This window comes from Pseudopipra pipra, chromosome 9, assembly GCF_036250125.1.
Source record: "Pseudopipra pipra isolate bDixPip1 chromosome 9, bDixPip1.hap1, whole genome shotgun sequence".
Taxonomy (NCBI): Eukaryota; Metazoa; Chordata; class Aves; order Passeriformes; family Pipridae; genus Pseudopipra; species Pseudopipra pipra.
Genome location: NC_087557.1, coordinates 24060120 through 25213552, shown reverse-complemented (window position 1 = coordinate 25213552; position 1153433 = coordinate 24060120). Strand labels below are relative to the sequence as shown.

The window sequence follows — 1153433 nt, the reverse complement described above, 5'->3', positions numbered from 1 at the left end:
AAAATTGCATGCTAAGAAAAGAGTTGTATCTGTCAGACTGCTGCCCACAGGGCTGGTAGTTCTCTTTTACTTAGGACAAGTCTGAAGGTTCAATTTCAGGCCACCTTTTTCCTGCTACATTTTTGTGCCACAAAACTGTACATAAGTTGCACTCTTCACCCGAGTGTCTTCCCCACGACATCCAAACCCCACATTCCATCTAGTAAAAGTTTATGCAATCTGCCTCCAGATCCCATCCCAGGTCTCAAAGTAAATGGGAAAAACTATGGACACGTCATAACATTTTCAGGCTCACCCAAGACTAGAAACAACCTCCAGGAATGAAGTCCTGAAACAAAGGGAAAAGCAGAATTTTACCACTCTTGGCAGAGAGAATTCCAGTTGTATAATGGCCTTTATCCCAATGTGATAAAGAAGAGACAAGGGAAATGGCTATTGTGTCATAAACACGTCTGCTGGAGATGCAGAAACCTTCTGGAGCAGATGGTCTTGAAAGGTTCTCACTGCATTTTGCATTTTGCATAAGCCTCAAAATTCTGAGCTGCTCTGTCACATTCACCTCATCTGTATAAAATATAAAACACTTTTGTTTTAATTAATGAAAAAGTCTTTCCATCCCACACTTAAATAAGCCTAACCAGCCATCCTGTAATGTGTGATAAAACTCAGGCTCTGCTGTACTATCTGCAGATGCAAATGTTTGCAGCCATGTTGATGAATGTCTCTCCAGATAGTCTTCAAGAGCAGTGTCTAGACTCAAAGAGTGAGCACAGTGCACTTCTGACTGTCAGAGTAAATGCAGCATTTCATAGAGACTCTCTTCTCTCTTCAAGGCAACAGCAGGACAGTCAGCAAATATCCTTTCTTCTTCTGTAACTCTGTACAGGGCTTTAGATCAAAGGTTGTACAGGGAGAAAAAAGATTCTGTAAGAAAAGGGAGGAAAGTGTCTGAAAGCTGTTGGGAACCACCTTTTCCATTCAGTTGTCAAATTCCCAGCTCTTTGTCACACTTTGTGTTTATGTATGTTCAATGAATTCTTTCTCTTTTTTTTTGCTTTTCCTGTGCAGCTTCAGATGAAGAGGACAAAGCTGAGTCATTGACAGCTGACAGAAGAAATTATATTTCCATCAATATCTGTAAAGGTGATAAGGCATAAAAAATCATGTGTGTTTTCTGAGAATTCCAAAGAATCATCATTACAGATCCTTCCAAACCTGAGCACACTGATCTGTATGAAAATATTAGACAAGCTTTGAAAAACCATAAAGAAATAGCTTTTCCCTGAGAGGAAAACTTTGTCCTTCTGTGGAGAGCAAAGATAAAGCATGCTACATTGGCAGACCTCTTATAGTTTAAGAATTCAACAGCAGATAAATGTCTCAGTTCTGAAAAACATCACTGAACTCAGAAAGAAATGGGCCTTTTCAGAGTGCAGTTTATCCCATCCTTACAAAGACATCCAAGATAGCTCAGAGAAGTCCCAGCTATAAGTTCTCATTTAACCTTGTGGAAAAAGTGCAATTAAGTATCTTCCATTTTTAGTATTTTATTATATAGCTCTGCAGTTGATTCTTGGTGTTCATCATCACTAAGTATTTAAGTACCACCACAAGTCTGATTCAGATTTTAGGTGGAGAGAGTAAAGGGATGTCATGACAACCTGACTGTTGAGCAGTCACAGTCTTTGTTTCAGTTCTTAAAAAAAAAAAAAAAAAAAAGGAAATTAATCAAATGACATTCATCAAAAGGAAAAAAGTTCATATGTGAAGATCTACACACCCTAGTTCTCAGCCAGCCACATCCTGATTCTGTAGGAGATGTAGCTTCCTGACCTTAAAATCAAAGACATTGCTCCACTGTAATTAGGGGCAACTGAAAAGAGTGGTTGACCTTGGTGGTTTGTGCAGTAGTGCAAGTCTTCAGTCCTCATTCTTCTGTTTCCTGTGGAAGTCCAGATGGTCAGCAACAGGACTGCAGTGTCTGGGTGTCACCTGAGTTTTCTCACTTGTATCAGTCTTTAGAAATCAACATATCCATGCCATTTAAACCAGCCAGTGTCCTTGCCCCAACAGCTGATGAGCAAAATACTCCCTTAGTATCTCTCATAGAAATATTTACTAATGTATTCTTTGTGGTTGGTTTGCTGTCATGCCTAGACTGCACAAGGGAGAGCTGTGGACAAAAGACCTGCTTTTTTAAGTCATGCTCCATAAGGGAAAGCCTGGGTGATCCTTTCCAAACAGCAGCTGGGAAAGCAGGGCCAGAAAATGGCTGTCACGTTCCTGTTAGCTGAGAGCAGGGCTTGTCCTCTCTGACTCCTTAATTCCAGTCTGCCAGAGTAATACTACAGAGAAATGTCTTATTCCAGAAGCTGTTCATACATTTAATGAGAAGCAACCACAGTCCCAGTAGCCAGGGCTGCCTTCCTTAAGGTGATACCCTGGCAGGTTTCCCACGGTAGTTCAGTAGCTTGGCAATTTCTTTTCTAAATTTACAAGCAATCTCCTGTTACATAGTGGGGCCAGCTTCTGGGATATCAAGTGGTTTTTCAGGTGTTGTATTACACTGGGCTGGAAGCTTTTATTCACCAGGCAATGTGTGTAACCAGTGTATGTTCAAATGACTGTGTCTCCAGTGTTTCTTTCTGCTCTAATTCACTGCTCAGCTTTGCATCTTCCATTGTCCCTGTTTCTACTTCAGGTTCCCATCTATTAAAAAATAAAAACTGTGTGAGGAAGAATAAGGCTTAGCCCAAAGAAGTGATGTCCCACCTAATCACAAGTCCCATGAGCTCCTCAAAGGGATGTTGTTGCAGAAGGTTTTAAAACTGGTGGCACATTCAAGTTCCAATTTTTGACAAGGAAAATCAAAGTGTAAATGTAGTTCACAGGACTGCTGATCAGTGACTGGTCCAGGGTGATGAAGAGATTCTGGCTCTAAAATGTTTAGGACTGTTCTTGTGTTGTTAGTAGCTGTCTAACTGCTTAGTTGAATTAAACAAAACATCTGAAAATGATCAGTCCCCCCCATAAACGTCACTGTTTCACAAAAGAAGACGCTGACTTACCAAAGATTATAATATATACACATGTGTTTTATCTCTGCAAGATGTTTTCAAGAGGTTGAATAAGCCGGTCTATGTGCTGACATGAACTGTAAGCAGAAGATCAGCTTGAAATATTAGGCCAATAATATGGATAATATACATCCAGTTGCACTGCAATCCATCTCCCTAGGTGACTCGGGTCGTGGTTTTGCCAACCGAAGTTAAAGTTCAACATCTGGGATAATCCCACATTTCACATGTTCTTGCTTTGTTTTCTCAGCGGTTTGGAGTTCTTTGTAACCCCAAACATTGACAAAGCTGCACCACCACTGTCTTTGAGAGGAAAGACATTAACTGGGCTTTATCCCAAGTTGGTCATTCCAGTGCTATCTAAGGGTCAAGAGCAGCTGCAGAAGGAAAACTCTCCCTAGAGCTCTGTCTCTACACGGGTGGCAGATTCCTCTGCTGTGAGGGTCAGCTGGCTATCTCAGCATGTGGTTTGCATTTACCAAGTCATTGCTTAGAAGAAGACTATTTGTTTCAAAGGCCAGATAGTTTAAGACATGTAAGGGTTCCACTCCACAGGTACTGTTCACCCTTCCTGTTGTACTGCTTTCATTCTGCTAAGATAGTGCAGGGTGAATACGGTGCCCCCACACCATCCTCATTCCAGTTTACAAGAAAGATCAGATAAATCAGTGTAGGCTGGACTTCATCCCTGGGAACCCTTGAAGATAAGGCTAATTGTGCATTACAGTTTTGTTTTGTTTTTTTTTTTTCACATGAGTTCATGACAGCAGGCCTGTGAAATAGTTCATGATCTGGCATCCACATTCGGTATATCTGTGGTACTGAGAAAAATGAAGTGTTATACCCATGACCTCTAACATGGTAGATAATTCAGATAAAACTTGTAGCGAGCAGAAAAATCTCATTTGTCATAATCCTGGCACAGACTCCATAGTGGCAGAGAGGCTGATGGGTACAACATGAGCACATTTAAAATCTAATAAATTGTAGCAAGGAAATAGTTGAGTCATGTGTAATGTCCCCCCCACTTTACTGTCGGGAACAGTCTTTATTTCTTAAGTGTATCTTGTTAATGTGATGTTCAGCAACCAGTTGCAGAAGAGACTTTTAGTTTTACCAGACAAGCAGGGAGCATTGTAGCATCTTTCCTTGGGTTACCATTGCTCAAAGTTTCAAGTTACTCTTGTTTTCTAGCAAAGCTCACTACAGAATTGGACAAGGTTTTTTTGACAAAACTATAGGCCATTTGCAGCCTTTTAATGGTCATTGCCCTGCAATCAATACCCAGCTGATTGAATTAAAGGTATGATTATTCTCCTAATGGATTTAATGTAAAGCTTGTGTGGACAGTCTTGCACAAATAAATTTCTGGTAATCCTGGTTTAAAGGGTTAGGAAAAGGTTTAAGATCAACCAAATTATTTTTTAATTTAAGTAAGTACTCATTATAGGTGCTTTTCTGCTCATTTAAAAAGTCAGCTTAAGAACTCTAACTCAAGGGATTCCTGTGTGGACAGGTTCCATTCAAGGCAGGGAGGGAGCATTAACTGCTGGATAATCCACAAAACCACTTTGCTTCTGATGTCCCCACAAAGCAGAGGTTTGGAAAAAGAAAACACTTTCTAGCATCATCAGTGTGAAATATTAATCCTATTTAAATGCATTGATCCTTCTGTTAAGATTTCTACCCAGAATGTTTTGGGACACATGCAAACAGAGCAGCTCCTGGGCAAGTCACTCCACAGTAACTCAACAAGCTGCTCCAGCTTCTCAGTCAGGACTTTTCCTGGGTTGTTTGTCCATAAAAAGGTTTGACAGTCAAACTGAGAGATGGTGTCTCTTCAGCTTGGACTCTATCATCTGTTCTTAGAGACCATCTTTAGAGAAGCTGAATGCTTCCCTTGCTGAGACAGTTGTATTTCAATATTTTACATTAACAGTCTGGGAAGCAAAACAGTACTCATACCTTCACTGGTGTCACTGTCAAGTCCAGCTGGAACTTCATGAGAAGATAGTGTGCTTGAAAGAGTTTCCTAGGTTAGTTTTGGAAATGCAGGTGAAGCTACAGATTGAATCTTACCAGCTTCATAACTGAATGGAGTGAAGAATAACCACTGGTGCCAACTGCGTTATTGCAGGACCAGAAGGACTTGCCCAGCACCAAGTAGAATAGTCCCTAGGATTGACCCCGTCATTCCCAACCAGCATGAAACAGCACACACCATTTGTGTAGGCAGACAGGGCTAAGGCATAAACACACCAAGGATCCCTCAGTATTAAACCTGACCTAAGATAAAAATATGTTAAAAGGGTGTGTGCTATTGATGTTGTTATATTTCAGCACTTGTGCCATCCGTGGATTAGTTGGCAGGAGGAACCTTTTTTTCTTTGGACACATTAATATTTGGGAGTCCTGTATGGCACGAGGCAGTACGGGCATGAAGCAGCCATCAGTGCTATTGGCAAATGTAAAAGAAGACCACAGTGGGTATTATTTGTATGAACACAAGGAGGATGTTGTGTAGCAGATGCTAATGAAACCCCATCTCTGATGGCAGTGGTGGAGCAGGGAGAGTCCTAAACCTGTCTAGCTCTCTGTCACCCAGAACTGATGGTAACGTAGGCAGCTATGCATTAGCATGGGCTGGGCAACTCTTTCCCTTCAGACCCTTGCAACAGAAGTCTGGGAGTAGAGGTCACTTTTTGGTTAATAGCTGTAGGTGGATTCCTCTTCCATGAATTTTTCCAGTCCCTTTCTGTACCTGTCTGTGTTTAGATCAGATTCCTTCTGCTCCAGTCTACTCCAGTCCTGTTCCCTGATGGTGAATTTTCTGATGCTACATCACTGTGTTCTTCTGCAGGAACACAAAGTTTCATTTCCCTGAGCTGCCACAGTAGCATAGGCCTTGAAGGAAACAAACCCCCATTTTTAAAAAAGGAGGAGGAAGAGTAAGAAACTTGAACTGAAGAAGCAATGAGATGATTTACCAACCAGCAGCTTTTTCTATTTGGCATCACAAAATTTTAGGAGTAGATGAAAACCACAGCATGCAGGTGATCAAATGGAGTACTTTGCCTCCTAAATCAACGTAGGGAAGAGGGACTAGCTGGCGTTTGTCACGCCCGCCAATTTGGTTGAAGTGGAATTTGAACCACACTGCTGGAGATATTAGACAATTTTCTTTCATCTGGTTGTGGGTCGTGTCACATGGTCACCATATGTGTTGTTCCCCGGCACGCACACACACACCTCTCACTCTACACAGCTGTCAAAACAAACATCAGCTGCCTTGTTTCAATCCAGGAGAGTTTCAGCTCTGGAAGCAGTGGAAACCCGTAGGCTTTTCTAACAGGATTTCACATTGCAGATTATCTTTAATCCAATTCATCTCTGACTGATACACTTTTTGGAAGCCTGTGACCCATCTGCAGAGTTTGCTAGATGGAAACTTCTTTCAGCTGTGCTGAAACTGCTTTCTCTGCTGGGCTGTAATAACAAGGAAAATCCTGTAATGATCTTCCTCAACCAGTGAAGGGCTTTGTTGTGGTCATGAACAAATCTGAATTTATGGCAAGAACATTAGGTTGTATACAAGGAATAGATTTTACTTAACCTATTGAAGTCTTGCATATTAAATTGGGCTCTTCTGAGTTCTTCTAGAAATGAATGCCAGAAAAATACTTTTTTGTTGTTGTTTTTAAAGTAGTGCTTAACCTTAGGATTGCACCAAAGACCTGGAAAGCCCAAGGTAAAATGTTCTGTCACAATGCAGAGAAAGGGAGATCTTTCTAATCCCTCAGGTCAGAGGAGCCCATCACAAACTGTCTTGTCTTAATATCTCTAGGAAAGGATTCAGTGCCATGGTACAGCACTGGGAGAAGGGCTGGAATGCTGGAGGATGCTGTTCTGATTCAGGTCACTACGGTAAAATGCAAGTAATACTTTTTTTTTTTTACATGACAGTCGGCTACCCAAAAAGGAAACCTGACCCACAAAATGAAAAATACTCTGGCTGGAAGTTTCCAGTCATGTTGCAGTCAAAGCCTGGGCTGATGGATGAGGTAAGATGCTGCTGGGCAGAAACAAAAGTGATCTGTGCTGTGGTGCAGTGGCCACAGAAGCTCTGCTTACAGTCCACTGGCTGAATTCAGGGACAGGCTTTCTTTGCTTCATTCCTGGTGTTTTCAGACTGGGTAAAGGATTCCTCCTACCTGAAGTGGCCTGTAAGGAAAACCACAGCAGCTGTAGGATTTCTGGGGGAGGGAAATTTAAGCAGTGCCAGTAAATGACACATTCCCCTCTGCCTGAAACCCCACCTCCTGTTTTCCAGCAGGGTATTCAAGTAGGAGGCAGGGAAGGCAGAAACATTTGTTCTGAGATGCCATAGTCTCCTTCAGGTCCTCTAAAGGCCAGAATTTTCCTTATTTTTCTTTTTATTCCTGCTGCCATTTAAGATTGCCTGTTCCTTCTTTAGGCCCCATTCCCCATGGAAATACCCATGCTTCCAAATGCTTCTTGTTGCCCTGTAGCCATGTCTTCATGCCACCCTTATCAGCACAAAATGTTAGACTTCTGATTATAGAGATGTCCTATGTCTGACTTTGTTCATTCTCTTCGTCTTCTTACCGCGCTGAATTATCAGAGTGCAGTGGACTGCTTGTTTTGGTAGGGTTTTATCATAAAAATGATGTATGGGGTTTGTGTGTGCAGGAGGGTGTATATATAAGTGCTGATATATGTTTGTTTTAGAAGAGGCTCCCCAGTTCAAAACAACCCAAAAACTGCTGACCTCCACGATATGGTGTGTCATCGATGGATTTCCTCAGGGTTTGGAAGGGATGAGCAGTAGCTCATCCCATGAAGCCTTTTGCTTGGCAAAAGGGCTGAACTCATGCTGCTGGATTTTGTATTACTACTTCTGTTTTTCTAAAAGTGAAGCCCACAAACCTCAGATGAGTTCTAGTACTCACTGTAGCACTTAAACAAGCTCTAGTACCGAGCAAGCTGATGTACAAACCCAACCCAAGCAGAGGTAACAGCACCAAGACAGGCTGGAAAAATGATAATGACCTCTACTTTTTTACTAGTTCTTTGTATTTTGACTGCAGAGATTTTCTTGCAAGCCACAATCATATTTCTGCTGAAATCTTCATTTTCATTAGAATGAGATCGGATAGCGATGGGTAAAAACAGCAAACATTTTTAAATTAAAATGTGTTTTGGGAAAAAAAAAAGAAAACAAATACTGAAAAATAATAACAGGGTAAGGAGAAAATAATGGCATAAGGGAATTCAGTAGTTTATTGCAGAACTGTGCTAACATAGTAAGAATTCAATTTCTAACAACCACAACATTTAGACTACAAGAGACACTCTTGGTGTGATTATTCATCCTGCTCCTTACAATTTCAGGGACTATGGGAGCATTCCATAGGGTAAAAGTTTTCCCTGTAGAGTAAATCACAGACAAGGTAGAATGTTACGTTTATACAGGAGGAGCAGAAGCTCAGAGACATTAAAGGTGAGACATCTGAAAGTGCTCAAACAATGCCCCCTTTGAAATATTCTTTGACACCATCAGACCTAGGACAAGTAACATACCCTTTGAAGATACCACTTAAAAAGCTTTCCAAAATCTGGCAGTAATTTGAACCTTTTTTGCCCCTATCTCCAAGTGCAGAATCTGCCTGCTCCCTTTTGCAGTGTCAGCAAGGCAGGAGCTACTTTCTCCCTCCTGTTCATGTGTTACTGCACTGTAACAAGTCCAGTAAAGGGTTTTTTCAGAGCAAGGTTTAGGGTCCTCGGCATGGGCCAGGAGCTGTGTTATCCCTTTGACAGCAGTGGGCAGCAGGAGAGTCCAGAGTGGTGGCTGGAGGATGATGGGGCTGGGCCCTGCTGACACAGAGGCCACCAGCTGGCAGCAGTTCAGAACCAACATCTTTGGCTTTTGTGTAATTACCCCTTCGTTCCAGGGATATCTCAAAGCTGGAATGGCATGGGAAGCCTTATTCCCCCAGCTGCCTCCCTCCCCCAGCCCATCTGAGGAGGGTTTCGCATTCTTTGGTTGCTAAAGTGGTGTGTGTATGTGTGTGTGTGCAGATATTCCTGTGCTAACAGATCCGTCGGGAAAGGAACCTCCTGTTAAGTTAAAATGCAACCAAGAGAGGCTTCCCTGCAAGATCACATATGTTTTCCTTAAGATAAGGCTTTAGAGGGATAATATCATTCCCCACAAAAAGATTTTTCAGCTCCCATGGCACCTGAAGCAAACAAATGTCTTGTGGCCCAGCATTGATAGATGCAACATTAAAAGCAATTTGATATCCTCTCCAAGGCTAAAAGGAAAGAGACTTCTCACATGCTGTACCAGGGGACTCATGATGAAGGAGTTTTCTTCTTCCAGCCCTGGGATTCGTTCTGCTGTCTTCCATTAGTGTGAGTTTGCTGATGTGAAGGGAGTTGCACCACTGAGAACATGAAGAGAAGGAAGCTTTCTGTTGTGACAAGACCTAGAGGAATGGGAGAGGAAAAGTGTTCCCTGAAAGAATTGAAAATCTCCTTTAGACACAGAGCAATCGCTATCATGTCAACCTTCTGCTCCTTTCCCACTCATTGAATGATATTAGTTCCCCACATCCATTTATCTCGTCTTCATCTTAGCCTTTCAGCTACTACATGCTCCCAAGTTTGACTTGTTGCTCCTCTGTGGGAGGAGTGCCTCAGGCACAGATTCCTCTCCAGCCTCAGCTTATATCACTACTGCATTTGTAGATGTGGTCTCTTGCCAATTCATCCATTTCTGTGTATATGTGATGTGTCTGAAAATGGCCTTCAACTCCTAAAGCATTGCTTGTGTACTCTGCTCCCCAGACTGCTCTTCTTTCCATCACCACGAAGAACTTCTGTTCTGCTTCCCTGAGTTTTCCAATCCCTTCGATGCTCTGTGACCCTTTTTCATTGGCTATCCCTGAGCATGGTTGGTACTCTCAGACAATCCCCACAACTCTTTCTGCATTGCAGGATCTGACCAAAGCACCTTTCCTGGGTGAAGCAGTACCTCTATTTAATTAAATGTTTGGAGAAATGTTTTAGAAAAGCAGGACTGTTTTTGCTTTGGTCCATATAGCTCTTTGTGTGTGGGTGCCATTGGAAAAAGCATATATTGGTAGATTGGCATCAAGTCTGAGCAGGTCCAGGTGCTGTATCCACTTGGAGTTCCCTTTGCAGAGCCTTGCCAATATCCATCTCTTGCTCTCTTTACCCCACTGACTCTCAGTCTCCTCTACCAGCGTGTTGCAAGAATCTTCTTTCTCTACAGCCTCCTTCCAACTTTCCGCTTTCCTTCCCACTCAGAGATCTCTCCCCCACATCGTGCTTAATAATTGGGGTAGAAAACAGTTCCTTATCATGTAAATCTGCAAAACCTCTTAGGGTTCAAGACAATTTACATCACAGAGGCTGTGCACCTTAAAGCAATACCGATCCCTCCGGGGGAGCTCCCGGAGGAAGTTACTCATTTTGTGGCTCAGTCAGTTTGCCCAGTGATTTCACATTTCAATCCACAGCTTGCTAAACTCTCCTTTGGAAACGCTGACGAAAATCGCGTGGAGTTCAGTTTAGGGTTTCTGGATTGTAGTTTCTGCAGGTGACTTTTACTTTTCAGGCTGTTTGGCTACTCCTTTTCCCCGGGGGCCGTTTTCTTGCCTCCCCACCAGCCAGTTGTGCAACACAGGCTGCAATTATTTACAGTCTGCCTTTGCACTGACTCACACTGACTGGATTCAGGGCCGAGGTGCAGGACACTCCTCGTTTGCCAGGGAAGACAATCCTTTCCTACAGTTGCAATGCCGACGAGGGAGAGCTGATAAAATCACTGCATTGTTCTTCCCTGGGATCCCTAAGGATAGTGTTTTGAGGAGGAGCTCCTGAAGGTATCTTTTACTAGTGAGCAAAGCAACTAAAATAAAAGAGCCACGGAAGCTTTTGCCTAAAACTCAAATTCAAGCTTTCTTCCACTCCTGCTTTACTTTGGAGGCAATGAAACATTTACTTTTGCAGTTCACAATGCTGGAGGGATAAGGAGAGAGTACAGTTAAATGTACATTTGAGTCCTCTTTATTACCTTTTATTTTCTTTTTGCTTTCTTTTTTTTTTTTCCCCTCTAACTTTGGGCAGGAGCTTTCTGGAACTGGGCTTGTCCTGTTTTTTCCTCAGTGTAGACCGGACCTCTAAAATTTTCTCAGAGCAGCTAATACCTGTTGATGTTTATTCAAATCTACAAACTCAAAATTTCACCAGTTCATAGTGGATGTTAATTTATATTTCTTCTTACAAATACAGGTCATTTCCCTTCAGATGATTTTTTAAAAAAAAAAATCATGCTAACGCTGCTTTCAGTAATGACATTTAGGTTATCTTTCATTTGAAAAATCTTGCAGCCAGGGTTCAGGATGTAAATTCTGTATCCTGCTCATGGCATGCATATAAGATCTATCAGAGAGTCTACCAAGAATTCAGCTACTATAATGATGTTAAACATTTAAGAAGTGTAAGATGGCATTAGGTGATTGTTTCAACAGTAGCCAGTTCAGAGCAAAGATCTGGAATACCTTGCTTACTAAGCACCTACAGAGCTTCCAAGGATGACTGGACAAGTCCAGGGGGAAAATTTATCAAGGGCTATTAAATACAAAGCAACCAAGCCTGGCTCAGGGAACCCTTGGAGGCTGGGAGTGTTCAGAAGTGTTGCTGTATATGTTCTCTGTTCTTATTCTTTTCCTCTAGACGTACATTGTTCCCATTTAGAAGAGTCATCAGCCCATCCCTGTAAAACCTAAGAGCAAAACTTCACAAAGAATGTTTAAAGAAGGAGAAACTGAGGAGAAACCAAACAATTACAGAAATAATAAATTAAATAATGGGGCAAAATATTAATTTTTTTAAAAATCCTAAGAATAGGAATGCAGAGAGGAACACTGAAGGGGACACTCTTTATGCAGCACCAGCCACTCCCTGACATTGTCCAAGGAGCCACAGCAGCAATCTAAGGCTGCAGACGGGTGGGACTTGGTGGAAAGCACTGGTCTGACACTCATGTCCATCCTCCTGTCACGAATATTTCATGAGATTCCAAACTTCAAACCCGTTTTACTGGAGGGGAAATGTGTCTGCAGGACATTGTGATTGAATAACCTATTTCAACCTCATGACTCATAGGTTGGTTTTTGCCTTGGTTTGTTTTTTTTTCCCTTTTCTGTTTTTCCTAGAAGATGAGCTTTCATCTGATAGCAGTTCAAATGTAACTGAACTTTAGTTTTGTTAAGAGTGACCTCATCCTATATTTGTTCAGTACTAGTAGCTGATTTAAAGCCCCCTTATGCTGAACACATTCATATATGACATGCACTACACACATCTTAGCCTAGAGCAGGAATCCCATTAATGTCAGGAAAAGCCTATAGGCTTCCTGGGAGCCATTTTCAGAATATTTGCCTAAAACTTATTATCCACTTAGTGTCTTTTTTGTCCATCTGCCTTTCTCCTGGGTTTGAAAGCATAGCCGTGAATGTGGGTCTTTATGTGTCCCTTTTGATGTGTGCTGGTGACCTGTGAGCCTCACCTCTTGCCACTGAAGGGGTTCCTGCACTTGCACACCTGGCAGAGCTGTTCAGTAGGTGAGGCAAGTCAAAGGCAAAGCACTAGACCTTGCAAATGCAGCTGTTTTATCCCAGCACTGGTGCTGTGGGGCAGTTTTGCAGGCAGTGGGGAGATGACTTAGCTGTAGAGAGCCACAGCTCTACTGCAGAGCTGGGAGAAGGATGTGACTTTGTTCCTTGTGCTCAGTTGAGCCAACTGCTGGAGAGGAGCTGTGTGTGAGTGCTGGGAAATGCAGTTGGGCCACACTGGCTGGAAGGTGGCAGCTGGGTGGGAAGCAAAGGGTGTGCTGAGGATGGGTAAATCAGAAAAGCAAGCCCACCTGCTTTCCTTTTCTACCCACGCTTGAGAATCCATAGCTAAGCAAAAAAAGTGAAACTCCAGATTGAGGCCAAAGCAAAAAGAGTGGGAACAGGGAAAGCAGTGGATGAGGGATGAGTCATCTATTTTGAGGGATGTCATAGTGCAGTGGTTTCCATCATGGAGCCTCTGCGGGGAGTTGGGACAAGTCTCCCAAATCATAAATGTAAGTTTTGAATGGCTGTAAAATGTCACTGAGTGTGCAGAGAACATGCTGCAGGAGAGGATGATGTCCACATCCAAGTGCTTTTTTCCTATTTGGGCACCTAAGTGTATGTCATAAGAAGCTGTAGTGCCAGTTTATTACTGCTTTAAAATTAGGATTCCTGTGCTCTTTCCCATCGTCCTCAGCTAACCCTGTAAGCAAAAAAAGGTAGAGCTATTGGAGGGGACAGGTAGGGACAGCCTAAATGGAAAAGGAGTTGAGGAAGCCAAATGAGAAATAGAGAGCTTTGGAATTTCAGCCAAGTTCCAGAGAAATCCCTGGCAGAAGGTTTGGTATTGGCTCTCTTGGAAAGGTCTGAATATCCTGAAGTTGAAAAGTCTGAAAAAGTCATCCAGAATATCATGATGCAGAGCAAGGTGACAAAATGAAGAATGCATCACTCTGTAATTACCTCATCAAAGTGTTTTTAAATGAGTGTGGCCTTAGTTGCACTTCTAGAGCCAAAGGAGAGATTAGGACCTCTGTCTGCTTGGAATTTTTGCAGCAGGGAGGGTCTCTGCCCTGTAGATCCACTATATAGAGACTGGACTTTTATATGAGGGCTGAGGAGAAGTCAGCCCGACACCAGGCAAGACTCTCATCCAGCAGGAGCAAAACCAAACACTCTCCTGTGGGGAGCAGGATTATGCAACAGGGACTTCTGAGCAGATACTGAAATTGAATCCCTGAGACTTTTGCTCATCAGCCTTAGAAAAAACACTTGTGTTGGAAGGCTCCGCATTTAATTGCTGGGGAAACTTGATCAGAGCAGAAAGGAGATTCCCAGCCTCTGGCTAAACTGTTGGCTTTTCTTAGTGGTTTCTATCAACCCTGTGCTTCTCAGAAAGTTCCTTTCAGGTGCATCTTTCCTGAAAGATTAAATGCCTCTGTGCAGATTACAGTGCTGGGGATTAATTGCCCCCTGAGGCAGAACAACTGATCTCTTAGGCCATGTGCACAGGATGCAAACCATGTATAAAGCAGGAAGCAGAGAGGGTTTGTTACACAAAACAACTGGCAAATTTATTATTTAAGGATAATCTAATCTCTTAAGGAAGAGAAATAGGGAAGGAGTACAGAGCAAAGTCTGTCCTAGGCAATAAGAAATACTTGGTTTTAGAAAGACACCTGAATTCCAATTGCTGCAGGAATCTGGGCTTAATCCAACTCCACTAAAGTTGATGAAAAACTTGAGAAGGTTGCATCCTCCATGCTGCAAGAAGTGAAAAGCCATTTGAAAGATGAGAGAGAGTGGGAGTAAAGGTTGGTAAAAATGAGAGAGAAGCTTAAACTAAGAAATTCGTATAAGCAAGCAGTTTTCAAACCTGGGGAGGCTTGGAGAGTCTGGAATTGAGGATACTGGTTTGGACAGTTACCAGGAGAGAGGAACTGCCTCAATATTCTGATCATAATCTTGCTTCCGAGTCTGGTGTTCCTGCCCTCCCTTTCCCAAATTTGTGTAGATTTACTGAGAACGACTTCCTGGATCCCATCTGTTAACTAGATACATCCATGTTTGTGCAACAGCAAGTTCTTACACAGCTCTGTGTGTAATATTTCAGCCTTGGTAGGTGCTTCAGGCACCCTGTACCATAGGGTGGATCAGGCTGTTGCTGGTGTGGGGTTGCCTGAGCCCGTTTACCCTGTCAGACGTGCAAAGAACCCTGAAAAGGCTGTGCCTGTAGGACAGAGATCCATGGGCTGCAAGATGGGAGCAGATGTGTTAGATGATACCTAGAGTTCACTCACAGATTAAATAAACCACTGTGATAACACACCAGGACTTGTGGTTCTGGCAGACAGCACACTTCTCACATGACAGTGAGTCACATCATGGCTTTGTTTTCTTCCCGTTCATTTACCTCTCATTTATCGCTGCTGGTGGGTAAATAGAGAAAATGGGATTCTCAGAGTGTGATCTTTACAAAGGCCACTGAAACACTTCCTCTGGAGAGCGCTGATTTGAGACAATTGGGGCTGGAGGGGGAGGAAATGTTCTGTTTGAACTTTTCGGTGAAAAATGCAGATTCAGTGACACCAAACTGTAAATTAATTTCATTTTCTGTTGTAGAAGGGGGAAAAGAGAGAAGTCAAAGCAGTTCTTTTTGTTTCCAAATTAAATGCTTGGGTTTTCCCATGGGAAGAGACTTTTCATGTCACGGATTATTTTTTTTATTTCCTGTTTGAACTCTTGAAACGGAAAATAAAATATTTCAGCTGATTTTCTTTCCCTCCACTTCATCAGATACTTCAGAAAGAAATTTCAGATCAAGTAAACGATTTATTTCAATATTTAATTTGGAAGTGGCAGGAAATTGAAATACCTTCCGTTCCACCAGTTCAGATTAGAATGCAATTTTCTAATTCCATTGAGCTCCTAGTCTTCATCCCTAGGACTCCCCAGCCTTGCGCAGAGTAATTGGGGAGGACAGTGCACCTGGCCAGTGCACCAAAAAATGAGTGTCTGGTGCCCTCTATGGGTCCATACAAACCGGTGGACCTGAGTCTGACCCGCGAATTCCAGTTTTTATGCCTGAAAATCAGCTTTAGGGGATTCTGAAATAAACACATTGCCCCTCTGAGCAAGACAACAACGATGAATAACTCGCAAGTTCTTCTTGAAACAAAATTCGAAACTGAGCTTTAAAAATGTGTCTTTTGCCCCTGAATGCAGGAGCATGATTTTTTTTTTTTTGAAGACAAGAGCTAAAATAAATAAATAAATAATTATCTCTTAATGAGGTTTAATATGGCATGAATGAAATGAGACAGGTGTCGCACAGGGAAAAAAGGCAGCAGGGTCATCGTCTGGAGTCAATGTGTCTGTGCTGGCTGCAGTGCTGTGAGCCCCTGACAGTGTAGGAACAGCTCTCCTTTTCAGCAGAATACTGGAAGTGCAGGGAGCTGAGAGATACACTCTGCTGAGGGATTTCTAAGGTTTTTTATTTTTTTTTCAAACCAATTTACAAAGGTGCCAGAAACAACATGGAGTGCTGGCTGGGATGAGAGCAATTTTTGGTACGGAGACTTCCTGTGCAGTGCTGATAAAATAAACCCTACTTACCTTTCCCTGCTTCCATACACTGATGTGGCTTGTTACAACATTCGTCTCTCCCAGCCCTTCTCTCTCATTTATTTCCTCCAGTGAGTGTGAAGCTGGCATGGGAAACGAGGCTGACAGACTGGGAAACTGAAGGTCTCTATGCTCAGACCTGGCAAAGCCCAAATTACGAGCAAGTGTAGAATCTTCTCTTTTCAGCTTTTGAGTTGTGAATCTGAGACCTGTGCATCTCACTGGTTCCCAGCCTCTCTCAGGGGCAGTGGGACAACCAGGCTCTTCCAATACATGGATTATGGAAAGATAATGAATAGGAGGCCAAGGGCTGAGTGTGGACCTGACTTCAGGGAGGAGAAAGGACAAGACAGCAATGGTGGTGGGACCAGTGGCCCTGCAGGCAGAGGGTTCCCACGATGGCTGCTGTTTCCTGAATGAGTTGTAGCAAACCTGTCTGCTGTACCCTGCCTTTCACAGCAAAGTGACCCAAATCCCCAAACTCTTGGTGGCATCTAAGCTCTGTCAGCATGTGGCAATGTCATATTTCTGTGGCTGCAGCCCATCTTCATGTTGCCAGCAGCAACTTCCCATCATCCTGTGCTTTGCCAGCACCAGTCCTGAATGGAAGAGATTGTATATTCACCTAGAATTGAATTTTTTTTAATTTGACAGAAAGCAAGAGAGGTCCATATAGAGTCAAACTTACAGGGCCTGATTGATTTGAAAAGAGAGGGAAGGGGAAAAAAAAGTCTTAGGTGCGGTTTACCTTGTAAAGTATGTGTTTCCCTGCTGGTAAGGTATGTATATGAGTTTCCCTCCAATTCAAAGCAAGCTCTGTTCATCTCTTAAGCTCCTGTGTTGCCAGGATGGGCACTTTAGGAGGGAGCAGTCCATTCTGTGAGTGGGAGCAAGGTTGCAACGTGCAGCTGACCAGAGACATTTCCCTGCCGCAGGTTACTGGGTCAGATTGTGTGGCTTAGTGCTGGGTTTCTTCAGCACTGCAGAGACCTCAGTGACCAAAATGGTTTGCAAATGATTTAATCAGATCCCTCGTGTGTCACTGACTGATGGATCCCACCTTCTGCTGACCTGGATCATATGAGAATTCACCACTTCCAGTGGTAGTTTGTTCTAAAATTAATCATCCTCTCCGTTCAAAATGTGTCTTTTGTTTTCAGTTTCTGGCTCTGCCTTTCAGGCACAGACTGTAACTATGCCTTTTTCTGCTGTCTGAAAGAGTCTATTCACCTGAGGTGTTTTCACTAGGTGAAGATATTTTTATTTCTTCTAATCAACTTGTCTCAATACGTTTTGATAACCAATCAGGCTGTAAATTAATTGTTAAGAAGGGTTTCGTCTATCCCTTTACTTCTAGTATTGTGGTTTACCCCCACAAACAAACAAACAAACAAACAAAAAAACTTCTCCAAACTTTGGTATGTATTTTAATTATTCACACAAGAACTGGTACAATACCAAGACCACACAGAGAGAGAGAGATACCCCTGCCTACATGGTTGTCTGTTCCTCTGTTGATCTAGTCAAGTAAAAGTGATATATTTAGTCCCTTTCCATTTTGTCAGTGTGTCCTCTCTAGACTCTTCTGCAGATTGCAAATAACTAAACTTTGCCTAAAACTTGCCTTTGTTGATGTTTTATCATGGTTAGAATATGGAACAAACAAGACAGTTTGTATGTGGAATGTTGCACTGTGCTGCCCAGAGCTTGCACATCACGTTTGCCAACTGATTTCAGCTTTGCATATCAAACTTTCCTTTCCATAAAACATTATTGATTGGCATTATTTTTACTTTCAGCCTTCCATTCTTTCTTTGCCTTTCATCTGAATCATCTATCAACTCTTCCATTCTTTTTGCCCATGCTGGTTTCAGGCTCCCTGGATGAAAATTGGCAGGGTAAAATGCTTTTTCTTTCTGAAACTCCTCCTGTGCTTACCATGTGTCAGTCCTCTTGAATTTCTCAGCTTTTTAGGACATGCTAATCATCTCCTGACATTTGGCCAAGCCTTTGGGAGTTTGTATGTGCACATAGACCAGACTCTCTGAGGTGAATCCTCCTTCTCCAATATTGCTGTACTCCTTCTGAAATGTTCCAAATCCAGAGCTAAACTACTTGCTGAATATTTTTTTCTTTTCTCAGTTGTCTCTTATCAGCAATTTTACACTGTCCAGTCAGGTAACAGGCAATTGTTAGAATTTCTGTTATCACATTCTTGCTTAAGCACAAGTCTTTGCCTTCCAATCTGCCCACAGTAATTTTCCTGATATCTTTTGCCTCCTTTATCAGTTACCTGCAGTTCATAGCTTCTAACTGATTTTTAATGCTGCTATTGTTTCTTTAAAAAATGGTTGCATGTAATTATTTCTATTACTGTTGGGTTTTTGTCTGAATTCGGCTTTTAGCCAGAACTGTCCTTGTTCCTTGATTGGGAAATTAGTGGTTTATTAAAATACAAATAAATAGAGAGGAGGAGGCGGTTAATGATGCAAAAGTTGGCTGAAATAGTGATCCCCTTAAAAAATAAATCCTGTGCCAAGAAAAATACGTGAAGTCAGGTCATAAAGACCCAGTCTCAATAGCTGTGTCAGGAGAATGTGAACTTACAGAGATAAGAAGTTACTATGCATCCTAGGTTGTTTAGGGAATAGCTTAATAAACATAAGCCTTTGATGGGAGGCAGTGAAAGAGCAGAGGAAAGCAGCACAGTCCATCTTCCAGTTCAACAAAAATTTGTAAATGTTTCAACTGTAACAATTGATCTCTTCTGGTCCTGACATACCTGCAGTGGATCTTGTCAGATTGGATTTTTAGTTTTCTTTTAATAATGAAAATCAGCAGTATAGGTTTACAAAGAGTTAATCTTGCCTGGTAAACCTGTATTTTTTTAATCAGAGTACTTGGATTTTAGGGAAGTATATAATCACAGTGTCTTGCAATGAAACCTACTTAGGTAATCAATGCAAAGCTGTCTTGGAGAGAGGTACTGCTGTGGGGCTAAAAAATGCTCTCTAAGGGAGTAATGAAAACAGACAGCTTTAAGATGCAGGCAGGGGTGGGGTTTTTTGTGGATCCCTGATCAGATTGGTATAGATCTAGGTTCTCGACTTGTGGAGCTGATTTTAAATGAAACAACAAATTTTCAAGATCAATATATGTTCTTGGTCATGAAATCTGCTGCAGTCTTTAACTGAGAAATGGGATGATGGTGAAGACAGAGATGGGTTACTAAAAAGAAAGATAACACAAGAGGGAGAGAAGCAGGCTAGCAAGGAAGCAGGTTATGTGGAAAAGAAATCTGTAACCAACCTCAGCTACTCATGGGAAAATAGCCACTCTCCATGCACAGATCAAGAGCGTATCTGTAGTCACTATAGGACATGTGAAAGTCACCACTGAATTCTAAATCAGCTTGCAAAGGAGCACCTAGTGGTTCTGACCCTTATCATCACACCCCAATGTTGGACCTGCTCTGTAGGAGCTGATCAATTGCATGCAAATTTTAGGACTTGCTAGAACTAGTAGGATACAATTCCCAATTACCAAGAGCCAGCACAGTTAGAAAATGGAACTAAAAGCAGCAATATTTCACCAGAGCTTCATTAGTTTGCAACTACTGAAGAAGTACCCTCTGTACAACTCTCACCACAGGTGCAATGGCAGTGAAATCACCCATTTGAGGAGCAAAGTGGTATTTGAAGTGCAAAAGGGCAGTAGATGCCCCAGGAGCTTGAAAAAATATGCCCCAGCATTACAGAAATATGGGCAGCAAAGGCTCTTCCGTAGGAAAGCTTCCTGATGCCATGATGTATTCGGGGGATGGATGTTTTTAGAAATGAGGAGTTTGAGAGTAAATGCCATCATTAAAATAGCATTATGAGGATCCTGAGTTACCAGGATGGGTTGGTGGATTGTTCCATGGTTCTGTAAGCCTTGGCACTGCTCAACCTGCAGGTCCCCAGAGAGGATGGTGGTTGGTACTCACTGACTCTCTGGTGTGCAGGGGCTGGAGAGTCAGTTCTGAGTGGACTTACAGGTGACAAACAAGACTGAGTTTTATAATCCCCCAGGATAGCAAATACTTATTTCTGATTTACATCTTCTTACATCTGATTTCCTATTCATACTGCACTGTATTGTTACTCTTAGCCTGGGACAACTCGGGCTGTCTCCTGTCCTAGCCAAGGTTGTCAGCATTGTGCCCCACTGCTGATGTCTGCCTCAAGCAGGGGTTTATAGCGTTTCTTCAGAGTCTTTCAACTCTTTACCCTGTCAGAGTGGGCCATCAGAGATGGCTTTGAACTTGCTGCTAACTGACACGTGCCCAGATTTTCTGAAGAGCAGAGGAGGATTTGGCAACACTCCGATATCTCAGTCGTGGAGATCTCATCAGGCCCTTCTGTACCAGCCAAGACTCGGAGGCGTTGCATGAAGAGTTGACTGGACCACTTGCCATGACAGCTATAAATTGTCCCATCTTTTCAGGCATACAAAAGAGTAATGACAACTGTGTTGTAGGCATTTGCTTTTGTGTGAAGTCGGATGTTGCCTTCATTCCAGACACACTGCATTCATCTCCCCAGGGCTGCCCTGGCTGGTGCTCGGCACTCATGCCTTTCCAAGGCAGCACATTGCCAGGGTAGCAGTTTCTTTACCCATGTCAGTACTGTATTGTCAACTGCCTTTATATGCTTGCCACCAAGGCCTTTTTATTTCCCCAGCTCTGGCATTCAGCCTAGTCAAGCAACTAGAAACGATCAGAATATTTCTGAGTGTGTGTACAACCGGCAAATGATTGTTAGAAAATGACAGATTGCAGGCCAGCAGCTCTGGGATTTTTTGCCACGGGGAGCCCCACAAGAAATGGCCACAATGGACCAGACCACTGTTCCATCAAATCCAGGATCCTATTTCCAGTTGTGGCTCAGAGTAGGGAACTACCAAAGAGTATGAGAAAAGGGTAAGTCCATACTATAGCTACTTCCTAAAGCATTTCTGATCTCTAACTGCTATCATCTTGAGCTTGCTAAGGCAGGCACAGGGCTGAGGGCAACCTCAGTGGATTTCTCTTCCATGAACTTGTTCACTCTCCCCTTGAGTCTCTCTAAATTCCTAGTGCCCTCAATGCCTTATAGTTCATCTATCTGGTGTATGCAGAGAAACCTTTTTTTGTCATTTTTCTCTTTGCTTCTAATAATGACATTTACTGTCCTTTAGTGTTTGTAGTGTTGTACTTCACTGGGTAGCAAGTCAGATTGACACACCAATGACATACACCTGCAGAAATCTACTCTGGGGTGTCAGTGTTTACTTCCCAGTTCACCCACAAGAAAAGATTACTGACTTCATATATGCTAACTGAGATTTGCTGGCTATAATAGTTCTGCAAGAAACTTGTGTAGCACTGTTTTAGTGACCACAGTCGCTCTCCAGCCACAGATATTCCTCAAATATTCCCGTTGCCTTCTTTGCTGATTATCTCTGCAGTGTGCATCATTCTGCAAGGAAATAAATCCAAAGGGTTCCCCAGGGCTGTGCTGGAACACCAGAAAGAAAACTGCACAGGGCATTGTCTTTTTTATTTTTTTTTTTTAATGTGTAGTCTTGAGAACACTTTGTAATTCTCTTTCAAACAATCAAGGGGAAATGAATGGGAATTGTGCACATTGTGCATTCATGGCAAGAGATGGGAGCTACAATACCGTGCTCTTTTCAGAAGAAAATTTTCACTTGCAGTTCTCTGAATCACTTTTCTGACTTATCTTTAAAGAAACAGAAGGTAATCTTTACCTTGGCCATGTTTCATAGCCTATAGATGTATTATCCATTCAGTGGGCCTCCACAGGATTCAGAGAAGCACGGTACAAAACAAGCAGTAAAAGCAGTGGGAGGACTGACATTTGTCTTCCAGTTCTATCAAGTGACAATGAAGATATGTCTGAATGGGGGCCATGGAAACATAACTTGTTCTAGTCTAACTAAACATGTCTCCTGACAACTTAGTTGTGGACTATGGGGCTCCATCCAAGGTACATTGTCATTGTCTTTCATAGTCACGGTGTAGGCTGTACTCTTGTGTGTGTGCAATGTCTCTTTATAATTTTTCTAGAACAAAATAGTTCATTTCATGAATCCCATCATCCTCTTCATAGGCAGAATCCTCATTGTTGCCTAAAATTGACTCTTAAAAGATGTTTTCAGTCATGAAGATTTTATTTGTTCCCTTGGCTGAATTGCTCCAAGCAGTGCAGTATTTGAAATTTGAGCTGTGCTGTGATAAGCATATGATGTCACTTCTCTTCCCTGATTAAAGAACTGTAATTCTCATGATTTGATTTCTGGAGTGCATAATACATTTAGAATTCACTTTTAGGGTCAAAGTCTTAGCTGGTATAAAATGATGAGACTTTGTTATCTTAAATATATAATAGACAGCCAGGAAATATCAGATAAATACAGCACTAACAAAAATAACAATAATTCCATGAGTTTTAGGACTCCTTTTAATGCACAACACTAGTCTAACATTTTGCCATGATTTTTTCAAAACCATATGGGACTCATTTTCTTCTCACATATCCTGCTTACATACAGATGCAACACCACTGAGTTCAATGCAATTGTGTATTGATTTAAACAGGTCTAGGTCTCAGCCTAGAAAGGCACTTAAACACAGTGTTTAACTTGAAAGCAGGAATGTGCTAATACAACTTCTGATTCTGACCCTGAAGATGTTGACTATCTGCTTGAATGCTTGTTATCATAAATGAGAATCAGGAAAATAATTACTGTTTTTCAGCCACTCAAGAAATCAAATAATTGCTCTAAAATGGTTGCCACTGATCCACAAGGAAAACTGTTGTTTCACCAAACAATAGTAATATTTGGATTTAATATAAACCAGTTTATATCAATTCTGAAAAAAAATTCTCTTCAGGAGGGAGGAAATAGACTCAACCTGGGCAATTTTTTAATGGCACGTTTTTGTCCTTTTGATATTTTGGAAATTATATTTCTGTTTGAATTTTAAAGAAACTTGCAATTTTAAAAATTTTATTTCTCTCCCTCTTTGGCAAGTGAATTTACTATATGCTACCAGACATGACAGATTGTCATGGTAAGATTTTAAACTTAGCTGGGTAGTGTAATATGACACAAATAGAATGAAGTATTACTACTATGTGTTTTCTTCTGAGCATCCCCAGAAAATTAAGCAATATTTAGCCAAAACCTGCCTTTTGTTGGGAATCTATACATTAGCCATGCAAATTGTGTCTTCCTTTTAGTGGGAGGTGTTTGTACCAACAGCTTTATGGTCATATCAACAGGGAGGATAAATTCTCCAAATTCTTCACCTATCTTGGCTTAGGATGCCTTGTTTCTTGAAATTTTAGAAACATCTCTTTGGAGGCTGTGTACCACAATGTTCAGGGATCCTTTTTTCAAACTAATGGTTGCCAGGCACTTGCATTTGCTTGTGCAAATGCTGTTTGTGCAGAAATTCAAGGATTTCCGCATGTGAAAACAGGTAAAGAAATATCAAATTGTCTCTGCAAACCTTTGTTTCAGTTTTTCAGCACCCAGCAATATTTTAAGCAGTTCTGATTGTCCAGTGAAACAGCTTAGGCTGAGCCCATAAAGCCGGACATCATAAAATGCCAGTTCAAAGTTTTGATAAGAGCATTAGAAGCATGTTCAGTCCCTGAGTTCATCATCTGAGACTTTATAACACTGATCTGCCAGTTTAGAGTCCTGACCATAATGCTCTAGAAAGAGCAAAATTAAAGCCCCTGCTCTGGAAGAAACTGAACACCCTAAAATCACGAGCATCTCTAAGGTTCTGCCTTGAGTTCTGTGGTGAGGAAGCTCCCAATGTCCCACAGCATTTTGACGTTGGATGGAATATAAGGAAGGAGGAGAATTTACATGACTCAAACACATCACCACACTCAGAGAGCTTGTTTACATAGGTGCTGTCTTTAGTCACTGAAGAGGGAGGAGTTAAAGAGAGCAATAACTTAAATATTTAACACTGCTTACTAGAGCTCTCTCTTAGAAGGATAAGATTGTGGAACTATTATATTAGGAGTTTTCTTGGGCTGATGGGAATATCCCTGCTGTTAAAAAGACTTCCCCAAATCACTAATGTAAAGCCTTTCTGTTCTACTGTGACAGGTGTATTTTTGAGCTTCTAGAAGGCAATTCACTAACTGGGGGATGGGGAAGGAGGCCAGACAGTCACTGCTGTGCTGTAGGAACCAGATCTGATATGTCCTTGTAGCAGGATGCCCTGATGCAACACTAACCCCTGTGCTCCATAGGCTGGGAAGCAGTTTCCACGTGGGAATTGATAGGTGGGCACAATAGCAATTAGAAGCATCATTGTGTCTCAGTGAAGATTTCTTTCTCAACTCCTGTGAACACAGCTGTGCTTTCTGGCCTTGGAAGTGCTCTTCTTTTATGTGCAATAATTCAGATAGGAAATGGGGAAGGAGTGGATATCGTACTTGTGTAGTTTGTGTACATCCACATGGCAGGAAGGACTTCAGTTTTCATACTTCAGTCCTTGCTGCATGAACATCTAGCACTGGACATGTCCCATCTCTTATAATCCAAATGAGACAACACAAGGAATATTTTAGGTGTGTCTTGATGGCGTTGGCACTTTTGGGACCTTCTGCTTGGTTTCTGCAATGCCTGACCTGTTGGCAAGCCCGTGATGTCAGCTCTTTACCTTTGGTCTTCACCTAAGAAAGGCAAGAAGGCAGCTCCATGTGCCAGGCATTAACCTGGGAGCCTGACCTGAGGAGAACATGTCCCATTTGTGCAGTTCAGTGTAACAGAAACACATCTGTCCGTCATGTCACGCGAGATAAGGTGATTTGTGAGTCCGCTTTCCTCAGGTGGATTCAATTGTTGATCTTGGAAAGAACCCAAGCCAGAGAAAGCTGTTTGCACACCGTGCTATCCAGCCTGCAGAGCACACACTGAGCAACTGGCTGCTGGAGAGATCCTGTCTCCTGGATGCTTTCTGGAGCTGCTCTGAGACTCCCGGCCGCTCCCCACCCTCCTCTCATCACTAACAATAACCAGATACCCCTGTTTGCCTGCAGTATCTAAAAGAAGATACCTCAATTAAACTGAATGTTTCCCATTATTTAGGCTGATATGGAAGTTTCTGTTGTTCCAACCTCATAGTGATTAATCTGTGCAATATTTTTTTTTCTCATCATAGGTTTCTTTGGTTTGTTGGTTTGTTTGTTTGTTTTTAATCTGTGAAACTTCTGTTAATTCTGTAATAGATCTCTGTTTTAAGGGGAACTATATGGAAAAAGTGAGTCAGAGCAAAGCCAGTTCCAACCCCAGCCTCACACCCGGCAACCAGACAGGGATGAAGTGCTGCCATATACTGCTGATGGCCAGAAGACCTTGCAGGTGAAGTTTTCTTGTGTGCTTTGCTCCCTTCTTTGGCCTGACTTAGCTTCTGTGGAAGCCAATGATAGTTTTATCCCCAACTCGATGCCAGCAGAGTTAGTCTGCTCTGTGGAATAGTGCAGGCTCATAATTCCAAAATGTGAGTTTCTGGACTGTGGCTGACACTGAAGCACTTGCATTCTTTCCAGTCCTGACCCAGGGTTTCTTGAAGAGCAACAGAAATTTCAAAGGGGAAAGGTAATTGTGGTGTGCTGGGGGCAGCCAAATATCTCCTCTGGGGGATGAATCTTAGGTCTGTGATGAGCTGGGGGCTCACCAAGAAGGAGAAACAGGAATAAGAATCTGGACTTCAATGGGCCTTGTGGGTCCCTTCCAACTCAGGATATTCTGTAAACGTGTGTGCAACTGTGCATAAAATCTGAATTCCTCTTCTCAGAAAGGAGTTTTTAAAACAGGCCTGTAACTCTCAGCACTTTAATTCATCTAGAGATAGCCTTTCTTTGCTTGCTTAGTGGCCTGGCTTGTCATGATGAAAGCAGACAAGTAAAAGAGGAGCACAGAAGGTAACATGTATGATTTTAGAAATTTTAAATGTCAAGATCCTTGGGCAACTTAGAAAATCAACAAGACAAAATGATGTAGGAAGAAATTCAGCCAATCCAGCAGAAAATTCAATGCAGTCCATTAGACCTGGTGTGTTGAGTGTTGCCTGGACGTGAACTCCCATAGGATGGGGCCTTCCATTCCCCATTACAAATTTCAGCCTCTCTCCTAAACATGCCAGACTTGTGTGCCATTGCTCTCTAGTGTAATTTTGGTATTCCTATACATCATAAGCTACTTGGCATGTAATCCCTCTCAGGGTTGGATGCCTAGAAAAGGAGGTTGTTTGCTTATTTAAGAACAGGAAGATGATCTCTCTAAGAGGGGGAGACTTTAGTGTAAACTGTAAATAGACTCCATCTCTTTAGAGCAGGAAACCATCTATATAATCTCTTTGGAAAGTACGTGACACAACAGGATCTCAGTTGTTTACTGGGACCACAGCAGTTGTGTGGTACATACTACCTGCTTTGGAGAAGCATTTGGCTACCATGGCAAGGAGTGTGAGAGGAGAGAGAGGCAAGACATCTGTGGACTTCATCACAAGGAAGGATCCCAGCATCATGGCACCCCAGGCAACACAAATTCCTCCTGATCCAGCACAAAAAATTAGAAATAGTGAATCACAGGGTTGTGTTACATCAGTGTCATGTTTTCCTTGCCATATGTTCACTCCTTGTATAATTCATTCTAATTTGTCTGAGCTTTTATATCATTATCTGGGTTTTGATTTTTAATGAACTTTTTCTTCCCCCATATCTATGTCTCAAACAGAATTGAGTATATTTGTGCAATTATAATATAAATTACGATGGGTAAACATTATTGTAACAGTGTTACTATAAAACATGGGTGAGTTCAGGTGGACATCTTAAAAAGTGGGCTTTGATTTCAGATCACTAACACCAGCTCTACTGATATCTCTGAAACAAAGCAACCTGGAAATCAGGCACCTCAGCTTCTAGTGCCTTGGAAATTTACTTGACATTTAGTTTTTTATGAGAAAGCATGAGAAAATGTTCATTTCTGTCCAGATCCCCTGTAAAAATCTCAGAGGTAAAGGAAACAGTGCCAAGGCTGAAACATCTTCAAAGCTGAAATGTATGTTTGAAGTTTTAAAAAAAAAAATCCCAGTGCCCTAAATTCAGCCACTGGTTTTCAATAAGAACACTTAATAAAATCTTTTCTTTTTTTTTGCAAGTATTTAAAGAAAAATTATGGGTTTGCAATGAAAAATGACAGCAAGTTCTAGGCAAAATTAGAAGCCACTTATGATAGCTGGGAGATGAGAGTCTTTGCAAGGCCAACAGAAGATCATGCTAGAAGAGACTTGGCTATCCAAGTTCCCAAGCACCCAAGCCTTCACCACAAGAGAGTAATTTATCATACTGGGACATGAAGATTAGATATCCCATTTCACTAGCATAAGTCCTTCCCTCACCCCCAAGAATTTATTGTTTTGCTAATTGCATGCCTGTGTGATTCTATGTGTACCCAATCCAACAAAACAGCTTTTCTGAAAAAAAAAAAAAAATCTGTTTTTTACAAGTGCTTCACATATTGGGTTATGCATGTAACATACCAAAAAATCCCAAACACTAACATATGTAAAAAAACAATTGCTTTACGACCCTCTTCCATATCTTCATTGCCCAAATAACACCACCTTCTGTGAGTTATGCAAATGATTCAGCACTCAGGGCAACAGCACAAATCCAGGGGTGTAATGTTTTTCTGCTCACCAGCAGATCACAGAACATCATGTACTTATTTTCAGAGGTGTCAACTTGCTAAAGAAGGGCTTTTCCTCAGCACATGCTGACACCACTGAATGCTGGAGGCTGAGACCTGCCCACAACACGTGGAGGGTGAAGCAAGTTGTCCCAGAGTAATTCTGATCTTTGGCTGCCTCAGGGGGTGTTGTGAAAGGGAATTATTCTCACTTCTCCTCCAGGAGGGTTCCCCACCCATCCTCCTGACAGCTCGACTTGAAAGGGCTCACCCGCAGGAAACTGTTTAAACTGATGATCATTCTTGTGGTTTATGCATTGATAAAAAAATGTTTCATTTCAAAAAGAAAAAAAAAACATGATGTGAGTAATTTTCATAATAACTTTTTCCTCCTCTTAAATAAACTTGGGCAGGATCCCAATCAAGGTGGTTGGCTGTGTTGGATAATTAAAGGATAGATCTTTTTTCAACATAACAGATTTGTGAACATTGTGTAAATATGCTTTTAGGCAATTGAAGGATTGTGCTTCATAGCATAGGCAAATTCATGGACAGCTGCTTAGGATAAGGCCAAGCTCAGCCAAAATGAGTGTTAGGAGTCAATGCAGAACACTTTCTGCCTGGGCTTTACCGCTGTCAAACACAGCTGTGGCATTCTGCTGAAATCTCCCTGGAACCAAAGTTATCTCACCTCATCAAAAGGCTGTGCATGGTTTCTGCTTTCTCAAGCTCTTTCCAGGGGAATAGCAAACCAGCAAGGTCAAGCTGAACAACTGGGAACTTTTCCCAAGGGGAGAGAAGATGGGAGAATGTTTGGGAATGTGTTTGAAGTGTGGCAGTGGCACGGAGCGAGAGGCAGGATGCTCTGAGAGAGGGAAAAGATGGTCCTTTCACCAAGCACATCTGGCTTAACAAAAAAAGCTGATTCCAAACTCTACCTCTTTGGTCTAAGAAATGAGCTGGGCAGCTCCCAGGAATTTCCCTGGAAGAATCCCACCTACTTCTGAGCCAGAGGTCAGAGAGAGCAAATGTACCTCTCTCTCAGTCCTGTTTCCTACTCATTCACGCTGTGCCTGCTTTTGTCTTTTCTGCCTGTTAAGGAGTGAACTGGCTCTGTGACTGGACCCTGTCCAGTTCAGTGCCAACTCAGAGGGTGTCCAGCTGTGTTTTTAACAGTATTAGACTGGCAGGTACAGCAGTCCCAGGCAGATGGAAAATCACTGACTGGACCAGCAAGTTCTCAGAAGCTTCTCATGACCTCAGTTTCCCCTTTTGATTTCCTGTTGGTTGTCTCTTTTCCTCCCCAACCTGCAAAAATAGGACTCTGCCCATTTATGTCAGAATCGTTCCCTAACAAATTATTTGGGGTGTCCCACTTGGGAGTAACGTTGTTAGACTGGAAAAAGTATTCACTGCACATGGTCCACATGTCATCTGTTGACTTTAATACTGATCTTTGCTTTCCTTCTGCTCCTCTTGATGTACAGACCCCACGGGTACAGACTCCCACCAAATCATGGGAGTGATACCACCCTGGTGAGGAAGGTGCTGCCGAGGAGTGCTGGCCAACACTGGAATTGATGTCATGGTTTCCGTGGAAATAAAATCCCCTGGAAGGGGTTTGTGATCCCGGCAGAGGCTGAGCAAAGCATCATTTGGGTGATAAATAACAAAACGCAGGAGCGCATCTGTCTTGCTGCCATCTCTGGCCTTTGCACACTGGCTAACTCTTCCAAGGACTTCCAAGGAAAGGATAAAACAGTCTGGTGATTTGCCTTTCTGGTAATATGTGATCTTGTTTATGTTTTGAGGTTGAAGTGCAAGTGCACAGAAAGTCCATGTAAAGCCTTTTCAGAGCCAAACTTCCTCCTTTGATTAGGGAAAGAAAATGCTTAAGACATTTCAGGGTCAGGTCTGAGCTTGGGGATAAGCAGCTGAAGGAGGTAGAGCTACACAACCATATCTGCATTGTAAGAGTGCTCCAAAGAGGCCCTGAGATTCAGCAGCTCACCCAGACTAGAGTTTTAAAAGACAAGAGGCTTAAAAATTGGACAGAACCCTTCATCAAGGTCTCCTAAATGTCATCTGAATGTCCAGCATTCCCAGACAGATACCATGAAATGCAAAAATAAAGAAATAAATACTATCAATACGATTATGGAGCCGTTGTCCTTGACCAATTAATCCTTAGCAATCCACTGCTCACATTATACTTAGAAGTATTCTGCAATATTAGGAATCATTTGTTTCTCCCAATGGTTTTTTTTTTTGCTTTGGTTGGGGAAATGCAGTCCTTGAAAAATATATGCAAATTCAGTCTGGCCTGTAAGTCACAACCTAATTTCATGGAGCCAGTTTATGAGCCTCTCATATATAACTTACTGTTAACTTATTGATAAAAATTTACTATTTTGGGGGGGTGTGTGAATTTGGTTTTGTTTTCTTCTCTTCAAACCAAAGAGGTCCCTAGGGAAGTGTTGCCAGGTAAATTACTAATGTGTGTCTTGTGGTGCCAATTTCAGGAATGTTCCAATTCCTGTCTTACTTTTCTGTCTTCTCAGTAGGTTTGTCAAAAGATGACTTGAAGAGGTGGAGTCTGAGATGAAAGGGAGCATAAATCAAATTACGAAAGTATATGCAGAGGCCTTTCCTTAACTCTTCCAATTCTGTAATATGTTTAACCCCAGGAAGTAACTTGATGGGTAAACCTTAGATCATACTCAGAACCACTAATTTTGCCTGAATCCGGTGTTGAAAAGGGGAATTATCCACTCTAAAACTTTATCCTCATCATCTGACTCTCATTTTAAGAGGTAATTCATCTTTTTCTTATTCTACCTCCAACAAAGGTGTTAGCTGTTGTGTAGTTTAAGGGGCTGTATAGAGATGACTCAGAGCAACAAGCTCTTTTTCTTGCAATTCTTTAGTAAGGGGATTTTCTTAACATTCATCTCACCAATTAAAACTCCACTCTGGCAGAATGTGGTAGGGCTCTGCCATCTTTATCTTTTCAGATTGGTTTCCTAAGGAAGTGAGAAACATGCCTTTACATGCTCCATATGTCTATTTTTCCCTGTCATCTCCTCACACCCCCCTGCCTGCCCCAACAGTGTTAAAATCTGCTGATTTATTTTAACCACAAGTATAACAGAGGAGTGCAGTTTCCAAAAACATCAAGCTGCTAGAAATGTCATGGAAATCAGAGGCTGCATAACATGAGGCAATTTACAGCACACACTTACTCTTGTCATACAGCAAGGAAATTTAGCCTTAGATGCTCATCTGTAGGACACCAACCTTCACTAAATCTGCTGCTTATAGAAATACATGTTTATTTCTTTGATTATGGAGAGCAATTACGCCCAGAGATCACATTTTGGTATCATGCCTGTGTTTAAAAGTTAATTCCAAGTGTTGACGCTTCAATCTGCGGCTGGAAACCAGAAGTGCTAAGACCTCCTCTCAACATCAATCCACCCAAAATCCTGGTGGGTGTTTCTTCTTCTGTTTTGGCTACAACACTGTGCCAAAAGGTTTTCATACAACTTTTGTCATTCATGACCTTAGACCAGTTCTGAAAGAGCCATTTTGCCTTGTTAACCCCTGCTTTGGACAACTAACTTTCCCTAAGAAAGCTTTTCAATGTCTTTTCAGTAGGGGCAGAGGAATTATGCTCCCTGCATTTGGCTATTTGGCTTATTGGTCCTAGAAAAGCTGCAGAAACTCAGACTAATGTGGCTCAAGTGCTTTCACTGAATTCCAAGTTTAAAAAGGAAGTTCTTCCAGCTATACCTCAGAAAGAAACCCTGGGATTCTCCTGTCATGTAGAGTATTGAAACTATTCAGGTTCTCTCTGTTAATTTGAAGAAATCCAGAGAGGGGGTTTTTCCAGGTAGATGCCATGACAAAATGGAGCAGACACATCATGTTAGACCCTATCTAACATTATTCTGATTCAGGCTTTGTCTTCTTGCAGCTGGTGTACTGCCAGGTTAAACATTCTGTTGCGTGCCCATGCAATGGTGAACTTTTATCTGTTCTTCATCAAAAGTATGGGAAACCTGGATGGTGGAATCATGATCCTATTAGGCTTTTCGTCAGCTGCATCTCTGCTTCTAAAGGCTTTCACTCCAAGGATTGACTCCTGGCCTTACAGGGATAAAAGTGGTTTGCATCCACAAACTCAAAGTTATCTTTCTCCAAAGTCAGTGGGCCTTGTCCAGCTCTTCATAGTACTTTTCTTGGTCCCTTCTGAGCCATGTGTAACACCTCTACAGCTTTGAGAGACAATAATTTATTTATATGCTTACTTCAGGTGGTTTTGCATGGAAAAAAACGCAGATTATGTCGTACCCCGTAACAGTCACCATGTTTTTGCATTAAGGATATGTTTCACATCATGGGGCTTGGAATGAGTGATAGCTTTCCCTGGACAGCATTCAGGGAGCTAGACAGCATGCTCCTACTTTCTTAATGGCAGGGGTTGCTGCAACAAGCTGCTTCTAGAGATGCACTGAGATTTCTCTGAAGGAATTAGCTAGTCCAGTCCCAAAGGGATCCCAAGGGAAAGCACCAGAGACAATTGAAGAGTCAGGATCTGACAATAAAGCAGGGAGCTCAGCTATTTGGCAGCGTAGATGTTCCTACTGCTGTTATTTTCAAACCAAATCTGTTCTGTGTTGTGAAGCAGTGGGAGTTGACTCTGGGCATGCTGCTCCCGTTCACAGCAGGGCTGTCTCGTAAGTGCAGAGAGGGGAATTTTAAGTGAACTCCTGCAGGATTATTCAGTTAATTTTTAGTGAGGACAGCTGGGTGACTTGGGCCCTCTCAGCAGGGAGTAATGTATGATTTCACTGTGCTAGTAAGACAGGCACTTCACACTGTCCTCCTGGGGAGACTCTGCAGTGACACTGTGACTATTTCCCAAGAGACTGCAGAAAAATGGTAGGGAATACAAGATTTTCTGCCTTAATGCAGGGGATGTACAGATGGGACATTCATTGAGATCAGGGCAAATGATTCTTTGGGACTTGATGACATGATGGAGAGGCTTTGATCCACTACCTCTAAATTTCAGCCTTAAACTGGAATTATTTGGTCCAAAGTGCACTGATCAGTGCACTGACAGAGAATTGAACAGCGAGTGGCTCAAATTGTTGTCACTCAAAACCACAGCAAGTGGGCTTCTACCTCACAGACTTCTCATCCCCTCATACAGTAACCTGCCCTCTCTGCCCCTTCTTAGGAGAGACCAATCCTGACAGTTGATTTACCTTTTAATTGCATGTGTAATGGACTAAAAGACTATTAGAAAATTAGGGCTAGAATTAGGATTTAGGACATTAGAATGCCCAGAACCAGCAAGACTCTGTGGCAAATTCAAATGCAGTGTCATGTCAAACAGTTCAGATGTGCTCCCTCGGTCCAAGTCAAGTCATGTCATAACACAGGGCATGCCCTTATCTTTCATTTGGAGGGGTGGGGTGAAAAAACATACCCTGCTGTCAAAGGCAGCCATATGAATGCCCTGAGAGCTTACTGAACACTGATGCTATACATTAAAGCCAGCATAAACCTCACAGAAGAATTCCAGCCTCATGGGAAATATTATATACAAGGATGTTTGAGAACTAGGGCTGAAGGGTTTAGTTTGATGTCTTAATTGGGACCTGATGCACAGCTGCCACTGGGTTTCTTTTCTCCCTAATCTTCATTTCTTTTGCTTGGCAGACACCCTGCAGACAAGCAAGCCTTCAAAAGCTGAAGAAATGTGTTCTAGGTGAGGGTCTAACAGGTTATATCCCAGAAATCTCTGCAGGATGTGCACAGTTAAACAGACTTTCCCACTGGGCTCTTAGCAGCCTAAAGTTAGGCAGAGTTTTCTTTGGATGAGACATGCATTTCTGTCCCTCTCCTGATCTCCAGGCCAAGTCCAAGAATACTTGGGTAACTTTTTCTCCTTTTACAGAGTTGTGTGACCTGCAGCAGATTTATAGCTGCTGCAGAGAAGCAGGTGCCAAAATGACCATGGTATATTGCGAAATTCCATTCCACTGAGAGAGTGCAGATCCAGGAGATGGTCAGAGCTGGTCCAGGACTTTGAAGAGAGCACTTGAATGCCAACTCCTTTATTTCTTTTCTTTTTTTCTTTCTTTCTTTCTCCTTTTTCCAGAAAGCCTAGGAATTGATTTTCAGAGTTCCTTATGTCTACATGGAAGGAATACAGAGGGCCCCTTGTGTTTGCCAATAGTGGAAAGTTATTATCATTGTGAATGATCAATAGCTGTCTTATAAGAAAGGGTATTTCAAGGTTGGTTTTCAATCTTCCTTCAAAATGCTTGCCCTTGCCAGATTCACCACTGAGCCCAGCACCATGTGGATGTCTGAATGATAAATATGGAGTGTGGAAATTCACCTGTTCCAGAGTCACTGTGTCTAAGTGACACCTAAGTGCAAAGACAGAGGTTTTCAGACAGAATAGACCTTCAAAATGCAAAAGCAAAGCAGGAAATCTAGAGGAAAGATTCTTTGCCTATGAGCTATAGTTGTCCTAGAGATATTCTCTGCCTGCAGACTCAACATCTGGCTGCTCTAAAATGTTGGGTTTGGGCCATTTGAGAAGTTGACATCTTCACATTGTGTATTCCTAATTTCCACAGGAACATTCTTCTGTCTTGACTATTTTGGTTTTACCGCTTCCTGGGGTCATATTTTCCCATATGACTTGTGGCCTGGTCTCCTCCTAGTTCCTCAGTGACAAAAAGGAGATCACAGCTTGGGCATAGACTGCACCTCCCCACAGTACTCTTGGCTTCGTGTCCCTTGGAGCTGTTTCATTCACCCAAGAGGTAGTGATATTTGCTTGTGCCTTTCCTACCACAAAAAAGTGACCACCCCAGAGCCAGCTTCTTCTCCAAACCAACCAGACTGTTTTATGAAGTCCTAGAAACCTGGACCAGAAAATGCCAGCTGGCTCAGTCAGCTGGAGTCTCCTCTAAGTCTATTCTGTTCTTCTATACCATACATATAATAATGTGTCCACCCTCAGTCTCTGTTGCATGGCCTCCTGTTATACTGGGAAAAAGAAATCTAACAGAACACACTTTCTGATGTGCTGAATTTCTTTTTAATTTATTCTTTTAACAAAGTTGGAGTAGAAAATTTGGGGAAACAATGGTGAAACGTGTCCAAAATATCAAACCATGGAGCAGAATGAGAAGCTGAGATCCAGCTGAGAAATTCCACAATGGATCTGCTCTCGGAGATCTTCCAGAGAGGAGCTGGACTGTGCTACTTGCAGCTTCAAGTTAACTCTACACTGAAAGTTGGCACAAAAGGAAAAATGTCCCTTTTTCTTGCATTCCTAGCGTTTTCCCAGCAGGGACCAGTGGCCAGTAGCCAGGTGTCAGAGAGAACTATGATTGATGAGTGAATATGTAATTGGGAAAATATCTTGCTGCTTCCTCATGTCTAATTCCCACTGATCTTGAAGGCTGTACCCCAAAGCACTGCTGGGAATAAACAAATGATTTTCCTTTCTTGGACATGTTGATGCTTATGAGATGGACAGTTCAATGTGAAATCAGTTCATGCTCATTAAGTGTTGATTTGTCATTTGTGTACAGAGGTGCATAAGCTGAGCTCCCCAAATAATCAGAATTAATAAAGACTCTTTGTTAGCAGGGGAAAATATGGCTTCCAGTGATCAGCTCTACTGTGGGTGGAGATCCATATAAGTCCTGTACAGTCCTCCTACTGTCACTGAATGTGGATCTTTTTGGATTCCTGGTGTGGATAACTCCACAATGAGGTCACTAACATCCTCCTTGCAGAATGCCAGGGGGGTTTTTGAATAGTTTTGTCGGTGACTGAGTCTTTGAGATGTAAAGGGTAGTTTTGTTGCAATTTCCAATTGGTTTTTGTATGTGGTTAAGACTTCTGTAGGGTTGGCCAGTATTTTATACATTGGGGTTTGGAAAAACATACTCTGAATTGTAGGATATTTTAGGACCAAAAGGGCTGCTTCAAATAAATTGCTAAGTGCAGACTGCTTCTAACTTGAAACAGTGGTTTCAGCATGTGTTTCCATGGGGCCTGTCCCACCTGAAGGCTTGCCTGGGTGCATCTTCCACAGCGAATGGAATCAGAGTGAAGGGAGAAGCATCTGAACAGCTGAATGAGTGGTAAAAGATGGAAGCCAGAAGTACAGACATTGCACAAATGGAAACTTTCTTAATGTTCATCTAGAATAGTTTGTTGGGTATTTTTTGAGGGCAGGTGGTTGGTTGATGGGTGGTTCTCTTGCTGAATGGGAAAAATTTTAGTGATTCCCCCCAAAGCATCACATCTTCCATTGCTTGAAATGAAATGTCAAGACCATATGAAAAAAATGAAAAATATATACCAGTGGCAGGAAGGATCTGTTAAGGGCTTTCACCCCCCCATTCTCATTTCATTATTTCTGCAATTTCTTTTTAACCTTCAGATTCATTGAGTGCCAATGATTAGTTGTAAAGCAAAAAAAATGCTCAGATACTCAGTGTTCTGCAGATGTTATCCATTGTAGGTGATGCTGTCTTGAGGTTAACTGCAAAATAATAAAAAAAACAACCTCTCTCAGAGAGAGCCAGAGATCTCTTGGGAGTGGTAATGCAGTACAGAGCCTTTCACCCTGAGGTCAGCAGGTCAAACCCATTCCAGATCAGGAGTGACCAGTAGTGATTACGTGTCTGCTTTTGGATTCGCGGAACATTGCTTTTATTAGTGCTACTGGAAGGCCATTCCTGCACCTATATTGCAGATCCTGATGATCTGTGTGATTCTATCTAGACAAAATGGAAACAAATGCTTTATAAATGTACACAAATACAGTCTTATTTATGGTACAAAAATCATCAGAGTTGTCATCATTGTTGTCATCATTTGCTCTTCTGTGGGCCGGCACTGTGGAAAGATCAAGGATGCAATTGACTGCAGTTAAGGACTTTATTCTCTTACCTTTAGATGTGGCCCCTGGGGTCAAACTCAGAACACTCATGGCTCCTACCATAAAGCTAAGTCACTCTTCATGGGTATTTCACCAGACACGTTTATCATCAAAAAGTGTCCAAGCATCTTAAATCAGTGCAAGTTAAACCACGGGCAGATCAAAAGAGCGAATGCAATGAATGGATCACGAGAGAAGAGCAAGAAATAGCAATTAAAAAATTAAAAAGCTGGTAGCATAAGGAAAACTCGTCAGTCTCTCTGAGTCTGTTAGGGACAGTGGTTACTCACACACTCACCTTCCATGAGAAACAGCTTCAGGCGGTGCATTAGACATGTGGAAGGAGTACTGCATGAAGTCAAAGAAAATCTAAGCTTCTTTTCCTCTGCTATAAATCATAGTGCATGGGGTTTTTTCCCCAAGGGAAGGTGGAAGATTGGTTTTTGCACAGTGTAGGGCTGCATATATTAGCTTCTGATTTTCAAGGAAATGGCACCATTTCTGAATTCCGTGACACGCATTATGGTGTCAGCTTCAACATGTGCAGTAATACCTAAACCTACTCCATCTTGTGCCCCATCTCTTCTCCCTGACTGCTGTTTCTCAAGTAATTTCTCCTAAGCAGCTTCTGTTCTTGCTTTTCAACTGGAATTTGAGGCTGTGAAAGATATAAACTTCTCTGAGGTGGCAGATGAATGAAATCCACCCCTAGCCTGGCCACAGATTTAAAACATTTGGCCTCATCAAGTATATCCACACCATATCCATACAAAGCAACACTACATAGATGTACTGAGTGTGGCACTGGAATTTTCATGAGTGATGTGATTGATTCAGACTAGTTAACCCATCCAGAAGCTAAGCATGACATCAACTTTGCACCACAGCAAACTCTGTGTTTGGGGATTGCACGTTGCTCAATACGTATGGTAAATTATGCAGAAGGATGGGGGAAGAAATCAGTATGGAAGAATTAAAAATAAAAAGTAATAAATGTAGGGGTGAGGATGTGAGTTCTAGGAGGAAACGAAGCAGGACTGCCAGAGCACAGAGGAATGGAAATCATAAGCTTCATTAAACCTTGAACAGGGGAGTCTATTGAACTTTCTGCCGTAAAACCGGTGGTGCTGATGGGCCAGGGTCAGTTCCCTCTCTGGAAATATTACTGTAGGGGCCCAGAACTGTAGCAACTTCTACACCGCTGTTTGTGAGCTCTTCCTATAGCACATCTTGCCCAAATACTGAACAAAAACTTTCATGTTTGATAACAAGAGAACAATGATGGAATTGCTTTCTAAAGTAATTTTCATTGGAAAGTAAATAGAAACCATCTTTCTCCATCTCAAGGGTTAAAGTAACTCTCTTGAAGTCAGTGGTGCTCTAACAGTAGGGACTTTGAGTCTATGCCTAAACCACCTGTCTTTATTAATTATTATCATCTATCACATCTATGAGGACAGTCTCTACAGGCAAAGTGTTTGTTTTGGGTACAGACTGATATGATTAATGGGAATCTCCAGCCTAACCAGTGGAACTCTCCCAAGTTAATTTCATCCACTCCTCCATCTCTGCATAAACCCTACTTTAAGCCAAGCTTCACTGTGATCTGCAGTTTGCACAAGGCAATGGTCTGAAACCTTTAAGGACTTTCAGGTGGTTTACATCAAAGTTGGCTTTCTCTGAATCTCCATCAGCCGGGAGCTGGCTTGCCACAGAGATGGTATAAAAAAAATAAATTGTTTAATAATAATCTATTTTCTTAGCTAATTTTAATTGAATTGGGGTTCTTCAGATCTATTTTCTCCTTCCAGATCAGTGGATCATTCTCTGCCACAAAACTTGGCAGAATCCAGTGTGTGGCCATGGAAGAGCCTGGCACCCAACATTTAATCTGACATTTCTCTCTTCCTGCTTCCTGACCCACCCATCTGCACCTCTGCTGAATCAGCCATGTGAAAGCTGTCCCTTCTTTTAAGCTCTGCAAGGCAGCGCTGCCTCTTAAAATCTGGCAGGATCAAACAGAGAATAGGATCTAGCAGGATCTGACATGGATATGCTCATGTGGCTGTTTTGCTGCTCCAGCCTCAGCTTTGCTTCCCCTCCCTTCTCCTGCTGCAGGACAGCCAGCTGTTTAAAGAGCTTTTTAAACTGTGAGTTTAAAGAAACACAGACAAGGTAGAAACAAGATTACGAGGTCACAGAGGTGAGGGGAATTGACTCCATCTGAGAACGAAGGAAATGTGAGGGCAGAGTAGATGTGGTCGGTGCTCTGAAGGGGTGACCCTGCCCTGTGAGCTGTCTGACACGAGGCTGCCCAAAACCACTCCACTGCAGCCAGTTTCACTTCCCAGCTCTCAGGTGCCAGTGCTACGGAGACTTACATGTTTTCTTACTGCACATTACTCAACCCTTAGGTTCCCTGCTTTCTGATAGAGGGCTCCTATGAGCTCTGGTAAATGTGGGAAGCAAAATCTTCATGAGATCTTTGTGGCTGTTTACTGTAATAGGTGGGGTTTTTTTTGCTTAGAACTGGATCTGCACTGTGTGGTAATGGTTGTGTTCAGTTGTGTTGTCTTGGTTTTTTTCCTGTGAGGCTTGGAAACAAAACAAGGAATATTTGAATACTCCTTAGCAGGAGAACCTGATCTGCTTGGGTGAAAAATCCCAGGAAAACACTTCTGGTTACACAAGAAGTGGGCAAGGGTAAGCCTTAATTTGCACCTCAGCTAATGATGAACTGAAAATTACATGTGAAGTGATGACTAGTTGCTGTGGTGACTTTCTCCACAGTAGCAAATTCTCCCCTAACTACCCTTTGGATTAAACTCTTCACAGGGATAAAAATTTAATTTAGGAGAACTGCAATCCTCCAAGAAATTGAACTCATATTTTCCTTTGAAGCTTCATCAGTTCTGCAGAAAGAAGTCCCTCTGAGCCCAACATGGAGCAAATATCATTAGAGAGATGAAAAGTAGTAGGAGTGCCACAATAAAACCACATTGTATAGTGATAGACCTCGAGGCTGCCATGTCTGTTCAAAAGCTCGTCCCCTATCCGAGAACTCTTTAAAAGAGAAGATATTCAATTAAATGAAGGTTATTGCTATTATTCCAGTTATGTACTGCTTTTCCCATTCTGATTACACTAATCTTGCTTCAGAAGGAGGATAGAGAAATTAATTCTTGATATAATGTAACAGAGGAAATCTTGTGTAGTTGAGGGCAGGGTGACCTGGTGAGTTCAATAAACATTCATTTTATAGTCAAAGGGAACTAAGTCTTGGGTGGATCCCAAGGATGCAAATGGAAAACGACCCCCCAGCTCCCCAGGCTGGGCCCTTGAGAGTCTGTTTTTTGAAAAACATCAGAACTTGCTTAGCAGTTGAAACCTTCGAGAGCATGTAGCTGTTTGTGATGAATTTTTCTGGATAACCTGAGATCTTCACTGCTTAATTTCTGTTGATCAATGGGTACATGGCATCTCCTGAGTGTATTTCAAGACTGTAAACTATTTTACTGATACAGGTATCCTTTTAAAACCTTACCAATTTTTAAAAGACCTTCTTGGCTGTGAAGTCGAGTAGGCAATGTTATATCCTTCTCTCGTGCTCTAGTTTATGTGGCAGTGACAGCTCCATTCCTCCTCACTGCAAATTGGTAAACATCCTGTTCTTTGCAAGAAAACTGTCTGGGATGGTCCTTTTTGTTTCTTTGGGTGACCAGCTCTCCATCTTTCTACCTTTTCCAAACCAAGTATTTTTTTTTCATACTTAAACTTTGAGCTGTTGTTCATCTGAGCTACGCTGATGTCGAGCGCCAGGGCTATTGTGCTCGTAAGGATTTCCCCGTTTTTTTACTCTCTCCCCAAATATTTGTCTAATTTGGACTAGAAACTATTCTCTGTTTAATTCTTAATAAGCCAGAAGTTCCCCAGACCCTACAAATGCTCTGGGAAATTATAATCTCTTTAGTTTCTGAGCAAATGGCAGCAGCAGTGCTGAGAGGAGTATAACTTTACAGAGCAGCTTCTTTGGGGCTTTCCTGATCCCCTGTCTGAAGGACAGACCCATTAACAGAAAGGCTACAGCCAAGGATCAGCACATCGAAGGTCTCCAGCCTCAGCAGAGACCCTCAGGAATCTGGGCAGATTTCCATTGGAAGCTTGCCTTGGAATCAATAAAATTTCATTAAGACAGTGCTGTGCCAAATGTAGCATATAAGGCTCAATGAAAAAACTTCTGCTGGCTCTCATAGTTTTCCCAATACAATTCTCTGGCTTATACTTTCTATTTCTGCTGCCTCCTTGCCCTTCATAATAAAATTAGCTATTGCAGACAACAGCTGTAAACAAAAGGACAACTAAACTATTAGCCAAAGGCCACTAACTACTGCAGTGAACCAAAGTAATCCATGAATAACTCTAGAAATTTTATAGCTCAGATTTTACCATAGTTGTCAGTTATCTGTTCTAGACTTCTCTGTACTAATTTTTTAAGAAAAGATCAGCCTATGGTAGTTTTCTGTTTATGACTTATAGTGCTATCAGTGGTTCTGGAATATGCTGTCTGCAAAGTATGGCTTCTGCTTTGGGAGATCACAGTCCTTATTTGTGTCAGCAACCTTAGACAAACCAGTGAAGCCACAAACATTAATAGCAGAAATGCAGCTACAGAAGGATGGAAAAGATATGAGAAGAGCCATGTTGTCCTGAATTGAGAGAACATTCTTTACAAATGAGAGAGAAAGGGTTGGTTCTCCTCTGACATATTTTCCCAAAATAGATGACTTGATCTATAAGCTATCTGAACTTTCTCCTTTTTTTTAACTAAATGGAATAACTGCAACAACCACACCATCAAAACCTCTTACCAGATCCCACGACTGGAAGCTGCAGCTTGTCAAATTCAGTCTAAAAATAAAATGCAGAACTTCAAATCTGCAGGTATTTGCAGAGCTGGAATAATGTACCTGAAAGCACTGGATTTGTCTCTAGCTTGGTGTCTGGATGTCAGGATTTCTATCTTACAATGGTTTTTTCTTTCTCTCAATTCAGATTGAAAGTGTAAATGTAGTGCGAGAATTCTTGAATGACATGAGATTTTTTTATTTGGCAGGTTCTTTGTAGGAGGGGCAGATTAGAACAGTCTCTTCTAAATTAAAGAATTAAAGCCTGTGACATGTTTGCAGCACCCATGTTATACAAGCTATTTCATGCTTACATATACCAAAGCCCTGGGGGAATTCAGTTGTAACATTTCCTCACCTATTTAGTGAGAGGAGCAGCAAGATCACACCAAGAGAGGGATACAGGGATAAAATAATAAAGAAGATATGACACATAAAAAGAAGCTGTAATTACTTTCCCTCTGAGTTTAACTGAATAAAAGCAATGGATCATTTTATTTTTACCGGTGGATTTTTTTACAAATAGACTTTAAATATTTCTCTTTGGATTTGAGGCTCCAACAGCTGCAGCTGAAACCAGCAATCAGCAAAGCCCCTTGTTTTTATTGGAGCAGAAGTGGCTTGTTGAGAATGGATTGGATTATGGGGATCAATCAGCAGCAGGTCGAGGATGCAGAGGGAACTCTGCCAATGCAGCGGGCTGCCAGGAGCAGCGAAAATCCTTGGGCTAGTGGCAAGTCCTAATGTACTGGAAAATCCATTGTTTTACAAAGAGGTTTGGAGATAGGAAGTGTATCGAGTTGCAGAAGAATGCAAAAATAACAATAATCCTCTCCAAAGTTCCTTTTGTTTCTTTGCAGACGGAAAGGAAAAACAAACTCCATGGAGATGCTGCCTGAGTGTAAGTCTAGCCAGTGCCAAGAGATGATCAGAAATAGGACAGATGCTAAAGCATGATCTTCCCTGAGTCATAATTTAGAAAACAGAACATTTCTGAATTTCAATAGTGATCACATTAGAAATTTGCAAGTTGCTGTATGGTTCTGTCCTGTACAGTTCTGGATTCTCCCAGAATGGTGATGATTGCTGATGCTTTCCATTAAATGAGCTGAATAATCTTGTCATTGTTCTGGAGATGTTCAGTTCACAAAGTATTAAGCCCTGGTTGATGTTGGGATGAGCTGACACCCCTTTGTGTCCCCAGTTACGCAGCAAATTCATTACACAACTTGCCGGGAATATTACTAAATAGACTAAAATCAGACTAATTAATAACTTCTGCATTCGACTCATTTATAGCTCAGTGATGGTTCTCTGTCATTTATGAATTAGCCCCCTCATTCAGCTGAGCTGTCTCATAGCTGTCTGAAGTCTGAAACCACAGATGGCAGAGAAATGGTCATGAATCCTGCCCAGCCTTGTTGACACAGGAATCAGATTTTCTAGATGAAAGACAGGCATTTGCTGACCTATGCTCATGAGTATTTGGGAATATCGACCTCCAGCTGGATGCTGAATAGAACAGTAGTTCCCAATTCCAAGAAATGTTTGCAGCATGTGGCTTATTCTCTTGAACTCAGTCACATGGCGAGGTAACACAGATGTTTTCCTCAAATATCATTATTAAAACCAGGTAGCTCTGCTAGAAGCATAGAGGAGGAAGGGAACTATCTGATGACAACATCTATTCCTGTGTCAGTGGCAGGATATGGTTCCCACGAGACCCTGTGTCAGATACCAAAGTGATACTATGCTTGAATTTAGACAAATGTCTGGCATGAAAGGGTTAGAAAATCCACTTCATGAGCGGAGTTTATAGCAATAATAAAAGTTCTCCAAACTTGGAAGCCTAGTGAAAATCCACATAACAATCCAAGAAAAGCTGAACAGTGGAAAAAGTGAGGCATTTGAATATTCCCCCTCTTTCTGCTTTGGGTTCTGGAACTCTTGGTGGGACTGATTCTTAGGTGTTGAAGAGCTATAGTTCCCCGTGGAGGAATGTTCTCCTAATCTGCTTGCAAGAGACCATATTTTACATTGTAGTATCAGGCAGAGAAGAGAAAGTTGCAGAGATTTGTTAATTCTAGTTTGAAATAGCAAATTCTTTGTGAAAGAATTTGGGAAGTAAGGTTTTTTAGGGACAAATGGAAGTATTTACTTCACTATTTCACTTCAGTGCTGACTCTTAAAACCTTGTAAGATTTTAAAAATGTCAAAGACATGGTATTTTGAAAAGAAGATATGAAATGTTTCTTCTCAAACTTGAAGGCTTCTGAGCATATCCCTCTCCAGAACAAAGTGCCAGCAGAATAGAAGACAGGGTTTTGTTCTTTTTTTTTTTTTTTTTTTTTTATCACTTTGATACTTTTTATGCTGTATTTGGGACATAGATGTTGAGTGATTCAGGAAAGGAATGTCTACTTCTAGTTGCTCAGTGAAATGCCTGAAACACTTTTAAACATTTTTGGACAGTACAATAATATAATGTAGTTCAGAGATCTTGGGATATAAGGTTTAGAGTAGAGGGATTATTTCATATGATGTCAGTTTTCCAACGCTGTGATATCAGTGTCTCTCTCAAAGTACAAAATGTACACAGATAGGTAAGAGGACTGTGTTCTGTTGATTGTTAAGCTGAAAATAACCAGAAAATTGTTTTTTTTTCAAAGTTTTGTGGTAGTGCTGCTAGAAAGAAGGGCATTGTAAGGGATCTGTATCCCTGGTTTTGAAGGACTATCTCTCAGACCATATTTCATCTGAACTGCTTTCTCACCCCAAGTGCTCAGGGACATTTTCTGGAAGGAGGCTAACTTCCAAACAGTGACATACCTCACATACCCTCCTATGACAAAGTGCACAGTGAACCCTGCCTGCTTCTAGGACTAGCTGTTTATTTTTCACATTCATAACACTCTGCGGGCATCACTGGCTGCCAGAGAATATACCAGGACCTCCTAGGTCAAAGCAAAAATCTCTGCTACTTAAGCTGGCAAAAGTGCTGATTTGTTATCCTGAGGAAAAGAGTCAGGAATACAAAGCATATTTTATTTTAGGCCCTGAGGGAGCTGTCTGTAAGGATGTAGGTAAACAGCCATACCCTGTTTACACCTGCTGATGCAAAAGCATCATGTACCTGTATCCCATTCAGAAAGCTGTAACCAGTGTATGCAGATTTCATCAGTTAATATTCCCTTTGCAGGCCTAAATACCTGAAGAGCAGAGTGACAGTCTGTGAACATGTAAAATACATATACAGATTATTTTAATTTTGCAAACAAAGGCCACTCTATGTTGAAAGATTAAATCTGTGCAGCAAGGCTTCGAATGGAAACACAGCTTGCCTATGTGTGGTAGGATGAGTAGTGGCGTAAGGGACTCTTCAGTGGCTCCCAAGACATCCTCTTAAACAATCAGAGGCACAATAAACCAGTGATTTAGATGAAGAAGCTTCTTGTTGGAGAAATAGATCAATAGAATTTAATGGAAAAAGTCACTAATTTTTACTCCAGAGTAAACACTGATGATGTGATTGGAAACTTGATAGTTCCTGGGTTGGATTCTCAAGCATCTGACATATTCACATGCAAGATATTCATCTTTGCTTTGACAAGGATCTTCCTTTCTGCATTTCCCCCATCTCTCCTAGGAATCGGGTTTGACTAGCAGGAATCTGCCTAACTTGTGTTTCATATTTATCTTGCTCCAAAGTAAGGCTCAGCTTTGTTTACTGCAGTCAATTGATAAAACATGATTACCAGGGCCTTTGCCAAAGAATAAAGACCCTGGAGATTTCATGATGGTGAAGGCTTTGTGCAATAGTTAGGGATCTGCCCATATTTTTCCATATCCTTCCTTAGGTGATGGAAGCGTCTGAGTTTTCAAAGAAAATGAAAATAAATAGTGTGCAACTATGGCTATGTCTCTGTGCTACTCTCTGCTTGGTCCTCTTGCAATTTATCTTGCCAGCTCTCCAAAGCTCCTGAGGCTTTCCCCTTGATCTACACAAGCTCTGGGGATTTCCTGGGGCTGCTTAAGTCACATCACTTGGCGGAATGCACCACCTGTGTTACGCCAGCAGGACGTAAATCCCTCGTGCTCTTGCCTGGACAACAATATTCTTTGCTGCTACTTTGAACAGTAAACCAGCAACAACAGAGAAGTGTAAATAACCTCAGCTGGCTGCCTGTGCCAGACCAGGCTTGTGTGTCTGTCCAGTCGTGTTGGTGCACTTGGGCCTTCTCTGAAGCCGAGATTCCTCTGTCTGCCTCTGGTGCTCCTCTCAGCACCAGCAAGGCTTTGGGATTGCCTCCTGCTTGCAGCAAAGCTATGTGCCACATGTGAGGAGATCCTCGCGTCCCAAAGGACATGCTGCTGCACTTCTTGAAACAGTTTCTGGAGGGAAGAATAGCCTCTGCTGTTTGCCCTCTGAGGCTTAACAGATGTATCAGCCAATCTATTTATGTTTTTAGGAGTTCAGCCTAGCATGAATTTGGCTGCTAAATTTCTGTAGAAGCCACGAACAAGCACACGGGGAATCTGCATGTTGCTCTGGATCTGGGTGATATTCCACATCTGTAGAGAACTCAGAGACCCCTTGTCCTTAACAGGATTTACTACATGACAGGCTGAAACATGAGGAAAGTCGATTGTCTGTGTCTGCCCTGCAAGGCTGAAGGAGAGCCCGGGAGGGGCGATAAAGGCGCTCGGCTGTGCCTGTGCGCTCTCCCTCTCACGGCGGAGGGCTGCTCTGGCCACAGCATGGGCTCAACACAGACACAGCTGCCTGAAAGCTGCGGGGTCTGGGCTGGCTCCTTTGAGCCTGCCCTAAGGTGCTGAGGGTGTTTGTGTCGGTTCTGGATAACGCTGCAGCTCAGGCTCGTGGCTGCTGAGAACTGGTTTGAGCCTGCCTTTGTGGATTCTGGATGCGTTTCCATGCGTGTCACGTGGAGGGTGTGAAGAAGTTTTAATATTTCTTTAGGGGGAAACCTGTTCTGTTCATCAGGGATAGCCTGGACATTTTTGATACTATGGGAAAGCTGAGATCCCCACAGCCTACTGGAATCCCCGGGAGTGCAGCCCCAGGCAATCTGCACTGATAATTGTTGGGAAGGCTTGTGCAGAAAGCTAGAGCTCATAACACAAGCTGGAAAATGGCATAATAAATCGTGCCCAGATCTCTCCAGGTAGCAAGGCCATTTGTACAGCCAGGCATCAGCCTGCAGCTGAGAAGAATTTGATAAATTGCCTGTATTTAATGGCATGAAAATCAAGCTGAGGCACAGAGAAGGAATAAAACTGGATCTGGTTAACAGCTCAGTCCTTTCCCATTTTTTTCCCTTGAAAAATTAAAAACATTGAGTTAATAAGGTCAGTTGGGATGGTCACACAGGAGCTGAGGATCTGAGGAGTTCAGTTTGCAGTCCCCACCCTGAAATTAGCATCTCTGGCAGGAATGACAAGACTTTTGTTGCTCTTCCCTGCAAATGAGCTTTGTTGGTTCCTTTTCACTCAGCAGCTAAGGGACTTCTGAGGTTCCAGGACTGTACAATTTAAGATGTATGTTTTAACTGTTCACATATATAAAGCGCAAACCTGGATGGAAAGAAAAATATTGCAATCTATTATTTGCTTTGTTAATTGTTTCAGACGGCCAGCAGAGAACTCATGTACAGGGAGAACCAATTTAAATCACTTTTATGAGCAGAGATAGTCGGTAGGGAATTTTGGTTTTACTGTGCTGCAGTTGGATATTTGGTATCAGGCTTCCTAAATGGACTTAATCTCATGATTATAGTCCTCTGTGGAGCCATTGGGGTCACTTTGTAATTACCCAGCTTTCCACACTTCAGGTGATGAGAAGGACATGCATGGGAACAGCATTCTTGTAGTCATTTTGTTATATATGAGAGAGACCTTTCCAGAAATGGAGGAGGTGCCAGTTTGCAAGGACTGGGGTGAGGAAGAAAGACCAAAACACACACATTCATACATTTTTAGAAGTCCAGATAATTATCCCTGGGAACAGGGATATGCGCTCTGAAGTTGTATTTCCTGTGGATGTATCACTGTGGTCTGGTTGATTTAATTAAAATGGTGACTTTCTCGTTTAACACCATCACTCCCAAGCCACGGAGAGGAGGGATACAACACACAGCACATTTTTAGCTGACTGCGATCAGCTAGCCTCAAAATTTATCCCGGGGAAAGTATGCCAGCAAGTTAGACTGAGACCAGAAGGAACATTGCAGACACCTGCTTTGCAATTGAGCTTTACTTCTGTGGCCTAGAAACTTTGCTGCATCCTGAAGTAGTTCCAGGAAGACAAGCAAAAAAACATCGGAGAAAAAACCCCAAAATTTCAAACCCGAGATAACGGTGGAAAAAACAAAGCAGAGTTTGGATCACAGTTTCCAGTAAAACATACAAACAGTGTGGAAGTTCAGTTGTAAAGAGTGCCCTTGAACTAGTTAGAACTTCAGGCTCTTTGGGGGCCTGTAACTGCAAGGCTTTCTCTGCTGTTACACTGCAGGTGTTGCTGTACTTCTGATGAGTGATCCGTGTTTCTAGGGTGAGGGGCTTCTGAGTCTTACCCTTACTGGTGTGTGAATGGTGTATTCCCACTGAGTCGTGGAGGAGAGCTCCACAGAAGGCTGTTAAACTTGCCAGTTAAAAGGGAAACTCTCCACTAAGTCTGTAAATCAATAACCGAGGGGCAATGCAAGGGGAAGGATCACTCTGTATGTGCCCTCTTCCACTCTTCACTATACATCCACTGCTGACTACTGCCAGATGCACCTCGTGCTGGATGGACTTCTGGTTTGACCCACTGTGGTTGTCTCTGTGCTCTGCTGCGATCTATGAAAAGCATGATTACAAGTGAGCTAGTGTTGTTCCTAAGCAGTTCCTGGAATGGCAAAGCTGTCAGCAATTTTTAAAGCAAAATTTTTACAGAAACCTTTAGAGTTTTGTTCTGTTTTGAAAGAAAATTAGTCCCCAGGTCAGCCTGTGAGGTCACTCAATCACTCAGCACTTGGATGCAGATAGCCTTCCAGAGCACACTGCAGAAAGCTGGCTATTCGTTTGAGTTTCACACCTCCTTAATTACCCACCTGTGTTCTTTTTATTATCAAAGCTTGAATAGGATTGCTCATAAAACAGAGGCTGAAAGGAAATTGCTGGTTTGCTCGGATTGCATCAGCAGCGTAAAATGGAATAATTTAATATAGGAACACTCTGCCCCTTTAATTTTCATTTTCATTTTTCTTTGTCCCTTCCATGCCACTACGAATCCTGCCCACCCAACACCTACAGTACTCCAAGCAGCACATGCCTATTGTTTTTTTCCCAGTCTAACACCTAGATTTCATACAAATCACCATTTCAGTCCCATGAGTTACTGGAAAACTAGTGTCAGGTCTCTTCAGCTGTAAGGAACTGCCCACATAACCACTGTCAGTCAAGCTGCTCTATGGGAGGGATTTGCACAAACTGATAGCTGGGATTAGGAGGTGTACAGAGTGTCCAGGCTGTCCTGGTAAGGAGTGGCTTGTAAGACATGTAGAGTTTCTAAGCAGCATGTGTAACCTGGGTGTATGAACATGTGCAGCCCACTCCTATGTGACTTCTTGCATTACAAAACCTGGTGCAGTTGTACAACACGAGGATGTAGCAATGAAATGATGATTCTTTCCCCACTGTGCATGTTTTACTCGGTTCAGGGGATTTGTGTGTTTGTCTTCCCCAGTCTCGAGGATTCACTTTGTGTTGCTTTCACTCATCATGTTTTCCATTTCCATTTATCCAGAACTCACTTTGGCTACTCTAACTTTTTGCCATCTTCACTAAGGGAAAACCCCTGACATTATGGGGAACTTGTTTCATGATCTAAGTCTGTGTTAAGTTCAAAACAGATTGTGCCATGAGCATCACTTTCAATGATATCCTATGACTTTGTGATTCAAGGGCGGCACACTAATGTGTATTTTCCAATGGATAAGGTGGAAATATCCATGCAGCCCTTCTGTGAATGATTTGCCAGTGACATTTGCTCAAGAAATACGCAAAAACCTATTTTTTTATTCTTCTACATCTGTGCTAAATTTGGTTGGAAGAAGCAGACAGACTTGAAGATTACTGGCAAATACTATCATGTATTTCATGTCATGACCAGAAACCCATTAAGGATAGGCTCATAAGTTTCTTTTCCTTTCAAAACCAATCTAAAAGTAAAACCTTCTGACATTTTTGTTGGCTTTTCCTTTACCCAGCTCCCCTTCTGGAGATGGTGCTTCGGTTATTCCTTGTTAGTTTGGAAATGCAGTCAGTGATGCCTTCTTATTTCCTGACCTCGGTTTCCATCAAGGTAGTCTTCTAATTCTGCGAGAGCTGTATGTTGACTGCACACTTGACTCATCTCACCCAGTCTCTTTTATCATCCTGTTTCTCTTCTTCATACCAGAGTGGTTTATCCCAGGAGCTACAGATTCTAACTTTCACATTTCTTCCGAGTAGCAGAGCATACATGGTTTCCGTGTATGATGAAAGATGTATGATAAAAGACACAAGAGATAAATAAAAAAATCTTTTTTAATATTTCATAATCCGTGCCTCTGCCAAACACAGTGCAGCAGAAACAGCAGCATGATCTCACCACGTGTGTCTGTGACAGGACAGAAACAGTTACTTTTAGGATATAATAGTTGTTCATGAATCTGTCTCTGGATGTTAAATGGAAGTTTTTCTTAAAAAAAAAATGGTAAGACAAACCATGCTTTACTGGCACAGTAAGTGATGAACTTGAAGCTAATCTGTGGCAGAGATATTAGGTTCTTTCCCACTTTGTTTTTTGCTCCTATTTTTCTTGTTCATGCTGCTGCATCCAGTGGTAGGTCATGGAAGGAACACAGAAGTTCAGGCTATGCCTTCACTGGAAGAAAACACGATGTTCCTCTTTGGGGTTCACTGCCACGAGGTGCCCGGCCTGAGGTGAAAACCTAGTGGAGACAAGTTTGTTGTGTGAACAAGTGTGAGCAGGCCACAATAAAGGTTATGGGGAGAAGCCAACATTTACGTCTCACCACATACTTTTACGACTGCTGCTCCATCTTCTCTGGCTTTTTCATTTTACTTCCCATACCATCAAACTCAAAAAGACATATGCCTCTTCCCTCAGTGAAAAAAGCCTCTGTGGCTGCAAGAAGACACCTGTGCAACATAAATCCTTGCAGTTCTTCACTTTGCTATTACTTTTGCTACTGGTAAAGCCAGTGCTTTTCCCTCTCAGCTGAGGTCCTCGCAAAATCACCTGAGGCACAACCTAAGTGCTGAAAATGGTGACTATTTTCCAGCACAACGACATAAATGCCAAGTTGCATCTGTCTAGGTGGCAGCAGATCCTAAAGAGGTCAGCTCTCGTGATTTTGGACTGCATGGTTGAACAGATTCCTTCCACCTGGATGATTCACTGAGCATCTTCCAGTCCCTGCTGTGAACAGTTCGACTTGATGACGCTAAAGGTCTTTTCCAACTTAAATGATCCTATGATTTTATGAAAGGCAGAACACAAGGTCTGGCAAACGGCGAAGGACAAAGCTCTGGTAATGGAGGGTGGAGATAAGAATCTGACTCTGTGCAGGTTTTGGCAGGTTCGTGTCATTTTATCCATGCAGGGCAAAGGAAGAAAATCACAAAGGGGACATGCAGCAACAGGGAAAAGGTGTTTTCTCTCTCAGACTCTTCCTGTGCTATTCTTCTTGTCCATTTTAACCTCCCACTTTCATGAAACAAAAATGATGAAAACAGATAAGAAGGGACTTCAATTAAGGCTGATTCTGTCTTCACCTTAAAGAGGAATCCAGGAAGCTCTCCACAGCCTTCTTTTTCTCTTTGAAGTGTTGACTTATCATCCTCCTGCCATTAAAATATAATGGGCTAGCAGTGGGTGTGCTGGGATTTGACACCCAGTGGGGAACCGCACCTAATCCTGCATCATCACCTGATCCGGTTTGGCTTATTTTTGCAAGACACTGACCCCATCTTCACCATTCAGAGCAGAATAGGGGGAGGAGCAGAGAATTATTGTAGAGGATTTAGTCCAAGCCAACCAGTCTCCACATAGGTGTCACAGAATATGGTTTCAAACACGACCACATAAGCAGGCGCCTGCAGGAGGGACAGCCTGAGAGCAGGAGAGAGGGAGGGGGGATGTTATCAGGTGTTTGGGTGCATTTGATCACAGGGTGCTCTGGATACTGCCTTTATCTTCCCAACACAGGGGGTTGTGGTAAGTCACTAAGTCACTTAGTGGAGTGGAACCAGCTTACGGGTCGTGGAAACAAACAAACAAGGATGGGAGCCAGAGAGACAGAAGACATCTGCTCCAACATCATCAGCCTTATCTCTGTCACTGGGCTGCCTGCAGAGGACTTTGAGTCTGGCCATGTCAGCCTGTACATAGCAGAGGTTTGGCAGAGCTGCCATGAAGCTGTGGGTGCGGGAGGGAAGGATGTGGAGGGAAGATGGGCTTTCTGCTTTCACAAACGGCTGTGGTTTCCTTAGGAGGCAGACAGCTGTGGCTGCCTTTACAAACCTATTTCCCAGAGACAGTGTCTCAAATGATCTTGTCTGATTGCTTTTCCATCTGAGCCACGAACAACACCTGAGCAGGGATCCACCTTTAGTCTCAGACTTCTCTATCTTCACCAGTGGAAAGGCAACACGAGCTGGGGTTGTCAGGCCACGTGCAGATGCAGTCTGTGCGTGTCTTTGCTGGCACAGCAAAACTAACCATAACCCAGTGCTCACAAAGAGCAGTCCAATAAGCAGATCCTGTAGAAAAGAAGGCTGCTGCTTCTTTTTACCTGCTATGCAGTGGGCAATGTGTTTTACAGCCCCATCTAGGGGAAAAAAATCTCAGATATTACACAGGAGATAATCTGCTTAGGAGCACATCTGCTTCACTACTCCTGACCCCTTGGCTGCCTTGTCACATCAACCAGACACTTGTTCTGGTGGCTGCAAAAGGCTCAGGTAGAGCTGGGACTGCAGTTGTTCCCTGGAGGTGTGAGAATAAGAATGAAGAAGATGTGAGGATTTTTTTTGCTATTTTCCTCTCTTCCCTCTTCTCTTGCTTTTGCTTAATTTTGCTGGCCTAGCCCTGAATGTTTGGGAACGTTTTTTTCCAGCTAAAATGGAATTAATTCAGCTGAGTTGTAGGTTAATAGCTTCAGTCATTGCAGTCACCCGTCACTACTTGTCCACAGATGGTGAAAGGAAGGGCAGAGGCAGGTAATTGCAGGCATTTGGCATACCTGGGCTTTTCCCAGGCCTGTTCCTTGTCTCCTCTTTTCTCTCTGTGTCCAGTCAAAAACAAGGCTGTCCTGTTCATTCAACACAGCCTTGATTTTATGGTTACGAAAACAGCAGCAGGCAAAAGGTTTCCAAGAAGAGCACCATCGCGTGCACGCCTGTCTCATGTGTGAGAAGATCTTGTGATGATTTTGGCTTCTGACAGTGGCTGTCTGCAGTTGCAGAGATCAAAGTCCATAAAGAAACTGTACCTAAATAGACAAGACTGACTGGTAAGTAACACCAACACCTCATGAAATCAAAGTAAAATGTTTCGATTCTTTGTTTATTGCAGGACTTTTCAAAGTCAAACTAAGAAAAGCAGAAGACAAAACATAATGTATACTTTGGGCTGGATTGTAAGCCTTGGTCAAAAAATGTAACTGAATTGAGGGAAGAAATTCCAAGTTTCATTGTCTCTGCTCACCTTGCTGTCTGGAACACAACATCCCAAGACCTCTTTCCCTTCTTTTTTAACCAAAACTGAGAGGAACTCAAGTTCAAGCACAGAAACCTAGGCATAGCAGCAGCCAGAACTGAGCTGGAAAATCAGATCCAAATACCATTTCTATCAGGTTGACCTTTGTTATTTTTATTTCTTTTGCTGGTTTTGGAGAAGTGCTTGCCACCTACAGGTTGTTTCTTGGTTAAGTTGTGCATTCTCTCCAATTAGTTGATCAAAGTTTTCTAAATGGAAGACTGGCTACAAGTGACCGTGACATTTCATAACAGGTTTCTACCGAGTAGCCATTTATGCCAAGGACTTTAAAGCTTTCAAGAACTATTAATTTTTACAGAAATAATGGTGTATTTCCTAATAACTTTGGCTAACATGACATGATGAATAACAGGGAACTGAAATCATCAAGGAAGTAAATTTGTTACAGAGTCAAACCAGACATTTTTTTAGTTGAGTTTTGATCCAGCTACAGAGAAAGTTTTATTCTGTTGGTTGGGATTTTTTTGTGTCCCACATAGTCTTCAAAGAGTGTAGGTTCAGTTCTGGATTTGAAAAGAAATAACAATTCAAATCAGTTTTCAATTTGGGTTTGGGTTTGATTCAAAGCTGTCAAGTATATTCACAGAGTGATTAAAACTGTTCCAACAGTTCTGGCCATGAGGAAACTAAGGCAAACCCAGAGGACATGCAGATCTGGACAAGTACTCTTGTTATGAGCTAAATTTTTCTGTTACCTAAATGCTCTTACAGACCAAAGCCCCATTGTTTTAGGCAGGGCAAGAAACAGGTAGTAAGAAACTACCCCGGCCGAACAAATCTTCCTGTCCATAGACACAAAAACGGTGCAAGACAAGAAAAAAGAAGCAATATTGTCTTTCTCAGACGAGGAACTGAGGCATGGAGAGGTGAAGTGACTTGGCACAGGCAGTGCAGGAAGGCTGCAGCAGAGCTGGGAGGTGCAGCCGAGGGGCAGCTCTGGGATGTCCTTCCCGCCTCCCCCTCCGCGGCTGCTCGGCCGGCTGGGATGGCACCCTCTCAGAGCTCCATAAAACAAGGCAGAACACTGAACCAAACTGCTGGGGAAAGAGGGGAGAAAAGCCCCGCTTATTTTTCTTTCTGCTACTTTATCTCACTTCAGTGTGAGCCATTGAAAACATCGAGGATAAATGAAAACAACTGTTGGGCATTGGTCCAACTGGTTAACAAAGAACCCCAAACTCTTTCAAGTCCTACAACTAAAAGGTGCTGGCATAAAAAGAATAGCATTTTTCTCCACAGAAATCATTTGTTGAACTCCCTAGTTCTGAATAGGATTCCTTGCCTTCTCCCCCTTCTCTTCCCTCACACTTTAAAAACAAATCACACAAAAACATAGTATCCCCATCCTTACATGCTGTATTAGATGTTTCCTGAGAGGCCCTGTGGTGTAGTCCACATGTGATGTCAGTCTACGGCCCTTCCTTAGATGGCATTCATTAAAAACCCAGTATGAGTATCCTCCTTCCCCTTTCATAATCATACTCTGGAGCTGGAGTCAAATGCCAGGACAGGTAACTATTTTCATCCTCAGCTGGACAGAAGCTTTCCTGCTTTCTGTGGTTCTGTAGTGTGTCTGAAAGCACCTGTCCATCCCCGACAGGTAGGAATGCAGCACCAGAGAGAGAAGATGGGTGCGTTCAGTATGAAGTTTCTCCTGATAGCATGCTGTAAATTCTTTGGAAAATTAAATAAGAAGCCAAGGGAAAAGGCTGGACTTTTGAAAGGAAATTGCTGGTGCAGTAAAGCAGAACAGACAACCAGAATACCTTAAGTAACCTAGTAAAGAGGCTGACCTGTGTAAGCTGGGCTGTAGGAGAGGTTTGCCTGGGGAGAGAGACTGCTTTTCACAGCACTGGGAGCATATCAGTGCCAAGGTAGAATCATGCAGGGGAAATTTGGCCTTGAGTCTTTGATGCCTGCAGTGGGGAGATTTTTTAAATGAGCAGGCAGCTGTGAATTCTATTTTGGTCTGCATGGAAAGTTGTGTTTGTGCCTTCAATATTGCTTGGAAAAGGCAGACTTTCACCTACCCTGTGGTTATTATAGGTCAGAGGGAGGAGCACAGCTGTATTATTAGGGTGGGCTAGACCTTGTCATTATAAAACTCTGCTTGTAATGTAGTTGAACTTTGGATTGAAATCTAACAAGTTGGGTGTCAACATTGATCTTATTGCACTAAAATAAAATAAATAAAAAAAATTCCAGAATTTCTGTAGAGAGGGAAAGCACCTTATTCTGCTTCTGTAAAACCCACAAACATGCATCTCAAAAAATATGAAGAGAATAAACTTGGGCCCATTGTTTGGAGCTGGCACATTATGGCCTGTGAATACCTTTGCCATCTCTTCGCTCTCTCCCTCTAAAGCTTCCCCTGTGTAGTTACAGTGTGGTGAAAGAAATAGCTAATTTGACATTTTCAATTCCTCTTTTGTTCTGAATTTCTGTCTGGGAACAGAATAAGGGAAATGGAGATCTCTGGAAAGAACAGGAAGAAGAGACAATTTACACCACCTCACTCACATACAACCTTAAAACAGGGCCTGTAATACCTGGCTCTTCCCAATCCTCAGCTGTCCACAGAGACCTCAGGTCCCAGGGATAAACTGCCTTTCCCCATGTGCCCATCTGAGGTGACAAGCTATGGAGCTGGATGATCTGGCCTTTGTTCACATTGTTGAAGTCTGTCCCATCCAGACCATGCAGTTTCTCTATTCGTTTTGTTAACTGTTTAATAATGGAGCCAAATATCCCTGAAAACTTTGATTCAGCCACTTTTTATTACAGTCTTTACAGTTCCAGATAATTATATCCGTGATCCTCTCAATTCAAAATTGTCATCCTTTTCTTAGTTCACAGGGAAGTCTCACTCTGCAAATTGAAACAACTCCAGGGAACCAGTAGATGCCTCCTGTAAAGCAGGCATCAGTTGTTTTCTCTGGAGTCCTAGAGATGCCTGTTTTGGGTGTGCTGATACAGAGCTCTGGTAAGGTGCAAATGTGAGAAGAGAGTGAGGAAAGTGCAGCCAGAAGCTCAGCCTGAGGTTCTGAAGAAGGCAGAACATGCCATCAGGTTGTGATCTAACTCTGGGAAAATCTTTAAATCAGATGAATCCTGGCTTTGCAAAGCTTGGGTTTATAGAAGCCCTAAATTTCAACAGTTTTAAGTGTGGTAAATGTAGTCAGAACACAAACAAGGAACTTGGATGCACTGTTAGCTAAAAAGCATTGAATCAGAGGCCACTTGAATTTCTCAGGCTTGGGAGAAATGCAGAATTTAATACACATGTCTATCCTTTACCCATCCATAAAGCAGTGGTGACACCAGCCAAACTGAGTCCTCACCAGCAAGTTGTGAAAATAAACTCATTTTCATCATCATTTATGAAATGCTTGGATTCCTTTGTGATAAATGACATAGAAGAGGCCATGAGGAAATGAATATTTCCAACTTCAGAAGAGAGTTTGAGTAGTGTGCTGAAAAGAGATGACCTTGGGACCACATGTTGATCATGGATGTTAAAGTAAAATATTCAGCATCTCCATATTAAACTAACACTCCTCACAGGCTTTATATGAGGCAAAGATGCTACCAAAATGAAGCAAAAACCAAATAAACAAGGATATCTGTGGGACACTGGCAATTCTATAGCTACAAGGATATCCTTCTTTAAAGTTTCTGGACTGGCATATATCTAATCAGGGAATATATAATGATGTCAGAAAACTTGGAGGGTAAGCAAACAACACCACACAAGGATTTACATGATAATAGTGTCAGTGTAGTCAAGCCTTGTAGTAGCATCTCTCTTGCTGCCTTCTGTGTTCAAACCTAGAATATCTCATCCCTGAATTGGTCTGAGTGGTTCTTTCCATTCTGCTCTGCATGAGGGAGGGGAAGAAGAAGCAGCAAAATTAGGTGGCCTGACTTCCCCTTCTGATTTCACTTTCTGATTTCTCTGACCAGAGTAATTCCACCACAGTGAGCAAGATCAGAATTAGACTCTAAACATTTATTTAGAACTCCTTGAGGATGACAGAAGGGAAAAACTGGGGATGTGCTGAAACATTGCCCCAGGCACATTCAACAGTTATTAAAAAGAATTCACTTCCATGCAAATTGTACTTCATCAGTTAATTAAGAAGGCATTTATCCTCTGCTTTAATTAATATCTTGTATCTTCCTTCCGAAATACTTAATCACGGAATGAAATCATCATAGAAATATTGCCCTGAAGTTAGCATTGGCATTTTATATCTCAGCAAATCTGACATGTGTCTGTGTGTATGCATATATATATATATATATGTATGTATATGCGTGTGTGTGTATTTTAATAGCAGCAATTATAAACTACTCTGCCAGCTTACAGAGCTGCTTTACATTTCTGGCTTGCTGCCAGGCTTTTTTTCCCCCAGTGCCTGATGAATAGCAACTGTTGTGTGTGTGTAGATCTGTGCTCCATTTAAGCAATACCCCCAAAGAAATCGGCCTCCTTGGCCGTTAAGCACAACTTTGTTAGGCAGAGCCTGGGGCAATTGACAAAACCTATTTGTTAACTAAAAACTGTAATCAGTGGTTTGTGTATCAGCAGCATAATACTTTCAGTAAGGCCACATTATAATGGATGGAAAATCGGTTATTTCCTGAGCATCAACAACCAATTTTCTACCAGTTAGGCTAGAGATGTATATCCCAGACGTATGGAGGAAACAGAATTAACTGGTGTCAGCTCAAGCCTGGGAAAGATACTAGCAAAACATCTGGTAGTGGGCTTTCTAAACAAACTAAATAAGCCATGCTGGAATGCTGTTGTTGCCACCTGTAACTCAGGTGAAAATTATGAATCTTTCTAGACTATTAATGTTGCATTGAAATGGAAGAAATATTCTGGAGAAAGTGCAGTGTCTGTCATTTGGAATATCCCAATCTAGACTGCCTAGAGAGGTGTTAAACAGAAGTTACAGGCCTATGGCAGGTGCTGTTGAACCTTTACTACACAAGAGACCAGCCTGAGGATAATCACAGAATCACAGAACATGCTGAGTTGGAAGGGACCCAATCCCATCTGGGCTCAAAAAAATATCTATGAATTTTTCAGATGAAGCCTCAATTCCTTAAGCAAGCCTTAAACTTGCCATTAACTCAAGAGGCAATGTTCAGTCCCTTCTGAGCAGCACTCACATGAGTGCTGTCTTCCCATTAATCTTGGAGACATTCCTGACCCAGAATCTTTGATTCAGCTCAGCTAATCCATTAATATAAATAAAAACAAACACCAGCAGGATGTAGCTTATCAGTTATTTGTGAAATGTTCTTATCTCTTCTAGAGTTTCTTGCTGGGAAATAATGTGCAGAATTTTTCCCCCTTCCGTTTACTTCTGTCAAACGTATGGCTAGAGTGCACCACAACTGGTAAACTGCAAACCAACAGTCATAAACCTCATTAGAACATTTAACTCACTTCAGTAATCTTAGAGATTTTGGGGGGTTTGGACTTTCCCTTATGATTCAAAAGCTGGAAAACCAGGTCACACAGGAACACAATTACACATGTTGCAGGACCCAGATTTCAAACCTTCAAGTGTTTGGGGGAAACCTCACTGTGTTAACAACTCCCTTCTTTATTTCTCCTCTTAATGTGATACATTATTTGAACATTATTAAGTCAACCCTTTGGTGGAGAGCATGACAATTCCCCACTAAGTGAAAGCATGATGCCACTGGACTGTGGATCTTGCTGTTCTGAAGAGAATGATTGCAGTTCCTTGTGACATTTTTCACTGAAAAGATGGATTAGTAGACAGGCATGGGCTGGGGCTGTAAGTTACAACTTATCTCGGGAAGTTTTAACTTTATGCCTTTGCATGCCTAAGAAGTCATTTTTAAAGGCAGCTTTACACTTTACGAGTCCCTGTAGATCACTGCACAAATCTGTAGCTGTAAAGACTGTCCAGGCTCTTTGATGAGGGCTTGGGAGTTCAGACAGGATGAGAGGAATCATGACTCAGTTTCTGTTCCTCAGAATGTCACCAACTCTGGTCATGTCACTAAATTTCTCCAGGCTACAGTTTTCCATATAAAACAGGCATAGTAAGATCCGGAGTATTTTAATGTTTTGTTAACAGTTAGAGAAAGGATTGGCTAAATGGCATCGTCAAGTAGTGTTTCAGATCAGTGCTGAGTTATGGAACACTGGTGTCTACACCTTTGTCTTTCCCCTGGACTTGTTACTGAAAATAACACTGTAAAGGGCTCGAAGTCCTGGTAGGATTGTTGTGAGGTCTGAGGAAACTGTTGTGAGGAAACCGAGGGGCCCGCTGTCTAATCCATCCATGTCCATGCCTTGTCCCTCTTTCTCCTCTTCAGAGCTCTGTCCATGGTGTCCTCTGGTCAGTGGATCCTAAAACCTTTTATGTTGACTAAACAGTTAAGAAATACATGCCTCTAATTCTGTGTCCATTAGTTCCATTTTCACTCAGTACAATCAGGCTTGTTTTAATTCCTGCATCTAGGAACTGGTATTTATTGCACAGGAACAGTCAGAACAGCCAGAGGTTCTTCTCCCTTTCTAGGACAGATGGGAACTATCCAAACATTTTCATCTGCCAAACTTATTAAAAACAAAATATGAGAATAAGACCAAAAATAAGAGTTCTTGGGATATATCTTGGGGAGAGACATATTGACAGATCACCAGCAAAAGCCCATGACCTCGCAGCCCTGAAACAATAGAGTGCTTTAGACATTTTAAAGGCTTTCTTGATTTGTTCAGGAGCCTTTCCAGATTTGTCTCAGTTCTTCTAATATCTGATCTGCTTCACCCGATCAGTGCCCTCATTAAGCAGTGGAGGGGGATGCTGCTGGGAATTTTAGTACGAACTTAAGATGTGTCAGACATTGATTGTTTTGCTTTTCCTTTTTCAATCACCAAAATGACATTCAGGGTCCAGGGAAGAAGAGATATGGACGTTCAACCGTGTGATTAGAAGGGCCAAAGTGGAATATGCATGTGTGTACAGAATATATCTGCAAACTGGGCTTTGATTTACTGCTGGGCTTAAAAATGCTTTAAAGACTTCTAAGCACAGGAAGAAATATGCTGTTAGTAAAGCTTCCGTGTTATCAGCCCAGCTAAATAATGATGTGCAATGTGTCATGTGCAAAGAATATATTAATGCTTGGATAAATATTTTCCTAATGTCTGCTAGGTTGATATCTCCTTGGCACATAACCAGCGGATAGTAAATAACGCTCACTACTCTGTTTACTTAAGGTCTGTTTTCTCTCTTGTCTTTTGCATTGGCAATAATTTTGGGGGCTACAGGGGAGGAAAAGGCAGAGGGAACCGGAGCCTTGTAAAATGCTTGTTTTCCTTACAAATTTCATGAGAAATAAACTGTTTATGCTTTAGTGTTTCACTGCCATGGAAATGTTAGATGATTTTGTGTGACTGTCAAAGTGTTTAATGTGGAGCCAAGCAGTAGCATTACAGAGAGTGGGAGGGGAGGAAAAGGAGAACCTGAAGGAACACAATGAAAAAAACAAATGAATCCACTTTACCTTGTAGCTTCTAGCACGTTATTTTCCCTTGCTTGTGGGCATGACTTAATGCTGGTTACTCCCCTTGGCTGCAAACTGCATTCATTTTAATCATCTGTTTTGACAACCTCTTTCCCCCTCAGGCTCATCTCTAATTGAATTTGTCATGCAATCTCACCTCCCCTGAAACTGTTTGTATGGGAGGGAACCTGGGAGGCAGCTGGGCCTGGGTTGGTGTCTGTAGTGTTACCTCCAGAAATCAGCCTGCTTCAGTCCTACCTTTGGAGCTGAGAGGTGTGGCATTGCCTGGTATCCCACAAATGTGGCAGTCATACTTCCAGATCTGATCCCTACCAACTCCTGCCGTTCTCTGTTGCCTTCCGTGTCACAGGGTAGACATGCTTATAAAGAATTATTCATTTTGAGATTAAATTTCCCCTTGCACACCCAAAAACGCAGCTTCTCAGCTGAATTCTGTCCTTTCTGACTTCCTTGTACATTGAGGGATGTCAGTAGGGTGCTTAGAGTGGACTGTGGAGTCCCCTAAGCAAGGATGCAGACCTGAAATACTGTAGTTTCTCATATATACAGGCATGACAGAATTTGGCATGTGATGTTCACTGAGGTCATGGCTGTGGCTTTTCCTAGTGGTCAAGAAGGACCTCAAGAATGGTACTTCTTAATTTTTCTCCATCCAAATGTCCTCAAGCCTGTCAGTCTCAAATAATGTGTATTTATATTTAACAAAGGAAAAGAACATTAGAAAAAAAAACCCAACCCAAAAGCAAGTTCCCATGCAGGTACATGTTTTCTGTATAAAAGAACTGACTACCTTTTGTCTGTAATCCCACAGTATCAAAATGAAATCCCTCTCATACCCCAAAATAAGGTGTTGGGTTTTTTAACATTTATGTTGCTAAATTCATCTGAGCCAGTTCCACCCTGCAAGCTCAAGATGACAGTGTTAGGCAATGGGGGGAGACACACACATTAACATAAGAACACTCATCTTGTTCCTGAGCATAAGTGGAGCCATCATGTTGTCTTCATCTGCTCAAAAGCGCTGTGTCAACATGTCCCTGCAACAAAAGTGTTCATGGTGCCTAGATAGCACGTGTCACGTGTTTGACACACCACCCTGTTATCTCAACTGGCCAAACACTGCAGATAAACAGTGCCATGGAAGTGCACACATGCTTTAAACAAGGTTTGTGATCAACTCAAACTTGCAACCTTTATATCTGACTGAAGCATAAACAAAAATATGACAGACTTATATAGCCTACATTTGAAAGATAAGATGTAGAAGAAGTTGCATTATAAAACCACAATTGTTTCACTTCAGAAGTCAGACCATTTCCCAGCAGAATCTACAAAATTTCCTACCTCTCCCTACTGAGTGCCTGAGCTCAACAGAGATACTAGTATAGTAACTGAATCCTAATTAAGTATTTATTTTGCTTTCTAAAGGCACACACCTTCTTAAGCATTTGCCTAAAAGTCACCAAAGCCTATTTATTCCATTTTCTTTCAAGTAGACTCTTTGCTTTGACCAGCAAACCTCTTCCTCCCCTCTTAGGCCCCTCCACAGAAACAACCCCTTTTTTTCTGTGTATTGTCAGAATAGAAAGGAAATACTTTGAACCCTCCAAAACTCTGTTGTTACACTGATGAATCACAGTGGTGGGTTAAAGAGGTTACTGTTCCTACACAGAGCAATCTGGAGTAGATGAGAAATCAAACTTCTTATGGCAATGCCATTGTAAAGTGAATAAATATTTCCAGATTCCAATTTGATATATTATTTTCTTTCTTATATGCAGATGATGTGAGGGTCTTGTAAATAAAGGATATAATGTCAGGGAGATGGAGGTAGGAAATGAAGATTAGTTTCCTTTTTTTCTATCCTCACCTCCCAGGGAGAAGTTAATTTTGGCTGTGTTCAGTCTGAGTTCACAGAAGGGAGAACACTAAAAAGCTTACTTATTCTATAAGTCCACTGCCAAATTAAATGGAAAGAAGAAGCAAAAATAATAATAATAAAGATCATATTTGAATCGGGGGGAAAAAGCTAATATCCTCTCCAGATTTCAGCTCTCACCCCTTTGGCATCTGTATTTGCCAGTTCATTAGGAAACATCTTCTCAATATTTTGGTCTAATTTAAGTGGACAGATGCTGTTTTTCCACAAAATGAAGTGGTATGAAGAAAGCCTGTCAGATTTGGTTTGGCATTTTCTTTTGTTACATTTAATGTTTATTGACCATTTTTCCCTTCCCAGAAATAAACTCTGTGAGATAGATATGAGGGCCTTGGCAGCAAAGAAACAGAAATCCTGCTTGTAGGCACATGCCCTGGTCTGCAGTCTCAGAAAGATTTGCCAGTGTCCAGGTTTTGCAGATCAACATTTCATATATCTTTTACACGTTGGCAACAGTCCTTTTCATTTAGGATAAACTGAGTGCTGAATAGGCATAAATATCTGGGCTTAACCAAGATACAGCATGGAAAGGCATGGCCAGATGATATTATATGTACACCGTGGTGCAAAACATCTGAAGCCTGAGAGGTCCCATAGTTGTAGCTGGCAGGAAGTCCAGCAGAAATCCAGCCAGCCCTGCTCTGCAGGCCTAAGCTCATTCCCCACATCTTCCTGGCCCACTTGCAGGAAACTCCGGCTGAGGTTTATGGACTCAGTTTTGCAGCAGGTCAACCAAGAGGCTTGCGAGTCCCTGATGGCCTTGAAATCCAGCAGAGCAGGACTGGATCTGGTTCCCAGGGCTCTGCTTATTGGCTGCTCTGAAAATTAAGTCCAGAGTATCCAGAGTAGAGTAAGCAATCAATGTATTTTAGCTGATGTCTAGCCTGGATAAATATTCTCTCAGAGCCCCCAGCTCCAGAACCTGGATACCCCTGCATCCAGGTGGAAACCAAACAGGATTTCCTCATGCAGAGGAGCAGGGAGGGTCTCCGGTGCACGCTGAGTGTTGGTCTGAATCCCACATCACTGATGTATCTGATTACCGCCAAAGTCACTCTCCATCTATCCATTCCTTGTCACTGTGGTTCAGCCTCTCCGCTAACACGGCCCCGTGTGCCGGAGCACAGCCCCGCTGGAATCGCTGGTCCGCATTAGCCGGCTGCTGGAGCGGAACCGTCCAGCCTAGAGCCTGTCAAAATCAACCTGTGGATTCCCAGGGGCTCTCAAAAATGTGCATACGTCATCTGGCAAATCACAGCCCTGAAAGGCCCCGGGGGAGAGCAGCTGAGCCGGGCGTTTCTCGCCAGGACGGAGGCGAGGTGGTGCTCCGATGTCCGTGAGGAGCAGAGCCTGCAGCGTGCCCTGCCAGCGTGGCTGGGAGCGGTGCTCGGCACGGCAGACACGGCATCATTACAGCAGCTCCCTGTGCCTGCGCCCAGAAAGGGATGTGCAGAGCCAGAGTCAAGGCAGTGTACATGCTGTGGGGTGTGATGAGGTGATTCGGAGCAAATAAAGCTTAATTAGTGCACAGTGACCCTTACCAGTAATTTCCTGTATGATGAAATACCCACTGCCAGTGGTCAAAACATACCACTTAATCACATAGCATTTTTCTTGGAAATATGCATTTACTTTGAGCTTTCATGTTTTCTTCTTTCCTCAGGGAAAGGATAAAACATACCTCTAATACGGACTTGATGCTACATTCCCTGCTCTGCTCTTAATTCTCATGGCCAGAACTCGGTTTTCCCCTCTCTGATTTGCAGATTTGGCCCTGAGAAGTTTTCCAGTGTTGGGGGGAGACAGCAGGACTCAGCTCTGGCTCATTGATAAGGACTGTTTGGGCATCAGTAAAGCATGCTCTGTTCTTCAGCATATCTGGCTGATGTCTCTATTGAGAGACCTCGAGTCTCTATGAGACCTTGAGTTTTTTTGCAATTTGGGCACTTGCACTCATCTCAGGAGACAGATGTTGTCTGAGGTACATAAGAGCTGAGATTGCACTGAAAGTATTCTGCCCGGAGGGGCATTAAGTGCTTTCTCCTCTGCCCTGATTTTTTGAGATGTAGGAACATAATATGCACAAGACTTCTCCTATGTGTCCAGTTTTGTTGAAATTGGCCCATGTGTTCAGAAGTTGTAAGGGACAGGGTGGAGTAACAGAAAAAGAAAGACAGATTTTATGGGTTCATTAAAAATTCAGCTGCAAAATAACATTGACTGCACAGTCCCTTACTGCCATAAGAATTGGGGTTTCCATTAGCAAATTAAATCCACTTCCAGATGAGATACACCACAGATGAGATTCAGCCACAGCTCTGCTCTCTCTCTCTCTCGAAAGCTTTTTGAATATTGCTCTTTTCATTTCCCTTGCTGACAGGGCCTCAAACGACAAGGGCTGCAATTGCAGAAGACGCTGCAAGAGCCCGCTGACAGGTGATTAACAGCTCCTGGATGCTGTGAGCCTGACCACACTTCTGACCACGGGAACAGTTAAACAAATTATCAGCAGAGCAGTTTTGTGGTTAACTAACCCTTTTCTCTAAACAAGGCTGCTAATGACGTTCCCAGGCTGGCACCCCCACGCACTTGTGAGCTGGAACACGCTGTTTCTCATATCTATCAGTCTCCTTAAAAACAACAACACAGATCAAACTGGAAGGCAGAAAGAAATCTGGACTCTCAGAAAATGCACAGCAAAAGCTGAATAAAGGAGTGCATTTTAGCAAACTAGTTCTTTGGGGAAGTCTTTCAGCCAGGTGAGGAAGCTGGAAATATTTTGGTCCCATTTATTTTAGGGCAGAGCTTTCTCTCAGAAACAATACTCTGCTCTCCATCCCTACCAGTACCTGAGAGAATGGAATATGTCCCTGACATTTTGGAGGGCTCAGAATCCAAGAAGTTAGCTGAGATCTTTAACACGGGCATCAATAGAGCAAACACTTTCCCTTGCTACTTGTCAAAAGCCTTTGTTGGAACTGATCCAAAGGGTGAAGGGACAGGGAGATCACACTATGAGATGGGATGGAGAAGAATCCCTTGTGAGCACTGTGAGGTGTTGACTGTATGGGAAAGAGAAGGAGGGATCCACTTAACCCCCTCAAGGGTCATTGTGGGCTTTGTCAGGTGAGTCAGAGAGCCTCACAAAAAGTCACTGAAGCAGGCTTTGATCACAAAGTCATTGCTCTGAGGGATAAAGGACACAGGTAAAGCTGGGCAGTAGCATACATAGACCTGTGGTCTGGGCACTCTTAGACAAGAAGGTTTCACCTGGAGCAGCAGGGTGCTCCAGATCTGCTTTGGCCTGCTGGTTGAACTATACTCATGATCTGTCATAGATTCATACTTTTTTTGTTGGAAGTTGTTTAATTCTCAGTCTAAAAGTCTTCTCCAGGCTGGTTGAGCAGCAGCTGTCCTGAAGAATGTACTGCTAAGGGGCTCTCAGCTCCACTTATTGGGTGTTCATTTGTCTGCCCTTCCTCAGATAATTAATGAGCTTGGTATGCCACAGGGGTTTGTTCTATCACCTCACTGACAGATCCCTCATACCTGAGACATGTTGCTGAGGCTCCATCACTGTCTTGTAGCACTGTGGAGACAGACTACTGTCCACCCTGGACACCTCCCTGGGTCACTCAAACTTACATTTGACCAGCAGAGATAAGGGTGGAAGAGAGCTGAGGATATTCCACACCCTAGTGTGGTTCTTCTTGTGGACATCATCTTCATGACTCTGAAGAGGCTTTGCGTTCTCACACTTGGATATCTACGGCTGAGAGTTTACTTTCCTCAAGAAAGGGGAATTTAGGGCTAATCTCAGTCTTCATCTTTCATTTATAGGTTTCTGGGTAAAATAGAATACATCAGGATGAAGGACACAAAAATACCCTTCTGGCTTTGTTCTTTTAGTTAAGAATGTGTGGTGATGTTTTGGGAGATTCCTGTCATACAATGTCTCTTAGAGCCAGTTCTTAGGAACCTGTGATGATCTAAGGTATAGAAGCAGCTCTGCTGAAGATCTAAGTAGTATTCAAGTCAGGAGTTCCAGGACTGCCATTTGTTTGGACTCCTCTCCACACATCCTGGTCTTGTCTTTTCCTGAGACTGATGGGGGAATAGGGTGTTCCAGAGATCATCAGATCATGTTGTGAGAGCAAGGTGAAGAGCATGTTAGGTGACACCTGATTGTTTTGGGTTTACAGAGACAGCAGTACCAGGAGAGATTAAAAGCTGTAAAATAACTCAGGTGGTTCATCCACTTTAATCTCAGCCTTTCCTCTTTTGTCTTTCCTCCTCTTTTGTAGTCAGTGGAATCTTGTAGGCAAGGAATCTTTGCCGTGACAATGAATTCAATAGCTCTCCGAGGAATAAAAGCAGATGGTTTCACACCCTTACACAGTGAATTGTTTAAGTGAGACAAGAGTCATTAAGTGCAATCCCTGATGAGAGGTTTTCAGCTCCAGTAACTCACCAAGGTGTGCACAGAGAGCTCAGTGAGCACTTGCCATACTTATGTGGATCGTGTTTGCAGTGAAAAACATTATGAGAACCCGACTTTTTTCCCTTTTTTTCCAGCTAGTAGAAGCAGGTGGCTGTGCAAATCCAAGCCTGAAGTGCTTTTTCACTTTGAAGGCTTCAGGATACAATGCTTTTTTCCTCCTTGATACATGAATGAGAAGTTTGGTCTGCTCTCAACCTGGTCCAGCCTCTGAGTACTTAACCCTGTTGAAAATACTGGCTATGTTTGTTCAGAATTGAGAGGGAGGAAGAAATCAAAGCTGATGTCATATCCAGGCTCTTCTGAGCCTTTTCTGCTGCGTTCTGACATTTTCATTTCAGAGAAAGAGTTTTATGCCTTCAATATGCCTTCAAATAAAGCAAAAAGGGTGACTTTGAAAGCATGCAGTGGCATATGCAATTTATATAACAGCTCAAATAGTTTTTTTCTTCAAACAACATTTATTAGCATTTCACTAAGCAGCTTTTTTGTTCGGAAAAAAAAGAGATGAAAAGTAAGAAAAGTCATCCTGGGGAGAAGCTGCAAGTAACTTCTGTTACTTTACCTCAAACAGTAGCAGATCCTGCTTCAGGGGTAAAGAGGGAGAGTGTTTCCACCTGCAGGATTCACTGAGAAGGGCTCTGCTAGAGGGTGATGGAGTTTTTTGACAGAATTTTTACAAGGGCCCCTTGTTTCCAAAATGAAGCTTAACCAATCTGAGGGCTTCATTCCTGAGACAGGAGGGCTAACAACCCTTCATTTGCCCTGTAGCTTCTAAAGTCAAATGATTGCTTTCTCTAAGCCAATGCGAAATTCCCCTGGTTGTGATTTAAAAGTAATGGATGTGCTTTTTTCCCCCTGGTTGATGGTGTTTTCTATTTAATGTGTTTAAATGAAGAATAAAGTGCAAATGCATAATTACTAGCACGCTGTCTTAGTAAGGCTTTTTAAAGCAAAAGATCATGTGAAGAAGTATAAGATTTTTATTTTCAGTTTTCCTGCCCTCTGGTATGTTGTTCTGACTCTTGTTTTCACTATGTTGAAGCCATGGGTTAGTTTTGCCAAGAAAAATCTACATGTTCCTGTGTGTCTATACAGCAGTCAGAGCTGGTTTCTATGATTTTGCTTGCTTTTGCAGAGAGATTTGTTAGCAAAAGCTATCTCTGTGTACTACAGAAGGACTATGAATAAACAGCATTTCTGGATTAAACACATGTTGCCTTCAAATCAGCCACAGAAAGATGAGGTCACTTGCAGGTGAGCCCATCAGTCAGACCTGCACAAAGAATGGCATTTTTTTTCTCCCCAGTGGTCACAATGAGAAGTTAGAACAGAGAAGGAGAGAATTTTGTCAGAGCAAATCATAGTGGTTTGGGTCATTTGGTGAAAAAAAAAAAGAAAAATAAAGTCAGCCAATTTTGGCCACTCCATTTCACTTTCAGGTTATTTAACCCTGAAACTAATCACAACAATTTTCAAAGAACGATACCAGAACTAGCAGAGCAGACTTCAAAAATGCATCAATACAGAGGGAGAAAACCAACCTGCCTAGTCAGTTCAGATCATAACTGTGTGTTGGAGAGACAACACGATTTAAGTTTTTCTCAGGTTTTGAAAGCTGAGCCTCCCTCAAAAAAAGGTGAAAGTCCTCTACCTTCCCCCCTGAGAATGTACATTCAGCAAAGGCTTGGACAGCAGCTTTTGTAGCACTTCATGTAGCACTTCTTTTCATGCTTTAAGTAGTGAAACCAATAAAAAGCAAGCCCCGAGGGCAAGGAGCAATTGGGAGCTACTGTTTCAGGCTCTCTTCAAACTCAGGGTTCCTTTGCTGCCTTATCTATTACAGGTATTTCCTACTGTATGCACTACAGCAGACACTGTTTAAACTCTCTAGGATTGATGTAAGCAAATATGCACCATATGTAACATCATAGATTATGCCTTCTTTTTCAAAGAATATTTTCATACATTATTAGCTAGGGCCTTAGATACTTCACCTTATGTGTATTCAAATAGCCATTTCTTTCTGAGGATCCAAGACTATGAGTCTCTGAAGAAACTCTTAAGAAGCCTTTCTGTTTTCACCCGTTCCTCTTACCCTCCCACACTTAGAATCGTAGAGCATTTTGGGAAACACTGAATTATATTGTTTATGTCCGGAGCTTGTGTTTTGGATCCAACGCTGCCCTCGATCCCCTTTGTGACCTGGGGATCTGCTCTTCTCAGCGCCCAAGTTTCCTCATTTGTGGATAATTAATAATGAAAATCCTTCCTGACACTGTGGGACCGGGAAGGTTCCCAAAAGGTGCTTCCCAAAGGGTGCCCTCTGAGGTCATGGCCCTTTCCCAGGTCTTCTACTCGCACAGCAAACCAAACTTTTTCTGGAGTGTTGAGTCCTTATGACAGAAGCTCCTGAATTGCAATACCAGAAGGTACTGGAGCTACAGCAGGGGAGTTTGCCTCCCTCATACAATTCAGGTTTATCCATATTACGTGCTCAATCCCTTTCTATGCACAATGAGACCATGGGCAGCATTTCCTCCATTTGGCCACCGTCTGTCCTGCAAGCCACAGCCCTGGGAATGCACACATTTAGGTTTGACTGCAGCAGATTAAGCTCTTGTTACAAGTCAATGGCCAATCTGTTTTCCCAGCTATGTTTTCTAGGATTTTTCTTCCTCTCCTTAGCTCCAACACCCCTGAAAACTTTGCAAAATATTCCTTTTTGGCTTTTGACAATCTCGGTTTCAGATTCCTTTTGCCGGCTAGAGGATTTCTGGGCAAGTTGACAGACATAACATCTCCTTCTTTTAAAAATAGTCCATATTCTGGAATGATGGGCTGGGAGCTGTGTTTGTCTTAACTCAAATTGCAGAGCCATCACTCAAACTGGGAAGAGCTCCCTCTCTTAATTCTTTCTGAAGTAAAGATCACTTGCCTTCATCTCTGTCCAGGTTAAAGCAGAGTTAAAAGCAACTTTAAAGTTAAGCTTGCTTAACTTTAAACTTTTAAACTTGTTTAACTTTAAAGTTGCTTCTGCATTTGTCAGGAGCTATATTGGATGCATAAGAGACCTTTACTATGAAGAGTGACTTTTATAAAACATACTGATGGCAAAGAAGTAAAAAAATAACAGAGAGAGAATCTGTATAGGCCTCGAGTCAGCAGTGCTGCCTTTGTAGGTCACTTGATCTGAGCTTACACGTATGTTATTTTGCAACTGCAAAGAGGTTATTATTACTTTTTGGGTAAATCAAATCATCTTGAAAGGCCTGGTAGATACTTGCATGTAATTGTGCATGAAGCATTTCTTAGGAGCCTCAGTGTTTTAAGCAAAATAGCTACACCAGGCATGGGATACCAAAAGTGCCTTGTTTCCACTTACTGTAAATGATCATAAATTCTACTGCTACTTTATTGTGGTGGCTGCAGTTCTTGGAAGAGTAAAAAGGGTGGGAAATCAGTTCCCAGTCGGTTTTATAAAGTACAAGGTTGCTTGTATTGGTACCAATTCCAAAGTGCAATATTTCAACTATGAATGATTGGATATTTTCCCAGATTCCCATAAAGTCATTAAACACAGTGTAAAGGGTCACCAATAACATAAGCAAAAGATCAGGACATTCAGGACTGGAGCAGATTGTCAGGACAGCCCTGGTTTTCAAGGAGGTGAATACACACTCTGAACTGTGCAACCTTGGAGGTGGCCACAGAGGGGAAAATGGGCCCTGTAAAGTGAACTCTGATCATGTCTCATTTACAACTCACTCTGGCCTGTCCAGATACATCTCATAAAAGCAGCAGCCAAGGGCTGTTCCATCCCTAGGGAACTCGTCTCATGTGGAACTTCCCTTTGGAGAAATCTTCCAGTCTTGGACCAATTCCCAGTGATCTTCCAAAACTAGAAAACAGTAACTCTCACACTTATATTTTTAAATGCTTTTGTGGCAAAGTCTCATCTAAAAGGAGGATGATGAGGATGCAGAGGATCTACATATGTTATTTTAGACCTCTCCACAGAAGTAGAAGGGAATTGGGCTGTCACCTATGTTTATTGAACCATTCTGCAGAATTTGATAGCTGTAATGTGATTTTGCTATTACTCTGTATGTCTGTTCTGCAGCTAGTGGGGAAATCATTATTTTATAGCCCACTTTGGTAGAAGGTGAGAGCCCACCATTGGCAACAGCTGGAGGTGTTCTGCCTGCAAAAACAGTGCTTCCACAGGAAGAGTCCTCCAAGAAAAGCTGAGGAGGGGACATCAGCCAGAGGAGACACAGCTAAGCATTGGGATGTGCACAGCAGCTCAGTAGACAATTGAAGTTACAGCTTCTGGTTGACTTCTCTAGTGGAGAATCTCCCTCAGTGCCTTGGAGGTCCAAGCATGCTGCCTCAGCACAAGGCTTGGCTTCCAGTGGTGTGGGAAGGAAAACATGAGACTGGAATTTGGCTCCTGGTTTCTCCCATAGCTCACAAAGCATTGCCACTGGAGAAACACAGGTCATCATGCGGATTTAAATATTCACAAAGAGTTTGTTTTCTCAGGAAATAGTCAAGGATGGAAAATAAACTTCTTTAATTTGGCTTTTGACATCTGCTATAGACACAGCTCATTATGAAGCTGCAACAAGACACACTTCCAAACTGAACCAGAAAATATATTGGTTCATCTGTGACACACAAAAGGCCTATGCAGCCCATTCCATGCTTGCTTAGGGCAGCAACAGACATGGAACCAGAGACTGGATGCAGGGTTGAACTTTTCCTGGTCCTGGGTGTGTTTGGGTAAAGGCTTTGGCTCAGTTTGTTGTGCCAAAATACAAGCAAGCCATGAATCTGAATTTTCCCAAAGTTCAAATGCATCCATATTCAGACTCCTCGGACCCTTGCTTATTTGGCATGTTGGGACATTTACACACACACACAGGGACTCATTTAAACCATCCAACTCAAATCCTCCTACAGCCACAAACACATAAAATTTGAATGCTTTTTTTTCAGACAGTTTGGCTGAAATAAGACTTTTTTAACAGCAATAAATAACAGAATAATTATTTTTACTTCCTACACAGGAACTCAAATGTTTGATTCATTTTGCTCTTTTTGGCAGTGCTGATAGTTCTGAAATAGTTTTCCCTGGCATCTCAGCAATAACGGCTCCCATTAACCCTGAAGACTCCTGATGACCTAAACTCAACTTCAGGATATTTAATTTCTCCTTCTCCCTCCTACCCACATGGGAATGCGAGGGGAAACATAACACAGCATAGTAGTGATTAGAGCCTAACTTTTCTTTTGACTGTCCCTGATGTCTGTGCAACAGCTTGAGGTACTTCACATCTGTCTTTACATAGACACACGCTTGTCCTATACTTGGCAGAAATTTTTGGTGGAATCTGAGGATTTTTGATATTTGTCCAGGATTTCCTTACCCAACAGGAAGAGCAGAGAGCTACTGTTTACAGCTCAAAGGAAATAAACCGATCATATCTCCATTACACCTGAAAATCCCAACCCTTTCTGCTGCCCACAGCCCTGTGCTTCCTGGAAGCTCTGGGCTAACCGTGCCCACACTGAACAGAAGGTCCTTCAGTGTGCAGCAAGCCATGTGCAAATCAAAGATGTTGGTCTTAAGAGCCTGAACCGAGTGGCTGTACAGCTTGATGCTTCCCAGAAACCTCAGTCTGAGTGTGTGTGTGTGCAGCACACACTGTCTGCACACATACTTCTGCCTGGGAAATGCCAGGTTCCACTCACCACTGGCAAATGCTCGCGTTTAATGAGAACTACTGTGCTGACAGATCTTTGGCTGCTCCGATTACATGTGAATGGTAAAGACATTATTGTTCTCACTGGTGTGACTAGACCCACGTGCTTGCCTGCCCTGGCCTGCTCCAAGCCACTCAAGTTTTGGTGGCCTGCATGGCACATGTTTGTCTCATCGTTCATCTGAGCTGGTTCAACCACCACCAAACAAATCCAGCCCATATACAGTTTAATCTCTCAACCTCTGACCAGTTCTTTTCTTCATGCACCTAAAATGATACAATAACTGCCTTTAACCTTTTGGGTATATTTATATATGGGATAAAGAGGTAAAAGAGTAGACTATTGTTAATTTAGCCTCTTAGCAATTTTTGAATTGCTCAGAAATTGGGGAGCTCCACCTGGAAGACACTGTTGGGTGAAGCACAACACTGAAAACTTTTCCCAATGAACACAAATGTGATGATACGAGTTTAGAACTGCAGAAAACAGCAGGGAGCAGACTAACATGCTGGGATAACGTTTGGAATATTTTTGGTGTCTCCACATTACTGGTGGAGGACTCTCGGATCTGTCTGACCATCATTCTACCAGGAAATTGTTCCAGTTTCTGTGGTCTGGAATGGTTAAGAAACAAAGGATCTTCTTCGTGCTGGAGAGCGTCCCTCCTGCTACTGTAATATACACCAGAGTAGGTATTTAGCTAAAATATTCTTCCACCCATGGCTGTATTTATTCAGTCTTCATCCTGTCAGCCAACATAGTCCTCTCCTACATTCATCTTTCCAGTTTGAACATTACTTTTTTAACCGTAGACAACTTTCACTTGTCCTCTCAAGTGCTCTGGGGACATTGTCTGAAATGAGGCAATGGCAGGCACATGTTCCCTGGTACAAGTCAGACCTGTAGATGGGGATCCTTGCAGAGAAGACAGAGGCAAGGAACTCTGAGGAGAAAAAATGGCTTATAGAGGTGACTTAACTTTGTCTGGACATAGATATCTTGATATCAACTGCTGAAGCTCTTGTGCTTTACTGGTTCTGCAGGGAACCAGCAAATATTCCTGGAAGTTTCTACCTTCCACAGGCAGTTTAGGTCTTTGGTAGTCTCAGACACCTCCTGAACATATCAGTTTGTCTTCACTAACCACAAGGACCCCAGGGAGACACATAAGTGTAGGCACTGTCTGCCAATGTGTCTGTGCATCAGTCTGCCACATCAGACTGTCACTGGTTTACCCTTACTGGCTGTGAGGATAAATATATTATCAGAGATATTTAGAAGTGAAGGGCTAGAGGAATGCACATGATAGAGATGCTGCTGTGTGTGAGTAAGAGTTTGTCTCTGTGTGCATAATCTCATTCAAATTATACAGGCATGATCCAGCATCTGAGAATCATTTTCTCTAAGGATCATAATTGTAAAGTTTAACCAAATAAATATTAAAAGACATTATATAAAACTCCCACATAGGGCCCTGCAACCTGAAACATAAAATATACATAGAGCAAATTCTGCTCACCACAAAACTATGCCAGGAATATAAGAGTATCTTTTTATACAGATTGGCTTGCATCCCATTCCGGGGTCAGAGACATGACGTCCCAATAAACATTCACGGATCGCTGGGAAATCACAGGCATCTCTGAGCTGTCTTGCCTGCCCTCCCTTTTTCAGCTGAACATTTAGTGCTGAGTCGATAAAGCCCCTCACTCCTTCCTCATCATTCTCAAATCCTTAATTCCTCCAAGTAATTCATACAGTGAAGTTTCACCAGCTAAATCATTTTTAAATAGTTAAGCCTGTTTGGGGGACTTTTAAAACAGCTGGCTGCAGGACTGACTCAAAGTCTAATCTGTATCTCTCCTGAGAGGATATTTTTTTCCGCCTCCCACTTTTTTGATGACTGCGGGACCCAATAAATACAATACTTTATAATGTTCTAGCTGCTTGTTTGCCTCCCTTCTCACAGAGGGAGCCACTATACTGAAAAAACAGCAATAAGAGAACTCTATAAATTCAGCCTTATTCATTCAGAACTTGTAAAACCGACCAAGGCATGAATTCCCACAGGCACAGTGCTCCCAGGTAGTGGTGAGCAGAGTAAAGCCCCCACCATCTAAACCCTGAAGTTATGTGATATGTGCTGGCAGGCTCCCAGTAGCACCCAGAAGTAGTTTTGGCCTTTCTTGGTTTGGAAATTAGGGTGAATTTCTGTTCTGTAGCAGCTAGTGAGCAGAGAGTTGTCCATCCCTTTCGTGACGGTAGTTGGTTGGCACTTCAAAAGGCTGGGCATTAGACAGCAGTCACATAGTCCTTAGGCCTGATGTGTCCATGGTAGCTGATAATATTTCTGTATTACAAATACACAAATGTGTATCTGTCAAGTTTCTCCCCAAATTTCGCCCACTTGTCTCTCCCATGAACAAAGAAACCTAAAAACTCTTCAATCATACATCTCTGATGTGGGAAGATTGCCATTTACTATGGAGGTAACAAGGTCTAAAGACTAAGCTAGTGCTGAAAGAAAGAGGTTCAGACTCTTCTTCTGTCTAATGCTCTTGTTCTACTTTTGCCCATCACAGATGGTTAGATAATAAAAATGTTATTTCATTTATTCATTTCATTTCATCCTGAGTTACCTCTGAAGATTGCAGAGTTGGGAATAGATTCCTTCAAGCTACAGTAGCACAGAAAAATATCATCACTTCTCATGGAGGAACAAAAATCTGGGTATTAAGAGAATGGGTTACCAAAGACAAAACTTGGATGGAGTAGAGCTGGAAAACCAGATGTTGTTTGATCCATTCCACTGTATGACTTCAGCAGAGTTCACCAACATACAGATGGGACAGGGGTCCAAATGTCCATGGAAGTGATGCACCTGCATGGATAGAGATTTGCACTCACCTAAGTTCATGGTTATGAAATAATTCATAACTATTTCAGTACTTTGTGTTAGAGGAGTATTAGGAAGGACTGTTACATCATTGCCTATATCTGGTGGTTCTACTGGTATGAAACTATCATTCTCTCTTGCAGGAAAGCCTCTCATCCAGAGGGGGCAGGTCACACAAAGTGTGGGGACATCTCCTTTCTACGGTGACCTGCACAAAAATGGGAGGCAGAGTTTGCTGAAGAAAAGAGATGAGAAAGGCATCTGTGGTCAGTCTGTATAGATGGGCATGACCTGTCTTCATTCCCATTTCTGGGAATGCAAATGCTTTTAAAACTTTAAAAAGCATTCTGCAATCTGAGTGTTAAACACATGGGCAGGAAGGTCAGTCAGTTGTGTTGGGCATTATTCCAAGAGCTTTTGGGGCAGATGGGCTTTCAGGGACAGAAACTGAATCCTGAACTCTGTGGCTGTTGGCACATTTGGTTAAAGATCCCTAATGTGCTTAGATCTGCCTTCTTCTGGGCCTATTAAGGCACTTAGGAACCCAGTCCTGAGAGGACATGGTTACACAAACCCAGCAGTAGCCCAGCCAGTACAAAGCAGTTGGATGAGTCACAGGCTTTGTGGTGTACAGAGGCTGCAGATGGAGATTCTTGTTCACGCCGAGAAATGTAGCCTTGTTCCCTGCTCGCTGCCATCTGGAGACACACAAACCAAATCCAACTGGCATGTGTTAAAACCCCTCCACCCTTTTGTATGGTTTGGTTTTGCAAATTGCATTTGTTTAGCAAAGGAAAAATGGATTAATTGTTCTGCAAGTGTGACTAATGGTGATTAGTTCTATTCTGCTGTCAGGAAAAGGACTGCAGTTGTGTATTTAACTTCTCCTTGAAGCTGCCCTGTTTCATGTGAAATTTCCAGGCCTTTGCCAGCTTCAAAGCTAGCATTGCCCATCCAAAGCACCCTGTGGTTAGGAGAAGGACCTGCTGAGGCATACTGCAGCAGTGTCAAATTCAAGACCTCTAGAAGTTGGAGGAACTCAAGATGTTTGAGCACAGAAGAGTTCCCTTCTAAACAGAGCTGTCTGTGTTTCTCATCCAGCCTGTTGAGGCTGATTGCTGACTGCTTTAACATTGTGCCCCTCAGTGATTGGAGACTTCATCATTTCTGGGTTAGATGACAGTAATATGGCCTTTATATACAATCTGAACCTGGCAGAGGGTGCCACCTTTGTTTCTTAACATGTTTCTTAAGCATAACTGTAGACACATAAAATATTCATGTCTTAGAGGTTTCAGAGCTGAAGGTCTGAGCTGAACAGATTATATTGGGATCCCCCTCATTGGTCAAACTATCTTCCTTTCAATGCATGGAATTTGGAAAAGGCATTTTCTACGCTGCTGGAAATGTATAAATAATAAATGTGTCTGCTGAGGGATAAGGAAATGTTGGGATGTCAAAGCTATCTACAGTTCCATTTAACATTTGTTTTTTTAATCCGCCTGCTTCCATCTCTGTCTATGGCTTGTAATGCATTCAACACTGCAGTTGCATGGTGTGTGGCCAAGAGCACATGAATGTGGGTAAGAAATGCCACATAGAAGTACAGTGTTATCAGCATTAATGGTCTTTGGGTATGTCCAAAACCCCCCCCACAGAATGAAGATGGAACAATGCATGCATGGGACTCCTTCCCCTCCTTATATATCATGTAAAATAAAAATCCCATTTAAAAGGAATGATTTCATACAGTTTGAGAAGATAGAATCAGTGTAGTTAAGGAAAGGAAGCTATGGGGACATAAAATAGCTTAACAGAGAGATCTGTTAGTGGGAAAGTCTCAGAGAAGTGAAAGACTTTTCTCTGCAGCCTTTGAAACTGAGGTCATCAAAGCACTGAAGAAAACTCACCAGGGCACAAACATCTGTGATGAAAACAGAGGTGTATGGGAAGAAAGCTCTTTTTTCCAACAGTCAGAAAGAAAGGGGGACAAACAGCATTTTATTCTTTTTCTAGGAGTTCCTCTATCAATAAGTCAACTGACTACTGTACTGCAATGTGATCACATCCTAAAGCCACCCTCAGCTTCATTGTATTTGTGCTACTGTCTTTGTAGCTCCTGCCTTTGCTTCTAGAAATGAACTGAGAGCACAGAAGTGGTAAATCACAATTGACAGACTAGGAAGCCAAGTAGCCATATTTCAGCATCAGTCCAATGCTTTCTCAGGGAAGAATTTGCAAAGTAACATGTTCCACATCTTTTTTTGGCATAGTCATGAAGGAATAAGCAAACAAAAGGAACAGCATGTCTTCTGTCTGCTCTGCAGCAACTTACATGGCTTTTCTCACTATCTCTTTTCGGAGAACAAAGCTGCCAAGAAGAAAGGTGAAAACCTGAAACAAATTTTGGCCTGCTTTATCAGTGCCATGGAACTTGGGAACTCTTTGCATCTGTCAGGACTGCCTGGTATATGAGTAAGTCTCTGCTGTTCTTTCCATGAAATGGTTATGCTCAGAAATATAGGCAGGGTTGTGGCCCTTTTGGGTATGCCACAGGCCTGCCTTTATTTTCTCCTCAACTTGCCCAGCCTTGCCTTTGTACCACATGGACTAGAACTATAAAGACAGCAGAGCTCCAGATGATGCATGTCAAGGGTGTGGCTTCTTTGCCACGGGCAACAGAAGCACATTGAGAACTTCACTGTGTTTCCCAGTGATCTTATGTAGAAACAGCAAATTAGGGACTGATGTGAGTCAAATCACATCACTGGGTTTCTTCAGACCTGTGTTGCTTCTACCATTTTAAACCATGTTCCCTATCACAAAGGAATGTGCTAACTGAGTTCAGACCTACCTGCATTTTGTCAGTCACACAGTTAGTCTCGAGTCTAGTCCAGGCCTGGCCAGAACCAACTGCTTTTTGTTTCTTCTTCATGACCATCACTCTGTGGACTCTGTCATTCACTCATTCTGTATTTTCTCTTGCTGTAAAGGGATTAAATTATAGGAGAATTGATTAGAAACAGGAGGGAACTTGGCTTTAATGATCTGTACTCTACTCACAAAATAACTCACAAACCATTCACTGATACCTTTTGATTTGCAGACCTTCCTTGCAGGCTCTGAGTCAAATCAGTGATCCAGGAGAGCTCAAAAAGGAGACATTTTCCCCCACTCAAGACAGTGATATTGGAAAAAGATGTGGCCCTCTGCAGATGTCATGGCCTTTGATATCCAGCTACATGTTGTTTCCATATTGCACAGTGAACTGTGAGACCAGACGATCTCCATAAATAATGCAGTCTTGTGATTTCCTCAATTACCATTCCAACAGCAACTTCCAAAGGGTTAATGCACCAGGGGTCATTCATGAGCACACAGGGACACCCAAACTTTCAGAGTACTTGTGAGCATGAATGAGAGACATCCCGTTGTGAGAGGCAATCTAGACACATGCATCCAATCCTGCCCAGGGCTTTGACACTTGGAAATAAACCTAGAAAAATTTTGCATGATGGAAGAGTCTGGTCCTGGGCATGAGAGTTCTTGATGACTAGTGTTGTCAAGTTGGTTCTTTTTTTTCTCATCCAATGCTGTTTCACATGTAAGATTTCATTCTCAACATGATAAATTGTGGACATTGACTGTCAAGATTCCTTTATTGCCACCTCCTACAAATTCCTTCAGACTTCTTTCCAGAAAATTCCCATGTGGAGCCTTTTTCTATTGTGATGTCACTGCTGTTCTAACAGAAATTTGTTAGCTATTTTTCCACTATGTGAGAAAGGCCCTAAGAAGTCCCTTTCCCAAAGAGCACTCAATAAGAAATCTTCCCCCACCAAGACATTGTCCGCAGGAGTGAGAAGCACATGTGACTCACTATCATCTTCAAACTAAGTAAAATTAAATATAGTAAATTTCCCTTTCCCCATCACAAATTTACACCTTTGTGCTTCCTGTACCAGGGGCTGTAAATTAATTTCCAACAGGCAGACTTGTCTGGTCTCCAAATATTCCCCTTTCCAATGAAAGACTACCTAATCTCTAAACAGAGTCTTTACCAGGGTAACTGAAGGCATCCTTGAAAGACTGAGCCTTCTGAAAGGACCTAACAGGGTGTAGTGAATGGTGATGTTTTTAGAGAAACAGCAGAGCAGGATGTTAAGGCAGACAGCACTGGCAGAGCTGAGCAGATGGGAAGGTGAGCTGAAACAGGTCAGTTATTCACTCAGACCCTGGCTGAAAGCTGATTATACGGAGAGGTGTGTGAAGTATTTATAGTCCAGCCTCAAAATTCAGAATCTTTTCCAAGTAAGATAGTTTACATAGTCAAATGAATTGCCATTAATTACCTGTATTTTAGTACTAAGATTCTTTGATTAGGTTTGAGGGGGGACAGTTGCTTTTTGGTTTTCTTTGTTGTGTTTGTTCTTTTTTAAATCTGATAATGACTCTTAAACAATATCATCCTGTGAAATGTTCTTACTGGAAGATAAAAGATATGAGAATTCCCACCTAACTGGGAACAGATTTATGTCTAAATTCAGCCCCTAGTCTTGCCTCCCACAGGCAGTTCCCAACAGAAGAAATGGTTGGATTTCCTTCTTTCCATTTGTGAGCCCGAGATACCACATGCACATGGGCTCTTGTTCGTAGTTATGCCTTTAATCTGAGGCATGACATGAGAACATGTGGTACCATAAAACCCACTAAACACAGCAACTTGGCTGCAAAAATCACAGAGGGCCTGGAAAGCTCAGTGGTGGCAATTGTGAGAACCTGTACGACATCTCACTGAAGGGTAGGTGGGTCTTCTTGGAATAACACACAAATTCATGGACACACTTTCTAACATTTCTGTGTACGTGCATGTGCCCAAAATAGACACTACATTCAAAATCATCTTTTGTAGCCTGGTATTACAACTGCATTAAAAGCAGTCTGGGAACATCATAAAAGGAGTGACATGTCAGATCTCTCTGTCATACCCTTTCTGAAGAGTTTTCACATTGATGCTTTTCAGTCATGTTTTGCCTGATGTGTGCATATATTCACACACTGAGGCATATCTGTGCGAGCACACAAATATTTCTTTAGAGGGGATATATTTCTTCTATATTTTGTTTCTTTCTAACACTGACTGCCAGGGTCCTGGTCCATACCTTCCCATGTTTGATTCTTCTATACAGATAAACACGTTGGAATAATTCCCCTAATTTCTTACTGACTAGAGTCTAATTTATAATGGTTTAAAATGAGGGGACGGTGCCTTTTTCTTACTGCGGGTTTTGTTGAACTTTCAGGAAGAACTTTGCTGCCATGTGACCTGAGACAGAGAAAATGTTGATACCAATAAAATCTTAGCAGAACATGCCAAGAAAATCAGCATTTATTTTACCTAGCATATCCCAGAGGAAACATACAGTTAATACTGAAGTTTAAAATATCTTAGCCTTGGAATCTTAAAACTCCATCAGCACTCGAAGAGGGGGAAAAAAGAGTAACAAAAAATCCTGTAGCAACAAGGAGGTTAAATACACACATATGCAAAGTGTAGCACAACTCAATGGATCACTTCTAGCAGCTACGGATTTTGTCTGACATGAGTTTTGCTCTTGATCTCCTCGCATTTGTAGCACAAAAAAAAAATTAATAAAACCTTCCCCTTTCTGAGAGTACCTTATAATGAAAACAAGAATATTTTGAAAGGAAAGAATAGGAAATGTTGACTGGGGGGTCCTGCTGCTTTCTAAGTAGTCCAGCTCCCAAGATTTATGTCAAAAGCAACAGAAGGTTGGAAATGAAAGAATGCCCTTGAAGTTACGCTCTGTAACTCAGCCAAGCGAGATGGATTTTCATTTACCTTGTCGAAAACCCAACATGAAAAAAAAAAGTTGTAGATAAAAATGTTACGCCATTACTCGAGATTTACAAACGATGTGACAAAATAAACATGTGTTCCACTCATGAGGAAAAGTGCTCCATTCAATGATCTGATGGCTCCCGGGCTCAAGATAGGTGGTTCTTAGTTTTGAATCTGCAGAGCGTTGGCTTGAGTTGCCGAAGTTGTGCCCTTCTGATCCGAAGCGATCCTCCTACACGGGCTCTCAGTATGGATGGGGATCTGGCACAGTCCTGCAGGCCTAGAGAGGCAACTGAGTTCTTCCTTTGCTGCCCCTGGTGCTCACAGATCTTACAGCATCATTTAGCTGCTCCGCGTTTGAATCCAACATCATCCTGAATGTGATCATCATTTCTGAATGTGAGAGCAGGTAGGATTGATGCTGTGAGATTAAACAGCCAATAAGAGACAGCAATAGAAGTTAAGCAAGTAAAAGGTAACAGTGAAGAGTTTGTTATTGCCTCAGACAAGTCTCATTTGTACAAGGGGGGATATGTCTCTACTGCACATTTCAGATTTTGACACGTGGTACCTTTAAATCAGTGGTATGAAAGGGCTCCCATTGGCTTCAGCTGATTTTGGATACAGCATTGGTCTTAGTTATGTTTTTTTATGGTCCAAAAGTCATTGTGCTGAGGAGTTAATGATTTCTCTTTATCCAATTGGTTCATGAAACCCACTAAAACCTGGAATCAGCTTTCTTTCCTTGGGAACTTGGGCCTCTAAGCCTTGATCAGGCACACACAGCAGCCCACATTCCAGATGCAGCATGAGGCAGGTTAATACCTGAAATAAGAAGCACATGGTCTTAATGGATCAATAGTTTGAAATTGATTATTGAGTGAAGACTGTGCCACATGCACAAGACGGGCACTTACAGCAGACTGAAGTGTGGAGTGTGCAATTCAGCTGCCCATCTTCAAACTCATGATTATTTTTTCTCTTTCTTAAGAAAAATTCCTCAGCCTACCCATATATGGTAATGATACCTAGATAGGTAGTCACCAGAAAGGGCTACCAGGATTGTAGACTTTTACAGAGCACAGGTAAGGAAATGAAACAGGGTTTCCACCTTTAACTTCAGTTTGAGCTGTACTACGTACGAGACAACACTTTGTTCTCCAAGAAGTAACAACTGAACTGACTTAATGCATATGTAATTTACAGTAGAATATTATATAGGTATTAATTCAGGACAATAGAATAGTATATATAATTTAGATACCTAGAACTTAGCATTTTGGCCACATCAAAAACCTCATCTTCTGTTTACAGGATAATCCAAACCTCGAGAGTAGACACTCAAGGGTCTTCTGTCACTGTAAGGTGGCAGATCCCTCTCTGTGCCTGCAGAGATCCAACTCCCCCCTTGCAGGTTCTTTTACAGTAGAAGACCAACATGCTAGAAAGACATATCTCCATTCAGGATGCATTTGTTAAGGCTTCTTTTCACAAAGATTCCCGATCAGGGCTGGTTCTTGTTAAAAAACAAAGTGGTAACAATCTTGCGGGCAGAACATTTGTCCCAGAGGATGGATACAGGTTCTAGGGTTACCTTCAGGAAATCTGAACTACCACTGCGGGGAAGTTCTTTAACCAATACACATCATCTTATTAAAATGAGTTTGTTGTGCTTAAGACTAATATTAATGGCTCATGAGTCTCTTAGGCTTTAGGTAGCTGTGTTTATGTAGCTGCTGCCAGATCACAGCAGAGTTCTAGGTGGGAGATAGATACATCTCCATAGACAAAATACTTCTTAGTTGTGTTATCATCTAACTCCAGACTCTGGAAAACTTTCAGGCCAATGAAGATGATAATTAAGGTCTAGACACTAATGGATTTGCAATTTCTGAAGAGTAGATGAATTACCCAGTGGATTTTACTGTGTACATTTGACAGCCAAATCTCAATCTAAAGAGTTGGAGGCAGAACGATTCTCAACCTCACATCTTTCTTCCCAGCTACCTGATTAGCATTTTGTTGTCTTCAGTGTCACAGTATCTAAATACCTGTTACTTTAGATTCAATCAATGAAGCTGTTGCATGGTTTGTATGATTTCAGTGCTTCATAAAAACAAAGAAATGAGAATAGGCCAAACAATGCCCTGAAAACATATCCAGCCACGTAAAAGGCAGAGAATAGATATGAATTCCAGTTTACTTCCTCACTTCTTCATCTGTAATGGGTCAAGCCAAAAGCCTTCAATCCAAACAGCCCTGAACTGTGAGGAAGTTCAGATCCAAACTCTTACAAGCCAGGCCATTTCTAATTATTTTTATTGCCTCATTAAATTTATTGTGTTGAACCATTTCTAGTGACCTCATTAACTCTCTTTAAAGAGTTTGTCACGTACAATACTTAACAGATGTCTGATTTCAGGCATTGCAAAGTCAGTCATCTGGCCTTTCCCCAGCATGCATAGACCCTTAGCTCTCCAATCCTGTGCTCTACTCTCTTTCAAGAAGGATTTCATTTTGATGATACTGTATTAGTGGGAAATTTGTTGCAATCTTACTTGGGCCAGTTTTTATGCCTTCATCCTCTAACTATGTCCCACATATTTCTTCTCATCTGCCTTGTTTCCTTCTGCATTGATCCAGATGGGTTTTATACCAGAACTGCACTCTCTCCTGTGGAGAATATCTTCTGGCTTCTTAAGTCAACCAGGGTTTGCAATGCCCCGTTGGGGTTAGGCTGTAAAAACCCTCTATTATGTGTGCAGCTGGGCTCAGAGAGCAGATTTCACTTTGTTCTTTCTTTATCCATGATTTAAATGGCTTGGATAGCACGATAATTAAATGCTGGGGTTCTGGACCACAGCCTTGAAGGATTGTCAAAAGGATTTTGAGTCACTCTGCAGCTGAGAGCAGGATGTGGGACTGACAGGATCAAGAAGGAAGGAAGCTACCCTGTGAACCTGAGACTCGGCCAGGTCTCCTACAACCGGCTTGCTGGGTAGGCAACATGCAGTGCCAGACATCTGGGGATGAACACAAGTCAAGAGTCTTTTTTGGAAAAAACATGTGGATTCTGCAGTCATACCCGTTCCCAGATCAGGAGATGCAGACATTGCCCCAGCAGGCTCCATCTCATGTACTGACACAAGAACAACTGTGTGCAGGTGGGCCAATGGGCCATCCCTCTGTTCAGGATAATGGTCCAGGGAGCATATTTACACAGAATATCCCTCAGGCTTTGGCATGGTATGGTTCAGGTGACTTCCTGCGTTGAAGCATTTAACATTTCTTGGTAGATTTGGGCTTCTTTCCCCAAAACCACTTTTTGAGCTCTCGCAAACCTTTACTTTTCACAATCTCTTGTGACAAGCATTTCCACAGCTTAACTACATGCTCTTTGAAGAACCACTTTTCTCGTGGGTTGTTTGTTTGTGTGTTTGGTTTTTTTTTTAAACTGTCTTCAGCTTTCCAGTTTGTTTTATTCTTTCCTGTTCGTATGTTGGAAGACTGTGAATAATTATACACTTTCTATCTTCTGCAAATTAATCATGATTTTACAGACAACTATTTCTCCCCTTCTCAGTCATCTCTTTTCACGTTGCTTGTGTATCAACTTCATATCCTACTTCTGGTAGGTTAAGAACTTTAACAGGCTGAGGATCAGCAAAAATTTTCTGTAGTATTAAGGGGAAGGAGAAACAAGAGTTGAGGAGGAACCTGGACAACAGTGATTAGATTACAAGTATTGTTGTGAAGGTGTTGCAGCTTTTCCCTGAAAGAATAGCAATTTTTCTAACTTGGATTTGCTAAGTTTCAGAAGCTGTAAGCATATAAAAAGGGGAGGACAAGAACTTAAGCAAACCTTCAATTTCCACATAAAACTAAAGCCCATTTCTCCTCTTGCCCTTTTATAAAAGTTGGTCTGCAATGTGGTGCTAACTTGAATTACTGCAGGGATTAGAAGGTGAGATGGGTCCAGTTCTTAGTTCGTCTCGCTTCTTGGTTTTATAGAGGTGCAGCCCTCCTGGATTTATATCTGATTTACACCAGGACAGATGGGAGGAAAGTCAGGCCTATTGTTTTTGCACTCTGCTTTTGACAGTGCCGAGAATCTTCATGCTATAAAAGTGTCCACACTGTGCTGTCTTCCATCTGTATTGCATATATTGTATCTGTCATGCTGTTTGGGAAGAGCTGATATTTTTGGCAATCTTTCCTTCTTGTAGAACTCCACATATAGCATCACAGCATAAAAAATAGCAATGGATGGGAAAAAAATATCTGACTCATGGGAAATTCACATACTTGTTTTATCCCATGTCAGAGCGGAAGAGGAGAGTACCAACGTTTCCCCCAGTAGAATAAAAGGGTGTTAACAGGTTCCAGTTATTTCTCAGAGTGTAAGGAGTATCCTGAGACACTGGGACACTTCAGTCATAGGAGGCTGAGATTAATTTCTTATAGCTGTAGTTGTCTAAAATGTCTTCCAAAATGACAGGGATGTGCCATGTCTGGAGTGCAAGTCTTTTCATTCTGAACACCACAGCTCACATACAACAGATCACTGCATGTTTGCAGGTACTTTGCTGACTGTACTGCCTAGATAAGGAACCCAGACATGCCACTGACTAACTTCAAAGTGGCCCTTCAAAGTTTTGGGGGGTGATAGTATTCAGATGAGGAGAAGACAAGCTCAGAACTGCATCTTCCGTGAGGGACATGTTGGCTGATACAGAGTGTAATACTGATGGGAAATATTTTATCTTCATTTTCCTGGCAAAAAAAAAAAAAAAAAAGCAAACCTCTAAAAACCAAACATTTCCTAAGGAAGACTTCTGAATGAGATGATGCCCTGCCTTCTCATGGGAAAATTTTTCACTCAAAAATTAAGAAACAGCTCCAGGAGGTTAAAAAAAGAGTAGAGAGTTGTTTGCTAATGAAGCATACAAATGACAGCTGATAGATTGAAAGCCATAATGTTCTTGGCTTCCACAGCCAAGATTTATGAGGGCCTTTGCTTTCACACTGGCAGTGACTTTACCCATGCAAAATTTAGACATCCAATCTAAGTAGTGTTTGATCTCCTTCCATGCTCAATATAGAGACACAGGCACCTATAGAGAAAGACTCATCTCATTGGTTTTATAACTGTGTTAAAATTTGAGAAAATTGTATGGCTCTGAGTAAGGATGATGCATCTAACAATGTATTTGCACCATTTTAACTCCACCATCATTTTATAGAGATCCTATGAATGGATAAGCTACTTAGCCCAAAATATGTTTCCCACCCTCAGAAGAGGCAGGGAACACAAATCCCCAAAGACTTTCCCAAAAGTTAAGAGGTCTAGGGAGAGGCAGAACGAGAGAGACTAAACAAGTTCTTGATTAAATGCCCTAATTGCAGCTGATAGAAATGTCCTTAAATATGATTAATCAACATTGCTATGCTGAAAACCAGACATGGTGCAATCTTTAATTTCCTGGGATCAAATTTGGGTGGATTTTGATTGATTTTGCTTTTCATAGCAGCACTGATGCCAGCATCCTGATGGCTAGAGGTTGGAACAATGCTTCTTGGTGGCTGCAAAGTTTCACTGCTCCTACAAACCATCCTCTGTGTCTAAAGCATCCTAGCATGGGGTGAAGGCAGGAGGCAGGGAGGGATGCTGCAAACTTGTCAACTCGTTTGTAATATGACAATGGGGAGAACAGCAGTGAGGTAGAAATCTGGGAAAATAAGCAGTAAGGCAGTCTGGCATTTGCCCCAAAACACTGTGTCTGCTTCATGGTGTCAGAAGCAGAAACAGATAAAAGAGAGGCCCCTAGATTACTGCTGATCCCTAGAAGGGGTTGGTGTGTGCCACACTGTGTGCCCCCATTTATTAGCAGGCTGAGGGACATGAGGGAGCTTGTGTCCTTGCAGGATGAGTTTTCAGTAAACATTGATTGCTACCCTATGACTGAGATTGAGTTTTCACCCCCAGTGACCCATAAACGGGTGCCCTGCGATCTTTCCCCAGAGTATTTCAAATGACTTTACCGACCAGCTTAGGTAAAAAAGCAAAGAGGCCTTATGGTTTCAAAGCTGTGAGTATATTTTTCACTCAAAGCAGAAACTTCAGGCACTGTTTATCCTGTTCTGCCCAGGGCTTGCTCTTTTGTTTTGCACTGAGTTTCTTTCCTGCTAGACATTGTTCGCGAGCCGAAGTTTTCTTTGGAACGGCAAATAGGAAAGGACCACCTGGGTTATGAATTCCTGTCTTCTGGAATTGCAGGATGCTGTGCCAGCTTCATCATTTTTTTCTGAGAAAAGAAAAATGTAGTGCTGGCTGGGAATGTGTAGAGATGCTCTTCGCTTTTGCTACTAGTTGTGGATGGACACAGAGAATAACCTCCTTCCAAAATAGGATGTATCCTACTGTAATGACCAAGGTCTCTTCCTATTCCTACCAGTATCACAAGGTGGTAATAAATACAAGTAACAGTACATGCACATTGTCATGGAAAGGTTAGGAGGTAAGCTCTACCGAAGGCAACAGTCTGGTATTCAACTACAGCCCTCTGTAATTCCAAGGAAAGAAGGTAGGTATGAGGGAGGAGCAGGATTAGGCCTACAACACTGTGTCATCCTGAGGAGCACTCCTGCTGGGCATATGGAGAAGGAGCAAGATGCCCATGTGAGCTGCCATGGTCATGCCTGTGTCCTGTCAGAGCCAAGGAGTGAGGCCACAGCACAGGCATGTCAAACACATTGTCAGAAGGCGCTGAAGTGGCTGGGTTTATTTTAATCTGGAAATGTGGCCCTTGCTGCCTTTTATGATGTGCCAGTCTAAGCTGCCTCTGGCAGCTGTGAGAATATTGGTTTTGGCAGACAGCTGCAAGGAGCAGCAGACTGGAAGGAGTCAGCAACAAATGTGATAAAAGGGGAAAGTTGCTGACGCCAGGAGGAAAAGCACAAGGTCCTGCTGATTACCAGAAACCCTTCAGGAGCTGTGAGGAAGAGGAGGTCTCCTCTGACATTGGGATGGATGAACAGATAACGACTAGCCCTCTCCCCTTGACTTCAGTTGAATTGCCCCACTCCACATGTAAAATGCCCCACTGCTGCAGAGGAAGGATGCTCCAAAGGAAAAGGGCAGAACTCATGGTGATGCCAGGGAAAGTTTTCTCTCTACCTGGCATTTGACTAAATTGATCCTCTGATAAAAAACACTGGGTACTGACCACCAGTAAAACAGAGGGATGTAGAGCTGAAGATGTCCAAACTAAAGGCTAAAGCTCTGTATGTAACATAGTCAGTGCTATATTAACAGGTCCAGTATTTCCCAGCACTAGTTTCATTGCAAAAAACCCCCCAACCCTCTCTCCATCTTACAATTCCAACCCTCCTTCCCTGTGGTTTCAGGGATGGGCTTTTTTTTTTGTTTGTTTTGCCAGCTAGATAACAAGCTCTGTGAGACCATGATTTTTTAATGTGTTCTGTACTCATAAAGAGAGTGGGATCTGTGAAAGGTCCCAAGCCCTTGTTAATGTTAAACACTGATGATAGCAATATGAATGTCAGTGACATTCCCACAGTCCCTTCACTAACCAGCTGGCTGTATTGAGAAGGCTCATCAGAGATGATTTCTGAGAGTGGATCCCTGGAAGGAGGAACAGTTTAGATGTCAATTTGAGGGTATAATCTGTGTTCTATCATTGCCGTTTTCTGTTACATTCAGAAATGAAAGAAGCTGATTTTTCAGTCAAGATACAGCTCAGATCACCTCAGGACAGGAGGTTTTGATGCAGCAGGTTCAGTGCACAAGGCTGCCATCAGAAAAGGGATATTCCCAGGCAGCATTGCCAATGATGCAATGAGAGGGAACACAACATCCATGAGGCAAGACAGGATTCTTCTGAAAACAAACTTAAAGGGCTGGGTTGGTTTGTTTGTTTGCCTTTTTCCCAAGGCCCGAGATGCCCTTTTTTTCAACAGTATTTATTTTTAGTGTAAACAAGCAAGTCTTCATTTTAAGAGCCATACCCAGCAAAGCAAGATGCTGAGCCAAAGGACTGATTACTCTGTGACTGCCTGCATTGTGCTGCAGTGCCCAATGTCTGGATGAACACAACCATGGGTTGCAACTGCCCACAGCCTGCCCTGAGCACACCAGTGCTCTGGGCTTTTTGAAACTACAGTAATTGGTGGAAAAGGTGAACTGGCCAATATTTTAGCATTATTAAAAAATAAACAAAGAGCAGAATCTCCTTTGCTTTCAGCATGTCCCACAGAGGGGCAGGGAAATGCAGAGATTGTCACAGTGACCCTGCTGTGTGAGATCTCCTGCACAACTTGGCTTAAACCAAGTTTCTCCTGGACCCCAATCACTTGGGTTTCAGTAAACAAGGCCCATTGGGATAATTTGCCCATAACTCCATGTGTTCCCTTTTAATATCCAGTGGCTCAATTTTGCTTTCTCTTGCATTTCCTGTGTTTAAACAGGGCCAGTGAAAGACAGTGCTGGAGGAATAATCTCAAACACCGTTCTTCTAATTTCAGTGCAAGGAAAAGTAGAAAAAAATCAGGTATAGAAGCTCTTTGTCAAGATACTTGTAGCTCACTTTTGCAAATTGAAGACCTTTAGGGGAGACACAGATAAGTCTCTGAAGCTTTTATACCTTATCTAAAACAAAAGCACACTCTGAACCTGAGATAGAGATATGCCTGTGACTAGCTTTCAGAGAGGAATTTACAGCCTGGAACAGTTTACAGAGACAGCTTTCCAAGAAATAAGTATGGGAATAAATATTTACCTCCTTTCTCCAAATCTCCGTACTAAGACTTGTGCTGAAATAATTATCTTCCCTTTTAAGTTGTATTTATTCAAAGATCTATATGGCACGAAAAACAGCCCAGACTTATGTAATAGACCCCTTGTGTTCTGGTGTATGAGGGAACACCATAAATGTTAGTCACCTCTGGCGTGTTAGATCTGTCACTTCGTGGTGATTCTGGGGAGTATTTTTAGGAATAGAATAGATGTGATAAAGTTTGTTGCTCAAGATACCAGATCAGAGTAGTTTGCTGAAATGTTTGCTAGTGACACAGATGGAAATAGCATGCATACCACAACTTAAAGACCTGGTTGGTGGTTTTCATATACTTAGGCATACTTGCCAGGCATTCTTTTTTTCCCCAGCAATTTCAGATTTTCAAACAGTTGATTTTAATAAAATGAAAATCCCTATTTTGACCTGAAAAGAAAACTATGCCTCCCAATATTTTCAAAGGCAACCAACTTCCTGAGAAGTTTTGCTTATAGACCTCATTCTAACACTTTTTCATTAGAATTCTTCTTTGAAAATAAAGAAAAAAAAGAGAAGAAAGAGAAAACCAAAGCAGAGAAAAGCAAAGAAGCCTTTCATGCCAATGAGGAGCTTGAGCTGACTATTGGTATTTAATCTCTCCATATTTCCATGTAGAGCCCTGATGTCTATGGCTGAGTTGATGCCATGTCAGTAACTTCTGGGAATGTGGTTTGTGGCACGCTGCTGTTATTTACTGGGGCATAACAGCAATGCCACATCATGGCAAGTTGGAATTCTGCCAAGTAGTACATGTGCACCTGGAGAAAAATCATTCCCACTGCAAAGATAAAACCAAGAAGGCGGCAAAAAGAGGATGGTGGCTACAAAAACAGAGAAACCAGTGGGAAATGATAAAGAAGATGAGACGGACTGAAAATAGAACTTCTGTGGAAAAAGATTGACAGAACTTGGATTGTTTAGTCTAGAAAAAAGACAACTGTGAGACAGTCATGATAACAGTCTTCAAATATGTTAAAGACTGCTGCGAAGAGGGAGGTAATGAACTCTTCTCCATATCCACTGGGGATAAGGCAAGAAGTAATGGGCTTAAATTGCAGCGTGGTGGTTTGGGTTAGGCAGGAGGAAAACCTCGTTAAGGGGATGGAAAAAACACCGCAGGGATAGATTGCCTGGGAAGGGTTTGGAGTCTCTGCCACTGTAGATCCTTAAAAGCAGGATGGAGGGAGATTTGGTTGGTAACATCTCTCAAGGTCTTCAGGATTTTCCCGGTAGAGAATGGAAGCACAGAACATGGAAATGACCTGCTGGCAGCACAATGGGTAACACAGAGCAGGAGTAGAAATCAAATACCTCAGGTTTATTAGTTTACTGAGCAAAAAAGTAACACTCTTAGGGAATAATATTAAAAATAATTAATTAACCAACGGTGTGATAGCAAATAGAAAACAAAATAGAGCCAAATGTTTACGTCTTACATAGATGTTTTGCTCATATGTGCTTTTAATTAGAAACTTACCAAACCACCAAAATTTCCAGTCTGTAACGAATTCCAATATTTTGAAATGTCTTTATTCAGAATCAGCTTCAAGATAATATGTTCCATTCGATGCTGAAACATAATGTTAAGTATGGAAGGATGCACACATTAATGTACTGTAATGACTGATGTATACTCATGTTCAAACAGCAAATCAGGAACACTATCACTGACACATATATTTTAGCATTTGAAGAACAAAAGGAAAGAAATCAAAATGATTAATTGTTGTTTCTCTCATGCCAAAAATTACAATCAGGATGCTTTACTGAGCCAGGATGGATCCAAATTTGTCTATTTCAAACATGAAACTTTGCACTGATGTTTTCTGAGCAGCTCTGTCAATGTATTTTTCATTGTTACAATTTCTCTCTCTGCTAGAGCAAACTCAGAATGGCCAGGAAAAAAAAACCAAAAAACAAAAGGAAAAGGTCCTCTAAGTGGAAGCTGTGTTACCTGATATAACCCTGAAGGACCTGCTCTTTTCACATTTCCAATCAGCAAAATTACTGATTTGTCATCTGTTTATTTTTGTATCACCATGTTCAATACAATGGAGTCAGCTTCCCTTACTGAAAAGGCAAAGAACTGTGCTGAGATCCACTTAACATTCACTTTTTAGAATACATGCAGGAAACACGATAACATGAGCAGACATGTCTGTGTGTGGATGGCTCTCTCATATCTGGGGGGGTGTCCTGCTGTCCATGTCTGTGGTGTCCTGTCTTTCACTGACAACCACAGAAAAGCTGATGCACTGTAGGAGTAGCATTTTATCTCAATGCCTTTTATCTGTCCACCTCTTTCAACTAGATGTGACAGTTGGCCTTTAAAAGCCCGATTTAAGAGAGATGCTTTGAGTCATGTCCCGAGGAGTGATAAATGCTGGGGTTAGTAAAAAAGATCCAGAGCTTCCCAGTGTGTGCAGGGCCAAGCACTCCAGCACAGAGGATAAGAGTGGGAGACCCTGAGGACCAAAACTAGAGAGTTCCTGCCTGAATTGAGACTGAGCAAATCCTTCACTGACTTTGCTTGTGCAGTAGCTATTTTTCAGAATAATTGCATTGCTCAACTGGCACCTTCCCCAGCCGTTCAATTCCACTTGGGAATGGTCCCACTGGAGACATGTACCACACATGTGGCACAAAATGTACAACACGTACGAGTCTGATGTTGCTATTATTGCTCTGAGGGTCTGACTGGCATATTGTCAAACATTTTACAACCTAACTAGTTGCCAAATACCTTCTAATTAAACAAACCGTTCCTTGCATAATGCCAAACAATTAAACAGGTTTATAGTTTTTAATCTAACGCTGCATCTGGTTTAAAGGCCTGTTTTAAATATCAAAGTCTTCTGATCATCCAGTGGCAGCTGACAGCTGATGATGGGGCATTTCATCCTTCCAATATGGCAGTGTCTGGAGAATTCATGTTCCTTCTACCTTTTTCCTCCCTCAGTGTTTTCATAAACATAAAAACTTTTCATTGATGTGGCTATGTTTGGGGAAGCACCTCTGACATCTAAGATAGATTAGGGTTTGTCAAGTCATTAATTTGAACTAGAGCATAGACCCCTGGCCAGTTTAAGGACCAGATCAAAAAGTCTAGTAGCAACTAGGCAACGTTTGAAAGGGCTTTCAGTGTCCAAGGAGATCCACCTGAATGTCCAAAGTGGTCCATCTCATTCCCACACTCCACCACATCACTATTTGCAACACCTGGGCCAGACCCTATCAGAGAGGAAAAGAGGAGTTGCTAAAGCTCTCTGGAGAGCTGATGTGAGGAGGGAGAATCTGATCCGGGGTGAAAGCTGAAGATTATGGCTTGCAACTGAACTATAAACAGAGATGTTCAAACAGAGATCAGACATATAGTGGTCAGTAAAATTTGAAGTCTATTGACACTGGAACAAAAATTTATAGTAAATTTCACAATAGACAGTGAAGGAACAAAAACAAGTTGTTTTTCACTTCTATGGCAACCAAAGGGTCATGTTTGGCAGCATATTAATTCAGTGAAACTTCTCTTTGCCATGGTGTATAGCTCCAGCAAGGTCTTTACAGCATATTGTTACTTTCTATTGTTATTTGTCTCTCTTTTCACAAAGGCAGTCACTCAGGTAAGATGTTTAATTCACTGTGGAAGGCACGCCAGCACACCAAGCCATAAAGAAAACCATGGCTGGTATAACAGCTGGGCATGTAACTGGAAGAGACAATGCCTGCACGACCAGCCAGGCCCAGCTCTATTTATGCAGGTGTAAAAGGGCTCCTGCCACTGGAAATAGTGTGCAGTCATTGTATTACACATTCTTTCCTCTGTCGGCATCCTGTTTAAACAGGCTGAGTGCAAAGGGGTGTCTGCTATTCATTTGCGGATGCCTTGTGATGATATGAAACATAATTGTATAATTTATGCTGAACAAACCAAGAAATGGCTGCTGTTCAAGGGAACTAGCAGGCCCCCAAAGTGCTTGAAATATTGGAGCAGGCAGAAAAGATAACAAAGCCTGATCTTTTCGCTGCTCCTCATGTTAGGGCTGCTTTTGTACAGGGGGAGAGGAAACGGTTAGCAGAGGAATGTGATTCAGATGTGCTTGGACACTGCTGGAAGTGAGGGAAGCACAATGGATCAGCAAACCTATTGAGTAACTCCACCCAAGCCAACGTACTTGCCTGGGAACAAATACTGGCCTCTGGACTCTTCTTTCTGTGCAGTGCAGCTCTTCAGATGTTTGTCAAAATGAATGTGCAATTGTTTGTTTGTTTATTTAGAGTCAATTATGTCAGGCTGCATGTTATAGCCCTGTTGCGTTTTTGGCTTGTTCGTGACTTCGCTGCCTGAAATAATTTTATTTTTATGTAGCTGGAGCAGAGAGGAGGACGCTGGGGACTTTGTTTTATCTTGTAATACATGATTCAAGCATTGAATGTTAAATTTGGGGCTTGGCTCAAAGGCAGGTCAAAAGAGAATAGCTTGGAATAAACTGTTGATGTAGAGCCTTGCTTTCTATGTAATGGCAGGATGTTTTCATGCTATGAAGCTATGAAAAAGTCCTCTAGAATTACTACAGTCTTACCCTCCAAAGAGATTTTCTGGCTTAAAACTAAGACCTCCTGATTTTGGCTTCCTGAGCAGGAATGCTAGTGCTACATCAAGGTAATAAACTCCCAGGCTTTTCATGTCAGTATTCCAATTTGGTTTACAGGAAACTTTAAGCTGGCAGAAAATAGTGAGAAATTAACACGTGAAAAGCAAAGTGTTTCAAATTGCAGTTGATATGGTGCAGTTCTCTCCCTCTGGTTCAGTTTCTGTGAGGCAAAACATAGTTTTTCTTATTGTTCAGAAGCTTCCTTTAGAAAATCTGGCCCACACAAGTGTTTTCTGGTTAACTGATTTCAACATAATCAGTGTTCAATTCTTGTACCAAAACAATGTTTGTTCAAGAAGCAACCCTGAGCTGAGCAGGACATGAGGGGTTTAAGAAAGGTGCACCCAGCAACCCCATTAGTGAGGGGCAAAGAGAGATGTGTGAAAATGCACCCAAAGCCACCGTTTGCTCAGCTGTTTCCTTACAGTTCCAGCCTGATCCTATCTTCTTCTTTAAGTGGGATTTGTTCAGTGTGTGTGAAGGAGATTCTGAGGGTATTCACTGGGTCAAAGTGAACACTTAGCTTGGTGTCCTGAAATTTGCGGGGTTTTTTTGTGTTTGGTTTTGTTTTTTTTTTTTTGCTTTTTAAAGAGCTCCTTTGGTACTTTTCAGGAAATCTAAACCTCATGCCCTTGGCCCAGCCAGTCTCCCTTTTCCTGAATGTGCAGCTGTGTAGGTGTGCACTGTAGGGTTTGTTCTGATTTATGAACAAAAAAAACTTTTTTTTTTTTTTTAATTCAGTATTTACATCCTCTAAGAGTTTAAGTATTTTTTTTCTCTCTTTGACCCTAGTGGAGGCTGAAATCCAAATGTCAAAATAATGACATTTACTGCAGGAAGAGAGATGGCCTTTTGCAATCAGCTATATTAATGAATCTCATCAGAATGTGGTGTTACTTGGCTAAATAAACCCCTATGTCCTTGCTCTGAGAAATATATACATGCTGAGACATAATCAAAAGCTGACATTTTCAGAAGACCATAGAAATGGCATTTGGGCTGTTTTGCAATCATAAGAAATACTGATGCTAAAAATGCCCAAGTTTTCATTATGGAAATACAGTCACCCTAAATAATAATTTTCTTTTGGCTGTTGTCTCAGAAGGATCTCAAAACAGTCATTGCTCAGCATCTCAGAGGTGTGGAAAAATGTCTTGGCCAGGATGAAGTCTGTTACATTATCAGCATTCTCAGATGTGCCTGCAGTTACACAGTGTATTGAGGATGCAGCCACAGATCAGAGTGAACACCATGGATCTGTCTGTCCCAACTGGTGGCATTTTGATCTGAACATTCTTTCTGTTTTTAAATTGGACAGTTCAGCCAAACTTAGGCTGAGGGACTGATCTTTGTGTGTTTAGTCAGAGCAGAGAACAAGACAGATCAGAATTATGTATTCCATAGATTGCCGTAATGTAATTCGGGTTGGAAGGGAGCTCTGGAGCTTCTCATCCAAAACCCCTTTGAAAAGTCACTCAGGGTCCCGCTGAGTCAGGTGTCAAATAGCTCCAAGAATGGAGATTTCAAGGCCTCTTTGGCCCTCTTCCATTCTTTGACTACCCTCCTAATTACTTTTTCCTAATTCTTATCATACCAAAATTTCCTTTTTTCCAGCTTGTGCCATTGGCCTCTCATCCTGTTGTGCACCTCTGAAAAGAGTCTGTGTCTTTCTTCCCTATAGATCAATCAACAGCTAGAGGAAGACAGGAATAAGATCCCCTAATTTCTTACTCTTCCCAAGACTGCACAAATCAATCTCCAAATTCTTCCGGGAAAATATCACTAAACCTTTGCCCCGTTTTTATTTCCCTTCCCATAAATTTAATGTCAGGTCTGCTGGGGAATGAATGACAGTCTTAGCCACTATTGCATTCCTGTATCCTTAGGAAAGACGTACATACCTTGACTGAAATCCCCGAGACCTTTCCGTGAGCCGCGAGGTTGTGATTAAAAGTAAGCAAGGACATTTAACTTCTAGTGATTGTTTTAGGTGTTTAAAATTTCCTAATGTTTGAAAGTCAGTGAAGTGCAGAAGCTTGTAGTATCAGGTGTTTTGCAGATCGAATTGCCCTGACATCTGCAAAGTGATTTGCCTCTCAGTGTCTGTTTCAAATTCAATAAAATTTACAGTAGCCATATCTGACCACAAAGTGCTCCTATCAACTGCTGTGCTCTCCTGAAAACCACGGTTCCATGTTTTTACTTTCTCCGAAAAGCATTCAGCGCACGACACAAGGTTATGGAACAGTATTAGAAAATGTCAGAAAACAAATGCAACTGAAAGAGAAAAATCATGGCATGCCTTTTCTGTTACCAGCTTCTTCCATTCTGCAGGTGAGATAAGGATTGGAAAGAGGGCTTCATTACAGCAGCTCTGTAGATATTCTGGAGGGGATTTGCTTGGTGCAACACTACATTTTGCTTGAAAAACTGAAACATGAGTCTTAAAAGGTGTCTGCCTGTTCAATGGATTAAAGAGCAGCAGGGAACTTCTTCACTTCAATCAATCCATCTCCCTCTCCTTCTGTCTCCCTCTCCTCTCTTTTTGATCAAATAGGAAATTCTGGCTAGACAACACTGACTAAAATAAACAAACAGAAGTACCTGTAAAAAGGATGTATTTGTGTAGTAAACTCCAGAGCATTACAGCCTGATTTTTGTAGAGTTGAGCTGGTTTCAGGTATGTTAATTTTCACAAAGCTCTTGTCATGAAACACTAGGAAAACTCTTCAGATTTGGGATTTGACCTTTCGCATTCAAAGATGAGCAGATCACTGAGGTAGCAGGAAGAAGGAGAGCAAGAGGAGGTGGTTACAGGATGAGTTACTTGATCATGTTGTCTGACAGTCAAAGTTGGGTCTGCTTCTGGAAAACATTTTGGCACAGAGCAATTTGCAGCACTGTTATAAAATATGATGTGCCATTTTTACCTTGTCATCCATGTATATATGCATGAAGGCTTAAGAAGTATTTATTGTCAGGTAGCATTTCTTCTGAGCTGCCTCTTCAGTCCTCAAGAGATCTGGCTGTATGCCACTGGTTTAACTGGGTGATGCTGGGCAAGTCCCTGCCTTTCCCTGTCCTTCATTTTTCCCCCTCTGTAAAAAAAGACCCTGATTTTCTTTGAAATGTTCAGAGAGGAATTACTGCTTATCAGGCTGATGGTTATTATTAGCAGCTAGAAATAAGAAATGATAGCAGCAAGTGAAACAGGGAAAGGGCAAATGTCCCAAATAATTTCCATTGACTGCTCCCACTAAGCCTGGAGAGAAGCTGTTGCTCTGCAGCGTTTCTCCATTACACCAGCACCAGCAGGTGCTTTCTGTGGAATCAGCCCTGAAATGGAAGGAGGAAAGTTATTGTTGTTCCCTTCATAACGAGGTGTATCACATTCAGAGCAACGACTCCTGCCAATAGCAGGAAAGGTTTGATCAAAGGTGTCAACCTTTGCGGCTTCACCTCCAAACCTCTCGGCATTCAGGCAGGAAACCGGAGAACATGTTATTGCAGTTGAATTTCAGCCTGATCACCAAACAGCCCAGCAATTTTGTGAAAATTGCCCAGCCCTCCCACATGAAAAATATATCCCCTCTCAGCATTAACGATTGTAAAGGGTCAGCAACTTTTAATATCCGGTAGTTCCTTCTCTCTCCGCACTCTTCTCTCTCCACCATGCATCTCCTGCACACTGCGGTGCTGGACTGGAGCAGGGATGACTGCTGAGGACACTTGACACCATATAATTCACCCAGAACAAAAGGGAGGGAAGGGAAGGTCAGGAGTTGAAGAAAAGCCCTTTGTAAGAAAATGCTCAAACACTTACAAGTGTCTTCTCTTGAGGGAGGGGAAAGTGGGGAAGGGAAAAGGAAAATCCTTCTCAGTTCTGGACTCTCACACGTGAATTTTGTGGCAGAGATGAACAGAAAGCAGGTGAAGCAGTAGATGTAGTGAGAACAGAAAGCATATGGGTAAGGAAAGCTCAGCACCTTTCTCACAAATCTTTTTCCCAGGGGAATGAGCTGCTGCTGATTTTGGCTGTCAGCAGTGCTGGGATTTACAAGGTGCTGCTGGGCTTTCTCGTCCTAAGTCAAAGTGCAGGAGGCAACAACACGCCATCATCCTTGTCATGGCCTAACGAAAGGGCTGGCTAATTGCCTGATGTGGGTATTGGTGAAAAAGTGTTTGTTGTCTTTATGGTTTGTATTCTTTCAAGACACAAAATGCTCACCTGACTTAAGTGGTGGTGGAGAATGGAGAAACTTGCATTAAATCTTTTCTCTTTAGGGAAAAAAAAAAAAAAAGCTAGACAGCAATTCAGCCAGACTTGGTTTATTGGGGTTTCCCTCCACTTCTTTCTCAGCTTAATTCAGCTGTGATATTTCTATTCCTCTCAGATCCCACTCGTTAGCAAAATGCCTGCAGTGTTATTTTCGCTGGCGAAGAAGTGGATGCTGTGTGTGTTTATTTATGAAGAATGACCATATTGCTGTGTTTTCCCAAGCACAGCTGAAAACAAGAAGATGAAAACCAGCAGCAGGAGATGGTTTCTTTGCACATGGTGCTAAAGCCCTTCTGCCTGCAAAGCCTCTGCTTTTTCTCCCCCCAGTATGATGCTACTAACTCTCCCCTGGCAGTCTCTGGTGCTTCTCTCATGTCTCCTCTGAGAGTTCCTGGGGCTGTTCTGCCACTTCACTCTCACATCCACCTCCTGCCCTTGCACCACATCACCTTCCTTTGGAAAGGCCTCCTGCCACTCCGTGCCCCAGCCTCCATGCAGCTGCACACTTGGAAGGTGGTTTTCCCTTGTCTCAGTTATCACTAAGCACAGATACAGATTTAAGAACAATTACTTTTAGCTAGGGTGGAAGGTGGCTTTCATGTCCTGCAGCCTCTCTCAGGCGATAGGCAGCAGGGAGCAGACTGATGGGGCTCCTCTCTGTTGAGAGATTTTCGGAGCCAAAAATGGGGAGTGGTCTGCTGATCAAGCTCAGAGGAGACATCAGTGAAAGGAGACATTAGAGAGGGTGCACTGCAAGGAAAGACAAAGTAGTTCAAAGGGCTCTGAGGTGCTGAGATGCCATGGAGAGGAGACAGTAGGAGGTGACACACCAGACTTGGGCAGCAGAAAGGCTGGAAAGTGTTTTGAGTGCATTGGAGCAGAAATTATATGCCAGTTGTTTTCAGTTCCCCAGATGTGAGAGGCTTCATTAATTGATTCAGAGAACATATAAGTAAAAGACATGAGTGTACTCTTGTGCTGTTGAGCAAATTTTGCCCCTTCTCTCTCCCTGCCTTTGTTCAGCTGAGCATGTTGGGTTGGGACTGATTTTCAGTATGTGGATACGCTGTACCTCACACCCCAGGATCCTCCACAAAGTGCTGGTGAGAGAAATAACAGCTTGTGTGGAAGGGGAAATGATCTGGGGAATGGCTGGGGCACAGCTGAAGGGGTAGCTGTGATGTCCAGTGAGGGTGCAACAATATGCACCAACTCTTTCAATGCCTCCCCTTTGAAAAGGAGAGGAGAAAAAAGCCCCCCCAAAACCCACGAGGCACAAACATGTTATTTTTCCTTTCTTGAAAACAAACGGTCTTTTCAATTAGACTGATTTGTCCCTGGAACAATCAATCTGAGGTTTATAAAAGCAAACACTTGAGTAATTAGTTCTATCCAGGAAGAATATTAACTCTGTTTGTCTTTGTGTAATTAATCACTGACCCTGCCAGCCCTACAAAGCCTCCTTTGCACAGATGGGGCAGTGAGGGAGGCGAGCAGAGGGCAGGGGCGAGGTGAGTAACATGAGATATACAAGGAGAGGGTGTCAGGATTCTGTAACATACATCTCCCCCCACACACCTAAACAAGTGCCCATGTAAATTCTGTGAAACCATATCCCAGCCACAGAGCCATGGGGCTTTGAAGGGCTGCTACTTGAAGAAACAATAAATAACATTTTAAAATACAGTTATTTATACTAACCTTTTAACTGTGGGGACACTCAGCTCTCTGTGGTTCATGTGCCTAATTGATAAAGCATTTGCAGTGGTTTCCATGCAGCACTGCTGTAACCAGGGCCCCAGCCACCAGCAGGTGAATTGGCACTGAAATGCCTTCAGCCAGAGGAATCACAGCCTCTGGTCTGGCTGGATTGAACATTGCCAAGTGCCACCCCGGAGCTGGCTCGGTGTCAGAGGCTGGTGTTACAAGCGAGCTGTGGTTTACTCTGATCTCAAGTCTACAGGGAATGAAGCAACTTCAAGCCTCTTCCTCCATCCCTGACCTCCAGTTTAACTTTGAGGAAATGTTTGGATTTATTCAAGTGTTTTTCAACAGCTTGAAGTAAGGTCAAGGTTTGTTTCCTTCTTCGCTTACGCCTGGTATGACTGCACAGACCATGTCTCTTACACTGCAACAGTAAGATTTTTTTGTTGATTTCACAGTAGCAGCTGAAAACACTGGAATGAAATAAAAGGTGCCAAATGTGAAACACTCTGTGAACATGTAACCGAGGAAATCAGGCAAAATACAGCAGGCACATGCAGCATGCAGATGGGGAGAGTAGCAATAAGGTGAACAGAACTGATGGGCATCTTGTCTTGACCGAGGCTAGAGAAAAGCAGGCTCCTGACTGTAAAGAACAGCCTCAATTTCTGCCCAAAGTCCCTTAGTACTTCTGTGTGTCCTGGATATGAGAAGATGAGATATAGCTCTCCAGACCCTTGACAGAGCCCAGGGGGGTGGGGGACTTGATTTGTGTGTGAAGGCCTTGATGAAGCTGCTCATGGTCACTGGCGTGGCTGATCACATGCATGTAAAAATGGACATGCAAGGCTGGCTGGGGGGAGTGAGTGGGTTTTGCTCCTCCACACCTCCAAAATGCTTCCACCTGTGAAAAGAGAGGACATTTTTGCACTCATCCCAGTGCTTCTCCTGGTAGGATTTTGCTCTGGCATGCAAAACAGAGTGATTTGCATGGAGATCATTACTGCTGCTGGCAGATGGTGAAAAACCCCAGGATAAGCTTTTCCATTAAGGAAATAAAAAAGGGTCTCGTCCTTTTCTCACCCCTTTATGCTGAGCTACCTTGCTATCTCAGCCACTCTTGGTTGCATCCAAAGAAGTTGAACTCCAGGTCAGAGGAAATCTGATCATCCTCTCCCACCTCCTACCCCGAGTTGCTGTTCATTAAGGTGAGGTATAGCTTTACCTTCACAGGACACTCCTTTTGCTCTTTATCAGGCCTGCTGAACGTTAAGCAGGTCACATATGGCCTCTGTCAGCTACACTGCAAATCTTTTGTATCTTTTAATGAAAACATTGCCAGTGTTTTCCTTCTGTCGCTGTTGGAACCCGGCCGCATCTTGGTGATAAATGGTGCCTATTGATGAAGGAATGCTTCAGCCAGAGCCACGGCTCTGCAAGGACACTGTGCTGATCCCAAACTGCAGCCAGAGGTTGTCTCCACCAGCCCTGGAGTTTCAGTCCCTCCCTGCAGGTGGGGCAATTAAAACCTCTGCCTATTTCTTTTTCCACCAAGCATCACGAAGGCTGAATTTCTGTATTAAATCATATTGTTGTGATAGCTACTAAAATATGAGATTGTCCATCATCAGCTTCAACACACAAGCTGAACAGTTTTGCTTTTACAAAAATATCCCAATTTCCAAATGCCAGAGAGCTTGTTTCAGTTTGATTATGGGCTGTACTTGAAAGACTCACTGGAAGAGTGAGGGTTTATGGCAATCCAGGGAATGGCTCTGGATCTGTGTCACATAAAGCCAGACACCAAGAAGTGAAAGCAAGGGATGAGAGAGAGACCTGTGGGAACCCAAGGGCCAGCTTCTGTGTGTTCATCCACATGAACCAACTGCTGCTCTAAGGAGACAGATCTGAGCTCCTTCTGCTGCTCCTTCTGAGCTCCTACCTGGATCAGGTGGGTGGGTGATGAGTGCCATTCCTTGGTTTGGTAGTTCTGTACCGTGCAGACAATGACCTGATTTGAGGCTCACAGATCTCCAGTGCTTTTCCATGGTCCATTCCTGAGACCCATGAGAAAATAATGGTTCTCCCACAGTTCACCAGGTTCACCCTGCTGATGCCAGAGCAGGCATTTACTCCTGTGACCTTCTTGTGGTGACAACCATAGTTATGGAAGACTCAGTCCTCTTCTTTGATCCAGCTTTCAGCCGCTCTAACAAGAAGACATTTGCAATTTTTGGATTTTTCTTTTTAGACAGATCACCAAGCAGATTGAACTCCCCATGCAGCTCCGTGATTGCTGATGTCAGGACAGAAGGTGGAGAAAGATGGCCACGAGCTGGAGAAAGGTGAGTGCTTGTGGCTTAGATCACTTCAGAGCAGCCATTAATTCTCTCCCTTTAAGGAGTCGTGATTTCAGTGTTGGATAATCTCAGGTCAAGCCCAAGTGGCTGTCAAGATGGGTGGTCATCACAATAAAATATAGGATATCGTGATGCAACTCAATTTAGCAAGTAATCTGCCAAAGTCAGTGACCCTGTAATTAATGTCTTAAGGGAAGGAAAAGAAAATCTTTTCTTACAGGAAGGGAAAGACATTTTAATGTCTTCTGGGGATTACACAACAGAGCAGTGCTGTCTAAGAATGGTAGCTGGGGAAAGGATTCGCTCTCAATTTCCAATTTCAATACTTCACTCACAGATGCAGGAGATTTGAGAAGTCAAGGAGGCCTAACGATCATGGGTTCAAGCACATTTTTTTCTGTTCAGTCTGAATGGGCTTCTCTGACCCTACTGGGAATTTGTCACAAGAGATCACACAGAGACACATCACCAGCCCTTGATATTTTTCATTTCTGTTTCTCTCTTTTGTTTCAAAAATACGATGATTTTTCCAAAGCCATCCAAAGGTGACTGCAAATTGAAATTCCACTCGAACACTGCCTTGGACACCCAGAACTTCAGTGCTTGTGCCTTCACTGTAAAGTGTTTCTGGGAGACTCAGGAAAAATGGTGAAATAATGCACCTGTGTTTTTCTTCAAAGCAAGGCAGCTGAATAGGGGACAGATTAACCAGATAGTCACATTTCTGCCTTTGGTTTAAAACAGCTCTTGTGCTGCTTGGAGCACACTCAGCAGGCTTCTGCCCTGAGACACCCTCCGTGTAGTGGAAGTGTTCTTGAATGTGTCCTGCACAGCTGGTTCCACACTCTTCCATGAAACAGGCACAGCTGCATGGCAGTGGTCCGTGGATGAGTGCCAGGCCCAAGGGGAGGAGAGGAGGTGGCAGGAGCAGGATGAGAGGGTGAGTGGAAAAGAGAAGCAGAGGGAGGTTATTTCTGTAGAAGAATCTGGTTTTCCCTTGCTCAGCTACAATAAGAGTTTCCTCATACCTGATACTACTGACAGGGCAGAGCAAGGAGTTTGTACAACCTACTCATTTCTCACTTGTGTCCATCAGATGCAAACCACCACTGGAGGCGTCTGGCTTTAAAATTCTTCATCAGATTAGGGAGGAACTTTCATGGTTCTTTGACCTCTTCTGCACACAACTGATGCAGGGCTAGCCATATCACCTGTCCAGCATGTAATATCTGCAAATTATGGCAAGACTTACCAGAACTTTGGCTGTCCTGGCAAGACACAACTGCAACAGCAGAAAAAAAAATTCATGAGCAGCACTGGGTGTTCAGTGCTGGCCTTTGAGGCCACAATGACACTGTGCAAAGGGATGAGCTATTTCTCTTTGCTAGTGAATTTTGGAAGGTGAATATAAAGGGGATTTGTCAAGTGGTTTAAGGAAATTTTGAGGGGGCTGGGGAAGAAGAGCATGCCTGTGTGAGGAGTCATGGCTGTTCCCACAGAACAGAGGAGAAAACCGCTTCTTCCCCCAGTCTGCTGCCCCATTACCCGCCTGCCTGTGCACGGGCTGCTGTGTGACTGAGACGAATCTGACCTTCAGAAAGAAGCAGCAAAATGTTACTTTTTATTCTACACACAGCCTTTGGGTAAATGCCTTGGTGGTCTGATACACGCTGGCACAAAGGAGCCATTAATGGCACAGGGAGTCTCAAGGAAGCGGCTGTGCCACCTAGGAAGGCACTGCGGTCATAATTCTCCCAGAGGCCCTTTGCTTTCTTTCCCACCTGCCCCAGATCAAAGGCATCAAGGAAAATGGATTTCAGGAGGTGGAGGGGTTAGCTGTTGTGAGCTTTTGCTTGTGTGTTTTACTGCCATATCCCAGTGGTTGTGCAGCTCCGGTGAAAACCGGAGCTCTATTATTAATTCTCTTGTATCAGTAGAAAGGAGCAGGGCAGAGGGGTCAAGGGAACTGAAAGAGGCCTTGCAAGGCAAGCAAAAGAAAGCATTGAGGGGAAAGTAGCACTATCAACTCTTGTGATGTGATAGCAACTTTCACCATCCTTGACCTCCTTCTGAAAAACTGTGCCTATCAGAGGTAAATGACTGTGCTGGGAAAGCTTAGAAATTGGACTGGAGAGCAATTCAGAAGGTTTTTTAAAAGCACTGGGGGAAAAAAGAGTGACTACATGTTTTGTATAAAAAGTATAAGTTGATGATAGTGTTAGTTATGTTTTTCAAACAAGAAATTAAACCTCTGGTCATGAATGATATTAAAATTAAATAATGCAATGTAATCACAGCCTAAAATGGAACGGTCTAAGGATTCACAAAGATGATCAAAGCTGTTTGTGTACATATGCTATCATGAGAAATTATATATTTTTTATATTTAACTATTGCCTGTAAAATTATTTAGCTTTTGTCTTAGTATAATACTGTGTAACACAAGCTGAAGAGTAGTTTTTTGTAAAACATTGTTTAAGGCCATTTCCTCGACTGTGAGACAGGCAGGTGAGTTCTGATGGCAGCTGAAGCTAACAGGTGGCAGCCAGTGTGAAACTCTGCTGCCTGTGGTGTGGAGCCCCAAAATCAACGAGATTCTGGGCCATACCACCTTGATTTCACTTTGAAATGCCAAAGAAAGAAGATAATGACTCAAAGTCACGATTGCAGTGGAGAACAAGAAAGAAGTGCACCATAACAGCCTTGCCTGGACCCACCACTTCTTGCAGTAAAAGGAACAGGCCTGTGGAAAGCAGCGTTATTTATTTTCTTTTCGGCTTTGCTACAAAAAAAAAAAAAAAAAAAAGAAAAGAAAAAGCAACAACAACAAAAAAATCCAGAGAGCACAGTTTGGATGCTGGTTTACATCCAATGAGATTCCCATCCCCTGGTCTTACTTGCGCAGTCACTTGAGCAAATCTTCATTACAGAAGGTCACCTGTGCAAGTATTTTCCAACTGTGAAATGTTTCATTCCCTGCACAGCTTTTTAGGATTACGGTTAGACTCGGTGCTTTCTCTGGGGGAGGAAGGGAGAGAGGAAGCGATCTGTTTATCCAGTTCTCTGTGAAATTGCTATTAACCTGTGACACAATGCAAGGCTTGCTGGCTCTACCTGCTGGCTAGAGGGGAAACCACACTCCTCTCGCTAGGACGTCCTTAAAGCATTAACAAACCATTTCATGAGACAGTGGGTTAGAGATAAGAGAAGAAATCAAAAAGCAGCTGCTACCTGATCATTTTCAAGCTGTCAGGCATGCCAGCAGAGAAAGACTGATGGTCTGGAGCAGAGGGAATTGATAACATTTCTCTGCTTCCTCTCAGGCTCTCAATAACTGAGAGATGAGAAACATCCGCCTGGAAACCAGTCCCACAGCAGCAGTTTCATCTGTGTGAAGATTGAAGCTCAGACCATCAGATGTCCTGCTGCAGTTTGGAGAACTGGGGATCGACTCCATCCCACTTCAATCTCATTCTGGTCTAGGGCACTGCAAAGCCATGGGCTGCAAGGAAGGTTTTCATTACCAAACTTTAGATCTGTGGTCTGAAGTCTGAGGGAAAAAATGAACAGTTACAAAAGCAAAAAGGGGCTTGTCTGTGGTTTAGCTGATCCCTTTCTATTTAGTGTATCTGCAGGAATGAAGTGAATGGCCTCTTCTCTCATCTTTTTCTCCAAAAAGCAACTGCCTCCAAACAGTGATTCTTACGCAACCAGTATTGCAATCTTGACATTGTAATCCTTCCCTGAACACATTTTCAAAGCTGAGAGTAAAGAATAGAGTGTTTTTTCCTTCCTAACTGCCATCCCAGCCTGGCTCTTCATGTCAGCTTGAGCTCTCCTGTTCATATCTTGTCACAGGCAATCCAAGGTATGCCTCTCCAGGAGCCTTAGGGAGCTTGCATGCCAAGCCTGGAGATGAAAATCAGTGGGTTTCCTGTGGAAAAAATGCTCAGAAATCTTATCAGCCCAATAATGTTCATTTCCAGACATGTCTAATCCTGAGGGACTTGCCACTGGATTTACATCTGGATTGTATAAGTTTCACTGAAACACCTGCATCAGGCTCCCTCTCCAGCCAGTGGAAAAGATCAGCGGGGTTGACAGAGTCCTGCTGGAGGGACTCGGCTGGGCTGTAGGTTATAGCAGGAACATGGGCTGATGAGTCTCCTCACGCTTGGACACCACAACAAAGGGCAGAAAGCAACAAGGATACACTGGAACCATAGCTAATAACTTTTTTTTGAGTTATCAGACTGGAACCCAGCTCCAGTCTTTCAAGACCAAACCCTGCATAATCTGGTTTTATCCCTCAGAGGAGCAGCTGAGCATCAGCACACAAAAGGCCTGTGGTCTCTGGAGAAAGAAGAGGTCACTTTTAAGGCAGAACTGCTCACCAAGAGAAGAATCTTCCCCAGCCTCAGCCCCATATTTGCTAAGCTTTGCTCCCCCTGGGGTCAGGACTCAGCAGTTAGACCACCCTAGGCGGCCTTCGAAAACCTCTGCTATTCAGGAGAGGTACCTATGGGATTTGCCTAGCACAGATCACAAAGTTTTTCTTTTTGTCTCTCACTTAATCCCTCAAACTATTGTCCCACGCACATTGACAGTGACTTGAAGAGCTGATGTCCTCCCTGAGAGACGTGCTTTTCTCCCATAAGCAAGAAACTCAGAGTGGGAGTGCTCAGATGGGCTTTTATGGTCCCCTCTGGGTACAAACTGGATAGACATATTGCAGCTGTGCTGTCCAGCTACAAATTGGAACCCAAATTCCTTGCCCAAAATTTACTACCACCACCAAGCACAGAAAGCAAGTACATCAAAACCTCACAGATCGAGAATGATCTTTCCACTGTTCTGGTGGAGATAAACCATAGTCCCTTTGTTGCTATGTAGGGTGAATTCTGAGCAATTTTCCATCCACTGGGAGATGAAATCCTTCTGTGAGACTTCTAAAAGGTGTTTTGAAGCTTGGCTTTTCAGCTTTGTGAAAGAGCAACAGAGATGACTAGGAATAGTTGCTGCCTTTTTAATACACGCCTGCCATACTGATTGCACACTGTGTGGCCAGAAAATTGGCAAAACTCCCCTAAAAAACACCCCTCTGAAGGGTCTGATTGCATGCATTACTTGCATTACCTTCCAAAAGCTGCTTTGGACAAAGTGATCTCAAAATGCCCTAAATAAATACTATGTTCACAACGGTTCTATTAAGACAAGGATCCCCTTGTGCCTAGTACTGTCACAACACCAGCTAAGGTTACCCTTACCCCAAAGTATTTATGTTCTTAAGCTGAGAAAATAGGAAAATTCGTTTCGTTCACTTTACAGGTGGAAAAGAATAAGTGATTTGCCCACGGTCACACAGGAAGTCTGTAAAAGAGACAGAAACACAACCCAGTTTTGCCGAACCATATTCTGGAGCTGTAACCACAAGGCCGGTCCTCCTCTCCCAAAGCAGAAATTGGTTCTGGCTGCAACAGTTTCTCAATGAGGGGATTTAACCATGGTTTGGGTCTCCGTCATGGGTGGGTGGAGCTGAGACAAGACCTCACCATTAAGCCCGTGATGGCGTTCCCAGAACTGACCCTGTGGATGTCCCCAGTGCCCTGAAGAAATTCATTATGCAAATGACCCTCAAAATCAGCCCATCATTTCAAGCTGCTAATGGAAAACAACACTCCCTAAACTGCATATCCAAAACATTTCCTCCAAGCAGCAGACTTTAAAATGCATACATGCACATATACATTTTTTATTTAATTGTTGGTGTAGTTCTCTGACAGATCAGTCCAGAATGCAGAGGGAAGGGAGAAGCCACTGGAATGTGGTCTAAATTAATAGTGAATTGTGACACAATCCAGAGCACTCATAATAATCAAGCTAGTATGTTTTACATTTTCTCTCAATGTGTTTTGCATTTTTGCTGCATTGGGAAGGAGGCTTTAGATATTGAAACAACATAATGTTAAACTTAAAAAATGACAATTCAAACATCGGCTGCTTTAAATAGTTTATACCTTGATAGTCTAATGCTCTGTGCAATGTACACATGGCTTTGTTAGAGACCCCTCGAATAAATATAGATTATTTATGGTTAATGGATGAATGCTATTATAGATTGAAAAAACTTGTGACTGCTGCCTGGCTGGCCACTCAGCAATGCTTTTTTCACACATGGGCAGCAACTAAACTGCGGTAAGGAAATGAATGAGCATTTTCTGAGATTGTTCCTGACCGCTACCTGTGACTTTTCCCAGGGTGTGGAGGATATGTCCCCATGGTCCCTGCAATCCTATTTAGTGGCACCAAAGAGATAATGTTTCTGCCTTTCCCAGCACCACATCCCGCTTCCTTCTGTTTTCTCTTCCCAGCTATGTTAAACATTACCCTACATTCATCCTATGACCTTGACGAACAGCTGCCACAGGGGCTCAGGCAGCAGGGTTATTCAGTGGCGCTGTTTTAGGAGTCAGGTAATTTGACCTTTAATTCTGCAGTGAAAGGGTGAAATTTGTTTCCTTAAATTTGGTCTTTTAAACAACAGGTATCTCATTTAAGGTCATTGCACAATATCTCTTTCATTCATCTCAGCTATCTTGGACATGATAGATGAATCCCAACTGAAGATGCCCATCACTCTACGTTCCAGCAATGGAATTTTCCATTAATGGCGTAGTCCAGAAACCAAACTTTGACATGACTACAATTAGATTAGAGGAATCCTACCAGGAACTGTCCCATAATGAGAGAGTCACACCATAGGCATCATGGATAGCACAGGTGTGAAACTCAGCTCAGCAACTGAGGCTGACTGAGGTGGGAGATGAGGGTCCTTGGGCAGGAAACAGAGAGAGCTGCCCTGCTCCTGAAAGTAACAACCCACAGTGTAGGGTTAGCACATGACTCTAGGTCACTTGTCATCTTTGCTTTGAAAATTCTTGATATTTGTCTTCTTTCATGTGCTCTGTTTGGACATCCTCCATGGCAGCAGGAGCCTCCTGCTCGGGGTTTGTGTGGTTACTTGGATCACAGAGTCGCTTGGACTTTAATAAGGGTGGTTTCTCCTGTAATAAAGTTGTCTCTTTAGCCCACATTCAAGCAGGGAAATGTGGAACAGGAGACAGAACAACTTGCTTTCTACTCTGATTATGCATCCCAAGGTACATAATGTCTAATCAAGTCAGTTTGACTATTGATTGACCTAAACAAGCCTTGGGTAGCTGGTACCTACTTTTACTCTCTTCTCTTTTTGTATTGTACCTCACAACAGCAGTGTCTTGAGAGCAACATGGCAATTATATACATTTTTATTTCATTTATGCAAAGCAGCATTTAAAAGACTTCTAAGGGAGTCTCATTTTTTGTGCCATTCTGTATTAAGTATTTTCCTTTCCAGGACAGATAAATAATAAGTGATTCCCATTGGCCTCATGACTAATTGTACATTTTAGTGGTAATACCAAAAGGCAGTTTTTAGTTTTCTTCCTTGTATGTGTACTGCTGGCTGGACAATCAGGTTAGACCTTCCTCATAACTGGAAATAGATATATTAATTATGTCTCATATTCTATTGATTTCTAAGTCAGAATTCAAGACCACATTGATCGTCTAAATGACAAATGACTTAGGTCAATAAATGGTTCTTGGAGAAAGGAAGAAAATTTAAATAAATTGTCACAGAAAAAAAAGCCTAAGTATGTGCATGACTTGGATTAAAAGAATTGAAAATCAGCTCATATGTGTCATCTTTACTTAATTTTTGAAAGACTATTTACATCCTGTGGTGATGGCTTTGGTGCCTAAATGAGATTCTCAGAACGAGAATGACACAGTTAAGCTGGTCCATTATGTGCAATAAACAGTCTTAACTGTAAACTTGTTTTTTTGTACTAGACTTGTGTAGTTTGAGGCCCTCCCCTACCCCCATGCTGAGTGTTAGCCATGCCTACAGCCAGACTGAAATGTCAGTGCCAAAGAACTTCCAGCTAAACAGAGCAGGCTGGAAGGGTGAGGAGACCTGCCCAGCATCACACAGCAATTCTCTGCAGGAGAACAGAGCTGTTGGCACCTGATGATGGCCAAATACCCAAACCAACACCCAACCAAGTTCACACCCTAATTAATATCTAACTCAAAGGGACTTGAGAAGAATATTTAAGACAACCCTATTTTTCAGTGTCCCTTGTCACATTACCCCAATTAATTCAAGACATTAACAGGAAGGAAATAAATCATGAAAAACACAAGGTGGCACAAGGTCTGACCATGATTCCCGTGTCTTCTCTAGAGTGCCAAAAATAAATAAATAAACAAAACCAAGGAGGACTGATGCTGCTGCTTTCTTGTAGAAGAAGTCACTGTCTAAACATTTTCTAGTCATTTAGTGGAACATTAGAAGGTGTCTGTTCCTAGGAACATCCTGAAGTCAGTTTTCCCAATAAAGAAAGAAGGACACCTCGTTTATGCACCTAACCCACAGACCTGGGTTTTCCTGGGCTCACTGTGCCCCTGCTCTTCACAAATCAGCTTTCTTAACAATTGGCCAGCACCTCTGCTTGCTTTGGTCGGCCACAGATTAGCAAAAAGGGACATAATACAGGAATTGTCACAAACATGCAGTATTTTGTAACTCGAACTACTGTACACCTTCCAGATTCAGGTTTGCTTATCTATGATGCACACCAAACAAACTCAGCCTTCTTGAGTCCCTGTGAGCTGTTTTACAGTCTGGATTTACTTAATCCTTTTTAGTTTGATTTTGCAAGTAGTTCAGCATATACAAAATATTCGGCTGTCCGTAGCCTAGTAGAAGGTTATTACCAAGAACAAAAAGCTCTGGGTTATTGTGATGGGGAGAGAAATTGAAAAAAACCCACACAATACCGCACAGGGCATCTCCATTAGCTTTGCCACTCACAGAAATATTTCTTTATTATTGAATGTTCCCACAAAATCCTTTCTTACTCACATCTAGTCACCAAATACTAATTTTTAGCGTTATTTGTTACCTTCAATCTGCTCATACCAGGTATTCGCTGATCTTTGCACATGACTGGTTATTTATTTTGTCCAGTATCCCTCTCTGTGTCTTTACTCAATTCCTAATGCTTTCTGACTTCATAATGGTATAATATGACTCATAAGAAGGAAATAATGAAGAGCAATTAACTATTGAAGTCCTAGCAGCACAGTCATTACCTACAGTCTGGGCTTCATGGTCCATCAATAAGTCTCCAGACACTTTCAGCAAGCAAGTAATATGATGCCAGTACTCAGAAAAAAAAAATATGTTTGCCACTCATATTCACAAAACATTGTTCCCAAATCAAAATATTATGGTGCAATATTTTGGAACCTTCTTTTCAGCACTAAGAGTGCTGGTGAAATTGCTGGCTGATGGATTTGTTAGCAAAAGGGAGAGCTGCAGCTTCGTAAGTTGGTGTGTGTGCTGTCGGTGCTGCTTTAGGATGTGTGCCATTGTAAGACTGGCCCAAACTGTTTTATGTGACAAATGGTTTCTCTTGTTTGATGTGAGTCACTGAAGGTTGAGAAAAGATACTACTGACTGATGTAAACTAAAATAAAATTTTTGTCTGGAGGAAGTGGAACATATTATGAGGGTTATACGTTCTGTGGTCTAAGAGCTCATGGAGACCCAAGGTAGAAACATATCTGGTGGGAAATACATGTGGGAAAGAAAAGCTATTTAAACTAAATGACAGTATTGGCATAGGAAAAAGGACATGAAGAACAGGATAAAATTTGGCTGTCTGTATAAATTGGCCACGAATAAATTCAGGCTGAAACCTGGGAAGAAGGGAAACACAGTCTTGTAACACTCTGCAACAAGAGGAGGGAGTACAAAGAAATAAACAGCAGACTGTGGCAAGTTCCAAGGTGGAATTTAAAGAAGTTATGTTTGGGATGTAGGTCCATGAGGTCCTTCCAGGCTTATGTCATCTCTCAAAGGAGTCCTCCACCAGCCTGAAAAAGAGTTCGATAATGTGACAATAACCTTTAACTGGAGAAATTTAGGGAACATAGAAAGCCAGTCCCAGTTTACAGTGTTGTGTTTCTGGTATCTGTCATTGTTACATTAAAATCACAGTCTACTTTCTGTTAGGGAATACGTATGGAAGTTATCCTGATGCAAAAACAGCCCCAGCAGCAGATCTCCACAGTGGCAAGTTACTCCTGTGTGTGTAAAATGTGGCTGGAAAACTGTACGTACACTTTGTTACTTGTCATGGCAGTTTATTTCTTCTCTTTCTTCTTTAAATCAATCATTTGACTCCCCTCAAATATCAGCCTTTAGACGAAGAAGGCATTTATGCAGGCAGGCTATTACTGTGTCCACCCAGACCTCCACGCTGATTGTGCAGATTATATAAACCTTTTGGTTACATTAGCACCTGAATATGATTTATGAGGGCAGGCGGGAGATGGTGATTGACCCGCTTTCATGAAAGCAGCCTGTTTGCTGTGAAACAGCTTCCAGCATAAATCATTTTAGACATGCTTTTACACCAGGACTAAATAAACACTCACTTACCCCTGGTACCTGCTAATATGTTAACAAGTAATGTCCTCAAACAGCCTCATTATTTGATTACATCCGAGATTGGGGACTTTGTGCTGTTGCTTTCTCCGCCTGCCGGGATCTCTCAAGCCCAGACACATTAGCTCGCTTGAATACAGAGAGAAAGTGGGAGTTTTATCAGCCTCCATTATCAACCCAGCATAACAAAATAGAGCACAAGGGCAGTTATGATCTCATGGCTGAGGTATTATAACACAAATGTCTTAATCCCTGAAGTTCTCAACAGTGCTGTTGCCATGTCTTTGGGTCAATGACATGGTGCAGGGTTAATTAAGAAAGACAAATACAGTGGAACCGAGGGAAGCTGAGGGGTGCCTGCATCCCATCCCTGACTGCACTTGTGACCAGTGGGTTCCTGGCCTGTGGAAGATGTGCCCTCCTGCTGCACTCTGTGCTACACACCCCTCTTCAGCCACAGTTAACAAAGTGGACCATGGCTGAACCTGTGTCCCTCAAGACAGAGGCAGGTAATCACCTAACATGGAGGAGAAGCAAAGACACACTCACACACACAAGACATTTTTTACCTCTGCTGAAGATTTCAGTTACTGGCTTTGCTGCCAAAGTAATGCTGACAACCAGCTCAAGGTGAACTTACCTAATCACTGCATCTCTGCAGGTAACCATCCATGTGTGCATGAAAATGCAAAGCCAGGCAGTGAAGCTGGGCCTGCACAAACCACAGTTATCCTAAGTTATATCACTTTTCTCCTTTCGTGGCTCAAGAGTGTCAACAATGACAGCTGGACTCATTTATTCTATGCAATATCATTATTTTGATTTTACTCTGACATGTTAATGGGCCTCACAAGCCACTTTGAGACCAGACCTTTTGTTAGCATGAGAGTCTTTCCAGCATCACTGTTTCTAGGTGTTTTTCTGGGCACTGAAGGATGTTGTAGAAAGTGCAGGAGCTCAGCTCATATAGAACAGAAGGAGAGGAAAAAAAGATCCATGAAATAAGAGAGGGAAACAGCATTCTGGGAGATACATAAGCTTTATGTCTAAAATATGGTGGTGACCACCTCTTGGTAGCATCAGCCACCAGAAGCACCTTCAGTGATTTCAACAATAAATGAAGATACTTTGTCAGTTCACTGCCACAGAAGTTGGGAGCTTACATGGAGTTATTCACTGCCCTTTCAGGGAAATAAACACACTTTTTGTAGTCCATTAAACTGCACTTCTGTTATCTTGGGCAAGTGAGAGTGTAGGCCTCTGTATGGCACATTTGGGGTCCCCCAGTGGAGGGGAGAGGATGATGAAGTGGATGACTCCAACTTATTCAGGAGTTCAAGTGAGGGGCCAGGCTTCACCTCGAAGCTGAATCTCCTACTAATATAAACCTGAAGTTAACCCCATGTAGAAACATCCCACCTCCAGGCTTTGAGGACATCCTGGCATTATGGAACAGTCCTTGAAAGAAAGGGCAGAATCCATCTTTATGTTAATATCTGGGCAGATACCAAGGAAAGTTAACTCAAAATGATTGAGACAAAAGTATGCAAGTTGCTACAAGAAGAAAATCAGGCCTGTAATGCCAGGAAATTGTCCCCATTTTTAACATAGTTATCTGAGCTCAGAAGTTTAAGAAATCCTTTAAAGTTATCAGTAACAAAAGCTTTAAACTTTTGTTTCCTCAAACCCGATGGACCTGTGCCTCATTTTACAACTAAATGCAGTTATCCCTTGTGAAACCTACAGTAGATTTAACAGAGTTCAGACCCCAACTCAGGAAAGCTTCCCACCATAGGGAAATGTCAGAAGTATATATGAGTCCCATTGCAGTGAACGGAACGAAAACACATCACAGAACTCAAACGCAGGTTTGGATGTTTTGATGAATCAGGCCCTGAATGCAAGCTTCACAAGCACATTGAACTCCAGGTACTCCTTTACCTAGGACTAAAATTTCCCCACATCTTTGCTAAGAAAGGTTAGCAAAACTGATAAAGGTGAACACTGAACAGAGACTATTTTTATTTTATTAGATTTACTTTGCACCTCACATTTATCGTGGCTGTCCTAGCAGTGATGCTGTCCTAGCCATGATGTAATCTGCAATTAACTAGTCTCCTTTTGTCAGCCTACATCATCAAAGCCTGTTTTTATGGAGTGTTAAGTCTAATATTTACAGTGTTAAATACTTGGACAATATTTAAATTGGTTTCATCACATACTATATTTAGTTGGAGTGATATTGTCTGGTTAACAGCAATGAAAACAATTCTGTTCTTTTGGGTTTTATATTTTGAGTGGGTATTAGGTAACTGGAAAATATGGTCATTATATTTGTCTAACATTTCTACAAGTTGTAACATGGCATTTCAATTTGGGCTTTAACTCATGAATTATCCGTAGGCAAAACTTTTGAGAAGTTTCCAGGTTCAACATCCAAACAAGCACAGAGTTCAGTGGCATGTCTGAAAGGAAGGCAGTTTAATATTTATACACATACACAGAAAAGTATGAAGACATTTTTCAGGACATTTTCTTTCCAGCAATGATGCTGTTACACAAAGCCTGCTCCAAAGGCATTTTTAATGTCAAACAAAAATCACAATTAATATGTGATCTAATCCCAGTCTGACAGAGACAGACATCACTACATTTCTGGGTATTGCTCCTTGGAGTTTTTATTTGTCCATGTGATTCATGTTTGTCTCTGCTTGTAGCTTATATGGGCAATCTTGCCCATACTCTCTGATTAATTTTGTCCTTTGAATCAAAAGCCTTGCAGCTGTGCTCACTTCTCATCTCCAGCAGCAAGAAATCCCCTCAAAGGATGGAGCTGTCTCCATTCTTCAAAGTAGAGATCTTTTCAGGTTTTTTCTGATGTTCGTGCATTACAGCAACTGCTCTAAGAACTTTTTTTTTTTCCAACTGAAGGGAATACCTTTTGCACTCTTTTATGTCTTTGGCTTCTCCTTCTTTTCCTAGTGTTGCTGTCAAGACATCTTCCCACCTCAGCTATGTGACTTCCAGCTATCTCATTGAGTCAATCATTCCTCTCCTGGATGATCACAGCCACGGTCTCTGGACCAGAGCAATGCTTGTGCCATATGTTTGCTCTTGTCCACCAGGAATTTCTGCTCCAGAATTGTCTATAGTTCCATGCAAGAGGTAGAACCATGAAAGAGAAGGATTTTCTCCCTATTCTTAGAAAGAACTCTGCTCACAAAACCATGAGTCTGACTCAGCTTTGTTGAGCTAGGTCTCTATGAAGAGGATCTTATTAACTAGAAAGAGCTGTAATCCCTTCAGACAGCCCTTTGAACTTCCCAGGAGCTCTTTGACAATTCCTGACACAACTTCTGAAACACTGGAAACTTTTAATCATCCATTTGAGTTGGTTTTAGCAGATAAAAGTAAGAGATTCTGCAGAAAACTACAATCAGGCTACAGAAAAGTAATTTCGTTATCATACAAACTGCTTCTTCTTTTGGTAAGCCACAGGCTTCTGAGATTTGAAATCAGCATGTTATTTAAAAATAGCTTGGGTGTCTCCAGCTTTCAGAGTGTTTCACTGAAAGGAAAGCTTTCTCATCCAGTAAATGAATGAGTAAAACCACCAATAACCAAATACAGTATGTTTGAATTCACCGTCCCTGGTAGATCACTTGGGTAAGGCTGCAGTCTCGGCTCCCTCGGGTTCCCTCACTAGCTGTGTTCCTGAAGGAAGCATGGCAAACAGGCAATCTGTTCTTTGGCTTGCCCATGCCAAGCTTCCCAGGGCTAACAGAACATCTGCACAGCCACTTCCAGTGTGTGGAAAGCCTCAACAGTATTTATCTGTTTTCTTTTCTGTGGGCTTATGAACCATCTCCTCCTACAGAGGTGGACACCTCAGTAAGACATTTCATTTTCTAATTCTTCCTCAGAAACTGATCTTGTTGTTTAAGACATGCTTGAGACTCTTAAAAAAAGGTTTAAGTAGCCAAAGTTGAATTTTTTTTTCTTGTCCTTCATTCTGTTGAATACTGAGGTTGGACCTCAGTATTCAGTGCCTGGCAAATGGACACTTCAGCTGAGGTGTGGAAATCCCTGGTGAAAAAGTCACAGGATGCTGTAGTTATGGGAAGGATAAAGACCTTGGAAGCAGTGTCTTTGTGTCTTATTTCCTATTTTCCACATGGTGCCATATCATTTTTGTATAAATTACTTTTTATAAATTATATAAAATGTAGCATTTTGCAGCATTCACTAAGTAAGACTTCTGCATTTTTTCTGAGGGAAAACCTCCTTTCCTCAGTAATCTTCAGGACAATTTGCAAAACTTTCATTCTATGGTTGTTTGTACAAAACCAGGGTTTATTTCAGGCTTTTCTAAAGCGTTAGGCTGGTTTGGTAAAATGAAGGGGAAAGGGTTACTCATATTCCTTAATGAAATTGTGTTTTAATTTAAAGATGTCACAAAATTTTATGGCAGTCTTTATTTACTTTCACTTAGCCCCTAAAAAACAAGTATGACTTCCAGATTTGCTACAAAGCGAGTACAAAAGCAGAAAATGTAAACCAAACTGTGACTGAGAGCCTGATTCTGCTGATTAAAATCACTGGCCAAACACACTCTGACTCCAGAGATCAGATCTGAACCTTTACTGCGCTGGACCTGCTCCAAAACCCACTAAAGTCAATAGGAGTTTTTCTTTTGAGCCCAGTCACTGGGTGTCTGTCTGCCTTTTTCTCTCTTGAATTATAAATCACCAGGAGGAGTTTAATCTCGCAGTTTTCAGTGCCAGTGTGACATTTATTTTAACTCTGGCTGTTGACAAAGCACCCCGCATCCTGCATTTCCCTTCTGGCAATCACATGTCTATTCTAACTCACATGTAACGTTCTGTCAGGGAATTTATTTTATTTGTTCTCTGCTCATTGCCATCCACTTCTCCAACCCTCCCTTTTCATCTGCCCATCACATTTGGCAGCAAGAAACATGGATCTATTTTGCAATACCAATTTCGGTGCCACTTGCCAGTCCAAATAAGAGTTGTGTATCTAACACACCATACAGGGGCTCAGTTTCTGGATTTTGTCACAAGAGCTGTATTTTCTCAGCAGCTTATTAACAGCGTGTGTTTGGGGTGAAAATTAAGCAAATGGAAAAAGGATGTCACAGCAAGGAGCTGTGTTGCAACACTTAGGTTATTATATTGCATTAAGTTAAACAAAGAGTGTTTAGCCATGTTATGACTATGATTCTCATTCATTCCAGTCCCTTAAGAAAATGTATTTGAAAAGAGGCAACTTTGCTCAGTCAATTTCCCCTTGGCCAAAATGCTCCCAGGTGCCACTCCTGTGAATTTGACAGGGGAAAAAAAAAAGTGAACAGGGAGTAGAGCTTGGGAAGGGGGGCAAAGGGGGAGATTGCCATAACTCTGCTGATGCCAAAAATAAGAAGAATAATGGGAACCACTACAGGTCGGAAACTTTCTTTTGGTCATTTATCAAGCCCATATTATTTTCTCATCTTTCACTGTCTTTGGAGCGCATGTGTCAGGTGAACAAAAATGCTACAGAAAATCTTGAATTGCATTCTGCTTTCCCCCAAAAATGTGCTGACCATCCAGTGTGTGCCTGAGGTAAACCATGAAGCTTTTAAACAGTCTCTAGATCCATAAATAGCCCTTGGATAAGGCTGCCAGTCAGCTGAGAAGGCTTTGAATTCCTCATTCAAGAAAGGGGTGACAAAGCACCAACCCTTTGACTGGCTCTTTACCACATCTGGCCAATGACTTTGTTGCCTAAATGGGAGCTGAGCAATTCCGGAAATTGGACTCTAAGTAGAAAACATTCCCACTTCTGCTGCATCCCTCTTCTTGGTGGGGAAATAAAGCAGTGTGATGCTTTTACCATATGTGGATTTGAGAATAATTTCTAAATCCCCCATGCCTGAGCCATGGCTTGCTGAACAATCCCCATCAACTACTATTCCTGATAAGGGTAGAAATGATGCAGGTGGCTTTGATAAGTTGAACTTCTTGAGTGACCTAATTTAAAAACAGCTATTCTACCTTGCCAAGGCCCAGCCACTTGGTGGGCTTTAGCCTTAAAGCCGTCAGTCCTCAGATGAAAGGAACAATTGTGTCTTCTAGGTCAGTCTCACTGATCTCCAGAGAGAAATCAGTTCTCTCATGTGTGGCAACAATGGATGCTGTGTCCTTTCTCCCTGTAGGACTTCCCACTTTAAGATCTTGCTTACAAGTCTGTGCATACAAATCACTTCTTCTGTTCCTGTTCCCTCTCAAAAACTCGCTTTGTCCATAATGCAGACAGCACCATGTGACCTGTTAACAACCAGGCAGGTGAGGAGCTGTGCCTTGGCTCCTGAAACACAACTGTGCTTGTGGCCTACTGATAATTGCCCATCTGATCACAGCAGTCACACTGTTTCAGACTCCATCCACCCATTTCTCATGTGTGAGCTGGATCCGGGGCTGATCTTGAGTGGCATCCAACAGAGAACACTCACCCAGCTTCAGGGCATGAAAAAATGGGCAACCCTAAACAATACGTGTTGTTAAGCTGTGAAACTGCTTGCCACAGGAAACCGTGCATACAAAGAGACTTAGAATTAGCCAGGTAAATTCCTGGAAGCAAAACTCACCAGGGGCTATTAAACACAAAGACACTATGTCTGGCTCCGGAAATCCCAGCACCACAAATCACTGGCCCCGAGCCATGATCTGCATGCCCTGTTCTGATATTGTGCCTCAAGTACCTACTACGGCTGACTGCCACAGACAGGATATTGGGATGGATGGACCTCTGGTCCTGACCAGCTCAGCCATTCCTCTGTTTCTGCACTAATAGATGAACTGGGACCGAATATCACATTCGGCACTAATGTTTCTGCAGTCACCCAGCAGCACTTCTATCAATAGCACTCTCCAAGCAGCTTCTGCCACGCCATCTGGACATCACGTAGCACCTGAATCACATTAAGCTTTTTCAGCAGGTAATAAACCCCTGGACAGTGTACGGCAGGCGAGCCCCGGTCTCTAAGTACCCATCACGGACATCGCTTTCTCCAGCAATTGCTGCAGCCTGGTTTAGATTAAATTGCTTCAGACCAGCAACTGCAGAAGGGCAAGGATGGAAAAGGAAGTCTCTTGTTTTGTTTGGGCTCCTATATTCCTGCTGATTGGTTGTTTGGGGCTTGTTTGTTTTTTTGACAAATTATTTAAAGGGCAAATATAAGGCTAGGCAGCTGAATGCATCGAGAAGGTCAGCCAATTTCTCAGGCTACTGGCTTTTTCCAGCTGTTCAAGATGAGATAAAGGATCCTTTTTCTCATCCAGGCGGGGCTGGATCTCCCTGGTTGCTTTCCACGATGTAAAGTAGACTTCTTTGATATAAAGCAAGGGATTAGAGAGATTAGAGGATGCTGGGGTGGTGGTGCCACACAGGATACCAGCAAGACCCCTCTCTTTATTGGCCAGTTGACTCTTTTCAGAGCCATTCCCAGTGTCCTATATCCTATATCCTGACTACTGTCCATCAGAGTCCTGAAACAGCTGTGCTGTTCAGCTCCGGGTCTGGGACCAATACAAACCTAGAGCCTCCCTTCAGCATCTGAATTCCCAAACTTCACATTATTATAGGGAGATCTGGGCCACAGCAGTGGAAAACTCCTTGTGAGACATGGGCTGTGTCAGACTGTCCCCTGCAGCCCTGTCTCTGGAGGTACTTTGCACAGGTTGCCCAGTTCTGCCAGTGTGTGGCCAGGTATATGAGAACAAATGCACCTGATCACCATGAAGAGGGGATGGGGAAGGACAGCAACATTTTTGCACATCAGATAGGGAGGACAGAGTTGGCCTCAGAGGAAAGAGACACCTCCAGTTGAGCTGGGTCTCCCAGAGATTTCCCTGGGAATCCTGTTGTTTGGAAGTAGGGCAGCTGAGCCTGGAAAGGGTTTCATCAAGCAACCTGATATATGAAGGAGAGAAGAGAGGAAGGGAAGTGAGAAGGGAAGGAATGAGGGTGGAAAGAAGGAAAGAAAGAAGAAAATGAAGGAAAGAAGAAAAGATAGAAAGAAGAAGGAAAGAAAGAACAGAAAGAAAGAGAAAAAAAGAAAGAGAAAGAAGAAAATTAAAAGGAAATGGAAAAGGAAAAAACTAAGAAAATGAAAGAGAAAAGAGCAAGTATGCATTTCTGATGACAGCTGCACAAATGTGCCTTATTCTGGTAGATCTCTCAATTAAAATCAAGCTGCCCTAATTTAAGGGGAAAATAAACACAGGTCTTACGTTATGTGCTTTGCTTTCAAAAGGAATCAGCCTGAGGAGAGGGAGCAGGGCCCAGAGCTGGGGAGGTTGGAGGGGGAGGCAGATCCTGCTGCCTCAGCTGCTGTCCCTGATGCTGAGTTGCAGTTGGGCAGCAGTTCAGGGGCTGGGGTAGAAGAGCCCCCACCCTGCAGTGGCTCTGGGGATGGGGGAGGTGGCTGTCTCAGGTAGGTCTGGGGCAGACAGCTCAGTACAGTGACCCTGCTCCTTTTCAGCGTGGTCTGTGTCAGCCAGAGGCCACAAGGGAGAGGTTGGACAGTCTCTGCCCTGACACTGTGCCTTAGGGTGAAGAATTAGGAAGTTCAAGGCAGAACCATGTATTTTCATGTTTTTCTTCTCCCACACTTCTAACTACAAATGAGGACACTTCCTCTGCACATAGCTATTCTAAAACTACTGGAGAACAACATGAGTGGCTGCTTTTTGAGCAAGCAGGCTGAGTGCCATTCACATGGAATACAGTTACTTCCATGCTCTGGCTCTACTGTAGTGCTCCTGCACTGTCCAGGATGGGAAAGATGAGTCCTCCCATAACTGCATGATGGCTACTTCTCTACCTGGGAATAGCAAAACTTTCTGCAAAACCCCTGTTCATCTTACTGTTGTTTCTTCCTCTTCTCACTGTATTCATGATGAAATAAAGAATCACCACCCACCTCTGAATAAATACAGCTGCAATCAAATGAGTTAACACACAGAATTGAGTTCCTACTGTGCCTCCCATGTTTGTCTGATGGATTTATTTATGGAACAGTAGACACTCTCTGTGCCATGTAGGAAGCAGATAACATGGCACAGGCAAACCTCTCTGATTATTCCTGGGGCTCTTGCAGACCTCACCAAGCCAGGTCAGCCTGCACGTGGTAACTGCTGCTGTACTGGGATGGAAGAAATGAAAAACCAGCAGCACAGGGGTGCAAATGTCCAAGGGTCTAAGGAATTGCCAAAGGGTCACTTGCCCAGGATGGACATCTAAAATGCTCATTTTCTGCACAGAAGGAATCTGCCAAAGGTTTCAGGGGAGAAGGAAAGGAAGAATTTAAAGACTGTAACAAAAGGAAAAAAGTGGAAACTCTTCAGCATAAGCTATCATGGATTTGGGTCTGGTTGTAGAGGTTCAAGAGATCAAAGCAGTAGCAACCAGAAGGGGCAAACCAGAGGCAGCACACAGATAAGAGAAGAGATGAAAGCCAAAGCAAGCTTGGACAGGAGGCTGACATTGGTAAATGAGGAACCGGGGCTGGATTAAATAGGTAGTGCTTGATGTGTTGTCTAGTTCCTTTTTTAGCTTCATTGGTTTCTGCAGAACTGAAGCTTTGAGGGTTGGGGGTGGGATGGGAAATAAAAAATACTTCTTGCATTTTTTGTCCTTGCCAAGAAAAGCTTCTCTGTGTGAGCAATCTCTGTGCTGCCTGTGGAAGGAGCCTGTGCAAGGAGCTGGGACAAGAAGTTCTTTTACACCCTCCTGGGCATAAAAACTGCTCAGGGGTTCAGTGGACCCCACACTGGGCTGTGGCATAGGCTGCCCAAAAGTCACCCTGGTGGGAAACAGCTTTGTCCTACGCATTTGGGGGCCCAGATGATGCACAGTGCTTCCTTATAACTCGGGGCCAGATGTGGATCGGGCCCTTGGACAGAAAGGGGAACCTTTTTCAGCTGATGGGGGTATCTGTTAATTTGGTATACTTTTAATATAAAGCATTCCTATTGCCTGGCCTGAAAGGGTAACCCAAGCAGGTGCATTAGCAGAGCCCATCGTGGCCTCTTGACGAGGAATCAATTATTCAGTCAATGTATCAGGGTCTGGGTGGATCCTCTCACTTCTGCAGCTCCTCCAAGCCAGCTCCTCTGCGTGAGCAGGTGAGGATGGTTTCTTCCCACAGCTGTCTTCTGTGAGCTGGGATTGCATCTCTCCTTTCTCTAAGACAGCCCACCTAGGCCTTCAGCTGGGAGGAGGAAGAAGAATAGAGTGAAGAACAAGAGGATATCTCAGGAGAGGCTGTGGAGCTGGAGCAGGAGTTGTGGCATGGAGCAGTGAGCAAATCCTGTGGCAGGACTGGCTGGGGTGGAGGGAGGGACTTTTCTGAGCAGTGGGACCTGAAAAGGAAAGGAACAAGCAATAATAACAGGCTAATGCTTGCTTCTGGGGAATTTCTGCAGCCCAGCAGTGTGGTGTGGAGGGAGAACAGGGATTGCTCTGAGTGACTCTGTCTAAAATGCATTTGAGGGCTGGCTGGGACCTGCATGAGCAAATCAGGGGTGGGATCAGGTTGGAAAATGACATCTAAATGATTCTGTAGTTTGAGAGGTTGAGCTTGGGGTGGAGGGAGGAGAGATGTGACCTGTGAATTTGTAGTTTTCCCCCCTCTCCTACTTCCTATATCTGAAAGGATAACCACTGTGTTCTTCCCAGCCTCTTCTCTCTGTCCTTGCTGGGGCTCCTGGTGTATCCCCCACCCTGCTTGGGGTGAAAAGCAGGAAGGTCACGTCCCCGCTCGGTAGTGAGGCCATGCCCCCGCCGAGGTCACCCAGGATTTGCGGGCTGCGCTTTCAAGAGCAGAGAACACCCAAATTTCCCTCCGCGATCTCCAGCTGCCATCTGCTGGTAACTGCGTCTGCAGAGCCGGGCGCCGGCACCGTCCCAGGATGATGCCAGGTCTGGGTGGGCATCCTTGGGGACCAGGACCAATTTCCCACACCAGCTAGGGCAAAGCAGGGCACACGAGGGGGCAAAGAGCCGTATGAGCTAAAGGGGCCTCGCCTCGAGGTCTGCAGGGGTGAATCAATCCTGTTCTAGCAGAGCACTGAAGGACAAGAAGGGTTTAAGTGCTGCAATAAACTTGATGATTCATTGGAGACTAATTTTTTTTCTGGAGAGATATTAAACCTTCCTTATTAAACCTTGGGCACAGAAAGGCAAATTAGCAAAAAGTGAAAGAGGTTTTTGAGAGCCTGTGTCTTTGACTAGTGAGGTTTGGGAGTTTTTTGTTTGTTTGTTCGTTTTTAGTTGAATTGAGCAACTTCAGAGCTGTTCTGCTGCATATTTGCCAAAAAAAAGATACAAGTCAAACAGCTTCCATGAATACTGAGTGTCCCTCACAGTGTGAGCTGTAGGTTCATAGTGTTGTTTGCACCCCTGTCTGGGCTGGAAACACCCTCTCTTCCCCTGCCCACAGCCTGCACTGCCACTGCTCCTCTTCCCTTGGACCTTGTCAGGTCTGTCACGTAACACAGTGGGCAGACCTGTTGTGTGACCTGCCAGCAGTGATCTGTCCCCTCTGCAGACACCCCAACACGTCACCCCTTCTGCTTTGGGTTATAGCACAAGGCTAATAGGTGTGTACGTGGCCCTGTGACACCATTCCTGCCTTCCCTGCATGCAGGACTCTTGTAGGTGGGAGGAGAAAAGCCACAGATACTGCCAGGAGTGATCTGAGGAATCTGTTTCCCTGGACTTGGAAGGGGGATTTCCTGGGGTGATCACAGGGAGGAGGTGATGAGGATCTCTTGGTGCTTCTGAACATCATGTCCCAGTGGGTGCATTGGTTAACACTGACTAAGTTTGGTAGAGAACTAATAGCTTTGAATATGAAGTCTTTACAAGATTTATAAAGATAAATGATGGATCAGAAGAGAAAGAATCTATCAGTCCCACCACAAAGGAAAAATTGAAGTATGATGTTAACCCCCATAGTCAGTGGGGAATCCACAGCAGCAGTGTGCTCTGACCCTCAGAATGGATGTGTGAGACCTCACACCTTCCTCTGACACCACAGCCTCCTACACCAGGATGTACATCTAAAAAAAAAAGCTGTTTTCATCAGTTTAATTGCTCTCTAAAGAGCTTTTTTCTGGGGGCCCTCTTGGAAACCCGTCCTTGGAGCTGCAGCTTAGAAAGCTGCACATTTCAGAGCAGAGGCTGTGCCAGGAGAGTGTGGGAGTGTAAGAGTGGAGAGGGGCCTCAGCTGAGCACCAGCATTGGCAATTCTCCTGTGAAACTGGTGAGGTTTATTGTTTTCCCTAAAGTCCCAGTTTCTGGAGTCATGGGACTGCAGTAAACTTCCCAAATTTCATGCAAATATGAGACTTGCTGTTAGAATTCATTATGGTGGAGAAGAGTATAAAAATGCACCCACTGGGAACAGAAACCAGAAAGAGCAAAAAGACTTCTCTGCTGAAAAAGAAGTCCTCATGATATCTAAGCCAATATCATTCAATTTTGGCCCCCAACTCAAGAATTTTTAAGGCTTGGAACTGGCAGTAATAAAGCTTTGCTGATGCTTTGGCAAAGAACAAGGGCATTATTTCTTGTGTCCTTGCCAGTGGCCCAAACTGGATGATTCCCCTTCCGTATGCTCAAAGCCCTCCCTGGAAATCCAGCTCTGCATGGGGGAGTCTTTATCTCATTTTGTCCTCAGCTTTTCCAGGGCATCACGAAACATCAGCATCCTCCCACGCTAAGTCTCATCACACTGTGAGTTGATGGTAGTAGTTTATCAAGCCTGATGTATTCCTCAGAATATGAGCTGCTCAACTGCGGTATAGGAATGATATAAGTCACTGTTATTATTGTTATTATTATCACGGTGAAGATTAGCATTGGGGATGTTGCTGGAGAATGTCATAGTCTTTCTATCTCTTTATAATTTCTTTTTTTTTTTTTTGGTAGTGCAGCTAGGTTTGAAACTGGACCGAAGAGGCTTTTCATTTTAGTTTTGTTTTAAGAAATCTCAGCCCTGGAGGGAGCTGTCATTTTGGGATGCTGATTACTTGTGCAAGTTGACAGGGAGCAAGGCGCCTCTGTGTAGTGATCCCAAGTCCTTTTGCTTAATCAAGCCAACACTGTGGGCTGTGTGTGGAGGATGTGTAACCCTATCTCACTGCCTGACAACTCCTTCAGTTTCAGACTTTGTTTCCTCAGTCCCCACAAACTGTAGCAAGCCATTAAGTTTGATTTTATTATTTTTTCCTGCTTCCCCCCACCCCCCTTCCCCCTGTTTCTTTCTTTCAGCAACCATTTTGTCTCAGCCTTCCTTTCTGGTTCTTTTCCTTAGGGATAGTAACTCTGAAGACTGTACTCACTTCATATATGTCCTTGACCTTCAGAGCTTTTTGACACCCATTTTATCGACTAGTCAAAGAAAATTCAGCATCAATTCAAAAATTCTCTTTTCTACAAAAAAAAGTATCTTGTCTGTCCTATTTGCTTTGAAATGTGTTTCAATTAGAAGTGGATCGACAGCTGATCTTACAGCTATAGGGTTTGACTCGAAGGCATGGACTTCCTTTCCACTGTCTGTAACACAGTGACTACAGGGAAATGACAGTGAAATACAGTTGTCTTTCATTGAGCCTGGATGTGGAAAGGCCACTCACTAGAGCAAGAGTAGCTGCTGCCCCAGACACTCAAGGCTGCATTCAAGGGAGGGTCAGCAGCTGAACTGTGCTGGCAGAGACACTTTCCTTGGCACCCTGATGCAGATGTGGGAAAGAGACACTGAGTGAGGGAGCTGGACGTGAGGAGGGGAAGAAGGAGAACAGAATATCATGGGGGAAACCTTGTAACTTTATTAAAAGCTCTGCAGAGCTCTGAGACAAAGTTCCAGCTGGGAAGAATCCTTTCCTTCATTCCTTCTATTGGACTTTATTATTTCTAGACAAGCAGGTTTGTACCAAACCTCACCTCCTGGTGAGGGGAACCTCCAAACCCCCAAACACTGACTGATCTGTCATGAGGGAGAATGCCCTTGTTATGCCTCCTAACTCTAAAATTGATGGATCTAATTCTTACTTGCTGTTTTTCTCCTGACATGAAGGAGAAGGATTTTTTTAAACAGTCACCAAGCGGAGATGGATCAAGCTGCTGATACCTGTCTGAATTCACAGTTCCAAAACATCCAGGCTGTTGACATCTGTGGTTTAGTCATGGGGCGTTTTCTCTTGAAATGGACCACATAGTGAAAATGTAAATGCCTTGGATCGTTTTTTAGTTGTGTTTAGGGAGTGCTTTTTCAGTTTTTCACAAAGCACGGGTCAGAATCATTCAGCAAGGACTGTTTTCTCCCCCACTGCTTCATTTGTGAAAGGACTGTGCAAGGTCATACTGGGAAACAGAGACAGACATTCTATTCCCTGCCCTGCAGGAGCTTTCCAGGTGATCATGCACCACCTCCAGTTTTACCAGTCTTGCTCTAAGTTCCATGTGATTCTCAGACAATGGATTGTATCAAGAGAATCTGGTTGTTCCTGTGCTACCTACAAAACATGTGTTTTGCAGGGTCTGTGAGCATTACCATGCCTGCTTTGCTTTGGAGCATCACTGTCCCAGGTAGCACAAGTTGCCTCCCCCACGGCTGGCTGTCATCTTCAGAGGGACCCAGAGAGGATCAAACAAAGTGGACACGTTATTACTGCAACTCCTCCATCTCTTCTGCTTTGTTGATTTGTTATTACTGAATCTCCATCTCGCTGGTGGCAGCTAATGGTCACAGCTCACAACACCTTTATTGTGGAGCATCACCAGGAATGTGCTAATTTACAGCTCAGATCGTAGGGCTTATGTGGCTTTCACTTCCTTGCTGTTTCTCAGACTCACTTCATTTTTACTCCAAACCTGAGACGTCTTTCTAGAAAAGCAATACCCATAGTCCTAATACAAACTACGACTACATCTCTTCGTGTCTTAAATTCATTAACAATGCTCTTATATAAAGATTTCTTTCCAGGGTTTTTACTCAGACTTCTGCATGGAGCTGGCAAAGACATTATGTAATAGCTAAATCTTCATTAGTTATATCTGTTTGCTTTGTGCCTTCATGACAATGATGAAAGCTGTAAATAAGTATATTGTCCCATCTTAACAAGGATAGCGTATCCATCAATAAGGACACTTACTCTGCTGAGATCTTTGCAAGGCTGTACAGGGGAGTAAATTAAAGGGAGAACAACATTCTTCATCTAAAGTGTCCTTGTTCTGTCACTTAATGTTTTACCCTTGCTAATATTTTTCAAAGTCTGGCTGTTAGTCAAAAAAGTCACTCAGTAGATGTGACATATTTTATCCAGCCTAAGTCTACTTGGTCCTAGAATGATTTTTCTAGGCAGCCATGGCTGGAAGTATGACCTGAAACTCCTTCTGTGACTTCTCACCTTAATTTCCCAGCAGTCAGAGAAGTTTCCCAGTGAGATGTGTGGGGATGGAGGGGGCAACCAGAGGAGGTTGCTTAGCTGAACAGGGAGGCACAAGCCCTTGTTCGGGGCAGGAAATGAGTTGTCTGGATAAAGGCAGCTGGGATGAGGCTTCTCTCTCAGGAATGTTCACTTCAGCCAAGAGTGACTGGTTGGTAACCCCTCTCCTCTCACTAAACTAACTTAACTGTCCTAATTAGGTGAAGCAAAAGCTGTGTGGTAACTTGGAACTGTCCTGTGTGTCAAGGCTGTCCTTAGTTTACATGCAGATGACAGGGTTACGGGTTCACAGTGCTCAGGCAGGAGCTACAGGAGATCTTTGGGAGGGGGCAAGTGATGGTCGGCGCCACTTGCTGGGAGAGGTCCCTGCTTGCAGCTCCCTGATGAGGGGAAAACCCAAATGAAGCACCTCCCATGTGAGCCCACCTGACTCTGCACCAGCATTGCATGGCTGAAACTGAGCACATGCACCCTGCATGGGGACCTCTCCCTGTCCCCAGGAATGGACAGCAGCAGTTTCCAGCCCATGGAGGTGGGAGCTTTCCCCTGGTGTGATGGAGCACAAAGCATCCTGACCAGGTACTGAGATTCCCGCTGAAACCAGCACATTCCCTCACTCCTCTGCATGGCATTTTATCACTGCCTCAGCACAGGTATCCCTGACTCACCCAGGTTAAACAAAACAAACAAAAATAATACAGGGAGTCTTGAAGTCATGGTCTTGCTCCAGGTTTATGGGACGATCCAGGAGTGAAAATCAGAGCGTGGCCTGCAGAGGGAAGAAAAGAGCTATGGTAGCACCACTGCACTTCCCGGGGGTCTGCTCTGCTTCCTGCTGCTCCTCTGGCACCGGCTCCGAGCTGAATAGCTGCCTTTAAACGTTAAATACATTCAAAGCCCATTCATATCAAACCAAAATTAAACTGCTGGATTTCATTCAAGAGTCATTCCCTCTGAGAAAGGGCTGAGAAGAAAATAACAGTTAGCTGAATGCCTCACCCATCCAGCACGCAGGAAAACCCCCCGTAGGAGGCAAGGTGAGAAGCGAGGCTGGGCTATCGCCTCACCTCATTGCATCGGTATCTGTGTGTAAGCCAGTTTCTCAATCCATTTAGAAATTCACTAATTGTCATTGGAGCTATTTGCTGACGACTGTGAAGTAGCCTGATAATGAAGAGGAAGTCCATTTATTCGTTAGCATTTGCGAAAATAATTACCTGTCACTTCACCGAGCATCCTTTGCCCTAAAAACACTTGCTCTTCAGCACCTTTTTATTTTTTGTTCGAGCTGCACACTTTGAAACGCCACTTACAATTTCCAGTCCCTGAAGGGCTCATTCTCAGCCGCTGTGACAGCAGCGAGGGCTCACACTCCACAAGAGGACACTAAACGTCCTGTCACTTCTGCTGCAAGGAGAGGAGAGCGTATTAACAGTGCTGCAGGCTGACTGCAGCTCCCAGGTACTGCTTAAGCTGTGGGGTTTACAGGGCTGCTGCTCCTCTGCAGCCTGCCCCACACCTCTGCCAGGCATCATGGCAGGGCTGGGAGAAGCTGTGGATGCGGGGCTCAGTGCCAAGAAGACAAGGTAGTCCCAGCCCCACCATCTGAGCTTCATGGGCTGCCTTCTGCCCCCTGATTGCTCTACCTGCTCTCAGCCGTCACAAAGACAACAGAAAGACTGCATGAAGCCAGGTATGCACTAGGAAGTGAGTCCTGAAGGGAGGAGGAAAGGTTCTTTGGAAGTTACAAGAGTGATGTCTCAGGAGGAAGAAGGGGAGAAGAGGGAGATCTGTGTTCCTAAGCTCAGCCCTCTTTGCCAGTTACCCCCTTGAGTACAGCCAACACCTCTACAGTGCCTGTTCCTGCCATGGGTGACACCCCACAACATCTTTGTGCCCTGTGCTCACTGGCTCACCCCTCTCCATCATGCCTGGTACTTCCTCTGCCACCAGCACCACTCCCACCAACGCAGGCAACATAAACCAAATTGTCCTTTTGCTTTGGGCAACCAAAATGCAGCCTTGCCTACAAGACCAAGGGGCTCTGAGCCCTCTGCCTTCTGAGGAAGGTGGGTTTACCATGGCAGGTAACCACATTCCAGGTGCCTCACCAGGCCCCTGGAGATAAGTGGGAGAGGCAGTGTGTGCCACCCTCTGAATCAACAGAGATGTGCCTGCTTGCACCTGCCGGGCTTACGCTGCTGTCGTATCTCTGACTCCAAGGGCTGCTTGTTTGTCAGCTGTGCCGAATTTTTATTGTTTCCTGGGTATGCGAATTCCCACTTCTGTTCCCAGGGCAAGGAGCACCACATCTCCTGGGGGTGGATGGCCACCAGTGTTGACTTAGCAGAGCATGGAGCAGGAGATAAGCACTGTCCTGCTGCCGGGACCCCGCGGAGCCGTGCACCCCACCCTGTGTTCTGTGCTTCTTGCCTGGGGCTCCTGCGGCAGGGCCAGGAGCCAGGGTGAGTGTCACACAACACTGGAATGCATGATCCCTTTGGATGTGGGCAGGGACTCAGTCACAGCCCCACAGAAAACCCCGAAAGGAGCACACCTCTGCAGCTTGTCCCAGGAGCGGGGAGCGGAGCAGCTCCTGCCCGGACAGGACCGAGGAGCTGCAAAGGAAGGGACGGCCACAGGTGCACTGAAGGTATCACCTGTGCTCAAAGTGCAGCCCCTGCAATCCCACCCAGTTGCACCAGCAGTGGAGTTGGCCACTAGGGTTTGGGATGACCCAGTCAGTGCAGCAACATCCTGCCACCACAAGCCAGTGCCATACTGGTGGGTGAAATGGACTCGTGATAGCTCACAGCTGTCGGGAATGGCTTATTGGATGCATTTACTGCTCAAGGTGCAAGCTTGCAAGTGTTTGCAAGGGTTAATTGGTGCTGGTACAGCACCTTGGGAAGGTGGGTTGAAGGGCTGGGTCATGCAGGTGCTGTGAGTTGGGCTTGCTATGTGGAGGAGGATTCCTGGTTTGGGAAGACTGGAGATACTGGCTGTGTTTGCTTCTTGAGCAGGTATTTAATGCATTTCAGGATTAGGCAACTGTCTTTTTCAGGTGCTGTGGTATTAAGAGGCAGAAGTGTGTGGGTGAGTGTAAATCAGCTCTGTGCAGAGAGAGCTGCCTGTTTACACCTGGGGATTTAGGCTTCCAGATATTTAATTTCTGGTAACTGTACTTCAGCTTGTTGAAACATTTCAGTCTTGAAAAGCCTCTTGTGGATAATGAGACTATGGGGAGGCACTGCTCCCAGGGAGCCTGAGACTGGGGAGCAGGGGTGGATGTGGGCTTCATGTTAGCAGTGCAATTAACGAGCAAGTAGGTAGCCAGCATTTGCAAGAAAACTCTAGGAGAGAGGGGGATAAAGCAAAATGAGAGAAAGGTTCTGTTGCCTCCCTTGAAACCAAGAACAAGCAAAGCTCACTGAAGTTTAAAATGTCCTCTGTGGTATGTCATGTGGTGAGGGACCATGGGTGGTGGACGGTGGGGGAGGTAGGAGATGGTTCTGCTTTGAGGTCTGGGGTCTGCCTGGAGAAGGCTTGTGCCCCACAGCCAGCTCTGGAATGACTCTGCCAAATGGGATAGGAACGGTGGGTGATCCTCCCCAAGCTGTCCCAGCAAAGGAGCAGAGGGGCTGTGTGACTCACATCCTGTGCCCTGGTTCAGGGGTGTCCCCCCATCTTGTCTCATACCAGGCAGAGAAATGTCTCTGCTGCACTGGGAGCTGGTGGGACAGTGAGAAGGACCCATGGTTCACAGTTTGTTCTGTGACAGGGGTCAGCCCCCTCCTACCTGCCCATGCCCCAGGACAGCTGCTGCTCCTGCTGCCACTGCAGCTTCCCCGACTCATGCAGGTGACCTGACTTGGGCTCTGCTTGTCATACAATCCATTTAACTCCTTCTCTGCTGGCCACGTGCACGCTGGAGAGCCTGCCAAGGAAACTCAGCTGTCTCCTCCCTCCACTTACCCTGTTGCTCTCTGTCTGCTGTCTGCCCACTGTGGCTGCAGGTCTCTGCAGCACAGACAAATCCCTGAGCTGCAGCACAGGATGGGGAAGGAGGCAGCACACAGAGTGAGGAAAGGGAGCACTGGTGTAGCTGGTCCTGTCCCTGGGATGTGGGTGCTGGTGCTGACCCAGCCTGCAGAGAACCACATTCTCACCACCCCCACTAGGAAGAAAGACCAACTCCCCTCTAGGCAGCTCCTCTTAGGAGGAACTTTCTCCTGTAGGATGCTGCAGGGAGAGTGATGTGAAACTGGGGTGGGGAACAAGGCAATGTGACCTTTGCCTGTTTGCTGAGTGGATGTCACCAATGAGGAATCCTCACGCCACAGAGCTATGTTGAGGTCCTCACTGATGAACCATGGAGACTAAGCCTCTACTGGAAAACGTTAGCCACAGCCCTGCCTGGCTCCCACTCCCACCTTCTTCAGCTTGTTAATTATTACAGGGGAAACAATGAAGGCCAGTGTGCAGCAAAGTCCAGTCTGAGCGAGAAGATCAGCAGTTTGCTCAGAGCCATGAGCCAACTCATCCCAGCCACCACGGAGCTGCCTGCGCTGCCAGGGGACACGGCAGCAGCCTTTGGAGTGGCAGACATCACCGTCCTGGTTCTGTACTTCGCCTTCGTCCTCACCGTCGGGATATGGGTGAGTCCCCGAGGGGACTGGGTTTGGGTCTACCCGAGGCAGAGACACTTAGATCCTCCCTGGACCCCTCCTGGGTACAAAGATGTTTGCCTGCAAATGGCATCCTCTGCTCATACTGTTATCCCAGAGCCTATTGAGCAAGTTTAGGGGTGGCAGTGACCCTCCTGTGAGCCCTCGCTCCCAGCTCACATGGGGACAACCAAGGGATCATCCCCTGGAGGTCATTCTGGGGATGATGTTTACCTCCTGTGCTGCAGAGCAATCTCATATCAGGGCGTGAGCAGACAGGAGGCAAAAGAAAAGCCAGGGTTGGAATGGAGAAGACTGAAATGGGACTTCAAAATCTTTGGAAAGATTGTTGCTAAGTACTTGTTCATGTTGTTTGGTGAAGGCCTCTGTCACGGAGACATGTAGTGTTCTAGCTGGCTGAACTGCTTTTTCTTTCCCAACTGGTACATTCAAGGAGAAGTTATTAAACAGGTGACAAGCAGCTTCTTTCCAAAGAAGTTGGACTATCAGAAACCTAGACAGGGAGTAGTAGAAGCAGTGGGCAAACCCTTGTGTATTTAACAGATCCACAAAGAAACTTTTGGAGCTGATGCTGACACCAAGCATTAAGGATTCTCCTGGCTTGGTCTGACTCGAGGGTGGGTGAATGGGGGAAAACACTTTTCTTTTTCCTGTGCTTCCAGTCATCGATACGAGCAAGCCGGGGGACCATTGGAGGCTATTTCCTCGCTGGACGGTCCATGACTTGGTGGCCTGTGAGTGAAACACACCCCTCTGTTTCTCAGGGTTTGAAAGCAATTCCAGATGCAAGGAGGGCAGGTCTGGTGAGGAGACCCAGTCCCTACATGTTTTGACTATATTCTCGAGTTGAAGAGGACAAATGAAGGATCCATCAGGGATCAGCCTATTCAGCTTTGCTAATGGGCTACCAGGCTAAAAGGGTAGCTCAGCATCTTCACATTTTTCCAACTCTCAATTTCTCTGCTAAAGACAGCAATGAAATTGTTCCTGTTGATGGAAGTGAGGGAGTGCTGACAGCCTAGCTGGGTTTGAAACTCTTCGGCCCTAACCCACCACAGATAGTTATACCCAAGTCAAGAGAGCATTAGGTAATCTAGGAATGTGCTATCCAGTAAAAAAGCATTTAGAGACTGAAGAAAAAATAATCCCAAAGCCCAGGACTTTCTGAGCCCTTGCTCTTTAGAGCAAAGTTGAGTTTATTGACTAACAATGTAAGGGATATAAACTTCAAACCACTGAAGTATAAATCTTCACTATGAAGAAAAAAATAATGGATTGAAGGCACCTCTTCTTGGGAGTGAAAGGTACATACAAAGATAATTTAAAGTTTGAAAGGAATAAAACCACTACAGGAATAAAGATTCTTCTCAGCCAATGCCAGACTCTGTATAACCCATATATCTCTCTCCAGTGAGTCGTGGGTTACGGAATGCACTTCTCAACCAAAACACTGGTTTATTTTCTTTTTTTTAACTTTGGCTGTGCATTGCCCATAAATTCACTAGGCTAGATTTTCAGTCTGCTCCATCAGAGACACATACACCTCTCTAAAATCTGTCATTTCTTAAATGTTCTTTATTCTACTGTCTCAGCCAAGTGACATTTAATTGAAAATACTTAGCTTGATGGTTTTCTCTAATTAGGAGGGGGAAAATTAAAAGATACTAAAATGAAACATTTTTTCCTCAATTTTGTTCTTTTTTTTTCTTCTTTTTTTTTCCCCCTTCTATTAAAAAAGCCCCAAAACAAACCCAAAAACATTCTCACTGCTTTTGGCTCCAGCCACAGGTGGCCACAGAGTCTGTTGGGTACAGGTCAGCTCTTGGCTCTTTGGAACAATTTTAGGTTCAAAGCAACCTCTAATGCTGTTCCCTTTCCAGTTTTGTTTGTCAGAGCTGATTCCACCTCTGCAGCACTCCTGCAGGCTCAGCTCCTTGTGGCCTCCACCTTGAGTTCAAGGCTGGCTTACATGTATTTTATTATTTTTTTTTAATGGGAGTGACAGATTTCAGCTGTGAATTAAGCAACCTCAACTGAACCCTGATATTAAATTGCTGCTCCTCTGCCATGTATCTTCTCTATTTCTGTGTCTGATCTACATATCAGGAAAACTGGTTACATTTCTTGAGAACACCAGTTGCTAATTCATGTTGCAGCAGCCAGCTCTCTAATCAAGAGCTTTCCCAGACAAGGAGGCAGAGCTGCCAGCAGGAGTCAATGTGGGTGTTGATGTCATATTAATGTTTTACCTTGCTCAAAGGTGAGAATCAGATCAACTTCTATCATTCCTTATTTCACATGTAGCAATACTAAGGAGAGAAAAGCACCTCCTAGGTGATGTGCCTAAAAGCAAACTTTAGGACAAAAGGGCTTGACTTGTCCTTTTAATAACTCATTTGACCCTGAGAGAGACTTGATGCTGGCATAAAGAAAGGAGGTGAGGCTTTGTGCCAACAAAAATAGTAATTCAGTCAGATAGCCTTTGCCCTGTTTAAGGAGCCTTAGAGCTGGCATTCTCCCAATTAGGGTGTCAATGAGCCATGGCAGGGACAGCCTGCCATGCCCACAGCTGCAGTTGAAGTTAACCTGAGCCATTAGCATTTTCCAGCCTCCTGCAGAGCTGGATCGCTTCGAACACACACACTGAACACAGAAGACCTGCATGTTTCTAACACCATCCATGCCACGGTTCAGGGATCTCCTCCCTTAGGAGGAGCTTTGAGGGAGCGCTCCTGTCACCGTGGATGTGAGAACCACCACCACCCATGTTCAGTGCAAGACTTAAAAAGGGGCTGTCAGCAAGACACAGGGAGGTAGAGCAAGGGTCAGCAAGGTCGGAGCAGGCATGTTGCTGGCTGACTAACAAGGGAATGGAGAAATCCGTCACGTTTCATGGACACTGAGGTATCTCTGGCTGACACCAGACCTCCCTCACCCTGCTGTTCTCCCCACAACGGGCCTGTGTCTCAGGAGAACCACTGACAAAGTGAGCCCTGATTCTGAGGTTAAGCTTTGTGTTGGGGTGGGGGCAGTGGAAGGGAGCAGGCACACGTACTTTAAGATACAAAAATGTAGGGGTTTTTTTCAGAAGGTGAAGGAAAACTCAACTGTCCATCAGCATCCAGCTACCTAACTACAAGGAGATGAAGTCCTGGGAAAAGGGGAAAATGCTTGGGCTGATATTGAAGTTCCTCAGGGTGACTCTGTGGGCTTTGTTCCTGTGCCATGTGTTTCAGATTGGGGCATCCCTGATGTCAAGCAATGTGGGCAGTGGCTTATTCATCGGCCTGGCGGGCACTGGAGCAGCTGGGGGCCTTGCTGTTGGGGCCTTTGAGTGGAATGTAAGTCAGTTTTGCTGTCAACTAAGATGTCACTGTCTGTGTGTTTGTCTCCAAAATCAGGTGCTTAACGGTATCAGCAGCAACAAGTGCTCAAGCCTCATGAGAGAAGCCTCCAGATATTCTGAGGGCCTTGAAAATGTGAGATCTTTATTTTAGTTTAAGTGGAATCCACTAGAATTATTAGCTCTTTAACCTTCTCAGAAGCACGTGGCCATAATTTTAAGCTTTAGTCTGCACTTATGAAGATTAAAATAAAAGATAACGAATGCTGGAAAGGTACTTGGATAATCACAGGATTCTGGGTACAGGGAGTTAAAAAAAAAAAAAAAAGGCAGCATGTTCTCCTAAATTCAGTGTAAATCCATGAGAATCAGCAACACTGCCTTCACCTGTCAGCTGCCAACATGTGGCGTCTCTGGGGAGAACATCTGGGTGTGAAGGCAGGTCTGATTCTGCCCCGTGGAAGTGGCCTGGAAAATTGCCACTGACACCACACAGAGCATGAAAACCAGGCCCTTTGTGTGCAATGCTAATGAAATTTCTCAGCTGCAGTGATGAGGAGTGAGATTAGTGCCAGCCTCACAATAAACATCACTCACTTAACTCTGAATCTCTTGTCTACATCAGCAGAGAGTGCTAATGGTGCTGGGTACTTGCCACAGCACAGGCAGGGCCCACCGAAAGCTCTTTCCTGGGATATCTATTCACTGGACTGTTTGTTTTTTTTTCTGGACCATTAAGATCACCTTTAAGTCCTTTGTGAAGAAACCAGAGACTATGTTCAGTCTGGTACACATAGGACATACCAATATTGTAATTTAGGAAATCTATTCAAGTCACTTTAGAAGCCCATGAAGACAAGATTGTATGTCAGGGCAAATCTAACTTCATGACTTTAGATTAATTTCTTTCAGAGTGGAAAGGCACCTTAGATATGCCATTATTCTCTGCCTTTATCATGGGACATCACTCAGCCAGAGGGATCATATGAGCATCTTTCACCTCAGCCAGTCTCTGTCACTGCAGGAGCCATGGCTGTTCTCCTCAATCAGTCACAATCTCTGCTCACAGGGATCAGTTTCTTTTCTGAAAACTTAAGTAACTGATTGAAATAAAATCTGGACTAATGTAAGGTACTTGGATGAAAGGTAATGGCCCAAGACAGCCAGAGGGTGAGGTTTGATAATCCAATTACTTTTTTTTACCTTCAAGTTCCCCTGTTTGGGCTTTTGCTGGGAATCAGAGAAAAAATACATAGTGGGAGATGCCCTTACACCTTCCAAAAGACTCTTCACCTGTGGCAGAGCAACTGAACTGCCCCTTTATCTACCAGTGACAGAAGCACATCTGTGTCAGCCTGCAAGGAGAACATCCCAGCAGAGTCTTGCTGTTGCTTATTTTTATGCTCCGCAGGGACAGTCTGCTGCCTCAGCCTCATCACTTGCTAATCAAGCAATAAACAGATGCTCCCATCCTGCTCTGAATCACTTAACTCTTCACTGACACAGCATCAGTGGCCTCAAAGGCCACCAAATACAGCACCATCTTTCAGAGAGCCACAGCAAACAGACACACCACCTTGACCGAAAGATCAGGAGATGGAACAGGATGTGCCACCCATGACAGAGAGACACAGGGCTTAAGAGAAGAACTTCAAAAGCTTCTAACTGAATTGTAATAATTCCTCCAGTGGAGGAAGAAAAAGTTGGACTGCTTCTCCAATACATTGCATGGCACTGTACCTTTGTGCTTTCTTAGGATGTCCACTGACAGAACAGAGGGAAAAGCTGTTCCCATATGTTGAATCATGTGCCTTTATGTTCTGTCTCTTTAACAGGCCACCTGGGCACTTCTGGCTCTTGGCTGGATCTTTGTGCCTGTTTACATCGCAGCAGGAGTAGTCACCATGCCTGAGTACCTGCAGAAGAGATTTGGAGGGCAGAGGATACAAATCTACATGTCCATACTGTCCCTGATTCTCTACATATTCACCAAGATATCCGTATGTATCCAATTGAACATGAACCCTTGTGTCTAGGGCGGAGGTAGGTCATCCTGGTACAACTCAGGGCTGCTCATGGAGAACTCAGATGTCCTTGAAAGGACCAGCTTAGCTCCCAGAAACAACAGCAGTGTGTTTGTGCTGCTCTGCTCAGGTAAACACCTGCCTCTGTATTGATCACGGAGACCTATCCTAGGAGAGAGAGCCCTCATTAAACAGCAACACACAGTGAGAACTTTACAGGGAGGTGCAGCTAATTACTAAACAGTGTAAGTACCACGAGCTGTCTGCCTGCTTTTCCTCTTCTATCAGATCAAACCTGAGGCAATAGAGACAGAGGAAGGGCAGCATTACCCCATTTGAGAATCTGGCTGGCTGCATCTTGTAGAGGTGAAACTCTATTAAATTATCATAAACCTGCTGCTGTTCTTGTAGCTGAGTTTTCAGCATTTAGGTATGTTATAGCTATTTCTTTCTCTTTCTATCACTTATGTTGTACGAAAAGGGTACAGTGTTCCGGCTTAAGGCAAAACTCAGCATCTTTTCTGGATTGCTTGTAGCATTGTACCCTGCTGGTAACCAAAAAGCAGTGTAAGCTACGGGGCATTTCCCCATTTAAATGCCATTCATACAGAAGCAGAATTTATGCTCAGATACTAAGAACTACCTATGCCCTTGGAGGGAGAGGACGGTATTTCAGAGTCCATTACAGGGACTGAAAATGTCAGTCCTTTGTCTCCAGCTCATTGTCCCAAGGCCAGTACAAGTTGGTTTTCACTAGACCCTACTGCGGTATTTAGTTGCCAAATTGCCTTGGGAAGCACTGACTGGAGATTTGCAGCTGGTTTCACAGTCCTTCTCCCAGGCTTATCATGTCTCAGGTCCTGGGAGGGACATGAAGAGGAGTTCCAGGCTGGAAGGGTGGGATAGATTTGCTCCTCTAATGGGCAGCTCTTGGTCATGTCACCCATTGCTGTCACCACTGCCACCAGGAGCTTTGCTCTCTGAGACTGGAGCACTGCCCTGGGTGAAGTCTTGCCAAGAGGCATTTGAAGCCTCCTTACCCATTGGGGGGTAAATGGAAGACCTCTCCTGCCACAGCCCACAGTGTGCACAGCCACACAGCCGTGTGGCAAAAGCAGAGCTGTCTTTCAGAATGACCTTCAGCAGAGCAGAATCTGCCAGTGCTTTTCAGAGCAGGACCCTGGCCCCCCTCGGTGCTGTTTCATCTCAGTGGTTTCTCCTCCGTGCAGCCAATTCACGCGTGGCTGATGGATGTGGCTGGTGGAGTTTATGGGCATGACAGGTGCTTTCTATTAAGGGGTGCTATTGTTTGTGCAGAGCTCATTTAGCGGCTGGCTGGACAGCAGGCAGTTGGTTACAAGAAGGATTTTTCTCCCTGTGCTTTCTGCCCAAACATAGGTTAACAACTAGGGCATTGCAGAGCCTTCTTGGCTTGCAAAGAAAACAGAGTATCTCAATAAGCAGTGTTGTCAGAGGACTGATCCTGCCTGGCTACAGAGGTGTTTGTGTTTCCTGCTGGGAAGTGAAACCCCAGAAGGCACCGTGATTCCTGTGGTGTACTGGCTGTGCTAGTCCTGTCTCAGGTTTGCAGAGGGCAGGGGTTGCACTGGGTCCTTTTAAGGTGCTAATTTCAGGCACAGCAAATGGAATTCTTGCCCTGTCTCTCCTGTCTCCCTTGGAAAATTTCTCTTTACCTGCATCTCACTCCACTCCAGATTTTCGGTGTCCTTCAAACTGATTTCCCAACACAAATATCTCCCATATCACCTTCTTCAGTTTTGAATGATGTTATCTGTGTAATTCCCCGTTTCACCCAGTTTCTGGTGCCACTCTCTCTGCCAAAAGGTCCAAACAAAACACAGCCAATGGGAGTCTCTGTATTTCTAGTGAGGTCCTCAGCAGGTATAACCTGTTTTTTTGGAGTCATTCTGGTAGGATGAACTGCATGAACAGAAAAGCAAGCTGTTGACCTTTTCAGATAAATAAATCGTGGTGTAAGACACCAGTGATTCTGTAGGGGTCTTTCAAGCAGGAGTGTCTCCTGGCCACTAACCCACCAGGATGTAGTCCTGGGAAGAATGTGATCTCTGCTTTCTATCCTATGCCTGTGGATACATGGGCTCTCCTGCCCATGAATGTCTTCACAGTCAGCAAAAGGAGTGACAATTTCCACCAGTGCTTGTCTGTCCCAGTGAGGATTCTGTGACATGAAGATCATCTCTATTTTGATGACACTTTGGTCCCTTGGCATAGGTCCTTGATTTTTACCCTCACGCTCCCCCAGCTCTCAGATCCCGAGAGCTCTGAGCTAAAGGAAAGTTTTTCCTTTTATTCAGAACAGGGTTCACAGCCAACAGCCCCAACAGCTCTGTCCTCCTCTTCACCTTCGTGGCGTCCTCCCTCGTCGACGCTTTCAGCCGCAGAGGGCTGCAAGCTGCTTTATTAGATTTCACTCGCACGAAGCACCACTAATGCCAGACTGCCCTTGGGTTTTTTTATTCCAGACAGACATTTTTTCCGGAGCATTGTTCATCCAAATCTCTTTGGGCTGGAACCTCTACTTGTCCACTGTGGTCTTGCTAGCAGTGACTGCTGTCTACACCATAGCTGGTAAATAGCTGATTTTAAAGGAAACGTTATAAACTGGAGCCTCAGATATAAGTTTTTCATTTCCTACATAGGGGAAAGTGTTCAGGGCCTGGTCTGAGGGAGAGATTGCCCTGGTTGCTGGTAGTACCTGTCCTATCACTCCCAGCTGTTGGAGACCTATGGCTATTCCCTCCTGGCCCAAGGGAAACTGGAATGGGGGAAACATCACTGTTTTCTAGAGGATTTCCTAACACTGCACAAGGTGCTCAGATCCCACTGCCCGTATTTGCTATTTTTTTCTTGTTCTGCAAAATTACCACCTTTAGCTATTAGGATGTTAAAATGCCTCTGAGTTCTCTCATGAATGTGGAAAAGCCCTTCAGGCCATTCCTCATGGGAGGGCTTCTGACAGCTGTGGGCTCCTGGGGACCAGCTCAGTGCCAGCTTCTCCAAGTGGGTCTGTCCTGAAATCACAGAGTTGAGGCCGAGGACAGCCTTTTTCTGGGTGAGGTACCTGTTTCCCTGTACGTGGTGACACACTCTGCCTGTTGTCTCTGGTTCTCCTGGCAGGTGGTTTAACAGCTGTGATTTACACGGACGTGCTGCAGACCGTGATCATGGTGCTGGGAGCTTTGGTCCTCATGTTCATAGGTAAGGGTTTAATGGTCCCAAGGCCATCAGACCTTAGCAGGGTGCCTCACCCTTTCATGTGTGGTGCAGAAATGAGTTTTAACCACGCACAGAAGTGGTGCCAGCACAGCTCTTATCCTCCAAGTCATCAGTCTTGCTTCATCCTTTGCACTAACTGTATGGAGGTGAGGCTCTGGATAACTTCACCTCGCTGGAGTTGCCAAAGAGCTTTGAAACATCACATTCTCAGAGTCAAATTCAGCTCTCATTAAGCTCATGTCAGTTCAGAGTAATCCTGCTGACTTTCACTCTTGACTTTGGGAGTTACTGTGGATTCATGTGGGCGTAACTGAGCACTGTAAAAAAATAAAAAGCAACAAGGGACTGACCATCATCAGTCTTTGCTTTAAACCTCCTTGGCAATCAGAAATATAGGTATATCTTTTTTCATGTCATACCTTGCTCTTGGAGGGTGTCTGAGTAAAGACAAGATGCTGAGAACATTGTGAGGATTAGGATCATGGAGATTTTCCAGCATTGATCCTTTTCCAGGATGCACTATTTAAACCACAAGGACTCTGGGCAAAATCCAACTGACTTCTGTAGAAACCCTGACTGCCAAAAGCAAGGGTGGAATGAAAAGAAAGGAGATAAGAGGAAGATAAGAGAAAAAAGTAATCACGAGACTCAGATAAGATAATAACTTTGCAGGATGTACCAGTCCTTAAATCACTGGCATTTTCTTTTCAGGATTTGAGAAAGTTGGCTGGTATGAAGGACTTCAGGAGAAATACAGCACAGCAATACCCAAGATCACAGTCCCAAACACGACCTGTCACCTCCCACGTGCAGATGCCTTTCATTTGTTCAGGGATCCCATCACAGGAGACATTCCTTGGCCTGGCCTTATATTTGGTCTCTCTGTGCTGGCTCTTTGGTGCTGGTGCACTGACCAGGTAAGGAAAGTCTTTCCCTCAGCAGGTGAACCAACATGCTGTTACTTTCAGCCCAGTCCTCAGTTTGTGGATCTATGAGCTGAAAAATTACCTGTGTGTCATTGTGCAGGAGTTACTACCATTTTACTGGTCTAGACCAGAATATCTCACTCCTTCTGCCTTCTCAGCAAGCTGCTAATTTTGTGCACTTCTTAATGCAGTGAGAACAGGTTATTTTCTCCTGTCTTTATTCCACTATGGTCTGGTGAGTACTGGGAGTCTTCATGCAGTTAGCATGACAAGGGTATAAAAATGTGGGTCTTCAACTGGCTCTGCAGTGACCTTGTGTAGACCTCCAGACAAGCCATTCATATTCGCAGATGTCTCATGTCTCTTATTCCTTTTCAAGCTACAAACAAGGAAATCTGTACGTGTTTCTCAAGACACGGTGCTTCTGTACTTTAGGATGGGATAATTATGAAACCCCACCACCAAATCACCTACAGTCTGCTTCATTCCGTGTCTCTTGCTGCCATACAGCTGCTGTCTCCAGCCCTCAAGGTGGCTTCATTTCAGTCAAGGGCGAAATTATTCCTCTAAAGGAAATTTCCACGCTGCCCTCTCCTGTAGCCTGTGCACTGAGCTTGGAGCAGTGGCAGCAGGCTGCAGTCAACTGAGGTGGGAAAGTTGCCACTGGCACGCGAAACACCCTGGGATCCTGTCGGATGAAAGTCATCCATGAGAAGGAAAGACAGAGGATGGATCCTGCTCTCTCTCTGTTGTGCTTCCTTTTTACTCTCTGTTCCCTTTCTGCACTGATTGCAGGTGATAGTCCAGAGGTCTCTCTCTGCCAAGAACCTTTCCCATGCCAAAGGTGGATCGGTGCTGGGAGGATATCTGAAAATCTTCCCTATGTTTTTCCTTGTCATGCCAGGGATGATCAGCAGAGCTCTTTACCCAGGTAAGTCTTCCTGTGTTCCTTGCCACAGGGCTTCGTATCTGCCAGGACCACTAATCCCACACAGGTCTGCCAGCATTTTTACATTTTAGGAACTGCTGTCCTGCAGATGTGCTCATATAGATTCCTGTTGTACCCTAGTGTTCCCACGCCCTTCCTCCACCTCCAGTTCTCCCACAGTGGTAGAAGTCAGTAGGAGTATCCATATGGGGCATATTTTCCATTGGGGCCATAAAGCTCCATCCCTGTGGACCTTGCATCGATCTGTCTGAGGAAATCAGTGAAATGAAATTAAATACATGGAGCACTGAGGGCTGTCCTTCAGGTCCTATGGAAATACATTCATTAGGTATTTTGGAGAGTTTTAACAATCTACCACACAAATTCATTCAGTTCCTTGTGGATTATAGAAAAGAGCCCTCTGTTATCTCCCAAGGCACTCTCATTGCTGGTTTCTCCAGAGCATGCCTATTCCCAAGAAGAATACCTTGGTTAGGAGGACTACTCTTGGAGGAAAGTGCTTATCTCCCAGATTTCCTGAATAGGATTTAGTTAGCCTGCAACATCCCTGGGAACCCAGCTGACAGGTTCATGGAAACAATCCAGTTCCCACAAATGACAAATTATGAAGGATTACAATTATGCAACATCCAGGAGAGTTTTATCTGTGCCCTGAACAGAATTGCAAAATGTCATCTCAAAGCTTTACCTTTATTATAGGATGTAAAATACTGTTCAGCTCCCCTCATTGTAGCTGCATTCCAGCTGCACCTCTGAATTTATATGAAGCCATAGAAAGCATCAGGATTTGTTCCCTTTAACTAAACAACCTGTGGCTCAGTGGGGTTTACACTGACTTCTTGTTGTTTTCCTGTCTTCTACAGATGAAGTGGGCTGCGTGGACCCAGACATATGTAAAAGGGTTTGTGGAGCTGCAGTGGGTTGTTCCAACATTGCCTACCCCAAACTGGTGATTGAACTCATGCCTGATGGTAAGAAACACACCTGGGGAGGTGTCCATGAGCTTTGCACGAGGGGACCAGACTGCCCTTATCCATCCCAAGGATGTGGAAATCTTACTGCAGTTACCAGACATCGGGATGAAAATACCAGTGCTCAGGGGCCCATGGTCTAGTGCTGATTTTCCTTCCCTCTTTTGGTCCCCCAGGGCTCCGGGGTTTGATGATTGCAGTGATGATGGCAGCCTTGATGAGTTCCCTCACCTCCATTTTCAACAGCAGCAGCACTCTCTTCGTTATAGACATCTGGCAGCGGATCCGCAGACAGGCTTCAGAGCAGGAGCTGATGGTTGTGGGCAGGTCCTTACATTTATTTATGTCTTATTCCTCTCATCATCTGTTTTGACTGCAGCATTTAAATTCTTCAGGCTGGACTCACTGAGAAAAATCTGGTGCCTATAATATAGAGCAGGAACACAGCTTGGGAAAGAGCATTATGCTTTCCAGGTTCATCTTGGATAGACGTGGTCAGAGAGAAACACTGAGTGTATCACTGAGCTGGGTAGACCATTAGCTCTGCCTTCTCTAAACTTATTATAAACACTGCTTCAAATGTAGCTTTTAGAAAAGCCAAAGGTGCTCTGGGGTCATTGACACCAGAGGTCTTTAAGAATATTATATAAGAATATTATTTTTGCATCAGACAGGAGTGATACATTGCAATTACTCCTGTTTTGTTTTGTGGTTTTTTTTTTTTTCAGTGAAAAGTGCAAAGCTGATTCTCCCAGCTCTATCTCTTGTTCAGCAATATGAATAAACCTCTGTAACATACAGTGCAAAGGTGAGGGAGGGTTATAATATGCACCTGAGACCCAAAACCAATTTTAATAAGCAGAGACTGAGCACATTACCTGCTTGGAAAGGTGGCAGAAAGATTGTTTCCACAAGCTTCCAGCTCCTTCTTTCTGTCTCATCCAAGAGCAAGGTCACTGAAGATCATTTCTCTCTCTAGGACTCACCAGGCTGAAGGGCTGGTTGTGGGTCCACTGCTGTTGTGGATCTCTCCTGCATGTCGACTGGCAAGTCTTAGCACAGCTCACTCTCAGACTGTGAAGTTACCTTTGGGAATGAGTTGAATTACTTCCTAGAAGAGAACAATTTTCTCTTTTCCTGTGTACACAAGGAAAGGTTCCTGAGAGTGACCTTTGGAGTTTTTCTTAGGAAATCCTGAGAGTAACTGGGAGTGTGTTTTGCTGCAAAACTTCATTTTCAGGTGGACTCCACCACCTGCAGAGCTAACAGAGTTTTATCATCATCTTTCAGAGTGTTTATCCTCATTCTTGTGGTCATCAGTATTCTCTGGATCCCAATCATTCAATCAGCCAACAGTGGAAAGCTCTTTGACTACATTCAGTCCATAACCAGCTATCTGGCCCCACCCATCACAGCTCTCTTCATCCTGGCAATCTTCTGCAAGAGGATTAATGAGCCTGTAAGTGAAATGTCAACAACCAATTGATATGTGTATTTAATTTGATAAAATAAGTAAATATCTCTCCCCTCAGCACTTAGCCTTTGAGACTCTTTAAACTCAGAGCCAGTCCTGCTAAAGTGTGACAATGAGACAGCCTTTCCCTGGCGTGTGTTAGTGAATCTTAGCCCAGTCTCTAGTGCGTGTGTTTGCTTCCAAGAAGTCACTGCAAGTGGCACTTCTTGGCAGTCTCATTTGAAAGCACGAAAGAGAAGTTGTTCTACAATTTAGGGATGATGTGTTAAAGTCTGTTTAGAGAAATAGGAGAAGATTCTTGCACTGTTCGTGTTCTATCTGTCCCACATTCAAGCACAGAGAGAGAAAATGAGGATTTTTAACTGAAAAAAAATCCCCCTTTGTTGCATGTCAGTGTGGATTTCCACCAGGCATGAAAAGTCTTGGGAGAGGAGAGGGAAAACTACAACCAAAGGTAACATGCAGTGACTTTTTCTTTGTGCTTGCTTTTCTCAGGGTGCTTTCTGGGGCCTCATGGTTGGGCTGGCTGTTGGTCTGGTTCGGATGATCATCGAGTTTATTTATAGCACACCATCCTGTGGTGAGGAGGACAGAAGACCAGCTGTGCTAAAGGACTTGCACTACCTCTACTTTGCCCTCATCCTCTGTGTCCTCTCTGCGATTGTCATCGTCCTTATTAGTGTCTGCACCCCACCGATCCCTGAAGAAAAGGTAAGTGACTTGCAGTGACACCCTTTTCTCAGAGCCCCCCTTTGGTTACCAAAAATCTCTGAAATCTGCCCTTTTCTTTTCCTCCCATGGTTAAGAAATGGTGTGTAATGCATATGCTGCCAAGAAGCCCTTGCTCCTCAGCTTTCTATTCCCCAGGTTGCATAGTGTTAATGCTTCTGGGGCACTGAGTGCTTCAAATTGAGTGTGAGTTCCCATGCTGTGCCTGGAGCTGGGCAGACACCACAGCCCATCATAACTGGAATAGAAAGAAAAGAAGAAAGGGAAGGAGATGAAATTATATTACAGAGCACTGCTGAGGAGGAATTAAATATATCTAATTGTAGCATCTAGCCTGTTTCAGCGGAGCCAGCATCAATCTTGCAGGCAAACAAGATTAATATCTTTTGCAACATGGGCATTTAGGAAAATAACATTTTGTCCCAATGTGATCTCAATTAAATTTAATAACTTTGAGTGAAGCATAACTTTCTTTTACTTAGCACATTAAAATGGTGCAGAGTTGGGAGGCTTTATATAATAAGACCTTAAAGCAACTCTTCCCAGTCCCAAGTTTTAAAGCAGCTGCCAATATAACAAAACTGCCATCCACCTCTAAGCAAAGGTTACTGGATCGATTTAAAAGACCTATTTTTTCCTGTCTAACTGCATGCATTTTCTATCTGTTGCTTCCTCATAACCTGTAAAGCATTAACCAGTTCCATCAATGTTTGATGGGAATGTTAGTGGTGTCAAAGACACCCCTCTCCTAAAGATTACATGAAAACAGGTGCTCAGATAGAGGAGATGAGGGGAGAGAGAGAGTCTTTGTGTCTGCTTGGAGATAAACTCTCAGCTTTTATTAGCTATCAGAGGATCCACATGGGAGAGAGAAATACTGGCAAGGAGGCAGCATTAGTTCTGCCGCTTACGTTGTTCACTACTGCTCAGGGGTGGCCAGATGGTTGCCAGCAATTAATTACTGTGGTTTAATGAGTTCCCACTCATCATCTGACCTGTGATAACTAAACATGTGCAGTGCTCCCTGCCCACAGCAACAGCAAGATAAGATGCATTAACACAGCACTGGCGAATAGGGAGCATCACACTGACAGTCCGGGAAATGAAGAAACTGGCCACAGCACCTACAGGATTTTTGCTGTGACCTCAGAGGTATGAAAACATGTACAGCATCTTTCGGGAGGGGCAGTTCAGGATGAAGGCCTACTGTAATAGAATTAGGGAAAGAGAGGTTATGATCGTAAGAGATTCCTCGGAGGATGTTTTCAGTGGTATTTCTACTGAAATGTGTGAGTTTATAGGTGCTGGATATGAGGCACCTTATTTGAAATATCCTTCAAAGAGCCAAAAAGGTCAGGGAGGACAGGATTTTGTCTGAAACAGCTATATGTAATTATCCCAGAGGAACAAAGGATGAGAGGGGCGGTGGCTGGCCCCCCAGGCACATCTGGAGAGCCAGGGAGAGAGGAGAGCTTGCTAAAGAGAACAGTCAAAGTGAAGGTGTGGGGTTTAAGCTGAGGTAGGAGACAGTGTTACTGCCTGTCTGGCAGGAATCTGAGTGGCCAGCACTAAGACCAGCTTTTTTTATTTTTCTCAGTCAGACTCACCCCAGACATGAGTGCAGGTGTAGGTTTGGACCATCGCTCTTGGTGGGGTGGTTTCTCATGGTGCCCTGCAAGCAGGGCTTGTCTCCTCATCTCCAGTGAGCCTGTGGCTGTGCTGAGGTGGCTCAAAGACAGAAAGAAAGGCAGGAGGTAGAAATCAGGGTGGACATGTCAGGCTCCAGCTCTCTGGATAGAAACTGGCACAGGCCTTTGTGTTTGGCCATTATTTCCCTCGAGTGGCATGGAAGTGGGCAATCCTGTGGGGAAGAGCCTGTATGTCCCCCTGATGGGCTGATAGTGGGTGTCCTGGGTGAGGATATCTGAAGTGCCAGTGCTTCCCAGTCCCCTGTGTTAGTCAGTTCCCTTTGTGAGCCTCAGATATTTCTCCCATAAGGATCACACAGGGCTAGTCCTGCTAGTTCTTAACCGCAGTGCTTTGAGGTGGAATGATGGAAGACATGGTATAAGAGCTAGGAATTGTGTCATTTGTTTTGTCAAGCAAAAAGAAAAGAAAAACAAGCCAAAAAGACAAAGCCAAGGAAATACAGTGATAGATCATACCTCAGCAGATGTAAATCAGCATAGCTCCATTGCCTTCAAAGAGCAGGAACAGCTGTTGAGCACAGTTATGTCGCTTTACACCGGCTGAGGATCTACGCTGGACAACTTTAAATATTGAGTCTCAATGCTTTTGAGATAGTAAATGGGCAAAAGGAGAAAAGAGATTTGTATCTGATGTTTTAGTGGTACAGCTAATGTTCCTGGCTTTAAATGAATTACAATCCGAGAACTGCAAGCTGTAGCATTTTCTCCTGCTGTTTTGGACGTTCTCCCATCCCTGTGGTGATTGATGCTGTGCTGGAAAACAAGTATGCAAGGAATTTGTTTGGTATGCTTCAGAGTTCATATGTCTTCATTGTAGGTAGTCCATATTGTGTCACGCTGTCCTTGAAAACCCTGCAAAAGAGCTTACAATTAAATTTGAGACTGTGAAGCTGAAACACAACTGTCAGGTGCCAGATGGCATTTTGGAACAGAAGGATTTATTCTAGTTTACGAACAACAAAAGAAAAACTTTGCTGAGTTCTTGCAAACTCCTTTATCCAAGGAGACTGTGAGGGTGAAAAGGGAGAGGAACAGCCCACAAAGCACAAATGCTGGACCAGCAGGTCAACTCCTCAGGTGTCAGGGCTCACCCAGACAGGCTGATGGATTGGCAGTTCCACCTGATGTACTCTGGGGTTGAATTGTTTTCCCCGTGTCTTGAGGTCTGGCTTCAGTAGCTCCTTTTGGTGCGTAGCCGAGGAGGAGCACCAAGCCCCCTTTGGCTGGCCTGACCTCACCCTGTGCACTCTGAGGTGCTGCAGCTGAAGCTCCCACAGCATCATTTAGTGCCACTGAGAGCCAAACTCGCTCAGCTCCTGTGGGAACCAGGCACTCACAGAGGAGCAAACTAAGGAGGGGACACAGGGCTTCCCAGGGAGTGTCCACACAAGGCTTTGCAGTTGGGAGCAGAGCCATAGGGCTCCCCAGGACCCACCAAGCTGCTCCTTCCCACTCCCCTGCCCTTGGGCATGGTGGCCTCAGGCAGCATTTCCAAGGTCCAAGCCAGTTATGCTGACACAGCCCCCCTCTCAGCAATTCTTCTTATGCTTTTGCTTGCTTTCTTCAGGCACGCGAAACACCATCATCTGCCTCCCCCATCCCATCCCTTTGGAAGTCTGTGCCAGGGAAGCATAGCCAGCCCTGTGGAGGCCTCCATGGCCACACAGAGCTGCTGCTCTGCCCTTCATGTGTCCTTCTAGTAGTGGCAAAGAGGAGAAAGAGGGATCTCAAGAAATACAGTCAGCCAAAACCCACCACAGGAGAGCTTAAAGCTGGAGTGTTGGTGAGGTGCTTCACCAGGGAGCTCTCTAAGGTGGTGGTTTGCTTTGTTTGGCCATAATCGATGCACCAGCCCCTGGGTGGGTCAGTGGGATGATATGTCATGAGGTTACCTGTGTGCCTATACTGCTTTCCATTGGGAATTGCTTCCATCTGGTGGAGTCTGAGCCCCAGGTACACCCCAGCCCTGCCAGATTTTGCTGTAGTGTAAAGGGAGAGTGATTCAGTGATGTGAGGGAAGAGAAGAGAAAAGAAAAAGTTTTGGAAATCTTTTAGTACCCTGAAACTTTGCTATGTTCCAGTGACATTTCCTAAGTGATTAAAAAAAAAAAAATCCCTGAGAAAGATGAGGATCATCAAATCAGAGCAATTTAGCACATCATGACAAGAAAGATTAGCCCTGCCCAGTGCTCATCTTGGTTGAAAATGATTTAAATAAAGCTATAAATCTTCTGGAAATTATGCAACATTTTGTGTCAGCTGGAAACTCCTGCCTAGATCTGTGTGTGTAAAATTCAAAGATTAAACTCATGCTGCTTTGGAAGTGACCCATTTGAGACGTTCATTTCCATGTGGGCAGGGCAGGGAGGCAGCTGCTGCTCAGGCACACGTGTGACTTTGCCTGACCTGTTGTCACCACTGTCCCAGTGCCATCCTGCACCCCTCTGCCAGGCAGCTGTGGGTGGAACAGGAGGACAGGCCAGTGGGCAGCTGTGTTTGAGAGGGATTGATGAGCGTGGTCCTTGCTGCCTGGCCTGGCCAGAGCAGGCAGGGGTTGGGAAGCACTGATGCCCTCAGCCTCCTTGGTGTGCTGTGGTCAGCCAAAGCAGCCACAGCTTAAATCCAAAGCCCTGAGCCCCTGGGGTGGGTAACTCCACCCCACAGCTGCCAGAGGACCACTGAGAGGTTTGCAAAGTTGATGCCTCCTGTGCACTCCCTGTGTGCACTCCTGGGAAGGAGAAGACTTTCAGACTTCTTCTGGGATGAGAGTTTCAGACCTTTTCGCATTTGTAAAGCAGAGGAGGTTGCAGCCACAGCAGCCTGGCCAGGGCTGATCGTCCTCTGTGGCTTTGGATGGTTCTTTCACTGAAAGACTTCAGAGAGAGGTAATATCTTGTATTGGCCCAATTCTAGAAGTCTAGAATTGAAAACAAAATCTTCTAATGGTACAGTTGCTGTCTGTGACTGTTACCAGAGAGATATCTTGGGTTTTTTTTAATTGTTATTTCACTGATTTTATTACCCCTCCCCACTGGAGGGCTGCCATTCAGGATGCAGATCATCATTATTTCATGTCAATCATGTGAGCCTAATAGAGAGGAAGCTGCTTCTTCAATGTCTACTAAAAGGTTACTCCTGATAGAGACAGGGATGGAACAGGTTATTTAAAAAAAATAGAAGGAAAGAAACTAGATTAATTCACACTTTTCCTCAGCTTTTTCATTCTGTTTGGATGGTACCACCTGTGCTGAAGGGAAGTGAGGGACAGTGGGAGATCATCCCAAATAGCTCTCAGCACCATCTTGGACCTGTGCTCCCCAAAGAGGGAGGTGACTGTCATGACATTTTGGGACTGAAAGGCAATAACTTGTTTGTTCTCTGTCCCACTTTGCAGCTGTCATGCCTGACTTGGTGGACCAGACACAAAAAAGCACCTGCCATTGACCTGAAAAACTGCAAGAGTGAGGCAGCACAGATCAATTCAGCCAATGGAGAGAACAACTTGGTCAACAGTGCAGAGTCAGGCGACAAGGAGGAGACAGGTAGGGTGATTGTCTGTGAACAGACACGCTCATGTGCATGTGAGGGCACAGCCAGGACCTCGTGCAAGTCCCTAAAGCTCATGAGAGGCCACCTGTTGCATTTACTGGAGTCTAGGCTTGTATTTACAGGTACAGCAGTTATGGTTCTTGGTCCTCCCAACATCACTTCATGTTACAATTCTCTAAATGGTTCAGAAGAGCTGCCAAAAAAAAAAAAAAAAAAAAGAAAACCCACCACTCAGTAAAGTGCTTTCCCTCCTCCTCCCTAGAACAAATGCAAACTACCCTGGTCCAGTTCTGCCCAAGTCACAGGCTGATTTTAGCACTCCAGGCCTGGACACTCAGCTGTTTGCTGGACTCCTTAGATGAGTTTCATGGGCACTTGGGAACATCCCTTGGGAGGGTGGAAGTCTGTGCTGCAGGGACACTGCCCCTCACCCCACTGACACTGGGGCTTTGTGCCATGACACTGCATCAATTTGTGTGCTTCACCAAGATGCCCCTGAGCTCCACAGCACTACTGCAGCCTTAGCCAAAGCAAGCAGCTCCCAGTAGCACTATGAAAGTCATGGCAGGCTCTGTAATTGCAACTTTCAGCATGTGAAAGCGGCATCCCTTCCTGTCCTCGTCATTGCTGGGACCAAACTCACCCAGTGATGCTGCCACAAGCTGTGTCAAAATAACATCGCGATCTGAAGGGACCGTGAGACCCAGGGAGCAGACCTGTGCACTTTGTGGATGTTTACAAGCCTCAGTTCTCTCTTTTACATAATGCCAGCAGTATCTTTCATCTTCCTTTAGGATATGAGGCATGGTTAAAACTCAGAGCTTAGATAGCTGTGTGTCCTGCCAAGGGTATCCAATAAAAAAGAAAGCAAAGGGTCAAATGAACTTAAGGAGTCGTCAGGAGATAGAACAGTAGCAGGAGATGCTACATAGGCAAGTTCTTTTCAGAGTGGACAGAGCTTTATTCTGCAAATCTATTTAAAATTGCAGCTTTCTGGTTTTCAGCTTAACCTTCAAAGGTTACAGAGCAGAAACCTCAGAGTAAAGGCACATACACAAGATTTCTTCACTCCTTCCTTTAGCTGGTCAGTCCAAAGGACACTGGTACCAATTACAGTCAAGCCAAACAGAAGTGTACAACTAAAGAAATCTCTTAATTTTTTTTTTTTTTTGACCAGTAGAATAAGTTTTGGGTTGACTGCAGTCATTCAGCATTATTTATTAGTTCTTATCAATTCCTATTTCACTTAACTAGCTCAGATTTTTATAAACAAGTGTCTTGGTACTTTGGTAATTAGTAATGATGGGGAAGGAAATGCAAAACACAGCAGTTGACAGTTTAATGAGTTTTTTTTCAGAGTAACACCTTTTTTCAAGGCCCTATGACATCCTGCATTTCAAAAAAAGGTTATATTTGGAAAGAACAGCCACTGAAATACACACAGCACCGGGCTGACAATTAAAACACACACTTCACCTGGCATGTCATGTGTAATAAACAAGCCAGGATATCTCTAAATGGACCATCATGCTGTCAGGAATTTTTGAAAGTGGATGGAAGCTGGGTTGGGGAGGAGGGGGAAAAGGTCTCTTAATTAACTAATGAGTGATTGGTGTTGCAATCAACTGACTGTAATCAGCCTGTGCTGTACATGGTTGAGGGATAAGTTTCCGTTTCTCTTTCCCTTTCCCGTTCTGGTATTGCATCTCCTACCCCAGGTGCCTCTCAAACCCCACTGCAGATTGGCTAATGCACCTCCAAACTAGTGGGAAGAGGGAGGGAAAGTCCCAGTAGGTTCTAACACCCATTTTTTGGTCTGTCTCTCGCAGCAGCCAAGCCTCCCTGCTGGAAAATGGTGTATTTGTGGTTCTGTGGTCTGTCCACCAGCCCCACGCCCACCCTGTCCCAGGAGGAGAGAGCTGCCCTGGAGCAGAGACTCACCAGCATTGAGGAAAAGCCCCTGTGGAAGACTGTTTGCAATGCCAATGCTGTTCTCCTGCTGGCCATTAATGTCTTCCTGTGGGCATATTTCAGCTGAGGTGGGGTCAGGAAACAGGTGGCTTTGGTTTCTCTCACCTTCCTGTCTAAGCTGGAAGCATCAGGTGACAGAGCCCCTGGTGATGGTCCCTGGAGGGACCCGCTGGCACTCTGTGGCACAGCCCTTCCCTGGAGGCACTGCTTGCTGGGAATGACTGCGGGGCTCAGTTTCACCATAGGGTGAGACCAAGACTCAACACTGGTCCTGTCTGGGATGTGGGCCAAGTCTGGAGGTCTGGGGTCCAGTTTAAAGGTGCAAAGCCGAGCCCAGCAAGGAGCAAAGGCTTTGGAAAGCCCAGCTATGGCTGGGTTCTCTCTCAGGGCTGACTTTGCACTGATGCATTTGGGGGAAGGACTTCTGGTTTACACTGGTGTGCAGAATGAGACTTAAACACACTCTGCAGCTTTTTTATATGGCTAAAATTCAAATAGGGTCAGTGGGGGACCACTGAATTAGCTCAGCAGTGACAACCTTGGCTCCCCAGCAACCCCAGGATGTGTGTTGGACCCCTTCCACCCCACCCCTCCTGCCTTGCTGGCATCAGCAGTGGGAACAGGGAGCTTCTTCCTGCTTCCCGAGCCCCCCATCCTGCCCACTCTGCTGTGTGACAGTGGGTCTCACAACAGCCCCAGCCTGTTTGCTCATCAGGCTGATGCTGCCCCTTGACAGCATTACCAGCAATAAAGGTGCCTTAGTAACCAAGCCAATCCTGACTTTGGGTTATTGTGGTGATCTGTCCTGCACTGACACACAAAGGGCTCCCTGGGACCAAGGTGACCCGGCTGTCTCAGGGAAAAGAAATATCCTTCCTTGGGGCCTGATCCAGGGCCTCGCTTTCTTGAGCAAGTTCGGGCTTCTCTGACCCATCCTGGTGCCACCATGTCATGTGGCACAGCCATAATCTTTTAAACCATAGAGAGACAGCAATAACCCCTGTTAATATCTGTGCCTGGTGGTTAGGATGCTCACCTGGAGAAGGCTAAAAATTCCCACAGGCATGTGATCCTGCACTCCAGCATCCGAGGGACACATCCAGGTCACCAGGCATGGGCTGTGCAGGGAAGAGAAAATGAGTCATGATTCATCAAGGAGAGAAGAAACAAGGCTCTGTTTCCACCTGGCTCAGGAAGCCCAGGTCATGGTTCCACTGCTTGTCCTCAGTTTGGATGGAGGAGACTGAATTGGCCATGCAGGATGAGGTCTGTGCTGGCTTTATGCAGGTCAGTATAAGCATTTGCTTATTCTAAGAGGAAAAAGAAGATATCCCTTGAACAAGGGAGATCTCAGCCCCATCGGTTGCCCACCCATCCCTGGGGAAGAGGAATACAACACAGAATTTGTTCTGCCTTTCCACTCTTCGGTTTCAAGCAGGTAGTGCCCGGATCAGAGGGTGCCTCAGAACATTTAGAGGATATCAAGTTACCAGCTGTGATTAAGAGCTGGTAAATGTCTAATAATAACAGGTATGTTTTTAGTGCATTTAGAAATATCAGGGCTCTCACCTCCTTGCCTAGAGCCCTCAGACACCCTCAGTAGCACTTGGCTCCATGGCCTTATTGGCTTATTTTGGCCACACATCTGCCAAAGCCATGGGGAAAGCAATGCAGGACAGGATGAGCAAAACTGGGGCATTTTTTTTTAAACACTTGAGATTATTTTTTTTCCCCCAAGAAAAATTCAGTTTTGCAGAGAATAGAACTGAATTTGACTAAGTTTTTGGGTTTGGTTGGTTTTTTTGTTTTTCTTTTAATGGCACAAACATTTTTGATCTTTGGTTATATGATGTTGATTTCTTCCCCTCCCCATCTCACCTCCTGGGCCCTGGAAGATGAAGTTTCCTTTAAAATGCTGATGTCTATGTCAGTTAAAGTAATGTTGCCTGAGAGCTGTGACTGCATCTCTGAGCTTGGCCCTGAGAAGGAATGGAGACATCCGCACTGCCAGATGCAGCCAGCTGTGCACCCCACAGGAGGAACACATTTCATTGGTAAATTTATTTGACTTACTGCTCTGCTTTGAACCACTGAAGTGAAACAAAAGGAAAAAGAATTATTGGGGAGGGGGAGTCTGAAATGTTTCACTGAAATAAACCAAAGCTGTCTCAAAAACGTCCTGACCTTTCCTTGTATTTTCAAGGAAAGCAACGTAATTAGCCGAAAAAAAATAATTTAAAACCAAATAAAAAAGATCTATAAAAGAAAAAAAAAACATTTTTCCTCCTGGTTGAATATTGAGGATGGGGTGAGTTTCCTTCTCGTGTTATTCCTCATTTCAGCCCCTCTGCTCTTTCAGGCTTTGGCGATGACGGGCTCATCCGACGGCGGATGCGGCGTCGGGATCCTGGGAGGCTTTCCTGGGGAGGAGGCTGTCATCGCCCCAGGAGCACCGAGCAGCTCCTCACAGCACAGGATGGATTGCAGCAGCCTAACAAGAACACATCGCTCTCAGGGCTGCAACCAATATGTGAGTCCATTGGCAGCAGATGTTATTAATGACGCCAATACATATTTTCTTATTAATCTTCCATACTAGGCTCGTGTCTATCTGCAAATGATTATCATTCATTTTCCTGACAAATCTATCAAGATCATTTATTACTGTTCGGCAAAGGATCTTCTTTTAAACAAAGATTAATAACATTGCATTTTATCTGGCTGGCTGAGCCAAAGGAAATGAAATTAACAATGAACCCTACAAACATGTCATCACTTTAATTTACCGGAAAATATTTTAAAATGTTATTTAAAACAATGTACGCTGCGGTGGGCACAGTTTATTACAAAGGAAAGAAGTGAAACCACATGCATTTTAGCAGGGTGGAGAGTAAACAAACAGGGCACTATGTTTTCTCTGGTTCCTCACACTCGAGTTCTGGGCCAAGGAAGGAGCAGCACCCACAGGCTTCCTGCCATGCACAGATGGGCACCTGCCCAGGTGAATTGCAGCTGGAAGTCACTGTTTCTTGGTTAAAGTGGCTCCTACCCAGGATCACAAGCTCTCATCCCTGCAGGGAGCACTGCCTTCCCTGCATTCCTAAAAAGGGGAACTTCACCAGGGTGAAGCTGGTGGGGAGAGGAGGGCACGTGGGCTGACAGAGTACCAGCACCCTTCTGCATTTTTGGTCCCTTAGGAGGAAAAGAAACAAACTCATTAAATTTACATGTTTTAGTTACCTTTCTTCTCACCCTCTTCTTACTGTCCCTTCCCTTCATTTCAGCAAAATAGTAATAATAATAATAATAATAATAATAATAATAATAATAATAATAATATAATAATACCAAAGTACCTATCAGAATCCCTTTCCTACTTTTACTGCAAATAATAATGCAAAAACTTCATATCAGCTTTGCTTTTGCATTACTTTATTTGGACCCATGAACCTATATTCTGAGCCCCGTTTTTGTGCAGATGCTCACCATTGTCTCTCCACAGGCCTTTTCCCATATGCCTGGCTCTGGGCTGTGTCACCTCTGGCAATGGGAAATTACTGCTCTTCCCTGCCGTGGGAGAAGGAGAAGGTTGCTTAAAACAATTTTGAATTACGCAGTCAAGAAGTGTTTCTGCTTAAGGTAAAAAAGTCAACTTCCTACCTTCATTGGACTAATTTTATCTTACCCAGATACCAGGTTGGGAACAGTGTTTTTAAACCCCAGACAAAGGAAAATAACCTTGCCAACCTCACACTGGAGAAGTTTCAAAATGCTGACATATTTCCAAGTGTGCATTTGTGTATTTCTGCAGAGCAGCAAAAGCACATGTACTAAACTGGCTGGTTTAACCACATATCTCATTGCTGCATAACAAAGTATCCTGGATTTCTTTTGTAATTAAAAAGTCATCAGTGTAGCACAGGTCTTGAAAAATTTATGACAAATAAGACAAACCTGAATATACCCCAAAGCAGGGTTTGGCTCCTCTGCAGATTAAAAGGAAATGAGTTAATAAGAGAAGAAGGATGCCCCTCTGTTAAAACTGGAGCTGTATCTCCAGTGACTTTGGGGACACTCTGTAGTTTGATTTGAGAGCTCAGGCTGCACATGTCGAGGCCATACATACCAAAGCAGGACCAGACTCTGAACTTCTAAAAGGTCTAATCTGCTACTTTTACCTGGCATTTACTGGTAGAATTTGTGATGTTTGACTGAGCAATAACCACAGTGCACGTGGCAGAACATCTCTGTTTATTTCTTTATTATGTTACCAGTTCAGCCACCTTCTTTTTAGAATCATTGTAAATCCTGGCACAAAGACTGCAAGCTAAGAAGAAACGAGTTTCTGGCTAAGGTGTCCTAAAAGCTAAATACTCATTACATGAAAGAAAAAAGGATCTGCACCTTACTTCTGGTGTGACTGCATTCTGCTCCAGCTTTCAGCTGCTGGATTTCATCAAGCCCCTTCTGTTCATGAAGCACTTGTCTGTTATGAACTTAACACCACATAAATAAAAATCACAGACAGTGCATGCAGAGAAATAGGGCTTTATAATCATGGAAAGGCAAAAAAGGGGATAAAGCCAAAAGGAAGTGGCAAAGGACAAAATGGAGTGAATGCAAAAACCAAATTCAAGCCTCTCCTCTCACAGTCCTCTACATACATTTAATGAGGTACATTTATTTTCCTCATTTCAGACTAATGCCAGCATAATGTGGGAGGTCCCATCCAACCTCCAGGATTCCCCAAAGTCAGGGATGAACATTCTTTCTTTTATTTTCCTTGAAGAGTAAGAGCGATATACAGTGTGCTGTGAGGGCAACACAAGGAGCAAGAGATGAAAGTGATTTTTTTTCAGCACAGGTATAATGTTGGTGTCACAGCAATTTGAGATTTCTGTACAACCTCCTCTGAAGCAGCTGAACATGAGTGAAGAAGCCAGCTGCTGAGCTCCTGCCCCGACACTGTGTTGCTGTGGTGGCACTGGGCACTCTTCAGAGTCTGGTCAGATCTAAAGTCCTTCAAGGGGAGAAGGGAAGGCTGTGGACTTCCAATGGCTCTTTGATTCCTGATCTGGGATCCTATATCATACCTGAAGCCACCTTCATGCCTTCCCTCCCTTTGTCTCAAAAGCAATTTCCAACCCCCCTGTGTGTCCCTCTCCATCACAGCACAGGGGGGATGTGATTTAAGCACGTGCCACCTGGCCACAGGCAGGCATCAAGGTATCCGTGTGCCATTCCAGCACAGCCCAAGATTCCATCAGCAAAAGCTGGAATACCATGCACTGCAGTATTACAGATCAGCTGTCCAAGCAGGACCAGATGGCACCACCATGTCAAGGACAACACACAGTTATTAAGTTGTCAGACTCTGAACCAAAGTCAGCCTGAGCTGCCGAGTTCGTGCCATTTCTGTGCACAATTCCCAGGAATAAGCTGTCCCAAAAGACACTGCAGAAAGGCTCCTGGAGAGGACACTTGAACAACTCTCTGTGGGCCACAGGGTGTCCCCCGAGGAGCCCCAGTGCCACAGGAGCTGGGCTGACAGCACTTGGGATTTTGTACTGGGATGGGGATCACCAGGGACAATTCCCCTGCCACTCTCTGGTTTAGACGAACCCAGCAGGCTTTATTTCTGAGTGTGTGTGGGAAGGACCAGAGTAACCATTTTAAGAAACCTGTAATTATTGCTGCATTTGTTCAAACCAGGAACATGTTCAGAACGTTCAGCTGTGACTCGCTCCTGTAGTTCCACAAATGCAGCGTTCAGTTTAATATGTGAGACTCATAACCAGCTCACACAGTGCAATAGTTCACTTCAGTTTGAAGAAAAAAAAATTCTGCTGGAAGCACAGGCAAGTAGCAGTGTCAATTTTTCATTAACCTACAGCCACTGTCTCTGTAGACTTACAGCTATAAGTAAGATTACTGTTATAAATTCTTCTGGTCCCTAAGGGGGGGGGACAAAAAACTTCTCAAAACTTTTAAGGTCATTAAAAAAAAATCCACCTTTAAATTGGAGATAGTTTCAGTTTACTTTCATATTTCAAAATCAAATCTTAGCTTCAGCCTCACATCAAAGCAGAAATGTCAGTCGCTTTGTTTCTACATCTCCTGTGAAAGAAGTTCCAGCTTATACATGAGCTGAATGCCAAGTAAATAGATTTTCCTTGGGAACAAAGGCACCTCTTTTTTTTTTTTTGGTTTGTTTTAAACATATGTAAATAGAGTCCCAGAAGCTGAGCTGCCTGTCACTTCAACCAGGTTTACACTCATGTCACTCCAGCTGGTTATTTCTGACCGCCCTTAGGTCACGACTGCAGAAGTTTCCCTCCCCACTCCTCCACACAGTCATCTCCAGCAGCCACTCATGCCCTTTCCTTCCAGTCCCACACCTCAGCAAAGGGGAAACAGATTAATATGGATTCTTTTTTTGCTAGTTCCTTATTCTTTCGGCTTTGTTTGTAGTTTTTTTGGGTTTTGTTTTTAAACTCTCGTTACAGAATCCCAGAAATACTTTGGCCCTGTGAATACTTTGGGCCTCTGTCACAGACACCAAGATGGTTCTGAGATCTCTTGGCAGAGCAGAGCAGGTACCTGGATACCACCAGTAACCAGTTGGGGCTGTGCCTACACACCAGGTATTTATTAAAGACTGATGGCACCTATTGGTTCATGGTCAAGATTATGGGGGAAGAAACAGGAATGGATTGGTAGAAAAATGACTTTTTGTTGTTTTGGGTTTTTTTTTACAGGAGGGCACCATCAGCCTTGAGATTTCTCTTTTCAGTACCAGGCATTTAAAGAGTGCAGAGTTATTTTCCCCAAAGCCAGAGGACACCAAAGAGGAGTATGATCCCTTCCCATGCCCATCTTCTAGTACTCTTTTTTCTTTTTTTTTTAATTTAAACTAGCAGATCAATGCAAAATTGAGCACTTAATGCTTGTCATTTCCAAGTGGTTTGGGTTATATCTTAATCTTGAGCACTTGTTTTGGGTGTAATACTGGGTAGCACCGAGGGATGCATCACTTTATAGGCTCTGCATAAGCCGCAATTAAGGAAAATCCTCAAGCACACGAGAAACCTCAATTTTGATTGGCCACGTTCCCGTAACTTATTGATAATTCAAATCACTCGAGTATTATTCAGTGTTTTCCTTCTCCCTGCTTTTTTTTTTATCTCTTGACAAGTTTACAAAGAGAAGAATGGAGCTGAGCTGAGCTGCATTACATCCAATATGCTGCCTACACAAATGCCAGAGAAGCTAAATGAACCCCAGAACATATGGCACTCTGCTGACAGAGCTCCGAAACTGGTTCTGCATGAGCAACAAGGAACATCTTGAAGCGCACAAGACATATGTGTTTTAGGAAGAAGATTGAAGTGTTTCATAATAAAACAGGACAAAGTGAAATACAAGTGCTGTATAAAATTTTAATTAAAAACTGGTTTTACCCCTCAACGTGAATATACAATATGTTTCCCAGATGGATTTCATATTTAAGTATTATCCAAACCAAAAACATAAATGAGACAAATAAAGCCTTCAGAAATGGCACAGAGGCTAAAATGTATGTAAACACTAGATGACTGTGGTGAAAACAAGGCAGGCAGGGAAAGCAACCTATTAGCAAGTGTTTACTACTGGAGTACTGAATGAAACAGTTCCTACAACTATAGTCTTAGTACAACACAATTAGCTAAACATTCAAAAATTCAAGTCAGTGTAACAACACAAATACAAGCAGTAGAATTCACCACCGTTCAGTGACGTAAATGGTGCTTTTGTTACTCGTGAGTTTCACAGGTTATTTTCTACACTGATAATTCGTGGTACAGAAATGCATAATTCATGGCATACCAAGCATCAAACACTCTCAGCATCTCCCCTGCTCTCAGCCTCCCACCCCACTCTATGTGAAGCTCTGTTCAGTCCATGGCATCAGCTCTACAGGGTTACCCAAACACCTTCTTATGAACCAAGAGGGGGGATGTTTTGCAACAGCAAACTTCTTTCCTTGAAGAGGTGAGAAGGTGGCTCAGATCACCACTTCTCAGGCTGCAGAGAGTTCTCTCTGCTAGGTCAGAAGCAATCACCCAGAACTGAAGGGAAATGCACATGAAGAAAAAGCACAATCTCCACATAGATCAAGCAAAGAGAAAGATTACAGTTCCTTTATGTTGCCATCCAGACAAATTATCACCACACTTCAGAGAATTTCTCACTGAAGACAAACTGGGAACAAACTGCATGTCTTTGGCAAGCCAACACTGATAAAAGGAGCTACAGCCACATCTTTTACGGGCTTTGGTTGATGTTATTTTGAATTCCATGGGGAAAGCAGCAGAAACCAATGCAATCAAGGAGGCTTGTGCCTAATAGTTCACTGTGTAATAGAAACAGGACTATCAGGTGTTCTCAATCACTTCTCACAATGCTGGTTTATTTGTTGAAACTGAAAGGAACTGGGCAAAGACCAGTTCTCTGCTGCTACCAGAGACCATCATTTAAGCCAGACATCCCTCCTGTCAGTGAGGTAGCTCATCAAGATCAGCCACAGAAGTGCTGTTCTCTCTTAGCTTCAAGTGCTTTCACTGGAACCAAGAGGCTAAATTTCATTGATTCAAAAGTTTTCTCAAATTCCTTGATTACTAAACAAATCTCTTGAGATATTTTCAGCATCCTGATAATGAACACCCCACAACTACTGAAGTAATAACATCATGACTTTTCCTATGACCCAGAGATTCTATATTACCCAATTTATACAGTAAGTGACCATTGCTAAATGGCTGAGAATTTCGTTGCATAGTTCAGTTGTTTCAGAAAAGATTTCAAGCTTAAAAATTAGAAAGAGAAGAATTATATACTAATTTATTCGTTGCATACAGACTGAAAAAGCAGAGATTCCTTCTAACTTACTTTCTCTGACAAACCTGTAGCACAACACACAAAATTTTCCACTGACACGTTGCTCACACCATTGCATCCCTTGCTTCTGGGTAGAGGATGAGAACAAACCCTCATGTTAAGAGAGATGTTAATAGTGCTGGTTAGTACACATAGCAAACAGCACTAAGATATCAGGATGAAAGAAATAATTTATAGTTACCCCCCCCCTCCATATCATAAGAGCAATCAGTATGAGTATATGAACCCAGATCATGCAGGAGACAGAAGTTGAGCAAGATACCAACTGTAAAGATTAGCTCCTAAAAGCACATGTAGTAAAGCAGTTCATTATCTTTTTTTGGCCCTCTGATCAGGATAGAAATCTATTAAATCTGATTAAGACTTGTTTAATAATTGTCTGATTAAAACATAATAAACCTGGGAAAATTAAAATAAAGCCTTTTTAGTAACCTGGAGATGAGATGGGACTTCTCAGCCAGGCTTCCATAAAATAATTTCTTTAACATTCACCTCAGGATCCCAAAGCACTTCACAGTCATTTAATTAAGCTTCAACAGAGCACAAACTCCCTATTTTACAGCTGAGGTAACAATGAGAGGGAGTTTGGAAAAGACTATTTAATACTGAGCAGAGCTAAATGTTCTGTTATTTTACCCCAAAAATAGATTCCCAACACCTACAGGTAGATTTCTTTCTCCTCCCACAATTTTGTCAGCATCTGAAGTACCAGTAAAATTCAAAGGTGATGCACAATCTAAAGAACAGCCCTTGTCACTTCCCAAGCTGCTCAGCATTGGAGTATACACTCTGTTTCCCATCTGTCTTACAAAGCTATTCCCACTACTCCAGCCATCCCTATGCCTCTTGTCCCCAGTGGACCAATTTAAGCTTAAGTTGAAAACTTAGATAAGGCAAATCATTAAAGTGTTTGACATTTCTGCCTTTAATCCACAGCAGGTCAATGACCGAGTGATTTCCAAAGCAACTATTACTCAGCAAAGGTTTTGCATTTCTACTGAAGGCAGGCAAGTCGTTTGCCTAAAGCCACCCCAAGATCCTAAACTATACCAAGTCAGTCACAGGAGAATGGAAGGGAACAAGTAGAAAGCAGGGTCTGACTTACTAAAATGACAGTGATAAAATTTTGCACTGGTTGCATCCTGCAAGCATCACTGTATGCTGAACAGCATTTGGTGAGAATGCTCATGGGTTATTATAACTTGGGGAGGGCAAGAGAAAGACACAGACTCTACAGAAAAACACTAATTCGCTCTTAATCTAGCCCATTATTTCTAGATTTGAGTAGGCAGCTTTCCTTTAGGAGGCAAAATGACAGGGGTGGAATTCTGCCATCCCACTGTCACTGACAACTTTGTGGATGGCAAAAGATAAGGAATGAGCATAGAAAATGCTATTTAAAGCTCCACTTAGGAACCTAGAAATTTGCATTTGATAGGAGGGATTTAAATTGTATTAGAAGGCAAGGTGCACTAAACAATTACAGTTTATTACTGTGTTGGTTCACTGCCTGAACCTTCACTTATCACATGCTGCAGTAGCACAGGAACAGCCGTGCTCGTGTGTGTATTAATGGCAGGGTTAGCTCAGCAAACAGGGAAGGGGCCAAGTGCTTCTGAAAACAAAGTGGCTTGCAGATTTTATGGACAGATTGGAGTAATTTGGGTCTTAAGTCACATTTCAGGGAAAAGTTTTCCGTCAACCAAACTGGATTTCCAGCACAGCACTTGGAAGAGAACACTCTTTGCTGTATCACGGCGTATAAGCTGTGGAATGACTGACCCAAGAGAGAAACATATCCTGCAGCAGCTGATTCAGAGAGACATTATACACACCATCTCCCCTCACAGCTGGACCAGGGCCAAACACAGAGTCTGTCTGCTTCATTTGTTGTTATGTTGCATAAGAAGGCTACCCTGAGAATATTCCTACTGGTCAAAATTCAATAGATGACACTATTTTCTCCCATCTATTTTTTACCTTTGCTGAAAATGTTTTCATCTTTGATGAAAACTGAAAGTTGACATATTACTATATGCTTCCTTTCTTTAGTTAGGGGAATTAAACAAATACACCCCAGATACTCCTATGGACCCCTTGAGAACACTACTCTGCTTTTTCACAGTGGCCTCCAACCTTCCTCATCTCCTCCTTATGTCTCAAATTCATGGCAACATGTGTCCTTACTCATCCATACAAAAAAACTCCCAAAAACAAAGCTTCAGCATTCAGGTTTTCTTGCACATCAAACAAACAGGGACTAAAATCTGATGGATTACTGGGGAAGGAAAAATCGAACAGGTTTTCTATGTCACAGAACTAGATTAGGCCAAAGGGGAGCAGCCAATCTTCAGAAGACTGTAACTTCTACTTGAGTGTGAGATTGGGAAGGGAATACACAGAGAATATTGAATCAAACTGCAGGATACCATAAGAATAACACTGAATATTACAGCTCAAACACAAACAGGAAACTGCAACAACCTTTAGATTTTAATAGATTACTTTTAAACCAAAAGCTTGGAAAGTATCTCTCAGAATCTGCCCTACCTGTTTAGGATCCATTTCAATATACCTTTCCTGAACAGCAAGAAAACTATTCCTTTATGGACCAATAGGGGATCACAGGAATAGGCCCATGAACAGCAGGTACTGGTAGAACAACACTCCATGGCCACCAGGGGCACAGCTTGGGGAAGTTTTACTTTTCACTTCATAGAATGACTCCACACTTCTCCACAGCATAAGACTGTGCAACTAATGCCCTTTGAAAGCACTAATGTGCTAGATGGCATCAGGGACAGGAAGTTATCAGTGTTAATCCACTTCAACTGCTTTAACAGTTACAAGGAATAGAAATGTCTGTATGTGAGACACTTCCTCTGAGAGTCCCCTTTCCTGAAACAGAAGCACACAGCCTTTCAACGTGCCTTCCCACCAGCATAATTGCTCACCAACTGCTTTCTCAAATCAATTATGTTGTCTCAGCATTAAAGGATAGAAGGCAGAGTAGACCAACTTTTTGTTTATCTAGGCATGCTGGCAGGTTACAGTCATATGTTCTGCCATCTGTACTCCCAGCTTTATCCTTTATCCAATCAAACAGGTAAAATGGCATCGGAGAAACTGAATCTGTTCGCTCAGGCAGGGAAGGAGCCAGAACAGGCATTTGTTTTTTCCCCCATTCTGAAAGGAAGCGGGAGATGGACACTCTTGCCCTTTTAAAACATTCTGCTTTTCAAGAGATGGGCAATTTGCCCTGGTCTGCTAATGTGGGATCTGCTCAATGCAAGGCTGAAAAGGTTCCATCCCCGGGGAAAGCATCGAACTGCTGATGAACATTTGGTGGCCTTTAGCAAAAACGAAGCGATTTCTGCCAACAGGATCCCAGCAGACTGGGAAGGACAGGCTCCAAATTAGGTGGGATTGTGATGCAGGAATTTCAGAAGGCCTGTACAGAACACAAGTAGCTTGCTCACTAGCTCTAGTCTTTCCCCCTGCACACTCCTTTGTTATTCATAATTTTTAAAATTACAGGTAAATTGGCAAATGTCACGGCTGCATTCAGGAGAACCTGGAAACTTTCAAATGCAAAGGGTGTGTGAAGATGACCTTTCATCTGACACAAGGACTGCTGGGCTGGGTGGGTTTCTTTTAAAATTTCACAGTATTAGAATATTTGTTGCTAAAGGTGCTTGAAACCACTTCAAAAACATGCCTTTAGGTCCTACAGTACCAGTGTTTCTGCCCTTCTCCAAAATAAACAATTCAAAGGCAAATCTTCTAGAAAACAATTCCCTTTGTCCCACATGGGTCACTTTTAAAACACCACTCACATTCACCCTCCCCTTTAGACCCTCTCTCTGACCACTAGCATTGGTTGTTTCTTCAATCAATTCTGTTTATGTTACTAAATAGTTTTAGTTATTTAATAAGAACTGGCTGCAGCTGAAACCTGAGTTGATGTCAGACAGGAATGTCCTGCAGACCTATTAATCTTCAGATGACTCTATTTTCATAGTCTCAAAGGAACAATACCATCTTGCTTAACCATGGAGGGGCTTGATTTCTTGTTCCTTTGTTTTGGGGGGTGGATGTTAATGTCAACACAGGCCAAAACCCCATTTTTCCAACCATATGCCCAACCATAATGGCACCTTAAAAATAGAGTAAAAATATTCTTATATAAAAATAGGTTTAGTTACAAATGTGAACACTGTGTACTGTGCATTTTCAGGTGAGTTGCTATCAGGAATGTGTTTTTTGGTCTGAAACAGTGCCAGCAACTTTTTGGTACATGTTTTTGTATATTTTTCCGAGGCTCTCTTCGAAGATCGCTCTGTGAGGCTTCTCTTTGTACACAGCTGCACGACTGGACCGGTATTCACCATTATCCAAGTGAACAGGAGCATTCTGCTGCACTGGTGAACTGTCAAAGGAAAGAAGATAAGAAACAAGACATGGAAGAGGAATCAGAGGCACAAAACCGGCAGAAATACAAATGCAGAGCTGCTAAGCACATATTACCTTGTACAAACTGAAACAAAAACTGCACTGCAGCTACTTCTAAGAAATGGGAACCACAAGTTATTCATTCACACAGATTCTCCTCCACTTACCTGACTACTCTTTATAAAGGTTCCCAAACAGAAAGAGAATTAATTTTCTGAGAACATGCAGTAATTTTGCTGTATTTTTGCAGGCTGTGTGACTGGGCAAGAGCAACACAGTAGGATTTTTGTGTCCTTTGAAGGTTAAATTGTAACCACAAGGAGCTATTTCAATATGAAGACAATCTATCAGGGGCATATTAAATTACCGTGGTTGCAGCTGTAAAGTGCTCTATCGGAAGCGTCTTGGAATAAGTATCCTACCAAATACATTATGATATAGTGGCAATCAAGTGTTCCTTCCACACCCCATCTTCTGTGTCACTGTTTTAATACTAAACACAAATACAGGCTCATCTTTCAGTTGCTCTGAGAAATTATTTCCTAGACCCATGAAGTGAAATTTATACTCTGAAAATCATTACAAAACACTGACAACTCCGAAGCGTTCGTATCTAAACATCATGACTATCCGCCTCCTCTTGATACTTTCAAAACAAAGGATTGTGTCATATAATTAAATGAGCAATTTCCTTGTAATAAAGCATGAAACAAGTAGCTCAAAAATCATCAGCAAAAAATGACTACTGAGGTGACGTTTTTCATGTCTGCTCAGAGATTTAGGCACTGAAGACACTTAAAAATTAGGACTGAGTTATCTTCAGCCTTTTGCGAATGTTCTCAGTTTGGGAAATGAAACTGGAAGTGTGAAGCTTACAGTGACCATCTTCACTCGGGAAATGGATTACATTTTACAGGGAAGCTTTACAGTTTCTTATATACATATAATTTATTAATGATAGTGTCTTTTATGATCAAAGCAGTACTTAAAAGTTTGTCCTCAAGTTAATATCAGCTCACATATGTGACAAAATTGAAAGAAACCTTATGCCAAAGGACCCATGAATACATTTGTACCTCACTGCATCAAAACACAAGGTTTTTACTTCAAGAATGGAAAACAGTGAGGGAAGAAGAGGAAAATATAAGATTAGTTTTCTAAATTCATATCCCTGACCTTCCACTGTCCCATGAAAAACAAAAGAAGGAATAGCTTTTGCTTTTATATTTCTTACATTCAAATATTAGGGTGATGCCAACCTATACCAATGAAAACAACAAGACCTGTGTGTGGTTGCAATACTAAAAAGGGAGAAAGACCACTTTCACACTTATTCAAAAAAGCTCCAACATTTAAAGTCAGTCAATATCATGAAGCAAATTAAAACTGTTTATCATCCCAAGTGAACTGTGCTTCACAGTTTGGACACAAAGAAACCAACACACCAAACAGTAAAATCAATACAGAAGTTATCCAGGCCTATGTGAAATGCAGACAAGTCAATACCCTGGGGACTCATCAACAACTGAAGTTTCACCTCCTCCTTTCTGCAGTTCATGGTACCTCACTTCTGATGGAGAATTCTGAGGCCAGCAAGTAAGCACAGCACTAGGAGTGGCACTTGTAACTGTACAACAAACAGCTCTGAGACTCTTTTCCTTGGAATCCATTTCCTACAGGCAGCCTTGTGCTTGCCTTTTCTTCTCCTAAAAGCTGAATGTACCTAGAGACACTCAAACTCCAACCACTGCAGTAAAGGAAAGACTCAAAACCCAACAGTAACTTCCACAAGTTCCTTATTCTGGTACAAAGACGTACAAGAAAACATAAACTTAATTTTCCCTTCTCTTTTGGGAGGGATGTGTTTGTATGTGTTTCCATTAGCCAGTCCCTGTGCATGAGATACCTGGCACTGGTGTGGACAAAGATACAGCCAAGCTAGGGAAGAGTCCTCCTGTCTCAGCTGGAAACCAGCTGACGACCTGAGCTAAGCAATCTGGGAATTACACTCACAAATCATATTAACAGCAGGATTTCTGCACGCAACTCCCTGCTCTGAAATACCTGTCATATGCTTTTGTTCCCTCATACATCTCCTTTAAGAGTCCCAGAAGTTCTTTTCTGAGTGAATCATATACTAAATATTTCACAAAACACAGACCTTTTCCTTACTCCCAGTGGTTTTCAATCATCCATCTACTTTACTGCCAAAATTTGGTCGACAGTACCATGTCCTTCCATGAACTCTGTCTCTGTCCTTGTATCCTGTTTATGAGCACTGTGGCAAAGACTCAGCAATCAGACTGTCCTCGAGGCCTTTTATGTCTCATCCCCAGTGCTGCCGGCCTCTAAACCCAAGGAGCAATCCTTTCCCAACTTGAGTGCCACATTTCATATCCCATCACTTCAGGATTCTGTAGTATTAGGGTTTGTTTTTCATTTTTTCATGGTCTGCAGTTTCAGCATCAATCTCAAAGTCCCAAAGCTGCCTCAAAACAAAAACTTGCACTTTCTCTCTCACAAACACATCCTACACAATTTAATTGCACCAGCTGTCAGGACAAAGGAAAAGGGAGCAAAAAGGCTACACGTAGAATACAGGAGTGAGCACAGGTACAGGGATACACAACTGCAGCAGCAGCTTCACATGTATATGGAAATCTCAGTAACTAGATCCCTTGCACAGAGGTGATTACAAACCACAGGAACTGCAAAAACAGGCAGCAAGTCATAAATGAACTTTTTGGAGCTTACAAACTGCAAGTAGAAGTTCACTATGATGCCCATATTGAAATACCCTCCTTTCAGTGGTATTACAGTGGTGGTTTGGGATGCCTTCGTTACAAAACACTGTGTCACATTTAATTACCAAAAGAAAACCTTTTCTTTCCTAATGGCAACACCTCTCAAATACAGCACCACAGTTCTAGGATTTCTCCCTTAATATAAAGAAAACCAGAAAAGCCATAGGAGCCCAGAAAAGATTTACATTACTTAGTATCTTTCCTCCAACAAGTGCTCAAAACGTTGTACAAAATACTGTGTGCACACACAGAGAACATCAATATTGATAACTTCTGCTACAGAAGTTGTCAAAATCAATTCAGTGTTTTATAATATTGAAATGAAACCCTAGCCATGTATGTGAGTTGTACATATAGTAATTAACCCAAATAATCCAGGTTTTTAAGACCTCAGGTTTCCAAGACAGCTTCTGAAATAACATGCTGAGTCACTAAACTATGGTATATAAATTTAATGTGTTTTTTGAAAATGCTTTTTTCCACATATGAGTTTAAAAAAAGAGAAAAAAAAAGGAACAAACCAAAGCAACAGCCTCAAACCATATTAATAAATAAGCTTCAATTTCTTTTTGCACTCCTATAGTTTAAAAAAATAACCAAATAACCAATTGATTATTTTAAAAGTGACATTTGCTCTCTGGTTGATAAAAGCCCAAAACTACTGCCCAAGAATCACTTTTATAACCAAGACCAGTTCCAAAATCAGTGTTTTATGAAGACTATATTGGCTTAGGCACTTACAGTGCCAAAACAACATCAGAGGCATAATTATATTTAACTGCATTTTGCTTTTAGGTGAAAAAGCTTGGTATGACTAACTCCTACAGAAGCCTTTTCCTTGTGCAATATATGACAGACTAAAATGGGAAGAGAAATTTTTAGCTACATTTAAAGGGCAATATTGAGTATGACTGTTCTGTCTTGGTCAGAGAAAAACTCCATACCTGCTCTGCAGTTCACTCATGGATAAGGGTGCATTATGTGAAGATTCTCTTGTCTTAGTCACGTCTCCTTTTGATGAGTTACTCTCATCCTAAAAAAACAAACAAACCAAAACCAAAAAAACCCAGAAATCAAATTCTCATTACCTTGGTTTCTGATTACAATGATCTCATTTCAAAAATACTTTCTTTCCATTTAGAAGACTATTAAAGTAACTTACATTTCTTGGGGGAGAAAGGGACAAAGTGTAATGAGCCAAATGCCATTTGTGAACACTTTTAATTAAGTTCAGTACAATTCAGCTAATAATTTTAAGGTAATAAACTGGAAAGAATTTCTAGACAGTGTAGATCTAGAGTACTATGCAGACAGCACAAGCTTCAATAACCCCCAACAAACATGTTGATAAAATGTTATGAAACCTACTGCCTACTGCTTTGCTTTCGCTTCTTGCAGAAAAGGGGAAAAAGAACCTAAAACTTATTATGATTCATAATGAGCTCTCATTATCCATTTCATGCATTTTACCAGACAGAAGCATTTTACACATCTGAATACTTCGATTCCATACACAGGACTGAGTACACGCCTATTCAAAAAATATCTGATACCCTTAATGACCCTTCAGTGGTATTCTTAGGAGTTGTTAGAATGCAGTCTTACCTTCCAAATGATATCTAGACATTAATTAACCCAGATTTGCCCTCTTAAGTAAGGGAGAAACAAAACACCTCACATGGAGGGAGCCAGTTGCTCACCCGAGATGGGATGGTAGAAATTCCACCACACACAACCACGTTCACTCTACTCTGAAGAGCAAAGACCCTGCTTAAGAGGTGATACTAAGTGATGCTTTCAGCAGAAGCCAATTGCTGTAAGGATTAGTAAACAAAGTCATCTTTCATGCTATAGGAGAAATAATTGGAAAAAAGACTGTGCAGTAAAAATAATCACACTTGCTGGTAACACAGAACTGGGAGAGAAGACAATAAATATAGCAGTAGATGGCAATAAGATGCAGAGCAAGCTGAACAGCAGGTGTATGGATGAGGAAAAACCTAAGAGAATTTATTGTGGTGAAATACAAGGTAATAAGTGTGTTTGTAAACAGGAAAGCTCTCTTCCTTCAGCAGTCACAGACTACAAAGCACTGAAGAGGAAATGGGGTACAGTGGTAAATAAAACTCTGCAGCATTTGCCAGAGGCAAATTATGTTCAGGAAAGCAAAAAAAGATGGAAACATTACGATACTGTCAGAATGTCACAGCAGAAAGCTACAGTGGACACCCTAAGGAATCTGCAGCAGAGCTCCAGTCACACTATTTTTACAGAACACTATGAAAATGAAATTTCGGAAGACACAGCTGGGTACTTTGGGGAATGGCTATTTAGCACTGGGATCTTTGGAATGAAACAGAATAAGAGATACTTTTTAACCTTCCAAAGTTTGGAAAAGGCTCTAGATTGAAGCCAAAATCTGCTCACCACTTTGTGAGCACACTTGCTTTACTATTCACTCACTTTAAAAATGACCCATTTACCTCATCCACCCACTGTGCACCAACGCAGCCTAGATTTTGGGCCATCTGGGAAGCACAGCCAATCCTGGTGTATTTTACAGTACTCACTGCAAGGAGAACTGATATTTTTGTCTATTTTTTTAGTTGGGTCAGCCGCTGTTAGCACAGCACTCACAAGTCAGCTGTACACAACTATCAAACACCACAAGACTTCTCTGTAGCATCCTTTTGCTCAGTGGAAGAAAATGGAGTGAGATAAACGGTCCTTTACCAGCATTGCTCTGACCAGATTGGTAATTAAAGAGCCAACACCCTAACAGCTGGATTTTTTAGGGCAGAAACCAACACATTTGTGCAGTACTGCAGTAACGAGTGGATTGCTGCATTATGTGTAAGTCACTCTAGAGTAGAACTTTTAAAGGATATAAGCAAAAAAAGTAAATAGGAAAAAATGATTGAATTCTCCTTTACCCATTATATTTCACAGTCTTTTTAACTGTATGGAGAGACCATGTAACCAACCATCCAACTCTCATAACAAACTAGTAAATCTTTTATCGTAAAGTCATGGTCTGCTGTTCAAGGAAAGTAGTCAAGGACCACTGGAGATAGTTCAGGCTGTGCAAACTTTCATTAAAGGTAGGTGCTGGACTGTCATGAAATCCAATTTGTTATCTTAAGTTCATTGAAACATCAGAGAAGCATTTTACATGACTTGTACCTATTCTGAAATGTGATGGGCATCTTCTGTTTGAGAGGCAGCAGCTCACAAAATCATAACATTCACATACAAACTCAGGGAGGTACAGCAAGAACTAGATCAGACAGTCTTAGTATGCACGTGAAAAGGTTTTTCTGAGTTTAAAACAAAACCCACAACTAAGCTAAAAATGAAGATTGGACAGAAAGGAGAAAATAATCAGATTAGGCAAGAACGAGGTTTGACAAGGAGCTGCCCAACATGGCTAAATCTGGGGACATGATAATTTCACCAGAGCTCCTAATCATAATCTTACCTACCTCTCATCCTTACATCCTTTTTATCTTACCTGTCTTTCACCTCACCTCACACTGAAGACCCTAAGTTCCCTGCAGATGAACAATGTTGTTATTCAGTTGGTACAATGTGTTGGCTTGTGCTGTGCCACAACCACGCTTCTCAAAATCACAACAGGAAAAGTTTTTGTCTGTCTTAAACTGCACTTCAAAATTCCATCAAGGGCAAAATATTCTGATCCCAGGCGTAATCTCATTAGATAAAGAGCTCTGTTCACTGAAAGCCAGGTAATTAGGGAAAAAAACCACACATCTGAAGAATAATATTAGCTCTATAAACAGCTGGATACAAGCAGCTGCTGATGTGCAGCTGCACAACATGTTTAACCTTGATGTTCTACACATCTGTAACATTTTTTTTGCTTAAATTGGAAGTGGAGAACCAGATATAAAAAAAATAAACCCAAATGTAACTGTCCTCAATAACCCATGAGAGGTACCAGTTGCCCATAAAGGCTACACGTAAGGAGGCTGCTGAAATCAGTGTGAAACAGTTGAGCTCACACACCAAATCCGTATTTCTACAATCAAGGCTGTCTCAAAGGACAACATTATAACAAATCCAAGACTATAGGCACAGATTTCTTCCTCAGCCACTTTGGAGAAAAGAAAGAATTGAGTTTGCAGTCTTACTTACAAATATTAGGCGCTGCCTAGCACTGTGTGTCCTTAAAATATTTTTCACTCTTTTATGGATCTCATCTCCATTTGCTGGTGAAGGCCAACCAGAGCTAAACCTGCAAGAAGAAAAACAAAGAGAAGAAATATTTTCTTGTTGAAAAGCTCAAACATGCTTTCGACTCAGATTTCCTTTTTTTTTTTTTTTGTAATTATGAAGCATGTATTACTTCCTCCTATTTGGAACATGCACAGTGTTTAGATTTGATTCTTTTTCTCCTCTGGGGTACAAGTAAAGAAACATTTCAAAGCATTGCATAAACAGTTATGCAGCCACAACACCAACAGAAGATGCAAAACATGGAAAATGTTGATCGTTCTGTAACTTGAGTATTGTCCCTACAGAACAGAAAAGCTACACTATTCCCAGTGATCAGGTTTCATTTTCCTCTCTTTAAAGGAAGTATTGCACACATGGAATTATTTTCACTGGAAAAAATCAACAGGAAGATAACCCTGGTGTGTGCAAATTGGAAAACACATGGAGTCAGAGAACTGCAAATTCAACGTCTTTATTTCATAAGAGGGACTACATTTTAAGTTGCTTTTTTACATTAAAAAGCAGGTTGCTTGCTTGGTATGGGTAACTTGAAACTAACAGCTACTTTTAGATTTTACCCTTTTGTGTTTTGGATCACATTTTTTTGCCATTTACTAAAAAATACCCCTCATCCTTCTCAAGAAGTTCAGAACATGCCAGAAATTTCATATCAATAGTTAATCTCAGTCTGTTAAAGGAGGCAAATAAGATTTTAAGAACAGAATCATCTACACACCAACCACGTGTTAGTACGTTAAAAAATGTATTTAAAAAAAAAAAGGGACATCAATATAAGGAAAGAATTATTGGGGAAAAGTTATTAAATGTTTACTTACTCAATCTCATCACAATGGATAGAAACTGGGTGCCAAATGAAGATTGTGCACCTTCATTTCAGTGTTTTCTAACCTCTGAGAACTTCAATTTGCACCAAGAAAATAAAAACTCATGATATGGTATCATCATATGAACAGGGGTCACTGGGCAAGCTGTGAGCTGGCAAAGCCATGCCACTGCAATCCCAGCTCATGGAACAGCAGCCAACAGCAGGGCAGAGCTGCCATACCCTGAGTGGACGAGCAGCACCAGGAACAGCAACAATACTTTGACAGCTGCCTTCACAAATTTAATGCAGTGGAGAAACACCATGACCCTGAACCTGAGATTCCACAGTGGGCTCTGAGCGGGTTTGTGGGACTGGGACTGCAAGTCCTCCTGCCCTCTTCTCTCCAGTTTATCACATTCCCTGTGTTATCCAGTCTATCACTCTCAAATCCCCAGTCTGATCGTGCCTGGCTTAGTTCACCTTCACCAAACCTCCAGAAATTTCAACACAGCTAAAGAACTATATAGCTCCTTCCAAAAAGAACAAGCCAAGTATACACATAGAAAGCTTCAGTACAAAACAGTAGCCTGGCAGTGTTAAAATTAATGGAAGCAGGATCCTGAAAATGGGATGTGCCAGGCTGCCTTGAAGGTTACAGGAAGGGCACATAACTCTTTGCTATCCTTTGGATCAGCCCTTCTATTATGAGAGAGATAGACTGAAATACTAGTAGAAAGTGACCAGTTCTCTGCTTTTGAGTAATTTTCTTCTATTTTCTTCTATCTTCTTCTATCTAATCAACTTATTTAGATGCACTTTTTGTTGCTTATCTTTCCCAGATATCTCTCTCGTTTCTAAACAGCCCCAGTATTTTCAGCTTATCTATGAATTTCTTTAAATCAAATCACCTATTCGTGAATGTTTCTATTTTTCTTCAAGAATGGGTGCCAAGAAATGACACAATATTGAAAGGACAAAACATATAATCCATTGGGGGATGTATTTCCATATTTCTAATGATTTTAACAGTTATCTTGAGATCATTACAGGCAAGAGTCTTCACAAGACTGGCCATAACACTTGTATTGGCATCCTGAGCATTTACAATTAATTTCAAGCCCAGGAGCATGTATGGCAAATCCACACTGCACAGTTGTCTTGCACACTAGAATCCAGTGATTTGTTGCACTGAAAGACCTCACATAACATTTTCTAAATGAAAGTAAAATGGATTGTGGATTTTGTTAAGAGGAGAAAAGCATGGCCTTTAAAGAAACAGAAGTGTGAGTCCCTTAAGCAGGCAGGAACATTCATTTCCCCAATGCAGTCAAACCCAGTTTGATGTACTGCATTACAATGCATGTGCTCTATCACCACCTGTGCTTTGCTAAAAAAAACTTTCTTTTTCTTTTTTTTTTCTTTTTTTTTTTTTTAAAGAACAGAGGTAAAGGAAAGGGGCAGGAGTGGTATTATCATCTTATGACTTCCCACTAGGATTTACAACATTTACTGATATTAAAGGACTTCTGAAATCCATGTTTAAAAATCTGCATCCTAGATGCAGTAAGAGTGAGACATTTCCCATTTGACAAATAAAAGATAGACCCATGAAGTCATGGCATTTTCTCTTATTTATACAGCAGCTGCTCTTCTTCCAACATTCAGGTTGCTGGCTCTGAGAAGTTGGAATATATTGCCTTTGGGAAATAAATTTTATGAAATTCTTATGTAAGATTTCAGATCATTGTTATTAACCTTAAATTTACAAATATCCTTGGAGGTAAATGTATTTACCTGTAATGTAAAAGAAAACCCAGCTAGCTATTGTATTCACTTAGAAAATACACGGCCGTGTCTGCAAGAAGAAGAAGATTTAAGTACTTAATTCATAAACTATTAAATTTCTTTCTCCAGGTGATTTTACCGATCAATCCACTAGTGTGCGCTGTGGTATAACAAACGTTGGCCACTCACACAGACCCCAAACTTCATTTACCAAAGAAAAAAAAAAAAATAAAATCAAAAGCTTAAGTGTGATTAAAAACGGTATCAGCTTCTTTTTAATTAGCTTTTCTAGTATTTTATTGTCTAATTTTAGTAACAACTATAGAGTCTAATCCACGTTTAAAGTATAATGTTAATATTTACACCAACCGAAACGCAAACTAAAATAAAATCATGCCTAAAATGTAACAACTATAATCTGAAGTGAAACCTTTTTGTGATATTCTAACTCTCCTATTGGGAATACTTTATAAAACAGGCTTTATAGCACAGCTTCTTGGAGCATAAATAAAGGGATTCCATTTGCCCAAAATCACCAGTAACGACTCTTTAAAATGACTAGCTACTTATTTATGTGATTAAGGTGTCACTACCATATTGCAGTGCTGAAAGGAAAGTCATTTCATTTCAATGACTGTTTGTCCTGATAAACGAAATAAACTTCTACAGCTGTATTCTTTGTCATACTTTCAATTTTCCCTGGGACTTGCAAACATTCTGCAGTTACATCAGTTTAAATTGTTTATTGATTCCAATAGATTGTATAAACACTTTGGAAATATAGCTCAGTGACCTAGAAAAAGCCAGATCAATCAGAGAACTTTTCAAGATTAATTTCAAAGATGTTGTGTTGAATCTGATCAAGGAAACAGAACCATTTTCCCTTGTAATGTGACTAAAGGCATTTATTTTCTTTTATGAGATAAGGATTTTTTTTAAGGTCATACAGACAACATCTACCACGATGAAAAAAAGAAAAGAAACCAGGCAGACAGTGTAGATTTTGTGCTAGAGATTATTTTCATGTATAATTTTATCCATTAGGATGAAATACTCCATTAGAAATACAAACAGGATACATCCACCCATGCACTCTACTCAAACAGCAGCTCGCAAACTCGAGAGCTGTAATAAATAGGAACTTTTAAATGTCAGACAATCCAATCATCCACTTGCACACAGCAAAAACATTAATATCACATTTCAGCAGGAGATACTAATACATTTCATATCAGCAGAATTAATGCAAAATCCTGCTGCAGAATATTTGCAATGCCTATCGTGACCCCTTCCCCCACCATGGCACGTCCTCGCCTCGTGAACAATTCGGTGCATGTGGCCTCCACGAAGAATTCATCAGCTTCAAAGACACAGACTTCATGCTGAGCAAAACCACACACAAGGACAAACTATCAGAGGACGGAAATCAATGAAGTCCTGCAGTATCAGATTCACAAATGGAGACAACGCTACTGTAACTGGGGGGAAGAGGGACAAAGAGCTCTTAAAGCTCCTGAAAGTATCTGCAACAACTTATACATGGAACAGGAGAGAGTCTCAACAAAGCCAAATATATTTGATTCTGAAATAAAAAAAACCCTCTCCCAGATTTTGTGTCTATGCAGGCATTTATTCAGCATTCACAGTAAGGAAAGAAGTTGCTTTATTCTCATTTAAGAGGACATGAAGTGGTAATTCAGTACGATGAACTTAGTTTGCAGTGTATACTAGTCTGTATGGAGGCACAATAGAAAAGCTGGGCTACATTTAAAGAGTTTTTCTGGGCAGTTTAGTCAAGGACACAGTTTTGTTTTGCTTTTTCTTAAAATGACCAATGGCTATGCAACTTAGTGCAGATGCAGCTCTGAAGTGTTTTAGAGACTATCTTGGTATACACCACCCTGAACTGTAATGAAGTTGTACCAACACAGACCCCCCCGACATTCTCACAATATTTGCAGTGGAGGAGGGAGGCTGCTTCACCAGGGCACAATATTACTATGGAGCAGAAACAACTACACACAGCCAAGGCCTTAAATCAAAGCACAGAAGCCTAAATATTTGAAAGCAGAAGCTGACAGCTTAGCTGTGTACCAATTTGCTCTCCCTCTTCAGTAAGAAATGAAAAAAAAGGTAAAAATTTCCAATGTTTTCTGCGTAGTTTTTCTTACTTTCAAAAGCCCTGTTTACAACTGGGCCTTGAAGCCTAGTGACAAATTCAGTGCTGAGTTCTTAAATTAGTAAATGCTTTCTTTTCTCTCCTTTTCATATCCAGCCCTTCTACATCATCCTCATGGAAAAAGTGAAACTTAAATGGCAGACAGCTTCCGAGATTTCAATGAAAGTCAATACTCCAGCTGAGCAGTTGCCCCCAAAAGGTTGAAGCCATTCAGGTACTAAATCATTAGCATGTCACAAATTGGCTGCACCTCCTTATGCTCTTTGGAAGCTTTTCCATTACCTTCTATCTTTTCTGAATTTATTAATTTATACACAAAATGGCTTTGACAGCAATCAATTTTAAATTTACTTACTGCTGCAGCAAAACCAACCAATGAAGATGACAAATAGTACAGATGTTTGTCAAAAATATGAAACAAGGCTCAGGTACTGCTCAGTTTTGCAGAATATAGTGTGAAATAACTGATTTTCAAGTGCTGATTCCAGAAGCTAACTTAAAGAATACAAAATAAGTAAACTTCCCCAAGAGGTGAGATTGATAAACCCAAACCATACAAGGACAACCTTCCTACCAAACTGCATTCCAAAAATCAGAAATAATTACTTTTAAATGGCTAGAAATAGACAGGAAACCTAGTTTGCAGCCTCTCCCCAGAGCAAGCTTTTTTCCTAAAAAGTCTGCAATATTTTTCAGTGTTCTACTTTGTAGTAGAAAGTTCTCAGCACTGAAAACATACACACTCTCACAGAAGCAAACCCTGTCTTAGGATGCATGCCAGCCTCTAAAGGTGAACTACCTGTGTCTGGATTTTGCTGTGCAACAAAACTAACCCCCAAGATCCTGGCATGACACATTTCAAGATCACTGATTCTGATAACTGGAATTTTCAAGGACTTCATGTAGGATCTAATATTTCATTAATATCTGTTATCTATCATTATATCTATCATTAGCAATATCTAACTTCATGCTGCTCTTTCCCTACTACTTTGAAAAAGATAATATAAAAATATGGTAGTTAAACAATAGAGGAATATTACAGAAGGGCATCTGATCCAGACAGTTAACCTCTCTCTCACTTCAAAGAGAACTTAGGTTTTTGTTAGATTTTATAGTAGGTAAGATCACATAGCAGCAGCATAACCAGGAGAACATGAAAAAAGATATCAAGCTGCACTTCAGTCTGGAAACAAAAGCAAAAGCGTGCTCTTTCCAGAGTAGGAAAAAGAATCCTTTGATTCCAAATGCATGAGAAGTAGCTTTGCCTCTCACATAACAGAAATAGTCAAATACTCCTGTGATTGTTGTGGTCTCTTGAGAAAAGGATTTCTCTTGTGCCAGCACACAGCTCTGCTCAAAGGACTTCTTGACCTTACAGAATCCATCTCACTATTTCTCCTTTCCTTTATGAAAGGTACTTTGCTGCAGGTTTCAGTGCTGCAGGGAAGGCTTAGCTTGTAAGTCCCCAAGAAAAACACCATCTTCTAGGAATGCATGAGGAGGGATGTGCACGATGAAAGCAAGGACTGGACTCGAATGCTGCTTTCCTGAAGCAGCACTGAGACAACAGAGTACTAATGCTCTTTCCCAAGGCATTCAGGATGCTCACCCCTGCACAAGAGGCCACTGATCTCTGCACAACCAACCAGACTGGGGGGGCAAGTCACCTGCCTTGACACACTGCTGGCACACACGAGGGCAGGAACTCCAGGGTGTGTATGTGCCACTGGTCTGCACAGGAGCTACAACCCAAAAATCACAGAATCACAGAATATTTGGGGTTGGAAAGGACCTCTGGTTGTATGGCCACATCATTCTGTTGAGTGTCAGCTTTCAGCATCAGCAAATGGTTTCCTTAAGTGATGTAAATAATGAAAAATGTAAAAATAAAGTATGAAAAATAAATATGCAAAACTTTTCTGTCTTGTTCAGTAGTAAATCAGTTCTGCTTTTGTCTCAAACCCAGTGGGGAAAAGGGAAGAGGACTGATTTGTGGTGTCTCCTGCAGGCTCACAGAAAAGGGACTGGAAACTGCCAGAAAGGAGACAAAGGGGTTCAGGGGAGCATATGGAAGACCACAATTTCTGTACCACTAAAAAGTATTGCAGTGGCTTAAGAACTACAGAGCAGGGCTCTGGGAAGTACTCCTAAGGCAGACATCACTTCACACTACTTTTTAGAAAAAGAAAGGGAAAAGAGGGAACTAAAGGTCAAGGTGGGGAGTCAAGTTTCATATTGACTGTGGATTGACTAGCATTAAAAAAAATAGCCTGGATATGCTAAGCAATTTGTCTTTGTAATTCAAAATAAAACTGAGGAAATAAACACCAAATGCTGTGAGATAAGGCTCCATATTCTTTCAATTACACTAACACTGATATACTTTCAGTACTGCTGATATTTCCTGTATTTCTATGATCTGAACAGCAGTGTTTGCATGCATTTCCAAACACTGACCTCTCAACCATGTTTGTCATTCCAAGTATAACTCTCAATACACAATCAGCTAAAACCATTGTTATCTCAGCAGCATGAAACAGAGATCAAAATTTCTAGACTATGCCCTTTATTTCTCATTTTGAATTTTTTTCTGATGACAGAAGTAAATGGTTACATCTTTTACATAAAGAGATGTTACAGCTCAGAAGAGCTGAGAACATTTGCTCTAATAAGAAGAAAAAACATAATTTCACAAGATCAGAAATCTCTTCCAGAGAGGGGCTCATAAAGAGAAAAAGCAAGAACATTCAGACAAGTTCAAGATTAACTTGCAGATGACTAAATTACTATGCATGTAACAGCAGCTCATAACACACAAGGCTTTCCTGCTATCAACAGAAGGTGCCCCATCAGCTTTAAATAAAATGCGTATATAATTTAGCCCCAACCCCTCCATAAGAAATCCAGCTGAAGAAAAGGATAAAAAAGTCACCATGACAGTATCTCTTCCCCAGATATGGGTAACTAATGCACAAACATTGTCAGAAGAGAGTGGGGAGGCAGACAAGATGACAAAGGAACCTCCTCCAAACCCCAGATACATCCTAATCTCCGCAAAACACTTCTCAAGACACACTATTACACAGAACAACTAACAAACAAGTTTTCAAGCAGAGGAAGATGTTAAAACACCATCTTGATCTTTGTGAGTATTAAAAATTCAGTCCCCACCTGCCATCTGTCATTTTTCTTTTTAAAGAAAAAACTGAGACAGTTTTTCTATTTTGAAAACAAGCATTAGGCTGTGTGTAGGCTGTAAAATGCACCCTGCAAGCACTGACTACCTGGGGTACCAATGGCAACAGGGATCAAACAGAGAATGAACCAGCCACCAAAGTACATCTTCAGCATTTAGGACAAGACATCACTTTAATCCTTAGTTTCTCCCAATTATCTTATGTATTTGCTTACTCAGGCCCAGCTTTGCAAACAGTTTTTCTGCTCCCACAAAGCAAAACCTGTAACTTACTGAATTTACAAGAGAAGCACCAAGTACACCTTCTACTCAGCAGGAGGTAGGGAATACTCTCTTTGAAGGACTGGAGGGCTTAAGCATTAAACCATCTGTTGCTTTTTGATAATTCTTCCATTCCACCCTCATAAGACACTGAAGCTGTGAAGTGTGCCCAAAATATTAATCCAGGGATGGAAATCCACAGAACTAAGGGCTATTAGAAACTGTCTCCAACCCAACCCCATTGGGGTCAGCGGAGACTACTAAGAAAACTAATTTAAATATAGCAATTAATGTACACACAATTGCTGCAGAGGCCCACGCTTCAATTCAAACAAAACAAAATCTTAGGACGTCAATAAAGCAAAAAGATTGGAATATAATACACTGAGTAGATTAAAGCTGCCCAAGCATGTTATGCACACTAGTCACACTGAGTACAGCACAGCCAACGAGTATGTGCTTACAAACACTAGTCCTAAGTCAGAAGGGAAAAAGGTTTCCAAGTACCTCCTGTAAAACCTACTTGACATGTATCTGTATTTACATTCCTGAGATTCTAATTGCCTCTGAAACACTGATGATTTGAGTATTCTCTGTTTCAGATGGACATTGGCAGCATGAAATCTGGGGTGTCATTGTTATAGAGATTTTCACTGCCACATTATTAGGATTGTAATCATTAGGCAGAGAGGTGATGGCAAACACATGACCTGAGGAAAAGTCAAACAACATCATTATTGCAGATGATTTTTCAGTCCCTTCAGCCCACACACCTCCACACATGCAAACTATAGACATGCAAGTACTGTTATCATCTGTTCACATTAATAATTCCAGAGTTTCATAAACAAAACCAGGTCATTACCTTTCCCTTAGAGAAGACCGATGCAGCACAGAACTCAGGGAATGCTCCTGAAATGCAGGAGGTGCTGAATGCTCTAATGAACCAGCAGAATGGGACTGTCTGTTGGGTGGACCTGAGAGCTCATCCTCATTGCAAACAACACAACCGTCCAAGTCTTTTCTACGAGCAGATTTTGCCTGAAAAATACCCCGCCAAGCTAAAATTTATTATGAGTACCAAGACGTACAGTTTTCGTGGTTTTATTTCTCAACTCAAAAGGTTAAAGGTTGTACATACACTCAGGAATATCTGCCTGCTGGTGAAAGAACAAGGACCCTCATTTCAAAGAGCCCTAGACTAAAGTAATCAACAAGTGTCAGAGGAATCTGTTGGTAACTAACACACCATCCTATGGCAAAGTCTACTGTAACAGCCCTTTTATCACCTTTTCTGACTGCAGAGTTTAAAGGCTTAACCTTTCCAGGAATCACAGATTCAGAATAATGCCTGAGAGTCTGAACAACTCAAATCTTAGACTCCTCCTCACTCTGAGATCTCTCATTCTTAAGACTTTTTTTTTCTCAGAATTTGCTGTTCCTCGAGGGAAGACTCAGGCCCATCTACTCATCTTATACACACTCTTCACTATACTAGTTAAACCTTTCATAGTTCCTCTTAACCTGAAACACATCACTAAAATGTTGCCATGGATTACCCCCCTTTTCCCTGGCATGGGGACTTTTACAGAAGCACTTTCCCAAAGCTGAGGGAAAAAACCAAAACCAGATCAACAATAATAAGGTTATTCATTAGCTCTTTCCAGGCTGCAGGGCTTTTTTTCCTCAATTTTGGGAAACAGCTCCTCTAAAACAAAGCTATATTATATTTCTGTCAAGAGAAAGATACATTCTCTTCAAACCTGGTTTTGTGAGAATCACAAGTGATTGGTGGCATCAAGAACATGATGAATTAACCTGTAGCTCAGCTATCTTCTGCATTCTCCAATGACTGCTCCTACAATCTACTTTCCCACTGGATGGCAAAGGAGGTGGGGAGGGGCAGAGGGATGGGGGTGATAATGTGACCTTAAAATAAAAAAAGGAAGAGATATTTAGCATATTTAGTAGAAATTCTCTATTTTCTTTACTGTTTCTCATTTACAGCCATGGAACAATCCAGAAGTGGCACAATACATTAGACTCACATGGTACACAAAACTTGGTAATCCTTGGTAATAAAAGTTTAGAGTCTGAAAGTGCATTTAATATATATCAAGGTTTATCCTTATAATTCCCCTTCTTTCCTCCTCCCTGTTATCACCAGTTTTCCCAGTCATTAGGAAATCTATTAGGGCACACATAATTAAATGCCTAAACCCACAATTTCTACAGGAACACAGGCAAAAAACAACTAAATGAGGATGTAAAGAATAAAGCCCACCAAAACCCAAAAGAACCTTGGCATTAATCTTCAGATCCTTTTAATACACAAAGAAGTTAAAATCTGAAAAAGAAAGGATGAGAAATAACACAACTGGCTTGCCAGTTCTACCAGTGCTACCTTTCCATACAATTCCAGAAGGAAGAATACTCTCAGAATGACTGGGAAGGCAAATGCAAAGTGCATTTAAAGACTCTTCTATGGCCTTGTTGCAAGCCTTAATGCCAAGGAAAACCAAGTTCTGTACCTGCAGGCATGAGCATCTTTACAGAGTCCTAAGTTTCCCTTTACTGTTTGTAAATAACCTATCAGCAGGCCTTAACTGGGTTAGACCAGTTTAAAATGTCCTTGATAAAGACATAAAGTTTCAAAAATATCTATGCGAGACAATCCAAGAAGGATTAGGAAGCTCAGAGCTTCACAAAAAACCAATGTGTTACCAATAGCACTTCACAGTACTCACTTCAGTTTTCTTGTGTCTGTAGCTGCTGAGAAGAGAAGGATCTGGAGAAAGAAAAAAGGTGCATGTCAGAAGAAATTAAAAAGAAATTTGAATGTCCTAAATTTTATGAAAAGCTTTTACAAGGCATCTTACCTCTCCTCCCAAACAGAACTAAAGCAATTTATTATTATTATTATTATTATACCCTGTGAAATTCTAAACAGTCTCCTCAGTATCTTTCAGGAAATCACCTTCTTTAGCTGAAAACCATGACTTCACATTTAATGGAATACAATGTTTATAATAATGAATCAGGGTATGCACCATTTTTTGCATAGACAGAAGTGGCACATTTTGTTATGCTACTCATTGCCTAAATCAATATCAAATCAAGCTCTACCATTCCCCAAAATTCTCATGTACATTACTCTACCTTACTAATCCTCTCTGAACAAGTTTCCTTGTGACCAACTCTCCCTCCTCCTATCACCTCTGCATTCCTTCCCTCCCCACTGACCCACAGACACGAGTATGAAGCCCGTGGAAACTTACACTGGGAAACTCTTAGGTCCATACTGGGTTAGGATTTTTCACCAGTGTCAATATGCACCTCAACCCTGGGGGACTGACATTAAATTATGTCTGCCTTCTTGATCTGCTATATCAGTTTGTACTGAACAACCCTCACACCGTGACCCAGGAAAAACAAAAAAAGGACTAAACTCTACTGTCTGTTAAGATTTCTAATCCCAGGAATCTGTTTTTTTTTCAGAAGTTACAGATAAGCCTCAAGACACAGGCAAGTGACCAGTAAATCCTCTGGATATTGAGGTAGATTTCAGCCTCCTAACTACTGGCCAGAAACCACCAACTCAGTTTGTAAGTATGCAGTGGTATCAGATGATAATAGGTCTGTTACATTACTCAGAGATCACAGACTGGTGAGCCTGTTCCCAAAGGGAATGTGAAACCTTTACAATCCAGCACCCAGTGCTATGACACACAACAAATGTAAAATAACCTGTTCATAATGATTTGATGTAAACAATTTATAATTAGTGAGGAAATGCAATAAAAATGAGGCAGAGCAAACATAAACAAATACTGATGAGACTCATTAAAATTCTCAAATTGTCAGACACATGCAATAAAATCAAGTTTTAAGGCACTTCCTTAAATTTCTGGTCCCACACTTTTTATTAAACCCTCACTTACTGTTACCAAAGAATGCTGAAGCAGATATTGGAGCACGTCCTGGATGCTCATTAATAATGGTAAGTCACTGATCTCACTACTCACAAATACTGCTGAAATAAACAGTATTCATTTTTGAAGAAACAGAGCCCTTGAACTTCAAAATAATCAGCACTCCAAGCCTGGTCAACACACCCACAAACCGTGGTGCTGATTTGCTCCACTATCCACTCAACAAAACAAGTGGAGTGAAACAGAGCACTCGCCTGTTTGGCTTTGGTATTCTCTACTCCTGTTTTCACATCATGTAGAACTATGTCCCACATTTCAGGAGGTAAAGGATTATTCAAGGGCACCCTTGGAAGCAGTAGTTTATTCAGTATTTTTCCTATTCTTAGGAAGAACTAACAGCTTTTTGTCCATTACAGACTGACTTTTTTATAATAAATAAAACCCCAATGTTATAACAAATCCTACTCAAACAAAATAACCTACTGCAGAAATCAAAAGCACTAGTGAGGTCTATAGTAGGAAATACTGACCATGGTCTGCCTTGGCCCAGGATCCTGCTGCGCTTTCTCGCATGGAACACCAGGTATGAAGTTTAACACCAGGACTTCTTTGTTCAACCTGAAGCAAAAATACTGTTAAAATACTCAGTATCAAATGTATCAATTCCTATTTTTTCTGGTTTTGTTCATAAGATCACATCTAGTACTTTCTAAAATATTTTACTCTTCTTTAAGTACTATTTAAAACTATTTTCATAACACTTTGCTAGTGTGTATTATTAGCATTACTGTTCATAAAACAAAACAGTTCTAGAATGGTCTAGAAAACTCTGAATATCCTATTTTCCAAAAAAAAAAAAAAGAAAATGCAGATAGTTTATCCTTCATCTGTAATGTCTGCAGTGTTTTTAAGTAATTCTTGGTGTCTCATATTTATTCTAAACAGCTCAGATCTCACCAAGACAGATCTGAATCTCTTCCTAATTAAAAAAGTTACATTTGACATAATCCAATTTTAATCTTCATGTAACACAAAGTCTCCAGGCCAAAAGAGTCCTCAACAGTAAAGATGCCCTAAAAAGAGCATTCTTAGTCTAGAAAGGCCATGACAATCGGGATATGCTAAATTAACAGAGAAGCTTTTTCATTTTTTATACAAACATAGCCAAGCATTGAAAATCAATAATCAGTGTTAACGATGCTATAATTAAACTGTGAACTTCAGCTACAGACCAAAAACCAGAAGAATTGAATAAAAGGAGTTGAAAGAAAAATATCTGAGAGAAAGAAACAGTTGATTAATAAATGACTAATGACTTATTAAGGCTATTCTGAATTTCTAAAAGGTACCTATAAGTAGAATAAAACTCGGAAAAGAATTCTGAAATTTGACAAGATATTACTAATTAATTTCTACAGATACTGAAAAAAAATAAAGTGAGAAGCAAACAAATTAAACACTAGATTATCTCACTGCCTGGGACAATGTCCAAAACTGTAGACAAATCATAATGTCAGAGCACAGGATAAGAACAACCCCATTTCTGCCTCTACACGTTCAAAGTGGTTTACTAAAACCAAAGGACTGTTGCAATCAGAAGAAAAATTAAGAGGGAAAAAGAATAAATAGAAGTATATAATCCTCCAGGTGGCTGGGAAATGTAGCCCCTTCATTTTAAACCTCTTACACACAATTTCTTTAAATAAGTACCTAATATCAGAACAATTTTTCATGTATGGCAAAAAGTCCTTATGTTATGAACTCTAAGTCAGAGTGTTCGAGATGTAGCTCTGAGCAAGGGAAGTGCTTCAAAGATCACAGGATGCCAACATAAAAAAAAAAGTTGAAAGAGAGGAAGTGTAAGTGTTCATAATGTGACTAGACACCCTTTCTTTAAAGCCTTATTCAGGAATTTTTAATACTAATATCAATTACTTCCAAGCTGAATTTATACACCTATTATCCTGTCTAGTGCGCTGGAAGAAAAGAAATGGGGCCTCAGAGAATTTAACCAAGATATTCATGAAAGAATTTGATCTTTGTCTGTTACTAAAGCGGATAAAAGAAATTTTATTTTAGTTAATTTTACATTTAAATCACTATGTGACAGACTGCTAAGGAGAGAAAAATTATTCATCTAAACTAAGAGCTGAATGAATTTTTGGAGCGGTGTTTAGCGAAAGAACAATATTGGATCTGAGCTTAAGCTGGGAGCACTTTGGAGCGAATACAAACCCGCCTAACTACGAACGGAGGTTTATCGGTTTCTCTTCTGAACTCGTGAGGACCCAGGTTTAAATGGGCCAGGCGCTGCCTGGCTTCTTCTGAGAGCTCACACATCCGTCTCTTGGTGTACGGGGACGGAGAGCGTGATTTCGAAGCTATCGTGGGCTGCTCGTAGTTCTTTGATGCCAAGCTGTGCCTGCTTTTCTCGGGTGAGAGAGTGTTTTTCTTCAGCACCTTTGTGTGCAGTTTTCCATTTGGGGTTGAACGATGTACCCCATTCAGACCAGCCTAAAGCGAAGAAGAGGAATTATCTGATTTGACAGCGTTGTAGAACAAAGATCACTGAACGTAATGCAAACAAGGAACTAATAATTTAACAGAAATAGATGCCATGCCATCTGAAGTTCCCCTCACAGAACTATAATCAAACAGCAATTTAAAAAACAACATGTTTACCATTTTCTCTGAAACCAGAAGGTTAAAGTACACATTACTACACATTAGATGTTAAGGTTAAGTGATACTTACTCAATTAGCTTTCTTACACAGTTAGTGTACAAAGACTGTAAAAAATGAAATTGAATTTTGTCACAAGTGTATTTTACACAAACTTTACCTGGATTGGACATACACAGATTTGAAGCGTATTTCCATCTGCCTAAACTTTTATTTTAACCTTTTAAAATTCTTACCATCTAGAATAACATACATAAATTAAAATAGAAGCCTATTTAACAGTTTAAATTCTATCCATTTAGAGTTCCCTAAAAAAAGTGTAATTACATTCTCTGAAATTCATATTTTCTTGGACCATGGTGAATTTTACTAGTTTCTTTAAAGAATTATAATCAAGAAGTAAAGTTTAGTCAAGAAAAATACTTTCCCCCCACCAAAAAATAACCCCAAAACTTTTAAGACCATCCTCCAAAGATCTTCCCAAATAACAGAATCATTAAAGTTGGAAAAGACATCCAAGATCATCAAGTCCAACCTTAGAATAAACACCACCATGGCTGGTAATTAACCCTCTAGATTTTACAGCTCTTACCAGGCTACTTAATCAGCAGCATGTTTTAACTTTGAATACCGCAATATGGATAATCAGGCTTTTTTGGTGAAATCTGGCCCAATTTCACAGGTTGTAAAAGATAAAAAATAATGGTACAGCAAGACTTTTGTTCCTGTTAGAACTTCTTTTTCAAGCTCAAGCTAGTAGGCATTAGTCTTAAATCTGCATGTTGCCTGTACTACTTCAGGAACCCAAAAAATAAAATGTCCAGCTTGCCTTCAGTTCTCTACACCCAACCATGAGTGAGGCTGAGGTTGTGTCTTTGTTTTGCATCAACACAGTTTGAATTTGACATCACACAGCCTGAACTACCACTTGTGCAGCTGACAGTGAGCCAGAGGATGGAACTGGCCCACACAAACAGGACCTAATTCTTTAAGATTAATTTCAGTTTCATTAGAAGTAAGCTGTGCTGCTTCTGGCTTACAACAGCTGTGAAACTAAATCTTCACTACAACACAAGCAAATCTGATATGCTATTCATAACATATTGGACACTTTTAGGGACATTCTAAATTTTAAATCAAATTCCCTTATTCAAGTCACCTTCACAGAATCTGGTTTTCTGACAATGACAATATTCACTGATTTTTTTAATTCTTTTTCTGTCTCAATATATTTCATTTGCTAAATTTGGAAGAAACTTCTCCATGGACTCATTAACAATGCCACAAACAGGTCAAACTCACCTAAGTGTCTTTGCACGCAACACTTCCTAACAACCATTCCATTTTAATGATGCTGCACCATTTTTCAATAATATGGTAAAAAAAGAAGGATGTAAGAGTAACTGTACATGACAGCTTGTGCCAGGAAACCAAACCAAAATTCCAATCTGTGAGACCAGAGAAGAGTGCTTCTTCACCTTTAACTTCACTTGTTGCAGAGGCAGCATTTCCAGATTAAAATTTCAAAAAAAAATAAAAATCTTCATTTCCATGACTGTTAATGATATAGTTATGGAAAACAATTAAATTAATTGGTTTGGTTTTAATAATGTACCTTGTCTGACTTCACCTCGTTTTCATTGTCCTTAATTTTAAGTGCCTGTAACAAATGGTGAGAAGCCATCTTCCCACCTACAAATACACCAGGGACTGACACTTCAGCTGATCACAGAACACAGCAGCTGATAATTGTTTCAGATTCAAGGAACTCTCAGCATTTACTGTCATGCACCAAACTCACTCTTTACTCATACTTGATTAAAAATTTAATCAAGTTGTCAAGCACCCATGATAACTGCTTTAACCACAACAGAAGAATGAGAAAAGTTTGAAGTGAGCAGCACATGCAAAAATTGGAAGCAAGGCTATCAATATTAAATCTGGAAATTAAATTGCAAACAATTAAATTATGCTAACCTGTATGTGACTCCTTCCTGAGCTTAACAGACTTTCTGCAATAAGGGAGTTTGTAGAAAATCTCAGTTTTGGTGCAATTCCCTAGAAGAGAGACAATAATTGAACATCAAGCTCCAACTGAAGATAAATGGTATCAAAGAGGTAAATGTCACCTAATGTAACAAACTATTCCTAATTTTCAGACATTTCCTTTGTTAATTTCAGCCTTTAATAAAGATAATTAGAAAAGACAGAACAGCAATGGTAAATGTCAAGATGCTAACATTTGCATTTCTGACAATTCAATTACAGATGATTATACTTCTTTCGTACAACAATTAAGGTCTGACTTTTATTTCAATACTTTTTTTTATCAAAAGCATTTTTAAAGATTTTTCATGCCATGTTACATAGCATCAATAAAAATTTCAGTCATGCTCTAGGAGTTTCAATAACGCTAACTTTGTAAACTTATTTATGAATAGTCTCAGTTGTGCCACTTTTTTTTGTAAAAACATTTTGTTTAATTAGTCAATCACGCTGCAAATAACTACTCATTTGCAACAGTAGGACTAAGAATACCCTTCATTCTGTAATCATTAGAGCAGTCTGATTTCTGTGGATTGTCTCCCTTGGTCTGTAACCACGTTCCATCTCTTCTCAATCCCCTCTTGCCCCTGTGGCAGCCCGACTTTGACCAGCTTGGAATCAGTGGGGTCCAACTGGGCCTCCTGGTCAATCACAGCACACACATACTCATGGCCAGCATTTACGTGGCCAGTTCCCTTTTTACGTGGCCAACAGTTTCTGTTCCACTCACCTTGTTTCACTGCAGCCATGGCTAGGAACATAATACCTCAGAGGCTCTATTTCTTGTTAAATTCAGATAGAATTGGGCAACGTATACAAAATTTACTGGGTGTGAACGGCAGGGATTATGACACACAGGCATTATTTCCCAAAACAGAGGCATTAAAAAAGGCATAAAAGAACTAAATGACACATATGCTATAAACAAGTGGGAATCATACATGTGCATGCTGCTCTGCAGAAGCAAAGAGAGAATCAAGTGCCCCTAGAAATTTCCACTCTGTCTTCTTTCAACATGGACAGAGTTTGCTGCCTGAGGCATCTGTGTGCATGGCATCTGTGCACATGAACACACAAAATCACTGAGATGTGAAAAGGAGCCGGTCTGTTTGTGACACTGTCCCACATTCCTAAGAATTAGCAGGAACTTCATGAGTGAAGTTCCTCCACCACCCGCCTAAGCACACACTGATTTCCCACCAGGGAATATGGTCCAGCCACAGGTTACATTATGGAAATGAAATGACAAAAATGCCAAGAAAGCTCAGTCATAGCAATTAACAGAGTCCAGGATTCAATCAAGTCAAGTTATGGCATATAAAAGAGGTTTTAAACTGATCATCTTTAATCAACTCATTTTTATCACTAATGAATTGTCAAGTGCTATCAACAATGTAAGAAAGGACACATCAGAATTAGAAAGTCTACTATAAAATGCAACAATAGAGCACCTACTGCTTTTACAGAGACTGAAAATGATTACAAAATTGTTAAATGCTCATAGCTAAAAAGAAAAAAAAAGCACAAATCCATGGTTTCTTCGAAGAAATAGTTTGTGGAGAGGGAATAAAGGATGGCACTTGCATACACAGGCATGGATATGCTGAAAGTATCTTACAAGTCAGAAGCTATCAGAGGAGTTCTTCTGATTTCCACAGTTCCCAAACTCAGCATTGCTGAAGGATATTCAATATATGTATTGAAAGTATTATGTAAAGACTCTTGTATAGCCCCAAAGACACCTGGAAATGAAAATCCAGCCAGAAAGTTTTTGGGATCTATTCTTCTGCCTCTGGCTTAGTGATGTCTGCAGGCCTGAGCAGGCTTGCCAGTACTGCTGTACCAGTCATTAAACAGAAGTGATATGGGCATAACACTAACCTGATCATGGAAAAACTGAAGATATTTAGAAGAAGAAAAGTTCAAACCCACGTTTAATATGTGCATTTGACTGTAAGGAGTGTAACTACAGCTCTGTAGCTTAAAAAAATATGTATGAATATAACAGAAGGTCTTATACTGGCATGCTAATGAGAGATAGCATAACTAAAAAGAAACTGCTTTAAGTAACATGGCAAATACTGCATGAGGGTGGGGAATGGAGATAAGAACATCTGTAAGAAGTCACTACCACAGTCAAGGCATAAACATATTCTGAAAGGCAAGGGTTGCAGAGAAATACAGAAGAGCCAGCAAGAGCCTCAGCTGGGCAACACTGGACCAGGAGAGATAACTCGAGGCACGTCTTGTGTGCGTATTGAGTTTGTAAGCCTCATAAGACATTTAGCCAGAGACATTATCAGCCAAGTGCCAGATTTCTGGAGGAGTTCTGATCCTCTCAACTTGGGATTCCTTCCAACTGGCAGATTAGCAGTGTTAAGCAGACACTGCATGTCGCTGCCTATCTGAACTCCACAACCGTAACCTCGCTGTTGCTACCTTTATTTTTCTAATAAAAGACAAATTTATGGGGAATCAAAGTGCCACTGAAGCACAGCTGCCAGTCAAAAGTATTCAGCATCTCAGCTAGCTATAAATAACTTTTCATGTGGGAAGAACATGGCCTCACTACCATAAGAATAATGTGAAGGTTCTCACGACCTTGTTTAACATTTCCCTTTTGCTTATCATTCACATTCAGTGCTTCGTGCCGACAAAGTTAGCAGGGGATACTTGCCAGTAAAGCTCAGGGAACACTGGAAGATGGAGGCATTGGAGACTGCATTTCTACGGGAGGTAAAACTCCTCTCACAGTTATCCCATATAGCAAGTAAGGAGAGGAACAAATTCCTTTTGGGAGCCTCCCTCCAACGCCATCAAACACAGCTTCTGCATTATTCCCAAAAAGGGAGTCATTATGCCAAAATCCTTCCTCAAACTGTACTTACTGCAATGGAGATGGAATGGAGCAACAGGTGCTTCTGCAGTCCCTGTTCCAGTGCAGAGATGGATTTAATTTATGCTGCTCCCAAGGACATGGAAGTACATTCGTGTCTTACATCAACCTTTTAAAGCTACTACAGTGCCATCATTCAGCTACATATCCAAATCACTCTGATCACATCTTCTCAAAGCTCACAAATCATGGTACCTTCTCTTTATTGGAAAATACATAACCTTTGTGCTAAAGAACTTAGTCTCTCAAAAAACCCCTCAAACTTCTCTAGTGGCTCTGCTTCTACAGAGACTAACTGTATCGTGTTCACAAAAAATCTAAAAGCATTTAGCTAATACCACCTCATTTATCACTACCTCCCTCTTATTTCTCAACACCGGGAAAGTACCTATTCTATAAGCAGCATCAAAGCAAAACAGTTCCACTGCATCTCCCGAGCCACCACTACCATGTGTAGGATGAGCCATCTCAAAGAGGTGCTGTGGCCAAAAAATAATGGCTGTTTTTGCAGGGGCTGCAGAATTATACGTTTTGTAGCACAAAATCACAGTTTTAATGCATTCAAATGTAACACAGCATTAGACACCAAATTAGCACTTTTAATTGCAAGTGACTGGGCAGTTTCCAGGCTGCCCTTGCAAGGGAAAGATTACACCAGCTAAAAGATACCAGTGACCTTTAATCAGCATTTCCCTCCTGCCATGTGCTTTTAGTCTAATCATAACAGACAGGACAACTGAGTCCCTATCTTCCCAATCCAAATGTCCTGCCAATCCATTAGTAAAACTTAACCAAAATAGACCACACAAAAACAAATCCCCAAACACACCATCACCACCATCATTAATGAGCCTTCCTGAGTTATTCTGCTGACACTTAAGATTCAACAGCCAAACTTTATGAAAGGGCAGTGTGAGATGAATTCATTTTCATTTAATAGGTACTTGAGTCCTTATCTCCAGAAAATTAACATTAATTCATTGCACTCATTCTGCCAATTATCTCCTGTTTATCATAGCTTTTTTGAAACTGTAGAAAAGGCAAGTTACTAAATGAGAGTGAATGACCCGAACAGACCTCAACAAACAGGTTTGGGAACATAAAAGCAATTATGCAGCATTGAGCTAAATTTCAGTAACTTACTATTTTATTGGTAACCTCGCACTTCAGGGAGGCCCACAGGTCAGATGGGATAGCACTGTAAATTTGTAGTGACTGTCATAGTCCAAAACAGTTCCAAAATGGTCTGAAAAATTCTACAGAGACTGAGGAGGAGGGTTATGTGGTTTATCTGTTGAGAATCATGCAGTCTACATGACATCTCCCTCTTCTCCTGCATCCCTTCACCACTCCAGCTGCACCACAGATTAAACTGAATGGAGACATGTCATGGTGCCACACTGCAAACCAAGTGGAAACTTACTTTTTCACATTAAATAATTCCTTGAAGCATTTTGAGAAAAGATTATACTTTCACCAAAGTTCAGCTGTGGATTTGTACATTCAACACCTAAAATGGCAAAACCTGTCAGAAGTAATCGCTTTTCATTTGAAGCAGTTCAAGGAGTTTCTTCAGAGAAACAGACTGTGTCATAAATACAATCCACAGACATTCACTCACTGTAAAAGAAGAGGACCTCTTCATTAAAATCTCACGCTCTAAACCACGGTGCCCACGGGTAAGCTTAGGGTCAGGGAACAGGAAATCTCTTGTATTTTCTTCATACGTAGCTAGAATTCTTCCTACTAAAAAGAAAATATATACTTTAATTGGAAAACAGACAAAGCCATATAGCATAGACACCACACACAGAGCCACGCTGAAACCACGATAAATTTTGCTCTTTACAAATTTTCAGCATGGCTCCAAAACTCCTATCACACCAGGAAATAACCTCATCAAGTTAAATCAGCAGCAGAAACGCGCAGAATCTACTAGGAAACTATGTTTTGATGTTATTGTAAAAAAAACCTAAAGAAGATTGTGTTAACTGTTTTATAAGAGATATATGAGAAGTTTTCTCTAGGCAACTCTTCAGTAGTTTCTTCTTTCTTTCCTTTCCATGCCACGGAAGAAACCAGTATTTTTTAATGGCAGCCAATCCCTTATGAAATACTGTATCATTCCATATCACAGTAGTGGCAAGAAAGTAACACAAGCAACATCAAAATAACTACCCCACAATTTTGTCAATATCCTGGTTTGCTACTTTAAAAAAAAAATATATTTTGTTTAGAGGGAAAGCCTTGAATTTATATTATAAAAAACTTAACTTGTGCTATTGCAGCCCTCTTGTTGAAGTGTATCACACCTATCTCTGACCCCTGAAAATGAATTCCTTATGCACGATCTTTTACTCTCCCATATAAAAAAAAAAATAATCCCCATTCAGTGCATTTCTTCAAGTAAACAGTCTGGTGAGTCACCTGAGAGAAGCGATTGTTTCCTTGAAAGTACTAAGGACAAGTGACTGAGAGTGCTTTTAATACCACAGTTTCCAAATGAGTCCTCTTTAAAACTTGACTTTATTTCCAATAAAATGCAGATTTACATTATTCATGGGAACACTTGAATTTCATTAAAATAGATTTTTATAATCACACAAACCAATAACAGAAGTATGACAAATCGCTATTTATTATCTTCAGATATCCCAAGAGACCTGTAATACTTATAGTGAGGATAAGAGTTTTCCCAATGGTCACCATTAAAATGGAAGAAAAAAAATGTCATTCTGAGAACAAGATTATGCACTCTGAAATTTCACAGAAAGCCTCTCTGCAAGTGAATTGTGATGTAGTTAATAAGTATGCACTGGATGATTTCAGTTTATTTTCCGTTTTTAAAATATTATCACTTTCCTAAGTCTGACTATGGTACATTTCAATATTCAGTTATTATTCTCTTTCAAGAATGAGATCCTCTTGATCTATTAACATTTTATATTCAGAGGACTACATGTTGAAGAGCTTTCTATGTTGTTTGTGTGTTGGAAAAAGTGATTGTGCTGTAATGGGCAACGTCCTCATGGAAATTCACCTATTAAACTGCATAATTTATGAAGAGACTGATACAATACCTGGAGGAACGAGTTGTATTAGTTCAAGTACTGCTGTGTCAACTAGAAGGGAAAAAAGTTTTTTCATGAGTTAAAAAAAACCCAACCCAAACCTAAAAGGAAAAGTAATTCTCATAGTCAAAGCCCAAAAAACCCAGATCCCTGATTTAAGCTTCACAGCACTGTATACATTGCTGTACTATTTCCATCATACCAACAATAAGAGAAAATTAAAAGCAGCATGGATAAATATCAGAGATGAACACAATGGCATAAGCAGCATACAAATGACAACTCTAACTTGACTTAGAACTTGGTAAGTTCTATCTGCTGCCAGGTTTGTCCTCTTTTAAAGATTATGTAAGCTTTGCCCACTTTTCAGATAACTCTCAGTATGAAGGTGCATATTCCTGGAGTTTGAATTCAGGGTCAGTGTTTTCTCACTACAATTCATTATACTCCACATGTGGCAAGACATAATTTTCTGATGAATGAATAATGAAATGAATAATTTTTCAAAAATTGGAGGTTTATGCTTATATAATTTGAAAACTAATCAAACAAATAACTATAAAAAGGAATGAATTACCTATTTGGATAACCAGCTGAATTTCCAATCAATTATGACTTTTTACCCTCTTCCTGTTCTAAAGCATGTAGCATACATTTCTAGAGGCATTTTGTTAGACAACAAAGTGCTTACCCACTAGCTATTCAGAGAGCAGGCTCCTAATAGAAAAACTACCACATACTTTAAACCTCCAAAAAGCCTTTAGAGCCCACACATGCATGACATTAATGGATATAACATAGTATACATAAAAAGCAGAACCTACATTCCAGTAACTTCACAAGGTCTCCAGGATCAACTGTATTAGCAAATTCCTGAAAAAGAAATTAATAAATAATAACAATGGCACAGTCAAAATAATTAGATGGACTTCTGGGGAAAGAGAAGGGAAAAAAAACCCAAAATCAATATTCTTCCTTGCCAAGATGGTTCTCAGGAGCCCTATCCCTACTGGAAAAATAAAGGATACTGCAATTATCATTTGGAACATGATCAAATTCATTGAAAGCCAGCAATTATCGTTATATGCTTTCCAGCCATTAGGAGTTACCTCTCCATATTTAAATTATGAGGTATTGTAAAATGTTGAAGACGTAGTGGTAAGTATTGTCTAAGAAAATTTCAAGAGAAAAAGATGAATTGCTTAAAGTACTACAATTCTGATAGATGAATAATATATTCTTTAATTTATTGGTAATGCTTTAAGCTTAATTTTCATGGAAGCGACTCTTCATGTACAGGCTCCCGTTCAGGGTTTTTTTTTTTTAACCTGAATCTCACATGAATAGATGGCAAGGAAGAGGGAAAGATGTTGCACTGGATATTCAGCAGGTAATAGATTTCCCCCTAATTCTGTATAAAAGTCTCAGCAGAGTGGTGTAAATCACACTGCTATTCAAGGTACTAAACATTAAAAAACAAAAAGTACTGGTGCTCCACAAGTATCTAGACCTAATCAATAGCTATTTGTAAGAAGACAGATATTACTGTCAGCTTTCTTGTTCACCTTCTTTTGTAAGTAGATGGTGTCTTGGAGGTTCCCTAAATTACACTGAAAAGAGTATTCAGTACATTTCCCTTAAGTAGTTTGTGCTATGTCTGCCTTTTAAGAATGATGGTCTTTCTTACTCTTCAGTAGCCAGTGGAATTATCACTGTTTGTTTCTTACCCACTTCACCAGAGCATCACTGATGTTTACTCAGCCTGGTTTTCAAAGTGCTGGGGGATGCTTAAAGGAAAAGAACTAGAAAGGGTAAAGTATTATTATTCATAGGTAGTCAAGAAGCCAGATCATATCTGTGAGATACTGTGTTTCATTATCCCTGTGGTACTAATAATGAAGCTAGTAGGGACTCAAATATGTGATAAACAACTATAAATTACAGGGCCAGAGTACCAATCTGGGAATTCTGGTGACAAACCATGAAAAAAGTATCTCAAAGGGAGTAAGATGTCACCAAAAAGGCTTGAGCTGCTATTCTATCCTTCTACTAAATTGAGTCTCCTATATTATACGGTCTTTGTTCTTCACCTTGCCATAATTTTTAGAACAGCAACACGCAGTTCCTTCCAAACTAGCAAAACAGATGCTGAGAAAGGACAGTTCACAAAAGAAGGAACAAACACCTAAGAAGTCTCATCATACATTATAATCTTTAGTATGCATGTGGATAATACAGGCACACACCTCCTTTGTGCTGAAGGGAAGCAGCAGTTAAAATACTGTGCCATCCTCAGTATGATTGCTTGAGTTCATGGGTTTTGCAGATGGTTTTTGTGGAATTTGGGATGGGGTTTATTTGAGCTGTACTAGCTCTTGACATATCTTACCTTTTCAAATACTAGTTTTTCTTGAAAGACGAGTGGGAACACCGCAGGGACACACTGAGTTTTTTTACACTGCCCAAGTACAAAGACCCTGAGATAAAGTTCCTCTTTGTCTTTCAGCAGCACTCCAGGACAAGTTATCTGTAAGAGTAACACACTCATTAAACAAACTGAACTTCAGATAAAGAAGTAATGGCTGTTTTCAAGATAAAAATGAAACAGTCAGGACTGAAATGGTTGATTTCTAAGAGTCAGATTATAACAGACTAGAGTGAAAAAATTTCTTCTCTAAAGCAATTCTATTTGTACAGAATGATCAGGAAAAATAGTCACCATTTTAAAATAACCAGGACCAAATTCATCTTGCTTAAGTAAACACACTCCATTGTCTTCAACCAAAACTGAAACCTAATAGCCAGGTTAATACAGTTAAAGGCATGCACTGACTATGTAAGAGAGAATCATCTTCTATATGAAGAGTCATGTAGAATGAAGTCTATGTCGTGCCAACACACAAAACCCCATCCAAACTTTAGCCTAACTACAGAATGAAGCTGGTAAATGTACATGCTTAGATATCCATACTCTGTCTAGCCACCAGAAAGGGTAAGTTTATGTGCAAATGTTATAAGAACTTTGTGTTCTAATATGTAAACAAGAAAAAGCAATTGTTGTTCCATTACTACCAGACATACGATTTCTCTGGGAAGTTTGGCCATCTTGGAGGGTACTCAAGGCAGGAAGGCTTCTCATTAGCTGCCAGATATTGCCACTAATCTCTCAACTTTCTCTGCACAATTCTTATTCTTTAAGTAAGAAGTTGGTATGTTTCTAAAGCTCTGATGAACATCAGACATTTTTTCTTATGCTCTAATTGCAAGGATGTACACAACTCATTGAAAAACTATTTGCTATTTTCTCCAAGCAGTGTGGTTTCATTCTATCACCCAGCCCAAAGAACTGACACCTTTCACTTCAGGTATCCTGCTCGATTTTTGTCTCAGTACTATAAATATGAGGTAGTCTCTTCCAACATAAGGTTGCTGGAGAAAGTGTTCAGACTTTCAATTGTCAGGTAGGAAGACAAAGGAGGAGAGTGACAGGAATTAAAATAAGTGGTTTGGTTACAGTCTCCTACTCCCAAATGAACGTTTTACTTGAGAAATTCTAACTGGATTTAAAAGAACACCATATGAACAGCAGAAAAACAGCCTCAGGTAAAAGAAATAATAGAAAATAATATGTGATAAATTATTAACTAAAAAAATTGGGTTTCTACTAATAAATATCCAAGGAGGAAAAAAGAGGTTTCCTCTCTGTGTAAATGAGGGCTTCAAATCTGCAAGAAAAGTGCCAGAATAATACATAACCCAATTGAAACAGCCTGTCAAGCATTAAACAGCTTGCATGACACTCAAGCAGTTGCAAGTGTGAATAGGAGTGAGAGAGACAGATTTCATTCATACAAGGCAAGATGCCCCCAAACTCCATACTACAAGTCATAGTAGCTTTAGTTCTCGCTTTTCTCCTCCACATTTCTATAGAACTTATAAACACTTTTAGTGGAGTTTTGTGCCTTTCACCTCAGAGAAGGCAACCAATATTTGTCAATTTGTTGAGGTGAAAAGTGAGAGATTTGAAGACATTGGAGAGGGCAAAGCTGCAAACAACAGGTGCCATTTTCTCCTTGCTACCCTGTAAAAGAAAACAAATTCTTACAAATGAGCATGTGGGCCCATATAGCACATGTGGAAACCTGTGATTCTAATACCCTGGAGAAAAACTGCACAATTCATTGCCTGGGCTGGAACAGCACCAAATCTGCATGTCCATGTAACTTTAAACCAGCTCCAAAAAGAGTGACACGTGTATATCTGCAGTTGGTGACACCTATTCTGTCATATGCGATGCACGGAGCAGTGTAACTCTTGGGACACAAACTGAAGCTCTTATCTGACTGCAAACTGTTCAGGCAGGATGAGAGACTATTTTAAAGACTGTAATAGTATTATCCATGGATCAGCTAAGGAAGAGGGATATCAATGCTGCAATTAACAGACCTTACAAGCAACCCGGAGGACTATGAGAACTGTCTAGGACAGCATTATCCTGGACTTCTCTGCTGGAAGTTCCCAGGATGATGGAAAATGTGTACCAGCCCTATTGCTGGGACATCACAAACAGCCATAAAGAACTCTCTGAATTAATCTCATGGAAAGGAACAGAATTCTATTGATCCACAACCCTCTGTGTCATTTATTACACGCAGTCCTAAAACTGTAGCTGCAGATGTGACCAATGAATAAGGTAGGCCTGGAAAAATCCCTTTAATTGCCCATTATCATCAAAACAAGAAGAGTTATCTATGAAGGGCAATGGACAGTATTGGCTTCTGCTGAGTGTAAGCTTCAAGACACAACAGCATTTTGGACTCAAGAATTGCAAAAATAATCTTCTCAGTGTGAAGAAATTCCATTTTAGTCTTCTTATCTGGCAATAATTCACAATTCTATTAATTTATCTTTATGCTTAAAGATTTACCTACCTTCACTGCCACATTTGTGAATTCTCCATGTAGCCATGACACAAAGAATAATGTGAATTTCTTTCTGTTGTTACATGAACAATCTAAATGCCAGCAGCAAAGGTAGACACTAAAGTTAGTCTCGAAATCACAAATAACAATGAAATCTCATTCTGAGCAATGATAAATTATTCAATTTCAATTAATCGCACGATAAACCAAACAAAACCCCCCCTTTAGTTTTTAAGTTAGGCTTTCCATTTCAGAAGAGCAGCCTCTCAGAAAAGAAGAAAACTAGCAGTGAGATAAACCAAAGAGCTGGTGGACTCAGATCAGAGGTGGTCTTGGAAATTCATTAAGTCAAAAGGAGCACAACCCATCTGTATCCTAAAGCAAGGGAAAAACAAGGAGGACAGAACCTCTGACACAAGTGGATAGGTTTTAAAGAACATCGAGGAATATGCAGAGCACTGTAAAAGAACAGGAAAATGAATGAGAAATCTGGACAAGACTTAGGTCACAAATAAAGCGAAAATGGAGGAAATTAATGGATGTAGTGTAAATCAACCAAAATGTGAAAACTAACAAATCTATGTCCCAAACACAATGGAATATTTTGCCTTGGTTTTAATGATATTTAACACAGGAGCAAAAAGAAAACTTAAAGAATTAAGTGATGAAAATAGAAGTCACCCACTACGTACTAGACCTGGCCCAGAAGCCACAGAGATGTAGAATCATATTCAGCCCAGGTTGTGAAAGAATGTTATTTTATTTCCTGGATCTATACATAACTGAAACCTATGTAATAAAAACAGTGGTGGTACCATCTGCTGAAAAATAATAAACTCAAGGCCCACATGAGGCAGAGAGATCTGAAAGATTATAACCCCATCGACCAGAATATTTAAATGTGCAAAAGCAAAAAATAAAGACACGGAGGAAAAAGAAGACATGGAGGAAAAATAAAGACATAACTAGAAGAAAGCCCAGCAGCGCACTTTCCATAAAAACAGATCAATCAAGCAAAACCCTACATTTTCTTAAAAGTCTAGTTTCTGAATAGAGGATATCATCTAATGCCACATGAGAAATTATTACTTATGATGCAAAAGATAGGACTTAGTATCAAAGGTGGTACAGAACTGGCCAAAGGACAGCATCAATAATGTGCAAAAACTGGGAGGCATCAAGCTGAGGTTACTATTAAAAATTCCTCTCTATGTACTCGGATTCATGCCTTTTAACATTTTTAATGACCCTAACTAATATTAAGGCATATACAATGAATCTTGAACTTTTTTTCCCTACTTCACCTAAGGCAACAGCAAGACTCCATTTGGAATGCAGACTTCCATTCTGATCCTGACCTATGGAAATTCAAAGTGGAAGAGTAGTTCCCATCCCTAAGATGGTGAGGTCCCTCCCACAAAATACTACCAAAAGAACCAGGTCTACTTAGCTGTTGGGAAATGAAAGAATTGCTGCCCAAAGAATACACTGAGAGCAACCATGGAAGACTAAAAATTATTTAAGTGAAGGGCCAGTGTTGACATTTGTGTAAGAGTAGTCCCTTTCCACCCTTATTTGCAGCCTTGAGAGCAGGGTGAATAACAAACACCCCACAAGTCAAGAAGCCTGACCCTGAGGAAATGTCTTCCCTGTACTCTCTCCTGGCACAAAAATAGTTCAGAGCAGTAGGAACAGAAAAGGAAAGCACATCTGGTCCTCTCCAGGAGCCAAGCAGACCTTGGCATTATGGAGACAAATGTCAGCTGTTGAGACAGCAGAACAACACCATGAGAGTGACACCCTCACTATCCATGAGTGGAAACCACAGCTCAGCTCCAGAGCAGCCAAGTTTGGGAACAAAAGGCAGCTAAGCAACCAGGAACCCCCTGGTCAAGTTCCCAGCATATACTTCCTGGGCCTGCATTTGAATTTTGTTGATGGAACCTTGGGTTTTCCTCTCAGCAGCAATATTCTGGCAGCACTTGTCCCGTGAGGAAGCCAAACCTCTGGATTACAGTGACCAGGGCGCACGAAGCCATCAACTCCAGGGTAACAGCGTACCACACTTCTTAAAAGCTACCAGAATGAGAGCTTCTTATTTTGTACTCCCAACCCGGATATAAGCAGAAAACTTTGCAAAGTGCAGAAGGCACAGTCCTAATAAGATTAACGTGAAAACCTTCCACTTTCACACCTACCGACCGTGTAACACCCAGAGCTGCCCAGTGCCACATGCTGCCCCTCGCAGGGGTGCGCTTCAAAGCACAAATGCGCCTTCCTGGGATTTCTTTTGCTCCCTTTTTTTTCAAGCGTGCTCTTCCCACACCGCCCAGCTTCCCATGAATGAGCGTCTCTTAAAAAACCCAACTCCTCCACAAGAAAATGAGAACTGTGGAGGAGGCACGGCCGCTGCCAACACCGGGGGGGGGCACAGGGGCAGGCTGTCGGGGGATGCGCACACCGAAGGGCTGCAGTGACACATGGAGGGCGGCCCCCGCTCGCCAGCACGGCCCGGAACAGCCTCCCTTAAGCCCCCTGGGGCCGGCAGAGCGGGGCGGCAGCCGGGACAGGAAAGCGGGGCGGGAAGCGGCGCCGGAAGAGCAAAGCGCGGCTTGTCCTCCCGCCGAGCCCGGCCGAGGGCGGCGGGGGCGCGGCCCAGGCACTCACCGAGCGCAGCTCCAGCTGCAGGACACAGCGCAGCGCTTTCCGCGGCATGGGCGGGCGGGCGGCGGGGCCCGCCGGGCCCGGGCCGCTGGGGCTCGGCCGACGCCGTTGTCACGGCAACCGGGGCGCGTCCGGCCCGCGGGCACCGCTCCGCCCTGCGCCCGGATCCCGCTCCGCCCTCCCCGGGGGCGGCTTCGCCTCCTTCCCGCACCTCCCTCCTTCCCGCACCTCCCTCCTTCCCGCACCGCCCCTCGCCGCCGCCATCGCTTCCGCCGTGCCGGGTGCGGTGGTGCGGGCGCCTCTGCACACACCCTGCCCGCAGTGCCGGGCTCCGTCCTGTCCCCGTCCCCTCCCAGCCGTGTAGCCCCTCGGTACACAGGCAGGGCCTCCTGCCCTCGCAGAATCACGGAATCGGTTTGTTTGGAAAAGACCACCACCATGTCAGCCACACCATGGCACTCAGTGCCACGTCCAGTCTTTCCTTAAACACCTCCTGGGAGAGTGATTCCCCCACCTCCCTGGGCAGCCCATTCCGATGTTTAATCACCTTTTCTGTGAAGAAATTTCTCCGAATGTCCAATCTAAACCTCCCCTTGTGCAGTTTAAGAGTATATCCTCCCGTCCTGTCGCTAATCCTGTCCCTCTTCCCTACTCATCCCACAATCTCCTCGGGTGCTCCTGCCTGCTCCATCCCTTCCCCTCGCGGGCGGGCCCGTGCTGGCACTGTCCGCAGGGACTGTGGTGCTGATGGGGACCTGCTGGGGTGTATCGAAAGCATAAATAATAGATAAAATATAGTTTCCAGTTTCTCTGCCTTCTGAAGGGCCAGGCAGTGACAGTGATGGGTGCTGTGTTGGGTGATGGAGAGCTGGTGTGAAAGCTGAAGCATCCAGCGTGGGGCAGGGCACCAGACAGGTCACAGACGAGGACGGCGCTGCCGTGGGGCATCCAGGAGGAGTGTGAAGCTCGGGATGTGTCAGATCCACCCAGCTTCTTGGGCCTCCTGCAGAAAGGAGACAAGAGAGCCTTCCCATCAACAAAGGGGTCACAACCAAGTTTTGTACAGCTCTAGGGCTGAATAGCTAAAAAGCACTAAATTGCCACGTTGTCACATTTTCTTTATTTCTTTTTTATTTCTTTTTTTTTTTAATTTTTTCTTCTTGTAACACAATTCACCTGCATCCTGTTGTACGAATCTAGGCCCTTTTGACTCGAGTATCCTGTTTTAATGTCCCCTGTGGGTGAGACATGGTGCACGTGGTATATTCTGACTGGTCCTATGTTCAGAGACTTGTCTGCACGCTCATATCTGAAACTGTCTGTCCATGCTCATCTTTCCGCTTTCATTACTGCACAAACTCAAATTTATGCCACTGATCTTGATCACCATTTTGATCATATCAAAGATATTCCCCGGTGTCTTTGCTGCTAAGTTGTTTTCAGAGTATTTACAATCACGTACAACACCAAAATAGTCTGACTCTATGTCTTGGCAACTGCAAGTCATTTCAGCCTCAGACTGTGAAGGGATTTAAGCCTTTAAATATTCTTTCCAAATTCACAAGTACAGTTGTAGAGCAGGAAACTTTAATTGCCTCCAAAAGAGACCAGTGGCTCAAATATGTCCTTCGGCTTTCTTTATTTTAATTTTACAATTTCAAAGAAAAATCATGCTAAGTGATCTGGAAAGAAACAGCATTCTCAAAATGTTTTGATTTCTTTTATTTTTTTTTTATTTAAGGAAACTGCAAAGAACATAATATGCCAGAGCAGATAAAAATGAAATCTACAGATAGACTAAATATCACTACTAATACTTGATATCAGCCTTTTAAAGTAAATAAATTACTGGAAATGCAGGCCTTGGTTTCAGTAATGTGACTTCTGTAACAGCTGTGAGGATTTTTTTTTTTTATTGGTTTCGGGTTTTATGTGGGTTTGGGTTTTTTTGTCTGAGCAAAGGATTTTGTATTTAAGGCCTGGAAAAGCCTCATTTTTGAACTGTAGACTTCTAGTACATATATTAAGGAGGAGTTGACACTTGGATAAAATCATTTTCTAGGCATTATCAGTCTCAAGGTTATGAATAGCACTCCAGAGTTAATGAGAAGAAAATTCTCACAGATCCATAGCCTCAGATGGTAGCAGTATTAAAATGGTTTATTGCTTATTTTCAGCTACCTTTCATATACATGCTTTTTGGAGGGATAAATAATGTGTTAAAGATTGTGAAGTATGAGATATTATGGTAAGTGTGGCCATATAAGAACAGAAGATAGATAAATGCTGAAATCAAAAATGGCATCACATTTGTGATGAGAATTTAATATCTATGTGCAGTGCCCTGGAACAGAAGTACTTTATAGCCCTTGAAAAAGGAGCATGAGGCAGGACAAAAAGCTTCTCTGAAGTGATAAGGCAGTGATGAATTTCAGTGCTTTTCCCTGGTAAACCCTCTGGTCTGCAGAGTTTCTGCTACTTCACCTTTCTGGGCCTTGGGAAGAAAGGCAGCTACTGCAGTGTTTTCCTGTCCAGCCCTTTCTGCAGCACTGCGAGACCCATCTGGATCTTCTTGTTTTTGTTAAATTCATGTTTTAGGCTTACATTTGCACTGCAGGAACAATAATGCAGGAATCTGGGGGACAATGAGGGAAAACCCTGACTTTCAGTTAAAATCCATTCCCAATAAGGAAAACTAATAGCCAAAGCAGCAAAAAAGGTGCATGCTAGCGTAATAGACCTGAGGTTTTAACTGTGGTAAAGTTCCCCTGCTGTGATAACACATGAATTCTTTTGCTTTTACAGCAGTAAAATCTTCTTGTAACGCTGCTTATACTTAGTCCTGTGTATTAAAGAGCTCGAATGACAGTTCTGCATTGTGTTAATTTTTTTTGTAATCTCCTCCAATTATAAGCAACATCTTTTCCTGTCCTCTGGGCCCTCCAACATGGCTGCTATGGAAGAACTGTGATGTCACAAAAATGTTCAATTTTGCTCTTATTTCTACTATTACAAACTAGGAGTAACTGTCAGAACAGTGATGATACACTGGTTTAAGATAATTCTCATAAGATTTATACTATATTGTTGCAGGGCTCATGATGGTCAGGCTTCAGTGCACTGAAATATGTTACAAAATAAGTAAAGTGGGAAAAACAGGAAGAGTCAAGTTTGCAAACAGTGGGCATTCCACAATTCAAAATCTAAAAAATACTGGGGATTAGACAGCATTGGATCAGATAAGGCTGGAGATCAGAGAGCAGGTCTAACATCACCAGTTTTGTCAGAAGCTCACTTTAAGCTAAGAAACCAGGAATGTTTTTTCCTTAAACTTAGGAAGCATTACGCTGGGTGCAAAGTGGTATTGCACAATCATTCTGGCAATCAGAATGAAGGAAATAAAGGAGCTTTCCACATTTTTCCACCCTCTACTGCAGTTCTTAGGACTTTAAGCCCCTGATGTTGACCGAGCAGTTAGAGGAGATGTCTGTCTTAGTGCACATCGAGACCATTGTTTAGATATCATCACCAAGCACGACTGACTTGTCATTAATAACTGTGGAGAATTCCAAGAAGACATCTGCTCAAATAACAGCAATAAATTATGAGATATGGTAAGGTTTCCACGTTAAAAAGGCAAACAAACAAAACATTAGGACATTTTACTTTGGAGAGTAGAAAAATAAGATGTAATACAAAGGAGGTACATAAGGGATTGAATGACATGTAGAAATAGGTACTTCTGTTTGCCCATGCCTATTTATCCTTTCAAAGGACACAGGCAATGAAATTAAAAGACAACACAATCAAGACTGATAGAAGAAAGTACTTTAGATAGTGGAACTCTTTACCACAAGATACATTCAACAGTGTTCAAAGCAGAATTGCAGTGCTTTGGGGACCCCACCGGACGACACCCACATGTGTTACTTATTTTGATCTTCTGACTCGCTGCTAGGTTAAATGTGCAATTCACAAAAGTCATTCCCTGTGCAAAGAATTGTAGTCAAGGAAAACAGCCAGCAGAAGTTTAGACTCAACAATGCCAGAGCACTGTAGAGCAGAGCTGGAAGAATTTTGTAATGTGAGAGATTCTAATAGGATCTAAGGGGACTGAAGTGAATTGCATTACTGCAGACAGTAATGTAATGGGGAGGTAGTGTGTTAGATTATTGATGAAGACAGAGGATGGAGATTACCTGAGGGTGTCAGCACACTCTTCACAAAATACATTTTCATCTAATCTTTCTACTTTAAAGCAGGAAAAAAAGTTGCCCAGAAGTTAGCATTCATTAATATCTATTGCTTTAGAAAAAGGCCACAATGATTTTGTCGATCCTGTCTTATTGAGCATCTTGCTCTTTCTTGAAGTGCAAAGACACAACTGGGCAGAGCTCTTGGCTTCCTTGATGAATCTACAGGTTGCTACAGGCAAAAGGGCACCTGCTCATGTTGTTACATAGGCAAGGCAGTGACCTTTCTTCCCTGTGCCCTCCCAGTCTCACTAGTGCCTGTTGAAGAGCATTTTCATTACATATCTGAAAAAACTCAGGGCCTCTCTAATATTTCACCATGACTCAGCCACTGCAGAGCAATTCCTCCATATTGCTGCTAAGTCAATACTCGCTTTGGTGGATGTGACCATTAGCTTTGCTCATTCTTGATGTATATCATGCCTGCAACAAAAAAATAAGCAGGCTATCTAAAGACATGGAAGTTTTCATAACATGTAAGCTGTTTTCCAGGTCTGCTAAATTCTTTCTTGACTGGCTGTAGCTAAAGAAATCAAACCTGATTTGATTACAGCCACTAGAGGAATATTCCAGATCTTGAATTCAGTTGTAGTAATTGGAAACCTGTGTTGTAAAGGAATAATCTAAATTCATCTAAGAGATAACTTCTATAAATAAAGTCTTATGAATTCAGAAATGGCACAGATTCAATCAGCCAAGACAGCATTAGCTTTGTACCCCTACCCCTAGAAAGTTCCAAGGCTCTCCCTTACTCGGTTCAAAAGAGGTAACGTTTTCCTTGGTGCTTTACATTTAAAATAAATTGTCTTAGATGGAGACATTGCCCTAGCAAAGTTTTTGCCTGAAACAAAATTCTTCTAACCAAGTTATAAACCTCTGAAAATAGGGCTTTATAATGGGACTGCTGATAGACCCTTAACAATAGCGTTGTGAATGGCGCTGCTATAATTAATGATACTTCAGAAAGATTTATGGTCCTTAGAAAGAGATAAAACAGAAATATCATTGCTTCTTTGCCTCCCATCATTTTATCCTCTATGAAATTTTATGTGAAATAAGTCAAATGAAAAATGTAAGCTCTTAATCTTTTCCCAGAGTCCTGTCTCTCATTTGATGAACACTTTCACAGAATAAATTAGAGCTTTTTATTCCTTATGTATGTACAGCTTTGTATTTAAAAAGCAAAGAAAAGAATATTGTTGGCTTGGCAAAGCAACTCAAGATGATGGTCATGGAGGAAGCAAAAATTACCAACTATTTTTGTCTATTCTTTTGCCATCCCAGAGACAATAACTCTTGTCCTGCAGTAGTTCAGAGCAGCTGGCTTGGAAGTGTACAGAAGTGCACCCATATTCTGCATTGGAGAACGTCTGCTGTTGGAAAGTCAGCCACAATGGCTCTGGCTGCAGCAGCAAGAGCACAGTGGCCTGAGCAGAAAGCCAGAATCTGTGGCTTGATTACAGAAGATAATGTTTGTGTTCAAAAATGCAGGATACTATACGGATCTTTAATTTAACTGGGAAAGGCATAGCCAGAAGCAGTGGCTGGAAGCTGAAGCTATAAAAAATTGAATCAGATATTTGGCATTATATTATAACGGAGAAAGGGAGTAACCACTGGAACAGGCTATCAAAGGGAAAGTGAGTTCTCCATTTTCTGACAATACCAAAGGAAAATGAGGAGCTCGCTAAAGAAATGTGTTTGTCAAAACAAAACATATTTTAGTCAAACAAAAAGAAGAGTGACAACGGTATTTAATGGTCCATGATGTACAGGAGGCTGACCTGACGGTCTAACAGTACGCTCTGTCAGTGAACATCGTGACTCTGTAAAGCATGTTGAAAAATAATGGTAAAGCACTGCTTACTGAGCAGAGAACAGAGGAGAGGGCTCTGAACAGTTTGCCTTGGAGTTTGAGCACTGCAGCAGCTGGCATTGCCCAAGGAGGTGCTGGGAGGGCAGCAGGGAGCGTTGGCTTCTGAGGCCCGGAGAGCAAAGGCCCAACGCGTCTCAGAGCTTGACGGAGTTGTCTTAACTGAGCTGCTTCTGTGTGCAGCAGAGTCTGCAGGGGAAAAGCTTCACCTTTGGGCAGCCAGGATGAGGCAGCAGCTGGATAGGGACTGAGAAATCACAGTTTTGGCATAGGCCACCTGAAATGGCAGTTAAAGCTCAAAATCCATCACATCCAGATAGAGTCCTAGACTGTGGCTTCTGTTGGCCTCATCCAGCTCAGATGGCATCTAGTCCCTTGTTTTTCAAAAGCCTCTGCAGTGTGTCAGGAATTTTGTCCCTCTGCCCATTAATGTGTCAGTGTTTGAGCATCTTCACTATTATTTTGATTGACTGCAGTGAAGTCACGAGAGAACCTCAAGGACTTTCTGGCTGGCTTGTTTTCCTGTTATAAATTTTAACTTTTTGTATTAGAGAACTGAAATGCTTTCTTTAATAACTGAAGTTACAGTTTCTAACAGGGAGCCCTGAGATCTATACTCAAATTCTCCATAAATTATAACATTGCTCCTTTAAAATTTCTCCAATCCATCAGGAACATACAGGGATTCTTTTTTTTTTTTTTTTTAAATGACAAGAACTTTTGGTTTTCAATGAAATTCACTTTAGAGGGCAGTACATTTTTTTTTTCATTGTAAGAAGATTTGTAAAGGGGCAGGATTGTGGCTATTAATAGAGTCTTTCCTATAGAAAATCATCAAATCCTTTACAGTGCTAGGCAGATCTGGGCTAGAAAGTATAACAGGATGGTATAGAGCAGCCCAGATAGCAACAGAGAGAAAATGGAGCGGGAAGAAAGAAAAAAAATGGAAACCCAAAATGAAGAACAGATGCCAATTAGAATTCTTGCAGGCTGCAGCAAGGAATGAGCATAAGAAGCTGTAGGAAAAGAAAGGATAGAGTGGATTAGTGTTAATCAGAGACATGGGAAAGTAGGAAAGGTTTTAAATGAGCTTTTGAGTTAGCAGCTCGAAAGAGAATTCCAGATCCATCAAGTGTAGGAGCAGAAATAAAATGCAGAATACCAGAAGATACATCTGAGTCCTGAGCAATTAACTTCTACTTCTGAAGGTAATAAGACATTTTTTGGAAGTGGAATCTTTTCTCTCTCTCTCTTTCTCTCTCCAGCACTATTTTCCTTATCCCAGTGAAAGAGAGCATTTAGTATGATAAGAAAGGGACTCCTACCTGATTTCTTTTTCACTGCCCTAATGGGATATACATACAGCACCTTGTTAGAGGAAAATTAAGCACTAAGGAACTAGAACTTGCCCAGTCTCTGGCAATAAATTTGCACAAGCACATAGTGCAGGAGAATTGCCTCCAAAGTTGGATAAGTCATACCAAGTAAGAAGCTGGCACAGTGTGGGACAGTGTTTGCATTACAGTCATGAGTTGTCTGAAGATGTTGGGGGTAAAGGTGAGTTCCAAAATCCACTAAAGCCATAATTGAATTTAATAAACATTAGAGTAGGATGGCTGGACTGTGAGAGTAGGGGTTCTCCTTAAAGCTCTGAGATATGAAATATCCCTTAATATTTCTAGGCTGCCTATTTAACTACCTGTAAAATGAGGACAGTAACACTTACTCACTGAAAAAAAAAAAAAAAAGAGAGAAGATAAAAAAAAAGAGGAAAAAAGAGAAACTCCACCGATTATCTGTTCTTAGAGGCTTTACAATGGTATAATTAACAATCCTATTTCTGGCTTTGGCTTTATCTGCAATCTAAGAAAGAGTACCTCTGTGTTTGTGTTTCTTTTACATATGAATCATCCTTAAAGCTTAATGAGGAAACTAATGCTATATGAGAAGGTTGTTTTCTCACTAGTTAAATATTTACTTTTTAAAAGCTCTATGTATTCCTAGAGTATTATTAATTTATTATTTGCTAAACAAAGTCTTATCTAGTCCCTCTTTATTTCCTCACCTGACATAATTTTAAGCAACTACAGTCAGTGTCTTAGTTCCAGCCATCAGTTCTGGATCTCTGCACCACTGAATCGCCAGCAGAACAAACTTCATCCAAACAAAGCACAGACATGTACATCAAACCAGCCAGAGCTCCTGACATGGAGTTTGTGCCAGCTTAGTGCCTTAACGTTGGCTTTGCACTGGCTGCCAAAGGATAGAGGATGCTGGATCCAGTGTAACATTAGACTAGCACAGAGAGTCAGTCCATGCCTAACGTAGCATAAAAGCTGCCAGCACCATGACAAACCTTCCATGGTTTTTTTGATCAAATTTAAACCAGCAGAATGAGCATATATGAGATCAGTGCTTTACATCACATTGCCACAGTAGTTTGGATCCAACTCTAAGGGTCCTAAAGTCACAGCCTGGTCACACCCAAGCATGAAGTCAATTTTTGCTCTCTAGTTACAAGGTGATAAAACACCACTGAATTCAAACAAAAACCTAAAAGTCATGTCCATTTTCGATGCACTGGGATATATTATGGTGATGAAAGCAAGTCTGGCATAGTAGACGATGAATCCTACATTACAACCTCAAACCAAGCCACCCTCTGTGTGGCGACCAGGGGAAAAGATGAGCTCTCAGGGAACAGAAACCCAAAAGTTTGCTCAAGTTTCTTGCTCCACGCACGTGCCAGCTTTTCCAGTCAGATGTGACTCTCTTTTAATGACTAAAGCTACACAAAAAAACTACCCTCTGAAAATAGGGCTTTGTGACAGAAACGCCTACACAGCTGTAACAGCCACTTCTCAAATGTGCCGCTGCTTATGAACCACAAGAATAATATGGCAAAATGTGCCGACTTTTGCAGTTTTCCCCTCTTTTGTTGAAACTAATGAGTCACGATTAGAGTAATGCTTTTCTGTGACTCCGAAACCATTTTGCTTAATGAGGTACTAAGTCTTTATAATTAGGCCCAGAAGGGAACTGGGACATGGCCCCTTAAGAGCAATAATTATTTCGGTTATTTATGGTAATAAAAAATTGAAAATAGGAATTCTTCCTCAGAATGCAACTATTTATTCTTTTACATATTGCCTAATAGGCAATTACCCTATTAAGGCAACGTTTTGTTGCTAAAGACATTAATTGAAATGTAAATTAAATGTAAATCAGCTAATTAAATTGATATGCAATGAACTTGTCATGCAGGCCTTTGAGATCAGATGCATTTTGCTAATAAACAAGTGTTATACTGGTGCCATTGCTCACTGGAGTTAAGGTTGTTTAACGTGTTGCGCCGATAACACTTTCCTGTCCCAAATTCAAAGGTTTGGATTGTGTTGTTAGAGCCCAGAATGAAGCTGGCACTGAGAGTTTCCAGATTTATTCCATCCAATTATTTCCTAATCAACTTCATTGCAAGGCAAGGTGTTCTCCTGATGGTGAGTGCTGCACATCCCATTGGGGTGTGATCCAAGCTCTGTCTATTCCTTCTGCTCCCCAAAAATGACAAAACACTTTGTAAAACCCCTTCCCAAGACAAATGCTACTGTATTAGAAGGCTTCTGGAAGGGTTAATGTTATTTCCTTCTCCATGATCTGTGGCCAGTTCAGCAAAGGTAATGAACTCTCACAGCAGTGGGAGGATAACTCTACATTCCTGAAGTAAAAATAAGATGAGAAATGAAGCAATCAGAATTTGCTTGGTGATTATGTTGATGATGTACAAGGTAAACATCAAAGTCAACACCATCAAGTCATTACAACAGCAGGAGAATAAGTCAGAATAACCTGTACTGGCCATAACATACACATAACCTTCATCACTGAAGTGTGGGCTTGTGTCAAACTGTAAATTAAAGGGAAAGAATAGGAAACTATCACTTCTTCTATGAAACAATCCATTTTCCTGCAGCTGCAATTTGAGCCGGACCTACTAAAATTGCTGGCATATATTCAGGTCCTGTATTGAAGGTATTTTGGAGGACAAAAGCCCCTCTCCTGCCAGATACATGGACAAAACTCACCGCCTCCAATTAAACAACAGTCAAGCAAACATCACACATTTTGCTTTTGAAAAAGCTCAGGTCAGCACCTTATAAAACCTACCATCTACTTCCATTCACATCATGCAGACATTTTGTGTGCACAGTCACAAAGCTCAAGAATATGTGGCAAAAAGGGCTGTGGAAGCAAGAGAATAGAAATGCAGCTTTGAATTGTAGAAATGCTTTAGCAGAAAGTTTTCCTGGATCCATCATGCCATAGCTATACCTGAGTGTTCATGAATAATTGTTCTGTCTTGACTAAGTCTGATGCTGCATTTATAACTTCTTCTACCCAGAGAACCTTCAACCCTGCCATCCTTTGGGGCCTGGGGGTATTTAATAAACATGTCAACTACCACTCTTTAGCTTGAATGCAGCATCTTGTTTTGTCCTACTGAAGAACACTCCAGTTTGAAGTTTACAGAGCAATTAAAGACCCTCATGGGGACCCTGATATTGTCAGCATATGTAGATTAGTAATTGTCAAGTTTCTCCCTAAGGCTGAAGAGCTCTTAGTCAAATTCCAGAGATCATCAAGTATTCAGATTTCAGTGGGCTTTGTGTCATACACAACATAGTGGAATAATTAAACTACAATGTTTCTTTTCTAATAAACTTTTGGATCTGTCTATGTTTCTATTAATTTTTTTTTAATTAGCTATGATCACAAAATAAAAAAAGAACATCAGTCTAAAGCTGCAACTTTGCTGCTTCCAAAAAGACACCCTGGGAGTAGCATTCTCTTCTAAACTGTTGGGGTTTGGGGACCACACTTACTGCTGTGACTTGCAGAGGCCTGATGGAGCACAATACTCAGCAGATTGAAGGCACAATCCCTTCTCTGACTTATTTTCAGTCGACATGGGCACGGGCCACGATGCTGCCATCTTGATTTGTGTCTTCGTTGACCTGTTGGCTTGGATTCTAGCCCAAATTTTAGTCTATTCTTAACTAGTTTTGATGTCTTTGAATGTTGATAAACATGAGGAGGGGAGGGGAGGAGGGGGAAGAGGAGGGGAGTAGGTAACTGCTCTAATATGGTAACACAAGGAAACAAGAACTGGATGAAGCTTTCGTGCATTAAGACTGGCCTGTGCACGTTCTGCCAGCTGGATCCTCTGCTGTGGTTCCCACATCCACTGTGCTGTGATCACAGGGCTTGGAAGGGGCAAAGTGTTGGTCACTGTCCTGCATCCCTTGTTTGAGTCCAGCTCCATTGACCTGTGTCTGTTTGTGGACAAAGCCTGTGGCAAGGAGGAAGTTGTTACAAATCTCTGTGATGCTTTTGACCTACAAACTGAGATTTTAAAGCCACATGGGATCTGAAAGTTTAATTCCTGGTAAAATGAAAAAGAATTGGACTTGGAAATTGTGTAGGCAGCTTTAATAATCTTCATTACTGCATGTTACATAAAAGAGCTAAGTTATTGCTCAGGAGGAGTAGATCTTAATTTCCACACTGTTCACATTTTCTAGGTAGCAGAGGACAAACTGGTTGTGGTTGGAAATGGACAGAAATCTTATGTTAACCCCAGACTGCCCATGCACACACGTGTGTGTTTTGCACAAACTCTCAGACAAATGAGCAATGTTCTCTTCTCAAACTGGTCAAGTGAGTAAGAAATCCTAAAAGTATTTGTGCGTCCAGGAGGAAACTATTTATTACCTCCATCACAGCACTTGAACAGCACTTCTTCCTCTGTAAATCCCATCTTATTTGACACAACTTACCTCAAGTGCTGAATACAGGCAGCTCTGAAGGCTGAGATCTGTCAGTAGGCCCAGAAAAACAGCTGAAGTATCCCCTTCCCAACACAGGGCTAACCTGAAGCCAGTGGGCAATTTCAGAGTGGTTTTCTGCAGTCTCAAGCTGACTTTGAAGCAAAGCTCTATTATTTTGCCTCCAAATCTTTCACCTCCAAATCTTTCAAGTCTCCATGTCCCCAAGCCCCTTTGTGGACTAAATTCTCATTTCATGAAAATCACTTAAATTCTTCCCATTGTTGAGTAACACCCACAGATGAAGTGGCTCTTCTCCACTTGGTCTACTGTGTATTGGCAGAATATAATGCTGCTTTCTTTTCAGAGGCCTGTTTTTATGCTAGGCTATGAAAACTGGATCCAAACAGCACGAACAAAATTGGGCCTTAAATAGTAGCCCAAAAGGAGATCTCAAGAGTCCCAATAAAAAGAAGATAAAAAATTTCCTCATATTTTTCCTACAATGATACATCTCAAAATTATTAATTTTGCTTGCCCTGTATCATTTCTTAGGCCAAGCTGCTTTTCCCGACTGAATTGCAACGTGGTGTTTGGTTCAGTGGGTTTAACTGAAGCGTGGCTATCTGGAAAAGGCAGTGCTATCTGTAATAAAGTAACTCCTTCAAATTTATTTTCTTGATCTTGTACTTTGGTTGGCCGGCCAGGGACTTAATGCCTGGAAAAGTATCTGTCACCCAGGGCCCTCATTTTAAAGGACTGTAGGTTTTTAGGGGCAGGATGGCGTCATCTCCCTGAATGGATTTTGTCAATGTATTCCTGTGAATGAGCCAGCCTGAGCCGTGTGCTAATTTCCCATCTCCTCTTTGGCTGATGACAGTCCCTGGCTCAGCGAGATTTCAGTTTTGCTCACTGGACTCTTTTTTCCCTACCCTCCCTGAGATATATTTTCTAAGCACCAATTTCACTCCAAAATTAAAGATGAAATTTAAAGATTAGGGACTGCAGGTTTTTTTCCCAAAGGCATTTTCGGTGTCTCATGCTCATTGATTGAGTTAGGTATCTAAATCACCCAGAGCAATCTGGCCCCCATCCCAAATTATGTGATGTAAAAGGCCTATTTGACTTTTAAAGCGCTCTCCAATTTAATCGCCTGCTGTGCGATTAGTGCCATGTGTAATAAACACATTGTGTCCGGCACGTGCAGGGCAGGTGTGGGGTGATGTAATGGATCCTGCCAACTGGATATAAGCATATTGAACATAAATGCCAGAAATATCAAATACTGTGTGCACTGGTCTTAGTTCCAGTCAATTCTAATTACTTTAGTGGACTGACTCCAAATTCAGACGTACCGTGGTGTAACTGAGGTCAGGGTACAGTACATGATTCTTATCTTAATACCACTGTAGTGCTGGAAAGGTCAAACTGAGCATCATTCAAGAAGAGGTAAGGACTCTGTTAATTATTCTCTCCGCTCCTTGAACAAAGGAGTGAAGATTGTGCCTCTGCTGAAGAGCGTTCTGACGTTCTGCATATTTAAGTTAAAAAACAAGAAAGAGTGGAAGAACCATTCCTGCAATAATCCTGAGCCTTTCTGAACTCTACATGAAATCTTACAGCGGTTGCTCTGCCAATTTTTCAAGTTACAACTGCACCAGAATCAAAGGCCAGGGAGGGCAGCATTCCCTCTCCAGGCAGGGGTAGTTTCCAGTTCTGACCATTAAGAAAAGCCAGTTTTGTCTCCCAAGTAACACATTCAGAAAACATTAAACCTCCATTTGTAGACATTCCTGATATAGGAGAAATCACTGACTCATTTGGGCACGGGACTGAGCTTCCCTTTTCACTTGATTACTTCTATTGCACTTGAACAGCTGTAAAGCACCTCCAGATAGGAATGTTCCCTGCATGCCAGTCGTAGCATTTTGTTCCATGTTTTGCATTAGTTTTAATAACTGTTAGACAGAGAGAGTGCAAATCTGGGTTCAGAACTGATTGTAGTTGATCACTGTTCTACTGACTGTTATGTGTGTTATCAACTGCCCTGGTTTCCAACCTAACTTCCCAGGAGCCCACACTCATGAGACAATATTTTGTTCCTTCTCCAAAGGCAATAAGCAAAGTCATTGCTAAGACCAGAGTGTGATCCCAATCTATAGCTATTCTGTTAATTTAATTTCAGATATCTCTAAAAGTGTTAACTGCTGAAAGCAGAAACATGAAAACCCTCCATAGTGAGAGCTGATTAGAATTCAGCCCACGGTATCACCCATAAATAGGAAATAAAGATTACATGGCTGTGATTAATTGTCCATAAATGGCCACTGCCCGTTTCTTCTACTCCATACACAGTCCACATATTTTTTCAGCTCACCAAATGAGTAACAAGAAGATCATTCCTATTTGTTAGGACCTGGGATTTAAGCAAGTACTTAAAGGGGGGACTCTGTGCTTCTATGTCTGTAGACATGCACGCACATCTGCTCTTCTGGCTGGCTTTCAATATGTATGAGAAAAATAAGAATATTGTTCTTTTTAAAAAGGTGTGCTTGTCAATAGATCAACTGAGATGCAAAATCACAGCAGTATCAGCTTTAGCTAAGGAATTTTTATGATATTAGAAACATCAGTCTCTAAGCATTTGTAATAATTGTACTATTAAGAAAGAATGTTTTTGTTGGTACGTGTTGCAACTTGGCCAAATCTGAGGCCAGAACACTGGGGGAAAAAACCATCATGTGATACACAGAAACCTGACCTGTAGCTCGAAGTACTGGTGGGTAAAGACTGTTTTTACCAGCTGTGAATACGCCTCCATTAAAGCACCAGCTTGCCTGGTTCAGCTGAGCTCAGCAGAGCAGAGCTGCCTGCGCCACTGTCTCCTCGGCAAAACACAGAAGCATCTTTCCTTTGCCGTGATTTGCAGTCCAAGGGCTGCATCTGTGAACAGAGTGCTGCATCCAACACCTTTGGTCTCTGCTGTCACGGGATGCTACGTGCACCAGGCATCTCTCTTGAAATACCACTTGCACAAGTGGTATAGTGGTAGTAGTGGTCCAGGAAGGGGAGGTGACACTTAGGAAATTTGGTCCCTCTGCCCCTGCCATCCTGAATGTCTTTGAGCAAATCCCCTGGTTTCTGACTGGCATAGTTCCCGTAACTGTTAAACAGGGACGATGAACTACAACCCTCATTAAAAGCACTGAAGATCAAGGAGGGAAAAATGCTGCACGAGAGCTAAATTTTGATATTACTACACTGCAAAATGGTGTAATTTCTGTAAAATGGCTAGTAAAATTGTCAAAATCAGGTATAAAAAACAGGAAACAGATTCACAGAATGGATGATGTTGGAAAGGGTCTTGAGTTAGCCTCATCCATCCCTTCTGCTCAGGCTGAGTTACCTACAGCAGATTGCTTAGGGCTATGTCTGGCTGGGTTTTGAATATCTACAGGAATGGAGACTCCACAGGCCCTCTCGGCACACGGTTCCAGTGTCTGAACACCCTCTCACAGTTAAAAAGTATTTTCTTCTGTTCAGATGGAATTTCATGCATTTGTTTTAATTTGTGCCCATTGGCTCTTGTGCAGCGTGTGGTCCCCACACCCCCCTGAAGGACCAGCAAGGCCCAGACAGGGGTTGCACATGACCAGATGTGATCTGAATTTGACTGATTACCTTTTAAATCCCAGTTTCATCCCTTTTTTCCCTCTTGATCTTTCTCAACGTGAGATTTACCTACTTTTGCTTGGAGACCACTATCGGGTTGTTGAACCAGTGGGTTAACAGCCTCACATCTCCTGGAGATGCTCTGGCACCATCCTAGGACCCAACACTCCTAGGAAGTTAGCAGAGATTGCCAAGCAATAGGGAGCCTTTTCCAGGCCAGCCTGTCGAGCTGTTAACAGTGATTATCACCACCACCACCACAAGACTGCTCTTTCAGGGGAAAAAAACCCCTCCTGCCTAAAGATGTTATCATGCATAATTCAGGGAAGAAATCCATATTGCATTTAAAAGATTACATCTTATCATCCAGGGTACTTATTAGCTTGATGATTTAAAAGTAGATGGGGATAGAGTCTTTTCTGCTGTTCTGCAACAGTGCCTTGGTTTGGGACTGAACTGATTTTCTGGTGCCTTAACTGGCCCAGATGAGATGGGACACTCCTGATTCACGGTGAGCAGCCCTGTCCCTGCCCGGGTGCATGATCCCTGTGGGTTACACACCAGACCACCATCCAAAACACAGAAGCATCTTTCTGTTGCACCAAGGTTGGTTACACCAAGGACCACTTCCTTCTTCTTGTTGGGTTTGGTTCTGTTTGTGGCAGGTGGTAACAAGGGATTAGTGGTGTTTAGCTCCCCTGATTAATCCCCTCTCTAGGAATACACAGTACTCCCATCTTCAGAAGGGCACAAGAAAATGCTTTGGGGCAGGCAAGGGCAGACACCTGGATGCTGAAATAGGAGGTTGGAACAAAATTCAGGCAGTAACTGGAGAGCACCAGTTACTCTGATGACCCTTGATGATTTCCAAATAAATATTCCCCTTCCCAGAACATGCCCTTCTTTTAACCTGGCATGTCCCAGGCTGCATGGCACCTAGCTCAGAACTGGGCTGGGTTTCCACATGGGTGTTCCTAGGGTTCTTCTCTGTGTTGCTTTCCACACAACCTCTCTCATCTCACAGATCTCCCAGTTGTATCATGGGCATAGAACTAACTGATGACCCGGGGACTCTGATGTTTACAGCCATGTCAGGCAGAAATCCTCAGATGAAAAGTTTGGGAAGTCTCAGTGTGGCTGAACAGCATCTAGGTTCAGGAATGGGGTGTACTGAACGTGAAGTGTGAGAGTGACAGAAAAGGAAGTATTTTGCAAAAATCCTTCTTCCGTGTTTCAAGGTTGAGAGGTGTGAAATGTTGGTATTTATCAGCCATTATTAATTACTGTTTAGTCTCTGCCAACACTGCCTTGGGAGCATCTGTGATGATTAAGCCAAGCACCCATGGCCATCACTCAGCTGGCTGCTGTGGCTCAGCCATGGAGTCTCATTCACTTCCCTTGTTGGCTCTGTGACCTACTTCTCTCCTGCTTCATCTCACTTCATCTACTTGAGTCTCAGGCCACCATGTGAGAAATGGGTGTTTCCTCACATGGAAAAAAAATTATATAAAGCAACATTAGTGTGAGGCAGAAGTCACGGGGGTTTGGATGGTAGAGATGAATCACAGAAATAAATATTCCTCCCCTTATCCTAAATCTTGCAATATCTGATCCATAGAAGAACAGAGAGTTGCAGTCAAGCTTTCCAGGATAAAGTCCTGGCTTTATTACAAGTAACAGAATGCTTCTTCACCTAAAAGACCAAAGGTTTCTTTAACCCACAATGCTGAACCACAAGCTCTGCTAGACCTATGCTTCCACGTTAAAAAGGTAGAAGAGTGGGGGGATTCAAGACTCCCATCCTAAAGAGCACCTCTATGCTTTAACCAGCTTCCTGAACTAAAGTTAAGTTGTGCTTCTTCACCTTTTTTCTCCCCTCTTCTTCCTACTTCTTAGTCAAGCCTCCTCAGACATACTCTGTATTTCCCACTTCATGACTCAAGATCAGCTGCTCAGACTCTTTGGGAGTGTGACAGGACTATGACCAACTGAGAGGGAAAAGAAATCTGTCCTTAGGGGACACAGAAATTATTAAGTGCTAAGTACAACATGAATTTGCCAGAAAACAACATCCCCACCAAGAGCCTGCTGTCTCCCTGCAGGGCTGTGCTCAGCCTTCAGCCTTACCAACACCAGTGAGTGGATTTAGTGTTTATGGCAGCATGGCTCTGGAAAAGGCATCACACAACATGGATAATGCTCAGGGCCTAAAAAAAATTACACCTCTAGAAATTTATTAATCCAGCCTTAAAATGGGCCATAAATGCTATAGAAAAATCCTCATTAATCTTAGTGGTACATACATGGAGCAACACCAAAAAATACCCCACCTTAACCTGGCATCAAAGGGAGGGGAGTACAAATCCTCAGCATTTGTTCAGGCTGCTTTGGCTGAAAGTATCAGGGGTAACAAACCTGAATGTGCAAAATGAACAGCGGGCTCTTTATACTCAGTGTAATTTTGTGCATGTAACATGGGAATCACAGTAGGATATTGACTCCCTTATGACTGTGAGAAAGACTTCACCTCCCTATGGCATAACTTGCTCCTATACCCAGGCTATTGGTACTGCAGCTTAAGTTAGAGTTGGCTGGCTTCTGTTCCCACTGCTTACAGACAGTAAATTTCAAGCCTTACTGGAAAAGCAGCATTATTATACTTCGTAAAGTTGGTTTCTTTAAAACATTTTCAGTGATAAAGAGCTTCTTAAATGAAGGACTTAATGAAAAAGAAAAAGGAATCTGATTTCAAAGTTCTTTTACATCTGTGCCCATCTCAGTCTCCCCTGTGTTCCTTCCACAGAAGGATTCAAACCTCTCCAAACTCTCTCAAAAACTTCTTGTCCTTCCATGTGTGCTGGTCTGCCACGGAGATGTGCATGAAATGTGAAATAAATCACCCCTTTCCATATTGACCAGCCTCTGACAGCCATGCTGCTGCAGTGCAGTCCGTGTCAGGTGCCCTTGGATCTCTGCTCAGAGCTACCAGATGGGGAGGAACATGAGTAATGAGAGGTGCTCCTCCGTGCCCAGGCAGAACTATAGGAGGATGTATTGCCTCTGACTGTCCTGAAATCCCCTCTCATACCACAAAAGCCCAGTCCACACCACACTTACCTCCAGAGAAGGGATGAGACGATGGTGAGTTAGCTTTGCTGGGTCTGGAGTGTGTGGATCCAGGAATTCTGGCTCCTCATGGCTGGAGACGATCTGGTTGCTCCTGCAGGTGATACGGAGGCAGTGGGCAGGCTGTGGCCATCCTCCCCTCTGAATGGGGTGTGCAGGGTACAGTGCCTTACACAGATACTCTGCCTTGGCCACAGCAACTCCATCAGTGCACATCTTCTTGTAGTCCTGGACTTGCAGTGACCCAGGGAATTGCTCTCTGCTATTAAACTGTGGCTATAGACCACTGAATACAGATACTAAAGCACAGAGAAAACCCTCATCAACTCTTGCACAGTGCTTTGAAATCTTTTTTCTGCACAAGGACAGAGAGACTTTAAGGGGACAGAAATCATATCCTTTGCCAGCTATGGGAAATGTTTTCAGCAACCTCCAGTAGAAAAGGAAATGCAGTGAGCCCTGTGTTACCATCCAGCACCTCTGGCTGCTGAGGAACCTGGTTTAACTTATTTTTATGTGAAAAGAAAGAGTTAGATAGACACAAACACACACACATCAATATATAGAGGACACACAGATACAGACACATAATCTAGGAGGCAAGGAGAGAATCTGTACCTGCATTTGCGATATCTTCCTGCACCAGGTAAGGACGGCATCTTTTTCCTTTTAACTGGGTGCTGTACCTACATTGTTTCCTCGCAGTCTATCTTTAGGTTATAGCAGTTCACAAGGTTTTTTTCAGCAGATGTGTTATTCAATTACTTCAGGGCTTTTCCATTTGTAATATTGTGAAGCAATGATAGCCAGCAGACTTCACCTGTCTTTTAGAGATAGCCAGCCTGGTAATTTTAACTCTGCCCATTTTATCCACACCAGTAAATCTCATAACATGGTTATAGAGAGATTCCAATTTTTGTAGAACCTTCTCCTGGGAATTCCTGTATACAATATTGCCATAGTCTGTAATGGACATAACCTGTGATTGGATTAATGTTTCCCTAGTGAAGAAGTCAAAGCATTTCATGTTCCTATAACTGGTTTGCAGCTCTGCAGTAAAGGTCTTTGGTGTGGCACAGAAAATAATTGCAAACTCAGCCCCAATCAGAATATATAATCCCCTCACAGTGAGGGTCCAATTCAGCACAGTTAGGCTGCCTGTGCAGGGGTTTGTAGTGGGATTTTCTTGTCAGGAGAGCAGAATGCATAGAAAACAAGTTAATTTCAGCATTTTAATATTCATGACCCAGTCCTGTACAAAGGGAGGCAAATACATTGCTATTGCTCCAAGGAAGGGCCCTGCAGCTCCCCAAGCAGAGAGTGGGAACTGGCAGGGAGGGCATTGCAATGGGGCACTGGTCTCCCCAAAAGAAAAGCCCTCCACTTGCACTCAGATAAACATGTGCCTTTGCTCTGTCCAATTAAATGTCTAGTTTTAGAACCATATTTGTCTCTGAACCTTTCAGAATCCCTGGTGTTACCTCACCTTGGACCTGACACAAACAACTAGCAAAGAATTACTGTTGGGTGTACAACATGCATTACTTATGGCTGAGACACAGATCATCTCTCAGGAAGAAGAGGCTCGTGGCAGGCCAGAAGTAGGCTCTGAAGCAGCATCTGCCTGCTCAGGTAGAGAACATCAGCACTCACGTGGGAGGAAAGTGAACTAGAGACTGGGAACAGGAGGTCTTCTATTTTCAGCTCCCATGCTAGTCTCCCCCCAAAAAATAGGATGTGCACATCATGCACACTCTGCCATGCACACATGCCAAAGTGTAAACTCTCATGAGGCAAAGACCCTACAGTGAAAGGTTCAGGCTCCCATCCCCAGCTGGTCAGGGAGAGCTTTCAAGAAACACGGTTTACTAGTGAACCCTGAAAGCAGAGGCAGGTCTCTGAAGAAATCACTATAGTGTCAGCTCTGCCTATGGGGCTCAGGAAAGATGTGATTGGGATCTCAGTGTGGAAAAATTGGGTAGGGGCTGGACCAGAAGGTGCTGGAGACAAACTGAAAGAGGAATGAAATGGTAGGTAAGAGCAAAGGGTTTGAACATGATGTGCTGGAACGAGGATGGGGAAGATGGGTTCCAGAATGGGCGTGCTGCCTGACTGAAGAGCAAGGCAGATGCTTTGACAGATAACCTTATGTTGGATGCTATGGCATTGCTAGGCAGGTGGAGAGCATGGAAGGAAGGTTACCAGCATGCGAGTTGACAAATGGGATGTCATCATTTCCCATATGGGCAACCATCTCCAATCTGTTATTTCTGTCCAACTGAAAGCCTGGGATATCTCTGCAGAAAGGAAGCATCATCACCTATAAATTTCAGGCTGTGGGGCAGATAAAGGTGGCAGAAGACAAGTAAGAAGCAGAGACAGTGACTTCCAGGAAGATCCTGTTATTAAATCTAAACTTAAAAGCCCGAATTTTACAAGTCAGGTAGAGGGAGCCTCTGACAGTCGATAGCAGGGCAGTGCAAGGGCTTCCCAGAATCTGCCTGTCCATGTCTTGGTTTTGAAGTGATCTGGAAGCCTCTGAGGAGGAAGGAATGAAAATGAAACAATACACTAATTCCACAGCTGCTTTTATCACTTTATTCATATTTCTAGAGTAGACTTTTTAGCAGCCAAGCAAATACTGAAACTCTCTCATTATATATATATATATGTGTATATAGAAACATTCAAAAATAAATAACGAGGAATTCTGCAGTTTTCCAATGAATATGCAGAAGGAACGTTTTCACCCCAATAAACCAACTTTGAAAGTCTCCAACTAAAACCCTATAAAACCCAACGATAGTCATAAATTAGCACTAGATTAATTCAAAGGAGAACGTATCCCCCCTCTGCGTACCTTCTAATCCATATCTCCAAGAGGTCATTTTAATTATCACACTGTCACTGCTATTCATTACTCTGCTTTGGGAGACAGAGAGCCAGCACTGTGCCTTTTGGATGCCTTGGAATCCATCATATAAAGGCATTTTATTCTCCCTAAAAATGTACACAGTTTAACCCCCTCACCTTGAAATGCTGACAGTATCAGTTTTGCCTGGTGTTTCAAATAATTTTCTTTCCAGTGGGATACCTCCTTCTTGTTTTCAACAGAGTTCCCCTGGTCAGAGAGCAATTAACTAAGGAAAGCCCAGCTAATGGGTGGCTAATGCACAGATATATTCAGCTCAAGTTTTGGCAGACCCTGAGTAGCTTGTCTGTTTGCAGAGGCATGCAAAGCCAAGTTTTTGTCCTAACTTGTACCTGCTCGGTCTTTTCTGGCTGCAATAATAGAAACTAGGTGGAAACGATGTGCCAGTGGCTTCCAGGAGGCCCATTGGGAGGCTCCAGAAGTGTGTGTGAGGTCCTGAGACACAGAACACAGACCTCAGCCTTGACCCTGCTTGCTTTGTGTTCACTTGTATGGAGGGAAGCTCAAGGACCTCACAGAAAACTCCCTTCTATCCACTGAGATTGTTAAAGAGGAAGTATGAATGCAACCCAAGCTGTTTTCAGCTCTTCCTAGGATCACACCTTGGTTCAGCATTGGTCACAGGCCTTGCAGCCAGGTCTCCATTACTGAACCATCAGGGAGTTGTTCCACCAGGGACAGTAAATTTAAGTTACCCCAAAGGTCTATTTTCGCCTATAGTTCTCAGTTTTTACCATACCTTTTCATTTATCCCCAGGATTCATTTTTCTTTTACACAGGCCATCACGAAGACCCAGCTGAGCCTGACTGTGTTCTTAGATCATGACATTTATGTCCTGGGAAAGAGGAGAGGAACAACCAACCCAGCTCTTACTAAATAACAGTGTCTGGGGCTAGTACTTCTTCAGGGTCACCCCCCCCCACCAAGAGGAGCTTATTCAGTCTTGTTTCACATGTCATTCTTCACCCTCAGTCTGGTTTATCCTTTCCCTCTCTCATCTACTGAGTCTTGGCACCTTCTCTCCCTAAGCCACCCTTGCAGCCTAACTCCTAGCAGAAGACAGTGAAGAAAAGCTGCTTCCCAAGGCTTCTGATGGGTTGAGAAGAGGCACTTCTAAGTGCATTCTCCCTTCCCATTCCCTGTGAGACACCGGGACTCTCCTCAGCGTCACCCTCTTTTAGTCTCCAGTTTCAGAATCATTGGCAGAAGTTTCAGATAGTCACACAATGCAGGAGACAAGACTGTCTAATGATGGTGGCTTTGAGCAGAGATTTCACATGCTGTCCACATAATGGAAAGGTGCTGAGGTTTTACTTGGGATTTCTTGCAGTAGTGGCACAACACTATTTTTTCACCCCTTTCAGCACTACCCCTAGCTCATGCTGCCTCAGTCATACATCTGTTGGGAAGTCCAGTCTTTCTAGACCCCAGCCATTTTTTGCTTGAGGACCATGATTCCTGCCTGTTAGACAGGTCTTGCATTAAGTTTCATGCCGGCAGCCTGACAGTAACATTTCTCATATGACCCCTCTCCTCAAATGATCTGATAAAGAGCAAAAAACCTAACCATGCAGCGGATGATAAACGGCACACTGAGGAGCACCTGCCTGGCTCCCAGAAGCTATTTATCAGGCTCTCTTTAATGCAAGCTAACAGGACTAGCACATGCAATCGGCATAAGAGCTTCCAAGCCTGACACTAAAAGGAGAGACATCACATGGTGCAGGAGGGGAGACAGGACTCCCTCCTTAGCTCATTGTATGGATTACCCCTTTAAAGACAGAGGAGGGGACTGCTGGAAGAAGGGAAGGCTTTCTCATTTTAACAAATAGCTTTTCAGCCACCGCAAATGATTTCTGCAAAGCTATTAGTTCACTCTTTTTTTCCCCCCACAGATAAAAAAAACCAAAAAAGCCAAAAAAAAAAAAAAAGCCCTAAAATTGATTCACCATCTATAAATAAAAAAGAATCAATAGTAAAATTTCTAGCTAATTCCCTCTCCCTCTTCTCTCCTTGGACTATTTGTTATCTTAGAAATACTTGTCTGGGAGAAAAAAAAAAGAGAAACATCATCAATTCCAGACTGCAACGTGCTCCTCCGCCTTGCCCTGCAGCCCTCCTCTCCTCTTCTCTCCTCTCCTCTCATCGTGTGGAGAGAGACTGGTCCTTCAGATGTGCCTGGCTCCTCTTCTCTGGCTTGCTGCCAGCATGGCTGTTCCCTGGGCCTCGCTGGGCAGTGCATTTGAAGTGCGGCAGTTTGTCCTTCCTGCCAAAGGAAGAGAGAGAGGACAGGTACTGTCAGACACTGCGGTGTTGCAGCAGCAGGTACGTGTGTGTGGGGTGTGCTCTGAGGAGAAGCCATGTGTGAAGTCTCACAGTGAAGCACATCTGCAAGGAAGGCTTTGGCAGCTCGACACAAATTAGAGGTGGTTAAAGACCAGCTGGTCCCATCATCCTCTGGCCAGAGCAGGGTTAGTCCTTCCAGGAGGCTTCAAGGGCTTTGGGCTAGCTCTGAGCTCTCCAAGAAAAGGGCCCCACTGCTTCCCTTTGGGTGAGGCTCTTACCACTGTTTTCTCCTTGTGGTGGTGCATCCACTCATTCACGACACTCCTCACTGTGGCTCCCGTGCACCTGAAATGTTTCACTTCATTTCCGCTCGTTAACAGCCCTCCTATCACTGTGAATATTTCCTTCTGGGGCATGTACCATTCACAGGACAGCTGGGTTCACGCATCTGCTCACCACTGGATTGCCCCCACTGCCAGAGGTGTTCACAGCTGGGTCAGACTCTTTGGTGACAGACTCCCACTGTGTGGCCTGGGAACACCCAACACATGATGCCAGTGCTTCCAGCACCCAGACCTGTGCCTTCAAAGAGCTCAGTGTGACACTGCTATTTCATCATGCCTGTTAACTCCAATTATCTAGCAGTCATGCCAAACTTCAGTTGTCACTATTAATTGGAGTGTGGCGCTTCCAGTGCCCCTTTCAGGCTACAGCCCTAGCAGAGCAGTGGGAGTTTTACTACTGATCTCCAAAGAAGCAGGGTTATGCTAAATAAAAAGTGATGCCCTAAGAGTTCACAGCATAAGACCTGATCTCCTTACGACCCAGCACCACAGAACCAGCTCCCCAGCTTTCCACAGCTTGTCTGGGGGACAGACCTGCTTTGTAAAATTTTGGTTCCTGATAAGTCTAACTACTTGTTTCCCAGAAAAAGCATTCCTGGGTTTGTGTTTACAGTGTGCATGATGAATGTTTGCTACTTTAAGGAAAAGTAAATATCTATTATCAGTTAATTCTGTAACATTTCTATTCTATGTAATTATAAAGCCTCTTTGCTTAGAAGCCTTAATTAAAATTTTCCATTTCATGGCCCAGCAGTCTCGCTGCCTCTCCTCCCTCCAGGTCCTGACACGCTGGTCACAGCAAGATGGGCACAAGTGACCAGACAGCCTCAGCCCTGGGCTGGCTGGCTGAGCAAAGCCAGGTATGGGGAAAAGGGGTCACAACTCACACCATTATACCCAGAGCCTTTGCTTTGATGAGAGGCTGAATGTCCAAGGGTGTGGGTCCTGCAGCACCATCCCTCGCTCAGGGTGGCTCGGCCAGAACCAGGATATCCCAGAGTGGGAAGCTTCACTTCACAGCCCCCTGCCAGCACTGTCAGGTCTCACTGGGACTGAAAAGGTGCCTCTGAGACAAACACTGGGACCAGGAGCCAGAGGAACCAGCTTTGGCTGCCCACTGACAACAAGGCAGCCCTACAACCCTGCCTGTGGACTGCCAGTGGGGAGAGCGGGGTCCCTCCAGACTCACCCCAAAGCAGCACCAGCTCTGAGCAGCCATCACCATCCCCTGCAGATATACCTCAATAGCATCTCCTTTGTAAAAGCACAAAACCTGACTATCCACTCAAATCCCAAGGAAGGTAATCAAATCGTGCTGTCAGCCTTGCTCACACCAGCCAAGGGGCTCCAGTGAGCCTTTGGGGTGCCCCCTCAGACAGCTCTTGGCCCTTCCAATACCTGCTGTGCCCTGCTGATTTTGTTCATTCAGCCTCCACTGCTATGGCAGGAGACAGATGAGAAGATCCTCTGCTTGTGCCTGATCTACTCTTTGAGCTCTCAGTCTGCTCCCTCAAAGACCAGTTATCTTTACTCTCCATGGCAGCTGCAGACCTCGGGCAGGCTGGTGTTGGTGCTCTACCAAACCATACTGAGACTCAAACACTGGGAAGGAGAGGACCTGTCTTTCACACAGCCATGTTACCAAAAGTGAAGACCATGCAGCAGACCTGGGGAGAACTGAAAAGAGCAGAGATGAAAACCCAGGTCTCTTGATCCCTCTACCTTGACTCACCCCAAGGTGAGTCCAAGGAATCGGGCCCCTCTAATGCTGCTGGCTGTAATGACACAGAGAAACCTGCCTTCCCCACCACACAGGCATGTGTTTGTCAGTGCTCCTGCTTTTAGTTGCAGAAGAAAATTTTAATATGCATTTAAAAAGATTTGAAATAATGCAGGGGCTGATGGGGCACAGGGCTTAGAGGGCTTTGCCTCCACCAGCCCTCCCCTCCTGACCACTGTCACAGCTGCCTCCAGTTCAGCATCTACTGCATCTCCACAGTGCAATCACCAACCTAAGGCACAGCGGTATTTTGAAGAGAAACACTGAGACAAAAATAAATAAATTAGGGCCCTGGAAGGGAGACCTGAAAGGCACAGTGAAGTGAGAACAAGCCGTTTCTCTGGTTGTGTGTATAATCACATTGACATGTTCCTAGACAACACCGGAGACCCAAACACAGCAGCAGCTGTGGATCAAATGCAGAATCACGCAAAACATTGGAAAGCCAGCCAGCCAGTCCATTCCCTGCCCTGAGGCTGCATCAGCACTGCCCATGTCGCTGCTGACAGCCTGCCTGCCTGCTCCCAGGGCACGGCCAGTGCCGGACAGGCGGGCAGGGCTCAGTTCCTGGCTGGGCTGTGTGATCCCATACAGGCCTCATTTCTCTGCACCCACTGGTCCAGTCCACTGGAGCAGCACTGCTGAATGTCATTCCCATTCTCCTCTGTGCAAGTGAAGGAAATGATATAATACAAAATATGTAAAGAGGATAAAAACGGGTCTTAAACTTCCTTCCTTTTTCATGATTTGACTAACACAGAAAAGGAGATCTTGCCTTACAGGTGGGATTTTTAGACACTGGTCTTTTTGTAGCCATCCAGGCATCCACTGAACTGAAGGATCATGAGTATCAACCACTCACATCAGGTACTTGTGACAAAGTGGTTTTTTGGGACCTACAGCCAGCTGAGAGACAGTCACAATCAAACCACAGCTCTGCTACATGTTCATCGCACAGACAACAGTTAATCTTGCAGCCGTGCAAACTGTTTTGCAAATTGAAATCTCAGAGGCATAGCAATTACAATACCAAATTTATACCACATCTCTCACTCAACTAATTGTACATCCAAAAAATCACCACTTGAATAATCTGAATACATTCACCTTTACAGCTAAAAAAACCTCCACTACATGCTTGATCTCAACACAATTTTGAGTTACAGAACCCCATGGGAAAAAATGCCAACCTCTGATTTCAACAGGAAAATTGCTTCTATCTAAATACAGCAGATGCATAATTCACACTGAGGTCTAAAAGCTTAGTGTTCCCTATATACATCTACTCTGAATGCAGTGTATATGTTCACATCCAAAACTGTACCTGGATTTCTAATTGGTAGGAAATCTTAAAGGTTTTAAAATGAATCAGCAGTCATACAAACTGGGCTGATGTTTAGGATGAGCTGAGCTTTAGAGACCCACCACCATGGGCACACTTGTGCCACTGTGGCATTTTAAGCTCTTTCACAAACACATGTTTTGACTTTTGTTTCCATCTGGTGAAGCAAGGTGAGGTGGGGAGATTTGAGTTAGTGACTTTGCAGCTGGTGTATTAAAGAGAGTAAAAATAGAAGAGTCTTGGTGTTTAAATTGTTGCAAAGGGAGGAGAAAATTAAGTTATTCGAGCCATGTGAGCGGGATGGAAAATGAGTCATCAAGGCTGGAAAATGGGTAACCTCTGATCCCTGAAACTAAGAAATGTGGCTGCTGTCGTATTGCTGCTGATCTAATTTTTACACTTTCCCCTCCATCCTGAGGAGACACGTTTCCATTGCGCCCATCACACTGAACAATCAGTGCCTGATCACTTCCAATGCTTCACTCTCAGGGATGCACAATTAACCAGTGCCGTGTTTGACACTGCAAGGGGAGCACAGTATTTTCTGGGAGTGCCTGACAAGTTTCAATCGTAAAGAACACAAACCAAATGACCCGGCAGATAATGACAGCCAGTGCCCTGGGAGTTAGATAATGTGCATGCTCCAAAGCAAGGCCAATTAGAAGCAATAAAAACAAATTTGAAATGTTAGAGCAAAGGTCTTTTTTTTTTCCAAGCAGTCACCAGCACCTATTTCCAGTAAGTGAGCATATAGTCATGCTTGCCAGGTGACCACCCATCCATTACAGCGGATTGTGATTTCTGGGCCTTACAAACCCCACTAATGTGGTGTGTGGAGAATCCCAGCACTACCTGGAAATCTCATCAGGTCCATATCCTGTGGCTTTGCTTTTCTGAATGCAGGGGGCTGGCCCATTCTGCTTATAGAGAAGGCAGATATTAGAGCCTGCTCCCCAGGAGAGTGTGCAGATGTCTCTCCCTCCACCACAGAAGGGATCCTGTTACTTGCCATCCATCCCTCAGTTCCTAGCCTCCCTCCCTGGCTCAGTGCATCAAGACACACCCGCTTCATCCAGGAGACAATGCACAGAGGCAGGAATAATTGGCTTGTGACTGGAGCCACACTATTGGGCAAGTGAAGGAGAAGTGGCCACTGTTACAATCAAGGCACGTGGCTCTCACACAGCCACCCTTGTGTATCTTTGCTGACCCTGGAGCAGGAAGCTGCAGAGAGGATGGGCATAGGTTTTATCTTGCCTCCTGTCCTCCCATTTCCTAAGGAGCAGCAGAAGAATAATGGATTGCACTTACCTGAGGAGACGTAGCAGAAAATGACAGCCTCTTGAGCTTGTTCAAGGGAACAATACAATACTGGGATTCATGTGCTGTGTGCATCAGACATTACCCATGTCGACCCACCCTTCACATAAGTCCCTGTCTCTGCTTTCAGAGCAGAGTGCTCTGTCCTGCTCTTTAGTAATACAGGAAAAGCCCATACCAGGGTGATGCATGAAGTAAATCTGCTTACTGAGCCCTGGCTTCCTCAGAGCAAGAAGACCAGGGAAGGAAAAGGAAAGCAGGTGGGTATCTGCAAGCATATCTTTGTGAAGATGCCTGTGAGAGCTAATCCAAATACATTTAGGGTATAAATGCAAAGCTGATTAGTGAAACCACAGCAAGGTCCTATGTGGATATGCTCCTTCAGAGTTAAAGTAGCCATAATTCAATTTATTCATTTAGCTCATTTCCAAAAAGTAAATTAAGGTGGAGTAAATTAAATTAAAACAGCTGACAGCACCTTCATTTTGAAAGGGATTGTTAACATGGACCCAATCTACTTCATGCAGTAATGCAGATTATTTTCTCCTGCTAGGCCACCCGTCAGGCAGATTGGCTCCCTGTCCTTAAGTAATTTTACACACCCTCTGAAAGCAGGACGTGTATTTGGGTGTTTGCATGTGCTTAAATCCAGGGTAAAATCCCTGCAGCTGGCATTCTGTTTCCCAAGTGTTTGAGAAGCTAATTGTTGTAATGAGGAATTTTGGTGAGGCCTCAGCTGGGAGCTGGCCAAGCACTGCTCATCTCCCTAAACTCTGTAAATGAATCCTTTTCACTGAACCCACGCAAATGTGTCACCGTTCAAAACCTGGAAGGTGTTCTTTAACGACAGCTACGAGTATCAAGAGTTGCATAAAACATGCAGACGCATGTGGGAGTGAGCTGACAGATTATAATTACCAATAAAGAAGGGGAAAAAAATCCAAAAAAATTAATTTTTGAGGCAAAACATATAATTTGCTTTTAAACCTTAGTAGCGCTCCCATTACTAATACAATTTACAGACATGAAAATCAGCTTGAAGGTGTTTTAAGTCTTCAGCAGTTTTGTGGTGCTTTTTTGGTTGGTTTGGGGTTTTTTATTTTTTTCTTGTTGGTTGGGAGTTTTTTTGTTTGGTTGGTTGGGTTTTTTTGGTTTGTTTTTGGATGCGATGGGATTTTTGTTGATTGGTTGGTTGGTTTGGTTTGATTTTGGGGTTTTTGTTTGGTTGGTTTTTTTTTAAAATTTTCCTTTTAAGGAAAAATCTACAGACCAGCAAGAGATGATAAAGCAATGAGTATTTTTAGACACTCCTATGAGCTTTGCACTGTTTGAATACGTAAGGAGCCAGGTAAGACAGTCCCACTTGTCCCTACAAAAGTGATATAGCTCTAGGGCACTCATGGACCAGGTCCTGGTAGAATCTCTGAAACAGGTTGCAGTCCTCCCACCAAGGAAGCTGGGATGGTGATGGGGAGTTTTTTCTGCCCTCATTCCATTTCCTTCCCCTACAAACTGTAAGGCATTTTGCTGACCTTTCAAATTTGGGAGAAGTGAGCTGGGGATGGCAGCAAACAGAGCTCCTCAGGAATGACAAGAAGCCATCTCTATAATGCACAGAGGTGGCTTCACTCCCAGCTCTCACGTCAGTCATGGCCAGGTCAAAGAAAGCACTACCAAGTGTAGATAAAACCTCAAAAAAACATGAAGGCAGAGATTAGAGGTGTAGAGAGGAGTTTTTCTGAAACACAGGAAGAGGTGAACTGGGAAGAATATCCCAGACCCCGTGGGGCAGAGGGACTCACCTATAGCACATGCTAGAGAGCAGCACATCCCTGGGATGGTATCAGTCTGAACCCATAAGACACACAACCTCTGGACACAGATGTTTAGTTTTGAGATGGGGCTCAAAACCTGAAAGGCAGAGTTATCCTGGCAGAAGGACCTGCCTTTGATCAGCCTGTGCCCACACACAGAAAGACTCCCCAGCTCCACCCGACGTGATGCAGAAGACGGTGCCCATCGGCTCTGAGGAGGATGGGACAGTCCCGTGGGCCTACCCAGCCTGTTGGATACGCAGCTGTGCATTCATACATCATCATTAAGGCTGCAAAGTCAAGCAGCAAAAGGAGGAATTGCCAGAATAAAGGCTGTCAGAGCAATTTTAATTCAAGCTCCTGGCGGATATGCCTTCTGATGGGGTCTTTAATTACCTCATCACAGTCTACTTTTTCTTCAACAAGGCTGCTGCTTTATTCAGGGCACGATGGACGGGCAGCAATTAATGAAGGGCCAGTCAATATTTTGTTCTGTCCTTTTTTTCATTCAGTGTGTGGCCCCAGGCATTATTTGCCGCATGCCGTCAAATCCCTGCTCTTAGAATTATTCATCTTCTCCTGGCCTTTTCTCTCAAGTGAATCAGTGCAGCAACTGTGAGCTTCCCACACAGGAAGGCATTTCTTTTCCAACACTCCTGTGAGCAGAGCACCTGGGTTTTACCAACTGGAAAATATGGGGCAGGCATGAGCTGCAGAATGCTCCACCAGCGAGGCCCAGGTGGGATTTTTCAGGGTACCCACATGATGTCTGTTCAAATCCCAGCTTCCCTAACCTCAGCCAGAGCTGTTTGCAGACTCAGCACTTCAGTGTGTTCAGAATATGAGAAACATGGAACCGATGGCTCTCAGATAAAAAATGTCAGTGGTTTAAGGAGGCGAGAGCTCCTTTGCCGATGCTGTGCTGGAGCAGGGCTCTGCTGCACAGTGAGCCAGAGTGAAAGAACAGAGCAACGCTGATATGGGCAAAGGGATGGACTTCAGTCCATTCAAAGTGACTGGAATTTATGAATTTTTCAGCAAAAAATCTGTTTTCTTACCTTAGCCTTTCCCTGTAACAGCTCTACTCTGCTTTCTCTTAATCTCTTATGAATTTTTCACCTTTTACTAAAAATTTCAGTGGAGGATGTTTCTCACTTTCAACCCAAGCAATCTTAACCTTTCCTTTGACACAAGTAGAAAGAGGCAAGAGCAGGACAGAGACTCAGTAAGAGGACAAGCTCCCTATGCCACTGCCAGCATCAGAGGGAGCCCCACTCAAATGGTTCTCAGTGAGCACACTGAGAGCAGAACTCGCTGGTCACTAAACAGCTTAGAAAAGGACAATATCAAGAGGAAAGAAAGGGCATGAACCTTCACTGCTGCCTGACAGCCCCTTTCTGCACTGGGCTCTCCTGCTCTGTGCCCACTTAACCCACCCTTTGTGTCCAGCACGGGCTCTCCTGAGCCTCTCTCAAGCACATCTAAGTGGCAGCGCTCTCTTCTCCAGCAGCTTCTGTAGGCAGCACAGCGTTCTCTCTCACCCTGCTAGAAATTCATGGGCCTGCTGGCTTGTCACGCCAGAGAACATCCAGCATTTTCAGCAAGGCTTTTAATTCATTAGCTCACATAGGAAAATATTCTAACCTTCCTGCCCTCCCTGGCTGAGTCATTGACGCTTTCCTATCTCGCCGCAGACACATCACCTTCAGGATAATAATTGCTTAGCACGCGGATAACAGGGGACATTATCTTTCTGAACCGGGTGTTTGTTTGGGATCACGGGGTCTCCCTGCGACGAGGACTGCAGGACACATTGGGGTTACTGTTTAAAACAAGTCCTGACCTCCCCTTGCAGGCTGTGGGAAACCCTGTGTGGTCACTGGGCTTGCTCTCAAGGGGAACTGGGGGAAGGGGTCAGAGGGAAGGGGCTGAAGGGTTCTGGGAAGGACTGGATGAGCTGTGGTGGGAGGGAGGGTCCAAGGGAGAATAACCATAAAATAAAGAGCTGTCTAAGAAGTAAAGACAGTCCTAAAAAAACACCCTTGAAGCGTTTAATTTTCATGTCTGACCTCTCTACAGACTCAGTGCATAGGCCAGAGGTCTTTTCAGGGATCTGAGCTATTTGGGGACTTGAGATTTGCCCAAAGGCTCCTTCGGATACAGAGGGAGCAGAAGGTTCTAAACTTGTTGTCTGCAGCTGTCTACAGTTGCCTACAGCTGTGACCACCCCCTCTCACTGGTGAGGACACACTGGGAGGAAAGAGGGTTGCCCAGAGCAGAGTTAGGAGCCCCAGAAATCACCCCAAACCTTCAGAGATTATAACCACAAAGATAGGTTCAGCTTTATTTTCTAGCAACCAGCTACTCAGGGATAAAACACAGCACCCCAACTGCCCTTGCCCATGCACAGAAGGCTCAGCAATGACTTGAGGGCTCCAGCCTAAACATCACATTCATGGGAGTCTCTCAGGAAGTCTGGGGAGCCTGACTCCTGGGAGGGCAGTGGCCATAGTTCCATAGCAAGGAACCGAAGGCCCCATCACTGGAGCACGTTGCCCAGAGAGGCTGTGGATGCCCCATTCCCACAAGTGCTCAAGTCCAGGCTGGATGGTGCTCTGAGCAACCTGATCTAGCAGAAGGTGTCCCTGTCCATAGAAGTGGGGTTGGAACTGGATGATCTTTAAGGTTCCTTCCAACCCAAACCAGACTATGATTCTATGACATGTTTATCTACAGGTGGCACTTGACCCAAGGGCTTCTGTAGGCTGGTGGAATTTAACCACAGGTCCAGCCAACCAGTTGGATTCACTTACAGGCACATAAGCACATTACACACAGAATCACAGAATACAGATATAGCTCTTTCTCTTGACCTCTGGAAATAAGCTGCACAAGCATTTGGGTTAGCAGAGAGTACCTTACCTCCAGCCTCAATCTTGGTTCTGTAACCAGAGCTGTTGCATCAGTTCTTGCTTCTTGCTCCAGATGATCCTAATTCAGTTCCCACTGAACTGCCTGCATTGCCTATACAGTGTGATGGCTGCTCTCTGGCAGCCTGACTGCATGGACAAAGCTCTTGAAAGGTGCCTGAATTTGGGTACCAGCCCTGTTTCTGACTCTGAGGTCCATCTCCTTTCTGTGCCTAAATTTCCTTCTCTGAAACATGGCATTTCAACACAAACATTTCCTTCGTTAAGATCTTTCTGTCAGATGTGCTCTGCAAGTGTTGCAGGTTGTTGCTATTTCCAGGCCTATCATTATAACACATTTTGGCTGCACTAATTTCCTCAAACAGAAATTGTTCTGCCTGTAGTAGGCTGGGACAAAGCAGCCAATTAGTTGTCCCTTACACGTTTATTAACTCTGCAGCTTTCTTTCAATGAGTATGTGGAATCTGGTAATGTTTTAATATATTTTCATAAACTGTGGGCACAACATGTCCTGTTTCGAGCTAATAACTGTGCCATATAATTAGTCCTGATTACACAGATATTTAGTATCATTTTACATATTCCAGTCCTTTCCTAGTGCCACTGCCTAGCCAAGGCATATTTAAAGCCACAGCCATCTCCCTTCTGTTTCTCAGCAGTTTGAAGCTGTTAACTGCAAACCTCTCCAAAAGGAAACCTTTCAAAGAACAGTTTCATTTCACCGGTGTACATTTTATATATATACAGGCTCTGATCAAATGTCAGGTAACAAAGCCCAGGATACAATTAGAAGGCATTTGTCTACTTGCAGGGAAAAGCTGGTATTTGAAAGCCATCAGGAAATTAACAACATGAATCTTTAAAAATCTATTCCTTAAACATCTGTTGGCATTGGGCTGAACATTTACCTTATTTAGGATTTTACTGTGAAGTAGCACTTCCCAAACAAAAGATCTCTCACCCCATTAGGCTCTGGTGGAGGAATGAGAAAAATTTGCTCTGAGCAACCCCATTGTAGATGTGTATCTTTCCCTGCTGGCGTGGCTGTCTCTATAGAGATGGACATGGATATTTGATGAGATTAAAATGCTTCAGTTACCACTGTCAGTGGTTCTTTAATTTAAAATGAAGAAAGCAAACAAACATTCCTTTTGATGAGGTAACTGAATGATGCTACGGAAAAGCACTTTGCTGTCAGGTGGTAATTAGGTTCAGTAATAGTTGTGGGTTTTTAGCCTTGGAGGCTGTGGCCCCTGGGAGTCTGAGAGAAATGATACATTCAATTTCCGGAGGAGAGGAAGATGCTGGATGCTTTTCTCTGCTAACCCTGCAGGTCCCTGCAGATAAGAGCATTCAGAACTGCAGTGCTGACAATCCTCCTTGAGCCAGTCTAAACTGTGGTGTCAAGATCACAAACAGAAAAGGGAGATGGGCTCAAAGCAGGGTGTTTAAACACCTAATGCAGGCAGCCTGGCTCTGACCATATATATAAGGAGCTGCCAGAATGGCTGCAGTGAGAGGATTTTTAAAGGCTGCAGAAGAAGCTGCAGCAATTGCTCTCTGGTCTGGGCTGATATTTGTAACATCCATCTTACACATCACTAGAAAATCTTCAATAGGAAAGTGTTCCTTTGCAAACAAGTAACTGTTCCAACAGCTACTTTTTTAAGGGAGGAAAAAAGTGGGGAGAATGAGGGAGTGAATCTCAAGGCTCAGCTGCCTCCCTTGCCAATTTGGAATTGCCTTTTCCATTGCAAAACATAAATTATATTTGGTTGTGCTGTTAAGAGTTGAAACCCAAATGAAACAGTGCAATTGACCCAAATGCATTTAAATGAAAATTTTGAGTTTGGGGGCATTATTGCTGTTTTCTTAGAACAGAGGTAAATTCTGAACATGGTGTTTCCCATGGAACAGGTCTGGTTCCTGCTCTGCTTCTCTCTTCATGTTGCTACATGGCTTTTCCAGTTCAAGGAATGATGGTTCTCAACAAACAGTGAAGTGGTGTCTCCCCTGCTCCTCACACAAGCTATGGGACACTGAAAGGACTCAGCTGGCTAACACCAGAGATGTGGCCAAATGCTGAGGCATTTCATGCCTTTGTGCATTGCTCACCAGTGCCTTACTTCATATCCTACTTTCTTTTGGATTAACATCCACTGAGCATGTTGTAAAACCGGAGTGAGGACTTACAGTAAGAGGGGATCCCCAGGTAAAATGTCCCAGCTGGACTGGCAGAAGGAACCTGCCACCTGGCTGCCAGCCCTGCAGCAGGTCCAAAGGGGGATGGAGAACTCTGCCTTTAGCACAGGCTTGCCAGTAATTTCCTGAAGCACTGAAAAAGTTTTCACTTCCAGAATTAAAACTTTGTAAAATAAAGTGGGTCTGATTCACTCTCGGGAGATAAATGAAGGGTAAGTCCATTAAAGATACTGGTGTGAGATTGGTGTACAGCAGACAGAATTCAGGAAAGATATCGATATCTCCAAAATCCTCTGAATACTTTTTCAGACAGAAGCCAGGTATCTTTCCTGAACATAAATGCTTTATTTCCAAATGGAATTTCAATAAAATAGGCACAGTTAGACTAGCACGCTTATTATAAAGCCGTAATGCAGTAGAACTGAAGTTTAGTCATGAAAGGTATTAAAAAAGCAGCCCTGCTAAAGCAAGAGAAATTGCTTTCTGACCTACCGAGTTTTAGGAGTAGTTCCTAGTGGTCTCTCCACCAAGGAGTTCAGCCTGTAGTAATCCAAGAACGTCCTGGCCACATTTCTTCCAAGCTTCATATCTGGGAGTTCTTAATTAAGGAACATTTTTTAAATCATTAAAAATAATAATAATAATAATAATAAAAGCAGCCTTTAAAGGTAAATTATTGCTATTTAATGCAAGAGCAAGTTTTACACTAACCATCCCACAGTGCTCAAGCTTCAGGCAAAATGACTTATGCAAGCAGATAAGGTGGGGGTCATCTTGTTTGCTTCTTGTTTTCACAGGCAGATGCTGCATAAAACCACAGACAGGAGGAAACAATCTCCCTTTCCCCCCCATGCCTGGTTGCAGATCCCTGTGGTTCTCATGAAATAATGCACTAGACAAAAGGGGCCCTCCAATTTCCACATTCAGGGAAAATAATTACCTATAAATGCTTGGATACAGGCAGTATTTCTGTGCTTGTATCCAGGAAACGAGGTCAGCTACATCATGGTATGAACCAGACATGGACCAGTCTGCTGAAGGTTGGGATTAAAGCTGTAGCCCCCCCAAAAACCTTTGGCTCTGACCCCTACACTGTCCAGGGAGAATATGCTGTTCTTTACCTTTGTTGTATTCAGGATCTGGAAATGGTGATTTTAGCACTGAACTGGAAGGACAGTAGGTTACCTTAAGGAGTTCAGTAGTAACTCCAGTGTCTTCTCTCCTCACTAGCCATGATTTCTCCTTCAGTTTACCCTGAGCCCAGCATTAGACAGGTGGTGCACATGAGAGCTGCCACAGAGACCTCACATGCACAGGAATCAGACCTTCCTGAAGACTCAAGTGCCTAAAAAGAAGCTGAATAACCTGTGAATACATTGAAAAATAATATCCTAGACAACATGTACATAGGGTGAATGTGCTGCTTGTGTGAAATGTCAGCACTATGTCTGCTTGTTACAGAGAAGCATCTCCTTATCTACAGGGTGGGAGATATGAAGAGAATGCCATTATCCACAGCTGTATTATGGGGGCTGAAGATTCCTTTATTTGCCTGTTTGGAACAGATGCCTACCCACACTACAATAACTCCACACTTCTTCAGGGCACTGTCCCAAATGGTCACCGTGGTGGGCATCTCAGCAGTGCTGATGCAGCAGCTGAGGTGGGAACATAACCTGGGGAATCTAAAGAGACCTTTGCAATCCACACCCAGCAGTCCAGGAAAATAAACCATTGCTGGGTTGTTCTGTGTGCATGCATGCATGTTCTGCTTTATCAATAGTTATCTGCTGATGTTTCCATTAGAAGAAAATTCCAGAAGTGCAGTGTCCCAGGGGCTTCCAGCAGCGCCTGTGAAGATGCTGGCTTCTAAATGAAGCTTTTATTACCCGCCCACTTACATTAGACACATCAAAACAAGTGAGCATGAGACATCAGGTTCAGGCATCACTGTGAGATCTCTGTTTACTGCTTATTTATTTATTTATAAGGAAGGTCAAACTGACATGACAGTCTTTAGCTCTACTTCTGCAAAAAAGCCAGCCACCAGCTCTGCTAGTGCTGCAGTGAGGTCCAGTTCTAGCGGCTGAGGATGACTCCTGACCTGCTTTTCTCCTCGGTGATCTTGTCCCACTTTTCCAGTTCCCACTGCTGTGCCTTGTGATGGTTACACGGATCCGTCCCTTCTGTTTTGGGGTCTGTCCTGATACGCTCACTGCGATCCCAATACCATATGTGCTGCGGGCATCCATATCCTTCAGCCCAACAGCGCAGCACAGCCTGAACAGCTGGTGTTCCCGGCTGTTGTCTGCGTGGACAGGGAGAGCTGGTTGTGTGAATCAGCACAGGCTGTTCCCCGGCTGCGGCCGTGCCCAGCGAGCTCCCCTGCAGCCAGCGCCGGCGGGCGAGACCAACCGTACGTGCAGGAGACTTCAGCAAGTCGGAGGCAGCCTAAACTTTATCAATTCGAGGGAGGGCAGTGTTGCTTTGGAAGTGTTTTGTGATTGTCACCGGAGTTCGGGGGTGGCTGGGGGTAGCTTGGTTTCTGCGGATGTGAACTCAAAGCGGTGGCGAAGGTTAAGAGTTCAGAGTAGTCTGAGGAAGCGAGAAAGAAGGGGAGAGGGCTGTCAGACACTTCAGGGATTGAGAAGACTAACGTGGCTTGATCTTGTAGTTTCTTTCATTTACTCACCACTTTAAAGACATAAAGTGGTAATTGGACTCAGTAAAGTCTCTAGGACATTTTGTCAGTGCCAGCCTCAGAAAGCTCCTCTGCCAGAAATGGCCCTGCTGCCCTTTTCTCTCCCTGTCTACGCTGCTTGTGTTTGCACAGCGGGAAACACCTGACCTGCTGTCCTGGGGGAGGAAGTCCTTAGATGAGAGTGGGTGCAGCCAACGAAGTGGCTCCACGAGCTCCTGCCTTACAACTCTGCCTTAACCCTGACCAGCAGGAATCCAATTCCACTGCTGAGCTCAGGTCATGGGAACAGCTTTCTAAACCTAAGGATGGCTAACCACTGGAATGACCTGCCTTAGCACATCTGGAAATCTCCAGACCAGCGGTCTTCAAGAACAGGTTAAACCCACAGCAAACATAAATGGTTTAGGTCTAACTGGTCCTGCATGGAGTTTGGGTAAGGAAGTGTAGAAGGGCCTCTAAGGCCTCTTCACCCCATTTTTCTACAGTTCTGAACATACTTTGCAGCCCACACGGAGACCTGTTAGCTTTGTCAAAAAAGGTAAGGGTATTTTGCAGAGCATGGACACACAGATGGATGGAAAGTGTGAAGAAACTGGAAATGCAAACCTGTGCCACATGCAGCCACCAAAAAGTCACAAAATTGGAATAACTTGCAGTTAGCATTGATGGAAAGAGACTCAAACCAGCATGGGATAAAAAATGTGCATGTTCTAATGCTGGTCTCTGCAGCTGTCCTACCCCTCTGCTCTGCCTGTCGCTCCCGCAAAGGATGAGCGGTTTCTGTCATGGAAATCAGGCATCTGATACATAAAACCAGAAGCAGCAGTGTCAGTCTCTCCCTGTGACTGTCCAGCCTGGGTGAGGGTTGGCATAATTCACTCAGCAACCTCCTGCAGCACATGTGTGCAGGACCAATGGAGAAAAACAAATAAAGCAATAATAGTTGCATTTATCTCAGGTGCATGGAAGACCCAAACTCCAGTTTGGCTTACAGTGTATCCTGAGCACGTAAATAACAGCAACTGCAACCAGAACCCACTTTTGCTAGGTGGTTTGGTTTGTTGGTTGGTTTTTAACCAGCTTCCTTTCTGCAATCACACATGCTGTGTGCCTACAGGAACTCCCTTCCTAGCTTGAACTGCATTTGACAGAAGGATATTTCCCAGCTATTCCCATCACAGGAGCTCAGCTCATAGGAGACAGTCAAAATCTACTTGGGAGAGTCATGGTGGAAACATGGGTGTATCTGGGTGTATCTTCACTTTCACTAGTGTCTGCAGTACCTTTTCATCTCCCTTCCTCCTCCATAGACTTATTCCTCCATGCTCCATATTTTTATCTGGAAGTGGGAACCGGTGTGCCCAATGTCCCTCTTGCAAATGCCCTTCTCACAACATTCACACTTTGAATGGCATGAGCAGATCTGGGGAGATTTCAGGACATTCTGTTTATGCACAACTCTGCCAAATTTCACAGATGTTAGGAAGTTCAAGAATTGTGATGGGTTCTCTGCAAAATCCCGGGTATTTATGATCCACACCATGCCCCACAGCCCAAAGCTTCCAGCCCTGGTAAGAAAAGAGGACATAGGAGTGGGAACTCTCATAAGCCATTACTAGTTTTCAACTGACACGATTCATTGATCCTATTGTGAACAGTCTGCTTAAGCTCGAGCCTCTGGAAGCGCAGACACAGCCTTGTTCTGTCTGTGCATGGAGGCAATAAAAATCTCAATTTGGAAACCAGTTAGCAGTACAAGTCATTAGGGGAGGTACTAAATGTTGCTGCTTTAATAGCTCACTGATCCTTTAATAATGTCACTGCTGCAGAGCATGGTGGCACCATTCGCTCGCTTTTGTTTTGCTTTTTGAAATTCAGGGTCATTCCACTTTCAAGTGAGTAGATTATCTCTCTTTCCCCCTTCTGCCAGACACTGCAAACTGCTTTAAATAATTAGGAAAAGGATGGCTCCTTCAAATTCACCATCTCATTTTCATAAGGTCCAGTGTCATTGCTTTGGAAAAGCAAGAGAAACCGTGATGGTGGTAAGGATTTGACAAGGGCAAAACAGTTAGCAGCCCCCACTCATCTTTGATAAGTCCTGTGGGGTCTCTGCCAAGCAGATTGGATCTCTGGTTTTATGTCTCATCTAGAGGACAGTACCTCCATCAATTTGAAACACTGTGCTGTGTTATTAGCTTATGGAATTCATCCAAGTTTAGTCCTAAGCAGGATTTGAAATCGTGACCATTCAATCCAGAGGCACCACTGACCAGACCCACGCAAGTCTTTTGTTTCAGACAAACAGCTTTAAGTTATCCTAAAGACAGACAGAGGGGAAGGAAAAAAAAAAAAAGAAAGGGAGAAAGAGGGGAAGGAAAATGAGAACAAAGAGAAAGATGAATCTTTTTAATAGCTCAAATTAAAAACCAGAAGAAGCTCTTTGTTCGACACAACTGAATTCTATAGCAAATCTCAGTCTGCCACAACAACAATCCTGTTATTTATGAAAAGAGGGTTATTTTGTGTGAGAGTCTCAGATGACTGTGGTCAGCGAGCATACTGTCAGCTTTGTACAATCTCAAGAGAAATATGGATGAGGTTTTCTCGTCTGTGTATAACAGCTTCCATCAATGGATCAAACCCCTTCCTGACTCGAACCAGAGCTCTAATGGAAAATGGCATTACACAGCTTTAAACCACCATGTTATATCATGCCCAGCCTGATCAGAGCTAGTCCTCTATTTTAGCAGAGCTGTTTTCACCAGTTACTTACTTATTTTGTTTCACAGTGCTGACGCTGCTCTCTAATAAACAGGTGCTGCCCATATCACATCTCACTGGGGGTCCCACTCCAAGCAAAGTGTGACTGAGGCAATGTAGAGACTTGGTGGTGTAGGGGGTGGTGGTGAGGGGGAGAGGGGCTATTCTATGGCTTTTCACCAGCATTTAACATGGTGCTGATGATGCATCCTTCTCCAAGATTCACTCCAAGGAAAAATGGTTCTCAATGTCTAGTATATCTGGTTACATATTTCAAAATCGTTATCAAAGGAGGAAGCTTCTAAAATGAGAGTGTGGGGAGGGGATTGGACTTACCCCGTCCTCCCTGCTGACTTCAGAGGGAGCAGAACCTGTCCAGGCGAGCACTGAAGCTTCAGGCTGTTGGTTTTGCAGGGCTGTGAGGTGCATGTGGCCACGCTTTCTGGGGAGAGTCTGGTGCTGCCAACAGGAACAGGGCTTCTCGTAGCTCCAGTGTGAGACACGGGCTCAATGTGGGAATTACTGGTGACACTGTCTCATGGTACTCAGCAGGTCAAACTAGAGAAATGCAACCAGACCATGCAGCCTTAAAACCTGTAAATGCCCTGAGCACTGCCAGCCTGGGAATACCACAGGGACTTTCCCCTAGGAGAATATTTTCATTCCTAGCAGCCTCAGCTCCTGATCCCAGATGGGACAGATGCTTTTGGAAACGAAATGTAACAGCAATGACGAGCCTTCATTTTTATTCCTCTTGTGTGTTGTCAGGGAAGGCACCAGGCGGAAAACCCTGACCGACTATTTCAGGCTTTCAGGCCCTTTTCCTGAAATGCTTGATTGTGGTGGAAGAAATTACAAAGATGGGAGTTGTGCGCTCGTCTCCCTGAGTAATCAGAGGCCTGTAATTTTCTCTCCTCCTCTGAAAGAGGAGATTGAAGAACAGGTATCTTGGAGAGCACTGTTTTAGCTCTGCCAGAGGGAGTGTGCTGGAAGGACCACGCTGTGTTACTCACAAGCTCATTTCAGTACCAGCTATCGCCCTTGTCCTCCTTGGGAACTAAAATGAAACAGGAAGATCCCACCTAAGATCTGGATGTGGGGAACAGAGGGAAAAGGCAAGAAGGTGGAGGTGCTGCATGGGAGCCAGTGCCTGGATAGAGCCAAGTGCTCCCGACCCTGCCATCAAGGGGCAGCAGAGACTGAAAGGGAGCAGAGGGGAATGTGGTGGAGCACCAGTGGATGCCAACTCTACCTTTGCAACCCAGAGTCACCCGTGAAGAAGACACCCAGCCGAGCACGTTCTACTACTGGTGAAAACCTGGATGTGATACTGAGCTGCAGAGTGGCCATAAAAAGGGAGTGTTTGATTCAACACAGGATCCGAGACACAGACAGGGACAGGAAATCCGTGGTTTCCAGAGCAAGCACCCCCGAAGTAACACTGGAAACACCACAGGGCCACAGCCCATTTTACCTGTGAATCCACACACCCTTTCTCAGTGCTATTGAACATGATTCTACAGGGACTTCTCTGGCTGCTGCTCCATTATCCTGACGCCATCTTCACATTGCTCCATGGAAGTTACATTTTATCCATCTTATGGTCCTGTTACACCACTGGGAGATGGAAGTAAATGTTAATCTGGCCTAACCTATAAAATGACCAAAGAAAATGGTTTATTTAGTATCTTGGCATTGCTGACTCCTCATGAGGTTTTCTAAGGGACAGAGGTCAGAACCAAGCTCACAGCTGAAAAAGAAAAACCCAGAGTGAATTTCAGCACCACTATATTTGAATTCATGAAAATATTGCATCAGCATTGCTCCATAAAGGGTATACTTTTAAAATTATACACTTAAAACATGACTGTAACAGCTTCCATCCAATTGTCCCAAAATTAATTTGGGCCTGAATTTATTGGCCTCACATTAATGTCTGATGGATCTTTAATAAGAGTATCAGGAAAATACTAGGATGAATCTCTTGTGATTCTAACATTTCTGATCTTTGCTATTGTTTAATTCTGGTCACTTGCCAGCTCTGGGAAGGAGTCCTTGTGGATTAGCTGACCTCAGCTCTTTACACAGTCAATGAAAATTACAGAGCTGATTCTCTCTGATGTACTGAAAAGGGATGAGGACAGGGGAAGAAATTTCCAAGTGAAAATCCAGCATTCACAACCTTCTCCTATCACTGACGAATGTTCTCAAATGCACAAGGGAAAAACAGCATGAAAAATAAAGTCTTAACAGTTGTTTTCAGCTTGATTGGAAATGCAAGAACAGTACAGTACTTTCCAGTTGTAATTAACCCCCACAAAATACACTTGAAAAGCATAAGGTGAACTCTTTGGGGATCCTCTTAGTCCCTCACATCTCAGGTCAGAAACATGATGATCCCCATTGTTCCATGTCTGGAAGTTTCCATTAGACATTCCACCCACGGCTTTGGGCATAACATTCACCACTACCCCAAAAAAATCAGTTTCAAGATAAATGGTAGAAAGAGTGTTTCGACACACCAAAGTGTGGATAAACCATTTTTCATCTCTCAATTGTTGGAAGCTCACGAGTTGTATAAATCACAACTAGGCATCAGTAATCAGCTGTGTGCTGCATTTTCCCTCTTCAGCTGCAGCTTGCATCATCAGACAGGGCATAGGCAATAGCTTTGACAAGAGCAATCCTAAAAGGAGGAAATTCAGCAATAAGATTAACTAAGCAATATGAGGAATTAAGAAACACAAGGGTTGTGCTCCTTTGTGACATAAGCCTCCATATAGCTGGTTTATAAGTTTTTGAGTAGAGGGAAGATGAAGAGAATTGAAGAATTCTGACAGCGATTGCAGGACTCACTACGATTTGGGGGGACCTTCCTCCCCTGCCTGGGAGACTCCAGGCTCTTCTGTGTCCAAGTGCAACTATTTACACTTGGGAGCGTGGGCAGCTGCTCTCCAGTGTCTTAGCAGATGCAGATGACCTCCTGAAACCTGCCTGAGATCACCCATCTGGAAAAGGACTCAGTCCACTGCCTGTTAGATGGTTTCAGTCAAGATGCCTCTTCTTCAGAACCTCCTCAAAGACACACTGGATTCATCCTGCCTTCAGTCAGTCTTTGATAAGTCAGGGCAAGGCCCCATCTGCATTTGCAGTGGACAAAATGCAGGGAAGGGACCACTCATCCTCAAGAATTGGCTTAGCTCCTATTTCAGACTGTCCTGGGAGGAAAAAGAACCACTGCCTCAGAGGCTGTACCTTTAAAAACACTTGCAGTCTTCAGTAATAGTCATGCTTCAGTGTGTTCAGCATTTCAGCTGAGCTCAGTACAAAGTGCAGTGATTTAAAGCTGGGAGATCAGGCGGGATTCAGCAAATTCAGAATTATTTATTTCTTTAGAGCAGAAAGTCGGGCTGCAGATTATTTACTGCAAATGGGTCTGTTTGGGGGAGGGGAGAAAGGCAAGAGGGTAGAGAAGGGGTGATTGATTGAAATTTTTTCAATTAAAACAAGCAGTTTTTAAAAAAGATTTAATGCTTTATTGAAAACTGTAAAACAATTCAAGAGTCTGGAGCTTGCTAAGTGCAGATCATAGAGATGAGGATGGGGGAAGAAGAAAAGAAAATTTTATTCTGTGGGAGAAAAGAGGGAAGAAGGAAAAAAAAAAAGGAGGGAAGAAAAAATATCATTATCTTTGTTTCTTTGTCTACGTTAATGTATTTCTCTCCCTGAGTTATCTCCAGTATCTGCAAGTATTGATTCAGAATAAGGCACTGTTGGGTTGGCTGCAGGCAGCAGAAAGCTCTGCTGGGAGTGGCACGTTTCCAGGGCTGTCAGAGCACAAAGAAGATCCAGGGATTGGTTTTGCAGTGGGAACTATGCCTGGACAGGGCACCTGCCCGCGCTGCAAGGACCAGGTTGGGCTGGGGTGACAGAGCAAGGGGTGGATCAATGATGAAGGATGTGTGTGGGTGCTTTTCTTCAGACTGAGTGGCACTGAAGGATGAGAGGACAACCAGAGCTAAATGAAGCAGTATGGGAAGGAAGGGGCATTAGCCCGTGAATGACAAGACCTCGTTTCTGCCTACACTGCCCGCTCAGACTCAGGGGTCCCTGTCACACTTCAGCTCAGGATATCTGCCCTTGGGGGGTTTCCTTCCCAAAGCAGGGACACACTTGAACTGGGCCAAAACTCTCTCTATATCAGCTGGACACACCTTATTGTTAGGTGGTGACTCCAGAGAGGTGATGGTGAAAGGTAAGAAGAGGATTAGAGCTATTACTAGTAGGTAGAGAAACTAATGATTTTTTGTCTTTTCAGGGAAGAAGTAAAATATTACTAAAATCTCCACCACCCCCAAATTAATTGCCTCTTTGCTATTATAATTCCCATTCCCAGATAAATTTAGCTTTTTCTAAACCCTTTGATTTTTCCTTTGTGTTTTATACTCAAGCTGGAATGCAGTGATAAGGCTCTACACATACATATATATTTAATCTACACACACACAAATATAGTTATATATAGTCCCTGCCACAAATAACACTCCTCTGACTGCTGTCACAAAGCCTTTGCTAAAAAAGCTACTCACCCAAGCTGGCTTGTTTTCCTACATCATGTCCCCTGGGGAAGGGCTGCTGGCAGCAGTGGGGCTGTGTCCCAGAGAAAGATGCTGGAAAGGTCTGCAGACTCTCCCCTTCTCCACTGCCCTTCTCTTCCCCTCACTTCTCTGATGGGAATAAGCCATTGCCAAATTTCAGATCCACCAACTCCTATCATTGTAACAACAGCCAACTCTACTGGAATGGCTGCCAGTATCTCACTGTACAGTCAGTGTAGGAGAGGCCCTTAAGTCATAAAAAAGAGCATCTCAAGTTCTTGCTGGGGGATTGAGCTGGTGGACCAGCTTTAGAGCCATTGCCATCCTTGGTGAAAAGGGCTTTCATAATAACATGCTTGTGACCTTAATTTAATCAGCAGCCTCTGGTTAAATTCTTTTATATGACTTTTTTCCTAATAAACCTTCATATTTTTTACCTCACATCCTATTTTGCTGTTGGCACAGTCTCACTCAGTGGTTGTGTTGCCTATCTCTATCACCATGTTACAACAAGAAATAATTTCAGGAGCCCTATTTGCCTCTATTCACAGGTTCCAGTATCATCCCAGAGAAGTCCCACTGACCCACAGCTCAGCACCAACCTCTGCATGACCTGGAGAGGGCTCCTCCTTCTCAGACCCACTTGTGACTCTGGTGTTCACATTGAATCACCAGGGAATATTCACCCATGGATGCCAAAGGATGTTTGCTGCAGCTGTTGGCCCTGATGCAGAGGGCTGAGACTGACTTCAGTGAGCAGCAGCCATCTCTGGTCACTGCAAAGCTGGATGGCTGAGCTCCCAGCTGCTTCCCAGGCTCTTGCAAGGAGCCCCATTTGGCTGTGGAGTCACAAAGCTGAGTTAAACCACCTTCAGGAGCAGCAGAGTTTAATTTCATCATTGTCTTGAAACTTTAGGGGCTTTAGAAAGGCTGATGAGAAGTCCAGAAAACCCAAGGAGAAAAAACTGAAAATATTTGTGGACTTTGGGCCACAGAATAGTGAAGAGAGAGAGTGTACAAATAAGTAAGGGCTGTTGTAGAACAGGATAAACTTTTCAGCATCTGCTGGTGATGGAACAAGAAGCAATGGCCTTAATTTACAATAAAACAGATTAAGATTAGATTTAGTGGGAGGCTTTTCAGTGATAAGACTAGTGAAGCTCAAGAAAAATATCTCCTGGAGAGGCTGTGGCATCCCCATCTTAAGACAGAATTAGGAAAACAGCTATGACTACAGGGAAAGGAGAACCAATCCTGACCAGAGGGGTCAGCAAAGGGTTGCCCTGTAACTCAGTTCCTTAGGTTCAGATCTTCCACTCTCCACTGGGTTTTTCCTCAGTCCTTAGTGAGGCAGTTGTGACAAGACTCTGCTCCTTTTTTACTTCCAGAAAGAAGAGTAAGAGGCACAAAATCACCCCTCTGTAGCCCACAAGCCCCGAAAGACCACAATAACCAGCTCACCACACACTGTTCTGGCCTGCAATTGAAAATCCAGCCCCTCTTTAAGGCACTATGTTCTACTGTCTTCAGCTGGACTGAATCCCAAGTCCCCTGTCCCACATTCATCTACTCTTACTTCTGAATTCAAACACTGTTCTTCTTTAAAAGCCTCTCTGCCTTTTGCTGCTAATTAAAATATTGGTTGCACTCTGGCTTGCTTTTCCAAGAGGTCTGGACAGCATTGCAGGCAGTTCAGACAAACAAACAACCAGACAAACAGAATCCATTAGGAACTGCCACTGCTGACTGTCGCCCTTTCGCATACATCACATTGAAAAGGTTAATGCTTCCCAAAAGGGGTGGAAGAGACGGGCGGAGGGGAAGGGCAGGAGGGATCCAATCCTGCGAAGACCAGATGTCAAAGATGCTCAATACCGAGCAGAACGGGCTCCCCCGTGAGCCAGGCAATCGCCCATCCCTTGGCAAAGCTTCCCTTTGAGGGATCTATAATTTATTAGGGAAGGTGGAGTGCTGAATAAATTGTGCATAGAGATGAAGCAGCGATGATCGCTAACTCAAATCCCTGGGAGCTTGGCATTTTCAATCTTCAGCTCCCATTTGCGTCCCCCCGGTCCCTACTAAGTGAGCAAAGCCAAAGAGCTGAATATCGACAAAACATAATGAGCTCATTGAGATCTAAGCGTTGCAATTAGCAGGGTGGAATGGAGCAGAGGGGCTGGGAGGCAGACTGTAATTATTTATAATGTTGATAATCACCTACATGTAGTTAAAAATATAAATACATCCCCATGCTTGATGGCATTAACTACCCTTCAATTAGCTCCATGCCCAGTAAGTAAGCGATACCCAGGTACTTACAGCAGAAAGGCTAAAGGTCTCTGTCACATGGCTGTACTCACCAGGAACTACAAACTGTTGGTGAGTGGGTGGAATAAGAACATTTAAAGGAGATACCTTTGTGATAGCTCACACCACTACCTAATGCTAATGGAGTTGTGGAGAAGACAGCTCTGACAAGTGGCTCATCTTCACGCAGCGGTAGATCACACTCTGCCATCTCCTCTCATAAATTTCATGAATCCCATCTTTTGGGTGTCTCCACAGGTTCTCACCCAGATTAAATCAAGGGATGCCAGGTAGGGAGAGCCCCAGTGGAGGTGAGGAGCCCTTTGCTGTGTGGCAGGCTGGTATCTCTGTGCTGCAGTCACAAAAGTAACCGCGGTGTATTAGAAGGCTACTTGAACTCAAACTACTGCACCCTGTGTCTCTGCACAGCTCACCTCCTGCTGTTTCTCCTGTGCCTAAGCCAGGTTGTTTAAAAATGGCCTGAGTACCTCTGTGCTTCAGATACTTCTGCCCTCCTGAAGATTTTGACCAAAGCAACTCTTCCACAGAATTATCCAGTCTGGATGATTCCAGAGATGGACAATCAAAACCTTTCCTTACTTGTAGAATCCCGTCTTGTTGTGGAGAGTGAATCAAAATGTCTCTGTTACAAAAACATACGAGATTTTATGAAAAGCTGGTCCAAATATAGCCATGTTTTACCAGCCAGAGGGAAGGGAGAACAGGCAGTGGAAAGCAGCAAGTCTGAGTGCAGGCAGGTTCTCAGGGAAGATTATGTACCTAGGAACACCTTCATCTGAAGAGTAAGCAGCTGCGACCCTTATCGTCTCCATAGTGCACTCCATTGGCATAAAAATAAAGCATAAGTCAAGTTTTAATGGAAAAACGGGGAAGAGTAAAACCACAAGGGAGGGGGAGATTGCTGTACGTCAGAAAGAAAGACATTTTAGTATAGGAGAGTAGGTAAAACCCCAATCTGCCTGTACCGTTGATTTCCTTCCAGGTGAAGGGAGCATTTAACACACTGAGGTTAAACTTGGACCCTTTTCAGTGCAAATGTACAGAGAGGACAGCAATGGAGGAATGGTCACCAGAGTTTAGTGAGGGAGCTTAATGAAAACATGGAAAATGTGGAAAGAAAAAAAAAAAGAAAGTGAAAAAGGAGGGAGAACAGAAGAAGGCAGTATTGCAGTTGAAAAAGCTCTGAGAAAATACAGGCAGTGTTCAGTGAAACTGAAAAGGAAAAGAGCAAAACCAGAGCAAGTGGAAATTGTTCAAAGATAATTGAATGTATGTCCAAGCACTGGCGTGCACCAGCCAAAAATAAATACACTGCCTGTGAAAACAAGCTGGTATGGGCAAAGGGAGGAACTCCTTAAAGCAAACAAGAGGGGAAGCAAGAAGCATATGCAAGTGGGGCTCCAGGGCTGGAGGGTACAGGAACAGGAGACAAGGGATGACAGGTTAGAGAATGGTGTGGTGAGGCTGGAAATGAGGCAGAACAGTGTGTCTTGAACTGCATTCAAATAGGACCCTCAGGCCTACCTCAAGCATGCTGGAAACCTGAAGGAAAGGCAGCTGGATCACACTGTAAGGACCTGGCAGCAGTTGGGGGAGTTGATATTTTTGGGACTGTGTTCTGGTAGAATAACCATTCATTTAGTAAGATGGTACAGGAAATCAGTCCTTGCTCTGTATATGACTTTGCAGGAGCTGAAGCTGCTAAGAGAGAAATATACCTGAGCTATTTTAGCAGACAATGAGCAGAGAAAGCAGAAAAAGGACAGGGAGTTTCTGTCCTGTCTAGAAAAACCCCACAGAGAGCAGGAATAAAGGATTCTTTCACAAGAAATACCAAGCCAGGTCAGACCAAGCCTGACCTACTCCAACAGCCTGTCTTTGTCACCAGCCAGTGTTCAAAGGAAGAATATATGATACACACTGAGCAAAGAGCCCCTTCTCCTGGTACAGGGAGCAATATTGCTCCTGCAGCAAGGAAACATCTCTGAGCTGAGCAGATCAGTTAAACTGCCCCAATTTGCTTGGGCACAGAGCTGGATAAACATGGCTCGGCCATTTTCAGAACCAATTTCCCTTTTCTGTGGCCTGGAAAGCCTACTGAGGATCAAAGAGAACATCACACAGGCACAACTTGAAGTCCTGAGCCAGGAATCAACATTTGCTCCAGCACATTCTTTAAAGTGGTGGTGTTCCCAAAGCAAAAATTAATGCTGAACTTATGAGGCATAAAGAGCTGGTCATCACAACAAATAAAACAATACCTGCCAACCAGTAAAAACCTTTCAAAAGCTGCTGGGCTCCTCCATCCTACATGTATTCAAACCTAAGTGCAAAAGGGGACGTAATGTTTTCAACCCCAACAAGAAAATGCAGCAGCACAAACAGGAAAAGGAACCATGTCCTCACTTGGTCCACTAGAATATGCCTGTCCTTGATCAAGGTGATTCTTGCGTGAGAGGAGACAGCCTAGACACGTGGTCTAGTGAGGAGACCAGGGACTAGCATCAAAAATATTTCCACAAAGATTTTCTAGGAGAAAATGCCTTTGCTCCAGTTGCATTTGTGCTTGCTGTACATTGCCCTCCTCACAGTTTTCAGGAAATTATTGTTCCACTGGCTCACCTCTCACAGCCATGAAGTGATGCCTCACCCATTGCAGGCATTCAGTCATTGCAGGCACAAGGAGACAAACCCATGGGAGAGGAGAGCCCACTGGAAGCAGATTGCCTGTCAAAGGATAAAGCTCCCATGAAGAACAGCTAGCAATTGAGCAACCACCCAAGAACTGCTTGGCAAAGTAATTTTGAGCTGATGTAGCTGAGAAAATGTGGGTCTGTTTGCAGATCATTTGTCAGGCAGAAGAGTATGCCAGACTGCTCAGAAGAAACACTTGAGCTTCCTGCAATTCTGGTTGTTCCATTTTTGATATTAAAGCAACTATAAGTGCTTTTCTTTTTCCAAATCATGTGTTTTCAAAAAAGAACATGTGTTAGTATCAACTACTATTTAAAATATGGACACAAAATTTAAAAAAAGGAGCTTTCCAGTGGAAACAACCTCAGTATTTTCAATGCTACAATTTTTTCTCTTTTATGAAATCAGATAAACTCTAATTAGTTCTGACTAAAGCATCTGCTTTAGCAACACCTGATCTACAAGCCAGTGAAACCAACAGAGAGACTTCTACTTATTTCAGTGTGCTTTAGAGAAGTTTCATGTTGGATTAACCAGTAAATCCAGTCAAAACCCTATAGAACAAGGGTGAAAGTAATTCATACTGCCCAAAAAGGGGTGAAGAGATTCTGCCAAGCAAAATCTGAAAGTGGAAAGGTGTCTTGATCAACACCCCTTCACTTACCTGTGTCTCTTGCAGTAACCTGATGTACATTAGATGAATCTATGATGGAAGGAGCCAACTCAGCCAAGCCTACAGTGGTTCCAGAGCCCTGCTACTCCTGTCCCAAGAGCCTGATTCATTTACTGCACTGTTTTTCATGGATGCTAAAATCCCCTTTATTCTCCTCTGTGCTGCTGTTGCCTTTGTACAGAAGGGATTTCTAAATGCTTATTTACTATCATCCTCTCATAATTCCTGCATCTTGGAGGAAAGAGAGACCAGTTCATTTTGAAGCAGGATGTTCATCTTTTTGATGGCTAGCATGGACTGGGGCATCAATAAATTAAGCGTTCTAGGAATTAATTGATTGGAACGAGGTTGGTTAACTTTAAGACTAAATGGGAACTAATCTGCTAGCAGGCAGACTGGAGCTGGGTTACAGTTTTCCTCCGTGAGTTTGGGCTGTGAAAATGAAAATTTGATGATGATAGTAGTAATACAAACAGGGACGCTGAACGGAAAAGGAAAAAGGAGGTTTTCCTCCCTAAAGAAAATGTACACAGGCTCTGCTAGATCTGAAATGATATCTCCCTCAACCTCCTTTCTTTGTGAAAATCACTACTTCTGAAACAGAAATTCTAGTGAAGGAAAGATCCTATTATCAGCAGCAGTCACATTTCACAGCAATGTGATTAACTGCCGGTCACATGCTCCCCTCGCTCACCACTTGTAGACAGCTCAATAATTTTAACGAGGGAAGAAGAGCGTCTTTCCCTTTCTTCCTTCCTTCCTTTCTACCTTCCTCCCTTCCCCTCCCCCTCTCCTTTTTTTTCTTTCTTCCTTCCCCTCCTCTCTCCCCCTTCAGACTTCCCTTACAAGGCAGGCAGTTGAAGCTGACCCTTAAGGAAAACCCCACTGGGACCTGGATATCACTTATCAAGTCTAAATACGCTGTCCTGCTCTAGGTTGAGGTGAAGTGCGGCAGCCACGTCTCAGAAATCTCCCCCTCTCAGAACAAAACCAGTCACCTTGGCCAGGAAATGTACTACCTCCATCACAGTCACACTTCAATCACCAGCCTCTCCCTTGTCTCAGCTCCTGTCCTTGCTTCGGAGTATTTACAGCCCATCTGTCTGTCTCAAACACACTTCTCACTCAAGAGGGAAATTAATCTCTCCTTCGCTCCCCTCTCTGCTTTCTCTCTCCTTCTCTCTCCCCCTTCCCCCAGCACTTCCAATTTGCCATGAACAGCTTCCCTTTTCTCATCTAAAATTCTCGATGACTTTGAAAATTGACTGCACCCACACACCTGGGCACGGTGAGAGATAATTGATTGCATTTTTATTTCGTCTCTTCCCTAAACTGTTTTCCTTGCTAATGGCCAGTTCTCTGCCATTTTTTTTTTTTAAACTGACACACTGTGTGAGGGACTGAGGGAAAGGAAGAAATAACCAGCTGCTGAATATTGTCTCCTCTGCCTCTCTGAGGAATTAAAAGCTCGGTGAGTGATGAGGATCTTGTGCAGAGACAGATCGGATCTCGCAGGGTCCAGGTGATAGAAAGCTTTGCAGGAGACTCTCTGGAGCTTTGCAAAGGGACATGTCCTGTGGCACTGTTAAAAGCAAAGGTCACACAGGCTGCACAGCCAGTAACTAGGGGCACCCCCACGTTTTTCAGTTTCAGCTTCAAGGCTTAAATTACTTACTCTCTTTCCAAACTGCACAGGCTCCCTATTTTACCACAAAATCTCATGAGATGGGAGGCATTATAACTGCCAAAGCACAGGACTGGGAGAGGAAACACCCTACTTTTTTGCCCAGATTGTCCAGCTTGGTATCAAGTGAGGACAGAGGAACCAAATTATCCAGATATGGACATTGACCTTGGCTCCTAAAACCGAAAGAAGACTCTTAAAGTCACGCAGATTTCTCAGCTAAAATACCATCTGTAATGTCTCTGACTCAGTTTCCCCATGGTAATAGGGCCAGTTTGGATGTGAGTCTGCCTCTCATTGTTAGGAATTGGTGGCAGCTCTGTCTTTCAGGCTGAAAGAATATTACTAGCACATTTTTTCCCAACAAAACCCTGCTTCTCCTCTCATCCTCTAACTCATATGGAAATCTAACTCCAGAGGGTGTAGTAGAGATTATGGAAACTGAAATTAGGATGCAGGGATAAAGGATGGGTTTCATAGGTGGAGTCAAATGGAATTGCTAAAACAAAGTCATCAGCTGAACCTAGAAGGCATCTGCTGGTTAGGTGAATAATTCCTTCTTGTGATTACCTCCTTGAGGCTTTGCTTCTTGAAAAGTTGTTCTTCATGCTGTGTGGTGACTCTTACCACAGGAACGTGCCGAGAAAAAAGCACAAGTTTCTGGGGTGTGCTAGGTCACCATCTGCAGCTGGAGGCCCAGCAAGATCAGTCTGGAGACTGAAAGAAACTCAAGAGAAGCCACCTGTGAAATGACACACAGCATTTGACCCTCAAATCCTGACAGAGCCTGTGTATCCAGATTGCCTGAAGCAACTGAACACACCCCTGGGCAAAATCACATTTATATCTTACAAAACAAGTAATAACTGAAAAAAAAGGCCACAGTCCACAATTCAAGGGAGATCATGAGCATCTTACAAAGCATTTCTCTTTGAGATTCTGTGTTTAGCTGTGCAAGGAAAAGAAATGGGGCTCCTGAGGAGAAGAGAGGAAAAAGTCTGGATTCAAATCTGCAGTATGAGCATGCCTCTGGTTTTCATGTTATCTATGACCATCAAGATCCTGGTAGTGAAATCAGCCTTCAGCTTAATCCTATACCTGGGAGCTCAAGACTGAGAAAAACTTGAAAGAGTTTGCAGTTATATAAGATTTCTGCACTGCAAGACAGCAGAAATCCTGTCAAGTGTCTTGATTTTGCCAGATTACTTGTCTAAACCTAAAGATATTTTGGCACTATGAAGTTTAAAATCTATCCTGTGCTTTATTTCAAGTCTGTACAGCAAAACTTGATCCAAAAGAAACTTCCCCTTCTCCATCTATGGCTATAACTTCTCCAGCAAACTATGAGTTTGCACTTACGTGAGCTTAGCCAATTTACCTCAAATCTCATAAAGCCAAAGCTACTCTAACATTTTGCTAATCTGTAAGAGACAAGAACATCCTTCACTTCTAACCTTTCCAGCACAGATCAGCTGATTACATACATCAAATACCGGTGTCAGAGATGAGCGAGAGCAGCAGTAGTGGGAAATAAGATTTAGCCCCCACCTTCATTTAATTTTTATGATCAAAATGTTTCAAAACCCAGTTATGTCCAAGGGTATCCTCAGGCTGGATCAAGGTGTCAGGCAGATACTGGACCCTTCTTTTCTCTTAGTCCATTGCAGAAGACAGAAAGAACAGAACTGGTGCTTCCAGGAATGCAGGACAGGTTTCTAGGGAGCGATTCCTGGGGGTGCATGTCTGAAGGATTTCAAAGTAAGTCTTACCCAGCAATAGCATTTAGAGGAGGGTGGATCATATTGTTAGGGAGAATATAGGTTTGTTTGAAATATTCATCCTCTCTATACAAAATTGTTTCCTCTTCCATCTCTTTCAGTAAGTATATAGTTCCTCTCCAATATTATGCTACGAGATGTTTACATAACCTTCACTCAAGGACCCCAGATTCAAGCAGAAACATGTTTTATCCTTTCCTTTCACCTCATCTGTGGAATTCTGTAACTGCAAGAAAGAGGAAGCACTCCCAAGGCAAGCTCCCCTCTCATCAATGTGCAGTGACCTCAGGGAACAACCTCTGGCTTTGCCAAATGTGTTCAAACACAAAATTTCTACAGGCTGAAGTCCAATTCTGTTTTAACATTCCCTTTAAGCGTCGAACCTCCTTGTTATTTACTGTCAGCCTTCAGAGCAAAGCAACATTACCCATTCCTAGCATGCTGACCTACCATGACCTGCCCAGCTTTCTTGGCTATTCCCAACATTACCAAAATCCATTTACAGAGACGGTGACTGTCAACAACAGTTAACTTTTACTGGTCCTACACAGCTCTATCTTCAGGTGCCTGAAGGCCAACAATTGGCAATTTCTCTGTTTGCCAACTGGAGAGCAACCTCCCTTTTTCTGAGTGCTCCACTAATAGGCACTCCCAGGCAAAAGGATGAAGAAATCCAAATCCCGGCCCAGTGGGAAATCTTCCTCCATGTCCATCAGGCCCTGGATCAAGCTTCTACCCAAGTGATCATTACTTGAAAAGAAAGAGCTGTTGCAATCATCTTTGGAGCTAGCACAGGGCAGAGAATCATTCACAAGTGTTAACCCTGCTCTGGTCTGCCAGCACCTCAGCTCCCTCCCTGCCTTACGGTGTAATTTTTGGGGTCAGCCATCTCTAACTCAAGTACTGGATATGACCTTCTGCACTCCTGTGGGAAAGGAAAATATTAAATTTGAAACCCAGAAAATGTAACCTCCAATGGGCCACACGCCTCTCACTCTCTCAGCAAGGGGTTTTGTCTTTGCAGCCAGTCTGGGCGCTTTTTTTTTGGACAAAAGTATTTCATACAACAGGGGAAATGTAACAAATCAGCCATTTAATTAGCAGGTACTCCAGAAAGCAAGAAAAGAGCAATGCTGTACAGAGGGACTGTGCTTCCTTTCCATTTATTTTCACACAGACAGAAGTGTTAGTGACAGCAAAAGAAGGAACAGTGATTCCTGAAAGAATAATTTAAAAAAAACACTCAAACAAAGCCAACAACAATTTAACAATACTCTTTCTACATAGTCTGTAAAATGAGCAAGATCCTACTTGGTGTAGACAACATTTGATCTGTCCTCTTTGGGATGTCCTATAAATGCAATTGATCTTGCACTGAAGCAAAGGGAGATTCATACTGATCCCACCCAGTATCACTAATTAATGTCTCCATAAGGCAATAAATTTTGGAGGATCAGTATATACATTATGTAAATAGATATTTTTTCTCTATTTCTCTAACTAGAGTCCAAATGAGCAAACATTTTAATCTCTACACATATTCCAAAACTTCAATTCCCCTAAAGGGATCTGACCTCAGTTAGAACCATGCTGCAGTCACTGCCATGACTCCACTGCTGCACAGACCTACCAGATGGCACCTGAGAAGCACCAATCTTAAACCTGTAGCCCACCCCGAGCTGCTCCAGTTTCCTGAACAGACAGAAACCACAGCTTGCCTGAGTTGTATGTGACCTAAATATGGTTTGATGCCAAGAGACCACTATGGAATCCAGAATGATATCACTGGTTCCCTGTTCAAAAAGGTTTACCACTCTCACAGTAGTCACGGATACTTTTAAAAAATGTGATTTTCAAGCCAAAGAAGGATTCAGAGTAGGTCCTGCTACTTCACAAAGCCATAGAAGACAGAAAAACTGGAGTAAACAACAGAGTACCCAGTGTAGCTTAAAATTAGTGCTGCTTCTGTAGGCTTTGTCTTCTGGAGCAGGTGAGACACAAGTGAACTACTCTGCATAGAGCACCAGAGCCACTGTGCCAGCAGTTAGGCTCTGAACCTGCCAGACCTGACAGGAAAACGATATGTAATTATTGTGTTTGCAATTGCAGGGATGTTGGGACTCTTGTGTAAATAAGAGGTATCCCTAGCCACAGAGAAGTGAATTTAATGATATTTGGTAGGAAGAGCTATGAGTACAGCATGATAGGAATTAACCTCTAAACTAGAAGAATCAGACTCTAAGTTTTCAAAGAGGAGGAGTCCATTGAGAAAGCATGTGAGAGAGAAAAGACAGCACAGATACTGTCAGGATCTGAGTCTGCAGGAGGCTTTACATGAAAAGGAGTCAGAGAGATGCCAAAGGCCACCTTACAGATCTGTACAGTATTCCCTGCCAGGAGAACAACATCAAGAAATGAAGAGGTGGTGCTAGAGCTCCAGAATGTTCATCTACATCCAGAGAGACAAACTCAAACCTTACTTTTTATAAAACACCCAAGGCTGCAGGTGAAGGTGGTCTCTCTCCAAATGGAGGTGAACAAGAAACTGATAAACATGTCTAGACTGGGCCTGGGCTTCAGAGGGGACAAGGTCAGGTGGGCACCTACAAAATGCTGGAGAAAATCAGCTTGGAGCAGATAATGATCTGAAAAAGCAAATCCACCATGTGAATCATGCAGCTGATGGGAATGTGGTGGTCTAAGGTCCATTTGCCAGTGGAAATGTGTCCACAAGACAAAACCTGCTGACAGGGTTGGCACCCTTGTTGCACATTTTCACAGAGAAAATAGGCATGCAGTGGGCTATTGAGAAGTCTTTACTTTTCACCTCTAAATCTGGTTCCACCAGACGAGAGCTGAGGCACAGTGGCATGGGGAAGCTTTCCTATGGATACATTTTTTTGGGCTGTTAATTCAGCACTACATTCACACACACGGACAACATTCTCATCAGAAGATATAAAAGCAATTCCTTGTATATGTCACACCACTCACAGTATCTCACAGCCACTCTCTGGAGCATTCAAATTCAGCACAGTCAGACCTGTGGGGACTTAGAGACACTGGGTCACCTCTGAATGCACAGTTCCTATCCTTTCCCTACACCCTGGTGACCTGGCTGGTAATGGATGTTCCAGGGAAGGGCCCAGAAACACAGAAACTGTCTCACACTGATTGCCTTTGAGAGTACTGTGCTCTGAAAAAGACAGCCTGCACTCAGCAGCTCTCCAGAGCAAAACAAGCTGGAGGCAGCTGAAAGCACTTGCTTCTTCAGGGAAACCTAGACCTGCCTCCTGGTATCCAAGAGAAATCCTTCTGAAACACCCAGCTGCAGCATGGTAAATAGCAGTCTCTCTTGCTGTACTACTTTCTCATTCAACTTGAGCAAACACTTCTGCCAGAGCTGGAAGACAGTGTTGATGATGTAAGTCTCCTAAACTGGGAATTTAGTCACTTTTGGCTGTGTTGCTCTACTCCTGTCTCTTAACCTCAGTCAAAATATACTCATCTACCTGACTGAAACAAATCTATTCCTTCTTGCTATTTTCTGCAAAGAATATAAACACTTCCAAGTGACAACAGGTGGGTTCTCTCTGTCAGTATTTGCAACAATTTTATGACACAGTCAGTGGACCCTGGGACAGACAAAACCACAAAGTCAGGTCTTCTGAACTCAAGACATCAGTGCTTGCAGGAAGAGCAACAACAGGAGGGAATTTGAAGTGTGCACATTCACACAAGCGCATTTCAGTGAGCAACAGGCCTGTAATGCACATCCACAAGGTCTTTTATGCATGTGCACCACACAGCATGTGCATGTGGCTGTGCCCACTCAACTTGGCTGAGCAGACCACAGCTGCTGACCAAGGTCATCAAAAGGGAATTTACCCACCCGGGCTTGTGTTTGTTTCATGCCCACTTGAGGAACAAAGTGCCTGTCAGTTTAGAAGCAATCAGTGCTTACCCTTTTCAAAGCCCCAGTAGGAATGGAAAAGGTGAGAAAGAAAAATAAAATGCGAAAATTAACTATATGGTTTTGGTAACAATTAAAAGCTAAAGTCCACTTTTTAATTCAGCACAGCTTTAACACAGCATGGCAAGGTCAGGCTGGATAGGGCTCTGAGCAACCTGGTCTAACTAAAGGTGTCCTTGCCCATGGCAGGGGGTTGGAACAAGATGGTCTTTAAGGTCTCTTCCAACCCAAAACATTCTCTTATTCTATGCATAAAGTGCAGCTGTCTGTCTCATTTGCTAAAGCACTTCTTCCCCAGCACGGTGATGACTATACTCTTCGGTAATTCAGTTTAATTGAAATTCTATGCCTGTTAAATTCTGAGTCCTGTATCGATCAACATATGTCAACTGTGGAAAATTGTACTAAATTGTGTTGTTTTACTGTGCAGCAGTCAACTATCCATTGGTGTCTGAAGTTAGTTTATTTCACCTACTCAAAATTGGACCTGGACTGATATTACATCTAGAATTGGATTTTCTGTTCTTGATTTTTAATAACTAGGATTTGTACCACACTCAGAGAGATAAACAGAGCCAGCAATTGGGGCTGTGAATCCATCTACTCTTAAGCATGAAGCAGAGCCTTGCCTGGTTTGGAGCTTCATGGGAAGCCTCCCAGGACCAGTCAGCTCTTGTACAAGGTGCTGGAATTTCGACAAGTAGCCCTCTCCCCTCTCTGCTGGTCCTAAATTGATCCCATTACACAGACTACATGGCACTTAAACATGCACCTGACCTTATTTTCCACAACAATTTTTTTTTCAGGCCTTCTTTTCCTGTTCTGAATCATCCTCTGGGGCTTTCTGCAAGGATCATGGTGCTGAAATGTCTCATCCTGAGCTGTGGAACATATGATCTTCTAATCCAGGCAAGATTCCCCCAAATATAAAAGAAGAAGAGAAGGATAAAATTGTGTCAGTGTATCTGCAGAAAGCAGATAAAACAATAGAGGGTGCTTGCTGTTTACTACACCAGCATGGAATTTAAACAAACTGTGTTACAAGGGATCATCATTTGAGTCTTTTGGCACACCAGTAGCATTAGCCTTCAGGAACCATAACTCAGGATCTCACACTCCAGAAATAGAAAAAGGTTAGAGATCACATTTTGGAGCTTAAAGACTTTGAAATTTTCCATGGGTGAATTTTCCATCAGAGCAGTTCTCTTCGTGGGGCTAACAGGTGTGTTGTAAAAGAGGCAAATAAAAATATTTTTTTCCTCTGTAGTCTAGTGCTAAGGATGTATTTCTGAAACAAAAGTGAATTGAAGGCATTGAATAATTACAAACAGACTTTGGGATCTAGAGACTGTTGCTATATGAGTATTTTCTCCTTTGGATTTATTTCAGCTGGAAGTAGCTAGCAGGGTTACTTTTTTTCTCCCTTCAATCACGGGAAAACAAAAATCTTTCTTCAAAACAACAGAAAAAAGTAGTTTTTCATTCTTTATGCCTCCTTTTGGATTTGCTGTTCCTAGATCTTTCACATCAACTGTTTATGGCCAAACCTCAAAAGCTGGCAATGGTGAAAGATAAAAGTGCAAAGAAAAATTGGCTAGACAAGAGAAACAGAGAATGAGGGGGAGTCAGTTTTACCAATCTGTTCCTAGACAGAATTTGGCCATAGTTGTCTTTTCCATTTGTTAGCCACAGGAGAGGTGTTCCAAGCCTCTGATCATTTCTGCATCCCCCCTCTGGACCTACTCCAACAGGTCTACATCTATCTCAAACCATGACATACTCCAAGAAGTATTATCACAGATCAGGGCTAAGTTTTAGATTTAGACTAAGGCACAGATTTAGACTAAGTTTTGCCAAAATCCTGCTATGTGACGTCACCTGTATGATTGTTCTTCACTGAATCATAGAACAGAATTACAGAATAGTTGAGGTTGGAAGAGACCTCTGAGTATCTAGTCCAGCCACCCCTGTTCAAAGCAGGCTCAACTGCAGCAAGTTGCTCCATACTTTACCAGTCACTGAACAACCTGTTCAGTGTTCAGTCACCCTTACAGTAAAAAGTTTTCTCTGGCTTAAGTGGAATTTCCAGTATTTACGTGCTGTTTTCTTCTTGTACTTCACAGCAGCTATAGCACACAGCAATTTCCATCATGAAATTTTTAATGGAATTATACCACAGTCCTCTATAAAGACTGAGGCTTTGGTTAAATCTGTTCTCTTCCTCCCTAGACATGCTGAAATTACTGTGCTTGTGCCTATCCCAGTTCTGCTGCCCTGTCTGGAAAAGAGCAGCTCAGTGCCCTCCAGTCTTCTGCACGCTCAGACTGTCCCTCTCTTACCATAATGTTCTCTGGGCTGGTGACAGCACTTCAGAATTAGATTCTACCTCAAACAGGGAAGGTTTATTCCACTCACAAATTTAACCCTCCAGCTGGGTGTGGGTGGGAGATCCAAGGAAGTAAATTGCCTGTCACGGAGCTTCCCTGAGTCACAGCAGTGATCGCAGGGCTGCCGGACATCTGCAGTCCAGCAGAGGAGCTGGAGACCAAAGGGACCTGCTAAAATGAAACTCAGACACAAAGACTTCTAGGAAAGGACCATCTGAGGTTATCTGGCTCCTCTATCTGCCTTGGGTTGCTCGACAGCTCCTGATTGATGGGTGCCACCTTTGTTCTGAAAGCAGCCACGGGGACCCCTAAGCCTCCCATCCCAGTGCTTAATGGCAGACCTTGCTATCACACCCCTTGTACTTTCTTCCTTTCTCAGACAAATCCACTCCATGCTACAGGTTAAGCCCATCATTCCTGCCTTTAACTGCCATGTGGCCATGGAGAACAGATTATTCCCCTCCCCTCTGCAGTCATGCAAGTATTCAAAGACTGTAACATGTTCTCTTCTCCCTCTATTTGATTTGCTCCCATGTTAAATGACTGAGTTCTATTGACCTTTCCTCTCAAATCCTGTTTTCCAGATCTCCAGTTGTTTCTGCAGCTATCCTCCTGATGCACATTTTTGTGAAAAAAACCCACTCCTAGAACTAGCCACAGTGCCCTGGTTGTGCCCTCACTAATGCTGAGGAAAGTAGAGAGCTCATTCCAGCACCTATTTCCATGGGAGGATGCTGGTTTCCCCCCACAACAGAATTTATATCATGCTGGTGATCCAAACACTTTTTCATCACTATTTTTCCACCTGCCTCAATCTGTACAGCAGATTCTTCCCACTTGTGTATAAATTCCTGCTTTGCTTTCACTGAATTGCATCCTCCCTCTCTTTCATTTTTTTTCAGAACATTTCTCCAATTTGTTTGATCTTCTCAAGTGGAAGCTCTTGCACTGAGCAGCCTCTACAAATACATGGTGCAGTTTAAATTCCCCAGTGTTAAAAATATATGCTTGACTGTAAAACACTCTACTTTTTATATGGAAATAGCAGCTCACTGGGATGCAAGTGGCACTGTGCTGTATTGCATGCTGAAGCAATATGGGAAAAAGAAAAACTAATACATACCAAAAGTAAAAATACAAAGTAAGTACATAAATAAATAAATAAAGCAAGCAAATGGGATTGAATTTACAAACATATCAAAAACTTCCTATGCGGAAACATTTACTTTCCATGCAAAAGTAGTTTCTTATCTGCTTTTATCTCCATGCTGTATGCACACTGTGCAGCTCAGGGGACTGACTGACTGATGTGTTATTGACTTCAGGGGGAGGGGGACATACAGAACTGACACAAACTTCTTTAGCAAGTAGCACAACTATTCACTCAACATTCACTGGCCTCTAAAACCAATTCTGTCCTCTTTTCCATGTTTTCTCATTTTGTTTTCTATCACCACTGACAGACACCCTCAGCTTTCTTCTCTTTCACACTGCATAGGGGAAGCAGCAGTAATTAATTCTAATCACAGAGAAGAAAAGCACAATTGTAGAGCACGTCCAAGGGAAAAACATGGTCAGAAACTCCCCACTCCTGCTCCTACCTGTCTGCAACTACAATGCACAAAGAACTGTGAATCCAAAAGGGAGAGGAAATGCACCTCTCGCTCAATATTTTGTGCTTGTAGTAGATCAGGAGTGAAATAGAGAAAAATTAAAGCTCTGTTTAAGTTTCCACACAATGCATGAATAAACACCTCGGAATGAATGGTCAGCAGAACCCTGGGGACACATCTGCTGCCAGACTGGGACAGAATGGTAGACCCCCTAAGGACAATATCCACTTTCTGATACTGCTCACATCTCTGTGATACTCACTGCATCCAGAATTTTAGTGGCTAAATAAAAATGATTCTAAGAAGTAGGAGGCCACTGCTGGACAGACCTGGGCTGCTTCTCTTGGCATTCAGGTCCTGGTGTTTAACCCCCTAGCTAGTGTTAGGTCAAAATTTGTAGAAGAATAAACAAGAATACTTTGGAGGGAAAAGAGACCCTAAATTCTTTTAAGAAATGCCAAAGGTAGAACAGCACCTAATTAGTGATTTTAGAAAAATAGCTGTATAAAACCAAAAATAAGCAAGAAAAAAAAATCACAATTTTGCCTGATATAATTAAACTGATAGCTCTCTCTAAACATGGAATTTATAAGCTTCTTCATTTAGACACCACTATTAAGTCTCTCAATACTCTGACAATAGTGTGCTATGGGATTTGGTATGGGGATTTAAACATGTTTTCCTTTCAATTAGGTGATACCTCTAAATTTCACAGCATGGTCTGAAATTCCATACCTACATTACATTTTACACCCCTTTCTCCTCCAAGAAAAACATGAACTGAAATCACCTTACAAAAAGCACTAGTATTTCTTTTCTCAATTGATCCAAAATGTTCTAGACTTTTAGTCATGATTGCTAAGGGGCTACCTCTGCATCAAAAATATGAGTAATTGCTTAGCAGCGTACATCAACACACAAAACCTCCCCCTTTAAGACAAGAATGACCAGCAACAAGTCTGATGAGAAGTTCAGAGAGATAAAAGATCATTACATCTTCATCACAATTTGGCAAAGAGAGAGAGCTGCTAGAACATCAAAAATTAATGTCAGGCTTTAGTATTACATATTGTATAATCTAAGGGTATATGGATTTAAAACAAAAAAAAAAAAAAAAAAGGCAGTGAATTATTTCTATATCCTCTGAGTCAGTGAAAGACAGACAGATTCCAGCAAGCACAGACTTAACTGTGTGTGTTCAGAATAGCTTAAAGAGGGGTCTGGAGAAGTGAAAGGATGGGCTTCTCTGAACGTTTTGGATTCATGGAAATTCCTATAAGAGAAATCATTTCAATGTCCCACTTCCAGGTGGGTACAAGTGGGCTTTTCTCAGCTATTTGTGGTCATTATTACTTCTGGCTTCTACCAGAACACAGAATAAAGAGAACAACAAGATGTTTTGCAGATGTTTTGAACCCAAGAAAACATTTGGTTTACCCTGGGGGTATACAAAGTCAATGGCCCTTGGAGCAATTTTGACTGGTATTTATTTCTATGGCTTAGTGTAGGCACTCAGGGAAACACTTCTTGTGCTATTTCAGTAGCTTTATACTGCAGAGAAGCTAAAAATCTCCCTGTCCTCATCTCTCTAACATATCACTGGACTGACAGAGATAGGAAAAGAACCCAGCAAATACAGTGTGTTGACTAGCTACTGGCATGCATAAAAGGAAGCAAGGAAGATGTAATTTCAGTATTTTATTACACTCCAATTTTCACTCAATCTGATTGTAACCAGCCATTTCCAGAGCCAATACTTTCTTTCAGGGAAGCCTCAGAAGCAGGGACATTTTTTTTATCAGTATGAGAGTAGCTTATTGCAGTGCTGATTTATACCAAGGAGCAGGTGGGATAACTTGAGGCCGGCTTGAAGCTTTACCATTTAATAAGCAACGGGCAAATGCAACTCATCACTGTATGGTATGCTGTGAAAATACTACTTGCTGTTTTGATTTCCACAAAAGAGCTGATGCTTTTATAAAGAATGTGTTGTGCTCCTACAAGAGACAGAAACTCAGGTGATATGAAAAACATTGATTAATCAGGTAAGCATCCCCAAAATATATGTAATTAACCTAGATATGCATACAGTTACACATGAATCTGATAGGCCTAGAGATGCAGTTTTTCTCATGCCAGGCCTTTTACCTCCTTCTGAAAACCTTGTAAAAGAATGGGCAACAGCAGGGTCAGAGGTCAAGAAATCTTTTAAAGTCATACAAGGGTTCTGGTTCTCCTTTAGTTTTGGGCAGTAGTTGGTACTAGAACTACCAAAGAAGTTCTTATTTTTCAGTTCCTCCATCACTAATTGAATTACCAGGCAGAGCTAGCTGAAATGCATGCTAACAGATCTGAGGGGTCATTATGTTCTGAACTGCAAGTTTTAGGTTGTTTTTGCTAGCTTACTAGGATTTTATCTCAATTTGTTTATTTTTTTTATTATTGTAATGTACAGGGTCAGTCCATTCTTCAGTGATGCAGCAGAGATTTCAAATTCCACGCAATGGCTGGGAGGAAATGGCACTGACTTGGCAGGAGTGAAACATAGTTCTGTTCTTAGCTCTGCAATTTATTTCCTATCTCACTTTGCACCTGCCTTTTTCTTCTCCCATAATACATTTGTGCATCTAAATTGAACAGCCTTCTCAGCAAGGATGGTCTTTCTCTTAGTGTTTGTATCTGGCATCGCTCAATAGGGCTCCTGTTTCCTCTTGAGTCCTGAGCAGTATTGTAACTCAAGCAATTAAGATGAGCAAAGAGCCTGATTATTCTGCCTAAAATAAGTCTGTAATGGAACTAACACTGTGCAGATGGGAGAACAGATACCTCATATGACTATTTTGCTCCATTACACAACAAAGAGTCAACTGTGAGCAGCTCTCTAACAAGCTGGATGTTGGTAGTTTTTTGTCCAGAGCACTCAGCGAATACTGATAAATAATAAGTGAGTATGCATTTACGAGTGATTTACTAACAAAAACTAGGAGCCAACGTTGCAGCACAAACTATACTAAAAAGAAATGGGCATACTTAGTTTGCTGTCACCAGCAGAGGCATCTTCAGTAGTGCTAATGGAGGCTTGGACTGCAGACTCTGCAGGGCACAGACTTTGCTCCGTGTTCATACAACAGTTAGCACAGCGGGATCCTGGCCCGTTATGAGATGCCATGAATGCTAAATTAACACAAATACATATTTAGTAAGGAGCAAATGATAGATGCTTTGTGGACAGCCAGGCTGCCATATTATTTGGATTGCAGAGTTCTACCACAGCCCAGGCAGTTCTAAGGACATACTATAAAGATGCCCAGGGTATTTTCAGGAGCTGTCTCATGCAATATTCAGTCAGCTGAAGTGATCTGAAGCACTGCTGGTATTAGGGAGCCTACTTTGCTGTATTCATTTGTGAGCTGTTGCATACAGAAATCTGAGCACACGAGAGATCCAGAATCACAGGTAATATCTGACAGAGGTCTTTCTGTCTTGGAAATTCAGCCACCAACATCTGCTGAGATGGGTTCTGTTTTAGATGGGATTTATGGAAAAGCTATTGATTAAACTACAGCTTTAGCTCCGTTTACCACTTACACACACATACACAAACAATTAAATACATTACCAAGCTGAATAGCATTTCAAATTATAGGAGTTTCTGCTTTCAAAAGCACTTAAAAACATTATCCACAGACATACATATATATGTTTGCACTGTTTAATTGACACTGTTTTCCCAACTCCTTCAAGTCACCTGTAATATCAAGTCAATTAAGTATTATTTTCCCAACCTATTTACTGAGCTACCTAGCAATCAATCCACCTACACACAGAGAGAACAAATGCTCATGGGGATGGTAGATCTTAAAAATACACTGAAAAACTGTCAGCCTTCTCCAATGGCAGCCAGGCTCATAGCTTTGCAGGATTACACAGCCTGACACCTTGCAGAAAATAAGTCCATGGGATAAAAGCTCCATATTCTGACAGTACCATTCCTTCTCTGCAAATCAATACACTCCTGTGTGGAATAACATTACTATTTCAAGTTATACACATGCTAAATATGTTTTGGATTACATTGGTATAAATAAATAGCTGAGACCACATTTCTTTTCCACCTCTGGTCATGAAATCGTTCTTAGAACAGAAACTAGTCCTGGGGCAGGTCAGTAACCTGGGACACTTGGGTAAATCAGGTTTGGTTCCTGCCATTGTCACACACTTCCCAGGTGACCTTGGGCACGTCACACAGAGCCTGACATCCAAAGAGGTTGTGCACATGGTGGAGATGCAGTAAATCCCAGGCTCTTGGTGTCAGCTGGTCACCCCATCTCAGCTCACAGCACACTCAGCTAACCAATCAATCATCTCTAAAATATATTAAATTTTATTATGTATGTGTGCATGGCAGCGGTGAAAGAAGCAGAGATAAGATATAATCAATTGCTTTCTGTAAAACTAGTCTCAGTGAGGGTCAGTTTGGCTGACAGGTGGTGTATTTGCAAGGTCTCATTGTGATCTCTCTTGCCGGGAAGTGTGTGGGGTCATGGAACAGGAGAGCTTGTCCTGCCCTCTGCCACTTCAGGCTTTGCCACGTCCCTGAAAGGAGCTCCCACTGCAGCTTGATGTATGGGGCTCATCTAGTGAAAGGGCACATGATGCCATCAACAAATACCTTTTTGTCCGTGTTCTATTCCCTAACCTTGTAAATCTAAGCATTAAACCCTTTTTTGTCCTCCCTTTGTTTGTGCTGCATCTCAGACTCCATTCCTGAGCACCAGTAATGTCCCCAGCACAAGTGGGCTCCAATTTACACAGAAAAATCTGGATCTTTCAACTTGAAACCAAAGAGGAATAAATCCTGGCCTCACACTGTACAGAGCCAGTGTGAGGCTGAAATCAGAGAAGGCTATAAAGCTCTTTCAGAGTGAAAACCATTATTATTATTATTTGTATTGCTTCATTTAGTAGAATGGCAAGTCATACCCCTGCACGAATACATACATTTTTGGGCACCAAGCCAGACACTAAAACAATAGCAACTGTCATTTGTCAGGTGAGACAAGATCAATCGGGCTAGGATTTGGAGTTCAAATCACTATTGGAAATAGAGCTTCCTGGCAGCTAAGGCAAACTAAATTAAAGCACAGGTATTCATACTGCCAGGGGATCTCAAAATGAAATTTAAAGGGCTTTTTTACAGAGATCGGAGGGCAATGCAAACAAACGGCCATGAATATTTGTTCAAATTTTACAAGCCTTTGCTTTGGACATTTTCAGCCACCTCCAGTACTTTAGTGTGTGTTCAAGGGATCCACATTTCATGGTTCAAAAGTCACAGCATTTCAGTGTTCACTGCAAAATAGGTTGTCTAACATTTTCAGTTGGAGGATAACACCAGATGAATCCCCCTGCTCAGCTGTATCTGTTAAGACAGTCAACTTTGGAATTCAACACCAAACGAAAACTGGAAACTTCTTTTCTCCTCAGACCACACTAGTTTTAGCAAAGGGAACTGCGTAGTGCTTTCAGAGTGGTGTTGCCTTTTTTTTTTTTTCCTTCTACGCTCATCTCGATCAGGGCTGAAGAAAGGTCTAAAACTCCAGCCATCCATCATGATGGCTCTTTTGCTACTTTATCCCTAATATCTGTTCCTCCATTTATGCCCTCTGAGCTAATCTTCCTCACTAACCAGTCGCTGTGCCTACACATCCTGTGCAATGGGACACATGAACCCGTTGTTTGGGAGGGTGCACACGTGGTGTTTCCACAGCACTTTGAGCCTGCCTTTTCATCACCTTCAGTGCGAACAGACCACAGGGAAGGAACAGAATTTCAGTTTAAATCAGCCACTGTTATATACTGAGGATAGTTCTGGAACAGACATTTTATCCCCTATTGTTCTTTTTCATAAGAAAAACACATTGCCTTCCATAAATCTTTGCTGTGACTCCACAGGGTCATCTATTTGCCAAAAGAGCAATTATTGATTATTCCCAGTGTACAGCTTCTGTCGCTGTTCCTGAAAGTGTGTGTCCATTTCTAATCAGACCTAAGGTTATGACACGGCTTTTGTCATCTGCTTTCCCGGGAAACAGCAATATCCCAACAATATCCACAACCAATGCAGTGATATAAAGCACCAGAAAGAATGGGTTCTTAGTAAAGGATCTTCTCTTATTAGAATCCCATATTTTAGCAAGGTTGATGCCCTGCATATCAGTCAAATCAACTGGGTCTGTCTGAGCAAGAATCTCTGCCAACTCCTTCTAGCACATTATGGCTTAGAGGAAAAATTAGGCAGCACTTCAGAATACCAGTTAGGTGTAAGATTTAGCCAGGCATTTAAGAGTAATGATCAAACACTTGAAATTTCAAACTGGGTGTTCTGATCTTTCTTGCTCACCAAATGATCCCAATCTCACCGAGGGACAGTAAAAGACTAACTGATGTTCAGGGGTTTTACATGAAAACCTCAACCATTGCTGGAACTGTCTGGCCCCAGGAAATTCCAGTGACACTCCTTCTTAGATCATTAGTTTGAATCAATGATGATGGCTTGAAGGGGCTACTGTGAAATGAGTTGCTAATAATCATCATATGTACAGACAGCATTTCGGAGTGGGCTGGGACGCCCCTTGTCAGCCTTTACTTTATGTTCATGTGTATAATCCCCATATCAGATAATTCACACCCATTTAAGAGTACCAGCCTGGGAAAATAAATCCTCAGATAACCTGCACAGTCAAATAATCCACCAAATCAGATGTGGTGGGATGACTGGGGATAGGGAAACTATTAGGAAAAAAGGCGCAGACTGTGGGAGTCAGAAGCAGTGGAGCTTGACGAGGAAAAGGGATGCTGAGGTAAATGTCCCATCATCTTATCCATAAGTGTGGGCAGAGACCACGCTGTTCCCAGAGCATTTTGGCTTGTTTTTTTTTCACAGAGAATGAGCAGCCTGTTCATGAGAGAATGTAATACTATATAGGAATAAATGAGATTTGAAAACTGCATATTTTCCACCCACACTACAATGGGCATTATTGCTGGCAGCCAGCAGTGGGAATAGCTGGGTAGACAACCAGCTTTAATTAGGAGGAAGGCATATTCTTCTCAGGAGAAAGGTAGGCTTGCAAATGTTTGCATCGAGCACATTCCATGGATTTCAGATGTAGCACCATTTGAAAAGCAAGGTCTGATTGAAAATGAATGCACTGTAGGGCATCATTTTCAAAGTTCTGCACAGAATATTCCTCCAGACAAGCAAAGGAGAACAGGGTTTCAGATGCTGTCGCTTCTTACTCTATGAATTGTAGGCAATACATTCATCCAAAATACCAAGTGTCAGAAGCAAGGGCCACAATGTCTGCAAGGGCTGAACCCTCTGAAACACCACAGACCCCTGAGCTGCCATTTGAACAACTCAAGTTGAGCTAGAACACTGGTCAAGTCTGAGTTCCTATGCAGCCTTAGCATGTGTGGACAAACCTGGTCTGCACTGATGCTGGGAATAAGCAAGTTGGACGGTCTGTGTAAGGTGTGAGCAATTACACCCCCCTAAATCACAGTGATGTTATTATGGGAATTTCCTTTGGGACCACAAGGGGCTGGGAAGGCCAGACAGACCAAGAGTTCCTCAAGCAAATATGGCCCTTCACTCTTGGCACATCCATCTCCAGCTGACCCTCAGGAGTGTTAGTCCCTCACGGAGCACACCACTGCCTCGGCTGCCAGAGCTGCCATCAGAGAGGTGGGAGAAGTTGTCGTTAAAAAGCGTTTTGCAAAAGGATTTCTCATGCAAGATCAACATTTGTAGAACAGTTTTGATGCCCTTCCTACATGGATGTTGTTTTTAGAAGACTGTTTGAAAACAAAATGCTGATTATCCTTCATGGTGGCAAACTGAAATGTTGTATTGTTTATACTGCTTTGGAAGTGTTTCGGCTGCAGACATCTGAACCTGGCTCCATTTCACTTCTGTATGGCTTCCAGCCTCCCCTGGAGACATACTCACACACATGCAGCCCTGTCCTCTGCCCTCCCACTAGCAGGCTGCCACCAAGCCAGGAGGTGCTGCTTCCTCTAAAGCAGTTGTTAATGTCAGCACATGAATCCGCTGACAGATGGAGACTGAAAGCCATGAAAAAAACAGTCCTGCCCTAGAGATGGATTCCATCAGCTTCCCACCATGTCTCACTCCTCTTGCTCTCCCAGATCACCCAGGAACTCACTCCCTAAATTCCCCTAGAAGAGGAATCTCCTTAGGGCCAAAGCACAAAGCTGCCAAGAAGCTGGCGGAGCCCAGGTTTTGTTGTTTCACACTGTAATTACACATTAAGATTTGGAATGTTTTTCTGGGTTTTTTCAGAGGCAGCTGAGTCTCTCCGTCCTGTCCCATCCAGATGGTGCTCCAACTGGATAAGAATCTTTTCAGATTTGAACTAAAAACCCAAGAACAACAACAGAAATTGTAACTGAGTGAATTCTGTGCCTGTGGAAGAAACAAAGCTGCGAGAGGGTGGGAGAGAAGAGCCCAATCCCCTAAATGCCTCCAGTATCCATAAGAGACAATCAGACATGACTCTAAGTGGTTGGGGCCCAGGTGGCACCCAAGGGTCAGGATCTGACCCCTCCACTCCTTGCAGAGCACATGGAGAGAGGCTGGTGCCCCAGAAGGGCCATGCACAGCAGAGGCTCCACAGAGGGAGCCAGAAGGAAAGAGCAGTCAAAAGTGAGTGCTAAAATCTTCCTGCCCTGTGGTGCCTGAAGCAGGGCTGAGCAGAAGGTTCCTACATTTACACAGAGGGCACAGGCATGGGAACACCAACTGTACTTGAATTTTAAGGCATGGCCCATATATGTCTGTGGCCTGGGTTCAAAGTAAAGTGTGATGCAGTTCCTCTAGTTGATATAGAAAGTTATGGTTTGGGTTGGGCTTTTGTTTTTGTTTTAAACAAGAAAAGGCCATTGCCAAGGTCTGTCTGTCAGAACTGAATCAAACCCATAAAGTCATGCAGATAGGAACAGGAGTTGAAAACAAATAGTGAGTTTTGATCCTACAAGGTAAAGGATTTCTAATCCTTCCTGAACATCCTGTAACTATTTACACAAATTCCATTCTAAGAGACCAAAGCCTGGGGAGCCAGCATGACGCCTGATGCAAGAACAGCAAGTGAGTAGTACATGACAATCCAGAAGAAAGTAAATTTGAGCTCCTTTAAGATCACCTACCATGCGATTACAAAGGAAGCCCCTCTATCTAAATGGCTTCACGTTAATTTTCTTCATCTGTTTCACACTTCTTCCCCTTTATCTCCCCACTTCTCCAACAATACAAATGATGTTGGCTTGGACATATTTTCTCTCCAGCAGTTCAATAATTTGGAGACAGCGATGCATCAGAGCTCTCTGTTGGAAAGCACATTCAAACATTTACTATTCACTCCTACGCTGATTACTCACTCAGAATGCCTAAAAAAATAATAATAGCAACACTAAAACCCAACAAAAATACCAACCTAAAACGAAAAAGGGAATATGGAAGTATACAGCACTAAAATAAACTCTGGCTCCTTTGCCAAACTCATTAATAATTTTGGCTTTCCAAAAAAAAAAGAAAAAGATTTGGATTGCTCTGCTCTTCAAGTATCAAAACATCCAATTAACACAGCTAATTAGCGTCACAAACAGCAGTCAAAAGAATGGTAATTTAGATTCAGGATTTCAAAGGTTTCTTAATCCCAGGCCAATGCAACTAATCTCTCAGAGGCTGAAAGTGTTTTGTTATTGCAATGCAATTGTATAGCATCCCATCAATTAGTGGCATTGCAGGGAACACTCACTTGCATGATTCATTTGTATAATCAGACCCCCCCCCCAAAAAAAAAAACAGAGGGACAAGAAGGAACAGAGAAAATTAGCTCCTTAAAATTTGCAGTATCAATTTTTCCAAATAATTTATACCATAGCTGGAAATGATTGTGAATAACACCACATCCTTCCCCAAACCGAGCCAGCAGGCCGAAGGGCTTTTGCTAGTTTTTAAGAGATTAACAGGACAGGTAAAGCCAGCCCCACAAGTGACATCAGCTGGCCTGCAATTAGATGTGTTGGCTGATATGAACATTTTTTTAGAAAGGGGGGGGGAGGAAATACATTTGAATGAAAAGATCCCTTTCTTACCAGCCTTCCCTTTATGCAGGAAACACAAAAATGGAAAGACTCTCATCAGACAGACACTGTTACATCCTCATCACAGTTAACTGCACATTATCCAGGGATTTGACCCCAAAGCACTTGGCAATCCTAAAGTTTACCACATATCTGACATCATCATCCACATTTCCGAAAGCCCAGTTTTTCCAGTGGATAGGACTGGAGGAGTACTCAGCAGCACTGTTGGAACCACTGTTCTTGTCTTGGCTAGAGAATTCAAGTTACCAAATTAAGATCTGAAGATGTATCTGCAACAACCAAATGTCTCTATTTTTTCATATCATCCATCAGCTCCAGTTTAGAGGTCAAGTCTATTGGAAAGTGAGAAAGGTACAAGTTCAGATACAAACATTTTCCATGTTACTCTATAAGTTCTAGACCAGCTCAACCTTAGTTTCTCCCAAAACTTTCACATTTTTACCTTCTTTCATACTCTGCTGCCTGTGCCTTCCCAAAAACATTGCAGTCTTTTGGCCTTCTGCTGGGTTTATCTGTATTTCAGATTAAAAGGCTTGAATTTTACACTGTACCTTTCCCAGCACCAACAGACTGGGATGCCTTGCACCTAATCCTTGTTCTGGCCTATAATGTAACCATGCAAGTCACTTGTGCCTCAGTTTCCCTGACTTTAAAGCAGTGCTAAGTAGTCCCAGACTACACTCCAAAAGGATGCACTGAGATACTATAAAGTTGGCACTTTTGAAAAAAGGAAACAACACAAAGTAGTGTCTGAGCTCCAGAATCAAACCAGTATATTCTGTGAGCATGACAAGACGAGAGGATTTTGACAAAGATGACATTTCAGAATAATGGTGGTAAATAACTGATTTACTTTAAGCAACCTTCATGCAGAACAGACCTGTTCAGTACATCCTGCACCTGGAAGAACACTCTAACAACAAAGCTTTTTCCTTCCAGCATATGTACACTCTGCCCCATACCTCCTCACCACAGGGTGTTTCAGCTCTGTTTCCTGTTGGGTACACAGCTGCCTTCCAAACCATCACCATTTCTACTGCTGAGGTAGCTGAGGGCTCCACCATTCTGGAAGTCTAGTCACAAAGTTTAGTCTATGCTTAGAAGAGGCTGGGGGTAAAACACTCGCTACAAAGTAGCTGGTCCTACCCATTGCATCCTTTCTTCAGGTCTGAGAAAAGAGAGAAATCCTGAAAGCAAATGGACTTGAATCAAGACACGATCAAGCTGTTGGAAAATAGATTATTTATGACAGGAGGGAACCTTTGCCCTCCTCAGTCCTAATTTCTAGCTCCTGTATCAGACCTGCCACACAACTGCAGTTAATAAGATTGCATTGAATGAGACAACCCACGAGCAGAACAGGCTCTGTAATGAGTTAAGTGCATGGCCAAATCTAACCCAAGTCAAAACCAGGGAACATGCAAAAGCTGGGACCACTGTCTTCATGAGCCCAGTAAATGATCCCAATATCACTTCTGGTCAAGGCAAAGTAGGTATAAAAAAGGTGTTCAGAGGTGAAAAAAGTTAATGCACAAATATAGTGTTCACTCCTGAAACCATTACCATGTTTTAAGGCATAAAGCACTAATGAAGATGTATAGACTCAATCTCATGGACTTATAGACTGAATCTTTGTCTCACTTATATTAAGCTCTGGCTGGTCTTGCCCACTCAATCATCCTTAACACACTCATTGGCATCAACTGCTCCTTTTGTCCTATACAGACAGAGCTCCTCATATGCTGCAGGTTTTGATATGAAGTCTAAAAAATAGATAATTATTAAAGGGTGCTTTGTTGAGACTAGACACTCTACTGGTTGGGTTGAGCTGTTGCCATTCACTCAAGAAAAATTATGAGAAAGAAGACCTTTTGGAAACCCAGACAAAGCAAAAAATATCTCTGAACAGTATATTTGATTAATGCATGTTATTAGAAATGGTCCAAATGGGAACCTTATCTATGAATTCCTTCACCGTTTTGGGACTGAGGAATTCTCAAACCAAAGTCTGCCTGCATTATTTTTACAACAGAACAGGTTTTAAAAAAAGAGAAGTAAGGAATCTATATTCATTTCTGGTTGACAACAGTCAGAAAGCTTACCAGTCTTGCAGGATTCAAACCCCAAGGGCAGGTACCCTTAGGAAAGAGGGTGATATCAAAGAAACATTTATACTATTTCTTTAAAAGTGCTGAATCACAGAGCCACAGATTACTCAATAACACCAGGAACGCTGATCCTTTACTCTCCCTCCAAAACATATCCTAAATCTCTGTACCATCCAGCTAAGATCACACTTAAGGCAGGACACTCTCACCTCACACATACAGGTGACAAAATTCAAACCCTGAAAAAACTTCAGGAAAACAACTCAACTTCTGAGCATTAAGTATTCAAATTATGTGGCTCTTCAACTTTTGTTCTTCTCCTGCATAAGGAACAATTGCCATCAAACGATTCAAGGCACCTTCTGGTTCTGCTTCAAAGGAGAAGGTCGTATTTTGATCAAGATGGTTCAACATTTTTTATGTCCCGCTCCAGCTTAAACACAGAACTCATGGAGAAAAGAGAATGCAAAGGCAGGAGTAGCTATCTCAAAATAAGACTACAAAAGTTAGAAGGTTGCTGGTGAAGTCAGATTTTAGCTGAAATCCTGCTTCTCAGCCTTACTGAAGCTCAAGCAGTAGGGTTTGGCTAATTAAACTATGATAAAAAGCCTGTGCTCATAAATAAACACATATAATCTACATATCTTATAGTCCAGTGGGTTGTTTTCCAAACCTCATGTTCCTGATGTATAAGATAGAAAGAATATTTGCCCTCCTCTCTAAAACAGTCTGAAATTCATGAACATAAAGGTTATTATATAGGAGCTTTGAAATACTCTTTATATAGGCATAATTTATGCCATTTTTTCACCTTATCCTTTCTAGAAGTGTTTGGAAATCTCCAGTAGATTCACAGCAAGAAAGAATCTTTTTCTGACCAGAAAAAAATATCTCGAGGTCTGAAATTCCTAATGTTAGTGAGCCTAAGTCAGGTGCTGAAATATGATCTTAGCATCATTTCTATGTATATTAGCTCAGAGTTAATAGATAGGTACATAGATCTACATTACAATTAATAAGTGTAGCCAGGGAAAAGTAGGTCCCACAGCACACCTTTAGAAGCAAGCCGTTATTAATCAGCATTTTAACGAAGCATAATTACAACAGCTTATGGCTCCCACCAGGTAAAGCAATAATTATAGGTGCAACCAAATAAACAAGGAAAATAATTACCTATTTCTCAGAGCTAATATTAATTTAACCAGGCTCGGAGTGATGGCTAGACAGGCAGCTCAGTGCTTTCGCACTGCCAGCTAGAAAAACTGTTCTGATCAGAGCAAGGTCACAGCTGCCATTGACAAAGGGCAGGGGAAGGTACACAGCAGTTTTAATCTCCAGGATACTCTCCAGGTTTAAAATTCCCATATGCCCTGTGCGTGAGAAGCACATTTTCTCCTGGGAAGAAGAGGTGAAACCCCCTGGACTGACACACACAGCCGTGCTGGAAGGACAGTGTGAAAACACACCGTTCTGAGCAGGGTGAGGTGAGCACCATGTGAAGGGCGGGCAGGACACCACGCACCCAGGGACTCTCTGACCTGCTTGACAGGACACCTGACCACTGGCAGAGGAAGTCCCTGAATTAGTCTCTCCACCATGACTGCCTTAGAGTAAACAGTGCTGTTCAGATGGATCAGAGGAAACCATTTAATAATTACCTTGCAGGGCAATTTCTGCTCCTCCATACCTTCTATCCACAGAGAGCAGCAGACGCAGACACATCAAGCGCCGCTATTATATCTGGAACGCTCCAGGCTTCCTCTGGGTTATGGTGGCTTGTAAGCACACCCCCTCCTGGATTCAGTGAGGCTTTCTGATTGCATTGGGGATCCCCCACTGCATCAGTGCTCTGCCTTTCACAGGCAAGTCCCTAGCATATGAAATGAAAACAAATGAAAGTTTTTGAATTTGTTTTCATGATGCTCCCATCTCCCTACGGAAACACAAACAAAATAAAGAGGTTGATGATGATGATTTATTGCACGTGGGTAAAAAAAACCTGCATCCCAGCGGTGGTTTTGATTCGAGCTCTTATACTGTTAAATATTAATACCTTAGTGATTCTAATACATAGTGGTATTACCTGGTGATCCTAAGGAAGGAGGTGGTGGTCAGGGAATATGGTGGAATGCTGCCAAGCACAGGCTATTCCTCCAAAAAGCTGGAGACTGCAGGGTGGAAGCAGAAATAGGGAGGGAAAGTAGGCAGGTAATAGGAATAGCACTGCACAAAATTGCAAGCCACTGGGTCAAGGCTGAGACCAAATGGTAGTGATGTCATCATAACACAGTCATGGTGTGGCTCTGCTAAGCCACACTTGTCCTCAGGCCACTTTCCAGTTCTGTGAGTGTTTCAGCAGCACTGTTTCATTGGGTTCTCCAGTGTTTCAGAACAAATTACACTAGATTTGTGGCAACACTTTGGGCTGAAAGACCAACTCTGCCTTTGAACAGCATCAATTCCTCAGGCTGACACAAGTCAGCACAGACACGTGTGACTCCAACCAAACAGCTGGGAGGAGTGAGCCAACTATTTTGAGAGTTCACTAAAGTGGTTCCCTAAACCAGTTCAAATCAACAAACCATTTTCCCTCCTCCCTGAGTATTGTAGTGTTGGGTTGCCCAGGTTGTAGTGTTGGGGGCCAGGCTCTGCCAAAACCATGTGCTTCACATTCAGGAGTGGAGCATCCTTTGGCAGAGTTGCTTTGGCTTAATCATCAGAACAGCTCCTTCATTCTCATTCTCTCCCCCCCTTTTTTTTTCCTCAAGCATTACCAAGCCTGAAAACATTCAGTTATGTTTCCTATTTAGAAAAGTGACTTTGCAGATCCATGTTGATGTCAGAAAACAAAGGAAGTAAAGGCACTCATAAATGACAAAACTTAAAAATACAAAAAAACTCCCCAAAAACCCCACAAACAGGAAAACACAAAAAGAGAGGAGGTGGTATTTAAGACATTTCTGATATTAATAAAAACACTGTGACATAAACATTCTTTAAGAAACCATGTTCTCCTGAGGAGCTCCAGAACTAATCGTTTGGCAGAAGGTTTGATATGTTTCAACTAAGCTAAACCAAATCCCAAAGCCTTTTTAGCTTCACCATCACTAAATGAAGGCATATGCCACTGTAATTTGGGCTTGAATCGAAGACATGAATGTCAATAGAGTCAAGAGGTTTGGATACAAGTGGGGTGGAAAATTTACCCCGAAGGATAGATTTTACCCCTTGTGAAAGCTGTAAAGCAGGGATTATACAGAAAATGAAGCTGTATTGCCAAGAGCAGGATATTTAAACCCTTCAGGCAACTTCTATGTAATTTTATTATTCTTTTAATTTAATTTCTTAAAGTCTCTTTCTCTCCCCACTCCAAACAGTAACCATGAAATAATGCACTGGAAGAAGACATGGTGGGGCCAAATTCTCATCAGCTAAGGCACCCTAAGCTCAATTTGAACTGACAAGGTGCCTGCATGAAGTGCTGATTCAAGTACTTGCCCTGTGTAAAGCAACTTTTCCTTGCAACAGAGGGCATTCATGGTCTCAGGGCCTCACACGGTCCTGCTGCCCCAGAGCCAAAGGCCTTGACTGGAAGGAAGATGGGGAGGGACAGCAAACCTCTTGTTCTGCTGCCCTCCTTTTGCATGGCACAGAATAAATAAGGAAAATCTACTACTGTCCACATAGTACACAAAGGCAGTAGATATATTACCCAGATGTCCGGGTTGCCCACATGGGTTTTTTGAACCTAAAATGTTGTCTCACGGATCCCTTTGGGCCAGGTGTGCCATCAGAGCTAAAACCTTCACTAGCAGTTAAGATGCAATCGGAATTCCTAGGACACTGCTGGAATTTAAAGATGTTCAAACCCTAGGTGTTTTATAGAATCTTGGGAAAAACTTCTCTGTATTTTAAATGCCTCTAAAAACCTTCACCCGTCTTTTGCCTCAGTTCATCTATTTTAAGTACAGTAATAAGCATCATCCCTCGCCTCAGAAGTTTGCTATGACATTTCCTGAAATACATTAGTCAACTCTCATGAGAGGGCCAAGGGGCAGAAAATTCTTTACATAACTATTGGTAAGGAGGAGAACTCATCCCATGCTAACCATGGTTACATTTCACAGGAAAAAGGCTCAAAGTGAGTATATGAAGTGTCTTGAGCATACAGTTTCTATTCAGCTGCTGTCTAAAGAAAAATATGAAGCCTCCATTGAATTTCCCCAAATCTTTCTCCTTGGAAGCTTGTGTGATACTCCAAGTAGCTGTAGGAGTCTTTCCAGGCAATTCAAATTCAAAGCTGTTGCTGCTGGCTGCCTGAGTCACTGGTACAAAGGTTTTCCATGCCACTTCATTTTGAAGGATGTTACCTTAACTTCAAATTCCAACAATAACAAAGGGAGGGTTTTGCTTAGCCTGGATGTAAATTTAATGCCTGGCTGATCAAAGCAGGCTCTCTCTATCCTGTGCAATATCTGACTTCACAGGGCTACACTGGCAAACCAGTGCAGTGCTTTCCACAGAGAAGGAAAATGCACTGGAACAATGTGAGTACATGAGGGATCAGCAAGGATGCAAAAACATCCATCACTGGACCCAACACTGCAAAGGGGGCACAAATCCAGGGACAAGCTGGATAAAGTCCTCTGCAGAAAGAGAGCCTGAAGTCCAAGACAGCTTTACCCAGCTGGTTGCCATATCCTCACACTTGGTAAGGAACTGCACCATACAGTGAATCAGCAAAGTGTCTCTTCTGCAGGCACATACTTAGAGGAGCTACCTTGAGAACCAAATTCACTGGTTTTTATTTGTTTAAATGGTAAATGAAAAATATGAATAAAGTAACTAAAGTGATCAGTGTCCCTTCCCATCCCTCTGCCTCATCTTCTGAACCTGAAATACTCAGACCTTACAAGGGGTCTTGTCCCCATCCACCCCCATCTGTGTGACCTGACAACCAGAGGTGGGAGCTGCGTGGTAACAGTGTCCACGAGGGGACCTGTGTGGCTAGGACCTCACCCCTTTGGCCACTCTCAAGCAGAGCACACAGTCCAAAAGAGAGCTGCCACCCTCATCCAGCTCCATTTTCTCCCAGGCTACCCAGCCAGGCTTACAAAGAATTGCAGGGTTTTTTAGGTCTACAGTATCTCCTGTAAAAGTCTAGGCTCTGGGAGCTCCATGATTACTTGAGATTTCCCCAGCATTCATTTAAAAATGCAATTGTAGGCTTCACAGTTGGAGAGAAAAGCTTAATAATGCAAGTGTATGCAGACCTAAAAATAGACTAAAAAAATTTAAAAGACTCCCAAATACACCTGGCAAGGCTAGATTCCAGCTTCACTGGTGCATTCCCTTCACTTGCAGCTTTTCTTGAGACCACAAGGAAACAGAGGAGGGAATTAAAGAAATGGAAAAGAAAACATAATTCTAAAAGTTCAGAAACACTGAGGTAAGAATTAGAAGGAGACACAGTGAGAGAAATTAACTCATTTACAAAGCCTGCCTGGGCTGCCGGGGTCCCTTTGACTGAACACACTCAGCACAAAATTGAGTCCACATTGTATGCAATGAAAATGCCAATGAACGTCATCACCGTGCAACGGCTTTAAAATTGATTTGTAGGGGGTAGGAAGATTTTGTTTCACCTTCCTTAGTGGGAAAGCCAGACAGAGCTTTAAGCTTTATTGACTTTGGTATTACAATCACAGTTGCTGGTCTTTCAACCTGTTCCAGAATTGGAGAGAGGTTTTCTTCTCTGTATGACTAGATACTGTAGCATGGTCGATTCTGTGCTGAATTGAAATTCATCAGAGCCTGCTTTGTCTCAGCAGAGTAATAAAAGCCTAAAACGTTATTATGCATGAAATGGTTATGGAGCTGGTGAAAGGGCTGCTTCTCCCCCTTGTTGCAAAAAGAGGAGGAGAGGGGAAATATCTGACCTGACAATAAAAAGTGACTGAAAGAAAGATAAATATTTCACATAAAATTGGCTCTACCTTCAAAATTGTGTAAGGGAGGCAAAAAGCACCAAACGGATCTCAGAGGAGCTCAAACGAAAGAACCTCACTAAGGTTTGGTGCTGCTCAGTGCAGAGGACTCAGCTGAAATCTGTCTCTGCTCACAGGCAACTGAGTGCTTAAACACAGATGCAGTCTGCACATTCACCTCTTTTCTTGATCTTCTAACATGAAGCATTAGCAGATACTCCAGGGCACAGCACAGTTGTGCCAACACAACACAGGGCTCCCCTGGCTCCAATCCTGCAGAGAATTCTTCACTCGCTGTACCCCTGTGGCCCAAATGAGCATTTGTAAAAGTTCCTCATGGGATCGAAAGGCCTCAGCAAGACCCAGCTTTCCTAATATAAACTAAATCATAAAAATTTATGCACAGAGCCAAGATGTGACTGAGGGTAGAAGAGGACCATTGTAACAGGTCAAGACACCGTGATCTTTAGAGGCTCATCTCTCCCAGCCTAAGCATTGCCCACAGAATACCTGTGATTTAGACAGCATTTTGTGCTGTTTGAGGTAGACCAGGGGTGATGCACTACTGTTAAACCCTGGCTGCATGTGCAGTGGGAAGGGGGCATCTCACACAGGCACTTCAGGATGAAGGGCACACTCTGTGCAGCTTTTCTCTCCAAGTGCCTATTAGAGCTAATTAGCAATTAGGCAATTGAATTATATACAATTGCACAAAACACATATGCATATACACAGATAAGTACCATGCACTAGTGTGTATATATACATATACATATATTTATCTTTCATATCTATTCAGTAGCACAAACATATAAAATAAAGACACAGGAGAAACTTTGACCTTGCTGAAATGGATGGGAGTTTGCCACCCTGCTCGGATGGCATCCAGGCTCTGCCTGTGGCTGTTGCCCACAGAGACACCCCATCCCAGAGGTAGTTTCATAACAGGGCAGGCCACACCTACGTATCCTCACCTGCAGGGTCAGACTCAGGCTCCCTTGCTGAATTGGGTAGCACTAGCTTTAAAGCCATGTTAAACATCCTTGAGTAACTAGACACTTCCAAGATTTTGAAGGAGGTAAAGAACAATTACCAAACACATGCTAAACAAACCCACAATGGCTGTGTTCTTTTGTAAATAGCTCGATATAAACCATATATTGGCTTACTCCCGTGAAAAAAAGGCTCATGAAAGTGTCTGGTCTCCAACCCCCTTGAATCCTCTCAGAGGGGGGCTTTCAAAGCAATAACTATTAAAATGTTACTGCCATTTGTCTAATGCAATTCCATGCTCCACATCCATCTTTGGAGAGCTGACTTTCATTAACACTTCAAAAATAATTTAAGGTTTTCGCGGTGAAGGTTAGAAACTTTTCACAGCCCAGAGCTAATAGCTCTGCTGTTTACATGCTATAATGTCTTGATAACCTTTTCAAACACGCTGTGGCCGGCAGCTGGGACCTGTCCCTGCTATTTTTGTTCCCAGAATGTAGTAGCAGAAATGCGATGACTTTGTGCCCCTGAAACGGTCACATTTCTTCTCTTTAGGCTTCGCTTCCATTACAGCACTAACAGAAGGGGCCTCACCTTTTCAAGAGGCGCCCGATGCCCTGAATTACAGCCCTGGCTCTCTTTTCCCTGGGGAAATGAAACATGGTGAATGTCTTACTGGAAATCCAGTTTCAGGGGGCATAGGAGGAGGGCAGGCAGTCTGCCTTTTCGATCTAGAGGTGCCTTGGAGAAGGCAATGAATCTACATGAACTATTTTTGCTTAGGAGAATTAGGGTGGGATCTTTGTTTTCAGATTCTGGATGGACAAAGCCATAATTCTACAGTGTTTATTCTAACGCTGCAGCAAAACAAGTTCTGCAGCTCTCTCACTTTGCTTTGCTTGAGTTGTGTACAGATTACAAATCCATACTGGTGATATGGCAGGCTGGCAAACAGCAGCTAAATGTTGTGGCATCTATAGGCTAGAAAATGTTGTCTCTGTTAAAAAGCCGGAATCTCACTTGCTTCAGTCTCCTGCCTGCTCAACAGCTGGAACAGGGAAGCAGGATGGAAGGATGCTGTAGTATCTAAAAGCCTTTCTAAAAACATCATGTCGGTCTAATTTCAGCACACTGTCCTTAAAATTACTGGGCCAAAAAACGCCCTCAGATACAATTTACATGGAAATATTCAATCCCATGGAGAGCTCCAAGAGGGGTTTTCTCTCCCCTAAACCCAGAAGCAAATAAGTGCAGCTGCTCCAAACTGATAGGGAGTAAAGGCCCTGAAGCTGAGAGCATGGGACCAGTCCATTCTTATTAAGTTAAAACATTAAAAGTCCTGGACAAGCTGTAAAAAACAGAGACATGATCAACTCAGTCAAATTTACAGCAGACCTGGGGGCACATCCATAATTTTCTCTCTCCTGGGAGCTCTGCTAGATACGGCTTGGAGCAGTCATAAGCACCACAGCACGTGTTGCAAGCAACGGGCTAAATGAGCCCTAAAAGAAATCGTTTTAATGATCATCTTTCTCCTTTTGGGCAGGGATGTGAAAGGCAGAGGTCGATTTGTGTCAGGCTCCCTGTAACCTTCTTGAACCCGTTCAGAAACCAGATGAGGTGAAAGGAAGGGTTGTGAGCTCTTCCCAATCCAGAGAGGCTTCCAGAGGGCCCAGTGACAATGGGTGGCATGGGCTGCTGCCACCACAGAGGGCTTGTCCTGAAGAGGTGGATCTGCACATACATGGGGTGAAGTATTTCCTGCTACTACAGAGTCACTGCCAAGTATCTTGAAGACAAGTACAGGCTTTTGATCTTCATCCAAGTGCTTTAAGTTTTTTGAGGTTGAGAAGTGATGACAAAAACTTTTAAAAGATTTCTTGGCTTGGAAGGAGAAGGGAGTAAATCAAAGAGCAAGGTATACATCATACAATTTATTGTGGCTGATTTAGGCAGCCTGGTTAAATACTCCACGTAAAGCCGCAAATTCAGCAGAAATTTTGCAAGGAGTTGGCGTAGCAAATGAGAACAGATAGTGATCAGGCTACAGAACAGCAAAACAGAGTCATTGTTAATTAAGAGACCTAAGCGACGAGACCCGCTGAATTAGGTCAGTGAAAATGCCCCTTCCTGCTCCAGTTTTAGGTTGTGTAAATGACTTCAAGTGAGGTCATTTTCAGAGTTCCTGCAGTTGCCAGTGGGGCCATATAATGGACGTGAGAAACACCGCCAAGGAATATCCAACGATTTAGATCTGCTCTAGAACTGGGTCAACATACGGCAAAAGAAAATTAAAGTCAACAAATGCAAAGTAATGTTCATCGCCACACGATCCTTGGAACCCCTGCTAAGCCTAATTTATATAAATGGCTTCGAGAAGCTGACTACAAACTGGTTAAGCCTGCTGACAACACAAAATTGGGGAAGTGGACACAGAGAGGAAAGAAAAAAAAAGCAAGCAAAGAAATTCCACAGAGTCCTTAGCTTTGCTGGGTAATTCGGACAAGGTGCAGCAAATAGCTCTTAATGTTGACAAATGCAAAAGCAATACAATTTATTTGCAAGATCTCAGGACAAAATGGGAATTGCCTTGAACTTCAGCAAGGGGTGGCTAAAATGGCTACAGCAGGAAGTCAGCAGCCTTTTTTGCACAAAAGCCAGATGGCTCAGCCATGTAATTAATTTTTAAGTTAAGAAAGAAATCAAGGTAAACAAAAAGAAAAAAAAAGCAACAACATTCAGGTTGCTTAAGATAACCCTCAAAAACCAGTAAAATGGACCTGCATCTATTATTAAATCTTTACATTGAACTCTTTAGCTGGCAAAGACACCTGCATAGCTAATATTCTGCAAAGCCTGAGCATAGGCAGGACCTTGATGTAAGTGAACACCACAGTACCCTTTGTGTGAGCCAGATGGAAAGAGGCTACAGTTAATTCTGGGCTAATTCTGAGTTACTTCTGGGAAGAACTGCTTTCTAGTTCAATTAGAAATTTCAGTCCTACGTTACACTAGCAGTCCTAGAGTAGAAAAATTACAATCTCCAGAATAAAACCCAAGCCTTAGAGAGAAGGTGTTTTTGTCATTACCTTGATTCCATTCATACCCAAATGTGTTGCAAAGATGAATTTTCCAAACAATCAGGACTTGAAAGCTGCCAGGAGACGAGGCAGTGAGAGGACAATTTTGAGGAGGAATTATCACACAAGTTCTAACCCTGTCCACACCAGCATAGCCAACGGATCACACGCCAGCATAGGGCAGGCTACAGGTATCAAGCCTAAAATTGAAAAAGAAGAAGAATCAACTCATTTTAAAAACAAAACTTCCCAGACTGTCCTCCATCTTCATAAAAAGCAATAGAAAGTAACCTTTTGTAATACTATTGTTCAATTCAGACAAGAAGACCAGACTGCACAGTGCTTTGGCAAATATACTACACAGACATGACTGACCTAGATACAGAGAAGTGATCCATGCTGTAATAGTGAAATGAGCAGCAGGAAAACCTATAGGACTACTGTAGGCTATAAAGAGGATGAGTTCAGAAAGGAATCTAAAAGGGAGGGAATAAAAAATACAACACAGATGACATCACAAGTGCTGTAGTCAAGGAAACATGTTTCATTTTTTCCCTCAGTTCAGAGCAAGCAATCATAAAATGGACAAAAATAGGAATTCAGAGCCACTCCTATCTTCTTCCCTGAGCTTATACAACTTTCAGAGACAATAAAAAGCAAGGTTTAGTCAGTATAGATTTGGGATCTAATCTTCACAAAGCTTTGATCTCTCAATGTTCAGTTCATAGTAATTTTGCTCCTCACTTCAATGCACACTGCATCAGCCCAAGAACACACAGAACACTATCTACGTAGTGAGAACACTTTATCAGCCCCTTTTTGGGTAGTCTTTCAATCACCAACCATGTGTTAGAGCATGGTGTTAGCTATGTTATTAATCTGTACTAACTGTACCAATCTAAGTTAAATGCTTGCGACATTGTCAAGGTGTTATGATGGTGTAGTTGAATTCCATTTTGAACCTTATTATCAGTGTCGTCTCCTTTAGCACAATAGCCAACAAGGAACTGTGTTTCTTACTCTTAACTAAAATACCTCTGGGCCACAGAACCTTCAAAATGGTATCAGTCTCCCCCTTCCACCGTCAGAGGTTTCTGCTCTCCAAAGTTCAGAAAGCAGTTAAGATAACTTGCATGGAAGCATGTCTCACACCCAGGTAGACTTCCAAAGAGGCATGGACACATCTTTTCCCTAAAACAATTCAGTCACAAAGCAACAAGCAATACCACAGCAGAAAAAAAAAACCAAAAAGGAAAATAATGAATGTCAGGTATTGTACTTTATCGTTAATTAACCGACATATCTTAACATCCTAATTTACCATTCGCAGGGTAACATAAATAACAGAGTTTATCAGTATCTGTATCTGATACACAGTATCAGATACACAGTATCTGATCAGATACACAGTATCTGTCTAGAATAGATCCCCGTCATTTCTAAATGTAAACTTGAAAAAGAAGATGGTTTGCATTTTGCAAATTATTCAACTTTTTCTTGACCCAGTGTCACACACACAGTCACCAGGGGATGCACATTCCTCTACTGCAGGACACATAGAACCTGGAAGATACCCCCACAAAGATGCAGTCCAAAACTGGGGGCATATGCCCTATGCCAGGACATGTGTGCTTGGACAGTGATCACAGTATCAGTATCAGCTGCACCCATCCAGTGGTGTTCTGAGCCAAAAGAGGAGCAGAAATGCTGCAATACCAGTGCAGGACTGGAGGAAACACAGCAGATCTGCCCTCCAAGTCATGGGTGTTCATCTTACCAAGTAAGCCTTCCATAAGAGGTCAAGACAAGACTGGTCAAGAAATACTGTTCCTTTTATTTATGAAAGTGTATAAATTAATTTCTTGCCCCTCTCTTACAGAATGAGCTAGTGAAAAAATATTGTTGTCTTTTATTTCCTTTTAAACTATTCTTACATTTTTATATTCTTTAAAGATGCCTAATCTTTGAGTCACCATTGTAGCTAATATTTAGATACTACATTGGGAATCACAAACAGATCAGTGGCTATTAAAGGTAGCCTGATACATCCTCTGGATCAGAAAGTTCTTGATGTCCTGACTGCAAAAACTGGGTGAATACTTCAGAATTTCCTCTGCCTTATATCTCTCAGTTTGATTCATCTTTAGTACTATTCAGTAAAACTTTATTGCCACTAAAATCTTTATCAAAGTGCATAGTGTTGCCTGAGGTCAGACCAGTGAAGTCTTGAGCCTCATATGAACTGTTTTGATGCATAGAAAATCTGTCTTTAACAATTCCAGCCTCTACTAATAAACTGGCCCTTCCCTAAAGAGCACCAGCTTTGAAATATAATTAACCTCCATGTATTCTGCCTTGTGCTGCAAATAGCACTAGGAAGAAAGAGGGTTTTTATCTGATTCACTCGTAACTGTTAAATCATGACTCCTTTTATTACGTTTTTGTGCATTTCATCCTAGTGGGACACAGAAACAAGTTTGGGTAGTTTCATTGCCTGAATTTTCTGCTGCACACCAGCTGTCTGGTGTGGCTACATTCTCTGCACTGGAAAAGAACATTTATTTCCCTATTTCTATACTGTCTCTACCACTTTCCTAGGAGGGAAAGATCTTTTCCCTAACACAATGAAAATAAATATAACAAAATATTTCTTCATACTATATCTAGGCATTTTAAAGCCATTTTGGGATAATGTAGTTATACAACTCCTGGATTAATTCAGTTTTATATCTGCTCAGTAGAACTGAAGCTTTGCCAAAGTATATAGCCTTAGTATAGAGAGCTCAGACCAGGTAGGACTAGACCTTGCATGGAGGGCTTGCTCAGGATTGTTTCCCCATATTACACTGGTGACCTGCAGAACACCTGGCTGCCAAAAATCAAGGACATTAAGAGCTTGACAACATTCAGGAGAGATGACATGGCAGAGGCAGAGCACAGAAACATGCTTTACCCTGTAGGCCAGGGGAGAAAGTGGGGTGAGCAGTGGGGGATTCAGAAGAGAGACCTGGCAGGTTTAAGGGAAGACAGTGGGCAAGAAGCTGCACGGCTCACTGAGAGCATGTGGGCCTTGGTGACTTTCTCAGGTCACCCTGGCAATTTGCTGTTGCAAGAGGAAGGGGAAGGCATCAGGGCCAGCTTTGCAGGCTGGGTACAATTCTGCTGCTGCTTCTGCTGCTTGTTGGAGGACTGGGGAAAGGATGACCTTGTTTTGCACACACTGTGTGCCCGTGGCAGGTCCCCGAGCCAGCACAACACCCACCAAATCAGCACCAGGCAGATACAAACACGCCCACCTCTTGTTTTCAGTTTCAGAGAAAGGGCCTATTTAGATCCAGGTAGGCAAGGACCAGCACAACATGCTCACTGCACTGTTTCTGTACCTGCAGGCAGTTTGTACTGTTCATCGCAGAGCTGTGACAAGCACTAAATTCACTTTTTCTCCCACACGGACTTTGTGTAATATCTGGACTTAGGATGCCTCCTCTTGTCATTCAAACTGCCTGCTCCACTGCTCAGAGCTGAGCTAGCTGGAAAAGTGAGAGTCACAAGAGCTGACATTCTCAACTTGCAGAATTTCTTCCATAAAGAAGGGGTTTTGTACATTTTTTACCACCTCAGTTTAGACGGTAAGACAAGGAGACAGCAGCCGCCCATGACTTAGAAGGGAATGAAGGCTTGTGGAGAAAGTTGGTGAGAGAAGAGTTATCCCCACAACCCTCAGAAACACCTGATCTTCCACAGAACTGTCTTGCTGAAAGTATCCTTTTGTTGCTTGCCCAAATGCAGTCATTGCCAACTCTCATACCCAAAATAATTAGATTTGTGACATTTAAAGGAAGGACTTTGGCAGGTGGGAAACAACAGAAGAAAAGCACAGCAAAATGCCATTCTATGTCAGCTTTCTAGGGAGCACTGATATGGGGCAGCTACAATTTGACTGGAAAAAAAGCGGGATAGGAAAAAGAGGACATGGGTGGTTGTTGTAAGTGCCCAAAAGGCTCAAGGTGTCTGCCTCACTCATCTCACCTGTGTGTCTCTCAAGCAGAGGAGTAAAGTGCTGTCCCTGCTGGTTCCTGGTGGGCAGCAATGAAGGGAGGCAGACAAAGTGATATTTCTCTCTCTCTCTCTTGCCTTGAGCAGTTGCCAGCAGAAAGCTTTGGCAGCTGCCGAGTGTTGTGCTCTGGGAATTTCTGCAGCACAGAGTGTTGGTCTCACTGCCGCAGTTGGATGACACCAGACCCGTTGGTGACAATGAGCCTTACAAGGAGAAGTGAAGGTGTAAAAACAAGATGAAATCCAAGCTGTGTTCTTTTGCAGGGCAGAAAGCATTTACTGACGTCAAGAGCTGCAGCCCGTTCCATCTGAGGTGCGTGTCGTGCCCAAAATGAATTTGAGAGACCACAAATTCACCTGGAAGATCGATTTCATGGCCTGAGAGTCAGAATATTAACTCTGCATTACTCAACTCTGAGACAGCCCCTCATTTTGTTTGTGCTATCCGTCCCTGCCAAAGCCATGCCGCCTTTCTCTGCTGAGGCTGAGAGAGCTGGATGTCACCCCCTCACAGCTCACCAGTGTCCAAGAGGCACTAGAAAGGCAATTAGCAGTGAGAAGATTAGGGAGCTGTGAAGGGTGGGTAATATGGTGAGGCAAGGAAGGCAAGAGGGCTTGCACGGCTGGACTCACCCATCACCACATGTGGGACCATTGTGCCAATCATGAGGTCCCACAGCAGATGGGACCACACCTGATTTTTATTCCCAAAGAAAGTAACAAGTGGAAAGAAGGATTTCTTTCTACAGAAAAGAATAAAAGCAATGCTAATTAGACACTGTGACTGCCCCTCTGATTTGGCTCAGTGTGTTTCGTCGATCCAAAAGCTACAGAGGTGACTGTGGGACAGATTTCATCTTTGGTGTCACCCGAGTGATTTCAGTAGAAACACAACAGGTGATGCTGGAGAAAATAAGCCAAGTAATTTCAACAAACTTGCACCTAAGATGCCAAACAGCCCCAATGTATTTTCAGTTCTTCATCATCCTCACAGTGAATGGAGCACGTCTCCCTTTGAGTGACACCAATCCCAATGCCTTGCTCCGCTCACTGTCTCACCTTGACCCAGCTCTCCACACATCATCTGGTACACTTGACAAAGAGCAGCAACCAAAATGAGCCCTGTGTGACCCATGCTTTATCTAACTCACCCAGTTATCCTTATTGTAAATCCAGCTCAAACTTTCCATTCCCTAGAGCAAAGGAAGAGGCAACCAGCTCGCACACAAAGACCCAAGCAACAAAGCAGATTGAGAGCAGAACGAATTGCAGACAGGGAGCTTTCGGAGAGGGGAGAGTCTTTGCTGCCTCCTTCTTTCCTCCAGCCCCTTTGACCTGTCCAAACACACTGCAAAGCCAACGCAGATTACACAGCAACTAGGGGATGGGCAAAAACAGTAGCACTTTGAAAGAGATAGATATAGAGCAGGCAGAGAACTGGGAGACAGAATCCCACCAGGAGCTAGTGCTCGGCATCTCTGTTTGCCCTGCAGCAGTTTCTGAAGCATGGAAGTGCTTGCAAACTGGCTCCCACTGTCCCTGTGCCACAGTTCAGCTCTTCCAGGGCTATGGGGACGTGATTGGATCCCTGCACTGCCTTCCTCCAGCACTCCCCCTCCGCAGCTCGTTGTCTCTTGATGCGCCCAGTGTGGGTTTCCAGCTCCTGACAGGGTTAATTGGCAGGCCCAGCGGGGGAAATAAAATGTTTCAGCTCTGTGTCTGCTTTTTCTGTCCTTGTTTGCTCATGAGGCTGTAGGAAAGTGCTGGCTCCTGAAGGGTTACAGAGCAAGCACAGCAGGTAGCCAGCTGCTCTAGATCTCTACCATTTATTCCTGGCCCCTCTTTGTGCCCCTTCATGCTGCTCAGGTGTATTCAACAGACACCAAACCCCTGCTCCTCAAACGCAGGGCTGTGGGGAGCAGAGGGGCACAGGTCAGGGCTAGGGGATGACCAGGACTGAGGAGGACAAGCCATCAGGCACAGTCCTGGGCACCGAGGGCCATCCTGCACCCAGAAGCCCTTTTACTCTCCCTCTGAGGCTGGGCTTTAGCAGAGACACAAGCCCCCTCCCATCTTTTTCTCTGAAAGCACTCTCATTCCTTTTCCATTTTCATCTAAGTTTCCAATGAAGATTTATTACTCTGAGTGATTACATTGTCAGCCAAATGAGCAGGGAATAGGAATATCCTTTCGTCTTGCATTCCAGCCACTAGTCTGTTTGGCTCTCAGCAAAAAGAGCAGATTTAGCATGATTTTAGTCCCTTTTTCTTCCAGGTACTATTTATTTTCAGGCTGACAGCATGTGGGAAAACCCATCAAGAACCACAACCCTGGGGCATGAAGCTGGGTTATTATTCACCTATTTAAAACCTTGAAGGAATGGGGTGGTCAGTTAAGTGTAAGTCATGTAAAACTCCAAGGCAAAGACTCCCTATCAGCACTGAAGACCAGTCAGATGTGGCATGAGAAGCAACTATGAACAGGCAAAGGGGGCTGTGGGGAAACAGAAATGTCACAGCAGAAGACATCAATAGTTCCCATCCTGTACTCAGAAAACAGGAGTTTTACACAGGATGACAATCGCCAAGGAGATGAAGCATGCACAGATACACACAGACATTTTACACAAGACCTATGAGATCAAGATTTGCTTTTGAAGATTGGTTTGTTTTTTTGTTTTTGTTTTGTGGTTTTTGTTTTGTTTTGGTTGGTTGGTTGGTTGGTTTTTTTTCCCTGGGAGAGGGTTGGTTTTGTTTTTAATTTTCTCTTCCTTGTAATAAGAATATTCCCCTATCGTGTGAGAATGCAGCAGTAACGCTATGCTACACCTGAATGACAAGGACACAAACACAAAGGTAAATAGAAAGAGTACCCAACTAGTCTGATTTTGGTGCCCACCTGTGAGAAACGCAAGTAACAAACAGATTGCACCAAAAAAAAAACAACCCTCATGCTGGATTTCTGACATAACTGGTTAGATTATTAAAATGGTAATCAGTAAAAAGGGCAATTTCAATCAATCAACTTCATCTCCTAAGGAGAAGCCACAGGAGGGAGAGTGAAGGAGTCAGGAGATCTGGTTGTGCAGATTTAGGCAAATCACTTTGCTCTGTATGCCTGTTCCATTTTCCTTTTATCTCACTAGCCTGTGTCCTAGCACTGTGTCATCGTCTAGACAACGCCGTTTCTCCTGTCCTGCATTTTCGTCCAAGAAAAAACTAGGAGAGGAAAGGACAGGCACCGAGTCTGCAAGCTCTTCACAGAGCCACGAACATCCCTAGTCACCAGCAAATGGCCAGAAAACCCTCTGTCAAAATGTTCCTTTTTTCTTTCCTTATGTTGGTCCAACAGAGAACGACAACTTGCTATTCTGTGAGCCCAAACACAGCACCCTGCTCGGGGAAGCTGAAGGCTCAGCCCTGCTGATGCACTGAGCGTGTCAGCACAACACCACTTCTGCTCTCAGTTTGCTTTGACAAAATCCAGGAAATTGCACAGAAATGCAATGCTAAAAAAACCTGTTTTGATGGCAAAGCTGAAAGCCTGCTAATGGGGAAACGTGGGGAGGGAGATGGTGCGACCAACCCGAGGCCAGGCAGGGAGACGGTAGCGGGAGTTCACAGCCGAGCGCAGGTATCGTGACATGCAGAGCGACCCCTTAACCTCAGATCAAACATAAGGTCCCAAAAGGCCCTCAATCAAAACAGGACTGAACCATCCTACCAAGGTCACCGCAAACAAAGCTCACAGGAAAAATACAGCTTTTTGAGAGAGTGGTTATGGCAGCAAGGTCTGAGGTTTGTCCAGCTCCCCTCAGGCCCCTCACCAGGCTGCAGATGGAGCCGGTGGGACAGGATTCCCAGAATGCCTGCACTGCAGAGCACACTTGGGAAATAAATGAATTGCACAGAAACAATGTCCCTTTGGGTTCTTCTCTTTCTCTCCATATTATCGTGTCACTGTGCATGTCACCTTGTAATACTGGGTTATTTATCATCACTGAGTGCCTAGATTGGCCCCGCTAGAGAAAAATCAAAGAAAGCAGCAGGGACTGAGGTTTGATGAGAAGGAAACAAATTCTTCCCTTCAAGAGCATGTGAACTTCTGTGCTACCCCATGCACACCCACACACACATTCCCAGGGTGCTCCTCTTCCCCCGCCAGCAGCTCCTTTCAGCCTCACGCATCCCCGCTCCCTTCTCCTTTTCTCTGCTCAGATTCAGTGCCTCGTTTCTATGGATTTCTGTGTCAGCTCCCACAAGGATATTCGCTGGAATGGACACATTTACAGGATGACTAACGTTTTGAAAGCAGGTGGTGCTATTATAGTCATACAAAAGCCACCTATTTTTGGTGCCTTGTGCTGTCATCCTGTTAGGTTACACTTTGCTTTGCCTTGTTATCGCACCAACTTCTCGGCACCACTACTCTGGGCTGCTCCACTTCCAGGTCTGTCTGCAGAGGCCTGATAGAGGGGCATCTTTGTTCACTGCAGTGGTGGCTTGGACCTCCCCCACGCAAAGAGAGGCCTGCGAGTTTTTCTCGCTGTCATAATTCATTTCCTTCATGAATCTTGAAAACATACTTAAGAAAAGAAAGAAAAAGCTATGGTATATATGCATGTCTAATGTATGCATGCACTCACATGTATAAATTTTCCTATGCAGAGCAGCAGCCTTGAAGTGAAATGTTAGAGGACAACTATGTTCTCTTTATCCTTATATCATATTTCAGATAATCACATTGAAATTCATAAGGTAAATTTTGAATACTGTCTATGTTCTTCAATTATGTCTGTTCACATTAACTACTTTAATATCTTGGCTTGTATTGGCTGGAAACTCTTAGCTTGTCTCATCATCACTTCTTGGCATGTGGTCTTACCTGTCCCTGCACTCCTGGGTTTGGTGCAAGGGTGTTGTACTTATCCACAGCCACAGACCATCTCTGCCTAAATTCCTTCTAACTGGGACTGAGAAGGCATGCAAGATGAAACACAGACACAGAGTTTAAATCAAATCACATTATTAGAAGTCACATTCCCTGAACTTCAGTCCCAAGACCTTATTAAACTAATAGTGAAGTGACCTGGAAAAAACAACATCAGCATATGACAGTTTAAAAGTCTGTAAAACAGAGCAGGGACCACTGCAGGTAGATCCTCGGGCAGACCAAAACCACCAGAATCTCTGATGTCCTTTTCACCTTGAAGGGAGAAGCTGGATTTTCACTTTCAGCTCGGCACTTTGCAAAACCTGGCAATCTTGACTCCAGCTCCTCTTACTCCTCATAAAGGCAGTGGAGGGCAGTACAAATTGTATGTATGCTTCCTAAAGTGGTTTATGCCAATCCAGCTTGTGTGTTAGGGATTTGCATTCAGAGAGCCTGCAATAAGTACAGAATTGTACTTGATAGCTGAGACACTGCTTGTAACCAGGGCAAAAAACCACTACCCTTCTGCTGTAAAGGATCTAAATGGGAATCAGGCTCAGTCTCATCTCGTAGCGTAAGTGTCCTGACCTGCTGTTCCCTACTTTGTAACACAAATTCAGCTATAATCAATTATGGCTTGAAATGTTCCTTAAACACAGAGGAAAATCCAAAGCACATGCAAAGGCCTCTGACGGTCACTGATGCGAGAAAGCAGTGCAGGAAACTCCTTTTTCTTAAGGCTGATTTTAAATCCCTCTGCAGACACATGCAGTTGCTGTGCTGTGTACTGCTAACCTTGAACTGACATTAGCAAGTGGATCCAAACTTTCCTTTTCCAGTCAGGATGGGAACTTCTACAGCAGCTGCACGTTCCCCTCTCCCCTCATTTCATCACCAACCAGTTCTTGGTAATCGATAGAGGTCAAATCTAGATCCCATTGGGATTCATGGTGAAAACTATTGACATCAACAGGTTAAGAATAGCCAAGAGACGATTTATACAACAGAGAGCAGAGAACATGAGAAGGAAAAGGCCACCCCAATCTGTAAATCGAGATAGCTACAGATTTACAACAGATACAGATAAGGCAGGGAGGAAAAAGACAAAAGAGAATAAAAGTATCTTTATTTAATGAGCTCAGATGCAAACACAACCCCCTCACAGCTCTGTGCCACACGAAAACTTAGACCTGGACAGACTGGTAAAAGAGGGATGCCCTGTATTCTCCAACCGCTATCGCTGCCAGGGCAGTCCGGACAGAGGGGGAAAGCAAAGGGAGAAAAAACCTGCTTTGTTCCTGATTTCAGCAACCATCAGAAAAACATCCACTGCTCCTCAGTCGGCTGCAGTGGAGGAACGGCGCTGTCGGTGCCAGAAGAGGGCACTTGAGCTACAGCGAGCGGGAGCCGCGCTGCCGCTGCTGGCCCGGGCGAGGAGGGGGGACCGTCCCGGGAGGACCAGCCTTGCCCTGCGGAACAGCTACGGGGAGGTGCCAAGAGGCATCGGGACGCCGGGCCTTCCTCTCTGCTCCCGAGAGCTGACACCGAGCGCTCATCCTCGCTGTTTTTGCTGCCTTGGGCTTGCCTGAGTCCCCCTGTCAGCAAAGAGCTGGAGCTGGTGCTCTTGGATCACACAGGTCCATAACCCAGGTTCCTTCAGCAATATCGATCATGTGCCAGCTGAAATTCTCTCTGTGCTGGAGCATTTTACAGTTACTCCCCCATACAGACCCTCTGGTGTGCAGTAATATTTACACTCGCTCCAGCCTTGCCCCCAGCAGAGGCATTAGCTGAGTCCCTTTCCTTTGCTCAGCTGCCTGTTCTCATCAAACTTGCCCAGACTTAATACCACTGAGAACTCTTGCTGGTTGAAACAAAAAAAATGGGCTCAGAAATTTTAGGGTGAGTCTAAATGAAATGCACAGACACCCCTGTTGCCCTGCAAAGAATCCTAAACACAGAGGCTTCCTGCTTTTCCCAGCTGTATCATCTGGTTCAAATCCAAACTGGTCTCTCTACAAACCTTACTCACTGAAGCACTTAAATTGGTCCCTCCTCTCCAGGCACAATGCAATCAGCCATGCCTCATCTCCTTAGAAAAATCCTGACAACACAAATTTCATAGATTATGCAAAAACCTGAATTATAGGCAAGAAAGAACAGAAGAGATGAAGAAAAACAAACTGAATGATACAGCAGGTATGAGAATTTAGCTCTTGCTTTGGAAGCTTTGTTTCTTTTCTGTGGTGTTCCCTGTGACGAATCTGAAGCCATTTTCTTGTTTGAGATAGGCGAGCGCAAAGTAATAGCTAAAGTATCTGAACCAGTCCATAAACTCCCACTGCATCCATCTAGACCATCCAAGTGGCTGCCTCAGAGTGGTTATCCTTCTGTTTGCATCCCAAAAGTTTTCAGACACATAAATAAACCAAGCACGGATAAATTGGGTCTGAAGGTCTGTTTCTCAGATGGATCTGGCAGCTGCCTCAGTTTATTGGCAGTTCATTTATCATCTCAAGAAAAATATTGATGGTTCTAGAGACATAGGCCCTTTCTGTGTCCTGGCTGAAGGAAAGCTGTCCTTCTGGGCAGGCTTTGGAAAGAAAGTCAATGCAACAAATTCTACTTGGCAGAAATGTGAGGGATGCAGTGCAAAGAGGAATCATTAAGTAAGGAGGGAGGAACACTAGGATGAAAACCCTGTTGGCCCAGAAATAGCCCAGTCTCAAATCTTCACAGTATCACAGCAAGAATATGAGATTGTCAGACTGCTAACAGGCAGTCATGGGTATCTTCTCAGGTGGAGGTATTACTGCTACACAGGAAGAAACAAGGAGCCTGAAGCTGTGTTCTGCCAACAGAACCAGCCACTTATCAGACCTTGAAGAAATCCACAGAAACTCAGCAATGAAAAGGCTTGAAAACAGGAATAATGGGACTGAAGTACTGTAAAGTCTCTCCCCTTGGGCTTGCAGAATAATGCAGTCCTGATTTCACCTAGGAGTGTTAGCAGTCCAGCTGCCTCTCTCCTCTAGAAAGACACTAGGAAGACAACTGGATCCTCCCAGCCATTTCCATCCCCTATCTTGATTAAACCAGCTACATTCCACTTGAACAGCCTGCTTAAGGATTTACTGAAAGGAAGCTTGAGATCTTTCATGTACTGATGTGCTTGGAGGAGATCTCACTTTGCATATGTCCCCCAGTATTGCTCCAGCCAAATGTCTACAGAAACCAGCCCAGTGTGAGCTTTTGCTACACAGGACACTCCACTGCCCTGCAGATCCCTCTTTGCTACTTGAGAGGTCTTCAGTAGTTAACATTCATACTGAATTTCTTGAGGGACTGGACAATGGAGAAAAGAAGAATGGATTGTCACCTATCATTTGGTCTTTAGTGGTGTCTGATGACAGATGCTAGTTTAATAAGGATTGCTTAGTTTTAAAAAAAGAAATAACCAGCCTGACAGAATCCTGAATGCAGCCTGACTGTGGGAGCATGTTATCCAGAAGTTGGTTTGCTGGAAAGAGTGATGCACACCAATCATGATGACAGAAAGCAAAGTATTTAGGGTATTGCAGTTTTCAAAATTGTAATTCTTCCAACAGGCATTGGTTCCTATCCTGAACACAAATTCAGTTAATTTAACGAGTTCTGAATCCCTCCTAAGTATTGGGAAGAGTACAGGAGAACAAGCACAGACTGTTAAGTGCATCAGGAACCAAACACACATTGTTGACAGTGTGTATTTTGAAACAGAAAGCTTTATCTTTCATTTGATGCTTATACCTGCTGCTCATGAGACCAGGGTGGGATTTATCCTGAACGCAAATAAAAAATCACACAGCAAATACCAATTCTGCCATTAGAGTCACTGGAGTTGATTCTCCATTGCTTGGCAACTCCTACAGTTGTGTATAATGAGAGAGAAAATATAAGATGACAAACCAACTCTAGACATGGTTACCTGATGTGGTAATATTTTTCTGCTTATGATGTACAGGCTAAGTACTCAGACAGTAAATAACTCCGTTGGCTATGAGACTTCAAATGTGAAATAAAGGCAGCTGAGGGGGCCAGTGCTGCTTCCAGTGTAACAGCTAGGAATCACAAAATAAAGCTTGCAGGTGGCAGGCTAAAAACAAACAAGATCTTATTAAGCTATGGAAATCCCTAGCACAGAATGTTGTGGATGTTAAAAATGTTCACAGGTTCATGGGAGACAAATCCATTGAATGTTAGCTCAGATATAATCAACATGTGGGTCTCGCTCTCTTCTCCCAATAACAAGTGATAGGACTCCAGAAAACAGCCTCAAGTTGTGCCAGGAGAGGTTTAGATTGGGTGTTAGAAAACATTTCTTTACCAAAAGGGTTGTCAGGCACTGGAACAAGCTGCTCAGGGAAGCGGTGGAGTCACCATTCCTAGACATGTAGACATTTAAAAGACATGTAGACATGATTTAGTGGTGGATTTAATGATCTTAGAGGTCTTTTCCAACCTAAATGAGTTCATGATTTTAACATCTCTGGCTCTGGGATCCCCAAACCACTAATTGCTGGAAACCAAAGAATATTCAGGGAAAAGAGTTATATGCTTATTCTGTTATTAAATTCTTCACAGGCACCTTATTTTGGCCTCTGTCAGAGACAAGACACTACAGAGGACTAGTTTTGATCTGAACTGACTTGGCTGTTCTGTTCTTAAGAAATGAGACATGAGAGAATCAGACCCATCCTGCTCTTGTCAAAACACAGAGGTTTCTGAACACTAGATCAAAGCTGCAGGTTATCTTTAGTTTCTGTCTGAGACATGTTCTGGCTTTGTGGATCTGAGCTGTGGACAAAGTTTCACCTCTAGGTGACAAGAAACATAGCTGGCTTGGGGTGGGCATGTACTGGCCTTGGCTTAAATGGGTATTCTCTTCACCTATGAACTGCACCTGACAGGTTTCTGGCTTATCTCAGCAATGGTATGATGGGGAAGATGCAGTCTGTTTTTCAGAATGCACGAGACATCCTTTGTTAAGGGGTAAAAGCATATAGAGAAAAGGAGAGTGAAGTCTCAACTCACCAGGGACATGCTCAGAAAGAAAAGGAGATGTTGGATCTGCCTCCTGTGACTTTCATGCCTACTGTCCTCCCCTAGTTTCTAACAATAGAGATGCAGCTGTCCCTACTGGAGAGATTAATTTTGGTTTCTCTGCTCATTCAGCCAGCTATTTTTCATGAAACTCATAGGAATGTAATATCACTGAGACCTTTATCACTGTCAAATTCAGTTGCAATTGGTCAAGCAGCTGAGAAAGACAGACACACAGACAGAAAGAAGCTTGTTTCTTTGCCAAGTTTCTTAAAAAACATCTCTGGTGCCCTTTCATAATATTAGTATTTGGGACTGAAGAAGTAGTAGTTAAAAAATTACTACTTCTCCCACCCTAGAATTCCCTTTAATCACCAATAAGTTCTACTAAGCCTTTAGGTAGCAAAATAAAAAAGAAAAATAGTTTAGGTGAAAGACAGTAAAAAGTGAACAAAAAAGCAAAGACTTGGTGTATCTGATTAATCAAACAACTCCTGCAAAAAGTCTTGATAAGATGCCAGAAAGGCAGGGGTAGGGCTAACGACCTAAAATTGCCATCAAGATGGTGAGGATACAGACAAGGCAGGCACAGGGGAGAAGACTGAGCCAGAAGTGGAGAGACACAGAGAAGGGCAAAAAGCAGACATATATGGAGACACACAAACACCACCACTCCAGGCCAGCAGAAAAGCAGAGACCTGTCCCAGAGACACTGCAATTTTGCTGTTTATTGCTTTTTGAAAAATGCCTCATTCTAAATGGCTTTTTTCTCTTCATTCCCACTGACATTTGGGAAAGTTTCTAAGCACAGCACTGGCTAAAGCCCTTTCCTAACCTAAGTCTTCAACCCACAGACATTAGTCTTTAGTTATAATAACCACTCCCCTCAGACATTTCCAACAAATTGTTAATATCTTTTAAGCCCTGCTCTCCGTTGCCTTTCAGATTAGCTTTGCCCTTTCCTTTGCACTTAAGTTTAGCAAGTGTTACTAATAGGAATTTAACATTTACCAAAGAATTATTCTAACTAGGAATCTAATAGCATTTGTATGCTGTTCTGAGCACCCAAGAGCCTCACAATCAGTTCTATATGCTTAGTTTTGTCTAAGTTGCTTCTAAGACAAAGGAAAAATACAAGTTTATGGAAAAGCAAGTTTATAAGAGAGGCATTTAAACCCTTGAAAGCCAGTTCCAAGAAGGATAGCAGCAGTGTCTGAAGGGATCTTCCCTCCTTGCTTCTATTAGCCACAACTCCGTGATCATTTATGTAATCAACTTCACCTTCCAAGCATTCAGCAAAAGCATCACTTGTGCTTGGTCTAAGTTATCTTTTTCCTGTCTACAGAAGGAATACTAACAGAAAAATGTAACAATTTTTAGTATTAACTGGCGACTTTTTTTTTTTCAATGCAATTATCAAAACCCTTTTGAATTAGAGAGCTTTGTGCTTGCAGGCCAAGGGTCATTGATAGCTTGAATGGAAATCACTGATGAGGATTTCAGTCAGTAAAACCTCAGTTACAGTTTGGTGCCAGTTAGCATGCAGCATCTCAACAGAGGCCTCAAGGGCTGCTTTGGATATAAGAACATTTTTAGGGCTGAGCTTCCTCATCTTGGTTGGCTTATGAGTATCAGTCTTCCTGTGTCACTGGATACAGCCCCACCTAGGCTAAAGAGCACATCCTCCACCAGCAGTGAGTTGAAGACAGCTAGTGAGATGCAGGGATGATATTTGCACATGTGTCTCTAAGATGCTTATGCTTCCACTGTCCACAGGCTCCCTGTTCCCAACTAAAGTTGTAAATATTGATAGCTCTTAAGTCAACCTGTCCAAATTCCCTAGTCCAGGCTCACAGTTACTGAAGTCTTCTTGCTCTTCAAAGAAGACAAACTGCTGCATTTATTCTAGAACTGACTTGAGAGCATTTCTATAGGTCTGGATATGCACACTGCTTACATTCTGATCCCACATCTGTTCTCTTCCATGTACCTTAGTATCCCTGGGAAAGACACCTGTGTACACAAGAGGAAGAACATTAATCTGCATCCTCATGGGGACCTCCTTTACAGTGCTCAGGACAACATGACCCTGGAGCAAACCATGGTGCTCAGTCTAATTTGTGCCTTAAAATGTGATAGGACCCATAGGCTTACAGTAATTCTGATGCTTCATTCCCCTCAAGATTAGATCTTCAGTTTACAAGTTCACTTCTACTTAAAACAGGCCTGTGGGTCTGACCTGCTCTCCCTCCTTCCCCACAGAAAGCCATGCAGGCAGCATGCAAAGCACACACAGAAATGAGCCAGTTACTCGAGACCACTCTTCCTGTAGCAGCTAAATGCAAGACCATTTCCTCAACTGCAGGCATGGTATTTGATACCTGGCTCCTAGCCAAAAGGTAACTGGAATCATATGGTTAAATCCCCAGGAAGCATTTTGAAGATGCTTTCCAAGACTGATATTCCACATTTAAGCAAAAAAAAAAAAAAAAAAAAAAAATCTTTCTTTAAAAGAAAAAGCCACCTTTCTCATAACACTTTGCACGTTTATAGCATCTTTCATCTGAGGCTATCAAAGCACTTTGAGATACAGACCCTAAGAAATCCATTACAAAAATTATACATTTCTCTTAGTTGACTGTAGTCACTTGCCTTAATTTCCATTTCATTACTGATACTCACGGACAGTATTTGCATAGATTGATCCAGTCAGAGCTACAGGCAACTAGATAAACAAATCTACATATAAATATAAACTCTCCCCCACAAACACCCTCTCTGACAGTAAAGAAGTATTCATGTACAGCATTGTCCACTCTATTGAATCCTGTGAGGGAGAGAGGTGTGCAGACTGCAACACCATGTTCTGCTTTGTACCTTCATTCCACTGCACTTCATTAAACAGACTTTCACCGTTTCCTAATTTTCTTTGAGCAGGTCCCACTGTATATACCCAATACGAACAAACACACAGATTCCTTCTGGGTATGAGCCAACAGCTGCAACCCTGAAAAATATCAGCTTCTTATATCATTAATTGAGTTTCCATGGTGCCCTGGGGCAGAGATATTGATGCTTGACAGCATTATCACTATAAAGTAACTTTACAACTCTATAATTTAACTCTATGCTTCCAGTAATATTAAGAGCATTTGAAATTGTGGTTGTAAACCTTGACACTTTCACACAGACTGGGGAGCTGACAGAGGATTTTGTTTCCTTTCCTCCAAGACAGCCTTAGACATGGTACGAAGAAATAACCAAATAATGGAGAGAAGATGTGTAAGGAGGTCGCTGTTAGGAAAATCTGAAGGATTAGGATTAATACCACCTTTTGCAAGACACAGAAAGGACCCTGTTTCTAGAAGCTTAGCAGAAGAATGGACATGTAGACCTCTGGAAGTCTTTTCCTAAGTATGTGCCTGATATACTTTGAAATCATCTTGGCAACAAGCTCTAGCTCAAGTTCAAACATAAGCTACAGTGCATAACGTCTGCAGAGCTCCCTCAGCTTTATCAGCACAGCCTTTCATACCTCATTGGTTTTTGGTAGTAATGTTGCCTTTACTGGGTGGGAATGAAGCTGCAAGTGCCATAACCTGGCTCATGAGGATCTTCTCTTAAGGATATCACTAGCAGAGCTAGGAGGATCAGGACAGGCAGTTGCCAAAAAAAGAAATTTAAAGAAGCCCAAAATAACCAAGTACATTTGCCCCAGGGGACTCACAGGTCCATGAAGCTCTAAAAGTTATAGATGCTTTTACTGGAATTGTAGTTTGCATACAGATTTCTTTTCCCCAGGATAGGCATTTACTGAGATCCAAGTACTCTTTAAAAGGAATCTGGATGTAAGCAAATGACTGTTTCCTCTAGGGGATTTAACTACCCAAGTCCCCAGTCAAGCAGCAGGCAGATACTCTGCTTGAAGTTAAGAATAAGAATGAACCCAGTGATCCCAACTGTGTCAAGAGTCCAAGATGAGAGATCCTGTTGGGCACCTGAAGAGACTCCAGTCAATTCAAGCTTTCATTCTGTGGCTGTAGCCACATAAATACATCTTTATGACCACAACAGGGGAGAGGGTTCAGCAGTGCAACTACACTCTGTTTAAGGGATGCAAGCTTCCAATTCAATACATTCAGAGAAATGGAAAATGCCAAGTGATTTCCTTGTGAGTTGATTCAGCTATACTGTTTTAAGTATTGACATAATCTCTCAGCTGTTTGTGATGTGAAAAGATCTACCTTGGGATAATATTAGTAAGGTCTCTTCTGTGTTCTTCACCCATGGTTTCAAAAAAAAAATGGGGTGGTTTTTTTCTTGGGGTTTTTTGTGCTTTTTTTTTTACAAAAGAAGTTTCATTAAATTCATTTTCTATATTGAGGCCATTAAATCAAAGAGGTGAAGTGATGTGCTTAGAAAAGATGTACAAAGAAAACCTGTTCTACTAAACCCTTGGTCCAGGGTTCCAGTCTCCTATTCCACTCAGAAGTGATTTCAATGAGTAAAGCCCTACACATAGATGACGGAAGGTCCACCTTTGGATGGGGGCCTTCCTCATCTGAAGGAAACTTGAAATTAAGATTAAAATACACAAAATGCCATGGACATGCTGACAACACTGGCACTCGCCCACCTTGATGATTTTTCTCCCCTATAACTATCAAGCATACCTGTTCTTGCCAGGTCTCCATCATTTCCACGTTCCTATCTCGTGGCTAGACTTTGCGAGAGTAAAACCTTTTATTACCTGTTATGGGCTGCCTGCTTTGCAGCGAGGATCCAGTTCAAACACTCTAATAAAGGAATCCAATAGAAGATTTTAAAGTTGTCGATGTGAGAGTCCTTTACTGGCTGCTCTCGGGTCAGGCTGTGACGGCTGCTGCTCACAGCTGTAGTGGGAAGCAATTCCGGGTGCACTGTCAGGGCAGTGCTCAGTCCTACAGCTGGGGATTCATCCTTCATCTCCCACTTTTATCCTTTGTTCCTTGCCCAGCTATGAGGCTGGTGTGCATCGAGACAGCTCAGCAGCTGAGCTGCTGGTGGTGAGCATTACAGAGCAGTTTACAAGCCTTGTGTCATAAGCCCTGTAAATGCCTAGTAAAACATGGAATTTAATGGAAGCATATCAGCTCATTTTAAAGCTTCTTCACCTGGTGCTCAGCTAACTGTTGCTGTGCTGCCTTTTTAATCAGTTACCACCAAATGTGTGCATGTGTGAGAAGGGTTTTAAACATTTCTGTGTCCACTTCCAGGCAAGTAACCGACAAGACTACAATCCTCTTATTATGCCTTTGAAACAGAGTCCGTTCACTGTTATCTGCAGCACATGTTATCGTAGGGTATTCTGCAGAGCCAGGCTTACAGAACACATCCCTAATGTTTCTCATACACCAGGTACATATCAGTTAGACACAGACCCACCAGGCACATACATACCTCTTAAGGAATGTGTAACAGGGCATTTAGGAAGCTACACCTGATGCAGTGCTTTGCTTGCCGGATGAAAATACAAGAGACACTCCAGCAGTAACCATTAGTGATCATGCTAATCGAGGCCTGAGACATCCATGCAATCATGTTAATTCTCTGTGTTGGAAGAGGCCAGAAATTCAGCACTTTTATCCCACCATATATGCCCCAAACATACACCCCCTGCACAGAATGAAGGAAGATCCTTCCCTCCTGGATTTCATTTAAATAGTGCTGATTCAGTGGCAAATTCGTTTTTATAGAACATGCCAGGTGTCATCCTCTAAATTCTGAACCAATTCATTTACAATACATTCAGTCATACTAACTGGAGTAATTTAAAACTGATTTTCACTTCTAATGATACCATCCCATCCTTTTTTAAAAATTTCCTACTTTTCTTATTAAAAAAAGGCTACTGTCCACACTAACAATGTTAGAATTCAGTTATCAAACTTAAAGTCTGTGTCTCATTTTCATGCATGTAAGGTATCCACTTCTCTCAAAAATTGCAAAGTAAGTTTCAGTCACCCCAAGTCTGAACAAAATTCATAATCATACCAACTGCAGAAATATATCTATTGCATTCTCATACAGAGGTTTTTATGGATCATAGAGAAAGCATGTAAAACCTGGAAAACATGAAGAGATGTATAAAACCCACCAACAAACCTAATCCATTTGTATAATGGCATGAAAGGGAGTAGTGATCTTATTTGCCACAAATGCTGTAAAGAAAAGAAGCTGACAGGTATAATTACATGCCATCAGTGCAAATACAAGACTATTCAGGGTTTTTTCAGTTTTCTCACCTGTCAACAGGGACAACATTAGGCTAAATTAATATTTCTATAGGACCTGGAGATCCTAATTTGCTTTGTTCTCTAAAAGGAGTCAGTATGGCTCGTTCTGAGTGAACAGTATGATCTGCTTTGTAGTCTCTTTTTAAGGCCAAGGGTCCCCTGAATTTGAGGCTGAATCTCAGTCTCCACTTCTTAATCCAACATTAGAAGCTTTGAACAATCCTAGCCTCCCTGATTCTGTTTCTGTAGAAAAGAAAACAAATAAACAAACACACCAACCCACAGAACCCAATAGCATCACAGTGGGATGAAAAAAGTCCTAAGAAATATATCTTTGGAGGTAGATTTCCATAGTATTTGCCCTATCAGTTCACCATTCTTGGGCTCATTATATTTCTTCATTTATTTGCTTGCTGCCTGCATGTAGCTGGATAGTTAATAGAAGCAGCCCTGTCCTTGGAGGCCAATAGGCATTGACTGCCTGTGTCTTTGGTTCAGGTCCATTAAAAAAATTGAGCATTAATTAATCCCTGACTTGCAAATAGCTTGGAAGGGCTGTTCAGACTAAACTGGAATGCTCTGCAATTGTTTTACCTTCAATCACAGGCACTTCAGTGATGTGAAACTTCTTCCCCTGCCAGGATAGGATGTACACAAATGCAGTGGCTACTCCTGTGTTGGATCAGACCAGTCTAGAGACTATTTCAAGCAGCTCCATTTCTTTCTCTAACTAGGAAACCGCACATGTGAGGAAGAGCTGTCATAGGCAGCACTCTGATAGAATTCCTCCATTGAAAAGGAAATAATAAAACCTACCAGGGCAGAATGCCAGTGGAGCATAATCCATGGGCAAAGAGCTTCCTCTGCCTGCTGTCTTCCAGGCCAGTCAAAACCAACTTCTCCTGTTCCAGCCAGCCAGGTGAAACTCTAACTGTAGAAATCAAGCTGCTGCTTGAGCTTTCCATACATCACCTCCAAGAAGGATCTCTGATTTGGGGGCCTGTTTTCTGTGCTCCAGCTGCTGATGGGCACAATGACTGAGCTGAGAATGGAGCAGCTCTGCCTGAAGAAGGCAAGGCAAACCAAGCAAATAGAGATGTTAGACCCCACACGTGAAACTTCTGTCTGGTGGAGCACAAACCAAGAATCTTTATGGAAAAGGAAACTAAGCCAGCACAAACTACAAATCATGAAGAAAAACATATACAAGGGAATCGTAATCTCATTTGTATAGGGGCTCTTTCCTCACTGTAAAAATTGTTCTTGATAAATAAGGAAGATAAATAAGCAGCTGTCAGTACAATGAGCACTAAGTGAGGAAAAAAATTAAAGGTGAAACCAAGGCATGGGTTCTTGAAACACCAAAATACCAACTCAAGAAAATAAATAGCTAAACCTTACAGCAATGAAAGTTTTTTTCCTCAGTGGCAAGATATACTACATAGGCATTTATGGCACAAAGCTGTTCCTTGGAAACAGTTAACCTTACAGGGCAAAAAGAGCTTGTATTCCAAATGCTCAAGCCTGATAATTCACTTCAATATATTTATCCCCCTCCTGCCCCCAAATTTCTCTTTCAGTGGAGAAGTCAAACCAGAAACCCCAAATAAATAACACTTTCCCTGCTCCCTGTTTCTCAATCTTATTGCCTCACAGTGTCCACATATACATGGATGATGAAGAATTATGCCTCGTATGAAAATTTCCCCCTTGCTACACTAAAGCTTCCCCGGTTTCCAAAATGCAGTGGAGAGGTAAATAGGCAATCACAACTAATCTTTCTCCCTCTGCAGTGTTTCTAAACCTGTGGAAATTTCAAAAGCTGCCAAGATAGAATGACAAAATGAAATAAAACACCCAAGCTTGAAGTATGGTCACTGGCTATTTGATTGAGCATAGTGACAAAAAGAAAAAGAAACACATAAAAGCAGATCATGAGACCAGTCAGAACAATTCTAGAAATGGCTGATACATTGAGATAGCCAGATGGATATGTGTTTTTTGAGGAATGAAACATTGCTTCTATTTGAGCACTCAAAAATGCCAACAACTTTGTCGGTTTTGTTTTCGGAATTCGCTTTCCATTTCTTTGTCAACTGGCACTAAAGATCTGTCCCCGAGGCAGCTGCAGAACCTAATGGATCCTTTAGAGCCTTTTGGCTGCAGTTCAAAGGCAGAGAAGATGTTTTAACTCAGTACCAAGGATGCACTTTCAACTTGCTATTAAAACAATACTACAAACACAGGGATAATGAGAGAATAAGGAGAGAAATGAAGAAAGAAATGGAAGACTGTGGAAGGGAATGGATCACAGGCTCTCCAGGACTAGTTTCTATAATAAGTGCGTGAGACAATCTCCTACAAGAGGGAAATGGCTTATTTGATCTAATGTCTTTCTCTTCTTGAATTTCCACAGTATGGGGAATCAATATGAGGGAAATTAAAGCATCGGGAGCAGACTCACATTTCCACTTGTGTGTTCCCATCTCAGCAAACTCTTTAGTGAGATAGAAGTATTTACCTTAAGTGCCCAGTTCGTATGTGCTGCAAGGGGAGGATGGATTTCAAAAGGATACAGGCTTCTTCCGTGTAGGGGACAGCAGAAGCAGGTCCACCCAATATGTAGCTGTAGAATGAGACCTCCAGAGTGTAGCAGTAGGATGTATCATTTAACAACCCACCAAGGAAACGCCGGCCTGTCCCTGCTTTCACAGCATCTCTGTTGAACGATGTACTGGACTGCAGGAGGAAAAACACAGGGACATGAAGAGAGTTCAGGAGTGGAACAACGGAAGGAGTCTGTTAAAAGAGAAAGCAGCTTCATTCACATTGCCCAATCTCATTTACGCTACAGGAGACTGAACTGTTTTCTGATTATGGCCTGGAGAGGAAGCACGGTTCTGGCACACAGACTGTAAATAATGCCTCACAGACTTCCACAAAATTGATCTCAGTTCCCTAGTTATTTCAGGTTTTCTCCTCCCCTTTTTGGATAACACAAAGCAAGTCTGTCATATGCATGAATTGAAAGCGAGCCTTCCAGATGCCCCATGGTCAGAAGTTAAGCTGTACTCTTACTTGGATATTGGATTCCTTCTTCTCTACTGCATTCCCCTGTATCATAACCATTTTCCCCCACCCCTTAACCTGGACTCTCTTAATCAAAGCAGAAATACAGTGGCATTTACGTTTTGGTGAAACTTTCTCACCTAAGACATTTGACTGGTTCTTAAATTAGGTCACAGAAATTTCCACTTCACTAACTTAAATGTTAACTGGGTGTTGCTCTCTGGGTGGAAAAATATACTGCACTATTCTACAGCATTATCAGCACACTATAAAAGGCAGTATTTTGTGCTATTACTGAAGATCTGGCTTTAAGAACCCTACAGCTTTATGACTATTCATTTGAGGGGTGGAGGGGAGGACTCCAAGTATTTCCATAAATGAGTTTTAGCTCTCCTTTGAAGGCATGACATCTGGACACTAAAGGGCAGCTCATCTTCAGGTTGTTTGAAGTCTCAGAGCTTGTTCCTACCAGCTAGACAGAAAAATGGATTCTGATTTCATTTTGATTTTCAGACTCTATTCACAGACCTTATAACCATTAGACTGAGCCAATCTGGGCTCAGCACAAACTAGTGACAATCACACAAAAAAAAAGATCCAACTTGGATCTGTTGTATAAAAGGTCATAATATCTCCTGCTGTAAGAATTTTATGTTGCCAGTGAACACAAAGGGCCCTTAACATAGCTTACTGTTCAGTCATTGTGCCCATGATGAATTCTCTGAGCTATGCTGTGTCCTCCTAAGGAGCCTTAAGGCTGGTAACTTTTCTTGCTAACACATTGTCAATATTTAGGAATTCCACCTCTTACCAAAACCAGGGAAAAGAAGATTTCCTTTTCATTTAAAAATTTAGATGCAGTGGTTCAAAATGTTAAACTTCTCTAGGCTGAGAAAAATCAGACTCAGACTGAAATGAGCAACAATTCTTGATGAATAGTGTATGCCAGGAGATATAAAGAGTGGAAATACCTGTGGGTTTATTAACATTCTGAATGTCTTGAAGTCTCTCTCATTTGGAAAAAGGAAGGTTTTCCAGGTTAATTAGAATAAGATGGAATTGGGTTTCTTATTAGCATTACATATAGTTGTTTCCAAATGCAACTTGTCTTTGTGGTAACATAATATTTAACTTTGTGGTAATTGGTACACAGAATTCATTCTGCTACGTACATATAATATAATTTCCACCAAATTACACAACAGAAGCCTTCAGGATATTCTGAATACCTATGGGACAGGGAGGTAAGGCACACATAAGGAATGTTGGGGAACTTAACTGTTAATCTGATACATGCAATAAAATACTTGAAGAGGTCTACAAGAGGGAATGTTCTCTGGCTTCCTGCAAAAGAAGCCTTCAAAAGTCTGCTGAGACCCTGAAACTGAGGAAAGCTTTGTCTTCAGTTAAATTTCAGAAACATAAAGGAAGATGATCATGCTCTGGGGATTGCTTCCTAAGTCAAGTGAACACTGCCTTCAGAGGATAGTGCTTTGTGTTCAAACAAATGCCTGAGGTGGAACTTTTAATGCATGACAGCATCAGCTGGACGGAGTCAGCTCAAAGTAAGGAGACAACTAATGTGTCAGGACACGATATTGGGGGTTGTGTGCAGAAGCATCACTCACAAGGGAATGAGTTAATTCTCTGTGTTTGGCACAGGGAAAACAAAGAAAATGTGGGAGAAGTGACTCAGTGAAGACATTAGGGATAGAAGTACCTCAGTGAGTAGGAGACTTTCTGATACAGAGTATCTATGAAGATTATGGAATCTCATCAACTATGTTTAAAAAAAAATTGTACAAGTATTTGCTGAGTACAGTTCATGTCTTTGGGGTACAGTTTGCACATAAAGTCCTTTTCCTATTTTCTATAATTTTAATCAGGCTAGAAGGTTATGAGTAGAATTCCTCATAGATGATTCTTGGGATAAATCTTACATAATATTTTCATCACAGTTCTTGGCATGGTTAAGGACAACCATGCCAACAAAATTTGGTGATGATACACTTTGGAATGAATCATCATTATGGAGGAGGTTCTGAATATCATACAAATAAAAAACCAGTGGGATGACTTTGAGGGCCAGAGTGATTGTAGTCAGATGAAACTCAGCCACACAAGTGCCAGGTCATACACTGAAATATAATAAACAATCTCTGCTATAGGCTGAAACCTCATCAGCTGGAAACAGATGAAGAGAGAGTTTGATGTGTTACTTCACTGAAGTGATTTTTGCTTTCTGGCAGAAATTGAATGTAGTTATTGGCAAAATTATACTTGCCGTATTTCAAAAGTGAAGCATAAGTAGCTTAAATAATTTGAAGAAGGTTTTGTAAAAGGCCAAAAAAAGAAAATTTGGATCTTTCCAGAGTTTGTATTTTTATAATGCTATTTTGTGGGGTTTGGGGGGTTTTGTTTTGTTTTGTGGATATTTCTCTCTCTCCCCCTTTTTTTTTCTTTTGGTTGGTGTTTTGTTTGTTTAATAGAAAACTTCCAGTTTCAGCTGTGCAAAATTACTTGAAATGGCAATGGCATTAATAAAATCCCATGTTCATTTCTTTGCCAAGTAGTGCTGCATTTCCAGGAATAAAAAGAAGCTGAACCTTCATTTAGGTCCACAAATGTAGATTTTGGAGGTTAAAATTGTCCTCATTTTTAAAAAAAATCTGATGGCATAGACCAATTTGATGTCTTGAGTGAAAAGTATAATCTCTCATTTGACTCAAGAAGGTTGGGGTAGAGAGAACATAACACATACGTGTTTTGAAACAGAGGCTTGGGCTTGGCTCTAAAGCAAATATTATAAGACAAAATGTGATTTGATATTTTAGATGATAAGAAGAAAATTGCAGATTAAAGAAAATTTAGGTAACGACAGCAGCTACTTGCTGGAGTCCAACCTTCTACTCACTATTTCAGGTCAGGATAAATGGAGTGGAGAAATAAACAGGCAAAACTTTGACTCCTCCCCACAACTGACTTGGAGTTTTGCATGCACATTTATTTAATCAAACTCAAATCTGGGGAAAAGAGGGATGGGGTGGCAAGAGGGGGGCAAGAACACAGGTCAGCTTGTCTGCAAATGAGTCTCTTGCTTTTCTGGGATGATGTATTTCCCTAAAGCAAAGCTGAACTGAACTCATCATTAAACAAATGCACTGAGCTGGCACAGCAGGAGAAGAGCTAAACAAATATTTATTTCTCCAAGGCTGAAACACATGGAAGTGTCAACAACAGCAGCAGCAAGAAGTAAAGTCTGGAGGGTGGGGGAAAACCAAAGACTTTGAAGTTCCTAAATAGTGATATTTGTATAAAATCAACAACAATACATTATTAAAACACACAGATACATTAAAGCTCACAGAAGGACTTTACTTCCCAGCTGGTGTGAGAAAACTCAGTGAACAAATAGCTATCTACAGGATTAGGAGCTGCCAAGCAATCCAGTTTAAAGGAGCAGAGAAGAAAGGGTGAAGGATTCCCTTATCTTCTGGTGGCAAGAAACCCACTAGAAAACCACCCTTGGATTTCAAACACATTTGGGAGCCAGAAGGTGTGTTGACCCTCTCTCTACATCTGAGGCATTAGTGGCAGCTTACTCAGGCCTTCCTACTAGATTTCATTCCTCCTTCCCATTCTGTGCTGAATAGTTTCTAAGTGGCCAGTTTCCCCGCTGGGAATGACAGGGAATGAGCAGCCAGGCAGTACAAAGACATTTGTGAACCAATTGGACTGTATTCAGACATTGCAGCAGACTAAGATGCTTGGAGGGAAATAAGGGGAAAAAAAAAAAAAAAAAGGGCACGTAAATTCTTTCTGGAGTGGTTTCAAAGCAGAAAAAAAATCTTGGTCCTTGGTCAGATCTCTCAATGTGCCAGAACCCCTGTCCCCAGGGCAGTGTTGTCTCTTGGCTGGTAAGGACACTACCACACAATGTCTTTCCTCAGTGAATTCAACCCCCTGGTAGCCAGCTTGCAAGCTCAACAGCTTGGGCAGCTCCCATAGGGCTGAGGGATACTCTTGGTTTCTCAGCACTGCTCCATCTTCCTGCTAACAATCACTGGGATGAGTGCCCCGAGCAGTCCATGTTCACAGACTAAGGGCAGGCAGGTTGCTGATTGCCTCTGCATGCCCGTGTCAATTGGTCACAAGAGCACTTCCAAAAAGCAAAGAGGGAGAACAGCACTTTTCCAACACATCTGAGACTGAATTTTGCCCAAGTCCACCCTCTGTAGTCCTGGTGAACTTGGAGTCTGAGTGGTTCAGTGTGGTGGGCGCTTCAACTGGTGGGATCTCGTCCCCAGTGTATGTAGAGGGGGACGACTTCAGAGGGGACCTGTGCTGCTTCAGCATCAGAAAACCTCGGGCTGCACAAAAGGAAAAACTGGAGGCAAAACCCAGTAAATCTGGATCCACTTTTCAGTGGAAAAAGAGATGCCAAAAAAGGCTGAAATGTGAAGCAGGCTGTGTCCAGCTGGTGATGGATGGGAGCTTACCTTTTACCGAGGGCAGGACAAAGGGACTTTCTCCTACAGAACTTGTTGGAGAATTAATCTTTGTCATCTTCTGAAATTGGTCAACACATTAAGTAAAAGAGGAACAAAGTATGACCACAATGCAAGTCAGACCTTGCCAGGCTCCTGTCATGGGAACCAGGGTATGGACTGCACATCATTTATGATCAGCCCTAAGGTGTTTCTCCAACCCGGAAAGAAACAAAACAAGATACGAACGACTCAGAAAATCGCCAACCAGACAGAAATCTGATCACAGGCTTTGATAGATTGTAGAAGATGAATTTCTGTTGTATCAAGGTCCAGGGTGTTCCTGAAACCCATCAGATTTTACCAGCTGTTCACATCTAATGTCACACAACTGATTGTGGATGTGCCCACGGAAGGGAGTAGCGAACTGCAGATATCTTAAAAAATCTGAGCTCTAGTGTCCACGTGAATGTTTTCCAGATCATTTCTCCTCACAAACAGAGTATCTGCATGAAACTAAGACTTCAGAGATCTTCCCAGTTGCTGTTGTATCTAGATGATGTAGGTCCAGGAAGTGCTTTACAATAGGATGTAGCATGTTCAAGCACATGCTCAAAAATCAGAGAATCATGTTAGAAATCTTTCCAGGAGAAGAGCAGAGACAAAAAACACCAAGAGGATTAATAATTAGAGAATGGTTTCATATTACAACACATAAAAATATGTTGGGTCACCCTATGCCATTTCTATAACTGTACTTCACAACTTAACCTAAGTACTCCTAAAAAAAACCCCACTCCAAAATCAGAAAAATGTCCCACGGTTTGCTCATTCTGTAGTTGAGCAATAAACGCTTTACCTACTGGTATAAAGTGGGATTATGCATACAAATTGTTTCATGTTCTCCATTTATCAATATCAGCAATAGCCAAGTGTAATCAGGACTCAATTACAGCCTCACCAGAGCTATCCACTGAGGCTGCTCTCATAGACAAAGAACAAGCTTTTTATCCAAAGCAGGTCTGACCTCTATGAACCCTCAACTCACTGCCCCAGTGTAGCAAAAAAAAAAAGTGATAATAAAAAGTTAGTAGTTAGTGCTCTAGAAAAAAGGAATGACACACTTGTCATCAAGGAAGAATAGACGTGCCATTGGGAAATGGACTGGAGCCCAGACAATGTCAAATCCATCTCAGTGGAGAGTTTTACAGTATCAGCTATAACTCACTCACTCTCATTTTCTAGAATGCTTTATTGAAGTCTGCAAAAGTTAGAAAGAGAGCACAGAAAGGCACTGGCTTTGGAATCTTTGCCAGAGAAGTTTGCAAATAGCAATGTTACAAACTGTGACCCTTCTGTTTGCCCCTCCTCAGGGAGCTATAAGAGGGGTACCACTGACATCTCACTCTTTCCTCATATGGACAGAGCCAATTCCTACCAGGATGTGTCCAGCATTCACTGCTTTCACCCTGCCATTCTTGCAGCTGGTTGCCCACTGAGCTATCTTACAAGTAAAACTTATCTCCTTACTTCTCTGGAAGCATGGAGGAAACTTCTCACTTCAAAAGCCAACTTAGCTCTCTCATCACACCCATCTCTCACCAGCTCCATTAACTCTTTTAATAGACTGGAAAATATATGTGTTAGTGTTTTGGGGTTTTTTTGGTGATAGACTATCAACTCCATGCCAACTGGGTCTGGAGACTTGGAAATCATGGCATTTGGGAGGCTGCTATCAGGCAGCCTTCTTCCAATTCATTTGACAAACAAGCTACTAAGTCAGCATCTAAAATGTAGATGGAATTATTTAACAACAACAACAAAAAAAGATAGCAAAGAAAAGAAAAAGAAAAAAAGATCCCCAAAGCAGACAGCTGATCTGAAGGAGGTAGCAGGCAAAGATAAGGATTCTGGAAGCAGAGATGTGATGAAATGGGAACAAAGTCAAAATTACTCCACAATTCATCTCCTCTTGCAGCTTTGCCATGTTTCTGGTGCATAGGAGGAAAACATCTCAAAATCAATTGTGACTACTGAAATTTGGGAAGAGGAGGTTTTGAAAAGTTGAGGGTCATTTCAAAGAGGAATCCCATTTCTTGAAGTTTTTCCAGTTCCCTTAGGAACAGCCAGATTGGACTAATATTCCTGTGAATAGGGCTCAGTCACTCTCACAGATGGTTCTGCAGTTGACAGCATTTTGTTTCGTAACTTCTGTGCCTGGTAGGAAACACTGAGGTGGGCAGCAAAGTTTGGGTTTAACTGGGGAATATTCTCTGATCTAGAATTTGATTTGCAGAAATCTGAGAAAAGGCATGCAGAGGAGAACTGAAACAGTTTGACCTGTTCCAAGAATGTGAGAATGCCTAAAACTGAAATTTGAAGACTAAATAGCCTCAAATCCTAGGAGATTTTCACCATTCCACTAGCTGTCTCTTTTTGCCTTCTTCCTCCTGCTCAAAGGAAAGCAGAGAGCAATGACCCTTTCTGTAGGAGTACCATGAACACAACCTGCCTAGCACCACATTCTCAGGTTTTAAAGAGCAATTCTCCTCAGAGAAATAACAGTTTAAAGGTACATTGTCACCACACACACATCTGCTCCCTAAGGGGCTTCATTATCCCTGTAATGTACCATTAAGGAATACCAGAACTTTCCAGCTCCCCATCCCTCCCAAGTGTCTTTCAGTCATGCCTGCTTAAGTTTGCTGATAAAAACACATATTTGCATGGTCATTAGCAGAGAGGTTGGAAGGAGGGAGCTTCATAAGCTCTCAGTTTATGCCTCAAGACCAAAACTACCAAATGAGTTCTCTTTTTTTGGAAGCTCTGTAGTCAGAAAAGTAACTGGGCTTCACGCTTCGGGGTTTCAGCTGTCCACCTGCAAGAACTACAGTAGCTGTTCATTTTACTGCTCATTAATATCTGTGCTCTGCTGTACAGCTCCAGGACTGAAGCAGGTCTCCACAGCCTGCTGCCTGTCTCTGCACCTTGTACCAGTCACACTGGCAGCACCAGTGCAGGGGCTTGGCCTGCAATCCACATTCACCAGAGTCCATCCTCACATGTACTGAAGCTGCTTGTACTCACAGCTCCCACCTCCCCCAGTGCTGCAGCACTGAAGATGCTTATTGAGTCCACTGGCTTTGCCACAGCAGGTGGAATCCAAATCAAAACAGCAGCTCTTTTGAGAGAGCTTCCTAAACAACACCTGCAGCACCTTCACAGAGTCAGACAAAGGTTTCCTTACAGAGCTGAGCAGCCCATCACAGCCCATTTGGGGAAAAAAAAAGAGGAGGAGGCAGATTTCACTCCATCCTATAAGCAAAACTCAGAGTTCCTCTTGCTGCTGGATTTTGCCATCCCAAACATGCACACACAGAGTGTACCATCTCCCAAAACATCCCTCCTCAGCTCTTCTCAGCTCCTCCTTCAGTGAGTCTGCAGCTCCCTGTCACCAGAAGTGCACTTAACCACATGTGACAATGTCACCTACTCAAACATTAACCTATGCCCAACCTGTCATCCATTAACCAGAGTTAGTCTGGAACTTTTCTCCCTTTAAAAAGACAACTCAAGCTGCAACCAGTAATAGACACAAATAGGGGATCTCAAAATGCTTCAAGTCTTAAGCTCTGCCAGGGCAGGGTTAGGTTGGATATTAGGAAGAAATTTTTTACAGAGAGAGTAAAAATTCCAATCAGACATTGGAATGGTCTGCCCAGGGAGGTGGTGGATTCACCATCCCTGAAGGTGTTTAAGGTGAGACTGGATGTGGCACTGAGTGCCATGGTCTGGGAACCATGGCGGGGTTGGATCAAGGGTTGGATTTGATGATCTCAGAGGTCTTTTCCAACCTAGTTGATTTTATGACTCTATTCTAAGAAAATATGTGCTTTTCCTCCTGTTTTTTTACTGATAGCAGCCTCTGCTTCTCAGAGCACATCCTTCCCCAAAGATGCCAATGGTGGCACTTCCTAGTCTAAGCTCTGCAAAATAATCACACTGTTTAGAAAATAATTTGAGTCTCTGGAGTTCTCACTTTCTCCATTTGTCAGGAGAAAATGAGACGTTTCCTCAAAATATACAATAAAATAGCCTCTAGCAACAGCCTGCAATGCTTCTCTTTACAATAGTTTTATGAGTGTGTGTGTGTGTGGTCTCCTGGGAGTGCTTTCATAATCATTTATACAAATGACAAAAACTTAGGACAATGCGAAGCAGAAAGGAAAATACACCCATCATGCACACCGTTGCTGTCAATAGTCTGAAAAAGTGGTTTGCTCTACGGAAAATAGATGTTCTGCTCACTTGTAGGCCTAAATCAGGAGGTTACAACCTTCCTAAGGAGGGACAGCATATTGTACATTGCTCCCAGGACAACCTAATACAGCCCATTGCTCAAACTCCTTCTAGGATCTCTCACTGCTCCAGAACAGTTCTCTGAACCAGAGTTGTGTTCTACATATGTTAAAATATCACAGAGCTAAAGAGGTAATACCAAAAAACCAAAAAATCCTAGGAGGGGAATGGGTGTCCAGTTCTTAACCAGCTTCCTACCCCTCCTTCATAGCACAGTTTGTCCCAGCTGAGGGAATTCACAGTGCTCTGCAGGAGAAGCAGCTGGCATGGGAAATCTATAGGAGCTCCTTTCATTTGTGCTGCTCTGGGAGGCTGTCACCTGCTCCCAGCATGTTGACATTAGGTTAGAGTAATGAGGGTCTTTGAAAATACACCATAAAATTGCTATGAAAACTTGTTTCTTCTGTGGATTTTCTAAATTTCTACCCGTGTGAGGATGGAGAAGGGACTGGCAACTGCTATGTACACAAACAACAAGTCAAGAAGGTACTAAAAAAACCCATTTTGCTCAAAAACTTCTTCCCCTCCCCGCCACTTTTCCTTCTCTTTGCAATACAAATTCAACCCTCTGTATACAAAGAGGGGTGGACTGGTGCAGCACAACCTAATGGAGCAGTTTCACTTTGCTGAGACTCTCCAGAGGGCACAATTCTTGTGAGACCAAAGCCTATAACACTTAGGAACACAGGCTTTACAATCTGTTCCCTGTGCCACCAGAAACACTTTTCCTCTCTCGCCTCACCCAGCCTCTAGGAAAAATAAATAAATAAATGAACTTATGGAGCAACACGGCCAAGAAGCATCGAGCAGAAATACATCCCAGAGGGGTGCTAAAGCACACAATAGCTGTATTTGTCTTCCTGGATATGCCTCGGTACAAGGCAACAAAACAGGAGGTAGGATCATTTGTTGTGCTGAGGTTTTAAGAGATTTCTGAGTAGATCTGTTAAGCTTGCATGATGTTAACAAAACCTACCTGAACACAACAGCTTTGGCCTTTTGGGACAAGAGTCTTTTTTTGCCAAAACAGAAGAGAGGCACTTAGGAGACGATGGTGCAAGTCAGTATGGAATTTACTTCAGGATAAATGCTAGGCCTGAGCAACTTTCTGATTGCTTCCTGCCCAGCCATATGCAACACCAACTTGTTCTTTATTATTTCGGAACAGATTATTGGGATTTGGTCATTTAGTGTTCAGGAGTTGATATTACTCTCTCAAGCATTTGTGCCAGCACTTCCTTCATACATGGCCCAAAACACACTGGGATTAATCAAAGGGATCCCAAGACTAAGAGAGAGACGTCCAGTCAGGGTAAATCATAAGACCCCACGAGGTTGCTGTGGGAGAAGGTTTTCTGGAATGAACATGTCTTCTCTAAGAGAGCTTGGATGAAGGGGGTGGTGTTGAAATGAAAACAACAGACCCAGAATGTGTGGGTCAAAGGCAATAGGTAAAATATATAGAGAGATTAAAATATTTTTTTTTGTTGCTCAGTGTTTGATATCCAGACCAAAAAAGCCAAAACAAACCAATCGAACAAAAAACCACAACAAAAAGTACTAGTGCAAGTAATCCCATATCTGAATTTTCTCATATTGCTGAGACAATGATACGCTCCAAAATATGTTTTAGTTAAAAGCATTATGGCACTGGGGTTAACAACATGTTTCCCTAAAGGAAACGGGGTGGGTTGTTGTCCAGAGACTTCACTGTTGAATGTGAGCACGGTACAAAACATAGGGAAGTGCTGACAATGAAACCAGACTGGCACTTGGGAGATTCAAATTTTATTCTCCAGTTTCTCCGAGCAAATAACTTCCCAGCAACTCTCTATCTCTTTCCCAGCACGGCTGGAAGTTCTTGGGGTTGTGGACTTCCTCAGTTGTTACCCAATGCCCAACATAATGAGACCCCAAGTTTTTATCAGGATCTTTGGCTAACCATGGCACACAAAGGACAAACGGTATTTCTAAGGAAGGTGCTCTGCTGGGAGATCGAATTCAAGAAAATTAAATGAGAACTCGAAGGTATCCCAAGTGCCACCAGTTCAGAGTCCAAAGGAAAAAAAAAAAACTAATAAGATCAGGCCAAGCCTTTTTCCTTTAACTGCAAAGAAAAGCAATCTTTATGAAGTGATAAAGCCATTCAAGAATGGCTGCGGTTGTTTCTTTTAAATGAACCAGAGAGAACAGATGGTCTCCTCTCATACTGTCACAGAGGTCAAAATTAGCCACCCTTAAGACTAGCAGGTTCTTGAAATGCTCAAGTGCTTGTGTCTGGTCGTTATGACTAATCCACTCTCCAGAACAAGAAAGGTCAAATGAAGAACACCCCTCCAAATACTGCAACTACTCCTAGCCATGGCTGATGTGTAATGCACTCAGACATGGTGTCAACAGCTGCTCCTAAAACCCAATGAGTCAGCCTTTCAAAAGAGCTTGTCAGCTCTCACTGTTAGAGCTTTCATACAGATTATATTTACTCCCCAGTGTTTAAAAATATCCTTCTTAAACATTGAAAATATAAAATGTTTTCCTTACAGATTTTGTCCCCTTTGCCCAGGCAGCTGCCCAAGAATGTCTCACTTATTTATCTGGGAGCAAAACTTCCTAGCCTTTCTTTCACTTTCCTCTTCACATGCTCATATCTAAACCAAAGGCAAGCCTTTGTGTCTGAAGTCATGTACAAATGAGGAATTTCTGGTCCCTTTCACAGCTTATGCCTGTAAACCACAGTCAGCCTTCCAGAGTGCTGTGAGGTCAAGTGTTTTGGCCAACAGGTAGAGTCCAGAGACACTGGGTGACTCTGATTTGGTCCTACAGCAGCCATGTGGGTACAAATCCCCTATCCATCCCCTACTCTAATCACCAATCTCCCTTAGATGCTGTCATTTACATAAAAAGGCCTATTGGAAATGACAGGTGAAGGAAGCAGCCCAGGCATGAAATGCACTCTAAAGTATATTAATAGAAGGTTGCCAGACAAAACGGCACAAGGCATTTGATCGCATCATCTTAGGCTTGTTGTTCATGCTCCTTTGCATCTGGCTGCGTGATTTCTGCCAGATTCTCGGCTGGAGGAGCAGGCTAGGATTTGCCTGCTTTCCCTAACCCGTGCCGGGCTCAGCTGCAATCATGCAGAGCACTGAAATAAATCCCTTTGAGTTGGGATTCATTCCGAACATGTAAAACCCAAATGACTGCTTCTCCAAAGTGAATCCCATTTCACAGCAAGTAGGTTATTAGTGTGGAACTCCATACAAGTAGCCTGCATTCAAAAGCCCTCTGCATTATTAATAGAAGATGAGCTTTTGACATCAAAGGAGAACCATTATGTATGCTAAACGGTGGCAAAAATTGTACCCGCACTTCAAACCTTTTCAGTTCTTTGTCCCTTGTAAATCAATCAAGGTTGACAGATGCTTTAAGGAGAGTAATCTTTTCAATGATACTGTCAATGGATAGCATAATGGAACATTGTCTCTGTGCTGTGTGAAGACATGGAGCTAGTCAATTATGGACAACACTTCATGCAGCCGCCAGTTTTCACTTGAAGTGCTGCTGTTGAAGTATTATAATCCCAACAAATGGCCGCAGCAGCATACAATGTAAATGAGACCTCCTGAAGCTTTGGAAAATTAATTAGTAACAACAGTGGTCCATTCCCACACTTTCAAACACCAGCCTGGTAACGTTAACGATGCACTTCCCCCCCTTCCCTTTGAGCAGGCAATAGGGCATATTTACATACACTATTTTAAGTGTATTTCCCCCCTCCCCTCAATTTAAATGCAGGAAGTTCTGGATTCCTTTCCTCTCTTCACCTGATATTTCCAACTGGTCACATAGCCCACATGGTTAGAGCTGAAAAGAAGAAAACAGACTTTCCTACTTGGAGACAGCAGGAGTAGTCACTTCACACATCAGACAGCTGGTGGCTGTCTCCTTTTCCAACACTTATATCCACTCAGCTGCCCTGGGAAGAATGGCCTGGATGGATGGTGGGGAAAAGCTTCCAGCCTGAAGAGACCAGTAGGATGTTAGCTGGAAGACAATGGTACTGAGTGCCAGTAGCACTGAGGTTGAACTCTGGTGCACTGAATGCCAACATATATATCTGACTGCCAGCTCCTATAGGAAGGAGATTGAGAGTCAAAGGGGAGAGACTGTGCTGTTTATTTAGCTATTGGCTTCCATTTCCCTACATCATTTTCTCAAAGATTTTCCCTTTGTCAACCAAGGCTTGTGCTAAGAGGGACACTTAATCTCCCACAGTAGCAGAGAGAAATCCCCACACTTGAGCACAAAATTTCTCAACTCCTATCAATTGCAGGTTTTCATTGCTATGATCTGTGAATGCCCCTTATGTGTTTTTGGAACAATCAGATGCAGATAAGAAACTCAATCACTGAGGTCTCCTCGGATAAGAAGAGGCTGATTCTTAGACCCCACTCCCTCTTCCCCAGATTCCAAACAGCTGGGAACAGATACAGCTGCTGTCCCTCCTCATTTAGATTTGGTCTTCTGCACTCTGGACAGTTCTCTGAGAAACCCTTGCAATGGTTGACTGCAGAAAGCTTCACAGTGCAGCAGTCCCCTGAACCCCCAAAACATACAGACAATTGTTAAACAAATCTGACAATGGTTAAACAATACTTTGAGACAAAAGAGGAAGCAACAGAAACCACACACCCTCCCATGCATTACCCAGACAGCTGCCGTTGCTGATGCCAAGGAGAAAAGGGAAATGTTTGGTCTACTAGAGGTCACTCTTCCTCAGAGCAGAAAGGACAGAGGAAAGGATATCTTCTGCCTAGCCTTAGAGAAGTCAGAGACTGATCCAATCTTTTTCCCACTCTTGTGTAAAACAAACTACCATAGGATAGAGAAATGAATGGGAATTGGGAGGTTTAAGGTCCTTCCTTCATTTTGCTGGATCACATCTGTCAAGAAAACAATGGCAGAGCTCTATTTTTACATTCAATTCCCATCCAAACTCCACAGTGCAAGATGCGCAAACAGAAGACAAAAAAAATTATCTCCTGCATACTGATGAAAAAGCTTTAGGCCAGCATTCTTGCCATGATGAAAACAGCCTTTTCTTTCAATTACATTTTGTTTTGCTTGCGAACTTGTCTGCTTTTGTATCTGTTTTAAATTTTGTTTCTCTAGAGCTAAACACTTGGAATGGTGCAGGGTCCCTATCCTCCCTCACCACCACCTCTGCCACAAGCTGGCTGGGGTGGCACTGCAGCAGAGGCAGGCACCATGACCCAGCTGTCCCAGACCCTGACAGGAGACACAGATTCACTTCTCAGTACCAGGAGGATGAAGTATAAGCAAAACGGGGATGTCAGACACTGAGCAAGGGAGAGCTGTGTAGAAGCAGCTTTGCTGGGAGCTCCACAGATGTGCCAGGAGAAGCAATCAAGTTGTTGCAGGAAGTCTTGGGGATTGTGTGCTCTACTTGCACAGCTTTCAAGGAAAACTGGTGCACAAAAGAGCCCATGGAAAGGGCCAGGATGTCATACTTGGACACACTGGACCAGTCTTAAATCTACTGATTTCTGCACAGCAACTGCAATGACTGTGCGCTAAGGAGCTCTTCTACTCTATTTGAAGTATGTTCAAAAAACATGTGCCCCTTTTCAACTCATTTAGAAGAGCTCACCATTTATTTCCAGAACAGTTTTCCATGGTAATATCAAAGAATTTCAAAAGCATACATTGCCTTTGCCACAACTTTTAACAGAAGATTACCTAACCTTTTCTTTCAAGCTAGTTATTTTTCTTTCTATTTGTTATTAAATTATTATTTAGAGTGTAAAAGCAAAATAACTGACAAAATAACAAAAAGCAATGGAACAATAAAGCTGATCCAGTTGATCAAAAGACAAAAGATCTGACAAAAACAAAGTGCTCCAATAATTCAGAACCTAAGGTTATAATATGGAAGATGAAGAACCTGCTTTTGTTCATGTGTCTGATGGCATACATAAGATCACAACTTACCACTTCTGGATAAGGTAAGTATAAGAGGAAAAGTGGTAGCTAATAATAACAACATTTTTAAGTAGCCTTCTGTTAATACTGAAATAAAATTTAGTCAATCCAGTAAAGCCAGAGATTTTCATGAAAACAAAAAACCTTAAGAAAATATAGTAAAGAAAAACATTGCTTACATAAGAGAAGTCTTCAGCATTCTGACAGAGTAGCTTGGGAAAAACAGCCTGTCGCTGAAATCTTTCCTCATCTTCAAAGATGTTCCCATACATGAAGCCATTCATCATGGTGGAGTGGGCATGGATGTCAATATAGAACTCCAGGTTAATCTTCTGTTGAGGGAAACAAAACAACAACAAAACATTCAGCATGAGATAAATCATAACTGTGTTATGAAGCCTCCCATAAATCCAATACAGCCATTCTTGAATCTAACCATGGTGCCAGAGCCATGCTAAAGACACTGCTGTGATGCATCCAACCATTCATGCCTCTCTGTGGGGGCATGTGAAACACAACACAGGACCATGACAGACATTTCTTCACTGTTCTTGACAATGTTGGAACATTTTGCACATGACACTGTGCAAAATAGAGCCAAAGCATCATCCTCCACTGTAATACAGGGCTTACTGCCACTGATAAAAATATGCACCTTCCAGTTCTACAGCACGATTATTTGGGCACAGCTTTGCCCTCTCTCCACAGCTCCACATCACAATATGCAGATGTACACTTCTGCCAGGTAAAACAAGCTCAAAATTGTGTAAAAAAGACTTCAGTATTTCCTGTGCAATTTATTTTTGCTTATAAGGAGAAATAACTGCAAATGTTTTGTCTTACTCTGCTTTGTAGTAGTAATTCAACAGAGCAACTCCCAAAAGCAAGTGCCTTGAATGCCTCTCTGCTTGCAGCTCTCTCTGTGATTCTGCATCAGCTTTCACTTTAAAAGAAAACAGTAGGACCCCCTGGCACAGAAGTGCCTGCCCTGCCCATACCCTTCCCATGTCCTCAGTGGGAAGCAGTGAATGTTCACCTTGGTCACTGTGATGTGATCAAGTGCCATTGGCAGCAGAGATAGCAATGCCCAGCACTAAAGAGCAATACCAGAGCAGACGCCACTGGATTACCCAGTTTCCTCAAACTCTTAAAACTTCTGGACCTGAAGAAGTAATGTGATGTGACAGTGACAAACACACTCCTGCCACCTGACCACCACGGGGCCAGTAAGAGCCATCCTGGTGACCAGAGTTCAGATCTTTCTGCCTCAACAGAGGGATGGAGAAGAGTTCTTTTGGCAGGACAGGCGTTATGATGCTTATCCCTGTACTCCCTGGCAGCCAACAGGGACCCTGGCCACTGGAATACAACATGTAGCTCTGCAGACACAAGTCTTCCCTGCACACACAACTTGCTCAGGCTACTGGAGAATACTGAGCTACAAGGACAGTCCCATGACATAGGAAGGCAGTTTGTATTGTGCAGTTCATGTGACAGCAGTGTCAGCTCTTCTGAAGAGTCTCTGATGGGGGGAGAATATAATTTGGTATGTGAAACTAATACAATACAGATTTACTTTCCCTTGGCAGAAAACCAATGTACAATACGCAGCGACTGTTTAGCTTAATTAAACAGCCTAGAGAGAGTAATAATGTATCTTATTAAGCCTCTGCTATGTTAAAATGTTAGCTAATGCAATATCAATATCTGACCATGCTTCATAGGAAAAGGAACATTTGATTGTTTGACTCTAATACAATAAATTGTTTGCTCCTGCCAAAACTTTATGCTGTGCTATAGAGGACCAACACTGCAATAAAGCACACATCTGCTATTTGGAGATACAGCACTGAGGAGAAAGATTAGCATTGACAGGATGAAACACCACACAGAATTTTCTTCCTCTCCAAGCATACAGAAATTAAAACCAAGATTAAGTAATACTATTTTCATGAGATAATTTCCCCATCACAAACAGAATTTGATGAGATCAGATGCACACTGGCATATCACCATAAAACAGAACATGCTGTGGAGTCTCAAAACAGTGATTTGATGAAGTGAGCAGATAATCTAGTTAAACTGGGTATTTGTAAAGCATGAATGTCCTTCACACAGAAGTCAGTGACCTAAGTCATACTTATTTTAGAACAAGGCAGAATTCTTTATAGGAACATAGTTACTAACATAAAGTAATCAAGAAGCACAGTGAGATATTTAACAATAGACTAGAACAATTTGTGTCTTAGGACAAATAAAAGTGCTAGTATAAACTGTATGATTTTTGGTGCGTCATAGTATACTTAGTTCATCTATAGTTTTCAAGCTGTTTCCATAAGAAGGTGAGATGCAAACAGAGATGCAGAGGCATAGATAACTAAAATAAATTTCCATAGGCTATCCAGCAAGAAATTCACCTGCAGAACATGGGTGACCTGAGTCTCAGTTTAGTATTCAATTATCAGGTTATCCAGTCTAACACAGTATCACTGGAGTATTATTTTCTAAACTCTTCCAGGACACTCACTCAAACAAAAATTGTTGATAAGTGTCACAGAGAATATTAGAAAGTCACCTGGTGTGGCGAAATTTCTTTGAAGATCTTTTTTATTCATCAAAACCATTTTCAAATAATCTGGTTACAGCGGTTGTTTGTGAGGGAACAGCATCCTTCGCACATACCACCCTCACCTAAAGATTAAGCTTCCAGGTCTCTTATTTGGAAACCATGACATTCCACAGATAGCTCATCACCCAGACAGGTGTTTAAAAACATTTATCCAGTCATTAATTTCTAAGTATTTAAAAAGTAATTTCTTAAGTCGGTTCACAATAACTATTTAACTGTTTTTTCTGGTCTTTGTTCCTTACCCTCCTACAGAACCTATAAACCACCCTATTTCACATCTTCCTGCACACTAAATATAGTCCAAATTTGCAATTGTCCATCCTATTCAGAAAGTTTTTAAACATTGCTAGAGCAATTTCGAGTTAGATGTAACACTTCCAGACGCTGCTGTGTGCGAGCAGAACAGTATTTCAGTGTTTCACATTTCTTCTCCTCACATTCATTACTTTATCAAAGGAAAACATGTTGAGCATTCTCCATTACAAAACAAAATAATCCAGTGCATTGTTAATATAACACGTGAGTTCCTAATGGAAAAAAAAAAAAATCCCTTTATTCTCAGACACAAAGATATTGTGGCCTTAAAATGGACAATAACAGTCCAGTCACTGGCACATTAGAAGTTTGCTACCTTGTGCCTCAGCTGGTAGACCAAGTAGCAGACAATTTGTTTGCACACAAGCTTCTCAAGAATTATGATATGTTCCTGAACAATAATGGTATTTCTTCTCTCTCTTTACAGTCATACATATTCATAGGCACTTTACGTGTAGAAACTGTTTCACCCACTGCCATTCTGCGAATTTAAGCTGGGAAATAAATTTCATATTTCAGTTGAGGTTCTCTGGAAGATTTTGACATAATTACTGATCTGCTGCAATTTAGGTAGGATCACAGAATTAACATTTTATTAAATATATAATGTCACCTACTGATGGCAACTTCAGGACAGTCAGCAGAGGGATGACCTTCTGAAATTGTTTGTCTTTGAGATAGGGAGGACTTTAATGGGAGAACGAAGTAAATAAATGTACGTGTGCATTTGCAGGCACACATACAAACACACTTAACCCAGTGCTGTCTGCTGTTATACTCCAGGGGTATCTGTCAGTATGTACACAGCAGAACCCACCCCCATTAGGGCTTCTATTGCAGTACCACCTACAAGTAGGAATGGGAATAAACAGGGAGGTGTCAAAGTCTCATAGTGGCATTTGCTCTGGCTTTTAAGCAGAAGGTAATGAATAACCAGGCTCCAATATCTCTGGATGCCATAGCTGCCTTCTGAGAGGCTTACCAGTGTCGTCCTACAGTATGATATTAAAGTCATCATTTTCTGCTTTAGAGGTGGAATGCAAAATGATTCATAAGCCCTATACAAATCATTATGAAATTTAATTCTCTCAAGTGTCTTTTCTTTGTGCTTACAAGCAGTAGCAGAGTTTTTCTCCCACATTCTCTGTTTCTTAAGTAAAGCTATAATTACCTGGATGACCCAGGTTACACAGTTCCAGAAAACAAAGGCAGAGTTGGTCTGTCTTTTCTCCGTGTCTCAAAACAGAAATCATTTACTAGACTGACAGAGACAATGATTGAACCCCACTTCCTTAGAAAACAACAGTTAACATTTTCTGCCTTGAAAAGAATGGTCTTTATCTCTTCTTGCCACTTACCATATAAAACCAACATAAATAAATAAGCAAACGAATTTCTGCTCTAAAGTTCATTTGAATCCCTACCTTTGTGACACTCACTTTCCACTGTTCTACTGAGTCAGTCTGAAGTTTCTGTCAGCTTGAGAAATATACATATAAATTAGGAGGTGAGGAAAATGAAAGAAATCATGGATTAAGGAAAAGAACTCACATATACTGACAAGAGAGGAAATAGTCAAAGCAGTACAGAAACCGGTTCACGATGAGAAAATATATTCTCACTTGTCTGCATTTTTATTTCATTCACTGAATGCCTTTGGAAGGTCAGTCATTAAAGAGAAAAAGGGAAGAAGTATGTTAATAGCTAGTGCTGATATGATGAAACTTAGATTTTGAACAGTGCAATTATGATTCTTTAGGAAACAGAGATTTAATACATAAATAAATAAAAATCAATAAATGCCATAATAAAAGGATAAATGTGCATTGAACCCAGAACATGAGCCACTAGAGAGCCAAGTGATGCAGGAAGAAGCCAGCTCTGTCCACCAGGTGTCACTTCAATATGGATTTTATTAATTCTTGGGCATAGCAATTGGTTTAGCGAGAGAGCGTCCAAAAGCCTTCTTCACTCTAATATTTCATACAGGGGGTGGGTTGAACTCCTTGCAATGTTTTACACAGGCTGCTGAAACCATGGCTTGTCATTAGCTGTAGAGAATGTAACAGCCTCCAGGCAGACTTTGTGCTCTTACTGCTGAACGGCTGCGGGGAGCAAACGGGCATAAAACAGCTGGCACAGCATAAGGAGTTTGCCCCTTGTCATTCAGAAGAGATCCAGAAATACCAAAAAGACTGGCTCTTTGATGCTTCCTCAGGTACAGGATCTCTCAGAAGAAAATTTTTCAGAGGTCTCAAAGACATCCATTTTGACACACACGCCTTCTCTCACCATTAGTTGTTTTGGCAATGCTCGCAGTGGGGACACCAGAGAACACAAGCACAATGTGCCCCTAAGCAAAATAAAAGAAAACTGGCCATTCAGCATCACGTGGTCAACAGTCAATATTCAGCTAGAAAGGACCAGTCCTTCCCCTTTCAGCTGCAGAGAATTCTGTCCAGTGCCTTGGATCGCTCTTTAGGGATGTGTGGCACTTGTCTCCTTCTGACTATCCAAGCAAACATGAGGTGGAATTCAAACTGTCTGTTTGTTGTACACATTTTCAAGTCTCCCTTGAAATACCTGGGTTTGGATGCCTGGTAAGATGAATTTTACCCAAATCACTTTCCTTACATCTACCTTCTCCCCATATATTTTCCCCAAAATTTGAAAGGGCCAGCATAAGTCCTCATCAAAAAATAAATACTCCCAAGAACATTTTCTCCTGCCATTCTTTATAACCTTTGACAAGTTAGTCCTACAGTGTCATCTCCAGTTTTGCAGACAATGCACACCTTATTAGAGGCACTATTTCAGAGGTATGCCACTATCTCTTTGTAACCATAGGGACAACATCTTTCTCTTTCCATTCATCATCTCACAGACTACCTGCTCCATTCATCCTTGTAAACACCATGGCAACAACAGCAATTATTTACACAAGAAATTAATAGTAGGAAAGGGGGTTACTATTTTTAAAAACCTTCTAAAGGTTAAAAACCTTAAAAAAAAAAAGTTTCCTCATCTTGCTTCCAGAGAAAGGAAAATGCCAGCTTAGAACCACCCTTATTCTCAGTGATATGAGGCACAAAAGTCAGTTTTTCTGTTTTCCTTTACACAGTCTGAAAATGTCTTTTAAGTGTCCCTGCAGAAGCAGCTTGCAAACACTGAAGTACCACTGACTCTGCATGATCTTCCAGCAATTCTTCATAGCACTTCAAGCATTTTTTATTGAGCATTTCAGCAATGTTCCATGAGCTGTTGTCTTTCAGAATGAACCACTCCAACCCAATTGCTCTTCAGAAACATTTACCAGTCTGGTTACCTGGCGGGCTCTCAGTCTAAATAAAGATACCTCTTAATGATTGGCATAATCTGACATGACTCCCCAGTGCCTCGAGGTGGATGGAGAAGAGACTTCTGCTGGTCCATGGTTCATACAGGAAAAGGATGGCATGGTCATAAATACTGCTTTCCTGCCTGTCTTAAAAAGTAAGGGATGCTTTTATCCCCAGAAGAACATGGAACTTCCTTCAAGGAGCTTAAACCTTACTCTGGTGTGCCCATCAGTCGCCCTGAAAGGAGCTAAACTCAGAGTTTTGGCCTCAGAGTGGGAGGTCAGCAACATGCATATTCTGGTGCTGGCTCTTTATCTGCTTGCTTCTCTCACCTGCCAGTGCAGATAACAACACCTCCTGAGGATTAGCTGACGTTTGTAAAGCACTTTGAAGATATAAAGCCTCACAGTGCGTACAAGTTAAGTATTAATTCATCTGCCAGGCTGATTCACTCTTTGACCCCTCTGCAGAGATGTCCAGTTAGTGTCAGCTCTGGCAGTTTTTGCAATTCAGGCACCTGTCCACCAGCTCCTGGACTGAAGCCAGCAATTCACACAGGACACAGAAGAGCCGTCAGATGGTAGAAACATTTGGTCATGACAGGCCTGAATTGGATTTGAAAGGGTGACCTGGAGGTGAAAGGCTCTATCAAGAAGCCACTTCTGTTCAAATGCATATTAAATTAGAGAGGTGCCAAAGAGACAATGTTAAGACCCAGATCAAGTTTAGACAAGACTTTTGGCTCAGCCGCATGGACAATTCTTGTATAATTTTTACGCTAAATGATTATGAACCAGAAAATACACTCTTCTGGATTTTGGGTCTGACCCCTAGCCAAAACTGGAAGTGTGAGCCTGAAGAAGGACAGTCCTTGCTCTGTTTCATCCTTTCTCTGTCCCTCATATAGAAGCAAACATGCACAAACACTCAGCACCATGATTTTTGACCTTCACAAGTTCTGAAGTCTTTTAGTTGCCCAAAATACTAGAATAAAGCAGTGGAACTGAACTGGGTCTTGGGGCATTAGCTCACCCCAAGCTTTGATGATCTCATGTGGCTCTGCCCGTCTCAAACATCACTTGTGTGTCCCCACCATGTGCCCCACAGAACAAGCTCTATAATTCCTACCTTGCTCACTTCTCTGGTACTGAATAGCATTGGCTCCACAGAAAGAGGGCTCTTCAGAAAAGAGAGAGGAGATTTGTGACAAAAGACTCAACAGCTTTTTGGAAGTGGGAAGAAACCCTACTATAAGCAAAGAATGAACATAAGAGAGAGCAAGAGGGAAAGGGACAGTTAAGGAGAGCAAGGGAGAGAGAAGACGAGGCAGTAACTGTTATTTACACTCATAATTAAAGCAAGAAAATTAGGTTATGAAATAGAAATATCTAAATGACCATGTTTTCACCAGATAATAAAATTTGTCTCTGGTCTGGTTCTGAAGGTTCTCTCAGCTGAAATGCTCCCAGTAGCTGTATTGAAGGTTTTAGCACTCCTTGGTGCTGCTCCTTAGACAGCCACTTGCTTGCTGTGTGACAATACACAAGTCATTTAAAGTCTTCAGGCATCATTAATTGCTGCTTATACACCTGCAACTATATTAAGGTCAAGAATTCCTGTTCAACTATCCACTTCATAGCAGTATTAATAGCTTTGTGTTTTACCACTAACTTTTAATTATACCTCTGCAGAATCTTCTGGCCAAGGAACACAGTCTTTACAACTACATAAATAAGGCCCAAAGACATTGCCTGCCTCTCCTCTAATTACAAAGGCAAAGAGTGGTAGAATAAAAACAATGGCTAGGAGTTATGGCTCCCTGTCCTCTAATTTCCCAGGAACTCTTGCAGTTGGACAAACTATGTGTATGCAAATCAAACTCTATAACAACCAGTTTCTCTAGTGTCTCAAATAATATATATCATTATTCACTATTTCTGACTAAATAAGTAACAGCTGGCAGAATATAAAGTCATCAGGCAGTAGACCTAAGGCAAACACAATTAAGTGTTTTTTAAATTAACTTATTCTGCAGAACTCAGTGCCACCAGATTTTGGCCAAAACACAGGTAAACTAAAAGATCAATTAGATAAATTCAAAGAAAAAGATTCCATTATGTGATTCCACTCAAAGCAGTGAACATAATTTCTCAATTAGAAAATCCCCAAATTACACATTGTCAGAAGCCTTTCTCTAGTCTACCCCTTAGCATCTGCAATAAGTCATGGGATACTGAGCCAAATAGACCTTGGGTTTGATGTAGCATCACTGGTTTTATTTTCCAATTAGACCTTAATTTATGCTGCAGAATGAGACTTCTGTAGTTCCTAAAAGTTAAGGTGTTGATTGGTGGTGAAAAGTATGTATATTCCTACAGTGTAAACTGTCTACTCTGAAAAGAGATAAAACAAAGTACTGTAAGGTAGGCCCTGCTCTATATAAAGCTTTCAGCTCAACAAACCCCCAAACCACTGATAACTACAAGCTAAACATCAAAGGTAAAGGCTCATTTTACACATGCAAAATTTTTTAAACAGGCCCTTGAGTGGCTTTTCCCACCTACTAAGAACACACCCAGAAAATTGGATTAGTTGGACCTATTAGAGGACCTGTAAGGGTTGCTCTCATTTTACACAGATCTGTGAGGAGTAAGAAACAAAAAAACCCCCATACCTGGATGCAAACTGCAAACTTGCCCAGTCAGGTGGAAGGAGACAACACTAAATGTGTCATTCAAGGGTTATGTGGCCATCCTACTTCCTTGAGAAGACAGGAAGGCTTGGATGGACATTGTGCAAATGCCTTACTAGACAGCTGAAAACCAAACTAACTCACTAAACTAACTCACTCTCTTTGTCTTCCTGGCACAGCCTTGCCACAGGCAGAAGCTATCCATGGTCATTAGTCTTACTCTGTTCCTTTCCAAGTTGTGTCTTTCTTTTCCTTTCTTGTACTCGGGGCAAGCAACAAGCACATCCAAGTAAGAGATAAAAGTGAAAGCTGATAAACAGGAACACAAGGACACTGAAAGAGATTAGGGACTATACATCAGACATACATGCTGAGGGGAGGGACAGCATGCAAATACAAAATAGAATTGTCCCTGATACTCTCTTGCTGTCCCAGAATTTATTCACAACAGGAAGAACAGGGTTTCTTTAGTTTGTCCTACTCAGAGAGAGCTCAGCATCACATTTAGCACCAAACTGTGGGATGTTTTCTTTGAGCTTTACATCTAGCAATATTTATTATCTGCACAGTGCTATAAAAGCTAAAATGTAATGGACATTTTGGAAGGATCTCCTTTCACAACTGAAAGCACAACATATCGTGCCTTTTGAAAGGCATTTATCAGCACCAGTTGTATCTGAAACTTTCTTCCTGCAATACTCCACCACTCACACTGGCCAAATGTGCCCTGGGCTGCATCAAAAGCTGTGTGGCCAGCAGGTTATGTAAGGTGATTCTCCCCCTCTGCTCTTGTGAGACCCCGCCTGGTGTATTGCATCCAGTTCTGGGCCCCCCACCATAAGAAGGCTGTGGACCTGCAGGAGCAAATCCAGAGGAGACCATGAAGATGCTCCAAGGGCTGGAGCACCTCTCCTATGGAGACAGGCTGAGAGAGATGGGATTTTTCAGCCTGGAGAAGAGAAGGCTCCAGGGAAGCCTTATAGTACTTCCAATACCCGAAGGGGGTGACAAGAGAGATGGAGAGGGACTTTTGACAAGATCGTGTAGTGATAGGACAAGGGGGAATGGAATCAGACTGACAGAGGGCAAGTTTAGACATAGGAAGAAATTCTTCACTGTGTGAGTGGTGAGGAGGTGGCACAGGTTGTCCAGAGAAGCTGTGAATGCCCCATCTCTGGAGTTGCTCAAAGCCACGTCGGATGGGGCTTTGAGCAACCTGGTCTAGTGGAAGGTGTCCCTGCCCATGGCAGGGTGCTGGAACTAAATGATCTGTAAGGTGCCTTCCAACCCAAACCATTCTGTGGTTCTATGATATTGCTGCAGGTGATATCACCTTGTGTTCTCCCTGTCAGACCAAACTGCAGGTCAGCTAACTGTGCCTATAAGTAGAGCCACAACATCTCAAAGACAATGTCTCCCCTGCAAGCACATATTGGGGTTTTTTTATGTTGTTTTTTACCATTTCCTACAGAAAGCATATTCAGTTCTTGCACAAGATCAGGGACTCAAGATTCAGCACAGTGCTGTAAGAAATAATCAGAATGACAGTCTCAAGAGGACCCAGCAGGACATAACTAAACAAAGGTATAGTAGGACTCAGAAGGATATTTCCCACCCTAGACAGCAGTAGCTGTCCCACATGACCAGAGGTTGACTCAGAGATTTAGGCAGTTTCTCCATGCTTTTTCTTCTATGTGTGTATATATACAGCTTTCTAAGTATATGTGTGTGCAAAAATGCATCTTTAAATACAAAGAAATATTTTAAACTCATTTTCATCCTTCTTCTCCTCTGTATCTGTTACAGCTGTTTGTAATGGACAACAAAGCAATTTGCTCTGAATTGTAAATACATCAGATCAACATTTCATCTTTGCTCTCCTAAATGTTGCATTGTCACTGATGGTTTTCAGGTTGAAAACACTGGAGGGACTGGCCACTTCTAGGATACATGTTACTGACTTCTCCAGGAGACTGCAGGAGACTGACCCTACAACAGCATTGCATTGTGAAGCAATATCGTGATTTAAGCCTGGTAGGCAGATAAGCCCCAGACAGACACTTGCTCTCTCCCCTCTGCAGCAGAATGGAAGAAAGAATCAGAAGGGTAAAAGTGAGAAAACAAGGCTTACTCTCTTATTCCAACAACAGACCACACAGCAAGGCAGGAACCAACTATACACATCAACACACTCAAAGTTCTCCGCAGGCAGAAAGTGATTGCACAAAACTTTGGCAGAAAACTCATGAGCAAACCAAACTTTTGGTCAACTCACTCTGCTTTTTCATAGTTTCCCTGGAAATTTCCTCCTCTTTAGACTCCCACACACCACATTGTGAGTCTGAGAAAGTCCCAAGGTATACTTTAACTTCAGATTTCTCTGAAGGGAGGAGGTTTCTGCTATCTCTGATGGTTGGAACCTGATCCTGTCATCATTAGCTTTCTCAGGGACTCTTCATTTGTTGAATATTGGTCTGTAATAAGAAGCAGGAAGGATAGCCATTTTTATAGCAACTACCTGCCAAAAGATTTCAATTCTTTATCCCTTCAAAATCCCACATCTGTCCATGTCTCCAGGCACTAGTGGAAGGATCTCTGCATTAGTTATTTTTATTATCAACATAAAAATCTTTCAATTTATTTATTTATTAAGAAAAAAATCCCAGCTATCTACAAAACTCAGTTCGTTTTGTCCTCAGGCAGACATTTAAAGCTGTCTACCAACGTCTTTTCTTAATAAAAAAATAAGCTAAAGTCTTTATTACACACTGTGTAACAAAATGTGACCAGCTACATTCACCCAGCTGAGATGTGCGCCATCCATTTATCAGGCAGGATTTCTGAGACTGAAAGAGGAAACTTCTGCTAAAGAAGGTGGCCCTATTTCTGAAACCTGGCCACTGATGGGTTCTGACCACAGCTCTGAGCCCCAAAACATGTCCTGTCCCCCACAGGAAGCTGAGTCCACACTACACAGTCGGGCAGGGACAGACACTGAGCTCATTGTGACCCATCTGCAGACAGACAGACAGAAGAGACCTGTCAGTCCTGAGCAAGGAGGGCTTCACTGCATGGCTCTTCTGCTTTGGGGGCTCAAGTGCACATCTCTGTGTGATGCTGTGCCTAGTGGCTTCTCCAGCTCTTTCCTAATGAAGCAGAGAAGGTTGAAGCTTTGCAGACACCATCACATCTTCACCACCAGCCCTTCAATTCACCAGTCAAAGCTCTGAAAAAAAACCCACTTTGAGGCTGGATCTTTGCTTTTGCTTCTTAACTACGATATGGTGAAGGGTAAAAATATATCCCAAACCACTTCTGTTCCTTGCACAAATGCCTCTTGTGCTCTAATGCGAGGACACTGTAGGTGATGTATCTCCTGCCCAAAATTTGGTGGCCTGTGTAAGAGTGAGCATAGTCTCTGAGAAGCAGGAAGGATTTGGACCCTAGCTGGGGCAGCCAGTGGCAGAGCTGCTGCCTGCACTCTTTCTAGGCTGGTGACTGGCGTGTTAAACCCAAACAACACATCTTAGACTGACACCAGATGAAGCACATTAGGCAGATGGCATGTTTTCTCTGCACAAGCCCGTGCCAGAGTATTTCCTTTTAACCATCTTCTGCTCTTGTTCTCACAGCAAAATTAGTTTTAAAGTAAAAAGAAACAAAAAAAAATATGTAACATGATGAGAGCAAAGATTACTATGTGGAAAAAATATCAGCGAGAGCAGGGGTTTGTTCTTTCAATTCCATGGCTTTTATTTATATATATATATTGTTTATAAAAACAAACACCCTACTTTGTCAGACTTGAAAAGTCAAAATTTACATTTAAATGGAGGCATTTAGGTGGGTTTTTTTTTTTCCTCTCATCTCTTGAATGCAGAGTACAAAAGATTAAAAACTCTCAATTTTCCTAAATGGAAGGATAACAGGCGAAGTTTGCATTCTGAGAGCTATTCATTTAGTGAACAATGTTCAACTCAGCAAAGACCAAAGCCCAGCTGATCAAGGGGGAAAGAGCACTGGCTATTAGGCCTGACACGGATTTGCTCAACAGCTGAGACCAGGAGAAGCTGTGATCCCATTGTGCCCTGTTCCCAAGGAGGAAATTATGCCAAATACAGCTTCCTGAGGGCAACACCTACAATTCCAGATGTACAGTGGATCACTATCCAACTGAGAATCACTGCAATTTTAGAGATTTCAGTGCTACAATAGCTCTGGTTTCATTGCTGGAACTACTGCAGATGTTTAAAATGTGAGGTGGTCTGCTTGTAAGAGAAAATGAGAAGACTTAAAAGAAGTCCATAATTTCACAGCATTAAAGCCATTGTAAAAAAATCAAAGTGGAGGCAAAAACTGTGATGACCCTTCAAGATTGCTGTCAATTACCTTCCTTTCATTTTTTTTTTTTTTTGTTTTCTTCCTGACAAGGAAAATAAGTACTCATTCTAACCAGGGAGTCTATCAAACAAGTACACTTGCAAGGTGCTCAGAGAATGCCATCTTAACCCATGGAAAGGAGTAGTAGCAATATTTTTAACCACTTTGTCTCACTGGAGCACACCAGGTGTAACAGATGATGTACCACAGCAACTCATTCAATTCTGGGCTGGATTTCCTCTCTCTTTGGCTCTTTCTGACAGAGCTGATTCATAGTGTTAAAAGGACACACAGGCAAAAACTAAGCTCATGTTTTTTAAAACAAGGGTTAACCACAGATCCAACCAGCACTTTGTAGGGTTTTATTTTGATTGCCTTTAATGGCTTCTCATGTCTTATATTGAGTGAAACACATACACAAAAAACCTATCAACAAAACAAACAAAAAAGCCCCACAAACAAAACCCAAACCAACCTCCACACACACACCCACCCCAGTAAAAATAGCCTGGTTGCACCTTAAAAGCAGAGGAAATAGTAATAACTTGTTTGGAAAAGGCACAGACACAAAATCTAAATGCCTGGGAGGGAAAAGCGCTATCGCTCCGTACCCAGCACTAGGAAATCACTGACTTGCTCTTTTTAAAGTTGCAAACAGACTGTTTCTAGTCTGTCAGGACCAGGAGCTACCCAAATCACCACATTGCTATCAGAATGTATTCCAGTGTTTACCCATCATGTCACTGGTCCATTCCCAGAGTTTTACTCTCTGTTACCCTGCAAAAGAACCCACTGTTTTGGCAACAAATGCCGCTGGATTTTCTAGCACTTCCCAAATTATAAGCATTACCTGCATTAATTAGTTCCAATGCATTCATCTCCGCTTCCAGCCCTTCCACTCAGAAGGTGTCAGAGCCCCATGGTAGACTGACCCTTTATTTTCACATTCATGTTTCTGGCAACAAGGACAGCCTCAAAAACTCCATCCTCCCCACGCCCCCCCACAGATGGGTCACCACTGGTGTTGTTGCACCAGGACCGTGCAACACCATCAGCTGGCAGTTACGAAATCCACATCATGACCTAGGGAGCTAATACATGTAGGCAAAAGGCAAAAAAACTCTAAATATTTGGAGGTTTGTCTTTTTCGAGCCCAATCAGCTGCTAGGGCTGTTTGTATATTGTGTGTGTGTGTCCCCTCCATGATTCACATAGAACATGCACAGGGGTGGGGGCAAAGGAAAGAAAAAATACAAGAGGATGGAATATCTTAAAGCAATTGATTCTGGATTTAAGGCCTATCCTGAGGTTAAAACCATTTTAACTGAGCCAGCAGGACAGGCATCACAACATATGAAGAACTTGTGTCTCAGTTTTCTCCTCAAACAACCAGGAGCATCTGGTTGTATCTGGAGCAGTGACTTGCCTAGTATCCATCTGGTAGTATCCAGAATGGGTCTGAGGAGTCTGTGCAAGAAAGAGATGGTCAATGCCCCTTTTCCCAAACTCACATCTCTACAGTTGTGTCCATCCCTGTGAGCCAGCTCTGCTCTGTAACACTCTCCAGTCACAAATCCAGCATGTGAAGCCGAGATGGTGGGTGGTTTCCTCCCATGCTCCCCAGCATCCAAATGAACCCCCCATCGGGGCACAGGTCTGCCCTGCAAAGCACAGCCTGCAGAGAGGTTTTGTTTCTTAACACTCGCAGCCCCTTAATTTGTTTCCACCCTTAAAAAGGCAGCTCTTCAAATCCATCTAATTGCCTTCAAACTTCAAAAGCGAACAAGGACTGTCGATATGATGTAGCAGGTTTCCTGGAATCACTATCCCTTCAATTTTATGGATGAGCTCAAGGCTGTGAGACACACTGTGTTCCAAGACATGTCAGTAATTAAAGCCTACCTGCTCCTTTACCCCAAATAGGAAGTACCCTACTAAGCTGGTGTTGAGATCACTATGCCACTACTACAGTTGCTGTAGTGAATGTTTTAATACACCATGAGGAAACAGATGATGTTCATGGACACAGACTTATCTCAGAAAAAAGTAGGAGGCTTTTACTTCAGGTAACCCTTAGGATAAGATTTTAGCTTCCGAGTGATATCAGCTTAATTCACCCCTGAGTTCTCCTGAAAATATTACAGGGTTCCACCAAACATTCCCTTTCTTTGCCATTTTTACCGTGACCTGTTCTAACAATACTACACAAGGGTTGGTTTATTTACACATTTCTTGTGGCATCCATGCCCACGACGTCCAAATCTGACATCTGTTAATTCCACACAAGTGAACTCAGCTGGACGAGAGGATATAAAGTAATATAAAATGTCAGCTTTCATGCTATATGGATTAAGCCAGCCATGTAATCAGGCACTCTTTATGATGGGCATATCACAGGTAAGCAGTGATGACAGAGTTTATCAGATACCAAAGGCCACTAATACATGTGCCTGATTCTGTCTCTGTAGGAGCTTTTCAATCAGCAGACCCCAAACTTCAGCTCGTGGTTATCGCAGCTGGTGGAAACATTAAACCTTCTGGGTTAACTTCAAGCCCCAGCAAGTTTTAGCACACCCTTGAATTAACCTTGAATCTTACCCAAGGGCATAGCTATGCAACAGATTGAAAGAGGCAGTGCTAACTGTCTGCAGACATGCAAGATTTGGGACAGAACAGGGCCAATGGAAACCCTGCAATAAAGCTAAAGCACTGATCCCTTCCTCCTTCTTATCCTGCTGAGGACTAGACAGGCTGGCTCAGCAGGCTGCTGTGCTCCTCAAAGCTGTGCAACTGGTCTCCAAAGGGCCAGGCATCAACTAAAACTGAACTCCATTTCATGCTGAATATGTAACCTCTCTGCTCTGGCCTCTGTGAAGAAGCTCCTTCTGGAGTGGCTGGGTGACCACTGGGCTCTGGCATAGAGATTCCCTCTATATTTTAAACTACTTTCTTTTCAGATGCTAGGAGCAAAGCTGCGTGAGACTTTTCTGAGTTACCTGAGGTATTTTTCTGGGCCATAAACTAGGTATTTCCAATTTTTTTGTGTTTGTTCCAACAAATAATATTCTTGTATTCTTCTCAATAACCAAATTGAAGGGAAAATTACTTTCTTGGAAATATTATTCATGAAACAATATACTTGGCACAAAACTGCAGTCAGGTCCCTCACAAGAACTTGTCCAATCTAAAAATATACACACCTTAGCACTGTTCCAATTTTTTAGCACAGTGCTCCATGTCATTACATCCACAAATTTCCCTGTACAGGAGAGATCTTCTCATAACTCTTCCTTTTCCTCCCCCAATTCCAAAATAACTCCACAAGCCAACAACCTACAACTTTATGTCCAGTCATTTGACAACTCTATAATCTTAATCTTCAGCAGTTGAGAAGCAGAGACACCAAGGTCTGTAACAATGAAGAGTACATGCAAAGTACCATCAAAAACAGAGTCCTCTTCTGTGCTAGAATGCTAAATTTGCACTCAAACCACCATAGCTAAAACTGTACTGGGCTGCTTGTCTACTTGAAAAAAAATACATATCATCCTACCATGTTCCAGGGTTAATTTTTTGTTTGAGGTTTTTTTTGGGGAGGGAGTTGTTTGGCTTTGTTTTTAAAGGGTTTCCAGGTTCCTGTAAATGACACCAAGTTGTGTATAAAGCTGTGACATTTTGCTCTCTAATACCAGGAAATTAATAGGCACACATTTTTCAGTTGTTTATCTTGTGAATACAAAGACAGAATCAAAGCATCACAAGAAAAGAAAGTGGGCTGTTTTCTTCCCCAAGTTTTTTGGGACTCAATAATATTGTCAGGTTCTCTTTCTCTCCTGCTTCTATTTTGTCTTAAGGCTCTGCATCTTGGAAGACTGTGAAGCTGCTGTGTGATTTTTATCTCCATGATTAAAGTGTTACACTTTATTGAGCTCTTTGCATCAGCACCAAAATCTGCAATGCAGGATTTTACATAACACTTCATTTTCTCCTCGCACCATTACTGTTATTAACCTGGTGGCAATAAACAGAAAATACAGCTCGGCTCATGATGTACTCCTGAGTTTTTGTGTGTGTGTGCATAACAGAAAAGGAAAAAGAAGAAAAAGAATGGGAATGAAAGAGCCTCCATGCTGTAAAAGACTAGGAATGGCTGCAGAAACTTGTATTTTCCTTAAAGAACAATCACAGCCTTTCAGAGTTAAAAAGAGTACTCTACTGTAGCTTCTGCATGTAAGGATTTCCTCTAAAATCAGAGATCAGAAAAGAAAGAACACCCAAACGACTTCAAAATTCGCCAACTCATTATTATTCTTCATTAGACTTCCCAGATGGAAGATTTGATTGATATCCTACTTTGGGGTGTTGCATGTTTCTTTGTTTAAATGATGAAGTTCGGAGAGCATGAGATCTGCCAACAGGATACCAATAAGAGTCTGAAAACCAGCTGAAGAGCTGTATGTGGATGTCAAGACAGATGACCTTCCCACTCCACCAATGGATGGAAGCTGCATGTTTCACAGACATGAGATCTCCGAGTACTCAGGAAAACAGTGGGAGTTAAATATTCAAATGTGTAGGAATCTGGGTTACTGACAGAGATTCCATTTTTGCTGAAGCAGGAGAGCCCTGCAGGTTCTGGAGCAGAGGCATACAGCTACATAAGCAAGACTACAAGAACCACGAACAAAGAGATGGTCACCAAAACTCGATCAAAGTCTGACATGGGGGAGAGAGAGAGAGAGAGAATTCCAAAGTGGGGAACTTGGCATATCCCAAAGAAAGCCTGCAAAGCCAGTTTGGGTATGACCTAACAGCAGCGCTTCAGAAGCTTAGGCATCATCTTCAAAATGAAGATGTGAAATTATGCTGTGCTTCTCTTCCCTTTAAGTAATATAAGCCCTCTTTTTGCAGTCCTGAAGTGTTGGGGGTGGGGAGTTGGGGGAGATGGTAAAAGCCTTTTTCATCCTGTCTTCAGTCTGGTCCTGCAGCTCTCCATGAACTGAGCTATGCTGCCACGTCTGCCCAAGGCATCTCCTCCCAGGAGATGTTGGGAAAGTCAATGCAAATTGGGCTGAGTGGCATTGCTATAGCTTACCCTGAAATGTTCCGGTTATTTTTGAAGGATTCTTTTGTATTTTAACCCAAGAGAAATATTGTAGAAAGCTCTCCAAGCTTCTGCCCCCTACTTATGTGGGTTCCTGCTCTTTACTCTTGCTATTTATTTTGCACTTGTTCTTTACTCAGTTTACTGCAGTTTGAAATATAGCAGAACATTTTTCAGTTCGTCACTGTGTTGTTTGCTGTCAAGGAGACGAAATGTTACTACTTTCCTCTGGAGAAGCTTAGGACATGATGGATGAAATGTCACAAATAATTAGACTTTTCTTATGAATTACATTTTTTTAAACTTCTGTTTTCATGTCAACAGGTATGTTACGGATAGGCTGCATGGAAGGACCTGGGGAAATTTTAGTTCTCTGAGAACAGCAGTAATGTAATATCTGATAAGCCATGGAATAGCTCCAGCTGAGACAAACTTTAAACAACTTCTACTACGAAAATTCAGGGCTATGAAAAATCAGAGTCCAGTGGCAGAATCATAAAGGTCCAGTCCAGTTCCTGAGCAGCACGGACATGGTTAGGAATGTGAAGACTGTTTGACACAGTCTGACCTAGAGTCCGTGTCTTGTTTCTGATGGTGATGTTTTGTGGCACTGTTAAGCCCTACATGATACGACACCCAGTGATAATCTAAATAACTATCAGGCTTGGAGGAAATAAAAACTGCAGTTCACTTTCACACTTTGAGCAGAGATGTACTGCAGATAGACAGATACTCAGATTGCATAAAATTATCTGGGAGACAGGCATGAACAAACCCTCCAACTCTGAATTCTCTCTGGCTTGATTATGATACCTGATCTGCACTTCACGGACTGGGCTCACATCTGTGCACACCCCCAAAAACCTGAGCATGCTGGGAAAAATGGCACAAAACAATCACAGGTGTTCACACACTACTTCTTCATTAGCGTTGTGTGAATTTCTAAATCTCTCATCATTTTAATATCTAACTTTATAAACTGCCAATTGTTACGGCAGGTAGGCAGTAAACGCTGGATCAAACAATGCTGCAGCTGAATTAGTGCTTTGAAATCTTGTATCACATGCAATGACTTTAAATTGCTTGCTTTGCTAGAAAGGCTGAAAGAATGCGAAGCCATGACACTCTAAATCACACTAATCAATGATGTAAATCTCAACTATATGAATGTATCAATAAATAAGGAATGCTCCAGAGGAACAAATCATGGGAACTACATGCCTTTTAGATCTCCCTTCCATAGCAAACTTATTGTTATATGTTGTAGAATCATCAAGGAAATACAAAGACTAGTAATGATGCGGAAAAATTTACTTAACCCACTGACATGGAAATAAATTCTTACTTTATTTATGGGGAAAAAAGTTTGCCACACATATTTGCTAAGCTATCTCAGCTGACTAGAAACTATTGAATTAAAATGGAAGCATTGCAGTGAATGACCTGAAAGGATCACTGAAGTTTTCTCAAGAGATTTAAGATGTTATTTTTAATGTTAAAAATAAACTGTATGCACATAAATGTTTAGGGGGGAAGGGGAGACATGAAGTTTCAGTGTTCATAAACAGAGCACAGTTTATTTGGGGCTTCACCATATTTCAAATAAATATTATAGATATTGGTATTATCAAAACAAGGCCTGGGAAAATAGTTTTCAAACACCAGGAAAGCAAGGAAAAACCACCCCTCAAAACCTTTTTTCTCCTTACTCAGAGAATAAGGCTGTGATCATCTGCTCAGCTCTAAGGATCATAAAACAACAAAAGAAAATTGCTTCCCAATGGCTAACGTGATGAGAGAGAAAAGAGGGAGGTTGAGTAGCTTCTTGACTGTGTTGCTTCCTTCCAGCAACAGCTAATGAGATTCCCTGCCAAGGTGGAACCTGCCACACATCCTGTACATCAAAGGGCATCTGGAGGATATTCTATTGCCTTTGACTAACATACTGCCTAGAATGGTAGATAGTCACAGCTGAAAGTCCCCAAAAGTCACCTATTGCTCTGTGAGCAGCTTGGAAGCTGATAAAACCCATAATCGAACACTTACTTCACTGCTTCACAACTGTTTATATTCTAACAGCTGTGTGCAGATTTATCAAAGACAAAAGTGTTTGCATCTTTCTTTTCCTTACTCAAGCCCATCATAACTTACATGGTGTAATCACTGTGCATCCTTCCTATTCCTTCACACTGCAGCTAGATAAAGCTCAGGAACACTGTCAAATTTCCTGCAGTCAAATCGTAGAGATGGTCCCACGATAGGTTCCCAATCTATTAATCTACAGTTTCATGCACTACAGCCACCACCACTGTATCCTGAACAGAACAAGCCTCAATAAGCATCACAGATAACTGTGGCTGCTGTTCAATATGCCTGTGCTCCCTGCGAAACTTTTAATCTTTGGCAGGTCTTAAAACACTTTACCAATTAACTTAGTGGTTGGTATCACCTTGCAGGCTGGCAGAACAAAGTTCAGGGTAAAACCAACTTGCCCAAGGTCATGCAGGATGTTAGTTAAAAAGTCAACCAATGCTTTCAATTTCTGTCCCTTATTCTGCTGCTCTTACTTGTTTCGAGGGGGTAGGTGGAGGCTCTAGGAACTGACCTGAAACCTTTTTCATGTTAGACTCCATTTTCAAGCAGAAAGAAGATGGAGGTTGTAACTACAAAAATGACACGGAGATGGGAGGTTGCTAATCTCTTTCTCTTCTACTTCTTCTGGATAAGTACTTCCTGTAGGGGAGACAGGAAGTCTTCATAGTCAAGTCCAGCTTCTACCACTAATGAATGTGGGAAAAGGAAATAGAAAAAAGCTGTTTTTCAGGGAAACTATTCAACAACCTTGCTATTTTCTGCACTTTTACACTGGGAATCTTGCTTCCTTCATTTTGGGGTAGAGATATAAAGAAGTACTCCAATATGAACACATAATTTTGGCTCTGTTCCACTCAAATGGAGATAAGGATGCAGTGTCAGCTACCTGGGAACATAACTCCCAGTGCTCTGATATTTTTTGGATTTCTGTGGTTGGTTCCCAAGTCACTGTGCTCATTTATCACATGTTGAAGATATTCATTTCATAATACTTCTGCTACAGCAGTGGCTTCAGGAGGCCCTGCCTCCACTGTTCCCAAGCCAGCAGAAAGAGCAGGGACAGGAAGCCTCCATAGCATGAAGTGACATGTGCATTGATTTCTCAGTTCTGACATGGGCTTTGCATTTGACCTTCAACAAGTCCTTCATTCCTCTCAGCTCTCACTTTTATAAAGGGGACTCCAGAATGCCAGTTTTATGATCTCCAGAAATCACCACCTCCTCGTGGAAGACACTTTTTCCTAGTGCACAGTAGTGCAAATTTGATGGGATGCTGATCAAAATAGGAGCTTCCAGGAACTGCTGTACCATAAATAACCATATGTAGCCATTACACAGACCTAAACAAACCCTTTTGCTGTGCTCCAGGAGGGAAGTACAAGAGTTACTGTAACAGGAACATCCACATAACAGGCTATTTGAAAAGGTGCTGTTTAGTTAAGAAACTGCTCTTACTTTGTATTTAATATTTTGTACCTAAGGTCCAATCAATGCAGGAAATTCTCCTTCTATTCTTGTGTCTCAACAATAATGATGCAAAAGGTCATACAACATATCATCAATAAAATACTGTCACTTGAAAATCAGTTTCCATATAGTCAAATTATTTTTGAAATAGAAGTGTCATTCTTTAACCCTGTCAGGAAGTTAGAGGCACAACATTCAGTTTCCATTTAAAAATCAAAGTGTAAAAGGGTAGGGGAAAAAAAAAAAACACCAAAAAATCACTAACACAAATGTCAGTTGGGCCGGGCAAAAAAGAACACAGAGATTAAATGTTACCCTTTATAGTTTGCAACCCAAACAGAAGATCACTGAGCTAGAGCATGACAATAAAATCTATTGCAAATATGCAAACTAACCAGTCAAGTCTCCAGCTCTCCCCAGGTTGAAAAAAATAAACAAAGAAAAAAGAAAAAACAAAACATTAGGACAACTGAAAGAATAAATAACGCTTCAAAAATCTTTCTGTTTCAACCTCATTCCTGATACCAGGTAAAGTCTGAGGGTTGGCATTTTTTTTCTTTTTAACATGGATATTTTACTCTGACAATTTATCTTTAATGTTACTTGAACATAGGTCTAGCTGCACACCAAAATATACTGGCTTAGAGTTTAATTTGGAGACACTTAACATTACATTTTCCCAAGAAATGGCTGTTCTTCTCCTGAATTTGATGGCTCATTGAGCTTTTAGGTAAGAGATAGTTTTACAGGGATATATCTCTGTACATTCTTTACAGTCCTTATAAAACCGCCTGGCCAGCCAGAGCACTGATTGCCTGGGGAACATTTGGTAGGGGTAGGTTAATCTATGTGACCTCCATAGTTCATCTGAAACTGCTGCACAACTTTCTAAACAGCCATCTTTATTTCCTCCTCATCCTCTCTTCAGTTCCTGAGTGACTCCCAGCACACACTTTCTCAAGGATAGCTGGAAACAAACACAGAGGTGAGGGTAAACACATTTCTTCCTATGAGAACATTTGCAGTGGTATAGGTAAAAACTCAGGCCTGCCCAGTACCACACAGGGTCTCTTGCATATCAGTCCAAGTGCAAAACCACATATATGTGCAAACGTAATGATTAGGCTCCAGCAGAAGTATTTCTATACCCCCAAGAAATACAATTCAGCTGCTGGGAGGGGTGTTTTATTAGCAGGGATCTGTCCTTTTCAGTAATGAAAATAATTTCTCTGTTCTCTAAGAGGAAAGGACAAGCCAATACCATTCATTCCAGGTTACAGCCTTTTTCCTATATGCTAATGTATTTGATTTTTAAGCTGATGATGGGTTGTCTGTCAAAATTATTTCAATGTAGAGCAAAGGGGCAGCTTTACACTGCTTGGAAGCCCTTCCTTCACCATCCTCCAAAGCAGCATTAATCAGGATTGCTGCCTAAGCCATGGAGCATTTTGTAACTCTACCCAGCCCTCTTCCCATCCCTTAACACCTCCTCTCCTCTTTCCCCCCACTCCATCAGCGCTGCTCCCCCAGCACAAATTGCCACACATCTGTACAAAGGACAAGCGGAAGAAAAAGGTGACAGTTCTTTAAGGAAAGAATAAAAATGCAAATTAACAAACAGCAAATTTGCTGTAAACATTAAATACTTCAGACATGAAACCTTCTGTGCTACAAGAGTGCTTTCAGCATTATCTATTCACAGCAGTTCCTCTGCTCCTGAGGGTCATAAACACTGAGAGATGGAGCCAGCAAAAAAGCTCTAGTTGAAATTCAGCTCACAGCAAAAGCAATTTCCGAGTGTGCAAAGTGCTGTCAGCAGGCCTGATGTTTGTGTATGAAATATAGACAATATGACTGGCCCATCGGCAGTCACTGTCAGCCTGATGGATGGCGCCTGAAAAGAAGTAAAGCGGCTGCCGTTAGGGCCCAGTCTATCAGATGCTTGATGGAGATTCGGGGGCTTAATAGAGGTAAAAGTTTCTTCTAATCGGACAAAATTTCCAGCGGTGATCACAAAGAAAATAAAAGGGATAGCGGTGTGATAGGAGGGCACCAGCAAGGCTTTCCTGGCTCAGCCACAATACAAAACAGGAGAGGAAAGCGCTGCATTCCCGATACCAAGGAAAATTGGTGTCTTTGTCCTTGGACCTTGAATGTCCCAGAACAGGTGGGACAGTCCTACAGCTCATTGTGTGCACAAGCATCTTCAGGGGTTCCCCACTGCCCAGAGCCCTCCCAAAATGAAAACATCATTCTGCAATCCCTTTGGTGCCCTTCACAGCATACTTGTTGCAGTGACAGAGGCACGAAGATATCCACACCCATGCAGAAAATCTTATGAAACAGCCAGTTCATTTGGAAACTAGACATCTTTTTTTTTTTTCTTTTTGGTTTGTTTGTTTGTTTTTGGCTTTTTTTGCCCCCAAGGTTGTTACGTGGATAAAACTTCACGTTCAGTATGTGTTGTCAACCTGCAATGAAAATACAGAGGGCTAAACTCCACATCACACCTCATGCCATGGGTCCCTTAGCTCAGGATGTCAATCAAAGACCCTCAGGCAGAAAAAGGAGAGACCATGGAACAAAGGCACAGCAGGGGTCAGAGCACTTGTGGTAGTTCATTAGTTATTACTATATGTGCCAAGAAACCATGAAAATCAAAAGGCTCTGATGAAATAACGCTGACCACCTCAATAAAGCTGGAGAGCAATTAGAAGTGAGCTTGTGCTTCAAAGTTGGAGAACCAGTCTGCATCCAAACTGTATATATTTTGAAACTAAATTAACCCACACCTTTGATCCATCCCTATTTGTAAAGGCAAAGAAGGGCTGACAGCTACTGATATTTGCCTTCCTCCAGGTATGTGAGAAGGCAAGTTCACAGCATAGGGAAAGGCAGAATTATTGAAGGTTCTCGCTCTAAAACAGGACTGTTAAGCAGAAAAAATTTCGACAAATGCTTAAATTTCTTAAGCAAAACCACCACATGAATTGAGGAATTAAAAGTGTGCACAAATGGGAGACCACCCCAGGTCTAGCAATCTGACTAATATTTTGGAAGAAGCAACATATTTCTGCAAGAAACAGTAGCCTAAGAAAACCTGGCCGTGCACTGGGTCTTTATACTTTTCACCCCATCATTACAAGCTCCTCTTTGATGAGAAATAGAGCCAAGAGTGGTTGCAGGGGCATTTGGGGAATTTAAAAGTGGTCATTTCTTTGCAGCAGTGTTTAAATAGATCATACTCTACCAGGAGAAGCAGCAAACATTTCAATACATTAAATAATCATGGTCATCATACTCAGGTTCAGAAGGACATTCGTTCCTACCTGGCCTTCCGAACATACAACCTGTGGGTTTCTAATAGGTTCTCTGACCTCTTCCATGCTCTCTAGAACTGGAGACTTTCTGCCCTGAACAGCCTCTCCCCAAGGACAAATAGCCTGGAGCAGATCCGTCCCTGCTCCCAGGCTGGGACCTGGTCTTCACACACTAAGCCCTCTGGTGCTTCTACAACACACTGCAGGGTTTTTCTCCTGAAGCCCAGTTTATTCTGCCCCAGCCTCAGCTGGGAATTCTGCATCCCAAAGACCCACTCTAGAATTTTTCTCAAGGCTGGCTGTTTCCTACTTACCAAATGTACACAAGAGCAGGCAGGACTCAGCTTGAGCCTCTGGTAGCAAAGCAGCTCCTGACATTAATATCCTTTGGCACAGGCTCCAGAAGAGCTGCTAACAGTGAGCTTTTAAAAAAGATTGCTGCGTCTTTAACAGGTTTTAAACCAAGCTCCTTTACCCTATTACCAGCACCTGATGAAAACCACTACCCTATTGAACTCACCAGCGGGCCATTAGAAGTATGTCAGATTATATTAACTAGGCAATTAAAAAAACACACCCAACCAGCAACAACAAGGAGCAGCAACTCGGCGCATGAGGAGAGCCTGTCTGTCGTTTTGTAAATCCCCAAATTAGTTTTGAAAGGCCACTTTCAGCCTGGAGTTAAGGCCAGATTTACCCTCTGTGTGTCTGCAATGGGCTGAATCTCTGCAGCAACCTGATGAAGCTGATTATTTATGATAAGTGACTGACGGACTGCTGCCCGAAAGGCGAAGGAATGAAAGTTGCTGTGACCCCAAATGAGAAGATTTGCTTTGATCAGCTCACACAAACTTCTAAAAAAATTATGACTTTCGGTTTCATGCAGGAGATCGAATAATTAAACAAACAGATGTGCAGATATTAATAACAAAAGGTGTCGCGTGAGGGAAGCATTCAACCACAAACAAGCCATTTATTTTAAGACTGAAGTGTTGCTGAAATTCCCAATCAGAAGAAGAAAGAATGATTTTTAAGTGCGGTGTGGGAGGCATTTTGGAGAACTGGGGGTAATTTAAAGCAGAATATGCTTTTTTGATGAGACTGCCAAAACCGAGATGCCTCTAGATAAAAAATAAAGAAAAAAAAAAAGTTAATTTACATACAGAGAGAGCTGTCAGGCGAGTCGTCAGCAGAGAGAGGGATAACAAGTCTTTGGGTAACAACTCCCTTGTTAGGAAGATGGCAGCGAGAAGCAGGATCAAGGGAAAAGGAAAGTCACTGTACAGATGTTTTAAAGGAACAGTTAGCATTTTCTGTGGCTTGGGGGGCTGAACACTGCAGCTGCCTCCTCAGTGCAAGTACAGAAACCACCTGCATGTAGGATGTGTGCATAGCTGGGGAAATAATTAAATAATACCTCCTATTTCTGTAGGGTAAGATGAGGGCCTGAGCAAGGAGTTTGGATCGAGACTCCAACCTCAAGTCTCCCCAGCTTTGAGCTGTTGGGGAACAGGAAGTAAGGGTATTAGTTTTGAGATTGAATCTGGCTTTACCTCTCCAGGACAGTCAGAAGTGGCTTAAGGAGGCAACGGGGAGAGAGAGTCACAGGCCCTGTCCAGGAAACCTCAAGGAGTAATACACACCCACATGCTTCTTGAGTGCAGCTGGATGAAAAGCCCACAATAAGAAAAATAAATGCCCAGGCAATTCCCCCATAAGAGCTGCAGAGAGCAGATTTCAGAGGGTCATCGACATGGCAGCTGCTCCTCATCCCCCACTACACACCTGCAGTGCCACCAGCAGCACAAGGACCGCTGATATTCAAGGTAAGGAGGGAAAGGTTCCCCAGCCAGAGGCATGTCTGGGGTTGGGCTGCCTCTTCTTCCTTTTCTTGAATATCAGAGGTCCTTATACTACTCCCACTTCTTCCATCTCTGTGGAAGCAGCAAACCCCAACTGTAAGCACAGGTCCAAGAGGTGGGATTAGTCTCCTGGGATGTTGCCTATGCCCTAGAGGATGAGAGCAGAGAAGATGGAAGGAACCTGCTGAACAAATCCACCTGCAGGCCATTAGCTAAACTGGACTCAAATGGTTTGTTTGATTTGCAAATCTCTTCTACCAACTTTACCTTTCCCTACCAACAAACTCTTTCCTGAAGTCTGAGAGCTGTCATCCTTTTCCATTCCTTTAATCAAAGATCCTCCAAAAATTGTGAATGTCCTGTGAAAACGTGATGATAAAAAGAGCTTAATTTCAAGTTGAACCCCCACTTATTTTCTGCTGCAATGGATCTGTGAGAAAGGGACAGCTTGCTGGGCTTGAATGGTCTTACATTCCAGAAAAGAAACTATGGACTATCCCTCAGTATCTCAGTGATGGAGGCAGAAAACTGAGATCCCAAGAAATAGCATAGAGCGATCCATAAAACCAAGCCACTGGCTGTAATGATCGCATGCCTTTCATGGAACTCAGCAGTGCTCTGATCACATTGCAAAATCATTGATTTTTCCCGATGGGTTCTTTATTCTGACTCACTGAACTGGTGGCTCACCAGTTCCCTGGATGGGGAGTCAGGCCCAGCTGACACTTCCATGGTGTGGTCAATAGAATGTGAGTGCCTCAGCCAACCCAGACGGGAAGCCAAACAGAAAACAAGATGTTCATCTCAGTTTGACTGGAACCAGCTGGAATTCTGCCTCTGACAGAGGGAGTAGGTGCAAGCAGCCCAAATTCTCCTAAAGGAGAGCTGGGTGAAGTGTTACTGTGGAAAGGCCTGAGCCTTTCCAGATAAGAAAGGACTATGACAAAACACATAGTTTTTCAGGGGAAAAAAAAAAAAAAAAAAAAAAAAAAGAAAGAAAATATTTCTGCCTAGAAGGGAATACTTTATGCAAAAAAAAAATTTTTTTTTCTTATACTGCACCAAAATAAATCCTTAAACTGCACTTAAGCTAAATATCACACGGAGAATTTATTTTAATAAAAATTAAAGCATGTGTGTCACAAGCTTTACAAAGAAGAAAAACCCTCAGACTGGATCTCCTCTAGTATTGTTTTAACATGCCTATTTTTATGTATGGAGTTGTGGTACAAAGATTATATATGCTGCACAGAATTGTCCCTTTGTGACCACTGAATATTTGAGTAAATGCAACTTCAATGTGACAGTGAGTTTCTTCATAAGAGTACAGAAAATAACTGTTAGAACAGAGCAAAGTGGTTTTTTTTAAAAACACAGCAGGGTAAGAAACAACTTGTCTGGCTGTGGGGGTGGACTGGCTAATCTAACAGACTGTTCCTGTCTCTGTCTTCCAAGTTGCTAGAGAAATGACAAATCTACCCAGTGCAGGTGACTCACAATTATCTGCATTTCCCAATTGTGCCCCCTGATTGTGATGATGTGATTGAAGATCAGCTGGGGTCGAGTTTCAGAGAGCAATGTGTACCCACAACTCACATTGACTTTATCTTCCAGAAAATACACGGAGCACAGTGCCTTTGGTCTTGCAGATACACAGGAAACCACCACCAAATTTTTCAACAATATATCCTCAGGAAACAGGGGGGCTCAGCCAGGAGATGATTCCTTGCTGCAGTGGCCTACGTATGTCCAAGACATGCCTTTGACTGATTCATGTGGAGAGATAACTGATCAGTTCTTTATGGCACATGGTCTTTCCTTCCTTCCTAGTAGACATCATGCCTTTCCCCTGCACAAAGGCTTCCAAACACCAATTTAGACTCTGATTTCTTCTTTTCAAAGTTCTTTCTCATTTCTGAAAAGTTACCTTTGCTCCTCAAATGACATTCAAGGAAAATCATTACATGTCATTCACTATCTGAAACAGGAATGGAAAGGGTGGAACAAGGTCCATTTTTCCCTTTAACCTTAGCAAAACTGCTTTTATTTGACATGTTTTCCAAGCAGCCAGAAAACAGTGAGTCACTCAATTAAAATGTTTTCCTTTACCCATATACATCTCTTTATGCCCTTTCTAGGGGACTGGATGTGGAATTCGAGGTCATCTGCATGACCATGGACAATATCATGATCAAGACCAACACCAAATTATGAGGTAACAGGGTTGGTGGGGGACACATATATGACAGGGATATGGTGGTGTCCATGGAATGCTCCACTCCTGTGCAACTCTCTTCCCTTTATCAAAGTCACATATCACCCTTCACTAAAAATCATTCACAACGTTTTCCTTACCCTGACCTCATGGTGCAAGAAAACAGCAGCACCAACTGCTGTGTCCTTTAGTTTCAGAAGTCTGCCTTCCACTTAAAAGCTATGGAAATGGGAAGCAGCAGCTGTGATAGCTGTATAAACATAACTGTCCACAGTGCATAACCAGCACTCCGCTGTACTTATCTCTGCAAATAATAGATGTTGCTGTTCTGATGTGATAATACTTGATGGATTTATCCACATGGTATTTAAAAGGCAGCTGATGTGACCCTCCTGCTCCGGTCTACCCACAACCCATAGACTTAAAATCCATGTTTTACGTGGATTTCTTGGAAAGCTGGAATTCCCAAATCAAAGAGGCTGCTAAGGTTCAACAATATGGTTACATGATGAGTGTAACTCTGTACAGCAATAGCCCATTGCATGCTAAGTGCGTTGGATAAAAGGGCATCTCAACAGTATCTTAGTGTGATCCTCATTCTTTCCTGTGTCATCACCCTTCCTGAGGTTTTCCAAAGGTGTGAAGCCCAGATTTACAGACATATCAATACAAAGAGTATGACTAAATAAAATTTCTTCTGATCATGCATCCAAATGTTTGAGAGTTTATTCAGATTCCACCTGAACTTCAACCCCTGCCAGGCTTAAGCCTTCATTAACAACCATGACTCCAATTCAGTATTACCCAGTGACTGTGCTTGACAGCCACCAGTGCTTAGGAATTCTGTAGTTCTTTATGTCTTGGAGTAGTGCATCATTTAATTTTGTCCATATAGCTCAAATGCTTGCTTTGATATATAACTGAAAGGATGAAAGGAATCGTTCGTGACTGTTATTCAGCAAGATACCTACCAACACGTTTCCAAGAGCTACAGGCAATTTAGGAGGAGGATGTGGTGGGAATTACGGGTAAACAGCAGCAAATATTAAAATGAAATAGAGGGAAACATTGCAGCCACAGCAACAACAACAAGGAAAATGCAGTTCCAAGCTTTGAAACCCGACTGGATCAAAACTTGTTTCCACTAAGCAAAACTAAAAGAAAACCTAAAAATTCTCAGTAAAAAAAAAACTACTGAAGCATTTATTGATTCCTTCTTTGTGAGTTACAAAATAAAACATTATCAAGGGAAAACTGAGCATTTGCTTGTTTTTACCCTTGACAATCATAAAACCACATGTTCAGATAAGCCTTTTAACTAAAGAAAAGCCTCCTCTCCTCCCTGTGTTTCCCGTATGTACACTTTCTATTATTCACCCTTTTCTATCAATAACTTCCAGCACTTGGAATTTATGTGCTGTGTTTAATAAGAGCTGGTGAGAATGTCGAAAGTATCTTGGTAAGATGTTATGTGTCAAAAAGCGATCATGTTACAGTGTGATGGATTAATATGAAGAAACAGCTTGAAGGCAAGGTATTCATCTTTTTTTTTTTTTTTTAAATGACAACACTAATACATTTGTTTCAGTTCTGAAATTAATTTTCTAATAGTAAGAAAGGTCAAAATGAACGAGAGGCATATGAGCCTTTTTGTCATCTTTGACAAATTATCCAAAACAAGCCTGTCAGATCAAAAGGGATAACATTTTGAGTAATAAATGTTAGTACTGATTAACTGGTCAAAGTTAATTCTTTTCAGGAATTGCCATATTCAAAAGGTAAGAATTCTTTTTTTTTGTTTTAAATATTTTTTTTATCATATTTTCAAAAGTTTTCTTGGAAATAGGCCTACCAGATGTTTTCTGTGAATGATGTCTGTTAGATGCTACAAACTGAAGATGGTATCTTCAGCAGTGCTCAGATGCAGATCTACTTCAACTGCTGAACAAGTTAAAAGAACATTTAAAAAATGTCCTCCCATTTATGAAACAGTCTCAAATTTAGGCTCAAATTCAGGAAACACAAAAGCTTCTCTATTGCAAGTGTTTTCCTAAATTTCAGCTTTGAAATGCAGGTATATTTTAACTAATTTGAGACATATGTGGAAAATTATTCAAAAGAAAAGGAAAGATGTTTTCCAGTTCTTACTGGTTTTCAGATACTTGCTTTTCAGTGGGATTATGGTTGGGGGTTTCTCCTGAAAGACCCACTCTCCTGAGTATGCAACTATTTAACATCCAGTTACAGAATCCCAAAATTTAAATCAAAAAAAAGAAGTTCTTCATTATGACTGCTTCCAAAGTGGTAAAGGCAGGCTTATCTCTAGAGCTGGGTTGCTCTTCTGGGTATGTTTACTATGTTCAGAGCCTTGAATTGTTAGAAACTCCTTGGGGTGAGACTGGAGCAGGAAAACCACAGTTCTCTCAGGTGATTCAAGGACCTGTCCAAGGGCAATAGCCAACAAAGTCCAGCAGATGTAATGGGCTCTTCCCATAACATATCTTTCCCACCTATGGGACGTCTTTGGAAAAGAAAAATGGTCCCTCCATCCTGTTTTGCAAACACCAAACCATGTGGGAAAGATATCAGTTATACTCAGTAGGCCCCAAAACTGTTGAACAAATTATTATGAACACCTGGTTATAAAACCAGCACACACATAATTTAAATAGAATTTTGGGAGTCTGTATTTCCCACATGAAAATCCAGCCTTGCCCTCTGGAGACCAGATGTGATTCATAGGATGCAACTTGCTGGCAGAGTGTCTGCATCACAAAACAATGACAAACTTGTCTTACTCCTCCAACATTACCAGCTGGGCTAAGGAAACTTATTACCTCTTCTACTAAAACCTTGGGGTTTTTTTTCTATTCTGAAACCATGGCAGCCACAGTAACACTATACCTCATCCCACGAGAAGACCTTAACATTTCTCAGAAGCCTTCACTGTGTAATCCAGAAAATCTTTTCTACATTTTTTTTAGGCAATTTCACAGGCCCTGCAGGTGCTGAGCTCAGTCATCACTGTGCAACGATGTGCAAGGCATGAGATAGTTGGTTTCTGTGCCCTACTGCATCACTTATTGGCCTGTGAAAGGGTTGCTTTTAATTTAACCCAAACAATTACAGTCATTTTCCTGGATAAGCAACATTTTCAGCCTCATGCTACCTTTCTGTCCTCTGTTGGTGACGTCAGCTGCTGGTGTATATCAGCTTCCAGAGAACCCAGTGCAGTTTCCAAGTCTCTTTCTAATTAGGAAGCTGAATTACAAACACTGACATCCAGCTCACAATGGATTCCACTGGAGGCACAGGCCCACCAGTGCCTCCAGAAGTATCTGAGTTGCTCCAATAACACATCCTCCACCACTGCAGAACATCTCATTTAGGATCATGTACTACAAGCACCCTCGTAATGATTTCCACAGAACTACTAAATAGCGGGCCACGACAGAGCAAATATCCAAAGAATTTCTCTGTGCCAGTTTTCAATCACTTAGAAAATTAATTCCCTTTTCTCTTTTAATTGGAAGACTACTCAGGCAGTCTAAAAAAAGATCCCATACAAAGGAAAGTTTTCCCTTAACTTATTTCTGTAAAGTTATACTGCTAAACCTTTGGTCAACACCAAATAAATCCTTTTCTCTTTGGGGCTTATGCAAGTCAAAAAAGATCTAGAAGAGAGCACAGAGTTAGGTGACAGGGAGGGGGAGAAATATGCTGGATTCTGATAATTGCTCTTCTCAGAATAAAGTGTTTCCAATTTATTACAGTTGGAAGGATTTGTGCTGCATAGAGAAAGCTATATCAGTCCATACATATTAACACAAGATTGGGCTCTCTATTATATCAACACTTTTCCAAAACAGACAGCAGCATGACTAATCTCAAAGCTCCAAAAAAGAAAGTGTCTCTTCTTTGTTTGGCCTCTGAAATCTTCCAAATATTTTTTAAAAAATGTTCTCTTCACCTCCTCCCGCTACTAGAAAAACCCACAGAAACCACAAACCTCAAACAACAAAAAATCCACACACACACACACACAAAGAAGAAAAAAAAAATCCCTGAGAGGAATTTAAAATAAAAGAGCTCATTCAAAAATAAAACACAAAGATAAAACCTCCAGTGGTAGATTCCTTCTAACTGGTGAATTTATTCTAAACTCAGAGCAGAGAACTGAGTAAAATAAAGGTCAGACCCTGTGCTGGGAATTCCCCTGACCTTTCAGGCTGCATCCATCATTGGTATTACACAGAACGTGCCATTTATCACACCAAACAGAGAGCAAATCTTTAACTCCTTTTCTCTTCCCAACAGTACAGACCCAACAATTATTCAGATTTTAAAATACAATCGATGTTTATCCAGCTCCTTTCTACAGCTCTGCCTCTTTGGGCTCCACTTCCAACCTCTGGATGTACAGCAGGCATCTAATGAAGCAGGGGGCATATGAAAACCAATGTGTCTTGGGGAGATGGGTGTAAAGGGATGGATTAAAAATGCATTTGAAAAGACCTTTTAAAAATGGTTTGCTTTCCTACTGACACCTAGCTCAGTGGAATGATATTTGAGACAATCCTCTCCTGAATTCAGGATCATATACAGGGAAGCCTGCCATTACCGAGGAATAAGATGCTTTGGAAGTTTCAGGCCTTTAGATAGCATTAGGGAATTATTCTGCTACACTTTTACAGAAATTTGGCACCTGCATACACCAGATTTGGCTAGTTTTTAAGGATCCCTCCAGCTGTGAAACCATCATGGAATGGGCTGCTGCAAGCTGGATGGAGCAGCCCAGACCCTCAGTACAGAGCCTTGCTCATCACCACAGCTGAATTTCTCTCTGACACAGAAATCTCTCAGTTTATTCTTAACCCTTCTTAAAGCAAAGTATGGTCAGTCCAGGAGTGGAGACCAAAAGAAGAAAGAGAATATGGGGAGGAGCTATTGCCATGTGATCAAACATGAGTTCCAGTGATCAGACTAGCACTGCCCCTCCTCCAGGACTCTCCAATACTCATTCAAGAGAAGAAAATAAACAAGTGAGGGTGATGGGGTCTAACACAACCACGCTAGAAGTGGTGGAAAGGAAGCCTGGAACATCCTCATTTCCATCTGACTGACCTCCCGGGTTCACAGCTACACTCCTGCCCCAAAAATAGAGATATCCCCTGAGAGATCTGTTCTCTGGGATGCTCCAGCCAAGCTTTCCAGGCCTGGGCAGTGCATGGCAGGATTCAGAGCAAGCCCCCTTCAGCTCAGCGTAGGGATCTCTTCCTTCCCTAAAAGCTAGCAGTATATGCCTAAGCCACACAGTGCCCCGGTGCCACTCAGTGTCCTCTGCTTGCATTCAATACACATATTATCAGCACTAAGGACCAATCTGGGAGCTCCCAAGCTTCCCCCTCACAGAGAATCCAGGAAGACAGAGCAGTTGCCAGGATATTTATAAAAGGGTGCATGGGACAACTATATTTGCGGAAGGTTAAACAGCCTAATGCAAGATATGAGCACCTCTGTCATGAATCAATGATTAAAGTAGAGTCTCTTTCATCAAAAATCAGCTATCTCAACCATGGTAAATAATAGGCTAATTAGGCATCTGCTCATTCAATGTCCAAAGGGACAGGCCAGTTCCTGGCACAAAGTGAAACATTGGTTGCACCAGCGAAAAGTCCTTTTCAAACCTGTGAACCACCTACAGCAAAAGAACTTAGCTGCTTCCTTTGCCAAAGGATGCTCCCTATAGGCAGGAAAATAAAAGCACTTCCATCTTCCTCTAAGCTCTGCTGTTAGGGCTTACAAACTGCCCTTGGGTGGGTGAACCTGTCCAGTGTGACATGGACAGGAAACTTCAGATTAACTTTTAAAACACTAGTTGCTTAGAAAGGAAAAAGTGGGAAACCGAAATGGTTTATCTGCCCAAACATGTCAACTATAAGTTTTGAATTTTAAATACGGTTACAAGGGGACAGAATTTGGCCAGATTACAAAACAGGCAGGTTTGGTAACAACAATAATCAGTTTTCCTTGCATGGACTCAACCATGACCTGCTTATGGCCCAATAATTTCTAGCAGAAGAACATGCTTCATTTGATTCCTGACTGCTCCCCTTCCATCAAATTAGGCTCACCTTCCTGTTCCCTTTGGCTCCATAGGTACAGCTTAACTTGGAAATTGAGGCCTCGTGCTGTGGTGGGGACAGCAGCATGTTCCACAGCTGGTTGTGGCCATGGTACTGCTGCAGTGGGCAAATCCACTTGAATGACAGGCAGATTTAAGAGGAGATATTCTAAGATTGGTTGAAATAACCCCAGAACCGCAAGGATTATATTCCAGTAGGGAGGCTGCAGATCCATCTTTATTCAGAATAAATGACATTTCTTTCCAAGCACCCTTATCTATCCCTCACACATACCTCTAAGATCCCTTCAAGCAGTGAAGTGCCGCTGCCAGGTGACTGAATACCCGAAGGCCACTTGGCACCAGGCAGCCCCTCAGGCAAAATTTGTAACTTATTTTCCTTTCTGACACACCTTTTGACACAGACAGGTAGAGTTTTTTGTTTCAAGATTCCTCATTTGGCTGGACACTGGATTGGAAGAAAAGTCTTCAAGGAGACAAGTCGGACACCCTCTACTATAATACCATAAGAATAGTCAGGAGCTCCCCTGAGAAGTCTAATGAACTGTTTGTTAGAAGATTTTCTGCTCTTAGCACACCACCTTAATGCATTAGCAAGGCTCTGTACTCTCTAAACTGGTCGTGTGCCTGCTGTGGCATTCCCTGGACTCCTGCATTGTCCCCTGGGACAGATTAGATTTTCCATAGCAGCTTGCAGCAGACTTAAAAATGGAAAGTTTTGCTAAATGCAAGATGGTCATGAATAACACAGGGAGTTTAATAACCTCTGTGTTATTTATTTTGCTACTAAATTCAATCCATCCACTTTATTACCTCCAAGGGTGTCACCTCACAAAATATGTCAAGCCTACTCAGTTATTGCCCAATGTACAGTAAAGCTTTTTTCCCCTCATATTCCATGAGGTTATTCAAAATTACTTTAAAATGCTTACTGCTACAAGAAGTTCAGGGGAATGCTAACATCCTCTCTGTGCCCTTCTGTCTCCATTTCTCTGGCTGGCTTTTTGTCCTCTTGTACCTTCAGTGAAATTTCAGCAAGGTTTTTCATACATAACCTGTCGGAGAGTTGTTTCCGAAAGCTACAATCCTCAAGGCCATTACCAGATGCATTTTTAAAGATACCGTGAGAGGGGGGAAAAAAAAGTAGCTCATCTTAAAAATATCCTCCCTTTGCAAATACAATTTCTGATGTCAAACTGTTACAACCAAATTGGCTCTTTCCATATTCTCAGTTTTTAAACATAAGTCACTTTACCCTTTGATTTTTGTATCTTATCCTCCTCCTCTCCTTTAACTTTAATGCACAAGGACTGAGTAGCACTGTGGGAAAAGTTTGGACTACAATATTGGTTCAGATGAGCAGTGGAAACTTAAAATAAGTTGAATTTTACTGGTACTGAAATAATAAAGCTCAGAGAAATTTAAACAACGTTCACATGCTTGCTTACCAGAACTATTTATTTTGTTTACGAAAGTGACAGTCAAAGTAGCCTAATTTACAGATGTTCAGAAACCAAGTGCACCTTCCCATGCCCAGGACTGATGGAAATCATGCTGTTTGTCTTTCAAAACTTCAGTATTGATGTTGAGATGCTTTCTAGAAAGCCAGATCAGAGATATTTGACCCAAACATACAAAAATAAGCAGGTTAGCATTTAGGATTGGCTTTGGAAATAGTTTTCCCCCAAAACCTGTGTTTCCCCATTTACATTTCATTTTAGAGGCTACAACAAAAGCCAACCACACATTCCAGTTTTCCTCATACTTCTCCCAGGAACATTTCTAGGGAGTTTAACTGCTTCCATGGTCATTCCACGGTCAGGAAATTGGTTGAAGATGGTACAAGAAGGCCATTTCCAGGAATGAGGAGACTACAGCGTGCACTGGAAGATCCCACGTGCGCACCTCCCCTATCTGGGGACCAAGGGATTGAAGCCTCCTGGATCTGAGGGACTGACATTCCACATAAGTCCCTGCCTTGAAAACTGGGGGAAAGTGGGTGAACTGCAGGTCTGGGGCCTGAATAGAGGCTTGGTTAAACTCAAAATGTGATGTTGAGGAGAACTCTCATGCTCAGCCTAAAGAGATGCCAAGCACTAATTTTGGGGGTTTCACAGTACGTGGGGACTGAGCACTGATTTCAGAATGACTGTAAACATTTGCATACCCAAATCAGATCACTCTGCCCACTCTTGGTGAAAGGTCACAGCTCCCTAAGCAAACTTTTCAAGCTTCACCTGTGCATTACTACAACTACTCCAGTAGGCTGAAGAAAACTATGGTGAGGGGGAAACTGTACTTAGGAATTGAGAGTCCAATCTGTTCTGTCTGCAGTCTGTTCTATCAATTCCAGTCCAAAGGAAAAAAATCCTAAACCACCCCATCAAGTCCCAGCGTGGTTCAAGAGGGCATTGACTTTGTTATTAACAAAATTAGCTGGGGTACAGAGCCAGTTAGCCAAAGTGCAGCTTTATTCTCTCTACAGGTTCCTGAAAGAGGGTGGCAGCTGGCAGTGCACTCCAGCCAACTCTCCATCACACAAGTTAGAGAAGGAAAATTCCTATCAGGTCTTCCAGTCACTCTCCAAGTTCCTGCAGGATGGCTCCCTACAGCTAACTCAGGGGCTGTGCTCCAATTAGCACAGACCCTTTTGATGCTGGCCAGCCTGCAAAGCCAGATGGCAGCTTCTCCTTGGCATTTTGGGCCTGGGTACCCGGTGCAGACCACAGCTTTTGTAATAGCCTGGTAAATGGCTCCCAAGCTTTATTTCAAATGCTCCAGTCTCTCCCTGAACTGCAGCATAACTAGATCCAATCATACATCTGAACTCCACAGGGAAGAGATGCAGATAAATTCTTTTGCAAAATACATAATCAACAGGAAAACAATGCATAAAACCTGCTATAGGTATAATATATGTATAAGCACATACACATACACTTTTCCTACTGCTCTCAGTGCACAGATACTAATGGGTTCAGGTGATAAATCAATCTGCAGGGCTAAAAGCAGACACAGCAATCATTTACAGCTTCCACTGACTTCATCAGAAGATACTAGCATTCTCAAAACATGACTGAAAACTAAAATAATGTTTTACTTGGATGAATTTTTCTGTTCCAGTTCTAGCAAACTGCATTTGAAGTTATTTTTGCTAATAATATAAAATCACAATGTCTGTTATAATATAAATTTTCATTGCCCTTTGCTATTACAGTACTGCTGAAATCAACAAAGTCATTTACAAACACTCTGTACAGAATCTCACCTTGTTATACAACAGTGGTATATATCAGTTTGACTAACACAGACAATAACTGCTAAATATTTGGTTTTCCAGAGAATAATCCACTACTATGACAGCTGTAAAACCCTTGCAATAATGGGCAAGATTGGACAGGGCTCCTTGCACTACTTCTCCAGGTAACACACTCCAAATCACACTTTCCAAGGGTTTCTAGAGGGCAACCGAGCAGTTCACTGCCTCTCTCCCTCTAATCTTGTTAGAAGGTAGCCATGCCACTTGGAGAATGATCTTTGGAATTAACAGACTAGAACAAGGACGAGATGGGAACAAGCAATCAGCATTTTCCAGCTCTCAAGGAGCAGGAAATAAAAAAAGGAAAACAGTTTTCCATTTGAATCAGCTATTCCATCCTCCACTCTCAGACTCTGTGGGGAAAAACCCCCAACCTATTAATCTAGTAGATAATCTACAAATAGATTAGCTGTTTCCTCACCACCACCCCTACCCAACTATAGTCTCAGGCCTCTTGCTTTTAAAAATATTCTAAAACTCATCGAAGTATCCTGTCATGGTGAGACATATTCATCATTGCAGAGCTAGAAAAATAATTCCTATTTCAAGGGACAACTGGGGTTTTGTGCTAGGAAAATCAAGTACACAGATTTAAATTGTTTTCTAAACAACGAGCCAAATCCCCCAAGCAGTATTAGGAGATTCAGCAGTTCTCACTTCTACAGCTCTACTTGGAGTTGTCGCAAGTAAGAGTCAGGCTCAAAAGCTTTTCTCCTGGCTTTTGCTTTCTAGTGAAAATTCCTTGTTGAACTGAACAGGCAAGGAGATGATGAAGTCATTTGTTCAGAGCTATCAGGCTGGACAACATCTCACCTTCCTCACACTCCTTGCTCCTGGCTCAGGGCAGCCTTAGTCACTTCGATAATGTTTTAAAGGAACGGATTTCTCAGTTATTTGAAAATGAAATTCATAGGTGGTTTTGCACAGCATTGTCATTGTGACTTTTGTTTCCAAACAGCCGAAAATTAGTCTAACCTTTAAATGTTCCTGCATTGCTCGGCAGTCAAAACAAACATGACAAAAAATATACTCCTTCTAATTTTAGAAGCATCCAAGTCTGACATATGCCAGATTCTGACACATGCCATTTTCCTTAGTTACCAACATGTGGCATCCTGCTGCTCTAGCTTTCGCACACCGAGGCTGAGGGATGATGGAATGTGTCTGCTGATGGCAGTAATAGTCTGGTACCCTTAGCAACATTTGGCGAACTGTGAACCTTTGCTTACATCAGGCCAGATCAATACAGCCATTATCAAGGGACATAAACAGAATAAAAAGCTGTCTCTATTGCATGAGTTAACTGCAGCAAGAGGAGAACATCCAGTTCCTGAAGGGCAGACTCACCAACCAAGCACAGGCAATAATGTTTCCATAGACTACAAGTCATCAGGGAGGATTAAATCTAAGCCTGCTGAGATTTAATTCTACAGTGAGTACCCTTTTTGGGGGAAGTCATAAACCACCACAAATTCCCTAGCAGAAGGCCAATACTGAGATGAAGGCAGTTTATTTTCAAAAAATACAAAACAATAGATTAGCTGGACTCAGAACCGAAATAGATTTTTCTTGATGTACATCTAAGTAAACAGCCTTCAAATAGCACTCCACTGATGGGGTCTTTTCCAGAGGTGACTGCATTTCAGTAGGGCATAAACTGGTTCCTAACTTGCATTTAAACTTTGGAACTCAGTATATAATGAGACAGGACAGGATACTATTTCAGAAGGAGCTATTAAAATCCAAACCTAAATGCGAGATATTCTACAGTTAAAAACTGATCTTTCAGTTCATAAATAAAAACAGTCCATAAATAAAAACATTGAAAACAACAACCTATTCAACAAAATAAAATGGCAATAGTAGTAGCATTACTTTTTATGCAATGTTATTAATCAGGCAAAAGCACCAATAACACCAAAAAACCCCCACCGAATTCTATACATCAACACATTAAAAGTGTTGTTGTCTACCTTGACTTCAGCAAGGCTTTTGACATTGTCTCCCCCAACATTCTCATAGATAAGCTTAGGAAATTGTTCAGATTAGATGAATGAAGTTCAACCTCAACATAAGAACTTCTTTACCTTGCGGGTGGCAGAGCACTGGAATAGGCTGCCCAGGGAGGACACAGACTCTCCCCTCTCTAGAGACATTCAAACCCCAGCTGGATGCATTTCTGTGTCACCTGCTCTAGGTGACCCTGCCTTGGCAAAGGGATGGAACTAGATGATCTCCAGAGTTCCCTTCCAAACCTAACAATTCTGTGATTCTTTAAACAAGACACAAACACGGTGAGGAAGGAGGGAGCAAAGCTGCATCAGTTTTACAAACTTTGCATGCAAATTATTTTGCAGAGCTCCCTTTTCAGCAATATCAAGAATTGTTGATTCCTCCTCCCTGCTGCACATACTCCACGGTGTGTGTTCATCTTAACTTAGATTTTGCTGTTTATGCTCAGGCAACCCTCTGTTTCTCCCAGATGTACATTTATGTGAACCAATGGTTATCAGTCCTCATAATGTGATCCTTCCTCCTATTCTTACCATATTTTGAGAAATAGTGAAATGATTACCAGCATTGTCTCTAAAGGAGTCACCCTGGAACACGAGCAAACCCTGCAGAAATGAAGGAGGCAGCTCACATGTCACAGTGCCCCTGGCTTTCAGCACACTCGGGCAGATTTATCACATAAAGTATGGTCAGATTCTGCAGCTCAGGCCATCAAAATGACCCAACTCAGTAATCTTGCTCTACACTAAAGTTTCCTATATGTCAGTTCCCAGAAGGTAGATATACTGAAGAGAAAAAAAAATAAATTTATTTTTTGAGGAAAAAAAAAATCATTTAAAGAAAACCACCTTACCAGCACAGGGATGGAGTTTTGAAGATATTTGGTGAAAGATTTGATATTCCAGATGCTCTTGTGAGATAAACCCTCTAAGCTCTTTTAGATCAGTCATTTTCTCTAACAGCTAAGCCACCAGAAGTTGGGGGAAGCTCAGACTTTGATGCCCATTTAGGAAAACCATGATGGATGATATTTAGTACTTTGTAACTCAGACTAGATTATCACAGTGATTCCTGTCTGCTTTTAAAAACCTATTGATCCACTGGTGTCAGCACTGCAGAAGACAGCAAGTAGAAGCTTTCAAAATACTTATAAGAAGGGGGCTATTGCTAACTTTGATGCGGTAAAATTCCAACATCGTGATGTATCTCCTGACAAGAAGAAAATTAAACTCCTGCTAATTAATACATTAATTTTAATTGGATTTTTCACAAGGCATAGAGTAACCAGATTCTGAAAAGATGACTGAATGCATCCACACAGGAAACATCGATCTATCGTGTTAACTCCAACTTGAAAGATTTAAGCTACTAATACAGTTTTCTTGTCTGAAGAGCCTTTTCAGCAGTTTTGCATATAGTGGTCCTCTGGGCTTGGGAGAGTTTCTAAGCATATACTAGGGAAGGTAGTCAGCAGAAAAGCTTTAACAAGAGTAGGAATTAAGTCTTGTTCCAGTGCAGCTTGAGCAACACTATGAATAGGTCACATACATCATGAAAACCAGCCATGAAATATAAGAACTTGCAGCCATCCAGAGACTGATTAATGATTCAAATAAGCAATCTCTTTGCATAATTGCACTTAGGGAACATTATAGACACAGACCCCATTCAACAGCTTAAACTGGGCTCTAGATCAAGAAAACATATGCAAAACTGCAGGGTTGCTGCCTGCAAAAGCCAGCTAGTAATGCTACCAGCATTAAGCTATTTTTGATGCCTATGAATCTAAAAGTGCAGTTTTTCAAGTTTAAGAAAAATAACAACTCTGGAAGCAGCCCTGCTACATTATAATCCTCATAGGATGAGTTTGCAGAAGGCAAAGATCCTGGCAACCTGAAATCATAAAGGATATCTATTATACTTTTCAAAAGAGCAGCAGTATTATTCATTCAGCTCTAGCCATGCACTCTGCAACTAAAGCCTATCTGCCTAAAATATCCCAATTGGATCCATTAGTTTCCTTTCCTTTAAGCTGTCAGGCAGCCACTGTATTCTTCTCATAGGATTCCTGTTCTCCAGCCCAGGCTCTGGATGGCACAGTAAACCAGGCACAAGACGAAAATAAGCAGTGGAGAATCCTATCTACAGGATTATTTGGGATTACTGTTTTGGAATGACACATGCCAAGAAATCAAGGGACCTATCCTATACCTCTCTGTATTGTCACAAAGACAGTATAATGGCCTTCACTGAGGATAATGATCTTTTATGTAGGGAAATCATATTGTCTGTAGGCTTTTCCCACTCAAAATACACCTTCACTTTTTTTTTTTTTTTTTCAATTTAGTGATGCTTTATGGCACTGAACAGTAACTCCAATAAGGTTCAGGTAGCCCCAAACACCAGAATCACAGGAATGCAGAGGTAGAGGAATGCAGGATAGAACAGAGCTCTCTTTTAGGCAGAACAAACTACTATTGTTTGTCCATAAACCTGATAGTGCCAATCCAGTCATCATACAGCCACTCCTACTTTATTCTTGGAAGAGTACAAGAGACTGTCAGAGAGCAGCAGCAGGAGCTGTGTTTTCTTTGCCATGCACGAGCTCCTGAAAGAACAGCCACCCAGAGGTCCCTGGACGTGGGCAGCACAGGGTGTTTGAGAAAACAATGCAAGCAAAAGCCCACATATGTCAAAAATAAGCACAAAAAGCTCATGTCATCCAGTGACAACTTGGATTCTCAATTTCTTTAAAATCATTTGGTTAGAAACTTTACCAAAGCTTTTCAGAAATTCAAAATACGCAATAGGTGGTGGATTGCCTTGATCTTCACGCCTGTCAATTCATCCAAAAAAGGCTAGCAGATGTATGAGGAATAAATTCCTCTTCCAAAATGAAAACTACCATTAAGCCACTGTTATCCATGTTATCTGACTTGTCCCCTATAAAGAGCAGCTCTAATTTGGGAATTCCCTCTAGGCTCCTCACTGTGAACACCAAAGCAAATAACTCATTTAGCTTTTCTGCAAAGACCTTATTTTCCTTGAGCACTTCTTTTACATCTTGATCATCTATCAACCTTATAGACCTTCAGGCAGGCTTCTTGCCTCTGATGTGTTTGAAAAAGTTTTTATTATTAGTTTTTATGCCTTTAGCAAGTTATTCTTCAAAATTGTTTTTGTCCTCTATTATTATGGGTTTGCATTTAACTTGCCAGAGTATACTGGGGTTTTTTTCCTTAGTTCATTTGGGCAAGACTTCAAAGGGTATCCTTTAATGCTAATGACCTTCTTCAGTCTAATAATCCCCTTTGCTAACTTCTCATGCAACCTTTTATAAAGTTGTGGAGTTTTTCAAATAGGGGTAAGACACTTACTCTCTAATGGTAAAGCTGCAAAAATGCATTTCTACAATGGTGATTTTATATAGCTGCCATGTCACCCCAAAGTGTTATTTTGTTCTGTTTTGCCCTCTTAGCTACCGCTTTTAGTTTTCTTTTCCATTTTATGTTGGTCCCCTTTCAGAAGTATGTGCCAATCTAAGGTCTTTTTGGCTTTTGTACTCCACCAGGAATGATGAATTTGAGCATGTTTATATTTATTATTACAGAACGTTTCTTTGACAGGTACATCTTCAATCAAGACTTAATCCTTGCTCAGGGATAAATAAAAAAAATTTGCTCTTCTCTTTCAGGCTCTGATTTCTTGCATCAAGAAGATATCATTTTTAAAGGGTATAAATGCAGTTTCTACATCAACTTTAACCGTGACACTTAATCAGGCTCTGCCACTACTTTCTTTGAGTCCTCATTGCCTCTTTGGTAATTCTGAGCATGATACTATAAAGTTGCTTAGTGCCACCATCCCATTTTGGCATGAAATTTTAATGCACAGGGACTGTGAGATTGTTAAGTACTTGTTGATACAATTCCACTCCCTGCCTTTTTTTAACTTTTATTTTCCCTTTTTTGCTTCTGAGCTTTCTTTTAACTATAATGTCACTCCTCCCCTGGCTTGGTTTCCTCTGCTATTTGTGTATAATTTTATACTGCTATTCCACTGCTCCCTGATTGAGATGCTATTATGTCAAATATCCTCATTTAAAATCAGCATTTCACTTTACCCATCTTCACTGCATACACTGGGCTAATTGTCCACTGGCTCTATTACTGCTATCTTGCACCAGTAGAATAGCATGAACAGACATAGTTAGGTCAAACACTTGGCCAGCTGTCTGTAAATCATTTTTGAATACTAAGAGCTCTTTTGTATTAAATAAAAAAGCCCTGGCAGTGACTTTGCCCCTGTGTCTTAAAAGGCAAATGCAATCCCAGGTGGAAAATTGAGCCACATGAACAAAGGGCATGGTCCCGATGCCTTCTGAAGGAGGAAAAATAAAATGGATCAGCTCATTCCAGGCATTCCCACTTGCATCCTGTGAGAAGCCCCTTCTCTAAGAAGCTCTGGCAAGAGCCAGCTGGAATTGCCTGCTGCATCGTGCCGGAGCTCATTCTCCTCAGTGCTCATCACTTCAAATGCAACCACTGACTGAAGCAGACTTGTCAGTGACCTTGACTCTGACCCAGTTTATAGAAGCACTTGGGGAAGGAGCAGAAGCGAAGGGGGAGTTTTTCATAAGTGGCTAAAAGAAAATCTCAAACTCTGTTTCTCACTGAAAAGCAGAGAAGAGGAGGAGAAACATGAAACCAGAATTACTGAGGAGGAGCTTAATCATGTCTCCCAGACTCAAGGAAACTCTCAACGCAGCACTGAACATATCAGCCACTCCCTGATTAATGCTACTTACAATTTAAAAAAACAAACAACAACAAACCCTCTCTCCCCAATGCAGATATCAAGAAGAACTTGATAACATCACATCTGTAAGAACTACAGAATGTAGAAGCAGGAAGAAAATGCAAAAGAGTGGGAAAAGAATCCATACTGAACCCCTCTTGTACACTCAGTCCAAGACAAAAATGTGAGTATTACATAAAGGGAATATTTTCTTCCATTGGCAAGGGGTAAATTCTTTGAAGAGACGGCTCTGATTCATCAGCAGGGTGCTGGAAGGTGCCCCTAGAAAAATAGAGAACATGGCTGTATATCTTCAAAAAACTATTTTAGGAGACACTATTTCCTCAGAGGGATATTTGAGTTGTGTTCAGTCCTCTAGGCACATCCCAGGAAAATACAACCATGTTTTGATGGTAGAGAGGATACTAAAGCTTTGATGGATAATATTTTGATCCAAGGTAAAAGAGAGGAGTTTGACTAAAGGCCCTAAAGAGCTGGGGAAAGAGACAGAGATGCTGAGCTGAAACTAAGAAAGCAACAACAGAAGTTCCATGTAATAGCAATAAAACACCTGGAAGAAAAGATAAGGTGTACAGTAGATCACTGCAAAGTGGAGGTCATAACTAACATGTCTGCCCCAAACCAAAAACAGCAGCACAAAGATTTCTCAGAATGGCAAACTACTGGGAAAAAAAAAAAAACGAAACACATGCCTGATTTAGATGTTTAGAGCAGCAATGTGCATGTTACTGCACGCAGATAACCTAAGTCACAGGATGCAAATATTAATACAACATGGGAGAATATTAAAGAGTTAACTTTAAGAATAATAGTTTCTACTTATCTAGAAATATGACAGTAAACCACGCTAATCTTTCTACAGTGTTTCATGGAGGAGTCTGAGTATCATACAGAACAACAGCTTAGAAGTTTCAGGTACAAATGAAAACTGGCCAATATTGTGTTGAAACAAAGGAAATTGTAGTCTCTGGGATTAAAACATTCCATTCTTCTTTGGGTTATTAATTTTACCTGATACTGTTCCTATTCTAGATAAAAATATTACCAAATGGGGATAGCAAAAAAACCCCATCAACCCATCAACTGTGTCAGAGATTACAACTATGGTAATATAATTAGCACGTTAAGTACAAACAGAGAGAAATTTGGGAGCTGTAGACACATTTCAGACACATTTCCTGGAGAGTCAGGAGTATTTGACAAAAGTACAGTGGAGCATCATCCAGAGATAGATTGTGAGTGTGTCAATGTGATCAAAACAAAACAAAATCAGCCAAAAAGCCTGTCTAGTTTAGATGAAATGTGGTTTATAATTCTCAAATTATAAATTTTGCTTAGCAAAAAATAAGGGTTTTAGCAGAGAGTCGCCTCAACAGCACATCCCTTCCTTGACTATCACTTTAACAAGGAGATCACAGTTTCAGGTGGAACTTCATCTAATGGTGTCCATGATTCCTAAAACATTACTAGAGAAATTATATATTCACTTTTATATATACACTTATACATATGAAGATTTACCCAGAGAAATTATATATTCACTTTTATATATACATTTATATATATGAAGATTTACATGCTGAAAACTAATCAAAGAGAAGGGACAAAAAAATCATAGATTAATTGGAGATGAGAAGGAAATCTGTAGAGGTTATTGAGTGTATTCAATTGCCTCAAAAGGGAATTAACTCTATCTAAACTTTTTTCAATAAATACCTGTCATAAAACCCTCCAGTGGCAAAGATTCAGCATCTCCTGCAAATAATCCATTCCAGTGCAAAAAACAGCTCTGCTACTAGTAAATTTCTTATAATACAGTCCGTGTTAAAAGGACTGTGAGAAGATTGCTAAGATCAGAAGCTGCTTTACCCAGCATAAAAACAGAACACAGTGGTAGATCACAAGAGAATGTTTATTCCAGAACAAACTGGAAGAATTTGTAAAATTACATGAAAGAAACTGAGGAGTTTGGAACTGCTACCCTCACAAAATTGCTTATCAGAAAATGCCATAGCTCACAAACTGATCATGCACATCACATTTGCTTCTGTCAGCAGATACCAAATATATCCATATTTTACAATGGGAAGAGTTTAAGGGGAATACTTTTACGCAGTCTATATGAAGTATAACATTATCTAGAGCATTAGTAGCTCCTATTATGCTAGTCCAAAAGGAAAGTGTGAAATAAAGTCAAAATCCTAAGCACAAGCAGAAGAATCAGACAATGATGGGTATATTACTCTACTAAATTAAACCAGTGGTGAAAGGTCATTCTCACAACTGTTTCCTTCAGCAGAGAACTGAAACAAGAATGATATTTGCAAACTATGAAAAAGTTACACTTCAGTCAACAGGGACTTGCAAGATAGAAGTGGTACAGGGCATTTCTACAATGTCAACAAAGCAGCAGAAGCATGAACATTACCATAGAAAGTAGCCACAGGGCTATCATAGCTGAACACATACTGCATCAGCAGAGGTAATCTCTCTTCTAATTTCAGGAGGAGAGAAATAAGAGGCAGCATGTTGGCCATTTTGCCAGAGAAGAACTCAGAATAACATATACTACATTACACTGAGAATTATTGGCAAAAGATGATGTCTCATGACAGCTGTTTTGATGTCAGAGTGAAAACCATCAGGTGCAAATGACAACTCGGAATATCTAAGGGACTATGTGAACATCACTCTCTAGTAGGTTGTTAAAATTCAGTATTGAGTTAAAAATGATTATTCATCACTATTGTGTGTTTCAGCTGGGGAAGGAAGTCCAAGAGCTCTGCTAACAGCAAAATGGAGCCAGGTATGTTATGCTACAGATCTCATTACCCTATATTAATCTGTTATGACTCCTTCTACCAGATGAAGCAGACCTCAACTGATCTTTTTGGCTCTGAGTGATTTTTGAGCAATACCAAACCCCAATCAACAGTCTTTCCAAACATTTATTAACATCCAAACTGGCTTCAGCTAGAATGAGAATTGGCTTATAATTTTTCCAGTGAAATATATTCAATTTTGTTGCTCCAGTTTATAACAGGAGCAGGGGAGATGATGAGAGAAAAGAAGAATTTTTGAAAAGAAAACAATTGCTTCCAGTCATTCAAATGTTATATTGAATAATACAGCTTGTGGGCTTATAGCATTAGGAGCCTAAGTGTACAATTTTGATGTGAAACCCTTGCAAAAATTGTTGTTATACTTTACTTGTCAACTACCCAATATCACACTGATGATAATACTAACAACGTCGTTTCAGGAGATGAGTGGAAGTAGAGCCTCTAAGACTGACACATTTGCAGGACTGACAAAAATCAAATTTATGACACTCTCCAGCAAATCACACGCACATTGGAGACCAGCTGCATTTTTCTAAATGTGGAGTTGTCTGGTAAAGCATGTGGCACTGCCCAAGGCAGAGGGGACAGGAGGTCACTAAAGCAACTCAAGTCACTAAAGCTGCTGTTAGGAATAGTTGCAACCTGCAAAGTATCAGTTACAGGATTCTAAGTCTATATTTTGTGACCTAGTCTTCCATAAAAGCGGAATGCTTCCCTCAAAATAGGGTACTGCCTGTGCAACAAGGGATACTAGAAAGACCAAGAGCCTTATTTCCATCTCTGCAAAAGTTCAGGATAATGAAGAAACTGGGGGGTTGGATGTGCTACATGTGGATCACTCCCACAACACCATACTTTGAACATGGCTCCTGCACAGTCCTCTTCTTGATAGTTCACTCTAGATGCTGCTACTGAAGGCCCAGAAAAGAAGTAGGTGGAACAGCAGCATTGACAGTGAGTAGCCTAAACAGCTCTGAAACACAGCAGTAGGCAGAGGGGCAGGGACTGAGGGCATTAAGAGCTGAATTGCATCTTTGAAAGAATTGGGAAGTGGTCCAGAGTGGTAAGAACACGTGCAACCTCCTGACAGGGATGAGCTCAGCACCAGAATGAGAGAAAGAGAAGGTCTGTGAGTTGGCTATAGTCTGAGAAAGTTGGTTATATTCTCTCTATGAAGAGGAGCATAGTCATCTGCTGAAGAATCCAGTCACATTGACTAACCAGACAAATTTAATTCCCCTGTACTCTTACTGCTTGCCCACTCAAGCCTACCTGGAAAAGCAAGGCCTCCGGAGAGACAGGAAGATTGGAAACATTTACTTTTGTTCAAGTCCAAGCCTGCACATGGGATATAAAAAAACCTTCTCAAAAACATAAAAGGTGTCACTGACCCTTAAATAACACCCCTGATGCCTGCAGTATTATGTTTACTCATCCTTTCTTATTACTAATTCTGCTGTCAGTAGATACCCCAAAGCCCACGGGCTCTTTCCCTCCCTCATGCCTGTCCACAGCAACAGCAGATTGCCATCCTCCATCAGCTAATTCATCAGTCCTGGTGGCAGACGTCTGTGTGGTGGACCTAAAGGTTCCAGTCCAGCAGATGACTCAGAGTTTAGCATGGTGGGGCTTCATTTCAGCTGTATGTTTTGCTTTGAATCGATGAAAACTTTCACCCAGAATAGTATTAAAAGTATGCAAAGGCTGCAACATCAAGCACTCCAAAGTCAGGAATGGATACAGAAAAGTTACTTAAGCAGAAATAATTTAAATTTTAGTATATGTGTGCATGACAAAGGAGATGATAATTAAAAAGCACATCCCAGGTGAGTGGTTTTTTTGTTTTCTTTTTGGTCATCATTTTGTTTTCTCTAGCTCACTCAGGTCACAAGGTGAATAGCATCTAGCAAAGGAATCATTTGCATGTAGGACTTCAGTCTCAATGACAACAGGACATGGAAAACAGGCAGAATAGAAGAAAGATGGAAGAAAGAAGACAAACTCTAGTGTTGCAGTGTGAGTTCCTGGGAACACTGAATCCCATTTCTGCATTTTCATTTTGGAGGGGCAAATTACTAGAAATAGATTCATTCCAAGGAATCAGTAGCTACCTATTCTTTTTCTTCTATGTCCTAAGAACTCCAAATGACAGAAACAGTCTATCCCAATCCTCCTTACAGAAGGAAGAGGTAGAAACAAGACAATGAACTTATCAATCTTTGCTGAATGACATGAAACAAATCTGATTCCAGGCATCTTAAATCATCTATCACAAACAAGTAGGTACTTCTGATCATAACTGTCTGTTTGTTTCCTATCCACACAAGGATAACACATTTATCTCTCGTAGGGGTCCCCCCCAAAAAAATAATCAACACTTCTGAAATGCTCCCAGGGTACAACAATGAGCAAAACAAAAGAGCCCACAAGGAGATTAACAATTCTATCCTCAGAGCAGGATCTCAATAGCGCACAGTAAATACAGGACAAGGCAGCACAATGAACACTGAAGCTAAACCAAAATGCTGAATAGCTGCTTATTATGTGGAAGTTTTCCATTTGGAGAACTCAGTGAGGCAGGGGTCTAGCTGGGAGAATAACATGAGCCCCTGTGATTAAAGGCCACATCACAATGCACACAGACGAGGGGACTGAGCTGGCACTGAGCACACTACCTGAGTTCACTCATTAAATCTGTTTTAAAGAGTGCATTTGCTTGTTGGGAGAAGTGCTGGATGGTCATATGGAACCTGTCTGACAACCAAGCAGTTATGCTGCTCTCTCTGTGTCTGAGGTTTCATGTTAACCCAGAGGTAAGGACTGATCTCTGTTGACCACCCCTATCTTGACCTTGCCAGTACTGACCACTTGATCCCCACTCCAAAACATTAAAGCACATGTTTAACCATAAGCACAAAAGGAACATTCCTGAATTCAATCAGATTGTTCATGTGTTTTGATCTAGCTGTGATTATCTGCTTTATTGGATTCCTTGCCTAGGATATAGACATTCATACTCCAAACACCTCTCGGCGTGAAGTGTGTTACCAGGCCCAAACAGAAACTTTTGGATCCGCAGTTCAGCTGTTGGAATGGCTCATATGAACATGCTTTAACATACTTAAAAGTCAGCTGAGTTGTTTTAAACAATACATTCATGTTCAGAGCTAATTCTGCTAACCTGCTCCAGCACAGACAGGGAAACCATCAACATGTGTCATCTGGTGGAACGGGGGAAGACATTGCTCTCTATATGGGCAGGGAAAGGTGCTTATGAACAGAAACATCTCCAGCTACAGCACATGATCAAGAAGAGTAAGTCTGTCACTTCAGTGTCATCTGCAAGACTGATACCACTAGAAAGAGCTGAGAACATCCCTTCACTTTGTGTATGCCAACACAATGACAGTGATCATCAGAGTGATTGTGTCAAAATCAGTGATGTGGAGATCAAAAGCTTCCTATTGTTCTCTCATTTTTTGACCCATCTACTCCTTCCTAAGGATGATAGGGTCATTATGAAATTCAAAACACTTTAAAAATAAAATAAGCACACTTTGTAAAAGCCAGAAGAACAGTGAACCACAGGTGCTTTGGTTTATTTTTATACAATAACTACAGCAAACACTCAGCCTTGGAACACTCAGTGCTGGAATCACTGTAGCTGTGTGTGTGCCTCGTACCCACTTCACTTATTTCTGAGTCAGTCATCCTCCCTGCTCCAAAATGAACTTTTTTTCAAAGGAAGCAGCTTATCTTCCATACTGCAGAGCAGAAGAAAAATCCTCCTATACAGCAATATTTAAAACATGGTTTTATGGTCTTATGGCAGCTAATTTTCCTTAAGTGATTTAAGGGAATGAATACATCTAAAAGTGTTGCACTGAGCTGTTCTGCAATGCCAACATGAAGCTAAACTTCCTCTGCTTTAAACAGTCCAGTCTTCTGTGGGCAGCCTCTCATGGCAGATCTTGTCTGGAATGGGAGGGATGAAGGTTATTTTTTTATTACACTATTTTTCAGGGAACTGGACCTTGCATTTTACTTCATTTCATTTTCCCGAGTGTGGGAAGACCTCAGGTGAGGAGAAGGTGGCAGGACAGATATGTTCAAATGCATAATCCCTGATCTGATGCAGTTTGACACCAGCCCTCCTGCAGCTGGTCACCTCTGCATGCAGCCAACCATCTATCATGTATTACTCATCTGAAAGTAACATTCTACACCTGAAAAGTACTTAACATTTTTAGCTGCCTGAAAGAATTCAAAGCAGGTTTTATTCTGGCACTGTCAGAACTTAATAAAAACAGTCACTGCTAAAGCAGGATGGTGCATGCACAGTCCCACGCCCTCTCAGTGAGGCAGCTGGTATTTTTGTCCCAGCACTTTGGATGTGGTCTTTCCATACAAATATTACTGGTATCAGAGGGACTAAGACCCTGGTATTGCCTGAAAACAACAGTTATCCCATATACTGCATTATATTGCTGAGCATCCCTGGAACTGTCAGAAAGGCTGGTGTTGACTAAGGGATGATAAAACCAGACAAGAAGGTCTTTTAGTGAGTAGCTAATTCACTGAGAAATGGAATTCTGGAAAGCAACCTGAACTTTGCTGGTACTTCAATCCAAAATATATAATTTCTAAATAGTATTTTTTAAAAAAATAAATAACCCTGAAAATGAAATGTTACACTTGTGTTTGAAAGGCTCCTTTTTCTTTTCCTCCAAAAGAAATGAACTGGAACTGGTTCATCTCAGGTTGATCACTGGGGAGGGGTGGGAGACAGAGAGACTGAGGAAAAAAAAGATTTCCATTTCAGACCAATTCTGACCAAACATTTCTTTTGATTTTTCATTTTACCCACCACAGCAAATTAATTCATTCTTCACACACAGGGCAGCTGGAAACTACCAGAATTTTCAAAGCTGCCCTAGAAGGGGATGAAGCTGAAAACAATTTCCCCCTGCCTCCAAGAATAGCTTTATTTTACTGACAGTGACTTTTAATAGTGCCAAGATTTGTTGCCTTACTTGCTACAAGCATTTCCCTACACTCGAACTCCTTGTAATATTTAAGCATCTCTTTCTTTTTGAAAGAAAGCTTTCTTCTCAAAGCAGTCTGTATGCTCTCTCCATCTTCTTAGAAGGCAAATTGTCTTGCTATTTGGGGTAGAAAACAGAGGAAGGACCAGGCTGGCTCTAAAGCTCCTTTCTGTGCCTTCCATCATCATCATCATCAATCTGATACAGCTTTGGAGCCTTGGTCAGAGACACAATGCTAAGTGCTGCAGGAACTGACTAGAAAGACAAATTCTCTGCCAAACAATTAGCAGTCTAAGAAAATATTTTTCATGCAATTGGATTCCACTCTATATGTAAGGATCTTATCTATTAACCTATCTTCCTTGTACCTAAAACCTCTTCTGTACAGGTATCACTACTAGGTGAAAGATAAAAAGTCCAATTAAGATGTATTGGGAAAACCAGGAGTTAAATTAAAGAAGGTCTTATCCTATACATGATGTAGCCAGGGGTAAGAATCCTCTTTCTTTATTAGCAAGGCAAACCAGGTCCTTTTTCAAAGTAACAAAAAGGAAAAGAAAAAAAAATAAAAGGAAAAATTAGCAAAGCTTTAGGGCATTAAAGATCCAAATTCCCTCTCCGTAGTGGGAAGCAAAAAGAAAGGACAAATACCAGGAATTCTACAAGGAAAAAAATCATAATCTATAAAATCTCCTTTTATTTTTTGGTAGAGATTTTTTCCTACCCATCTCCATTTTTTTTTCAGCAGTTTTTCTTAGGTGCCACGTTCAATAATCCTTCTGCGCTTTGATGTCAAACATTCAATAGCTGTCTGCCTCCCTCCCACTCCTCTTCTCCATATTCTCCGCAATCCATCTCCTCTGATTAGCTAAGATTTCACCTTCAAGAACACCTCTGCTTCTCCGAGTGAGCATGACTGTGTGCGTGCGTGTTTATATAATATTTGCAAATATTCTCCCCCTCCTGCACTGCATGTTACACAGCAACCCCTGCCAGAGCTCCGGATTAAGCATCAATGCCATTCCATAATTCAATTTGGGGGACCTGCTGTTTTGAATCCGGCTCAGAGCATGAGAGCAGCTCGATTGAATTTAGGCCCTGCTTGCAGAATTATTTCATATTTAATCCGAGCTGAACTTCATTTCACTTGCTCTCTCTACTTCTGATGCTTCCTGTGACAAAAGACACAAATGTTGCCCGATCTCATGCGGTGTGTGTGTGCTTGCTGACTTCTCCCTTATTTTGGTTTACCACTGGATTAAACCACGTCAGAGCTACTTGCACCTCACACAGCCCTGCAGCGAGAAGGAGTTGGTACCTCAGCAAGGGGTTGTTCTGGCATCCCCCTTCCCCACTCACCGGATTGTTGTACATGTCGATGATGAGCTGTTTCACTCCGTGCAGTGTGGGATGAGCCCAAGGAGATGGATTTGCCCAGTGCCGGTTTAAATCGAACCCCATCAGGGAGCACCTGCATGCACACAAAAACAAACACACACAAATGACATGTATGGGCTGCAGCAGCCTCTTCTGGGTTATGCTGAAGAATTAGGGCTATATTCTGCAGCTGATGTACTTAAATATGTTCTTCTGATGGGAAAAAGCAAATACTCTCCTGAGGTAAGACTGCAGTAATGGCCACTTTTAGAAATAATGTGACCAGCAGAATATCACTGAAACACCTTCGGTAATTCGGCCTTCTTCCCCTCCAAACCACCTGTGCTCACTCTATCCTTTGCCTTTTTCCAGCTTGGCAGGCTGGCTCTGGAACAGTCTGCCTGACCTTTGAGGTCCCCTTCTCTTCCATGCTCTGGCTGAGGGTCTGTAGCTACGAGGGTGATTCATACAGGGCACCACCAGACCTTTAGTTTGCCCTCAGTCAGGCTTTGACTCAGCAAAGCTGTAAAGAGCATTGTAATCGATGGCCGTTAAGTAGGTGCTTAAGGGTTTCAAAGCATGAATGTCATTGTTCCACTAACCCAGGGCCTCAGCCTCTCCCCCTCCTGCAATTGCCTACACAAAACTTAGCCAACCAAGACACCAAGTTAAAATGCTTATTGGCCATCAAATCCTGTAAGCGTTGAAGCATGTATGCCACCTTGGCTTCTCCTTCCTGCCCTAACTCACATCCTTCTCAGTACATTTGATTCTGCTGCTCCCAGTCCTATGGAGTAGTATCCCATTCTTTGTGAAGTCCCACTGAAACTCAAGAGGCTGTCATTAGAGTGAACACAGGAGAAATTAAAAAGCTGGAAGTGGCACAAATAGGGGGAGGTGAAAATCATGTCCCTTGCCTAGTGCAGAGATCACCTAGACAATCTGTGGCCACTGATACATGCAGGAAGAGAAGTCTCTCTGTCATCTCAAGCTGAGCTCAGGATCAGTGGACCCTGGGTGGATCTTACTCAGGCATTCTGTGAAAGACCACACAAATAATAAAAGCCCAGGTAGAGATGCAGCTTCCTCTATAGTAAAAACAAATAAACAAAAAAATCAACCTCGCTCTAAGCCTTAAAGCTTCTTGAGGAAAGTAGAGCTTTCATCGATCCCCGGTCTATTACAAGCAGGTCTTTTCAGCTCTAATCTTTTAAACACACCTATGCAAACAATAGAAATTTACTCCTGTAGTGCTATCCTTTGACAAAAAATTCTAAGGATCTGATGGCCAGAAGCCATAGGTTGAACTGGCAAAAAGAAAATATTATAAAAACTAAGAGCAGAGAGGTGAAATGCTAAGAAAAGCGAGAGGATGAAACCAGAGGTTGAAATTCATTTCCAAAACTGATGAATAAATATTTTCCCATGAACCAAAAGATACGAAGTTAATGGGACATTCTTTTGTATAAGAAAGAAATTCTGTGCTCCCTGGGCTGGGCTCAGACAACCCAACCATGAGGCTGTCTGGGAGCTCTGCAGCTCCATCACTGCTGAACTGGATGGCTTGCTGTCAGGGAGAAGTCACCTCCTTGTCTTCCACTTCTGTGCTTGTATAGAAAACAGATGGATTTCTTTTCTGGACACTCCAAAAGCTACAATTCCACAGACAACTCTGTAAGTTGTCTCCATCCCACTAAAGCAAACCATATTGGATCGGATTTCTCTCTCTCTTCTGTTTGTCTTCATGTAAACTCTCTCCACTCAGTTCTACTAAATCTTATCTTCTTTTGAACTCATAGACATTAATAAAAATCAGAAGTACTTCCAGAGATGTAGGTAGAATTACACTGGGATAAAACTGGTAGAAGAGCAGAATGAGAGGAATAAGTTTTTCATTTAATAAAAGTGGAATCTGTCACGACTCTTACCATATTTTGGCACAGTTCCCAAGAAAACAACATTCTTACTGTACAAAAATTTTCTTAAGAGTTCAGAATCTGAAATTATATCCTTTTATATGGTTAGTGGGTCATATTTACATTTTTAAATAATATTTAACACTAATAACACTATAGAAAATGAGTATATTTTGATTCCATTACGTTCATCTCCAAAGCACATCGAATTGGCCAAGCTATGCGTGCCAAAACAAATTTTAAATTCATACATGGATTGTCAATATTAAATTTGGGGTTTGGGACCTTTTAGATAACCTTACCTAAGTCATCCCTACAGGGAATAGAAGTAAGCATTACTTAATTTTTGTAAGTTCCTAACTAAGGCATTGAAATTTGAAGGATTTGGATGTGTCATAAATGTCAGGTAAATGATGAATCTCATAGTTCATTTAAAGCAACAAGAACAGTTGGAAATAGTTGTTTTTACTTGAGAAGACTTTATAAACAGAAGGAAGCAATGCTTAACAAACAAGTTATTCATTTGGGAAGCTCCTCTGAGCTCTATTTAATAGGAATCCAAATTAATTTTCAAATATCATTTAGCTAGTCTTTGATGTTGTGTATCACATCTTTATCAATGTAACAACAATTAATTAAGTTTCTGATGTAGGCATTACTATTTCTTCCCAGCCTGGAAACAGTGCAAAGTTTTCTCCTCCCTCCCAGTTTTTAAGCCTTTTTCTTCTTTCCTTTTTGCCTAAAGACAAATTTGTATCTACCACATTCTCTCTTTATTCATCTGCTGCAAACTCATGGCCTCTCTAAGGAAACATCAAGTTGTGTTCCCTGGTACTTCAGATTTGATTATTGACTCTATTACATGTAGAATTGTCTCCCAAAGCTCACGTATATCAGGACATGACCAAAACATACGGCAAGAGTCTCCCACATGCCTCTTACAGATCCTGCATTCATTATATTCTTTTGCTCCCAGATGATGTGATCTCCCTTGTGGCTAATACCTCCAATGCAAGAGCTTGAACAGGATGACTTAAAAATTGCATCTTGCACTGCTGTTTAATTCCTCCTCCCAGTTTTAAACCAGCTCATTTTTAGTACACTGTGCTGCTGGTTCTGCTGCTTAACTGTTTGCCTGCTGCTTCAAGCACTGGGTAGGCAAAGTAGAAATACAGATATAGTCTGGAAACAGCAGCTCTATGGTGGGAAACAACTGTGTTCCAACACAATACACAATCTTTCAATATGAGATCAGCTCTCTTGCTCAGACTGCAAGTGTTGTCATTGGCTTCAATACACCTCACCTGCCCATAAGTGTTCCCCTAATTTTGAAAGTGCCTCCAGATCTGCCCTACACAGATTAGATTTATCTTGTTCAGTAAATAATTACAAGGGGAGAAAAAAACCACCTAAATTATATCAAAGGGCTGTTTAAGGATGATCTTGGAAAGGGAGCATGGAAAACAGAAAATCAGAAGACAGAGACTCCAAGAGATGCAAGGGAAGACAAAAGCAGCTTCAAAATTGGTGAGCGTTGGGGGTTTTGCAGAGCAAGGGCACTGCAGAATATCCCATTCCATGAGGCTTAATGACCACGCCCATCCATGCTCTTACAAATGTGGCAGGTCACATTGCCATGGAGCCCAAAAAGTGCTGGCACAGACTCTCACAGGTTAGGAAAAAAGCACAGTCAGAAGTAGGGGAGCTTTTTATAACAAGCAAAGTAGCACCTGATTGTGGTTTTCATTCCTACTGTGAAAACCTGGGTTGTTTCTCACATAGTCATTGCTACCACAAAAAATGACATGTATGCAATTTAAAATGTTTAAGCTGATAATAGTTGTTTGAATTTTGGCTTATGCTTGCTAGAGTTTGCTAGATATACAGACCACATACGATATTTCTGCTCTGTGACTGACTGTACATTTAAATCAGGTTCTGTGAATATTCTTGTTGAATTAGAATTCGTGTTTCATGAACGTTTCCAAGCCTTTTTCTAAAATTTCTGCTTTCTGTAAGTAGATAAATTTATTACAGTGTTTATAAATTTACATAAACACAGTGCAAATTCAGTCAAAGCAAATGAGTTTCAAAATTGCAATGGAAACTGAAACATTTTGCAGTATTCATCCCTCCCTACTTGGGAGGCAGCCAGATCTCAAGAGGTTACCAGCTCAACTCAGTGAAACCAAAGATGTTCAGACCAGCATGCAGCTTGCTGGGCAGTTATCTGGACAGAACCCCTTTGCCTCTGGGACATCACTGCTTTTAAGGATTTCCTGTGCAGCTGCTTCAATGACCACATCCTTGTCCCTTTCTAGAATCAATAAAGATTTAGTACCAAGGCCAATGCTGGGTTTATTTTTTTAGGGCTGCTTCTCATTCTTTTAGGGTGTGCCTCTCCCTTCTGGAATCTCCAAGCTATAGAAACCTCCAGGAACTCTGCCTTCCTTTCACTTCAGTCCTCCCTCCCCTGCTCGTTTTTCCAAACCATGTGAGTCTAAGTCTCTTACTAACAGACCCATTTCCACAAGGTGAGATATGGAGAATAATGGAGGAAAGGAGGTAAAGAAATCCTTTTTCACGGCGTGTGATTTATTACAAAGAGAACTCTACACCCTTCCCTTCAGCTTTGTGAGGTTGCGTTGGTTCATTGGATCAGCACCAGGTGAATCTCCAGATAATGCCGAACACAAAGCAGGGAGTTCCAACCCACAAATGGCACTACCAACAGGGTGAGGATTTGAAATTGAAAAGGTAGTGGGGAGGGGGAGCACTCTTTTTTTTTTTTTTTTTTTTTCCCTCCTGGGCTCATGGCAATAAGAGTGGAGACAGAGGGTAATTGGTCTCTATTGTTGCAGTTCTTGAAGCAAGAGTTATAGCAGGGAACTGCCATGAGACTGCAGCCTGCAAGAGCATGCAGGGAGAGCAGGTGTGCGGCGTGAGAGACTAAAGGCAAGGGCAACACACGGAAGATTTGCTTCTTTTAATAAATACCATTTTAAAACTGATATATTCACGACATTTTACAAATCAACTCCACACCTGCCATCAAAGTCAGGTCTTCATTAGTGTGCATTTCACCATTAGGGTGCTTGGGGTTTGTGATTTATGCATTTGCCTATTATTCATTAAAGAGGACTCATTCAAGCCCACATATTCTAAAGCAATTAGGTAGCAAGCCATCCTAACACGCCAGCTACAGAGAAACCCCCCCCTCCCAGCAGATTCTCCTCCTCCCCAGCTTCCCGCATTTTTAATTTAGAGCTCTGGAAACCCTCACAAAGGCTATTTAGCAGAGCCACTGCAGAGTGCTCCAGGCAGAGCGAGTGGCCGTGCATAGGAGACCAGCACTAGCTCCCAGAGACCACATGGTGGAGTAGATGTTTGCAGAATGAGCACTGCACAGCGTACTGACATAATTTTAAATCGTACATGACGGTTAAAGATGTGTTTCTCCATTTTCTGTGTAAACAATGTTAAATAAGAATAAACACAAAGGGATATTTTCTCTTTCTGATGAATACATGCATTTCTCAGAGCTGGTAATAGGCGCCACAGACACACGCACCAAGGAAGACACACATCCCCACATGACAGGGGCATGCTCTGATCTTCAGGATATATCTCAATTCTTGCATTAACTCTCCCCCCACACCCCAGGTCCTCAGCAATGCCAGAAGGATTCCTGGGCACGAAGCAGCATGCCAGAAATAAAAACTCATCCTGCAGTCAGGAGCCCTCCGCCCTGTGAGTGTGCCTGGGATGTCAGACAGTGAGATCCCATCGCTAGTGCAGCTCACCCCTCAGGCTATCATAGGACTCTTCCCCCCTCCACATATTTTCCTGCAGGGTGCTCAGCCCAACTGTCAGCGTTTCAAGGGACAGGGTTTCCAACATTTTCCCTGGGAGGCAACCCACAGTTTAGCAAAGCTCTCCCATAGGAAACTCATGCCTTTCCCCTTGTGTGGGTCTCTCTGAACATATGCTCTTCAGGAGCATGTCCCATCTGTCCTGCCCTGGGAAAGTGTTTTCAGACTCCTGTTCCCAGTTGCACACTGAGTCACACTGCCACATCAATCTTGTGCACTCAGGTGCTTTAACCAAGTTATTGAGAACACCTACAGTTCTTCCATTTTAAAGCCTGATTCATTGTTTGGCCTTTTCAAAACCAAACATATCACTGACTTAATGAGATGAACACAGGAGACAGCGGTTTTTTCCAATTTTTGGATCCCAAAAAATTTCCACTGTAGCCACAGACCCTTGAGAAATCTCACATACATAACCCATAATGCAGCATTATATGAATACTCTTTTCCAGTGTAGTCCAAAAGCCACCTGCTCATGAATCACAAGCTGTAAACTACTGAGAAAGAGAATTTTAACATGTGCTTAATTTACTGGATTCCCACCCTGTCAACAAGCCAAACTCCTCTAGGCCCTCCTGCCCGATCTGCTTGACACTTCCACACAATGCCCTAATTCTGTCTCCTAACAAACGTTTCCCTGCAGACAGGCAACCCTCCTTTAAACTATTTGTACTTTTTTTTTGTGTCTACGTTCCTGGAGGTGGAGGCTGGGTGAAATTAAGTGGTTCATCATCACAGTGGTTCACAGAAAACAGCTAATACACATGTAAGCATTTCTGAGAAAATGGCTCATCTCGAATTATACTTCTGTTCCCACCTCTGCCCTTCCTCAGACTATGCAAATAATCACACTCAACACACCTCACAATCATCAGTGAATACTTCAGCTGCTGTAGGATGATATTCCCGCATATTACAACACACATTTCCCTTACTTCTTGGCATCCAAAGCTGGCAGTCTTGCTTAACCTACTCACCTTCAAGCAAGAGAAAACACACATCATGTTCCCTGTAGCCCAGCATTATACAAACACTCCCAAAAGATGGTTCAGCTCTTACTACCAGACTCACACACAGAAAACTTAAAAAGGGGCCAACCTTAATGTCACAATGATGAGCTCTTAAAAAGTTTGGATATGCCACAGCTGCACAGATACATACAAGCTTCCTTCAGCCCTGAGCTTGCTGTTACTGTGACACAGCCTTTAACTGCAGGAACACAGGGTGTTTTTCCACAGGGCTCTTGCTTTATTCTGTGCACAGGATCAGCACTGTTCATTAATGAGTAGACTATTCAATATTTTGGCTTTTCCTTATTGTTCAGTATGCAACCCTAGGCTCCTGCTTAACTGCTTGCTACTCGAAGCCTGCTCCAAGGACAGAGCTATTCAGTTCTTCATGGCTTTTCTGAAGCGCTCAGCACTGCAGGAGACAACTGCTTTATAAATACTGATGGACTAATTTTCCCAACAGCACTGAACAAGAGGGGACCACATTGTCCCCAATTCATAAAAGAGCAATTGGGACAAAAAGTGGCTTAAATAACAGACATCCACTTATTTGGGCCACTGTATCTGAGAGGCCAAGGACAGGAGTCTTTTTTTAAGAGAATGTGGATTTACATAGTATGTCACAAGTCCAGCATTTATTGCACTCTGATTTGAGCTGAAGCTGACTGAACTCAAGGCTTCTCCAAATCTGACACAAAAAGGGCAATGTGAGTGGACAGAATGTTAGAAACATCCAAGTTTGTAGAATTAGGACAGTTGGAGGTTACTACAAAATGCTAAGACATTACTGGATAGTAAATGGGGTTTGGATGGTTTTCAGTTATACCTTAATTCGGTCATTTTTCTTGGCTTTGCATCCCAATACTGCTGCACTCAACTGTGTCTGAGAACCTGCTCTAATATCTGGTGGTTGGGATTACATTGTACCTGATATTGCCTTTACTCTCTTGAATAGAATTAAATGACTACTCTGCTACATTACAGGCCACCAGACTATCTGCATCCAGAACATTCCTTATGCAAAGGCAGTGATGCTGCACACACATCCTCAATAGGTCATGCCAGAACTCATCCATCTCCATCATCACAAAAGCCTTTGATATCCTGAAGCAAGGGTTTGACTTGATACTAAAACTGTCAAGAAGGTGTGTGCTGTTCTGTTGAGATGGTAAACAGAAAAGCAGCACAGGACTGGCAGACTGCTGGCTGAATTCTGAGGAGCAAGGCTTAACCACCCAGCACCAGGGCATGGGTGTTGACTCCTTTTTATATCTATGTTTGCTAACAGCCTCTGACACACTCAGCCATTTCCCGCTCCCATGCACAGCTAGAATAAGAATATTGATTGTGCTCCTGCATAGTCTTGCCACATCTGCAAATTGTTCAGCTTGCAAATGACTTTTTGCATACATAAATATCCACTTTGGGTGGGTGGGAGAGAAGGCCCCTTTTATTGTCCCTGCACACCCCTGCAAGCCTGCAAGCCGCCTACCCTGCTTCATCAGATGGCATGGGTAAATACCATCAAAATTTGGAGTCAGGGATATGTCCATTAGCCAGGCACTCCCATATAAAGCCCCTTTACCACAACTAAGTCAAAATTTTACAGGTGCCTGGGAAGTCCTGAACAAAACCCCAAGTCTCATAATACAGGAAAGGGGCAAATGATCCAGCGGTTCACTTAGAGTGACATCATGAGACTGTCAAGATGTCCTATGCAACCTAGGGAAAAATTGCAATGCCTTGGTTCTTCACTTGTACAAAGCAGTATCAACCCTCCATGCTGTTTTGAGAGGAAATACATGAAGGATAATAAAGTAGGTTCTACAGATGGAGATTAAGTGACTTATGGAATTGCAGAAAGACTGTCTGACAGACCCTGAATTTGTTTGAGGTTCATTTCCAACAAGATTGTGCTAACAATTCACACTGAACAAACAATCTTGAAATGCCTATAAAAGCAATAAGATATCCTAGTCCATTTTTTGAGAGCCATTCTCTTAGGGTTTGGGTGGAGAAGGGGCATTGTGTTGGGTTGTGCTGTAGTATCAGTGAACATTTCCTCTTGTTCCTTTTACCCCCAAACCCCTGTAACTAAAGATATTTTCCTCTCAAACATGTCTGTATTCTCACTTTAATTTTCAAGGTCATCTGGCCCATTGGGTGTGTTACATATTGCTGTCTAATTAAAGAGAGAAGATTAACCTTATTCTATTAGATTGTTTTAGTACCTGCCATGTGACTACTCTGCCTCAGCAAAGGGACAATGTGGCCAAGTCAGTTAAAAACCAAAACAACGGAAAAATCACAACCCAAACAAAAAACCACACTGAAACCTCCACGTTATTTCATCTTTAGAAAGTCCAGGAGAAACTGAGAATGATGCAAATGTTCTTCCTATAATCACTGCTATGATAAAACAACAAACATTTCATAGCAGAAATAATAGCAGTCTCTTGTTTGTCACATAACATCTCAGGAGATGGCAGGCAAGCTGTAAAGCCCTGATCTGTCTCTGATTGCAATCAACAAAAAGCCCAGATGCTTTCAAAGGGAGTTAAATGAGACTCAGATCTTTCCCAATCACTTGTTAATTTAAGGGGCAGAGTTTTACCATCTGAGCTTCACTGCATGGTGTTGCCTCAGCCCAAACAACACAGAGAACCAGGAACTATTTGACAGCGTGGTGGTCTCCGGTCCCTTTCCAATTTCTACCTCAAATCAGTTAGGCTTTATATTTTCCACCAATCCCATCAGTCAAACACTCTATACTCCCTAGAAGAAAAGCTACCAGGCAAAGATACATTTCTCATCATACTCCATGACATCTCCTCTTACTGACTCAGAACAATGTGTGAGGGGATTTGGTGCCATCACAGGAGATATGGGTCAGTTGTCCGATGCAGATCCTTGTCTGATGCAGAAGAATGGGAATGTAAAGCACTTAAAATGTAACTTCTATCAATCACTGCAATGCACCAGCAGAATGTGATTTGATACCAAGCCAAGCTGAAACTACACATTTTGATTCCAGAGCACTGAAACATCTCATTGCAATGAATAATGGTACAATGACAGATTAGTTTGAGAATCCTGATGAGAATGTTAAATCCAAAAGATTTAAACGTTCAGGGATTCAGAGCATTTTCCTTATTTTGTTATTATCCCTCAAAAAGAGGCATAAATGGGGGTAAAAACTGCCAGAAAAATTCATTATTATATCTTTTTCTGTGATGTATGGAAGAATGCAACAATTACTGAAGCCATGTAACAGCTGAAGAAAAGAGGTGAGGATGAGACAATGTGCCAAACTAAACCTTCAGGTAACCATTACCCAGGCAGATCAGGAAAGAGTTCAGGTAGAAGCTGATCACAGAGTGGTTTGGGTTGAAAGAGACCTTAAAGACCATCTACTTTCAACACCCATGCAGGGATATCTTCCACTACACCAGGTTGCTCAGGGCTCCATCCAGCCTGGCCTTGAACTCTTCCAGGCATGGGGCATCCACAGCTTTCAATCTCCATTGGAAAGATTATATAATGAAGTCAATTTTAATTACACAACAGAGAATCATCATGGGGGGAAAAACCTCCCACATTATGACTTTTTATCCATGGAGATTTTCAAATCTTGCCTGTAAAAAGCCCTAAGTAACCAATGCAACACTTGAAGTTAGCCCTGCTTTGAGAATGGACTGAAGACCTCCAGAGGTCCACATGAAACTCTTTCTCTTTAATAATTCTATGAAAGTTTTAGATACAGGGAAAGTTTCAGTCACTATTCATATCTCAGTGGACACCAGAGAACCCAGCTGTGGGACAACAGACTTCACAGACTCGCCGAATAACTCACTTTCTGCATATTTGCAGCCTCACACAGTTCAGCACCCTTGAGATGAAATCCTACAGCAAAAATGTACAATGAATAAGAACATATATGAATGGGAAGTGGAGGAGCGAACAGATTTCAATTTCAAGCTTTCATGGCTTAGCATAAACAAACATGAAACAATTCATCCTCAGAATATAGAGGTGGGAGGGGGATACGACAGTGTCCTCTAGACACACAGGGAGACTGAGAACTAGGGAGCCTGGAGCAAAGAGAACATTTCAAAAACTGTTTAAAGCCTTAGGAAAGTTTGAAGCAAAAATGAATCCTGCCTGATTCATTCAATGGGTCTCTAACAATAACTCTCTTCGTACACTGCTACCCCCCCAGATTGTCAAAAATAAGCCAGCTCGGTCAAATGTTGCTTTCTTCTTAACAGAAATGACCTTTTAAAATCTCAGTTAAAATTCAAAATGGGTGAACAGATTTTAGAAAAATAAGAACAGTCTAATAACTTTCTGGAGAAAGCCACAGAAATAGCTTCTAAAGAACTCACACTGAGCTAAGTCTCTTTATGCGACTGCAAAGTCTATTTGAATTTTATATTTTTCCCTCTTTTATTTTTCATAAATTCATCCTCTGCCCACATTCATGCTGATATGGGACTAAAACTCAAAATACTCTTTTGAGGTGGTGTCCCATTTCTCCACTAATAAGTGACAGACAGTGCAGTGATCTTATAGTAAATATGAAGTGATTTGGTTCTGTTACATATTCTTGTAAACATTCATTTGAGCTTTAAATGGACAAAAGAAGAAAGTTCACCTTTCCAGCTGATCTGCCCATTAGCTTGCTGTATCCCATAGCAGTAAAAGCAAGGATTATTTGTGTAGGTTCATGTTCACTGTTTTAGCACTTGCAGTTCCTCCCGTGGCAAGTCTGTTTGGAAGCGTTGCTGACAAAACCAGGCTAGTTCAGATGCCATTCCTGAGCCTCTAAAACCACTGCTTCTGGCGTGATGAAGTGCCAGTCCTTGTTTTCCCAACCTATCCCACAATGTAATTATCCTGATGGGGTTCAGGAACCAGTCCCTTCAGCTATACTCTGCCCTGAGAAGTACTTCAATATTTGGCAGGCAAGACAGAAAACTATTCAACAGTCCTGTTCCCTGGTTTGTTCAAACTAGGAGTAGACTCTGAGTGGTGTGGTTTCTACTGTAGACTGAATTAGTTCTTAGATTTTGTTAGTTAGTGCTCCCACCTTTGAGCAGTTCAGAAGTCAATTCTTGTTCTTGCCTTTCAACAGAAAAATGCAAGACTCTGTGTTTGAAAGGCTCACGAAATGGGATTACTGGAGGCATGTAGGGAAAAGAGCAATTCACTGCCTTCAGAATCAAATGATTTCTCTCCATTGGCTTGACCTAAATGCCTGCCAAGAAAGTTGTGGTATCTCTATCTAAAGCTCACAGGACAGAATTAATAAAAAAAAAAAAAAAACAAAACAAACAAACACTGACGGTAGTGAAATGGGTCACTCTGTCCATGCATGTGCTTGAAAAAGAAAGTGGAGGTAAAGAAATCTGAGGATTACAAAATTAAGTGGTTCACCTGCAATGGAAGCACGTGGAAAGAACAGTTTCATGGTCAGGAAGAGATGAAAATTACTTTCTCCACTTTAAAAGAGAATTTATTGAAGCCCAGAAGACAAGAACAGAAGCAAAGAAAACAAAACAAAACAAAACAAAACAGCCCAGAAGAGCTCTGAAAATCCAATCTCTCCCATCAGCCTCTGGAAAATGGATAACCTATGCGTGGTATGATTGAATTTCTCTGTTTCATCACCCTAGTGGAAGCATCTTGTATGAAACTCTGGTTTATGAATTGAGTTTTGAGAGGGGCCTGGGAGAGCAGGAGTTATACCAATCTAATCAGGATGTGACAAACACATGCATCAAAATGTTGCATTGTCAAGATCCAGAAGCCACTTAATTCCAGAAAGATTTTAAAGTTGAGAAAGCAGCTTTGGCAAGAGGATTAGAAATGATGAGAAGGAAGAAGAAAATCCAGGTGGAGGAAGATAGCACAATTTTTTTTCAAAACATCCTTTCAAAAATTAGGCCATGTCCCTACATGGTTTCTGATTCACTTCTTATACAAACCTATGTATTATTCAAATGAAGGACACAGTTGCCTTCTTCCATTTATTCCACCTATTTCCTAAACATATGCTAATAATGAAATGAAAGATGCATGAACTGAGGTAAATAACACCATAAAACCCCATAAACCCCACAGGTTAAAACACCACACAACATTCTGAGCCAAATATCCAACAAAGCAGATTAAATACAAAAATAACATGCTAATGTCATTGCCACAGAGCAAAGAAACATGCTCATGCCAATGCCACAGGACAGGAAGCAGGATTCATGAGATGGGTTTGTGATGGCTCCTAAACAAAAGCCGTGCACAAAAATAGCCCATGATTATCAATAACATGTGATCAAATCAGAAAGCATGTGCATTTAATGCTTCCTTCAAAAGAAGAAGAACATCACAATCACTTTGTATTTGCCTGGTCTCAGCTTGCATTTCCTATCTAAATACCAAAGATAGTTTCACAGGATAAGTACAGATTAGTAAAATATTCAAGGTGATTGAATGGATTAGCATTATTGTTTAGCACAATGCAAGGTGATAGAAAAATCCTCGGAAAAGAAAGATCTGCTATCTGGACAGCCACTTCAAATTATGCAGCTCGCAGGTTGAATTCTCACATTTTTTGTAACATCATCAAGTGTCACAGTGGATGCCTGAAAACAGTTCCAGCTGAAGACTGAGATGTAAAGCTGGGGATCTTGAGCAACAGGTGGAACAAAGATTCCAAAGTAAACTGCTATCTTGTTTGTCACACAAATAGAAAATCCATATGTTAGTGCCAGAGGCAAAAAGAACATGTTCTAGCAAACAGCACCAAAGAAAAAATCCAAACCCTGAAGAAACATTTGTCTATAGGAGAGGGGTGGAAAAGGAAAAAAAAAAAAAAAGGAGTTTAAATGCATCTAAAAAATCAAAATGACATTGAGAGGAATTAACTGTGTACTAAATCCCAACCAGGTAGAAAGCACAAATGCATGCACTCCTCACTATCCTGGCCATTGTAATCATGTCCAGCAGCTTGGTATGTCTGTTTTGCCCACCCTTGCAGGGATCCACACTGTAGTTAACAGGTGTACTGATGTGTTATGTTCCCCTTAGATCCCAAGGATGCAATACCTGATCGAGTAGATAGACTGTTTCACACTGTGACATGGATATTTCATTTATTTCTAGGTATCCAATGTTCACAGAGTGAAGCTCAGGTCAAACTGTGAACAAATCCATGCAACTTGTAATTAGGGATGGAGATCTGGCATTCAGACATTACAATTCTACACAGGTTTTTTTTTGGTTTCCAAAACCAAAGACTTTGTACTTCAAGAGCTAAATCAAGTCCCCTAAAAATCAGACATCTACAGGGTTTTTTTTCACTGAGGTTCTTGGAGCATTTCACAAACATTAAGGAACTGTCCTCCAGTGGTTCAGTGAGGCAGGTGCACAGTATTAGTCTCACTTTGCAACCAAGACCCAGGAACAGAGGAGGAGATTGAGTGAATTGCCCAAGATTGTTCTGCACTTGTCTGACAGAGTCATAAATAGAATTCAGGACTCTACAAAATGTAAATAAATCACCTCCCTCTCTGGAAGAAGCAGAAAAATATTTGTTTACTTTTGACTGCATGCATCCTTGGATGCCTCTGGGTTACAGCCAGGAAAGGAAACATCACTGTTCTGAGCAAGGTCATTCCCACAGCAAGTCCAGGCAGACCTTCAGCCATAAGTAATGTGTGCAAAACCCATGTATCCTCACAAGAATTTAATTTGAATGTTTAAGATCCAAGATATTGGTATAAGGATTTCAGATATCTCAATAAGCCTTATTTATCTGCAGCAAACACAGTTCCAAATTTACTTATGTTTTCTCACAGGTAATTATGGAGGCAGAAATAAATAGCAAATAAAATTCAAGGAGTGGACACAGGTTGCCAGGTTAGCAAAATTATCTTCAGATATGAAAAAAAAATTTTCCCTAGACGGGGACAGGCAACTGTAGCCAAGCTAAGAAAAAATGAGTGTTGATACTCTCTCCAGTGTAGCAAAGAGCTAAACTGGTATGTATGGGGAGGGAAATGAGCCAACTCTAAGAGCACTGCTTGCCTGAAGCACAACAGATATCTCCCCACTCCATAGAATGCAATATTCAAGCTTAACTTACAGATAAATTATTCTGGCTAAAAAGCCTGTTTGCTTTTTACTTCCCTTGACAGTTTTGACAAGATGACTATCAGATAGAGGTTCAGAGAAGATGTAAAGCAGAAAAGAGGCCAATTACCAAATTTTTTCTCCTTCAGAAATATTTGAAACTGCTTTCCAGTAATGAACAATACACAAGCATATCACTGAAAACTGAGAAGTGGCTTACCTGAGGCAATCAGCACAATAATTGGGACAATACTCAAAAACCCCACAACACTCTCTCTCCAAATTTGTGTTCATAGCTCTTCTAACCTCCCCCCAGCCCTTGAAGTCAGGACTTCCATTTGCCAACACCGTTATTTCTCTGCACTGGCACTAAACATGCTCTGCAGACATTGCTGTGGCCACAGTTCTCAGCAAAAGAGGATCATTAACCTGGGTCACAGCTTGACCAAACTGGAAAAAACAAAACAAAACATTGCAAAATCCCAAAGTCCTACTGCAAACAGAGGACATTTGTCTTTTATCAGTTAAAAGAAAGGAATATTTTGAGACAAAAATCTGACATCACAAAAATCTCTTTAGCCCTGTTTGCTTGTTTCTCCACTGTGCCATGCTGTTCACTCTTACATTTGAGGAGATGACAAAAACTTCAGAAGAGAAACTTTTAAACTTAATGGATTAAAAGGAATACTACACAGAGCAACAGACAGCCCTGGCCAAAATGGAAGGTGCACACACCATAAGATTTGACACTCGTGGGCAGAGGTGGAGGGAAGATGAATGATGCAAAAACACTACGACAAAAGAGAGCAAAAGAGTTGGAGTCACAGTGCAAGGGGACAGGGGAAGGGGAGATATACAAAAACAGATCAGTTATCAATATAAGAATCTAAAGACTGTGGAGACTAAAATATAAGGTAGTGATGAAAAGCAGGATGAGAATAAATGGGGTAAAGGTGGAAAGGAGGAGAAGCTGAGCACACATCTGGTCACAAAAAGCAGAGAGTGCCTACCCAGGAGACAGAGACACTCAGAGTACACAGAGGTTACTGTGCCACTGTTTGTGACATTCAGGGCATGGGAGCAACCCCAGAGTTTGATTCCCAAATCTATTTCTAGGGTGTCAACCAAACTCAGGCTACAAATATAGTGGTTTCCATTGTAACACATACAGGATTTCCAGGCAAAAATGTGACAAACAGGTAAAACTGTATTTGAAAGTATCTCAAAATTAAAACAAAGATAAATGGAAGGAGGAAGCCATAGAGAAAAAACAACAACAAACCAACCAAACATACAACATACTTAACACATTACTGCAAACATTATATCACTGCCAGCATAGGACACTTGCTCAACACAAACAAGATACTAAATAGACTGTTCGTTTAGTCCTCTGTAGCAGTTCTCATGTTCTTAAACACTTTAGTACTAATAAGCAATCAGTGACCATTCACGTTTGGTTACTGAGCCAGAATTAGAGTCTAGTTAGTGACAGCTACATCTGGTACTATTATACTTTCTTAGAAGAATAAACAAATAAAAAAAAATCCAGAAGGCCAAATCCACAGTCAATGTAAATTGGTACAATTGTTGATAATTGTATATCAGTGGATATCAGTAAATTTATGGCAGCTGGACAGCAGATCTCCTGACTCGTGTTAAACAGCTTAAAGAAAGCAGGATAAACCCCAGCCCCAAGTTAACAGGGTTACAGAAATCTGTCCATATGGCAGCTTAGCCCACTTACTGTAGATGATACAAATCGCTTTCTGGGAATGCCCCACTGACCACAGACAGCTCTAAGCCACCAGTCTAGAATAGATGACTAAGTTTTAGATGACAAAGAGCTAAACAAAAGTATTCCAAACCTGGATACTACTCAAAAAAGTGTTTAAAGTGTAGGCGGTGCTATACATACTAAGCAAAGTCCAGAATCTATAGGGCAAGACCTGGCAACATGAAGACAATAACCCCCTAATCAGGTACACAAAATCCTTCAGGCTTTTCAAAATACTAAAACCCCAAGGGAAACTTTGTCCTCAACTAATTTCAAGTCAAGTTTTACAACCCAACAAGGTGCACAGTTTTTTTTCACTGAGTTTTCCGAATGGAGCATCCAAACCTTTGAAATTTTCTCATGGCTCATTTGTAGGCATCTCACTGTATCCCAGGGAGAGTGGATGAGAGGCATAATTGAAAATGGGACACATGGGCATCAAAACAAGCAAAATGACCCCCTCCTTTCTTTTTTTTCTTTTTCTTCTGGTTCTCGCTTCTAAATGAAATCCCAGGCTGCCTTCCAAATGCTACTCAGAACTGTCACAGAGAAGGAACACGTAGAGAGCACTAAAACGACTGACCTATTTCCATCCTTGGTGCTGTTGTATATAAATTCTTCGTTCTGAATTCTACACACATACATGCACATGTGCACAGCAATTCTCCTGTATACTCCCATGAGAAACTCTTTCCAAAGTCTAACCTCAGCTCCTAAAGGAGCTCTCTGTTTCTTCCTGAACAGTTGTTAACCCCATGGCCTCAGTGCCCTCCATAATTAGGTTAATTCTGGGGAGTCTACCCCTTGGGGAAGACAAGAGCAGCTTTGGCTCACTGACCCATCTTCTCTTGTATCAGTTCTGTTCTCCATTGGAAACTGCTCTATATCCAAGAAATTTGTGTACAAGGATACTTTCATCTCTCTTAAAAATGCAAGCACACAAAGCACTGCTGCATGGTAAATAAATCTAAAAAAAAGCACATTAATAGCAGTAATTTATGTGCACAGTAAAGGACCACTGAAAAAGAACCCAAGCACAGCACTCAAATCAATGAAGCTTAAAAATGGCAAAAGGTGTCCAAACCTGTAGGGTTCTCAAATCCTCTCTCCTTCTTTTACAGTAAAAAAAAAGCTTTGTTACCCTATATGACTTCTGTGCTACTTATGTCGCTTCCCAGGAAGAGGCAGTCACTGTCTTACTGATCTTGGCTGAACTTCAAAGATACAGAAAAGTTAATTGGATGAAATGAGACTTTCAGAGAAAAACTTTATGTGAACAGCTCTTCAACAAAAGATTTTAATGAAATCTCTAATCCAAGGAGCCACAACCTGGAGTGCCAGCAACATTCCTGATGTTGCAGTGGAGCACATAATACTTGGGAGAACACTTCACTTAGCTCTTGTTCCTCCTTGTGCTTCTCCCCTGCCCCCTTCAATTTAAAGGTTTATAAAACAAGAAATGTAAAGAAAGTTAATGAAGGCAATATGGAACATTAAACAAAAGGTTCTTTTTTAATATGGTCACTTTATTGGCCCCTGAAAAAGGGTAAAGTAAAGGTTGTTTCATTTTTATTTCTTGTTATAACAGTACTCTGACAAGAGCAAGTAAAGTTATTGCATCTGCAGCTCTGTATCATTCTGTCCATAAGTTTTATATTTCTACTCAATGTGGTTTTGCATCAGAGGAAGCCCTGGTCAGCAGGGTGCCAAGTACTGCAAAACACAGTTAGGCTTTGGGGAGTAGAGCACTATCCTGTAGGAGACTTTTAGACAATTATGCAGAACTGGACCAGAAAACTAGACTTCAAGGAGCCCTGAAAATTGTGATGAACTTCAGAATATTCACATACTCTGAAAAGTCAGGGGAAACTCTTAATTTATCTAGGCTGACTTTTTTAAACAATGGACCATTTGATGACAGTAAACTTCTACAGTCACATCCATAATGGAGGAAAATGTTTGGTTGTCACCTGCAGGCCTCGTGAGATGACAATCTGATACATGCCTTGGCAGCTTGTTTCCCATTTGAAAGGTTTACTTTCCTGTTTGAAACCTTCAGTCTCCAAATACTTTTGCCATATCCTCCTCTGCTAAGGTTGTCAGTGCCTGCCTGGCCCCTCTGACTGAACACGTGTATGATGGTGGTATCAGCTTTATATATTAAAGAATTATCTCCTTTTTCTTGCACTACAAGATATGTTTTCCAGACCTCAGATAGATTTTTGCTTCTGTTCTCCACACTCCCATTTTAAGCCTCCCAAAGCAGAGTCAGTGCAGCAAGGTGTGCTATCTAGGTGAGAGCCCAGGATTAGCCCAGTGGGCCAACCGAGCTCTTTCAGTATCTCAGCATAGCCAACAAGTGTACAAACTTCCCTGAAAGCTCAGGAGGATGTCACATAAGCCCAGGGTAATAAAAGCTATCTAACATTCATTCCACTCAGTATTTACACATCAAATAGTGGCAAGCACAGCAGTAGCAGGCACAAGCCAGAGTATCAAATGTCATTATGGTTCTGCTCCTCACAGTCATTCCCCAAGCTCTCCTGAACTCATTCTCCTCTCAAGTCAAGGATGGCCACTGAAATTCTCACTAATGACAATCTTAATTCTCACTAATGACAATCTTCTGTCATTTCCTACTAGAGCTCACACTTGGTACGTGCTCTGGGTGGTAGACATCAAGTCCTGTCTGCCAGTCATGAGGTAGCTAACTCTTAATTTCTTGTTAGCAGGTTCTGTCCCATGACATGGTTCTGAAATCACTGGGAATTAGGCACAGGTTACCTTTAAAACTATGTCCCAGAGTAGCTGCAGTCCAGGTACTCAAATTAAAGGAAGTGTCATTGGTTGAAAGGTAATTACAATGCCAAAATCAGTATGAGAATTTGTGCTAAGTCCTCCCTCAGGACTACACCTGGGCTCATGATTCAATTAGGTATTACAGCACTAAAGCCAGACCGTCACTCCTAATCTCTGGGCAGAGGATTCAGTATTTTAGAGAGATAAAAAAAAAAAAGCAAATGACAGCACTTTCTTCCTCATGTTCAGGTCTATATTCTAAAGGCCTGTTCTCCACTTTTTCAGGAGATTAGAAGACTGAGACTTCTACATACTGTAGTTACAGAGGTGTGTTACACAGGCAAATGCCCATTTAATTATACCCCCTCTGAAGGACTCTTTCTTCTTTTCATTTTAATTCAGGATAAAGGGTGTTCTTAAAACAACTCAAAGCACACTGATCTTTTAGGACAACTAGAAATAGTTTCCAGTGGAGCCTTAAAACATGGAACTGTTATGTCCTTGTTACTCACAGATCTAATAATTTCTTGCAGAGACAAATGGGATCTTATTTGCTATGGTATCAACTGCTTCCAGAAATACATCTTCATGTAGAACTATATGGACTTATGTGCCAAAGGAGAACTGTAGAGCTAGTCCTAGAAAACTGGACTTTACCAGAAAGCTCTTTGCTGCTTTTTCAGACTCTTTTAATTGATAATCCACAAAAAAGTTCTATCTATTAAAAGGAATTTTAGACAAAAGGAAACATTTTAAACTATAAATGCCAAATATTTCTGCCTTTTTCTTTCCTATTTTTTTCTTTTTTTTTTTTAACAAGCAGATCCAGAAACCCAGGATTTCAGGATGTTCTTGGGAGAATTGTAACAGTCTCAAGAGAAAATTTAAAAAAAAAAAAAAAAGAAAAAGAGACTATAGTAGGTCATAACTGTGTCCTGCAGCTGAACACTCTCCTCCAAATTCCATTCCTCTTATGCTGTGTGTCCTGAGATGCCCCATCCTGCCCCAAACCAGATCCTCAGCTAACAGGACAGAGGCAGCTGCTCTGGTCCCAACATTGGTGCATTTATGCCTGCAGGCAACCCCTTGGGAAATTTCACTTGCAGCTGGTTTAGGCCCACTTGTCCTCTCAGACTCATTCATGCAAAGGAACAAAATCCCGTGACAGTGGTTGTGGGAGATGAGAAATGCCAAACAGGTCACCAATACATCTTCATCTGAATGGAAACAAGCAGTAAGAGAGGAATCAGAAGAGAAAACTTCATACATCTAAAAATTCACTTCCCCCTCTATTTAATTTGCAACACAAATAACTGTAGAGACTTTCCATGGAATCAATGGGGAGCTACACTTTAAATTCTAAAGCCAAAAATTTCAAGACTCTTTCGCTGCCTGATTTGGGAAGTGCTATAGATGGACCTGTAATATTAAAAATTGCTAAACACTCTTCATCTGGACTCCAGAAGCCTTTGACATATCTCAGGGTCAGCGACCAAAACTTCAGCCACCTGAAAACCACAAGCCCCCAAATCCAGAGCAGACCTAAGGATTTCCTCAAGAGTAGAACAGGACTGTCCAGACAGGTACATATGCACTGTCTGGCTCCAGCAGGATGGAGTGAAAAAGGCCAGGAGCATGTGAAAAGCACAGAATTAATGTTCAGACTCCATCTCTGTTGCAGTTTTCTGGAAGTACCGATTAAGAGACATGAGCTGGTATAAAACAAAGCTTTTACTATCAACCAATTCTGTTAAAGTAATTCCAATCATGTAATTCACCACTTACCATTTTAACTGTATTTTATCAGTTTACCACTGTTGGCAGTAATTCTAATTTGCAGGATAACTTCTTCAGTTATATAGTGGTGTGAACACATATACAGGGAGAAATTTGAGTGGTCACTTTAATTAAGTTGACCAAAGACAAAATACTCTGTTCTTGACAGAACTCAATATAACCTTTCACCTTGACCAGTGGTCAAAGTCACATTGAGACCATGTAAGAGCTCAGAGTTTAATACAATTTATGTCCCAGGATATAGGAAAATACAGTATTGTTTCCAAGACTAGATAAAAGAGATGTGGGCTATTCGAGAGATCCATTTATAAGGAATGTGGCCACATTCTTGTCTTTGTTCATGCCAGCACTTAGTCATGGCCTGCTTCCAACTTAAATAGCTATTCCAAACTCCATGCATCAGCCTTTTATTTTAGAGATTAGAGATTGTATCTTTACAATAAAAAAAGATTTTTTTTTTTCCATGTTTGACCTTAAATAAAGAACCATATCTATAATGAACTTAACTGTCACTGAGGAACATGCAGGTAAAAAACAATTTCTGCTCATGCCAGCAATGATCAAATGGTCAAAGTTGACTTTTCTCCTGCTCCTGCAGACCTGGAACAACTACAGGGTTTACACAGCTTCAGCCCAACAGCTTCTGTTTAAGGCAAGTGTTTAGGGAGGCATCAGCAGAAGTTAACTGGATTTTCTGAGGAAGTATGATGTTTTATTTTATGATGTTTCTTCCTTACCCTATTAAGCTTACATGATACCAAACAGCAAACCCCTCTGCATTGCAGAGTTGAAAGAAGAAGCCTTTAACTTCCACTGAATCTAATAGACTTTGTCATTTGAAAGGAAAAAATTCTCTCCAGAACTCATAGAATACTTCAATTAGATTGAATGACTTAGTTTGTATGCACTGTGTCAAATTTTTCCAGTCAAACAAGCCTTTAACTCTAAGAGAGACCAAGAAATCATTGGGTATATAGACTTCTTGCAAAAGAAAGCTATCAGTGCTATACGATAGTTTGAAAATTATACATTTTAAATCCAGAAAGAGGCTACTGTGATCATCTTTGCTGATCTACCATTCACACACAAAGACCTCCTCTGAAGCTGTTCCCATTCACAAAATCTGAACCACCCTTCTCCCCCAAAAAGCAACCAAAAAACTCTCAAAAGAAAACAAACAAAACCCCAAACAGAAAATACTTTGATTTCAAACAGATACAGTCCATCAGGGAAAATACACCACAGTCTTTACCATCCCCTCATGGACTTGAATCTTCATTTTTTAACAGCTGTGTCAAGACATTCAGCTCTTTTATGCCCTCCCCTACAGTACTGAAAAGTAACCTTCCTGTTACTCCATGCTGGTATGTTCTTCATGTATGTACTCAGACTCAGATCACACACCAATGGGTCCCCACACACGATCTCAGATCATGTCATTCATTCATAGCCTGCTGTCTGCTAATCTAAACAAACTGAGCTCCAGGACTTTCTAGTCATATGACAAGTTTTCTAAAACTCTCCTCATTCTTGTTGTTCTTCATAACAGGTTGAACCTGTGCCAAACACAACTGTTTATACATCTGTGGAGGGCACTAACTGTCTTAATTACTGTCTCTTAAAAAGTTGAATTTCTGAATATGCCAGATAACAAGCAATAATTTGAGACATATACAAGATACAAAGAGCACAATTGAGTGATGATAGGGACACAAAACCCCAGGATTCTTAGAAACAGATTTATTTTTTTTCCAGAAATAAAAGTCTGAAATAGATTCATTGTTCAAACTATTCTAGCTGGCTGGATCAAGAATGCTGTGGTTGTCTCCTCCTCCAGCTTCAAAACGAAAAAGAACTTGACTCAGTTCTTCTAAGGTAGCAGTCATTTGACTTCCAGGGGAATTTATGAATCCTCGGTTGTGTTGTTACTGTTAACAAGAGCTGACAGTTAAATGCATTTCATTAACAGAAACTAGAATGAGAATGACAATACTTTAGCAGATCAGACCTGTAATTGAAAAGGTGACCAATGTAAGGAAAAAGAACTGTCTGCCAGGATTGCACTTGCCTCTCACCCATACTGATAACAGCGTATCTCCTTGTGACCTGTCTTTCTTTCACACCAGTTAGCAAAGCATCAGCAAGATGGAGATATCAAGAGCAAACCTGTGCCAGCGTCAGTTCCTCCTTGCACATCAAGAGCAGGAGGAAAAGTAAACCCTAACGGAAGAATTAAAAACATTGAAGGTTTTCGCAGCTGAAAATGTACAGAAGGTTAGCAAAGGCACAGTAAAAGTAAATGGGGTTGACTGGCAGCTTGTGAATTGATTTTTTTTCAGTTTTGGAAGAGCAGGGAGAAGATGTATCCAAGGACAGTTGCTGGGGTACAAAACTTGCTTCGACTACTTGCATGGAATAGATATTTTCACTGTGCAGCTTCCTCATTTGCAAGCACTGCCAAAAGATTGACTGGGCTTTGAACATCTGTGGATTTCCAAAACCTACTGAACAAACATACCTCCAGATGCACAAAATGACAATTTAATCCAGATGTAAAACAATGGGTAGAACCATAATACTGCTCAGCTGCAACAGAATAACAAAAATCCTGGTGCTAGAATGTAAATGGTGCTTGAACAGGGAGCTGAGTAGAGCTCTGCAGTTTTGTGCAAGGAGTAAAGAATAGGAGAACAGAACATCTAAAAGTAATCTGCTCTGAAGAACCCCACCTTTTGGGTCAACCATCCTCAGCAAATGCATTTTGTCACTGAAAGCTCCTTCCCTGGGCTCACCAAATTTAGAGTAGTCCTACTCTCAGTTGATATACGAAGGTTATTCAGCCCGATTGTATAGTTTGCTATTGTGTTCCCTGCCACCAACCAGAGGGGAAAAAAAAAACATAAAAAGGAAAAAAAACTACCACTATTCATCCTATTATATTTAGTGCTCTGTCTTCCCCTGCTATAACAGCTTGCTTGATTGCCTTGTCCTCCTGCTGTGCCATACTCTTTTAGCTCTGAAAGCACTCTGGGAAAGTGAGGATCATTTATGATATACTTGTACAGCACCTAGCAGAACAGGACTGGGGCTTCTGGTCAGCACTGCAGTGTCAATGCACTACTGATCATCTGAACATTCAGGCTTCCTTGCTGACCTATTTCAATTCAAATTAATATACAAAAATTATTATTAATAATACAAAATGTGACCAGTCTGATAGACTTTGCCTATTTCTGTGACATCCTTCTTTCAGTTCTTGAGAGTCTCAAAGATACAGCCTTAGCGTAAGCCCTTTTGGGATGCACCTCACCCCTTGCTTTGCAGAGTATCATATCACAGCTCAGCCTACTCAGTGAGTAAAGACTGGTCTTGTAAAGAAGAAAACACCATTCTCTCACCCAGCTGTTACTTGGAAAATCAAATGCAAGGCCCCTGCCTCCCTTTCTTCCCCTGGGCACGGTGGAGAGGCACCAAAGAGGGGTCAGGCTTTTCCAAGATCCAACAGAGCTGGCAGACTCCCAGGATAAATGCTGCATTAGTCTCAGGGCATTGGAAAGCTCCAGTCCTTTTGCAAGCATTTGAATGTCTGAATGGCAGTGATAAAAGGGAGGGGGCAGCCAAACCCACTCCCCACCCACAACCATCACAACAGCATTCCAGTGTTATTAGAAATCCAGCTGTTCTCTGCAAACTGGCAGGATTTACTGCTCATATTTTGGTTAAAGAGACAGATGAAATTCCCCTTCCCCATCCATTATCATTGTATAATCTATACAATACATCAGCCCAATGGCCATGGCAGTAAAGAAAGGGGAGAGGCAGCATTAGTATTCAGAGCACACGCGCCACACAAGGCAGCAGGTTTATGATCTGCGCAACCTGAAATAAGCTCTTCTCTTCCCTGGGGAGCCGGGTTAACACCGAGGAGCTGCGTGTTAAGTCACAAATACTTCTACTAATATACATCCTTTCCCACCTAGGAGGGGACGAGGAGGCAGCATACCTGTCCCACTCACACTGGCACAGATGGCTAATGCTTTTGTGGCTTGAAGTGTCACATCCCTTTTCTGATCCCAACTCCTCCATGTTGGCAGAGCACTCTTCCTCCAGCTCTTCGGCACCAACCAGGCAAAGCCATCAGCTGTCAATCAGCTGTCACATCTACCTCCTCCCAGCCTATCCTGACATCCCCCCTCTGCCTGGTGCCAGGGGCAGCAGAGAAGTAATCTGCTATGAGATTAATTTCTCCCTCTGCCATGTCAGCACAGCTATGATGGCTTCTGTATTTATAGGGAGCGGAGAGGAAAGGGTTTTGTGGGCAGTTTTTCACCATGTGTACATAATGGGGTACAACAGTTGCATGGAAACAGCTTGTTTCCAGCTTCTGACACCATAAAGCCCCTGTTTTCCTGAATGGACATGCCAAGTCACTCAATTTGTTACCAAGTAGTGTAAACAATCATTTGCTGCTCTTAGCAAATAATAATCCTAAGACAGAGATCATATAGGCATGGTTACATTTGAACACACCAAAAACCATCCAAGAAATCTACCATTGTCTTTCACTTCCAAGATTCCCAGAATAATTGCACAACAGCCACCTACATTTATGCTCTGCCTTCAAAATTGCTTTATGTCCATCTACACCCAAGCTGCAATGAAAAAGGAATCCCTCCTGTCTTGGTCCCATTTTTCTGGCTGCACAGGGACCCAAGTGAAAACTGTTTTGTCAGGTTGATTTTCTGCAGGAATGGGCCTTTTTCTAGCTCAGAGCACTGCCACACAAGCACCAGTCCTGGTAAAAAGGAGGTGGCAGGGATGCACAGCCAGGAGGGAAAACAGAACTTAACTGCCCCTTTGGGTACCAGCACACATCTTCCTCAGCTTAAAGCAGCTGTGAAACAGCAGTCCCCAATCTCTCCTTGCCTCAGCAGAAAAGGGTTGTGTACTAGTAGCTAAATAAAGTTTCCTTTACAACCACAACCTAAATTTTCAAATGAGCACCAGCACTAGTTTTCAAGAGTTCAACACCTCGCAAGTTCCTGAAACTCCACACTTAACCATGTTTCCTTTGGGAGACTTCTCCTATGAGAATTAAGCCAAGAAAAAAAAGTTTCTTCTCCAAACACAGAAACATCAGAACTCTGAACCAGTTAGAGATACTTCACAAGGCTCTTACAAGTCACAAAGAGATTACAGTATCTGGGAGTTAAAGTGCTGTCCAAGACACGTGAGTGGGAACTTTGGGCAGGTGTCTGCCTTTACACTGCTCAGAAGTGATACACATCCTCAAATTATTTAGTCTTGTTTTATTAATACAATATTGGTTTAGATAATGAATGCTTATTATTTAGATTTGTCTCAGGATTGTTTTGACGTTACACAACACTGCCCTTAGGACCAATATTATAAATTAAACAGCAAGCTGCCATCATTTTAAGTGCTGCAATTTCAAAAATAAAAAAATAAAAGAACAGCTGTCACCCAGGAAAAGAAAACAACAAAAATGGAACCTAAACAAACATCCCCTTAGGCTGCTATTGTTTTCCTGATAACTTGGATGGTGTTTCCCCTTCCCCACTCACATAGCAGCAGTTGGAACAGGAAGACTGGTCTTTTCTATTGACAGGTGATAAATCTTTTCCTGGTGAACTGAAGGTGAGTACTGAACCCCTCACTTGTATAATATGATACAACTTGACTACAAGGAAAGAGGCTCCTGCAGACATCTGGGGAGTGATCACTAGTTGCTGGTGATCTCATGTAAATGGGTTGTGTTAAGGAGGGAAAATTAAACAAGGGCAAAGGCAGAAGGGGAAGAAAACCCACAGAGAATCAACTCATGCTCCTGAGGCACAGCCTTCACTGCAAGTGCCACTTCTGAGCACTTCCCTGAACTGGACCTTCAGCAAAGCAACAGTACCACTAATTTCATTTGGGGGAAGGGAGACAAAGCCATGGGAATTGGAATGGGAGTTGTCCCCACTGCTGACAACTACACGAACACTTTCCTTATCACAGGCCGTATCCTCTTGGGATAAGCAGCCAATGGACATCCTTCCTGCCCGCTGACACTGCACTGCCACCTCCCCTCTTTCAAGGCAGTTTGGCACAGCATCCTGATGGCAACTGCTGGGCTGGGAGGATGGCTTTGGTGCACTTGCAGCTTGGGGCAACCCGTGTTAGAAGCCAACAATATGTGCCGTGTAAGGAGGCAGCTGCCTTCAGGCCACCAATAAAAAAAGCCAGATGCAGGCATGCCTTGCACCTGTCGCTGGAAAGAGCCCAGTTAACAGTACCAGCAGATGGCACTTGAGAATACACAGCATATTTCTTGGGTTGTGTCACCCCCATAACTTCCCGTGTCTGGCAAACAGCCTTTTGGGAACAGCCCTCCAGTCTTTTGTATCAGCTCTTAAATGCCATGGATTGTGTCCTGGCAACTACTGCTGGAGAAGTAGAGCTCGGCTCGTTATGTCATTAGACAGAGACCAGCTCAGCTCAGTTTCTCACTTGCAAGACTAACAATAAAGCCCTGTTTTGATTGCATGGGTGTATTTAAAGATGTCTTTTTTTCTGAACAATACTGCTTGGTACCTACATAGTGCCTCAAAGCCCAGGAATGCAACACAGGTTTTGTACGCACACTGATAAATGTCGCTCCACAGCTTATTTTAGATATCTGAACCTAATTATTGCTAAATTGCAGATGCATAAACCAAAACAAAGATCTAGATCACATTGGCTGAAGTTTACTAAGCCATTTGCAGAATTGAAATAATAATAATAAAAACACAAATAAGACACAAACCCAAAGTAAACAAAACAATTCACTGGAGAATTTGGTCCTTTGTTTGCTGCTATGAACAAGAACTCAAATCACCAGAGATACAAGTCAGACTTACAGAAGAAATTAAAAAGAGAAGAAAGCCCAGTATGTTTAGTTACTTAACTGAAAGTAAAGCTAAAACACCCAGATGAGATTATTCAGACCTGAGATCAGCTATTTAGTAGGGGAGGAAAGGAAACAAATGTGTCAACCAAACTGACATTGAGATCCCTGTTAATTACAAGTACATCCTAGGAGATAAAAGAATGCAAAAAAATAAAGTCAGTGAAGGTCAAGAATAGGCTCCTACAGCAACTCAGAGACATAAATGGCACTTAGGTACAAAACTTTGAGTGACTTGGCTGGGATTAATGAGTTGGGTGCTTATTCTCTGCATACGGCTCAAAGGTAATAATCACAAATGGTGCTATTTAAATGGAAAATAAATAGCCCTGTCTCTTTAAGGATATCTTATCTCATTCTCAGTGGAATAGTGGCAGCCATAAAAAAAGCTATGATTTCAGTATTTCTCATTATGACTTCTCTCCCCGCTTGTCTAAAAATAAAAGGCTACTCTGTAGTTCCAGATCAATCTAACTAAAAGAGAAGAATTCACTTACAAAAACAAAATAGCAGCTCTGACACTAGTTATGTATTCATCACATGTGAAAATGGCCCCATAATGCTGCCTTCAAACCTTTCCAACAAGTTGTATTAAATTAGGTTGGGTTTGGATTTTTTTTATTCCTTGCACCAAAAGCAAAATAAATACAGCTTTATTCAATGCTACTAAAAGGTTCAGATTCAACTGGAACCCCAAGGCATGTGGCTTTGTTGTTAAAGCACATATACTGACTCTATTGATTGGTGCAGTCCTCTGTGCAAGAGAATTTGTCACATCAATAGCAACTGAAAAATACTCAGGAGCTGTAATATGGTTTAAATGAGCAGTTACCACATCAATATAAAGAGCATTTTCAGTGGCAGTAGATAGGAACCCTTTTGCAAACCTAGTATTTGTTTTAAGATAAAGGATGACAACTTTTTTACAAGGAAGATTTTTTTAAGTAATGGTGAGCAAAGCAGCAACCCCTGTAACTGTCTGGTGATGACAGCACTCTCTGGGCAATAAAAGCCACAATGGCCAGAAAACTTCAGGTAGGAAAGGAATGGCAATGCTCTGAGCCAGATGGATGTGAGGGCTGGAGAAAAACTCTGCTGCTCCCTTGCCTCCCTCGTTTTTTCCAGTGCTGCTGCCCAGAGCACACCTGTGCCACAACTGGAGATCCACCCCAGGCTTTGCTTCCCAGAGCCCCGACGTGGCACAACACAAGAGCTGGGAGATTCAAACCAGACACAAACACACACCAGACGTGAAAGAAAGACAGAAGAGAAGATTCCTGACCCGTCCTCAGTGCCAGACAAGAGCTAGGGGAGGATAAATCTTCTGTCATGCCTTCGCCTCCAGCCTCCTGGGAGAAGGCAATACACAGAAATGGCCTTTCCCTCACTGTAGCAGGTCTCTTTCTGTTTGTTTTCCCCCCTTTTTCAGGGTGGTTGATCCTGGCCACGACCATGTTTTTAATCCAAGAGGATGTCAAAAGACACTGAAGCATTAGAAAGCCACCCTGATTTCCAATTCTGAAACTGGAAAGGGAGCAGAAGAGCTCAGCTGCCACCACTTTACCAGGGGGCAGGTAACGCCTTCAGCACCTGCAGCCTGCAAGTCCTGTAGTCCCAGGAATCTCAAGCCCACAGTTGATATTAAATGTGATCTAGGCAGGCACAGAGAGACTCACTGGCCTCAAAAACATGTAATCTAAGATAAAACGTCAAACAAGGTGCAAGAGGGGCCACTCAGGAAAAGTCCACGAAGGTAACAGCAGGCTGGAGTGGATGATGCTTCCTGCACCACTGCTGCATTAGTGGATACTGGGTTGTACTGACACAGCACAGGTGCTCTCACAGACCCACCCCCTCCCCAAGGTGTGTCACCTCTGCTTTGGTCACAACTGAATTGGGGAAAAGAATAAATGCATAGGAAATTCACGGCAAGGAACAAGTCTCCATTTCATGGGCTTGAAAAATGCGTGCTTTTCAATAATGAGAAATAGTTCTATATTTTCAGGGGATGGAACATACTTTTCCCTGACTTGGTGTATTTATAGAGCACAATTCTCTCTCAATCACATCCCTCCTTCCCTTGGGTTCCTGTACAACGGACATTTTTGTCATTCAGGCAAAAATCCCACTAAAGGAAGACGAGAAGCGGCATGTGCTGCAAGTTTTGAATGAGATGAGAAATTTCACACTATCCTGATATCTTCTGGGTAACTGCTTATTTTATGATGACTAATAGGCAATTACTATGGTAATACCGCAATACAACATGTGTGAGGTTTGGAAATGAGAAATTATAGGTAACTACTTTGGACTCATTTCTATGGTAACAAAAAGTAATTGTCATTAAATACCAGTTATGTTGCGGCTGTACCTGGTAATTATAGATTTTTTATGCCCAGTAACATAAATAAAACCAATAAATTTATTCAAAAGGTCCGTGATTGTTTACTTATATGTTGTTATATAGAATACACAATGACAAACACCTAATTAGGAAAAATAAACTCCATTGAGAGGTTCATCTTGTCATCTGAGATGGATACTCTGTTTTTCAATTCAAGGCAACGCATGAATTTCACGTGTATTAAATGAAGCTAAGAAAAAACACCTTCCCCTCCAGAAAAATAGGTGAAAAATAACGAAGAGGCTTTATGCAAATGATAGTATACACACAAATAGCCGTGTCTCACAACTGAACAAGTGACAGTAAGAACAACATAACATACCCAGTCACTGTGAATGTACATACACACACACATATATGTGTGTAGGTATAGGTGTATCCCCCTAAGTGATATTATCAAAGATCAAAATCAAAACTCCTCATTGTTACAACATACAGCTCTGATTTATAGTTAAAACAATTTGGATAAAGTCCACATGTGCATTTACTGTTAAAAAATCCTCATAAATTACGAGTGTACACGAATATTGAGCTTTTGACTGTTTCTAGAGTCACAGAAATAAAGTCCACAAAAACCTATTAAGGATAAATTGAAGTGTTTCACCAGGTCCAAAGCCTCGTTTTCTGTTTGTATTTCAAGTCTTTCAAAACAAATGTTTAGAAAAGGACAGTTTTTAAATAAATCATGCCATTAACAAACAGAAACAAAAGAATGCTGGTATGAATCATTCAAAACGTTTCCCAAGCCTTCCCAGATAATTTTTCTCACTTGAAACAATTTGCTAAATTCAACTCCTTTCCACAAACTATTTCAGTCCTTACAAAACTACATGTCTGGGGCAAAAATACACCATTTGCTCAAAACATTTAATCCCAACACAGCTTTCATAAGGATACTGACACTGTTTATGTTGAATTTGGTTTTCCAGTCTGGGTAGAGCTGGCCTCCTTTCTGTCCAACAAATTACTCTGTTAACCCCTCACACCAGCGAGCAGTAAAGATTGAGCTGAGTTCAGAAATATTGTCCCTGACAGTGAAACGAGAAAGGATTAGAATCAGCACGTGCCCTCTTCTCCCCATTCACACAAATTCTTGCAGTCCCTACAATCAAGCAAGAAGGATACAGTAATGATGACAGTTCAGAACATTTCAGCCAATTCATGGCTTTAATTTACCAAAGGCTGATACTGTCACAATTGTCCAAGTGAAGGCAACACAGAAACGGCAAAGAACGGGAAGACTTACTAGGTCGTGCGACAAAGCCTTTAGAGAATGGTCAGGATATTTCAACTGCCTTGACATGGCATTTCTGGGATACCTCAGTGAAGAGCTGCCCAGACTAAGCAACACATCCCTTTTGGTGCCAGTATAGGATTTCGTCTCTGAAAGGTGAGGCTGACAAATTGGAACTAATCTAAGGCGGTGTGGTACAGTCATCTCGCCTGCAGGGACACATTTCAGCATTCAGCTGCAGAATGCCAGCTTAAGAACAAGCTCTCGATAAAGGAAAGTTCAGGCCAAGCCTGGGGATGCACGACTTTTAAACCAAGAACACTTTTTTTTTTTTTCCCCCTCAGTCTATCCCAACCTCCCTGGGGATGGCAATAGGTTCAGAAGATGATAATGTTATACTGCAAACAGAGGGAGAAAAGTCAAGAAATCTCTCTTCACTGAACTAGTTTTCCTTTATTTCCTAAAGCTGTTTCACAGTTTAATCTATCAGAGAGGGTGAGATTAGTGTTATGGAGAAACACACAAATGTTTTTATTTTTGGGCCATGTTCTTTCAAACTAAAGCTAAAGATCAAGTCATGCAATCCCAGAAAAAGGGGTCTTTCAATTTAGATGAGAGCTGAGGACAAGTTGCCAGCTAGAACAGAGGGCAAATTATGCTGAAGACTCATTATTTTAGCTGGGTCAACCGATAGCATCTTCCTGAGCAATTTAATTAACAAGCTCATGTGGCATAACATTTTTTTACACACTGTAATTCTAAAGCCAGTTACACTTAGAAGTGCAGTAATACCAAGCTTTAAAGACATCAAGAAAAGGATGAAGTCTGTCTTCATCCTTGGCCACAGTATGGCAGGTACCTGTCATTATGTTAGGAGAAGTTGGGGATATTCATGTGGCAAGAAAAGGACAATGGAGAGGTTTTTTTTTCACTGAAGAGAGAGTTCAGTGTAGTAGTGATCCTCACAAAAAAGTATGATGCCAGCAAAACAGCAAACAGGTAGCACTGCAAGCAAGTGCAATCCCAGTTAGCCATTCAGTACTTTGGCTTGCAGGTGAATTTGCACTCTGAGAGCTCCACTTCTCTGCACCTTATCCCTACAACACTCCTACCCAGCCCACTGTGATTTACTGTAGTGTGGTTTGCTCATGATTTTTCACTTTTCACTTCTTCTCAGAAAGAAACAGATGAAAACAAAAATTACATATTCTGGTTTCTAAACAGTCAGTCGGAAATTTCATTGAAAATCAAGTCAAGTAGAGGTAATTTCACCAACTCCCTTGGTTTATGGACTTAAGTTATTAAGAGATAGAACCATACTAGTTCCCTTTCTATTAAATAAAAACTTGTGTCTTAAGATTGCAATCAAATTACAACTCTTTCCCATTTATAAAAAAAAAACAAAACAAAACAAAACTTTTTTTTCAAATTGTGTACAGACCTTCCAGACATTCTAAAGTAGAAGGGATGCTTAATCACTCTTGTGTGTCCCACAGGACACTTTGTCTTTCCACTCCTCACTGTATGGGTCCACAAATTCTTACATTCTTGCATAAACTTCAATAAATCCGTAAAGTTTAGCACCCTATTTCCATGCACCCGAATAAACTGAGCACTGACATTCATTTCCATGACCATTTCTTTTAGAGCCACCTGACTGTACACACATGACATATAAACAATTTTCCTCGCAAATGTGTCTGTGCTGCGAGCACTTGTGCTTTATAGCTGCAATATTAAACTCACTTGTTGCTGGTTATGAACATTTCACCACACGAAAGTCCCTCTAGAGTCACAACCCATTTGGTCTGTTCTCTTGAGAATGAGCAAGAGTTTATAGAAAACAGGCAGTTCTTGGCAGCATTGTTGCAGGTTTGGCTTAAACTCCTGAACCTCAGTTCACAGATTCTGGAGGAGAGCACAAGGACCCACATTCTTGGTCGAAGTCGTGCATCCCCAAAAGTGACAATGAAGTAAATCTCATCAGCCAACTGTCTCCATATCATCCTGGGTAAATGAGTGGTTAGTTCCAGTTTTGATCTCAGGAGAACTGGTACATCCCATCCCATCCATGAGAATTGCTGACACACTCAGACTTTTAATGGTGCCCACTGTGCCTGGGATTTCAGAGGACAGTGAAGTGCATCCGACAGTGTACTTGGCCAATTGTGCAAAGCTGTGTACTGGTGGGGTGAAAAAAAAAAAAACCCTCTCTCACACTGGCAGGAGATCAATTTACAAACTCAAGCATGAGGTTTAATTACCCATTTCATTATCTTAGCTTGCATAGCTCTGAATGTGAACCTTCAATGAACCAAAGAAATAGTCACCAGCTGCTGCTTTGAGAAAGAGGGAGATAACAGGAAGGAGAAGTTCAAATGCCTAAAGCTGCTCTTGCTGCATATGGCACCCCTGTTTGCAAAAGTAGAGGATTGTCCCCAGCCAATAGATCTGTGTTAGACCACACTACGTGGAAGACTTCTGAAAGTCCTATTTATGTGCTAATCTGAACAAAGACCAAAAGAGATGAAACAGGGTTATCTAGCCAATCTCTGAAAAGCCTCAGAGTTAAATTTTCAAATACAAGCAAGTGATCCTTAGAGATTTTTTTAGAAATTCATCCACTAAATTCAAGTAAATAAATTGTGATGTGCTTGTGGATTTTGTATGAGGAGGAAATAAAGTGTTTGCTGTAAATTATTCACTCAGCACTAGTTAACTGCAATGCTGGCACATTACTAGGCTTTTTAATATTCTTCTCAAGATAATAGGTAGCATTTTGCTTATTACCCTAATTTTTAAGTTATTAGTTACATTGGGCCATTTGTAAATACAGTGAAGAATTGCAAGAAAATCAAATGTTTTTCCAACTACCTCATTAAAAGTCTCTTTAGTTCAGGAGGGTTGAAAATCCTGCATATCATGAAAAGTTAAACCAATAGCATACCATCGGGCTCAGCAATTCCAAATTAATTCACATGCCCTTTCATAGTACCTGGGTTCCCCAAAGGCTTTTCAAGTTATAAGCCATATGCATGTCTGTAAAGCTGCATGCCTCTCAAAAACTGTAAATAATAGTGCAAGGGAAAAACCTACAGGGCAAGTGAATTTATGAGGAAAAACAAAAACTGCTTAATTGCAACTGGAATTGCTTATGTGCAAGGCACCTGGAACAGAGGAAAATGATGTAGTATCAGAGTCTAGGGACAATTTAGGGCTTTATTCCTGTGTGATGACACATTCTGACAAATTCCCACTGCTGGCAGACTCCACTACTGCAATATCACTATCTGATTTTGGATTTGCCAAGAGCTGAGTGAGTATCACTGCAGCTGGAAGGAGATCATGTGTTCTCAGAAGTTTCACTTAAAACATATATAACCGCTGTTGAAATCACCCATGCAACTCCCCACTACTTGAGTTTAGTAAGTAGTACAGCACAGGAGGGATAAGGAGCACATATCATAGAATCAAGAAAGTTGGAAAAGACCTCTGAAACCATCGAATACAACCATTAACGCAGCACTGCCAAGTCCACTGCCAAACCATGCCCCTTAAGCATCACATCCACGCAGTTTTTTGAATACTTGCAGGGATGGTGATTCCACCACTGCCCTGGGCAGCCTGTTCTAGTGCCTGACCACTCTTTCAGTAAAGAATTTTTTCCTAATATCCAGTCTAAAACTCCTCTGGCACAACATGAGGCTGTTCCCTCAACAACGAACTGCCAGCAGCCCTGTTTTCTGCACCTTCTAGCTTCTTCCTCAGTGGTCTCCTCACCCTTACAATAACCCAGTCTTATTCTGCTTAGCAATGCAATATCTAATTAGATCAAAGCTCAAGGTAGCCTGGCTACAGAGTGAATTGTGCTATTTAGTCTTGAGCTGTAAGCAAAACCGCATGCAGTATATTACATTTCTCAGGGGCTTCTCCAGAGAACTGTGTGGTACATGTAATTGCCCCCACAAACAAATCATCAACTAATCAACTGCTTTTCATTATCACCTCCAGCAGCACATTTATTTTGTAAATAAATGCATTAAGAGCAAACAATTTTAGGGAAAACAAAAGATTATCTGAATACGATCTCAACAGAGGAAGTCGTAAAGTAGTAATTCAAATACTAAAATGAAGCAAAATTAGCATAGGGTGGAATGATTATTCCATTCCATGCATCTCTTGTACAATAACAGAGTGAAATGCATGACTTTAATGGATGATCTGGGTAGTTTAAGGGAACTGTGATTGACTGACACATTTACATAGAAGCTGATGAGCAGCATAATGAATGCAATTGTAAAACACAGCTAAGGTCTAACTCTAAGCCGACATTAACTCCCACACTTAGAGGAGGCTTGCAGAGCAGATACCCTGCTATCTTGAAGAGTTGCTCCCTAGCTCTTGGAGCAAACAAATTTGCTATTGTGAGCCTCCTTCCTCGACAGGAACTCCAGGAAGCGTATGGACACATGAGAATCTCCAGTTGAAGGGGAATTAACTGAAACAAGCCACGTAAGATTCTGTGACAAAGCAACACGAGGTGTATAAGGCAGGTATAAACCACAGAGATTCATATCTCGCACCATACCTGTAATTTCCTAGGTAAACTCCATCAGGATTGAGCATGGGTGCAATCTTGAAGACCAGGTGGTCTCTCAGTACTTTTGCAATAGGATGGTGGCTCACAAGGAAATCAATTATACCTGGGTAAAAAAAAAAAAAAATGAAGAAAGAGTTTGAAAAGGGGGAGTTATGACATCAAAGATTTCCAGATATCTATCTGAATTTTCACATATAAAAGATTAAAATGATCATTCCTCTTGGTTTCTGTCACTGCTCCTGCTTCCAACAGAACAAACCACTTGCAGTCATGTAGCACCTGCTACATGACCTCCTTAAAACTCCAAGAACTTTGAGGAGAAATACCTTGTCTATCCTCATAATCCAAGTACACTATGGCTGCATTATCAGACACTGTCAAGTTTCCATAGAGGGAGAAGTTACTGCTCATCAGTTGAGCCTTGATAAGAAAACATTTCTCCTCTTAAGTGGTAAAATCAAGATACCTTATATACCCAGCCTGCATACATGAGCTCATACTGCAGCTCAGCTCATGAGTGGCCACTTGTTGAGCTAAGGCACCTCAAATTCATTTGAGCATATGCCCAGCCCTACCCTTGACATATGAACACAGGTTTCAGATCATCTGCATGTATAAAGAGGTATAAAATGCCTCACAAAAACTGGGGTAGTTACATAACCTCTGCATTAGGCACAGATATACTGTGGGATTGTTAGAGTGGAATTTATAAGGTCATATTCTTCACTTATTTTACACTCAGGAGAGCCTGGAGTAACTCCACCTCATCAGCTCCTTTAATGTGGAACGAAGGCAAGTGACAGGGGAAGCAGATCCTAAATGCCCTTCCTTTGGGCACATCACAGCACCAGAGCCTGCAGGAGCTCCTGCCTCTTGGCCTTGTGCTCAGGGAGTGACTAAACATTGCCTCACCCCAAGGCTGGTGCTGGGGCAGGAAACAGGAATCTGGCAGTTAAATTCATTGCTTATTCCTCCACCGAGTTGGTACTGACAGAAATAGCTTCCAGGGAATTAATGTAGAGATAAATTGAGTTCCTGTGTAATCTCAGGACACCCACAGATAGGTCATGACAATTTGCTATTTATTGTAAGGTCCATCCTGTGAAGCAGGAACCATTTACTGAATTTCCCCAGAATAAATCAATCACTACGGTCTAGTAACAGGATAAAATTAAGCAGAGAAAAATTAAGGCTGCTCATCAGTAAAATTTCACTAATGGCGAGCTCTATTAGACTGTGGAATTGTCTCTCCAGGGTAAGAGTGGAATCCCATCATAAGAAGCATTTAAGGCTGGACAGGGTAAAGCCTTAGGGAATAGATATAACAAGCGACAATTCCGCATAGAAGAGATGGCATGGGCTAACTAGCTGACTTTAGAAAGGCTGACTTTAGACCTGATTTTTTTGTGATTCAATCAAAATATTTAAAAATAAAAATAAACCCCAGGTAACATGCCTAGGGTTAAATGCACTTGTTTACAGCTTGGTTGGAACATACGTTAAAGACAGGACCAAAATCTCACATCTTGTACAACTCCTTCATTGAGCTTATTTCCTAAGGCCCACTTAGTGTTTCAAATACTAACAAACCTGAACCTGTGCTGCTGTTGGGATGAATTCTAATTTGCTGAGGCACATGGAGAAAAATGAGGCTTCTGAAACGTCCGAGATGATCAAGGTATAATTGACTCTAAACTTCAGCAATTTTTTCATCTATTAGTCACTACTCGTGAAGAAGGGAAAGTCCCTTTCTGCAACCAAGTCTTTTACTTGAGAAGAAACTAAACCTGAATTTTGGAGGCAAATTAGCATATACATAATTACATTGCTCAGGAAATGTTTCTGCAATTACCTCCTCCCAATGAAGGAAACTGAACATCGATCTGCTTTTTGGCTGGTGTTGTGACTTTTGTTCATTATACAACAGCAAGAACATGGAGAAACGACAGGGACACAGTTGGATCCTGAATAACCAGATTTCCTAAGTGTATGCAAACATGAAAAGCTTAGCTATGTTAAACTGCTGCTCTAACTGTTTTCTGGCAGCATCTGAAACATAATCCACAGTATGCACACCTGGAAAGCTCCAAAGTACTTAAAGGAAAATAGCCCCACACTTAGTCCATGGTTTCTCAAGATGCTATGCTGGTTTTAGTTTTAAAGAGCTTGCAACTAGACTCAACTATACTCAAACATCACATTAATTTATGTTTTCTGAAATGTTTGGAAGAGTTAACTGTTCAGCAATCATTATGTCCAGAAAAAAACTTTATCCTAGGTTAGGTATGACTTTTCAAGGCAAATGCAATAAAAACAGCGTAAATATCATGTCGCGTACACAATCTTCACTTCACCAAAGGCCTTTGGCAGAACAGTTTTGCTGTGTGATCTGGCAGCACACCAAGAATTCACATGCTACAGTTCATCATGCAGCAGGGAGGACCATGAATACCTCAGGAATAACATGACTGCGTTTCACCCAGGAGCCCAAAAACTCTCAGAGCTTCGCTCTGGCTGTAACTGTGCCAGGGAAGAGGCTTGTCCAGGTTCTGCTCATTTTGCCCTTGTTATTGATGCAGCCCCACTCACAGAGCTTGGCAAAAGCGACTTGGCAAACAGAAGCTACAGTTTTCAGCTTCACACAGCGAATTATTCTTCCCTAACCAAGAACATGCTATGATGAGGAAGGCTACATATAAACGCAGTGGGTGAGCCTCTGCTGTGTGTGAATCACTGTTGCACCCTTAGTTAGGTCAGTTGGGAAGAGACTGACCTTGGGGACCCAGGAGCTTGGTGTCAAACAAGACCCAGCATTTCCCAATGTCCCACAGGCTATTGGGGGTACTCCAGCCAAGTTCACCCAGTCCAAAGAGATTTACTTTATTTTCTTATTTAAGATACCTTTAATTAAGCCTGAAGAAACCTTACTCCATTATAAAAACACAAAGCAAGAGTTAAGAATAACTGACTCATGGAATTTTAACTTGGAAGTAAAGGGAGTTCTAAGGGACATGACAGAAGCATCAGATGAAAGCACACATTTACATACAGAAACCTCACCAGAAAATTATTGTAAGCATCCAAATAATCAATACAATTAGCAAATAACTTTGTCTTCCAGAGGAACCCAATAGTTCTAGACCCTCTGAAATAGTCTTGATCAATAACATTTAAAATGAAAAGATGGATAGCAGACTATTAAAAAAAAATACCATCGCAGAGAACTTGGTCCTTCAGTTAATAAATCAATACAAACTAAATTTTACAGCTTCTGTAATCAGCAAGAGACATATCAGTGTATCTCATTAGGCCAGGGTTAAGAATTTGGCAGCAACCAAAGCCCATTTAATATCATTTACTTCAAGGCAGACACGGCAATACAACAGATGCCCTAATTTATTTGTTGATCTTTGTATTAAAATAACAGTTTGCTGGTAAACAGGAAGGGTAATGATGCCAGTCACCCTTGTTAGTGGCTAATAATTGCTTAATTTGTCCACTAATTGACCTGTGCTACTGTTGAAGCACTGGATCGTGTTGCAGGGCATGAAGTAAACAAGGCCACTGTAATGTTACTTTGGAGAATGACTTCTGGAAATAGAACTACTTATTGCTATAAATTTTCTTTTCACAGATGAGCAGATTAATTGGTCTGCCAATTAGTCTGCTATTAAAGAAAAAAGGGCTGCCCACAGATTGGATGCATCTTCGAACTGCGGCCCCAGTTTGGGTCAAAGGAAATAATCCAATCTGAATCAGTCACATCAGCTATGAAAAATAAGACAAGCATTATTTAAAAAAACAAATCTCTGTGGCTGGAGATCAAGGAAAATAGCCCAATAATGAAGTATTAACTCTTGAAGTGACTTGAAAATAAAATGGAGAACATGATGGAATGGACCTACTTAGGCATATTATGGCGTGGAAAAGTTCTCCAGTTAAAAGAAGCAAAACAATATAGATTATTTTCCTATCAAGCTTTCTGGAAAGCAATTAAAATCTTTATTTTTCAAATAATAACATGCAATTATAGATGCTGCCTGGAACCAGAACAGCTCAGAAATCAGCATTCAGCCATGACATAAGAAGAGGCTTATTCATAGTCCACTAGAAATCAACCAAAGTCTTTACATTAACTTCAAGGAGCTTTTCACAGTTATGAGGGAATGGAAAGAAAGAAGTGAAACCAAGGAAAAGGCAAAACAAAACTGTCAGCTGCAAGTATTAGATACACAGCCACAATGGCTTAAAAAATGCTAGCAATTTTTTTAAGTCTTTCTTGGTAAACACAGATTCACTGCAACTACACTAAATCTGGACCAAATTTCTTCCACTTTGAGTCACTTCTCTACCATTATTCTTTCTCAAGGCTAAATGCACTTTATCAAATTTTTCTCGCCTTCTTCAGCTCAGCACCTCTCATCTGCCCCAACACTATATCCTGGGGCATCTCTCTGCTCACCCCAGTCCAGCTCAAATTATCTACTGGTTCTTCACAGGCAAGTTAATCATTCACTCTTCCATAACACATCACTTCCACTGTTCTGTCAAGATATTTCCTCAATCAGCCACCTTAAACTCTGTTTAAACTTCCTGTGGCTCTAACATGACCTCTCCCCATTTGCTCCTTCCAAAGCAAAGCCTGTCTTATCCCCTGTTTTTTCCATTACTCCATCCTTTCACCCTCAGTCCGACAATATATTTAATTGTATAACTATATAATACATTTGCCCTGCTCCTATTACTGAAAATCTAATCAGCACAGATCCTAATGCAATATGGCAACTGCTAATGCAAACGTATCCTGGACTGTATCTAGTATATGCCAAGAAAGAAGTGATTTATATTTTCAGACCCATTTCCTAACACTGAGTAGCTGCTGGTATCCTGCAGTCAGCTCACCATAACCTGCAGGTTAAAGAGGATGTGACAATTAATCTCTAACAGAAATAGGATATATTCATTGGAAAATAAATGTAAGAGAGTCCTGAATGCTTATGATCATATAAAACTATTGAAAATACACTGTTAAAAGAGACTGAACTGAATGTGAATGACACAATTCTTATGTGTCAGTGGCGAGTCAGAAAGCAAAAATATGGGGTCGGGTTTTTTGGAGAGGTTTTCTTCATGTGATGGTGAGAAAAACATGAGATGCTAGGACCAAGCAGCTAGAATATTCTATCTCCAAAGAACAAGTAAAGCACACACAGTAAGCAACAGCAAGGCATTGCTGTGCCACCATTTGCCTGTGAAGGAACTCTTGTTCAGCAATGGGACCCTTGTCTGTTCAGCCTTTGCCCTCTCTTGTGGGACTGCAGGAAAAAAGAAACCCACGCATCCAAAACAACAAAACAAAACAAGAAAAAGGCAAATGGACACTCTTCTCCATCCCAGAATGGTGGGAAAGGTGTCACAGTCACACTGAACCCTGCTCAGCACAGGTCACAGCAATGCTGTGCCAGAGTGGTCTCCAGAGAAGGTACATCTGTCCCTTCAGCAGAGGCCAACAGACAGAAATGGTCCAGTAACATCTTAACCTGAAGTGTTTACAACACTCAGCATAACAGCAAGGAAAATATGAAAGCATAGGAATGGTGATAAATGAACAGAGCTGACTCACAGTGGGGTTATTGACATGATCTAACATCTTGCTGTCACCAAAATTATCCCTAAAAAAGATCATCGCATAGAGTGATCCATCAGCACAAGATCATTGCAGATGCTGACTCTGCCCCTTTTTAAAGTGCTGCTCCTCCTCCTAATGTGTAAAAGCAGACTGACAAACTAAAATCAGTTTTGTTTGTAGTTTTGGGGGTTTTTTTATGCTTTTTTAGAAACACATTTCTTGGGCGGGGGAAGGGGGACACAAGAGTGCACACATTGATGCTAACGTCAATACAAAAGAATTTATAGATTTTTGAATGCTTTATTAATTGGTTACTTTATCTTTTCAAAGGTCCCTTTGGAATCCATGGCAAAACAAAGGTTTATTTAATCAAAATTATAAAAAGTAATATGGGTGCTGAAGAAGCACTGCATAACTAAGCAGGCAGTGTTAGATGAAGAAAAATTTGGTGCTTGACTTATGTCACTGGTTTCCAGATGCCAAACCCAATATATATGTCCATGCATATGCTTCTCTCTGAGCAGTTTCTGCAATAAAGTGAGAGAGGAAAGATCCAGAACACTGTCTGTTTTCCATGAACCCCTCTGTGGCCATCCTCAGCACACCCAAGTGCAAAGGAAATGAGTGCGAGGGTGTTTGCACTCAGAGGGATGCAGCAACTCGCACAAAACCTTTGTGAGCATTTATCAGACCCCACTTCTCAGGTCAGCCTCTGCTCCTCCTGTTTCCTCTGTACTGATGTTCAGACTTCATCTAAACTTCCCCCAGGACAGGCTCAGAGGGGGCCTGCACAGGCCTCCGGGTGCCACATGAGGAAAAGCAACCAAGTTCTTTGAAAATGCAGAGAAGTTGACAATTTCCCCAGTGGCTCCCAGGGACGGGAAGCTCTCAAGGGAGACAACAGCCAAACAATTGCCCATGACAAAATACACCAGAGCCAGCCAAGGCAGGTGAGACAGCACTAGGAAGGATGCAGTATATGAACCAGAAACATCCCTGGTTACCTTTCTTCTGAAGCGCACAGAAAGAGAAGGGCTGACTGATTCTCCTGGAATCAATCAGCCCTTTTGATCACAGAGTGATTTGTCCCCAAACAGACACATAAATATTTCAGTGCTAAGCAAGATCTCGTTGCTTGAGTTTGGTTGGTTAAAAGCACCCCAAAAAATCTTTAGGTTTTTTTTTAAATCTGCAACCATCACTATTATTGAAGGGAAAGAAAAAAAAAAAAAGCAACAGTTAGTACCTGGTGGATTATACACATGGCCCCATTTCACCTATTTTTAAAGAAGTTTTAATCAACTTGAAACAGAAAAGTTGCACACCTAACTTAAGGATCCAGCTGCAATAAGCAGATTGATTAGAAACACATCAAGCTGTATCAAGGCATGTTTGTTCTTTTATTTACCGTTTAGTCTCTCATCTATTCTCTGCTGTAACTCTAGGTCTCTTCAAAACACAGGATTAAAAGCCAAGGAAATCTCAAATAATGGGATAAAATGAATGTGCAGGAAATGAATGGGTGAATTAGATTACAGCAGATGAAACACTGAGGTCTCAAATGCAAAATGCAGGGAGTTTATTTAATTTGTTACTCTTTTAAAATGAAAATATGCTCACTGACTTGAATTAGTAATTTTCCTGGTTTAAGATATGTTAGGCCATTACAGATAGGCCTGTTTCCAGAGCAGTGAAATAAATGGAAAACAGCCAGTCTCCCAGGGAACACACTAGCTCACTGCATTTTGCCAGCCCAGTGGAACAGTGCTAATGTCAGCTCCAGAGAAAACCATGCTTCTGCTAAAGGGGCTGCTTGCAAAGGAATTGATAATGACTGGCAACAAATACTTCAAATGGCAGAGCAAGGCACGGTGGATTTTAATTCCAATTTTAATGTGCATGGTAAGCACAGACAGTAATTGATTTAAAGAACATTTTAAAAACTATTGTTCCTGACCTCCCGCTCCCTCCCTCCTCCAGTTAGCATAGAGTTCCACAAAAAATTACTCTGGCATTTGGTGTGGCTGAAACACAAATCCACCTGAAGGAAGCAAGCAGCGGGAACAGCAGTCAAGAACCTCCCAGATGGGTTCTGTCAGTATGAGAGGGAAACTCTCACACTGTCAGTCACTGACCCAAGTCAGGGCATCCCAGCCCCTCACCTGCACCCCTCCAGGTTTCCCAGAAATACTCCTTTGCATGTAATGTCCTGAGTGGAACAAAGTCACTGATGGAGGACCATGAGTGTGTGGCAGGTCTCTCTAAACAGATCAGCAGGTCACAGGTTGTGAGGACAGTGAGTACCAGTTATGTTACTGCATCACAGCTCTACAGTTAAACAAGACTGACCATTCTGGTATCCAAACATTTTAACTGCTTTCCGGGGTTATAAAATTATAAAATTCCTTCTTACACTGTTGTACGGATACAGGAGACATTTCTGGAGTTACAGCCTCAAATGACACGTGACATCAACTAAGATTGCAATTTCAATGAAGATTTGGGAACACCTTGCCACAGTAAACCATTCTAGAACTACTGGTGGACCATATGATGTCAGACTAGGCAGGACTCCAGGTTAGAACTAGGCAGACTTCCTTTTCTATTTTAATGCATCTACTGATGGGACAGGACTGGCTGGGATGGAAGCCCTGCAAATTTATTATAGATACTCCACATAAAGGAGGGACACTTATACCACTGCCCTTCATGTGCAATATCCTACTCTTTTTGTTAGATGTCTTAAGACCATGCAAACGATGCCTCAAAACCCCATAATGTTCCAGACCATAATGTTCCAGATTCATTTCAAGCAGGGAGACTGTAGCAAAATGGATGTGACTGGAATAGAGTCAGCCACAAATCAGTAGTCTAGAAGTGCAATCAGTTCAGTTCAAAAAGTTGCTAAGTGATGAGTGTTTGGGATTTCCTATGTATTTTTATGAGCTGTAGCTCTTTCCTCATAAAAAGATTCACATCTGCTTTGAAGAAAATGCAACTGCTGGTGCTGGGCTGGAGCACAACATCCCAATTCAGCACTGAAAAGATACAGATATACATTGCCAGTAAAACATAATTAAAGTTGGCAATCCCAGTGACTAGGATATGGGACCAGAAGCCAGAATGCCTGATCTTGGTTTCTAGCACTGCTGATTTTTGGCAAGTTGCTACCAGAGTCTGCTATTTTAGTGTGTTCAACTTGAGATAGCAATGGCCAGATTTGCAGGGCAGCAAAACTGGTTTCACTGGGGCCAAAACCAGCAGATGGGTTTTCCAAACAAACTCATGAAAGCTCATTGGAGCCTACTGCACTTGGAAATGTGGCAAGTGGCCACAAAAATGGGTTTACTAGGTGTTGAGTAAAATTCTGAAACTTTTCTGTTCCTACACAGCTGTCACTACAGGAGATCTGTGCCACCGACAGTCCATTCCCACCCCACTCTGCCCTAAGATAAGCACTTTCTAAAAATCAGCCCTTTAGAGGTCAAGATGGCAAGACTTGTGGTAACAGAGACAATCAGTATTGCTGGTCAGTTCAGAAATGCAGGCTTAAGTACTCTCAGTTCTGCTGGTTGGTTTTTTTCTCCCAAACAACATCAAGTGCATGGGACCCACAGGCTCTCTCCACCAGCACTGAGTCCAGGTGGTACTTTGGGTTAATCCCTCCCAGTCTTTCACGGTACCCAGTTCTCCTTTCATTGCAGCAATGGGAGACCCACTGGCTTCAAAAAACCAGATCAATGTAGGGGAGCAGAATGAGGCCAAGGCTGGATTTGTCTGGCAAAAAGTACAAACCTGAATAGAGGGAAATAGACTGCTTCCTGACCTCTGTAGTGATGAGCCCATATCTCAGCCACTTAACTACTCTGATGGTTGAGTAGCTTGCTTAGCTACAAACTAATCTCCCCAGGCCCAGAGGGCAGTTGTACAGTTCTCCAGTAGAACTGGTGCACCAGCAAAGACCTGTGGAATTCACTTGAAAGAACCTGTCAGGTTGACAAAGAGAGGAGGTATTGGCAGGAGCACACAGCTGCTGCTGCAGGATTGCCCAAAGGGTTCCTAAATTCAGTGCACAACGCAGACTGAGTGGGTGGCTTTGTTGGTTGGCTTTGTTTTCTTTAATTTTCTTAATATGCTGTAAGGAGCTTGGAGTTCTCTTTGCATCAGAATGAGGCTACCAATACCCCCTGGATGATGCCTCTTTTCCTCCTGGGGAAAAAACAAAAGGGTTCCTAGAGAAACACTGCAAGGATCAGATGATCTCGCTTTATTAATGAATTACTTGGGATTTATCAGAATCATTCTCAAGATGTTGCTTCAGAATATGATGTGCTTGGTCATTATTATTCAGAGTCTGTCCTTCCCATGAGTGTGAGTCCTCTAGACATCTCAAAAAATATTTGCTGCATTATGGTCCTCAGTTTTTACAGAATTAACTAATGTTAAATACAGCTAAGATTTAAGCCTTAGAATTGAACAGAAATATGCAGGAGATTCCATCTTCCCTGACATACAAGAAAAAGAGACAACACAGAAAAGAGCCTTGATTGCAAAGGGGGGCAAATAAACACAAGGGGAATAAAATCTGGAATGCACAAACCAGAGTTAAGCCGGCATGTACCCTGCCAGAATTCACTCAGGCATCCTTGCATTGTTTCCTACTATCCTTATCAACTTACAAAACATCAGACTTTTCACCATGGCCCTGAAGGGGACTCTCAGCTGTACACCAACAACTCACACTGCACTAGCAAAAAGGTAAAAAACAGAAACAGAAAATCACTTCATTCTCCAGCTTGCTATTTAGAGCTGTAAGGGTCTTGCAGGGGGGAAAAAAGAAACTAGATCATTATGTTGTTGTTGCTGAGCTCCCCAGAGCCTGGAAGATGACTGCTTTCTTCCCCATCATGACAACTGGACACGTGGAGGTCAGAAACCTTTCTGGGGCCAGCAAGGAGACTGCACCACAAGTGTAAAGTTTCCAAAGTTGCCTGCACCAGGGAAAAGATTCCCAGTGGAGCTATAAAAGTGATAAAAATAAACTTTGATGGACACGGGAGGGACTATGCAGACTTAGTTCTACTTGGGAAACCACTAAAACTTGCAAGGAATAGCCAATGATGAAGACCCTTCTCCCTTCAAGTCTTTTGCTGAATCATCTCCCTGGGACTTTGAGCACTCCCTTTATGCCCAGAACCTGGCACAATCTTTCACAATCTGGCAGCAGTGCCTTTCTCTGGGCATAAGGAACCTTTGGGCTTTCAGTGTGCTTAGTTCAACAAAGGTGGGCACTAGGAACAGAGGGCTGGACTAGTTTTTCCTAACACCTGCCTCGGGGCTTGCCATATAGTGCTGTTTTGCAGGTACACTGAGCACAAGCAGCAGCTACACTGTGCTCTGAGTCTTACAGTATTAACTGTGGTAGCAATAAGAACTACAAAAGTCTGAAGATGGATAGATTAACCAAGCACAGAATGTGTTGTAAGCCAGGAAGGCAAAAGGTGAATTACTCTGGAGGGAAATGGAGAATACATTTACATATGAAAATCTAATATACAGTGAAAAAGGAAAAGGGCATTATATAAATAATGCTAGGAAAGAAATGAAAAATATGTATTTTTAAACGCCTTCTAAAAATGGTTTCCAACATCTGCAAACATGTTGCTCAGTCAAGCAGAGACCCAGAAGCAATAGGTTTGAATCAGAAAAGAGGGGCCCTGCAGAACGTCATCCATTCACAACTATCCTTCCCAGTTTCCTTCAGCTCTGGAGTGTTGCCAGAGTATATTGGGAGTATCTCTATTAATTTGCCTTTACCTTTAACAACCTGTAGACCTTTGCTATTGGCCACATCAGAAGTGGGCTACTCAGCTAGAAAGAGTCCTGCTGCAACCCACTGCCAGTGTGAAAGTAGAACATGTCCTGCTGGAACAGAGAAAGAGCATATGGGATGCCCTCACAGGTGACGTGGTACCTTAACAATCTGGGTCTTTCAAGAAGATACAGGTACAGGACTCAGAACAAAGTGGGAATGCAAGCTGAAAGGAATTCTTCCCTGTGCTTCAGCTAAGTTTAGTCCACTCAAAAGAAGAGCTGAGGTGTCCACTCCTCCAGACTGAACCTCAGCTGTTCACTTGTACTGAAGATGTGGCTTTGCCATTCATATATGAAGATGGCACATCCATACATTCCCCAGATCATTACAATGACAGCTTGTCCTGGTAGGAACCTGCACTTCCCCTGTGGGGACAAACAACGTGATTGCTTTGTTACTCCCAATACCTGAAAACTTACACTAAGCCAGCTATAATAGCACCTTTTGGCTGCTTCATTGATTTCCACTTTACTAGGTTTGCAGGTTATACTGCTCCACTTTTATAGGATTTTCCTGTCCTTCTGTTCAAATCAACTGAAAAGGTACAAGGCAGCTCGCCTGCTCCCAGCCAGGCAAAGGCACCTGCAAGACTCCAGTGGCAAAGCAGGGCACAAAGTCTGCAGCCACTTTGCAATGCTGGTGTCACCCAGTAAGCCAGCACTCCTAAAATGGGCAACCATCAGGTCCAGAATCAGAGGGAGAGAATCCTGTTAATTCAAAAGAGCTACTTTACACTTTCCTGTGGTTACCTTCTGGTCATGTGCAGGGCAAGAGTGGCACCAGAGTTGCTTTGCTCTTCCTGAGAGGTGGCTCCCTGTCCCCTGAAGGTAGTGTGAGCTTCCTGCTTGCTCTGGGTTTGCCCCTCAAAGATGTCTAAAAGTAGCACAGAACCAAAACAGAAGCATGTGAGACACTAAAGTAGATGTTTATCCATTTCCCTCTTTATACAGGATAGCAAGGGAGTAGAGGTTGAGCAGTTCTAATGTGTCAAGGAATAGTCAAAATGGAAACGAAACATGGAAGTCAATTTGCACAACAAAGTCTGTAGCTTCAGTCTCAACAGGCAGTGGAAGAAGGGACTGTACACAACACCTGAACTACTTCTGGTGACTAGGGGAAAAGAAAAAAAAAAAGAAAAAAGGAGTGATTTTTTGAACAAAACCCTAACCCTCAGGGAAGGCCTGATGGCCAAGAAAATACTGTCTGCATCTGAACTTCCCCCCCTTGAATCAAAGATGAAAGTTGTGTATCTGCAAGTTACATTCAGTGGTGCTGGAAGGGACTTGCTGGATAGCTACTTGCACTAGGCTCCAGCAGGAAAAAGCTTTTTTTTTTCCCCTGTGGTTTATTTTTTTGTCTTATAGAAGAATAAAAAAATGACGATGTCTCTACACGAGGAAGAAAATTGCAAAAGCTCTGCTCTGCCCCTCATCAGTGGAGATGGATCTGTTATTTTATTTACAGTGCATGACATCCAGGCAAGAACAAGCTCCACAGAAATAAATTAGGGTCACTCCCTGTCAGTACAGATGTGCTCCTGGCTGTTAAGCAGTAGAATATGGCATAAGCCCCTACCTCAGCTCCAGAGAAAATTTTGCTGTGAAAATGGAGCTGCACTGCAGATCCTAAAGGTGATGGTAATTAGCACTGGAGAGGGAATATTCAGGGTGCAAACTTCCCTCACATGAGTAGGGCCACCACAAGCCACTGATGTCTCTCCTTGTGAAGAAGTGAAATTCTCCAGGAGAGTATAAAAGTACATGTTTCCATCTGAAGAGCATGAGGGAGAAAGTCAGAAGGATATAAATTTCAGGAGTCCTCTAAGGATTGAGAGGTTTTGTTGTTGCTGTTTTAGGAAGAAGAAAAAAAACAAACCACCATTTCCTAAAGAATTCTGTTTGGAGACAGTCTTATTACAGAACCTACTTTGAAGCATATTAAACTAAGAAGGAATAAGATGCTCTTGTTCCAGAATAAGAATTGCTGGAGAAATGTTCTGTTGCACTCTACATTCACAGCCTGCCTCAGATGCAAATGAACTCTCAAGTGCCAGCAAGCCCTCAGACAGGAGCTCTCCCCGAGCACTTTGCAGTGATGGGTTTAAACTCTGGCAGCACTGTGACCACATAAGCTAATGTCAAGGTGCTATTTCCCTCATATCCTTGGCCAGTAGGAACATTGCCAGGAAGAAAAATTGGAGTTCACATGTAACCAGGGGCGAAGACTCTCTAACTTTCTACCTTGAATAGTCAGACTGAATTCTAACATCTTAAAGGTAAATTTGACTTTAACAAACAGCCTCTTTTACTGCATGAAAGGTACAGAAATCAGAAGGGAAAGGTGCCACTGAGCACTTTGGATAAACTGAGATTCTAGACAGGTAGGCACATTGCAAAGGTAAGGGTGATTTCCAAGCCACTGCAGGGGTCTGTCAGCTGAGTGTGGTGGCAGCCACCTCCTTGCTGCTGTCTCCAGGGCAGGCAGTGAATTCCCTGCAGTGAATTAGGAGGGCAGCTCCAACATATTTCCAGTTCTGTGCCCTGCTTCTCCCAAGGACTAAGCGACAGACCCAACTTTTAAAAGATGGCAGAAGGCTGGGTCACAGCATTTTTCAGCGCTGCTCTTGACTCTCTGACAGATCATGTTCCCTTTGATGGAAGATGGTTAAAGCTCAGTGAGGCTGAATGGCTTCTCCTGTAGCAGGGAATTAGGCACCCTCCTGTTCCCTCTTGGCTGTTCTGACACCACATGCCAGTGTTTGTAAGGGGACAGGACACAGTGCTGATTAGTGTCATTCATACTAGAGACACCAAAGCAGTAGAACTTTAATAACTATGAAAATTGAAATCTCTCAGTAATGCTAGAAATAGCTCCTTTTGGGTAGGTGGAGACCTTGGTGAACCAGACAGAACTTGCCCTGTTGTCCCTGTCTGTGTCACATCTGTTCTGTCGTCACCCAAAGATGTGTCTCATGCTTGCCAATAACATAAAGTACATCCAACTTTGTAATATTTTGCCTATACACTGTACCACTGGCTGAAAATTTTGAAGAAACTTTTTCATAAAAATTCCTGCAGACTTTCCCTTTCCTCCTTTTTAACCTGAACACAGATTTCTACCTTACTTTGTTCCTTCCCTCCCCCCTACCATGTCTTGTTTTGTTTTTTTTCAGTCGGTGATAAAGTGACAAAAAAGTAGGAAAACAAGAAAAAAGGAGAGAGAGGGAAAACAGGAGAAACATAAATGTGAGCTCGTATGAAATTTCAAGTAAAGGACTCTTTGGAAACCTGTGTCATTAGAAAAAAAAATACAAATTAATTAATTTTTACCCATCTCCAATTATCTTCTACATTTAGCAGCAGCAAAGACAAAACCCATAACCTCTAAGACAGGGCATGGATACCAGGAAAGTATTACCACTTGCTGAACATGTAATACATGATTTAACCCTTGAACTAACACTATAGGGCACATCTGGAAACTGTAAGACATCAGGAACCTGCCTGCCTGGGGAGGGTGATATTTTAAGAGAGCCATGTGCCACTGTTCAAGACTACCCCAAATCTACTCTTCCTGTCTTGCCACACATTAGGGTCCCAGCAAAGCACTTTGTGTCTACATTTCTCCCTAGATAAAATTAAACAGGACTGGTAAAGAATGTGCCCCATTTTTGCTGGGACATGTGCCCTGTTACCCTTCTTCTCCATCCTCAGAGTCCAGAGAAGCTGGACTGCATCGAAAGAGCAAAGCCAGCCTCTAAAGGGCTGTTGTCTGGGGCAGAGGTTTGCTTTCATCCCAACTCTCTTTTTCTTGCCCTCCAAACAAGCTTTACGCCCTTTTCTCTGTGAGCTGGAGAGGTCGAGGTGGCTTGCCTCTTATAAACGTGTACACAATGCCTTGCAACAGGCACACACAGAGCATGTGAGCAATCTGTGCAGGGGCAGAGGAAGAATTTAATCCAAGTGCCCTCATGTCAAAGAAAAGTTTCCAGTGGCCAAGTCCCAGTCACACATGAATGGTGACTCCTCAGAGCAGCAGCTAGAGCGATGCACAAGGAGCAAGGAGGCAAGTGCAGGGCACCTCAGAGACAAAAGAACTGAAAACAAAATGAAAACAAAAAAAAAAATCAATTCAGCTGAACCCAGCCAGGGCAGGCAAAGAACAAAGGGTCAGAGGATGAAGCTGGAAACAATAGACCAGCAAGATTAATATCACTTGTGAGGAAGAGCTGGGACACTACTGAAGGAGAACGGAAAACGTTTGAAGTATAAAAACCAGAACAGATTCCTAATTGTGAATCCTGACCTGCAGCTTGATCAGCACAGCTCTCACACACTGCTGCACTTACAGAAAGGGCTCATCTCACAACTTAGATTCCTTGAAAGCAGTGATGGTCACTTACTAGGAGCCCTTTCTCTATCATTAACAACCGAGCCATGCAAGTGAGACCCAAAATAACCCCGAACTTCCTGTGGTTTTTGCAGTTTTGTTCTGAGTTTTGCATATTCATGACCTGGTCTAATTGTACTGGGGCTGGGCTTCAAGGTTTCTGCCTGGGATTTCCCCAGAAGCAGCAGATACTCCAGCACTATTTGACTAGTGCATGCCAAGTCCAGTTTTGGAAAACTGCATGCAGGTTACCCTGGATGCTCTTGGCCCTCAGAAGATCTGTTGCATGGGTGTAATACTGCTCCCTAGAAGTGCAGGGTTTGCTGCCAGAGGGATAGATGCAGAAAAGGGCCCTGACCTAACTGATAACAGGGCAGACAGGAATAAGCATCTTTATAATCCTCTTGGACTGCAGTTTCTTGTGGGGAAAAACAAGCCATATTAAGGAAAGCCAAGGGACTACGAAGTTCAGGTGAATCAATATTTTCCTTTTTTCCTATCCTCAGACATCAGCAAAGTGCCACAGTGTGCTGTTACAAATATGATATGCTTTGCCTTAGAGGCAGGTTGGTTAGAGCTGGAAGGAAATGATCTTTCAGCTAATGTTATCCAAAAGTATGAGCAGTCAGGAAACATTGCAAAGCCAGTATGTTTAAGAGATTAATTGGGCAATCTCGCATGGAGACAAAACAAACTCGCCTGCTGTTCTACAGTGAAACCTTTCTCAATTCTCCCTCTTGAAGACCAAGGGCTCCTTTAGCTCTCTGATTACTGTAAGGAGGATTAGTTAAGCAGAGGTAGTCAAAGGCCTGCTCTGGGCAAAGGGCAAACTGAATCAAACAAAGCCACTTGACATTTCTTAGCTGTGCACGCAAAATTGACCTTGTTGTCCCAGGGATGAGAAGTGAATGCTGATCCCATTCCTCCTACTGGAAGCAGCAAGGTGAGCACACAGGCCCAGGCTGGGGGCATGAGCCTGCCTGACCAGACCAATTTTCTGTTCCGGCTGCTACTGGTTGAATGGAAGAGGTGAAGCAGCAGCTTCTGCTGTTGGTGCAAAGGGCTGTCTCAGCCACACAACAGCCTTCCCCAGAGATGACACAATTCCTCCCTTGGAGACGGCTCAGGTCTCCAGAGTTCTGCAGATTTCTCAACCCCTGCACAGTCCCCCTGCCCACCCTGCCACCATCACACCTTCTTCTCTTCTGTGCAGGAGTTCCCTGGCACATCCAGAAGGCATACGTGGTAAGAGAATGAATCACATAACTCTATAGCCAGAGAAATTTAAACTCATTATGACTTTCCTCCAGCTCAGGAAAGCAGGTGTATAACCTCTCATACCTTCCTGACACCACAGTGAATTGATTCAAACCCAGTCTTGTAACAGCTGATGTCACACTGGTTAGCAGGAATTCCTCTAACACTCTATTTACATCAACACAATTTTAAAAGGAGCTTTTATTTCCATTACTCCAATATTGATGTTTTATTATTCTCAGAACAACCTTTCTCTCTCCTGGGATACTTCACACTAAAATCTCATCCAGGAGATTTACAAGGGATGGACAACAGTGTTTTTCATGTTGCTTTAGAAGTCAAGGAAGAGTGTGTTTCCCTTTGTATTAAAGCTTAGAAGCTGTGCATTTAAAGAAAAAAAACCCACAACTTAGTGAGAAGGATGAATGCAATTTAACAATTTTAAGAGAGCCCTGAAGCTCATTTTATGTTTGGGCTGTTGAATTCTGCTGCCTTAGTTTGCTTCTTATCATTTATTTTCCTGAACTCCTGGAAAGGAGACTGTAAATTGCAGCTCCTGTTCACCATGTTCCCTCACTGCTTCCAAGTGCTAAGCTGCCCCTAAAAAGAACAGGAGTGCTCCCCATCCTCTCCTGACACAATTTATGCACATCCCTGTGTGCACAAAACCGTTCATTTTATAGAAAGATTCTACTCTTTTTTTTGACCAAGAGCAGTCACCTCTAGGGTGGAACTCTGCAAGAGCAGATGCATTTTCCTATGGATTGCAGCCAGAAGACATTTGCATAGGATACAATAAATATTGAAAGGGAATGGAAGCTTTTTGTCTTTATACCTTTGAGGTGCCAAGAGAGTATAAAACACCCCTAAAGGGGAGCATCTATTTAATTCCTTTCTCTTCAGTATTAGCAATGCAGCCCACAAACAGAAACACTGGAAAGGGCTCCCACAAAGGGCAGTCTTGCACCAGAGAGCCCTCACAAGTCCTGCTGCATGGCCAAGGCAGAGCACCCTCCTGCATCCAGAGATGCACTGCAAGCACAGCCAAAGCTGAACTACAGACTAAGCCTTTATACATATGGAGGCATTCACTTGGAGTCTAGAAGTAGCCAGGACAGCATAAGAGTTTGTTTCCAGACTCTTGCATTGGGCAGAGAAGACAGAAGTGAGACTTGACAGTAATATAACAAACATGCACGTATAAGATTCCCACTCCATATGGAATCCTATTTTGTTTCCTCCTCTGGTAGGAAATATAGCTTGGAATTGAAGGTGAATTGGCTTGCTAGAAGGAAGAACACAACAGATAAAGAGAGATCAGAACTGATGCAAACCATGCATTTATTCAAATGCACATTCAGCCTGATATGAAGTCTGGCAGATGATGTTCTTAAGCTTCTTAAGGGCTTGATCGTCACTGCAACAGGCAATTTCTAGGTTCAGTGTTTTTTCTCCTGTACAGCTACTGTTACTAAAAGCATCCCATACCAATGCCTACAGAACTCTTTAGAAAATCTACAACTCCTTTTCCTTAGGAGAATTTATATCCTGGAAACAGGTAAGCAAGGCCATCACCTCTGTTATTTCAGAAAAGTCCTTTTCACATTTAAAGGCTTCATTAGCTGCATTTATTCTCGCATTTAAAACTTGTCTTGTCTTTAAGTTACTATCACTAATGATCAAAAGATTTATACTTAATGAAAGAAAAAGAAAAGCAGCTTTTAACCCTAATAGTTTATTCCTCCTCTTTCTTTATAAAAAACAACAGAGGTTGGGTAAATTCCATGTAGGAGCAACAGGCTTCAAAATGGTTCTTCTCACACTTATAACTGCTTTTCCCTCAAGGAATAAAAACCACAAAACCCCCCAAACAAATAACAAAACAAGCAAAAAGCCACAAAAAAAAAAAAAAGCCTCCACTCAAGTCACACTCTTCATGTTATAGGAGCTTGGCTCTCTTACTAATTCCTTCAGGGTTCCTGCAGGATCAAATGCAAAGAATTTGAAGGCACTGCCTCCATGAAGTGAACTAGAAAACTGCCACCAGTTTTAAGAGGCCATTGTGGAATCTGTCCAGGAATAAAACCCTTCATAGCACCTGGAGCACCTTGGTCACACAGAGAGCAAGTTCAGTTAACCAGTAGCTCAGTGAGCTAGAACAACAGGACTCAGGAAACAGCTGGTGGAGACTTCTTTTCAGCCAGTTTGTCCCCCTCTACCCCATTCTTTAAACGTAGAATCAAAATTTGTACAAAGGTTTTCAGATTCTTTTTTCCTGCCCTCTGGCAAGAGGATGGGAGTTAAAAACACAGACCAAGAATGTAAACAGAAAAGCAAGAGATTGCCCAGTGTAGTCTGTTTCTTCATTTCATATTATCTGATTTGAGGTGAAGCAAGGAGAAGCATACATTTAAGCAGCTATAAAGAAAGAAGATTGATTGAAAAGTAACTTTTGCTCTATTTCTTATGGATAAGAGTCCCAGGTGTCTATTTTCCTTATATTTTATTTTAATGGCTGTTCCCTATTCAGCCCATAAGCTTCAAGGTCAGCTCCAGGTCAAATTACACTTAGCATGAGATGCTCAGCATCTGCAAACCCAGCTGTGGGATCCCTCTCCCTCCTGTCTTGCTCTGGGTCTTCCATTCTGGGCTCCCAGCCTGGAAAACGATATTAGAGGCTTAGGGTACAAATTTTCATTTTTGCATTTAGATGCCACGCTGAATGCCACATTGGCAAATGTGTTCAAAAGACAACAAATGACATCCTACTAACAGAACATGTTAAATCAATGAGTGAAGTACCTGTCTTGGTACATCTAGACATGCTTAAGCTTGCTATTACTGACTGCTGGCAAAAGCCAAAGCATAAAGGATAAACTTAAACATAGTAGTCACAGTGTCTCCTACAACTTTACAAGCACATGATAGTGAGAGACAGTTGCTTTTCTACCATGAAAAAAAAAAAGATAAAATCTGGCAACCTCAGGAAGGAAAATAAGATTATAAGAACATTGGGGGTAAGAGTGTAGGGGGGAATACTCCTATTAACATATCTTGGATAAAATCCAAGGCTTTTGAAAGCTGGCTTATGATCAGTGTTCAGAGGGTAGGGGCCTGCACAGATTTTACACACACATATTGGTGCACACTACATACATTTATATGTATTACCTGACATTTGACCCTACCTGTAAGAGTAAGTTTACTTGCCTTAACAGCACAGAGTGAAAGAGAAAATAGTATACATTTTCTTAAATAAAGGTACTGTGGGGAAGGAAAATTATGGGAAATATCTAAAAAAAAGGAAAAGAATTTAAAACCACAAGTTGAGAAAAATCCCTCAGAAATATGAACAGCCCATGAGAAATGAGTTCAAGCTGTAAGATGAATTTTTGCACTGCTTTGTGCTGACTATAAAAGCCCTCCAGGAGCAGCAGTGATTATAGACCAGTTAGAAAATGGTCTATAAGAGCAAACTGAAAACAAATCCTCTTTATCCTGAGTGCTACTCCTGCTTATTCATCCCCAAAAGTGAAACAAGCATCAGTGCTCATGGTGACCATCACTGTGTGAGGAGTAGAAACACCATCCTACCTTTGGATATGAAGGGTACTCATGGGAATATACTCTCTGGTGATTGACTCTCCATTTCTGTCCCTGAACTTCACAACAACTTAAGAACCATCAGGAAAACTTCCTAAAAAGGCTAACCTGAAGCACTGTAATAACTCTTAAAAGACCAAAATGGAAACAAAAGGTTCTTAATCCATCTTTTTATGAAGAGGCCCTCCAGTGTTTTGTCTGCCTTTTAAGGAACTGAACTACAGCTCAGCAGCTGCACCATGTGTGAAATATTATAGCACTTGTTTTTAACTGCTGAGTGAGGTGCCTGATGATTCTAGGGAAGTCTGGCTACTGCTGCAAGCACTCCACAGCTGGAAGGAGACAGAAATGTGTATCCAAGTTTATAACACTTGCACGTTTGCAGGAATGCAGGGTATTTGTATCCAAAATTCAGTTTTCAGTGGATTCTTCATAGTGGAACATGAAGAAGGACGACGTAGAAACAATGCAGCTCTGAACGGGGAGACGACTTTACATTTTTTTCCTAAAGTAACACAAAGATCCTTGCCTAGATTTATGATATGTGGGAAAAGTGGAGGACAAAGGACCAGTAGACAGGACCAAGCATATCCTGATGTACTAAGGCAAGACAACCTGCTTCTCGGGGACCTTGTCTAATCAAAAAAATGGAGGATGTAACAGGTAGCTTCTGTCAGGCCCCAGGAAGCTGGTGTTTGGACTACATAGCTTTGTATCCCTTGGCAGAGAGAAGGCTAAAGAGGTCAGGAAGAGACCTGGCTAGCTCAAAGACAGGTAGAAAAATGAATAAGGAGTCAGTTATTATCTAAGGGCTTTAAAGGGGAAGACAGAGCCTGAACTGAATACAATCCAACATCAACTGGAAAAAAATGAAGAACAAGAATAGTAAATAAAGCTTGTAACTCATTATCTATTCCCCTATGGACTGATTCTCCAGGCCTGGGCAGTCACAGTTCTGCTCTTCCAAATGTGAGAGGCTGCTTGCTTCTGAGGAATCTTAGCTTCCATATCTTAATACTTCAGGTGGTGAGCATAATCAAACATGCAAGAAGAAATCTCTCCACTAATAAAAAAAAAAAATCCTGACATGTTCCATATGCACTGAGCTGGCATCTGGATATAAAATCTGCAACACCTATATATGCCAAAAAGCTTCCCAAGACTCCAGAAATAAAATCCCTAAGTGTGCCCTCACTTGACTGCCAAACGAATGTTTTTTTTATCCCTTCTTTTGACTCTCCCACATAGAAGTTTCCAAAGATGGAGCAAGCACCCAATTTCACATTTGGCAGTGCTAGAAACGATGCTGCAGTGGCCTTGAAATGGCTGACATTTCTACTTGTCTTGACACTGATTATGCACACGAGGCAGTTTGGTCTGCACTGGGCAGAATGGCTCAGTGCCCTGCAGAGTTCAGTGCCTATGGATCTATGCATTTCCAAACGAGTCAAGCATGCCTTATAACTGCAGCCACAGCAAGTTCCTGATGAGCTTCTCCAAAACTGATACCTCCCAATTAATTTTTCTTATCTTTCCCGCTCTCTTTTTGTTTGGGGTGTTTTTTCCCTACAAAATACAAAGTTTCTCTGAGACAATCAGAGCATGACTTCTATCTAGTTGTTTCATCAGGCTAAGCATGCCACCTGCTTTTACACATTCCCTTTTTTTTTTCATTTCCCTTTTGAATAAACTCTCCATTATCAAAATAAAATAACATCATTTACAAAGTACCACCTCAGCAGCACGCCTCAGCTTTCATTTCACAGGGCTATGCCAGCAGCCACAAACAGAATCAAAGCAGCCAATTAAAAATCCATATTCATTAGCAAACATCATGTGTGCCATAATGCCCTGCATTGACTATGGCACCGCAGGAGATGGGAAACTCATTGAGTTTCCCTGCTCTCAGTCTGAAGCACTGTTTTACTAAAGGAAGGGTTTTACCTTTGCTACTCCACAGGCCAACAAGAAGAGGCTGAGTGTCCTGCTAGCCCACGGGGCCAGGGCAGCAGAAGTGACAGCTGTTGACCTTTTGCCTCAGAGAGGTGCCAGACACAGGACCTTGCCAGGATGAGGAGCGCACGGAGAAGACCATGAACCTGTGCCAGACCTTTCCCACCGAGGTCTTTAGGTACCAACAGGGCCAGTGGCAAACCAGTCTGTGGCACTATGAGCAGACAATGTAATAAATTCTGCATGTGCTTGATTGATGCAACTCATCGGCCCGGCAGGGCCCGGTCCGAGCTGCTGCAGTGAATTAGCAAATTGCCCCTGCCCTTGTTGATTTACTCCATCAACACCTGACCACTGCAGACAGCCACACACATAAGTGCAGCTTTTCAGACCTGTGCAATGAAGTTATGTCAATGCGTGCCAGGGTTATTTATTTATTTGTACCCACGAGCCTGAGATTTACAACTCTTTATGAATACAAGCTGGGCATTTTGCTTTCTATTTTTAGCAGGAATGCTCTGTGCGGCAAACAGCTGTCAGCCACTGGTTGCTGCGCTCCTCGGAGCAGCAGCTTCAGACAAAGAGAGGCCTCTTGGAATTCTGTTGGAGAACTAGGGTCACTGCTTTGTGGCGGAAAAGAAGCTGGAATTAGAAGCCAGCAGGAAAGCATAAAGAATTAACACAGAACCAATCCCAGAGCTTTTCCAGTCCATTTTACTAAGAAAAGGAGCCTTATGTCATCACATTGTGTCAATTCTTCCCAAATAGTGTCCGAGCCCAGTTCTGACCGAGTTCAGCAAACATTCACGAGACTTGGACATAATCTATTCCTATTGCCTCAAAAAAGACAGGTAGCTGGATATTAGATGAGAGATTATGCCAATACCCTCACTGTTCAAGCGAAGACACTCAATGACCACCAAGTGTCACAAACCAGGTATTCCTTGCTGAGGCACCAGGTAGCACAGGGGATGTCTCCTCCTAACATGTGCACTTGTCGAAACAGTGTATGCATATTATATTCACTCACAGTATATGTATTCATTATATTTCATGGAATGAGCAGGTTTAAGCTAATTATTTCCCAGAACTCATTTGCATGGTTTCTGCCTCCTTGTGCATGCATGTTATCACCCAGAGGGTCTTCAGATGAAGGCTCAAGGTCTTCCTCTTGGTTAAACTCCTGAACTTCCCCTGTTGTGCATGCTCTCTGCCATCTCTGTTAATAGCCAGATCACTAGTCCAGTTTATACCAGTTCAGTTCCTGTGTCTGGTCTTTGAAGCACAATATTGGATACATCACTTTGACATTAGGTACGTCACATGATTTTTGTTGGTCCCAAAAATAATTCTTGATGTATGCTTTATTTCCAAGGGGTTAGAAGTTAACTATACTTCAGTTACAAAAGGTTAAAAAGTCCAGTACTTCATTTCACTATGGGAAAATCCGTCATGTGAGCTCAGGCTTCTATCACAGTCAAAGCTATCCAAACCAAATACATGTATCAGTTGGAAAGCAGATCCCACCAGATCTGCCACCTCCGTGCAGACACTCACCTTGGCAGACGAAGGAAGATGGTGTTTCCCCTGGATGGACCCGTGCAGTGATGAACACCACTTTCTGTTCAGCCCCTGGACACAGGTTTGCTGCAGAAGAAGGGGGCAGGGGGCAGAGGGGAAAAAGAGAAATAAAGATCCTTAAACTCAGACCCAGATGTAGCAACAAAGGACTGTTAATTTTCAAAGCACACCCTTTCATTAAAATTGCTCATATGTTATAAATAGGCACAGTCTGTAACCAAAAGAGGCAGAGAGACCAGGTCTCCATGCCAGGCCATACAGCAGAGTGCACACGGGCTGCAAAACTAATGACGTGGAGCCAAACCTGAAACAACAAATTTGGCTCTTTTTTTAAAAACCAAGATTTACTACAGCGAGTTTAACTGCTCTCACCTGTGATAAATGTCCCCCTGGGGCCACAGGAATAGCTGTGGGGGTCCAGCGACAAGGCAAAGCCCATTGCACCCTGCATTACACTTGGTACAAGCCTTAACAGCACCAAGCAACAGTAAAGTGCTACAAATTACATTTATTAGGCTTTGCTCTGGAGGATTTGGAGGCTATTTTTCAAAAATCTGGTAACTATTTGGGACTGCATCTGCCCTGACTGAAAGAAAAGTTCAAAAATAAATAACATATGGAAAACAGGCCAGGATTAAATCCAGCAACCTTCTCCAGTGACGGCACAAAAATGTGCCATGTCCCAATCAAATTACAGATAGGTGGAAGGGAGATTTAGATCCCAACTATACTGAACTTAATATAGGTTAATCCCTAAGTACTGAAACCACACCACTTTGGCCACTTTCTTCAGCCTTAAACTACATGGGTCAAGCAGCATCTTTTCTCTGTGAGAGATGCTGTGACTGCATTTAATAAACAGGAAATAAAACGATGCTCTTTCAAAATGGGTTCTGGGAATTTTAACGACTATGAGAGGTCAGGACTTCAGTTAGATGTCTTATCTCAACCTGAGCACACACAGCAGGGGTAATGCTAAGCAGGCTCCAATTGTTAGAGACAGTCTAAATCTTTGTTTTGCAGTAAAAAGTTTACACACTGTAAGGAGACTGGGAACTAAATCCAAGCTTTCTTTTTTTTTTTCCCCAATTCCAATTATGTAGATACATTGCCTATATATCCAAAGTTAGACTTTTATTTTCAAAGATGTTTGAGAGTCCTTAGAGCATAACTGAGCTAATTTTTTAATTCTTAGAAATGCTCAGTTTTCCCAATGGTACATCACACCTCACAGCACCACAGGAATAATCAATACATTTTTTGTTGTTCTCAGGAGACAATTGCTGGTTTCTCCTTTAATTTCCTTAGCATCTCTAGAAGTCCTACAGCTGCTCTGCCTGTAACTCAGCCATTCATTTGTTCTTTCATACACCAGCTTCACCATTCTCTAGTGTTTTTCAGCCCCAGAGGCAAAAAAAATATAAGAAAGAATGTCTCTGAGAAACATAGCAGCTGGTGGGGTCAATTCTGTCTGCAGAAGAAAAGTGGGAGGCAGCAAAAAGGAAAACAACACTGTCTGCTAGGAGTCAATGACCATCCCACATCATTTGCATTAACATCAAGCAGTGTGGGAGGAAGGAGACAAATCAGCAAAACAACTTTAGAAAACAAAAGCAAAAGTCTGGGATCATTTTTGCAGAAGGAGAGGAGTTTCCCTCCCCTCTTGGAAAACCAGCATTAGATTCAAGGAACTGTGGCTCAGCATGAATATGATGCTCAGCAGCAGGACTACCACTCTTTGGATCTGGAATAGCACCCTGATTAGGAAATCTTTTGGACAGAGGATTAATTTGGGGTGTTTTTTGGCTTTGTCTTCAGTTACAATATTGTTTCTATTTATGCTTCATAACAGTTATTACAATCATTATTATATTCAATAATTCTCACTATACAAGTCTATTTTAATTGGCAATAAATTACATTTCCCACAAGTCAAGTCTGCTTTGCCCACGATGGTCATTAGTAAGTGATATCCCTGTCTTTATCATGACCCATGAGCCTTTCCATCTTATTTTTCTCACCCTGTCCTGGATAAGAGAGACCATCTGGCTGGGCATCTGGCTGCTGGCCAAAATTAACACACTAAACAACTACAAAACACCATTTCATATTTTAATTTAAATGTTACATTGAAAATGCATCCTATTTTCTACTTCAGGATTTAAAAGATCAATCAAAATTAAGACGATTAGAAGTGTATAGCTTTGCTTAGTAGATGCCAAAAGCACTTAAGCAAAATGACAGAAAGGCACAGTCCATTTAGCCACAACTTTGAGAGTTGTGGAAACACAGAGAAATAGTCTGTTGTGGTACCACTTCTACCCTTCTAAATGCCACAGCAGTGAATTTCAGAAACAAAACTATTTGACAAAACCAGTTTTCTAAGGAAAAAAATATAGGCATGTGCCTGGAATTGTTTCATTTTTTTATTTTCTCTTCTGGAAAGTATCTTGAAGATTGAAATAAACATTTTCTTTTCCCTTTGAAGGCTACCACTACCATCATAATTGATAATATTTGCCTTGACTTATGACTGGACCTAAACAATCTGCCACTGTGTGTTACACCCTCATATCCTGCTACTACTCACCCACTGCCATCCTGTCTCTCTGCTGCAGAGAATTCCCTTGGGCAAAGCTGTGAGGATCTAAGGTGCTAGTCAGAACAAACAACATTAACCTCAACATCTATTCTGGCTATCAAGTTACCACAGTGGTGATAAACACCTAGCAAATGTCACAAGGAAAAGAAACTCAATTAATTGCAGGCAAGCAGCTCAAATCTCTCACTCTGAATATCACTCACTCTGTTTGGCCCTCAACTCATGTTCCTTACCCTCTAATGCTGCAGCGTGTACAAGCCAGTCACTTAAAGCAATCCCACTGGCAACACTCCTCCACCTTTCAACCAGGAAACAACAATTTCCACTCCTGGTTACACATTACACTACTGCAACTGAAACAGGGTTGCACAGAAAACATTTTCTACTTAATAAAAAAGACAGTCTGATAAAATTCTAAACCTTCACAGCAAGGCAACAAATTCGCTTATCCATTTTCATTCAATTTTCATTTTTATGCTACTATAAAAACATGAAAGTGACACTATTTGTATGTAGCAGCTTAATAATAAGTATCTAAAAATTTCAAGCAATTTCAATCCATTTTATGGAATTCCATTTCCACTGCCAAAATGAAGTACTGTAACAGAACCGAGGTAGGACTTCACTTGACATCCAGGATCTTTTCTACTACCATATCAGACCGGAAACGGACGGCAGATTTGTGATTTCTTTAGGTCTTGTAGTCATGGTGTGCTAACGCTTTAAATTCACAAATTAGCACTAAGGCTGATGGAGTACAAAGGATGAGCAAGTCCGACCCTAGAATTCTGTTTCAGAAAGCCTTTAGACTGGTGCCCATCAGGAGAACTTGGAAGTGAATTTCTCTGCTTTGTAGAGGACTTCAAAGTTGAGGTAAGTCACTTAGAAAAAGCTTGTCATCTGTAGAAGACCAGAAGGCTCCAATCAGAAGAAACGGAAATCCATCATCCTAAAAACATATGGCCAAATAACCATTTGATTTAAATACCTACGTATGTTTTAATGAAATACGTGTATCCATCGCAAATGAATTCCATTATTGTCTTCCTTTCTCAGGTACTTTGCAGTATGAGGTGGGCTGTTACCAGCGTTTTATAATCAAACCCCTGTGAGTTCAAGACTCCACCGAGGAAATCAAACCAGCTCTGTTGCTTTACACCTCCCTGTGCCACCTCGGCTTGGCTGCGCCCGACAGAACCGCGACATGTGCGTCAAAAATGAACACCAATGTCGGTGCTGCCCCAAGCGCCTCATCTCTACCACATTAAACTGCTTTAGCAAATCAAATCCAAGCAGAATTTACCGTGCTCTGTTTTTTTCCTAAGAGACCAGATCAGCACCTAATCCCATTTATTTTTGTTACTTCTGGCCACAAATGTCATTTCGGGTAAGAGCGCACATCTCAGCAACACGAGAGTGCAAAACAACAACGTTTTTGGTCACTACCAAATCCCACTGGACTTGCTGAGGTGAGATATACACAAGCTTTTCTTTCTTGCCTTCTTATAGCTGGCTTGAGCAGCACAAAGAAGCTGAGACAGAAGGTCAAAATGATGCTGTTTGTACCACACAGAGATGGACTGGACTACTGGTTTTGGAAGTCAGACACCTATTCCTATGTACTTTTACCAGCAGTATCTTGGTTCCCATGAAGGGGTAGCACTGTTACACGGGACCCTCATTGCTCACTGACTCTCCTCACCTGCCACCACCAGTCAGCCCTGTCTGGAGCACAGAGGGTTTTTCCTTAGCAAAGCCTCACTTGTGCATGGACCATCTACCCAGCAGTAGTCCTGCATGTAATGCTCAAAACTGGATCCAAAACCTTTCAAGTTCCAGATTTTCATTCAGACTCTGTCAGGTGCTTAAATACATGATTTGTTTGACGGACTTGTATTGTACTCAAAAATGTGCTTAAACATAATTTTGGCTGAACTGGGGCTGTCTTGCAGGAAGCCTGCCTCTGAGATCATTGTCACAATGTTTTAAAGTTGGAGATTGTGCAACTATTATCCTTTATTGCCCGTTTTATGCCAAACTCTCTTTTTCTTTTTACATTCCCCTTAAAAGCAAAGCTATTTTGGAGCATTTAATATTATTTAATCTCTTTACTCTGGCAGCACAGAAATTACAGGGACCATTACAATGGTCCTGTGTGAGCGTATGCTTTATTGATGTATATGCTGACCTAATATCAAATTGATTTTACTTAGCTTTTCTGCTGACCATGGAAAAATGCAAATTGGGTATTATATTTGCACACTAATTTTATTGGGCCCCTGTGTCTTCATAAAAAGATAAAGTTTGGGCTAATAAAAATAAAACATTTCTGGGGCTAATATAGGCAAATGTTTATGTAGGCAGGTAACAAATTGGTTTGTCATTTAGGGGAACATAAAGAGCACTAAAATCATCTTTAGGCAAAATAGATTGGTGGCTTTTGCTTAGCTTTTAGCTTTCATTTGCAAAATCAATTTAATGTAGCACAGTGTCTCAAAGAAAGGGTGACACAAGATTAAGACATTCATTGTGTTCCCCCTCCATAGCTCCCCCTGATTCAGAGGCTCTGGGATTTGGGTTTGCTCTTGTTCAAAGCAAATTAAATATACTTCAGCAGAAGATGGAAAAAAAGGAACCTTTAGACTTATGCCATAGGCAAGCATCCTATAGGGACAAACACAGGGGCAGGTAGGAAAGTGGGACTCAGTTTTCTGAAGGTAGATGCTGAAAGACTCATCAACACTTGTAAGTGCCACCAGGAATCTGAAAGTGTAGTACCTGTATGATCTCCTTTCTGGCTATTTCTTTGTTCCTCCTTCCTCTTCCCTCTTAAAGTCTTCTGTAACAAAGCCTTTTGCATCCCTAAGGCCAGCAAGCTCTGCTGGAATGCAGCTCAGTGAACTTCGATGACAGTTTAAGTAGATGGGCATATATCAACAGCCTAACTTCTATTTATTGGAAGGAATTGACCTATTTAAATCCCAGAGCAGGCACTATTTCTATCCAGCTCTTGTTTTTCATCCCCTCCTTCCCTTCCTCAATTGCAGGGTGTTTGGAGGGGTTCTGTGTAGTGGGAGGTTACATAAACAGTTTCGATGTTAATACTTGACTGCATTTTCAACTTAATAGCCCAGCAAAGGGATCTGACTGCAAAGCAAAAGGCCAGAAATATCTCCTGGTAAAATTATGCTGATGCATAGATCAAACGACACTGCAGAGCTATTTGCAAAATCAGAAATGGCAAATGACTACAGAGCAAGACCCCCCCCCCTTACCTCCCAGCCCCACTTGTTTGTTTTTAATCTTCATTACATCTTGTAAGCAACCATTTTTCCATTTGGGCTTTCTGAAACTGGCAGCTCACTATGCTTTTGAGGCAGGAAAATTAACTGTATGCAAACCCAGTCAAGGTACACTCACATCTTTCCTCCTTCCTCAAAGAGAAAGAGAAAGGAAGGGAAGGGAAGAAGAGAGAAGGAAAAGGAAGGAGGAAGGAGGAAGGAGGAAGGAGGAAGGAGGAAGGAGGAAGGAGGAAGGAGGAAGGAGGAAGGAGGAAGGAGGAAGGAGGAAGGAGGAAGGAGGAAGGAGGAAGGAGGAAGGAGGAAGGAGGAAGGAGGAAGGAGGAAGGAGGAAGGAGGAAGGAGGAAGGAGGAAGGAGGAAGGAGGAAGGAGGAAGGAGGAAGGAGGAAGGAGGAAGGAGGAAGGAGGAAGGAGGAAGGAGGAAGGAGGAAGGAGGAAGGAGGAAGGAGGAAGGAGGAAGGAGGAAGGAGGAAGGAGGAAGGAGGAAAAGAAGCCCACTCCCAAAAAATCTGTTTGTTTTTTTTTTAAATTACACACACACATTTGAACGTTGGAACATACAGTCCTATGAATAAGAATAGAAAGCTGGAATATGAACAGCACATTATTCGTCCTCAAATGGCCAAGGTGATGACAACTCACAATTAAGGATGCAGACAGTAGCATTTAATGTCACCTACCTGCATCACTGTCATATCATAACAGTTTAGCAGGCAGTTCCCCAGCCTGCTTTCTTTTTTCCCTCTTCTCCTTTGCTATTTATAAAGTCAGGTTGGAGTGTAGATCAACCCCTTGCCCTCCAGAGACCGGAGGCACACAGTAAATTATGGGAAGGCTAAGTGGTACATCAAATGTGTCTCCTCAAAGCTATATATCATCTTGTTAAATTTGATGTCTAATCCCAGAACCCCAGAAATCATTCCCAAAATCCCAGAAAATGCATGTGTCCTTCAGATGATATAGAACAAGAAAGTAAAGTTTACCTGCAGGGAAAAGAAAAAACACCAAGACAAAAACATTCTAGCCACGATTTGCTTCATTTTACTTGAGTGTCTTTCAATGCTATTTCCTTAAACTCTATCAAGTCAGAACTCACCCACCTGTATTTGAATATATAAACTCTGATTTACAGTACTCGGGTTTTTTTCTCTCGCAATGGTTGACATTAAATTACAAACTGAATAAACCAAATCACGTCCTATTTACCTCTCTCTAAAAATCAGATAGAACTGTAGTGGCTTACATATGTAGTAGCATTTCTCCAGTTACCACCAGTGGCAGTAATAAAAAGATCTTCAGTCATTCCACGGGGTTCTCTTAATGGAGCTCCACAACCCTTCATCAGTAAAGATGAGATAGAAACACTCAGGAGCTGCCTGCTGCCCCAGAGCAAGCAGACCTCATTCTTTGGGAAGGAATAGATGCTAACTGGTACCTATCTTGCTCTCCCTGTTCAAAGCTATCACACCTCTAAAACGCTCACCATCCCAGTAGTCTTCACTTGATACAAAGGGATAGAATCAAAGCATTCAGATGCAAGACATTTCCACCTGCAATACTACATTACATGGGTACCTTTTCAGTTTGTCTTTAAAACCCAGGGATTCAAAAGACATTGCTAGGGCCTGTTATAAAGCAACTCTCTATCAGCTCTCTCCAGTGGAGAGGGCTACGGCTATGTTTGTTTGCTATAAGTATGCATGGGTTGAAAGATAAGAGAATAATTTATGTCAGAATTTCAGCCAAGATAGCAAAGAGGGAATTACCAACCCCTCACAGAGTAGTCCAGCAGTTACAGGAGCAGCCAGAACACCTTTGTTCTGTTCTTTCCAGTTTTGCTGTGGATTTGCCTGTGATTAACTTTAGTGCTCAGAATTTCCCATATAAAAATTGAGCAAAACCGTGTGCCTTTCAGAACAGAATTGAGAGTCCCAGTACAGCTATTCTCAAAGCCCTTCCAGTTTTTTTGAAGTGCACAGCCACATCCTTGTGCTCATCATGGATTTTTCCAAGGAAGACAGTGCTGAAAATGCCATCTATAGCTGCCATGAGACTCAAGTCTAGGATCTGTCAGTCCAGCATGTCTAACCTCTCAAGGCCAATGGGTAAAACAATAGGGAAGGAGCAAACTGCAACACAACATGTAAAAATCAGGAAAGGTGTTTCTGGGAAGCTGTAACTGCAAAACCTCTATTCACCAGGGCTTTGTCTCATATTCTTCACTTAAACACCTTTGTTAAACAGGCAAAAAGCATAACAGGAGCAAAATTGAAGAACAAAAGTTGGAGAGGCATGAAATATCAGACAATGCTGGATACCTACTCAGGTACCTTGTCCTAAGTAGGGCCAGGTCTCATACTGTGAGGAAAAGAATTGATAAGCAATGAAAGTTTCAGCCCTTCAGAAAGACTCAAACCTGGGGGAGCAGTGAAGCAACACAACCAACACTGTCGCTGATTAATTGCCTGTATTCCACCTTTTAGACACTGACTTGAACAACACGAACCCTTCTCTCTCTTACTCTTCCTAAAACAGTCATTGAAAAGAAGTGGAGACACCCCATGCTTGGTTACAGCACACAGGGCATGATCATTTTTCTGATTTTTGTATTGCACCGAACCCTCCCTGTGAGGAAGGAGAAGGACTGACATGGCTATGCAGAATAAAACCTTCAGTGTACAAGATGTGGCTTGAAAGCAGCGATCCCAGGAAAGATGTGCAGGGTGTTCTGCAAGAGGTTTTGGCCTTGACTGAACTATGACTGTGTTCTTCAGAAGCTGAGCTAGCAGTCAATAAAAAGCAACCTGCTGAAATGAGATTCATGAAGAGCCATGCTCCTCAGAACGTGACACTGACCTCTCTGGGAAGCACCAGCACTCTGTTTGGAGAGAGGCTTGAGCCTACCAGGCAAGAAACAGACACTAGTGAATAACTTCTCTCCTTGTATTCATGGCTTGCCTGAAATCAGAATTCAGACCTGAAGACGCAGCACCAAAATTTAGAGTGCTCAGTAGAGGGTCTTACAAACTTTGAAATACTTTAGCAAGATGGGGGATGCAGAATACCCTCAGGGCTGAAGCACACACATCCCTAAGCCAGCCAAGAGCAAATCCTTCTTTACTTCAATGTTTGACATTGGCTTCAAAACAGAGTAAGAAATATGTTGTTAATGTAAGCAGGATGGCAAAGATGGGGTGTAAAGGGTCCCCATTTCACAAAGAAGTGGAGTGACCCCTCTTGGTCACACTGCCAGGCCCCTGCCTTTGTTCATTGATTCTTTGCAGTTTTTGATCACAGGGAAATGATGTCAGGGAGTCTGTGGCTCAGGAGAAGTCTCAACAGTCCCAAATCAACTTCGCTTAGGTGTGCGTATTCCATTCTCTTTTGACTGAGTCCAGCATCAGCAAGTGTCACAGACGTGACCTCAGACAGAAGTGTACTAAGAATATTTGACCTATAGCATAAATCCCACAGTCTGGCAGGAGAAAGTCCTGTCACAACCTTGTCCTTTCCTTCAAAAGAGAAGGATGAGATGTATGCCCAGAGGTAGGGCACTTTCCATTCTGATTAAGGACCAAGAATTAAGCAAGCTGCCATTCTTATTCAGGCGCTGCCTTTGACATTTCCCCCTCTGTTGCAAAAACAATTATCGCAAAGATGTTTAAATTCCACCTGGACACATAAAACCTTCTCTCCTACTGCTGCTTTAGTCCCCTGCCTTACATCAAACCAAGAACAGCTCCTCTCGCAGACGTGATTCTTCTCAAAGCTCTCTGTAAGCACCACAGTAACTTCATGTGCAGACAAGTGTCCACCGATCCTAATTGTCCTTTTTGTCCCATCATTTGCTAGCAGTAAATTCCAGAGGTGCAGCCAATCAATACAGCATCGTGCCCAAGAGAAGACACATTTTGTTGCCTGCATACATGCACACCAGAAGGCTGTGTGAGCTTTGTAAAACCTATCTAGTCAGCAAACTGTTAAAATTTATACACACATGCACACTCTCTCTCTCGGCAATAAGCCTATGGAGAATTTTAATTAAAGTCAAAGGAGCCTTCAAAAGTGGAGGGGGAGAAACCTAGCACAGTGAGAAATAAATTAATAAAAACACGCTCCAAGTTGAAGCTCAAGGGGATCACTCTCAGTCATCATTTATTTAAAGGATGGGACACGTCAAAGATAGGAATGTCAAGTGGGAGATGCTGTGAAGCAGCAGAGAACAGAACAGGGGCTGACGAACTGCATGCCACAGCTTCTGTAGCAGATCATTTTTTGTCACGTAGGTTATATTTGTGGCTGGCCACCTGCTGCTTGATATTCACTAGCTCTCAAAGTTAGGCCCTAAGATGTCTGTATTCCCTTCCACATTTGGTCTGGGAAGGACCTCTTAGCTCATCTAGACCATCCTTATCTGGTCAACAGCCAATTTCTGTGGAAAACTGTTCCACTGTCTCATCGTGAGGATAGTTTTCTGAGTATTAAGAAAGCAGTTTCTTCTCCTGAATTTCAACCTGTTTCTAACTTGCCTCTTCCCTTGGTGTTTATACTTTTTTAAAAATGACTTAATTTTATATGCATTGTTCTGGCTTTTGCTCAGGCTATAGACTACTCCAGAGGAACCAACTGACCCCTCCAGATGAACCTTATACTCAGGCAAATCACAGATCTGTTAAATTCTCATACCCATATGATTTTTTCATAGTGAAAGTTTCAAAGCCCAGATGAGATCTGGCTTCCTGCTCTTCACCTGCCATTCTTGCAGCCACTATATCATATCTTCCAGCCTTTTCCATAGCACAGGAAAGAGATTTCTTCACTTGAGGCCAGTTGCAAACAAGCTGTGCCACATTTCTTAACTTTAACAACTCCCAGTATCAGCTGCTAGAGCAACTTCTCATCACCTCTGCCTTTTTTATAGCAGCTCACTGGGGTGTAAGGTACTTGTAGGATCAGTGTCCTCAGCAGCCTCCTGGGTTTCCAGCCCTGCATTCAAGGGAATTTAATACTTGTAGTTGGTGCTGTGTCACAAGCCTCCCAACATCAGGTGCAAATGAAAGCAATCATCCATAATGAATCATGTAGTTGTGCTAGAAACCCATACGTGTCTGGATCCTTCAACTACAAGAGTTATGGAGATCCAATATTAACTGCATATCTTGACACTCATTATCTCATTTAGAGAGCCTCGTGCTGTCTATTCTTTGCACCTAGATCCCTTGGTAGAGACAAACTTCACAGATTGATAAGATCCCACATCAGTTCCCGTGTAAAACCATGGAAATGCAACTCATTTTCAATGTAGAAAATATATTCAAATTATTCAAAACATTAATACATATATTTGATAGTGAATGTAAAATGAATTATGTTTTGCCCTTTCCCATAAAACAAATGAAAACAGCCTTTTTATGGGAAGAGGGTTAGAAAGGTTAAAAAAATGAAGAAAGTCAAAGTCATTACATTCCAATCAAACTTGATAAATATGTAAATTACAGCAACTAAACAGTTGGCTTTGACAAATGACTTCCACGTAATGGATTTTTCATAGTAATGAGGCTACAATGCAATTGTTTTTTTAAAGCCTTACATTTCTCATTAATACAAAGTGTAAGTCAGTGTGCACAATGGGGATATTTACCAAAAAAATTAGGAGGGGGAAAAAAAAAATTTCAGACAGCAGTTGACATCACAGAGGGATGCCACAGCCTGAGATGGTGCCATTGCTTCCATCAGCACTGACACCTCGTTGACTAGTCTTTAATTAAGTGGCTTGAACTTGAGGAACTACTCAATGCCAAAAGCAGCATCAAGCCCAGGACTTTGCCACTTACTCTTAATTTGTGATATGTTTACCCACCCAACACTATCAAAGGGACCAGCTGCATATGCTATACAGACCCTACAAGATCTACAAAAATGGCAAAACATGCAAGAAAATCACTTCAGTGACCTACAAGTAACTTCCCTGGCCACCAGGATGTTCCTGTCTCAGTCAATTCTTTGACTTTTCAGACCACATCAACCATCATGGCCCCTGTGCATCTCACTACCTTTCTAATGTAGCTTGAACAGTAGCCTATAGAAATAAAGATTCATGCAAGAAGATGACCCTGGATCATGGAATACTACTTTCAGTTGCCTAGTCACTGTCCTCAGAATAGCCTGGTATTGTCCCATCCAGTGCAGACTGCTGACAACCAACCTGCCAATTGCTGTTACCATTTGTATCACCACGTTCCAGGGCCTACAACCGAAATGGGCTTCTCTAGTCTTTTCCAACAGGGTTTTCTCTCTCACTACATCTGCAGACGCAGCACGACTTCCCCACCTCTACTCCCATCCTGATTTAAATAGAGAAACAGACTATATTAAAAGGGGAGTGGAAAAGATTAGTCCATTTCCCCGTGTTCCCCAGCTCCCTCCCCCCTTGGAATCATCCCATACAAAGCCAAATTACCCTGGTGCCAACAGGGCTCAGTTTACATACTCTGTGTGGTGCAGAAGTTCCTGGGCAACTACAGGGAGAATTTCAACATGCATGCCTATGTCATTTGATACAATTTTGGCTGCTCAGCCCTTCCTATTTGGAGGAGGGCTGTATCCACATCCCCTCGCTATAAGGAATTTTGCCACCTGCCATTTTAATGCCTGAACCAAGGCTACATAAGTGAATTTATATTTACTCCCAAATACTCTCAGTGCACCCAAGGGTCAGCCAATACAGGATGGTGATAGATCAAAGACTCTACTGCTGATTTTAAGTTATTTAAAGTAAAAACAACCCTTCTCACCCCAATCTGTTGAAAGTACATAAGGGTGAGGAAGGGAAAACACAGCCAGGGGGAATGTCAGTGGGAAATAAGGACAGAGGAGGTGGAGGAGAGGACTGTTTATACATCTTCTAATAAGCCTATAAACCCTGGCTATATCTCTGCATGCATGCATTTCTTTTGCTGATATAGGATGCATACTCCATGTAATGCTATTCTTGTGAGCCAAGAAAATCTGCATGTAATACAGCAGGAGAATGCTAATGACCTTCAGCTGAGCTGGAATCCGACACTGTTTTCCTTTATCAAAGGTAGACTTCAGAGCAAAGAGTCAACATTGGGGTTCCTTGTGGAGTTAAAAATCAGAAAACACAACATGACCACATGCATCCCTGTTTGAGCTAAGTGTCCCCCAATCGCACAGGACCTGATAATTCTTCCCAAATATCCCTCAGGCTATAGCAAAGGTATTTTTCAAGCAGCACAGTAAGAGAAAAGCAATTTCAAGCCCATTCAAGTGATGAATCCTTGAAGCAAAGATGAGTTAACCACCTGACCCAACACAGGCTTCCGAGTCGTTGGCATAATTGCCAGCAAAACACCTGTACTCCATCTCCCTACACCTCCCTGGCCCCACCAGGCATGGGGGACAGTCCCAGTTTTGTTTGACACAGATCTCTCATGGAAGCTGTGTTACCCAACCACACTTGTTACTCAAACACAATCTTCTCCAATCAAAAACATTTGAGAGATTTGTTGCTAATTCAGATGAAAGAAAAATTAATAAAGAGACTCCAGAGAAGTTGAAAAACAAAAGCAACTGAGACTTAACCCTGCTGTCCTTAGCAGTATGTGACACAAAAGCTTGATTTGAATGAAAAGCTAACTCAGCGTTGCAATGACTGTCTTCTCAGTTTATGAACTGATTTAGAAGAAACAGAGAACAGATTACTCCTAATTTGCTTTATCTCTGCATTCTCAATCTATTGATTATAATAATTGGAGAAGCTATCTTCCCATTAGCCACAGTTATTACAGTACAGAGCTCATGCAAAAGTCAGAGTGGATTTAAGGGCTTTTGTTTCCAGAGTGTTGGTGTAATGCAGTCCTGCATATTTCCAAGGCAGAGAAGGAAAAAAGAAAGCTTCCATGCCACTAAGTTCAAGCAGATTTTTCTCATCATTGCAGAATTGAAACTTTCAAATCAGACATGTCCACGCTGATGATATTTAGGACTGAACCCCAGAGAGACTTTTCAGAAGTTGTCAAGGCTGAACCCAGACCACTGTCCCAGTTTTGAGACAGCTTCTAAAATGATGGAAAAATTTCTGAAGGTCATTGTCCTCTATAAAACACATGATGTAGAATTGTCTGAGTATGAGGATAGAAGTTCTTTTTGTTGCTCTTCAACTGAACTGATGAGTAACCTTTCAAAAGACATTCAGGTATAAATCCGCAAACAGATTTAGCCACTAAAGTAGCCTAAATCCCATTTAAGTCCACAGTTTAGATCTTCAAAAACTGCATTCAGCTGTCACCTAGTTCAGGAGATGTCAGTATCCATAGGCAACCAGAGTTCTTCCTTTGGCCAAGTCTCTCGGATATCCACGTACCTCTGACTCTCCTGCTACCTTTAACAGGCATTTCCAGATTGTACCTAATGGAAGACTACCACAAAAATCACAGGAGTAAAAAAACAGTGGCAAAAATCCCTGATTTTTCAATACTTATAGGCTAAACAGACTTACCCAGCGTATGGAAAGTCCCCAGGTTCAGCCTGAAGACACCTGAAACCATATTTGCACTTTCAAAAGTATTCTAAACATATTATAGTGCAGATTTTTTTCTTTTTAAAAGTACATAGCATTAAACAGCACGTGAATCAGAATGCTGTTTTCATTCCTTCCATATTGACACCCTGATTAGAAGATTACAGGATCACAATTGCTGTTGGTAACCAGCTAATCCAGTGAATATTGTCTGAGGTGACAAAGAAAAGTAGCTTCAGTATGAAGAAATAAGACCCTCTTCCCATCCCCAAAGCCTGAGGGTGGGGATTCTTTGAAGGCTCAAATTTAGAACACACACTTTGGAACACCTAAAATTACAGGGGTTGTGTCAAAATATTGTTCCTCTATCCTAGCTGTCCTCTGAGTTGTCTGTGTAACTGCAGGAGGGAAGCCAGAGTAAGAGTTCCTTCTCAGTGCTGACAGAACACACGAATTTAAGATAGGGACACAATTCAAGGTCTGTCCTTAAACATGCTCTGCTTGGCTGCCTTGAGTTAACTGGGCTTTTTTAAATCTTATTTTGGGCTTTTTCTGGGAGAACAGGTGACTACTGAAGAACTGATGATTATTTTAAGCACCAGATCAGGTGCCTTCAAAACTGAGAGAGTGGTGAGGCACTGGAACAACTTGCCCAAAGAAACTCTGGATATCCCATCCCTGGAAGTGTTCAAGGCCAGGTTGGACAGGGCTTTGAGTAACCTGGTCTAGTGGAAGGGATCCCTGCACATGGCAGGGTTAGGGATCTTTAGGATTGCTGATCCCTAAAGATCAGCAACCATCAGGGAATTGCTGATCTTTAATGTCCCTTCCGATGCAGATCATTCTATGATGAAAATTGTTATAGGGGACTGTATACATCCACACTAGATTTTTTTACCTCTGTTTTCACAACTCTTGACTTATTTTCCTCCATTTTAAAAAAGCACTAGTAATGATTATCTGTTTTGATACATTGCTTTGAGATCATGGAATGGAAAAAACCCCCCACCTTTACATCTGCTTTCATTTATTACTAAAGCCAAATTACGCCTGTTTCTTCTCTTCACTGTAAAACAATCTGGAAAGCGCTTTCCCAAAATCTGCACCTTGATCATGCAGTATTTTATCTACAAAAACGCAGACCTCAGGTTTTTAGGAGGGTTTTTTTGCTTGAATTGATAGGAGACATCAAAAGAGGGAGAAAAGCACCCACAACAAACCACCAACAAACCTTTTTTGGGAATTTGTTTTTTAATATATTCCTTTCCTACTCCTCTAGCTGCGGGTCACATATATGTGACCATTGCCATGAAGTGGCCTTTCATGGCAATGTATGCCCAGGATTATACCAACATAAGTCAATATAAGACATATTTTAGCTTTATTTTAAATATGCCATTCAATCATTTTTGCGAGAAAACAGAACCTGAGCAGCATATAAATGGGTCACAGTACCTCATGTTTACTGTTAAACATGAATTAAATCTGAGTAGCTTGGCATATCTCTATAATAAAAAAAGGCACCATTAATAAGATTTCATTAAATGGAGAGCTAATGTGTAACAGCCTTATATCAGATATGTGAAAACAGAATTTCATAACAAGGTTGGGAGAAGTATTATCAAGGACCTAAGTAGAAAATCTGTCTTTCTCGATACTGGAGGAATTTATATTTGAAGAGTGTTCTTTCCTATTGAGATCTTCATTGACTTGTACAAAAATACCGCTTTTAATCTCAAATCCCCACTGGCATTTTCATATAAGCACTGAAAATGCTATTGGGCTTTAGAGATTTAATTTAATGAAGGAAAAGTATTTCTATTAAAGTGTGCAATTTTTTTTATTTTGTTTTTTTTTTTTTTTTTAAACATAACATCTTCTGAGGAACCAGGGAAACGGGATTATTTTAAGCTCCGAAAAACTGACTAACCTGTGCCCTTGTAGAACTCCTGCTTCACAAAGGAAGCTTAACAGCTGTGGCAAAGCCTGTAGGTGCACTTGAAAAGGGAACCTACTGTCCCAAGTCACATACACACTGAGAATGCCAAGCCTGGAGATGGCAGCAGAAAAAGAGGAAAAGAAATGTCCCCGTGCAGTCAGGTTGTTTGTGCTAAACTGCTGCATCATTAAGCTCCATTCTGAAATGTCAAAGATGGGGAAAACTCACCAAATAGCTACTAAATCTTCTGCATTAATAGACTGATCCTCTCATCTATTCATGTCAAAAAGTATTAGGTCTGGCTGGGTAGGTAACAAATTCACTGTTGGGGTAAATGAAAGCCACTCCATCAATTTGGGCAGAATTGCACCCGTTGGCTCCTGTGATGAGATAAGACTGAGCTGTGCGATTTAAGATTCCCTTCATACTAATTCTCACAGTACTGCTTTTGTGAGGCTAAAAACCTTTGTTTTATCTGTGGATCACCCATGTCTTTATTGTATGAATATTCATTACAAATATAAATTCCTTTTCATATTGAGAAGGCAAGTGCACTTGACACCAGGAGGCCTCTCAACAGGACACTGCCAGGGCTGACAAGCTCAACAGCAGTTGTTCTATTTGTGTGCAGAGCTTACACAAAGTTAAATTTCCTCAATTTAAAAAAGAAAAAAAAAAAAAGGCCTATTTTACTTAGGAACCAAACAGATCACCAAGTTATAGCAATGCAAACCTTATAAGAGGTATCTACTACAACAACAGCTGGGTCAAGGAATTAGATGAAAAAATCCTGTGACAGGAGAGGGTAACACAGATATAAATACCTGACTTCTCATGAGATCCACTACTTATCTCATATTTGGACAGCTAACTCTACAGAGAGGTTGTTTATGTAAGGAGGTGGAGATAACAAAGTACCCAGACACCATCACAAACAAGAAAAAGGGTCATCTCCTGTTTCTGAAGTGAGACAATTTGGGCAAAAACAGAGATAGAGTCCAAAGGACTGTGATGAAACACCAACCCCTCATAACTAGCTGATGGAGCTGGTATAGGTTTCAACAACTCTCCAGCCCCAGGGCTTCATCACAGCCCAAACAACAGCCTGCTTGACCTCTCAGTTCCCTTTCCCAGGTTTAGCTGCCCGTCCTGCCTACTCAACATTCTCAGGCCTTTCAGGTAAGTAGTATTTCTCCCTAGGCATGAAATTGTGGACAGAAAGATAATTCTGCCATTGACCTCAATAGATCCATGATTCCCCTGTGTGCTTATCGACCAGCCAGTCCAGCAGAGTATCCTACCACCTGGAGTTTCTGTGACTAACAAGGTAAGCCCAAGCTGCAACCGGGATTTCATGTAGCTTGCTGCATCCTGTGAATCAGTGTCAAAGAAACTGGTGCTTCGTTTCAGAAGAGTAAAAAGCAGGAAGAAGTTAAATATGATAAATCTGGGGAACATGGGCAATTACCTGAAGTACTGGGAAAAATAGATGCACAGGAGTCACAGATGGAACATAAAACTATTTTTTATTTAAACCTAATTAAAACAGTGGTGAAAGATTTTCCTGGAATCTTTATTAAAACAAACATTGTTTGGGGGATATTTGGATAGCCACATATCTGAGCTTGACACAGAACTATTTTAATCTAATTGCCTCAATTTATTTTTTTTTTGTGGTGGGTACAGGGAAGCATGATGAATCACATTCTGATTTCATTTATTACTCTTGAAATAGTCCTATGCAGGTGCACAACTCAAGCGTAAAGATAGATGTAGTTTTGATGCTTGCATTAAAAAGCATCCAGAAGTTCCTATTTTTTCCTCAGCTGTCACCCAAAAGTATTGCTAATAGTCACAAGACCACTCTTTTTTGGTTTTGCATGAAAGCAATCAATATTATTAAAGCATTTTTACAGTGGCTGTTTTATTTCCTTACTAAAGAAATAAGAGATGCACTGGGGTATACCATGCAAAAAACCACAATCCTTCCTCAAATGCTGTCACAAAACTGGCAGAATAGTTCCATTCTTCCACAATCTAAGCATAAATAGGAGAATAAAAACCTGATTTGATGACACATGGTCTGGATAACACAAAGGTCCATCTAGCCTCCAGTAATAGTCTCTATTGAATACCCATGGAATAAGAAAAGCACATTGTACACACAAACAGATCCTTTCCCAGCAATTCCCTCCCAGTTCTGACAAATAGGCTTTTTTATTATTGTTTGTTTGTTCTAAAAAATCCATAGATTTTTCAATCAGAAGCCAGACTTACTGTCTCCCTAAACCAGTTTACCCAACTTCTGATTCAGAACCATTCTGAAAATCATTAATACCCCAGTCATGAACAGCCTCAAACTTTGGATGCAGGTGAAAACTTTACAAGCGATCTCTGTCACCACAGAAAACCAAACAGAAATCCCAGTACTGCTGATAAAAAGCCCACTGGGTCAGGCTCAAACCACGAGGGACCATCCTTCAGCCAGCATAAATCGTTACCGCTCCACTGGAGCCAATGGAACTCTGACTATTTGCCTCAGCTAAGGAATGGCCCCGAGTCACTGGCTCATCTCTAATGGCACTGCCAGGGGACAAGGTGGGTGGAAGGGAGAAAACAGGCAGGGAGGAAGGCAGATGTAGAGCAGCAGACTGTATTTTTGTAAAGAAGCTGGCAGTGTTAACAGAAATCCTCCCTCTTCCACAGCATTCTTATGCAAAGCTCAGATCTGAAGGTTACCTGCTTCCCCAGTGACTTGAAATGGAATTTTTTGTAAAGTAATCTCTTCAATCTGTCTCTTCCTCTACTTACAGAGCATAAAAGTAACCATAAAATGCCACCATTTTTGAGCAAATCTAATCTGCCCTCCCAGTAATACCAGGCCACACAATGACTATCTCATTTTCTCTTTGACAAATGTGGAATTATTGGCTGGTGATTGTCAAAAAAATGCATGTCTACATCAGATACATAACAGTAAAGACAAATAAAAAATATGAAACACTGAGTATAGGCAATAGGAGGCTTATGTCTGACTGGTGACCTGTTCTGCAGAGTTAGTGGCACAGAGCAATCTGTCATTTTCTTTACACTGCTTATGGCTCTTCCACTCCTCTTTTCCACTTCAGTTTCAGACAAGGAAAGAGAGGGGAAAAAAAAAAAGACAAGATGAGAAAAGAAAACTATTTACTTCTCCATGAAGGGTAAAAAAAAATATCAAGCTCTTAACAAAAGGAAAACAGTGAAATAGCTTGTTTCAACAGCCTCGTTCGAGGTAATGCAAGGTCTCTGTATAAAGAGACAACATCAAAGGTTTCTAGGGAGGAGGTTTCACTCAGTTATCTATGGATGTAGAGAGAGTCTAACTGAAGCTCAACAAATGCAGAATGCAAACAGTAAAGAGGAGAGACAAAATAAGCATCTATTCCAAACTCCTAATTATCAAGACTGTGAGAGGAAGAACCAGTCCTTGGAAAATCCAAAGCATCACTAAATTCAGCAAGAAATAACAAGCAGCCAAAAGAAGCAGTGACAGGCTCAGTAGGGATGCTACTTCTGCAGTAGATATGAACTGCAGGAGTGCCAGAACAGTGACACTCAACTTGAGTGGTGACAGCCTGATGTGACCACTGGAAAGCACAACACAACTCTGTCCCTGAAGAAAAGCAAAGAATTTTTGCTGCATGACTGAGCAACCCACAGCCATATCTGGGTCAGGCACAGTGACTCAGATCCTAAATTCAAAGGAGAACTATCCTCTCCCATTCAAAGTGGAAACCTTGAATCCCTTTAGTGTGCTGACAATGGCAAGGTTTGTACATCAGTCCCAGCACTCAGACAGCAGAGAGCCAAGCTGATGTGAGAGCTCCTTTGCCAGCGCTAGCAACAAATGTTACATGGAAAAAAAGGTCAGTTGTGGCCTCAGGCAGAGGAATGGAGAGTTCCTCTGGCTCCCTGGAAAAGCACAGGAGAGCAAAGTCTGACAAAGGAAGTACTGAGGATTCAGGAAAGAGATGAGACAGGAACACAGCCAAGAAGATACTCAGAAAAAGCTCTGTCCTTTTTGAATCCATGGGATTTAGATGATAAAGGAGGAGTCAGGCACCTAACTGCCTTCCTGTACCTTGGCTTTCAACCAGGATTCATCCCACCTGGCTTTAACTATTGAAGTGATGAGCCAACCACCTCCAGAGGGCAAAGAAGATGTTAGTGGGATCAGGCACAGTTTGCAGCTTCCAGTCACCTTGCACTGACTGCGAAGGGAACATGGAGTTTTCCAACCTGAGAAGCTGAGATAAATGCTCATATTTAGTTATGATTAATCTATAGTTTGGTCTCTCCCCCTTTCTCCCTCTGTGAAATAAAGGTCAGCCCTTCCCTATCACTGATGCATCCATACTTACCACAAGCAATTCTCAGTGTGAAAGCTTCATCCTGCTTCTACTTCACACACGAGTTTTACAGCTGAGGTAAAACCTCAGTTCAGAGATATAGTTTTGTTAGGTGTAATACAGTGTAAGTTTTATTCCATGACTGCCTAATCTAAGCTAGGTCCTGGGAATACTTTATGTTGGGAGAAAAGGCAGTATGAGGCATATCTTTGTGGTGTGGAGAGCAAAGAAATGGGGAGAAACTATAAAAGTCCTTCTTAGGTCCAGCAACTGCATTAAAGAACCCCCATCACAGTCATTATACTTTATTCCTGCACTTTCATTTTCCAGTGTCATGAGACACACTCTAAAGGCATATTTGCATTGCCAAGGTGTTACCAAAGTGAAGTGAAAGAGCTTAAAGCTTCTTTTGGAGACAATGCATCTATTCATGGTAGATAAAGGGATTAAAGATCCTACTAAAATCCATTAGAATCAGGAGTAATACTGCCACATATAGTTTTATTTTGCACTTTTATTATACCTTTCCTCACAGGATCTTAGAGGACTTGTCAAATGAGAAATTAGGCTCTGCTACTTTAGCAGCATAAAATAAAAACTGCTTTCAGATAGAGAGGACAGCTACAGTGACAGCTAAAGGTCACAGAGGAATAGAGCCTGGGTACTCTTGCTTGTGGGTTTCTGCTCTAAACCCTTTTGCAATGAGAGGGATGACAGTGCCACATACACACAGTACTGAGGGAAAACACCTGTCTGAGTTCTTCATCTCCTCCTACCATTATCTGCACCGTTTTTATTCGAATGCCTCATCCTTTTTTTCCAGAGTTTTCTGCAAAATTCGAATGAACCGTGAACAAGAGAACGAGAGGTTTACTGAGCCATAGCAGGCTAACACTACCCATGCTGCTGCATGATTCGAATACTCAAGTGGCCCAGATGCTCTAACATTCAATTAATGAATTCCAGAGATTTGGGAAGGGGGTGGAGGGAAGAAAAAAAAATGACACAAGATGTTGACTTTGCCATTGCATTATCCTAGGTGTCTCAGTCTCACGAAGGTTAATGAGGAGAGTTCAAGTGCTAAGACATAATTAAATAGCAATAATTAAAGAAGCTGACACAGCTAGAAGCAGCAAATGGAAATAAAGTAAGATTGTTTCTCTTTAAAAGAAAGTAGGAAGTTACTGCTTAAATACAACCCTAACAAGTTTATGAAATGATTTCCTGTATTCTGAAACAAGAGGCAAGCAGTCATTTGTTGGTGTCATTAGACACTGAGTGCTGTTTGCCTTGCCTTCCCTGATCCCATTTGCCTGTTTTTGGATGGGATCCTCAGCACAAATGAAGCCCATTTGGCAAGGCTGTACCCTGCTCACAGAGACATGAGTCTGTCCTGGCTCACGCAGAACTGAAAGGTGTTTGTGTGCTCCCCAGATGAGCACGTTATGAAAACTGACAGGAAAAAGCTATTTAAGACAGGCAATGCTCTGAACCATAACATTCCAGAAGCAGCCAGCACAGGGCATAAAACAGTCAATGTTCAGAAAGTGTTCAGATCCTGAAAGCTCTGGACATTTGGGTTCATTGGACATCCTTGTTCTAGTCTGGCTGGTTCACACAGCATGAAGCAGAAAGGAGATTTAGAAAAAAAGAAAGAAGCAACTTTAATTTATTTTTCTAATTAATTTGCAGCTGCTAGTTAACATGCATCTTTTGTTAATGACATCAAAACTTCCCACTGTTCAGAAAATTTCACTGATTTAGTGAACACTTAAGAATCACTCAGCACTGTCAACATGGCAAGCGCTGCCGTGGTAAACACCAGTTTGCCTGCTGTTGAAATCCAACTCTGCATTAATGGAAATGAGGGAGACAAGAGGATACCTGCTAGATGAATAAAGTTATGTTTAGATACATGTAGGGAAAGGAAAGCAGACTGTGCTGTTAAAAATTCAGTGTAAGGCAGCCTCCCTCAGAAAGTGTCTTTTCCTAAAACAGATTGATTCTGACATTTCACCTTTCTCCTGACCAATGTCTCCTGCAGTACTGACACAGCATCCATCACTGCAAACACCTCAGCATCGCCATTCCTCCCTTTGTAAACCTGCCAGCAGTCAGTCAAGCCAACACTTGCAGCATTTTTACCAAAGGTGCAAAATCCAGTATCAGAGCAGACAGGTAGCAAGCTCGTTTTCATCTGAAAGTCAGACTAGTATTTGAAGATAGGTCTCAAGGGTGGAAAATCCAGTGCCTCAACCCACTCAACTCCCATGAACACTTCCTTGGGTCATTTTGTCTTACTCAGATTAAAATTATGAGGAAAACATCACTAAGAATAAGACGAATTTCCAAAAAAAAATCCCTCTGTGCCTATCTCCATTAGTAAAGTGTGATGACCTTGTTCAGTGGTGACCAAGGGGAATCTGTTTACAGATGACTGGTGGCTGAGCTTTTGACAGCAGAAATACATCTCCCATAATACATTTCCCTCCATCTAAGTTAAAGTGCTCTGCTGTCTCTTTCTACCTACTGATGTCTTAAATTCAAGGCAAGAACTTGGCAGGAGTTTGAAACCAGGTAAAAGGCACTGCATATATATCCATGGAAGTTGTATATTTTGAAGCTTAAAAGGCAGAAACCTAATTAAAACTTCATAAACTCTTCCCAAGGCTGATTCCACAGTGGCAGAACCTGGATAATCAACTTCCTAAAGCTGGTCACAGGGGGGAAAAAAAAATAAAAAATCCTTCTTTTCAGGAGAAATTCAGGAGGGAGAGATTCTTCTAGTCACATAGGAGTTCCAAAACACTGTCTCCAAAGAGATCAACCACCTATGGTAGCCCTGGTACCAGCTCAAAAATAAAATAATAATTAAAACAAACAAACAAACAAACAAAAAACCACAGAAAGAAAAAATCCAAATGAACAGCCCCAACTGAAAGCCTCTAGACTAAAATATTCACACTCATTTCAGGATCTGCACCACCAGAAACCCAAAGGTTTCTCATATTTACTGTAGTAAGGCTTTTAACGGAGACTTTACACTCCCAGACTCAATTTGCATCCAGAGAAATGAGATAAAAGTAAACCATCTTTAGTTTTTAAGGCCAAAGCCTGTTGAAGTTCCCATGACACTGGACCAGAGGGCATTTTGAGATATCTGCCCACTCATGGCATGTTTTCATGCTCTCACTGCCTCAACTGCTAAACTCAAAAAACCACTGATGATTTCATCTCTTATGTTTCATATTTCTTTTCATGTTGCTGGGGTTTGTTTTTAGGGTTTTGGGTGGGCTTTTTGTTGGTTTGTTTGTTTTTTGGTTTTTTTTAAAGATTAATTGTTTGGATGACTCAGAATCATAGAATACACAATTATCAATTGTGAGTTGTTAGATTAACATTAAAAAGTCACAACAAAAATTTGAGAACTCGCACAATGGGAGTCAAGGCCTCAGTGTACTGACCATCAGTCTCCAGAAATCATGAGTTAAGCATGAACATCCTGAAATGTTTTATCCTTTGAACTGTTTTTAATGAAACAGAGCAACATATACTAATGGCCTTTAATAGATTACAGGATGCAAAGACTACCACTGACCCTAAATAACCAGAACCTAAACTCTGATCAATTCACACCCTCCAGGCAGACCATAAAGATGGAGATAGTACCCTTTCAGAATCAAAGACTTCTAGGAATTACTGATACATCTCTGTCTCTGGGGAAGTTTTTTAGTGTTCAACTCTTGATCTCTCTCTACTTCTTCTTAACAAGTCTTTTCCTGTTTACAAGACAATTTTTTCTGAAATAAATGCACATAAACACCAAGATCCTCTAGTCTGCTGTTAAAATAACATGCTCGTGGTGAAGGAGATAGGAAAGGAAGGAATAAGAAAGGAAAAGAAGATAAGGAGGATATAGTGATAAGTTACTGTACCTCAGCAAAAGACAAGTTTTATCAGGTTGGTAAAACTCATGGAGAAACAGTTGTAGGTAATTTATATTTATATAGCCTTACAGAAGTATATTTATAATTCTGCTTTTATGTGTAACCTTCAGTTCACCCCTCACACTGCACATTCTGTGGGACAAGAGTTGTACCACTGTCTTTTATCCATGGCTAGGCACTTCTGTATGACTCCAGCCTAATGAAACATAATTTTATCCTAATCTCCTCTGTAAAGCTTATCATCAATTGTCAATTATCCACAGTATTTGGATGAGACGACGAAATAAAGTTGGCACAGCAAAAGAAATTGATAAGGTGAAATACATTTAAATTGGACAAAGCAGTCACTGAATTTAAGATATATAGTTTTGAAGGTGAAGTTAAGTAGAATGAGATCATCAATATACATAAGGTTTTTTTAAAGATTAACATCAAGATGATTCCTAAATAACGTAGATAATTGGCTCATGAACAATCAAAAAACTTGACTGTACTGCAGTTTCTTTCTTTCTTAGAGTGTATTTAAATGCACTGTTTCATCTCTCACTGTGATTTATACTACTTTTATATAGTCTGTACTACAAGGAAGTTTTGGCCTTCAAATCAGATAGGTCCTCTAGGAACTCAATTATTCACCCAATGAAAAGCTACGTGAAAGCCCTCCATGTAATGATTTTTCCTGGCAGAGATTCATAATGAAGTGATGTCCCAGTCAAACAAGATGGTGGACAAATGGGGCATTTGCAGGCAGCACATTCCAAATTATACACGGACAAAATTAAATTACTATTGAGTCATCAATTTCACTATGTCAAGTTTTCTTATAACTAATAAGGAGGCTACTCTCAATTTTCAAAACTAATATGTACATACACAGCTGTCTCAGAGAAAATCGGAAGGTTTTGCCCATTAAGATTGCCAAAAAAGTGTAACATGCAAGCACAATAACTGGAAGTTTTGGCATTTGCCTCAACATAAACACACAGCACACACAGCAAATAAATTCTGATTCTACTTTTAAATACATATGTAGAAAATGTCCATTCCAGCATTCATCTACTTTCTGGTCAAATGACAAGTATCCTCTCTCTGACAACACTAAAGTTAAAGTATATCCACCATCATCTTCATTCATTTAAAAATAATAAAAGGAGAGAAGAAACTACTAAATAGGCTTTTTATATATAGGAAACTCTATATTTGTTATCCTTGAGGCCACGTATATGAGAACAGATACAGTTACAATATTCTTTTTTCTTTCAAATGCTTCACAATTTAAATGAATTGGGAAGAATGACAAAATTCAGAAAAGTGGAGGTGTAAGAGGAGTTGTCAAACAGTGTGGTTAAGACTGCTTACCACTTAAATTACTGTCACTACCATTAGCCCTCTGTTTATTGTGAACAAGTACAAAGTTTATTTTTCAAAGGTAGATCCTTTAACCTGCCATGCCTGTTTGGTCATGGGGAGATGATGTGTGGGCTTCAGAAGACTGCATTTCTAAAGCTTGGAGACAGATTCTGCAGTGGAACCTGGAAGACATCCACAGAGCTTTGCCCATTTACATCACACAGAGTAGTAACCCACGATGCAGTATCCTCTCTAGTATCCACCACCCCCTTTCACATTTAGTTGCTAACAACTCCATACTGGGAATCAAGTTTGTATGAAGAAAACTTTCCATAATAGGAAGCAAACCATGCTAAACATCCATTTGATTTGTGTTTTACCTGGGGTATCCTGCCTCCCATCCCTCGGTTAATGTACCTCATATCCCCTGGAAATAGCACAATATTAATACAATATTCCAATGAGCCACTTATCTCCACCTAATAGTCCACTCTCTTCCCTCATTCCCCTAAGCATGAAGACAAATTATATATGGCTTTTAAATTCATTCTTCTGGTAATAAAGAAGCTTATCTTATCAGTTATTGCATGCATTAAAGTGTTGTCCCCTGGAGGTATAATTTCCCACCATACTTATTTTAGCATCTGTTCAACCAAACTATATTTACAGTCTCTGTGTACTAATATCTGACCCCTGGCCTTGAGGTAGGAATGCTGATCCCCAGCTTTATCTGACAATTCTTCTTTTCCTGCAGTGGCCTCCTAAAGTAAATGAAGATTAGTTTGCTTTCAGGGTTTATTGATTAAGCACTGTAAAGGATGGTTGTTGTGAACTAACTTAGGTCATAATCGCTTAAATAGGTCTCAGGAGCCAGAACAGTCATTTTCTTGCAAAGATAACTGAAACCACACAGCATATGCAAGATAAACACACATGGGTTTTAGGGGTAGCTGGTGCTTTGTATTGTAAAGAAATGCACAGAGAAGCATGTTTCCCCCTCCTTTACAAACCCTCTCACCACTTTCCCTTAAGCTCAGGAAGGGAAATGGGGGTGATCATAATCTCCAAGACGCTCCTGTGCGGTCACATATTTTCTTCTTACACAGTGCTTTTCATCAAGGATCTCAAATTACTTTTCGAACACTGATTAATCCCCACCTGTGAGATAAGCATTCTCATACACACAGGAGGACACAGAGCGTTCAACAGCTTATCCAAGGACACAGAGTTCATGAGGCGTGGAGATGGCAGCCAAGCTGGGAAGCAGGGGAGGTGATCCCCAGAGTACACCTCCAACCCACAATACTCCGGGCAAACGCTGCACAGACACGTCACCCCTCACTTAAAATAGTTTTATAAACACTTTCACACAGTTATTAAAGAAAATCATCGTGGGTTTCCAAATAAAATTCATACATCCTACAGGAGTGGCAGTGGGCAGGAAGATGGCCTCGGGCTGGAAAGACATTATGTTGGAGGAGGCTGGAAAGAGTGGGCCTGACAAGAATTTCAGGCTTAAATTGGTTCTTGCTGAAGACAACAACAGATCATCTATCACCTCCCAACAGAGTTAAGCCCCAGATATAACCCCAGGCCCCCGGGAACAAGCATAAATAACAGGATTTCCAGTGAAGAGCAAGACACTGAAGAGCACCACTGACTGTTAACTTCTCAGTAGTGAAAGGACTGCAGTGGAAACATGAACTCGGTGTTTGTGTACTGCATTCTGTGAGATTCTCCATCACCGAGGCAAAACAACTGAGCTTAGTACCAGCAAAAAAGCACAGAATTGTCCCTTGACACACACAGAACAACCATTTCTTAAATCTGTGCTTAATATTTAAGTTACTTATAATGAACTACGTTTGTAAGGTATCTGGCAGGTATCGGCAGAAATACTACATAAATATGCAAAAGTGTTTCATATTTTTGTAGAAGGTGATGAAGACAATTGAACTGCTTAATAAAGTGCTGTTTAAAACTAACAAGAGTACAACACTTAAAAGATTTTAACCAAGCTGTACAGGGGAGTAACATTTTAAGTACATGCAGAGATACATATTGAAGAAAATATAGGATATATTAGATGAGCAAAAAAAAAAAAGTCAGTGCAGCTTATTTGAATACTGATTTGTTTAATAAACAAATTGCTGAAGTCTTGCAATTTTTGCATTATGCAGTTGCTGAACATCTGTCCTGCTACATGTAACATTTTTCTCATCCTGCATCCACAAAGCCCCATCTCCTATGAGCAGAAACCCAACCCACACACCAATTCCTTCCTCTCTGCCAATGCACTGGTTATGCCATCCTATTTTCCTACTTCAAGTTCATACATCATTATTAAACATCATTATTGGGCTCTACCCTTTAGCACAAAGCCATCTTCAGCTATTTCTTTCAGATTCAATATGGGTTTCTGTGGTGGATATAGTCAGTAAGTCTGACTCCAAGTGAAGGGATAATATGCCTATGTTCCTCACTGTTCACTGCACAACTCTGCTTTCCAATTACTCCTACTCCTTTGATCATATAAGAGCAAAAAATCAGAATTCATGATGTTGTTTTGTTTGGGTTTTTTGTAGGTCCTTTAGGGAACTAACATCATATGTCTTATACAAAAGTATTAGAAAAATGATAACTAAGTTTTGGCCTCCACAGAAGACTCTGAACTGAGCCACGCTGGCTGACCACTGTATCTAACAAGATGCAGTTCAGTTGAAGAGTTTCTGGTTATACAATGACATTCTTCAGGCTGCAGAGCAATGTGTAGATCCCAACCATTACTATACGAATATCTAAAAATCTTGAGCTGTATTGTGAAACAAACCTTGAGAAAAGATGCAATCAATAAGTATTTCAAAACCAATGCATGGGAACCAGCACAAGAGAGGTACTTGTACCAGCATTTGTTGTGCAGAAACAGCTGTCACCACATCTACCCTTCACAGAACAGCAATAGGGGAGAAAAAAAAAATCTGTATATCTTATAATGAAATTTTCCTTTTCACTTGAAGTTGGAGGAGGTTATTTGCTGAATTCCAAGGTTGAAATATCTTTTTTTTTTATATATATATCAAAACTCTTGGAAGTAGTAGAAAACAAAATCAGATGTAGTTTCTCAGGATGTTCCATTGGACTAAGGCTTGACAATTGATTTTCCTGGGCTCAGAAGCTGATCCCAGGCAATTGTGAAGTTAAACCCATTTTCTTCAGTGCACCTCTTGTCTTACAAGAAAAAGAATATATATTTTTATATGAATATATATGTGTACGCATATACACAGAGGCCAGCACTTCGAGCTGATTGATACCTGCACCAAGAGTCTGTGTTGCAAGACTCCTAAATCACTGATGCTCAGTAAGAAGAGATGCCAGGGACCATATTCAAGGCAGAAAAGACTGTAAGCAGAGTTCCTCATCATTACCCTAATATCTACATTTGGAAAGAACAGCACAAGCCACTCACACTTGGTTCTCTGACATGATTCAGCCAAACATCTGGAGAAACACAAGTATTTAGAGAAGCTCCTTCTTTGTACCTTTCTATTTTCTGTTCTCCCACTTTAGGATCTGGTTTCAAATGATGCTGGTTATTTCAAACAGCCCAATTATATTCTCGAACAGGATTATCTGGGTACATTTCTCCTTCGCAAAATGTGGCCACTCCTGTTCAGTGGAACTTGCATCCAACTTGATTTTCCAAAAATGAGAACACGCAGCTCAGACAGGAAACCTTCGCTCACCCTCTGCCTCTGAGCCTACTCCATTTCATCTCAAAATGCACCATTTGATTGACATTCTGCACTATGGTCTGGTCTGAATTTCAGTGACTGGGGTGTAAAGCCAACTTCCCTCATGTCAGCAGAAAAGTACAGAGCATCCAAGAACAAAAGCTCAGACACACAATCAAATTGCTCAGTCCTGGGAAGCCTCTCACCTGGGATGATTCCTCTGGTTCAGTATGCTCACCCTGTGAAACAAACTACCTGTGCTTAAATCCCAGGAAAAGGTATTTGGGCAGGATGATGTTACTGCTTCTGACCAGAAGGGCATCAGAAGTGCCCAGAGGCAGCCAGGGTGCCTCAGCTGATGCAGAGTGACTGGATGAGCAGGTGTGCTTCAGTCAGGTCTCAAATGTGTACACATTGTCAGTGCTACCTGTGTGAGCATAAACAACATGTATATTCTGTGTGTATTATACCACACAAGGCAATATTTTAAGGAATTATCTTCAAAAATCCTCATCACACATTTGAGTAATTGTCTGAGGGGAAGAAAGCACTAATGACTTGTTATACTCGATGTTTTTAAGAAGCTCTGCCTGCACATCCCTCAAGAGTTCTGGTTCAAGACCTTAATGTTTATTTCCTACACACAAGGTTCTTAGCTGACAGAAAACAAACAAAAAGCTTCACCCTTAAGCAAGATACTTAACTGCTGGAAAGATGGTTAACTTTCCCTTTGTTCTTAGCCTAGGAGAGGAGGGAGAAAGCTGAAATTTCCTGGTCCAAGTTACTCTCATCATGCTGCATCAGAGCTGGCTAAATCAGTCACGCTGCATTACGCTCCATGGCTGATTTAGCCTCCTATGATGAGTCACTGCAGTCAAGCGTCAGCAAAGAGATGTGCTACTTTAGAAAAAAAAAAAAAATAAATCAGGGCAGGTGCTGTGGGGCTAATTTTGCATTTTAAATGGATAATTTTTTATTTTTTTTTTAATTTTTAAGCATGGTAAGAGTTTATTTGATCAGCTGTGACTGTTCGAAAAATTGTATCATCTTTAGTCTTTATATTAATCTGCATCTGGAGGCCCCCAGTGCGGGTGGGACACTGTCACACTGAGCACTGCACATTTGTGTGGGAAAAGGCAGTGACAGTGTTCCCTGCCATCTCAACATACCAGCATAAGCAGGAGAAGAAAAGAGCTCAGAGCAGTAGGAGTCTGCCTTAGGGTTCCTGGACAATAATAGTTCTCCAGAACACCAGAAACCTAAAATAAATTAGTTTTAGTTTTACCCATGTTTTCAAAGGCACAGGGGTGAAGGAGGGGAAAACTGAGAAACAAAGATAGAGGCTCAGACAAGGAGAGAAGTCAAATTTTAGTGACCTTGACATCTCACCCTTCCTCATTGCCTCTGCACACAAGAGGACTTGCACAGGAGCTCCCCAAATCTTCCTGCCCCAATAAAAATTACAGTGCCCAGTCTTCTGGCACTGGTCTCGTACATCATCTTTGTGCTGTGGAAAAGCAGATCAAGAACAAACGGGTCACTGACATTTTTTAGAGCGCTGGCAAAAGAGGTTTTTTTTGGCGCTTAAAATACTATTTTGTTTTGTATTTGTATGGAATCCAGAGACTGTATTTCAGCACTCACAGATTTCACTGTAATCCCCGAAAACTACATAAATCATGCCCCTGAGATAGATCTCCTCTTCCCCCTTTTTTTTTTTTTTCAGCCTTCATTTCCTACTTCCTCTCATTTGCTTTTAGATGCCTGGGTAGATTTAGATTAATCTTAGGGCTGAAACGTTACACTGAAGGGTTGTGTTAATGCCTGATGTAGCTACTGCATCATACTGTAATTCATGCACATCGGTAATAAAAATAATCCTCCGGGAAAAATAGAGTGGGGAAAGGATTTTTTTTTTTTTCCTCCGTGACTATCAGCACATTTTCATTCTAAAGAAAACTAAAAAAGAGCTTCTAAAATGATACTGCAGTAGAAACCTTTAATGGAAATATCTCTAGGTAGCTGATCGTTCCAGTTCACTACAGATGCACTTTGTTTTCGGTCTAAAATAAAACGAGTGGGAAAAGTGTGAACCCAAAATATTATTAACTTCATTCCACGAATTTCTTGCCTTCGTTATTACTTCACAGTTTCTAGTTTAAGAAGCCGAAGATCAGACTTTTCCACATATTGCAGAGCATAGTCAAGTGCCACTTAATCACTTGCCAACAGCTAAATGGGTGCTCCAAAGAGACCCAGTCCTGTCCTCTTCACATGAGCATAATGTATCAGAACCCAGGTGCACCACTTCTAAAAAGCAGAGTTTGCACCAATTTTTCCTACTGTTAAGTCTCTTTTAAGCAACCTTCTAAAATAAGCATATTCTAATTGCTCATAATACTCGGCAGCATCTTTTGCTACAGAAAACTTAAAGTGCACTTTCCATTTCTAAAAAGGCATCGAGGAAAAATAGTAATAAAAAAGACAGTTCATCCAAGGCCGTAAGAGATCACAGATTTTCTACTGAATTAATATGCATGATGTAGATCAAACAAGTATTTATTTACAGGGTATATTAACAGAGGAAAGGAGAAGAATTTTCCTTTGCTTCACTACACACACTGACATGAACAAGTAATCATTCAAATGCTTTTAAGAGATGCAGTCTTGCTTGTACAATTCTGGAGTCACAGAGAAATGAATGCAGATTACAGCAGCAATAGAGAAGCTATAAATACACATACTCTGGCAGTCACATCTGGTGGTTTTTTTTAATATAAGATCATGGTATTGATATATTTCTTCTTGTAGATGATTTAAACAGTTATTTAGGATGTCAAGATTAAAAATAGTCTTTTAAAGAGCAGGCAAAGGTATGATTCCTTGACTTCCTTAACTACACCTTCAAGATATACATTTCACCTCAGGAAAAAAAACCTGCTTACTTCTGAAATATTCCAGCCATTGATCAAAGATGAGGTCTTTAAACAACTAGGAAGCTTAAAATAAATGGTATTATGTGGGAAAATAAAATAACACACCAATTAATTCAAATGAGTGTTTTGCTAGAAAGGATTAATTTTAACACAATTTGAGTTTCAAAGTTAAGGTAGTATTCCCAAGTTTCATATCTGTTGTTCATGCCTATCTTATCTGCATTTTCTACTTGACTGGTTTATAGTGGGGAAGTGGAGATAAGGTTAAAAATAAGAAAGGCATGTTTTAGTTGACTTGTTCTCAAACAAAGACACAGAAAATCCTCCCTCACCTAGCTCAACCAAAAAAACCCTGGTTGCTTATCATTTCACAGCTTCACTCAGCTCAAAATGGGAAAGATTTCTAAAGGCCTTAAACTGTCAAATGGTGACACCACTTTCTGCCTAGTTTAAATGATGATTCTTTTAGCTTTCTTTAAATTCATCAGTTCCTGACATTCTGTCTGCCCTCTTTCCCACTTCAAATAAATATCAAAATGAAAGCAGAACATTTGGAAACCCACTCTGCCAGCAAAGATATTTCTTCAGAACAGAACAAAATCATGCAGGCTAATATTATTGGTGGAAATCTTAGATTTTTTTGCTCAAACTAGTAGAAGAATCACAGAAAAATTCAGATAGGAAAAGGTCTTCTGTCTCTCTCTTGTCCAACTCACTACTCTAGAAGGACTAACTTCAAAATTGGATTTAGTTAAGCCAAGGTGTTTCATTCCCATGTAATTTTAGGTCCCAGATCAAGCAATTGAGCTCAGAAAGAAAAGACTTCACATTGCAGAAAGTTGGTTTTGCAGTCTTCCTCTTTCAAACACACCAGTGTTGCATTCAGAGACTACCAGTGCTGACTCAGCTGAGTACTTGGATCTCAGTGATCCTCTTCTGTAGGACCTAATTTAACAGCTGTACCCGGGGAGCAGAACATTAACACACCCATTTCCCATATAAAAGGCCACGTGTTACAAAGACAGTACAGACCATCGAGCACCCCTGTCTGGTTTGTCCACCTGGGAGGTGGAAACCCGGGTAAAGTGGTACCAAACCCACGTTCTCTTCTCTGGCATCTCAGGGCAGGTGTGCCCAGTGCAGCTGAGCCCCAAGCAGTACTAAACCAGGTGACTTGCACTTCCATCTCTAAACCCTATGCAAACATTGACAGTCTCCCAGCAGCCACTTTCCCCTCCCCCTCCCAAACCAACCACAGTTTCTTGAATAAATTCTCCAGTGGATTGACATCTAGCAAGATCTTCTTACAATGGGGACAAGAAGATTTCTTCTCTTTCCCCCTATGTTAAGCAAAAATTATTTTTGTTACTAAATTTTGCCTCCTATGTTTAGCAAACATTTATTGCAAACAAAATGTCACCTTCTAATTCCCATGTACACTTCCAAGTACTTCTGTGTTCCTCTGGAATAAGGCACCAATTTGTTCTATAACCTCTAACTTTTTTTATATATCTTCCCCTGCCCCCCAATCTCAAGTGAAGGAGAACTGGCAAAGTTTTGTATTCTATTTTTCTATTGTTAGATTGTGCTCAGCACAAACAGTAAGTTTCAGAGGTGGCAAAATCAGCTACAATCCTGACTTCATCAGCAAATTGAAGAAATCTGAGTCATTCTACCATTTGACTTACAGTTTGATGCTGCGAGTAATAAGTTAAAGTAAATAAGAACATGGTCCAAGCAAGCATAAACTATACAGAGTATGCAGAGTTATGCAAGTCAAGAATTTGGCCCTATATATATTTAACAGGAGCAGTAGGCTGTGCAGTACCCTACAACTCAGGGCCTTTCAGACTGAGCAGAGCAAGAAATATTTCTTGTATAGTTGTAAACTTTAACACAGCACTAGCAAATGCAACATTTTTAAAAGGTAACACCATAAGACCATCCAGAGCAGTGCACAGCACAACTCATCTTTATTAGGGGACAGGCATCATTTTTCATGGGGGAAACCAACTATATCCAAAAAGAACAAGAAAAGGGAGAGATAGATCACTTAATCTTTCAAGAGATGGAGGCAGATCTATGTGAAAGCCAGCATGGAAGGAGGCATGACAATGAGAGTTGGTGATCAAAAGACAGGGAGATGTTACCAGCAGAACAACTTGAACATGGCAAAGAAAAGGAACACAGCAGTATAAAGATATGCCAGACACTTATGGCTCAAGGTAATTCAAGCCTGATTTGGGACAAAAAAAAAATTCCTGACTTCAAAAGTCCAGCTGACTACCCTACAAAAGCCCCAGGAAAATATCTAAATTGTAGCTGTCAAATTATAAGGAAAATTTTAAGTGTTTTACTTCATCCACTGAAATCTGCATTGCATCTGCCATTGAGCACGAAGCATTTCCAAGGCCAGTATCGTCCCTGGAATAATATTACATTGTGCACAAAGCTTTTTGTCAGCCCATAATCAAACACCAAAATTGGTTCTGATGGAACGTGCAATTGCTCACCCTAGACAACACTTGCTGTCCAAACACAGAGAGTTTTGTAGCTAAAGAGAACAATTTTTTAATTATTATTTTTTAATCATCGGTGCAGTCATCTCATTAATACGAACCAAAAGGAACTTGACCTAACATAATGTACTATGTCAGAAATGAACAAAAGAACATTCCTTTCTAATCAGCAACCATTTCCAATTAAAATGTCCACATTTGGATTCAAGCTTATTGCAAGAGACTTATTTTGGTGAATAACCTGGCTTTCCTAAGCTAGTCAGTCAGTCTTGGGTGAATAAAATATAAAAGTAAATCTGTAACTACTCCTTCAGACAATTGTGCACTATGGATGTACCACAGAAAAGCACATAGAAGGACTGGGTGCCAGATCCTGGTCTCAGGTCCTTGCAACCCATTGGAACCAGATTAGTAAGAATTTAACTCACTTCTATTTATGGAGTGCTCAGAATTTCCCTTCTATTCATCTTTTGCTTTTGTCATATTTTCTGTGTTTTAAGGTAGCCCAGACTTTCTGGGCCCAGATGTGCTCAGGCCAAGGGCAAAAATTAAGGATAATATTTTCACGTACGTTCAGCATTACAAAGACCTCCAGCCCACTTCCAGTAATTCAAGGAGACAGGCCCAGTAGATACCGCCACTGGTGCACATTTTCCAAGAAGCTAATGCAATAAGCAACAATGGCTACAAGTTTGGCGGAGAAAAAGAGGTCACCATATGTTTGGCAACACATCATTAACTTGCTAATTATGCACTAATGGACATCTGATATTTCAGAACCACTACTTGATGCAATTACGTTCCACTTTCCTACATTAAAGGAACTACATCATCCACCTGCTGCATTTTTTTAAAGCCCACTTAGTTCAGAAGAAATTAAATCACTTCTACCCACCAGTGATATCAGGCACCACAAATAAAACTAGTTTTAGTATTTCAAGAAAAAAAAAACAAAAAACAACCCACACCTTTGATCATCATCCAGTCTTAGGTACCAGGTATTAGGAATACCTGCCTATGGAAAGATTTATGCAGAGCCCTATGATAATAAATTGCAAGGTTTGGGCCAAAAACTCTGCAGTTATGCCAAATTTTGCAGAATGTCTGTTGGTCCCTAGTTCACAACATCTGATCCAATGCTAACAAAACAACAGTCCTCTCATTTTTTATCTCATGACTAATTGCAAATGCACCTCTTCTCTTAGATGGGGTAGTAACAGCACAGTTCGCCACGGCAAGATAAATTGTTTGGTGCCACTTCCCAACAAAACAAAACAAAAAAACAAAACAAAAACCCAAAACAAAGAAAAAAAAAAAGGCAAAAAAACAAAAGCAAAACAAACAACCAAACAAAAAACAACAAAAAACCCCCCAAAACCCCCCCAAAAACCAAAACAAAACAAAAAACCAAAACAAAGCAAAAAAACACAAAAAACCAAAACAATACAAAAAACTACAAAGCAAAAAACCCCCAAAAAACCAAAACAAAAAACAAAACAAAAAACAAAACCAAACCAAAAAAAACCAAATGAAAACAAACAAAAACCAACAAAAAAACCAACAAAAAAACCCAAAAACCAAAACAAAACACCAAAACAAAGCAAAAAAACCATAAAACCCCAAAACAATACAAAAAACTAAAACAAAAAAAACAAAACAAAACAAAAAAACCAACAAAAAAAACCAAGAAGAAACAAAACAAAAAACAAAACAAAAAAAAAAACCAAAAAAAAACAAGAAAAAAAAAACAAAACAAAACCAAAAAACCAAAACCAACCAAACAAGCAAAACAAAAAACCAAAACAAAAAACCTGCATTTACTGCAGGTGTCAGGAGAGGGGGGAAAAAAAGAAAAGGCAAAAGAAACCCAAAGCTTTGCAAAGGCAACAGTTTCCTATGGACTTCAATATATAAAAGTTGCTAATTAATGTATCATAGTATTGGAATCACCTTAGAGAATACAGCTTCTATGACCACATTCTTCACGGACTTCCATGTTAATCTGCTGGTACCTAAATAACTCCAGAGTTCTCTGATCTGCACAGAGGGGTCCCCAATTCAGGTAGACTGACTGCTATCCCTTAACCCCTCCAGAGGGAACTCCCAGCTCCAGGCTGGGCACAAGACTCCCCATGTAACACCTGAAAAGGTGAATCAGTCAACAGCCTCCCAGAAAACCCTTCTGAGAGCAGCAAGGCCCAAACTTTGCCTGCTCCAGCTGAGGTGGGTTCACTGCCAGGGGAGAGTATATAGTTACTTAACAACCTTCTCCTGTGCAAGAATGGGAAGAGGGACAGAGAGCTCCTTTCTGCAAGCTGGGTCTTCTCACAAGGCAGAAGAGCCATGCTTAGCAGCTTTCATCAGTAAACGCTGATTTTTTTTTTGTTTTGTTTTGTTGTTTGTACATGGTGACATTTCGGCAGGACTGAGAAGTGCTACACAAGTAGCACCTTTGGGATTTCTTAATTTTTAGCTAAAACATCAGTGCCTGCTAATGTCAGATATACACCAAGTGTGGAGGGTGACCCCGAAGTCCTGTTACAAAGTTCTCCCTTTTGTATCTTCAGCCAGACAAGTCACCACTTCCCCCTCCTCAGAGCAATCACATGTCGATTTGCCAGGCACTCATGTCATGGACATGACATCAATAGGTACTTTCTGGGTAACACCTGAAATACAGCACCAGGCAGAACTGACCCAGTGTAGCTCAGATATGAAAGAGCATTTATACAGCATCCTTACAACAGTTTTAAACCATTTATTTTAAGAACTGCATAGTGCATCCAAGGGAAGAATTTAGCCTCAATGAAACATAGATGAAATCCCCTAAGGAAAGGCCTGTTTACATCCCAGCCCCCAAGGGATTTTTTTTCAGAGTTACCAACATCCTCAGATAATTTTGCTGCTGTGATTTATATATAGCTGGGGAAGACCTTAGATGAAAATCACATGTGGAAAATCTGCAGTGCTGCCAGGTGGCCTCTGGAGGGAAGAAAATGCTGTGAAACTTCTGGAATGGTTTAAACCTCTGAGCCCCTACAAGGCAATTTGGATTACATGATGGCCCATAGCAACATGCTGTTCTTGAACACACAAAGCATAAATATAGCACAGGGAGTTAATAGGTTTTGTACCGCACATCTTGTTTTGTTTGCAGACAGTGCTACCAGAAACAGCAACCAATAAAGTTCAGCTTTTGTGATTGTTTTGGTGCAGCTCATACCAATTTATGCAAATATCCAATTTAAAGTGGTGATTGTAAAAAGCAATTGCAAGTTAGCAAGCACTGGTCAAGAACTGGAAGGGATTGCTTGGATCAGTTCCCTCCTCCACTCCAGACAACTATGTCAGAAAAGTCAGGATCAAGCAGGCACTTAATGATGTCTGCTTTCCCACTTTTCTCTCTGCCCCTTCATGTGATCTTCTAAAAGGATGTTTCATCTGCCAGCTCTGATACTGAAGTGCCAGATGTTCATCACCAACTAAATGACAAGGACTACGTGTAAAGAGCACTGCCACCCATGGCAGATAGGCAAACCTTCATGGCAGAGGGCACCAAGTCTGGCACACCCACTGTAAAAACAACAGCACAGGCTTAAAAGTCTGGCCTTACTTTCACATCTCAGTGGACACAGAATTATTGTTAGTGGGGACGTATATGTCCCACAGTCTGAAAGTACTTCACAAGTATAGCTAAAAAAAGATTAATTGGGATAATGGTCACCACTGTAATTGAAGCAGTCTGAAGGGTCAAGTATTGTTCCTTCATGTAAAAATAGTTTTTAAAAACCCCCTCACAATTATGAAGGCAACATGTTCATCTCTGATGAAGCAGCAAGCACTGATCTCTTCTCTGTGGTGACCAGTGACAGGATCCCAGGGAATGGCCTGAAGTTGTATCATGGGAGGTTTAGGTTGGATATTAGATAAAGGTTCTTCACCCACCAGAGGGTGGTTGGACACTGAACAGGCTCCACAGCACCAAGGCTGACAGAGTTCAAGAATCATTTGGACAATGCTGTTGGGCACATGGTGTGACTCTTGGGGATGGTCCTGTGCAGGGCCAGCAGTTGGACTCAATCCTTCTAGGTCCCTTCCAGCTCAGGCTATTCTGTGATTCTGTGAGCTGAGGCAGTGCCTATAGCTGCAAACCACTGCAAGCTGGGCAGGAACCCTACAGGCAGGAGGCACAGGCAGGGAGCCGTAAAACAGCCCCTTGAGTCAGACTGTGCCTGGAAAGGCAGCTCAAAACCTGCCCATGATCAACATTTGGTTCTGCTCCTTTCAGTAGACCAGGGTTACACGTTAATTGCAATAAGCAGAGTTGCACTGTTAAATTGTGGTCCTGCTTGTGAGAAAGAGAAAGCCCTCAGCCACGATCCTCAGTCTTGGCAATTCAGCCCAAGAGGAAGGAGTGCCACCTTCAGAGACACAGACTGCCACAGTCCCACATTTTAGGGAATAAAGCCAAGTAGATTTACCATAGAGAATCCCAACCTGATGCAGCCAGGATTCAAGACAGCAAGTGATCAAAGTGTGACTGTTCTCCCATAATCACCTACTGCATCTTCTCTTATTTTTTTTTTTGCTGTCCCTCCTGTGCAGAACAAAATGAAACAACCCACAATATTTGATTCCCAAGCAGCAGATTATTTACCATATCCCAGTCACCTTGGGTGTACAGAAAGTATCTGGAGCTCCATCAGAGTGCCCCCTGCCTGCACCAAGAAGGCCCCTAGCACACACATCTTCCTTAGCACCAAACTCTAAAACAGCTCTCCAAAAAAATGACACTGCAACCTACACATACCTTGGGTAAATTACACAGCTTTATTTTCTTTTCTAGCTCAAAGGTAGCTAAGTGAATGATTCCATATGTTCGCAAGCTTTTCCCAGTCTGTGGTGGATAGTTTTATAATCACTTAAAGGCAGCTGATACATGGAAGAACTGCTCACTCCTCACATCAACCCTCAGAGCCTGCTGCCCATATGCAATCCTGGACCCTTTCCAATCTGCTCAAGGGGCCTGGTCCCTCTTGAAATACTCCAGAGAACCTCATTTAATCTCAGCATCTATAAAAGACTTGTCCCTGTTTAGCTTATAGTGAGCAAAGAACTACACAGAGGAGTGGTTACTGTGCTGAGGAATGAGGGAGTAGGGAAAAACCAAAAAAAAAAAAAAAGTCACGCTAGACAGGAAGGAAAGCTTAAAGGAGAATTAAAGAATCACAAAATATATTCAGCTCAATAGACCTGACATAACTTGGTTATTGACTTCATAACAACGTACACAATTGTGAACTTTCCCAAGGCTTTTTACACATTAATTCATAGTTCACCTGGCACTCTCAGCTGCGCAAGCCAAAGCTCTACACTGCAGTTGTTCGAAAAAATCCTCTCTAGGCTTGGCAGTCAGCACTGCTTCCCAATTTCATAGCTACACATGAACATGCCTCTCTTCACTGTTCACCCAGGGCATACCACCACATACAGAACCTCTGGAGACTCTCCCTGCAGGGTCCAGCAGGACCAGGCCACCAGCTGGTCAAAAAGGACAGGGAACTTCTTCAGCTACAAAGGGTGAGGGAAACCCACAAAACCACCTCAGCAGCCAGCAGTGTGACAGCACTGCAGGGAATTGCGTGTCAGCAAAGGGCACAAAGCATTGGATGGTGGGTGGAAATTTGTGCTGGGAAGCAAGGAGCAGGGCGAGTCAAATAGGAATTTGGCACATGCATCAGCTCACTTCATTGACACTGCAGCCATTTGAAAAACACATCAACAAGCAGATCAGGGAAATTATCCAGCTGGATTGCAGTGTCTGTCTCTCCTGGGCATTATCATGTCTGAGTCTTAATCCAGAGACACTACAAGAGAAGGCAGGAATCTGATGTCCCATCTCCTGCTGATTAGCTGGCAGGTATAGCAAGGAGACATGGGAGATTCCCTTTTTAAATAAAAAAGGCAGTTGCCAGCACCAGCTGATTGGCACTAATGCAAATAAGCCATCCCAGAGTTGAACTCAACCATGCCACATGTCAGCATCCCATTACTGCATTACATTATGGAAATCAACCTCTAAGAAAAATACAACTAGAAAAGAAGAAACTATAATCTCAGCAGGCATTGCTCTGTGAAGTGCAGCCCCAGCTGCCAGCCCCATGCAGGACTTATATCCAACTTCCTGCAAGACAGGCTGCAGGCTTTGCACTGGCTCTCCATCTACCTATACTGCTGTTTTATTCGCTCTGCATTACCTGCATTAAAGTCAGGCACCTGCAGACTGAGGAAACAGGATCTAGAGGTGAGTCCAACACCCAACCCATGCTGTTAGCAACACGCTGCCCAGCACATTAAACTGTGCCAATCATCCTGGCCCAGCTCCACCTCTCAGGTCAGGTCCAAGTCCAAACTTCTCTAAACCAAGTAATGCTTTGCACTCCAAAAATAAAGAAAATAAAGAGGAAAAAAATTTTTTGAAAGAGTTATTTAATGCTTTGTTGGGAATACTGAAGTTGCTAAGCACTGAACTCTCCTGTTTATCTTCAGGCACTCAAACCACCCTGCCATCTGCTCTTGCTCACTTCTTATTTGCTCAGTCTAACCTCAAGCTTTGTTTTCAGAAATCTAGCACTGATCTACCTCACGTTCATCATCCATCTGTGGTTCAACCCTGGTGTTTTCTGCCTCTTGCTTTCTGTCTGCCCAATGCACTTACTCTGCAATTCTGCTCTTTCTGCATCCAGCTGCGCTAATCCCCTTTTGTAATCACACCACTGACTTCACTTCACCTACAACTCTAAACCCAAGCTCTCTGCTTCCCACTCACATATCCCCAAGAACTCACCCTCCTCCTTTATTCCCTGTGCTCCCTTCAAGATTCCCAACCAGCTTCTATCTTTTGCTCACTCTTGTGGAAGTCTCACCTTTCACCCATGCATAAAATCTGCTATTTCTTACGTGCCTGATCACACTCCTTCCACTCGTGTCTCTGCAGAGGCGTCGCTTCGGTGAGACCTTTCAAACAAATTCACCAACAGATTGTAGCAAACAGCTGTGTACCACTTTAAGACCAAGCTTTGGTGATCTGATTCATCCCAGACATTGCTTGCTTGGATGTAATATCCCCTGCCCTGCTCAGCTCATGAGAGCACTGAAGCAGGGATGGTGATTTCCTGTTCCACGAGGCACAGACCACACTGTCAGGGCCTAATAAACACCAGGCAACATTTCATTTCCTTATAATTAGTTGCATCATTTGACTCATAGTACAGAAAGAAAGGCACAAAAGCAATGGACAGGATTCTTGCTATCTGCAAAAAAAATGGATCAAATTCAAATGCGTAATCCAAGAAATGTTTAAAGAACAACAAGTCTTCAAAGACATCATCATAAATGAAAGTAATCCTACTGTGGGGATTACATGCCCTATTCAGTCAGAGAAAGGGAATTTAGAATAGAAGTTTGTCCAAAATTATCTTTACATTGTTGAAATGCTTGGTGGGCATAGGGGGAAGAGGGAGAGAGGAACAGAAAGGACAGAAAATTTTCATTTTACTGTTCAACATGTTTTACTTCTTTTAGCAATTCAAGATCTCAAAGTCCTTTCCCAGTGAATAATGGTTGGTTTCACTTATTGCAAGAAGAATTAGAAACTCCAGAGGAAGAACTAAACGCAGTAAAAGAAATCTGAGCAACAATGCATAAACTGGAGATGCTTGCATGGCACCAGGACAGCTGGTAAAAAGATATTATACAGCCAGGATCTTCTTTTTGTGAGTCATGATATAAAATAGACCATATCCTTGAAACCTACCACCACATGGTCCTACTAGTTTCGGGTCAATAGGTTATAGGGGCACTTAACTCCATCTTACACCTGAATATGCAAAGGCCTAAAATAAAAAAAAAAAAGGATGTTGGGAGGGACTGGTGGCAAGAATTGCAGCAGTTGGTGTGGGGAGGGTTCAGCATGATTAACTACTCTGATATTAGCTGGATGTGTGTCACTCAAAGGGAGACTATCGAGTGTCAATCTGGAGATAATGTCTATAGAAGATTTATTTTGAGAATAAGGAACAAGAAGAAAAGAGCAGAGTCTCAGTGGAGGAAGGATGAACATCTGGTCTGAGGCAGATGACACTTTTGGAAATGATGGCCATGCAAATCACCCGTCTGTACAAGCTCAGAACAAAAGTGCACACAGCAGATGATCTCCAGGCTCATGCTGCCATTTAAATGGGATCTGCTAAGAAACAAGCACACCATTTTCATCTGCAGCAGATTTGTTTTCCAACATGCTGGGCCTGACTGGGTTTCTCTGCTAGAGAAATGAGAAATTCCTGAAGCCAAGGACATTAGGAAGTGGGACATGGTGCCTGCCAAGTCCCTCTCTCCCCAGGATGTGGAGGCTCCCAGCTCATTCTAGATCAGTCACAGTGCTTTGGGCAATCTGCCATCTCAGCCCCATTCAGACACCAGCCAAACATCATTAAGAAGGCTACAAACTCCTCCACTCCATGTTTAAGTCGAAAAAATATACATGGTACAATCAAGACTGTCATCTGTTTGGGCTTTGGTTTGTGTCCATCTTTCAGAGTCACTTAATGAAGTGAAAACCAGATTTAATCTCAGAGTATCCAACAAAGTATGGGACATGCCAAGACAGATAGCAAGGAAATCTGTTCTATAATAGCCACAAGCAGGTGAGCCATCACAGGAGGTCTGTCTCATTATACCCAAACAGTGCAGAGGCTACAGATTTTATAGCACATGTAAAAATCCAAGGGTTTGGAGGATATTGATCTGGGCACAACACAACACAGAGAAGATGGAGATTGGGCTGACAGGGAGAAGGGAACAAGGTTTATTTTGAAAGACAGTAATAGCTTTTGTAATCAGGAGGGATGATACAGGACAGCAATTCCTAAATTTCTTGGGAAAGAAAGACAAACATCTCTCACTCTGGCATCAAACTGTAGCTTCTTCCAGATTTCCTTTTACCATCATTGAGACATAACAGCTGAGGATTACAGGAGAGTTAAGTTACATTTCCAAAAGCACCATTTCCCAACACTTCAAATTTTAAATGTAAAGAAAAAGTCAAACAGTTGAGATGCTGTGCTGAACCCTGAATAGAAACTTCAGGGACTTGGGAAAGCCTCCTGCTCTCCCCTTGCCCTTCTCAACTCCTTAGCTCAGCAGTCCTTGCTCCAAGCCACGTGTCCTCAGGGTACAGGAAAGAGCTGTAGAGGCTGGGAAACTCAGACACTAAAGAGCCTGTCAACCCTCCCGGCTCCCAGCCCAGTTCAGCAGATGGAAATGCTTATTGTGCCTTGAATTGGGACTTACAGTTCAGAGTGGCAGCTGAATCAATGCTCCAAGGCTGTCAGCCTTTGTCCTCTGCTCCTAAAAAAAACCTGCATGGAAACCTTTGACTGAGGAACTCAAGGGGAGAAGAGTCAAGTTAAAGTGCCATGACAGGTCTGAGCAAGCCCACCACCATCACAGGAAGATCTCAGCAGCTGAACTTAAATCTGCACAGGGCAAAGTTCACAGCCTGCAGGTCACATGGAGACCTCTGGAAGCGTAAGATGAAGCCTCCTTCCCAGCAGACTCATGCCACATCACTGACCAAAGCAGGCAACCAAGACAGTATAACCTTTATCCAAAAATCCCTCCTGCAGCCAAGCCTGCCCAAGAGCTCTCCCGTGTAAGTTTTCTCTCATCTTAGAACAGCCAAGTCCATGTTGACATTTTCAGTGTGAGCAGAGGAGACTGTTGTGGAAGCGCCTCATCAACCATCTTCCACAAAGCTTTTAGGGACTCACCTTTGAGACTACCATTTTCCTGTCAGATTTGGTTAGCTGATAGCAATCAGTGACTCCAGAAGTTATGATGACACACTACAGAGGGGAGGAATAAAAACAAATCATGGGAATAAAGTCTTTAGGACTCCAAGTTGAGCACTTAGGTTGAGGACTTGACAGGTGCTGCCCACACAAGTACAATTTGTATAACTGCTATCCAGTGGAGTAAGCACTGTATGTCTCAGTTGGCAGCTGGAAGTAGGGATGTAAGTCACAGAAAAGAGTTGTTTTCAAGCCAGCCATCGCACAAAAGTAACTCTTTGTGGAGTTTTTCACATGCGTTGTTAAAGTTGAGTTGTTGCTTGAAGGTACAAAGCAGAAAACCAACAAAATCAAAAAAACAGACTTTCAGAAGGGCAAGGAAATATGCCAACAAATACACGACACAGGGCTTCACCTTGTCAAGACTTTGGCATACACAGACTTGAAGAAACAACAACAAAAAAAAAGAAATCACCTTTTGCCACTTGCTTTAAGAAATTTCACAATCCTCTGAAAACGTACAATGAAGTAGCTTGTAACGTCAAAGCAGATAAGCAGCTCCTGTATGGAAGACAAGGCAGCTCTCTCTGTTTAGCACCACGGTATTTTGTCATGAAACCAATCAACAATATTAATGGCAAGTAAACCCATTCATTAAGGGAAAGATTTCTGCTCACGTTCCTTGAACTGGCAGATGGCCTCCCATAGATTGCAAATTTGAAGTCCAGCCCCAGAAGAAGGAACTGGGGGGCAAGTTTTTCCTTCAAAAATAAATAAGCAGTCTGATTTAACCTTAGGCAAGGGGGGGAGGGAAGTAGATTACCCAACTAGCTCAATTGTAAGAACGCCCAAAAACTACACTGACATTTTGACTTTTTATATTTAAAAAAAAAATAAATATAGAACTGAGTTTCTAACTGTTATCCTGCCTCTGTCAAAGGTCTTCCAACTAGATCCAAAATACTGAGGCTTAGAAAGAAAGAAAAAGGTATCGTAATGAGCAGAAAACATTCCTGAGTATCCAAAGCTCAGTTTTTTCCTCACAATATCCCTAACAACTTCCCATGCACACAGCAGGGCACTCAAGCCAAAATCAACTCAAAAAGAAGAAAGCATAATTTTCTTTCTTAATAGAATATTAATTATAATATTTTAATAATTAAAATAGCCCTGTTCAAGCTAAGAGAGCTGAGAGACAGACAGAAGACTAGAGAAGCTGTAGGAATGCTTATTGTTCTAACTTTGACAAAGAGTTTTCATGTACTTTTTACTTATTAATTCCCTAGCTGCATTTTGGTAAGGGTTCTTCTGGACAGGGATCAGTTGAATTCCTAATCAAAACCATGACAAGCAAAAAAAAAAAAAAAAAAGTACCACTTCTGCTTCCCAGCATGAAAAATTTAGTGTAAAATCCCATGAGCTGCAGTCTAATGACATCACACTAATGGAAGAAGAGAAAACCTTCTAACAATTAAAAAGAGCCTTGCTGAGAAAACACACAGGAAATTGTCAAGCTGTCATTTGTGTCTCAACCACAGCACATGGGACAGTACTGCGGGCTACTGTACACCCATTTGTCTCTTTAATGGGCTGCATGAGGAAACAATACAGGCTGAAGGAGGTATTTCTTCGTTTGCTTTTAAACAGAAGGGCAACATCGGCTAGAAGATGCTGTGGTACCACCCACTGCTGCCTTCAAAGCCTGTTCCACATCCACAGTCCCGCTCTCCCCTCTACAACACCCGTGCAATCGTGGAGCAGCTCTGGAAACACCACAGTTCACCCATAGCAAAAGAGAAAGACGTTTGGCTTAACACATATTTAGTTTCCTAATAGCGCAATTTGCGTGAAACAGAAAGAAATTTCTTTTCCACCTCCTGAACCTCCAGCAGAATTTGCCGGTTTCGGCGCCGTGGCTGCTGACACGGTGACGGGCACGGCGGGAGGAACACAGCTTGAGTTTTAGATGCCAGGCTGAGCATTCAGCACAGAAACCTTGTTTTGGCTTTAAACCTGAGCAAATCTGATCTGGGAGTTCACTGATGGAGAATAAATATGGAAGAAACTGATTTCAAATTGTGTCTTCTGAAAGGATGAGTTGACAGGGCAAAAATAGCAAATGCAATAGGTACCTGACTGCCATTGTTACATTTGTTTAAGCAGAGATTGCTGCAATGTTCAGGAGCCGCATAAAAGACTCTGCAATATGCAATCAAGTCACAGGTCTGAAAACACACCAAGAAACATCCAGTAACTGTCACAAATGATAAGAGCTGGGCAGATAAAAGAAGTAATTACATCTTCTGTGAAACTCTATTTTGCTATTTTTAGTGCTTTAATCAAGGGCCCAATTCTTCCACCTTTCTTCACACCAAGTAATCCTTCACTGTTTCATTATTTTCACTAGTATGGCTACAGGCAAAGTAAGCTACAATGAAGCCAGACTTCAGGGAATCAGAACCTGGACCAAAACATTTTGGATAGGAAACAGAGACTCTGACAAAACAGCATCATCAATAGCAAAAATAAGCATCCCTTTACCTCTTGGTGTGATGGACCCAGCCCAGAGCTGGAGGCTGAGTTTTGCTCACTGTGATATTTAGCCAGTGGCCCCTTGGGGGCTGTGCTAATCAGACCAACTGAGCTGGATCGTGGTCTGATGCAGGGAAATACAGATGGCTATTAAGGATTGGACTGTGACCAACTCATTCACAAATGCTATCAGGCTATCAGACACCAGCCATTTCTGGGAAAATCCCAGAAGAGAGGGGTAAAAGTATTTCCTAAACAGTGAGGTTTTAGTATGAACCACCACATCAAAGCCTGCCACGAGTGCCAGACTGGGGAGCAGCCCTGTACATTGCTCATGTGGTGGTTTGCACTGGTTCAGTGGTCTGAATCAGGGTAGAAACATCCAGAGCCAGTGCAAGTCTCCTTTTGAGTACTGTGTTGTGTCTACCCCAGCACAGAATCCAGCCCTGGGAAAAAGGTGCATGAGCAGTACCCAGAAAACCACACCTAACGAGTTTTCTTTGCTTTGGAGACCTATAAGCACTCTGGCAGATCAGCACAGCACCTGGAGGTGGTTGTCAGTGCTTTAAATGAGTATTTGTCAGGTTTTGTATTTCACCAAAACTTGCCAAATTTGGGTTATAATTCAGCTTCAGGACTTCGTTCCTGTTCCTAACTTCACATTCAGATACTCAGTGCAGTGCTCTCAACCTTGCTCATCAGTAAGCAGCACCCCCTGCCTCTTTCAGTCCCCTCTCTATGCCCCCAGTGAGTTTGCTCTGTGCTGCATGTTCCAGAAAAAAGGAAAGCTACAAAAACATTACAGAAAGGAACCAAAGACAGGATTACTGTGCCCCACTGCTATTTGTTAATGCATGTTTCTGTGAAAGAGGCCAAGTTTCTCTCTCTTGTCAGGCCTTTTTCTGGAAAAGAGGATATTAATACAAAGAGAAAAAGCTCAAACATCTTTGGAGTACAACTGTTTTAAAACAATCCAAGAAGGCCCTCAGCCTTCCCAACTTCCATCTAACAATAAAGTGACTGGAAGTTTCTCCCTCAGTGCACCATGATATGTCTCCTCTGCAACAGCCCTCCCCAGTCCTGTCCTCTGACAGACACTGAAAGATTTCCCATCTTTCCAACCTGAATCAGGATACAGGCCCTATGTGCCTGAAATGCACCTTTTGGCACACAATTTCAGGAACAGATTCTTTTGTCTTTGGAGAAACTCTGCTGTGCCAGTGAGTCCAGGCCAGGTAAGTCAAAGTGCTTCAACAGAATGCTGAACTCCACATAAGAGACTATAAAATACAGGTAGTTCCTGAATTCCTGAAGTTCACAACTACTCATCACAAATAAAACATAGAGACACACCTCGACCTTGGTGCCAGGACAGAAAAGTGGCATCATATTAAGGTGCCTGTGAGGTAATCCAGGGCACCCTTACACAAGGACAGGTGACCAGACATGATGCAATATAGCACTGGGTTGCAGCTGGCAGACTGCCTCAAATGTAGTAATCAGGAAAGACTCTGAGCAACAGTTATATCTTACAGAACACCAGCAACATGAAGTCACTTCGTTCCAGAGAGGATTTCCTGCCAGAGCCTAAAACATCAGCAACATGAACCAGGATGCAAAGTACAGCAATGTGAATTAACCACACAAACAGCCCTGGTAGACACTGACCCAAGTCAATTGAATAAGTGGGATATTATTCCAAGCTTCATTTCCAGAAGAAGCCATCTGACAGCTGTTACCTTGCAAACTGCTCTGTACAAACAGGAGCAAAATCAGCTGTGCTTTCCTTCCAGATTGCACTGGAGAATCCAGAAAAGATATTTACTAAGACCAGTGTCTTCAGAGAGCAGGAAAGCTATGAAGATCCTTCAGTCTTTTCTACCAAGGGATGTTACCAGCACCCATGTGGTGTGCAAAGCAGCCCTGGAGCAAAACAGACCTGAAGTGATGCAAGTGTAGCTTAATTATGATCATATAATCACAGAATGGTTTGGTTTAGAAAGAGCCTTAAAGATTATATAGTTCCAACTCCCCCAGCCACAGGCAGGGATGCCTTACCCTAGACCAGGTAGCTCATCTGTGAGGTCTTCAAAAGACCCTTAGCTGGAAAGATGCTAAAAATACAAAGTGTGGTACTTAAAAACACTAACAAAAATTTATTTCTTGACATTCACTATGAATCCAAAGAAACTTAAAGAAAGCGCCAGATCCTCCATTTGAAGGAATGAAACATAAAACCCTCATTTCATAACATAATCACTAAACAAGACAATATTTCCAAGCCAGTCTTTTGAAATTACACACAGCAAGGGCAGACATATCAAGATTCTCACAAGAAAAGAACAGCTCACCCACTCGTTGTTTTGGGATTCTAAGAGGATCAAAAGGGCCATTTTAATTCTCCAAATCCCCCCCAGAAATCTCTCTCAAACACATTTCAACCAGGCTAGATGGTAGAAAAAGAAAATTTTGATCAGACACATCACGATTCAGGGAGATCTGAGTGCAGAAACTTGTGAGCATTTCCACTGAATGCAAAGCAGTAATTAAATGCTTCCTATGGAAAAGAAAGGTTGTCCCTTGGACACTTCTGTCAATCTGCATTTAACAGACACAGCAGCCCTCTCAGTTCAAGCACACAAGTGCTCTGGTTCTTTCTGAAATGACCTTATCTGTCAGCCCAGCCTGTCCTGTTCAATATCTGTAGCTCTTCCTGGTACATTTTGTGAACATGTGTGGGGATGAGGAGATGCAAAAAGGAAAAGCACAATGAACAGGCAAACCATTGGCCCCAATTAAAAAATTAAACAGGTGTCCTGAGACTGTCAGCCTGAAGATACAGCATCTACATTTAATTAAAGGGATAAGTTTAGCAGAAAATGCCACTCCAGCTACTGTCAGAATGCATGATTAATTTGTGATAAAATACCCAGCACTGTCTAACAGAAGCAGACGGCTGGGGGACACATATTTACACAATCACTTGTTATTTCTTCAAGATATTACCAATGACCCCGGGCTTAGTGTCAGTGCATTAAAATGAAATTCTCACATCTGGTCTTTTGAAGTCTCAGACTTGCTGGAGGCTTTTTCAAGTAGCCCCGTGCAACAGCACGCCGAAGCCCGGGAAGGAGAAAGTAAGCCACCAGTGGAAGCTGCTGCCTCTCCACCACCAATGGGGGTCATCTTGTCTAGTTTCAGTTCATCAGTCCATCTCCTTCAGTGACATAAGGGCATGGCTCTTCCTTAAGCTCATCAGCAATGCCAGTCCTTTCCAAGTGATTCCTTAACAAATAGTTTCCCTGCCATGACAGCGGGTGCTGCACCCGCTGCTAATCAACTCCTATTTCAATTAGTGGGCAGGGTAGGGTTTTTTTTTTCCCCCACATGATTGATATACTCTGCTATTGAGATGCTAAAGAGCACGATTATTTCTCCTCAATCACAGAGACTGGTTTGTAAACCATTTGGGTCAGATAACATGCACAAGTGCACCCTGAAGTTCAACTTTTCCTTTCCATCTGATCATATTTGAAACAACAGCTGTAAGGTCCTCACTGGCTTTCAGCTAAACAGAGAAGTTGGATTTACTTCCAGCCTCTGAGACTCTGGAGGTGGCTTCCAGGATCACAACATTTTCTTTCCCCTCACATCTTCCCCCAGGGAGGGAATATTGCCTTTTTCTGGTTTGGGTTGCCTGAGTCCCCCACCTGTGGATACAACTGTGCTTTGTTTCCCACGGATTAGCTGGAACGGTTTTAAGCATTTAACAAGGCTCTGAGGACACATCTGTGGAACTTCTGCTGAGCCGCTTCCCTGGGTCGAGACACTGACACTCTGTAATAGATACAAAACCCTCCACTCGGGGCTCTCACCATTTCACACAACAGGTAGTTTCAGAGAGCTAATAACCATCTCCTCATACCAGCAAGCAAACACATGGGACCCACACTGAATGTGCCAAACCCTTCCAGAAAAGAGATTATTATTTCCCAAAGCACACCACAGTACAACCGGCATCGAACAGGATGTTATTTGATGCATCTGACCTCTGAATTCTAGTTCTTAATTTTGTTCCTGAGAAAGATGAGGAAATAAGGCAGGAATCACCACCTTAACCTTCAGCTCCACTTGATGTCAACTATTTCTTTCTACCCCTATCCATGGCTGGGCTCCTAGCATGAGACTTCTCTTCAGAGGCATGGTGGAGTTCATTGAGACTTCACTGGGATAACTGTAATACAGGCACTTAGTCAGCCACAGGCCAAAGGCAGGCAGTCATGCAAAGGTATACAAGATGTATCACTGTTTGGACTTACATCTAGCAGAGCTTTTGGCTGTCTTGGCATTTCTCTGAGCTGTTAACAGAAGAATTTTTTATAACAACTTCAAGCACTTTTATTTAAAGTAGCTAACAGCTACTGATCAACTACTGCCAGCAAGGACCTAAATTAATGATAACCTGGAATACCACTCCTTCTACTTTCATTGATAAACAGAAGACAGTTAGATAGTGCTGGGAAAAAAATATTCTGTAAGTCTAAAACTGGGTATATTTATTATTTGTACAGTCATATGGTTGAGCCCCTGAAGCATTGAAACAGATCTGAGGACACAGAACTTGAACAACCTGTTGATACTATTATCTTCAGATTTCAGTTTCAGCATGAATTGCCTTCTTAGGCCTTCATTCCCAGAAGTATCAGCTATCAAAGGAATGTCACAAAGCACCCATATTATCAGCATTTCACATCCCCACCTGGATGCTTGATGAATTCATAGTTATTATGTCTGACACTAAAACGTTCAAAAGAGAAATCTTTCAGTTACCAAGACATTTCCCACCTCACATCATAACCTCCATAATCTCCTGTGATACCCACAATTAATAGCACTATGGAGTTATGCACAGATCTTTGTGACCACACATTCTCTGCACCCTTCTAACTGGAAGGATGGGACACAACACATCTTCATGTATGCACAGATTCAGAACTGAGGACATCACCCCAATGCTAGAGAAAAGCACTAAAAGGAAACAGAGACACAGCAGAAATAATTTATTCAAAAGGGCATCCCATAACCCCATGCAGAAAGTTGCTGTATTTCACATGTTAGTATTACATAAGAGTGAAATGGAGTAATTATGGGGCTCTTTGTTCCCTTTTCTAGCTGCCAGACTACCTCATTGCTTCTTTTTGCTATCAAAGAAAGACGGGGTTTTGCAGGCTTTCTGCAGTTCTAGCATTTTCAGTAATTAAACTTATCTCCGAGGCAATCACATTTAGGATTACTGGGTTTCCTATCTCCAGGCTAATAGGGTCAAAATGCTTAGCTGCCCTCCTGCCTGCCAGTTTATAGCATTTTGCTAATGGATCATTTCCTTCCATGGGGATAAGGCTTTGGCTATTAGGTGTTCTCCTGTTGCACAGCAATTTTAGGTGATCAGGCAGTAATAATAAGTGCTCTTGTTATACAGTAGACTTTATTGCCAGATTAAAGAGTTACAAAGCAATAAGAATAACTTTTTGCTGGCAAAAGGACTTCAGTCAAAGACAAGGGGAGCTTCTGTGACTTGCCCAGTGGTTCTCCAGTTTCCACTTCACTCATGCTCAGTCTTTTACTGCACTTGTACTCCCAAACTACAATACTGCTCAGCTGATTATACTTAAACGTTCACATCTTGGAAAAGTCCAAGTCCAACAGGTTTCTGTCTATTTTAACTCTTTCCCTGAGAGGCCCTGTACCTGCAGCACCCTGTTTCTTCTTTTGCCTCAGTATTGTTCCTGCCCTTATTTTATGTCTCGCCCTCCCTTGCCCACAGAAGCCCCCTACAGCAGTCAAGAGTCTCAGCAAACGAGCATCCCTGTGTATTGAAAAGTGGGGGGAGTAAGAAAAAGAAAATGCAGCATGCAAACTATTAATTTATACAAAATGGAATGCCTATGCAAAATGGCATCACTTAGCAATTTCTGTGGGTCTGTAAGTGTCCTATTTCCTTCCATTCTTGTCATCCCAAAGCAAGTTTTATGCCTCTGTGGACAACTAGAACTGCAGTCATATCTAATACATCCCAGTCTTAATGCAAAATGGAATGACAGTGGCTCACCCCCAAAATGTGCTTTTGGGGTAGGATCATTTAATATTACTCATTAGACCTTTCCAAATGAATGAGTTAAACTGATAGGGCTTTGGGGTTTTTTTCCTATGGTACTTCAAGGCCATTACATTGCACAGAAAGTAATAATCACTTGTCAAGCTCTCCACTTTGCACATAGAGCCTTATTTGCATAGAGGTGAAAATTTAATAGTTCACTTGAATGCTCTTATTTTAAAGAATTTGGTGCAATCAGTGTGAACCTCACATTTTTTGTCCCTTTTTTTTTTTAATAAAAAGAACTTCAGACAACCAATCTAGCACAGTTTCCATTCTCAAGAGCTCAAGGAAAGATGAATTAAAGTTAATTGGGGGTAAAATGAAGCACTTTAAAGTGTGTCTCTTGAGTTCACAAAACTGGATTATGCACAGAGAAGATCTATTCAATTATCTGTGGTAGTGAGATTTGTTTTGAGGAAACCTTAACACTCAATCCACTTGTTCCTCTCACAGTCTCTGCCTGTGATCCCACCAGACCTCCTAGGCTGGGCCATCTGAGTGGATCATTCCTACAACTGGAGATGGTCAAAGAAACTCAAACTCGGACTCCATGAAAAACAATGCTGGTGGTTCTCAGAGAGAAAGAACTTCTCCCCAAACCAGAGAATCACTTCACCAACATCATTTTACAACCCACTCCTCCAGTCAGATTAAAGGTGAAAAGGGAGAGAAGAAAGAACAGGATTTTGGAGAAAACTCAAGACTGAACCTTTAATCAGTTATTTCCAGCATGATCGCCTCAAGAGGAAGTATCTTACTCTGGATAGTAACTGCTATCTGAGCAATTCTAATTACCTCTCCTAATGCCTTCCAAATCTGAACTTATTTGCCATTAGTCCTAAGCATTGTGGCTAAAAGTGAACCTGTACCTTTCCCCCAGGGGTGGCTGCCTTTCGGTGTCGGCAGAAACAACTGCCCCTTAGATAGCTGTACCCCAGCATCACAACACAGATTTAACTTCAGACCTGCCTGACTGGCACAGGTCTACACCTGGGTGTGAGGGTACTCAGAGCCCTGCACAGGACAACCAGCCCCAGCTGAACAAGGGAAGGGCAGTAGCTGCACTGGGCTCATAGATTAGCTCAAGCACAGTGCTAAGTGGAAGCTTGACAAATTATTATTTTTCGTGCCACCTAATGGCACTGTAATACAAATGAAACATGCCTCAGACTGGTCCAGGCATGCCTTTGACTGCAGAATAGGTTTATCATACTGTGTACAACCTACAATTTGCTCTGGGATCTCTCCGAGAGAAAGACAAGTCATTAACGTCCTCTAAACATCCTCAAGGAGTGGTAAAACAAAGAATAATCATGCACAGACTAAGATCCTCATTTAAGCATCTTGCTCTCTATCTTGGATCTCATAGCTTTCAGCAGGTGAGCTGCACTCCTGTCTGCACTGTCCAGCAGAAGGCAAGTTTTACTTATTTTTTGTGTGGGTGGCTCATGAAAACAACACAGCAAGGTGCCTGGGGAAGGAGGGGTTGTTTTCCTGTCCAAGGTGGGTATGCTGGGCTGCTCTGCCTCCTGGACAAGGCTGCTCTGTAACTCACTGAACTCCCACTCACACTGCGGAGGCACCAGGTGCAGGGATGCCTGGAATCTGAAATCAGCTCTGCTGCAGAGAGGGAGGGAAGGAGAGCAGGAGGAAGATCTGTGCCCTGCCTTTTTCACACCTTTCGATTCTACCAGAGCTACAGGCGTCGCCTGACTCTTTGCAGCTGCCTCCCACTGAAGGCCAGGCCGTGCCCTAAACTTCAAGTCTGAATTTGCGGAGTTATGAAGAGTCTGGATGTCAAGTGGCCCCTCCAGGCCTCACATTCATCTAAGGTTGGCAAGTCCAGCAGAGAGAGCACTCACATTCCAATTACAGGCATGACTAAAGAGCAGACACTGGCAAACAGACCCTGCAGCAATGAGCCCTTTATTCTTCGAAACACTTTTCTGCTTGGGCAAGTCTGTACCAGGACATCAAATTATACTATGGAGAGATAAGTATTGGCACTGCTAAAGTTTTAAACAAGGTGGTCACCATCTATGAGGATGCAAAGATGGCTGTTGTCCTCTATCATTACTAGTACTTTCTGCATACCAAAGAATTTGCCCTGAGAAACCTGCAGCTCAAACTGTGAGCCTACCTGTGATAGGGAATCATGCCTCGGTTCAAGGAAACCAGCTTGCAAAAACATACTAATATGACACCCAAGCTCATGAAGTATTGATGGAAGGTCTCAGGTTCCCCCCCCCCCCAAAAAAAATACTAAATATTCTTTTTTCCTGCTTCCTTTATGTGGTTTCCCTTTGATGAGTAATAAATAAAAAGGCAATTGAAAACAGAATGCAAGTGCAAAGCCCCAGATTTGAAAGGACAAAGACTCCATCTGTCACAGAAAAATCCAAAAATCCAAGTACCAGCACAGAGCCCACCTGCCAAAAAGGTTTTATGTTTATGTTAAGTGTGGCTTTAAGGAACAGAAATGTTCTGGCAGATAAAGGCAGACACGAGAATGACTAACTGAGATGCACAGACAATAATTCCCTCCTTTGATTTCCTCTACCGTCACTGCTATCAGTTAGACATCTGAATGAAAAAATCAGCTTAGAAACTTTGATCCCTTTAAAAACAGAAAAACAAACTCCGTAATCCGGAAATCCTTAGAGGAATATAGAACTTTAGCATCCCTCTACGCAGCACATTTGCTGCAAACGTGGAGAGAACAGGTCTGGCTCCCACACCCCCCTTTGCAGCACTGTGCCTTAGCCCAAGCAGCCCAGGGTCCAGCATGGGCAGGCAACAAAATACAGATGTTTTCTGCTCCCTTCTTGGCCCTGTGTGGGAGAGAGGAATTTGCTCTTCAGTGCTGCTAATAGAGCACACCTTCATGGCTTGCTTTGCCCATTTAAGAAAAAGCAGAATTTAGGATTGATATTTCTCAGGCAGAAATGGAGATGATTGAATGGCCAGCTATACCAAACAAGAGGTCCCCTAAATAGTTCAGATTGCTCTATACAGGTTTGTTTTTCTCCACACTCTGTTTTGCTCCAACAACACACAGACTCTGAAATATCCATCTGCTTCCCCGGAGCCCAGCCCTTTACCTTCACCTCAAACACAGGAGATAAGACTACGCCTTTACCTTTATGTTGAATTAGAATAAAATTTTTTGTTTGTTTGGCCCAAGGCCAGGACCCAAGTGCTGGAGAATGAAAACACAATGGGCAGTACTCAAGGTCAGAAAGAGCAGAGATGAGAAAGGGCAGCTCAGTAGTAGCATAATTAGACATCCTGAGATGGTACTTTAAGGGACTCTGTTAAAGATCTCAGCACTAACCCTTCCTGGATACAGGCACCACAGACCCAATGCTATGCACTGCCTGCAAGAAGCTCCAAATTGCAGAAATACCACCTACTTCATCACAACAGACCAAAATCTGCTATGAATTCAGAGTGCAACCTGCTCACTCGATCACACAGGCACACAAAAGCAATTGAATTTGACACATACCAAGTCATCCCCTTGTCACTTGGTTATGTGCCTGATCCTGCCCTTCCCCAGCTGGGAGCTGAACTGAGTGAGCTGGCCCTCTCTGGTGGGCTCCCATTGGGACTGGGGCAGCAGTGTGGCTGCAGGAGAGCAAGCCAAGATCCCTTCGGAGTCACGAGAGCAGGAGGAAGGCACACACATCCAATTCCCATCTACCTCCTCAACGCTGGTGCAAAAATCACTTCTTTTAATGGAGTTGTGCCTGACTTGCTCTGGGCAGCTCCCCTGCAGGACACACCATCAGCATCCATGTCACCTCTGCACAGTTCCTCTTCCCAGTGACCTCCTGAGCTGTTTGCCTGCTAGCTCTATTAACCCATCTTTGCAGAACACAAGAAATACCTGAACTTTCCAAGAAACCTATCACATCCATGGCCAGTACAGGCAACATTTTCTTCCTGGAGTCTCCCTGTGTCCCTCGCATAGAGGGAGACAACAGCAGCAGAAGCAAACCTTACTCTTTTTTCATTTTCCTAACACAGCAGTCCCAAATGATGTCTTTTTTTCCAACAACCTCTAAAGAAATTCCATAGCATTCCCACAGGCCTTGGTGAACAGCATAGCAGCTACAAACCAGCCCAGCTCACTGCTGCACATCCAGTGCCTTTCCCCCCCTCCATCAGGGCACTTTTGAGGTGCAATGTGCACCCCAGATGATGCCCTTCAGTGGGGTTACTGGGAACAGCCCCCTCCTCCAGTTCCTGCAAAGGAGCACTGGCCCCAGCATGCCTGAGATGAAGAGCAGATATGAAAAACAACAGGCTTGAACACCCCTGCACCCTGACCATTAACTATAATTGTATTCTACATCAATCACACGAGTCTTCCCCTTAAAGGTTATTAAGTATAATTTCTACTATGCAAATAGTTCCAGCTTCATTAATGGATTTTTGGTTTCTAGTAGAAGTTATTCTTTGATGAATGTCTCCAGATGTCAGTATTTGAAAAATGTATTGGGGGGAAGAAAATTCTCTCTGATGCAATGTAAAAAGGTCCATTGGAGAGAGGGGGTTGGGGAAGATAGAAATATAATTAAAACAATTAAAATTCCTATCTCATGACCATTTACAGATGCTCCAAAGTAGCTCTAAATTAAAGGGAAATGTCACAGAACATGGATGCTTCTGCCAAAAAGCAGCATTAAAAATGACAAATTCCAAACAGCCTGAAGACTCTTGTTAAATCCAAGGAGCAAGGCTTTAACAGCTCAAGCAGGGCAAGCAGAGTGGGTTGACCAAAAAAATCACGTCCAACACTCAGCTATGGAAATGAAAGAGAGGTGACCAGGGAAACACTATCCAGCAGAACAACCAGCCAACATGAGACCTATGGATTTTTCAGATTTATTCACACCAGATCAGGTAGTTTTTCCATCTTTAATGGATTCAGAACGTCTGTTACTACGACCCCAGTTACTGCCTTTTCCTAACCACAGATTTGGGGTTTTTTCATTAGTGTTTAAAAGTTCTGGTGATGAAAAGCTTTATCTGCTATCAGTATTTGCTGGATGAAGACTGCCCCATACACACACACCTCAAGTCCCAAATCAAGGCAGCATTTCCTCTGCTTTTTCTATTGTTGTTGTTTTTCTCCCTCCCCTTATCTGCACACTCCTGGGAGAAATTTCTTTTGGAATATTTTCTCATTTATAGTGAGAAACTGATGCTGGTGTGCTTGGGTAGGGGATCTTTTTTTTTTTCTTAAGCCATCTGCCTAAACTTCTTACACTCTCTTCCATTTAGGTTTACAGTGGAGAAACTCAATTATAAGAAATACAATAAATATTTATTGAACTGGTGAAAGCAATAGCATATGCTGAACACGCTTTGTTTTCCTGGATATTTTTCCCCCCCCTGCATCAAGCCCTTGTTCTGTCAGAATTGTTTTCATGTTAGTATTAGTCAGTCACTCCCCATGTGTCAGTAAATGCAAAACATGCCTGCTGTGAGACAGAGAGCGCGGGTGCCACTTTGCAGTTCCTCGGGATGCGAGCTGGCACAAAGACAAAGCGCACACAAAGGATGACAGGCACCACAGCCTGCTTTTCCAAACAACAAACTGTGGAAATGATAATACCTTGGGAACAGGGTTGAGGTGGGGGGCAGAAGCACGTAGCTTTCAAGGAGCTGAAATTCGGCTGGAGCAGGTAGGGAAAGGTTCCTTGGCAGAAGCAGATCCGCACGGCACAGCTGCTCGAGGAAAGCAACATCTGTGCACGGGGTCAGGTATTACAACCTGGAAGCAGAGCCTATTAAGTGGCCATCTGTAGATGGTTTGCTTATTTACAGGCATTTCAATAGTAAGCTCATCATTGCCTAATAAATGGTAATGAACTTGGCCATATTACGCAGCTGTAAAGGAGGTGGGTTGTCATTCCTTCTCCAGCCTATGAAAAGCATTAACTCTGGATGACTTCACTTTCAGGTTCTAGGCACTGGTTTGGCTGGAAGTCTCCCTGTCTGGCTAAGAACTCGCCTAGAGCTAGAGAGGGATTTGGCTCAAGCTCTTCTCTGTGTGGTACTGGCCAAATGGCACAGGATCCAACCTCCAGAGCACTTGGGTGCTGCTCAGCACTGATGAACTGGCTGCTGGCAAGTGGAACTTTAAGCTCTCAGCTAAGCCTGAGGATCAGGTCCAGCCCCAAGCCTAGTCAGTGCAAGTGCTGGAAGAAGAATCAGCTCAAAAATCATGTCAGGGGAATCAAGCCAGGCATCCAAAATGAGGAGCATGGGCCTATATGATCTGATCTCATCACACAGAAAGGCCATGGTACAGTCCGGAAATTAGCTCAGCCTTTCAGCATGCAGCATAGTGCCCCAGCCAGGAGAAAATATAGGACAGGAAATTATTGTTGACTGGATCCATCATTATTCTTTTACCATCTGTTACCTTCAGGTTAGTGTTTTTCATAGCTCATACTGGTTTTCAGCATTGCATCCAATTTTAACTGACCAGAAGCTAAAAAAAAAAAATAATTCCGATTTTGATCAGTTCACCTTCAACTCCCAGGGAATATTTCTGTCATGAAAAATGTTACAGAATCATTAATGAGCAGTTGTAGTTGAGACTTCTGTTTAATCTCCCATCCATCAGACAGCACCTTTGGCATTGCAGTGACCCCAGGCTTCCCACAACACCTGGCACTTACATAGTGCTTCACCTTCGCTAAGCATTTAATTGGCATAATAGATTAATGTTTATTGATTAGCTGACTCAGAAGGAGACCACAACATTCCAGGTTTCTGGTGTCCCCTTCTCTCAGCACATAGCCTTTAGCTGGTGGATAGGAAGAAGCTAGTTAACCTCTTAGTGTCCAGGATTTCACAGGTTGCTGTGAACCAGCCAGGTCACAGGCAATAGGCTCAAAACACCCTCTCAGACATACATAATGGTTCAGACAGTCAGCACTTCTTAACCCTGCATTATATCATCACTAGATATGAAATTGCATCACCTTCCACTAGCCTCGGGCAGAGAAAACACACCTGGATTGGTACTGAGGTTCAGGTGCTACGTAATACTTGATTTTAGCCTTCAGCAGGCATCTCTGGTAGGCTGAACTCTACGTGACACTGAGCATCAGTCATTTCGTGGGGTTTCAAAATAAATATCTACTCAACCACTGAGCCTTCTAATGTATTTGTCAACATCCATGTGCACCTGTCTACCCCCTGTACAGCACATACCTTCACACAGACACTGCCCTTCACAGAATCAGAACCAATTCACAGGTTTACTTTGTGCACAAGATTGGGTATCTTCCCAGCAGAAACACCACAGCCTAAGTTAAAATTACAAATCATTTGGTGCTATAGGGAATTAGAAGCTACCAAGGGACATTCACAGAGGTGTTAAAGAGAAGACTCACAACAGTCTCTTCTGTTAAATAAGTAACCTCAACATTAACCATCCTCCACTTCTACATATCATATCAAAGAAACAGTGTCTAGCTGCTTATTTGACCTTGTATTACTAAACATTTTCTTTTCCTGTTCCTCTGGGAGTCCTCTTTCCCTCCCATCCCCTGATCCTGGCTCAGGTCCCCAGGCTCAGACACACCCAGAGATCAAACTCTCTCAGTAAACAATTGCAGAAGTTTTCCAAAGCCCCAAACCACTGCCATAAATGTGCCTCATGCCACTAGGCAGGCAGGCACTTGGAGCATCATCCCCATTGTAGGCAGATGTGTACAGAAGGGCAACAAGGCTGGTGAAGAGTCTGGAGCATACATTCTATGAGCAGCAGCCAAGGGAGCTGGGGTTCCTTAGTCTGGAGGAGGCTTAGGGAGGACCTCATTGCTCTCTGCAACTCCCTGAAAGGAGGTGGTAGCCAGGTGGGGGCTCAGCCTCTTCTCTCACGCAACAAGCAATAGGACAAGAGAAAATGGCCTCAAGCTGTGTCAGGGGAGGTTTAGGCTGAATATTTGGAAAAAATTCTTCACTGAAAGGGTTGTCAAGCATCAGAACACACTACTCAAGGAAGCGGTGGGAGGAATTTAAATTCCTGGAGGAATTTAAAAGACAGGTAGATGTGCTGCTTAGGGATATGGTTTAGTGGTAGACTTGGCACTGCTGAGTTAATGGTTGGACTCAATCTTAGAAATCTTTCCCAACCTAAGTGATCCTATAATTTTATGTACCTCTGCATAGGCACCTTCAGGAAGCAAAGAAAAGCTGTTTTAAACGTCCAGGCTTCCCTTTTTTCAGCAAAACGCACCAGTGTCCTCACTTCAGTCAATGAACACTGTTCTTAAAGGATAACCACCAGCTTAAGAGAAGGCTTAGCAAGCACAAATGCTGCCTGTAACAAAACACTTTTGTATAGACATAATATTCTTTGACACCTTCTTCGGCTAGGATTTAATAAGTGTGAAATCAATGTTATAATCAAACGTGATACTCATTTCCTAGAATAATCCTCTGACACAGCACTTGCTATTTCAGTTGATTAGAAGCATTGCTCAAATAACAGAAATTCCTGATCAGTAACCCAGAAGTCCAAGGCAAGTTTTTTATTTTAGCCTAAGGCAGTTACTCCCCTTCCTCCTAAATGTTTACAAGCGGAGAAACACTTGTAGGACAATTCTTCCGCTGCCATCAACTTAAACATTGCGTTCTCCCAGCAGTGGATAAATAGTGGGTGATTAGGCTTTTGATGCCTAAGCACCAATTTGTTTGTGATTAACAGCCAGACCCATGTTCTTAAGGTCTGGTTTTTATTTTATTTTTCATATTTCAATAGGCAGAAGCAGAGGGGGAATCTTATACTGCAAGGCTCGGCGAGGGAATGCAGGAAAGTCCTCAGGCAACAGCAAGGGGATGCTGACAGTCTTAGGTGAGTTCTACAGGTGGGAAACATCTATCTTCAAAAGACTCACTGTCAGACAAGTTTTCAATAAAGAGATGAAACTGATGGGAGGTTTTCTTTCTGCATTTCTGCCTGCTTTTGGCAGAGCAGACCTGTGTCTGCACGAAGGAGTTATGACTCGACAGCAAGTTGTAAAGCTTTCCCTTCTTATCAAGGCAGAGCAGCTGAGACAGCCTCTTCTGTAGTTGGCTTCTTAATTGAAAGATTAGAAGTTCTCTTATGCAGTTTACATGAGACACAGCATTTCAGAAAGGTCACCCAAGGTCCAGGTGTTCTGATACCCTGATAACTCCAGGGGTGGAATTGGCAGGTGTCACCACCATGGGGAGAGGACAAACTGGGGGCTCTCCCCACCAGGTCAACACATCCCAATAAAGAGTTTGATCAAGCGCCCCCATTACAATTCAGTGCCCTACAATTCAGGCTTAGTGGCAGCAAGCTACACAGATACCCCAGAGTTGTTCATCTCCCAGGTGGCTCGTGCTTCCCGGTGCCGATGCAGCGGGACTGGCTCACAAGCCTGTGGAGTGAGAGCACAGATGAAAGCAGCCAAGCCTGGGACAACAGCTCAGACCGAGGGCTGAGTCTCCAGGGAGACTTTTCAAGCAGGCAGCAGCTGCATCTTCTGCTGAGAACTGCAGTTACTGCCGGGGGAAGGGGAGGGACTTGACTTAGAGTAGAGAGGACAAGTTGGCAGCAGCATTAGAGGGACTTTGATCGTGTACCTCAAGCTCCTATTTAGGCCATCTCCGTTTAACTTATCTTTGACTCCTGTAATCCCCCAAGGAAACAGCAAACACTCCAGCACTGTTGCCCAGTGGAAGAGAGCCAGGAGACAGTTTTAACATCTCCCATCAGAACAACAGAAGCAGAGGAGCTTCATCCTGCTGCATATCCCCCTCTCAACTCAACAGCTCCTGGCACACCACAGCTGCTCCATGTCCTGGCAGGGAGCAGCTGGGAAACAGCTGGTATTGGGATGCAGGGACACACACTCAGCCCCACACAGGTACAAAATATCTTCCTAGTTTTCAACAGCACAGAAAATACCCCACAGCCTTTCACAGGCTGAATTGCCAGGAGTAAATCTTCAATCACTCAATCACTTCAACAATGGAGAATGCAAAAATCCAGGCCATAAAATCCTGATATCTACACTACATCACAGAACAGAGGCAACTGTCAACACACTGGGAAACAAGAACCTACGATAAACACCTTCACAAGAAATGGTCCCTGTCAAAATAAACAGATGCCTATTCCCACTTATTATTGCACTGCCATACACAGCCCAAGACTTATTTCCAGACTCAAATGGTTCATTATTAAGGAGAATAAAAAAAAGGAAATGAAGATAGAGTCACTAAGGGAAAGCACCTTGAGTGAACACCCTCTGCTTCATGTTTTAACACCTGGGGGAATAACACAAATCTGACCACTGGAGCAGCAGCTCAAGGATCCCTGGCACTGCTGCACATGGAGACATAATTATATTAAATAGGACAAACTTTGTTTTCTTCAACAGATTTGAAATAAAACTCAATTAAAAGGGAGAATGGGATTTTTTTTTTCCAGCTGAGAATCTATTTGTTTGATTTGGGCTTCAAAAAATAAAACAAAACAAAAAAATCAGTAAAGGAAATTCTCCTGCCTTTAAGCCTTGCAAAACTCATCCATCACCCATCTGTCCACCTTGCACCTCATTATTTATTATTCAATACTCAACAAGCTAGCATGCCAGTTAAGATTTTCCCTGAAGAAAGCTGGCAACTAGACAGACAGCAACTGCTATCAAAATGTTACTTTTTGATATCTCTGCCCTTCCTCACTCTATCCCTTGTGGTGGGAATAAATACAAAATCTTTAAAGTAAATAAAACACTTTTTAATGAACCAGCAAAAGCAAGAGAAAAACAAAACTAAAGAGAAGTCTGTTTTCTTTAGTCAGACTTTATCAGTGCTCCATTAAATCACCCTCCTCCTGAGTTCTCACCCATAAGAGAAAAATCTGGTCTCGGACACATGCAGGCTTCTGGATACAAAGCACATCTGTTGTTCAAACCTCAGGTCCAAAGCATAACTACAGCCATCATGCTTCTTTTCCAGGCATCCCTCTAATGAGATGATTTAGTTTAGTGGATGCTGAAAGAGCAGCTACCATAACCCAGAAGCCTCATCTCAGCTGGTTGCTGCCCAAGGCAGAGCACCCAGCAGCGCTGCCAGGGCCGGGTCCATCCCAGGTGACACCAACACCATGACCTCCTGCAAGCACAGAGGAAGCCTGAAGGTCAGTGTAAATGCAGCCCCCATTCACCAGGGACTGCCTGCAGGTCCCCTTAATGTCTAGAGGACATTCCCAAAAGCAGTATCACTTTCTGGCTAGAATATGCTGGCAGCCTACAGTCAGCTCGGCACTGCAAATAGGTATTCCAGCAAGAATTCCCCAGTTCACATCACGCTGCACATGACAGTGGTGCCCAGAAGCATCTGTCCCAGCCAGGCCTCCAGGTGCCCCAGGCCAGTCACCCACTCCTCCTGCTCTCAGCTGTCACAGTGCACAGGCTGCCTGCACAGCCAGCACTTGGCTTTTGGGGCAACTGACTGTGCCATGCATTTGAACCCCGTTCAAGGATATCTAGCCCTGGACTTGGATCCTCACCGCCCAATGCACTAAGAGATAAACACACAGCTGCAGCTTTCACCTCCTCTTCTATTTCAGGCTTTGCAGAATAATTTAACAGTGGGCACCACTCCCAGCCTGAGGGTTAGAGCCCCACAGGGCAGCTCAACATGGAGGCTCACGCTGTCCCATGTTAAAACACATACCTTAAAAAGAAAATAAAGCCCCAGATACCTCTGAAAATAAGGCCTTTCCCCCCTCCACTTTCCCAGACAGAGAACAACCTTGTGGCAAAGATAGAACAGGGTAAACAAAGCACCTTCCTCTCTATGATAACAGCTTCCTATTTTTGTATCTTGCATCAAATAACATCCTCCTTTATAACACTCACAGCAAGAAAATTTGTCATGAAAAACATAAAACAGAAAAGGTGAGATTTTTTTTTCATTCTCTTATCTCAAAGTTTCCTGCTTGTCAGAGTTTCACACATTGGCTGATGTGTCTTTCATGTAATACATGAATATAATTTATGCAGGAATGTATCTGCAAGTGCGTGTGTTTAGGGGTATCTATCTTGTGCACACATACAGGCACCTCTGCAAGCAAACAGCTTACACAGAGCCTGTGTGAACAGTTAGATTTGATGACTATGGGGGAAAGCTCAGTTAGTTTTCCAGACTAGTGCTTCCCCAGAGCCAGGCTCTTGGCGCTCAAGCGGAGAGCAGGCAATTTGGGAAGGAACCACACAACTCTGTCATGAACTGGGCTTTGGTACACAGGCTCACACAAGTGATGCATGGTGATTGCCATCCTCAGCTGCAGCTGAGAAGCTTCAAGCACAAAATAGTCATGGCACTTCCAGGTCAGTCATGTGCCAAAAGGGATATGGACCCATGGCAAAATCCATAGACACCAACGCCCTTCTCACCCATTCACCAGAAGGACCCTGTCACTAGTGTGGGTGAAAGCATTCACCAAAATTTTAAAAACAAAGCAAAAGTTAATCTGACATTCTAAAAACATTTTTTTTTTTAAAAATGCACTGGATTTTTGAGTTGGTTTGGTTTTTCTTAAATACCCATTTCTCCCTCCCAAATGCCTCATTTTTTATTTCTTTTTAATATTCCAGTAACTTACAGTAGTAATCTAATGTCTTCATTCCCAAAATTCATTATGATCATTAAGGTTTAAAGTCCACTCAGCAGTAAACCAACATAAGGAGTAAATTATTTCTCTCTGGCTATGCTGCCAGGAGGAGGGAGAAGCCCTGGACACCCACAAGGGCATCACACCCACTGGTGCACACACAGCTGTATCAGGCCTTGGTAATGGAAAGCTGCATCTTCTTCAGTCTCCCTGACTGAAGCATCATGTCACCTATCATATCAAGTAACTGAAAATGATAAAAAGAGATGTCATACAAACAGTGCTTAGCTCTGCACGCACACCCAAAGCACAGTGTTCTGGTAGGGAAATGGTCTTTTCAAATATCTTGTCTCCAGAAACAGCAGCACAGTCTAAAAACGTCAGTTATTTCATAAATATAAAATAGCAAGACTTGCACTTCTCCCTGGGCTTTTTTTTATGAATCTGCTTTACTCCTTTAGCTGCTTACTCATTTGCACTTACCTTTTAGTCTGATCATGTAAAAGGTTTTGGAACAAGTACAGAGGAAGAATAAAAACATAATGGTTTCTCACTGCTCGAGGGCATAACTCTAATTAAAAAGAACATTCTTGCTTTTAGCACCCGGACTTCTCTCTCCAAAATCTGAACTCTGACATTTTCAAACTGAGATTTAAAACAAGAAAATAATTCTCAGTGCCATGATGAAGGACTGCCTGCATCATACAGCGGGAAAGGGGAGGGGTAAGGGAGAGAGAGGTTCAAGGCTAATAGACTTATCAGGGAATTTGAGTTAGGAAAATGCAGATTTGCTCATCAGCAAGACCCCAGCTCACATTCACACATCAGCACTGAGGTAGCAGCTTTGTGCAATGCTGGAGTCCCTGCACGTATCTGTGGATGTGCTGTTCTGCTTAAATGGGCATGTGCACTAATACACAAGCACTGAACAGTGTATTTGCCCCTGTACACTGCTCTGATGTGAACTGCTATGCACCAACACACTTTATACCCTGTCTGAGTCTGTTACACTGAATGGGAGAGAAGGGGCACATGGTCAAACCCACTATCTGGCATCATCAGCCATTCATCCCTGTGCCAGGAGCTGTGCTGCTCAGTCTGGTGTCACTGCCCCACAATCCAGCAAGTTATACATGTAAACTCCTCTACAGGTGACTCAGACATCTCCAATCCCATCCCATGTGGCCACACACTACACTGAACAGGCACAAAGTCATACACACGACCCTCTGATCATGGGCACAGCTCTGCACACTCCCACAGTAACACCCCAACTGAGTTTCACCGGCCAGGATACTCAGCAACATAACATGGGTCTGTGTCTGCACACACAGAGGTTTCTCCTGCCTCGCTTCAGAAAGCTCCCTCTGAGTAAGAGCAGACAGAGACTCAGCAGGTAAATCCCTGGGGCTTTACCCAGGGCCAGGTAAGAATTTATGAAGTGCCTCATCCTTGCTCCATATCCAGAGGCAGCTGCTCATCCCAGGCTCAAGCCACCAGCTACAGACCATGCTATTTCTAACATGTAAACTCACAAAAGCAGATCAGACATATAAAAGCATAAATATATATACACACACATACAGAAATCTCCCAGAACATCAGGGCAGGCTTACCCAATGCCACTCTGGGCACCAGCTATTTCGTAGTACCCCTGCCCCTATAGCACTACCTAATACCATAAGACTTCCCAAAATTATTCTCATTAGGTTTGGCTGTTCCTCCCAACTCCAACACAAGCAACTTTGGGCCAGAGCTTCTCTCTGTAAACCTCTTCTAAGTGTCCTTAGCTATATAAAGCAACAGAACACCTTTGTAGAGAAAACTCAGGATGTTTGGAGCCAAAGCTTCTTACTCCACAGGTGCTGGAGGAGGACCCTTATTTACCATAAGAAAGAGATTATCTCAGAAATCACACCACTCCAGGAGTCACTTTTGACAAACAATGCTCACACATACCTGCAGAGCTGAGTGGCTGTTTCTGCCACCAGGAGACTTTGCAGAAGCTCCAGGGCCAGTATCAAACCCCTGGAGTCAGAGCTCCTCGCTGGCAGAAGGGCCACAAAGATGTCTCTGGTTACAGGGTGAGGTCCCACATTCTCAGCTCCTCAACCAACACAGTCAAGCTTTCCTCTTCACAAACTGTACAGCTTCACAGTTATAAAAACCATGTAAATGACACTATAGTTCAACAGCAAGTATGCCACACACCAGCCAACCTGTTACTTCTCTACTTAATACACCACCTTCAGCTACATATTTAAGTCATTGAGTAAATTGGCAGAGCAAAATGAAAACTGGCAACACCTGCTGAGTCACAGGTGTGGCAAACCAACACCTTATTTCCTGCCTATTTTTTGCTTACAGCCTCCTTTACTCTTGTGATAGATCAACTATTAATTGTAAGAATATTTTTAAATGTGTATTTTATAATTAGCTTACAATCAGCTAAAATACATTCACTTTCGGATTAGGAGTGGGAAAAATAAGGAAAAGGGTAGAACCACAATCTCAGAAGGCAAAAATCAACAGACACAAGATCAAGAGACAAACAAATCAAATTTTTCAGGTTTGGAATCAAGAGTCATTGAAAACAGCAATTTGGAAAGGTGCATTACAAATACAAAATTGGTAGCAATATAAAATTAACTCATGCTACTCTATTTTAACTTCAACAGATTACACATCATAGTTCATTTCCTCTTGTAACAACTCAATAAAGGAGCAATTAAATCCTTATCACCTCCAACCAATATTAGTATTAATTTTATTTTAAATATCAATATGGAAGAAACATTTACTAGCAGCAAATAAAATCCCACACATATATGGATTTCTATGTTGAAAATCAGTACATCAGCGAATGTGGACAAATGACAATTATTTCAATAGTCCATATCCAGCACATATTCCTTGACAACGCACATGTAGCTGCATCTAATGTGACAGAGTTGGAGGATTTTACAAGTGGAAAATATGCACCCCCATGGGCCAGGCTACCCACTGCAGTGCCCCTGTAGGAAAGGAGATTCTCCATAACTCAGCATTAACCTGACTGGCAGAAGCACTGAGCTTGCAGTGCAGAGAGCTAATGAGCGCTATCAGAACAGCACATGTTGCCCATAGAAACATTTGTTCAAGGAGCATCCTTGTGATAGGACATGCTGGAGAACTCAGAAGCAGCTGCAGGATAATTTATTTTTGATTTGGAGTCCTCTTCCTGGATAACAACATTAACCAGCTTCTGGATGATTGACCAGCTTCATCCATCAGATACTTCAAAGGAAAATAAAGCCACTCTGGAAACGTTACTATAGGCAGATGTTTTTTTTCCCCCTTTGCTTTTTTTTTGCCTACAGGAGAGGAAATACTTTATTCAGTATTCATTTGTAACAGCAAAAATGCACATGCATTTGGATGAAAACTTGAAAAGCTGGACAAGAGAGATGTCCAGCAGTTCTACAGAACTACAGGCCCCAGACTTTCACACAGTATTGAAGGGAGAGAGAAGATATGGACCATCCTCTCCTCCAGCAATGGGGGGTTTGGCTGGTTTGGGAATGTCCATCAAAGCACTGCAGAATATTGCAATCATTGTCCTGCTGGGGTTTAGTTTATTTTGGGTTTTAATTGTCTCTAGCAGTAATGTCTAATGAGGAGAGAGGCTGTGAAACTCCCCCACCGTGCCAGCACACACAAAGGTTTTTTTCAAATCATTTAAGAGTGATTTAGACACTTGAAAAAAAGCCCCAAACCTCAACTAATTGTTTGCAACTAAGATATGGCCCAATTTCAATTATTCCACTGATTGATCTTTAAGTGATAGATTTTGAGAAGAACCTAATAAAGAAAAGTGTCCAGTTCCCATTAAAATGTAATGGGATTGATACCTAATCTGTTCAGGCTCCTTGGAAAAATCCAGTTTAAATTAATCTGTGGAGAAGCTTCACACTTTTGAGACTACAAGTTAGTAGCATTTACTCTTACATTGCATAAATCTGATGAGTTCTAAATAAGATGCTCCTAAAGCATCTGTCCATATGTCTCTGTCCCGGACAACACCATCCGTTCTAATCCAGTCCTGGACTTGGGCAATAGAAATCCCCCAGTTTCCACTAACCATATGTTAGCTTTGCCATATGGAAAAAATATGCAGTAATGAGAGTGGTGACAGAGCCAGATTTCTTTCCATATGTAATCTAGAGTATGACAGTCTCTTCGGAGGAGAAAGCCAGGTACAGCCCATGTATGTCCCTGCAGGGAGAGCCCAAGTTGCCTAGCAAACACACTGTAAAAAACTCTCACACACTGTCTTCCATAGGATGAATTCCCTGCATAATTATTTTATAGTGTTGTACCCAGATACAAAAGCTTGGTTGTCTGCCATGAGTACTAAGACTTCAAACTGCAAGCGAAAACCTGATTATTCGGTATTACTGAGAATGCCATTCTTACAGAAATTCAGCAGTCTCCTAATGGGACTTTATCACTATTTCAGAAAAAAAAAATAAAATAGAATGTATCATTTATGCAAAAAAAACCCCAAACATAAAGCATGGTTATGATTTTGTGTCCTTCCAGTGTTAGTGTTAATGCTGCTAATAGACATCTTCAGGCTCAAAGGGGTGATGCAGCTGACACAGCTGGGGAGATAAGTGAATATTTGCCCGTCTTTGCTTAACAGAACTTGGGTTTCAGTCGCAGGCAAGAGTTTAGTGATCACAACATGCTCCTCTCCTACCCATTTCCTCGCAGACCGAAAGCTCTGCAATCAAAGCAAAAAACCAGAAATCCAGGGAAAAGATTTGGCAGATCCCCAGTTGTTCAGCTCAGCGGTTCATCCCCACTGTCTCACCTCATCAGTCTGTGGAAATGACTATTCCAGGTCAAGCACAAGTCCAGAGGACACCTCCATTGAGCTGAAAACAGCTTTTTACCTGAGCAGCAGTAGAAATCCCCACTGGAGGTGCAGATCCTGCCCAGGTCTCTGCCCACCTGTTGGCAGGAGCAGCAGAAGGCAAGCTGGGATTTAACTCCCTGGGGTAAAGCCTGGAGATGTGCAGCTAAGGCTGACTTGGGTCCTGGTGATCCTGGCCTTGGATTACTTAAGGCAGACCTCTACCAACAAACGTTAAGGCAGCTCTCGAAGAAATGACTTTGCTTCAGCTGAGGACTGGATAAGAGAGACATAAATTATCTCCATAAATTATCTTCTGTGCTGGGATAATTCCTTCCCTCCACAAGGAAATTCACATCTCCAAATAAAACAAAGTGTCTTCCTTCCTACCATGGGTGCCTCCAAGCTGATGATCCTGTGTTCCCTATTCTAAGTGCTGATACAGCCCAGAAAGGTTATCTAATTACAGAAACAATACTTATTGGATGCACTAATGCTTCTGCAATTTTAATAGCAATATGATAGCTAGGATTTATATTATTTTCCCTTTCTGATTAATTATTTACACAGAGACAAGCATAGAGTATTAAGTACGTGTGTGCTGTGTCAGGCTGCGAAGAGATTTTTTAAAAAGAAAAGGGAAGAAATGGATTATAAACCTTTTGGAAACAGTCATCCAAGAGTTTTGATATCCTGTGACCCAGCACTTTGCATCAAGGCTGCTGGTACATTGACTCAGAGGGCAGACTTGATCCAGGACACTACAGGTGATGTAACTTCCCAGTTTGGTAGCAAGATATAGCAGGGAAAGAAAACACTAATGTCAACATATCCATCAAGGAAAGCTGTGTTTAGCTATAAACCTAACCAAATGCCACACAGGAGTGTGTGGCAGCTGGGAAACATCATAAAATTTAGGTAGTTTTGCACTGACTGTTCACCTGTTCTCCATGTAACGCATCCCCAGGGTGCTCACTGGAATCAGGAGAAAACTCAGGAATAGCCAAGGCTTCAGAGAGAGACGTCTGTCAACTACCCAACCCATTTCAAAGCACAGCCATGAGTTCTTCAAGTAGGCTGTACTCTGATGGAAGCACACATTTCCCCTCCTTTTTGGAAAAAAAACCCCAACACCTGTCTAAAATTTATCATATTTTCCTAAGACTCGAGATTTGCCCCAATATAATTTAACAGACAAGTCAGATAATTATTGCTAAATGGCAACATTGAGCCTGGTCATCTATTCAGGGATGATCTCATTTTGAATATTTCATTTAAAAGAAAAAAAAATCAAAGTAGCCTAAGACACTCTTAAGGCTACAGATAAAATTCTGCCCTTTACAGAAATCTGAAAAACATGGCCACTGTACAACCATTCAACTTGAAACACAAACCTCTCCTTAACATCTGTGCAATTCCTCTGCATTTGTTTATCATTCTGCATACCAAAAAGCACTTTGCTAACTTTCTGCAAGTCCAGATGTTTATATGAAATGGTGCTGCTATCCTCCTTTGCTGCAGTGGTAAAATTAATAAGAGGAGATTCCTAAGGAGGAAAAAGACAAATCTTTTTGCTTATGTCATTAAATTCATTCAGCCTGGAAAGAAATTAATCCTATCAAGTTTTAATCAGGTGGTGACTTTGCTTTGATTTGTGAATAACAGTTTTAATAAAAGATATTTCACAGAACAGAAGAATCTCTAGTGCAAAATGCCCCACAGCCTCCTCCTCTGACTGGGAATTTCTGGTCATTAAAAAAAAATACCCCAAAGCAGAACTATCACTCCCTACCTCATCTGCAGCTATGAAAATATGAGTAAGAGGTCAGAGGAGAGGACAAAAAAAGTGAGTCCTTGGAAAAAGGGGCTGGAAAAGAAAAAATCTAATTAGAGCTACTCTAAAATCCCACCACCACCTCACAGGTTAGGGGGGAACAAAAGCAGGATTCTATGAGCCTTAGCAGGGCACGTGGTTCCTTCTCACATCTGCTTTCACAGCATTGCAGGTGGATTAACTAAATCACTCCAGGCATAAATGTACCCCCATAGATGGAGGGCATTCCTCCTCCCCCACAAGGATCAGGCAACTGAAGCTGCACAGGCTGATCCACCAGCCCGATGGATCACGGACTGTGCTGTGGCAGGGGAGGGAAGGATCCCTGCCTGTCCCCACACAACACCCTCCAAGTGGCTGGAGGACAGAGAGATATGAGATCCCTCCCAATCCCTACCACTGGAATGCAGATGAGTCACCAATTCAGTGCCTGGAGAGGAACTATCACACGGGGTGATAGCACAAATACACCTGCAGAAGGGGAAGAGATTTGGGAACAGAAACATTCTTGTATCATACAACTCATAAAAGTCATGGCAGATGAACCTTAGGATTAAAGGGTGGGCTCAGTTCAGCGCACACTGTCTCACCTAAGAAATCCACTGCACAGGCTCGAAGGGTAATTGACCTTTCCCAAATCTTCATTCACCATGATGATTGAGCTGCGGAGTGATTCTACAGCCACAGAAGGCTGCAGAAATATGGACCAAAGATGAATTTCATCTTGTTCAAGACCTGGAGGGAAATAAGCCACTCTGGGAAAAGAGCAAGAATGAGGCAGATTTGATTATGTGGGAACTGTAACAGTTTTGGCATCTTCACAGCCTTGGGTGGTGGGGAAGGTGACACACATCAAGGTAAAACGGAAAGCAGAAATACTCAGGGATGGGAAAGCAGAGACATTCTTGAATGGGTCCAAGTGCCCGTGGTGTCTGCAGTGACGCTGCAGCGTGGTGAGCACGGCAGCAGCATCTTCCTTGTGCAAATCACCCCTGCTCCTTTGGCTACGAAGTGCAGTCCTGGAGCAGGCTGGGCTGGGAGCAAGCACCGCTCTGCCTGCGAGGAGACAAGGCAGATCTAGACAGTATTCCTGCCCCCTCTATTTTCTGGTGAGGACTTCACAATAGAGTAAATCTCGGGTAGCACTGAGACCTGCTGCGCAGGGGAAAGCTGAGTATGACTGAGAAACCCTTCCATCACGCTGTCACAGAAAGCAAGTTCCCTGGGGCTTGAAGGAAGGCTGTGCCTTAAACGATTTGCTCTTTGACGGGCTTTTTCTTTGCAATCAGCATGTGAACTTTGAAAAACTACTGGTTTGGCTTCCAGAGTGTGCAGTCCTGAGCCCACCAAACCCACGCAGTTCCCTGCTCCCCCTGCGCATGAGCCGCCTGATTGGCAACCCTGCCATAACAGCCTCCCTGCAATTCCTACATTATGTATTGTATTAAAAATAATATGCTTCTGATTTTAAAAAAGAGTTTTTAAAAAGATGCCATTGGAACATCGCCTTCCTAAAAGCTAAAAAGATGCATTTTTAGTAACGCAAATATAAGAAAAAAGTCTGAAACAAGGCAGTATGGCACACCTGTGCATTGCAGACATGGAGTAATGGGTCCCTCTGAAACCAGTGGTGTTTGGGGTAGGAGTTGAGGCTCCATCAGGGCCAGTGGAAAGGTAGGATCAGGCCCAGCCTCTGTTCTTACCCCTCTCCAGAGAGAGGACAGGAGAGAAGGGTTTTCCTGAGGGGGACCCTGCACAGCTGATTGCAGGGCAGTGGCTGAGTGTTGTCCGATGCAATGAGCACACTGCAGCAGGAACTGGTGGGCTCTGCAAGACCCAGCTTCAGCTGGAGAAAAGGGCTGGAGTCAGGCATGATCTGCCTAAAAGGGACTCCTCACTGCCTGTGTGAACCTGCCCAAAATCCCCTCAAAGCCTGATCTCCATGGACAGCCATGACTCAGCCTCCAGCCTACACAGGACAGACGTTGTCCCCTCGGTTACACGTGCAGCCTCTGGTGGACCAGAGAAGTGAACCAAGTCCCCAGCTGTTACCTCTACAGCTGGACCAACCCTATTCTCCTTGTGCCCTGCAATATCCCATATTGATTTCCTCCTGGTCTCTTCCTCCAAGGGCCCAATTGCTGTTAGCATTTCTCACCCTCTAGGAGAGATGCAGAGGGCTAGGGCTGAGCAGCAGTCTCTAACCCCTTCTCATGGAACTAGCTTAGTCTTTGTTGCACTGTATTTACTTCTGTTTTCCAAGACTAGGGAAAAGCAAACAATGTAGAAAACCTTTAATTTCACATTTTTTTCCCAGCTGGTAAAAATGATAGCTAGATATGCACACATCAGTATAATCATCTCCCAAACAAATGGCACAATGACAAACCGAGGGGGCGGGGAGAGGGGGAGCAGAGCACAAGCTGGTGTTTTCAATTTAGAAAGTATGCATTATTTACACTGCCATTATTCCACTCAATTTGAGTTCACGCTTTAGTCCTAATTTCAGTATAATCAAAGTCAATGAATATTTAATCAGCATTGCTTCCAGAAATTGAGTAATGCCATTAACATAATGTCCCCAGGACTTCAACGCCGATTTTCCTCAAAAGCATGGGACTTCCACTCTTCCTGCCCTTCCCCCCATTACTTTAACCAGTTGATGCTCTGATCTCCACCTTTGATGGGTTTAACAAGGTAGAACCTGTCCAAAATGGGAGAAACACTTCCCAAATGCAGAGATGTCTCACCACTCATATTGACCCAGCCCCAGGATAGTTAATAAAAGTAGAGCATTTCGCTTCAGTATGGCTCAGTGTGGGAAAGCATCATAATAACAATAATCCATTTGCACTTCTGGAGCACTTTTCAATAGAGGGGCTCGAGTCATTCTGCAAACATTAATTAATGCCTTCCACTCCCCTGCAAGGAAGACACTTATTTATGCCATAGCTAATCTACAGATAGGAAAATTGGAGCATGATGAGGTTAAGTGCCTGGTTTACAGCCACCCAGGAATCCAGCAGCATTTGGGCAGAAGTTTGGAGCTCTGAGTGGCTCCAAGCTTCCTTTTCTAACCAACAGACTGTGCTGCTTCACTAAAATAAGATCAAGAAAAGCAGCAGTACCCATGAATATTTATGAACAATAGAAAATTACAGCATAAAAAATTGTACAGACATTTCAGAGCTGCTAAGTGATGGCTTCAGAGCTGTATCTCTATGTGCACAGAGCATTCAGTAGTCTGTGCACACATGCCCCCTCCAGTGGGGCTGCATCTAATCTATCATCTTTTCTAACATGACTATCACTGTAATATCTCAGCAATGCCTTCAGCTGAAGACCTATCACAGCATTCCATCTATCTGGGCTGGTTTATAAAGCTTTGCTCCACGGTGCTGGAAAATCTGTGGGGTATATGGTTTAAAATACTGGATAAATTCCCCACTTTCCCTTCTGTAAATCTAGATAGAGCTTTAATGCAACCTTTATCAGTAATGAACAATCTCTTGTTCTCTCATAAAATTAGAATTAATCCTTTTTTATGTTAATAAGGAAGGAACAAAGTTCAATTTTGTTCACACTCACAACACATGCAGTTGGGAAGTCTGAGGTTATGTGTAGAAAATACTTTGAAAGGTATTCTAACCTGATTTTTTAGAGGGTTTGGGTAGTTTAGGATCATCACACTTTCATAAACTCTTCCATGAACAATTTCTTATTTTGTATCAGTTGACTACAGCTTCTCTAAAGGTCCCCAGTTTGCAAATCTATCCATTGTTCTCACCAAGCTCCAGCATGGCACAGGCTCACCTCAAGGCAGGTGCTCTTTTCAGTAATGACATTAAGGATCACATTAGAACTGCTGGAGATTTCTGGGTAGTATGGGTGCATGTGGTACATGGAAAATTTCAGTTCCTACCTCTAAGAATGGCCTTAAGAAATACTTTCTCTAAAAGTTCTGCAAAGTTGTTCAAGTTCAAATCCAGTAATACAAATATGTGATTATTTTGCTGTATTACATCATAGTTGTGACCAACTCAAGTGCAGTCCTGCTGGTCTGGCCATGCATTTAGGCCGAGGTTGGCAAGAATGAAGTAGCATCTGATGAATTTACACTCCAACTTCATGTAATTATCCTGATGCAGGTAAATATGAAGATCAAATTTGTAATCATTCACAAAGCCTTATTCTTGACTCATGTCAAGAGTTTGCTCTTGTAGATGGAATGGAGGAAATAAATGGTGCAGCTGGAACAGGGATGGAGGAGTAAAAAATGTGCCTGTAGAGGTAATGAAGAAGTATTTTGCTTGAGCAGAAGTGGGGAGGAATTTGTTATAACAAGAAAGGCAGAAAAACTTGGTCAGATCAGAAGCTCAAGTCAGCAGCAAAGAACAGCTTGTACATGTCACTTTGGCATTCACTACCAGAGAATGAAAGTCCCCCTATAATCTCAAGGAAAGCACTTCTATAAGGCCAGGTAGCATTTTTCCAACCTATGTCACTCTTAATAACAAGTATTTTGAAGTCAGAAGATTAATGGTTCTGTGTAAGTGACATATTCTCCTGTCTCTTGAATGAAGTTGACTCAGCCATGCTCCACCAACACCCTCTAACATCATAATGGCTTTAAACATTAGCCTTAGAAAACACCACTACCATCCCGGCTGAGAGTAAGTAAACACAGCACCAGCTGTCTTTCAGCAGTAGCAGGAATGAAACATGGTGGTTCTGCACCGGAAAAATCCCACCTTCCCCGACTCCAAATGAAAACCAGTGACTCTGACAACATCTAGAGATACTTCCCTTCGAAGGAGAACCCAGCAGTCTCACTCATGTCTGTTCTGCAGCTCACCAACATCCACAGAAGGGCAATCAGCTCTTGCAGTGCTGTTGGGAAGGCATTTCACAGGGCAGTTCCTGACAGGCACAGTAAGAGTTAAGCTGGAGGGTGGGGGAGAAGCCAGAGGATTGCCACAACATATCATCAGTGGGACTATTAATAGGGTTCAGGTTATAACTTATTCATGAACTTCTGCACTTTTAACTCCTACAGTATGGCAGGGTAACTTGGGAACACTTATGAATGACACTACTAATGCACCAAAGAGAAAGGAAACACATCTCTGCTGCTGTTGCACATTAAACCTATATATTGCTCTTCAAGACTATAGCAGATCAGTCGAGCAGACATGGATACTACTGTTAAAAGATCGGCCCTCAGTGCATCACTACCCCCGCTGGGCCTCAGATGCCTTTGGCAGATACACAGCACATTAAATCTTTTAATCTTGGCTATACTTGCATAACTTGCTGTATGATTCCTGTTTCAGCAAACACTTATGAGCACTGTCAGACTCACACGCAGAACCCGTCTCTGCAGTGCCCACGGCCATGGAGGCCCTGGGCCAGCACAGAGACATTTCCCTTGTTCTTTGCAAGGCCAGTGCAATTCCCAGCCATCACCTTCCTTAACTGTGCCCCAGTACAACCCACAGCAAACTAATGCTAATCATCTGGGCCAAAGCAAACAACCCAAAAAGCTTCGCACCCCGAAAAATCCGTTCCATGTGTTTTGAAGTTCACACCCATAGAGGGGTTCTGAGGCCAATCCTGGCCTTGAGGGTGATGGAGAATAACCACTTGCACCAGGAGGTTATAGCTGACCAGGCAGCACCTGAAAAATCAAAATGGAGCTCATAGAAACTTGAAGACCCAAATTCCTATGGGTATTTTAGTTCCTGGAGGGGACTGATATTATCGTGCAAATAGTTTAGGACTTAATAGATATGGCAAAGGTGATGGGGTGTGTCAGTAGCAACAGTGAGGAAAAAACATAGATATCCTCAGGGAACAAGTTTATTCCTCTCACCTACACTCCTGGCAAGAGATTTAGCACTTGTCACTGGTCACTGTTTTATCTCCAGTGTCTTAATTGTCTTCCTGCTAGTTAGGGCTCATTGTATGTTATATTGATTGTTTTTTTCCCCACTAATTGACTGTGTGGTTGTTGGGTTCTTTAATTGCCATCCTGAAAGGCACTGTAAATTGTCCTGCATCGACATTAGTGAGGTTAAAAAAACAAGAGTGGTGCAAGGAATTTCAGTGTTGATACAGTGGGGAAATATATCAAGGCAGGCAGCTTCTGTCCCCAGCCCAGTCACACAGCCTAAATGCTGAAATTTACCTATTTTCCATTGAGCTTATGATAAATACACAGATGAAGACATGAAGCATGTTCTGTAATCCCAACAAGAAGATCCTTAGATATCTTCCTAGTCTCAGAAGACAAAAAAACCCTTTGCAAAGGAAAGGCTCCACCTTCTGCAAACAAGGCTGCCACCAAACCTACAAGGTCTTGGAGAGCTCTCAGTCAACTCATCCTAACACTGTACACAAAAAATGAAGATTTTCTTATTAGATTCTGGATTCAAGCTCTGGTTTTGAATCATATTCTGGTTCATTATTCATTAACCCAGATGATGGATGTTCACAGCATGTCCTTTCTAAAACACATGTGCTTCCTGGCTCCTCCTCCAGTTATCTGAAGTCTGATCCAAGCCACAGAAATTAATGGGTATTTGCTCTAGACTTTCACAGGCCTTTTGGTTCAGATTTTAAAACATTTAATGCTTCTCACAAACCTAAAGATACAGACAGGGACCAAGGGAGATTTTCCAAGTCATCTAATTCTTACTAATTAGCTTCAGCCATGTTAGAGCCTTTGAAAGTTTGACAAAGCACTCACAAGCATTTTTAGACAGTTAAATTGCTTTACCTGAATCAGTCCTCCAGCTCCTATATCTGCAAACATTGTCTGCATATGCAAACCCAAACTCTTAAACCAGCTACACTGGACAGGATGAGTCAGCCCTGCAATATATTTAAATGCTCTGGAGATGACAGAAGACTACGAGAAGGAAGATTAATTAAAGACCTAGACAAGAAAAGACAAAAACTTTTTTTAAAAAGCATTTAGCAGTGAAAGGCACTGGGCATTATTTGAGGCTTATTGAATACATGCTGGCTCTCTCTTTTCTGGAATAGCATCAATACTGCAATTGATTCCAGGCCTTTTCTTAGAAGAATCCCAGTTCTAATTTAATCCTATTGAGCAGCAGTCAAAAGCCCATCAAGGGAGGAATTCCACTCATTTTAGCAAAACATCCAAACAGTGGTGGGTTTGACAAAACCAAAAGATAGGATGCATTTTGCCTATATTTGAAGGGTAACTTTGACTGCAGCAGTCCCTGTTGCTGCCTCTGCCTACTCCCAAGAATGCAACATCCAGGACCTTGCTTGTTTCCCTATTAAGGCAACAAAAATACTTGGCTTAGTTTTGTGTAAAAATGAAAAAAAAATTTAAAGATGCTAAACTATTGGTGCCTGGTCCTTCCATTTTTTTTTCCTTTTTTTTTTTTTTTTTCCCCTAGGTAAGAAAAAATCCCTCCCTGCCTATGCAAACATTCATGAGGGGACAGTTAAAGGTTCTTTTTCACAAGGTCCTTTTTCATCTGAGTATAACCATCCTGATAACCTATCCAATGTGTAGTCCCATTTCTCAGCACCTTCACACTGACCCAGTCAATACAGGAGGTTATGTTTCAGCTGACGAGAATATGCTATGAAAACTTGTGTTTGCTATTCCTACTTATACTGACCTCTCTGTTATTCCTTCTCACCCCTCCTAGATGTAAGAAAAGCAACAGAAGAAGAATCACCCCCTTGACACTTGAAATCTATCCCCCAGCCTTCTCCAAATCACTTGAGTGGTTCTTACTGTAAGTGAGGAGCCAAGGGAGAGTATGTGTTATCCTGCCACATTTAAACACCTTTCTTTAATTTCAGGACTCTGTTCTTGAACTTTAATGGAATGATTAGTAATGTGCTGCAGTAGCAGAAAGAGGAGGAATGGAACCGAAGCAAGGAAAACCTAGGGATGCAATCCCATCCATCTTCAGATGCCACATCCTCAACAATATCTGCTGTGACCACCAATTCATTAGACTGATGCAATCTATCCAGTAATAGCCCACAGCCCGTCCCCGCTGCCTCCACAGAGCAGCTTGTTAAACACTTACAGGGTAGCAAGTCAATGCAGAACCATTTTTCTCAGGCTTCATGGTTTCCCAGCATTAACCTTATTAACCTTTAAGCACAGCAAAAGGGCTGTTTATTTGCTTAAACATCTGCTTTGGATTGAAGTGATAAGCACATGATAGGAGCAAGTGGAAAAGGGTGGTGCTGGCCTGGCCTCTCCCAGGCTGTTGGCAGAGCACACGCCCATCAGCCCTGGGAGGACAGTCGAGGTGGACTCTGTCTCATGACTGCCCTGTGCAGATGTTCTGTTTGGCTGCACTTTGCTGTTTTATCTGCTGATGGACCGACTCAGTACTCATCTTCCTCTTCTTTCAGACTTCTGCATTTATGTGTATCCAGGGTATCCAAACTCAGCCCATAGCTTTAATTTCTCCTAGAACTCAGACAAAGGCACAATTCTTTGGTGTTCTTTCTGCCACCTCTTTTATGAACCTGTCCCTGTTGTTCTCAGACTAGCTTGGATCAACTTCTCTCTAAAACTGGATTTACACTGGGCAGCTTAAAAAAGAATCATACACGTGCATGCACACACAAACCAACCTAATATACATCTAATTCTAAGGAGCTGATGGCTACTTAGGATCAGTTCACTTTATAAATGAGATTAGATGAAATACTGATCAGAGAAGTCTACTCAGTGCTTCTGCAGCTTTGTCCAATGCTCAGGTATTTTGAAATATTTCCATCTTCTGCCAGTTCAAGCAGAATCGGTTTCTCTGAATATCTTTAACTCTCACCTTCCTCCCAACACTGAGGCCCATTCTCCCCATGTCTTCTAGTCCAGTCTCATCACCTATTGGAAATTCCACAGGGAGAAACAAGAAATAAGTGTTCTCCTTCGGCCATACATAGTGTTGATGTCATGTCCTGTATGTGATACTTATCAACATTATTTAACTGCAAACCTGATCTGATGCTCCACACTATACCCTAGCTCTATCCCTTACTGTAGGAACATGAATAGACAGCGTGGCAGGGGTTCTTAAAATGAGAAAGGGAGCAGAGACAATCTCCAAGAGTTTTATATCTGCATATTGAGGTGCCTGACAAAGGTTTGCAAGCATATTTTGCCTGTGAACAGCACACTACCCACCAGTATTTGCTGTGTCTGAAGGTGCCAAAAAAGCAAGCTTGAAAAAAACACAGGGGAAGGACTGAGTTGAAAAAAAGCCAATTTAGTATCTTTCTGCTCCCAACAACCATCAAGCACATAAATGAGTCTTGCACTCTTCTTTCCTCATCTTCACTCTGTGGCCACTCTCCAAAGAGAAGGCGGTGTGATGAGCCAGAGGAAAGCAAAGCAAAACATCCCTGTTTCAAGATCTCATTAACTGGGAAGTTAATAAGTGCACTGAAGCTTTCATTCCTAAAGCTGAAACAGGAAAAGTTGAGAGGAGAAAAAAATACTTCTAAAGTGTCAGAATTTTTATTTCTCATCTTTAATGGTGCCTCTGTACATTTTTAATATCTGCTCTTCCACTTGAAACCCACAGGAGAAAGGTTTAGGGAGCCAGAACTTACTGGCGTGCTTACATCCACATTTCAAAAACCAAAGCCTTCCCACAGAAAATAAGATACTGATTGAAAAACTGCATGAAGTCTCTCCTCCATATAATCTAGAAGCTTATTAGCTACTTTTTGACTCTTGAGCCATTAAGGTTCACTGGCTTCGTGCCTTCAATCTCATCTCCTAATATCCTCTCTGGGCCAAAAAATCTTCCTTAGTCTTCCTTCCCTGATCTCCTCAGAACTTCACCCTTCATCTCTGCAGTGGAGAGGAGGGGAAGGAGACAAGGAGCTCTTCTATACAGCAGCTAGAGGGGGTCAGAGATTTAAATTTACCCAGAGGACAGCTGATATATTAAAAAAAAAAACAAAAACAAAAACAACAAACCCCACCCAGAAACAAGCCAGATTCAAGGCAACACCAGTTGTCTTTGTTTCAAGAACAAGAACTAAGTCAAAAGCCTGTGATCATGACAACAGGATCCTTCCACTTTCAGCAAGAAAAAGCACCTCAACACTATGGTAAAGATTTACACAGTTTATAGTTAGCAAAAGGCTCAGGCTTTCTTTTACACAAAAGGAAAACTAATCCTAAGGAAACCAGAAGGCTGTTTAATTTTTTAAGTCATCCACTATTAAATAAATAGCAGGCAGAATCAATGGCTTCTGCTGAAATTCAGCAAAACTTCCTTAGCATTTTGAAACATCTCTTTTATTCCATTGGGGGTGATTTTTTTCTGTTTCAAAATAAAATTTTTCTTTTGGAAGAATCAATAATCAAAGACCATAATTCCTCACTCGCTACATGTTTATTTGCTTCCAGCTTCTTAAGATCAATGTACTTGTGTCTAAAAATAATCACAAGTGCTACTAAAAGTGCAAATAAATTCTAAGCAGCCTAGCAAAGCAATGCTCATAAACAATAGTCAATGTTCATAAGCAATCCTATGACAACAGATGTGGTAAAGAATTAATTACTGCTTGTACTGTCTTAGGGCTTCAGATCACTACACAGGGTTGACCCAAATCATCTGCACAAGACCCTGGGGACATGCATGATCCCACTTTTCAGAAAGTCTCTCCACTCCAGTTTGTGTGTTAGCACTTAGCCAAAATTAAGAAAACCTTTTCATTTGCCTAAACTGGAGCCTAATAGGTTTTGTTTATTTTTGTCTCTTAAAAGTGCCTCTGGTACTTAGAAATCTGTTATTTAACTTGGAGTTCAGACTAACACCCGTTACTTTCAGAGGGAGAGAAGGGTTGGGCTTATCCCAGATCCTTCTCCAGCATGCCAGGACCACACTTGTGATTGTTATCACTGCCACCCATGGAATTGCCCAAGCAAAATCAGGACATCATCACTGCCATGGAAATGCAGTGTTTTGTCACAGGGTACTGAAAACTGGTGCCTGGGAAACAGCAGCAAGAGCTCCAGTTCACTCCTGTTCCAAATGCAACCTTTGCATCATTTATAATTAGAGTCAGGGGGGTTTTTGTACAGTATTTGTGTGCATCTGGCGTGGCTCCCTCCCCTTGAGAGCCTCCACTGCTCTGTCCTGAGGCCACAAAGGTCACTCCTGGGGGGGGGGGAGTTTCAGTGTGTTCACATTAAGCCAGACTGATGTCTGAAACTTAATGAAAGTTTTGCTTTCTCTTGTGCTCTTCTTATTTTTCACTTTGGGTCACCTCCCTTTCAGCAGCAGAAGAGGCAAGAGGATTCACCCTGGCTGTTGGAGTCAGTTCTTCACAATAAATTACACTTAAAATTCCTTTTAATACTCTGCTTAGACATACTGTAAGAGAAGAATGGATATCCCAAATAATTAAAATATGTTTAATTTGCATGGAGCTCAGGGCATTGTTCTGACATCAAACATCACTGTCAACCATATGTGGAATTTCAACTGCCAAGTGCTTCATTTATGTGAAAATTAGCTTAAGTGTACAAAGAATGAAAAATTTATGATTATTTCACATTTTAATAAATGCAGTGCTATGCATTAATTTAGACTTCTAAAACAATTTTGACAGTGACAAGGGAATCCTTCACAGACTAAGTGCTGTAGCGTGCTGTGTTTCACATGTCCTGCGGAATTATGTGGTAGAGTGTTAAGGCAGTTAGATTTTTATGTTTTTAAACAAAGATATGATATGACTATATCACTTAAAATACTTCTTCAGTTCACTCTTTCCCCTGTTCTCCCATGAGAAACTACAGTACCTATCAATAGCTTTCAGACAGATCGGCATCTCGCATTACACAAAAATGTTTGCAGTGAGGAAAAAAAGTGCATATATTACATTGTTCAATATAACAGGCATTGGCAACTTTCCCCAGACTTTTGTTGTGCAGGAAAATCACTTGGATGGTGACAGAATCTTCCACGAGGTGCTAAGATCTGACACAAGTGCATTATTTTTCATGAGTATCTTCTGTTCTTCACAATAAAACACAATGCTGCACCATCTCTCACTCCTTATGGGCCATATGGGCTTTCTCCAGACCTAAATGGCAATCTCACAATGTTTTTGTGTCTGGAGTACCCCAGACTAAGAGAGGAAATATTAGCAACACCTTAGGAGCTGCTTCTTCTCTTGGTCCAACCAGAGGTCCCCTTCAAATGCCATTTTTCATATAATGGTCAACTTTGCATTTTGCATGACAAAATTAATAAAGCACTTCTGTAAACAGAATCGTAGATTAGTTTGGGTTGGAAGGGACCTTTAAAGGTCATCTAGTCCAACCCCTCTGCAGTGAGCATGGACATCTTTAAAAAATGACTGAAATACTGTACAACCCCCCCAACTCAAAATGTAAATGACACAAGGAAAGAAGAGGATTTTAGCTGTTCTCAGCCCACACAACTCTGACTTTTGTGCTTTATAAGATCTGGCGTTTACAGACGTGTTAAACACAGTGCACTCCCCTCTCTGCATGTATTGCACGCTCAAAATCTACATTAAAAGAAGGTTATTAACACCATCCTGCAAGAGTTCAGAAAAGAGACCAAACCCAACTTCATTCTGCCATTTCCTAAGGTGGGGCTCTTTGAACAAAACTCTTTGGTGTATTTCCATTTCTTCTTTTTTATTCTTTTTTTTTTAAAAAGCAAACTTATAAAAATGGAAATTCTATCACATAGCCTCACCTTGAGCACAGATGAATTATAAACAGGGTTTGATCCTTCAGATCCACCTAGAGCTCTCAGCATGTGAGCTTATCTAGTAACCAAAAGCAGCAAAAAGCCTTCATCCTATCTGAGAATCAGCTCTGAAAGGAGATGAGATCAGACATATGCTTTGCTATTGGCTTTCATGGCTGTTTCCTAACAGCAAAATAGTACTAAGAATAAAGAACCTTAAGACCCATTCCAGCTGCTTTAAAAAAGGTATGATCTGGCAGGCACAGCTCCCCTGTAAACTCTGAATTGTGAGTCAAAATCCCCACTTCATGGTGAGGTTACTTACAGCGTGTGCTGTCAGAAAGCAGATCTTACTCCTCATTGCAGTAACACCAAGAGCAAGACTACTCTATACCAGGATAGCAGCAAACTTTCTCTCTGTGTGTCTTTGGCAAAAGAAAGCTTGGTCTGGGAGGGGAACCAGTCACTTCGAAAATCTGCTCACTGGGTTGGACGTGTTTATTTTGTATTTTGCAGGTCCACGACCTTTTGGATTAATGTGTGAAGGGCCACTCTCTCTAGATGGAAGCAGAGCCCAGGACACTGCTGGAGTCCCTTGTGTGTCATAGCTTGGTGTTTTGGATACCACCAGCCAAGCACAGGCATTTCTAGACTGGGTGGGCAGGCACAGGCTGATGTGGTCTCACCTGCTCTCTCAGAGGAGTCTGGATTGAGGCACTCTTTGTGTAGGCAGAAGGAAATCAAGGGAAGAAGGAGGTTGCGAGTATCCTTGGCTTTGCAGAGGGAGCTGGAGAGTGCTGTGGGAAGACACCTTTCCAGGGAAAGATTTGTGGGACCTAGAGGGTCACAAATTAACAAAAGGACCAGCAGCTCTGATGGCTGTACAAAACGCAGCAATCAGTAAGAAGGATGCCTTTCTGTAAACAGTTGTGGTCTGAGATTGAGGTGAATCCCTCCACCCTGCTCTGCAGCTTGCCCTGTGAACACTGCAAGAAGTCAGTGCAGGCAGAGCTGGTCACTCTCATTGCTCCCCTCAAGTGCCCCCCACCAGCCTGACGCCACACAGGGACAGCATGTGCCACCTGCTTTGCTTGGTCCTCCTCACCAGTGCACTAACACCTCTCCAGCCTTAAAGCTAAGGGTCTGCACTTGTGCAGTTAGTGCCTGTCAAGAGAAAATTAAAATGCAAACAAGAAAATCAGTGTCTGGGGCGTTTTAATAAGCTCTTTACTGGCATTATGCTGTGAGTGCAAACTGATGTTTGATACCACTGGTCCACCAGGGCAAATACTGGTTCAAAAAGAAACCCCTGGGATTAAAACATCTTCATGGGCTTTGCACTGGATAGTAGATATCTCGTAACTTACATAATCACTTCAAGTGGGATTTCAAAAGTATTCTGCTCTAGTCTTATTGCATTTCCACCACAAATTGAAGCTAATTTTAAGTACTGATTTGAATAGAGACATTTACGGGACTTAATATTTCTCCAACACTTTTTACTAAGCTTTTGTGCAGTCTGTAAGTCAGACGAGAACTGTATTTGCATATTTGTAAAATAGCACGTGGATCATTTTCATTTGGAGAATACAACAGAAAACTGCCATCAGAAAATTAAAGGGAAATCTAGAAGATGTAGGCATTTAAAAGCAGACGAGGGGCTGGCATCTGGTTCTTTATTTGGCTATTGAGTTGTGCAGAATACAGCTTTCTGAATTTATGGGGGAAAAGTTTCATGTGATTCAAGGACCACAGTGGGATGTTTTTAGCCAGATGAAATTGAGATCATTCCAGTGTTAAATATTTGCTGGAGGAGGTTAAGCCTTCAACCTGCTACCAACAGGGTGCTCCAAGGCATTGTTCCTAACTGCAGAATATTTTGTCACATGCACTTTTCGAACCAGTAACACTAAACCAGAGGACTGAAGCTGTGGAGAAGGAAAAGGCAGCACAGGGAGCTTGCAGCAGCCAGGAGACCAAGGCAGCAGCAAAGAGAGTGACCTGTTGTTTATATCAGTGGTGACCAAATCTGGACTTCCCTGCCCATTCTGCAGCACCAGTGCAAGACAGTCACTAAATATCTTGCTTTCATGCTTTGACCAGCTCAAAGGTATCAGTAATACACAGAGGTATCAGTAATGAAACACCCTCTAAGGAGATGTGCTGATGCTTCACCAACAGCAGGATGTTTTCAGAGAAGAGATGAGTGTAGTCAAGGACATTTGGCACCTCTGCCTCCAGCAGAGGTGAACAGGAGGCTGGGCTGGGCTGGGTTCACCATTTGCTCAAGGCCTCTGTAACACATTGGTTCAAATTACCCACTGTGCATTTATCAGCTGCTCCCAGCCTCTGCAATTTGCCTTAGCTCTGCAACGTTTTTGCTCAGTTTTCAAACTCTAGATTCGTGTTCCCCATTTTAATCAGAAAGCTGCATTTGGAAACATGCCAGGAGAGGCAAAGATCAACACCAGGATGAGATTTCAGCCATGGGGTTCTTCAGTGAGAAAAAAGAAAAAGGCAGAAATTAAAGATAAATTGAGAGAGAAGCAGATACAGAGGGAGGTGGTGGAGCTGAAGATGGTAATGGGCCATGGGAGCAGAAGGGACAAAACAGGATCAGGACAGATTGAAACTTCACAAGTGAGACTCTTACTGAGAATGAAGATGAACCAAGATCTTTTCAGTCACCTGTTATATACCATAAGAGGAATTGTCTCTTCACCTTTTGACTTACAGGGCCCCATACATTGCTGCAGAGCAGTAAAAATATTAGAAGTTCTGTGCAAAAGAGGCTGCTGGATGATGATGCTCACATTGTGAGTCAGGGTTTCTGCACTAGTCCAAGGCCAAAGTCCAAGCAGACTTAAGAACACAAAAATCATTAGATGTGAATTCCTCAGAAGCAATCAAAAAGCAGCCGGGATTCAGGTTAATGCCTTTGGTCATCTCCTTTTTAATGAGCCTGAACAACAATATATCTTCAGCTACAAATACACCGCAGGCATAATGTATGGAGGCACCCAGGGTGATTGCAGAACCAGGTGAAACAGAAAATTCAGTCAAATCCTCCACAGAAACAATAGGTTTGGAAAGACCTCCAAGGTCATCAAGTTCCAACCTTTGAACCCAAACCACCATGGATGGAGGCTCTGCCCCAGTAAAGTTGTCTGGACAAGTCTCTACAAGCCAATCTCCGTACGAGAGACAAGCAGAGATACACACAGCACAGCTCACACACGTTGGCTACCTGGCACACTAACACCTGTTTAAGGTTCCACCCATAGTACATCCCACCCACACCACGTACCCTTCCTGTGTGTGCAAACAGTGATATGTTTACACTGGGGGAATTCCAGGTGGGATGATGCCCCTGAGGTCCTGCAGTCACGACAAAGCTGGGCTTGTGCCCCTAATCCTCCAAACAGGAGGCAGGAGATAAACTGTCACTGGAAAACGGATGTTGAGCACATCCTTCCCACACCTCCTGCCAGCTGCTTGCAGCAGGGCTGGCATGAGATTTACAGCCAGCTGCTAACCTTAGCAGGAGGTACAATGCCACAAGACCAGGTAGATGAAACAGGGAGAATCTGTCGAGGATTTAAGGGAAACAAAAAGAAAAAGAAGAAGAAAAAAAAAAGAGAGAAAGAATTAAATAGAAAAAGGGGTTGGGGGATAATTACAAAACAAGTATTTTTAATGGTTGCTGGCAGAAACCCCAACCCTTGTATTTAAATGGCTTTTTTAATTAAAAAACAGCAGGCTATGAATGCTAATCTCTCTGAGCAGAAAGCTCCTGATGGTTTGCCTGTTTCCAGAAGACTAAATCAATCAGCAAGAAGGCTAACCCCATCTCGGGAACAGGCATTTCAGAAGGGCCTAAACTTCCAAAGTCTATGTGTGCTGCACTCCTGTACACACAGGGCAAGATGTAAACTAACACCAAAACTACAACATTCACAAAAATGTCCAATGGTGGTTCAACTTTCCCCCCCCCCTAGATCTGATCTGTCTTTCCTTGTTACTTCAAAATGTTTTTTTTCTAGCTAAAAATATCAGTGGAGGCCTGCCAGGCTAAAATGTGCAGTTTGAGTCCCTAAGTGTTTGGGTAGGGAATATTCCAATTGCTCCACATTTTTGCCTATGTAAACTATTTAACTTGCAAATCAGAAAGCAATGTTGTATGACACACTTGGGTTTTTCTTGGAATCTCAGCAGACATGCAGTGAAAAAAATCAGCATATAACCAGCAGAGAGTGAGAGGAGAGAGAAAGAAAGGGAGAGAGAGAGAAAGGGATGTCAACCATATAGTACAAAAATAAATTGTTAGCAATTTTTTATGAACTGAGGTTTCCCAAATGTAAAGCAATTTAACAATTTTGTGCCATTGCAATTCACTGGATCTGTGGGTAGAGGGATTTTAAATGAAAATCCAGCCCTATTCTATTCTGTGGCAAGAATTATGTGTCATTTTGTTTCTTTCCCACATTTTGTATTTGTATAAAGTGTTAGAGAAAGGAAGCCTCATCACCACCAGGAAACAGCATGAGGGAAATACTGGTGCTGCAGAGCAGTGGAAGGCTTCCTAACCTGGCACTGACATGATCTGGTTTAACTAGATTTGGAGCCTCCTTTTCCAAGCCAGAAAGCTTCTGTGCCCGTTTCCAAGCAGGGATTGTCCATCCTGCTCCGACTGGGGAAGCGGTGATGGTGCCCCAGGGCTTGGCTTTTGTCTCTGTGCCCTATGGCACACGGGGCTGTGGTTACAGGGACAAAGTCTGTGCCCTGAGGCTGTGGCTCAGCCCAGCTCTGCCTCTCCTGGGCACAGGGTTTACAGGTCTTGCTCTGTGCTGCCTCTCAGTCACAGCATCAGTAACTGGAAGTGCACGTGGAGTTGTGGAAGAGGAGTTAACAGAGCCCAGAGTCAAGGAGCAGCAGCGTGGCAGGGTGGTACTTCCACATATACTCAGGACGTGCTCAAAACCCATGTCAAAATAAGATTCAACCCTAAGCCCTGCCTGTGGGGACCCTCTCCCTCCTCTTCCCTTTCACCACACTCCTTTCCATTGCCTGGCCTGTGCTCCCTGCAGTTGCCTCTTTGCCCAGAGATGGATTCCCCTCCAGAGCTGCTTCCCCAGCATGTGGCTAATGGGAGAAAAGCTGGGAGAGAAGCTGGGAGACTCCCTCCCTTAATAAGGAGCCCACCCTCCCTTCACCACTCTTTCCGTTCTCCAGTTCCAGGGCAGCTTCTGAGCCATCAGTGTCAGGTTGCAAGACAGACAGCAAGGAGCAAATCTCAGCCTCCTCAGAAAGCACAGGATCCCCACCTGACACACACAAATGCCTTCCACCTCCAAACACCTGGTCTCTTCCAGCAGCACCACACAGCAGAGCAGGTGCTGTGCCAGTCTCTTGGCCTCCACTCTCTCTCCCCACACTGCTGTGTCATTTCTTCCTCCTCTATCATTGTGTCAGCTCCTGCTGATGGAGCTGACCTCCCTGCTCCTCCAGACGTTGCATCCGAGTCCTCCAGCACACACATCCGTCTCCAAGCACACTGCGCCGTTAAGGAAAGGACATTCAAAATTAGAAGCTGATTACACAGTTTGCACTGGAGCTGGAGAGTATATAAACCCAGTGGGCTCCTTGCAATGCCTGTGCCTTCCTTAACTGAGCGTGCCTTGCTCCCACATGTGGGAAAAAACAGAGCAGGACTACCACAGTATGCAAAAAAATCCAAGTATCACGTATCCTTCATGAGACCAAAGTCCACTGGTCTCATGAAGGACAGAGGTGCTCAAAAAAACATTTTGTGCCAAGCTGTTACAGAGAAAGAGGAGATAAGCAAGACCATCACTGATGTGCACATCCTTTCTAGCATTTGACTGCATCAGGAGCCACAGTTTCTGCATGGTTCCTTCAGAGGCAGGGAGAGTTCACTATCCACCGAGACTGACATTGAGAAAAGTGACAAGTGAAAAGCCTCAAAGATATCACCAACCACTCTGCATGACCACACTTGATGTGCCTGGATGCCTTGTACAGCTCATGTCATAACTTTGAGGCACGCTGTAAGACTCAATGATGAAAGTAGCTTTGCAGAGGTGCCATTCAAATTACTGCCTGGGTGCCCTTTTCTTAAATCAGGCTAAGCTTTCGCTGGGATCAAGGTAGGGAACAGCTCCAAGGAATTTCTCCGCAAATTCATTTTGCAGGATGCTGATTTCTCATTATGAGAGAACACAAATCTATTTGACAAGAAATGTTCTCTTTCCATTCTCATTTTGTTTCACAACCTATGGCCTAAACCTCGGGTGACTTTCCAAATAAGCCAGCGCTCGTCCTTGCAAAGGAATCTCTGCAGGTAAACAAACACATAGAGCACGTTGGCATCTTCTGTGCTATTGCATAGTGCAGCAAGAGAGCATAGGAATACCTTGACAAAAGTTACGTATGCTCCTCATACTGCATGCAAGAAATCAAGATTTTGCAGACTTTCATGAATTGTGCCCCACAGCCTTGCCAGGTTGTTCTTTTTTCCCCTTTCTCAGATGGGGGAACACGAGGGATGGCTGATGGGAAAGGAGGCCTGTGGAAATTCATTCCCAAAGCGAGATCAAACCTAGATCAAACGAAATCCGTACTTCAAGAACTAGACCACTCTGTGCTCCAAAACCAATAAATTGATGTTTCATGCAGTGACGGCCGAGTTTATACATTTTGTATTCAAGTGTCACACTGACACTTGCCATTCTTGGCACCGAGGAGCTAAATTTATCACTGCCTTCTTTAATATGCCCTAAGAAAGACAAAACTAGAGATGTCCTCCTGTCTGGATTGCCAGTAGCTCACTGTTGTTGATCCATCCACGGAACAGGCAGCGCTGCAGCCGCACCAGAGAGCCTTTCCAGTTTGATTTGCTCTTCCCATTGAACAGCAGCGTGTGGATCAAACGAGGCTGAGCAGCTTGCTGTCCACCTGCTTCTCAAGTGCAACGAAGCAGAAGAAAACTACTCTGACAATTTGAAAGGGGACTACAACCAATTTAGAAGGAAATGATTGCACACAGTCCAACCCGATGCCTCGAACAGCATCACGGAGCAATCCTTCATCACTTAGTGTTCTGGGCCTGTCACTCTGCTGATTTAAAATGAGTTTAGGTAAACTAGTTGCACAACCATGATTCACTCTAAAACACTTCCACTCAAGAGCATCACTCTGCCCCTCTGGTACCTTTATACTTTCAAAGAATATTTCTACCATGCTTTTTATTTCTTGAAACAGACTCTTACAGATAATATATGGCAAATACATCCCCTTTGATGACCAAGAATCTTACTTCCTGTTGAGAAACTGGATGAGTTCTGGGTGTGTATGTAATCATAGATTTGTTTATCATGCCTAGACCTAATTCTCCATCTATAACAGATCTGAGAGGCTGTTGATTAGAGTGATAGTTAGATATGCAGTAAACATCATTGGGAACTATATTTAGCTAAGACTGATCCTTAAACCTCTGGATTTTCAGATGAGAGAGTCACATTTTTGTTTGGTTGAACACTGTTGACCTTAACATCACTTGCTGTCATGGAACTGCATTAACTATTCATTGACTTTCAGACCCAAAGTACAGTTCAGCATTTTCTTAGACACTTCAGAAAGAAGCTTGGTTGTACCGTTTCATCCTGAAGTCTCTAATGCCATTTACAATTAATTTCTTTGCCAAGAATCAATTCAGTCCATGCCCCTCTGTGCTCCAGGAGACTGCAGGGACTGCCAGAGCAAACCTCACAGGACATTGCTAGAGAAGTCCCAGGGAAGTGAGTGGAAAGCCAAGCTGAGCTCTATTACTTTTGGGACAGCATAAACACTACAGTGGATAAAGCATCCACAAAAAAACCCAAACAAACCCAAACCTAAAGAAAAACCAAACAAGAGAAAAAACACACAAGCAAACAAAACATGAGCATATACTTCTAGGGAAGCCTCGGGGGAGGGAAACAGTTTGCTCTCTGTGGGTGCTTTAGGTTATATGAATGGCCAAATAACATGATCTAGAAGGGGTCAGCTGGGAGGGTAGAGAGTTTTGTGAGCATCCCACAGAACCACAGTGCCCACAAGCCTGCACAGCATCTCTATATTAGCTCAGCTGAGTACCTGAGGTACCTGCACAGGAGATGTGGAGCCTCTGCTCTGGTGGTGCCATGCACAGTCCACAGCTCCTGCCTCACTGGCAGCTGCAATAAAGCAATATTGTACATTTCCCCAGGTCCTGGTGTTATTAAGGCTGGGATAAGAGGAGAGAAGAGCCAGTCTGCAGGGCAGAGATGAAAGGCTGCCAGCTGAACAAAGGGGAGGCACCCATTCCCAGTACTCCCAAGAGCTCTCCCAGCCGAGGGCTAAGCAAGTCCCATCCTTCCTAGCCTTCCAGATCACATATGTTCCAGACACTGTGATGTGTTTTTTGGCCCATGCCTTATCTCTCTGAAGAGCATTCCTTCAGTACATCTCTGTATTAGTTCTGATCCACTAGAAGTGGGAAATTAGGGTATTCAGAGACCATAGGGCAAACCACAGCACAGAGCCTCTAGGTTGGAGCTGTTGTGAAAACGCTCTGCTCCAGGGAAGCTCAAGCAAAGCAACATCACCCTCCTTTGGACACATCTGGTTGTTGTGGCACAACATGTTCCTGCCAATGAGGCATCTGCCCCATGAACTCCCATGGAAGAACATGTATTTGTCCTCCCCATCACCATCCTACGTGGAAAGGAAGCCAATCCACCCCTCCCCTTCCCCGAATCACTGCACAGTGCCAGGCCACGCATTTCACCCCACTGTGCTTCCTGGTCTCCCAGTCATTCCCTTTCCAATGGGGACATGTACTGGCAGTTCCCCTTTGGTGCCTTTAGGAAGCTCTGGCTGCAGCTGGAGAGCTCACTCTGTGCTTCACTGATCCAACTGGGCTTTCAATGACATAATTACAGGCCTATATTAAAATGTTATATTGAAACGATCTTATTCCTCATCAGCAAAGGATATGCCTAACCAAAACAAATTCTTCTATATCATTTATTGTATTTAAGATAATTTAATTCATGCTGGAAGGCAGCAAATGAATAAATTCCATAGCACTTTATTTAAATATTTTAGAACAAATCTTGAAAGATGTTTTCATTTAGCTGAAAGCAGACTAATAGTAGTTTTTTCCTCTACCACAATAAAAAAGTATGGGTTTCTTTTTATTGTAGTTGTTAAAATAAATGGCATTTTTAATAAAGACTGTCCCCATAACAACATATATGATTTGATCACATTATGAAATAAATGTCATGTGAGATTATACATTTCAAAGCAGACAGTTTATGTTCTTTTAGTTATTAAATTCAATCAGTTTTACTTCCTTTTTTTTTCCTGAAGGCAGGTATGGTTTTGATTAAAATGTGACCCCAAAAGCAGAATAATTTCAGTGAGAGTGTATTTTCATTTTTTGAACGTTTATCTACCTTCCCATAGGAACCTAAGAGAAAAAAAATCTCCAAATGTGGCTTTCAGTGGCAGAATTAAAATTTGTTTTTCTTTGACTGTCATTTTTATTCCCAAGAAAAACATGTTACAGCACAGTGCTGAGTGGAAAACTTAAGGCTAACTAACTAGACATTATGTTTTTAGTCCATAAAATGTGTTTGGTGTTACAAATAGTCTGTGGAGTCCCCCAGTACCCATCTCCCTCGTACAGAAACCCAGAGCCAGCCAGGGCAGTCTGCTGGCAGACAGAGCTGCAGTCTGCACTGTCAGACCAGGCACAGAACACTGGGCAGTGCCCACAGGGGGCAGGACCTGCAGGCATTTTGATTCCCTCCAGGAACTTGCTGAACGACTGTCAGCTGTGAAGACAGGAAAACCACAGCAGTGGCAGAAGTGACTCTGAGGACCACATCCATGGCTCCATCCAGCTGTCACTTACTCCACAGGCACTGGATGGCACTCTAACTGATGGCAAACCTCTCTTCCTGTTTCTGATTCTCCACCTCCTGCCCATCAGAACCCTACCTGGTATCCCTGTTTGCTGAGGGACGTGATTTAAGTTCAACAAAGCTCCCAGGATTTGGTGACAGTGCCTCACCACAAGTCAGAAGCTGGTCTAACCCTTAGACAGAAGTTAGATCCTTCTCTGGTCTGGCCTTCACTCCATGAATAAGCTGCTTATAGCACCTATTTCATACGATACACGATCAATACAATGAAACACCTGGGTGAAAAACAGTACAGAAAAATAGCCTACTTTTAGTATGTCCAGAATTCCCTTTGCATATTGCTGGACCCTTATCCGTGTTTAGGAATGCAAAAATCAGAGACTTTTGGAAAGGAAGGCTTCATGATGCCCCTGAGGTCTCACTCACAACACTGAGGGCACAGAAGCTGGATCTGCCAGCCCCAGGATGTGACAATCACTACCCACTCTTCAGACACTGAGTTTCTCTTAGGTGTCTTTCTAAAGCCCTCCATCCATTTCAGACACTTCAGCTACACAACTGTCTTGTTTCAACAAATGAAGCTCCTGTTAAAAATCACTGACAACACGGGGGTTTGCTTAATAAAGAAATTACTTTTAATCTAAACATCACCATCTGTCAGGCCCCGAAAAGGTAAAACAAGAAAAAAATGTTCAGTGATGCACAGCCATGGAGCAACATTTGAAAGCACATCCCAGCTCTCACCGAGCATGAATGCTGAATATTAAACAAACACCTGAAGCTACATGTGCCACCACCTAAAACTATCACTTCATTTTCTGTTCCGTGCTGTGACTTACGGAAAACATCGCAGGCATCGCCATCTGTGTCGCCTTTAATTATCCACAGGAAGAGCACACACGATATTTCACAGCTCATTCAGAAATCAGAGCGATGCAGGCAGGGCAGGGCATGTGTCTGAGGAGCTTTTCTTGTGCCATGAGGGTAAGGGCCACGTGTGGTCCCCGGGAAGCAGGGCGGTGGGGTCAGGCTGCACGGTGGGGACAGGCACAGCCTCTCGTTTGACAGAGCAAAGCTGAGGCTCCCTCTTGAAACCTGCACCTGCCCCCGGGACCCGCTGACTGCTGAGGGTGAAGCTTATTAACACCCTGGATGAGGTGTGGGCTCATGCTCAGCTGCAGAAGGCAGAGCTATGTGAGGATAAAAAGGGGAGGGTGCATATCAGGATGCAGAGCCAAATTCCCTTTATCAGTGAACACAAAGCATGGAGGTAGAGGAGCTTTCTGCAATAGTCAGGAATCCTACTGAAGAGAAGTTTCTGATCACTGACTCGTGCTGAGTGGATGAAGCGAATTGGTGGGAAGCTGCCTGGGTTGGGAGGAAAGCCGGTGATAGACTTTTTCCATTATTCTCAACAGCTCTGAGAAGAAAATAATCCTGGGATTAAATGATTCCACCAGCAGCTGAGCTCAAAGGAAGCCTGCTCTGTGCTTGCTGTACCTTCCCTGTGCCCCTCCAGTAATCCCAATAGCCCCATGCTCTGTGACCCCTTCCACAAAACACCACTGGGCCTTCTCCACATTATTCCCTAGTCTCTGGTCTCCTGCTCCCATCTGACACAGGCTGGCAGAGGAGCAGCAGTGCAGGCTGTCTGCTCACCCCATCCCACCTCCCGGGGGCAGCTGGGGCAGGAGGGAAAGGGTTGACAAACAGGCAGAAATAGCCCTGTTACCGTTGGCAACCGAGAGTGACTTTGAGTAAATCCAGACTGAACAGTGCTACCTCAGTTGTTTTACAGACACTTAACTCATCTCCCTATTTCCTGTTAAATCTCTCAGGAAATACTCAGAAAACCCTTCTGGAAGTGACAGTCTTCTGCAATTAAAAATGTCTGGAAATGGAATTCCACTCCTCTGCACAAATAATCCAGACTACAAGCAAGTAGCTTTCTTGGAAGCAGCTGTGGGGCATCTGGAAAAGAGATGCTCGAGAAAACTGAGCAGAAACAAGTGCCCCAGACTCGTTCCATGTCCCCTGTTCTCTGGAGAAAACTCTCCTGCTTTTCCCTTGTGGGGGATTCATATTGAACTGCTCTGAACAAGTAAGAAAGGGCAAAAAAATGTACCTTTACCTACGAGCATCCCTCCTCTGCTTGCATGGGTTGTCCGCTGTGCTGGTGATGGAATAAAGCCAATTAAAACCAAACTCCAGAAGTCAATCAAATCTTTTGCCCTTCATCCCTTTGTTGTGAGGGAACACTGCATGTTCTCCTCAAGTTACCTCCCCAAGCAACAATCCCATTTACTTTTTGACCTCTGTAAATTAAAACAAGTTTGGAGCTCTCTTGGTTCAGAGCTGTGACTCCATTTACTTGTGAAATTGTTTATTCAAGCAATTCCCACTCTGTAGCATCAAAGTTTGTTGTTAATAGTTGCAGACCACTAATCTACACGATGAATATAACAAAGCCTGTGGAAGAATCCCAAATGGACAAGCATGATAAGAGATGGGAGAAAGAGGTTGGCAAAGCTCCAGGTACACGATATTTTTGTGCCTGACCTCTTTAATTACTTGAACACCAAACTGACTGGCAGATGAGCTTTAGAGCTACTCCACTGACTACCAAGGACTTTCAACTCTATTAAAAAGACGGGGTTTAATTTTTATGCCACAGTACAGAGGTACCTCCATCCAGAACATTTTGCCACAGTACAATGAGGAAATTACTTGAAAATAATAAAAAAAAGAACTTCACAGCAGGGCAAATGTACACATATACCTCATCTGAGTGGCACTGTCAGACAAATATCACATTGCTAAGAGGATATTAGGATGTGTATTGGCACCTCAAGGTCTCAGATGCAGGAAACTGAGGATGAAGAATCTGGAATGACGTTCTGGCTGCTTGTGCAGCCCCTTGACCTAAAGCACCATCATAGACACCTTTTCTGCAGCCAGACTTCCTGGCAACAGGAAAACTGGTGGCAATGATGTCTGGATAAAAGTTTATTGGTAAAAGAAGGTTGTACCATTTCAAAGATTAGTTTGTTGTTTGTGGTTTGGGTTTTTTTCAATTTTTTTTTCTTTTAATCTGCAACACTTCAAAACAAAAGCGGCAAACCACAACACTCTCATTTTTTTCTCATTTCAGTTGTTGGCAACCTAAAAACAAATATCTATCTGCTGCTGAAATCAGCATCAAGCTGGAGAGATCCTAACTTCTGGGACTTCTCTTAAAGTAGCTGGGAATTTGCTTTTCCTCTGCCAGATCATCAGGAACATGTCTCCACTCACGACATCTTGGTATAGTCTTTCACTGAGAAGTTTTAAAATTCCTCAAAGACTTTCACCAAACATCCATAACACCCCTCACCCTGAAACTGGAAACTGGAGAGCGGAAAAAAAAGATAGTTTTTCAGCTGCAACATGTCTTGAACCCTGAAGCCAAGACATAACCCTTTACTAGCTCTTGTGCTATATCGCCTCTATTAAAATTAGCAATATCTGTTTCTCCAGAAATTCACATTTGGGAAATAAATAATAAAAACAAACAAACAACCCCCCTCCAACCACAAACAAACAAACAAACAAACCTAAAAAACCCCAACTAACCAAACAAAAAAAAATCACAGCAAATGTAATACTATCTTGCAGTTCAAAATTGAAAAGATCTTTGAAGTGTGAATTAAATTTCATAAAGTGCAAAAAGTTATCATTATCATGCACATTTACTGAAGAAAAAAGTTTATATGACTGAACTAATGTTACTCTATTAAATTACAAGAAAATCACAGAGTTTCTAAATCAGAGCTCCCTCCTGAAATCAGTGAAAACTACCTGGTTCAATATTACTGATTTGTGTGAGCAACTTGGGCTTGGACTGATGCTCATCATTTTTTTCACTGCAAAGTAGAGTTGTTACTGACCTTCCAGGTTGAATTGGGAAAATATTTCTTTATTGAAGTCTCATCAATCCAGAAAGTATCAAGACCTGAGCCAGAAATTTCATTCTTCAACCTGAGATATGCAAGAAAACTCTACTGCTGATAAGAGATCCGCAAGATGGATTAGCAAGAATTTTGCCTTTGGTTTGATGTTCAAATTAGATTACTAATTCACAGAGTCCTTTTACTGTTTAATAAATTCAGATGAAAAGGAAAGATACAAATTCTCACAGTTCTCTTGCTACTTAATACATTCAGATGAAAAGGAAAGATAGAGCATAATCAACACGTGTTAATTTATGCAGATCTTTCCCCAGCCTCATGTTTTAAAATGTCTTTTTTAGATAAAAGGCCAATAATACTCAGCATTTTTCATCTTCAAAGTGCTTTGAAAATCTTAACTGGAGAATTGGCATAGCATACCCATCAGGTCCATAAAGATTAGCATCCTTGTTTAAAGAGCAGTTCCAGGCAGAAAGGTTACGGGATTTCCTCACTAACCAGAAGTCTATGCCAAGGATAGGTGCTAATTAGCAAATTCATAACTTGCGGTGCAGCACTTAGATTACATCCCGTGCTCTAAGTCATGCAGGGCATGTGACGTGTGTGCTAAATCTTGATAACACCACACTACTTGAAGTTGAAAAGATGTACAAAATGGGCATCTTATAGAAAAAGTGCATGGGGCGGGAGGGGGGAGTTATTTCAGCAGTGCATCGTTTTGTTCAGGAGCAGTGCTGTGAGATAAGAGAGGCTGTCACGAAATGGGAGCTCAGTGGAGCTCTTACACTGAACCGAGCTGATCTGTTGCCGGTACCTTCAGAGCTCTTGGTGCCGCGGGCAGCCCCTGCTGCCACAGCCAGGGGCCAGGATCTCATGGGGATGAGGTCCAGGGAGGGGATCCCACACTGCCCCGAAAACAGGGCTCCAGCAGCACACCCAGATGAAGCGCTTGATCGGCTCAGCAAGAGTCACGCAGCCCCAGCTTCAGCTCTCCCTCCCAGAGCAGCAGCGGCACGAACAGAGGAGCCGAGGGAGCGGGAGGGAGAGCGAGCACAGGGAGAGCGGAGCTGATAAGCAGATCCCGATTTTCTGATTAGCGCCAAGGGTTACGTGAACAGATGCCTATCTCTCACAGAGGGCATAAACACATTGCAGAGAGGAGTTTCAGCAGTTTGTTTACAAAGGAAGAACACTTTCTAGCTCTCCCACTGGCAGTTTCTTCCTGCCGCCGTGGCTCAATCTACACTGCGCTACTGGGAAAACTTTCACTACAAGCAGTTTCAGCACTTCTCCTTTTAAGTTCATTATTTCCTTCCTGTTCATTATTTTCTTTCTGTAACATAAAGGCATTCTCATGCATAATCCACAGATATCAGTAACAAAACAGAGATGGGGGTGCACTAAGATGGGTGCACATGAGAGTCACCTCAGCTGCTAAGGACAGGGAGTGTTAGAACTGGCAATACCCACAGAGAGGCAAAATAACAAAGACAAGCAAGAACAGGCCAATGTGAAAATCATAATGACACGGGGATTTACGAGAGGACATATACTACAGCTATAGAGAAATCTTTTTGTGTCTTTTCTTTTTTTTTTTTTTTTTTAATCGGCATGGACTTTAAAAATGGACAGCACAGGGGAAAGTGTGGATCTCTGCGTGAAAAAAGCAAAACTGAAAACTTTACCAGGCTGTAAGTGGGTCATGTGCAGCACCGAATCTTGCTGTAATATCAGCATACCAAAGGCTCTGAGAACTCATGCAGTGCCTGGGTTTTTTTTTAGACACGGGGTGTTGTTGTGAGCTGTTTTGGGGAGTGCCCCCGGCAGAAGCAGATCTGTAATGGCACTTTCTCCAGTCATTCATAACAAGGCTCAGTTATGCAAGGTTATACACCGGCATCGCGATGGGCTCCGGGCCAGGAGGTGAAATGCCACAGCAATGTTCTAGCCCAGGGCCTCTAAGACAAACATCAGAGTGAGAAAGAGGAGTTCGCAGGAGTTCACGACCAGCAGCACGCTGGTTTGGTTTGCCCTTCCCTACAGCATCAAACGCTGGGGTCGTGCCTTCGCTTTCAAAGCCTTTCCAAACTATCAGGAGAGCTCCACAAACGCTGCCAGCGGTTTGGCTGCCAGAGCGCGGTAACCACCGCTAATGGCTTTGATCGGGAGATAACCCCGTCCCGAGGTGCGGGAGCTTCCTTCCTCTGCCCCTTCTGCCATTACCTCACAAGCACATTGCAAAACCTCTGCAGCAACAGCAGCTCTGTCATGAGGTGTTTCCTCAGCACCAGGAGCCGGGATAAAGGACAGGGCTCGGGATAAAGGACAGGGCTCAAAGGACAGGGCTCTCTTCTGGCCATACTGCACTCGATGAGCAGCTGTCACAGGGCTCCACAGCACAGCCTCGAATCCATGGCTCCTGATCTGCCCCTCAGTCCTGCTGACAGAATGAAGCCAGACACCAAACCCCAGCACTGTGATTCTGAAAGAGTCCAGGACTGAATCAAAGGCTGAATGTTGCACCTCGCGCTATCTGTAATTATAACTGTTTCTCACTATGTTTCTGAGAGTAAAATGCTCGGCTGTTATAAAGAAAACAGGCCCACCACCAACACTGAACTGCTTTCTGAATACAGTGCCTAGCTTACAACACACTTTATCAAAGGTTTGGGCTATCAAAAGAAGGTTGTGTACTCCATGGGAAAAGTAATATCCGTTTTAGCTTTCAAACATTTTGGCTTTTTTATTAAAAATATGTACAAGAAAAGCTTTATGCTGTTGTCATATACAAAACAGATAACAAATGGCATATACAAAGCAGATAACAAATGCTAAGAAGTGGAAATCTGTCAGCTACTAATATCGAAACACTACACAGAGAATGGAAGGCAAAAAAGTTTTCCCTTACATGCTGTTTATAGTTTGAGCAAACCAGAGCGAGCCCGTTGAACGATGGTCCCTCCATTCACCACGTCACATGGAACACCATCCAAGCTGTCACCAAAGTTAAAAGGCCTTTTCTAAAGGGACAATGCTGATATAAAGGCATATTAAAAAAAAAAAAAAAGCTGGTTATATGAGAAATAACGCCTTAGACTACTGAGAGAGAACGCATTAAAAAGCCCAGTATTTTTACTGAACCTTGTGTTTTCCAAGCAGCATGTGAGGGGACAGCCTTTCCTACAGAACCGTGTAGGAGAGAAGTGTTACCTCAACTCCATGTCTGGGAAAAGTAACACCAGAGCCAGCACAGAGTGGATGAAAGAGTCGTGTCCGGTCCCACAGCTGATAACGCGGGAGCCCCTAAGCCCCACGACAGGCAAATCTGCAACAACCCACAGCACAGGAGCAAAAATTAATACCCTGAGAGATGTGACCAGCAGCAGGGCAAACCTGGGAGCCACAGCTCCCTTCCTCCTCCACTCCCTCCCTGCTCCTGGATCCACAGCTGAAAGATGCTGCCCTGCAGAGAGGCAAAGTCAGGCAGCACCTCGCCTCTTTGGGAAGCATATCCCAAGTTCCACAAGTTTCTTTTGACCCTGTAAAGCTCTAATTTGAGAAAGAAAGACAGGGGCTGGTGCAGCAACTTTGAATAGTTCACTGATTTCAGTGCTGGAAAATCCCACACGCCCATTGTCAGATAACATTAGACTGATCGGCTCCTGACTCCAGTCATTTGCTCCTGTACATACAAAGGCAGAAATGCCTGTCTCTGGTGATTGCAGACCTGCAGAAAAACAGAAATCTCCACAAATTGCAGTAATTGAAGGTTCCAGGGGATTTTATTAATCTTACAATGTAATAGCAAAAAAACTTGGGGCAGAATGGAGTTTGTTGAGGAAGAAAAAACCTCTAAATCTGAGGCTACTACTTTAATTTCTAATAATAAAAATAGTAATGCTATTAAAAAACAAAGCAAACCAAAAATCCCACAACAAATGGAAATTTGCTTTAACTTGGCATTCCAGCCCAGGTTTAAACCTACATGTTGTTAAAGTCTCCAGGTTTCTAAATGCAGTGGTCTTCATGTAGCACGTACCCACACAATATTTGCAACTTAAGGCAGAGCATGAGAACAGAAGTGGAAAACTGCAGCATCTGTAGGTCAGGCTGTGAGGGCTGTGTCCAAAACAAGATGCCAAAGCTCAAGCAGAGCAGTAGGCAGGCTGTGAAAATCAGAGGGTGAGGATATGAAGAAAGGCAATGGTTCTTTCTGGCTTTAAAACTGTATGACCATTCCTAATGATTAAAAATAAATTAGCTGCGGCCTGCTTCAACTTGTTCTAACTTATTTTTCTTTTTAACCTACTGCAAACCAAGCTGCAGCCACGTTGTTTCATTTACAACCTTACAAAAACAGACCCTCTCCTCCTAAGGCATCAGTACTGAGAAAAACCTTCCCCCTCCTTCCATCTCAGTGAGTAGCATTAACACCCTCTCAAAAAAGGCAGCAGGGCCTCTGTTTGAGGCGAGAAGATGCAACATGTCCACTGGCAATGACGTCAGGGTTGAAAAAGATGACACTTTCTTAGAAGAGCACTTGTGAAAAACACCTACTGATGAAGCCAGGCATTGGAAAGCTCTCAGCAGAACCGTTTATTGACAGAGGAGACTGATCCAAATGGACTATTTCACCGGCTTCAGTATTCCTGCTGGGAGAGTTTAGAGATTAACTTCTTTGCATTTGGGTAGAGACTTTTCTCAACAAGTTTGTTCAACTTGTTAGACCACTAGAAGGGGAAGTGTACAACAAAACATGCTCCCAGGCAGGCAACATGATTTTTGTGGGCAGAAAGGAGAAAGGGAGAGTAAAGTTGGAGAAAACTCAAACTAGAAGCATGGGCCATTGCATTCAGAGACCAAATATTTGGCATTTATAGAGCAATTACTGACCTGTGACTAGAAGACTATTTAGAAATTAAGAAGTGTTGTGTACAAAATGGCAATTACAGTCTAGTCAATCTGTACTCATATCTGGTGAAATGAAATATAGAAGCTCATGGCTTTGGGAACTATAATACATCGAACACTTTTAAATAATCTTTTACTTGTCACCAGCCCTGCAAAAAAGGTAAATTCTACATCAGGTATTTCTCATTCTTAGTCAAAAAGGTTAAGTTCACTTAGTGACAGTGCAGCCACACAGCTCCAGCAACTAAAGCTTATGGTGTCCTTTGTTACCAGGAACATCCCAGCACGCACCGTTACATCACAGGAAGGTTTGTCTCATCTCCCAGGGCACTCTGAGGGAAGCTGAACATGTGCCCACGGTGTTCACACTTGGTCCACCTTCTTCCAAGCCATTTGCTGCAGTCAAACCTGCCTCACTTTGGTTTCATTGATGGCCACCCCTTCCTCTGTCTCTCCAGAAGGTGACATTTTAATTGCATGTGCCCTTTTTTTGGTCTGTCAGCTCCCAGTCTCAGCCAAACAGCTGGGTAACTTTGGCTGGCATCCAGAGTTAACATAAGTTGTTTTTAACCTCTTGATACAAAGGCATTTCATGTGGTTCCCCTGTGTGACCTCCGTGCACAAGAACCTGCTATTAAAATACGCCACCATATGCAAACCACCGACGTCCTGAGACAGCTGTCCTGAGGCACTTGGCCATGGCCTGGTCCCCTGTGGCTTCTGGGCCCTGCCAGGGAGCAGCAAATTCTCACCACTTCTGAGCCAAACACATTCTAGTAACAGCACTGAAAACGGCTCCAGAGGACCTCCTGGTGCATTTTAACACTGTTAAAGTTTTAGTTTTTACCAGTTTAGCACCCAAACCCTCGTCTAGTGTCAGACAATCATGTTTCCTACCTAAAGCAGGGCTGCTGCAGGGTGAGAGGGAGGGTTTGAAGCAGACATACAAACCTCACCATGTGAGAGCTTGGCCATGATGGACAAACAGAAGCTGCCAATGCTCAGCGGCTCCTCTTTGCCCCACAGCAGCAATCCCTGCTCCCAAATGCTCAGGCACAGCTGTGTCAGAGCTTGGAATTTGCTGATGAAAGGACTTTTGAGGCTAAAAGTTAGTCTACTTTTTCCAGCTCTCAAATGAAAGTATTAACTGCTTTCTGCAAACCCTTGAAACATCAAGACGTTCCTACTTAAGAGGTGAAATGAGGACTCGGATACAGATTCGCAAATGTTGACTTACATAACTTGCCTGGTAAATGCATGCAGCGTGGTGTGCATTGATTGTCTGAAGATACAGGTGCTGTGCCACTCACAGGGAAGGTATTAGTAAGTACTTAACAATGCAGGGTAGGCTGTTCCTCTTTAATTGCAGGGATGTGCAAAGCATGAGTAGTTATTTGCCCGCACGAGCAGCTCTGTCAGCAAATGGTTACCCAGAGAGCAGCAATCCTGCCTGCACCTCGGTCTCGGAGGCTGCACTCCCCATTTTAGCCATCAGGACACAAAATCTGGGAAAACTACACATACTTGAGCCTGCATGCTTGACAGGCCCCCAAATATTTTTGTTGATTCAGTAATTTAAGCGTTATAATCCCATAGCTAAATATCAGTCAGCCTTCATCTTTTCTCATTCAGAGAGGACAGAATGAGAAACCATTAGTTTACTTTTGGCTTCACTACAAAACAGTGCATTCTCCAAGGCAGCAACCATCCACTCTGCTGATGTTAGCAGAGCACTTACAGCAGCGAGGTCCTGGTCCAGGACTGGGGTTGCTAAGCAATATGGAAATACAAATAATAAACGAATAACAGCCACCTGCAAAAGATTACACACCGAATTGTACCTTACCATGAAAGCTTATGTTTCAAACTTCATCTCATTTGGATTCAAATTTGCTGAAATCAAATTTATAAAGAAGGAATGATTATTGCACAGAATGTTTTGAGAGATGTAAACACTTCCTTTTCTATTACTGTGATTCACTTTGGGTTGGGTTTTTGTTGTGGTTTTTTTTTTTTTTTCTGTTAGGCATTTAAAGCATGCAGCTCTGTGGAATACAATGACTGGTTTACTTATTACAGCACACACTGGAAGCTGCTTAAATATATTTTCCTGTCAGCACGTCTTTGTGATTCCCATATTTAAAAGGTGATTGTTACTCTGTGTACACATGTGCCATTAGCATGATTGATGTCAGAACAGTGTTTGCGCTCCGCATCGGCGAAGATTAAAAGCTGCTCCCAAGAAATCCTCTTTACCATGCCCAGCTATGCAAACACACCATACTAGGACATCTCACCAAAGAAACTTCCTCTCAAGGCCACCTCACCCTCGCTGTGCCTGCTCTGAGCTCGAGCAGTACGGCTGCTACTGTGCAGAGGGCAGATTCCTTCCCTGTAGGCTCCGTTTGTGACCCACTGGAAAGGTTCCCATTGCCTTTAATAGGAATTCAGCGTGGCCCTGCACCGTGTCCCACGCCAAGGGCTGGTCTGGGCGGCCACGGAATCACACAGAACACGCCGAGATTAGGGAATGCAACAAAATCCCCAGACCTGGGGCTTTAGGATTACATTACACTCTTTGGAATTTGATCCAGATAGCTGAAAACAAAAGGTGCACTCTTGTCTAGATTTTTTGTTGCCCTAGGACCTGTGAACAAGCACAGGTCAGTGACTGATAGGAAACTCCCGCAAACAAGCTAATTTGGGGTTATTCTGGTTTCAAGTGAAACGGTAGGAAATGAGGAAAAAAAAAAATCTCCTTTTTAACACAATTCACTCTAACCCTTGGCATCCACCTCACCCCAGATTCCTGTTCTGGCCACGTGCTGGGAGCCACAGTAACCCCCTGTATGTGCACTTCCACAGCAAAATCCTGAAGTAGTTTGATTTCTGTTGGCACACAGAGAAGGGCTTTAGGTTTGCAGTTGCCGTAGACCAAATGCTCTCAACACAGAAACAGTTACACAAAGCTATGATTTGCTAAGCTGCAGCAATTTAATTGCAAATTTGAACCTTTGTCATCAAAAGATTATCCTATCTGGGGCGAAATGCTATTCTCAGCCTTTGTACACAACTGGGATAGTCTTATCCTGTACCCAAAACAAACAAAAAGGTAATTTGCACAATTTTTAAATTTTTTTTTTTTTTAGGTTAAGAAGCTTACAGTTGGGAGTGCTTTCTCCCTGACTGAGAGGCAGGAGGGTGAGTGGCTGCAGAGGACAGACAGGTAAAGCTGTGTGCAAATCCCAAAGTGGCAACTTCTGTGGGAACACGATGCATGTTTTGGATCCTGGAGAAGTGAAGCAAGTCAAGGCGGTGCAGAGGCAGCAGAGGGAATTATACTAATCCAAACTACAAGGGAGGTGCCATGTTACACAGCCGGATGCAAAGCTTAGTATTCACTTTCTCAGGAATGTGCTCCCTGTAACTCGGTTACTTAGGAGATTTCACTCCACATTATTACTTAAGCTCACAATCACTCCGTGCACAGAGATTAATCTGCACAATAAACATGACAACAACAAACAGAATTGGGGGCATCAGGGACAAACCATGGATATCTGGTGGGGTTTTTTTCCAGAGATATTACACATGCAACTCAAGAGTTAGAAAGTTCAAAACAAATCTTGCCACAAGCCCTCAAGATAAGTGTCACTAAAACAGCAAATACAGATGAGTGTGGCATTCTGTACCTGAGCTACTCATCTTTAAAAAATACATAAAGCAAAACAATGGTGAAGCTCAGCCCAGTATTCCAATACTACCCAGGAAAAGTACAGGTACAGTACCCCAAGAAAGCATATCCATCAAAGTATCAGTGGCTAAAATATCCAGGCTTCATTATCTGAAGCTACCCAAGAGCTTTGAAAACTCAGTTCCCATTAAATTTATCTTCCAGATGGCTTTCCAGATCCCAGCCTCAAGTTTGCACTGACATATGCCCCATTTTACACAAGCCTTTGGATAGCTTCCTTTATAAAAAGCATACACTGTTATTTGACTTTCAGAGCGGAGGACTTGGGATTATGTCATCAGTGCTCATTTCTCACTCAAGGCATGATGCTGAACAAGTCACCAGCTCCCTATTTCTGAGCACTATCAGTCATTCACTGATAGGAAAACTACCTGCCCCACTGGGGCAATCTGAGGCTTCATTAAATGTTTACAAAGAATTTTAGAACGGGTACAAATCTACATGAAAGCAAAGGCAGTTTTCACATGTGCACTGGTTAAGGACAGACCCTAGAGAGATGTACTAGTGGCACCATACTGGAAGGTAAAATCAGTGTGATACAGCAGCAGAGAAATATCAGATGGGAAGTAGAGATCTCTCAAGATGACTTTCAGAAGTGGAATAATGGAGGTGAGATTAAGTTTGACAGCAAGTTCCTCCAGTGATAGGAAGTCTGGTATACATTAACTTAAAGGAAGGATAACAACCTCAGCAGAGCCACTGATCACTGCTGAATTATGAGCCCTCAGCACGACAAAGCCATGAAGAGCATAGAAGATATTTCTAGAGAAAGGCATTTCTAGGAAGATAACGTCACTGTATGATGTACTGTTACCACCCCAGATAAAACAGCACAAAAGCATCACTGATGGAGGAAGATCAGACAAGTGCAGGAGAAGCTGAGTAGGATAACAGCAGATGAATAGGTGAGTGCATTTCCCAAGCAAAATTTAAGACAGGTCAGTCTAGTAAAGGTAGAGTGGATATGATCTCTCATAAACTCTTCTAAGACATACAAAAAAGCTGCTCAAACTTGTCAGCAACATGTGCTCAAGAACAGACTCATGCTGCTCATGAGTAAATTCACCTGGAAGCTGGGGGGGGGGGGGAAACAAAATAAGCAAGTCCCAGAGAATAAAGTTCTTAGTTTATCTACCATAACATGTAGAAAAAGCAAAATTAGAAGAAATGAACCTGTGTAATACTGAGTCTTTGACAGGACAGGACCAGTAACTTCAATCCCATGTTACAAAGTCCAGCAGCAGGTCCAGATGCTTTCAGTGCTACAGGAACAGATGTCCTTGGAGAGCTATCCAAAATGATCTTATATTGTATAACTATCCAAGATGATCTTATATTGTATAAATGCTTCCTTTCCACAACAGACTGTAATGTTTACTTTAATTCACCCAAAATACCATCTCCACTAACCTAAGTCTTCCAAATTAAACTGACCTACCTGACACATCAATACAGTTTGATTTGACCTGCAGCAGTGCACTTCAGGCTACAGCTGGAATGATTGCTTTACTGTTTATTCCCTCTTTCAAGAAAAAATACATACATATCATGATGTGTGAACTCCTGATTTGATAAGGTAGCTGTGCTCTTTTTAATACGTCCCTCTCTGGTTTTCAGTGTAATAACACACCCAGCATCCATAATGCTCAAGACAGCACTCACATTTTCTGCCATCATCTTTAATAGAGAAAATTCATTTGTACCCTTCTACAGGCAAAATAATGCCAGATGAATTTAGGAAAACAAGAGAGAGATTGGCACATAGCTTATAGCACTGGGAGACAGCTTGGGATTAGCAACAACAGGACTTTCTGTCCTGAGCTTAGACCCCACTAACCAGTGCCGAGGGATTCATGGTTCTGCAAGGATGTAGGTCATACCAGAGGGGACACACAGGAGCCTGGAGGCAATTAAAAGTGGTGATGCAGCTGAGCATCACCACAGGCAGTGAAAAGGGACTTCCCCTGAGACTGGAAATCGCAGGCAAGAACGATCTATTCATCTTCCATGTCTCTGACAAGAAGGGATGGCTTGGTTATAAAGCCTTTAAAATGCAATGAGTCACTTCTCAAAAGAGGTCACTGGTTACTGAAATTTTCCTGAAGTATTTGATACAGAGAAAGCCCTTGAATAACAAATATGAATTCCTTTAATCATACTGTATCTGATTCTTCCAGTAATTACATTTGGGGTACCTGACAGTACAAACAGGTAATTCTCATATGCAGAGTACAGGTCAACTGGCCAACAAGACACCCTTCTGCTAAAAATGCTCCACTAAAGTTTGTTTTCCAAACCAGAAAAGAGTTTGCTATCCAGCAGTAAAAGATGCCAAACTTCTGCAGAACTGCCTATATATACCCTCTTCAAGGAAAAGAATGTGCCATGCAGGGTCACCGAGGAGTAAACTAAAGGAACTTCCCACAGAGTACCAGCAACTCACCCATGAGTGGATACACCAAACTCTGCAGCCTGACCAGCTGCTGAGCTGCCTTTGGGAGTGGATCCAGTGTTTTTCTGTGTTTCCCACCACAGGTCAGGTATCGATGAGAAGCAAATCCCCCACCTAAAGAGGATGAAAATCCCACAACATCTTGCACCACAAAGGTGAAACCTCTCGGGTACAGGTTCTACCTGACCTCCAGAACAGGAAATTGGATTAGTCAGGTAAGCAAGGAGACCACGAGAGCAACTTCTGCACCACCCATAACCCTGCAAAACATCACCAAGGCCTTGCACAGTGTTTAATAATGCTGCAGCATCGGGATGGGATCATGAGAGAATCAACTGGTTTCTGCCCTTGGTATTACAACATGTTCTTGAACTGCTCTGATCTTACTCCTCCCATCATTAAGCCTCTAGTCAGTTAAAACCTACACAACCCCTCCCAAATCATGTGGGAAAGGGCCACCTTCCATCAGCCCCAGAGAGGGAGGAAGCCCAGACTGGGCAGAACTTTGCAGGTATTTTTCTCTTGAGGTCATCAGATGAGTGTCATCATTTTAACTGGATCAGCTCAACGATGCTGTCCTGCCCATCCTTTGAAAGCTGGACAAACCAGCGTGTGAGCTTTAAACTGGCAGAGATATTAATTTCAAATCAATATGAAACACAAAAATATCAATAGGCATTTAAGAGGTGAAACATTAATTACTTTTCAAAAGGTGCAGTACACAAATTTCCTGGTGTCTTTACAAATAGAAATAACGATTTCATAACATTTATAAATGACTAAGTTAATTAACAGGGAATCTTCAGGGAGATGACGAAGGAAATTTAGAAGAACCTTGTCTGGCACTGTTTGAAATTCTCAAAGGAAGGAAGCAAATTCTTTAAAAAAGATTAATTACAAGTTTTTTTGCTTTACCTTGATGGAATGTCTGTTTACATATTTAAGTCAGTTTTGACCTTCAAAATTTTGGCAAAGAACAATTTTCATTAAACCATCTCAGTGGAAGAACTTGGCAGTTCCTCATCTTATCTCTGAGGTTAAGAGAGGATATTAATCATTTAGCAGGAATGGTCAAACAAAATATATGTAAGTCCTATCCAGAGCAACCTTTAATTTATCATAGTAGACACAGCAAGGGCTGATGTATAGCAAGCTCTTCTGTCAGGTCTGATTCCTTTATGGGATTTGGTTGGAGGCTCCAGAATGAAATAATTCCACAAAAGTTGATGTCTCTCTCTAAGGATCCCTGACCATGTGAATATATCACAACATAATGGTAATATCTCTTCACCACTCTGTGGCAATCCATAGGCATCCTCAACCAAGAAAACTCTGTATCTTCAAGATACATTTTACAGTAGTAAAATGGCTGTGGCTTCCCTTTCTTCTAAGTTTTATTACTTCAGTGTCCTATTTTCTGTGAAACTCTGCTGCTCTTTGGAGCCCAGTTCCACACCATCACCCACCTGCCTGGCTGAGTTGTGAATACCTGAATAAGCAGTTTGGCAAGGAGGAACAACGTGCTCTGTCTCATCTCTTGCACATCTAAAGTACCAGGTCAAAGAGGAAATTGTATTATACATATAAACACTCATCTGAAGAACAGTATTTTCAGGACAGAGCTATACTTAATAATACAGTAAAAAGGGAAATGCACTGGGACATCAATTGGTTAAGAATCAATTAAATGTCAGGGTTTTTTCTACAAAAGTAAATTAAGGTTGCCCCATAAAATGGAATTACTATTGTATATAATATTCTAAGTGACATGAGTCCTAAAACACGAGACTGTATCACATTAACTAAACCAAATACAATAGTGATGAGAATATCAAGAACTCCTCCATAGAGAATTATTCCATAAAACTAAAATGAATTTGGGTAGACATAAAGGAAAAATATTACAAAAATGACTCATGACCTAGAAAATGTGTAGTAGGAGACTGAAGGCACTCAGTCTGTCAAGGTGTTCATGAGCTGGAGAAATACTGAAGGTAGATATTAAGACAGACAAATCAAGAACCAGGAATAAGAAGTTGAGACAGAAAAATTCACAGAGAAATAAGGCACGAGTTGAGCAGCGACAGTAACTAACCACTGGAATAAACTACTCAAGGAAAAGACAGACTTAACACTTTGATACTTTTTCAAGACTGTCTTTCTGGGCAGCACTGCTGTGGTCCAGCCAAGGTTACTCCTCAAAGGAGGAACTGAGAGAAGTTTCCTGATGTGTTCTGCAGGAGCCACACCACCTCCTCGAACAGCCCAGCAGCAGATGCACTACAGCCTGCACACCTTTAGAGCTGTAACCCCACAGCTAAAAATGTCCTTCCCAAGAACCATACTTAGGTCACAGAATCTTGAAATGGCTCTTTCTTCCTGTGCTCAACAGGTGACTGTTTTTCACACAGTGAATGGGAAAAGGAAGTAACAGAAAGCATATTAAAGTCATAGATCAGGATAATCTCTCAAAGTGCCTAATGCTTCCCACCACTCACCTCAGTGCTGCAATTAAGTGGGGAACTTCCAGGCCACTGCCTGTCTGAAAAACTAGGGGAACCTCTCTTTATTTTGAGAAATAAATGTTTTAAGGAGACACTGGCTGAAAGATTTACTTATTCCATATTACCACATTGAGACCTTCATGTAAGAGTAAAATTTTCTTTGCTACAGTCTGTGCTTTGGCGGGGCAAGAAAAAGAAAATGCTGCTCTGTGAAGTCCCTGAATAGCAAAGTCTGCCCTACAGTGACAGCAGCACTACCAGATCTCCCAAGGAAATGCTCCAGCTCTGTGTCATTTATCTCCAGGAATAACAAGCAGGTATTTCACTTCAGAACCCTGCTGACAATTTGCAAGGCAGGAATCGTGAAACACTCCTGCCTCGTACCTCTAAGGCAAGCACAGAGGACAGACTCCCATTTGCAGAGGTAACAGCAATGAAAAAGGAAGACCAGGAAAACAGGCAGGGCTGGGTAACAACAGGAACATTATTGAGGTGTGGATTTACATGGCATAGACAGATTTATACAGAATAACAGTATATCACATCTGTACTCATACAGCTGTGTAAGTGCACTAGATAGGGGTCTCTGGCTGCAGAAGAAAATGCTGATTATGCTACTTGTTAAAGGTTAAATTCTGGGCACGTTAAAGAGTGATTGGACTTTCTTAATTAATAAAATTTCTCATTGATTGAAACCTTAAATGCCAGTTAAACTGCTTGAGATTTTGCTGTTTGGCTACTGACTTCATCTGAATTGCACATGCTAATTCTCTGCGTGAAGGGGAAAAGGCCTACGTGACCCCTCTACAAGCTCTTCCTTGGATTCCTGCACCATCAGACAGACATAGGCTCCTCCTCCACATTTGGCTGTGGCCCAGTGGATCTCAGCTCCCTTATAAGTTTAGGAAAGCCACAGAGTGGAAGTTGCACATGTTTACCAATGCGGCAGTGACAACCTTAGTTGGATGAGCTGCATTAAGGGACAATACCTAAAGAAAAGACAACACTCTGGGGTTGTCCTTCCCTATCCTAGGTAGGAGGGTGGCTCCTTGCACTGTCCCCCAAAGCAGAGATGATGTTACATCACCTTCAGCCTTGCTTAGCCCCAAATTCTACACCCTCGATTGCTTATTCCTGTAAGGATTTACAGTGAAATGCAGAACTTGGTCCTGGAAGATGAAAGTGTCCTTGCAAATGCAAAGAAACCAGCAAGTGTCAAAGAATTTTAATATACAAAGCAGGAAAAAAATGCAAAATCCTACTTTACAGAGTTTTAGTTTTTCATAATCTAAGACTCTTAAAGAAATGAAAGCACAGAACATTAACTTAGAGGCAGATGCTTTGCTCCATCTACCTTCCATCCTACACATTTTAAGAATTATTCTCTAAAGGTACTTCCATAAATCCTGCATAGGATTACATATGGAAAGGGAAAACCATAGTTCATCTGGCTCACAAATCCAAAATGTCCAAATGGACTTTTTTCAGGTATCAATGGGTTAACACCCCAACTTAAACATGGAGAAAGAAAACTCCTGTAAAACTGATACTCTGTTAATACAAGAAAAACAGAAGACACATGAAAGTACATTTTTTTTTTAGCTAAACTACAATTCAGTAAGAGTTATATAAACATTTGGGAAGACATTAAAGATATATTTGAATATTAAAGAAAGAACATGAAACTCTCCCTTGTAAGTTTTATCATCTGTCTCCCCTGTGGAAGGGGCTGGTACCAGTGTGATATGGAACTATCAAGGCATATTCCCGCTGCTGCTGTCCCAGTACATCCTCCATGTTCAGCAGGGTGAACACCAAAGGATGCTCACAGCCAATACTTCTGATAATCAGCCTATCCCATGAAACCTGCCTCCTCCTCCACTCCAAAAGCATGAAAGCAAAGCTCATGCTAATGGTAAAGGACACGCAAGCACCAACACACATCATCTCTTATCTTCTATTTCACAGGACTTTCAGCAATTGCTATAGTACAATAAAGGGTAAGTCACCCCCAGCCTCCCCCTCTCTTGGGCGGTTCAGGAAATTTTCTGTGACTCTTTAATTTCAAATCACTAAAGACCAAAATTTAGCATGAAAGTCAGTAGCCTGATGCAATAAACATACATATTCATAAAGACTTCAGTTCCATTAAGGTTTTACTATCAATAAACAAGGAACATAAAGTTGGTATTCTGCTAAATGTGGAGGAAACGATTTCCTTTGTAGGAAGATGTTTTCTAGCCAGAAGGCAGCACAGAAGAAAATCCTTTAGACTCAGTTTCTCCCTCTCCTCCCAGACTCACTTTAGCCTTTATTCTGATCGAGCCATAATGCAACTTCATATGATGCCATAGGTGAGGTATTTTCCTCTTTATGGTAAACAAATGATGTCACAAACACAGGACTGTGATTTCACTGCAGAACTGAACAAGTGGGTATCTGATGCATGGAATGACAATTATTGTTCAGACACGAACAGCAGAAATAATTGCAAAAGTAAAACAAATGAACGACCACGTAAATTAATTTCTTTTTGAATCACTCTTCCTGTTTTCCAAGTCCAAATGATTCTCCTTTCCTATTTAGGAACCCTGAGGGGATGAAAAAATGTCCAAGATGGTGAAATTAAAAATTAGCTATTGAGCATGAAACATGCAATGATTGCACTTCATAACATTTTTATTGCCTTGGTGGTGTATGAATCACTTCACAGTTCCACACTATTACAATGAAAAAAATGACACCAATAAAGTCTGAGCAATTGATGTTATGACTTCATCAATCCGGGACTAAAGGCACTCAGAGAATGACAAATGTTCTCAAGAGTGGAGAAAACCACCACCTCATTCTGAAGAAGCACAGGTTGCCTCTTTGTCTCTTTCTGAGGAGTGGTTATCCTCACCCCAAACAGATGGAATATTGGAACAATCCTCAGTACAGCTCCATGTGACATGACCTTGCTTTTCCTCTCTGAAACTGGGCAAATTCGGGTTTCTCAAGAGCTATGAACACAGCTAATGCACAGTGAAGCTACAGCTAACACAGAATGTTCCCAATTTAGAAAATTCTCACTCCTTTGAGGTTCTGAATCAAGACTGTATCATTTTAACCATGACCTGCACTTAGCCTGAATTTTTAAAAGTCTATAGATTCTGGAAGTATGAAGTAGAATTATCTTTACAATTTCACTAAACACAAAAAAGTTCAATTTATTACTGCTTAAAGCTTTCAAGAGGACAATAATCTCTGCTTAAGACAACAAAAGCAGCATCCAAGTAATCTATCAGATACAACACAAAGGTAGAGTGCAAGGAACTGACCTCCTGCAGGAAGAATGTACCTGCTTTTGACAGCCATGCTCAAGAGCTAACGAATGCAACCTTAAATTTCCTACTTAAGAGTTCAGCTTGCACATAACTAAATAAATATTTTAGCCTGGTTGTTCAAAAAAAAAACAACAACAAAACAAAACAAAGCTCCCATCTCTATCAAGCATCACTAAATCCAAACCGGTTCTGAACAGCAGAAACTAACAATTTTTTTCCTCTCTAATACATACTAGCTTTCTTTTTTTGAGTTGCTAGACATCTTGACTCAGGTATTAAAAGTCCCTGGTAGGATTCTTTCCTTTAATATAATAGCTCATATCCCTTATAAAATCATTAATAGAAAATAAAGCCCTTTTTGTTAACTCTAATCTTGCTTCCTTGCAAGTGTGCCAGAGGCATTTTAATATAGATCAGGTCATGAATATCACAAATTACAGCAGCAATGTGTGGCAACAGAAGATCAGATTATTCATATAACAGTAATACCTTCTTCCTTTTTTGATTAGAAAAAAGTAAACAGCATGCATTGATCTCCCAGCACAAAAAGTCACTTCCTCTTAAATCTGTGTTTTTCTGATCCTTACAAATCCAGGTTTACAGTATGAGGTAATGGCACAGCACAAACCTTAGAATGATGAACGAGGGATATTACAGGGTGTAATAAAACCTACTTCATTTTATGTCAAAATTCTCTCCCGTTTCCCATGATGTACAGGTATGAAGCTCAGACAGAGTAGGAAAAAGTTAGTAGGTGCTGTTTTCTATAAAGTTTCCTATGGCAGACTCACGGCAGACGCATTATGAACAAAGCAAATTATGTACAGGCAGGCACAATTATGGAAGAATTAATGAACCAACAAGAACAGCCCCGGCCATAAATGCAGTATAGGAAAATGAAATTAAATTCACAGTTAATTTATACATCAGTATTGCAATGCAGAAAAGCACACCCCATTAAAGTTCCTATTTTTCCTGAGTATTGCCGGAACAAGGAACTGTAGTTTATTTCCCTACTTGCAATGATACACTGGGAAGGACTCACAGGATTTTCAGACGGGTTCATAGTGAAGAAAGACAGGAGTAATGACCAAACAGAAGCATAAAGATGTTATTCACACACCCGCTTCCCACTGCAGAGCCCCTCACGATGCCATTCCACCACAGGCTGCAAAAATGGCTTATTATTAGTAAAAACCTATTTCCAGCCATCCAAAGATTCAGTTCAAGTTACAATACAATAAAGAGGTGTTTTACCTTCAATATGCCCTATTCCTTTAACATAACTCAACAAGGCATCAGGTGATGCTCACATTAAATGCCAGCTGCCCAGTCCAAAGGACACATCTATTAGCCCCCGACGACATTTCGCTTCAAAGGAAGTGAACTTTTTTTGCCACCCAAATACCTCTGCTGAACTCTGATAAAAACCAACCCTGGCTGATAAAAACTCCGTGAAAAAAATTAATGAAGACTTCCAAGACACCTTCCCCAAGGAGAACATTTAAATTCTTCAGCAATATGCAGCATTAACATCTGATGGGACAAGTCTGTCAAGGAGAAGCCTTAGAAAGACGGTGCTGGTTTTGCAGAAAGAATTCCCACCTCTGATTTTTGGGGCCAGGCTGGAGTCCTAACTCTAATTAAATTCCAATCTGCTTTTTCCAGGTTTCATAAAATGCTGTCTCAAATAGGCTTATCTTCTAAGAAGTACAGCATGATCTTCTCATTAAATAATCTGTTACAATGGGAACACATTAGTACTAAAGCCATAAAAGACTGAGGAAATTATGAACATTTTCCCCCAAACTAGTATCACTTTTAAAAAAAAGTGCCTTAGTATCACCTTAAAAAAAAAAGTACATTCACAAGTCTGCTTGAAAAGTGGGAACTTGCTGTTTAAATGTTTCTTCAATGTTATCTCTATTTTGTTCTTTAATTAATAAAGGGATACATGCACCAACATTATAAACACTAATTTGCTATTTAGCATCCCAAATTAGGAAGCATAAACATTTATGCACTTCATTAAACACTACCTAAGAACACTTTTGATATTAACAGGAGACAAGATAGGCTGTTAAATGCAATTTCAGGGCACACGTAAGACACTGTAAAAAGACACTCCTCTTCCTGTCCCTTGCCATAAAAGCTCCCAGGCTCCATCCTGTTGGCACCAGCTCTTATGAAACAAACCTTGGAAATCAGTGAGATCTGACTCATCTGCACAATCACAAGCACCAGTTTAAGGGAAGGGACAGGAATGCAGGGACCCAGCAGTGAAAGTGGGGTGTACCTGTTAGGCAGCATGGCATTAGATTGGTACAAGGCAATCAGGAAATTGGACTTTAGGAAGCATAAAACAAATACACCCTGAATTAAGACATCATTTAAGTGCAGGTGATGTACAGAGAGAAACAACCTGGTGTTTTATTTCTTCTATTCCAAAAAAGGCACTGCAGTTCTAACATGCCTCCTCCCCCCCTCTCCCCTTTTGCTTCCACCCACCCCAGCCCTTCAAAGAATTACAGAATCATTTAGGTTGGAAAATACCTTTGAGATCATCAAGTCCAACTATTAACCCAGCACTGCCAATTCCACCACTACACCATGTCCCCGAGTGCCAGGTCTGCCCACCATTTAAATGCCTCCAGGGATGGTGGGTCCACCACTTCCCTGGCAGTCTGTTCCTTTCCAAATTATCCACATTTACAGGACACTGAAATAGGTTTCACATTAGAATAAACCAGTGCTACAGGAAGATGATGAAAAATAGTAAGTCTCTCAAGACTACAGAAAGGAGAATTGCAGTAGGAGAAAAGAAACAAATGCTGATAACTCAGGAACAGGAGCCTGAAAGGTAAATAATTACACCTGTATGTGTAAAATACATTAAAGGTTAACCAATATCAGTAATATAACAAATCCTAAAAATTCATCAGTCCAGACCTTAAGTTATCTCTAAATCCTTAATGAGAAAAGAATTCAGGCTATTTTCTTTCACTTACACACGATAAGACATAATTCAAATGACAAATTATTCCTCATAACTTTGCATTGGAAGTCTAACTTCAATGTAGAAAATTATTTTTATTTTTAATTTAAATTTGTACTAAAAGTGTCCATTATTAAATTATGGACCCAGACAAAATGGTACTAAATTTTCTATTGTACATAATCTTGCCACAAGTGTGGCAGTTTTTAAATGGTTTGAAAATACAAATACAGTAAAAAGAGAGTGTTTCAAGAACAGTAATATGGACACACTGAAGAGCTTTGTACCACAACCAGAAATCTGAAAAATGTCTTGGTGCCCAAAAAAGAAGTGCTTTTAGATTTATTTATTAAAATAAATTATCATGATTTTACAACTTACAGCTTTGAGTTCTTTGTTGTTTATTGGTTGTATTTTTTTTTAACTATGACGGCAATGGTGATCTACCTACAAGATAATAAGTGAAAAAGAAGAGTTCTGTGTTTTTGATCAAATATATTGTTAGAGATCAAAACAAAGGTTTCTAAAAACAAACGATTAAAATTTCAGTTCAGAAAAACACTTATTAAAATACAATCAACCCCTTTTCAATAGCAAAGTGGATTTTGTACAGTTCTTCCTTCTAAGCAGATCTTTACTGCAGTTTAGATCCACCAACTCCAGTAAAACTAAACGTAGGCCAAATGGGTCGGTGTTTGCAGAATTACAACCTATGTACAGAACTGCTGGTAACAAACTGCAACTCACTGGAAAAACCTTTGAAAATTCATTTTTCATTGTGAGTGAACTTACAGTATATCTTACATTATTTAAAAGCAGTTTACACCATGACAGAACCGCTCAAAAAAAATGAATCAGTTATAGGAAGAGAGCAACGCTTCAAGTCAGCTTCTGCCATCAGCAAAAACGCCACACAAATCAAAAAACAACACTTAAGTAAAACACTAAGACTTTATTAAAAATCCAAAATTTATTGCAAATTGTACTTTGCAATTTCCCTCCTTTCTTCATTTTTACATGATTTATTGATATCCATGATTTTTTCACAGATGTACTTGTTGACTTTGGAGAGTCTTTGTGCAATTTCAGTTTCATCCACAGTTTCTTGTGCTATTCTATCATACAAACATTCTGAGGAGAAAAAAAAGAAAAGAGTCATTAGGATATTTTTAGAAAATACTATAGCCCTGAGCTGGGCTAACTACACAAGAGACAGCACTGAGAAAGCACAGTATATATTTGTTGCAAGACAAGAGAAGCTTTCCTTGATTCTTGTTAAACTCAGCATTTTTCACCAGGCTTGAATCTTTGGCATGACAAACTTCCAGTTATGCTGTGACTACATTAATAGGCCTTCTATACAGAAACAAGGCTAAACCCAACCTTTTACAGTGTCAGTCTTGCCTGCTTAACTCTTGTATTTTCCTGTATCTCCACATCAGATTTAGTCCTTTCCCAGGTGAACTGTCTCACCAGAACTGTTGTTATCTACAGTTCCCGGTGAGCCACTCCTACCTTCACACCTTTAGGAGAGTATGTAAACAACACTGGTTAGGAAGAGAAGCAGTAACCAGTGGGAGAACACTTTAACCCATTTGTTTTACTTTTCAAATCTGTCCCACATTCTTTAACGTTTTTGTCTTTATCGGATGCCCTGTTCCTGGGCATATCTTGCTTTTATTAGTAGATTATTCAGGACAAGAGCCATTTCCTTGCTCCTTGAACAACACATTTTGTGAACTTAACTGGAATACAAAAAGCAAGCAACAGTAATAACTGCAAAAGCCATGAGGGCAGTGAAAGTTGAGACAATTTTTCTTCACAGAGTTGGTAGTTTGGTGCCAGAATCCTGCACAGGTTACTGAAATCTGAAGTGGTGCGACACACACAACTCCTTTGTGACAGGCAGGTTTGAGTTTTTCTTTTTGTTTTCATAACCAGAATGAGTATTCTGTTGTGCAGACTTCCCAGATTGGTTAAACCAACTCTGTTCTGCTTTGCCTAGTGATCTATTCCACTAACCATTTATTGCTTCATATACAGAAAGCCATAGAGATTATTGCTTAATTAACATGGTTTACAACATTTCTAATGCACCATATTAAAAAGTTACGAAAATTAAGTACTATGCACGCCTTGTAGTTCATTTGGAAACCTCTGAGAAGTTTTATAAAAGGTTATCTTGCATTAACAAGGTTTATAACAGTGCTCATGCATCATACTTTTTATCATTTCTTTATTACATACTACACAGTGGGGATTTTTAAGAAGCCATAGAGATATCAGACACATTAACAGTTAATGCTGTCGTTCAAAAACCTATTTTAAATAAGTTAGTCTGTGTCCACAGAATGATGAGAGCATCTAAAGCAATGTGAATTTTATGTTGTAAGACGTACTGAATATAAAATAAGTGAAATTAATCGGCACACAGCCTGATAGCTGAAATGCTGATCATCAGTAAACCACAGTTAGAAATGCAACACCTAAGAAGAGGCACGTCACTGAGAATCTGAAGAAACCCAGTGTGTTTGCAGGTCATAAGCTTGCCCTGCAACAACCTCAGGAACACTCCCAGGTTGTGGCAGATATACCTCGTAAGGTGAACTCCCAGTGAGAGACAGGCTGTGTTATTTGTTTAGCCACAAGGTCAAGCAAAGAATCACTTGACTGAACTCGTTCATCAGCTGTAATTCTTAAAGTCAGTGTGACCCAGAGTGATCCATGATCCTCACAGTTTTTCTTCTTCCATCTCTTCCATTTCTATGAGGGGGTACAGTAGTAATTTAGTACTTGTATAAGGATGCTGGCCTAGGGGCTCCAAAGAGTGATTTGGGGTTTCTACTCCTTGTCTTTTGGCTTTAGAGGAGCATACAGACACCCCTTTGTATTGCTGAATGGAGCAAAGATTCAAGTAGACCTCAAAGACCAACAGGGAGTTTCACTTCTTTCTGTCATGCCTGATCCAAATCACTGGCTATGGCAACCTGAACTTCCTCACACTTCCATTATTTTTCCACTTGGTAGTAATTTTTTCCCTTTGTTTTCTTCTCCATGGTGGGGCAAGTCCTCCTAACACTGACGCAAATGCAAAGGACACGACAACATGGAAACTCATGGTTATGAGCTACTCAGTCCCAGTAATGTAGGAAGCCTGCCACCTAAAACATTGGCCAAGCAGTTTAACTGGTCCAGGAGGAGACTGTACAGGCTTGAGTCTAACAAAATGGGAACCAAAGACAAGGTGAAAGAAACACTGGAAAGAGGAACATGGAAAACCAGGGCATGTAACAGCAGAATTCAAATGAGGGTTGAGGTTGAAAGCAAAAGTATGACAGAAAACATAGAAAAACAAGGAAATAGGGAAGAGCTGAATTGCTGGTGAGGGTAAAGGTAGGGAAGAAAAGAAAGGAAGGGCCCCATCTGCCTCTCTCCATGTACCTGTTGGAGCATACTCCCAAACTCACCATAGTCAAAACAATGGGAGTTAGAAGAAAGTTGTCATTTAAATGGCTCAAGCAACACAGAGTGGCCCTGACAGGAGTAGAAGAGGAAATTCTCACAGAAGCAACCTCACCAGCAGTGTTGAGGAGCAACAGGGAAACCAGAAAACAGTTTGCAATGGGCCAGTGAAAAATAACCCCTTTTTACTGTATGCTTGTCAGTGTGCATCTGGGTGACCAATTCTGTCTCCATTTGGAGCTGACAAGGGCAGCCACTGCCACAGAGTGGATTCCTTATGTGGCCAGTACATCATTACTCAGCTACATGGGTAAGGATTGCACCTAAAGGCCCCAGCCAGAACTACAAAATCAGCATGGAACAGCTTCCACTTCCACTTAAATTCCTGAAGCAGATTAGTAAAAAGAATCTACGTCTTTTACTCATTTCTTACAAACTAAGGAAGATGACAGTACGAAGGTAAGTTTTCAATTTTCCCCCACACAACACAGACACAGACACACGCACACACTCAAAGAGGAATCATATTTTTTACTCCCAAACGTGGCACTTTGGCAGATTACAACACCTCTTAACAAGATCACAGTTAAGAGCACACAGCAACTAAGAACAGGAAATGCAGAATAATGAATCTCAATCAAAGGGAGATTTCTTTCAGCCCTACTGCAATTTCGTATGGACACAAAACCTACAAATCCAATTTCAGTATGTATTTCATGAGGAACCAACTCAGTTCTAACTTAAAGAGAAGCCTGAAATACCAAGAGAGACAGAAATGATGCAACACAGGCGTGATGATACAAAGGGACTGAAATTCACCATTTGTTTTAAGTAAGGGAGAAGGCCTTCTCTCTCTCAAAGTACTACATACATGGACTCAGGCTTGTTACTGAAAGTGTCATTGCAATTTTCCCTGCCAGATGAGGTCAGCGATTTACACTTCCTGTCCAAATTCCAATTCAAGTGTAGCAATTAATTTTTACTATTTCCATGTCCTCCACTTAAAAGGGTAAAGCTATACTTTCTTGCCTTTGAAGGTACACGTATTTTATAGTCACAGCTATAATGGTTTCTGTGCCTCATGCCAGAGCCGGTTATATTCTGGATGACAGAATGTGGTAAAGCTACTCTCGGTCTTGTTAAAAGGAATATATGCATTTAAAAAAAAAAAAATCATTCTGTTATAAATGAATTCTAGAACAACATATTGTTCTCCAGGCTGAGAGTCCTGCCCTGCAATGGTGATCCCCTCGAACCTTACTGAAGTCAATGTACAACTCTTCAGCTGTGAAGGCCTGCACTGTGCACAGCTATTGCAATGTGTTTGACTTTTCCTGGGTATGTATGCACTTCACAATGCAATAGCAGTCTGAATTACAGTTTTTAATCAGTTAATTTTAAATGAGCTGAAAAGAAGCATCTTTCAACTCAGTGATTAATGGTTAAACTCCAAAGCAGGAAGCAAAAGTTTTCAAATAACCTACCTCTGACAATGCTTAATTTGTGAGGTGAGAGAGGTGGCTTGGGAACGGCATCTTTCTTTTTTTTGGTTGCAACTCCTGTGACACTTCTGTTCTTGAGAACATCTGTTCCCCAAATCATAACCGCTAGATTTTTTGTATACTTTGAATCTCCTTGTGTTACTTGCAGCTGGTGCCATTTCTCCTCATCTACCCAAATTCCACTGCCAAGATGGACCTAGAAGGTAGTAATAATAACAACTTATCTATGGTATGTAGCACACAACAGTATCCAAGTGCTGTAGGAACATTAATATTAGGTACTATAATAACAGTAATTAGGGCTGAACAAATCCACTTTGCCTAACTCTGAAATTTCTCCAACTTTGTGGGTCAGGGAGTTCAAGTCAACCTCTATATATAATATAGTTCCTTTTTGTAATCACTACTTTTCCCCCCCACATAACCTGTCTCCTGAAAGACTGTGGTCAGGAACAGAGATCGAAGAAGGAAACAGTGAACACATCCAGTATTATAAAGTTATGCACAGCATATAAACCAAGCAGTTGCACCAGCCTAATTCAGGAGCAAGATGAAACACTTCCCTTCAACTGAAACAGATTTTACTCAAAGCATATTTCAGAGGCAGTAAAGAGGGAACTACTTCCTAAGTCATATCCTGTACCAGTTGGCAAAATTCAGCCTGATTGTTAAAAGTAACTGAAAGGGGAGAATGGATTTTGAGAGCTCCAATTTCAACATAAGCCAAGAGAGTTTGGAGGCCTTGTAAAGCTTCCAGTTCTATCATGGTGTCTATCACGTGCCATCAATGTACCAGATGAATACTGTTTTGTGGTCAGGCAACGACCCACTGCTGCAACATCATAAACTTCCCATTATCCAAACCATGGGAAGTAGAGATATTTCACTGAAGTGGTAAAGCAGGATAATATGGTGTGAGACACTGGATTATTATATTAATTATTGGCTCGGAACAACTCAAGTGGTGTGTTGTGTGGGGAGGGACAGGTCAAACTTTGGGAAGGTAAGGTGATGCCCTGTCCCACACCCCAACCCCTGTGAGACTCACTGGGCAACTCTGGAGCAGCTGTCAGTCAAACAGACCCAGCCCAGATCCAGCTACAAGAGTCCAGGAGACAAAGTTTGAACAACCATGGGGATCCAGGGGTGGTAGCTGTAATTCCCTTTTTCTCTCTTTCTTTCCTTCTTTTTCTCCTAATCTCCTTTCTTGATATTTTGGGTAACTTAGGACCAAATGGGCTGGATTTTGCTAAGTTGAATGGGTTAGCATGTGCTGTGTCAGTGCTTTGTGGACTGCTTTATTTTGGTTGACTGTTACCCTTTAAACTTTTGCCAAATACTCTTATTTTCTGAAGTTTACCAATAAAAGAGAAAACGTGTGCAGTTTTCCTCCTGTGCTCTCTCCTTATAAGGCGTTAAAAGAACTGAAAGCTCTTCTAATAATCCAGAGGGTGGATATTGTTGGAGTCTTGTACATTTTCATTTTGGTGAGCTTGTAGCTCAGGTGCTGGTCTTACATATGGGTACTGGGAAATGCATTGTGAAGCTTTTGTAGGGTCTCCAAAAGGAAGATGCTCAAGCCTAGTTTTGCTTATTAGCCTTGCTCAGCACCGACTGTGCTGGGCTGACTCCCACAGGGCTACTCTGTGTCTCTACCACAAGATTCCCAGTGCTCCAGTCTTAAGATCAATGCAGGACAAGAATCTGAGTACTGACTGTCCTTAGGATGCCATTCTATGTTTGAGCCAATAGTCTTGAGATTCATGACCCTGTGCAGCAACAGCGAGGAAACAACTCCACAGGTAACCAGCACAGGTCTGACACAGGTGCAGCCAGGGTGCACATGCTGGCCCCGTGTGGAACCAGAATATTTTGTACCTTGTATGTCTATACTGCAGTTCCTGGAGTACAGTGCAGACCCCTGAACTACCTCTGCACACAGAAAGCTTTGTTCACATGGTGATGAACTTCATTCAGTGAGACACACGCTTGCTCACCACCCATAACAAGCTAAGGCGTGATCAAGGCATCCCAACTGCCCATCAGAGTTCACTGCACTTACTTTCAGATAATCTGTAAAAGTGCAACATACTAAAAATATGTACCAATTAGACTGCTGTATATCCAAAACCTAGGTTTCATTAGATCTGGTCCAATGGAGGTCCTTCCTATAACACTTTAATAAAAACTTACTGCCACTTAAGGATTAAAAAAAAATCCCATGAACAAAATCCTATTGCAAAACTGCATCAGGAGACTCCATTTCCCTTAACTGGTCTGCCCTTAGTTTTCTGTGGTTTTACTCCTTTCATGTGGCTTTACATAAACTGTGCCTGCTACCCATACAGATCTGAACAGTATCACGTAAGTCCCATTAAATGCAATGAAAATTGGACAAAGCTACTGTAAAATTTTATATACCCATAATTTTACTGCCTGTATTCAACCAGATACCATTTTTCCTTTAAATGGAAACCGGTTTTAATTATTAATAAGGGCTATAACCTCAAGAAATTTTTTATTACAACGACATCCTTCAAAAGCAACTAGTTGTTTAAAAACTTAAATAGAGTAATATGAATGGTTTGGCTACCAGCTATGTTATAAAAAGCAATTGAAAATTCTACCTTCCTCAAAGCATAAAACCGTAAAGCAAGCTGCCTTTCCTGCAGAATCTTCTACACTAAGGGATTCTAAGAAGCTTTTCACAAGTCTGCATGGTATTTAGATCTTGTAATGGACATAAATTAAACTAGTAATAACCACAACACCAACACCCCCTGTTTTTTCCCCTTCTCCATTTTGAGCTTCTTCCTAAGTGCTTTCAAAAAATTCCCCCTTCTGGTACTCTCTACATATTTTGTAAGACAACTTCAATCAGGAGTGAGCAGATCTGCGCTCACAATTCAGTTATTTCTTGTTTGATCTTGGAAAAGTTATCTGGAAAAACAACTGTAAGTTACTTAGAAAATAACTAAGATCAGGAATGCTGTGACATACCAAATTTTGGAATGTCTGTACTACATTAGTTGCAGAGAGTGCTGTATTTGATCAAAAATCTGATTCCTCTTGGCCAAAATCAGGGTTTGCCTTTCCAAAAGATTATTTTGTCTCTTAGGCTACTACATTATTCATTAGCTTGAAGTTACTTAAAAGAAAAGAACGAGTCACAGGAAGTATTTTTAATATTTATGGTTTAGACAGATCATCTCTTCTTTGAACATGCTTCATTTATTAAAAAAATTATTGCTGGTATGAAACACCTATGGTAACAGCAACTATGTGACAGACAGCCACAGCCACAGAAATCTCACGTCTCTCTTTTTCTATTTCTAGCACTGTTATGGTAAGGAATTTAATCTGTCCATGTCTCAGTTTACCTCTCTGTGCAACAGGCCCAGTACTGTTTCCTATTAATCCCAAAGCTACGGGAAGTTTACTGTACTCCAGATTCAGAAGACATTTCCTTCTTGCTGGAAGAGCTGCCCCATGGGCCAGACTCTGGGCTTGATGAAATCAGTGGGAAATTTACTCCCAATTTCAGCAACTGCAGGATCAACCTTCAAGCACAATGCAACAGAGCCAACAGCAAATTCAAAGCAATGCTCACCACTGGAACTGTGCTAACATCTGCAATAGATCTAAAATGTCTCTCAGAAGATGAACTCTTTTTTTTCTTCTTTTATTTTTTTTTCCTTCTTCTTTCTTTTCTTTAAATGAATGCCATGGGCTCCTTTTCAGTAAGTCTTTTCTCCCTCTGGAGGGAAGAGATTTATCTGCTTTGAAAGAATCCTACTCAGATCAAATCTGATGCCACAAAGGGCAGGATTTGTAAAAAAAGTATTTCAACTACTCTAGTGGTACATGTCAATAAAGGAATAATGAAATAAAGCCATAAATAAGGAAAACAGAAGAAAACTACCCTCCAACACTCTAAACACATTATCAGTTCACATTTCTGGTATCTGAGCTGGCTGTAGCCCCAGTAAACAGGCAAACAAAGACCCAAAATTACAAAAAGAAAATCAAAGAGATATTAATATCTGTAAAGACAGAGAAAACTTCAGCAACAGAAGTGCCAAGAAGCTGACAGATGAAAAAAAGGTGCAGGAAAAGCTGGATACAAATACTAAAGGACGTGCCCTATCCCACAGAACTTAAGTGGAAGAGAAGGAGGTAAACCAAACTCGCACAGTAATGCACCCTAAGTGTTCATTGCACAAATATACACAAAATATACAAGCAAATGACATATTCAAATATATTAGGCAAGAAAAGCTATCTGAAGCAAACACCTGTCAAACTGCCATGATTCTACTATTTTTCACATACATTCTGTACTCAACAATTATGTTGAATTCATCTTCAGGAAGGACAGACACTTGTGCAGTCAATCTCAACACAAATCTGAAAATGCAGTATTTCATGCTACTCCATCAGTAATTCCACTGCATGGCAAAGCTGGAATGGATGTTTCCTCCTTAAAGGTTCTCAGATTATAGTTCCAAATGCATATATATACCAAGAAACAGGACCTGCATAGGCATTTCTGAAGGACATATAGTTTTGTACAAGAAACATAATGCTCATTTAATGATCACGGCAACAGCTATAAAAGCAGGCCTAGGTAGATGAGTAGACAATGTGTTAAACATGTTGAAGTCTGAAAAGTTCTCTGGCAAACTAGAGCTAGATAGTACTTCATCAACTTTGTAATAAAGTATCTGGAAAGTAGCACCACAACAGCTCAACTCAGTGGCAATGCTCCTACCAGGTTCAAGGGAGCCCATTCCATTCCAGGGTTCATAATTACCTCCTGGACTCCACTTCAACACAAACATGAGGGCTTCTCTGCAATATGACTACAGCACATTACAAACATTAAAAACCTTTTAGGAAAAAGTATTTTGGTTAAATAGACTAATGTAACTTTATAATGAGGGCTACTGACTTTGGTCAATATTTGGTGTATTTCTGGATGTCACCAATTGAAGATTAAGTCAATTTGCTTGTGCATGCATATTTAATAACTATATTCCTTGTGTTGCACAGCATTCAGTGCTCTCACCACTGAGGATATTTTTCCATGCTGTTCATATTTGTGTAACTTCCCAATTTTTCTCAGCATCATAGCACATCTTTACGAAAACTGAGGAAGTTTCTATAAGCTGCTGCTGTGCAAAACCCCCAAGATCATGAAAATTTCCCAAGAAAATCACCTGATGGACATTTGCAAATTATTCATGCTATATTTAAGATAAAATACCTTTCCATTCTCGAGAATATACTTGTCCATTACCGGAACAGGGGCAGGATAGTACGTTGATGTATTTGCCTCCTCATTGAAGGTCTTCTGTACCTCAGGTTCAGGCTCAATTGATTCAGGTTTTACTTTTTCAACCTCAATGGCAGGTCCTAGACAGTTAAGAAAAGAGAGCTGTCTGCTATCCCAGAGAACACGAAATCAATCCCTTCATCACCCATGGTTAGCATAAAATAACACATTAGTCATGTTCACTTTAAAGTTAGAAGTAGTCTAAACCAAAATCCTACTTCTGAACATCAATAAATAAAAGTAGGATGAGTATCTCTGCTTTATAAACATTAAAATGTTTAATTTTAATTTAAATGTTGAACTTTATTCTTAAAGCATAAGGACAATTACAGATATGGGTAATATTTCTTCAATGCACACTAAGCAAATTATGTTAAAATGACACTGAAGTTATAAACCAAAAGCAACAATAGTAATTCTTCAGATAAGAATTGCTATATAGTTGCATGGAAACCTGCATAATTTACTGTGATAATTACATAAATTATCCACATAGAACCACAAATTTGAAATTTGAAATATCTTTAGATATAATAGAGGCATATAAAAAATAGTGAGGATCTACAGAAACGCTATAAAGGAAACAGGCTACTTAAGCTAAAGTATCATGCACAGAAAGAGTATCAAAGGTTTAAAAACCCCACATAAATTAGAATTTTGATTGTCCAATCCATCCAACACTGATTTTTATTTTTAATGTAATCAACAAAAATTATGCACAGATTAAACAATGGAATACTACTCAGCATATGTTTGAGGCTTCAAAGGAGGATAATTATTTTGTCAGTCATCGACTTTTCTTTTTCAGATCAAATTTATAAAATATTCCTAAAAAGACAGAAGAATGAACTAAAATAACTTCAATTAACTGGATTTCATGACTCCATTCATTGCAGTGGCTCCACCAGAAGTCTAGGCTATGGCCCCAAGCCTATCCTTGTCCCTTGATGTCTGTCTCTAGGATCACGAGAAGCTCCAGCAGTCACTGAAGTTCCAGGCAGGGGCGATGGCTCGGTAACACAGCAAAGTTGCCAGCTTAGACCCTGGACACCAGGAAAATGTGCCACTTCCAAGATCTCTAAGGATAAACTCACACACTCAGAAGTGCTGTATCGGACCAGGCTGGTGCTGAGAGCACTGCCCCACTCTGCAGCCCAACCCTGACATCTCCAACAAACCACAGCTCGATCAGCAGGTCACCGTCACCCATCACGGTCCCTCCTGTGTTTGTGCACAAAGACCAAGCCCTGAATTGATCTCACCCTGCAAGTCACGCTGGCACCAGAACTCCTGTCTTAGTCACGGATCTTAAATAGTTCCTGTGCCTGGAACAAGCACGGCATTCATTCCTCCTACTTTGTGCAGTTTCATTTAGGGATTATTACACAGTGATAGCAGTGCTTCCTCCGTTGTCAGCATTTGACATTTATCCTATAGCTTATTCTACACCTACATACCCAGCTAAATGTTCTCAGCTGGCTGCCACTCAACACTCAGCAACGACTAAAAGTTGTCTTGGCAACTCAGACAACCCTACACTGCAGTGCCACCAACTAAAGTGTCTCAAAGCCAGCCCCAGTGAAAGCATGGCACAAACAGAGAAATCACAAAAACATCCCATCTGCATTATAATTTCACTGTCAGCTTAGTAAGCACCTCTATTGCCATGAAAATACAATGGTATGGCCAAGACAAACTAAACTTCCTAAACTTGAGACGGCTGAACTGATTCTGACTGGGGGAAAGACCTCCATTGATTCAAGCAGCCAAAGCCTGCCCACAGGATGGGCACACCTGAACAACCAGATGCAGGGATGTCATTGCCAGGGTGACCTTAAGAAGTCATCTTTTAGCTGTTACTTTAAGAAAACGTTCTTCAACAGAGGGCTATTTTGAGTTTTCTTACACTTTGAAAGTCACTTTGAGGAAGACACCTAAGTACAACCACCTTCTTCCTAGCAGGAAACGTTTATTTCAGTTCAAACACTTTTACTACTTGCTATTTAGGAGTCTTTCACTATTTTGTTTATAGTCATATATTGACACAGCTGCAATTTGGTTTCCAGAGTTTCCCCAACAAAAAGAGCTGATTAAAGTCCACAATAACCACAGCTCAGAAAACCTCTGTTGCAACTCATGCTTTACTGCTTGCTTAGCAGTCACCAAGAGAAAGCCTTTAAAAGGTCTTCTTTTATATTCTGATTTTTGATTGCCAAACAGAAACTGCCTCTAACCAGGCAGTTTTCACAGCCACTTTCACCAACCACCGAACTGCATTTTCAACCCAGCATGCTGTGAATTAGACACGCAACCTGCACTATTGCCTGACTGCTGTGTGCCCAATTTACCACACACCACACTCCAAGCTTCCCCTCTCTACTGTAGCTCTTGTGCTCTGCATCTTGTTTTAAAGACAACGAATTGGACATATAAAAATACATATCACTATCTAAAGGCTTAACACTTATGTAATAAGGATCAGGAAAAAAAAATACAATTTTTCAGAATACAAGAAGGAATTAAATGTTTTATTGCAAAATCTCTCTCCTCCTGACTGTAATTTTCTTATAATATCTGAGAGGCCAGCAAGTTCAAATGCAGAATGAAGAACTAGAAGGCTTCCCTTCACCATCTCTTTTCCTCTAAAATGCATCTTGGGCCACACGCTACTGAAAAGTTAGTTAGAAAGTAAAAATAAGTTAAGTGATAAAGTGGTCAATATACATTTGAAAGCAGCAAGTTTTTCCACACGGTCCACCAGAATTTGAAACAAAACAACACGAGTCTGAGGAGTGGCAATATTGGTACTTCCTGTACTTGATAGAAACCTTGGCATTTTTTTTCTGGTTGGTTTTTAATTTATTTATTTTTTTTACATCAAAAAGCCAAACAAATCTAGAAGAGCTGAAAACCCGTAATTCCTAATGTGTGGCAAGACATAAATCCCATTTCATTCTCCCTATTCTGGTGTCAGTCCCAAGACACAGCAAACTGGATGGCTGAAATTAAACTGGGATTAAAAATAAAATCTTGAGGGTCTGTATGCACGTGTTGATGAATCAGTGTTTCTGAATGAACGTGAATATACTCCCTGACTTTGGAGCAACACCAGTGCTCAGCAATATAACATGAAGTATTTATCAGGGAGTTAGCTAACACCACCCAAGCATTACTGCTGTAAAACTTCACTACTACTGGCTACATACAGCCAGAGAAAACTGCACAGATCTTGCCACGGAGACAAATTTTTTTTAAGAAGGTTTTGAAATTATTCTTTTGCAATCCAAGGACAGTTTAAAGTCCCTACAGGGGAGACTCAGTTATTTAATACTCTACCTCACTCTCTATTGATAAAAAGAGGGCAAATTAGTGTGTTTTCAGGTGATAAAATGCAAAGGTCTACAACCACAGGGCTTCCTGATCCCAAAGCAGGCAAGGCAAGAGGCTGCCCACGTTCCTCCAGGAACTCAAATGAGGGATACCATAACCTCTTCTACAACAGTCATCACATTTTTCCACTGTTTTGGTCCCTAGAGCCCTGATCCAATGCCTGCCTCCTGCAGGAAGTGATCTGTTGGGCAATAACATGCTAAAACCATAAAGATTAAACATATCTCCACAGATCAGTACTGATTTCACTACTGGTATTGGCCACATCCGCCTTCAAGGCTCTTTTATGACAAAGAGCAATCCAGTGTCACCACGTGGAAGATGAAGAACCTCACTCCTCCCACCAGAGTGGCTCAAGTTTAGCAGCAGAGATGAAGGCCTAGATCTAAACACATTGACTTCCAGCTCCTCACTGAAATCAAACCGTTGATGGGAAATTAGGAGACTGACTACTTGACTGAGCCTTAGCTCAAGAGGCTGTTCTGCATTTGATCTGCAGGTTTAAAATGGCAACAGGCACGCATTTCCCACAGCTGCAATTCATCAGCACAAACCAGCTGTCATCTCATGCAAAGAAATCAGAAGTCTCTAAGGTGAAACAGAAATGCAATTAGTTTGCATTAAGTCCAGCCTGCTAGAAGTGCAGCGTAACATAAATTACATGTAATTTGAAACTCTAGGTTTAAGAGATCACTGCAACTGAAGATGAATTCAGGATGTAATTTATTTTCGGAACAATTTTCAGAGATTATTCACATACCCAAACATACCTCATTTGTAAGATGGAAAAGGAAGACTAAAAAAGTCTTTACGTATCTATTTCTTGATTAAAAGTAACACTTTTTCATACTGCCATCAGACTCTCCAATTTATAATGTGCTGAAGATGTCTCCCTTGCTAATTATTCATAAGTTTGGTATTGATCTTTCTAGAACACAGTCGTTTCTCTACTGTGAATGAGGCTACAAGGAAAGGCAACAGAGTAAGTAGCAGTTAATACAGAGTCTTAGGAAATACAAACCCTGTGAAGGACACAGCCCACAGGGCCAAACTCTACCTTTGTCACCATGAAAAGCTCCTTACCAATAATAACAAGAGATTTCTTTTTTTTGAATTACCTATAGCTGATATTTTTCCAGGTATGTGATTAAATTAAAAGAACTTGTCTCCAATGTAATTGAGATTTATTTTCAGTTGTAAAGCAGGTGCCAGACTGATATAATGGAAACCCATGCCCAATATTTAGAGAAGATTCAGTATTTTTTCCAGGAGGTTTTGGGGTTTCTTTTACTCTTTATTTTTTTCCCCCCTTTTTCTTCTAAAGTTTCTTTTTTTGGCTCAAGAGAAAAATGCATCCTTTTTTTTAAAGTGAAAGAAACAAGACAGAATTCAGTAGCTGTCTTCATTTCACTGCTGGTCTCACCACTCCAACTGCTGTCAAGTCTACCAACTAAATTGGTACTTTACGCTGTTCAGCCCCATTGCCTACCAACATCTGGCTCGTGCTCCATTCACATAAATTCCAGCTAACTACTTGCAGATGAAGAAACATCTTTCCATCCAAGGAAAAGTTTAGAAAGCTCAGTGGAATCTACTGCCAACCACATTGCGTTTTTCAGGCTGTGGAAACCTCGCCTATTCAGTTTTATTTAAAAAGTTAACTAGAATGTTTGTAATAAGTAACGACATTTTAATTATGCACAGTGTAACAGTGATGAGCATTCACAATCAAACACCCAGTTCCAATAGCTGGATACTCCAAGAACTTGGCTCCAAAGTTGTGGGCACACCTCAACACATGCTACAGCACAGGCACATGCTCTCCCAGGTTCAGGTTTGTAGTGAATGTAACTCAGACCCACATGCAGATTGCATGCACTCGTTCCAGTACAGGAGAAGAGCCAATATCCAATTTACATGCAAAAATTAACTTTCCAGGTACACAAAGGCAGACGTAAGAAACAGCATGCTAGGTTCGGATGCACAAATTTCAACCAAGTTTCAGTCACCGAGCAAATCTTCAGCACAGCAGTACCACATTCTAATAGCAAATAAATGTAATTAGTAAAAATTCTGAAGGTATTCCAAGGGTACCGTCTTCAATGAAAAGGATGAACTTTTTATTTTGTCTTTTTTTTTCCCATTTATTCCAACATAATGCTTAAATAATTCTTATAAACCCAAACAATGAGCAATTGACTCAGGATAGTTAAAACTGAAACCCAAATTACACAAACCTGCATTTTGTAACAAGTGTTGATAAACGGGACACTAATATAAAAACTTTTTTTAATTATTCTTTAACACTCCATTCTTTTTCAAATAGCATGGCTGTTTAAAGCCACTGCTAAGAAGTTTAGGAATATATCACATTCTAATAAGCTACTAATGGGAAGAGGGGTCAGAAAATGGATGGTAACATAGTCACAGAACAATAAACAAAAACCCTAACTGAAAAGAATAAATTAGTTTTAGCCCCACTAGTCATTCCAGTGCCTTTTCTTTTTTTTTCCTTTTTAAACTGGAACATATTGGTGTATTTTGCAGATGACGCTTTATTAACTTTTTCAGCATATATCGGAAGGTCAGAGACTCTTTAAAATACAGCTGCTTAAAATGGAACTCTGATTCAGCCATACCAGCACAAAGACCTCTACTTTTTAAAGAAAAACCCAGACGTACATAGCATACAAATTCAACACATATTGTACAGCCACAGCAGAAAACCCCTTTAACATTCAATGTCCAGTTTAACAACCACCGCTATTCTTCAAATACGTTTCCGTTACTATTGATCACACTTGCAAAATTCATTCAAACTAGTCCCACTTAAGTCCGGCACTTACCACTACCTAGTCTTAGGAGCAGTACATCCTGGAGCCTCCTGTTCAAGTCTCTGAGCTCTTTCATTTCTGACACGAGTGCCCCATACTCTTTGAGCTTCTTTGCCTGTTGCACAAGCTGTCTCCGCGTTCTCTCCAGCTCCTGTTGAATGTGCCTCATTTCTTCCTGTTGCTGTTGGTAACTCCTCAGCAATTCTTCGTACAGAATCCGAGGAACTACAGCATCGTCCATATTGTTCATGCCTTCTGTAGTCTCCATAAAAGCCTCCTCAGGGCTGGAAGTATTACTGAGACTCATCCCGTTCTGTTTTTCAAGGCGAGCAACAACTGCTTCAATGCTTTTGTGTGTACCTTCACTTTGTTTCCTCCCATCTTGTCTCTGCACGTTACAAGAAAAAATAAATAAATTAGGAGAGCAGTAAGAAGTAATAGAATCAAAAACTCTACAGACCTGGAAATGGTTAATATTTCCGGTTTCCAAAAACACTCTGCAAAAATGTTTTGCCTAACAGATCCTTGTGGCTATAATATACATCATAACTAACATGTAATTTTGCTAAATGCAGGTACAAACTTCTGAGGCAGTTAAAGGCCTTTTTGCAACACTTACAAACTCAGTGTCACTTGATCCTGTATAGTTCTTTTTTAAAAAAGTGGATCTAAATCTCTTTTTCTTTAAAGTTTACCCCTAACATTCAGATTTCCGACAGCAACTGATTTTCTGGTAAGTAAGAGGAAGAATCAGCTGTGTGCTACATTTGTCACCTGTGATGACATCAGAGATGAAAGCAGCACAGGGCACAAAGCTGTTCTGTGAATTGAGGGCTTGTCCTTCCCACACTTTGGGAGACAGAACCTTCCCTGACTATCCCTCCAGCGCATTCACCCAACTTCCTGATGCAAGAGACTGAGTTAACACTATCAGCAAACATTGAAAGGGAATCAAAAACAGAAGCTGGAGACTGAATATAATCATCCAGCCTCATCTCCCTTATCAACTGATCCCTTCTATATTAATACTGCATTGCAGAGTCTTCATGTCCTTTGAACTCTCAGCGGAATTTTACCTTCAGTCACCTGCACAAACCCTACAAATTAAATCACACCTCTTAGGCCTCAATAGTGGTATTAATATGTGACAGTATGGGTAAAGTCACTAAGTTTTACAGGCCAAATATCAAAAGGCATTTGAATTTCCAAGCAAGTGCAAGGAAAGCAAATGCAGTTCATGGGTTAGAGATGAGAAGCTGACACTATCAATTCCCATACCACAATATCCAAGAGTAATGTGGCAGAAAACGAAGTTATTTGATGCTATGCCTGCTGCATGTTCTAAAGACATTAAAAAATTTAAAAAAAAAAAAAAGCTGGCCCACCATAAAGAAATGTACTAGTATCATTCCTGCAGCTGCAAAACACATGAAGCCATAGAGCAGTATTTTATTCTGGAGGTTGGCAGACTTTTAAAGAAATCATTTGATATAAAAAAAAATAAATACATTTCCATAGTGAGTTTCTGGCATCTGGACCTAAAAAGGCAACTGGCAGTTATAATGGAGAGATGCAGTCCTGTCAATTCTTCTTCTCAGCCACTGCTGTAGTTGGGAAGTCTCAGAGCACCCCTTCCAGTTCCAAACAAGCACCATGCAACAGGCCACAAGTGCCACTGAGAACAGCTCTGCTCCACAGTCATGGAACTGGGGACTTTTAAGGCTTTCTGGGCCAAACTGGAAGAGCATTGTTCCAAAAATCTCAGATGGCAATTAAACTGCGCAGACAGGACACACAGGAAAACGTTCAGTTGCACTTACATCAGGTTTTGAAAACCCGTACCCCACCCCCACACACAATGTGACCCAATTTCACCAAACATTTTAAGGGGATCAAAAGCAGGCCTGGAATTCTTAAGCTGAGACGTCTGTATGTGCCCCAAGCACTCGCAAAACAGAAAAACAAAAAGGAAAGGAAGGGAAAAACCAAAACGGAAAGACTTCAGTACCTTACTGTGTCTAAGCTCCACATCTTCTTCCCCATAATCTGTAACCTCCCCAGCTTCTTCTATGTGATTGAGAGAGAGTTTGGGGATTTTAATTTTCTTCTGCATCACACTGTTCTCAAGGTCAGTTTTGTCCTCTAAAATGTATATTAAAAATAAAATTGTGTTACATTAATCAGTGTTCTTACTTCCAAATACTATATGACTTAGGTAAGACCAGTTAAAAAACCCCAGCCTCCCGTACTCCAATCCCCTCATAATGCCACATTCAAATTAATCCATGGTCCAAGTCAACTGATGCCCACTGAGAATTCTACAGTTCCAATAGGGATCAATCTGGCCCAACACCAGAATAAATACTGAAAAATGCCAAGCTAAATTTATGTGATAAGAAGTGCCAATGAGTGGCTTGTACCATCACCAGAGTTGCAGAGGTTGTAAATAAAACTTCCTGAAAACCATTTGTATTGCTTTAAATTATGTTTACTAACAGTGTTCTCATCTTTTGCTGCAGTTCAAACTCTGCTGAGGGTTAAAGTGAAAATAAACTTGGTAATTCATCCTGTGCTCTAACCATCATCTGTCAGCAGCACACATCTATTTGCACACACAGCAGATTCTGCTGTTCCACAAAGTGCAGGGCTGGAAAAGGGAATGCTGCTACAGAGCTGGAAAGGGCATTGCACAAAAGTTGCACAAGAACCAAATCTGTAACAAAATTACTATACAACCCCTATTTCATTAGTTAATGGTACTAATCCTTTTCCTTTAGATATACAAAGGCAATAGTTATATTAACTTTGGCATCTCATAGAAAAATTGAAGTGAAATATTTTCAAGTCTGAAACATTTTGACGTATCTCAAAATTAACCATTTAAAAATGTTACTCTGAAAAAAAAAATTGAAATATTTTAATATTCCTGAGAAGGTAGGGAGGGGACAGGGAACCAAGAGTATAGTGTCCCCAAATGTGCCTGTGATATGTAAAATTCCTGCAGAACAGACAAGGTCTTAAAAGATTCACCTGTTCTGACACTGACAAGGTGAAAGGCATTTAAACTGCCAAGCGTTGTCTTTGTACACTGAAAGCTTAAGAATGAGAAAACGTTCTGAGTCTTCTTATCCACCTGCAAATTGTATTTCAGGAAGTGTCCCGTGAATATTTTTGAAAGTGCCAACGAGGATGGCCCCTGTGAGTGCTTAGCTGCGTTGACTTTTGCTTTCTCAAATTAGCATCTCTCCACAGGACCTCAAAATGGTTCGTGTTGACAGTGTAGGGAAGGGAAACAAAGGTAAATCACTGTTTAATGAGGAGCAAGGCATTCATTAGAAATGAATTACACAGATGAATGCAATTCATTTTGTTACAGATAGAAATGGATCTCTTGTAGGCAAATGGTGATATTACAGCCCAAGGCTATGTAAAAAGAATAGGCACAGAACACGCAGAATAAGACATTAGACAACCTGAAATGAAACGCAGATGGTAGCAATAAATACTAAGACAGATGCAAAAAGAAACAGATAAACAACAAAAAACAGCTAGGCTTATTTTAGATCATTCTCCATTCCCCAGAGCATCATGGATGCTTATCCCAGTAAAACAAAAAGGCAATCCAACTGTTTCAGTTTTGAAAAATAAGCCACTATGTTTTCGTCTATCTGGAAAAATGTAGGTTCATCAGAAAAGTGAGATAAGCCAATTCTAATGCCAGACAGCTGAGAAGAAAATAAGGGAGCCTTTCCCTAAAAAAACCACAAACTTCTAGACTAAAGGACTGACTGATGGGCATAGCTTGAAAGAAAGAAAGAAATTTAAGAATAAATGAACCCATACTGAATGGAAAAAAACAACACTCACTAACTTTTTCTGTGTCTATGTGTTTTGGGCTATGGGATAGATTGAGGAATCCTTTGCTAAAATATGTTCTCACAATTCCTTAGAGGAAGAGCAGCACATGGATACTGCAGAGCCAGCTTCTCTCGACTGCTTTGCCAAATCCCGTTGCACAGAACATGTGGATGACCTCCTTCTCCGTGTAAAGAATGCAGATCAGGTTCTGTGCTCTGAAATAACCCTTGGCCTCACAACCAGATGGACACAATCCATTACTTCACGCCGTTAAAAAAACTGTCTGCCAGCAACTGGCTGAGGTCACCAGGAGCCAGAACCCCACACAAACGGGAAAAAGAAACTTTGAAACAATCGTGGCAAGGGGTCACAGAGGAGTAAGTGCCCCTGCAGACTACAAAAGTCAGCAAATACTTTACAATTAATAAAACAACATGAAAATAAAAATGGTTTGGAAGAATCAAAATGTTTACCTTTTTTTAGGTCAATTCATAAAGGTTAAGAACATATTCTATCCACTTAACAATGCAAATGAAAGAAAATACTTAGTCTTGGGTCAAAGAAAACAGTGCAATTCATCTGGGTTCTTCGTTCTCTTAGTTCTCCACCCAACCTCTCAGTTCACCTATGAAATTTATGTTTGCAAAACATAATTGATTGAAGGTAAGTTTGTTTATTTATCTCCTTACAAATGTTTAGTTTGTACATTACTGGCATGTAACTATCAACACGGTTCTCTTTCTCTTGGTTAGACTTTTTGGGTTTACTGTTTATGTTGTACATGAACCAGTAAGTTGAAGAAGGGAACTCTTTTATCCCCCACAAACTCTGAAGAGACAAGGGTAAAAATCGGCTTATATAAGTTAAAGCTCAGGAACTTTTAATGTAGTCAGTAAGCATATAAATGTTCCTCTGCCTTCCAACAACAATACATATAATATTTTTTTACATATGCTCTGGTCTTTGAAAGCTTATTTATACCCAACACAATCCATTCAGTGTGTGGGATATGAAAAGGCCTTTTGTTCTTTTTTTTTTTAAAGTGCATTTCTAACCTCTGTTGTCTTCTGCATCAGCTGCAGACAGAGCCAGAAAAATCTCATTCTAAATTTGAGGCTAATGCTGGAGTACTGGCTCTTGTTCTGTAAATATTAATGGAATTCAGGAAGGGGTGGGAGGGAGAGAGAGGAGATGTGGGGGAGGGGTAGGAGAAATATGAACATGCATTTACAGAGTCCTAAAGAGAACTGCTCTGTCTGTTGTTTTGCCAGCCTACAAAAGACAGGTACAAAAGGACAATCCAGCAAAAAAACCCCACGCCCATGATTTTGAGTCAGAAGAAAACCAGGATATGAACCAAAGGCATGGACAAGCTGCAATTCAGTGCCTGAGGCTACAGAGGAGAGAGAAGGGCAGCCCTAAAAACGTTGTAGCTCAGAGCCTCATTTTGTAAAATCATTTGTCTGGATTTTGTTTCCCAGTCCTTTAAACTGTGCTAGAAGTTAAAAATTATACCTTCCCTTAGGTGGCCATGGTCAGATTGTCATAAATTTGTGTCTTTTGTTTTCCCTATACATGGAATAAGTGGTTCAGTGGTGTCAGCTACTGAGAACCAGCACTTAACATACCTAGTCTGTTACAAGTACCTAGTTAGGTACTTGTAACAAAATATGCAGGGTAGATACAGGGTGCAGGGCTGGGCAGCATTGATTCTCTTTGGTTTTTTAGGAGGGGACATTCTGAAAGACATGGAAATTAGGAAAATTTGCTTTTGTTCACAGACAGAGAACCTGGTACTCTGTGGTCGGATATAAAGAGTGAAGCATGCTGGAATAACTGTACTCCAAGAAAAGGTCAGACTTGGAGAGATCTTGGCAGACAACTCCTCAAGGCACTGAAGTACAGGGCTCAAGAGCCAGAGCATGTGACAGCAGCTCTCCCCACACCGGCTCCCACCAAAGCTGCACTGGGAGTGAGAAGAAAATGAACTGCTGAGGAATGTCAGAGTGGCTGGGAAGACACTTGGCCTAAGCAGTGCTCCAAGAAAGAAAAGCAACCCTGCATCAGAGAATCCGTATCAACCAGCAAAGGATAAAGTGCTCCTGGAATGCTTTTTTCAGTCAGGCCCTCATTTTAGTGTCAGCATAGGTGGGTCCAGGCCAAAAGGGAACACCTTCAAGTCTAAAGGGGCAGGGAATTGCAGCAGAGAAAGTGACTTTAACAGGGTAGGAACTGAGTCAGTTAAATTAAAAGAGAAATTTTTTACTGCTCTAAAACTGAAAATCCTATCATGGGATGTAGAATAACACTATGGAAATCTCAAAGTCTCCTTAAAAACATTCCAGACTTTCTAATTTAGAAACAAGGACTGAACAAAGTAATCCCTTCAAAAAATAGTTCAAATGCTTAATTTTTTCCACTTTTGGAGTAAAAGCTGAAAAAAATAAAGGAAGAGAGGTCTGCACTCCAAATGGATGAGGGATGGCAGGTCTGGTATCAGTCCAAAGAAAGGGCTTGGCAACGCTATAAATCTTACAGCAATAAAATGAAAGAACCTTGAACAAAATTCATCCTTCCCCTAAGCCTTCAAAAAAATTCCATCCCTTGTGAAAAATGATACACTGACAGATGAAAAAACTTACCTTCACCCTTCCCATTTCCAGGCTTGTACCCAGCACATATGGACAACACCTGCGCAAGATTCCCCACCCACTGCTGCACTGAGCTGGTTTGCTACTGATTTAGCCAGGTTGCTTCTACAGGCAGGTAACATCACCAGCCTCGGCAGGACGTGCAGTTACAGTTCATAAAGTCAAAGATGCAAAAGAACTGAAGCAAAGAACCCATAACCAAAGGTGTATGTGGTGCTTCAAAGCAAATACACCAAGCACGACAGGGCATGGATTCCTAAGTGCCACTTACACACAAATAAACAATATTCAATACTGCTGTGACTGAGAAGGAAAACAGCATGATGATAATGATAATAATAATAAAAAAGCCACCTAGCTTATTTGAAACGGGCAAAAAAAAAAGACTATAAATTACTTTCTTAGCTAATTTAATGGAAACATTAAAGGAGGACTTAAACAGGAAGAACAGACAAGATTTCAGAAAATGTAATGATGCTGCAGGCTCAGAAGATATTCAGGATACAAAGGGAAAAAATGTGTCTATATAAAACATGTCTGAGCTGGCAGTACACTGAGATTATGACCACTACCAAAGCAGAAGAGACTGAGAATGACAGTAACAGACAACACAGGGCAGCAGACAGCAGCAGAAATGCAGAAGTTATTTGAAGAGGACAGGTGTCACCAAACTCAATGCAGCTAAAAAAGGGAGGGGACACAGAAGAGGGATCAACCAGGTGCTGGCATAGTCAATGCAGGATTTGGGTAGTATAATTTACTATATTGTTTTGGGGTTTTTTGCTGACTAGAGAAGAGCTTTGTTGGAAGGACAGAGAAAAAGATTCCAGAAATAAACATGGGGCACAGTGAAAGCACTACACAAAGTGTATTTGGATGGACAAAAAGGTAAAGTTGGGTATAAGCAACAAAGCAGATGAGGTGTATGTAAGAGACAGCAAGATTTTGGGTTGGGGATGACAAAAAAGATTATTCCTCCTCTCTACTCTAAATTCAAGAGAAATGGACAAAAATTGTAGGAAAATATGTTGGGCTATCCTAAGCATAAGCTGAAAAAGATTTCTGCTAAGGATGTCAGAAAGGGAAGCTGACAACAAATTTAAGTGAGAAAAGTTAGCAATAAAAAGGCAGAGCTGAGAGATACCATCATCTGGGCTTATATCACTCCCAAAAATTGAAGAACTAAATAGCCCTGCAGCACTTCACCAGAAGGAGAAAATGACAGTAACACACAAACAAGTGACTAGATTGAGTCTTCAGAGCATAAAGAAGAGTGAGCAAAGAAGTCAGGGAAGAACAACATATCAAGGAGCCCTGTGACAGGCAGGGCTGATAAGCACACGAAAGTGAATAACATGGACTTGAGGAACTGGCCCAAAAGGCTGTTAAATCTTGTGAAATGCATTTCAATAAAGCCTAAAGAATAGGAAACAGAGTGAAAATAATTCTTAATCAAATTGGGGAAAGGCGAGATGGAAAGGTCTTAAACCACAGCTGGACAGGTTTAGAGATGATGAGTAAGAAGGATGATGTGCCAGAAGCCTGAACCCAAACTGCTCACTGAGGATGGAAAGACACACCTGTTCCCTACAAAGGCACTAAAGAGAGAGAAAGGTTAAGGAGCCAAAATCCTACAGAAGCAGAGCACAGATTATATAAACACCTCTACCTCTTAAGTTCTCTCTGAAGTCCTAGATCAAGGCTGGCTCTCCCTCACTAATATTCAATACAAAATACAAGTAAATGCACAGAGCAGGAACCTGCTGCTGCTCTCACAAAAAGTAGCCCAAACAAAGCCTACCATGCCAGCTACTGAAGCAAATAACGCTGAGGTCTGAATGCACTTTTTCCTCCAGTGGAACAACTGAGATATTCAATCTAACACTGGTAGGAGTGAGAGTTATTTGTATGGCCACCTATTTGTAGTCAAATCTCTAATGCACATGAAGACACTCAAATATTTTGCAAGTCTCCTTTTGCACGTGCTCACTTATCAGCAGATTGTTCAGATCTACAGTCTGAGTACCAGCCCAGATATGTGAGCCTTGTGATGCAAAAAAAACTTAATATATCTTCTTTCTTAATTTCCATTACTAATATGAAATCTATTTCTAAATTCACAAGTGAATATGAAGCCTTATCAAAAACAATTAACCAAAAGCAACACAGCTCAAAACTAATACAGCTAAAAATAGTTATTATTCCTTGTCAGCAAAACTGTCCCTTTCACTTAACTTTTTAGTGGCAGTAGAAGAGCACTTGGCTGTGGTAGAAACGGATGGAGCTGAAAGATCAAGTTAAGAAAAGACATTACGCTGAGAAACAGGAAATCATGCTCTTTAAGAGACTGAGGACGGTTTTAATTCTGGCTCCAATATTTACTTAAATATTGACCTTGAGTAATTCAAACTTTTCATCTTACTGTCCCCATCTACCCCACTGAAGTGTTGTGCAGATTTGTTAATATTTGTACAATACTCTGCACATGTTGAACACAAAGGATTACAGCTATTACAGAACAACTCTCTTAATCCTTTCTGAAACAAGGACACTAATACAGTATTACCATTAAATTAAAAAGAAACTCCTGAAAACAAGCAAGATGTGAAAATGCCATCCTTTAAATATTTCCTCTGCACCTACACGTGAAACTCAACTATGGGAACTACTTTTCAGAAATGTGAACATGATAAATATTTTACAAACGATATTTATAATAAAACCTATGCATTTCTTTACAAGTTCAAATGTTCACTTGAAGAGATCATCAATCTCAATGCCAGCTACAATTTGCCAATCTGGCTGCCCTCACCAGGCAATCTGTATTATACTGTAAAATTATATTAGGACCAAACCCTGACCATGATGTCAGGATCACACAGGCCATGGAGATGCTGCCCATCAGCCCCCAGCAGGTAAAGCCTCAGCCTACAGTGAACACTCCAGGAAGCCTTTGCAACTATCCCTGCCTAAGGAATGAGCTTCCAATGGAAACAGAGGGGAGATTTATGCATTTTTTTAGTTTACATATAAAAATTACAATGTGGTTCAGCCTCTACTATTTTTAAAGGGTTTCTTTAAAAACCGCAAATAATTGACTGACTGGCACTTAGGCAATACACCAGAAAAAAATGTTTTACTGTTAAATTATGAAAACAAAACCATTAACTTACATTTTTCCTCTTTTCACTCCCCTGCAAATTTTAGCATATTTTAATTAGTCTGAGTTACCATAGCTACCAAAACCATACTATCTTTGTAAGTCAATTTTATTAAAATCCTGAAGTTCATGTTTTCACTGTATCCTAGTTAAGCTTATACAACATTTACAAGCATAACTGGTATTATGTGGTGCAACCTAAGTACTAAAACCAAACAAAACAGGAATAGTGAAGGTCACCTGTATGTCTCTATGCTATAAAAACAAGTAAGTAACTTCTGACTACTAGGATGAAGCAAAAAAAGCAAATGTGACTGAGAAACAAGGAGGTCAGCTGAGAAGGGTTTAAGACAAACAAACAAACAAAATTGTATCCAGAATAACCATGGTGATACATAAGAAGAAAACACTAAATATATGTATAAAATGTTCTTCCACAGACAAATCCCAGCTTTTTAATTCCTTTTTACTGGCCCCTTATCCTGCTGATGATATATGACCATCACCACTACCATAAGGGTTACTCCAAACCCCCACTCAGCAGCTAAAGTTTTCAAAGTTTCAAATTTTTTTTGCTGCTGCCATTTAAGTTTTGTGTGAATGTGTCATATTAAGACTTCAACACTGAACAAACAGACACGACACCAAAAAGACCCCACAAAACTGTGCCTTTGTACAAGCCCTTCATATCTCAGATATGCTCCTACAGTAGAATTTAGAAGAAGGGATAAAAAAACCTCCAGCCTTCATCTTACAAGAGTTAAAAATAAACCAAATATGGATGAAATACAAAATGAGTGTGAAATTTAGCTTTAAATATTTTTCATGAATACTGCCACACTTGTGTTCAGGACTATATTTAGGAGTGTGATGTAGTTAGTTACTCTGTTATACAAAATGATTTGGTGAACCTCTACATACAACCCAGGTCTTTTACCTGCTGAAAAGGTAACACAGCAGTAGAATGTGAACTGAGCATCTGAAAAAGTCAGCCACACATGTCAAATACCACAGTGAACAGTTTAAAAAAAAAAAAATAAAAGAAAATAATTAAAAAAAATCCTATTTTGAACAAGATTCCCTCAGCACTGCCTAACCTGCTGGGCTCAGTTTCTCTAAGTGACTGGAGTGGGCCACTTGCATGGCAAGAGCCGATGCACAGGCACAGCACAGGATCCCACAGTTATGGAGAGCTGGACTGGAAGCTCAAGGGCAGTGACACACAAGCTCATCCACAGGTACTCCCAAACTATGCCAGGAAAAACCAAACAAGCTAAAAAGAGTCTGTGAGGAACTACCACCAGTAATGGAAGGTTTCCTACAGCCTCCTCCTGGCACTTCTTTACTCAGGGCAACGCTTGGGATCACCCAAGAAGCAGCTGCTTTGACTTTTTCCCCAGTGCCATTTCTCCCCAGATCCCTGTCACACACCACCTGAGCTGCATATCCCGAAAGGGGATAGACCTGGAGCTTCCCAGGAACAAAGAGTTAGCAAATGCTGTCCCTACCACAGTACTTCAATCAGTCTCCCAATTCTCCTGGAAAAGGACACGTGACACATGGAGGGATACACACGGACATGGGATGGAGCATGGATACAGTGGCCACAACTGTGACCTGCTCTATGTACTCCAACGCCCCAAGCTGTTGGAATAATGCAAGGAGGAGAAAATGAACAAGACTACAGAAATACCAATAAAAACTTTGACTTAAACGTTACACATCAAGACAACTTCCTGACCTAAAGTTTGTATATTCTTGATATAACCTAAGATCTCATATTGTAAATTTTTCACCTATTCCAGAACTTGAAAAGGATCTTTCCTCCATGAACTATTCATATATGCACTAAGAAGTTGAAGCATTTTTAACCTTACTCAAAACTCAGTCCTAGAATCATTTAATATAATTTTTTTTCTAGGAACAGATATTTTACATCCTTTTGACATACACAATAACTTACCTCACCATGACCTGCACAGGCTTTTAAAGATTAAAAAAAAAAAAAATAAAAAAAAAATCACCTGACCTATTCTCATAAAAAGTGGAGCATAACATTTTATAAAGGGGTAAGAAAGGATATGGATGCACACAGGTATTAACATATTTGCTGTGGCAGTTAAGGAATTGCTGTGAGAATCTGATGGAGATAACGTTTGCTACGACTGGGTGGGTGGGAAATGTTCAGCAGCTAGAGAGAACAATTATTTACTGCAGTCAGGAAAGAACGCCTCCTATTTTGAAGACAGTCATTATTAACTTGTTAACAAACATAGCCTGAAGTAGGGAACTTTTAGAAGTCCCTGAAAGTCAATTCATTCCACCTTATATTAATCACTTTGAAAAGAAAGGAAAAGCTCCAACAGGGACACCTAAGGATCATGCTCCTGTAAGGTGTATATGTTCATAGACAAAATTCTGCCAGTGACCATAATGGACAAATGTGGAAAAGCTGCAAACAGCATAAGGATTTCAAGAAGAGGGACTAGAAAAAACTGCTTTTGAGCATTTTGAGAGGACAGTAAAGAAGAGAAAGGGGAGGGTGTGGATGATCAGAAAGACAGACTCAAAGTCTTCCTGCAAAGCCATCTGCTATTTTTGTATTCTCAACAAGACAGACCAGCTAACATGGCACCTCAAGAAACTGCTATATAGTCCAACTCCAGTCTGCTATGCTCTATTTTCCATTCAAGAGCTAAGAAAAATCATTCCTTTATTACTACATAGCATCAGTTGCTCTTTGTTGAACTTGTTAAGGCACAAAATATTCACTTCAATATGCCTTCTATGGCTGGCAGGTCTAGAACTGTCTTAGTTGGGTTAACCTTTCTGCTCTGAGCCCTAGTCTTTGGCTGACTTTTGAGGAAGTGGAAGGTTCCCAGACCAACCCATGCCAGCGCTGTCAGCAGTTCCCAGCCCCGCACACAGGGACACAAGAGAAGTGCACAGCACCCAGTTTATCTCACCACTACAAACCCCTCACTGCAGTATTCAAAACACACCACCATTTATCTCTGCAGCAAACCAAGTCTGTCACAATCGCTCCATGCTCGGAGCACGTCCCAACACACTCCCCTCTTTTATTTTTCTTTTTAAATTTATGATGCCTTTACAGCAGTGCTCTCTGCTCTGCAGCCACAATATCCCTCAAAACTGTCCAACCATCCAACCTCACCACAAAGGATCAAAGAATCACTTCTAGACTCTCTCAAATAAGGACAATTGTTTTATGAACTCTTTACACAACCAATGCCCCAATAAAACTTTGTATTATGGGCATAACCATGTACTTAGCCCTGTGTGAACTCCTACTTGACAAGGGTAGAAGTTTGAGAAGGATCTAAATTTCTTTAGATATAATAGGAAAGAAAAACTCTTTTCAAAAGTAAAAGACATTAGCATGGGTCTTCTATCTGTAGTCTTTCCCTTCTTCTTTTTTTAGAATTGCTAGAAAGGAAAAACATGTAGATCTGTTTCTCAAGCTATGATTAACCTCCACTGCATGGACAATGTTTGACCATGAAAAAATATATAAATAGCTACAACTCTGCTTACTTGAAGAGCCTTGTTAAATGCAAAAAACCTGGTCACCATTCAAATTGTAAAAGAACACTTTGCAGGCTCAAGAAAACATTTCCCCCTCTTATCCTTCTTTGTTGTTTCTTTAATTTAATATCTGTACCATAACTTTGATCCGGAAACCTGTTGCTAATAGGGAGTTCTTGGACCAAAGCAGAAAATCCTTAAGGTCACTGATGTACTGATTTGTGCAGATAAGAGTTCTTTCAAAAAAATTCAAAGTCATCTATCTATATTTTAAAAATAAAAGCAACTTTGTACACGTTATTTACCTTACTACTACAGTAGGCTGGAAACCTTTAAATTAAAAGTTCTATACTACTACGAGAAAAGTTATTTCAGACTTTCAAAATTATCTTTTAACTACATAAGCAGTTTGTGTAACATCAGACTTGCAATGTTTGCCATAAAAACTTGTCATAATCTGTAAAAATAGAGTTGGTCACTGCAAAGCAAATACTGTGCTATGATGCCTTCATGCATGACCAACTTTTCTCTCCCAGGTTTTTAACCTAATAATAGGTTAAACATCATAAAACCAAACACCAATATTAACACTCTGGGGAGGAAGTGATAATTTTAAGTGACCCTTTGTATGCAACTTATGTCAAATTCAACTATGGTGTTTTTACATGGTGCAGGGTGGAAAGAAGCACAGAAGCAAGGATTCATTTGGTGTTCAGGTGAGAAGTTTTCCAAGCACGTAAATTACAGATCTAGTCAGAATATATTGAGATGTGACAGCTGTAATAAAGATAGCTGTGTGTTTCCTTGTGTTCCTGGCTCTGCAGGAGAATTTCCTGTAGAAATTAAATCACTGGGGAGCAATTAGTGCAAATCACTAATACAGGTAACAAGTCTCGTTCTCTGGAGGGAACAGCAGCTATTGGTTTGTTCTGGTTTGAGGGAGATGAAACAAAGAGAAACTACAGCAGAGCACAGGAGAGCAAATCTTAGGTACACACAGACTGCCTGGAACAAGGGAACTGGCAAAGGAGATGCCCTTTCTGCTGGAAAACTGAGGCAACCTGGTAGGCTCAACATGTGAGCAAAGTGTCTATGGCTAAATATTTCTCTGAAGCACTTTGGTTATGTTGAGATGAACACGAGGAAGTGAAAGGGCACAGCTGCTGCAGTTCCCCAGTGGGAAAGAGGAAGGTGAAGTCCAGTTGGGATGGACTTTGAGAACAGGCCATGCAATACCCTGGACCCTGAAACCATTGATTTCCATGGATGTGACAGGTAATCTGCAAGAAATACATCATCTACCACTCCTCCTCTGCTATAGATAGGATAGACAAAACATGGGCTGGCACAGGACAATGAAAAGTTAGCAGGAGAATCCACTCCTCTGGCAGATTGCCAGAGGACTGCTAGTTCTCCTGAACTCCTGGAGTTGCAAATACTCAGAAAATGGAAAAGCTTTACAGGGAAACAACATTCATGTTTGGCTGCTCCTTGTTCTCTCCAGGTATCTGTTTATGGCCACAACTGGAAACAAGATAATGGCAAAAGTCACTGGCTGAGTCAGGGACAAAATGAACCACCGCCAGGCTGAACTGGTTTAGGAACTGTTATTTTCAAAAACAAAATTAGAAAAATATTAGTTTTATGTGACTTTAACACCAAGTTACTCTGTTTAGAGATCAGGACCCAGCATTGCCTTCTCAGAACTTGATAGTAAACAGAAGAGTTTTTTAAGCCCATTCCATATTTGGGGAAAGAGACACAACTAGTACTTCTCCCTAAGTGGAAAAGTCAGGATGGGAACCCAATGTCCTCTTTGCTGCCCAGACTGACATTTCAAATGATCAGTTCTGTCTTTCAACAGCCCATTGGGCAAGTTCCTCACTAACCAGCAATTCGCTACAAACACCACCAAACTTCCTTTCCATGTCAACTCTGACTGTGGCAGCGTTTGCTGTGGCTGCAGGGAAACTACACAAAGTCTTCAAGGAAAAAGAGGCATCATCTGGGGACACACATAACAACAGCACTGTCTCACGGGGGCTGAACTCATCCAAATGGCCAAAATACGGGTTTATTTCTTACTATACGCTTTAACTGTTTCTCCTGGCTGGGAGGCATTTCTAGGTTAGACATGAAACAAACCAAACGCAGCAAACCCACGCTGGACCAGCGCAGCACCCGCAGCTCTGGCTCCAAATCGTGAAGTCACTTAAAACTAACAAAGCGGACATAAAACAGCACCCCTCTAATCTGGCAGCAGCCGCAAAGGCACACAGATGACTCTGTGCACCAAAAACGCGGCGTGGGCAAAAAACCCTAAACTTTCTTGCCTTATTTTTTTTTTTTTTATAAATTAAGTTCCCGCCGTCCTCCCGCCCCCCCCCCCCCATGCCACCCCCCTCTCTGTGACCCACGGGGGTCGCGGTTGTTTTAGGAACCGCCCCGTGGGGCCCCTCCCGGGGCTGGGACCCCTCCCCGGGCCTGGGGCCGCTCGGAGCTGCCTCCCCCCATCCCCTCACCCCTCCCGGCCCAGCGCCCCCCGCCCTGCCCGCGTCCCTCCCTCCCCCCTCACGGGCAGGGGGCGGCATTGTGGGCCCCCCTCGCCCCCCCCCGAGGCCCGTCCCGCCCTCACCTGCCAGCGCCAGGATCTGGGCCTTGTGCAGCAGCAGGCGGTCGCCCCACTCGCCGGGGCTCTCGTCGCCGTCCTCCGCCGCCTCCTCGGGGTTGCGGTACACGGTGTAGACCTTCTGGTTGTCGAAGTCGTGGTGCGAGGTGGGGCTGAAGTCCCTGACGCGGGACACGGGCAGCGCGTAGCACACGTTGTCCTCGAGGAAGCGCACGAACGCGTACATGGTGCGGGGCGGCCGCGCGGCCCCGCGCACTCACCGTATTGTTCCTGCCGCCGCCTCTGCGCTCGGCTGAGCGGGCCTGGCCGGGCCGCGCCGCCCCGCCGGGCCCCGCACTCACACACAGCCCGCCCAGGCGCGAGCAATCCAGCGCGGAGCGACGCGATGCGCGGCCGGGCGGGGCGGGCGGGGCGGGAGCGGGAATGGGAACGGCGGCGGCTCCCGGCACCGCCCGAACACCCCCCGGGCCGCCCGGCCCCGGCCTGCCCCGGGGCGGCCGCACGCCCCCGCCGCGCGGGCTGGCTCCGTCCCAGCGCCCGTCGAGGGCCCGGCGGGGCGCGGCTCAGCCCGCGCTGGGACAGATCCCAGATCCCGGCCCTCGGGATCCTGGCAGGGCGCGGACGGTGTGGGCACCCTGGGTCGAGCTCGGCCCCGGGAAAGGCCCCGAGAAGCTCATTTATCCCAAGTCAAAAACTCCGTTCCACAGAAGTAGGCTTTGTTTCAGAGAAATAGGCCTTGTTCCAGAAATCACAGAATGACCTGGGTTGGGAGGGACCTCGAAGATCATACCGTTCCGACCCCCTGCCGTGGGCAGGGACACCTTCCACCAGACCAGGTTGCTCCCAGCCCTATCCAACCTGGCCTTGGACACTCCCACAGATGGGGCATCCACAAATTCCTTGGGCAAACTGTGCCAGGCCCTGTACCAGGGCCTCTCTACCCTCAAAAGAAATAATTTTTTCCTAGGATCTAAACCTAGCCTCTTTCAATCTAACCCATTCCCCCTTGTCCTGTCACTAGATGCTCTTGTAAAGAGAGTTGCCCCATGTCTCCTATGTCCTCCCTTTAGGTCATGGAAGGCTGCAATTCGGTCACCCCAAAGCTGCCTCTTTTCCAGGCTGAACAATCCCAATTCTCCCAGTCTTTCCTCACAGGAGAGGTGCTCCATCCCTCTGATCAACTTAGTGGCCAACTCTGGATGAGAAATAGGCCTTTTCCCAGCTCTGAGGGGGTGACACACAGGGAGGTTTGCTCCAAGGACTTGGGCAGAGCCAGGGAGTGCAGGGAGAAGGGGTAGGGGGTACCCTTGTGAGGAGACCAGATCCTTCTTGGCCAAACAACACAACACAGGACCCCACACTCATCTGCCACTTAGCAACAGAACCAGAATGTCAGTTTTCACCTGAAGGTCCTCATGGTAACACAGAACCACCTGCACTCAATCACACCGTCCTGTGGCGAGTGCTGGAAGAGCACAAAGCTTCCCCATCCTCCCCCAGAACAGCACAGGGAGCTCAGAAATGCTGTACAGGTGTGTCAGAACAAGGGTTAGACACCATGCCATCTTTAGCATGAATTCCCAAACTTTTGGAGACACTTAGATACCGAGTATGGATGTTTTGAGCTTCCTCTGTGAAAAGAAGAGTAATGTGGCAACATTGCTTATGGCAAACTCACACCCGTGTTTCTAGTCCTGAGATCTGTTTTATCCAGCCAGTCTTAGGAACAGGACAATGATATGTGGAGAATAAAGGTTAAAAAAAAAAAAATCACAGAATGAGAGCAAGAGAGGGGCATCACCAGTTTTCTGTTTGCAAAACACCAACACAAAATGAGACCAAAATGGATCATCTTTTCTGGTTTGCATAGCAGTAAGCATTTGCAGGACGGTATGTACCCATTGCATTGAGTTTAACCACGGTGAACTTGTTTTTCCATGTTATCTTTTATAGAGTTCCTCGTGCCTGGGGACAGACCGCAAGCTGGAAAACGTGAAGTTCAGTTTTGACTGAGCACTGGCACAGGTTGCCCTGACAGCTTGTGGGGATAACTCAAAAGCCTCTGGACATGGTCCTGGGCAACCCCTTGAGCAGGGTCTGGATAAGATGAGCTCTTGAGGCCCCTTCCAACCTCAGCCACTCTATGAAAGTGCCAGAAGCTTTCAGTTGTGCCCTGCAGAAGTAGAAGTCTGTCTGTCTGAAGCACCACATGAAAACCCAAGGAATCCATACAGGTGTAGTTGAGCTGGTGTAAGTGTTTCAGCAACAAGCTGTAAACTTCCCATACCGTAATGGCAGCTTTATTATTTTAGCAATTACAGAGTTTTGCAAATACTTCAGTTTAAGATTGGAGATTTAAATGGCAGTACTTTATGTTAACAATAAAGTATTGCCAGACTGGTATGTAATTACAGGCAAATATAAGTCTGCTACAAAGTATGGATGACAAATGTATTCTAGTAGCAAGGCTGCGAGGGAAATGAAATTCCAGCAAGGATTGCGTTGCTGATCAAATAGTAACAGCTGCTGTAGCGCTGCTACCTCGTGTTATAGTGGGGTACAGGGAGCTGCAGGAAGACAAGGGGACAGGCTGGTTGCTGGAATTACTCCACAGACACTGTTAAAATTACGTGAGGGATGATTTTGCCCTACAGAGTTAAGTGGCCAGCGAGGGACTGGGTACACTGACTCCTACCGGGATTGTATTCCCTCCGCATCTGAATTCCATTAGTGACATGCAAGACTGCTGTCGAGGGAAAGGAGCTCAGGAAAATGGTGAGACTGGAAATAACAGGAGAAGCACGGAGAAGGTTGTCTTGGAAGGGGAGAGATCTCTTCAGATACTGAGGAGGCCTGGGTAATTTGTCCCAATGAAAGAAAAGTGAAAGACTTCCTGTGACAGCGACTAGCATCTTAGTGGGGGGGGGTTGTTTGTTTGTTTGTAGGGTTTTTTGGAGGGGGGAAGGAACACTCTCAACTGGTATTTGCAACATTTTACATTTGAAGGTTCAGTTGCAGCAAAGGCTGTAAAGATCTTTGTATGAGCAGCAAAAAAATAAACGGTCTCAAATCCTCCAGACAGGCTGTTTCACAGTTCTCCACTGAAGGACGTTTTTGGGAACAGATAAGGGTCGGGATGATAAATGCATGTTTACTCTTGGTCCCCAGCACACACGTTGAGCCAGAAGGCATTATAATGCTAAAGAATTAATAATGATCCAATACATTTCTCTTCTGCCTACAAGGAACAGTGTTAATTTCTGGCTTTAAAATCTATAAATAATCTGCACTGGTTAGCTGTGAAGCTGCGGAAAAATCCATTAAAGCACCGAATGAAACACAAGTCTTGTCACTCCTGTCTTTTGGACCTTTCTCATTTCTACTAATGGTTTGCCAGCTGCTTTAACACTGAGGTGAGCTTGAAGTTTAAAGGTGTAGAGCCATTTTAAAGGTGTAGATTTTAAAACCCCTTGTTTAGGGAATTACTGGAACACCACCAAATTTAAATCCTCTAGCAAGTCCAGCCTTTTAGAAACAACACAGAGAAGAACTACTGAGAAGTAAATTGTCTTACTTTCAAAGTGCCAATGAAGCCTCAGCTTAAAAAGTAACGCTGTCGCTCTGAGAGTTGAGAAACCACAATGCACAGTCCCAGCCCTTGTGGGACTCCTGAGTGGCTGTTTCTTGGAACACTACCTAGATGTTGATGGTGATATTTTTCTTGAAAAGTAAAGAAGGTGTTCAGTCAAAAGCTGATGCCTGCAGTTTTGATGTGCACTCTGTGTTTGCACTTGGAGATACAAAATGAAAAGCTGATAGTTCCAATAAAAGTTATGCAGGTGCTAAATCTCTTTCACAGCAAAACATTAAGATTAGGCTCATCATTCACATTACTTCCATGTTTAATGCCAGACTCTCAAAGGACATCATATTGATTTTAAATCTGCTAATGAAGAAATTCCCATTTTCTTTTACCATTCAAGTGGAGGTGCTTCACTACTACCTGACTACTCAGCAGTAACCATACTGGTTACATTCCTGGACCAGGAATCCCTACACACTGAATATGTTGAATACATAGAAAACTGTTGTTTTGTTGTGAATTTATTTATCCTTCAAGTAGTCCATTACTTACACAATTGTTTTCCAGGTCAAATATACCCTGCAGGAAGACACATTCACAATTTTTTTTAGATAATGCTGTATTTTAACAATGAATTTAAAGTCATGCAGCTTAAGGAAGAACTCAACTAACAGTGCACAAGAACTAAAGACTGTTCAAAGTTTTTTGTATGTACAGGCATATGATCTACTCACAGTCTGATTAATTTTTACCAAGAATATGATCAATAGGGTGATCAGAACATACCTCCATTCCATGGTTCTCATTTTTTATTTTATGATAAAGTGCAAGATAAAGTCATTCCCACGTATAAAAGAATCTTCCTCTGAACGAAGTCACGTACAGGTTCCAAGTGTTTTGAGAGAGAGGGTGGTTGGAAGGAGGGAATCTACTATCCAGACAGCAGGGTAAGCATTCAAGAGGGTTATTCCCCTTTATATTTTAAAATAAATTTTAACTCTCAAGAAACTGTTGCCACAATGTGCTTTCAGTGTCACAGTGATTACATATAAAAAATTTAAACAAACAAACAAAAGAGGTCTGGTTCCTGTGTGATCCTAGAAGATGGATGAGAAAATATTTTTGTCCATATATAATCTCCGAAGCACTCCATTACCAAGAGAATAGTATGGGAACCCAGATTGCATAGATAAATTCTTAAGATTTAATCTTTTGAAATCTATGGCCTTAAACCATACTCAGAAGAGAAAGAGCATCACTGCAAAGCTATTTAGTCCCAATTCCTGAGAGTGATCTAACTTTTCTTGGGACTGAAGATAGTACTCAATCATCCTTTACAGTAGACTCCCACGTCCTAACAGAATATTCTCTCAAAGAAATGAAACCTAAGGAATACTTTATGGGTCCATTCACACAGGAGGCACTTATTTCCCAGCTGGTATATTCTGTAGCATGAAAAGGTAACGATTAAGCCAAAGTGACCACAGGAGAAGGCACTTTTCTCACTGTTAATGACTGGCTGGAGAAACTGAGGACCAAAGAAAAAGCCAGACAGTCATTAACTGCTGAAAATTCCTGACCTGAAGGTCATTATTACTATTATAAAATTGGAAAATGAAAAAGTAATTATTTTCTTTGGGTTTTTATACCTATTAAAAATATAAAATTCCAGTGTCTGTTGCTGTGGATACTGGTCTGTAAGATACTTATCTTTCCCATTCTGGCAGGCTGTGCAATGGGTAGATCTGGGACTGGCAACCCTTCAAGAACGTGTGCCAGACTGTATTTTCCTTTTCCAAATTACAGGTTAAATGTGCCCACAGAAAGTCAACAGGAACCAGGAGATGCTGCCAGTCGGCTCTGTCTTGCCTCGGTGTGAGCAGCAATTCTCCCCACCCTCCCCAGTCCTGTGCTCAGCGGGAGCCAGGAGCTGGGTTGTCTGGGAGCTGCAAATGACTCTCAAATGGTTGAGAGTTTCAAGCTCCTACCCTGATGTTTACCATTCAAAATCTTGCTAAATACCATCTCCTGTACTCAGGCAGTGTGCTGTGTTTTCCGTGCTGTAAACTTCTTGCCTGAGAGGAAAGTAGGAAAGACATTTTCTTTGAGCTGACTCGTGCCTGGACTCTCCTGTAAAACATGTCCTTTAGGTGCTGCTGCCACCAGCTTGAAGACAAGATTGCTGTTGCAGCCCAAATGATCCTTATCCCTGCTACCATCCACTGATGGCTTCAGCCTATGTATTTTCACTCTAACTGGGAATTTTATTTGGGATTTTCCCTTCTCCTTTTTTAAACCAGACTTTCCCCTGGCTTTTGACACGTTTTACTAATATGACTCTAAAAGTAGCTTTACATGCATAGATTTTGCACCACTGCAAGAATTCGATTCCTTCTGTACTTTAGATGGAAGAGTGACTTTCATTTGGCAAAGACTAAAGTCTTTCTGTAACCTTTGGGCTTCAGTGTAAAATATCATTACTAGACACTGCCTATGGTTATGTTATGCTTTAGACAGAGCTTCTGAGTAAGACGGTATTAATGACCCTTTTTCATAATATTTCTACTTTGGTTTTCTATTTTCACATCTGTACAGAACTATTCTGTCTTGAACTGGCATTTATGTCTCATTCTGACAGGAAAAATGATCCTGCAGCCCTCTTCTGCGGAGACCTATTCTGCTTGAGAGGTTCACACAAGTAATATGGGAAAGGAGGTCAGCTACTAAAAATGCAGGACCGCATTTTTTCCAGAAAGGTACCTCCAGATAGTCCCACTTTCCTTTAGAAATCTGATTTTAGCAAGAGACAGGACAGGCTCTAGAGATGATTCTTGCTGTTTTGGAAGGTTCTTAACATCAGCAGCAGCAGGAATAGGGCTGTGCGAGGGCAGAGTCAAAACTGCTTAAATAGATGTTTTCACAATGCAGTGCTTTTTAATTCATACTCTTGTCATACTCCTTCTAATCCCTTTCAAGGCTGGTTATATTTCAGAATAAAATGAGTTTTTAGAAAATGTTCCCAGGAATTAGTGCTCACATCTCACTTCTTCAGAAGGTAGAGTTTTCTACTTCTAATGAAAGTCACAATCAGAGATGGACCAGCTGCTCTTCTGAAGAACGTCAACTAATGTGAGCACGTAAAATCCTGTTGTGGAAGGTGAAAGGGAGATAACAGAGCAGGAATAATCCTCAGAATATTTCAGCAAAGTGCCTTCCTCAGCTGTGTCTTGTTAATAATCATGTTTAAATTAAAAGAACAGAAAATGAATGCTGAAACTGCTGGCAAGTGAAAGTGCTCACTGATCTCAAGACCTTCACTATGCTCTGGGAGCCTCCCCACTCTAACTGGGACCAGACACCATTTATGAGTTACAAATGAAGCTGCACCTGGTCTGTGCTAGTAGTTGATTTAAAAACAAACAAGCAAACAAAAACAACATACAAAAAGCAAATGTTAACTAGAAGAAGTTTCTGTCACCCAGCTCCCAGAAATCCATAGCTGGGCATAACTGTCATAGACCCCTCCAAGAATTCCTCTAGTTCTTCAAAGCAGAGGAACTCCCTTCATCTCACACAACATAGATGACCGCCATTCATCTTTGTCCCACTTACAAGGAAGATGTTCCCTCAAAATAGAAAATGGCATAGGAAACTGGTAATCCAAGGGGTGTTTCAAACCTCAAGGGCCTTCATGCTTTGCTGTTTTTTTCCACAAAAGCCTGAGCAACATCTATTGTGCAATCATATTTAACATTCAGGGGAATCAGGATCTTTTTTTAAAGTGTGATCAGAAAGAAGGGCCCATCCTAGGCTGTCACAGAATTCCTCATAACAAAGAAAGCTTTGTTTCATAAAGAAATACCTTGTACTGGAATACCCTAGGGAAACTAGAGGGTTTTTGGTTTTTTCTAAACAAAGACGGGAATGTTCGAGTTCGAGGTTCCCTTTAAGTACTCTTCTAACATGAATATGTTTAAGGATGCTCTATCAAGTTCATGCATGAAATGTCATCCAGCCGTTAGTACATTTCTATGCAAATGCAACTGTGAAAGCTAATAACTGAAATCTGCATTTTTTTCACATTTCCAGCGTATTATACAACTTCTCATTCTTTCCTGTTTCGTAGCTCACATTAGCCTCTTGTATCAATAAAATAAAGCTCAGGTTATATTGCCTCCTGCTTAAATTCTCTACAAACATCAAAGCTGGACATTTGAATAAGCAATTTAATGTATACATTTTTATTCAGTTCAGTATACTGATTTTCTCCTGGTAGGAGTAAGAGTTCTGCAAGACGACTGCAGAGAAACACACCATTCAGAATATGAATTGGAATATTCTTGCAATGCTTTGCAGTGAAGATGGTGTGATATTAAGATTAGATCCTGCATATAATCAGATTTTGATGCTTGTACACACAGTCTGGTATTTCTTTTCCTTTACAAGGTTTATATGCAAAAACTCAGCAATCCAATATTTTGAACATACACCGTCTGCAGATACTACACAGTCCAAACTGATGAAAAAATAATGTCAGGGAAAATAAGAAACTGTCTGGGGCACTGCAGCATGTAGACTTTGCTAAATTCATCAGAACTTGTTTTACTATTCCGAGGACAGAAAATATTGCAAAACCAGTCTTTCCAGAACAGCGAGAGCAAACAGGGCTTGTGTCCATCCCTATATTAAATCTTGGAGTAAAGATCAACTCTTTGGGAGCTGGAAATATTTCTATAATCTTTCAAATTCTCTGATATGATACATACAGAATGTCTTCCAAATGGCCTATATTTTCCAAATTCCTTCTACATACCAGTAAATATAAGAGGTAATAAAATGCAAAAGATAAGATAGGTGGGGAGGCAACGGGGATTATATTACAAGCAAAAGGTGGCACTACTGAGAATATATCACAGTATTTAGTGAACATAAATATAAAGCATACCTTCAGTTTTTATCCAAAATATCCAAGAGGGAAAAAACCCACAGAGCAAAGGAAGTTTGAATTTTGTTAAAGGGCTGCAGTAGCTCAAGATTCTGCTTCAAATAGTTAACTGATTGGGAAGTAAGCTAATAATGGTTTAGATAAACTTTCACTTACGAAAAGGGATGGATTGACACATTTCTTAACAAGGAATGGCAGTTCACTAGACATCATTATCTGCCCTGCCTCTGACCTGGAGACACTATCTAGAACCATAGAATCATGGAGTCATTTAGGTTGCAAAAGACCTTTAAGATCATCAAGTCCAACCATTAACCCAGCACTGCCAATCCCACCACTAAACCATGTCCCCAGGTGCCACATCTACACGTCTTTTAAATACCTCCATGGATGGTGACTCCACCACTGCCCTTGGCAGCCTGTTCCAGTGCTTGACAACCCTTTCAGGGAAGAAACTTTTCTTAATATCCAATCTAAACCTCTCCCCTGGTGCAGCTTGAGGATGTTTCCTCTTGTCCTATCGCTTGTTACCTGGGAGAAGAGACCAACCCCTACCTGGCTACAGCCTCCTTTCAGGAGTTTTAGTGATTGATAAGGTCTGCCCTGAGTCTTCTTTTCTCCAGGCTAAACACCCCCAGCTCCCTCAGCTGCTCCTCACCACACTTGTGCTCCAGACCCTTCACCAGCTCCATTGCCCTACTCTGGGCTCACTCCAGCCCCTCAGTGTCGTTCTTGTCGTGAGGGGCCCAGAACTGACACAGGATTCGAGGTGTGGCCTCACCAGTGCTGAGAACAGGGGGACAATCCCTGCCCTGGTCCTGCTGGCCACACCATTTCTCATACAGCCCAGGATGCCATTGGCCTTCTTGCCCACCTGGGCACACACTGGCTTGTGTTCAGACACTGCCCACCAGCACCTCCAGGCCTTTTCCCACTGGGCAGCTTTCCAGCCACTCTGCCCCCGGCCTGCAGGGGGTTGTTGTGACCCAAGTGTGTGACCCAGCACTTTGCTTTGTTGAACCTCATCCAGTTGACCTCAGCCCATTGACCCAGCCTGTCCAGATCCCTCTGCAGAGCCTTCCTGCCCTCCAGCAGATCAACACTCCTGCCTGACTTGTTGTCATGTGCAAACTGACTGAGAGTGCCCTCGATCCCTTTGTCCAGATTGTTGATAAAGATATTGAAAAGGACTGGCCCCAATATTGAGCCCTGGGGGACATCACTGATGACAGGCCACCAGCTGGATTTAACTCCATTCACCACCACTCTCTGGGCCTGGCCATAAGCCAGTTTTTACCCAGCAAAGAGTGCACCCATCCAAGCCATGAGCAGCCAGTTTCTCCAGGAGAATACTCTACAATGAAAGGCATAATCAATCTCCAAGGGAAAGGCAGTTTTTAATTCCGTAGTGTGATTACTAACAAGGACACCAATTATAATTTAACCAAGGGGGAGAGAGTAATTTCATTATTCTAAGGCTTTTATATATACTTTTGTGATCAGCTACTTCCCACAGAGGCTTTTCACTGACTTTACACACCATACATGACACCAATATTTTGATTTTTCATGCTCTCTCCAAAACTCACTGAAATAATTCTTAACAAGTCGCACAGGTTTTGTTGTTTGGGGTTTTTTGACTCTGTTAATCAAAAGAACAAGGACAGTAGCCATTCTTGCTCACACATCATGTAGTAAAATGGACTCCAAGAGAGGTTGGACCTATAAAGGACTCCAGTGGGCCTCAAATATCTATATGCAGCTTCACAATCCAAGAAATCCCACAGAGTTATTGCTTACCCTGCAGGGCTGTCTCAGAACAAGATCTCAGAGACCATCTGTGCTCAGTGTGGAAGCTGCCAAAACCCCATCCACAGAAACTGTGGAGCACAGAGCATTGTAACTCCCATCCTCCTCTGGAGCAAAGACTGAAAGAGGATACCTCCATCTTCTTACTTTAACAGCCTGAAAGCCTCACCTCTGGTGAGAATATATATTCTTACCTCTGGGAGGTATATATAAAGCTCCTTTCAAAACAGAAGCCAAGAGAGATTTCTTTCAAAATCAACCAACAAGACCAGGAGGACACCTCACTGATGTCTCCCATTTTTCATTGATAAGCTCCTCACTGATAAGACCCATTGCCTGGCAAGTGAGATGCCTGGCTTTGGTTCCCCCATCTGGCTGAAGGAGTTCAGCCCTCCCACTCTGCATCTCCAGTTGTATTAACCCTTTTCTTCATCTAAACACACATAATTTCTTCTAGTCAAGACCCTCAGGAAAGGAATGCATGTGTCTCCCAGTCTCACACTAATGCATGGTGCTCCACTCGAGTTCTTACTGATCCCATGCGGAGATAAAGGCACAGCAAGTAACCAAGCTGCTGCAGGGGAATGTATTTCTTCCACTGAGAGCAAACTACTTGGAGTTTACTTCATAGAGTCGTGGAATCATAGAATGGTTTAGGTTGGAAGGGACCTTAAAGATTAACCAGAATGACTTCCCTTGACCTGCTGGCCACGCTGCTTTGGATGCAGCCCAGGATACGATTGGCTTTCTGGGCTGTGGGCACACATTGCCAGATCATGTTGAGCTTCTCATTAACCAACACCTTCAAGTCCTTCTCCTCAGGGCAGCTCTTAATCCATTCTCCACCCAGCTTGTATTTGTGCCTTGGATTTCCCCAATCCACATGTAAGACCTTATTTTAAGAGCACATACATTATAGCAGTCACTGTAAATCAGCTAATTTGCAGGACACTTTTTATTCCTCAGTAATTTCTTTAGGGGTCTGTATTCTAGGGAGAAAAGTACTGCTGAAGTGGGAAGTAAAAAATGTAAGTAGCAATTAGTCTTACTCTTAAATACTTAAATAGCTCCAAGGTTATGTTTTCTCTGAAAAATATTCTCAGTGAGTGTATTTGGTGCTCTTACAGCACATTATATGTTTTAGCTTCTTCAGGGTTTTGGGGTTTTTTTTACACCTTCAGATTTTAAGACAATTGGAAGTGAAAAAAATGTTTACATATGAATGTCTCACTTTTATTGTTTTGCATTTTGGGGTTTATTTGACTGTGGTCCTTGCTGAAATAGCAAGATCAGTATAAACTCCATGCTTAGGAAGACTAAGAAGAAAATTAGAATTTCCTCTGTCTTAAAATTTCATCTAAAACAGCAGCTATGTCTGTGGGATGCTATTTAATTAACATCAGTGGAAGACTGTCAGTAATCAGTATTGCTGAGTGGTTTATTTACTTGGAAAAGAACCATGGGTTTCAGTACCCAACTTTCATCTTTTAAGTTTGGAAGTTTTGGTACTAGAGATTTAATTTGCCAAGTTATCTCTAGGCAATTAAAATGTATTCTCTCGTTTAACCTTTGGATGATGTATAAATATGCATAGACACTCCTACAAGGCAATTTGTCTGCCAATCTGGAAAATGCTAACGTTGTAGTCGATAAGTCAACAGTCTGCAATGTTAAATTATGAAATCAGAAAGAAGTGCAGTTCTCATTCAAGCCAGATATAAAGATCATAAGGTTTTCCAATTTTCTGTGTGGGACAGTAAATTTCAAAGATGACTCTATTCTGCCCCAATAATCACGGTCTGCACAGCATGTTCAGGTATTGTTGGAGAGATTAAAACCACAAAAACAGAGCAGAACAGCTCAGCATCAGATAATCACAAGCAATTCTGTGTCAGCAACAGACAGCTGGAGACATATGCCAACAATATTACAAAAGTGGTAAAATGGAGATTTCGTGACAGCAAGGACGTGGGTTTCATACATTAAGCTAAAACTCAGCCCAAAACATTGAAATTGTTGTTCACAAGTAAGAGCTCTCTGGCACAGTGTTCAGAAAGCCTACCATTTAGCATAAAAAAATATGCAAAGCAAATTTAAGCAGAAGAAAGTATTTGTTTCTCTCTTTAATATTTTGCATGGTGATCACCTATTTGACTTCAGTGTTATTATAATGGACAAAAGGATCAGAATGTTTGTTATGTACCAGTTATGTACCAAGCTAATGATTTCTGAGAACCTTTTGTGAAAAAGCTAGGTTAGATGGATTTTTATCTACAAATATTTGTTTAAAGATTTTTACTTCCAAATACAGTTTAAAAGAAAATGAACAATGCTGTTTTGTTTCAGTTGACATAGCTTGAATTATACTGCTATTCCCTTTCCCTTGAGTTTCAAGTGTCCCTGTACTTCCCTGATACTCATTCCCATCTACCCCTGCTTTTGTCTTTCCCGTTTTTAAATTAAACATCTAGGGCTAAGAAGTAAGTCTAAGAAAAAAGGATGAAAAACTCCTATTATATTTATTGCTGTGAAGCAGAAGAGAGAAGAGGGAAAATACTTAAACTTGTGAAGCAAAAAATAATCTACCTTTCCAGTGCTTTCTCTCAGCGCCTCCCTTATAGACACATAAAAACCTTTTATTTCTTCTCTTTTTTTTTTTTTTTTTGTAGTTGACTGTGTAAAATCAAGATAAAAAAAAATTAAACCCCAAGTTTCCTATTTTCACAAACGGTTCTCAGAAAACCCTTTGTATGTTGGATTTCTAATAAACATGGAAAATGGCTTGAAAATATTCACCAGGAAGTAAAAAGTGTTCTGATGAGTTCACTTCCCCCGCGCACGGACAGCAGGTTCAAAGTTTTTATAGAGGTGGTTGGGCCTGAACTTTTTCTGGTTTTATATTGTTGGAGCTCTGCCTTTGTGTCTTTAAGTGTTTTGTCCTGGGGCCTTGGCATGATAAGATTCCTGAAGCTGTGACTCTCGGGGAGGGTAATGGAGACAAGTGACTTGTGAAGGAACTGAGGCCCAGGCCCCCGAGCTCTTTGTGGTTTAGGACCCGGAGCCCGACGCGGATTGAAGAGCGATGTAATGCTTGAGGCGCCGATGAAAGAGTTTGAAAAGCCAATGCAAAAAGAGGCGTCAGCAGGGAACGGCAGATTGATTGCAACAGCTAATGCCAAAAAGTTCTGAAGAGAAGAAAAACGTACTCTGAGTAAAAGAAACAAAGAAGAAAGGAAGGAAAGGAGAGTAAGAGCTTGCACACCTCCGGCAACTTGCCTGCATATCGACGTGTATCTGGCACAAGTAATCAAGCAATTTTCCTAACTGTTTTTCTTTACAGTCATGCATAAACCTTGATGATGCTGTTCAGTCTAGACCAATAGGTGGGGTTGAAAGGATCTACCCTAAAATTCAACTTACTAAAACTTGAGCAGCTTGAGGAAGCTCATCTTTGGGGTCAATGGAAGGCCAACATATCCAGATGAGAGATCGCCCACCAATTTAGGGACAGGAAGAACCATTCTATCCTGAACTGATTATGGGTTCCTCAAATATGTAGCATAGACTGACCACCTAGTATTGGTGTGCCTGAAGCAAGATAGGATAAATTTAAGCTACAGATTCTCACCCCTCACCCCTCCCGGATTAATAACTCAATTAATGTGGTATCTTTTTTGAACAGACTAGTACACAGACTCTAATTTTGGGATGTAGTGAACCACTCTGAACCACAAACCCATCTGAACGGAGGCCCAAAGCCAGTATACCAAGCCCTGAGAGGCTCACAGAGATACAAAGATGATATTCCAGCCCCACAAAGCCCATGCTCACCCATCTGCTGTGACAGTGGGATGTGGCTGCAGCAATCCTACATCTGATGATTAAAACCTGCTTTAGCTTGTGTTTGGGGCCACTACCATGCAAAATGCATTACAGTGGCCCCCATGCTTCTCTCCTCTCCAGCTGGAAGCCAGCCCATCAGATTGGCACTACTGGAGGAACACTAAAGCTACCTTATAGTCTCTCCTTACCCAGGCCAGAACACTGACTGCTGCAAAAAACATGAATCAGGAGTAAAAGAGGGTGCTGAATACATTAATCAAAATGATCACCGTTGCAAGATCTGCTAAGAACAAAGAAAACAAATCCAAGGAAAGTTAACACTAGAACCCATTTGCAAGGCTGCAGGAGTCAGCTAATGAAATAACTGTCAATTGTAGACACAAACCTTTTGTGCTTTCGCGCAATTTAAATATAAAGTAATTTGCATTCAGGTATCCAAGTCTCCCTGAAAAAAGATTAACAATAGGATTCTCTTTCTTTCCACAACCTTTTTTCTCCCTCCCTTCCCCCCAGGGGTGGCTCTGATAAGGTCACCTTATTAATGCAGATCTCTGTTTTTCAGAAAGCAGCCAGGAGTTTAACTGTTTCACTGTGAAATGATCTATGAGATGAGAACAGTCCATTTTTTATCCTTGATTGATCATTTCAGCATGTATAACAGCAAATCCTAAGGGACACCACTCAAATCCCTGCTTCAGAATGACCTAGAGACTCAGTGCTAAAAAGTGTTGCGCTCCACTACACATCCCTTCATCGTTTTTTTCTTAACTTCTCATTTTCCACAGAACATAATAAAGTTGCCTTGCATCATTACAGCTCTCCGTAGGAAAAAAACCATCTTATAAATAAGCAAAAAGTTATAACAGCTGAGAGTTGGGTGCCACTACAGCGAGCAGAGGAACTGAGGCATCAAGCAGTTAATGCCTTTTCCCCAGACACAAAGGCAGGAGCAGGTCTATGATCCCAATTCAGGTGTCACAGCTTCTCATTTCCTTTCCTGGCCACCAGACACCTGTTTCCCTGCTCTTAATAGCCTCTGATGGGAACTGCCTGGTGGCAAAATCAGAGGCCCTGGCTCCTATATGACGAGTGGAAAATAAAGCTATTGCCCTTTATTTTTTTTTTTTAGTTATTTACTGTGTCTAAGCTTTATCTCAATTCCATTGTTGGGTTATTCTTCTCCATTCTATGCGCTTCCAGCCAACTAATCTTCATTTTGCTTTTTCTGATGACTTTATGCTGACATGTACAGAGTCCTTAAATAAATCATTACGAATATAAATAGCAATGGCTGGATTACAAAGGATTCTGGAACACTTGTGATAGTAAATTAGCAGGCAGGCAAACCTACAGCTGCCAGCAGCTGATGTAATATTTTAGAGAATTGTTTTCTAGATTGCGTAAGGGAGAATTGTTGGCCTTTGAGCTTCATTCTCTGTTTCAGTCTGTCGAAGAGTTCAACAATTTGATGCTCACACAAAGTTCACAGGGAAACAACTTATAAATCCCAAATATCATAAACACAGACTGGGGAAAATGCAAGTCTGAGACACAAGCTAGAATTTAGGAAAAAAACAACAGAGGGACATCTCTATTGTTAACGGCACCTCTAAACAGATGGATGTTATATCCAGAGAAAGAGCCGCCACATCAAGGAGCATTTGACACAAATTTCCCCCTTTTTTCTTCCTGTCCTTTCTTCATAAATAGTAAACTCAAACAGGCTGTTGTATTATAACAGTGCAATGTGTAAATTCCTGTAATCAACCGATGGAGCAACATTAATTATGGAGACTTTGTAAATGCCACACACATCTTTACATCCCTTTATAAAATGCTGACACATTCCACATCTAAAAGAGATTACAATCACAGAGGATGATCCTGCAAATGCCTACTATTGAATGTAGCATTTGCTATCATGAGTAAGCCCACTGAAGCTACCAGAAACTCACATGGCAGGACAAAAAGCTCTGATTCACATATATGACTAACAAAGTTATTCAGACCACAACATTTCCCATCTGACTATGCTTTTGCAGGCTGAGATTTAAAGGGTTGATGCTTTCAGACTTGAGAAACAGTCCAGGACAGCGGGGTAGCTGTGAGATGACGCAGGTAAGAGGTGCAAGAACAGGTAGTGGTTCCTCTCAGACTTCCTTAAAGAAGGAAGACAAAATTTGGAAAGCTGTATCAGGAAGGTATTTATGTTTTAATGATGATAAAGTTGAGATGGGAGGAATATATGTCATAGAAGGGATACAGGAGATAATAGCAGAGATGTACTAAAGAAAAGATTTGGATTATGTGGGACTTAGCCAGCAGGGACAGTAGGCTCAGCGCTAATATAGAAAAGACAGGGAAGCAATAAAAGGATTCAAAGAGCAAGAGGCTTAGTTGTGAGCAGCAGGAGAAGTGATTCTTAGCCAATCCATTGCACTTTGGTAGTTAGCTGTTGCTCCTGAGCCAGGATACAGAAGGTAACATCCACAAAAAAGTCTCCTAAAACTCCCTGATTACAGAAAGGACAGTGGGCTCATCGGGTTCCTGGTCTGTGCCTGTTGGCAAAGGAGTCTGCAGTGCGAGTCCTGTACAAACACCACATGGAAATAGCTCATGTAGTGAGCACCCTGAGATGGAATATGAATTGAATTTTCCTTGAATCCCAAGGAATATCTGTTCCCTGGCACAACATGTAACTGCCTTTCACTTGTCTCGTTTGTAGAGAATGATTTTAGTCTTTGGCAGCGATGAGTGGCACATGTTGTAGGTGTTTTGCTGAAGGTGTGCTATTTCGTTAGCTGAATGTTGCTTAACAAAGTCTCATTGTTTCAGAAGGCACACTACAATAAATTATTAGCAGGTTATCACTGATGGATACATAAAATCCACTGAAAGCATCAACTGTCATTCAGCAATAGCACCGCCTGAATATTTATTACCTTTTATTTATGTTATGTCTGTTCTAGTTCATGGACGAGTAAGAATTCTAAGACACATTAAAAATCATGTCCAGTGATAAACATCCACAATGTCTTTTCATCCCCACCCAAAACAAAGCAATTCTCTCTCCACCTATGCCCCTGTATTAGTAAAGGCCCAGGTATAGGGAGGGTTCTTGCTGCAGTCCCTGAGTGTTGTCCAACTCATATTCTTCCACATACAATAAAAATCTCCCCAGAAAATCATCAGTAGCATGCAACGGTCCAGGGACAGAATAAAGCAAGAAAGCAAGATTAGTGTAACAATGATTAGCATTAGTGTAGAGCATTATAAGGTCAAATTTCTGGTTGCTGCTCTGGGTGACTATTTTTACAGCACAGTGAAACTGAGAAAGGGGCTGCTGACTATTCTCAGGTTTGTGTTAAGGCTCTTGGCATGTCCAGTGGGAATGAGAGCCTTCCCAACAGCACACCACCACATTAGGCTGCCTTTACCTTAGTTTTCAAGAATAAATTCCTGCCTGTTGAACATTAGAGATATACCTTCAATAGCATGCTATGTAAATATTAGCTACATTATTCTGAAAATCTTATATTTCCCAAAGTGACTTTTTTAAAAGACTGTTAGTGCTTTTCTGAGAGATACAGGTTTTTGGGGTTACACACAGTCTACATACAGCAATTTTGAGATGAGACACCAAACAGAAGCATGGCTAGCAAAGATGTAAAAAGAAGAGAAAAATATTTTTAAATTACTGCAAAATACAACTTGAAGCCATGAAGATGTCCCTTTTAAGAGACGGAATGTACATTTGTGCTCATTTTTTTTAAAGAATAAACTAAATGAAAAAGGGATTAAATGAGATCTGAAGTTAGTTCAAAGTAGCTGTAACAATGCAGCTAAAGGGCTTTTACTCTTTGCTCTGCAGAAAGATGAACTTGCATAAACATGGGCAGGACAGGTACAAACCCAAGAATGGCAATAAGTCAGAACACAACAAGGCTACAAATGTGGAGTGCTCACAGCAAGCTTGGATGATGAAATATGAAGCCCTACTGCAGAGATGAGGGAGGTGGAATGGTTGCACTTCTTGTAATAAAACACACAATTTTGCTCACATGACTACCATCAGGTTGGTTTTTGGTTCTGTTTGTAATTTGCATGCAATATCCTGAGCTGAGCCTGGGTTTCATCGAAGTAAATAGACTAATTTTTTAATGACCTTCACCTGCTTTGTATATATACTGGTCTCTCAGGTCCAAAAGGGATTTTAAGGGTAAGAGAAAAATGAAAAACAAACCAAATTAAAAAAAAAAAAAAAAACAAGCTTAACTGGATTAAAATAAATAAGCCTATGTATACTGTCTTCAATTATTGACAACTTTTTGGATTATTAATTTGAATTTTAACTGACATGCTTCCATGTGATCCACTACAGCAGTTTGAAGCTAATACAGTAATTTAAGGGCTCAACTCCTTCATTAACATAAAACTAGAGTGTTTTGATTTGTTGGAATTTGGGCAATTAGTAATGATACATTTGCTGACAGGTCGTGAGCAGCAACAATCACAAACTGTACACAAGGTACAAGATTTATTTGTCAGAGTGCATGCTTTTTAAATCTGAGTAAAAATGGATTTTGTAAACTGATTGAGATTAATTAAAGGTATAACTTGGAGAAGGAAAAAAATGACTCACAGCACATTTATTTTCAGATCATTTTTCACTGGGCACTTTGCAGGTCTAACGAGCAGAAGCTCCTGACACAGCATGCAAACAGCTCTGCTTTCACATCAGGGAGAGAGGGATGGGGGTTTTTCTCATTTTTCTTTCCTTGGGCTGTCTGAAAGCTATGTGTCCAGTCCTTGAGGTTCCTGGCAAGGCACCAGGGAAAAATGTACAGTTCTGAGGAGAAACTGATCTTACCTACTCCAGGAAAAAGTAAGAATAAGGCTCTAGAAGGTCTGAGAAAATACTCCCCAAATGAAATTTCTCAGAAGTCAGAAAGAAAATATAGAAGAGTTTAAAATATATTTTTTTCTTGTGTATTTTTTTAATGCTTGAGTCTATAAACACCAAATAAGAAAAAAATAGTGATGTGAATTATATGGACTTCAGCAAGGGGTCACAGGCTGCAGTGTCCCAGTGCAAGCCTGTGGCTTTAGCTAGTTCCCCAAAAGTTTTTTTTTGTCCAACTGAATTTTTTATTGTACTTTAAAACAAACCAGAAAACCAAACCCCAATATATTTGTATTTCGGGTGATTCAGCTATTGTAAATTGATACCCCAGGAAGTGGCTGAAGTGACACCCGTTTACCCCACCCAGATCTGCCCCATATCATCACTCCAGTACAACATGGTGCAGCTGGTGAGCAGGATCCAACCCTTGAACCCCTCACCCAGACCACTGCTTTTCCCCTGGAGAAGCTGGGGAACAGCTCTCATACAGCAAACATCTTTCACACAGGGGGGCAAGACCCCTCAGCCCTAGAAGAAATGGTGACACAATAGATTATAGCAGCAGCAAACTGATTTTTTCTTGCAAGCAAGGGCAGACATTCCTGCACCTCCCTGGAAGCAGCATTTTCTGTGGGACAGCCCAGGGAAGTTCAGGGAGGCAGCTTAGAGAGGGTAAGAGGATGGGACATGGTCCCTAGGATAGATGCAGTGGGAAGTGAGTACCAAACCAGCAGAAATATGACTGGTTCTCTTATTATCCAGTGTGAAACCCATCAGAGGTTCCAGGGCTTAACACGATACCACGAAACATCAAAATTATCAGCTGTGTCCAGACATAAGAACAAAATATTATTTGTCAAAATACTGGGCAAAAACTTCAGTGTTAGAATGAGCAGCTGGGAACAAGCTGGGAACATTAAAAGGGATGTCTTTTAAAATGTGATGTTGTCCCAGAAGTTCCTTCAGTTATTTTTACGCACTGTTTCAAAGAGCTTGTTAACAGAGAGAGTACTCAAAGTCTGTACCGTTGCCATCCATGCCACTGCCCCTGCTCAAAGGAGCAAGTCCTCAAAGCACAAGAGAAACAAATGGAAAGTGAAAAGAAAGTTCAAGTAGCCAGAGCTGCTGCTCATACTCGGTTATTCCAGCACCGCTCTCCCAGGAACGCTGTGCTCCCAGCCAGCACCTGCAGCAAGGGACTCTCACTACCTTCCAGCCAGGCCAGAAAGGATAATCTCTCTCAGTGCCTGTGAAAATCACATAATCCTTTTCCATCAGGATTAATATCCAATGTCACGCCAGTCTGATACATACAGGATGAAGTCTGACACTTCTTGTTATAAAGGTCACTCAAGGAAACAATCTCTGCCGTCCCCAAAGCACAGCCCACAAGTGACAAATTTCCATTCCCCCTCTATATGTGTTAAAGAGGCAATCTTCATCATCACCATTTTTATTTATTCCTGGGAACAATTTCCACCTGGAGAGCTCAGGGGCTGTGTCTGGGTAGATTTGTTCCAGCTACAGCAATAGTTTAATCGGAGTAAACCTAACGGCAGCATTCCTCCTTCGCTGTGCAGTTCAGCTGCTCTCTGTCCCCCTGCAGAGATACCTGTTGTGATTCTTGCAGGAGAAAAATGACCCATTTTCAGGTACACACAAAGAAGCATTACAAAATAAACCAAACTGCTGCCTGCAGTTCATCACAAGTTACAGCAACCTCATCACCCGCAGAAAATGTGTTATTACATATATGAGACAGATCATAACTGAAAGTTGGAGGCTCAGTAGTCATATATTCAGGCACAACCAGTAAGGAAATGTATTTTTTCTCGTTCATTTTTAGCCAACAGTATGTGAACAGCAGTTTGAAGAGCTGGTGAAGCAAGTAGGCTTGGAACAACTACAGCACATTCAATCGACATAAGGATGGGATCAGGTCTTGTTATGTATTCATCTTATTCTACCTTGTTAAAATCTAATCCAACTTGCACCATCTTCAAGACCTGGAGCAGGCCCAGAAGAGCAAATCAAGCTTTCCTAGATGGCAGGGTGCAGGCAGGTCCTGCCTTTTGGGATTATTAAAAGATCCCATTTTACATCTTAACCCTCCAGGCAGAAACAAGTCTGCAAGTCACCTTACAAGAAGAAATAGAGGAAGGTGTTACATCATTAAAAGCTAGGCTACTATTTCTAAGTGTAGGCACACACATTAACTAATTGAATCACTATCTTCTTATCTTGGGAAGCCAAGCTGCTGTTACTCCAGATTAAATTGCAAATGTTCACCATCTTTCAAATAGTAATGTAAATTTGAAGTTGGGGACTAACCTTTCTGTAAGCTTTAACTGCTCTTTCTGCTCTCCAGGCTTGCAAACAGCCAATATTATTCTGATTGCTCAGATTGCTGAACCCAGAATGTGTATCCATACTGGTATTTTGCCAATTTTCGTCATCTTCAGCTTCAGTGTTTTATAATTTTTCATAACGGTTCAATATTTCATAAACAATGTACCTTAGGAAATAATAGATATACATACATCTTACTGATCCTATAGGCATCAGCTTACTAACAGCATTTCATAGAGACCAAACAATTCATAATAAATGACAGAATTAGGAAATAAGTTATCCAGATTGAGTATCCTGTTCCTCCCCCTTAATCATTTTCAGGGACTCTGTCACTGGTATCAAGCTGAAAATACCACAAAAAATATTGTATGACAGGATTAAAATTCAGAATGAGCATGACAAATTGGAGAAAGAGCCTGATGAAAAAATGGTGACAGATCAATAAGGACAAGGTTATACATAAGGAATAACTAACTGAACAAATGCGAGTTTGAAGACGACCCGAGAGAGAGATTTTGTAAGAAATTGTGGCATATTTTAAATCAGAAACTCAACACAAGTCAACAGCATCAGACTGTACAAATGAGGCAAATATGAAATCTGGGATTTGATCTTCTCACTCTGTTCAGCTCTTCTAAGGTCTTAGCTGGAGCAGTGAAGAAATTACTGTGCAGGGAGTCCAGGGGAGAGGAAGGGCTTGTACAGAGGTGACACGCAGTGAATGGCTGGAAGGACTGAAGTTGTTTGGTCTTAAAAAAAGCAAACTTCACATGTTTAAAAGTCTGTTGTGAAAAAGGAAAGGAATGATTTGTTCTGTATAGTGTAAAGGGTAGAAGAAATGGACTTCTTACTTCAGCAAGGTCAGTTTAGTTTAGACATCAGTAGACTGCTCTGACCTGAGACTGCAAGATATCAGGGCCACTTGCTACCAAGGATGGGGAGTCTCTGTCCCTCAAGGTCAGAGAAACATCCCTCAAGCATGGTACAGATTTCCTTGGCTTGGGTTGGCTGTTGGAGCAGATGACAATCCAGGAATCTCCTGAGATGACTGTCAAAAACTTTGTGGCATCACTGGTTAGGGTAACACAGGGGTGCTACCATAAAGGAAACAACTCACACTTTTCTGGTCTCACAAAATTCCAGAATTACAGTGTATATTCCTGAGAGCATTTGAGCCCAGACACCTGGCATTTCAGGGGAAGGCAGAAGTGTGCCACCGAGATGTTTCCTCCTGTATTTTGCCTGCAGCAAACCCAAATACCTTCCTGTGCCACATGGCCACACACATCCTGCAGCGTGGGATAATATTGTCACATATCCATCAGGCAGAGGAGTTAAACAGGCTCCTCTGAACACTGCTGGAGTTTACAGGCAGGGGAGTTAAACACTACACAGCAATGTGGTCACACAGTCACAGGCTGGGAATGCATCAAGCATCTTCCTGGCCTTGCTCCTTTGGGCAGGGTGGGAAGTACAGGTGTGCCTTATATGAAAGAAGCTACCCCAGCAGGAGTAAATAGGAGAAATATAAGCACATGGACTGAAACAATAAAGTTGCTGGCAGATGTGTCAAATATTCCTGTTATTTAGTCAACAGCAATCCAACTCGGTATATTTGCTGGGAAGGAGGGAGAGGAAAGCTGGCAAAACCAAAATGAACTCTGGAGGGAAAAAAAAAAGAGAACCTTTTTAATGTTTTTTGTGACCCATTTTTTAAGCATTTATTCACAGTGACTTTTTAAAGGAGAGAAATACACATAATTTGCACTTTGGGATAAGTTGAAGGTGTCCATGCAATTTCATGGATGGCAGAATACCAATTTTGCTTAAATGATAGAGTCCCACCACATGTCTCTTATTTAAATGACCTGAAAATAAGAGATATGAAGGCATAAGTAAGAACTGAAAATGAACCTAAATATATAAAACTAGTGCATTCAGTGATATTTCCCAGTGTATGTTTCACCATGAGCACCAAGCCCACTCCTGGAGATTGTTATCCCTCACATTAGCCCTTTCCAGAGTGGTCACCCTCATCCCAAGATATCCAGAGTTCTGCTGGGCCTATACAGGGTAGCCAGTCACTTAGGGGAAAAAATCCTGCCTCACTAACAAAGCCAGAAGACAGATGTTTTGTTCAGAAAAACCATACTGTGTTGGAAGAGCAATATGGTCCTTCTGTGGGTCCTGCGGTACAATAAAAGCAGAAAAAGTTGGATGCCACCCAGGATTCCCACAGTATTTGAGAAGTTGGCATTGCAAGAATTTTATTTCCAAGTCAGAACAAACAAATGAGGGGGAAAAAAAGCTTAAAAAAAAAAAAGAGAGAAAGAAAATTGAGGTGTCTCCTGAGGACAATAGTACCAGATTTTGTTTTCAAAAACTAAAATATTTAGGTTTTATAGCATAAAAAAAAACTATTTCAAACTTAGCATCATTCCATGGTTTCTCTCAGCTTCATCAAGTCAACTTTTGTTTCATCTACTTTGACTCCTCCTTCCCCATCTATTTGCTTTGGGGGTTTTTTCCCAAGATTCTGCTATGTCCTCTCTCACTTTGCCTTTTTCTGTTGCTCAGAGGAACAGATGGTAGTGAGCTTTAATACATTTTTCCCTTCTGTCTTTCCCAGTAACTACTATGAAAGCAACTGTCCACCTCAAATGCCACAAAGCCTTCAAAATCAGTGTTCTTTACCTCGGCTTTGCCTACTTACTGTCCCCTCTGAGCTTTTACTCTCACACTTCCATCAACATAAAAAGCCTTGCCTGGTTATTAGGTAACATCCTACCTTCTGAATGGAGTTCCTTCAGAAATGAATCAGAGGTTCATTTTTTCCTGCACATTCTTTATTCACTGTAAAAAGGGTTTAATGAAAGCTTTACAGTAGCGCTTTTATTTCACTTAATTCTTTTTAATTTCCCTTCACTTTAATTAGCTGCATTCAATTCACACAAAATAAAGTATTAGGTTTGTGCTTTCCTCTGGGCCAAGTCATAGTACTTGCAGGAATCATTAAAGTACACATGGGTCCAGCAATGTAAACTTACTTGTAATATTAAAAGGACTATTTAACAAGAGCAGTAACTGTTGATTTCCTTTCCAGATTTGTCACAGTTCAAATGCTGAAGGCGAGTAAATAGTGTATTTCATTACAGACATATTATTCTGACATTTGTTCAAATAATGGGCTTTGTTTTGTATGACCTTAAGAAAAACAAGTGCCTTACTTCAGAGCAGAATACATCCCTTTGACTTTTAAAGAGCAGCAGATTTCAACATGGTTCAGTACTAAGACATCCTCGTGCAATTCTACAGAAATTAGTTCTGGTTTGGGGGATCTTTTTGGTATTTCTTAGGTTATTTTAACTGTGTCATCTCTATGAGCTGAAAACTAGTTGCACTGGTCATACTGGAAGGAAAAGTATGTTAAGCAATGAACAGTAGTGCTTTCAAGTGTTCATTTTACTTATTGAGATAAATGAATGCATTCAGTAGAGCCACCCTGACACCACCACCGAGCATTCCTACAGCACTGAAACACTCACCTGCTCCTGGGGTGGGCAAAGGTGTAAATTTTAGATTTGTACAAATGTGGATGGGCAATGCAGAGAAAACTAGGACAATAGAAACCTTCTGTTAGACACTGCACAATGAGCTCAGAAGAAATTTCATCTTCACCTTCTCTAATTGCTCTGAGGGGAAAACCAGTAACCTAACATTGAATATTCACATGTAAGTGAGCAATCATTTTCCCTGAGTATCAATCCCGACTTCTCTGCATTTCTTTTCCTGAATTTTTGTTTGAAAGGGTAGTTATGTCTTGACTTTGTCACTGTTGCTGAGTGCATTAATGGTAGTTCTTGCACAAAGCCACGATTCTGCAGTAACACTCCCAAATCAGCCTGTCCTCTTTAAAACAAACCTAATGAAGCAGCTACAACCCGAGTGAATCCCTTAGTCATATTGAGGCACTACAAACCCACCCAGCAGTAACATCCATCACGTTATAAATATCCCATTCCCATTCTCTAGCAGATGGAGCACAGCACTTGCTTCACTAATCAGCGGAATATAATTCACCTAAACTCTCAAATCAAATACATTCTCGCAAGAGGAAATTACTCAAATTCACCTACTGTTTTTCTGAAGAGGTACAAACCACAGAGGGAAGTGTTTGCCTTTGCTGACAAAAGCTCAAAGGAAAATACTGAAAATTAGGGAAAGACAATAAACAGAAAGCCCCATATGTTGTGGGGAAAAGAAAGAATAAGCTGACATGCTTACTGGCTTATCAAAATATAGACTTAATTTACTTCAGGAATTGAGGGGTTTTTGTATTTTAGTTTAAACAGCACACAGAAGGTACTGTTAGGCAGATTTTTGAGCTATTTAAGCATAAAACTTTTACTTCTAAAAAATGATAAGTTTACCAGGCATTAGAAGTGGTGCTATAGCGCCATTTGTATTTTTTGGCTCTTCACACACACTTAGAATATGCAGCAAGCAAAGGCGGGGAGCAAGAAAGGAAAGTGAGGAAAGGGAAATGTAAATAAATTTTAAAAATCCAACACATCCATATTTTTGATTTGGAAACAAAATCAAAGGCAGAACCAGAAAGGTACAAACTCTGAAACCAGACTGCTAGTCACACAAAAAAAGGTTTCATGTGGAAACTTCTTTCCTATTTCAACCCACTTTTCAATTTTTCAGTGCTAGACTTTGGCAGAAAAGTGTGGTACCAGTTTTGTTCTTTCTTTCCTGGATTCTCATATTTCTGTACTGGGTCACTCCGACAGGCAACTCTCAGATGTTCAAGAGAGTAAGGGAACATCTTAGCTCCTCTCCCCATAAGCAGCAGCTGGTGTTTCAAAATCTCATGACTCAGGCTTCATGACCCCAGGGCACAGGGAAGTCATCTAATGGTGATAATTAAAACAGAATTTTCTACCCCACTTTACACAAAAGGAGACAGATCAAGAACGTTGCTCCCTGCGAGTGTTGCTCAGTATCATCTGGTCACCCCATATCTGCTGAGACAAATGAATATCTAGTAAGAATCATGAGGATCAAAAATTTCTGCAAGCAGAACATTCCTAGAAGCACAGAGATTGCTTTTGACCTTGAAAGGGAACTAGTGAGAGAAAAATGACATACGATTCCAAAGTCAGGAGAGAGCCTGACTTGATGAAGCCATACATCTGAGTAACTGGTGGCTTTACAAAATCAGGACTGTAATATGTGTGCCCACACAAAGGGCTGGGTGGAAGCCTGCAGTGTGTGATTCTTGGGAAGCAAAGGTAATTCCAGCTGGAGGTGTGCTCAAGGCCAATTTATAGCGCTGTGTAAAGGACATATTTTATTTAACTGAAAATATGGTACAAAAAGCATTACCTTGCCTTATCCACGGAACTTCTGAACAATATTTGTCTGCCTCACCTCCAGTATTGAAATGAAAATGCCATCCTACCTACTGGCTTATTATCTTACTGGGACTGAGAAATTAAACTGGCCTTCACATATGGTTTGGGTGCATATGCATGTAGGGTCTTACTTGAATTTAAACCTTTTTGTAAAACTAACATGAAATTTGCCTGTTTCACAACAATTTCTGTGGAGTTCTGTTAGCCTGTTTATCTAATCTTGATATAAATAATTAAAAAAACCATCACCCTAACCTGATGCTTAGAAAGAACCAATTATTCACAGACAGACCATCAGGCAAATCTGAACTGTGGGAAACCTTTAAACTTTTGAAATGAGAGCAGGCTGAATCCTCCTTCAGGCAGACTGCAGCTTGAAACACTGGTGGGATAAACTGCCACCAGACTGGAAATGGCATAGAAAGAGCTGGGAAGTGAGATGCCAAGAGAAAAAAAAGGGACTTCACAAGGTGGGAAAGAAAGGTTATGCTGGTGTTTGGGAAAGACCAGGAGAAAATGTTGAAAATGTTTCTCTTTGCATATGAGCCATAATGAGCTGGGTGTAAAGCTAAAGGGCCAAATTATGTATTATGAAAGAGTTCTAAATGAAGGAACATATGCGTTAACATATTTCAAGTGATATGTTTTAAAAACATTATCAAGCTTTTATGCACATGTTGCATCGTTCAGCTCCTAAATTTTGCTGCGAGATCTGTGGGAGGAGATAGCCTGCTTGCTTTGATTCCCAGCCTTCACTTTGTGTGCTGCCTGAACACACTCCCAAATGTTCTTGGAGAACAAAATTAACCCCTGATGTGCGATGGCCCAAAACAATCACATGGCACCTGCTGGTTCAGTGAAACAAGATCTGTGGCCTGTTACTTTGTCACCAGGTAACTCAGCAAAACTTGTACTGCTCAGAAAGAAAATACCCCAGAGATCCAAAAGCACAAAGGGTAGCAAATGTTTACCCAGTCCTGATGTGCAGCTCCTTTTTTTTTTTTTTTGCTCAGTGCATCCTCGACCAAAGTGCACAAAGGCAGGAACATTCCCCTACAAAAACATTGCTCAAGCCGATCCTAAAGCAAACTGACACGCACAACTGGTATTCATATCGAGCATTTCAGCATCAATTATGGAGATCAAGGGGTTTGTTTGATGAAACAACTTCAGGGGTCTGACAGGTATTTACTGTACAAGTCAAATAAAAGACATCTGAGAGCTGCAAGAGCACAAACCCGTGGTGACAGTGGGGCAGGAGACAGGAATTGGCAACAAAACTTTACAATTATTTGAAACTCAAAAAACGGTCGTTAGGGATTTTAGGACAGAAATAACTGTACAAGAAAGCCATGCTCTAGCCTGAATGCCAGCCTTGCTTTGTCTCTAAATGGACATTCAAAATAGAAAATCTAATTTACTCGAAGGTAGCTACAAAAAACTTGAAGCTTATGTGCAGCGAATACGTTCAACCAGAGGAGTTGTGGTTGCAGCAACAGGCAGTGGATATTTCATGTTTGCAGTTGTCACAACACCACGAGATTATCAGTGCTAGGGAAGAATGATCTGACAACTGAAAATGGGAAAAGAACTGGCAACAAGGTTAAGACATGGTCAATACTATGGAGAAAAGGGCTCTGGCTTCTGTCCTAATAAATTCTTTGCTAGCATTGGTGGAAGCAGAATAGGGATCTTATCTGTCATCTTCATTTTTCTAAGATTTTGTTTTTCTTACGAGTAGGAAACTTAAGCTGGTATGTGGGTGAAAGTAAGAACTCATGAAAATAAACATGAAACAAACTGAATACCCCACATGTCTGTGGTTTGATCCTATGCAGCAAACACTGCTAGAGCCAACAAGGAGAAGTGACACTGTGCACAGCCCTGCTCTGACACCCCTAGGGCAGGACTTCTCTTTGGCATGTGGAGAAAACTTCCCCTCTCTGTGGGGTTCCATTTTACCACAACCCCAAACAAGTTCAGAAAACCTTTCCCATTGAGCTGCCAATAAGATGCAGAGGTGCTTGTTAAACATACACACACACAGAGTTTACAAGAAAGTTTCAGCAGCCAGCTCAAGACCGTGTGGTTCTTCATCAGACAGCAGATCAGACATCAACTGCTGCCTTCCAGTTGCAATGATATATCATTATTTATCGCTCTTGAGGGCTGGTATCCAGTCATCAGGATCACCTACAAGCTCCAGTTTAACACCCAGTTCATCACCTCTTTGCTGCTGGACTGAGAGCACACCTCCAGCCTGCTGTCACCAACACCTACGTGCTACACCACCACTCACTAGATCTGCCCTTCACTGCACAACTCCACTGGCTTCCTTCCCAACAAAGAGCACCCACCCACCTGAGAAGACATGATAAGCTTTGCTCTTCACCATAAAACTTCAGAGGGTTTGTCATTCAGGTGGCTGAACAGTTCAAAGCAGCTAAAACTACTCCTGTGACAGTATTACCTGTTAGTCACATATGCACTGATAGAATCTCTCCTTACAGTTATATATGCCCTCTCTTTAGGAAGCAGCCAGTTTCAGTAAAACATCATTAATATAATTAATATATTTCATTACCTTTGTTCTGCTTTAGTTATTTTTCAATGAAAAAGCTGAAGTATTTCAATAGCTGGGGGAAGAAATAATGTCACCTTGAATACAGAATTTCTTCATTATGATTCCTGAATTTGATTTCCAGCATGGAAGCAGAATGTATTTGTCAGGATAATGGTAAAAAGGGAAACAATAGGAAGCCTTTGTTATTTTAAATAGTTAAGTTGTTACACAATATGATGGACTTCTTCTGTTGTACCTTAATGGATAGTAGCACAATCAATAAATGGCTGTAACAATTTCATTCTGCTTCACCTGCTGTAATTGAAAAATAACTCAAGCAGAACTTTGCAGTAGTTTGTGATGTATATTTTTTCTTCAGCCTTCCCCTCTCCTTTTTTTTTTTTTTGATTAAGATAAAGATTACACTTTAGTGATTGGACTAGGTGTAATTGTTATTATAAACACCTTTCAACAAGCTGTTCTACCCTGAGAACAATCCTGCAAGGCTACAATAGAATGAATGAAATCAAGGGGAAAAAACATGGATCTGAGTGGCACGAACAAGAATGTCATTGGTAGAGAGAGAGAATAGGAAGGAATGAGGTGCTGCTATTCACTGCCTAAGACTGTTCAAGCTACAATGGACACCACTGCCTCTGCTAGAACTTGACCAACAGGAGACTATTGAACTAAAGTCTATCAGTTCTGCTTGTGAAAAAACCTGAAGTAACTGTAGTAATTCCAGGCAGATGATGAGTTACAAATTCATGGGGGAGAAGGTTGTATTTTGCCCAGTTGCAGTATTGAGACACGTGTCCTGCATTCGTGTTCAACTAATCGTGTATAAGAACTTTGTAAGAGAATTCCAAGTGGTGATGCAGTAGTCAAAAAACAAACTATGGAAATTTGGAATGGAAAGTATTTAAAAGTAGACAAGGAAAAAATTAAAAAGCACTCAGCCCACCACATAAACTTTAGATGCATAGGAAAGATTAAAAACATAAAAAAATATATTTTTTGGTTTTTAGAAAGTGTAAAGTAACTTGGGACTATGATCATGTCAAAGTTTCAAAGTGGGAACTCCTAATTCTCCTCTCTTGTACAAGAGACATGACAAAACAAATCCAAGAGCTGATTTTTCATGGATTACAATGGGTTGCTAATCACAGAATCATAGAATGGGAGCAATCTTAATGATCACCTAGTTCCAACCCCCACAATATTGGTGATAGGAGAGAAGAGATTCTATTTACTCTCTTAATTACTTGGCATTGTGATTGGTTTGGTTTGATTTTTTTTTTTATAAACATACACTGCTGCTCTCTCTTTTGTACTGAAGAAAAGAGGGCTAAAGAAATATGACCTGAGCTTGGAGCAGACAGATATGTGGTAGTTTTGTGTTCCTATGGATTTTTTTCACCACCAGCCTGAAAAAGTTCTGCCCTCCACAAATGAGTTTTCCTGTTACTACAAAGAGTGAGTTTTGTTGTGTGGAGAGACTGCCACTGTGGATCTCCTACAAAGTAAGGGGCAGTATTTGAATTTAAAAGCTTCCAGGTATGACCCTCCATTTGATGTCTGGAAGCTTTGTTTGGAACAAACAACAGCCACAGTTGTTATATTTTAGTATTTCACGCAGCAGCCGCCAGTCATGTAAGGTCTTCAAAGACAGAATGATTTGCTGTATCGTGACCTAAATGCTTTTAATGAGCAAGACTGAGCTGAAGTAGCCAATGAAAATACTTCAGTGATATTGTAATGAACCGTAACGTTAAAAAATTGCAAAGCTGTCAGCTGTTAACTGATATAGTTGACTCCTATAGTAAACTTTAAGATTTGAATTCCAAAGAAAACACAAATGTTTTCTGTCACATTTTTCAAGCATCAAAGCTGTTTGTTTGTACCGTTTCCCCTCCTATTTAAAGAATACTTGGGGGAAAAGAATCCACTTAAAAAAACCCTTCCAACTTAAAGTCTTCTCTTTGGGCACTTCAGTCCACAGCAGCCTCATTTTCTGGGTTCCCTTACTGCTCACTTCTCTCTAATTAGAGCCAAGAGAATAGATCACAGCAAGTAACTTACTCAACAAATTTAGCTTCTTTTCTGCTCTCCAAATGTCTGCAAGCAGATTGCAATTTCCTCAAAACTGTTCATTATTCAAATTTACTGTATATATTTTTTCTCCCTCTGAGTATTTCTCTATGGATTGATCAAGAACAGTTTGCTTTAAGTATTCTGTATTCAAAATCCCAGCTGCCTTCAGTAGTTGTGATTAAATATAGAAGTCATGTGATATCATCCCTGCTTCTCAAATGCAAAAGCATAACTCTTTTTTAGACCCCAATTTGGCAAAGAATTTAAGCATGTGCCTAAAATTAAGCCTAAACGTTCTGCACCACAGAGATGAGACTATTTACCTCATTAAAGTTTAACATGCTTTTAAGCACTTTCTTGAATCCAAGCCAAACAATATCTCCTCCCCCCAAACAACACAAGGAATTTTACTCATTTACTTGGATTATTTGTTCCCCTAGCTCCAATCTTTCACAAAATGTTTAATATATAGGACACTGCTAAGTTCATGATTTGCCTTCATGAGTCTCTCCCCCAGCCACAAATGTGCTAGTTGCAATGATCTTCCCAGTCTGGGAATTGTTTTAACTAAATACCATTCTTAATTATATGACAAGGCTAAGAGCACATTATATTTAACATTATTATGCACAAAAGCACAGTCCATATAAGAAGCCAATACCCACCTGGTATTTCAAAGGAAATTCAGACGGAACCATCAGAGGGCCCTGCTGCTCAAATCCCACCAGAGCAACCACTTGAAAAATCAGATGGAAATTATTTCTGTTCTGATGGATAGCAGCAGGTCTCCAAGAGGTTACAGGAGAGCCCATTTGATAAAGTTTAACACCTTCACGATGTGGGAGTTCACACATTTCCTCCCATACACCTGCACCAAGAGATCTGAGTGTTCCAAGTGGCCAGAGGCGTGAACCTGTTTCCAATCCCATGGCAACAACGTTTTCAATTGCTTAATAACAAGTAGGACTTATGTAAAAGAATGAAACAAACAAACTAACTAAACAAACTCACCCCAACAAACCCCCAATTAACAACTGAGAAGACAAGGGGTTTATTATTATCTTGGTATAGAATTGCCTGTCAGTGAGGAGTTTTAGCAGTGCTGTTCATCAGTAGACTTGGGACTGTGCCCTAACAAACCTCCTAAAAGTTTCTCCCCAAAACTTTAACAGTTGTTTACTAAAAGGCTGCAGGAACATTATGTCAAGACTATATCCAGATTAGGATGTATCAAAACAGCCCACACGAAGATGTCATTGTTCACATGGAATAAATGCTGGAATCTGTGCTTACAGGTAAGAGAAGCATTTGGAATTAGTTGTAGCTCAGATGTGTTGTGTTCACCTTAAGGAAGAGCATCCCAGTGAAGCCCAAAGGGTGCAGCCATCCTTATGTCCAGGACCAGGAGCATGGCAGGGATGAGGAAATAGCAATTTAGAGACGACAGGGCTGGGCTGCAAGGAACTTTCCAAATCTTGACCTAATTCTGGCAAAAAAAGTAACCAAACTTTTTATCCTAGGTCACCTACTGATCTAGTAGTTCGACCCATTCTGGCTGAAGAAACCTTTAACTAGAAATTTAGATTAGAACCAAAAGTTGTTAATTTAACAACAGCTCTTGTGTAGCACATACACTTGGAAGACTGAAAGGAAGACCTTGAGGGGAAGGGTAGACGCAGATGAGAGAGATTTTTCTGTTAAAGTGGTGTTTTTCACAACTCTCAAGACCAAAGGATCCCATAAGAAGTCAGACTAGCTGAATGCTTTGAAGAGATAGAGAGATTATATCTAAGCAATGCCCAAGTGGTCCAAAGTGTAACCATCAATGTATTCTGTGTCCAAAACTGTGTATATTTATTTTTAAATAATGTGTATATTTCTGGAGAGATTTTGTAATACCTAATCCACCATGCTGTGTCTGACAGATGCACAGATCCTTCCTGATTTCATGTTGGTTTTATATATTTATTTCCAAACAAGATCATGCCCTGGCCAGTGTACACCTTGCCAAAATAGCAACTGATTCTCTCTGACTCAGGCAAGTTGTACACACAATGGGAATTCTGAGGGTTTATGCTGGATATTATATGGGAAAGAGTTGACTGTGTGTTTTGAAATGGGCTGTATAGCTCATGGCAGGCAATTTCCCTCAAAAGTGCAAGGTTCCACAAAATAGATAAGAAGCAAAGTGCAAAAATATCTCTGATTTTTTTTCTCATACCTCCTGCTGGGACTGAGACATGCCTGTCATTCAACACATCGCACATCTGCTCTTTCAAGTGCTGTCACTGTGAGCAGGAAGAGCAATGGCTGTAGGATTTACTTGGAGGGGAGTTTGCAAAGTGATTCAAAACAAAACCTCACTGACTTAGACTGAATGACAGAAATTCCTAACCCAAACCAAAGCTTTAAGGACAGAGAGACCCTGGAGTCATTCAGCTTTTGGTCTTGGTGGCAATGTGCAGACCCTGTTACTCAGCATGCTTCTCACTGCATGGACCAGTGTGTCCAAGATTATCACATCCAGCACAACTTACCCGGACCTGGCATTTGATGCACGTGCTGAGATCAATTTGAAAGAGACGTCTCATGTCACTGTCTCAGACTCTGACTTCAAATGAGCACTGATTTCCCAACACATTCTTAAATAAACACATATATAACACAAATAGGACCTGTAAGCTCATTTAAACATAAATTAGTGCATTCAGTGGATGACCAGGAGAGGGTGTCTTCAATGCCTTTCAGCAGTTCTATGAGCTACCCAGACAGTTAGCAAGAATTGCAATGCTGAAACAGAAATTCTCATCCGGTGGGAGGTTTGTATCTATCGGTAGGTAAACGGACAGTTTCAAGGTAATCATTCAATGGCAAAAAAAGAAAAAAAAAAAGCTATTTTTAAGTAAATATGAAAGAACAAGAACATCCAGACTAAAAAGCTCACATCTCATCATTCTTTGAAGATGTGGAAGGTACAGTAATGCTGGGTAGTGCTAAGCAGACTGTATCACACAAGGCACTGTCGCTGTAGTGTGAAATGTAGATTCTGGTTACACTGTCAGTTCTGATCTGAGCTTTTTCTGTAGCCTGTATTTCTAGAACTCAAAAATATTTATATAGCATTCATTTATGTCGCACCTTACATCCCACAGAACCCAAGAGTGCGAGCCAAACTGATACATCAGCTCCATGTGGGGATCGCTTCACCCACCGCTGAAATGCAGCAGCTGTGGAACTGCACATGGCAATCCCACAGACCTTTGTATGGGAGAGAAGAGCATCGAGGAGACGAGCCCAAATGCCACTGCTTAGACTGAGATCTGGTGCCAGCACCCTGAGGAAGTGGGTGAGCAGCGTTGCTGCATTAAGGTGCTCCAGGCCGGCTTAATATTCTGCAGGTAACTTGCAGATTTTGAGGATAGTATCCTAATTTATCTTCCAGTGCCTTTTCATCTCTAACCTATAATTCCTACATATTTTGGAATGGTTATAATCAAGTGCACATGTCACTTTAAAGCAAGAACTAATGATACAGCAGATTTTATCCGCTGGAAGGCACAGTTTCCAAAATGTATTTTGGTGAAACCTTTGGCAGCTAGAGGTCAGACTGCTTTAATTGTACATCAGCAAAGAACGAAAGGACTAATAAACAGATTCTAACCCGAAAAGGCCACAGAAAAAAAAAAAAAGGGAGAAAATGCAAGTGTGAAGCAGTAAATTTTTTAATGCTTATCAGCTGCAGAAACATAATAGACTTCACAGGAAAAATTTATGGTTCTGCAAATGTTCCCTTCATTTAAATCAGCATCCCAGTGACTTGATATCCGCAAATCACCCTAAAATCCTGATGGGCTGAAATACTAAATGCCACAATGGACCATCTCATGTTCATTCTTCCTGGTAAACAGGGAGGAGGATCTATCATAATGACACTGAGGCCTTTTTGAGGAGCCCAAGGTCTGGCAATTATGCATATTAGGCTGAGTGTTTAAGTCCAATAATGGGGCTTTAGTGATGGATGGATCATCCCTTCCTGTACTTCTAAGATGCTTGTGATAGCTGAATTGTCCCCAAGTGGCACCCATAAATTTTGGCCTTTCAGAAAAGCCTACATATTGTGTAGGCATCACCCAAAGCCCTCATTAGTTAGACTGTGACCTTTGGTGCGTAACTATCAGGCAAAAGCCTGGGAAAGGCCTGTGTTCGATTAGCACTGCAATTTGTTCATTATCTCCTGACAGGAATTTGCAAGTGTCAAAGACAATTCTGTTATGAAAAGGTCAAGATCTGAAAGGCGGGGAGAGAGGGCATCACTCTCAGAAATTCTGCCCCAGCAGTGGTTACCACCACCTGATTTGTCATCCACCTTGTTCCGGGTACCCGGAGCCAGGAGCAGGTAAATCACAATTTCACATAATTCATCTTCACAGGAGTTAAATCACTTCAGGATAAAAACGGGTTTTCTGCTTTTTTACTTAAAATTATGGAAATTGTTTCTGACAGCAAATTGCTCCTAATTAATTTACGGTCTCTGCTGGGAAAACGCACTGTACTGTTGATTTCTACCTTCTACAGACTTAATTATTAAAAAAAGCAAAATTTTCCTAAACTATTAACTTCTGTGCTGCCAGAATTAAGAGTTATAAGAACTGCAAGGGAGGCTGGGTCTGGTGTGCAACCAGTCTGAGGTTACACAGCACACTCACAGATAAATGATCCCTTCCAGTATCACCCTGGTAATATAAGGAGGATTATCGCCATTTTAGAAGACTCGATTTTGTTTCATTTTGGAAAAAAGTCAAGCTTCTACAATTGCAACATTGGCTGTCACACCATTAAGCTGCCCTGTACCTCTGGCATCGCTCCACCGTTGCCTTGGATGAACTGAGACCTGCTGTGGATGATGGACATCCAACACTGGTTGATCCTTAGCTCTCGGTTCTCCTATCCCCTACCTGAGGCTATGAAGCAGTTTGCAACACTATAAATACTTCTGTGATGACAAGCTGTCATGCCACTAATATGGCAAGGGGGAAAAGTGACTGTGCTGAGAACTCCAGATCCTCAAACTTGTGGAACCTCTGTGACAGAGCTAAGTGGATGAGATAGAAAAAATGGAAAGCTATGGGCTCATAGTCAGATGAAAGCTAGACTGCAGCAATACAGATTTCACCAGCTGTACCTCACAAGAGGGGCTGTGGAGAAGAAAACCACTACTACTTGGAGGAAAACAGGCATTGGATCTTTAGGGCTGGGGACTGCAAATGACCAACAAAAAGGAAAGAAACAGAAGGATTGCAAAATTTCTGTATTAAAATTAGGAGAGTTAAGACTGAGAGGTGAATGGTCAAGATCAGGACTAGGCCACTAGTACCCAAGGAGGGAAAACAGACAAGAAAAGCTCCCTGTTAAGCCACATACTATGTTTCCAGTGCAGCCCATTTGCCCCTCCTGGACACAACAGAATGGCCTCAGACTAGTGGTACAGAGGTCTGAGGAGGGCACTGAAATTTCTCCCAATGGGCACAGACAAAATTCTTGCCTCTCCCTTGCTTTCATCTTTGCCGTCTAGATTCCAGCTGGGCCTCAGTGCCAAACTTCCTCATGGCAACACAGAGGTGTAACATGCACTACAATCCACTACCCCCCTGTTATTTTTTTGAAACACAGGCCATTCAATTACACCCTTTATTGGAATTCAAAACTTATAGTTATCTCTTTGGCAGCTGATGATAAAACCTTTGATAGTGTATACTGGCATTGGCAAAATGTCAAAAGACCTACTGTACAAGCACAGAAAATTTGACCCACTTTTGTAATACTGCGAGGGTCAGAGTCTTACATTAAATCCAGTGGGAAAGTTTGGCACAAGCCCATTTGATCCATGATATTTTGTTCCACGAGTCAGATTTGCTCAGCTGCTATCATTTCCTAAGCTGTCCCTGCTGAATGATTCCCATCATTTTCTGCGCGAGAGAAAGTAGCAGCAGATCACAGAAGAATCTAGAAAATGTTGTTCTAATATTTTTTACATCACTCCTTTGCTGACAGCTATGACATTTAAGAGCAGAGAAGGATTGGTGAACGAGGATTCACAGCGCTCTTGGTTACCGTCAGGGAAACAGCAGCATCGGCACACAGGGGGTGTGCATATTATTAAAGTACAAACAAATACACTCAAGCCTGATACACTTTAAACCTGAGACTACAGGAAAAGGGGCATTTTTTCCATCAGAGCAAACACTTCATATTATCACAGAAAAAAAAAATCACAGTGCAGCTTGAGAGTTTGAGGGCAAACAAACAAACCCTGCAAGAATTTGCACAGCTATTAATTAAAAAAAAAAAAAAAAGAAAACAAACAAACCTCCAAACAATTAAAGAAACAAAGAAAACCAAATCAAAACTTCACCCCAAACCCAAGCAATAAAAGGCCAGAAAAACACAAATTAAGGCTGTGGCTAATAGAGAATTATACAGGCACATGATAAAGCATGCAAGGCAACCTTAACTCTACCCTTTCAGTAACAATTTGAAAACCAGTCAAAATAAAAGAGGAAAATTGTTAGAAATCAGGATATGTAGGATTACTGTGAAAAATAATGCAAATCCCATAAAATATTAATGGGAAATTGGTACCCCAATGATCTCCATTCTTTCCTTTGTTTTGTATAAACAGACACTATTCCAATTTGCGTGGTCCAAGGAGAGTTTTCAATTTGCAGTAGTAGTTTTTCTTAAAAATGTCAAGCAGCGATCAATACTGCTTCCTACCCACAAAACATTTAAACATGTACCTCAATTAGAATAGTAAATAAAAATTTATGATGTTTATGAAGACAGGTTTGATGTTCTTGACTGTCTCATGAAGCAGGCAAATACCACAATCTGAGGTCATCTCAGAAAATCATAACCTACGTGTACAGTCAGCTGGGGCTGATATATAACTTGAGCTCACTGCTGCCATTAGAGAAAACACCTGAACTGAACGACATTAGTGTGTTGTACCACGAGTTCTGCCAATTCAGCTTGAAAGGGAGCACTCCTAAGTCTGGTGTTTAAGCAAATAAGAAGATAAGAAGTTAATAATGAGCAAATGATTCACTAAAGATAATAATCCAAAAAGACATCAGTGATGCCTAATGTGCTATCAGATGGAGAAACCCAAAAATTTAACATGCAATAGGAGACTTCAACCTCAAAACAGGTCCCCTGTATCCCGAGGGCAGTCCCCAGGAGGCATGCAGAATTATACTGGGAGTTTTTTACTGACAGGCTCAGACAGTGACCCTGGCAGGAATAGTCAACAAAAGAAAACAGCGAGTAAAGCTCTTGACTACTGCAGTGCGTGTGATGTGGGACTGACCCAAAGGACATCTGGCAGCTTCAGCTGGTGCAGGAGGTGGCTGCCTGCCACAGAGGATGAGTAAATGGACAAGAGCATATTGCACCTGCTCTTGGGCTCCTGCTGACTGCCAGACTCATTCCAGGTGCAAACTGAAGTGCTTGTTATTAACCATGAAGCCCTTGGTGGTCTAGCAACTCGGCCACCTCAGAATGTCAAACACAACGGCTCGATTTTCTTGTGATCTTTAAGTAGGGTGAAACTCCTGACCTAAATGAAATACTCCTTGGTCACCAACCATCCCAAGTGCCCAGTAGCCTCAGTGGCAGCCTTCTGGCTGGACACTACTGGTGAAGGTACACCTAACAGTCCATCAGAACATGGACATCTTCCCTGCCAGCATCCTTAGGTGAGGCATCCTGGATCTGGCTCTTCCGTGACAGCAGTAGTGATCCCCTCAGGAATCTCCTTTGGAAACATCAAACACTTTCTCATGAAAAATTCAGCATGAGCAACAGATCTATGGGTAAAGCAGATGGTGTTGAGTATGGACTATTTATTTAGAGTTAAGGTTTTGCTTTTCATTTAATGTTGTGACACTTGAATACTCCTGTGGCGGGTACCTTAAAAATGTCTGCAACCATAAAAATGCACTGGGTAAAGTGGAGCAAAAATCTTTAGAAAAATGGAAAGAGCAGAAATATACTTCTGTGGCACAGTTTGCTGGGTAGAGGTCCAGGAGAGAGGCCATGACTCCAACAGCCTGTTCCTGAGTGTGCCACTAAATGACATCGTAGGAGTCATGTATCTCTGCCTGTTAATGTTAAGAGATGAAAAAACCCCGATTCTTACATAAAGACTGAGATTATTAAGTGACAAGTTACAAAGAATACTGCTAATATTACCACCATTAGCATTTGTGAATAACCAACTTTAACATGAAAAGATTTCCAACAACCCAAATCCCAAGTGTCAAAACAGCAAGTCATTTTACAGACAGAAGGGAACAACCATCAAGTCTTTCTCACTCTCAAAAGAGAAACAACCACCAGGCTTGCAGAATGTTCTCCACTTTTCCAAATGCTCTCCCCATGCATGGCAAGGTGACCTGCTGGCCAGTTGTCTCTCCTTTGCCACTATGGTGTGGCTCTATATATGAACTTTTTAAGTCCTGAATTCTAGTGGGAGCATAAGGTTTCGCTATTCTGTCCTGCAGGTACAGTGACTGAAGATGGAACTTTTCATGGTTATGAAAAGTCAAGTATCCTAAAATAAAGTGTTAGGCTACCAAAGTCATTAACTTAATCAAAATCTTCCAAAGGTTGATCTTTATTATTTGTTAACAAAAGGAACACCTAACAATAATTAGCACTGGAGAGAAATTATTGAAGCATATTGCTCTTGGCCAGCACAAATGCTACAGGACAATGTCAGCTTGGCAAAGGTCAGCAGTAAAATTCCTACTTAAATTTGTCCTGGCAAATTCAAGGCAGATTATGGAAAACTGTATCTCCTGTTATTTTTTTTTTCCTGGAGTATGCATGCTTACAGCAACTCTTGAACCTGTTGAACAATTTCAAGCTATTTAAACAAAGGGTAGTAGCCTGCAAAATGAGAGGTTCCTTCACTTCTAATGAAAACAGGCAGACCATTCAAGGTGAGAGACTATTAAAATGTCTTCATCAGTGGAAAATTTGTAGTATGAGCTCACTACTTATTAAAGATCAGGAAACCTGTACTTGCAGGAAGGCATTAGTAATCTTTCTGCTAAGAGAACCACGTTTTGTAAAGGGGTGCTTGGTACTGCTGTGCTTCCCAAGATATAAGATGACAAATTCATTAAACGTCAAAATAACTGTTTATACATCAGAAATGGAGTAGACAGGACACTAATAGGGCTCTCTGTGTGCCTTAGGTAAGCTGCTTTCTCTCCAAAACCCCACCCTGTGCAGCTGAATCGCTCATGCTTGTTTGTGGGTCAGGAGATAGTACATCTAGAGGATGAAGAGCAAATCTTGGGGAAGCAAAGCAGAGCCAGGCAAAATGCAGAGTCTCTGCCAGCAAGCTTTTTACACAGACCTCACATGCCTCTGCTGGAAAACAGGAGAGAGCCTTGCATCTGGCCAGTGCAGCTGCCAAAGCCACCCCAAGAGTGATAGAGAAAAACATAGAGGAGGAATGCCAAGGGCAGCACAAACATCTCCGCCAGCGCGAGAACGTGATGCCAAGTGAAGAGTGTGATTGCATGCCTCCACCTTGAAAATGGCATGCCTTTCTAATAAAGGGAATTTGGATGAGGGAACAACTTGCCTGGGCACATTTTTTACATGTTTTTAGACTATGTAAAAGGAATAAATGACCAAAACACTTGTGCCTGCACCTACAGCAAGCCCAGTGGTCGTGTGGAAGCTGCCAGCGTAACTAAATGAAATGTGCATTGATGCCAACCACAATCCTCAACTGAGCAAAATATTGCAGAGCTTGGCAGCTGGGGTCTTTGATTGCCATTCAAACAGGTGGAGATGAGTACAAATGAGACCCTAGTATCTGGTGATCCCAGAGCCAAAGAATCAATGGATTGAAATGATAATGCCAGAGTTTGCAGAAAACAGTAAAGAAGAAAAAATGGACAAGAGTGAAGCTAAACTAGGACATGAAAATCCATCCACCTTGCTTCTCTCAACAACAAAATGGTAAAATCATAGTTTATTTCTATTTGTATTTAGGTCATGGGCTTTTAAGGTGTAAAAGCACATTAGTATTAGAATAGCTTCTAAAACAGATGAAGCACATTAACTCTGCAATTCACTGAAGATAAAACATCAATGTTGTCATGTCTCCATTTGTAAAAATTCAGATTATTTCCTTCCTTTGATCCCCAAAAAACAAGCCTCAGATGCCTTTGAGAAAATATCCTCATCAATATCGAAGTGCTCACAGAGCAATCTGCTTTCAGGGAGGGAAAGGACTAAAGCTGGAAAATGAAGCACTTGAACTGCAACCTTCCAGGATTTCTTCTAAAACAAAGGAATACGGGAGGGGTTCAGAGTCCACAAGGATTAGCAATAAATTAGACAACTTTACCTTCAGCTCTGCCATTACATCAGAGCCCAGGTTGATGGTGAATGAAAGTCATGTCCATCTATGGGCTGTTTGCTGGCAGAGCAGTTTAGCCAACGCATTTGTGGCACCAATCCCATTCCTGGCTGTCACAATTGACGCTAATTAACACCCTTGCTGACAGCCTTGGGGGAAAAGGCCAGGGGCTGAACGGGCACAAAGACTGGATTGCTCTCTTCCTCCTCCAGCTTTTCTCCTTCAGCGGAGGAGTGGAGGCACACTGGGACACAGCTTGGCCTCCCAGGGCCTGGCTGTGTCTATTCTGGCCAGGAACACCAAACTCCACTGCTGGAAATTTCTGGTCTACCTGGCTCTCTTCAAATCCATTCAAAAATAAGAGAAGAAACAGAAGGGACATTTTACAAACGGAGCCTGGAAACAACATTACAAAGCTAGCCATAATTTAATTGTTTGTCAGCATTCAGCATTAAAATTCAAAGAATAACCCAGACCCCAAAAGAATTATGGATAAGAAGTGTGGTTTATGTAATGTTATTTCTATTTCTTATGCATAGGAGCATCCTCCTTCTAACACCGTGCTGGAAGTGTTAGGTTACCCTGTCAAATTTTTCAAGTCTGCCACTGAGAAGAAAAGACCAATGCTGTGATGAAACTGAGGAAATGTTCTTAGATATTTTTAATGTACCAGTTTTTTCATAAGACAGTGACTTTGGTGTGTCATTGAATAAGGTCTTCACACTCTAAAAGCTGATATCTGGAGTGTAAAAGTCTAGAGCCCTTATACAAACAAAGAGTAACCCTGGAAGTTGGACCTTGTTTATACTAACTAGCAAATGGCTGCTACCAAGTGAGAAGTCATACAAACAAATCTGCTAAACTGAGTAGTATTTCTGGGGTAAATCAATCTCTCATTTGGCTTTACATTATCAGCTAGATTCTCTCTTTACAGACCATTTATGGAATCAAGACTAAACAGATGAATGAATAACTCATCATTAAAAAAAACAACACACTTTTTGTTGTATGCAATTCACTCCCTGGTCAAATTTTTTACTGTTTCTCCCACTGCAGCACCTTTGTACTGCTCAGTAAGAAGTCATACAAGTTGAAGGGGAGAAGAGAAAAAAAGTGCTTTATAAAAGGGAAACTTCTAAAAATAATTCACATAGAAGAAACCAAAAAAATCCATGAAAGATAGTATCAACAATACTTATCAAATCCTCCTTGAAGTGAGATCAATTGATTACTGCAAGTTCCTCATAAACAAAGCATTATCATTAGAGGAACAGACTGGTAACAGCTAAGCTACTGCCTCATTTCCAGCACCAATCCATGTCAATCGTTTCCCAAGAAGAAAGATGGGTTTGGCAATGGAGTGTCGTGGTGCGCTGGGACACTCTGTGTATTGAGCCCTGATGTATGAAGTGTGACAATTCTTCATGGTTTTCCTCCTAGGCTATAGAAAATACAGCATATAAAAGTGCAATATTAATTCAAATCAGAAAACTGGGGGGAAAAAAATTACTTAGAATCTTGTTTTGTCAGCTCTAAGGGGGAATACTGCTTCTGAACCCTCAAGGATCCACACACAACAGGCTACTACCATACAGGAGATGCAGCCTAAGCAGATACTACAGAATACCCACGTACACACCAACAGATCTCATGGCAGGCTGAAGCCTTAAATATTGCATGCAACTTTCAAGGCTTGCAGCCAAATTGCAGGGTAGCAATATGTGAATTCTTAGAAGGCTAGTGAGCTTGTAATTCTCATATCATGTCTCCATTCTGATTACTATTGGCCCTTTTAAAACGGTAAAATATACTTTTGGGTAAAAAAAAATTGAGGACATGAACACATATTTCATTAAGAGAAATATTAATAGCATTTCTGAAAGGCTTCACATGTGAATGTCAACACCATTTTGTTTATCAACTGCAGAAGTTCAACCTTCGAGTGATAAAGACAACAACTACTAAATATTGTTCAAAACATAAACCAGCAAATACTTAGATGCTTGCCTTTCCACATGATGCATTATTATAAGAGCTGTTATTTTACTTTGTTAACAGCAGGTTTTCTCTCACTGAATTGAACAATACCAAAACCAATTCAAATTGAGTGCATTTTGGTGGTGCCCCGAGTTAAAAAGAATTTGGGAGAAACATGTTTGACAAGTGGTAAGTTAATGAAACATTTCTTTCCTCCATATGACATGCAAAGCATTTTAAGTTTTGAAGCCAGTCCCCTGAGTGTCTGTGCTCCTCATGCTTTGGTTCATGGAGCAATCCTGGAGCACACAAAATGGATTCCCCTTGGATGAAGTGAAATTAGAAGGTGTTCTCCAAGTGCTCCAGCCACCAACAGGCATTCAAGCCACAGGAGCAGCCTGGAGCTGATCCAACATAAAAACCTCAGGAATGCATAGAATAGGTGCGATATGTCTTCAGTGCCAAATGTTCTCCTCCAAAAACCCACTTCTGTCAATCCATACAATTTGCTAATCTAAACACAGCTTGAGCAACAGGAGCTGGGATTAGATCCGAGTATTTATCTCAATTGTCTCCACTCCAGAGCTTCTTTGCACAATGAAAGTAAATGTTTTCAGATATTTTAGTTGCATGGGGCAAAGAGGAATGAACATTTTGGTACTTTTCACTTCTTGTTGCAGTGACATAAGTAGTGGCTGATGGGAAATAAAACAAATACTGCAGATTGTTTTGATTCCTGTCAAGGAACTGCTTACATATGACTTTTTTTTTTTAAAAAAAAAACACTTTGCAAAATACCATGTCTGCTGCTTCACACTCATGTTGTCAAATAGTCCAGACTATCTCAACATTCTCCCCGTCACATTCAAGAGCATGGCAGAGCATGGATCAAAACGATTTTCTGGGTTTCTAAACTGAGAAAAAACATGGATCTCCACAGTGAATGCTCTCATTCTTTGGGAGCATCTCGAATCCTTAAATCCCAGCTGCTCTTCATACCCACTCTAAGGACATGCCCCCCAAAAAGGCAGTTTTTTTATTGCATTTGCAATAGAAAAGGGCTCTATGTGTAACTTTTTAAGTAAGTCTCTCAGGCACAGTGACATTCAGTACCTTGCTTTAATTGTTTCAAATCTGAAAGTTAATTTCTATTACCTCCATCACAACTTGAATATGAACTCCTAAGGAACGCTATTATTTGTCAAGTTGGCTGAGCAAGAAGAGCACTATCCTTACAGGGATTTCAAATCAATCCTACTCCAGGAGGTAACTGCCACTACTAATAAGGATTGTGTTTGCAATTTGCTGTACGTTTCCTCAGGATGTCACTTTGCTCATCAAGCAAGCCTGCAGGCACTCACTTCACTCCAAATAATATAAAGCCATTACATTCTTCCCCTTGTTAGGGGGAAACACAAACTTCCAACCACACAAACAGAAAGGTAAGTGGCAAAGTAACCTTCAACTCCATGCAGGCTATTTTTCTTCCATCTTATTAGTTTAGCGACGCAAGCTCCCCACTTCTAGTTTGATCTTTAACTTCTGTGAGACACTGCCAGTGTTCCATGCCTGAAATATGAGTAATATGGTTTGTCTTAGAAGCAGGTCTGCTCTGTTTGCTCTTTATTCTGCATGCTTCCAACAGCTTTTTTCTTTTCTGGGACATTGCAGCGTAGCCCAAAAACTTCCAGGGGTAGTTCATCACAATGGACATTTTGTTCAACGTGGAAGAGGAGGGAAGTACAACAGAAAAGTCATTTTTGGTAGACTGCTCAATGCTGTGCCTGATCCAGCCATTTTTGGGTTTATAAGTATCTTCTCATTTGCCCATGTAGCACTATTAGTTACTATCACAGTAACTTCAGCAGACAAATTATTGTGCTTTACACCCATGCTCTCTTGTCTATGTCTTTCTCACTTAACATAGTATGAAATATTTTTTACCAGTTTACATGGTTTAATTGGTCACCTAGAAATCAGGAAAAGATGCTCTGAGCATTTGAGAGCTGACTTGTGAGCTCTGCTCTTGTGTTGAAACCACACAGACTCTATTCCAAAACTTCACATATTCTGTTAAGCTCTGACTGTTACCACTTCTCCTTTGTAGCTTTTCTAACTATACTGCTCCTCACTAGCATAACTCTCCACTTTGATCACACCCTGGTAACACCCAGATATGTTTATCTCCTCTGACTAAAGGGAAGATCTTCCCAGAAATCTCTGATGCTCTGCCTGTTTCAACAGTGTCTGAGCATTATATAGAGATTCAGAGCAAAACAAAGCTGTAAATTATTTACCTGCTTGAATCTAAACCCAGGCAAGCAATGATTTCATCCCTCCATAGTAAGAAAGTTCATATAATTTCAGCCAGCCTGGGAGAACACCAGCCCAGCTCATGCACCATCCAGGGCAGTTAATATTACTGTAAATACTGGGCTTTAAAGTCCATATCGTGCTGTATAAAAGAACTTTGCCTGTTGCCATCCACTTTTCCTTGTAATTGGATACCAGAATAGCACATGTTGAGGTATAAAGTAGTTTGAGATATAGTTTTGACATTCTGATCCCCTCTAAGTCCTGGTGTATATTCTGTATAGTCCAAAAAAATAATAATAATTGGTTTGAGTATATACCTTTCCAGGCTTCATCCAACTTAATTACTAGACAAACACAACCCCAAATTCTTTCAGTCATTATGTTTCATTAAACAGGCTTCAGCTGCATTCCTGGCTTTAAGAAGCAGAAATCTAAGGGTTTCTCTATACTGAAATGCATATTGTGTGACAGGATCCAGCCCACCAGGAGATCAAGGTTGCAGTCTATGACTAACCTCTCTACATCTTTCTTTACCACTCAACAGTGATGTTTTAATCACCAACAAATCATCATTAGAAATCGCATTGGACCCACTACAGTGCAAAGAAACCCATTAAAAAGAGCCTTATTCAAGTGAGGTCCCCCCATCATGAGTGATTTGTGAGACATGTCAGTTGGCTGATCTTTAACCTGTTGAATACATTCCATATTTTTAAGAAGTTGTAAGGTACTAAATCAAACACCTTAAAAAGATTACACAGCTAACTTTATCAACCAAATTTACAACATACTCAAAGGTTTGACAAATCCTCTTCCTCATGAAACGCTGGCTGCCTTTCATCAGTGTTTAACTTTTGCTAACTAAACCTCCATCAGTCTTTTAATTAGTTTCCTGGGGGTTGTTGTCAAAATACCAGTCTGTGCTAACCTGAGTCATGAGTTGCCTTTTTGAGTATTTGCACAATGAAATGGCATCTCCCCATGTTCCAAGACACGGTCATTTACAATAGCTTTGGCTCTGAGGTGGTCCCTGCTTTTCTAGGGCTCTTGTACAAGAGGTGTCTGCCTCAGCCTCCAGATTTAGGAGTGTTTATCCCTAAAACATCCTTTTCAGTTATTACCAGACTTGGAAGCATTTCAGCCCAAGGTGACAGAAACGAAAAGAAACTCTTACCAGGCACATCTGCCTTTTCTGCATCATCATTAAGAACTAAAACTTGTAGAGTTTTAGTCTTTAAAATAAAAGACATCCCAGCAAATATACTAAACTAAAACTTTTAGTTTTTCCCACATGGATTTTTCCTTCATGTCTTCTTTTTAACTTTTTTTCCTCTTTCTTCTATTTATACTTGAAAGATATTTATGTTCCCTATTCCCACTAAGGCTAAATATTTGCTAATAATTTAAAATGCTTTCTTCATTGTATCACTGAACTAGAATGGAGTTTTAGCTAAATTTGTTTTCTTTCATGTCAAGGGATGTGGCTTTGCAGATATAGAATTTTTCTTAGTAATAAAAGAAAAAGTAAATACCACAGAAAAAGAACAGAAAAATATTTTCTGTTGAAATATTTGCTAAGAAATTTCTACAGCTGTAGGAATTTAGTCCTTTTCAAGCACACCATAGTACCAGGTTGCAATCACCTTCCCTTCACCCTTAATGAATATAAATTTGTTCTTATCCTTGGGCCACTAGTAACTTGTATTTATTGCTGTATTTATCCATCATCATGTGGTTCAAAATACAGTTATGCAGCAGTGGCTGCAGCATTTTTAACTAAAAGAAAAAAAAAAACAACAAACCATGAACTTTAGAAACTCAGTTCAAGCAGATCCTACAGAAAAACATCACAGTTCTACTTGATTTCTTTTCAGATGAAGTCGTTTTACTCATCAACCTCATTGTCTTTCAGAGTATCTCTGCTACCTCTACCACCTATTTTGTGAGCAGTGCATTGTTACATCTAATTTATTCTTTAATTTTCCTGATATTCTCAAACACTCTGCATTTTTGACTGCTTCTGTGCTCTGAGCAGACATTTGCAGTGATTCCAGGACCTCACTCCTGAGGGGTAGAAGCCTCTCAGTCAATACTACTGCTTTGAAATTTGGGGCATTGCATCCATTTATCTTAAGGAACTTTTAGCTTCTCTGTAATGAATTATAATCCTAGGAGCAATTACTTGCTTTCTGGATTTCATTGTCTAAGAAGTCCATCACAGCTGAATATCACTCTTGCCAGCCACATTTTAAGGAAATCAGGAATATGCAAGTATTCTGGCTCTGGATCCTTAATGGACCATCTGCCCAAGCTGCCTGCCCAAGTCCTGGCCAGAACAAAAGTTCAGTTGTGTCTGTATTCTCTGTGTTTCTTAGCAATGTCACAACAGCACAGGATAATTTTGGTTACAATAATAAAAAAAAAAAGGCATATTGTTTTCAGCACCATGAAGATATTTGTAACTGACCTCTACAGCATCTGCACCTGCATCTGTGCTCCAGGGAGGGATTTTTTTGAAGGCAATATCAGCATGGACACAGTGTTTCTTTCTGGAACTGATGATCTATGAACAACAGACACAGCTAAAATACAGGAGAAGATGTTCTGGCTTTAACAGCCACTGATCTGTGAACCACTAAGCTGCATCAGGCAACACAATGGTATCACTTAAAGCTTCAGGAGCACACTGCAGAATTCCAAAGTCATTCAGCTGTTTGCTGGGTGAGGTTTGAAGCTACACTGATGAGCTGTGCAACCTAATGCCCAGGTTTTTGACTGTTCATATAGATAAGTCCATATAGATATTGTTCATATAAACAAGGGCTCTGTTTTGCATTTAACTTGGCAAATAAAGACCTAAATACACAAATATACAAAATTTTAATCCAAAGTGTCTCCTTTGCTATTGATAATAAAGTTTGCAATAAATAAGAGATAAAATATGTAAATATTTGAATGAAAATATAATTAAAAGAAATGAGAGAAACTCCTGTTTTCACAGCTGGTCATTGGTGCTAATTGCCAGCCTCACATTTCATCTTCAGGACTCAGTTGATAAAGGCAGCCATGACATGCTTTCTGTCAAGAAGCCATTCCTTTGTGTAAAGATACATAACCCCCTACTCCCCTCTCCCAAAACTGCAAATTCAGTTAGCAGATTTTGCAGGACATACCAGTGCTGCAGCTTCACTGATTCTCATGTAAAGGATCTGCTTCACTTGGGATACCTGCAAAAGCTTTTTATTACTTGTTGGAATTTTTTCCTAATATCACCTGCTATTGTTTTTCTCACTCCTCACTTTCAAATGCAACTCGAAAACACTCAACCTCCCACCAAGTCCATTTACCAGCAGCACTAACTCTGGTAGAATGGAAGTTATGGGAATGATGCTCCTTTACTAACAATAATTTAGTTATAAAAGCCATCTTGGTATCCTCACTCTGGGTCTGAAGCACCAAGTGGGTGGGAGCTGGGGGCACCTCCACCCCAGCCCTGGTATATCTCAACCTTGGTGTTGAGAAACTGTCTTCTCCTGGGATAAGAGGCTAATTTATCATCTTTATAATGATGCGTGTTTCTTGTTTCATCCAGCTGCCTTCTTTGGAAGAAATGGACAGCTAAAGAGATTTAAATAGATTATATCCTAATTAATAATTAACATTTAAAGCAGATATACAAAATGGCTCACAGCCAAGTGGGAAATAAACCCCTTTTCTTACAGCTACAATTAATTTCTTCCAGAGATGAAATGATAAGAAGTACAAGAAAATATTTAGAAACATTTATCTGCACATTGAAATAGAAGAATTATGACCTGAAAAATGTACAGAAAGCTTCCTGACATCTGGTCCTCCATGATAATATTCTTCCATGGTACTCAAACAAAATGCTGAGTAGCAGATATACCACAAAGCTCTGCCCCTATCCCAAGAAATCTGCTTTTCCCCACTCTACATTTTTTTATCTTATTCTTACCCTTTGTCTAAAAAAAAAATAAAATATATGAAACTAAGCCAGTGTAGAAAAAAAGTCATAGGATTCAAGGGGGAAATCCTTACATCTCTACTTATTCTCAGCAAAGTCTGAAAAAAAAAAGTGAGATTCAACATCGATGAGCTTTGCAGACCCTGTTACAGCCAGGATTGCAGGACTACTTTGCTGCCACTTTTAAACTCTGGGCTGCTAGGCTGTGAATATAAAAAAGGATATTCCATGGTATTTGAAGACAAGCCTGAAAACATGCTTTATATATTTTTTTTAACTACTAAATAAAGCATTCTTTCCCCCATAACTGCAGCAATGCATTTCAGTACTACTAAATTCAGTCCTTACATTTGCATTTACTCAATCCCTTCTTTTCCAAAGAGCATTTCCTCTTCCCTCAAAACCGTGGCTGCTTTAATCCCAAGGCCCAGAACACGAATGTATTTCAGCACTGACAGCAGGAGCAGAAACTAAGTGGCCAAAGCAAGCCCTGCTGACTAACTCCTGTGGCTGATGTCACTCCTTCTGCCACAGATCTCCACAGATGATATTCCCTCCGTCCTGCACATTTCCCAAACAGCAGGTGTAGATGGTATCCCATCCTCCACCCTGACTCTGGACACACAGGGGGGCCTGAGAGACCTGATCTAGTTAGCAGTTGGCATCCCTGCACATGGCAGGGGGATGAAACTAGAGGATTTGTGACATCCTTCCCAATGCAAGCCGGGGGATTCAGTCAGAGCCTCCTTCCGGCAGGCACAGCAAAAGAAGTATCATGAATCTTGTTGCATCCTGAGCACCTGTGACACCCCTGACAAGACTTTGCCAGCTCCATGTGGTCATTGCTCCAAGCCTGTTCCTTCCTGAGTGTCCCCTCACCCCACAAGTCCCATCACCATTGCTGCCCACTGGCTTGTCCAGACTTTTCCTCCCTCCCTGCGGCTGCCTTATCTACTCAGCTTGGAAGACTTGCAGGCTGGAACCAACAGATCTTCTCCAGGTGGAGACTGCACCTAGAAAAGTGGAGGATTTACCTGCTGATGGATCCTCTGGTGCCACTGTAATAGCCTGGGTAATTCTAAATTGTTATCTTGAGCCAAAGCACACAGGCCAAACCAGCCAAGATGCTTCAAATGGAAGCTGACAGCGTCATCTTCGAATATGTGAACATTAAAAGAAAGGAAACAGACCTTCTTTTTAAGGCTGTGCTAGGAAAACATCTCTTGCAGAAAGTGAATAATAAATATACTGCATGCCATAGTAATGTCCATGGGGGGAGGTAAGGAATTGCTATAAAACATAGTATTCTAACGACTACAGATGTTGCTGCTAAAATTTACAGCTTTCTCTGCGTGCTTATCTCTCCTTACCAGTTTCTGCACATTGAATCACATTCAAACATGGGCCATTTTAAGCCATCTTTTTATTATTTTAACCTTTTTTTTTTTTAAGCTACAATTAATTTCTTCTGTGCTATTTTGTAATGTTAAATAGATTCAAGACCTGTATTTACAAACCACATGCAATCCTATTTTGGCACATGTAAATTACATGCAAATACATTCTAAATTAGTTTGTTTATCACTCCAGAATTCTAATCCAAAGGTTTTGTTTTTTAAATTTAGTTTTTATTCTGACATGTTTACAAATGAGTTTGACTCTGGAAAATAACTTAATAAACTCAGGGCTAGCTATGCAATTAGAGGAGGCATCTGGGAACCATAAAACCTGAAAAACAATATTTACATCTTTTGTACATCCAAGATTCCACTTTTTTTTTTTCCTCCCTCAAATCCATCATTTTAAAATATTGTAGTTATTTTCATATGAGGACAAACAACAAGAACTCATTTTTATAACCAATGACCCCTCTCTCCAATGAGCAATTCATGGGGTAGCATTGGATAAAATGCACAAAGTAGAAGATTTCATTATAAAAAAGAGAAAATGAAAAATAACTGAATTAACATTGATCATGACTTTTCAACAGCATTTCTTATTATTACGGCCAGGCAAAGTCTCCTGTGGGCAGTAAAGCTTTCCCATGTATTATTAGCCCTCTACAGAAAGCTATGAAAAGACACAAATCTGTTTTGTCAGAGGACAGAAGAGCATTTAGTTATAAGAGAAAGTATGGTCATAATCCATTGTGGGGTTAAAGGTGAAGAAAACAGAACTATAACACAAGGCCTTAAGAGAGTAATACTCCCGCAGTTAATTCCTGAACACCGCGGCAGAGCCGCCCGGTTTGTGGCGGGAATACATTCCCAGGGCAACCTGACATCTATACGGTTTGTATTTATGAGCAGCAGCACTGTTATACAGCAGCCCTGCTCGTGCTGGGCACAGACACACAGGGCACCACGGCTCCTGCTTCCAGGGGTGTTTGTTGAGGCGCCACAAGTGGCCATGCATCCCGTGGGAAAGCCAGTTCTGTGGCAGAGGTGGCCCCTGTGCCTGGGGCAGGAGGGCAGAGGGATGAGAACGCCTTGCTTGGCTGTGCTGCTGCCGGTGGTGCAGCCCAAAGTCCAGAGCAGCTGCCCCAGGTACCCAAACTAGACCATTCAGGAAAATTTTCCAGTGTGTAGAAAGCTATTTGAGTGCTCGGATAGCAAAACGCAAACCCACCCGCTGGAATGAGGGGGTTCACTTCAGGATCACATGAAGTTGCTCTTGCTGTGAGGTTTGTTCAACCTTTGACAACAATTAGGGGTTTGGTCGAAATCAGCAGCAACTTAAGTGCTCTGGATTAGATCCCAAAACAAATGTGCAGAAGGTCTAAGTGAGGATTCCCTTTACATCCAGCCATGGGCCCTACACCCTCACAGTCCCTGGAAGGAATGGCTGGGAGGCCGGTTCAGCACAGGGGACGGCAGCAGCACAGCAGGATTTTGCACTGTTCTGAGGCTCCCAGAAGGATGGGCGGGAAAATCAGTGTCTCTACAGAAAATCCTTCCTTTCTTCTGGTAGTCCACAGAGAATAAGGACAAGGGATGCAGTTGTGTAACAGGGCAGGTAATATAATAAAGCATCAAGAATAATACAATCTCCTGCCATCTCCCAGGTATTTTGAACACACTTATTTTTATTTTGATTTGTATGGCCCAGCAAAAACGACCTTCTGGTTTATGTTGCCCTCCTCAGGCCCCACTGCAGACCTTATCCCTCACTGCCTTGCACCCCTTCCCCTCCCCAGCCTCGCTCCTCTGGCAGCACTCTCTGTCCTGGCACTCACACCCTCTGCACGGTCCAGTGCAGGGTCTTGTGCAGACACCAGAGCAGCTGCAACACCAGGAGCACACCGTGGTGTTAAAACAGTATTTCACCTTCCTTTAACCTGCTTTTTAAGGACACTGCAGTGATACTACTGCCTAACAGTGCTCACGTTATCTCATTTAGCAGCACCTCAAATAACTCCCTCCAATCCTGCACTGAGCTGTGTGATGAACAAGTCACTTTTCCACCATGGGTTATGTTGCACTTTCAGTCTGAATTCACAAAACCCTCACACCTTCCCCATTTGAATCTCTACTAAAAATTCCTTTGTTACGAGCTCAAAATAATAACAGAGGCTCCAGGTTATCCTTTCTTGTGGGTTTCCCTGTGACCTTGGCTAACTGCTTTAACAGAAGATGTTCTGCATACCAGAAAAATGAGCCCACTGGCAATTCTTAGAAACAAATGAGCTAAGAAAAAGTCCTTTGTGCAGTTCCAGTTCCCCTGTTCCTCAGTCCCACTCGTTGTAGCTGTATAATCATCACTGTTTTGCCATTTTCTGTTACATCAGAGACTGCAGGAAAGAAAAGAGAAACATGAGTCTAGAAGATGACAAAGATAGTAGTGGGCAGCTTCTCAAAAATAAAATGCACTTCTATGAAAATAATTTTCTCTTTTGGCATTCTCTTTCCATGTTTCCTGCCCATTGCCCCTTGCTTTGTCTACTTAAATTGCCAAATATTGAGGGGCAGCTCACACTGCATCCAGCACGATGACACCCCTGTGTACTGGGATACAATATAACCCTCTACTGTCTTCTAGATATTTAATACACTGATTTTCACTAAGTCTTGTTCAGGTCACTGAGCAAAAAAAAAAAAAGCTTAAATGAAGAGGCTTTATCCATACAGATGACCTTGAAAACTAAAATTTCATTAAAAAGGAAGAATGCTTTCCATTCTTTCTAAAAACATCTGATGTTAAAAAAATGTTGGGGTTTTTTTTAACAAGAAAAAAAGTTACTATTTTAAGTTTTCCCTGAGCTTATGCAAAAAGAGAAGGAGCACAATACACCTGTGCACAGAATTGCTCATTTTCACTCCCTCTAAATGAGCGAGATGCTCATTCTGCACATTGTGAAGTAAAACAGAAAGCCTCATGTGCAAACATTTACTGCATAAAAAGCGTTGTCACCTGGGATACTTGCTGCCTCTGAAAATTCTGATCAAAGATAAAAACCAAGACAACTCATTGTAATCAATTATGCACAGATAGTCCTCAGCCTATGTGCAATTCATAAAAATAACGCTAAAAACATAACGTGGATTTACATGCAGAAATGAAATATGGACATGGCCAGAACACTAATCTCCTGATTGCTATCTTAAATTGACAATCCCAGCACTTTAGGCGAGTCTCTGGCTAAATACAGCTTCCTTGGAGAAATTTCCAGCAGCCCTTTAGCAGCTCCCCTTTGCACAAGAGGAGCTGCAGAGCCACAGCCCAGGACGGTGTGAGGGTGACAGGAGGCTGCACTGGGGGGACAGCACTACAATAACCTGGATGCAGGTTTTACATCTGTGTAGGCAGAGATGATGAACCCACACACACACCTCGAGAGCCCTCATGGTGCAAAGAAAGCAATTGCTGACTTATTTTAACAGAAGAAGAACAATACACGGTGGCAAACCATGTGTGATGTGCAGCAGGGGTTCCCCTGTACATACATCAACCCCTTACACATATACCAACTATACATAGACCCCCCCATACACAGACCAACCAGAGGCAAAAGGCAGTGATCACACCCCCACACCAGCCACTAAATTCAAAAGGGAAGTCAAGGATGTATCCAGGTTTCAGGCATGTATGAACGTGCTGTGATCATCACCCTCACAAATACCAAATTCACACTTCAAGGTCTTCTCTGTGTCTTTTTCACTCACCCTTGTAACAGGCAAGTCAAGGAATTCACATTTCAATATCAGTCCTCTCCTCAACTTTACACCCCTCAGAAACCCGTAAAATATTTCCCTTTCCAAGTGAGGATTCATCCCTGCTTTGCTGTAGCTGACGTCCTTTCGTCACAGGTCTCACAGGTTTTTGCCTAGGTGAGCCCCAAAGAGTGTGCAGTGACTTAATGAGCAGATCAATTACTGTTCATAAGAAAAGATACTGTCTCTTTAAAGGTTATTTGAAGGTTGATTGCTATCTTATTGCTTATATCCTGCAAATCTATTCAGCCTTATGAATGAATTTGACCTTTTTATACTTACTGGGGGGAAAAAAACAGAACAGAAGTTAATTTAGAGCTCCATAATACAACACTTTTTCCCAGAGAAATGAAAGGGCATTCAAATCGATACCTGCACAATAACACTCTGATGAATGTTTGCACCCAATTTTCTCATTTTGCTAACTTGAGATTGGGCATTTTGAATAGTTCTCAAAGAACATATTCTTTATGTGCTGTGAAGTATGTGGTATTGTGTCCAAACAATGCTAGAGGATAATCATTATAGGAGTGTCACTGGGCCTGAAAAGGTCAGTTAGTTAGAAATGTCAGCTTTCAATGCAACTATGCCGGACCTTCCTATGTAAGGATCCAATTAAAGGGACATGCCAAGGTGCATGGAAACACCATGGTGACCCAGAATAATAATAAGGGATTGTGGAAAAGCTTGATATTTTTCTTCAAAAGTAATGGATTAGCCTTTGGAATATCTTCTCTGCAGTCTCACTTCGACTTTCCAAATATCACTTATTCTACATGTATCCAAAAAAAGGTCAGTTTTTTAAAATGCAAAGGTGGGGATGAAACAGCCTTACTGCAAGTAAATATTTTACCACTCAATGGGTAAAAAATTCTGGTTTCATTATTGAATCAAAAAAGTGTCATTTTAATAGAACTCCAAACTGTGATATTTGAGATGGATGTGGGTGATGTTTGGGAAGACAAATTGGGATAGGTCAGGGGACAGGCAGAAAGATCAAGGAGGACTTATTCTCTCAGGACATGTGAACCAAGGGAAAAGACAGTAGGAACAGCAACACCGTTCAGTGAGTGGGAGGCATCTCTGCAGTTATTACTCTGGCAAATGGAAAGGTATAAGTAAGAATTAGGAAGGTACTGATCTGCATGAAGGACTAATTACAAGCAACAATATTACTTCTCCTTATCACAGCAAATGGAAATTCTTACAGCTCTTCAGATTCGGTAAAGATGAGAAATTGGATATAGTGAAATTTCCTAATTAGCCTCAGGACAGCTGAAGCCATCCTACTGGCACCAAAAAAAAAAAAAGTACATACTTTCTCTCTGCTCTCTGTTAGCACATCATCTTACTGAAGTTTCCTCAAGTCTGGAACAAACTTTTTCCTGTAGCTTTATGGTTCAGCTAAGACAGACAAGAGGGAAATTTCACTTTAAGCTGAGACTCTAGCATTTATATTTTATTTGTATGGTAGGGAAATTCTTATACAGTGGGTTCAGACAAACCATTTGGGGTCTATTGCCTTGCTGAGAAATGAGGTTCTGACTTCCCCAGTTATCTTATAGTATTTTAGGCAAATGGGTGGATTAATACCCAGTGTCTTAGTGATATGGGAAATAATTTCACCTCTATCTATCACTGAGCATTAAAAGACTGAATTATTACAGGAATGATAAGTAATTTCTTTTCTCCACCACCTTTCCAAGTAAACTAGCATGTGAAGCATCCCTAAAAAACATGAGCAGTAGTTATGTAAGGCTCTTTAAAATCTTTGATGCTATCCTTTGACACAGACCAAAATCAATGTACTGTTAATTAATAAGGGCTAGCAAAAAACCCCGAGTTTTGGCCACAAACAACTTTCTGTCACATTTTATTAGTCAGTATCATTTCTACTAATACCTGGCTTATAGCTTCATGACTTTGAGTTCATATTATTTTCATGCTTCAATTAGAAAGAAGTTGATAGCCAGACTATCCAGGAAGGTAATGGAAAAGTCTTGTAGCGGGGTTTAGTGGTGGAATTTATAGTTAAATGAAACTTTGAAATATACTATAAAACTTCTCCTTCCTTTACGTAGTTTCACTTGAGGTCTCATAAGCAGTAATATGTAGAAATGCAAAACTTAATCAGCTAAAAAATATAGCAAATCCCACATATCACTTTATGCAATGCCAGGAGAGCAGAAATATATTTTCCTAACCAGAGGAAATTAACCAGGCAACAGTCCTATATCTATAATTTAAAGCAGTAAAATATGTATGGCAGAAGCTAAAGCCACCTTAAAAGAATTCAGGGTAGCAGTATATCACAAATTAATGAAATGGAGACATTTTTAGAGCATGCAGCACTGATGATATTAAAGGGGGCAGACTATTTCACCACATAGATCAGACTGATAAATACTTTTAAAATCAAGCTTTTTTCCCTGTTTAAAAGTGTAAGATCTCAAATATTAGGGGGAAGCACACACGAGTCATTAACATTTCTTATCAAATCTCAACAGAGATTAGGAATATCTCTTTCTGTCCCTGCATGTAAACCTCTGATGTGGTTTACACATCAGGAAAATCTGAGTAAATCAAAAGGCAGGAATTATGGAGTCAGCGCTTACTTTGTGGCACCTAAAACAGAGCTGAAAGAAACTTAAAAAAAATTGCTTTGTATTCCATGCTGTAGCCAAGCTGGGCACTACGGAATATTCAACTACCCCAGGTTTTTTAAATGCAATCAATTTACTGCTGCCAAATGTAGTAGGTTTATACACATCTGGGAAACATGCACCTACGGTGCTGATGAATTTCTCCTGACATTGCACTGATTTCAAGAGAATGTTATTTTAAATTGGCAGTAGAGAAACTGGTAGAGAAGGATAAAGCCCTGAGGACGGCTGAATCAAAGAGAATTTCAAAAGAATTTTCCTGATGGTTCTTGGATAATATCACATGTTAGCTATTTTCAAAGCCAATAGTTTCCAACACACTTCCATTTATGGTATCAATAATTAAAAAATACTTCAGTGGGAGAGGAACTTACCTTACTGAGAGGAGAAATTGGAAAGCTGTGTTATTATCATAAACACAGGAGATGCAGAAAGCTTTGTCTCCATGGAAAAGCTATGGAAACAGGGATATCTTATTTGCAACTATTGAGCAGTTACCAAAAAATGTGATGTGATTGTATGTGCATGTTCAAAGTGCTGCTAGAACATGATCACGCAGAAACTAAGGGCAGATCCTCATCTTCTTTGTGCAACAAGGCCGAATTAAACCACCTGAAGCTTTGCTCCTGAAGCCCGGAGACAATTAGAATAAGCATTAAGGAAATGTTTTGGATCAAATTCAGAGGTAAAACTAAGTTTAAAGAAGATCTAAATTACCAAAACTTAAATCTCATTATGCCCCACTCCCCGCCAGCACGGCCCTGCCAGCTCCTAATGAATTTTTAACGTCTTTCCCCCACCCCACCGCGCACATCAGCGCTGACTCCGCACCCCAAGCTGCACTCTAATTGTACCTCACGTGTCAAGGGGCAAGAAGAAAGGAGTGTGGCGAGAGCATTGATAAATTTAACTTAACATTCCTCCAGCTACTCAGCAGTAAGGCAGAGCAGTGAACTCCCCTCCACGTTTTACAGGGGTGTCAGGTACTTCAAAGGAATGTGTTTGAGCACGAGGGAGTCTGGCTCGCTCCCAGCTTATGCATCATTTGTGTCTGGCTGTTTCTGGAGATCCAAAGCAAAGCAAAGACTTCCTCCAGTTTGGGGCACGGTGTGGAGCTTCCTGTAGCTGTTCTCTTAGGGGTGCTGGAAGAGGTCAGCCCTGCATGTTGCATACAAACTGTGTAGTTGGAGCTGCATCTGTACTTCTTCCTTTTTCTTCCCCCCCCCCCGCCTTTTTTCCAGACTTCTCTCAGTCCAGATTACAGATTAATGATCTATACCTGTTCAGTTTAACATATAAATGTGCTTTTAAGTCCAGGACTGTTCAGCAAGGTTTCACAAGGCCACACACGCATTGATCAGGGTTTGGAAATCATCTGGAGCAAGGCAGGAGGCAGTGGTGGGTCACCCTCACAGTGTGGGTTCAGCACAGCATGGGCAGGGGGGAAATTCAGGGAACAAGGAATGGGCACTGCTTCTGGCCCATCAATGATTCCTGGGGAATAGTGCAACAGCCACGTCCATGGGGAACAGTGTGGCTGCCATGAGATGATGTAGGTTTCTGTAATCCCACAAACTCACTTTTGAACATTTTGGCGCCTGTGTCTCAACACTCCTTAATTGACATTAAAGGTATTATTTTATCTTGTAATTAGTCTCATTAACTGGCTGATCGATTTTCGGAAATAGTTTTAGTGGCACATGGAGAAGAGCTGTTGTAATACTTGCAAGGCATCACCATCAATTCTCGACTAAACGTACAAAATCTGGTTCAAGAGTTTCACGCGCACACACAAAAAAGAAAGATGATATTCATCACGACAGAGGTGCAAATCACAGAGGTCACCTTTGCTTTTGAAGTTCTTTGTCTTTTCTTACAATCAAGCAATAGGGTTTTGGTAGCCTATACTGCTTGTGAGACACAGAGGACTTTCCCACTTTAAGTAAGGCTGAGTGACCTCCACCAGGAGCAAAGGCTGCCTGCCTGCGGCAAGGTGGAGAACAGAAGCAAGTCCCAGAGGATTAACAGGTGCAACCAAATAGCCCAGTCCCTCATTTGAATCAGTAAATTAAGGGATGACAGTGATTAAGGCCGATCTCAGCCATCATAACCGATATCAAGACTTTGTAAAAGCAGACTGTCAGTGTCAGATCTTAGAGCTAGTACTCAAAGAATGAAATATTTTAAAGTAGCAGTCTCCAAAGACAGATAAAAGCCCTAAGGCTATGATTTATTTTATTTTATTTTTGTATTTGTAGGGCTGAAACTAGACCCTTTAATCCACAGGCTGACATTTTCCAATCCTACTAGGAATTAAGTGCCTAACTTTTTCAGCCTCTTTGAAAAATCTCAGCTTTAGGCTCTTTGGTAAGTTTGGCCTGATCCAGCACCAAGCTTCTTTTGAAAATGCCTCTATTGAAAGCAAAACTATATGCACTCAATTATGTAATCATGGAACAAATATTATTTTTTTTTCCTATGTACTCAATATTGTAGATTTCTGGTTAAATATGAAATGGTAAAACTTGCATTCCAGAAAAAATACATGTTTATGGAAAGCTTTTTCCCCCCTTTTAGTGCAGCATGTCTACCTGCAGTTATTGAAGACCTTCCAACTAATTGCTGTGTTGACTGAGTAGATTGCTGTATTAAAGTGAGAGATATGAAGCTATAGCTGCTTACTGTGACCACATCTATGCACAACCTCAACCTAGTCAACTCTTTCACTGTTCCAGTGATTCATCTGAAAATGATGAAGAAGGTATCATAACTTTGTTTTACACACAACTCTCACATTAAGTTATTCTGCTCCTCAACCCTCTTTTTCTCTTATTGAAAAAAGTGACTGCGGACTTTGGTGCCCTTATCCAAGATCTGAGTGTGTCTTGTGATTAAGACCTTTAGAGATCTTTTTTCTTTTTCCTCTAGAAACAAGGAATGCTGAAGATATGGAAAATGAAAAATGTGCCATGTTTGTCCTTGAAGTTACAGTCAGAATAGTGACAATGGCTGTATCACACTGTATTGTTGCTTTTATCAGCAAGTGCCCTGAGCATACATTAACATAATTGCAAACTGCATGAAAAGTGAACATGCAAAAATGTGATGCAATTGCCAATAGCCTCAAACATCTGTCCCAACAAAGTGTTCCTCCTCCTTATTTTAATTCTTATTACTTTAACAAGGTTAGTGAAGGAGAAACCATGTCACAGATTATATCTACATTCAGAGTGTCAGAACAATTATCGATGCAAAATTGTTATCCAAGCAAATGTGTGTCACATTTTGTTCACTTCCCATAACACCTGTTCACTTTGCTAACACATTATTCCCAGTTAAAGCCAGAACTCATTAGTCCCAGTTAAAGCCAACCTGAGAGCTTAATACATACACACATCTGAAAAACTGAAAAAGTTAACCAAAATGTGGCACTCTTTGAGCAGGGTGTACATCTGAACCTGGTGGGCAGCAAACCTCTGCAGCAGCTAATGGAAAGAAAGTGAGCCAGACAAACAGCAATAAATGAAAAGCCACCCAGCCTGAAGAGCTGAGATCACAGAGGGGCACTACTGAACCAACTTGCATCTCAGCCACGGTGCTGAAACTGCAAAACTCACAATGCCAAAGAGCCCAGCACTTGCCCAATACAACACATTTTGGTTTATCTCTTCAAGAGGCAAACTACAAAAGCCACCACAAAGCAGATAACTTAAAGCATTTTCCTTTTACCTAAATATTTGCAGATCCACTTTGGGGTTCTCAGCCCTGAGCATGGGCCTCCTGCCTCCCACCACGCTCATAGAGGGCCACCATCTCCTTACTCCCCAAACTGCTCACGTTTGCCACCAAGGAAACTCAAGCTTGCATTTCCGTGATACTTGAACACACATTGTGAATTTGAGGGCATCTGCCCTGCAGATATACCACTAACTGTAACCCCAGGAGGCTTAAAGAAATATCAGCACTCCAATTCATAGAGTAAAGGTCTGAAGAGGCAGCTCTGTGAACGGATAACTGCCCGGGGCTTTGCCGAGCACAATATAGCTGTCACTTGTTATTAGGTGAAAGATTTTCTGGGGAACAGTGTTTTTCATTTTGCATGTCAGAGACGGGGGAAAAACACATTTAGACAACCATCTCTTTAAGAAAAGAGAAGAGATCTGGGCGGCAGAGCTCACTTACCGGGGCTGGTTATTGTCAGGAGGTCAAGCCGTCGTTTCTGCTGGAAAACAAATTATAAAAGGAATTGTTAAAAGGGGACTAATTTTAGTGGGTCAGCTTAGACCTGCAAAGTAAGTGTTCTGACATTTATAGCAGAATTAATTACAAGTTACATGGCTCACAGTAACTCTTTTGGAAGGGATCCACATGCACTTTATGAGGAAGAAAAACCCCTTGCTCAGTCCTTTTAATGTGTTTTTATTTGCACTTATAAAGTGTTACTATTTCTTTTTTGGAACATATACTTGAAATGGATAGCTAGAAGCACAGATGGACCGATATATTTATAAAAGTGATTTCTGATTCCACAGGGAAGAAGACATGGAACCGGGACGAGCAACACTAAGTTCTTTATTCATATCAATCACTGACTCAATGCCTGTATGTGATCAAACACAATTATATTGCCTTGGGGTGAACCTTTCAAAGACATGTAAGAGTATCTAGACAAACTCAAGACTGATAAAAGGAAAGTTTCTTTTCATGCTGAGTGCAGTCAGCCCATGGATCTCATTGCCACCGGATATCCCTCACCCCAAAAGCTTGCCTGACTGGATCATCAGTGGATATCTGTACAGACAGCAAAATACAGGGAAGTTATTATGGCAAATAATCAAGTTTACACAGAGGAGTGTTTCTGGAAGGCCTGCAAGACTTCACATGGCAAACCAACCTGTACTGTTAGAAGGTTAGGAAAATTTTCTGCCTGGAACAAGCTATGCCACCAAAGCCTTCATGATGGTGGGGTGCATCTGAGGTTCCCTTTCCCTGTAACATGCAGCCAGTGCTGCTGCCTGCTCCATGTTCCCAGTCTTAGGTGATCTCCCCACTGTTACCTCTCTGTAGCCCACCACTTAAATCCATGTGCTCCTGGACCATTATCACCCTTTTCCACCTTTCTGTGGGCTGAGAGCTTTCCATCACAAGCGGGGCTTTCCCCATCTCACAGACTGTTAATGCCTCTTCATCATAGCACTTTCTAACTTACTGTTGTCTCCCTAATTTTGCCCAACAGTAGTGTGTCTAGCTGGTATTGAAGATTATACTGTCCAGTTTAATTTCTCTCCCCTAATTTGCTCAATAATGTCTGTGTTACTTTCATTTATTGCCAGCCCTATTGATCTTCTTCTAATCTAATTCTCATCACTGCACTCACTGTATTCCCTGTGTGACAGCTGAAAGTCCTTGAGGAGGCAACATCAACTTGGTATTCCCTACTGTGAACGCTTTTCCTTGGAAATTATGACTGATGAAACTCCCTTCCAAATCCATAATTTCTCTGTAGTAAAGCTTCACTGGCTGAAATGCATGGACATGGTCATTCACTGAATACACTTGAGCTATGTGCCCAACAGGAACGTGGCCCGCTGGGAAGCCAGGTGGGGTGTGAGGCTGAAAAATCCCACATTTTCTGAAACCTTTCTGGCCTTCAGCACCTTAAATCTGGTACAACACAAATCACATTTGTGAGAGAAGTCCTGTCTGTCTGTTTTCAGGGGCACTCCTTGTTCTCTCAACTCTGGTAAGTCATCCTGAGTACGACCTCAGCACTGTGCTCCACTGTGTTTGCTTTAGTATAAAACACCAAGGCCAGCGTGTGCCAAGTCTTCTTCCAGGTGTGCAGGGTAATGGTGAAAGGGAGAGGAATACCCTGCTGCTGCTTTGTGTCCCCTGCACAAGAACTGCTGTACCTACTCTGCAGGGGGCTGCTCACCCCCCTCCTTTCCCAGGGAGCAGGAAAGCAAAATGAGGAATACTGTGTGTAAGCAAAGGACCCACCTTCCCAGTGGGAGCTGTAAGACGAAACATCTCCTAATGAGCTAAATTTTATATAGATCCTGCACCTTAATCCTGATTCATATGTACAAAGCTATGAAATGCCAGAGTTTAGCCCCCACTGGGCCAAAAGCTTTGCTTACATTTCTCAGCACAACTGGAACTCCAAATGCTGTATATCTAATGAGCAGCTAGAGCAGAAAATATATATCCAAAGCCTATACTCCGTGAAAGCTTCTCTACTAGGAAAAAAAAAAAAGGTGGAATATAAATATCCTGCATCAAAGAAAGTTGCAAAATGCAAAGATTTGGAATAGAGAGAAAGGCATGCAGCCTGATTGGCCCCCAGTCCTGACTTGAGTCTATTAAATGGACTAAAAATAAACATTAAATAAAAACCTAAATAGCTTAACTTGATACGTCAGGAAAACAAAAGCATATAGGAGAGGTTAAACAAAATGGGAAATAAAATTAAATTATTAGAAGTCAAACATTCAGTTTTTAACTTTTTTTTTCCAGTTTGGATGCTGCCTTCAGGTTGACCTTGGAAAAAACAAATTAACTCCAGATCCAGAGAATCTCTGTGTATATGCTGAACTTTAAGCTCAAGTTATTTCTCTGACTTCAAGTGGAGCAGCACTGATCTTTTGCATCTAACACCTAACTGCTGCGAGGGATTTGAAATGCCACCAGGTCCTTGGCACTGGCTCCACCCAAATGCTCCAGGCTGGAGCACAGTGGTTCCTGCCTGCCTGGTGACCAGGAAAAATTCTCTGCTCTGACCTTCATTGGACCTTGAAGAGGTTTCACTGATTTAGCTCATCAAGGGAAGTTTGTGCACACTCACCCCAGCCCTGGAGAGGAGCAAACAGCAAAGTGCATTGCAGAATTGTGCATTTAAACATGCAAAAGTACCCTAATTATGGATCCAACCACTTTCTGGAAATTCCAGCCTGCTCTCAGACCTCAGGGACTAGCTCTCTGCCGTTTCCAGGGCTCAGCTGGATGCAAGCAGCCTAGTAACTAGATGGATTTTTTTTTAAAAAAACAGACAGACTCACTTATGAGTAGCTATAAAAACAGAGGTATTTGAATTTAAAGAGAGAGACATTACAAATGTCACACCCATTAATAAAATAATTTCACCAGAAGTATTGTGGCTGTGGGGCTTTATATATTCACTTCTTTCTTCAGTGCTGAGAGATGCAAATTGCAGCTGTGGCCCCCCTCCAGCAGGATCACCCTCTCCCTGTTTTGACAGATTTCTTGAAAGACTCAGCTCACAAGATGTCTGGGTTTTTTTGTTCTGCCTTTAGGAATTTTCCACTTCTCAAACACCTGCCCCTGCTGAGATGCTTGGGACCATCCCAATCTCCAGGCAACCTACTGTCCCAAGAATTTCTTACAGTTTGAGCACTGAAACACAATGACTGTCATTCCTGGTTGGAAAAGAGGTGAGAGTTTCCCATGTCTCTAAGGCTGGATTTCACCTACGTTGACAAAAAGACATTCCATAAGAAACACCAAAATGAATTCCACAGCATCAGCCATAATTTGAAGGAGGCAAACAGAAACGTTCCCCGTATCATCACAGTATTGCTATTGCTATAATCCTGTCCTACCCTTGAGGGGCAGCATCCTCTTTTCCACTTTGCTGGCTATCTGAAATCCCAAGGGCAGGAAGAGGTGACTCATCCCAGCTTCCCACCTCCAGCAGTTTCCATGGTTGGCACTACCCAGAGGCACAGTCCCCACAGCACAGCAAACCTGCAGCAGATCGTGTTCACTTCCACAAAATTAACACAATCTTTAATTAATGCAATAAGCACTGATGAGTAATAAATCATATTAAAATACAAGGAAGGCAATTTTTTAATAAATTAAGCATTGATTCACTCAATAAATATTAATCTACTAAGCATCAAGAATTCATTATGTTTTAGAAAACCAGTTGAAGAACGTCGCTGGTGAGCTGGTCTGAAGTGTGCAGAATGGTCCCTGTTCACCCATAATATACACTTATTTTTAACTAATTCCTTAATTTATCAAGTTAAACAACTTGCCTGAAAGTCAGCCTGGATTATTATTTCACTGCAAGATGCAATTTTCTCAACATACATTCTAACTCACCCCTCAGTTTTTTTCCTGTTTCTTAGTAACTCCTTTTCTGAGTGCCTCCTTTCTCTTCCTTGATTTTGGTGGTCTTTAAAATATTTGCTGACTGGTGTCATTTAATTTTCACCTCAATTAACTTAGAGAGAGTTGCAAAACTTGAAAAAAAAACGCAGGGGGAGTGTAAATTAACTCATTCATTTAAGTTTAGCTTATCTATGAGATGTTCTTTCACACTTTGCTCTCTGCAGAGTTCTTCCAACCTTTTATAGAGATGTGGGATGTGCTGCACTTGCTTTGACTCTTATCTACAGATTAGCAAAAGAGAAGGAAAAAAAGCCAGATGCAAAGATGCCCCACGAGACTGATATGGAGCTGTTTCTGTAGCAACCGATGATTTTCTTCTCATGTAAGAATGAGCCCAGTCATATCTAATTCTGAATGTATCTGGGCCTTACTTGCCAGCCAAAGCTGTGTCAAGTATAAAGTCAATATAGTCAGAAAGAGTGATAAAAAACCAATTATAAAGTCATCTTCCTACTCCTCCTCCCGCCATGATCCAAAAAAATATTCTCACCCCTGCCTTCTATCCCAGCACATCATCTCCAAGCCCCCAACACCCAGCAGTGCAGGGAAGGGGAGATGGAGGTGGCAGCAGCCATTCAGGGATCTATGGCATACGTGAGGCCACTGTGCTGGGAGCTTCTTCAGCTTCCCAGGCACACAAGTCCCAGGAGACAGTAGAGGTTTTCTAGACAGCAAGGGCATCTCTACCCGCCTTGCTCTGAGTCTCCATATAAAATTCCTAAGCCCTAAGATGACATCAGCTTTAGAAGCTCCTGTTGGGTTTGTGCCATTTCACTGCCTTCCCTCTCTGGGCAGTGTTTTCTGCAGCTGTGAACCCAAAGGCAACTGCCCATCTCAACAGCAGCTCCTGCCACAGTCCCCTCACAGGATGCTGGAATTGACTCTCTGGGACCACACGAGGATTTTGTCTTCCAAAATGTATTTTACCCAGGCTGGTCTCTGCTATTGATCTCCTCCCTCTAATTTCAATGTGGTTTGAACAGGTGTCTGTCCCTCACAACCTTCAATTTACTGTGCAGTTCGGAGGGTTTAAGATTGAAATCAAGCGTGCAATTATTTTTTTTTTCCTGGAAACTTTGCCACAAGTTGTCACTAAAAGTGCCTTTTCCTTTTGACTTCTAAACTAGTGTTTCTCTTCTCTAAACTGTGTTGACATAAGAGTAATTGAAACCAGTGTATCTAATCACAAAATAAAGATGAGGATGTACTGAAGGGTGAATTTCACATTTCTATGGCCTTTATTCTTGCCACACTCTGTAACATCAGTGCTTTTGAAAGCTGTCCTCGAATGTTATGCCATGAAAGAACCCAAAAGTTCAGAAAAAGATCAAAGAGATCCCAAGTGTGCAACTTGGCACAATGTGGCTGCCCACAAGCACCACCATAAGCCTCCTTGGTTTTGCCCTGGAGGGATTTACAGCGGAGGGGAGAGAGAAGAGGCAGAGTGGGGAGGTCAAAGGCTGTGTCCCATCTTTCTCATTGCTACCTGAGGGGTTACAAGCCATGAATCTCAGGTTTTTGTGCTCCTATGCAAAAGACACTTTTGTGACAGAGGAGTGCAAACCTAGTTGTTTGTTGTTGGACAGTTTAAGAAATATTCAGGGCTAGTCAACATCTGGAAAAATTTCCTAATGAAGGAGATAAAGAAAGGTGTTAGAAAAAAGTGAGCACTTCACATCTGCCTGGATCCTCAAATGCAAGTTTCACTGCTTGTACCCTCCTTCCCTTCAGAGTGCAAGACTTACCTCCACAGAGAAACTCCTGATTTAAGTAGTGATCTCAGCAAGTTATTAATTCAAATTCTGTTAAAATGGATAATTTGATGATTTAAAGCTGCTGCTTTTTTTTTTTTTTAAGCACAGTATGCTGAGCAATGATCTTTTCTTTCCATCCTGAAATCACAGGCTTTTATTCATATAATGAAACAAGATCTCACATTTTGTACTTCCCTTATGATTAGCTGCTAAAGTTTCCTGGTATAATGACAAAATGAACCAGTCAGCTTGTTGACACTTGACTGGGATTTTAGCAAATTGCATCTGCTGTAGCCTACTCTGTGGAATCAATTATTGATAATATAGGTGTGGAAGAACATTTATAAAGTGGCTTGGGATATGTTATTCCTCATGCTAAGAACTATAATGAGCATTTTAAACCATTTTAACAGTGACCTCTACAGACACTTGATCGCTGCAATATCTGGTAACTCAATTCTGGTTTAGAATCAAAACCAAGTCCAAATATTGAAAGACAGTGCCAAACTATTAAGTTACTTTACTCATACTTCTAGTGCACCTATTCTTCTACTTAATATCTGACACCTGTGTATTTCTTTCCCAAAATCAGTGATTCCTGGTACCTTCCTATTTTTCTAAAACACTGCTGAACAAGTAGCCAAGACCTCTCCCTTCTCCCCCTTTGAACTATTTGTCTCAGGAACAGAAGATTCATGCACAATGTTCTTACAGTCCTGTTGTGCTCAAAAGCTATTTAGAAAGAACATTAATACAAAAAACATTAAGGAAAGGTGGAAAAGCCATGGGAGGTGTCTCTGGGCAGACACACAAACACTCTGCAGTACCTGTGGCAGAAGTGGGAGGTCACAGCCCCAAAGCCTTAGTGAGTAGGTGGCTACCAAAAGCAGTGGATCATTGCCTAAAGCCATGGGAGGCCGAGCACCCTGAGCAGCTTTATTGGTCACACTCATTTCATGGTCTCTTCCACATATTCTTGAGTGACATCTACTGGTGCCCCATCTATAGGTTGCCTTATTTACATATAGCACACTCATTAAGATAGTAACCCAATTCCTAGTGAACCACTAGGAATCAAAAAAAAGCCCATCAGTTCACCACAAATATTAACAATCACAACAGAAAGTTGTCAAGGCTATCTTATCTCTGGAAAGAGGGGAGGAATGAACTGCTTTGGAATGACCTGATCCTTAACTTTGCCAATAAGAGTTATGACAACCCGAAGCCTCTTCAGTTTTCTATCCTTCTGCATTTGTAAATAAGGATCCTTATGCACCTTAGTGAAGGAATAGAAGTACATTGGTAGCAGCTTTATGGTTTATGATGTATACTATGCACATACATATTCTCAGATGTAAAAGGACACTTTGATTAGTTAATAAGTTTGTTTTTAAACCAAATCAAAATACGGCAAGCAAATCCAATCACTTCATTGAACCCAACTGGCAGACTTGACTCAGACCTCCCAGTTTCATGGGCTTCTATCTTTTATGTTAATCCAAACCTGAAATGCTGAGACAAATTAATGCACAGATAGCCAGGGCTCTGGGCCCTCTGCACCCTGAGCAGAGTATGTGAGTCCATGGAGTACAGCTCACAAACCCTGGTATTTCTGCCACAGTAAAGGCTGGGGGAAAAGAATGGATGATACAGCCAATGCCTTGTGTGTACTTTGCTCTGCTCTTTCCCAAAAGCTCTGGGCCTGAAAGAAATGAAGGAGGAGAACAGGCCCATTTCTCCATGATCTGCCTCCATATCCGGGTTGGAATCAAACCTCTTTGTAGTTGTTGTAACAAAAAGGTGGCTGTGTGCACGTTTTAAATGTATTTACACATCAAGGGTTCAGGATCTACTCAGTCCACGATTTAACTCAGCATTTTAAAGGGTTAGTTTTGGTAACACAGTGCCACGCAGGTTTTTCATACTTTGTTGTATTACTATGTAAATTGCAGAGCTGTGGTTATAATCCTGTGCTTGTGACATCAGTTATTTAATGCCTATAGAGATTATTGTAATGCCACAAACAACAGATTATGTCTTAAAGTACGTGGTGAGCAGCAGGAGCCAAAAACCTCTTCCCTTTAAATTTTATTTATTTTGAAAAAATAGAGTAAACAAGGGCAGGAAAAACTATACAGACCACACACAGTGCCATTAACAACCTAAATCTATACATGATGCAGATTGCTTTAGCATTGCATAGCCATTCTTTAGTTGTGATTCCTGTCTTACATTAAGTTTTACAACGGAAAGGAGCAGTATTTGTGGAAGCAATTATGAACTTAAGTCCACCATTTGTTGGGGGTGGGGGGTAGGGGGGTAAGCAACAGTGTTCAATTAATGTTTAATTAGAAACAAAGCATATCTACCTATGCCAGTAATGGGATATTGACTAACTAGCCATTGTTTATGGGTTGGTTTAGATAACAGACAGGACAGATTAACCCCCAATACAGGCAATTTTAAAACTAAACATGCAGTTGTAGGAGCCTGTGATTACAAGGGAGGCACAAATTCAGAAATTCATCCCTGCTCTGGCCCATCTGGACCTCGAAATTGAACTTCAGCTCCTTATATCCATCTACAAGTGCTCTGACCAGCAGATCATTTCTCCAGAACCTTCTTTTACTGTCTATGACTAAATAAATATTTATTCAAATTGGGACTTAAGTTCCAAAATTAATGTCCAATCTGAGTAGTTTAGCTACCAGCTAGTAGCAGTTTAATAGCAGTTGTCCTATTCTCTCCATGTCAACTAATACTAAGTTTAATAAACTGTCATCATGCCAGAATTAGCTGGTAGTGAGAAGACTGACAACTGACTTGGTTTCAAAGAAATTACTGTTTTGGAAAAAAGGAGTCTGAAGGAGATCTTGGGAAGCTTTCTGAAACATGAGAAATTTTCACTGGTAGAGTCCTTCTTTCTAAGAACTTAAATACCTTCTTGTTCCAGGAGCAGCATGTGTTTGCACTCAGTTTAGCTCCTGCTCTGGATTAGAATCCTGCTCAGGGCAGCACTTAACTGAAAAACAAAGATCTGAATTACAGCAGTGACACTAATACACCTGAGCCCAGTCAAAAAACCCACATCTTTGATAACCTTTTAAGAAACAGGGCTCTTGTGGTTTCACACCATAAAGACAGCAATACAAACAGAAAGAAGAAAAAGACATATAAAAGATGCAACACAAGAGTAAATTCCTTCTGAATATGAAATTTCCCAAAACTGATTGGGTTTTCATGCATAAAACTTATGAGTTATGTGTTAAGAAGTCCCTGTGATTCAGCAGCAGAGTGAAAATAAACCCGACAGAACACTTCTCTCAATGCCATTTTCTCTGGCTCCCTAGAGCCTAAATCCCTCCCCTGCCAAGAGCTCCCTTCCTTTACTCCTGATATGGTGGGAATTACCTGGTTGTGTTTATCTCAGATGTTACTTTCTCTCAAGGTGTTGGAGCTTCCCTGAGCTGTGTGAGAACACAGCACAGCAATTGCCAAATCACAGTTCCTGTGGTTGAAGGTATTCTGCAAACACAATATATTCCCTTTCCACTTACAGATGGCAACATCTAAAGGCTACCAAATGACTTGTGTGCAACAGTAATGCATGACATTTTATTCAGAAGAAAGCCACAAACACAGGTTGCATTTCTGGTATATCACATTCAAACATCTCAGGAACTTAAGACTTTCAACAGAGCAGATTTCAGCTCTACAACCAAACAACATTTGTTAGTAGTAGCTGGGCTTTCTGCATAACACGAAGAGTAAATGCTGGGAGAACTTTATGACTGCAAAAGGATTTGCATGAGATCTAAAGGCTACACCTCCAAAATTCTTTTGTAGTGATCTCCATTTGTGCCAGCACCACTCAGCTTCAAAGCCACCAGCCTCAAACCTACAGCTCCGTGCATCCAAGCATCCAAAAGGAGAAGACAGAGCTTATTTGGTTTTGCAATTGAGTTTTGCAGTTACCATCACTGTAGCTGTATATAAGTACGAGCATAAATATGTTGCATATATGTCTGTAGAATCACAGACACATACAAACATTCCTGTGTGTTTATAGTGTGGTGTGTTTATTGCTTTCTGCATTGTGCACAGAGAAATAAATGGTTATAAAAGTAAATGTTTATAAACAAGTATTTCAGACAAGGAAGTGATGTATGCTGGGTATTGTAGATACAGAAAAAAACCCTAGGAAATACTCAAAATTATCACACCATGTGTCACCAACATGGCAGAACACACATTTCCTAGGAAAGGCAGCATCTCTTTAAGGAGCCGCAGGAAATCAGTGGGAGGGGAGCCAAAGGAACTGATTTCCAATGCACCAATGATTTCATTTTTTAATCTTCAGCTCTAAATTCACAGGCCCTTTACTCCTGTCACATTCACTTCTTTCTCTTTCCTTATTTCCTCCTTTCCTCTATCCAGCAGACGTGCTAAAGCCCAGTTTCATCTGCATTTTCAAACTGCTAATACTATGGGAATGTAAACCAATCAGATAGGAAATATTCTATTCCAGAGACTTGCATAACAGCTGGACAAAATCAGTATTTTTTTCTTTTGCAGCAAAGGGGCAACTGATGCCAGCTCTCCAAGCTCTTCTCAGGCTGTCGGGGCACCAGTGCAGCCAAAGACTTTTCTGCAATAGGGACAGGCAGGAGGGAAGGGGAAATAACTGTGTTTTCCCATTTAAATTGGGAGGATTATTTAAAATCTCTCCCCCCATATTGTGTAATGTTTCTTGATTACTGTAGGTAAGTCAAGACAATACGATAAAAATTGTAGTGAAAAGCTAAATTAGAATCTAGTATGTATGGACAAATATATAAATTTATATGCCTGACTATTGTCTCATCTAATTTCAAGCTTTTCATCTAATTTCAGTTTGAGTCTGTTTCCTTTCACAATCCATGGCAGCGAGTTTGTTTTTCTATTCCTCAAATATTTTTTTTTTCTCCAAACCAGACCACTACTTGTCATATTCACTTTAACAAATGATTCAGAGCATCCCAATCTTCATTCTTCTGAACCCTACCTATTTAATTACAGCCCGTGACAGCACTGTCTGGGGAAGTTAAATGGCAATAACAAGGGAGGGCTATCCTGAAGGCAAAAGGTACAATATGACTTTCTAAACAGACCCAACACTTTCTCATTTGTTTCTGAAGTAATTTCGTTGTACTTTTCTGTGGCACATGCTAAAATCATTACTAAATCCCTGTAACTGAATATCTTGAGCCACAGAACTTGTGGAACAAGGTCCACTCAGGCTGTAATCCATATCCAAACTCCTAAAGACTAACAGGGCAGCACTGGGACTCTGCAGCCACTTCTAGGGTCACTCTGCCTTTGTACACTATCCAGTGTGATTCATCTTTAATCTGTGGGTGGTGTCTCTAGAAATGCTAATAAAAAATCAAGTGGAGGCTACTGGAACATGCATACATACATACAACTCTATACATCTGAACTGGGACATTTTTATCTTAAGTTTTTAAATTTGATATTTTAGCCCAAACCCTTCACCCTGGTGCTTTAAAACACTCCAGAGGCACTTTTATTCACAACAGTTGAAGAGAGCTATGTATGTCACAAAAAATATGTCATGTTAAAGGAGAAAATAAAAGTTTGGCTCATCAAAATCACCAAGCTGAATTAGTTTGGAGGAGAGCAGCCTCAAATGGAGACCTGCATAAGGAAACAAGGCCATCCAGATATTACCAGTTTGTTCCTCTCCTCAGTCCAGGCCAGGTTATTCTGGCTAATAAAATAGGGAACAACATTTGTCCTGTACATTGAACAGAGATAAGAGGTCTGAAACCCTCTTTTCATTAGCCTCGCTGCTAACTGCTTCAAATTATCTCTCTTTTACAGTTCTATAAGCAATTCATTGGGGACCTGCTACCTGATGTATATCTAACAGTGGTTGAAAATCCCAGAATACACACTTGTGGAAAGTCTGTGTGGTGACTGGCCAACACAGGACTGTTCTGAGCAGTACCCAAAGCGTGGGGACTTCTGTGGAAGAGAGAAGGGAACCAAATGCCCTATTAACCAATTTCTATATGAAACTGCTAATTTTTTGCATCACAAATGTGGAGTTGCTTCAGGGTTCAGTCCAGCCAAAGGCTGAGTTTCCCCTGTTCCCTTTGCTGAGACAGTCACTGAGGGCAGATTGTGTCCCTCAGAATCAGATCTCCAGAAGACAGAAGCTGAGATTTACTCGTGTCCATGTAACAAAGCAAGAACGTAGGAACTGTGTCATGAAGCTACTCTTAAGCAGTCAGCCTTTGGGTTAAACAGAAAATATGTTTCTCTCGGTAATTTGAAACGTGGATGGTTACCTATGATTTGTGAGTCACTCTGAAGTTTCCATTTTTTTTAGAAATAGATGGTTCTGTATTTTAATTGCTGCCATTGCCCTTGTTTACGTTCTTCGCTTATTAGAAGAAATCCAAGAGGTTTCCAAACATCCCTTGAACATTAACCTTAAAAATTAATTATGTAGATGTTTACAACAACATTTCCACACTGTGTTTGGAAAGCATTTTGCTTCCCCAAACAGTACATATTTCTTAGTTAGCAAAAGCGCTGTGGTATGTCAAGAATAACTCTGAAGGAAGCATCAGTCCATCATTTCAAACCAATTTCACAGTTTCAGGAAAGGTGAACAAAGTTTCCACAGGTGAACATGCCAGGAAAATTTATCCTTGTTCTTAGCCTGAACTCTATTGTGTCAGACAGCAATATTTCAGGAATTTCTTTCTTTTTTTTCTGAAAGACCAACACAAATGTAAATGTTCCAATTTATAGTGGCTAAATTAGGTGTCAGATTCATTCCTGTTCCCAGTGAGCCTAGATTTTTCTTTTGGTCACTGAAGACAGAGACCATTTTTCCTTTTGAATTGTAGCTCCCTTCGCCACGGTCCTGTGGGTTCAGATTGCAGAGGAGACACGGGGCTGGTGCAGGAGCCCTGCTTGACTTTGCCCTCGCCACTCCCAGCCTCTGCAGAGGCAGACAGGCAAGTTTATTCCCCACAGACCACTCCAGAAGAAAGTCTCTCCACTGTGTTAGCCACCAGATATATATCTGTGCTCATTTACAACTGGAAAAAAATATGAGAGTTCACCTCTTTTATATCCCCAAATAAATAAACTGAGCGGTTCAGACAATACAATGGAATCACTATTTTCAAATGAGCTTTTTAATGAAGGCTGAATAGATTTCCAGCCCACATGAGCAGAAAACTAAGTAAAATCATTGGGGATTACTGTTAAAAAGCTCTTTAAAAAAAAAAAAAAAGAAAAAAGAAAAGATAAAAAGAAAGAAGAGCTGATCACAGGGCAGAAAAGGCACTTTGCATATTAGGAGCTGGCAAAGCAAGGGGCAGCAGAGAAGAAAGTGTTAAGAGACCTGAAGATAAAAAGGTGCCATTAGGAAGCTGGCTTTGGAGGAGATTACACAGAAACAAGACGAAATTTTTCTTAAAAACAAATAAGCAAACAAAGCAGCTCCCCCAGCCCTCTGATCAACAAAGAAATCAGAACTGTCAGCTTTCATCTGCCTCGCACAATAAACCTAAACTCAAAAGAATAGTTAAGTTTTGATTCAAGCCACACAAAGCTAATTTTTACTGGCCACAGCTTTTGCTAACTAGGTGTTTTGGACTCTGAGGAACATGAGATTTTCTAGGTTGGGGGGTGTTTTAGTATTGCTACTGTGTCAACTTTGAATTATGCATAGATTTTTAAATATGGAACTGTTCCTCTACTTACGATGAAAGGCACATTCACATCATATAAAATTGGGAATGGGGAGAGCTAAACAAAGCCAGTGAGTTCTGAATTGATCACCTAAAACATCTGTTGTATTGCTTAGGAATTGCAGCACATATGGTATATCAGAGCATCCAATATTTGGAGGCACACTACCTATGCAGAACATCCATAAAATGTCAGAAACACTCATTTTGGCCATTTCAGTCTTAACTCTGAATGTTCTTCTTTTAAATAAAATGCATAAAATTATTTCAGGGTTTATTTTTCTGTTTTATCATGTCATTTGATTGCAATCAACTTAGCTCCTGCCCTAAGTCTCCCCTATGTTTCTGTACAGCACTGGGAATACTAATAGTGTTCAAAACAACAACAACACCATAATGGAAAAGAGGAAAAAAAAGTTATCACCTAAATGTGATCCTTCCTATCTCAGCCACTTGACTCCTTGCACTTATTTTGAATCTCACTACTATTATGGCACAATAATCCCACAGCAGCCTTCACACAGGATCTGTCAACAACAAATCAGCAATATGAATTTTAAACAGGATTTTACTCTGATGCAACAATCCTGCTATGTCACACTCCAGTCTTGCCAAGAGCAAGGATGTGACATTTTTCAAGAACAACTGACCTGGGAGTGAATTAAGCACCCAAATGCTTTTTAAGCACTAATCTATTTTTGAGAATCTGGTTCCAAGCACCAAAATCTCACTAAAACAGGTCAGACTGGAGCCTCTGATTTTGTGCTTAAAAATAGGAAGGCAAGATATCTCAAATCATCAAGTAAAAGTACTTTTTTAAATCCTACTGCCCCATTATTGGCTTTGTGCTCCCATGAAATAAAGCTATTTTGCAAGTTTGGCTTTGATTTGGGGGAGTTAAGAAAGGCTGGACTGTCATATCCACTCAGACAGTGGAAGAGAGAGCTGCTGGGCAAAACAGAGAAAATACCAAATGGGGTATTGAAGCCACAGAGTCATAGGAACCATCAGGTTGAAAATAAATTCTTCAACAGGGAACTAATCTAGGGAACAGTACAGGTTCAGAAAAGATGGCAGAGATCAGCTAAAATACCTGTAATTTCTCTTGCCAGACTTTCCTTTAACCAGTTCAAGCTCAGGAAGAGGTAAGGGTGAACCATGAATCAACACTTACCGAGTCTCTCTGGTAAACTTATTATTTGTTGCAGTCTCTGTTGCAGAACTGGAGAAAAAACTCTTTCCCCCTGCAGATAAACACTAATAAAAGTGCCTGTGCTTTCTCACTGCTTTGAACCTAATCCACTGGTAAAATCAGTAACAAGCTGTATAATTCTTAAAATCCCTCCAAAATTTCTTGAAATGCATTCTACAAGTGATTACAAATAAACCCAGCACTAATTTACCCTTTATATCATCAGGCAAACTGTAAAGATCCTACTCATTCTTCTCAAACATTGTATTTCAGAATTAAAAAATCCTTTCTGGGATGGCCAAGAGGTTGAATTGGGTACCAGTTTTGACAATTCCAGCTCACAGAAACAGAAGGCAGCATGGAACCCAAATTACAACACACAGAATCCTGTATCATTTCAAATAAGTTCAGTGCCCAGCCAGCATTGTCCAGTTTAGCAGGATCATTATTTCTAACACTGGAATGCTAAAATATAGTATTTAATGAAACCAAATTGTGTACTTAATGATAGCCAGCTGAATAACTCTGAAAATGAAAAGCTTGTTTTCTCTCTTTGTACTCTGAGGTCATTGTGAAACCAAAGAGGGCAAAACTCACAGCTCACATTATCTGTGCCACAAACTTATTCTAAACCTAAGAGGCCAAAAGTTTTGTAAGAAAAACAAATTTCAGAGCTTTTTTTAAAGAGCAGATCACAAGAGCAAGAATGTTGCCGAAGCACATAGAATTCTGTGAGGGCTCCCTCTTTTGGCAACAAAATAAAAGCTTCACAGATCATCATGTAGAGCTTTTCACAAGGGTTTCTTTGCTTTCAGGAGTACAAACCTCACATCACACACACAGACTGGCCTTATGGTATTTTATCTTCTAGGAAAGACCTAATCTGCACAAAAGTCTTCATTTACCTATACAGAGAATGCTTCTGCTGTTGAATTTTGGAGTTACTAATACTGTCCTTTGATTTTGCAGAGTACTTGGAGCAAGAGGAGCCACTCAAAATTCCATATTTCCCCCCAAGGGCTTGCTGGGAGCTAAGAGTTATAGGACTGGCCAGAAGCAGGCAGAAACAGAAGCAATTTGGCATTGGCTGGGATAAAAATCACAGGATTAGTCAAGAAAATAGGTCACAGAGGACAGGCCACAGAACAAGTGTGAAGAACGGCTTTTTACTGATTAGTCCCTTCCTGGGAAGTGTGCCAGAAAGTACAGAAGGTCCCCAAGAAACTTCCTTTTAATACTCAGGCCAAGTTTCTCTGTGTAGCTTTTCCATGGAAGCTCAGGGTTAGAGTAAAGCTGTCAAATGGTAAAGACATCTAGAAGTTTTTTATCACTGTTGGGATTGCTGGTATAAAAGCTTTTTACCTGGGCACAGGGGTTTCTGAGAGCTGCTGGTGGTTTGGGAAGGAGCACTGCCCTGAACATGGGCTGCATTAGCAACCTGCTGCACCTGACTCTGCAGTTACCTTGGGCTGGGATGCCCAAGGAAGGAAAATCTGCTCACCTGAGTTGTTACCTCATTTCTCAGTAAAATGGAGTCTGGGGTCAGTATGCACAAGCTACAAGCAATTTAAGGCAAGTTCTTTAGTATTTACCTGTTCCAGAACCATAGACCTATTCATACTAATTTGGCCTCAGACAGGAAAGAGGATATAGAAAGATAGATATATTCATACAATTATATGTATATAGATATACAAAACACCCCTCTTTCCTATTTTTCTATATGTATATATAGAAAGATAGGAAAGGCTTTGGATAACCTTTTCCTTTGGCTTCTCTGTAATTTGCATCAGCTGATACTCTGAAACTCTGATTTTGTACAACATGAGCTTTTTAGCAACTTTTGGGAAGGGTTATTGATATTTAAAAGTTCATTATGTTGTAATTCTCTCATCTAGGTCTCAAAGGCTTTTGTGTTACTGGTGTCTTGTGGGGAAACTAAGCACGGGGGTGCTGATTCCGTGAACTCAGGGAGAGCTCCTTAAAAGCATGACAGGTATTATGGGGTCTTTCAATTTAAATACCCTGTCTGCAAAAAGCAGATTATTCTGGATTTATACACACAAAGAGAATATCATGCTAACTTTTTATTAAAAATTAAAATCTTTAGAGTCACAACAGAAATCAATATACCACAATTTGAGTGAAGTAGAATGATGATCCTGTGGTTAACTAATTGAAAAGGGAATTGAGTAATCTGTCATTCTCCCTGCTCTGAGCAAGTTAGCTCTGGATGTCTTAAGCACTGCATTGTAGGCTCCTAAAAGACTTGGGCATCATGTTTTCAGAAGCAATTTCAGCAAGCAAAACAACATTTTGAGTACATACATAACCACAAGTCTGATTTTTACATTTTGCCCACCCTGGAATTCTGGCCTTTTCTAACATCTCGGACTGAGGAATGAGATGGTTCAAACAGCCAAATTTAACAGCATGGACAGTGAGAATTAAAGGCATGTCCACATGGTCTGGTACAGTGGAGCATTGCTCACCTCTCAGCTGGCAGGGGAGAACCCACTGTGGCTGTAAAATCACTCAGAAAGGTGAGGCTGGGGAGGAGCTGCCGAGAGGTCCCTGAGATGTGCAGAGCTCTGCTGAACCCAGTCCTGATGGCTCAGAGCAACACCAGACTTACCTGCAACTGGCTTTGTAAAGCATCCTAAGAGGTCTGACTCCTTAAATCACTTCTGAAAATGAGACTAAACCCTAAAGTACTCATGCATTGCTCTGCATAGTGTTGCAGAGGTCAAGTTCTAAATTCAAGAGCTCTTCTGAAAACTGAACCATGCAGCTGAGCAAAAAGGCTGTTAGGTTTCCTTTCTTTCTTTCTTCTCCTCTTTCACCAGCATAAGTTTGTTCTATCTGGGATAACATTGTGCACTGTCGAGATGTTGGACTAAGTTTTTTGTGCTCAGATTGTTGTTTGCTGTATGTACATACATAATCACATACATCCCTGCCTGTTTATACTGTGGCAGAAATCGGGGTGAGGTGGGTGTAGATGGATAACCACTATGATTTAAAGAGTAAAGGCAACACAACTGGGACAAGAGGGAGGGTGAAGACAGGCAAATCATGATGCAATTCTGTATGAAAATATACCTGAGTAAACAGCACAGGCAAAACCTCCTAAAGCTTCAGTATGGATGGGAATAACCCCCAGAATCTGGAATGATGCTTCTGTTCATGCCCTCAGTGCCTTTCTCGCATCCAGCTGCAGCAGCTCAGGAAGAGAAGTGTTTGCCTCCATTTTGAATTTGTCTGCCTTTTGTCACAACCTTAATTTCACTGAATTTTGGGGTTTTGCAGCCTTATAAAATGTACTATTCAAGCTTCCAGCAGACATGCAGATTAGCCTTATCCTAAAGCACCTCATCTCTATTTATCCCGGGATAATTAGTCACATAAATTAGAAGTCATTACCAAAGGCTACAAAAACCTTTAGCAAAGGCTTTTGTTGACAGGCTAAACTGCTTAAAATACTTTTAGGTCTGAGGGTGGGAAGAGAGGGGTATGTATGTGGGAGGGAGGTAAGGGAAGAGAAATATCCTCATCAGAAGTAAATTCCGGCAGGGAAAATGAAGCTGCATTAATCTGTATTCATTCCTAAAGAAAGACTTATACCATTGTATGCTGCCACAGTGATATATAACAGAGGACATTTAAAATGCCAAGCCATAAAAGTGTATTTTCTTCATTACATTTTCGTTGAATGCTTTGATCTTCCCATTTTACACTATAAGTTTGATTCATCATTACTTTCCAGTAAGAAGCTGACACATTTGATTGTGGAAAGAAGAATTCTTATCTAATTGCAACTTGTAAGCACAGGATTTAGTGTATTGTTGCCTGAAAAAATGGAACTGTCTAAATTATTTTCCCTGAAACTAACATCCTCAACAAATAAAAGCAACATATGATAGCTGGGCATAATTAAAGAAAAATGACACCTACTGTTACATGAATAAAGAAAATATGTTGATGACAAGAAAGGGGAAAAAAATGTGATTTCCCTGCAGTTTTGGTAAAACACAAAAGCATCACATTTCAGTTCTTTTAACACATTTGTTCAATGAATTGGAAAAAAAGCAATCCCACCCTCCAAACCAGCCTGTAATGTACAGTTATTTCCCTGCAGTCAGAGCAATGCACGTCAGACATTTTGGATTTACTGTGCATGCACAGCAGCCCTGCCTGAGTGTCCGGACACCCAACAGTCTTTTCCTGAGCAATGGCACAGAAATGAGAAAACAGCCATGAAAATCTGGGCAGGTACAAAACCTCCCTTGAAGGTTCCTATTCACAGCCTCACTTCCAACAGCTATTTTGATCTTTTAAGGTGTCTATACATATTTTATACAATCAGTTTTCAAGCAACTTTCTGCTTCTTCAAGCCTTTTTTTTTTATTATTATTATTTATTTTCCGCTTTTTTGCTCGTCATCCTTGCTCCCTCACATATGCTTATCTATTCCCTTCCCCAATATTAAACAACTCACAGAAAACCACTGGTAACAAAACATGTAATATTCTGTTATCATTTGGCATTTTACCATCCAAAGCTTAGGGTATTTGTCTTTTTTTTTTCCTTTGTTTTCGGCACTGTCCTGTTTTGCTCCTCCCCACAGCACTCACATATTCATTACAGATGCCTTGATAAACTCGTTTGCTACTCCATGGGGTATGAATAAGGTTATGGAAATCACCTATCTATAGCTATACCTGATAACAAATATGCAGTGATAGCTCTGAGAGATGTATTATTCCCCATTCTCAACAGCATAAGAACAGTATAATTTGTAACCTGTTGGAGCAAACACTATCCTGACATTAGCAAGTTTTCCAGCCCATTCTGAGATCATTCTGTTCCAGCTACTTTCCTGATGTACCCAAGAAAGTTTGAAACTAGACTGAATATTTCTACCCAGGTTGGCAATGCAGAGAAGATATATTCAGACAATAAGGTGTAATGTACTTATAGAAACATCCCTAGAATATGACTAGCTATTACAGAAGGACTATTGCTATCTACTTGAATTAACTATTACTTGTAAGCAAATGTATATGCAGTTACAAGAAATGCTATAAATCCCTAAAAAGAAAAAAAAAGTATCTAATTATGTATCTTCAGTGCTTATAAATTTCAGGTCTCAAGTATTGTCTCAAAAGAGAGATCATTACTCCAAGTAGGAGCACAGTAGTTAGGACTGGGTTTGCAAGACCAAAAAAAACCCAATAAAATGGTTACAGTGGAATTCAGGTTATACTGCAGCAACAGTGGGGTCTGGCAGCTGTGTGAGGGATGCAGCCAAAACCTGTTTAGGAGCCACTGGCCTTTTCTAGAGAAATAAAAAACACTCTACATGAGTCACCTTCTGAGCCACCTGCAAACTGCATATCAACAAGCTCTTAAAATAGCAAAATCATGGTGGGGGGTGGACATATGCATCTCTCTCTCATGTGGAACAGGATCTCCAGTTAGCAATAATAAATAATGGAAAGGGGTTTTTTTGCAAGAGGTAAGTATGTTTTTCAAACATCCAGTTACTAAAGTAGGTGTTTGTAAACTGTGAACTTTGACACTGACTGCACAAGAATTCCAGAGCTGGAGAAAAGCCTTCCTAAAGTAATGTGATAATAATCACCTTGAAGATTAGTGCCTGTTTTACCAATGTTTCACTTATCACGGGTATAATGTCATGTTCCACCACGGGCAATTGTTCTCTGCATTGCCAGCTGTTGGGGCAGAAGAATTCACGTGAGTATCATGTAACATCCAGGACTCTGAGCTATAAACCCAGTTATTCCAGTCTCAATGTGGGTGCTGTGCTTGCCAGCCCAGCCACCACTGACAGCAGCTGTCACAAGCTCCTCAGTAGCTGGTGTCATTGCCTGGAGGCAGAGTTACCATTTCTGTACATGGAAAAGGACCAATCCGATTAGAAAACACTTATTGGCATTAAGCATCCATTAGATGATCTCCCAAGGTCCCTTCCAACCTCAATGATTCTATGAAATATTCTTTAATGTCAATAAACACAAGCAGATCTGATCAAATATTGATTTCCAGCACTGCACTTTCCAAGGCAGCCTTCTTTCCCTGTATAACACAGTGAGGGAGTCAAGTGATGGCAAAGGATGAGGGATGTTTTCCACTACCATGTCTCTCTTTTGATGCCTCAGGGAGTTCTCTACAGATTCAAGAGAAACAAAACACATATGGCTTTGAAGAGAGAGAGCTCACTCTTAGGATTGTCAATACTGACTGAGGAGTTTTCCTTGGATTATTCACAGGAGAAGTTTTATACCAGAATCTGGATGCCCCCTTCAGCACGTGGACTCCATGAGCTTCTCCTCTAAATCTAAGATATTAATAAACATAAAAGGAACAAAGAAACAAGATCATTCCCCAACAACTTAGCCTGGGCGGATTTCTTGTTGCAAAAAAGGGAAAATCTCCATTTCCCTCCAGTAAATTAAGAGTATTGCTGATGATATTCACTTCCCATGAAAGATTTTCAGATAATGTAATGTTGGATAAAAGCCCTCAAGACTTTGGGATAAGGGATAGTCCTTGACCCTCATTATATCAAAATATTTGCCAGGCCTAGTAGATGGTTTCTGCAGTCCTGACCACTTGTGCCCTGGGGCATTTCACAGGAGCACTGAGTGGTCACATATGTCTTCTACAGCCAGTTCCATGAGGAAATCCTGCCTAATTTCCAACTCTGCTGCTTTCCTTTTCCTGTCACCCTCTTACCCTTTCCTTTCTACACACCAGAGTACATTGCAAGGAGACAGCAAGGTAAAATTCCTGTCAGCTTTAAGACTCACTGCTTAAGGGCAGTGGAGTCCTACACATTTCATTCACTTTGCTAAGGATGAAGTGCAAGCCTGGCACGCAGCTATGACTTGCTTCTGCTCAGAAACCATGGCAAAGAGGAAGAAGAAAAAGACATTGGCATTCCATATGAGCAGTGTGTGACACAACAAGGGAGAGGATCTCCTCTGTTCATGCAAGAGCAGGATTTGATGTTTTCCTTCTGCTTCTATAGTAAGGTGTTCTGGATTGAGGAAGATTCTATTGAATTCCTGTAAAAAATCAAAATGTGACCTTCTTCAGCAACAAAAAGAGTACTATTTATTTATTTTTCCATTTCCACTAGAAGTTGCCCAATATACAAAGAAAGTGGCATTACTGCAGGGCACATCACAAGCACTTGAGAGAGTAAGTAGAAAAAAGGAAAACTCTCCCACTGAGCTCCTCTTTTCCAGAAGCATCTTTCTATGATCAGCAGTCAGTTGTTTGGATTTCTTTTTTTTTTTTTAATTGCTTTCCTATATTTTACCAGATTATTTTTTTTTCTTGATTGCAGAAAACATTTTCAGTCTGGAATAATTTTTAACTACTTCATTAAATTGTCCTAAAACACAAAGAATTTTAAAGCATTATGCTTTTATGATGTGAAAATCCATTCTAGAGCTTAATGGAGCTACTGCTGTGAAATCATAAATCAGCATGGGCAAAACAATGAACCATAATATTTCGCACTGATGTGGGAGGGACAGTTTCTAGCCCTTTATATAACTTTTAATCTGTGTTAAGCAAGAAGTATTAAGACTGACTTAGAGACACTGTCAGGGTTTGAAATCAGGTATGATAAAGAAAAACAATTCATTATTACTTAGCAAATAGTGTTAACTCAGGCCCTTTTTAAAAAGCCGGTCGAGCCCTGCAGTAGTTCCGTGCTTCTGAAACTCAGTTGCCCATTTTTAATGGAGAATGGAAAAATACCTTGTGGGGATATAGAGCAATTTAAAGCATTATGAAGACAAAACACTAAGTACCACTTCTTACTGTACACACCATTTCATCAGGGCATTTTTAATCAGCAGGCCTCTGAGAGAGCCGAGCTCAGCTCCACAATATTTAATGTCGATGGCTGCTGGTTAGCAGGGGTGGCAATTCTGCTTAGTGGGGACATCTTCCAGTGATTTAGCAGTGATTAGTGCTTCTCAGTCTCCTGCTGACTGTGGCTGCTCCTTTCTCTAACAATAGCTGCTTGCTTTCCTCAGCTCTTCCGCCTGGTAGAAATTGTTTCCAGTGTTTTTCCAGCGCCCCCTTCTTCCTGCCTGCCTCCTCATTTCCTAGAAAGAGCTTTGGTCCCAAGGGCTTGGGGAAGGCCCCGCTGCACAAGCAGACAGGCTCTGACTGGCCCAGTTGGCAGCGTTGCTCTACAGTGGGAGCATTCAGTGCCTTTCTCAGTGCACTCAGCATCTAATTCCCTCTCCACGGATCTGTCCAGCAGCAACAAAACACTTTGGCCCAAGTTTTCAGTTCCCTCGGTAGGAGCATTGTCTTAGGAAGGGAAACTTCTCTGAGCTACGTCACGTTGAACAGAGAGCTCAGCAGAGACTGGCTATTTAAGAAATTCCACAGCTTTTTGGTAATTTTATTTGGTCCTTTTCTTCAGGGCAGAATTATTCTTTTGCACATTCTCTTTTTAGTGTGCTCACACATTTAATACCACTAAATATATTAGTGGTACTGGAGTCTGCTAAAATTCCAGACCTGCCATTTCAATTGTACTTTAAATATGAGATATCATTTGACTATTTCCTTCCCATCTTGGTTAAAACAGTGGTTGTTCTTTTGTAGGTGGGGCTGGTTAAGTGATGCTTCATTAAATTCCTAGAAAAAAAAATGTCTTGCAGTTCTTGATCATTAGTTTTATTTAAATTTACTAACAATGGAGTCTGAATAGAACCCTGATTTAGTGACATAAAATAACAGAAACAGTCCTTGCTCTTTCTTTCTTTTATCTGTAGAACAATGTCCTTCTTCCCTCACAGGACACTTTGGGCTCATTATGTCAGAGTGGACGATACCATGCCTAAAATATCAGTCATCTATTATTGGTTTTGCCATAAACTTCTTGTGTAATCTTCAACAAGTCACTACTTTACCATCTAAAGGAATTAACCTCACACTGTGCCCTACCAGTTCTAGACATTATATGGTTTCCTGAACAAATATAATGGCAATAATAGATAGTAGGATATTTTTTAAGTGTTTTAAAGGAGAGGTGATTCAAAAAAAATTCCTGGCTTCTTCTTCTTTTTTTTTTTTTTTTTTTTTTTTTTTTTAACAGCCAAGAAACCTTAAAGGAAGTCTTTGAGCAATAGCTGTATTCCTGCATCTACTCCTTTTAGAAGAATTTGCAAATTTGTTGGTATTCAAATGGCATCAATAAAATGATCTTATATGAACACTTTTTAAAATGCAGAGAGGGAAAGAGAATACAGAAAGCTGTAGAGTAATTCAATATTCCAAAGACTGCAGCCTATGAACCCAAGACAATAAGGACTCTATAACAATGGAAGTCTATGGTGTACATAGAGTTTTGATATCAGACTTTATTTTTTAATCAGAGAACGAATTTTATCAATGTTGGTCTAAAGTAACCTTGGGCACTGTTAAGATTGCTAAAGGGGGAAGGAGCCTGGATAAAATAATTACATATAAATCTCCAAGAAGAAATTGCATTTGATCCCAAGTACACACAGAATATATTACAACCAGGCTATTTTTAAAATACTTACTCAAAGAGATTGAGCAATAAGAATTTTTTTGGACATAAAGAGGAAAAAAGCACCAACTTTTAACGAACATTTTATAAATTGTCCTTACACTTCTTTAAGAGACTGCAAGAGAAACTCTCCCATGATGTAAATGGTTCTAGACCTGCATCTTCAGGACATGACTAGAGGCAAGACCCACAAAATCTCCCTGTTTGTATCCCTACATTGTAAATTACAAGCAAATTCAGACCAGAAACACAAAATGATGAATCCAACCACTGTTGAAACTGGAGTTCAGCTGTCCTGCTGCATTGACAGTATCTAGCTTTAGGTACTCGGTTTAGGAGCTTTTTTAGCTTCTCTCCACTTTTAATAGTGCAAAGAAAAACAATTTTGGAGGGGGGGGCAATTCAGAACACACATGTGAGGCTCCTACTCCAGGCAACTGTTGGCACTACACACCCACCCTGAGGTGATCAGCCTCTCAGTTTGACACACCTCACCCAGCATGACAGTCAGGGCTGACACCTGAGCACCAACATTTTTCAGCTTTATTCAGGAATCAACACTTTTTTTTCTGTTCATCCTTATAGTGAACGTTGTACACCTGGAAAACGACGCTGAGCAAGTGATAAATGTTCACTGGAGATTAAAGCTCCTAAGCTTGGGAAAAGGCCATCACTTTAACTTCTCACTCATAAAGATCCTGCCATGCCAGAGCCACTGGAAATGTAGGATTATTTAGGCAGCCCAAAAGAAGTTTAGCTCTATTTCTTGCTCAGGTATAATTTGGTGCACTGATTTGCATCAGGTTGTGTGCAGTATTTGTAATATTTGTCTGTGTATTCCACGTGTCACAGGACTGACTGAATTTCACAATCTCAGATATTTAGAAACTAGTCACCTAGTGTATGTTAGTTATCTTGTCTCTCTTTATTATCAATGGAGGGATAAAATTCCTTCTATAGGATGAATCTTTTTACTTCTCTCAGATAGATAAATGTCTTAGGAGAGAGTGAATCATCTTTTAGAGTTTCCTTGCACACACCAGACAGTAAAAAAGAGCCCAAATTGGCAGCTCAAACAAGGTCTTAACTATGGTTTGTTATCAGATGAAATGAATTTCACCCTAAAGTTTGTAAAGACTGGAAGGCACACAAGGACAGCTACTTCCCTGAAGCATCCAGTTGCTGATGCTTCTTTGTGGATTAGGTATTTTAAACTTAATCTTTGTAGGAAGATTCTCAACACAGTAGTAAAGAAAGGAGGCAGAAACTTTCATTTAGAAAGTTTAAGTCTCTTTAGCGAGAGATGCTATAGAATAAGAAAAAAATCTAAAAATAGGGAAAGGAGTTTTGAAATGCTTAAACCACATTACACATTACATAAGCAGAACTAACAAGCAAAACAAGTCAGATGAATTTCAAGTGGTACTAAATATAACCTTGTAAGTAATACCACTCTAGAAGGCTGATTTCCTGAATCAGAAAGCCAGTTAGCATTAATGGACATAACTTCTAGGAGAGATAACAAAAGGAAAGGAGGTTAAGGGTTGAACACGTTTTGTTCTGTTTATTCTCTGAAATCCAATTAACTTCAGGTATTTGAGAAGACAAAGCTTGAAGAACACATCTGAAGAAATGTAAGAGACCGAGACTCCTGAAGGAACAGGAAGAACTCTTGATACAAACATTGCCACACATCCAACAGGGCAAGTTCTTTGAATTAGGCATGAAAGAAACAACAGTCCTTCCCAACAGTCCGGAATGGAAGTTTTTTTGTAATTTCTGATCTTCTCTCTGTGCCTCTAAAGTCATCACCTCCAGCAGCTTGAAATCCAGCACTGCTGCCTGTGCCAGATCCCTGTGTTCATTAGGATGAGCATCTAACAATTGCTGAGGCTCAAACAGGTGGCAACCTGCTCAGCATTGAGGTTAGGGGCTCGTTTGTGTGGCACTGGTTGCACAGGCAAGAAGAAAAGTCGAGATGCATAAGCAGGTCTTGCACAAACAATATGTTAGTGATTAAAAAAAAAAAAAATCTCGCCTCCCCCCCCCCCCCAAAAAAAAAGAAAGAAAGGAAAACCTCAAGCTACTGCACCGGAATGTAGGTGTGCTATGAACACTCTTCCCAAAAGTTTGCAAGCTCAGTAACTAGGAAAACTTTTGACAAAGATGTATGCAGGTAGATCTGTCGTGATGCTTCTACAGCTTTGGGGGAAAAACATTCAGTCACACTGGAGAACCAGACAGAGAGAAGTAAACTCTGACAGAATGAGCTATAACCTTCTAGACATCAGGTCCCTGCATGCAGAATGTGTTACTACATCTGAGGCTCACAGATTGGTCTGCTTTCATGAGAACAAGTACAAAGAAGGTAAAAGAAAATAGCTGCATCATAGGGAACAGTCATGATTGACCCATGAGGGACAGGTACCCCCCAAACCCAAACAAATCTATACACACACACATATACATCCAGCTTCCAGAAGCAGATAAAAAACTAGACATGACTAGATTATCAGAATTAGGTGTGCCTGATGTTGGTTATGCTTGCACATGTATATGGAGAAAACCTGCTTGGAAGCAGCTCATGTGAACAATGACAGGAACAATGCTAACTTTTTCCCATGAAATGGTTGGGGTGGGGAAGCTTCTTTGTAAATTAAGCCCCTGCAGGAAATGCAGGGATGAAGTGACTTTGCTGATCTGAACAGGATTTTCAGATAACTGCTTGCAAAAGCATCGCCCCATTTTCACCCAGAAGTTCTGTATCTCCATCATGCAGTTTTAGTGCAGGAACCAATATTAATTTCTGTCAGATAATTTTACAAAAAAGAAGAAATACTAAGAAATTAAGTTAGGAGAGACTAAATATCAGTAAAATGCAAATCCTAGAATAAAACTAATTGTAATTTGTATAGCTGGAGGCATAGGTAGATAAACACCTGAAAGAACACTAGAAAAATTGAGGATCTGTGCTCTGCTAAAGTCAGTGGGATTTCAGCATTATTGGGCCATCTACAGTCTCTCAAACACTGAGCTGGAAGAAGAACTTTCTCTTCATAGACATGTTTTGAAAATGGCAGTCTGTCAAGTCACACTATATGGGATCCATCTCACTTATCTTTACAGGATATGCATCAAAGCTAAATCGGTCAATTAGGATTCTCTTAAAATAAGAGAAACAGGCCCCTCCAAAGGACAGTTACTCTCATCTATTGTAAAAAGCAAGCTCAGGATGGAGTATATTGCCCTGTAGATGTGCCTTTTTTTGTCTCCATCTATTACTGAAGAAATCTGGACAATGAGATGCTTAACTCCAGTTGATAAGGTTAGACAAGGAGAATTCTTCCCAATAAGGCAACAGATTAGCATGTTCTCCTGGACTTACAGAAATAAAGAGCAGACTTGGCTGAAGAAGGGAATGGAGAATTGGATCCCCACAGTGCACTGGCTGAAAGGTATGAAATCATCTCTCCATCTCATTGCTGTCTATGCAGCTCTCTATTCCCTGTAGTGCTGCTTCTCCTCTTTCACCCTAATCTGGTTGATTTGGGATTAAAATATGAAAGCAACTAGCAGAGAGTAGTTTTACTAAACAGCTGCTGTAGAGGATGGCTTTGAGCTCCCTCCTGTTACTTCGAAAGATACAATGCCAATAAATCTAGTACTGAGTAATGGTAACAACATGCTCAGTGTTAGCACTGCTCTTGCCCTGTTTGCCTGTCCTGTGAGAAAGATGAATGACTTTCATGCCTCACATGAGAATCATAAATAGCCTGGTATGAGAAAACGAATTCAGTGCTTATGGGGCACCAGTGCCAGTGAAAGCATTTTTTGGGAGCCTGCCAGCGAGCTCTGGCTTGCTTGCGAAAACCACTGAGTTTTCTTTTCTCACATCAGTCCTTTTAGTAAAGAGGCCTTTGGAGTTTATGTCCACAACAGTATGAACACTGTGAGGGAAGCAGTGCCTGGTTTTAGCTGGAGAGAGGGTTACCATGCTTCTATAAATTACATTCTAAGCCTGCGGCTGTAGCAGTAAAAGAAAAAAAAAAAACCAAAGCAGAAAAAAAGAGAAAAAAAGAAAAAAAAAACCACCAAAACCCCCTTGAATCCCCTCAAAATCTCTATTCTGCTTCCATGAAATCGAAGATTATAGATTTCATAGAAATGGTAGATAGAACTGAAAACCTGTACGGCACTAAAACTGGGAAAGGAAACTATTTCTCTAAATGGCCTGTGCCAAGATTATCAGTCTAGATAGGGTAACATTTTTTAATGAGGGACTTGTAGGCACAGTAAAATAAACAGTATGGGTGGCAACTCGCAGTCTCAGTTATCTGGATGCAACGGTATTTGTAGAGAATAATTTTGGGATCAAAATGTCTCTCCAAGTAAATATTCAATGTCAGTTACATGGGAGGACTTATTTACTCTACGTTTAAGAGGTTCACATCCACTTCTATCCAGCAAACTAAAATAAACTGCCAGCCAATTAAACCGGTTCCAGTTACTGTCTATAAATGTAAAAAAGCCCATTTTTTAGTATCTTTGTCAATTCTTATCTTAATTATGTAAGAGGTACATTTTATGGCCATCAAATTAAAACAGAAGGTAACCCATCTCATTAAACCCACCTGAAAAGAAACAAAAAGCATACTAAAGTGACAAATAGCAATTTTTGAAGCATCTAACAAGCATATTCCTTAAAAACCCTGACAAAGCAGAGCAGTATTTCTGAAACAAGTTTATCTGGCGATATAAACCAGCATGAGCAGGGCACTGTCCACACTACTACAGCACTGTCAGTACACCTTGGGTTTGACCAGCTGGGAATGTCGTGTGAAGAGGCTTCCATAGTGGAATAAGGAATTCCCAGTATTGTGATTTTTTTGGTGTCTGTATTAAGGGAATAGAAATAGCACTTGGCTGCTAAACTCCTGAGTCCATAGCTCCTACAAATTTGAGCCAAGTCCTCCAAAAAGGAATGGTTAGTAACAGAGATAAATGTTGTGTTTCTACTCCATATCCTAAAGCATCTCTAGTCCTGATTTTATGATGAAAACCACAGCCCATACTCTCTCTTCCTATTCGAGCTACCCTGAGTTTAACTGTGCTGAAAATTTCTGGGCTTCTTGGAGTCCATGGACAGACCAGCCGATCAGACAGCTCTTGGAGCCAAATTTTCTGCTGGCTTAACACCATCAGTGCTGGTGGAGTTGTGCCAAGAGAGAATTTGGCCCTTGAACGTGGAGTCAGTTTTCTGCAAACCTGTCCATTTCCAAGCAACCACAGAATGCACTGTGGAGGCCACACAGAGACTAAAGCAAATAAGGAGCATTTTTTTTTTTTAAATCCGTGTGAGTGCTTTTGGTCTGCCACCAAAAATTAAACAGCGCCTTCAGCTCTCCACCATCTGCAGGACCTGTAATTGCACAGCCCGGACTCCAAAGGGGCCTGCAGGCTGAAACTGGTTCTGGTTTAGGTTTTAGGTCTTACAAATGCTCCATCTCCTGTGAGGTAATGCAGGCTTTGTTAGGCCTTTTCAAGGTTTGACTGTCTCACAGTATATGCACAATTCATTCTGGTCACTCGAATCCAAGCACTGTCTCTGATATGTCCTGCCTATCTTTTTCATACCATTTTTTAGTGATCAGGAAAGATTTTTTTTTTTTCACTGTATTCTTTTCCCCTACTGTTCCCTTTTTTGCATGCTGGCAATAAATATGAGTTGTGCAGAACACAAAAAAGCGGATATTAAATAGACTTTATTTTATTAAAAATACTGTCATAGGCTTCAGTCCTGAACCAGCAGTCTGACTAATATATATTTGCCTTCCTTTGGAACATAAACATAGTCATTATTCCTTACAAAACAAAAAAGAAAGGGGGGAGGGAGAGAATTGTAGCTATTTAGTAATAATTTAAGGTTTAAATTTATTTCCTTGCAACACAATATGGTACATGTATCTGTGTAATTGTTTTTCCTATGCATTCTAGTCATATTGCATCATACTTCTCAGATTCATGATAATGAAACATTTATACCCTATATTCTGGGATGAATTTATATTGCTCGTTTCTTTTTATATTATTAATATTAACATGCCACTCCTCCCCTTTAATTGTTCCTGTCATAATAATAATAGCTCCTGTGAAGGAATCCAATTTTCTGGAAATTCTGCACAAAATTTATCCTATCCCAGTCCAAGGATGTTGGGCCAATTCTTCAGGTATTATATCATTAGTTGATTCATACCACCTGAAGGTCTCATATCTCATTTCAAATTGTGTTTCCCTTCAGCTCTTAGACTTTTGTGATGATTCTTCAACTTGATCAGTTCCATTTGTGAAGTTGTGATATTCTTTCTTTCCCCCCTTGTTTGCTGAGGAAAGGTGTATATACAACCTGTCTACAAAGTTTAATTCTGTAAAGATCTCTGATCCAATGCACAGGAAAAGCAACTTCTTTCTTGGCATCGTGCTGTATTTGCTGCTCACTGCTTTGTTTTTAGAAATGCTTGCTGATCACTGTTGAATGTAATTTTGACTGGAATCAAACTAATTGGCCTGGGGTTGAATTGCTGAAATCAAATGCTGTTTTACAGCTAGATCTATTTTCTACAAAATGTGAAAAAGAGAAGACCCTCTGTTGAAGTTCTATTGGAACAGCAGGATTAAAGTAAACTAAATTGGGCAAAAGCTCTAACTGCTGAGCTTTGGAGTCCAGAGATACCCTTAGATAAAATATCTCTAATCAACTTAATACCACAAGAGTTAAGGAAAGATCTTGAGTCATGTTCTGAGGGTGAGAGATCAGAGCATTCTGAATTTGTATGTAGATAATACAGTGGCTCGGATATTGGTTTCATTTCTGTCTGATCCAGGAAATGGAATTCTCTTCTTGGCCGTACAGAGCACCAGATAATACTGTCATAGTATTTTGCTTCTAGGTAGTATATATATCCTCAAATGATCTGAAAATGTATTACATAGAGGGAACTGCACAGCAGTTCTGTAAAGCATAAAGATACGAGTTGATTATCAGACAGGAATAGCACTCTAAACCTTAAAAATATTTCTTTACCTGCTGCATTAAGTTCTGGTCACTGTATCTGAAAGACTGTTAACTGTTGGAAACAGATGAAATAAGACTTGTGGACATATAGCTCTGTATCAGCAGGGCATAAATCAAAGGCTGGGGCCTCCTAATTTAGAGGGGGGAAAAGGACAAAACCAGTAAGCAATGGTATAAAAGAGTTAAGCTGACTGCCATTTACCACTATGGAAGGGCAGGAGACAAGGACAGTTCAATCAAACAGAAGGGCTGAACATTTAAAACATTATATGAATAACTCTTACAACATGCAGAGCTAATCTCTGAAATGCTCTGGCACGAGTCAGTAAAGGAAAACTTAGTATGATTTAAGAGTTATTTGATTTCTGTACATCTAATGAGAATATTCAGGTTTACATCTGGGTAGAAAGAAGTAGAGGAATTAGCTCTTATGCTTCAAGAAAGACTTTAACCATTTTCTGGTATTTTTTAGAAGAAATTGGGCTATAGATATGGCTGCCCACTATGAGAACTCTCAATGATGTGTTTGTTACAGCTCATTACTGGTTAGAGGATGAAATGACTCTTTGCTCTGATTTGGTGTGGTTACTCAGGTGAGGTAAGAGTGACACACCTGAGGTGACAGAGAGAGTCACACACACAACTGGGAGCACCTCCCAGGAGACTGGGATCTCTCAGCTCCAATAGCTAAGAATTTGACACTAGTCACTCTTCAGTTTAGTAAATAAAGGCTCAAAGACCTCTTTAGCAGAGAAAAAAGGTACCTTTGGAAGGACGAGGCATTTATTATCTGAATGCACATATATCATCCTAATGTGTCCTATTGTAAACATTGATACAGAGTAACACTGTAATGATTTGCAGACTAAGCTGGGCTGGAAGTGATTTAGGCTCATTCAGTAAAACAGGCTGTTAAAACCACATCTGGTTCTTGCAGTGGGTACTGAAAGGTGCTTCTGCAACCTCTGCACCTGCTGGTGCTGTTTCTTGTCCTGGGAAATACATTGACCTTTGTTGCCTGGTGACTGCACCTACTCCTTGCTTCTTGGCTTGACCTCTAAAACATCTTCTCCCAACTCCTTGATGGACAGTCATAGGATCATAGAATGGTTTGGGATGAAAGGGACTGTACACATCATCTAGATCCAACCCCCTGCTGTGTGAGCTTCCCATCCCAGACTCCAGTCCCAGCCTTGCCAAAGCCTCGAAAATAACTCCCCAATGCTACTCAGCCTCTAAATCTATAAATGAAGAACCAAATAATACAAATTCCTGTTAAAATGTGTAGGATTTCAGAAATGTTAGCAAATGTTCATTTTTTTCTAGAACAGCAGTGAATGTCCCTTCTGATTTCCATTGCATGTTCACATGCTGGTGAACTAGCCACAAAATAATTAGCAACTTGATCTTCTGCCCTGGGATAATAGAGATCCAGATCAAATCCATGATTTCTAGATACCAGTGGTTTCTCAAGTTACAGAGGTTTCTACCAGAAAGGAATGAGAAAAGAAATACACAGACATACACCACAAATGAATTTTCTATTTGAAGTATGTTAAGCCTAAACCAGAACACATTTCACTCATCTCTCACATATCACCTTTTGAGATATTAGAAGAGTCACTGGTGTACTTTACCACCCTCATGCCACCTCCACTAGTGCCAGCAATCCTCCCCAAATCTAAAGCATCTGGTTTCATTTTTGATCGACATCAGGAAGGAATGCAACCCCTGGGAATAGCTGAATTTGACTTAAACATAAACTTCATTATCAGCCTCAGACCACATCATTCACTTGGTAAATTCTATCCTGCCTTAGCACTGCTGAGGTCACTGTCAGGAGCTCGGGCAAGAGGGAAAGCTGGATGAAACTCCAGGGCATCAAGTGCAGACTAGTCAGTCTATTTAAAGTGGGATTTTAAATGCTTTTTTTTTTTTTTAACAGAGAGATGAACAGAATGAATTCAAAAACATTCAAAAAATTATCATTCACAGTCATGGCCTTCACTGTTCAAAGGCTACTGATACCTTGGACACAGTTCCTGAGAAAGCAAGTAGACTTTACCTTCCTGAGCACTGCTCTGTGTATGCATCAACATTTACTTTGTTTTGACCATGTTTATGAAAAACCTTACTTTCTTTTGAATTATCACCACAAAACTTGTGTTTAAACAAGCTATCCAATCTCTGTGTGGAAATCCACTGCATATCTGTTTGATCTGAAGACAAACTGACGTGTTCAATCTACTGAAAGTAAATCTGCGACATGAATATTCACAGCCCATTTAAACGAAGCTTTACAAAATAATTTGAGTATTTACTGAGAAATACTGCAGAAGGTACTGTGCCTGGTGAATTCTCTTTTCTCAGATGTTTGAAAATATATGTGCTATCTACATCTTCTCTAAGGATAGATCACAAAAGAACCTCGGACAATAAGATGCAAAGAACAAACTACTCTTACCAGTGGGCTGAAATATCTCATCCATGTGTACAGTTGACATAAATCCAAATTAAGGTTGATGTGGAGAGCCTTATCCTTTCATTGCCAGTTCCATATCTCCCTTTATACAAAGTCTTTAGCCTCTGAAAGGCTGTCAAGTGTTTATTTCTCTTAGCTCAGCATTCATGCATACAGATACATGCATAAGCATTCACTCTCTTATCCATCCTTCAATTTTTTGTGTACACTGAGAAGACTCAAAAAAGCAAAATGTGCTGATATAATTTCATTTAGTTTGCTTCTAAAATGGTTTTAAGTTATCAGGGTGTAGGCTTGTGTTTACACTAGATGACAGTCCCCTGGGTAAAAAGCTACCTGAAGGAATGGAGCTTTGGGGAGAACTGCCTTTTCTGTGTGAATTCAGATCCTGCTCATGAATTCCCAACTCCCAAGCTTCACGGCTCGTACACCATTGGAAGGGAGAATGAAAAATACAATTAGAAGATAAAGCATGCATGGGTGTAACAGCTGAACAGAGAAGTGCAGGCACTTCTCTGTTAACCTTGTGCTTTTGAAGCAGCTTCCTCATGGCCCTGGGGCTCCTGGTGGCCAGGAATGTTTTGTGTCAGCTCAGCCCAGGTCTTCCCAGTAAAGCAAGAGCCAAGTATTAGCACATCCAGGGAAATACCAGCAGAAACACCAGTGCTGCCACTTGGTTCAGTTTTGCTGTAACATTTATCACTCTCTTTCTTCTATTTTTTATGTTCTGACTATTTTTAGCTCCTACAGCAACCTCAGGAAGGTGGGGGCCCTCAGCAAGCCCTGGGGGTGACTGGAACAGCTATCAGGAGTGGAAGCCCATTAGGACCAGGGATCCACTCCAATAAATTTCCCCTGAGTATTGGCCACTGGGCATTGCTGGAGCAAGAAGCTGGAATGTACAGACCTGTGGTCTCTCCCAGGATGAACATTATTTCATTATTTACGATTATTCCTGATATTTTCCCAGAAACGTGGAAGCCTAAAGGCTTCTCACAGAATCTGGGAGCTTATCACACTGTCCTCATGCACAGCCCTGTAAAAATAATCCTAACAACTTTACCATTAGTATATGTGTTCAGGAAGAGAGAGTTACAGAGATTTAAAAACTGAGGGAAGCTGGGTATCCATTCATTCATGCCCCACCTAATAACACATGCACCTGTCTCTTGCCTAACTGTGTGTTATATACATGGTGACATCAGCATTAGTGACCCAAGGGAGCATTACTGATGCCCACAAAATTAGTTTTATTTAAAGAAATCAAGACTGTAAATAACGGTACTGAACTGTTCTTAGTTAGTCACATCTGTAAGGTTTTACTCATGCATTGCTTAGTATTAACATGCTGTGTTTATCTCTAAGTACCAAACTCCTTTCTGTCCAAAGAAATGATACTGAAAATGCATAAAAGCAACATACTGTGAATAAACAGCTTATCTTGGGGGAGTAAGATAAAATTCACAAAACTAAAAATGGGGAAAACCTTCTTCACTGTTGAATTTGCCATTTATAGATTAATCTGTCCATTGTGCTTCCATGAAAAGCTTTTCTGGCATTCCACTCAGAAAAACAAAATCTACATTTAAATGAATGTAAGAGTGTACTACAGCAGGAGCCTGTCAGACTGTTTTATACCTCATCGCTATAATTTAATGTTATTGATGCAACCTAGATTATGTCTGAGAAATGAGATCGTGCAAATTCTCTCTCCTATATCAACAAAAGTGGCACAAAATATTAGGCTACAGCATTATGTAGTTCTGCAACTATGATATGACCTCAAAGTTCCCTAAAAGGCTTCAAATTGGCATAGACTAAGAATTTGCTAAGGGTATGTTTTCAAAGGGAATAGCTGTTGCTTGTTTATGGCTTAAACATTATACTATGCCAGTAATAAAACACCAGTGATGCATGCAAATGGAAAATCGTGCTGCTTTTTGTGGTAAAAAGGTTAATTCCTTTGGAAGAAACCAAGTCCCTGGATAAAAAGCATATCTCAGCCACCTGACTAACACACGGACATTTCAGTACAGTTTTATTGTATACAAGGGCTAGGAAAATCTAATAATATCCTGCTTTTTTTCCCTAAGATTCAGCAGGTAAAAGCTCTGATTGAATTTCATCTTGATTTCATTAAATATTCATAAAGGCCAATTAGAAGGGCAGCTAAGTAGGCCACAAGGCTCCCTTCCATCATCCTGTCAAAGGCAGTCCATCAGACAGTCCTGTTTGCATTAGGGCCTGTAGTCAATATCTTCATTCAATCTTTATGTAGTATCCCTCTAAATCACTGCTCCATCCCACTTTACGGCTTTTATGGACAGACAAGGGGGGAAAAAAATCTAATAATTCTGAAGGCAAGATGCTTACTCGGTAGAAAGCAAAATGCAAATGAGAAAAAACATCCTCAATCAAATGTTGGAATGAAAATCTTTTCTTTAATGAGCAATGACATTGGTAGAGCACTGATTACATTGAAGAAAAACTGTTTAAAATTCATAATCAATCAAGCAAGTTTATTTTAACCTTTCATGACTAAACCGCTGGGTTACAGTTTAATTTATTGATGGTGCTTATCTCTCCCTTCAACCACTAATTTTAAAATTACAGCCCATATAGAATATGCTGAGTTGAGTCACGAAAATATATACTGATGTTTATATTCAAAGAAACCTATTAGCTCTCCCTGTTTCCCTTTAAAGATTCAGTGGCCTTTCTATACATGCCATGTTATATATATTTGCAGTTTGTGCAGCTGAAACACATTAACTCCACTGGTGCCTTGCTGGACTGAAGTATCATGGCAGTTTTCATTTCCAGATCTGTTTGTCAGACAGAGCCAAGCAAATCCTCCTTTTTGTGGATGAGCATAAAGTAAGTGTTTCATCCTGCCACTCCCTGCACACCCCTGGCAGTGGGGCTCGGAGGGCACTGCCTTTCTTGAAGCTCCAGGAAATTTGAGAATGTTGCAGATAGGCTTTTACTGTGAGATTTCTAAATTTGTCTATACCAGGGGTCATAAACAGAAAAACCTTTCCTGTACTATTGACTCTCTCTCCAGAAGGACTTAAGGAATGCTGTGGGTTATAGCAAGGTAAGAGGATTGGTTTATATCTTGTTTGAATCAGTTGCCTTTACTTGAGTTGCTGTTACAGACAACACCAAAATATCTTCCCAATACGGTTTTAAAAGACTTTCAAGCTCTGTCTTCTATTTTCTGAAAATAATATTATATCTTTTCAATCTAACACAGGGCATGGAAATGTAAGTTTCATCACTATGTGTATAGAAAGATATTACTACAAATTTCAGAGACCTGATGGGAACAAACCCCACCAGTTTCTAAAGGCTGTGTTCTTGCTAGATCAACCACATAATTTACTTCATCACCATTCCTTGTAGTAGGTTGCCTTCAGCAGAGCAAACTCTGTAGATCCTTTCCTGCACAGCAAGCATGAGCTTCCCTCCTACAGTATTACATGTCCAGTTAAGCAAGTTTTACCTAATCCTTAATTAATATTTTCTGTTAATTTTCTTTTTTAAAATGTGTTTAATTACTAACTACCTACTTCTTTTAATGACAAAGAAATTGAAGGATGAATATCACTGGGAATCATTAGCAAGTATGGGAGACAATTATATGTCATTGTTATACATCTTCACCTCTATAACACCTCCACCTGTTAGAAGACACTTGATGATCTCAAAGGGCTTGCCATGAGAGTAAATACATTTTTGAATAGTCCTCTTTTATTTTCTTAGTAACAGATTATTAAAATACACTTTCAGCATTCTTCATGTTATAAAATTGTAATAAAAATCAGTTTACTTAATTTTGGACAGACACTGGAACATTCATTTCTACCCAGCTACCTGTCCTTCTCAGTACAGGCACAGCTTCATTATGTAGTACGTGGATCCCTGGGCAATTCTGGTTTCATAGTCACTTGAAAGGCTGAAAAATATTGTCAGCCCATTTAACATGCCCTGTAAACTACTAAGAGACAGAGATTGTCTTTTTGGTCTGTGTTTGTACTGCACCTAATCCCACTTGCTTAGGTCAGGCAAGAACCATGAGCAAATTATTCAGAGCTGCCTGTAGGGTGAAGCAAAACAGGACTTCCAGTTGCTGTGGGAAGGCCAGGATATGCTCCCTGCAATGGAGCTCAGATCTCTCCTTCCCTCTCCAGGCAAGTCTCCGTGTCCAGGTGCACATCCTGGACACTTTGGATCTGGGCAAGGGCTGGTGCGTGGTCCCCTTTGTTCCACCCACATCTCTGGTTAATCCTACAGGCATTACTGTGTCCCCCTGCCTTAACAAAATGCCTTGTGTTGTAAATCACACCAAAAAGCTGCAACAGCTGCAAGCATATCAGACAGAGGGAAGATGTTTATAATTTTATTTGGTCTGCCCAAATAAAGTGGAGTTTGATATGCCCTCCACAGGTCACTAGAACGACAGAGCATTTAAAGACATTTGGGTATCATTTTAATGGAGTAGACATTTTCTACCTGTTCTCTGTTCACTTTCTTAAACCTTGGTCCTGTTTCAGTACCAATTAATTTGAAAAACAACAAGAATAAACCACACAGAAGCTACTTGAAGCAGACTAAAGATAACCTACTCTACTGGTCATTCCTAACTGTAAACCTCTGGCCCTAACCATATACCATCCTAATCACTGTTGGAACTACATTTCTGTTGCTTTCTTAAACTGCGAGCAGAGAAAATCCCTGACCTGTAAAAAAACTAGAAAAAATGTCAAATACCTCAGTCTGTAGCTTGTGTTCAAATGATTATTTAAAGACTACATCCTGAAAAATTTAGAGCTGAAGTAAAATACTTCTTTCCATTCCTCCCCCTTCGTGTTAAGAAAAACCATGTCAAATATTCACTTCCCACTTGTATTTGCTACAATGGCAGCCAAGAAAGCCCTAACAGGATGTTGGGAATCATCAGGAAAGCTGTTGTGTACAAGCCAGAATGATTTTACTGCTACACACACCCTTGTGAACATGAATGTTTTGAGTCCTGGGCTTGGTGTCTGCATCCTAGGAAGGACATGTGGAGTCCTGCAGCCAGCTCTGGGACATAAGAAGAACATGGACCAGTCAGAGAAGACCACAAAGATGATTGAGGGGGTGGAGCACCTCTCCTATGAGAACTGCTGAGAGTGTTGGAGTTGGTCAGCCTGGGGAAGTGAAAGCTCTGGGGAGACCTTACTGTGGCCTTTCATACTTAAGGGGACCTGTGAGAAAGATGGGGACAGACTTCTCAGCAGGGCCTGTAACGGTAGGACAAGGGGTAGTGGTTCTCTGAGAGAGAACTGATTCAGACTAGACATAAGGATGACATTTTTTACAATGAGGGTGGTAAATACCGGCACAAGTTGCTCAGTGAGGTGGTGGATGAGTCATCCCTGGAAACATTCCATGTCAGGTTGGAGGGGGCTCTAAACAGCATGATCTAGTTGAAGGTTCCCTGCTCATTGCAGAGGGTTGGACTAGATGACCCTTAAGGGTCCCTTCCAGCCCAAAGCATCCTGTGATTCTACATTTCTATGAATGTATGACACAGCAGGAGAGAAGGTATGGAGAACGGTTGGTTTTGAGTAAGATGATGAAGAAGCTGCCTAATCAGGAGATTTTGAAAATGCTGACATTTTTCAACTTTTAGAGAAGTCTGTAAGATGGGATAGAGGTTTACAAAATCCTGGGATTTGTGGGTAACAAGGATTCAGAAAACAGAGCTGTTACTCACCAAATCTCACAATTAAAGCCAAGTGCCATTTTTCTTACTGAAACTAGTGAAGCACAGGGTTAAAACAGATAAAAGTACAGTTTTTAAATAGCAGGCAGTGAACTTCTAGAATTTGTGGCCATAGGAGGCTGTGGAGACAGATAGTATCAGAAAGTTTAAAAAGAGATTAGATTATTCAGGGACAGCAGGTCCATGAACAGATCCTAAAGGCTATAGGCTGGGATGTATTCACTAATATCCCTAATCCAATGCTTGTGGCTGCTGAGAGGTTGAGAAGGGAAGGGACTGCAGGTAATGGGCAGGCTCATCCACTCTGTTTAGAGAGCATCCCTGGCTGCCACTGTGGGAAACAGCACACTGAGCTAGACAGACCACTGCCTGCCTCAGCAGGGCATTGCTGATGTTTCCATATTGCTCTGCAGAAGTGAATATCCTCTGAAAGATGTGCAGACTGCACATGGTAGGCTTAAAAATAACAATAAAAAAAGATAAATTGAGAAAAAAATGTAATATAACGTGGTTTTAGGAGGTTATGAAGAAGGGCTACTGGAGCCTATCACGGTGCAAAAGAATCTGAAGTGCCAGGGGCCAGTGGTGAGAGGAAGGGAAACCAGAAATACAGTGGGAAAGTGGTTTTCATAGGGCTGAAAGGGTGGTAGGTACCAAGTGCAGATGGAAGTGCATGACTCATTTGTGGCCTTAGTTCTGCTTGTCTGTTAAATGAGGTTTATGCTATTTATCCTGACAGAAAACACAGAAGCTTAATTTGTTATGTTTCAAAGAATTTTGTAGGAGCTGAAATGCAAATTGCTGCGAGATGGATCCAAAATGTGCATAATTCAATAAGGCAATTTTCAATAACTTCCAAGAAGCCCTGTGAAAGCCAGCTCTTACCACAGAACACCAGGTTTTACAGCAAACCCCTGAATGACAGCATTTGTTTTGTAAACCACACTCTCATCATCTCCTGGAGGGATGAACTTATAAGTTCCTAACATCTACAGCCCAACTGAAACTTCCAGAGCACATCATGTTATAGTCACAATCCTAGTTCATCAAGAAAAGAAAAAGGTGGCTTCTTTTTTTGGATGAAGACAGCTATTTATACAGAAAAGCTATTCTTAGTCCCATACAGATAAAATCTGTTCAGGAGCAGGCCTTAACGATTTTGGTCGCTTTGAGATATGTTTGCTGATCTAAATGTCAAGAAGAATCAGCAGAATTTTGTGGGATTTTTTTCCTTCTTTTTACGAACACATTTTTCTGTTCTTATTTCTGCAGTTTTTCACATTCTTGTTCTGGATACACACAATTACCTCCATTAGGCAGCCTAGATACACCAAGAGAGAAATAGGAATGTTTCACTTTATCCTCCAAAAGCAAATGTAATCATGTTCCCTTGCTGATTTGTGTTTTGAAATTACCATTCTAATCCAATAGTTTAATTTTATTATACCCTTCAGTCTAACAGACCAGGCAGGGAATGTGTAATCACAAACAAAGGGCCAAATCCTGCTTGCCACACTAATGGGAGTAGTCCCACTGATTATAATGGGACTACATGCAAGCCTTACCCTTAACTAATGTGAAATGAGATAAACAGACTCAGACTCTACTGTAGGGTTTTCTTGGAGCATTTCTTGAGGCTTGTTACTAAGTTTTCAAAACACAGTCTAATGTAGTGGCTAAAATACAACCAAAGTGGAAAAAAACTCTTCTTCATTGCAAAGTGCAGATGTTTAGCTTATGCTGAGATAAAAAGGCTCAAATGCCTCCAGCTATTTGGAGGCTAATATTTGTATATAGGTATTTGAAGTGCTTAAATAGAATATATTTTAGCATTTTTTTTGCAAAAGAAGCCATGTGATCTTTCAGGTATAAAAGCCACAAATTTTACTACTTTCTGCTCTCAAACAGAATTATTTGTAAAGCAGAGTGATGATGGAGGAAGGGACAATTCACCAGTTCCTCCATCAGTTCTTCTGGTGCTCAGCCCCCACCAAGGTCCCTTTGATGTGTATCCTTAGGGGGTCACTCAGCACCTGCCAAGCTTATTGGGAGAGATCACTTATTTTTTTTTCTCATCTTCCAAACCCATATTCATCTAATATTCTCAAACCTTCTTAGCTGAGGTTTCAAGGTAAAGAAAATATAAGCTGTAAAATGTAGCTGAGACTTATAAAAGGAATCAGGTAGGAGACTTGTAGAGAGAGGTGTTAAATAGTTGCAATTTGGGCAAAGAAAGAGCTATAAAGTGAAAAATAAATCCTGTGAAAAACCACAGTGAAGCTACATTGCTACCTAAGCAGTATACATATAACCAATGCCAGGCTATTAAAAACTTACTTTAAAATAATATAATTGATTCCCTGTCCCCCCACCCCAACCTTCTGTATAACCAGGATGGAAATATTTAGAAAACAATTCATGACAGAAAAAAAAACAGAGAAAGGGAAGGGGGAGGTTTGCTCCTTGGGGTTGTTTTTTTGTGATTTTTGTGATTTTTTTTATACTTTTTTTTTCCCTGAAACAGTCTGTTCTCAGTTGTGTTTCAGAACCCAGCTGGCTCTGAGTAATATTCAAACTTTTCAGTCCTTTAACATAATGTGTATTTCTGTCAGCTGAGCAATCTCTTTATCCAGTTCTCTGATTTAGTATACTACAAACAAAATACAGCTTTAAAGCCATCACATTTTCACATTATCAGGTCCTATGTGCACATTTGGCTTTTTATTCTTGACTATGTGTTATTTACACAGAACATCTTTCCTTGGACTCATAAAAATGTCTAACTGACCATGTTTCTGATATACAAGACTCAGTCAATATAAAAGATGTAGAATAAATTGATGACCAAAACTTGACTTTTCCAAGCCATCATCAGCAGTGTAATAAAAATGATTCAAACACCCAGCATGACTCATACTGGCAATTTGATGGGATCATTGTTTCCCAAAAAGGAAGCTTATACAGAAGCCTCTGTGCTGTTCACTAGAGCAGTCTGCTTTTGAAATAATAAAGCGATACAGGACTTGTCAGAAATCAAGTCTTACCCAAACAATACCACTCCTCAAACCCCCATGCCATTCCCATCTTCCTAAGAAAGCCTGGGGACTCATACAGACTTAGAGCACACATCACAAAGGGGAAAAAAAAAATCCAGAGTACTTCAGACAACAGAAGTTTTTCCCAAAATCAAGGGGTCCTTTCCAGGAAAGGAAGCCTGGCTCCCTCTCTTTTACACTGCTTTAGATCCACTCATCCCTGGATTACGTTAAGGAGGTCACACTTCTTTGTGACTGAACTGGTGCACCTTATTTAGGAGCTAAGCCACTCTAAGCAACCTCTACAGCTCAGGAAGAGAGACAGACACCTCCAGAAAGCATCGGAGCTAACCTGAGATCAAATTCACTACGGAAGTGCCTTTTTCTTCACTGATTACTGAGAAAGCCCCAGATCAAGCCCCTAGCTTAGAGCAAATCTCAGCAAAATGCTAAAAAAGGGATCAGTTAGGGCTGTAGACATTGACAGAGGCAGACCAATACCTTAATCCAGAGCAGAAAGCTGGCAGTTATCACAGCTCACTTACAATATGTGCTCCCAATATTGCTCCTTGTTCTGTACAGAAAGTCAAAGCATGCAAAGGACTTTGGATCATCAGTGAAAATGCAGGACAAAACCAACCTTACTTCACCTGCCTTCTTCCATTCAAAAAATAGCAGCATGGGAAGGCTCCCCATTTAGCCACATCTGTTAATGGATGTTCTAGTCATATCTACACATATTTCACATATATATTCACGTATATATTTATATTCATATATGTAAACAAGGAAATATGTTATACAGTGTAGTGTGGGTGAAGTGGACAAGATGAGCCTGGGTTGAAGGCCATGATGATGAGAACACCCTGGTGTTCCTCATCAACCACTTCCATTAGGGAAGTTGTGCTTGTAGCATATACCAGCTGTTCACACACATATCAGCAAATAGTGTCAGTTCTGTTCAGAATATATATAAATATAATATACAAAACTGGCCATCACTTCTCCAGTTCTCAAACTGAGAAACTGAGATTAATGACATTTTTCTACAGAAGTGATCTGTCACAACTCAAAAAGCATGCTTAAAAAAGTAGTTAAATAATATTTTCGAGTTTATGACCTTTCCTGTCTTTCTGGGTAATGGGATACAGAGCAGCAAACTTCTTTTTAGTTTTGCCAAGCAAAGGAAAGAATTTTAAATGCCTAGAAGGCACCCCACAGCCTTTTCCCCAAATGTATTTTATTCTCCCAAGAGCTCATGTGGAGGGTTCTCTTGACACAGAACTTTTGAAGCTGAAATAGAAATTAAAAGAGACCAAGAACCATCAGGATGAATCTTTTCCCTGAAAAAGGATTTGGGCAGCTACTGGGAATTCTGTGAAGTTACTGTATCCTTCTGTCTTTTAATACACAGGGGAAAGGAGGAAAGGAATATATGAAGTACATCCAATTGCTTGAAAAAGTGGTTTGAAAGAACAAGTATGCTTTTTATATAGAGTCACGATAAAGACTGGGCCAAAAAGGCACCAAATGGGGACAAATGTGCCTGAGCCCTTTCCAAATGCTACAAGAGGAGAACCTGCAGATCCACAGCAGGAGGGAGAACGAGCAACAAAGGCAGACTCAGGGGCTGAGAGCCTGGCAGCTGGAAAACAAAATGGAAAGCCTGGGGATGAAGAAAGGATGGAGACATCCAAGGCCTCTGAGCCTGAACCAAGGAGTTCAAGCTTCAGGTCAGTTCTTACAGAGGAAGCTGTAGCTGGAGAGGACGGGGGTGGTGCTCCTCCAGCTTGGGCCAGCACATGGAGCAACTCCACAGGGGAGAAAGTGCCACAAAACAGCTTTTTATGGCTTGGATTTTATACTCCTCTACCCTCCTCTGGTGGTTTACGTGGACAAGCAGTCTCCTTGCATGATAACACAAAGCAGTCAAAATAGCATTATCTGAGCACACTTAAAGCAATTTGGGAGATCAAGAGGCAGACAAAAATCACAGAGAGAAAATGGAGGTGCCACAGAACTGCAGTGATGGTAAATAACAGTTATAGAAAATTCAGAGAATATTTTGATTATTCTAGAGGTAGAAGAAATGTTGATTGACCAGCAATGGATTGATTTTTATCTGTAAGCTAACGCTGCTCAGTGTCTGAATTGTGCTCTGAGAGCCAAAAATCTACTCAACGATTTCCTCCCTCATGCAAGGGACATGAAATACAGGAGTAAAAACTTGGCAAAGAGTTAATATAACCATAAATACCAACAGTTAATACATGTTGGTGTGAGAGGCATAGATGTTCCCCCAAGTGGAGCTGCTCACACTTCCAGTAACTAATACCTCACTCAGAAGATCTGAATTTCAGCCATCCTATAAAGCAAGGACAAGGACTCACAGTCAGATACAATGTGGTGCACCAAGGCAAGCATGCCAGATTTCTATTATCATGGTGAGATTCCATGACTACATTAAGCCAAGTTGCTTGACAGCTCTGAAAAAGACAGCTTCATTCACTTGTATCAGAACACTGACCTTTTCAGGAAATAACAGGATATATCCTGCTATCATTTCTCACACGAAACTCCTGTAGAGGTCAATGGGAATTTGGCGTAAAAATGTGAAATCAGTACTTGGCCCATAATGTTTAGTGCTGCATAACAGGCTATTGGGAAAGGATCCAATGTTAAGCATCAGTTCTCATTAATTACACTGCAGATTCCATTTCAAAAGACTTTCTGAAATTTATTGTGCAAATTAAATACTGAGAGCCAGATCCTCAGCTGATGGAAATCAGAATACCCGCGATGAAGTCAAAGAAATAAGGTCAATAAAAATCAGTCAATGAACTCAATACAGCAAAGTAAAACTACACAACAGAGAATCTGGCCCAATGAATAATTCCTTTGTCTAAGCAACGCTGCAGATTTTTTTATCTGCAGTGACTGATCTTTGCTGCATATTCTGTGCTTCTTCACCTGTGGAAGGTCAAAAGATGAAACTGGTGGAAACCCCAATACAACAGAAAGCTGCAGCATGAATAAATTCAGTTCTGGACTAGAATATAGCATTTTGCCCTAGTATAATAAATAATGTTCTTTTCTGAATTTAGTGAAGATTCGATTTTTTTTTTTTTGTGATGGAACAATATTGTAATTTACCAACAGACTCCTACCTACAGTTAAGAACAGGGGCGATGATCCCTTTTGCCTACTAATTGTGCTGATTTTAAAGTCCTCTGTGTTATGTACAAAAGGAAATAGACTCGAAAGTTTATTTTGAAATGAATCCACTGCTAAGTCTGTAGCTTTCTCTCCTCTTGTTTGAATCTGAATTACCCGGTCTAGAGTCCTGGCCAATATTTTTGGATCCACATCCCTAAGAAAATATATTTGAACCACCTTACAGCTTACAAGACTGCAACAGAAGTGTTTCTAGAGGTCAAAAGTCTCTACATAGGCATGCTGTCAAACAGATAGAAACATTTGGACAATAATTTTAAAGAAGTCATAGAACTCCTTTTCCCAAGCTACAAATCTTATCGTTTTTAACAAAAATAACTCATAGCACCCTAATGTCCTAACAAGAAGACAGGGCCATACTATGCCAAGCAGTGCACAAATGCAAGCAGAGGTAGTAGTTAGAAAAATGATAATACACCAAGTCCAGTCACAAGCTCTAGTGCACTCCAGAGAGCCAAGTGCAGCCCTCCATCCACGCCCGACGGAGCAGTCAGAGCAAACACACCCTGTAACACTCTGTTGTAACAAGGCCTCTTCCCTCTGTGGATAAATTTGGGTTTGCAGGAAGCCTTTGCAGCCTTGGTATTTATTTGGTAAAATTAAAAGCTGGAGGTGAACCTGGCAAATATCTCAGACCACACAGCATTCTGAGCAGGTCCAGCCAAGCACTAGATGGAGCCCACATAAAAAACAACTCCATTCCCCTCCCCCCTGTTTGTAATATACTTTCAACTTGTGTTTGAAGGCCATCAAAACACGAAATTACTTTAAACATGGGAGCTGCATGACAACACTTCAATTAAAAAGCTCCTAGGAAAGGTCATGGAGAGCATCTATAATATATTTCCAAAGGTCTTGGAAAGAAGAAGGGTACCATATGGGTCATGTCACAATTATGGTAAATTGGGTAAAACAGTTTCCTGAGAGTGCTCCAAGCAGAATAAAAGTGATTGAGAAAGTCACAATATGACAGGTATTAATAAGTACTACCTATCCTAATGTCTGATATAATATCTTTTATCTAAAAGGATCCCAAAGTGCTTTATAAAACTCTACATGGAATAATTTCTTTTATCACTAACATGTTCCTGTATTTCTGAGAAAGCAGTGCACTGATGAACTCTACACAGCAGCACAGCACGACATTTTTCAAAATCCCAGAAAGCGAAGAATACCATTTCTGTCTGAAATTTGGGCAGGGAAAAGCTGCATTTGAGGGTAAGTTCTTGCTTGCATAGCACATTTTCAACAGCGAACAACCTGAAGTTCTGGTGTCCTTCTGCCCAAAGCCAAGAATATCTAGCACAGCTGTGCACTTTGTAACAACTTTTTTAGAATAAGTTCAGAAGAGGAGAATTAGTTACTGAATTGCCAGGAATATGCCCTTTGAAATCCATATCCTGTACTGAGGTTTCCTATCGAAGTACTACCTCAGATCATGACAATCTGACTTATCAGACCTGGAAAGATTCCAGCCATGGTCACATTGCAAATCACACACTCCTATGGCATTTAACAGAGAGTCAGAAAAATACCAAAACCCATGAAATCCTACCTGAATATCTGGGTTAGATGGCCTGTGTTAAATCCAGAATTTGTTTAAACAATGAAAAACTCCAAATAACAACAAGGAAACAAATAGATTGCTGGAGAGGAAATCTTCAAGGGCCTGGCTCTGACAGGCTTGTCAATATTAAGCAAAAATGTGTCTCTTAAGTACAGAAGAGGGTCTAAACAAAGCCCTATCACCAAGTATTAAATATTTCCTCTTGGTTTGTACTGCCATCTTCTTATCTCTCTGCCTTGAGCTCTGTGTTCATTCTTAAAATATCTGTCTATCTATCTGTCTATCTATTTATCATTCTATCTATCTACCTACCATCCATCTATCTATCTATCCATCTATCTTCAGTGAAACAGCAATGCAAAACTGTGAATCTTTTCCTAAGCCTACAAGGCTGGGAGGAAGCATGCCTGCTGTCAGAAGGATGCAAAATTACAGGAAAATAGCTCCCTTCCACAAAACAAACATCTCTCCTGTGTCTTGGGAGGAGTCTGACTTCTGCAACTATGGATTTTTTCCGAGGATTATCATTTTTTTCCATGCCTGTGAAGGCTAAATGAATAATTATACTGCAAGAATTCAGTCTAAGAAAATTATTTATTTGCAAACAAAAGTATGTACAGCTTCATTTATTACTCTTAAAACCTCTCCCTTTCCTGGTCATACAATCGAAAATGTGCTGCTTCTTTGTAGGGTTTTCATAATTTTGATGATGGCAAGACAAATAACCACTCGGTTTTTCGAAGTCAGAATAGTTCAAGGTCTTTAAACTTCTGTGGAGCTCTGTCATTGAATTCAATATGTCTCAAATGAGGACCCAATTTTTCTGCAGTATGAAACCTTTCCATATTTACATGAATTTGTGTAGGTCATATCTCTCCCTCGCCTTGAATTTCTCCCCTCTGAGCTCCTGACTTCAAAATGTTCCAGCAGGCTGTGTAGGTAAGAGAACATTGCAATACTATGGATCCTATGAATACCCATTCCTGTCGTTTCTATTATTTCCTAGAAATCATCTCAGGTCTGCACATGGGGATTTGCTCCCTCCCCAGCCCACCACACGTGCATGTGTGTGCACACACACGCAGGCACACACACACACACGCACACAGAGGATTATTTTATACTGACATTCAGCTGCCAGCTCATTTTATCCTGGTCTTTATAAAATAATATCCTAAGTAGCCTATTAGCTTTAAGGTCAAAGTCTTTGTCTATTTTCTAAATCTGTTCTCTCCTCTCCTCCCCCCCCCCCACTTCCTTTCCTTTCATTACCCTTTCCTATCAATTATCTCATCCCTGCCTGCTGCCCATCTGAGCAAGCCAGCAGGACCCCCTCAGTGCCCGCCAGATTGTCTCATTCAGCTTGCTCTCAGGTTGCTGCTGATTGCCGTCTTTATTCATTACCAAAACACTTGCTACATGGTGCTTGGGCCCTGGCAACCAAACTCTAAATCCTGCCAGCGAGAACGTAATTACTGGTACACCCCAAACAGAGAATGGAGTCTGCTGTGAGTTGTTAGAAGCAGGCGTGAGATGGATCTGGGCTATTTTCATGCAACTGGAGCTGGGCTACTTGTTTGTCAGTTGGTGTGTGCTAATGATTGGACTGATTTGGTTTTTTTAACGTGCTTTGTCGGAGACAAAATATATCTCTAAACAAACTCGCAGATCTGTCAAGGGCAGCAATTTACAGGTGCAGAATATGGCAGGACAGGAGCTTGACGTGGGCTTTCATCTACAGATTTATGAAGTGTCTGGAGCCATTGGCACTGCTTGGATGTGGAAGGTATGCTGAGAGCCTTCTCTGATCTGTGGGAGGCTACCTATAAGGGCAGAGCTCATTCTCCTTATTTGTTTGTTGAACTAAAACTAGACACTCTTTGTTAGGCAGCCTAAACTCTCCCAGGTGATGATTCGCCTTCCCAAAGGAGCCAAATGTTCCTTACAAATGCTCTCAGGCACAGATTATCTTTTTCTCCCCTTGTGTGCAAATTGCACAAGTTCTCTGCTATTATTTCATCCTCTGTATTTATTGCTCTTCCCTGTAAAAACCTGTCCTGAAATTTCACTCTTTCACTGGGGAAGTAAAGCCGTGCAGTGCCGTTGTTTCTAAAAAAATATTTATTATGGGAAGATCATTCTGACATCAGCTGAAAGCTTCTGTGTGTCTTTTGTATCTGCTCTTCAAATCCTTAATCTTTAAAGTGCTCGCAAACGGGGCAAATGTCTTACTGCTAAGCAGCCTCTAGCAGATTTGAAAGTTAAATTCAAGCAGCATTTATCTCACCATCAATGAGAAGGATTTATCCTATTACCTATCACTGCCATTGACAAGAATAGGTCCTGTATATCTCCAACATATAAAGGGAAGCAGACCCATCTAAAACTTCTCATATAAAAAATCACCTTTGATCCAAGCAGTATCAAATTGTATGACAACAGTTATAGTGATAATACTCTATAACACGTGGAAAATAATTGACATACTGAAAGAAAGCCAAACAGATCATTTAAGGAATAAAAAATAAAAAAAGAAAAGGAAAAACCTTTCATACCACAGAGTTACGAAGACCTTGCCCCTGGATTTGTTTGCAGTGCTTTGCTTAAGGTTTAATTCTATTGATTACACATTCCATTTTCCAAAGTGCCATTTGCCTGAAGGAGCAGGTGGTGTTTGCTGTTTCCATTTAACTGATATATTAGCCATGTGGTGCACTGCATCAGTGGGCAGTATTAATCAATTTACGGCAAGATGACAGAGAGAATCACTCACAGCAAAATTGCAAGGGGGAGAAAAAGGACAAAAGCAGGAAAATAATGACCATTAATGGGGGACTTGAAAACAGAAGAAAAAAAAAGTGCTTTTAATACTTCTCTTTCATAACAAATGGAATTGGAAGAATTTAGGAATGGCCAGTGTTTGAAAGGAGACAAATATCACTATGTTCAGTGCAGTACTTTTTGTAAGCACTTTAGTGTTTGGCATTGTGTAGTGAATACAGAGTCACAGACCTCGATACTTGCTGAGAAACTTAGATTTCCCTTCCTTAAATAAAGGCAAAATGCATCATACAAGATCAAAGCTGGTACAGGTCTTTGCTTGGAAGATCCATTAAGTTTCTATACATGAGAACCGTTTTTGTGTTATACTATTTCATATATTATTTTAATAACTATTTTTAGTATGTGAATTTAATATGAAGGTTTCTATGGCACTGAGGTGTTTACAGTTCAAATCAGCTGGTTCCTTCTGTTCATAAGATTTTTATTTTTATTTTTTTAAAAAGTTTGACCAAGTTACACACTGCTCTGTAATTATTCTTCTTCAAAAATATATCTTGATTTAAATTCAGTGAGAAAATGAAGATACATATAGAGGAGGGCAAATGACTTCCTATCTATTTGCGGTCAGGAAATTCATACCTTTCTTTCAGAAGTCACAGAAAAGGCACCAAACTTTAGCTAAATAGTTTCACACTCCAAATTGCTTCCTCAGCCACAAAGCAGTGGAAATAAAGAATTGGCAGAGGAGCTTTAGGCTCCCCAAGGGTGTCTCCATCAGGAACTTGGAGGGCCTTGCTCTGCCCAGTCATGTCAGCACAGCAGAGGATGAGGAGCACATTGTGGCACATCTGCCACAAACGTAACAATTCCAGTCTCTCCACATCCAGTGTTTTCACCCTGTCACAGGGCTACCCTTGCACTCCCACATCCCCACTCTGCCAACAGAGAAATGCACTGGGGCAGATCCACAGCGGGTTAATCCCGGTGGTCCAGCAGAGATTCACTGGGCACCAGAACCCAAGGCCAGGTTTCAAGGCCAGGTTGGATGGGGCCCTGAGCAACCTGATCCGGGGAGTGGCATCCCTGCCCATGGCAGAGGGGTTGGGACTACCTGACCTTTAAGGTCCCTTTCAACCCAAGCCCTTCTATTATTCTATGATTCTATAAGCCACAGGAAAGAGTCAGGATGGCTGAAGATTCCTTGAAGTTTGCAGAATCAAAGGATTCTGCAAGAAATGCAAACCCTCACATTAAATACCTAGCAACACATGAACAGAGAAGTGAAAGGAATGTGAGGCAATGTAAAAGGAAAGATACCATTTAGGAAAACTGTCAGATGTTCCTGAATGGCATGTAATCTATCTCCTTTGTCTCCTTACACACACTGTCTCCCAGAAGCTGACTTATGCCTGAGCATCTGATGCATTTTGCTGTTTAATATTCTATCCTTCCTTATTTTTATAAAATATGATGATACAGTGAAACTATGCTTCATAAATTAACAAATAATAATAAAACACTGCTTCAGGAACTTGTCTAAATGATATAATATTATCATGAATCATAGCCTTAATGAAGATCAAGGAAATATTTGACAATGGAATATCATACTGCAAAATTCAGTACAATAAAGTTATAACAGCTCTCAGTAACACCACATCATTAAATACATTTGGCAAACTTTTCAATTAGATGATGTAATAAACTTGTGGACAGTTTGGGTTTCTATCTTTTTTGGTTTTTCTTTTTTGCATCTCTGGACAAACAAAGGGTTTGAACATCTGAACAAGTTTACAGGGTCTGAGTGAAGATGACAATAATGTGAAAAGCAGAACACTTTAAAACATGAAATTACATACATGGGCAAATTTACGGACTAGGGACTTTTAAGGTAAATTTCTTTTATCCTCACGAGCTACTTCATAGCAAAACATTATCAGGAAACCATTTCAAAAAATCATGCCAGCTTAGAAATTGCCACAATTAATGAATCTCATGGACCAGTCTTTCCCATTGTTCTTTCCTTAACAATGTCTAATAGCTTGTATTTCGGAAGGAAATGTGAAAAAGCCCCAAAGCCTTGCTTCACACAGCTGTAAGGTTACTCCCTTTGGTCTCCTCATAATCACTAAAATGAAATAATTTAATGCCGAAGCATATGCTTTAATATTATGTGAAACTTGTTAGGCAATTAGAACTCTAATTTTTCTTTACAAACATCCAAGGATCTGATCTTAGGGGAGTGTTTCTACATTTCTGGTCTCTGTTACAGCTGGTGTCTGAAAAGATTTTTTTCTTGGTGCTACTCCAGTAGCAGGTATTGTTTTTTTTCCAACCTGTGGTTAACTATTATTTTTCATAGATTTATGTCTCTTTGCTGTGTTTTTTTTGTTGTTGTTTTTTTGGTAATACAGTACACAAAGGAAAAGACGCTTTAGAGCGGCTGCTGAATGTTTCACCACCTTTGCCAAGTGATGCAGCTCTTCTTACTCAGGCAGGCACTCCTAGGGTATGAGATGCCAGTTAGTTCAGAAGATGACGTGTGTCCAAACACCATTAGGAAGGACCACTCACACTTCTACCCAAGTGAAAAGCAGGACATGGAAATAGAGCTAGGAATATCTATCTGCAATTTCTACTTTAATATTCTCACTTGTTGCCTCCTGCTCAGACATCAAAATGTTTTTAGTGATGCTGTAAGTAACTGCAATAACTTACCAAAAGTCATGATGCAGGAGCAAGGGCCTTAACATCTCTACATTATTATTTTTATCGTTTGTTTGTTTTCTACATGCAAGTTCTGGTTTTTCTGGTTCTGGTGTGAGGCTGTCGATCTGCAGCTGTGAAAGGGCAGACAGAATAATGCTACTTACGCTTCCTGAGAGAAAGGAAAGATGCTTTAGTAGCTCCAAGTGCCTTCCTCTCTATAAAAGGAGTCATGGGAGACCACTGTGACCTGCCTTAGCAATAGAAATTCACGACTGTGATCCCAGTGCACATTCCCAACACACTGCAGAGCACCTTACAGCATTGCTCCTTACCTCTATCTGCCCCACCACCTTCCAAATACAGCATGAGTACAGCCCTAAGCTGATTCCTCTCCTCGTCTCCCAAGGAAGACAAGCAATTTATTTTCTCGACCGTAGCAGTGCCCTCCTCCCTGGCCTGGCACATCACTTAAAGTCAGCTGTCGTGATGTAAGGGAGGGCAGACACTGGCCCTCGCTGGCAATTCTGCACAGATATGCCCATGAAGAATAAAAGCAGCCTTTTCCACACCAGACTGCTTATTAAACAGTTCTTAATTGTCTGTGAGACCTTCCCTCTTCCCTCTGCCTCCAAAAATGTACATTGCTTTATGGGACTTGTGGGAACTACAGGCTGACTACGTGGAACTAGAAAAGGATGAATTCTAATTAAGAGATAATGTCAGTGGAATAGAACTTTGTCACAGGATAATGATCCCCTGCTGTTAGATAAATATGGAAGCAAAACTTAGGCAGTTTTTGAAAATAAACAGTGAGGTGATGCCAAGATGTTTATATTCAGAAAGGGAAACATTTATCCCTCTGCAGTATTTCTATTTCATGGGGTTTTTTAATTAAACAGAACCAATCTTTCCCTCCCACCCAACAGAAAACATCTTCATTAATGACCTTGGTCTTGCAAACTATCAGGAATACATAATCCTCACTGAAATCAAAGACAGGTGGAAGGCAGCACTGACAGGTTCACTTTATGGAAGTAATAGAGTTTTGAGACTGCAATCAATAAAGCTTAGCAACGATTAGTAATATTTTTCCAGTTATTAATACTCAAATTACTAGCTATAATGAGCCAAACTACCTTCTGGCAAAACTCCTTTTTGTCAATGGATGTACGCCAGCAGGCAATGTGGCTCAGTGTTTTACATTCACTGTATATGTGTTCAGTGGGCAAATTTTGATCTGTTACCTGTTTATATTTAGAATACATCAACAAAAGTCAGTGGAATCACAAAGTGAAGACTATGTGAAATCTGCTTATTAATGCTTTCACACTGTATTTCTTTAATTTACAATTTCTTGGTAACTGGGAAGAAAATAGAGCTGGCAAAATACAGTGACTTTTCAAAATCCTAAAAGGAAAAATTACTTCAAAAGTCAAACTGTATGTCAGTGACTTTGTTTGCCATGTCTGCCAAAAGCAATTCTCTTCATCCAACACAACTGGAAGTCACGTGAAAATCAGTGAGTTACAAATATGTGGAGAAAAAACCTGGCTGCTGCTTCAGGTTGCAAAAAAGGAGATCAGAAACATCAAGCCTGGAAGTTCTGGGTAACCAACCCTCTGTTTAGGGGGAAAGCCTTGTTCTCACTCTATTGCTTAATTTCTAGTGACTCTAGAAAGGGGTACAATTAGGGTACACTTGTAGGTCTCAAGTCCTCGGATATCTTTGGGGTAAATCCTGCAAATGAATGTCACCAGCATGTCACTGGGGAACAGTCCAGCTCCAGAGTGGCTTCTCTACCACCCCCAGAAAGGTGGTAGGAGGACATATTTGAAGAATGCCATCAAGGCATCGACATGCCAACAAGAAAGATGCAGCTCAGACATGCCATCATTTGAAACTCGTCTCACATGACAGAACCTATGGAACAAAGATTCAGCTGCTTCCCTTCGTAATTTAGGCTCCATTCTATCCCAAATTACAGATTTTATCAACTGACAAAAAAGTGTCATGCAGATCTTTCAAGAAGAATAAGCACAGTTTTAGTAAAATTGATTAAATGAATCTGGTACACCTCTTTATTGTTTTTCTGTTCTGTTATTTTCATAATATGGCATTCAGCTGTCAGAAATTGCGTTCGGGAGAATTCAGTGGTTTGTGGTGGCATTTTTTTTTTCCTATACGAGCAAGTATAAAATAAAATCAATTAAAAAGCAGGAGTGCAATTCCTAGTGGCACTTTGCAATGACTGCTTAATACATTTTGAATGTTTTCCACTGTAAATTTGCTTTGCTTGGTTTTCTTGCCTTGAAAAAACTGCTCTTTAGTAAAAATGAATCAACACATCAACCTTTTGCATTTTGCTCATTCTTAAATAGCATCTATTATTGTTTTTGTTGGGTTTGTAGTTGGTGGTGGTGATGCTATTGTTATTATTGTTGTTGCCCTTATTATTATTGTTGTTGTTATCGTTATTCAGATTTTTTTTGCCATCTAGAGGACTCCAGGAGCTCTGGCTCCCTGCATGGCCCACCTATTTGGCATTCAGGACGCTCGTGCCTCCTTCCATTGCTATGACAAGGTTACACAAAGTCTGCAGCCCTGCGAAAACAGGTTCCTTTGGAAGCTGAAACTCTGACAGACTTCGTACACAGCAAGGCACCCGTGACATCCTGGCGTCTGCCAGCTCCATTCTTGCTTGATTAGCTCTTGGTTACCTCAGTGATAATGTCTGGAGGCACTGATTAATGTACAATAATGGTACATCTCACTGGAAAGATAAGCTTATAGAAGATCAATTAAACAGGGGCAATTTCACAGGCTACAAGCTGGAAGAATGGAACCTGCAGCCTTTTCTTGGAGCTATTTTTTAATCGGTTTCTTCTGCCTGCTCTAGAATTTTCATTTAAAACATGGGGGGAAAAAAGAACTACCCTGAAAATGAGAGGTGATGGTACCCATTAAAATTACAAGGGAAAAATGAATATGAATCAAGGCCCCTGAACATTCCTTCAGCTGTCAGAAGGTTACAAATTCTGCTTTGATGATAAGACAAGAAGTTTTTTCAAATGCAAACTTGCCATAAATGGTACATAGGAGAATGCCATTGTTTCATGCAATTACATTGTTGCCTGGGCAACCATGTACAAAAGTTAATGTAAGTACAGGTTTAAAGATGAAGTGTCTCCTGAATTGGAATAAAACCCCATTTAATAGTATAGATGATCCACAGGGAAAAAAAAAATGACCCTAATGTAACTATAAAAAGACCTTTTCTTGAGCAGGAGTATAAATTAAAGGTTCCCTTCCTCCTTCAGTTTTTAGTCAGTCATTTTAATAATAATAATATTATTAATAATAATAATAAAAGCAGAAATCTTCAGGTACTATATCTTAAATAGATATAACAATGAAAATTTAAAGAACATGATTATTATCTTCCCATCAGAAAATTTGAGAGAGCTTCATCACACAAATAACAAAAATTTCACAAGACAGTTGTTTTCATAAGGGCATTTAACACAGACAACAAATTATTTTGCCCTGGAAAACAGTACTATGGGAAAGTGTTTTATTGAAATGTATCCAGAGATTGTTCTTCAAATAATTATATTTAATGCAGATGGGGGAGGGAGAAAGCTATATTGTACTGGGCAGTCAGTTTTATTACTGGAATGACTACACTTCTTCCTATCATCAGCCTGGATTTAATGGCAGAATTATGGCCCATTATGTCTATTGCAATGACTTCTCCGGAACAGGGTGGCCAAAGATATATTTAAATGTGAGACTAAAACACACTGTTGAATGTATTCTTCTGGGTGTTTTGCATCCCTGGTCACGAGCCAGAGTGGAGAAGCATCCAGAAATCATGAGAGGGAGAGAGAGAGAGGCCATGAAACAGCAAAAGAGCAGAAATTAAGAAAGACAAAGATCTCTTTTTTATGCTATCTTTTTTTTTTTTTAAATAAAAATATAATCTGCAAGGAATCCTGTGTTTACACCCTTATTTTTAATGACAGTAACTTCCTCTGCCTGTCGAATAAAAGGAATGCCTTTCTCAATTTGCAGGGAGGATTAAAAATACTCTTCTTTCTTTTCTTTCAAAATATGTGTATGATTTTTTAAAGAAAGATAAACTGTTGTGCAGCCTTTGTCACTACAGCCTCGAACAAAGATGTCTCCAGTATTTAGGAAGGACAAAACACAAGAAAACTTACTGAAAGGAACAATGCTGTACTACTGGAGACACGAAGTAGCTGACCTAGCAGGTCTTTTCCATCTCTTATTTCTTTGACTCTGTGAGAAGCGGTACAAATGCATAATAAAGTCCAACACATATTCACTAAGACAGCAAGGAACTGAAAATCATAATAAAATAACACAATTTTGTCTGTTAGGAAATAGTAACTATGTTTTCCTGAAAAAGTCAGGTAGGAGGAAAAGACATTTCTGGCTGATGTTGAAAGAAAAACCTCTTTGTGCTAATCCAGTTGGGCATGATTTTCACAAGTGCAGAACACTTAAAACTCCACTTGAAGTCAATAGAAGCTGCAAGTGCTCAGCACTTCTGAAAATCAAGCCCCTCGGGAACTGGGGAAGAACAAAGAGCAAGGAACTTGTGCCTCAGATAAACTGACTGTTAAAATTTGTAGAGCTGCCATCATCTTCTCATTTAAACATGTTCTTAACACCTTCCTCTGCCTCTGAGTGAGAGCTACAAGTCACTCCAATCTGGCACTGGTTAGGCAAGCAGCAAGCTAAGATTTCTGTATTTATGCTAATGCATTTGGTTTGGAATTATCATCTTGCCCATGTAACCCTGCATCTGTCCTTTTTTTATTTATTTAACACACCTGTTGTGTTGCTTCCTACCCAGGTTGAAGTTATTAGAACAGATACTTTCATAAAACAGCAATTAGAGGTAATCAGTCTTCTTTTTAATTTTTTTTGTTAATGCATTATTATGGATCTCTCCAAAGTTGGAAGACCAAAAAAATTCACAAATTATTCAGCTTCAGCACAGTGGTTATCAACCTGAGCTTGTAGAGATGTAAGATTATTAAGGTGACATTACAAATCACAGGTAGTTGGAAGGTATCAATCTCTGGGCATTTGTCAGATTAGAGTTATAGATCAACACAGTTAAGAAGAAAAAAGGAATTGGACAATGAACCAGTTCCTTAAAAATGTACTGACAACTCTAACAACTGTAGTTTGCTCCTGAGGAAATATGAAAACTTAAAACATTGTCTCAGTGCAATAAAGAAACGAGATCTTATTGGAATTCTTATGAAGAGGAAGAAATGTCTTCGTATGACTCATAAAATAATAATAGTATGAATAATACTTTGCATTGTTTTAGTGCCTTCTGTCTCAGAAGCTGAAAGTAACTTTATAAAAATTAATGGATTAGGCCTGACAATACACCTTTGAGGCATACCATTATCTTTATTGTATAGATAGCAAACTGAAGGCAAACAAATTCTACACATCTTGCTAGACTAGCACTTAGAGAAAGCTTTAAATACAGTCTTTGCAGGAAATGCCGGCCTTCTGTGGCAAAATTATCAGTTCATCTGTTGGTATAATCCAGATCATATGAAATTGCTTTTGAACCTGATGGTCAGTGACATTTGAAAGAACTTAAGTCTCAGTAATTGGTAATTTCCTCCTGAAGTCTGGAGGCGAGTGAAGGCAAAGATCCAACACAGTGTCCCTCTGGCATCAAGTTCTGCATTTTCCAGACCTTTTATTTGGCAACAATGCCTGACAGCCAACATGAACACAAAACTCAAGACAAGCCATAGTTTGTTTTCTTCTGCCCAGGGGATCTCATGGAGCACATTTTGGGGAGAGGGGAAGAACTGGGGCTATCATAGTGGGGTTAGTGGACACACTAAACATCTGTGGGATACCAAGGTCTGCTGAGAGAATTATTACATGTGCCTAGTTAATACATAACATTTATTTTAGAACCAGTCCCTTTAGAAAAAAAACATCAAATACCTGAGTGCTAAAATACATCTTCCAATATCTATCCTTCATTTTTGCCTAATGACATATGCTTGGACAGCCACCAACCCAGCGTACTTTGGAAAAGATCTTAATCTGTCTGAAATGGAAGAGCTGTCACACTGAGATAAGCTCAAAGACTAAAAATTTGTTTTACTAAAAATTGCTATCTGGAAATTCTTTCTGTAGCAAGGTAAACAGTTCCAGCTAACCTACTTTTTACAGAGTCAAAGGAAATATTTTCAAAGGATAGCAGAGGTTCACATACCAAAACGCATATGAATTTCTCTGTGCCTCCTTATATACTGGTGTTTATCATGACTGGGCACCTATCAGTGTCAATTTAACAGAAGTGAAAGTCAAAAAACATCTAAGAATGTGCTCCTGTGCAATAACACTTCACTGGATGACTGAAAGCGTAAATGTAGTTGCACAGGAATGTGAATAGGTGAGCTTCAAGCTGATGAAAACTATTTTTGAGATGCACATCCTGGGGACAAGCCAGAATTACATGGTTTATTAAGACCCTTGGGCTCAGCTGGGACAGATCTTACTGACCACAGCAAATTCTGGAAGTGTGCTGTTTGTGGTGTATTAGTCATGTACTGCCACATAAAATTAACACAACAGTGAGGAAACATTGGCTACAATCCCAGTAAAAAAGCTCTCACCTAATATGAGTACCATTATTAATGTGGGGAAATAAATTGTGTGCTTTACCTTCTTCTTGAAGTTACCAAATATTACATGGACACTTTTCAACCTCGTGTAGACTCTGAAGACTAGGGTAAGAGTCATATGGATCTCTTCGAAAGATAAAAGGTTTTCATATATGGGGTCTGGAAGACCATGTACTTCACTTCAGCTGCAGAGCTCTAGTGATAATATATAAATCATCATGCCACCAGGGCTAGGTATCTTTGAAGGATCTTTACATTTGAAGCTCTCCTAATCTCAGACCTGAGTCTCTTTATCTCTTCAGTCAGAAGATGAGGCAATATGACAGAGAGCAATGCGGAAGCACAGCTGATGAGTTCCCTATTTAATAATGACTCCACCTAAAAAGAAGAATTTTCCAGGATTTCAGAACTGTCTCAAGGTCAGATCTCCTTCACAGGGAGACTGATTTCCAGACTTGACTTTGGAGGATGCCTCTAGTACAGTAAGTACCAGGGGACCACAAGGTTCAACAAGTTTGGCTCATTGCACAGTGTGATGGCAGCCGTGAAGAAAGAAGAACATCTCACCTGCACTTCTGATCCCCCCCGTTAGTGAACACACCAGTTCAGCACACCAGAGGGAGAGCAGCACAGTGGCAACACACTGACAAGCTGATTCGATTTCAATTAGCATTTCAGCTTCAGCTGACAAGTCAGAAAGACAGAGTAGGGGAAACATATATGGGAGACAGCGAATCGTGGCGCAGAAACTCAGCAGACAGGGAAATAATGTAAAGGCTGCTTGATTTGCAAATTGGCTCATGCAGCAAAATCAGTTTCCTTATTATTATTTTACAAGACAGAAAATTAAGGGGGGGGGGGAATATATAACTAGATGAAATTATTTAAACCTCAAAGAAAATATCTAGGAAATATGAACAGTTCATCCACTTCTTGAAAATGCCGTAGAAGTAACAGGCAGGGGGAGCTCCTCTACTGGTCACAGGTGAGAGAAAAATCAGAAGGTCCAGGAGCTTCTGCCACCACTGAACAAGGGAAAAACTGGCCACCTGCTAATTAAAGGGCCCAAGTTAGCTACCAAAATATTTAAGGGTATGGGATTTCCCCCCAGTTACAAGATGAGTGGATGTAAAAGTCAGGATCTATTACAACTGGCATTTTTGGTGAAAACGAGCTACACTATAGATCTATTTTCCCTCAGGGTTTTGAAGAAGGGGGACAGATGGTTGGATAATTTATACCATTTGGCATGAGGTTACATTTGAAAAAAAAAAAAAAGAAAAGAGAAAATAAAAGAAACCGAGAGAGACAGAGAGACATGAGCTATTCATATCTGAGCAGAGATGCAATCATTTTAGACACAGATTTGCTCAGACAATACCACCAGTACGTGTCACTAAATATTATAATGGTAATTTTAAAAGAAAGATAGAGATTGGTGACTCCACTGCATAAAAATTAGAGTGGACAATATAAGCATTAATTTTCTAAACACCCCCACTTGAGGATATCAGAAAGCTCTTGCATCCATTTGTTTACATCAATAGATGATCATGCTTTTTGCTTCATAGTCTTGTTCATCACAAGATCTCAGGTTTCAGTGGTTCACTTCCTCCAAACTTCAGCTTGAAGTAAATACTACCACTTTCCTTGTACAGCATGAATATCTAGCTAATACTAGATTAATTTTAGAGGTGATCATATTAAAAAAAAATTCAAATGTGATGTTCAGTTGCAGTGTAATGAACTTCAGAGCACATAAAAGTGGAGATGAACTCAGTGGAGTAGTAAAAGCTACACGTCCTCAAACTGAGACACAGCTAATCATCTACAGGGCACTACAAAGGGAGACACAGCAAACTGAGAGTCTTTTTTAGCTGGTTTTATGAAGAAGTAAGTTCATACAAAAATCCCTTCTAAACTGTCAGTCTTCTCTACATCAGTTCAGCCACCAGGCAATTTTAACTAAATTTCTCAAAGACATCTGACTGATACCTTGATATTGATATTCAGTGATGAGGCACTGAAAGAGGTTGCCCAGAGCAGTTGTGGATGCCCCATCACTGGAAGTGTTCAAGACCAGGCTGGATGGGGCTTGGAGCAACCTGGTCTAGTGGAAGGCGTCCCAGCCCCTGGCAGAGGGGATGGAATTAGATGATCTTTAAGGTCCCTTCCAACCCAACCCATTCTACCATATTGCAGTTAGACAGGTTGTAGATAAAGGAAAGATACTCAAACTAGATCCACAGCTGAGGGAAAACTCACAACCTAAACTTCATGGTGTGTTACACTCCACAGCATCCACACGGAGCAGTGCCGGCACGGAGCCTGCATGCACAGTCCATTGCTCCCATGTGGATCAGCAAAACAAATCCGAACAACAAATTTCCTGGAGCCCCTCTGGCTGCTGGAGGTGAGACACTCACCTCAGCAGCCTCGATTTCCAAGCCTGGTACTGCTCAGTAGCTAACATTTACTCTCTTAAATGTGCTTCCTGAACAGCCACCTCGGGAAGGTCTCGGAAAAAGCCAAAGCAATCAGAATACGTAAGGAGAGCTGTGTCAAATCTAAAGCTGTAAATATTAAAAAGCCATTGCATGAATATTGCAAAGCTAAATGCTGCATGTTGGCAGAAAGCCCACAGTTGCCAGTGACCTTCTTTGGGAAGGGAAGGCCGACCTCCAAACAGCCGTGTGGGGGTTGCCTGTGTTTGTGTTTATTGTGCATATAAATACACGCCGGTCTGTTGACCAAGTTTGCGGGACATTTACAGTAGTTATTAAACCCGATCTGTATTGTTTCAACCTTTCCAGAGCTCTGACAATGTTTGTACAACAAATGCTCTCATCTACAAAAGAAAATGGGGGGGAAAAAAACTTAAAAGGAAAGCACGGCAATATTGGACACGGAGGCTCTGGCAGTCTCGGTGGCTTCCCAGGCACAGGGAGAGGTGGGAGACCAGCAGGGGTACCCAGTGCTGTGACCTCAGGAGACTCCACCTCTTAAAAGCTGAAGCAAAAAGCAGCAGCTCTGTCCTGGCCTCACACAGGCTGCTACTGAGGCAGCTGTGGCTCGTATGGACTTGGCTGCATTTGCACCAAAAGTCTCTCTTGCAGTTGTTGGTGCAGACTGGGAGAGAGGTGCAGCAAGAGTCAAGGGGAAGAGCAATGATGAACCTTTGGAAATGCTCAAAAGTAAATTATCAACATTCCCAGCTTAGTCACCGTGACAAGACAGTCTTGCTTTGTTCCTTGGACTTGGCATTTTGGGTCTGAAACCACCTCTCACAGTATTAAAAATCCAGACAAACCCCACCACAGTGAATCTGAACAAGTTTTGAAAATCCCCATCATTTTTACAGGAAAAAAAAACACCACAAAAGATGATCTTGTAATAGAGGAAGAGTTGGTGAACACCTTAGACACATCTCTGGCACTAAGGTTTTTATTCACTGGGCTTTTAATTTGTTTTCACAGCGGTTTGAACAAATTGAATTTGTTAATTAAAGCGGTAAAATGAAATGCTGAACATTATTGACTAGATGCTAATTACATTAGAAGAGATATCGTGGGAGGGAGGAGTCCTTGTTTTCAATAGCCAGGACAAATCATATTAAGAGAGACAAGTGATCAGCCCGAGCCTAAATTCTGCAGGGAAAAAACTGTTTACATGTTGTGGTTTAATGTTTATCATTCATGATCTTCAATTGGCAATACCAATAGAAACATGATTACTGCAGCTTGCTATTGTACCTCTTTTCAAATTTCACTCTAGTTTATAACATTCACTAAGCAGAGGTCATTACCCAATTAAATGCAATGATGCTCACTGTGCTAATCAGGAAGGACATTATTTTAAAGTTAGCCTCATGAAAATGCAAACAGTTCACATTCCATATCTGAAAAGCCCTTTGAGTCTTCAAGCTGTAACTTTTAGTATTAAAAAAATTAATATCAAGTTGAATGTTTTGTTTCTTCATACTCCCTTTCATTTAATGACCTTAATTTCCATATTAGCATATTATTTTCAGCAAAATTTTAATTTCACCCTTCATCTATTTATATGGGACTGGCTGGAATTCGGTATTACTTTCTTCAATGTAATTTAACATAGATCTGTACCATAATCCTTCCTGCTAATGACCACTACACAGTTTTTGCTATGGGAGTACTGGCTCCAACCCTATGTGAGTTACTTGTAAACAACACACATTCACCACATGACCACAACTACTATCTTCAAAAAAAATCTCTGTAAAATCCCACTGATGTGAAAACACCAAGAGGTTTTTGTTCCTGAGGTACCTAAACAATGTCTGAAAATACAACTCAGCCCCCAGTTTACTTAATTGATAATTAATATGTACCCTACACGCAGCAGTTCTTTTCCAGATGGAAGCTGTAGATACCAACATGCGTGAGTCAAAGAAGATCCATCTTATGCCCTCAGAGCTATATTGACTTTGGAGCACAGACAGGTGCAATAAAGATTACTAGAAGCTTTCTGTGTCACTACCATCCAGCAATTCAGAATACAGAGAGAGAGGATTTGCTGAGTAAGAGGAACCATTTTTAGATTGACAGTTTTCTTCCTCTCTGTTGTGCTCATAACCATGTTCCTTTTTTCCAACACCACCAGGATACTTAGAGCTTTACAAAAACATAAGGAGACTGTTAGAAAGAATGAAGGCATTTTGTTATAAAAGGCATCGAGCCTCTGCTGCTCGTAAATACACTGTAAACAATAGATGATGTCACATTATAAAGAAACAAAGAACAATTGTAGCACAGAGAACCAGCTTTAAACCTTGCTGGGCAGAGGGAATAAACACTGCTCTTCTTTTAGAGTCACACCAGAGAAGTGGCAATAAAATGATAAAGGACTAATAAATGCAAATGAAATAAACTGAAGCATCAATTTCTATGTGTAAGAAACAAGGGCAGAGCAAAAAAGCCTGAACTGCAACCATCAGGAACAGCAAAAGCAGCTGCAAAGCAGGGCACAACCACCTGCATTAGCTTAAGCAATGAGTGCAATAAAGCCCCAAGCACAGGAAGGTGATAAATTAAAGGTTCTCAGCTCTGGTATGTTGAGAGTGTCTTAACAGGGACAAAGAGAAAACAAACAAATACTCATCCTGTTAGCTGTTCAGAGCATGTGCTTTGTTCTCCTTGCCAGTATGTACAAACAATGCACAGGATGGCCTAAATGACACATTTCTATTTTCTTTCTTTGGGGAAGTTAATTGCCTGACAGCAACACAACCTGGCTGGGCTCAGTAGGGTCCCGAGCACTCACCCCACGTGTAGCTATATCCATTCAAGCAGGCTCACTGAATTTGTGTGTTTGCACAATGAACCCTTTGAGCGTGGTCAGTGCTAAGGAGAGTGGTGGCTCTGGGAACAGTGCTGCTCCAAAGCCTCTCCAGCCTGGAACAAAGCCAGTCAAACAAACCACTGCACGTACATTGGGAATCACCCCATGCATGGCCAGTAGGTCTGACAGTCTCGGTGTAGACCTATGATGCATAAATAAGATATAAATTGAAGCTAATTTTCACAATGGTTCTAGCTAGTTAGAAAAATTGCAGATTCCTCCAATAATAGTTCATGAATTTTGTTTCACATGTCTTTTATAAAGAACATAGAATGTGACCTTATAATACGGAAAACCAACTACAATACAGAGAGGTGACAGTGACAGCATTGGCTGATGGGTCTGCAGAGACTCCTTCAAGTTACAGATGCACAGCCTGGACCTCTGGGAACCCAGCTCTTAAGATGACACCAACCTCAAGCAGAATCAGGAACTTATTCTCTGCTTATTCCTTTCTGAGGTTATTAAAGGGAGCAGAATAACACTCAAGAGCCTGATCCTTCCTACCTAACCTCATTCTGCTCTTTCACTGAGTGTGTTTGAGTTGTTTGGGATCTGAAATGAACAAAATCTGTTTCTGTTTGTATCTAAAACTAAATCTGTTTAAAGACTACTCTCCCAAGATAATCCAGTCCTTTCATACACTACCTCTGCCCCTTGCCAGTTCTAACTTTTTATTGATTTAACTTGATTTACACTCTCAACTGTGAGTGGCTTGGGTATTCAGTTTGTCAGAGAGGCCTCCTGGACAAGTTTCCTTCAGCCTCTTTGAATGGAGTGCATATACCAGAGAAGTTCAAGCCTGAGACAAAATCTTGGCCAAAGAAACAGAAGAAAGAAAAAACCAGAAATCTAAAGAAAAATACATGGAAATGCCATGCAGAGGAAGTTATCACCACCAGCACTTCCTGCTGTGTTGATGTGGTTTTATAGATACTCAGTGTAGGTCTGTTGCTCAACAAAGGAATTTTGCTCTATGTTTGCATGAAAGAAGTAATAAATTTGTTACAATCAGTAAGCAAAATCCAAAAGGATTGGACATCTGCCTTGGAATCTGCTTGCTATACAGAAAACAGTTTAATATTGGCAAAGAAACAAATCTGAGAAGTGCACAGGACCTAATTAAAGGAGACGTGCTTAGAAAACAGATACTAAAATAACAGCCAACTAGTTTTGGATTAGACATGAGAAACAATGAAGACAGAGTATAAGTTTTAAGGTGCTGATTTTCTGATGTTGTCAGGCAGCCTACTTGTTCAAACTCTGTGGGTACCAGCACAGCACAATGCTGACAAAGCTGCTGGTCTTTATCAGTGCCCTTGATGGCTCATCCCTAAGTGCTTGTCAATAGAGTTAACTTTACAAACACTGAAGGTATGAGCATATGCTGTTCCATCAGAAATACATACTATGGAGAGGAGAAGTTTTAATTTATCACCTTCAATATAGCAGAGGAAAAATGCACAGAACAGATTTACCATGAATTTACCATTTAGATGTTTTATTGATACCTCCCTGAAATATAAAAATAAATGCCCAATATGGCACATTTCTGTCTGCACATTTGTTACTCTTTTTTTTTTTCAAGTAGTGCCAAACTGAAAAGGGTAGTTTTGCTCCATTTCTCTCATGTTCTGGCCTGAGGAAATTCATCCCTAACACCAGAAGGATATCCCCTTTTGTTTTGATTCATATGGGCCTTTTATTATCCTTTCTTTGGCTTAAACAGTTTAATTCATGTTCTGACATCATGAGAGGGAGAATTTTGCCTTTTCTGTGTGATGGGAATTCAGGTCTTAAAACTTCAAATGCAATTTTGCCACTGACTTTGCTGAGCCACTAGAGCTCAGGACTGAGGTCTGCAGGAGACACAGCCATGGACAGTCAGACACAGCTCTGGGCAGCATTACCCTCTGGAGCTGTCTTTGTTTTGACAATTGTTTCTGGATTCCAAAGATCAAAACTTTGCTTTCTACCTGCATTTCAGAAAAGCAAGTATCACAAGGATTGCTTGTTAGGTAGCACTCCTGGCTCTCGGGAAAGTTTCAGAAGCTACAACTGGCTCAGAGGAAACTAAAATTAGAGGATGACCTTGGTGACCTTCCTCATGAAACCTTGTGCCAGCCAGCAAAAATCTGGTTCATATTTTGGGAAGTCAGTAGAACATCACCAGGAAGGAAAGCTTTAAAATGAATATAAAAAGCCAAGGGTATTGATATTAGAACCAAATCTGGACAGACATTTAAGTTTCCATTTCCAGTAATTCCTAAGTGTGGTCAATGAACATGAAGAATTTCAGTACATTTCCTCCAGAAGAGATTAAAGCTGCAATCAAAAGCAATAAACTAAAACACAAAATATAATTGAAAAAGTAGGAACTGAAAGTCCTTGGTCAGACTAATGGATGTAGCAACTGAAGCAATTTGTGAGCACTTGTTGAGTTCCCTCTGAGCAGTCCCTTACCACACCAGTGATGAGGCAGTAGACCATAAAGTTTGTCACTGGAGTGTTTGAATAAATTAACAAAGAGGCAAAATGTACCTTACCTCTGAAAAAATCACCTCCAGATTTGCCTTAGAAGCAGAAGAAATTTATACTGCAGTGGTTTGAGGTAAGCTTGTTGCATATTTGCATTTATTTAGATCTGCATCTGTACTGAAGGTGTTACCAAAACTGCAGCATTGCCAAAGGGACGTGCACACACATACAGCAAACATCTTCTCATTACATTCCTCTCACACAAATGCACCTTCCTGCACAAAACCTAGACTGTGTTCTACCTCAAATATTCCAAATCAGACACATAAAGTTATGAATGTCCCTACACACTGTGCATGCTGATATGCAAGATACCCCAAGCCCAGGGGCCACCCCGGCACTGCAGCGGGTGACACGGAGAACTGAACACCAGTGTCCCTGCTCCAAGAGGTAATCAGGGTGTACTCCATCACCAGCAACACTGCAGAACTGCTACCAGCAGTGATACCCATCCCATAACACTGTAGTCAGGTGATATAAAGAGGAGGAGTCTGGACTTTGAATTTCTTTGTTTTGCCATTCACGTGCTATGCAGATTCTTTTCAGAGCTGATATTATGTCAATGCACTCATTACAGTTTAGCTGAGGTCTGTGTATTGTTCTTCATATATATTCACAGCATACAGTAAACTCTAATAGCTCCTTTGGAGCTGTTACACTGTATGCTGTAAATGGTTATTAACAATAGTATTCATTCATTTACATGTAATGGATTCATAATAGCAAAAGTAGAGTGAAAATCTTACGCTGTAATATGAAAAGTAGATACTGCATAAAGGCAGCATTTTAATACTCAATACTCTGACTGTTTTAATTATTTTTTAAATATCAATAGGTCCTGCTTCAGTAGCTTGTAAAATTATACAAACCAAAGCAGCCCTTGAGTCAAAGGAGCACAATGAATAGTGTGCACAAAGCCAGATATCTCCACAGGTCTAGCTTTTCCCACAGAACTGCCCATGGTAGGGATGGGAATCCGTTCACATGAGGATCTCTGCCAGTGAATGGGCACCAGGACAGAGATGAACCCATCCCCTGCAGTGCCCCACACTGAACACCCATCATCCTCCAGGCACTCACGGGTGCTCCGAGCAGTTCAAATCCATGTGGAGGTGGAAGAGGAACAAGAAGAAAACCACCAGGCAGAAATTAATATCACTTTCCAAAATCTACAGGTAGGACATATAATCTCTGTCTGTCACATTTAATATGACATCCTTTAAAAAATGAAACTTCTGAGGAAGAGAAATCAAAGCTGACATAAAAGACCAAAATGGCTCCACAGAACTCAGAAATGGAGCCCCACATGTGCAAGAAGTGCTGCTACAGAGGAACAAATCCCGCTTCCTCCAAACAGGAAAATCCCCAAAAGACTTCCTTTTCAGCCCCAGTGTACATTATCAACACCTCATTTTTCTATTGCCTAAAAAAAAAATACCAACAAATAAGTCAAATGGTTCCAATTCAGGACAGACAAAGACACTCCACAGAAAATGTCTGGGACGTTCACTCCCTGCAGACACAGTGGGAAACATCTCATTGAACCTAACAGATGCCAGCTCATCACTGGCACAGAGAAAGGGGCAGAGAGAAAGCAGCAGCTCTGAGGCCCTTCCCAATAAAGTGAAGAAAAAAAGAGATTTCCTTTGCAGATTATTTTAGGGTTTCCTTAAGTTTAAACTCAGCCAAAGCTAACCAAAGGCACAGATTTGAAAATGGACTAACTAGCAAAACATGAACATACAATGAAGACTGAGTGAGACTGCTCTGAGAAAGCAGCTGAGCTTCCAGTATAGGTTTGCTCAAGTCATGTTTTATTTATCTAAGAGTTTGGTACAGTTGGGAGTATATTTTCCATGGATCTTTGTTTTTATCAAAACTTGGGAAGGTTTCTATAGTGCTTCTCTCGGCACAGTCTGACATGGTAGAATACCATAAGAATATCAGGTCTCACTATTTCAGCTTAATAATTGGTTTCTTTACTCATCCAGAAATCTAATGGAAACTGTAAACATCAATACAAATTTAGCTTTAGTTGGTATCCTCTGAATATCACTAATTTAGCCATTAGTTAGATTGCCTTGTAACCTAAATGCAAAGCCTTTCTTCTCAAGCAAAAAGATGAAATAGAAGAGGAAAAACATACATGTATTCATGATAGTCAGCACAAGATATGCTGTTAAAAGGAGTTTTTACCAAAAATCTGAGAAGATTTGTATATAATATAAAGGGCATTGAAGTTTGTGTCTAGCACAGACACAGGAAAAGAAATATATTTTTAAAGGATTCACTGCATAAGCTGTTTTTTGAAGCTGAGTCCAACATCCTGTAAAATCCACCAGCAGTTATTTATCACAGACAAATAATTTGCTGGAATACTTGAATACTTCATGGTCAACAGTAAAGAGCAAATGTTGCTCTTTGGTTCCTTGTTTCCTATTTTTATTTGCTTGTACAAAGGTACTGTAATCACCCTGACATAAGCCATGTTCTAATTTACCTGTGGTTTACAGCTGTTGTTTTTGAGCTTACACTAAAGGTCAGCAGTGCTATTTGTATCACTGACAAGGATGTTCAAAACATCTTACAAATCAGTAATACTTTGGAAAAACAGAATCAAGAAAATTATAGCTGCAATGCCATTTATTTTTGGCCGCCTATTAAACAACTATTCCAATGTATTTTATATCTGTAACTCTTTAATATAATTAGCTGGATGGCATGGCAATGACATTTTTTATAGCACTGGAGATAAAAAGCTAATATTTTAACCCCCCAGGACCCAATTTTTGTGAGGTGAGAGTTTGCTCATTATATTCAAATTAGTAAAAATACAACAGCATAGGCAGTTATACAGCTTATCTTTTCTGCAAATACATGTAGACCACCATAAAATGATTTGCCTTTTTTTTTTCCCTGGCTATAAATAACTGAAAGATAGGCTCCTGGTTCATGCAAAAACTGAGTCTTAAACCGTGAATATCACAGAAGAAACCAATTGTTCTTTTAGATCCAAATGTAAATGTTTACTTCTATAGCATAACTATCTCTTTGTTCATAGGAATGAAAAATAAAGCTTAATATATTCAGAGCTTCATTGCTATTAGCAACACACAAGCCTGCTTTGTCTCAGATCACAACTGATTAAAAATAATATTCAACTGTAATTATGAAGATTGTACCCAATCAAAAGAGTTACTGTATTGCAAGCATATTCAGAACTTCATGGACAGAGGGCAAGGAAGGAGGTTAGAAAATCTTAATGTGAAAGCAATTTGTATGATCTGCATAGTAAGTTAATCGACAGCAAAAACAAAGTCATTTCTTCTGCGTTCCTAGTTTGTATTTTTATATTTAACTATGTTCTGAGTGTTGCCAATTACCAGTGTGATAGTTACAGACTTGATTATCTCCTTGATTTTAGAGAGTCCTGTTCCATTGATAAGAATATCTGGTATACAGCCTGTATCACACAATGCTGCTCCATCGCCTGATATTGAGTTAAAAGGACCATAAATCCTGCTTGGCAACCTGGTCTGCTGGAATAATGGAGAGTACTTGGCAGCAGTGGCTGAGCTGTAATTCAAGCTCATCTCCTCAGACAACTGGAGAGGGACACACATGGCCGCAGAACTCATTTCGGAGTCTGAAAGCCATTAAACATCTTTTGCTGGCTTCTACACGAAAGACTGTGATGCCAGAACCTCAGTGCCAAGGGATACCCAAAGGGAAGGCATATGGTCTGCTTTCACTTGTGCTGAAGAGTTCATTCTTGTTATCTAAAGAAATAATGGAATGTGTGCTTCCTTCTTTATCAACAGCCTGCCTATTTTAAAGGAGGCACAATGATATGTGATTAAATCAAATGCAATATTAAAGTCTCCTTCACACTGTGCACTGGTTGCATCTGCAAAATGGTGGGACGTGCAAAGAAGAAGGGAAAAGTCCCAGGAAGGAGTCCAGCTCAGTCATCTGTTCCTCCAAAGAGTGCCTTGGAGAGTGCAGGAGGCATCACTCACCTCTGCTCTTCCAGTCCCACAATAAACCACGTTGTGGACAAGGAACGCTGCTTCTGATGTACAGCAACTACTGAAGATTCACTCTCTGGCAGAAATGAAAGCTTGTAAAAGCAATCAATGTTTCCCCTTGTGTAATCTTCCCTCACATCAAACCCCTCATCTTAGCATGCAACTGAAATCTGCAAAATTAATGTCAATATTAATAAAGTTGTCAGTGCAGCATGTTAGAACTGTGTGCAGAAAACCTAGAGCTGGTTTAGAGCAACTGATACAGCAAGAGCTTATTGTGAGTCTTTATTTCATTCCATGTAGAAAAGGAAATTGTAGTTGCTGTAGAATTCACAGACCGGCTTTGACACCAACACTAAATATAAGCAGAAGCCAGAAATAAGGAACAGAAAGAGCAGGTACAAAGAAATGGAAGAAATCTGTGAGAAACTGGAATGGGGCTTGAATTCTTTGCATCTTTTTATCAAGTGCATATAGAAAAAGTATATATACACTTTTATCAAGTGTATATGGAAGGACAGACAAGGGGGAAAAGGCAATCACCTCAACAAGATCCAAAGTCATCAAAGGTTTCCAAGGCAGAAACAAACTGAAGCAATCAGACACCAACTTGATGAGATTGACACCATGAAACCCAGCAGCTGGGAGTCTCAAGCAACATTAGGTGACTGAGTCAGTGAGAGAATAAATGTGGCAAGACAAACAAAAATGTAAACCAATTTACAACTATCATTTCCTTGTTATAAATCACAAGTTTAAATATCCACATCGGCAACTCTACAAAAATCTGAATCCTGAACAGATCAAATGAAAAACGGGTACAACCCAAATCTGAAGTACTATGGCACATACTATGGAAATTTCACAATCAAATGATTGCATGAAAACCAAGTTTCATAAAAGAGTTAAAAACCAAGTCAGATAAATGAAAGCAGGTACTACTCCACCTCCCAGAGTAAACACACTAATGGAGGGATAATTAATCCATTAAGACACAGGCTACAGCAAGACAATGAAACCGAACATAGAAACATCAATTTTATAACTCACTGTGCTATAATTATTCTCTGGCTCAGTGAATGCATATACCCTTTCAGAAACCTACCGTGCCTTTCATCTTACATAAAGGATTAAGTCTTTAACCCACACACAGGAAATACAGCCTTCTGTAATGTTCCCACATTACTCCCTGCACACTGCGAGATACTGCTCATTTATAGTAAAATCTGACTCTTTGCAACATCTGAGGAATGTTGTCTGAATGGTTTTTTTCAGGTATGTGTGTGTTTCTCTGACCTGATTACATCTTCCTCAACTACACATCCAAGAGTATAATACATTCCTAAGCAGCAAACTAAACTATTCATGGGGAAATCTGGGAAGAATTCAAAGCTCTTTAGTGTGAGTGCTAATCATGATCTATAATTGGAGGATAAAGACCCTTCCTTTTAAAATCCAGGAATAGGAATGACCCCTTGTAAATAATACAGCACAGTTTCTAGTATAAGACATCTAAACACATTTTTCAAGCAACAGTCATCCAATTAAAATCACACATAAAACCCCACAATACATGTGATTCAAGAATTTCATTCATATCTACTACAACTCCTGAACATAAACCAGTGTGCCATTTACACAGCAGATACTCTCAGTAATATTCTGTTCTCTCCCCATGCACAGGACACACCGTGCTATGAAGAGGAGTTTGCATATATAGGAAGACTGAATCCAAATTAATCATGTAGAACTTTGAACAAGATTCTTCCTGTAAATTATTTGTGAGGTTTACTTGCTAAACCATTAATCATTTTTGTCCTGCAGTCCTTGTCCTTTCAAACACAGTCACTACTTAGTGTAGAACATATTGCTAATTGTGTTTTATTTATATATGAAAATATCAATTTACAACACTTTTTTTTCTGCCCGAGCAACACCACATGAGCACACACATCTGGCAAACTTGCCAATAACACTCACACAGAGAACCCTGTGGGTCCATTCTGAATTATAATATCTCTGTAAAGCTGAGTAACAACAACAAGCAGAAAATCATTCAAAGGTTTTCCTGTAAAACACAAGGTTAGCAACCAATGGTCAACTTCACTGGGTTCCTTTATCCCTATCAAAAGTAAATTGTTGCTATGCTACTTGTTTGCCTTGAAGCTACAGAAACTAGGCACTGACTCCCTGTGCTCTGTCATTCCTGATCCCATCCTTTCAGTTGGTAGAAGTGCCAGTTTACTGCTATCAAATGCGAAGAATCAATATGCTGGCAGACACAAGTAGCATGTTGAGCCATCAGACCATAACAGCCTGAGATCAGTTTTATTTTTTTTTCCCTTTTGTTTTTGTGCTGCTTTTTCCCTACTGTCTTATCTGGAGTCACTGGATAGAAGCCATCTATCAATCAAGCAAAGTCTCAACAAGGTTTATTACTCAGCTGCTCAAAACAGGGAATAAAGATTGGGCCTCATTATTATCACAGAATATGTTAGAATCTACTTTATTTTTGCAGTGATCCTTTCTCTTTGCCACATTAACTTAATGACATAATTTGAATTGACCCACAGGGCTACTGACTTACTGAGAAATGTAGCTGAGGCTTTCTATAAATAAAACGTCCCTGAACAAATTGGAAAAAAATATTTGCGATGTCAGTAACATCTCTGGTCAGCATTTTATTTACCTTACTCAATTCTGTTTGCACATGTGCCTGCAGGAACCGATGGCCACAGACCATTTCTTTGGATCCTTGGAAATGCCTTCTCCACAGCAATCAAAATTTATGATTCCCTTCATTCTAATGCAAAGCAGGTCCTTTTCCAAAACTGTCCTTCAGTGTGTGGTTCTTGCAGCAGAGAGAACCGAGTGCTTTGTGGTTTGTAACTTCAGTAGAACCAATCCTGAAATAAGAGTTAGCTATCTATTTATGTGCACCAGTGGATGTAGGCCACAGAGAGAAGAAGATTTGCAGAGGTGTGGGGCTCTTGCGTGAGCCAAACGCCACCTCCACACTGGATTCATCTGTCCTCATCTGTAACGAAGCCGATCATCTGAAGGATGAGTCAGGCTGGTCCAACGCTGGCACACACTAATAGCTTTCTGTACTGCTGCATAAGGGACAGGAACTGGGGCTAATTTCTTCCCCCTTAAAAACTGAACTTTCAAAATTAGGCAATCCCATTGTAATTTTATCTTAATTAAAGACTGAGGCGTACAGCGATAGCAATGCTCTCTGAATTCACACAGATTCATTCCGGGATTTCTTAGTATCCTGTAATTAGCACAATGAAGAACCTTGAAATTCACTTAGCAATTAGCAGTGATGAACAAAAATGAGTTGCCTTTAAGGCACTTAGGCCATATTCACACATCTTATTTTAAGAATCAAGCTGCTTAATTTCCACACCTGCAAACTAGGCTCCTGGATCTGGAAGGATGATTCAGACAGCTTAAGTTAGGACTGAAAGTTTTTTATATCCAGAATCACACTGACAGAATTTGGATCCAAGTGCACGCATTACTCCTCAGGAAACCGCTCTCCTCCCTGTTGCCAGTCACACTGAGAGCTACCCTGGCCTCTCATTCTAAATCAGAGATATGCCACATATAAAGGCTTCAAATCCCAGGTCAAATAGCAAGAGAAAGCAGCTAAAGGCCAGCTTTGCATGTTGCAGCTGATCCGGTCCGGAAGGATTTCCAGGATGTGTCAGCATTGTACGTGTCAAAGAACCGAGGGAAATGGCCCTGGATGTCAGGAGGCCTGTCAATAACTCCCAACTTGAGAGAGCAGGAGAAGCAGGTAGCCATAAAATGACGCTTTGCATATTCAACTGTTTGATAAGCTCTGAGAATGCAATTTAATGGTGCTGTACAAATGCCAGGATTGTTGCTCTTTTAGAAATGAAAAGATTAAAAAGCAATATATATTGCATTATCCCTCTCCTGTGCCATCAAGGAAGGTGCCAACCAATATTCGTCATAGGAAAGAAGCTCATTCCTCACCTCGCATTTTGCAGTTTACACCTACTCAAGACAGTAAATATCCCTATGATTAAGCACATAATCCCATTTCTTTGTTGTGATGTATCAGTGACCAAACAATTAAACTATTTTTTTTTTATTTTGAATCTGTGTTTAAATGGGTGAAATTGATAAGACACAGCACTTTAACCCCATTGTGGTTTGAATTTGTTTTATATTCTGGGCGTGCTGGGAAGGGGTTTTCTTCCACAAGCTTCCAGAAACCAAGAACAGTGAGGTCAAGGACTGGTTCTTTCTTAGAATTGAGGCATGAGACCCCTGCTGAGTCCAGCACCCAAGGGCCCGTGATGGCAAATAGAAGGCCACTGAAATGTCTTCAGCTTTGTAAACTTCAAATGGTTCTAGATGTTTCAGTGATTGATACATATATTTACAATGTGCTGTCTCAATATTAGTAGAGAAAAGCATATTAATGACAGACTGTGCTAAACTCCCTTGCTATTTTTTTACTTGAGAGTTGCTCATAACATGGAAGCACTACAAAAAAATATTTTTAGATAATCAGTACTCTATAAGAAAGCTAGCTACATTTTTCCTTCTTTCCATGAAATAGAGAGAATCCTTCTTTTTATTAACTCCAGTTTATGAGAAAGCAGTTCTTTTTCTGTTAGATTTTCTGTTCTGATTAGATTTCTCAAAAGTAAAGAAAGCTTGCCTATTTTATTTTTTTATAAATCACTCAGAAAATAAAAAAGCTCTAGTGTTCACCCAAGCAAGTTCATAGGACAAATGATTTTGGTTCCCACTTAACTGTGAGCAGCACTGGGCAAAGGCTGACCGGAGAGCTCCACAGCAGTCTGCTGATACCTAATATTTAAAACACATCCTTCTCAATCACACACACTTTATCACCCTGTCATACCTTACATCGTAAAGTTTTACAAAAACTGCAACTGATATGCGTCATTTATTTCCACTTGAGCCAATTAAAGAACAATGATTGGAAAAGCACTCTCAGTAAATCATTTCCATTTGGACTACAAAGCTGGGCAAATCTGGAGTTCTGTGATAACCTTGTTGCAGTATTTTTAAGGGACTGATAGATAGAAGTGAAACAATACCAAACACATTAGGGCATTATCTATCCAGTTAAGAAAGAGGAAGAAACACTCGAGTCCTGGATGATTTTGCAAATAATGCATTTGTGTGCAACTGGTTTTTTTCTTTATTATTACAAAGCAATGACTTGGACCTCTAGCATTTTATCACTGTAAATACTAAAGCACTTTACTCAGTGATGGTTCAACCTCATTTCACTAAACCAGCTGCTATTCATCTCCTTAAAGGCATGCAGGGATAGGTAGGAGGAACCTTACATTAAAGGTAAACATATTCCCATCTTTTGTGGACTTGAACCCAGTGTTCCAGTCTTGCTGCCTGTCAGTATCATGGAATTTTGTTACTGACTTCAGTGGGAACAGGAATGGACCAAATGGCCCAACCACCCTCCCAGCACTGTAAGGGAACAGACACGACACGTTCATTGATCACGGTGTGTTACTGCACTGGCTAATGGAAGAGCTTCCAGCTGTCATTCAAAAAGAAATTTTCCAGGAAATTTAAAACACAATATTAAGTGGAAGATGTTTCTCGAAAGGTTAGGTGCTATCAGCAGATTTCAAGTTAACTGACCCAGATTCAAGGAATTGCAGTACAACAGAAAATTACCTATTACACCTGCCAAAGTACCTTAGAGAGTATTTTTTCAGCTTTAACCAAGAAATTCATGAAGACTTCGTGGATGAAGAATGAGCCTGAGAAACAACTTAGTCTTTATACTATCTTCCTTTGTGACTATGGGAAAAGCATTCATCTTATTTACTCCATCTTTAAAATCAGGCTAAATATATATTATTCATCTTCAGGCAGGTCTGAGTTATTGATGACAATGGCTGTGTAACTGTTCATCATTATTTATTATTATCAGAAGAGAAAGCTTTGCAATGGATCAGATAATAAAACAAAATCTAATCATTTCTGTTTATCAGTGAGCCAAGCTAAACTGAACTTGATTTTGTTGTAACAAAACTAACATATCTGCGCCTTCTCTTTCTCCGGTAATCCAATGATTGCACTCTCCTACATTTAGAAAAGCTATTGAGAAAACAAATGCACAAAAAGCTTGCCATGGAAACCTACTGGACTGCAAACATAGAGTTTCAGAGTCTTCTAACCTTAAATTTTTGTCATACACTACAGGAGCAATTTCGAAAGCTGAAATAAGCGGCTGACCACAGTGGCACCTTTTAAACATCATTCTTCTTCCAAGAACAGCGACTTTATCATGTTAAAACCCATATAACCCATCTGCAACCCACTCAGTGAACCAGAGATAAATCCCTCTGACACCATTAAAACCTCACTTCGTGCTTTGCAAGTTGCAGGGGCAACTGCTGCAAGCCCTGGAAAGAGCTGAGGAATTAGCAGTTGGAAGGAAACACAGACGACTTGTGCCCAGTTGCCATTCAGAGGGTCAAACATCTCCAGGATTGAGCATTTTACCTTGTGCTCTAAAAAGCTGATATAAAAGACTCGAAATTGCACATTTCATTTTTTTTTTTTTAAACAAGATGCCGTTCACTTTTAGAGGTAGGAACTCATTTAAGAGGGTGCATTACTGCAGAACTCACAAGCACAAACATTTCTGGCTACTCTGTTCTCTTGCTTAATGGAAAATAGCTTGGCATAATGAAATCATGTGCTATCCTTTATCATGGATCTCCCTTTGATATCACTGCAACTCCCTTCTCATTTCCCTTCAACACAAGGGCTACAGAGGAAGCAAAATGTTGAAGAAGACTCTTGACTGTGTTTGTTAAAATTCCATATACATATTGATGGTAATGAGAAGCTTTTCTGTTCAGGTAAAATGCTTAGAGCTTTTAAATAGATACTATTTCCCAACAAAGTTTGTATTTTTTGTCTTGTCCAAATTATAATCAAAATACCCCATGGATCTTCAGTAGTCAATAGGATACACAAATTGAAGGCTACTGAAGAAATGTCATGATTTGACATATTCCATTATTTATGCAAGCAAAGCAAAAATAAATAATTTTGCTCCTGCTGGATGAATGTCACCAGTAGACATGTAACCCACAGCATTTTGGCTACCTACCTGAATGATTAATTAAAAGTAAAAAAAGTTAATCAAGATAAACTTCTGCACCTAGCTAACAGAGGACTGAAAGTTTATCATGTCTAAATATGTTTCTCATACATTTACTGCAAATTAGTTTTTGAAAGTGAATTTCAAGGTCTACTGACTCCGAGGTTCACTAACTCAGTTTTCATTAAGTTTTCACAAATGATCTACTGTAGCATTATTCTTTTATAGTGGTGCAGATTTAAGGCCCAGTATGAAAAGCAATTATACTGTCAGAAAAGTGTATTTTGACTTATTAAAAAATTGAAAGGTTTCATGAAACTATTCATTTTGGTGTTCACTGGGAGTGCATGTTGACAGTGTCATGGAATAAAGCATTTTTCTGGGTTGTACCTCTCATCAAACCTTCTTGTTGAAAACTTGAGATAACCTTACTTAGCAGATGTGTTAAATACCTGTGTAGGCAAAAAATACAAGGTACTTTGTAATTCTGCCCTGCCACTGGCCCACTGAATTTATTTTGCTGAGTCTGTATTATATGAATGAGGCATATGTTAGTTAAAAGTACATTAATTTTCTTTTCATAAATACTGAAGATGCTTAAAAGGAAACGTAGATATTTAGCAGTCTGATGAGTTACACAACTCGTGTCGAGACAATATTGTCCAATTTTTTTGATCACTTCTTTCAACTGCATTGCATTAACTTTTTCCAATTATCTCATTATCTCCCAGAGTTATTTTTATATCCTATTTGAGCACTATTCATCTAAAATAACTGTGACTTAGAGAATAACCATAATGCTCTTTTCTGGTAAAGGACTGAGAAGAGCTTAAAATATGAGGAAAGGATTTACCTTTCAATTGTTACATGGCATCTAGGAATAAATTCAGCTGTTTGTCTCTTGACTTCCTTTTCAGAGCAAGTGACTAAGAAGTATTTAAGGAAAGGACTAAAAGTGAGTGATAATTGATTCAACTTGACCCTTGATCTTGTTACACAAAAGCCATTGTAGAAGATACAAGAGGAAGAAGAGATGAAATTGCTACTTAGAACAGTTACCTCTAAAAGGCATCAGAAACTAAGTTTTCCTGCCTCTCAAAAAACAGCATCAAGTAATTTCTTTTTTATCCAGCTCAATTAGGTCGCTTCAGTTATTGTGTATATTAATCATGGAAAATAAGAACTCCAAATTTAAGCTCTTTTCCTGGCCTTGTCCTATTGTGTGACAGTGCAGAGTGACGTGAAACTCTAGGAACTCCCAGAAAGCAGTTCAGGACTCAGATGGTTTTCTTTCCAGGAATCTCACTATGTCCAAACCAAAAATCAACAGGTAAATGTGTGTATGCTAATGCAAGACCTGTAGGAAACAAGCAGGAGGAATAGGAAGTGTTAGATAACTAATAAAAACCTCACCAAGTAGCTTTGTTAAGCAGCAAGACTAGGAGAAATTATGCAGAGAAAAGTTATCTGGGGTCTCATTAAAACCTCCAGAAAGGAAGAGGGCAGTGAAAGGGGACACCAACCAGATAACAAGTTTCGAGAAGGTAAAGACAGAGAAGAGTAAAATAAAGACAAAGACCCACTTTCAAGACCAATAACTTCAGTGAACTGCAGGGTTAGATAGAATAGGTAACAAGAATAAAACTATTAATGATACAAGTACAATTTATCTCGGCGTGCACCAAGCGTGCTCATTTTAGTAAGAGACAAACTTGGTGAAATCACAAGCACTTCAATGACCTAAAACACAGTAAGAAATGGCACAGAACATGAAAAGGACACCAGATTACAAAAGGCAAGAAGTGGACTATGGAGAATGCAAAGAAACAAAACAGCCAGGACACTGAGTGAGATGCACCAAGGCAGGTCTAGAGAGCTTTCTACAGGAACATTCTCTAAATTCATTAACAGGAGAACTAGATAAAAAGAAAAACCTGTTCACTACTGCATATAGAAGGAAAACTAGCAGCAAACACTAAGATTGCTGAAGTATTTAAAACCATATTGTTCCAGCCTTCCCTAAAAAGATAAATTATTATAAGAAAGTTGCGTCCAGACACAGAGTTACACAGAACTTTGACTTCCCTCAGTACAGATCTTAGGCTCTTGCACACAGTTTTAATACAATAAATACAGCATAAGACTAGGAGGGTAGTGTGGAAAGTCATAATGCTACCCCTACCAAAAAAATACCCTATAGCCACTTGTAAATGGCCACCATAAGCACAGAAAAAAATTCAATTTGATCTTGAAGATGTGCTGTGTGGTACTGGCCCTACAACTCCCACTTAAATGCTGACATATTGAGATTTTGCTATTGTTATTGATTTTGCCTAATTACATTGATCCTAGAGGTTATGCACTGTTATTGTTTAAGCTATAAATACTCATTAAATCCATTAGGATCTTTACTTGGAGAACTGGAGAAGAAGCTGTGCAATAACTATGCAAAAAAAAAAGTTTTGGTTATAACTTACGGTGCCAGAAACATATTGTCAATAAGATCCAGTTCTTAGGTGTTAGTAATAAGAGTTTTTTCATCAACAGAGTTAACTACTAATTAAGCTTCCAATCTTATGGTCTATTAGCCTACTTTCTCTAGAGTGCATTGATACTATAGCATAAAAGACAAGGGACTTATTCTCCTTACTCTAACAGCTAAGGGGGCTGTTACCCTTTTGACAGGTTTACAAAACTTTTCACATTTCTAATAGTTCTATACATGTGAGATCTTGCACTGCAAACAACCTAATTAGGGCTAAAGGAACAGAAATAGATCTAAATAAGTTAGCGTGAATTCTTTCTAATTAACTTTCCATGAGTTCTGGATGAGTTTTCCCAGTGTGGAGATGTGGCTTTCTCTCAGCTCTTCCTTTCTACATCGTCTGCTCCTCCAATGGCCACAGATCATTTCCTGTTCTGCAGCTGAAACAGCTCAGCTTCAAAGGCTGTGACTAACATCATTTAAACCATTATCATTTTTTACCCAACTATTATTAAACAAATTGATTTCCCCCTAGTCTCCACGATAAAGAAAATCATTCATTCACTTTGTGTGTTCTTGGCAATCTATGTTTCTTCTTTAAATCACATAATGGCAAGAATTAGGAAAAATGATCATTTATCTGATGTCAGTAAGTTGGGCAAAGCTATTACATTTGTCATCATGTAGGAAACTGCCATTACATTAGGCCAATTTTTGCAACTAATATTTTTTTGATTCATTCACTAGTCAAAAAATTATAATTGTCTTTGAACCTTTTTAATTGTCCCACTGGAAAGAAGAACATGTGGTGAAAACAATAGGATTTGGACTGTATCTGATGTGACTCTATTAGGATGTTGGAAAAACTTGAAATATGAGAAAACTGTAGTTTAAAATAATCTCTTACTTCATGTTCATCCTGGCAAAACCTTTTCTACACAAAACAAATGTGTTTTGAAGACAGGAAATGTTTGCAAGATATTAAAACATTTTTACATCTTTATCCGCCTTAAAGTCTAAAGCACTTGCCCCATGAGCAAGAACATAACAAGTAACCAATAGGGTTCATCACAGAAAACTAAAAAGTATGTAACCTGTCTATGGAGAACAGTGTTTATAATACCAAATATTTATGGCATAGAGACACTGAATGATTTCCCAGGTAACATGCTCCATCATCCCACAGTCCTTTTCATCTCTTTATTGCATATTTTGCCTATGCAGTAGGACTCAACTGAAAAGGATGATGGTGTTTGTTCCAACTGTAAGACTAAATATCTCCACAAAAGTCTTTTGTAAAAGGATATCTAAAGTAATACAATGACATCTGTGATGAATCTGGGTACTCATGTGAGAAATACCAAGCTCAGCAGACATTCTGGTGAGAAACAGCTGATATCTGTTTCCATTTAATAGAACTACTCTTGCTAGTAGAATAAACAAAGTTTTTATTTATTCTGAGGTTAGTTATATAAAATCATTTCATGTGAGAGCCTGCTAGCAGAATCTGAAGCTGGAGAAAGCAGCCAATCCTGTTCATCTCCATGAACAGATGGTATAAAGCAGTGTTTAAGGCACTGGTGGGAAAAATGGAGAGAGAGATTTGAGTCTTGAATTCCCCATGGTGCTGCAGTAGAGCCTGCAGAGCCAGCTCACCATTCTGTGCCTCTGTTTACCTTTCCCCCTTCCTACATTTCAGAGGGAAGTTGTCTGGCTGTGTGTGTTCACCCAATGCCTGCAGGAAAAGGCCACAGTACCAGTGGGAGCTCTAACCAGTGCCCCAGTACCAGCAGTGCTATTGGTTTTATATAAACTTCTTATTTACTCTATAAAAGCCCTACAGTGTACAAACAGCATTTATCAAGAAAGGCAGCCTGGTAGAGACTTCCTCTCTGAGCTGTTGTTTTGCCATATAATATGCAAGAGCTCGAAGTTCACTGAAAGGGTTATCTGAATTCCATGGCTAGTAAATGAGCGAGTTTTTTTGGCAATAAATTCATGCAAAGCCAGGGCTGCTGAACTTCAACAGCTGACACTGGCTTCTGCAGGTGCAAAATCACAGATGGTTACATGTCATTACTGCCACAGAAGTGCTACTGAATTCAGTAACATTTGCCAGGCTGAGCAGAATACTGTACACACAATATGCTATAGAATTCAGGCAGCCCTGGACACCATATATTCAGGATATTCCACTGTGCTCAGTGTAATTAGCAAATGGCTGAATGTGTAGATCCTACATTAACATCCAAATCTTTGTTCTTCAGATGTCACCTTGTCCTTTTAAAGAGGATTACAATTCATACTCAAGAGGACCTCATTTTATGCAAAACACATGGCAAGGTCACACCAGACATATATAAAGCTTTAGTCTCCAACATGGTGTCCCTGACACTGTGTTGTTAGGGATGAGAGCTTGGCCAATCATCAAGGACAATTCTGTCCTTGCTTTCCCTCCTCCTGCTGCAGGAAACAAGCCTCAGGCTACTGCAGGCAGTTCATACATTGGGACAGAGCAGGCTCAGTAATTTAGGACCTATTATTTAGCAAGAGACTGGGCTGTGATCCTTCTTGTCCTCTGCAGAAAATAACACAGAAACCAATGAGACCTCGCGTTTCTACAGTCAGCACACACCTCCTCATTGATTTAAATTCTCATTTTTCTGTCTCACTTTAAGAGGAATTTTTTTATATTGAAATTGCACTCAAGGTAATAACCAATTTACAACTTTTTTTCACATTCCTAGTACAGCCAAATAGATTGTGATCAGAAGTGTTTTAATACTACAATTCTACTAATGTTATCTACTTGACAAATTGCCCATAATATGTGAGAAAACCAAACAAAGTTATACTAATTCAGACTTCAGAGAACAAAAGTATCAGCTATGGCTCATTTTGTAGTTCATTTTGCTTCCACTCAGATACTTAGATTCTTATCCTTAAAATGGAACAGAGATGAAGGACAAAAAAAGTACTGAGAAGTCACTCTGTGACTTAACAGGAGCTTTACAGATTGACCACTAAGTTGCAGGCGTCCAGAGGGCAAAATCTGGTCTTTATATATTTTCTGAGATAGAGAACACTTGCTGTAATGGGAGATTATAAAAGTGGAAAGAGGTATTATTTTTTTTTTCCCAAAAGATAGTGGAGAGTGAGTAACTACAGGCTAAGAATTCTCCTTTGCTAACCTGTCTAAAATACAATAATTACATGACACAGTAAAAGTGATCCTGTGCCAACAGAAATCCATGGCAGCTAATCACACTGCTGTATGGCTGACCACGTACTTAGTGATATAAACAAATTAATTCCCAAAAGATAGCTAATCCAGCTTTTCGAGCCCCCTAGTAACATTGTGGAGCCTGTGCACTAATACCTAACAGCATGTACTTTATATCGTTTGGTGGCAACTTTTCCATTAACTGGCAACAAAGGACTTTTTTATTTGGATTTAGAAATTCCCAAAGCAAATTTCTGAAGGGCAAACTTACATAACGCCATTTAATTTGCAATGATTCCAGATCCCAACAGTATGTGAGCTCTTACTGAAGCTTGGTCTGTTTCCTTTAGCCAGAAATGTGATGTTTGTACCAACAGACCAAATTAGCAGTGTGCCTGCAACACAAAAAAATTCCAGCCCCTCGGATAAAAGATGAACGGAAAAACACACAGCCCAAAACAACCTTTATCACACATTTTGGTTAGAACAGCATGGGGTTGAGTGAAACGACACACAGTTGTTTAATGAGTTTTTGAAGCCCCTACAAATTAAAAAAAATCATAAAATTAGAAAAAGGACCAAAAATCTTGTGGTTTCATTTGAGAAACCCCCACCACTGGTTCAACAGAGGAAGGATCTGTCTCCACTTGAGCTTCATGATGAACTTCCAAGGGGCACAAAAAATAACTGTGTCACATCACATTCATTTAATGATACAGAAATTATTAGCCATCACAAATTCAAATCATTAAAATAAAACAATCTCATATGACCCTCTCTCTTCCCTCCAAAATAAATACGTCAAATTTATCTCAGAAGCTGCTTTCCTTAAGTGTCCTATTTTCCTTCCACATTATGTGGCACCATTAGAATACCATTATGCTCTGGCAATGGATGTTTAAGAACACTTTGATAGTGTTTAAATATTTTTTTTTCCTTTTACTACTGATTTATTGGACATTCCAAAAATACCCTGGAGCAAAACATTTGTTTCGGTTTGGGAAAGGAAAAGTCAAAAATATATTTGCTGTATTTATCTCACTGTCAGACCAAAAATTTGAACTCAGTCTTCCAAGGTAAAAAAAAACCCAACAAAATGAAACAAAACTATATAAATCCCTGGCTCCTGTCCTCCTTCTTCTTTCTCTCTATTGATACAGAACTTCTGTCTCCAGTGGCACAACCCTTTATTCTTTGAATTATTTTTTTTTTCCTCTAAGTGGTTATATTGATAAAACTTTAATACCATGTTCTGAAGTCTTTGACTTTCTCTTGCATATCTTCATTCTTTGCAGTTTCTGTTGTGGGACTATATGTAACCTCCACATTCTTTTACCATAAGAATGTAGGAAATAATGAATATGTGCCTAGTTAGTGGTAAGTGATGAAAACCAGGACAGGATACCTGGATAAATAATTCTAGTTGTGAAGGAAGGTCTGCTGACCCACCTATAATTCACCCTGCACCTTGGCAAAGAAAAAGGGCTGCACACAGGGATTGAAGTTGGATAAAACCAGTCTGGGAATCCAAGTTAAAACACTAAATCTTTAAAAGGGGGTTATTAGTGATTGCTAAAAAGTCTTTTTACTTTAATAACTGTTTCTTATAGAATGTTGCCTGTATCCTCAGTCTACAGATGGCTGACAAATATTGGTAAAGAAAAGCTGTGAAATTCTTCAGATCTACTGGTAACTGAACAAACCAAACAAACAAGCAATGAAGATTTTCCGAGAAATGTTTTTCTGATACAAGTTCATACATCTCAGATTAATTACTTAAATTCTTTTTTTCCATATTCCTTTGAAATACCAATACATAGCAAAGCCTCAGACCAGCCTGTATATGTCACTAAACTTACAAGTTTAAAGGAGATATAGGATAAATTTGTCTTTTGGGCAGTCAGGATGAATTAGTTGCCCAAATATCAGAACTCAGCGTAACTTCAAGAGCCTCCCTCTGCTGTCTTGGAATGGTGCTGGTCTGGAGACCTCTGCCTTATTTCCTGGCCCAATGTGAACGTCTCAGCTACTCAAGGGTATCTAAAAGAGCACCAGAAATACTTCTGAACAACTGAATCTTATCTCAAACAATGCCAACAAACTGGAGTTAAACAAGTGGAAGAAAGATCAAATAGAAGGGCTTGATCTCAGAGATGTTGTACACTTCCCACTCTGCAAAACCAAAAACCACCCTGGGAAAGTGATCTCATTCAATTTATGATGAATGTTATTCTAGATCCAATAAGCAGATATTTTTCTCACACTTCTGATTCCATTTTTTGTCTTTGATTATCTTTTACATTGTCTCTAGCAGCACTTCTCCATGAGTAGCTCACTGAAAATACCCTCTAAGGAGAAAAGACAAGTCATTCTGAGGAAGACTTTAACTGTGTAAACTGACAGCATCTTCCATTTATCACCAGGTCGGAGCACGCATATAAGCAGTTACTCTGGAGCAGCTCATGCATTGCAAATTAACACCTCTGTTTAAATATCACTAATTTATTCATATGCTCATTCCCTTAATCTCAGCCAGAGAATTGCATTAGACTCCAACAGCCATAGAAAGACAAAAAAATAGTTATAAACTAGCCACATTCATATACAGGATTTTACAATATTTTTAAATACTCTTTTGACACTCAAGTCCTCGGTATTTACAGAGTAAAAAATTATATATTGCCAAAGAGATTATTAAGAATAAATTCCACTAGTATTTGAACCATTTGGGCATCACTCAGCTTCCTACACACAAAATAATTCTTGTTGAACAGTGCACATGGAAAGCATATGGACTGTGGCTAAAATGGAACAAACCCACCTTTTTGGTGAGAATTCTGTATTAAGTACTCACATCTGCAAATGGCACTCTAACATATGCAAGTGATTCTCCTCTCTGAAGTCAGCCAGTGGCTCTTTAGCCGACAGACACCAGGATGAAGCCATGGCTTCATTCCCAGTGAATTCATCTGTCTCAGAGAGCAAAGGAGAAAGTAACGTGGGAATTATGCATGAGAACCAACTATGGAAACTTATCTGGATTGACCAAGAAAGGAAAAATAGCCCAGACATATGGGATGGTGTAGGAAAAGGCACAGATTCTCCTGTAGGAGCATGGGACTGCCAGAACAGCTAAGCATAAACAGCCAGCTGAGAGCAAGAAATGTCTGAGAATGAAGGGCAAAATGAGATGGGTAGGAGGGAGAAGCCTGATAACACGGAGTTGAAAATGCAGGGATTTGGTTTGTTTTAGAAGGAAACTATAATCCAGTTCTCAGACAATAAAGAAGAGAGTAGTAGACAGTATCAGGCTAGAAAGACCAAGTTAAGGGTACATTACATGAATTTCAAGGTTGTGCACTGTCCTTCAAAGAATCCAGAGAAGAGAATTTCACAGTGCAAGATGCTAAAAATATTTCTAGATACTAACACAGCAATGCAGATCACATTAACATACAGCTTTGTAAGGAATGGTATATAAATTAGTACTATTTGCAAAGGACTGGAAATAATAAGCTAATATAGAATGATAAATGTGGGTTATTAATGCTCTGTTGTCTTAATTGCAAGGCTTTTGTTCTCTATTACAGAATGAGAATATTCCCTGCAAAACAATTATTCTCTTGATTGTTGGTTAGATTAGCATTTGCCACAGGGCTTTATGCTTCACAAAATATTTTTGCTTGCATAAAGAAACCATGAAAGGCAGGCAGACAGCAAACAGTGAAGTCAAAGAAAACAGATCATGTTTGCTCTGTCAGTCTGCCTTCACCATCTAGCTGGTCATATCTGGATGGGAGTGATTCCCATCTAAGGAAGAAGTGAACAGAGCTCACATGCTCAGTTCAGTATTTGAAATGTGGGTATTCTGTGTGCCATTCCAGCAAAAAAAGAAATCTGGGGAAAAAACAAATATGAAATCATTTTATTTGAGCCTTTCCCTTAGTTTCTAACATCTTCTGATCAAACCTGAAATCTTCTTATTTGTTCACACATTGCCTACTGATAGTGTAATAAAAACATCACGGAACTGAAAATACAAGTAAACAAACGTTTCTTTAAAGACACTTATGACTCAGCAGACCAGTGTTTTCCAATCACTATTATGACTCAGAACTAAGCCTGTGAAATGGTGTTAGAAAGTACAAGACTTGATCTTTCATCTGCAGTGCAAGAATCATAGTCCTGACTGTTGTTGTAATTAAAGAAGCCAGGGCTGTTGTTGTAATGGAACGTGTCCCAGCCAAAGTCCCAGACTGGTACTTTCTCCATATCTCAACCTGCTCCTGCAATTTTCTTTGGATATAGAAGGCAGAACACTCTGCCATGAGCAGAGAGGGGAGGCTGTGAGCAGCTCAACAGCTGCTGTCCTGGGGAATCTTTATAAGCCACTGTGAGACACTTTTGTGATACGGACAACTGAAATACAGAAAAGAGGCACCCAACTTCAATCCAGGGGAACCAGATCAGAACACACACAGCACTCAAGGAGATACAGAGACAGGCTGAGAAACCCACACCACGAGGTTTAGACCCAGGCAAGGAATGCCAATGACATCTTGCAGCATTCCTGACAGTAACACCAAGGTTATGGGATGTGTGTGTATCGTGTCTTATTGCTGATCGAGATTATCGCTCGTGTTTGTTCAATCAATACGAGCACGTCTGAGGGGACCAAAAAGGCACAAATAAGGACACACACTGTTTAGGGTAAACACAGAGCTGGTCACAGTGACATCCACTTGATGTGGCAACTAAGATTCAAACAGACTGTTTTCCAGATGCTGGTAGTGGCATACACAATTCACCTGACAATGAGAGAAGTGAACAGCACCTTCTGGGTTCTCTGTTACTCTTATAACCACAATCCTGGGACACACCATGGCTCTGGCTCATCTCCTGACAGGCTCCCAAACCACTGCATTGAAAACATTTAGTGTATAGCTACACACTGCAGAAGGGAATGCAGACACAAGCCAGTTAAGTCAAGTGGATATTCCTCCCCTACTATGTATACCCAGGCTGCCAAATTGTGCAGCCTAAGAGACTGCAACCCACCAAAGGATTTGACACAGAGAGTGTGTGCCATGGGACAATGAAGCACAGAGATGCTCAGAAGTTGGCTCTAAGGATCACAGCTGGATATTGAATGTAAACTACTTTATGGAAATCATATTGCATATCTACTCCAGAATTTGCTCAGAAAGCAGAACCGTGTGCATGCTGTATGGTGCAGACATCCTTGGAGGATAAATATTCACATCGTTATTGTTTAAAAGATGAATGATCATATTGGACCCCGAGAATGCTCTCACAGAAATTATCTGTTCAGACTATTCAGCCCTATATGTACATGCCATTTAAGTGAGGAAAGAAACAATCTTGCCTCAATAGGGCTTATATTCTGACAGCAATGTCAGCTCCCTCGCTTGGGACTTCAGCTAAAAAAATGACTTGAAGGCATAAAATTGAAATCGGGAGGAATTTTGGTAGAGAAACCCAGAGCTGTGATCCTGAGTTGTGAACCTCAGCTGCCACTTGTATCCCATTCATTCAGCATTTTGTGGCTGTAAAGCTGACTAGAGACTAGCAAGTTCTGTTCTGGCACCCACTCAGAATTGCCTGAGTTTTGACAGAGCTGAGCAGTTTGGCTCTTAACCCAGTCAGGCAAAAGGAGACTTGGCATTGCTGATGACAAAGAAAATAGTTTTTGGAGAATTAAATGTATTTTTTCCATTTGCTGAAATGGAGTAATTCTAATCATTAGAAGATGTACAGAATGGCTTGACCATTGCTTTTAATACCTTGGCCTTTCTATGCACACCATGGTACAGCACATTAGCTCTTCTGCTAATGCAGCCCTGGCTGACATCATGTCCATACTTCGATGAATCTCCAGCCACTTCCCGGAACACATTGGTGCAATACACAAAATCCAAGTTTGTGTTTGTGCTTAAATAGATTTTTTTTTTCAGATATAGGAACTTAGAAAGCAAACCCAAAACTGTCTGTCCCAAAGTACTCAAACTTTGCCATCTTTCAGGAGCTTGTTGAGGACAATTGTCTCCAAGTCAGTTTTGTGAAAGTCTGGCACCTCTGAGAATGCCTGACAATTTGTCAAAGTAATATTTGATGTTTCCTTAGAACTTTTTCCCAGAGCAGTATCTCTAAAGAAAAATAAATCACATGGTCATCATCCATAGGCAAGTCTGGAAGAGGATACCTGGTAATCCTTTTGAAGTCAATGACAAAAATTCACTTTAACAGTGCAAGAGAGCACATGCAGAAAGGTTCTTTAGCTGTTCCTCTCTGAGATGGAGCATTCAGATGAACATGATTCTGGAAGTGTGCATGTAGTCAAACCTGAAAAGGAGCTACTGAGATCTTTGACAAGGCACAGAAGTACCTTGGAATAAACAAGTCCCATTACTATGAAGAAAACTGCACATTGTAACGTACAGTGTTATTTCTTCTGAGTCTCCACCTCCCTGAAAATCCATCAAGCATTCTCAGGGAGAGGCACTAGGAAAAAGGGCTGAGAAGGTAGGAATGAACAACACATTTTGTGCAAGAAATCTATTTCTTCCTCCTTCAAGCTTTTGCACATACACACCCTCATGCTGCGGGGAATGTTAAACAGTGCTATGGACTAAATGTCATTCCTTGCCTAACCACACAAGCTGAACAAAGCCAGGAGGAATTGCTCTCCCAAAAGTAGCAAAAGGGAGGGAATAAACAGCTCCTTCAAACCCAGGCGAGAAACTGAGGTGGCAGCAGACTCAGGTGGTCCCTGCTCCACTTGTTCATGGGGACTTGGGCAGGTTCTAAGGAGGGAAGGGATTCTTCACTCCCAAGTGTTTGGCTGTGTACACACAAACATGCACAGTGTGGCTCTACATATGAACATAAAATGCACCATCTTCAAAGAGTTGCTTGATAAACTACCAACATTCCAACAACAGTTATAGAAGAAGAATGAACTAAAGTATTCCACAATCTATAAAGATGGGTTAAACTAATAAACAAAACTTACATTCATGTTTATGCATCAGTTGTTATTTCTCTCATGTTCATTTAATCTCAGTTCTGGAAAGTTATACTTTTTGTTGTATAATAAAGACTCCCTGGCTCAGAAGCAATAGTGAAGAATACTAGAAAACAGAAGATGCAAGAACTGTCCTTTTTAGAAAAATATATGTGTGATTTAACCGATGGCCAAGAAGGCAAAAGGCATTTACTTGTATTATAGTCATATAATGCCAGAGCAAATGCATTATCTTTGTCATCTCCTTTCTTCCTTACAGCAGACAGAAAACACATAGAGGTATATCTTTTTCTAAGTAGTGTTGTTTGAAAAGTACTCCCAGAGTCACATTCTTAAAAAAATAAAACCACCAAAAAAAGACATCACGAAACAAAAAAAACCCAAACAAAAAAAAAAAGAAAAAGGAAGAAGAAAAAAAATCCCAAACATAAGGCAGCAGAATTCAAACACTTGTTTTCTCCTTATTCACGGCAAAATACTTTTATAGACGTACAAGGTACAAATGTTGATCTAATGTATCAAATATGCAATATGCAGTGTTATATTGTAACAGACAAAACTTTCATCTTGTTCATGTAAAGATGAATGTAGTCTTAAGCTGGAAGGAGCAATCATAAGGCATGTATCACTGGGGCTATTTACTATTTCTTATTGGCGGTCCAACATTTCCAAGCGTGTTTGGAATGAATATTTGGACAGTGCATACAGCAATTTTAAAGATTGTCTTGTTATTATTTACAGACTACAGAGAGAAGTGTCATTTCTAATAATTTAGGGCACCGCTCGCAAAATTCTCTTAGCTGTGTCTCTCTCACAATGCACACGTGTACCCCAGTTTATAAACTCTCTTAAACCTGGTTATTCCAACTCTTATCCCACAATCCACTCCACCTACATTAGTCTCAAAAATGCCTCTGCACCCCAAATTCTAACAGAGGTACTCTGCTATTCACCCCTGCTCCTCTTTTGTCCATTGCTTAGAGGTAGACATTACATTACTCACAGGATTACAGGTGTGCTGGTTTGGGCTGGGGCAGAGCTAGTTTTATTCATAGTAGCAGTTTTGGGGCTATTTTTAGGATTAGTGCTGGAAACAGTGTGGATAATACAAGGGTATTTCAGCTATTGCTGGGAAGCACTTACACAGAGCAAAGGCTTTTTCTGCTTCTCACCCCACCAGTGAGGGGGCTGGGGGTGCACAAGGATTTGGGAGGGGACACAGCTGGAACAGCTGACCCCAACTGACCAAAGGATATTCCATACCACATGGAATCATGCTTGGCATATAAAGCCCACAGAAGAAGGAAGAAGGGGGGAACACTGAGAGTGATGGTGTTTGTTTTCTTTCCCCAGTAACCATTAAATGTGATGGAGCCCTCTTCTCTGGGAATGGCTGAACATCCCTCTGCCCATGGGAAGTGGGGAATGAACTTCTTGCTTTGCTTTGCTTATGTCTCAGGTTTTTGCTTTACCTACTAAAATGTCTCTCTGTTTTCTCACTTACATTCTTTCTGTTCTCTCCCCCATCCCACCGTGGGGGACAGAGCGAGTCACTGTGTGGTGTTTATCTACTGGCCAGGGTTAAACCTTGACAACAGGCAGTGAAATAACTTCCTGAGGAAAAGAGGGTGTAAAAGAGAGAATAGAAGATATACAGCAATTGGGTGACATTTCCCTTGGTGCCTCCATTTTATGTATTACATGTCACAAGGGAGCCTGTGCAAATGAGTGATTTATGGCAAAGCTATAAATCATGCTATCTACCAAAGGCAGAGCTGCCTTCTCTTTCTGCCCAGAGTGGCTTTACTGCATTCTTGATATTTACCTCAAATGGTGTCAGGTTGCTGGAACTCCTCCTGGTTCTGCTCTTCTGCTTACCTGCAGAGGCACTGCAGGCATTGAGGAGGCCAGCAGGAATGCAAGGGCCAACTCAGTTATTACTCTGGATTCAGTTGAAATCAGAAAATAGGGAAAAGAACCAGGCAGAAGCAGTAAGAGAGTTGGATGATGGGATTGAGAAGCCTTGATGCAGAGAGAGGGAAAGACAGACTGAATTTAGATGTGATACAAGAGGTGCCATACACTGTGTGTTTTAACAAATCATCAGAAGCCCTTTTTTCATTCAAGGCTTTACCATGGCTTGCGTGACATCCCATCAGGGACCACAGCAAGGGCTGAATATCTAAGGTTATCTGATGCCAGTCTCAAAAGATTTCTCTATTTTTAGAGACTAGACATTATTTCTGATGGCCAAATACTGACCACCTTTGCTGGTCAGTCACAATATGAGGCCCCAGCAGCATGAGGAACCTCATCCCTTCACTCCCTCCTGCACGTTCAGAGGAACAGCCCCTTCCCAGCTCTCTCTGCTCTGTGTCAGGCCAAGGTGCAGCCACTCCCCTGCATGGTGTGAAAGGTCAGTGAAAGCTGAGATTCACCAGAACCCCGAGCAACTCTTCCACAGACAGGTGGGGAATGTAAAGGACAATTAAAACACCAGCCAGCTCTCACCAGCTCACCTATGAGCCCACAAGAACAGCATGGGAACCTTTAGGAAACCTGAAAGTAGTAATAATTCTGCCAGCTCTGGGGACATAAGGAGCCACACTGCAAGGAAAGTTGTGGGAACTGCAGGACACCATGGAGTCAAATACTGGTGGATCAAACTATCTAGAGTGGAACCAGACCAGTCCTTCCCTCCTCTCACCATCTTTTTCAACGGAACAATTTCAGCATTTCACAGTTTTTTGCCACAGGAAAAGAGATCTGATGATCAAATCCAACAAAGTTAAAATTTAACATCTCCCATCTTCTCTCCTCTATTAAAACACATATTGAGAAAAAGATACCTGCCTTACTTAGGGGAGTAAAAACAAGTAGAATGCTTATCAACCTGAGAATCAAAACCAAAGCAGCCAAGAACAGGCTTAAAAATTAATCTGTAAAAGTTCACTTTAAAACTGTCCACTGAGGTTTTGGTAACCACCAAAATGTTCCAGTACAAAATTTAGGAGACAAGGTTTGCCAGTATTTAGTTAAAGAAATCAGCAGGTGATGCTTGCAGTGATGCTGGTACAATGATTCTCACTCAATATTCCAAATTTTCTTTGCCCCTACCAATTTTCCATCCATCCCCTTCCCTCCTCTCCCTGCCCACACCCGAAAGCTTAATGGTTAAAATGGATGAAAAAATACAGTAACTAAAAAAGTTCCTATAAGCTGGGAACTGACATGACTATCTGTCTTTAGGTGTGAGCATTCATAGCTCTGTTTCAAAAACCTATTCAAACCTGGATAGCCTTTTGTGGGGACAAATGGGGCTGCTGCCAGTTTTTACCAAGTTATAAAATTTTCAGCGTCACAATAAATTGTGAGACGAGGAGAAGAGAAATTCAATTTAACAAGGAACTCGTAACTTTTCATTGAAGGAGTGCTCAATTGTGGGACAAGGAAGAAAGAGTGAGAGGTACAGTGTGCATCAATATCTTATCCCTTTCTTTCTGGGTTGTCCTTGGAGGCTTGTCCATAATTTACTTTCCCAGGGGAAATTTAACACAAGTGTAGCAATTTTTCCTTTCATCCTACTGACGGACTAAGCTAGCCTCAGAAAAAAAGGAGGATAAAAAAGAAGGAGAAAGGAAAGATCCATAGATATTATTTACACTGCAGATCATGTGTTATTTTTACCTTCAGATGTTCATATTTTGATAGGAGTACTAACTGAGCACACACACACGCACACACCGGGGCAGCATGATCAATGGTAGGGGTCAATAATGCCATTTCAGATGCAGTCCTGCTGCAGACTGAAATGAAATAGAGTAAAGTCTAAAGTAATGAAATGTGACAGAGCCACAGTCACTGCCATCCTCCAAATATGGAGAGAAATACATTTCCACACGAGAAAATCCTAAGTGGCAAGTTAGCTCTAGTCATATAATAAACAAGGCTACACATAAGTAATGGTTGACTCTCATCCTTAGAACTTGCCTTCTTCAATTAACTATAATATGATCTCACAAAGTGTGATTTTTGTTCAAGTATGAATGCCTAACCTTCAGGTTTCCTTGTAAGCAAATGGCCTATCTCATCAGTTCACAATATTAATCAAATCTTTTATTCCCTCTTTATATTTGTTGCATTGCAGTGATATTACAGCTGCTTCAACTAGTTAAATCACAACATGATCTATAAACAATCCCAATGCACTTAGTCTCATAATTGCCAATGCATATCATTATATTGGACAGGGCTAGTGGTGGCTGGCAAATCTGTCTTTGATCTGTGAGCAATCACAGACCTCAGAGAAGGGGCCCTTCAGTCAATAGAAAAGTCCAAAGCAATAGCCCTGCGTTCTAAAGTGTGATCACTGAGACAGTTGGAGCCACCATCCAAAGCACTGAGCAGATCCAAGGCTTGGGAACAAGGTTTGCTCCATGGCCTTAGGGGTTTTCCCATGGTAGGCTGATATAAGTACAGCAACATTAATTTGGGAAAACTTTGCATCCCTGTATCAGAGAAGTGTGGAGGAATAGGAAAAGCAGCAGAGCAGAGGTTGAGGAAATACATTGCTGAAAGGAAGGCACACATAGATGGGTCTTGTGCTCTGTTTGGTTTCCCCCCATTTCACAAATCAAGTTCTATAATGTTATGGATGTGTATCACTATATTAGTCATCTACTCACCCTAATCCAGCCTTTTTGTCCTACCTTCCCTTTTCTCTACTTCTACTTCTGGAAAGCTGATTTCCATTTCTATAAAATTAAAAATCTCAGTACAGAGAAGAAATGTATCTGATTTCTGCAGCAATAATTTCATGAAGCTTTTGACTTCAAATTGTCAGAAGGATTTAAAAATGGATCATTCCATAAATTTAATAAAGCATATGTTCAGTGCATGAAGTGCTAATTAAAGGAAATTCCCTAGAAGTAGTAATTAAAAAATTAGCATGTAATGCAGATGTTTTTGATGGAAATCCACAATAATAGGTATTACCTGAATAGTGTCCAACCTTTTAATTGAGGATCTAGAAGAAAAGGTGGATGTACTACTGCTGTCATCTATGAGACACACAGCTGGAGAGTTGGATGAGGAGGGACAGGTTAACCATAGAAACCTGGTCACTACGTTATTTAAAGCATTTCAAACTCTGTTTGATCTGGATGCAAGGAAACACAAAAGTATACATTTATGAATAAAAATACCTACAGAACAAGGACTGATATAGCAGTGGGAAGGAACTACCCATCTGGTAGGGACAAAAGTAGAAAACCCAAATGAGTATGTATAAGGTGAGATGCAAACATGAAAATCATCAAGGGTAATAAAAACCACTTTATAGATACTACAGTAAGAGGGATATCAAGGAAAAGGCTAGTCTATTCTTCAAGAAAGGAGTGAAACATGATGGATGATGCCAAAAGGACTAATGGATATCTCTTTTTTTACCTCAGCCTTTATTATAAGGCCAATTGCAATCATGTATCTATCACAATTAATGTCGCTGACAAAGGGCCAGACTTGAGCCTCAAATAGGGAAGGTACAATAGTCAGTACTTAGGGAAGGTGGATGTTTTTAAACAGGCTGAGTCTAATGGACTTCATCCAACAGCACTCTAAAGAGCTAACTAAGAACCTAAAAGTCATCAGGGCTTATCTTTGAGAACTTAAGAAGGACAGTGGATAAACTGGAAGGCCAAAAAAAAGGTCTGTCTCTAAAAAGCATTTTAAAGAGAAAAGCAAGCCTGACAATTGTAAGCCAATCAGCTTATCTTCAATTCATGGAAAAATACTGGAACAAATAGCCAAACTATTTGTAAGCGCCTGGAAGGTAATGAGAACATGTATAACATCCAACATGGATTTGTCAAGAGCAATCATGTCAAAGCAATCTAATTTTCTTCCCTGATAGGGTAACAGGCCTTGTGGACAGAGGAAAAGCATCAAATGTCATTTGTACTTTGGACTGGTTTTGATCCTCTTCCACGTATCAATCTTCTGGGCAAACCATGGAAGCATGATTCAGATGAAAATAGGACAGAGTGGGTGCAACATTGATTCAGAAAATCATACTCAGAAAAAATACTCATTAACAATGTTCCTATCAACACAAAAAGTTATCTCAAGTGAGAATCTGGATGAGACTCTCCTAGGTCTGGTAACATTTAGTATTTTGACTAATGACCTAGAAAATAGAATCACAAACATACTTGCTGTGACAACAGGCCTTATAAATACACAGGATGAGACCAGAATTCAGAGTAACCTTGGTAACTTAAAGATCTGATTTGGAAGCCACAGTGTTTGTTCAGTAGGGATAAATAAAAAGTACTGTATTTAGCCAGGAAAAATTAACTGCTTGAGATGGAGAACCACTGACTTGGTAGCCATTCTGTAGAAAATTAGAAGTTGTTGTGGATCACAACGTGGATAATCCATCAACAATATCATGCTGCTCCAGTAAAGATGAATGTCCTACTGCAATGGATAAATTAGTTCTAGCTTGCTTGACACAGAAGAATCTTTCTGCTCAGCACTGGTAAAGCTGCAGCTGCATTATTTCATCCAGTCTGAGGAACTGCACCTCCAAAAAGGGAGGAACGACTGGTGATAATCCAGAAGAAATTTATAGTTTAGAAAATATCACTATAAGTAAGAATTAGGGTTGGTTAAAAAAAAAAAAATGAAGAAGATATAAGTAAAAGGCTGCTAAAAAAAAAAGAAAAATAAGGACAAAAAGAAAAAAGCCCCAAACCACAAAACTGCTAAACTGCTCTTTGGGCTGATGTTAGATAAGGCAAGACATAAATGACTTAAAGAGCAGCCAGGGAGACTGAGGCTAGATTTTAGGAAAAAAACTGTCAAGCAGTAAGAAGCAGTAAACACTAGAGAAGACAGATTGCCTGTGGAAGTTCTGGAATACTCCTGGAAAAAACTGTCAGAAATAACACAAAAATCTGTCTCAAATAAGTGTGGATCCTGCCATGAAGAAAGGGTGACCAAGATTACCCAAAGGTCCTTCCCACTCATGTGACTCCATAAGCCCCACTGAAACATCCCAGCAATGAGGTCCTTGCCCATGTTATTTGGGAGCAGTGAACAGGATTAAATACCTCATTTTTTCCAAATATAGTATTTGTACAGCTGAACAAAATGATGGAAATTTAGAACTTATATTTTTTTAAAAGATGTTGAGAAATTGAACTAGACACAGCAAGAAGCCACAGAAAATACTTGAGGGCTGAATAAAGTATCTTGAAGTGAGCCTCAAGTACTACAATGTGCTGCATTACCATTACCTTCCCATCTCTGCCCCCCCTCATTGAAGCAAACGACTTCTTAATCTTGTAGCAAAAAATTAGCTTCCAGAGGAAAAAAAAAAATAATTATATAATCCAAGATTAGTTCAACTTAAAAATTAGATTTATGTTTTTAACAGTGAGAGTAATCAGACACTGGAACAAATTACCAAAGGAAGCAGTAGATACTCTGTTTCCTGATCCCTTGAAAGCAAGACTGGATGCCTTCCCAAAAGACAGACTCCAGTCACACACAGGTTAAAAGTTCAACACAAGGCAATATAGGTTTAATTTAACAGGCTGTGATGTCCTAGAGGGCTCCCACAACTGTTCAAAGTCCAGAAATTAATTTAAAGTGAGCCTGAACTTCTTTTCATCTGAACAGGAGGGCCCCTACACCCATAGACTGATATCAACCTGAAAGAACTGGTATTGTCTCCACCATTATATGGTACTTTCATACACTGGGGATCCTTTTCCCAGAGCTCCATGAACTCAGAAACATCCTTTCCCACCAGAACATTGGGAAAAGAAAAAATAGTTTTTAAAAAACAAATCCCCTCAAAAAACCTCGAAACTTATTTTGCTCAGAACAACAACAGAGGAAAAGTTCTAGAAATCTAAATGGACAATTTGAAGGTATGTTTCTCCTCTTCAGAACTTTAAAAGTCTACTGTTTAATGCCTTATTTAGTCTGTAAAATTCTGCCTGCTTTAAGAGCAAAAGGATTAATGGTTTCAAATTCCAGTGTGTTGACCTTTATTCAACATTAAAATGCTTATTTGAGCATTCTGCCATGGTACCAGTAAGCCTCTGCCTAATGAAAATTGTAAGGGAAAGAAAGTTTAACTCCCATATGCCCACAAATAAAATTATTTTGCATTAGGAGGTTTAGTGGATCTTTTCTGCACACACACAGAGATAACATTGATGCAAAGAGCATTAAAACCACAGAGTATACATGTTATTAATCTGGTTACAGGTTGAATGTTAGAGCAATATTAATGAAGATGATGAAGAATGTTTAAGAGTCCCTGTTCCCAAGTCACCGCCCTGAATAATGGTTATGACATCAAATAATTTTAAGCAAAGTCAAACAAAAGCAAATCATACCAATTACTTCTGAAATAAATTACAGAAGTTTGCTTCCAAATACCAAAAGCTTGATGAAAAGCAAAGCAGCAATTTGCACATCAGGATATGTGGCCTGCTAAGACAGCAAATCAAGGTGGGGGAGAAGAGGGCAAGATTGATTTTGGGTGGTGCTGAACAGCAGAGAGGGTGGGTTGGAAACTCTTGGGCTGACACAGGGGACAGAGCCGGGGGAGAAGCTGAGGGCAACAAAGACTCAAGGCTGCTCCAGACCTTCAGGGCACTGACTGAACTCAGACAAGGAATTGTCTCTACAGGCTGGTGGAAGGGAGAAAGTCTTGATCTCACTGAGTCTTCCCTGCTCTGATATTGGTTAAAATAACAGCTGTGCAAAAAGCCAGGCAGGGGAACATTTTTCTCAAGGCAGGTTTCCATCCTCAGTCAGCTGAGCAGGACACCTGATCAAATGCAATCCAGAACATAAGCCAGGCAGAGATGGCACATACAAGAAATTAAGCCTGAAGCTACTTCTCAGCTAAGATTTCGTGGTAAGTTTTCCCATATTTTGAAAGGCTTTTTTCCTGCATAAAAGGTTGCAGGTCAATCTTTTAAGCAGTTAAGTGTTTTTTGAGCTAAAAGATAGCTGTTATAACGGTTTGTTGAATTTAAAAAATATTTCTCACAACCTAAAGAGCTAAAATAGCTTCCCAAAGGTAAAAAGTAACCGATCTCCTACCTGAGGAAGGAACACTGAGCAATCACATTTTAAAAGTGTAACAAAAATTTTGCTAAGAATTACAAGGTGTGTCATAACTAAAGTTAGTCGTGACTAAGAAATTATACACAGGACAAGTAAGGAACAGCAAAATCAACTCTGCAGGAATGTGCAGGTTTAAGAGAGAATAGTTGACAGGAAAATCAATTTATTGCATGATAAATGTTCATATGCAAAATAGGATGAGCAGAAAAACCCAGCTGTGAAGAATGTGGCAGTGAAGGGGATCAAACCATTATGCATCAGAGTGAATATTTCATCATTCTAATTCCAACTTCCTGTGCAAATATTAACAGAACCACAGGAAAAGAAAAATCCTACAAAGCATGCCAGCGTTTTGCTAAAAATACACACAACAACTCCAGAACTGCAGATATAATTCAAAATTCCCAACTCTCTTAGAAGTCTGACTTCATTGTCTGAACCACTAACTCTGAACACAGAATATATTCAGGCACAGAGGAAATCAGAATGGAGAATGTAGAGATGGATTTATTTCTGCCTCTTAAACAACTTTAAATAAACTTAAGGCAAGACAAGACATGCTCACAGTGAATAAAAGGAATCAACTTGGAGAAGGGGGACAGAAAAAAGTGTTCTGTAAGGATTTTTTTTTAAATTATGTTCTTTTATTACATATTGAAATTTAAAGTAATTGTTATAATATTTTTTTAACCTAACACTAAAAGAAACACAGAAGCTTTTTTTAAAAAAATTCAATCAGTAAGTGACTGCAAAAATAACAGTGCCTGCCAAGAGCACTGATGCCTCTAAAGAAATATATATTTAGTTTGGTTTACTCAGCAGTGCTCCAAAAAACTCTAGGAATCATTCTGGGTAGAATATGCATTTTTAATAAATACTAAAAAAAAAAAAAGAAAAAAATCAACACAGAGGAAAAGACCATAAAGTTTTCTCTAGCTCTAAAAACCAAGCATGCTGTCTCAGTCGAGATCCTTTTTCAGTCATATAGACTGTACAGCAGAGAAACACAACAGCCTTTAACTGAGCTCTGAATTTATATAGGTTAAAATGATGACACCATATAGATCCTAGCCTTTTGCAAGGAATTAGCTGCCAGGACAATGGCTGGGGGATACCTCCAGTGTGCCATCTTACACCACAAGGGGCCTACAGATTGTTGCCAATCTATACAATAATTTATTCTTATTTCTGTCACAAATGCAGCATCTCAAATACAGAGACTGCTGCATAGTGAATCAAAATATCATTTGTCATAGCTCATTGTCCATCTTATTCCAAATTTAATGCCATGCAATTAACAAAACTACTCTAAATGTATCTCCAGGGCTTCTGTGCAGTAGGTTGGATTTGTCCAATGAAATAGGCATGTGGTAAAACATGCTCCTGTTTTTGCTGATTCTCAGCATAAATGTTTCCTCCTCTCTTATCAGTTGCCTGAACACCAGCAGGCTACAATCAACTTCCTGCTAGTTAGTTAAGATTCTTGCTTGCTTGCCTTTCTTCTCTAAATACAGCACTCTCGTGCTGCTATTGATCAGTGACTGGGAAAAAAGCCTGGATGAAACCCCTTTTTCTTCCCTTTCTTTTTTGTTATTGATATTTTTTTAAAAAGGTCCTTTCATCTCCTCCTCCACCAGGCAAGCACTACTTGATGGAAATACAAGAATAATGAATCTAAAGCTGTTCAACACCAAACTACCTAGAAATGGAAAAGATCCCCCCAGAATTCAGCCTCCTGCATTTGAGTGGAGCAGCACACACACTTCAATTACTTTCTCAGTTGCATCAGTAACTCAAGCAAATTCTGTTCCAGTCAATAGAGCTTCCACAGATCACATTCCACGGGGAATACGGGCAGAATTTGACCCACGTCTTTTTGGTCATACAAAAAAGCTCACGGATGACGGGCAGCACATCAAAATGTTACATATATTTTTATAGTTTAAGATTTATAGCATGACACTGCTGCTGAAGCCTCAGCTTCTGAGCAGTTCCTGCTGTTATCAGGAGGGGTTAATTTCAGCAGAACTTGGGAAAACCACTTCCCACTTCTCTGGTCATCCCCCTGAACACAGGAGTACCAGAGGTAGCTGAAAACAGAGCAATGTATATTTAGCCTGCAGTGTTATATAACCTGTCTGTTAACAAATGCAAGACACAAAGTAAAGTCATGTAACCCAATTGAAACAGTTCGTACTGGAGGTTGATTTCCCTTGGGAAACTCAAACATCAAGTAAGAAACTGAACCAGTTAAATATAACCTTTTTAAAGGGCAAAAGAATTCAAAGGTAATCAAGGATTTTTTTTTTTCCTCAGAAGGGCATTTATAATTATATTCCACTTTTATTTACAACAACCCTTTTAATGTTGGTACTACAAAAGAACTCCACAGAAAACCAGCTTTGCTTTATATAACAGGATTCAATCTACACGTGGTTTTTATATGCAAAAGATCTTCTACACAAGATATACCCTAACAAAAGCACATCTCCCTGAAGAAACAAGGAATCTATTTTCAAAGTGGTTCACGAGGGTTTAGCCACGTGCCTTTTGCTAATACTCTAGGAGACTCAAGAAGACATCCTTAACTCTTGTTTTGAGAAAATAATGGCAAACGACTACATCTGCTCCTACAGTGAGCTCAGAACCTGGTGTTTAATTTCCTTTATTATCCCAGAATACACTTAATGTTTTGCTCTAATCTACTAATTACTGAGGAGAAAGAAACGGATCAATGCCTAAACTGATTTTTTCAGTTTCTTTCCACTGGTTAAACAGGTATAAGTTAAGAATGGCACAAGCTAAAACTCCATGAACTCAGAATTGTGTTTCAAAATTCGGCACGAGAGTGACCAGGTGCTTTGTGATTAATCATTTACAAACCCAAGTTTTGTGTTCGTGTTGTGTCAGGACACGAAGTCTGGTGTTACTAAAACAACAGTGGGAATTTCAGAGTGGGATCTAGAGGCGTACAAAGCCAACAAGAAGGAAGCCCACAACAAAGGGTAAGGAGAGATTTGGGTGGGCCAAGTTCTTGCACAAAAGGTCTGCTGGATGTAGGAGAAATGAATTATACAGAAACCTGCCTCTGTGTGTGCCTCTCTCTGTCTTCTACACATCTGGCAGACACACACAGCACCACACTGCTGCCCTTGAACAACAAAAACAATCTACACAGCCAGGGGTGCTCTCAAATTATGCTGCACAGATTAAAAACAAGCAGGATTTTCCCAGGATTATATAAATTATTGATCTATGCCATTTCTCATGTTGCCCAAATACCTGTAAATATCACTACACGAAAACATCTGTTCAAAACTGGCCTAATAAATCTAATCCATGAAGGGAAAAAAAAAAAGTTAATTTAATCTCAGAATTAAATGAGGGACATTCTGTTTGAACAACACCCAGCATGCAGAATCCCAGTGTGGATTCCATTGCACACATGTAAGTGCCTGGCAGAGGCAATAGGGCCAGTTATTTCTCACCCAAAACAGGCAATCTGTTGATACACTATGAAACCAATATTAGGAGACGCTTTAGTCAAAATGCTGTAGGTTATTAATCACAGCTTTGGGGTTTCTGACAGGATGTTTTGATAAAATAAATCTATTTTAAGTGACTGTAATGAAATACTAACCGGTTTTTGAAGGGCTTTTAAGATGTTTTTAAGAAGTTTCAGATCAAAGACTCAGTTAATGTAACCTCCATGCATTAAATATTTAGTACTTATTCAGTCACTTGAGCACTCAGGCATCTTGACATTGTAAAAGGAGGAGAGGGAAATTGAGTTTAAGTCAGTTTTGCACAGTGGGATTTTTCAGTTTTTATGTTAAAATCCCAGGCATGTAATTTTAATACAAAGAGGTCTATTCTTTTACAACACTACATGCACCACCCATTAAAAGAATTCTTGATGCACCTGCATAGATGGGAGAATAAATCCTCTATAGAGTCACTTCAGTAGAAACTGTTGTGCTGGGATTAACACCATGATTGAACATTATTCTGTCTCTGAGCTCTCTGATGGACGAAACCAAATGCACACACTTCTCTTTCCAGAACAAGTAGGCACTTACAAGGAACACAGGATTTTAACAATGGCAGATAGATTTAAGCAAGTTCTTTTTAGATATTTGGATTATGTGACTATAAGGCATTTGCCCTTTCTAGCATCCCTGACTTCCAACAGCTGCTCTTTACTGTTTCACTCCTCCAAGAAAGGCTCCGAAACAGATGAAGAAAATAATCCTAGTTGGGGTATTATTAAAAAAGATGTCTTAAATTAATAAACTGCAAATTATTAGGGGCTGGATATTCATTCTGAAAATGCAACATTATGTATAACTTCTACAAGTTCTCAAGCATCACCTTTCTCGTGAAAGCTCACCGACTGTAATAGGAACTTGAGGATGACTTCAAGCAGAATGAAGACACTCCTGAGTGCATTTCTTGGCTCACTTGCAGAGGATTATAGAGACTAAAATATTAAAAATTGCCTTTGAAACTATTGCCATGACCCACATTAGTATCTGTTCTCAGAATCAAGGTAAGGATCGTGTATTTGTATCCTGTTTAACACAAACATGGACACATTCGTTTTTCCCTGCTTCCACTGCAGGCCATGGCTCTGGAGCAAATCTGCCATATTAAATTATAGGGACTCAAGGAAGTGATGAATATGTATATGAATGTATATGAATGCAGGAAGGTGATTTTATAGGAAAAAGACATTTCTTTGTACATAAGCTTAATATTTCTTATGCACGGTTGCCTCTGTACACACACCACTGTGAGTAATTCCCAAACAGTAAATTAAACAAATCAATGCTTATTCTGCTGAACTGCTCTATCCAAGGAAATCCAAACCAGAAGACAATCCTCACCACAGGATCCATGTTAAACACTCGAATAGGTCCCTCACTGATTTACCAAACAGATAGAACGTACCCACAAGGCACTACTGAAGAAGTTCACGTCTATATTTCGAAGGTTAGGAAAGTCAGAGATGATAATTTGGTTAATTCTGAAACAATAAACAAACCTTCTAGATGCAATCCAGGATAACCTTTGTTGTAACGATACACAGCACAGGAGAGTTCAGATATGAGATCTCCTTGCCCTGCTGCCTCTGTCACAGACATGGAACTCAAAAGGAAACCAACTTCGACAGAGGGAGAGTCCTGAGGCTGTGACCAAGGCTTCAGTGCCATGGAAAATGAGAGAAACAGTGGAAGTAGTTTTGAGAATAGTGAAAAAAAAAAGGTCTTTAACAAATTTTACAGAAACTGAATGCAGCATTATGAATACTCAGTTTGACTGTGGCACTTTCAGATACTCTATGGATTAAAGAAAAATATTAAAAAAAGGGAAAAAAAAGGAAAAGAGAGGTTGTCCAAAATTAGCAACATTAAATTTTTCAAACAGTACTGATTGGAAGACAGGAAATGTGAAAATTATCACATATTTTTCCTTATAGAAATTAATGCCATTCAAGTAGATTCCAGTTTATTGTTAGTTACGATATTTAGGCTTGTAATGAACATGACCTTTTGAAATCAGGATACATCCACATGTAATGCTTTAAGATGCAGTGGACTTCTGAGAGGAAGCAGCCTTGCCTATATGTTAGCCAGAATTGTTTCTGTGTTAGAAGAATTGTTTCAGGCTGTTGGAATTTGGGATCACTTGCACAAACAACATACAATCAGTTTACCCAGCTCTGGCGGGGTGAAGGTCGCTCCCAGAGAAATTAAGCTCAGACTGTACCTGGAATAAAAACTGTCATAGATGGGTATTCTCATCTATAGGTATTCCCAACTGCAGATGGGTATTCCCAGCACACAGGATGTACTGTGAAGCTGCTGTAAGGAATTCTCTCCGTGATCATTGTGGAAATAAATCTGCCACCAGGGGTAAGTTAAGTGCAGTGGGGGAGATCTGCTGAGGTGGGATCAGTTCCAGAGGTTTACTATTAGGACCCATTACTTTTATGCAGCAGGCTGTGATCATTGCCTTATAATCATTATGGAGTATTTTTGAATCAAAGAAAGAAAATGTTCAAAGTCCAAACACCATTGTTATTTCTAGTAAATTCCTGTGTAAAAGCGATTCCCAGAAAAGCCCAGTGTTCTGAACTGTCTGTGCATGTGGGCTCCCTATTGTGTTAAAGACACATCTCCCATTGATGTTTTGTTAATAGATTAGGTAGTGTGTGCTGCTGCCAGAGTACAGGCTATCCTACTTTCTAGCACGTGGAGCAACTTCTGAAGCTAATCAAGGAAGGTATCTTTTGTGAATTAGTATTTTATGGCTGTTAATCATCATCTGTCCAAGGTCTTTCTAAACCTCTTGTTGTGATTCAGCATTATTAAATGTAAAGTTAATAATTTGTGACTGTATGAAAGAAAAAAGAGCTTATCTGCATTTCAAAAAATATCTAAACATAAAAAGGGTCATTCCCCTATTTTATGTAAGAAGAGGAATTATAGAGCAACTACTCTGTGGTCACCAGTTGCAGGAGAGAACTTCTTTCCTTCAGAGGAAGATGGAGCACGTCAGGAAATCTGTGCCGTTGTACTGTATGGTGATACGTGAAACTGGGGTGGAAATAATTTTTAGAATCCAATTTGTTCCCCAGACGGTAAAAAATGAGCACAGGTGCAGTTCTGATCAGATAAGGAAAGACACAGGAGAACAGCAAAGGATTTTGACATGCAGTTCTAATTCATTTCTACCAAAAGTGCACTTGGCCGATAGGGGATATTTTGGAGATGGTTGGAAGGTGTACAGGAAGCATCAGTTTACCTTTCTTGGTATTACCTGGTGGTTCATCCTGCAACTGGCAGTAGAGAGCACATTCTAGGGGAGATGGTTGTCCTGGACCTTCGCAATACATTGGTTTTCCTTTTTTTCTGATTTAATTTCTAACGAGCAGAGAGTGATTTATTTGTTTTGTAACACACACAGAAATTCATTGTTGTCCATTGAGGGAAGTCCAGATTTCTAAAAGAAGAGTTTGTATTTGTCTGTGCTTCTCTGGGAAGATTAAAATCTGAGATTTCAGAGGCCACAGCTACTCTGCTTCATTATTGTCATAGCAACAAATGATCTTGAAGCACTGTATGCAACATCTATAGCCATTTGCAGTATAGCTCCAGTTACTAACTTGTTTCTGTTAATGGCTGGCATGAACCAGTCTCTGTACTCTTTGCAATTTAATTGATGAACCACAAAACAAATGGTCATAGTTAATAAAATTATATTTTGCCATCTGTGTCCAGTAATGAGAAAATCTGAATTATAGGAATGAAAAAGAAGGGTTTTTTTCCAAACAGATCAATGCATCCCACCTCTTTGTCAGCATTAAATTAGATGTTATCTGTGGCTGTGTGTTTCTCTCCTTGGTTGCCATGGCTAATGGGAATTTCAGCCAAGATGGACAAGAATTCTGTTTGACCATGAGGAATATAACACATTTTCCTTTGTTTTCCTGTGAGTCTGTGTAGCATGAGTCTACAGTGTTATTTGGTCTGAGTGCATCCAAGTCTCATTTTGTTCAGCTCTGCAGTGTTATTTGCTGTTCAAAACTTTATCTGTTTCTATAAAAGAAATGTAGAGGATATGTGCAGTTTTATTCCTAAAGCTCTGAAGGATTTCAAAATCATCTGGAGCTGAAGGCAAATCTGGTGCTGCCACAGTATCTTGTAAGGATGATTACAACAGCAGAAAAGTACACCTCTGAAACATATTCTGTTTTCCTGAGTTCACATTCTGAGCAGTTTGTTCTCTTGAGAGTGAGGATATAAGTTGTCTGGGTTCTTCATAAAGAGGCCACTACGTTAAAAAAGAAAACAAACAAACAAAAAAACCCAAACAAAAAACCACATAACCTTTTATAATTTCTCTAGGAACCTACCATATTATTAATTCCCACAAGAAGAGGTGCATGGTCCTCATGCAGAAGTTACCAAAGTACTTGATGTTGATGACTTGATTGCCTAGACCACATAAAGGATGGAGATCACTTCCTTAAGTTTTAGAGAGGAAGACAGACTACAGGCAAGAAGATTACAGAGACAAAAAAGATGCAGTGCTGCTGAGCACCCTGTTGTGTGCACTAACACCACTCTTGTTCTATGCATTACCCTTCAGTTTTTGAAATATTCATTGTTTGGATTAATATCTGTGTCTAGGTCTAAGACAAGTCGTGATGGATCTCACTGTATTGCCCAAATATCTCCTATTTTTTCAGCACCTCTGTTTTAGTCTTCATCTGTTAATCTATAAAGTGCCCTTAATCAGTCATCTCTGACATTCCTATAAATTTTCCATCAGACATAACGCATTACTGGCTATTTTTCATTCTCAGAAGGCAAATAAGAAAAACAGACTTGAGGTCTTGAATCACATAAACCGTGCAAAATAGCAGACTCTATTTCTAATTCTTTTCTTTAATATTGTGGACCATGTTTTGAAAAGCTCAGCAGCTGCAAATAGGGCCTGGTTTCCAAAGTGCTAAACTTCTTTTTGGTGTGTAAATGTCAAAAGCTGGGGTTCAGTTTTGTGTATGAGGAGCTCCGAAAGGAGAAGTTTGTGTTTTCAGCTGCTCCAAGTGTGAAACAGGCCAATGGGCTGCGCTGTCCAGGGTCCTGACAAGGACTTGACAACCCAATTCTGCAGTGGAACTCCATGGAAACTACCTGGTTGGTCCGGCTGACCTCTGAAAATGAATGCCAAAGGCTTTCCCAAACGATCCAGGTTTCTTCAAGAGCCTCCTTTCCTATAAAATATTTTGGAGGTCTAAAAAAACCATGGGTTTTCTTTAAGGATAGGCATGAGATTTCCCTTTATGCCATTCTGCAGAAGAGTTCAGAATTCATAAATATGGAAAAGACTGGTTAATATTTTAATTCTAAGCAACACAGACTTAAAAAAAAAAAAAGAAAAAAAGAAAAACAAACAACATTTAACAATGTGCAGCTGTTACTAATGAACTAAGAAGCTGATTAAAAATAGAATTATGGATATTAATGCATTATTATAATCCACCATAATGCAGAAAATCTAAATGGAAAAAAGTATGTATTATAAAATCCCAAAGTCTTTAAATTCTGAGAAAGTAACAGTCCTCTTAAATTTTAACTAATTAGGACTAAGTGGAAAATTGGATGCAATTAATGGGGAATTAAAAATAAATGGGAGAAAAATTACTTCTGAAACAGATTTTTCTTTCATGCATACTCATGAAAATTCCTGAAATGGATGGTATCTCTCCTTTGCCTTCCTCCATGTTGCACCTTTATTAGAACATCAGATAAGGTGGTTCAGAAAAACACACTCTCTGTAGAAAGGTATGTCCACAATTCTAGGGATTCCGAGTGAAAATATTTGACTGTGGGCCTAGGGCTGGCTTTTTTTTTCACTGGAAATGTCATGTAACTGAGGCCTTTTCAATCTGTGTTCATTTTCTCAGATTGTTCTCTGCTGCCACAGTATGGTGCTCAGCTGCTGTTTGAAAACATGAAAAAGGGGATCTTTATCGGAGAATGCAGTTCTTTTCATGTACCAATATGACTGGTTGCCATGTAAGATCTCTTTTAAAGAGCATTTAAAAGGCTTTAAGCTGTATCTTATATTTCCTAAGAAGTGGAAAAACAGTTTTCAATTAAGTACCTACTGCTTTACATTAAAAAACTCCTGTCTCCTCATGTTATTTGTATGTCGTTTTGTCTTCATAACAAAGGATAAATATTGCTTTCAGTATTTGTGGATTTTAGCAGCACTTCAGCAGCAGCAGGTATTTTCTATGAAAAATACTCTTTTTTTTCAGGAATATCATGATCTTCTAAAAAAAAATATGTTTGAGTGTAACATGATGTCTTAAAATAAGGATGGCACTCTCCTCCCTTACGTGTAAGTTTGACTTCCTTTGTCACTGCACTATTCTTTGATTCAAAAATACTTTGCTAACAGTGCAGAAAAGTAGGGGCCATTAAAATCACACTGAAAGCAGGAACAGATCACAGACTACATATAATTTCTCTCCTCTGTGCTTTCTTACATGTATTACACTGTCATGAGCCTTACTTTGTCACTTGAAGTACTTATGTTCAAACACTTGGGTCAACAGTAAGGCTTCACTTTGCCAGCTGGGGCCACCTGAAGTACACTGCTTTTGTCTATATTGTCTTATACTCTGCATCAATATATGTTCTTATTTCTTTATTTTCTCATTCTCATATAATATAAGGACATATCCCCCAATCCCTTCTGACATATAAGCTGAAGTCTTCTTAGAGCCAGCTTTCAGCTTTCAAATCTTAAGGACAAAAGAGAGAAACACGTGCTTGGCAAGGTCAAAGAACTCCAGGACTAGCACAGATGTCTTATGCAGAAGGCCTCAAACACACACCTTACTCATACACTGCAAAAAAAAAAAGTTGCTGAGCAATGCTGGGATTCACTTTACACACAGACACTGAGCATATTTATGGAGAAGTGCAAAAAGGGCTGCAGAATATTTTACCTGAACCAGCTTCTCCACCTAGACGTGAACAAGCCAAAAACGAGATGACAGAAAAAAGGAATTCTTTCTTTTATCAAATCTGAAATTCGTTTTTGTTCATCAAGTTATTTTAGAATTATTTACTAGCTATAAACCATTACAAGATGAAAGATGAATCAGAAGGGAGGAGAGAGGAAGGTATGTAGAAACCTCCAACCTTGACTGAATGTGACCAAAAGAACAGTTTGTTTGGTTTTGAATCTTTTGTTTGTTACATTATGTTTGCAGTGGGAGTAAATGGCTTACAGTCTTTTACACAAGTCTTTAAAATTTTGTCCAGTGGGAATTTTTGTAACACTAGCAAGTTGTTTGAAATCATATTTACCTCGTCATGCCTTTGCTTTATTCTTACACTACAATGAAGTTGCTGGCCAAGTCCATTGGCTATCAATGACTGGCAAGTAAATTCTTTCCATATCCTGTGACTAGATCCCTAATTTAGCTCTCAGCTTCAGTGCTGTCAGTGCACTCCAGATAAAGGTGCAATGTTAGACCAGCAAGCCCCTGGATGCTTATTAAAATAGATTTTAAAAAGAACTGAAACGTAAATCAACCAATAACCAGATCCATTTACATTTATATAAGACTAAAAACATTATTACACCTCTTTATTTTTTATGTAGGTTTGGCTGGAAACACTGAGAATCTGGGCTTGAAGTCCAGGATTTTTTGATCACTATGTTTTTACCTGTAGTCTTGTTGTTATAGTGGTAGTACAAGTTCATGGCAAAACATTAGGGCATGAGGCCCAAGTGTTGATTGTTCTGACCCTGGAGCCTAAAGGCATTTTTACACACATTTAACTTGATGCCATGAACTGGGCCAGTGATTTCAACCCATCTATTCAACATGCTTAAGTTTAAATTCTACACTCTGGTGTTTTGCTGGATTGCAGCCACAATGCTCAGTTTACATAAATTATGTGAACAAGATTTTGCCTCAGGTATTTAGAGATTTTAATATAATATATTAACATTATAGAGCTAGTGTAAAGCTAAATCAATAAATAGCACTTTCTTTGGTTAAATTAAAAGGTATAAATCCGAATCCTTTGGACTGAGCAGACTTTGAAATTGTTTAAATAAACCTTCAATCCCAAGGTTTCGGCCCTACAGGTAATGTGAGCCAGGCTAACCATCTTCTGGGTCTCCAGTCAAAGAATAAAGATTAAAATAGAACTCCAGCCCCACAGATGCATTACACAGTCACCACTCAGGAGATCTAAATAGAAACCAACTCAAACACAGTCAAAATCCCAGCAGAGTCGATGCAGTGAAGTGCTACGGGGCAAATGTAGTTAATAGCTCCACATAGCACCATTTCCCCTCCACGCAAGTACACTCAGCATCGCTATCAACATGGTAATTATTGCTTAATGCTGTGCTACAAAGGAGGGAAAACAAATTTCTGTAAATGGAAAGGAAAGAAGATTGAATGTATTCTAGGGTTTTCACAGCGTTCTAAGGGCCTTATGCACCTTCCAAATATATTCGTGGCCTGCAGGGCAAGTAAAGAAATTTTACAACTATGAAAAAGCTCCACCTTGGTTTATACACAGGACCTCAGACTTGCTTGTTTTTTGAGGAAGTGATATTAATTGGTTGTGCTATGTTATTTCCCAAGCCCCAACGAAAAGAAGGAATTCTGGTGAGCACTGAACACGGAAAGTAAAATATGTTCTGCCTGTACCCACAAGTTTAGGGTGCAGTAACTAAAGAAAACTGCCTGGATCGGACAGTTGAACTCCGTGCATGGACAAAACTGGTTTGTCCATTGGGATTACAGTTCCCACACAGAGTTGTGTGGCACCACATCAAGTAGAAAATGCTGAGGACCAGAATGACTAAAGCCTGCCTTTTACTAGAAGTTCACCATTGCCATGAAACAAGGATTCAGATCCTGAAATTCCTCCCTGTACTTGGGTGTTTGTTCAAGTATTTCAGGATCTCTGGCTAGATCACTAATGTTTCCTTTCCAGTTTGAAGCCTGGACAAACCCCATACTATTCCAGCTCCTCTGGAAAGACAGGTGTTCCTATTAGGGGATGGAGCAAAGACATAAAGACAGAGAAGACAGACTGTAGATCAGGATATAACAGTACCTGAAATGGCACTGAGATATCGAGTGCCCAGAAGAGAACGTGACTACCTCGGGCAGCCCGGGTATTTAAAAGACCTAACAGCTATTTTGGATTTGCCCTTCACAACTCAAAGAGATAAGGAGAATGAATAGGAAAGAACAAAGCAGGATAAGTAACATAAGAGCAGAAAACAAATACCACAACTTCTTTCTTCTAGCTATCTTAGCAAAGTACAGACTAAATGGAAAGAAAGGGGAAGGTTAGATTTGAGGCAAAGAAAGGGCAAGCCAGATGAAGGACAAGTGTGGAGCAAAGGTGAGATGAAGAGTGTGACAGGGTAATGGGGAGAGCCATGAAGCAAAAGGCCAACCTGCACAGCTACAAAAAGTCCAGTGAAAACTTCAGAAAGGTCACTGACTTTCCAAAGGTTTCCCTGTGTGGCTACAGGATGAAAGGGTGCAGCTTGGGACCTATGCATGAAAACAGTTTGTACAGACTAACTTTACCACATATAATTCATTTACTGTCAATTCCTTTCAGGAGGTTTTCTTCCTAATAAACTGGATCATAACACTTTTTTTGCTCAGATGATTTCTTACCTCCATGGACTTTTTATGCTCAAGGCTGCTTTTTTTGGTGAAGTTCCAAGTATTTTTTAACAACAGTTTTTTAAATGGAGAACGGTAGTTATAAAACGTGAGCTGCAAAATGGACTTAAGACTTGAATCCTTCTTCCCAATTTAAGATTTTTTACTCATACTTAGATAAAGAGTAATTTATGCAAACCCTTCAAGAAATTATTTTACTATATCAAACAGTGCTCTTGCTGGAATTTAAGAAATAACCAGCTCAAACATTTAGTAACCTTGCATGATATTAACTGTAAATGATGATTTTATTGAGTTTGTTTTTTTCAAAAACTACATATTGCGGCCAACTTACACCAAAGTATTTCTTGTTTTTACCATGAACAGTTGTATATATCCTACAGACAGATGGCAACTTTCAGCAGTAACATAATTTCGCCTATCTTTCCTTGTCTATGATTCCCACAAGCCAGTTTATCTCACAGAACTCCCTTTAAATTGTGACAAAGAAATTTCCCTTAAAAGTGATGGTATAGAATAGTCCCCTGTTATTTTTCATGTTATTTATATAATTTCCCTGGTAGCACACTGTGCTATTACATGCTATAAATCATATTTTATTTTGGAAAGAACTGCTGGTGGTGTTATTTTTAGATCCAACTCTACTTCTGCTGATATCAACCCAGCTAAGAAAATAGCTGTAGGAACATTTAAATCTCACATACAGTTTTGGGATGATATCCATATTATGAATGATGTGGGAACAGCAGTACTATAGGAGTAAATAGATATACCACTGACTGAAGAGAATGTGCCCTGAACATATGTGTAGCTGCACTTTTACACTACTGAAAAACAAGAAAGTGGCTTTACTTTTTCTGTGGCCTTTTTCTGGCCAACTAAATTGCCACAGCTTGCATTTCCATGACATTTTGACCTAGCTGCAGCCAAACCCATTGGAAAGCACAGTATCTGATCCCAACAGGGTTTCAAAGGTATGTTACATCACACAGAAGCCTGTAACTTCTATTTTTTTTTTCTCAAAGACCAAGAGTATACTTCTCGTTTACAGAATTGTTATTATATAACCTAAAGTTGAATGCAGAAAAGGGAAATTTAACCTTACAAAAACTGCCTGTTTTCTTTGCTTCACGCTTTGCAGTGGTCATAACTGAGCAGTTAAAAACGGACCAGTAGCAAACACAAGAACTGATCAACTATTTTTCCTGGGGTACCGAGTCATTTGGACGCTAAATAAGGGCTGCAGGATCAATGAGGCAGCAGTGTGACAGCTGGTGTGCACTTTCACATCTTAGGGCCCCACTCTGCTCTCTCTGATACCCCCATAAATCAGGAGGAGCTTAAGTAAATTAGAAGCACCCACCAAAGTGGTGTGGAGTCAGAACGAAGCACCAAGTGTTCCAATCTGTGCCACTCAGTATTCCATATCTGACTTAAGAGATTGGCTCCCTTTCAGAGCTCTACATTAGACATATTGCCTTCTTGTTTTAAAATATGTATGTTTAATATTTAATTTAACAGAATTCCATATTTCAGTCTCAGTGTACTGTGCAAGTCCCTTTGAGGCTCGTGGTTTGTATGTGCAGTTGCAATTCTCCTCAAGTGTAATTTGGAAGCACCATTGCCTAATGGGGTGAAAGGAAATATCTGCCTCCAATTAATCTTGGCTCTCTTTTGAGTGAGAAATGAAAGTATTGCCCAGCCAGTGATGATTTGAGTAGTGGGCTACAGGAGTTGAACCAGGCTATCCAAAACTTCTTTAATGTATTATGTGTGGTAGTGGAATACTAGTAGAGGTCTCACCAATTGTCCACATGCTTCAAGTCCACACAGGTAATTTGGACAACCAGCTTCAAATGACAACACACTCAAACATTTTGCCAACTCTGAAATATTGGTTATAATGCTACACACATAACTGTTATTGCACATCAGACTGTGTAGGTATCATAAAATAGGTACAGTTAAAGTAAACTGATCCTGTGCTTATATTTTCACAGAGATATAAAAATTATGTCACGCTGTAAAATATTGCATAATACTTGCTGAGAAGAGAGACAGATCAATAATATGCAAAAAACTAATTTCACAGTTTAAAAAAATGCTCACAGATTTTGAACTTCTGGTCTGTTGGGACAAACCATAGAAAGTGTGAAGTTACCTCAGGCCAACGATGGCAGAATGAAAATAGCAGTTTAAATGGTACCTGGGTGACCACCCTAGCTCTCTTGCAGGAGAGACTATTTTCAAGACCATTTGGCACACCTAGATTGTGGGATAGCTCTCTAAAGTAAAGAATATAAACATTAAAAGGTCGGAAATAAAACAGCTATCCATTGAAACTGGCAATGGGAATCTTTGCCATTTGGCTCTGAACCACTTTGCCACTCTGCATTCTAATGCCAATTACGTGTCCCACACTGATATTTGACTTTCAATTTTCATAGAATTACTGAAAGTGTTGAAGGAGTTAATGGAGGCATAGTACTTTCTTCAGAGAAAATATGAAATTAGATTAGAAATCAGATTGCCTTGAAAACACTACATGCAGCAAAATGTGCACCCAGAAAGCCTTCAGGAGTAATCATTTAACCATGGTTTCTTGTGACTTGTGTTTTACTGTTCCACGACACAGAAAATTAAAAAGAAAAACCAAAGATCTGTGCTGAGATTCTGTTGTCTCCAAGAGTCCCAGTTCAACACCTCACAACCCAGGAGATGTGAAATTGTTTCAAACCGTTCTCCACCCTCACAATCACCGGCTGCAGCAGGGGGCTGTAAAATTCCCCTGGAATGACCCCGAGGGTGTCAGTGGCTCCATGGTAGCTCAGCAGATGTGCTGCAGCTTTCCCCTTACATGTTATCCTGCTCCAGCCCTGCCCAGCAGGAGGACTCCAGAGTTTGTCCTCAGACGGCATCTTTAAACTCCCTCTCACCATGTGGTGCCAGGGGTACGGTCCCTTGGCCAGGAATAGAGCTTCTGAGGGCCTCTTTATGCCAATCTGATTCCTCTTATCTTACATAAGGGGCCAGAGCAGGGACAGAGCTCACTTTCTGAGCTCTAAATCTCTCCTATATGGCACGCAATTCTCCAAAGTACAGCCAGCTTCTGCTTTTATGGAGCACTGTGCAGTGAAGAATGAAGGATCCTGTTTTTCACCATTTAAAGATGTATGATAGCAACAAAGCTCTATGTTAAAATATTTAACTCCAGGAGAACTTATGGAAATTGTCTATTCAAGCTCAGCAAAGACATTAAATACCAAGCTGTTCTAGGACAGTTGTGTGTGGAGAAAAGCCAGAAATGCTCTGAGATTGTAACGTTACTCACAAAGATTCCAGCCTGAGCCTGATTCAGAAACTTTCCATACAGACCAGGCATGGTGAGCTGTAAAATGTTACCATATCGATTCCTGCAAAACATACTCTGTGTGTACACGTAGATATAAAATCAGGACTTATACACAGCACATTTCCTGCCATATTTTGAGTGGCATCTGTTTGTTTGGTTTGCTGAAATATGAAAAATAATATTTCGCGACTACTGGAAACACGACGCTGACAAGATTTAAGAGTATAGCTCTGGCTGTCAAAATGCAGATAACAGACAAATCCTTCTATCTCAGTGTTTTAATCAGTCAGATCAGGGCGTTGATGAATATGCAAATTTGACTGTTTATACACTCTTTTCAGAGTGAAAGGAAACAAATTCAGTTTCACTATAGAATTAATGACAGCTCTGTCCTCTAAGATTAATAATTAAAACTCTACACATTAAGATGATAGTGCTCTTTCCTCCCAGCCTCTGCAGATTTTACTTTTTTATTTTTTTAATACCCCTTTCCCTTATAATTGTTTGTTCCCCTAATTGGAATGATTAATTATTAATGCCAGTTCATGGATATGCAATAGTCACCTTTAGAACAAGAACTGTACTTTAACTATAAAAAGGGTTAAAAAAACATCTTCTTTTGTTAATTCTGTTTTCACTCTTTTCTGTAAGTTAATTTTTTCCTCCAAGTTTTATGCCACCATAGGGATCTCAATGGCCTGCTTTAATGCTGGAAGCCTTTTATTTATTTCAGTGCAGGGTATACATATGATTTCATTTTGATTTTCACAATCTATGCTGGGTTTCTTCTTAAGAAGAAACTGCTGCTGGGATCAGCAGCCTTCACAGGAATCACAGCTTTCTGTTTCTGAAGCACACACCGAAAGTTTAGACCAAATCAAACCTCAGAGAAAAGATTAAGAATGTGGTACAAGTGCACTATAAAGTCTGAGAAAGCAGAAGTTTAAAAACCCAACAAGATTTGAGCTATTATTTTTTTTAATCTGATGATTTCTGGGTTGACATGGGAGTGGCTGAGTCATGCTTGCCAAATCCTCTGGACAGCCAACATTTCAGAGGAAGATTATAGCAAAGTAAACAGAAGTTCAGCCTTACCATCAACCCTTCTTCCTGCCCCAGAAGAACTGCGACACTCAATTTCTGTGTGGCCACTAGGATCTACACAGACACCACTAAAACCCCCTTCTAATATCACATCACCAAAGCAGGCATTTTTAAGAGTAAACAAAATAGGTGGTTTGTGTATGTTTTGCATTATTTTATCAAGAAAAGTTATCTTCTAGTTTAAAAAACCCATTTCTTTCTGAACAGAAAAACCTCTTCCAGAAAGACAAATGGTCAGACTACTCTAAAAATCACATTTCCTCAATAGAGCTGTTTCAGTTTCATCTTTTAATGTCTTTAGAGGTGAATTGATCCTACGTGGGAATTTAGCATGGCCTCGCGCATCGCCAAGGAAATACTTTATGTGAAATGAAATTAGCATTTGTCTATATTTCACCGAGCAGGTACACTTCCTCCTGTGTCATTGATAGCAGCAAAACAAATATGTGCGTGTGAGTGTCTGAGCAGGGCTGATGAATTATATTCTGTAGGCATTTAAGGGCAGACATTCATAACCAAGCCTGCTGGCTGGCGAGCGGGGCTGGTACTTACCACGCTGAGTCCCAGCAGTTCCCTGCAGAAATAGTCCATGTTCCTCCTCTGGAGGGTGTCAAGGTAGTGCTGGAGGCGAGTGTAGGTGTAGGGGTAGCAGTAAGCAAACTGGTAAGTGTCGTCCTCTCGGTCAAAGCAGAAAGCAAAAGACATGACATAGTTCTTCCTGTGGTCTGGGCAGCGGTAGTAGTACACGTTTTTAGAGGGTATTCTTTGCCTAAAAAACCAAAAACACGTATGTGTATTTATTTCTTGACACGTATATATGTTGGCATAAGAAATCTGAACAAAAAGGTTACGTGAGGTTCAAATTTCTTCTAAAGGAAATGAAGTGGAGGGGCTTGAACAGCTCAGGAGCTGCGGAGCAGGGCCCAGAGCCTGTGTTTGGGAGCAGTGCAGACAACTGCCATGGCAGAGCCCAGGCATGGCACAGCTGCTGGGACTGCAGCTCTCTCCAGGTGCCCAAGCTGGCAGAGTCACCACAGCAGGGCAGAGCATCGTATAACCAGGAAAACCCACTCCCATAAAGTGAAAAGGATGCACAGGCTGTTCAAGTATCCTCTACTTTGCTATCGAGCTTGTGCAACTTCATAGCACTACACAGGCTCCAGACAAACCTCTGTCTGGAGTATGGTACATCCTTTGTTACAGGGCTGACTCACCAGCACAGAGAGAAGGCATAACTGATGAAGGAATGTCAGTAAAAGGCACCATTGACAGAACTGAATTACTGAAATTCAGGACATCTTTATGACTTTTTTTTGTACTTAACAGTCAGGGCATACATATCAACACCTATGCAATGAATGGGAGAAAAGATAAACTCTTGAGGTTAAAAAACCCAAACCAACCAATCAAACAACAACAACAAAAAAAAATCAAACAAAAAACTTCAGGTATGGAAAATAACCAGGCCCTAAATTAGAAAGCAAAGAAGAAAAGGGTATTTGGTCCCATTCCTAATTGGACAGTTCTGGTTTATCTGACAAGATAGAAATGAATATACATGATGGTATATAATGATAATAAAGACATTTATGTCATTGTTATCAAGCTGGTATCTGTTTAAGGAATAACAAATATCTGCCTGCCATCTCTCACCCAACTCCAATTATTCTGTTATTCTTCAGCAGAAATTAGTAATATTTCAGAAGGGGAACAAAAACTTGTTCTATGGATGAGAGACATTCACTATTTCTGTTTTTATGCTTTCTTCATTTCTTAGATGGAGTTTCTAACTTTATTTAGACAGGATAGTCTCCAATCACGCCATGCACTTGTAATTTGATCTAACTAACTTACCAGTCATGTTTGGCAACAAAAAACTATGATCCTGCAGACTCTATCTGATTCAATTACACAACATTATAAACAGGTTTCATCTGATGATTGGAGCAGATCTCAGCTAAGCTTGGATCGTGGTGAGGGGAGAACATAACAAGATTTACAGACATAGCACGAGTAATGTGCTGCTTTGTAATAGTTCCGAGAAGCTGGTCTGCTGCAGAACATCAGTTTTGGCCTCTCATTGTTAATATGAATTAGAGGACAAAACCTTCTCATTATATAGAAGTACATGTTTGCCAATTAGCAGCAGTTAAGGACTCTGATCAGCGAGACTCAGGATCTACAAAGAGAAATGGAGAGGAATTGAGATCTTCCTGAGAAAGTACAATAAAGAACCAGCGATGCAGTTAATTAGACTCGAAATAAGAATTTATTTGCCCCTTTTAATGCCCTGCCTCTTGAACACTCAGGGCTTCAATAATTTACTTCAGCATCATGACTGAACACGAGCCAGCAGTGTGCCCAGGTGGCCAAGAAGGCCAATGACATCCTGGCTTGTCCCAGCAATAGTGTGGCCAGCAGGGCCAGGGCAGCGATCGTCCCCCCCACCCTCAGCACTGGGGAGGCCACATCTCAGACTACATGTTCAGTGTTGGGCTCCTCACTTCAAGAAAGACATTGAGGTGCTGGAGCTGGTCCAGAAAAAGGCAATGGAGCTGGTGAAGGGTTTGGAGATATTTAAAGGATGTGTAGATGTGGCACTCGGGAACATGGTTTAGGGGTGGAATTGGCAGTGCTGGGTTAATGGTTGGTCTCAATAAGATTAAAGGACTTTTCCAACCTATTGAAATCTGTGATTTGATGATGGGTTTTTTTTCTTAAAAAAGACATTTGCTTATCAGTAAGATCTGAAAATAATATTTAAGCCACAAATCTAAAGCACAGAAAAACAAATCTTTTATTTTTTTAAAGAAGTATCAGTAGGGAAAAAACACCACCAGCCATCTGCATGCAGAACCCAAACCTAATAGGTTTCTCCAGTATCTTAACATATTTCTATCATTCACCCTTACTCTGGAGTGCTATAGGACATCCCTCATTTGATCTCAAATCAAGCAGATGATATGGCAGTGGGTAAATGTATTCTAGCTCCCAGTCCTCAAACCATAATGCAAGTTTAAACAGTATGTTGCTGAGTTGTTGAACTTTATTTGTTTCCACATTAGCATGGGAGAAATAATAAAGGACAAGCCTCACTTTATGCTATAAAAATTTCATGTAAAATGAGACCAATAGGAGGAAATTCAGGATTTTAGAAAGGCTAATGCTAATTGAAATTCATCTGCTGATAGTTAATGTTTAAATGACACATAGTTCTCCTTGGTTCAATAACTTCCTACTTTTAAGCAAGTTGAAGACAACTTTGTTAATGTATTAAAGGCACTTTCGATATTTCATTCCCTTTCCCCTTCATTATAAACGCTAAGCATCTGTTTTATTATCCACTTTGACACATCACTTTATGGCTGCATTTGGCTATTATGGCTAATCTTGATGTCTAGGACATCTGGTATTGACATTTCACTATCTGGTGTCTGACACAACAGCAGAAACCATCCTCAGTTCCCAGGTTTAAATTCACCCTCTCAGGGCAAAAAGTGCCCAAACTCTTAATTCAAACCATATCTTCCAAAAATAATTATAATAGTACTCCTGTCACTGCTAATCTATTTTTATCTCTCCTAGCACTTTGTCACTGCTAATCTATTTGTGAGTCATATAGAGAAAGAGAGTTAGCGTTTAGATACCAACAACACATCTTTACACACAGGAGCCTAATCAGATTGAGATCTTATCAGGGAATTAAAGCAGAAAAGAAAAAAGGGGAAGGAAAAGAAAGAAAAGAGACACAGTGCTAGATATCACCAACTGAGTTTTTGATAACGAAAAGACATTGCTCAGTTCTTGAATTAACCTTTGTGTCCTAGACGCACTATTGTTTACTCTTTCCCTTTTTTGTTCTATGCCTTCTGGAAAAGGACACCCACACACTGTGGCAGCAGCTGCTCCTATTAATTTAAAGCTATTACAAAAATTAAAATTAAACCCAATTACTTTGGCTGGTTTATAGCTGGGGAACGGCTTAGTCTGATTGTTCCCTCTGGTTATGGACAAAAACAATATTCCTACCTACAGGCAGCTGCCAGTGGAATACTAATGCATCTAGGGCCTGGCAGGAACAGATTCCAAATGCAGAGTCTAACTGCATTTCTTACTAGAGAAAAATATCTTATCATGGATCTGCAGAAATGCACCAACTTCTGACACTGTAAGTCACAATGAAGCCGATTTGTAGTTAGAGGCAGGAAAGCAAAATGATGGTAGAAATCTCGATGCCCAGATTTGTCCCTTTGCATTTGCAGGCAGCTCCCACTAAGCAATGCACCCTGCTAATTGATACACAACTGCCTGGATCTCCAGGCTGCTGAATGGTTGTTTAAAGGAGAACCACCCCAATTCTGAGAACAGCCACACAGAACAATGTGCCAGCAACTAATTCCCAGTCTGTTTTGGGAATGCGTTTGAAGAACTGAAGCTTGATATTTTACCACACTTTGAGACAAATTCAGACTGCTTAGTCCTAAAGGTAAATGCAAACCCTTTTGTTCAAAGGAAAAAGGAAGCACAGAAATGAAGAGTTTCTCTCTATTTTGACTCTCACAGTCCAGTGCCAGTCAAAGGTTTGAGCCAGTGGATTTGAGTGTCTTTGTTACTCCAGGTGAGAATGTCCATGTGCCTGTTCCTGTCTGTTTGCTACGGTGCGGTCTGGAGTGAGGACATTTGCTCTGTTTGGTAGTGTGCCATAAGATCCAATTTTTCAGAGTATAAAAAATTAAAATTAAAATCGTAGTCCTCATCCAGTATCAAAAATCTGATGACTTCAGAGGCCCCAGGATTTTACTCCTTGCTACTGCAAGGTGAGGGGTGTAACTTAGCATTGAAAACTTTATCCTAACTATATTTCTAATTTGAACATAATTTTCACTTCAACTCTAAGAATTTTGACCTTGAAGGCAAATTTTATTATCTTTTCTGTTTTGTTTTTTTTTTTCTCTCTTCTACCTTACTTCCCTTTGAAAACTGGGAGTTAATCAAGACTTTGAAGGACCAACACAGGGGGATGATGGGAGTGCCGCTTTGTGGCATCTGTTCTTCAAGTTTTAAACACATAAGGGTGCTAATCAAATCCTTTCGTGGTACCACAGCACAAATAATTATAAAATAACTATTTTTAGAGTGCTTTCCCCCCCATTGCATGACCAAAACAGGGAGCTCTGGCCCAGCCAAATTCCCAATGGCTTTAATGAGCAGCATAAATAGTCTTTGGATCACCTTTAATATGACACTCCTGACGTAATTAGTCAGTTCCTTGCCCCTACAGGCTGGGGTTAGACATACCACAGTCACTAAACTTCAAAGGAAGATTATGATCTTTGGAGAAAAAACAAAAAGCTGCAGGTGCTGTAAAGGCTCAATGGCCAAAGGAAAACTGAAGTGATCTGAGTTGCAGAGGAATGCTCCAGTGAAGCTGGTTGGGATGTTTGTTGGCTGTGGTGACACACTGTGGTGATCATTTTCAATTGCCATCAATCTGTGTTTGCAGGGATACTACTTAACAAATCCACCAATTCCCAAGCTTGCACACAGAATTCAAAGGGGTGGGCCTGAGTCACAACCTCAGATGAAACCAAGCCTAAAGACCCAAAACCTGATCCCAATTCAACTTTACAAAATAACCTTCAGGTACTTATTGACGTTACCCTGAACACGAGACTTGGCGACTCTTCTGCAGTGTTCAGATTTAACTCCCAAAGCTGGATATCCCTAGTTATCAACTGCAAGAAATCCAACACACTCTGGACAAAATATAAGGATGTAAATCATGTGCTGCAAACTCCTCTTCTGTGAGGCAGCCCTTTCAAACTGAAGGACTTACTGACTTCTTTCTCTGTTAGTCTAAGCCATTCTTTTTCTTCTGGCTTATTCTTGTTGACAGGTGGAACTGACCATCTTCAAAATTCCTGGCTTACTTGTGACAAAATAAGTTTGTAGGGTTTTTTCTTGCACATAATTTTATATTTGATTCACAGAGCATGGAGTGACAGTGAATATGTCAGATGGTGTTAAATATTCTTTGCAGACAACTGAATGGGTTTTGGCACAGCTAACTCAGTTTCAGACACCGCAAAATAAGTCCTGCTTTTATTTTTCCTATGCATTAGAATGTTCTCCAAATATTTTCACAACTTAGGACCTCAGGGTTTTCTACCTCTAACAATACCCAGTTGCTTCTTCTCAAATATAAAAACCAAAATATTACATAATTCAACCTCATAAAAATCAGGAACTCTACACATTAGATACACAGCTTTCATATTTTAATTGGCTTAATTCAGTAACCTCTATCAATATTGTTAATAATTCAAATAGTAATGAACTGTACAGAGATTGCTTGTAAAATCTCTTCATTCATTACAACTCCAAGAAGAAAACACTGAGTTTTTAATTACTTTTTTTCTCTATAACTTACACAATTAAGCAATGAGATGGCTTTGTTTTTTTTCTTTAGTGAGAGTTCCTGCCTGGTAAATGTTTATAACAAACAGCCGGTGTTGGTTTCCTGTGTCAGTCCTAGTCAACCCAGGATATTTTTTTATGAGACCTGCACATCAAATGAATCAGACCCATCAGCTGATGTTAAGACAACAAAAATACCCTGGAAGTACATTATTACTGCTTTAGTATTTGAAAGCCAAAACCTAGAATCAGATTTGTGTGAGCAAATGTTATGAGAATTATTTCCACATTTTATACCTTGGATGGATTCAGAGGGAACTTACTAAGAAAGGTTTTTATCCCAACTGTGTCTTCAACACAGAGCAGTGTTCTGACAAGGAAAACCCAGTGGTGAGGAGAAACAACAGATACAAAAATAGCAGTGGCACATGTCCTTTGTCCTGTGTTTGCAGAGCAGCTCACACAGACACAGGCCTTGCCAGCTGGTCAGTCTTGCAGGTCCTACAATAACACCGATAACAAAACCAAAAGGAAACCTTTTCTACCTAAAACCAGAGGGAACCAGTGGAAGTCACTCCTCCTAAGGGTGAGCAGAAATGCTGAGGGAAGGGCGTGCCGTGCAGGAAGCACAGGGAAGCAGGATGGAAGGGTCATGATTACGAGATATGAAGCAATGCTGGAAACCTGTGCCCGGGTTGTGCTGCCAGAAATGAAGTCACCGTCCTTCAGCTCACCAGAATAAGGGTAATGAAGGGGAGCACTGAGAAATCACAAGCTGGCAAGAAATAAGTTTTTAAATGACTGAATTACTTCTTAAGCGACTTCATATAAGACAGGGCAACACAAGGATCCCCAAAATGAAGTGTTATTTCGGGTTCTCCACATCTCAATTTGGTTTTGTGGGAGGAGGTTTCGCTCAGTGTTGTCCATCACTCCTCTCTTGTCTATCTCTCCTAAACATGACACTTGTTCACAAAGGTGCAAATTTGGCATGGTGTCCTCTTTTGACAAAATACTTTAATATGTCTTAGAGGAGCTGTCAGCTGACAATGAAATCCAAAATCTGCCAGCAGCAGGTTCAAGTGGGATTTCCAGTGGACAAGCAGCCAATTCACCTTCTTTTCTCCCTCAGAACCTCCCAGCAGAACTAAAGCTATACACCCTCCTCCATCCTTTGTTTATTCTGTCCAGTTGCTAAATCTTAAACTGCAGTGACTTTCCTCAGAAGCAGCAGTTCCAACACTGCAATTATTCTACAGAAACTCTCTGTTAAACTGCAGGGATAATGAGTGGTGCTGATTTTTTCTGCTGTCAAAATATGATTTGCCTACTGACCACAGGTATTCCAGCCATGGATTGTTTCAATAGCAATATCTCCATGCAGTGTTTAGAAAGGACAAAAAAAAAAAAAAAAAGAGAAGGAGAAAAGCTGACTTTCCTCAAAAATAGCAGAACAAGAAAAAAATCAAGCCTGAAGATATCATGTATGCAAGAGAAGGATGCAGAGGCCAGTGTTTATGTCCTGAAATGCAGCTACAGGCAGAAAAAAAACAAAAAGAGGTTTAAAAAATATTATTTTTAAAAAAAAAATACTTAAATTGGCACATGAGAATTTATGATAAGAATCACTGAGTAAGGCAAGGAATTAGGGAAGAAACGGTGATGCACCACTGTAGTTCCAAAGTTTGGAATGCAGAAAAGAAAAACAAGAGGGTTTGGGAAGAACCGAGAAAGAGTAGCCACAAATGCTGCAAATAAGTGGAAAATTTCAGAAGAATAAAGTCAGCATAAATGATGTTGTACTAGAAAAGGTGAGGACAAGAAATGTTCCACCTCAGCACAACACGTGTCCTGGCTTTGACCCGTACCAGACTCTCTGGTCATAAAAGAGCAACTCTACTGACAAGTTCAGAAGACAGTTTGAATATGACTGACATCGGGGAGAAAAGAAGCAGGTAAAATCCAGAAGAACATGTACCACTGATTCTGTCAGAAAAGAAGGCAGGTTAGGAGACAGAAAGAAGGGGACAAGATTGGCACACCATGAGCATACCAACCTCAAATTGGCCAGAAATGAGGTAATGGAATGACTTAAAGTAAGTGACTTTTTGGCCTTCCCTTTGCCTACTATCACTGAAAAAAAAAAACATGCTTGAGAGGATCGTGACCTGGACAAATTTCAGGAAAGGCTGCTTGGTGAGAAATAGTTAATCCTTATTAAGAATCTCTTCAAAATATGATTATTTCAGTCAATCTTTTCTCCAAGTTCAAATGAATTCCAAAGAATTTCACCAAACAATTTACCCATTAGCATAATAATTTAGTATTTTCAGGACCAAAGTCAGCATTTTCCTCCATTATTCTTTCCTATCTCTGCTATAATCTGACATACAAACCCTCCAGATTATGTTGACTGGAAATACTTACAGGATTACACAGGCTATAAAACTGAGTCCTTACGATGTTTGGAGCATGTGTTGGCCTGGGAATGAGGGACCAACCTCAATCCCAAATTCAAGTCCCTGAACTGCACTACCAGTAGACCACTGGGTCAGCTCTAATAGCCTCTTAGCCTCAATTACCTAATTAGCCTTTTCTTCAGTCTCCTCTTCTCCCTTTCCCATCTGTTCCCCTATTCCCACCACTCCCTGTTCTTCTGCAAGAATAATTTTTAAAATCTATGTTAACTTCATTTAGGTTAGTCTCAGGTGACTTCTCTATGCAAGAATAATTTATAAGTCTCCTAAGAGCCCCAACTTGAGGAAGTATTTCAGTAACATATGAATTCTGAAATCCATGTTTAAAACGTTGATGATTTCACAGTCTAAATACAAAGCTGGGATTTTTAATTTATGTCATTTAGATGTGAACTTTAACTAACTACCAAAGTAAGGAGCACAGATAGGAAAGATTTTGCCAACTGTAGCTTGGTTGATACTGAACTGTCCTTAGTAAGATCTGAAATCCTCTGGAAGCCTTAGCCTTCCAAAAGTATATTATTCCTGATAAAGAACAGTGCATCTCTGATAGCAGATGATGTATGAGCAGGATAAAGACAAAAGAAAACAGGAAATTGTCATCAGGAATGGATCACACTTTGTTAGCTGGGCAAACTTTCCCATAATATGGTGCTTTATCCTGTCATCTGTCTACACACAATGAAGACTGAGTCCAGTAATTCATTTTTAATGCCCCATTTCTTACGCCTTCTAGCACCTTGTTCACTTTTTCTACCATAACAGCATCACAAACGACTTCTGTTATGGAACTGCCAACAGCAATGTTCAGTTTTTTTCCCTGTAGTTAGAGGATAACATTTTTGTGTTGTTTTCTCCACATACAAACTTCTCATTTATCAGGAATGAACCTTCTTTATCCATCTGAGTAACTTGTTTAGATCACCCAGAAGTTTCTAACAGCGTGCTACAGGCTTAAATTACTTAAGTAATTACACATCATTTGTTATTGTTACCACCTAATCCTTCACCTCTCCCTTTTCAGATCATTAATAAATATATTTAGCATATGACCTGACAGGTAACTTTAAGAAACACAGCTGCTGGCCTTTTAGTGTGATGAAAACTGACCACTTAGCCCTCTGCCTTTTTGTTTCCTTGTCGGGGTTTGATCTATGAGGATACTTGCCCTGTCACCATATGTGACTGCTTAGCCTTTGCAGCAGTGTCTTGTGACAGACTTTGTCACATGCTTTTAAAAAGTCAAAATACATTATGTCAGGCAGCTCGTCTCCCAGGCCTGGTAGCTGAAACCTAAAGGTGAGGAAACATTCCAAGGGACTCCCATGGGGAAAGTGCACCTTGGCATCCAGTGGAATAAAAGGGAGATAAATAGGAGTGATTGGTGAGCAAGCCAGAAACACCGATATTGTAAGTATATTTTTAAGGACATTTATATTTTTTCTGGTACAAAGGCAGTTACTTCATCATGTGGAGAAAACATGGGGAAGCCCAGTTCAACTGACTGTCCAAGGGAGTCAATGCAGGAACCAAAATACAAAGGTTAAATCTCTAAAAAAAAGGAAGAGATAAAAAAAGGAGACTCGAGTTAAAGCCTTTTGCAAGATGAGTGAGGACCAGAAGCTATTTAAGCCTCTCCTAAGAAATAAGAGCCTGTGCCTGGTTCTCAGCACTGTGCCTGCTTTTCTGAGGGTTGAAACAACAAAACCAGTCAGCAGAGGGGTGGGAGCTGATGGGAACAGTGGGTGAGAGCACCATGAACCCCAGAGCATCCAGACTTGTGGCTACCAGAAGCACCAAGTGTGGCTGGCAAGGAAGTGCATGGCTGCAGGAGTGAAAAGCAGCTAACAAAATGCATCACATCAGGTCAGCACAGCCTGGGTTTGGCTTCACTACCAGGCAGTCCTGGCTACTCTCACACTGGGGATGAAAGCAGCTGAAAACAATCCAGTGGCCTCTCTAGATGAAAATACTCTTGGTACAGTTATCATCAGGAATTGGTTATTGCTTCTCTGAGCATCTGACTTGTCAGACTTCTCTTTAGTCCTTTTTAGAAAAACATTGCTTATTTTTCCATCCTTTTTGTGAGTGGGGGAAATTCTCTTTCTGAGCACCACTAAGTTCAGGACTGGTTTCTGGGAAAGGGGATGATGTCAGCATGTTAGCAACGACCCCCTTCAATTCAAACCTGGCCTTTGTTGCTGTCAATCAAATGCAGGGAGAAAGGGTTATCTGACTCTTTTTATTCTTCTCTCTTTCCTATGTGGCTGTGACCAGGCATTGACAGAGGTAGGATGCTGGGCTAGAGGGAATTTTGGTCTGATCCAGGATGGTCATTCTTATTTCTTTTTATGGGCACATCACAGGGTTCTAAGCAGCGTAGTGAGCCATGGTTTTCCTTTGCTGAACCTATTCTCATTAAAGTCTCTCACATCATGATCTTCCAGGTGTTTTATTATTCCCTTTTAAATTCCTGTTTCGACCATTTGCAATGTGCAGATGTAATGCTTACTGGTCTAAATATAGGATAAACCCCAGATACTTGCCAACCCTCTGGAACAGAGCTTGGTTTTAATGAGAGTGCATATCTTCATTAGCAGTTCAGCTAATTCATTCCTAAGCTTCTTCAGAATTCTTTTATATATAAATCATGTGGGGCTGATGATTTACTACGTTTTAATTAATCAATTTGCTCCATCTTCTCAATCTCTGATAGTACCTCATCTTTATGTCTTTATTCCCAGAAAAGAGCAGGTCTAAAATGGGTACCTCCAAAACTTGTTTGCTATAAAGACTGATTTATGTTGTAGAACCACCTGATTTCCTTGCGTGAAAACACATAATTTTAAAACATGTACAAGATGTGACAGTGTGAGAGAAAAATAATTCAAATTCAGCATTGCAAAGTTTTTATTTCTTCCCCAGGCTACACATCCTGCACGTACACAAATTTTATTCTCCATTCTCCTCCACGAGCCCCTTCATACTCCCTCCTTCCCCCTTCCTTCAGTGAAAAACTACTTTATAACATCCTCCTATTCTTGAAAGTGTTGCAGAGATCCTATCCCCAAGGGTGCACGTGTTTTTCTGCTACAAGGAGAGTCTGCAGGTCTCCCACTTATTCCCCACAGCAGCATGTGGCCTGTTAGCAGTGGCAATACTGCATTTCCAGGGCTAAACGTGCATTGTGCTGAGCAGACCTGCCTTTTGTGTCCTTTAGTTATCCCTTTTCAGAGACATCACTCCGAGCTATCATATTAAACACACAGTGGGGGGAAAAAAAGAAGCCTGGAAGGAAAAGTCTCAGCTTTCCTAGCCAGAAGGGAACAACAAACATGGCAAGGCCTTTTCTTGAAAGGAAAATGAATGCAACAGGACTTCAGTGCTCTGGGTCATGGACCAAGGGCTACTGCTTTGCAAACAGCAGCTGCCCCCCCAGCTCCAACTGAGGCCAGCTCCAAGGAAAAAAACACATAGATGGCCACCCAGAGATCAAAATCCTTATTTTAATGAGGGGAAAAAAACCCTAAGATTTCCCTGTTACTTGAGTTCTTTGCCATCTTATTCACATTGGTCTTTTCACCAGCTGATACTGGTTAGGAAATAACCTCCACGGGCCTCCTTCCCCAGGGAACAGAGATAAACCCAGTGTAAAGGTGTTGGCCTCAGTCTACAGGGGAAATAAAACACAATTCCCTCCTTCTCTTTTTTCAAACATTTCGAGTTGCTGACCCTCAGAGTCGTATTGATCCAAGAGGAGACTAAGTATCCAAGTATCCTGCCCTCTCGGTCACTTCTTACTTACAGTGCACATGGAAGGATGCAAGCAGAGGAAAAACAAGGAGCAGAGGGACCAGGCAGTCAGAGCAATTCTACACACATGGGATTTCTCATCCCCAACACCAAGTTAAAAAAAATGAGACGCTGCAATGGTTAGTGCTGTTGAAGACAGGAGAAAATGAAAAATGGTGTGTGTTGCACTAATCTTGTTTTTCCAAACTGTATGCGCGATATCAACCAGGCCGCTCCAATTTTTCACAATAATAGTTCCGGCATCATTTTTCTTGATAGCCCTTTAAAAAATATTCATTTCAGAAAAACTCTGTGGTTTGTTGTTTGGGTTTTTTTTTTTTCCCCCTCTACCTGAACAGTCAGTGTCACAAAATGGAGCAACTGCAATCCTTATGCATATTTAAAAGTACTGTCCCATTTCACCGTGCTGAGTTTGTTTAGACTACAAGAGCATTACCTCCTTTACCCTCTTCTGCAATATAACTAGACATGATGGTGAAGGGAAGGGAAATGTAGGATACATTTTGTTAAATTACAGAAAGTTTTATTTAGCCTTGAAAGACTCTTCACATTCTCCTGCTGCTAAAGGTAATGACAAAGTTCTAGACACTTCCCTTCCTCTTCAGACTGTTATAAAACATAGTGAGAGAACGTACACACTGCTCCTGGGTCAGCAAGGAGGCTGGTGCCCTGTGAGAGGATGGGATAAGCTGGAAAAAAGTGAGCTGTCTGCACTTCAGTGATCACTAATGCAACGGAGAACTTTGTATTTTGTCAACAGAAGCATTTTTTCTGTGCTCTCAGGAAATGGAATCAAACTACAGGAGACTCCTCATCCCTCAGAGATTCTCTGAGACAGATCTTCAGCAAAGCGTGGGAAACTCAGGTAGTTTGAGTTCCCAGTGACATATATGTACCTGTAAAAACTATGCCTCCAGTGATTTCTAGGCACACACCGTAAGGCTCCAGAGAGGTTACTCTCAAAATCACTGTTCAAATGTTTGCACTTCCAGAGCCTAATCAATGAGATTATCTAAGCAGATGCTGCACTATTTGCCAGTCCAGGCCCATAACCACACATTCCTTAATACTGTGAATTAATTGTGACGCTGTAAGATTTCAGATGAGGAAAAAGTGGGCAGACAAAACCCTAGGAGAGTCTTAGGTCACAGGCTCCAATGATAAAATAAAAAAAGGAAATACAGTAAAGACCCCAAGATGATGGGGTAGCCTTCTATGTTTCTCAGTATTTCCTGCACTGAGCAGCACCAACAACTGTAAAATATCATTTAAATATCAAGTCATACATAGAAGGCTTCAGTGAAAACTCTATGTAAAGCAAAATACTACCAATTCCATCAGCTTTGTTTTTCTGTTTAGCAAGTGAAATGTCAGTAAGTAGCAGTAATGCTCCTCAGTTTGTTGCAGGTTTTTACCCCGCTGTTATCATCACCATGTTAGACCACTCCGCATACAAAACGTGCAAAGCCAGTGGGACTATCATGGCATTTTATTTACATTTGATGTAAGGTTTCTTGGTTTCCTGGGGATTATTTTACATTTGTCTCAGGAACTCATCTGCTTCACATTTCTAAAGGTTTGGTCCAAATACTAACCTCCAATTTATGCAACTAAGGCTTTGTAGGACTGGCACTCACGTTAAAAGTAGGTTTTTATACTGCAATAAGGCCGAGGTGCTGAAAGAAAGCATCTAAAAATCTTCCAATAGTGTCAAGAAGCAGTAATATTTATGCTTAAATAAGAGAAAATAAAAGAAAGCAACATATGGGATACAAAAAGTTTTATAAGCAAATGATCTTCACAATGCTCCATATACTGTGTATTTCCAGGAGAATGACAGGACATTTGCCAATATACTTGTAGGAAATGTTTGTAAGAGTACTTGACATATAATTTATACATCTATCAAGTTAAACACACAAATGGTGAAATGTAGGTTGTAATAACCTTAAATATTTAAAGGCTTTCAAGCAGGAGTCACAATTTCTTATCTGTTGCTTTTCCAAGCTATACCATGGATCAAACATTGTCCCTCTGGTCTTTAAATGGGACCAGAAGGCACAGAGATGTTATATATTAAACACAGGTGTGTGTTGACTATTATGGCCAGTATTTTAGGAAATTTAGCCATGTAAGACTGAAGACAAAAGGTAAAGTGTTTTCACTGTAATAAAAGGGAAAATTCAATAAACATACACGCGCACTTAATTAAAAAAATGCATCAAGCTATTACTTAGCATACTGTTAAAGAATGGTTTGAAATCTTTGTAGAAGACTCTGCACCAATCTCAATTTGCCCACAGTTGTACATTAGTTTGGCTTTAAGGAGATGCACAATCCTGCTGAATGTGAACCACAGTTTTAAAAAGGATTCATAAATTAGGGTTTGGCATTAACAGGCAGGAAGGTAGATGCCATTTCCTATTCCATTAATGACTATAAAAATTTAAGCATGGGAAAAATATATGCTGAAAGGTCTTAGAAGTTAACAGCTGACTCTGAAAAAGGAAGCCCACATAACACTTTTTTAAACATGAAAACAGAAGAACAAAAATTATTTCTGTGTAGCTTCATACACTATTTACATACATGAAAACATACATATGTATTAAGTCCCACGCCACTAAAAATGAAAATATGAAACACCCAAAAGTTCATCAGGTTTATTTACCTGGATTAGATCCAGTGGAAAAAGAAAGGTAAATATTATGCCTTATAGCATTTTCAACTGGATGTGATCATGGTCATATTCCCTTCTGAATCTCTGTCTCAGAATTATTAAACTTAATGTTCATTAACCATGGCCAGTCAAACCACTTACACCAGATATAATCCACGCTTCACACAGAGTAACACTAATGCAGATAATGTGAACCTGCAATATTCCTGCTGCACAGATCACTGGAGTCTCCCATCAGGAGATGGGAGTGCCTGCTTTGTGTTTGTCCCATGCTGACTGCAGGATGTGGACACATATTCTCAAGGGAATGGGGTAAAAGGCCAAGCCATTTTCATAACTCAAGCAAACCAAATCTGAACTCAACCTTCAATGACAGATCAGTTTGCACAGTTTCTGCTCTCAAGCAGTTCCTAGCACTCTGTTAGAAGACATTGTACACAGTTACTCCACAGACAGCCAGTACAAAAACTGCTCAGCACTGTCATTATTTTAAAATTGCTAGTACTAAATTCAAATCAGACAATATAAATGGAAGCATTAAAAAAACACAAAAAGGTATTGTTTTAAATTGAAACTACAAACATCAGAAGGGAAATTAAATGATCTCAGGAATACACAGGAACAGGACACACCAACAATAACCCACTGCTTTTGTTTCACAACTGTCTGTCCAGTGCCTGAGTGGCTGAAGACTCTGATCCACCAGATAAATGCACTATAACTCATCATTTCCCCCCCAGAACCCACTGGTCAGCCGAGAGCTGTGACAGCCTCACAGTGTCCCAGGATTTGCAGAGTCAGGATAAGCTCTTCAAAACTGTGCAGGAGAAATGCTGCAAATCCAAACCCAAAGAGCTAAGGAAAGGCTTCTAAATGCAACATTTCAAACCTCCCGAATGATGACACGAGATCTCTCTGACAGTTGCCTGAGAGAGAGCTAATGGAGCTGGCAAATTCAAGAGAGATAAGAAAGGCACGGTAACATTGCCTATTAGAACAACAGATTGAACTGGGAAAAGCAAACAGGTCCAGCCAGAAGAGCTCAGGGGCCTTAAAGCTTTCTGCTTTTTCCAACTCAGCCTTTTCTAAAATTTTTTACCTTTAACTCGTATCCACTTCATGACTGAGCGTACTTGTTACAGGTTAGCTGTGCCTTTGATTCCTTTTCTGTCTCTCCCAAGCAAACACTTCCAAGTGACTCATCTCATATCTCCACTTTTCCCGGAATGGTGTCTCATGATTTCCTCCCACCTCCTTCCACCACCGTAACACATTTCAGCAGCAAAAGAAGCACAAGCCCACCACAGACTTCCTTTGGGAAGCCATGGCCATAAGAGATTTAAAACAGCATCCTAAAATCATAAGTGTCATCTATTTCCTCAAAACTCCCAATCAGAGTAAAGACTTCAGGTGTAGCTTAAAACCTGGACTACCCCCTAAATTGTTATCCCACGTTCCCCAGTTATTGTTCACTTTGAACTATTGTTGATTTGGATCTGAACATTTTTGACTCTCACTTCGCCACCTGAGCTGCAAGAGGAGTACTTGATTTGCCTCACAAAATCATCCATGATTTTTTTTGTCCTTGAAGGCAAAACAAAATAAAAATGGCCTTGAAGGCATCAGTGTCCAGCCAGGTGAGCAGGGAAACATTAACATTAAACTTATAATTGACACCTGCACTGACAGAGACCAGTGACTGGCATATCTGACTTCAGCACTTGCAGGCATTGCTAAATAACACACTAAGCCAATCCAACAAAAAAAAATATATAACAGTAGTTAAAGACCTCTCTTCTATTTTGCACTGTGTCTGGCAGCCTTGTACCCTGCAAATCTCATATATTAGTCTTTAAACATTTTATTCCATCTCATAGAACGATCCTGTCTCTATCAATACCTTGCTGTATCTCACAAGCCTTTTAAGGCCAGTTTCAGGCATGTAAAGAATAATGAAAAGTTCAGAAATTTATTTTGATTTCCTGCAATATGCTACCCAACAGTTTTCTGTTGTGTTATATGACCTTTCTGCCTAGCTAGTGTTTTGCTATTGATTTTAATTACTCAGTTTAATTTACTGCATGCCAACACAAAGCTGTTTACTCCTACTTGCCAAAATGTTGTCGTAGTCTCCCAGAGGAGGGCAAAATGAGAAAACTGTATATGTTTTACAGTTACATGCTATTCATTATAAAGAATTTAATAGATTCACTTCACATAAATGTCACCGCGCTCACATGTAGCCACTAAACACATCAAATCATCACACAGGAAGGAAAATCCTCTGCCATTCAGAGGTGGAAGATAAAAGCCTGGATTCATGAAAGGCTTTGACTTGAAGCAGTTTAGATGTTCTGCTTCACCATTCTCCTCGGAACAAGTAAGGGAGTCAGGACCATATGTTCCCCTCCTGCATAAAAAATTCATGGGCAGAAACAAATGACTCCTAAAATCACACAGTGATTATAAGTGCAGGTAAATTCCACCTTGCCCCATAACCCAACTGCAGGATGAGAAAAAGGAAATGCTCATTTCTAACTACTCTTCTCTGTTCCTCTTCTTGCCACACAGCAGAGAAATGGAGAGAACAAACCACTTTGTGAGAGGATCCTACAAATTTGCTTCTTCCAAAGGAAATCATGTCACCATAATGGAAGTTGGCAATGCTGGAAGATAAAGGAAGCTCATTTCTGGGGAACAGCCGAGCCCTTTTACCAAGCAGCACTTCTCAGTCCAGTTACTCTATAAGGTAGGGATAGCAGGGCTGGAAAAACTCCAGACAAGAATCTCTGTCCCTTATTATGCCTTGGAAAACCTTCAATAGGTGAATGAAACTCTCAGGATAGAAAACATTTAAAAAAATGTTAAAAAAAGGCAATTTTAAAACCCTCACACCAGCTCAACATGTCTGCATATTTATAGAGAAAGGGGTAATTTATTTCCCCTATGCTTATTTTGAAACCTACTTTCATTCTCTTCCTCTGATCCTTGGTCATGGAATCCTATTGTGCTGGGAATCTAGAGACCCAAAAAAATGCCCAAACTTGCTCAGTGAGAAATGAAAATAGCTTTTGGTGCATCTGATCATCTTTGAAAGTGTGAATTATCCTGACTAGGATTCATGTTTTTTAAACACCAGGTCATCTAGCAGCTCTTTGATTTCAATTGTATTTAAAAATAGGATCATCTGATGACAGTACTGTGTTATAAAAGCTTCACCAACTTTGCTGGATTGTAGAGTGCTCTTGAGGAATGATAAGATCTTTGGACAAAGTTGAATATCAAGATGATACATGCTAAGAATATGAAAATTCTCTATTTGAGTATCTTGTTTACAGAGTGAGAGTGAATCTCCTGCAGAACCTTTGAAAATTGTCTTTTAAATTAGCGGGGGAAAAAGATCGAAAATACTAAACCCATTAATTTTTCATACTGCTTTGTATTTGTTTATTGTGGTTTTATGTTTACCATAACATTCTTCCGAAATTAGAGATTTTATCCTGAGACTCTCATCACTACAAAACATTTATAGCACTATAAAGTCAAGCTCTTAAAGCAACACTTGTTCAAACCCATGATGATTCATTATGAAAATACGCAGAGCTTAAAAATTTCCAATGACTTTGATACAACATAAACTGAACAAGTCTTCCCTAAAATCTAAGCCTATGTTTGCTAAATGCAGTGACAGATTTCTTTGAAGGCTTCCATAAACCTAACCAGAGCTGAAATGAAGCAGGAAAACTTCCCCTTACTCTATCTTCTACTACACTTTGTAGAGCTAAAAGACCAAATTGTCTTTGTATGGGAGACTCTTCCTTAGAACCGTGGCTGGTAGTTTAGAGTCAAGTCTTCAAGAGATTCTCAAATCTCAATGAAGTGTATCTGCTGCCTATCCAGGACATGCAAAGAGTCAGACACCTCTGAATGGGAGGCAGCACAGAACGCCAAGGACAAGGGCAATTTCATCTGCTCTGTGGTCACAGGATCACAGGATAATTCAGGTTGGAAGGGACCTCAAGAGGCCACCAAATCTAACTTCCTTCTCAAATCAGGGTCAGCTATGAGATCAGACCACATTTTTCAAGAGGTTTATCCAGTCAGGTCTTGAAAAACCCCAAGGAAGGAGACTGCACAACCTCTTTAGGCAAATTTTCCCAGTGTTTGAGTAGTTGAACTATGAGGACGGTAAAATTTGGTGTTGTGAGGAGTTGTCTCCTGCCTAGTAGGATTCACAACCCTGCACAGGCTGAATGGCATTAGAGACTTCCCACTCCAAGCAGAGTCTTGGAGAGTATCCCTTCCAACATGCAGACAGTGGTGACAGTGATGATGTCCCCTGCTACACATGATATCAACTAGTAGTCAGGACACCCACCCAGCTTGAAGGAGACTTGTTATGATTGTCACCTCTGCCTAAGGGGTCTCCCCTCAGGGCAGGGACTGACCAGTCCTGCTTGGACAGGAAATGCCTCTGTTCTTCCATACATGGTTCCATCTGACATGAAGGGAATTAGGAGACTGGTAGGATAAGAAAGGATTCTGTAGCCCTGCAAAGATCACCTGCACAAGGAGGCCTTGAAAAGGTTCTCTCTCCAACTATGTTATAAATATTTGTTTTCTGCAAAACCTAGGAAGTTCTGTGTGACCTGAGCACAGCCATCAGATCAGGCTGAAGAATACCCCATTTACAGGCCTTGTCAGGACCCAGTGCACAGGACTCTGCTCCTGACATTACTGTGACTGAAGCATTCAGTCATAGATCTTTAAGCATCCAAGAAATTCAGAAGTCAAAACATAGGATCCCGGAGACCAAAAATATTTGTAAGCTTACAAAGCTAGACAGAAGCTCTGAAAGGACTTTGACAACTTCACGTCTATACTTGGGTTTCAAGAACTGGAATTGGGCATGATTCCCACCCCAAGTCCTTGTGAAGACCCATCTTCTAGACCAGACAACCAGCAAAATGTTAACACACCAAATGGTAACAGCACCAAAACAGACCTTGAGAAAGCTCATTATAGTCCCACAGAGCTTCAATAAATATAGGAACAACTGAAGCAAAAATAATCCAATATTAAAAACCTTATTCCCAAATTCTCCAGGTGGCACTGTGTACAAAATTATACATCCAAACTCAACATCTAGCCTTCCAATATCCAGCATTATTAAAAATGCCAAATCTGAAAACATTTACCAACAGGTGTAATGCTTGCTATCATTAGCAGCGCTAATTTAAAAAACCACATGCCATAGTAAATCAGAGAGTCTACTCATGGCAACAAGCCTTATGCCCAGAAGTGAGAGTTTATAGTTGCCAGCCCCCAAAAATGTCATACCATGCTTTTCCTAAGCATATCAGTAATAAAATACCAAATTATTCCGTGAAAAATTGTGTGGATTCTGAAAACATATTTGGCTTTTCCTTTTTTTTAATATGTGTGCTCTATACAGGTCCAGTGAGGAATGGAAGTCTGTTACCTCAGCTCTGCAAGAAATAAATTAGGAGCACTGCAGAGTATGTTGCTCCATCCTGCAGGTTTTTTTGACCACTGGATAAGTGATTTTTAAGGAGCTTGTAGCCATGAAGGCAACTCTTCTACAGGCTTTTTAGGGCTGAGAATCCTTTGCTAGAGCAGCATTTCCAGTTATAAACACGATCACGCTTTGCTCTTTTTGCTCAGCAATAAAGAACCAATTAAGAGCACTAAAATAATATTTTATTAAAAAATAGTTAATCACAAAATAAACTTTCTTCAGACTCAAATATGTACATTATTTTATTCTCTTTTTCAAGAATCTTTAGGCCTGGTTAAATAGAAAAATGACACTTTTCCACTGCTCCCAAATTGAGAAGTATCCTTGCTTTTTTTTGACAACTGAATTAGTTAATCATGGAATGATCTTCTTTCAGTTGAAGTATCTTACTGGCCTACATCCCACTCCATGCAGATGGCACCCCTACCAAAAAGCAAACATCTTCCCACAAGGCCCTGCACCCAACAGGAGTAGGTTGTTTCTTAATAGCCCACAAATATTTGCAGGGGGACTCTTTCACATCCCTGATCCTGCTGGGAAGACCAGGCATTCCTGGAGGACCCTGTTTGCAGTCTTGAGCTCTACTTGTGCTGCTTTATGACACTTTAAAAGTAACTTCATTTAAAAAAAAAAAAAAAAAAAAAAAAAAAAAAAACCCACAAAAAAACCCAAACCAAACAAAAAAAAATCCCCCAAAATTAAAAGGAGCAGGTGTTTTATTGTTTTATTTTCTTTTTCTGTTTCTAAAAAAAAAAGGAAGCCTTTTTTACAAGTTCTGTAATTTACTGTAAACTCTCGTGCGAATCTTTAGGACATAAAGTCCTTCATCCTTGGAGACCAGGGAAAGTTGTCTTATACCTGTCTGACAATTCTTTACGGATCATGACTATGAAAGTTTTAATGGAGCATAGAACTAATTATGAAATTCTAATATGCTACAGCTTTTTTTTTTTTCTTTACTCTAAAATTAGGATTTTTCCCTTGGAAGATCATCACAACTTTGCCCCATTATTTGTTATGATAAATCAGCCTTTACCCATAACCAGCTTGGTGACCTTTACAACTTCTGAGCCCAGAATTTCCATTTGAATGAGTCATGTTTTTTCTCACAATAACCCCAATTCTCTCTCCTTGTTAATATGGTTGCCCCTGGTGCTGCATTAGCTAATCCTTTCAAGAAGCCAGATAGCAGGACCAGGAATTGGAACTTCAAAGGTCACCCCCAAACTGATATCTCCCCAGTGGCAACATGAGGTGAGCAATGACACAGAATTTCATTTTTTTTTAATTTTTTTAATAGCTCTAGCATTCTCTGCTGCTGACAGAATTACTCTCCATGACCTTGTAGCACATAAACACTCCCTATTTTATAAAGTATTCAGTGGTTATTCTGCTAAAGAAACATGACTCTTAAGATTTATACTCCTGGTTATATTGCATTTGAAAATATTTTGGGTTGCTCTGTTTATTTATTCCTCTTCTCTTCCTTACTCATAATAATACTCGAGATACCTAAAAATGGTATCACTTTGCTTATATGAAAGTGGGCTGTCTGCCAATTTCTGGAATTTAGCTCTCTAGCTAGACCTAGTCTTCTTTAATATTTAGAAGATATAGATCTGTTATTTTAACCAGAATACATTTCACTATATACAGATTCTTAGGGTATCTATATTCAGAGGGAAATTGCATACAACACAGGGCTTAACTTGATTTAAAGAGTTATGCACTGCCCACACAACATAGTTGTTTCTTTTACAAAACTTCAAAACCAAAACAAGCCAAAGGTATATAAAAATTACTGTGTCCATTAAGGATTGTCAGGCTTTCTCCCAAGAAATCAAGGACACTTAAAAATACCAGATATCTTTTGTAAAATGCTCAATCACTCACAGAGAACTACAGAGCAAAATACTTCATGGACACACCAAAAAACAGCTCATGTTCAGAGGTTCTTATTATGACTTATGTCTCTGGAGACTGTATAAGACAACGTCTTTTTCACTGCAAAACCTTTTCTGTTCAGTCAGATTTTGGAAAGAAAAAAGGGCATTTTCTCTCTAACAGTCCAATTTAGAACAAGGCATTTGTTTAAAGGGAAGATGCAAACTGGGCAGATACACGTGCATGTTGTAATTTACTGTGTGCTGTCACGTCACCTAAAAACACCCCAAGGAAGTGACTACCCTGTTTTCTGCTGGTGCTGTATTGTCTCTTAAACAAAGTAAATTTTCTTACCAATACACATATACATCTCCTAGAAGTTGTTTTGCAAAGACTGTCCTGTGAGATTATACTTTTGTACTACAAAGTCCAGTTTAGCTTAAAAAAAATGAGTAAACAACAGGGGTCTGTCTTTAAAAAGATAAACCTATGTAAGAAAATTTTTGACAGATGTTCTTCACAAAGTTATTTTTCCATTCATAATTCGACTTCTTAGAATGCTACAGCTACCTTGCTGGGACAAAATAACCTTCCATTATACTATTTCTGTAAAGAAATCAAAAGGAAAAGGTAAGTTATAATAAATTGTAGAGGTGAAGGAGTACTGATGTTACTGTTTCCACTGCAATATCATAGCTTTGCTAATGGCAGCCTGCTGTGCAGTTAAAAAAAAAAAAAAAGAAAGAAAGAAAAAAGGAAGAAAGGAAAAAAGGCAAGAAAAGAAACCTGGTTAATTAGAGTACAGTTGCTGCTTTATTGCAGCATTACTGCAAAGTGCTCTGAGATGCCTTCCCATAGGCAGGTGCCGGTGGTTGTACAGCTCATTTAGCCTGGGTGAGTAATGTCAGATCAGGAGGAGAGAAAGGCTTGTGTCTTCAAACTTTCAATCTGCCTCCATTATCTGTGATCAAGGTGGAACCACAGGGGAGTGGAATTACTGGCAGGTCTAGGACAAGTGAAGAGACAGTGAATCTATAAGACATATTAATCATCTTTCCCTTCTCTTCACTGGCGCCAGCCTGAGCCTCCGACTCCCCGGCGCCAGGCAAATGGATTCTCTGTCCCCACAGGTACAAGCGAGTGCCTTTCAGGGGCAAGTCATCAGAATAATAATTACTGACACTGCTGAGATCAGCCCCAACCAGTCCAAAGGAGAAGAGAAAGTAGGAGAGATACATATTTCCTGAACTTTCATATGGCTATTTGCGGCATTAAGGATTTTTTCAATGACATTAAGGACTTCCAAACTATACAATTCTGAATCTAGGTTTCTCAATATTAGAGTAGCATCATCAACATGGTATGGATATTTAAAATCTTTACAGTTTCTCTTTAAAACTTCATTTAGATCTGTTGCTGAGGTGTGAGTACAGAAAAGTGCATATTGCATCAGTTACATCATGACCAGTGTTAAAATTGATATTAAAAAGAACAAGACCCTTACATGCGTTCCTTTGCTTAATTCTGAAACAGAACACAACACAGTCTTGGCAGAGCTACTCCTATTTATATATACTAAAGAAGCATTAGTAAAAGGATTATTATATATACCATGCAGTAATAGCCACACATGTACATATATAAACAAATAAAGCCAGAAATATTTTCAAGGCATAGGCAAAATTTAAAAGCAGCTAATTTAACAAACTATGACTAGTCTGTATTTCATTACTACATGTATCATTTTTAGTCCCTTTCCTCTCCAAAGCATTATTTATACACACAAACAATAAAATGCAGTGCATTATCAAACTTAAACAGAAGAATAAACTCCAGCAAGAAAATAGTTCAGTTTCAATTCAGTAATTGCACCCATATCTAAGGAGATCAGAATAAGAAACAAAGCAATTTGTTATATTTCACAGTACAGAGAATACCTTACGTTAGAGCACATTGTACATTACAGCCCAGAATATGAAATATTTTCCTGGTCCTGATTACAATCAGTTCAATATCTGACTGTCGATGATACCGAGCTCAATAGAGGAGCAACACAGCAAAATGTCAAATTACTTGCCAGAATAACATGACAAAACTGGCTCATTAACATATGCTGATTGATGAACCCTCCATGAAAACACAAATCTGGACTTCAAGAGTTTACATCATAGAGCATCTGACCTTGAGTTCAGCTTGGAGTTCGCCACACACCTGCAGCCATGTGAGCAATAACAACGCTAATACCTGTGTTTGCCATTTTGTGTGAAGTACCAAAAAAAGTAAAAGGAACAGATTCAAACAGTAACATGTGTGCATTTATTTTCAAATCAGCAATTTTGAAGTTTACTGACAGACAGTACGGAGCGAGGGAATGACTTGAAAACGCAAAATCAAATCAAATCCCTGCTTTCTTGGTGATCGGCTGCAGCAGCAGCCTCCAAGTCAGCCAATCCTCACTCACCATCGATTTTTCTGCTGGTCTTAAGTGACTTTGGACACTGATCAATGTTCTAAAAGGGAAATATTAAATCTCATAAAGAAAAATGCACATCTGACTAAAGAGCAGCAATGAAAGCAAAGTTTGCTGAAAGATAAAAGGATGTGAATATTTAATGGTGTTCAAGCTCTCAGAACACACACAGCCTGTCTAAGAGCAAAATTAAGCTACACCTTTTTTTTTCTTGTGAGAAATGCAGAATGAAAATTTTTCACATGCTCTCAAAACTATTTAGAATTTTATCTGACAAAATAAACAATCCCTGTGCCTGCAGTGATTACTGCTGTTTAGATATATAGACCCCAAGCAGACATAAAATAGCAGTGGAAATATGTTGTTTGGTTTTAGGAGTAAAAGATGCTTCTGAAAAGGCGGTTCATAGCTATTAAATGATCTCCATATCCCACTGTTTTATTGTAACTTCTCTTCTCCTTTTTTTTTTTAAATGAAGACCACAGATTTTTCAGGAGATTTGTCATTAATTTAATGAACTATAACTATTTTTTTCAACTCCACTGGGTACAAAGGGGAACCTTGATATAAGAGAAAGGCCAGCTAAGACCCTGTGGATAGATACAGTGTATTCAGATATCAGCTGGCGTGACAGTGCCTAATCCTGAGTACCGTGCCCAAGAGCCAAGGGAATGCTATTTCTCTCCGTTGTTCCAAACAACAGATGCTGTCAATTAACTTTAAGCAGCGTCCAAGAAAACCCTTTTGTTATATTTTGCAGTATTATGCAGAAAGTGTCACCTCTGGAAATGAGGGAACAAGCTGTTTTTCATTATCATTCAATTGTCCCAATCAATCTGACAATTACAAAGAGAAAAAGTCTTAATCACTAGACACATGCTAGTTGCTGCTAGTTTTACCAGCTGCAAAGAAAAAAAAAGGAAAGGAAAAGAACTACAACCCCTCACAAACCACAGAAACAACAAAAAAAAACCAAACAGAAAAATTCAAAACCAGTTTTCCTGTTTAGAGATGTAACCCAAAAACATACCTGCATTAGGTTGAAAGATAATTGAATACACAGTGTTATGATAGACATGGGCATAGCCACTGCAACAAATTAGTAATTAAATCAGCTTATGCTGTTGATTTACTGTGGCTTTTATAGAAGTACCATTTGCTGTGTACAAAGAAACAGCCATCAGCATCTTATTCATTTGAATACAAGAAAAGTTGTTCATTAAAGTTGTGACTAGTGAATTTCCATATAATTAAAGTACTGTACACATAGCAATGTAAGGGCTTTCTGGGAACGGGTGGAGGAAGGTGTGTATTAAATACAGATGGCCAGGTTCATTTATCTGACCTGAAGGACTGAGGCTGCAGAAAGGCAGCACCAACAGCCAGGATGTGGGCAGGGCTGGACCTGCTGCTTTGGTGACTCTCCTCTAGAGCCCCAAAACCAGAAACCTCCACTGGATTGGAAAAGTCCTTTTATCTTCTGATCTGTACTTGCCTGCACTGATGAGGAGCACGTGTAACATCATGCACAGAGAATTCAAGCAACATCACACTATGCCTATGAGGAAGGATGCTCACACTCTCCATTTCTGGTCTTTGTGTTTGCTAAATGGACTCAACATGATACCTTCACCTGGCCTGCTCATATCACCAGTGTTCCTGAGAAAACAAGGGATAGCTTGGTGCCCCATTCCTCAGGGAGCATAAAGTCCCCACATAGCATGCATTTGAACAGTAAGCAACACATCTGGCCTGCCATCAGGAGTTTGAAGGATTTCATCTACCTGGAATTTCTATAGAAATAAATAACATCCTACGGAAAAAATAACCGTACATCCCTTTTCAGCAGCATTAAAATGCTCTCTTTCCTACCATCACCCAGAACTGAGCAGCAGGCACCAGCTTTTGGAACAGAACTGGCATAGAGTTGCTCAGTGACACATGCACTGGGTGGTGAGTGACATCCATTAGAATAGGTATCCCAGTAAATGCCAGATATGTGACACTGAAAGTATCTGTCTGATGCAAGTCTTTCAGTACACGCCAGTTATGTTTTGTCATCTCTTCTCAAACAGCTCCACTGTCACTGAAAACACAGCGAACATTCAGCATTCCCAACCACGCTGCTCTGGCTATCAGCATCTGGCCACTGAAGAAGTGCCACAGATGGAAATTATTCCAGAACTATTGGCAGCCTTGTTGAATTCTTCTGCCTGATGCCATTCTCGAAGGAAACAAGGGTAACACAATACATTGGTTTGCTGACATTCTCACTCGAGAAACCACGTCGCTTTTTTGCACATTTATCAAAAAGGCCCCACTTTCCTTCATCCAACTGTGTAAGATATTACAGAAAGTTGCATTACAGTGAGATCCCTGGGCCATGCTGCAGTTCAGACAAAAGGTTTGAGTGTGCTTACACTCTGGAGGCCAAGACTATGATGCTGGTACATAAACCCGGATTTCAGTTTTTGTCCTCAGGAAATCTGCTAGTCACAATAATTCCAAAGCACACACGTAAAGATATAAAGATCAATGCACAAAAGAGATTCACAATAAGTGTTAAAACAAAACACATATCTTACAGCAATCCAGTAAGACTTAGATGAGAAGGAAATGTTATACCTGAGGCATGAAGAAGAAAGAACGGGTAAAGCCTTTCTGATAAAAAAAGAGAACTCTCAAGTGCTGGATTTGGCAATCACATACACTTTTATACACTCTGACCAATAAATCTATGAAATTGCAGTACTGGCCTATAAGGCAGTGAACACCAAGGTGGGACAAGTCAGAGAAAAACAAATCATTTGATTTCTGAGCTCTCTAGAGAGGAGGATTGAGGACATCACAGGCCCTGCAAAGGCCACTTGCTTAGGGTGTAAGAAAAGTCTTCTGTCCAGAGCTGGTCTGAAATCAGAAGATGTCGATGATTCAACGGCCAGTTGGGTCCTGAGACTTTTCTCAAGAGTTGGCAACTTTGTGACTGGCTGTAAAACTACTCATTCTTCTTGGCAGACTTTTCAGATTTCTAATGTAAACTATTCAGGCCAGTTCAATTTTACTAAAGGCACACCAGATAAAGCTGAAAAGAGGTTTTTGTCTTCACTAGGCCCTTTCAAGAGGTATTTTCTGACCTCATTTGTGATTAATCTATAACATAAATACAAGACTAATATCCTTTTTAAAAACAATTTTTAGATAGATAATGCATGTTTGGTATGTGTGTTTATTTGGAAAAGAGAGGAAAATCAAGCTAATTATTCTTTTAATAGATCTTTTGTTTTAGTTTCTTGCTTGTCAAAAGCTGAGAAAGGAGAAGGCTTCTTGATCCATTTCTCTTTGCAGAACTCAATTGCCTGTGCCATCAAATTAAACCCTTCTGTAAGATAAAATCAACATGAGAATAGAGTAAAATGTAAAACCCTTTTACATTTTATCTTGATAGTGGGGAAAAAAAGTAGTAGCTTTTATTGTAATTATATTGATCTGCATATGTGTCTGCTCAGTCTTTCAAGATTACTCTTTTTAAAAAACTCTTGGGTCTATGTTCCTTCCTCCTTGAATGTTATTCTTCATAGAGAGAACACAAAGCAGCACATGTGCCTTTATTAACAATTATGAGGCACTCAACTAGAACCATACAACTGTTGTTTACAGTTGGACAGTGTCCTCATCTAAAAATGCAACTTCAGAATGACTTAAACCATTCAAAACATATTTCATCCCATTCCTGGGCAGCCTTACCAGCACTTGGCTCTGCTGGAGGAGATGGCAGGTATTGCAGATGGCTGGTGAACCTACAGCAGCTTCAAAAGAAGGTTCAAAAGGAGGAATGGAGCCATTTCAAGTGTGCAGAAGGCAAAAAGTGAACTTATAAGGAAAGGATTGGAATTCTTTTTGTTTTTTTCTAAATAGAATTTTTAAAAGTGCAGGGCAGGGAGGGAGGGGCAGTGATCAAGGGATAGCTGCTAGCTTTCCACGGGAACTCACAGCAATTTCAGGGAGTTGGCAACAGCAGCCAAATCTCACCCCACGGCCTCAGCACAGCTTTGTGTGATGTGCCAGCCTCACAGACAGTGGGGTTAAATAAGGAGGAAGTTTTCCTCTGCTGCTTTGGGCTCCATGTCTGGAGACAATCCCACTCAGAGCCAGAGGAGCAGGAAGTAACTCCTCGTCTCACACTGCTGCTTCTTGGCCTTCACCAAAATTTCCCTGCTGTCACTAAGGAAGAGATGCTGCTGCCGTACCTCAGAGAGAGACCAAAAACAACAACCTTCCAGAAGCCAATTAAAATGTAGGCCACATGCTTAGAGAAAATTTCTGTAAACACAGGTGGAGTGTGCCAACTCCTTGGAAAGTGGGTGTTTTTAATAAACATGATGGAGAAGGACTGCATGACAGAGTGCTGAGGGGAGCCAGGAACCTACAGCCTCTTCCTGGAGAGGAGAGGGTAAGATCCAGCCAGTGAGTCAACATGGCAGGCCTGGGTTTTGCTATCAGAGTAGCAATTGGAGAAAACAAGAATTAAGATTTTGGATTAATTAGAGAAGATGCCTATCAGAATGCAGAAATAATTTAAAATAGTTATAAAAAGAGTAAGAGGGAAAATGGCACTTTGGATCAAACAGCAGCGTGCACTTCAGGTGACCCTGGACTGTTTGCTTAACCCACCAGAGATGAAAGGGCAGCCTGGAATACGTTTTAAAACTCACACATTATGGAGTGCACATAAGTAGGAATGAATCTGTGAGAATGTTTAAAAGCAATTCTTAATGGTATTTAGGAATCTACACAAAATGCCCAAATCATACAAGGGTCAGACAGGAAAGGACATTCCCCAGTATTTTCAGCAGCATATTTTTGATAATCTCCTCATCTTGTCCCGTTCCAGGGGAAATCTTACACTCTGAATTCATTTCACACACTGAATGTACCACTAGTAGAGACCAAATAAAGATGAAAAAGAAACAACCCAGCTTTTCTGCAGCTAATGGCACTAATCAGCTATTGATGAGAGTCCTCAATGATAGTAATAGAGCAAGCATTAATGAAGAATGCTGACTGCTGATTTATTAGCAAGATATTCCTGTGACAGGGAAGAATTGTTGCTAGAGAAAATGTCTATTCAATAGGAGAATAATAACATGTAATAGGAGTATTACACACAGGTTCAAGCCATTCTATCATGTCTCTCTCTAGCAGACCATGTGAGCTATTGTGGAGATGACCTTACTGGAAAGCAAGGAAAATACAGGATGCATCTCTGCCTCAGGAAGCTAATTAAAAAGAAAAAGCAGAATAAAATACTCTAAAATACCTTTAGCTAATTCAGATCTCTGGCTGATAACAAAGCAAGACAAATTGCAAAGATCTGGTACAAGTTCTGTGGGGTTTTTTTAACTATATGAAGTATTCTCTTTGCAAAACTAGATGGAGTATTTTTATTCTTAATAACTGAAATTGTAATGTACTGTATTTTATGCTATTATAGAATTGTGTAAAGGTTATTTTGCTGTTCGTTCAATGCATATTTTCATATGCAAATGATGCAAATTAAATTATCTCAAATAGTAGCAGAAATTCCAGCAGAATGGTATTTTTAATATAAATCATCATCCCCTCAAGTCATATTATAGAGAATTGCTTCTGTATTTATATTTTTTCATTAAAAATAAAATGATTAATTTCACAAGTTAATTTACTTTCCCCCATCACAACACCAAAATTGAAATTAAATATTCTAATGCTTAGAGATATTAAAGACTCCTTTACTGAAAGCAGGTTATTGTTCTAGGAACATTTCCTTGATAAGTGCACGTTGCTGCTATACCACTACAATATTTGCAATGATTTTATTGAACAAACTGTGCATTGTTGCTTGGCTTTTGTTAAGCTTTATGGAACTGGTATTTTCTCAAGAACATACAGGAGACCTTATGCACATCTTTACTCAGAGTGCTTTTCTGATTTTGAGTATTTGAAGGGAACACTCCAACAGCCTTGGTGGTGGATTTCACAGAAAGGTCTGACTGCAGTGCAGTGACTCTCCCTCTCTCCCTTCAGAGGGTCTCAGGATGGTTAATGGAAAAAGCCTGATCAACCCCCCCACATCATTGTGCAAACTCACTTTTACTTCCATGCACCTTTCTTTCTATTATAACCTGATCACAACCTTCAAAGATGAATCCTGGTGAACCACAGTAATAGGTTTATAAGAATAAGACATGAAAACACCTTCAGCATTTTCATAGCCTTATCTTTTCCCTCAAAAGAAAAGAAGTCTTCCCTTCATTTAATAATATGGCTTATTCTTTCTTCCACTAAAAAAAAAATGATAGCTTTGCTCTCTTTTAGATTTTTATATTGTGCCTAAGTAAGGTCAATGAAAGCTCAGACTGGGCATCTCTGCAATAATTTTCTTTTGGAGGAACAAGAAATATATATAGCAGGGAAATTATCCTATCAGATAGACAAGAACCTGTGTTTAGTCACTGAGCCACTTGAAGGTTAATCAGATCTTCAACCAATCCCATCCACACGGCTGTGATGAATATTTGATTCAGACTAATTAGTAGGCAAATCCAGGCATTTGGAAGGTATTTGGAATGGCTTAGACGGTGACCTGGAAAAAGAATACAGATAGCAATACTCCCCATTATTATGCTCCAAAAATTACTACAGTCCCACTCAGGTCACCTTCACAACCTCAGAAGACTTGCAGGTGTGAATAACAATAATCAGTGATAATGGCAGATGTTGTCACTCATCCTTCTCGTGTCAGTATTTTCCTGGAAACAGAGACTGGGGACCTCATGGTCATGTTCAGCCTGGAGGAGAAAGTAGTTCTGTGGAATTAGGATACACTTACATCAGAGATGTAATATTTATGATTTTATGCATTTCCAAAGGCCTGAAATAAGATAATAAAACTCAGGGTAGGCCAATACTTTAAAAAATATCACCTTCACACCAAGACTACTTGTGTAACTACCTTGTTTAAGGCAGAAAGCAACTCCTCCCTCTGGCTGGAGAGCTCCCTCTCCAAGATTTTTTCCCATGGTACAGCCCTGTGTAATGCAGACACACATGGTGCCACAGTGCTTCAGAGCACAAGAAGCAATTCTTGCATTAGAAGCAAAAGAATTTGAAAGCCTGTGATTTCTCCAACACTGTGATTAGTAAATTGTTATCACCAATCTTTACAAACCCGCAAACCTTGATAAATCAGGTTTATTAACCAAACCCACCAAATCCTAAAGCAAGTCTGCAAGCCATGACATCTACAATTTATAAATGGATGACTACAAAAAAGACAAAAAACACCCTGAGTGGCCTTTATTTTTCATGAGACAGAAGGCTGTACAAGGGGAGCACAAGGGGAACTCTTTGTTGGTCAGATCATTTTTCTTGTCAGTTTTTGACACTCTTTCGATTGTACAGTCAGGAAAACCCTGTAAGAACATAACTATTAACTGAAAAGGTTAATTTCTTGACTTAGATTTCTCTGCTTTTCTAGAATGAAGTTGAAACAAAAATTTCAGATAAAGATGAGAAAAAAATCACACAGATTCCAAATCAGAAATGGCGAAAGGAAAACAAGTGGTATCTTCTATCGAAATACCACGATGTAGAAAAAGAAAATTTTATCTTGAGAAGGTACCAAAGTATGAGCACACCTTTCCTTTCTTGTTTCCCAGTTAGCAAGTGTGAAAATTCCTCATTTTCACGAAGGAAAAAAAAAAAAATCCTAATTTTAACCGAAGCAAAAAGAACTGTGTTACAGAAAGAAATTCAAGTAGTTTTACGACCACTGACAAACAGAAATGAGAATATAGAAACAAATGGGAAAAGCCATTCACTGAATAAAGGGTGCCATTACACAGGGTGCTAAACTTTCTCACTTTAATGAGGCTTGACCATCTCCTGGCACTTTCCATGGTCACTTTGATTCAACACAGCTAACAGATTGCAAACTTGAACATAGATTATGGATTTCTGCACATTAATAAAAAATGAATAATTGGAATACATTTTTTATTCTTCAGATCAGATTAGAGATCAGAGAGATCTATACAGGCTCACATGCACACAGAGTCATACAGCTTACAGGAAGAAAAAAGAAAAAATTAATGTAAAAGCATGATCCATGACATAAGTTATTGGCCTACATGGTCAAATTGAGGTGTTCCCACAACATCTTCCCTCCATCTGTTTGTAGGACTGGACTCTAAACCACTCAAGTGACCTGAAGGCTTAAAAAGACAAGACTTCAAAATACCCCACACCCTTAAACCACCTCACTTGGCAGTTTATAACTCGACCTCTAAAACAGGTGCAGAAATAGAGAAGAGAGGGAACACACTGGCAGGAAGGTGGGGAATGGCTGAAAGAACCTCTCAAACAGATTTGGCCTACAGAGAATTCCAGTGTCAAACTGTGCCTATCCAGCAATCAACCACAAAAGTTACATTTCCAGCCAAAAGTGTAAAGTTTTTGAAATAAAAACTTCCATTTTATTATAAAGTTTTATCAACTTTATGCCAAAAGCATGCCTAGAAATATGTCTCAATCTTTTATATTCCTACTTTAGTGCATTTGAGTTTTTAAAAGTCCTGTAAAGCCCAGTGTTCATGTTTAACAAAGGTATCAAATAAAAAAAAAAATTAAATACTGAGATAAATTATGAGAGAAACACTTTACAAGTATCTGACACTCTTACTCAGAACAAAATAACTTCCTGATAGCTATTTCTTTATAAGATAATTAGATTGCTTTCATAGCGTAAAGAAATATAAAAGATATTTAGAAACTACATAGGGAAATTTTCTCTCATGTTTTCATGACACATCCTGGAAATATAACAAAAAGACACATTCTTTTAAACAAAAAAATTGTCTCTGAATGAGCCAATATTTCAAAATGATAATACATGACAAAATAGATCAAAATAATTATAAAAGTGAATCAGAGAAAAGTGACTGAACATATTTTAAGTTAAATAGCAAGCTGTTAGTCTAACCAAGAAAATCTTCTGCTTCTCATTCATTTTTCTTCCCAGATTTTAAGGAAACACAGAATGGTTGAGGTTGGAAGGGACCTCTGGAGATGGTCTAATCCAACCCCTTCCTCAGAGCAGGGTCAGCTCCTGCAGGTTCTTCAGGAATGTGCCCAGTGAGGCTTAGATGTCTCCAGAAATGCAGACTCCACAACCTCTCTGGACAACCTGTTTCAGTATTTGACCACCCTGAGCATCTAAAAAGCTTTTTCCTACACTTAAATGGAATTTTCATTTGTATTCTTTGCTTCATCCTGTCACTGGGCACCAGTAGGAAAACACTGGCTCTACCTTCCCTAGTCTCAGCTTTCAGGTATTTATAGACACTGATAAGATTCCCCCTGAGCCTCCTCTTTTCCATGCTAAGGAGCCCCAGCTGTACGAGCCCCTTCTCACCTGAGAGATGCTCCAGTTCTTTAATCATCTTTGTGAGAGTGAGATGTCTCTCTCTGGCAGGCACTGGGAAGCCCAGAATTGCACACAGCACTCCAGATGCACCTCACCAGTGCTGAAAAGGAGGATCATGCCCCTCATCCTTCTGGTAATGCTTCCCTGCTTCCACTGCTTGTATCTGATGGGGTTTCTCAGATTAATGAAAATACATGAAACTACTGGAGGCTGTTTACAAAAAGTTAAGATCAAAGACAACTAGAAAACGTGAGATGAGGGTTCAGTGTGAAAATAGAGAGCCACAGTTCCCAGATCCAAGGTAACAGCTTCTGCAAAGTTGTTCGAGAGCAGTGTTATAAGAATTCCACGTGCTTTGCTTCTGACGTTTTGACGTTAGTTTTAGGTAGGCCAAGCTTTTACTTTCAGATTTTATTTGTAAAGGAAAAATCTGATCACAGATAGGAAAAAGAAGGGATGTTAACAAGCAACAGGGAGTTGATTAATGCACAGCTGAAGACCTAAAAATGCCATGAATTTCCTGGCAAAGTATGTTAACGAGCAACAGGGAGCTGATACAGCTGAGGACAAAAAATTCCATGAATTTGTTGGCAAACCCATAGAAACTGCACATGTTACTGCAGGACACTAGAAGCATAGTCCTGAAAGTTGAGGGGTCTCACCACAGCAATTAAACTCTTTCCAAATTCAAGTCCTGTTCTGGATTGAAGATTGGTCATTTTAAGGCCCCTATTTTTACTACCTTTTGCACATTGTTTACACTTCTCAGAATGAGTCCATTTCCTTTTAATTACAGTTTGGCAAATCATTGCTCCCAACTGTTTGTTCAAATACGCTCTGAAAAATAAGCCTTCAAGTTGCAGAAGAAAATTGTTACAACTGCACACAGTTACAGTCAAAGTCCAAACAGGAGCATGGATTTCTCACTGAGGGACTCAATCACACTTCTTTCTAGAATCCAGGTGAATCTTCAAGGTGTAAGACACTTGCAAACATTTAGTCTTGAAGAAGGGCCAAGTACTGATGGCATGAATTACCAGGGGGAAAAAAACCCCACACTGAGTAGGTATGTTTGTATAAAAACTGCTGCATTAAGACAGACCAAAAATTCATCCAAATTGATGTCCAATCACCAATAACAAACACAAACAGCCTCTGAGGATACATACAACAAACATCAATACAACTGTTGTGAAAACAATTGTAGTGCAAAAAGATTCAGAATGTGACCTTTACATCTCATGTACAATCCACAGATGAATGCAAATATCAGAAAGGAAGAAACACGTATGATAATTACTAACAAACAGCAGGATTTACAGAGCATAGGTAATTTCAAAGAAATAAGATTACAGTTTCATAAAGATAACAGGGCAGCTACACAAAATGAAGTTATACCATCTAAGAGATCCCTGAGGAAACAATAAGGCTACAGAGATCCTAACTTGGGTCCTGGAAATGTGCCTTATCACAGTACTGACATCTCCAACAGAGTATTTCCCACTCCTCAGGAAGGCTGGAGTTTAGGGAGAGAATCACATGGAAGCAAGTGTACTGTTCTCACCTCTGCAGCTATCTGGGTACACCCTGGTGTGAGGATCTATCCTTTACAGGGCAGTGACAGGCACTCCATCAACACACTGTGCTTCAGCTTTCACAAAGTATTTGGCTTCCTCTCTCATAATATTTGGAGTGGAAACAGCACTATACAAATGTCATGAACCTCCATTTTCTTTAATTAAATTGACTACATTGATGGAGCCAGAAAAGTTTCTGAACATGAAGAATCACCCCATTAAGTATTTCTAGTATGGGCCCCCTGTAAATTTACCCTTCTTTGGCAGCTTTATGAATAGAAATAAACTGCACTGAAAGAGAACACAGTCATATGCTTGGCAACGTATGCAAAAGATACTTTGAGAATAATGACATGGAGAAATCACTGGTGTATATATATTCTAATATAAGGGATGTCATATTGGCTTAGCTCAGTGGTCCATCTAGCTCAAAACTCTGACTGCACCTGGGAAATATAAATTCTGCAGGACACAACTGGGGGTGGTGATTTTTAGTGTTAAAGGCAAGATCCTAGACCTAAGAAGAAACTCAACAGTCACTTAACAATTATTTTGCTCTAGAAACAAGGAGACACTGAATAGGATGAAAGTACTGTGGTAATGAGACATTCAATGGGCAAACATGGAAAAGCAAACCCAAATACAGATCACAAACATGTAATGAGTTCAGATCAGGGTTCGGAAGAGAACCGTATTTCGTGTGTCGCTCACTGAAAGGGTCCATGGCTGTGCCACAGTACGGTCACTGCTGATGCTGGAGAGTGCACATGTACCCAAATTGGCTTTAACTTTGCAGGCTGGCAGACAGCAGGGTCGTGCTCAGGCAGCTCTGACAGCCCAAGAAGCTGCCCAGGTTTGTGGGTGTGCCTGGGAGCTCACCCTGACTGCCCCAGGGGTCACACACACCAACAGTCCCCACGCCAGCTCAGCCAGGGACCTCTCCAGGGCCTGCAGTAGCTGTGAGACACTTCTACAAAAAGAGTCAGTCTGCTTAGTTTACCAAAAAAGTAGCCAGGAGTTATATATACCATATATTCCTTCTTGGAAGGAAGAAATATTTGTAATTTCAACTGAAAAAAGGCAAGTGAAGGCCCAAGGTTGACAGCTGAAAGTGAAGTGATTCAAACTAAGAGCAGGGTGCACGTTTTCAAACATGAGGATTATTGATCATCAAAAAAAAATAAATTAAAAAAATAAATCTTAAAATATTCAGTTAATCGTCCTCTATTCCCTCACATCCATAAATCAAGACTAGGAGTCTGTCTTGGAGGTACACTGTAACTCAAACCAACATTTTGGGCTCACTGCAGAATTGATGAGAGTATTAGTGTAAAATCTGTTCTCTGTGAGCACCGGTACCAGATGACCACGGTGGTACATGAGATTCTTAGCAGAGAGGAGAGGAGTGCTCTCTGCATTCTTAAGAGAGCAGATATTGTTTCAATCTCCTGGTTTTCCTCAGTCTTCCTAGAAGTAGTTATTGCAGCAAAGGAGAGGAAAAGGGCCCTTGGACTCTTTCTAGTGTGCAGCCAACACAGTGAGCAGGTGACTGGTGTGAGGTCTGAGCTGTTCCCAACAGATGAGCTCCATCCATGCAACTCCAAGCTGGGGGGGGGAATATTTGGGTAAAGGGAGGCCAAGGAGGGCTGCCATACACACAGCAGCAGCAAAGTGTTTACATCTCAGTTCTGTTTACTGGCTTTGTCTTTTGAGAAACCAAGAGAGAGGAAAAAAAAAAAAAGCCTCTTAACTTCTATTTACAACATGTCTTCTTTAAAAATTATAAATTGTTTTAGCTGGAACTGTCAGCACTGTGCTGACAATGCTTAGTTGTATTGATTTTATGATGGAATATTATTTGCTTTGCTGAAGGTTTTGCAGAGCTGTTTCTAATCTAGTGATAGATGTTGGCAAACTATCCTTAGGAATTTTAACATTCTGACAGTTCTTGCAGCCTGAATATAATTAATAAAAAAATGCTGTAGCAAACTGCTTAGTGGAACAAGACTATGCTTTGAGTCATTTCATTACAGTCTTTGACTAACAAATTGGAATCAATTTGTAAGGACAGAACAGGAGATTATTTTGGCATTTAAAGTATATCTGGAATGAGGGAAACATAAGATACCTCTTTGTGTTCCAACGTTTAACTCATTGTCTCCAAGAGACACATTTTAATACTTTTGGGATTGCTAGTTTCAGTTTTCCTCTTTTGTTTTCCCTGTCTGTTCACCTTTATTTACCCACTTCCATCTCTCTTAAGACTCATTATGAATCTTGCCAATAACTTGGAATGCGATGAATAAAACTGAGAATTACTAAAGAATTTTTAGCTTTTTGTGTAGCAAAAGAAAAACAGGAGCAATAATAAGAATAATAAATTGAAGTATTATTTTAGTGCAGAGCTAAGCTGGTTTGATGTGATTTCTGATGTGGTTTCCAGTACAGTTTCCCAAGACAAGCAAATGAAATGACCCCATTTTAGCAAATTAAAAGTTGGCTGGGTGGAGCTCTAGGGAACACACCACAAGAAACAAGAGCAGGGCTCTGAACAATGAAAGCAGTGAGGTGTTGGGTTTTGTCTCACTAAGGCTTGCTTTTCAAACCATCTGCTCCTCAGGCGTGAAGGAGTTTAAAAAGTGACCCATATACGTGACTGGACCTTCTAAAGTACAATGGTAGGCACAGGCTTTTAATTAAAATCAGCCATGAAACAGCAAAACATCTGCTGAAGAAAAAGTCTGTATTTTGCTTCACACATTTTTAGTGTTTTCAGTGAAAGGGAAATCTTAATAATCCTACTTGTGATGCTGCAAGTATTTTCCAAATTAAAAGAGCAATAACTGTGCTGTATTTTGTATGTAGGAAAGGACCCTATATACTGTGTTTACTCGAGAAGTCATCTCTCTCTTTCGCCATCAAATGAGACATAACACTACAGAAAAATATAAAATAGGAATGTTTGTTCATACTGGATTTTAACCATAATTTAAATAAGGTTCTGAATGCCCAGAGCTGCTGATGTCTCTGAGATTTGCAATTATACTTGGCAGCAAAATAGAAACTATAGGAGTGAAGTGTACACTAAGGCATATAAACAAAAGACAGGAAGATAACTGTGAAACATTTTACCAAAACACAGCAAGAGAGAACATTTACATCTTTAGCTGAGTCCAACAGTCGTGGCTTAAACAGAACAAAAATGTTATTTTGCAACTATGCAGATGGACTGAAAATGACCGTGGGAGCATTAGGTCCTTAAAATTTCAAGCTGAGAAAATTTCTACGGTATCTGACTGGTTTTACCTTAAATTCATAGCACGTAAGTATTCAAGATGAGAAATTCTCAACTTTTCAATTGATTAGAGACATGTCTGTTAGGTAAAGCAGCTAAACAAGGTATTATTATTCTAAAAGACTTGGGAAATTCTGTAGATGTTAAAAACCATCCTGCTTCAGCTTCCTTTCAATACAAGGGCACAAAGCAAGCTGCCAATAAAAATAAATTATCTGGGAAGCAATCAAAAAACTTCACAAACATTAAATAAAATGCCATAAGGTGCTGTACCAGGAGAACCATACCATAAGGTACCATTAGCACTGAAATATATTGTATGTCAAACTGTGTTAGCAAATATGCTTCACTAACACTCATCAAGGAGCACGAAAATCCCAGCTTCTATTCCCTTAATCCTTAGAGCAGAAAGCATTCTATAAATAGATGTGTATAAAAAACCACATAATAAATTGCTGTTGTTCCAGTATTTTACCATCATTGTTCACTTATTGTATCTGACTTACTTCCTAAACACATGTAAGGAAATTAATATTTAGAGCTGACTTGGAGGGGTAAAAAATTCAGTCTTAGATTGAAATTAAGGTTGAATGCTGCCTGGACTCAGGCATAGCTTTCTTAAATGTTGCCTGTGTCTTCAATACTCAATATAAACCATTTCCAACTCCTTTCTTTGTGCATCTGCAAATATTATCAGAATCCTATTGACAACATATCCTGAATTTGAACTTCATTTGGTGAGATAAAACATCTGAGATAGATGATGGAGTTGCACAAATGAAGGTTTAAACTGAGCTGAGGGTGGCAGGGTGGGAGAGAAAGAAATGAGAAGACATCAGTGTGTCTCCTAATGCCCCCCGTGCCACTCTGACAGTGCCAGGCTGGTATGTTTGTACAGCTCCTGGTGGGGTCTTGCCATACAGCCCCACTTCTACAGGGGTGTGATTTGGGGGCTAAATGGCAAACCCTGAGAGGGGAGGAGCTGGATACACTGTTTGCACCTTCAAATAGTGAACAGGAACTCAGGCTTACACAGATTTGGGTAAACTATCATGTATTAGTCTAAGCCTAGCAGGGGTTCATAAATCCTCCCCAGTGTTAAATATATTCCCACCTATATCCCCTCAGCAATGTTTCATACTTTGATATCTATAAAAGTTAAATCTAAACATATGAAATACACATCACAACTAGCAGCAGGACCACAGCTCTGTTCTACAGGATAAGACTATTTGTGCATCACCACTTCTCCCCCTTGGACTTCCAAAAAAGGCAAGAAAAATCAGAATAAAATTCTATGTGTGTCCAGGTATTCTGCCTCTCTGGGAAGCCCCTGAACCCCAGCTACAAAATAAGATGGACCCATATGTGAAGGCAAATGTGGTGGACACTGGCCAGCAGATGAGACTTGACACCCTTCACAGCACTCCTGATGCAACTTCAGGCTGATATTTGGGATCAGATCCATCATTTTGAAAGAATACAGCCCTAGGAAAGAGTTCAGGCACCTGAGCTGCAAACTTTAAGCCAGGGTGTCCTCAGTTCCCACTGACCTGTAAATTGCCAAATAGACTTTTACAAGGTTGTTTTTTTTCCTTTTTGTAAAAGAATCTGCCCTGAGAAGAATGATGTCAAAGTGACACATTGCTTCAAGAAAAATCACCTGCTGACATGTTCATTAAACAATTGTATTTGAATACTTAATGCCAAGTTTGAAGTTACTGTTGGATTTTTAGGATTCTGTTCAAAGCAGGAATTATTTTGCTTCTTTAATGTTGGTGGTTCCCTGACAGCTTACATCATTCCTCCAAAGAATACAAAGGACTTAAAAGTACCTTTCAGGCATTGATTTAAATCAAACAGCGGTGGGGAAAAATGAACTTGTGTGAAAGGTTTGAATCTTCTGACATACATTTCCTTGCATTTGCAAGTAGGTTGAATACTGCAATTAAATCACTGCAGCGAAAGAAATGGAAGATATGAACACTTCCATTTATTTTTTTGGTATCTCCCAGTGATAATAATCTAACAAGGATATGCTTTTCAATCACATCTCATTACTAAATGAAAACAGTCTTTTATATTTCCTTAAATGGAGATCAGGAAAATGGCAAAGTCAGCACTGGAATTCAGCAGTGCTGAAATCTGCCATACTTATTGATGCCACCACTGCCAGACAAAGTAGGCTTTGTTGTCACTTCAGCACGATTATTTTTCCCATAAGATTCTGATTCACCCCCACAATAACTTTCAACAAAAAACAGAGTAGAAGGGAAAAAAATAGGCTCTTTAAAGTAAAAAATGTAGCTTCTAAAATAAACCTCCCTCAACAAAACATTACTTGTTTTTCAGATTCCACGTCCTTGATTAAATATTAAAGATGAAACATTGCAGAGCATCAGCGCATTTCTTCATTAAACCAAAGGGACATCCTGAAGATATCCTTGTGCTTTAGTTCTGCCTGGATATACCACGGGAGCAGCAAAATATGCAACCAGCATAACCTTGACCACTGCCTTGCACATTCAACAGGGACCTGGTTTTTACACAGCATTATCTCTGAAGTTATCTATGAGAGTTTTCCCATTTTTATGGGTTTAGACGCAAATAATTTGCAAAAGAGTCACTGCTGGTTTGCAGTGACTCATTTTTTATACAAAACTGAAAATCAGCAAAAATCTTTCAGAGAAATCTGTACAGACCTGAGTAAGCAAGGGGTGGGAGACAGAAAAAAACCAGGAGGAGCAAGAGAACAAGACAACACCTGATACCAGAGTGCTTATATTCAATGGCAGCTTAGGATGGAAGGTACAAAAGGTACAAAACAGAGGTACATCCCAGGCAAGCCTTGGATCAGAAGAATACTGATTATCAAAGATACATTCCTGTCCACAAAATAAAGCTCAACCCAATAAAACAATTGCGGGGAAAAAACAAATTCACTGCTGAAAAGAGCTATGAATGACTAAAGAGTAAAAGGCATGTGGTTTGACATAAATACAAACATCATAAGAGGTTGTTTCCATGATGATTTAGGAAACTGTTTCTTTGACTTGAAATGAGGCACTTCCTACTACACCTATGCTTGTGCCAAAATATTTCCAAACTGCTTTTTACAGAAAATAAAGGGATTGTGGGGTAATCAACAAACACACAAGAGAAGTTAATTGATCAATGGCTAGAAAATGCAGAGACTAAAGTCACGCTTCCACCAAATTAATACTTATTTAAAAAAATCCAATGCTGGGAACAAGAACAAGACACATTCCCAGAGGAGCCAAGAGCCTGGCAATGGGTGCTCCTGCAGGCAGTAAAACAGGCTCTGGTTCAAGGTTCTAGTTGTAAGAAAGCCAAAAGAGTATTTGAGCCAGTGTCTTACATATCTTCAGTTACCGGTTTCTGGGGTATGAATCTCACCAGAATTCCACTCCAAACCTAGAAAATTTTGAGCCAGTGAAACCTGTAGAAATATTTGCTAAAAGAAAAAAAAAAGTCCATGTTAAGAAAACCCTTTCTCTTTTCTCTTAAAGACATGGCCTGTCCAGATAAAAACACAGTGCAATACTGCACAGACAGAAATAAAACTCCAATGCCAGAAGAGCCTACCTTTAAATTTTTGTATATAAAAATCCAAGAAGAATGAGACAAGAAACCCAAGAAATGTCTCCCCTTGTTTAAAAGGCTAAATAACTATAAATTCTTTTTTTTTGTTAATGTGCACATTTATTTTTATTACCCTTGAAGATTAAATCAACAGAAATTGACAACTGAGGAAATTTTGATTCCAGCAAAGTTAGTTTGTAAATCAACCCTTTAGAAATTAAACTCTTCCTGTACAAGTTCTTCTAACAGTAATGGAGTGTGCAGGACTAACAGCATAACAAGCTAAAAATAAGCTCTCACAGATATTAAAAGTAGATGCCAAGAAGGAGATCTGGACATTTGTCTGAATTCAGATTCTCACTTGGCAATGTTCTGAAGGCAAACCTAATTAAAGGTTACAGTTGGCTACATTGCATTACCCAGCCATTACAGACCATAATTGTTCTAGGCCCATGCAAGTGTTTAATTTCTACGAAAAATATCTCACAGTTAAATTAAACATTTATCTATTTAAGATAGTGAGCTTAACACCCACTCAAATAAAAGAAAGCTAATCAGAAAAGGTAACAATGAATAGCAACATAACAGAAAACTTTTTCTAGCTCAGCTGCCATCATGATAACACAGCACAGAGCCAACATACAACCACATGCAGAAGTAACTGCATGGAGAAAATTGGTTCCCATCAGAGAAATATGGGATATCTTTCTCTCCTTTTTTTTTTCCTAAACAATTAATGCAGCACTGGTTAGAAACAATGTGCAGTTGGGCACCTAACACCATCTTTAATAGTGAAGATTGAAATGAGACTAAACTTAAGAAGGAAGTTTCACCTCCTACTCCCCGCAGCGCAGGCCTGAACGTCACCCTAGAGTCCCACACGCTCAGGCAATGTTTCCTTGCCCAAGTGGATCTCAGCTCAGATGTTCCACCTCTCAAGATGCAGGTCATTTTTTGGGGGGGTGAGTTGCTCTCATTCCCTGCTGCAGTGAGTGCTGAGAACTCTGTCCAAATGGAGGAGGAAGGAATTGGGCCACGACACCTGAACCCAATCCATTTATGCATCTGAAGGCCACCAGAGTGTTGAGCAACTCTCCAGTCCACTGATTCTTCTGGACAACCTAATCTTGAAGACACCAAAAACTATATGAAAATTTAAAATTCTGGAGTTAGGCCTTAATGTCCTGAGCTGATTTTAGCATCCAACGATCTGAACCTCTCGAAAGCCTCCCAGAGGTACTAGAAAAGCCAAATTTGATCAGGACTGCACTCTTGGGTGCTGAAGCCTCACTTTTCTGTAGCAGTGTGATGGTTGGATTACTCACACTGGGAGTAGGAGGCACTGGATTCAAATCTCTGAGCAGTCTGATGGAACCAAATCTGTATTTTCCACGTCCTGGGAAAATGACTAAATCCCTGCCTCCAGCCTGATGACTGTGAGTGAGATTCCATACTCCACTCCCTGCAGTGTATATATATTTTTAAAGAGATCTTCACTGGATAAAAAGAAACATGGTTGGTCAGCTGATGTATCTGGTACTATGAAGGTTTAAGTATTTGATACAAAGCTCAACTGCTTCAAAAATATATCACTTTCTTGGGATTTCAAAGATCTGTGGAGGATTCTACGTTTTAAGTAAGAGCCTTAATTCCTCAGACATCAGGGAACAAGAGGGAGAAAAATAGTTGCTTTATTTTTTTGAAAGTGGTTGGAAGAGGATATTTGCCAAATTAACTCCTAAGAAGAATTTCTTGTGCAAGTAGCACAGGCTGGCTCAGTGTGTCCATGCACATACAACATGGCTGTGAGGAGTCCGCCAGTGGGAATGTTGCTGCCAACCTGGATTAGTGCCCCCACCATTCCCTAGGAGTTCCAAGGATCCCAGCTGCAAATAGCAACCTAAGAGTTACACCTTAGTGCTCATCCCCTTGTTGCTGTTTCCCCAAGGTCAGCCTCAAGTTTCACATTGGTCAGCTACATCCAGGTGAAAAAAGCATGGCAAATGCCTGGTTTCAACTAACAGTTCGTGCTGAGACAACTATCTGATTTCGCTGTCTTAGAATAAAACCTTCAGAGATGTTCTGCTTGCTTAAAGACAAAATGCTTATTTATACTCCAATTTTGTACCTCTCAAAGATATTTGCATTTCCAGAGGATGGCTACGTCTAGAAATTCAACTATGTGAATAAAGTGCCTTATACGACTCAGGGTCCCCGAATAACATGTTTACAGATAAATCAAAGTTTTTGTTATGTTCCAACTGGATATCTTCCACCTGAAGCTGTGCAAAGTAGATCCTATCTTACTTTGTACATCATCAGCTGAATTTTGGCAGCAGGATATTTGCTATGAGTGACACAAGGAAGAGGAAAAAGAATTGCTCTGTTTTCAAAAGGCAATGGAATCTGCACAATCTGGCTGCAACAATCTGTATTTTCCAGGTGTCTCCATGTCACATGTTGTCTTTTGCACCGGTAAGAAAGAAGTACAAGTGAGAAACAGAAGACAGCTACAAACACATGTGCTGCCCCTTTATCATGAAGTCAGTGTTCTGTGACTTCGATATTTGAAGTTATTTTATGTTAAAATAAGAAATTCTCAAAAAACCAGGCATTTGTTAGCCTGACAATTTTAGGAGAACTCTGCACTGAGACGTCCAACACAACTGAAACACAGAGTAACACATAGAAATACAGAATGTTAAATACAAAGAACAAGGTTATGATTGAAAACAATATGAATTTAAAAATTCATGGTTAGTCATGCTACACCATATGTCTTTCACCACCTAGCCACAACAGGGTGCCCTTTAATTACTCTGCTAATGTGCTCTTTGTGTCTAAGTGCTGGAGGACATATGGTACATTTCAGTTGTAGCCATGAATTTCATGTCTTTAATGCTTTCTGTCAAAATTGAGATGTCCTTTTAAATGTATACACGTGTCTACATTTGAATTCGTATGCTGGTGTTGTCACCTTTTTGAATCCCTGTACGATTCTGCACCTCGGTGCAATGTATTTATACTCCATTTCAGGAGCAAATGGATAAAGAAACTGAAATCTATTATATTCTCATTGCACAGACATATTAAAACCAAACAAAAACACAGCACCATCTATTTAACGACCCAGAAGAGGGAGGGACAGGCAGCAAAATCACCAGTTACATAAAAATGGCTTTTTAGTTTCAAACTTTCTGGCTGAGCTTACACACAAAAACACGACTTGAATCAACTGCACTTCTGCCTTATTCTTCAAGATTCTATCAGAGAGCAGCTTTGCAATTTATTGTCATGTGCTGCTGTCCATTAACAGACAATACTTTTAATATATTTTTTCATTTCAGGTTAAAAAGGAAGCAGGTCTTGTCAGTCTCTTCAATTTTGCTGCAAGTGACAGTTCAGATAGGAGGCGATGAATGAAAATGCCACTCTGATGTGCCTGAAGTATCGCAGGCAGCGATCAGATCTCTGCTATAAACAAGGTGCAACACAGACTTCAGAACATGGTATTCCTCATCTTAAAAGGTGTCAGTGTCTAGACAAAGAGGATGACATCCTTTAAAGTGCCTTTGGAAATTAGACAGCGATTCAGTGCACTCTGGACTCAGATGGTGGTGATGTGCCTGATGTATGTACAGTCAAGACAATTAAGTTACATTAATCACATTCTGAGTCAATTACAGTTCCAGGGAGATTTGGGATTTGCCTTATGTAGGAAGAAAGCTCATTTTATGTTCCAGTTACAATAAAGAATTTCTCAAGCATCTCCTGTGCCGTTTAGGGGTTTAAATCAGAGACAGCTCCCGCACCAGCCACTGAATTCTACATTTCCTCCAGTCCCTGTCTGTTTTAATGCAAACTGCAGCCTACAAAGACTTCAAATGCTGCTGCTTAGGCTGAACAGACCAAGGTCAAATATTGTGCTAGAAAATGTAGGCTTAAAGTACCCCATGCCATTTTCCAGGTTAGGAAGCTTACAGACTGTTCCATTTTACAGTAAATAGCCAGGGAGAAAGACAGAAATGTAACTCTATGGTGGGTCAAGTTTACTTTTTCAAGCTCAATGATGCCTGCTGCTACTTTTAAATAAACCTGCATTCTGATGCTTGTCTTTGATCTGTGAACACATCTGAAGTGCAGTTTCTTACCTGGAGGAATATTGTGTACAAACTGGAAGTGCAGGATTTGGCTGTTCTTACTCTGGGTGGCATAAATAAACCCCGAATCTAAGCTACTTTCTGAAAATGACCAAAACAAAGTAATCTCCGAATTAATCATGGGAAGAGAACTGTCAAACTCAAGGACACAACAAACTTCCCCTCTACCATGGATGCTTAGGACTGCTGTCCTTTTTTTGTTGCTTTTTATCAGCAGATGAGCTCCATTTGAGACCCAGGAGCAGAAGAACTATGGCATGAGGAGATTAGGTTATTGGGGATTACACGGACAAATTCCACACATTCTTACATTAAATGAAAACTCTCTGTAGCCATTTATGATTCAGTTTGCTTGAAACTATGCCAACTGAATTATAGCTGTTTGGGACCAATCTGCCAAAATTCACAGGATAAAGCAAAATGTTTACAAGGTAATGCAACTCACTGCACAAGATGGCTAACAGCACATACAGCTAAAGATTCACAGCTATTCAGGGAAAAAGAGACAAAGTGCTGTAAACAATTTTCTACAAAACAGCTTTTAAAACACTGCCCAAGACAGATAAAACCACTAGAGATTATAAAAAATTGTCAGAAATTGCAAGTTCATACTTTTAGTAACCCTCCAACTCGGCAGCGTCTTTCTACACTTGCAATCAAATAAAATTCTTTTTACATGGGCAATGAGCTCAGTTTTCATATTTGTGGCTTCTGAAGACAGTCTGAGTGCAAGGCCAACCTGTGAGGTCAAATTAATTACAAATGTCTCTTGTAAAGGTTTGTTCATTGGGAAACTGCAACTAATCTGAATTCATATCCAGCACAATAAAATGTCATTTGAAGTAGAAAAACAGAATAAACTGCTTTGTGGAGGATTAGTTAATTGCAAACAAAGTATAATAGATGACTCTGAATCAAAGTCTCCTTATAGGAGATCAAGGATTGTGCTTTTTTTAGCACTGGGACAATGACTCAGATTTCTTCAGACAAATGTAAGCAGTAAAAATAAAACTAAAAGGTAAAAATCAGCCATACCTGTTATTTATTATTATTGGACCTAGAACTAGCAAAAATAAAATACTTTGGCTCAGAAATGACATTAATGTTTTAAAAATGTTTTTATAGTAATGACAGCATATAACAGAACCCTATAGCACTGAATCTTAATCTGAAATCATAGAAATGTTTAAGTCTAGCAGGTTTTCCTGGCATATTCCCATTAACACAGGGCCCATGGAAGTGGACAGACAAACACCTTTTCCCTGAACAACATCCTTCTGTGGTTCAGGCTTGACTGTTGTTCAGCTACTGAACAACAATTAGAAAAAATTAACGGAGCAAAGACCTGAGTGCTCACATATGTGTAGACAGAAAAAAACAAATGATGTTTAGATAGGAGGATACTTTCAACCATCAGTCTACATAGAGTGACAGTTTAGATGGCTTATTACAATGAGGGGAAAAAAAACCCACAAAGAAAAGTGTCTTTCGTCATGAAAGATTTGAGTTAGTAACTGCAGCTTCCCCTCCCCATCCCCCCTTCTTTCTATTTTCTTTTAGGTTGGGGGGTTCTGGAGGCATTTTTATTTTTTTTTCTTTTTTAAGCTTTCATTAACTGCTAAACATGAGAAGAATTTTTTTTCCTCTCTTTTGTCCAGAAAAAAAAAAAAGTTCCCCTGTGGTTGATTTTCATCCAGTTTCTTCATGAAAGAACTATCAAAGAAAGTTACAGTGTATATTACTTTTCATTTCAGAAGGATTTCAGCAATCCCTAAACCTCCAACAGTATCTTCTTGACAACCTAATCTCTTTGTAGTAGTAGCTAAATTAAACCAAACTGTCATCAGTGAAAGCTCTCAAGAGTAACTCAAGGATATTCAGCACGCATGATTTATAAAAATGCAGTAACCAATTTTTAAAAAAACACTATTTACAGTAAAAGGTTTAATTAAAGACCAAAGTTTTCACAGGACATTTGTATTTAATATTTATTTTTGTCCATTCTCACCTTTCAAATGTGTTCAAAAGTGCTTATTCGAAATTTAACTTCAAAAATTACTTCTCCACTGACAAAAACACCCAAAAGAATGTAAACATTTGGAAAAGCAAATTGTTGTTGAATATAAAAATAACTAGAAAATACCGCCAATTGTATTTCTGTGTTATCAGCATAATGCCCAGACACTCACACCTATACAAGTATTTCCATGGCATTGCTTTTTCTTAACGTGTGCACTCCTGTTTCCACAAGCCCACTGGAATGCTGCAGTCCATGTGCATTTCCAAGCCTGAGGCCTGGATGTCCCTCCAGATTCCTTGCAGACCTACACAGCTGAAGTGACAGACAACATATTTTACAGTCCACTTCCAGCTGTAAGATGCATCTATTCCAGAAGCTACCTGACCTCAGCCATGTACAAACAAAAACTCTTTATGTAAGTGCTGGGTTAGTAGAAAGCAGAATAAACTCTTCTTTTAAAGTATCACAAAAATCCCAACGATGCATCCCACATCTGTTGCATCTTCCCAGTGTCAGAGCTCAAGAAAAGCACTCCATGTCTTCACATTGCCTGTTCCACGAGGCCTCTATAAAATTGTACCCAGGGCCTTTTATTCTCACAGCCTTTGGTGGACACTAAACCAAGGAGCCACTAAAGCCCCCGAGCTGCCTCTGCCCCAACAGGGCCGTAAAACACATCGCACAAACATCAGTACCACAGCTGAGCAAGGAATGAAGTTCCTCAGTCCTGCTTAGCACAACAGCACCTCTGGGAAAGAAGGAAGGAAAGAGGGGTTTATCCCAGAAATTGAAATAGAGGAAGAAAACAGGTATGATACAAATTTTACCTTCACTGTATACCTCACTTAACCAGCTTTCATGCTTGGCTAGAACCAAAAACGCTCAATAATGAGAGCACTGCACAGATCTGGTCAAGACAGGATATCTGACCACGAAGTCCACACACTCCACAATCTGCCAACCCACAGTTCAGATGCTGCTGCTTTCATTTAGTTAAAAGAACATGTGAAACATGCTGCTAAAGCAGGGAAAAAAGCTCGGAATTCCACAGTGAATCGTTCGCCAGCTTTGTGCATTTACAATGAAAGAACCACGGCTATACTAAAATATCAGGAACATTTGTCTTTGTGAAACCTATCTATGGTGTTTTCCTTGCTCTGAGTAGAGAATGGGACATACAAGATGATAAAGTTTACCACTAAATGTGATAAACTTTGACTTCCATATTGAGAATCCCTAAAACAACTGATATCAGTTACAAAGTCCGAAAAATGTCGAAGCTCCAACATCACTATCGTGATTTTCCCTCCTAGTTGTCTAAGGTCAGAAGGATAAATCCATTAGAGAGCAGCTAAAGACTTTGAATACTGATTTCACTATAAGTAATGCAGCTTTGTGATCGAAAATCAAACTCCTTGCTACTGGCTGTACATGTAGCTTTAAAGCAACAGTTTAGAAATCCAAGCCTGAAAACAATTTACCTATATTCTTAATTAAGCAGTGGCTAAGAAGATGACACAGTCCCAGGAGCCCCTTGGACATAATGCTGCGTAAAACAAAGAGGGGATAAATCCTATGGTGAGCAACATTAGATATCACTGCTTTCTGCCTCTGTTTTTCTCCCATTTGGGGGATTTTTAAAATATTATATATGAGAAGATGACAAAACCCCTCAGAAATTTTTTTTATGACACTTAAAACTAATTTACATGCTGTCTTGCTTTGAGGTTGCAGCAACTGATATAATTTTCAGAGACATGGAAGAAATTCTTTACAGAGAGAGTGATCAGACATCGGAATGGGCTGCCCAGGGAGGTGGTGGATTCCCAGTGCCTGGAGGTGTTTAAGAACAGACTGGATGTGGCACTTTGTGCCATGGTCTAGAAGGCAAGGTGGTGTTAGGTCAAAGCTTGGACTTGATGATCTCAGAGGTCTTTTCCAACCTCGTTTATTCTGTGACACGCTTGTCACCGTTATGACTAGAACTGAGTTCTGGTAATCACTCTAACACAACAGAATATGTTTAAGATGAGGGAACAAAATAAGGAGAGTGAAAACATTTTGTTTTCCCATTTGTAGGAAAAGAATTCAAGATATGGGAGGCAGAAATACGCACAATCCACCATTCTGCAACTCCTGCCACAACCTGAGGAGTAAGAGTTCCGTGGATGCAGCACCCTGACCTTCTCTCTTTCCTCAGCAGTGCAGGTGACAGCTACTTAATGGAACGGCATTTTAAGAGCACAAAGTGAAAAGTCCATATTGGGTGTTATTAGTGCATTGTATCCTCCATGTGACTGATGGAAAGCAGCAACTGTTAAATGGTATCAGTCAAATATAACGATCTGGTACTGATCTGTCACCTGCATTTAGCTGCTCTCCCCGTGCTCTGCTATTCCCAGGCAGGGAACACACAGCCAGTGCCTGTCAGCCTGAGCTTATCTCTGAACTTCTGCCACCTGGACTCATATTTAGACATCTTAGCAAGCAAAATACCCTTTTCTCACTCATCAACACTTTGTATTACAGTGTCAAAGAGAGGATATTGCACAAAGGATACCGACTACCCAAACTGGTTGAGGGAGATCTCAAAGTCAATTTTTGGCAGCCAAGTGAAAATATTTATTCACAGATGAAATAACTGAACATAGATTTATCATAGTTTTGATTCAGTCCTCATCTTTTTTGCAGGAACAAACAAAAGCTTTCATCTTGGACAGCAATGCAGATGGTAAAAGCAAAAGAACATTACAGTAAGAAGATCTGTCTTAAAATTCATTTCATATAACAAATTACTTGAAAGGGCAAACAGAATACTGTCATATTCCTTTCCATGTTAGAAGGAGCCCCACAGTACAACTTTTATTTTAAATAGAAAGAAATACTGTAAAAGTTAAATAATCAAGAAAAATCTTCAAGCTCTAGTAATTGGAAGGGTCCCAAAAATCCCTTTGTGTTTCATGCTGAGATGCACGGAGAGTTGTTCATATTTAATTGAAAATATATTAACGTTACAGTTTCAAAGGATCAAAAATAAAAGGAGTTTCCCGAAAATTTAAACCAGGCTTTCAGTGTTTCCTGTTGTGCAAAAGAAAGATCTATTTTTAATGGTATAAACTGTAGAAAAGGACCTAAAGAGGGCAATTTCTGCATTCTTCAGGGAAGCTGGTGGGAAGTAAAATGGTGTATAATTAGTTTTGGTGGGTTTTCTTTCAAATATATTTAAAACTTTGTGAAGGTTAATGCTCCCACACAGCTGCATTCAAGCACAAACTTTATCTGAATGGTGTTTTCACTAATTTTAGATCCTTGTAATTTGAATTTACAAATACTAAAGACTACTCCTTTGAAATCCTTTAAAAGGTTTACAGTTTCTTTTTCATGTTTTATAACTCTTGCTTATTGTAATGTTGCATATTCTTTTAATGTTAATTATTTTTCCTTCTTGACAGATCATGGATATCCATATAGCCTCAAGAAAAGCCCTTGATCATATTTGTATAAACATATATATGAACTAAAATGTAAAAATAAAAATGTAAATTAGCTTAATCACAGAATAATAGAATAGTTAAAGTTGGAAAAGACCTTTAAGATCAACAAGTCCCACAGTCAACCCTGTGCCTCCACCACGTGCACCATTAAACCACGTCTGTAAGTTCCACAGTCACACATTTTTTGAACAATTCCAGAGATGGCAACTCCACCATTTCCCAGGCAACCTGTTCCAACCCTTTCTGTGATTTCTTTTTTTTTTTTAATATCCAATCTAAACGTCCCCTGGCACAACTTGAGGCCATTTCCTCTCTTGTTACCTGGGATAAGAGGCCGACCCCCACCTGGCTCCAGCCTCCTTCGGGGCAGTTGTGGGGAGTGATAAGGTCCCCCCATGAGCCTCCTTTTCTCCAGGATAAACATCCCCAGCTCCCTCAGCTGCTCCTCATCAGACTTGTATTCCAGACCCTTCACCAGCTCTGTTGCCCTAAGATCCTATTTCTGAAAATTAATCTTCCCAGGTGGATATTTGCAACCAAAGAGAATGCAAGCACAACCAATTTAAAAGAATTGTCCAGAAGAATTGCAGTCGAACATTCCAGTTTTGGGGCTTTTTATTTGTTGGTGTTTGGTTTGGTTTTTTTTTAAAGCTGATTTCTTACACCATGTGATGCCTCTTAAAAACTGTAAATTCATAATGAGTAATGACTCACTAGCTGTGTCATTTTATGGGAAAGTGCAATCAATGACACAATAGTAATTGGGAAACATCATGATTATCAAACTCTACTTTTACTTTGGTCTCCAATTATCTGAAAATTTAACAGGTCTGATGCATAAACCAGTCAGAATGCCTTGGATCAATACTGGTAGAGCGAGTAACTGACACTTCTTAGCACCATAAATTAAATGATTACATCTATCATTTCTCCTTTATGATGTAAACAAAGTTAGGGCAACAGAACACTGCCACAGGATCAATGTCTCCTACTTAGAAAATAAATTCTTCCACACTTATGCAGCAGCAGGAGATTATTATTGTACAACAACAGTCTATACCATTTTCTTCGTTACAGCAACAGCCATTAGTGTTGCTGTTTGTTCTGGGTTGGGCTGGGACAGAGTTAATTTTCTTCCTAGTAGCTGTTAGAGTGCTGTGGTTTGGATTTAGGCTGAGAACAATATTGATAACACACTGATGGTTTAATTGTTGCTGATCAACAACTTGGTATTTACACTGTCTGGAGTTTCTCAGCTGCCCTGCCAGCGAGGAGGCTGGAGGGGCACAAGAAGCTGGGAGGGGACAGAGCCAGGAGAGCAGCCCCAAACTGGCCAAGGGATTATCCCATACTGGGTGACACTGGGGAGCATCTAAACTGGGCTGAAGGCTGGCTGGGGGGCCACTGCTCGGGAACAGCTGGGCATTGGTCAGTCAGTGAGGAGCAATTCTTTTTCATTTGCATCACTTGTTTTTTTTGAGTTTTATTTCTCTATCTCTTTCTGTTATTTTCATATTCAGTATATTAGTGATGTTATTATTATTTAAATTACTAAAATGGTCTTAACCCAACTTATCTCTTTACCTTATCCTCCCAGTTCTCTTCCCCATCCCACCAGGGGGATATGAGTGAGCTGCTGCATGGTGCTCAGTTCCTGACTGGGGTTAAACCATGACACTAATGAGGAAGAAATACTGAGTTTCTTTCACAACACGCTTTCTTCCATAGCATACTTTTATTGCTTCAGAAGGGGCAGGACCTGTTGCTTTAAGGTCTTGTTGTTTTAAGAGAACAGAGTGACCAGAAAAATAGAAAAAGACATCCACCCAGGATGCAAAATCAGGCAGAAGCTGATCCATGCTGCCTCAAACCCCACTCTGGTCAGCTAACAGCAAGGGTGAGGTCAAACCAATTTGTTGCACAGAGGCATCCACATCTCCTTACTGGGGTGAGTGTCCACTTGAGCGACTCTTCGCACATCTGACATGCACACAAGCAGCAGGATGCCACAGGAGCTGCTGTCTGTGATTCCCTCTACAACCTACACATGAACCTCTACCCATGTACTCGTGTTCTTTTTAAAGCTGTGCCAGCACACTTGGCTAAGCACCTAAGGAAAGCATATGGTGCACCTTGAGTGTATGGTAACAACTAAAGGAGGTGTTCTCACACCTGTACTACCCATCCACAGATACTTCTAGAGTGCATCCCCACAGTTATTTCAGCCATGTGTCCAGCCCTAGTAACTGCTTATTTTCCAACATATTCCTTATTCAGAAGTTACCCCTGCAAATGGAGATACAGCTGGTCAGTATTTCATTTTTTGCCAAGATATAGGCAGTCCTGATTTTTTCCAATGCTTGCTGTGAGCAAACTACAAATGCAAGGACGATGCTGATGTCTAATATAATTTCAGTATCCCACTCTATAGGTGCCAATTTTTATTTCAGGCATATATTTGTGTTCTGAAAATGCAGATCATCAGTGACGTTGACTGCTCACAGCCTTGCATCAACACAGCAAGGATAATTCACTTGTTACTATCACGATATCAAAATCATGTGTAATCAATCTGGGATACACCAGGTTCCAGTCACCTGTCTCTAGGGATTGACATGTTCTCCATCACCTATAGCCAGTGCTAATTCTTCATGTTAATCGGGAGATATCCTTCCTTTCTAGTTAAGCACTTTGAACCACTATAGATCACCTCAGGTCTATATGAGGATGTTCTCCCTTCCCTGTGAAGCTACTTTGTAACTCCTCATGCAGAGAGCTTTAACAGGTAGCCTTGGCTTCAGGAATTTCCAGGAAAAGCTATCTTACTGTATTGACTCGGGCTTTGTAAGGCCCAGCCTCAGAGGTGGTTCATTCCCTGCACTGGCATTCAACTCCTACTGCTTCTGCTGTTCCCAAACCAGGGGACACTTTCCTGCTGAGTCCAAGAGGTGGATAACACAGCCATTAACTCCAGTGGGAGAACTGTACTGCCAAACTACTCTTGGTATTGCAATCTGTCTAATACAAGGAGAAAATCATGAGACTTCATATCTCATGTCAGAGTCTTGCAAACAGAAGTAATAACAGGCTTTTTATTTAGATGCATTTCATATCTGCCAACCACACATTGCCTTCCTAACACTCCTCTCCTAAAAGCAACAACTTGGAAAAGTGGAATACTGAAAAGGGAAGAAATCAGTTTAGCTGCCTTATATTCACCCATTGTGCTACAGCCTTTATTGACAAGATTATACACATAAAGATACCATTAGGGTTTGTTTATGTGACAGCCACAGCACAATCTGCTAAACAAAGCAGCCTGTTCTAAGAGCTCTCCTCTAACCAAATTTAATAGCCAGTTCCTGAACTAACCACATCAAAAGGATACCAGACCACAGTTAACCACTGTTAGTTTAATGTAAAGCTCTCTAGAAAGCACATTTGCCTTGCCAAATCATGCATGGTCAAATACCACCCTGACCTGATGAAACTGGGAATCTAACCTTGACAGCGGGCCAAAATGAAAGACAGAAAAAAAATACCAGAAATATTTCCTACAATGTTTTCCCTGGTCCATTCAAACAAGAGAACAGAAGACACTATTGGAAAGAACAAAAGAAAACTAAAGCTCTCAAATCGTAGGACAGATGCTCACAGCAGTTCGGTGGAAAGGAAGAAAAGCAAGCAAACCACTTTTTGAACCAGCAGCCTCTAGATGAAACCCCTCAATACATTACACACTATACATGGTCTTTGTCATATCTACTCAGACACTATGCAAAACTATTGCCACTGCAGCCATTTTAAAGGCATTAAAATCATGCATCCTTTCCCCTCATAGTTCTGTATTTGAAAATATTCTTCACATAACCAACAACAGGAAACTAAGAATCCAGGAGTTCCCCATTTATCTCAATTTTTTCATATAAAAGCACCAGACAAATCATATAGATTTATAATTCACAGATCTCTGGCCTTTATTACTTGTGAAAATTCATGTGGAGATTTGAGAATGATATCTGAATACCTCTGCATTTTTCTATGGGTTAATAAGTAGTTTAACATGGTAACAATAAAATGCTGGCTTGCCAAGCACATAATTTAAACAAAATTTCCAAGAGCATATTAAAGTAGATATTTATCTCCCTAATCAATAAAATTGGAGTCATAAGTTCTTTGTGCTTTATGTGAAATCACTGGTAGTTTCTATTCAGACAGATTACGCCAATTTAGATGTTATGCTCCAGAAAAAGAGGTCATGTTACATTTCAACAATTAGATTACTAGAGTAAGAGAAACAAAATATTTTGATCCCATCTCATCCAGCAAGTTTATCAGATCTCATCCTGAAAAAAAGCGATGAGCCAAAGCTTCAGCAGAATCTCATTACACTGCTCAGGGATATTGGAGAGGCAGGTTCCATTACCAGTGTCTGCCACCACCTAATGAGGCACCAGGCTTTGGGACACAGTTGCCTCAGAATACCTACTTTTGTCTTTGGCACTTCCAAATGAGGCTCTGTAAGAGAAGATTGGGCCCTTGGGAACAAGCATGCAGTTTCCAGAATTCAGCAGAGACCTCCCGCTCGCTTGGTAATGGAGCTGACAGAGCAGGGGGGAAGCTGGGAGAAGTTTCTTGAAGAGGGTGACATAGTGGAGAGAGAGGCACCTTTCAACTCTTCTCCAAGTTGAGTAGGATGTCTCTTACTAAGACTGCAGTGACTTACTTATTGTTTGCAGGCAGGAGCCTGTCGAGGTGACTAATGCCAAGAGTGACATATGTGATTGGGAACATCCGACGTGACCCAACAATACAGTCACAAGAGATTTTTCCTCTCAGCCTTTGCTAATACTTCATGACAAAAAGAAATTCCATACAGAAGAAAGGAATCAGAAGCTCAGCCTTAACCTCGACGTGGTTTCATCATCTGAAGCAGCTGACAGATTGGCTCACTGGATTACACACACACTCACATCCCCCCCCCCCAAAAAAAAAAGACATGGCAACAGTTATAGATGTCCTTAAGCAAGAGTTGCAGTTTACAATGACTCATGTAGTAACTGCATTCTCAGAAATTAAGTATAGTGTAAGTGATACGGCTATTTTGCCAAAGCTCAGATGAAACATCCAAGGGAATGATCCTATTATGGCCTGGCAGCTGGGTAATTGCAAGAAAAGAAACAAGTTGTTTATACATCTGAGTCATCATCTACTGAACTAAATGATTTGAATATGAAGGCTGGGAGAGCTTTCATTAACGAACGTGTGGGAGAAACATTCCTAACACTAATCCATAAAGACAGGTAAGGCAAAAATTGGCTGCAGAAAAAAACAAGTTAAACGTAATAATATTAAATAACTAGAAGTAAAATTTTGGTATTAAATACAGAGCTGGAGAAAAAAAAAAAGAACAGTTCCAAATACAGTAAAAAGTTTGTTCAGGCAGTGCATTTACCCCTGTGTAGTTCATCTTTATGAATGTGCTGAAAGAATGAAGGTTGCAACTGCAAACTACCACAATGACATACTTTACTGGACCCATTTTACCCATTAGACAAAAAAGAACCTTTCTCTGTCACAAGTAAGAATTCTGATTGTTCCTCTAAATCTAGACAATTATAGGCCAGGTTCTTTTGTAGTCAACCCAGTCTGGTCTCCCTACTATCTGAAGTTTGTATTGAATGCCAAAGGTCGAAATTTCCCAAATTGTTAATTTTGGGCAGCTATTAAAGAAGTGCAGGCACAGGCCAGGCACTTGCTGTTTGGTATATGTAAGTGCTTTACCACATCAAGGCTAAATAACAAAAGACACGGTTACTTTTCAATCCAAGTCTGCACAGCAGAACACACATATTTAAATCTAACTGAAATTTAAATGCGTGCTGATAAAGTTAACCATATTCCTACGGGTTTGCTGAACAGGTACTTCAAAGAAAGACCCTGAAAAGTCCAATTTATTCATAGTTGTGGCTATAAAATTAGGAGATGTCAACAGCTATGTCACTCTCTCAGCTCTTGTTGTATCAAGTTATTGACTTTTACCTTCCTTAGCAAAGCATTTGAAGTAGGTGCCAAAGCTGGACCAGCACCAATGACAATCAGTTAAAAAGTAATATATATTTGGCACCAGACATCAACAAGGTTCATCACTACCACACTTAACAACACTATGTATCTTTTGAAGCAGATGAGACACAGCAACATTTCTGTACGTGGCCTTCCGGAAATTACAGATCACCATTCTATCCAATTTCTTCAGGCCCCAAAAACCTTTGGGGACACCATGAACCCGCTGGAAGGTCTCATAGCTATGCTCTATCATAGGGCCCAGGCATACTGTGACAGAATCATACAAATATTAAGGTTGCAAAAGACCTCCAGGATCATCAAGTCCAACCTTCAACCAATCACCACCATGACCAGTAAATCTTATCCCAAAGTGCCACATCTACTTTTTTTTCCAACGCTTCCAGGGATGGTGACTCCACCACTTCCTTGGGCAGCCTGTTCCATCTCCTCCCTCCTAACACAGACCTGCCACAACTAAATAAATTAGGGTGTGAGAAAAGGGTCAACAAGAACAGGAAGTGAACAGAAGGACATAAGACAAAACAAGAAAAAAAAGTACAGAAGGAGGGGGTAAAAGGTGCCTCCCCACAGTTGACAGATTTGCTCGTGATCAGGGTTTCTCCCAGCTGACCTACTTCACCTTGAAGCAGCCAACATTTCTGGGCTGTGTCATTCATTTCTCATGTAGAGATGCACTATTCTTCAAGAAAAACCAAAAAAAATCCAAGCTCTATACCTTCCTGTCTCAGCTTCATCATTCAAATTCCAGCTCGCCTTCACTTTGTGACAAATAACACATCGCTGTGCATTCACAGAGTAGTTACTGGCAGCTATGAATTTTAGCAGCTTACCTTGGCTTCCTTCAAGGCATTTGGGCTGTTATGGGGGACAACTACCAGGGGATGAAGATGATGTGTTGAAATTGGGTGCACGTCCATCACCGGGGTCAACACTTTACCATAATGAGTTCTGTATTGTTTCATCCCCGTGCAGGTGTCATTACAGGGAGACAGTAACACACAGTTAATTTTTCATCTTGTTGCCAACAATTCCACTTACCCAACCCTTTTATAATCGGCCTATTCCATACTGTTGCTGAAGCTATTAAACACACACATTTCAGTCTTAGAGAAAAGCTGTAGCAATCATACTATGCTGGAGCATGTTTTGAGACAAGTGACACTGGGCCAGCAGTTTTAATTGCCTTGAGTTGGTGAGAATCAGATATAGCCAAACACTGTCACACTGTAAATGGAAGTGTAATGGGTATCTGAGATAAACAGAAGCACAAACAACTCAGCTGCAAATGAGCAAAATCTGTTCACAAGGCAGTCTTATGAAATAACTGAGCACTTCTGTGCATTATGTTTTCGCTTGGACTATTTGCAGTCAGGTGCATCAAGCATTATCACAAATTACAAACCTGATTTCTCGTGTACTGTGGTGAAAATGTGCCTTGAAAACAAAAGGCCATCTTAACCAGATTCCACCTCTTGTTCTCAGATTGCTCTGGCTTGATCCAGAACTCCTTTCCCTGCATTTCACCCCCACTGGCAATCCTCAGCTTTGACAAGAGTTTAATGTCTGTTAACAAGAATATTCTTTACCCACCATGCTAACCAGTGAGGAATTCTGGGCTCTGCACAACCATAGCCCTGCTGCTGGAGTGTTCCACAACTGGCCTGTGCAGGAGGGACCATGGCTTCCCTCTCTAAGGATTTTCCCATAAAGTTGCAGCTCTTGCCCCTGATAAACAATTTCCAGCACTGCAAGGTTCTTATTTCCCATTCTTAGCAGGAATTGAAAAATACACATTTCTGCCCGTTAACATACTAGTAAACATTTCAAGCACAGGTCACTGACTCAAACACAGGTCTGTCTTTCAGGCAAATTCTGTTCCTGCCATGGTCCCTCTTGCTGGCAGCCCCCTCAAACATTTCCTGCACCCATAATACCCTGAACCAGCTGTGGCTCCCAGCTACCCTCCACTCTAAACACAGATCTAAACCCAAGGAAACTATTAATCTCAAAGTTAACACCTTCACCGATTCAATCCTATATAAATGTAAACCTGAAAAGGACATAGTAGGTCTCTAGCAAGTTTAAACATCTGTATTGCCAGGGTAACACTCTCCCATGGCAGCAGCAAGTTTGGCCTGTGATTCAGTGAATCAGAGATCCATATTCTCATAATAAGGAATTCCACTGCGAAGAAGATCATTCATTTGTTACAGAATTATCTTTATAGTATAATTATTTAGTATCTCTCTACTGGCAACAGATCCAAATATTCAAGTTATTCTTAGAACAAACACTTTTAAAATATATATATTTTTTTTTTTTTTTACAATAGCTAGTTATTTATGTGGCCTCTACAGCACAGCATTAGACTATGTAGTTCCTGAAGAACTAATTCTAAAATGTGTTTCTGGCACTGGAAATTTAGCAAAACACTGAAGTTTAGCCAAGGAATGAGCACCAGACCTGGCAGTCATACCTCCTATCCGAGCTCAAGTTCAGAATCTGTCATTCAGAAGCCTTAAAAAACCCCAGCAAATCAACCCACGCTCCAGTGGGCATGACATCCAATGCCACAGCACATCCCTACAAACCCAGTGGGCCAGCGGGTGCTCAGGTTTGGGGCATGGGTGAGTTACCTACAGCCATGAGTACCACACACCATCATACCCTTGGGAATGCACGTCAGCCCCTCAAAAATGAGACCTTACTGCCACACTGGGAGGTGGGTTCATCCAAAAACAAGTCCCATGGCACAACGTGACACCCAAGTGCAATCTTGACATATAAGATCCTCATACATAATATGAGAGGAGATGCTGACATTTCAGTCCCAAGGGATGACTTGCAGTCACCTGAGGAATCTCCAAGCAACCTCCTGGAAAGCAGGTAGCAGAGAGCAAGAGAGCCAGGTCAGTTTAATGACAGAGAAGGTGAGCAACCCTGATTTAAGCTACGTTTAATAAAAATGTATTACAGTAAAGACCTGAAAAGTTGAGAAAATGAACAGAGCATAGCTGCAATTCATTAGTTATTTATCATTTTTATCAGTCCTCTCATTCTAAATGTATAAGTTATTATAGAATTTGAACAAAACTGCTTAATAAAGCTGTACATCAACTGCAGAGACTAAGATGGCCTAAAATTCAAGCATCAATACATTAAATAATCATTCCTCTGTAGAGGTATATACATACTTTTTTCAGCTTTAATATTTTGGATGAAATTATTTTCGACTCCTACTTGAAACTACAGGGTATGATCAAAAGGTGGCAGCAGAATTGTCAAGTACTCCTCTCTAGACATACTCTTTATTTCCTTCATTTTAGAAGCAGACCATTTGATTGACATCCCCCATAAAGCAACAGTTCTCAACCCCCATTACAAACTTGGATTTTTGATCACTTTTTCTTACAAGTGCTCTGTATGTAACACGTTCATGTATCTACTGTGCTACATTGATGAGTAGGCAACATAAGAAAGGTTCTTAAACTTGACTGGGTTTACACTTTCAGTTTTTCTGGGATCAGCTGACTACACAGTCACCACTACTTGCTAATTTAAACAACTTAAACTGACAGAATATCTTACAGCATTTTCACTTGTTGTACCATGACAAGTGTACAAGCATTAGCATCACAGCCAGAGCGTTACAGCTGAAACATAAAAAGGAGCACAGGAATAAATCACTAATTTTCAGGATGTTCTTGTTTGTGACTACAGATACATAATTCTAGGAGGACGTTTCTGTTCCACTCAACAAAATGCTAGTGTTTAAAGAGAAATTTATAACACACAAATGCATGAATCAACGAAAGATTGCATGAGGTGCTTAGCCTGCCACTGTCATTCTCTGCATGGGACCAATAATAGAAGCTGGAAAAACTCCAGCAGCTGTGTTTAAGTGTCTGCAATTTTACACAGATGCCCAGTAACATTCTGGTCAGCACTTGTACCATACATAGCACATGGGAAAGCATGGACGAGCACAATGGGTTGAAAAATAAAGGGCACGTCAAAATAGCAGCAAGTTTGCAAAATGAAATAGATGAATTTTTAAATCTTAACCTATCCCCTTTCTGCATGTGCAAAATAATGAATTTTTCATTGCATAGCGAAATCTTTGTCGCTTGTTTTCTCCGTGGAATTCCATGGAGAGGAAACAAAAGGCAGGACAATATTGATGTGCAGCTCTTCTACACTTTGCTTTCTCCTCAGCCCTCATACACGGCCTCCTGACTCACTGCACCCTTACAGAAGGGACAATCAGAAGATCTGTGCATGTTCATCAACAGCAGTCATTAGGGAAGTATGTCCACACCTTCCCAGTGTTCCATGGGGAACAGCTTCACTGCATTCTGGGAGGTGAGGCAGAGGTAGGACAGAGCTGCTCCTCCTGCCTAGAGAAGTAACTTCCCCACCTGGTTACTGGGTATATCCACTCTGGGCAATATGGACAAAGCTGGATATTCCCTGAATCCGGAGCTGGCTGCAGAACCACTGCTCCCAGTTAGTCCCCTCGTGGAACCACTGTCCCCAGTCAGTCCTTTGGTGGAACCACTATTCCCAGTCAGTCCTTTGTCACACTAACAAGGGTGGTGGAGGACACCTCTTGGTCTGCATGCAGCGGTGGCAAACATTCCTCCAGGGGTAGGAGAGGAGACATGCAAAGATAGTAGCAGTGTCTGGGACATGTGGAAAATGTAAAAACACCAGTTCTTCAAAATAAATAAGGAGACCAAACACAAGCCACTTTCTGCCAAGATGACAAAACACAAAACCTTATGCATTTTGTGGTGAATTTTAAGGTCTTACACCAAAAAACAGAAGTATTAGAACACTCATAGATCACTTACATTTGTTAATGCTGTTAAAATAAAAAGCCCGAGGGAAAAATAATACCATTTAGGTTGATGTTTTCCCTAGTTAAAAGCAGTGGCAATACTGAAAAATATATAAAATATAAAACACATTGCATAACTCCACTTTCAGTTAATTATGTCGCAATTTGATGCATCATTCTGGGTTTTTTTCCCCCCTCTTACTGAGCAAACACTGAAAATGCTTTTGTAGAGTAACTTGAAACCAACATTGGAAGCTGTTTCACACTTAGCAATTAAGTCCTGTATGATGAAATGATACACCTCATGATAAAACCTGATGTCACACTGATGGTGCTGGAACAGAACTCCCTAAGTTGCTGAACAGACACATCCATCCCTCCAATTTTGGAACAAATGTTCTGTAATTCATTTATGACCTTAGATGTCTCAAGTAGGAAAAAAATTTGCAAACCACAGTGTAACAAACTATTAAACTAATGAGAAAAAGCCCCATTAATATTTTGTGATTTAAAACTGAAGTACAAAAGTAGCTAAAATTATAACACCATTTACACATCACACTCTCTTGCTAATAATTGTGGGGTTACAGCCAGTCATAGAAAAGCACCTGAATTCTGGGTAATCACTGGCATAAATGTTACCCTGTAAAAACAAACCACTTGCATACTGCACAAATCCCCACCACCTAGGGCTTTTACTGCTGGCTCCATCCTCATCCATCCCCATCCCATGGCTCCTGGGATCCCCTGCACACAGTTATCTCCACAGGACCTACGGCCATTTAGATGAGGAACATGGAACAGCATCAGAACGGAAAAAGGCCACTTGGCCCAAAGTCCTCACCCTCCAAATACTCATCTCGACACAGAGACTGGCAAAAAAACAACCCTCCTTTTTGAACTGAAGCTCGAGCTGCTGCAGGAACACCAAAGATGTAAGACAGACTAACAAAGCCCATGGCACAGCGAAGCCAGGGAAGAGCAGAAATGGGGGTCCTCTCACAGGCTGCTGACTTTGAGGTAGAGAAGAGTGTCTTTAAAACAATTCTATTAAAATAGTTCAGTAGGCCAACTTCAGCTCTCCTTACCCACAGGGTACTGTAATGCTGCTGAAATTAAGAGAATTATTTTGCATTATTTTTTTGCACGAGTGCCAAGGGCAGGTGAATTTAGCTTGGTAAATCTCTCACAATGTCTTTAAATCACCATTCAATAGAAATAGCTCCTTGCAAATTATTCAGTTGTGGTTAAGTTCCATATATTACTGTATATTTTGTGCCTTTATCTATATGCAATGTATACTCATTTGTAGAACAAGAAAAACTAGGAATGAATTGTGGAGGGCCTGATAAGGATGGAAAAAAAAATGAAGATATTCAGATGACTGCCTCTATTCTAATCAGTCATAATTAGAATGTACAGATCAGGGAGAAGAAGTCCATTCAAATACGAAATGCATAAAAGCCAGAACTGAAGTGACAACCCCAAACCAGTTATTTCAGTGTCTGCAGAGAGGGGTGATGGGACAGACAAATCTGATTCACAGCAAGGAGCAGGATTTAGTTGTACAGCAGCAGATAAGAGTGGAGATGAGGGATGGCAAGCTTTCACAGAGTTGTGGTGACCAAGAAAAAATATGTACCAGTGACTGGACGGATAATATATAGCTGGTGATATAAACCAGAACAGTATGTCAGTCTTTCTGCTGGTACACTCAAATATTACACAGCCTGCACATCTGCATTACAGCCTGGAAAGAATTCACTCGTATTTATGCTAATAGAATATTTAAAATCCAATATATTTTAAAATTATTATACATTTAAAATAACAAGCCACTGTTCTCTCATTCTTTGTTGACGCTGTAACACAACAGATGTGATAACATATTTTCAGCTATTTGATGCATCCACAAACCATAGTCTCTGGGAACACAACAAATTAAAAGTGAAAATAAATAAATAACTGGATTAAATTAATAAATTATACCAGCAACACTCAATAGAAGAAAAACATTTGAAGTAATGAACCACAAAAAAAGTGTCCAATCAAGATCAGGTATTTTGCACAGTGCACAGATCTTGGCAGGTCAGCAAAAGGTGAGAGATGAACAGGTTTTATCAAAAATACTCAGCCTTGGCAGGCACCTGCATCTGGTGCTGTCAGCAGGCAGCCCAAATTCCTCTCCAATCACTGCATCTGCAGTTTTATCCTCACTAGCTCCAGCTTCCAGGAAGGTTAAATGACATGGAAACACAAGCCCCAGAGACTGAAGTTGAATTTACCCCACGTCACTGTAGCAGCAAGGTAGCCCCTCTATTGATGCCCATCATTGCAACGATGCAGGAAGAAGAAAGTCTTGACTATTTCTTCAATATCCCAAAACACTGATGCTGCTCTCATCCTGTTGCCCAAAGGCAGCAGCTGAATTACCCCTCCTCCCACTCTCCCTTCAGGTTGCGCTGATTTTAAGAGCGACTAGACAGTAACTCTAAAATCACCACATCCCCCAGGTTGTGTAATTTGTGAGCCCAACCCTACACGCCCAACAAGGAAAAGAACACACAAACAGTATCTCTCAAATTTCACACAGAGTTTGCCCAAGCCTGACACACACATTCAGTCAAACCTACAGCAGGAAGCCGGTCCTGCTGCACCCTGCACATCCTGCAGACCCCAAGTAACTCTCCAAAGTTAATCTCAACCAGACCCCATTACAGCAAACCCCAGCAAGAGGTGAAAATCTATAATTAATGATCACTGTCAATTTAGCATCTCCCACGAGTGATTCCAGAAAGCTGAAGTCTTGACATATTGAGAGTTATCAGAATCAATTTAATTAGTTGAAAAATGGTTATTCTCCGTATAATGACCACTCTAACTGTTCCTAAAGCACCCAAGGAAACCAGGATTTAAGAGCATTTGGAAGGACTTACCTGTACAGAGACTGATGCTCTGTGTGAAGTGGAGGGTATGACACAGATATGGTGCAAGCTAAAAGACCACCAGAAGGATTACAAACAACCATATAGTCCTAATGTTTCATAATAACTAAGCACCCCGAAACAGTTATCACAGCAATTACTACACATGCATGATTGATGCAGACTTTTCCAGGTTTTGAAATTATACTATAAATGCTTATGCCATAGCAATTCCAGAAAATGACTGGTCTTTTACCCATTAAATTAAGAACCAAAGAGAATGTACTGGGGACAAAACCACCCCACGACTCAATCAGTTCTTCAAATAGGTAACAGAGGACACAGGAATTATTCAGGGTTTTAATGAGGCTTAGTGCAGAAGGCAACAACAACAATCCCGAGGCAAAACTTCACCAATTAGGAGACTTTTTATCTTGCTTTATGTTTAACTTAGAAACCTTTGCATCCCTGCAGTCTACAAGTTAAAAAATTCTTTACATAGCAGGTTTCAAAGATTGCCTAACAATCAATATTTGGGAAGAGCTACATGAGAAATTTCCCCTGTGATTTAGCAACGACTCCGATTCCCCAAGGTCTATGTTACTGACATAGCTGCAAATGTAGTGCAAGCAATGAAAAATGGAAGCTGCACATACTGTGCTTTCCCTGTTGCCTTTACTCAAGTCATAACTCACTCTTGCATATACTGTAATTTAACCTGTGGAGATCCCAGAGGGTGCTGTATAAACACCATGTGAAGACTTAACCCGATCATTAAAACAGTAACGCATATTTTGCAGATTATTGAACATTTTCTAGTAGATCACTCAGCTGAACTTCCTCCCATTTAGCAAGGCTTTGTCCAATTCGTGAATTAGTTTTTTGCATTAGGCAAATCCCCGGAGTACTTTGGCACCTAAAATCAGCCAGGAGCTGAGAAATGAAAGCCATGCATGTCAAATTTCTGCATGTTTTCCGACAGAACCTTAGCAAGTCCCTTAAGGTGCCATAAGCCGCTTTATAAAAAATAAAATGTCCCACTACTGGTTGTAAATATGGAGCTGGGCAGCTGCAAAAGTTACCCTTGGAAGAAAAGCTCAATCTTTGGGTGAAGACTTTGCTCTCTCTCACAAACACCCAGCTGAAGTCTGGCACCCATTCAGACCCGATACCCACCACTCAAATTGTTAGCAGGTATTAGCTGTCACATTCCATTAGCCCCTCATGGTGCTATCTTGCATCATGCCAGCATATAATGTGATTTAATGGAACATGACGTGACATATGTGATGTGACGTGATGTGATGTGACAGCTACCATTTAAAGGGGAACACACCTATTTTCAAATCAGATGTCCATTATCAATTAAAGCTGCTCTGGTGATGGTCAGACATTTATATGTCAAGCCCAAGCAAAACTAACCGGCATGTGTTGCCTGTGCTACTGAACTGATGAGCTGGGAATCTGCCAGCTACCCAAATTATCCTTGGGTAATTTGACAGATCTGTAATATAAGCTCTGTGTATCAGTTCCGTGTCATATTTGCTCAGTACTACTGAAGGCATGTTTTTGCCATTTTTCTTCTTCATCCATCATAATTAAAATCACCTAAAATGCTGATTACCAAGCTGTAACTTCAGTTCTGTTATTATCAGCTGCTGTGCTCGGTACGTGAGAGAAAAAGAGGACAAAGAATATTGTGCTGGAGCTGCAGTGAACAAAGTGCTGAGAGCATTGCAAAAATGGTCATTTAACTGACCAGATACAATGTGGAACTAATACGAAAGTTAGCGAGAGCAGCACAGAGTGTGAGTAATGAAAGCTTTTTGTATCCACTTCTGCACAATGATTTTTTTTCTCCCTCAGTAAAGACATTAAGTGCTCGATGCTTAAAACCAAAAAAGATTTGCATAGGTGCAATGAGATTGTCATAAATCTGTTGTAGGCAACAGGCTATGGAATATATGCATAATTCAAAAGGAGAGAGCTCGTAGATGAGTTCGGCGTAGAAGTGAAATTCAGCCACTGTAGTGCACAGCAGCTTTACAATGCATCAGGAATGCATATTATCCTTATGCAGATTAAAGTATTGATTCTTCATCATTCTATAGTTTAGCCATTAATATTCATGCAAACCCTCTGGGCTGGTCACCTTGTGAGAACACACAGAGCAGCGGAGGATCAGCCCTGTTTTCCGCCGGCGCTCCGGCACCGGAGAGAGCTTTCTGTGCACCACCGTAACATGGCTTCCCGGGAGTGATATGCCTGCAGTTGCTGCTCAGTTGACTGTTTCTGATGATCTTGCTGCTGCTGCAAAAAAGGGGAAAGCTGCTGCCTCTAGATTTCCCGATGCAAAAATTGCACTTCAAGGCCGGATGGCAGCTTGAAGGTCACACACGCTGACGCCTCGCATGCCAGAGACAGGAAGCCTAATTTTAGCCCACAAGAAACTAGAGTGCTGATTAGAAAAAATGAGATTCTGTAATGCTTCAAAAGCTTTACAGGGGAAAATTATTCTTAGCACAAGATATCCCATCATACCTACGGGATGCAATGCTTCAAGGATGTAGGAAGAAAAGGTTTCCATAATAAGTGGTGGAAATGAATGAAAAGTAATTACACAATTGTCTAAAGCAGTGAATGTTGAAAGAGAGTGTGGATATAATAGGATTATTTAGTGATTCTTTACCTTATGATCATCCAGCATCATAGGATAATAGAGAAATAAGTAGCAGCCTATGGATTAAAGACGTGGGAAATATTTATAGTTTTATTTCCTGGCGTAGCAGTTTCTACAAAATCCTGCAACATGAACAGCAGAATGTGCCACCTTTTCCTTACAAAATACTCCCAGATCTACTCTGATGGCTCCCACATGGGTCTGTCTTAACAGAGAGCCTGGTCTCACCCAACAGGTCAGGCAGGAGCAGACAGGCTGGGTGGCATCTGCCCCAGATGTGCTGCAAAGTGCCAATGGGAAAGGAAGTTATTCTGTTAAGAAAGGTTGTTTCCCAGACTGTCCCATTCATGATCACACCTACATTGCCTTTCTCCCCTTCTTAGTCCATATCATTCTTGCAGAGTGTGTTGCACTCGTTGTCAGGGAAAAACATCTCTGTCCCTGCACTCGTTTTTAAAATGTGCTTGAGAGAACTTAGTGGGCAGAAGAGAGGGGTGGATAGAGAAGGGTCCTGACCAACTCCTTACAGATCACTTGCAACCACTGCTAAGAACCACACTGGGAATCTCCAGCTGGGCAAACCCCTGGAAGAGCTCAGCAGGAGTTTCATGGCTGCATGACCAGCTCTGCACTCAAACAGTGGCTACCACTAATACACTGCACATGATGAGAACCAAAGATAAATGCTTTGCCTTCTACATCCTTTGTTTTAATATCAAGCAGCTTTTTTTTTTGTCCCCTCAGATTTATTTGGAATTTTCACTTTCCCATGCACAGTTACATATATTGCTCAACATTCAGATAGTCTTCATTGTGAGTAATTTCCAATTCTCAAATAGTTACAAGAATCATTTCTGAACTTCATAAAAATGCAATTACAAAACAAGCATAACCAGTTCATAAAACATGCCACGAAGATTATTACCAACATTTCCGCTCTCCCAGACTCCACTTTTTGCCTGTGTCAAATCATAAGAATAATGTCAAGTTTACTCTTACAAGCATTTCTGAACATATTTTTCCTAAACCTTTTTAATAGAAAAATAAAAATAAAAATAAACATGCCACGGCAGGAAGCAATAAAGTGAAAGGGAGCAGTGCACCACTGGAAAGTTTCAAGCAAATTCTCCTACAGGCACCTGGCCCATCAGATATGGGGAAATGTGTGTTTGCTTACATGTACCTTTCGATGTACACTTGACAGATCACTGGCATAAATTGCAGACTTTATGCTTATTAATCTCCAGTGCATTTCTATTACTTCTTTACATGACAATTTTGAACTAAATGCTTGTACCACCCAAATGTTCCCCTTACTTCACTCTGTATAGAGCTCTTAAAAAAGCATTGCAAACAAGTAGAGCAGAACTGGCAAAGGGAAATAAGTGTTGAATTGTTTGGAGTTATATTCCTGTATTTTGCACCTTCAGGCACAGTGTTTATTTAATTATAATGATATATTTACCACTGGGGAATTTCTGTTCCCATCCAGATTTTAAAAGCTCACATCAAGGTCAGAAAATGCATTTTGCACTCAAACTTCAGATTTCTAAGTCTGACCTGGGTTGTTTTTTTTAGCATACAGAGCACACAATTTCTCAAATTCAGGTAAATTTGTAAAGCAGTTAAGAACATAAAAACAGCCATACCGAGACCAGAAACTTCTAGCACAGTATTCTGTCTTCAGCAATGGCCGTAAGTGGCTAAATAGGGATAAATATAAAAACAGGACAAGTATAAATCACATTTCCCCTAATATTCACTGAGGCTCCACTTATTTTCAGCTTAGGGACCTCCTGAACCAGATCTGATATCCATGTGTTTAGCTAAACCTCGGGGAATTTCTGCTCCATGAACTTGACCACTCTCCCCTTAGACTAATCCAGAATTTTAGCAGCCACCACTCTTTTGGCAAGATCAACTACTCACTGCATGAAAGCCACATCTTTTTATTTGTTTTGAGTCTGGCTCCGACTCCCTTCATTTGATTTGTCCTGGCTCTTCAACAAGATACTGTGAGGAGAATGTGAACAGCTGAGTCTTATCTGCACTTTATATGATTTTATAGACTGCTATCACAGGCTCCATCAGCCCTCTCTTTTCCAGACTGAAAGATCCTCATTTATTTAATCACTCCTACTACAGAAACTCTTCCATGCTTTGCTTTATCTTTCTAGACCTTCCATGCAGCCCTTTTCAGTTCCATTACAGCCTTCTGGAGACTGGGGAGGAGGGAGGTCTGTAGGGCTGCCAAAAACTTCTCACTGTCTAGTTGCAGGCAGGTCATGGATTTTCACACAATATTGCAATGTTATTCTCCATTTTGTTATCTTTTTTTTTAATTTCTGATGATTTCTAACATTTGATTTCTCTTCTAACCGTTACTGAGAACTGAACTGACACACTCAGGGACTCACCTACAGTAACTGGAATACCTTACTCCAGAACACACAGGATAAGATCAGAAGACATCATCATAGGTACAGCCAGTTAGGATTTCTTTTTTCTCCTGTGCATCACCTGACATTTACCTATATTGAATTTATCTGCTATTTTATTCTGCAGACACTCACAGTATCTGTTTTCCATTTGTCAAGCAAAACAAGGCAGATAATCTGTGTGTACCATCAGCATTCTCTAGACACGTTTTTAAAATGGGTTCAGTCTGTCCCATCAACTTTGAATGATAGAAATTGCTCCTGCATGTGTTAAGGTATTTGCCCCCTCTGTCCATGGAGGTTGCAGCAGGGATTTATTACAGCTCACTTCATAAAAGTAATATCCTTATGGAGGCTTCACTGTACTACATCCCCACTTCTTATACTTCTGAATACATCTAAGTAAAGCTGCTCAGAAAATCTCACATGTTTTTAACTGAATACTGAAATAAAGACACTTTGCAGAAAGAGTTCTATTTCTAAACATTCAGCAAAATTCAGGCATCATTCTAGTGGACCCTTGCCTGCCTCCCAGCTCAAACACCAGTCTGGTTTTATGCTACTTGCTCCTAGTGCTGGTTGCTCCCAGGCCAGCAGGACTTGGATATTCCCTAGACCTTCCAGGTTTCAGCCTCTCTGGACCCAGTTCCCAGCTGAAATCCCTGTGGCAGTCCCTGTTTGGCCTCTGTGCAACCAAGGCTCTTAGAAACTCTGGCAACTGAGCAAAAAAGCTGACAAATGTTTCCAGGTTTGTTTTTATCTTAAGGAATTGTCTTAACAGGCTGCTCAGTTGCCCAGGTGTTATTTATGGGTGGGCAAACACAACTCATGGGCTCTGTGTTCCTTTCTGCCTGCAGTTACAAGGGATTCCCAAAACTTTGCTGCATGGACTGTCTGATAAGGAAAACAATGCAGGATTTTTTACAAAACAAATATTTGCACAATTATATTGTGGGGTGGGGTTTGGTTTTTATTTTCTGACCGCACCGATTTGAGAAGAACTTTTGCAGAACTAAATTTCGGCAAAACCTCAACCACACCCAATTTGTTCATTCAAAATGAAAAGAGAATACATCTATTTAGATGTCTGCTATCTTCACATGATGATTTCTCTTCAGTTTCACAGATGTTAATTTTAAAAGATGTACATTATTTAATAAATCACATCATTTGGAGGATATCTAAAATCAAATTGACTAAATTAGCAATGGGCAGAATTAGGACTTCAGATTTTTTTTCAGTAGGGAAATAACTTATTTATGTGTTCACACGACTAACTGCTCCTTCAGAGGGAAAAAATTACTATCCACATACACCTTCCAATTCCCTAATGAATTCTCCCATTGCCATGTGAAGACTTGTACACTTGAATAATCAACTGCTTGATGCCTTACCATAAAAAAAAAAATAAAATAAATCAACAATTCAAACATGGTATAGATTCCCAAACTTATTGAACTTCCTTATGATTCCTATACAGATCTTCTCACAGATCTGTGTCTTGGGCTCTAACTCACGGAGATGATCTTTACTCTCACTGATTTAAAAGGGCAGCTGGAATGATGAAGCACTGCAGTGTAGGTCTATTGCATTTCAAATTTCAGATCCCCAAAAAAAGCACAAAATTTTTTGGCAGCATCATTAAAGTATCTGCTCTTCTTAAAATAGGAACAACAGAATACGCTTCAGTGCCTCTTTGACTGCACAAATCAGTAATTGCAAAGATCATATGATTGTTCTTTTAGTACAGGAAAGAATCTCAATAGTTTTATAACAGAACAATCCCCATGTGATTTTTTTAGAAGACACAAAATATAATCATTTTAACCCACAGATTAAAGTGCCTTTCTCCTTCAATTATATAAATCCTACACCAGATTAGAAGACAAAATCATATCCCTGTCTACATTAGGACCTGAAATGAAACAGGTTTTCTACAATATTGACAGAAATCTTCATCTCCAGGGGCCTGCATTTGCTCTTCCTGAAGTTAATGCAAAAAATCTAATTGGTTTCAATGGCAGCAGGATATACTCTGAGGCTCCATTCATGGGCCTTGCTGGAGGAAACACAAGGAGAACATTTGTGTCCATTATCCCCTCCCTCTCTGACCATTTATCCTTTCTTCTTGTTTTGCCCTGTATTTCAAAATTTTAAGTTAGACATCTTTGCTGGGGCTAGAAAAACTGCCAGGTAGGAAAGGTATTTCTTGGGCACCCATGAATTATTGTGGACTGTCAGCTCTCAGAGGTTGCTGGTTGGCAGGACTCCTGCTCTGTTCCACGGTGTCAACCGCTAGGTTGGAGAATGTTAATTTTTTAGAAGATGGACAGAATTATATTTGTGCTTTGCATTAAAAATATAGCTATTTTTATACATGAGCCCGAAGATGCAAAATATTAGATTAACTGGACCAGATTTTCACGGAAGAAAGTACTGAAAGACAAATTCCCAAGGCCAAACCATACTCCCAGCATACTGAGGTCCACTCTGTTACAGCTTCTCCATCATTCCATCATAAAAAACCAATTCTGCATATCTCCAGCTTCTCTAATAGGTACCTATGGAAGACTGCATGGCCATCCACACCTCCACTGAAAAGAAACGTGCCTTCTCAAACTTTTCTTGCAAAATCAGGGCCAAGTTGTAGGTGTTTGCCTTTAGTTGAAGCTGCAGAGATTTAAATCTCAACATTCTCAAAAAGCTAATTCTAAATAGTCTCTAAAATTCTCTGGGAATTTCTAAGGCATATGCAACACACGTTGGATTCTTAATTGTATTTAATAACATTTGGACACGTGACAGTCTAAAGGTAAAAACAACAAGAAAATCTTCACTTGCAACATCCCAATAGCAAACATTTTCACAAGTCCATGAGTCTGGGGCTCCCTACATGCTGAGCTCTTATTCAGAATATGAGCACCACAGGCCAGGAGAAAGCTGGAGCAAGGACAAGACTATGCACATTATATGAAAACAAGGGAAGGAAAAATGTGGAAAAGGCAAAAATGTTTTCAGCACAAGTATATAAAAAAAAAATCCTGCATCCATTTATTTTTTTTTCTCATAGGGATGCTTTTTGCTGTTGGTTTTATTTTTCCAAGGTATCTAAAATAAAGCAGACATTATCAGTGCAAATTTATGAAGGAATTTAGTGAAGAAATTCAGAAGGAAAGAAAAAAGAACAATGGATGGGAAAGCTAAGACACTATTCATAGAATGGCCTGGGTTGTAAAACAACTTAAAGACCATTTAGTTCCAGCCCCCTGCCATGGGCAGGGATAACACCCATGACACCAGGTTGCTCAAAGACCCATGCAACATGTTCTGGAACACTGCCAGGGATGGGGCACCCACAACTTCTCTGGGCAACTTGGGCCAGTGTCTCTCCCCTCTCACAGCAAAGAATTTCTTCCTATCTAATATCTCATTCCCAAACACAACATCAGAAAAGGTCAGAATTCACACTTCTCACATTAATATTGCAAATCCACCTGTACAGAAACGGGGAAAAAAATTGAAATTAATTCACTGTTTGCTGGTTTCCATATCCTCAGATCTTGTCAGCAATCAAACCTGAAACTCGTCCAAGGTGACTACCTCAATCTTTCTAAAAGAAGCCAACTGCAGAAGAGGTTTTTCTGATCATGTTCTTCACTCCAACCAAGTGTTTCCACACCACTAGAAAAAGCATTTCCATAAGCAAAGCTCAGTTGCAATCTAGTCACACACATACTAATAATACACAGCTCTTTTTCTGAGGCATATTATTTACATTATAGATTTATTATTGTCTTCTGTTATGTTGACACGAAATAATCTTTCATCTCCTTCTGCATTAAAGGAGCGCGAGTGTCCTTCGCTCAGTAAATAATTCAAAGACATATAAATATTTTAAGAACAATAAGCAGTATATTTTGGAGCAGTGAAATAGAACTGAAATTAGTTATTTGTAGCTGAGAACTTGATTGCAGCAACATAATTGTTTTTCAGTTTTCATTATCCCACAGTGAACCAAATTCCTCCCTTTACTTTCAGACACTGAATATTTAGTTTCATCTGCAATAGTAATTTTTATGAAAAAAATGCAGAAGCATTCAAGCATGAACTTCCAGTGCTTTCAAAATTTCTGTGCTAAACAAAAGGAATTTTACTTATAACAATTTGTTTTCCCTGCATAAAAATTTTTAAACTATGGTATATTAATCTTTTTTCACAAATACTGTGTTTGTAGGTTAGTGGATACAACCTCACAGAATACTTGAATATAATTAACTTGTCAGAAAGTTTCAGTTAAAAGGAGTTTTTTCTTGATCACGATGAAATAACAAAGAAGAAAATTTCTTATTCTTTTTACGTTCACATAGGAACTATAGTTGAAATGATAAATCAAAACTGACCTACAGTCAAAAGTAATAGAAGTTTAGAAAGCTGAATAATGTGCAGACACAGCAAAAATTCATTTGGGAATCACTTATTGCTAGTTATTTTTCTATGATCTGAGGCTGGCCCTCAGATCTGCAATGCAGATCTCCAAAATCTGGAATGAGACAGGCTACAAGGCCTGGCAGGAGATCTCCATTAATATTGGCAATGCATTCACGTGTCATCTTCCTTCCCTTTAAAGATTAGCACGGAATTTGTGTATCCCATTCTCTTTCCAGTGTTGGAGAGGCTTCCCTAAAACATGAGGAAAAAGCAAATCTTGAGTCTCTCTGCAGCAGTGAATTTAAGGTATTAATGTTAAAATATGAAGCAGGAAAATTTCAGAGAAACAAGGATGCAAAGCCATAGATTGCTGTGGTTCATTGCTTACAGAACATACAATCCCCCAGCTCTGAGCAGTCATCCCTGTCACTCCCTCCCTCTGTATAAGGAGATTTTATAAGAGAGTGTTTTGCTGCAGTTCTTCCACGTGGCTTTGACAGCTGCAAACCTCAGTGCTACACACAAGTGGTTAAACACCCAGAAATGTCCAACTTCAGTGGAAGTCGTGCTTCTAAAACACTGACAGCGCAAAATCCAGAGGAAAATTTCTGTTTGATCAGATGTTTTCTATAAAAACTATTAAAAATACACTTGTGTTATTGTTTTAGCCATTTATGCACATGTTAGCATGTCCTATGCTTCGGTAAATTTTAAGCGTGGAGGACCCCATTCCAGCTCCCTTTATCATGACAAATACAGGACTCAGAGAAACTTTGTCAGATGAAAAAGAAACATTTTGAGCAGGTGAGATGACCAGGAGTGTGAAGAGTAGGGATTGACTTCACTCAGTCTCTTTTACAAAGTGACACATCCTTTCAAAATCTTTGGCCACTTCAAGCAAGGAGTATTTATAAGTTTTGGGCTAAGCCCCCTTCTCTTCATCCTATTTTCCCTTCCCTTAGCTTTGTCCTGAATACATCTTGTTATCCTTTGGTTTTTCCCTCTTCCTGTTTGTTTTAGAAGCTGAGGGTTATATAAAAGTCCAATAGAAGTTTCGTAGCTGCCCTTGTGACCTTGATAAAGATCAAGGATAGACTTGACTTAAAGCTGCTAAAAGGCAGGAACAACAGAAATTGGAAATATCCCATTAGAAAACACAGGAGAAATAACCCCTTCAATCCTCAGAAATATCAGAGATAAAGCTGATACATTTGCCTACTCCCAAACACGGAGAGCAACTGTTCCACAACTGCAACTACATTTCAAACATATTTCTACCCTAAAAGAAGGCAAACTGTAAATGGGAGCATTTATCTAATTATCCAATGCTAATTTGCTCATAGGCATTTTAGTGTGCTTTTTCCAAATCCAGATGAAAGTATTGGAAAACACCTGACCAGTATTCTTCCAGCCCCAGACATTGAAGGCAAGACAGATATTTTCCCCTTATCCAGCACCTTTACAGGCCTTTGCTTTGGTAGCTCCAAGAACATCCAAAGAGGATTGCACCTGGAAATCTGCAGGACCAAGTGGCTTTTAAATTTTGACCAAGTTTCCAACTTAAATCCCTCTCCTATTTAGTCTTGATCTCTATGTTGTCGTTTTAGGATAGACACAATGTTTCAGGTGAGTTTTATTATGACCAGAGTGATTGATGAGGCCCATCACACGTATTGGAAAAAAAAGGTTAATCTGGAAACTTTAAGAAATTATTAGTATAACTATGGATTTTGTTTAGATTACTTATGAGGAAAAAACATGATAACAAGACATTCTAATTGACTGTATCCCATGGACTTTAAAAGTGTCAGAGCAATTTAGCCTTTAAAGCACTACATAAAATATTTTATCACATCTCTGCCTCAGTAACTTTAATAAACTACACAGCCTTCAGGGACCAGGCTCCTTATAAATTAACTGCCTTCAACTTGCTGCACAAGGGTCTTTATCTCTTGTCAGCTTAATTATGTGTTTAATTTTATTTTTAACATTTCTTAAAATGACCCACACCAAGAGAAGCCTAGATTGTTTAATTAAACAAATGAATATGGTGATATCTAGCACGATCAAAGCACTAATTTGTCATACTAATGCTTTATAACGAAGATGATAGTTCCATTGTAGTGCTAATACACTAGTTTAGTCTAAAGTTTATCAGCTCACCTTTCCAGCAATAATTTAAAGTTTAACTTTGTTCCGCCGCCCTCTTACAACTAATTGGCTGTAGCTTTCCCCAGTGGCTCAAGAGAAGCTGGGCTCTAAGAAGTTATTAAGCAATTGCTAATGCATTATTGCTTGTGCCTGTGTCTCAAACTCACACTCTGCTCCTGGGTAGCAGAAAGCAGCTGCCCCAGCCTTTCCCTTCAGCTGCACCAGCCTCAAAGTACTGCAGGCACTCACACTACAGGGGAACAGAACAGGGGGAAGAGACTTGCAGCTCTCTCTCTTGATTTGGTTGCAGGAAGAGGGAGGAAAGGAAAGAGGAGGAAAGTTTCTCAGCCCTAGGCTTCAGACAACGCTCACCCACGATGGGGGTCTGTATCACACTACAAGCTCCCAAAGACTAATTTACTTTTTTTGCACTAAAACGTCATTAAATCAGAAAAGAATCAGTGGGAACTAAGCTATTCTACTGCTCTGGGACAACACAGAGCAACAAGGCTGCAGTCAGGCATACATTCACACTCGCTTTGTGAGAAGCTCTGATAGGTGATTATTCTCCTTTCCCTTCCAAAATAACCTCTAGGTCGGAGAGCTCATTCAGGAATGAAATCCTGAATTTTTTCAGACAAAAATGGGAGCTGAAGCCAGGTCTCCCACACTTGAGAAATGCTCTAAACACAACATTGCTGCATAAGAGCAGTGCAGAAGGAAGGACAACACCACCACAGTTGTTTTGGGGGTGGAAACAGGTGTTCAGAACCCAAATGCAGCACAGCTCCTCATATGCAAGGTTACAATAAAAGGACACCTACTCTTGGGGCACTGAGGCCAGGCCTAAGGCCTGAACTTTAGCTGAATTTAAGTTACCAGTTCCCCTGGCTTTGCAGAGAGCTTGGAAGTAAGAAAGGGAATTAACTGGATTTTGAAAAGAGACCCAAGGAAGAATTTGAGTGCTTGAGAGCTGGTGGGAAGGCACAGTGGAGTTGGCACCCTGTGGATGGGCCTGTCTTTCTGGAAGCTCTATCTCCCTTTGGGGGTTCTCCATATTCCCACTTTACCCCTAGCATCAAGTCTTTTTCTTCACAGAATTACTAGTATTTCAGTCTCGTGACTTCTCAGCCAACATTGTGATTGTTTTTGATGGACTGACTCATGGCCCTTGCACACCAGGGCTGGAATAAGGGTACAGTACATGTACCTGCTTATTTTGCCCCTGCAGGAAACTGCTTAGATCATAGACATGTAACACAGTTAAGGAAATCAATTGTTTCACATATATTGAAGGCCTACAACAACCTTCCTCCCCCAGCCACGTCACAGAGTCCACAGAAGCCACGGGGCAGGTCTATGCTTTGGTAACATGATGAAGCTCTAAGCACAGGCTGTTCCCTACAAGGCTGGAAGGTCTATTTGGTCAACAGGCTCCTCACTTCTAGAAATTAGAGAAGTGAGAGTGGCTAGGGGTGACAAAACCCTTCCATCACAGAAATGCCAACTATCACAATGGCTAATTTATACCAGGACTTTTTCTAAATATGAATTTAAAACTCAGGTCAGTGGAAGTCAAATATATATTTTTTGAAACTTTCAGTGTCAGGATGACACCGGGCAGTAGATGGGAACAGTGCACAGAGACACGAGTTTGATTGATGATGGCTCCATGCTGCATATGCTCAGGAACTTCAGAAAGTGATAGAAAGCACCTGGGAAAAGTCCACGTTGAAGGTCAGAGCTGACAGAACCTTTATATACGTGGGAAGATGCCAGTGAAAGAGCAATAACTTTTAGGAAGGCTACAAGAAGTAAAAAGCTGAAAAATACAATTGCAAGATCTTGTGGAATTTATGGCTTGCTTGGTTAATATGTCTGGCTGGCTGAATGATAGTTCCATTGTGGGAATAATGCAATAGTTGAAAGTGAAGTTCAACTGCCCATCTCTCTAGAAAAAAATGTACAAGTCTCACTTTGTTTACAGGGCCCCTCAGACCAACGAGGACTGACTGCCAGTTTTCTCAAATGCATTGCAGATGCTCATAAGTTATTAGCCAATTACCTTTCTGCCACAAGCATCCAGGCATATCAGTTAGTACACAAAATTTAAGACTCACAGTTAATGGGAAAGGATTTTAGTTAGAATGTTTCTCTATACAAACCCTAGATTTTTCTGTATTTCTTGCATGTGTTGTTTGGAAGCCCTTCGATTTTAGGAATTTCATTTGTTTCTCTGCTTTTGTCTTCATCTGAAGCCATTATGTTTTACTTGTTGCTCTCTGTAGAAATTATGCTACCAATGAAGCATGATGACTTCAAGGCAGAAAGAGAGAATAAACATCTAATCTTTTCAAAATTAAAATATAAAAATATTGGTTTCATATAAGCAAATTGTGATAGCTACATACTGCAGAGGTAAAAGCACTGAACAGTCCATGGACTTAATCATCAAATTAAAGAAATAACTAATTTAAAAGGTACAATGCTAGTTTCTCCCCAGTTGCAAAAACAGCTGAATTGAAGGTAGGATTGACAGCTGCTTCTTTTCAGGTATCTTGAATCTTTACTCACTGAGAATGGTTTGGTTCTCAGTTGTTAAAATTATGATGTTCATGACTTAGGCCAAAACTTCCCACACTGAGTGTTTGGACTCAGATGCTCCTTTGACTGCTGTATGAATTCTGGCCACATTACAAACTCTCATAATATCACAATTTGCTCCTCTCTGTACAAGTCTGTTAAAAACTCAACCAAACTCCCCCAAGATTCCTGTTCTGATTTGCAGCAGCCAGCATGTTTTCCTCTTAGGTTCAGCTGCTGATCTGGAAAATAAGCCAGAAGCTTTTCCTCCCATGCTCCCGATTTCTGTCTTCCCAATGACAAAGCACAGGGGAGGAGGAAGCCTCTTGAAAGTAGAAGACAAGAGCTAGACCTAAGGAACTGAAGGAGAGAAGGAAAAAGCCAAACAGACCAACTGGCTGAGAAACAGTTTGAAGGCAGGATATTGTTCCTAATGGCCCCACCGAGGAACATCAGAACCGGGTTTGCAGCTGGAAGCAGAATGGCTTTGCAGTTCCAGCCCCTGCACACCCTGGTGTCAGAGGGGGGTATCCCCCATCCCCACATTCCCTGCCTCAGAAGCTCTGTGCTGGCAGCCAGATGAAAGTGCCTCTCATCTGTCCATGATCCATGTACAAATACAAGGTCTGGTGTTGTGCCTGTGTGCAACAGTGTCCAAATCAGGATTGTACAGCATCCACAACCCTGACTATTTACATGCAGGTGACGGTGCTAATAATTTTTCCATTTTTATAGATTGATGTGTAGTTCTATTTTTATATATACAGTCCATTAGATGAAATAATTTCATGTCTATGGGGTAGGCATGAAGCAATCCTCAGCTCCTGCAGCTGGCCAGAAGTGGCATATGATAAATTATATTTGCTTTTATAAATTAGAAGAATCAGATTTCCTGGTCTCTCTGCTAAGAACATCATTACTTCAGGTAAGGTGGTACATGACTTTACATGACACACCTAACTTCTGCAAACTTCTAACTATGGCATAAGAAATCCATTCCTTCACTGAAGTCATCGATATTTTACTTATATTGAAAGCTCTGTTCTAGGACAGTACCAGTTAAATGTCCATTTTCTTTCTTCTACACCTTTCTCATTTGCTGAAAGCTTGGGCAACAGCACACCTTAGGTTAATCCTAACATTTTAATTAGTTCCAAGCTGACAGCTATTTGTACTTTCAGTAATAAATTTTAGAGTCACTGGAAAGTAGATTAGTGTGTAATTTAGGAAAGCTTGCTCATGTGTTTCACTCCTCTGTGAAAGACAGACACGCTCATGAGATTAAGCTCTAGCCTGGCAGAGAACCTGTTTTTCCTAGCACATATTTGCTTCTGATGTCACAAATCATGTTTAAATCCTGCCTTAGCCAGCCTGCTGGTGGCAAGTAGTTCACAGAAGACAGGCCCATTTGCAGGTAGAATATTCACAGAAGTGGACACATTCTTGGACACACTGGCTGGTGAACTAATTTGACCTTCCTCAGTTCTTTTTTGTCATACATGGGCTGCTCCAATACAACTGCCCGTGGAGGTCACTGCATTTGCAAGCAAATTAAGTTGGCTTCCCCATCTCTCCATAAAAATTTCTGGAAGACCTGTATTACCAGTGCTCTTGTTCCTCTCAGACTACAGTATGTCATTTATGACAGAAAGAAAACTAGTGTGCTCATAGGTAAGGTCTTACTGCAAGGTTTGTGGGTTGTTTTTTTTTTTATTTGTGAGGAAACTGGTTCTTCAAGCAAACAAAGTGACCCTGACGGTTTGACAGGGTCAGGCCAGGCTTAGCCAGTGACATCAAATTATGCACCAGTCATCATTCTTCAATATATCCTGCAGGGAAGGAAACAGAAATGGAAACCTGTTCCAGAGTACACAAACCACCTTTCTTTGCAGCTCTAGACACTACACAAACACACCTGACTTTCAGATGCCTTACAATACTGTAAAGTTATAATATTGAACTTTACAAATTTATTCACCGCTGTACCATCAGATTTGAACCTTGTTTGTGCTTCCACAAATAAACCAGGAATGTGCTCTGTTACAGATGCTGGAAATGACTAGATAAGGCATTTCACAGCCATGCCAATGGTTATTTTCTTTCACTCATCATCTTTTGTTCACTGCCAGTTATTTCAGTTGGCAGATGTGGTTTCACAATCCTCTATAATTGTATCTGCTAGCATTGCATAGCTGAAAGTTCCTCCCAAGAGCATCTTTAGATATTTCTTCTGTCCACTGCAGGTCTGTTTCCCATTAGTTTTTTCCTTACAGAATAATTTCTTCAGTAAATGCCTCTTATCCAACTGTGGAAGGCAATCTCCTTATCCGACTGTGATAGGAAATGGTGCCACACGTTCCCTTTCCAGCTTCTGGCCAGCCCAGCACAAAAATAAAGCAACTGTGCTCCTCACTAAGAGCTCGACTAACCCCACGGCAAGTGTTTCTCTATTTTCTCTTTCTATAATATTTGTGCACATCCCTGCAGGGGATGGATAGGGAGGAACCTATCAGAGGGTTTTCCTAGCAAAGGGCCAGAAGGAGCAGAATAACACAGGATATGCTGGAGCAGATCAGTTCAGAGGTCAGGAAATGCAGACCTCAATAGAAATGGACTCAAAATGTTGAGAAATTCTCCAGGTGTTTTGACAGTGGGTACAAACAAGAGACACGTGATAGATGTTAAAACAGATACAGTGATTAATTCAAAATAATTTTCTCATTTTTACTTCTCCACCTGACCTTATAAACACTATCTCTCAACATTTAATGTTTTCCTCACCATTTTGTAAAGATAGTTGTAATTCACTTCAGGCAGTTATATTAATAACAAAAAAAGTTCACTTACAGTTGCTAGAAATATTTTGAAAGCCCATGCATATATACACACAGCAAGTGAGAATAAATAGTTGCTGTAAATACAGTGATAAACTGCTAAAATTTAGACTTTGCTAAAAACTAATTTGATTTCTCAGTTATGTTAGAATCATCACAAACACTAATCTACAGCTGGTAGTCTCAACTGTTCCTTCACTTGTATGTGATTAAAGATGGGTATAAAAGTCTAAAACAAATGTGAAAATGCTATTAAAATTGAAATTTCAAAAACGTACTGCTGAAATTAGGACAAGGATTTTTTTTTTTCTTTCCTTATTTATATTTGAATGGCAACTTATTTCGTACATCACAGAATGGCTTGGGTTGGAAGGGACCTTAAAGATCATCTAGTTCCAACCCCCATGCCACGGGAAGGGTCACCTTCCACTAGACCAGGCTGTCCAGAGCCCTCACCATGAAGTATGTTTTCCTAATATCTCAACTAAACCTATCCTCTGTCAGTTTAAAGCCATTTAAAAACCAAAACAAAACCAGAACAAACAAAAAAAAAAAACCTGCAGAGAATTTGCCCAGGATGAATGACTATAACTAGACCAGAGAAAGTGATTTTTCTAATTTTGAGGTATTTAAACGCTTCCTTAAGGAGTTTAAAATATACTATGTTGATTTTGGCTGCGATAGAGTAGTTTTGTTCATAGCAGCTAGTACGGAGCTATGTTTTGGATTTGTTGCTGAAAACAGAGTTGATAACACAGGTATGTTTTAGTTATTGCCATCAGTGCTTACACAGAAACATCAACCGGGTCTAACAATAAACCATTCTTAGGATTCACACCCTTTCATTTAGAGAAGAAAACTCACTACATCATAAGAAAACTAGTTGCCCACCCCGTGGCAGCAGCTGTCCTGAACTCCACACAGCAAAGAATATTGGGATGCCTCCTGTCAAGCAAATAGAAAGAAGAGCTGGGGTACAGAAGAGCACCCAGTGTGGGAAGTACAGATCTGCAGTGACATTTGGAAGAGCTCCCCAGCAATGATGTCACAGCACAGACGAGCAGCACAACCCACTTCTCAATCCTCCAGTCAACTGGAGCTGTCAAGCGGCACCTTGTACTCGGCTAATGGGAAACTCTCAGCAATGTCCAACAGTTGGGTGCTGTCAAGTATTTTGCTGAAATCTAAAGTCCTTAAGCAAGAAAGACTAATAGGATATGTATGAAAATCATGCAAAGTACTACTAAGGATGTGACAAATCATAGGATAGGAATAGCTTCAAAGCCCAGCAGCATGTGCCAATCTGTGCCCTGATTACTGATTAACGTTCGGAAACATTTCAGAGAGAAGCCTGACTTGAGACAGGATTGGAAGTGATATATGTTATGTGAGAGGTACATTCATTTTCATAAGTGACTCTTCAGAGACTTTTGATAATTCCCAGAGGGACCTCCTTCTAATGATTTAACAAAGTGATCAAGGATCAAGGCACCTAGAATTCATGAACAGCATGACACTGCCTCCCTTTCATGTCTGACATCCTAAGGACAAAAAAACTATGAAAGGTTCACAGCTGCAACAAAAGTGAGAGTTGTTGAAATACAGCACTGTAGTGGCACTGATGGCAGTTCCAAAGGAATTAGTCTGAACTCCACAAAACTTTCCAACAAACAAGTTATTCTGGAAAGATTTCCCTCTAACATATTTCAGTGTAAATCAGCAATACCTTTTCACACAAGTCCCATATCCTTCTACTGTGACTCCGCTAATGCAGCAGCATATTAGCTGGAGTTTTGTTTCATACTCAGATCAGTAGGGCAACCTTTCCATCAATTCCTTTTGGCATGCATTGCCTGTAAGCCCACCTAGCTATTCTCAGTCACTGCTGGGGTCTGCTCTCTCCAGGTTCCATTCCCGGTCAGCACAAACTGATGCAGTGTTGTGACAAAGAGAAGAGAGTGCCCTATTATGCCATATTCAATACCCCAAGATGCTGTAAGAGAGGAATAATGAGCTTTACCAGGTGTGGTTTACTCCAGAGAACTTCTACTTTCTGCTAGAAGATTTCCAGCCACTAAAGCACTCTCCATATATCCATAAATATCAATGGAAAGAAAGCGTGGACTGGTACACACAAAACGAGACTAACAGGACAAGAAGTTACTGGGAAAATAACATTAATACTCTATCAGCTTCCTGTGAAAAAGTAGAGAGATACAGAAAGGAACCAGTAAAGCACACAGGGATCTTAAAGTCCATATGTTACCTCAAGAAAAAAATCCTCCCAGTGATGGGCATCTGGGGCCAGCAGATGCCGGGTTTGCCTAATGAGGGGCCACAGCCGTTCCCAGCACCGTGACAGGCTGAAGGGCAAGGGAGAGAGACTCATTCTCCAGCACAACCCACAGCAGCAAAAGGCACAGCTACGTGGGAATGCTGCTGCCAGAGAAAATAAGAGCACTACGAGCACACTAAAAGAGTGAAAGGGAAGTCACTTAAAAAAGCTTAACTACCAGGCAGGTGTTTGCCACTCCCATACGCTGCAATCTAGGTTTGTTAGCAATGCAATATTTGAGCACGATAATTAAACACAAATTTTTCTGTCACATATGGGATTGAATTATAAGCTCCTTTTCCCACATCCTTGTTACTTAGCAGTTGCTAAAATAAAAGTTCACTGACTTCAATATGAATTTTGTCCAAATTCTGTTTCAACTCCTTTTTTTTTCTACTCTTGAAGGCAGTCATGCTCATTTGTCTGATTAAACTGCTTTGGTTGCTGAGAATACAGGAATGTTTCAGCAAGTCAGGATACATTTTCTTGAGAACCAGGAATTCTGGGAGGTCTTATTCTATTAATTGATCCATTTATGTAAGTGCAGATAAACATGCACGGAGCAGTGTATAATTTGTTTGCAAAATAAGTAAATGTGGCTTAAACTAACTCAGCTGAAGTCTATGGAAGGCACTGAGAGTGACCTCTATTAGAGCAGCAGGATTTTACACTGGAGCTGTAAGATCCGAGGGGCAATTACTGAGGAAGGAAACCAATAAATTATGTGAACTGAAATATGTGTCTGCTGTTATGAATGTTTTTCAAAACAGCATTTGAAATGTTGCCTTAAGGCAACACCCATCAGTTCAATATATTTCATACAACCTTAGGAAGGAAGTTTCGTGCCGAACACCAAATATTTTTTGAAGTAAAAAAATGAATTTAAAAAAAACCTGCTTAGTATTGCTAAACACTGTGTCTGGAAATGAGGTTTGGGTAAGCACTACAGAATTTGACCCTGATTCAATATATTAGGAAATATGTATTTAAATAGAATATCAATTTTTTAAACAAAGATGAGATAGTTGTGAACAGATGAGTCTAGGCTCTGATATTTAATTCATATTTTAATAATTCTGCTGTTTGTATTCGCTGCCTTCTAAGAGAAGGTTATACCTGGAGTTGTCATCAAGACAGGTAAGAGGCACTTCAAATTATTTAAATCCAGATTTGCACTTTCTCAAAAGTTTTTAGAAATGTAGTGGGTTTTTAAAGGTCTTCATTGTGTCCAGGAGACAAGTAAGATTCCACCTAATTCTTTTCTCCTTTCATTCTTTGTAGCACCTTACACCATTTCTAAACAAAGGGTTTCTAACTTTTCTCAGTGGATAAAGTCCAAATCTATGTGAAAACAGTGAAAGAACACTCCTTATCCCCAGCAACTTTTGGATAAGGATCTGTATACCATGTTGACTGCAAGAATACTTAGGAGTGAGTCTTCATTCCCTTTTCATTTTACTCCACCACCATCTCTTCTAAATTAATAGCATAATAATTGTGAAATGTAAAGACCTGGTAAAATATTCTATTTAGAAGACATCATAAAAATAGGTGTATTTTTAATGTTTGCCAAATGCTTAGCAGATTATAAACAAACTTTGAATGCCAAATACTGTAAGCAATTTTCACTGAAAACTCCTTTGGTAACCCCCCTCTAAAATTTGATTACTGTATTTGGTACATTGATTTAGCAATGAAAGTAACAACAATATCATCATTTTAAACTTCCTTGCAGGAGTGTTGTAGAGATACATTTAAGTTCATGTTTGTGTAGCTTTCCCTGTCTGCTTTAAATTATGAAATGCATTATTTAAGAAGAGTGATAACAGCTCTAATTGCAAATAAAAACAGGGTGCATCTTTGAAAAGTGCCCCTGCGAGATGTTATAGCTAAACCCAGTACTATAGGAACAGCACATAAAACCTGATAGATTACAGAAGAAAGCCCAGTGACAGTTTTCATGGTCTGTTCACTCCATATTGCATTCGTGAAGAAAGCATTCTTAGTTAAATTTGCTCAGGGAGGAACAGAAACACTGTTATTTATGTGTACTCAGAAGCTCCTACCACAGACCGAGGCCTTGCTGTGCCACGTGCAAGACAAACGGAACAAAAGCCTTGCCCGCCTGGAAGGGATGGATAATGGGAACAGCATAAAATATATAAACATGCTCTGCTTACACTTGTATTGTAACCTTAATTTCTCAGTTCAGACACTTCCTGTCTGGTACCAGCTACTTCTGACATCCTCCTGAATTCCCAAGTGCCCCCGTGGCAGTTCACACTGACCCCCTGGGTGTGATCCCACTAAGGACACATTGCTCAGGAGAAAGAGCAGGGGGGGTGTCTGCTGTTTAACTCTGCTAACAACCCATAAACACGGCAAACAATGCACTTTCTTCCCCACCCTTCAGAAGTGCATTCTAGAGCACACAGTCCTAAGACATTCAGAGTTTGGACAATGCTCTCAGGCACATGGTGTGATTCTCTGGGCTGACCTGTGCAGGGCCAGGAGTTGGACTTCAGTGATCCTTGTGGGTCCTTTCCAACTCAGGATATTCTATGATTCTATGAAAAACATTAAGAACAACTGACACATTTTGTACTAGATTTAAGGCTGGAGTTTACTGCTGCACAAGCTAGCTGATTTTAGTTTTAATAATATTAAAAGAAACTGTAATAACAATGGGAGGACTTCACTTGTTATGCAGATGCTACTGGCTGACAGAGAACCTACTTTACTCTCCATTCATTTCTTTTGTTTGAGGTATAGGAAAATTCCACACAAAAAGTTTTAGCTTGATAAAGGCCTGTTTTTTTCTGAAAGCCTCAAACTCAAACTTCCAGAACGTCTGATGAAGTATGCAACGCTCTCAGTGCACCTCCCAACTAGAGTGACTGGTGACTTTGCCTTCCATTTTAGCTGTCTCTCACTTATAAAGCACAAAAATATAATTAGTATATCACTCAGCACTCAATGGTATGTTCTTTATGTTCATGTAATTTATCTCCAATTTGTCAAAGCTCCTGTCAAATTGCCTATCGCTACATGGTGCCTTATTCTAGGTCTGTCCATTGACATGAAAGTCTTGAAACCAGGCAGATGGTTTTGTGAAGTAAAGACTGTTTTGCCTCAAGCAAGAAGCTTGTAGATTAAAAGAAAGGTTAATTCAAAAATAATTCAAGGTAAAGATAAAAATTTGACAGATGTGTGCAGTTCTTTCGCCAATCCTTTTCTCCAACGTGTCACTGTAGTATTTATATATTCCAGATCATACCTATGTGAAAGTGTACAAAATTTATCATGGGAGCGAGGATCTGAAATTAATTCCTAATCAGCAAAGAGTATCCTGGCAACATTGCTAGTCTAAATTCCCTTAGCCCACAGGCCACGAGTAACCCCCGCAGCTCTGCTTTCAAAGTCCTGGGAGCAGATATTGTCAAGACTCCGTGGTGTGGATTATCTGGTTTGGCAGTAGCGCATCCCGCTCCTGTGGAATGTCAGTGTAGGCTTGTGAAATGATCTTTAAAAAGCAAATTAATTTTTAGAAAAATGTTATTTTCTAAAGGAACGTAACCGAGACGTTGCACGGGAAAGCGAAATGCCTCCTGGTTTCAGGAGGGGAGTGAACAGAAGACCAATATCCTTTGTATCTTCCAGTTTTATGTCAAGTTCTACATACATAATTAAAAGAAAACCCCCAAAAAGCCCCAGATGTCTTGTGCCTGTCTATTTTGGGGGGAAAGAGAAAGAAGCAGGTAATGTTCTAAGAGAGCAACAAATCAAAATTTTATTCCAGATTTGACCGACCAGTTGTGTCCTGCTCATGCCCAAGGGGCCAATACAAACATTTATGATTTAAAAGCACATTTCAAACTAGGATTCCTTTTTCTAAAATAGGCATGAAATTAATGGTTGCAATGAGAAGTTATGAATGAACTTTAGAGAGTTTGGAGGTTTGGCTTCAATAATGACCCACATCTGGCAGTTAACTACAGGACTATCATACAAGAAAAAAATTTATTTTGATGAATATTTTTGAAATAACTGGATCTTGGATGTTCAAAAAAAGATTCCTCTACTTCATGCTGCAAGATGACTTAGAAATGTCTTCAACACAGCCTTTTCCATGGCATTCTGGCATTATTTTAGAAGCGTGTTATATGTCTATAGTTCTATTTTAGAATTGTCTCAAACAAGCCAAACAACACTTAACAAAACTAGATAATTTGTGACATATGTTCTTTGTGATTATGTCTCAGATTTAACTACAACAATTGACACAGCAAAAAAAAAAAAGAAAAAAAGTTTTTTGATAATGCTTTCTCTACAGTCAGCTCTCAGGTTTCACAGGGTTTTGCCTCAGGACAAGGAGATGGCCAGTACCACATCATTTCACTCCCAACACTCCAGGCTCAAGCTTTTAGGACTGCTGGGCAGGGCTCCTCCTAGCTTTGCAGTACTCACCAGGTTTATTCACTGCCTGTGGTACCACAGTTGTTTCTGTATAAAAACTGCAGCAGAGGTAAAACTTTGTCTGCCCACACAGTTTGTGCACTGGCACCCAGCCCCTGCCAAGGGGCACAGAGTGTGGGTTAAGGACAGGCAGGAAAATTCCTTTGGATTTGGCTCGAGCCACGTAGCACTGAGATCTTAAACCAAATCTCAAGTGCAGTTATTAAAAAGAGACACACCCCAAGCAGCCTAAGCTTTGTGTTCAGCAGGGATGGATCTTCCCAGTCTCCCTGCCTGAGCTGTGCAAGTCACATTTTGTAACGCTGAAGCAAGAACTGAACACCTTTGCAAATCACCACCTCTGAACGAAAACAGGCACAAAACCTACGAGACCCTTAAGCCTCCATCCCTACTCTTTACCTTCTTTTCTGATCTTCTGAAGCTATTATCCAACTGCAATACACGGCAGTTCCTCCACTCATCTCAGTTTCATTTGTATCACTGTCATACAATTACTAGGTGACTTCCCTAGCACAGATTTAGAGACTGGGTCCTACCCTGCCATGCCAGAAGATTTTTGAACTGCAGTGTTCGCAGAGGTTGTTTCTGCAGTCAGGCATATCTAATGGTAGCTATTCTGAAACAGCCAACATCTGTTTCGATACTTTTACCTCAATTTTTTCAGCCACTCATAATGTCCACCATTCCTGTTTTCTCCAGCTGTCATTTTATAGGGCACTTTTCTCAATTTTACTTCTGCAACTATTACTCTGAGACTACAAGTGCACCCATGCAAATGGCAGCGTCACCAAGGTGCACTGTTAAATCTGGTTTACTGGGGTTAATACAACACAACTTTCTGCAGCTTTAAGAAAGCTGTCCATGCTAACCTTAGCTTTCCCTTTCAGCATGACTTCTAATTTGATCAAACCCTGTAAGTATCTAGTGTGAAACAGATGGTGTGTGTTTGGGAAAGTTTAAAAAGGGAGCATAATATACTCCCTTTGGCGGGCGACTCTGAAATGCATCTGTTCTCTCTGCAGCGAGGCTCCTCTCCCTACTGCAGGCAGGCGCTGCGAAAGCCTCCCCACGCCGCGCTCGCTGTGTGCCGTCTGAATCACACTGCTCGCCTTCCTTTCAACTCCCGGCTCCCTTTTCAACTGAATGCTAAGCAAGGAGCTGATTTTTTATTTATTTTTTTTTTTTTTTAAATAAAGGACAAACATTAACAAAATCAGGACTAGGCTTTGAGAAAATCATTTCATTCACAGCCTCGGGACTGAAGTGGAGAAACCTTCCAGGTGCTCTGTGTGAACGGCACTGATGAAAACTACATCAGGTTTTAAGTCCTCTGCACTCGTGCCAGGACATGCACAGAGGCTGAACAGCAGCAGGGCAAGGAGTAACATTTCTGGGAGTTAGCAGTGCCCACCCACCTTGGGACTTCCACCAAAACCCGAGTTCAGCAAGAGCAAGGAGCTGAACAAGACACTTGTCACCAGACTGAAGGGCAACCCCACACCAAGTGACCCCTGGCACACCCATTGTCATGGCAGAAGAAGAGCCATACAGGGCATTCCACCTTTAAAAATGTGAAGAATGCATTAAAATGGTACCAAAATTATTTACTATTTCTTAGCTCAGAAAGGTAATGACTATCAACCTGCTCTGGAGTCCATGGGTGAATGGGGGAGCAGGTGATCCAGTGGGTTAAATCAACGTTCAGAGTGATATGGATTTTGTTTCCTGTGTATCATTCATCATACAGATATGGTTTGAAAACTTTACCCCACACACACAGCACCAGTGCAACAGTAGATCAGAGCTCGGCTTAAGCTGCCAACAGAACCATCTTTTGGGTCCAGTCACAAGGATGGATATGTCCATAACAAGTAAGTTTTAATGAAATTACGAGCCAAGAACACTAAGAAGATCTCGGCAATAATCACCTTTGCATTAAAACACTGATGAGTCATAAGCAATACTTTGGGATTATCCAGACTGCGTGCTTGCTGCACAGAGACTGGATTTATAGAGAAACTGGAACTGTGATTCCCACTTCACTGCTAGAGAAACAATGCCCAGATCAGGAAAGGAGTCCAAGCCAGAGCACAGACTAGCAAAAAAAGTACTCTGGCTCTAGAATGCTTTTCATTCTCTGCAACCTGTCCCTCCACAATTTTATTTTTTTCCTTCCAGAGACTACACACCACTATCGAATGAGGAAATCACTTGGACCCAGGTTTCATTGGTTTTATTTCCAGTATTTTGGGTCTTATTTTTATCAACAACTGCCCACTGGTCAAACAAGACAGATTTACACATCTGTTTATAAGCTAAGCAACTTCATGTTGCTTCATGATGCTGAAAACACTTAATTGTTTTGGGTCTTTCAGTATAGTATCCCTTTTAAAAGCAACCCATTGCAATGTTCTCTGAGACTGCAAATATATTATTGTATTTTTGAACTCTGCTAGTTCTAGTAACATATTTTCATTTCTGACATTTCAAATTGGTTCTTTTTTTTTTTCCTGTTAAATTTCAACCAAAGGTAGAGGAACCGAAAGCTAAATCTCAGCAGCACTTCAGGGTAGTAATAATCTTGTGAAATGACCTCTTGGTTACTGAATTCCCCCAATACCATTTTTCAAAAGTCACTTTTTACGGTAATATAAAAATTTAATTAAAGTTAATGAAATGCTTTGAGACTGCCAGATTAAGACAAAAAAATACAGTCAATGAAAAAGTGGTTTTGATACTGAAGAATTCAGAAACATTAACAGACAAGGAGAAAAGCCCCATTGTAAAAATTCAGAGAAAATATAGGATATTTTTTTTAGTTAATACAGATTTTATTTTCCTCTTCAATTTGAAGAATAAAAGGTTGGCCATGAGATGCACAGCTGCTAATTAGATATATAATATATAAACCAACCTTCATAGAAAGCAGTGGCCTGTTCTACAGATATTGTTTCATTAATCTGAATGATTAAGCATTTTTTATTAACACTTTTAAAAAAGGATAAAGCAATTAAAAAGTAATAGGACATTCTGGAAAATGGAATTTTGCACTACATACTGTAAACCCCAGTCTCACTTGTTATAAATACTTAAACAGAAAAAAATAAACTTTATTATTTAAAGGCAAATAAAGCTACGCTTCTCTCTCAAACTGGAAAGTCCCGAAGGCTTTATATTCTAAAGTCTTTCCTCTAAAAGATCTTTTCCAATTTATTTTCAAAATAGAAATCAGCAGGGCAAAGGACTAAAGGGTCCCCATGGAATGAGAGTGTAGGAATGATCTTCCCTTTCACTCTACTCAGATTTGTTTAACTATAAAATTGTAAAACATTTGGCCACGACTGGGAGGAATCAACTTAGCCAATGTCTTGCTGTCCATGACCCCGTGGTCAGTATAAAACAATGCAAAAGTAATTTAATACTTTTCATAGAATCATAGAATCAGCTAGGTTGGAAGGGACCTCAGAGATCACCAAGTCCAATCCTTGATCCACTACCACTGTGGTTCCCAGCCCATGGCACTGATGCCACATCCAGTCTCATCTTAAAAACCTCCAGGGACGGAGAATCCATTCCAATGTCTGATTACCCTCTCTGGAAAGAATTTCTTCCTAATATCCAACCTAAACCTCCCCTGGCACAGCTTAAGACCATGTCCTCTTGTCTTGCTGATGACTGCCTGGGAGAAGAGACCAAACCCCACCTGGCTCCCCCCTCCTGTCAGGGAGTTGTAGAGTGAGGAGGTCTCCCCTGAGCCTCCTCTTCTCCAGGCTGAACAGCCCCAGCTCCCTCAGCCTCTCCTCACAGGACTTTTGCTCCAGTCCCTTCCCCAGCCTTCTTGCTCTGCTTTGGACCTGCTCCAGCACCTCAATATCCTTCCTGAACTGAGGGGCCCAGAGCAGGACACAGTAAGGTAACTGTATCCCAATACAGTAATTACAGGGTTCTGTCAAACTAGAGTGTATAACCAGCTACACAAATCCCAGACAGCTGAGCTGATTCTCCACTCACCTGCACTGGAACATCAGCTCACACTTGGCAGCAAAGCAAGTCCCCGAGTCAGAGGGAGGCCCAGGGTTCTCCACTGAGAGCTGGGGATGTGTCACCTCAACTCAGTCCCATGGGGGCAGCACACCTGCACCTCACCTGCACATTGACTCTGCCCCTCCTCTCCCAGGGCTTGGCACACAAGCAGACCTTGCCCTGCTCAGCTGACAGTGTCCTGTCTCAGGGACAGGAGAGGGTTACAAACCACCAGTACCTGCAGCAGGGCTTGTGTTGGCCAGTGAGCAGGGAAAGTCAGGAGGAAACTGGAACTATGTTTGCCAGTCAAATATCTTGATAATACAGATCTAGGTAATAAAAAGATCACTCTAACACACTGATCAGATCCATCATTTCAAATGACTTTTGCATAAAATGGCACACAGGTAAACATCAGTTTTCTGATGAATACCGTGACAGTGATAGAATTTCACCATTTTGCTAGAGCTGTTCTCAAATATTTATTGTTTGCTCACCACAAAGGAATACTAGTGAGCTTGTGACCAAAACCACTGGGGGGATGTCGTGCCTCCAATCACAGCCAGCAGAGTAGAACAGCAGGCACCTTTATTTACAGGTTTAGACATTTATCAACAACTCAGTTACGTGACTGATCCTCAGCGTTAGTCATGCATGATGCCAACAAACCTCTTAACAGACCAGGATTAAAAGTGAAATGCCCAAGGAACATATTTGTAGCTGCAGTTTTAGTAGTAACAGAACAAATGCATAATTTGTAAAGTCTTTGGCAAAGTGTTTCTTTCAAACCCTAATATATAGACAGAATCTGAATATAATCTGGTTTTAATTTACAGGTGCAATAGTAAGCAAGATATGAAGATTATTAATCCAAGATTACTAATCTCTGCCATAGTTCTATAAATTCCAAAGGTACACTTTACTTTTGAAAACGTATGACAACTGTAGAATAATAGCAAATATAAGGTGTAAAATCTCCATTTTGTACATGCTAGCAGCATCCAAAAAAATTGAGGAAGCAGAAAAAAAAAAAACAAGCACAAAAAATGCCACATTCAAAATTTAAAAAGATCTACAGCACAAGCTAAACCTTTCAACATGGTAAATAATTATATAGCATTTGAATGCTGATTATTAATTGATTATTAATTTGGATTCTGTACTATGCATGTAGCTAAAAATTACTCTGGCATTAAAACCAGAGCTAAACCCAGGCAAACAGTGTGTTATTTTTACAGAATATCTATGTTTGATTACAATATCAGAGGGAGAAGGAAATACAGACAGCATGGCCACGTAGCACTCAGCAGCAAACAAGTGGCCCACAGCCACAGCAGCACTCCAGATGCTCAGGGCTCAGAACCTGCAATGCTCCTGATGGGAATCTGCTCCCAACAGGAATCTGCTCCCAAGGAGCTGCAAGCTCTGCAGTTGGGGAACTGGAGCACAGTCACAGCCAGAACAAGAGAGCAAATGCTGTTTCTGCCCACAGAACAACTGAGGCTGTCAGGAACCTGTCTTGTGACAAGATCTCAAACATTTTTTGTAAAATAATTCATATTTTAGTGTGTAAGACCCATACAAGGAAAAAAAAAAAAAGCTGTTGATTGAGCTATTCAACCAGGAGATTGGAGTAAGAACTCAGGAGTCAGAATTTCTGCTCCTCCTGTCTGGGCCTAAAAGCTTTCAACTAGAAATGGCCTCTGACTCATTATGTCAACTTTCTAATGACTAAAGGTACCACATTATCTGTGCTGTTTCACAATTATCTCAAACAAAATAAGAGGTAGAATTATTTCTCCTGTTATTGGAACTCAGTTTCAAAACCTCTCTCCTCTGGTATTCAGAAACCTTCTTCTCATTTCCAGTCCACATTTACTCATTGACAGTGTTACCCCTGTGGTTTTAGTTTAATGCCAACTTTCCCTCTTGGACACCAATCCTCCAATATATTTCTAGGGTAAATTTTACCCTTTCTCCAACTTCACTTTACTGGAATAAACAAACAAAACTCTTCTGGTATGATTGTACTTTTTTCCCCCTGACCTTCTCTGCTCTTGTGCCAAGGGTAGTCACCTTTTATGAAAATAGATGGTAAAAAACAGACACAGTATTCCACAGAACATCCTTTGGTTTTAATAAATATATATTATACTCCAGCTCAGCCCAAAGAACGACTTTTTCAGTACTCAGAACAGAAACAAAAGGCACACATGGACAAATTTACATTCTTTGTATGAGTAATTCCAAGGCAATAGTCTACCTCCTTCAATGGGTATAGTATATGACAGTTCCAAAAAATGAGACAGTCACCTGATCCACAAAAGCCACACTAGGCAGTGTATAGGTGTAAATAAGAAGCTTGTTTATTTGCATATAATATAAGTTGGCCTGAATTTGATTTCCAAGACAGCAGTGAATCCAGTTAATGCTGGACCGACCAAGAAATATATTCAGAAATACAACAGAAAATGCTTCAGCAGCTCAAGGACAATAACCTTTTCAATCTCCTCACTTTCATTCCCATACAAGCATAAAAGTATCCTGCACACTTCCTACCTTTTTTTTTTTTGCATTAAATCTGCCTTTATAATATATCTTGCCTATTTTTTATATGTTAGAGATGAGTCATGTCACACTCCAGTCACCACTAAAATCCTACTTCTTGTATCTACGTGTGTATCAACATATGCTCAGGTTATTAGAGACTTCAAGTACAAATAAAAAAATACCATAAGCTACTCTAGCTTTGTCTTTTAACAACTGGTCAGACAATCAATGCCTGAAATACACTGAAAGCATTAATTATTTAAAAGAGTAATGAAGACAGTTCTGCTTATGTTTTCCCTTGTAAGAGAAAAAAAATCATGGTCTGAAAATCTCCTGTCTCATCACAGGGCTCCTACATGTTCTGATTCCAGAGATTTTTTTGCTGTTTGAAATTAATTCTAATTTTAGGGAGACACTGAAACTCAAGAGAAGATAAAATGCTAAGAACCATGCATACCTTCTTTTTCAGTCCTTTTAAGTGCATATGTTATTGCCCACACACATCTAGCATATAATTGTTGGCAGTGATGGTTTTTGGCTGGCACATCCTTTGGTGCTTGAAGGTTTCTGTATTGCTAAAATGAAATGGTATGACTGCCTCAGAATGAGACAGATAGGGGGGTGGGAAAAGTTCATATTGACACACTGCACTTTCCCAATTAAGTTAAATATCACCACACGCAGAAAATGCTTTGCCGAGAGATTTGGTCTCTACCTTTGCTACAAGATTTTGGCAGTTTGTTGGCATTTAGCAGTTAATTTTACCAAACCACAGACAAGGCTAAGGGACAAAAATGACTCCATTATATTTCTGTCTGGCAGACTTACATTTGCCCAAGGGCAAATATCTCAGATGAATATTTTTAAAGCTGGAGTGGCTCGTCCAAATTATCTCTTTTCAGCTGCTGTGGATGCTTGGTATTCTCTGGTAATTAGAGGGCAGCAATTGCACATTGGGCACCTGAAAGAGCAAAAGAGGCCACTTCTGTTTCTCATAATTTACAGGCTTAAGGTCCTTTGATTAGACAAAGGAGAGATAAAACTTGGACGGTGCCTGCAGATTTCCACATCGTCCTGCCAATTTGCCTGAAGCCTTATCTGGAAAGGCTGCTTTAAGATGTCAGAGGGAAGTTCATCCTCATGCTCACAGAAGCTGCCAAAAAGAATGTAATTGTGACAGGTTTTGTTTTTTGTTGTTGTTTTTTTGAATGTGAATACCATCAGTTCCTTTCACACAGACTCCCAAACAACCATCAGATGATAATGAATTTCTGTCAATACAGACCCGAGCCAAATTTGAACTGGCAAGCTACAAATGATAGGCTCTGTATCTGTTACCTATCACCTGGGCTACCCATTCCTTCTCACTCACACTTATTCTTAATTTACAAATAAACTGTCATTCAAAGTCAAAGACTAAATATAGTTGGGGAAAATAAAGAAACACTGTTTAAACACACATTTCACACCCGGATTTTATGGTAGCAGTAAATAGTGAAGCCATGAAGTGGTGAGGAAATACACTGGGTACACTATTACTCCAGTCACAAGTGCTTTCTGTGACATGTGAAGCACAATTTAATATTCAGCCAACACTTTTCATTCTCAGCCCAGCCTCATCCACTGTCACTGAAGGAGGACACTGGAGAAGAGCTTATATTTGTTTTATGTAAAGATGTTTCTCAGGTGAGAAATCCTCAAGAGGGAAGCTCTGAGTCCCCTGTATTTTAAGTATGTCACAGCCATGATCCCTCACCACTGTAAGCTCATGAAAAGGGTAGTTATAACCAAAATGATTCCAGAACTAGTTAGGGCAGCAAACACTGGGATACCTGCTGTGATCTCAACCTTCCCATGTAAGGAGTTCATTAGACCTATCAATGGGAGATCAAGGAATATGCCAGGTTGGAAGGGACCCACAAGATGCCACAGACATAATGTCATGACATGGTATTTTACACACACCAGGAAATGAACCTGGGACTAATGGGTTAATTTGTTTCATCTTGATTGAGTGGACTGGAGTCTTCTACAGGCAGCTGATTTTTTTTTTCCTCATGTGTTCTGAGATGCAAAGGACCTCTGCATAGTCCCTGCCAGGGAAGAACTGAAATGTGATGGCTCACTGATTTTGCAGAACACTTTCACAGACAGACCGTATACACCGTATTTTAAACCCGTATCTACTAAGAATTGAATCAGTTCTCAATCTACACTAAATGTCTGGGGATTTGTTTTGTGCAGCAGTGAGGAAACTGCTGAAAGACCATGAATGAAAACGGATATGGGAATGGCTCTCAGTGTCTCTGCTCTACAAAGAGACACCTCAACACCCAATGAATGGGAGGCTTAGAAGCCCAGCTATTCAAGAAGAGCCACAAACCATGCTTGCAGATAAAGATTACAGAAACAATGGGAATGCAAAAAGAAAATTCCCTTTAAGACAGTTGGCCAGACATGGCTTTCTAAACAGAAAAGCCACCCTACTAGCAGTTTTGTGTTTGAACTCCAAGAGTCCTTCCAAATGAAAGTCATGTATTCCACAATGCCATAAAACCTGGTAGCATCACAGCTCAATTAAAATCTTCGTGCCAGTAGACGGAATGCAATGAAGGAATAAATGCGGCTAAACAAATTTAAAATACATGTGAATGGCATTTAGAACTGTAAAGAAAAGTTCTTTGTCTACATGGGGAAGCTGTGTCAGTTCTACAGATCAAGAAGTGGAAAAATAGCAGCAGTGTTTGTTTACCTCGAGTACCTGCGTTCTCTGGCTCAGGCTCTAAGCAGGGAGCTGCCAAACCATTCCTAACAGAACAGAAGCCATACTTTTTCATTTAAATGGAAAGATTTCTTAACCTGAACTGTTTTGACTTTATCATTAGGATTCCTTCCTGCTGGGTCTCTCAATCCCTGCCTCCAGTGGAGCAGGAGCATAGTTCAGACTGCCCCTGTTGCTGGATCATCCCACCTGTAGCACTGAACCTGATGGAACCACCCCAGGTCCATGTAGGGCTCTGGGAACTTGAACCCAGGGACAGCAACCCGCTGTGATACAGCCACTTCATGTGACAAGGTGGAACAAATAAATGAGTTAAAATGTTTCAAGTACTGAAAAAGCTGACAAAAAATAAAAAAAATTAAATTAACCAACTCCAACCTATCTATATTTCAATAACAGAGAAATAAAGAGGAAGAATTAGTAATTTCTTTAACAATTAAACTAAATGTCAGGTAAATGTCTTGAGTTTAGTATCAGTGCCCCATGACTATATACTGTGGGTTCAAAAAACCATTGTCAGTGTTTTTCATTTAACAGCAGCAAAGGTTCCATCTGTAGGTGGAGACCTTTGTTTCCCTGTCACCTACAGCCCTGTGGCTGCTGAGAACAAGGGTTAATAAATGTGTGGTTTACAAAACACTAGTATTTCAAATTCCTCTATGTTAATTACTAATGGAATGCAATTAGCTGATTCTCTCATGAACTGTGATACCAGATATAACAAGCCTGATTCCTTTCTCACTGTGGCATAAATTAGCAGTAACTTCATTAATGCCAATAACATTACATTGTATAAAAAGGATGAATGGATGAAAATAGAGACAAGTTAAGATAATCTAATATCAGGGCAACACATCAGAACAATATATCAAGCCAAGGAATAACACAAAATACTTTACATGACTAATACATTTTTAAAACACTTATAATAGTGTGTTCAAAACTGCATTTGTTACATTTCTAAAAGCCTTACAAAATGCAAGGAACCAGTGAGAAATGTGGTTTAGTGAATGCTACCCAATGTCTTGGCAATCCACTGCTGAAAGGTAGCAGCAAGTACAGAATTTGGTGTTTCAATTTTCACTTTAGGGATTAACTTTACTCCCTCATACTAATTTAAATTTCACCTTAATTTGCCTCTCTAAGCTGTGTGTTTGAGTTTTCTAATTAAATGTAAATACTTCTACATTTTTAAAAATAATCTGGTTTAAATTCTGTAAGAAAGCACGTAGACTTTAAAATGTCATATCTGGAAAAAGAAAAAAAAAATAAAAGCTCTACTTACAAGTAACAAGATTTGAGTGACTTTGAAGGTCAGAGGTGAAATGTTTAATTTCTGTGACTGTTGTCTAGAACCTTCCTAGCCTCCCACCTGTGGGCTTTTAGGCACAGCCTCCAAAGGTCAGGATTTTAAATGTGATAGGAATTAAGAAAGGTACAAATATTTCTTACAGGCTGCAATTTGGCACATAGATAGTTAAAGGCTCCATGTGTTAATAAGTTGTCCATGATTCAGAAAATCTCTATTTATCAAGATCCAAACTGCACAGTCTGGTTGGAGGAGAATAAGAGTGGATAAGAAGAACAAGAAATACCATCCCCCGCTGGATACACACCACTGATTCTTTTGCACCTACCAAGTAGAAGGGCTTGACAAGATATATTTGTTTTTCAGTTAATATTCATAAAAGGTGTGAATAGGATTCAGAACTTTTTAGTACAAAGCAAATCCAAACAAAAGGAATACTCAAATTAAAACTCTTTCATTTTTTCAAGACACAGCAGCCTTTTCTAAGCTTTATTAGAAAATTATCATGCCAGCTGTCTCTTTTCCCTGACTGTTATTCACACAATATGCCTCTCTCTTGTTTCTTTTCAGCTTTGTACATGTATAATAATGAGTTTTCTAGAATGGAAAACCCAGTGGAATATTAAAATTGCAAAGAGCAGCTCTTCGAGTTCATTTCACCAAAGTGCATCACAACACAATGCAACAGGGTAAGAATGAATTTCTAACAGGAATTCATTCATGGAAAAATTAATTAAAGAAAATGTTATTGCTAATATAGCTTTTCATATATGTACTGTTATGTATTGGCAGTAATGAAGGCTAAACATTCACCAAACCAAAGTGCTCGTGACGTACTTCCCGGCCTGTACCATGAACAATATCTTTGCACAACACCATGGCAAATATTGACTCAAAAAATGCACACTTATTATGATATTATTGAAACACAAAGCATGGGGAAGCCCACACCCCACAGTTAGATTTTACCAAATTATGAAATAATAAAAAAAAAAATCTGCTGTACTCTTAGTAGGACAATCAAGCTTTTCATGATAACATTCACTAAAAAGGTAATAATACAATAGAATTTCCTAACGAACAAGAGACAACATCAGCATAGAAGATTGGGATATCTCATATAAAGTATGGGAAAACCTTGAGGAATAAAGAGAAAGGTAGGATGACATTCAATGCAGTGAAGGGTATGGAACTGCAGGCTAATCAAAATCTATACCACAAACCTGAATTGCAGGACCCCAAAAAGGGAAGGAGGAAAAAGGCACACAGGGTGATATGGACAGACTTCCAAAAGTGGCAAATATGATCACAGGTAGGATACATTTCCTGTTCTTTTCCTGAAGAGATTAAGGAAATACTCACAGGACTGTTTAAAGCACTGGCAAGGCCCTGTCTGGATTCCTGTGCTAAAAAGGGAATTGGAAAAGATGCAGAGAAGTCTACTAGAAGAATTAGGAAGGGACATACAATCAAATAACAGGAGCACATATGAATTGCCTTGTTTGAAAAGTGAAGAAAAGCCTGTAGATAGAAACATTTGTTCAAGGGACAAAAATCAGGCTAAAAGCCAGTGGTGGGACAGAAACAAATGGTCATGAACAAAATCAAAATAAACTGGTCATGAGTAAATTTAGCCTAGAGATTGGAAGGCTTCTAAGCAGAGAATCAAAGCACAGAAACAGCATCCCAAGGTAGAAAAAGATGCTTCTTTTAATTGATAGATTGCGAAAAGTTTATACGAAATAATTGCCTGTTATAGAAGAGGACCAAGCAATATGGTTTCAGGAAATTCCTTCCAATTCCAAGTTCTTAAATTCATATTCAATTATGCAAATTATGCTCACTCTATGTCAAACAGCATACATACATCTCTTCCTCATAGAGATCAAAATGTTTTCCTGTTTTTCTTTAGTTTGTTTTTCTGCATGTTTCAATTAAAGCCTTCAATGTTTTGAATTTCTTTTTTCTAACAGGCTCGAACTTGCCTTAAATATTTAAATATTTTCATTGAAATGAAACCACATTTAGATGTCTGACTTCCTGCCCTAGGTACTCACTGCTCCTATGACACAACACTTCTGACTCAGAGGCTTTTTCTAGATATACACACCCAGACTGGACTTCAGATTTTAAACACAGGTCTCAAGTGTTTAACCACGTGCAGGAAAGCAAGGAATGAGCAGGCAGCAATCAAAGATAGACTGCAATGATCACAGGGACGGGCTGATAAAGGTGCTTCTCTCCCCTCAACACAGCCCCTTTTTAAGTATGTAAAGTGCTGCTCAGAATATCTGATAAATAGAAAAGAAAGTCCAATAATGCTAATTTTCCTGGAATATGTTACAGATTGCTCTTCATTCATGTGTCAGCTTTATTTAAAGGTGAGAGAAATGAAACCGATCTGAAAAGCCTCACTGTGCACAAAGTTACATATTTAAAAGCAAGTTTACAAATCTGTAGTTTAGCCCTTTGAAGCTTTTTTGCAGCTTTTACTTTTATTTCAAGGCCTATAGACATGTTCTTTTTTTGTATCATCTAAACATTAAAATTGCAGCTCCCTTAGGATGAATGACTTGGGCTCAGAGTTGACTTTTTATCAATCATGGTAATTTGGAAATAAGCTATTGGTTTGACTTTTTATTCATCATAGTCAAAAGGGGATTGTGTCAGCCCTGTCCCACTTGCCCTTAATTAACGACCATTGAATCTCCATATTAATTAGCAGAGCTATTAGTTATTTTACATCACTCTTCACTATTGCAAATAATTAAAAGTCCAATTAAAAAAACCTCTGGTATTCAGAATTTGGATAAACCTATTATGAAACAATAAACCTGATTACACCATAGGTTTTTAGATGCTTGTTTATTGATTGATATTTTTAATTTATTTATTTGTTTCTATTTATTTATTTTTATTTATTTGTTTATTGCCTGAATTTAAGAGTAACTCACAACCTTATAAAGGTTTTTAAGCAGTGGCTTTAGTTTAAGTCACCTAGTACATGAAACTTCTGAGATGACAGACTTCAATACTTTCTGAACCAGACCAGGAAATAGTTGTCTCTATTGAAAATGAGCAACATTTGGGTCTATGTTCTTTGGGGTTTGGGGGTTGTTTGTTTTTTTTTTTTTTGTACATTTACAAACCCACAAACCTTCATTTTTATTTCTAACACAGCACAAGAGACTGATTGATTCCTACTTGTGCACAGGAGGTGCGAGGCAGAAGACAGCAACTTTAAATGACAGCTACAGCTTAATTGGCATCCTGCAAGGGAAGCTGTCCTGCCCAGGCACTGAACCATCATCTCCCTGAGGCACCTGGGCCTTGCCACTTCCCCATCAGCATCCCTGCTGCATTGGCAGATAAAGTGCCTCAGGGCCCTTGGCTGGAAGATCTATGCCAAGGACCTCTGAAACATCGAAGCCCAGTTCCCTAAAACTTTTTGTCACAGTCTTTGATGAAAATGAAGTAGAGAGTTAAGCTCATAAAGATTTGGACAGGCGGTAATTGTCAATGATATCGAGGTGATGGTGGCAAGATACTCAAAGCTGACTTAATCCTGCTTACCTTGTACCCACAGAATAACTTCTGGGGTTAGCCATAAAGTCATTGGGTTAGTCATGAACGTTCAGTTAATGTCATTTGATCCAATTAAAAAGTCTACCAGATAAGCTAAAAATGAGAGGTAGCAGCATCATTTGTAAGGGAATCTACAGCTTCTAAATTGCAAAGGAGATAACAAATCATATATGCAACCCCTTGGAAAAGGGACACAACATTTATTTTCAGATACTTGCCCAAAACCTTTCATGAAGGGTAGTTTATATCTACCTGCTTCCCTAATAGTATTTCCATTGGTTTTAACTGTTTTTTATAAAACCTTGGTCACAGATTCCAAGGGCTTTCAAGATCATCTGTGAAATCTGCTGTTACATTAGGTTTTGAAAACCTGATATATGTGAAACACTGCCTGTTCAAATCAGTGCAGTGACTGAAGACTCACAGCCTACAAAGATGTTAATTCCTTTTCTGCTATGTGTTTTCATCCTGGGTTACAGTCTCTAATCATCAATTAATATTTCTTTTTAGACAATTGCTAAATATGGTGATAAAAGCCTATTCTCAAACATCTTGAAACCTTCTATGTGAAATAAGCAACTACTTTGATTTAAAGCAAAATACAATTGTACTTCATGCCAGCCCTGGAAAAAGAAGTCTAGGATGACATTCAAGAAGTCACAATTTCCTCACCAAAGAAATTCATTTAAATTTCAAGTTTAAAGTTAAATCTAATTCTGCAACCCTGTTTAATTAAGCAATCTTTAGCTCTTTTCACTGAGGATTTGTAATTCCCTGCTGCATTCTCACTAGAACTAGTTAGATTTGCCGAGTTTAATTTTTATCACAGTTCTCTGGCTTTCTACCTCTGTCATGTACTCCCAGGCAAAAACCACCTGTTAAAAAAGCCCTACAAGATTTCATTTGTAATAAGAGGTTAAAAATTAGAGAAAAGCAGCAGAAATGTATGCCAACTCTGACATTCCCTCAGGAAACGTTGCAAGTTAGGGAAATTTTTCAATATTATGAACTAAAGGCTTAGGCTGTCATTTCCCCGGGAATTGCTGATATTCTGCTGCTATGACTTTTGTGCAAATGAAACTCTGTGTGGGTGAGATCTGTATTTAAGTAGAGTGGCTGTGAATTTATAAAATGCAGACAAGATGTTCCACTGCAATTTAGTAAGACTTTGCAATTGCAAACAAACAGGAAACATACCTCAAAGCCAGCTTATCAATATGCAGGTGAAAGACAGCGAAAAGAGAGGCTCCCGCTCCAACCTCTCTTCCCCACTCATTCTTTCAACTAAATGCACACTCATGTCACCAAATATTGCTTGGGATTGCACTAATCTAAGTCAGGTACAAAAAGAAATGATACCTATTTAATATATCAGCATCTTGAAGGGATGTGCACCTCACGTTGGGGCTTGTAGAAAAAAATGACACGTTTATTCTACACTCTGATTTTATCATTTACTGTTCCTACATTTGAAATTCAAGATGGTGACTCACTTTCCAGCATATTTTCAACACAACTTAATATCCATTCTGTGAAATAACTTCCCAAAGCTACACAGAGTTTCCAGCATCCAGGTATTTTGATCGTCTCCATCACTCATTTTGCAATCCTTTGGAAGAAGCTATGCCCATAAACCAAATGCCAAGGAAAAAAAATTGTAATATTCCTTAAAATCTACCAAATATTTCTTACAAAGCTCCATTTTGAAGGATTTTTAAATAGTTAATATACCAAAATTCTGAATTTATTTATTTTTAAAACAGAAGTGATTTTTCTAAACCCATTATTCTAAAAAAGTATGAAAGTACACTTATAACTAACTTTTTGAAAGTTTGCATTTCAACAGCAGCCAACAATAGGAATCAGTATAGCTGAATTGCAGACATGCATTTTAATGGTGTATCAAAAACTCATTTTTAATTTTATAAGCCATAAGTATGCTGGTATCATTCACCTTACCATAGAGGATTTTCCCTGCTTTTCTTTATTATTATTGAGGAAAGACACCAGGCACGATGGTTAAGGTATAAGAACACAGTTTTCAGAGTGTAGAATAACATAAATTACGTGGTGAAAAGAGGGAAAACTCATCCCTCATTTCATACACTAAGCATGAATATTTAGACTTGGTTTCACCAGTGCTATATATAAAATACCTTCCCTATAATCAGCTCATCACACTGACACATGCTAGTGCTGGATACGACCCTTTATCTGCAGCAACACTTCATTCCTAAGCAAAATACAGTGTCTTGCATCTGAAGTGGCTATCAGGCATTTCACAGAAACAACATGACATGACAGTACTTCAGAAGAGGAAGTGAAGAAGATAATTAATTGGAACTTTGAGGGACATTCTTGGAAGAATATAATTAGAATATAATTCTGGCCTGGAACGTGGCCAGAGCACTGGGACTAAATAACTCTTACTTGTGAGAAAAGAACCTTGAGATTTTTTAGCAAAAGAGGTTGCACACATTGCTGACTTTCCAAGGAATAAGGCAAGACACCATTGACCCAAGCCTCAGGTATTCCTGAAAGTAAATTGCAGTTGTTATCCCGTGTTTGTAGGATACAGCTAAATCATTACTCAGTTAAAATAAAGGCCTTCTTTTCACTGGATTTGATGAAATCACTAATGATGCCTTTAAGACTAAAAAAATTACAATCCTTTCATCTGAGAAAAGTGAACATAGATTGGTGGGTCTTAGATCATCTGAACTGACCCTCTGCTTGTTCTATTTGAATCAAGATGACTAGGACTAAGTGAAAGTCCACCATGGGTAAACTTTTCCCCTTTGGCTACTTTAACTGTTCTACAGAACAGAATTTAAGGCATTGTTTTTTATTATAAAATATGCTACAATGATCAGAGTAATGTCCCATGCTGTGATGAAGTAGTGAACAGAACAAAGAAATTAAAACCATAATTGAAAAATCTGGAGAGCTATAATGACTTTTTATTAGAGATGCTATGGACTGTGTGTCAACAAGGGTGCAAACTGAAGAGGAATCTCTCTCCCTGTCCATGTAGACTGTCATTCATCCTGTCAGCTCCTTCTCCATTGTGACCCTGTAGGTACCCATTAAATGAAGGGGTCTGAAGTGACAACATGGTAAAGAGAAGACAAAAAAAAAATAAACCAGTTCAGTAAGCATGCTGAAAATTCTAAACTGTGCTAAGGAAATCTGCCATCTGGAATGCAAAGAAAAGGAGCATTTGGAGTTGGGAATATGAGTCTAGAGTGGTGCATGTTGTTTCTACTGCTATGGATTCACCACTCTTCTTCAAGTCAGCATATTCTATTTCCTGTAAATTCATAAGGCAAGGATCAGGAATCATCAATCAAACCTCAGCAATGTTTTTCCACCCAGAACGACAGGAGACTATCACAGATTCATTTTGGTTCAGCCTTTACCCCTCAGTCTGCCTGCTCAGACATTCCCACTGGAAACAGAACTAACACACAGTGTGTCCCCTACACACCTCTGAAGGTTCACAACTGCCCCACAACAGCAAGGCAGTTTTGTGAGTAGCAGCAGATCCTTGCAGGTTATAGAAAAGGCTATTTTTGTGACTGTAGAGGTGTGCATATGTAGATGAAAGGAAGAGAGAAGCCCCGCCAAGTCTTACTCATCTGGTGGCAGACAATTTCTTCAATCCACACTTATTTTAAGACAGCTTTTAAAAGTAGCTGCACCTACAAAGAAATAGTCAGTGTGTATTTCAAGGAGACATTTAGAATCACACAGTTTGACAGCAGAAAAAGAGGTAGAAATTTCTTTACCCAAAGAGTGGATGGCCTTTCAATAAATCTTTAGAAATGAAAAAACGTCTTGAATTTGAAGTGTAGAAGAATTCTATTCTGCATAGGGTTATCTGTTAAACATATACTATGCCTCAAGTAGGCCACTAAGCACCAAATAAATAGCAACTAAAAAGGTATTACCTGAAAATTGTTATTTCTGTGTTTTAACTGAAAAAGCAGAAGAGTGCTTCCTGAAAGAAGCATCCAGAGCCTGTCTTCCTGCCCTACCCCTCCCCCAAAGAGTTTAAGTTTTCTGTGTATCCCATCTATAAACATCCATCCATGTTATGACAGGTCCTGGAGAATTTGAGACTTCACTGTCACATCCCAACATCTGCCTCCACAGCTGGTTGTGCACACACACCACAGTGCCAGCTGTACAGCACAGCCACAACAACCTGGGGAGCAGTGCTGAATCCCATCTCCAACAGCCAGAGGGTCAGCACATCCCTATTTCACTGCAACACCGAGCTCTGAAATCAGGAGGGTCAACATCAGGGATAATGCCACCTTGCAAATTCCTTCCTGTTCTCTTCTAATGTACCCAGAGGTTAAATTGAAAAGCTAAAAATATCAGTTGTTTCTCCTGTTTGACCATAGAGCACATATTAATGAAGAACAAATTATTCTAGTTTTCCATCTAAAGCACATTCTTTGAGAAACAAAGCATCCCTGCATTATATCACAATGGTTTATTTGCTGTGGCATTCAGTTCAGAACGTTCCTTTAAAAAATTTATAGCCACATTAAAGTGAGTCCTTGTGAGGAGAAGGAGACTGGCTGGAAGAACTGAGGTGAATACAGTTTCAAGATATGTCAAGGCCACAGATTCCTGCCAGCATAACTGCAATGGTTGTGGATAAATAGCAGTTAAATCCCTGAAAAATTACCTACTATAGGAAGAGTTCACTAGCATACTCATAATCTAAATCTTACTGACCAGCATAAAGTGCAGCAACTCCATCATCACGTTATCCTGGGAAAGAGTTTCTACTATAAGCATAGACCTACTACACTAAACCAGACAATGATTCATGTTTAAACTTCTGTGGAATAGCTATTCATTACATGCAGGCTTTTTGTCTTCCAACTCTAAAATTTTGGCTTCTCCAACTCAGTAAAATCGATTCTTCAAGGGAATTCAGTCACATACCACCTGGCAGGTCAGAAATGCACAATAAACGTGACATTGAAAGATATTCAACAAACTTTAGATTAATGAATGCTTAACTTGCCACCTTTCTGCCTTCAGTCATCCTTCTCCTGTAAATTAGGCTGCAGAAGGACATGGTAGGAATGAAATGGTGAAAAGAGAGGTGACAGTGCTGAATCAGAGCTCCCTGAGGTAGCAGGAGAACTGGAATCCTCCCTGCTCACAGCAGCACCAAAGTGACTCATTCCTAGCAGGACTGAGTGTCTCAGTACCTGCAGCCTCCACCCCACCATCAGCTGGATGCTCTACCCCAGGGGAAGGGAGACACAACTGCACTCATTTGCCATCCAAGAGGCTGCTTGGCTTTGAATGCTGGGACAGTGACTTTGCAGAGGCTGATTTAACAGTGACCCAAAGCAGCAAGTGGAGCACTTTTCATTGGCACTATGAACAGGATTCATTACTGTCATCCAGACTGATCTCTACCACTAAAAAAAAAAATCAGTTGCAAACTTGGAAAAGTCCTTAAGTGAATTCTAGGCAAATCTGAATTCTTCTCTAGAAAATTTGGATAAACAGCTACCTTCAACGTTCTTAAGAGTTACCTTATCACAAAGCCACTTAAAATCCTTAATTTGAGACTACAATCTAACCGGAATGCTTTTGGTTACATTTAAAATTGTACAGAATATTTCCCAAGAGCTCCTAACTAGACAAATTCACTTTAAGACATTTTAAGTTCCTGTGAAGGATTTTCTGAACTTCAGCTACAACATATTTCTGGATTCATTTCATCTTTTGCCATCTGCAACTCCCACCTCTCCAATAAAGGGCTGGGCCTCTCAGATATAGGTGTTTATATGGTTCTGTTCTCTATGGACTGGCTGCAGTAGATGGGAAAATACCTAGAAGTCTTTTGATACAATGGAAGAACACCATTAAAGTAAATGGAAATGTGTTTTTAATAAACTGGTTCTAAATTTCCTTATATGCACCATAAGCTCTTGTATCCCCAAGAGGGCTTATTAGATACAGATAAAATGTTTTAGAAAATTCCTATCACCTAACTACTTTAAGCTGCATTAATCATTTTAAATTCCACCCAAATCATGAGCAAAAAGTCTGCTCTCATCTAATGAATATAAATGCTTTCCCTTCCATAGCTAAATTTCTTGGGCTAAAGTTTTACAAACATTTAATGGAAGATATTCACAGAAAATCCATTAAACAAATAAAAGGTTGTATGTGCAAATTTCCTCTGTAATATGTGGTGTGGAAATCCATCCCCTTTATTACTTAGTACTTTCTTTTCAAATATCAGGGTTGGATTTTAAATACTCAAAAGTCATTCTTCTGATACTTTTGATTTAATTTTTTTTTTTTACATTTCATTTCATTACTCATAATACCTGTTCAAAATTATTTCCTTGCAAATCATCCCAAGTCTTCCTTAGTCAAGCAAAAAAAAAAAAAAAAAAGAAAAGAAAAATGAAAAAAGTGAGGAATGGCACAGAAATCACACAGGTCAGCAGTGATGATTTGTGGCCATATATCAATTCACTCACCTGAATATCTCCTTTGAATATAGACCACTGAAATGCAGAAGTTTTGTGTGAGATTAAATTCCCTGGCTCCCACATTTGTTATCTACTTAAGCAGCACTTAATTCTGGCAGTTTTGATTCTTTGTTTCGGACTCTGAAATCTCTGATCAGAAACTTTCTTTTGTCTTTTGAGGTCCACAGACACTGTCCTTTCCCATCTGATAACCTGTCTCTGCAGTGGGTATCACATAATGCCATGGGTATAATCAAGAAGTCTGCAGATGACACTTCCTTGTGCATTAAACTCTGGCCAGCTGTCCCAGTGTAGGATGACACCAAGGATTTGGTGCAGGCAGCTGGCTGAAGTGAAACCCAGATCACAAGATACCAGATGAGACAAGGATAAATGACAAAGGACTGGGATTTGGGAATTCTCTGCTCAGTTTCTGTTTCTACTCCACTGTGACCTTAAGTAAATCACTCAGTCACAGAACCATAAAAAGTAATTAGACACCAAATTTCCAAAGATTTCAATGTCATTTAAGTTTCCAAACCTAAGTGGATCTAAACCCTAATTAAACTTTCCAGGTCTGATCTGGGCCAAACATCAAGACTATCCTTTCTGTCCTGGAATATGTAATTACAGGAGTCTAATTTTGGTCAAGGCTATGGCAGGGATGCATCACCTCAGTGCACTTAATGGGCTGCTCTCAATTAGGCCAGAAATCTGAGAAGCCAACCTGCCCTTTGGGCTCACAGCACACAACAGCAGCTCATGGGCAGAGTTTAATGCTCTGTTTGTGAGACACCCACAAAATATATTCCTGGAATACTATAAGTGGATTCAATTAGACAGAAGACCAAAGGAGAGGCAAGCTGGTTGGCCTGAAAAGAAGAACTCTGCCTTCTCAGTGTGAAAAAGGTACAAAATCCCCAGTACCATTTAAATGGAAAGTGCAGGAAGAGAAAGAGCTGCACAAAGCAGCTTCTTCCATCCTTTTCTGACTGAGCAAGTATGCTAAAAATTCAGACTACTTACATTCAGAGAAATACTAATGCAAGAGGCTTCCTTGGCATATCACCTAGCACCCTGGGAACTCCTCTTCACAGAAGCTAAGCAACTGGCTCACTAGGTAGGATACTTTAAAAAGTTCAAGAAGATTAAGTGCCCAAACGCAAGAGAAATAAAGTAGAAGTTTTATGTTTAACTCTTTTCAGCCCAAATAGTATACCCAGGGGAATTGCAGCTTTGACTTCATAACTCCTAACTTTGCCCACTCTTTCTGTAGCAGTAATAACTTCCCCAATAAAACTCATCCATGCAATAAGCTCACTGAAGCCAAAGAAATTGCAGTGATGACTACTTTGGTCTACTGTTTCTTAATTAGCTTCTCCCACATTCAATTGACTGTGTTTTAGCCAGCTCTACAAAACCAAAGGTTACTGTATGTAGAGTAACCTATTTGCTGCAGATGTGCCAGCTGTAAATCACACTGATCTCCAGAAGATTCTGCACCCAGACCTCTCCATCTCCACACAGGAACAGAGGGCAGCTGCCCTGTGGCTCCAGCACCTGGGCTGTGCAGAAGGTTCTCTGCAGGGCTCCAGATTTGCAGCTGGGAGGAGTTTGGCCACAGGCACAGGGCAGGTATGCTGCCAAACATTCCCTCCTAAAGCCAGAATGAATACTTCCACAAGTAGCATTTGTTTTTTTGTCTTCACTGGCAAATTCTCTTTGAAGAGCACCCTGGAGACACAAACTAGCAGGGAAGCATCTGATGCTGCAAGTCTCCCCTGGGGTAGGGAGAGGCAGAACTTCTGCAGTTACAATGAGGGCACAGGGACACTTCCTGACCTTGTTGGATGTTTGGATCTACTCAAATCTCAGGGAAGCAGAAAGTTTTAAAGGCGATATCCCTGGGGTCTCATACAGGGGAGGAAAAAATATATTTTCCCAAGCTGCAGATTTTCAGTGCACACACTAACAAGAGGAGCATGTGCAATTTCTTGGCCTTACCATATGTATTTCCCAAAAGGATACAAAGTGGGTCACACATGAATGAAGACACAGATGAATTTCTACCATCAAATATTAACAAGTTTGAGCAATTTTTTTTGAATACAAAACTCATTTCATCAGGCATTCCTGAACATGTTTGAGGCTTGGAGTTAACACCCACAAGAGTTTAAACACTCATGCAAGTCCTCTCATAACTAACCTCCACTACAGAACACTTCTGATGCTTCCACACAGCTCTTCATTACATTCTTCCATAGCTAAAAAACAGGACCTGACATCTCTTCCTTCCCACTGCAGATCTTCTCTGTAAGCTGAGTGGATCTGCTCTCCCTTCTCCAAAGACCACCCAGTCAGCCCTTCTGTTTTTGGGGTCTTTGGATACATTCCCAGAGTGAAGACTCACTCTTGCAGTCCACACCTTAGACACATGCATAGGAACACAGAGAATACATTCCTCACCTTATTCCTACTTTCCATCGTCAAGATTCTTCTGTTCTTTAAACTATCTCTACTAGGGAGGTTCAAATACAGTGTAAAGTGAAGTGTTTCACAGATCCAGACAGGTGTGGAAGAGCAGAGAACTAGGACCTTATCTAGATAGTTGTTTGGTTTGGGTTTGGTTGGTTGTTTTTTAAATAGAGCTCCTTCAAACTTTGCAAAATCACTCAGGATGGGTTTTCATAACCACTCAGGAAGACTCATATATTGTAGTTGTCCCTAGAACCCCACTTGATATTGCTTTGGACTTGTTTAAAATTTGGACTTGCCACTGTTTTAATGGATGCCCATTAAAGCAAAGACATAACTGTCACAAAATGTTTGTTAGAAAACAAACCAAGTACAAGGAAGGAGTTTCACTACTCAGGCTGTGTTAAGGAGATCTGATTCCAGTGGAGACAAAAGAAAACTAGCAGTGTAGTTCCATGTGGTGAATAAGCCACTGAAACTTATTTTCCCTCTTACAGTTCTTAACTACAGCAAAATAGGATAAATCTTTTGATGGTTTTTGCTCCAATAAACATGTTATAATCCCATTCTAAAATTTTACGGTCCCAGTAGGTCTATGTATTCATGAAGAAATAGCATAAAATGTTTGCTTTTTTGTCTTTTTCAGTATAGTCACAGTATTTCAGAGACCAACATAGCTGGAGCCCAGCAAGGCTTTGAGCATTACAGCTTTTAACTGCAATCCTCAAATACTTCCTTTATATTTGAAATACATATCTAAATTAAAAAAAAAATGCAAGTTTAGAATACATTTTAAAAATCCTTCTCTGAGGAATGTAACCCAGAGTGATAAAGAACAAGGCATTTATCTTCATTTGCAGGGAACAACATAACACAACTTAGTCTGCTCTGCCACATGTGAATTGTTTCAGCACCCCAAATGTATGAAAATCAACACTGCTACTGTAGTCCTCAGAAGTCTCTCCCCACATATATTTATTTATATTTTTTTCATCTTCTAAAAGGCACAAACAACCTGTCAGATATATTCAGGCATATGCAAAATTCTAACTAGACAGACAAAAATAATCTTTGTTCTTTTCCCCATGTGCTCTGTGGGAGTTTTGTCTTGTTTGTGTGATTGATCAGTTTGTATTTTTCTTAAGCAAAATCATTTTTCAGACACATACATGCAGTTTGAAAGCAGAAGGAAAATATTTGAGCCAGACCTTTTACTGGACAAATCAAAGTCAATACAGAGAACTGCAAGGACTGTAAAGTATCCCAACAAATAACATTAGAATCCTTCTGAGAAATAATGATTTGTGGTTTTTCCCCCCCAGTACCCAGGTTGTTTTCTGAGCAGGGTGGGAGGATGGGGTGGGTGATGAACCTCAAACAAGACTTTTAACATCCACTCTATTCTCTCTGATAAATTAAGTCTTCGGGGGATAAAATGGCAAATGAAACATCAGAATATCGGAAGAATAAGTTAAAGGCAGCGATGAATGCATCAGTCACCTTCAGGAAAGGTCACATTTCTTTTGATCATCCTTCAGTATGCTGTAATAATAGAAGCAGAGCTGTACGGCCTATGGATTGCTCTTCATGTTCTCCCTTCCCATCTGACCTTACAAAGACAGCCTCTATGAATTCCTGTTTTGCCATCAGTGTATAGTAATGCTTTTTTTGTCAGAAATGAAGGTGAAAGATAGTCATGCTATCTTTCAACTGTACTACTGGAAGGCAGTTCCTTGCTTTCGCCCTTGGCAATCTTTAAAATCATCAGTTAATCATTAAGATTGCTTCTTATAACTTACCCCTTTCTTTTGACACTAAGTTTTATAATTTGCACTCCCTGTACATCTCAAACATCCACGTCAATGGAAGTCAGTGAGAGACTGAGGCATATACAGAAGGCTGAATTACATTCACTGTCCATTAATTATTTTTAATTCAGCAGCAGCTCTTCAGAGTTCTTTACCACAAGTGTGTTGACAGACCATATATTTCCTCAGCAGAACTTACTTTTGCAAAACACTCATCTGAAACAATCCCTTTATTTTCTTCCTTTTAATTTTGGCAGCATTTGCTGAAGTGGGTGAAACTTTACAAAATCTCACAGTCGGAGGGTTAAAAGCCATGGAAGATATCACTACAACGTTGCAAATATTTTTGTGCAGATTTTCAAAGCTAAAACTGTACTTTATCCTCAGCATAACATTTTTCCCTCGTGAGAATTTCATGTATCCTACTCATCATAGTCATTGCTGCATATTCCCTCACTGCTGAATGACGGGGTAAAGGATCTTGTGTTCCTAAAATAGCTCTGATCTTCTAAGTGTGCTCATCAGCCAGTTTAGACAGTGTATTTAATTGAAGTCATTCTCTGAAAAAGTATTAACAAACAAGTTTGAAGAAACAGTGTGTATGTAGCAACAATGCAGTGAACTGTCTCACAGCCTTCTGCCTTAACAGTATTTGTTGCTTTTGCAATATGTACTTTTTTTTATGCAATATGCAATAAAATGCTCATTTTTCCTAGATCAGAATTTTTAGAATCCTCTACAAATAACTCACAGTATCAATAGTAATCAACACAGCAGGAGTCACCATCTTTAACATTCCTCTCTTTTTTTTTTCCTGAACCACATTGCTGTTTACCTACAAGTTTAAAGAAGAATCCTGTAATTTCTGAAAAAAAGTAGGTTGCTTTTTCCTATGTTTTCCAGATACTCACCCCTTACTCTGACACTCTGAGTGACCTTAGGCATTTCAATTGACCTCTGCAAGCCTCAGTCAGCTCAGCTAGAAGACAGAGTCCCTTTGAAAAGCAGATGTTGTATCAGTGCTGTGTTTTCTTGGATAAATGCATTTAAAATTAAAAGAAAGCTATGACTGTTCAGTGACCTTTCAGTACACTTAATGTCAAGGGCCTTTCTTTTGGAGACCAAGTGTCTATCTGGAATTGCTAATGCAATTTAAAGGAAAAAAATCAAATTGTAACAGCTCAGATGCAGAAGCAGGGATTGCCTTTTCATTGATATTACATGCTTTGGCTCTATCGCATCTTTTGGTCTAATTCAAGATAAATCATTTATAATATTGTAACATCTTCTATTCGTGCAGCTTTTCATTTTAAGTTCCGTATTTATGCTGGATCAAAAACCCATCCAAAACTTCAAGTCAAACAAACCCAAACTGACAGAGAGCTAAGAAACAACCCTGGGTACGTGCGAAAAAGCAACCACAGTTTCCATAATGAGGATCCCAGGTCCCATAACATCCCCAGGCCCTGCCATCCGTGCAGGGCTGTTTGCACTTGTCAGGTAGGGATGGCACACGCTGCGCTCGGCAGCTGTGAGCCACGGGCACAGAGAGCAGAGCAGGCTTGGGGGGCTGCAAACACTGACAGCCCCAGGGCCGGGGAGAGCTCTGCCAGGGGCTGAGGCAGCCCCTGAAGTGGGCAGGAGTAGGTGTTCAGCAGTGACTCAGCACATCCACACACACACAGCCACACTCCAGCGTGGCTCAGGGCGGTCTCCCCCGGACTTCAAATCCTTTAAATCACTGCCTGCTCTTCTTAGAGTCCTATTCCTCAGCTTTTGCATTTTAAAGGTAAGGTATTACAATATTCACCCATTTTTTTTTCAAGTCCAGCAAATCAGGGGTTATTTTATTCATCAGTTACTTTTTAATTGGATCCACACATGTCTTAATTTAAATGAAACTGCTTTTAGTGCAGCTCTTCAGGAAGTATTGTCTCAGGCCAGGCCAAATTCTGCTTACTATTACATCCTCTATTTATTACTTAAGTGCAACCAGTTGTAAGGCAAAAATACATCACTATTTAACACGGGAAAGTCTTTCCAAGCTTTTTTTCCTCATCACCAGTGCTTCCATAAGTATGAGGAAAAACAGAAAGAACAAATAAGCACAAGATTACAAACTCCCACGTCCCAAACTCATAAGGCTGTACTGCTTTAAGCCCTTACAAAATCTCTGTGAGCTGTAGAGAGTTACTGTAAATATGGAATGTCTGCTCTAGAGGAGAGAGCACAGCTGCCATTTAATGATGCACTGTACCCACAAATTCCAGGAAAAGGTGTCATTGCTTTGGTGTTTGATTTGATCCTCATCCCCAGGCAATGCACTTTATCAGAAGCATGTTTGCAGCAGGCTGATGTGGAGAAACCCCGTGCACAGAGTGTATTCTCTGTGTGTTCAATGAGCTCCTGCACAGGGAGGAAGGAAACCTGCACAGCCCATCAGTGCCTGTCACCTTCCAGTTGGCCACTGCCCACTTCCCAAAGGAGGTCAACACACATTCCAGGTTTGAGGAAGGCTTCCTTCTCCTGTAGCCCTCACAGTTCATAGCCTAGTTACCCAGCAAAGTCAATTAAAAGCAAGGCAAACCCACAAAGTGTTTTGTTGGAGTTTTTTACTGCTATACATCCATACAGTCTCACTATTGCAAAGACAAGAATTTTCTGACTTTCTAGGCTATGTTTAACCACACTGAGAAAGAAACCTTAGGAAGGCTTAGAAGGCTATATAATAAGGAAAAAGGGTCACTACCCAAACACATGTTGAGAATCTAAATTTTCATTCAACCTTTAAGATATTAATATATTGCATAGTATTTTAATACGTAATTACCCTTACAGTATAATACTAGTATACTGAAAAATATGCTGTTGAGAATAACAAAGGAGCACTGTAAAATCTCAACTGTAGCTCTGAATTTCCTCATGAACCAAAAGAGAGTTATTTTCAGTGTTTGATGCCCTCTTAGTATATAGCTGGTATTACCATAAACGAACAACAAAAATAGTAATTATTTATTAAAAAGGAGGGATAATAAGTAGGAGTTTTAATGTTACAATGTTACTATTAAACAAACACAATTACTGTAGTTTTAATGCATACCGTTCATTATCTTCTGTTGGCTCGAATTCTATGTGTAAGAAAAGAAACTGTATGGCCTTCCTAATAAATAATACCCAAGCACTGTTTAGGCTTTGCAGCAAACAGTAGTTGACTTTATCACTTGAAAACATTCTGAATAATTTTGAATCCTTCTCTGGAGACCATTAACCAAATTCCCTCAGATATTTTGGGACTCTCTGTTTTACATTCAGATACCTGAGCTGACACCTGAAGACTGCCTAATTGTCCATGCCCTCAGACCAATACATCCTAACTTGCAAAAATATTCTCAAAGGCCATATGAAAAGTCTTATTACAGTTGAGGTAAATAACCACTTACCCATCATCCACAAATCCATCTATGTTATCATAGAGGAAATCAGGTTGATTAAGCATCCAAATGCCTTTCCCTTCAGAAGCCCAGAAATATCTTCCAAGAGAATCTGCTCCATCATTTTCCCAGGGCCCAAAGTGAGTTCATCTGCCCTGTGCTTCCCCATGTAGACCTCTTGGCTATTTTGAAGATGGGGACAATGTTTGTCTTTCTCCTATCAACCAGAAACTGTCCCTGCTTTTATTTCCATTCAAAGGTACTAGACAGTGGCTTCTACAGGACACCAGCCAGCCCTCTGAGCACCTGGGATGCTGCTCAGCTGCTGCCATGGCCCTGAATGGATCACACTCCCAAGATCTTGTCCCTCAGTTTCCCCTCAAGCTTCACCCAGCTCTCCTTGGACCCTATCTCTACACAGGTCCTCCAGGCCTCTTCTCTGACACCTTGAAGCAAAGATACAAAGATTGATAAGGAGACTCTGAGCTGCAGAACCAAGCCCAGGCCTGTCACACCAGCACTGCAATCACCACGGTGTCACAGTGGCCATCACACTTCGTGTATCTGTCGTGCACAAAACATTTTTTTATGCTGTCTGTGTCTCACAACCTTATCATTTCCTCACAACAGAAGGATCAATCAATTCCATAAGCAATGTCTTCCAGGCTGGTTTTGAGATTAAAGGGTAGGATAGCATTCCCAACATCTTAATCCTCACATGCTCATACACATTCAGCTGCAGCAATTTTGACATGCGGGTCATAAGGTTGATTTGAGAATGACCAAAGCAGTTCCAAAGGTTAATTTGATAACATCCAAACTCGTAATCTGCAATCAGGCCAAGGAAGGACCTCCTGCTGCACAGGTGGTACAAAGATACCCACGTTACCCATAACAGCAGGGGAACGAAAAATCAACAACACTGTTGTAGTAAATTTGCAATGTGCACACAAAGCTTTTGAAACAAGGTGCATAAACACCTGTGAGAAAAAAAAGCAGTCAAAAATTAAAAAAAACAGTCTGCCATGATCTACATTATTTAATGTCTCATATGCAATCATGACTATGATTTAATTTAATTTCCCATAATAGATTTATAATCGGGGACTGCTGAATTCTCAGACAGGAATATTGACCTGAGACACCAGAATCATCAGATGTTTTGATTTGAGATCATATATTCACTCTACTGTAGTGTTATCTATCCCAAGTACAGCCTATCAAAGCCACAATACCTGTGCATTTGTGCACTGCAAACAATGCCAGTGAGTGACTGCTTCTATTTCTGTGAGGACTGCAGAGTAAATCTGGGCACCTGATTACCCTGAACAACACTTATAACACAGAAGCTTAACTCTTCTTTGAGACAGACACAAAAATCCCTGAAAGGAACTAATTATGCCACTGCTGATTGAACACAGATATATTTTCTCTACATGTAGAAGAAATTGCATCTTTCTTAGGTTCCAACAGCTAACTGGTCTCTAACTCTTCCCAGCCCAGAAGTGTCAGTCCCCTTCTGTAGTAGCAGTGTCATGCTCCCCACTCCTCTTACCAACCCAGCCAGTGGGTTCTTCCCATAGCTTCTGCATTTCCTGTCGACAGATCCCAGACTCAAGCTGTTTCCAGATGAGCTCCACGATGTTCCTCCCCAGAACTCTACTATATTTGTTAAAAATTTCTTCTACAGATTCCCTGTAACACATTGTTTGTGTGCTCTTGATTATGTCCTACCAGGCTGCTTACCCCATTGTCTGTGTCTAATTCTGATGTTGCCACAATAAGTACCAGAAGCAGAGACTCTACACCTGTAGGTCACCTTTCAGTGCACCACCCTTTCACTGAAAAGGAAGCAGTAAAAAAAAAAAAAAACCAACAGAAAACAAGAAAAAAACCAACAGAAAACAAGAAAAAAACCAACAGAAAACAAGAAAAAAACCAACAGAAAACAAGAAAAAAACCAACAGAAAACAAGAAAAAAACCAACAGAAAACAAGAAAAAAACCAACAGAAAACAAGAAAAAAACCAACAGAAAACAAGAAAAAAACCAACAGAAAACAAGAAAAAAACCAACAGAAAACAAGAAAAAAACCAACAGAAAACAAGAAAAAAACCAACAGAAAACAAGAAAAAAACCAACAGAAAACAAGAAAAAAACCAACAGAAAACAAGAAAAAAACCAACAGAAAACAAGAAAAAAACCAACAGAAAACAAGAAAAAAACCAACAGAAAACAAGAAAAAAACCAACAGAAATCAAGAAAAAAAACCAACAGAAATCAAGAAAAAAACCAACAGAAATCAAGAAAAAAACCAACAGAAAACAAGAAAAAACAACACAAACTCATCATCTATTTCAAGTTTAGATGAGACCTGATCATTAAAAGCAAAAGGATTTTTGGCAAATATCTTACAAGATCAATGGGTATTTCAAAATTTCCATCAAATCATGGCTTTTACATGCTCCACAAAGAATTGGCAGACTTTTTAAACCAGCACACATATGCCTGCCCACATGGAAGCACATGCAATACACCCTATGGGACACAGCAACCCTGCAAGTCAGCCAGGCTCCAGGAAGAGTTGGATTTTGTCAGTGATCTGGAGACCAGGCCTCAGTCATTCACACCCACTGAATATTGTTTCCACTCCTGCCTGTTGAAAAATCAGTATCACTACTAGGAATGAGTGGTAATTGTTCCAGCAGCGCAGGAGACCTCCCTCTCAATCTTACACAGCTGTGGGGAAGCTGCTTCCAAGTCCCTTTTCCACAAGCCAGGCAGCACCTCCAGGTCTGCTCTTTTCATTACTAAAAGCAGCTCGCTGGAAGCAAGAGAACAGATAAGCTTGGGAGGGTCTTTAAAATTATTCATCCTGACAGTTTCAGTAGAACTTCTAACATTAAACAGCTTGCAAACCGAGAGCATCAACAGCACATCAGCTTGTATCAACTATAAACCTTCTGCAGGTTTCAAGCAATATGCAGAGGGCATTAGCATAGCTCAAAGTGGCTTTTAAAAAAGACTCTAGGAAGCTGGAAAATGCAGGTATTTCAAGCATAATTCAGGACTGAACCGTTGTTTATAATAATTTTGTTGTGCAATATATGCTGCATAATTCTTGAAGGGAACCATTTGTATTATTTTCTCATTATAAAACCCAATTTTGTATCCACCAGAAAATAAAGAATGGTTAGATTTTAACCTGTTTCTTTAGCAATGGGACACTACATGATTGACAATGCAATTACCAGTGTAAAGTTTTTGACATGCCAAGTAATACTTAAAATAGAACTTCAATATTTTTCATGTACAGAGCTGTGGGATTAGTAACAACCTGTTTTTCTGCAAATCAAGAAATCTTCATAGGTTCAAGAAAAACTCCTTTAAACTTGATATTTCTGAAGAAAGGCATGCATATAAGAGACATTCTAGCATTTCATGGAAAGGTTTGCAAAATTAAGGTTTCCATTACATGAAGAGTACAGTCACGCTTTTTTAAATCTTCATGAACTGAAAGAACCTTTTTATTTGGAAAACATTAAAAATCTGCCTTCTATGACGATACTGAGAGATATTTTAGACCTAAATTTCCATATCTACTTTAAGTCAAGTTAGTAGGTGGGCATGTAACATTAATGTAGACTTATTCCTTCCCCTTTACTATGAGTTTTCTCCTGTAGGTTTGCCAGGTACATTCCCACAGTTGGAAGACATCGAGATTTACCAGATTCAACCCCTTGTGTGGAGTCCATCTATTAATGCCAAAAAGAAGAACATACCATAATTACTTAGTTAGCCCATTAAAAAAAAAGAAAATCCTTCTTTCACCTTTAGATTTAAATCTTCATTTTCACTATACTATTAATAGGTTGTGTGTCTGTTCGCTTGTCTGTCTCTACCATGGGCTACACAGAGCACGGTCCTTCCCTTCTTTCTTTTTTAAAAATATAGTCTAGAATATTAAAAGCACTGCAAAAAAACAACAGCATTTATATTCCAGCCCTTATTAGGAATTTTACATTCACTGAAATGTTGGATAAAGGACCCATTGATTTCAGATACATAGATTTAGCTTTGCTGATATGAAATGGCATCTTTCTTCAGACACAGCTCACGTGACCATTTGCAGATTTTACTTGAAGTCATTCCCTTTTGACTTGACTAAAAAAGTAAGCTAACTATTGAGGCCAATCATCTCCTACCTCCTACACCTACAGACAAACAATGCCCAGCTCTGTCACTGATCTGGCAGAGCTTTTAGCAATGCTCAGTGTGTGACCATAAGTAAATGAAGTCCTTCCTGAAGTCCTTAGCAGCACTTTTCAAGGTGTGTATGTTTTGCTGCCTCCTACATTCACATCAGTGGAAAGCTAAATGGTTAGAGAGACATTATTTGTGGACAAAGACTAGACCAATGGGAGTGTCTCTCACTTTCCTTGTAGGATTCCTCCTTCCATCCCACTCTGCAGTGTTCCAGCAAATCATCTACATAGCAAGACCTCTGCCAGTTCCCTTGCAAGACTATTCAGGACAACATATCTTGTAGCCAAGAATTTTTGAGTACTTAGACAACACAAATGCAGCATGGGAATTCTAGGTTTGTCTCATTAAGTTGCTTGCTAATATATTATTTCAAAGTCACAGGTATGACTGAGGAATTCCTTAGTATTTCTGACACAAGGTATTACCTTCAGAAGCTTTATCAATAGGTACTACAAGTTGTTCTTTGCATTTCCCACTTAGATGAAGAGCACAGTAGTTGTTTGTTTGGTTTTTTTCAGAACTTGGAAAGAGAATTCCCCTCTTGATTTCAGAGAGAATATAGCTATCCTTCATGAGAGACTGCAATGGATCTTATACGATAAATATGCAACTCCACAGAGGCAGGTGTTCTGGTTTGTATCATGCTTAGGGCTGATTATTTTCTAGGATATTTTCTTCTTTCTCTTAGAGCTTCTCCTACTATTACAAATCTCTTTTTTGCTTTCTGTTCTCTCTTCTTATCCATTACTGATTTTTGCCACAGTTGCTAACAGAAGTTTTCCATTTCTGTTTGAAGGACAGTACAAGATTCGTCACTCTTCTAATCTGCTCCAGTAAAAGAGATCAAAATGCAAACCCTGCTGAGAAACTGTCTTCTTTCAGCTGGAACCTCACTACTCATGACCACAGGATTTGGGAACCATCACACAAGTCTGTCTCAGCTTGTTATCTTAGGCCAAGGTACACAGCAACTTCTAAGACAAATATCAGTGCTGTTCAGCCTGTAAGACTAAACCTTGAACTCCTCTGTGTTTTCTGAGGAGCCCAGGAAAGCAGCACAACAGTATCATCAGAGGCTGGTACAGCTGAAGAGTACTAACAACGTATCTTGGCAGGTGTGGAAGGAGAGAAGAGAACAGAGCCTTCCAGCTGGTCAGTGAAGGAATAAAGGCTTTTTAGATGCTACAAGAAGCACATGATCGAGAAGTATTTTCTAAAATAAAAGACCTTTCCCGTTCTTGGAGTGTTTGGCTTTACCTACCATCCCATCTCTGCCTTTAGAGTGACCTCAGCCAGCCAGTCCTCACAGGGGTGCTGTTCTCATCTAGGCAAAGGATCTTTTGGGCCACATCATTAGGAAAAGAAGCAAGTGGGGTATGCAGTTGATGAGCACCTGTGCATTGCTGGCATTTGAGAGGAGAAGCCTGGATATCCATCAAGGCACCGAAATTTGTGCTCAACTTTGACTTCAATCAAACTTTCAGAATTAAGCAAGGGCTTCACCCGATTGAGACCCCAATCTGCTATAATATAATGAAGTAGAGGTAAAGATCCTGTTTTACAGGGATGTAAATCTAAAATGGCCCCTGCTAAATCCAAAGGTTTCTCCAGACTTACACTGATGTGAAAACAAGTACTGACCTATTATATTCACAAACCCCACAGCTACCACACTCAGTTCTTTATCTTGCAAGTTCATTCTTTCTGAACAGAAATATCTATATAATTATTCTGCACATGAGTTATACTGGCTCAGAAAACCAACCAACATGGGATTCAGCAGACCTAAGAATTATGCAAAGACTGTTTTAAGCAGCTTAATATTTAAAGGAAACTATTTGTTTTTTAAAAAGTGCATCTGCCACAGAAGCCATAAAGTTTTTGCATACAAGCAAATTAGCAATATTTTTTCTGTGCAACTGAAGGGCTGTGGACATTGTAAATTAAAAATAGTCATTCCATGAGGAAAGAAAAGCTGCATAATAATAAAAAAATATAGGATTAAATGTGTCAATGTCCTTTTGTTTGTGCACAAATTAGAATTAGATGAGAGAAAGAAGGAAAATAAGGATAAACAAAAGATTTTAAAAACAACCCAGAGATACTGGATCCAGTACAAGAATGGCCCACAGTCACCCTGGTTGCCAGCTGTAGTTTTACTGCAATTACTGAAACCACACCACATATTTGGACTAAGCATAGTATTGCCTAACTACATTCAAATGCTAAACAATTGCCTTAAAATTGTTTATTTTCAATTTTTCATATCCATAGCACACCTTTAGGCTGTCTTTGAATGCAGCTGGATGGTTATGGAAAACATTTGCTGTTGTATCAAGGGCTTACGGCCTCCAGTAAATCTATTAGCAGTAAGTGTTTGGAGGAACATGTCTTTAATTAGCATCATAAATAATTGCAGACTACATTTTTGCTCTGGGATGCAGAGAAGAGTTGATTTGAAACTATTTTCAATCCAGGAATTTCTTTTTTTTTTTTCCTCTGCAGTTCAGAGATACAGATGGAAGAATGGTCCTCACTCAGAAGTGACTGGCAACCTTTTTCTAAATTATTTTCCAGGTGGTTTCATTGAGTGTTCTGCAGGTATTCCGTTTCATTCCTTGGCAACTGACCCAAAACTTGGAGCTGGATTACTTGAGAGATAGGCACTGTCTTTGGTGTCCTTGAGCAAAATAATAAAGTTATTTTTCTAGCCTGTGATTCTTCTCTATATACCAGTGAAGACTCCCCCTCCCAGCTCTCACCTTTTTTCTTTACAATGGCATTTTGGCCTTATTACTTATTAGAATCAGAAGCAAAACATCCATATCATTATAAATTAGAAAATCTTTAATAAGAATGAGCTTGAACAAATTTTTATTATAATGAAAGGATTAAGGTGCATGATAGCATTAATATTTAGGAAAAATTAAACAAAATTGCTTTTTATCTGCTGCAAACTATGTTAAATATTTAATATGCCACATTATAAGGGCACCATTTCGACAAAGGGTATGGCAACCTTTGTGTTAGGAACCTTCATTTCAGTGCTTCAAACTTTGTTGGAAAACTTCTAAAAGCTAAATTAAAGCTATGTGCAGGTTTTCTAGGCAGTTAGAGCTGAGACAAAGCTTCCAAAGCTGGGCAGGTCCACAGCAGAATATTGTGCAAACAGTGGGTCCAAAGAGGCTGCCTCTCCTGACCCAGCACATGGTTTATTTAGGAGGGAGCACTGAGTTTAATTGTCCTGGAGCTTATGGGAAGCCTTTCTGTTGCTTCCTTTGGAGCTTCTGGGGATATTTTTAGGCAGCTTTAAAACATAAAGTTATGCAAGTATTCTGAGGTGATGAAGGGTGATTTCTTTTTCAGCAATCTAGCAGCAGATAACTTATATAAATATTGTGAGAGGCAAATTCTAGCTCTCTGATTAGAAGTGATTATAAATATTCCTATATAACTAAAAAGGTATGCTAAATCCCACTAGGACCAGTAGTATGCTTTTGGAAAAAAAAAAAAAAGCAAATCATTTTCTGCAGTCTGAAGGCCTGGAAACTTTCAAGCTTTCCCCAAGAGTTTAAAAAATAAAATCTCTGGGAAAAAAAAAATATCAAAATAAGTAAATACCAAATCCCAAGCTGGACCTGCTTACAAGCCAGGATATGTATTGTATGAAATTTTAGAGTAATAATGTAACAGTAGAATGCAGTAAATTTGATAGTAAATTTTTACTGCTTTCAGATCAGTCAACTGAGAAGCAAATAAAATGAAAAAAGTTCTGAGGTTGCTCCTAAGCTGATCCTTACAATGACCCTGAAAAAAAAAAAATCTATTATCCTCTACCTTTATCTCTCCTCCTGTAAAATGTGATAATAAACACTAGTTAGATCTTCTGTCTTGGGATAGGACTCTGAGCAAAACATTATAACCACTTTGTCTGAGCTGGCCTAAGTCCTGAAATCAGCCTTCTCACACTCTATACCCTGAAAATTTAAGCAGAATTACCCTAACTCTTCACAAGCTATCAAGGTCTCATTAGTTGCTTTTAAAGCTCTCCTTCTACCCCAGTTGACTTTCACTTTATCCACCCAAGGCATTTGTTTTCATCTGGACCCTTATCCTAGGCCACCATCAGCTGTTGCACTGGGGAGCAGTGACAGGATTGCCCTGCTGAACACTCCGAGTGTGGTGCCATCATTTGAAGCACCTGTCTTTTTTCCCTCCCCCCCATTCTCTATTTCTCATAGACCTCTTCTTTACCGAATAAAAAGTTTCCTCCTCTGCAATTAAAATCTTCACAATTAGATTATTATTTTGCAACTGAATACATGACTACCTTCTGAATGCTGCTGAATTTTCCTGTCTGCAGCAGGCTTGCTTTCAAGGCACAGCTTTTCTGTTCATGTCTCACATTCAAGGAAACCCAACATGAAACAGGAGAAGTCAAACAATGTCAAAGATACAGCAGTTCATCACTAGATTCCAGATTTTCTGACTCTGGCATATATAGCCACATTTCAATATGACAAAAAAAAAATTAAGAGAAGTTTCACTGTGTTAGAGTCATATATAGAAAAAAAGAGTAATTGACTGTCCTTTCAAAACCACAGCTGTTTCTTTTGAAACTCAGATGGCAGATATTCAGCAGTCTTGAGGAAAGTGAAGGTAAAAAATGAGTACTGTTCAAAAACTCTCAATGTTCAAGTCTCATTTACCACTAGAACAGTAAAAAAATATATATTATATATATCTGTAGTTTAATAAAATTGACCTAAATTATATTTTTATATTTTTTAAATTTGACTTCAATAACTGTATTCTGTGATTTAGCATCAGAGTGTTTTGTGATATTTTAAATTGTTTATAATTCCCTCTCAAAGCAAAAATGTTTGGATACCAACATGAGAAGGGAGTACAGAAGCACATTTTGATAGTCAAACTCAAAATATCAAGTATCTGTACTTAAAGGTGAATCTTAAAAAATATATTCCAATAAACAGCTGTTATTGAGGCATTAGTGACCATTAACTTCTCGTGCATGTGGCTCACGCTGTCAGGCAGATCATATTAGTGATACTTGTAAATGTTGTGCATCTGCTATAAAGTATCTCAGCTTCACTTACCAGAAGGTTTTCTAAACATTAATTCACATTTTTTGTGGTTTCAAGAGAAATAGCTTTTATTAATTACAAGTCAAATTAAAGCCACAAACAGCCTTTATTTATGTTAGCAGCAGATTCTGTCAGTGGATGTATCTTTATCTCACTGCACTGTACTTTCAAAGAACTAAAACATTAAAAAGAAGCTCTAATAACAAGTTTGGTTTGAACCTAAAATTGTGTACCAACTTTTGAAACAAAGAATAAACCCCTTCCGTTTCAACTGTAAATATTAAGGTATTGAAATGCCAGACTGGGCTGAAAACCCATCTTTGGAAGGCAGAAACTTTTCAGGCATGAAAATCCCTCCTTCAAGAAAGGCAAACTGAAATTAAAGCCAAAAATAAAAGAGCAAACCTTTTGAAATGCATCCATACCATTTTCACTACCATCACTCTCCTTCCTGCATCCACACACTGCTTTGAGTGTCTTGGTAGTTTGCTAGAGAATGGCTTTCCTTACCTGCAGCATTTCAGGGGAAACCACACAGTGGCAGTACTGTGAATGCAAACACTCTATTCTATTGTGCAGCATCTGTTAAGAACTAAAATACAGTTTCCTATCCTTGGTTATGGTTAAGTTGACTGTTACTTTTCTATATAGAAGAACATGCAGTCAACACATTATTTATTTCCTTCTGTAATTTCAGTATCCAGAGGCCTCAGACACAGTCACACATTTCACTCTGGGCTACTGTTTTCTTGCCATTTGGATCCCCTCTTTCACTTCCTCTATTCAGGTACATTTTTGAAGCCCAGTCTCTTCGTGCAAACTTGGAATTCAATGCCAAACTAAAAGGAAAGCAAATCAAACTGAAGGAGCATCCCCCATACAAACATGCACGCACACACCCACCCCAGACATTTATGATTCATCTAGGTTATTGGTTTCTGCACTTTCAAAGCACACAGAAACAAGTTGATGAGTATTAGAAATGACAAATCCAGAATGCTCTGCTCATTTTCACTGTACTGTGAGACTCTTGTCAAAGGCTGCAGCCATACAGACAGCAGATGCCAACTTCTGATGTACAGGTATCTCACACCAGGAGGGAAATTTCCACTGTTGTGGAAATTTCCTCCAGGTGATCGCTCTCAGATTGCAAGTAATTTTCTAGTTTTAAATCACCTGATTTCAGACAGAAATGTAACAGTTAATATAACCACATATTCTTGAGGAACGTGACATACAGCACAAGGCTTTTTTTCTTAACTTATACAGGAAACTATACTTATATCCATGATTCCTACCTAAATCAATTCTCCTTCATTTCACCTGGTGCACAAACAGTTATTTCCCCTTTTTTCCTCCTTTTAAAGCAAGAATCAGACTTTTCCTGCAGGGGTTAATGCCCAGCAAATCTGAATATGTTTCCTTCCCTGCTTATCTTAACTCACTTTGCTTTTAGGCTACAGAAGCTGCTCCTGAAGGTAAAGCCCTTCTGATTGCACCTGCAGCCACACTTTTCCCCTGGCTGAGTCATTCCTCAAGTTCACAAAGTAGAAACAAGCCAAACACTTTCCGGGCAGGATTTGCATCAAAATTCTTTCCACCAGCACCCCCAGGGTAGTGACAGTCCCCTGGGAGAGCCCAGGGAATTATGTTTAATAAAAAAGTGCTACACATGAAAATACACATGCTGCATTACTCCCCTTCATTGACTGAATGGCATTTAAAAAAACAACCATAAGAACATCAAACTATTCAGTACAGGAGCAGATGGGGAAAAATTATTTCCCTTATCAAAGCTAAATTATTATATCACTGCTGGTCTCAAAACTATGAGATACTGGTACTTTTTAAATACACTAAGAAAAATATTAGGAGAGGATTTTATCAAATACTAAAAGGCACAGTATGTTATTTTAACTTGGATGTTCCTCAATCTTTTTCTATGGTAGATCTATCCTATTAAGTTGAATCTCTTCTTTATCTTGAGCTGAAATGGTCCTTCCTATAAATTTGCTAAAGAGTATCACACACTTCCAATAAGCTATTCTAAGAAATTCTCCACAGAATAAATACAGTATTTTTTACAGCAGCACCTGAAAAAGGCTGAACAATGGTCATGTCTTCAAACAGAAATCAAACAGAAACACCATTTCCTTCCTCGCTCTCAACAGCAATTCCCTATTAGGGAAGTTACTAATTTTGCCATTTGAAACCATTTCACTCCAAGTCCAGCTACCCAGCACAAGTCCTTAACAAATTTACAGCCAATTCCTAATGAAAACCTAATTCCTGAGGTGCTGAGAGGACACTTTCTTTTCACTGCTGGGCTTCTCATGACACAGCTCCTTTGGCCACAGTGTTTGTGGGCAAACAGCACCTGAGCAAAGACCTCCAGCCTGCTCCCATCCCTGCGGGGACAGGGCACCCAGCCAGGCCCACACCCTCTCTCCACCAGCATCCCATTTTCTCTCCAGGCTTGGAAGCATTGATGGTGACTGTGCAAGAGCAAAGAATGGGAAAAACTAAAGAATAAGTCTGGAAAACTGCACAAGGCAGCCCCTGAGGGGAGGTGGCCCCAGGGCAGGGCACAGCCCCACCACAGCCTGGGCACACACGGGGCACCTTCTTTCAAACAAAGCAGTCCAGCTGAAATAAATATTTCGTGGCTTCTTTGTCATCAGTTTTAATAATTACAACACACTCCTCATTGTTAAAAGATAAAAATCAGGTAAGAACTCACATGCCACTGGGGTTTAGGAGCTGCAAAATCCCTTGCTGGCCAGGACACGCAACACTCCCCTCCTGCCTCAGAGCCCTCGGTGGCTGTGGGGGAGAGGGGCTGGCACGAGGGGCTGCTTTGAACCACCTGCACACCTGTGGCAGGGACACACCCTGAGGGGGGGCACCTGCACAGCTCACCTGCCACCCGTCTGCCTGACGATGCTGTGGGCAACTCCCAGCCAGGGAATGCCATCACAGGTGCTGGGGAGACTCTCCAGACCAGCTCCCCAATGCCCTGAGAGCTGAGGCAGACAAAGAGCAGTCCTGCAGCCCACAGCAGACCTGCTCAGCAGCAGGGAGGACATGTGCAGGGACACCTGAGTGTCTGAGTGGGGTGATGAAGGCGCTGTCTCGTTCAAACCTGCACTAAGGACTCACTGTTTCCAAAGGGATGCTATTCCAGCCAAGAACCAGTGCTGCCCAGCACAGCCTGTCCCCTCCTCAGCAGCACTCTCATTTTCCAGAGGCAGGGAACTGTCAGCAAAGCTGCCAGCTTTCCACAGAGAGCCTGGAGCCTCACCTTTCCATTACCCAAAGCATCTGACAGCCAGTTATCCTCGTGCTGCCTGAGCAGTACTAGACAGAACGACTGGAATTAGTATTTGCTGCCAAAATATATTGGATACTTTCTAATCACACTAGGAGAGCTCTTGCTAGGTTTTCAATCTCGGAGATGTTTAATATAGTGAAACGGGAAGATGAAGTTTCACTTTCAAGCTAGAATTCAATAATCCTACTTGAAGTAGTTGGAAAAACAAACTTTAACCACTGCCTCAGCATCTAAAGATGCAGGAAAGATCTTATCCCTATTCTATTATCATTAAATTTTAATTCTCTCAAACTTGTGCCATATCATACAGAAGTTAATTCATAACTTATCCCTAGTAATCACAGCATAAAAATTGGGGATTTATCTTCTAGGTTTGTATACAACTATTGAATCTCATGAGACAAAGTTCAAGATACAGCACCTATTATTTTAATGTTCTGTTCCTTCATTATCACCTGCCATACTTATTTACTGCTTATTTTCTCAGTTTCCACAGTACGGCAAACTGATTTTGTCTTCTATTTTATCTTCTATTAAAAGAGAAATTGAACTCATTGCTTTGACTTTAACCGTGGCACTTCAAATATAAGGCCTGATAACTGTCTCACTTGGATCAGAAGTTCACAATGAATAGTTCCCCTTACCTTTTCCTCTGCATTCAATATTGTTTCTTGACAGCAAATGAATAAAAAAGTTGTTGTGAATGATTCAAAAAAACATTTCAAAATATTACACTGGATGTTTCAGCCCTAACTTTAGTTAGAATTGTACTTCTGATGTATTGCACATCCTATGCTTTTATGTCATATGTAAATTTAAACAGTACTATGTATTTTTAAAACCCTATGTTGAAAGATCTTTAAAGTTGCAAGGCTAAGTGAAGGAAAGCCAAAATTTAACCTGACTGTGCTGCGTCCTGGTGCATTCTCAATTATATTATGTCATAGGTTATTACATCTTGTTAAATTCAACTTGTCTAGCACCCTTCAGACCATTAAAACATTCTTAAAGAGATGTTACATTTTCTGATTACAGTTTTTGGCTCTTATTTGTGTAGTCTTGTGTTAACAGTCTGATTTTCAAGTACAATTCTTGGTGACACTCAGCTTTGTCTGTGTAGGGCTCTTACTACTAAGTACTTACAGCTGATAAATGCCATTCTTAACAGAGGTGATTTTCATTCTGCTTCGCTCCATTAGTCCAAAGTATAAAATTGCAATGAAAAGCTGCAATGTCCTCTTGGTAGTTTGACTCTGCTTTGAGCTCAGTGCTGCCCATATTTATCTAACTTACAGACTCATTTTGGGTAAAAAAAGCTTCAATTTTATGTACTTTTTTTTTTTAAACCTGCCAAGGTTAGGGACCCAGTTCTGTGAACACTTTTCATGCAATCAGTTCCAGCAAATGCCCATCACCTGAGGAAAGAGAATGACCTGTTTCAGGATGAGATATAATGCACAGCTCTGGTCATATTTTGCAGCTATTAAACTCAATACCATGGACTGTAGTAGGAAAAACCTACAATTCACTTGTTTTAAACTGCCACAAAATCTCCCAACTGCAAATTTCTGGCGATGGGGGAACTATTTTCACACGACTGTACATTTTTAAGATTTTGAATTCCTCATCAGCACCCCAGTAATTAAGTATTTATAGATGACCAAAAGGCACCTAGTGGGAAGAACCCCATTTGTTTCCTGTGTGCCTCAAACCTTTCATGAATAAAGTAGTACCAGGGGTAACCTTTCATGAATACAACCTTAGGGATCACAGAGTGCCCTCAATCAATGCAGGGAACTCATGTTGACAGAGTATATGGGAAACAGATTGAGGTATTAAAGCACATAGCCTCTGGTGTTTTAGATGTAAATACTATAACCATCAAATATTTAGACTCTTATGTAAGCAGTATGTCATTTTTTAAACAGTTACTGCTTGGAATAAATCTTTAAGGATGGAATTTTCAGAAGTGCTCAGTATTGGCCTAACTTTGCTCTTACTGAAATCAATCATAAAATTTTCACAACTTTGAGAAAGGACTTTGTCTGTTTATATGTTTCCACAGCACTAAGCACAATAAGTCTTGATCCTGGCTGGGGCCTTTTGACTCTGCTGTAATCTACATAAATTGATTTATAGAAGATCAGTCAGATAAATGATGAGGAAACACACACATACATATAAAACAGCTAGGGTTTTTAAATGATGGCTTAGCAGTCTTTTGGACCTTCTTCATTATTTTTGAATCCTAAAATTCATTTGCCTTCTTTTATATTAATTTAATTTCCTTGTTATTAATTTTCTCCAACATAATTCCATGCATCTTGAATTTTCACCGAAGTATCCCTCCAATAAAATGTAACTTACTTTCTTGCCACAAATCCCATTTAGTCTACACAATAAGCACATTAGTTTTGGGATCTGACTCATACTTTGTTTCAGCAGAATATAACCTCTTGCCCATTTCCACAAAAGCTGATGTTGATAACAGTAATATGTAACCTACTCTATATTCCAAAGAATACCTACCTTTGCTGAACTGGGAAGGGGAAAGGGAATGTGTTTCTTTTATAGGTTTGTAGAGTGGTTAGATCTCTGTCTTTTGTTATTTCACAAGATTCACACAAACATTAATTTACCCAGGGATTGACTTCAGAGGCAGTTATTTCACTTTAAAATACACGCCAACCTCAAAACTGTCTAAAAAGATCTTATTTTCTTCTAAAGAGCTACACTAAGACCAAAACAAAACTACTTCTCCTTTTCACTCAATGGGGGATTTCAAAAGGTCGACACTGCAACATCTTTCTCCCTGTTTTCTCCAAATAAAATGCTACAAGTTATTGAAATGGAGGCTGTGGTTCCACAGAAAATTCTCTAGGCATTTTCTTGGCAGCTGCTAACCCCATTCCATAGCCCTGCTTCAGCCACTGATTCCCATCCCCCTTAACCTCCAGTAGGACCTATAAAGCTGATTTTGGATCTCTGTGATGACCCAGACCAAGTCCTCTTGCCCTTCTTTGAAAGTTTAGTTTTAACCTGGGCCAGCTGCCAGGCTGGTGCTCCTGTGCAGAGCTGGGCTGGGATGAGGGAGGGAGCAGCTCTGAGGAGCCAGAGCTGCACCTGGCAAAGGCTTCACCAGCACACACCTCTGCCATGGGACAGATTTCTGAGCCTCCAAAAGCATTCTCACACATCCCTTAGGAAAGCAAGAGCAAGCACATATTACATTATAAAACTGGCAAAGAAACAAATTTCAGAAAGTAGCCAAAGTTTTAAAATAGGCCAGGGAAGGAATCAGGCAATGATAGCAGCTTGTTCATCTTCTTTACCTAAATTCAGGTGATGTTATCACCAACCCTAGCCCACTATATATTTCATAGTAAGAAATTATAGTCCTTCAGATTAGCAAACTATATATATATTTAGTTCTTTATTCTCAAACTGTTTCACCACAAATGACAGCTCATTTCACAAACAGCTTATCTTATGGCTAAAGATATATAAATACATACTAAAAATGCTGCTGAAAGTCTCTGAATGTATAATGCAGCCTGGTAGACATGGTGGTGATTGTAACACTGCATTGTAGACACAAATGTTAAAGAAACTTGGCAAGAAGCAACACATTTTAGCTACTCAAAATTCAGATTTTCTCAGACTTGTCCCCTTCTGATGAATGGAACATATGGGAGTATTGTTCATAAAACTTACATTGCTTTTCTCGATGTCTACCAAAATTCCTCATCATGACAATATTTACCAGGATACATACAGATTCAAATTTGAATTAATTACCCAGAAGTTTTTCTGTACTTCCAGGTTTACTGGAAAAGAAAACCACTTCAGAAGCAATGTGTTGTGAGTATTTAACAGTAGATGTTATAGCAACAGAGGTAGCAGAGTGCTTGCTGGGGAAGAGTGCTATCCAGTTAAAAGCCATCAGTGATGAGCGAGATAAAAGACAGGGAAGAAAGCAGCTGCTTTGCCAAGAAGCAGTTTGAAATCTGACATTATAAACAAAACACATGTAAATCTAGACATAAATCCTCGCTCCTGTGCTGAAGGCTCCATAATATTTTAGCTAGCATTATAACTTACAGACAAACACTTCCTGAAACACAGCATCACAACTGCAGAACAGCCTTTAACCTCGTGTTCATCCACTCGAGAGCCGTGTTATTTATTATCCTTTATCCCTTAATTATGGGGACTTCACCTACTGCTCTCTGCTCATTTGAAATGCAGAATAAAATACAATGGATGTCTGAAGACTTAACAGGTGTCAACCAGATATTTGCCAGCTACTGCTACTATTCTACTGGGAGGAGTTGCTGTTCTATAAATACTAATTAGAGTTTTGCACATGATCTTGCTGAAATACCTAAGGTGATGAGTGGCCAGTTGTTACTTTTAAAAGATTAGCACAATTTGAAAAACTAATGTCCCCAATGAGGCAATGCTCACACTGAATAATCAAGAGTTATAGCTGCTCTCTGCCCAAAGGGAATATTTGCTCACTTCATCATTTGGAAAATCTGCTGCCTCTTGAACAACTCACTCTTCTATTTAACTTTGAGAAACTTGTAAAACTTCACGCAATCAATATAATAGTATGGTATATGTACCTGGATGGGTTTCCACTGCTAGGCCACATGGTAGGCTTTACTTACACCTTCCAAAGACAGAGCTTTTAGTGTGAAATCATGATTAAGAAACTGCAACAAAATAATGTTGCACTTAAATGAAGCCCCAAAGAAAAATAAGATTATAGTTCAAAGTCCACAAGCATAGCAAAAATTTAATGTCCTCAGATCCACCTCCCTTCAAATTTTTCACTTCTACTGAACAGACAGAAAAAACCCAGACAAAGGCAAATCTGAACAGGTCTCCATGGTATTGAGTTTTTATATATTATATATATTAATTTTTGATTTAAAAAAACCCCATTAATTCTCTAAAATCTCAGTGCAATATATCTGAACAACCAGCTAATTTCAAGCAAAGTGCTAAAGTGACCAAAGATGGACTATTCCCTTGGTTTGTAATAAAATCTCGAATTTCATCTTGTCCAATGTGCTGTGGAAAGCAACTGATATCACATTGTGTGACACAATGCTGTATTTCTATATATGAACTGTGATTCAGTGTAGTGAAATTTGACTGATAAAACAGACACAACCCTGCACTATTCAGTGTTCATGACCATGTATGGGGACAACCCAAATCATTTTAATCAGAATTTATTTTTCAGGGGTTTTTTTCTTTTTTTTTTTCATCTTTTTTTTCTTTACCATGAAACCTGTTTTTTCCCTATCCTTCAACACACTGCTTCCTCTTTTCCAGTAGCTCATTACTGGAAACGTTTGGCCTTACTTCAAACGAGAAGAATATGTCAACAGCAGAACATCTGTGTCCACACAGAGTGCTTTGATGACAGTGATATACTCCATTTACATCAGCAACATTGAGCTGAACCTTGATGCTGTCTGCATTTAAAGATCTTACCCCACAGGGCAAGAGAATACAGGTCAAAAACGTTGATCTCTGTTTGACACACTCTCTACTTCAAGAGCACTTGGCAGCGATTTGTTCCACAGTCAAGAATCAAACTCACAAAACGTTGCAGAGCTTGGAGCCATGTTTGCATAACCACATTCAAAACAAGCCTTAAAATTCAGTCTCTGGAGGCCAATCTACTGCTGATATGCAGGGGTTTGTGAGCAATATGGTCAAATTCTAGCCTGAATGCAGTGGGAACTTTCTCATATAAATCAAAAGGGCGTAACTCAGGGGTATCTGTTATTAAGAGGAGTGGTGTTCCTACATCTCTTAAATGCAAAAAGGACACTTTATCCTTCCAAAACTCAAACTTGATTATATAAAAAGTGGAGTGGACTAGTTATGAGTGACACAGAATTGCATCTATCAGCATGGCCAGAGGAAGTTGGGTAATTTAGGTGTGGAACACGTTGTCTCCACAGGCAGGTACAATAATAAACTCCTCAAATATTTCATACAGAGGAGTTCAGAAATGAAGGCTGACCTACAGACTATTTGGAGCCCATGGCTTCTGGTAATCGTCCTTTTTAACTTGATTTTAAAACATTTAGTGTTTCTTCAGCTTTTTGTAACAAATATATCATTCTCTAATTTAATTACATTATGTCCACTAAACTGCTACGCTGACATAAATCCCAATAAAAGGTGGAGAGTTTCGATACTTTCCTTCCACACCTTCCTACCCTCATGTAAAGCTCAGCATTTTGCAGCATTGAATGATTCAGTCACAAGACTAATATACCCAAAACATCAGAGGGGATCCAATGGATGCAGTTGGATACTGCCCTGTTGGTGTTCAAGGCCCACAACCACCTGTGAGCTGCATTAGCACCTGCAAGGACCAGCAAATCCTGTGGCAGCAAACAGAGGAGGAGAAAATTTTGTTTACAGGTTTCACTAGAATGCCATGGAAACAGATACAGAGGTAACTGTGAAAGGCATAATCCAAATGGAAGACAGCCCTAATAGAACTGGCATATCCAAAAATAATATGTATGTTTTCCCACTTGGAAAACACATGCCTGAATCCTATTAATGTCAAGACAGAAAATTATACTGAGTAGACCCCAATATCACTAAGGTCCCTGATAACAGTAGGAATTAATGTGCACCTTCAAAGTAGAGCAAGGTGTTTTCATATGCAGACTATTAGAAAAAAAAATATATATCTTAATAGAATAATCATCTTTTTAAAGAAAAAAAAATTACATCTTGAATTTTTGAAACAGGATTAAAGTATGGCAGTAGCCCTCTAAAAGGAAGCTGCTCAGCACCTGCTGCCTACACTGTGCCTGGCTCCAGGCAATGTTATTCATTCCTCGCTTTCATGGGAGCAAAATACAACCTCTAAAAATATAAAACACAAAAATAAATAGATCTCCGGGGAAATGGAAGAGAAATCTGTTTTAAAAATAGTGAGAAGCCTATATGTTCTAAAAAAAATAAGTCCATTTTGCATTGTTTTGTAAGATTTACACTTTAATTTGAAACCAAAGTAAGGCATAAAATTTGTATGAAAGCAATATCTGATTTATAGATGAAGTTAAAACACAATATACTTAGCTGCAAATACCAGACCCCAGTGAGAGAAGGAAAAGGTTCTGAAAGATGATTAAAGTATGCTTGATAAATTTGGCCCTGCAATGCCCCAAAAGATTTTTCTGAAGTTAAGTGGTAAACACAATTAACATGACTTTTGCTACAAAAACACTAAACGCAATGGATTTTTTTAATTAATTTTCAATGTTATTACATGTTCCTATCGAGCTGGAATCGACTCAATCCACTAACTGTACTGAGAGACAGCTCTTCTGTCCACATGACCTTAACATCTAGACAAAAAGCCAAATATCCATTCTGCTGGTCACATGAAGAGGAAGTCACACAATAACAACGGTCTTATCACCACCAAAAGTTAACATTTTGTGAGTGGAAATTTTGTGGCGGTTGAAGCATTTAAGAAAGATATATTTGTAAGGCTCAGGGAATGTCCAGCTTGATTAAATGTATTCTTAATTAACCAATAAAAAGCAGCAGCTGTGAAGGCTGACAAGAATCCCTTGCTGTACACTTCTGGCCTAACCTCACTATCCATATTCAAACAAGTCTCCTGGCAAAGGCAAATCATATAATTCTTGGGAGTCTTGCACGCATTTGGACTCACCAGATTTACATATTATTATTCACAGGAGAGGCTTCATTACATTTGCTTGGAGAAAATGTACCATCTATATGGGTATTCACGTGTTTAATATGCACATGCCTTTCCATTTTGTATTTATTATAGAGCTTACAAGGAGGTTGTTTGGCCTCCTTCTGTCTCAGACCAAGCACTGCTCACTCACGTGAGGTCAACTCACATGGCAGAGCTCACGTTTCTGCATCACACTCCAACCACCCCAAAACAGGGAGAGCAATTCCAAGCAGCTTTTCAGAACCAGTCCAGCCACCAGTCCATCTCCCAAACTGTTTGCAAGCTTTTTGGGGCAGACTGTCAGCTGATACAGCCCAAAACTGCGACAGGGACTGTGCTCACCATTGGACAGTCACGGAAAAACTGTTTGGCCCAAGCCTTGACTGTTCAGTTTGCTTGAATGGACTTAATTCAGTGATGCTACTCGAAACCAGGCACTACAACACACCATAGCAGCAAGGTTGGAAGGGGCCTCTAGAATTCATACTATCCATCTGCTCCACAGAGAACCTGTGCTCACAATGCTGCAGGATCAAACTTCTCATACTCTTATGTAAAGGTGCCCCTAAGCCACAGGGGCTTTGCTACAAGTGTCAAGTACAACCCCTTTATCTCATAAAGCAAGTCTTTGAGAGTATAACTTACCATTTTGGTCTGCTGGTGGATTTCACCATTGGAGCCATCCCATCTCTATAGAGGCTTTTTGTTTTACTGAAGTTGACAACATTGAAAATTACTCTCTGGGGGGAAAAAAAAGGAAAAGAAAAGAGATCAGGTATAAAATCTCAAAGAATTTCTATGTGTGCTGCCTATACCAGCTGCATAAGAATATACAGAGATAATATATAATATAGATGTGTGTCTTATGAATTATTGTTACTCTCAACAGATCAATATCCTGCCTGTTCCAAGTATTTAAATTGTCTGTGTTGTTTTACACTGCATTGATGCACATGAAATGTATGTTTTTAATTTAGTATGTTGATTTTTCAGTAGGCATCCTAGCCACATAAAGCAATAGGTTGCTCAGATCTGAAAACAGTAAAGCAAGTCCAGTTTGCTGCAGTGAACATTATAGAGGTTGGTGGAAAGCTGGGAGATGGGCTATCAGTCCTCATGAAAACCTTCTAACTGCTCCATAGAATACTAGGGTGGAATCATAGAACCACTAAGCTTGGAAAAGACCTCCAAGATCATCAAGTGCAACCATTAACCCAGCACTGACATGTCCACCACTAAACCATGTCCCTAAGCACCACATCTACACATCTTTTAAATCTCAGAGACTCAGTCTCTTCCCTGTGCAGTCTGTTCCAATGCTTGACAACCTTTTCAGGGAAGAAACTTTTCCTAATATCCAACCTAAACCTCCCCTGGCACAACTTGAGGCCATTTCCTCTTGCCCTATTTCTTTAAGGGTAATGGACTGACACTGAAAGGAAATTCATGCAGGGGAAAGACAAGAGAAAACAGAGACAAAACCTTCTTCCCTACCATCTGTCTGCTCTAAGTCATTTTACACAAAGTTACTTATTCTGTTTCTGTTAAGAAAATCTAAATTGGATGTAGCTCATCTCACGTAGTACATTGACTTTTCAGATGGTAAAGGCAGTATTCCTCATTTGTCACATTCTCTTGATACCCGATATTAATGTACACAGAAAAAAACAAAATACAAAGGCTAAAGTAATTTTATATAACAGTCCAGGATATTTTGATACATTCAATTTCTGCCTCTCTCTTTGCACTTCTTTTTCACAGGTAGCAGTGAAGACAGACCACCGAAAATGATATTCACACATTTGTTTTTAGAACAGCCTATTGTAATGCTCGCATTCTTACATAATGGTTCAGGAGAAGCCTTAGAACTGAACAGTCACTGATTAAAATCAGGCAATTTTGGCTGAAACAATAAGATCAATTAAACTATCATCTGTAAAACTTTGCAAAAACCAATCTGGACTTTCCAGGCAGCCTGCTCAGGCAACAGTGAATGATAAGATTGAAGTGAAAGCAGTCAGCAGTGGGACATGGACAACAGGAACCAGGCACATTTACACTGATATGTGGGGCAGGTAGGGAGCCAGGTAAACTACATAGCACTGAGTAAGTAGCTCTGTACTCAAGAAAAATTAAGCAAGTTTTTTCGAGGTAAGGTAGTGCTGAAGATTCTGTAAATGGGAGCACAAACTTCTATGTGTGCGAACTCCATAAATTAATTAAAAAAAAATAAAAATAACCTGTAGTTTTGACTGGAACTGACTTGAAAAATTAGCAAGTTGAGAAAAACACTTTCTTAAAGATGTTAATTCAATTTTGCACCAAAGTTAATAAGGAAACTACAGGTGCCTGCACATGAGGTTTCATATATTTTGAGATTTTCCAATGGTCATGAGATGAACTTACTTTTATGACTCCAGATGAAAACATGCACTTAGTTTACAAAACGTTATGTTTGCAATTTTAAGTATTTGGGATACTGCTTATCTGATGAAATATCCACCTCGGGAGGTCTCTGGTTGTTTTCCATCATCTCATGTTTACAATATATGGCTCTAAGTTGGAGAATGGTATTTAGGTCTCTATACATTTCATGCTCTACATGGAAGCATTTCCCCGTATTAGAATGCCCAGATTTTCCTCTGTTACTTAACTCTGTTCATATTTGTGAAAACAAATTAAGTCGCAACAAATTGGTTTGTTAATCTTGATGTTTGCATGGAGTGAATGAAACAAACAAGATCTCCAAACCAATTGCCTTAAACTTTGGATGCAATCATGTCACTGTTGGAAAGAGAAAGTTGCTAATTTTGTTGCGTACTGACTCAGAGCAGACAGCTGGTAGAGAATGTTCTTATTCCAATCAAGCTTATTTTGTATAATGAGTTGGGCAAATGTACACAACTGGGTAAGCAATGTATATAAAAACAAAAATATGCAGCTCATTTAACAAAACAGTGCAGATTCTAACATTTGCAGCGCCCGCGTTCGCCGCGGAGGAAGCAGTTAGCGGGGCGTGCCATTCTCCCAGCGTGGCACGGAGCGAGACCGGCACAACCAAAAATTGAACAGCACAGAGCAGAACTTTATCAACACACACCACTGGAGTAATAAAGCACACAAACCGAAGCACTCAAATGAGCAGCTGAACTCCGGCAAGTGTTCCCGGTGATAGTTAAAATAGTTCATGCAGCTCAGGCAGTGGAGTGTGCAAAAATGTAATGACTACAGGACACACGCTGCATACACACACGGCAAAAATATGCAGCTTGCTCAATAAGGTATGCAAACATCTCCGAGCTGAAGGCTGCAATAAAAAGGTTGTGATACAGCAATCAAAGTTTTGCTGAACAAATCTAATTCTTGGTCTCGTTTCTATCTATATCGACTGTGCACTGTAAAGGGAAAAAGGACTAGGTAAACACTGTGCCCATCAAACCGCTTTTTCGCAAGAAAATTATCACTATTCTGTATGATTTTATGAATTATAGAGATGTACAATGGGTGTCATTTAATAGGTAATATAATTCAGATACTCATTTACGAGTATTTAAGAATTTAGGAGACGTTAAGGAAAAAAAACCTGGATTAAATGTACTTACAGATTCCCTAGAAATCGCTCTGGTCTCCAGAGCATCAAGACAGAGAGAAATGGTGGAAATTTTTACTATAAAAATGCTTGTTGGGTATTTTGTAGAGTACGAATATCGCTAAAAGATGAAATATTCAAACTACATTATATTCGTTTCTGAATACTGAAAGAGGAGCAATATTCAAACTGAAAATATTCATATCTGAATGATCAGAACTCACAATTGTGTGGTTTTACTTCAGTTCTGATAAAATCTTAAATATACTGCATTATTCTCACAAACTGATCTGCAACTTCTGGGTAGGTGGAAGAAGCATGGTGTAAAACAGCCTCTTGGGACACCACCAAGTAAAACCATGCTCTTGAGGGAAGCATCAGGATGGATTGTGGCTTCACAGCATGAGGAAAGGCAACTGCTGCAGTCTCAGGCTCTGTGCGTGGGCTGCCAGATCCGAGACAGATGCTGGGGAACATGAGGCAAGGCAGGTATGTTCTACCCATCAAGAGAAAAAGGAAGATTTCCTATTTCCATAATGTGTGCAGGAAGTTTGAATTTGAAGGTATCTTGCTGCTAAAACCATTAAGAGAGAAAAGTAAGGAAAACCTTAGTCCTGCCTTTAGCCTTAAAACTTGCCGATTAAATCTACCTTTCCCAATAGTCCTTTGCAAACCTATTTCAGGAATTAAAAGCACAAATAGGTATTAAGTGCTAAGTGTGTTTAACACAAGCAGGATAAAGATGAACCATGAACATAAAGGGGAAAAGATGGCTCAAATATATCACATATTTTTTCTTACTTCCAACAGTTTGCTGTTTCCTGACTGGGGCTGGAAGGAGCTGCTCTTGTTTTGGTGGCCAAGCACACATCAGGGTGGTTTTGCTTTGGAGCTGAAAGCATTGAGTGGGGATGGTCATATTGAGCATCATATTCCCACAGGTCTGTGGGAGCACAAGGTGAATTGTAACCTCTAAAACATTCATTGTTCACCCACCTCCTGGCAGGTTTTCCATCTGAACCTACCAACTGAAGTAGGTATCCCAAAGAAAGTCACACCTTTGACAAAGGTTAAGTGCCTTCCCCCAGGATAAGGACGCACCAGGTCCCTTCAAAAAGGCTGCCAGGTTTATTTTGCATGGTTTTCCCTGGCTGGCTTCTCACAGAAATAGCTGAGTTCCTTTGGCTGACATTAAAAAAAGGGGAAAAAAAAAACAAACACACCATAGAACACCACAAAATTCTGCCTGAGGCAGACACCTGGCACGGAAAATTTTGTGTCAAATCATTACAAGTATGAGAAGTTATAACTAGCTGAAAACAGGGTTTGCAGTAGGAAGTGTTGGGTGTTCTTAATATTGATGTAACATACACATATTAAATATTTATAATTATATAATACATTTAACATTAATAGCATAATGATTTCAATTCAGTGGACAATGCTGAATGCTACAAGTATGACACAAACTTCACTATAAGCTGCCAAAGTACCTGGGGACCAATTCTTTGAAGTCAGGCATGAACAATTTCTACGTTTAACCAGCCAAAATAAGAGAACTGGGCACTAAGTAATAATATTAAGACCTTTCAGCTGAAATTAACTCTGAACTCTTGTGCTCTGAATAAACATCAAAGATCCAAAGGTGCAGGATATCATGGGGCTCTGCTCTGCTTATATTGCTTGATGTCTTGATTTCCTCTCCTGCAGATTCTTCAGATATTACAGTGTTTTGTGAATTCCTGAAACTTGCACCTTTTTGTGAGATGGGTTCTTGCCTTTGTCAAGAATCATGGTTATCCTTTCCTTCCTTCCTTCCTTCTTTATTTAAAAAGACTTTCTTTTATACATGTACCTTTATGTATGTTTATGAAGAGATATATATGTTACAGATGTAAGGAACTCCTTTAAGGGGCAGATCTACTTCAGAATAGCATTCCATTACAAAAAAAAAGAAAAAAAAAAAAAGAAGAAAGGAAAGAAAGAAAAAAAAGAAAGAAAGAAACCCAAACAAAAAAGAAAAACGAATTTTCAAGCCAGCCCTATGACTTGTGAGATTTTGAGACACTATTTATAAATGTGAGAAACCGGCAACACGGGATTGCTGCCTGCTCACAAAAAAATGCTGCATTTTGGTATTTGGTCTTTAGGATCTTTCCTGACAAAGTACCTTACACAAAGCTGTACAAAAATAAATTATACTGGAGGGACTTCAAAATGGAAAGGAAAAAAGTGTCACCTGCAACTGTTATCAACGTTGAAGAAAACAAGCAATATAACAGCCAGGTCTGTGCAAAATCCCCAATGAAAACTTACAAATCACGTTTTTCTGACCTTTTCAAATTTAAATCATTCATTACCGCTAACGTTTTAAAATAACTCAGGATTTCTTTTTCCCTTTGTAGGAACAATTTGTCCTTTCAAATGGAAAAGTTTTTACTGCTGATAGCATTTAGCCTTTTTCTCTTTGGCTAAGGAGCTTTCAAAACCTGCTGATGCTGGGGAGGGGAACACAAACACTCACTTAGTGAGGGAGGATGCTGGGGACCATGGAGAGCTCCACCGGCCTCATCATCAGCTGCACCTGTGTCTTGTTAACTGCAAATTGTGGAGCCTTTACAACACAAGGAAGTTTCAGGAAGTTGATGCAGCAAATGCATCCCAGACTGTGAGTTATTGGGGTTTTTCCCTCGGTACAGCTCTGCATTTAGTGACTTGAAAGAGAGGAATGCTCAAGTCTAGGATGTCACAAAGAGCAACGTTAAAATGAGACTCAAAGGATTTTAATACAGTAAGACCTCTGATACACTGCTTTGCTAAGTAAAAAATTAGCTTAGACTTTGTCATGGTATTTGTCTGTGTATTGGAGAGATTCTTGGTGTTCGTGCTGGCCCAGCACCCGGCAGCTGTATTGGTGTTTTCCAGTTAATGGGGCATAGTTCTGTGTTAATAACAAAAAGATACTTTTAAAAATAATTCCTAGTTTAGGCATTTGCCTGGTTATCTGTCCTTTCTGGCAGTCCTTTCTTTGCCCCCAAACTAATACGCTTAAGCACAGACTCACAGGAGGAGTAACACCTGGGTAAGGCAGTGTTCCCCATTTGGAATTCCACTGTCAACACCAGTGTTACCTCACTTAGGCCTAGGGCAGGGAGAAACTGTAGAGAAGAACATCTTCTAGCAGAAAGAGTACAAAAGGATTTACAGAGGAATTGCTACTCCCTGTTTAATGCCATGCCATGGACTGACCACTAATCTGGCTTCTGAGGGGGACCTGTTGGACTTGAAAATTGTGAGGGCAAGAGTCACTCCAAGTTTTCCCATTCAATCTTTCATGGAAAACTGGCAAATTTGTTATTCAACAGAATAACAACATTGTTCCCTTGCCAGCATAAGTCAGCTTTCTGTTTTTACTTTTCATCTGAACATCAATAATCCGAAACTTTCAACTGAAAACTCAGAAATATCCCTTTGGAAAGCCAGCAGTTGTGTAATTAGAGTGACTCCTGCTCCACGCTCCCTTGGGCCAAAATCTCCAATAGAATTGCAAATGTGTCACAAGACATATATTGGATTGTGTTGATTCATCAAAAAGAAAATAGTACGAGTCCTGACAGGGCATATAACCAGGCTACAGAGGTATTTCAAACAGGTTTGAAGCTGAAACCTTCTTGCCAATTTTTTTTCTCATTCTTTGTAGCAAAAGGTCAAAATATTTGTAAAAATAACAAAGGCATCTTTCTTTAATCAGCTTGGGGGGAAAAAAAAAAGGTGCTTTTATTTTCTATTTCCTATTTTTTCATATATATGCAGGTTTTGGCAAAAGAGCCGCTTCTAGTTCCACTACCAGGAAATTGCAGAGCTACAGGAATGTGTGAGCAACTTTTTATTTGAAAACTGACAGGTGCCTGAGCCCTGTTGGTCTTGTCATTGCCTTTCTTCATATACATGGATAATATTTTCAGGAATCAGTAATATAAAGAAACAGTGCCTGGTCTTTCACTGAGACTTTCTCTCAACTAGCTAAATTATTTCCTAATACATTCCATGCCACGTTACAGCCATTGCCAGATGACATTTGAAGTAGCATCATGTATTAAACTCGTTCTCCATAATTACAGAAGCTATCCATGTTTAGGTTCTATATTCTTTTCAATCAATATTATGGCTGCAGGTGGATAGTAACAGCTGGCTGTTCTGGAATGTGTTAGCAAAATTTGCGGATATCTTACATCTCTCAAGAGGAAGCAGCTGAAAAGACTTACATTTTCCTTTTCCTAATAGAAAATATTTATCCAGCGAGAAGAAATGCTGCAAAGTTTTTGTGGGATTTGAAATGGTTATAATAATTATGTCCTCTTGGTGGTACAAAAAGATAATGCTCTCAACTAAATGTTTTCTGGCCCAAATGCCATCCGTGGTGCAGGGCCCACAGGAGGACTCAGAACAATGAGATCAGTCTGGAAAAAGGGGAAAGTGCCAGGAAAAGTCACCACATTATTGTCATAGGGGGCTATGGTAAGGAAAAAACCTCATGTTTATGAGCACTGGCATAAGGTGTGCCACTGAAGGGCTGAGCATGAAGGGGCACTGAGTTCATGTGGGAGCACCCTACTCACTCCACACCATCTGCTCCTCTGGGCCCTTCATAAAGTGCAAGTCAGCCTAAGATCCAGAATCAAAGCCTCCCTTACCAACAAGGGATACACTTCCCAACAGATTAGACATTGGTGATGGATGCCAGAGTGATGTACAGCTTAAAGCATGCAGGTGGAGTGCTGAACACTGCCCCAGAAATCCTGCAAGGCAGCAGGTGACAGTGGCACTGACAATGAGAGAGTGGCAGTGATATTTGTATGGATCATGATTTTGCTCAACCCCTGAACACACAGAAGGTAATAATCACAATTTAAATAGCATGCAAACACAAGGGCAGCAATCCATCTGATACCCAGGCTGGAGGATGAGAATGAAAAAGCCTTTTCAAGTGTAAGTCCTTGTGAGGAAGATAAAGAAAGCCCTGTTAAGGGAGAGATTTGGATGAAGCTTTTCCAGCAATTGTTTACTTTGGATTTTTGCAGCTGGCATTTTTCACAGTTAAAAGCTAATGTTTATCTGGAGCTTGTGGGAAAAACCTGTGGGGGAAAAGAAGGAGATGATAACACATAGAAGGAAAGACAGGATATATGGGAGAGCTCAAAACCAGCACCGATGTATTTGCCTCAGTGTTCTCTGATGGGTTACAAAACAAAGACATTTTGATGTGTACAACCACTAGTTATTACTGCCAGTGGTCTTGGTTATGTTATTGGGATCACAGCCTGCAAATGTAAACCCTCTCTATTGACTTCTCCAGTAACTAGGCACAGATGGGCTTTGTGTCCAGGTTATTCACGGAGGTCCTTGGTTTTTTCTTTTTTTTCTTTTTTTTTTTTATTTAATTCAGGCATTTTAGTTGCTATTACAATTAAACCTTTGAACCTTCTATGTTCTTCCATGCATGGTTCTGAATAGTAATAGAATAAAGGTTTCCCCATATTGTACAGCTCCTTTATATTTAGAGAGAATTTGAATTGGATCCTTACTAGAGTAGCTGCAGCGCTGATGAAAAAAAAACACCAACCTTTTTTTTGTGGGAAAATATAAACTATATGTTATCAATCTCATTAAAATAAGGGATATTGTTATAGCATGTACTCTCTAGTTTTCTTTTGCAAAATTAATAAGCCCTTCTATTTCTAAAGCAGAGCTAAAATTCTTTCTGCTCTTTCCAGTTTAATCCTTTTGCAATACTGCAACAGCCACACAATTCACTGATTTCTATGAGAAAATGTAATCAATATGTTAGTGTACATTGGAATCTTAACATTGACAACCAGTAGCTTGAGGTATTGATTTGAAAAAAAATGCCCATGATTTCTACAGTACTTCAGCACTATTTCTTGTATTTTCAATTTTTGCTGCTTAGAATTCTACTCCAAGTGTCTAACTCATGTACTAACAGATTATTCCAAGTTTTGTGCTTCAAAAGAAAACCCAAGGGTAAGCAGAAGGAAATCTGATCTAATTCCTGCTATATTTTGTGTACCTGTCTATTTGACACTTTGAGTAAGATCTCAGAACTGCATTAACCAACCCTAATGGTAAGGGGATATATGAATTGTACTCACAGCTTTGAAAATCCCATTCTGAAAACTCTGAATGTTAGATTCAAATGCTGATCTCTGTCTGTTTGCAAAGGTGACTCACAGCATGTGAATAAACATGTTTTGGCAGTGTCATGAACAGAACAGCTAAACAAAAGAACTGGGAGAATTTCAATAGGAAAGTTAAATGTCTTAAAGCAACTTGCCCTGTGTTGTACAAGGTGGCATTCCTCCCTGGCATTCCTCCTTGGCACTGGAAAAGGAAAAAAAAGCCCAGCAATGGCAAAGCATCATTACTGGGGTGAGCAGTATAACTGCAGTCCAGCCAGTCAGGTCCTTTTGCTTTCAAATGCCAGAGGTAAAACTTCCATTTTGTCCTGACTGAGCTTTAAAGGCGGATAAAAAAAACATTTGTATTCAGAAAAGCTCTCAACCACATAAATATTTAGCTTCACTTTAAGTGTTCCTAGAGTCTTAAAGTTAAGCAAACATTCACACTTTCTTCCTGACTATGGGTGGATTTCTGATTCAGGATTTAAGACAGCCTGGCATTATGGGAGAAAGATGCCGGGTTTGCCAAAATCCCGTAGGCACAATTTTTCCTTAGTAAGTGATCACTGTAGATTGGAAGTGACGTTTCTGCAGCTTTGGGATGCAGCAACATTTTTATTACTGTTACAGATCAACTTTAAGTGTTATATTGTTTTGTTAGTTTATGTAAATCAATCTGAAATGCTGTATGAATAAAAGGAATTTGAAAATGGATGGCTCATATTTATTGGCTTTGAAGTACCGAGTATATGATACTTTGCTGAAACTATTACATTATACTGAGTTAGAAGAAAAATTGCTCAGATACTAAGCAAGTCTCAGCACAAATTCTGGTAATTTTCCACCAAAAATGAGACTCCAAAAAGAGATAAATATGGTACAGTGCTGAACATCTTCTCTAAAGAAATCATATGTATGACCAAAGCCCCTTTCAATATCATCCAGATTTGATTTTCCTTCAGATCTCTTCCAAAACCTAGTGTAGAAATATGCTTCAAAGTGCCCTCTTGGTAGAGAAAACTTCATCTCTAAATGGTTGCTTATTCTTCAGCAAAGCAACAGTAACAGCAGGCTGCTACGAGGCTACTATGAATGCTCTGTGCATTTTAACAGGTAAATTCTGCACTCTTTATTATGCCAGTTTGATGGAATATTCAAAGTTGCTGAAAACCCTTCTGGGGAAACGTACAAATTGATAACACTGCTTCCAAACACAGTATTTTAATACAGCATCTCAATATTAACCATAATGCTGCAAAAGATCTTTCACACTTTATGTTGTTCAATTTTTTCATTTTGGAAAAGACTCAAGAGTTTTTTTGGAAACCATATGTAAATATAATTCCTTTCAGATTTCCTGGAATTTTTAAAATCATAACAGCAGAAGACACAAATTATTAACAAAAAAAAAAATTTGTGATCAGAGATACAAGACATTTCTCAGTTCCCTTACTTCTAATCACAGCTGATCCTCTCTTGTTTCCCAGAGTATCATTTAAACTCTAAGCTCCCCAAAACACTAATGCAGTTTGCATTTATTTTTACTGCAATGCAGATGACAAGTTTTCCTTTGATTTTACTTAAATCTACAGTTATCACATCATGACACTGCTCCCACAGCCAGCCTGTAACCGAGTATTGCAGAGGCAAAATCTGCAAACACCAGTTTGGTGGCCAGGCATGGGGAGCAGAAGGAACTCACTTATCACAAAGAAGGCAGGAAAATATGAACAAAACCAAAATGGGTATTACATAGCAGGAGCAGAAACTTTCAATACATAAAAAATGCTAATCTGAGCTTCAAAAATAATGAGAAGTTTCCCTCAAAACTGGGACAGTGCTCTGTCAACAAAACACAAACACCCATTGCATGGGAGAATGATCTTCTGTGGTCCTCACATGCTTGACACTGAATTCAACAGGAACTTTAGACATGCCAGGATTAAAGATTTAAGCTGTAAATGTGACTGTGAGAAATGAAATGGTGATTCAGATTTGGGATGTCAGCTGCGAGAGGAGCACACAGGGTGTCTCAAGAGGGTGAAGTACATGGCTTAGCACTGCCCTAGTTCTGGATCATTAGGGATTTCCCTGGCATAAATCAAAGGAATCTAAATAGTTCACTCTCACCCCAGCTGTTGAGATGCCCAGAGTGGGAGAGCTGAGTCATCCCCTCTCTGTGACAGCACCGAGCACAAACTTGGTCCCCAAAGACTCCCTGAGATGGGGACCTTCTTTCCACAGTGACACTCCCAGCACTACACACATAAGCTGTCACACCACAGACTCACATCTGTAGTTGAATCTATTAACAGTTATTTAAACTATTTAATCCGTAGTTAAATAGTCCTTTCACGTGAAGTAGCACTTGTGCTCTCCATATGTATACAGGCAGTTTTAGTAGCATTGTTTATTTGTCTATGCCATGGCAGCTCTTATGAAATGCTGACACAAAAATGGGACCAGGAAGATTTTTCCCTGTTAAAAAATGCCCATCTTCCAAAAATGAATGGCAGTCGGGTCCCCTCTTTCGGAGAGAACAATTCTATTTCTCATATTCTTCCTTACAGCTCGTGCTTTAAATCTTTTCTTCCTCAAATAATTGGCTTAAAAAAGTATGCTTATAAAGAAAAAAAAAGACAAAAAAACCCAAAAAACAACAGCCTTGCAGGATAGATTAAAATTTTGTCCAAGTTTGTAACTCTATTACCCTAACAATAAACCATATTACATGATATTTTACTAGAACACTGACAATTCTAAAACCTATTAAAAATATGAACAAATCAATAAAGATAAAGCTGAATTATACATATAAGGAACATTTTCTTTATTGAACAATTCTTATAGATCGTTTTAAAATAACATTGTTCTAGACATTTGCTTGGATGATCTTATTGCTGAGTTTCAGTGTGGTAACTATAGTAGTTTTGCATTATGTCCTTACCAACAGCAAACAAGCAGAGAAATGGAAAGACATTCAGATATAAACATATATAAATAGCTTCATATGTAAATAGCTTCAAGGTTTTAATCACATTAACAGCATGTTTATTATTAAAAAAAAAAAATCTGCTAAAACACAGCTGGGAAAAGGAAGAGTCTCATTACAAACATTACTGGTAACTATGTTGAATTGCTGGAGTTAGTTACTTTTGCTAAGACCTGTTTTATGTATTAGGATTGGTAAAAAAATTATGATCTTTTATATCTGCATGAAATTTAAACCTGGGAAATGGTCTGGTAAATTTAAAAGATCTGTTTTGATGCTTAAAAAAGTGTTTTCTTTGCATTTCATAAATTTCTGTCTATAAATACAAGGTTAGCAGAGTAAATTACAGTTCAAAACCAGGGCAGTTCTGTTCCCAAGAATTTGGTATTGCTGACCACAACTGGGTTTTAAGGTTAATTTTAATCTTAATAGATTTCTATCCGAGCTAAAATGGTTATTTCAGCACCAGAATATGTCGTGGCAGACTCCATTTTACAATATATATTTAAGTTTCCCAAAGAAAGATACCATTGCATATCCAGATTTTTCTTGTGAAAAAGCCAGGGCAATTCAGTTCTCTTTGCTTCCTTCACCCCTGGGACGACCTCTCACAATAAGAATTGTCAGTGCCTTATTTATAATGGCAGATCTCAGGTTTGATTCTGGCAGCTTTTGATCTCTTGATGGCCCAAAAGCTTTCAAATACAGAAGAATCTGATGCTTTTTTGGCATCCTGCAGTGTGCCTAAACCTCAAAAGCAAGTTTTAGTCCCAGAAGTGAATTACTGAAGCAGTGTAAACAAAACACAAACGTCACAAAATGATGAATATCTCAAACAAAATATCTTTGTCAGACAGATGACAACTTCAGATCACTTGAAAAGCATTTGTAGAAACTCTGCAATTGGCAAACAAACTTCTGTTTTACAACCTGGAACTAAAAAGTACACGAAAATAATGAATTATTAAAACCTCAAATATGCTTCCTTGACATGCAGATAAAATTTCAAATACCTCATTCTTTTAAACATTTAGTCCCTGTAAAAAAAGATTCCTGCATGTTTCTACAGCACAGAAATTCATATCACTACCCAGTCACAACACAACTGTCAGGAAAATGGATACAAGAGCTCCACTGAACACTGTCTTCAATGAAGCTCTCATACCTGATTTATTAAAAAAGAACAGAATAAATGAGAGACAAAATACTTTATATCATTTGAAGAAATGACTTTTGATAAGTATGTGACAATGACAGTTATTTTATCCCTAGAAACCTCTTCTTGGATAGACTACATTGATTAGGTAAGATCCCTTGGCAAATGCAGAAAACAATTGTCCTACATTTCAAATGGAAGAATCTCTGATTTTTTTCTCTGTTAACAAGTTATTCTTTAACTCTTGGCAAAGCTTAATGTTTTCCTTTTACCTTATGATGAGAGAAAGGAAAGGCAGAGAGGAAGAGGAGGGAAGGAATATCATTATGCCACATAAGGTGTCAGGGTTGTTTGTTTGGGGTTTTTTTTTATTTTTATTTTAACACAAAGATGCAACAAAACCTGTTTGCCAGTTTTCAGGTTTATGTCCCTCAGTACTGCTTTAAGGTTGCAGTGGATGCCATAAAATTCGAGGTCTATTAGACAACATGCATTACTTTTGCTTTAAGCAAACTGGAAACACAGATAAAATGCTGTAGACTAGCAGGCTTGATACTGTAACCTTTTTATACCAGCTGTAACTACATTAACATAAAGATAGTTGCTATAATATCATTACTGGGAATCAAGGCACTTTGAAAATCTCTGCTCCTTGTGCCAATTTACCGTGGAGTTAAATTAGCAATGAAGCACTGTACCAGTAACACAGCCATTAGTTAAAAAAAAAAAAAAAATGGGGAGAATACATTTGGAAATAATTCAAAGAGATTGGGGAATGACAGCAGAGCATTTGCCAGACTAATGAAATTCCTTGTTCCTAACCTTTAAATACCTGCGTGTACTGTACAAGGCCCCATTCTGACTAAATCTGTGCTGTTGGGTTTACAAATAAACCTGCTAAACCTTTTGCATTATTGATCAGGGCTGGCATGCTTAGCACTCATGTCCTATTTACATTCTATTTCTTTTACACTTCTAAGATATAATGTGTCTTTTACAAAACAAGAGCTCTTTCCATTTAAACCCTGCAGTTTGTGTTCTTCATGCATTTTAATGGCTGAAAGCAATTTAGAAGGTTAGTCTTTGAATAGTAGATAAAACTGGCAATATTTATTGGTAAATAAATGCCTAATTATAATAATTTAGGAACATTTCCAATATCATGGGTTTTTTCTAAATAAATAGCTGGGAAATTATCCCCTTTGTACAACAATGATACTGAAATAAAAACTATGGAGCAACTTCCATCATCCTAATGTTATCGGGAAGAAATCTTGCACCTATTCTGAACACGACGCGAGAATGTTGTAATTTAAAAATAAGACATAAAAAATGGGGATTCAAATAGCGCCAATTCATTCCCGTGTTCTGCACAGAGACAAACCCAGCCTCCATTTCCAAGGCTGGTAGAAGAGGGGCTGGCACTGCACCAATGACAAATTGAGGTGACACGAGCCAGGTCTCGAAAATGTCGTGTTTCAAGACAGTCGGGAGCAATTCTAATTCCTTACTCCTGCTTCTCCCCACCCGGAGCAAGAGGGTGTAAGGATCAAATACTCTTTTACAGTAGGTTTGATACACACCCCCAGGCTTGCTGACCGGAATCCCCCTCATAAAGTCTTTAAAAACATCTAAAAAGTTTTAAAACACTTCCCCAGTTTCTGAACTTGCTCGTTGGTACCACAAGGCATTTTAAATATCAGCGTTTCTGAAGGCAGAGAAGGAAAATCATCAGCCACTTCAAGCAGGTCCTGCTTTGACATCAGAAAGTCAATTCACTCAGCTTAGCAGCATTCAATTCTCAACAACATTTTGTTCTGGGTCTCTGTCAAGTTATTCTAGGCTGTGAAATTGTCAGGGATGATGGATGACTATCAGCCTTCTGCTATCTTTTTCCTTCTCCTTAGAGATTTGTGGCTGCTGACTGCAAAGCAAATTCCCCTTTTCTTTTTTTTTTTTGCACAACATACCAAATGAACAACAGTAATTATGAGAAAGCCTACACTACAATTATTTTAGCACTTAACTTTGTATTGACATCTGTAAGAGACAGAGCTCTCTAGATTGATTAGCAATGATATAGCTTCCTGCCTTTTACTATTATTGCTGCAGTCATCCTTTACATGCAATTTGCTCAAAATAAAACCCCACTGTTCTTCTCTCTTAATATTTTAAATTACAAATTGAACTAATTATAGGAAAAATCTAATACTAATATTAATATAATACATTATTATTATTACACTACTATTTCAAACTGTGTAGTATTTGTAACACAATCAAAGCTGACATAGGAGAATAATTTAAGGATATTAAATGGGATTTTGTTGGGGAAGATGCTAAAGCTGCATTATTGGTCCAGGTTGAAATCCTTACTTGAACAAATCCTGTTTGGTCAGTCATTGCAGTGCTGGTATATATAGGTGGGGAGGAAATTAGTGAAAGCAGTATTAAACATTAAAAGCATTGGCAGAATTTGATGTCAAGCATTTAAACCTTTTACTAAAACTAAGTACAAGAAGAAACATCTGATCTGGAAAATGAACAGTTTGGGGAGGAAAAATGCAACAGTGAGAGAAAACAAACTGGGATGTCTTTGAACCCCACACCAATTATAATCCAGTGTCTCATACTTCTGTTGTATTCAAAATAACTGCAAAATTTATCCCAAACAATTCCCGAGCAATACCAATACATTAATTAATCTCCATTACTCTGAGCCACAGAGCTGTTCCTTTCAATTAGACATCATCTCTGCTTGGCTCAGTGCTCAGGGCTGCACAGACACAGTCAAATGAAAGTCTCTTCCATCCCAGAGTATGGACAATCCTGAAAAATATAAATTCAGTGCCCCCAAGGAAATCATTATCAGTTATCACCATCATTGCTTTAACATTAAATTATTAAAAAAAAAAACCAAAAAAACCCGCTTCCCAAAAATCTTAAATAGTGCCAAAAAGATTTTCACTCCAACTCATAAATATATCCCAGTCAGACCAAAGGCTGACATTTACCAGCAGTTTTTCAGGATCACACGAGATACACGGGAGGTCGAAATAAATGTTTCTCCCTCACAAGTTTCTATTATGAAGTAGGAAACCTTTGCAACATATTGTGGTTTAGAACTTACAAAATCTGAGAGTGGATGCATATAAATGGGGTAATATTAACACTGAGATTTCCTCCTTGACCTTCTTTTTCTTTTAAATGCACTTCTTATGTCAGGTAGTTGTGTTCTGCTTCTTTTAAATAGCAAGTGTTGAACTCACTAGACATTTAATACAGATTTTGCTGGGGTTATTAACTCATCTGCTATTGTCTCAGCATTCTCTCATTTCCCTCAGCTTCTCTAATGGATAATCATTTTATTATGGGATAATTATCTATGAGTAAATCCAAAGGAAAAGAGAGAAACTACAGAAAAATAGAAATTCTGCTACCTTAAAAAACAAAATCTGGGCTATAATGTCAATGCTTTTGCATGACATTCTGCTACAACCACTGGATTCCTCAGAATATTTTGACGGTCCCATCATTTGTTATATATTTATATGGAAAGTAAGCTGTCCACTGTACTGAAGCACTCACCAGGAAACCAGGAATGGCTTCAGCTGGTATAAACATTAATTTGTGTTCATGCTTCAACCTGTTGTGACAGAATTCTGTCATATCACTTACAAAGGGATTAATAAGTGTTTAAGCTGCATGGTTCACTCCCACAAAAATACCAGAAGGTCAGTTTAATTTTTATCAACTTCAACATATAAAAGATTACTTCTTTTCGATTTTAGAAAGCCAAGTAGCTTTCATCTGTGAGCAAAACATGCTCTTCAACACAACACTTACATATAGAAATTTGACCTTTTTGATGGTGAATAATACTTTTGTACACCAACCCACGGTTATATTCACTTTAGAGGAAAAAAATTGGCTGAAATAAAAAGAAAATCAGCCCAAATTGAGGTTACAGAATTTGGCCCTAAATACAATTATTCCCACATTGGTCAGAAAAGTACTTTCCAAACACCAGGTCGCTCCCAGGTCAAAGACTATCAAGCTCTTTCATCTCAAGGTCTGTAATACATGAAGTCGAATTTTACATGGAAGGTACCTAATCATTGGGACTGTATTATCATAATTAATCCTTAATCAGATAAATTAACTCGCTGGTATGTTCAAAAAATTTTCAATCTTTTCCTGCAGTAGAAAAATGAGTATAACCTCTCCTAGGAAATGTCCTAAATGTCTCCCTCAAAAAGTCATTAGCTGGAATCTGTGGTACATGGTAACTTAATGTCAGAAAAAGAGGTACCAGACGTTAACAGTCCCATAATGAGATGAAATGCAATTTAAACGGTAATCTCATTACCTAAAAATAAATAAACCTCCTCTGCTTTACCTTTTGGACTTAGCTTAGGCCTATTTGTTTTATCTCCATTTAGGTTTCAACTTTAATCATATCTCTGAAGCTTTTACACAGAAGTACTGCAGTAGCAACTGAGTTTGTCTACAATATTTGCTTGCTTGTAGATGTTTACTCTGAAATTTCTCATTGGCTGCCAACTAGAAGGCAATGTCCAAAGACATAGAGCAGAGAGAAGGGTTTAAATCCCACTATCAAGAGAATCACCTTCTCAACAGAGAAGTTGGAACCATATTAAATTATTTTCCTTCCAATGCATTCATTTATTTTCTTACACCAATAGTATCCAGATACATGTAGAAATAACTGTGGTATGATCCTAACATTATAATATTATTTATAACATGATCCTAATATTGTTATCTTTCAGCTCGTAGGAATGCAAAATTTTTCTTGGTAATTGTGTGAAAAAAAAGATCTGATGTATGGATATCTGCCTATATTATATAAAATAAAATCAGAGGGGAGGAGAGGAAAAAAGAAAATGTATAATCTTCTTCATGCATATAATCAATTAAATACTGATAATTAATATCTGCAAGAAGGCTGAGTTTAAAAGGAAAACAAAAGCAAACCCCTTACCACTCCACAAGACTTTTATGCACAAAATACTGCATGAACAGTTTTTCAAGGAAACCACATGAAACTCCAAGCCAAATTCACTCCCACTTCCCTAAAATCTCAAGTACAGCCTATTTTCCCTCTAACCCATCGAGATGCTCCAGCCAGACAAAAGGTTCCCATTTTCCTGGATTATATTCTATGTGACATACATACCCCACACAGTAAGGAGAAATTAAAATGTTTCTCCCTCCCAAGTTCCCTTTACGAAGCAGGAAACATTTGACACTCACTGTAGACTCAAATTTGCAAGATGAGAGTGGGTGCCTTTGGAAAAGGTCACCTTTTCCCTGTCATTCTCCACCCCTCTCCAAATTATTTTTTACATCAGAAAGAGAACATTTTCTGTGTTAAATAACTCTTAGCACACCAAAGCAGATGAGATCTTGGAAGCTGTTGTTGTTCTCCTACACCATCCACCACGTCTGGGTTGTTCCCTGGCACCATTTTGCACGAGCCCGTGGCTCGGGACTCACTGACTCATGTTCACAAACACAAACAAGGAGTGACAACTAAATTATTAAGGACAGCTGGAACAGCTGTATGGAGAGAGCAATGCCAAAGCTGCAGAGAGAGAGGGGAGAGTTTTGGGTGCACAGAACTGGTAAGCTTTCTACACACGGGGAGGTAAGAAGCCGCCCTGTTGAGCAGCAGCTTGGGGGAGACACAAGAAGAAAACTTTGCAGCACTTAATAATTCAGGTAAACAGCATTTTACTTGTTTTTCTCTAAGATGTGCAATTCTGCTATTATCAGGTATCAAACTTAGTTACTCCAAGCTTGAATACGTTATTTAAATCAGATTTATGATAATTTTTAAAACTTTCAAATCCATCTTTTCTTTTGATAAATCCATAAAGCCCTTTACATGTATTGCTGAATGAGATGGCTTTTCTCTCGATGTATTTGAAAATGAAAACAGATATAAATTCTGCAAATCCTAAGAAATTGGGCAAAAAAAGAGTTCAAGATTGGCAATTCCCTAGATGAAGACTCCAGGAGTATGCATGGAAATCTACAGGCCATGGTAGTTTTCAGAAATCAAATATATTTTACTGAATAAACCCTTTTTCTTCCTTTCCATTCTGTCAGGATTTGTTTTCAGAGGAGTTATATTTTTGACAGAACTCGCTGAAAATATGTTGTTGCAACCTATCCATTAATTAAGGCATTATTTCAAAGTTGAGGAATGATCAGATTTTAGACAGCATCAGAAACAGAAAAAGTTTTGAAGCACTGTGACAGAAACCTAAGTAACATTCAACCAACTCTGAGTCATGCCCATCTTTTTTATTCTCACAGAATTACGAGATTAAAATTGAGCAATCTTCACTTGACATTCAACCAAAAAAAATTTTATAGATGGAACATTTTTAAGACCCTTCCTCCTACAGGATATAAAGATACTTATCTCATGGCCATGTCTCATCTTTTTCACGTTTTAAAGGCTGACCAGCTGAGGTATCAGTACTATTTCAAGAAAAAATGATCAGAACTCCTGTTATATGCCCATAAATAATATTTATATTGCTGTATTATGCATAATAGTACAAAAAGGGCAATAACTAAAAGCAAATATTTATTCTTATTTTCTGTAAGTCTGCAGCCAGACTGGTGCCTCTGTAAGTGAATAGTAACATTATCAGCTGCAAAGGATAACATACTCTCAAAGTTCAAAACATTTGGTCACACTCCACCTTTTATATTAGCTGATATTTCTGACACACTTTCCCTTGCTTCTTGAGGGTAATCAAATAGATGCAAAGGGATGAAAAAGTAATAAAACCAGTTGATATTGTAGTTTTGAAATTCCAGTAGCCATGGAGAATAACATATCTTTTCAACCAAGCTCTTAATTATTTTTTCCCCAAGTGCAGAAAGGAGCTAGCATAGTTTTGGCAGTAAATGTTTCCTATCCAGATGTATTATTTTAGCTGAGTTGAATCTTGAAAGACAACACTATTTTCTCTCACAATCAAGTAACCAATCTGAATGACTATGGATAACTCATTTTGCTGCAGTCACCTTACCTTTTGCCATATTTTTGTATTTCTCAGCAACAAAAAAAGGCTGAAAGAGCTCAGGTTTTGGAAAGTTCACTAGAACAGCACACATGATCTGCACTGTTTCTGCTCTGGCTTCCACCTCACAGTCCCTGCTTGTCATGACATGGAGGAGCACGACAGGGTCTCAAGCAAGAAGGAAGCGATGCCTCACTTCCTGGGCCCTCCTCTAAATCTGCCAAACATGACTCAGGCTCACATTGCAGAGTCGCCATTCCTCCTGCATTTTCCTTTCACTCCATGACTTGTGATCCCCACAACACCCCCCTCTCTGCTCTCACTGGAGACCATCCCAGCTCAGTGATGTCCACACTACACCCCCTGTCAGCAGCAGCCCCAGCCCCTATTGCCAGCCAGTTTCTCAGGAAACTGCTACAGTCGTGAGACAGAGGTAAAAAGAAGCCTGTAGAAAGATAAAATCACAGAGAGAGAAGCACCACAATGGAAAGGTGTTACAAAGTAAAACACACAGCAGAAAAACAGAGGGTTTAGTCAGGATCACTCTGGTCACTGGACGAGCTGAGAGCCAGGAGCTGTTTAGCTGATGGTGCATCCATGGCCATGTCAGGACAGGTGGAAGATGGAAACAGCAGAGGAGCTCCAACAAGACACAGAGGCTTTTGTTGGCTTTTGCAGAGATTTTGCTGGCCACCAGAGCCCCTTCTAGACAGTGAATATGCCAATGCTTAGCCTTGCAGCTCATAAAATCCCAGCTATTTTTTGTGTGTATGGGACATTAAATAGTTGCTTTATCCTTTTAGGCTGTTTATGTGCTGCTTGCAGAGTTGATTTGTGAAAAGCTAAAGATGCCCAAACAGAAGGAGAAGTAACAATAGTAACATTGTTATGGTGACTGTCATGTAGGGTTTAAGTGTTTGTGTACTCCTGTGGTGTGTGACATATTTCTGTGCCTTGCAATCATTCTGTGCTTAGAAAGCATTGGTTCTGTGGCTCAGATCCCACATGGGGCATTTTCATTCTAACCAGCCAGCAAAGGAAGGGGCCAACTTTCAGCAGCCCTGGCTCTGGCCTCAAATTGCCTCTGTGAGACAAAGAGCACCAGGTGATGTCCCTGCTTTTCAGAAGGAGAGGGCAAGCTGAAGGTGGGAGGGAAATGAAGGAGGTAAAATAATCCAGCCTTATTCTGCAGCATCCCCAAACACCTCACAACCATTTCAAACCACTCCCAACACTGAAAGCCCTCCATGCCCCCTCCAGCATATCCCCTTGAAAAACCTCACCGACCACGCCAGCTCTCCCAGGGGCAACAAAATTCAATTTTGCCTACACTGCTGAGAAGACTTAAGCTGGCTCTGATATGAATAATAAGCAATGATCCCCTTGGACTCTGCATTGTACAGAGACATAACAATGAGTTGGTCCCTGCCACAAAAGCTTACAAGCTAATTAATGAAAAAATTGGTTTAGTCCTATCTGTAAAACAACATAAAGATGTAAATTGGAGTCCCCTGGTGGGTGGGCCAGTATCACATCAGGTCCTGCAAAACTTTTAGTCCAAAAAGGCAGGACTTAAGCACATTTCTAAGTTACCTTAAAAATACTCTCCTGAAGCCATCCAGAAGCAGGGAGAAGGAAAACATGGAAAGGAGAGGTTGCAATTAAAGATATCTCTGTGTTATAGTCTGGGGTTTAATCCAGTTAACTCAGTTTTTTGCACTTGCCCTAATCTTGGCATTTAAGTGCTTTGTGATTATTTCACTTTACCAAAAAATCAGAATGCTCACAGTGACATATTCCTCCTTTGTGACTTTTAACAACTTAACAACATGAAGAGAATATAATCCAACACAGTGTTATATCCTCCTACAAACAGGTAGAGGTGATAACTCTAAACTGTGTGAACTGCACTTTTTATCTCTTACTATTATTAACTGTTTCACTGTGGACAATTTTAGCACAAACATACAGCAAATTCACCTTATAGTCAGAAAACAACATTGCATGTTTTCAAGCTATGCAGAATCCAGGTTCCTCAGTGCTTCCTTAACCCCAACTTTTTTTAATACTTTTTTTTAATGAACTCTTTGGCAAATCTGCCACGGCATGAAAACAAACTATCAAATTCAATGAAATATAAACAGCTCGAGGTGCTACTAAGAAAAAGGATGTACAATAACACTTTAAACAGCGGCTTCCAATCGGGGTGAAAATCCCAGCTCCAGTGTTATTCCCACCGCTGAGGCATTTTAAGTGCAGTGGCACAAAGCCTGGAGGATTCATTTGCAGAAGCCTCCACAAGTGTTTTCTCCAGGGTTTACACCTCCCTGCCTGGATGCTTTGGAGTGTGGCAAATTCCCAGGGCCATACCTACCATCTCCTTCTTTTTATTACCCGTTCTGTATGGCTGCAGGCTCCACAGCATCAGTGCTGTGAGTGGCAGGAGGCCTGAGGAAAAGCTCCTTGAACAAACCCAGGCAAAAAACTCTGTCTGCAAAGGAGAAGTGAGGCAGTTTGAGCCACACAGTTCTGGGGTTCAACAGGAAAAAAGAGTAACCCAGAAAAGAGTAACCCAACTCCACATCAAGTGTTCTGCCTGCAGATTTCTGCCTTGCACAACCAAGCTTTTTGTGCTCTGACAGGGGATTCTTGGTTAGTTCTTATTAATTCTTAGTTTAGCCATCCTGTTGGCCCCGAGAAAGCTGCTCTTTTTTCATACAAACTTTAAAATAGCAATAAAATTTAAGGCAAACTGACCTACTGGAGAGCACATTAAAAATACCAGATAATGAAAATACATGCAATTGAAATGGGGTTATATTAGATCGGTTTTAAACTGTGGTCTTCACAATGCAAATCATTTGGGGTGACCACAACATTACTCACAGAGAAGGCTGTAAGCAAAGAATGTATCTAAATGCATAAAATTAATTATGCCAGTCTATTATTTCTATCCATTAGGGAAATGTTGTTTTTAATTTTTTACCTACATTAAATAGAAAGACAAATATAAAAATATAAATAACTTAATGAACAGGATGTTACTGGGGGAAAAAAAACCACAAACCTCAGTAAACTAGAAAATTCTTTGCAAACTGTCCAGTCTTTTTTTTTCCTTCCCTAAACATTTGACAAATTAAAACTTGTAAAGCAGTAGATAGGAATAAAACTAAGTAATTTAGAGTTTCTAAATGCAACAGAAAATTACAGAAAAATAAACACTAAATAACTTTGCAGTCGCAAGGAGAAATGAGAAAAACTCACAGTATTCAACAAATCACAAAACTCTTTGTTGCTTATTTGCTGCAGTTGTTCTTGCAGGTAACACAGCAACATGATACTTCTCAGGGTTTCTGAATCCAGGCAGAACGGATCTCTGAATTTAGTGTCTGTGTCACAGACATCTGCCTTAAAAATGGAAAGCACTTTACTCTGACTTCTATTTCTGAAATTTCTATTTATCCTCTAAGAGTTTATTTTTAGGTTATTCAGAAACTCACAGATGAGATTATTCTTATTTGACTCTTCCACTTGTCCTATATATAAGTCGAGATAAATTTCAGTAAAATGCGTAATTTACTATAAATTTATCTAGAAACCTCTTCAGCAATATTTGAGAAAAGTGGTCCTTTTAATCCTCTAGAAATTCCTGCTGCTTCTTTAGGTCTGGAGTCTTCTGAATTTGCTTTCTCTTCTCAGAAGACTTTTGATTACCAGGAATGAATTGTTTAAAATTACTGTTGTGGTGGGGAACAGTTTCTATGCTTCCAAATACTTTTATCTGTTTGTTTTCCAAAACTTTCAGGTTCTGTTCTATTAATTTTCCTCTGCCTGGATGCACAGCTAACTGCAACATAAATCATCTAAAGACACGGATTTATCACATCTGGAAGATTCCCTTCAGTCCCGTCTGCAAGGTTAAACCTTTACTTTTGAATCCACCTGTATTTCTCATTTCCCCACTTTATTTGGCACATTTAAGCTTAGATGCAAAATATACTTTCTGCTTAGTCACGAAATAACTGTGACAGGATATAACAGCTGTGGAAAATGGAGAAGAGAACCTTCAAAAGGTTCACAGAGCAGGATACCGGGACTCTGGGACGCTGCTGCCACAAGCACTGCCAAGCAGGACTCGATTAATCAAGATACTGGGGCAGGAAAAATGTTTTCTCCAAGTTGAGACATGGAGCTGTGGCTGGTTTGTCACTGGGCATTCCTACAGGAGCAATGCTCGATCCCATCTGGCAGCCCTGAGTCCCACACTGATGCATTCAGAACCCTGTGGCAAACCAAGAGACCTCTGTGAGCCCCACTTTTCATCTGCAAAACTAAAATGGCAGCACTAACCTGTCTTTTCAGGCTGTTACAATTAGTCTTAACTAACTGATATGTGTAAAAAGCATCATTAATAATACTTATAATATGTACTTGTATAGCCTTGATAAGGGATAAACAGGAAAGAAAAAGAGAGGAAAGAGCAGCTTCACTGCCAGTGCATCAGCTTTCTCCTGTGGCTGTCCCATCTCATCTGTCCTTCCTGCTTTAACCACTCCAATTTTCACCTTTTCCACCGGTGGAAAAAACTGTGCCTGCTTTGTAAAGTTGCCAGGGCATTTGCAAATGAAGGGGCACATTCTGCTGTGCAATGATCAAGTGGAAAGCTCCGAATAACCACTAAGCGCCAAGGTGAAAGAGCATCCAACCACAGGCAGTGCAACGGGATTTTATTCCTAATAACGTTACAGCCAGATGAAAAATATGCAGCTTAGATCCAAAATCCTGCAAGGCTTTCTCAGTCTGGGACTTCAGGACTAGCAGCATCCCAGCAGAAGCAGCTCTGGTTTGTGTCCCACTGCCTCGATTCAAAGAGCCCCTCGCACCGCAGATACTCGAGCAGAAAAAGTTGAAATGTGTGTTAAATATCAGAAAGACCGACATTTATCTGAAAGCATTTTTAATAACGGCTCCACTTTTTCACAAAAAACTATTCTCAAAAACACCTCTCATCCGGAGGAGGCATTTCTATGACTCTGGTGTGAAACAAGGAAAGAAAAAATTAAAAAAAAAAAAAATCGGAGCAAGCCTACATGTGCTGCCAAAGAAAATGGTTTCTGCATTAAAACCAATCTGACATGCATTTTTAAAGCTTGCTCTGCCTAGATAGGTTTAAAATATAAGCAGCTTTGCCAGTAAATAAGCAAGTAAACAACAGAGGAGGGCACGATAAGGGAAGGACCAAGTCGACACTCGCCTCGGAAAATGAGAACCTACAATTAAGAAATAAGATAACACCAGGAGGCTTCTCCCCACTTCAGTGGCAGATGTGTCTCTATATGATTTATATGTGAAAAACAATATCAAAACAAACCAAATCAAAACAGCCTTCACATTTATGGGGCTGTGAGTTTGTACTTCTCTTCAGTTACACAGTGATAATTAAGAGAAGACATTTGAAACACCCACTTCAAAAACCAAACATACTTAATATAGGGTAAGATAAAACAGAACTTAGTAAAGATGTCAGCTCAGTCTAAAATCATAATTACTGTGTACAACTTGCTCCTGAGAGGTTTTCCCAGTAGAAATAATTGCATTACTTCAAGTTCCTTTTATTAAAAAAAAAAATTACAGATAGGCATAACATGTAATTTTGCAAACAAAAAATACTGTTTTCCTTTTCCTTCCAGATTTTATATTTCCTTGGCAAAATGCTGCAGACTGCAGGGAAAACAGCAACATTCAGCTTGGAGTAAACTTTAACACTTTGAATCAGATTATATTTAAATTAAACAGCTGCACAATTAATGATAGAATAAGCAAACTTCCTAATTACCTGAAGTATAACTTTAATTTTTATGATCTTGTTATCTGTTACCCACCAGCTGGACTACTACATTCCTTTCTGGCCCTCATCTTACCCAAAAGAATATTTTGGCTGTTCTGAAGAAAAGAAGAGTTTCAGAAGGGATTGTGAACACAACAGTAGTATGTTTTGATTTTGAATTTAAAAATATTACCTAGCCTCCATAGTGCACATATCACCACCTCATAACTCTGATCAAACCGAAAATTTTTGATGGAATAATGCATTTTTACGAAAGGTATCGGGCTGATTAAAGGTTTCAAATGATGGAGAAGCCCATTATTTCCTAAGTGGGTTGCAAATGTTGGATGTGCAAAGGTGCACTGCCTTTCTGTGCTCTGGATCTGCTCCCCCTGACTGGAGAACCCCATGCCCTGGCTCACTGGAGAGCAAACATGTGAGCTGTCCCCACCTCCATCTGAGCAGTGTGGGGCAGTAATAAAAGTGCTACAGTAGTAAAAGTAATAAAATTGAATGACAGTGAGCGGGTAAAAATGGCATTTATGATATTTATAGTAGTCATTTGCATGCTGAAAATATTGTTTCCTTCAGTAAGCCTCTTCAACTCTCTGCATCCCTCACGTCATTATGTTTGGTTTCTATTAGTTCCTTTAAGGAAAGGTTTCCTTTCACTGGCAGAATTTGGTGTCATGGCTAAAACTATACCCTTACAGAGTTGTGTAACATCTAAGAAATCATGTGCAATGTATTAACACTAGACAGTGATATAAAAAATAATTTTCTCATTTTTTGGTTCACCACAGAGGCTTTTATCAAATACTGCAAAAACAACCTCAGTCTTTATAAATATTTCCCAAAATTTACAGACTCTCAGTTACAAATCATCCTTGATCAGCTGTGGGGTAGAGAGAGAATTAAAAAAACCACCTTTAGTGCAGTTCCAGTTTTTCCCTTAAATTTGAAGTTAAGGAGAAAATACTATTTTCTTTTACTTTCAGATGAAGCAGCATTTACTCACAATCTGGTAACTGACCACAGTCACATTTTTCTCCAGTGAGTTTTAAGCCCTTGAGACTGCAAAAGAGATTTTTTTCACCCCTTCTGTTTAAAGTGGCAAGGCTGAAAGCGGAGTAAAAATGCAGCAAAATACTCAGTGTGTGCTGTAGTTTCCATGCAATTAAAAAAAACCCCAAGCTCTATGGGCTACTACATGTTAATAATCCAAGATAAAATCACATAGTGATGCCCAAATTCACAGCTCTGAGTGCATCCATCAGAAATTTAGTGTGAACCAAAATGCAGTTGGTGTGCCCTCATTTCCTCCTCTGCGATAGGATATGATATTGTCAATCACCATGAAACCACTTGTAAAACAACATTTCAAAGGGAACCTCACAACAGCACCTCGGGCTCAAACACCCTTAAGCTCAGGAAGAAAAAAAATTCATCTTGGAGATTTAATCCAATTGCTACAAGTGGGCTGAGCATGAAGAACGATCCAAATAAACCTTCCATGTGGGAGGAGTTCACTTTTGGGTTTGAACTCTGGGCACATCTTCATGAATTTCACAAATCAGCTGTGAAAACAATTCCATTCACAGTGTGAAGATTTCTAAGCTATTCTATAACTCATTAAGTGTGTGTTAAAAGTCAAATCAATTATTTCCTCATAGACACCAAACAAGTTCTAACTGCATAATAAATAGAAGAAACACTATTTATTAAGTAACAAGTCTAATTATTTCCTGAGCAATCACATTCTCTTCCCCTTAGAAATATCATTTCCTTTGTTCTCCCAGCCTTCAGCTTCTTCCCCACTCATTTTTGTCTTCTTTACAAATTTCTCGGCGGATCTCTGTCTTGTTTGGATGTAGAATGTGACTAAGTAAGAAAGGAGGAGTTTCTCTGAAGCAGCTTTTCCAAGAGAGAATATTTACTCCCACATTTCAGAGCTCAGAAAAACTGGATAGCACTTCATGTTTCATTTCCTCCCCAGGGACATGCAGAGTCCCCATCACTGGATGTTTTCAAGACGCAGTTGGTCGGGGTGCTAAATAATCTCATCTAAGCTTCCTTTCTCCCAAGAGGGTTCCCACCCAGCTCCCTTCCAACATGAGCTATTCCATGATCCTGCACTTTGAATAAAGAGAATTTGTCTCCTTCCAAGCAGCAAGGATTGTGAAATGTGTGCCAGCTCTGTCAGAAAATGGAAACAATCGGACAACTGAAATGGGGAAGGACACGTTATCTCTGGGTGACCTCTGTGCACAAGGCCACCGAGCCCAGGTGGAGCCTCACTATTGGTCAGCAGAAGTTATTTGATAAAATGATGATGACGACTTTCTTTATCACAATCTTCCCCTCCTATTCCATCTTCATTTTAATTTTGAGCATTCAGCACTATATTTTATTAAGCATAACTTGATTACGTGAAGACACTGTGATGATATTACTATTGACTAGGATATTAGAATAACCTTGAAAACCAGAATTCTTTTATAACATTAAACGATCCTATTAATATTCTTGACCTCTGCTCCCACTACCCTGCATGGACTCTGTAACACAAAAGTAGAAATTAAATGAAAGTGATGAAATAAAAAAAGTTATATTATAAAAACATTAAAATACCCTGTATATACATATTTTTATATATATATATATACATATTCCTATATATTTACATATCTTTGTTCACTTATAACTATACACACAAACTACCTCTGCTCTTCAGTCCTGAAGGTCAGCCTCCACATGAAGGTTGACCATGCAAAGGTCAGCAAATTGCAGACATTAAGCATCAGGTGGTAATCAATGCTGGTGAGGAACAAACTGAACAGAAGAACAGAGAGTTTTTCTCATAGGTGACAAACAAAATATTCATGCTGCCCTCCCTCACCCACTCTGTCTTCAACAGCCACTGCAGGAGCTAAATTGCCCTCATTCTCATTGCATACACTTGGAGAACAAACTGCAACGGGGAAGGCTGATTTAGCTGGTAGAACAGAAGTAAAAGACACATAATGTGTGCAAAAGAGAGGTGAAAATAATTAATTTCTCAGATGGATAGCTGATCAGAAATATAGGTTAGAAGGTCTAATAGCTGAAGACTGATAGCTGATCAGAAATATAGGTTAAAAGTAGCTTTCTTTAGCCTTAGGAAACTAAGCAACAAAAGTGCATCAGAACTTGGTCCTAGAACTCGGTAAATCTCAGGAAAATCTCTGTTGGATATGCCCACTGCCTTGAAGTCAAACAGGGAACAGACTCTAAATTTTCCTTCCACCTCTAAGCTGAGTGTCTCAGTTTCTAGATTAGAGGTTCCTTTGCAGAACTGAATCCTCTCAACCATTATTTTGCATTTCTAGTGTCACAACATCCCTTATCAGGGGGATCATTTCTGAATGCACCCTTGCTCAGATCAGAGCTGTTCAAGAAGCCACTGCAAAATGTTTATTCTCCCAGTTAGGTACTTTGACCATATTAGTCTATAAATCCCTGTACAGATTTCTTCTCACAGCTGCATCCCAGTTATTCACCTTCATGTGCAAAACTTTACAGGCTCAGATTAAAACACACATTTCCATAATTGTGTTTCAAAAACTCTTCTTTCCGTAAACTATCACACAAATCCCAGCATACTGTGTATCCAAATTTGATGAGCTGTAATGAGAACAAAATAATAAATCCTCACATTCCTAACATTAAAATGATGCAGTAGTTAAAGAATTATGTGCTGAATAGAGCAGAGCACTGCCCTGCTACACGAGTGTAAATCTCCAGTAACTCCAGTGAACTCACTGAGATTTACATGGATGTTCCCGGGGACAAAATCTGACCCACAGACCTTTGTGAAGTATATTAGGTCCATGAGGTTTTGTAAGTGGGACATAGTGAGGATTACATCACATTTTAATAGAAAGACTGTTCTTGGAAGTGAAGGATTTTGCACTTGTTGCAAGGTGCTTGTCAAACGAGAACCAGGAGAGCAGGAGGAACTGAAGAACAGCAGCCTGATGTCATGGGTAGTCATATGAAAGGCAGCCTTGAATAGAGTGCACTATAAAGAAAGAATATTGTTATGTTTTCTGACAAGGATCTGGTTTGCTAAGTGATTCTTGAACTCCACAGGGGGACTTGTCTCTTCACCTTGATTTAAAAGAACGTACAAACAATACCACTTAAACTCAAAATATGCTCAGGCTGTCTTCTGATTTCACTGAAAGAATCTAAGAACCAGGCAAAACAGATGGTACTGAAGCCCTTTCCTTTAGCTAATACTGGCTGTACTTATAACTCTGGAAAGAGTGAGAGGTTTAAGAAGAAAAACAGACCTTATGTTTTCAATTTATTTTTTTTTAATTGTCAGGGTTTATAAATAAAGGGAAAGTTATTAATCCGATTATTTTCCGTGGAGTATTGATTCACAGTGATCCAAGCTAACTACACTGTGAGATGCCTTTTCATCAACAGGAGGAAAGAGCTTAGTACACTGGATCAGTTCTCCATAATAAAAAATGGACTAGAGTTTATTTATCCTTCTGATTAAAGTAATTTCCCTGTAGATCTGCAGTTTCTTATGTCAGAATCAGAATTCTTTGCTGCAGTTACAGGTATTCTACATCTTATACATAACTCTCTCACTGACATTCTTTTCTAAAAATTTTTTACCATTTCTTGCATTTTGAATTATATTTTTAAGGAGCAAAACAAAAACCAAGCATCGTCACACAAAAACCAACCCACTGTAATCACTGGAGAAAAGATTCTAGTGACGAAATGCTCCCACTGCTACAGAAAATTTATTAATAAATGGCAACAGAAATTAAAACAAACCTGTGAAAAGTACTTTTTATTGTCTGTTTTTCCAGAGGATAAAAAAGTATAAAAGAGCACCAAGAAGTCTGAGATTGAAGAGAGCCTTTGTTACCATAGATACTGGGCAGGTGTGTCATTCTCAACTATAAGCACACGTTTGATAAGAGGCTTCTGACTGCAAATGCACCTGAATAAAATGAGGAAGAGTTGTAAAAAAAAAAAAAAAAAAGGAAAAGAAGAGGAGGTAGATAGACTGAGCTGTTTCACACCTCCAGCTGATCTCACCAGGGATGTGTTATCAAGCCTCTGAAATTTCCATCTAAACAAAGAGCGAGCGGATTTTTAGAATTTACTGGGTTGTGAGCTTTCGAATCTGTTACCCTGCATTCCACCACTTCCATGTAGATTTTAATCCTAAATAGTCAGGAGATGAGTGGTATTTCTAGACATCTGAGTCTGTCTTTCAGACCTTTCTGTCTTGATACACAGAAGTTGAAAATATTAATTTTTTTCTTGGAGATCTGTGAGAGAAGCACGGGAGAAAAAATAGCTGATGGTGACAATTGTTGTTTAGAAAAGAGACAAAATGTATAAAAATTCTGTCTCTCAAAACTTCTAAATGTATATTAGCTATGCACTTGCTAACACCCAGCAGCAGTAGCAACCTACACAAAATGATAGAAAATTCCTTCAAATTACCAGTCCCAATACTGTATTCTTGAAATGTAAAGAAAAATGTTAATGTAAAAGTTAAAGGTAGAAGTTAACATTCTTTGGATGGTCATGTGATTATCTCTGAAAGACTTATTAAAGTTGTTTTCATTAAATGACTTCCACTGTTCACCTGCAAAAAGATTGACAGTTGGTATCAACTCTGTGCACATCAAAAGAAAAATATTTGAAAGAAGCAACAAACACTAAGCCAATTTTTTTAAATCATTATTATTTTTCTATCACCATAACTGGGATATAGTAATTTCCTTGCAGCCAAATTCATTAGGGATAATGGCTTGGAATATGAGTTGCTAAACAAAACGTCAACTTGCCCACTTAATCTACCTACTGGTTTACTTGTGAGATTATTCCCCATGAAAAACTCCAACCTAAACCTTCCTGACCTCAAAAAAAAAAAAAAAAGGTTTACTTTCAGCTGTGGACAGTGATTTTATCTGAATTATCTCTGTACCTGCTCATCTCACTTCCTTCATAAAAACTTTATGTGCATTGTATCAACATCATCAAGATTATTTCCCTGGAAAACACACGAGTTTCATTCAGGTGGCAGAAAACCCTGTGTGAGCCAAAGCTTGGCAGGTATTTCATCAAAGAAGGGGTAGGCCTCTGGGAATACATAAGCTTTAGTCATTACAGGCAAATTAATGATGATCTTTACCTTAAATATCTTCTTCATGTCTGTGAATAATAACAACTTGCTGTATCTAACTATGTTTCTATATCAATCCCCAACTGTTGGCAGAAATTACTTGCAAAGATAAAAATCACATTTCTGAGGAACTATTAGAAAACTGGCGGCTGCTTTTCTCCAGATGGCCATTCCCTGCTCTAGAAGAATAGCTATTGTTCCTCCTTGAATTGAAGAACCACCTTATGAGACAGAAGGAAACTGAGTTTCTTCAGTTTGTCTCTAATTTCTCATCCCGAGGTCTCCAGGAGGTCGGGCTCCCTGCACACAACGTGCCACTGCCACAGTTTCACCCACATGGTTTTCAGAAGCAGGATGTCTTTGTTCTTAGGTTTTGCAAATGCCTTCTTTCAACGAAACAAAGTGAGTCCTGACCACATGATGTCACTGAAGCTCATACTTCACAGGAGCATGGGAGTTTGCATTGCCAACCCAGTCAAAATGCAATACCCAATTCTTCGTTAGCTTTAATTAGATCCAGTCGTGTTCTTCAACTTGATGATAGCATAGACTTCTATGACTAATTATTCCCAGTAATCATAATGCTAATAAAAATCTTTGTATAGCAGAAATCATCCATTAATTGAACGTTAATCTCATGAGGCCATTTACCCATTTATCCAGTTATATGTTTTTGCTAAAAGCAAACGGCACATGTACGTTTTTAAAAGAAGCAGAAGCATAAAATATTTTTCTGATGTTATCTTGAGGCTATATGCCAGATGAAGCCAACTTAATTCTTCATCTCCAGCCATCAAGTCTCACACCAAAGAGCAATTCAAACTCTGAGGCATCTCATCAATCTATCCACAGACAACAGCACTGCCCAGATCCGAGTGCTGAAAAAATCCTGCCTACCTTCTTCCATGACCATGTGCACTTGGAATACTTATTAGTACATGAACAACGTGCCTCTACCAGCCAGGAAACCTGGTTTCCCTTTAAGAATTCAACAGTTTTTCATCAAAAAAATATTAATCATTGTCCAATTCTTAGTAATTTCATCTCTCTTTTCCCAGTTGGTAAAAGAACTGCAGGAGTGACAAATCCTCCCTTGGCCCAACTTGACATTTCCTTTCTTCTTCAAGAATGCAATAGGTTGTCTAATGGTGAATTCTCTTTCACCTTCCTTACCTTTCTTAATAAAACAAAGTCAATTATCATTCAATGCCAAGCTTTGTTTTCTGAGGATATTCACATGGAAATAATATCAAAGGCTGCCTAAAATATCAACAGAGTTCAACATCTTCAATTAGCACAATGTGGATTGTAGCAAGGATTAGGAATAGAGCTTGCCCTAGTAAAACTGTTCAGGTTTTTGATGATGGAGGGCATTTATTTCCTTTTATTTTTTTCCCCTGGACCCATGCAATGGATTGATCGCTAGAATTTTCTGAAATCCCATGGGAAGGGATGTCTACTAAAATTCCTTAAGAGGTGTAATGTTTTGCATGGAGGGATGAATGCACCGTGCAGATATGAAGCACTGCACAACCTTTCCACACTGCCCTTGAAGAAAAATTCCTGTGTTCAGAATTGGCTCTGTGTAAAGCCAAGACCATCTGGTTAACCATCAGTGGACTGCTGAAACTAAACTGAGGAGCAATAGTGGTGAGACCCTCTGAGAGCAGGAGATATTTTGAGGCACTGCCATTGCAGTGGAGTCTTTTTTTAGCTGGAAGTACCCAGCTGTGAGTGCCTGAGCCATTCTTCAGTTTGATGATTCTCAGACTCCACAGACACCCCATTGCAGAATCTGTCATCTGCCTGTGAATTTGGCTAGAAAACTGTTCCATGCTTAATGTGATGACCTGGTTTCATTAATGTCTGCTACTGCAGCCTGCTGTCATGTACTTCCCTCAGCCAGCCCCCTTGCCATCCTCTCCCACATGCCATGAAGTTCTTCCTGGCTCCTGTCACCACGGTACAACTGCAAGCTCCCACCTGCAGAAGACAACAGTAGCAGACACCACAAGGTTCAGGCAAACTTCCTTCTCTTCTGGGCCCTGTTTTTCTACGACTCCTCCTGATGGAGAAACAATTAATAGGAAACTTTAAGCAGTGAAGTACCCAGCAGTGCATCTCCTTAGTCACTGGGAGTTCCCAGAACAATTCTAAATTCTGCTCTCTTCATCGGCTTCTCCTGAGGTTTCAGTAAGTCTCTCCTCCAAGTCATCTGTGTGCCCATCCCAGGGCCCAAAAACCTCCAGGAAAAGGATTTTTTTATCACAATTCTACTTCTGACACAGAAGAAGGGTAGAGGTTCTTCATGTAACAGATGAGATTTTTTTAATGAGCTGCTCTGGAGCCTGCAATAATTTATGCCACAGTCTATGTCATTCCAAGTACAAACACTCACTTGACCTGTTGTCTGATAACAAAACCATAACATAATTTTCAGACCAAATTGTGGGGTTTTTTTAAATTACATGATTGCCCTACAGGAGGGCAGGGCAGAAGTATCACTTGTGATGAATCATGTGTCTATGGCAATGGTTTAATGAAAACAAGTTACATGTGCTGTTACTTCTAATCCGGGATTGTGCTTTCCCTGATGTTTCAGGCAAATAAATGGAAAAGAGCCTCAGTTGGCTGGGCTGCAGTACACACAAAGAGGACATTTGATTCTGCTCATACTAATTTCTAGCATCTTTATATTTTTTTATAACTTTAGGGGTTTATGTCATGAAGTTGTGGTTCATTTATGAAAGCTGTTACGGAACAAATACAAAATCCTCTTAGACTTAGGCCAAATGAAAACTAAGAATTAACTAGTGCAGAGGCAGGAAAGGACTACTGTATTATTTTTGTTGTTTTATGGAGGTTTTTTCCTGGGAATTTAAATTCTGCATTTAACAGTGGTAATGGTTGAGAGATAATCCCTGGAACCACTTAAGACAGAGAACTTTGTTACTGCTTGTCCTTATCTGGATAATCAAATAATAAAGTCCAACTGGCTACCAAAGCAGAGCTTTCAAGTTAACTCTGAAATACTTTAAATGTAATTTGTTCAGTAAACTGCAGTACATTAAATTTCTATATTAAGTAAATTATAAGGAAGAGTGCACTTTGCAAAATTAAAAAGTGCTCTGTTAACTTATCTATTACTCCTCTGGGAAAGTTTCCAAAGTGTGTCTAGTACAATTAGATACTTTCTTTATGGACAGTCTATAGCCAGGAAAGAATTCTTGCAGCTCAGCAAATGTGTTTCCAGTATTGTTGTAGACTCCTTTTTATTTTCCAAGGTGAACCTCCCTGATCACAAACACCATTTTTCTAGTTGTATGGGCAGACTGAAGAGTTTCAGATAAAAATAACTACCTAACTCCCTATCTCACAGTTAGAATCAAAGAAATATTGATCACATGCTTTTAAGTGTCTTTTTTAAAAAGTGCTCTTTGGAAATGCATTTAGAATAAAAGTAATTGGGATACAAGATACAGAGAATTTATTTCAGTAGAGTCCCACTACACAGCAATTACAAACTGCCTTCATCACAGTCTATAGTATATAAATCAGATATTACTTTCAACAGGTTATTTCTAAAAGAACAGGTACTAGTGCTTCACAGGGATATGAAAAATGATTGACCCAAATTTGTTTTTTTCTGTAAAGCCTGTCATTCTGAACTAGGTTTTTACTGTTTGCATACTGAAGTCTGAGAGTGTAGAAGTCTCAGCCCCCAATCATTTTGATGAACCAGTTGATCAATGCTTTTTATTTATAGTCTCTTCATTAATTACTGTAATGGCAAAAATCTTACTTGCATGAGATGTGCCTTCCCTTGGACCTTCACGGATCAAGTCCAAGAGGAAAAAAAAAAGGCAGACTCCTTACTGAAAAAGGGACTCCTTATAATAAATGGCTAAAAAAACCCACCAGAAAGTTAACATTTCTGAAAGGACTGAGGTATTGGGTTAGTGTCAGAAAAAAACCCACAAACATGCTGAAACTGAATCTGTGGAAGCTTATAGAGGTCACAGCATAGTCAGACTTTCAAATCAGCCCCATTGAGAGCTCTGCAAAAGCTTGAAGACCATGGATGTTAGATATAACAGGCACCATCAGAAACCTCCTCTCCCAAAGAAAAATTGCACCAGCTGAGAAATCATGAATACCTGCAGTGGAATTCCTGAACTTCAGGTCAGTGATGTGCTCACTAGAATTCCAGTATCACCCTTCCCATTGGAAATATTCCCCCAGCTTCTTCTGCTTTTAAATACCATGATCCCAGACAAGGTTTCCTGTGAGCAGTAGTCATGCTGAAGCCATAAAATAACTCCTAGTATATATGAGGTCTTTTAACATCACAGCTCATGCTCTCCTTTCACTCACCTATGAAACATTTGAAGCCCTGGGTTGTGCCTGACCAGGCCTTCAGCAGCTGACACACAGTTGGACGTGACTTCCTGGACATGCTAAAATAATGACAATTTCCCAAAGGAGATAATTGTACACAGCTGCCAGAGAAGACCTTGTCTGTGCCATGCTGTTGCTGCAGCCAGCTGCTGACTCCCATGTGATTAGAGAGGTGGCTTCTACATACCTTTTGCAGCTGTATGAATGATGCATTATTTAAACAAGATCGTTCCAAAGAGTCATCTCACTGAAATATCTCTCCAGGATTAAGACAGGTTTATTACCAGTTGAATACTCAGCAACTATAAATACACTCCCCATTTTATTCCAAACTGCCTTTTCATGAGCTAGCTCTCCCAGGGCACAGGCACAAGGTGAACCACACAGTGCATGTAGAAAAGCCTGTGGAAGAATAAACAATCATTGATAGCTTTCTGGCTGGAGACAGCTGGTGCTGACTCAGGTACAGTGGAGCCTGGCAGACACTGTCATTCACATCCTCAACCCCTTTGAGGAGTTAGCTTGAAAAATAAGCTCTAGAGATGTGTGTATGTGTGTCATCATGCCAGCTGTCAGGGCTCTGACAGTCCCACCTCAGCATGTGAGTACTGGATCAAGGCAACGAGGCCAAAAAAAAAAGGGAAGTGTTATCTTGTCTTTCTGAGCAGTTTAACAGTGTGGTGTCGGTAAAGACACCATGTAGCATGAGCTCTGATTCCTCAGCTCAGGCACTTCTCTGCCAGTTCTCCATTTCCCCAAGACAATGCCAGAACTGTCACACACAGTCAAGCCGAGGAACATCAGGGGAAAATCCCAGCCATCCAAGAAGCAATAATAAAGACCAAAGATTATCATCCAGCCCACCTGGAAGCTGCAAATGTAATGAGCTATTTGGAAAAGATCATGACAACCCCGAGCTCGAGTGACTCTTGTTTCTGCCAAATCTGAACTAGTTCTGCACCTCGCTGAGCTCACTGCACACACAGTAGGTCTTGCTGAGTGGTGGAAGTCTAACACCAGCTCACTTCCACATCTTGCAAACCTGGCTTTGTCCTCGCTTGGAGCTCTTCCCGGCAACGTTCTCTCTGAGAGGCTCTTCAGCTCCACTGAGGATGTTACATCTAAAAACAGATGCCAGCTCCTGCCAGCAAATGCAAAATGGCTCGTCGCCTCGCGACGGAATCTGCCCACGCTCGAATTTTGTACCAGTGGCTATCTGGAATTTTTTTACCAGGTTTTTCAGAATACTTGTGTACATTGTGAGCCTAATTTTCAGAGGAAATTTCTGGCAGTTATTATCTCGTAAGCTAAAGTGCTTATCGCGTGTTGCCCATTTTAATTTTTAAGTAGATCTACAAGTACTGAAAACCAAGCAGCAAATTGCTTCACTCCCCAGGATTCTTTTCCCTTCTATTCCTCAAGTCTATGAAACATTTTTCCCAGGTAGCAAAGCATATATAAAATGCATTGATAGACATTTGCCTTCCAACTCTTTCCTACAGAACAATCTTTAAACCTTTTGGGATGCATGCTGCAAATAGGATTTTAATTTTCAGTATTTGTACATTTAATGCACAACAGATGACTTAACTCCTACTCTTATTTGTTTGAAGTCCTCTACTGTGGATAACTCAGGAGGATTGCTGCAGAAGGTGCGTGTTGGGGGGGAGGAGGGTGGAAATTCTCTTATTTCATATACTGTACTAAAATCACAGTGCTATATTTAATCTTAAGAGGGGAAGAAACAGCTCCCATTTAGAGGAAATAGCAAATGATGACCAGCTCATCACCATCTCTGTCTGTAAGCATTTGACCTAGGGGCTCTGCTGCAATTTCTGGCAATATTTACCTCTTCCCAATATTTACAGTACCAGTACTTATCTCCATAGGCTATACAGGAAATAAGGTCCTTAAAAAGGTGTCTGAAATGTAGTATAGATAACTACAATAATCTCATGTCATGAGTGTCAATTCATCTAAACTTCACAAAAAAAACAGTTTGCTCAAAAGAGCCTTTCATTATGTCCCCTTTCTCTCCTTCTTTTCATCTGCAAGAGGTGAAGCCTGCTGCCACACTTTCCCCATCCCTTTCCCATATTTCCTTTCATTCCCACAGCTGTCTCCAGTCTCCAGGCTACTCCCATTCACCCCAAAGTCCAAAGGCAAGAAGGGAGGACCAAAAAAAATTTTTCTCCAAACTGGGAGTTTCATTGTGAAGTTGAAAGCAGCACCTGCATTGCTTTTGGTGTCCAGAGCATGAATGAAAATTTCATTTGTGGGCAGGAAGGTCCCGAGTGACCAAACTGGCAAACAAGTGTCTGGGTCTTCACACATTCCATGCACTGTCCAGAAGTCAGGGAGGTGACTTTTTGAAGGGTGTATTTTATTGTAACTGGCACAGCTTTATCAGGTCTCTATTGAGCTGTACCAGAGTAGCACATCCTGGGTTTTATATATACCTGACAGAATGCAAGAAGAAATGTCTTCTCACTCGTCATCAGATTGTTAGTAAACAAGGGACATTAAGCAGTGTTTCTGTTCAACAAAGACCCTGCTGGGTAATTTTGGATCATTTACCCCCAGTTAACCATTAATTGCTACATAAAATTTTAATCTCCATTTAAACAGACTATAGCTCTGTATCTGTTTCTGAGTCAGCCTCAAGACAGTAGTAACTTTGCAGCTGTGGAATACTGACTGCTTCGTATTTCCCAAACAGAAAGGCAACATCATGCACAAGCAAAATGTTAAATGAGGAATTTAAAAAAAAAAAAAAAAAAGAAGATTAAAAAATTGCCACTGCGAAGTAAAAAGAGCAGGAAGGGGTGGAAAGGGAAAGAGCAAGAGGAAGGCAGAAAAGTAAGGGAAAGGCAAGTTCAAAAAGCACAGGGACAGATAGGATAAATATTGCCTTGAAAGAGACTGACAGTTCTTTGAACATTTTCAGGGGGTTAACCTCCACAAATGAATTTTTAAAAAAATTGTTAATAAAATCAATTAAGCGAAACTTAACGAGTTTTGATCCCATATCACTTTCTTCTGTGACCTGGGCATAAGGAGGGACCACCACAGGCTCCCAGCACTGGTGGTTTCTGCTGTGCTCTGTCACTTGGCAGCACTATCCATAGCATGGTGACTAATGTTAAAATATGGATCAGTTCAGAACACCACATCCTTAACACCACCCCACATAAAAATGGCACATTTACAAACATCTTCCCTTGACATAATCACAAAGGACAAGAGAAAAAATCACCATTTTTTGGGTGCACCTCCACACACACACAAACACACACACGGGAGGAGTCTCCCAGATTCTTGCCAGGAAGGGACTGATCTCCAGCTGCTGAAGTGAAAAGCAGATCTCCCATGGGCAAAGTCCAATGGCAAGTAAATAGTTACCTGGAGTCTGAGCTCTAAAGACAGACAGAAATAAGGAAGATCTACAGCTGTCCTCGGCCCAGAGTGTGAAATCCCGGCTCCACTGATGTCAGTGGGACCTTGTTCCTGATTTCAGTCAGGCTGGAATACTAACCAGCATGTTTAAGCATAAAGAAAGGGGGCTTCTTTTAGCAAATTTTACCACCTTCTTTCATCCTGAATGTTAGGGCTCTTACTCCCAGCTTCAATGTTGTGCTTATACAAAACCTCTTTTTCTGTTTCTCCCTCGTCTTGGGCTCTGCAAGCTCCACGTGTAGTCCCAGGCAGTATCCAGTCCTCATTTGTATCCTGAATTAAACGAGGCACTGTTGAAATGTTGAGCTTGGTGCAGGTCATCCAACTAGAAAAGAATTTCCTGCTGACTTCTGGATATTCTGACATGATCCTGTTCCTCAGTGCTCAGGGTCATGTGTCTTTTCAGCAAAAGCATGCAAAGAGCTTAAGATACTAAGGATTTCTATATCCAGACCCATCATTAACCATAAATAGCAAAAAAAAAAAATCATTTTACTAATATGCTTCTCTTCAGTGTTATGAAATTACTAAGAAACATTCACAGGCAAAAGTTATAAAAATTGATGGCTCCTACATTCTCGGTTAATTAGACAAAAATGATTTCCTTTCCTACAAAAAATGATCTTACAAATTGCTATTTTTATTATTTTTGTATGCTATTTGTATAAAAGCAAAAATGTAAATCTTCAGGTTTCAGACATATTTAAGGCATATTTAAACAGACCCAGGAAGGCATATATCCACATTTTAATTAATAGGCCTTCAAAGGCAGATCCTAGTAAACTATCTATCTGGACACAAATCTGTTCCCTAGTCCTTAGGAAAAAAAGACAAGATCTCTCATGGATTAAATATAAATGTAAATGAGGGAGATAATTTGTTTCTCTTTCTGAATAAAAGTAAGAAAAAAAGTTATTGTTCTTTGTTAACTGACTTCTGTGTTGAGGTAGAAATAATGAACAACAGCCATGGGAACTATAAGACTTTCTTACCCAGACATATAAGGAACACCTGAGGATAAGGATTTTATGGGGGTTTTTCTATCACGTGAGGCAGTCATGGAAATAAATGGATTTTTATGAGCCATATGAAGATTTTCCAGAGAAACTGATGCCAAGAAAAGCCTGCCAGAAAAATCTGGGCTTTCTCTGATTGATCTCCAATATTACTAAAATCCTGGACAACACACAGCAAATACAGTCTCGGAATTTCAGCTATAGCTTCCGTAGTAAATACGCCCACTCCCCTATCATCAAAATGATCCCAGTAAAGGAAATCTTGAATATTTTTTTAATTGATGAAGGAACTGTTAGTGAGGTACTTTTCTAGATAGATACTTGCTTTGGGTTTAAAACACCTTAGGTTGGAGTAAATTCAGTGTTGGTAGGATTAAACCCACAGCACATCCCTGAAGAATGCATCAAAATTCTGAGGCTGTAGGGGAAACTTGCATAAAAGTAGCTGTCTTAAGCCACAAAAAATGCTTTTCAACATACTCTGAAAAAGGAGAGTAAGTGTTGTTCCTTTGTGTATAAAATGGTGGGGAAAAATGTGCCTCAGTCAATTACTGCTGTGTCTGAAGAGAGTTCAAATAACACCTTGCTCATCACCTCCCTGTACAGTTTGAAGGGCATGTAATGAAATGTCTGAGTAGAAGATTTGTAAGATAGCACCCATGTATTCAGCTAACATGACAATTTAACTGCATTTGGGACACTGAATTCAGACACCAGTATGGTCATTCCTCACTTATGATTTGGGTTTATTAATGTCCCCATGTGGAAATTAATAAAAGCCATATTACATGATGGTCTTCAGAAAAACTCCTTAGACACAGATGATGTTCTTCACCAGTGAGACAGCGAAGTCTCAAAATAAAATTGCAAGTCAATCACCAAACCTCTTAATTCTGGGGTATGTAGTGCACTATTTCCCACAGATTGCCCCGATAAAGTACAAGCAACAAGACCAAAATGAAAAGGTTGTCAAGTGACACGCAGCCCAAAGAGGCACAGAAAAAAAAAAAATCCATGAGCAGACACATTTCACAGTAAAGTTACACAAGTTGCAGGGCCTCACTGAGAAGTTTGACTCAGAGGTACCATTTGATGCACACACATTGCACTGGGGCTCAGGTTCCCATCACAGCTTCCTGATGGGAAGTGCCACCCCTGAATCTTCCTGAGTTTCCCTTAGGAACTCGCTGCTCTGTGCCACCCGGAATCTCTGTTTCCCTAACAGTACAGGGAAGAATTCACATTACAAGAGCTTCCTCTCCCTGAGCACTAAGGGTGAAAAGCACACTGCTTGGTAGTGCTGCCACATCCTGAATTGTAGCTAGGTTTTGGCAATCCCTGACAGTGGCTAATTTTTGTTTAATCTCACAGTTTAATCTCCATGCACAGACATGCAGTGTTGGTGGCTAATTAAACTGAACTGAACTGTGTAATCCAAACAAAGGATCCATCCATGCCTGCACCATTCCCCAAAGATCTTGCACATTTAACAACTCTTCCTATTTCTACTTTATTGTAAAGCAGATTTGGGACAATTCCAAACAATAGTTACCTATAAATTGCAGTAACTCGAAATAACAAATATGCTATTTCCTGTTCTTGCTGACTCAGTACCTTCCCTGTCACCAAGATTCTAAGTGAGAAAAAAGTCACCTGTTACATCTTTGCTGGCTCAGTATGAGCACAAATTCCTCCTCTCAGTGTCACGAGATGCTAAGGCGCTTTCTCAGAAAAGCTTCTGTACCACAGTCATTACTCTGTTTTCATGGAGAGATTGTGACAGGACCAGAAGGAATGGGAAAGCAAGAAAAAAGGGAAAACCAGACCTTGGATAGGACAGGAAGCAGATAAAATTCAAATGTTTGTTTTTCAAAACAGAATTAAAGATACATGAAATTGATGGTTGACAATCATTTATGGACCTTGAATGATTGACTACAAATTAGATTTAAACTTACCATTATTTCAGAACAGTTTGGAATCTGAGCTGAATATTTTCCAAGGCCTAATAGTAGGAATTTGATAACATTATGCAAAGCAGTATAGCCAGCATAATACTAAACCACCATAGAATAAAACACAAACAGCAATCACTGCTCTAATATGTAGGAGTTGAAGGCGTGAAGCAAACACAAGCCATTGATAAAAGTCAACATTTGCCAGGCATTACCATACAGTTCCTGCAGATATCTCCCATTCCGAGGGGAGAAAAAACCCGATGAATCGTTATATACTACTACAAAATAACTGATGGCATGTTTATGACCTTTTCAGATCAAAAGCAAATTATAGCTTATAATGAGAATATTTACACAATAATGCGAATTCAGTATGCTGCATATCAAATTTAACCACAAATCAGGAATTGGAACGGTGAAATGCCACACGGTACTTCATTATGATTCAGGATAGCCAGGTGATAATTCTAGTGCTTTGCTGATTATAATTTCTTTAGCACACAATGTAATGAAAGAAAAAACGGGAACAGTGGAAACATTTTGGCATGATTAAATGGCCACTGTGTTCAAACAAAAGTTCTGATCTAAATCTATTCTGAATTAAATAGCTGCCAGAAAGAAGATTAATCTAACGCCTGGGCAGTGGAATGGGACTTGTGATTTGGCTTCCCTTTCCAGTCCCATGGGACTCTGCACCAAACCACTGCTTTTTAGAGTTTTCATATCCATTTTACAAATGGATATCATCACACATTTTACAGCCAATGTACTGACACAGTAACAGGAGACAGACAGTAGTGTATCCACCTTTTTCCAACAGCAAGCCCAATACAGAGGGTCCAAATGTAATGAACGTGGACAGCAGGATGTAAGAGTTAAAATTTAGCCCAAATAAAATAGGTATTTGACACACAAAAATATTTTAATGTATTTTAAATGTCAGTATGATTCGGTTAAGTTTTATTAAGCTCTCTGTTCCACACCTTCACAACTACAATATAATTTAGACTGTTAAAACACTGAGTCTAAATTGCATTGTTTTATTTCTACTATAATAGATATAGCAGATATGGATCTACTGGAAATGCATGGCAATATTTTGTAAATGGAGAGGACCAGACTTGGGGGATCAGTCAACATGTTCGAGGGCAGGGCTACAACTCAGGCTGGAGAAAAAGGCAGGCAGGAACCTTATGAAAGTCAGCAAGGAGAAATGCCAAGTCCTACAACCCCTCTAATGACAGAGGGCTGGGAACTGACTGAGACAACAAGTTTCAGATGAGCAGCCACGGGCCTCAGCAGCAAGGAAGGACAACAGCATCCTTGGCTCTATGAACAGGAGCACGGCCAGGAGATCCAGGGAAGCAATTATTCCTCTCTAATCAGCCCTCATCTGGTTTCCTCCACCACCACCAAGAGAGGCAAGTTCAGCAGAGGGCCACCAGGATGGCTGTGGGATGAATCACTTGTTCTGAGGCTGGAGGAGCAGGGCTTGTTCAGTCTGGGGAAGAGACAACTTCCCAGGGACCTACCAGCAGAGCCCTGTGCCTACAGGAGCTTACATAGAAGAGAGACAAGGTTCTTCCCAGCATCCTAGGAGGATGAGCCACAACAGATACAAATTAAAATTAGAGCTGATCCGACTGCATAGAAGAAGAAACTTGTTTTCCATGTGGACACCCAAGCAGGTTGCACAGAGAGGTTGTGCCATTGCCATCCTTGGAGGTTTTCAAGATCCGACTGCATAAAGCCCTGAGCAAACGGGTCTGATTTCACAGCTGGCTCTGCTTGGAGAAGGAGGTTGGACTAGAGATCTCCTGAGGTCTTTTCCAACCTCAATTATTCTGTGATTCCATGATTCTGTAATTAACTGAGCATGAAACCTAAGCTGGAGAGAAATTAAATTGCTTTTTTCTTACCCCAGACCCCTGCCAAACTATTTTTTGCTTAATTATTTTTGAGTACTGACATGGAGCGCTAGCTTTCAGTACTCTCCAGTAAATAAAGCTATGTAACTTACATTATTTGATTGACTGCACAAAATTTGACATATTAGAACTGGTGCAGTGAAGAAACCATGTGGATTTATAGCCTGATGTGTATATTTTTATATTGAAACTGCCTATGACTCAGACAACTTACGAAAGGAAGAAACAAAGTCAGTAAACTATTGCACAGCTGGATGATTTTAAATTTCCTGTGTATTTACTAAAGCATTGCTTCCTGCACTTTTCTCTCACATCTTCCAATCTTAAAGGCAATAGAAACTGCAGGAGAAGATACTGTGAAGTTCCACTATAATCTATCCTAAATAGCATTATACATTTTTAGATGGATCTTTAATGATTTGCATATAAGCAGGTCCATGGGTAAGGGCTTGGATGTGGAGGCAGAACACATCTCTATGTATTCTGTCAAATGTAGATGCCAGCTGACCTGCTTCTTTGGAGGCTTTAGAAAATGAAATGGAAATGATTCTACGAAGAACAAGGGGCCATGATCTCTTCACAGCCTATTCATATTCCCTTGCCCTTCCTGCCTGCTTGTCTGGGATTATCTATTTTGGCTTCACACAGAGAAGGTTAAGCATACAAAACCCACAGACCTTTTATCCACCTCAGCTGCACCCTCATACGTCTTCCTTAGCAGCTGAATATGTACACCCCGGGCTGGGTTGCTCTCTTGTCCCATGAGGCAGTTTTGATCAGGTTTTATTTAGTTTTTAGGTTCTCCAGATCAAATGAGAGAATAAACACAGTCAGCCAACCCAGAGAAAAAAGAGTTAAGCCAGTCATGGCTAAGTTGTGGCTGTTTTTCTCTCCTTAGTGTGCATCCTCCTGAAGGCAGCCAGGGTGGCTTATTGTCTCTCCAATCCTGGCTATTGACAGAATGAGGTGGAAGCTAATGGCTGAATGCAGCACTGGGCCTCGTGGCAAAAAAAGCAAAATAAGCACATTGCACACAGCTCTATTTTTTATTAAATACAGTTTAAAGCCTGGCATTAAGGGTGTTGTTTTTTGTTTTTCTAAAAATCCCAGATCGTTTGAGGACAGGCTGCCAAGTTCATCCATCAACTCAGCCACTGAAATATTTGTGTTCTAAAAAATTTATACAGCATGAGTTCTCCACAACCTGCAACTGTGGGGACTTTTGTTTTTAAATTTTAGTCTTCCACTTCAATTCAATCCTTTTTTAAATAGGATAGGCCCATGCTTCAGAAAAACATGTTTGCCTTCTGTTGGCTACATGGCCTTGAAAAGAGCAGGTATTTTCTGCAGGATGCAGGTCTTGGAGGCTGGAGGATGGGAATGTATTTAGTTGTGTCCATGTTAGAGTTACAGTTTTCTTCTGGAAAATCTCATTTTCTGTTACTGCGATTTAAAATGTTCTACAATGAACTGTGACTTCTCAAAACCAGAATTTTACACAATGAAACATTTCATTCTACAATAAACATCCACCTTTGACTTTTGTTTTCACAGAATCAGAATAATTCAGGTCAGAAGCAACCTTGGGAGGTTATCTCAGCCAAGCTCCTGCTTAAAGCAAGTTTTATATTCAATAAGCAAATACAGGCTATGTATAATGATTGTGCTGGAACTTAATTAGCCTGAAAAAGATAGCATCCTAACCTCTGTCCAGCTCTCTTTCATGTAGAGGGGTGACATACAGTCTGAAGTGTACAAGAATATAGCCTGTATTGTGAAAAAAATTAGTTCTGAAACAAATGTCATAAGGTATAAAACAGTACAGGGAAGTTGTAAAGGTAAAGCTGAAGTTTGCACATGAAACAATAAAGACAATTTGTGTTGAAATTTCATCTCCCTCATGACAAGTTTCTCTTTCCAAAACAATTCAACCTTTTTTTCAAGAACAGTAAAAGGGAGAAAAAACTAAGATAAGAAAGTGATTATCACTGGCTTATTAAGGAAAAATCCATCAGAATGCATTTCAAATGCATTAAAGTCTGTGTATGCACACAAAATTTCTGATTTTATTTATTTGTGACTAAAAAGAAAATAAAGTCAGAGAAATTCTTTAATTCCAGGGTTCTTAGTGCAGCAGCCCTGAAATGCAAAAACTACACTGTGCTTGTTCCCAGCATTTAACAAGTCCCACCTGGGGACAGGACTCCCGGGGAAGCATCAGCTCAGAAGAAACTTGTGCATTATTTAGTCAGTGAAACTTCTGCCCCTTCATCAGCCACACCTACCTGGCCATTATAACTTCCATTATAACCAATACAGGCAGAAAACATTCCCTGTGCCCAGCAGGCTGGACTTGTCTATAATTTGGGTACTAACAGCCCTGCCCATAGTGCCATTTCAGCCATACTGTTCTGTTGCCCTTAAAACACTTCCCAGCCATGAAAACCTAAGCTGGTAGCCAGACCTTCTTGATGTCCAGGCTGAATAATATTTGGCTGACATGAAACCTGCAGAAGATAAGGATCATATATCATTATTATAACTAACTTGCCAAACAGTGCAGTGACTCCTCTCCAAATTCAGTCAATTTTCCTCATTAAACCATATGACAAAAGGGCTCACTGACACCAAAATTCTCTGCAAATCCCAATGCAAGGTGTCTTACTTTTCTTAGTCTAGTGAAAGGCAATAAAGTGCAATCCATAGCCAATACTCTATTTGATATCTAGATGAAAGTTATTTTTGCAACAGACAAACCACCAGATTCATTAAACTGTAGCAGTATTATTCCTAGCATGTGGTGGCAAACCCATTAGTTCTGCATGACGGTGTAACTTTGCAAAGTAAGCCATATGTGGAAGTTTAATTGTTGTTTGTTTATTAAGCTAGTTGTAAAATTGTTAATTATGTACTAATACAATGCTAAAAAAATTCCAATAATCAGTTAAATATGTGGGTTGTTTTCTATGATGAACCAACCTCACACATTCTAAGCAAACACTCACAAATCCTGCACTAAGGTAAACTTTTAGCATTGTTCAGCAGTTTAGCCTCTCTAAGGACTAAGTTAATGGCAGCATGTGTACACATGAGGTGTTCAACCATTCTTAAACAACTTTTGAAAGCAAAAGACTCTACATGCTGAAATACAAACTGATGAAACAGAATACTAATGTAATTACTTTAGAGAGCGTGAAAAGTGTGATCAAATTCTCAGCTTACATACAGTGAGCAAATAGTGAGCCTTTTATTTAGATAAAAGAGGAGAGTTTCACTGGACCTGATGCCTCTAAAACAATATATGGCTGAAAATATTTTTACAGTTACCACTTGCAGAGGTAAAAGCCATAAAGGGTAGGCCAAAAGAAGAAAAAAACCCCAAAAATACAATATAAACAGCTTTCCTTTTACTCTATACTATTTTTAAAGGGAGTTCTCTTTAACCAGTGAAGAGATTAATTTCTTTTTTCTTTTTTACAATATCACACAAACACAACCAAAACACACAAATACAACTTTGAACACACCAACACCCTGAACTGCACATACAACTGTTACTGGCTCAGGCAACACTTAGTGACAAAGCTTATGGCTTTCCATCTGTCACCCAAACAGCCACAGTAACACGGTGCAGCCTCAGTGCTGAGCTCAGTGACCTGCTGCAGGGGGGAGGCACAACTCCTTCTCTGGCTGCTGCAGAGTTGAGGATGGAGAAGGGTTGTCTGCTACAGCCAGGTCACACAAAAGAGGGGACAACTCATCCCAGCTGGGGAAACTGCCCACGTCACTCTGAAGTATTTATGGAGAAGATGAGGAGATCAGACAGCAGCAGAGCAAGCACTATCCCAAAAGGAGAGCATGGAAGTTCAGCAGAACCATACTCTGCTTTGTTGAGGGACCCTGGAAGTAGGTTACATTCAGTCCAATTTCTTCATCCCATGTGAAATGAACTGTTCTTCTCAACACAGCCAAAATACACCACCTTGTTCAAGAGGCCAAAGATAAAATTGTATATCAATGTGCATCCTGACTCTTACCTAGACACTGGCCTTTTAAGGTGCAAAAGCAAGGCAAGGACAACAATTTAATAAAAAGCCTAGTGCAGGGTTTCCCTGTTGCTGTCTATGATATTCTAGGGAAAAATACATGCATGCTTTGTGCAATGACTGCATTGAACTGCTTGGCAATCAGAGAAACTGCTGGTTTCCAGAGAAACTGGACTGGGGGACATCCACAAATCCTGGAAAAATACCCAAAGCCTTCAGCTTTGGTACCCAGATGAGATTTCCTGATATTAAAAGATGACACAACTAGAGGAAGCCCAGATATATGACTGCAGTAGCAAAGAATAATTTTCATAAACAGACAAAAGTTGTAATTAGATTAAACCTTCCTTGTCTGTTTGTATAATATTTTTGAGCAGATGGCTTTGGCAAAGAGCTGGGATTTGCACACCCACTTGCATTTTGCAGTGATAAAATAAAGATGAAAGACATATCTTAGGTCATCCAGTCCATTGCCCTATCAGTGAAGGATTGATCCCTGCAACATGTAAACCAGCAGTCAACTATTTGCCATCTGATGCACACAGTTACCCAGACAGAAGGGATCTATAGGGAAGATCACCAGGCATATAGAGAGGGGAGGGAGATGCATAAGAAATCAGAAACGTTTACATTGGTAAAGGAAAAAATATTTACTGCAGAATTAGCCTCATGGAGAGTCAATAGTCACAAGAGAGCAAAGCTTCAGTTGTAAAAACTCAATGTTTTGTAAGATGGGGATTTAAAACATCTTCTAGTAAATGGTTGGTCTTACCATCAACGCAGCAGCGGCCGCTCTTCTGCTTCCAATATTTGTGAAGAAATGGCAAGGGAATTACATTCATCCTTGTAAAGATAGAAATTTTGCAACCACAGTTAACTGTATGGCTTTCAGGCAACCTTCCCAATCCTGAAACGTGGGAAGTTAGGAATGCTTTCACAGGGATTCTGAGACACGTGTGTAATGGTGACTGCTCCAGGTATTGCCAGAAACTGTTTCATTTCGCTTTTTATTTACCATTTATTTAGTGCTACAGTCCCCTCTATATTTTCATGACTAAATCTCCCTTCTTTGATGCTGTTTCTTCCAAAAAGTTCTCCCTGATAGTTGTCTATGGTCAAAAGGAGGTTGAAGTAACAATACAGACTGGCCCTACCAGAAGGATTTAGAATGACCCTTTCCTTTTTGCATTTAAAAACATAACCATGCTGCAGGCCTTTTACCAATCCTGCTCCTACAGAATCCATATTTAGCAGTTTCATTTACTATAAAAAGCACGCAGAACTTCCTGTAAAGAACAGCTCTGCAAAACAAAGGCAAAATATACGTAACTCCACATTGTGTGTCAATCCACACAAGTGAAAATCTGTATTATATTCTATTTATATATACATGACAAAAAACCAACCCTTTCCATTTGATTTTCTCTCTCAGATATGTACTTAGCATCTAAATATTCTAATTATTATTTGAATGGTGGAAAGTGAAAAGCCCCAGTAGCCTATTGACGAGTGCTTATCACATCCCTAATTCTCATTTGTGCACTTCTAAAGCTCCTTTTGAGCTTGTATTTCAGCAATTCCCTAAAAATAATGGGAGCTATAATTAGAGCCTAGTAGTAACAAGACTTAACAAATAACAGCCAAAAGAGAGCCACAGACAGCTAAAATATAGAAGAGGAGAAACATTAAGGCCATATATCAGTGAGAACTCTCTATAAATCAGAGCAGCACAAACAGTGCTCAGACCTCTGGTAAATGTGTACATCAGAATTGCACAGGTTAGATTGGCAGATTAGATAAATAAATCCATTTTCTGTCTGAAAGGGAAAAGAAACAATGCCAGGTACGCAGATTACAATAGGAGCTTTTGGCTTATTACTCAAAAAGAGAGTAAGTTGAGACCTTTTCTTTAACAACAGAAAAAAAAGAAAAAAGGGAAGTGGTTCTTTACATGCCTTCCATGGATTTTCTCAGCCTGCAAGGCCACTGCCATTGAATGACACTCAGCTCAGACTCCCACACACCCCAAAAAAGGGGGGAAAAAAAAAGAGAAAAAAATCAAGGAAGAAAAGAAAAAAGGTAGTTCTTTCCATCAGGAGAGGTGGCATTTTGAAATCCAGACACAAAATCACCTCAGTGAAGCAGACTGATTTCAGTATAAGATCATGAGAATTGCAGTTGAAAACGTGCAACAGCCAGAAAGCTCTCCCCAGAAATACCAGCTTTAAGCAGGCTGAATTACTTCTCTCAGGCTACCCAAAAAGAGAGTCCATTAGAATATGACAGAGGTCATGGGCAGTGTAATGTCAGAAGCTTTGCCTGCACTACCCCCAAGCAGATAAAACACTGATTTCCCACAGTGCTCTTCTTCCAGTCTTCAGAAGCATAAACAAGGCTTCTGAGTCTAAAAAAGAGGACGTGATACTAAGCAGACAATAATGAAAATTATGATTAAAGAACAAAGATTCAGTGAAAAATAGGCCCTGGGAATTCAAATGCAAGCCTTCCTTGGTGCTTTCAAGGGAAATGCAATGTCTTTTACCCTGAAAGCCCTTACCTTTCCTTTCCTACAGAGACTAAAGCTTCCTTTAAGACTCTTTGTGAACAGATACGTTGTAAGGGTTAGACAATAGTCCTTAAACACCTTTCAAATGCTTCATTTAAACATGAATGCAATAATAGAGATGCTGAGAAAAGAACCAGCTGATTAGCCGGTCTGATTTAGCATGTGTATTTAATAAAGATGAAAAAATAAAGATTTTCTGCTTTCCAACAAGCAAATGCCTTATCTATCAACCTTAAATTTTTCCAGTGTTTTATTCTTTCGAATGAAAAACACTAAAATATTAAAAAAGGATACAATCAGCACAAATTTGCTGCAAAAATAAATAATAATCCTTTTTATAGTTTCGTTTCCATTTGCATGCCAAATGTAAACTTGAAGCAAAGTGACCTTGGTTATAAAAAATAAGAAAGCAATGTCAGAATTCATAGGACCTACCATTAGTATTTCATTGTGACAGGTAGGAAATAGGCATGTCAGCAGTGAATGTTACAGACGGAGCCGTGGCCCTGATCGCAGTCAAGGCGCTAAATTTCTTCCTGCAAAAGTAATTTCCATCAAAACAAAAAGTGCTTAAATAATACAACTATCTAAAGATGAAAATAGCTTTCCGTGGCTGAGCTTAAAAGACAAACAAATGAAAATGCAACAAATGGCTTTTGTATTGCGCAAAAGCCAGAAAAGTAACATTAGGTGTCATTAAATTGTGCAGTGGTTAAGTATTCAATGAGCTTTCTAGTTCCTAGAAACTTTTTTAATAGGAAAAACTGTCCTGGGAAAAAATTGGTTACACAAATGTTTCATATATGGACTTACTATTATGTCCAGAAAATTCAAATTATAACACTGAAATTAAACAAGCAACATCTGAAACTATTCAACTATTCACGTTATGATGTGAGCAAATAATCCCTCATATATTCAAAAATTAACAGGGCCTTGAAACAAACAGGCTCGGACCAAAGTTTCCATTACTAATATAATCAGTAATGAAATGTATTACCATTATTTTAAAAATTAGATAGCAAGAATAAATTAAATATGGGTTAAACCAAGTTTTACAATCACGACAAGTCCATGAGTAATGCAGCAAAGGATTATTTTTATTTTGATATAGGAATCTCAAAGGGCATTCCCGGCTTCAATTCCCAACAGTATTACCAATCCTAGCATTTAAACATACAGAATCACCAACATATCAGACTTCAAAATGGACAGCCAAAAAAGCTGTCCTGGTTTATGTAGTTTCCACAGAGGCACTATTGTGTTAATGTGAAATTAAATACAAAAGAAGAAATGATGATACAGTAAACAATGCTCAAATTTACTCAAGATCCAGTTTTCCTTCCTGTTTATCCAATGTAAATACATTAAGAACCCTTTTTCCAACGCCCTCCATGTGAGCATTACCCAAGTGATTCCTTTGAAGTCACATCCTTGAGATCTAGTGCAGAACCCAGAACTACACGAGTTCAGTATAAGACAATGATCACACCTGTTCTTTCATGTGTTCACTTCTTCTCAGATAATCTTAATATCAGCTATGGCTTACAATGCTTCTTCCAAAGGTCTTTTAACTCCCTGGAGAATCTCAGGAAATTTCCCATTGTATACTACCAATATACAACGTTGGTATAGACTAACCAAGAAAAGGGAAAAAAAATCATCTTTTTAGTCACAAAGATTTAACATACCTTGCAGGGAGTGGTAAAAAAAATAGTAAGTTACAAACTTAACAATGCAGCTCTTTACTAAGAAAGGATGAATCCACTATGTTTATTCTCATCTTGAAGCCAAGGTTCATACCTGCTGTTACAGTTTGCCAGCAGATTCCTAAGTACATTCTAAACCATTTAACATTTAGGCATTCCTCATGGTAATCCAATCATTCACCAGTTAAAAATTGCAAAGGTCATACAGAGAGAAGACAGAAGTGCCCTAAAAGGTAATATCCCATTCTTTTCTTGCAAGAGAGGAAATTATGGACTATCCCACTCTCGAACTCTAACAGGGCAATCTTCCAATTAGGGAAAAATAAATAATTCCTTAGTTAACGAGCTATGTTGATACAGCACTTGATAGTGCCTGGGGTTTTGATGTGTAGTAAAAGGTTTCTCCAGCAACCAGTGGATGAGATGGTCTAACAACTGTTAAAACAAACATATAAAACAGTTCACCACCACTGCTCCAGGCCAAGCTGGATCTCCAGCTCGTTACTGTCAACACGGAGATGGGCAGTCCCAGGGATGCACCACACCATGCTCCTGATGAAATAAATCCTATGCCCAGGAATCTGGTTACCTTCCATGATTCTAAAAAATGAGCAGTGTATTTGGAAGTGACTCCTCCTTCCCACTGACTCCACTGGTGTAGAGAAGATTCACTTGGACAAGACACCTAATTTAAAGCAATGCCAAGACGAGGCCCATCCCAGCTGTACTAGTAATGGACATGTTAATCAGAAAACAGCTTTGGATTGATTCACTAGTTTGTTCTTTTGATGCTTTTATTACACTGAAAAATATCAGGAAAGATGCAAAACCAAACTGCAGTGGTCTGAGGAAAGAACAGGATCAGGTGTGGTTTCCACCACACTGAGTTACTCCAGTTAATGAACTTGCTGACTGCCCTCAGCAGGTTCTGCACTGAGCTCCTTCATGGCCTCTGCCATTCAAGTGGAAATTGGACACTGCAAGTAAAAGGGGAAGGAACTGGGGAAATGGGGAATAACTGATTCCAAGTTTTACAAGCACTGCTAAAGGGAATGCCAGTTCCTCTTGGCTCCTGACCAAGATTTAGTCATATTTATTAGGAAGACACACGTTCATTCTTCTACCTACAAAAATAATGTTCTAAAATATTAGCCACTGTACAGATACACAGCATTATACTTCAGGGAGTAAAAGAGGAGCATTGTTTTAATGTGAAAAATATTTAAGTAGAGCAACATTGCTTCAACTTGCTCTCCTTTTCATCATATCTTTAACAAAAGCTAGAAGAAGGACTATTCCCTGAAGGATTAAAAAAATAGGTCATAGATAAATCCAAAGCAAAACCATTTAAATAAAGATTTGATAAAATAAAAGACTTTGTGAGCATCTAGGAGAAATAATGTACAGAGAAGCATATAAGATAGGAGCCAATTGTTCAGAGACTTTTTCCAGTACTCAGCCTTTATTTTAGGAATGTACAGTGTAAGGGATTTATCATAACACAGTGGGAAGGAAAACACCCAAGTCTCTCTGACCTCACTTACCTGCTGTTGTTGGCACCTTTGAAACCTTCCCTTCCCCCCCAATGGACTCTAATACCTCTGATCTCATTTCCTCCTTATAATTGCTGAGCACACATACAGTTTAATATATGAACTTGTGCCCTTCATATTGCCAGAACAACTATCGGAATACTTTACACTAAATCCTTCCACATTTTACCTTATTTTACCAAAGGATTACGTATCTGTCCTAGTCACAGATAAAACATGTCTTTTAATGATGTACTTTTTGAAAAGTCTAATTAAAATTCAATGCATAAAAGCGTGCAGGGGTTGATAACCCACAGAACTCAGCAGCCCCTGGTTAACATTCTAATGCATCCTCCATTTGGAGAGAGACAGTAAGACTTTTCCACCTCGGTGGCAGACACTAATGATACTTGCAAATATGACTAATGTCTTCATTGGTGAAAAATTAATGCACCACAATAATTTTTCTACCTGGGGTTAATGAACATGTCAGATGCTGAAAATGAGTTGTTTGAAAGTAAATTACTATAATCTATATTTAGAAGACTCTGCTCTTGGAACAAAAAATCTATGGTGTGTTTGATGTCCTCTGCTTACTTCTGTCATGAATTTTGCTGTTCACCTAGTGAGAATACACTATGCTGACTTTTCTGCTGGCACAAGGGAATGTTTTCTTTTCCCTGGAATGCCCATGTTTTTATGGGGAGAGGTCCAATTTGACTCTACTTGCCACAGGCACTGTAACAAACATTCCTGCAGCTCTACAAGCAGCAGAAACAAGCTGAAGTCCATGAAAACCAGCTTATCTTCACTAAGGTTAGACCCAAAGCAGTATCTCACTAAGCATTTCAGAAAATCCAGATACCCACTTTTTAGCTTGTCTTTCATCTGAAGAGGAGGGAAGAGTTTCATAATTTGGATTGCTTCCTCTCTCTCAACTCCCCTTTTCCTTTAACAAAGTTAAGGGAATGCTCCATGCAGCAGAGTGAATAGAAAATAGCTTCAATAAATAGCCTTATCAGAGAGAAAGGGGTTCTTCTGCCAGTGAAGGGACAGTTCTGGTGATGGGGCACTACAAATTTTTAGAACCATGTTCTTTCCAAGTACTTGGGCTTTCAGCCGTCCAGTGGGAACTGGTACGATCTGGTTACTGGGAACCAGCAACAATTTTGAAGCATGGGTCTTATTCCTCATGTTGGAATCATCCTTTGCCTTCAACTGTGATCATTTCTTCAGAAAATATGCAAATGCATTCATCCTCTAAATGCCATTTCGAACAGAGCACAGAACTTCAACTCCACATTTAGCACTGGAAGCGTAACTCCACAACATTTCTTTCAGAATGTGCAAGCAGAGAAAAAAGGGTACAGAAGAGTATGCCTGGCCTTTATTCAGGTTTCAGCTGTAGCTCATGGTGGGTTTAAGAAGTTAGAAGGATTCTGAGTCACAATTTAAAGTCTTTAAATAATGGCAGATTCACTACATTCCTTCACAACCCATCCCAAAGGATAAGTATTCCTTCCTACGGTCAAAATACGTACACTTCACATACTTCTGATACCTTGCTGACTTTAATTCTAGCCATAATATATTTTCAGCTGGTTTTAAAAGCCTTGCAGTATTAGATGCCTTTACCTATGTGAGCAGTTACACACCATGACTTGGTTACTTCTTGACTATGTGTTCAAAAAGTAGAGAAACAAAACTTGTGCAAACGACAATGATCTGTAACTCTAATGTATGATCTCCCCAAACACACTAAGAAGCAAAGCAACCTTCAGTCTTTAAACAAACAGCATGGAGTCCATTTCATGCTCACACTTCCAAGTTCCAGAGATGAGAGTTTTCTATCTATCCACAAGATTCATTGGAACTGCAATGAAGTGCACCTCCCCAGACATTTAGTGCTGGAGGCTACAAAAATATTCCGTGTCTCTCAATGTCCTGGTCACACATGGGTGTTGGGCAAATCTGGGCCAGCACTGTGCAACCACAGTTCTTAGATTTAATCCAGCTGGGGACACCTGGAACTGAGTGACTAATCCAGCCCACTTCCCGCAGAGCGAAAACTTTTTCTGAGAATTATCAATTCACTATATTGCAGGAAATCCACTCGAATTTAGGTCTCACAGGGTACTGGAGTAATCACTTCTCAGATGACAGTATGTTTACTATTTCTCCAGATTCCTGCGGGCAAAACATTAAGACTTTTGCTATTAACCTTTTTTTTTCTCCCAATTTTATATCAACTTTCTGAACAAAGATTGCTTTCCCTCATTTCTTGTTTTCTGCAGTACTTTGAGTTAGGATAGCAAACACACAATAGAACTTTACTATTCTTAAATAAGCTGTCTACCCACAAAAAATTTTGTCACTCCATTTTGACAGATCAAGTAATAATTTTATCTACCATGGGAGAGTATAAACTGTACCAGTACAGGAATCATAGTGGGCGTATAAGCTGTAACCATCATAAATGACACTTTTTATTCCCTTTGAAAATCCTCCTGATTTATTACATTTACTTAGAGACTGTCACAGCTTATTTTTACTAGACACATTTTTTTTTTTTAACATTCCATCAAGTGAGCTCCTATGTGATGCAGAGCAAACTGATAGAAAATGGTGACACTCTCACCCAAGCTGTCATTATTCAAAATGATTTCTTCTGCTCAGGTTGTTTTCATTTAGTAAAATAATTTGATTTTTCGATGTCTGCCCACATTCTATTCACAGGAGGAAAAAGAAGCTCAAAACAATGTCTTCTGCATTTAATATGCAAGGAGAACGCTTAATAGAATCATTTGCAGGATAATTAAAAGTCTGCTGATACATCTTAAGAAAGTGTGGAACAAAGTACAAAATGAATAGAGCCAAATGGCAATTGCTTATTTCTGTAGAATAAGTGCTAAGTCAAAGAGGTCATAATTGCTGTTTTGCATATGGAAAACAGTTAACAGGGTTTTATAGATATATTTTCTGCAGTAAAACTAAAGCTGATTGTTTTCATACAGAAGTTGGTTGAATATCACAAATGAAAAGGTTACAGGGTAGTGCTGCTAGGTCTGCCTGTGATAGCAAGGAAAAGAAGTCCATAAATTCAAACACAACTAAGGAATGGCTCGAGTGGAAGTCAATTCCTGCTCACATTTTAAAAGGGCACACGCTCCTCTAAAACAAACTTTTTTCCTAGCAAACCAAAACAAATCTACCCAATTCATTTACATGATATCCATTAAAATGCTAATGTCGTGTAGTTAATAAATGGTTGCACTGTGTTCCCCAAGCCCTTTTCCCACACTCTGTAAGCTTTTACAGTTCAAATCTAAAGGAAATTTTCTTAAGTATCCACCTTCTGAGGCAGATACATAAGTCCTATTATGAATTATGGGAATTGTGTGTGCTCACTGCGGACAGACTATGGCCACCAGCTGTGCCAGTTATCCTGATTATATTCATTTCTCATGAAGTGGATAGCCCCTTATCTGGCTTTTTTATGACTACAAATTAGTTCTTAATTACAGTCAGTCATTGTAATTTCAGAGCAACTGCTAGCTCAAGCATTGACCCATTTTAGTGAATTATAAGCAAAGTAGATAGCATAGATTCCTTTATTCCCCAAACACTAAAAAAAAAAAGAGAAAATTCTTAAAATTTGGCATTCCTGTTCCACTCCTGCCACTGTTTAGACATTACCACAACTGTTCCCTTCATCTGCTGAAGTTCACCTCCAAATAACAGCTGCCATGAGACTATGTCATGTAAGTAAAAAAAAAAAAAAATCAAAACCCAAAAACCTAGGAACTAATGTAAAGATCCTGCCACCCCAATAAATGCAAGTCAAGAATCTCACTGTAGGCACAATGCATTCTGTAGCTCAATGCTACAGGAACCAATTGCTTCAGTGACTTTACTCGTGACTGCTTTTAGGTCGAGGGAGAAGAGAATTATGCCACAGCCTCTAATTATCTGTATTTAGAGAGTGTAAGCATTGTAGTGATCTCTATTCAGAGATAGAAAAACTTATGCCTGACTTGAATTGTTAATGCTACTGCTGTGATTTCAGTGGCATTGAGCAAGTTGCAAATCCAGGTGGCATTTACAGCAGGAATCTCATGCACTACATTGTTCTGATGTCACATTTTATACGTGCGCAGCTCTTCGGCATCACCACAGACTCGCTCATCTGGTGGTGACTCTGAACTGAAAGCCAGATAAACCCAGTGGAACAAGTGAAAGCAGCATTTAATTTCCTTGGATACAATTGTTAATAGAGCAAAAACTTCACAGCACATTGTAAAGTGGCATTTTTTCCTTGACTCCAGCAGTCTCAGTGTGCTGGACTGCGCAGGGATGTTCAAGTCTTCATTTTTTCATTTCCAACCCACATGTATTTTGCATTGCATATCTTTCCACAGGGGCCTGTTTTCCCACACTTATACCCCTAAACCTCAGCAGGCACCTGTGACAGGTGCCAGGCCCATGTCCTCTAGACTGCACAGCGTGTGTTCAGCACTCCTGGAGGAAACGTCAGTGCCGTGCTCTGCTCATTTCCCCTGCGGGTCTTTGCACTGTGTGCACCGGGTTATGTCTCTGGAAAGGGTGCAGCCTCTCCCCTAATTCCACCAACTCCAGCAAACTGACACAAAGGTCAAGGGAGAGAGACAGAGGCAAGGGCATGGCCTGCTCCACTGCCCACCTGCCCCAGGGAGCAGCAACAGAGCTGCCTCTGCAGTGCTTTTAAGTGCCAAGGCAGAGGAAGCTCCTTGCATCCTCACCAAAGAGTGTGCTTGTCAGAGAAAGCCCCGAGCAAGTATTAGAATTCAGCTGCCAGAACTAGAAAGACCAAGACACAGCCACAGTCCCAGTGTCTGTCATGTTGGGAAGTGAGAAAAATGTAACACATCCACTTGGAGCATTGACAGATACTGAATAGGAGCTGATGCTTTTCCTGCCTAAGAGGTAACACGGAGATCAAAAAAATTCATGCACTTGTATTACACATCTTGCACTAACCTGAGACTAATGCCATGTCCCACAGAGAGCAAATTATTCATTAATTTATTCAGCAAACACACAGGGATCCATTTTGTTTACTTTAAAGCAAAAACACTGGAAGAGCTTCCACAGTGAAGAAAGACAGAACGAACAAGCCCAACTATAATATGCCAGGAACCTTTTCAGCATCAGTTTTCAAGCAGTTCTTCCTTACTCTTTTGCTTCTGGGCTAATTAATTATACACTAAACATACTGCTAGTGTGATACAAATAATTAATTAAACATGGTCACAGGCTAGAACATTAATTGTGACAATATATTACACTTACTGCTGCCTGTCTCTTTTAGCTAATATGAACTTAGCAACATGCAGGGACTCCAGCCTGGCAAATATGTCTGTATATTTACTGTAATAACAAACTGCACAGAAGAGAATTTCCTGTTTCTATGGGGCAATCTCTGGATACTTGTAAGGAAATCTGCCTTTCTTTATTCCATGATGGGGGCTCACCATTTCCTCGTGTCCCCCCAGACCTCTCAGAAAAAAAAATAAGCCACTAATTTGCACTGCTTTTATTTTCAGTGAGGGTTCTCTGAAGAAGCAGGTTCTGAGCTGGTGAAAAGGGCCAGAAAAAGAAGGGGTGGACAGAGAACGAACAAACTTCAGCAAACACAACATGAAGCTGATTTTAGGGGTTCCAGAGCTGGCAAGCACACAGGTATTATTCTCAGCAAGACCAAGAAGATGCCTTAAAGAGATTAGTAACATTTACCTTGAGCAGAGGAAATGTTCTGAGAATTCATCACTTGATGCCTACAGTGCTGAAAACACAGCATGTTGCAGTAGCATTAAGTATTATTAGTGTGCTTACCTGCAGCTCCTGTATCCTACCAGATGGCACCCAGAGTTTATTTTGCTTTCTCTTTTAAAATTACCCAAAAAAAATCACCTTATTTGTAAGAAGGCATTATATCCCTTTTTGGTGCATAAAATATGAAAATTACCATTTTTAAGACAATACTGATGCCTGATGTTCCTTTCCTTCCATTGGGTGGGTCAGACATGGTATGTACACAGAACACAGGAGGAGAATAATTCAGAGCACACACTTAAATGATCAAGACCTTTGAGGCAGATTAAACCACATACCCATAAGAGAGAGAATCAAGAGCTAAAATACCTTGCCAAAGGCTGTGGGCTTCTCGTGCTTTTTAGAAAGCAAATTGTGCCACAGATACATCACCATTTAATAGATACAACATTTAAAGGATTTGTGCAGTTACTTTTATGTGTCGTGTGTGGGGATAAAGTGCTTTAAAAATATGATGGTTAATTTTCAGTTCTATCATTTCTCTTTGGCTGGAAAAAAGAGGAGTTTTATGACACCTTTTTTGGCAAGTAGATTTAGCACCTTGGAGAACTGAAGTTCATTCATTAGCATAAGCTTTTATTATAAGCCATAATCTCTTTTTTTATTTCAACTCCTAGGGATGAGGATATCTAGGTACCATCTCCCATCAGTGGCAGATGGAAACATCTCCCATTGGATTTCAGTATACAAAGCACATATTTGAACCTTAAATGCAAGCACTCTCAACACAGAAACAAAAGAGAAATAGAAGTGAATTATTCTATTTTTTTAATTCTTAGAGAGTAAGTCCTATCAGGAGAGACTGAGGGAGCTGGAGTTGTTTATCCTGAAGAAAAGGTGGCTCAGGAGTGACCTTATCACTCTCTACAACTCCCTGGAAGGAGGTTGTGGGGTTGTAGCCAAGTGGGCATCGGCCTCTTCTCCCAGGTAACAAGCAACAGCCCCAGAGCAAATGGCCTCAACCTGCACCAGGTGAGGTTCAGGCTGGACATTAGGAAGAATTTCTTCATGGAAAGGGCTGTTAAACACTGGAATGGGCTGCCCAGGGACGTGGTGGAGTCCCCATCCCTGGAGGTGTTCAAGAAAGACTGGAGGCAGCACTTAGTGCTGTGGTTTAGTTGACATGATGGTGTTCAGTCAAAGGTCGGACTCTGTGAACTTGGAGGTATTTTCAAACCTTAATGATTTTACTTTTTGAAAAAAAGGGTTATTTTTAAAATTATTCAAGTTAAAATATCTGTTCAGAAGTCAGTAAAATTTCATTGGTACCAAATTTATACTACAAAAGAACAGTCTCACTGATTTCACAGTTCTTATTTCTGGTCTCTTTTGTTTGTTCATGTGATTAGAATATCATCATTTTCCTTTGTTGGATACTTTCTTTTTATCATTTACTTCATCTTATTTATGAGGAGGGACTTTTTACAACTATATCTTCTACAAATCTGTGCTACAGTCATGCCACAAAGCCTGAAGCACAGGTTAGGATCCTAATACAGGTCTACAATTCATTTTTCTTGTATTCCCACAGAAAGGAATTTCCAAAAGAACTATGTTCCTACCTGTTTTATAGGACAGTGTAGGCTTATTGAGTGTTAATGGCCTTCAGAAGTTAGGTTTATGGGTTTCTTTCTAAATAAACTACAGAAATAATAATGAAAAGGATACCTGTAGGATAGGCCATTATACAGAGAGAGGATGCAATGTTAAACACCCAGTGCTTTTTTTCCCAAGCCAGCTGCCAGGAAGAGGATTCCCATCTCTTAATAACAGAAACTACATCATATGACATCTTCAGCTCTATGCTATCAGTTCAGTTACTAGTGTTAAAATACAGACTGTTCACTGTGGCTTTTTCCTCTAATAAACTTTGTCATTTGGAGGAAGAAAAACCATGTTTTTCAGGACATTATGCTAAACCATTACAGTCAAATAAAGTCTTCAAGGATAGAATTTTTTTGTATAATATCTATAATAAATAAATACAAGAACTAATGTAAGTTTTTATCTTGGGATTCCAATTTACCCTTTTTTTTTTCTTTTGAGACATAAAAACTGCAATGACACTGTTCATTAAACTGATTTCTTCTTTTTTTTTTTTTTATGTATTTGGTAGACTTTATCCATATCAGTCTGGCGCACTTTGGCTCTCCTTAACACCTGCCATCATCAGAATTCTATAAGCTATTCCTTTTAGGAAAATGAGATACAAAAAAGAGAGACCAGTATGAAGACTTCATAGAAGTGTACTGCATTTCAAGAGAAAGCAATCAGAGACATAATTTTAGTTCATATTATGTTGCTTCCTAAAGACAATGAACTAAGGAGAAAAATACTGTTGCCTTCTATTTTAATGTTCATACAAAGAGGGGGGGAAAAAAGAGCCATCAGAATAAACCTGTAAAGATTATAAATCTTGCCTGGAGAACAAATGTACCGTGTTATTGTTTAATGTTCTCTTTCCTGTTTGTCATTAGGTGTTTGGCAAATAGAAAACACTGCTTGGCTTTTACTTTACGGAAATATTTCACAGCTTCAGATGGACAGTCAGTCGGTGTCTCTGATTGCAAGGGTTACAATTAACAGGATGAAGATGACAAGGATACAACATATATTCATTTTCTCACAAAGTAAGAAGTATCATATTATGCAATACACCACAGCACTCACACCTCTGACATTTTTAGCATTATGGTCAAACTCACCCTCCCAAAAAAAAAGAAGTCACATATTCTTCCTTCACACCTACGTGAAGTGCCCGCTAAAGGTAATGAGAAATGAGTACTGAGCTTTACCCAAAAAAACCTCTCTTGTCTGATAAAAGTAAAGATTACAGGACACCACTTTCCATTTTCAAAAGAAGGAACAATTTAGGAATCTTTCTAGGATTTCTTCCAAACTGCATTGATATGCTACTGTGCTGACAGCAAGCACAAGGAAATGTGCTTTCCTATATTTCAGCACTTAAGCCCCACTCATAAAAATTAGGTGCTTAGGAACCAATTAAATAGCTTTGCCTTAGTGAGCAGTGAGCTACATGTGAGGGAGAATAGTCACCTGTGGTCCCAGTTTGGATTCATATTTCCCATTAATAGTTCTTTCTTATTAACAGTTGTCAGGAAGAGAAAAAAAAATATTTTGGAAATTTAATCAGTCCATCACTTTCAGGAATACTGTGCTGACCCATTTGGAAGGCGAAGTCAGAGCACTGGGCAACTTCAGGAAAAATGAAAAGGAATATATCGTGGGGGCTGCCTTGCTTTTCAGAGATAACTCATATGAAAAATTACAAATTATTTTGGTTTGTATGCAGAGATTGAACACAAAAGAAACCACTGAGGACTAGTAACTTGGAAGTAACAAGATGTGTTCTGACTTCTTGATTTTTTGTTGTCATGTGAATTGGCTGTACTTGGTAGCTTTTATGTTGAATTTTCATCAGAGGCAGGATAGAAGGAGGAAGGCATATGAACAGATTTATTCAAGGTATCCATGGGTGATCCTCTTTGGGTACAATTTCACCCATTTTTTTCCAGAGGATATTTACCTCATAATAAAGTAAAATGAGTACTTCAGAATCTTTTGGCCCTCATCCCTGGAGATGATGTCACATGCAGGGGGGTAAAACCCCACAGCAGTCCTGCTTGCCTACCATGTCTTTATTACTCCAACCTCCAGATGACAAAGCATTCTGCTCTAGCATGGAACAAAAGATTGTAAAATACATTTTCACAGCAGAGCCAAAATCGCTTTGGTAATAAAAATTTATTTTCTTTTTCTCTTTGAAGGTTACTGCATAGGTAATCCATTATTAGTGGCTCACAGCCAGCAACTGGCTGTGAACTGAGCTGGGGAATAAATCAGCCTACGTAGATAAAGACCCAGAATGCTGGGTATGTGAGTGTGCAAAAGAGGCCCCAACAATGAAAATTTTACTGTTTCTCTAATGCAAATGGTTTAATGTTGCATGACCTCATTCTTTTAATGTCCATTTGGGTGCTTCATGTAACTATTTGAATATTCACTTGAACTGAATTCATTTCACCGTCCGTTTGGGACCTGACGAAAATGCTGCTTCCTCATCTAACCCAAAAATAGCCAAGCATCTTCCAGAGAGCTGGAGTAGGAAATATCCATTGCTAAATCTGCTGCTTTCATAGCTGAACTGCTTCTTCACAATGGGGAGAGTGACTATGCATATTTTGCTTTCCTTTACAGCCCTGACACAGAGTGCTGTTTGTTACCACTTGATTAATCTGTCTTCAAATCAACTGTAACATTCCACAAATATCTGAGCTCTGACCTTTGGTACCTTCCCGGGTTTCTCCAAATCTTTTACCTGACGATGATCCAAAAACATTTCTTAGTGTTTAATGATGGATGTATGCCTTTGGCCCTCCTTGGCAGAGGATTAGAGAAAAAGAGATATCTCCATATGTAGCTGGGATCTTCCCATAAATCTAACACAAGTTAATCCCCTTGGGAGGACAGATAAAAGCAGTAGAACCCCAAGAACCCCAGATCACAGGTCATCTTCCTTCTTTTGTGTTAGGAGATATCCTGAACAGAACATACTCCTTCAGTTCCAAAGAACATTGTCTTCCCCAGATCTCTGTCTCCAACCACAGAGACACTTTGGAAAAGGTTCTGAAAAATACTGACAGGTAGATACAGCATAGAAATAAATGTAATGATCAGATTGATCCGTTTTTTCCAGTTTCTGTGACTCTGAAAATTTGTGAACGGCTCCTAAGACAGCAATGGTATAGATAATTTACATTAATCCTGACACAGCTTCCAAACAAATCTTCCTAGATTAAAAATAGTTATGTTTCCATCTTGGAATTTCCACAATTCACTGAAGGAAAAAGCAAAGCACAAGTGTAATGCCTTCCCTGATTTTTTTCTTTAGAGAGCAAAAATATAAGCCCTACAAGAAAAAAAAAAAAAAAGCAGCCTATGAATTCTTCAGTGGCTTCTTGGGACAATTGAGATTCCCATGAATCAACAACAAAATCCAGATATGTAGAATCTAAATACCTCTGTAGACTAATATTTAAAATCCTCTCTGCTCTTCTACTAGTGCTAATTGTTGAGGTCCAGGAATTCCTTATAGTTTAAATCTCCACAGATAGTTTAAATCTCCAGATTTCTTTGTTTCTGTACACGAAGAGTCAGCATAAGGGCTCCTTGAGAAATTAGGGAGATGTTCAGAGCACACTGGTAGCCCCATATGTCACATTTGTGCACTCTGTACCTATGGCAGTGGCTTTGATCTGCCACTTCTCTAGTGCACTTCTGCTTTCAAATTTGGGAGGAACAAAGAGACTGTCACTGGCTGTAGTTCCCAACACAGAGGGCAGCAACTCTGCAGATCTAAAACTTGCCTTCTACACATCCTTCTCAAGTTTCACTGCTCTCTCTTCACTGCTCTCTTTGGCTATTCACTCGACGTGAAATGGCTTTTGGCAGGTTTCTCCAAAGCATGCCCCAAATATCTTGGATGTGTAAAAAGATTAGAAAGGTACAATGTAAGATAACATATTACCAAAGCAGCAGAATTTGCTGGGAGAATTCAATGTCACGTTGTCAGCTCCCTGTTTTAACTTCACGTGGTTTTCTCGGGAGCAAGGCTGGAACAGAGCTGCTGCTTCACTGTGCTGATGTCAGAGCAAGGAACTCAACAGCAGAACCCAACCAGTCAGTAATGCATTCCGTGTTGCCAACGGTGCATGCCACAGACAGCCCATGCACATGAGAATTTGCAGTCACTGGTGATGAGAGGACTGCAGGACAGCAAATTCCTGGCCTTCCCTGGGCAGGTCTGAGAGCGGGAAACTGCTCCCAGCAGCTGCTACAGCACGGAGGGTGTTACAGGAGAGGGACAAAAAGACATGGTACTTGCCATTTGGACAATGAAAATTCCTGACATTCCAGCTTGGCCAAAATCTATCTTGATAGTGCAATTGTGCAGAAACCTCCAAAACCAAATTATATGAAGATATAGCGTGCCCATTGCACTCACTTTAAGGTATATTTGATTGCAAGAAGTACTCTGGACTGTACCTCAGCAAGATCAAAAGCTAATTTGACTGGAAATTCAGCAAACTCAACAGCAGGCCTGACATCTGACATTGCTCAGGAAAGAATTTTGTCCAGCAATTAAAGCAAAAGATATTTCTGTGACTAACAAGCACAGATGATCTTTTTCATTTGTTTCCAGAGGCAGATGTTTTCTTTGTGTCTCTGAACTCTTTAGAAAAGTGGTGAAGGGCAGAACAACAAGCACACACAAATATAAATACACAAGGCTCCAGCCAGATCTGCAGAGCATGGGGAATGAAGCCATAAGGGTATTTAGTCTCTGAAGTCTTCCATCCCCCAGGAGCAAGACTACCTGAAACAACAGCTAAATTCCTACAAAGACTAAGGATGATCCTGCCTTTTGGAAAACACCTTTCTGATCCAAAAGCCCTCATGGCCACAATCACTGCTACCACCTCTTGTTTTGTTATAATTACTCTCAGAGTAAACAAACTCATGATTTTTCCATGAGAATACTCATGGAAAAATCTAGGATAATGATATAAAGGCAAGAACACCTGTCATAGTCCAGGAGGATATCGGACTTTGGGGCTATGTAGAATGAAACAGCAAAGTTTAGCTGTGTGTCCATCCCAACAGCATTTTGAAGGTAGCTCTGCTTATTGAAAACTTCTCATGATTTGTACAAACACATTATCCATGTTTTCTATTTGGTCAATATTCTTTCTTTATGTTTTCTCCATCCCTGTAGGAATAAATATTAATTCCCAAATTATTAAAAGATATGAGTACACCATCCCCATCATAAATCTTTTTTGTAAAATACAGAAGTTTCTTGTCTTTCTAAAATGTTGAAATAAAGTTTTATCTACATTAAAAACCAGATTCCAAGGCCACAGCCAGGGCCATAATCTTCTGGATTATTTTTAGCCAAACATTTATAATCCAGTTTTTCTTACCAACAGTTGTTTTTCCAAAAGTGACATGACCGAGTAGAAGTGTGTTGTTGACATTTTAGTCTACATAAACTAGCAGAGGAAAGACCCAGTATGGAGGTGACATATGATATTTACAGTATAGAAAGATCTTGTTACAACCTTTTCCTGTTCCATGAGGGACCTCTCCCTGAGGCAAGTCTCTAGTTTTCTGCAGTCAAAAATGGCACACCTTGCTATGAACGGCCTCTCGCTTCAGGGCCGGGGACTCTTCTGCCTGCTCCTGCTACCTCTATCTTGTAGCAATTCTTTAAAGGTTATTCCTTGTTATTACATCCCAAATGCCCCTCATTTCTTCCCCCTTGCTCTTGCAGTTCCCAGGGAAACTTCAAATGGTATTAACACCTCCCAGCAGCTCTGCTGTATTCCTGTTCCTCGCTGGCTACTGTACTTCAAGGTAGCTTTTTTCTCAAAATCTTTTCAGAACATTCTTTTCCTCCACTATTCCCAAGCTGTGCCATGGATCACAAAGGTGGGCAAACACAGCACATAATATACACAGGTGCAACATCACCCTGACAATATCAAATGAACTCTCAGATAAGACATATTTCTCATCTGGACCACTGCCATTATCAGTGTATTTTCATTAATTTATCACTTCCATTTCTGCCTCTGCTTTCTCTTCATAAATATTTTCTTCCCTTGCTAAAATTATCTTTTAAATTTATGCTGAGCAGTAAGACAACGTGTTTATCGTAAATAATTCAGCGACATAAAATATTTGATAAAACTCGGGGGGAAACTAGTTATTTACATAACTAAACTTTCTAACGGATCTGAAGTGGACAATTAGACTTGCTTCATCAGCAGAAAACTTCCTAGTTTTTGTCATTGACCAGGACTCCCTTGTGCCAAGTGCTGTTCACTAGATGCTGGGTAAGCAAAGAACAAAAACACAGCCCCTGCCCTAGACAGCTCACCATCTGCAAGACAAGAGGAACACAGACAGATGGGGAGGGATAGAAGGTGACGAGATGCTTGTGATCACTGTTGTAGGCAGTAGACAGAGCACAAGAACACTCTTGTCAAGTTTTAAATAGGCAGCACAGAAAAGAAAGGTTTTAGGGAGATACAACACTCCTAAGCCACTGGAATGGATCGGTGACTTGCCATTTATTTTTACATTTCAATCTGAACTCTCCCCAAACCCTCAGGTTCTCTCTGAATAAAAACTTGTTGTAAAAACAAACACGGTACAGCGCTGCCTTCACTTGGAGAAGCTCCACGTGCTGGTAAATCCCCATAATGTCATTTAAACACAGATTTAAAGCTTTAGAAATATGTTAGAATACTTTATAATGTATACAGGAGTATGCACTTGTATGAATGCAAGATTTATACCAATATTACTGTTGTTAACAAAGGTATGGCTTGAAATTCAGACCCAAACCACTCTGGCAGAAGAAAAAAATGGGTGAAATGACCAAATAAAATTGATGATGATGTAAGCAGGAAGTTTAATCTACTGGAATATATGCCAACTCATCAGGCTAAATTCCACCCCAACCTGCAGAGAATTCCTGCTGGAGATGCTGAACATACCAGTAACAAGGACACTGCATTTAGCCAAGATGGAGTTTGCACTTTGCCTCTGCTTGTCTTTTTATTACCTCCAGTCAAGGTTTTTAACAAAAAGAGTGATTATAGCTCCAATAAATTGATACAGATAGGAGGGAGGGAAATATATTCCCAACCATCTCTTCAAATGATCTACATTTTAGTAAATTTCATAATTTGCCTTTCTTGGTGAAGAACAAAACATGTATCCTTTAAAAATCTACACTGCCCGATACAGCAGATTCTCAACAATTAAAGTCTAACTATTCCTTAAGTGGGTGTAATTTTACAACAAAAACAAAGCAGCAAAGTATTTCAATTAGCACTCACATTTCAGCTCTGAGAAGTATTTTTTAAAACAATAATTATTACAGATCCAAACCAGGGGTGCACCCTTTGCGGATGCAAACATAAATTGTGGTTGTAGGGAGGATGCCATGTTCACACATCTTTATTTTTAGTCACAATATATTTGCTGAATTCCATCATTAATATGTTTACAAACAAACTGAAAACCACCAACCCAATTTATATACTTTTATGTTTCTCCTATCAGACTAGGTCCCTCATCAGACTGAAGTAATATCAGCACAGGTCATCCTGCTGACATAAATTACAAAATAAACTATACTGAAGGATAGAACCAAACTATAACTAAGTAGATAAACGATTTAACTTTACAATTTGGCACAGTTTTCCCCACCTTCCTGTGCATTATCCCTATCTAAAACTACTTTGTGCACTCTAACCTCTACAGGTTAGTAAACATATATATTGCAAAGTAATATTTTTGCACCATGGGGTCCAATCCCAGCTGTGGTCTCAGGTATTACAGCTATACACATTTTACACCCTTAAGTTGTAAGATAGAATTCTCATGTTATTTTTTCCCTATTTAAAACGTGAGCTGCCATAGCCACTTTCACTTTATTTGTCCTCATCACCCCTCTGGTTTATTTAACTGTGGTAATATCTCAAAGCTGTAAAAACACCTTGCTGCTGTCATAAGCTGCAGAGGTGCCTCTATTGACTTCCAGTGGCACTGCACAGCCCAGGCTTAACATAAAAGGCAAATGCTCCCACCCATGTGTCAGCAATATGATAAACAGCAATGCTGGAAGGCAGAAAAGAAGCCTGTGTGTTTAAAGGTGTTTGTGTAAAACTTCCCCCCTCCCCTCTGATACATCAAAAGAGGGTTTGGTTCTCTGAAGCATCACAAAAGACAAGCCATGTGATGCTGCAAGCTGTGACAAGCAGAGGTCTGCTCTCTGCACACACTGCATGGAGCACACAGGTGTCCCAGAGCCTGGAAGGGAGGAGGAAGGAAGACACAAGCGTTGGGCCGAGGAAGAACGGAGCGTAACAGGAGAAAGTGAAGCTGCAGGAGTTAAATAGACAGGAGGTTAAGCCAGCACCACATGGACAGTCAGACAAAAGGTACAGCTTCTTCCTGAAGAGCCCTGAGCAGCTGAAATGAAATGGAGAATAAAAAGAAATGATTGAGGGGAAAAAAAAAACAAACATGAAAAACATCAACAGAGAAGAACAGGAGAAAAGAAAGCAAAGCTGACTGAGATATGCAGTGGTTCCGGAAACAAAACTAAAATCTCCCCAACAGCATAAATGCAAAATGGGGACAACCTCTGAATAAAAATGGTTAAGATTAGGCCTCAGTTTAGTGCTGGCACAGTTAATATGCTGCACCAGGTTGAAGGAAGATAACAGCTGCTGCCTGCTCTGCTGAAGTACCCACCTAGTGAAACGCTCGCTCAGCCCGCAGGAAGAACTCGCCTACAGCCACCAGCACTGGAGACATTTGTGTGATTAAATATTCTGGGAGACACGGAAATATTTGAGCAAATGAGAATGTATTCCAGCAGAAGACAATCAGAGACCAATGCCATATTGTAATAGCAGCCATAGGCAAGAAAGGAATAAAAAATAAGCATTCTTTATAGGGAGAAGTCTTCGATGTTTGTAGATGCAAGAAAAAGAGATATATTACACCTGCAGCAAACTACATAAATAAAAGGAATTGTATTAGTAGGAGCTAAATAAATATTTGTTAAATAACACATAATATGCATTTTGATTTTTGAATTTTCAGCCATTCTTTTCAAATGCCTCTGATGATTCAGTAGCTGAATTTACTAATTGGGGGGGGGGGGGAAGTCTGAGTCTCCAGAAAGCAGCCTAGATGTGGAAGGATGAATATTCTGAATTAAGATATCTTGGTCACAAGGTTTAATTTACTCAGTTTGCCTCCAAGAATTGTAAACTTGGGTGGGCAACTTGAAGACTGTTTAATCTCATCCCTAATCCATATACTACAAACGTAGTGATTCTAAAGAAGCTGTTAACTGAACAAACAATAGAACAAGAATCAGCTGTGTACCATATCTTTCATGCTTATTTAAACAAAATTATCCATTTTGAGTTCAATCCAGTGTCCATCCAAGTCAATGGAAAGATTCTAATCGGTCTGAACAAGATCTAGAATAAAGTTCATGTGGGTTTACGTGTAGAACCCGTGTTGAATATCAGCCCTACAACTGTCCCAAACCTCCTCAGTTGAAACACCAAACAAAATTGGTAAAGTTGGGCTTAGTTAGTGTGTGCTGACCTGTTCAAACCTCAGGCTCCAGGAATTCAACACAGGAGTGGATTTCTTGAACTCCTTTCACAAGTTTAAGTAAGAGCTCATTTGCCCACTCAGCCACCTGCTATGTTGATGTAAAAAATCTATTTGAGCATAAAGAACTCACTGCTTTGGTTCCCTGAAGGTAAACCCTTTCTCATTTCAAGATGTCTTCCAATTGCATTCATTCCAGAAGGAAGACTTTGAGAAACAGGGAATTAGTTTCTTGAGGGCTAAATAGATTCCCTAAAATTTGAGATAAAACCTGGCTTGAGCAAATAAAGATATTATTTAACTGTATTAAATATTTGGATTTAAATTTATTCAAATATCTTAATTATTTGAATTTAAATACAGTATTTAAATATTTAAATATAGTGTTTGACTGGATATTAATTAAAGATAGGGGGAAGCATTACTCTGGAATACAATGTAGAGCAGCCCTCAGGAAGCTATATTAGCCTTAGTTCTGGAATAATATCTTTGTTGCTCCTCACGAAAAGATGGAGGATCGTTCTAATTGTATCTACTTCAGATGACCTGTTTCCTATTTGGCTTTCAGGTGATTAAAGACTTGCACAGAGACTTCACAAACCAAGCATTCTGTCATACAAATACTTCCATGCAGAGCTACCACTGTCACCAGATCCCACAAACCTAAAAAAGGTGACATTTACCCCACAAAACCAAACTTTTTCCTCTTACAAAATGTTGTTCTTTGACAACACTGGCTGTGAGTTCCTTCTTTTTCATTAAATAGTGACATCTTACATATTTTGTTCTATTCAAAGCAGATACACAAAAAAACCCAAACAAAACAAAACTAAAAATAAACCACAAAAACAAGAAAGAGATCTCTTTGATACTTGCATCTGACCTCCAAAGAGTCATTACACAGCTACTGGGCCCAGAACATTTCAAGAAACCAGATATTTTTCCCTACATGGAAGACACAACTGGGACATGATAGCTTTGAAAGCCAGTCCACAGAGATCTGCTGGAGTAGCCAAAGCACAGCAGCCTCCTCTGTCAATGCCCAGAGGAGGAATTCTGACCCAGTCAAGCGTGGTTGTGACAGATACAGTGACAGACAGAAATAAAGTGTCTTATATAATTTGCCCGCCTGCAATTTGGGCTTTGCAGCAATCCTTAATCAAATCCCAGCAAATGAGCAGACAGAAATCCAACAGCCTTTGAGCTGCAGCCTCCACAAATATTGCAAACATACAGTTGGAAATGTTAAAAGACCATCAAGTGTCTGGAAATTTTCAAATTTGTGAGAATTAAAGCCCAGCTCTTCAGCCCATCCCTCCCCAAAGGGGCTGTGCTAGAGAGCACAAATGAAAGGTTTCTACCAACAGGTGGGCAGATGTAAATTGATTTTCAAGTGCCCTCCTGCCTAGGTCTATATAACTCAATGAAATCTAATCTTATCACTTACTAAATTTAACTGTTTTGACATTAAGGCAACGCTGAAGATAACCATTTTCAATTGTCTTCAAAAGAAGCCAATTTTTCCTTTTAAGTCAGTCCACTCACTCAGTCTGCACTGGCAATACAATAAGTAGCTGACAGTGCAGTACCAGCACAGCAAGAGACATAAAAGAAATTATATTGACTGAGCCCACACAAGGAAATCCCTCAACAATGTGAGAGAAAATGGGGTTTGAACACAGAAGCTGCACATCAGTGTGTTATCAGCCATCCTTTGCCTCCCCAGTTCCAGCAGAGCCCGCTGGCTGCTGTGCTCATCCATGCACTGCACACACATTCACACACACACACCCTCCTCCTCTTCCTCCTCCTCCTCCTCTCCCAAATGGCTGATACTATCAGGATTTCTGTAATGTATGATCCAGAGATGGGTGGCCTCACTCCTTCAGCTGCCTCTTCCTTTTTGTTTTGGGTGAGAAGTGAGACAGAGAAGCATAAAAAACTCATATAATTTGTTTTGGTGTCAAACTGATTTTACTTTAAGTCAATGACAAGATCTTCATGAGCTTCAAAGGACATGGCAGTTGATCCTCTTTGTGTCAAGGTATATTCCAATGCTAGATTAAACTTAACATTTCTTTTACAAGTTTATTTTCTCGTCCCAGAACACTGGCAAAGAATGAATTCTATGCTACTACATAATTCTGTTATTTTCTGTCAAGATACTTCCATATAACTAGATGGCTACATTAGAAATATTACCTTTAATCAAAAAGAATTGCCAAATAATATGTGGATGAAATTTCTTAGTATGAAGATGTAGGTCTAAATGTTTTGATTGCATTATGTGAAACTCATAAAATGAAATTTCTACACTATAAAAGCATCTTTAGTAGATTACAAAACACTTAAGTGGTGGGTAAGACTAATTCAATAAAAATCAATAGGAAACTGATATGATTATACTTGTTCCATTTTTATTTCCACGTCATTTATCATTTTCTTTCAAAACACATTCTTGTATTTTTATGAAATTTTATTTCTATAAGCAACATTATTCATGTTTCTTGAATTTGACCAAGTTCAGAAACTTCAGAGTACTTGTAATCTAATTTATTGGGCTCCTCCATTAAAGTTCTGACCTAGCTGGCCACAGCTAATAGAACAAACTGTTGTGTGAGGCAGGTTTTACTTAAGATGAAATAAAGAATCTGTATTTCTCTCGTAATGCTCCAGTCGCACGTCAAAGTAAATTATTTAAACAAGTAATTCTGCAAGCAAATGTCTCCATTAACTGCCAGATTGGGTACAAGAGCAGGAGGACAACCCTGCTCCAAGGCCAGCCACAACTCTCACTCCTACACCCTTCTACATGAGGGCAGAGAAATTCACTGCACTCTGCAACCTGAGTATGAAGAGTTTATGAGAGAAACATAAAACAAAAAAAAAGGAGCAATTCCATAAACTGAATCCTGAAGTTCCGTATTCAATTTAAACTCGATCAAATTTCCCTTTCAATAATATTTAAATCTTGTTCACCAGAGATGTCAAAGTACTTTACAAAGCAACATAAGCCTTATTATGCCACTGAAGTTAAAAGGAGATTGTCCTGAGGAAGGAAAGAATAAGGATTTCAGGATTTGTCTCAATAAAAGGTAGAAAAACCTGCTGGAGTTGAACAGATCTTTTACATCAGAGAAAAAAAGAAAAGCTAAAACTGTAATATGTTTCTTTTTTTCCCCATCAAGTTTTCTTTATCAAATTAGTAAAAAACAGCATCACTACATCTTCTAATACTGAATATGTATCAGAGCATTTACTTACTGATGTCATGGTTACATGTTTGGGAACGTTTTCTAGTATCAAGGAAAATTTTCAGATATCAGTTTTATCTATCATTTACAGAAGAGATTGAGAACGAGAAGAGTGATTTACAAGAGAGCAACAGAACAATTTTGCCATCCATCCATGTGGAAAAAGGATTTTTGGAGAGTACTGAGTACAATTACAACGTTCTTTTCTAATTCAGTTTAGCAGCTACAAACAAAGCACTGTGAGATGCAACCATTGTCCAGGAGTCCCTGTTGTAATGCCTGGGATACTGGAAGACCCTCAGAAAAGCTGGACACCCAATCCCCCCTGAAATATAAAAGGCAATCAATGTCTGGGACCACCAAGACATTTCGACCCTGGGACATAACAGCTTGTTATATCTGAGGACAGGCACATGAACCTCAGCTGGAAGGCAAAGTTGCTTAAAAAAGTCTTGGGAAAGGCTGTGTGCTTTAGCAATTCCCAGCAGGGAATCCTTGGAGGGGTCAGTGAAACCAGGAGAGCTCAGGAACGAGAGCAGACCTTAAACATAAGCAGTATGGAAAGGACATCATTTCCTCTAGGAACACCTAGTCCTAAGCTAGAGCTCAGAGAAGATTCCTAAAGTCCATGAAAGAATCACTGAAGGAGCATTTATTTTCAGAGATGGCCAGGAATTAACATCTTTGCCCATGAATTTGGCAGCTCTGGGCAAGCACTGAACCAAAAGCACAGAGAGAACCTCAGTGACCAAATCTCAGGTACCTACCAGACTTCAGACATCTGATGGTTTGAGGGGTTTCATAGATCACATAAACTAGGGAAATAAATCCAAATCCCAATTTAGACACCATTTGCTTGCCAGTTCCTGGAGGTATTTTTTTTTTAAATCACATCCTTTCTATCTGTAATAGGAGGCAATTATATATTTGGACTTGAGAACATGTAATATTTTGCAAATTTACAATATAAATATTTCTCACAAAGTTGTAATTTTCTTCAGGTGATCATAAGAGCTACAGCACACTCATCTGACTAACAATGCAGGAAGATATATACATATTTCAGAATTAATGATAGGGTGCTTAAAGCAGCTTGCAATAATACTCTGAGAAGAATAAGAGGTTGTCATTAAAAAAAAAGCAGAGGAAAATTTTGGGATTGCAAACTAGAATTATTCTGCATAAGTAGTTCTACTTGGTACTTTTTAAATATGATTTAACTTTGCTGATGTCAATGAACAGAAAGGCATATTATCAGATACTATTTTGTTTATTGTCACTTAAATGGCTCTTGAGTGCTGGAGGTATCTTCCTCAGACTGGTAATAAAACCACATATTTAATGCACTGATGGCTGCATTTTTTTGCCCATCTTCACAACACACTTTTTACTAATGCAGGTAGAGGAAACTGTAAAATAAATTTTGCTGTTTCTGCAATGACAAGGTCACCAGTTCCAATTCAACATTGTTTAAAAAAAAATAGATGGCATTAGAGCTTGGGAAATTTATTTAACATTCCCTGGCCTGCAGTCTAAGCCCCTTGTTACAGGCAAAAATGCCAGTGGTAACATACTCTAAAAGCCTCATCTTCTACAATTTAAAGGAATACAACATTTGTGTATCACTCACAGTATGAGGTATTTATTTATAATGTTGCAAACTGTCAGCTCCTGTTTTGTTTCTATTATATATGGGATGTCAGGAACTGTCAAGACTAAGAGCTTTACCGAGGGACAGGCCATGTAAAGGCAGTGGCTCAGGCAGATACTGCAGTGAACATGCACTGCTTGCCATTACAGCAGCTCTTCCAGAGCAGCCAGGGGATGGGGGGCACTGCAGCCCCCAGGGTGGCACCTGAGCACCACCACCTTCACTTGGGGGGACGTGGGGATTGCTTAGACTAGAAAAATGAGGAATTTAAAACGATACATACACGAATATATCAGGGAAATTGGGAATTAAGGAAGGAAGAAAAGTGTCTATACTAAATTTAGGCTGAGAATTAGTTGACTATTTCTAACCATCTGGGAAGCAAAGTTGTGGAAACCTGTCTAACTATGAGTGCTGGGTTAATAACCCAACCCATCCTAATCTGTGAGGCTCAGTCTCTGAAAAAAACATTGTCTGTGTGTCTCCATGGAAGGGTGTCAAAGATATCAACTCACTGAGAACAAACAAGGACACGAGAAGCAGATTAGGAGCATTAGCACAGTTCTCCACCCACTGTTTGCTTTCTCGTCTGCGCTGTGCTTCCTCTTTCCTCCACAGCATCACCGAGAACTTTATCAAACTGATTTTTGGAATCAGTTGTTCCCTCTTTCTTCACACCTATTTTATCTCCTTCTTTACTCTGTATCCACTCTAAGTCCTGCCCTCGACTTTGTCCAGTCCACCTCTTTCCCCATAAAGACTATTCTCTTTGAACACTGCATTCCCTTTCACAATTTAACAGTCCTTTCCTCTCCCACACATCCTGGCACCCACAATTTTTATTCCCATCTGCTGCTTTATGCCTAGGATTGAAATATTTACCAGAAACATAGTAACTAGTGAACTAAATGAAGAAATGGAGCCCATTTTCGAGAGACAATATGTAGAGAGCAAACCAAATCATCTTGTTCATCTTCAGACACATAAGATGATACCTTGAATCCATACTAGTAAGCCAAAGAGGCAGCATTTGGCAGGGATGAAGTATCTAAAATGAAGCCAAGCCACAGTAGCTTTAAGAAGACTATTCCTTTATGACCCAGAGATACACATTTGTTGCAAGAAAGAAACTCCTGAAAATTTTATCACTGCATATGCAAATTCCTATAAACTGTGCTGTTCTCAAACTCAAACCCATGTTTTCTTTCATTCAACCAATGCTGTATAATAAACTTGAAGAGTCCTTACTCGTTAGGCTTTGTGGGGAAGAAAAAACACTTCATCTTTCCTTACTGCTTTATAACATCACGGCGCTTTTGTGCTCCTGAGAGGAGATTACAGGTGACAGCAGGAGAGATTGGCAAAAGACTAATAGTCTGTCTTCAGAGTGCTGCTCTACACTGAATTGTTCCACCAACATCTCCTGCTTCTCACTGCTTTTATAAATGGCATCTGAATGGAAGTTGGCCTGGTCTTGGCTGTTCCCCTCATGTTCATGCCATGTTTCTCCAAGGCACCTCACTGTACCCAGCCTAAACATGTAAACTTACTGAGTAATAAGAGAAACCTTAACAAGCCTGATATAGTTGTTACATCATGCCCCAATCTGCCCCACCATGCCCACTGTAACAAGGAAATTGTGCTTCACACAGTCAACAAAGGAATGAAAAATTCAAGTGGCACAGGAAAACAGAAAAGGAGGATTCCTTCCCCTGTGCATTATCATTTGTGAGCAGACCTGGGCTGCAGAGACCAAATACCACCAGGTTGAACCTGCAGGCTTGCACACAAACAGATTCCATGACAGGTTAGTCCATTTGGGTGATTGCTGCAGTAACTGCTAATTTTCTGTTTTCCTAAGGAATATTTTCCCCTTGCTTTTGCATTTCCCTTTTCCCCAGACCTGCTTCTTCCCATGTGTCTGTCTTTTGGGGGAAAAGAATCCACTGATATGGCTCTACAGAAATTAGGAATAATTATAACCCTTATGTGCATTTCCCAAAAACAGAAACCCTAAAGTTTCAGATTGCAAGAGGTCTCTTGCATCCAGATTTGTATAATCAGTCTATTCAATGATGAGGACAAATTTGCCCCTAGTTTAACACAGGGACTGCTGTGGGTACATTTAATCCTGCACTTGGTTCTCTTCACTTTGTACAAAATGGAGTAGAAAAACCATTTTGCTTCTTTCCATGCTAATCACTTGCAAAACACCTGTATCCCCTCTGTCAACTGTGCATCCTTTATTAGTGCCGGCGAATACCATTTAAACAGAATTCTCACAAGTCCCAGATATGAAAGAACAATCAACATGTCAACTCACATATTAGTAAGAGACTATCACACATCAGATCTTTTCAATGTTTGTGATTCTATTGGGATAATATGGATTGAAATAGTATATCACAAACACAGAAAGGAAGGTCTCCAGTGACAACAGTACATCAATGATGTCAAAACACTGTCAAATAAAGCTATTATTCTTCCAGCTGATACTTTCACTTGCATAGTTTGCCATTGTTATGTTGTAATTTTCCCTGTATTTTCATTGTTCAAAATTCAAGCAATTATTAATTTTATACACGCACGTCAGTTCAGACATTAAACACAGGAATATTTTAAGCATTCAAGAGTTATGCTGTTCATTACAGAACTGCCTTTTCTCTTACACAACCCTTTCATGCCATTCAGGGTACCACAAATGTAACCTCTTTGTTTATAAACATGACTGTACACATACATGAAAACTGGAGGGAAAAAAAACAAGTAAGGAGTGTACTCTGTAGCTGAAGATATTCAATTTGAAAATAGTTTATTTCACAGTTTATAATGAGCAAAAATATTTTTATCAGGAAAAACTTTTGTAACATTATGCCATAAAGCCCTTTCTGAGTACAAAATGAGAAGACAAGACTTTCCTGGAAAGATTAGTGAAGTCATCCAAAAAAAGCATCATAGAAATGCTTTTTAAGTGCTCTCATTAGTTTGTACATGCTTTGAAGTTACAGTGTACCTTAAAAGTAGGTCATTGCATGTTAGTGGACAGAAAAATATAAAAAATATAAAATATAAAAAAAAAGTATCTCTCTTTTAAAAACAGTAGATAAGCAGCAATCAAGTGACACTCTTTCTGATTTATTATTTTCCATTACATGTGTAACTTTGAGTAAACAGAACCCTAAGCTTTAAATACAGTATCTGAGGAAAGAGAGTATGTTGCCCAACTTGGTAAAGTATATGAAATACTGGATGAAAAGCAATTTCTTAATACAAAGTATTATCAGTCCTAAAAAATCAGAAAACAATATCCTTGCATACTGAAGTGTTGAGCACACAAGTCAGTAAGGAATTAATTACAAATACTGCTACCCAGTACATCCTTCCTGCTGCCTCTGAGCTGTTTTTTGAAAATGTTTACCTTTTCTCTATTACTGGACAAAACAAAACCCAAAATATAAAAATGTCTTGCACTTCTTACTTATGGAAAGAAATAAATCAGTCCCTATTTACTGTCCTGTCCTGCAGTACTCGTATATTAAAGTCTAAGAGTAGGGCAATTAAACACAGATAGATATCTCTTTAAGCCCCAGTCACAGTTGACATCCCTGAAGACTAAATCCCTTGAAACACATGGATTTTTCGGGCTGAAAGACAGGATAATATAAATAGCTGCAAAGAGACAATTCAATAATTATATGACAATTTCACCCAGTCTTAAAATATTCATAAAGCAGAGAGGTTTTGTAAGTTTTTTAGTATAGAAATATGACTATGGACCAATGATTATATTCCTGGTTTGAGTATGAAAAAGCCACACAATTTTTCTCTGTTTATAAGACATAGACACATGCAACATGAAACAAAATCTAATATAGGTTTTCTGTCCAAACAATTCTCTGCATATATCTCCGTAATGGCAAAATGAAAACAGTGATTCTTTCTCCTTTAATCTCTGTACTTCCTTTTGAAGATAGCATTGGGCTGTTGTTTGGGGTTTGTTTTGTTTTTTCTAAATGAAGCAAATAATACCTTTGGCACATTCTGCCAATGCTGCTGTCATTTTGCAACCTGCCCGCAGAAAACCTGTCTCCACAGTCCTTCTTTCATCTGTTCAACATCACTCCTTCACAAGAAGCAACTGCACTTGTAGCTGCACCAACACCCTGAGAACACCGAGCCTGACTCTTGGGCTAAAGGCCGAGATTACAGGGGAACAGGACCTGTCTGGGGAGGTGATGTTGCCCTCAGGGCTGCCTCTGGCAGCCAAAGGAGAGTAAATCAGAGGGTTAGGACACCCCTGGAATCCTAAGAGAGGACAGTTTCCTTCCTAGGATACAGTAAGCAGTACTATCATACTCAGATCTTATAACTGCAAATCAAGAAAGTCATTATTTTTTTATATGATAGTTGCTGTAACAGATTCCTAATAATAGCTGGCACTGGACATACATGTGGTGCTTGTGCTGAAATTATTTTTAAATAATCCCAAAGAGATTGTGTAGATTTTAGGTAATGCTGTCAAATTAGAAGTAACAGTGCTACATTTAAACAGGAGATGGCTGTTTATGATGTCCCAGCCTTTTCCCTGGGACAGCAGTGGGGGGGTATCAGGGTGTACCACATGAATTCTATATTTCCTATTACTAAATTAACTCAACTATTTGAAATGATTCTATGATTCTAACTAGGGGAGAAGGCACAAAGAGCCTTCTCTAGCTTGTTGTGATGCTCTAAGACAAATGCTGAAGAAAGAGATGGCGTATGTTATTCAGCCAAGTGGTGTCCCTGGGTACAACACGAGCAAGATTTTGACCCCCAAAACACTTTCATGCTTAACAGTTTGCTTATTTCCTCCTACAGCAATTATATCAGTACATCTGTTAAAAAAAAAAAAAGGGGAAGAAAAAATAATTCTTACAATCCTTAACCTGCTCAGAAGATGGATTCTCCATGTCAAGAGACTTTAACAGTACCCTAAAGCAGCCAAATAAGGCACATCTCACATCCCGCCCTCAGAATTTTCTTTGACCTTCATGCGCTGAAATAAACTGATTGTTTTTGAGAAAAGGAACAAAAAACAGCCAAAAAAGTTCTCCCCCGAGAACCAGTTTCAATAAACTTGAAATGTAAATAATATTATCATATTTTGAAAACAAACTCCATAAGTCTGTAGTCTGTCCAGATAAAACTTTCTTCCAACTACGGAGAGTTTTTAAAAATATTCACTTTTATGGTTATTTAGTTTGCATTTGAATTAAATTAATCAGAAAGGCATGCTAATGTATATTTATTTGGTTCAATCACTGCAAGCTGACTTTATTTGTGAAGTGTTATATACATCTTGCTGAGTCTAACACATTTCTGTTTAATGAAAATAATTTTCACTAAGTCAAGTATTTTTCCTCGTGTGATCACTCTCAATAGTAATTTCCTGTTGTTATTCTCTTCTCCTTAATCTAAATTCTGGTCAACTTGCTTAAGTAAGTAGTAATTTGTCCTTCTGTGCATGATGGTCATGGTCTCTCATCACAGTTACAATAGGTTTTCCTCTGTAATGGCAACTTCTTTTGTGAGAAGAAGAGCTCCTCTTGATGGTGATGACTAAATTATGTGTATATTAGAAAACATGCTGTAGATTAAAAACAGAGCTGAGTGGACATTTTATGCTTCTTGACCATCAGAGCTTGGAGGGGAGACAAAAAACACAAAAAGAAGACCTGGGGAAAGACTTCTGAAAAAGTCTTGTAAACTACGGCCACTCCCCCAAGTGACCAACGCAAATCATTTCTGCTTCACTGGGAATCCTACAGGGGGGAGGAGAAGGGTAAGGCAGGTATTCCCTAACACTGGTTTCCATGATATTTTATCCTTTAGGGAGAACTAGAAACAGGCTGTGATGAACTAAAGGTGCTGTGGAGTTACATCCAAGGGTTTTAGTGCATTCCACACTCATTTGCACATTCTGCATAGCCCTGCAGTCCAGGAGCCTGAGTTCTGGTCAACCCAAAACTAATTATTTCTTGGTAGACAAGTATATTTCTGTAGGGTGAAGCTCCATTCAGCACTTGTCTCCAAAGCATTTAGAATCTTATTATAATCCATGTGACCTGCTTCTATTTTAAGTGAAGTAATTCACCAAAGTGACGCTGACAATTCTAACTAAAGTTTTGCAGTCAATCACAGAAGTATTGTGTGTGGAGATTTCTTTCTTTCTCTTCTTTTTTTGGGAGGGGGTGTGTGTATCTCAGTACACTACAAAAGTAGAAATTAATCTTGACCCAGTGCAGTTTAATTGAATACACTGTATACACCCTTAAGACACAGGCCAGGCTGGCAGTAACTGTTAAATTGTCACAATTGATTTCTTAGGTGCTAGAAGAAGGTGTTTTGAGAAGGATGATACTTGTATATTACAAGTTTTAAAATATTTGTTTTATAAGTGCAGGGACAAGATCAAGTAAATCTGATATGATAGGAACTTATATAGTAACTTGCACCAGGAGCAAAAGGATTAACTTGTGATCTCAGGCTATTCTGCCATGAACATCTGTGTCAGATAGTTTTAAAAATAATTTTTTTATAAAGAATCAGGAGACTGGTTGACCTTTCATGTGATTTATCCCTTTTCTGTGTGACACTTAAGAGAGACCCAATACCTTCATGCTTCCCAGACTCAAAGTGTGAGATGACCTTTCAAAAATCATTTCACCATGGTTTGCCTCAGCTTCCTATCTGTAAGGTGACAATAATATTTCTTATTATGTACATAAGTATCTTAAAGATACACAATTGAACACTTCAGTATATACAGCTTTAGCTAACAAACAAGATTCTCAAAAATGTATAATTAAATGAGAAATAAAAACCCCATTCTGCTCAGCATTTGTTCAGACCCACCAGGAATGCCATGTCTAGTTTTGGTCCTCCCCAGCTCAAGGGAGACACTGAAAACCTGCCAAAGATCCACTGGAGAGCCATGGAATGATTAAGGTGCTGGAAAACTTAAAATATGAAGAAACACTGGGGGACTTGGGTTTATTCAGCTTAGAGGGCTGAGAGCAGTGAGTGCAAACACTGGCCCACCAAAATTGTAGCTGATGTTGGCAAAAGCCATGTCCTGACAGATCTTAACTCTGCTGAACAGCAAGCCCCTAAAAACATATAGTTTGTCTTGCTCTGGAGCATTACAAATATAAGAAATGCAGGAAAGACCTCATGGCATTTAAATAGCCAATCTCATTGATCCATTGCAGGCACAAAGATCAAATCCTTGACTGTCCACTCCAGCCTTTGTGAGAAATGTTTGCCAATAGGCCTTGTCAATGTATTTCTAAAGCACAGGAGATGAATCACAGATATTGTTATTCTGTGAGAAAATGCTCTATTTCCCCAGACAAATCACCCCCCTGCATTAAGGAGCTGATGTGACACTTCCTTGCTTGTTCATGCAAAGCACTGCTATGCTGTTGTCTGTCATTAAATGGATGCTTTAACCAGCAACTGGCCAGGAGCTTTCTCAATCACTCTGAGACAGGGCAAAGATTGAATCTCTTAGCACAGTAAACCATCCCCTGAAATGGTGTGTTGGGATGGATATTCTGCTGCTGGCTAAGGTCATCCTATATTGTCCAATGGCAATGGAACTGGGAAAAAACAGAAGTGATACCGCCTCAAAGGAGGTAGGCAAACTAGAAGAACTCTGATATCTGGGCAGGTCTTAAAATCAGCAAATTATCTCATAAAGAGGCAAAGGTAAACTGACTGAAGGACAGTCACCTCTCATCTGGAACACCATGACTATGTCTTCCCGGAATATGAAGTTGTGCTACATCCATGGAATGAGGATAGACATCATTATCAGTGAGGCTGTTTGGTCTTGATAGATTGCCTGGGAACATCCAAAGACTCTAACACAGCACAGGAATTTTTTGTACGTGCAAAATTTAATGTGTTCTTGAATTTAAAGTAGCACACCCTTTAAAACAGAGGAAAACCAAAAAAAACACCTGAGCACTAACCAGAGTAGCAACAATAATACTCTTCATATATGGGTCACATGGAAACGACAATAACAAAATGATAACTTAAACCTTACATAATGCACAGCATTGGTAATGCTGTCAGAAAATCAATTCAGACAAATTTAAGCCTCATATTGAATCCACTGCTTTTCAAAAATGTTTCAGATAATCCAAAATGCTCTTCCATGCCAGGAATTTACCCACAGCTGTATGACATGTTGACAATTTCCTTTAAGTGTAGGAAGGGATAGATAGGAATGCATTTGCAAATGGAATAGGCACAGGAAAAGAAAACCTATATATGGTGAGTGGCATTAGATAGCCACAGAGAACTCTTCCTGCTCAATTAGCCTGACTATGTGCACCATGCAACAAGCTTTGACATTATTTGAAACTTTGCATTCCACTGTAACACTCACAGCCCTATCCAAGATGAAGAAAAAAAAAAACTACACCTTTCCATCTAAGAAGGGATTCTGGAGGCCATCCAAGTATTAATTTTACTAGGAAAATTGTTTAAAAAGGGTGCAGATTAAGATTGTGAAGCACACAATAAAACAGTGGCCACAAACATTTTTGATGCTGCTTTAGAAGGAGCAACTAGTTGAAGATTTTACTGTCACATGAATGTAAATTATTAAACACAGGCCATAAAATACAGTTTCCACTTGCCAAAGAATTAATTTAGACCACTAAAAAGGTCTAAGCATCATATAGTTAAAAAAATATTTATCTATGTCTATATTAAAATAATATAATCAGATTATAGGCAGCAAGGTTGCAGTTGACCAACAAAAAGTGGCATTAAATCCTCATTTTCTCTCCATTCGTGTTAGACCAGTACTCAGTTTTCTATTTTCTCAATTTTTCTGAGGGCTGGAGAGATTTTTTTTTGACATACTGAGGTTTACTTCCTCTGTAGCATTATACACACCTCACTTCAAGGAACTTATAAATTTATTTAAGAGACTCACCTAGCAGTCTTAAGGGGAAAAGATACATCCCAAAATCAAACTCAGAGAGTAATATTTTTCAAATATGCATCTCACAGACCACCCGGGGAAATGAAAAGGCAAATCCAGATGTAAATCTTGCATTAAGGGCAAAAGAAAACTTAGGAGTGACTTTTCAACATGCAGCTGGACAAGACATAGGACACCTCTGTGTTATGAAAGAGCAGCAAAGTTTAACAGCTACAGGTTCACAACCAGGTATGAGACAAAGAGAAGCAATAATCACATTTAACTAGCACTATGGAACCTCCAAATCCAGAGGATTGTAGAGGTCGTGCTCTTACATATTCTAATTTTGTGAACAAAAGAAAAATCTGTAGAGGTTTTAGAGGTGATTGGTACAGGCTGTATTGCCACTTGGGAAAAGGAAAGAAATTAAATAAAAGCAAGTTTGCTGTGAGTTAAAGAAGAATAACTTTCAGGATTGTCACAGGTGAGGAGAGACTTGTCTGTGAACTGAAATAAGATCTTAATCTTTGTTTTAAACCACGCACCAGAAGTGGAGAAAATACTCATCTGCACTTCAGGCAGGACTTTGAAGTGTGCTGGAATACTTTTCTTCCTCCTGAGCTATTGGAAAAAATGTATGGATAGTCTTTTCTAGGAATGCAATCACAGGAGGTTCAAAAATTTGCTCTACTCTTCTTAACAAGTAAAATAAAACTAGAAAGCTTTCCCTTTGCATAGATTTTTAGGCAAAACAGGAAAAAAAAGTAACTCAATTCAGACTTATGCAGGCAGTTCTATGCCTATAAAATGCAGATGGTTAAGGAATATTTCTGTGTTTACTCCTACAGTGACATTTATACCACAGGTTATTCACATTTGCCTGCTACCTGAGACTCAGGCATTATGTAAAGGATGCATGATATACTTGCAATTTTGTATTCAAGAGGAGTTGCTGTGCTCTAGGCATCCTAGACAGCAAGCAAACTTACATTCACCAGCCATATTTATCTATAAGTATGACACAAAGCTGATTAAAAACAAAACCAATTTTTAAATACAAATGATGAGAAGAAACAGAACGAAATCAATTGATATTGCTCTCAACTCTGATAAGTGAAACAAGAAGATGGTAACATCAGCTGTTTCTTGAAGCCTTGCTGTAAAACTCAAAACCACAGTGCTAGAATTAATCACAATATGTATTAAAAAGGTAATTTAATCATCATTCTGTTCCTGCATTCTTAAGTGAAGGTTTCAGTTCAACGACAAGGTATAAACTACACAAACAGCAGTTCTTTTCTTAAGGAAAGGTTCACAATCCTTGCCTATCATTTGTGTATCCCCACCCTGTACACCTTTCCTTGCTTTGTGCAGTTTCACAGAGCAATTATTTTGATTGGTTTTCTCATGTGCTCCTTTTTCTGCCCAATATCACGAGGAGCAAGGGAAACACTCAGGCCTCGTTCTTCAAACACATCTGAGATGCTTCTATCATCTCTTTTTTTTTTTTTTTTTAACTTTTAAGGCAAGGAGTTGAAGCCTAATGAATGTCAGCATTTGCTATAAATTGATTCCACTTAATTAGATAATATTTTTCTGAGCATTTGCTTTAGAAAGCATTTTGAAATTCGACTGTGTGCTTTATGTTCTTTCAAGCTTACACAGCTATACAGCACAGCAGAAATTATATTTGTACTGAAGATTGATAGTTTGGTCTATAAATTCTATATTACTGGAGACTAGATGTTGTGTAAGCAGGTGAAAAAAGCCTGCTGTCACCAGCTATCAATCAGTCCTGGATATCACCTGGCTTCAACATTACTGTCAAAAGATGTGAAGTGTCCCATATGAGAAGCACTGTACAGGACAGCAGTCTAATAAGAACTCTGTGATTAGTAGGAATTAATAATTAATCCCACCTTTATAATCTTTGCTTTTAAACAGTTAAGCTGCCACTTAGAAGAGGCATATTGTCAGCACAACCTAATTCTTTTTAATCCATGTGCTGCCTGCGTGACATTCCCGTGTATTTTTCCCACACACGCTGGAATCGGTGGCAATGCCAGAGAGACAATACCTTGCTTAACATGAGATCTGTGTTAAGCCTTTCACACAGGTACAATAACTCCTTAAGTAGCCGTGAGAACTTAGGGCAAGCACTTTCAGACGTGGGGGGATCTCTGTCATTTTGTCTGCAAAGCTGGAAATTTGGTCAGTTTGAGATATTCTGTATCAAAAGTTGAGACACAGAGCATTGGCTCGTTTGGCTGTGAAACCTCTCACCGAGGGAACTTGGTTAGCACAGCATTTGCAAAGGCAATGTTCATCTCCAAGGCCATTTTCCCTTTGTTCTGATGGCCTTCTTTGATCTCATACCTTATGGAAAACTACCGTGATCCTAATCAACATGCAGTTAACAGCAAAATATTGTAAAAACATCTTCTCTGGCGATGTCAAAACTCCCCGGTATGTCACATGCAGCATCTAGGGCCTGGCAACAAAAAACATGTCAAGTGCAACATCACTAAGCACTGCCCAGCTCTCACTTTAATAGGACTCATAAATGGTGGCTAATTTAAGTGCATTGTATTGGACTGATAATGGAGTCTCAGTTATTGCTCATCTCTAGAAGCATCTATTGATATGTAAAGCAAAGACATTAGCCATGTAATTAGCCTGCAGCATAACTATCATCCTTCACTCAATCATTTCAGTTCCAACTGCCCAAACAATAGTAACATTTCACAATGTTTTCACTTGAAATAGCTGGTGCCTTAATCATAGTGTGAATTTCTTATGAAAAGCTCCCACAGATAGTGTACATCATGCTGGGAAAATGAGTTTAAGTACAAGAAACCGATTAAAACTCTAACAATCTCCTAAGGATAATTTGTTAAAGGGGTTTTGTTACTTTGCATTAGCTCTAAAAATAATCTAGTTCTTTATTAAAAAGTTCAGCACCTTAATAACTATTTAAGATTGTATAAGAATAATCAATGTTTTTCTCTTTGTCGGCTACATATTTTTGTATTAAGCAGAAATGCAATTTCACTGTTGGTTTTAATAATATTTCCACACATTTCTATTTCATTATTCATGATTCTCTTCTGAAAGCAAAAAAAAAAAAAATATTCACTCTAAGCAATTATTGGAAAAATCCTAGTTTATTTTAAGATGGAATTTAAATTAAAAGCACTTCTATGATGTTTCCTGCAATAGCAGACCCCTAGATTCTGAGACTTGTGTTTCCCATCTTCCTTTTTTTCCTATATTCTTGCATTTATGAATGCTGTTTTCAAGATCTATTGAGCTTTATGTGCTCTGTAACATATTCCTTATTTATTTTAATATATGCCTACGGTGTCAGTTAAGACTTGACTTTGAAGGTCACTCTTACTCAGGCCTAGACACGAGCCTGAGTATTTATTGACATCTCCAGAAAAGAAATATCCACACTGCTTCCTAGAAATGATCTGCCTCAGGAAGGACAAGCAAACCTCTCCTTGCTTCCCAATGCATTTCTAATTCTGGGACCTTGCCCACAGAGGGCAAGAAAGGAAGGGTTTGTAGAAAGGTTTCTCTCAGATCCTGAATCCTGAAAGTCTTCTGAGCTCAGAACAAGCTGTAACTCTGACAGTGCAGAGATTTTCGAGCTGAGTGCAGGATTGCTGGCTCAGGAAGATTGTAAGGTCAGTCTAACAGATATTCTAAGTCCCTTTAGTGTCCAAACCTCATAAATTGACAGTTCAAAGGGACTCCAAGGATGACCTCATGTATAAGATATTGTGAACTAAACCCTGGTTACCTAAAAAGAGCATCATTAGATGCAATCTGACACAGAAATTTAACCAAGAAAAAGAAGGAGAGAAAAAAAAAATAGAGAGAGAGAGAGGAGTGGGGATCCAAACTCAGAAGAGCCAAGAGAGTCATTTGGAGCCTGAAATGGAGAGGCTCATGTTGTTCTAGGTCTTCCTCTTATTTATCTGAAGAACAGTAAAGTGAGCCTTTAAATTTATTCTACTCACCATCAAGTTCTTTTTTAGCATTTCATTAAAAAATTTAAATCTTTTTCTCAAACATCCTTAGTTGGGGAGAAAATATCTGGAAAACTACTACAATTTTCAAGGCAAGTCTACTTAAATTTACCTCTGCATATTATGTAAAATGACTGAATACCTCAAAGCTTCACTGTTTGTTAGCTGGCAAGTTTCCAGTGCTATTCCAATAACAGTTATAATAAATAATTTTATTGAGCAAAGATGGAACCGAAGTTGTGAGTGCTTCCATGAAAATGTGATTATCTTAAAATCAAGTATGAAATTTCCAACTGAACGTGTGAATAAGAGCTGCAAATGCAACACCACTGCCTGGTATGGTCCCTAACAGGAATGGAAGTGAAATGTATATTGTATTATCTTTACAGTAGTCTGGAGACCTGCTTTTATGGATAGAATGGCAAAATAGCAGAGGAAAATGTGAATTAATTAATACAAATGATGGTGCAGAAGGTAGTCTCCAACCTAGGCCACAGATAATGAGAAAAAAACAGGCAATTGCACTTCTTAACTTTGCCAGAGTCCCAAGGTGAAGCAAGAGTACAGTTCTCAGTTGCTCAGGGAAACTTTCTGCAAGCCCAGAATGGAAAGGGCCACTGAAGTGCTGCGTGCTGGACCAGCTCCATTTGTTTAATTTAAGGGAGACAGCTGCTGCGATTTACATAAATTGTGCTTTATTGATCCACAGAGATTCTGGTGGCAGCTTGCCTTCCCCCAGAAAAAGAAAGAAAGAAAGAATGCCTTGTCATCCTCCCCGTGTCTTATAGGCAATGCTGCACCAGAAGAAATATTGAGCAGGATTTTGCATTAACTCCGAGTTTAGAGTTAAAGCAAAGACTAGGCCAGGTTAGGGAAGTTTGGGCTGGTGCAGGAGCAACTTGTACTAGTAAAGATTAGGTTTGGGTTTCACGTGGGGAAATATATCAGAAATAGAGACTGGAGAAAAATCATATTATAAAGCATGTAAAACAGCAGGATACAGGTGGAAAAATAAGAATATTTGTGCATGATCTTGGTTTTCTTTCTCAGTGTTCTTGAATAGAAAGTACTAGGTTTTGGGGGGATTGTGGTAAACATAGGTCTCTGAGGGCAAGCAAAACATAAGAGAACTCACTGAGGAACCAAGATTTCATGTGAACTGCCACTTCAATAGGTGTATTGCAGGAGACAGGTAGGATAAATTAGATAATGTTTGTACAGTGTTGTGAAAATTGTAAATGCTGTAACAGTGCTAAGAATTATTATTAGGTACTAGACAGATACAAAGAGCTCTGCAAGACAAAAAACCCTACCAAAAAAAACCTACCACCAGCTAACCTAGACATTTTAATTAAACATACCTACTTCTATCAGGTACTCAAACTTGTTTGCAGGCCAGTGTCAGCCCCTGCATTAGCCACGGGCAAGTACTGGGAAACAGCACGAGTAGAAAAGGAGGAAAATAAAATGTCTGTTGAGCCACGGGGTGTTGGGAAAAGAAGAAGAGGCACTGGAGTACTGCAGCATGATCCTCAGGCAGAACTCTTAGTGCTCTGCCCACCCACTGACTGCACATAGCTGTGGGCTAAACTCCCAGCTCAGCCCAAATGCAGCCAATAGAAAATGACATTTGCGACATCCTAAGGTTAGCCTAACATTAATTAAACCACCACAGCACTGCACTATTATCCTCTTCACTCATTTCTTTTGTGCATTTTACTTTTCCTTGAGAAACAGTCATTTCCAATTAGAATTTCATAATAAATCTGAATGTCAGAACTCCCCAAGTATGAATGTCATCCTTGTTTAGAGGCTAGAGAGAAGAATTGAAAGCAGAGATGTCCCTGAGCACTAAAACTAGCTGAGATACTAATCTACCACGGGAACCTGAACGTGGCATTAGACCCCAAACTGCCTAAATCAGAATTGTTGCACAAGAGTGTTCCAGGAGTCACTGCTTCACTGAAAGCCACACATGCCCCAGGAGGAATCAGTGCCAGACAATTGCAGGTACAACACAACCAAACTGTCACATTCACCTACAGCCCAAAGTTTTGCTCCTTCCCACCAATATTTTGTCAATGAGGGTTTCCTTCATCTGCAATATCTGCTCTGATGCTTCAGGACCCAGTGAAAGTTTGGACTTTAAGCATCCCACACAAGTGGCTGAGAGTGGCTCATTGCTCTTCCTAAGGCTTGAGTGCAAATGCCACCCCTCTGTGGAGGGAATGCAAGTCCACCTTCCCTGGTATTATTTGAGGTATTATTGTATCAGCTGTACAATTATTCACCTCCATCTATTGTTTGACACTATGTTTTCTTCCTATATTTGTCTAAGAAAATTACAGTACTGATTATTAAGCACTAGATTTTTTTTTTTCCAATGGGGCAAACAACAATAAAATACAATTATTTTTTTTTTCAAATGTAATTGTTTCTGTTCAGAAGCAAGTGTTTATAAGCATGTTGCCATGTGAACTGAATCAAGAAAACTGCCCTTTCTACTTTTATCTCAGCCTTCAGAAAAAGTGAGAACTGGATTAAAGATGGTTTTTAACCTTTCAGTAAAGTCATTGCAAGCATTTTGAATATTTTCATACGGTTAAGTTTGTTCAATATTTCATAAGTATTACAGAGGCAGTGCTCTGTACTGAATGCTAGAGCTGCACACTTAGAAGATGGCAGTAAAAGCACATTCCCAGAATTTAGCAATATTGCTGCACACTATACAGGTAAGCCTACACTCACTGCTCCAGTATTTCACTCTGCCATCTTTCACTTGATGTAATTTAATGCAGAAAAAATAAAAATATTAAATCATTGAGATGCAATAAGGTAAAATCCTCCAGTCATCTAACAAGAACATCTGTCACTGCTGCTCAATGTACAGATAATTGGCCAAGGTCAGAGGTGACAGAAAACTAAGAAATACCCAAAAACAACTAAAAGCATGAGGTATACCCAAAAAAGGACTAAATAAATCACTTTGGCCTGCTGAGGTTAAGATTGAGCCAGGTATTCTGCTTGCATTTGGAATTTTATAGCAGGGAATAGATAACAAGAGGAAGACATTGTTGGGATTATTTTTTTCACCTTGTTTCTGCTTTTATTGCATTTATGGTATTTACTCTTTCTGTCTGTGAGGCCAGGCTGGATCTCGTGCACAGCTGCAGTGTTTATTCCACCTCTGAGGTCTTTACTCCATGACTCATCTCTAACATCCAGAGCTTTATCAGCTGCACTGTCAGTTCTAAGCAGCTCTAAATTTTGGAATAGATAAGAAGCAAGGAATTGTTTCCTACAGTTTGGGCTCCGATACCTCCCAGGATAAGGCAGATGAACAAAGCAGAAGCTACTCCAAATACAGAACTCCGGGTTAAGCAAAACTTGTCTTTCCCATTATAAGGAGATGTTATAATCCACAGAATAAAAGGGTTTCTGGACTAAGGAATCAGTTTTTTGCTAAATGCTTCTTACTGTCAGTGTCAAAGCTTGTTGCTTCAGAGAAAATCCCTCTTTTTAAAATAAAAAAGGTTGGTTTTGACACGCAAAATTCTCGTCGCTCTTCAACTGATAAGAAAAGTCATAGAAATAAACACAACATACAGTATTTATAACCTTGGGATGTCTGCAACGACAGTGCAAGTAGAGGCAGCATAAAGAAATTTCATGTTTAATATAAAAGCAAACTAGAAAATGATAAACTGCATAAAAGAAAAGCTGTTTCTTTGCCCCATTAAAGCATTAGGCGGAGAAAATCTGTTAGGCCTTCTAATACATTTTCTTGTGGATGAACATTTCCACTGACTAGAGATATTTATATATGCAAATAAAACAGAATAATTAACAGTACAGAGTAGTAACATGAGTGTGTACAAAATTGCCCATTAAGATTCCACACACAGGCCTGATTACTGGCATGGGAGAGATTCTTATGACTTGGAAAGTTCAACAAGAGAGTTCTTCAGTAATAGAAATTGTATAAAATAGACAGTATTAAAATGTTTCTTAAATTATTGACAGTATCTATAATGACAAAAGGCTTTGGAATTTTAAGGTTAACTTTTCTATTTTTTGATTAACAAACCCCCAAATTTATAAAGCTATTTATCTCTCTGTCAATCAAAATACATGGTTTATGGTGCTGGTTTCATGCTGCTATTATATTTCACAACTCAGGTATTTGGATACTCAATTGTATGAAAGAGAACTTTTAAACAGTTAAATCCCCAAAAGAAAACAGGATATGAGCCAAAAATTTTAAGTGAGATGAACCAAAGCCTGGAATACATCTGTGTTTACACATGGTCTGTTAGTCTGCAAATATATGTGGGCAACTGTGCACACCTAATTCCACAAATCTGAGTTTATAAATTCATTTCCTTCGCTCCCGGTTGACACTGTCAATGTATTCTTTAGTCTTTTTGCTGAAACAGGATCAAATGTGCCAACCACGAGAGTGACTTTTGAGGCTGAAAACACTTTCCATGAGAACAGGACTGATTAAACTGACTGACTTTGCATATGGGAGAAAAACAGATGATGCCACTGGTTATTTACTATTGATATGTTCCACATTTAAAAGAACAGTCCTGAGCCCACTTGCCTGTCCCTTGAGCCATCTGGTCTCCCCATTATTAATTGTTCCAACCGACCTTCCCAAGAGAAGAAAAATATTGTTGTATCTTCTTTTATCTTGTCTTATAATAGGAATCATGTTTCATAGTGTTGAAATAAATTACTTGCACGGTGATCAAACATCTTAGCTTCGTTTCAGCATTTAATCACCCATGAAAGCCTTTTATTGCTTTGTATACTCCAAAGTCATGAACATTATTTCCTATCTATTCTATGGAAAGCGTCTTTCATTTTATTTTTCAATTACATCTTAAATTCTATCATTCTTCTAACAGACACTTTGGTGTAATCCTACTGTATGAAAGACCTTTGTTTCTCTAATATTTATTTCCTTTTAAAATGTTTCACTTATTAGATGGGAAAAGAAAAAGCCAACCTAAAATGGCTAAAGTAATACTAATTTCATTGAGACTACTTTATTTCCACTCAATATATATATTACAAAGCCTTAGAAAATAATAATAAATAAAATCAATACATCACCAGGCTATGGTTGTTCTAAAATCCATTATGTTTTCTAGGCTGCTTGTCAAAGCATTATTGCTATTTTAAAACAATAGTCCTGCATCAATTCTACCTGAAACTCTCCCCAAATTTATGGATGTGAGAATCATTTACTTTCACAAACTCAGCATGGGTTGTGCAAAATATTTAGATTTTTATTTTGTGAGCTAGCTCAAAGTCAAACCGCTCTCTTAAACACATAAGGTGAGTCCACATCTTTATTAATTAAAGAAAAAAACCCACACTTCAGGATTCTTAATAGCAAAACACACACACACACAAACCAATTGCTATTCTATAAAGCCAGATTAAGAGAGGTGTAACGGAGAGAGGACATTTCTGGGAAACCCAGTCAGTTTGTGTGTCACAATCAGGGAGTTCTCTATCACATCCTGCAAGTATCAGCTGAGCTGAAATCACTGTAACAACTTACAGTGAGGGAGGAACTATCAAAGTCTGATCTAACACAGGTGACAAAGCCCTGAAGAACTTAAACCCAACTTTTAAGTTTGCCCTGTTTTGGGCAGGAAGCTGGTCTGGGAACCTCCAGAGGAACCAATCCTTTTGCATCATTCTTTTCATCCATGCACCACAGAAGTACTTAAGAACATATTAATTTAAACCATTCACAATAAAGTCCTAATTTTCAAATAAGTCAGGTTCTGAAACAGTCTTCCAATAAAAGCATTGGTGGCAAAGCAAACTAAGCAGTTTTAAGATGCAGTTTAAAAACTTCCTGCTTCTACAGCTACCTGCAGTACTTGAGGACTGGTAGATATGAAACAATAGTTCCCTTACACTGTAATCTTCAGTGTTCCCATGTTGCACTGAAAGCCTTTTCAATAAACAATCATTACATATTCTTTTATACAGAATATTAAAAAGTTCTGATACGTGAAGAAGAAATATTCACCCTTTTACATCCTCATCCATTTTAAATTAAAGTTGAACAGAAAGATCAAAAAGTTCACCAAACGGCAAGGTCTGATTGTGAAAATACGAATTAACATATTTCACATGTTACAGCAAATTCATTTTTGTTGAAATATGATGGCAGTGAATTTGGATGCCGAATTCCAAAGTGAAACGAATGTTATTTCTGTTACAGTAGCTTTTTTCTACCCCCTGAGAATTTTTCCATTCTCATCAGTTTCATAGATTATGAGTTTTTAGATAGTAGTAAAGCTTCTTATACATAAATATGAGAAAACAGTAGAAAAAGGGAGAATAAATAAACAGCATCTGTTTGGAGTGATTATTTAGCTGATAGATTTTGGTTTTGAGCAAACAAGGAAAAATGCATCCTCTAAAATGAGGGATGTTTGAGAATCTTAGTTATTTACTTGTCCAACCTAAGGCTGGGGATATTTTTCATTGAACATCACCAGCAGAGCATACAAACGGATTATATTGATTTCAATTAGGAAAGCATGTGAATAGATCCGTCACCTTTGATAGCCTTCCACTGGAACTTTGATTGTTGCATTATGAGCTCAAACTGCACATATAATTAGAGAGAAAACTCATGTAAAAAACCCCACATTTATTCTAAAAACAGCTGCATTTGTTCATAGTGGTGATAAGCATCAGCAGTACCATTACCAGTATCAGTTATTTTATGAGTATTATCATGAAATAGTTGTTTTAAAGTGAGGAGGTTTTTGTTTTGGTTTTTTGTTTGTTGTGGTTTTGGATTTTTTACAATATGTTTAAAAATAAACATTTCTAGGTAGAAAGATAATTAAGAATTCCCTCACAGTCACAGGGTCTATAGAATTCCACACAAAATTTGCTAAAGCTTTCATTCCACGTCAGAATACAACAGCAACACCCAGACCAATCTGTTCTGGACAGCCTAAAAGGACAAGACTATAAACTATATTCTTCAGACTCTACAATGCAACATTCAGCTCAAGGGCCACAGCCATAATTCCCCTGGTCCAGCTCCAGCAAGAAATGAAGCTAATTTAAAATGTCTTTTTTGGGCTGTGTCTAAGCTTTGGATAACGTTGCAGCAGCAGCAGACATGCAAAATATGTTGACTCCTTTGTCAGCATATGTTGAGAGTTATATCACTGTCCCAGTAATCCAGATATGCCAGAGTTCCCAAGACAGAGAAGTCTGGAGGACCTTCCGTGTTAGATTCACAATGAACATCTTGAACCTTAAACATTTGAAAACAAGGTGACAGAGCTTTCATCTAGAAATTCCAAAGGGAAACATTTTATTAGAATGTTAACTAAGAAAACTATTGTTAACTAAAAAACCAATTCAAATGGTTTTAGCTCAATTTGCAGGAGGATGACTCAGAGAAGGATATTTCAAAATAAGTTGTATCAGGAAAAAACTTGAGATACTCAACTTTTTTTTCTGAAATGGACTTCTTTTGCAAAAACTGTACACAGGAACAGCTTGGGAAGACTACCTTGGAAGGGAGAGATCCTTTACCTTTTTATCTCTTGTACATGGATTCACCAATGGCCAGAGAACACAAGGAGAACCAAAAGACCACTCCAACACATCTCTGGGAGCACAGGCTACTGCAGAGCATCCTGACCAGCCTGACCCTCTCTCTGTTTAACCCCTTGTCACTGGAGATCACCACTGGAGATGAGCAACCTGGCCTAGTGGAAGGTGTCCCTGCCTTCAGATGGGGGGTTGGAACAAGATCTTCAAAGGTCCCTTCCCATCTAAACCCCACCGTGATTCTACAGCCATGTTTGGTCATTTGTGTTCAGTATCATAGCTGACATTTTTATTTCCAGATTAGTCTGGGTTTAAAGACCTTTACATGACCTTCTAACACTTCTTTTAGTAATTTCCTTTATGAAACTCCTGATTTGGCAAACCGTCTCCCTCTCCCCAGTCATCACAGATGTTCTTTAACATAAGGAAATACATTTCAGTACTTACTGAGTCAATAACCAGAAGAACCAGAGTATCTCATTTGCTTCTACTGTTTCTCCTGCACTGTTCATGTTATTGCAACATGCACGGTCCTGTTTACCTTATATCTAGATTTGCAAAACAGGAAAGCTACAAATGAGAATCACACTTGAGGAAAATCAACTAAACCACTGCTATTTTTAATCTCTAGATATATTCTCTGCTTGTCCTCACAAGCTGTGGCTTCTATATCTGCATATAACAATGTCTCCTTTTGTCTCATGCTTGACCATAGACTTTCATCCCTGAGGCTCCCCTCCTTTTTTTTCTTTCCAGCTTGTGTCAGTCCTGCCTGCACAGGGCCTGTTCTCGCTGGGTCAGGCACAGCAGAGCCAAGGCAGGCTCAGCTCTAAGCCCCCTTTTGTCCAGCTGCCTCCCCAACACAAAGGGAACTCCGCAGTCAGGTTTGATTACACCAAATGCCCACTGGTGCAGGTTCCTCCACTAATCTCCACCCAGACAAAATGAAGGGGTTTAATCCTTGAAATCCTCTTAATGACCTTCCAAAGACATGGCCATCAGTAGTCTTCCTACAGACCCTCAGGCAGAACGCTCTAGGTTTAAGATCTTTCCAGAGAGCTTTTCATAATGTTGACTGACACCATACAAATACATAAAGCACACATTGCAAACACTGTAATATAGTAACTGGCAGTGCTAAGAAGAGAAATAATAGGCTAACATTAAAGCCAGAGCAAGTTAACTCAGTTTGAGTAAATAAATTGTATAAAAGTCCAATTTTTGTGAAATGAGTCCTACTGAGCATAATTCTTCCCATTAGTCACACAATAATTATGCAGCTTCACACAGCAAACAAAACTCAGCCTTTTCTTTTCTTCTGTCTCAGTTACTGAGGACTCAGGAGGATATGGACATTATTGAGTAAAAGCATTAATCTCTGAAAAAGCATGTTTGTAATGCTCATTTTGTCCCATGAAAGAAATATGAAACCAGAAATTACCAATAATTTCACTGTGGAAGCACAGGAAAGTATTTGTGAGGAACACCACACACAGTGCTCTGAAGGCTCACAGCACAGAACTGAGTGAAGATTTGAAATTAAGGGTATTTATCTTAACCAAACATGTAAAACAATTAAAAAATATAATTAACTGGTCAAGACACCAGCAAAATAGGATGTTGTTGTGGAATATACACATCTGTGAGGTTTTCACTCCTGTCAGCACAGTAGACAGTTATCAAAGCTTCCACTGCTGTCAAAGTAAGTCAGTTTGTACAAACTATTTCCACAGTTCTTCACACTCAATCTTAACAAAAAACACACAGTTTCAAACCTCAGAACAGTTTTAGTTTCAGTCTCTAGTTGCAGTGGCTCTGGCACACCCATTTTTTCAACGGTAGAAAATAAAACTCCTCTCTTCTCCGTTGGTCAATATCTTATGATTGGCTCAGATCATTATTTCCAAGTTAACTAATATTCTCTGTTGTGTTAAAAAGACTTAATTCTATTTAGTGGAATCCAATAGTTAGCTACTTATTTGAAGCTATCATTTTAATGATTTCTAAAAGTTTAAATATCCCCAACTCATTAAATTACTTACTGCAGTCAGAGCAAATCAAGGTTTCAGTTTGGGGGTTTTTTTTAGTTCTGAAAAAAAGTCCAAATGTACATGCCACTTCACATGTTAAATAATACAAGAAGGGATATTAGAAATAAAAAGGAAAATAATTATAGAGATTACATTTCAGTCCCTAGGTAATCCTGTTACATAAGAAATTTACTTTAATTGAGTTATACCTCCTCAGGATTTGAGATGGAATAATACTCATTTCTTCAAATAATAATTCCCATTTCTTTAAATGCCGAAATAAATTCATTGCAAATAATGTATTGAGGGGTTTTTTTCCACCAAATAAAGTGAAATTGGTTAAGTTAATCTGTTCTATAATGTGACAGGCTCCTGCTCTGCGAATGTCTTACACTAGATGGTTTCTTAACCTTAAATCTAATTAATCTTACATCTAATTCCTCAAAGCAGACTGACTGCTAGAGAAAGTTCATGGCAAGGGTGTTGCCACTAACCCAGTTTTCAATTAGATGGAGAAGAAACTGAGGCAGATTTTTAATCCTTTAATATAATGGGATGTAAGAAATGTCATTTGACCAAAAAGTTGATTTCTGATTTGGAAATGGATTTTTAGCTTGCATTTATTATATGTGATTTTTGCAATTTTTCCCCAGTGGGGGGATTATTTGGTTTTGTTGGTTTGGGGGTTTTTGTTTGGTTTTTTTTTCTGAGGCACTTAGGAGTACACACTGTTTATTTGCAGTTTGAGGGATAAGTGATGTTAAAAAAGTCCCCTAATTTTTCCTTGCATGTTAAAATTATCTATATAGCTATAAAAATGACAAAATGCTCTGGAGCAAATACTTCCAAGTCTTTAGTATTTAACTGTGGGCAAGGCTATAAAACAAAGAGAAATCTTAAATATGGAAAATACGGAAACCTTCTGATTGAAGTATAAACATTATGAGATATCTTTAAAAACTTGTCAGGCAAGTTAAGTCTAAACTATCCAATACAATCTCTGTATTAGGGAACTTAAAACATTTTAAACCTCAAATAAAATCAGTATCAACATATCATAATTCCCACTGTGATCAGTAGGCTACAGCACAGGAAATACAACCCTGGCTTAACCCAACATGATTCGTGCTGATACCAAATAAAGGCGAGGTTTTTTGTTCATACACACTTAGTTCATGACATGTTAGTTTAGGGACTGGTTATGATGAGGAAATATGACAATGGAATGAAAGTATTTCTCCCTATTCAACTATTGACTTCATTTATTAAGATCAAGCTTTGCTGGAGGTGAGGTGAAGCAAACATCCAATTTGTAAAACTGATCTTGTTTAGCAGCAGCTAATAATAGCACCTAAAAGTAGGTGGCAACATGTCACATATCTGTCACTTTAGAATTTGTAATATTTATTGTCTGATACTTCTGAGCAAACTAGTGAACAACAACAGAAATGAAGAGCTAAATGCAGACTGCTCTTCCCAAAGCCATTTATTCATTAGCAAATAAATAAATATTATAAATATTACTTCAATATTACGTGGGCTGTGTCCATTTGAGCAGGATGGGAGGCCTGGCTGTACCCACACTGAGGAGCAGCAGCACGTGCTGGGTTAGGTGACACTCAGGGAAAGCCATGGAATAGCAATGGAGGGAACACAGTGTCCTGGAACTGTCCTGGGCATGTCACGCCTCTGAGGGACTGCACTAGAACTGGGTCTGCAAATGGCATAAGTACTTTAAGGCAATGATCTCAATAACCATATCTTGGCAGAACAACAGGTCTATCACACCTCAAATATGTTGTTCCATTCAATTTGAATTTCAATGAGATCTGGAGAATGATCGTGGAGGAAAATAATCAGATTAATTGAAATGAAAATCTGGCCATCTTATATAGAAATATTTGACCTAATAAGAACTTATACTAATGTAAAGCACTGAAAAGAGGCCCAGTGTGGACTCTTGTGTTCCTCCTCTGCAAGATAATGGCTACCAGAAATATTATTTCAGTATATGTTAGAAGTGGCAAAATACCACGTTGTGCAAAATCATGACAGACAAAGAGATTACCTTAGTCCAGTTGAAATAAGTCTGAAGTCACAGAAAGGGTAAAGAAACATAATTAGCCAAGAGGAAAAAAGTAAGTATCCTTAGCATTACCATGGGTAGGCAAATATTTGATAACTCCTCATTCTTTGCCACATATCGGGAAAAGCTGCTGATGCACTGTAATAAAACTGGCAGATAGAATGTACTCTTGGATGGCTTCAGTCAAACACAGGAAAAGCAAAAGCAGCTCATAATCACCTGATAAATAACTCATCTATTAAGTCTTGGGCAGGTTGCTAATGAAGGGCCTCTGAGCCGCCACAAATCCGCTCAACCCCGGGACCATTTGCTTTGGGTCCCACTGCAAGTGGAGGGACACAGAGGCTGGAGACAAATCCAGCTCAAAAGTAGGCCTAAGTGCTTTCTCCCTTCCCAGACTGCAAGAAATGACTGAAAAACTGCAAAAATCATTAGCCTGAGGCAATACAACGTGTCAATAAGGCTGCCAAATACCATCAGCGCAGCTGCACTCCAAATCCTCAGTTTAATCAGTCCACAGTCTTGTGTCAAACATGTCTTGCCACCCATTATTCAAAATAAAAACACCAAACAAAGAAAACCCTCCAGTGTTTTTTATAGCTTTTCCTAATCTTAATAAGCCTCATTGTATCAGCCACATGGTAAGAAGCTGAAATGACATCGTGGGACTTAAGACACGTTTTTTTCTCTCACACAGAAAAGTTTGAAAACAATTTGAAGTTTGCTGTTCTTGCCAATGTAGGCATTATTGACAGTTGTAATTCTACTTCTGTATTTTCTCTTCCAGCAATAAGCAAATACAAAGTCTTAAAATAAAACAATCATGCAAAAGAGAGCAAAAATAGAAAATATAAGGGAGCAAAATATTTGCTTTAAAAAAATCTTATGTAGATCTGTGGATTGCAAACAGAGTTTTGGACATAGATGGCTGACACAACAGTTTGACAGAATTGCACTTATTCCAGAAAAAACTGTCTGCTGTGTTTAAAGGAAATAATTCGCTTCAATTAGAGAAACAAACTTATGACATCAAGTGCTTATTAAATTGCTAAATTGTCTTATTCACACAGGGAATGCACTGCATAGAAATTAGAGAAAATACATACAGACTGCAGAGGATGGAGAGGCTTTGGGAGAATGGAAAGATTTTGGTAGACTTCACTGGAGAGAAGGAATATGTACATTGCAAAAGAGCAAACAAATTTTAGAATAAAAGACTCTTCCTTTTTCTTTTTAATATTTTGCAACCTGCATATCCTGAAAGTCACAAGGGTCAAAAAATGGTCCTTGTCCTGCCCCTTTGTGCTGAAGAAAGATTGCTCTCCCACTGTTCAAATTTCCTTTCTTTCACAAGGCATACTCCAAAACACATTCTGCTGCACGATCATCATTATTAATTACATAAAAATACCATTTTCAATTAAAGAATAAAGTACACAACATAATGCAGCATCTCCGAGTTATTTATTCCATTTATTCATTTTCCTCCTAATTTACAGTTTGGTCTTCTCTAATACAAATAGAAGTCATTAGTGCAAATTAATGATGTTCTTATTAAAAGTTTAATAAGAGAAGTGTTCTAAGAGTGTGACTTTTAGTCATTCATCTCTTGTGTTCATCTTGCATAGTTGGATGATATCGTTTTAGAACCCAAAACAGATAGGATGCAATAGTCTTTCCTCTCCTTTTTAGGTGCTAATAATGTCATTAATTAAAATGAATAAAGAACTCGAGGTCCTGCATGATGAAGAACCTGTCCAAAAATAATTTCTTTACTTAACCTTTAATTATTTATGGCTGTTATATTTTAAAATAAAATTAAAATTACTCTTTATTACTAAAGTGATTATAAACCACTGTAAGTCTATTAACAAAGGAAGCAGCAGGGCTGTCCAGCTCTCAGGAATCAGAGCAAATTTCACAAGCAGGGATTGTGTCATTCCTTGAGATGACCTTGAGCACCTCTTACGAAGAGAATTAAGAGAAGAGGAGGCTGAAACAAGCAGAGGGAACAGCATGAAAGTAAGTGGGCAGCTCTGTGGAAACAGATAAAGGAAGCTGTTAAAAAAAAAAAAAAGATCTGCAGGAATTTATAGAGTAAGTAGGAATATGCAATAAAAAGCAGCCTGTCATTGTGATACAATGAAAGATACACATTATTTATCTCACGTGATGCTTTAAACACTCTCAAACTCTGACTCCTTCAGAAGGAAATATGGCAGCTTTAGTAACAATCTGTAAAATGTGGGACTCTCAGAACTAAGACACAGACTACTAGAAGAAAAAACCAAAGCATGGAATAACAGCTCTTGCATAATAGTGCTCAAAAATCAATACAGGTATCTATGCTATTATGTAAACCCATTTGCTTAGTGGAAAAGTCCCAATGGTAGACACTTAAAAGTCTATTATATGAAATTTCCAGGGACTCTTTCACCAAAATTCTCCTTTCTTATGCATGATACTGCCCACTGCCTGGACACCCTCTCTCCCTACTCTTGGGCCACCTATATTTAGCAAGTACCAGTGTTTTTCCTCCTTGGTCTGACCACTCTTCCCCCCGCTCCTCACAGACAAACACCCAGCCCTTCCTGCAACACCAGCCAGAAGCTGCAACCAAATGAGGGGTGCCAGGATCCTACAAAATTCAATAAACAGCTTTCAGTGCTTAGTTGCTTATAAAAGGTGATTTTGAGAAAATCCCATCTACTTTCTACGTCCAGGCAGGCAGAAACAGCTACATATTTTGGCACTTGTGCACTCCTCAATTCTTCTCTTCCCTCTGCTCATTTGTGACTGCTAGTTCTATGTGTACATTCAGCCTGCTGTTCAAAAAATAACTGAAATCTAAATATCCTTTTCTACCCTCACGATATCTTTAAGGATTTCTGTTAATGTTTTCGGTACAAAATAGAAATACTCTGGAACAGAAAACAAGCATGTCTCATTTTACCTTGCAGAAATGAGCGTAAGAAGCAAAAATTAAGAGTTGAATCCTTCTCTATTGACTATAGTTTATTTACAGTCCCTAGTTTATTAGCCATGACACATAATAAAGATCTCTTTTTTTAAATGTTCTTTCTTACAGTAATAAAAATTAAATCAAAATAATGATAGAAATACGTTCCAACAGTCCTAAGACAGTGTTTGAAGAAATCTCTTTCTGTTTGCCTTCTTCCTCTTGTTTTGTCACTCATCTATTAATTACATGCATATTAATCTTATGCACAAGGTTAAAATTACTATTGGCCAGAAAGCAATAGGAATTCAGCCCGTGCTCTAAAAACTCCTGTCACGTGCTAGAGTTGTACTTACAAATATTGTACCAGGTATTTGAAATATGTGCATTATAATGTTAGTTGTGAAACACTTATTTAACTTCAATAATGCCTTACTTGCAACATAAATTACTACTTCAGAACTGCCATGTTAGCCTACTTAACTTTAGGGTGTCAGCATTTATAAAATACGGATGCTGAGCCTGTACATTCAAACAAAACAGGAAATTAATATGTATGCTGCAACCACTTGCACTTAGAGACACATATCCTGGAGTAATAGCTATATTATATTTCCAATTTAAAAGAAAAAAAAATTGATCAGATTTCAAGTATCCTGAAGAAGCCTTTCATTGTTTCCTTGTTTTTAGCATGAATCAATAAAATAAGCATTAAAGTCTCTGACTGAGGAAAATAAAATGAACACATACCATTTAGAGACATGAAATTTAATACTGAAGAGAGTGACAGGAACAAATATGCAGCTATATGAGGCAAGTATCTTAAAAATAAACTACATCAAAATGGCTCTTCCTCATCTCAGACAGTTGATGGTTTATTATTAAATAAATTATTATTTAACGAAGCTCAAGGTTCTTTAAATTCTGTAACTTGGATATTTCTCTCCTAATACTCGTCAATTCATATTCCAATTTCCATATCAGAGCGTGGCCTCCAAGGGTATGAAATCTCCTGTTTTGAGCAAGTTCTGTGTATAATCCATGAAAAAACTTTTATTCCTCTACTCAGGCAAAAATTACCCCAGCACAGAAGAGCAGAGCAAGCCTCAGTAAAACACAGCTCCTAAATAGATGGGTTATGATGTACCAGTACTACAGGCATCTTGTAATTGTTCAGAGAGATTCAAACAGACATTCAATCCCATTGCAATTCCAAAAGTATCCGTAAGAATAAATAATTTCCTTCTATTATAACAGAAGCACTCTTTGTACAGCACGGTTCTCACACAGACAAATATCCCATAGAAGTTATACAATTAAATTAAACTAGTTTTACTTGATGACTTTGAGGTAAATTTTGAAGAGCTGAAGAAATAATTTTTTGTAGAGTACACCCAAAAACTTCATCCAGTGAGAGATTTGTCTAAAGATCTAAGAAATTATCTAGACCTCAAGATGGCAACTGCAATTTCTCAAGTTATTATCACCTGCATATTTTATTAAAAATTCCCTCCTCCTTTCACACCTGTAGTCTTACCAAATACCTTAACTCACATGATTGCTGATAATAAAAACCTCACTGGACCCAGCAGTCCATTATTGAGTATTTCAAGCCTTTCATACACTCTTTTTGTCAGGGTAACTTGGCTCCTTTGTAACCCCAACACAGCAGGACCGACTCTGCCCCTTGTCCACTCTGTCTCTGACTGTGGAAATGGTATCTTTGGGCAGTTACAGAACATATTTCTATAGGTTTGCTTCCAGTAATCATCCCTCTGGGAACTTCATCAGCAAATGGTTGCACCTGATCTTATTTTAGCCCTCTTATTTTAGCATTGCCCTCTGCTTACTTGTCTCATCACTCCAAGAACCCACTATCAAAACCAGTTGCAGCAACACATTCTCCAGGATCTCTCCTTGCCCTGTGAAACATACTGGTGGATAAAAAGCACAGGCAGCAGCCAGGAAAATCTACGTCACTCACAATTTCATAGATGTCTGCTATATCCCTTTTCAAAATATTAGAACTTATTTAGGGATCTCTCTTAAAATTTAGCTTACAGACACCTCAGTTTGAGAGTTCCATAGATCCCGATGTGGTAACTTCTGTAACCTACTTTTTTTTTTATTTTTAAACAGCTTTTCTGTTACTATCTAATCTCTTTATACTGCAAATATTTTTTAGTCCTGCAGACCATCTGACAAATTTTCTGCTTCTGTTTGAAGAGGTTGTACTGAGGATTTTTAACATTTTTAGCAATTTGCACCCATATACCCTTTTGGCCTACTATATTATCACACTTATCAAACTTGCCAGAGTTATACATATATTAATTTCTTTTGTGTTGCCTAAGTACTAAGAATTTATCTTGCTAGCCAAATTTTGGGCTGCTGCCTTCCATCAAAAACATATGCATATATGGAGAATTATTGTATCATCTGCAATTCATAATGGTTATTCATAAAGGACACAAGATGGAATAAAAATGCCACTGACTACTCTTGGAAGCCCTCTTATGAGTTTTGCTGTACAGAGCATCAGAACTACTTTATTTACAGACTCTATGAAAAGTCCAAAAGTCAGAGGAAAGTTTGCTTTCTGTGTTCTACCTATGATTATCTTAGATTTTCTGGCAGATAATCAGGCACAGCTCGGTGCTGGAACATGTCCCAACAATCCAAACATAGCACAAATGGTCACGCAGAACTTTAAGCCTGTGCTGCACTGAGTTTTCAGCCTAGAAGAGTTTCTGTATGAACCAGATGGAATAATTAAAATTCTAAAGCCCATTTTACTTTTTTTGAAATTAAATTTACAAATCTAATGCCACAGAAGTGTGGATCAGTTGTTAGGAATTGTCTTCCCTTCCTCTGTGGCACCAAACACCAAAATCAGTTCATATCCAAGCCATTTCTTTGCTCAGGTGATTAAACTAGATTTAAATAACCTCAATTTTAGTTTTTTTTTTTTTCTCTGTCTTTTTTGATGGGAGAATATTTTCTTTGATGTTGCCTCAGAATAAAATCTGCTTGTTGGGGAAGGGAATTCTCCGTTTTAAATGACAGCTGTCATATTTTGTTATGGAAGTGCAATTCCATTTAATGGGCTTGATTGTGCAATTTGCTGCACCCACCTCACATTGTGTGGGCTCACAGGAGCGTGGCTGAGTAGTGCTGCAGGATCAATGCCAAAATAAAGCAGAAACATGCAGAGTGGAAAAGTGGGGGGAAAAGAGCTGCGAGGGGAAGAAAGCACTCACACAATGTATCATAAAAAACCAGGCTTGGCTACAAGGCCATTGCAATCCCAGCTTCAGAAGGTGACTCCTCAGGTGTGCTTAAAGACAGCTCAGCATTTCTTCAATAGGAATAGGAGGTGAAACAGGAGTCTGAGTGTTGAAAATCATCACTTCTCCCAGTGCAGCTCTGACAATCAGCATTCTTGTCAAGAATACACTGAGTGTGCAGAACTCCAGTATTTAACTCATTAAGAATCTCTAAAACCATTTTAAGAAAGGCACTGTTCAAAATAAAATTCTGTTCTACTACAAATGTACTATAATACATGTTTAGCATCTAATATAGTAGACATGTGTCTTTTCTTTAAAAAAAAAAATTATATATTTTCAGAGAGAAAGGACTAGTGTTTCAAGCCTTGAGAGTTTAATATGCCAGGCAATAATGAGAAATCAGTGATCATACCTGAAATAATTTAATAAGTTCAATCTTTTCTCCAGTGAGAATATATGAATTACCACCCACTGATATTCAAATTTTCTGCAGCCAAATCTATCAGTGCAACTCTGCTGCTGTGACCTTTCCCCACACGTTTTTCTGCCCCCACCATGAGTCCCACATCTCACTGAAATGTGCCCGGTGCCATGGGCTAACAGACTGGATCAATACCCTCTCAAGGCAGGTACAAACACAAAACAAAGGAGGAGTCACAAGAGGGAAAGTCAAGACTTAGGGCTGGAATTCCTGCTCAGCTTCCTTTGCAGGTTGCCTCCCTAAAGCAACCTTTGGGAGACACAGTGTTGCTGCAGCAATCCTTTTCCCAGTGTAATTGTGAATGTTTTGGAAAAACAAATATATTCAAGAGTGGTCAGTGGCAATTACAATTTCCATCTCAACAAGAAAAAAAAAAAAAAAGCCAATTCAATTTCATTAGGGGACCATCTTCTCCTCTTTCTTGAAAACTCAAGGGCCTGACAATGAATTAAGATTTATAGAAAAATCCTTTCACTACTTAAATGGAATTATGATTTTGCCATTAACGCAGAGTCAAGATGTTCATTCTGTGTATGAAGATAACTTTATTGCAGGGATTGCATGGGTAAGTAATATTATAAACTGTAATTCTATAGCAATTTCCTAATGGTCTGCAAGGAGCAAAAGACATGATGAATTTAATGTCCAAAAAGAAGACTGATCACTGTCAGGCCAGGAATAAATGATGCTAAGGCCAAAGCACAGCAGTCTCAATGATAAAAGACTAGTGAAAACATACTTTCCTGCACTTCCTTCACTCTGCAACAAATACTGAATTTATTTCCTTTCTTGCCCGTTTCTCTTCAGCAAGCTGGCTGCAGCAAACAAAATTAACAATTGCCTCTTAAATCTTACAAATGCAGATTTAGAGATAGCAGAATACACGACAGGCATTTGTTATCTCAGATGGAGTTTCTGGAAACCACTCTATCTTCCTGTATTAGAGAAAACCACAAGGAATTTCAGGGCTGAAATCAGCCCTGAATGTCACAGAAGACACTGCTGTAGAAAGACAGTACTACCCATGGTGTTCCACCAATATGAAGCCAGTTTGGGATTTTGTACAGTTTTGCTTAGGTCTGTCTAAATGATTGAGACCTCTTGTGCTTCAGAGTGTTCAACTGTAGTGACTTGGGATAAATATCCTTCCAAGCAGTTACTCTTCAAAACTTATGACCAGCAGACTTAAAGAGATGCTGGAGTGGTCTACCACTGGTTGCTGCTTTTCATAAATCTGGCAGCACTGGGGGAAAATAAAATAAGTTCTTACAGTCTTAGAAGACCATGAAAATATTCATAAAGAGCAAGGCAGATGACCCTGGTTGACCCCATCAGTCCTGAGTAGGTTAGAGCAAAAAGCTGACAGGGGATTCAATTGATAAAGATTTAAAGGAGAGAACATAAAAAATGCCAGTCAAAATGAATTTATGGAAAATGGGACTTGTAAAAAGTTATTTTAATCTAAAAGTGTGGTTGATCATGTTAATCTCACATGTAATATACTTTTTAAACTATTTCAACCCTATTTTATACACTGGAAAGCCTGCTATCTGGGCTGTGTACACAATTCTGGTGTTCCTATTTTAAAGTGGTTGTTGAAACTGAATTCCCAAAGTGATTTGAAGGTTGGGAGTACCTTACAGCAAGACTGTCGGAGCTCAGTGCTTTTAATTAAAAAAAAAGTCTAAACAGAAGCATAGTCCAAGAAGTTACCACACTGTTAAAGTGTCATTTCACAGAGTATGAATTACAGTGCATTAGCTCTGTACATAAACAGCTTTAAATTATACTCTGGCCTTTATCCAAGGGAGCTTCTTCCACTACAGAACCAGCATAAGGTACCTGTTTCACTCCCAACTCTTTTAAGGAGTTAGTGCTGCTCTATAATGAAATTGCACTCTGGCTTTTCACACACAACTTTGCCAGGGCAGGCAAGGACAGAAAAGTGACTCAAACACAGTAGATTACATCTTTCCAAAGGAAAATTAAATAATTTGTTGAAAGGGACTGTTAAACAAGTAACCAGCAAGACAGTTCCTAAGAACCTTTACTGTTTATTTTTTAATTTAAAAAGCAAAGGTTGGAAAGTATTGCCAAATTTAGTAAATATTTTTTCCATTGATTAACATCTTTGAATCAAGATCAGATCCATCTTCAGGTGACATATTTTGCCTAAACACAGTTTATCATTAACAGATAAAATGCAAGACTGATGTCATGTGGGAAGGCAGACCAGATGAACTAAGTTCTGTTATATTTTTCTGAAAAGCTTTAATTGTAACAACACTGTATAGCCAAGTTACTTATTGCTTTTCGAAAATTTGAGATTAAAAGTACAAAGGTAGTCAGCTCAGTACCCCAGCCTCTGAAGGACACTGCAAAAGTCAGTTTGGAGATCTCAGGTCAGTTCTCAGTCAAAAGCTGGTTCAAAGTAAGCATTATGCTAATGTAATTTATTTATTTCATGATTAAACATTACTGTTTCTATTAGCATATTCTTCAAATACCACAGAGAAGCATTACAGCAAATAAAAGTATTTAAGGGCAACAACAAGCACATGAAATTAGGAATAGAAAAAAAAAACTATAGAAAGGGAATTAAAATCAAGCACATTTTTACATTATGCATTATACGAATTAGTTACTAATTATGAAAATGTTCTTCAGTTTCACAAGTGGTTTTGCCTGTACTATTTCATCCTTTGCTATGCAGTTTTGAGAAGCCATTTTTTTATATCTTCTCTATATTAGGCTGTCAGCAGTAATCAATGTTAATACACTCGATTACGTGCAGCTATTTAAGAGATAATCAGTTTTAAACATCATGGTGTTGTTATACTCCTCGTGGCCTGTAGTATTAGGTCTTCACCCTCCAGTATATATTCCATACAGAGTTTAAAATGGTATGAGACATTCACTTACAAGTTGCAAACTTATTTTTCTAAGTCAAGTAAGTATTCTCCTCTCTCAGACAAGCTGATTTGCTTTAGTGTTTCAGGTGAGAATACAAGACTGAAAATTTACTGGTGCAAGCAGCAGTAAAGTTAATGATGTTTTCTCAAAAAACATTCATTTTCTCTGAAGATTCAGTTTTGTTACATAATAGATAAATTATCATTGCATACTGCTCACAAGGTAGATACATTGCATTTATTTAATTCAGATATGCTTCTTCAATAGCTTTCAACTAAATTCTGGAGTATTGTTAAAAGTTACATGCAGATCACTTCCCAATTAGAATTTTTGTCCTATAACAGTGATAGTTATTATTTCATCATCTTTATTGCAGAACAAAAGAGAAAGCAATTTTCTGAAAGCATCTAATCTCATAAGCAAGTCATGCGTTTTTCAAAATGGGAGTTGGGCTCCTACACTGTTAAGCAATTTTGAAAGTTTTTCCATCCTTTTACTCACCTGTCCCAGCTTAGGAAAGATGATAAATAATTCCCAACATTTGGCTCCTTGGAGCACCGCAAACCACTGCATCCAAGTCTAAAACAAGACAGCAGGAGCACACAAGATCCCACTTCTATAAAAGTACAGCTACACATAACACTTTTCTGCAGCAGAAATTTCAAACCTACTGAAAGCACCTCAAAGGGGAGATTCTCACAGGTGTTCCCTATTTATATCAGCTTTTCGGTTGGAGAGTTGTGGAATGGCTGAATAGTCTCAGCTGCAACTGGAGAAAATAGGAACTATACATCAAATGAAGTATTGTAGAGTGGTGAGTACTCAAAGAAATCGAGTCTCAGATGTTTCAAACTGGGCATATACAATATGCCTGACATGTGTCTGTGCTTGAGAGCAGAAACAGTCTCTCCTCAACAAACATGCATTAAGGTGGCAATTTATTTCACATTGTAAGACACTCCAATCTTACCACAATGAGTGCTATAGAAAAGCCCATGAGGAAGTTAATTATTCTGCCTTCAGCACAGCATTTAAATAGCGTATAGTAAACAGCCTGGGACCACACACTGATCACGATAAAACAAAATACTGGATGACTATTCATTAAATTCTTATCTCTTACGTGAAAGTAATGTGAGATTACATATTTCAAGATTGTACAACAATGCATGCTCACGAGGCAGGCTGCACGGGCAGCCCACAGCACAGCAACCACTCCAGCTCCTCAGCAGCCCAGAACCCACCTCACACTTTTCACAGGTGCAGTCTCTATCCAGTATTTGTCCAACCTCCTTTTTGCATATCTTTTCCTTTTATCAATTATGGGCTTTTAATCATAATCCTGAAGTGACTCACCATTAACAAGACAGAATATTCTCTTATCTCTGCAAGAGTTCCCACCATCATCAAGCCCTCACAGCCTCAAAAATGTCACTATAAAGACTGTAAAATCAGAACACTCCACATTTATAATCCTCTACCTTCTCCACCTTCTATCTGCATCACCTGGTTGTAAATCCCTACTCTCTCAGTCTTGTTAAGACTTTCAACAATGGTTTAACCTTTTCCTCCCTGGTGGGACAAAGCAGTGTCCCATGACACAGTTAAATTAAAACTGCGGGCAGCCTAACCTATATACATGTGAGATACTGCAACTTTAGCACTCTTTTTTTAGTGGGTATGGGGGGTTTAAAATATAAAAAAGATGGCAGCATTTTGAAATGTGATGTATTTCACAGCATCTCAGCACAACAGGAAGTTTCCTCCTTTGCACTCCCACTATGTTTCAAAGAAATAACTTTGCTTTACATTTCTTCTCCAGTGTTTTACAATGTGAGGAATAACTCTTGACTACCATAAGACATCTTCTGCTGACTTTCAGAGTATATCCACACAGCAAAAAAGGGTGGCAAATTACAGCATTGCAGAGTTCCATATTTATTGTCTTTCAGTGATGTTCATATCTAATTGTTTAAGTTTCTATTAAAGCGATAATTAGTCTTACTGCTGGCCATGTAAACAAAGCCCTGTATCTGAATGACAAGCTGGGCTCTTCCTGGCTGCATCTGAAAGAGCAAAAAACAATTTGCAGATGAACTTTCTAATCACTTTTCTCAACGCTGCACCTGCAGAAATACAAACAGGCTCACCTTCAGTTATTGGTGGAGCCTCTGCAGTGCCTGGCCTGTGTCTGAATTTAAAGCCAGGCTCAGATGGTAACGTGACCACACAGGTACAGCCTAAAATGAGAGGAAAGCTTCTCTCTTGCCTCTATGCCTAGTGAATTACCCAGCCAACTTCTGACAGAAATGCAGCCTTGTTCTCTGCTTCAGTGCCCGAGCTAAGTACAGAGGGAAACTATTGCACTTCAGTAACAACCAGGAGCAGTAGGTAACTTATTAAGAGCAAATACTACAGCACCCTGCACAGCCTGCTAAAGTTACACACAGCAAATACATGGACACAAACACACTCCTAGTTCATGCTCATCATCATCATGGCCAGGCTTCATGAAAGAAGTTCATGCTATTTATATATTAAAACATTGGCTTTTTACTGTTGAAAAGTTTTTGAGAGTAGAAACATTAACTTACTGGGCCTCAGCAAAAGAAAATGGCAGAAAAGTTTTTTGGCAGTTCAGTGATGGCATCTTCACACCCAGCTGAGACATCCTTGTTCCCAACCTTCAGGCTGAGATGCCAAGTAATTGATTTAATTAATCCTAGTACTTTCATAATTTAAATAAGGCAATATGACCTACTGGTTCAAGCACAAGACCCAGAACTCAATTGATTCTAATATGACTATGCAGTGAAATTTTTCTGCAAGATCTTCATCAATTCATGTACTTGAACTGAACTAAAAGTTGTTATGAACTAAAAGAATTAAAGACTTGTCTGTTATGCAGTTTCATCACTTCTACTGCACAGAGGGTAAACAAAAGCAGCATTTGCATCTGGCTGTTTTATTTTCTGTAGTTATTGGTTTTATCCTATCACACAGAATTTTTGCAGATTTAAGATTAGCTTTGCAAAGACTTGCTGACTTCCTAATTCCCACTTCTTTCAATGAGTCAAGGATCAAAATGTCTCTGAGACCTGCACCAAAATATCTGTAAAAATGTAAAAAAAAAAAAAAAATTGAACCGTGAGATGCATTAAAAATCATTGATGTCTTCTAGAATCCTATTTTTCAACATATTTCTTAAACTAGCAGAACAAGCAAGTTAGATGCCTGCAATCAAAACAAGCAAAGCAAATATCCTGCCTTCCATTTCTGTGTTGTGAAATTGGCATCAGAAAAAACACACAGATGCCAAGGAAAAAAAATCAAGACATCCCTTCTCTTAGGAGAACTGTTCAAATCCAATCTCTCAGGTCCACAGTTACAGGAAGAAACCACCACATGCACTGCAGGAAAAGGGAAGATGAAATCAGACACTCCCACCATCCACTGGCTTCCCTGTTTTACTCCCTGTTTCACACTTCTATTTCAGGAGATATGAAAACATTACGATTTCCTATAAACTTTGATAATTATGCACAGTGGACAAAATAGTTTCTAGTTTACTGTTGTGCAACGAGCATGAACAGACAGAAAATTCACATTCAGACTGAGTACATTTAAAGCTCTTTGAATCACAGAAAAGGCAATTAATCTTAGTAACCTCACAGAGAACTGACAGAGTGTTTCAACATAGTCAAAATGCTGAAGGTCCTTGAACGCTTTCTAATAAAACATGGTATGAATTTTTCAATTTTATGTTTACTGTCTCATCTCTGTGGGGAACCCAGTGAAAAATGCAGTATGGCAAAACAGGACGGATATTTTGTATAAATAATTGCTATAAATGTTTATCATTGGAAATGCAACGGTACATGAGTCTTAATGTGATCTATATTATAGACTAATCAAATAATTGATTGTGATTACTGATCATATCAAGTTTTTGTTCATGTTAATGATGTTTCTAGGAAGAGATAACATGCTAGGTAGAGCATGTGCATCAGGGAATCCATGCATTGAAGAGCAGGGGAAGAATATATTTAGTATTTACCAACATTTATTTCAAAACATTAATGCGAATTCTTTGTGCAAGTGAACTGAAATAAAATCTCTGATATTGCTTAAAGCTTAAAACATAAAATTATGCAAAGCATTCTTACAATGCACTGTCATTTTCAAGGCATTAAAACTAACCCATATTATCACAAATTACAATGAAGAAAGGAGAGGTCATCAGTTAATGTTATTAAGCAAGAACAGTCCTTTTTTTATTCCTGGTGAGCCTTTGCAAAAGAATAATAGTCCATTTTCTTTGATTAAGGGATTTGTTAGTTGGGCAATGCTTAAATACCGTCCTTTTTGGTGCGACAAAGTATTTGGTTTTATATTCCCAGAACCACAGAATAGCTGAGTTTGGAAGAGACCTCTGCACATTGTCTACTCCAACCCTCTTGCTCAAGCAGTGTGAACTAAGGAAAGCTGTTGAGGACCATGTCCTGTCAAGTTTTTAATATCTCCAGAGACAGAGACAGACACTCCCTACCTTCCCTGGGCAGGTCGTTTCAGTGTTCAATCAGATTTATGGCCTCTTGTCTCTGCCTCCCACCCAGAGCTCAATCTCCAGCTCAATCTGCAGCTCAGTCTGGAGCTACCTGCCCCAGATGTATCCTCAACACAAGCTCTGCCTTCTCTACACTCTCCCAACAGATATTTATACACATTGATAAGATCCACTCCCTTGCCAATCTCGTTTGTTTAGATTTTCCTTCATCTGATCTTCCCCCATCAAGGCTAAGCTTTTCTTCCTCTAGACTTCACACTGGCCTCAGAGACTTGAGATTCTTGAAAAGCAGTCTCACCAACAAAGTCTGAGAAAGTGGTCAAAATTCCTTGTCCTCCTCTGTGTCTTCTATTTGGAGAATGTGATCCTTGAAAATCAATCATCTCTCCTGGACCCCTCTTCTCTCCAGGGCTGTACCCCATGGAATTCCTCCGGGCAGGTCCCTAAACACACAAAATCTGCTCTTCTGAAGTCTAAGAGGTCTTTTAGGTTTGTGTTTCCTCTCAGGAGGTTGCATCATACTGTTCTCTCTTTTGTGGACTTCACTTTGCCAGTGGTGGGGGAAGATGTAAGTGTTAATTTTATTCAGAAATAAGATATAGGCTTTTTTCTCTCAGCTCTTGATGAGCTAGATTGCTCTGGAAATTTGACCCTAACCTGTTTCTAATAGTAATGGATGTGTCACTTGGAACCTCTGTGAAGAGAATATCAGTCTTTTCTGTGGCACTGCCTTAAATTCACTCCTCTACATCCCTTACAGTCTCTGGAAGGCACATGATACTACAATAATTAAATATTTTAACTACAGATTTTTATGTCTAAACTTTTAAAATCTACTTATGACAGTTACTATTCTTTTACTGGGGTTCACTGAAACTTATTAGGGCAATAAACCCATTAATGAAACACTGTGGTTGAGAATTTTAATGCAGTGAAGTCAAGAAATGAGCTTGCAATTATAGTTCTGCATATGAAGCACTGCATATGAATAACCTATCTCCTATGCATATTGACACAAATATTCATCATTCTATCCAGCAAGATAAAATTCATCACACATACATCCCTAATAAATGCTGAAATACTGAAGTTCTTTGATTCCAGAACTATTACAAATTCCTGGAAAAAAACATTGATATATTTGGTTATAGCACATGAACCAAGGTACCTGGCATCAAATAACTTACTATTGCAAAAATAAGAAGGGGAGAAATGAAACACAAGCTGACCCATGTCAAAACTGCAGACTTCTGGCTACAACTTCTATTTAATACTAAGTACTTCTCTCACACTTTTCTTTCATCCTACTGACCCTGGCTATGACCTAATTGGTAAACATTTTTTTTCTGCACAAACACTAAATGAAAGCCTTGCTGTAACACTGCTGTAGACATGATGGTGTAATGAAGGCCAAGTCTGTAGACTGCTTCTCACACAAAAAACCGTCACCTTTATTTAGAGATTTTTTTATGGATGTGTACCATGTAATTTTTTTGCTTTTCTTCCCTTAGATATTCATCACAGCTAAATAGCTCCTCTGCATTCATGGGAATAAATACTGCTTAACTTGAAGGTAAGATATTCAAGAACAGAAACAGTCTATACTCTGGCCATGCAGTGTAAATGCATGACCAGCCTCTGAGATAAAAACAGTTCTATGGCCAAAAAAGTGTGACTGAAAAGAGGCTTCCTTGTAAGGAATCATTAGACCATTTTCCTTAAGAATTGCATTTAATAAAACAAATTCCTTTAAGATCTTTCTAAGAAAATGTTGATTAATCAACCACAACAAAATTGAAAGAGGCACGTGCTCTAGAAAACTGTAGGGAGAATGTCATCTAAATTAGCACATTTGGTTTTAAGAGAACTGTAATCAGATCTCACTTTATTTACATTTCTCATATTTTATATTTCAAGAAGTTGACCTACATGAACATATTTTCAGGCCATCACACCAGAAAGCTATTGATGGGGGATTGGTCTAGAAAGTGCCTCAAGAAACTGAGGAAGAGCAGAACTCAAACAGAAATTGCCAAAGCATAATGAAGCTGCCATGGGCAGGAAAGAAAACTTACATGGCCTTTCAGAATCATCCTTTCCATTTTGTCTGTGTTCATCAAGCTCACTGAGATGTGCTGTGGAAGATATTCTAAACAACCCCCCTGACTGAATGGACCAGGCCATCAGTATGAGCAGGGAACTGAGGGACAGTTCAGGAAATACCCAGGTTTGGAGCTAAATCCGTGCGGAATTATTGGAAAAGAGATGCTGGATAAGATACCTGTAAGAGGATTCACACACAATAATACTCATCTTGTGTGATGTAATGAGGGATCAGAGCACCAACAGTAAGCAACAAAGAAGAATATCTTCAAAAGAAGAATATCTTCTGAGGTGGTTTTTACCTACATACAGACTACTCTAGTTCCCAAATGAGTAATATAACCCCTGAGTTTGCAATACTGAATTCTTTGCCATATGTAAATCCAAATGTGGTCAACAATTAAAAACTTCAGCAGCTGTACTGAAGTTAAACGTGATTTATACAATGGAACACTTCCTGTGTGGACTGAAGAATAAATCAAAAGCAACTCAGGGCACTGGTACAGAGCTACAGCCCTCTCTCTTTGTCTTAGGGACATCACTGCTATGTGGTTCCTGTTGTTGATTCCTCAGTTCTGACAATCAAAGTCTCTGAGTGGATGTGGAATGCACTCTCCTGGAGGCTTGCAAGTCCTTACTCCTAATAGTTTCTAGACACAAAGTGTCACTTTGGTTTTGTATTTCTGTGTTCAGTAGATTATAAACAATACATATCTCATATGTGGCATGATTCAGTATTAAATCTTAAAACTGCTTTACAAAGAAAGTCAATAACATTTTTCCCATTATATAGATGTGGAAAATGAGGCAAGTTGATAAGCAAATTTACTCTGGCCAGTGAATATGATCTCCTAAGTTTCAGTTCAGTGCTCTGTCAAATGGAATCACTGCTTTTAGCAATTAATACAAAGTAGTTTATCATTTTCTTATTATGCAGGGTTCATTTAGCCACTCTCTGATAAATTTCTTTTATATATTTACAGTATTATTTATGTAGGCCACATATACACAAGGGTTGCCTGCTTCAGTGATGATACAGAGAACTCGTAAATGAATACCTAAATGAATACATTTCTGGAAAAGGAAGACATTTCTAAGTTACTCTTATACTATCTTTACCATGTGATAAAGACAATAAAAAACAAACAGAGCACAGCCATACATTTTATACAGACAATAGGAAAACCAAGTTGATAATACTTTTATATCAAACAACCAAGTGTTCAAAGGGTGGAGTTAATATTGCCAGTAAAATTGGAACACAGTTCTCTATAATGTATCATTCAGAAGTATGTATCTATATGTATGTATCTATAGGTATCATTCACTAGCTTTTCAAACCCTTCCATTCCAATCCCCTTTGCATCCTGACACAGCCAACGCCCTTCCGGAGCAAGAACTGCAATTTAGAAAAGCTAAGTCTGAACGGGGACAGATAATCAAGTGCATTTGTATTTTTAGAAAGCCCAGATTAACAAGACTTGTGGTAAAGGGTGTGTGCAATCTCAGGCACAGCATGCCACTGCCACAAAAGAGCTCTCCTTTCCAACATCCAACTCTGGAATACAGCAAAGAATTTAAAGTGGGGTAATTTTATTCTCTAGTTAACAACCAGACCCAAATTGCTTTAGTATTACCCACCTACTCACAGGAAGAAAAAGCAATTTTTACCTATGAATACTACCTGTCTCTCAAGAGGAAGTTGTTAATACTAAAGCAGCACCAATTGTTTCCCTTCCTGTAAATCTAAAAAACAACAAGCTCCATGCTGTTTTCACTAGTGGCGCAGTTTTTTCAGATGGTCAGATCCAGAACCTGCAGACAAATTAATCAAGTTCTAGATACCTCAACCCTCCCCGAATCTAATACAGTTGCAGCATAGAAAGACTATTCTAATATTTAAGTCAGCCAACCAGTTGTTTAGGCCCAAAGCAGCCTTGAGCAAAAGTCAGGATTTGTTGGTATTTTTTACACATTAAGACATTACACTTCAGCCCATTTTCAGATCACTTGTAAAGAAAAGTACAAATTGTTAATGCTTACCACATCCAGCAGCTGCTTCAAATGATATCTGTGTCTCCTTTCACCGATTCAAAGGTGATGATGCAGGTTTGGAAGCCCTGTTGTGCTGACCCCGGGGCACTGTGCTTTCCAGAGCCTTCCTTCTCCCGTCCTCTCTTTTCTTAAGGAAGATGCACCAAGAGCAGCAATGCTGGGACTGAAGCTGAGAGCTGCAGTGCACAAGCCAGTCCTCTTGCAGAAGTGTAACCTAACATATGCATGGCTTGTATGGCAATGAATATGCAGTGACAGTCACTGAGGAGCTCTCTGGTTTTCTCCTGGTGCAGAGAAAGATTTCCCTCTATCCCCCAAGAAACATCCAGTACACTGTGCAATGCCTGGACAAAACAAGAAGATCATGCCATGCCATTCAGACAACAATTCAGTTGTATATGTACATATAACCATGCCATTTCATTCAGTTAACAACTCCTTTAAAGATCCAAGTGTGATGGATAAGTAAACTACCTGATTCAAGAATCAGCCACTTCTTAACCTCAGTCTAAAGAGCATTCTCTCCCAGTGCTTATGCAGCAACTGTTTAGACAATCAGTCCGAAATGAGGTGTCAAAGGCTGCTTTAACCACCTCCAGCAAACTGCTAAGACAATGTTCATGTGTAAACCAGAACAAGCCATGAATACTCAAGGGAACCTTTTTGGTTCAAGAGCTCTCAGTGTTACATTTTTCAGATGCACCAAATTTCATTTCTGCACCCACAAAGAAAACAGCCTCGACAACCCAGTTGGGTGTTTTCTGGTCCTTGCCTTCACTAAAGGTGCAAACAAGGTGCTGTGGCTGATTTTATAACAAAGTCTTCCAATTCCTGTGTGTGTCAATTGTGCTTTAATGGAAGTGTTCACTTAAGCCATTCTACACCTAAATCTTGGGCTTAACAGATGCTGAGCACCCACTATCCCAATTTTCCTCAGGTTTTGGCCTTCACCCGGGATTTAGCACAGTCCAGATGAGCATGAGCTGGTCTGATGCATCTACCTGCAGCCTTAACTAACCTGGCAAACAGTGGCTGTCCTTCCTTTAGAACAACATCAACAGAATCTTTAAGTATCTCATTTTTTTTAATTTAAATTAAAAATGTAATCTATTTTAGAACAGTCTTTCTTTAGTTTGGCAAGAAAAAGCATGACAGGCAGGTGAATCCCATTTTAATCTGATTATTGTCATTTTTATTGGGTCATGACAAAATTTCCATTATGATAGATTGCTGATCAATATGTATTTTGATAAGATATATATTTCTTTATTACTGCTTTATTCTTTATTTCCTTTATTATTTTCCTTATTTCTTTATTTATTATTCTATACTAAAAGATAAATTACTTCCACTGTTGTCAGATGGAATTTTAACAGACATGAGTAGACATTTAATGGACATGAATAGACATTTTAATGCTGTTAAAAAATATTCATACAAACTATTACAATACTAGCAACTATTTTCTCTAATACTCTTGTATTTCATGTCCTTCATGTTTTGTGAACCATTGAACTGTCAGGGGGAAAAAACCTCACTGATTTTTCTTTTAGCAGTATTATTTCAATTAGATTAATATTTCCCGAGTTTATAATTAATTTGACAGAAATGTCATTATAGTAAAAAGTCAATACTCCTTCTGTTCCTTGCTGGCAAACTTTCTCTACAGTGTAGAAATTCATAACAGCGCCAGAAATCATCAATTTGCCTAAATATGGACATACACATGTCAAATATTTGTTTCTTTTTGCTAATTTCTATAGCACCTATTACTATGCTACATAGATGAATCTTCTGTTATTTAATATTTGAAACACAGCATGAACAATTTACAGAGATATTTAATAGAAATGTCCAGCACCTCTGCTAATGTTGCCACAGTCCTTAGGGACCCAAATATTTCTTGTGCAGGAGCACTCTATCTTAGAATAACAGGAAACTTATGATTTTATATTTTGAAAATTAGGAGGACAGATTATCACAACCATTTCAGTGCAGAAGTACTGCAAACCAGCAGACATTTATCCCATGAAGTGCTGGCTAATAGCAAATTTCACACAAAGAATTGTATACTGATTCTCGCAGGTTTAAAGCTGCCTTCATCCTCTCTAGACTGTGCATAAGTGGGAGAGACTTTTAAAACTCTAATGCCAGAACTAATATACCTTTAAAAATGACTTGAAATAAGGAGCTTGATACTGGGAAGTTCTTATCCACTTCAGATCCTTATAGGATGAAATCACATCTCCTAAAATGGACGTTTTGAAACTGGAGAAACAGCTCATGTACCCTGTTCCAACAATTAGTGCTTCATTGTTTTTGCAATATTAGTAGTACCTTGTACTAATGCTTGTTTCTGATTTTTGAATGTTAATTAGTGTAGCTGCTATTTATTCTCACCTACTTTCTAATACAAGCATCTGCTGGTGCCCACAAGAGATTGTCACAGACATTGTTTCTGACCTCCTACCATGACCTTTATGTTTTTATGCACCGCTACTCCTGGAAAACTATTCTAAAGTGTATTGATCTCGTGATCAAATCTTCATCCTCAAGTGTAATTGGATATTTTAACTTCCTGAAATTGCACAAAGGTACTATTTTATTTCACTCCATTACTTTTTAATAGTTTCCTATACTGTCTCAAAAATTCTTTCCCCTAGTTTTAAATATTTCCAGGGCATCATCATGTACCTTTTCCAATCTTAGGTATTATTTCATCAATTCTTTCAGAGGGGAGCATTTAACCAAATGATTCACTAACCTTGATGTTAGCATAACTATTTTTGCCTTTCAACATACATTTTCTTTTGCTGCACCATGGCCTTAGATAATTATTTCCCATCTTATTATTTTTTGTAGTTTGTCTCTTGACTTCTTCAACAAACTAGGGCTTTTCTGAATTGAACTTGTCCTACAAAAAATTTTGTGCACACATTTTAAGCTGCCCCAATGTGAAACTCACACTTCATAACACTTTCACAAACTCTCAATGAAAACATAATTTACATTACTTGAAAATTTCGTATCTGATATGAGGCGTGGGTTTTACCCCATATGAAACTTGCTTTTGCTGTTTTGATCTACATTTTTACAGAAATTAAAAAATATAGAGGTAATTAAAGGAAGAGCACAAGACCAAATATGCAAGAACCATAAAGGACAAAGAGCTGAAAGGGATCACAGGAGGTATGAAAAGGAAAATAATAATAAACACTGACAAAGTCCAAAACTACTCAGATATTTACCACTCACATCACTGTGATTTCATCTTGATCACACATCCCTTGTGAGATTAGGAGAATATTTTTAAAGTCTCTAATGAAAGAGGCTTCATAACCCAGACAGTCTGTTCCATTCACCATCCCTGTAGTTAGAAAAACCCTTTACAATCAAATTTAAATCTTTTGCTGTGAGTAAAATTCTATGACAGAAGGATATGAAGAACCATTGTTTACTGTGTCTTCAGACCGCTCTCCTCCCGAATTTCATCAAGTTACCTGTATCTTTCTTGAAGTAAATCCTAAAGCGAGAGATGTTATCCATTTTAACATCACCAGCCTGGGGGAATTATCTACATTCTTAAACACAACACTCCTAGTTACATATTCCAGAAAAATATCCCCTGGTTTTGCCATTCAATTACAATCGTTCAAATTCAGTTTTTATTTCTCTATCGCCCTCCTCCTTTCAGACAGTGCAACTCCCTAATCAGGGACTTTACATTTGGTACTCAAGGTTTAGTTCTCCTTCTTAAAAGTAACACTTTGTTCTTGTTCTTACTGAACCATTCCTGCACTTTTTTCAAGATCACTCAGAATTCTGAGATCTTTTTCCAGGGTTTGCAAGCCCTTCCACTTGTAACTAATTACAAAAAAAAAATGACTGATTACAACTGCATGAAAAACAAAGTGAGGAAAGCACTAAATATTTTCCTTGGTCTTTCACTTTTGTCTTTAATTCATTTTTTTAACCTTTAATGTAATAATCAAAGTGACCTTTTGGACTGTAGTAGTAAAAAATTAGACTTAAATTTGTTATGAAAGAAATCTATGAGTGTGTTAATGGCCTGCATAAACACTGGTTGTATAAGTACTTACACAAATAGTTTTTAATAAGAATAATGCAACGGGAGATACTCCACTATTACCAGTATTCAAATTCCAGAGAGTTAGAGAATGGACAACATGAATCCTTTGTCTGGACCCTCCCAAGCTCTCCCAGTTCCCTCCATTTTCCCATTCTCCAAGGATGCACCTCGGGCAGGCTGCTCAGTGTCCTTCCTGAGCACACACCATTGACAATATGGAGATGACTCCAGTGGGTTAATTGGAAACTGCACCAGAGGCAGCTGAGTTGCTGGCAGCAGAGCACTATGTGTCACATCTTTCTCAGCTAAAATGTGCTATTTTTTTATTATTTATTACAAGTATTAAATAATAGCACTATCATAGCCTGGTAACCACTGCGTTTCTTACATAAAAATTACAGAGAGTGACCCTTGGCCCAAGGAATTGGCTTAGTAAGTCACTTATACATTAACTCTGAAGCAAATTTATTTATTGCTACCTGCACTCTGTTCAGACTCAAAGCACAGATAAAAGATTCTCATATATATCTTTACAATAAAAAATAACAGAGGCCATAGTCTCAAAGATGCAATGACAGTGGAAGGGCATCTTGCCGAAGTAAACTAATATATGAAGCAGTTAAACTATGACAAAAAGGTGAAATATTATTAAATATAATTCATTTATTCACTTATGAATACTGTATGTGCATCTACAAAGGTATGCTTCCTAATGCAATTTAATGGCTCTGAATGTAATTTTCACACTATTTACAGATCTGACCCTTCTCTGCAACATCAGTTTCTCAATAATCAGCACTTTCATGTTTGTTAAGTCCCAATAATATCTGTAAAATAAAGGACATCATAAAGTAAACTTTGTGTCTGTTAACTCCAATCTAACCTGCACCTTGTTGTGCACAGTGCCATCCTGGGAACCGTCTTTGCTAAGCATTCTAAACAAAGGAAGTCTCAGTTATCTATCTTTCCTTCTATAAATATTACCAACCTAGCAACAACGTGATTAACTGTGATTGTTACTACTAAAAGTAGTAGGTAGTTCCCTGCATATTTCCATTTTAGTTTCTAGACAGAAGAAAAGCCTTTGTAATATTGGCAGAGAATGGATTTTCTTCCTACTATGAAGTATTATAGCACTGAATAAAGTCTTTCTGATCAAACCATACCATAATAGCTTTTGTCTTGTGTCACTATATGTTAGCCAGCATCAGAAGAGAAAATAAGCAGAGGCTTGCTATTGTGCCTCTATTTTAAAAGGGCCTTCCATCTGGTAGGAAGCAGAAGCCATCAGCACTGTAATTAAAATGCAATTACTGTCCCCCGCCGCAATCCCAGGACGACCATTCCATCTGTGTGATATACAGTGGAAAAAACACAATTTTTTGCACTTTTCTAGCTCCATTAAGTTTATTCTCTTTCTATTAATTAATCTAACAGCACTAAGGGATCGTTCCTGTTTTGCAAGCCATTGTGTCACAAACTGCGCGCTCACAAAGACCGAAACCGCATGAATTTTTAAAACTCTCCGCTATCCCTGTGACATAAAACCTTAATTACTTCTGACTAAATCTGTAATTAAAATATATCACCGCAGCAGATTTACCTGCGTGTGGGTGTTGGAGTGCATGCTTCTGTGACTGTCACAAATGAATCACTCGGAGACGGTGTTATAAAAAGGGAGATTAGCATGTACGACAGAAAGGATGGGGAAAAAGGACTTGAAAATGAAAAACTGGCAGCAATCTAGGAGAAAGTTGTACATTGGTGAAAGAAGAGAGTCATCCCCTTATTTTGTTGATTTTTTAAAATAAAAATATTCATAGTATGTATACAGATAGATGCCCCATCTTAAAGTTTATTCCTACGTAGTCCTACATTTTAATGTGCTACCTTGACCTTATAACAACAAAATGACAATAACTATAATCTCACAGACTGTAAAATAAAATCCCATAATATTTTTCATAGCAATCCATCTTGTATTCACAGAGATAATCTCAAAATCTACCCTTCCTTTCATTCATGACTGTGCAGCACAAGGCCTTCCACCTGCAAAGCTAGAAAATCTTAAAATCTTTGAGAGAAGTACAGGCATTGTGTATGTCAAGACAAAAGTATTAGCTAAATATTAAGGTGAAATCTTAGCCCTGTCACAGAATGGTGGAGTTTTGCCTTTGACTTCAGTGAAGTCAAAGAGTATTTTGTCTTTTCTTTTCATGCATGTTGCTAGGGGAAAACAAAAAAACAAGGCTCTCTGCAAATGGCCAGCTGCAGGAGGTGAGCAGACTAGCAGTGAACCTCAGCATTAGAATCTTTGCTGTAAAATGCCATGCAAAAATGATATTAAAAGTCCTGGCAAATAATAAATTCCCCAATTCCTTTTTTTTTTTTTTTTTTTTTGAGCTTTGAGCATCTTGGAATCCTTTAAGGTTCAGCATGTGCATAAGTGTTTTTTACAAACTCAGCATTTGGGCTCAATATGTCTCCAACAGAAGAGAATTTTGGCATTTCATAGATTTAATAAAGGGTAAGGACAGAAGTACTCATAAAATGTGTAGGCTAGCTTCCTGCAGCTCATAGGTCACTAAATGTGCCACTCTCTCTCTTATTTAGTACAATGACTGGTTTTAGCCAGGGCATGTGGAGTCCCTTTTCAAAGGGACAAGACATGGAGACTCAGTTTCAGAGTTTGCTCCAGTAGATAATGATACCAACCAGTAAGAATTTGCACCTCACTCCACCTTGTTTTATGTGGTTTAAGAATCCAGCATTAGTTTCTACCAAGGTTCTGTGCTTGAATAAAAAAAAGCTTTTAATACCCCATATTTTCTTCCTGTGAATTTACTTGCACACTGTAATCATGTTACCTATCAATCTTCTTTTGATAAGATAAACAGATTGAGCTATTTAAATCTCCCACTATAAAGCATTTTCTCCAGCTCTTAAAATGTGTGTTCCTCCTGCACCTCCTGCAATTTTTAAAATGTGGGGAACAACAGCATCTAAAATATACTCTATCCTCAAGGTAAGACAAAAATGACAGGATTTGCTGCTTTATTTGGTTACTAAAAGAGCCTGAACTCAGAACTGGTCCTCAGCAAGGAGAAAACCAATCTCATCCACACTCCCCCATGGGTGGCTCCAATCAGACACTATGAAGATCTTCCCACAGATACTATGGAGATCTCGAGCTGCATGCAGTAAGTTCCCAATGATAACCTAATTGGCAATATCTTGTTTACTGCAAGAAAAGTCTCCCAGGACAGTTAGCTGCAGAGAACCTACAAGAATTCAGTGGGTTCACAAGTTACTGTCTCACTGGAACCAGATGGTTTGGCTATAGCTTGTCTCTGTGTAGGAAAGCAGTTCTCACACACTTCCTATAAATGTTGTCATTCAAAGTGGTATTTTTTAAATGCAAAAGAGTGATGATTTGGTGTTGCTTAAATAAAATTTAAAAAAAAAAAAGTGATATCACATGTTGCCTAGCCTCAAATGCTGAGTATTTCATAAATGAAGGTATGTTATTCTATCAAAAGACAACAGAGAGAAATATTAACTACATGTGATTGAAGGAATAAAGCTTTACATTAAACATTGGTTATGAGGGATATTGGTACTTAAATATAAAAAAGAGCTATATTTACTTTTAAAAATTACAACATTTTATAGAAATCACTCAAATATAATTGCTTATAACTCGAGCAAAGATATGTTGGCTTTCTAGCTACAATACAGTTTTATGATTAAACTTAACAAAACAATTGTTATTTTAAATGATTCTGTACTTGCATTTGAGAAAAGTATAAATAACCAAGCAGGATTCTTCACCCTGCTCAATCCTGTTCTTCTGATTATCTAGATCATTTCCTCTCCTGTGTAAGTACAGCAGACACAGAGTACACCCCTAGTTATTATGACAGTACCTAGTGGCCCATCTCTAGGTCTTTTTCATATTCAGATCCTACTGGTATAAAATACTTAGAAATAAACTGCACACAAAGATTTTCAGTCTAGGAAAATACAGAGGTGACATGGTAGGCCTACATAACTCATTTGATGGTGGCAAGAGTAGAATAAGAGCAGATTCATGATGCCCGTGATTTTGTCAATGCATTTATAGGTACGTGGAACATAATAATTGCACATCCCTAAATGCTGTCCAGTGCTATTAGTTTCACCTTCTAAGGACGCCCTATAGGACACCAGCTATTGTTTTGCCACAGGTAAAGAATCTGCACCAAATAGGAAGATCTTGATGGTATTAAATTGACTGACAAGAATCTGGAGGATAACCAGGGACTTGTCTCTGCCTGCACTCCCAAAAGCACCTCCCATCTAACCCCATTCTGAATTGGAATGGCAAACCATACTGAATGTTAGAGAAGGACACAAGAAAAATGGTTCTTTTTTTTTTTTTTAACAAAAAAAAATGCAAGAGTACATGTTTAAAACCTGGTATTTGCTTTGAGCCCTCCTCAGTGCTCAGGAGCTGCCCGTGCAGAGGTAACAAAAGACCTCCTGACTGCCACTGCCAGCAGCAGCCACACACTGGGATCTGTTTTGCTAACGTGGCACATAAAGCAACACTAAATTAGCTTTCATATCATACAGTCTATCACTGTTTGACCCTCTGGGCTCTCTTTATTTATAGCATGTAGTTTCTTGTTTACTTTAGTGTTTTCATATTAAATAAATATTCATGAAAGTGCACTCTTCCTGAAATTGGGTCATTTAGGGAGACTATCCCATTAAAAATAGATTTGCTTTTTTTTACAGGTGTCATCCATTAAGGTAGGGAATAGACAAACTCAGCCAATTGTATCTGTCAAGAAGATTTTAGTCCTTCCAGAAAGTCAGTCTTCTGTCCTTTACATACAGCACTTAATAGCAAAATGACCAACTTCATACTTTGGGGAGTTCTTTATTGTTGCGAGATTTGTATCTGAGGGTTTGAGGAGATATTTTAATCCTTCCAAGTTGTTCAGACACTGGCACCAGGCATATAAATAAAAGCTTTCTCTTACTGACTAAGATGTGGCCAGCCTATTGCAAGGCTGGCTCAGGGAAGAGGAGTTTAACTCCTCACTCAGATTAAACAGCAACTAGTGACAGAAGACAAAGCAGAACACTGACGTGGTCTCTCCTAGGGCACAGGATATGGGAATCTCCCCAGAGCAGTGGATCCACTAGGGTTTAGTTTAAGATGGCTTTTGGTCATATAAAGTTATATAAGGTGTGTGCATACAACAGTGTGGGGTCTTAAATTCAGCCTTCATCTTCCATATACCCAAACTACAGCAATTCCATTGGAAAGAGTCTGGAATAAGAGTTTTAGGAGCATGTTTAGAGAGGAAATAACATCCGTGACAGATGTCATGGGAAGAACCGGCAAGACTTGGACACAGGCTGAATAAAAGCCCATGGCTGGAGGAATGGAAAGAGGCAGGCACTTCTACAGAGCCGTCCATCAGCCAACTCCCTCTCACAAACTGTTTTAAAACGGGATGAAAAGGCTCTCACAGAGACTTGAGGGGGGGGTGATGTACAGAGACTGCTTAGACACCTAATCTAGACTGGAGATCTAAACTTTGGACTGTGACATTTAAGTGAGATGAGTTTTAAGATTAACAAGGACACTTAATCAAAAGATCCAAGCAACTTTGTCTGGTGCACTTCCCCAGCCAGAACTGATAGTCCAGCCACTGCTGAGCACTAGTATGGATATTTCATCCATACTTAAGAACACAGCTATGAAATCAAACTGTTTGAAAATTAAATCTTTGCAGAAAGGAAGCACAAAAACATTTTCATCATTTTCATGCCAGTGGGCCTTTAACAAATCACAGTTTCACCAAGTGGCATTAAACCCAGGCCCAAATTTTCAGAATGTTAATTTGTACTAATATAGTAGTAATATTTTTACAGTAGATTGGCTGTATCAGCCAACAAGTTCTACAGCTTTCTCTTGGTCAGACCCTGCTGAAGTAAACGACTAACAAAATAAAAATAGAGGTTTTCAAAACTTTGATATTGAGGAATGTGTTAAAAAGAAGAAAGTATCCATTTTTCATGGATATTTTCCCAGCAACTTGAACAATATGTTGAAAAATATTCTTAATGTGTTCAGTAGGACATTCATGCAGAAATCAATAGCTTCCATTCAAAAGATAAAAACGACGACAGAGAAAAGCAAATTTCAAATGCAGCGATTGTCGCAAACATTGGTTGTTTAAAAATTAGACAAACAATATCACAAAACATTAAAAAGTGAAACAATTCACAAATAACTAACCTTAAATCAGCCTTGCCAAGTCCTAATTGCCCACTGCCCAGGGTGAGAAATTCTTTTGACGGGCAAGTAAATGATCATTAGTCTTGTCTGTTATCGTCCATCATTACAGTAAAATGCTGATGAGTGAATTTTATGTCTAGGCTGATATATTTTCCTGTCGACTTTAAAACACAGGTTCAAATTAAGTTACAAGTCAAGGCACAAAAGAAGCCAATACAAACTAATGTGACATGTTCATCTGCATGATGATATGCATAACCCTTACAATTTGTAATGTAATAGGAAGAAGCCCTCTAAGTGTTTTTAAATATAATAAAAATGTCTGTGTGTCACAAGGTCTCTAAGTGAACATTTAACCAAAAAGATTCATGTAAGATGACTGGACTTTGTTTCCATTCATGGAAAACTACTCTCAAACAGTATAGTCTCTGCTGAATAGAACTGCAAAGCTTAACTCAGGTAAAAGAGATGAACAGACTTCTGAGAGGAGAGTTCCAGTTCTGTGCAAATGAGGCTGATTTATTCCTTGGCAAGAAATAAAGACTGAAGAATCTCCTACAGTAGGACTGCTCTTGAAAGAACTGCTAGATTTAAGTGGGTTTAGGGTGTTTCTTAATGCAAGTCAAAAATAACAAATAACTGTTATCATATATGGAGCAGCTCTTAGATAAGAATAAGAATAAGAACAAATTATTTAAAGAAAATAATTTTCTTTGGAATCGCTCTAGCATTTTCTCAAGAAGGAGAATGAAATTTTTCTAATAGTACTCTTATGTTGATACCCTGGTTGGACAGACAGTGCTCTTAATCACTGAGTTCTAATGGCCTTAATTCAACAGCTTTGGAGTTGTCTACAACTCTTAACAAAATTAATGTGTCTTGAAAATTTTAGGCAAAATATTTTAAACGTTCCTGTGGAAGAGGCTAGAAAGGAATACTGAAGAGGAGGAATACTCTGGAGAAGGAACCTAACAGCATTACTATGTCTTCTTACCTACTACTGATTAAATATTATTATATTCTCAAATTTGAGAGCTTATAGTCCTGAAAGCTTCATTTCCATTCCATTCATACAATGACACATTTTTATTTTTGGCATTTGCCCAGGATAGACCTTCTATTCATACATGCACTTATTTTCAGGAAGGCACACAGTCTGGGTTTGGTGAGTGACTTCTGAGAGCCTCCAAGACAATCACTTCATCTCAACAGTGCCTGATAGTATATCTATCTGTGTTTCATTCCTCAAAGAAGCCTTTTTGTTCATTTGACTGGAGGAAAAACAATTTAATCAAGAGTTTATAATAGCAATAAGCTCTAGATATATGTTTCAACAGATTCACACTCTTAGCAGCTACATATTAGTGGAGCCAAACTGCAACACATTTAGATGCAGAGGCCAACAGCAGGGGCCTTGTGCAATGGAACAACCAAAGCAGCTGGAGAATTTAACAAATTTATAGATTAGAGGCCTAAGGGGATCATTGTGATGCTCTAATCTAACCTTTTGTATAATAAGGGCATGCACTAATTCTTTTTTGAATTAAAGTATATATTTTAGGGTGAAAACATCCATCAGTTGCCACTGATGGAGAACGAACCAGTCTATGGTAAATCATTCCAATGCTAATTAACCTAACAGCTATAAATAATCTCAGCTTCAATTTCCAGTCATTCTATTTATACTTTTTCTTACTGAACTGAAAATCTCATTATCAAAGTTTTGTTTTCTAATATTTTCCTTGTTCTCGTGGCTCTTCTCTCGAGCATTTCAAATTTAGCCAGACCTTATATTTTCTTGGAATTCTATTCTCATTCAGTTCATAGAGCAACTTGATTCAGCCTTGGGTTTTTTCAAGGTTTTTCCTCCTATGCCAAAGCTTCCCCATCTAGATGGACATGAACACCTATCTCTTTCATTATTTATCACTTGCCCAGTTCTTTATCACTGTGATCTTCACGTGTTTTATGTCTTCATTCAAATCACAGTAATGATGTCAAACACTTGAGATCTAAAAGCTCAAAAACTACCTGCCACTGAAGAAAGCTGTTCTTTGCTGAAGTCATTCAGACATTAAGATACATATATGAAGAAAAAAAGATTATGTAAGTTCTATAGCCAAAGATTTGAGTACTACTTCCAGTGAGTAACTCACCTCTCAGTAAAATATTCCTTGGAGAAAAAAATATTCAGATTTAAATACCAATTCCAAAGAAGAGGAGGGTAGTTTCTTCTTAAAAAAAACCCAAACAACAAAACACCAAAGTAAAAATCCATAAGAGCAGTAAAACTTGATTTCAAACTTCAAACCTACCAAGCTTTATTTGATCATCACCTATATGACTACTATGGTACAATAAGTAATAACTGCTGCTTTACAAAAATCACATTAATATTGTCTTTTCAAACATGCCAAAAGATTTACCAGTCTGATATAAAGTCTAAACAGCTTCTATTACTTTCATGACTTTATTTTCTTTTATAATGAAATTTGGTGAGCTTAAGATACAATTTTGATCCTGGAACCTCTAGACAGGTTTTGATAAATACCTATTGGCCATTGATGATTATTTCTTATCCCATGGCAACTAGATGAGTCAGACACTTTTTTTCACATTGTTTCCACACTTCTCTAGGCTTATATAGGAAATTGCCTCGTAGGAATTGTGACATTTTCATTTCTGTGTATCAAATCTAGTTATTTTGGCTGACTCAATAGAGACTTCTTATATCTTTGCTGCTTATTTTCTTGTGTCTGCATACAAGCAGATTCTATATGAATAGGACAAGAAGGATATAGAAAATGTAATTTACATGGACTCATCTGGACAAGACTGTTTTCAAAGTGCAGGAGGCATAGCTGAAGTAAGTGCAGGTGCTTTTTGAGAATGTTCCTCTCTGTCAAGGATTGGAGACCAGGACTAAAGTATCGTTTGCCTTAACAGCAAAATAATTTTTAAATTAATTGCAAAGAGTTAGGAGTGGTAGGAGTTACACTCTGTAGCAAACTATGATAAAACAATATGAATTGTCATATAAAGGCCCAAGACCTCAGTAGATTGATTACACACTGCTACGCCTGTAACAAGTGTAAAATAATCTTGAATTAAACCCAGGATTCCTCTGGTACTTAAGCACCTACACAGTAATTCAAGTTTAGCCTTAAGTGTAGGACTCCTTTGAAAAACATGAAAATAAAACCTAAAGACCTAGTAGTCTCTAGTCATTTTGGTTTAAATTCTTTAGTGATTTATTTAGAGAAAATAACATTGCAATGCTTTGAACAGAGTAGATAGTTGGCATTATGACCATATGTCATTTTATGCTAAAAAATACTCTTAAGAAATAGGACCTGCTGTTACCTATAGTAAACAACCATTTATCACTTTGAGGAATATATGATCTAATCTTTTCAGAAAAGTGGGCAGAGTTTTAACTTGAATACAGGGTAGACTTACACTCAGACAAAAATTATTTGAATAGGTCACTCTCGGATCAGATTTCTAATGTTTATTCAGTTCTGATGTGACAAACCTATAATAACTGGTAAAGAGCTGATAGTTATTTTTCCTATAAAGGCACAGAGTACTCAATTTGGACTACTTTTAAAACCTGCAGACAAATACTACAATGACTAAAAAGCACCGTAGAAAAGCGTTATTGCCGATAGGTGTTAATTTTGAAAAGAAGGTTCTTTGCAAAAACCTGGCTGTTATTTGATGCCTTTTGTAGGTGTTGAAAATAACTAGGTCATTTTCTTGCATTCCCTGTAGATCCCTTCTGTCCTTAAAAGTCTTCATAAACAAAAGCTATCATTTTTGCTGTTCACACTGTGGAATGTACTACGAGCATTATATTCTGATCAGGCAAAACTGGAATGAAGCTCTGTTGTGATTCACCATCTACAAAAACGTTCTCCCTCGTGCAAAGTAATCTAAATGCTACATATATATATATATTTCTTTAGTATATCTGTTAGCAGTTAGCATATATATTGGCATATACACTATATGTATATAATATATATATACACACACACTAATTCAGAGTTGAAGGAATCTTTCCCAACGTATAATTGTAATACCACTATTGAAATATTTCTTAGACTCTGTTGTGCTAGATATTGGGGTTGTACTAAGCCTATCTTCTTTCTAATTAACTCTCCTGGGATTTCATCATTTGTACACAATTCACCCACACAAAACCCATTAATAACAAGAGTATATCTTCTTCAAAGTAACCCTGCCTTGAACTTTGGGTTTAACCTTAAAACTTCTTTTCTTATCAAAATACCTTAAAAAAAATAAATATTTTGATCTGCATAACATTAGAGCTTGAAAAAATAAGATTCTGGAAACAATTACATAACTAAAAATGTAGATAATGATGCAAAAATTTAGCATAATATGATATAATATATATACTAGTATATACTGCTTCCATTGTTCTGTAAGATTTTTATTGATGGAAACATTATGTAATTACACTTAAGTTAAGAACTGCCACCAAACTGATATGACATTCAGGCACCTCAGTAAAAATGTACCAAACAGGACACTATACAAGAAATCAGAGAGTAAATATACTTCAACTTTCACACTATTCAAAAACAGACTGCCAAAAGCTGCAGGGAGAAAAGGCATGTCAATTAATTTGTTCAATCCACACTCAGTTGCACTGATCTCAAACACCTGAGATCACAAAAATGACACATTTAACAGTTTCAGCTTCCCAAAGAAGAATTTTGTGTGTGAGTTAAGAACAAGTGGTTCTATTGGATTAATATAAAATTATGTAGTTGGTCTGAAACATTAAGAAATTCTACAGGTTTTGTTACCTTTTTTGTTTCAGGGTAAGTATACTATGACTGTTACTGAGGTAATCTTAAGGGTACTACTTGTTCTAGGTGTATGTCTGAAAAGAAGTAATTTGGCTCTAAATAAATATGCCTGAGCTTCTGAAATAAACTGGAGGCACTATGTTATCTAAACCTTTTTGACCTTTTGGGAAATCACCAACACACTTCTGTAAAAACATCTGTTCTTTTAAGCTAGTTTATAACAAAAGTGGTTTAGGTTCAGATTCCCAAAAACATATAAAAAGCACTTAAACAGACTTTGGTGACTAAGTCCACATTTTAATCCAAAAAATTCAATTCAGAGGCAATAGAAGTAACTGAAACTTGGTAAACACTCCTTTTGGCATGAAAAGTTCTCTGGGCACCTGAATGTTCTCAATGTATAAAATCCCAGGACTGCTTTGCCTGAGCATTGGGATAACCAGCTCTATTCCAAGCAGCTTGGGATCAGAAACCAGATGGAACAGCACCTAAAACCTCCACACAGACTTCCCTACAGGGCACAGAGAGAGAGGATCAAGCCTTAATTTTAAACTGTAATTAAACACTAAGGAGGTAACGTGAACAATTCTTCACAGAATACCTGCTGAACATTCCCCAAAAAGGAGATGCCTGAGTTTGCTGTTGATTCAAGCCTGAACAAATGCAAGCCCACCTTTTATCTACTACAGAGAGCAGCAAGAGTACATTTTTTTCAGTGCTGGGAAAGTAGGACCAACTGCCCTGGTGGTGTTTCTAAGGCTGTTCACTTGTGAATTCCAGGAGCTCCTCCCAAAATTATTGATTTTTGCTCAGTGACATATGCCTGTCTTTTGTCATGTTTGAAGTTTGGCTATAGTTCTGTACATATTATGGGTCACCTGTAGCCTATTTCCTACTGAATTCTTGTTCTTAGACATGCAACTCTCCCAATCCACTGTCAGGATAGCCCTGACACCACAGGCTCCTTAAAGGTTGACATGGTAAGCCTGGAGATTTAGGTTTGAAAGTGGATCTGGATCTTCATCCTGCTATTCTTATTTTTACAAGATTAAAGTTTGAGAATTATTTATTCCTTAGTCTGAAAACTAAACTTTTTAAACTATGTGCTTGTGCTGTATCAGAAGACTCACATTATCTGATCTTTTCTGAAGCTCTCTGGTGCTGGGAGCAGTGAAAGCCAAACAGTTTTCATTTATTACTAAGCTCTTTTGTAGGCATTTGTGGATTTTATTTACTTGTTTGATTTGGGTTTATATATCATACTTACAAGGAGTGAACAACACCCCAAGTCTCAGAAGCTCTGGGTATTGCCCTCACAACATAACTCAGTGCTCTATAAACATATTTGGAGCTAATATGACTATAGTTCCTTTACTAACCAAGCTAATTAAGTTCAAGTTAGATCACTGGCTTATGCAGACAAACCTCAGAAGGCAAAAGTTGTGCAGAATAGAATAATTAAGTGATTAGTTTACAATACAGTATATTTTGCTTTTAAGCTACAGTGATTTTTTATGAAGATTTTCTGCTTCCTTTTGTATGGTTGGCATCTCAATAGTAGAATGTTTGGGGTTTTTTTATTTTTTTAAATATTTTATAGCAAAACTTCTTTTGGAGTGATATGGTCAGATTCAGGCAAAAATATACTGGCTAAAATTGTTATTCTTAATGAATAAAGGGCTTTCTTACTTAAGACTCTAGATCAAATAGTTCTACTTGAAACCATAAAAAGAGCAGATCTAATTAAATTTTGCAGTGACAGAAAATAAAAAAACTTAACAATAACTAATTGTGCTAATATTTAAATATGTATTAGCTTTCAATCATCAATTAAACTTGTTTTGTATCAGTTCTGCAATTAGCAAAACTTCAGTTTGTTTTCACTTTTAACAAGTAACAGTTAAAACAAATTGTGAGAATTTAAAAATCAAATTCTATCACTCTTCTAATGAATCACACCTCATGTTTAGCACTCTTGATTCCAGAGCTAATTATGTGGTGCACACAAGCATTCCTAAGATAAATGTTTATTACGGGAATGATAACATGACTGCAGTATAATGGCAATATCATGATGCAATTACAATGAATCACTATAATCTGGGAAGTGTTTTGAGATACTTAGATATGCAGTACACTTCAGATACACCATGTCATGTTGTCTCATTTATCCAGGCAAAGCAGGAATCTCCATTCTTCACATTATTTTACTAGAGTTGTGTATCGCTGGTATCATCCTCATGGCTGGGAGTTTTAGGCCTTGATCAGTATCTCTTTCTTTTCCAAAATCAGAGGGAAGAAATGGTGCTGGCCCAAGGAGCTTTAAGCATTAAGTACAAGACTCGAGACAACAGATAGAGGCAGCCACATGGGAAAGCACAAGGAAACAATAAACCAGCTCTGCTCAGCCTGCATGACTGTTGGGTATCCACACACCAGCAGCCTGGCTCTTGCCAAATTATTTCTCTGTAAGGGGGGAAAAAAACAGTTTCACAGGAGAGGAAGAGTAAATAACAAATTATTTTCACAACTGCAACCACAAAGTAGTGAACTAAATAACGACCCCTATTTAAAGCCCTTCAGACATTGCAGTATGACATTTGAGGCAGTCATCTGTGGAATTAAAACTTTTCTTTCTGTTTAAACATGTGTTTGAACCTCTAAGATTTACTAACAGAATTTAGATGTTCCCTGAGAGAAACCTCTTTTTTTCCCTTCTTTCCTGGAGTTTCCCTTACTTTAAAATAAATGTCTTCCTAACTGTAAATAAGATTTTCCCCTTTGCGTTTAAGTCAGCACTATATCTTTTCCATTCTTGTCTCTATATATAATTAATACAGGTGGGATACTGAATTTACTATTTCTTTCTGGCATTTACAAAAGAAATGTGACTATAATAAGCCATTTGTGACTTCATCTGCAGGCTTTTTGTATTCAAATTGTCCCTTTGCTCTTTCTGTGGTACTTTTTCATTCCATCCTTTACATCTGGAAACCCTTCCTTGGCTACGTCCTCTTTTCTCACTAATTGGATACTTTCCAGAGACTCAAAAAAGCTTAAACTTATTCCCAAAATAGCTCTCCAAAGCTAAATAAAGATCAAGAAACTAACTACAGTATGAGTAAAAAAAAAAACAAAACACCCCTACTCAGATTTTCCTGCACTTTATTACTATTCAATCTGTATTCTGGATACTTTGAATTTAAATTCTCTAAGAAAGGAACCTTCATCTCTATGTTATCTGCAAAAGCACTGAGCACACCTGTGGTGTTAAATGAATAGTTATAATAGATACATGGGTGAATAGCATTAAATGGCAGTGGGCACAAAGCTATTCCCTGGATCACCTGTTTTGCCCAGCCTGATTAATGTGGTAATTGTGCCTGCATTATTTAGTGCACAGGCTTTCCTCAGTGACAAAAGCCATATTGTGAGTGGCCACCAGTCCCATCCTGGTGATTTCCCATACATGCAAAAACTTCCAGGGTTAAAATCCTTGTCCCGTATCAAAAAGAGAAAAGAAGCCATGCTTTGTTGTTGCAAGTGACAGAGGAATTATGAGGCGAAAAGACAGAAAATAATTGGGCTAATTTTTAATTCTATCTTCTCTCATTTTTGAAGGGAACCAAATTTAGTATCCTCGCCTTCCCAAACCTTCGCTCTCCTAACTAGCTTAATTGGTCTCTGTTCATTTCTTACTCAGATCATTTATAAACTGCCTCCATGGGCCCTGCTGCCTTTTCAAAGCAGCATATGGTCCCTCCATTCATGATAGTCACAATTTCTATTAGTGAGTAAAGGAGGAAAAAAAATGTTAATGTCATATTCAGACTGCAGAAAAAGCCTGAAACGAAATTTTGGATTCAAGAGTGAAGGTACCAGTAGAGACAATAACTCTGAAACATCACACACCCTGGGTGATTTATGCTGTATTTCTAGTTCACAAACTTCTACAATACTCAGTGTAGATATTAGGCTACATTTAAAAAGAAATTCAGGTTTAAACACACTACGATAAGCATCTGTTGCATATGTTGTTCAAACCTCAAAGATTCTCTTCCTTGTTGTGTTTTTACATATGATTAAAAAAATAATGCCACATAGATTCTTATATTTAAATCAAGGCAAGATTAATTAAAAAAGAACGTCTCAGTATTGAACTGATTAACTCACAAAATACAGAAGAAAAAAAGAGTTCAAATACAGAGTTGGTGTCCCATCCCAAAAGATAAAATAAAATATCACAACTAAAAGACAAAACATATGAGTGACCCCGTTAAATTTAGCCCTCGCTTTTATAAACTATGCTACCTAAGGGATGCATTTTATTAACTAATCAATTGTGATTTAAATTAGAATTTTAACTAGGTAGAAAAACATTGCCACAGCTACAGAAATGAAGGCTCAGGTCTTAGGTTCTAACTTGTTTCAGTGGCTGACAGCCACAGATATTTAATGAGAAATTAATCACAAATTAAATACTCAGCACATCATATGGGTCTCAAAACACTTTTTAAAACCTAGCAGAAACATCGAGGCCTAGAGTCTAAACTTCCAAAGACCACACGCTGTAACAAGACAGAATAAGAACCCAAAGGTGGTCTTTTATGGCTCTAAAAGCAAGAGGTAAAAATGCCAGAATTATACTAGCAAGTGCACCATATTACTATGCAAAAGTTAGAAAGAAGAAGAAACACACCCCTTGCCATATTTCACTTCTTTAATTCACCTCAAAACACTGATCAAAGAAATCTGTCAAAATTAACGTTTTTCTGCTGGAACAGCATGTTGTCATCTTCACTACCTAAGACCAGGTATAGCCTACTGTTATTCCAAACATTATTTAAATTCTTCCAATATTCATGACTAGTTTCAACAGTTAGAAAACAAATACATATATTATCAGACTTAGGCATGCTCGTGGTTTAATGTTATTTTGTCCGCTCTACTGACATTTTTTAAATAACTATCAAAAATAAAAGTATTTTTAACTTTTCTTTCTGTTCTTAGATTTTTCTTTCCCTTTCTTCATAGTTAATCTTTTTAGCTTCACTCTGCTAGTCAACTTGGATGAAAGGTTAACACATTGCTAATTGAGATATACTGGGTATTGCTTTGAACAGCACAGGCAGCTTTTATGGATGGTGATATGAATTCAATAAAGCAGAATTAGCATGAAATAAGGCTAATTTAGTGCCTACATATTTATCAATTGATTTCAAATTTTCTTCTTTAATGTTTATTTTTGTCATTCAGGAAAATAACTGTTTGTTCTACAGGTCATTAACTTGTTTCAGTCCAGTAAAAGCACTAGAGGTGTGTCAGCTTCAGAACTGTGTATTACAAAGTCCTTCTGTTCTCACCACACCTCATCCTCATTCTCACCACGTCACTATTCATACAGATTCCAAACTAAAACACCCCTGCAGCTGAATTTTGTCTTGAAATCCCTTTTAATGAATATGTTTTAGATGTATTTCTAATCTGCTGACAGTATTTGCAAAACAACTGGTTCAAGTGCAAAAAGAAATTAACTCTCTAAGCATCTATATTTAAGATAGATAAACAAGTACATTATGATTGAGTTACTTGACCTGTTTTAAGAATGACAAAATCCAGCTCTGCATTATTAAGAGAATGCAGTAGACATGTGTAGGGTAAAAATCTATTATTAAATAGTTCCCAAGAAAAGATAAGCCTTCCCATATATGGATACAGTTCTTATTTCTCAGTAATTTTATACAGGACAAATTTGTTTCATACAATAAAAATTATAATAGAAACATAAATTTTAATATAATAGGCCATATTTCAACAAATTCAATTTGCATTAGCCCAGTGCAGGTGGTTATTTATTACAGTGTATATACACATAATCTTGATGTTTTGAAGGTGACTCAGAGGGGCTGAGTGAGTAAGCCAGGGACAGCCAGGGAAAGCATTTACTCAGCATCTAGAGCACATATTACAAGCTCAGCTCTGCATGAAGGGCAATTTGGACTATGAAGAAGCAGCAAAAGGAATCAAGGACAACTGTAGTTTAATACTTCCAATCTCATCAACTGAGAACAAAATCCCATTTTTAAAGGAAAGAAATCTAAAGATATAAACCCGGTTCACTAAAATAGTTCAAGTACAGCCCTGAGAATTTAGCATCATCCATAATGAAAGTGTGGGCATTATTGTATGGCTAATACATAACAGCTCGTGCTTTTCAGAAAACTATTTCAAGGCTAGTTGATTTGTTTTAGCATTTTTCTCTTTCTGTTTTCATTCTTTCTTTTAAATAAAAACCAATTCGATTTTATGCCACTGCAACTGAAGAACCTACATAGGCTGGCAGCAGTGGGGAAAAAGCAAAGGAGAGAGAGAGAACTAAAAGGATCTAAAAGCAAAGAGAAAGACAGAAAGGAAAAGAGGGGTTTGAATCTAGAACGACTGATTGAAAGAAGATGAGTCCTGAAAACAGAGAGAAAGAAAAAGAAATAGGCATCAGAAACGGAAGGCAAAGACACAGATTTTACTCTGAGTTGGACAAACACATTTCTTGTAGAATACTTTATGTAAAACTCAGACTTTTGGCAAAGAGGCCCCCCCAGAAGACTTTTCTTGTTTTAAATCTGTCATAGCAACATATTTACCCAAGAAACAGCGTTCCCCAAATCTGATGCATTTTTAGTGACCGCTAAAAAGCAATGTATCGTGTTTACTCACAATTACACGGTGTTCATTTTCCTTTTTTAACACCGAAAGAAAACTGAGTTAAATTAGCTCTTATAGATTTATCCATTAATAATTTTGTCCCAGTCTCCTTGCTCTGTCTGAGATTGCTGATTTACTCTGCTGCTACACTGACAGTCTCATTTGTAATGCCTTGGCAGTAAGACCCATTTAAATCAATAGATATACACATATGTACTCAAAATCATCTTTCTGCCAACAGGCCTAATTTAGATGCCCACAGCCCTAATGATTTTATAGGGTATTTTGTTCCTTTTGTTTTATATGCAGCAAATACAAAAATTTCTTTAGCTGACTTTCATGAAGTTGTTCATTTTACCAAAAATTCCACCAGAATTTATATATATTACATCATCACAGTTATTATCTCAAAACTAACTAGGGGGAAGCATCACTAACAGTTCCAAAACGGAGGTGTTTGTTTGTGCAAAATAATTAAGAAAGAAAAACCTAACTTAACAAATATTAATAAGCATATCTATGATTAATGTACTATTTTACATGTATGTATAGAGTACTTCCAGAATACAGCATGTACTACTGTCTTCCTTTTATAATCAGGGAAACTGGAGTAAAGATTTGAGGAATCTGAGCACACAACCTCCTTATTCCCAACTTGCAGGCTCATGTGCCCAGCACCATTTTTTCGAGATGTTATTTTGCTTTAATTGTCTCGAGGCTTATCAGGCATTGTGATTTTCAAATTCAGAAAGCAACAAATGAAGCTTTGGACCAAACAGGATGGAGTTCATCCATGATGAAGCACATCCTGGCCTTAATCCAGTACAGTAACTCCTCCCTCCCAGCACAAGTGGACTCTCACTGACGATGGGCACACTCAGTTGAGTGTAAGCTGATTCTCATTGAGAAGTATAATTTTCACAGTTTAGCAGCACTGCTTCCAAACATGTCTTAATTCTGGAACTTATTACCTGTCCCAAAAGCAAGTTTTTTTTATTCCACTACGTGGGTAAATCAGGTTTCCACCTGTGAATTAAGGTTTATAAAGTAATCCCTATTATTATCATTTGTCAACTGCAGGAGGTGAAAAGATGCTAATTTGAATGCAAGTATGGTTGCACTATACTGTTTGTACATATTTCATTGTGAATATTTCACATTGTTCTATATGCAAGCCAATTCTAATGCAAACTATTTAATTTCCCCTAGGTAATGAGAAGGTAAAGGAGGTAATCAAGATGCAAATCTAAATTCTCCTGTTTTACTGCTAGTACAAATGTAACATGAATTAAAGTCTGATTTACCAAGAAAATAGGCATAGTTCTAAGGCAAATGGCCTCAGATGTCATTTCTTTCATCTCACTACCATACAGAAGAATTTGGCACTCTGGGCAGCTTCTTGTCTAATCCATGTTGCAGATATCTAATGATGGACACTAACTTTCTGAGGCATTATCATTTCTGCCTTTACAGCAAAATGCCTCCAGTAATACCTGTCCTGAATTCTCCTTTGGCACTTCCAATGTTCTGCAACAGCTGAAGTTTGTTACTTACTGCCCAAATCACAACCACACATACTCAAAACTGTTATATCTCAACAGACTTTCCTACCAAGCTGAAGTTCTGCCATTTTTCATTGCAGATCACCCACTACATTTCTGATCATTATTTTTGCTCTTCTTTCAGCTGCCTCCATTGAGCCCCCAGTTTCCTGGAAGTGAGGTATGCAAAACAGGACACAGTTTGTCCTTAGTCATCCTGTGAAGAGCTAAAAAATTACTCCACACGTGTTCAAGGCTTTGCTTCTGGTTATTCAGTCCAGAATGCTGTTTCCTCTCGCCAAGTGTAAAATCACTTTGAATTCTAATTTTTTCTCTCAGTAATCTGTCCACACAACAAGAATGTTGTCCACACACAGAAATTTAATTCTGTCATCTAAGTCTAAAGAGGAACAGAATTCCACAGAGTTCCACCCAATGGGTTTTTCACAGTTTTGACTGTGAACCTTTAAACCACTCTCAGATTAGCTTTCAAAGAAATATTGTGTCAGCAATAGCATAATCCCATCTATACATTTTGTTAATGATCTCATTTGTTCATGGTATCATGTGTTAATAATAATATTAGTAGTAAGAAAGACAACAGTCCTGCTAAATCAAGATTATACTGCACTTACCATTTCTTCCCCTACCATAAAACTTAAAAAATATTCTTGTTTTAAAACTGTACAGACTTTGCTGTTGAATTTATGCCTCACTATTTCTTTAATTTCACACAACTGTTTCACTTCAGAATCATTTTATAAAAAGGATAAAGTTAACTGATCCATCTATCTATCTATCTGTCTCTTAACCATAAGAAAAACTTTAAAAGCATTCTAACACTAACTCTCTTTTGTTAAATAAAAAGAATCACGTTGCTTTTACACTTTACTGCGGGGAATCTTTCCTCTCCAGAAACAAGCAGAAGATGTCTGCTAAGAACATAGATGGGGGAAAAATACCATTCCTAGTGCTTCAGCATTCACAAAGATGTGTCAAGTTGAAATGAATCATTAAAAAAAAGCTTCCTCTCTTATGGGGAATCAATTTTGAAAAAGAACAGTGGAATGAGCATTTTGCAGAACATGACACAGCGCTGGGAATGTACAAATAACAGAGTACTTTCCTCGAACATCAGTTACAACAATGCACAGTTACTTTGTCCAGAAAAGAAATAACATTTATTAGCCATGTTCTGCTGCCTTATACAGTATCTTAGCGACCTAATGGCATTACTTTAGCAACATTGTTGTCAGAGTAGAGATGGACCCAAATTGAATTCAAATACCCTTGAGCCTCACTTAGCTGGGAAATAGGCTAGGACACAGTTGTTAGTCCAGGTCAAAGAGGAAAAAGGTAGAAGACAGCTTGGAAGTGCTGGAGGGAAGAAAAGTGAAGATGAAATGGATTAAACTGTAAAGGCAAAAGAGCAAACAAAAAGGATTATTTAAAAAGAAAATGCTAAGGAACAAAAGATTTTTAAAAAGGTACAAGAAGTATGAGTAAGCAACCACAAATTCTACAACTCTGTTACATTCCATTTCTTACATGTACTGAAGTGTTTGTGTAAGTCAGTCACAGGTTCATAAATTCAATTATCTCTACAGACTATGCAGATTCTCATTATCCTGTTGTCCCCTGACACCAGGACACCTCTATATTGACTTCAGTAGGAGTACTCATAGAATGGAACATATATGCTCAAATCTTTGCAGTAGCACAGTTTTCCAAAGTATGACCCCAAAAGAAACACCACAGGCATGTTAGCTCTGCCTGGCAAGTCTTATGGACATCCTCCATATCCAAAGATAATAGTTTGTCATTTCCAGGGAATCTTAGTAATAGTTAATTGAGAGAAATATTTTTTTCCTTCTCAGTTCCTTTAACAAAGCAATGACAGCAAGTACATATAATCTTAATTCCTTTGACCATATTGTCAGCCAAACACTATTTAAAGTAATTTAAGGACATCTTTTTTGATGATTCAAGCAAAGTGAGAAAAGTATCTGTTAGGGTCACTAATTCTGATCTTCTCTTTTTCTGTCAGGCTGAAGGATGCATTTGCTTGTCCTCAGTTTAGAATTTGTGCTCAGTAACTTCTGCATTCTTCTATCTGATGATGTTAGAATAGCCAGGTTGGGGGGAAAGAAGAGGTTATAAGTATTCAAGTTATAAGCAAGCCAGCACCCTTAGAAGTAACCCACTGTGTTGGCTCATTTCACTGAACTGGACATACTTTCCGGTCATGACCCTGAAGTTTAAAAAGCTTTTCTTGCAATGATTATAAAAAAAATGAATCACTTCATGTGTCATATGAGACAAAATATGGTGCAATCACTTCTTATGGTCTTCAGTTTTCTATTGCATGTCCACAGAATGAGAGGTAACTTCCCTGAGCCTTGACCCTCAGCTCTGCTTTGTCATGTTGGAATGTCCCCTTCGAGTCCCCCTCCTCAAAGAGATGGCCAAATCAATTAGTAATATTCAGCTAAAGGATTCATTTTCTTTCTGGACATTCTGAGGTTTTTAAAAGTACACTTTATTTTGGTGTATGCAGAAGGAAGTTTGAACAATTTAAAGTTTTCTATCATCCAAGGCTGATTAAGCTCAATCATTTAATTCATGTATCCCTAAGACTTCCTGCACAGGAAAGACATATAAATATTGCTCACCCTCTTCTTTGGTGTTTGTTTAAAGTTATCTTTGGAACCAGATGACCATGGAAATAGGATAAAATCGGAGGTGGGGTGGGGGTGAAACCCTCCTGAAGTCCTGAGTTACGGAATTTCCTGTCCTGTGAATGCTAGATAGCCTGGCACCAGCTTTATGTCCATGACAGCACTATTTGGTTTCTTCTAACAGATACTGGCCTGAAAAGAACATGAGTTGCTATTTCTGCTTACTAAAGGAAAAGTTTTCAGCTTCAGTGTTGGACACATTTAGTGGAGTGATAAAGGAAGACTCCATTTCCCTATGTGTGCCTGCAGAGTAACTGCACCAACTGCCTGGAATAGGTAGAGTAGTGACACATTCCAAGCTACCTTTGCACAGTTAATATTTCTGTGACTGGTATGTATAAACAAGCAGAAATAGCTCTTGCTCTGCCAGTAATTTTTACATCAATTCGCAATTTTTTAATCATTTTCTCATTAATTTAATTCTGCATTTTCTCACTAATTTAAGAATAGCTATCCTGAAGACCAGTCTCTGGTGGTAAGGACCTGGCATTTGGGTGATATTCTTTTGCATGGGAAATTTTCCATGAATTTTGCTACCAGTTGAGAACATTCTGTGAAAATCACCACAGTGCACCAGCACTTTAAAAGAAGTTGTTGCTAAGGAAGTTGAAGACATGAGATAAAACCTTTTATGAAGAGAAAATTCTCTGCACTTTCATTATTTGTTCTGCACACTGATTCTTGGTAAAGATGCAGTTTTCAGCTCCTATATATTTACAAGCACACAGATACTTTGAGTTAAACTACATGATAAAAAAAGAGAACTTTGCTTTTGCTAAGAATTGCAGTCATATTTTCCTTCTCCCCCCCTTCTTTTTTAGAACCAAAGCTTCTGTAATATTACATTTTATATGTCTAAGGTTTTCACAACATGATAGAGCAGAAATAGAGGGACTCTCAAATGGAAAGTCTTTTTCCTATGAAATTAAAGTGAATAGTAGTACTGTAGACAAATACTCAGACAAGAAAGACAGGCAACTAGGAAAGTATTACAAACATATGTTTGGAGGGGGGTTTCATCTTCCACTGGCCTGAATAAAATGCTTTAGGATATAACTGTGAATCTAATGAATCCTCCCAAAATTAGGCTGTTTTATAAAAAATTCTGTTTGACTGACACGTATTTTGATCCTAACTTACAACTGTAGTAGTGCACCATTACTAATGTATGTGCTTAGCAGATGAAATACAACCTACATTATCTAACAGCAGGAAACCATAAGATGAGAAACAAAAACCAAAACGCAATCTAGTCAATATATTTAGTCAATACTTTTATCTTTGAAAAGTGTCCCAGAAGCTTTAATGCTCACCAGAGATCAGAATCTTCAGTTTATCTGCACCTTCAGAGAATAATATCTCCATCAGCAGTCCTTCTGGCATTACTAATTAAAGAATAATCTACTGATTTACCGACATGAGCTGGAATATAAGAGAATTCACACAAAACTGCTTTGGAATGAATAGTCCTGCAATTCTAAAATCCCAATACACCAAGCCATGCTAACTTTAGTGCCATTTAGTGGGAAACACAATATAGATATCTGTAAACACGTTTAATATGCAAATGGGAATATAATTACGTTTTAATATCTTTCCTTAAAGTTTAGGTCATGTAATATAAATATGATCCAAAACTTTGAGACCATAATAATTCTTTATGAAGTTATAAGGGCACTGTGTGCTCTCAGCCCAAAATTTAAAGATGCCCACCTGTGAGAAAGCAAATATGCCTTTCTATTTTCAAAAGCCAGAAGTGCAGCTATACAGCCTCAGTTCTTACACAGAGACTGGAATTTTTCTGCAATTGTGACAGCACAATATGAGCAGCAAGTTATCCATCTTCCCTTACTAATCAAAGAAGGAATAGAGGAATTAAAAAGAGATTGAAGCAATTTCATTTTTATTAAACCAAATGGATGCTGGGGCTGAAGTTTAGTAGAAAATGCCAGACAGTTACAAACAGCCATTTTCTGTAACAGAAAAAGACACAATGATACCCAGTGGTTCCAAGCTGAAACTCAACAGATACACACAAGAAATAAGGAACATTCTGTTGATGAAGACAGTTGGCAACTGAAACAACTTATTCAACAACTGGGACAATTTCTTCACAATTTATGGGTGTTAGGTAAAGAAAACATTGGTCATTTCTCCTAAGACAGGCTTCGTGTTTCTCTGTAATTGTAACGATCCTTATCTGTGCTGGTTCCTCTCTCAATTCCTCTTAACACTGGGAACATGAACTAGGGACTGTAGGTCTTAATGATGGTTTTAATGACACTAATGTTATGTTCAATTATTGTATATTCAAGCTCATTTTCATAAACACATCCTGTTGCTGCCTCACAGTCACAGCTGACCAGCTGATACAATCGACCATTCCTCGTGCTTTGTGTTTTGCAATTAATGGTTTCCATTTTATGGCAGTTTTATGTTATTAACAACTAAATCTTACAGTTCATACTGTCATACCTTACTTAATTGTGCTGCTGAAGTTGCCTATGTTCCTCTATATTTATTGTAATATATTTAAATTTCCTTATTTTTTTTAATTTATAACAATTTCATAAATTATTCCTTATGCGACATAGGACTGAAATGCAAGCTTCCCGAATCAGCAGCATACTAAAAATTGCTTTATTTCTTATCACAAGCCTCTTACAGGGTTCTACAATGTCATCCCATAGTCAGCCCACTCTTTTTAAACTTTCTAAAACAAAAATTGGAAAAGTTCATGCGTGAAGGCATTATTACTTAAAACTCTGCAAAAACAAAGTCAGCTTGTACTCCACAAAACTTAGTACATTAATATAGTTGCAGACAAAGTACAGGTCTATTTTTGCAGACAGTAGTCTGCAGACAATCCTACAAAGGCATACATACTTCATAAGTTTTTATTATTTACCTGGAGCAGACTTATTCATTGTAAAATTAATCAAGGTACAAATCTCTACAGAATGAAAGACAGGTTAGCACCACTGTCTGGGAACATATTTCTGCAGATATAAACAACCCCTCAAATTTGGAGAAAAACTCACTCTGCAATGTCATATATATATACATATATATTTGTAATTTGCATCATGAAAGACAATGAGAGTTATCTAAGTAAGCATTTTTACATTGCAAGAGGAGTTTCAAAAGGAATGCAATCTTGGAAAGTAATATACCCCTCTCTTTTAAGTCACCAACAGCTTTAGTTCAACCAGGAGCAAAAACATCACTCGCTGCTTGTTTCTAAAGCCTCCGTTTTTCAGTTTTTAAAAATATGGCCAACATTTTCTTTATGGCTTAATTTTCTTTTAAGGGCTTCTTATTTTTATACTCTCATTTTCTACCCAAACTGAAATAATGTTATTACCTTATATTCACATTTCTAAAACTTTCCAGTACCTTTGAAGTATTATTGTCCTCATTAATATACAGCACTTTCCAATTTAGTGCAATGTAAGAATGTAATTCAAGGTCTATTCCTCCCCCACATCATTTATAAAATTGTCAAATAAAATTAGACTTATCACCAAACCTGGCAGTTCTTTAATGAGCAGTTTCATCTCGGTTGTAATTATTTTTTGTTTGTGTATGTTCTGTAATTTTTCTTTCTATGTCCTCCAAATTATTTTAACTTTTACATTTTACCCAATGGAAATCACATTTTTTTTCCATTTTCACTTTGGAATTTCTATGCAATACATTACATACATTGTTTTATACCTATATAAAATTTGAAGAAACAACTAATTTTAGGAAACCACCCAGTAGAGTGCTTTGTTATATTTTCTTAGCTGTTTAGTTATTGTTAACGTTGCAGGTTTTGCTGCTAATTATTGCAACAGGAATTAAGTAGTAATTACACTTGTTCACCAGGAAGTGTATAAATCCCTGTTACCTACTGATCCATGGTTCCTAACTGATTTATTCACTGTCTCCTTAAACTTTGTTCCATTATTTCATAAGGTTTTCCAGGATGCTTACCAAGGATATTCTCTTACCCTTACTTTATTACTCTGTTTATAGTGTTTTCTTTTTCATATTTTCTGGTACTTCCCTGATAGTTGAGGTTCTTTTAGAAAAAAAAAAAAAGCAGCTAATATTTTCACTAATATATTTATTAATTGTCATTAATAGTGTATATCCAACTAGCATGAACTTCTGGATTTAAGTATGTCTTCCCAAAGATTCTGCAAACAGTTTTACTAAAAACACCACTTCATTTTTCCACTTTCAGCTGATCTAAGCCAGAAAGAATCAAGTCAGCCTTTTTAGAAGGATGGAATTAATTTCCATATTTCCCTAATAAGTGGGGGAAGAGTATTATGAGAAAGAAAAACCTTCCACAGATTGATATTTGATAAAATTCCTGCTGAGTAATAACCTGAAACCTGAAATAACACTTCTGTGGCAACCAACCTTACAAATCTCTTTCTTCTGATGTTTTACTGCTCAGGGCCTATACAAGGAAAATAAGAGGCCACAATTTTTGCACATGACTTTCAATTTATATCTTATGATTCCGAGATAACAGTTGATGTTAATGGAAGTAGAGAATTAATGTATTGATCAGAGAACATTTGGCATAAAGAATTCTTTGTACATTTATTTCAACCTTGAAGTAGAATTCTAGTGCTCTAAAAGAAACTGGAAGTTTGCACCTGCTATTTTATGGGAGCCAGGAAATGCAGGCACAGTAACTGGAACCAGCAGACTCATGTGACTGTACAGGTGCTCCCACAGTAACATCCCTCACTTTCCAATGGGATTAGATATGACTGTTTTCCATAAATTCATAGCAGAAGGAAGCGATGGGGAGGCAGAATTGTCAGGTAATCTTAAGAATAACATTGACAAAGGAATGAATTAGTATGAAGTGGTTATAAATGCATTTGGCTAAGGAATTAGAGGGCCTCGGGCTTTCGGAGGACTAACATCTCAAACGGGTTTGCTAAAGGAATATTTCATTTTGAGGGTTAGCTGGGCAAATACAGGAACTTGTGATAGCAAAGAATTCAACTACCTACAATAGAAGCTCTCTCCCTGTCCAACATTGTATTACTTCTGTATATTTGATGCAGCAGACAGCATGGTGGAGGAATGTTCAACCACTGGCCACTTAGTCCTCATTATGTCCTACTTTCCCGACTTTCTCAAATTTTAACCTTTTAAAATCAAAATCTTCAGTTGCACATCTTTTTGTTCATCACTCAATTTGATTCAGCTTAGAATGAACTGACACAACATTTTTCTCCACAGGACTTTTTTATTTGATGTGTATCAAAACACACAATAATCAGAGAAGGGTTTTTTTTAATTTAGTAGCAAGACAATGTTCCTGTAGAGAAATGCCAAATTATTCTCCAATCTGATCTTGCTGTTGGGTCATGGAATCCTACATGGAGACAAAGCAACTGCTTAATGTTCAAGAAGCCTTTCCAAATCATGAATATAATGCTGGGTTTCTCTGGGGACAAGAAAAGCAATCCCACAAAAAGCAAAATTATAACAAGCAGTGTGCTGGTTGAACAGCATTTCATTTCCCATGCAGTTAGCAATCAAAATAGAAAAAGACTATTGGGTTGGTTATGTAAATTTAAGGACAAAAGGCATGCTGTTTTGACTCTACAATATGGATTATTTTGAACAAAAGGGTGGCCATCATTAGTGTCTGTTGTTTCAAAGTGTATTGTACAATACAGAGAAAGATTATCTTTGCATATCCTGTGGCTTACACCATACCATAAATGTGTGTAGGACTAACACCTTGGCATCCACAGCCAAAATGTCTCATTTTCTGGGTGGAGAATTTTTTTCCAAATAAATTACAGTTAGCAAAAATGGTCAGAAAAGTATTTTCTACCCTGATGTTCTGCAAATTGAATATTAAAAGTGATGCTCAGCCTTTCAGAAAGAAATCATTATCTAGTCATTAACTTTTCTTCTACCCTCCCTCTCTTCTTAAAAAACCCAAGTGTAAATGAAACTGTTTAAGACACGATATTGCAAACAACTAAATGCTTATGCCCACACAAATGACTAAATAGGAAGGTGAAACATAATTATGTTCATTTACAGTTTTATTTCTGACATCAAGCACTAAGTCTGCTCATTCAATCTTTTATGGGCAAACACCAATTTTTAATTAATCCACTCAATTAGGGAGTACAGGATGAAGAAACCAAGTCAAACTGTTGAACACATTCTTAGCAATTATATTTTAAAACAACAGAAAGATAGTGAATAGCATCTTGTTTAAGTAAAATAGGAATCTCATTAACTTGAAAAAAAATATTGCTCATCTTCAGAGAGAGGCAGAAACAACAGTTACTTAAAAAAGGAAAACTGAAGATTGGAAGTAGCACACTACACATAATATAAATAGATAAAGTGTCAATTAGGTGGGATTATTAATGCACTGGCAACAGTGTCTGTGGAGAAGGACATTGTTGAACAATTGTGTTTGTTTGTTCCAGTATAAAAGTCGGATGTGATTACCTTTCAAATACATTTTTTTGTTCCTACTACTGTTTCCTTAAGTGCACGTGTGTGTGGATCCATGCCCCTCAATATTATGATATTTTGAAGAATTTTGTCTTTTCTTCTGCTAAGTACAACCCATCCAGAATGTCAAGCACTGTTCTTCAGAAAGATGCACAGAAGCTGAGTATGCAAAAATGGGCAAACACACACTGCTCAAACTGCAGGACTCACTATGTTTACAAAAGGAAGCTTTTATACACACTCATCTAAATCTGAGTGGGCAGCCCTGGGAACCTGACCAAGACGTTTCTAAGCTTTTAAATGCATTTGTAGTATAGGCAATGAGGATACATTTATTTAATAGGTTATGTATTGAAATAATTGACAATTTCGGCGATAAAAATACTTATTTTTCACCTGCTCCAAACACTACAAATGTACCTAAAATAATTTTCCACTGACTCTACTGCATGGTCAAACTCAAGCAACCATTGTCTGACGACAAAACTTACTTCTTAATCAGAACTTAATTATAGATACTTAATGTTGTTTAATCTCAGTGAAAATTACCATACAATTGAGCTTCAAATACTGTTTGAGATTCTTTTCATCATTCAACATACAACCATGGTGCCTTTAATCAGAATAAGGTGCTTGCAGAGAGTGGACATTATATGTGTCTATGAGGACTGACCATTTACAAAGCAAATCTTAAGTAAGGTAAAGGGTGTAAAAATATTTGACAATAGTTTTTTAATAAAAAAAAAGTCATCAAGGCAGAAGCCTTCCTATATTTCTGCATTTTCTCTGTGACTACACCTTTTTTTCTACAGTACAGTAGAAAAAAATGAAACATGAAACTCCTTCTGCCTGGCTTACCTGTTAAAAATCTTCATAAAAATACAAAAAAAGGAGGAAATGCAGTTCATGTACAGTTCAGCACTGAGGGATCTGTGATCCACACTGCTCGAGCTGTAAGCAGTAACAATCTCTGAGTGAGCCCAGTACTGAATATGGTGCACACCACTTTTTTTTTGCTTCCTAATGCCACTGATACAAACTACAGTGGCTTCATAGGTCAGAGTACTATGGTAACAACACACTGGCTTTCACTGGATGTCCCAGTTTAAAGCCCAGAGGCTGGTGGTGAATGGAGTTACACCCAGTTGGCTGCTGGTCCCCAAGAGTCAGTGTTGGGGATGGTTCTGTTTAATCTCTTCACTGACAGTCTGGACAAAGGGATCGAGGGCACTCTCAGTCAATTTGCAGATGACACCAAGTCAGGCAGGAGTGTTGATCTGCTGGGGGCAGGAAGGCTCTGCAGAGGGATCTGGACAGGCTGGGTCAATGGGCTGAGGCCAACTGGATGAGGTTCAACAAGACCAAGTGCCTGGTCCTGCACTTGGTTCACAACAACCCCCTGTAGCTCTATGGGATGGGAGCAGAGTGTCTGGAAAGCTGCCCAGTGGGAAAGGATGAGGGGTTGCTGGTCAACAGCAGCTGAACACAAGCCAGTGTGTGCCCAGGTGGGCAAGAAGGCCAATGGCATCCTGGCCTGTATGAAAAATAGTGTGGCCAGCAGGACCAGGGCAGGGATTGTCCCCCTGTTCTCAGCACTGGTGAGGCCACACCTCAAATCCTGTGTCAGTTCTGGGCCCCTCACGACAAGAAAGACACTGAGGGGCTGGAGTGAGCCCAGAGAAGGGCAACAGAGCTGGGGAAGGGTCTGGAGCACAAGTGTGGTGAGGAGCAGCTGAGGGAGCTGGGGGTGTTTAGTTTGGGGAAGAGGAGGCTCAGGGGGGACCTTATTGCTCCCTACAACCACCTGAAAGGAGGTTGTAGCCAGGTGGGGATCAGTCTTTTCTCCCAGGTAACAAGTGACAGAACCCTCACGTTGCACCAGGGGAGGTTCAGATTAGATAAAAAAATCTTCACTGAAAAGGTTGCCAAGCCCTGGAACAGACTGTCCAGGGCAGTGCTGGAGTCACCATCCCTGGAGTTATCTAAAAGCCGTGTAGGTGTGGCACTCAGGGACATGGTTTAGTGGTGGACATGTCAGTGCTGGTTTGATGGCTGGACTTCATGGTCTTAAAGGTCTTTTCCAACCTAAACAATTCCCTGATTCTACGATTTCAGGTTTGATCAACATGATCCTTGATCTAATGGTATTAATTTTCACTTTTTAAAGGCAATATGTTGTAAGTTATGGGAGGTCTGACCAAATAGTCACTCAGAAGAGAATGCCAGATATTTTTTCATTTTTGAACTAACATTATCAGCTGCCGGATGTTTATACACAAATAAAATGTTAAATTAATGTAGCTTATTTACACGTGTTGATATAAGTATATATGTTAACCAAAGCACACACTGCCTTTGGATAATCAAAACACCCCTCTTAAGAAAACTATGAGTAAAAGCCTTATTTAGCAGAGCAGTTAATTTATCCTTTAAACAACTTCACATAGTTAGAAGAAATAAAGTAAAAAGCAAAGAAATATAAATGATAAAAAGCTATTTGCTGTGATACCTCACTAGAAATGAAGATTATAAAGGCCAAGAAATTTCCAGTCAGGACAAAAGGCTTTTTTAAATCTTTTAAATCTTTTGTTGTGCCTGTGATTACAGGTTGAAATGATTGATTTCCCTCTATGACAGTACCTTAAATTGTGTGTCACATAGTCAAAATTTAAAGCTTGATAGGTCCACTGTACAGTTTTAAAATCATTCAGAGAAGCTCAAAATTTAATTAAGAAAAACATTAGACCAATTAAGACAAAATGGTAGCATAAAATATTAAGGTAAAACATGTATTAGTGTGACATTTGCATTTTTATGAAGTATGAATCACAAAGAAATAAAAACTGCTGCTAAATTTCGGATAAGTCCCTTTTAAAAATCTTGTTTCCATGGCAATGCTGAGAGTAAGTTTTCAGAGGATGTAAGATATGGATTTTTTATTTAAAAAAAAAAAAAACCACAACAGTTTAAATGAGAAATAGCAACATCATGGCCTCTTTTCAATTTTCTAATATGCCCAAGAGGCACAGAAAATAAGTCACCAAGACATCAATGCCAGGATGAACACAGGAGGACAGACCCCTACTTATTCTACTGCTTTGCAGCATGCTTCTAAATAAACACATTTGCCAGTGCAATTCTGCTGCAAACACACTAATTGTTAACAGACAACAGTATTTTTGCAATCTGAAGGCCTAGTAGTGCCCATTCAATCAGGAAAGCTTAATGACAACACCACTCATTACAGAGACGAGCTGAAATTCCACTACAAAGGCTACCTAAGACAAAAGTAACCAAGTGATTCTTCTTTTACATTCCAGATCTAAGAAAAGTTGTTCAAGTCTCTAATGAGTAATCAGGGATTGAGGTTTCTAGGCTACAAAAATCCTGTTGTGGCAAAAAAGGCAGAAACCTAACACCCAAATCAATACTGTATTACTCTCTCCACAGGCAAGAGCTGCTGGGTCAGGAAAATCATGAAAAATTCATTGTGAAGGTGGTCAAGTCATCCATAAGATAGAGAAAATAATGCTATATCTAAAGATCCCTTGAGCAATCGAAGACATTTTATAGATTTCACCATGGATAAGTGCTGGTTTGTCTCATCCATGTACCTTAATACTGTTCCTCTCTCATTTCTAACAGTAAATGAGGATGGTCTGGTCTATATTTACTGTCTTTCTTATTTACTTTATTAATTTCTCTGTCTTTGTGCTCCGCTGTTGCAATAGCCACCCACAGGAGAATTCTGAGTCACTCTTGCTGGTAGAAAACGTGGGGAACACATCTTGGAGGAGTCCTCCACCTGAATTCCTCAGCAAAGGTGAGCATAATTCAGGCTAAGAGGAAAAGTCAGCAATGTCCTGCTCCTTTCTGTGCCATCACTTCTCCAAAGGGGCATAAGCAACAGGCTTTCCTCTTTTATCCAGTCAAAACGCTCAAGAACAAAAAAGACAGATACAATTATATTTCATATAATAGAAGGGAGTGCTTAAACAACCATATGTGGAAAAGATTTGTGCATGATTAATAACTGGGTTTGCACATCTTCAGTCTTCCTCCAGCACCAAATTCAAATCCAACAAAGCAACAGTAAAAAAAAGGAAAATGGTGAAGGTCCAACTGTAGAGTATATAATAAAGTAAGGAATAAAAAGGAACTCTAACAATAGCAAGAAATGATAGAAATCTAACTGCCAGATAAAAGACACGGTGCTTTCTGAAGCTCCATAAACATTTCTGAAAATTGGGAAAAGGTACATTCCTCCACAATGCACAGAAATCCAAAGCTTTCCTGTAGGATGAGCTGCACAGTTATCCCACACCTGTACAACGTTCAAACATCCTGTGATTCAAGACACAAGACACTTTGTGGAAAATGGATGTAGTCATGATTAAATCTGTTATGCCAAAATAAGATAAACAATGTTAGAAAGATGGTGCATCTCTCTGCCACAGAGGAAGGAGAATCAAATTAAGGACTGAAAACCACTGGTGCACTTTGTCAATTGTCTGCAGGCTGCGGCGCTGTCTCCTGTTCTGGAACAGCAACCCCTACCCAGTGAGCTATTGAAGAAATGTTAGAGCTTTTTATTGTGTTTAAAAACTATTATTCACCCCTGAATGTAATTGTCCAAGTATATTGCCTCTCCAGATACACATTAGACTCAATCATATCTCAGTTCCTGGAATAATCTAGAAAAGCATGAATACAAAGGCAAGACACGTTCTCTCTTAGACTTGAATGTGCTGGACATTCACCTAGGACAGATATGAACGTCCCTGACCTTATCATATAACACAAATCAAAAACTTGGAGAGCAATTCCATCAATCAGCTGTATTTCAGGTTTTTCTTTTGGTTTCTTTTTATGTATGTAAATTAGGGAAGAATACTGGGAGCTTAAAAGCAGAAAAAAAATCAATTTGGACAGTAGTGGCCAACTTAGCTCTGAAGTTTTATACAATCTTATTTGAAAGCACATGAGAGAATGTATAGAGATTGGTGCCAAGAAATATAAGGCCAATTTTTCAAGGTGCTACTACTACTGAAATGTCACTGAAGTCAATGGAAACTCGGGTTATTTTGCACTTCTTAGAAAATGCTTGAAAAAAATGAGACCATAACAGGGACCTTGTGAAATCACTTGTGGCACCTGTATTCCTCTAGTAAAGTATAAATCAGTGCAGAAAGCAGAGGTTATTTTGAAGTAGAGGGGTGAAATCAGCTGCAAGGAAAAAAGAAGTTATTATTGGCATGATCAGACATTCATGATATGTGACAGTACCACAGAAGATAACACACGTTAATATGTATTTCCAATATATTGCTGCATGAAAAAGTGTTCAACCAAATTTAATCATGATTGCATTTGAACAACAGGTCAGAATATTTAAGCATTTTTTTTGAAAATTATGTTGAGCAATGTACAAGTATATTAGGGGTTTACCAAAAGCGTTTCCTAAATTCAACATGTTATGATTCAGCAAATTCAGAAAACAACACTTTTCTAAAGAGTGACACAAAGTGTCAAGAATGACAACATTTCTGGTTTGCCAGTATGTCACTATACATGGATGAATCTTTTTACCTGAGTGAATATAGAAAAACGTTGCCTTGGACAGATGAGAGCATTGATAATTTGTACCTTTGTGAGGTTCTGGTACCCATTTTTCACAGTGCCCCCCACTGTCACCAGCTGAACTCTGCTGATTCCAGAGCAAACTGGCTTGTGCCAAGGGAACTTTGTTGTGCCTGTTCTGACAACCTCATCTAGAAGTTTCCATTTACATGGCCCAGGTTACAAGTTCTCTGCTAAACATACTTGCAAAAGTAGCACAAAAGATTGCCACTTGTCTTATTTTAACTCATGGATGTTTATCATTTCTTAGCCCTAACATGGTTATTTGCATGGCAGACAGTTTTTTCTTTTTTATTTCTCCCCACAGAAGTTCTCAGAAAGACATTCTTCTAATACCATACAGATACAAAAAAATATAACAGTTGCATTAGAAAAGAATGAACAGTTTGGAAAAGGAATACACAAATTTAAACAAGCAAAATCAGTGTGCCTTATACAAAGATAAGGAGAGTCCCTAGGAGAATGTTAAAAACTTTGCATTTGTTCTTGTTAATTATACACTTCATCTTCAAAAACAGGCAAAAATGCAAAATATTTTTCAGTCATTTTCCCCATATATAGCACATCTATTAATAAAATAATCATTGGGTTTAGTAGAATACATTTTACAGCCTGATAAGCATTGCATTACACAGGAAAGCAAAATGGCTGTATCGTTTACTATGCTCCTCTCATTTAATATAATATCTGTAGCAGCCTGATGTTCTCACAATATTCTAACTTTACATTACTACAAAGCACAATTTTATAAATTGTAAAGGTCTGTATGCACAGGAATGCATTTTAATACAGAAAACTTGACACTATCACTGCACTTCTCTTCAAAAATATTCTTTTCTTTCTTTGACATTTTTTTGGCTTACACAACAGGGTGCCAAACATTTGTGACAGCTTACAATAGAAAAACAATATTGCTTTTAGTTAACAATGTTAGCTATGAATATATATTGACAGCATTTTCACTGCAGATTTGCTGCCAACATAATACAAAGCAAATAGCATTCAATATGTTGGAACACTCAGGGGAATTAAAGAGTTTCAAAAACAAATTTATAGCATTAGGTGCTGAATGCTAAATCTAATGAAAATGCAAATTCAGGAGTATCTCCTGCACATACTTCATGCAAAGGAATACAGTTTGGCAAAGTGATAAAATTAAGATTGTTTAAGTCAGGAGAAAATTATGTTAAAATGCCTCTGCTTGTTTGGCTTTTATACAGCCAGTTTTACCACCAAGATTAATATTTTTCCCAAATTCTTTCTGCTTCTCTTCCTTGAAGTACATCAGAAAGAGATCATAAAAAAACCTCTCAATTCCAAGTGCTCCCAAACGTTTTGAGAAAATACAAATACACAGTTGCATAATGTTAATATTTGTAACTTTACTACTGATCATATACAGACCCAACCATCACTGTTCCCTTGAAACAACAGAAGCTGTCTGTATGTTTATTATTATCTACAAAATAAGCAAAGGAGTGGAGAGAAATCATGAATTAAATCTTATTAAAATACAGTCATGTACTGCAACATTGTAGTGTCATCTCCTATATATTAAAATGTATTTGTTAAACCAAACATTCATTGACTGTACTTTATAACTGACATGACACTAAGTTTTGAAACCATTTACAAAGCAAATTAACGTAGGTTAACAATACCACACTGCCAAGAAAGCAAAACTTGATCAGATTTTGTAGCTGTTGAATATAATTTTTTATGAATTTTTAGATGAAAATCTATTTATCACCACTCGACTATAACAAGTAGTTCAACACTTATATCTAACAGTGCTTGCAAGACATAAAAATATGTAGGTTTTAGAATAACTTGGTTAGATAGCCATAAAATTATATTGTGAAAACAAACTCTTCATAGGTTACACTCTGGTCTTACTGAAGGTATTTTGTACCTTCTAAATAACAAAGAAAATAAAGAAAAAAAAAAAGAAAAAATATTTGTGGAACAATATTTGGTTTTAACCACTGAAGTGTAAAGTTATTATAATCCATAATTATCAAACCCACTATAACATGCAACAATTTATGAATTTCAGGTTTATTAGAAAGCTGAATGAAACGTATTTTAGGACTAAACTTGGCCATCACACAGAGTTTTCCATGAGACTCAAACTGCTTCCATTACAAAACAGTCTACACTGCAAAATTATCCCGTCCTTCCTACTCTGGTGAGAGAGCCACAACTCCACATTTAGATCCTCAAGGGAAAACCAGGAGATGCAAAGCTGCACTTTTTGCTAAGCTTTGAATTTGAAAACACACTTCCTAGCACATCCAGCACAATATGGAGCAGTATTCCATAAGCACCAAGGGAGTTGGGGTTGTAGAAGCTGAGACTCTTATGCTGGTGGAGATGGAGTAAACACAGTTAATTTGTTAACGTCTCCTGTCTCTTTTCACCCACTATCAAGGAAATCATATTTTACATTTTTTTTCAGTTTGTGCTTGGAAAGGATTTCCTACTAACCTACACTAAATCTCACTGAAGGGTGACAACAGAAATCAATATGTGTCTCTGAAGAATAATCTAGCCAAACATTTACATTTAGAGTATTCATTTGTATCTATGCATGAGAAATTCCTGGCAAAAAAAAAAAAAAAAAAAAAAAAAAGGAAAAAAATAGTAGTTCTCTTCCTGCATACATACCATCTCTTTTTATAGGCTGATTTTTATAATGAACTGGCTTTAAATCAACAAAATAAATATATATTACTCCATGTAAAATAACAACTGACCTAGGGAGGTAGCTGTGTTAACCTTGGCTTCAAAGAAATTTGTTTGGTCCTTCTGCAGCCATAGGGAAGAGACAACCCACAAGGAGCAGCTATTGTAGTTTCATCCTGGCTATTCCAAAGCCATGGAATTGCCATTCCACATGCCTGCCAGGAAGGATATTCAGTTTAATCTGGCTATTGAGGCAGTTGTAAATCTAACACTGGAGGTACTCAGCATCACTGTCGAATTTGCAGGGGCAAGCAATGCCCTACCACAAAACCCAAAACACTCTGCAGTCCTCTGATTGTGGGAGATTGTGGGATTAGTTTTGCCCACAGAGTTCACAGGAGATCAGAATATGAACACACAAAAAGATGCAGTGCAAGCAGCATTTTACTTCCCTGCATCACCCCTGAGCGTGACACGGTCTTGCATTAAACTATGTAAAGGCAAAGGAAAATCTGCCTGAAGAATCTGCACATTGGTGCAATATATTACTTTTATTAAAATTTTAACCAATGTATTCTCTGAAGCTTCATGGGAAATTTCAGAGGGTAATACGAGGACAATGAACACAAGACCCTTCAAAAATTTGGCTACACAACAAGAAAATTAAATAAGTGTTCCCTAAAGAGTCATCAGTTCAAGACAAGGAAGATACAGTCAGATCTGCCATTCCAATAAGTCTGTTACAAGGTTCCAGGTTGAGTCTCTCAATTCATGGACTCAGATGTTCAGTTGGAGGATACGTGTATTAAATGGGCAAAGATTTGGATAAGAATGTTCCTCTCAAAGTTGAAAATTATAATAAGGAAATGGTTGTCCAATTTGTTGTCACTTACCTTGAAAAATTATTAGGGAAAAAGGAAACTGCTAAACAGAAGCGACAACCCTGCTCAGGGACTGGCTTAGAGGAAAAAAATGTTTTGGGCAGATTATTTACATTGCTTATCCAAAGCCACTAAAAGCTTCAGAAAGATTATCCTTTCAATGACAATGCAAACCCTATTCAACAACAGGCACTAGATTTAGCAGAAATACAGGCAGTTGTTTTAAATCTATACTGAATACATTCCACCGTATATACATCCTCCAGTAAAAATAGTCATAAAAAACTCATTTCTACTTGAAAAACCTGCCGAGTTTTAGCTCCTACATAACAGAATGCATATTTAGACTAGCACGTTATTCAGTAAAAGATGTCCAAACAAGATGATTTGATGTTGGAACAGTCATCTGCGAACAACCAGAGCAATGTAAGGTAAAATAATTGTCAAGTCAATCTCTAGCTTACACTTTATTGCAGAAATAAATTGAACTCTGCTCTAGCTTTTTGACACGTAATTCTGATACTAATGGGTTCAAATCCATTTCTCTTTGCTCTCCTTCCTAACAGGAAGCTTTATGTAACACTGTGTCAGAAATCCACCAGTTACTGGCTAATGTTTCCCTTAAATAAAAAGTCTCTGCCTGTAATAGTATTAACAGCTGCCATCAGTTTACAGTAATGAGCCACAGTTCATCATGGCAGTGCTGCTATGAAAATTAGAAGCTTCCATGGAGCTTCTCAATTCACCAGAAAAAATTATCCAAACCGTGGTGTAAGAGCAGATATTGCCTATCCAAGGTTTGCAGGTCAGATCCTAAACTGGTGTAACTGCACTCAATCATTGCAATTGTGCCATCTATTATTCTGTGTTATGCATAAAAAAACACAACAGGTCTATTGTGAGAGTCAATATATAAATCCAGGGTTATTTTTCTTAATTGCTCAAAGCAAAAAATTGCACAGTCGTTTTTACAGAGTATTTCACAGCCTCTTCACTAGATAAATTAAAATATATTTTGCTGGAAGAAACATAACAATCTAAGTATATATAATGTAATATCTTTTGTAACTTATACAGGTTTCCAGTTTCAATTAACAGTAAAACTAAAAACCAAAACCAAAACCAAAAGATAAGTAGCTACAAATCATGGCATTTTAATTTTATCTGCTCCCTTAAAAAATTGAAAATGCATATCTTAATGCTTGATAGCTCCATAATTCTACAAACTAAGCATATACTTATAAACAGTATTGCAATGGAACAAAATATTTAATTGACATCAGGATGGGATTTTTTCTGCTGCATTTAACATTGTAGGAACTTCGCTTCCTATGAAATCAATGGGAGATATAGATTATTCTGAATTAAAAAGATTTAAAAAATCTAAAAGCAGGAAAGTTTAAAACATTTCATTTTCACTTCTTGAATATAATCTTTTTTCTTTTACATTACTTCTATGCTTCCACATTCTGATGTAAAAACTTTTCAGTAATAAAAGGAGAATGAAACCAAATTTGCATGGAAGACAATTAACTCTGGAACTAAAAAAGGGAGTATTTAATCAGAAATCAAGAAGTTCTTAAATTGAAAAAAAAAAATAAGCCTGTCACATCACTGACATGGAGATCATCATGGTGCTGATTTTGTTTATGGCATCTATAATGTATTTTTGACATTTTGAGTGACAGATGCCACCATAATAGGAAATTAAACACACCTGGCCATTAGTTGCCTGTAAGCAAAAGTGTTCTATCTGAAACATACAGTATGTGTGCAATAATTACTGCACACTGACATCTAAAATGTTCTTAGAGGCACCTGGAACAGCAAAAGTTTAGGAATTTAACACTGTCTTGCCAAGAGCAAATATTTCAGCAGGGAAGAGGTTCTTTCTCTACTGCTGAATGTTGCCTGTGTTTACTGAGCTTTCTGCACTCGTTACTTTTCAAAGGATGATACATGTCATGACAGCTTTGGATAATTTCATGGAGATGCACATTATATTGCACTTACCAAAGTTTCACCTGCACCCTCAATCTATTCCAAGCACAACTGAATTATTGATCCAAAATAAAATTATATGTACTTGAAAGGATTCCAACTTGGAAGAACCATCATTTATAAATCTAATTTTATACATGACCAATATAGGCACAAGTTTCCAAAATGGTAAAATTATTTTTCTTCAAAACTGCAGTATGTTCAATCGATTTTTCTTTTTTTAAATCTTGAGATGCACATGCAATCTATTCTAAATGTCATCACTTTGTTTCTTATTTAATTATCATTTCATATGGCTCCCTCAGTAAGTAAATACTTACTTCAACTGCAGTCTAACCCTTTGCACTTTTGACTTACAAAAAAATTGTATCACTTTGCAGCACAGAGATCAGTGAAACTACTTTTAAAAAGTACAAAGGCTACTTTGAAACAATCAATTTTTGATTTATAATACACACTTCAGGTAATCCAAGCCCTTCTCTTAAAAAAAAGTAATGGATCCATATTACCATGTGCTATGGTACCAAAATTTGCATCATGAACCTGGCTCCACCATTCCTCCTCCCATTTTTTTCCAAGTGGAAGGGCATGTGCTATACAAAGAAATTATCTACTTTCCCTGTAGTAACACTGTTACTTAAAAGATCCTGTCCAAATACACTCACCTCAGCCTCTGGTGCTTTCAGGGCAGACAGATACATATGTATGCACATACATGTATATAAAATATACATATACACTCAATTATAGCTTTAAGGAGCTTGGCCAGTGCAGTATATGCAGTGCAACCCTGTGGTGCACATCAAACTAAACAAAAACCAACCAAAAAGTTCAGACTCCTGCTGCTTTGAGATTCTGCAGGGAATCCCAAAGGATACAAACACATAACTCTTATTTTGCTCAGCTCTTGTCATATTTGCTACTAAACACCAGGGGATTTCCAGTGAAACCATTCTCTAATTCAGATTAAATTTATTTACCTGCCTAAGAAACTGATTTTTCCTGAGGAAAATGTTTCAGGAGAGCTTTGCTTCCTTTTTAATCTTTCTTAGGAAAAAAATCATAACTTCAACACTTCCTCAGTATATGCCTTTCTCCAAGGGAAAATAAACCATGATATGATATGATATGATAATGACTGACAAACCCAGTAGCCTTAGATGAATGTCAAAGTTTAAATCTTGAACAAATTCACCCACAAGAACTGAAATCCACTATTTGGTAGCTCAGAAAAAAGGAAAAACTTCACTCACATGTGAAACAAAAATTTGATACTGCTCTAACTAAATCAATACTAAAACTACAGAAAGCAGTGAATTAAAAGTTATAGCAGTGATGTTACTTACAGTTTCATCTTAAAGTCAAAATGGCAATGTGAGCTAGAAATATGGTTTACCAATACTCATTTAACCTCTTAAAATTAGATTATTTTCAAGAAAAGTATCAGAAGCAAGGAAACAAAATAAATTTATGCAACAAAACAAAACTGGCACATGGAAAAGATTGGGTTTTGTCTACCTGTGTAAAGGGTGAATAAAATACCAAAATAAAATACAGGAAAAGTTAGGAGCAACTTTCTAACATGCTAAAAATTAACATAAGAAGGGTACATAAAGATGGGCAACAGGCACATTGAAATAATCTAGCCATTCTCCTTGCAAATTATTACAAAGAGCTATTTAGAGAGATTACAGGAGCTGACCAGAATAGGATTATTAAATTGTTAAATAATGAGTAACATATGCCTAATTTAGTAAGAATGTATCTGTAGTGTGTATGTGAAACACACTACAGAAAATGCATGCTTAAGATTGGTAAGGAAACGTTGCACAAAAATGCTTTATTTATTCACTTCAAATTTATTCACTTCAAAATTTCAGAACTATACTCATTCATAAAAATACATGCACTTTTCCACATGCATTTTCCAAAGCCAAGTAAATGCAATGTAGCCTTTAACATACAGTAAAAAATATCTGCCTTCTAAAATGAGAAGCTGGAACAACTATAAGATGTTATCAAGCATCTTGATACCAGTAACTTAAATCCCCAAATGACAGTAGAGCAAAGAATGTCTGCTTAAGAAAAAGAAAGTAAAAAGGTAGCCTATTTCCAACTTCAGACTGCTTTTGATGTCATCTTCACTCCATCTAACTTCAGATGCAGCTTCTGAACAAATTAACTGCACTGACCAAGTTCTTGGGTCAGAAAAAAAGATTAAGCACCTCACATCAAGGTGAGGTATTTTTTTTGCTTTTCTTTTTCCTCCCCTGCTTCTCCAAAATGTATCAGTTGGTATAATAAGAGACATTATCTTTCCCTGTACACATACAATTCACACCTTTAAACAATCCCAGCTGTAACACCACAGAGAAGCAGTTGTCTGCTAAGGATCATTGAGTTGTTTTAGGACAGCAATAAGAGGCCTGAACATACTATAAAATCCAACGTCGATATTCATATTTCCTGAAAATCTAATCAACTAAAGACAACAGAGATCTTACAGCCTTTTATATTTTACAAAACAGTGTAGGACAAAAAAAGAGAGAACTCTACAATGACAGCTCCACAAGTTCACAATAATAGCCAGCTGTGACATTCTCTGTCTTACCTTGGCATCCCGTTTAAATTTCTGAAGAAATTTTTCCTTTTTCCTGATCCATACATACACACAACAGAAGATCCCCCAAAAAATCATGAGTCAAAATTCTAGTTTCAGTCCAAATGCAACTGAAGTAACAGAGAGAATGCCTTTGAAGTAAATAACATTTGGTTCTTTGATTTTAACCTCAATCTGGACTGATTTATTAACTGTAAGTAATGATCAAGTGGTATCTCCCAAATATCCATTCTTCTCCTCTCTCCTTCTCGGTATATTTTGTCAGTACCTTCTTGATGAAGAACTCCAAATGTGTTTATCAACACTTACAGAACAAAATTTGGCACTATTAGGAAACCCCTTCTGTTGGAAATTCTTTTTTTAATCTCAGTGAAAATACCATTCCTCAACATGATTCATCAGACAGCAGAGCTGTTCAGGGTACATACACACACAGAATATTTCATGAGGCCTAGATGTACATTACTTATTGGTATAATATGGCTGTTGTTTGTGAAACTAAAATCCTCACAGATATTTTTAATCCTTTCATCAGTTTGTTCTATTTAACTCTTATCTCTTCTCAGATTGCTCAAAAGTATATTTTTCAGGACAGAGATCATCTTTTTCTGGCGTGGTTACAGTATCTGGAGCAGTGAGTGTCAACTACTTGAGAAGAATTTCTGGCTATGGCCCTCAAGAGCAATAATCATTCTTTTCACCTGTAAAATCCTCCAGTATCAGTACACCAGCATATTTTTATAATTTCTCACACATACACACATCTCTCTTTTTTTCACAAGAAGCTCAAATGAATCACTGTTGCTACTAATAGAATTAAAGCCATCCCAGCTCAGAGGTAATCTCACACCTGAAGCACGGCCTATTTAAAATACGCAATTTGGAGATGAAATTTTTTCCTCCAATTTCTCGTTCCACAGAGAAGAAATTTAGCCAAATCATCGATGGTGGTGTAAGGGCCATGGCTGAAGTGAATAGGAAACAAACCCTGCCCAATACAGAGCATTATCCAGAAATAAACAGCAGCCTGTGACACGTATATAATTAGAGAAATTGGAGGCTTTGCCCAAGAGACCATGTGTTCCACAGCAAATCCTATTTCCTTCACTCTCCCTTTGGATATGTGTAAATCGTAAAAGAGTATGTTTTCCTTGCATATAACATAGCAGTTTCTTTTTTTTTTTTCCCAATATTGGTGTTGAATGAATTCACAGAACAAGGAATAAAACAATCTAGAGCTCAAACCTTTTCAGACCAACTGACTTGCAAGTCAGAAAATGTATAAGGAGACCAGAAGAGCAGCTTTTACATCTCACAGGGATCTTATATGATGGTTCTTTTCCCCCATAAATACAAGACATTTAGATATTTCTTTTGAATTTTTTTTTAATTCCTTGCTAAAAAAAAAAAAATTGATGACACAAAATGTCTGATGTAGAAGTCCAAGTCACAAGGAAGAAAAAATTAACTCACCAACTTCCAAGTAAAAAAAAATTCTGTTGGTTCTATTCCAACGCAGGGAAGTGAACATCAAATAAACCAAGTTTATAATAAAATTATAAAAATAATGCTGCAAATATTAGGGCTGTCACTGAAATGCTACAGAACTTAGCTCGATTACCTGCCCTTGTTGCTGAAGCACAGCAGCAACCTCAGACACACGTACCAGGAGCACGGAAGCAATCATTCTGAAAAAGACTTCTGGATGATAGGGAAAAACAAATTAGGCCTGAGTTTCCATAGTGATCCAGCAACAAAAGGCTGCTGCAATTTCCAGCTGTCTATACTGAGACAGTAACAGAGCAAAGGGCCCACAGTCCCTTCTCTGAAAGTTGGGATTAGCGTACTCGGAATCGTCCATTACATTTTAGTTCCGCACTATAAAGAAAATATTGAAGGAAACTGGAAGAGGTAGAATAATAATAAAAACAAGAAGTTCTGCAAGAAGCAAAATTACTCAATGCTATGGATTTGGATTTCATGGTTGGATTCTCTGGTATCTTAAAAATGCAAATTCCAATGAGTACTTTCTCCTATTCATCTCCTCTGTGGATTCTCTGATGTTTAATAAGAAATGATCTCATACTCTAGCCTGGCTGCCAGTGGGAACACTAATGGCTCTCTTGCCCATCTGGCAGCCTGTTTTCCCAAAACTTACAGGAATTCCTGTCCAGTGGTGCTGAAACTGGCCAAGAGTTAAGAAGCTATTGAGGGAGAAAAGAGAGGAGAGAGATCAGCAGCCATACAAAAAGCCAGGCTAGCAAGCAGACAGTGTGATCATATAAGCTTTGCTTCCTTGGGAAACTAGGCTAATTACCAAAGGGCTTGAAAGATTCACTTATGATGAAAGTCCAAAGGCCTCAAAGCGGAAAAATACTTAAAAGGTAAAGTGGTCTATTGGATATAGGGCTGAAAGAACCAAACATGATAGCTAGGTTGAGACACAAATGATGAGGAATGTTATAATTTACAGAAATATAAATGTTAGCCAAGGATGATGAGGATTTATTTGTACCAAGAGGAGTTATTACTAAGCAGAATTGCAACTGGGAACTGTGGGATTAAATAAAGGAAAGCTTTAGGCTAAAAATCAAGCAACACTGTAAGTGAGAGGAGTCTATGAAGCAGTTTTGAGCCATAGGAAATGGAGGCTCCATGCCTTAAGAAAATTAAAACCGGAATGTAAAAAACCTTTTCTCTACAGAATGTTAGTGCGTGGACAGTAAGATTGGCAGGAATGTCTAATAGGTCTTTGTTTTCATTTATCACTAGATTAATAACACAAAATGCTGCACTAATAGATAATATATAAAACAAATAAAAGTAGCTACTCTTTGTGAGTTCTCATCCAAACGGCTGAAACCAGACCTAGTATATGTAACTGTATAAATGTGCCTTCCTCACACACTACCTATATGATAAATCAAAAATAAATACAATATTATCCAGGTAATGATTTACAGACAGTTACTAAAATATCTACTTTTACACATACTGTGATCAAAGTTGCTCGTGTATTAGTGCAACATTTTTAAGCAACACTGAATAGCTTGAGTTTCCATGTTGCTGTTTTCTAGTAAAACATAAAATAAAATAATCAAAATGCAGAAAACAGATTATGCAGTATGTTTGATGTAGCAACTTCTAACTTTCATTTAATATAGCTGAGCTGTAATGACTAATACTGCCCATGGCCTCTAGTACAAAGGCCTAAAAAGGGTTCCAGACTAGATTACGGCCATGCAGGTCTCATTTTAACGGAAATTGGAGAGATGGAAAAAAGATTATAGGAACACACATTATAAAAACAGACCTCACAAGTCAAACTTAATAGTGGAACCATTCTCTTTCATGTAGACAACCATGAAAACAAATATCCTGTAAGCCCTAGATATATATTGTATCTTTCTACCCGATCTCTTTGCCTCCTTGAGACAGATTCCCATTCATCTCATGACTATATAATTTGATCACAGTTGAGCAAGGCACAGCAGGGGAAAGGGTCTGTCTGATAAAGTATCAGGCTCCAGGAAGATAGATAAACAATTTCATGATTTCTAGTTGTAACAGGAATGGTACAGTGGTGGATATGAAGATATTAGTCTCGTAGGAATACAAATATCAACCTTCTGCAGTTTTTTTTTCTCTTACTAAATATGTTTTGTTTCCATTAAGTAAAAATGACAGATTGATTCTGATAAATTAAAATAAAATGCAAGGTGCATGCAAAAAGTGGAATTAAATGTTTTCTGGTTTTTCAATGGGAAAGTTTGTATAAAACTTTTACAAGTTTGTAAGCGAAAAATTAGAGCAAGGAAGTTTCTTCCTCAGGGGGCATTTTTACAGCAAAGAAACATTGTTTAAAAGTAAAACAGTTGCCTATCAAATTGAGTTGACTCAGATTTAAACCTCCTCTTTCACAAGGGACACATTGGCAAGCAACTCCTCTGCTACAAGTCACTAGAGAAACGCCTGTTTGCAAAGCTACCTCATTGTTCTACAAGAATTAAATGAAGGCTGGAGTGACAATGTTTGAACAGCAATGATGGACTTCTTTTCCATATATTAACACACATATTTGGTTGGAATATAAAACCACAAATATATAGCAGCCATTAATAATACAAGTTCTGGTAGCTGGCAAACATTACAATGTCTTTGCAATTACCTGCTGTTTTGGATAGCTGAGAAGCATGGTCATACCCAGTCATGCTGACACCTGCTTTTATTTATAAAAATTCAAGGAACAAAAAGACATTTTACAGCAGTTTTTAGTTACAGACCCTAGATGTTATCTTTCTTGTTTAAGAAAATATATTCTGGAGCAAGCAATTTTTAAAGCTATCATACCATCTAATTTAGCAGCACTTACCTGTGATTCTTTCACATTTTCAACAGTGAAGTTGAACCAGACTCGAAAGCGTGGGTTACAGGTATCTGGTCTGATGAACAGGTCATACTCAAACTCTGTGACATGGGCCACCCGTCCAAGGTTCCCTACCAGGAACATATGAAAAAGAATTTTAATGAATCAACTCCCCAGGAACCACACTGAGAAAAGTTTTAAAAATTTCTACCTCTGCTGGTTAAAATATACAAGTATAATAAGCCTTACAATGGTTCATAACTACTTTTAAAAGGTCTAATCATAGTCAAAAAATAAAACATATATCAAAAAGAAGACAACATGCATTTTTATTATTCAATTCAATTGACCTTTTGCCTCCTCTTATCTGATTATTCCAATTATGTGCCTTAAGATCCTTTTAATTGTTTCTTTTTTCCATTTTTCTGCTGATGTCTCTGCACATCTTTTAGCCCCCACCTCTATGGATTTCTTTCTTTCCAATTGCTGCTCATGTTCAAGCCCCTCCAAGACTAAAGAGTCCCCACATTTCCCCCTGGCTCCTCTGGCTGGTGCTCTGAGCATCCCTTTCCCCCCACAGATGGGCCAGCATTCCTCTCCTTTTTGATTCAAAAACTATCTCAATACTTTTCCTGAACTAACACCTCTTTCCAAAGAAATAAAGAGATTTTGCCTCAGCTTGTTCCTAGCGAATTTCATGGAATAATATTTTTAAATGTAGTCAGAGAGACATTGTCCCCTATGGCATTATCCAGCAGGCAACCACCCTGGCTATAGAAATAAAGTTCAGCACTGGGAAAACCCACTAAGTGCTTTTAAATTGCTAAAATGGCATTTTTCCTTTGAAGTGTGCCAAGATTTTTAGAGACAGGGTTTAAACTGTCCAATTCATTTATACACCACAAAAATAAGACTTTGCATTTTCCTGATTCAATCCAAAACTCACCTCACCAGGTCTTGTAAGACAGGGCCATACTCTAGCTCACATGCTAAATTACATTTATTTAAAAAATAAATTAAAAATAGCACTGAAACATGGGTTACAAATATATTTTTGGGGTTAGATATATATTTTTGGGTTGGAAATATATTGTCGCATTCAAATACGTATTTATAAAGCTATTTAGCTAAACAATTCCCTTCTCAGCAAGTCCCATGGCAGTCAATAGGACTGTTCTCTGCTAACACACTGCTCAGTACCAGCACAAGCAGCAAAATTTGGCTGATCTGCTGTTCTGGGCTGGAAAAGAAGCAGGGAAAAACTCTCTGCATCAATATATTTCCAGGATTTCTTCCTTATCCTAAATTGTTTCTAGCTCTACTAATGGAACATTTTTAATCTTCCCTATTTTTAATGTTATCCTCATCTTTCCTACCCACATCCCTCTTTTCAGAAGAAAATTCTCTCCACTGCTTCCCTCTGCAGAGACCCACTCCACGCTCACAATCTGTTCCTGAGCGCTCGCCTCAAGAAGACGCTTGGCATTGGAAATATTTGAAAAAACAGCTCTATTGTACAGCCAGAATTCCTCTGCCAAATACCAATAATGTCACCTGCCATCCTGGGTGTCGGCAGTGGGGCTGCAGGCTGAGCTCCCTGAGCCCATTCCAGCCTGTTCCCGATGGTCCCAGCCGGCTCCACAATGGTTGCACGCCACAGCACAGCCCGGCCCCTCAGCCAAGGTGGAGGCGCCTTGTGAAAATGTGTTTAAAAAAGGGCAAAACCCACCCAGAGGAGTGAGGGGGGCTGAGGAGAACAGGGGCTTGAGGAGGAGGAGGAGGAGGAGGAGGAGGAGGAGGAGGAGTGGGGTGCTCTGGGCGCCAGGGCAGAGACTCTCCTGTGTCCTGTGGGGAGAGGCTGGAGCAGGTGGATGTCTCCTGAAGGAGCAGCGTCCCACAGAGGAGCCATGCTGGAGCTGGCGGTGCTGCCAGGCCCTGCGGGCTGTGGGAAGGGAGGGCCCAGGCTGGAGCAGGGGAGCTGCGTGAGGAGGGAGCGGCCGCACAGCACCGACCGCAGCCCCCAGCCCCTCGCTCTGCTCCTCGTGAGTGGGGTGAAGTTGATCCTGGGAACAGGGGAGGATGGGGAGGAAGGCATTGTTCTAGTTTTTCTTTGTTTCTTACTATCCAAACCTGTTTTAACAGGCAACAAATTAGTTTCCCCCAGTGGAGCCTGTTTTGCCTGTGAAGGCCATTGGTGAGGGATCTCCCTGTCTGTATTCGACCCAAGAGCTTTTTCATCTTATTTTCTCACCCCTGTCCTGTTGAGAAGTGTGGGTGAGAGTGCTGGATGGGCATCAAGCAGCTGGCCAAGGCCAACCCACCATATCTCCTGGCTTTAGGTGAAGTCCTTGACACAACTAAGTGCACTTTCTGCCACAGGGGTCAAACCCATCACTTACTGACAACAAAAGAACTTGAATCTTAACATAAACTACAATTTCCTACAGATTATTATCCAAAGTAAATAAGAATAGCAAAACCAAGCTATTGCATTGTAATACCTTTAAATAAAGGACTTTGTTTTTCTGTATTTTTCATTAAATGTCATGCATAAATGACACAGTTGGGATAATAATATTCTTTGGATATTTTAAGTGGTCCAAGCTGTTAATCCAAAAAGGTTGGATTCTAGTTGCTTCACAAGTCACAGTTTAAGCTCTCTCCAGACAAAGCTTGGTGTGTGGATGCCCAGAGTTACTGCAGCTGTGCCTCCTGTTGGATCCTCCAGGGTTAGAGCAGCAGGCTGGCTGGACACAGACTGTGGCCCAGGTCCATGAATACTATGTATACATGACTCCCAGTGATCCCAGCAATTCCAGACACAGATTAAGTTATCTGCAGCACAGACCAGAGGTGCGAATTTTGATTGAATTACTTGCAAAGAAGGACACAGAAGCAATTAAATTCATATTTTAAGTTCAAAGACCATTAAAACCTTGTACTGCAAGGCATAGGAAACTAAAAGATTATTAAGTGAACAATTAAAACAGAGCAAAAGGAGACCTTGATTTTGACCTATTGCACATTTCAGTTTCTTTTTCAACACCAAACTGATCTGAATTGTATGGGAGACAGATGACCCACTCAGAAGTACTTCATGGAATCCACAGGATCCATAAACTAGCAGAGGAGGACTGTACCAATGTCAGTGAAATCACTGATGGTGAAGTGCTGCTGTGCTGGAACCACTGCCATCCAGTCTGCTCTGGAAGACCTATCTACCCATCTCAAATCCAGCAGTGTCTTTGACAGTTTAATCATTGTGTGCTCAATTCTCCAGGAGTCCCAACACTGTTTTCTCTCTTGATTCGAATACTCCCTTCCCTCCTAAATCAGTATTTTTTGCTTTTGCGAGTCGCATCTCACTTTATCACTTTTGCCCACAGAACTGTCCCTTCCCAGGCTCCCTCAGAGCACACATCAGCTGCCATTGTCACCTGCAGCCATTTGCAGTTCAGTGTCATTGGAACATTTCATTAGCACACTATTTCTTCTCTGTCTTCCAGATGCTAAAGAGGCTGGACTGAACACTAATGCCTTCGGTAACTAATTCAACAAGTTCCTCATGCTCAATAGACTATTGTTTGCAATATCACAGCCTTTGCTCACAATCTGTCAGCCTAATTTCAACCCACGTAGCAATGTCATTAAACAAGACAGCAGTTTTGGTACAAAGAAGCCTAGAACTGTAGGAACAAAACACCTCCTCGCTTTAAGAGATGCTTTGAAGAAAACTGATAATGCCACTGAAAAACATTTTTCGGTGTCCAAGAGAGGATATAAACTTCTCAATGTTAATCTCACAAACGAACTGACCAGTTTTATGTACTGGCTTCACACTGCTGAAGTCATGGGAAATATATTTATTCTAATGAATGAGAATTATATTCCAGTACCTCAGGTAACACAGTGAAGAGCATTAGAAACTATGAAACAGGAATTAAAACATTGATTACAGCATTCCATTTAGACATTAAACCATTATAATACTTTAACATTGAAAATAAACATTTTTTTCTTAAGTGCAAAGCACTTCTAACCTGATTTTTTTTAATATCTCTATAAGGTTCCTTAAAACTTCTCTGTGTCACAGGAGTCTCTGTGTGATTATGCAATACACACTCTGCTTTGCAATACCTGTGGTAAACAGTTTCTGTGTTGAAAAGATGACAAATATAAGAGAGAACCAGATAGCATCAATTTTGAATAATAGTTTTCAGTCTTGATACAACTACTGCAAGACCCTTTGCATGCAGTTTTTATTCTGTGTACATTTCTAGTCTGGTAGTTTGTGGTATTGGTAAGAGAGTCTGTCCACAACCACACTGATTAAGTGTGTTCTTTTAAAATCAAAATAAAATGTCTCACATTACTCAAACATCAGCTTTGCTTTACTTCACTTTGACTTCATGCCCATATGAACTCATCACCACTCCATTCAATAAACTCAAAAGTTATATACATGAGATTATACAACATTTTTCAAAGCCTCGTCACTCCGTAATTTTTGATTAGCATTATATTTGGGGGTTAACATTATAAAGCATAAGATATTAATAATGTTATTTAAGGTACATGTAAGATTAGAGAACTGACTGAGTAACTGACCTGAAAGGGAAAAAAGCCCAACAACATTATGAGCAGTAAAATCTGAACTGATTGGCATTCTAAACAATTCTTGTTTACTTTTTTTTAACAGGTCTAATGCACATCTGGTTGTCAAATGGCTTTCTGACTATATCCTAAAAGTAAAACAAACAATCTATTAGGCGAGCCAGCACTTCACAAAACATTATGGATTTTCTCTCCTATGCACTCTGAAATTAGTTGCAGGGGCTTTTTCTATTATTATTTTACTTTACAGAAATACTGGCACAGATCTTTTTAAACTTATGGGAAGATGTGAACAAATCAAATTCCCAAATGTCTATAAACTGACTTTCACTTAGCCTTGGGGTTTGTTTTTAAGACACGCTCAATTTTCAGTCACAGTTCTGTTCAATACTCTCAGCATACTGAGAAAAGAGGAGACATACTTTCCTTTAAACATTCAAGCTGAAATTCTTAATTATATTTGCTAAAATTGCTTTACAGAGTAATGTTTAGTGCAATACACTGAAAATGCGAATAGTGAGAGGGGTCAATAGCATGTTTCAAGTTTCTTTAAAAGTCAGAAAAAAGCCCAGTGATACTCTTTTATTAATCATGCAACATACACTTAGTCCTCATAAAATATTAATGTATATTGCTTCCTACATCAATAAAAAGTGTACTTTACACAAAGAAAGAAAACCTGCTTAAGAAAATGCTAGCTAAACTTACCAAACATTCTAACAATTATCATAAAAATGCTAGAAAAGAAAATACAGATATGTTAAGCAATCCTAAAATCTTCTTAAAACCACACATTGCGCTTGCCCACAGAGAATTTTAAGATGAAAAATAGACCTTGAGGGTCTTAGACAAGCCTGAGGCAATATAAAGAAAAAGGTCAAACACTCTGCTAAAAAGGACCGTTATCTTCAGAACAACAACTTATCAGCCAGCTTGCAGCCCTGCTTATTTACAGTTATTGGTCCCAGAGGAAGTGCACTTCAGCGCAGGGCGCGATTACTTTGTAATGAGTTTGCCAGAAATGGTAAAGGAAACTAATTTGTAACAATGTGCTGTTCCCTGCACATGAACTTTCCCAGACACTTTTTTTTTTTTTTTTTTTGTCCGGCAATGAATAACTAACTTCAGCCTCCCTAATAAGCAGCGAAAACAGGAGTGCACTACTAAACCCGACTGAGTCGGGAGCAAAATGTGCTGAAATATCAGCGATTATCCCTCTCAGCTGTCCATTACAGTACTCGTGATGACCACCAATTCCCCCGTGGTGGAGACATAGAATGCAGGTTTCAGGGGGTGGATTTGCACATGAAAATTAACACCATTTGGAAGAAAATAGCCTGCACCTGTCACAGATTAGCAACAAAAGGTCAAATGCCTCCTTTTACACCTAGAGCACTTGCATATTGTATGCCTTGCTTATGGGAGACTAATTCCAGTTTCTCAATTCAGAAAAGTGAGCACCATGGTGAACTGAGGAGAAGAAAAAGAATTAAATCTTGGCTAAAAGCTATCAATAAATCTATTGATCAAGATACATATGAATGGAAGTAGCCGAGGCAATCTCTGTCTCTAAAAGAGGTAGTTTTTCAAAAGAGAATTACACAAAGTGCTCTTCTGTTTTTGTCAATATGCTGCCAGGTTTTGAAATGCTATTTTTCATCCACACAATAAAAATCTTGACAAGTAAGCAATAGAAAATCACTAATACACTTGCAGCTGCATTTCAATCTATACAAATTCTTTAAACAAAAACAACCAAAGAACAGATTGGAATATACATCATTTTCACCAGTTGAACCTGGGATGAAGTCCAAGATAGCCAAACAGTATTAATCTATATTTCATGCAACTCAGTATTTCACAAAATAAGGTGAAATGTAGACTAGGGAATACCCACAATGGAATTCATCCTTATGGATCATAAAACACATTGAGATGATAATGCAAAGAAATTTTATCAATATGTTCTAAATGGAACAGGAATCATAGGGACTCAGATCTGTAAAAACTTCTATTGAGTAAAAGATTAGATATCTTCTGGAAGGAGTGCATCTAGGAATATCAGTTGTAAATTCCCACTTGCTTTCTTTGTCTGAGCAAAGAATTTATAAAAAACAGTTTGTTGAGAAGTCCTGAATGACTTCTAAAGAGCATTTGATTTCTAAATAGGAAAAAAAAAATCTAATGAAATAGTGATGATCTCTGAAACCTATGACAGTTTTTGCATCATCTGCTGGACTCTTGCCCAGAACAGATGTCAGACCCAGATTCCTGAAACCTCAAAGCACATGATTTGAAAAAAAAAATACAATATCATAAAAACCACATATAGAACATCTGTAAATTATGGTCTAAATTATTAAAATTGCACATATCAAGCTCTGCAATACAAAGTCATACCTACACCGCCATAGTTACATCAATATTTTGCAAAAAAAACCTCAGTACTCTTCAGCAATATAGTATTCTTTTAAAAAATTGATGTTTTAACTGAAACAGTTAGAACCATAGCAATGGTCATGACTGTGCTTTTGGTCAAATCCAGATTACCTTTGAAAAACAGTCCAGACTATCAAATAGGCAAAGCATTTCAAAAGTACATGGCAAGACTTGATTTGTAGTCTCTTTCCTATCTTCCCTCCTCAATTAAGCGAGATGAAATTGTTATTTCCTTTATGTTTTAAGTTTTTATCAGTTGTGACATCCAAAGGACAGTAAATCAGTAGTTTTTGTGAAAAAGACTGTACTGGAACAATGACCATCTTAGCTCTCAGAAGCAGCTGGTAAAAGGCCAGGTCCCATCTCTGGAAAGAGTAGACTGAGATGTACATATGAATGCAAAACTTTTAGAGGCCAAGCAATTCTGACTGAGCTTTTATTGTAAGTAGACAACGTGATAAAATCTAATTGGGAATGACAGCACAGGAAAATTCTACCTTTATACTTTCCTCTTTGATCTCTGAATATAGCATTAAAACAAGTTGTATTTATTTTTTGGGTATCTAAGAGTTATGGGTCTCCACTTGTTTGTTTGTCTCTTTTAGTGTAACAATACTCATTTTAATGGTGTTGCTCCCAATGCATAACAACGAGAGGCAGATCTGATTTTCCACACCTTTTCAGGATCACAGTCCAAGTTCCACTCTTTCCAATATTTTTCCTCACAAGTGATATAAGTAAAGTAAATTGGACCCATTTCCTCAGGGCATCCTGCCCATAGGATCTGGAAACACAGTCACTGCTTCTCAGTGGTCCCAAACAAGTGTAATGAATAAATCTTTAATTCTTTCGTATTGAGTTTAACTGCAGAAATATTAATGATGTGTGGCCTAGACTGAAACACCCACAGGAGTTTTATAAATTAAAACTTTTATCTGAATTAGAGTAGGAGGCAGAATTATCTTCCACATAGAAAATTAAGGGAACTGGAAACCTGTAAGAAAGAAGGACTGGTTGAAAAGGAGAGGGTCAAAAACCATCTTACATCTGTTAGCTGAATATAAAGAAAGGGTGGGTGGGGCAGGAAATGCTGTGATTTTTTTTACTAAAAACAGTTACAAAAAGATTCTCATATTTTAGTAGTCTGGACAGTGCTGCCAATGGACAGTTTTAGGATGAGTTCTTCCTTTCGGAAAAAAATACTTTTCTTGGTCACAGATGTTTGAATGATGTCTGGGCAAGGGGGAAGGGGGAATACAGGGATTAAAATTTATTAAGCAGTAGTTTTGAGGCTCCTCCTGCAATGAGGATACTACTACGGATTTCACAATATAAGTAATTGTAAAGCTCCAGCATGTGTTAATCCCAAAGGCCACCTACTTACATCACTTGCAACTTTCTTTTAAAGATAATCCAGAAGAGTAAACAAGGCCATTTGGAAAGACAACACAAGCAACTAGAACTGGAATATTTTCTGCCTCCTTATGTTTCTTAAGTAGAGCAGTCTTAATGGTGATCCCAGTTTACAGCACAATGAAAAACAGCAACAAGTAATCCTGAAGATTTTGTGATCATGATTGCTCAAAAACCACCATGAGCAAAATAGCACAAAAGACAAGCCACAGATATCCCAAATACTACAAATACCATTGTATATATTGTATATGTGTATATATATATATATATATTACAGGCTTACATATGTATTAAGAAATTATACAATAAAATCTTGCTGAAAGAATTCGATAGTTTTGATCAAATGAGATTGATATTTAATCACTTGCAGCCAAGGAGCCTAATTTCAAAATTGCCCTTATCGATAAATACTGATGCTTTCAGTTAAAGGACCTAAAAACCCCGGTGCTGCAAAGAATAAAATGTCAATGTTCACTGTGTGGGGAAATTGCAAAGGACAGATAAAATGGAGTCAGTCTCTTGACTCCTTCTCCTGCATCTGTGAGATTCTTATAAATTACCAAAAAAATCAGCAGAGCCCAAGACTGCAGGACAAATTCTCCTAAAAGTCACAAAATCATGTAAATACACAAACTGGCAGTGATAAAGTAGCAATGCATCAGCTTAGAGAGGAGTGTCAAGAGTGCTTAAAAATCAGAGGCCTGCGCCCTAAGATGGCCATTGCACACCCACTACACCAAATCCACCAAATCCCCAGAAAAACAGATTTCTCTGCTCCCTCTTTATCAATTCCCCAAAGGCCTCCAATGACAGATGGGCAGTTATTTATCCACAGCAGTGAACCTTTGTTAAAGGAAAATCAGAATACAAAGAGGTTTTGCATTAGTGTCACGAAACTCAGCTTTCTTTAACAAAGCGTGTGCTCCCAAAATGGGTCTCTCACGGCTGTGCATGTATCACATCTTTCAAAGCAGACCTCTTAAAGGAAAAGCATTTGGGGAAATTTCTGTTTGGAAGTCACTTAGCATATAATGGGTGCTATCCTAAATAAATAATTAATAAGTTAATAAATAAATTATAACAACGTCTGCAGCCTTAACCACGGAAGCAACCACCGAGGCAGATCAGGGAATACGAACTGCTGCACCACAGTGGGCTGTACCATCACTGGTGTGTGGCAGACAGAAACATCTCTCTAAATACTCACTTTGTTAGGGCCCAATGCTCAGTGTCCAGCACTGAAATCTGTTGTTATCTTTAGCCTCTAAGGTAAAACATTCTCATATTTACCTGCCGCCGAGACATCACGGGCGTGCAAAAAAACATATGATAAATGGTGAAAAGTGTTAAAAGCTGTATATTCTTTATCCTTCAGTACATTACAGCACTCCTACTTATGTAATGCTTCCTACTCAATATATTCATCATTTTGCAAAGACCCTGAGAATTCCTGTAACGCAAAAAGCGAACAAAGTTCTTTCATCCTCCAAGAGAGGATATTCCTGTTGATGTATTACTGCACAGTAATGCTGTAATTCTGCTTTTGGCCTAGTTTGGTGCCTGAGATGGAATCACCATTTTTCCAGGGGAATCCTTCCGCAGTATAACTACAGACTGACACTTGAGTGAAAAGGAATAGATGGAAATCTCTATCAGTTGGGAGACCTATAGTTAAATTATATTCCCAAGGGCCTCTAAAAAGTCACCAGAGCTCTAAACAAATTTGAAGGTTTTTTATTAAAGAGTATAAATGGAAAGGCTCCAGGTATTGCCTTGTAAAAGAATCTTCCTCTTCGAAATAGATCCTGAATTAGAATCTTCTTTAACTAAGAAATTACTGGCTTTATATCCATAACTGTCTTTACTTTATACCAAAAAAATCCTTGAAAAAAGGTACTGTAAGGATAGACTTCCAGTACATATACTGAATCTGACAATATCTGCCCTATATACAGCTTTTGCAGAAGAAACAGTCTTGTTTGAGTTTATTATAAAACTGAATTTGATTCTCTATGCCATTATCAATCCAGTCACAAAACCATTTTGGGTGCTAAAAATGTTATTCTCATTCAATACATTAATCCCATTATTTCATTGCCTAAAAGGGATATCTTACCATATAATCTCCATGATAAAATTTACAGATAGACTTTCCTGGAGTCTAGGTACATTTTTAGCCATTTCATCAGATTAGACTGATACACAACTTCCCTGCTCATCTCCTCCTCCTCCTCTGCAGCTCCTCAGCTGACATTCGTTTGTAGAACAAGGTGATTTCTGTACTTTTCTCTTTATTATACAGCATTTTGATCCTTCTGCAGGTAATGGAACTTGTTGCTGTATTTTCACTTATACAATTTTCTGACTCCTGTGCCTTGGTATTTTCCTCTCCTCCAGACCCCAGCCAGTTCTGGAAGCCCTCCTGGACTTCCAGCCTTAACAATAATTCTGAAATGCCAGTGCTGTTCAAACCCTAACTTTACTCCATTGTACCATACACAATTATGCAGAAACAAGGAACTACACTATGATGGTTTGTTTTTATAACACTGATAGAGTTTATAGCAGGCCTTCCTAACTGTACCCACGTGGATGGAACCGAAAACTGCTCACCCTCATTTATCTTTGTTTAGTTAAAGCTTAAATTAGACCTTAAAAAACTATCTCATTGATGTTATTTTTTCAATCAGAAGTGATAATTTAAATATTGACATTTTAGATGGCACCAACATGTTTTTGACTCCTGCTATGGTTACAATATTTTTTTATATCTGAATGTCTGTCTTAGTTTTGTTTTTTGGTTTTTTTTCATTTTGCCAAATCCAGAAGCGTTTCCTTTTATTTCAAAGTATTTCTATGTTTGTAGTAAATTAAACATTAATCTTTCTCTGCAAATGTCAAGTGATATTTAAATGTTTTTCTGGCAGATAAATGATTATTAATATTAATGCAATAAAATCGCAGCTCTTTGTCCTTTCTTTGATATTTAAGAAAAAATTAAGAATGTCAAAACAGTTCTGCAAAAAGAGAATTCATTGGTCTGCCATCCACTCTTCATTAGCCTGAGAGGTAAAAAATTACTGATCTTGTGAGACAATGTGTTTATAGAATCAGAAAGGGTTGAAAATGAATTACTCTATCAGTGGTAGAGTGTGTATCACTTCAATGTGAAAATGCCTTGTTAAAGTTCATTTTAATTTAAAGCCCCCTTTTGTCATTCAAAAAGCTTTAGCACAATGAAAGAATCTTTGTCACTTTCATAATTAGCCCCTCTTGCACTAAATGAGACTAAAATCTGATCAGAAGTCCATACAGGCAAGGTCATAAATCAAAGAGAAAAGCTCCACAAACAGTCCTGTAAGATGTCCAAAGGCACACACAGCTTGGAATTAAAGCACTGTAGTCAGGATTCACTCCCAGAAACACAGCACAAAAAAGCCCCAATAATATCTGTTTGACAGGCTAAATTTATCTCCATATTCTGTAGCCCTATAAACACATTTTGCTGTTTAGATACAAAAGCAATTTCAGCACCAAGGACAATCCAGGAAAGCAAACAGCTGTTAAAGTGCTACTATCGCCGTTTGCCAACCAAAGTCAAATTAATTTAACTTAATGCTCTCACTTCAAACTGTGGCAGTAAAACAACAACAAAAAAAAGCCATATATGATAATTGTCATAAAGCAGGAAGTAAAGTTGTATTAACAGAAAAAAACTCCTCAGGAAATCGAGTTTAATTTTATACAAAGAAGTGAATTCACAGCCCAGCTCCAACATAAACTGGATTTTATTCAACTTATTTTCATTTTCAGATGAAAGTGAAAAGACATTTTGAAAGATGTAATAAAATTCTCAACCTTGGACAGTTATGGAGAGAGTGACAGCACATCACTCTCTCTACTCAGGGATCATCAGAACACCAACTGATATCCAAGACATCAACATATTATTTTACTCCCCATGTTAACACAAAATGAGGATTTCATCAGAAAATGATGCCTAAAACATGGGGAGAGAGGAGGGCAAGGAGAGGGCAAGGCAGAAAGTTGACAGAAGACTGTTATAAAGTGGCAGTAGCAATGAAAATCTGTATTCTACAATAGATATACCTTTTACAATTCAATGTATTGCATTAACAGTAAATGCTAATCTTAAATATTAATCAGCTGAGAGTATTTTTAAAGTAGCTACATCCATACAAACAGGAATTTCTATGATAATCAGATTCATATCCATAGACATTTGGATATATCTATACCTTCAAATACACTGCTATATAAATTAAAAATGTGCAACTTTCCTTTATGAGATTTTGGGGTTTAGCAGTATTTCTCTGCAGAACCAAGCTGTTAAGGTCCTGTCTCTAACCATGCAAACACCAAACCACTTTCAAAGTAATGGCTTGTTTGGAGGGTGTGGTTGGTTACATGTCTGTCCTACGTTGCCAAAATTTCAGGTTACAATAATTATACAATGATCATAAGTAATTTGATTCCACATGTTTGGAGACATATAAAATTGGTCTGCTCAGCAACAGACTGGAGAGCATCAGTGTGACAAAAAGACAGCAATGTGTTTTCTCCATCCTCAGACAGTCTCAAGCTTTAGTTCACTAAAGGAAGCTTCTCCCAGTGGTTCAGGTAGTAAGAACTCAAGTGAGTATCCTCCTGGACACAGCCCCCTGTGCTTGATTCACAAAAGAAACACCATTTGCCTTGTCTATCAGACAAGCAGGTATCTAAGGAGTGCAAATTGCAAATACTGTACAAGCAAAGCAAGCCTGGGAACTGTGACGAGGGCATGCAGGTGATTAGAGAAAGAAAATGGGTTTAAGATGGATGGGATGAGACTCTGAGTCAGACATATTATTGAAATTGAACTGCCTGGGTCTTTCTCTTATAAGTGAGTATTCCAAAAAGCCAATAAAGCTTTCCAACAAAAAGCAGAGTTTTTTACTATATAATAAACTAGATTAATTGGCTTTTAAATAAAGAAAACTCAAAATGACTAAGTAAAAAGGAATAAAAATCAAAAGAGATCTCCCCTGCCCACTGTGCTCCTACAAGCAGATACTGTTCTCACAACTTGCAACAAATTCTAGATAGCCTCCACTGGATCCCCAGAAAAATACTGTCACCTCCATGGCCAACCCTGCATCTACTCCTTGTATATCCACTTTGCTCTGTCATTCCCCTTCTAACAGGGCAGAAATGAAACAAATAACATCTCTTTGAGTGGTTTTAAATAGAAAACTTCATCAAATTAAACATGTAAAAGATATCCTCAAACTCTCTCTCTGGTTGTCCCTAACATCTGATTCTCACATGCTCTGTATTCAGGTGGGGACAACTCAGATGCTACAGTTGATCACAGGATTCATAACACCAGGAAGATCCTTCTCAGTGTGTCCTTAGTATCTAGCTCCTCTTGAAAGGCAGAGAAGATACCAAAGGAGGGCCTTTGTAACTAAGGATTTCAGAGCTTCCCTCTTCCCTCACGCCAACAAAATCTCATACCTTCCCTTCTGCTTTTGTTTTACTTTTCACCTTCATCTGAAACACACAAAACCTGGAGGAGACTATGATTTTAAAATTCCTAGGAAATGTGACTATTATTTTAAGTCCCATTTCCTCTTACCCAAATGCTGCTGCTACAGTGGAAAAAGCACAGCACCTCTGCCAGCTGAGTCTCAATCCAACCAACACCCTCCTGACTGTCAAAACTGGGAATTGCACCCTAGTGGGATCCCAGAGGGGAGTGGAAGGGAATAAGACAGGGAGCCAGGAGGAGGACTATGCCCATGAAACAGGGGCAAGTAAGCTCCTTCTAGCTGACAGGAAAGCCAGAGCATTTGGAAGTGTGGTTCTCAGCTTCTCTTCCTGAGCTGTTCCATCACACAGCAGGTCTGATCTCCATCCATCTGCTAACACAGAGAGGTAGCCCTTGGTCTTATTGACATCAGTTTGTTCCTAATGAGGAGGCACAGATCTTAACCCTGCAGCAGGTCTCCAGCTCAGCTGCCTCCATCTTCCTTTATTCTGCACTGAGAAATATAATCATAAGACAAGAGCTGAGCAGTTATTCCCATATTACTCATGGCTATGAATAGGCTGAAATGCAGGGTATAGTCAGAGGCACTTTTGAGTCAATAAACTATTTGCCAAACTTTGGATGGTGAGTTAAGTGGGAGGTTTGGGCTACATAAAGGCACGAGCTGTAGATATGTTCCTGTATTAACAGACAAAGTCAATCATATCACATACTGACTTTTTCTGCTCTAGTAATATTTTGATATTCAGAACTTTCTAGCCTATCAAGATGCCCACTTAAGCTTGATTTAGCATTCTAATTAAGTGGATTAAAACTAAATTTACTTTTATTTGACTGTATCTCCGAATTTATTCTCAATGGGTCTGGTTTTGGTAGGAACATATTTCTCCAAAAAGAAAGATGTAGATTTTCTAAACAGACAGAATCTCACAAGTTATTTTACAAAACCAGAAAACAAACCAGTATTTTTAAAGCAATTAGTACTTAAATTAACTTACAGTGATGGTTGAGCTGCATTAATGTTTCTCACAGACATGCAATGGCCTTGGTCAATTCTATAGTTCCAGTGTTGCTTTTGAGTCTTCAAAAGCAGTGACATACACAGACTTAGCAGTACTATTTCTATTCAAGATTAGTCTGGGTCACTAAAAAGAGGTGCCAATTTACCTCCATGTGAGAACCTAAAGAAGTATCAAACCTTTTCAATTAAAATAACAACTAAACACATTGCTTTTTTCTTATACTGTATTTTACTTCTAATAGTATACCCTCTGAGTATATATAAGAAGCTGCTGAGGTAGTAATATTATAATGAAATGTATATATATATTTACAGATAGATATAGATATAAAATAAATAATACAATAATTAAATATTCCAAATGTAGCATCCACAGTAAAGCAACATTGGATTGCATTAATCAGGCAACACTGAATTCTCTCCAAATTTTCTAATCCATACACTTGGGAATTTTATTTTGTTAAAATATACTAGCCTGTATTTGCTATCTCTATGAAGCCACATAGATAAAAAAGACTAAATCACAATTATCAAATTACAATTTTCTGATTTCAGCATTCTTCCTTTCTCATATGAATCAACAATTTAACATATGTCTTCCAGTTATTATTATCAGTTAACAAAGCTTGTTACAGTACTGTCAAAGAACACAATATTGCTTTTCTCCTCATCTTGGTTAAATCAGCCAAAACTGAATAGGTTGCAAAAGATAACACTTGTTCTCCCTCCTCTTTCTTTACTCAGCTGGTTCATTCTTCATTAGTCTGACTCAGAGGAGATAACCTAGCACAATTCTTCCAACAGTATTTAAGTTTTCCTGTACTGCTGAAATAATATCAGTTATTGTTACATTATATCTGAAATAGTATCTATTATTCCTAATATCTGTTGAAGCATGGCAGACTCTAAAATAGCATCCCTACAAAGGAAAGTCCGTCTTATCCACCGTGATTCAGGATGACACATACTTTGTTCAGTTTTAAAGAGTAATCAAAGGTGTGGGCTTAAATCCAATTAGTGTGCTTCAAAGAAGATAATGTCAAAATGCTTCAAATGGGGATTCTACTGTATAGCACTGAAGCTCTGAACTTCTGCAAGCCTCAGATTTCTGAAACTATAAAATGAAAACAAAAGCACCTGCTAAAGCACAGGGTGATCTCCCGCAGTAAAAGGCTGTAAGCATTAAGTTATTATTAACCAGGCTAATATTCTAAAAAGAAAATAAAATTAGAGGTCTTGGAAGTCATGTATTCACATCCTAAGAAGTATTGAGATGCCATAATGATTGTTTCACTGCAGACATATTGGACAGACACTTTGAATGGAACTTCTGGTAATCACTCAGAATGTTCTTCTTTTCCTGCCATCTGACCCGTTCTCTTTCTTCTGGCATTCACTCTGACAGATCCCAGACCCACCCAGGAACAGAATATTTGCCCCATTTCCACGTGACTACTAATTCATAGAAAATGTCACAAGTTTATGGTCTCACCCAAAGCCAACAGAAATTGTAGTTTTGCAGAGATTTTTTTCCACTGATTTCCGCCCTGGACCAGGCACTGAAGATTTGGCACCTGTCAACACAGACCCCCTGTGCTGTAGAAAATATTTGGAGGGCACAGCTAAGTTGAAGCTTTGGGTAAGAAACATTCCTTGTCCAAGAGAACATGCAAACTGATTAAGGACAAATGATCACCAAACATCAGAACCTCAATTCCTTTAAATATTACATATATATATATGTAAAATATATATACACACACATATATAAAAACCAGGAGGAATTTTGGAAAGGCAGATTTAAGAAAACCTTTCAAGGAAGGGATACTTGTAGAGGAAATCATGTGAAAATGGGAAACCATGACTTAAATGAAAGGGACAAAACTGTTTGCTGATGGAAATGCAAATGCAAATATGAGGGAAGGAAATAAATGGATGCCTAAATCCAAATGGATAAAGAAGAGCACACAGATGGGAATAATGAAAAACAAAACAAATAACATGAAGTCCTAGAGATGAGGATAACGAGGTTTAATTTGATATAGCATTCAACGTACAGGCTCAAGAAGTGGGGCTCAGCACTCTCTCAACATACAAAAGAAGATACTTCAGCAACTACATTTACACAAATGCAGAGAGGAAAGAGAACTAAGGGGCAGGATGACACAGTGATAATCAAGTAATGACAAGTGTCTGGGATGAGTGAGAATGGATCAATCCCCAAGCTACTGCAACAGACTTCATGTCTAGGCTTCACCAACGAAGATTTGGGACAGAAGGACTGCAGAAAATACACACAGTAATGACCAAAAGTCGAGTTGCAACTTGCTATCAGCTTTTATTTTTCAGATGAAAGCATAAATTGATTATAACATCGCTGCCCCATTCCTTGTCTTTGCTTGTAATGCGGAGCACATCTACAACCCAGCTCAGACACCAAGTATTCTCACAGCAATGTGTCTGTAACAGCACAAAACTCAAGAGTGAACTCACCAGCTCAGTATTTATCCAGTCTCGAGATGTTTGGGGCTGTGCTAACACTGCTAAGAAATCTAATCTGCCTGTGCCTACACAAGTGGCAGCCAGCCCAGCACAGGTATACCTGCAATTTTATATTCACGAGAGCATTGAAAATATGTCATTATACAATTTAGGAGTAATATGAAATATATATGTAAAGCATTATATAATTGGACCTTAACATAAGTAAATAAAAACTACAAATAAGAAGAAAGGCAGAAAAAAGAACACGAGTGTCCAAAAAAAATTATTAGTCAATCGTTTAAAAAACTCACTGTGAACATAATTTCTTAGGCTGAACACCAAAATACTGAAAGGAAAAAAGAAACCTAGATGTATTATTTTTTAGCTCTCTATATTTTATACTGCATTTATGAAAAAGGCTTAAAAGTTTTTCACATCTGGAATTTGACATTCATTTACAATCTTAGAAAAGGCTACTAAAAATGAATTATTCATAACATAGTACAGTAGCAATAATAAACAAACCCAATTTTTTTTTAAACAGAATAAATCATACTTCTTACGAAAAAGCTATCCTACACTTTCAGATGAGAGAAACAGAGATGTGATTCTACCAGAAATTGTTAGAATATAATAATAACCCTTAATATATTATGGTAATTTCCCTTCACATTATGTTACTGTAGTAGATCCTGGAATTCCAGTAGCTGTCTAAAGAACAGCTACTGGATAATTTATGGTTTGTTCCCAGTTTGTTTTCAGAAATACAAACACTAAATCAAAATTAGCATGCTAAAGGCTGAACCTACCAGGCTATTAGGTTACTAAACAGAATCAATAAATGCAAAATGAAGCGCTGCATGTATCCAAAACAATGTGTTTCCCACCTATTAACTTGTATCCAAATTCCTGTTAGGCTGAGCAAAATACTGTCAAATATTTTCTTCTAAAATCAGATAGTATCCATTTGCATTCAAGAATGCAAATACTTTTTGTTTATGCAGAAACACTTCTTCTAAAATATGTTTTTCTACCAATATTCTTTCAAAAGTACAGACCACTATGGATTTCACAGTGTTTTGTCTCTTCCTACATTAGTGGCAGCTCAAACAAGCAAAGATCTTAATTTGGCTTGTTAACTTTGTAACAGCAGGCAGTAAAGAATTTTAAAATGATTTAGATAACAACAAGAGCAGAATCTATCTGAAGTGTATTCTAATTTCAGGGATGAAAAAAAGAAAGTGTTAATCTTCTAAGGGATCTCTAAGGGATCTTTGGGGATTGTCTAGTCCTAGAGCAGGGTCAGCAGAAGAAGCTGCTCCATACTGCATCTACTCAGGTTTGGATGGAGACTCCACAGTCCCTGTGGGCAGCCTGTGACAGTCACTGACAAAATCAATCAAACATGGATACAATTTATGAGGGAAGTCTGAGGGAGCTGGGCCCGTTCACCCTCAAGAAGAGACAACTGAGAGGGGACTTCAACAATCCCATCAGCATCTGAAGGGGGGTGTCAGAGGATGGACCAGGCTCCTCTCAGGGCTGCCAAGCAAGAGACAATGGGCAGGAACTCATGCACAGGAAGTTCCAGGCAAATATGAGGAAGAACTTCTTTACTGGGCCATGCACTGCAACAGATTCCCCAGAGAGGGTGTGGAGTCTCCCTCACTGGAGATATTCAAGAGCTGTCTGGATGCAACCCTGTGCCATGTGCTCTGGGATGACCCTGCTGGAGCAGGGAGGTGGCACCAGCTGACCCACTGTGGTCCCTTCCAACCTGATCCATTCCGGGACTCTGTGAAAGGTGTTCATGTATCTGGAGCAGAGAAGGAAGTACAAGAAATATTACTCAGCCCTCTCCTTCTGTTCCCCTATTCTTCATAGCATCACTGTTTGATCAAATCTAGGAGACATAATACAAGATATGAAATTTCCTACACTTCATTCAGCATTTGGCTCACACGGATCTGATGCAAAGCACTCTCAACATTTCTCAGCCATTTTGCACTCACTTCACACAGCTGAAATTCCCTACAAAAGGCACTAGGCAGTCAAGAACCAGGTCTTTTGTGCTACTGTCTTCTGCAAAACGGGGATAATATTACAGGTTATTGAACTAACTGAACAAAATACCACTATTTAGTCAAGCAGAATATTTCAGTGTTCTCTCAGATGAAAATAAAGCCTTTCCAATACCTTTTAGCTCCAAAATATTTACTGTTCTGATGCCACTTTCCCTTTTATTCTGAGCACAGCCATTCATTGTGCTAGTCTATAGTACCACCTGCATAAGCAGAATAAAGAACACTTTTCAATTTCTTCTAGTTCTGAAGGGTTCTGATTTAAAAAGGCAGAGGTTAAGCACATAAACAGGACAGTGAAGGCAAAGAACTACTTTGGGGAAATAGCAAGGAGAAGCCTCCCTGACAAAATAAACAGTGCCAAAATTTTTCCACTGGCACTGCTCTACACTGCATTTTCCCTGGGTTTGAGAACCCAGCAAGATGAAATTCTGGAAGGGTGGTTGTCAGCTGTTTTAAAGGCTCAAAATCAGATAAAAACCCAAGGTAAAGTTAAGGTCTGCACTGTGCCCATCAGAAGAGATTGACCTGAACCTACCAATCACTCAAGACTAACACGATTCTCTATTTTAAGAAGCAATTATTCAAAGCAATTATTTCCTTAGTCAGTAACTGAGGCAGAGGTCACCTGTTATTCTATAGAGCAACCACAGATTTATTCAAATCCAGGGCTTTTATATGAGAAGAATTTTGCATCTCCTCATCAGCGACTTCCAATGCTGTTAAAAAAATTTTTAGGTAAAGCACAAACTCATCTAGAGTTTTTTCTTTGCACTTTCAACTGTCCCAGGCCTCTATTGTGTCCCTGTATATACATACCTCTGTACATTCCTGAGGGATTAACTGATGTCACATTCATGTTCATATTAACATGTGCAGTTTGAAATAAACACAGCTGCATTTATGTCAATGATTTTATATTCAAATATATCTGATTATGCTGAAATAAACACAGCTGCATTTATTTCAGTGATTGTACATTCAGATAAGGATATTTGTTCAGTGTAATGTAATGTTCCTTCACACTGGCAGGGACATTGCTATTCTTTCTTGCATTTCCCTCTATCATTTTTCCAGATGGAAAATTTTGAACAGAGCCAGAAAAATGGAAACTGAGAAATTTATCTCAGAACCTGGTATATACAAAAACCTTTTTGCTTATTGTCAAAAATTACTTAACCATCTTTGTATAAAGTATCTTTGTTGTTGAGGGTTTGTTGGGTTTTTTTTAATTCCTTCTCTGTCCAAGAGCAAGCTCACAAAAATCCCACCAACACCTTAAACACTGATAGGAATGTAAGTATCAGGAATGTACAGTGGGAAATGTAAAGAACAGATCTACATCAGGTTGTTTCTGGACAACTGTTGATGTCAGCACACCATCCTCAACCACTGTCCTCCTAAGAAAATTAGTTTGAATGGAAACAACAACTCTAACATTTTCCTTCCTATTATCTGATCAAACTATAGTTTTGCATTATGTTAATTTTGGCCTGCAACAATAACCTCCAATCTATTTTTAGAAAATGACAGAATATTATCATAGCTACTAACAGTGATTAACCAGTCAACCAGATGTATCTATCAGGTGAGATCAATGTCCAGCTCAGTAACTGCCAGAAATGGATCCCTGGAGAACAGCATGGAAACAAAACAATCATTTGAAGACACTTCCCAGTATAATTCCCGATTTAGAATGCACAATTTATGAACCTTCTGAGCCAAAAATGGTGTCAGTGTTCAGCTCTCAACTGATTTTTCTTTCCTGGTCTTGTCAGTCGTTTTTTGTGTTTGAAAGCATGACACATGTCAACTTTTAGCACCCACAAGGTCCTGCAGGAAGAAGCTCCACAGCTTAATTAAACTATGTGAGGAGCCGTTCTCCTTTGTTTGCTTTCCACATGTTAACTGCTAGTTTCATTTGACAGCCCTTAGTTTTTGTACAAAGAGAACACACAGGGAACCACTGTTTCATATTCACTGACATTTTGACTAAGAATCATGATTTTATCGACCACTAATATGTTATTCCTCAGTTTTCTCTTTTCCTTACTACGGATTCCTACTCTATTTGACTGTTTCTTATCCGGAGGCCATTGAAAATTTCCTCTGCACTTACAATTATCTGATCACAGACATTTCTGTTTTCATTTCCAGTGGCTTATTCTGGTCCCTTTCAGGTCAATCAAACTGCAAATCAACACTTTAGTGTGCTTGTACACAGCTGAGGAGACACAAACATCTCCTGTCTGCGGGAGGAAAGGCTTGGTCCTGAAAAAGGGAGCAAGAGAATCAGATGGTAAACTGACTGTGGAAATTATAATCAGCACAATAACTACAAATAACATCCTAATTCTTTACTCTTGCTATTACACTAATACTTCTTGCATTCTCATCAGCTCCAGAAGTCACTAATATCTATTTCCCCCAAGTTATGATACCTCACTAATGCCATATGTGTTAGCTGGGATCACATCGACACCAAGCACTCCCCCATTTGTAAAAATGTCTTCCATATTGTATCTGTTTAGATATTTAAAAGGTTAATATTTAGTTCCATTTGCAATGCTGACCTAGCAAGAAAGAAATTAATTTGGCATTACAGCAGTAACATCAATTTCCCATGTAACTTTAGTAATGCATTTACTGGAAAGAGATTAATATCAATTCCATAAATCATTCACATGCTTTTTCCGGAGTTTGAGACATCTGAGTAATGTCATATATGTTAACTGATATCACTCTGTGCATGCTACATCCATTAATCTATGCCTTGAGTCATCATTAAAACACACAAAAAATTAAAAGCAGTCCTTTGTTCTCAGGGGTTTTGAGACTTCTAACTTGCAGGAGTCCAAAGGTATCGATACTCTGATAGAGTAACTCTGCTCTGAACTGGGAACAAATATGTTCAGAAATGGGAAACATTTGCTAAATTATCCCCACTGGTAGCAATAACCACTTAATACCTTTCTGTGAAATATGGCATAAATTACTGTCAACAAATAAGGAAATAACTAAAGTGTTTCATTAATTGGACACACCTCGATGCCACAAAAGCAGGGGGAAAACAGACATTACTGAAATAACACATCCACTTTCATTCCTTTGTTTCTGCTTTTCAGATGAGCATTCTTACAGAAGTGGAAGCCTGTAAGTGGAAGTTCTACCTGACTTAGTGATTCCAGCCCTACATGATAGAAAATTTGGAATAACAACTAGGTTTTGCTCCAAAACACAGTTCAGTCTACTACCAAAAGATTTTTTACACTAGAAGAAAGTAGCTTTAAAGAGTTCTTGCACTTTTTTATTTCTAGTGATGTGCCATTATGATATTGGCCTGAATTTCTTTATTCCTGTTCTAGGATACCGTAGCAGTGCCACTGAAATCAAGGGGAAAAAGGGAATTTCTGTCCACTTAAACATAAGCACACAGAGGATCAGATTGTTTCATAATTTTGGAAGCATATTACAGTTGTATATTAAGATGGCCCAAACTCAACTATTTCCTAGGGTGGATTTCAGTTTTCCTTCGAGCATAATGTTAACAGTATCATGTTCTGTATCATCTTAGTTTTCCTTTTTAAATCTTTTACAAACAAAAGTGGCTGTTTCAGAAAATGTTTTGCAACTCAAACTTTACAGTATTTTATTAATCACAACTAAGATTAATCTCCCCTAATTTTAGCTGTCTAAAGTTACAAGTCAAGTCTTAACAACTGGGACACAGGCACTCCCAAAGGGCAATCCATCCTATATTATCTGTGCTTTTGTTCAAAAGATATCTTTCATGGTAAAGCTCAATGGCCTATTTCACGCCTGTAAGTGGTTACAATGAGATCAGCGGAATTACAATCACTTACTGCAATTCTGAGTGTTGTGCAAAGTGTTTTATAAGTACATTACCCTATTTTTGAAATATAGGAAGATATTTAAAACCTTAACAAAAATGATACGAGGGTACTTCTCAGTCATATGAGATCTCTTAATACATTGTAAATCTTAACTTTTTCCAACTGATTAATATAATTTGCAATCCATCAGCACTGAATTTTTTATCAGGTTTCTAATGTAAAATATTTTACGAACCTGCTGTTGGAAAAGACAAACTAATGTTTGTCAATAATTTTCACTGCAAGGTGGTGGTACAGCAGTTAACAGAATAATATGAGGTTTACAGTAATTGAGATTGAATCTAAAATTTTACAAAACTTTAATTACAACCTTTTGAACATAAACCACAACACAGAAATTACCCAATCATAACATTTTTTCATAAAAAAATAAGAATTCATCCAAAGGATAGAAGATTTAATGACTCTTGGCGGAGTTCCACTTTTTGGTTGAAATGAGAATAAAAGCAGACAGCAGCTTCATTTTTAATTTCGAGAAACACAGTATTTTTTAACAGTTAAGCAGCATTATAGTTGACTAACAAGCCAAAATATATATTTTCAATGCCTTATTAAAAGCCCTTGCATTTAACAGTGTGAATGCTGAGATTTACGAACCTCTGTGAGCCAACACTGCTCCTTCAATCCTCAAAAGTAATTATGAAACAAGCAATTGGAGCCACAAGCAGCAGAAACTGTCGAGCTTGGGTTTTTTTCCCCATCCTCACAACACGTCCCAGCCTAACTCCAGCTTCCTCCCACATTCCCAGAGACATCCAAGGCAGAAGGCACTGGGATACACCCGGATGGACAGGCCGGAGTGACCAACCAACACCCCCCTGGTGACTGCTAACCCAGATCACACCAAACACAAGGAGCAAGATTTGAACTTGCCTTGCATTTTTCTGCAGTGAAGGCCCAGCTGGCAGTGCCAACACAAGCTTTTCATATGCCAGGTCTCTACACCAAGAGCCTGGGGAGGCAACAGCCACAGGCATTTAGAGCCCACCTGGAAATCCCCCTGGGATGGAGCCAGGAAGGCAACTTGTGGCTACACCCAGCAAACAGACTTGGCACAATGAGAAAAAAGGTGAGGTTTTTTTTAAGAGCTGAGACTTTTTTTTTTTATGTTTTCTTTGTTCACTTTGCAAAATACATATAAAAAGCTTTTTGTGCATCATGTAAAATTAATTAATTAAAAGTTTGTTACCTCACACAGAAGCAAAGCTACTGCAGATATGTAAGTTCCCAGAAAAACAACTGGCTTCCAGCACTGGAGGTATCATCTCCAAAAACATCTTGTACAGGAAAAAATGACTAAGCAAATAACAACAAGTCTTAGCCACAACACAAAATAGGCTGCTGACTAAATGGATGCCACCAGAAATCACACACAATAAGGCAACACAAGACAGTAGGGGCAGCTGCCTAAACTAAACTCTGAAGTCCTTTAGACAAAATGTCTGAAATACCAATTCACCTTGGTATGAGAGGACAGATTCCCTGAAGAACAATTTTATACAAAAATCTGGGCCTGGCTCAATCCGTAAGGACTTCTTTGTATAGCAGAAGTGAATAAATCCTTTTCCCCAGAGGGAAAATTCCCATTTTGCCAGAACAGGTAGGATGAGAGGCAAACATTTGTACAGTACTGCATTGCTGCTAAATTGCAACTGTGTTAATAATTTAATGCCTTAATGAATATTAGGAAACAGAATTACAACTGACCAAATGTGTACATTTCAAATGTGACATTTATTTCCTTTAAATTTGTTCTGTGCATAGATAACTGCTTCGATTTTTCCCTGAAACTAAATCTTGTGAAAACTGACATTATCCAAAAATTATGTTGTGGTATGCAACAAATCTGAATTGTCATCAGTTTCTTTTATGCTAATGATAAATCAATGTAAAAAGTTTGGTCTGGCTGTATATATTCTTGAGCATTAAAGATAACAAGGAAGATTCCAGGCAGGACACTAGCTATGGGAAACACAAATTCCTGACATACTTGCAAGTTGATAATTTTCTCTTTTCTTTACTCCTCTGTCTGTTATTAATAAGATAAAGTGTTCAGCCACCATTCTTCATTTTTATTTTACAGCGATGATTTTTTCACCAGTAATAGATTCATTAAGGGTGAGTAAAGTGCAAGCCACCAACTGGTTAGGCAGCTCTCCTTCTGAAAAGGACCTGGACAGTATAAGGGATCACAAATTTTTTATAAGTCAACAGTGCCATGCTATTGTGAAAAAGATTGTGAAAAGCAGAAGTAAATAGATGGCAAGGCATGTCATGTAATAAACTCCACATGGTATTGGCACCATCTTATCCGAGTATCATGCTCACCTTGGACCACTGCCAATCAAGAAAGGCACAAAACAGCTGGAGATAGGCCAGAGGAAATAAGGAATGATAGAAAATTTGGAAAATGTGAGCACTAAGGAACCACTGGAAAAAATAGCAGTAATTTAACCTGAGAAGGGAAAGGCCAAGGAAAGATATGATAGCAGCTTTCCATTAAGTTGAAGAAGAAAGGAATAATCTGCTTTCTGTGCCTATAGGACTGGACAAGAATTAATGCCTTTGTGGTAAGAACATTTCTACATAGAAAGCAAATGTTTCTTACACTGAGCAAATTGCAGCATTAGAATGGATTGCTGCTTTCTCAGTGAAACTCAGATACATAAACATCTGCCAGGAATGGCAAAACTAGGGTATTTTGCTTCTCAACAACAGAGTGGGCTAAAAAGAAATCCCAGTCCCCATTTCATTTCTATTCTTCATGATTTTTTGAAAGCAAGACACTTCAAAACACCAAGATGGATATTGGTTTTCAGACTGCATAAAACACAGCTCTCAGTCTCAAACAAATTCATACTTTTCAACACTTTTTAATACAATAATGATAGCCATTACCAAAATGAAACCATTAAATAGCATTTCTTCTGTATGTGATAATATATTTCCTGATTTCTACAAGCTTAGTAATGTTTTTCTATTCTGAAGGGTATTCACTTCCATTTCTACAATATAAAATCATAGTCATTGAAAAATAGGTCTAGAAGGGAATGTTCAGTTCTATCAACCAGATCTGTCAAGAAAATAGGAATGCAGCCAAAGAAAGGAAAGCCACTTATGGAATCACATTTAACACAACTTCTATTTTAGAATCATAGAATGGTTTGGGTTGGAAGGGACCTTAAAGATCATCTCATTCCAATCCCCCTACAATGGGCAGTGACACCTTCCGCTATCCCAGGTTGCTCCAAGCCCCATCCAGCCTGGCCTTGAACACTTCCAGGGACAGGGCACCCACAGCTTCTCTGGGCAACCCGTGCCAATGTCTGCCCCCTTCCCATGCTGAGAGGCCACAACAAGGTCTGCCCAGAGCCTCCTCCTCTCCAGGCTGAACAGCCCCAGCTCTCCCTGCCTGTCTCCACAGCAGAGGTGCTCCAGCCCTCAGAGCATCCTTGTGGCCTCCTCTGGACTCCTGAGGTCCACGTATTTCTTGCAGTGGGGACCCCAGAGCTGGGTGCAATGCTCCAGGTGGGACCAGTTTTATAATTTGTCCTTTGAAAAAGGCAATTTCAATAGGATATTACCATTTTAAGGTGGTACTCAAAGAGCATCACTGCAGTCCTTACAAATGCTGCATACCGTTGTTTGGATAACAGGAGGGGACAGATTTTTACATTAATAACAATTTCATAAATTATCCAATAATCAGTTAATTTGCTTTGACCAGTAAAAGTACTCTAAGCAATTACTTGGCTGACATATAACAAAAGATAAAGTGAATTTACATATGAAGTGTACACAATATTACTCTCATTCTTGCTAATACATCATCATCACAAGAAAGTAAATGAAGGTATTCATTTCATTCATATTTGTATTTTGGAAGTGTGTGAATATGCAAAGCAACATCAGAGCCTCATCATGCTACAATGTAAATAAACAGAGTATTTCAAAAGCACCTGCCTCTATCACATGCTATTATTGTCAGAGTATACAAAATATGAATGTTACCTTTGAACTGATTAAATGTTTTCATGGAAAAATGTAATTAATTCCATTGTTCAAAAACTGGAATTAAACCATCATGCAAGGATTCACATTACTTCACAAATAATTTGATGGTTGCTACTGATCCTTTTCATTGCAGAGCAGCTTAGCACAGTAAATTTCTCAGCTTGGCCAACTGATTCATTCCATAAGCCATTTCCTGATACAAAATGCAAAATACCATATAGCTCTTATGAAATAGCACCCAAAGTATTTTTAAAAACACATATTATTGTCTGAACCTCCAGAGACACACCTTAAAAAGAAGATACTCATTATTATTCACTGCATCATTTGCACTTTTTTTACATAATATAATCACAGGATTTAAATAACTCAATTTAATATTTATCCAGGAACTGGCAGCCAGTGTTCTACCCTGAGGGACGTAACTCTTCATAAAAAGCTCATTTTACGAGACACTGTAGCAGTTTTGGCATTACCAACACCTCTCACATAAACCATGCTGAAAACTATAGTTTATCCTGCCAAATGCCTTCTGTGCATATGGTGTTTAACGGTGTTCTGTAGGTCTGAAAGCCACTAATAATAGATCTAAGCTAAAAATCTGGAAGCACACATGTATGTAACATAAAAATGTATACAATGCTACATATTCATATAGATATTTACCTACATACCCCACATGCATATAAACATACGTGATTACAACTATTCTTTAAATTATTATGCTAACTATAACTCTTGTAAAAAATAATTTCTCTTTCAGTTTCCTGTAGCTTCCTAAATTTTAATTCTCCTTCTACTGACATCAGAGGCAGAACTTCCATCAACCTCAGCAGTACAGAATCAGGCCACAAGAAACACAAAAAAATACATTTAAAGACAGTATCTACACATTTGTAAAATCTCCTCACTATGCAAGGATGGTCTTGGCACTTTATGACGTTAACTGCCCTACTAAACTTCTAAATTAAATTTTAAAATAGCACATTTTAAATACATCTTAGATTAGTGGTCTATAAATACTGGATATAACAACAGAATGTATCTAGATGTGGTTAAAGATGGACCTGCTGAAACATTCATTGTAGGTTAGCAGCAAACTTCACTACCATTGACATTTGAACAGTCTGCTTTTATGGCATTGACTGAAGGGAATCAGATAACTTTGTTAAGTAGTATTTAATGTAACTCTTCCTCATAATTCAGACACTTTATACAAAGATGAGTGATAGAGTTAAAAGTGTTAACACATTGACAGCTAGGTAACAGAAAATAATGCTGAGAATACTTACCACTTTCAAAACAGGCATCAAATATAAGATGTCCTTTTTTAGGCTGTCCAGAATAAGCAGCTGGGAGAACAATGTACTTGCTCACGTTCCCTGCTATGATATCGTCACTTCCCGGGGCACTGCCTGGCACAGTAAAAGTGGGAAAAAAAAAAGGCATGAGCATAGACCAAAAAATACATATCTAAAAACCAGTAGAAGGCTTATTACCCCATACATTTCTACAGAGCATAAAATTTGCACCATTTAACACATGCACCAGTAAATGAACTCTTTTCTTTTCAAAGCCTATTTAAGAATTTGGATATAATAATGGCATCATATGTTAAAGTCCCCCTAAGTAACTACCCACACAGCCTGGCTTCTTGCCCAGGTATGACCTGTGGCTGAACACTCTCTATGCAATACTCTGATATTCAGCTGGAGCCACTTCTTTTGGTGGGAGCTCTCTAGTACCTAAATCCTGCATGGATTCCCTGGAATTGAACTCCTCACCAGCTTCTTATTTTATTACAATCCTCACAAGCATCTTCCCAGCTATCAGCATTAATGGGATCTTTCTCCTCCATCCTGCTGCCTATTTTTATGCATCTTAAATGAACTTAGAACCTTTGAGACTGTTCAATCCAACTCATACTTGAAATTTTAGAATTATTAGAAGGAAGAGACATTCACCCACGGAGGCATGTGAATATCTGAGCCTCGCTTGCTTAGGACACAAAACTCACAGAAAGAACTTAAATAAAGAAATTTTTTTAAATGTGAAGTTTATTTTATGATAAAATATGTAAGGACACAAATGTTCTATACAATGGCATGATTTTTGTCAAAATATATCAGTAGCATATACATTGAAAGTTTTGTCCTTTACAGGAAAATTATACTAACAAATTGCAGTCTGCAAAAAAATTTATTTCCAAAAAGGGATGGATGAACACTAATTGTTTTTTCATTTGAGAAATGTACACGAAAGTTAATAACTGTATATTATATTATGCATTTATAGTGAAAGAAATACATGCTAATATAATTACCTGTTCATTCCTCTGATATTGGCTCAGCATTATCTTCACCATTTACTGTTTGGACAAATATTTTACAACAGAAAAACTATTTTCAGTGTTACAGAAAATTAGAAGAAATGCATATGTCTTCAAGTGCAGAAGGCATGTGATGGGATAATGGGATGATAATATCTTATTTCACTCTGATAAATAGGGCTACTAAGGCTTCTAGAAATAGACTTTTGGTCTGTAGTGATTTTTTTGACATTTAAATGGGTTATGGGGGATGATAAATGTGACATAAAGCTCAATTTGTTTTATTTTTATATTGAAAACTATTTCACACAAATGTTACAAGCAATTCATATTGTCCCTGAATGATGAAAACAGCTTATTAATTAAAACTGACCTTTCCATATATAAAAGTATTCCACCTCTTGAGGCAAAACACCTTAGCTGAAGTAACAAATTATATCAATGTATTAGTGACACCACAGTTAAAGGGTCTGTCAGGCTTTCTATTATATATATTCACAGGTATATAAATCCCAGATTAAAAAATATGTATATCCAGGTCAACATTCAGCATATAAATCCTCAGTCTTCCCAGGGAAGAAATTTGAAACTCATTCTCTTTGAGAATTAGTACAACAGAACAAAGAGAATTTAGACCATTTCTTACTTTATCATAATACAAAAATGTAGACATTAAATAATGCATGCTATTATTTTTTAAGCAAAATTATTATTTGCAACCTCTAGGTTATTTGTTTTAGACTGAATAATTACCCACAGACAGCAATCTGTGGCATGTAAATTGGTTTCTTTAAATGTATAATTGCTACTTATGGTATTTTTAGCTGGATGTTTTTTAGCAGAATCCTGATACAAATTGCTTAAAGCCTGGTAACACCAGAGGCAAACTTAGACCTGGGTGGGGCATCTGTGTATCTGCATGGCCATGATCCTGTCACTTGATAAAATTCATCCCTCTGCATCATGAGACCTGTAGTTCAGAGGAGCAGCCAGAGGAAACCCATTTCCTCAGTTTCACTCGAGTGCCACTTTGATTAAGAGCCCCCATATACCCATCGCAGTTAAGATCAGTCAGGTTGTTTGCAATCCAGCACATAGAATCAACAAAGAAAAATTAATGGAAAACCTGCTGGTTTCCTCCAAGAGTGCCTGAGCTGCCAGGGACCAAAGTGAAAGAATGGGAGGCAGGGAGTCATCTGAGCAGAGCAGTTAGAAGACTGAACTCCTCCTGGTAAATATTCCCTTTTACATCTCAGCTAAAAGTAATTGGCTGCTTATAAATTGAGAAAGACAGCTGGGAAACACCACTTAAAGATGAAGAAACTAGAAAAGATTACATTCATAACACTGCCACCATAAGACAGTGTAGGAAAAGCAGGCAGAAGGCGGAAGAGAGAGCTACATCTCCCTGGCAAATTAGAAAATCTGCCAATGGAGCCTTCACATGATGCAGAAGGAAGCTGTCAAGTAACTGTGTCCCAGCAAAAAGTTTCCATCTGCTCCTCCTGACCTAACGCAGCCCTCAGGAATGAGAATAAAATCATCAAATAGCCTGTAATTCATAGTCCTTTAACAATATTAATCTCTCCTTGCATGTTCTTTATTACGCAGCACTTTAAATATTCAGAACGTACTATTGTTACATTTCCAGTTATATTATCTTTAATCTCTAAACGTGCAAAGCTGCAGCCTTTGAACCTCACATTATTATACAGCACAACACCACTCTGTCCCTTCTGGCATATTCTCCTTGGGTGATAAAGAAAAGGCCAGAGCACTGCCTGAAAAAGAGCCTGCGCTGCTGCATGGCTCCATTCTAAAACACGGCTTCGCGCTGCTACGACCCGCCCCAGAAAAAGGGGAGGGGGGTAACCCAGGTTCTTATCAATAATTCCCTTGGGGTGGATTAGAGTGAAACGACACTGAATAATCGCTATCTGAAAACATATATTGGTAAGGTTTATTTTAACAATTCTGTATCAACAGGTATGCTAGCATTTTGGGTGCTGTCATATAACAATGTGACATAGAGATAACCTTTGGGGGGGGGGGGTGGAGAAAACGCATAGGGGACAGAAAGACAGGATAAGAGTAAGGGAGAGTAAGGAAAAAGAAAAGATGAGAGTGGAAAAAACATCTATAGTCACCGCCCACGGGTCCAGCGGTGACACTTGGTAGTTGCCGCTTCCGTGCCTGTCAGCTGAAGTGTGGCCTTGATCTGCCGGGGGTGAAGGAGGGAAGCCCCCACACGCCAAGAAGTTATGAGTTATTACACCCATGGTTATTGTCACGGGCCCTGCCTCGAGCCTCCAAACTCTCCCTGTGCCTGCGCAGTTTCCGTGTCCGGCCTGGTTCCCGCCTTTCAACATTGGCAGAGGGGGGGTGGGCTTTGATGGACCATCAGAGGTGTAAACTCGGCTCTTCCTGCCTTTTCAGGGCTTGACACCTTCAGCACCGGAGGGAGGGATGGGCCCAACTGCCCATCAGAGGTCAAAAGCCTGCAAAAGTCTCCTAGAATGCACAAATCATTAACCGTTTCAGTCTCAGACGCGCTTGTCTGCTCGGCAGATGTGTCTGGGGATACATCACCATCCTCGGGTGGAGAGAACGCCAGCCTGGCCTTCAGCCCTCTGGCCAACACACAGGTACTGCCCTCACAGGTGGGGAGCCCTAAGCTGATTTTTCCTGACTGAAGGCAAAGATGTGTGACAGAACCTGGTGGGGAAGGGAAAGAGCTCCTCAATCCCAGACAAATTGAAAGAAGGGAATTAACTGAAGTACATCCTGCACATTCCACTTAAGGAGAGCAGATTCTCCTTTGAAAGAAAAGGTTAGATAAGACAAGCAAAGGCAAAACTTAGCAAAGAAATTGTCTCAGATCGTAGGTCTTATTTTGTCAATTATTTTTCTTACAGGTTGTAAGAAACACAGCTATTTTAGTATAATTCTTCATAGCTTAAACTCCAGGAGGCTCCAGCAAATCCCCAGGATTTACTTTTACTGCAGTATTAAACTTTGCTGGTAATTTTCTATCAGGTATAAAATCTGTAGGTGCCTGAAATCTCTGTAAGTATATAAGGTTTTAAAATATAACCTGGACACAGTCTTCTAGTATCTGCATTCATCACTATTGTCACTGTGGATTGTGACTATTGTCACTATTTCACATCAAACTAGTGAAAATGAATAGAATCACTTACAGGATTCATAGGAGGAAGAGTTTGGAAGCTCACAGAGCTTCTTGCCACTCTTAAATTCAAAGGGTAAAGCCAGCATTTTTTTTCATTTAAGCAAAGGTGAAATCAGTACTCGCTGCAATAAACATCATGCAAATTTAGGTTCCTTTTCTTTAAGAACTGTAGTTTCCAAGGGAAGGTATATATTTAGTAAGTAATAGTTACTCTTTGAATTGGGTAAACAACGAGCTAAGCTTCCAGATGTGCCAAAGCTTGGAATCCAGAGAGTTAGCAGCCAGCAGCTACCCTCATGCTACATTAGGTAGGAGAGCACAGCTACATTAAAACAGACATAGAAAAATAGAGTGAATTTGCCTGGAAAACCTGCATCATTCTTCTAATTAGACTTACTGCCTAATGAAGAGAGATAATTAGAAAGGTGAGGTAACATGAAAAGATGTGGTAACTGCCAGTGAGCTTTGTAGAAGTCTTTCTTTAAATATTACAAACGTCATCAAAACACCTCACATTCTGTCATGAGATCCTTATTTTAGAACAAAATTAGGATACATTTTGCTATTGAAAACATCTACAGAGTAAAGATCTAATAGCTAGATTCCCATCATGCAGGGACCAAGAAAAGTTGCCAGGTATCCTAATGAAGAGCTCCATCAGCCTTGAGCAGTATTTTTAATGTAAACCCATACAAAGAAGTGAATCTGAACTTTCAATACAGTTTGCAACAAACAAAAATTCATTCAGATGACCAAGAGCAACTCCTGTTAGCTCCTAAAAATAACAAGTCCCTAGAAGAACACTGCTCAACTCACACTCTGGCTGAGTAGCACTTATGAGGTTATGCCAGAAACAGCGTCTGCTCCACAAACCTGAAAACTGGAAACAGTGTAATTTTATCAAAATTCTTTTAAATGATAGCATTTGTATAAATATACAGTCTTAATAGCTCATTATGGTCTCCCAATCTTTGATTTCTTTTTTATAAAAAGTTTTATATCATTGTCCCTAGGCTTCAGCAACACTGATATTCAGGAAGGCTCATTTCTGCTATGAGATCTGAATGCTCTATGGCCATTCTAAAAATCCTATGGGCAGTAGCAGCCAGGAACCTGGAATTCCAGCTGCACTGATTTAAAAAATGCTAAGAAAAAGAAGAAAACACAACTGTGATCTTCACAGTCACGTATTCTGAAGCAAGGCTTGGGCATGACCCTGCAAATCTAAACATACTGCAGAGTGCTGTCAATCTGAGATATACTTAATTCACAGGCACTGTCAGCTGAAAAGAAAGGGAGAAAATTACGTTAAGACTACAAATGCCAGGCTTTGAGACAATACCTGGCATGGTACCAACCACACCTGCTGCCTCACATTTGGGTACTGTGCCCGTTCTGTCACCATTAGCTATTTCAAAGGTCCAGCAGAACAAGGAAAATGTTGATTATCATGAGACATTCTCCTACAGCTTGGTCTAGTTCTAAAAAATAGTAACTTCATGTTGTTATTTAGAAACCAAACTTGAGATAAAGCATCTTTAAAGTAATTGTCTCTTAATTGCTTTCCTGCTATGGCTTGACCAGCAGACTGCTTGTCAGGTCTGTCTCCAAACTATGAAATTATATTCATACTCAAGAAAATAAGCAAAATAAAGATGATCTCTAGTTTAGCAGAGATTATCAGGTAAATTGTGAGCTTTGTAAAGGTTCTGAAAGTACTCAGGAGAATTAAACTGCAAGTTTACTGCAAAGGACTTGAAAAAGCTTGTGGTTGTTTGCATAACAGGAAGGAAACTTGTAATTTATTGTTCAGGTTTTTACTTTTATTGCACAAGTTTCTCTTTCTACAGAGGCTACCAGACTACATATTCTCTCAGCCTTCCTAACAATACTTTGTAGCTAATGCACCATTAACTTTTTATTTCAGGTTAGAAGGCATAAGTAGATCTAAATATCTCATATTTCTTTAGATATATGTACCCAAACTGCTTTACTCTAGCAGAAGGTGGGGCAGAGATGTCTCTATCAAAGCTGAGAGCAGAAAAAGTCTTGTTCTTATCTGCAAACATGTCAAAGGAAAATGACCACTAAAGATGTCACGTGGGGTCCCTGCGGAAGGCTCGGTGGTACCACAAAGAGCACTTTGCCCAAATGCTCAAAGGTAAGCAGGGACAAAAAGGTTCATAAGGTGCTTAGCCCAAAACTAAACCATCAACTGACTTGACCTACTGGTTGGTCAAGTGTGAAAAGATGGTGAGAAATCTCCAGTGCCTGATCCATTCAAAAGGATGAGATCCAGAGAGAGATACAGCTCTCAATCCAAGGTCAATCCCACTCCTGTCCAAAATCTAGTGCAGAACACTGAAGATACCTGGCAGACAGGTACTGCTCTGCACAGTGTGACTCCTCACTCCCAGTGGCTGTTTTTTTCTTATGAGTTTACAGGAGAAGAAAAAAAAGTCAACTTTTGTGGACTTGCATTTGTTTCATCTTTATTTGTTTCCAAATTTAAGTTAAGAGCATAACTTCAAGACTCCAAGCTTTACTTCAAGACTATTTACTTCTTATCTCAATGTGGGCTGTCTCCAAGGATATACCTTCTTGTCAGAGGCAAATGGCAATGGAATTTTTTGTATCACTTAGTGAAACCCAAAATGTCCAAGAAGGTATGAACAATTTTCCTAATGAAAATAACAAAGTATTTAATGCTTTGAACTCAGTAAGCAAGAAAAGAAAATTCATTAGTCTTTTTACTGTACTTATAATCTCTAACCTATCCACTAAAACACTTACCAGAAATGGAAAAAAAAAAAAAAAAAAAGAAAAAAACAGTAGTATCAAATGCTTTAACTGCTAAGATATTTATTTTAAAACATTGTAAGAATCAGTGAATTTCATCTGATATGCTGATTTATTCTTTAACAAGTATTTGGCATCTTGATAATATCAAAGATATCACATGATGCAACAGTTGCTATAGCAGCAATACTTTAAATACAAAACATATCAAACAAAAGCATCAAACATACAAACTGTAAACAAAAATATGGTACATAACATGCATCCCCAGCTAGAAGAGAAAAAAGCTACTGAGCTCAATTAGTCCTCAGAATTGCATCTGCAAAAAAGTAAGTTTATCAGCAACTCCACTCTTCCTGGGAAATAAGAAAGGGCTCGGAGAATTAGATCTGAATGTGAATGAGAGGAGATGCTGAAACATCAGTTGAAGGGTGAATTTTTTAGGGGTGTTTTCTGGGGGTGTTCCTACCATGGAAGGGGAAATTCTGTGTCTACAGATTCTGAGGCAGGAAAAGAACTGGCGAGTTAAAGCAGATGTGTTGTGTGGTACTACAGAACTTCAGCTGGGGAAATTCTCCTCCATAGCAACAGTACACAACTGATTTCCCAAAGACAAGGAGTGCATGTGACCTGCAAAAAATACCGAGTCAAAGCAGGCAGGTAAGTGCAGGCTTTGGAATTGCAGTGGAGGAAATGTCTGGCAAGGGCAAAAGCTCATATTACCCACAAAACTGGAAAAAAGGTGTTCTCATGAATTTTGATTTTTTTGATATCTAAAGTGTTCCTACTGTAAATTTCTTGTGGATGCCCCTGTCCAAATTAAAAACCAATATCTGATTATCACTAAGTGTTGAGGAGACCTCAACTCCTGACTCAGCCTTATGGCGGTAATGAATTTATATCCATGGGAAAGTAGGCCTTCCATGAGGGATCCAGGGAGCACAAAATCCTGGGGGGAAACACATCAGCAGCTTTTCACAGCACCATCTTCTCCTCAAGGCCTTGTGTTTTACAAGGGACTGGAAGAGAGGTAGTTCCACGCTGCTGCAGCTGCTTGGGCTCTTGTTGGGAGTGTGGGAACTGAAAACTGGGCACCCTCAGTTTATGGACAATCTCCACCCTGTGGATTACATACCATAATTCAGGCATCTTTGGGTTAAACTTGTGTTTTTCCTTGGCTCTTCCTCCCTATTTAGCTGTTGTTTAGAGGAAGGGATGTCTTCTGCCAGTCCATTTAAGCCAACAGTAGTTTGAGACACAATTAGTTTCTTCACTTCTGAGTTAAACTCTTCTTGACTACTACATATTTTAAATAATTTGGGGATTCTAGTAATGCTTCTGGAATAATTTGTTCCCCAAGGTTGCTGAAATCAATTACACTATTAATTACTGCCATAATTATAATTACTCATTGAAAAAAAATCCTTTTATAGCATCTTTCCCCCTACTTTCCAAAACAGTCCATTCCAGAAAATAGTATTTTAAACCACTCAGAATTTCTTTTACCCAAGCACTGCCCACTCACATTGCTGAATTTACCCTTTATTTAAGAAAGTTTTAACATAATCTAGTATTTCATATCAAATAATTAGATCATTGCAGTGTTTCATTTTATTCACAAAAATTAGGTCCTGTAGAGAAAAAAAAAACTAAATATTGTTTCAGAATTCCTGTTTTCTAACACAAAAAATGCCAGCAAAGCCAAACTTGATCTATTAACTCTCTTGCATCAGCAATGTAACAACAGGAATTGAAGTACAGAGAACACTACTAACTAATACAGCATATTCAGCAGTTTTTTAACTAAGCAAATACTAAGTTGATACAATATTTATGGGAATATGAAATGCATACAAAGTATTTCAAATATTCAGAACACAAGCCAAAACTGCACCTTCAAGAAGGCTTACATAGAGAAAGCTCTGAGACCAAATTACTGATCATTTGTGCTGCTCAGAAATAAAAAAAATAAGTAGACAAACTGGTGTTGTGCCCAGTTACAAAAGATCTGTTATTCTGGAGTCCCACAGACTTTGGGTATAGGTAAGTAGTACAGAGGCAAGTTTATCTCACAATCCTATTTCACATGGACAGCTCCCATGAAATAATGCTGCTGCCTTTGGATTTGTATAGGTTATTTGAGGAGTTTTTCACTAATCAAATGCATGATACCACCTCATCTGCATTTGAAATGCAGGAAAACGTGACAGTCACTTGACAGGTTACCCAGCACTGAAGTTTACTGAAATCACACAGTAACTTTGCTGCTTATTGCAGATGAAAACATATCAGCAGACCTGCAATGAATCCAAAGGGGCTCTCTGGAATGGATTCCTGCTGCTCTGCTCTGGTGATTCACGGGAACTGATGTTCCACTTGCTTTTGTGGAGATTGAAATTCAACACATCTTTCAGGGTGCTTATGAAACAAAATGGAAAAGGAAAATCTTGCCAGTCTTCACTCCTGAGTGTGAGATCCACTGCTAAGTAAATAGCTCTAGGAATTAGTAAGTAAATGAAATAGAGAGGTTATTAATCTAATAATAATAATTTAAGACAACTTCTTTCTCCTCCCACTCCCTTTTCTTTACTTGATTTTTGCTGCAATGAAATTATGAAATCAGACAGTTTACCATACTGAGATCAGGGACACATACTTATATTAGAAAACATGTATCAGAATGTATAAGTTTTAATCTGTACCCTTAATATATACTTATCCTAAAAGAGAAGCAATCACAAAAATCCTTTACTATACACATATATACATCAAATTCAATGCCAAACATTTGCAGGAGGAGAGCCCTGTATTTAATACTAAAGTTCACATCCTGCATTTTAGAGCCTGTGACAAAATGAAATTGAAGTCATTACTACTATTATTTTGGTAGAGCAGTTTTCCAAACCACTTCAACATACAAATAGTAAAATTACTTCAAAAAACATATGTAAAAATCTAAGGTTAACAAATACAGCACTTCTTAAGTCACAGCCTTGGCCTCTGTGGCGAAGTTAAGAAAATGAATTGTGGGGACAATGTCACAAGGAAGCTGGGATATGGGACACATTGATGTGTGCCTATAACCAACTCTCAATTAATTGTAAATTGGTTTACCTCTCTTACAGATTAATTGCAGACACAGCTTGAGCCTAGAAGAACTTATTATCTCAGGTACAATGCAATCTAAACATGGCAATTGTGCATCAAGGCTCTGCATGCCAAGTACTTTGGGGGATTACTTGAGAAATCTAAGCTGGTTTCTGTAGAATCACATTGCTCTGGAAAAGGGCAGCACAATCAATCCTCCAGAAACAAGAGTGATGTAGCACCATGTGCACACCCAGCTGGGGCTGCTGGAGCTGGATCCAGCAGCACCGCTGGGAACAGAAGCAGCACAGCTGGATCTGTGACATCAGGAAACATTTGTACCAAACTCCTCTCCACAGCCTCCAGCAGCTCGTACATCTGGGGGTTGCTGCTTTCTGTTACCAGGGCACCCCAGGTCTTTATTGAAAAAAAAACTAGGCAAAAAAGGTAACAACTACTATAGTCATTTCCCTCTGTGACTTCTGTCCCTAAACAGGTGTTGCTGGAGGAAAGAGGGACAGGAGGAAGGAAAACTTCCCAGTGTAGACAAGTTGTCCCTTTCTTCTGTGGAAGCTGACAGCTCCTGTGTGAGGTGTCCCACCTGGAAAGCAGGCTGGTGCTGCAGATCCAAGTGTCCCAGTCCTGTTAGTGGCCCCATGTGGAGATCAAGCTGATTCCATTGTAACAGGGGGAGCTGAGCATTAAATCTATAAAGCTCAAGTTCCAAACCTGAAAATGCTACATAGGCCATATAAATGCATTCTGAGGTTAATCTGGGGTTTTTTTGCATGAGACTTCTGCCTACTAAAAACAGTGGCAGCCACACTAAAGAAACCTCCAGAAACTTGTTTTACAAATTTCAGTATAAAACCTATTAAAATTCTCAATATGTCTCACTTTACTTTTTACAAATTCAAAAACCTCCTCTCACAAGTGCTAATAATTAATAGGGTGCTTTGAACTTCACTGAAAGAAAAAACGTTGGGAGGCTTGAGGTAAGTAACTTTTCAAAGCTTTGATTATTCGTCAAAGAAAAAACTGTTTGAAATATGGCTGGGAAATGGTAAACCATTCAGAAATGGCAGCTGGAACACCCAACACACTCCTGTTTCTTTCTTTTTCAGAAATTATATCTTCTGGCTGTATTAAGCCTTCATTAGTATTTCTCAGGTCTCCTTATATGGTAAATTATATAATAGAAATATGATCAAAGCTCTAAGTACCAAAAATATATTAGCAGCTCTTCTTCGACGGATTTTTCTAGTGGGGATTGTTTCTACCAGATAACTGAAAAAAGTTGGAAATTAGTTGAATATCAGCCTACTGGCAACAGAGCCTAATGATTATTATAATATTCTTCTGCAGCAAGGAGAGTTAATTTCTATATAGAACTTGAACAAATATCTCAACTTAAGCACTGAAAACTGAAGTAGTTCATGGTCTTACAAACTGCCTCAAATTTACTAACAAACCTTTATCTAACGTCACCTGGACTTCCAACTGCTCAGACTGAAATGTACTGATGCTGTTGGTAAGTTCTGGCAAATGTCTTTGTTGAACAAAAGACATTTTAGATTTGTTTACAAAGCCATCCTGCAGCACTTTATAAACAACTGCAAACAGCTCTTTCTGGTGTATGAACATCTAAAAGGCTGGGCCCAGTCCCCACACAGTTTTCCACTGATGTTGGAAACCTCCTCATGTTGATAGCAGGAGGACTGCAATGTCTTCTCCCAAACTCTGGAATTCAACTATGCCTATTACAGAATAAGCTCTATTGTTTATACATACTTGAAAATTCAGAAATCAGGACAATTCAACTGAAGAAATTACGTTGGCCTGGAGGATCAGAAGTAACACTGATCTACAGTGTTATTTTAAAGACCAAGATTAAATAATATTGTTCAAGTAATTAGCTGGTTTCTCCTATTTTTAATTTCTTCGTGATAAATCCAGTGAATCAAAAGTTCCAGTTATCAAAAAAGCCTATAAAGACAAAAAAATTAGGTTCTTATTTAGTTCAGCTTTTTATTTAACAATTAAGGCTACCCTAAAAGAAAGCAGTATGTTCTTGATACTAGAATGTTTTCATGTCATATGTGATTAAATATTTTTAAAAGAATAACAATTCTTTTTCAAAAGAATAATCAAAAACTGTCTTTAAAACGGTCCAGCTCAGCACTATCATATTAAAATCCATTAGAAAACACTGCAGAACTTACACAGCTGTTCTATCAGCCTCTCCACTTGCAGATCTCTGAAATAATGATCTCAACACTAAGTGTTTTAGATACACTAATTACTACCCAAGCTTTGAGTGGGGCTTCAGCATTCAACATTGGTTTGCAGCTTTCCTCCCTGAGCCAGGTCACAGCCCAGCTGTGAACACTTTGAAAATTCTAACCATTCCTAATATGAAATGTGACTTCACATCACTCTGCAAGGTACCCATCATGACATGTAAATAAACATAAAAAAACTACACATTCAGCTGGAAACCTGTTTATTCCGATAACAAGGATCTTTGGTCTAAAAACACATATTTGTGTCCTGTCCAGGACTGTGAGTAAATGCCTTTTTTCGCTTTCACTATGATTTCAGTCAAGATGGCTCAATGAAATATCAGAAATACTAATATCCACAAAATGACTACCAACTGTGGAATAACACATATTAGAACTGTCAATCCAGACTAATATGCAGTTGCCTCAGATAGAAAACTATTACAGAACTCAGAGATAACCTGCACCCTTTGATCATTCAGGCCTCTAGAAGCAAGTCCTCTGAAGGTAATTCAGATGCCTAGAACAGAAATCTGGGGAGAATGAGATAATTAGTGAAATTCTAATTTTTAAAATACTTTCATCTGGTTCACGGGTCAAAAAATTTTGCAAATACAGGCATTCTGTACTCTCTTTGACCTAACCCTAAAGCTTCCTTAGTGAAGCTAATAATGTCCTGTTCACTACAGAATTGGAAAAATAATACTGAACTGGTTTTGAAGAAACTTAACCAAACTGGCTTTCTTGCTGTGTCCTGTATCTTCCAAAGGTTTAAGACGCCGAGGTCAGCTAAGCAGAACGACTGGAAATGAAACCAAGAAGCTCCTGAAAGTAACTAACTAGACTTAATGACTCTCATTCTCTTCCATTTTTGAAGATTTAAGTTGCTTCTAAGTTGGATTCCCAGCTTGAGACATGAAGAGCCTGGAAACCCAAAGAGGAAAGCATACAAATTCAGGGTTTACTGCAAAGAAGCTGATTTGAGCTGCTTCAAGAAAGCAGGTAGGACTATGGAGCCAATTACAACAGGAAAATGATTGATTAATCCAGAGACAAGTGAGCTGATTCGCAGCACTCTAATCAAACATCAGAACACAGAAACTATTTTAATGGATTACACCAGATGTCTGCCTAGTCCAGCAAGGAGAGCAGCAGAATATGAACTCTGTAGTAGACAGCTGTGAGGTAATCTACCTTCCCTATTCAGTCCCATTTTACTTGAAATACACAGCTTGGCTTTAACCACGATACAGAAAATAATGCTGAGCCTGACAGCATTATAAAAGCTGATGGTTACATTGATTCATATGGTTTGAACAACATTCAGTCCTTCTGTAGTGGATTTACTCTTCTTGCACTTGTGCAAAATGCAGGTTCCAGAGCTAGATTCATCTCCTAAAGAGTGGTCTAGATCTGGCATATGATGAAGACACACTAAGCAGTCAGGAAGCATCAAGCACAAGAACGTTCCCCAGTTTTGTTATGTGTTCAGTAACAGTGTCAGTGTCACCTGGTACTAAGGGGACAAAAAAGGTTTTTTGGGGGATTTCCCAAGGAAAGAATCTGCCTGTCACTTTAGTGTCAGCTGACATTAAAAAAAAAAACCAAACCACCCCACCTTTTTTTTTTCCTCCCAGCCTACTTTCCATGTCCTTCCTTAAAAATGGGCCAAGATCACAAGCTTGCTTCCCTTTCTCTGAAAGTTTTGGGTCTTTTTCATGTCTTTGTGGTTCTTCACATTTTTAATTCCTTGTCTGGTTTTTCCAAAACAGAAGGACCTTCAAATTAAACTTGAAAAATGGCCAGACAAACATTGCAAAACTTAAGCAGACCATGTATCAGGACATGCAACTAAACATGATTTCAGCACAACATTTACGAGAAAATCACTCATTAGTCAGCTGCAACAGTTACAAGTAGAAAAAGTTCTGGGCAATGTTAAAAATAAAAACATTGTAAGGCTGCAGATTCAAATAATACATCAGAGAACACAATGTAAGAGTAAGTTAATCTGGAAACAGCATGAAAATTACATTACATATTAAAGTTATGACAAGGGCACAGGCAACAGTAACAGGCAGCAAAGGTGACACAGTCAAATGGCCACTTGGAAATTTGTTCCCCGATTCACAGCTCAGGCAGAGCTGATCAGCTGTGTTTAGTAGTGTTGCACAACACAGAAGATGCAAATAATCACCTGACTCATGGACAAGTTCAATGTACAATAAACTTCACAGTGTGGTTTCAGGGCTTCATAAACAGCATGGCTGAACACAGGGAACTCAGGAACCGCATGGCCAAACCGTTTAGATGTAGACTCTGCAGTATTGTTTCCCAGAACACAACAGTATTTCACATACTTATCACTTTTTTCACCTCAAGTGGCCCAAAAATCCAAAATCAGTTCTATAGATAATACATATTCATTTGGAGCCACTTCTGAGGCTGAAAAGCAGCAGCACAGCCGCTAACACAGCAGGCTGGGAAAATGAACTTCTGGTCCAGGAACCCAGATCATTTATGTGTGGTGCTGTGGGATATTAAATATTCAGCAAAACTGTTATCTTTGTTTCATCTTCGAAATGTTAACATCTCTAATTTTCATAATATATTTTGGGGGCTTTTATTTTCATGTGGGTTGGAAAAGACCTTAACTGTGTTTTGTTAGAACAGGAAAGACCCCCGTACCTAGAAGGTCCTTATCATTTATTAGGAAACACAAAAAACTTCAGTGTCACAGACAAACTTATCTTCACATACACAGTTAAAGCCATTGTTAATACATTCCGAGTGGGAAGAACGACACTTGCCACCTTCCTTAAAGAAATCCTCAATAACAAGAGTAAGGCATGGGAGCTGTCAGGGGTGCTGGTCGCTGCCCCCCCCGCAGCCTCCGGCTACTTTACACCTCCCGGACAGGTCAAGCAGCATCTGGAGGTCAAACCCCGAGCTATCAGCCTTGTGCTGCACTTTCAGTTCCGGACCTGTGTCTTGACGAATTTTTTTTTTCATCCTAATTAAAGCAGGCGGTTGTTTCTCGTGTGAGGGGAGCTCCTCTGCACCACCAGTTTGCTCTGCTCTTCGCCACCGCCACCTTCGCCCCTGCTCGGGAGGATGGAGCAGAGTGCGGGAGGATGGAGCAGAGTGCGGGAGGATGGAGCAGGGTACAGGCTGCCCCACCATCATTCTCCGCCCAGCCAGGGCTCAGCCCCGCAGCGCCGGCCGGGTGAGCCGGGCTCTGGCCCTCGCACCTTCCAGCCCACAGAGGGTCAGTCCCCCTCAGGCAGGGCTGGAGCGCCGGGGGCTCTTCCCTCTCTCCCTGCTTGAAAGAGCTTTCCCCGTGACCACCTCTTCCCCGGGAAGACGCTCCTCACCCCCCCATGGGAAGGGGCCTTGCCCTTCGCCACAGCTCCCCGGGCAGGAGCCTCTGCGGCGGCCCCTTCGTCACCTCAGTGCCCTCGGCCAGAGGCTCTCCCCTCCCTCTCCCCTGAGAGAAGGGCTCCGTCTCCGCACTCAGTTGCGAGCCAGGCCCCCTCTACCGCCAGAAGCCCCTGGAGAAGGGGGGTTCCCCCTCTCCCCCCGCCCAGGCGACTGCGACTGGCACTGACCCGTCTCTGCCGTCCTGCTCCTCTCCGCCATATTTGTTGTCATCCCGCCACCCCCCCCCCACGCCGCCCGGCCGTCGCCATGGCAACGCGCGTCACCGCCACCGGGGGAGCCCCGCGCCCCCCCCACCATGGCGGCGCGGGCTGACGGCCGCCCCCGGGGACAGAGCCCGCTCGGGGAGAGCCGCCCCCGGGACAGTCTTCCCCGGGACAGCCTTCCCAGGGACAGCGTGCCAGGGCAGCAACATCCGCTCCCGCCCTCGCCCAGCTCGGCGGCCGCCGTGGTGCTGGTGGGCGGGGCGTGACGAGAGCACCGCCGGCTGCCCGCCCCTCACGCAGCGCCGGCTCCCCGCCCGCACGGCCGTGCCCGCCCCTCTTCGCCTCCTGTGACCGCTGTTTACCGGCACTGCTCGTCTGGGGAGGAGAAGGCTCGTTATTCGCTCCCCGGTGGCTGTCGCCACCTCGGCAATTACCGTCACAGCGCCCCGGGGGACGGGGCAGTGCCGGGTACCGGAGACCTCTGCCGGGGTGGTCCTGCCCGCGGGGAGTCGGGGTGGCCCTGAGGTGCTCACAGGGCACCGAGGAGGAGAGAGAGGCTCGTTACCAGAGTCACAGAATCACTTAATTCCAGCCACCATGTCAGCTGAACCATAGGACTCAGTGCCACGTCCAGTCTTGCCTCCTGGGATGGTCACTCTGCCACCTCCCTGGGCAGCCCATTCCAGTGTCTAATCACTCTTTCTGTGAAGAAATTCTTCCTAGTGTCCAATGTCCTAATGTTACGCAGGTGCATGTCCCCTTCCACACAGATCAGGGGCGCAGAGGGCAGAGAGGTTTCTGTCACCCCAGGGGTGGGGAGCACATCCTCCTGCTCCGATTCCAGCCTCATGTACTGAAGCGCAGCACAGGCAGAGATGGCAAATTCATGTGTGTGTGACTGCCCCACCCTGCCCCAAAACTCAGCAGGTGAGTCTGGTCATGTGGCAGTTATGTCAACTTCTATTTTATTATTTTTTTTTAATTTCTTAAGGCAGCCCAGTGGGGAGTTTCATTATGTGTGCAAGTGTCGCCCGTCTGTCTCCTTGCCCCAGACCCAGCAGGTGAGCCTGACCATATGGCAAATGCAGTGACGGGGACGGGAGGGCTTCTGCGGGCGCGTGTTCGCGGGCCCTCTGGGTGACACTCACCATGTGGCAAACACGGCCATGAAGACTTTGGTGCAGAGGGGCTAATTATGTGCGTGAGTCCCACGGGACCCGGCAGGCTGGGTGTGCTCAGGCGTGTCTCGCTAATGCACGGCTCAGGCGGAAGCTCCATTGTACATCCCCAACGCTGACAACGCCGAGCTCTCGGAGGCAAGGCTGGCCATGGGACAAGCACAGTGTTACAGGCACGAGCATCAAGCCTAGAATGGTGTGTATGTGCAGACACGGGCAGACACGGGGTTCAGTGCACACCAAACTGGGGGGCTGCTAGAACTGTGAACCAGGGAGTGCACGTGCGGTGCTAAGCAATGGAAATGGGCAGGACTGTGTTCATGGTTATGTACAAAGGTGTTTGCCTCCTTAGATCTGGTAAATTAATGTAACCACTTCCTAGTGACCAATGACTAGTCAGTGAAAGATTCCAAGCTTAAAAATCAAGGCAGGTAAAATTGTATCTTTCTTCATTTAAGTTCTGTTCTTTAAACATCACTTTACCTTTTTTGTCTTCCTATCTAGTATGTGCCTTTTCTGCTCCAGTTCAGCTCCTCTTAACAAGACTCACATGGATAATACCTGCAGGTTCCACACGCTTAGATTTTTCTGTAGGGTCAGTTGCTTCCTTTCTCCCTGGAAAAGAGAAAGCCTGCTCCTTTTGCAGCCCTGTTCATTCTTCTTTCAGTTCATAGTTCTCTGGTTATTTTTGCAGCATCTATTTTTGTGGTTTCCCTTCCTTTACTGTTTCCTTTCTTTTTCAGTGACATTTAGGCCTCTCTCCTTTATCTACTGCTCTTCACTCTCAGTATCTTACTCTAGTATTATATAAGCTAATTAATTTAATCTTACTTTAGCCACATTCCTGTGCCTTGATGAAATACCTGTCTGAAGGGGTGTACCAAGGGGGCTTGTGACAGGGTTAGAAGATGCACCCTTGCACAGAAGAATAGCAGAGTGTAGGTCTGTTCTTTGCTTAGCAAAGCCATCTAGATACAAGCTCTGAAAAATTTTCTAGACTTTTCCCTCTGCAGTCTTTATAAACTATAGGTGGTCACTCGCATACTAAAAAGGTTGATGTGTCTCGCTGCTGACAGTGAGCTACACTAAGTGCACACACCCCCACAGACACATTCTCTCCCATACACTCTTCCTCCAGGCCAGCAGATCACCCAGGCCCTGTGCTCTTCCTTGTTTGTTGCTGGACAAATGATCCTGGGACATCCCTCTTCAGAACATGCCACATATACTCTAATCCTTCTCTTCTTTCTTTTAGGTTCCCCAATAGCCATGTCCCATCCCAGCCCTCCTTCAAACAATTTCTCATATTACTTACCTCTTCATTCCTTTATCTGATATTTCCTTTTTTCTTTTCTTTTTTCCTTTTTAGATCTTAAAGAGTTCTGTCCAAGTTTGCAGCTCTAGTCTGGTTTCTTATGTCCCCATGTCCCCTTATTCCCTTTGTTCTACTTGCTATTCCAGCTTTAGTGTCCCCTCATCCATATTTCATTCCTATCTATTAATACTCATATAGCATTTTTCATCTGTAAATTTCTAAGAATTCAGTGCCTGTGGAGAGACCTTCCATATCAGTGCTTCTTTATTCACATTTCTCTGAGACTCGCTTCTATGGTGACCACAAATACTAATCCAAAGGTCTTTTGCATCTAATTGCCCGTCAATTAACTCAACTCAAATACCTGCAAGAAGGTCTATTGAAATAAAGACATTTGGGGGAAAGAACTTTCTCCAGTCAAATTATCTCTTCTGAGTTAACACACTTGAAAAACCTAGAAATGCCACACTCATTTTTTTTAGTCTGAGTTTAATGCTATGTTATAGTCACCTCACCAAGCAGAAGTGCTGTTAAATATAGATGATATGCAGTCTTTCCAAAAACAGTAAGATAATTTGACAAGAGAGAACTGGAAAGTTCATATAGAAAGTTCTTTTGGAAATAGAAAGATAACTGAATGGTGTAACTTGAATCAGGGCTGAAGAACTAGGGAACTGGTTTTTAGGAGAAGCAGTTGCTTATTTTTATTTGCACATTTTTAGAGCACCTGAGAACATGTTGAGCTGCTCGTTAGTACAAAGACATCTGTGGCCCTTGCCCTTCCAAAGCAAACAATCTGATTTTGGACATCACAAACCAACAAAGAAGAAGAGAACACTGCTGCAAACCACCGCTGCCCTGGTTATCCTCACATTCGCTGTTTCAGCCCTATTCCTTGTTCCAGCGGGTCCCCCGCCTCCTTCGGCATCTTGGCAAGCAAAAACTGCTCCACTTCTGTGGCTCTTTGCAGCTTATTCCCACCCCATCATCTTTTAATAGCCTATGGAAAAACCAACGGCTTCCCCCCACACATTTCATTCAGTAATAACTCTCTACTTGTTACATTTTCAAACCGGCACCTTCATGCTTTCCCTCGCTGCTGCTTCTCACTCCCACTCACCTAATTTTCCTCCTTCAAATCCCTCCCTAAAAATCTCCTATGCTGTGCTGTCTACTGAAGGAATGGTAATGAATCGTCAGCTGTGTGCCAGGATGACTGTCTGTCATGGAGACTGTTCTTGTCTTACTCTCATGTGTCGGGCTCCACTGCCTGGGTGGGACTGACAGCGACTCGAGGCAGGGCCGCTCCTTTTGCTGTGTTATGGGTCCTGGAACGGACCCTTAAAACTCACTGTATAAACAAACAAAAATAAACTGAGGTGATGGAAATAAAAATGGAAATGCCGGCCAAACCCAGGAAGATTAGACAATATTTCAGTTATGATTCATCAGCTTAGGTAAATTTACATAAAAATTAATGTGACTGACAACTCCATTACAAATATTGAGAAAGAAATTATTTTTATAAATACGGATTTGTCCCATTTTTCTATTTATTTATAATCTCTAAGGACTTAAGGAGTATGTTGTACTTTTTTATTCTATGCTTGCATTTGAAACATTAGATATTCCATTGTTTGTTTATCTGTCGTTTGCAGCCTGGAAGACTGTGGCGATTAAAGAACAGAAGAAAGCATAACAGTGAAAGAGCAAAGACTTGAAAGGAAAAAAGATTTCTGATCACTTTTGTTTTAACATGAGGATAATTCAAATATGTTGAAGATCGAATGATTCCTGTTACACATTCAATACTTCTGATTCAGCTAGAGGTGGCTGCTGTCAATACGTGTCTGTCAAAACCCCAAAGATCTTCCAAGAAAATCAATAAAAATCCAATTTTACAATCTTGATATTTTCAGAGTGTTTAAAAAATTGGCAAAAATCCACCCTTTTTTATACATTACAAAAAAAGACAGTAAGGTACATTATTGATCTTTCACAAATCGTTTTTAAGTGACTGTTAAGGCTGGATGTGAATGAGAAGATGGAGCATTAGCACACGTTTTCCATGCCTTTCACACACCACACACACAGTGTATGGTGTGGGTCTTCAAAGTGGGGATTTAAAAACTCAGGTGTAATTGTGTAGAAATCATATAATTACTTTTTTCTGGTATCACTTTCCCTGTGTAGAAAAAAGTCGTGCAAGCATTCAAGTGTATATTCTATTGGTGCTTCAACTGTGACTCCTGTCAGAGAAAAGACCATGACAATGGTTCTGCTACAGAAAGGCCATCGATGGTGGCCGTGCAAGCAGAGCAGGTACATTCCAAATTAAAAATAAGAAAACCAAAAAGAAGAAGAAGAAAAAAAAAAGAGAGAGAAAATCAAAAGTCTGGTCAGAGTTTTTAGCCAGGATGTTATGGTCTGGTGGACTCAGACAGAAAATTAAATCTGATAAAGCAAGAAAAAGCCAAAATGAAAAACCAAAGCCCAGACTGAGGTAGCAAAATTGAGGTGAATTTTCAACCATGCACACATAGTGGAGGAATGCTATAATCTTATTATTGTAACCTTGATCCACTCGTTCCCCCAGCATTTATTGCTCTCATTAGTTATGTAATATCTAAAAGCACATTGTAATTTTTTTCTGTCAGGACAGTATCTTTAATGTATTCTGAACATGCCTAGTATAACTACAGAGATTTATACAAAAATAATATTACCTCTTGAGGGTTTTTTCTGTGTTATTTCTAAGCACAGGAAAAATTAAAATGCAGCAAGTCTGAAAAGGTCAAACTGTATCTCCCCTCATTCTGTGCATGATTTCAGAAATAATCTAAAAGTTATGCTGAGATAACTGACATGAAACCAGAGACACCGTCATCACAAAACTTGGATCAATTTTTGCCCATGCAGGCAAAGCATCATCTCATTTCACACCTGAAAATATTTTTTTTTTAATTTTACATTTTATAGATATTTTGCACTGTTTGTTCCTAGCGGTTTGTCCTCACAGATGTGCATCAATATTGTGTAATTACACAGAGAACCCGTCAGCCCGAAGGAACCCAGCCTGTAAATGACAGCCGTGCCGAACGGGAGGTGAGCGACCTGTGACTCCGGGATTTGGAATGCTGCTTGGCTTTTCCACTCTTCCACAAGCTCTTCTGAGCTTGTAAAAGCGGGGGATTGCCAATGTGCAGGGCTTTCTCACACACCCCCCCTTGCTCTTCCACTGCCCCTCTAAGCCAGGCAGAGCTGAGGAGTGTTTGCTTGCCAGAGAGCACAACTAGGAAAGGAAAGGAAAGGAAAGGAAAGGAAGGTCAGTGGCAGCCACCCGGGCACAGAATGGAAAAAGAACTGTTATCCAAGGGCACAGGTAAACCCTTGCTATTACAAACTGAGACTTCTAAATTCTTTTCAGGGAATAACCTTCATTTTTAAGTTCCCATCAGAAAGGTGCACACACATATGTGATAAAAGTGCACTTTACCTGGGAAAGGTGAAGGGCTAAGTCAGTTCTCCTGGGATTTGAGCATGTGGATCAAAACAGTTTAGAATTTCAAAAGTGAAGTATAATGCTAAGCTAGAATTCTCTGCCACTCAGAGGCAGGTAGAAGGGAGCCAAAGAATTCTTCTACACTGGAACCCTCCAATTCCCTGGAATCCCCCAGTGGGGAAAGCACTTTCCAGTGGTTTCTAATTGTGTAGCTGCTAAATATGCTCTTTACAGGTGTTCCCAAGGGGTCTTCATGATCCTGATCCACTCCTAGTGGCAGAGATTACTACACCTATACTTAGAAATTAAAATATATGCTTGTGTAATGTTTTCATATCTTAATTGGAAAATGTTTAATATCTAAGTATTAGTTTTTCATTAATATTTCCAATATTATTATGGACTCGGTCCTGTGTTTATATATACAGACACATTTTATGCATTGCATTTTAATAATCTATAAACTCTACAGTTCTCTGCTATCTTTTAATCCTTTTCAGCATTTACTCTGATAAAATTCTTTTAACGCAGACAGTGAACATCTGGACAGATGAGAGAGGTACAATCAGAACTTAATTTCAGATTAACTGAACAATTGTTTGCTGCCTTGAAGCTGGTTATTTGGCCCTCAACTGAAATTTAATTCTTTATAGGAGAGGATTCATAATTAATTTAGGAACCATGTTAAATTCCAAACTTTTAAAATAAATTCATGATTTGTTATTAGTTACAATTTCTCAAGGTACCAGTGGCACAGAAAAAGGAGCAGCAAATCACTGAGAGACAATCAGTACATGTAGCAGCTGGGAGAGAGGAGGTAAACTGAAATGGCAGGAATTTACTTTAGACTGCAATAAGCTTATGTTAGCTAACACATGGCAACTAATACACGATGAAATCCCAGTGCAGAAAGGCCATTTTTAGTTATCACATTTGTTAGCAGATCATGGTAAACAGTTGGCTCACCCTAATATGCACTTGTCTTCCCCGGCATTTTTTTCTCACACTAAGTGGCAAGGAACTCCCTTTTGCTCCTATTATATACAAGTCCTACGAGTGCTCAGATAGGAGTGGAGTAGATCTATGCCAATGTCAGCCACATGGCTGAAAAATGATGGGTTTATTCCTTTCAGGAATCCAAGGAATGAGCTCAGAGGCTGCAGGTAGATTGCCTTGGTTGAGTTCACTGCACTTGGTGGCTTAGGACTGTCAGCCCTTGAAGTCTTGGTTCACCTTTAGCCTTTCAGTTTTGCACTGCACTTGTGCAGGAACATTCCTGGCTTGCCAGTTATTCCATAAGCCCTGCAGTGCCACCAAAACAAGTCCTTTTAGTGCAAATGTTATTGACATTTCCCTTTAATAATGACAGTGCAATAAGGAAAACTCAAGCCCATAGCAGCACTCCATCAGCTTAGAAAAGGGATAATAACATTAGGGCCATTTTCTGTGGAATCCAGGGTATAGAGTAAAGCAAAACATGGGACCTACCAAAGCCAACCACCTTCCCTCAAGAGTACAAGAAAGGATATTGTTTGGTGAATCTAGTCCTAAATACTGTCTGCTAGGGCAAAATAAGGGGAACTCGAGAGAAAAAGGACAATCTGATGATGGTCAAAAATATGATCAGGGGATAGTGCTCCACATGCAAACTTCACCCTGACCATCATGAGATGGGCAGAGACCGGGCTTTAGAGGCATCAGAGAAGCATTATGCCAAGACCACATTCACAGTAACATTTTAAAATCACTATCTCATGTGTCTGAAGATAGGAAACACACGGCATCTTTTCTTTAATTTCTCTATTTTGTCCAAGTAATGCCAAAGTCCAGATACTCCTGAACACCATGATTACCAAAAATTGTTTCCCTTGATGTAATAGCAATGCTGAGAAGTGAATATTCAGTAAGATATAATCACACACAATTATCTGTCCCTAAACTTGAATTTAAGAGTCTGTAGAAAAAATTACATGAACTTTTAAAAGCTTGTATTCATAACATCTTCTTCTGCATTCTAAAGCCTCAGTGACCCTCACAGCCTGCAAACTTTCTGCCACTCCCTGCAAGAGTGGCCCTACAGATGAAAAAAAATGCTTTAAATTAATATCTTACAGAAATGAATGGGTATATATTGGATCAGAATCTGCAGAAATAATTTAATGTAATTACTAACTAATCCATTTTGAAATCAAGGACAATTTAAAAATTAAGACACTAATATGAAATTAGAGTCACTTGAAGTTTGAATGAAGGAAGTACACAGTAAAAAATGTAGTTACATATCATTCTTATCTCCTAAATGAAGATATTCGGTGAAGCACAGATGGGCTACTGTATTCCTAATCCTCTGACCCATAAGGATTGGCAGTGAGACAGTGTTCCCACTAATACATCTCCCACTCCTTACTTTTTCACGTGGCATTGAAATACTACATTTAGGAACTCGTTGACTCACTTAGGATGGCGGGTGCTGTACCAGAGAAAGGAAGCTGATTTCCTTTTCATATTATAAGCACACACAAAAGGGCTGGAAACTCAGGAATCAGCTCTTAGAAGAAGCACCTGAAATAGAAAAGCTCCTAAAATCTTAACTGCTAGAAAGTAATGGACCATTATACAGGAGAAGGGAAGCTCAAGTATACTGAGGGTCTGACTAAGGAGTGGGCACAGCACTGTCCAGGACAGCTATCCTTGACCATTCCCGAAACTGCCAAAATTGTGATGGAGGGCAGAGCTGCTCACAAACCAGGCACAGGATCTGCAACTTGACAATGTCTATAGAGGAGGGCTTCCAAGTAAATTCCCCCTTTGCTGAAAATTCTGGGCTGGAAACTGTAGATTTGGACACTAGAGCAGTGACCCCATCAGCCACCTGAAGTTATAGCATCCTGATGGGGTCATATGTCACTTAGCAATCACTTGAGAATCCCACTATAGAAAAAGGAATGGATTTGGATTCCCAGCTCTCAAGGTTACCCATCAGAACCTTCTTCCCATACAGTAAGCAAGAACTTTTAAAGGGAGCAGCTGCCACCAGCCAGTGAACCTGAAAGGGACAGAAATGTGGGTAAAGTGTCCCAGTGTAGTGATGCACTCTGACAGAGATCCACACAAGAGCCAGGATTAAAGCAAACACAAGAAGAGATGCTGTTTAATTAGGACCTTCACAGAGAAACATCTGGTATAATTGGTTAAGGGGAAGTCTTCATTCAGGCAACATTTATTGGTATATAAACAACGTCCAATTGTAAACACTAATTAAACAGCAGGACTAAGGTAACAGAGTTTTGCCTGCCTGCCTAGGACATAAGGCTTATAATCCATGCTGTTATGGGACAACAGCAAGAACAAATAATTGTGGATTCAATAAGTCAATTATGCCCTTCTTTTTGTAATAACATACTCCAGAGGTCAAGAGAATACTTTCAGTAACACAGCCAGTTTTCAATAGTGATTGAAGCTTGATAGCTATTCAGTATTTGTTCGGAAAGTGGCAGCAGCAGGACAAGCCTGATGGATATTCCCCCTATCTGGTGGTACGTTATTTGCCCATCACTGCGATGCTCCAGGCACTCTCATGTCCTTTGGTTTCACTGAACAAATTCTCTTGACTTTGAGCCATCTCCCCTATAGTAGATTCCTAGGAATTCATATCATTAACCATATATTATTTCAAAATGTTCTTTTAAAGCAAGCTTACTTACAAGTAATAGTGATACTTATTTTATATATATTAGATATATATAGTTGAACTAATGCAAATTTAATGACAGGTACACACACATCCATGTAGCTATAAATTCAATGACAAATCCATCTTGCAGATCTTTTTCAGAAGATCCTTTTGCAGTGGCTGCAGCCTGGCTTTACCTAACCCCTCCAGACTGCCTCCAGGTGCATCACAGGAAAGCCTCCACCTTCTGCAGCGTCTCCAGAACCATTTCTACTTGGCAGAACTATACCTGCCATTACAATCCCTTCAAAGACAGCCTCTGTAACAAAGAAAATTCCACTTTATTAACTTCCTTCTTGCTTATCTTCTTTGTACTGGTGGAATAACATACCTCTGCAAATTGGAAGGAAAATGAGAGGTTTGGAGGCCAGTCATGTAGAATCATGGTATCTAAAGTTGGGAGGTACCTCTAAGGACCATGGAGTCCAACTCCCTGCTCCTTGCATGACTACCTGACACTAATCCATGTGACCAAGAGCGTCATCTGCTGTGATGAGAGAGGGATGTTTTCCCCTGAATGCCATTCTAGGCACTAACATGATCTGTGAGGATGAAGAAGCACCATTTGTCACATACAATGAACAACTAAAATAGAGACACTCCCCAGAAGTTCTCTTCCAAACCAGCGATGCCCACAAGAGCTTTCTGTCTTTCATGTGAATACTCTGAAGGCATTTTCTTTATTTAATAGTTTTCATGACACAGTGTAGGCTACAGTGCATTTGCTGCACTTTGCAGATGTGGCCATCAAACGACCTGAATTCTGTGAGAAGACTGCAGGCCAAGCAGTGACAGACAAACACACTGAAATCTTCAGCTGCTTTATAGCATTTTAAAGTGCACATAATTTTCTCACAAACTAAATACCCACAGCAAGTGGAAAAACCGACTTTAAAAACTTGTAATTTTTTTTTTAAATTCATAGCCTCTAGCAATATATTTAAATGAGCAGTAGGTACAAAACTATACTCAAAACCTTAAATGTTTTCACAATAATTTTTACTTTTAATAATTTAATTTATTGCATTTTAGATTTGAAAGTAGCAAGGACAATTTCAAACAAAAACTTCAAAACCAGGATACAACCAAAGACTTTTTCAGGATGAAAGAACACATGTAAGGAGGATCAAGACCCTACAGTGAGATCAGCTATTAGCTAATTAAATATGTGACTAAAATTCATCATTTTAAATAGCAGCCGTATTGATGGTGAGCAATCTGGTAAGCAAACAAATGATGGTGGATTTTTTTTTGTATCTTCAGAGAGAAACATTTATCTTAATAAGATTCACTGTGCCATAATACACATGGAATAAGTCAATGTCTACTAATTAAAGGACATCGTCAACCTGATTTTCTAAACAGCTAATTAAAATACGTAGCATCTAATACAGCCCTTCTTGCAAAATATGCTGTTGAAAATATACACCCCTGTAAAAGTTACTTGTTTTTCTATTCCCTTGTGTTTGCCTTTTTAATTGGTTTTTCAAGAAAGGAGGATCTGCTGAGCTGAGGTTCTATTTCTGTATCAAGTTCCATTGATGAACACCCTGTACTTACGCAGGAGCCCAATGATTTGTAGGTCTAAAAGGCTGTACAAGAAAACAATGACACTAATCCTAAGGGTTTGCTGTTGTTGCTTTTTAAGGGATGACAAGATTTTTTGGGGGGATTTAGATGTTACTTGAAACGGTAAAATTTTCAAAAAGAAATGTCATTTTTATAATGAGGAGGAATCTTTAACCTTCCATTTTATAGATTACATTAGTTTCTCAGGATTATCAGGCTTCTCTCTGATTCTGTAAGTAGCTTTTTTAAGAGAAAGAAGTTGTTGTAGATCTGTCAGCAAGGCTCTGGGAGTAGGAGGATGTTTGGATTTCCGGCATATTGCAACGCAGTTCTTGGCCACCAGCAAAGCTATGTGTGTGAATCTCATTTTATATCCGTTGTTTGCAATACCACAGATTTTAAGAGACATTTGAAATAGTCTCCGTACTCCTAATCACAAATCATTCCCCAAGAGAAGCTGAGAAGGCAAAATACATACCTTACAGGCCTCATGGCATGGCAGACTGTGGATGAAATGATGCTGTCACGGAAATAAAATAAAATCAGTCGTGTCTTGAACAATTAAGTCTGTATTCAAAGTTCTTAGCTCAAAGCAGTTTATTATTTGATGTTTTTCTTTCCGGATTCTGACTGAACAATATCTTCTATTACATACTTTTTGCATTAAAACATTATTAGCCAGCTAATCTTACTAGTCAATTTTTTATTCTATTTTAAAATGTGTATTTTTGCAGTGCAAAAATCTGAGACAGTAGATCACAAATTCTGTGACTGCTAATTATTTTCAAACCTGGAAGTATACAGAGCTCATCTTCAATTTGAAGTTGCATTATTTTTTTTCTCTAAAGATCACCCGAGTCACCACTCCCACCATTTCCCCTTCTTTTCTATCCTCGACCAGCACAAAGAAAACATCATTTTCCCAGCCAAGGCATATGCAACATCCTTCAGAATGCGTCAGAGCCCATCCTTCATCAGCCAGAGGAATCACTGTGTTAACAATATGAAGTCCTTCTTGCCCCAGGCAGCACAGAACAAGCTCGGGTTTATCTCACATTTTTAATTGTCCAGCAAAGAGGTGATTTTGTCAACACATCTTTTTCTTTCACGCACCTGTGCCCTTCTGTAGGCAAGCACCCAACTCCTCCCAAATTGGAATGAAAGCTCAGTGACCCACCAGAGGCTTCTGCAAGCTCTGCCTGGGACAATGACTTGAAACCAATCCCCTCCCTTGCAAATAATTCCAGAATGAAATGTACCTGAGAGTTGCGCTGACAATGACTTGGGAGGGCAAAATACATTTTAGTCTTCTACAATTCTCTGTATTCTGCAGTGCTAACAGGAGTTAAAACCTGGTTTAGTCATTAAAGTAATCAGATATGAATCAAAGAAACCTCAGGAGATGCTGTTGTTGAAAAAGCAGATATTATTTTCACACAAACAAGCATTTTCCTCATCCTAACTTCATCTTAATGGGTATATATCTTTAATAAACAAACCCATTATTTTGAATTGTATCAAGAAATTTTCATCTGTAATACTGCTCAAACAAAAAAATACTAAAATGCTAAAAGCATTTTGGTTTTTTTAATACACATCTAGCATGTTTATTGCCATAATGCAATACTGAAAATGCCAAAAAAGTGAATCAGTGATCTATAATTTTAAAATGCCAGTGATTTCCCAGCTGTCACTGATCTTGGAAAATTTCCCCAGTAGCATGTGGAAATCAATAACTGTTTACAGACTTTTTAGTTCCAGTTTGTAGGGAGTGTATCACTATGGACTATGTCAAATCTCTTAGCTGTGAAGTAAAAGGCTGATTTCACACTTCAATCTCCCCAAAAGCCCATAATGCTAAAGAAAGGCAAGAATGATGATCCATGGAACCACTGCTTGTCCTCTGGGACAATAACGGAGCGAGTCTGCAGGAGCCATGCCTGAAGAAGAAAGAAAGGCGATGAGAAGCAGTATCCAGCATGGATTCTCCAAGGTTTGCCACACCTGAGCAAGTCTAACAACCTTCTGAGATGAAATGGCAAGACATGCAGACAAAGGCAGAGCCGTAGATGTTGCCTACCTTGACTTCAGGAGGGCTTTCAGCACGGTCTCCCACAGCACGCTTGTATCCAGACTGGAATGTTATAGTGGGGATGGGCAGACTGCTGAAAGGGTGAAAATCTACCTTGACAGGCCCAGGGGGTTAAAGAGTCACACTCCATCTGACAGCAGTTACCAGTGGTGTCCCTTGAAAGTTCACCCTTAGACCTACACCAAGGAATATCTTTATTAGTAGCCTGGAGAACACGGAGAACAACTTTTTTTATTCCCCTTTATTCTTTGGAGATATTTAAGCACTGGAACACATTGCTCAGAGAGGCTGGGGAATCTCCATCCTTGCAGGTTTTCAAAACTTCATTGCATCAAGCCCTAAACCAACTGATGTGATTTCGGTGTTGACCCTGATGTAAGCAGGAGTTTGCACTAGAAAATCTCCTAAGGTCCCTTCCAGTTGAATTGATTCCATGAGTCCCAGTAAGAGTCTTTTCAAAGTCAGACTTTGCCATCCATCCTATCCATAGGGTTGTCCCTATACATGGGTAGTTCTGGGCTGATATAGAAAATAAGTAAATTAACAAGTCCTTCTTATCCTTGTAGCTCAGCAGCAGGTTTAAGATCAATATCTTGTGCATGCTGATCCCAAATTCCATGGCAACCTTAATGTATCCCATTACCAGAAAATACCCTTCACTCACTATTTTTCTCTCCTTGTACACATACTTATATGAAAGGGGATAAAGAATCTGGCTCACAGAACCTTTCTCCTCTGAATCCAGATGATTTTCTACTTGATATTTTTTCAAAAAAGGTACAGAAAAATAATTTTATTTTTTTATGTCTCCTTAAAGCTTATTTATCAACGTTTTTAGTTGTGGTAGATCAATTTTTTTCTATGCTCATCCATTCTCAGTCTTTTACTTTGTCTAATTTTTCAGCAGCTGAATCTTTTCCTTGCATAACAGAAATATGAGCTACGGCTTCGCAGACATTGCTGTGTCCACAACTCTGAACATCAGTTGGGTAAGATGCAAATTGGTAACAAGGCATAGTGTATCCCAACATTGTAAAGAAATTGAATTTTGAACTGTTCTCCTGAAAACCAAAATTTAATTACATTACTCTATTTAGTGAAGTCAGACATACTGGAACTAGTGTCCCTTAACACCTTAGGTTTCATCTCCTCACGGTTACACTCACACTGCAAACTCCCTGGTTGGTAAATAAGACATTGCAGGCAATCCTCAAAATGAACAATAACACTGCAGCGTAGTCATTTGTTACAGGACTGCACATTGTAAATGGGACAGTATTTAGCAAATAGTAGAATTGTATACTGGAAATGAACCATATATTTTCCCTCTAATTTCTTTAGTAAGAGTGGTTAAACACATTAAATTGTGCAGTTTCACATCCAAGGTCTTATTTTCAGCATTATGAAAGACTGAAAGTATTTAAACCTTCTCTGTGTGTATCATGAAGACAAAATCCAAACTGTAAGGAAAACTTACAAACATACAAAATTTATGGCCACTGGAATTCTCCAAATTTGTGCAATTAAAGCAGCATAAAAATCAGCATAAAATGGAATTTCTAAGATATTATAAATATACAAAATGATTAAGCAACTACAGCATTCATTGGTGGCTTTGCCACAAACTGAAGCCAAAGACCAACTTCTTTTAATCCCATGAGAAATCCAACACTGTTCCTGAGGTGCAGTACTGTGTATATCAACAGAGAAAGCAGTTTAAACCTATTCAAACCTGAAAAACATCTTAAAAGTCCAGAAAGGTAATAGACAAACAATGTATTCTTCTTCATCGTTGTTTTTACTCCTGGCTGTGCAAATTAGAAGTAGAAAGTTGGGATAGCAGTGAAAGACTCACCAAAATACATTTCAAAAAGAAAAAATATTTAAATTGGTATAAAAAAAAATCAATAATGTTATACTGAGAGTGGAAGGCAGAGTGAATATGAAGTCATGTGGCTCTGAGACCTGATCTTTTAAGCTGCTCCTAAATAAATGCAGCTTTCTCTTACTGGATGTTAAGAGCTTTCCAGGTTACTGCCCATATTAAATGAAAATTAGATACTTATGTGTATGAATGTTGCAAAGTTGACTGAAAAGAGATAATGTGTGAAGACTGTGTCAAAAAATAATATTGCTGATTCATTCTAATGTGCTCAGACATTGCTGAACTCGGCTCGCCCATCAGTACCTCATAGTACGTTTCGTAATCCTCAGCAGATAAACGCTTAATCCAAGATAAATCGTAATAAATCCAAATGAGATTAGGCCTTAACCAAAATATCCACCGAGTGGTGCTGGATAAAAAAACATGTTTGAGTGACTGTGATACATCAGTGGGAGTCACTGACTGAATTCTGTAGAACTGCAGAGAAAGTGCAATAATAGTTAAAAGGAAAGCAGCACTGCACTGATCAGCACCACTCGGGGGCTGGTGTTGAGTGTTCACCAGCCTCCCTTCTTAACAATATTCTTCTGATCTGTGAGGCTTCATGGTTTACATCAGTGTTCTGTCAAAGTCACCTACTTTCTGAAACAAATGTTTTATTTATCCCCCTCCTTCCCACTCCTACTATTCTGAATCCGAATAAAACCTGCAGGAGCCTTAAGGCTAAATCATTCAGCAGGATCCACTGGCATTTTCATCCCCTCTGTGTTCGGTACCTTATGATATCAGGATGACACGCTAAGTACTTACAGTAAAGGACATCTTTTCATAGTATTTTAAAAAATCAAAAAGCCACATTCACTAAATTCGCAGTGTTGTGACTGACTAAATGCATTATGGTTAGAGCTGGACAACAATATAAGAAAAACTGCTGCTAAAATCTCAGATTGCTATGAAAGTCTAGACTCTTTACCTGGAAGAAATTTCACCCACCTTTACTTATGACACAAATATAACCTCTCAACCTGCCAGCTGTAAACAAAAAGCTGCTGCCTTGAAGCAGAAACATTTCAGCTACATTTTAATGGTTTTTCTTTCTGTAATAATAAAACCTACAAGAAATTCTATTCTAAAAAAATTGTGTTGCCTTACATTCAACAATTTAGAGAAAAAAATCACTACAAGAAATCACTGCTTAATAAATTGTAACCTGAATTAAATTACAGTTTGTGAATGAAGCTGCCCATGTAAGTGTGAGTTCCATTAGCATTACTGAGCATACCTGGAGTCGTGATCCAGGGACAGTGGCTTCATGGGAGTTTTTGACTGTGGGAAGAATTAAAGTTTGTATCTGATGTCCTGAAAGCCTTTGATGTGTTTATAGCTTTTATAGGTCACTTGAAAAGATAAGCTTTGTAATGGCTTTCTACACTTACCCTGGAAAAGCACTTACACACTCTTTCCATTGCTTAAAATACAGAACTATTTACTTCTGACAACATTTGCTATTTGTTCTAAACACCGTGGTGTGCATTACCCAGGTATTGATTCAAAATGCATCTTCTGAATGGGCAATTTCATCAGCGAGCTCTGACAGCACAGCGAAGCCACCAGATGTTGTCACCGTCTGACTTTAGCTGGTCCCGCTGTTTCATCATCAGGCAGTGAGAGCACAGCCCTGCCCTAGGTGTTTATGGGTTTAGCAGCGACCTGGGAAAGCCTCTTCTCACTGGCAACTCCCCCTCCATTCAGCCCAGGTTTCCAAACTGCAGCAGATCGGACTGTTGGTTGTTGGGATTAGACAAAGAAACGGGGCGGAGTGTGGGAGGAGTAACTTGAGTGAGATGCTCAGGTAGAGACAGACGCACACAAAGCACCACAGGTGATTTGCAGTGCATGGGCACAATGAGCACTCACATCCTCTGAGTTGAGACTTCACATTACTGTCATTGCCTACAACACAGGACTTGTTTATCTGACAGAGAAATGTAAGTTCTTATTTTAGAAGGAGTTTTTGTTGTTGGTTCTGCCATGTGACTAAGAAATGAAGTAACACGAAAATGAACTAAACCTTTTACTTTGTGTAGTACATCTCTAAATTGTGCATTAGCAGCAATGACTTGTAAGAAACATCACAGTTCCTCATATTTGAGCAGGTCTACCTAGAATTCTCTTTTCAGAATAACTATATTGGGCTTTACACTTCTCAAGGGTACAGAAGACTTTCTTATAACTATTTTTAGTTATATTTTTAAAGAGCAGTTAGGAATATCATCTGAAACTTGTATCATCAAGCAAATGCCACAGAGTGATCATTAGTTGTACAACAGTGCAGACCTTTCGCTATGTCTGTGGAGAAATATTTGCACTGTAACCAGATCCAGTAGGAACTATAAAATGGTAGATGCGAGTTTTTGAAGTATTAAGTAGAATTTTTATTTTTTTCCCCCCAAAGACCTTAAAAATCTAGGCAAATAACTAAAATGTTGAATACTGCAGACTTGGTATGCAGCAAATAAAAAAAAGCTATGTAAGAGATGTCATTTTCTTTAGGTACAGAACTCAAAGTGAACTGCTTTTAGAAAAGCTGTTGTCTAACGGAGTGATACCTTATCATTTAATGGACCAATGCCCTTTTCCTGACTGTTGTTTGCAGCTGGACTCCTCAGTTTTTAAGAATATCAATACCTCTTCAAAAGAAAGTTGTGGAGGCTTTAAGTCAGGAAGGATTTCCATCATTCTGTCAAAATAAACAGAAGGGAAAGATCCAGTGCACCTACAAGTACAGCAACACTACTTTGGGTTGGAAAGAAGTATTCTGAGACCAGTACACTGTTTAGAGCCAGATGATTTTTAATGGAAGAATAAGAGTGCACTGAGAAAGTCAAATTTGTTTACAGGGGAAAAAAAAGAATCTTACTTTTGCTTTGTCTGGATTTCTGACAATGACATTTCATATCTCCTCTTGTTAGAATAATTTATGTATTTTAGGGGATGCCTGCACAGAGCAGATGACGGGTCCCTTCCCTATGTGCTAGTGTGTCTCTAAAACAAGAGGATTTGGACCAAACTAATAGACAGATGA

The 1153433-nt window shown here is 40.5% G+C and overlaps 3 protein-coding genes and 7 long non-coding RNA genes across 23 annotated transcripts; 5 read left to right on the top strand and 5 right to left on the bottom strand.

Annotated features, from left to right (window-relative positions):
- The first annotated feature begins 134780 nt into the window (after nucleotides 1-134780).
- SLC5A9 (solute carrier family 5 member 9) lies at nucleotides 134781-158265 on the top strand. 2 transcript variants are annotated; one of them, XR_010432845.1, is made up of 15 exons: nucleotides 134789-135000; nucleotides 135693-135764; nucleotides 138267-138371; nucleotides 140209-140373; nucleotides 142902-143007; nucleotides 143557-143637; nucleotides 144367-144572; nucleotides 145377-145512; nucleotides 146394-146501; nucleotides 146678-146828; nucleotides 147792-147960; nucleotides 148471-148686; nucleotides 153808-153955; nucleotides 155792-157220; nucleotides 157829-158265. XR_010432845.1 is itself a non-coding variant. In XM_064665288.1 (14 exons), exons 1-14 carry the CDS (start codon nucleotides 134872-134874, stop codon nucleotides 155998-156000), a joined length of 2001 nt encoding a protein of 666 aa, XP_064521358.1. In that variant the 5' UTR covers nucleotides 134781-134871; the 3' UTR covers nucleotides 156001-158265. The 2 variants fall into 2 exon arrangements, 1 of the variants encoding a protein (XP_064521358.1); XM_064665288.1 differs by having other exon boundaries at nucleotides 134781-135000; nucleotides 155792-158265.
- Nucleotides 146209-147857, bottom strand: LOC135419143 (uncharacterized). The gene is made up of 2 exons (XR_010432847.1): nucleotides 147380-147857; nucleotides 146209-146924 (listed from the first exon to the last, which is right to left on the bottom strand). It is a non-coding gene; the product is annotated as an uncharacterized LOC135419143 (long non-coding RNA).
- Nucleotides 158266-158297: 32 nt separating the features above from the next.
- On the top strand, nucleotides 158298-164773 carry LOC135419142 (uncharacterized). Its single transcript, XR_010432846.1, has 2 exons — nucleotides 158298-162815; nucleotides 163129-164773. It is a non-coding gene; the product is annotated as an uncharacterized LOC135419142 (long non-coding RNA).
- SPATA6 (spermatogenesis associated 6) lies at nucleotides 163353-207002 on the bottom strand. 3 transcript variants are annotated; one of them, XM_064665289.1, is made up of 14 exons: nucleotides 206829-206996; nucleotides 201629-201766; nucleotides 200064-200112; nucleotides 199249-199290; nucleotides 197790-197914; nucleotides 193204-193284; nucleotides 190780-191058; nucleotides 189075-189162; nucleotides 187360-187400; nucleotides 186431-186541; nucleotides 185478-185653; nucleotides 176282-176381; nucleotides 173071-173159; nucleotides 163353-169299 (listed from the first exon to the last, which is right to left on the bottom strand). In XM_064665289.1, the coding sequence occupies exons 1-14, from the start codon at nucleotides 206874-206876 to the stop codon at nucleotides 169119-169121; spliced, it is 1548 nt and encodes a 515-aa protein (XP_064521359.1). In that variant the 5' UTR covers nucleotides 206877-206996; the 3' UTR covers nucleotides 163353-169118. The 3 variants fall into 3 exon arrangements, with proteins under 3 accessions (XP_064521359.1, XP_064521361.1, XP_064521362.1); XM_064665291.1 differs by lacking the exon at nucleotides 186431-186541 and having other exon boundaries at nucleotides 206829-206993; XM_064665292.1 differs by lacking the exons at nucleotides 163353-169299; nucleotides 173071-173159 and adding an exon at nucleotides 173181-175854 and having other exon boundaries at nucleotides 206829-207002.
- Nucleotides 207003-228146: 21144 nt separating this feature from the next.
- On the bottom strand, nucleotides 228147-1135168 carry BEND5 (BEN domain containing 5). 10 transcript variants are annotated; one of them, XM_064665265.1, is made up of 13 exons: nucleotides 1135039-1135113; nucleotides 1119036-1119158; nucleotides 1090216-1090340; nucleotides 919204-919298; nucleotides 779502-779718; nucleotides 660566-660605; nucleotides 446070-446159; nucleotides 421795-421909; nucleotides 385298-385409; nucleotides 330519-330671; nucleotides 314998-315160; nucleotides 243015-243111; nucleotides 228147-230770 (listed from the first exon to the last, which is right to left on the bottom strand). In XM_064665265.1, the coding sequence occupies exons 1-13, from the start codon at nucleotides 1135079-1135081 to the stop codon at nucleotides 230647-230649; spliced, it is 1497 nt and encodes a 498-aa protein (XP_064521335.1). In that variant the 5' UTR covers nucleotides 1135082-1135113; the 3' UTR covers nucleotides 228147-230646. The 10 variants fall into 10 exon arrangements, with proteins under 10 accessions (XP_064521335.1, XP_064521336.1, XP_064521337.1 ...); XM_064665266.1 differs by having other exon boundaries at nucleotides 660566-660602; XM_064665267.1 differs by lacking the exon at nucleotides 446070-446159.
- On the top strand, nucleotides 554029-557886 carry LOC135419139 (uncharacterized). Its single transcript, XR_010432844.1, has 3 exons — nucleotides 554029-554107; nucleotides 555458-555540; nucleotides 557171-557886. It is a non-coding gene; the product is annotated as an uncharacterized LOC135419139 (long non-coding RNA).
- LOC135418568 (uncharacterized) lies at nucleotides 857990-859227 on the top strand. The gene is made up of 2 exons (XR_010432529.1): nucleotides 857990-858587; nucleotides 858996-859227. It is a non-coding gene; the product is annotated as an uncharacterized LOC135418568 (long non-coding RNA).
- Nucleotides 861648-864227, bottom strand: LOC135418567 (uncharacterized). Its single transcript, XR_010432528.1, has 2 exons — nucleotides 863701-864227; nucleotides 861648-861804 (listed from the first exon to the last, which is right to left on the bottom strand). It is a non-coding gene; the product is annotated as an uncharacterized LOC135418567 (long non-coding RNA).
- Nucleotides 1122019-1128448, bottom strand: LOC135419138 (uncharacterized). Its single transcript, XR_010432843.1, has 2 exons — nucleotides 1128359-1128448; nucleotides 1122019-1127283 (listed from the first exon to the last, which is right to left on the bottom strand). It is a non-coding gene; the product is annotated as an uncharacterized LOC135419138 (long non-coding RNA).
- An 11-nt stretch (nucleotides 1135169-1135179) lies between the features above and the next one.
- Nucleotides 1135180-1139475, top strand: LOC135419137 (uncharacterized). Of its 2 annotated transcripts, XR_010432842.1 has the most exons (3): nucleotides 1135180-1135962; nucleotides 1136066-1136135; nucleotides 1139226-1139475. It is a non-coding gene; the product is annotated as an uncharacterized LOC135419137 (long non-coding RNA). The 2 variants fall into 2 exon arrangements; XR_010432841.1 differs by lacking the exon at nucleotides 1136066-1136135 and having other exon boundaries at nucleotides 1135224-1136001.
- The last annotated feature ends 13958 nt before the right edge of the window (nucleotides 1139476-1153433 follow it).

Coding starts and splice junctions, on each gene's coding strand:
- SLC5A9 (XM_064665288.1), top strand. CDS start 134,872: ATGAGCCAACTCATCCCAGCCACCACGGAGCTGCCTGCGCTGCCAGGG. Junction 143,638..144,366: donor TTTGGTCCTCATGTTCATAG/GTAAGGGTTTAA, acceptor TTTTCTTTTCAG/GATTTGAGAAAGTTGGCTGG. Junction 145,513..146,393: donor CAGCAGAGCTCTTTACCCAG/GTAAGTCTTCCT, acceptor TGTCTTCTACAG/ATGAAGTGGGCTGCGTGGAC.
- SPATA6 (XM_064665289.1), bottom strand. CDS start 206,876: ATGCCGCGGAAAGCGCTGCGCTGTGTCCTGCAGCTGGAGCTGCGCTCG. Junction 193,285..197,789: donor AGAGGTCCTCTTCTTTTACA/GTGAGTGAATGT, acceptor TCTCTCTTCTAG/GGAATTGCACCAAAACTGAG. Junction 187,401..189,074: donor CTGGGCCAAGGCAGACCATG/GTCAGTATTTCC, acceptor TTCTTTCTCCAG/ATCCTTCTCTTCTCAGCAGC.
- BEND5 (XM_064665271.1), bottom strand. CDS start 1,135,168: ATGGTGGGGGGGGCGCGGGGCTCCCCCGGTGGCGGTGACGCGCGTTGC. Junction 1,119,159..1,135,038: donor GAGCAGGACGGCAGAGACGG/GTCAGTGCCAGT, acceptor TTACTGTGCCAG/GCAGTGCCCCGGGAAGTGAC. Junction 1,090,341..1,119,035: donor TGATGCCTGTTTTGAAAGTG/GTAAGTATTCTC, acceptor TGTTCCTGGTAG/GGAACCTTGGACGGGTGGCC.